Genomic DNA, 1,153,433 nt, shown 5'->3' on the forward strand with positions numbered 1-1,153,433 from the left:
CTACACAGCATTTCTTACAAAAACCAACCTATCCAAAAAAAGGCATTTCATCGTTCTACAAGCTCCTAGTTGAATCACAATTTAATACACACACATCGTCTATAGCTAACTGGGAAAAAGCAATTCGACAACCCATATGTCTGAGCACTTGGGAAAAAACTTTTACCATTACCTACAAATCTTCAAAGTGCAGTTCGCACTGGGAATCGTATCTGAAAGTACTCCATCAAGGGTACTTAACTCCTGTCAAATTAGCCCTATTCTATCCTCAACATTCACAATCCTGCTGGAGACATTGTGGGGAACCAGGTACTCTCACACACTTATTGTGGGCGTGTAGGTCCCTGACTTCCTATTGGAAGTCTTTCAAATAATATCTTCCATTACAAAGATGCCAATAACCCCAAACCAGGCTCTAGCGCTCCTCCATATCGGAATAGACAAAATTCCATTGTCCTCACGCACCATCACTATACATATTCTGTCAGCTGCAAAGCTCAATATCACCAGACTATGGCGATCTACTAACACTCCCTCTTTGTCCCGACTACTGTCCGATCTTAACTTCCTATGTGAAATGGAGAGGAGAACAGCCCTCCATAACTTCTCATACCACAAATATGAGACTCAATGGACCCAATGGTTACACAACCCCAACTGCTCGATAAAATGATTATATAATATTCGACCACACTACATAATTATGACATTCTAGGTGCCTCTACCCCCCCCTCCCCCCCCCCCCCTTTCCCTTCCCAATCTCTTCTTTAATGTTCATACCACAATTCAATAAGGTGCACTAAATTGAGCATACCTCTCATGTAGCTGAACCAAGATTTTGCAAGGTACTTCGGCCGGATGGCGAGGTACCACTACCCCATTTTACCTTACTTATACGAGATTTTGTATTAAGTGTGCACCTCTATATACTAATGTTTTCAATTATTTTGTATGTTTCATATTTTCCAATAAAAAATATTTGAATATAAAAAATAAAAGATGTGATCAAAACAAAAGAGAGATAAAGAGTGCAAAAGGAAGTTCATAAAAAAGGAAACAAATAAGGTATAGGATATGGATAGAAGTGATTTTGTAAGGGATAAAAATATGGATCTGCAAAAAGATGGTTTTCAAACAGCTGTTGTGCTCGATTATGATATTCAACAAAAAAACAAAAGGTATTTTAACAGCTTCCCTACCCCCTTATAGCAGAACTACTGCTACAGAATGGCAGGACTGTACAAAATCATGTGTGTGTGTGTATATATATATATATATATATGTGATTTAGCATTTCCGGGTAGGGAGCGCATGCCATTGGCTGCTACAAATGTCGATCACCACACAGTTAACCCTTTGACCGCCACAGATGTTAACCCCTTCATGACCAGTGTCATTAGTACAGTGTCAGTGCTTATTTTAGCACTGGTCACTGTATTAGTGTCATTGGGATGTCAGTGGCAGTCAATCAGTCCCCCCCCCCCCAGTATCAGAATGTCCGCGCAGTCCTGCTGTCCTGCTATAAGTCACTGATTGCCACCTTTAGTAGTATAAAAAAATCTTTTAAAAAAACAAATAGTTTCCACCCAATGCTAGAGTCACCATTCAAAGATTTGTATAGCACAGTCATATCTGTTTTAAGCATCTCTTCTCCGGGGAATGTTTAATGTTTGTAGTTTTTTTGTTGCTCTTCTCTGGACCCTCTCTAGTTCAAGGACAGCCTTCCTGAGGACCAAAACTGGATGGCATATTCAAGATGTGGCCAAACCAGAGTTTTTAAAGTGGATGAATTATAGTTTTCTCTTGAGTAAATACCATTTTAATGCATGCTAATAGTCTGCTAGCCTTGCTTGCTGTAGTTTGACATTGCATGCTATTGCTGAATCTGTGATCTACTAGAACCCCTAGATCCTTTTCCATCCTTGATTCCTCCTGAGGTTTTCTACTTAGCGAGTCACTAGCATTCATATTTTTAGCCCCCAAGTGCATTTCTTTATATTTTTCAATATTGATCTTCATCTGCCATTTAGTTGCTCACCCCTCCACTTTAACTGGGCTTTCTTGTAAAGTTGCTATATCCTGTTGTGAAGTTAGTGCTCTGCTTAGCTTTGTATCATCAGGACTGAGATTAAACTATATATTCAAATTTATATATCGTTTATGAACAGTTTGCTTAAAAAACATAACAAATAATATATAAATATTTAAATAAATATTAAAGCCGGCAACAGTAGTTGAGATAATGCTGATGCCCTATGAGCGTCTATAGCATTAAAGATTCTTGAAATGATACACGTGAGAACAAACAAATTGTGATAGTCTTATTAGGAAACAGAGCCATAAATTATAAATCCTTTTGTCTTCACCACGTGCTGATAATAATAAGTGAATTGCTCACTCACCAGACCTATTTGACCCCGGTTAAGGCGGTCAAATGTGCTATAGGATAGTATATAAGATCAGCCTCTGGTTATCCTATGATGTTCAGCACACCACAGGAAATGTCATCCATGGAGGTAATGGTATGGTTTGCAACAAGCCAAACAACAGATGGAACTCTATAACCGACTCTCCTTGCTTTTTAGGCAAATGTTGCCAAGCCACTCAAATAAACCAGAGATTAAGCCATTCTAAGTGTAGCATTTATTAGTAATAGTGGGTTAAAATATAAGAATATGCACGCGCATGTAAAGGTGCCTTGTTGGCCAGCACCAGCATGTACAGCTGTCAGCGACCGACTGGCGGTAGCCTCTAGCAGCCCACTGGCCGGAATCCCTCAGGGCGCGGAGTCTAAGCCTCAGTCTGCTGGTTCACCAGAGCCCCTGATGGTGGGGATGGACTTGAAGCAGCCTGAGACCAGGTCGCTTGCCCCGAGGAACACCAGCTGTGGTAGTGGCAGAAGCCAATGGCGTAGAGCAGGTGAGAGCCAGACGTGAAGAGGTATGCGTGGTCAGACAGGCCGGGTCAGTAACAGCGGAGCAGACAGTGCAGAGCGGCAGGAAGAAGAATAACAGGTCACAAGCTGGGTTCAGTAACAGGAGGTCAGGCAATCAGAAACAGGTAGAGAATAGTCAGGACTAGCCAGGGGTCAGAGCAGGAGAAGGCAGCAGTATCAGGAACAGGCTGGGTCAGCAACAAGGTATCAGGAACACAGGAGTAATCAGGAACACAGGAACAGGACAAGACCATAAGGCGATTTGGAGATGCACAGGGCAGGTTTAAATAGGCTGCCCTGTGCTCTCATTTGTGCCGCCGCGATCGCCTAGGATTCAATGCTCGCCGGATCGGACGAGTCGGCGCTCTGCGCATGCGTGCATCGCCGAGGCGCCGGGATCCTTGACAACAGCCTATTAATCCAAAAAGATGGCCAATGTGCATTTCAAGCCTCCCTCTGGCTAGGCCGGAATTGATGCCACCGGAACCCGGAATGACGGAATCACACTTTGATGTACGTTTCGCCAGACGGGTCATCAGGTATTGAGTGTGGTCGAGTTCAGAGGTCCGTGCCTTAGGGCTATAGAGCTCAGAATAGAAGCGGACCATCTCTGTCAGTATTGTAGTGGGGCAGCTAGTCATTGTACCCGTGGGATTGTGCAGAGCTGAGATGGGGGTCATCATTTGATGTTACAATTTTAGCCAGTGACCAGTCAGTTTGCTCCCCCTCCTTGTAATATGCCTGCCTCCTAAAAAATCTCTTATCTCTCTGAGATAAGTAGCTGATTGAGAGCTTTTTACACCTCTTTATGAGAGGGGGATAGACCTGCAAGATATTCCCACTCCATCTCTTGTACCAGCTATGTACCAGAGCCTCATGTCCTCTAGATGCATTTTGCACCGCCTCGATTTCAGAAATAAAAAGTCCCCGATGGTAACATATTAAAAAGAGTCCCAGGTGAGCATAGACTCATGAAAATCAGCATACACGACAAAGTAATCAGCAATTTTGGACTCAATAGAGACCTGGTATAGGAAAAGATGTAGCCAGAATGGGTTTACTTTCCAAGAATCTCTAAAAAGGGTCATTTTAGGTTTGAGCCATGCAACCAAAGGAAAATGGTCATAGACTGACCTAGCGACATACATTATTTAATATATATGCTGAACACAGTTAGGAGACGTTATACATAAATCAATCCTAGAAAGTGCCATGCAATTCTTTGAAAAGCAGGAGAATTGGTGGGACCCAGGGTTCTGACAATGCCAGAGATCCAGCCAACGCACCTCCTGTAAAAATCTAGATAAGGTACTACAAAGGTATTACCTTTATATTGAGGTCCTACCACAGTTAAAGGATGTCTACCAAGGTTAGGATGCACGTATCCATTAAAATCTCCCACAACCATTAGTAGGAGATCTGATTTGTCTAGCATATATCGAAGTAGCAATCTGAGGACCACAGTAGAGAACGGAGGTGGAATATATGCGGTTGCTAAAGTACACACTAGTTTAAATATTCTGCAATACAGGAAGATATATCTGCCATCTCCATCCACCTCCTGTGTCAATACTTCAAAGTCAATCTGTTGGTGTACTAGCACATTAATCTTACAGGAGTAGGAGGTATAGATTGCGTGACAGGCATATCCCAGCAATCTTTAATCCACACAACTCAGCGCTTCTCTAGTAAAGTGTGTCTTCTAGAGACAAATAACCTCAGGATTATATTTATTCAGAACAGAATTAACCATAGTCTGTTCAGATGGTCTCAGAGCCCTCTGACATTCCAGGTAACAACTGGAATATTTGCATGGAAAGCCACTGTATATTGTGTAAGGATGGATAGGAATCCAGTCAGATCAGATAGCGAACAACCAGGGAGCAACACAAGCATGGTATGCTTGATGAGGTGCCATCAAAAGAGTGAAGAACTGCTAGCTGGCATCAGGTAGTATTGATAGGTACAATGAGTAGATACTGGAGTACAAGACGGGGATTTCAAACAGCAGAATGGCACAACGGTGCCTATGTGGTAGAACGTCATGAAACAGCAAAAGGGACAATCTGTTCAACAACAGCAGTCTCTAGCGAGACAAATAGAATGCACTGTCACGCACATAGCGTTACATGGGGTGCCAGGACCTCTGTAGAAATTGTCATCAACCAGGTAAAATGTAGCAACAGGAATTGGAAAGTTACCTTATTACAGTTGGAGCCATTTCAAAGAATTTGTAGAAGAAAGATGTCACCGGCTAATTGAAGACAAGCATCTTTAGATGAGCAGGAGCAGCAGGAAGGCCAGAACTATATGAAGAAACACCATGGTTGAGTATTAGGCATTTGCAGCCCTGGAAGGTTGGGCTCACAGGGATGGCTCATTAGTATCCAGCAAGGAGGAGGAAGCAGAGGCTGTATCAAAAAAGTGAACTTTATCGAAGGCTGTGACTCTCAGACGAGTCAGATACAGCATAGCATAGGTGAGTTAAAGGCATCTTAACTTCAGAGAACTTGGCACGCTGCTTCTGTACCTTTGCAGAGTAATCAGGATAGAAGGATACTTTGGTTCTATTGTAGCAGAGGTCTTGGTGATCTCTATAGTTGAGCTGTCTGACTGGTTGTGCATGGTGCCTAGGTGGCAATTGGCAAGTTGGGGTTCTGTGTGTTCTGTCAATGGCAAAAAGGGGAGTAAAGGTGACCTTACCAAATAGTTGAAATAACCACTGCTCTATGAACTCTGTCAGGTCTTTACCCTCAACTTGTTCTGGTAGTTGTACAGTCCTGACATTATTGTGGTGTAGCTAGTTTTCAAAGTCCTCATCGTGCATATTGTTGTCTTTGGCAAGTTGAGAGGTGGAATGGGACTCTAAGATCAATGGGGGAAACTTTTCTTCCAAGTCACTGATACAGCTTTTGACTGCAGTGGTGCACTCGCTGATCTTTTGAAGGTCTTGCCTTATAGGGAGACTTCCACCTTTCGGCCTCCTAGCTGGTCCTGTACTGTATGCACAGAAATGCAGGCATGTACAGATTTAAGAATTTCACCCACTGTGGTCTGCGAGCTGTCCTCATCTGGGTCATCAACCGCAATCCCAGGGACCTTCTGCTCAGCATCAGTATTGAGGTCTGTGTAAGGCTGATCCTCTTGTGGTAGTGGCAAGGCCTGTGCAGCAGCTAGTGGTCCCCCTGAGTGTCCTCACTGTCTACTCATGCTTTTCAGTGGGGCCATGTGGTGTCCACTGCAGGAGAGGGATCAGAGACTGCCACCTCCTCACAGTTTTTCTGAGTCATAATAGGTGCAGGATGGAGCAGGGACATGCCAGGTGGATCACCAGGCTATCAGCTCAGTTAGGTGTGAGCGGGGAAAAAGGCCGGTGACAGGATCTTTGAGTGGATTGATAGCAGGAGCTCCATGCAGTGCATCTGCTCACATGCTTAGCTTGACAAGGATCTGAAACAAAAGATTTCAAACAAATTCTTCTAGTGTATAGCAATCTTTAGATATGTACAGTACCTTCTCACCATTGGTATATATAAACACACATATACTACAATTGGCATTATAAACAGTGTATATATATATATATATATATATATATATATATATATATATATACTGTAGATAGATTGATATAGACCAGGTGTCGGCAACCCGCGGCTCCAGAGCCGCATGCGGCTCTTTTTCACCTTTGCTGCGGCTCCGGAGCACACTGCCCACCAGGTGACAGGCAATAGGGTTGCCGTAGCTCAGTGGTCGGCAAGCCGCGGCTCGCGAGCCACATGCGGCCTCTTTACACATTTTAATGCGGCTCTTCTGTGTGCCGGGCGCCCGCTCCCCTCCCTCCTCTCGGGCGGCCGCCCCAAAAGTCAGGACTCTGCAGCTAGCCCAGCAATGGGCAAACTACGGCCCGGCGGACCTTTTAATCCGGCCCGCGGAGCGTGGCAAACATTGGCTGTCAGGATGTAGGCGGGGCAGCGTGACGAACTCCTCTCCTCTCACAGTCCGCCCTGAAGACCGGAACGGCGCGGGAACACAGCAAGAGGAACACGCGGAGCAAAGGTAAGTGAATTGACACAATATGGGGAATGAATTACTATAGGGGGGATGAATTACTATAGGGGGGATGAATTACTATATGGGGGATGAATTACTATGGGGGATGAATTACTATAGGGGGGATGAATTACTATAGGGGGGATGAATTACTATAGGGGGGATGAATTACTATGGGGGATGAATTACTATATGGGGGATGAATTACTATATGGGGGATGAATTACTATGGGGGATGAATTACTATGGGGGATGAATTACTATATGGGGGATGAATTACTATATGGGGGATGAATTACTATGGGGGATGAATTACTATGGGGGATGAATTACTATATGGGGGATGTATTTTCAGTTTTAAAAATGTGGCTCTCAAAATAAATTTCAATCATGGTTTTGGCGAGATTTGGCTCAGTTGAAAAAAAAGGTTGCCCACCACTGCATTAAGGTAAGAAACAATATATGCAGTGTCGGATTTGTTTTAAATGTTGCAATGGTTTTGCGGCTCCCAGTCTTTTTTTCCCTTCGGAAACGGGTCCAAGTGGCTCTTTATGTCTTAAAGGTTGCAGACCCCTGATATAGACACTGTATATACAGTGTATTTTAGCTATAGTTCTATCATTCTATCTATCTATCTATCCATCTATCTATCTATCTCAATAAATATATATATATATATATATATATATATATATACTGTATATACAATATGTATTGCCATAATCGTCTGTTTGTTGCTAATATATTGAATTTAAGTTTGTTGACTTCTGTGTTATATATATAAAAACACACAGGTCAGCAAACTTGAAATCATTACAATATGTTAGCAAAAAACAGACAATTATGGCAATACATGTACAATGGCAATAACAGTGACAATAAATTGAACACATTTATGTTTGATTATACAGATACTATTTTTTATAAAGCCTATTCCAAACTATAGGAAAATATTACAGCAACAGTAATAGTCTGTCTTTATCCTGGGTGTGATACCTTGTAAGCACTAGAACTATTAGTTGCAGCATGCTCTGAACAAGAGATGATTGCTCTAATCTTTTCAATGCGTTAAATGGTCTTCATTAAACACAAATGATGCACAATATACCAAGCAAGGGAAGAGAAAATTTTGTATTTCTTCACATACCAACAACTATCATTATCTATCGGTTCCTACGCAAAATAACTAATATCTTACAATGCTAAGATCTTTCTGTGCCCTGTATCCCAGTGTCTAATAGTGTATGGATCTGTCTCTGCCCCCATATAAAGGGGAAAGAGACAGCTGCAATCTGGATTATCATAAATTCTCATATGCTTCCTTGACAGTTGACATATGACAGGCTGTTAAGCCCAAAAGAAGCACATTTTCTTTCTCTCACTTCTATAGAACATGTTGGTATGGTTACTTATGAAACAGGCAGAAAATAGATTATTATTAGCCTCGGTTTACATATATTTGAATTCGGATGAGTTTTGAACTGTAACAATTTGCATGACATTTGATATGAAACCATTTTCTGCGTAGCCCATGCACATACATACGAGGGACCACAATGTGATTTTAAAAAGGGTCCTGTGAAATTTTCACTGCAGTACAGGTACGATTTCCAATCTGATACACGTTAACAATTTGCATCTGAACCTGCAGCACAACTTACTCACCAGCCTTTAAAATCGCACTGCATCCCATTCTGCATAGTGTGAACCAAGGCTTAAGTTAATACACTATGTTCAGTCTAAAGCTGGCCATAGATGGTAACATTTTGAACTAAAATTTCTAAAAAAAATATTTTAAAAATATATTTAAAAGTTTGTTCATTTTATAATCATTAGAGTGTCAGCATTTGTTTTCAACCATAGTGGCAAGAAAATTTCAAGGAGCAGAAAAATGTTACTTGAACGAATTAATTTCTTTTTCAGTGTATGTGGTTTTAGTTTGCTTTCAACATCTGAATTTGGAATTAATGTACTTTACCAAACAAAATGTTTTGAGAATGTTCTGAGAATTTTCATACAAATTTCATAGAAGATTTTTCCTAAGAATGTTAATTTGAAATTCTATCCATCTATGGCCAACTTAACATTGTTTTTGTGAAGCATTTGTAAAAAGAATATTGTATATTTATGTTATTAGGTTGTCTACTTTTTTATTTTGTTAATACATATAATGTTGATGACCATTTAAGCTTGTAAGTATAATTTCAATGGGGCTAATAAAGGATTTTGATGTAAAGTTAGTGGCAGATAATTATTGTCCATAGGTAACAATCTTATTCGTTTTTTTCAGTGTTAAGCAATAGAAACATTAACATTCACATATATTAGAATGAAATGGTATGGGGGTTTGTTGGACCCCTTACCAGTTTACCATTATACCATTCATATAATAGATGGGTGCTAGTTCTAAAAAGTAAAATATTCTGAACATCTTAGGTTAACCTCCCTAGCGGTATGATTATGTCAGTATTTCTGTGCTCAAAGCGGTACATTGTTTTCAATGGAAATATGTTGTTTTTTTTATTGTAGGCCTGTAATTCTTAGGAATAACTCACTGAAATCTGTTTAAACAAGAATCTAGTAGACATCTAGTAGACATCTTCTTTTCATTCTTCTTCTTCTTCTTCTTTTCATTCTTCTTTTCATTCTTCTTCTTCTTCTTTTCATTCTTCTTCTTCTTTTCATTCTTCTTTTCATTCTTCTTCTTCTTCTTTTCATTCTTCTTCTTCTTCTTTTCATTCTTCTTCTTCTTCTTTTCATTCTTCTTCTTCTTTTCATTCTTCTTGTCATTCTTCTTCTTCTTCTTTTCATTCTTCTTCTTCTTCTTTTCATTCTTCTTTTCATTCTTCCTTCTTCTTCTTTTCATTCTTCTTCTTCTTCTTTTCATTCTTCTTTTCATTCTTCTTCTTTTCATTCTTCTTTTCATTCTTCTTCTTCTTCTTTTCATTCTTCTTTTCATTCTTCTTTTCATTCTTCTTCTTCTTCTTTTCATTCTTCTTCTTTTCTTTCTTCTTTTCATTCTTCTTCTTCTTCTTTTCATTCTTCTTCTTCTTCTTCTTTTCTTTCTTCTTTTCATTCTTCTTCTTCTTCTTTTCATTCTTCTTCTTCTTCTTTTCATTCTTCTTTTCATTCTTCTCATTCTTCTTTTCATTCTTCTTTTCATTCTTCTTCTCATTCTTCTTTTCATTCTTCTTCTTCTTCTTTTCATTCTTCTTCTTCTTCTTTTCATTCTTCTTCTTCTTCTTTTCAATCTTCTTTTCATTCTTCTTCTTCTTCTTTTCATTCTTCTTCTTCTTCTTTTCATTCTTCTTTTCATTCTTCTTCTTCTTCTTTTCATTCGTCTTCTTCTTCTTTTCATTCTTCTTTTCATTCTTCTTCTTCTTCTTTTCATTCTTCTTTTCATTCTTCTTCTTCTTCTTTTCATTCTTCTTTTCATTCTTCTTCTTCTTCTTTTCATTCTTCTTCTTCTTCTTTTCATTCTTCTTCTTTTCTTTCTTCTTTTCATTCTTCTTCTTTTTCTTTTCATTCTTCTTCTTCTTCTTTTCATTCTTCTCATTCTTCTTTTCATTCTTCTTTTCATTCTTCTTCTCATTCTTCTTTTCATTCTTCTTCTTCTTCTTTTCATTCTTCTTCTTCTTCTTTTCATTCTTCTTTTCATTCTTCTCATTCTTCTTTTCATTCTTCTTTTCATTCTTCTTCTCATTCTTCTTTTCATTCTTCTTCTTCTTCTTTTCATTCTTCTTCTTCTTTTCATTCTTCTTCTTCTTCTTTTCATTCTTCTTCTTCTTTTCATTCTTCTTCTTCTTCTTTTCATTCTTCTTTTCATTCTTCTTCTTCTTCTTTTCATTCTTCTTCTTCTTCTTTTCATTCTTCTTTTCATTCTTCTTCTTCTTCTTTTCATTCTTCTTCTTCTTTTCATTCTTCTTCTTCTTCTTTTCATTCTTCTTTTCATTCTTCTTCTTCTTCTTCTTTTCATTCTTCTTCTTATTCTTTTCATTCTTCTTCTTCTTTTCATTCTTCTTCTTCTTTTTTTCATTCTTCTTTTCATTCTTCTTCTTCTTCTTTTCATTCTTCTTCTTCTTCTTGTCATTCTTCTTCTTCTTCTTGTCATTCTTCTTTTCATTCTTCTTCTTCTTCTTTTCATTCTTCTTCTTCTTCTTTTCATTCTTCTTTTCATTCTTCTTCTTCTTCTTTTCATTCTTCTTCTTCTTCTTTTCATTCTTCTTCTTCTTCTTTTCATTCTTCTTTTCATTCTTCTTCTTCTTCTTTTCATTCTTCTTTTCATTCTTCTTCTTCTTCTTTTCATTCTTCTTCTTCTTCTTTAATTCTTCTTTTCATTCTTCTTCTTCTTCTTTTCATTCTTCTTTTCATTCTTCTTCTTCTTCTTTTCATTCTTCTTCTTCTTTTCATTCTTCTTTTCATTCTTCTTTTAATTCTTCTTTTCATTCTTCTTTTAATTCTTCTTTTCATTCTTCTTCTCATTCTTCTTTTCATTCTTCTTCTTTTCATTCTTCTTCTTCTTCTTTTCATTCTTCTTCTTCTTCTTTTCATTCTTCTTTTCATTCTTCTTTTTCTTCTTTTCATTCTTCTTCTTCTTCTTTTCATTCTTCTTCTTCTTCTTTTCATTCTTCTTTTCATTCTTCTTCTTCTTCGTCGTGCCCCGTGACTGCCCAAATGAGTGAAGTGTGCGGTGATTCTAAGATCGACGGCACTCATCTGCATGTCATACTGACTGACAGTATTATTTCTCTTCCCCAGCAGACTCCAAGGGCATTTAAATTAAAGGTACAGTGTTCTGCACTAATATAAAGGCTCTCTGAAGCCTAGAAACCCTTTAAATAAGTTAAATTCGCGGCGAATAAATTCGCATCGAATCAAATTTCTCCCGCAAATTCGGCGAATCAGCCGAATCGAATTTTTGAATAATTCGCTCATCTCTAGTCAAAATCATCATTGTTTGTGAAGTGCAAAAATTTCATGATGAGTGAAAAACAGTACTCCGACATGACTGTGCCAAAGAATGGCATGGCAAGCATTTTGTTGGTGGTCCAATATCACTTGAAGAATAATTAAGCCGAGAAACAGCCAAATGTCCTCTTTGGTCACAGGTTCCCACTTTCTGCTTCGTGAAAACCTGCTGTATGGAGCAGCTAATTGTTGAGCTGCGTACCTGTTTGTCTCCACCACGATTATTTCAATAACCTCATCAGTCAGAAACAATTCTAAGTTCGGCAAGGGGTTGTCACCTTCAATGTGGACTTTCATACCAGGTGCACCGGTAAACGGAAAGCTTGGTGGCGCTGGTGTACCGCAATCAATAGTGCACCACTTTCGCAGATCACTGACGTCAATTTCAGATTCAGCGCTGTCTTCACTGTCGGTGTCTGAAGAAAAATTTCCACATGAGTCACTATGGCTCAATTCAAGTAGCTCTTCATTGTCACTGTTTGCTAGCTTATCAAAAATAGCTTTGGCGCTAGCGAGACGCTTTTTGGAAGCCATGAGAGCAAAACCGTTTTTAGTCACAGAAACTGAAAAACTGCACTATGGATATATATTTGAGGTAATGATACAATGTATTCACTAGAGTAACATTTTATTTTTAATTTTAAAATTCCCGCAAGCCCCGCCCCCCGCTGGCACAGCTCAGCTGTCTCACGCTGATCACACAGATCAGCATGAGACAGCCGGAAAGGAGACAGGGGAAGGTTGGAGCGGATGGCTCGAGGCGGCTGCAGGACCCGGGACAAGGATCGCAGGACAAGGTATGTATTTTGCAGCAACCCCGAGTCAGGCTCGGGGTTACTGCTTTTGACAGCTAGATTTAACCCCAAGTCAGACTCAGGAAAACCGCTAGGGGGTTAAAAAAGGAAAGCTTTTTCAAATTCATTCCAGCTTTGCTTAAATAATAGTGAATCTTTACAAATATACATATTTAAATTGCTGCGCTAAAACATCACTAAATACAAATGTGTACATATAAACAAAAGTGAAAACATTAATGTGTAGAAAACACCATCAAATTAGAATCCCAAATCCAGTCCAAATCAGAAAATATAAATACAGTCCCAAAGTCCTGGTGTGTGAGAAATTAGACATCGTGTATCTCCAATAAAGCAGGTGTGCCACCACCATATATTAGTAAGACTCTTACCGGAACACATGGACTCTTAACCAAATAAGAGTCATGAGTGCATGGATAATATGGCTTAGAGATATGCTTCCACCATTGCTATCAAGCAGGGAAAGGTGCTGGATAACCAGTATTTCAGGAAGATCACTTCAGACTTTTACCTTCCTATATGTCTATTCTAAACAGTCCATGGATTCAGCTGTGTGGGCCCTTGAAGTCATACATTTGAGCAGCATCATGTCTACTTGCAGTTGGGCATGTAACTGCTGTTTTTTTTAAAACAGTCCATGTGTTCCTGTAAGAGTCCTACTAATATACAGTGGTGGCGCACCTGCTTTAGCGGAGATACACGGTGTCTAATTTTACTATTTATGTTTTTTTATTTTTTACAAATAAACATTTTTAAACATGGTTCACTTATTACCTGAGATTTGCACAATATTATAGGTTCCTTAACCAGTTACCCTCCACCCTTTACTGCTACAGTGTGGACTCTCTGCACAAAATCACGTATATAAACGTGATCCACGCACCAGCCAACCCTGCAGTGCTGTGATTCGGTACAGCACTGATCACTCAGCAGATTCAGGCCAATGATGTTTGGCCTGGACCTGATGATTGGCTGTACCCAATCAGAGCTCAGCCTGTACCTGTATGCACATTGCACAGGCACAGGAAATGATGCAAACTTCTCTCCCTGGAGCACATTCCGTTCTAGAGAGAGAAGAAAGCAGATCCATGTGAGTCAAAGCACTACACAATTACTGTAAAACCACAGCTAGGTCAAAGTTAACCCCCTGATCGCCCCCAGTTAACCCCTTCAAAGCCCTGTCACCAGTGTCATTAGTCATTAGTACAGTGTACAGATTTTTCTTTTTACTGATCACTGTACTGGTGTCACAGGCGACTTTAGATAGCATTAGTGTCATTTAGCGTCAGTTAGCGTCCCTCCCAGATAGCGCCAGATTGCTCACCACTACACACCACTATCAGTCATCACATTTAACTCTTTTATTGCCAGGAACATGCTCACATACTCAATAAACCTCCATTGATAGTATAGTGTCTGAATAAATCAGATCAGAACTATACCAGTGTTCACAATAGTATAGTGTCCCCAAAACAGCAGTGTTAGCAGGATCAGCTCAAGCACCTGCCAGCACCTGCTTTTAGCTCCTAAACTTAATCTCTCCCTTTCTCCCCCAGCAAATGCAGTGTCAATAGATCACTGTCACTTGATGCATTGCACACAAAACTGCAGGGTTACCAAGATCAGACCTGATCTCTACTAGCACTAGCAGGTAAATTTGTTTGTAATGATTCAAGCAGTCCCTAACAGCCAAGTGCTCTTTTTCCTGTGAGTAGCACTTGGTACCTATAAAGTTAGTGGCCAAAATGTCCAACAAAATGTACTCTAGTGAAGAGGCCTACAGGATTCTGAGTATGTCAGATGAGAGTGAAGTTGAAGCCCCACTGACAGAATCAGGCTCAGAATACGAACCTGTAGAGAGCAGTGGCACCCTGACAGTGGCACCCTATTAGTTCAGACAATGGAGTAGTGGTCCCTACTAAGGTCAGGCATACTCGACCCAGTTCCCAGGTTGCTGAGGTGTTACAATAGCATGATGATTCTCATATGCAGCAGAGTGCCAGTACTAGTACTACTCTACCTTTTTCTAGAACTGGCGAGCACCAGTGGCCTAGTACATCCTGGTCTTTTACAGCACTGTAGTATCACTTGGTGACGCGGTGAGTCCCATAAGTTCAGTATAAGCTGATGCAGTGGCTAGCGCAAGTATTGTCCCGCAGCCACAAGGAATTTGAACAAAGGCCCTTAGAGCCCATAGTGTCCTACCGGATGTGCTTGCAAATCCTGATTGGCAGCTCACAAATTCTACAGCACCCATACTTAACCCATTCACTGCCCAACCCGGAATTCAGGTGGAAACAGCAAATTTAATTACAATCCTTGATTTTGTTGGAGCTGTTTTTTTGTGGAAGATCTGTATGTGTTGATTGTGGATTACAGCAATTTATATGTACAACAATTTATTGCCACCAACCCAAATTCAAACTTTGCCAGACCATTTGCATGGAAACATATTACGGTTTCCAAATTTAAAGTTTTTTGGGGCCTAACCCTCAACATGGGCATTACTAAAAAAATGAGTTGCGTTGTGCCCATGAGTATGCCCATGTTCTCTGCTGCCATCGCCAGGCATAGATATGAGAATATAATGCGATTTATGAATTTCAGTGATAACACACTATGTTGTCCTTAGGGTGACCCAGAATATGATAGACTCCACAAAATTCGGCCCCTTGTAAAACAACTTAGCCAGAAATTTGCAGATGTGTATACTCCCCAGCAAAACATCTGAGTTGATGAGTCCCTCATTAATTTTTCTGTCCGCCTTGCATTCAATCATTTTCTTCCCAGCAAGCGTGTCAGATATGTAAAACACCAGTGAGAGGGTAACAAGCCATACATGTAATTTTTGGATTTACGAGATAGTCAGATGCCCAGACTACATGGGGAGCAGTGGCAAGATAGTTTGGGAATTGGTAGTATACTGTATACCATAGTGTCCACCAACTACAGTATACATTTGAAAATTGATCAATCCTGATGCACTGATGTAATTCAATACTCATGTATTCATGAGTTCATTGATCTTGATACATCAATAATAATGTACTGATGGCATCTCATGTTTTGAGGCCCTTAAAAATGTCAGGACCCCTTAAAAAATCCCCACCCTCCACCCTTTTGGAAAGTAGACTCTTATTTATTAAGAAATGGGGAGTTTTTTGAAGATGGAATTTTTTTGTCACAATTTCTTGGAAAATGAAGACTTTTCTTTTATATTCTGTCACCAGCACAGTACAGCATCATGATATGATTGGTGTGGTGGTGACCAGGGACATTGACTGGTGACAGCATGTTAAAAAAAAACCTAAAAAAAAATCAGTCTTTTTTTCTACATTTTTTATTTTTTTACAATTTTTAAAAATACTTTCATCACAGTAGTTTAATGTTACCATAGTAACATTGTACTACTCTGTGGGAGGTGTTCAGGATTTTTTTTTACATTTTGATTGAAGATCATTGTACCTGCAATGTTTTGAAATGTCAAGAATGGGTTAGGTTCATGACAGCTGTGGATACCATTGATTTGTGATTGGCTACAGCTAATCACATGGTACAGGATGCTGTGATTGGCCCAGGTACCATGTGATAGCTGTGGATTAATAACAGCTCACTAGTAAAGCAAGCAAAGCTTTTATGAATCATATTGAGACAGAACAGCTTTGTTGACATTGTGATCAACAATCCCGAGTACTGGGATTTGCATTACACTGTATCCGGGGGACACAGAGGTCATGGGGGAAGCGCTACACGCCCCCCTGAATCTGTACAGGCACAGGCAAAATGACATATGGATACATCGCTTTGCCTGTACATGCCACCAGCCCACCCGTAGTAAAAGAATTGTGGGCGATCAGCAAGTGGATAATAAACTGTAAGTATATTTCAAAGGATTATCAAAGTGAATTTATATCTATGATATCATTGTGACCTGATAACTGGTCTGCGGGACCTATGTTGGTTTATTAAAGGACAAGGGTTGATTTACTAAAGCTATATAGGTACGTATATATGGACCTAAATTAATCAGACATTGATTAATGGCATCACCATCCACACTACATAATTAAACTTTCAAATTATCAATATAGGACTTTTAAGGTATCAAAAAATGTCTTTATACATGTAGTTAAAAGTAAAAAAAAAAAAAAAAGCTTTTTTACTTAAGCATAGCCTAGTAGAATTGTTGAAAAAAGTTACCTCAGCTGTCTGAAAATGTAAATATGCTATAATAATATAGAATTACCATTGACCATAGTCCTGTGGTACTAGAGGGTTTCAATGGGCCCCTCTGGACAATAGAGTTGAGTTCCCTGCCCCATCAATCATCTTTATACTAGTTATCCAGAAGAATAAATAATGAGATATTGTTTAGTTAATAAAAGACAGCAATTTAGAGATTTGTTTTCTTTTAATTATAAACATTTATTTGTTGTGCAACTTGTATTAAAAAGATAAAGGATCCAGAGTTGAATGATTTTAACAGCTCCAGAAGGTTTTACCTCCTTCATGACCAGGCCAGTTTTTGCTATACTATGCTACTTTATCTGGTAATTGCGCGGTCATGCAATGCTGTATACAAATTAATTTTATAACATTTGTCACACAAATAGAAGTTTCTTTTGGTGATATTTGATCACCACTGGGGTTTTTTATTTTTTATTATATAATTGAAAAAAGGCTGCGAAGTTGCAAAAAAAAAAACAGTATTTTCTATTTTCTGTTATAAAATATATCCAATAAAAAATTTAATTAAAAGCTAATTTCTTCAAAAATGTAAGTGAAAATGTATTCTACTACATGTCTTCGGTACATGTACAGGCTGAGAATGTTTTTTTGAAAGATACTTTCTATTTTCTGTTAAAAAATAAAAAAAATAAACACATTTCTTCATAGATTTAAATAAAAATGTATTCTGCTACGTCTTTGGTAAGAAAAAAAAATCACAATAAGTGTATATTATTTAGTCTGCAGGAAAGTTATATTGTCCACAAACTATGGTATATATAATTGAAAATTGATCAATCCTGATGTAATTCAATACTCATGTATTCATGAGTGATTGCTATTGACACATCAATATTAATGTACTGACAGCATCTCATTTCTTGAGGCCCTTAAAATGTCAGGACAGTAAAAATCCCCCCCAAATGCACACTCCATGGGTGAGCTAAACGCATTTTAGCAAACCTCCTTCTCAAGTCTTAGTATTATGTTGAACTCCATAAACAATGTACAATTGCTGAAGTGTCTTCAGGATTTCAGGTGACAGAGCTAAATAATAAGTAAGATACCATTGCCATCAAATACTGTACATACTCAGAATTATCCATAAACTCCCACAATTTTGGTACAGTACATAACCTTACTATATGAGGAGTCTAGGATTGCAGTAAAGTTACCTATGGTAATAGAACTCCACAAATGCTTTATTTATTTTCTTGAGACTCAGTTGGACTCATTCATTCAAGGAAACCCACATAGCCATTTAGATAACACCAATAGGGGTATCATACATGTTTATCTCTTTCCTTTTTTACTTGTCATAGATCTTTACACATAGTGTCAGACCTGACAGTGACCCAGCTGAACCTACACCACACTCACTCTCTTTAATAGATTTTCATATACAGTATTTTTAGTTAGTACCGTTTGTGGAGGAATTCATATTGGAAATGTATTTATTTCAGGTACTTAAAGTATATAGTGCCATCAATTTATGCAGCGCTTATTAGTCTCTGCCCTCAAGGAGCTTACAATCTAAGGTACCCGACTCAAATGCATACATATACATACTAGGGCCAATTTAGACAGGAGACAATTACCCTAACAGTATATCTTTTGGAGTGTGGGAGGAAATCGGAGTACCCAGAGGAAACACTTGCAGTCACAGGGAGAACATGCAAACTCTGCACAGGTAGTGCAGTGGGTGGGATTAGAACTGATGACACTAGTGCTGCCTAGTGCTGCCAGGTTGAAGTGCTAGCTACTATGCTGCCCCTAATATTATAGGCTCTTTATTTACCTATTGCAGAATTGTGTATCTCTGAGACATTGTATCTGCTCTGCAGATGACCCCGCATGGGTTGCAGGATGATGGTGGTGACCTGTGGGCTATCCTTCATTGTCCTTTAGTCCCATTGTGGCTGTCATCCACCGCTGTATTGATCCTGTCCCTGCTGAGTTCGGTCCCCAGGTGTAGTAGGTGCATCTTTAAACTGTATCTTTGTTAGCTTAATTTAGGTATTGTGATTGTGCATACATTTATCAATTGTCTCTTTTCCAAATACTTGTATTCTTGGCACTTGAACACTTCCTGATGAGGTCAAGACTGGTGAAGCAAATGCACTTGCACTAGAAGCAAGTGCATAAAGGAATTAGAATCTCAGCACACTGTATTTACACATAGAAACATAGAAAAGAAACATCAGAAAAAAGACCAACTGGGCCTGCGCATTTTTTAATACATGTATTGTTCTTGTTTTTGTTTCGGTTTAGTTTTTTTGTTTACAACATGTTGTTTACAACTTTTTTTTTTTGTTGTTTACAGCTTAGCCACTCTCCTACAGTTGATGTCATGTATTAATGTAAAAGAATATGGACTTTTTCCTTGTTTTTATACATTTTAAATATGGATTTTAGTAAATATTTGGATATTTTGACTGTACAAGTCTGGCACCCTTAAAGTCCCATTCCTATGTTTCCAGTAATTGTATTTTTTATATTAATTTACTTATTTGTGTTTGTGGGGATTAGAAAGAAGTGTTTGGGCTGCCCCTTCAAGAAACACTTATTTTATTTTTTTTTTAAATTGATTTTGGTATAGCAATTGGTGAGGTAGCATTTATGCTCTTCATAGAGAAGCGAAAGAACACATCTATAACAGGTATTTTCACATTTCCTCAAGGAAAGTGGCTAAGTTGTAAACTTTAGCATGAGGATATTAAGGGTTGTCCCCACAGTCTCTGGCTTTGCCTCAGACAATGCATCCTACTTGGGATACTGAACCAGAGCACAGCTGAACCAAGGCCCTCTGCTAACCCTCGACCCCACCATTATACGTTTATATCAAGTTGCCATTTTTCATATGATAAGAGGCTGAAGGAAAACCCTCAGAGTGTGGACGGAAAATGACAGGGGAGAGGAGAGGATGTAGAGCATAGAAGACACTTGCTCCATTGTCTCATGCCCCTTCACATCCAAGGGTCTATGATGGTAATTATAGCTCCATCCCATTCAAGAGATGAAAACAATATCCTTTTGTGAGGCAAAGTGAAACTTACCAGTATTAAACAGTTTTCTTGGTAGAACTTGCTCTGAATCGAGGGTAGGCAGAGCTGAGAGAGCAGACTGAGATAAAATTATAGGGAAGTTACAGCTCTCGCCACCCTGTCTCTCAGCCCCCACAGTCCCCAAAAAAGAGATTAGGAAAATGAATGCAGACAATTTGGGGGGGTATATCATTGGTGGTTTTGGCTGTTAGCTTTCAATATTAAAGTGTTTCCAACCAGTGTCTCATGTAGGAAGCAGAATCTGGAGGAAGATCAGGTTGAATCTGAGGTAGTCTACTGTAGTCTTGGCCAGAGATGCAGGTTGAAAATAACTGTTTTGTGTTTTAGGTCTGTGTCTCAGGTAGGTTAATCAAGTTTGGAGGTGGGTGGGAGTTTTAAAACTGAGGTGGGTAAACTTAGGAGTTAGGTGTGGGGAAATGGAACGCTTAGAGGTGGGTCCCTTGATGCAGATCTCTGAGCTACAGGTTGTTGTCCTTGGCATATGTTGTCTGTGGGTGGGTCTCCTGGATCTGGAGTGTTGAGGTTTCAGGGGAGGAAGAGGTATATTCTGTGGTGACAGGTCCACATCCATTCAGTTTCAAATCTCCACTTGGAGGACTTTCAGGAATCAGAACAGACCAGAGAGTTTATGTGGAGAGTGTAGATAGAAAGTTTTGCTGGCTTTCTAGATCAGGAGGTATCCCCATAGCAAACACACTGCTCAGTAAGTCCACCAGGGATCAGTGTGTTTAGCACATTGGTAATGTGCACTTTGAAAGATCTGGCCGAAGGGTGATCTCCACTCCATCATATTTCAACAGTCCTTTGGCTGAAGCCTGGCACATAATTTCTTCTTTGGTTCTAGAGAAGTAGACCCATCATAGGATGTCTTTGGGTTCTCCCTGGTTTGGTCTGACAGGGCCCAACCTATAAAACCTATCCAGTTATAGAGCAATGGATTATGGTCTGTCTGAACATGTATTGAGGATACCTATCTCTGTTGTTATAGGATCAGTGCCAGCGGTCGCCTTGGGGATACCCTGTTACTGTGGCAACTGTAGTTCTCTAAGTCATCTATTGTATGGGAAGTTGAGTCCATTAAAATTGTCTGTGGCTTTCATCCTGTCCCTTCTCTAGGGGCATCACTAACTGCTCCAGTGAGGAGTGGGCTGAAGCGTGTTGAGCAGCAGTGTCTGATTGGATTTCTTTTCAGATGTCAGCCAGCTCCCATTAGAGCAGATTGATTGCATATTGTTATGTACGGAGAGATTGAAGGATGTGGGATATGCTCATGACCGATAGGGCAAGAGATGTTTGTGAGTCCTCTGTCTGGTCCTGAGGGGTGGCCATTTGTTGAATTCCTGTGATGGTGCATGGTCATCCCATGGTATCAGGGTTCTGCACCACAGGTAGTTCTGCTTGGTTTGAACTTGCATGCAGGGTATGCCGCGGATCACTCTGAGATCAGAGTATGAGAAAAAAGACAGTTTAGGTAGCCCTGTTAGATGCAAGGAGTGCATATGTCATAACAGAATCATGCTGGATCCCCAGAAACTGAGCCTGGATCTCCATATGCCTAGGTCTTATTTCAAGGGTTTCCCATTTTTTGGGCATAATGTTTGTGTGTCTTCACAAGTGTTGAGTTCCTAAAACACACTTATAATGCAGAACTCATTCAAGTTGCTTTTTCATGCTGCCATAATTGCTCTATGTTCCCTCAGCTTTTTTTTTCTTTAACTACATATACTGAGACATATTTTGGTACTTTGAAATTTCCATATTGTGGATCTAAAAGTTTAGTTGATATAGTAAAGGAGTAAAGCATTTTTTTAATTTTTAAGGGAGTATTTACTTAGCTTAGTGAATATGGTAAAAGGCACTTTGGAAAGAATACACAATCATGTGCAAGGGAAAAAAAAGGAATTTTGCTTGCATGTGACTGAATGATTGAGGTCAGCATAGTTTCCCCCTATTCGCTAATTTAAGTGAAAACTTCCTTGCTAAGTGAAAATGTTTTTTGCAAAGTGAACATACTCTTTCTTTTTTAGTAGATCAACCCCAACATGTTGTGGAAAAACAACTAAACAGATTTGTAACAAGGCTGTTTTTTTTTTTATTTCTTTTTTCTTTGTTGAATGTGTGTGAATATTCATTATGCTGTATTCAAGTATGCAATTTTGTAAATGAAAAAAAAAAAACTGTAACAGAAGTGAAACAAAATGTTATGACTTTGACATTATAGGACCTCCACAATAACAGCATACAGTACATATGATATTATGATACTTTTGGTACTTTATTATTGTTTGAAATAATGGTAGAAGTTGGGATTATTTAGCAAGGCACTGCAAAGTGCAGAAACCCATGGCAACAAATCAGATTTCTGTTTATTGTCAACAAATTATTTAAAGTGTATGTTAGAATAAATTAAAGAAGAAACATGCAGTAAATCTCTGCAAATACTGTACATACACATTTCCTCATGTTTTAATCTTGCAAATACAGAAAGATACGCATTGCTCTGTCAGAAATACACTCAGCTCCCAAGTCCTGTTGTGGGCCACTAATGCACAGCATTTTTGTTGACAGAGTGGTGTCAGCCTGCACAGTTTGCTTTTGTCAGTCTACTCCAACCTACCCACATGTATATTAAATGTGCTGCCAGGAAGTATGAATGGATCCCAACAGGTGTTCCCACACCCAATAAATAATGAAAAAAAATATATAGAACCTTTATATGAAGTGCTGCACTAACACAAACACCTAACAATGAATCATAAATTCGCATAAATACACAGCCAGATGAGCCCTACAAACATAGCCAGGGCAATATTGAATCAGTGAACCATAAAGTGACCTAATAATTAGGCCAATAATTTATACCTCAAAAAATTAAATGAAAATAAAAAAAATATATAAATGTAGTAAATGCCCAACTGCCCTCTTAGCCTATAAAATGAGGTATAAATTATTGGCCTATTTATTAGGTGTGTATTTATGCTAATTTATAATTTATTCTTAGGTGTTTGTGTTAATGCAGCACTTCCTATCTAAGTTCTAGGTATATTTTTTCACAGGAGAGTAAAGTACTCTCTTTGGGATTAAACAAGAAGAGTGCAAATGACACAGGACAGTTCTATATTTCTGACATGAACAAGAGTGCTTTGCCCTTATCAAACATATATAACAAAATACTTTGAATGGTATATTCTAGAGAACCAAATGTAAGAAAATAAGAGTTAATTTTTGGGGTCTATATGCACGTTAAGAAATTATTATAAAACACAAAACCTTTGCTTAGATATAAACACACTTCAAATTCAGAAAAAGGGGCAATAAAGCAAAAAAGCAGCTAGCACACAAAAGGTGATATTGCAAAAGTAAACAGAATAAATGCAGCGCTAATTGTAATATATATAAATATCAGAAATAAAAATCCATATAAGTCCTCATGTAAATAGAACAGATTGCTGGAAAAGATTCTGATGTCATAAGCCGTCATCATACACCCAAAAGAATAAGCCATTAACTGGACGTTCGGACAGTATAACACCGGTCAATGTGCTCAGTGTGATAAGGAATCCGTATGGCAGGTAGTCTTCAATGGAAACCCTCTCCCAAATATAGGATGGTTCCTCCCCTTTAAAGATCTCCAAACCTTGAAGAAACTCTCATCTGACAAATTTATTAAAAGATCCACGTACATCAAGAATGAAAAAAACCAGCATTGAATATGAATTGTTTCAAACAAAAAAATATGGCCGCTGTCCCTCCAGAACATGGTGATGTCATACGTCGATCACACGTGGATCTTTTAAAAAATTTGCCAAAACTTTAACGAAGTACTGCTCTATGAGTTGCTTTTATTCTTTATTACTTATTTGACTATCGGATGAGTGTTTCTTTAAGCTTTGGAGATCTTTAAAATAGAGAAACCATCCTGTACTTGGGAGAGGATTTCTATTGAAGATTACCTGCCATACTGATTCCTTATCACACTGCGCATATTAACTGGTGTTATACGGTCCGATCTTTCAGTAAGGGGCTCATTCTTTTGGGTGTATGGTGATGGCTTATGACATCAGTATCTTCTCCAGCAATCTGTTTTATTTACTTGAGGACTTATATGGATTTTTATTTCTGACATTTATATATATATTACAATTAGCGCTGCATTTCTTCTGTTTACTTTAAGAAATTATTGCTTGCACTTTGCACCATTTTATGGTATAGTTGTTGGTACTCTTGCTGTATTTCTAGATAGTAGCATCACTAATCATTTTACATAATGAGTGGTAGATTCAAAGTCATAAACTCTTTCTGTTGTTTTTTTCAGTAAAGTCTGTTTGATCAATATTTTGTTCTTTGGTGTGTGAAAAAAGTCATATACAACACAGACACTATTAAGCTTGCCACATTTTGGGAAACTGTTTATTATAAAACATGGTTATAAACAATGAATATATTTGTGGGTTTAGTGTGGAAAATGCAATTATCTAATTCATGATATTCATAATGTGTGGTGTTACAAGTAATAGTTTAATACTAAAAGGGAAAAACTTAGTGACTGACATACCACAGATACTGAATTTGTACTAAATGTACTAAATTATTATTTTTTCGTTACAGTTTTGGATGCTTTATGTTCATACACGGTATATATTGAATTAAAATAAGACAGTGAACAAAATGGGAGAAGTTTAGAACCATGCAAATAAATGATCTGGCATTCCTTATTTGACTACATAAATTTGGTGGCGTGTATGAATGTTAAAACCCTAGCTAGGTCACAAATATTCACATTAGATGATGGTAATGATTCCATTGTGTTCTGTACAGTTATGAATGGAGAAAAAAGAAATGAAATAAGAGGAGTACGAAATTACTATACAGCCCTGAGTAATCATTAGCAAGGGGCTAGAATAAATATATATATATGTATATATATACACACACCCATAATGCTACATAAATGTATATATGTCAAGACACAAACCGAATCCAGGATTCACAGATTCAAAGATATCTCTCCACTTTAATTAAAGAGTAGCCCTGATCAGGACCAGAGTAAGTGTACAAGGGGTTTACTTCCCTTCCCTGAAATACACATCCTCTTCTCAGTTTTAAAAATCACTGATAACTACACCAAATAGTGTGTCATTTGGTGGCCCATATACTTCCATTCTGCTTAGTTTTCCATACCCCTGTAAATAGTTGTCATCCTGCTAGAGATTGCAATGGAAAGCATATACAGAGTGGGTCAAAAAGAAAGTCAACCCTAACAGGACACTGAGGATGCAAGGGTCAAACTCACAGCTCTTACTGCTTTTTGGAGGTCCAGCAGCTTCCATGAATAGTTGATTTACATGGACAGATAGTCAGATCAGAAAGTTTTCCTGCACACAAAAAACAGGAACACCAGCCAATGAACCTATCCACCTTTGGTATGCATTTTTGCTGACTCCTGCACAACTGTTCATAAGTAGCTCACCACTACCAGCCTTTGGCACTTTTTAGGTTACTTTACATGCAAAGATGGCTGCCGGCAAGTGCAATGATTTTGAACAGGCTTGTGACAGGTTCAAAGGTGCACAGATATGCTCACTTAGAAAGTCCTTACTTCCTTTAAAATTAATGGAGCTGAGCCTGAACGTTACAATCAGTTAAGCAGAAAAAAAAAAACTTTTTAAATATCACTTTTAGTGTTGAAAATTATTAACATTATTGACAAAATGTATAAAATACTTCTCATTTTGAAAGGGGAGAAAAACATTTGCTTTGAAACATTTTTATTAAAATGTTTTGTATTAGAAAATCTCTTTCCTTAATAGATGATTAGGTATAGAGGTGATCATCCTCCTCTAATGCTTGTGTACTCATACTGGACCAGCAATCAAGCATCTCATGACTGTTAAGCATAGGGGTTGATTTACTAAATGAAAATATACTGAGCACTGCAAATGCACCCGCTCCAGAGCTTAGTAAATGAGGTAAAGGTTCACTTTGTAAAGTATACCCAATCACATGCAAGGAAAATTAAAAACAATATTTTTGCTTGCACACGATTGGATGATAGAAATCAGTACAGCTTCCCTTCATTTCAAAGCTTCCCCTAAGATCTAGAGCAACTGCACTTGAAGTGGACTTGTAGTGCTCAGACTATTTGCCTTGAGTAAATCAACCCCATTGCCTACCAATGCAATTTAAGCAGAATAAATAGGTCTTTTGAGCAGAAGTTTTCAGCATACATGTCAATTTTTTTTGTGGCCAGTGTCTGTGATAATTCACAATATAGAAGTATAAAGACCTTAAATATGCTTCTGAAAGGTAGGATGTGTATGGGGAAGGGAACCTTACGCTTTGCTACACTTTATTAATTCCAATCTCATGTAGAAATAAGTTAACCAGGTTATTGCTGTGGGGAAGGTTTGACTACTACCCATGCATTTCAGTCATTTAAAATGCTATACAATAGGATAATCATATACAAGTCTGTGTTTAAAGCTGAATTCCAGGCAGATATTAAAAACACACAGAGAAATGATTATAGTTATGTATTTATGAAAAAAAATAATTATTTTGAACAAAGCTAGTATACGTAACTGAATTTGACTTTTTTAATATCAGTTTATTTTAACCTCCTGCATAGTATCATTCTGATCATTCAGGTGTTCTGCATTCACATATGCTAGCAGGGAATCATGTCAGGAAAGGAACATACAGAGCACCTAAGTTACCCGACAGTGCTGTGTTCCCTTGGCAAGTAACTTTCAATTCCAGTAGCCACCAGTGAATATGTTGCTTAGCAGCCAGACGGATGTTGTCATTAGTTATTATTTGTTTGAAGCTGCTGGGAGACCTTTTCACTCCAACTCAACATACTTCTGGCATCTAAGCATTTTGCCCTGGCGTTTTATTTCATTTTGAACCTGCTCTGGCAATGTCACTGACTTGTCCTGTAAATCATAACCTGGTTTCTGTGTACCTGTTCTTCTGCCTTGTAACTACATTTTTTAGGATCTTGTTCATTCCTGCTTATCTCTGTTCCCCTGTTTGCAGATAATATTCTATTGTTCCAGTAGTAATAGTTCCCATGTTTTCCCATTATATACATTTTAGGCACCAATCATGTGTTTTATTTTATTTACAATAAAGTGTATGTTGGATTTTATTTCAGTTGAGTTGATTTTCCAAGGCCTCATTCATTGTGAGGTTTGGGGAGGTGGGGTTGGTTGAGCTGTGGTTTTACCTCTCTCTGACTGCCCACCTGAACACTAACACAAAGCAGCATGCCTTCAGCAGAATATAAATATCATAATAAAATAAAATAATTCTGGCGCATAGCACCAATTATTCCATACAGCATACAATACAATCTATAACATTATGTTTCATGAAAAGTCCAATCTCTGTGTAGGGTAGAGAGCAAGTAAGTGGCAGCCATCCAGAGAGTAGCCAGCTCTGTATACATGACAAGTAGAGGAAGAGAAAAGGAGGCAAAAACCTGAGTGTAGTGTTACTATGAAAGGGCTTATTGGCACAATGTTAAGAACACTCACAAGATAAAAATGTTTAAAGGCTCATCTGTGTATAAGTCCTCAGGCCACTCGTCTTCTTCCTGCAGGGACCATTAGAGGGAACCTGGATATCTCCAATGGAGAAGAGGAAACAGTGGCTGGCACTCTCCAGGAAGTCCACGCTAACTAGCAAGCAGACGTGATGTCACGAATGAGGAGGGAGGGCCGGAAAGTACACAGACACCATCAAGGCTGTCTACGTGCTTGGAGCCTCTAGCTCCTTCTAATGGGCTACTAGTATATTGGACGCAGTCTAAATTTATATTGAGCCTGATAATATAATAATATGGGTGGGACTACAAATCACAGGCACAATAAACAATATAAAATGTATGATAAAAATAAATAGAATGAAGAATAAAACAATAATAGCAATAAATGAAATAAGATCATATCTACCAGTCACGAAATAAAAACACACTATTATAATCGAAAAGAGAAGACCATATTAATTGAAACCATGGGTGTTGTTGGGATATGTACATATGGTATTTACTAAAAAAATGAAGAAAAGCATTAATTTGGAATGGTTGACTAGAGGTGCTCCAGGATCCAAATTCAATGGGGAGGGTCGGGGGCGAAGAGAGGAAAAGGGGACCATAACAATCCTTTGAAATAAAAAATATATAATATAATATATATATATATTAAAAATAAATACATAAATATATATATATATATATGAAATTAATTAACATGACTGTATTCTGTTATATATAGAAGAATCATCTTCCATATATTCATATTCTGTATATCAATTTAATCATCTTATTAAAAACAAGACAATAGAAAGATTAGTGATGACTATGTAAAATAGTGATATGGGTATAGGGGATTATTATAATAATTATGGTTAGCTTGGACTTCCTGGAGAGTGCCAGACACTGTTACCTCTCGTCCATCAGAGATATCCAGTTCCCCTCTGGCGGTCCCTGCGGGAAGAGTGGCCAGAGGACTTATACACAGATGAGCTTTTGCACTTTTTTATCTTGTGAGTGTTCTTAACATTGTGCCAATATACCTTTTCACAGTAATACTACATTCAGGTGGCACCTCCTTTTCTCTTCCTCTACTTTAAATTAAATAGCATGCAGCTTTTGGCAAGCAGTGCTGCTGTTGAACACAACTAATGCAATTTTATGGGGGTGCTCCTGAACCACACCACAACTACACAACATGTACGTAATCGTGGCACAGTAGTACAACACTTATATGGTTAAATCAGGCAGCGAGAAGGCAACATATCACATCCTCCCCATCCATCAAGCACCTATGAAAATGTGGATTGCTTTTCAGAGGAGTGGCAGTGCCTGTGTACTTGTGAATGAATCCTAAATGAAAAAAAGCATGTTCACTTTGCAAAATGAATGTTTACTTTGCAAGGTAACTTTCCCTTAGCTTACTGAATAGGATGTAACTGTGCAGATTTCTATCATCCAATTACTTGCAAGCAAAAAAAGAAAACACTTTTCACCACATTTACTAAGCTAAGTGACAATTAATTTTGTGAAATGAACATGCTTTCTTTTCTTTTCTTTTTTTTCAGGGTTAGTCCACCCTGCTAACTCCAACTATAATGCAACATACAATTTATTGTGAACAAAAAACACTGTAGGTGTCTTCAACATAAATAACTAGCAAACATGAACAACCTATTAAAACAATAGGACAAATTCTACAAATCAAGACACAGAAGTTTTCCATTACTTTAAGGACATTCTTTCAAGGACAGCAAGGTGTACATTTTGGACAGAAAGAACAACTGGTTCTCAAGAGATGTGAAAGAGGCCATCTAAAACTGGAACAACCCTCCCTTAACAGGGGTGGGGGCCTTCATCACTGTGTTGTTGATTTACTAAAACTGCAGAGTGCAAAATTGGGTGCAGCTGTGTATGGTAGCCAATCAGCTTCTAACTTCAAGTTGTTCAATTAAGCTTTGACAAAAAAAACTGGAAGCTGATTGGTTTCTATGTAGATCTGTAGAGCTGCACCAGCTGTTGTACTATCCAGTTTTAGTAAATCTAACTCTGTGTTTTCCACATATACTTTAATGCCATTTTAACATCATTGCCCCAGTGCAGTCATGTTTTTGCGGGATAAATAATTATGCAGACTTCCTGACACCAAAGATAGGATTATGTAACTACAACAAGGTGGTTGCACAACTTTCACATCTCCCATCTTGTTTTTAGTCAATCAACATCTGCCTTGACACATTCAATAATTACTGGATGAAAGTGTCTGTGCTACATGTGTAAACATAAATGTTGGGGTATGTTCCTCACACCCATTAGAGCTGAGGAAGTGCTTTGGATAAACTTCAAAATGTCTTCAATTTTACAGAACAGATCCAGTTGAATGCAATTAACTCCTTTGTTCCAAGAGTACACAAATATGCAGCCTTTCAAAGGGTGGGCTTTGATGCTGAAAGGCTGCATATTTGCATAACCAAATGTAAATAAACCTGTGCAGAGAGCATGTGCCCTGCACACTCTTGGCACAGTTACCAGCGCCTAACGGAAAGCTCCCAATCGCTACTTGTGCTCCAGAGCTTTCAGATCATGTGATCGCTGTGACAGCCAATCACATGGTCACATGATCATAAACCCCGCCTGGACTTCCAGCATCAGAAATCTCTTAAAGGCCCAGAAGGCTCCGTACTAAGGGGTTACCTTCTATTAGCTATGTCATGACCTGGATCAATGAAAACCTTCACAGGCATATGCAACAGAGAAAAGTCAGGTCACCAAGTTGGCTCTGCTATGTGTAAGTCTCAAGACTGAATGTACAAAAATACAAATCCTTTCACAAGTAAAACATATATCATATATACATATATATTCCAGCTGTGTATTTGATTGTTTGCCTGGAGTTCAGCATTAAACCTTCTACAAAATTTTGTATTTAGGTAGAGCTACAATCTTGGCTTTATAAGACCCACTCAAGCTACACTTCTTAAATGGAAAATGATATACTTAACTTCAAAGATAGACCTCAGACTATCCCAGTAGCAAAATTGTGAGTATCATATTATTATCTGAGATCTTTACTTTGAAACAAATTACAGGGGAACATTTATACATATTTACTGTATATAAAACTATGATGTACCTGTGATTAAATTATTGTAAATAATTCTATTAGAAGGGATTTAAAAGTGTGTCTATGTGAACAATCGGTTAAGATATGTGCGTTGGGGCAGCCATATCTATTCATTCATATTGTATGCTGGCTCTGCTTCCTGTCTAGCAGGACTACTTATTGAATGTCCTTTTCCCCTGTTATTTCAGACAAAACAGACTCTGCATAAGACTGCATGAACTTACTGCAATAATCATTACAGTAGAAGTGTGAGATTGAAAAAGATGGCTGCAGCATTGATCTGATGCTGCAGCTGTCCCCCACCACCTCTATGAACTGAACAATCACATGACCATTTATTGCTCAGTTCTTGAGCTTTACTGAGCAGAGAGGGGTGATTATCAGTCTCCGGATCCTTGCTCTTCCCCTCCAGAGCTTACTAAAGCGTCAGGCTGTAGAGTGGCTGGCTCAGGCTCTCAGTGTTGATCTGAGAGCCTGGGCCAGCTTCTGGTCAGGCATCTGGGTTAATCCTAACATTATTTTCAGGATCCCTGCAGAGCCTGGACCAGCTCTGTGATGTTAGCCAACAACAGACTTTACCCGTACTTCTCTTTTACAGTAAATCTGTGGGAATATCTGATGATATGAATTAAAGTCTATAGCCGTCAGCAGATAGAAAGTCTTGCAACAATATGATTCTCTAGTGCCTCCTTCCTTAAGCAGATTTTACATTGCGTATCCATAGACAGGTGATCATTCAGCAGCCAGGAATTGTAGAAGACAAGGACTGCATTTATTCCATTGTTCAGAAAATGAACGTTAGGTAGAATGCACCAGACAATGCTGGAGGGTAATATTGCTACGAACAGTATGGACTGCTTGCTTATGCTGTTAGCAATCAGCTGCTGAGCTTAGTGAGTTTTTAGGTCTGTTTAAAAAAATGTTCTAATCACATTCCTTTATATAAAGATGACCACTAACGGGAGAATACAAAATGTATATGAAGTACAATCATTAAAATATGGCAAAACGAGCATGCACAATTTGAAAGGCACAACAAAATTACTTTCAGGTAAAGTTACACTAACCATTCAAAGTATGTGCTTACTGAAAACACTTTGTAATTCTCATAATATACATGCAGATGCATGTTATACATTTTTGCCCATGCCAAAAAAGAAAAACTATTTTAAAATGAAGATCTATTGATGTATCAGCTCAGTGCTTGGCTAGATGCTCAATATGGGAAAAAAAATCTAACATTTTTCAGTTCAAAAATTAAGTTTGGAATTTAGTATTTTATAAAATGTATCATTTTATTTCCTTGTGTATATAGAGTATGGGAAGGTTGCAGTTTTGTGGTCAATAAAAATCTTCTTTTCCCATCCTGAATGCTCGATCATAGCCAATGACTATATTAAGACTTTATTGACTCAACTGTAATAAATAGGCTAGGCTTCGTGAACCTTTCCTCCAAATTTGTCAAATGGTTTTAATTTAAATCATTTCATTTCTAGTGCTGTGCATGGTAAAGTTACCTTTTAGGATATACATCAGAATTTTTCAGAATGTTTTTGCATAACATGTAATTATGCTTTATATGCAAAATAGCCATTAGAAACCATACCTAAAAGCAGAAGATGAATTTCAGATTGGGATCTGAAAACACAGTGGGCAGTAGTCAAACCCAGAAAGGCTGAATTGTTAAAAAAAAATGAAGGAAAGGAAATGTGTCTATTTTACCAGTGGTAACCAAATAACTGTTTTCATATCCTAATGTATGTCAGAATGACACATGACAACTGGAATAAGGGCTGGCTGTTAAGTACAATAGTCAAACTTCCATTTTCCGTTTCTTCATTTTTTTTGTTTTTTAGGGATTTTTTTAACTAATGACACCTATAGTGTAATATTCAACTTAAAAGAGTTCTCTTTGTCCAATAACAACATGGCACAAGTGTTTTATACAAGGTCAATGAATAACCTTCCAGACATTTGTCAATATGGAATTCCCTTTGTACAATAAACATAAAGACATGCAGATGTAGCAGACTACCATGCACTGATTTAAGTGCTACACATCAACATTTCCGGTGCAGATAATCAAGATAAACATTTGTATCCTTAATGAGAAGAAACATTTTAAGAGATCAGCTGTGATACCATTGTAAATTATTTTACTCAAATAAAATTACAGAATTTTGCTACATCTGTACTGATATTTAAATATACTGTAGATCTATAGCTATGTACTCAACTGATATATCTACAAATGTAGCAGTCGTTCGGTGTACTATACATGTATGTATATACATAAGGTAGCAGTGTGGAATATCTGTAACATTTTAGGCTGCAATACGCTACTTTGGAAATGTAGAAAATAAAAATGGTGTAGCATTGACTGGATAAATCTTTTAACAAATAATAACTAACATGAATTACTAGAGCTTTGGGCTGAAAAAAAAGTAAAACTTATTAAAACTTGTGACCATGCCACAAATCTATTGTCTGTGAATAAAATAGTGATGTCTTACATGAACAGAATGTTATAAATGAAAACTCTTGGATCTAGTTTAGTCTACGCTATCTGCATTTATACACAAATATTGTGAAAATCATTAATTGATTTTTTTGAAATCCTATAAGTAAAAGTAATTTTTGTCAGCCCCTTGTGACTGTGCAAATGCATTCTACATAAAACAGTTTCTTTGTGTTAAACTACATGCATACAGTATTGCTTATTTTGCTAGTAAAAACAATAGCTGACAAGTAACATAAGAGGTGTTTTAGTGTAGCATACTAATGTCCTAATGTGTAAAACACATAAAATAATAGCTGCCAATATTTAATCAGATTGTATTTTCAGTGTTGGCCTATGTCATGGCTTAGTTTGTCCTTATTTTGTAAGGTTATTGACAAAAGAGCTGCATTACCTTACAGGTATATTCTGTTTGCTTTACAGATAATTCAGAGCTCCCACAACAAAGAAACCAAATTCACATGACTTTCAAACCACTTCAGAAGGGCAGCTTGTTTGGGAGTCAAGTGCATTTCGATATTTGTATTTTTTTATGATTGCTCATTAGCCTAGGGCCATCATGCCTTTAGGTAGACTGTTTGAAAATATTTTAAATAAATCCAGTAACAAAAGCAAATTATCCCAGGTAGACTGGGATGAGCGGAAGCCCTAGGAATATTATGTACTGAGAAAGTTAACATTGCTTTTTATAAGCATTGTTCATTATTCTTGGATTCTGTTGGCAGCTATACATTTTTTCCTTTTTTTTCATTTTGAGCAAGACATGGTACATACAGTAAACATTTAAACATCTGATTCAATACTAGGCATTTTTTTAAATACACGTCTATTGCTGCAGGAATTTACAACCCTTGGAGCTGGGCACATACTATTCTTGCTTGAAGCATAAGGCATGACATACTCTGAAACACACATGTCATTGGGTACCCGTCCATCCCTTGAGGAATATGAAGTGGTAGATTTAATAGACGACCTTAAATAATTATCACTTCTTGCTTTCAATGATGTAGATTGTTTATAAATATCAGAGGAGCTCTGTCCATGACTCAGGTTTTGGTTCTCCTGATAGGAATGCAGGAAAGGGTTTTCAGAAGAAATATCTGTGTAAAGGGATCTGCTTCGCTTAGTTTCCTTTAAAGAGTGTGTATAAAGTGGAATCTTATTTCCCAATAGTTTTTCTGAGGGAACAATAAGGAGGTTAGCAAAAGGGCTTTCTTGCAAATAGCGTTCTTTGTCTTTCAAGCTTATACTACGGGATGGTCTTCCAATGTCTATCTCCCTGGGTTTATTTATGTTATCACAAGAATGCTGCCTATTAATTCTTAACTTGTTCTTCTTCTGAAACTGTAGAGCATTGTTCTCAACCCAGTTGTGCTCATAAACATCTTCAGAATGAACAGAATTAGTGGTCTCATGTAGCATTCGGTCTTCATCAATGTCATAAAGGTTTCCTATATGCAGACAGTCATCACATTTGTAAGGGGACCTGGCTGAGTAGTGACCAGTATAACTGGGTACATTAGACAGACAACTTCGACAGTGGGTCAAGTTTTGCCTATGTCTGTCATTGACTTCTGCTATTGATGCATTCTTTTCTTTTAAACTATAATGTTTATTAAATAATTTGTACTGAATATCATTATTTGGAAGACTGTCCTCATTGTGCAAAGGAGTCCTATTAATATGAAGAGAAGATTCTGACTTTTTGTAATTGTCATTGTGATCTTGATACACCTCAGGGTAATCTCCTTCCTCTTGAGCAGGGGCATTGTCACCATACTGAGGCTGCTCCACTAAAAAATTAGGCTCCTTGTCCCCATTGATGGTGTAGATTTTATCACGAGTAGAACCTTGTTTACTTTTTAAATAAGATAACTCAACTTCACTACAGTCTCTAGGATACTTTGATATGGATCTTTTCTTTAGGTTTTCCTTACTCTTGTGAGATTTGCCATTGCTTTCAGTGTCTACCTGGCAGGTTGCTCTGCTTGATGTGTCAGATGCATCAGAAAAATGTCCATCCTCTGGAAGAAAATGCTTGTTTTTGCTGGATGGTTTGGGATCTTCATTTCCATTTTCATTAACTGAACCCTGATTCTGCCTTAAAGTCTCCACTGACTTTTTCCAAAGCTGCCTTGGTCTTGAATTTGCTTTGGGGTCTGCACTAACAGCAACCTCAACTGTGTTGGGGTTGGATTCATTTAATGTTAAGGGGTGTTGACCTTGAAACACATAATTGTTAAGATTGTCCTTATGGCGGTTGCTAGGTAGAATTGAGAGATCATGTGCATTTTCAATATAGATCTCTTTTTGCTGGAAAGGTCTGTTATCTGAATAGATTAGATTTCCCTTATCTAGCACCATGTCCATCAACAGAGACCCTCTTGGAATATAATTAGTTGTTCTTTTGGGAGAATTACATTGGGATGAGTTTAGATTGCTTAAATTAGTCATGTTTTTTGATGATCTCAACAATTTTAACATGTTTGTTTGAGAAGCAGTAAAACTGAAATCTGGAGATTTCCTTTTCTCTTCTATATGCACTCCATGGATACAGCTGTAAATACCCTAGAGAAAAATACAAACAGAATACATTGTTATGTTCTCAAATCTTATCAAGAAGCTCTTCATCATCAGATGTAGCCGTATATACATATTAATATACTTATGAATTTTTACTAATTTAATTTTGATGATTAAAAAATATGTTTAATTTGCCTACAGATTAGTTTAAAAATTTCTGAGGAGCTTGTTTAGTACTTAACTCTAAAAAAAGGTAAAGAAGTGGTGAGGTAAACCTTTGGCCACCTCCTGCTTTAGCCAGTTCCCAACTGCGCTATAGCCAAAAGACAGCTACAGAGTGGTCAGCTAGTTCTGGGAAGGTGTCCTGGGGCACGCACTGTGCACAATCTGCGATCGCTGTGTCCTTCGGACACAGCTGATCACATGTCCAGGTAAATCAGAGCCAATCAGAGCTGCCTTTTATCATGTGATCAGCTGTGTCCAATCACAGCTGATGTGATATAAATAGGAAATGCCGGTTAGCAGCATTTTTCAGGGGGACATCTATACTGATCATCAGGCCACTGATCATCAGTGCCCTGATGATCAGTTTAGCCCCTTCAGTGCAGCCAATAGTGCCCATCAGTGCCCTAAGAGCTGGCTATCAGTGCCAATCTGTGCTGGATATCAGTGCCCATCTATGCTGGCTATCAATACTGTCCATCATTACCTATCAGTGCTGGCTATCAGTACCCAACAGTGCTTCTTATAAGTGCCTCCTCACTGCTGGCTATCAGTGTCCATCAGTGCTGCATATCGGTGCAGCCTTATTAGTGCCTCCTCACCAGTGCAGCCTATCAGTGCCCATCAGTGCAGCCTCATCAGCGCACATCAGTGAAGGAGAAAAATCACTTATTTACAAAACTTTATAACAGAATCTAAGAAAAACTTTTTTTGTTTAGCAAAAAATAAATTAAATGAATAAATATCGCCAAAGGAAAGCTCTATTTGTCTAAAAAAAATGCAAAAAATTTAGTTTGGGCACAGTGTTGCATGACAGCGCATTTGTCATTCAAAGTGCAATAGTGCTGAAAGCTGAAAATTGTCCTGGGCAGGAAGAGGGTAGAAGTGTCTGGTAGGCAAGTGGTTAAAGAATATTGGGTTCTATTTATTAAGGCGACTTTAATAAAAACATGTGTGCAATGATCCAAAGCAATCCACAGCAGTCATATTTAACAGTGGAAAAGGACATGTGAATAATGAAAGTATGAATCTGATTAGTTGCTGTAAGGCAATACAGACATTCTAATAATAAAAGCAGAAGAAAAGGCTGAAATAACCAAGGTTTAAAATGTTGCCTCCCTCCTGCTCATATACATGCTACATACAGTTTATAGGAAATTACTTTGCAATTATCTTTTTTTTAACTCTCCTTTAGAAAAGACTAATGATCGCATAAGCTCTGGCTTCCATGTATCAATGAACTGCTCAACAATGGGGCTGCATTGTATGTGACATCACCCATTTAAAGTGTGTAAAGAGTGGTTATTTGAGTTACTGTTGCCTTTCTATCTTCTCAAACCAGTCAGCCCATTCTCCTTTGACATCAACAATGCATTTTTGTCCACACAACTGACTCTCACTGGATATTTTCTCTTTATCTGACCATTTTCTGTAAACCCTAGAGATGGTTGTGCCTAAAAATCCCAGTAGATCAGCAGTTTTTGAAATATTCAGACCAGCCCATCTGGCACCAACAACCATGCCACATTCAAAGTCACTTAAATCCTCTTTCTTCCCCATTCTTATGCTCAGTTTGAACTTTAGCAAGTTATCTTCACCACGCCAAGATGCCTAAATGCATTGCATTGCTGCCATGTAATTTGGTTAATTAGCAATTTGTGTTACCAAGCAATTGAACATGTGTACCTAATAAAGTGGCCTGTGAGTGTATATGAATCGTGCTTTGAAGGATGCCTTGACATGGCAGTATGCTTTCATATGTATTTGAAAGTACATGCAAAGAGAAAAAAAAACTCTTTTTTTTATGAAAAGGAGTTAAGCAGAGAGTAAGATTAGCAACCTATAGGGTAAGTAATATGCTGCTGATGTTTGGATATTATTATTATATATTCATTAATCATAAAGAGAAAATATTCTTTATCAGACCCAAATCTTCTTGGTACTGGTGTATTTGGTTTAGTCAGTTTAAGATAGAATGCTAACTTAACAGTTTCAATGGAAAATTATACAGTATGCTGGATTTCTCCCTAATGAATTTCTTTGTCTGATTTTTCTTTTTTCTGTGTAAAGAACTACAGTGAATTAGATTGTAAAATGTCCTGTAATTTTATATGTTTAGCTTTTTGTAGCCCCAGAGATATATTACAAATACATGACACAAAATGTGGAACACAATCCATTAAGTGAATGTTCATGCATCAAACCACTGGGTATTGTAAAAAAAACAGGATATAGAATATACGTTGGAAATACAAAACTAGTAAATTATATAAGGCATTTAGAACCACCATACTAGTTTAGACTTGTATTAAATTCATCTGTGATTTCAGGATTCCCTGCAATGCCGCTAGCCAAATAAGGTCATGTGGCCATGGAGACCCTGACTCTTTGTTTACCTTTAGTGGTGAGAACTGGGAGCTGTCATTATTTGTGAGTGAGCGACGGGATCGGGTGTGCTGATGGGTCAGAGGGTTTTTAATTTTAGTCAGCCAGCTGGTGTTGTTCATAATGGTTAACAAGGATCTCTATCACTAGTCAATTTGATTGATGAAGGATTTAGTTAATAGAACTCTTTTTAATTTTCATATAAAGGATTTGTCAAACAGGATTTGTCAATCTTACTCATTTACATAGTGGTGCAGTATTTGGGGGCCCCCAAGTGATGTCCAGATTCCAATAAGCCCCCACGACAGATTCCCACAACCAACTGGAAAGACCATAAAGGGACAAAGTGCTTTGCCAAGGATTTCCTCCCAGATAATGTACCACACCATGTTGAGGGCATGTGCCTTGGTACAGTTTGGGGAGGGGGGTATGGGTTTGTGTGGAGGTTCCCTCTTGAAATCCATATCAGACCATATTCAAGGATCCCCTGCAGCTTTGTTTGCAAGCAGGAGTAAGCAGCCAGGTGCTGTCATTTACCAGAAATAAAATGCATTTTTTTGTATACATTGTACAGATATTTGACTTCACAAACAGGTTAAGGACATACTCCAGGTACATTATTTAAAGGAATTATTCATTTTAATCTTGCCCTTATTAAAACTGCCATTTCAAACCAAATGGAATTTTAAACTTTTTTGCCTTAGTATATGTTCCCCAGGGAAGTGCCCATGACATTTGTTTGACAATCATTTGCCTATTAGCTTTGAAAATGTTCATTACATTATATTACATGTGGCTGTCTCCAAAGGGGATTGGATTCTGCACCTGAACTTCAGTAATGTTCAGCCAACCCCTTCTGAACCAAACTCATGTGTGTTTGGGTTATTCCTTCTCAGCACCTGTTAAACACTATTTATCTGTTACATTTATGGGTTCTAAATGCGTATGTTTCTTGTTTTCCCCCCAGTTTACCATACCTTATTATTTTTATAAACTTGCAAAACTTTCACAGTGTGGCTTAACTGAGCATAGCATGGTAATTTTACATCTCAAGCTGCAAGCAGGTCACAGGGAAATATACAAAAAGGGCTGAGCATCAGCTGTGTATTTTCCCTAAAAGGTATAGCTCATCGCATCCCTGTCTCATCCTCTACAAATGTCACAGGTTAGTACCAAAAAGTGCCCTAATTCCTAAATCAGCTGCAAGTGTTACTTGGAAATATCTTTAATCACTTTAATTACTCCATTCCATCCTCAATTCAGAAGGTTTTTTTGCAGATACCATATCCAACCCTGCCCCCCCTCACCACCAGCACATACACATACACATTTTCCATTACAAGTAGCTCTGTATGTTTCACTCTTTGGGCTTCTCATTCTGACCAAGGAAAACCAGCCAGGGGATTATTTGAAGACAACTATAAACTTCTGTAAATTGGCAATGATTTTGTTTGCATGATTTCAGGCTTTGCTCGTGTTCCCCTAAATAAGTGCATTCAACTATATGCCTGTTCTTAGATGTTAGATAATAGAAATCTGTGTCATGTATTTGTCTCAAGTTACATTCTGTATAGTAATAATTCTGTAGATTTGGTACCCTACTATAAATTATTTTGTTAAATATGTTAATGCTGTATAGAAAGTATTAATAAGCATGCACTTCTACTATTAGGTAAGTTGTACAGTAAAGGGACTAACTACATGTATGTTGTATAATAAAGGGACGGTCAAACTAGACTGAAGAAATATTTCAGTTTTTGGTTGATGCTGAAGAGTTAAACAACCTGAGTTTCTTGTATCTCTGGAAAATTATTTTGGTGAGAACTTTGTTTCTTGAGTCCCTTGGTTTGTATTTCTGTTGTGGCCATTTTGAGAGGTCCCTGATTTTTCATTCAGGGGATGCATATGGGACAGGTAAAGGTGGGTGGGAACACCCAAAACCCCAGAGAAGATAGGGAATGTGTCAGGAACCATGGCAGAGAGTGCTTACAGTTGCAATTCCCAAAACCTATATGAAGACATGGGCTGACTTAGTCCAGTAGGCCTCACCTATATATAAAATATGACTTTTTGAGTAAAACAGCCTTTTAAAGGAGAGTTTCCCGCTTAAATAAAAGAAAATGAAAATGGTTTCCCCATTTTCCTCTCAGAAATTCAAATGGTGACCTTCCCATGTGGAGCTATGGTTTATACCAATTGAACCATTGAAAAAATATTGCAGGAGACATAAAGTACTCCAGGGAAAAAGCAAAAAACTTTGTGTTGAGGTGGGAGCTAAACCATAAATGAAAAATTTAGCAAAAATATTATTATATGTGGCAGCTCAAACTGTAAAGTACAATTGTACAGTAGCTTGATTTTTTTTCTAGAGTCATACGTACCCTACTTATGGAAAACAGTAGTCCTGGTTTTCCTGTACAAACACCAGTAAAGCAGTATCTTAGTTTCCAGTAAAATAGATGCTCCCAGACAAAGGTTATCAGACTCAAACCCATGGCTGCTGCCAGCATGTAGAAAACACCTGCCATGTTATCAATATCTAGCTGACTGCTCATCACTTCATTCTTCTCATTATGACAGATACCAGTGAGCCACAAAGTCTCTAGTTCTTCCATCTCACCTAGAGAATAAAAAATATTTAGTAGAGTTATTACTGCATAGAATAGATCACCACACGGATTTGTCTAGGAGTTAACAAGGCATAATGAGGAAAACCAAAGAATGTGAATGTGTTTTTGCCTTTAACAGACAATGATGTTTGAATGTATTTTATAACAGTGAGAAGAATTTGCACTACACATAATATGACAATAACATTCTCAGCCTCACCCTGCACAGAGATTATCCAGCTCACAGGACACCAATCTAGATGCCAGAAGTCGGAGATTGATCATCCCTGGGATGATCTCTGCAGTTAACCCTTTACCCAAACAACCAGTAGCTGCCACCACAAGGTTTTAATCAGAATGTACACTGTTCACAGTAATGGTTATAGCAATGATGAACTTTAGGATTTAAGAAATGTCTGTTGCACCCTCTGCCATTCCAGACAGGGATGGAACAGAATTTTATGCATGGTATATTTCTTCAAGATGCAAGAATTTCTTGATTTTTAAATAGAGCAATTAGATACCCAGCTTAACAATTTTAAAATATCGTTTAAATGAAAGTAGAAGAAAAATGGTGCAATAAAAAAAATTATAGAAAAGATATTACAAAAAAAAGTGGACAGCAAAATAAATGGTATTAAAAATGAAAAGTACTTAACAAGTTCCAGTGCAGTGCCCAATTCATTCAGAGTAAGTCCATTTCTGACAGAGCTATTAAACCTAAAAAATTGCCATCAGGGATAACTCCAGGCCAGATTTCTAAATCAATCATATTTTCCTATGACTATTTTTTACAGCAAAACAATCAACATAGCATAAAATCATGATTTAATGATGTCTACATTATATATCTATATGATGTCTACATCAGAAATTATATGGATTGGTTGCAAATTATTCAGGAGATGGAATGTGTCTCATCTGCCTTTCTACCTCATATATATGGGAGTGTTTGGTATTGAATGGATTGTAATTCAGTTCTACATTGAGGAGGATGCTTGTAGCACTTCCTTATCATGATTTATGAATTATGTGTAAATGTTGGGTCTGGCATTTACACAAACTGTTTTATGACAGCTATTAATGCCCTGGCTTTTCAGACCTCTGCTAAGTACTATTTATGTTACTGACAGAAATGTTAGTGGTAATTTTACAACACAAGCTTGGATTAACAGATATTCTGCTAATAGGTTTAATTACCTCCAATTAGCCAGTTATGACATGTTAATTAACAGGCTGTAAAGACCAGGTCAAGATGTTTATGCACACCTGTGTCTATAGCTGAGCTGTTGGAATGTATGATGCCTGCTTGTGTAAGGGGCCGCCCCTAGCACTCCACTGAATAGGCGCCCCCAGCGCACGAAATCTAAGTCCCAGGGTGCTTGTTCACCAGGGCCCCTGATGGTGGGGATGGACTTGGAGCCCCCCCGAGACCAGGTCGTGGCTACTGGGTACGTCCGTCAGTGGTAGTGGTATGCGCCAAGGGCTCCCACGGGAAAGAGTCTGATATGAGGAGGTCAGAAGACCCCACTGCGAGGGATGGATGGATGGATGAGCAAGGTCAGGCGGGCCGGGTCGGTAACAGAGAGGACGGTAAGGTACAAGGCAGCGGGCAGAGAATGGTCGGGTCACACGCCAGGTCAGCAACAGCAGGTCAAATCCAATAGGGGGCATCCAGGACGGAGGTCAGGCAAAGCAAGGGTCAGGACAGGAGAAATTAGCAAGGTCAGGTACAATCCGGGTCAATAACTTACAGGGCACAGGTTCGCAGATTCACAAGATGCAGGAAAGACCAGAAGGCACTGAATGACAGCTCAGGGCCATTTAAATATCCCACTCTGCGCTGCCATTGGTGCCCAGCGGGCGGCCGCGGCTTCTACTGCGCATGCGCGAACTCGAACGCTGCGGCCTGCCCGGACCTAGTGCCCGTGTCCCTGCACAGGGCGGCGCACTTCGCCTGCGCCGGGACTATCGCGGCGGGGATCAAGGAGATCCCTGACAGCTTGTCTCAGGTGTGACTTTAGGCTAAGCCTTCAGTCTTAGGAGATGTCACTGACTTGTGAATTTTGGAAAAAACAAGAGTGACACTCTGTTCAGTATAAGGCTAAGTTCACACTAGCTTTGTCAGCAGGCATCAGACAGGCGTTTGGGAAGCGTTTTTAACGCTTCTCAAATGCCTATGAAAATTCTGCACATGGCAGCACACAGTGCTGTTCACACTGAAACGTTAGCATCGCGTCGCTGCAAAACTGATGCCTCATGTCGAGTCAGGAGGAGTTGAAGCCTCCCATTAAAGTCTATGGTGACGCTTCTCAAACGCCTGGCAAGCGTTTGCGGAGCGTTAATATCATTAAACTAAATTATAGGCGTTTGTGTTGTGGATTTAAAGCTTTGCAAATGCCTATCAAACGCCTCAAAAATGCACAAAAATGCCTAACGCTTGTTAAACGCTATAGGGGTGTTTGGCAGGAGTTAGAAATAAAATCAAGTGTTAACGTAGCCGTACTCTTCATCTTTTTATTCTGTTTGGAGTTCATCAGACTTCATTATTGTCACATATAGCAATTCAAGGATAATGATTTAAAAAGGAAATCCATAATAATGATTCCACTCATCTACCTCCATATGTCACTACAGGATACAGTAGTGATTTGAATGTCAGTATGAGGAATTATTGAAACCAAGTTCATACCACCATGTATGTTAATGTTCATTACAGAAGATATTATGTGCACCTTTTTGGGTGCATTTTTTTTTTGCATTAATGTGCATTTATTTAAATGGACTATCTTATTGCAACACATGATAATGCATGCGTGCTAACACAGTGCAACTCTGTGAACTGGCCCTGAGTGCAATAGGGAACCAGAAGAGTAACACTCTCAGATGTATTGGTTTCTGAACAGGTTTCAGAAAAAGATTTCTCTTCAACAGAGCAGTGTTTCATGGTGTGGACAAAAAGAGAGAGATATTTTGCTTTCTTCTTTTGCAAGGGCAGTGTTTTGGTCAATTTAATTTTCCAGAAAGGGTTGCTTTATTATAAGTAGCTTAAATAAATTGTAAATATGTCTGCAACATTTTAAACTGCATATTCAACAGACGTATCAATGCATGGAAATATATTATTTCAATAAAAGATATGTGGCATTCGCTATTAGGCCTCATGCACACAGGGTGTTTTTGCAGCTACTTTTAGGGGTATCAGGTGGGGTGTTTTTTACTGCTTCTAAACAGCCCTCCGTATTGTTCTATGTGTCCATGCACACATAGACTTTTAGAATCTTTTGGTAGCAGTAACATTTACCAGCAGACAAAAAAAAATCCAGGGTCAGTGCATCCAGACAAGCAGCATCTTGGCAGGAAAAATGCTTGACATGTGTAAACGCGTCTAAACGCACCTAAACGTGTGTTAACTCTAGGCGCGTTAAGCACTTGAGCGTTAATTCCTTTTAATAGCCAGAAAAAATTATTATACTGGCCAATGATACAATGATAATGAATTAACGCCCAAGAGCTTGATGCCTGTAAATGCACCCAAATGCTTGTAAAAGCATTAGACACTTTTACAAGTGCCAGGAGTTTTCTCTGCCAAGACACTACTGCTCCTGGACGTACTGGCCCTGGATTTTTTGTGCATGAGACCTTACTAGTAAAATTGGACCACAAGACTGTATATGTTTGTCTCATTTACCTACCTGCTGTATCTGTACTTGACTTGGTATCCATTTTTTTTTTTATTACAAGTATTTATATAGCACCAACAATTTACACAGCAGTTTATATATTGTGCATTAACATCAGGCTCTGAACTCAAAGAGCTTACAATCTAAGATTCCTAGCTCACATGCATAAATATATGCTAGATCCATTAAATGTATTATTAACTATAGGTTTGTGCATTTATGCATGTCATTAACTTTGTGGCAGCTATGTTTAGAAGAGGTTGTTTTCACTGGAATAAGAACCACTAATTCCTATTATTGATTAATTCATTATCTAATTCCTAGACTAGACCAATAATATAAATTTCAGCTATAACCTTCTGTAGTCTGTGCCCTTTATGAACAGCATGCTTGGTCATGATTGGGTTCTAGGATTTTGTGTTTTATTACTTTACATGCAGTCAAATTGCAGGCTATTCCCTTGGTGCTGAATTACACTTTTGTGTCCCAATACATGACAGCGTATTGCCGTGCATTGCATTACAAAAAAGGTGACATTCAATTTTAAACAAGCTGGAATATGTCAGCAGGCCACATAAAATGAATAGGCTACCTTAACACAATGCATGCTAATGCATGACATAATGCATGTAACAGACCACACGAATATAAATGGGTCCTTAAGAAGTGTACTATTTGTCAATTTGTTTCATCTGTCTGTAATCATAATAAAGAGAAATTTTCACATATCATTAATTTTAAAAAATGTTTCTATGCTAGGTAGGAGAATAGGTCATTCATCGCATGCATTTATATCAAATAATCCAAATGTCTCAGGTTTTACCTCAAATATGTGCCAGCTGACATTTAGAAAAAAATCAAATACTTTTGAGAAAAGAAATATCATCTGTTAAAAAAGACAATATGGAATTTACAAGACTCTAGAACAGGTTGGACGTGCTAAAGCGAATGTGTTGAGGTGCACTTTATGCATTGGTTGATGTGTGTTCACATCCATTTTTGTAACGTGTTGTATTGATGTGAATTTATTTACATGTCGCATTGATGTATCAGCTATATTGTTCACAGCAGGAGAGAAAATAAAGTATAATTATTTCCTTAGCATGTGTTGCAGCATGCTGCAGTGAGTTGTAATGTGTTGTAGAGTATTGTGCCTCTCTTAAAAGCAGCATGTTCTATTTTCACCCAGCACATACCAGTGTAATGCATTGGTGTGAACTGAGCCTATTGCAAAGAACTGATTTTGCATTTAGCCTGTCTTTAAAAATGCATCTCAATGCAGTCCATTGCATGTGGTGGGCCAGGTCCCTTGTGGACATTTTATTTTTATGAGAAATGTCCTCTTTTAAGATTAATATTTTTGCAGATTTATTTATCAGTCTGTGTAAATAAATATACTGAAGATAGAATTACAAGAAGAAAAAAGAATTGTACTGGAAGCTACCAGTGACACTTCTGAATCTATTAAAATACACTTTTGAGATATCTGGGACTAGTTCTCACCAGTTCAGTTAATTGTTTTGAAAAATGTTACATTCTTGAATGCACAGGCTATAACTGGCTATTGACATTTTCAATTAATAACACCAGAGATGGTTGATCCAGGGAATATCCTATTGCCTTAGGAGATCAGGAGGGATTTTTTTCCCACAATGGAGCAAATTGGATTAACTGTAGGCATAGGGTTCTGTATATGGCGGTTTTCAATTTATGTATGTTTTTTTTTCAATCGGTTGAACAAGATAAACTTGTGTTCTTTTTTACTTGACTAATTATGTAGTTATAATGGGTCAGTTAGTAGTGTATCTTTTCTGGCATTTTGTTGTTCCTCAATTTTAAAAAAAGCATCTTTGATGGCTTTGTTCACAATGCTATGGCCAGTTAAGTCATTTTACCTCTTGTCTCTTTCACCTCTTGTTAACCACATTAGCATATGTGCAGCAGCAAAGAGATTGGTCCTTAACATCCGCACGCCACACATTTGTGTTCATGGTGGCTGTTTCTGTTTCTTTGTGAGAGTGTGCTTTTCATTGACAGCTCATGGTCTCTAGTTATAATCAGGCACTGGTGGTATGGACATTTAATTATTTCTTGTTGCTTTACTTGTCTCCTTGTATTTCTTCCTTTTATTCCTTCAGTCAATACCTCTTTTGCTTTTATTCCTTCTTTCAACATTTAGCACATTTTAAATGTTCTTTTTAGATTGTGTGATGATCGTTTTCAACTAGTTGGATACCTGTATATAATAAGGGCATGTCGCCACTTTGTATCCAAAAGGAAAATGTTCCTTAACATCAGGTTTCTATCAAAAGGGTTTCAGCATCATACAAAACAGGAAACAAGCACAATCTCCTGTATTTTGGTCCACTTAACCCTTCGTCTGATTCAGCACAGACACCAACTTTCTCTCAGGCATCAGCCTGGTAAAGACACAGACTACTCCATTGCCTCACGGGTGCCTCCGGGTGCACTGAGATTTGAGCTTCATTTAGCTCATACACAAAAAGACCCAAGCACAGGTGCATAATTAGTGGGAGCTGGTAACAGGACAATCAGGACTAGAGCCTTTATCCCACCCAAAACTCTGCAAATATTCAGTACCCCAGAACTCAGAAAAAAAGATAACAGCATACTGAGTTTAAAAGTAGGAAAATTTTGGTGCTCGCGTAGCTGCTGCCTCTGAAGTTGTCAATTTATTTGCAGTGTTGCGAGGTAAAGTATCAAAGTTTATGACATTTCTGGGAAAACGTAGTCTGATGAGTAGAAGCATGGTCGACATGGTTAACTAACCGAAAGAGGCAAGAGGACATTGTGTAGTATTGTGAACCAGAATAAGAAAACAACTGCTGCAAATGTGACTACAGAGTTCAAAAACAGTGCAGAGGAAACTCCATAAACAAAATATTCATGGGCGAGCTGCAATTGCCAAACCACTAGTGACTGACATTAATCAGAAGAGGAGAGAGTGGTGCAACACCTATAAACCATGGACTATCGATCTATGGAAGTCTGTAATATGATCTGATTAATTGAGCTTCACACTGTTCCCAACCACCAGACGTGTTTACGTGTGGTACACCATCCCCAGCTTACGACCAGGACTGTCTTGTGCCACCAGTAAAGCAAAGTAAATAATGGTTTGGGCAGCCATATGTTGGCATTCTGCAGGCCCCATCGTCACCTTGAAAAGTAGAGTAACTGCCAGTGACAAGGTACACATTTTGGCTGACCATGAGCACATGGTGCAGGCATTATTTCCTGAACACAGCACCATTTACCAAGACGATAATGCTCTGATTCACACATCTGGTGTTGTCAAAACGTGGTCTGTCAAGCATGCAGATGACATCTCACATCTTCCCAGGGCGCCACAGTCACCAGGCCTCAATATCTTAAAACCACCATGATACATTTTGGAAAACAAGGTTCAAGCTCTGTTTTCAGCATCTCTGTGAGAATTGGAACAATTTTGCATGAAGAGTGGTATCATGTTCCATTATCTACCATCCAAGACTTATATTTGTAAATTAACAGGAGAATTCAAGCTTTCTTAGATGCCAAAGGTAGTCCAACACCATATTAAGTAACAATTTTATTCATTTATCTGTTGTTTCCATAATTTTGTCTATTCCCTGTAAATATGCAGTGTGTGTGTGTGTAGGGGGGGGGGGGGGCGCCATCAAATCTATTATAAAGTCTGAAAATTGCAAACTCTAATGTAGTGCAATGCAGTTGTAAAATAAAAATGAAAGTACAGTTTGGAAATTACAATAGTTGTTTGAACAATTCTTGAGAAGTCCAGATTCCACCAAACTGGTCTCTACATACTACTCTACCCTTGCTAACATCCCTAGAGTCAGTTACCAAGAGGTCCAATTCAAATAGTTCTTGTCTGCTCTTCAGACCTCTAACCAAGTCTGGTTAGAATTTGAGGATGCATATAAGGGCTCAGTGATTTCTTCTAGGAACAAAGTAATACAACTGAAGCTATTCCATTGCAGTTACTTTACACCTGCTAGATTGCACAAAATGAGTCTGTACCCTTCTGCAATTTGCTTCCAGGTATGCTGCTGATTTTCCACTACTTCTGGATCTCCTAATCTGTCCAAAACATTTGGATAAGTGTTAATGACTTTATCTCCTCAGCTCTGGGACTTCCTAATATTTCCTCTCCTATGTTTTAGTTATTATTGGAAACTTATCAATTTCTAAATGCTAAAGTGCTATTATGTACAGTCTAATTTATGTTAGGAAGATGATCCTTTAATGGAAGGATTTATTCTAGTGAGAATACTTTGATTTTTGAATTTAGTTCTCTGTAGGTTGATAATTTTCATTTCCATCAAATGATGGGGCATCCTTACACTCCTAACACATTACCAAGTCCAAATCAGTATACACATCCAGCATGGTATTTTTCCCCATTGAGATCTGATTTGTTTTCAAAGTGTTCCTTTAAATTTTTTGAGCAGTGTATATTAAAAACAAATACTGATATAAAGCCAGGGAATAAAAAAATAAAAAGGAAGTCAAACAGACAAATTAGAAGTGCAATGAAAGTATTCAGATTATCCATATTGTAGTAATTTTGAAGTAGACTAATAGGTCAGCAGAGATGCAGGTGCCAAAAAAGCAACAATCTAATCAGGCATAATATAGAGAACATGCACATAAAGAGGGAAATTCAAGGTTAAGTTAGTAATATCTGATGATGGACAGTCCATGTTTCCCATTTTATAGAAAACAGATGCATCAGTGCAGGGTCCTTTCCATTAACGTGATGATATCAATCCAATGCAATATTAAGGACTATGGAGGATTTCCAGTGTAGTGCAATAGCCCATAATGTTACTACACAAATAGTGTGAATCAATTTCTCCTATCTATGCAATATTACTGAAATTGGCACACCAAGAAGGCACATTTTCATTATCAAATTCAGGTGAGTGAAGAGACTGCAGCAGAAATTTTGATCCAGACCCGGGAGAGATGTTCACAGTCTCAAAATATCTGCCTAAAAGAACCCCTAAGCAGACAGTCTCAGAAGCACACCTCAGAGACCCCAAGATAAATAGCATGAAGTATAGAGGGTGTATAGTACCATCTTGTGAGTAGTTTAAAAGCAGCTATGCTGTGTTTTTGGTTCATTATGTGCTCAGTAAGATGCTATTGAGAAGAAATGCAGTTTTAGGTCACTAAAAAATGTAATTTTAGGTCACTACCCCTCCTGACTGAAATACTAATTATTTAATCCAGGGCCCCATTAGTTTAAAGGATGCCACTCTGTGCTGATTATAGTTTTGTGAGATGTGTGAAATTTCAGGTCACACTTGTGATATTGGTGCTGACAGCTAGGGATGTGAAGAGAATAAACCTGACTGAACTGTGGGGTTGTGAAGTGGCATAGGGATGAGGTCTCTTGGGAAGGGTGTGGGGGAGGATAGTCATTAACCCCTTAACATTAACCCCTTAATACACCATTTAAATCCTTGACTCAGCCTTATAAAAATGCTGTGATTAGAGATTAGAAATATAAATAGGACATCTGGTCTCTTTAATTATATATTCGGGCTAAAATCATCTCTATACAATTGCATGGCTCCTGCTAATCATTTAGGATATACACATTTCTTAACAGGATGGACGGAAAAGTGAGTGCATCACTTACAGAATTCCAGTAATGACATTAATTGCGGAAGAAAACATATCATTAAAAGAATTAGAGAAATTCCTGAGAGTGCACAGAGACTTCAGTCTTTCATGATAATTGTGAATTTGGGAGATTTCTTTTTTTTTTTTTTAAGAAAAAAAGGTTGAAAGGGTATGGTAAATTTGTACAGTAATAAAAATAAATTACATTAGATTTTAATGACAGCAAGGTGAAGAACTATGATTTCTTTTTTTTTCTTTTTTTTAAATAGAGACATAAGTTGTTCCTGGGGGATTAGGAAGGCTCTGTTCGGGATACCTCCTAGAACATGAAGTCATATTTTCAGTATATAAAAGTAAAAATAATCTGCGCTAGAGTGTTTAAAAGAAAAAGCAGCCACTAAGCAATTGTGATACCAATAGCTAGAAGAAAAAAAACAAAAAGCAGTACTAAATCACATTAATATCAAGTGTACATAATTAGCATCCTATATGTGAATATATTGTAGCAACACATACACCAAGGAATTAAATTAATCCATATAATACATATATCAACAAGTGAAAAATAAAGTCCCAAAGTGAACAAAATTTAAAGCAAAGTCCTTTCACAATCCAAATTCCACTTCTTGTGGAAAAAAAGTGCTCATCCACCACCAAGTGACACCATTAAAGAGCCTCTTACCAGATGATGTGGACCATTAAGTTATAAATGATCTTAAACACTTAGAAAAAATACCATAGCCAACGATTCTCCAGATATATGGTCTGTCCACCATCAGGATCTCTCTTCCAATATTGGGGCTTAACCTTTCACAGATCGTGGCTTGGCCTGCTTCCTCCTGGACATGAGCCCAACTGCTCCCAACTCTCCCTACTTCTAATCAGCTGATCCCTCCTGCAGAAAGCTCTTGTGCCTTCCTTTGACTTATCAATAGGAAGTTGAAGTGTGGGGACACTCTTCATATAATTTTGACTGTGAAAGGAATTTGCTTTAAATGTTGTTCACGTTGGAACTATATTTTGCACTTTTTGATATATGTATTATATGCATTAATTTAATTCCTTGGTGTATATGTTGTTATATTCACATATAAGATGCTAATTAGGTACACCTGACATTAATGTGATTTAGTGCTGCTTTTTGTTTTTATATTTTAAGTATAGTTTGGGAATTAGTTCTACTGTCAATTTGAATCACAATATTCACAATGTTTTGACAGTTATCATTGATAATGGCATAATGATAGTAGTTCCTAAATAGTCTTGTTTAGGATGGGAAACATGAAGTGGGGGGAAAAAACTACTTTTGCTTTGCAGGTTAAAATAATAGTTTTCCTGTAAGCATATTAGATTGCAGTATAAGGATCATTGTTACAAGTTTTATAGTCCTGGGACTGTATGAATGATGTGCACTTAATGTGTCATAGGCATTATGCATCTCTTGATATGGCCATTTTCACTGGGTTTGTTTGACAATCTAATATCTATATTAGATATTAATGTTGAGTGTACATTATTTTTATTGATATTGACTTGAAATTAAAACCCGGGAGAGACTGTGAGGAGGTGGTCTTCTACTATTCTTCCTCACTTGTGAATATAGACTTAAAAAAACTGATGTTAACCATGAAAAAATTAGGCGGTCATCAATTTTGGACCATAAATGTAAGTCAGGCTTTATGCCTGGCTGGTCAGTATATAAGAACATAAAACCGTTATTGATGGTATAACAATACATCTACAATTTAAATATACAACAAAGGAACAGAGGAATGATCTCCTTGCTATCGTATTCTCAGCAGACACCAAGAAGACTTTAAATATTATTTATTGGAACACATGGAGGCGTGGCTTGGCATACAGAGCGTTGAGATGTGCTGAACATCAGCTCCCGGCTTTCACAGACTTTCTACCTGTTTCTGGCTGGCACAACCACCTGATTTTTGCCTTGATGGGGAGACAACAACTACAGGAAGAGAAACAGTCAAACAGCGGCCCTCCTAACAGGGAGATCGATCATTTTTGTACAAGATCCAACTCCCCTCACAAGGACAGGCAAGCTTCCAAGATGGCTCTGGCTTCTTCATTCCCTGTTATCTCAGAGCGACATTCACCAACCCAGGTGAGCTCTCGAGGCCGCACACCATCCACAGGGTCTGACAGGCTCTCTACCTACTCCCGTAGCCTTTCACAAACATCTGCTTGCTCAAGGGAGGGCTGGGATATGGAAGCTTATATTAAAGTTCTGCCAAATAAACTAAACTTTGAACACTATGTGAGATGGATGGAGCAAGAAATAGCTGATCTGAAAAAAGATCTGAGGTTACACATGGAGAAGGTAGGAAAAATGACTGACAACTTTGTACATTATCTACAACCACATGAGGAAATCCTAAATAGCCACACTTATCTGATACAGCAGTTAATGTATCAGCAGGATGATATTGAAAACCGCAACAGGTGCAACAATATACGGATCCATGGGACCCCTGAGTCTATCATTGCTAAGGAGCTAGACCCCACAGTCACAACTATCTTTATTGAGCTACTGCACAAGCCTAAAGACACTCTCAGAAATTGACTGGATACATAGAACCAAAGGTCCTGGAAACTCAGATCCTGCTTTCACTTGTGATGTCTTATGCCGGATCCATTTCTGTAAGATTAAAGTGGACATCAAGTACGCTGCCAACACTCTGGATACTATCCTTTTTAATATAACTCTGGCCATGCTGCTACCTGATCTTTCTTGCCTGACCCTATCTGTGAGTGCTTTGAAACCACTCAGGTCCTCCTAGACTGCCACATGAAATAATACATTGGGATTCTCCTTCCAGCTCAGGGTGAATCATGAGGGTAAGTCTTCTATCTTACCGTACCCTCCCCAATATGCTGAGCACTTTTGAATTGCCTCAGATTGCCTTACCAGATTGGCAATTTGCTCCTACCACTCTGGGATTTCCTTGTGTTCCACAGTGGCAGCACCAATCCAAGAAGAAGAGACTCCGCTCTGCTTTACAAAAGGCCCCTGAAGACTTGCTCATATCTTCATATCTCTCATGGATTCTGTCCCCTGAACCTACATTGTTCTTCAGGATGATTGATTTCTGCCCTTTTCAGCTATAGGGTCTGTTGCACTATTTGACTTGCCGATACCAGATAATTATTGCCTCATTTAGCATACTCATTATTCCATGGAAACTGTCCCCTTCCTTGGTTCTTCAGTGACCTAATTACTAATGCTATAATGTTAAATTGTTAAGCTCATTGTTATTTATGGTTCCTTTTTGTATTTTTTTATTTCTTACCCTCCTTCCTTCTCCCAATGTTCCTACCCTCTTCCCCCGCACCTTTTTCCCCTTTCTCCCCTTCCCCTTCTTTTTTTCTTTCCCTCCCCCGTTTTTTTTTTTGCCTCTCAAAAACTTTTCACCCACCATTAACTACAGTATGAGGCTTGTTTATATATGTTTTCTTTATAGCCTGATTCAGGAGCCACTTCATGTGACTTCCACGACCTCCCCTTAGGCTTTTCAGTGCTAACCGAAATTAGCTGCACTGCAGTTACATAATGTTATTGTGGCCTTTCTACATGCCTATTTTATATTTGTTATACCAATGCAGAGGTCGGGACACCCCCCCCCGGATATTTTTTCTGCCGGGTGAGGGCCTTCCCTCCCTTCCAGAATTCCTGCCACAGGTAATCATCTTACTGATTTTCTATATTCTTAGCTTATTTTCGTTCCCTTTTTCTCTGTTTCCTGCTTTCTTTCTATATTTTTCTGGCATACTTCGGTGGGTTTCCTAGGACCAGGTTTTGCTTCTGACTCCTTTCCCTAGATGGAAGATAATACGTTTCTCTCCTTGTTCTCCCTCTACTGTCCTGGATTCAATAGCCCAGAGAAGAGAAAACAGGTTCTTTATCATTACATTCTACTTCTTCAGGAAATTCATTTCCATTCAGAAAAAATACCTAACATTAAGAATACATTCTTCCCTACAGGGTATCACAGTATTAATCCTCTTGCTCGAACCAAGGGGGTATTTATTGCATTTTACTGCTCCTTTTCACCTGAAGTGCTGGACACCCTAACAGATCCAGCAGAACACTTTATCTTCTTGGAACTAAACATATCTTCTTTTGTTTTTAGAGTTGTTAAGTACCCATGAGTAGAGACGAAGATGCAAAGCAGGTCAATGCCTACTCACCTTCCAGCTGTCTATTATGGACACAGCCATAACTCTGTAAGCCAAAAATGGAGTTCCTGCTACAATCTACAGAGCCACACTCATCTCCAACCATGCTGGCTACAAAGCAGACTCTGAAGTTTTGGGAATACTGCTTGTTTGACCATACATTATGGCCTCTTAATTCAGGAACACTCTGCAGCACTGTTAAAAGAATCTGTGGCTCCATAACTCGCTCTTCCAAATACTGGTAATATAGGAGGAGAATGAAAACAGCAATAATAATCATAATCTGTTGGTACCAAGGGCCATCACATCAATCCAACCAGCAGATAATAACAACTACTTGAAAAATCTCTTTCAAAGAGATTTCCCTTGACAACCCAGAGAAGCATTATTTCATGGACAGAGTTCTCATAGGTCCCTGCTCTCACAATGCCCAGACACAATTCTGCACCATCATTTTAATTAAACAACATAAGTTATTGTTCGAGTCACATTACATTTCTCAAAGTACAACTTTCAGGTATTTTTAACATTTTAAATATAATTACAATTACATTGATGAAGCACAGCAAACTTTGTCCAGCCACCAGATAAATTGTGAAAAAATTGTTATTGTGAACTGGCTTAAACCTACTTGTAGCCTTGGTCTGTTGAACATTCTGGGGAACGCTTCTTCAGAAAGTGTACAATCATGCTGCAAACTTTCTTACTTTTCTTTACTTTTTTATCGTTGCCTCAATTTCTCCTACTTGTATTCTTACATATCTCACCCCCAGCAAATAATATTTAGAAGATACTGTAACTGTCTTTTGGCAAACTTAATGTGTCCTCAACACTATTCTCTGGGTTCTAGAGCTTGAGGCCCCTGCTGAACTATGATCACCATCTTTTCCTTAAACACCAAGGCCTTAAATCCCCTAAAAAAAAAGCTATTTGACTTTATATGTATTCACAAAATGCTAACTAGACATTTTTTTTCTTACTAGAGACTCATTACTTATCTCTTATCCCAACATGCCCTATCATGTTCCCAGCATCTGCAGTTTAAATCAGCAGAAGTTGAGATATTGATCAATAACACATTATTTTTTATATTTAGTCGTATTTGAATCACAATAGGAAATATTTAATACAGAAAGACAACTTTATGGGCAAGGACCTGGTTATTGTTTCCTTACGTTTTCCAAATGAAAATATAACATTATTTCCTAAAAATGATACTCCAACAAATAGATGCACTTAAGTGTCTTAGTGTCCTGCTTGGTGGGGATTTTTATCTCCTCTTAAAGATAGAAATCTTCTGGTTACACCAATGTCTTTTTCTGGAACTAGAGATTTTAAAGAACATTTTGAGACATACTAAAACGCTATCATCTATTGCACTCTTGACAAATTCAACACCCAGTTATATTTTTTTTTCCTACATTAGGTAAAGATTTTACCAAAATTAAATGGTTGTAATTGTAGCACCCTCCAAAGTAGGATGCTAGGTAAATTAAGTTTTTTGCTCCTTTTGTAATCAAGGGAGAAGTGATTATTTGGCCTGGTGTGATTGCTTCCTTCTGCCTCTAGAAGAAGCTTACAGATCTTAGAGCTGAAGATTTAAAATAACCACCCTGAATATTTATAAGATTCCAGCCAATCCCTGGAGAGGAGTGTCCAGAAAGTGGCTGCAATTGTGATAAATAGTCTGAAGCACTGAAGAGCAGAGTTCTTTCATCCCAGAAGGGTTTCAGAGCAAGAGGGGCTGCTACTTTCAAGCAGCCCATGGTTTCTGCAGATGCTTTAGAGGCCTCAGCAGTATCAGGGCTGAGGGCCTGGATGGACCTTGCTTTGAGCTGATTGTAGAACTTGACCACAGAGGAATTAGAGAGATCTAGAGAGGTGCCATCTCACTCACTGGATTGTGTCTGGAGGAAGCAGGTAGGAGGCAGCTATACTAGGTACTTGTGAGTAAAGATCCTAGACTGATCTCTGCAGTTGCGTATCAGTGCAAGGTAACCAGATGGTTCAAGACCCACTATTATCAAAGGAGTCCCTTAAACATTATGTGCCAAACATTTTGCAGTATCCTATGACCTAACCCCCTCTTCTGTTAAAGTTCATTAAGCAAAAAACTACAATAAACTACAAAAAGGCATCCCCTAGACTAGTTCACTGGAGTCAGAATGTCTAGACAGGTGCATAGGTGCCTAGCAGCCTTTGTACTATTAGGGAAAACCCAGCTTTTACCAGCAGCCTCTACTGAGGTAGTGCTACATAATTACCACTTTTCTTTTATTTAAGCTGAAGAAAACTGAAATTGACTTATTCATTTGGTCTGACCTTGTCCCAATGCAATGAAATGTGAAATTTTCCAGCTCTAGTCTTTTCCATCCTTCTGTACACTAACTGTGGAAAACCATGTCTCACTAGTTACAAGTTTCATTTATCTAGGCTCAAATGTTTTGTTATAAACATTATGAGCCATGTTTCAAGAAAACCATTGGACTTTCAATTGCTAAAAATAGACCCTCTTAGATGATTATATCTTCTATCTTTTATAGCTTATATATTATACAGCTAAGATGAATTTGAGACAAAAGAAAACATTTCATATTTTCTAAATCATCATAGTTCAAAAGAAAAGCACTCAAGGACTTATACAGAATGGTATCTACTATTTACCATATACTTAAAGATGTATTAAACCCAAAATTGTAATAGTGGCGCTTACCAAGTAGATGTGGTAGCTTTATTATTATTTTAGGCTTGTTTCCATGTGTTTTCACCTAGTGATCTGGCCAGTAACACACCTCCAGTATTAGAGTGCCCCCACTCTGGATGAGGAAACACATGGGTACCTTTGGGCAGCTACAGCTGAGAGCTACACACAGAAGGTTTTTCACCTTTAATGCAAAGAATGCATAACGGTAAAAAAAGCTTCTGTCTCTAGAACCACTTTAATCTGTGGAGAGGGGAGTATTAGATGCATTACCAGATTTAGATATTCCACAAGATTGAAGCTGAATTCAAGCTCACACTTTATAAGCAGTAACAGGTTTTCCTTTTGGGATAAAGGTTTTCCATGAATAAAAGCTGATCATTATATGCACCTGTATCAGCAGTAAATGGTTTGTCTCAAGTCTGTAACTGCTACAGCTGCAGAATAGCTTTTTCTGTTGAAAAACAACAGACTTACTGGCCAGATACCGGGTGAAAATAAAGCAAAGAAAGCCTAAAAAAGAAAATGAATGCAACCACTGCATTTAAGAATTGGTAGGTTGCAATAAAATAAATGTATTCTTTTGGGTTTAATATTACTTTATGTTCCTGAAACTCAATAATGTGTGATAAAACACTCATATATGGGCAACTATAAAGTGCAGTTTATGCCAAAATATCACAAGAACATTGGCCTGACATCTGGGAGTATGTACAAGGAACATCTACCTGTACTCTCATAAGGGAGAATATTTACAGTATAAAGATATGTTTATATGGACATTACATCATATCCTGTATATCCTGACACCTCCTCTCAGTGTTAGAGAGAGTGTGTCCAGACTAGGAAATCATCTTGTTCTAGCAGTGAACTACAACTACATAGAAGACCATTCATAGATGTTCCTTTTGAATCTGCACATTTGCACTTTCTTAAAAAACCTCTGTACAGGGCTTCCGGTTCCAGCAACGTATAGAGAGGAGGTAGGCACTGACAGCTCCCGCCATGCTCCTCAGTAACAGGATTTAAAAACTGGTGAGTGCCCAGGAATACACCTCCCACCTACCAGCCACATACCAGAGGAAGTTCAGGAACCCCATGGACAGGTTCATGGTATGCGCGCTCCTTCAATCCATTTCCACCTCTCGACAGCCTTCAGGGGAGATGGCGCTCACTGCAGCCAATATGTCAACTGCCACCTCCACAGCTATTGCATGGCTCACACAGACCCAGGGAAAGCTTCAAGAAAAGCTGGAAACCGCTCACAGTGAAATAACTTGCGCATTATAGGCCTGCCAGAATCCTTCACAGCTGATATGCTTGTCAATTTGTGTGCCAAGACTATCCGAGAGCAGATAGGTCTTCGCTGACTCTGTGTGGTGGAATCAACATCTGAAATCTCGCTCCAAAACTCGGTCAGTGATAATTCACTCTCTCAACTATGCTGACAAGCACGACATCTTGCAAAGGTTCTGGAGGGCACGTGACCTCACTGTTGAAGACCACCCACTCTTACATTTCGCTGATTACTGCATTGAGGTTATGCGCCAACACAAGGCTTTTCCTCCATCTTCTCTAATCTTCATCACAATCGCATCAAGTTTACCCTGTCTTCTTCTGCAGTTCCAGATATTCAACCTCTCATGGGAGAATGCATGTCCTTTACTTCTCCTTCTGAGGCAGAGTAATACCGTAATACCTCAGCTGATTTAGCTATGGACCAAGGGGATTCTTCCCCTCTACCTTCTTTTCCTCTCTCAAGAGCATCATCTTCATTGTCACAGGATCACAAAGCCCTCAAAATCCTCCTTACAAGCTGGTCCATTTTGGACCTAAAGATAGAAACTCTGTGAACCATTGACTTTGGTTCTTCTGCGTATTGCTTCTACCCAACAGAGGACTCAAAGAAGTTTCTTTGTACCTGTCTATTTGTGGCCTATCCCTACACAGGGGTTTCCTCACTAATCCATTTCACTGCTATGGGCCTTGCCTCTCCTGGGTAATCCCAGGCTGCTAATGATAATACCCTTTGAGAACCAGTGTCTTATTCCTTACCCTGGCTTTTCTCCTTTTTTGCCATCTAGCTTCTGATACAGGAGCTTTGATCCCACCCACCCTTTTTTTTTCTTTCCTCCTCTTTCTCTTCCCACCCCTTCTGCCTCTCTCCCCCTCCCCCCAACCTCTCCCTCTCCTCCCCTTTCCCTCCCAGGTCCTCCCTCTATGAATTAATACATAGAGGAGCTCTTTCTTAGCAGGAGTGCTATGGAGAATAGCTCCATGTTCAAAAAAATGAAGACCACAATGTTTGTTAGGAGGTTTTCCCTCATGGTTATCCTTGCTCTATTTGTATTGTTAATTGATTGTTATTTTGTTCATAAGTGTTTACCTTCTATGTTATAATTCTAAACTTGATGGAGCAATGCTTGATGTGGTGTTGCCCTTTTTTTTGCGCAACTTCATCATCTCTCACTACAACTGACATGGCTCCATCAGAAGATGGAGATCACCTAAAAATAATGTACTGGAATGTGAAGGGGCTCCGCTCGCCAAATAAACAAATGCAGGTTTTACAACATTTTAAACGTTTGGGGTCTGATGTTGCTCTTCTCCAAGAGACCGATCTAGCTGCAGATGATCTTCCTCATCTTTGCAAGCTGTGGGTTGGGGAAATCCATGGATCTCCGGCCATAGGGTGCAAAGCGGGAGTAGCCAATATGCTTCATAAAAATCTACGCCATACCCTGAGCTCAGTCAAAATTGATTCAGGGAGCCACAAACTGACATTGGGAATGCCCACAGATTTCAACATTTTGGGACAAAGTCCTGACATATATAGCTAAAGTTCATGTGATGAAAGTCCCCAAGAACCCTATGCTATGTAACTTTGGATTGGAAAACCCAGTGGCGTCAGCACCCCCCAACACAAGCCATTATTTCTATCCTTGGACTCACATTTGCCTTTTGGTGGCCTGCAAGACAATCCTCCAAGCGTGGATCCAGCCCTCATCTCCACATATATCAATGGTCAAACAGGCCCTAGTGTCCTTGATTGCTATAGAGAAATTGGATACTATTGTCCAAAACTTTAAATCTACTTGACATTTCATTGGCAGATGGAGACTATTAATGGAATTATCTTTCTCCCTAATGGAATTGTCTCCCCGCAAGCTACCTTTCCTCTACTACTAGTACCGAAAAGCTGAGCTCACCAACTCCCTGGGTAAACTGCAGGTAAACGCAAAGCCAAAGTCCTTTGCCCACTCCTCCATTCAATCCTCAATATCCTGAAGCCTTCCTAATCAATAGCTCTTTTCAAGTAGCTCACGGTCTATTCATGTCAATTAGCTACTTATGGGTGTACCTATTTGTTTCACTACAACATATCTTACACTGTTTTGCTTCCACTTCTAAGGGTCATTTAGTAGAGCTCTACTCAGTCATGCCCATGTTGCTTATTGGTATATACCATTATATTTAATTATTTCTACTACAGATTGTTCACTTGTTTTCTTATACTGTGAAGGTGATTAGGCTCTTCATCTGATGCCTTCGCACAAGTTTTGTTTGAAACCCCCTCTGTACCATACAAGATCACACTCTCAAAACTTGATTAATTGCATAGTAGCTGGATATGAAATATCTCATCACTGGAAACAACCAACTCAAACTGGCCACTGGTAATTTAGGTATAAAATAGATTTTCTCATGGCACAACTAAAATACATTGGCATGTCCATAAACAAAACATGAAAACTGTGCTTTTCCCATTTTCAAGCTCCATTTTCCCATCACTCACAGCTATAACCTATGGATACAAAATGAGCAGAAAGAAAACAAAAAGGGGAAAAAACAAAAAGGAAACCATTACAGATTCACTCAAACTGTAAAAATGACTGAAACTAGGTTAATGGGAAAGTTTATGTGTGTGTACCTTGTATGAACATGAAATACTCTTTACCTGACCCTTGTACAGAACTTATATGGTTTATTACTGAATAATGATGACACAATTAGGACTACCATTTAACAGAAAAGACAAAACAGAGCTTGTTAATGCAGAAAGTTAATTTTCAAGAAGATACTAAATAATTACAAAGAAATTAATAAAATATTTCTATTTCTTAGCAACCATTCATTTTATTTTTATTTGCGTAACCAGGATGAGGAACCTATTGTAACTGAAAAAAAAAATACAAAGCTAAACTAAACAATACATTTACTTTAATGGTGTAATAACTCATAACTTACCATCTCCAACAAACTGCAGAAGAGCTAAATCAATAGGCCGTTTCCACCGAGAACCTTTTTGGAGGGCAATTCCATAACCTGTTGTAGCAAAAATATAACCACTGCCTATTGTTACAAGCTTGCAACCTTCATCCCTTCCCGCCATGTAATTAAGCACTGCTGCATCATAGATGAAGGCATCCAACTTTCTGAAAAAGAAAACAGTAGACCAGACAGAATGTATGAGAATGATGATTACATTACTTGCATTTATACAGAGTAATACAAACGTGGTCTGTAATAATGCTATCAGAATAACGTACATCCCAGGGGCAGACTGACCATTTGGGCACCCGGGCACTGCCCGGATTCAGTAGGGGGCCCCATGAGATGCCCCTGGTACCTTTCATAGACTTTTTTGGCTGTGATTTGAGTGTGGGCAAGGACAAAGGGGCCCCATGATTTCCTATTACCCAGGGGCCCTATGAGTTGTCAGTCCGGTACATCCATATAACTGTAATTGCCATTCAGATCAAAAGGCTGTATTTTCTGAAACATGGTTTAGGGCTGCAAAATGGCTACCTAAACACCCTTTGCAATAGGAAAACCATTGATGCTACATTGTGCTGTAGAGACTGATGATGAAAATTGTTCATATGAGAAATCAATATTTTCCACTGTAATAGATCACAAAAGGTCATACTTTTCTTGTTATCTTCTTTGCATAGTTTTGAATCAGTTCCTCCCAGCATCTCCCAAAAGGTTCACCAGGAAATAGATGTAGAATCTTACTGATCATAAGTGTATTAAAAACAAAAAGGCTTTATCTGGATTCAATTTATTTTATATCAAGCTGGAGAAAAGAGCTCAATACAACCATTTTTTTTATATTGGGGAAATTCACCCATACCACTATATGCAAAATATTTTTAGAGTATCACTGACAGACAATGCAATGGAATTTGGAATGTACAATATTACTGTATGTTTTCAAAGTGTTCATAAATTATGTTTTTATTGGTTTTACCCCAGGTTTACACTAGTGTTGGTGCATAATCATGCATTCTTGGTGCATTTTGCAACACATATTTGCTTGTTTTTACATATTTTTAATGCGTTTCATGCTTCATGTGCTTTTTGTAGAAAGAAACTGACTGTTAAACACAAATCCCTGCCAAAAATGAGCCAAGTACTTTTCATGAGATTTTTATGCACTCCCATTGAAGTCTGTGGGGACAATACACACTATGCTGCACCAAAAGAAGCACTTGCACCTTTACAAAATTCACATTGAACCATGTTGCAATGATGTGCATGGGCACCATAGAGAATAATGTGATTTCCATTGTCTTGAATTGTTACACTGTATCGCTTCTTACTAAGATGTTTTTATTCCTAAGATCCCCAACTCAATCTTGTTGCCATAATGTTGTACTTATCTTATTCACACTATGTTTGTTATACATTTAACCTATCTCTACTACTGCAATAATATTCATAGAACATTCACCCAGAGGTAAAAATAGCCTGAGAAGATTTGATTTTGCTCCATTCTCACAACAGCTGGTTAGTTTGCACAGCGCTAATGTACATAAAGTTTTGCTGGATGAATTACTAAGCAATATTTTTTTGTTAAAACACCTAAATGATAAAAACAGTAACTGTGTATTTTTCTGTTCTAATAACTGTTTTAACCCCTTCCTGCTGACCGTACACAGATATGCAGCTTCACTGAAGTGGGCTTTTATCAGTGGGATGTACTGCATATCTGTGTACCTGTATTTGTACTGGGAGCATGCCACACAGAGCACTCCCAGCACAGAGACTGGGATCTCACCAGGAGCCACAGGTCTTGTTCTAATGATCAGGACCAGGGACTTATGGTTCTTGGTCACCTGGTCACCGTGATAGTCTCTGATTGGCTATCACAGTGATCAGTCGCTCTGCAGCCTGTCCATGTGTTTACTATCTTTTCTGAATAGAAAGATGCATTGTATCTTTCTCTCCTTGCAGGAGATGAAGATATAAAGTATATAAACAATATATAAATACAGACATAGCATTATAATACTTATTTTTGTCATACATGTTGGTTATAATTTTCTTTTTTTTTTCTGTGAGCCCAGGAATGAATTCCAAATCTGATACCACCTGCAGAGAAGCCCCTAACTCAAGGTTGAGGTCAGTGTGGGCACTATACAGGGGGAGGGGGGCAATGATGCAGGGCAACTGAGCCTTAAGGGAATGATTGCAGTACTATAACCGCAGCCCATAGGAGCTTTTATATAACTTTTAGCTAAGATTTATTATTATTAATGTTATTATACAGAATTTATATTTTATATAGCACCAACAGTTTGCACAATGCTTTACAATCTCAAAAAAGACAGTACAGTTACAATACAATAAATTAAAATTCAAGAGGCTTAAGCTGGCCATAGACGGAATTAATTTTCTTTCCTGCAACCACAGGTCGCAGGAAAGAAAGTTGCTTGATTCCCCCAAGAACATGGGGGGGGGGGGGGAGCAGTCCCCGCCAGGAGAACGCAGTGATTACTGCTAATGGCTATAATAGCGGCTGACATTGGAACCATCTATGACCGGCTTTAGGAGGGTCCTGCTCATAAGAGCTTACAATCTAAAGTAGTACAAACAATTATAACTGTGAGGAATAAGCTCAAGGAAGAGTTGAAAGTTCAGTTGTTAGTTGGAGATGTGATAGGCTTCTCTAAAGAAATTAGTTTTCAGGGATCACCTAAAGGTGGCCAAAGTAGGAGATAGCTGGACATATTGACGTAGAGAGTTGCAGAGGATGGGAGAGGCTCTGGAGACGTCCTGGAGATGGGCATGGGAGAAGGAGACAAGAGAGCTTGAGATCCAGAGATCTTGGGAGGAGCAGAGAGGATGGTTTGGGTGATATTTGGAGACAAAATTGGTGATGTAGCTTTGTATGTTGTTTTTTTAGTATTTTGAATTTAATTTACTGATCAATCAAAAGCCAGTGGAGGGACTGGCAGAGAGTGGTGGCAGACACTGAGTGGTAGGTAAGGTACATAAGTCGGGCTGCAGCATTTATGATAGACTGAAGAAAGGATTGCCTATGGAGAGGTAAGCCTATGAGAAGGGACTTGTCATTAGTCATTTACTAACTGACATATCAAGAAAGATAGTGTAATATGTAAGGTTACACTGATGCCCATATTCACTAGATTCCGTGTAAACAAAGTCTTTACAGCTGTTACCAAATGAATGAAATAAAACAAATGCCCTTGCTTTACATATTAAACATTGCATGTCTTAAATGTATACATAGTAGCAGTTACATGACTGTGCATGTATCTTTAAGCATTAAATATATTAGTGAAAGGTAATGTATATTGATCAAAATCTCCTCTGGAGTTCTAGAGAACGTATTAGCTTCAAACTGAGATAAAGGTTTTAGCTGTAAATGATTCTAGCTGAAAAGACTGCAGTGCTGATCTGAGGGCAGAGTGCCAATGTAGTACTGCAGTGTATTACAGTATGCAAGCAGTTCATGTGTGCAGGTCTGTACGAATATCACATTCTATTCCTTACCATTTTAATATACCTATAATTATGTTATCTATATTATCTCTGACTGTGCCATTTTCTTTCATTCTATAACACAGCTTTCTAAATTCCGATTCCTAATTCAAGGGAAGTATATCATGCAGAAATGTATAAAAAGCAAATGATTTTTAGGAATAACCAAATTGCTTCCTATGCATTACAGTTCCACAAGGAGTGTTTTAGCTTCTAAAATTAAGCTTATTCTACTGTTCAAACGAGTTATAGTAATGGACACATACCACCTGTGTCATTTATTGACCTGATGTCTATATGCAGAGTAGAGATGGGTTAAATGAAATTTGTCACAATGAAGACATTAACACATTTTAATTATTTATGCAGAAATGTTTGCAGCATTGTCAACTGCCACACTGTACCTTGCATGACAACCCACCCTCCCATTTTCTTTGGTGCCATTTTACACATGATAAATGAGAGTTTTGCCATCAAACACACCTACCATCAAAAGCATTAGAAGAACACAATGCCATTTTCTTAGTGCCATTCAGATGAATCATGAGTTTTCATGATCTCTATGAATTCAGTGTGAAATGAAACTACTTGTCCTCCATTATCATTATTCTCATATTCATCACAGTGAATTCTATAAACAGCAGTGTTCACTATAGCAGATTTTCTATCTGCTAACATTCACAGATGCTTCTCTTTTCTAACATTAAATGTAAATCCAGCCAAAAATGTTGTTTTCATTTTGGATAGAGCAGGGGTTCCATTACAGATTTTCTTTTCCTTGCTTACTGTCATCAGACAAGAAACTGCCAACCATCTGCAACAGGGACACAAACAGTAATAAAATGCTGACAGGGGTTCTCACATTCCTCTATTCTACTAAAAAAATATTCTTCTCTGTGTAACTGTTGATGATTTACCTTCACTCCAAAGTGAAGCCCTTGTCACCAGGAAAATAAGTGAGGGAAACATCCCTGACAGACCCTTGGATAGCAGTAAAACCTCACAGAGGTTCTAATCCTTCCTTACTCTATCCAAAGTAGAAAAAAAATGTCAGGACATACATTTTAATCCCAAGGGCAGAGTTGGTGAGATTACTTGTGTCAAACAAAGGGTGAGCAGCCATTAGTCAGTTTAGGTTCTGTTAATGACTAGGGATAAGCTTTAGGATCAGGGAAAGCATGGGTTCACAGCCAACCCAACCTGTTCAAAGTTCACTCACTGGCAGGACAAACTAATGTTGCCCTTTGCTGCCTTAGTAACTAAATACTAATAATGCACTTTCTGATCTCTGAACTTTAGTCAGATGGCTTAGAATGGCCAATATTGGGAGCTTTGTAATGTGTTAGCCCCTTCACTATAAAATGCAGGGTTCCCAGCTAGCTATGTGTCAGTGTATGTTGGAGTAGATAGGGATATCTGATGGTGTGGGATTCAGGAAAAATAATTGTGCTAAAAAAGTGCTATACACAGTGCTGTATTCTTCTACTGAATTGCAGTGTGTTGGGCTACATATTGGTGTGTCCACCATGTGCTCAGAGTGCATAGAAACAATGCGGAATTCACTCTGATGAAGTCAAGACTGGCAGCTGGCAACAAATGTAATCTGTGATCGTAGCAAAGGTCAGAAAGGCAACTGACAAGAGAAGTACAGTTGCAAGAAAAAGTATGTGAACCCCTTGGGATTACGTGGAGTTTTGCATGAATTGGGCATAAAATGTGCTCTGAACGTCATCTAAGTCACAACAATAGAAGAACACAGTCTGCTGAACATAATACTACACAAACATTAGATGTTGCCATGGTGTAAGGGACCGCCCGGCGGTACCACTAGCACTCCACTGGTCGGATGTTCCCAGCGCACGGAGTCTAAGCCCCAGGGTACTTGTTCACCAGGGCCCCTGATGGTGGGGATGGACTTGGAGTACCCCAGGACCAGGTCGTGACTACTGAGGACACCCGTCAGTGGTAGGGGTATTCGCCAGGGGCTCCCACGGGAGAGAGCCAGGTATGAGGAGGTCTGGAGACCCCGTAGAGAGGGACGGATGGATGGATGGATGGCTGAGCAGGAGCAGGGTCATACAAGCCGGGTCGGTAACTATGGGGACGGTGCGGTACAGAGCAGCGGGCAGAGAATAGTCGGGTCACACGCCAGGTCAGCAACAGCAGGTCAGATCCAATAGGGGGCATACAGGAGAGAGGTCAGACAAGCAAGGGTCAAAACAGGAGAAAACAGCAAGGTCAGGGCACAATCCGGGTCAGTAACTTACTTCAGACAGGTTCACAGGTTCACAGGATACAAAAGACCAAAAGGCACTGAATGACAGCTCAGGGCCGTTTAAATATCCCGCCCTGCGCTGTCATTGGTGCCAGGCGCGCGCCCGCGGTCACTACTGCGCATGCGCGAACCTGATTGCCGCGGTCGGCCAAGTCCCGGCGCTCGCGTACAGGGAGGTGTACTGCGCCTGCGCCGGGACCAGCGGCGCGACGATCCCCGACATTGCCCCCCCCCTACGGGCAACCTCCGGATGCCCACCCGATCTCTCCACCACGGGTGATCACGAAGAAACTCCCGGACTAGTCTAGGTGCGTGGACATTATGAGCCGGTTCCCAGGAGTTGTCCTCAGGACCATAGCCCTTCCACTTAATTAGGAATTGGGTCTGGCCCCCCCTTCTTCGGCACTTAAGGATCGTTTCCACCTCAAATTCCTCTTGTCCTTCGACCGTTATGGCATCAGGGGGTCTGGATTCTCGTTCTGGGAAGGCATCTGGGATCACTGGCTTCAGCAGAGATACATGGAAAACTGGATGAATTCTGAATGTGGCCGGAAGGATCAGCTCATATGCCACTTCGTTGACCATCCGCTTTACCTGAAAAGGCCCCACAAATTTAGGTCCCAATTTCTTCGAAGGACAAAGCATCTTTAAGTTGGTTGTGGCCAACCACACCTTCTGCCCAGGCCGCAACGCCAAATCCCCTCTTCGTTTCTTGTTAAACTCCTTCTTATTGTCCTCTTGGGCCCGAGCGATGGCTTCCTGGAGTAATTTGTTATTGACGGAGAAGAAGGTCAACGCATCCTGCGTGGCTGGAACTGGGCATTCAGAGACCAAGTCAGGGAGAAAGACAGGGTGAAACCCATAATTCGAAAAGAATGGGGACTGCCCCGTTGCCGAATGGCTTGCGTTGTTATAAGCGAACTCCGCCAGGGGTAAAAGAGACAGCCAATCATCCTGCAGGAAAGACGTGTAGCAACGCAAGTATTGCTCCAGGGTCTGGTTCGTCCTCTCGGTCTGACCGTTGGTCTGAGGGTGGAACGCGGAGGAGAGGGACAACTTGATGTCCAGGGCCTTGCACAGAGCCCTCCAAAACTTAGATGTAAACTGGACCCCTCGATCAGAGACGATGTCCTCGGGTACTCCATGAAGTCTAACGATCTCCCGGATAAATATTCGCGCCGTCTCAGTTGCTGACGGAGTCTTTCTTAGTGGCACGAAGTGAGCCATCTTGGATAGGCGATCAATAACCACCAGAATTGCTGTGTGGTCTTGTGACGGTGGGAGCTCGACTATGAAGTCCATCGCGATCTTCTGCCAAGGCCGTTCGGGAATCGGCAAAGGTCGCAACAGCCCCCAGGCTTTGCTCCTTGACGGTTTGCTCTTCTGGCAGATGGTACAGGATCTCACGTAGCGCTTGCAATCCTTAGCCATGTTTGGCCACCAAAACGAGCGCCGGAGAAGCTCCAGAGTCTTGACTGGGCCAAAGTGACCCGCCAGCGGGTGATCGTGGCAATGCCCCAAAACCAGGGTCCGGACTTCCTCAGGTACCATGATAGAATCCTCCTTCCACAGGAGTCCCCCTTTGTTCTGGAGGGATACCCCAACTGGGGTTGGTGTGGCCGTAGATGCTTCTATTAACTTGGAGCGAAGGTCCGACTGGAGCGCCAAGAAGTTCCCTGAGGACAAGATAGTGTCGGGTACCAGTTCTTCTTCGGAGTCCTCAAACATACGAGATAGCGCGTCAGGCTTCGTATTTTTAGATCCGGGCCTGTAAGTAATATGAAAATTGAATCTGGAAAAGAACAGGGCCCATCTTGCCTGCCGTGGGCGTAGACGCTTGGCAGTCCTCAGATATTCCAGATTCTTGTGGTCTGTGAAAATCAATATAGGGTGTGAGGCACCTTCCAGCAGGTATCTCCATTCTTCTAGCGCTGCTTTGATAGCCAGCAGCTCTCGATCCCCGATATCGTAATTCTTCTCTGCTGGGGTGAGTTTCCTCGAGAAGAATGCTACGGGATGGAGTAACTCTTTGGTGCCTTTCCGCTGAGACAGGATGGATCCTACCGCATTCTCCGATGCATCTACCTCCAAGATGTAGGGCAGGGCCGCGTCCGGGTGGCCCAGGATGGGTGCCGAGGTAAACAGCTTTTTCAGAGCTTCGAAAGCTTTTTGAGCCTCTGGTGTCCATTTGAACCGGGTTCCAAGTTTGGTTAGTTGGGTAATGGGGGAGACCAGACCCGAGAAGTTTTTGATGAACTTCCGATAAAAGTTCGCGAACCCTATAAACCGTTGGACACCTTTTTTGTCCGTGGGTTCAGGCCAATCTAAAATTGCAGAGACCTTCTGGGGGTCCATCGCGACCCCCGCAGTGGAGATAATCAGGCCTAGGAACGTGATGCTAGATTGCTCAAAGCAACATTTCTCCGCCTTAGCATATAACCCATGCTGCCGCAATCGCCCCAAAACTTTCGCCACATGTATCCTATGATCCTCTAGAGAGGGTGAAAAAATTAGTATGTCGTCCAAGTAGACGATAACGAAGACATCCAAAAAATCCCTGAAGATGTCGTTCACAAAGTGTTGGAAGGTGGCTGGTGCATTGCACAGCCCAAATGGCATGACCAAGTATTCAAAGTGGCCAAACCGGGTACGGAAAGCAGTTTTCCACTCGTCCCCCTCTCTTATGCGTACCAGGTTATAGGCCCCCCTTAAATCAAGTTTTGTGAATATGACTGCAGCCTTTAGGCTCTGAAACAGTTCTGGTACCAATGGCAATGGGTAACGATTTTTTATCGTGACCCTGTTCAGCTCCCGGTAGTCAATACAAGGTCTCAGGGTTTTGTCTTTTTTCTCCACGAAGAAGATTCCCGCTCCTGCTGGAGAAGTGGAGGGGCGGATGAATCCCTTCTGGAGGCTGTCCTCGATATATTCCTTCAGGGCCCTCAATTCAAGCTCAGATAGGGGGAAAATACGCCCAAAAGGGATTTCAGAGCCTGGTAACAGGTCGATTGGACAGTCATACGGGCGGTGGGGGGGCAGAGTGTCGGCTCCCCGCTTACTGAACACATCCAGGAACCCATGATAGGCTGCGGGAATAACCTGTTTCAAGTCGGAGTCTCCTTCGGAGCAAAGGAGAACTCGGGGCCCCGCGGGGCCCGAAGTGCGACAACGTTCCCGACAGTATGGGGAAGGGAACGAGATTGACCCGGTCTCCCAGTCAATCTGGGGGTTATGGGCCCGTAACCATGGGAGCCCCAGAATGACTGGGAAAAGAGGTGATGCAATAGCGTCCAGGCGGAGGAACTCCTGGTGCTGGTTGGCAATGATAGTGGCAATGGGGGGAGTTTCCTGATTAACTACCCCCGATTTTATCTGGGAACCATCAGCCAAAAAGATGTTGAAGCCCTTCTGTCTGTGTTGGAGAGGGATACCCTGTTGGTGAGCAAACTCTAGATCCAGGAAACAGCTGCATGCCCCCGAATCAACTATGGCTGTCACCTCCACGATCTTTCCTGGGAGCTGAAAGGAGAGGGGCACTACTAAGTATTGCGAAGGACAGGTATTGCTAACAGACAAGGAAGAAAAACGGGTGCACTTACTCATTTTTTGAGGGCAGGATCGCACCATATGACCAGCTTCACCGCAGTAAAGGCAGAGGTTCTGGGCTCGTCTGCGCTGGCGTTCCTCCGGTGATAATTTAGGCCGTGCCAGACCTAGCTGCATAGGTTCCGGAACATCTCCTGGTGGTGGGTTCTGGATGCTTTGTCGGGTTGGTGGGCTGGGGCCTAGGAATGGACCCCAGGTATTTCCGCGACCCTGGCCGGACCTCTCAAGCCTGCGTTCCCGCAGTCTTCGGTCAATCTTAATTGTCAGGGCAATAAGGTCTTCTAGAGACTCGGGAACCTCCACCCGGGCCAGCTCATCTTTCAAGGGATCGGAGAGTCCCATACGGAACTGGTGCAATAGAGCGAACTCATTCCAGCGTGTGTCCCCCATCCACCGCCTGAAATCAGAGGCGTATTCCTCTGCCGCCCGCCGGCCCTGTCGGAGCGCATATAAGGTCGCTTCGGCAGAGGCTGCCCGCTGTGGGTCATCATACAAGATGGCCATTGCTTCAAAGAAACTATTGACCGATCCCAGGTGAGGATCATTGTTTCCCCTTAGCCGGTGGGCCCAATCCTGGGGTTCACCCTGTAGTAGTGAAATAATGAATCCTACCTTCACGTTTTCGGTCAGGAAGGTACGGGGTTGTAGCTCAAAGAACAAGAGACAGGAGTCGCGGAATGACCGGAAGCGTGTGCGGTCCCCGTGAAAACGCTCCGGTAGGGGTACTCGGGGTTCTACCATAGGGAGCGGGGCGGAAGCCCCTGAGGCTGGCTCCTGAGCTACCAGGGCCGGGGGTGCAGAAACCGGGGCCTGTGGGGCAGGATCAGAAATAGAGCCAGTCTGGATGCGATTCTCCAGCTGCATGCATCTGTCCTGCAGGACCGTTACGGCCTGCGTCAAAGTAGCTAGGTGCCTGCAAATTTCCTCTAACGGGGAGGGCCCTCCTCTAGGCTCAGTCATGGCCTTTTGGTACTGTAAGGGACCGCCCGGCGGTACCACTAGCACTCCACTGGTCGGATGTTCCCAGCGCACGGAGTCTAAGCCCCAGGGTACTTGTTCACCAGGGCCCCTGATGGTGGGGATGGACTTGGAGTACCCCAGGACCAGGTCGTGACTACTGAGGACACCCGTCAGTGGTAGGGGTATTCGCCAGGGGCTCCCACGGGAGAGAGCCAGGTATGAGGAGGTCTGGAGACCCCGTAGAGAGGGACGGATGGATGGATGGATGGATGGCTGAGCAGGAGCAGGGTCATACAAGCCGGGTCGGTAACTATGGGGACGGTGCGGTACAGAGCAGCGGGCAGAGAATAGTCGGGTCACACGCCAGGTCAGCAACAGCAGGTCAGATCCAATAGGGGGCATACAGGAGAGAGGTCAGGCAAGCAAGGGTCAAAACAGGAGAAAACAGCAAGGTCAGGGCACAATCCGGGTCAGCAACTTACTTCAGACAGGTTCACAGGTTCACAGGGTACAAAAGACCAAAAGGCACTGAATGACAGCTCAGGGCCGTTTAAATATCCCGCCCTGCGCTGTCATTGGTGCCAGGCGCGCGCCCGCGGTCACTACTGCGCATGCGCGAACCTGATTGCCGCGGTCGGCCAAGTCCCGGCGCTCGCGTACAGGGAGGTGTACTGCGCCTGCGCCGGGACCAGCGGCGCGACGATCCCCGACACATGGTTTAATTGCACATAACATGTAAACATTCACAGTGCAGGGAGGAAAAAGTATGTGAGGCCCTAGCTTAATGACTTCTCCCAGAGCTAATTGGAGCCAGGAGTGAGCCAACCTTGACTCCAATCAGTGTGATGATAATGGATGTGTTGCTGACAGCTGTCCTGCCCTTAAAAAACACACACCTGTTTTGGGTTTACTGGTTTCAAGAAGCACTGTCTGATGTGAACCATGCCTCGCAGAAAAGAGCTCTCAGAAGACCTACGATCAAGAATTGTTGACTTGCATGAAGCTGGAAAGGGTTACAAAAGTATCTCCAAAAGCCTTGATGTTCATGTGTCCACGGTAAGACAGACTGTCTACAAATGGAGAAAGTTTAGCACTGTTGCTACTCTCCCTAGGTGTGGTCGTTCTGTAAAAATGACTGCAAGAGGACAGCGCAGAATGCTGCATGAGGTAAAGAAGAATCCCAGAGTGTCAGCTAAAGACCTACAGAAATCTCTGGCACATGCTAACATTTTTGTTGACACATCTACAATAAGGAAAACATTAAACAAGAATGGAGTACATGGGAGGACACCACGGAGGAAGCCATTGCTGTCCAAAAAGAATATTGCAGCATGTTTGAAGTTTGCAAAAGAGCACCTGGATGTTCCACAGCACTACTGGCAAAATATACTGTGGACAGATGAAACCAAGATTGAGTTGTTTGGGAAGAACACACAACACTATGTGTGGAAAAGAAAAAGGCACAGCACACCAACATCAAAACCTCATCCCCACTGTAAAACATGGCGGAGGGAGCATCATGGTTTGGGGCTGCTTTGCTGCCTCAGGGCCTGGATGGATTGTTGTCATTGATGGGAAAATGAATTCCAGAGTTTATCAAGACATTTTGCAGGAAAACGTACGACCATCTGTCCGCCAGCTGAAGCTCCACAGAGGATGGGTGATGCAACAGGACAATGACCCAAAGCATACAAGTAATTCAACAAAACAATGGCTGCAACAGCACAGAATACGCCTTCTGGAGTGGCCCAGTCAGAGTCCTGACCTCAACCCGATTGAAATGCTGTGGCATGACCTTAAGAGAGCGATTCACACCAGACATCCCAAGAATATTGCTACACTGAAACAGTTTTGTGAAGAGGAGTGGTCCAAAATTACTCCAGATCATTGTGCAGGTCTGATCTGCAACTACAGGAAACGTTTGGTTGAGGTTATTGCTGCCAAAGGAGGGTCAACCAGTTATTAAGTCCAAAGGTTCAAATACTTTTTCCTCCCTGCACTGTGAATGTTTACATGTTATGTGCAATTAAACCATGGCAACATCTAATGTTTGTGTAGTATTATGTTCAGCAGACTGTGTTCTTCTATTGTTGTGACTTAGATGACGTTCAGAGCACATTTTATGCCCAATTCATGCAAAACTCCACGTAATCCCAAGGGGTTCACATACTTTTTCTTGCAACTGTATATGTTAAATGTAGCAAGGGTCAGCGCAGGAATCAGACAGTGGAGGAATCCTTTTAATGGGAAAACAGGCAAAGACAGAAGAGCACATGGTCAGCAGAAAAACCATATCACAAAAAGGAACTGAGCCACTAGATGATGATGTTTAAATAAGATACCTTTCATGCCAGAAACCAATCCAGATGTTTGGAAGGTGTGTGACCAGCCAAATCTGGGATGTACAGACTAGCATCAAACAGTCTCAGTGTGAAGCTGAAGGACTGCAGGGGCCACCAGCAAACAGATATGTGGGGCATCCTCCTCAGAACTGTTAAGTTTGCTGCGCATAGTGTCTCTGCAGCTGAACCTCAACTGCAAAATGTCTACTGTCTGCTGCAGGGTAAATTTTGTGTTGCACCTCAAAGTTTTTAGCCCTTGGTAAAATTCATGCGCAACCTACAGATGCTAATTCTGTGAGCCTAGACTCTACAGCTCTAAATAGTCAACACTCTATCAAATCCGTGGATATTTCTGTGGGAATGGAAGCACCGGCACTTGGTAAATCCAATAGTGGCTGACACCCCTTATCTTTCTGACTGACACTAATGGTCTGTTGCCATGCTTTGCTACTTACGTACTCATCCGGAAAAATTGGAATAAGACTAAGCAGCTTCAAAAAGTTTCAGGCTTTACCACGTAGAGCCCAATCTGGCATGCCTATACCTAAAGCTAACTAAAATTCCATATAGTCATAAATTAGAGGGATTTGGAATTACACGTTTATGTTACATATTTGTAAATGGCTCACTAAAGACTTTTACTGATTTGCAAAATCAATTCAGTTTGCCTCAACCAATGATGTTCTACTTTGTACAGTTGCAGCATGCAGTTAAGGTTCAAGTAGATGCAACCATGAGGAGTCAGTCCCCTACTCCAGTCTTCAGTATGATGTAAAAGACCACCTCCTGTAAGGGTTTCATTTCAAAATGCTATAATAGGTTAGTTAGTTAACCTTCTTGACAGTTATCCTCTCAAGGTGGAACGACCTTGGGCTACTGACATTGGCTAAATTGAGGAGGACCAGTAGGAGGAGGCAGTACAGGCAGTCCAGGGAATCTCTCAATATTTCTCATAGATTTAAACAATTCTAACAATATTATACACATAGCAAGCTGTTCAAAATGGGCATCCTTGATGATTCCCTTTGCAGTACATGCCAAAGGGATCATGGAGTTGTACTTCATTTACTACGAAGATGCCCCAAGCTATATATCTACTGGGCAGGGGTCATCCAAGCTCTTTACTCTGTATTTCAAGTAACAATTCAGACAGATCTCAAACAGTGTATCTTGGGTATCTTAGATACGTTACTACAAAAATCTACCAGGGAGGCAATTTTAGGGCTCTGTTCCAAGCCTGTAGACTGCTCCCTATGCCACTGGAAATCTGCACTCTACCCATGCACATTGAATAGATAGGGTGTATGGGAGACACACCTTGTCTGGAAAAATATATTTATCAGCATAGATGTTGCTCAGATAAATTAAGTATGGCTTGATATCCTAGATCTTAGTCCTCTAGATTTAATAACTAATAGGATTCTGTAACTGGCCTGACTGTTCAGTTTGAACACTGCCTTTTAAGCTAATGGTATTTGTACTTAACTCCTTGTTTATGCAGATGTCTTGATGATATCAGTACTTTATTATGTAAATGCATCACTCTATAGCTACATTATAGCTTCACTATGGATGGATTCATAAGTTGTCTATGCAATATGTCTACTTTCAACGTTGAATGCTCTGAAATTGTATTTTTAAGTTTTCAATAAACGTTTTTCCTATTTAAAAAAAAAAGTGCTCTGGTACAATAAAAGTGCTACAAATAATAAGCTGCAAGATTTCCAATGTTTACTGTATAATAAATTATGTGTTGCACTTCACAGTTTTCAGTCTATTCTCCTGCTCTGGCACTGTAAAGGTTACTCATATGAAGTTTTTGTGGATGTACCTTATGTTCTGAATCTCAAAGTTTGCAGGCTAGTCCAGTGCTTTGACACTTAAAAATATTTGTGGCTTTTGTTGTGCTGAAATAATACAATCTAATATTTATTTTAAGATACAACCAGCATCTTATATTGAAACCCAACCAAGCTGACTTCCAGCCACTGTACAATATTTGTTGCTATTGTCTTTTTAATTTTAAACTCTACTGTTTATCCCATGATGCAAACTGCCTTGTCTTTCTCATTTACATTGCATCCTTGCCAAGCTGCTTACATACTGTCCAGCCACTGCTCAATGCAGTGTATGGGACTTTTGTCTGATAAATAATACTCTGTTTTTTATTTCAAGATAAACCTGCCTTACATTTCGCTCTTACATTGAAGCCTAAGCAAGGTGTTTACTCACTGTCCAACTACTGTACAATACGTGTCTCTGTACCTTCAAATATTCAGCTAAAGATAAATTCTGTCTCTTCTCTCACTCGTTCCATTGATGATTATATACTGTCCAGACACGGTACAATATTGTATGCAGATTTATATAGGATATTCTGTACATATAAAAAATATATATATATTGTATTTAACCGCTTCCCACGTGGTTATTGTACATAAACGGCCGGATGGGACAAGCATCATTCTGAGTGGGCATACCTGTACATCCTCTCGTATGATGTCATAAGGAGCGTGGTATAATAAAAACAGGATTGAGGCTTAGATATCACATTGGCAGCAGACCGCTGCAGGAGTGTGCTGACACACCAAAGGCACAATGTGACCTACCTACACAGGTGGTCAACATCTTGGGGTGAGTGGGGCTCTGGAGGGGGAGCACTGAGTGGTACACTCAACATGAAGATTTTTCACAGAGAAGATAATTGATCACCATTTCACCCCTTTCACATTGGATGCCGATGGGTAAGTGATTCTCATTGGGACTTTCATATCTGATGTTGTTAGTGGTGGATTGGGACTTTAGTATTTGCATATCTAATGCACTGTGTACATGTTTGTTTATGGTATAACATTTGAATGCTATATATTCACATGGGGTAGGATTGGCACAGGGGTTGCACATTATTTCACTAATTAACATTTTTTCACTTCATTGAACATATTTCACCTAATGGATAAGTCTGAAAAGCCGTTTCCTATATTGCTATTGTTATTCTGAAGAGGAGGGGCTTATTTTATAAATTCCGTAGAAATATAGGAGGGACAGAGACACAAGGTTATTGTGGCAGTGCAGCATTCATTTATGTTCTAATTTACACATTTCTTTGTACTGTGACAGTAGGCAGGTAAAATCACCTGGTTGCGTCCAGGATGGAAGATACATTTGTCCGAGATTTAGGCTCTGTGTGGATTTGTTCCACTAGGGGGAAATGCCGAGCCTTCAGCAGTGAGGTAATGAGCCCAGTTGAAGGTAGTGGGCTCATTAGGGCCTCTATAAAACTTCCCAGCCTGCTTAGGGAGTGTCTCCAACCTGGAACCAGTTCTGTGCCTGAGTAGACTGGGGAGCATCATACCTGTCTGTGCAGCTAACCACAAATTAACAGGGAGATAGGGACTGGGTGTAGCACAGGGCTGCACATAGTTGATAGCAAGGGAAGCTTTGTTTGTATAGTAAGTGGCCAAGTTGGCAAGGATTTATTTTCATGTTTCTTTTTGTTTTGATGTTTTGTTCTTATGTAAATAGTGTAAATAAACTGCACCTTTGTTTTTTCACCAAAACCGCTGTTTTGCTGTGCCTATTTTGTGTTAGAACTCACTCATGGGGTCACACAAACCCGCTGCTGAGCAAACCCCCTTACAATACATACACATTTGTGGTATTGCTAGCAGCAGCCAATACATTTATTTGTCACATTTATCACAGTCCACTGCGCAGGCTCCACTTATATACAATGTAAACATAGCCATGTGTCTTTGTTTCGGCTCCCCTTGTGACAGCTCAGTGGAGAGGGGGAGAACAGGATCACTGCAGCCTGTCAGCGACCTGTGTGTAGCTGCTGATTTTACAGTGCAGCTACACACAGATCACATTCAGTGCATCCATCCCACACCAGTGCATCATTCACCAACTGTCCTTGTCCAAATGCACATCAACATTTGTATACGTGTCCTATCAACATCTATAACAGTGTATCAATGTCTCATCAACATCTGTCACATTGTACTAGTGCACAAAAACATCTTCCACAGTGTACAAGTGCACATCAACATCTACAATAGTGTCTTATTGCAACATCAACATCTGTCGGTATCCCCAGTGGACCATTAACAACTGTCACAGTGTACCAAAGCACAAAAACATCTCTCACTGTACCAGAGTCCTATCAACATCTGTCACGGTGTACCAGTGCAGAAAAACATCTGTCAGTGTACCAGTATCCCATCAGCATCTGTCACAGTTTACCAGTGCACAAAAACATCCTTCACAGTGTACCAGTGCACAAAAACATCTGTTCCATTGCAATAGCAATATCTGTCAGTGTCCCATTGCAGCATCAACATCTGTTGGTGTCCCTAGAGGGCCGTGAATCTCTGTCAGTGTCCCTAGTGAATCATCAACATCTGTCATAGTGTACCCGTGCACAAAAACATCTCTCAGTGCAGCAGTTTCCCATCAACATCTGCCACAGTGTACCAGTGCACAAAAACATCTGGCACAGTGTACCAGTGCACAAAAACAGCTGTCAGTGTCTCAGTGTCCCACCAACATCTGTCACAATGTACCAGTGTCCCTTCAACATCTGCAATAGTGTCCCATTGCAACATCAACATCTGTCAGTGTCCCTATTGGACCTTCAACATCTGTCAGTGTCCTTATCTTGAAACTGACAACTTTTGTGTGAAAAATAAATTTTCACATTTCCCAAAAACTTGTGCAAAAAAATGACATGTTCATAGACTCATTATGCCTCATAGAAAATATGTCGGAGTGTTTGTTTTCCAAAATGTGGTCATTTTGTGGGTGTTTTCATTGTCCTGGTGCTCCAGGGCCTTCTAAAGTGTGATAGGTATTCAGTAATTTCGATGTATTATTTATGCTCCTATGCAGGAAGGAGGTAAAAGTGTCCAGTATTAGGTGGGTAATATATGTATGTGTGTCAATATGTTAGCCCCACATACATATACAGTGGGGAAAATATTTATTTGATCCCCTATAGATTTTGTTTGCCCACTTACAAAAAAAATAAGGGTCTACAATTTTTATCATAGATGTATTTTAAATGATAGACACAGAATATAAAAAAAAACCCATAAAAACACATGATACAAATGTTATAAATTGAGTTGCAGTTCAGTGAATAAAATAAATATTTGATCCTCAAACAAAACATAACTTAGTATCTGGTGTAGAAATCCATGTTGACAAGCACAGAGGCAAGATGTTTCTTGTAGTTGGTTACCAAGTTTGCGCACATCTCAGGAGGGATTTTGGTCCACTATTCTTTACAGATCTTTTCTAAATCCTTAAAGTTTCTTGGCTGTTGCTTAGCAACTCAAAGTTTCAGCTCCCTCCATACATTTTCTGTAATATTAAGTTCTAAAAACTGGCTAGGACACGCCATGGCCTTAATATGCTTCTTCTTGAGCCACTCCTTTATGCCTTGGAAGTATTTTGTGGATCATTGTCATGCTGGAAGACCCATCTTCAGTGTTCTGGCTGAGGGAAGAAAGTTCTCATCCAAGATTTTACAATATATGGCCCCGTCCATTGGCTACTCAGTGCAGCAAAGTTGGCCTATACTTTTAGCAGAGAAAAAGACCCAAAGCATAAAGTTTCTACCTCTAAGCTTGACTGTAGGGATGGCGTTCTATTCTATTCTTTGTTTCTCTATTCTAATCTTTTCTATTCTTTTCTGTTCTATTCTTTGATTTTCTATTCTATTCTAATATTTTCTATTATTTTCTATGTTATTCTAATTGGTTCTATTCTATTCCTTTATTTTCTGTTCTATTTTGCTATGTTTTACTCTGTTATTTTCTATTCTATTCTTTGATTTTCTATTCTAATCTTTTCTATCCTATTCTAATTGATTCTATCCTTTTGTATTCTATTCTTTGATTTTCTATTCTAATCTATTCTAATGGATTCTATTATTTTATATACTATTTTGTTCTATTTTACTCTATTATTTTCTACTGTATTCTGTTCTATTCTTTTATTTTCTATTCTATTCTGTTCTATTTCTTTATTTTCTGTTCTATTTTATTTTGGTTTTCAAATTCAAATTGTTTTTCAAATTTGAATTTGTTTTCGAATGTGTTTTTTCGAATTCGATTCCAATTTCGGCCAAATTTAGTTTTGTTATTTCAGATTCATTTAAATTTGTTACTATTGTAATTCAAAATTTGGATACATCGGAATTTCCAAACAACTCAAAATTTGTCCGGATTTCGATTCATAACTAAATGAGCTGCACATGTCAAATATGTATGTGGGGCTGACATATTGACACACATACATATAGTATCTATATTAAATACAATATACTGTGTGTGTGTGTGTAAACCTGCCTTCCACTATGTGTAGCTCTGATATAGTACACCCTAATGTTGCTTGGAAGATAAACTCTGCCTTGTATCTTTATCTTTTATTGCAGCTTAATAAAGCTGTTTACATAATGTGCAGCAACTGTATTATATTTGTGACTAGTGTCTTGCAAATAATTCACTTTTATGTTTATTCAAGATAAAACTGGTCTCGTATCTCCTTTTCATATTGTTGACCAACCAAGCTGCCTACATACTGTCCACTGTTTCAGCTATAAATGACTGTTGTACTATGTAAGATATACGATACATCATATTTTTAAAATTTTGATAGAAAGATTCCTAGGTGTTAGAGGATCAAGGGCACCACATCTCATTAACAATAGGCACTTGATTGAAGAGTACAATTCAAATTTTATTGAACAAACCTCCTAATGATAACAGTATTTTTGTTAAACATAAAAAACTTGCAATGCACTGTTCCAAATTATTACGCACAGTAAGTTTTAAAACACTTTATAGGTTGTAAAGAACTGAAAATTGTCATTTGTTGTGTTTGCAGCATATTTATTGAAATCAAAAGCTATTTCAATCAAACTTTTAACAACATTTTAACTTTTTAAACATTTTAACAGGTCACGTTACATTTTAACATAGGAGCCCTTATTTGATAGCATCCATTGAACTTGTGAGTTTTTGGACAGTTTCTGCTTGAATTTGTTTGCAAGATGTCAGAATAGCCTCACAGAGCTGCTGTTTGGATGTAAACTGCCTCCCACCCTCAGATCTTTTGCTTGAGGATGTTCCAAAGGTTCTCAATAGGATTGAGGTCAGGGGAGGATGGAGGCCACACCATGACTTTCTCTCCTTTTATCCCCATAGCAGCCATTGATGCAGAGGTATTCTTTGCAGCATGAGATGGTGCATTGTCATGCATGAAGATGATTTTATTACGGAAAGCATAGTTCTTCCTTCTGTACCAGGGAAGAAAGTGGTCAGTCATAAACTCCACATACTTTGCAGAGGTCATCTTTACACCTTCGGGGACCCTAAAGGGGCCGACCAGCTCTGTTCCCATGATTCCGGCCCAAAACATGACTCCACCACCACCTTGCTGACGTCGCAGCCTTGCTGGAACAGGGTGGCTGTCCACCAACCATCCACTACTCTATCCATCTGGACCATCCAGGGTTACACGACACTCGTCAGTGAACAGGACTGTTTGAAAATTAGTCTTCATGTATTTTGCTGCCCAATGCAGCTGTTTCTGCTTGTGAGCATTGGTTGGTGGTGGCTGAATAGAAGGTTTATGCACAGTTGCAAGACTCTGGAGGACTCTACACCTTGATGTCCGTGGGACTCCAGAGGCACCAGCAGCTTCAAATATCTGTTTGCTGCTATGTAATGGTATTTTAGCAGCTGCTATCTTGATCCGATGCATGGATCTGGCAGAAATCTTCCTCAATGTGCCTTTATCTGTTCGAACCCGTCTATGCTCTAAATCAGCCACAAATCTCTTAATAGTGCGATGATCACGCTTAAGTTTTCGTGAAATATCTAATGTTTTCATACCTCATCCAAGGCATTGAACTATTTCACTCTTTTCGGCAGCAGAGAGATCCTTTTTCTTCCCCATATTGCTTGAAAATGGTGCTTTGCTTAATAATGTGGAACACCGTTCTTTAGTAGTTTTTCCTTAAATTAGGCTCACCGGCCAATCTAATTATCACAGGTGTCTGAGATTGTTTTCAGTGATCAAAAGATCCCTGACACACAATGCCATCCATGCGTTAAACTGAAAAACAAAATATTTAATGTTTGTGACACTTAAATAGAATTTGCATAATAATTTGGAACGCAGTATAGGGGGGTGGTTTTGTTTGTCCCACCGACCTTCCCACTTCCCTGGGGTCCCATTCTTTTAGTTCCACCCTTGGGATCATTTTAATTTCTTAATTTCCTCATGGGATCCCCTGGTTCACAGGGGTGTGGCTTGGCCTTTTGACTTTGGTTGCCGAGCTCCACTCTTGCAGCGGGAAATTCCAAGGTGCTGTGGTTGTGCCATCGCATGTGCATGTGATGTCCCTTCTCACTGAGTGGGTGGGTGGGCACATGTGCGGCATACCAGTGGGCGTCCGCATCCCACTGGAGATGTCAGACATCGGAAGGATGGGAGCCCAACACGCAGTGGATGGGCAGCCATGGTCAGCTGCCATTGGGATGATCTGTTAAGGATGGCCTACTTTTACTGATGTACCTGGTAAGAACAATTACACTCCTTTATTTCATGGACTGGGACAAATCACTATTTGTGGGAGCTCATTACCTTAGTCCTTTTTTATGTGTCTGCTTTTTTGCAGTTTCATATAGAAGCAGGATTTGTCCCCCTCTGCTCAGTGGGCAAAGTTCCATATTTTGAAAGGTGGCCTTTTTGTTCATATGATGGGCACAAAATGTAACCCAAGTGTTGTGGGAGTGGCCTCTGAGGAGGTCCTCGGATCTTGGGAATAATATTGAATTTAAAGGCTGATTATATTTAGTGCAACTGGGCACCCATCACATATGAGTGTACATTTTATTTTGATATAGAGATATTAAAGTGTTTTAAAGTTTACTCCGAAATCCAGAGAAGTGTGAATGGTATTTGGAGTCCATCAAGTTGATCTTCAGCATCCACATTAGGATGAAAAGCGCAGTTAGACCAAACATAATACTATGTAAGGCTACACTGCTGGAGGTGAGCAGACATCTGGCGGTGGAGTTTTTGCACCTATCTGGTTTGGAGCACTTGGTGTTTATATAAGGAAAGAAGGAAGCACTGCAATGAAGATAAATGAACTTGTATACACATTTTTTTGTGATTGATTTACATTTTTTTGTGATTGATTTACATTTTTTTGTGATTGATATACATTTTTTTAATTTACATTTTTGTAATTTAATATTGATGCTGTAGTGCTGCACTAATCACTGTATTTGTTGTGGGAGTCCTGACACACATTCAGCTTTAGAGTAGGTAATATAGTGAAATGGCCTATGTTCTTTTTCTAAAGCTGACACTTTTTTAGTATTGCTGTGTAGACACAAAATATGTTTTTTTATTTGACCATTCGCAGGTAATACTACATGGACTTTTCCCTTCCTATGACCACTGATATCCATCTAGGGCAAGACTAATGGTGCAAGAGCCTATTTTTCAATTTCCTAGTGTATGAGCATCTGTGCACCCCTGGTAAGATAACCCTCTATAACGACCCATGTATATTTGTTCTGCATATTGCTTTTTCTGTCATTAACTTTATTACTCTGACTGCTGGTTTATTAATAAATACTATTTCCCATTTATAGTGGCATCCTTTGCAGTATGCATAAGTACCCTGAGGAAGCCAAAATTCTGATGAAACATGTAGAGCTGAATTTCAATGCATAGATTTCTAATCTATGATATTCTGTGATGGTTTTATGTCCAATACTATAAAGTTTTGTTTTAATGTTTTGCATTGTAATTAAATTATTGATATTTTATCATATTCTCTCTTTTTGGAGTTATGTTTCTTAATTTGCTGTTTGATTTTAAGGGCATGTTCTGTATCTGAGAAATTATCAAAATTGGAGATAATGCAATATTTTGCAAATCATTTATTAACTAACACGTAGATCTAAATATTGTCACTCAAATCTTTATTAGCTAACTTTAAAAATATATGCAGCTCCCAATAATTTAATATCTTTGAACTTAAATAGCCTGTGTTGCAGTTTTAAGCTTGTGTAAAAAAAAAAGCACATTCAAAAACATTGCATTGATAATTGTATTAACATTCTCTAATTGCTTGCCAAATTTATTGGACCTGTTTTGACACTAAGCTTTGGACATGATCGTGTAGGCATGGGTGACACATGCAATCCCCAACTAAAATAACTATAGCTTAATAGAACCCAGTGGTAATCATAAAAAAATAATTTGGTTTTGAAATTTTGTTTTTTGACATAGCCAAAACTTGACTAAACAACTCAGAACCCACAGCAAGGATGCAGCCAGTGGAGTGGAGTGAGAGTCAGAACCAATGGACTGTAAAATTGTTTAGATTCAGTCACTTTTATGACTAATAAAAGTAACATAAACAAAACATTTTTTAAAAATTTAAGATGTCAGCCTCTGTTTAGCCCTTTTTCATTTAGGAAAAATAACAATCACATTTCAACAAATGTAAAAAACTGGGCGAATGTTGGAGTTATATGTATACAGCAGTGGATGACAGATGCAATAACCATTTGCCTTTTTCATGATCATATATTATGGCCATATTTATCAAATACAGTTACTTTCACAGTTTCTACTGTAGATCATTACCTACTGGGTATAGTACCACATGCAGGAGTAAACACTACATGTAAAAAAACTAAATATATCCCAGGAGGTGGCCACTGCTAATGACCAATTCCCCTCCACCACAGTGTGGAATAACTCATTTATTAGCCTAGCATCTAGGGGTTAGGACATGAAAATCTTGTGGAAATCAAAATTCCTTTTGGTTTTATTTAAAGAAAGTCACCGTCAGCGTGACAGGCTTGACAATATAGATCCGGGTAACCTCCCCAGTTGCAGCCATGTAGTTCCTTTTTGTGCAAGTTTGGCTGCAAATGCCTAATTCCCTTGTAGACAGTCTGTGGATTTTTTGCTCCATGGGGCATATATGACATCTCAGTTGGACAATTGGTCACCGTGTCCCCCTTACTGGCGAACCAGTGGTTTTCTGCCACTTTCTTGGGCAGACAACCTGGATTGCAAACAATGCTATACTGTGAATATGTAATTGGGGGTTGACCCTTCTTATCTGCCCCTCACCCTTTTCTGTCCCCACCCCATCCCCTTGCTTCTGTATGTTCTCATTGATGGAAACATGTAATTTTAGGGGATACTGGGTGTGGAGGCTTCTAAGTTCCCCCTTATGGGTGACCACTGGAGCTGGGAGGACAGCTGCTTGCATGTGTGAGGTGGTCATGGAACGTACAATCTGCTGGCTTCAGGGTCAGTTTGTATTACTTATTATAGCCTTAATTTGTTTCCAGTGTAAGCAGTGTAAACACCTCCATTTGACTTGGTATCCACTTCTTGCAATCTTCTGTACAGCAGAGCTCAGATTAAGACAGGGAGAAGCAGCAGATTCATTTGTGCTGTGATACACATGTGCTAGCAAGGGACATGGGAAGGGATTTATGTCAACAGCAGTGTGACAAATAGATGAGCTCAGTAGTGTTCTGTCCAGTGAAAGGCTGGGAAGGGACAAGGCTTGTAAATGGTACTTTACTGCAGGAGAGACAAATTAGGTTTTCTGCCCTGCTAGATAATGTTTTGGTGTATGGCAGAGCTGTTTACCTTACAGGACTGTGCTGTGAGGCAGAGCTGTGTAAATCCCAAAATTGGATACAAATTCTTTCACAGGTAACACAACCCCGTATATATGTTTTTAATCTGGGTGGTTATCTTTTTAGCATAGGGTATAGTGTTAAATTAATCAGATTAAACTAATTTTGAAATACTGCATGTGCTATGCATGCATGTCTCATAAATTTGTGTTATCATGTAATTACTTTAAAATGTCCTTTCACGAGAGTATTTTTAACATCTCACAATAAAGAGTGTGCTGTGTTGTAGAACATTTGGATAGGAAACTAATGACTAATTCAAAAAGCCTGCTCAAAACCTATGGAGTATAAAACAATTAACTTTTATGGATATTTAAATTAACTTTTTCCCCTCTGTTCAGCAGAACAAAGGCATGATTTGATATTTTACCATCCACAAAGTAAGAAAGGAAAGGAAATATTGCTTACAATTGCAGAGCTTTCACAAAAACTGCTGATGTGACACCAGGATAATTAAATATACCAACCAATCAGACCAGGTTCATTAAGAATGGGAGCCAAACACATTTACCAATATACCTCTGTATCTGTTAAATTTATGCAAATAAGCTATTGTCTGCAGTATGAATGGTACAACTGAAAGATGACCTTTGCTAGCAATTTAAAACAGTTTGATCTAAAAGTTGCTTATCAAAATTCAATATATTAACAAATATGAGTAATTACGGGATTTTTTGTGAGGCAGATGCTATAGATAAGACTCATTTTAATTTCTTGATATCCTTAACCTTTTTTATACTTTGAAAAAAGTCTAAACACTGATGAAAATAAAGATGATAAAAATGGGGTGGGGTGGTGCATTGCTAATTGGGCATTATGACAAGGTGGGGTATTATAGCAGGGTTACACAATGGTAGTGGCTATTCTTGGCAGCTGCTGGTGCTGATAGCTAGTTGTAACAATGGCAATAGTGGTGTTTCTATTTTGTAGCATCGTTGATGGGCAGCAGAAGGTATCAGCTTATCCAGGCCTCATTTATTTTGGTTCAGGTCAACTTCTTGATTATAGAGACAGTCTTGGTTCTTGATGATGCCATCCATCACAATAATTACTGGGGCACTAGCAAAAGAACATCTGTATCTAAGAGATTTATGTCCACAAATCATAACCCTGAACAAAACAAGATAAACCATAAATATCTTGTCTAATAATCCACAAAACAAGTTGTATATAGCAGCCAGGGCCACACCACATAACCAGCATACAGGACAAGAATGACACCAGTGGAAAATAATATTTATATTGACAAGGAATGGCTATAACGTATGGATGTGGTTAAGCTAGGCTCTGTGTAGATAAATATGTATTTAATGATGACATTGGTGGTCTAGACAGATTAGAATATCAGGACACTTGTTAACATTAAGCAAACCGACACATTGCTATGGAATTTCCATTTTATGGCCACATTTAGCAGATTTCCGTAATATGAAGTCCTATCTTAGGATAACATCAATATGTTATGTGTAATTTTTTATTTCCTGTCCAATGATACATTGTATCAAAAAGGACCTGGACTCTGGAACTTGTGCACATGAAAGCTGAGCAGAGGGCAAACAACTAGTCATAAGTTTTATCTGTGGAGTCCATGCAGCTGAACTTTTCCCATTATTGACTTATCAAGACTTGTTTACAGTGTGTCTCTGTGTTCAGGCATCCATGAGTCTTTTCTTCTTTATGTTAAAGATGCCCTCCTGATAACCCATGATCTGATAATTGGTGCAGTATTGAAGAAGCACCAGGAAGGTTCTGTTATGAATGTACCTTGGATCCATTTTGATGCGTTTGCTAATCTGATCTAAAAGTTGAAAACATTAATGCAAACCCCACTAAAGTCAGTGGAGGACAAATCCAGAAATTAATTTCTGTCCATTTTAGCTAAAAGGAATAGGATTGGCAGAAAAGGGGAATGAAGAGTTGGAGGACATCTAAAAAAATACAATTGCGTAGGAGCAGCTCTTTTAATATTGCTTAAAGTGAAACATTAAAAATGCACCTTTTTTTCAATAAACATGCTTGGAGGATGCCTTAAATCTGTACAATGTACTACAGAAAAAGTGACAATTACAAAGAAAAAATAACATTTAAATTGCTAGCCACTAATTGACAAAGGGATTCTCTTCATCCATACCAGACCCTTCACCTAGATGAAGTGTTGGTAAAGATTACAAGTGGGATTCCATACAAAAAGTGAGAAAATATTTGCAGGGTCCCCCCAAATCCACACCAGACCTTTACCTAAGTATGCAGTCTTGCTGGCCAGGAAAGGGGGAGGAGGGCAGTGAGCTGATGAGCCCCTACCAACTTATACCAGGTCACATGCCCTCAACATGAGGAGAGTACCTTGCAGGGGATGATGAGGACAAGATCCTCTTCCTCGCAACCCTGGCCCAGTAGTTGGGGGGATCTGTGGAGGAAAGTTAACAAATTGTGTAAGCCCACTTTAAAATTAGTGGGTCCCCAGATACCACTGCCCATGTATATGGGTAGGAGGTACAAATCTCTCCTAATTATTCATTCACAAAAAAGTAAAATGTGAATAAACACTTAAAACACACACAGTTGCAAAGTCCATTATTAAAAAAAATTTCCATCATCAATCATGCTGTCCAGTGATGTAGATTGAGGTCAATCATGTTGAACAACACCAGCTATTTACCAAAACAAAGAAAAAGAATGCCAACACGTCCACTTCCAACAATGGTTTACTACAAATGAGAGCTCCTGGCCCTTTAGCTCTCTTACATCTTCAATGCAGATCTTTAGAGGGAACTTAAAATGCACTTGACTCAGTTTTACCACTGCTATTTCATACATTCTTATAAACATCCAGAATCTGGATCTGGATCCAGGTCTGTAATAGTTTAACAGCCATATGGAAGTTGCGCTCAAGTAGTAGCCCTGGCCGCTTGTAAAAACCACCTGGAGAACCAGAAAACAGACACAATCAACACTAAACCCAAAAGAGCTTAGAATCTACCACTGTATGTTTAGTGCTCATTTCCACCATCGTTCTAAAGCACAAACGAGGCAACTTGCTGTGGATGACAAAAGACCAACATAAATAATTTTCTAAGACAGCTTTATTAAAATCAACAAAGTCAATTATCTACAACATCCACATACTGCATATTCATATAATTCACATGATTGTATGCATCACAGGCAATAAAACACTTTACCAATAATGACGGCAATCCTGGGAAAAACTCTCTTGTGTCAGTTGTTGTGCTATACAGGGCTATGCCAGTAACCCCGCTGGATAGGATATGGCAATACAAGTCGGGATAACTGTCCCTGGAAATGGCGCCAAAGAAGTGTCATCAGTAAGTGGCTAGAAAACCCTGAGAGGAAACTGCTACTAGTCAGAATTGTGAGGCCATGACAACAAACATAGGGGTAACCATGACAATGTGTTTCACGCTAAAAAGCGTTGTTGTTTTTTTTTTAAGTCACATGATTACTTTCAATTGATTACATTTATACAGGCCAGTAAAGGGTGGACTGGCTTCTTAAAGGCACATATCAAGTTTCTCCCATCATTAAAAAATAGTACAGATAGTAGGAATGGGACTTTTAAGGTGTAAAGGTTATAAAGGTTATAATTAAACATGTAATAGTTAAAATGTTACAAAATATTATTGCTGTAGGTATTTAAAATCAATAAAAAAGTTGTGTAAAGATAATGATGAGAATTGTGATTATTTCACTTAATCTTTTACATGTTTTGCCATCCTGGCTTCATCAGGAAGTGTTCATGTGTGAAGAACATGAAATATACATCAGCCCTACAGACTCCGCACCCACATTGTGAGAAACTTCGCCAAGATGGAAAAAGGGAAAATCCCCATCATTGCCAAAAAGACCAAAATAACATAGATTATTAAATAATTTGCAGTAAAATTATAATAAATATATAAATAAAAACAATAAAAGGCAATAAACATTTGAAGCATCAATAAATAGAAAAAAAGGAAGGACAGTTATCAAAGAAAAAAGAAAGCAAAAACATTTAATTATAAAAAGTATATAAACAAAAACAGAATTATTTTGGCAACAAGTAAACTTATAACTAACAACTGTTACCGTTTATCTGTGGTGGGCTGTATTCCTCATGAGTCAAAGGTAATATCCCCTAAAGATGACAATAATAATCCCAGGATTAAGGTGTAAAATGCAAACAGGAAAAGATATATATATATATATATATATATATACTGTATATATATATTTATGGCAGTGTAAAACATAAATAATGCAGCAACTGGAGCAAGTGATGAATTGTTTGATATGGAATTATTTCCCCTCTCTATCCACAATACTGGAGTGTCCAAAGCAAATAGACTGGCAAGTGAGGCAGCCTCTATCCCCTGAAGACTCTGGTTACAGAGAGATGTGTTGGGTGCAGCGCCTGCATATAACGTCATCGCGCATGCCAGCCAAAGACTCGGTGGTGTTTTGTATCTCTGTTATGCTGATATGTTTACATATCCTGTAAGTGTTTGTCTATTTTATTAAAAGAAGCAGTTTCATATAATACTGCACTATGGGGTTGCCCTGCTTAGACACCTGAGAAGTCTCTAGCCTAAATTTTGACCAGAGTGAGTGGTGCTGATGGTGCCGCAAGGCAAACCATGATCTCTTTGTAGGATCTGATTATATGGTAAGGAGCTTGTTAATCTTTTCGTGGCATGATCTGGTGGCACCCTGTCATTTGTTACAGTAAGATATATGCTCCCTTCACCTGGAAGTTGGTCACACGTTGGGATTCTTCTTTATTCATTTGGATTTTTATGAATTTGGACTCTTTTCCTTTATTTTTATTTATTTTGTTATGAATATGGATTGAATTATTATTTTTATGAATTTGAGACTTTATATATATTCATATCTTTATTATTAAGGAACTTAATTTATTTCTTGCACTAATGTTTTTGAACTTTATGCACTGATTTGTATTGTTCACACTGAGTTTTCAGGAAATGGATGGTATAAATTTTCATATTTGGATGAATTCTCAGCACTTTCCATTTTAATCTTAAAAATATTCATGTGATATTGATTCCTTAAAGGGACAGTCCATTTGAAAAGTGGGTTAAAATAATTTTGTGCATATTTTGTATCTGAAAGATTTTTCTAGGTGCAGCAGTGTTGATTTATCACTTAACACAAAATTGTTTCTGTTTCTTTATTATTATTATGGATGTGATATGACACAATAGAAATCCTGCTGTCTGCGCTGATCTTTTCCACTGATGCAACCTCTTACACTCGTTGCATAGTTGCAGTGAAGCAGTCTGGTCCACTTATATTGTCATCTTTCTTCTGCATGTAGGAGACTGATGACATCATCAAAACCACTTGACTGATGGCCAAGGACTGCATTTTAATGCTAAAAGGTACAGTTTTCAAAGAATGAAGTTGTTGCTGTATGTAATAATATGTTAGGAACAGGGACGGACTGACAACTCATGGGGCCCCCGGGCAATAGGAAATCATGGGGCCCCTGTGTCCTCAGGCAAACTCAAGCCACACCCATAAAAGCATATGAAAGGAATCAGGGGCATCTTATGGGGCCCCCTACTGACCCCAGGCCCTCGGGCAGTGCCCGAGTGGCTAAATGGTCAGTCCGCCCCTGGTTAGGAATTTATTCATTCAAACTCGTCAAGTTACTGAAAGGTCCACTTTTATAATATAAGTTGTAACACAATATAAAGCACAAAAGTAAGAGTTACTACAGTATACCTGAACCATAAAAAGAATGCTGCTTGTAATATGGTAATTTGTGATCATGAGTCAGGGCCTTCTCAAATGCGGGAAATGCCCAACCCATTGTGATTGGGTGATGCCATATGGCAGGTATGGCACAGGGGCCAGCCATTTGAGAGATTGTTAGAAGAAGGATAAGCATACCCATGTAGTGACAGTGTGTGACTTTGCCCCTATAGGAGGAACCCTAGATTAGTAGACAATCAGAACAGGTGAACATATCCAAAATTCACTCTAGAAATGAACACTACACTTAAATAAAAATCTGGTGCAGCTGTGCATGGTAGCCAATCAGTTTCTAATGCAGGCCATAGACGGGTCGAAAATTGGCCGATTTTTCTTTAAAAAAACAAAAAATCGGTCGTTCAAGCAGCCGACGTTATCAGCAACGGTGAAAAAAATCGTCCGATTTTCATCCCGTCTACAGCCGGCAAAAAGTGTCCCTGCAGAGAGCTCCACTATTTCTTTGACAGTTCCATGACATTTATAGCGGTTGCAACAATGTATCTATTTGTATCCATTTAGGATACAGATGTTTTTATTCGGAAACAAATAGATACATTGTTGCAACCGCTATAAATGTCAAGGAACTGTCAAAGAAATAGCAGAGCTCTCTGCAGGGACACTTTTTGCCAGACTGGAATTCCTCTTCTTCTTCATCCTCTTCTTCTTCCTCCTCTTCTTCTTCCTCTTCTTCATCTTCATCCTCTTCTTCATCTTCTTCATCTTCCTCTTCTTCATCTTACTCTTCTTCATCCTCTTCTTCTTCTTCTTCATCCTCTTCTTCTTCTTCATCCTCCTCTTCTTCATCTTCTTCATCCTCTTCTTCTTCTTCTTCTTCTTCCTCTTCTTCTTCTTTATCCTCTTCTTCTTCCTCTTCTTCTTCCTCTTCTTCATCCTCTTCTTCTTCCTCTTCTTCATCCTCTTCTGCATCCTCTTCTTCTTCTTCCTCTTCTTATTCTTCATCTTCTTCCTCTTCTTCTTCATCCTCTTCTTCATCTTCTTCTTCTTCATCCTCTTCTTCTTCTTCTTCATCCTCTTCTTCTTCATCCTCTTCTTCTTCTTCATCCTCTTCTTCTTCATCCTCTTCTTCTTCTTCCTCTTCTTTTTCATCCTCTTCTTCATCCTCTTCTTCCTCTTCTTCTACTTCTTCTTCTTCCTCTTCTTCTTCTGCCTCTTCTTCCTCTTCTTCTTCTTCCTCTTCTTCTTCTCCATCCTCTTCTTCTCTTCCCCTTCTCCTTCTTCCTCTTCTTCTTCATCCTCTTCCTCATCCTCTTCTTCTTCTTCATCCTCTTCTTCTTTTTTCTTCTTTTTGTCTTCCTCTTGCAGGTCACTGCTCATGTGCAGATTTTTTTATCGGTAAAAGATCGGCCGATTTGCCCATCATTGGCGCAAAAATCGTCCGATCGGCAAAATCGGCCGATTATTTTCCAACTTTACCGATAAAAAAAATCTGCCAAAATACAGAAAAACGGCCGAACATTTAGCCCACTAACAATCCGAAAATCGGCCGATTTTATTTCAGCTTGTTCAATTACGCTTTGACAATGAAACCTGGAAACTGATTTTTTTTCACTGCAGAGCTGCAGCAGATTTTTGCACTCTCCAGTTTTAGTAAATCAACCCTATATTGCTATACATGCAGTAACAAAGTTTGCATACCCTGGCAGAAATCATTACATTTTGGCACTGATATTGAAAATATGACTGATCATGGCAAAAAAACTGTCTTTTATTTAAGGATGGTGATCATATGAAGCCATTTATTATCACACAGTTGTTTGGCTCATTTTAAATCATAATAACAGAAATCATCCAAATGGTCCTGATCAAAAGTTTACATACCCTGGAATGTTTGGGCTTGGTACAGACACACAAGGTGACACACACGGGTTAAAGTAGCAATTAAAGGTTATTTTCCAACATCTGTGGCTTTTTAAATTGCAATTAGTGTCTTTGTATACATATTCATAGGAGTTGATTTACTAAAGGTAAATATACTGTGTACTGCACGTGCACCTGCAAGTGTACTGTAAGTGCAGTTGCTTAAGATCTGAGGGGAAGGTCTGAAATGAGGAGAAGCTCTGCTGATTTCTTTCATGCAGTCATGTGCAAGCAAAAATGCTTTTTTTTTTTTATTATCCTTGCATGTTCCCCTTAGACCTAGAGCAACTGCACTTTCAGTGCACTTCCAAGTCAACCCCAATGAGTTTGTTAGCTTTCATGTGGATGCACTGAGCAGGCTAGATACTGAGCCATGGGCAGCAGAAAAGAACTGTCAAAAGACCTGCGTAACAAGGTAATGGAACTTTTTAAAAATGGAAATGATTTAAAGATATCCAAAACCTTGAATATGCCAGTCAGTACTGTTCAATCACTTCTTAAGATGTGGAAAATTTGGGGATTTGTTAACACCAAGCAAAAATCAAGTAGACCAAGAAAGATTGCAGCCACAGATGCCAGAATAATTGTTCAGGATATAAAGAAAAACCCACAGGTAACCTCAGGAGAAATACAAGCTGCTTTGTACAAAGATGGTGTGCTTTTTTAAGGAGCACAACACAACGATACTTGAACAAAAATGAGCTGCATGGTCAAGTTGCCAGGAAGAAGCCTTTACTGTGCCAATTTCAAGAGTATTGTGTAACTACAGGGTGGTGCTGTGGGTGCACTGATGTACAGTGTACTACATCCTAAGGATTAAAGTTCAAGATCAGAGTTAGGAGAATATGGACTTTTTAGGCACCAATAACCCAAATTTTTTTTCTTAAAAACCTCCACTTTTATTCGATATAAAACAATATAAAATCTTAAAAAAATACCACATATAATATAGCAAAAACATAACTATAGGATATTGCTCCTCATAGGTCAGATTAATCCCGGATTAGTGATGGTAATTACACATAGTGCAACAAAACTGTAACAACGAAAAGTCAGAGAAGGCTGTAACCCAGGCTAGCTTTACTCAGCTCAACATGTTTCGCAACTGTGCGCTTCTTTATGAGCTTTTTTTACAATATTTAAGTAGGTAAAAATATACAGTCAGTACATATTTGGGAATAACAGAGTATCATAAATTGACTATAATCAACTTATTAGACTTACAAAAACATAATATGTGAAAACTATATAAGATGGATGGGAACAAAGGTCAACATGGTCACCAAGTCCTAAGGCTGAAGCAGGGGCACATCTACAGGTGACAACCAAGGGCATAGCTGTTACATTATGCAGTATATATTCTGATATATAAAGTGCAGAATCTTCTGAGCTGCTATGCCAAATCAGTAATACAAAATAATATTTATATTACAAAACTGCACTCCCTTGGCATCAGGGACGCTGCTCTCTCCTGGTTCTCCTCCTACCTATCCCAACGCTCCTTCAGCGTCACCTATAACACTGCCACCTCCCCCTCTCTGTTGGAATCCCCCAAGGTTCTGTCTTTGGACCCCTCCTCTTCTCCATCTACACCTCCTCCCTTGGCAAACTGATACACTCCTACGTCTTCAACTATCACCTCTATGCCGACGACACACAAAGTTACCTCTCCACCCCCCACCTCACCTCCTCATTCTCCGCCCGCATCGCCCACCTCCTGAACGACATATCAGACTGTATGTCGCTCCATTTCCTCAAGTTAAACCTGTCCAAAAGCGAGTTCCTGGTTTTCCCCCCAGCCCGCGCCACCCCTTCATCCTCTCCATCACTACTAGCAACGCCACCATCAATCCCACCCCACACGCAAAAGTCCTGGGTGTCACCCTGGACTCAAACCTTTCCCTCCAACCTCATGTGCAATCACTATCAAGGTCATGCAGGCTCCACCTCCGCAACATCTCCAAGGTACGTACATTCCTCACCCCAGACACTACTAAACAACTCGTACACTCCCTCATCATCTCACGCCTGGACTACTGCAACTTCCTTCTCACTGGCCTACCCAAACAAATGCTATCCCCACTCCAGTCTATCCTGAATTCAGCAGCTAGACTCATCCACCTCACCAACCGCGCCACATCTGCCACCCCCCTTTGCCAATCCCTTCACTGGCTCCCGATTGCCCAGCACATCAAATTCAGATTACAAAGTCTGACCTACAAAGCCACTCACAACGCCTCCCCAAACTACCTAACTGACCTGATACCCAAATACCACCCTACCCGTGCCTCCTACTCTCTAGCTCCCTGGTCTCCTCATCCCACGCCCGACTGCAGGACTTCTCCAGGACTTCCCCCATCCTCTGGAACTCCCTACCCCAATCCATCAGACTGTCACCTACCCTCCTCACCTTCAGGCGCACCCTGAAAACCCATCTCTTCAGGGAAGCCTACCCCACCCTCACCTAACAACCGATCTCCTCTACTTCTCCCACCACTCCATCCCCCACAGCCACTTCCTCCTGTACCACTTCCCCTCCCTCCTAGATTGTGAGCTTGAAATAGAAGGCCCTCGAACCCCTCGTGTATTGTACTGTTACTGTTTTGTCTCATGTTCTGTCCCCCTTGCTATTGTACAGCGCTGAGCAAACCCTTTGGCGCTATATAAATACTGTATAATAATAATAATAATAATATTGTCCAATGAGCATGAGTCTCCACCACTTTCCTAGCTGTCCTCCCCCATCAGATAAATACTGAAAAGAGATGACCAAAACGTGGTTTACCCTTACAAAACTTTTATTGATAAAACAATATCCAGTTTTCCACTCACATGTATGATGTAAAATATTGCATCTTATAAAATAACTCCAAAAAGGCACTGCTACTGATATGGATCTTCAAACCGCTCATCTGCAGCCAGCTGTACCGCACTCTCCTATCCTACGAGCGTTGCAACATCAAAGGGGCTATCTGATGGAGGAGGACAGCTAGGAAAGTGGAGGAGACTCATGCTCATATGAGATCATACATTAGTCCATTTAAGAGACACATGCTATATATGACCTCACTTAGCAGTTTGGTCATGTACACCAGGTATGAGCACATGTGATGGAGGTGTACACACATTGGTTTTCAGTGCATAACCGCACAAGGTGTTTCAAGAAGTTAAGATTTTATTTGAAATTCAAGCATCTTTGAAGATATACAATCATATAGAATATCAATATATGGACACTTATTAAAAGACATTTATGTTGGTTGTTTTGGTTTAAATCAGATGTGAAGCAAGGCACTTGATATATATCCTGATGTTGCTTAAAGCAGACTGCTGCTTAATAGTTATTTTTTAACACTTACTTTATAAATTGTCAGCCCAGGGAAGACCCAAGCATGGATGCGAGCAATTTCACATACATCAAAAATTTCTAATGGAAAGATCTATATTGTGCCCTAAAGATAATAATATTATTAATAATGATAAACAAATTACCCCTGAAGGAGTAGTGCATAACACCACAGCATGTCCAGACTCCATTCACAAGTTTAAGATTGACTTAATTTAAGGGAAATAGAGATATACCTAAATCCAAAAGCAGCAGATTTTATTTTTATGCTTTCCTGCAAAACCTCCAAAGTGTCAAACATAACTGGAAGTGTAAAGGTTGATCATTGTGCCTTAACAGTTTAAGTTTAAGTTTAGGCAAGTCTGTGAATTGGCATCTGAAACAGAATACATGGTCCCAGCTAACAACCATGACTTGCTCCATAGAGCCATCTAACATGCAGAGCAATACAAGTCACAAAGCAAAAAGCAGCTTAACAGTGTTAATGGGACATTAATGTAAACAACATCCTGCTGAAGTCACCCATCATTGCTTCGCTCTATTGGCCCTCGCTCTTTATATGCAGGAAGCGACCAACCTGAAGGCCAGCATGTGATGTTATTACACAGGACTCATGCGCATCACCACAATGGTCTGGCCATCGGCCAGAGCGATGCCTTACACCACCACCAAGAAGAGGGGCACACACATTTCAGAAAAGGTCAATCAATGGCAAGAGTGCCCTCTGGCTGAGCCTCCAGACACTGCAGCTCTACTGAGGGACACCGAGTGGTCCTAAAAGGGGGACAAGCTCCAACGATCCAAGGAGGATAACAGCGGCACCTTCAGCCACACATCCGCCACATGAAAGGAACTCATTCCATGTCAACCTCCATGCCCGCATCCAACTGTACACAATATTTATACAGCAAAGACACTCAGTAACAACAAAGACAGATCTAAAAAAACTCATGAATATCATTTAAACATTAAAAGTTATAAATAGCTCATATAAGAGTATCATAAATGTAGGTACAGAAAAATAGGCCAAAAAGCATATAACTACATATTGACCCAGTTACTAATTAGTAAGAAAAAATGGAAAGGGATATAATGCATATTCCAGTCACCAGGTAAATAAATGTTATTTTATTAAAGGTAAGAAAGTAAAAAATAAAGAATACAAAACTTGATGGTAAACAAAAACTGTGCGCATTTCAAAACTATTGCCTCTCAGCACACAGATTTAATTTAATAAAAAAGGTTTATAAGATTTATGCCTTGTGGCTGGGTTGCATTTAATCACTCGATCCATAGTGTGTCCCGCTGTAAGATTTGTTTATCCCAGTTACCTCCTCAACAATCTTTAGAAATTACCTCTAGAACTATGAACTAAACATAGGAGGTATCAAATCTGTAATAAAGGTCAAGATGTCGGCTATCGGGAGTAATAATTTTTCCATTTGAGGAATAGTAGATGTGGTCATTCAGTCTTTGTTTCAGTTGGCGGATAGTTTTTCTGACATAGAATGCCCCACATTTACATGACATTAAAATTACATTAAATGCACTAGTCATTGTGTGTTAAAATCAGCATAGAAATGAGGGATACAGTTTTCACCATTTGGGGTGAGTAAACTGGGTACCTGGGATAACCCATGGACAATGGGGGTAATGTCTACATCTAAATATCCCCCTTGGTTGTCTATCTTTTGTGTAAGTGGGAATATAATTGCTAGCTCTTATTTTGTCACGTAGGAAAGTAGCCTTAGAAAATAATTTTGGTGCGTCTTTGAAATATTTTGTCAAAATAATATCTTCCAACAGCAAGTTCCAGGTATAATGCATGCAAATCCTGGTTTTGAGATGAATACCTAGCGATTAAATTTGACCGTAGATCGATTCGATGTACATGTATTGGGCTGGAAGAGTAATGAAGTTCTATTTGTTTAAGTGCCCTATTATACGCTTTTTGTATGAGGGATTTACTATAGCCCCATTGTAAAACAAAACCACAAGTGCTATGTTTTGCAGAGGGGTCAACATGGCCTGTAGTCATGAATAACATCCCCCACTGTGAAGCATAATTATATTTATTATTTATGCACATGTACTGTATGTGGCTGGTGCGAGCTGCTTTTTTTAGGTGATTGAGAAATTGCTCGTGAGAAATATTTTTCTCTATCCCCCACTGTGAAGCATTGTGGAGACTCACTGATATTTTGGGGAGGTGTGAGCTCTAAAGGCATGGGGAATCTTGACAAAATTGTAGCTCCAGAACACATATGGATCCTCCCTCTTAAGCACTGACATCAACCTTGGGTGTAGTAATACCTCCAGATCCAGAGACCCTCTCGCCCCAAATGATAGGTAGACAGGGATCCCCCTCCTGGTTCCAGGTACCCCAAAATTGGAAGGTGTAGATCTGCAACCCTCCAACAGGAGAGTCAAGGAAAAAAAAGGGGAACGCCAATAGTGTGGTAGGTTCAGAACTTTATTGTAGCAACACTCATAAAGCCAGGGTCACATATACATACAGTCATGGCCGAAATTGTTGGCACCCTTGATATTTCTCCAGGAAATCATGTATTTCTCACGAAACGTATTGCATTAACACATGTTTTGCTATACACATGTTTATTCCCTTTGTGTGTATTGGGACAAAACAAAAAAAGGGAGGAAAGAAAGCAAATTCGACATAATGTCACACAAACCTCCAAAAATGGGCTGGACAAAAGTATTGGCACCCTTTCACAACTGCGGATAAATAAGAATGTTACAAGCATGTGATGCTCCTGTAAACTCACCTGGGGCAAGTAACAGGTGTGGGCAATATAGAAATCACACCTGAAAGCAGATAAAAAGGAGAGACGTTCACTTAACCTTTGCATTGTGTGTCTGTCTGTGCCACACTAAGCATGGACAACAGAAAGAGGAGACGAGAACTGTCTGAGGACCTGAGAACCAAAATTGTGGCAAAATATCAACAATCTCAAGGTTACAAGTCCATCTCCAGAGAACTAGATTTGCCTTTGTCCACAGTGCGCAACATTATCAAGAAGTTTGCAACCCATGGCACTGTAGCTAATCTCCCTGGTCGTGGACGGATGAGGAAAATTGATGAAAGATTGCAACGCAGAATAGTCCGGATGGTGGATAAGCAGCCCCAAACATGTTCCAAAGACATTCAAGCTGTCCTGCAGGCTCAGGGAGCATCAGTGTCAGCGCGAACTATCCGTCGACATTTAAATGAAATGAAACGCTATGGCAGGAGACCCAGGAGGACCCCACTGCTGACACAGAGACATAAAAAAGCAAGACTACAGTTTGCCAAAATGTACTTGAGTAAGCCAAAAGCCTTCTGGGAAAACGTCTTGTGGACAGATGAGACCAAGATAGAGCTTTTCGGTAAAGCACATCATTCTACTGTTTACCGAAAACGGAATGAGGCCTACAAAGAACAAAACACAGTACCTACGGTAAAATATGGTGGAGGTTCAATGATGTTTTGGGGTTGTTTTGCTGCCTCTGGCACTGGGTGCCTTGACTGTGTGCAAGGCATCATGAAATCTGAGGATTACCAAAGGATTTTGGGTCGCACTGTAGGGCCCAGTGTCAGAAAGCTGGGTTTGCGTCCAAGATCCTGGGTCTTCCAGCAGGACAATGACCCCAAACATACGTCAAAAAGCACTCAGAAATGGATGGCAAAGAAGCGCTGGAGAGTTCTGAAGTGGCCAGCAATGAGCCCAGATCTAAATCCCATTGAACACCTGTGGAGAGATCTTAAAATTGCTGTTGGGAAAAGGTGTCCTTCCAATAAGAGAGACCTGGAGCTGTTTGCAAAGGAAGAGTGGTCCAAAATTCCGGGTGAGAGGTGTCAGAAGCTTATTGATGGTTATAGGAAGCGACTGATTTCAGTTATGTTTTCCAAAGGGTGTGCAACCAAATATTAAGTTAAGGGTGCCAATACTTTTGTCCAGCCCATTTTTGGGGTTTTGTGTGACATTATGTCATATTTGCTTTTCTGCCTCTGTTTTATATTTGTTCCAATACATACAAAGGGAATAAACATGTGTATAGCAAAACATGTGTTAATGCAATACCTTTTTTGTGTGAAATACTTGATTTTCAGGAAAAATATCAAGGGTGCCAACAATTTCGGCCATGACTGTACATACACTATTAGCCAATAAGCGGACATGTAAGTATGAGAAAAAATTGTACTAACCCGGCAGTGGTAAAGATTAGAGACCACTGGACCTCCTCGTGGTCTCAGTGGTCAGGAAGTCACACTTGCTAATGGCTCCTCCTAGGAGGAGACTAAAGACTTGATGTGACTAAAGACTTGATGAACTATTTTAAATTATGTTATTTTAAATCACATCACAGCGCTGCACTATATATATACCATATTTCTGTTATGAGGTCCGATGATTCCTTGAAGTGTTCCAGCTGCTGATTTCTCTGAGCGCTCGCTATATATCAAATTTTTTAATCTTGACAAAATTGATGGATAGACGAATGCAGCATCTATGAATGCAGTTATCAGAAAATACTGGCAGGCAATTTGCATTCTCCTGCACAAAAGCTGCTCATGGGATGCTCTTAGACTTTCCAGCATGACAATGACCCTAAGCACGAGGCCAAGATGACCCTCCAGTGGTTATAGCAGAAAAAGGTAAAGGTTCCAGAGTGGTCATTACAGTCTACCGACCTTAAAGTGCACTGGTTCTGCACATAGCAGCCCCATCCTTCTCTTCTTTCCTGTGGCGGTTCTTGTTCCTCCCCCCTACTGAGTGCCCCCAGAGCAACTTGCTTGCTCTGGGGGCACTCATGTGTGTGTTCACTCCCAAGCTTCTTTTGTGTATTTATAAGACACAAAGCGTGACTCGGCCCCGTCCCCATCCCCGGTTCCCTCCTCAATGTCTGTGATTGACAGCAGAGGGAGCCAATGGCTCCCACTGCTGTGTCTCAGCCAATGAGGAGGGAGCAGGGACAGGACTGAGTCACACTTTGTGTTTCTCATAAAAACACAGTGGTGGCTTGGCAGCCACTGCTCTTGTGCACATTGCTAGATTGGGATAAGGCAAAGGTAAATATTGGGGGGGCTAAGAGGGGAGCTGCACACTGAAGATTTTTACCTTCATGTATAGAATTCATGAAGATAAAAAACATTCAGGATTTGGAACCACTTTAATATCATTGAGCCACTCTGAGATCTCGAACATGTGGCTCATGCAAGATGACCACAGACTTTGAATGACCTGGAAACATTTTTCTAAGATGATGGAGCAGTTATACCACCTGCAAGAATTCAGGGCCTCATAGACAACTATTACAAAAGACTGCATGCTGTAAATGATGCTCTGCATGATGCATTGTATTTCCAATAGTATTGGGACACTCCTCCAAATCATTGGATTCAGGTGTTCCAATCACCTCCATGGCCACAGGTGTATAAAATCAATCACTTAGGCATGCAGACTGCTTCTACAACATTTGTGAAAAAATGGGTCACTCTCAGGAGCTCAGTGAAATCAAGCATGGTTGCCACCTGTGCAATAAATCCATCTGTGAAATTTGCTTGCTACTACATTTTCCGCGGTCAATTGTTAGTGGTATTATAACAAAGTGGAAGCAACTGGGAACAAAAGCATGGAGTGGTATGCCACCTAAAATTCTGCGCACAGTGCACAGAAGTCACCAACTGTCTACAGAGTCAATAACTAAAGACCTCCAAATGTAGTGTGGCATTCAGATTAGCACAACAACAGTGCATAGAGAGCTTCATAGAATGGGTTTCCATTGCCGAGCAGCTGCCTCCAATCCTTATATCACCAAGTACAATGAAAAGCGTTGGATGCAGTTGTGTAAAGCATGCCACCACTGGACTCTAGAGCAGTGGAGACATGTTCTCTGGAGTGATGAATCACACTTCTCTGTCTGGCAATCTGATGGACATGTCTGAGTTTGGCGATTGCTAGAAGAATGGCACTTGCCTGACTGCATTGTGCTAAGTGCAAAGTTTGGTGGAAGGGGGATTATGATGTGGGGTTGTTTTTCAGGGGTTGGGATTGGCCCTTTAGTTCCAGTGAAGGGAACTCTTAAGGCATCAGCATATGAAGACATTTTTGAACAATTTCATACTCCAAACTTTGTGGGAACAGTTTGGGGATGGCCCCTTCCTGTGCCAACATGACTGTGCACCAGTGCACAAAGCAAGGTCCATAAAAATTTGGATGAGCAAATTTGGGGTGGAGGAACTTGACTGGCCTGCACAGAGTCCTGACCTCAAATCGATAGAACACCTTTGCGATGAATTAGAGCGGAAACTGCAAGCCAGGCCTTCTCGCCTAACATCACTGCCTGACCTCACAAATGTGCTTCTGGAAGAATGGTCATTCTTCCCATAGACACACTCCTAAACCTTGTGGAAAGCATTTCCAGAAGAGTTGAAGCTGTTATAGCTGAAACGGTGGACCAACTCAATATCAAACCCTATGGACTAAGACTGGGATGCCATTAAAGTTCATGTGCGTGTAAAGGCAGGCATCCCAATACTTTTGGCAATATAGTGTATTATGACATTACGAAAGGCAAGGTGATTGAGGGATGCTATGTATCAACTCGTATGCTTTCATATGTAGATAACTAAGGTGGAATCCTGTCCAGGTTTTCCTTGCCATCTTGACTGTGTTTCCAAAACAGATTTTTCTTTCCACTTGTGACCACGAGTAGGTGGTACAAATAAAGCTGAACTGGAGCAAGAGGTTGCTCTTGGCCTAGGACACCATACCTGAGAGAGAAAGCTGTTGATGTGAAAGTTTGCTTGAAAGGAAAAGGTTTGCACAATGTTTTGTTTTGATGGTGGCTGGGAGAAGCCCTTCACCTGTGAGATAGGAATCTCTGCTGTTAAGTTAGAGCCTGGATGGCAAGGATTTGTATTCTGTTTTATTTTGTTTCTTTTTCCATGCAACCTTTTAAATAAAACTGGCTACAAGTCAGACTTTTAAGGATGACTTGCAGTCTGGATTACCTGTTTTCCCAGGGAAGATGATCCCCATCTGAACTAACCCCCTCCCCACAGTAATATATATATATATATAGAGATATAGATATAGATATATATATATGCAAAGGCAGCACATAACTTACAATACAGATCATACAGTTCCTGTGCTTAGCAAAACAGATCCGACCCGTGTAAAAGGGACCTTAACCATACACACACAAACAAAGACAGTTGTTACTGCAACATTTGTCCCTAATGGATGATTTACCCTCACCTCTTGTTCTAGTGACAGCTGTAAAGTTTGGAATTTCCCTCACTTTCTGTCATGGTGACCACCAGAAAACAAATCTCCCTAGGGGAGACACATACATCAATGAAAATTTAAAAGAGGGTAACAGTCCTTTCCCACTCCCACAAAAAAAAAGTTTTGTCTTTAAATACACTTTAAAGAGTTTACTTTTTTGGTAATTTAATAGTTCCCACTGAAATCATTCAGGTAGCTATGTTACATAGTTTTAGAAGTAATAAAGTCAGTTTTATTCTTTTAGCTACAGTAACTCAGTTGGGCATACAGCATATCAGTAAATGTGTGATATGTTCAAATCCAGTGTTTTATTAACTTAACTTTGCTTTTTCATTAAATTCAGTAATAGCACATCTAATAAAATGTTCTTTTTGAAAAATTCTTTTCCTGCAGCATGTTCAATCTTGTCAGTATGCAGCAGCATTGGTCTATAAAATATTGACAGATTTGACAAATATTGGTACTTCAGTGCAACAGAGCAGAAAACTCAATATGAGCCAAATGACTTAAATTTACCACTACAGACAGTATTTTGTTGAATTGGCAACAAATGTAATATTTGCAAGGTTTCAACTCAACTTGATCTATCCAACACTGGCAAACCAAGATATCACATATTATAATTATTTTATTTATGATTTAAGTAAAAGCAGAAACTGTGCTGCATTACTGGAACACTCATCTATAATCTAATAACTATATTTATATTGACAAAAGCAATTTCAGGTTGTGTGCATAAGATTCTAGTAGTCATTTAATATATAACTAAAGGCAAATATAACCAAAGGCATTTTTGGATGGAATGGTTTTATAACACCTGTTAGATTTTAATTGCCATCAGTGTCCCCCATTAAATAAAGTCACCCTCTTTTTTTGCCCTGTTTAATGTTATTAATCAGCATGAAAGAAAATCTCAAATTTTGGATTGTCACCAGAACAGGAATGGAGGTAAAATCTTCCAATGAGGACACCTGATCTCATGATCCTGGTGAAAACCAGGGATTCCCTCACTTTACAGGGTTTTCCTCTCACTTACTGTTATGACTATGGGTAAACAATCTCCCCAATGGGACCCAGATAGCAAAAAACTATCAGGGTGTATTACCCTCCTTTACTCTATCCAAAGGAAACTGAAACAATTTCCCTTAGTTCTACTTTAACTATGGTAGGTTTGTACCAATGTGAGAAGGAGTTAATTAAAATGAAAACCTGGCTTAGACTCTACCCTGGTAACAATGTTGAAAAAATTTCAAAATGGCAAAAAATAAACCTATCAGGGTTTATTACCCTCCTTTACTCTGTCCAAAAGTAAAAAAAAATGCCTTCAGTTCTACTTTAGCTCTGTTAGGTATGTTTTAGCATGATGAGTAGGGGTTAATTAAAATAAATGGAAGATAAAAAAATGTTTTCCTAAAATTCCTCAAAAGGTAAACAACCTGTAGGTGTGTGGCTTGGAATGCCTAATAAAAAAAACATTCTTGCTTGAAATTCATTTAAAATCTGTATTTTATATTACAACAGATACAGCCAATGGGGTTGATTTAATAAATGTAAATATACTGTGCACTGCACGTGCAGTTGCTTTAGATTCGAGGGAACCTCTGAAATGAGGCAAAGCTCTGCTGATTTCTTTCATCCATTCCTGTGCAAGCAAAAATGTTGTTTTTTTATTTTCCTTGCATGTCCCCCTCAGATCTAGAGCAACTGCAATTTCAGTGCACTTGCAATGCAATTACAAGTGCACTTGGAGTGCACTTGGAGTGCACGTGCAGTGCACAGCCTATTTGCCTTTAGTAAATGAACCCCAATATGTTTTGGGGGACAAGACTCTCTTGGACAATTAGACAATTATTAGTGAAATGATCAGGCTAAAATGTTCTGGAAAGCTTGGAACTGGAGCTGAATCAAAGTCAGCATGTCATAAAAGTATATTACCAGCTGGCTGGATTTATAGAAGTAGTACATTAGCTAGATTTCTTTTTTTTTTTCAGAAAGCATAGGGTTTACTAAATTTAGGAGTTTTTGCTTAATGCAGGGACATTTCGATAACATTTTTATTTATAGCAAAATACAATGGTGGCATTAGAAATGGCAAAACTGAGGTGGTGTTTTTAAGTTTTTTCAGGGTGGAATAGGCTTTAAATGGTTCCTCTGGTTCACGCACATTATATCATCTGGATCATTTCACCAATAATCCTTGAAAAGAATCTTCCCCCCCCCCCAAAACACATTGGTTGTATCTCTTGTAGCATAAAATACAGATTTCAAATGAATTTCAAGTAAGAAGGATATTTTTACTGGCCATTCCAAACCACACACCTACAGGTTGTTCACCTGTTGAGGAATTAGACCAGAAAGGTAGCAGCCTAATGTCCAGAACTGGATCCATACCTCTACCATAAACTAAACTACAGCAAAGAAAACTAATTTCATCTTCCATTCATTTTAATAAACAAAACCACTAAATATCCTCAAAGTCCCACTATATAATTGCTTATTAGATACCTAGGGGAGTCGCCAAAGTTACATTACACATGAAAACATTACATAAAACCTGACTTAGATTCTACCTTGGTAACAATACAAAATTTCCTCCCATGACCATACTAGACCCCCCCTTTCACGTATCTAATTTACATGGGACAAGGCTGGACATATCAGCACTATGTTTTATATTTCAGTGCTCCATTATTCAGTTTATTGTTTCCATGGACTATTGTTGATGCTAGATGCCCTCTATGGATTATAGACTGTGGTACCTAATGGACATATTTACATCCTAAACTACATGGTACACATCTTTATACTACTAGTGGAATTGTATTAGTGTGAGGGAGGTATGAACATTTAACAGTCACCATAAAGCTGACATATGCATGTGGACAGTGAACTTATATTTGCTGCTATCGGGCGGTACAGATATTCATCCTCCTCTGGACCCTGAGACCCTGAGATTCCCTCTCTAGTGGAAAAACCAGTTTAGTTCATGTATGAACCATTTCCTTTAGAATTTCTGCTTACAATGTTTATGGATTACGATCCATCATCTTCATGGTTTTAGTGGCAGCTTCTTGCAGAATCACATGGGAGCAGTGCTCTACACTTAGAGTTTGATATACACTTTGAGGGTCATTTTCTGATTCAAGTACACTTACCAGCTCTCTGTCCTGTCACCTATGCAGTGGGTAATATATTTGTTTATGAAGAAGAATATTATAACTACAATCACAATCAGTGGAAGAAATAGAGGCCAGTTATGGTTCAGTGTTTTTATTCATCTTTTGTTATTGTTTGTATGTCATGTTTTGACCAAAACAATTTTAATGTTTCCTAATACAAAGTTTGAATTGTACATTGCGTGAGTATTGTTAGGCTGCACTAAGAGGGAAGACATTTTTTTGTTAATTTGATAATTTTCTTTTTTTTATTTGTTTTTTTGCATTGTTACCAGGGTAGAGTCTAAGCCAGGTTTTTATGTAATGGTTTTCAATTTAACTCCTACTTACATCGGTTCAGCATACCTACGAGACGTAAAGTAGAACTAAAGGCAATTTTTTTACTTTTTGGATAGAGTAAGGGAGGGTAATAAACCTTGATAGTATTGTGGGGTGTTTTTGGCATCTGAGTCCCATTGGGGAGATTTCTCATCACTTGCTGCCCCATAGTCAAAACAGGAAGTGAGAGGAAAACCCTACTTGAGACAGGTGGAATTCTGTAATATTAGGGAGATAATTTAACACTTTCTGAGTTCTACATAAATTAAGATCCAGTCACAATATTATAATCACACTGTTTGACAAAGGGGATAATATAGTGGTGTTAAACAAAATTACGTCAGAATGTGTCAGAAAAATCTTCCAAAATAGAGCCTGGTAAACTGAGATACTGGATTTGAAGTTACAAAAATATCAGAAATATGTTTGTAGTTGACTGGTCAGTCCCTTGGAAAGTAGAATACAATAAAGTAGAATACCTTAAAGTCTTACATACAAACATACTGAGCTTCTATACTTCCTCTGAGGTACACAAGTTAGTCAGGTATTCCCCCAGGGGACCTATTCTTTCTGGAAAATAAATTTTGAATATATTGATAAAATCCTAAAACCATTCATAGTTGGATTACCATTGTATTGCAAGGGTACAGATAATTTACTTGCACTTTTGACCCAGACGGGGCCCCACCATTGCTTTTCTCCCTGGAAATAGCATCATTATATTCTTCAATTTCTCTATAATAAGGCCTGCAGTCATTAAGAAAGTGCTAAGTATAAGACTAGTAGGCAGGGGTCTGTGCAAATGTGTAATAAACCTGTTGAAATTTCTCCTGAAATACAACAAATTTATGTTCAATGAGAGGTACTACTACCAGGACCAGGGCACGGCAATGAGTACAAAGTGTGCTTTGGCTTTTAGCAATTTGTATGTCAGGGAATGGAACAAACTGGAGATGATTCATTATTGGTGTGCCTATCATGGACACTAGCTTGCTACAGGTACATTGATTAAGGTATTCATGTATTGTGCGGATTCCATTGACAAGGTAAAAACATTTGTGGAGGACTTGGAGAACAATGAAACAATGAGACTTCAGCACTTCAAAACATACTGTATACACTCTTTTATTTATTGCAATGTCACAGCAGTGAAATAAGTCAACATTTTGGGATCACGTCTGGTCCCTTCCTCATGGTGACATAGTGATTGCATGGCCTAGAAATGTTGATTTATTTACCTAATGTGACATTACACTAAACAGACAAGAGTATACACTATATTGCCAAAAGTATTGCGACACTCCTCCATATCATTGGATTCAGGTGTTCTAATCACCTCCATGACCACAGGTGTATAAAATCAAGCACCTAGGCATGCAAACTGCTTCTACAAACATCTGTGAAAGAATGGCAGAGAAGTCATCAAGGAAGCTTGATACCAGTCCAGGAGGCAAATAGATCACAGCAATTCTTAAAGAAACTGAAGAGAATAGACGAATAGAGTGAACTTCAACTGAGGAGAGGGACAGAGAGGGAGGTTAATGATTGACCTGAAAAGTGCTTTGTGGGGATAGGAGGATTCACATTTCACCTCCTTTCCATCCACTAGGCCTTGGATAGTGAGTCCAGAGGAGACCACCATGGGAGAGGGCAGCAGGAGTGGGAAAGTCAGAATCATGAAGCCAGGTTTCCGTAATTTCAAGCAAGTTAAAGGAGTTTGTGCTAAAAAGGTCATGGACAGAGGTGAGTTTTTTACAGACAGAGCGGGCGTTCCAGAAAGCACAGGAAAAGGGGAGACTGGTTCTAGGAAGAAGAGGGCATAGAGAGCTTCATGGAATGGGTTTCCATGGCTGGGCAGCTGCATTCAAGCCTTACATCACCAAGTACAATGCAAAGCGTCGGATGCAGTGGTGTAAAGCATGCCACCACTGGACTCTAGAGCAGTGGAGAAATGTTCTCTGGAGTGAATAATCATGCTTCTCTATCTGGCAATCTGATAGACATGTCTGGGTTTGGCAGTTGCCAAGAGAACGGTACTTGCCTAACTGCATTGTGCCAAATGTAAAGTTTGGTGGAGGAGGGATTATGGTGTGGGGTTGTTTTTCAGGGGTTGGGCTTGGCGCCTTAGTTCCAGTGAAGGGAACTCTTAATGCATCAGCATACCAATACATTTTGGACACGTTCATGCTCCCAACTTTGTGGGAACAGTTTGGGGATGGTGCCTTACTGTTCCTACATGATTGCTCACCAGTGCACAAAGCAAGGTCCATAAAGACATGGATGAGTGAGCTTGGGGTGGAGGAACTTGACTGTCCTGACCTCAACCCGGTGGAACACCTTTGGAATGAATTAGAGCGGAGACTGCAAGTCAGGCCTTCTCATCCGACATCAGTGCCTGACCACACAAATGCGCTTCTGGAAGAATGGTCAAATGTTCCCATATACACACTCCTAAACCTTGTGGACAGCCTTCCCGGAAGAGCTGAAGCTGTTATAGCAGCAAAGGGTGGGCCAACTCAATATTTAACCCTACGGGTTAAGACTGGGATGCCATTAAAGTTCATGTGCGTGTAAAGGCAGACATCCCAATACTTTTGGCAATGTAGTATATAGTGTGTGTTTGTGGGGTACTGGTGACATTTCATCATTTCACTGTGGTTTTTGCAGCTCCATTCGCTACAGTTACTACAAGCACCCATTTTCTGCTGAGGGAAAACACTGGCAGGAGTGTGTTCCTCATCCTCTGATTTATGCGAGTTGGGGGAACAATGCATTTAGCCTCAGGTTTACTAGTACTTACAGCAGATACAGTGTGACCTTCCTCAGTTTGAATATTGGCATTGGAGAAGGTGGTTCCCTATCTTTGAAATTGTACATAAAACCAATGTCAACTAATCAGTGTATTGCAATCTAAAAGTTTCCATCTGAAATCATTAGATAAAATCATCTAGTCAACAGACCAAAATCTGTGGGTTCTTAGTGCACTATACCTACTGATTTTGAGGATGAAGCTGAAACCCTTAGAAGAGGAGATAAATAAAAATGGCTGGCTGGTGCCTACAGGAGTGTGAGGATTAGTAGGTTTGAGGATTTACTATAGGGTTGAGTCTATTGTTTTGTATATGATAAAACAAGGAAATTGAGAAAGTACAAAAGCAATGCCAAAAAAGTGGTTTCTACTAGCAAAAAATTACATTGTAAAAAGTAAGGCATTCCAGGGCCCAGTCTATTGTATAGAAGGGCCAAGTCTATCAGTCAAGTGACATGTTAGTGCACTGTAGGTTTAAGTGCAGAAAATGTGAATTTTGCAATTACCAGGTAAAGGTAACATATTGAGACTGTCTACAGGCAGGCGTCTCAAGTGCTATGGATCAGTTGATTGTGACACCCAAAGGGTTGTGTACATATAAATGTGCTCCTGTGGAGCCTATTGTATAAGAAGAACAAAAAATTCTTATTTGAACATATCAAATCAGTTGTGTGCCAGGTCCTTCCTCTGCAGCAAACATAAACAAAGGAGAGAGATGTTGGTGAAGCTGGTGCCCTAAATGGACACATGCCCACATTTGGTCAGGGGCAAATGCGGCACCTACCAACAAAGTGAAATAACAGTGACCAAAAAACATAAAAGACTTAATAAACAACCACTGTGTAACCAATTAAATACATCCATAACCAGTTTATAAAGTAAATAATCCAAATGGAGCATATTTTCCACCAAAGAAAGTAAAAAAAAAGAAAAAAGAAAAACAAATGTGGGATAACAAAATCTTGCAAGTGGCAGAATGTGGAAACTGGAACCCAACACCCAGAGGTAAGTGTTTACACCTCTCAGAAGTTTACCATCAAAACCAGAGGTGAACTGCACACAAATTATCCCCAGGCTGAATCCTTGCTCTCTCTCCTTTCTCTGTTTACACTACAGGTGAAACCAAGACAGCTCTTACACAGCAATTATTGGACATCTCTGGATGGATCTTTCACTGCACCAGTTACACCACAAAGCCTAAGCAGCCGTTGCACAGTCCTGGTTGTCTCTTTGGTAATATGCAACTCAATAGCACAGCAGATAAGCGGGACAAATAAATAAAATACAGCTACCAGCTGGAAAACGTACAGAGATGCCACTGTCTGATTTAGACAGCAGTGTGTGACCTCAGCAAGAACAAATTCTGCCCTATGTATTTCATTCTAACAGACATCATCAGGGGTTTGCCCATATTTGGTCAATGGCATTGACTCTATGAGAACAACCAGTATACTGTTTACACTGAATAGCACAAAGGCATTGTTCTTGATTGAGTTTATATGAATACCCATGTTTCCAGTTGGATTATGAATCATTTACTAAATTTTCACAATGATAGTTAACATCAAAGAGAGAATTTCATCTTCCAGGGGATTTGTACTATGTCAGAGCCAGATAGCTTACTAGACAAGGATAATGCTTGCTTTACTGTTGCTTAGAATTTTTCAAGTTTACTTTTTGGATTTATTTTTTTCTGCTGTCAAAAAAAAAATTCAGCAAGAACAAAATACACACATTACATATGAAAAAAAAAGAATAGATATTTTTGTTTTATTCGTTCTATGATTTCAATTGTTTTAAATTGTCATTTCTTAACTCCTTAATGCATACAGACGAAACAAATCTTAATGCCTGGATGCAGTTTTGCAACTTTAACGTGTTAGTAAAACTGTACATAACATTGCAACTACTTAGTGTATCCAGGTAAATTATACCTTGTTTTTTTAGAATAATTTGGGCCTTCATTTTGTGATAAATAGTCATAGCTATCTCCTGTTTTTCTATTATCAAAGGTAAACTGGACAATATAGTATTTTAGTCTTTTATTGTAACTGTACATTTATTGCCATTACCATGACCCGCCACCAAAGAAACATCTAAAATAAATTTTCCTACTACTAATGGTCATGGCATTACCATATATCTGTGTATTTGTCTTTGAACCTCTAGTAGGTCCAATAAACAATTGTTGTTTATACCCTACCAAAAACACACTGACACTAAATCATTTTTTAATCTCACCTTTAACATACTCACCACAAATTTTGATCTCTATGACTAAGCCTCGAAGGCAGTTGGTGGTCTCTCAGGTGAAAGTTAGGATGGTTTACATGAGGACTTTACCTTCCTCTGAAAACTTTAGGTTAATCCAGTAGAACCAGGTATTTCTATATATGTTGTGTTTATTTTGGGTGGAGAGAATAAGATCTTCCATTCAACTTATGTCTTCTACTCTATGTAGCCTCAGAAATATAGACAGGAGGGTAGCATATTTCCACTTCAAAGAAATGTAGGATTTTGCTGCATTTAAGAGTTGCTGGAGGATGGATTTCTCATATGTTTTTGTAGGGATGGGAAAGTGCGGCAACAGAAAAAGTCCAGATCATCTAGAATAACAAAGACAATAAACTTCTGGGATATTTTCCTGACCTTAGTCCAGTTGGGCTGGACAGGACCAAAATATAAAGAGGATTGAACCTTCATCCACACCAGCTAACATCTGAGACTTGAGTGTAGATTTTGTGGAAAGTTTCAGTACCATTGGGACAGAATTTCGCACTTAGTATCCTGTAATCTAGTACTGGAGGATTTCAGGGAAAAGTAGAGTATTTGTGGCTTTGTTGTGGGATAAGGAACAATTTTAGATCTTGTTCCCATTGAGAGATCATTGTTGATCCTGACATAATGACACCACTTGTCACACACAGCAACGAGAACACCAAATCTAGACAGTCTGAGTTTTTAAAAAAATAGGTTCCACCCACATATTTCCTGAATAAGTTGGAACAATAGAAAAAGTCATCAAGTTCCAAAAGGGATTTTATAATGGTAGTATTTTAGATAGCCAAGAATGTTTTTTGTTAGTTTTCATAGAAAGCAGTAATGATTTAAAAGTCACATAAATAGGGACATGCTTTTATTTATTGCAAGTTTCAAGTGAGACAGCAACATATGTGGGATACATTCTGTTTATTAAGGACAGAGCATGTTGGACAGTTTTGATACATATTAGTGAATGGGAAGTCAGGAAGTCATTTTTCAATTTCCTCCAGAGATAATTGTGAGCGTAAAAGACGGTAGCTTGCTGTAAACGAATACTGGGGAAAATCCCATTTAAGAGGATTTTTTTTGGATGCATTTGAGGCTTGCAAAGGCCAAACAACAGATATCTTTCTTAGAATTTTTACAGGAAAATACTTTCTCATAGCTAAAGAAGTGCATTCAATTTTTATTAAGCTGGTATCAGTTTATTAAGTTTAAGTTTAATTGGACTGTAGGGTATAATGAGTATTTGCAAGTTAACATATTATTATATTAAAAAAATCTTACCCCTGCAAGAGGCACAGAACAATGTAAGCATGAGCTGAAAGCACTCTTGTGAGTTACTGTTTCTTATAGTGCACACAAAATGTGCCAGTCCTAATACCATTAACAATACTTTTACAAAAGTGGGCTGGTTTTGTTTGTTAACTCAATTGGCAGAGGTTATATCCCTCCTTTGAACTTGGAGGATTTTAATATTAGAAATGAGTCTGTTTAAGAAGAATGTCAACCATCAAGTTATGTAAACTTGCAGACTTGAGTCACTTTTGCACTAAAACTTTAATCCAAAGGTGGCTATTGTGATTAATTCTGTTAAGACTGTAAATAAATCAGAGATCATTTTTATTAAAGAATACCTTCAGCCTCTGCCACTAATCTCAGTGTGTCATTCTGTTTTTGGAGACATGCAGCTAGTAGGGAAGGTAATAATTAAGACACTTCTGAATAACTAAGGTACTGTAAACCATGATTAGATATAGCAATGCTTTTAATCCAGATTTATAGCTTTTCTTTTATAAAGAACGTGCTGTATTGGATGACAATTGCAAAATCCCTTCTTACTTGCCTATAAATCAGATAATTCAGACTTTAATAATTCATTTAGATTAAAAGGCTGAAAGCAGCAGCTACATTTTTAGAAAATGGGACGAATGTAAATTATTAGGTCACTGAGAATTGCAGTTAACACCAGTTAAACATGTACTTTCAATTATTCAAAAACATGTACACTGGAACACAAAAACATGACATGAAAATGTTACTTAGTGAAAAAAATACTGTCTTTAGAGTGAAATATACATGAATCATATATAGTACATTGGAAGACCTGCACCACATAACATGTAGGGAGATGATTTTTAACAAAGAGAGGCTTTCTGCTCTCCCCAGAACACAACAGTAAAATACACACACTTTACCACATTTTCTTTCATAAAATGCATAACCCTGTGGAGGGGCAGAGACCCATGAACATGAGTGCAGGGGTTTCAAGATGGTGTGGGAGCAGAGCGGTAGTTGAGGAACTTCACCTGCAAGGAAGATAATGCTGAACTCCATGGACTAGTAAGTGTATCTTTTTTCATACAGGTTTAAGAGTTGGAGATAGTAAATTTCATTTTTGGTATATGCGGTAAAGTTTTTTTTTTTTTTCAAGTTTTTATTTTGCTCTTCAGCAAAGTACATGCTACAAAACACTGGTAAACAGTCCGCCTGTCATGGTGCAGCATGACAGTCATAATGTATACAATAGTAAGAGCAATGAAAAAGTCCATGCATAACCAGAACTGCATCATTTTGTCCAACTCTTAGACCATTAGAAAACCAGTTACATTGAAAATATCATTGCAGATTAAGGCATATATTCATACATCACATATTTTCATGACTGCCCAATACCATTGCATCTGCGGTTGTCCGACCCAATGCATGCTTAAGCCAAAAATGTGTTTTTACAGTTTACATTTACTGTACCAAAGTCACAGGATCTCAAAATCACAACAAGCACCTTACATACTATTGCCAAAATTTTTTTGTATAGAGTTACTGTATAAAATGAAACATATGAAATGAAGGAAAAGTAGAATAACTCACCCAGTCTTTAGACTGACAAGGGCATCCTGCACTCCTTTCTGGTTAAACTTCACCATATACTGATGCATTTCAGGATAATTATTTCTAATATTTCTTTCAGTACTTCCATTAGGGACTGTGCCAAACCGAAATGGGGGTGAATATTCGTATGATCTTTGAAACTAAAGGCAAAGTAACAAAAAGGAAAATGCTGTAATAGAAAAATTGTATGAGTGCTCATCAGCTACATGAAAAAAAAAATATGGCCACAACAGTTTGTGCAACAAATATAAATTTCAGTGTGGGCTCTAATTATAAGCAACTAAACATGTAGTTAGTGATATTCTGCTACTGAAGTGCTAATGTATATATTAAAATGCTTCCTATTCATCCCACTCATTTTATAAATTTGATTACCTATTCTCATATGTGCCAGTGAAACCACCTTATAAGGAAAATGATTAATTGCTTATGTCATTTTGCATTAGAAGCACTTAACCCAGGAAAATAATCTGTTAATTGTAAAAGTAAGCAATGGATAGTACTGAAGTCATAATAAATCAGCTGAAGATCTCAGACACTCAGGTGTAAAATGATGTTGGGATGATGTGCTGCCAGCAGGGTGAGGAGAATGGTGCTGAAATAAAATTGTACGTATTTGTATTTCAAGTAATACTAAAGAGGGGGAAATTCTACTCAGGGAGAGTAAAATACAGCTGTGAGGGTTCCTGAGGATAAAAATGCTGCAGTGGGTTGTAGTTGTAGTGGGGTACAATAAAATGCTGCTAGGGTGAGATAAAGTTATGCTGGTGGGATACAGTAAGTCCTGTGACAGAGTGGTAATCTTTCAGGATATAAAAAGGATATTATGTTGCCCCAGGATTCACAACAAAGCAGGTTGAGGGGCTCCAGGGTGCTTGTTTAAGTTGGAGGTAACTATGTTTTCAGTTTCCTCAGTCCTTTGTAAAACTCTATTTGGGATCTGGAGACCAGAGTTTTTGCAGTGATCTTGGTGGGAGGAAATCTCCAATCCTGGGACCGCATTTTGGGAATAGCCAGGAGACTGATTGTGCAGGTGTATGTGGGTCTCTTATAGAGTCAGAACCAGGGTTCTGGGCTCCACCCTCCTGAGGAGTCCATGTGGGTGCAAGGGAGAAGCCACAAGCATGCATGTTGACATGATGTAGTCTGAAAGAGCAGACAGATGGCCAAAGCCTGTGGGCTGGAGATGCAGGAATGCAGTGAAAGAAGGAGTGTTAACTAAGGTACAGTGTTTGTATGTGAATACAGGGAGACTGTTATATGGTCAAGAGGACTGAGACATAAAGCCTGAAAGCTGAATCTTTGTTTTCTATTGATGGCGGATACCCTTGTGTGGGAAACATACATTGCATGGTCTTTTTTTTGTTTCCTTTATTAAAAGTAGTCCAAGAAGCCCTTAAATAATAATTTCTGGTGTGGACTCTACTCACTGGTAAGTGCTACCTTGAGCTAAACAACCCCCAAACATTACAGACCAGATATCAAACATATCTTAAAGGCTGCCTGACCATGTTTATTCGTCAGATTCATTAATTGCATTAACCTCGCTAGCGGTCTGATTATATCAGTATTTCTGTGCTCAAAGTGGTACATTTTTTTGCATGGAAATAAGTAGTTTTTTTTATTGTAGGCCTGTAATTTTTAGGAATAACTCACTGAAATCTGTCCGAACAAGAGTCTAGTAAACATCCCGGGTATGTTAAAATTTGAAACATGAAATCATAAATTATAATTTAATTTAATAAATAATCATAAAAAATTGTAATATAATAAATGTAATTTAATAATATAATCAAACCAAAAACACTGAAATTTGAAATAGAGCACCAAGTTTGCACATCACTGAGCAAAGTCGCAAAATCGTTTGCAGTGTCTGATGACGAATTTCCCCACAAATCATCACTCAATTCTGCAAGTGGTTCTGATTTACTATCCCTGTTCTCTAGCTGGTCTAAAACCGCTTTTGACCTAAAGGGACGCTTTTTGGACGCCATGGATATTTCTCAGTTTCAAGGCAGAAAGAACAGTTAAAATGCAGGCAGGGCACAGGACAAAGCACTAGGGACAAAATGTATGTGAAATGGTTTAATGTTTTACTAAGTGATTTTAGTGTATTTAGTGAATGTCACTTTTTGACATTTTTAAATTTCCCACCAGTTCCGTCCCTGTACGTCCTGAGGTCGCAGGGAACGGAACCCAGAAGACAGATGCCAGCATCGGCCAGAGGACATGGCTGGGGATGCTGCAGGGGGGACATCGAGGGAGCGCAGGACAAGGTAAGTGCAGAAGGGATCATGGAACAACGCTGCAGGGTATTCCCGAGTATCTCGGGATTACCGCTTGTGGTGCTGAAACTTTTCCCCGAGCTACACTCAGGAATACCTCCAGGGAGGTTAAACATGAAGCAAAAGAGCTTCCTTCACAGACGTATATGACAGAACAATCCAGTATGCAACAATAAATTCATCCTCCTGGCTGTTCTAGGCCAGATAAACCCTTCAGATTGTTTCAGCACACCCTCATGCAGTCTCTCTTTCCAACACACAACATCTACTACAGGTAGGGCAAAGGGTGTGGCCATTGCTTAACCCCCTGCATACTGCTAAAAATACCTACTGCCATCATCAGCCTATCTTAAAATAATGGCACAGTCTAGGTTTAAGATAAACCCCATCCATAACCCTGACCTGGACCCAAAGGGGCTATTTGCTATAAAGGCTACCAAACAGTGGGGTCTAAAAATGGCATCTGCATTTTTCTGATGAGAACCCGCCCAATGCTCAATCTTGAAAGAGAACATTTGGAAAACCGTGAACTCTCAGGTTTTCTTCTTTTGCCTGGGCCATCCATTGATTAGTCTAAAAGATAGAATTGCAAATCCTTTAATGCTCACCTTATAGTTAAGAACTATCCCTTTACAGTGTCATAGCCCCTTTCAGCTGATATCAGCTTTTGATTCAAATGATCTACCAGATGTTCTTCTCCACTCACAGAAGGTCAATTGTCATCCAGAAGGTCAATTGTCATTGCACATTATGTTGCTCACCACGGCAGACTTCCCTATGACGGATTATTGATGTGCCTGCTTTTAATCTACCTTCTTGTAAGTTGTTCTTTACTGTGTGAAATTAATGTATTTTAAAGTCACACTTAGAGGCGCCCTTCCTCATTCTTCTCTTTACATGCACCATTCTGGAACAAGCCTCCACTGAGAGGCAGCCACAAGTGTTAAAGGACTTTCTTTATCCTGCTGTATTAAGATAACTGATCAGCTGTGTTACTCAGTATATGTAATATTCACATCCACCAGCTGTATATTTATGGTTCTACATCATTTAAATTTATGATATTGTCATATATATTTTCTTATTTATATATGATGTTTCTTTGCACTTAATCCATGGCTATAGTGCCATCGTCAGATTGTTATTAGGTTGCGCCTATTCCCTTTGTGTATCTTCTCCACTCACCACCTGTGACAAAACAGCTCACAGACCTACTCTGGACTAAGGGTTCTTTATGACATTCCCAACAAAAGGTTGCTTTAGAGTCTGGAAGACTTTTTCTGCATCTGAACCCCAGTTATTCAATATAGCGCTCTTTCCTTTTGTTAAATTTGTGCATTTTGGGTTTTTCAGACCTCGCCAATGGTGTAAAGTAGGTATCCTGCCTCTTATAGACCTATGGGCTTGCTACTGAACTCCTCATATTATCCTCATGTACCCTCTTGAGGGCCGCTGAATTTGTTTGGGTCTCCCTAAGCTCTGCACAGCAAGGCAACACACAGTTTCCACATTTGCACATTCAGAGTCAGTAAACAGTCCTTGAGCTGGATTTTAGTTGTTTTTATTAAGGGGTTAACAACTTGGATGGGATCTAGGGATACATGGGATGCCCAAGGAGCTGTAAACTTCAGGAAAAACTTCTTAGCCACAATACCGTACAAGAAAAAATTGGATCAAAAATAGCAACTTTCCCTGTTAAGTACCACTGAAGTCCCTTTGGTGTGCCTCCTCAGACCCCAGATGACTCCTCCTCTTCATCCAGTAGCACAGAGGGTATCCCTGGGCAAGGGATTTCAAGATCTAGCAGTTGGGTCTTGCATCTGACCACCCTCTCCCTTTATCTGGCCCAGGGGGTATAGGAATACTCACACTGTCCTGTCAACACAGTGTGTTGGTAACTGCTTTCAGGTGTTTCACTGGGCTGACTACTTCACTGCTGCACAAATTGTCCTCCCTAAGAGACTTGGCACAGTGGAGGTCCTCCTTTCCAATATCCTGCCTGTAGGTAGGCTCCCCTCCTTGGTGCCCCTTCCCAGGCTCCACACTCCAGCTTTCTCTCAATACATCTTCTAGCCAACTCCACTGCTGGTCAGGCTCTACCAAATTTAGAGTTTTTCCTCGGTCACCATGCCCAGCTTCCTGCCTGAGGATTGGCAAAGGTCCCTCAAACATGCAGATTTTGGCCTCCTTCCCTGGGAGCGCTCCAGAAGCCCTGACCTGTAGAGTCTCCAAGCCTGTACTGAGGTGAATTCCTGCCTCACTCTCAGGCTGACTCATCCCAGGCCGTTACCCAGCCTCTGTCTAACAAAACAACAAAGCCTAGCTACCTAGAGAGTGCTACACTCATATTAGGTTTGGAACAGCCTATCCTCTGGGAAAATTACTCTTCCAGTTTATACTAAAGAACACTACATTGTCTAGGTAAGACGCTGTGAAGTGTTAATACAGCTTAAGGATCTCATTCATCAATCACTGAAATGTAGCAGGAGCCCTCTGCAGACCAAAGGGCATTTGAACATATTGGACAGGACCTTGTGGGGTGAGGAATGCTGTCTTTTCATTTTCCTTCTTGGCTAGTGCCATCTGCAAATATCACTTACTAAGAACAAGGGTTTTACACATCTTGCTGGGTCCAACCTCTCAGGCATCAAACTTTGGTACCTAATTCAATTTTCAGACCTAATTACAGAACTTTAATGAACTATCAGACTTTAGAACTAGGGCAACTGGGCTACAAAATTCAGTTTTAGTCTTCTCATTTACTCCAAGGCCTGAAATTTCCTGTACCTCCTAGGCTATTGCTTGTCTGTGGGCCTCTGGAGTATGATAGGACTTAAGTCAAACTCGAACCTTTGAGTCTGTGATAATGTCTTGTTCAGTTATATCTATTTTGCTTAGCAACTATGATGAGATATCCTTATTTAAAACTCTCTTATCTCCTGCTGGTGGGCTAAGGACAGGGACACGGACTTGGCTATCTGACTTCCTCTTTATCCAGGGACGTATCTCCCTTCTATCTTTCCAGACGTAATTAAATTTACATTATAGATCTAAGTCTTCTTCTGCTTTTCTGTCTAGTACTCCTTTAGTTTACGTCCCTGATCCACTCAGATATCTCTTAAGGTCCCTGCCATTTAGCCAGGAACTTGTCCACCGTGGGCAATAGAATGAGTATGCGACCTAAGTATAAAGTTTGAACTTTTGCAGACCAAGTTTATTCTGCATGCTGTATTCCTGAGCCTTCTGCAAGTGGTCCTGGACCAGAGGATTAACTGAAGCAGTTTTGTCTTGCATGGTTGAGATATGCTCACGCATGTAGGTAGTAATCTCACTCTTCCAGGTTGAAATACGGATTTTATATGGTTTGCAGTACTGGTTTTAGCGACTGGATGATTAATCCATCTATTTTATTTTGAACATATTTAGTTATGAATATCCACTGGTTGATCTGGCATCAGTGTGACGTTCATTTTACCGCATACTTATTACAGACTATTGCCAGCTATGTAGGATTCTTTTTAATTATTAATTTATCAATGTAGATGAAGTGTTATAAAGAAATTGGAAGGTTAGAGTAATACTTTGATCAACCACCAGATGTCACTATTCATAGGCTTTACAAGTCTATGTATATATACTTTAACTCATTTCTATACTCTTACTTTCCTAAGCTCTCCCCTATTAAAGTGTACTGTGAGCTTTGATTTAAGTAGGAGGTTGCTGATAACTGAGTGGATAGATCGTTTTATGTTTTGCATCTGTATAGGAGGCTTGTTGGTATATGTACACTGAGGCACCAACAAAATTATTGGTTACTGCGCATGTGCGAATGCCCTCTCTAGTTACCAATCGCCTGGAAAATGGCCACGAGCGCTCACTGCGCATGCGCGAAAGTCCGTTCTCGCTGATTTACTGAAATCACTTGGAAAATGGCCGCATACTTGCAAGTGCGCATGCGCGATTCGTAATCGGTGACGCAAGCACGCACAAATGCGCGCCAATTACAATTTCATTCATATACCAGTCATCTATCATGGGCACACTCCCTCTGAGGAAGTGTTATTTACACGAAACGCGTTAGGGAGGTGCCTCTGACCTGTGTACTTATACCACAAGGCTATCCTGACTGACACCCTGGTGGCCAGATCTGATCCGGATGTAAGTTTTATCCCTTATCTGTACATGCTGAAATTTTGCTAATTAAAGAAATACTACACTATCAGAAGCTGTTTTGGGGCTCATCATTTCCATGGGAGCCCGCTTTTGAAGGTTCCTGTTGGTTTGGAGTGATGTGTGACTCCCCCCTCCCCCGCTGATGATTTTCCTGGTGGATGGCTTGGGAATACACCTGGATTGATGACATCTAGTGGCTAACCTGCAGATGACATCTTCCTGGTATCACAAGTCCAGAGCACCAGGAGCGGGTCTTAATTGCTCCACGTGCAGTTTATGCGGTATCTGGTTAGTGCATTATTTGTACATTCACAAGAACACAAGAGTCACGGTTATCCCTGATCATGGATTGTTTGGACAATTGCACATAATCACTTTATCTCACCACGTAATATGGACTGAGTTATCTTTACATATGCTATTGTGCAACTCATGTATTTGATTTTTTTCATCTGATTTTATTAATATTATTAGTAGCGCTGCATACTCTTTTATATATAGGTTTCCTTTGCAGTTTCATGTAACTCTCAAGGGTGCCACCCATACAACATTTCTAAGGGAAAAAAACATTTGAAAGAATGTCAAACTTCTCTAAATGCAAACGATAGATGAGTCAATCTCAATCTCTGCAATTTTGTTGTCCACTTTATTTTTTTTTTAGGGGGACCTCTTGCAATTTTTAGAGGCACCCCATTAAAAAATCAACACCGGACTCAAAGGGTCTGCTATGGCTTTTGGGGGGGGACCCCATGCAATTTTTTTAATTTCTGCTGTAGGATCAGCTACAGCAAAAATGGCGTTTTCAAAAAAATGTATCAGTCACATTTAAATTTGTATAATATTGTGTTTTGTTGTAGCCTTGATGAAGGGGAGTTGCTTTGACCCCTGAAATGCATTGATTTTGTTTTAGAAATTAATTTAGACTCTTTTATCCCTTGGTCTTGTGCTACTTCCATTGCAGACCAGTAAAACGTCATATACTGTAAAAAAAACTGCTCACGGACCCCTCCAAATATACAATACAGCCCCGCTCTGTCATTTTATGTGGCCTACCACTTCATGGCTGAGTTGGCTGAGCTCCTGAGAGCAACCTATTCTTCCACAAATGTTTGTAGAAGCAGTCTGCATGCCTAGGTGCTTGATTTTATACACCTGTGGCCATGGAGGTGATTGGAACACCTGAATCCAATGATTTGGAGGGGTTCCCCAATACTTTTGGCAATATAGTAGCAAACTGAAAACTCATGGGGCCCTCGGGCAATAGGGGATCATGGGGCTCCTGTGTCCCAAACTCAAAAAAGCCTATGAAAAAGGTACCAGGGGTATCTCATGGGGCCCCTTACTGACCCCAGGCCCTCGGGTAGTGCCCGAGTTTCCAAATGGTCAGTCCGCCCCTGATATATATATATATATATATATATATATATATATATATATATATATACACTGTATAATATATATATATATATATATATATATATGTGTGTGTGTGTTTTTCCTTATACTGTACGTTTCTCTTTAACTCCTGGCTAGCACATACAGTTGGTACAATGCTAATAATGGCCATTTAGATTCCCGACATATCACAATACAAAGCTGTAGCTTTTATACATTAAAGAAAATTCATGAACTCCAGGCAAATTATTTGCCTACGGTAAGATGATATTATTAGTGTGCTGCAGGCAGGGGGAAATATTTTCTCACTCCACTTTGCCTCAGTTGTCTACTTTTTAGCAGTGGGAGACTGATCTGTGTCACACATTGATGAATGTAGTCAAGAACTGTGCAGGTACCAAGGTTTACATACTGTATCTGTGCTATCACTGAGCCATCAACTCAAGTTTATGATGTGATGTCTGAACAAAAATGGTATGATTGTTCTGCTCAGAAAATCAGATGAAGGCATTTTCAAAAATACTGTTTTTTAGCATTTATGCATTTAACATGGAAAAAAAAACATTTCTGATGCTTGGTCACTTTGGAATATAGGAAATGACAAATCACCTACGAAATGCTCAGTGTAACAGCAAGTAGATATGTAGTGATATAACAACGTATTTAAAAAACATTTTCAAACAATGAAGGGGTACAGAGAATTAATATACCAATGTTACCCCCCCCCCCACACACACACACTCCCATGGGGCAGGGGCACTTAAAGAATGGTAATGCTGATCTCCAGGCAAACAACTTAAAGTGGTATTAAACATGAGCAGATCTAGGGGAATGGGCTTTGCCCCCCAGATTTCAGTTGTGCCCCCCAAAAATCCAATAGCCCGCCTCCACCTCTGGACTCTGTGGCCAGCAGCTGAACTCATTGTCCTGGGCCAGGGCAGTGGAAAGATGCAGGGACACATTGAGAACTTCAGCAGCTCCCTGCTCCTTATCACAGAACGTTGCAAACTGCCTTGTTTACTGTTGGGTTCACTGTGTATCTTGATATCGAATCTATGCTGAGCGCTCACTATACATAGTCATCTGGGAAGTATATATTGTGGGCTGAGCTGGAAAAATCAATGAGAGCACAGCAAAACTTAAAAGGTATTTTAATGTGGTCACCAGGATTTTCTGTAGAGGCTCACATTGTAATGCAAAATCTTGTCTTGACTGGCTGAAAAGAGATTAGTATTTAAATATTTTTCAAATATTAGGCTGGCCTTTAACATTTACCCACTTGCCTACTGGGCCCTTTCACCCTCTTCCTGCCCAGGCCAATTCTCAGCTTTCAGTGCTGTTGCAGTTTGAAGGACAATTGTGCGGTCATGCAACACTGTACTCAAACCAAATTTTTATCATTTTTTTGAGACAGATAGAGCTTTTGTTTGGTGGTATTTAACCACTACTGGGTTTTTTATTTTTTGCTAAACCAACTAAAAAAGACAAAAATTGAGAGCACCGCCCATCTGCCATTTCCCTATATGGTGGGAGGGAGGCGGTTAATCAGGAATCAATACTACATATTTACTAAGACCAAAGACAGACATTGAATTTTTTTAAATGACCTTTTCAATTGAATCTGGTGTAGCGCAAACCTGAGATTGGTCTAGCTATTTAGTCCCAGGCTCTATTCCAGCCAGGCATGCAGTATTTCCCAATCACTCAAGCCAGAGAACAGATAGTGCATGTCTTTTTTTTTGTGCTTTTTATGTTGTTAGAGAACTGGGATAGGATAAGGGAGCCTATGGATACTCCAATAAACTTCAAAGGGGTAGTAGAGAGCACTAATGCTATACTAATACTGACTAATGATGGACAGCACACTAGACCAGTGTGACATATATCATAGAAGCTGATCCAGGAGGTGGGATTTTGTTTGACAGCAGCTGGTATAGCCGGAAGACCCCAACATCTTAGCTCCAAGTGGTGATAGATCCCCTCTCTGCTCTGGCGGCTCTCCTGCCCATTCAGCCTGTGAGTGGATGCAGTGTGTCTGTCACAGCTTCTCCACAGTTTTTTTTAATGGATGATCCATTCTCCTTTTGTGAGTGCATTATAGGTTTTGTTTTTAATATAAATGCTTTGTTTTAGGCTTTTTTGAGTTTTTTGTTTATTTTTCACAGTTTGAGGGCCCATTCACATTATGAATCACATAGGAACGTTCTGTGCATTCGTGTTCAATTTACATCTGATCTGCGTGCAGTGCGGTGCAGTACAATTTCAGCTCATTAATATCAAATGGGCTGAAATCACACCACACCAATGCACTGCAACTGGACGTCTGTACCATGTGATCTGGTTGGGCCAAATGCACTGTAATTGGGACCTGCATTTAGGGTGTTCTGAACTTTGCATTGACATCCCCTGCAGATCGCAAGGGCAGTGTGTTTGGAATGCAGTGCGGGAAACATGTGGGAACCTGAGTTTCTCACATTGTGCACCAATGTGAATAGGCCCTGAGGGATTTCCCTGCTCCACTATCCTGGGCTGCATAGGAGTGCTTCACAGTGTTAGGGTCTTTCACACTAGAATACGGTACAGGAGAGCTATGTTCCTGAGTGGCTTCTTGCACTGCATTCCAGTTGCACTGCCCATGCGATCTGCTGTGGATCGCAGTGAGCAAAGTTAGCAACACCACAAACACAGGTTGTAAAAATTATTGGGGAGGTGACACCATGTTTTACCGCACCAGGTGACACCAACCGTAGTGATGCCACTGCTCCACACTCCTATAATGCACATACTACCCACTGTCATACACTCCACACTCCTCTCCCTGCACATACTACTCACCGCCATACACTGCTCACTCTTCTCCTGCACATACTACCCACCACCATATACTCCACACTCCTCTCCTGCACATACTACCCACTAGAAATGATAATAATATATGAGCACTGGGTAATGGAAAGATGAAATGTGAAAAGTGATATGACACGAAACGCGTTAGAAAGTTGCCCCTATCACTATTCACCCACCGCATGGCCCTATTCATGTTTAGGCAGCCATATTGGATTTCTGTCATGTAAGTTTATTTCTATTTTTTGTATTTAATCGCTGTTAATACCCTATTATGATCATTAAAGTACTACACTATTGGAGCTTTCTCTCTTTTGGGCTCATTTTGTGGCACTCTTGAGCTCCCTTCCCCTAAGGTTCTTTATTGCATTGGATATGTGCTTTAATGTGGGATCCCCCTGGTGGCCAAGACCGATACTGCTGGATACTGCTATACTTGGTCTGCTTGATGTGGTGATATTGGAGAGTGGCAACCTATCCTGGATGGATAACACCTGGTGGCTAATCCCTACCTGACGACTTCATCCCTATACAGAGTTCCCAAATCCTGAGCAGCGTGGAGTAGGTCTTATTTACTCCAACGCACAATCATTTGTGCTATCTGGTTAGTGCAATGTACATTCATTCTCCATAAGCCACGATAGCCACGGAAGTCACTATCTTCATATTGTACTCATCACCATTGTCACGTTGCACCTTATGGGATTTATTGAGGACATTTTTTTGATGCTAGACTGTAACAATAATATATGTGATATCTCTCAGCACTGCATCATATGTTTTTCTATTGGTTTACATACTACCCACTGTCATACACTCCACACTCCTCTCCCTGCACATACTACCCACTGCATTACACTGTTCACTCCTCTCCTGCACATACTCCCTATCACCATATACTCCGCTCTTCTCTCCTGCACATACTATCCACAGGCGTAAACTCTGCACTCCTCTCCTGCACATACTACCCACTGCCATACACTCTGCACTTCTCTCCTGCACATACTACCCTCTGCCGTACACTCTGCACTGTACATTCCCTATAACATTACCACATTCTGCACTATGAGTCATCTCAGACTCTATTTAATCACACCCCCTTTAAGCCAGGCCCAATTTTTAGCCCAATTTAAACCATGCCCACTTTTTGCTGCTGTGTGCTTTGTACTCCACATTTTAATTTCTTATCAATGCCTAGGGCAAAAAAAAAAAAATAATCAGCGCTAAATAACCAATCTTCACATATCACATGGGTTATATATAAAGTCCATATACATTCCAAAAGTAAAAGTCCATCTTAATACTAGTGATTAAATTAATCCAGTGCACAAAGGCTAAACATGTGATTCTTCCATTCGTATAAATATGCTTCTGTGTATTCAACCACCATGTATAATCATAAAATTATAAATGGTCAGAATAGCTTTTGGGTCATACACCTTCCACCACTCTAATCATAGGATCTGCAGGTCAGCGCACTCCCATTCAAAGCAGTTAATGGTTGAAAAAAATAAACACTTCCATAGTGTAGCAAGTTTTAAAAGTGTCCTTTATTTTTTTTTCCATAATACATTTTTATTTGGTTTTACAAATACAGTTACGACAACAACAAAAACAAAAATAGGACAGTGAAAAGCTACACAATATTACAGTATAAGTGCTGTGGTAAAGTTTAACAAAGAGAAAAAAGGAAATATTGAATAATTCCTAACAGTCCTACTAGTTCCACAAAATAATCATTTTAGAGTATCCAAAAAAGTTAAACATAATAATGTTTTAGGTTACAGTTCTGAACCAGTCGGGTTTCCAAGCTTTGTCAAATTTAGTAATTCTATTGTTTAGGTAAGCTAAAGTTTTCTCATAGATAAAGTGTGTCTGGACTAGCTCAATGACTTCTATTAGAGAAGGGGCTAAGTCTTTTTTCCAGTGTCTAGTAATGGTAAGTCTTGATGCTAGAAGAATATGTGTCACTAAGAGTTGATAATGGATTGGATATGTATCTATATTTATATTCAAAATGGCTAGGGTAGGATCTGGCTGTTTTAATATCCCAGTAATTTCCGATATCATGTGGAAGACTTTATACCAATAGCTTCTAATATTTTTACATGTCCATAATATATGTAATAGAGTACCAATCTGACCGCAGTTTCTCCAACATTGAGGACTATGTTGTTCTGAGAATTTGGCCATTTGGTAAGGAATTAGATACCATCTTGTGGAAATTATGTGCATTAGCTCCCAAAGGTTAACACATCTAGTAGCTGAAAACACATTCCTGAATGCAAATTTCCACTGCTCATTAGAAATTTCAGTCTGCCACGAGCTCGCTAGTAGTATGGCACTTAAATCTGTAGTAGAGGCTAGAGTTTTTTTTAATGTCACCCCATATCATCTTCCACTATAAACCAATGTTTAAGTTGGTCTAATAATAATGCTTTGTGATAGTTCCTAATGTCAACAAATCCCATTCCATTATTTTTTTGTATTTGATTACTATACTGTATAATGTGAGTATCTAGGTCTCATATTTCCCAAGACGTATTTTTTTAAGCATAGATTGTAGTTTTGTTAGATATGAAGATTTAATTGGAATTGATCTAAATAGATATAAAATCTGTGCCAATATGAACATTTTAAATGCGATCTGCTAGACCAATATAGTTCATGTTTAGCCATTTGATTAAGGTGGGTTTGAAATTCTGGAATGCATTTAGAATAATTGAGAGTTCCTAGGTCAGAAGTTTTGTTTGTCAACAATATTCCAAGATAAGCAATGGCTTAATTTTCCCAGATGTAGGGAAATTTGTTTGCATGTATTTTATAATATGAAATATTACTAAATTGTGTGAGAGTTTGTTGAATTGCCGCTAAAGAATTAGAATTAAAATGATGTCATCCGCAAAGAGTGTTGTATTGTGGTGGTTTTTACCTATATAGAAGCCATGTACGGTATATCTGGATTGTTCTTATAGTTTCAGCAAGAGGTTCAATTGATAGGTTAAAAATTAGTGGTGACAATGGGCATCCTTGTCTGGTACCATTCGTAATTAAGAATGGTTTGGATAGCATGTTAAATACATAGACTTGGGAGGAAGGATTTGAGTAAAGGGCTGAAATAGCATTATTAATTGTTCCTGAAAATCCAAATTTATGCAGAACTTGGAACAAGTATGTCCAGTGTATCCTATCAACAGCCTTTTCAGTGTCCAGAGAAAGTAATAAGGAGGGAATTTTATGTGAGTCTGCGTAATGAATTATGTTGATTAGTCTCCGAGTTGTATCAGATGTTTGTCTACCTTTAGTAAAGCCTAACTGATCAGGCTTGATCAAATCTGGGAGTATATTGGCCAGTCTGCACACTATAATTTTAGAGTAGATCTTAATATCAGTATTTAATAAAGAGATGGGCCTGAAATTTTGTGGGTTGTCTGGATCTTTACCTGATTGTGATTTGGGGATTGTTACAATTAATGCTTGTAGCATTTTGGAAGGTAATGAGGTGGAAGAAAATGCGTCACTGTATTAGTTTAGATGAGGTATTTTTGAAAAATTTATAGTATTTGCTGGAAAATCCATCTGGTCCCAGACTTTTGCCATTGGGTAGTTTTTGTTTTGTGCTGTTTATTTCATTTATTGTGATAGGGGAGTTTAAGATACTTAGCTGTGATTTTGAAAGAGTGGGTAAGCACAATCTGTGATAAAAATGCTTGTATGTTTTCTATTGAAGGTTGGAGAGTGGATTTGTCTTGATTAAGTTATAAAGCGAATCGCAGCAACTAGCAAATTAATTTGCTATTTCTTGAGGATTAGGGATTTTAGTTTTATCTTTTGGGTTGATAAGATACAGTATTTTAGTTCTAATGTGCAGGGATTTCATTTTATTCACTAGGTATTTCCCTACTTTGTTTCCATTAAAGTAGTAATAGTAATGTGTTTTAATCTTTGCGTACTTCTATCAAATTGGTACATTAGTAAGGAGCGTAATTTGTTTCTTAGTCTGGTGAGTGTATTCGAGGTGGTTTGATCGATTTGAGCTTTATTTTGCATTTCTTGTTTGTGAACATCCTGTAGTAAGTCATTAAGCTGTTTATTTCTTTGCTTTTTAGCTTTAGCACACATTTGTAAAATTATACCACGTATATATGCTTTGTGAGCTCACCAAAGGGTGCCAGAGTTTGATACAGATTGTGAATTTATATGGAAGAACTCCTCAAGATGTTTTTCAAGTATCAAGTAATTGTTGGGGATTTTTATAATGAACTAAATTGTGAGCCAGAGGTTGTGTGGTTTCAATAATTGGTTATCCAAAATAGTAATTGAAACCAGCGTGTGGTCTGACCAAGTTATATTGCCTATGGTTGATGTGGTAACATTTTGCAGTAGCCACTTATCTACCAATATAAGGTCAATTCTCAAATAAGATTGATGTCTAGCCAAAAAAAAGGTGTAACCTCTTTCACCTGCTTGTTGACACCTCCAAACATCATAGACATCTTCATTTATTAGAAAGGTGTATAGGGTCGGGGTAGGCTTTTTTTGAGATTTTGTTGAGTCTAGGTTTCTGTCAACTATGAGGTTGAAGTCACCACATAGTATAAGGGAACCAGAATTCTTTTTGGAGATTAGTTTGAGACGCTTGGTAAAGTATCTTTTTTGAAGAGTATTAGGTGCATATGAATTTACAATAGTGTAATCTGTATTATCTATAGTACATATAAGAAACAGGTACTGGCCTTCAGGGCCTGAGATATTTTTATAAAGAACAAAGTTTAGTGTATCTCTAATTGCAGTAAGTACTCCTCTTTTTTTCAGAGGCATTGGCAGTATAGACATGTAGAAACTTTTTGTGTGAGCATTAAGAAGGGGCTGAATCTACAAAATGAGTCTCTTTAACACAGAGTATGTCACATTTATCTTTAAATGCCTGTTTCCACATGTTTGTACGTTTGGTGCATGATGATTCAAGCCATTGACATTAATAGAGATCATTTTTATACCCATTGAATAGATATATTTACCAATATTAATCGGGGCTTAACCAAGCTTAAAGCAGTAATACATTTTTATGCACACATCAGTTAACCCATTTAAACTATCAGCAATTACATGATAGTAGAAACAAAAAGGAAAAAAAATAAACAAATACAGATAACTGAACAGATAAGAAATCAGTAAAAAAAATATCTGAATGCAATTAAAATTGCGTAGTACTTTTGGAGCAAAAACAAAACAAGTGATCTTGCTATTGGCAGGCATACTTACAGGTAGTGTGTTCGGTAAGGGTAGAACCCTCAGTGTCTTGCTTGAACATGTGAAATTACATGTAAGCAGGGACCATGAGATAAGACTGCAAATATATGGTCAATGTTTAGTTTGGCATTTGTGAGTGACCAGGTTCCACTCTGGAGACACTCTGGTGGCGTTGAATGTTGTGGGTCGCTTTCTGGGAGAATGTCCTACTCTCTAAGACATTGCAGGCCTTCCTCTAGGCTGTTGATTGTGATGATTGAGTCATTTCTGGTGACGATCAATTTATTGGGGTGACGCAACGTTAAATAATTTTGTGGTTTTATAGAGCTTTTGTTATTGGGAGGAGATTTTTCCTGAGTTTCTGTGAAAGGCTGTAAAGAGGAGAATTGTGCAGGCAAATTTTGGGGTTTTTAAAGTATTAACATCTGTTTATTCATGTTAGAGTTATTATTACTGTTACCCACTGAAAGTATCATATTTAAGGAATATCGGCCGATTGGAATTGGCCATACACAACGAAATTGTCTTAATCAATCCATGTGATGATGATGAATTACTAAGAAGGTAATATTGTATATCATGACATATTCCTCCATTAGTGGCCATGTTATTTGCATTTAAGGTTTAGCTTGATGGTGCAAGATAACAATAGGCCTTTAGCATCTATTCCAGGATCCTTGTATTTAACATATATTTATTCTTCAGGATTTTCATCATTCATTTTTCATCACCACATTTTGATGAACATTTTAAGGAAAAGTTTGATATCTTAATGATGGAAGACAAAGATTAAGAAAATTTAATACTGAAGATATACATATACAGTATCTGGATTCAACATATGGATTTCCTATACCCAATACAGAAGAAATCTTTGTCCAATATTCAGTTTGGCCTTTTTTGCCATAGATGCAGCTAAGTGAAAGCGCAGAATGCTTTTTTGTTTTTTGTTTTTATTTATTGATTTTATTTTTATGATTGACAATGTGTTCACCATGATTCCAATGTCTACCTTTTCATGATCTAATTGATCTCAATAAAATATTTGCATCCACTATTAATAGTGAATTTTGACTCCGCATAGGATTCGTAATATACCGTCTTTTTTGGCAGGTCTGCTCTTGTCAGCTGCTAACATTATCTTATAAGCTCTTTGGTTTAGAATCCACACCTCAATTATGGTGAGTCGGGGAAATGCTTGTTGATGGGTGGACACACCCCTATTCATGGCACTTTTTCTTTTTTGTTTGCTTTTACATGATGTTTTCTTTTACATGAAAAAATGAATTCTCATCTCAAGGTATTTTATCTTGCAGATAGGAGGGTTTCGGAAGGCAATGTATTATATTGATGGTCAGATCTGTGTTTGTAGCACCAGGTAGGAGGGCACGAAAGAGCTCTTGGGTATATGCTCTCAATTGGTCAGGTTGTATTGATTCTGGAATGCCTCTTATTTTATTGTTGTTGCATTGTGATCTATCCTCCAGATCTGTGACTTTATTTATGAGCCATTCAATTTCTTCATCGCTTTCATTGTGGGCATCTACTAGGGTCTTAAAGGAAGTGGCGTATTCTTCCATTTTTGTTTCAACATGGCCAACTCTGTCGCCAAGATCATTAATCTCTGATTTGATTTGTTGCATAGAGTTAATGATATTTGACTGTATGGATGATCTTAATGAAAGGAGCATCTCCTTCATTAATGTATCAAAATAGGCTGACTAGTAGTAGGAAAGTTAGCATTGGATGTGAGAAATTACTTGTAGAAAGTGAAGTATTAGTGTGAGAATCTGTTACAGCATGCTGTGGGTTAATATTTGTCATTCTAGGTTTACATTTTGCTGGTCTCTCAGAGGAAGTAGAGAAAGCAGGAGAGACAGACTGCAGTAAGATAGAGCTGTTTTTCTGCTTAACAGGTGCCGCAGGAGAAACTGCAGAGGCTTGCCTGTATGCTGAGTGAGAGGAGGAGGTTCTGAGCTGCTGCTGCCACCATGTTGGGGATTGCTGTGACCTGGCTGATGGGGAAACTGTTAATTTCAGGAGTTTCCTCTCAGCTTTCCTCTTCTTTTGTCATCTCCCTGAGGGTCTCCAGGCTGTTGCCTCTCCTCTGGTCGCTTTTGGAGTGTCAGGTCCACCACTGCTGTGTGCTGGCACTGTGAGTACAGCAGAGCTGTGTGGTTATGCAGCCATTCAGCTTCTGCCACACTCTATGCCTGGTAGGACTTAAAAGTCCTATCAGGCATAAAGGGCCTGGTAGGGCTTTTAGGGGGAACCCCCACACACTTTTTATTTTTTTTTAATGTGGGTGGGGTCTCTCTTATCCTCCCTACCAGACCTAAAGGGCTAAATGTAATTTTTTTTAAAAAGCCAGAATATTTATTTTTTTTTTTTCACTTTAAGCAATGAGAAATGACTGTCCCTTTAAAATGGTACTTATTGAAATTTTGTTTTTCACTGATTCATGTCCCTCAGGGCAGTACCTGAGTCCCTGTTACCCTTTTATGGCCAAAAACTTGCATATAAACCTTCAAAATGGGCATTTTTGAATTTACAAGTTTTAGTCCCATAGACTTCCATTAAATTCAAAGTTTGTGGTTGAACTTTCCTTAGGTCTGAATGTTCAATTGCGAACTGAACAGGGAGGTGTTTTTGTCCAATCACTAATTTCAATGTAAATGAGAATTTCTCAACTGACCACCTCTGTGAAGGAATGTCTGTCTGCCTTTTTTGCTGCCATTATGTTTTCTTTCATTTTATTATTACTGATGAGTATAATTTTGTTTTATAGAGCACCTCTAGGTGTCAAATACACTATATCACTAAATGCACCACATTCCTTTTTTGTTGTTGTTCTTATGTTGCAACTTACTGTTTATGGTATTGTGAGCTGTAGATATAGTAATTTTATGAGCGGCCCCCTAAGATCTAAAAGTCATTTCAAGGGTTCCTCTCTGCTAAAAGGGTTGAGAAAGAATTGTTAATGCAAGCAATAGCTTACAAAGAATAAAGACTACAATGGCTGTGAGTCTCTGTATTTATTTAACTATGACTCCCTAAACCGCACCGATATTCTTGCTACAACCATACATCATCACCAGGTGAATTAATCATGCTAGTTCTCCTCTCCCAGGTTCTTTAAGATGCATGGGAAAGTGTTGTGCACTACAGTTACAGACCTTCATCAGTTAATTTGACGCTTATATACAGTATGTGACTAAATAAAGGCACATTTAGAGTATTTTAAATGTGCTGGTGACACTGTACATTTGTAAAAAAAAAAGATTTTTGCGATTCCCCTGCTATGAAGAAGTCTTTGGAAGGAGCTTAGATATTTTGTCTAGCTTTAAGCACCACAAGTGTAAAGAAACACAAGACTTCATGCAGTTCACACAGTTCTTAGAAGAAAGTTTCTGTAAAAACACACTCATGTTTCATATCTATTTTGAACTATTAATATTAAATACTTGTTTTACAAATAAACATTTAATACTGAGTGAACCCATGAAACAGTGTTCACAGAGATTTGTAGTTTTTCTTAAGAAAGAGATAAGCAGAAGCTGTTTGTCTTCGGGCTCCCTTTCTCTCCCTGATATTTCTTTCAGAACACTCTGTGCACAGCAGGAGGGAAGTTTAATAAGGGGAAATCACATTTTACTCTTTTAGTTTTATGTAAATTGGAACTTGAACCATAAAGCTTTGTAAAAAAAATAGACATTTTCATCAAAGCAGGTAATACCAAGGCATCAAACATATGAAGAGGATCTCAGCGGCCCAAAACTAGCTGAAATCAAATGACAAAATTTATTTTATATTTACCCAACATAAAAAATTCAATTATTAGTCTTGACAATATTAAGTAGATTAAATTAATTCTATATCACTACACATTCCCTTTTAGGTAATTACAGCATTTAATGAGACAAATTTGGAAGCCCCTTTGCCACAAAGTTCATGAACTTTGAACTTTAAGCAAGACCAAACCAGTCAGATGTGCACATCCCTTGATTAAAACTCAGATACCATGATTTTGTGCAAGATGCTCTTTAACCACTTCCTGTCCGGACACTTTTACCCCCTTCCTGTCCAGGGCAATTTTCAGCTCTCAGCGCTATCACATTTTGAATGACAATTGCGCGGTCATGCAATACTGTACCCATATGAATTTTTTACCATTTTTTTGAGACAGATAAAGCTTTATTTTGGTGGTATTTATTCACCGCTGGGATTTTTATTTTTTTTACTATGTAAATGAAAAAGTCCAAAAATTTTGAAAAAAAGTGTTTTTTTTAATAAAATTTTGCAAATAAATAATATTTCATCCTAAATCTTGGCCAAAATTTATTCCGTTATTTTTTTAATAAAAAAAAAAATCCAAATTAGTTTATAACCAAACATTATAATTTTTAAACATTTTTTTTTACATTTTTATTTTATTTTTTTTAATATTATTTTTTATTTTTATTTTTTATTTTTACATACTGTCACCCTAGCAGTACAGTGTCACCATGGTGACACTGTACTACTTGTGGGGGGTGATGAAGATTTTTTTTTTTTTTTTTACACTGATTGCTTTTACACCCATATAGGATGTAAAAGCAATCATTTCTCTTTCTCTCTGTCTGCATTCTTGCAGTCATTGAGAAATACTGAGTGAGCTGTGATTGGTCACAGCTTGTCACATGGTACAAGGCTGTTGTGAATAGCCTTGTACCATGTGACCTCTGTGATCATTCACAGATTTCACACGTAGTAAGCAATGATGTCACAAGTGACATCTTGCTTACTACTTTGCATGTGATCACTGATTCGCCAATCAGTGATCACATGACCGGGACCTCGTACAGAGGTCCCGTCCGACGATCGGTGTTTCACTGTGTCCGGAGGACACAGCGGACACCGGATTGCGGTGGTGCGCGCTCCTAGGGAGCGCGCACAGCTAGAAAAGGCGGGTGCCGTTTAGGAACGGCAACCCGACCTTGGACTGCCACCGCCCTGCCGTTTATAAACAGCAGGCGGACGGCAAGAGGTTAAAAATACTCATGGAAAATTGTTCCACTCAGTCCAAATGTGCTTTATCTGTGCTTTGTCCGGGAGATATAATCATTAATTGCAGAAAGAGTCTTAAGCATTTCTAAAAGTGGCCGTAGATGAAGTAAAAATGTGGTTTGTTTGGTTAACCAATCATCCACCACATCTTAGTAAAAAAAAAAAGAGATATATTAAGGGACAAGTGGAAGAGCCTAGAATTCTGCAGGGACTCAAAGGATTTTTTTACACATACAGTCATGGCCGAAATTGTTGGCACCCTTGATATTTCTCCAGGAAATCATGTATTTCTCACGAAACGTATTGCATTAACACATGTTTTGCTATACACATGTTTATTCCCTTTGTGTGTATTGGGACAAAACAAAAAAAGGGAGGAAAGAAAGCAAATTCGACATAATGTCACACAAACCTCCAAAAATGGGCTGGACAAAAGTATTGGCACCCTTTCACAACTGCGGATAAATAAGAATGTTACAAGCATGTGATGCTCCTGTAAACTCACCTGGGGCAAGTAACAGGTGTGGGCAATATAGAAATCACACCTGAAAGCAGATAAAAAGGAGAGACGTTCACTTAACCTTTGCATTGTGTGTCTGTCTGTGCCACACTAAGCATGGACAACAGAAAGAGGAGACGAGAACTGTCTGAGGACCTGAGAACCAAAATTGTGGCAAAATATCAACAATCTCAAGGTTACAAGTCCATCTCCAGAGAACTAGATTTGCCTTTGTCCACAGTGCGCAACATTATCAAGAAGTTTGCAACCCATGGCACTGTAGCTAATCTCCCTGGTCGTGGACGGATGAGGAAAATTGATGAAAGATTGCAACGCAGAATAGTCCGGATGGTGGATAAGCAGCCCCAAACATGTTCCAAAGACATTCAAGCTGTCCTGCAGGCTCAGGGAGCATCAGTGTCAGCGCGAACTATCCGTCGACATTTAAATGAAATGAAACGCTATGGCAGGAGACCCAGGAGGACCCCACTGCTGACACAGAGACATAAAAAAGCAAGACTACAGTTTGCCAAAATGTACTTGAGTAAGCCAAAAGCCTTCTGGGAAAACGTCTTGTGGACAGATGAGACCAAGATAGAGCTTTTCGGTAAAGCACATCATTCTACTGTTTACCGAAAACGGAATGAGGCCTACAAAGAACAAAACACAGTACCTACGGTAAAATATGGTGGAGGTTCAATGATGTTTTGGGGTTGTTTTGCTGCCTCTGGCACTGGGTGCCTTGACTGTGTGCAAGGCATCATGAAATCTGAGGATTACCAAAGGATTTTGGGTCGCACTGTAGGGCCCAGTGTCAGAAAGCTGGGTTTGCGTCCAAGATCCTGGGTCTTCCAGCAGGACAATGACCCCAAACATACGTCAAAAAGCACTCAGAAATGGATGGCAAAGAAGCGCTGGAGAGTTCTGAAGTGGCCAGCAATGAGCCCAGATCTAAATCCCATTGAACACCTGTGGAGAGATCTTAAAATTGCTGTTGGGAAAAGGTGTCCTTCCAATAAGAGAGACCTGGAGCTGTTTGCAAAGGAAGAGTGGTCCAAAATTCCGGGTGAGAGGTGTCAGAAGCTTATTGATGGTTATAGGAAGCGACTGATTTCAGTTATGTTTTCCAAAGGGTGTGCAACCAAATATTAAGTTAAGGGTGCCAATACTTTTGTCCAGCCCATTTTTGGGGTTTTGTGTGACATTATGTCATATTTGCTTTTCTGCCTCTGTTTTATATTTGTTCCAATACATACAAAGGGAATAAACATGTGTATAGCAAAACATGTGTTAATGCAATACCTTTTTTGTGTGAAATACTTGATTTTCAGGAAAAATATCAAGGGTGCCAACAATTTCGGCCATGACTGTATTTTTTTTTGTTATATTACTCTGTGTATACTCTGTTGAACTTGTCATCCTACTCTGAGACTGTAATACCTCATAAAACCTTACACTCTCTGGGAAAAAAAAAAGTTGGCTGGAACTTGCTTGAATATTGATGTCCAACTCTCTCTCTCTCTCTCTCTTTTATATATATATATATATATATATATATATATATATATATACATATATATTATGTTACTGGCCAAAACACCAGGTGAAAATACATTTTAAAAAGACATAAATAACGAAAACTATTGTTGTCGTCACATTTTGGTATTGGAAAGCTTCCATATACAACGTTTCTCTTCTTAGGTTTAGATACACTTTAAAAATTTAAGATGTAGCTTTCAGGCTGTGGTGATTGAGCCAAAGATGCCAAGCCTTCAGGATGGTATACACCATTTTCAGGGAAGCATGCAAATACATCACTTTGAAGGATGAAGGCTGAATACCTTGAAATGGATTTCCTATCTAATGTAATACTGTATGTGGTATAATTAAATGGATGTGCAGTCATGCTTAGAAAGAACATTGAATGGAGCATGGCTCATCCCTTTCCTCAAAGAGGTGGTGGATTGAAATGTGTGTTTAAATTAAATACTCTTCCATGTGTTAAAAGGGTGGTGAAAGGTGGAGGTGGGAGGAGGCAGTGTTAGAAAAGAGTATTGGTTCCTAAAAATGTTCATAATGGGGAATGGTAGCATTAGCAGATCGAAAAAAAAGCTATCACTATATGGAGTACATCCAATGTGTTCTTACAGAGCACCTCTTCAAAGTGCTGCATTTTGGGCACCCTCCGAGATTGTGGCAGATCACTATAGGTATTTTTAGATGGTGACAATAAATCTGCCATTTTAATCTTGTATCTGGGATCAATTAGGGTGGGCACCTAATAGTGGTCTTTCTCTTTGATGACCTGAGTCCTGCACTCCTTGCACAGAGATCTGAACATAACATAACAGAACATTTGCCTCAGACTCCTCATCCTTGTATTGCTCTGCTGTTCCCTGCTGCCTCACTGCATTCTGTATACTGGAGGGGGACATGCATTTTGACATCATAGTGCCATTCCCAAAACATTCCATCACACAGGACAGTGTAGTCATTTTCTAGCAAAAAAATACAGACTTTAACATGTGCAAAACATTTTAAAAAATGCTTCTAAGTGCATAAAGGATTGGTGCTTTTAATGTTGCCCTTAAAGTTTCAATATGACTCTCTCCTTACCTTGTTAAATGCCTCCCATGTAATTTCCCAGCTCCCCATGCCCTTTTTGACAAAAGCTTACTTATTTGCTTAGAAAGTAGCCAGAATTTAGTATCAAGATTTGCCCCCATAGACTTAATAGTGGTTTGCTGCTTAGTTCGGGTTTTGTGAGTTTCAAGCAGAATTCAGTGAACCCTTAAAATGGAACCCAGGCACATTCACTCACCCATAACAATAATTTAAAATGCCATTATAAAAATTTTACAGAAGAATGTCAGGGTAGCAGTTACCTGAATCTTAACAGAAATGTATTGATGCATTAACATAATGTTATAGACCTCATCCCAAATGAGATGTTGTGGCATGACCTGACACAAGCTGTTTAACCGCTTCCCGTCCACTCTATAGCATAAGTACTGCTACAGGGTGATACGGGTGCGCAAAATCACATTTATATACAGTTGTGTTTAAAATAATAGCAGTCAGACATCACTAACCTGATCAATCACTGTTTTTGGTAGAAATGATATTTCTACATGGCAAATAATTTACTAGCAGGTGTAGTAGAGTAATAGAAATCCAACAGACCCAACAGTCATGACATGCATGCTGCTGATTCTGTGTAATTGAATCACTAATTGAAAGGGGCATGTTCAAAATAATAGCAGTGTGAAGTTCTATTAGTGAGGTCATTCGTTCTTTGAAAAACAGGTGGAAATTATTGCCCTTATTTAAAGAAGGAAGGCAGCAATTGTTGTACATGCTGGTTACAGTGCATTTCTCTCTGAAATTCTGAGGAAAATGGGTCATTCCAGACATTGTTCAGAAGAACAGCGTACATTGATTAAAAAGTTGATTGGAGAGGGGAAAACATATAAAGAAGTGCAGAAAATGATAGGCTGCTCAGCTAAAATGATCGCAAATGCTTTAAAATGGCAACCAAAACCTGAAAGACGTGGAAGAAAGTGAAAAACTACCATTCGAATGGATAGAAGAATAGCCAAAATGGCAAGGACTCAGCCAACAATCAGCTCCAGGAAGATCAAAGAAGGTGTAAAGTTACCTGTGAGTACTGTTACAATTAGAAGACGCCTATGTGAAGCCAAGATATCTGCAAGAAGCCCCCGCAAAGTCCCACTGTTGAAAAAAAGACGTGCTGTAGAGGTTGTAATTTGCCAAAGAGCACATTGACTGGCCTAAAGAGAAATGGCGCAACATTTTGTGGACTGATGAAAGTAAGATTGTTCTTTTTGGGTCTAGTGACCGGAGACAGTTTGTCAGACGACCCCCAAACACTGAATTCAAGCCACAGTACACTGTGAAGTTAGTGAAGCATGGTTGCGCAAGCATCATGATATGGGGATGTTTCTCATACTATGGTGTTGGGCCTATTTATCGCATACCAGGGATCAAGGATCAGTTTGAATACATCAGAATTCTTGAAGAGGTCATGCTGCCTTATGCTGAAGAGGAAATGTCCTTGAAATGGGTGTTCCAACAAGACAACGACCCCAAACACACCAGTAAATGTGCAACATCTTGGTTCCAGACCAACAAGATTGACGTTATGGAGTGGCCAGCCCAATCCCCGGATCTTAATCCAATAGAAAACTTGTGGGGTGACATCAAAAATGCAGTTTCTGAGGCAAAACCAAGAAATAGAGAAGAACTGTAGAATGTAGTCCAATCATCCTGGGCTGGAATACCTGTTCACAGGTGCCAGAAGTTGGTCGACTCCATGCAACACAGATGTACAGCAGTTCTCAGAAACAGTGCTTATACAACTAAATATTAATTAAGTGAGTCAAAGGAAAGCAAAATCTTCAAACATTTTTCAGTTTATATAGTGAATGTTTGAGTTTGTAAAGAAGAATACAAACACTGCTATTTTTTTGAACAGCCTAATATTCACTTTTCTTCAATTATTTTAGAGGAACAACACAAATTTGATATATTTTTCTTCATGTTTCGATTTGGAATAGAATGTGTAGTGTTCCCAATGCATTTGTGTGTATGGAAATAAAATTTATTTGAAGGAGTTTGAGCTTTATTCACTTTTTTCAACACACTGCTATTATTTTGAACACATCTGTAAGTGATTTTGCTTTTCCGGGTAGGAGGCGCACACGAGCCGCACGGCCTCAGCTGTCAATCATTGGGTCCCGGCCGATGATTACTCGCTGGCGCCTTGTGATTGCCAAGCATATCCAACGGATGGGAGAACTGTTTGTAAAAAAAGGTCATAAATTTAATTTGAGTGCAGCATTGCATGACCGCGCAATTGTAAGTTAAAGTAACGCAGAGCCGTAACGCAAAAAATGGCCTGGCCAGGAAGGGGGGTAAATCCTCTGGAGGGGAATTCTAAAAATGTTTACGAAGTGACACTAACCACTGTCTAAACAGCAGCTACAGGAAACAATTGATAAAGTTATAATTGCTAAAAGACTTTTGGCCAACTTTAACCACTTTAGCTCTTGAACCTGTATACCCTTTATGGACTGCAATTTTTACATTTATACGATGGATCTGATTATCCACTTGCCCTCTGGAAGATTTACCCCCCTTCATAACCAAAACATTTTGTTTTTTATTTGAATTTGATTAAATGAAACTTATGTAATTTTTTTCCCGACAAATAGAGCTTTCTTTTGGTGGTATTTGATCACCTTTGCATTTTTTTATTTTTTACGCAATCAACAAAAAAAGACCAACAATTTAGAAAATGTATTGCTATAAAACATATCCAATAAAAAAAAAATACAATTTCTTCATAAATTTAGGCCAAAATGTATTTTGTTACATGTCTTCTAGCATCTACAAGTGGTGATATATATACTGGAATTTGTATTTATTTTTATTTTTTTTATACTAGTAATGGCGGCGGTCAGCAACTTATAGCAGGACTGCAGCAGGCATTCTGACACTAACTGACACTGGGTGGGAATTGACTAACTGCCGATGACATCTCCAGTGACACTATACAGTGATCAGTGCTAATAAAAAGCACTGACACAGTACTAATGACACTGGGTAGGAAGAGGTTAACATCTGGGGCGATCAAAGGGTTAACTGTGTACTGTTTTTACTGTGTTTTACTAGGGGACTTGCTGTTTCCATCTCTCTGCTTTGCAGAGAGATAGAAAGCAGCACGTCCTTGCTGACAATAGAGAGTTCTGTGTTGTTTACACACAGATCTCTCCCCTTTGATCACCAAATCTCAGCCATTAATTGCTGGCCGGGACCCGGTGATTGACATCTGCAGGAGCCAATGACAGCATGGGTAGGGCTGCGTGAGCACACCCCCTATCTGGAAATGCAAAACCATGTATATATACATGATTTTGCAGAGTGGCCAACCTTTAAATGGTTATTGGGGTTACTTAAGATGACACTCATTTGATAATACTGTTTTGCAAAATAAAAAATAATATTTTAACTGACTCTTTTAAAAAAATGAAAAAAAATGCATGTGACCAGTGTTTGTTTAAAAAGTAGCTTTGCTGTAAATAAATAAATTTAAAAAATACGCTCTGATTTGTTCTATTTAAAATGGCACCAAAATTATGTTCCTGTTACAAGGTATGGAAAGACTATTTGCAAATGAAAAAAACAAGTTTGGTTCAATTTTCATTTTCTATATTTCCTTGTTTTGCAACAAAATAATAAAAATAAAAAATATATATTAATGGTAACATAAAAAAATCAGCAGAAAAATAACTAAAAGTAGAAGAAATAGGTGTTAATTAGGGCTGATTATGGTTAACTAAGGGTTTATAAGAGTTAAATTGGAATACATTTTCATTACAATAGAAAAAAATTTACTTATGAGGTTTCTTTAAGTGATGGTATACACAGATCAAATGTCACACCTTTGACCTACATATGAATGAAATATATCAACTATAAATCCACTATCATCTTGGAATAAGTTGTGAAACTCATTCAATATAGAGCATGCAACAGGTACAAAAAAAGAATGAGAACTGGGATCACAGCAGAAAAATGTATAAAACATTGCTTTTAATATATTCCTTAACATCTATTACAAACAAGTAGCAAAATACTAAAATAGATATATGGCAAATATTAGTGAAAGTCTACAAAATAGTTTCAAAGTTTCAAAATGTAACAGTAGAGATATAAACCTTAGTGCCAGATGCTAAACCTTTCTGTAGGTAGGAAATTACCACAAAACTTGTGTTGCCCACAATCCACTGGAGTGTATAGAGAAATGCTTGAATGCCGCACACTAAACAATTTTATGGAAAGCCCATCCAAGACTATAAATTAGTACCACAGGGACACAGTCTCCAGTCCAAGTCCAAGTTTAAAACATGCTTTAATAATGAATGAACAGCAGTGCAATCAGATAAATGATAATAAGTACTGTGACTCAAAACCGGTTCCCAGCAAACTAACAACCATTATAACTCACGACTCCTGGTGTGAACTGGAAGGTGGCAGATGTCAGTAGCAAAGTATAAAATCTGGATTTGATAAAGAAGCAGACAGCTTTCAGATGCTTCATCCTATGTGAGGATAAGTTTCTAGCTTCTTCCAGCCTTCCTTACAGTCATCGGAAACATCACTAATGTCACTTTTGGTCCGCAGCCATCTTGCATGACATCACTTCTGGTGGTGTCCACACACCTAGCGCAGCCATTATTTTTGTTTCTATTCCTGAGTCTTGTATACAGCAAGGTCCAGAGCTACTTCTGGTCTGTGGCTGTCTTGGATGATATCATTTTCGATGGCGTGCTCACACACAGAACAGCCATCTTATTGGTTATCTTCCTGAGTCCTGTATACAGTAAAGTCTGGAGCAGCTTTTTTCCCAACTGATAGCTCTTCCCAATGCACAACCATGTGAATGGGTATGTGTACTTTGCTACTGACATCTACCACCTTCCACTTCATACCAGGAGTCATGAGTTCTAATGGTTGTTAGATCAATTTTCTGGGAACAGGCTATGAGTCACAGTGCTTATTATCACTCATCTGATTGCACTGCTGTTTTATACATCATTAACAAAACATGTTTTAAACTTGGATTGGACTGGAGATTGTGTCCCTGTGGGGCTGATTTATAGTCTTGGATGGACTTTCCATGTAGGGTTCCACCTCTTCCCTTTAAAACCAAACACATTAACTACACAGGTTCAGAGGCTATTTTAATGCAGATAAGGCACTACGTGAGTTTAATTACCACCTTAATCAGCCACCCACAACCTGTGTAATTAATATGTGTTTGGTTTTAAAGGGATGAGGTGGCAACCCTATTTCCATAAGAACTTCTGGTGCTCTGCATTTAAACAGTAGAGATATGCATACCAAATTCACCTAACTTGGCACCTGTATCAAATGGGTACTGTGGAGAAATGGCGAATTGCAGGCAAAAACATCAAAAAGGTATTCCAGAAAGAAGTGCACAGGATAAATGACAGATTCATGCACATTAGATTATTCAATAGGTATTGTAAATGCATGTGTATGATGTTTGTTGCCAGTTATATCCAGAAACTTGTGGTTTTGTGTGGAAAACAGTTAATAGCAAGGAATTGCAAATATGTAAACAAGATAAATATCAACAAGATATATTTAATGTAGAATTCTTAAATTATTGCAAACAAATGATAATAATGGAGATAAAAGAGTCACAATGACATATAATGCACTGAGATACAGCCTTTTCCCCTGCAAAAATATAGTCATCCAACTATACAGTATATACAATGCATCATTTGGGTTATTTACTATGGGGAAATAGACTGCTAAATTTGAAAATGCAGATGACTCTGCGCAGTAATTACTCCCAGAGTATGATGAATGTGGTGAAGCTTCACTTTGCAAACAATACTCAATAACATGCAACAAAAATATTTAAAACATCAGCATTTTTGCTTGCATGTGATTGGGCAATGGAAGATAGTAGAGCTTCACTTCATTTACTAAGCTCTGGAGCACATTCCCTTGCAGACTGCAACTGCACTTGCAAAGTGAAGAGTCTATTTGCCTTTAGTAAATAAACCCCAATGCTTCCTGCCCAAAGCACATTGAACATATCCCAAAGTCATCACACGCTCTTTGCCAGATAAATGATCAGCAATGATGATCACATGCAGTTATAGTCTGCTGTCTGTGTGACTGGCCATACGTGTATCTCAGAGGTGTATTTTTTGTAATAGACAAAGGCTGAGCTTAAAAACTTCTCAAATAGCAGGTACTAAAATGGTGATGAATGAGAAATGTGCTGAAGTCTGGCTGATAAATTTCACAACTGTATATCAAACAAGCTGTTATATAAATAGCCTGATACAGCCACTGTATGTAGTGCGCAATGCTGAGTCAGCACCCGAAAACAAGTCACAGCTGTGTGCTAAGCATAACTGCTATTGAGTGCACAGACAACTAGGGTTGGGCTTCATGTTCAAGTCGGACATAAGGATATTTTCCTGCCACGCCCCACAGTGCACTGCACCCTGACAGTGCACTGCTCTGTGACAGTGCATTGTGATTGGTCAAAGCAATGCACCTGTCCATAGGTCAGATGCAATTCTTTGGCCAATCACAGCACATGATCACATCACCTTGTGACGTCATCACCGTATTTAAGAATTGTTATCCCGGCACAGCTGTCAGTTGCCGGGAGCCAGCATAGAGAGTGGAGCATTTTTTTTTCTTTTTTTAAGGTATGCGGTGGTGGCGGGCACTGTGATTGACATTGGATCTACTGCAGGGGACTTTTTTTAATTTTTGTTTTTAATAAAGGACTTGTCAAAGACTGCACCTGTCATTTTTACACTACACTTTTTTTTGTGAATGGGTAGCGGTACCATGTACCCCATAATCATTCACATGGGCGGGGCCGGGATATGGGGGACCCTTGTTAAAGGGGGCTTCTAGATTACGATAAGCTTCCATCTGCAGACCCCCACAACCATCAGCCATGATTGTGTGGAAGAGGCCCTTGTCCTCATCAACATGGGGACAAGATGCTTTGGGGGGGAACCCAGCTGACAGAGAATGTCTTCACTACTAAAATGCCAAATGACTTTTTTGACAGGAAACATGGGAGGTCACATGTTTCCTGTCGAAAATAGAGCTCCATTCTGCAGCCAGACCCCTCTCGGATTCTCAGGCTATATAAACAGCACTTTGTTTCGGGTGGCTTTTTTTCTGAGCCACTAAAGGTGGCGTGTATGCTGAAGTGCATCTACTACTGGACTATAAAGACAACGAAGAGGTTCAATCCTTCCAGAGGGTCCATTTGAGAGGTCCAAAGGTCTTACCCTGGTTCCGGTGCCAGTGGAGTATCACGTATCCATTGAGGCCTAGATGACCATCTTCATTATATGCGCATTATTATTTTGGGTCTGGTGAGTACAAGCACACCCCTTTTTTCTTCATATCATGGAAGTTACGAGCACATAATATCATTGACTCAAGTTTCTAGGAGCTTTGGTGCAACTTCATTGAAATATATTGATGATTATATAGACTTTTTATTCATATGGAATTGATTGGTTATATCTATGTCACCATTTTATGATGTCATAATATACTCACCATTGTCTTTATATAAGACACCATAGTCATGCTTAATATTTTAGTACATAAGATTGCACATGGTAGGTCATGATTGCACTTTATTATGAGCGCTGCATTTATTGATATATTATTCTATTGAGGATCTTTTTAGAGGTTGATCTTATGCAAGCTGCTTTCTGATGATCAAAAGAGCGCTCGCTATATTATTATTATTTTTAGACTCCCTCAAGAGTTGGTTCTGGCCAGCTCAGTGGATTGCTTTAAAAGAGGCCTGGAATCTTTCTTGGATACATATAATATAACTGGTTGCTATTTATAGGTAAAGTTGATCCAGGGAATATCCGATTGCCTGTTGGGGGATTAGGAAGGAATTTTTTCTCCTGCAGGAGCAAATTGGATCATGCTTTGCTAGGTTTTTTTCCTTCCTCTTGATGAACTGTGGATGTAGGATTATAACTTTTTTTTTTTTTTTAATGGTTGAACTGGATGGACTTTTGTCTTTTTTCAGCCAGACTAACTATGTAACTATGTATTTTACTGCATACTCAGATGCGGTAAGATACCAGTTAGTGAATTGTCCCTATTTGAAGTTCGGTAGGCTCGAATGTTCAACCGCAAACTGAACAGGGGGGTATTTGGCTCATCACTACAGACAACATTCACAATAATACATTTCAATCAGCAGCCAATAGATTTGCAGCAGGCACAAACCACTATATGAACATGGAACAGTTTCCACACATGAACAAACTGTTTAACACTAGTAATCACAAATTCCAATTCCACTTCAATTTTACAATTATTTAAATTAGAATTTTTAGTGATAAATTACAAGTGATATTTTATTGGTATTTTAGTTATTTTTTTGTTGTTGCTTTGGTCCAAGCACTCATTTATTTTCATACCTGTTGCATGTTGTTGTCATATTATAAGTGTATAGTGGGGCAACCTCTTCAAGCAGGTTTCATACAACCTTGACTTTTCCAGAGTGTAGCATTTATTAGACCTCAGGAACAGATGACAAATTCAATAGAGTATATCCAAAATATTAAAATAACGAAAAGGTCCTATGAATCTCCTAAGAATTCTAGGATCTTCATTTGGTGATCATTTTAGCAAGGATACAGACATGTCACATCAAGTATATACAGTATTTCCAGTCTGTATATGAACCATTCATTTGCATACATCCATATTCTCTATAGCTCAAGTGGAGCCCCTGACATCACCAAAGTGCCACACATATAATATTCAGTGAATGTAATACTACTGGAAGTTGTTAAGAGATAGCAGACATGCTAAAGGTTATGTACAAAGACTGCAATGTGCTGCAAGAGATGATCAGAGAGCAGATATGCTGCAGGAGATGCAAATATGAGATTGCAAATATGCTATGGAAGTTGTTGGAGGCTGGGGACATGCTTCTGGAGATAGACTGGAGACACATTACGTGAGAATGCTAGAGATCTGGAGACAGATTACAGGAAACTGCTGTTTCCAGATGAATCTCTGATTGACCCTGTGATGAATCTCTTCTTGACCGTTTTGCCTTATTTTATAAGATGTACAGGAAGCTGACTGGTTGAATAGCTAAACACTTTTGATGGTATTCTTAAGAACAAATAAGTGCTGGATGGCTAGAAGCCACCTGGTGATTTGCATGTTCTTATCTTTATTTGGAGCCATGTAGTACAAGTAGTACTGGTGCGTCTCTAAGACCCACTTTATCACAAAACACTCCCTTTCCACAATTGGATAGGTTTTTCATCCGGAGTGAATTTTTGGCTCAAGTACACAACAGGATACTCTTCTCCTCAACTAGCTGGGGCAAGACCTCACCAAGCTCAAATCCAAAACATCCATTCGTAACAGGAAATCTTTTTGAAAGTTCAGACTACAAGGGCTGGTTCTTGGCACAGAACCTGCTTCCATTGTTAAAATGCTTCTTCTGCTTCAGGACTCCAGTAGACGCCATGAAGGATTTTCCCTTTGTGTAGTCTGTCAAGGGTTTAGACAAGCTGGACAAAGTTGGGAATATCTCACAGTGCCAAGAAAGGGTGCACTCTCTTTTTTTGTGAGGGGACAGGGCCATTTTTGCATGTCACCCAGCTTGTTCAGCAGAATTTGAAGACATCTCTGCCTACTAATCACCACAAATAGTGGACCTCTTCCAGTTCAGTCATGCTCCCTGAACCCCACCTTCCATAGGGCATCCAGAATTAACTGAACCTTTTTAAAACAATTTTTCCAGTTCAAGTTAAAGATGATATTATAATCTAAGTAAGCCCAAGCAATCCAAATGGCATTCTGGCCTGGAGCAATAACCTTCTCCAGCATGCAAATGCTGTGTTTTTCATTAGCCTATTTTGAGAGTAGGATCTGCCAGTGACTCTTTGTTCAGTTGAGAGTGGAGAGTGGTGATTTACTGGGCTGGACCAAATCTTTAAATTACTTCATCCACCCAGGGCATTGAATATTCATCCTGCTTAGAAACTTCATTTATTTTTTATTTGTTTTGGGGACTAGGACTTTAGGGCTAGATCAGCTCCTGGGGGACTCCTTAATTATCCCAAGGTTTGACATAATTTTAAGCTCTGATGATACAATCTTTCAGTGGGCTTCAGAAATATGGTATAACGTAAGATTCAAGCAAACCTTATGGTCTATGTGAATATCATGCTCAATTATAACAGTTAAGCTTGGTAAGTTTCAGAAAGTTTCTTGATTTTTTTGCAACATTTTCCTACTAATGTTCCTTGACTTTGCACACGGTGTTCCACTATGCTCTGATGGGGCATAGTTTCTTGTTCCCATATATCTTTAACTACATCCAGTAGTTCACAGGGGTGTTGCTGATTAATCAACTCAAATGGTGAGAGCCCTGTGGATGCCTGGGGAATGTCCTGGATGGCAAAAATAAATGAGGCAGTAAGAAATCCTAGCTATCATTTTCAATTATTTTCCTGAGAATCAAATTCACCAGAAGAGCCTCCTAATCTAGTCCTTGCAGTATGTGACAACACTTAGCAATATTCTTCCTTGGTAATTCTGATGGATCTTCAGCCATTGGCCTTGGTGGCTGAACAAAAAGTTCTGGGAGGGGTGTTCAACATCAGAAGTGTTTGGAAGCTTGCTGATTGATGATCTGTTGCACTCAGGTCTTTATCAAGTGTTAATGGTACTTTCCGCTGTTTACCACCTACTGCCAATCCTGTTTGACATGTCTAAAGTTTAATGCTGGAAAACATGTAAATGCACCTCATAAACATTTGCCAAAAGCTCTTTACACTTTCCAGAGGCTACAGATTTTATACAACTACCTAACTGTAAGTTGCATGCGTATGGGCTTGTGAGTTTGAATGCTTTCCCTGAGTGGATAGAAACTTGGCCAGTTAGAAAAGCTACATCCGAGGCTACTGCCAGGAAGTTTCTGTCTAAAATAGATTGTAAATTTATCCACTTGCTGCACCATTCCACTAACTCATAGTTTACAGATGATACATTAAAGTCCATAAGTGCTTAATTTTAAACAATTTACAGTGTTCCTTCAAAGCCATAGACATACAGTAAATGGGGTGCCTTGATCTGTAAGAACCTCAGACAGGAGCCCTGTTCTCCTGATCATGTGAAACAATTCCTGCACAATTTGCTTGAAAAAGATATACAGTCTTCACATATTGGGTGACATAGTCAAGAACCTAGCACAGCAATGGGAAAACTACGGCCCGCGGGCCGTATACGGCCCGGCAGACCTTTTAATCCGGCCCGCGGAGCGTGATACAAAAAAAAAAACAGCCAGGGCAGGCAAACATTTGCATCATTCAGGGCGCTCAAATGCAATGATTGGCCAGTCTCGCTGCCACTCACATCCTGATAGCCAGTGATTGGCTGTCAGGATGTGTGTAGGCGGGGCAGCGTGACGAACGTGAGGGGAGGAACGGCGCGTGAACACGGCGAGAGGAACGCGCGGAGCAAAGGTAAGTAAATTGACACAGGGGGGACTTGGCTTACTACTTGGGGGGGAATAGTACTATGGGGGATGAAATACTATATGAGGGATGAATTAATATGGGGGATGAATTAATATGGGGAATGAATTACTATAGGGGGGATGAATTACTATATGGGGGATGAATTACTATGGGGGATGAATTACTATGGGGGATGAATTACTATATGGGGGATTAATTACTATGCTTACTATGGGGGAATATTACTATACTTACTATGGATGGCATGGTAGTGGCTGGGCCGGCCAGCAGCTAGTCCGGCCCCCGGGTCCAATATATGAACCCATTGCGGCCCTCAAGTCAAAAAGTTTGCCCACCCCTGACCTAGCACATGGAGTGTTCTCCATATAAAACATTTATATGTCAAATAAAGATTGAATATAAGTAGTATAAAGTATAAACTAAAGCAGGGGTCTCCAAACTTTCTAGACAAAGGGTCAGTTTACTGTACTTCAGACTTTAGGGGGGTTGGGCTGTGACCTTTGAGAGTAGAGAAGGTCCCCATGTCAGTGGAGCAAAAACAATGCCCCATCTTTGGTGTCAGTGGGAAGAATTGTGCCACATCGTTGGTGCAGCGAGAGGAATTGTGCCCCATCAGCAGTGTCATTGGGCCCCATTGTTGGTGTCATTGAGAGAAATTGTGTCCCATAATTGGTGTCATATTGAGGAATAGTGTGCCATCATTTGTGTCAGTTGGGTGAATTATGCCTGCCCCATCATTGGTGTCAGTGGGCCCCATTGTTGGTGTCATTGGGAGAAATTGGGCCCCATTGCTGGTATCATTGTTAGGAATGATGCACCATTGTTGGTATCAGTGGATGAAATAGTGCCCCAAGGGCTAGATAAAAGCAAGGGCTGCAATTTGGAGACCGCTGAACTAAGATATAAAGTAAAGAGAAAAGAAATAATAAATAAAATAAAATGAATACTCTATATTATGGTTGTATATTTGCTGTTGGCACAAATAATAATCTTACAAGGACAGATATTTAAAACAGAATATTTTAATTAGATAAGCCATACCTTTTTGTCACTAAGTCCAGTCACCTGGTCTACAAATTCTTCTTGGATCATAAATGCAGCTAGGTTGGCAGTGTAACTTGCCAAAAAAATCACAGCAAAGAAGGCCCAAATTGACACAATAATTTTGCTGGTTGTGCCTTTTGGATTTTGAACAGGTACAGAATTATTGAAGACCAAACCCCAAAGTAGCCAGACAGCTTTTCCAATAGTAAATGAAGGTCCATGTGGTGCTGCAAAAAACAAACAAAACACAATTGTCATTGTAGAACATACTGTGCTTGACAAATGTAATACAGCCAAAAATACTGCGAACATATACAGGCATAGACGTTGTGTAAAGCTGATCTCCAGGTTCCATTTAATTTTAAATAGTACAAAAAGTACAGGGCAGTTGAGCCATTCACAGGGAACTTTGTATTCTATGAATGAATACAAAGCTTCCTCGGATTGGCTGGGGCAGAGAGGCATCGCGATGTCCGACTCCTAGAATGCAAAGCGCCTTGTGAATGGCTTAGCATGGATTCAGCCTGATTCGATTTTGTTCTGGGAGATGGACAGGAATTTCTATTTCTGCTGCTGGGACACCCACTGTATACTGCATGTATCTGAGGCTATATACTGTTTATACAGCACTCCCAGCTGTTGCAACTGTTAGTGAAGTAAATAGTTTGTTTGGACCAACTGAAAACATGCAGACAAATGGACTATCTTTTACTGCTACCTCATATATATATATATATCAGCGACTTATAGCGGGACTGCGGGACTGCTGCGGGCATTCTGACACTGGGGGGAACTGACTTGGTGTCACTGACATCCCCAGTGACACCAATACAGTGATCAGTGCTAAAAAAAAAGAGCTGACACTGTAATAATTGCACTGGGCAGAAAGGAGTTAACATGAGGGGCAATCAAAGTGTTAACTGTGTGCTGGGAGTGTTTTACTAGGGGGCGGTGTCCGTGTTCTTCCCTGTAAGTACACTGCTTTGGATGGCAGTGCTGTACACAGCCATCCAAAGCAGTGTGCCTGAGCTGACAGGGGGGACTGTTAGTAAACAAAACAGTTCTCCCCGTCGGAGATCGTCATAAATCACCGGGCATCGGCGAATAATCACCGGCCGGGATCCGGTGATTGACAGCCACGGCCACAAATAGCGGGTAGGGCGTGCATGCAGTTCGCGCACACCTCCTACACGTAAATGCAAAATCACATATATATGTGATTTTGCGCACCTGTGCCACCATGTAGCAGTATTTGTGCTATAGGGCGGCAGGAAGAGCATGCATTACCGACACAACTTACAGACTGTATAAACAACCAATCCTGTAAACTGACTGAGTTTGGCTGACAAATACTGACTGTTGTGCATAGGCTTTCTTCTGAAAATATAACAGTAACTTATGTTTTACACTTGATCAGCCTTTCACACATAATATTGGAAAGAATAAATACAAATAAAAGAATTGACAGTATTTCCAGATGCTTTTTCACACTTACTACTCACTGTAACTCTGCTGATGGGTCTCTCAAACTCTTGGGTTGCGCTCCTCTCTCAGGCCTGGTTCACACTAGTGCAGGCCATGTGGCCCATGTTTGCATGGGCAGGACAGCCCATTCACTTGAATGGGCTGCTGTGCCTGCATTTCTTTCAGGGAAAAAGGTGCATGCATCTTTTCCAAAGCGCATCCACAGGGAAACCTACGCTGTGGGATGAGATGAATAGGGGTGCCATTCAGAATAAATGGTACCCTCACGTGTCTGATGCAGCTGTGGGTGGCTGAGGGTGCGGGAACCGGCGTGATTCCTGCACCGGCAACCAGCCCACAGCCTGCTTGTAGTGTGAACCAGGCCTCAGTGTTTCACACTCCCTAGGTACCCTCCCTCTGGCAAAAAACCCCAGGCAGGCCAGAGGCTCTTCCTACCCCATCTTCCCATCTTTTGCCTTGCCAGACAAGTGCCTTATAGACTGCATGTCACTCAATTCACTGTTGGGCCTCTTGAACCCTAGTGCTCCATTTTCTGATACTATCCGTGTGTGTGTACATTTTTTTTATTCATCAATTACCAACCTATAAAGTGCTTAAACAGAAGAAAAATTAAATCAAATCAATATTGGAGTTTTTCACCAATTGTCTTTAAACAGTATGAATTCACATAGGTACACTAGCATGCAGTTTTTTTAAGGGACTCTACAGATAGGTTGTTCCAAGTCTTTCAGGACTCCTTGTTAGTTTTTCATTAAATATAGCCTTTTATGATTTTGACTGTTATGTTTGAAGTCATTGCCCTGGGGCAAAATGAATGTGGGAACATTTAGATGCCTCAATAACGGTATTGCATGATGGATAAATATCTTCCTGTGATTTTCATTTTTTTGAAAAGACTATTAATTCTGACCAAATCTGCAACTCTATGTGTAGAACTGCAGCCCCAATCTGCAAGGAAACTCTACCATGCTTCTCTGTTCCCTGCAGATTTCTGCCATTGCACTACTGTCCAGGCCTTTGGCAAACAAAGAACCTTCTGTAACCACATATTTTAAAATTTTGACTCCTCAGTTCAGAGCACCTGTGTCATGACCTGTTTCTCCTGCTGGGTGGAAAACTGCAGTTTTAGTGTCCACCAGCAGGTGTCTCCCGGCAATCAGCTCCACCTGGACACACCTGCTGGGAAGGTACCTAGATTCCACTTCTTCTGTGATTCCTTGTGTCAGTGTTTTGGCTGCTCCTGTCTTGAGATCTGTTTGCCATACTGCTACCAGATTCTGTTGCCAAATAGCTCTTGATTTTGCGCTGTATCCAGTTTCCTGTTACATTGCCCTTCTCAGCCTTGTTTCCCTCCTTCCTATCTGCTTTCCCAGGATTCCCCCTGCCACATGTATTTCCCCCTTGTACATATTTGTATATTTAGTTAGACGTTGGGGTTTTGCATTTTCGTTGTTCAGTTTTGATTTTCATGCGTTTTCATGTTTATATACAGCCACACATAGAAACTGGGACCAGACCATATGCATATATCTTTAAAGTGAGATTTATTTTCATTGCACTATAAACAATGTTTATGTTTATGGTGCAATGAAAATAAATCTCACTTAACCCGCTAGCCTACAGGGCACTCATACCCCCTTCCTGCCCAGGCCAATTTCCAGCTTTCAGCGCTGTCACACTTTGAATGACAATTGCGCGGTCATGCAACACTGTACCTATATGAAATTTTTATCATTTTTTTTAGACAGATAGAGCTTTATGTTGGTGGTATTTAATCACCTCTGGGATTTTTATTTTTTCTTAAACCAAAAACCACTGTAAATTTTGAAAAAAAAATGTTTTTTCTTAGTTTTTGTTATACAATTTTGTAAATAAGTGATTTTTCTCCTTCACTGATGTGCGCTAATGAGACTGCAGTGATGAGCACTGATAGGCTGCACTAATGGACACTGATAGGTGGCACTGATGGGCACTGATGAGGAGGCACTGGTAGGTTGCACTGATGGGCATTGACAGGCATCACTGATGGGCACTGAAAGGCAGCACTGATAGATGACACTGATATATGGCACTGATCGGCGGCACTGGCTGGCACTGATAGGCGGCACTGACTGGCACTGTTAGGCGGCACTGACTGGCACTGATAGGCGGCACTGACTGGCAGCACTGATAGGTGGCACTGATTGTCATTGATAGGTGGCACTGACTGGCACTGATGGGTGACATTGAAAGGCAGCTCAGATGGGCACTGATATGTGCTATTGATGTGCTCTGGTATGCACTGATATGTGGTATTGATGTGGCACTGATGGGCACTAGCATGTGACACTTCTGGGGCCACACTGATCATCAGGGCACACTGATCATCAGGGCACACTGACGATCAGTGTACATGTCCCCTCCGCGGAAAGCCGATTACCGGCTCTCCTCTCCTCTCGAGGTGACAGCTCGAGAGGAGAGAAATGCCGATAACCGGCATTTTGGTGTTTACATGTGATCAGCTGTGATTGGACACAGCTGATCACATGACCGATCCAACATCTTCGGCTCTTTCTGTAGATCGGTGATCCGCTGTGTCCGAGGGACACAGCGCACCGGTGATCGCTGCACTGCACGCTCCCTGAGCCGCGCATACGAGGTGAGAATGGAAGGACGTCATATGACGTCCTATCAGAACGAGAGAACCACCTTGCTCCCGTCATTGTACTATAGGGCGGGCGGAAGGTGGTTAAAGATATATGCATATGGCCTGGTCCCAGTTTCTATGTGTGGCTGTATATATCTGGTCATCTCCTGTGCTGACTCCTGACAACCTGCAGACATTTTTCTGCACAGCAGTTCTTGTGTATGTGCATACTGTATGTAGCCCAGTGCTGGCTAACTTACCTGTGCCATCGCAAGACATTCATAAGAATAACTATAATGAGCTAGTGCTCCCTCTTGTGTTTAACTGTGAGTGAAATATTGTTCAGAGGCACAGAGAGAGAAAGAAGGGCCGAACAAAAGAGCCAAGGATTGTGGGATGTGATTCAGAAGGGTAGATTTGCAGAGGGACCCATACTGTTATGAACTAACAAGTTCCAGCTGGCTGGGAGAGGATATACTGTATAAATCAGACCCCGGAGGAAGTGCTCTCTCTTGGGACCATGGGCTGAAGCTGAGAGGAGAGACCTGGCTGCTTGTGAGAGTTTAGTAGGCCACGTGGTCCAGACAGTGACTGTCCAGAGTTGGTTAGCAGCATCACTGCCACAGACCCAGTGTTGCATGGGGCTAGGCCTGACACTCTTAAGCTGGTTGCAGATGCTGTGGAAGCCCTTCCAGGACATCCTGAATCCCTTGAGCCGCAGTGTTATCAGGATTGGTGAGCAGGCTGCAGCTCACACTGTGGACACTTTTCACTAGGGACACTGCATGCAGACACCTTCACTATACGTCTTATTTTAAATCTGTCACCTTTACTTGGAGCCATTCACCTACATAATCATGGATTGCTGGTCACCATTGCACAGCAATCTCTTTGGGCTCTACTGCACTAGTAAGATATTCAGGACACTCGTTCCTTCAAGACTCCCTTTCATTGCTCTTCGAACCAAGGACTCTGTGCCTCACATTGGTGCATTTATTAAAGGGGAACTCTATTTAAAATTTGTGTATAGCATATATTAAATATCGGCTCAGTTGTTTACTGCAATTTGGTGTCTTTGAAATCGTGACTACTTGTGCAGTATGTCTGAACCCAGGATGTCAGAGGTGTCAGAAGGCTTTCAAGGTCAGGGCAACCTAATGGGACTGTCATTTTACAATGGCCCTCATGAAGGTAGCGCTACACATAGATGACTCCCTTTGACTTGTTTTCATGACAGAATAGATCAAGGCTAGGGATTTTATTAGGGATAAACTCAAGGTAACACATGTTTAGACCAAACTTTGGCTATTCAGGTGTTTAGATGACTGCCTGAACATTTACTCATTTTGTGGGAACTGAACGACATTTAAAATAGCAGTATTATTTCTACTATTATAAATGACAGCCTCTTACTGTTAATGGTTGTTAAGGACACCGGAGAGTGCAGGTGATGGACCCAATCACATAAAGGGTCCAGAATTCCCAACCAAGCAAAGGGGCAAAGATTGTTCAAAAAATGACTTTGGGTTTCCCCTAGTTAGGTCTGGTGTGAATTTTAAAGGGAGCAAAACATTTAGGAAAAAAGTAAGTTCCCCTTACTTACCTGTCCTTATCTGAGCATGAAGCCTAGCTGGTCACAAAAGGGTGGAAAGGAGTGTGCATCCCCCAAACCATGCCAGGCCACATGCCCTACACATAGAGGGCTACCTTGCTAGGATTGGATCCCCCTGGTAAAGACCAATGTCCTCATGTTGATGAGGACAAGGACCTCTCACCTCTGAGGAAGGGTGGTGCTCCCCTGACACACATTTGTTTAGAATATTAGGAGATCAACTGAGCTACAGGATGCCATCCCACTGCTGGAGTGGAATATATGCTGACTTAATTCTGCCAAGTTTGTGATTATGTTTTTCTTTGGTTTCTGTTCACTAAAGGTTATGTTAATGCACCCTCCTGTATCTGAAAATGTATATAGTGAAGTGATTTAAAGACATAGCATACAGTTTGTTTTCTAAAATGGGGGTGGATGGGTTGATGACAAAATACATAATATTTAGCTAGTTACATAATATTTAGCTAGATAATAATATATTAGCTATACTAGTGGGGAAATCCATATACCAGCTCATTGAAAACCTGCAGATCCCATAGATGAAGATGTGAGCTTTCACTTAAACTTCAATATATATTGCCTATGAATATCTTATAATAAACAGACACAAAAACACACCAACATTGAAGAGAATATGGACCAAAAAAGCACTAGACATTAGACTTTAAGAAATTAAGCCACATGCCAACTAAAACATAATTAAATGTTACCTTGAAAGCCAATGGAGGCAAAGAGGCAATCCTGTATATTGATTTATCTGTTTTATGCATTAATTGTTCAGCCTGCTTTTTGGGTACATTATATGTAATAAACTATAGCTTTCTAGTTATAGTGATACTTGGCAAGTGATTGATATTGACTTATATATTGTATATGCTACTGATTTTTGCTTTTGTGATTGGATAATGTCTAGTATTCTTCTGTTTTAAGTAATAAAGTATACTAAAAAATATGATTTGTTTTGTTTTCTACCACAAAAAAGATATTTGTTGCTTTACTGTACTGGTTGAAGAATCTGTATTCTATACAATAAATTCTACTCATCCTATGTTTAAAAATACTTTTAGTATTTCTCTTTTTAGTATACTTTACAGTAAAAAAGAAATGGCCAGTTTGGATTATACTCTTTTCCATAATACCTGTGGTACAAATATTGCATGTTTATATAGTTGCCACCCATTATAGCCTCCACCAATTATAGCCTAACCCGCCAAGCTTCATAATATGGTTACAACATATTTTGTTTTAATGATTCAATTACAATAGCTGGGATGGCCAAGAGAACAGTTTCCTATACAACATGACAAGCTCAATTATACTGGAGATTTTGAACTTCCTAATAGAATGAGATTGCTCTCTTGTTGATAGTTGCCTCATTTTGAACAAGAAAAAACAGTCTGGCATAGGATGACAGGGGCACCATAGGGGAATGTATCATAAGGCCTTTGCACTGTTTGTACTTAGGTTTTAAGCCAGGTTAGATTAAATTCAAATATAAAGGGGAATAAGTCAAATTGAGGTATGCAGAATTATGGTGGCTTAAGGTGTTTCCAAGGTAATGGTCTTTATGTTTTCTTTTTATGTTCTGAGAATTTTTTGTATATTTTGGGAATTCTCATTGTTTAATTTTTTTGACAGTAGGAGAAATAAACATGAAAACATGCTTGTATTTACCCTGCATTCACACTATGTGCAATGGCTGGCATTTTACTGCATTTTAAATGCTGAACAATTGTTTTCTGTGTGTCTCATTCACATGGCAATGCAGCCCGGAGCTGATCCGCAATGAGCTGCGGTAAAGTACAGACTTGCTGCACTGTACGAGATTATATGGCACTGCACAGTGACATGAATAAAGTGTAATTGTACACTTCAAATAACGTTCAGTGAAAAAAGTTATCTATGTGATGTGGTGAATTGCGCAATTGGAACAGACAGCTACCGGAGAGGAAGCCGCTGAGGTTTATCTCTCCAGCAGCTGTCCATTCAGTGTTAATTTGCACTTTTTATTCCAACCCACCTGCCTGCTGACAGGGGATGGTATTTTTCCAATAAGGTATACATGATTGTAGAATACCCTCCAAAAAGGACACTTGGTGTTACCTCTGTAAAATGATATCCACTCACAAATCTTAAGATAGACTACCGCAACCCTTTGACAATCTATATATGATGGGGGAACATTCTCTGGCAGTAGGGGATAAATGTAAATTCACTTTTTGGTATCCATTGGAAATATGTACAAGAACTACAAGTGTAAGTACCTGTCCTATGTATCTCTTCAGGTCCCAAACTGTGCTCTGTTTAGTGGCTTTGAGTGAGCTGATCTCTGAGGGATCTAGCTCATCAGAAAGTAATTTCTAGTTTGCGTTCTTAAGATAGACTACCACAACCCTTTGACAATCTATATAATGGTGGGGGAACTTTCTCTGGCCATAGGGGATAAATATACGTTCACTTTTTTGTATCCATTGGCAATATGTACAAGAACTACAGGTGTAAGTACCTGTCCTATGTATCTCCTCAGGTCCCAAACTGTGCTCTGTTTAGTGACTTTCAGTGAGCTGATCTCAGAGGGATCTGGCTCATCTGAAAGTCATTTCTAGTTTGGGTTCTACATGTCTAGCAACTATGGGATCATCTGTGAGGAGATGCCAGTGGTTTTGTAAGATAGTATGCAATTGAGCATGTGGCTTTGAGTATCATAGAATTACCCTGATATTTTTTTTATTGTCTCACTAAACAGGGGGTTTTGTGATTTCAAAAATGCTTCTTTAAATGCTTTTTTTCAGTACATTTTTTACATTGTCTCTTTGTAGGAAGTGATCACGTATTAGGTTAGCTTGATTCAAAAAGTCTTCCTCTTGGGTACAATTGCATCTCAAATGCTAATATTGGCCACAAGGAATAGTCCTTTTTAAAGGGCCAGGATGGGCACTAGTTCCATGTAATATAGATTTGCAGCTGTCAGCTTTCTATAAAGGTCGGACATCAAGGTGCCCTGATCCCAGGCAGCTAAGTAACCAGGAAAGTGACTCTTTTTAGGTCACACTCCTTCAGGAAATTAAGATTGTAACTGTTTTTGGAGATGTAAAACATAAAACTATCCAATTCCAGTCTGGTACCAGTTCAGAACAGACCTACAGTATACCATCAATGTGCCTGTGCCACTCAAGTATGTTGCACATGTACATTGATGAGGACTGATCCCAAGAGAAGACTTCCTTTCCCATCTCACAGATACACATTGGCATGAGAACGGATACACCACATGCCCATTGCCACCACCTGGAGAAAAGGAAACTCATTAAAGAAAAAAAAATTATAGTAAGAATATACCATAACAGTTGCAAAATAAAGAGATTATATAGTGTATGGGAGCTTTCTCTTGTGTACTATGGCATTGCCATTATAGTGGGGTGTGGAGCTATATAAAGCTTTCACAATCTACAGTGACAAGCCATGTATCTAGTGGTACATGAATGCCCTCTACAGTTCTTAACATGTCACGAGTGTCCTGTATAGAGGAGGGGAGGGAGGATACCTTGATGGTAGGCTCTCTAATAATGTCATAAAATTCTTGCTGATATATTGTGTCAACAATAATGCATCTATCGGCCTATACCAATCATTACTATATATTATCTTGAGGCACATGCATTGATAACCCTGATGACCCATCACTACCATGTTCCCCTCCTTTATCAGATGGTTTGATAATGCTTTGCTGATTGTATTTTAAATCTTTAAAGGATAAGTTCTCCTTTGGAACATGTTCCACTCGTTTTTAGGGTGGAACATGTAACATGTTCCCATAGCTGCAGCTGCAGCCGCAGCCGCGCCCGCTGCCCCCCAACATCGACAGATAGTACAGGGAGAAGTCTCCCCATACTATCTATCAGATTTGAAAACAGTGTGGCTGTGTGGGGCTCTGCCCACATAGCCGCGTTACTCATTCAGAGGTCTGTAAATGAGTGCCTACAAGTCCTGGCAGCCTTGGCCGACTTGTAGTTTTCAATGAACTACCACGGCACTGTGGAGTGCCATGGTAGTTGATTGAAGTTTCCTGTCAGAATATTTTCAGACCGTACATCCCGTACGGGAAGAAGATATTCTGACAGACCTGCATGGTATCAGCGATCTATTGATCATTGATGCAATGCTTTACAGGCTCCTTTGGACAAAATAATAAATGCACTTTTTTTTATCTGCAAAAATGTGCATTTTTAATTTTTGTCCAAAAGGTGAACTTATCCTTCAAGGGCCTTCTTTTGAGCAGACATCAGATTGTTTGGACCTCCTTCTATTTGTTCCTTATTTAATGTGAGCTTCCTCACAAATAGCTAGACATCCTTAATAACCTCAAAAAAAACTAGATTACAATAGGGACATGCCCTGACCCTGCCTGTGAAGTGGCACATGTGTGCAGTGTATGCCCCCCTGTAGCAAAAGTGACATTGAAAAAGAAAAAGGAATGTTTACATTGCTAGGCAAAATGACAGCTGCCAGCAGCTTTGAACTGTTTGTAAACAAAAGAGCCAGGTATTCCATTAACCGCCTGCCCTCCTGAGGATTTACCCCCCTTCCTGACCAGGTCATTTTTTGCGTTATGGCACTGTGTTACTTTAACTGACAATTGGGAGGTCATGCAACTCTGCACCCAAATTAAATTTACATCCATTTTTTCCTACGAATTGAGCTTTCTTTTGGTGGTATTTGATAGCCTGTGTATTTTTTATTTTTTGCGCTATAAAAAAAAAGACCGACAATTTAGAGAAAAAAAAACAATATTTTGGACTTTTTGCTATTAAACATGTCCAGGAAAAAAATACAAAAAACAAATTTCATCATAAATTTATGCCAAAATGTATTCTTCTACATGTCTTTGCTAGTAATGGCGGCAATCAGCGACTTATAGCGGGACTGAGGGACTGTGATGGGCATTCTGACACTGTGGGGAACTGCCTTGGTGTCACTGACATCCCCAGTGAAACCAATACAGTGATCAGTGCTAAAAAAAAAAAGCATTGACACTGTACTAATGGTACTGGGCAGGAAGGGGTTAACATGAGGTGTGATCAAAGGGTTAACTGTGTGCTGGGAGTGTTTTACTGGGGAGCAGTGTGTTGGTGCATCACTGTAAGCACACAGCTCTGGATGGCTATGCTGTGCACAGACATCCAGAGCAGTGTGCTGAGCCGACAGGTAGGAGGAATGTTAGTAAACAAAGCAGTCCTCCTCCCCATCGGTAATCACTGGGCGCTGGCGGGGAATCACTGACCTGAACCCGGTGATTGACAGCCACGGCCGTGAATGGGCCCCTACCTGGAAAAACAAAAGCACATATATATACGTGATTTTGCACACCCCTGCCACCCTGTAGCAGTATATCTGTTATAGGGCGGTCAGGATGTGGTTAATCTATATACCAAAAGCTTCACCTTATATAAGGGTCTGATACATGGCTGGGGATTTTTGGCCATGTAACTGAATGGGGCTGGTAACTGGTTGTTAAGGACTCAGCAGTACCTGCACCCGCTAGCATACTTAACCACTGACAGAGAGAAGCTGTCAAGCAGTAGTAATACCGCCATTATACATAATGTTCGACTCCTGCCATACTGGAAAATATTCGGATATTCCACTGAAGACCTGAACAGCCAGGGCTCAGTCAGAACTTGTGTTAAGACCGAACCTTAAGCACATCTCTAGTTACCAGGTTAAATGTGCCCCTGTGATTGGAGGCCTAATCCCACCCAAACTAACCATTTGGGCCCTTGGGCACTGCCCGAGGGTCCAGGGTCAGTAGAGGACCTCATGAGAGGTTCAGTCCATCCCCTGGGTGTGCCCTCAGCTTAATTCAGAAAGGAGATTTTGGCAAGCCCTGATGGGGCAGTGAGCCATGGCATCCATGCCTGCGGTTCATGCAGCAATCGGAAAGAATTAATGCTGGCCAGGATCAGAGAGTGATGGTGGATGGGGCAGCTGCAGGTGCTTCAGCCACCTCTCCTCCTTGGGGATTCAGCAGAGGCCATGGGTGCTGAACTGCAGAGCAGAGTCGTCGCTGAGCTGGCAATCTGCCCTGTGTGCAGCAGGTCAGTGTGTATTCCCAAACCCAGGTCAGCACTGAAGCTAGTCAGGCTGTGTTCTATCCTGCTCAGTGTCTATGCCAGGTGCTTGTTCCTGTCCTGACCCTATATCTAATAACCCTGATTTCCCTTGAGCCCGCACTGGCCACAAATAGTTTTCCCGTTATAGCCAGTGCAGCCAAGATTTTCCCCTTCCCCAGCCAGTTAACACAGGTACAGCTGTGGGCTGCATGTGCTAGAGCCTGCTGCTTCTCCCTTTGCCAGGACCTTAGCGGCTCTCTATGTTCCCCAGCCGGTCAGACTTGAGCAGCACACAGTCGAGTGAAGTGTTCTAACTGTGTGCTACAAGACTGACAGGGGGAGCCTATACTGTGTTGGGAAAAGTGCCCAGCGCACCTTACAGATCGGTGCCTCCTGCACTGCTGTGAAGCTTCTGTAAACAGGTGAGAGGGAACTGTGGAGAGAAAGGGTGGTGGGGGGGTCGTTTGTGCAGAGAGCGAGCTTGTAGTGAGGTTGGTGGTCTAGTACAGAGGTGCCCTCAGGGAAGGGGGGTTGTGAAAAGGAGAGGGAGCACTGAAGGAGAGGGGGCCACTGAAGGGGGGGATTTTTGAAGAGGTGAGAGCACTGAATGAGGGGGATTTGCGAAGAGGTGAGAGCACTGAAGGGGAGGGGGGATTTGTGAAGAGGTGAAAGCACTGAAGGGGAGGGGGGAAATGAAAGGGGGGTGATTTGTGAAGAGGTGAGAGCACTAAAATGGAGGAGGGGGGTGAATTTATAAAAAGAGGTGAGAGTTGTGTAGGGAGCAGGGCAGGTTGTGTAGGCTGGAGATGGGGGGGAAGAGCTGAGTTGTTCACAGGAGGTACAAAGGTGAGTTGTGGATGAGGGGTGCTAAGGTGAACTGTGGACAGGGGTGCAGAATTGAGCTCTGAATTGTCAAAGAGGTGAACTGTGGACAGGGCAAGAAAGGGTGATCTGTGGACAGGGGTGCAAAGGTAAGCAAAGAGGTGTGCAGAGGTGAGCAATAGATGGTTAGTTTGGGAGGGGAAATGTGAGTACTGCCCCTTGTGCTGATTTTATTCTGTGCCTTGTGTGATAAAAACACCTCAGCATTGCACAGTACACACTTCTGAGCCCAATGTGTTATGCAATACTAAGTGTGGTACTCTGTACCTCTTGTGCAATGCACACATTTTTTTGGCACTACTCTAGATCTCTCCACAAGGAATGCCAAGGTTGGGGGTAAGGAGTTGGCCAGAGAGGGGGAGTTCCTGCACCTGTTGTGAGAAAAAAAGCCCCTGCTACAAGTAATAACCCTAGCTTGCCACCCTCTCTGTCTTCCCCCTCACCTCCTGGCTGCAGAAAGGACCAATTAGAGAGACCAGTGGTAATGACGCACAGTAGTCTGTAGCAACCAATTAGTAAATGGTAATTACGCACACCTATAGTAACCAATCAGTGAGCGGAAATGATGTGCAGTAACCTCTATCAACCAATCAGTGACCCTCGACCAATCAGTGAGTGTGGACCAGTTTTTTATGTTTATGTTATAAAGTTTTTTGAGATAAGTCTATGGATTTGTTTGTTTTTTGGGATGTTGGGGTGGAGAACGAAATTGAATGGCGGAGGGGGGCCCAAGAAACTTTTGCCCAGGGTCCAATCAATATTAAAGGCGGCACTGGGTATGGTCCAAGATTTCACACTTCTACCTGTACACTGAGTGAGTACAGATGTCAGTTTTATATATAGGGAATAGCACTCAGTGTACAGATATCAGTGTTATATTTAGGAAATAACACTAAGTGTACAGCTATCGGTGTTATATAACACTGATATCTGTACACTTAGTGTCATTCCCTATATATAATACTAATATCTGAACACTAAGTGCATTTCCCTATATACATATCACTGACATCTGTACATTGAGTGTCATTCAGTGTTCAGATATCAGTGTTTTATATAGGGAATAGCACGCAGTATACAGACATCAGTGTTATATATAGGGAATAATAGTCAGTATACAGATATCAGTGTTATATAACACTGATATCTGTACATTGACTGCTATTCCCTATATGTAACACTGATATGTGTACACTGACTGCTATTCCCTATATATAACAATGATATCTGTACACTGAGTGTCTTTCCATATACAGTATATATCACTCAGTATTCAGATATCAGTGTTATATAGGGAATAGCACCAGGGCATTTTTTGCTATTCGGCACTGCGCTTTGAGTGGGTGTGGTTTGAGTGTTGGCAGGGACACAGGGGGCCCTATGAACTACTATTGCCCGGGGCCCCATGAGTTGTCAGTCCGCCCCTGCACCCAAAGCTCTACAAAGTCTCCAGGACCAGACATGAATTTAATAATATCTGAGAAAAAATTTTGCTTTCTCCATATCAAACACAAATTCTGGGAGTCCTCACAATATTTGGGTGAGAAGGTTGGATACCTAGGTGACACATATACAGCACCGCTCAGTGTCTGTGTATATATATATATATATATATATATATATATATGTTTATTTATTTATAAACAGCTGTCATATCGTTGCGCATCAAATGGGTGTACAAAATGGGGACCTCTCTCAAAACCTCAAACCAATGCTAATGTACTATTCCACTTCTACGGATTCTCAGGTTTTTTGCAGTGCAGTTTTTTAGCAGACTTTATGTGCAAGCCATCTGCCCCCTAACAATAGATAAAGAGTATATTCAACCATCTCAATACATTTTTTGACAGTTTAAATCTTACCTTTTCCTTGTGCCAAGTTTCTGTTATATCCTACAGGACTAAAGTACTCAAATATAAAAACAGCCATTGCGGACACCAAGAGAAGCATCACAAACATCATCACCCAGACAGAAGCACTAAACGGTTCTGCAGAAAGATAGGAGACAGGGAAGAAAAACAATTTATTAAACTGACAGCTAAAAAATTGTAGATATAAACTAAATTATTCTTTACTTAAAGATATAGAGAAGGCCTAGAGCTAAGACATATGTGCTTTGTTTATGACAAGAGGAGCTTCACAATCATCTGAATTAATTAGAAATAGGAGAAACTGGCTTTTAATTGAGTAAAACTATATAATACCATTGTATTTAGCACCTTTATACATATAGGTGTATTTTTGTCATTCCTGATAAAACCTGAGGAGAGCACATAGAATTGTTCCAATTCATTATAAGTTTTGGAAAGTTTTCTTTCTGAAGTAAAAGATAAATACAAAGAACTTAGTAGTTGTGTCATCCATAGATCTTAATCATTCTGAACTTCTTATGGTAACCCAGTAGGCTATGTACACAGATGTGTTCTGCAGAACCATAGAAATGTGGATGGGCTCCAACTGTTAGAATACAATTTGATTAACTTGTGTTAAGGAGAATGTCAAGTTGCAATTATTAATTCTCTTGAAAATGTACCTTCCCCCTCCCTTCCTTTCACACTATGCCATGATCTATTCCTCTATCACAGCTATGGGTCTAAACTCCTTACAAATGTTATTCTACTTGCTTCCCACATGACAGTTTTCAGGCCTTGTGATTGGAGTCTCAGGCATGAACACTGCATCCTGGGTAAAGGCCACATGCTCCTCTAAGCCTAGAAGCATTGGGTATTTCTGAGAGTTCTGACAGATGAGCAGAGTTACATGGAAGCACACTAAAGGCACATATAAGTGTGTGGGAAGGGGAGGAGGAGTTTTTAACTGCTTGCCACCCACCCACAGTATATTTACTGCAGGTGGGTGGCACAACCTGGCTGGATCATGTACATGTATGTGCTCCAGCTTCTTCTGGGTCCCCTGCTGACCTGCGCTGTCACTGGCTACAGCACAATTTTGTTAGCAGGTCCAGGCTGAGACCTGCTGATCGGCTGTATCCCATCACAGCACAAAGTCCTGTGTTTACAAACTCACAGGGATATGTACACAGATCACCAATCTGGCTGTTTCCTCTCCCTGCAAATCTGGGAGACAAACAGCCAGATCTTTTAGTAAAAGCAGCACATATTATGCACATTACATTTGTTAGGCACACAGTTAACCTTTTGATTTTCCCTTGATGTTAACCTCTTTCCAGCCAGTGTCATTAGTACAGTGACAGTGTACAGTGTTATATCTGATCACTGTACTAGTGTCACTATTAATGTCAGTGTCAGTCAATTAGTGTACCTCCCTGCAAGGGTCTGTTAGCACCAGATTGTCCACCACACTATCACTGTCCCACTATAAGTTGTTGATCACCACCATTTCCAGTATAGCATCTTGGCTGCCTAAATTCCAGTATATATACCATAGTTTGTAGATGCTATAACTTTCACATGAACCAATTAATATACACTTATTGGGATTATTTTTTACCAGAAACAGTAATAGATTACATTTTCGCCTACATTTATGAAGAAATTTGATTTTTCAAATTTTTCTATCAGTAATATTTCATAACAGAAGAAGAAAATATTGTTGTTTTTTTTTTAATTTTCTCTTTTTTTATAGCACTACCTTCTTAGGATTCGCTGGAGTTTTGGGTCCCCCTAAGTTATGCACAGCCAGGCAACATGTATTTTCCACACCTTGCACACTGCAGTCAAAGAACAGTCCTTGGGCTTGGGTTTGTGATTTTATTAAAGGGTTAAGAACTTGAACAGGGTCTAAGGGTATACGGGATGCCCAAGGTACTGCAGAACTTGAGGACAAACTCCTTAGCAACTATGTCCAAAAATGTGGATAGCAGCAGTCCCTTCCCTTGAAGAGCTAAAAGACACTTCCTAGTGTACCTCCTCAGACCCTGGATGAATAATCCTTTTCACTCATCTGCACTGAGGGTATCCCTGGGCAAGGGGGCCCAAGAGCTGTAGATTAAAAACGCCTGACCGCCCCCTCTTCTTATCTGGCCCCAGGGGGGCATTGGAGTACTCCCTCTGTCTTTCCCTGTATTCTTGGTGGGTTGGTGGCTGCTTTCAGGACTTATGCTGGGCTGACTCCTTCCTTGCTTCACAGGCTATCCTCCCAAGGAGACAATGGGACAGAGAAGATCCTGCCTTTTAGAATCCTGCCTGCAGGTGGGCTCACCTCTCTGAGGCCCCCTCTCAGGCTCCTCACTACAGCTTTCCTCTTAGTCCATCTTCCACCCGACACAGCACACCTCCCCCCAGGCTCGGCCACATTTGAGGGTTGCCTTAGTCACTATGCCCAGCCTCTTGTCTGGGAATTGTCCAAGGTCCCTCAAACATGCAGATCTGGACCTCCTTTCCTCCTCAGCCCCTCTTCCAGAAAGTTCTCTAAGTTTCTGGAAGGGTGGCAAGGCTCCAGAAGCCCTGACCTGTTAGATCCTCTCAGCCTATCCTGAAGTGAACTCCTGCCTCACCCACAGGCTGACTCAGCCTCTTGTGTAAAAAAAAAAAAAAAAAAACACATCTAGCTAACCTGGAGGGTGTTACATTTATATAATACTAAAAAAAAACAGTGAAGATCAAATACCACCAAAAGAAAGCTATATTTGTGTGAAAAAGATAGAAACATTTAATTTGGGTACAGTGTGACATGACTGTGCAATTTCCAGTTAAAGTAGTACAGTGCTAAATAGCAAAAAAATGACCTGGTCATGAAGGTGGTAAAAGCTTCCGGAGGTCAAGTGAACATGCCAGATGCTCATTAACCTTTAATTCTTTACCCTTTTTACTGCCACCAATGTAAGTATTATGGCATGGCAGTATCAGGATGTAAACAAACTTGTGGCTTCACTAACAAAAAGATTATTTTCTGTATAAAATTTCTAAATGCACATGTGCAAGAGGGACTTGAGCATTACATAGACAAGTTATGCAGACTGCTTCATGATGTTGAATTGTGATGGCACTTTACAGTTTTTTTTCTCTGTGTGCAAGTTTATCAGGCTGCCCAGACAAACTGAAAATAATTTTTGCACTGCTTAAAGGATAACAGCGCTGAGTCAACTGTTGGCGCTATATAAATACTGTATAATAATAATAAGTTCACCTTTTGGAAAAAAATAATACATGCACATTTTTTTGCAGGTTAAAAACCAGTCCGGACACTTTTACCCTTTTCCTGCCCAGGCCAGTTTTCAGCTTTCAGTGCTATCACACTTTGAAAGACAATTGCGCAGTCATGCAACACTGTACCCATATGAATTTAATAGAATTTTTTTTGAGACAGATAAAGCTTTATTTTGGTAGTATTTATTCACCACTGGGATTTTTATTTTTTTTTGCTATGTAAATGAAAAATCAAACAATTTTGAAAAAAAAAGTGTTTTTCTTATAAAATTTTGCAAATAAATAATATTTCATCATAAATCTTGGCCAAAATTTATTCAGTTATCTTTTTAGTAAAAAAAAAATAACCCAAATTAGTTTACAACCAAAAATTATAATTTTTAAACATTTTTATTTTATTTTTTTATATCATTATTTATGGGGGGGGGTTTTCAACATACTGTCACCTTAGCAGTACAGTGTCACCATGGTGACACTGTACTACTTGTGGGGGTGATGGAGATTTATTTATTTATTTTTACACTGATTGGTTTTACACCCCTAAAGGCTGTAAAAGCAATCATTTCTCCTTCTCTCTAGATGCATTCTTGCAGCCATTGAGAACTACTGTGTGAGCTGTGATTGGTTACAGCTTGTCAAATGGTACAAGGCTGTTGTGAGTAGCCTTTTACCATGTGACCTCTGTGATCATTCACATATTTCACACATAGTAAGCAATGATGTCAGAAGAGACATCTTGCTTACTACTCTGCATGTGATCACTGATTGGCCAATCAGTGATCACATGATTGGGACCTCGCACAGAGGTCCCGTAAGACGATCGGTGTTCCACTGTGTCCGGAGGACACAGCGGGCACCGGATCGCGGTGTTGCAAGCTCCCAGGGAGCACAAGCAGGGGGCATTTATAAACGGCCACCCGACCCTGCACTGCCAACGCCCGGCCGTTTATATACAACGGCCGGACGGGAAGTGGTTAATGGTTTGGTCATATATTTAAGGTGAGAGCACAACTGGTGGGGGTGCACAGGTGTTGAATTGATAACAGACACCAGAGGTGGATTAAGAAGCACTTGATATGTTGCACTACAGTGATCGCAGAGAATCAAGCAGTTAATACAGACATTTTTACATATATGTGTTGGATTAATTTATCATTTGCACTTATGTTTTCAGTTTGCTGTTATTTTGAGTGGAGCACGGCACCTTTATGATATTGGATTTTTATTTTTTTTTGCTATATAACTGAAAAAAGACCAAACATTTTGGTAAAAAAAAAACCCATATCAGTTTATAAAAAAATATTATTTAAAAAACTTTTTTACATTTTAATTTTTTTTATATTATTATTTATGTATTTGTGTACATGCTGTCACCCTAGCAGTACAGGGGGAATCAAGTGATTTTATTTCCTGCAAAGAAAATAGCATCATCTGTGGCCTGCCTTACAAAGCTAGGTTAATTTACCAAAGGATTAGCGCATGTTTGCATTGAAAACTAAACTTTAACTTTAAATTAATACACTCCTGCGCCACAGAATAATCTCCAACCCAGGTATGAAATGCTGCTGTACACCAGTGTAAAACACCAAATAAAAGACAAAAATATATAAACAGCGCAAAACAATACCTATTAAATATAAAGTATTATAGTGTCCAAAGGAATATTATAAATTAATATATCAATAAATGAAATGTGTCCATAATAACTCAAACATAAATAAATAAATGTGTCCATAATAACTCAAACAATATGCTTTATATATTCAAAATCCTTCCTCTGAAACTCCACAGTGCTTGAACAACGAAATATTCTTCTGTGATAAATGCTTCCACCATCCACCAGTGCAAACCGACATAAACCGCACTCACCAGATATTGGTGAATAGTAGGCCTTTTAGGACTTTCAGGGATCCTATACCCCCTCTATAGCCTCCAGACCTCCATTCCACCATGCAGAGCTATGATGATCCTTCCACTCCCTCCTTGGTTAATCACTCCAAACCAGCTCCACCGTTGTGCCAAAGGAAAAATATTGCATATAGTGTAATATTGCTAATGACCATAGAACATGTATAAACAAATACCAGGCCACTCACATAATCCAAGATTCATAAAAGCATGTTTAATAGCCTCCAACAGCTAAGAAGAATCAAACACCATCCATGGACAGCTCCAGAAATCTCACAGCTCCAATATAGCAGAGGATGACAGTATGTAGGACAGACAGATCCCAAGATGGCCGCTTGGAACGCACCGCTCAGCGTGCGTTCCACTCACCGGAAGTTGCGCAAGACGTAGGGACAGCAGACCGGAAGTACGTCAATGCGTTTTGCTCCTCCCACTGTGGAGTTTGGGAGCAAGGATTTTGAATATATAAAGAATATTTTTTGAGTTATTATGGACACATTTATTTATTTATTTTTGAGTTATTATGGACACATTTCATTTATTGATATATTAATTTATAATATTCTTTTTGGACACTATAATATTACTTTATATTTAATAGGTATTGTTTTGCGCTGTTTATATATTTTTCTCTAAACTTTAACTTAGATTAGTGAATGAAGTAAAAATTCACGTTGCAAAGAATGATCAATCACATGCGAGGAAAATGCAAACAAAAATGTTTTGCTTGCACATGATTGGATGATTAAAGTCAGCATAGCTTCACCTCATTCACTGAGTGAAAATTTCTCTGTAAAGTGAACCACTAAAGTAAACAGAAAGTGACAGAATGGCAATTGCCATGATTCCCTGCATCATTCTCATTCCTAAACTCAAATGATTACCGATTCAGTTATTGTCTAGCTGGAGGTCAGCAAAGTAGTATAAATAGCTACATTTCTCAAGATAGATGCTACAAGACATAAAAAATATTCTTTGGAACATTTTGATAATTTATTGGGGATAACATTTTAATTAGACAACATTTATTGCAAAATGGTGGTGTTGGCTTTATATATGACTGCAGTGCAAGATCACAAAACAGGGAGTAACAAAACATCTGAATCCTGCAAGAAAACAGACTGAACATAAACCTCGCTCCACATGAAAATACTGCTTAACACCAATTATACCAATTTCTATTTTAAAATTTTTATTTACTTTGCTAAATATATAGTAAATTTGCATGTACTTTTGCTGATAAATAAAGTGGTATTAAACCCAAAAGGAAACATTTGGTATATTGCAGCTTACCAAATCTTAGATGTGAAGGATGCATTGTTTTTTATTTAAGCTTTTCTTCTTTCTTTTTTTCACCTGGTGATCTGCCCAGTAAGTCAGTTGTTTTTCAACATAACAAGCTGTTCTGCAGATGTAGCAGGGGTGCGTACAATGATGTGCTTTTTTTATGTATGTAAAACTTTTATCACAAAAGAAAAAAAAATGTTGCTGCAACTACTTGTGTAACTGTAGTGAAAGCTGGATTTTGGCTTCAATTTGCTAGCTGCTGTCCAAAGGTGCCACTGTGCTCATTCATCCAGAGTGGTGGCACTATAATTTAGGACATTTGTTACTGGCCGGATCATCTCATAAAAAAAGATGGAAAAATCCTAAAAAAAGAAAACTAGTGCAGCCACATCTAATGGATGGTCAGCAGCAATACGTTACATGTTTGGTTTTGGGTTTAATACTACGTTAACATTTCTGTTCAATGGAGTTGTCAGGCCAATAGTAACATAAAACGTAATATTAATTTTAGACTGAATACCTTTATAAAATACTATATATCTAATAAAATATTATATATCTAATAAAATACAATATATATATATATATATATATATATATATACAGTGGGGATCGAAAGTTTGGGCACCCCAGCTAAAAATTTGTATTAATGTGCATAAAGAAGCCAAGGAAAGATGGAAAAATCTCCAAAAGGCATCAAATTACAGATTAGACATTCTTATAATATGTCAACAAAAGTTAGATTTTATTTCCATCATTTACACTTTCAAAATAACAGAAAACAAAAAAATGGCGTCTGCAAAAGTTTGGGCACCCTGCAGAATTTATAGCATGCACTGCCCCCTTTGCAAAGCTGAGACCTGCCAGTGTCATGGATTTTTCTCAATCATCGTCTGGGAAGACCAGGTTATGTCAATCTCAAAGGTTTTAAATGCCCAGACTCATCTGACCTTGCCCCAACAATCAGCACCATGGGTTCTTCTAAGCAGCTGTCTAGAAAACTGAAACTGAAAATAGTTGACGTTCACAAAGCTGGAGAAGGCTATAAGAAGATAGCAAAGCATTTTTAGATGTCAATATCCTCTGTTCGGAATGTGATTAAGAAATGGCAGTCATCAGGAACAGTGGAAGTTAAAGCAAGATCTGGAAGACCAAGAAAAATATCAGACAGAACAGCTCGCAGGATTGTGAGAAAAACAATTCAAAACCCACGTTTGACTGCACGATCCCTCCAGAAAGATCTGGCAGACACTGGAGTTGTGGTACACTATTCCACTATAAAGAGATACTTGTACAAATATGGTCTTCATGGAAGAGTCATCAGAAGAAAACGTCTTCTACGTCCTCACCACAAAAATCATCGTTTGAACTTTGCAAATGAACATATAGACAAGCCTGATGTAATTTGGAAACACGTTCTGTGGACCAATGAGGTTAAAATTGAACTTTTTGGCCGGAATGAGCAAAGGTACGTTCGGAGAAGAAGGGGCACAGAATTTAATGAAAAGAACCTCTGTCCAACTGTTAAGCATGGGGTTGAATCAATCATGCTTTGGGGTTGTGTTGCAGCCAGTGGCACAGGGAACGTCTCACGAGTAGAAGGAAAAATGGATTCAATAAAATTTCAGCAAATTTTGGATGGTAACTTGATGCCATCTGTGAAAAAGCTGAAGTTAAAGAGAGGATGGCTTCTACAAATGCATAATGATCCTAAACACACCCATGGCCATGGCCTTCACAATTTCCTGACCTCAACATAATTGAAAATCTATGGATAGACCTTAAAAGAGCAGTGCATGACAGACAGCCCAGAAATCTCAAAGAACTGGAAGACTTTTGTAAGGAAGAATGGGCAAAGATACCTCAAACAAGAATTGAAAGACTCTTGGCTGGCTACAAAAAGCGTTTACAAGCTGTGATACTTGCCAAAGGGGGCAGTACAAGATATTAACTCTGCAGGGTGCCCAAACTTTTGCAGACGCCATTTTTTTGTTTTCTGTTATTTTGAAAGTGTAAATGATGGAAATAAAATCTAACTTTTGTTGACATATTATAAGAATGTCTAATCTGTAATTTGATGCCTTTTGGAGATTTTTCCATCTTTTCTTGGCTTCTTTATGCACATTAATACAAATTTTTAGTTGGGGTGCCCAAACTTTCGATCCCCACTGTGTATATATATATATATATATATATATATATATATATATATATATATATTTATTTATTTAATAAACTTAAGAGTTTTGAGAAAGACAACATTTGCAGCATGAGAAAGTTTGACAGTTGGTTAATGACTTAAAGGCCACACATTTAGACAATATGATTCTGGATTATGATGAGCTCCAATTTAAAACATACGCTTGACAAGAACCCAATCTTCCATAATGGCTTCCAAAAGCTAAGGTTTGCTTTCTTTCTTTTTTTTTTATATAAATGTAGGCTAATGAGCACATTTAAAGCGGTTCTAAAGTGGTCCCGGGTCTCTCTCTCATCATTGGCTGAGACACGGCTTGGGGACCACTAGGTCCCACTGATTTCAATCACAGCCAGTAAGCCAATGAGGAGGGGGGGAGGCTGAGCCATGGCTTTATGTGTCTTATGGACGCATAGAGAGGGACCCAGGAGCAAGCACACACCAGTGCCCTTATAACAAGCGGCTTGCTGTTAGGGGCACTAGTCAAGGGGTTGGAGCCAGGAGCACCAGAGGGGGACCCAAAAAGAACAGAATTGGGGCTGCTCTGTACAAAACTATTTCACAGAGCAGGTAAGTATGACTTTTTTTAAATAAACAAACCTTTAATATCACCTTAAAGTGTATAGTTAGACAGGGGTTGGGTTGATCCATAAGCTATGTTAGTTTCAAGTAGTTATGGGATACATTATGATGGAAAGGCAGGCAAAATGCTAAAAGTCTGTATTAGGTATTTAACACCTCAGGACAAAAAGACCTGCACATGCTTAGTTTGAGCTTGCCTAATAAACACCACACAATTTGGTACTTCTCACCTAAAAAAGCAGATGGAGAAACGGTGCCATTGCTACGTGATACCATAACACTAATTCCAGTTTCGACAAATGGAACTGAAAAATCAACAACCTCTGAACGCTCTTCATTGATTGTGAGTGAACCCACTGCCAAAACCGCTCGTTTGTAAACCACCTGGTCCATTAATGACAATGCAGAAAACAGAAAGAAAAAAAATGTCAGTTAATGTCACAAGAACTGGAAAATTGTAGACTTATATTTACGAGTTCTTACTAAAGAGTTCTTTTACCTAACAGAACTTACTTCACCAATCATTCCATTCCAAACGTTATTGATTTTTTTCCCATGCTTCCCATTGGTTACGAGGTAAAGGTCATATGTGAATTTCACAGTATTTGATAGTTTCTTCAAGATATCTATGCAGAATCCCTTACAACATTTTTTCACATATGTCCCTTCAGTCGTTGAATTGCTGCAACAAGCAGAACACATTCATATAATCAAAGAAATATTTTAAAGCATTTATTTACGATAACAGTATATAGAAGGGTGGGACTTTTATATTACCCTAATACAGGGACTATAGGCCATGAAGTCTGATCTATGGATAAACAGTATATGCATCCTGTACACAGGGCCGGTGCAACACTCTTTTGCGCCCAGGGCAACAACAGCTACTTTCACCCCCCCAAAAAAAAAAAAAAAAACTAAGCATATAGTTCTACTTCACTCCTCCTAGCACACATCCTCCTTTCCCCTCAAATTTTCCACCCTAGCACAAATCCTCTCCCCCAAATCCCTCCTCTTTGCATAAATCCTCCCAAGCCCACCTCCTAGCACAACCCCCTCCAAATTACCCTTCTCAGAACAAATCTATCCTCCCCACCCAAAACCCCTATCCTAGAACAAATCCTCCCTTCTAGCACATTCGCTCCTAATCCTGCCTCCAAGCACAATTTATCCCCCACCCAATCCCCCTCCTAACACAAATCCCACCCCCATCCCCCTCTCCTAGCACACATTTCCTCCAAATCCCCTCCTCTGCTAGCACTCCCCCCCAATCTCCCCTCCTAGTACAAATCCTCTCCAATCATCCCTTCTAGTACAACTCCCTCAATCCCCTCTCCTAGCACAAATTCCCCCAATCCCCCCTCGTAGCATAAATCCCCACAATCCTCTCTCCTAACACAAACTCCCCCCCAATCCTCTTTCCTAACACAAATCCCCACAATCCTCTCTCCTAGCAGAAAACCCCCCCCCATCCCCCTCCTAGCACAAATCCCCAATCCATCTCCCAGTATCACTCCTCTTCCTTTAATCCCCCCACCTAGGACAAATTCACCCAAATCCCTCCTATAGCCAAACCCCCTCCAAATTATCCTTTACAGCAAATCATAACCAAAGCCCATCCCAGCACCCCCCTAGATCCGGCCATGGCATAAAGTAGGGAAACCAGAGGCCGTGCCTACACCCCTAGGTAGAAGTGCCTTCTTGCTGGCTCCCTAGCTTGCCTAGTGATAGCACCGGCCCTGCCTGTACATGACTGATATATCTAAAGTTCAAAAGCAGTGGTTTACATTGTGTTAGAAGTGATACTGGAGTGGAAAACGGTGGAAAAATAACATAATTCTATCTCAGTTTCCCATCTCAGGACTTCTTGATTCACATATAATAAACAAAATAGGTGATTTACAAGTGACAATGTCAAGACGGTAGCATGGGGACTGCTTTTGCTGGCCCCCTTAAGAAAATGGCAGTTGCATGACAGCCAGGGAACTAATATTTTAACATTCAGCAATGGCAATCTTTCCAATTCTCACGACAGAGCCTCTTAAAAAAATAATGTGGAGAATTCAGTAAAGCTGCTGTGCCACTTTTGTAGGCAATAATCCCTCTTGCTAATGTATTTTGCCAAAATCACGAAGCATTTGTGACACTTTTGGCTCTAACAGCAACTCCTGCACCAAATTCAGGTAGTTCTAAAATGTGTCACTTTTACTTTGTAGTGCATTGATGCGCAAAATAAAAATAAAATACCAACAGTCTGTAACTTACGAAAGGAGAACTAATTAAGATCAAGTCTCTTTTGACATACAAAGAGAAACTGGTGCAGACAGATTTTGCAAAAGTGTCTCTCATGCATTCTATAGGTTCTAGGCAAGTATATGAATTTGACGTATGCTGCACCACTTTTTTAGAACATAGGAGAGACATTTTCAAAAAATCTCTCTGACCCAGTCTTTGTGAATTCCAGGGATACTGTTTATAAGTTTAAATTTTAAAAAATGCATGTATATATTTACCATATACATATATATTTATTTAAAGGTATATTTATAAAGAGTAAATATACCATTCACCAAATATTCACTACAGGAGCATCTTTCAGTTGCATGTGTTTTAAATTACAGGTTTTGATTCCCTTGCACTTGAATGCTTGGTGAATGTCACATTCACTTTATAAATACACCCTTTGGGTAATTTTGTCATATTTTTGGACCTGAACCTTTAGTAGAAATGCATTTCTTAAAATTTGAAGTCATCACTCCAGCAATATGTTATATTAAAGCTCTGGGGATTTATGAATCAGCATATGTGTCCACACCAATCAGATATGTTCCTTCAAATTATTCTCCAAATATTCCTGCCTACAGTACAGGAGAAGGTAAAATAGATGCAAAGTGAAAGGTTGTTTTTTTTTTTGTTTTGTTTTGTTTTTTTTTTAAATTAAAGATACCACAGGAGAGGTACACATTGCTACATAATGAGGTTTACAATAAATCCAAGCCTATTTTTGATAAAGTGTAGATTTCCTGATTCATTATTTCAAAGAATTATACAATACATAAATACATAGTTATTGTGTCAAAAACACAGTATGCTCATGTTAACTACCAATCCTGGAAGGTCAAAAAAGCATATAAAATAAAATCTGATTACATATATTTCTATATAAAAGAAGGGGTTGAAGGTCACTTTCATTGCAGACCGAGGGGTGTTAAAAATGGTCACTTTATGAGCTACACAAACATGTAGATAAGAAAAATTGGATTGATAATAAGAATGGAAAAGGTAAAGCAAGGGGAAGGAGTTGGAGAAATCTGTCAGGCAGAAAGATCCCCATGTAATATTTTTGAATGTCTTCTGAGTACAGTAACAAAGTCCACATTTCGCTTATTGCCAGAGGGAAATCTCATGGCATCTGTACCCTTTCCCTTCTTGTACCTATTATGATAATTTTATTGAAAGATTTGTGTCCGGTATGTTTTTAGATTAGTTTTCCTCTAGTATGTTTTAACATATACTTACTTTAACCTGATGTATTTACGGCATGGCACAGTATTCCTCACGCATGTTCCTGTCAGGTAATCCATGTTTTCAACAATGACAAATGGTGCCTCTTCTAATGTAACCACACTGAGATGGTTGTCATCAGGCTCACTGTCCAAAGCACCTGAAATCCTGGGCCATACCGGGTATTTTGCTTCCAGGGTTTTGTTTTCCCATTTTCCTACCTGTAACATATATGAAACAATATACGCATCAATAAAATAATGTATATTCATAATCAACTTATATCACTTACATCATTTTCTTCTGCTACCGTATGTTGTCTAGGAATAGAAAAAACGTCTTTAAAGTGCATCTGCAATTTAATAGGGGATGTAATTCTTTGAAACAGTAGAAATTATTGCTCTTGCTTCTTTTAGTTTTAGTGCATTTTTTAAACTGTCATATTTAACCACTTGCCCTCCTGAGGATTTACCCCCTTTCCTGACCAGGCCTTTTGTGCATTATGGCGCTGCGTTACTTTAACTGACAATTGCACTGTCATGCAATGCTGCACCCAAATGAGCTTTACATCATTTTTTCCCACAAATTGAGCTTTCTTTTTGTGGTATTCGATTGCCTTTGCATTTTTAATTTCTTCCGCTATAAGCAAAAAAAGGCCGACAATTTTGAGAAAAAACAATATTTTTTGACTTTTTTCTATTAAACATGTCCAGTAAAAAAATGTAAAAAATCTAATTTCATCATAAATTTAGGCCAAATGTATTCTGCTACATCTTTGTTAAAAAAAAATCCTAATGCGTGTAAATTAATTGGTTTATGTGAAAGTTATAGCATTTACAAATAGCGGTATAGATACTGGGATTTTTTTTTTCTACTAGCAATGGCGGCAATCAGTGACTTTTAGCGGGACTGGGTCGGACATTCTGACACTGGGATGAAACTAACTTGGTATCACTGACATCCCAATACAGTGATCACACCAATACAGTGATCAGTGCAAAAAAAAAAGCACTGACATTGTACTAATGGCACTGGCAGGAAGGGGTTAATGTGAGGGACGATCAAAGGGTTAGCTATGTGCTAGCAGTGTTTGTGGGGGGCGGGGTGGGGTGGGGGTTACTGTAAGCACACTGTTCGGGATGGCTGTACTGTGCAGCTGTACTGTACTGTACTGTGTAGCTGTACTGTCGAGCTGACAGGGAGGAAGACTGTTTGTAAACAAACAGTCTTCCTCCCGATTGGTGATTGTTGGTAATCACCAGGCATGGGCAGGTAATTACCCACTGGGACCCAGTGATTGACATCCAGTAGAGCGCGTGATTTTGCGCACAGGTGCCACCCTGTAGCAGTATATCTGCTATAGGGTGGTCCTTAAGTGGTTAATCCTTTCATTATGGGCCCTGTTTTGCATTTTATGCATCAAGTGCCTAGGTCATTTTATTCTATCACAGCCAACAGCCTCCTAGCAAACAGTGTCACTGACAGTGGATGGAACCTGATAAGGAAGCTGAGACACTAGTTCCCCATCAGGTCCACTGTCTCCTTGGGACTGACACCAGTGGGAAGATTCTATAGTTGAAATCTGGCTGTCTAATGGTTAAGGATTCACCCACTGCTTGTTGTCAATGACAAGGGGTGCAGACTAGATGGGGAAGTAATGTTTGTGAATCCCCACCAGTCTCCACCCACCGAATTTAAAACTCCCCCACGGCTATGCTGTCTGTATCACAGTTGCAGCAGCAGGAAGAATCATGGTTGTGCTGAAGATGGAGTGTCTGTATTTACACCCCAGTGTCAGTGCACCTCCACATGTGGTGCATGCCCCAGATTAAGGCACCTTCTTACAACAGCTACATGAATCTGTCACCTGCACTTACATTTGTCATATGAAGGCACAGCAGAATTCTAAAGTGTCTTCACCATTCTTCTAAATATTTATCATAAATACGCATCACAAATTGAAATCTAAAAAAATTACATAATAAAAACTGGTAATCGTGCATCACAGTGTGATGCAAAATGTATACAGTGTGCGACCTCAGTAATGAATTTTAACATGGTTTATTTTCACAGGCCTCTTTTGGAGTTGCAGTTTATAGAAACAGCAAAAATAAAGATGTCAGCCACAAAATGATTAAGTACGGCTTTGACTAAAGATTGTTTGAGGTTGTTCCAGTCAAACCTGCGTTTTGTGCTGACTTGTGTCACTATTTAGTTGATATGTCTATCGCTGTAATTTTAGTAGACGGACGCAAAGATTCCATCACTGACAATGAAGTGAGAGAGATGCTGACAGTTTCATCATTCAACTACAGTGTCTTTTTATTGCGTTGCTATTCAAAAGCATGTCCCCACATGTAATGAAGGAAATGAAAATATATTTAGGTATCTTACTGAGAGATCTGAAAATATAACAGTTAAGCTTTGATTCACCTGTAGATATAAACTTGCAATAAATTCTATAATCAGTTTTAACCACTTTGGTGCTGATTCACAAAAACTGTAGGAAATACAAGTATTTCTCATTAGAAAGCAATTCATTGTTACTTTCATTTTATGGAACTTAAAGTTTAGCTATGGCCAAAATGTAAAGTCATGTATTAACCACTTGCCTTCCTGAGGATTTACCCCCCCCCCCCCCTTCCTGACCAGGCCTCTTTTTGCTACTCGGTGCTGCACTAATTCAACTGATAATTGTGCGGTCATGCAATGCTGCACCCAAACTAAATTTACGTCCTTTTTTTCACACAAATAGAGATTTCTATCGGTGGTATTTGATCACCTGTGTGCTTTTTATTTTTCACGCTATAAACAAAAAAAGACCAAAAATTTTGAAGAAAAACAATATTTTTTACTTTCAGCTATAAAAAATATATAGTAAACTCAAAGTTAGTTATAAATTTAGGCCAAAATGTATTCTGCTACATGTTTTTGGTAAACAAAAATCCCAATAAATAGAGATTTCTTTTGGTGGTATTTGATCACTTGTGCACTTTTTATTTTTGGCGCTATAAACAAAAACATTTTTGAAGAAAAAAAACTTTTTTGAAAAAAACAATATTTTCTCATTTCGATCATAAAAAATATCCAAAACAACTAAAATTTCATCATAAATTTAGGCCAAAATGTATTCTGCTACATGTCCCAGTAAGTGTATATTTATTGCTTTGTTGAAAGTTATAGCGTCTACAAACTATGGTATAGATAATGGAATTTACACAGCTTTTACTTTCTGACTGCTCATCACATTTCTTGAGGTGCTAAAATACCAGGATAGTACAAACACCCTCAAATGACCCCTTTTTGGAAAGTAGACACCCTAAGCTATCTGCTGAGAGGCATATTGAGTCCATGGAAGATTTATTTTTTTCCCACAGTTTTCTGGAAAATGACAAAAACATTTTTTTTTACACAAAGTTGTAATTTAAATGATTTATTTCTTGCACAATCCATGGGTATTTGTGAAATTACACCCCAAAATACATCCTGCTACTTCTACTGAGTATGGGGATACCACATGTGTAAGACTTTTTGGGAGCCTAGCCACATACAGGAGCCTGAAATCCAATGACCACTTTGAAAGCCTGAAGGTGCATAACTTCCTCATTTCACTTCCTTAATACATATCACAGTTCCGAAAGCCCTGACATGCCAGGATAGCACCACCCCCCCCCCCCAAATGACCCCTTTCTGGAAAGTAGACACCCCAAGGAATTGATGAGTATTTTGCAGATCAAATTTTTTCTCACAAGGTTTTGAAATATAAAAAAAGAATAGAAAAAATATGTTTTTTTTCTTCATTTTCCAAAAACTTGTGGCAACAAATGAGATCTGCAAAATACTTACCATGCTTCTTATCAAATTCCTTGGGGTGTCTACTTTCCAAAAAGGGGTAATTTGGGGGGGTTAGGTGCTGTCCTGGCATTTCAGGGCCTCCAAAACTGTGATAGGTAGTCAAGAAGTGTAATGAGGAAATAAAGCCCTTTAAAAGCATGAAGTTGATTATTGGATTTTGGGGTCCTGTACTTGGCTAGACTGCCAAAACGTCTCTCACATGTGGTACTCCCATACTCGGGAGAAGTAGCAGAATGTATTTTGGGGAGTAATTCCACATATACCCATGGCATGTGTGAGCAATAAATCATTTGATGACAATTTTGTGTAAAAAAAAAATGTTTTGTCATTTTTCAAAAACTTGTGGTAAAAAAATAAATTCTTCTATTGATTTAACATGCCTCTCAGCATATAGCTTTGGGTGTCTACTTTCCAAAAAGGGGTCGTTTTGTGGTGTGGAGGCGTTTTATGACCAGCATTAGAAGTTTATGCCACACATCACTCACTCTTCTAACCACCTGAAGATCAAGCCTTTTCTGACACTTTTTGTTCACATGAAAAAAATCTGTATTTTTTGCTAGGAAATTAATTTAACCCCCCAAAAATTATATATCTTTTTAAAGCAGACACCTTAGTGAATAAAATGATGGGTACTACAATTGTTTATGGCACATAGTACTCGCGCAGCGATTTTTTCAAAAGCAATTTAAGAAAAAAAAAATACACTTTTTTTACTTTTAATGCACAAAATCACAATATATTGGCCAATTATTTGGTAAAATATAAAAGATGATGGTATTCCAAGTAAATAGATACCAAACATGACATGCTTTAAAACTGTGCATGCCCGTGCAATGGCGACAAACTGCATACATTTTTAATATCCATAGGCAATGCTTTAAAAGCTACCATTTTAGATTTACAGAGAAGGTCTAGTGTTAGAATTACTGCCCTTGATCTGACATTCACGGTGATATCTCACATGTATGGCGCAACCGCTGTTTACATGCCAGCACAGGGTCAATGCTATTCAGTGTTATTTTGATTTTTTTTATTATTTTTACACTGTACCTTTCATTTTTTTTTTATCACTTTTAATGCTATCACGGGGAATGCAAATATCCCCTATAACTTCAATGGGCAATTTCATATATTCTTTTTTCAGAAATCTGGGGTCTATCAGACTCTGGATATCTCCTCTTCCCTTACATTTATCTAATCAAACTAAAATCAGTGTGATCAGATGCTTTCCCAATTTACAAATGGCGCTGTTTATCTCCTGCGAAACTGAAGTGATGAAATGCTTGTAGCTTCTGATTTCTTAGGCTATAGAGATGATTGGCACCATTCTAGTCTCCAATCAGCTCTATGGTCAGCTGGCAGAAACACCGGCTGCATTCTCATGTTCCCCCGATGGCGCTGGACTGCCCGAGAAGGCCGTGGAAGGCAGCGGGAGCATAATCTCCTGATGCTTGTAAAAGCAATCCTGCAGCTAATTAGCCACTAGGATTGCTTTTATATGAAAGCCTATCGCTGGCTGACAAAAATTATACCAGGATGATGCCTGCAGCTGTAGGCATCATCCTGGTATAACCATTCAAAGTCCAGTGATGTACCAGTACATAGCTGATCCTTGTTGGGTATATATACTATGTTCTTTTTTTTTTGTATGCAGCCTGTGGACTGAATGAAAAAAACAGAAGAAATCTCTGCCAGAAAAAGTGTGTGTTATGCCCACCATTAGAATATACCGCCCTGCATCCACCCACTTCTAATGCTGGGCACACATTAGGTCACACTTTGCCGCATGCAACAGTTCCAAGATTGTACAAATGTCTAAATAGTGGCACGCTTGAATAAAAATTGTCCACTTATAAGTGGTACCCCATATGGAAAAATGAAGACACCAAGTCCCAAACTATCCTGCTACTGCTCCCTATGTAGTCTGGGCATCCAGGGGGCTCCAGGTGACTATCTTTTCCCTCGTAAATCCGAAACTTATAAGTATATCCTCTCACAGGTCTTCTACATCTTGATCCCATATCTGGCACGCTTGCTGGGGACAAATTGTTTGAATGCAAGGCGGTCAGGGACTCATCAATGCAGATTTTTTGCTGAGGAGTATAGACATCTGCAAATATTTGGTTAAGGTGATTTGCGAGGGGCTGAATTTTGTGGAGCCGGTCAAATTCAGGGTTACCCCAAGGATGACAGGATACACTGTCGTGGAAATGCATAAAACACATTATACTCTCATATCTATGCCTGGCCATGGCAGCAGAGAACACGGGCATATGATGAATCGGGTCTGAGGACCAATACAACCGCAATTCATTTCTTTTAGTAATGCCCATGTTGAGGGTTAGGCCCAAAAAAAATGTAAATTCGGAAATTCCATGCGACTGGTCTGGCAAGGTTTGTGCATGAGCGTGTTCCTGGCAGTCAAGGGGTTAAATGTGATGACTGGTGTACTGACGGGCATTCTGACGTGAAAACCACGGGAGCACAAATCATATATATATATATATATATATATATATTTATGTGATTTCGCGCACCTGTGCCGCCCTGTAGCAGTATTTCTGCTATAGGGCAGTCAGGAAGCGGTTATAGAAGCGGTTTGTGTTACGGCGCTGCGTTACTTTAACTGACAATTGTGCGGTCATACAACACTGCACCCAAATTAAATTTATGTCCTTTTTTCCCATGAATTGAGCTTTCTTTCGGTGGTATTTGATCGCCTGTGCGTTTGTTATTTTTTGCGCTATAAGAAAAAAGGCTGACAATTTTGAGAAAACAAAACAATATTTTGGACTTTTTGCTATAAAACATGTCCAGTAAAAAAAAATGTAAAAATCAAATTTTGTCATGAATTTCAGCCAAAATGTAATCCCAATACGTGTAAATTAATTGGTTTACGTGAAAGTTATAGCGTCTACAAATGGTGGGAAAGATACTGGGATTTTTTTTTTATAATAATAATGGCAGCGATTTATGGCGGGACTGCAGGACTGTGGCGGATATTTTGACACTGGGGGGAATTGACTTGGGGTCACTGACATCCCCAGTGACACCAATACAATGATCAGTGAAAAAAAAACACTAACACTGTACTAATGGCACTGGGGTTAAGAAGGGGTTAACATTTTTATTCAATCAAAGGGTTAACTGTGTGAGGGGAGTGTTTTACTAGTGGGTGCATACTTTACAGGAACACACTGATCCTGAGAGTTAAACTCTGCTCTCAGGATCAATGTGTTGGGAACTGACAGGGAGCAGCGCTGCAGTGTAAACACTGCAGCCGTGCCTCTGTCAGTGATTCCGGTAATCGCCGGGACCCAGCGGGTAATGACCGGCTGGAACCAGTTGATTGACACCCGTGGCCGCGATTGGCGGTGCGGGTAGGGCGGGCTCGCGCCTCGCGTGCGCCCCCTACCTGTTTTGCTAAATTACGTTTTAAAACGTGATTTAGCACAGCGGTGCCGACCTGCCGCAGTATATACACTGTGGCTGGTAGGCAACCAGTTCATTTCCATGTTGAATTTCAATTATTTCAAGAATACTCCTATCAGTCTGAATGATCTTTAAGTTTATAAACTAACTTTTTAAAGAATACCATATTTTTTCTTAAATGCTGTGGCACATATTCAAAAATTGTGAATATGCACTGCTATGTCACCTATTTCACACACTGCTATCTGATCTAAAAGTATACATCATGATGTTTTGAATAGCTTTAGGATGCACAGCATCTCCCCCACTGCTTTCCTCCGTCAGTTTCTAGAACTCTTCTGGCACTTTGCAGATGTTAAAGAACTCCCATAGTGGAGCATTTTACTACTGCTGATGCTTGTGTGAGTGGGATGTGTACTACCCCAATCACATGGGATGAATAGAAGAGGAGGGCCGGTGAGGATGAGAGCAGTACACATCACACCCATACAAGCAGCAACAGTATTAAGATGCTCCACCTTGGGAGTTCTTACTTAACCCCTGCAAGGCACCCTAAGAATGACAAAAACTGTGGGGGGAAGGTACAGGGGGAGATGTTAGTCCAATCAGGGGCGGACTGACCATTTGGAAACTCGGGCACTGTCTGAGGGCCCGGGGTCAGTAGGGGGCCCCATGAGATGCCCCTGGTACCATTTTCATAGGCTTTTTTGAGTTTGGGCAAGGACACAGGGGTCTCATGATTCCCTATTGCCCGGGGACCCCGAGTTGTCAGTCCGCCCCTGAGTCCAATTGTAGATTTATTCCAGTGACAGTGATAGCCTGCCAGACCAGGTAAGATCTGTGACATCAGCTGCTATGCACTGCTCTACCCCCCTGTACTGTGTCCTCTAACCCCTTTGCACTGTGCCCTCATGACTTTCATACTATGCCGTCCTGCTCCTCTTTACTGTGCACTTCTGACCCCCCCTGTACTGTGCCCTTCTGCTCCATTCTACTGTGCATTCCTGCCCTCTGTACTGTGCCCCCTTGGCTCCCTTTGTCCCTTTGTTTTCTTATTGTTTAAATTAAATTTTGAAAGTACTAATAAATATATATTTAATTGTATCAACTATTTATATTTTAATTCTTGAAAGCAGATGTTCAAAACTGGGGCAGGCTAGTAGGGGCCCAGCGCATTGCTTTGCCCAGGAGCCCATGATGCTTTTAAGACAACCATGATGCACAGTCAGTACAGGAAACTCACCACATGTGACCTCATCACTGCTAACAGGCAGCAAGGTACCATGGGATATGTAGCCTTTAGAAATGTAATTTAATCCAAAGGAATGACAGAGGAGAAAGCAAAAGCAATCAAGAAATACAGATTTTTTTTAAAGAGAGGGCCAGCAGATAGTCTGCATTCACAACATAAAATTAGATTTTTTTTTTTTAAGTAAGGTTATATTTGATTGTTAGAAGCAATTCTTGTTCATATTGCTATTACAATGCTGGTGTTTCAAAATGAAAGTATTTTTGGCCATAGATCTCATTTAAGTGGAGAATTTTTAGGATTTAGACCATTTGTATGATAATTGAAGAATCATTGCTAACATAACAGATCAAGCCAGTTTAGACAAATATTTCCCGGAGATATTCTAATTTCCTTGACTATGTGTGCGCCAGTATGCATTATCCATAATCAATAATCTCAGCACAAGCCATAAATCTAAGTATCATGACTGCGACTATACTGAGAGCTTGGCCAGCTACCAAAAACACAGCAATGTACCTTTTAACAATTGCCAGGCAAACATTTTAATGTCTCACTATGCTACCTAAAAAGGAGAGAAGGGAAGGTGACACCACCTGCCATAAAGCTATGTGAGATTTCAGAAATAGAAATTTTTCATTGTAGCATGGTACAGAAAATCTACTCACTGCTCTGGCTCCTATATTTGACAATATAGAGGGGATACCCTCTCCCACCGATGCTTGTTTTCTGTTGTACCATATATTGTGATTTCAGATTTTGCTTTTGTTCCTCCACCAAATAAAGACTATTAGCTGGCATATTGTAACTAATAGGCCAAATTTTATAAATTAAAGGATAAGTCCACCTTTTAATGAAAACTAGCAAATGCACATTTTTTTGCAGGTAAAAAAAATGTGCATTTATTATTTTTTGTTTCTGGAGCCTCTAAAGAATTGCACCAGTAATCAGCAGATCGCTGGTGCCATACAGGTCTCCCTCTGACCTGTCACTGCATCTGCTTGTTCATACATCCCAGAGGATGAGCAGATACTTACTAACAGGAAGACTCAATGAACTACCACGGTGCTCCACAGTACCGTGGTTGTTCACTGACAACTACAAGCTGACAGCTGCAAAGGCTGTTGGAACTTGTAGTGTTCTCATTCATAGAACACTGTGAATGAATAACGTGGCTGGAGCCCCACACGTTTTCCTAAAATTGTGACAGCTAGCAAAGAGGAGATTGTCCCCCGCTAACTGTCACAACGGGGATAGGGGGGGTGCAGTGGCTAGTCCGATTGTAACAAGTTACATGTTACACCCTGAATATGGGTGCAACATGTAACATGTTACAAAAGGTGAACTTATCCTTTAACATTTCAACTGTCACTGGGTGTCAAAAAATTTAGAATTGGGAACATTGAAATAAATGACAGTTAGTCCAGTATATATTTTTGTTACATAGTTTACATTGTTAGTCAAGCTGAACAAAGGACCTTGTAGTTCAACCAATAGAAAAACAAAGCAAACTAATAGAAAACCTCAATATAAACAATCCTATACCAATAGTTACTCAAGTGGAAAGCAAAAGACCTCCAATAAAAGATGATTCCATTTGTTCCATTGAGGGAAAAACATTCCTGCCTGAAGAAGCAATCTACTTTTTCCTGGATCAGCTTCCCCTGGTGTTATATTATTTTTGAAGGTTTTCTGCTAAGAGTTCTCAAGTTTTATTATTAAATACCAAAGAAAAGGATGTCACTTACTGGAATGTATCTCTCAGATATAGCAAAATAATTGGGCTCACGTGTTTACTTTTGTACAATAAATGACATCAGTCTTTTCTATCACCAGCATGTGACAAGTATGTCTTAGTTATTGCACAGTGTTAGAGCAAACAGCTAAAGTGGAGACAGATTAGTAAATTATCACTTATTATTTTTCTGTGCGCAAGGAAAATGTATGTGGTTAAAGTACGCATTTCTAATATTTCCTAGTGTACTAAATGTGTATTTGTATTGTTTAGGGCTTTTGCCCAAGGCTGTATATTAGGTTAACTTTACAAAGTAAAATATTCTTGTTATTGAGGCACTCGAAATCCACAGCTGTGGTGTATTTTTGCCCATTGAAATGCATTACAAAACATACTGTGCACAGCTATATGTGCATAACTGCTGCCACTTGCATTTACACGTGCACATGTATTGGCATTTTTTTTAAATTCTAATACTAAAATTTAAAAAAAAGGCAGCATACACATGCTTTTGTAAATGTGAGTACTGGTGGTTGCGTGCATATGATCATGCACAGAATTTTTTGCAAGGACGGGACAAGGGGTGGGCAGGAGGGCACAGTTGGGGATTTTTAATTGTTGTGCTAGAGGGGGTGATTGGTTGGATTTGTGCTAGGAGAGAGGATTTGTGCTGGGAGAGGGGATTTGGAGAAGATTATGCTCAGAGGGGAAATGTGAGGAGTAGAGGGTTTGTGCTAAGAGGGGAGATTTTGGGAGGGAGCAGATGTGAGCTGGGAAAGGGGATTTGTACTGGAAGAGGGTATTTTTTGTTTAAGAAGATTTTTTTACCTACAAAATAATGTTTTGCTTGGGGGTAAGTGTGAAGATTATTGCTTCAATTTTTTTTTTTTTTTGAGGGGGGGGGGTGATTTTTGCCAGACAAGGTTCAGGGTGTGTAAATCTTAGAAACTGATGGACAGAAATACTACGTTTGGCAGGTAAAGAGCTCTCTTACATGTATTTCAACTTTGTATTTAGCTGTTAACATAAAGCTCATATAAAGTTCAGTGAGGCCACAGGAGATCGATACTCTTGGACATAATTTTTTATTAATCAATTACTTTCTTCCTATACTAGAGTATCTTTGTTGGTGTTTTTTTTTTATTTGGCAGGGTCCCTTTAAGAGACATTGTCAAAATAAAAAAATGGCTGTGAATTGAATGTTGTGTGTCCAAGGTAAAGAGGCTGATAGGGGGAATTGGTGGGGGTTAATCAAAGGGATTAAGGAGGTCTCTGTGAAAAATGGACACGATTTATTTAGACCAGCCGAGTCAGATTCTAATGGCACACTTTGTCAATATACATAGAATTGAAGGAAATCTGTACTGAAATAATTACGAAGGCTGTTATTACTGATCCACTTTCAAAATTGCTGCGTGAGAGTGATATAGTGGAGAAAATAAACATTGAAAGGAATGGGGGGGGAGACAGCAGATAAGGATGCAAAGACTTTAAGTCATATAGCCTCTTGGCATTCTGAGGAGGTAAACCCTGTGCTATTACCTTGCAGAGATGCAAATGCCAATGCTAAAGTGGAAGTAAGCACATGGCAATAAACGGATGCACAAGAGTACTGTGGTCACAGTAATGGTAAAAAATCCACCTTTGGTCAGCAACCTTTGTGGGACTGGAAGTGACTCAAACAATATGCTGCGGTTGCAAGTTAATACTTTAGCACTTTCCGTCTTGTATACAGGTATATGCTAATCACTGGATTGTGCCCTGTGGTTGACCAGTAGGAAAATGGTTGTGTCTGTTTTGCAGCCTGCAGCTTGAACTGAATTGCTACCAGGAACATTATCTTGGTGAAGTTTGCTTTTTCCTCTTACTTCTCATATTCCAGAAATTCCTCTAGACTGACATGAATGGTTCTATTCAGGGCTTTTTTTTCACAGAGAACAGGTGCGGGAACTCCTCCCTCTAACTCACCCCTTCTCTCTGTCCCCTTCGCACCTCTGAGCACCGTCCCTTGGTTTCACCCCTACTCACCTCATTACCACCTGTTTTAGACCCCCCCACAACAATGGACCCCCACAACAAAATACCACCCCAGAGAAATTAGACCCACTGCAGCAAAAACAGATCTCCCAGCAGCCAGCACTAATAGACCCTCCAGCAGCCAGCAACGGAAGACCTCTCTCTCAGCAGTAGATCCCTCTCAGCAACAATTGACCCCCACCAACAATACAGTATATCCCCCACCAGCAAGAATATACCCCATGCAAAAAAAGGATTCCCTCCAGTGACAATAGATCCCCCAGCACCAATAGGTCTTCCAGAACATCCAAACACCCCTTGCCATTACATACATTCAGTGTTGGAGGTGTTGGAACTGCGTCTCCCCCCCCCCCCTCGTTCCCGCTGAAAAAAAGCCTTTGTACTATTTATTTTCCATGCAGTTGCATAATGTTTATGTGCTATACAATTAAGTCTCACTGATCACCTAATTGAAAGGAGAAAGTAATTGGTGCACCAAAACTCTTATTGCATCAATGTGCTCCCATGAGTTCATGCAATTTTTGCTCTTTAGGAGTTGCATTATTGGGTGGGAACTGACGTATGCAGTAAGTTCTCCATCTTGTTTTTATCTGTACAAAATTGTAGGAAAAAAACAGAGTGTCATGTCTTAATTTATTTAGCTCCAACATTTACAACCTAAGCCATTTGGGAAAGAATTTCACTGGTACCAGAACAAGGCAAACCAGATATTGATAATAACTGGTGTGAGTGTAAATTGGGCTGTAATAAAATCTAGATTACAGAGATTGTGGCCACCAGATCCAACCACCAAAAATGTTATCTTAAAAACATATTTCCATGCACACTTGTTGTGCAGGTAACACTTGGCTGACTTTATTGGTTGAACAAGATAGACTTTTTCAAATTTAAAAACTATGTACCTATGTAGTTCAGGTGGGATTAAAATGTAATATGTGATGTATAAAACTGATTATGTCAGACAATTGCAAATCTTATAAGGATGGCATCAGGAGGTGTCCAATGGTGGCATACACATGCACATGTATCAGAAACAATTGTAGCCATTTTCACAGACATCCTAACAGAAGTGTCTGCTTTCAGTAGTAAATAATTGGCTGATCACTGCCATCCAACAGTAAAACAAAATCGCACTGGAGGGTTAATAAATGCTAAGTGCTATACTTTCAGAATGGAAGCACTGTCCTACTTTAGCTGTAACTAGTTCACACATTTCTATTTCAGATATCTGTTATGTAAACTAATTTAGAGACCTGTCAGTTTTCATTCATATGTTAGTATAGTTTGCACTAGTAAAAAAGTGAACATCAGAACACTTTAGATCCCGGTTGATTTCTTCAAGTAACAAGTAGCTGTGATCAGCAATGCCATGCTTAGTATTTCACTTTTTTTTTTTTTGCAGAAGTAGAAATACATTTTCAGTTTGATTTTTCTAAATAAACAGTGCCACCTGCTGAGCCACTATTGAAAAACACCTAGGCAGTAATATGAACAACATGGAATGCTAGGAGATAATGTTCAAATATAAACTACACTCAGTCTGGGTTGACACTGCATGTAATTCACACAGGAATCACACTTCATTCCTGTGCGAATTACATGCAATGTCTGTTTGGTGCGATTTGAGCCATACATTTTGTATGGTTCAAATCACAGCTGCATCAAAAAGGTGCAGTATCCTTTTTCATCCACACTTGAATCACATCACATGCGTGTGCTCACCCATATGATGCGATTTCTGGCAATCGCATCTCGTTATTCGATCTGTTTCGGGATATCATTAATTGACACCCGCACCAGTTCGCATAAATGCAATGTGATCACAATGCAATGCAGGAAATGCACAGGATTCACAGCATTTCCGGCACCACATTAGTGTGAACCCGGGCTGAAGAATATTATTTCAGTTATACAGAAAAAAACTTCAAATGGAGGAAAGTTATCTGGATAATTTATTTATTTATCGAGTTTATATAGCGCCAAAGGGTTTGCTCAGCGCTGTACAATAGAGGGGGGACAATAAATGAAACAGAACAGTAACATCAAACAGCACACGAGGGGTTAGAGGGCCCTACTCTTTCGAGCGTACAATCTAGGAGGGAGGGGGTAGAGGCACAGGAGGAAACGGCTGTGGGGGATGGAGTGGTAGGAGGAGGGAAGGGCAGCGGCTGTTAGGTGAGGGTGGGGTAGGCTTCCCTGAAGAGGTGGGTTTTCAGGGAGCGCCTGAAGGTGAGGAGGGAAGGTGACAGTCTGATGGATTGGGGTAGTGAGTTCCAGAGGATGGGGGAGGACCTGGAGAAGTCTTGCAGTCGTGCGTGGGAGGAGGAGACCAGGGAGCAAGATAGAAGGAGGTCCTGTGAAGAGCGAAGGGTATGGGTAGGGTGGTACCTGGGAATCAGGTCGGTGAGGTAGTTAGGGGCAGTGTTGTGAATGGCCTTATAGGTCAGGGTGAGCAATTTAAATTTAATGCGTTGGGCAATGGGGAGCCAGTGGAGGGAGAGGCAGAGGGGGGTGGCAGAGGTGGAGCGGCTGGTGAGGATAATGACATGTTTTCAGAGAGAACCTCTGCTCTGAGAGGCGTATCTCCCAACTTTTGAACTTGGCAAAGAGGAGCAGAATGTAGCATGTGTTTTGCACCATGGCAAAAGAAGATGTAGCCAGAAAAAGGGGATATGGTAATACGGATGTGGTTTAAAAATATTCAGGCAACAAATTTGATAAGAATATCACCACTGGAACTGGCACTGGATGATTTATCATTTTAAAGACAGACACGCTTTGATGAAGCTATTTCTCATTAAAAAATGATTTATGTATTTATCCAGTTACAACTTTTAGGGTGAATTCACACTGCAACGGAGAGCTGCTGGAGTGATTTGCAGCTCTGGTAGCTCTCCATTGCTGACTGCAGTATGGGGCAGTGTGGTGCATGATTAAGCACATCACACGGCTCCTGTTTTGTTTTCTTTGTATAAACTTTATGTGAAGTGTACATACACTTCATTCATGACAATCTCCTCCCCAGCCCAAATTCCCCATTCAGTACAGTTTTGCTCCCACAGTCCTAGATCCCCCTCTCACAGACCTCCCTTCCCAGCCCCTTCTCACTACAGCCCTTACAGTGCAAACTGCCCCCCAGTCCCTTCTCAGTACAGACCCCTTCCCTCCCCATGAATGCAGACCTCCCACCAGTACAGGCTTCCTCATTTCCCACCAGTACAAACCCCTCTCATATCTCACAAGTACAGACTTCAGTACAGGTCCCCCTCCAATACATAACCCTTTTATCCCCACCACTACAGAATCCCCCTCCAGTACAGACCTCTTCCATCCCCTCCAGCAATACTCCCTCCCCACTAACACACACTTCCCCCCTTAAACTTACTTACCAGATGCAATGGAGAAATTCTGTGACAGCAGAAAGCGCTCCCCTTAGTTGTGCTATTACAGGAGCCAAGAAAAACCTTCCCTTGGCTTTGCATATGAATGAACTGGTGAAGCACATTCATAGGCAAATTACACAGACAGCTTATTCATATGCAAATTACATGAAGGTTCAATCTCCTGCAAATCCTACTGTCATTTGCATATGAATGGATTGTTGCTGCAGTGTGCAGGGAGAGAGCCTTGTAGGATACAACCCATGTACAACAGACAGCATGAGAAGTATAAAAATGTGGACCAGGAATATTAGGATGTATGATATTGTAGGAAGGGGCTCTGGTGGTGACATCAGCATGTAATGGATGCTAGATAACCCTGTTTTGTGCCTCTGACTACCAGTGATCTTTGCTGTTGGTCATCATGTCAAGCTCCCATGCTTGTTTGCTGCTAAGTAACTAACCAGGATCTGCTTCATTTCAAGATGTTATTAAATAGTTTACAGTTTGACTATGTTGATTAGTGCTAGGTAGTAGAACACCTAGGAAAACTGCCCAGACTCTTAAGACATGCTGGTAGCCTAATTAGCTTTTGTCTAAATTGGCCCTAGTAGTGTCTATAAATTGGCTATGCCCATGTGTTATCATATTCTGTGTGCCAATGCCTGCTTGTGCAAATAGGGAGGGTTGAGGAAAGTCCTGCTGACCTACTTCATAAAAAACATCTCACCAGCACATCATGCTCAAGCAAGAGGACAGGTTACCTTATTTTCACCAGCAAAAAGTAATATTTCAAGGTAGGAAAATACATCTCCTTCTGGCAGCAGTGACATTAACCAGATAATCAACACACCCCCCCCCCATATGAAGGTTCATAGACAATAATCAGTGGATAAAACATACGTGCTTTATACAACAAAGTATAACTAAAGGCAAAACTTTTTGTTTCGTTTTGGACAGAGTGGAGATAGACACCTGTCAGTTTTCATTACTGTCTGTGTCCCCATTAGAAAGATTCACCCTCTCTATTTTTCCTGTTTACCATTATCATTGAAAGTGAAAGTAAAAGAAAATCCCCAGTTTTGAGTTGTCCCCTGAAAAAGTAATGTTTATTTATTTATTTTATTTCAGGTACTTATATAGCACTGTCAGTTTACGCAGCACTTTGCATACATATATTTTACATCACAGCAGTAACAGAGGGGAAATCTTCCAACTGGAACACTAGTTCTGGTGACCTGGGGTTCCCAAGGGATTTGCTTAATTTGTAGTAATTTTCTCTAACTTCCTGTTTTGGCTATGGAAAATTAAGGCAAAAAATAAACCAACAGGGGTTAAAACCCTCCCTTACTCTATCCAAAATGGAAAAAATGTTTTGCCTATAGTCCTACTTTAAGTAAGGACACAGCCTCAAAAGGTACCTAGAGCAAAACCACTACCCCAACACTAAGCAGATCACTGTATAAAGCTCAATGTAGAAGCTCTATATTTCTGCCTATGTGGTAACTGTCCTCCCTTCAAATCAGCTCAATTATTATTATTATACAGTATTTATATAGCGCCAACAGTTTGCTCAATGCTTTACAATATAAAGGGAGAGAATACATCAATGATACAGTTCAATACTAGAGTAGGGTCCTGCTCCTTGGATCTTACAATCTAAGAGGGAGGGGTTGGTGGTACAAACAAAAAGTAATAACTGTGGGGGATGAACAGATAGGAGAAATAGAAGATTCAGTTATTAGCTGAAGGCAGGATAAGCTTCCCTGAGGAGAGATGTTTTCAGAGATTGCCTAAAAGTGGGTAGAGTAGGCCATAGTCAGATAGATTGGGGTAGAGAGTTCCAGAGGATGGGGGAAGCTCTGGAGAAGTCCTGGAGATAAGCATGGGAGGAGGAGACAAAGAAGCTAGAGAGCAGGAGGTCATGGGAGGAGCAGAGAGGATTGTTTGGGTGATATTTGGAGACAAGATTGGTGATGTAATTTGGGGCAGAGTCATAAATGGCTTTATATGTTATTGTTAATATTTTGAATTGTATTTGTTGGGCAATGGGAAGCCAGTGGAGGGATTGGCAGAGAGGGGTGGTGGACACGGAATGGTTGGTAAGGTGGATGAGTCTGGCAGCAGCATTCATGATAGACTGAAGAGGGGATAGCCTGCGATGAGGTAGGCCAATGAGAAGGGAGTTACAATAGTCAAGGCGAGAAATAACAAGGGAGTGAATAAGTTGCTTAGTGGTTTCAGTGGTTAAAAACGGGCATATCTTGGAGATGTTGTGGAGGTGAAGTCTACAAGATTTGGACAGTGATTGACAGCGATCAAATACCACCGAAAGAAAGCTCAATTTGTGGGGAAAAAAAGACGTAAATTTAATTTTGGTGCAGCACTGCATGACCACGCAATTGTCAGTTAAAGTAACACAAACTGCTATTGTAACCGCTTCAGAAATACTGCTACAAGGCAGCACGGGTGCGCAAATTCACATATATGTACGTGATTCGCGCTCCCATGGTTTTCATGCCCCTCCCAGATAGCGTCAGATTGCCCGTCAGTACACCAGTCATCTCATTTAACCCCTTGATTGCCAGGAAGACGCTCATACACAATAAACCTCCATTGCTAGTATAGCGTCTGAACAGATCAATATCTTTGATCAGATCAGCACTATACCAGAGTTATACCACAAAAATGCAGCGTTAGCAGGATCAGCCCCAGCACCTGCCAGCACCTGCGTTTAGCACCTACGCTTACAACCCCAGCAAGTGCAGTGTCAGTAGGTCACTGTCACTTGATACATTGCACACAGAACCGCAGTGTTGTCAGAATCAGGCCTGATCTCTGTTAGCACCAGTTACAGGGTCACGGGGACCTGTGAGAGGGCAACAGGCTATACTTATAAGTTTGGGATTTACGAGGGAATAGATAGTCATGTGGAGCCCCCCGGATGCCCAGACTACATGGGGAGTAGTGGCAAGATAGTTTGGGACTTGGTGTCATCCTTTTTCCATATGGGGTACCACTTATACGTGGACAATTTTTATTCAAGTGTGCCACTATTTAGACATTTGTACAATCTTGGAACTGGCACTTGTGGCAAAGTGTGACCTAATGTGTGCCCACCATTAGAAGTGGGTAGATGCAGGGCAGTATATTCTAATGGTGGGTATACCATACACTTTTTCTGGCAGTCCAAAGGCTGCATACAAAAAAATAAATAAATAACATAGCATATATACCCAACAAGGATCAGCGATGTACTGGTACATCCCTGGACTTTGGTTATACCAGGATGATGCCTACAGCTGAAGGCATCATCCTGGTATAATTTTTTTCATGTAAAAGTGATCCTAGTGACTAATTAACTGCAGGATTGCTTTTACAAGCAGCTGGGCCTCATGATCCCCTATTGCCCGAGGGCCCCATGAGTTGTCAGTCCGCCCATGTGTGACATAAAAAATTGTAGCACCCACCATTTTATTCACTAGGGTGTCTGCTTTAAAAAAATATATAATATTTGGGGGTTAAAATTAATTTCCTAGCAAAAAATACAGATTTTTTTCATGTGAACAAAAAGTGTCAGTAAAGGCTTGATCTTCAGGTGGTTAGAAGAGTGAAAGATGTGTGGCATAAACTTCTAATGCTGGGCATAAAATAAAATACCTCCACACCCCAAAACGACCCCTTTTTGGAAAGTAGACACCCTAAGCTATTTACTGAGAGGCATGTTGAATCAATAGAAGAATTTATTTTTTTACCACAAGTTTTTGGAAAATGACAAAACAATTTTTTTTTTTACACAAAATTGTCACTTAAATGATTTATTGCTCACACATGCCATGGGTATATGTGGAATTACTCCCTAAAATACATTCTGCTACTTCTCCCGAGTATGGGGGTACCACATGTGAGAGATGTTTTGGCAATCTAGCTAAGTACAGGACCCCAAAATCCAATAAGCACCTTCAGGCTTTTAAAGGAGTTTATTTCCTCATACACTTCCTGACTACCTATCACAGTTTCGGAGGCCCTCAAATGCCAGGATAGCACCAAACCCCCCCAAATGACCCCTTTTCGGAAAGTAGACCCCCCAATGAAGCATGGTGAGTATTTTTCAGATCTCGTTTGTTGCCACAAGTTTTTGGAAAATGAAGAAAAAAAACAAAAACATATTTTTTATTTTTATATTTCAAAACCTTGTGAGAAAGGGGTCATTAGGGGGGGTTTGATAATATTCTGACATTTCAGGGCCTCCAAAACTGTGATAGGTAATAAAGAAGTGAAATGAGGAAGTTACGCATCTTCAGGCTTTCAAAGTGGTCACTGGATTTCAGGCTTCTGTATGTGGCTAGGCTCCTAAAACGTCTCACACATGTGATAAAAAACGTTTTTGACATTTTCCAGATACTTGTGGAAAAAAAAATCTTCCATGGACACAATATGCCTCTCAGAAGATAGTTTAGGGTGTCTACTTTCCGAAAAGGGGTCATTTGGGGGTGTTTGTACTATCCTGGTATTTTTTTAGCACCTCAAGAAATGTTTATTGCAGTCAGAAAGTAAAAGCTGTGTAAATTCCATTATCTATACCATAGTTTGTAGATGCTATAACTTTCACACAAAGCTATCAATATACACTTATTGAGATTTTTTAACCAAAAACATGTAGCAGAATCCATTTTGGCCTAAATTTATGATGACATTTTAGTTTTTTTATGACCAAAATGAGAAAATATTGTTTTTTTTTAAAATATTTTTTCTTCAAAATTTTTTTGTTTATAGCACCAAAAATAAAAAGTGCACAGGTGACAAAATACCACCAAAAAAAGCTCTATTTGCGTGAAAAAAAGGACTTAAATTTAATTTATGTACCATATTGCATGACTGCACAATTGTCCATTAAACTAGTGCATTGCTGTATAGCAAAAAAATGGCGTAAATTGCAGTATCTATACCATAGTTTGTAGATGCCATAACGTTCACACAAATCAATATACTATATTCAGATTTTTTTTTTTACCAAAAACATGTAGCAAAATACATTTTGGCCTAAATATTTAACTAACTTTGAGTTTACTATATATTTTTTATAGCCGAAAGTAAAAAATATAGTTTTTCTTCAAAATTTTCTGTCTTTTTTTGTTTATAGCGCAAAAAATTTTGTTTGAGTACATGATTGCATGACCGCGCAATTATCAGTTGAATTAGTGCAGCGCCAAGTAGCAAAAAGAGACCTGGTCATTAAAGGGGGTAAATCCTCTGGAGGGCAAGTGGTTAAAAATGCAAAAAGTGTACTGCTCCAGTTAACACAAATCCAAGAAGCTACCAACTGAAGAGGTCATGTGATCACGAAATGTATGCACCATATTGAGTTGAGTGCATCCAAGAGGCCTCCTTGCACAACAGTAACAGTTTTTGATAGACAATAATATTTTAAACAACAGCCAGCATGGATTCACGAAAGACTGAAGTTGGCAACCAAATCTGATTTCTTTTTATGAGGAGGTAAGCAAAAACTTAGTGGCTGTGGACGTAGTATACTTGGATTCTGCCAAAGCGTTTGACAGCTAATGTGTTAGAAAATTCAGTTTGTAAAGTGATAGAAGACTGACTAAAATATTGTATTCAGAGCGTAGTCATTAATGATTCATACTCTAAATGGTCTAAGGCTATTAGTGGTGTACCCCAAGGTTCAGTATTGGTATACTTTTTAATTTACGCTATATTGCCAACAGTATTGGGACGCCTACCTTTACACACACGTGAACTTTAATGTCATCCCAGTCTTAGTCCGTAGGGTTCAATATTGAGTTGGCCTGCCCTTTGCAGCTATAACAGCTTCAACTCTTCTGGGAAGGCTGTCCACAAGGTTTAGGAGTTTGTCTATGGGAAAGTGTGACCATTCTTCCAGAAGTGCATTTGTGAGGTCAAGCACTGATGTGACATGAGAAGGCCTGGTTCGCAGTCTCTGCTCTAATTCAACCCAAAGGTGTTCTAACTAGTTGAGGTCAGTCAAGATCCTCCACCCCAAGCTCATTCATCCATGTCTTTATGGACCTTGCACTGGTGCGGAGTCATGTTGGAACAGGTTGGGGCCATCCCCAAACTGTTCCCACAAAGTTGGAAAAGTGAAATTGTCTAAAATGTCTTGGTATGCTGCTGGAACTAAGGGGCCAAGAACAAACCCTGAAAAACAACCCCCACCATAATCCCCCCTCCACCAAACTTTACAGTTGGCACAATGCAGTCAGGCAAGTACTGTTCTCCTGGCAACTGCCAAACCCAGACACCTACATCAGATTGCCAGATGGAGAAGCATGATTCATCACTCCAGAGAAAACATCTCCACTGCTCTAGAGTCTGGTGACAGCATACTTTACACCACTGCATCTGCCGCTTTGCATTGCACTTGGTGATGTAAGGTTTGGATGCAGTGGCCATGGAAATCCATTCCATGAAGCTCTCTGTGCATTGTTGTTGTGGTTTGAAGGCTTCACAAAATTTGGAGGTCTTTAGCTATTGACTCTACAGACAGTTGGCAACTTCTGCGCACTCTGTGCTTCAGCATGCTCAACCCCACTCTGTCATTTCACTTCATGGCTGAGTTGCTGTTGTTCTCTGTTGCTTCTACTTTGTTATAATACCACAGTTGACTGTGGAATATTTAATAGCAAGGAAATTTCATGGATGGACTAGACTTGATTGCACATGTGGCAGCCTATCACGGTACCACGTTTGAATTCACTGAGCTCCTGAGAGTGACCCATTTCACAAATATTTTTAGAATCAGTCTGCATGCCTAGGTGCTTGATTTTATACAACTGTGGCCATGGAGGTGATTGGAACACCTGAACTAAATGATTTGGAAGGGTGTCCCAATATTTTTGGCAATATAGTGTATTTATAAATGATATAGAGTCTGGGATTAAAAGCATAATTTCAGTGTTTGCAGATAACACCAAGCTATGCAGTGGAATTATGTCACTACGAGATGAATTTACAAGCTGGCCTCAATGTAGTATTTAATTAGGCAACTATGTGGCAAATGAGGCTTGATGTTGATAAATGTAAAGTTATGCACTTGGGGGCTAAAACCATACATGCATCATTGTGAAAGGGAGGGTCACTAGTCAAATTGGAGACCAAGAGATGCTCAGTCACTTTTAGGTCACTAGATATGGAGGTGTAGCATGAGGAAATGTCAGGGTGCAAATGCAAGTTAAGTTCTGAAAGTCTGAAAGGACAGGATTCAACTGTCATAAAAATTCTGTCATTGTTGATGAGACATTTTCCACTCTCCTAAGGGTTGTGCATTGAAGATTCGGGACTGTTATTTTTACCTGTAGTTTTGTGTATACATTCCATTACTCACACTGTTTGCTTACAAATTAACAGACAGCCTTGGTGCAAGGTGACCCTGTGCATAAATACAAGTGATAAACATTTACTTTCTCTGAAAAGACAGTATGCACATTAATTGTGTTGTTTACATTCCTTGAGACAGCAATAAAAGTGATCTTTTTTTTTTTTTAGCGACAGTGTTAATTTAAAAAAATAGATCACTAAATAATAATTACAAATAAAATTAAAGTGGCTCCCTTTCCCTCGTGCTTCCTCACAAATACAAATGCAGCTATCCGTCCCATGAGAACATTAGATCATGGTCAATAATTCTAGCACCAGACCTCCTCTGTAAATCTATAGTGGTAACCTGTAAAAGCTTTTAAAATGTCGCTTATGGATAGTAAAATGTACATTGTTGTCACCATTGCATGCGCGTGCACAATTTTAAACGCTTCCCGACCGCCCTGTAGCAGAAATACTGCTACAGAATGACACGGGTAGGCAAAATCATGTATATATATGTGATTTTGCATTTCCAGGTAGGGGCCTACCTGCACCACCATGCGCAGCCACGGCTGTTAATTACCGAGTCCCGGAAGGTGTTTACTCGCTGGCACCCGGTGATTGCCGAGCATCTCCTTGGGGAGGAGAACTGTTTGTAAACAAAGCAATTCTCCTCCCTGTCAGCTCATGCACACTGTTTTGGATAGCTGTGCACAGCACAGCCATGCAAAGCAGTATGCTTACAGTGAAGCACACAAACACAGCTTATAGCAAAACAGCACACAGTTAACCCTTTGATCACCCCTCATGTTAACCCCTTCCTGTCCAGTGCCATTAGTACAGTGTCAGTGCTTTTTTTAAGCACTGATCACTGTGTTGGTGTCACTGGGGATGTCAGTGACACCAAGTAAGTTCCCCCCAGTGTCAGAATGCCGCCGCAGTCCTGCAGTCTTGCTATAAGTCGCTGATCATCGCCATTACTAGTAAAATTAAAAATAATCCCAGTACATATATCGCCATTTGTAAATGCTATAAGTTTCATGTAAACTAATTAATTTACATGTATTGGGATTTTTTTTAGGAAAGACATGTAGCAGAATACATTTTGGCCTACATTTATGATGAAATTTGATTTTTACATTTTTTTTACTGGACATGTTTAATAGAAAAACACCAAAAATATTGTTCTTTTCTCAAAATTGTCGGTTTGTTTTTTATAGAAATAAAAAATGCACAGACGATCAAATACCACCAAAAGAAAGCTCAATTTGTGTGGAAAAAAAGGATGTAAATTTCATTTGGGTGCAGTATGGCATGACCGCTCAATTGTCAGTTAAAGTAATGCAGTGCCGTAATGCAAAAAATGGCCCCATCAGGAAGGGGGGTAAATCATCAGGAGGGCAAGTGGTTAAAGTGTGACATGTTTGCTATCTATTTACTTGGTCTTCAAGTGGACACTGATGTTTATTTGCTTCTAAATTGCACTGTTTGTGATATCACCTCAGCAATCCCTGCTATGTCCATTTATAGAGAGGGGAGGGCTGGAATACACAGCAGTGCTGTGGAATAATATAACGCTTGTTTGTACACCTTGCTGTACACTAAAGTTTTGTGCAAATCGAAACAAAAACGAGAAGCGCACCAACCTTGCGCATTACCTCAGTAACCAAAGTTTATTAATTGTAAAATAATACTCACAAACAGTGAATAAAATCAGGCATATAGGTCCTCAAAGGGACCTGAAAAGTAGAAAGCCAGCGCGGATCCCATCGTGGGGGTAGATACTCAGTACAGTTGACGCGTTTCGAAGGGCATCCCTTCTTCATCAGAGCTGACTGAACTGAGAGTGCTCACTCCCATATATACCCAAGAACTGGAAATAAACCCTCCCCACTGGGTTGGGCAGTCTCAGGTTGGGAGGAGGGGCCAAGGTGTCATCAAAATACCATAGCCATTTGTAATTCCAACAGAAAGTAATAAATAAACATGAACAAAAAAACACTCAATATAGATACAGTACATCAGCTACAGAATGACAGCAATCATGATGATGATGGTACAAATTGTTATGAGATATTAATTATTAGATGATCAATTAATAAATGGGTTTTTTTTAAATGTTTTAAAAAATGTTTAAAAAAGGGGGGGGGGGCAATTTATCCAAAGTGCTTGTCATCATAATAGATGATATATATTCATGAATTATTAATACATCAATTTGTCAATAGATAAATAAATAAACCTATATATATATATATATATATATATATATACAGTGGGGATCGAAAGTTTGGGCACCCCAGCTACAAATTTGTATTAATGTGCATAAAGAAGCCAAGGAAAGATGGAAAAATCTCCAAAAGGCATCAAATTACAGATTAGACATTCTTATAATATGTCAACAAAAGTTAGATTTTATTTCCATCATTTACACATTCAAAATAACAGAAAACAAAAAAATGGCGGCTGCATAAGTTTGGGCACCCTGCAGAATTTATAGTATGCACTGCCCCCTTTGCAAAGCTGAGACCTGCCAGTGTCATGGATTGTTCTCAATCATCATCTGGGAAGACCAGGTTATGTCAATCTCAAAGGTTTTAAATGCCCAGACTCATCTGACCTTGCCCCAACAATCAGCACCATGGGTTCTTCTAAGCAGTTGTCTAGAAAACTGAAACTGAAAATAGTTGACGCTCACAAAGCTGGAGAAAGCTATAAGAAGATAGCAAAGCGTTTTCAGATATCAATATCCTCTGTACGGAATGTAATTAAGAAATGGCAGTCATCAGGAACAGTGGAAGTTAAAGCAAGATCTGGAAGACCAAGAAAAATATCAGACAGAACAGCTCGCAGGATTGTGAGAAAAACAATTCAAAACCCACGTTTGACTGCACGATCCCTCCAGAAAGATCTGGTAGACACTGGAGTTGTGGTACACTATTCCACTATAAAGAGATACTTGTACAAATATGGTCTTCATGGAAGAGTCATCAGAAGAAAACCTCTTCTACGTCCTCACCACAAAAATCATCATTTGAACTTTGCAAATGAATATATAGACAAGCCTGATGCATTTTGGAAACAAGTTCTGTGGACCGATGAGGTTAAAAGTGAACTTTTTGGCCGGAATGAGCAAAGGTACGTTCGGAGAAGAAGGGGCACAGAATTTAATGAAAAGAACCTCTGTCCAACTGTTAAGCATGGGGTTGGATCAATCATGCTTTGGGGTTGTGTTGCAGCCAGTGGCACAGGGAACATCTCACGAGTAGAAGGAAAAATGGATTCAATAAAATTTCAGCAAATTTTGGATGGTAACTTGATGCCATCTGTGAAAAAGCTGAAGTTAAAGAGAGGATGGCTTCTACAAATGGATAATGAACCTAAACACACCTCGAAATCCACGGGGGATTACATCAAGAGGCGTAAACTGAAGGTTTTGCCATGGCCTTCACAATCTCCTGACCTCAACATAATTGAAAATCTATGGATAGACCTTAAAAGAGCAGTGCGTGACAGACAGCCCAGAAATCTCAAAAAACTGGAAGACTTTTGTAAGGAAGAATGGGCAAAGATACCTCAAACAAGAATTGAAAGACTCTTGGCTGGCTACAAAAAGCATTTACAAGCTGTGATACTTGCCAAAGGGGGCAGTACAAGATATTAACTCTGCAGGGTGCCCAAACTTTTGCAGACGCCATTTTTTTGTTTTCTGTTATTTTGAAAGTGTAAATGATGGAAATAAAATCTAACTTTTGTTGACATATTATAAGAATGTCTAATCTGTAATTTGATGCCTTTTGGAGATTTTTCCATCTTTCCTTGGCTTCTTTATGCACATTAATACAAATTTTTAGCTGGGGTGCCCAAACTTTCGATCCCCACTGTATATATATACACACACATACATATAAATGATTATGTAGAATAATGTACAATAAAACAACGTGTATTACCCGGCCTCTGCATACACTTGGTGGTAAAGTGGTGGTGAATCCATGTCTCAGATTGTCTCAGATTAAGAATTACGTAATATTAAACAATCAGCAGCAGAGGAAGATCTTGTGCCTCCTAATATGGCTGCAGGCTGATAGTATATGTGAGACGCACGCCAGTGTAGCGTGGTGATAACTGCACATGCGTGGTCCAGCATGCGCATGCGCAGTGTGTAGAAGTCAGGTCCGTTGTTTTATTGTACATTATTCTACATAATCATTTATATGTATGTGTGTTTATATATAGGTTTATTTATTTATCTATTGACAAATTGATGTATTAATAATTCATGAATATATATCATCTATTATCATGACAAGCACTTTGGATAAATTGCCCCCCCCCCTTTTTTTTAAACATTTTTTAAAAATTTTTTTTAAAAAAACATTTATTAATTGATCATCTAATAATTAATATCTCATAACAATTTGTACCATCATCATCATGATTGCTGTCATTCTGTAGCTGATGTACTGTATCTATATTGAGTGTTTTTTTGTTCATATTTATTTATTTATTTCTGTTGGCATTACAAATGGCTATGGTATTTTGATGACATCTTGGCCCCTCCTCCCAACCTGAGACTGCCCAACCCAGTGGGGAGGGCTTATTTCCAGTTCTTGGGTATATATGGGAGTGAGCACTCTCAGTTCAGTCAGCTCTGATGAAGAAGGGATGCCCTTCGAAACGCGTCAGCTGTACTGAGTATCTACCCCCACGATGGGATCCACGCTGGCTTTCTACTTTTCAGGTCCCTTTGAGGACCTATATGCCTGATTTTATTCGCTGTTTGTGAGTATTATTTTACAATTAATAAACTTTGGTTACTGAGGTAATGCGCAAGGTTGGTGCGCTTCTCGTTTTTGTTTCGATTTGCAGTAATGGTCGGGCTTTCCCAGCCTTATTTGGAGCTGCACAACTCTACATGCATTGGTGGTCAATCTTTCCAGGTCTGGTTCCATCTATTCGCCACCCGCCTGAGTCCTTGAGCGCAGGAGATTTCGCTTATGAACTAAAGTTTTGTGACCAACCTTTTTTTTTTTAAATAAATGCTTCAACCTAAATAACACTCTATGGGGCCTCTTTCTGTGTTTTTTTTTTCCTGCAACATGGCTGCTCATAATTAATGATGTGCTTGTTAATAGAGAAGCATAAAAAAGAATCACTGCAGTTGAATAATGAAATTAAAAACTTGTATATTCGAGGTAAGAAATGTCAAATAAGTTTTTCAGAAGAAAGATATGGAGCTAAAAACACACTTGGAAAAGTTTATTCTGCCATTGATTGTGCATAAGAAAAATACATTTTTCAGAGATAAAATGGCCTTTCAGAAGAATAGAGTTTACAAGTGGAAAAACGTTAGACAACAGGCCAAATGTAGGGGAAATACAGTAAGAGAAAGTTACACTAATGAGAAAACTGACTCTGATGCCTCTTCTCATGTTTCAATAGCAATCACAAGGAAATTAATTTGAATTTGTAAGACAAGGCCAAAAAGTCGTAAGGGTGAAGGATACGACTCACGATTTAGGTAGTTATAATGTATCACAAGCGCAAGGCACTGATAAAAGTACTAAAGGTCTTGCAAATCAGAGCACATCAAATGCACAATCCAGTAATAAGATACTGTACACACAGTGATTAATACCACTTGGTGTGGTCCACTCAGTTTAAAGTGGAACTTCACTGCATCTGAGCACCTCAAACCAAGAACACCATTTAATTAATTTTTAATATACAAAGGAAACCGGCCCAGCAATCCATGTTTTAATGCTTTATTTTGTTTAGATAATTTTGAAAAACACCTCCCAGATTTTATGACCATGGCCATCTTGATTTATGCACCGTTTACTTCCTAGAATCCATCTGCCCTTAGCTCAGGCATGCAGGCAGGAGGGTGTGCTTAGCTGAGAAAACCTCATGGGATGCATGACATCATTTTTCTAGGCCTGGAAACCAGGGAGTAACTGAATACATTTGAAAAAAGTTGAAAGCTAATAAATATGAAATACTGTTTACTAATGCTAGCAGCATAAGGATTAAAAATAGTCAATGTTGATTGAGAGAGTGAAGTTCTGCTTTAACAAATGAATTAGGTGAAATGCAAAAATCCCAACATTCACCTTTTTTTTCTTTTTAAGGACAACTCAGTCAGACAACACAAAAGTACAGATGAATTTAGATCACTTGGACAAAATACACTGGAGATTCTCAACCTATCTTCAACATATCTTCCTGATAACAATCAAAAGCAGAGGAGCAGTTCGAAAACTGGGGTTAAGTTTCTGGCCAGGGAACGACATTGATAAGTTCAAAGTTAATAAAGTTATACATTTATTTGTCCAGAATTGAGCCATCTGGATCATCCATGAAAAAAACCCAAAAAAAAACAAAGATTGGATAACCAATTTTCATTGGTCAATGTATAAAAACAAATGGGACTTCAAAACTGATTGGTCATGGACTCTGACCTTTTATGTTCTTCCAAAAGCCCATAAAAATTTGAAGTCTGCCCTGGTAGACCTATCATCTCTAGTTGTGGTAGTCTCAAAAAGAATGCCAGTAGACTGGTGGACACACAGGCCCCATGTAACAAGTCTGCAATCACAAATAAAGGATAAAATTCACCTCTTGCGAATGATAGAGGATATACAGGTCCCAGATGGTGCCTGGTTAGCAGCTGTGGATGTAGAAGTGTTGGACCACTGACTTTTACCATTACATGTCATCAGAGTAAAAATTTCATTTTTGGATATAGGGATCTATATTACTAATGGTATATGTCTGCAATAGAGATCCTGATTAAATCAAAACCATTTACCTTCATGGCAATATGTTTTTTATTTGGAGTATTACATATGGTTGGCCAAAGTTGTTTACCCCTCCCCTGCTTCTTTACTAGGTTCCTCCTTGAACTATTGGGCTCAAGATTGCAAGGATGGTGTTTGCCATCACCAGGTATGAACATTTTTTTATTTCAAAGCCAATAATATGCGTTAACATGATTTAAACTGATTGCAGATAGAGGGATTAGATATTGCCAACATCCCTAAATTTACTAACCATTCAATCCGATTTCTATTTGGATGTTACTGGCAAATAACAGGAAAAAAAATCTCATAAAACACATATTTTTTCCATAAAGCATTTAATAGTCTAACCTGGGACTATTTGTTCCAGACGTTGGGCACATATGGCTTTGGTTCCTCTTTTTTGACTCTTCTGCGGGGCTTATATTATAATCCTTCAGCGCAGGTCTCTATTCGTGGGTACAAATCGGCTTCTCTGCCTATTGGGAGAGGTACTAGACAGAGTTGTCCCCTCTCCCCTTTACTTTTTGCATTAGCAATGGAACCTCTTGCTATTGCTGTCCATTGTGACGCTGCTATCTCAGGTATCCACTGCGGCCAATGGAATCATAACTGCGCCCAATCTGCTGCTGATGTCCTTCTTCGTTGCTATCTAGTCTCTACACGTCTTGCTAAAATGTACCCAACCGCGTCACCCTCCTGTTTTCGACAATGTGGACAAGAGGGCACTATGTTCCATATTTGGTGGAAGTGCCCTGTGGTGACTAGATTTTGGATTTGTTTATTTAATTTTCTCTATTCAGGGATGGGAATTAATATCCGTAGATCCCCTGAGGTGGCCCTATTTGAACAACTGCCTACTGATATTTCCAATGATCAGTTAAATTGATTCTTAACATCCTACTGGCAACAAGAATTATGATAGCAAACACTAGAACCAGTCGGCAATATCACTTGACTTATTCAAACATAAACTTAATTGAATCATGATCAATGATAATCTTACCAGTATCCTTAATAATAATACTTATAATTTGAGAGCACTTGGGATCCATGGATTTGATATATTTCTGTCATTTAACAGATCTCTGACTTACCCTCTTTTACTTTATCTTTTACTTTACTCTACTCATTTTCTTATATCTTTTCCCTCCTTTTTATTTCTGCTTACTGGTCCAGCGATATTATTCTTACCATCCTACTTGTTGTACAATATGTCAATATTTGATTTGAAATTGACTGTGTTTAGCAACGCGTTATTCTCAGTACATATCTTCGGTCAAACCATTGTTACCTAAGGATCTAATTTGGATTTTAGCATGTACTTGAGGGATTGTTATTTGTATCCTTGCCTACTTCACCCTGTTCTTTAACTTTAATGATTTGCTGTCTGCATCATTCTTGAATGAATAGATTTATTATTTGGCACTCTACAACCCACAACTGTGAGTTGTTTTCTCTTGTATGCTGTTTTCTAAAACTAATAAAAACATTTTTATTTTTACATCATAAAATAACTGACATAGTTTGAAACCACACTGAGGCTGACATCGTATACATCATAACAACTTTCATTTTTTGTACATTATCTAGGGTATATACAAGTTTTCCCATAAGGGATCATATATAAGATGCGCTGTGCTTGTTTTTTCTGTACATATCCCAGAGTCAGGATAGACCCAATGGGTTTTCAACAATTTGAGGTTAAGAGTATACAATATTGTTGTGCAATCATATAAATACATATCAGCCAATTCTAAAACCAAGGTCTTTTTCTCTACACCAAAGGGGTTAAGATGGCTGCCAAGAATGCAGCATGTGCACACAGAGATTGCATGCACAGCACTGAAGACAGATAAATTCTGTGTATAAATTTTTCTCCAACCTCTTCAGGGTGTAGGTCATCTGAATAATAATGTCAGGTTTTCATTATTTGAGACACATGTTTCTAAGAATAAAGGAAGGCATTTTTGTTGGTCCATAGATCAGATCATTAAAGGCAAGCGTTTTGAAGATCTGTTGTGGGACCAGAGAAAATCACTTGAAAAGCATTCAAGGATGTTATTGAGGATTTTCTTAGCAACTACAGAGCACCAGACTACATTAAGCTGCTTGACAAACATTTTACAGTATACAAGACCATGAAGTGCAATATGCCCTTGAAGGTTAATCCTCTGTATTCACACTTGGACTTCTTTCCACAAATGTAGGTGCAGTCAGTGACTAACACGGTGAAAGGTTTCACCAAGACATTTCCACAATGGAAAAACTGTTTCAGGGCAACTGGAATCTCCATCAATGCTAGCTGACTATTGTTGGACACTGCAGTGAGATGCACTGTACACTGATTACAAATTAAAATCAGCTGTAAAATACTTTTAGCTCTGTTGAACCCATGCAGTATGTCAGAAACAATGTCAGAAACAAACTTTGGTATGAAAATTTGTCCATAGATGACTTTTTTAAAGCCTTTACAGGTCATTAAATTTAACCAATGATGGCCCTAAAACTATTGCTCTCACTCTAGCATGCATGGTGATACCTAACATACTGTATGTGGCACAATCGTCATTTTATTACATAGGCACAAGTATGTTATGCACTAATGAGGCGGCACTGATGGGCACTGATCGGTGGCACTGATAAGGTGGTACTGATGGGCACTGATAGGTTGCACTGATGGGCACTGATATGCACTGATGAGGCGGCACTGATGGGTACTGATAGGCTGCACTGATGGGCACTGATCGGCGGCACTGATAAGGCGGCACTGATATGCACTGATGAGGCGGCATTGATGGGCACTGCTAGGTTGCATTGATGGGCACTGAAGTGGCACTGATATGCACTGATGAGGCGGAATTGATGGGCACTGCTAGGTTTCATTGATGGACACTGAAGTGGCACTGATATGCACTGATGAGGTGGCACTGATGGGTACTGATAGGCTGCACTGATGGGCACTGATGAAGTGGCACTGTTATGCACTGATGAGGCGGCACTGATGGGCACTGACCGGCGTCACTGATAAGGCGGCACTGATATGCACCGATGAGGCTGCACTGATGGGTTCTGATAGGCTGCACTGATGGGCACTGATGAAGTGGCACTGTTATGCACTGATGAGGCGGCACTGATGGGCACTGATCGGTGTCACTGATAAGGCGGCACTGATATGCACTGATGAGGCGGCACTGATGGGCACTGATAGGTTGCACTGATGGGCACTGATGAAGTGGCACTGATATGGACTGATGAGGCGGCACCAGGGGTGGACTGACAACTCATGGGGCCCCCGGGCAATAGGGGATCATGGGGCCCCTGTGTCCTTGTCCAAATTCAAAAAGGCCTATGAAAAAGGTACCAGGGGCATCTCATGGGGCCCCCTACTGACCCCGGGCCCTCGGGCACTGCCCGAGTTTCCAAATGGTCAGTCCGCCCCTGGGCGGCACAAATGGGTACTGATAGGCTGCACTGATGGGCACTGATGAAGTGGCACTGTTATGCACTGATAAGGCAGCACTGATGGGTACGGATGAATTGGCACTGTTATACACTGATGAGGCAACACTGATAATCAGTGTAAATGTACCCTGTCAGAATTGCCAGTTACCGGTTCTCCTTTCCTCACACTGTCACAGCATGTGAGGAAAGGACTGCTGATAACTGGCAAGTCTGTTTACACTGTAATCAGCTGTGATTGTACCCAGCTGATCACCTGGTAAAGGGTCACTGTGATTGGCCCTTTACTGTTATCTGTGATCAACTATGTCCGAAGAACACAGCATTCACAGGATGCATACCCTGGGAGTGCGCAGGGGATGGGGTTCTGGGAGGATGTCAATAGATGCCCTCCCAGAATTAGCCAACTGCACTGTAGGTATATTTCGGCTATGACACAGAAAGTGGTTAAGTATGACATACATCATTAGCTGCTAAAGGGTTAAAGAGATAAAACATGGACAAATTACCATGTATTCAGGTAGATACTGTATACCACAAATGTTTTTTTTTTCTTTTGTATTTTTTTTTGCCCTGACACACAGGGGTTGATTTATTAAAACTGAACAGTGCAAAATCTGGTATAGCTCTGCATAAAAACTAATCACTATCCATTTTTTTTGTCAAAGCTCAATTGAACAAGCTGAAGTTAGAAGCTGATTGGTTACCACACACAGCTGCATGAGAGTTTGCACTCTACAGTTTTAGTATATCAAAACCACTGTTTAGGTTTGTATCCAATCAGTGATCAATGTTAGCTAGTTGAAAGATTATAGATTCACACAAATATATTTATCATTTGAAGCAACTCTGTAGCTAAAATTACATTTTTAAAATATGTGGCCCCTATAAAAAAAAGATGTTTAATGCTAACCTCTTGTCAGGGCAGGAACGCTGGAATGGGCAGGCAGGCCTATGGTACGGTCATGCTGCGACTGACGACAGCCACTACCCACACACCAGAGTCCCTCAGGGAGCGGAGTCTAAGCCCCAGGCTACCCTTCACCAGGGCCCCTGATGGTGGGGATGGACTTGACGCAGCCTGAGACCAGGTCCCGGCCCCCGAGTGACCCCAGCTGCGATAACGACTGCCGCCAATGGCGTACAGCTGGTGGGAGCTAGATGGGAACACGAGTAGAGTAGTCAGACAAGCCGGGTCAATAACAACGGAGCAGACAGTACTAGACGGTAGGCAAAGAATACTCAGGTCACGGGCCGGGTTTAGCAACGGGAGGTCAGTTAAAGGGTTAACGCAGAGAGTAGTCTTGTCCAAGCCGAGTCGGTTACCAGGAGAGCAAAGGAAACAACACAAGAGCTTGCAACAGGGCAACATACAGGACACAAGTGCAGAGCACACTTGCAGACAGCAGATTTAAATGTGCTCAACCACACCCTTCTGAGGAGGAGCCGCAGAAGCCTGAAGGCATAAAGGTTCCCACCATGCTTTGCAGAAAACCAAGATGGATGCCAGCTCATGGAGATGCACAAGCTCTGAAGAAAGGTAGGACCTTGACACCTCTCCTGCTGTCCATGCTTCTAATCCTGTCAGAAAAATCATTCCTTAAAATCACCTGAATCCAGCACTTCTAGGCGTGTCAGATTCCTGGTTTCCCAATGTGTGCCAGTGTTGGATTCAAAGGTTTACTGCCAGGTCTATATATCTAAGGGGATATAAACACTTACTAAATGTCCTATAAGCAAAAATCTGTGTATCTTGGAGAATGTTGGGGGTAGTGTGAGTGAGTGAGTGAGTGAGTGTTTGTCCTGAAGCTTCTTTGAAGCTTGTCCCTGTCCACCTGCACTATAGTTATTATAGGCTGCATGTGATTTTTCACAGGGTATACTTCCTAAAAAGGTGTTTGGACTCTTCTTAGTTATACTTGTTAGTCTTCTGTAATACAGGTCTGATTCTTTTTATTAAAGTCACAAATAATCATAAATCCCCCACCCCTACCTGCTGAGCTGAAGACCCTCCCTGACATGACATAAGCATCAAAGTAGACTTGTACCTCAAGTGCACATTGGACCTTCCCCAGCCATTGGCATATCCTTGACACCAAGTAGTTCATAGATATGATCACTTACAGCATTTTTGTTATAACCTTTCTGTCCCTGCCTGTGTTTGCCTGACAGAGGCGGGGACAGCCTTATAGTGGAACTTCATTGTATCTGAGCTCCTTAAACAGGAAATGTTGTTTAATTCATTTTTTAATACTCAAAACAAATGTACCCATCCATTCATGTCCCCATGATTTTTTTTATCGAGAACATTACCTAGTATTTCTAGCTGCAGAAATACGTCCCTGCTTAGGCATGCAGGCCAAAAGGTGTGCTTATCTGGGAAAGCCCCTCCTCCAGATGAAAGAAAAAATTGTCTTAGAAGGCTCCTGAGATTTGTTACATTATTCTGACCTAGACCAGAAAGGAAGCAACAAAAGAAATGTAAAAAAAAAGAAAGAAATAATAAAATATGCCTTCCTATCAGTTTACTCAGGCTAGCAGCATAAAGGCTAAAAATAGTTAATGTTGATTGAGATAGTAAAATTCTGCTTTAGGAGGGGAATTTTTTTAAAAAATGAAAAAGATAAAAAAAATGGAAAATGAAAATCAGTAAATAATGTTTAAACAGAATACAAAAATGGTGGGTAGGAAAATGGTTAAGTCTGGATCTGTGTTTGGTTTCCAGCACTATCAAAGGTTGAAGCTCCACACCACTAAGAGGCTCAGATGCAACTTTATACCAATAAAGTCAGATAGACAATCCAAAAAGTAGCAACAAGTTTCGGTGGTCCAAGAGCAAGAACCTCAGACAAATGTGAGAACTTGAATAAGAAATCATTCCATACCAACTTCAATATCAGTTTTTGGATATATTTTACTCATTTTTAAATATTTATTCAGATTAGGTCCATAGTTTAATCAGAATGTATTAATTCGTATTATTATTATTGTTTTTTTTACCGATTTGATCATCAGAAATGTTATGGTTTATTGTACATGTTCTCACATTTGTCTGAGGTTCTTGTATATTCATTACCTATTTAATGTTTCCTAACTTCAATTTTCATACTTCCAATACTATTGTGTGTTGAGTATGTGGTTTTAAACATGACCCCAAGGAGGGGATATTGTATTGATATTGTATTGATACGGTGATGTCCTTATGGTGTTTTTTTTTAACCCTGATGAAGTTGGTGTTCTTGGACCTTCAAAACGCATTGGCTACTTTTTGGATTGTGCCCTCTGATTTTTCTTTTTTTTTTTTTTTTTTTTTAGAATAAGGTTGTATATGGACTGTTTAGTGATGTGGTGCTTTAGTTTCCATTTCATTACATACCCTATTACCCTATAAGCCAATGTGGATATTAATTTAAATCAACAACTGATCCTTTTGCCCCGAGTTTAATCACTAAATTGTATAGCCACTTACATTCTCCTCCAACTCTCACCTCCCCTCTTATGCCACTCACTGGGCCTCTGACCTCAACGTCATATTAAACCTAAATCTTCAACTATAAATATACTGGCTTTGGAGGCTAACTGTAAAGTCCTTAATAGGTGGGTCACTAATCCCCATATACCCTAACAACTGTTTCAGGGGATGTACGAACTTAGGCACTCATTTGCAAATCTGGTGGTCTAGCCTAATTATCTCCCAGTTTTGGGAGGAAGTATTCCAGATTCTGTCTAAGCATACACATCATTCTCTCCAGCCAGACCCTACAATATTACCTTTGAATAGAAGCCCTCCAGAGTTAACTAGAGCACAATTTAAACGTCTTCTTTATATCACCACAGTTTCCAAGCAGACAATTGCTAAAATGTGGAAGACATCCAACCTATCTCTTCTTGAAATTAAATGAACGAAAGCTGTGATTCACAGCAAGATAGAGGCTACCATATTAGACCACATTCCCAAACACCTAAAGATTTACCAACCCTGGGCTGACAACCTCGTACCCCCAATTTTTGATCAATTTCTGGAACCATGAGCCATTCTTCTTGTCTCACAGTTCAGGTTTTTTCAGACTATATACATGTGGTTGGCCTGGATGGGAGTAACCCTGACCCCATGTTGTTCCTTTCTTGTTCCCTCTTCCCTCTCTTTGACTTCTTTTATTTTTTTTTCTTAAAATCTTCTTTACCACAATAATATCATCTAACTTACACTCTCTACAGAGTGACTTGGAGCTTACAGGCTAATCTCTCCCAGATAATCCATCCTTCTGAATGTACTATGTATGCTTGTTCCAAGCTCATACTTGTTGAATGTTTTTGCTTATGCTGAGTTTATACCTCCTGGAAAATGTTAGCACTTACAGTATGTTGTGATAATATTGTATATGAATATGCTTCCTGTCTAATATGATACAGTTTTTGTGCACTATCTTACTTTCTTAATAAAATTATTGAACAAGATTTTAAATGAAAACTGCCCATCACAATGAAGAAATAACCACTATATTATACAGTGGAGACGCAAACAGAGATCTTTTGCTAGAAGGGACAACAATGGCAATTCCTTCACTAGACATCACTAACCGTACATTTTCCATCCCATCTATTATTATGAACTAATGTCCTTGGCAGAATATACTCATGACCAAGGGCGAATTTACAAATACCCAGAGGCTAAGCAATAAGAACAAAGGGATTATCGACATTCTACTTTCACCAGGGTTACCTCCTACATCCACACTAACATTCAGTCTTCCAGAACCACAATCATCCAACAATGTGTTAGATTCCCCCACAGATACATGAAAATCTACAAATTCTCTGCCACATTCTTTTAGATCTGTACTCAGGTTCCAAGACAAATAAGCCTACATCCTTCCCTGTTGAGCGCACAACCAAGAAAGATCATGAGTTTTTTTGCCCCACTAGAGTTAAAAAGATTTCAACAAGAAAGAGTAGAAGAGGAGGAGCGAGTAGAAAAAAGAATAGGATTTCAACCCAAAAAACATAATGAATCAGTAAAAATGTTCAACTTGTCACATATACTTAACCATAATGAGGAATCTCTTCTGAAAAGGGCCTACATTTTGTCCCACATTCAACCAAATGTGTTTGATCTCTTTGCAGACCTCCAGAATTTCATGAGAAAACTAACACTACAACTGTAAAAGGAAAAAAAAAATAAAGACTATCCAAGATTCAGCTGAATTCATTCCTTATTCTATTGGATGAACTGGTGTACTCTCTCATTGAAGAATTACTACTGTGCAATGGTCTGGAGTCAGGTTTGGAGGTCATATAGCAGTTAGGCCGCACCCACTGACAAGCGGAACAGGTATACAAGGAGATCACCCTGGCAGATGACATAGGTTCACCTGAGGTGCAGGGTCTCAGCATTAACCGGAATTCACCAGAGCTCCTGATGGTGGAGATGGGTTTTGCTGCATGTTAGTACCAGGTCACTGTCCTTAGGATTGCCATACCAGGAATTGAGCAAGCTGGGGTCCAGTAGCAGATAAGCAGGAAGAGATCAAGCAGAAGCGCAGTCAGTAAACAAGCCATAGTTCAGTAAAGAATGGTTGCAGGTTGGGATTAAGCAGAAGCATAGTCTACGAACAAGCCAGAGGTTGTTAACGAATGGTATCAAAGATACGAACAACAGCAGGAGAGACAAAAGAGAGAAATTGGCTGGGAAGAGCACAATAATCTGGCAAACACGAGGTGCAGAGACATGGCTTAAATCAGGAAGTTCATACAAGGAGCAAAGATTCCAAGGTTCATTGGAAAACAAGGCACAATGCAGGATTGTCCAATGGATCAGACAGGGTGCTGTCCAGCATTTTAAGTAGCACAGGGAGAAGAGTCACTGACAGACACAGCAGAGGTTCCAAATTCAAGTTCAGGCCCTGACAGAACTCCTCTCCTCCCAGTTCATCTTAGGGCCAGGTTTGTGAGGAAACCCCTGGTGGAATTCTCTTTTTAATCTAGGGGCACGAACATTTTCCTCAGGCACCCAAGAATTTTCTTCTGCCTTCATACTGTCAGGAAGTTTTAAGTGAAAGGCAACCAGGTTGATTTAAGCAGAAACCTGGAACAGTCCCACATACTTTTGGCCCACTTTAACAGATGAAACATGAGCCTTCAAACTTTTGGCTGATAACCAAACTTTTTCACCCATATGAAAGGTAGGAGGTGACCTGCGATGCCTGTCAGCAGCCTCTTTATAACATTCCTGAGCCTCCTTTAAAGTATCAATCAATTTCTTCTGAATCTCCTGCAATGTAGCTAATCTGTTGGTAACAGCAGGAATTGGAGTTGAGATAGATATTCCTAACAGTCACCCTAAAGATAACTGACAAAACATCAAAGGTACTGCTCCAAAGTTTGATTGGTCCTCTTGGTCTGACCATTAGACTGAGGATGAAAGGCAGGGGACAGTATACTTGTTAAACCTAAAGCTGAACAAAAGCTTTTCCAAAATGTTGAAGTAAATTGTACTTCTCTGTCAGACACCACATCGGCAGGAATACCATGTAGTTTAAAAACTTCTCAAACCATTAACTCTGCAGTTCATTCAGCAGAGACATATTCCCTCAACTAGTCGACAACTACCAGGACAGTGGTCATCTCTTTTGAGGGGGAAAGATCAATTATGAAGTCCAAAGAAATGGACCTCCATGGTCTTGATGGAACAGGCAGTGGTTGGCGTAACCCCAGAGAAGATTTTTTTTTTTTTTTATTAGAAATATTATTTATTAATGTTTAAGGCATACATAGTACAGAATGCAGTACCAAATATAACACATTACAAAAGAAGAAAAGTGCTAAAAGAAATTTCCAGTGTACCAGTTGTTCAAAGAACAAACAAGTACAACAAGATTGTGGTATTATTATGCAGAAAAGGCACATGTGGAACCCCACACACACAGAGCAGTAGATGTTCCCCTCCAACAGTGGACCAGTGGAAAATACAGCAGATAGATCTTCCTACATGATAATCGAGGCAAACAACACAGCAGGCAGAGCACATCATGAAAGGATAATTACAACAGCCTATGCTTTATCAAATCCAATGGAGCTAAACCCAGAGTGGCCAACCATGCTTCCCAGAATTTCTCAAATTTACCTGGGCACCCACGATGTTGGTAAATTAAACGATCATATCGTAAGATGGTTCCCATATTCTGCCTCCAGTCCTCCATAGTAGAGGGAGTTTCTGATTTCCAACGCACCAGAATAGCCTTGCCTGCCTGGAACAGGGCTTTGGAGAGGGCTTCTAGTATAAATGTATCTTGGGTAACATTATCTAAAATACCTAAAAGACATTGTTTAGGGTCTAGAAGTAGGTTAGTTTAAAACACTAAATTAAGAGTGTTGACCACTACCTGCCAGTATTGATGAAGTTTCAGGCACAGCCATAGCATGTGAATAAGATCCCCATGGTCCCTTTACATCTGCCACAAAGAGGGTCCTGGTATAACCCCATCATACATGTTTTAGCTGGCATATAATGAGCCCTAAGTACAATATACAGTTGTGATATATGGTGAGAAACTGTCAACGAGCTAAGATGAATAGACTGCAGTCTCCCACTGGTCTTCCTCAAAAGCTCCCACATGTCGCTCCCACTGCCCACTAGCCCTATTTGGGTATTTTTCTAAGTAATCTGACAGAAGCATGGTATAGCAGCGATAAATAATCCCTTTAGTAGTTGTAGCTGAGTGCAAATAATTGAAAATGGAGTGGGGGAGGAGTGCCATAAGGCTGATGGGCCTTGAGCGGCAGCTGCATGTTTTAACTGCATGTAATAAAATAACATTGTAGATGATAAATTATACCTGGACTTCAATGTATCAAATGATATGAGTTGACCACTGTCAAATATATGTTTCAAATGAGTTATCGTGTAGGAATTCCACTTAGAGGCATATTGTAGCTTGGCCAGTTTTTGTAATGCCGCATTATTCCATATGGTACTATATGCGATGTGACCTGTAACCTGCTGCAGCTGCTTGACCTTGACCCAAATTTTATGTATTAGTCCATAGGTAGGGAAGGACTTATTTGATTTACAAAAATATTGAGACTCAAGACCTTTTGGTAATGAGCCAGAGGCTGTACAATGTAACTAGAGATGAGCGAATTATTCAAAAATTCGATTCGGCTGATTCGCCGAATTTGCAGGAGAAATTCGATTTGATGCAAATTTATTCGCCGCAAATTTAACTTATTAAAAGGGTTTCTAGGCTTCAGAGAGCCTTTATATTAGTGCAGAACACTGTACCTTTAATTTAAATGCCCTTGGAGTCTGCTGGGGAAGAGAAATAATACTGTCAGTCAGTATGACATGCAGATGAGTGCCCGTCGATCTTAGAATCACCGCACACTTCACTCATTTGGGCAGTCACGGGGCACGACGAAGAAGAAGAAGAAGAAGAATGAAAAGAAGAATGAAAAGAAGAAGAAGAAGAATGAAAAGAAGAAGAAGAAGAATGAGGGTTCAATCTGACAGGAGTGAGTAGACCAGGGGTGGATGAGAATGCTGTATTCTTGCTAATCTGATGGTAACATGACAAAGTAGGGCCTATGAGAATGTGTTCCTTGAGCTCAGATGGGATGTGAGATTTTAGCAGTCAAGGGGAGATGGCGAGTCTCTGAAAAAGCAGCTTCCAATTCAACCCAGGCCTTGCGAGCATGGTTCGTGGACCAATCTACTATTCTTGCATTTGACAAGCTTTGTAATAACGGAAGATGTCAGGTAACCCTATACCTCCACACGTTTTGGGCATGGTTAGTTGGTTAAAACCAATTCTAGGACGTTTATTACTCCATAGAAATGAGGTTCATAATGTTTTGTAGGACTTGAAGAAGGAGTTGGGCAATTTGATTGGAATTGTTTGTAGTAGGTACAAAAGTCTTGGAAGCACATTCATCTTGATGATAGCTGCTCTGTCAAACCAAGAGAAAAACGGTTTATCCCATGTTTGCAGATCTTTGGTAATGTTACGCAGGATGGGTAGAACGTTTTTGGCGTAGAGCTCTGCGAGATGGGTTGGCAATTGGATTCCTAAATAGGTGATAGCATCTGATCGCCACATGAAGGGGAAATTAAATTTCGCTTGTCTAACCGCATCCTGGGTTAGGGAAATATTGAGTGCTTGGGATTTATTGAAGTTTATTTTAAAATTGGCCAGATACTGAAACAGTTTGAAATCTTGTAATAGGTTAGGCAGTGTAACATGTGGATGTGTCAAGAAGAGTAAGATGTCATCAGCGAAGGCTGCTATTTTGTGAGTTTTGCCATTTATAGAAATCCCTTTAATATTGTCATTCCGTTTAATGCACTGCAAGAAGGGTTCCAACGTGAATAGGAGGGGGGATAATGGGCAACCCTGTCTGGTCCCATTGGTTATGGATAGAGATGAGCGAATTATTCAAAAATTCGATTCGGCCGATTCGCCGAATTTGCGGGAGAAATTCGATTCGATGCGAATTTATTCGCCGCAAATTTAACTTATTAAAAAGGGTTTCTAGGCTTCAGAGAGCCTTTATATTAGTGCAGAACACTGTACCTTTAATTTAAATGCCCTTGGAGTCTGCTGGGGAAGAGAAATAATACTGTCAGTCAGTATGACATGCAGATGAGTGCCGTCGATCTTAGAATCACCGCACACTTCACTCATTTGGGCAGTCACGGGGCACGACGAAGAAGAAGAAGAAGAAGAATGAAAAGAAGAATGAAAAGAAGAAGAAGAAGAATGAAAAGAAGAAGAAGAAGAATGAAAAGAAGAATGAAAAGAAGAAGAAGAAGAATGAAAAGAAGAAGAAGAAGAATGAAAAGAAGAATGAGAAGAAGAATGAAAAGAAGAATGAGAAGAATGAAAAGAAGAATGAAAAGAAGAAGAAGAATGAAAAGAAGAATGAGAAGAAGAATGAAAAGAAGAATGAGAAGAATGAAAAGAAGAAGAAGAAGAAGAATGAAAAGAAGAAGAAGAATGAAAAGAAGAATGAAAAGAAGAGGAATGAAAAGAAGAAGAAGAAGAATGAAAAGAAGAAGAAGAAGAATGAAAAGAAGAAGAAGAATGAAAAGAAGAAGAATGAAAAGAAGAAAAAGAAGAAGAATGAAAAGAAGAATGAAAAGAAGAAGAAGAAGAATGAAAAGAAGAAGAAGAAGAATGAAAAGAAGAATGAAAAGAAGAAGAAGAAGAAGAAGAATGAAAAGAAGAATGAAAAGAAGAAGAATGAAAAGAAGAATGAAAAGGAGAATGAGAAGAATGAAAAGAAGAATGAAAAGAAGAAGAAGAAGAATGAAAAGAAGAAGAAGAAGAATGAAAAGAAGAATGAAAAGAAGAGGAAGAAGAATGAAAAGAAGAAGAAGAAGAATGAAAAGAAGAATGAAAAGAAGAAGAAGAATGAAAAGAAGAAGAAGAAGAATGAAAAGAAGAAGAAGAAGAATGAAAAGAAGAATGAAAAGAAGAAGAAGAAGAATGAAAAGAAGAATGAAAAGAAGAAGAAGAAGAATGAAAAGAAGAAGAAGAAGAATGAAAAGAAGAAGAAGAATGAAAAGAAGAATGAAAAGAAGAATGAGAAGAATGAAAAGAAGAAGAAGAAGAATGAAAAGAAGAATGAGAAGAAGAATGAAAAGAAGAATGAAAAGAAGAATGAGAAGAATGAAAAGAAGAATGAAAAGAAGAAGAAGAAGAATGAAAAGAAGAAGAAGAAGAAGAAGAAGAAGAATGAAAAGAAGAATGAAAAGAAGAAGAAGAAGAATGAAAAGAAGAAGAAGAAGAATGAAAAGAAGAATGAAAAGAAGAAGAAGAATGAAAAGAAGAAGAAGAATGAAAAGAAGAATGAAAAGAAGAAGAAGAAGAATGAAAAGAAGAAGAATGAAAAGAAGAATGAAAAGAAGAAGAAGAATGAAAAGAAGAAGAAGAATGAAAAGAAGAAGAATTAAAGTACAGCAAAAAGTGTATCTGCAGAGAGCTCAGCTATTTCTGACAGTTCTCTGACAGTTCCTTCACATTTACAGCGGTTGAAACATTGTATCTATTTATTTCCGAATAAAAACATCTGTATCCTAAATGGAAACAAATAGATACAATGTTTCAACCGCTGTAAATGAACTGTCAGAAATAGCGGAGCTCTCTGCAGTGACACTTTTGCCGGCTGATCGGGAAAAATTCGATTCGAATGAAAAGAAGAAGAAGAAGAATGAAAAGAAGAAGAAGAAAAATGAAAAGAAGAAGAAGAAGAATGAAAAGAAGAATGAGAAGAATGAAAAGAAGAAGAAGAAGAATGAAAAGAAGAATGAGAAGAAGAATGAAAAGAAGAATGAAAAGAAGAATGAGAAGAATGAAAAGAAGAATGAAAAGAAGAAGAAGAAGAATGAAAAGAAGAAGAATGAAAAGAAGAATGAAAAGAAGAAGAAGAAGAATGAAAAGAAGAAAAAGAATGAAAAGAAGAATGAAAAGAAGAAGAATGAAAAGAAGAAGAAGAAGAATGAAAAGAAGAAGAAGAAGAATGAAAAGAAGAAGAAGAATGAAAAGAAGAATGAAAAGAAGAAGAATGAAAAGAAGAAAAAGAATGAAAAGAAGAATGAAAAGAAGAAGAATGAAAAGAAGAAGAAGAAGAATGAAAAGAAGAAGAAGAAGAATGAAAAGAAGAATGAAAAGAAGAAGAAGAAGAATGAAAAGAAGAATGAAAAGAAGAAGAAGAAGAAGAAGAATGAAAAGTAGAAGAAGAATGAAAAGAAGAAGAATAAAAGTACAGCAAAAAGTGTATCTGCAGAGAGCTCCGCTATTTCTGACAGTTCTCTGACAGTTCCTTCACATTTACAGCGGTTGAAACATTGTATCTATTTATTTCCGAATAAAAACATCTGTATCCTAAATGGAAACAAATAGATACAATGTTTCAACCGCTGTAAATGAACTGTCAGAACTGTCAGAAATAGCGGAGCTCTCTGCAGTGACACTTTTGCCGGCTGATCGGGAAAAATTCGATTCGTGCACCCGAAGTTTGCTAAAATTCGGATTCAATGCGAATCGAATTTTTCCTGATATTCGAAACGAATTCCACTTCGCCAGGTTCGATTCGCTCATCTCTAAATGTAACATCAGTTGTAACGTAGAATCATTAGCCGTGGCACTAGTGGTGTCTCCTTCCACCATACCTAGCCAGATAATACAACCAGGGCTTGGGCAAAGCTATCCCACCCTCTATCCTTAGGATGCCGTAACTATTCTATCCGTATCCGTGGTGGGTGGTTTCCCCAAAGTGAGGAGCGAAAACTAGTATTTATAATTGAGAAGGTTTTCAGCGGAAACATTACTGGTGAGTTGTGAAGAAAATACAGCAATTGGGGCATAAATATCATTTTTATAAGGTTTGCTCTACCTGCCAAAGACAACCAGAACTTAGACCATATCTTTACCTTGTCTTTAAAGCGAGTCAACAACGGGGCTAGATTTAATCGACAGTAGTCTAGTAAATTGAAACTAATGAGAATATCCAGGTATTTAAAGGAGGATGTTATTATAACCGGACAGAAAGTAGACATTGCTGGGTCTGTGACCCCATCAAGTGGCAACAGGGCCGACTTAAATCATTTAAATATTAGCCCTGAATATTTTCCAAATTGAGAGATCATATGCATGGCTGTTCGTAAGGATGAGCCTGTATTGCCAAGAAAAAGCAATACGTCGTCTTAATATAACAATATTTTGTCATGGATGTTACCATATCGAAAATCCACCACTTCCTCACTAGCCCGTATTCGCGTTGCCAGAGGTTCAATAGCCAATGCAAACAATAGTAGAGAGAGGGGGCATCCCTTTCGGTACCCCTAGCTAGCTGAAAAGTTAGGGAAGTTGCTCCGCCTTGTCTGATAGCTGCACAGGAAGAATTATATAAAATCTTTATCCAGGTTATAATACGCTCGCTGAATCCATATTTTCCTAGAATTCTCCACAAATAGTCCCATTCTATACTATCAAACATAGTTGCATCAACCGACAACAGTGCTCTGCAATCCATATTAATAAATAATCTACATAAATTGACAGCAATAAATGTCTGTGGTAAAAAACCTGCCTGATCAGGGTTCACTATTGTGGTGAGGATTTTATTTAATCTAAGTGCTAATACTTTGGCTAGGATCTTCACATCCGACTGTAACAAAGAGATAGGTCTATAGGAATTGGGATCAGTGGCCACCTTGTCTTACTTCAGCAGCAGTACCACTGTGGCCCTGGTCATGGAGGCTGGTAGAGTGCATCTGTTATAGGCTGCCTGAAGCACCGCTAATAGTCGTAGCAACATGGAATCAGCATATTTCTTGTAGACCTCCATCAGGAGACCATCCTGTCCCGGGGCTTTATTATTGGGGAACAGACTGATTGCCTTGGCAAGCTCCTCTATTGTAATAGGTGAGTCCAGGAGTATTTTTTGGGCAGAAGAGATTGTAGGTAAAGGGGTATATCGAACATATTCGTCCAGGACCTCAAACATGGAAGAAGATTTTGATGAGTAGAGGTCCATATAATAGTGAACTAGCTCCTCCATAATAGTGGTGGAAGTATTCACCAATCTACCTGTTGAGGAAATCAATGACCCAATTTGTTGTACTCAGCGCTGAGTCCAAATTAATTTGGCTAACAAGCGGCTAGTCTGCTCACCTTCCTCATAAAATGTTTGTTTAACAAATAAATGCCTCCTCTCCACCTGCAAATTGGTCAGGCGAAGAAGTACCTCCTGCACTGATAACCATGCCTGTTTGTTAGACTCAGTTGGGTTATCTATATGCCTACACTCCAATAGTTGTGCCAGCTGGGTAACCTGGGCCTCTTGCATCCTCGTCTTAGTTTTAATGGCAGATATTTCTGACACAAATACTCCCACAAGGAATGCCTTAAATGTATCCCAAGTAAGTAACGGGTCAACTTGAAGATCATTATGATGGAAGAAATCATCGATCTGTTGCACTAGCATGTCATGGAATGGGATCGAATTCAACCAAAAAACACTTAATTTCCATGGAGCTCAAGGGAGAGCCGACCTGGGTTTAATATGTAACTTGACCACTAATGGTGAGTGGTTGGATACACCTCCAGGGCTATAGGTAATCATTTTAATTAGAGAAACTACTAATGAATTTCCAACACATAAATCTATGCAAGAAAGCGTGCTATGGGTTTTGGAGAAGCAGGAGAACTGACAGGAAGTGGGGTAACGCATACGCCAGAAATACACCCAGTCTACCTCAGACAAGAAACAACCAAGGGCAGTCTCTCTAGTCCGGGAACCCACTGTAGCCAGGGGATGCTTATCTAAAGTCTAATCCAGATACCCATTAAAGTCACCCGGCACAAACAATTGCACATTAGGCATGTCAAGCAAAAAATCTACCAATTGTCTCAAGATATTAGTTGAAAAGGGTGGAGGTACAGTATATAAACAAATGCTAAGACACAGTATAGCTTACACAACAGGAATACAAATCTGCCCTCAGGATCAGTTTCACGCACCAGCTCCCGGTAAGGTATGGCTGTATGTATCAATACACACACACCACGTGAATAGGCTGTGTGGGTCGAGTGACACACCCACCCTGCCAAAGAAAACTGCCATAGACAGAGTGTCCCTGGTGAGTCTCCTGTAAGACACAGATAGCAGGCTGATGTTTACATAGTACTGCAGATACCATCATCTTTTTCAGTGGGTAATTGAGACCTCTAATGTTCCATGAGATCACAGGAATGTCTTCCATAAATTGAGTAGAGGTAGCAATGTTAGAATATTGCTAGGAAAGGAGAAGCTCAGTATCAAAGACTCCACTGCCACCTTAAAACAGTCAGAAAGACCACGTTCTATATTGCAGAGCACCACACCGCTGATGAAAAAAAACAAGGTAGTTAGGATGACCAACACTGGAAAAAGGGTTTGAAGATTCATTCTGAACAGTGGCATAACAGTGCCTAACAAAACAAATCCACAAAACATTTGGTGAACTGAATGTTCGCTTACTCACTGGGCCAGATTGCTGACACCCAGGTACGAATAGATTGAAATGCATAGTGTTAACTGCCATTCAAACACTAGTGCGATTATTCAAATCTTACAACAAATGTGAGTATAGCTCCTTATTGCATCAGTCTATAAAAATAACTTCCCAGAGAGGAATGAACAAGGCATATAAGACATCGCAGCTTATCACAGAAGGTATGGCGGCAAGAGTCAATCATCTGGATTGTGTGGACGACGTCGCTGTTGAGCTTCGTGCATGTCCACCCAATCGGAAGCTGCGGCAGCAGAATCAAATAAGTGTTACTGATTATTGGCAATGATTTTCAGGCGAGCAGGGTACAGCATCACATATGTCAATTGCAAGGTTCGGAGGTGACCTTTAACCTCAAGAAATTTAGCTCTCTTACACTGCACCTTCACTGAGAAGTTAGGGTAAAATGAAACTTTAGCCCCATTGAATTGAATGTTGAAACGCTCCCTAGCCAGTCGTAGTATGATCTCTATCCTTGTAATTGAGAAGACGTGGCAAAACAGGTCTGGGCGGTTGTCCAGAAGGCAAGGGGCGAGTAGGGGGTATGATGTGCCCGCTCCCTCAATGTGTCTGGAAGGCTTACAATACGTTCATTATTATGTCGCAGATAGTTTTCAGGATCATCCATTCTGACATTGTTAGTCTTAGCTAATTGTGCCCTAGAGCGGGTATCAGAAAGCAATGGGGGAAGTTTATCCTCCAAGTCACTTATGTGACTCTCCGTAGCTGTGTTCCTTTCTCTTATTTTTTGGATGTCATGTCTGAGAAAGTTCACTTCTTCTCTTAAGCCCCCCCACTTGCTCTTTCACAGAGTGTACCGATGCAGTACAGTGCTGCACAGCCTTAAGGATATCCAATAAAGTTGGCTGCTCTTGCTCAGTGTGATCAGTGTCCCTCTCTGTACACTGCTCAGCCTGCATATCCTCCTCCTCTCCAGAAGGCTGTAGCTGTAGTGGAGTAGCAGGCCACATAGGGGGAGAAAGGGTGGGGGCTGCCTGATTGTCTGAGTCCAGTGACCCTGTGATCTTCTGAGTGTAATAAAGCATGTCCCGGGAGCACTCCCTCCCCACAGGGCAGCTTGTCTTACCAGACTTTCCAGCAGCCTCCTTCATCTTGTCACCTCCTCCTCTATGAACACGTTGTGGCTGTGGAGTAGCGGCGCCATGTTGGAAATCCATCCCGGCCGATTCTTCCCGGCTTTTACAGGTCATCATTATAAGTAAAAGCTCACCCCAAGTATTTAGAGGTGCCTGGGTCAAGATCATTCTGCAGAAGCAGCAGGAGCCACAAAAATCTCTCAGGATTGGTGATAGCATCAGAAGTGGGAGCTCTGTGAAGCACAGCAGCTCACATGCCCTGCTTGGCCACGCCCAGTCACACAACTCTTGACATCTTTCTTTTACCCAAGTCACCAAAAGGAATGTGATAAGAGTTCTTCTGTCTTGGAAACTACAAAATCACCAGCAAGTTTGGAGTCATGAACCAACCTGAGGGCTCCTACCTAAACTGATTCACGTACATAAAGGCAATCGTGCTTGAGTCCAAAAGCCGTTTTTGTACTTGAGGTTAATGCCCTTAGGAGAATGACTGATAAATGGGTCGACACCATACCCTTCCTTGAGAAGATTCAAAATGTCCTAGATCTCATGGCCTCTAGAAAATTCTTTTGAGGCAGGATCATACATTCAGAGTTGCTTTCCTGAAGAGGCCCAGACAACATCCACGATAGGGCATCAGCTTTACCATCCTTGACCCAGGGCAGTAGGAAATAAAAAACTGAACCTGGAGAAGAATAGGGTCCAACGGGCTTGTCTAGATGACAACCTTTTGGCAGAACAAATAAATTCTAAATTTGTATGATCCATGAGAACAGTTACAGGGTGCATAGCGTATTCCAGCAGATGCTTCCACACAGAAAATGCTTCCTTAATTGCCAGCAACGTCTTGTTTCCAATGTCATTATGCTTGTCAGCTGAAGACATTAGTCAAGAGAAATAAGCACAGGGACGCAGCTGCATTTTTTCTCCAATTTGCTGATAAAAGGATAGCTCCCACAGCAGAATCTGAAGCATCAACTTCTATGATGAAAGATAGTTCAGGATCTGGATGTACCAGTATTGGTGCAGAAGTGAAAATAATTTTTAGTTTATTAAAGGCAGTCTGTGGCTTGGGTGACCACAGAAAGGGCACCCTTTTGTTCATCAGTTGCATAATTGAAGCAATTAACTTGGAGAAATTCCTTATGAATCTTCTGTAAAAATGAGCAAATCCAACAAATCATTGTATTTCCTTAACATTCATAGGGACAGGCCAATCCACCACTGCTTTGATCTTATCAGGATCCATGCTCACTCCTTCCAGAGAAATGATGTATCACAACAACTGTATCTGAGTTTGTTCAAACTAGCATTTCACTAGTTTGATGTAAAGTTGATTCTTTCTTAGTCTCTCAAAGACAGTACAGACATGCTTGTGATGTTCCTCCAAATTATCAGAAAAAATGAGAATATCATCCAAATATGCTATTACAAACTGGTCTAACAAATCTCACAAAACATCATTAATGAAATGTTGAAAAGTTGCCAGAGAATTGCAAAGGCCAAAGGGCATGACCAAAGACTCAAAATGTCCATAACTGGTTCTGAAAGCTGTTTTCCATTCATCTCCAGGACAAATTGGGAGAACGTTACATGCCCCCCGTAATTCTAATTTGATAAAGAGCTTGGCCAGGCATAGATATGAGAGTATAATGTGTTTTATGCATTTCCATGACAACACACTCTGTCCTCCTTGGGGTGACCCTGAATTCGACAAAATTTGGCCCCCCACAAATCACCTTAACCAAAAATTTGCAGATGTCTATACTCCCCTACAAAACATCTGTGTTGATGTTTCCCTCATTAATTTTTCTGGCCTCCTTGCATTCAAATAATTTCAACCCAGCAAGTGTGCCAGATATGGGGTCAAGATGTATAACACCTGTGGGAGGGCAACAGGCTATGCATACAAGTTTTGGATTTATGTGGGAAAACATAGTCACGTGGAGCCCCCCGGATGCCCAAACTACATGGGGAGCAGTGACAAGATAGTTTGGGACTTGGAGTCAGCCTTTTTCCATATGGAGTAACAGTTATACGTGGACTATTTTTATTCAAGCATGCCACTATTTAGACATTTGTACAATCTTGGAATTGGCACATGTGGCACAGTGTGACCTAATCACTGGGGATTACCCCAACAGCTTGTAAATACCCACCTTAGAAAGGGGAAAACCCTGCTTGAGAATGAGGATGTCATTCAGCTGCAGCACCAAATTGTTTATTCTGACAGATTCTTACTTTCATAATATACATAAGTAGGTGTGTACAGTGCTGTTGGATGAGATTTTTTCATCCACAGTTAAAAAAATATATATATATGCCGAAGCATGAGGGCCTGGGGCAGCTGCATGCATCATCCTGGTATCGTTTTTTTCAGCCAGCGATCGGATTTCATGTAAAAGCAACCCTAGTGGCTAATTAGCTGTAGGATTGCTTTTACAAGCAGTGGAAGAAGGTGCCCCCCTCCCCCGCTGCCTTCCACAGCCTGGCAGTCCTGTGCCATTGGGGGAACCTGACCATAGAGCTGATTGGAACGGTGCCAATCATCTCTATAGTCTAAGAAATCGGAAGCTACAAGCATTTCATCTCTTCAGTTTCGCAGGATATAAACAGAGGCATTTGTAAATTGGGAAAGCATCTGATCACACCGATCTTGGTGAGATTAGATAATGTAAGGGCAGAGGAGATATCTAGAGTCTGATAGACCCCAGATTTCTCAAAAAAGAATATATGACAATGCCCATTGAAGTTAAAGGGGATATTTGCATTCCCTGTGATAGCATTAAAAGTTATAAAAAAAAATGAAAGGGACAGTGTAAAAATAATTGTAAAAAATCAAATTAACCTAAAGAAAAAAGTATCCTCGCCCCCTCACGCGTGTGCACCTGCGTGCGCAAGCACTAACCCTGTGCCAGTATGTAAACAGCTGTTGCACCACACATGTGAAGTATCGCCACGAACGCCAGATCAAGGGCAGTAATTCTAGCACTAAACCTCCTCTGTAAATCTAAAATGGTAGCTTGTAAAGGCTTTTTAATCATTGCCTTTGTATGTCATGTTTGGTATATATTTACTCGGCATGGCATCATCTTTTATATTTTACCAAATAGTTGGCCAATATATTGTTTTTGTGCATTAAAAGTAAAAAAAAGTGTATTTTTTGCAAACAATTTTCATTTCAAAAATAGCTGCACGAGTACTATGTGACATAAAAAATTGCAGCACCCACCATTTTATTCACTAGGGTGTCTTCTTTAAAAAAATGTATAATGTTTGGGGGTTCAAAGTAGTTTCCTAGCAAAAAATACAGTTTTTTTTCATGTGAATAAAAAGTGTCAGAAAAGGCTTGTCCTTCAGGTGGTTAGAAGAGTTAGTGATGTGTGGCATAAACCTCTAATACTGCCTAATACTGCCTCCACCCCCCAAAACGACCCCTTTTTGGAAAGTAGACACCCCAAACTATTTGCTGAGAGGCATGTTGAATCAATAGAAGAATTTATTTTTTACCACAAGTTTTTGGAAAATGACAAACAAAAAAATCTTTTTTTTACACAAAATTGTCATTTAAATGATTTATTGCTCACACATGCCATGAGTATATGTGGAATTACTCCCCAAAATACATTCTGCTACTTCTTCCTAGTATGTGAGAGACTTTTTGGCAGTCTAGTCAAGTACAGGACCCCAAAATCCAATAAGTACCTTCAGGTTTTTATAGGGCTTTATTTCCTCATACACTTCCTGACTATCTATCACAGTTTTGGAGGCCCTGAAAAGCCAGGATAGCACCAAACTCCCAAAATGACCTCTTTTTGGAAAGTAGACACCTCAAGGAATTTGATAAGAAGCATGTTGATTATTTTTCAGATCTCGTTTGTTGCCACAAGTTTTTGGAAAATGAAGAAAGAAAACAAAAACATATTTTTTCTTTTTTTTTATATTTCAAAACCCTGTGAGAAAACAAAAGATCTGCAAAATTCTCACCATGCCTCTTTTTAAATTCCTTAGCATATCTACTTTCCAGAAATGGGTCATTTGGGATGGTTTGGTGCTATCCTGGCATTTCAGGGTCTCTGTGATAGGTAATGAGGAAGTGAAATGAGGAAGTTACGCATTTTCAGGCTTTCAAAGTGGTCATTGGATTTCAGGCTCATGTGTGGCTAGTCTCCCAAAAAGTCTCACACATGTGGTATCCCCATACTCAGTAGAAGTAGCAGAATGTATTTTGGGGTGTGATTCCACATATACCCATGGCTTGTGTGAGCAATATATAATTTAAGTGACAACGTGGTATAAAAAAAAATGTTTTTGTCATTTATCAAAACTTGTGGAAAAAAAATAAATCTTCCATGGACTCAATATGCCTCTCAGCAGATAGCTTAGGGTGTCTACATTCCGAAAAGGGATCATTTGGGGGTGTTTGTACTGTCATGGTATTTTAGCATCTAAAGAAATGTGATAGGCAGTCAGAAAGTGAAAAGTTGTGTAAATTCCATTATCCATACCACAGTTTGTAGATGCTATAATTTTCACACAAAGCAATCAATATACACTTATTGGGATTTGTTTAATCAAAAACATGTAGCAGAATACATTTTGGCCTAATTTTATGACGAAATTTGAGTTTTTAGGATATTTATTATGACAGAAATTAGAAAATATTGTTTTTTTTCAAAATTTGTGGTCTTTTTTATAAATAAAAAGTGCACAGGTCATCAAATACCTACTGAAAGAAAGCTCTAGTTGTGCAAAAAAAGGACATAAATTTCATTTATGTACAGTATTGCATGACCGTGCAATTGTCAGTTAAACTAGTGCAGCACTGTATAGCAAAAAATGGCTTAATTTGCAGTATCTATACCATAGTTTGTAGATGCTATAACTTTCACACAAATCAATCAATATACACTTAATGGGATTTTTTTTTACCAAAGACATGTAGCAGAATACATTGAGGCCTAAATTTATGACTAACTTTGAGCTTACTATATATTTTTTATAGCCGAAAGTAAAAAATATAGTTTTTCTTCAAACTTTTCGGTATTTTTTTGTTTATAGCACAAAAAATAAAAAGTGCACAGGTGATAAAATACCACCGAAAGAAAGCTCTATTTGTGTAGAACAAAAAGACATAAATTCCATTTATGTACAGCATTGCATGAATGCGCAATTGTCAGTTAAACTAGTGCAGCGCTGTATAGCAAAAAATGGCGTAAATTGCAGTATCTATACCATAGTTTGTAGATGCTATAACTTTCCCACAAAGCAATCAATATACACTTATTGGGATTTTGTTTTTACCAAAAACATGTAGCACAATACATTTTGGCCTAAATTTATGGCTAACTTTGAGTTTACTATATATTTTTTATAGCCAAAAGTAAAAAAATATTGTTTTTTTTCAACATTTTCAGACTTTTTTGTTTATAGCACAGAAAATAAAAAGCACACAGGTGATGAAATAGGTGATAGAAAGCTCTATTTGTGTGAAAAAAGGACATACGTTTCATTTGAGTACAGCATTGCATTGTAGCGCAATTACCAGTTGAATTAGTGCAGCGTGGAATAGCAAAAAAAGGCCTGGTCAGGAAGGGGGGTAAATCCTCAGGAGGGCAAGTGGTTAAAGGAGAATTGTTTACCCACTTAAGGGTAGTTAAGAATGTGATTTTGCCTTAAACAATACATCAGATCTCTGATAAAATTCAATTGAAACTTATGCCTTGAAGCAGTCTGAGGCCAGGAGGCATGATTTGTCACATATTACATCAAAGGTTCTTGCAAAACCAGACAATAAGGAAGCTGTTTCTAAAGAAAGATTATGATTGCTGATGCACAGTAGTATGGAAGTACAGGCCTAGAAGATAGTATACTTTATTGTATGCATGGAAGCTACTTAGTTGCATATTATTTGTTGGATATTAATGCTGGACAATGTATTGTCTCTATGCTTGCTAGAACATGAATGATGAATGGCACTTTGAAGCTGCTGTTCTTTGTAATATTCACAAATATTCTGCTGGATTTTGTCATCTGTTGCAAGTTCCTTGTAGACTGTTATGGAATATGGAATCCAATAAATGTCTCTCTCTGGAAAATGATTGTTGAACTCGTTGCTGCGTAGATACTAACTAATCATCATTCTTTTTATATGACAACAGTTGTCACACTAGAGAGCAGTACATAAGGTAGGGTCATTACCAGAGATTTCTTCCAAAAAGTTGATAGCAATAGCTATCTGGACTATAGAAGTTGTCTCTACAAAACATGGTTCAAAAATGTATCATTCAGTCAATTTGCAAAATTGAGAAGAAATTGTTCCCTCAAAGTGGACTTTGACACACAGGCCCAAGTATTTAAGAATCATTTTCTGGCCAAACACTATCCATAGGACCTAGTGGATGGACCCCTTTTGAAAGCAAAAAGGCTAACCCAGAGTAAAGGTCTGCTTACCACAAAAAAAGAACACAAATTCCACTCACTACACTCCAAATTTCGTGACCTAATACAATGGAGAACATCATTTAGCCAAAGGCTAAACAAATACAGATCAAACAGCAGGCTGCGATTAAGGAAACAATGTGTCAAGGCCTTTCTTGATATATAACAACAGAGAGTTACTATTGGCAATGATTCTGGAACAAATCCCTGTTTCCAAAAAGCACAATAGATTCTAGAGACTTTGTAAATGGGAAACTTTATGAAAGAAGGTTCATGGGAGAAATCCTAGAATCCTAAATATTGGAAAAATATCTGAAGTGCAATCAATTTGCATTCTGGGTAAGTGTCCCTGGGAAAAACTAACCTAAACGAAAGTACTGGTGGGTGCACCATCCAACGCCTTCCAGCTACATTGGTTTTCAGCCTCTCATAGAGTTTGACAGGCTGGCTGAGCCAGGGCTGGACAATACATCTATGTCCTCTGCCCACACTAAATGCCTAAAACTGTTCTTATGAAGCTACAGTTCATATTTTAAATTCACTGGACAGAAACAGTTTTATAAAAGGAAACACAGACACAAACATTTTTGATTTTTGGGTATTTGACACTGGCATTCCAAACAGAAATTAATAAAATATTTCTAGCTGACTCCATGGTTTAGCACCAGAATGATCTCTAATGTTCCAACTAATCTGAACCAAGAAAAGACAAGGGATACATAAATCTCTCATACAGAGAACTCCCCTCACATCAATGTTGCCCAGCACGTTTTATGCTAAGCTGACTGGATTTCTCTCTCCATACACTGTGCTCTACAAATTCATAGTTACTGATCTCTCCACAGTTGACTGTTCATGCTATAGCACACTTATATTTGAAAAATGTGTAAGTTCAGCAATTTTTAAAACAGTAGAACAGCTTGGTGTGTCTACTCCATGCATTACCGTATCTTCAGGATCTTAGCACATCTACCATATTACTTTTACAAAAGGACTGTAAGCTATCTGTGCTAAGACCTCTGGGATGCTTGCACTAACCTGTCTTAGTAAGTTGGTTAGTCTGCCACAGCTACAGGCTTTTTGCTGAAGTCTAAATCAGAATTAGAGTGAAGAGAACCGATTAATACTACTTTTTTCATTGTCTCTGTTGTTCTTGACACCAGTCTCTGTGAACTTATTTTGTCCTTGTTGTTAATAATTTGAGTAATTAGCCCACTAATTCCTTTTCAGTTATAATTCTTTTACTGGTTCATTGCCCGCCTAGAAACAAAAACACATCACTTTGTGCATGTCCCTTAAAGTGTCTCTGGCTCATCACCAGATAAATTAATCTGACTACATAGAGTCATAAAAAGTTTGTTGGTCTGTGTCTTTGAGGTTTTTCCTGAAGTATTGTTACTTAAGTTGTGAAACAACTGAAATACAACTCATCTATGTCTGTCAGTCAGTAAGTGAAGACTTGAAAAAGGGAGTCCTGGTTCTCCATCTCTGTCACATTGTTGCTTGCAGTTACAGAATGATACAATATTGTGAGGGTTTACTATGGTAAGCAAGGGTACAAGAACAGTAGTCAGAATGGAGAATGTCTCTATTCAGAAATATTCAGATGAAGCAGCAAGTCCTTTACTTTTCTTGTCAAAAACAGAATAACACTTTCACTAATGGTGTATGGTATGGTATGCTATGGTACAGTATGGTAAAAGCATAGTATGATAAAATAATGGATGGCCAAAGAAATAAATAAATAGGTATGGTCACTTTAGAACCCTTTGCTGACAGAAAATAATACTCCTTGAAGGAATTTCAGTATAGAGTACTGTAAAACCATAGAAATGCTTTTAAAATTACAATTTCACTAAAACACAAAGACATTGTATGCAGTGGGAAAACAGACCTAGGGTTATACCAAACCCATACACTGCAGTGTAATATCAGAAAAAATGAAATCCTTCATTAAGACCATATGGTGGCCTGGAACCATAAAAATCAATTTTGCCTCAGTTCTCAGCAGGTTTTTCTCTAGATTCCCTTTTCTGGGACCCAGTTTGACTTCCTGCATGATTCAACATTTTTAACATTCAGGTTTACCCTAATGTTTCAGCCAGACATGTCTTGTTATTAGTTGTCTTTTTTTTTTAGGGTGACATTAGTAATATGTTCTAACACTCTTCACCTAAATTGTCATATCGTCTTTCTGACTGAGAGGACATTGACATTGTGCTGCGTAGATTACCCCACTCAAGCTACAATTGTAAAAGATCCAGATGTCAATCTGTTTACCATTTTTGGGGTTACTGAAATGCTTAATAGTTGGTACATATGCACATGCTTTACAGTGTCCACAGTGAAAAGAACCATTTGGTCTCTTTGGAGCCATGATGAGCCATTAGGTACTATTGAACCTAATTCTTTCCCCTCCTATAGGTTATGAAAGGACTCCTTGGGAGAAATGTATTAAGGTCCTTGCCATCATCAGTAGCTCTACTGTAAATGACAAGTGTTCTACTGTCCAGGCTCTCCAATGACATCTGTATTCTAACTCCCATAATAAGAGATTGGATGTCTTCATAAAGCTCCTGTTCTTTCTAACTCCGACACTTAAATTGATTAGATTCAGGGAAACATCTCATGCCAGGCTTGCTAAATGGAAGAGACTGTTAGTTAAGTGTAATATAGAATGAAACTGACAACTTAGATCCATAGGAAGAATGCTGAGAAGGAGAAGGACAGTGCAGTACAATAGCAAAAAATCAAAGTGTCAAGTTCATCAGCTTCTTGTTGTAGCTTTAGTGATTAACATGCCATTCAGCTGACAGTGTCAGGTGCTTGTTTAGGATTAATCAACTTGCTGAAAATTTGCAACAACTTTGGGAAAATCACATCTCTCTTGCTGCTGCCGCTGCTCGCTCTACCTACCCCTTCAACATAGTTATTACCTTTTTTTCTTTTCTTTTTTTTTTTATTTAAAATTTTTTGCTAGGAATGCACAGGGCAATGGTTTGTGAATGAGGTTTCTACCACAATATTGTGGATTGAAAATTGACTTTTTTGTGAAAGTGTCCTGGAGTACACAAGTAAAATCTTGTATTCACAAAACTGTAAGAACAAATACCTGACACAGTGTATGTTGGAAACTGAGTATCTTTTTGAATAAACATGAAGTCACTAGACAGCATAAACTTCTAACACCATAAAGCAAACTGTTGTCCTCGTGTAAGATTTAACTCCAGTTATTTTGCAGGGAATTAACAGACTTTTTGTAGAATATTACCTTTCTTTGTACTAAAAGAATTATCATTGCTTTCACCTTGTCCTTTCCCTGACTTATTTCTGAAAAGGAAGGTTTACTTTCATTATAATCACCCAAGCAAATCTAATGAGAAAATCTTAGTGCTACAATGAGTGTATGCATCCCTTTTGAAGAGGACAAGCCTCATAACCCATTCACTCCACTGTGCTGGGTTAACACATGAAACCCGCATTGGTGCACTGTGGTAATATTCACTGTAAATGCCACCCCAACACACCTTCACAGGGCATCTGCATAGCGTTGCAGTGTATCAGATCTGATTTTTGGTCCATTGAGGTGGGCTAGGTCAAATAAATGAGCTGATTTTAAAAGTACAATGAATCTGACTGGTATAAATGGGCCCTTAGAGGGTATCTTACCAAAAATAAAACTTTTGCAGAGGATGCCTGAATTATTTTAGTATAAGTATGGAACTCCTTCAGGAAGCAACATTGTAAGGAAGCAACATTTAATTTTTTTTTTTTTTTACAGTTTTAGAAGAGTGAAATGGCTATATCAATTACACCATTACAATTGAAAATAGCTTGTATAGTATTTATATAGGTTTTATTACATTAGACTCATATCAGAGCACAGTTTTTTTTCAAATTAATGATAAACTTAGTTCCTAAATTCCTAAATTCACCAATACAAATTAGGAAAATGTTAGGAGCAGAGGTCAGAAAAAAAAAACGAGATATGCGTTCTCAAATCCTCAATGCATGCACTCATTTTAAGGGAGATTACAGCTCTGTAATAACAATAATTCTATCAAAAGGAATAACAGTATTCTCTTGTAACACATATAGTACAAAAACATTTTTTTTACTGTTTTAAATTATTTTAAATAATCTCAGTATTTGCGTAAAAAAGAGTGAAACAAACAGCCACAATGCTAGGAAAAGGAGGATATTCTCACCTTCCCATGGTGTTTAAGGAAGCAAAGGTGTTTTGCTTTGTTTTTATGCAGTACATTAATGAGAATTAGCTATACCTTATTGCTATTACTGATCACAAAACTTTTACTGCGTGCAGAGGGCAATGAAAATGACAGCTGCTACTTTTTTTAAATGCTTTTAAATTGGCATTATGAATGTCACAAGTGCTCCTGGTTGGTTAGTGCAAAGAGCAGCTAACCACAATAATGTTTAAAATGCTCCAAAAGTCTTTGAGGGAACCTATTTAAAGCATTATTAATGATGAATGAATTTTCATGTATAATGTATACAACAAACATTTTGGTGTGAATCTTCGAATGGATCTGCCTAATCTGGTTCAAATACTTCAACATTTTAGGTAATTTTAAGTTCTCAGGAAATTGTTTGTTTTTTTTGTTATACAGTCCTTATTTCCATCTGTGTCCACATGGTTTACCCTTTAGAATGAGAATCCTAGTTGTTGAGGCTATATGGTATTTATTATGCAATAACAAGATGCCTTGCACATTCTTGTATTCCACTTGACCTCTTTTTGGTCCCCATCCAACACCAGTGCCTGAAATGAGACCTGTAGATTGGAAACACTGACACAGATATGTGTCAATCACTCCTATTTTATCAATTGACTTCAATACAACCAGCCTGTCTGGCATTTTATTTTTTAGTCAATCACTACTGGTGACTATAGCTGCTAACAGTGATCACTGTATTCTGAGGTTGGTAAACCTCTCACTGTGAGAAGACAGTGGTACAGCGGGAGGAATCCCCTCATCAACACTGACTGTGTTGATGGGGGAATCGAGCAATGTTCCTTCCTTCAGACCAAAGTTGACAGAAAGAAAATTGCATAATGTATGGCCTGCTTTTTTTTTTTCGTATTAACAATTTTTATTGGTTTTCAAGTAAATCAAGTGTTACAGAAAACAAAGGGAAAATAAAACAAGCAAAACATAGAAGTACATCGATGGCTAAGATTACATTTGGTCAGGACCAGTGGAGTCATATAGTAACAATGCAAAAAAAAAAAAAAATCATGGTCTTACAATTTGGGCTGGCATAGAGGAAGAGAAGGTATCCCACGGGAGCCAAATCATCTCAAATACAGCAAACGAACCACTATGTGAAGCAGTCAAACACTCCATCTGTCTTACATCGGTAATAAGTTTACACAAAGTTTGCAATGAAGGTGGGTTAGAGGATAACCAACACATAGGAATACTTCTCCTGGCCGCTGTTAGCACATGTGCAGCAAGTTTTCTGGCCAGTTTAGATAGACCCGGGAATGGCAAGCCCAGCAAAAAATGCAGTGGGTCAAATGGGAGAGAAACTTGCAACAATGATTGCAACAAGGAGCGGACCTCTTCCCAAAAAGGAGCAATGGAGCTGCAGGTCCAAAAAATATGATAAAGAGAGCCAGAAGCGCTACTACAGCGCCAGCAGGCAGGAGAAGCACTCGGATTATAAACATGAAGAACTTCCGGGGTTTTGTACCACAACATCATAATCTTGTATATGTTTTCCTTAAAAACCACACAAATAGAGGATTTAGATGCATTATCCCATATTTTCTTCCACGTTAATAAGTCAATATCACGTTGTATAAATTGAGACCACCTACGCATATAAAGGTGAGCGTCATTGGACAAAGGGGGGGCCTCCATAAGAATTTTATAGGTGCTAGAGACAATACCCCTTTGATGGGGACCTTCCATACATAGACGTTCGAAGGGGGTAGGTTTCCCCAAGCTCAATGAGGGTGATAGAGTAGAGAAAAAGTGGCGTATTTGAAGGTATACATATAGATGATGAGGGGGTAGAGAGGCTTTCCTCTGGAGATCCGAGAATGAATGTAACTTACGAGTCACCGGGTGTACCAGGTGACGTAGTTGAAAAAGGTTAGATACTACCCAAAGAGACATCCGGGACATGGCCATATTGTCTGGAAGATTAGGGTTATGAAGGATATTTGTCAGTGGGGAGCATTGAGAAGCCAATGTGAATTTAGCCTTACATTTCTGCCAAACAGTCAATGAAAAAAGCATGGGGCCTAGGAGTGAGTGGCGAAAAGAATGAACATCCACCGCCGAGGTCGACCAGAGAAGGGAACACAGATGAACTGGGGACAATTGTAAAGACTCGATCTCAGTCCATGTATTGGGAGGGTAGTGAATGGACCATGACAGAAGAAAGCGAAGGTGGGTTGCAAAATAGTATGTTATTATATCCGGTGCTCCCAAGCCTCCCCTAGAACGTGGGGAAAGCAGAACAGAACGAGCAATCCTGTGCCGCCTGTTGTGCCAAATAAAATGTAAGAAAGATTTCTGAAGGGAGTGAAGCTTGGACATAGGAACGGGTACGGGGAGGGTTGCAAACAGATATAAAAGTTTGGGTAGTACGGTCATTTTTAAGACATTAATACGACCGAGGAAAGAGATAGGCAAGGCATCCCAGTGTTTCAGGGAGCGAGAAATTGCTATAAACAGTGGGGGAAAATTGGCCTCGTATATGGATTGGTAAGAGGAAGTAAGGTTGGTGCCTAAATATTTTAAAGAGTGGGTGCACCACCGGTAGGGAAAGGCTGCCTGAAGGGAGGAAAGAACAACAGGAGAAACATGTATTGGAAGTGCCTCAGTTTTGGACGTGTTGACCTTATAACCTGATAAAGCCCCAAATTGTTTCAAAATTTTGTGCAAAATCGGTAAAGAGGTGTGGGGACTCGTAAGTGTGAGGAGGATGTCATCTGCAAATAATGATAATTTGTACTCATGAGAATGGGATTGTATCCCCCGGATATCCGGATTCGACCTGATGGCAACAGCCAATGGCTCCAGACAGAGAATGAACAGCAGGGGAGAGAGTGGACATCCCTGACGAGTGCCATTTGACATCTGAAAGGGGGGTGAGAGAAAGGAAGCTAATCTGACCTGTGAGAAAGGGGATGAATAAAGGGCCTTCAAAGCTGCAACAAATGAACCCCTGAAACCAAATCGCTCCAAAACCATGAACATGTAAGGCCAGCTTAAACGGTCAAAGGCTTTTTGGGCATCCAAGCTCAATAACACAGTAGGGGTAGAGGAACGGTTGACCAGATCAACCAGATCAATAGATCTCCTGGTGTTATCCGCAGCCTGTCTGGCAGGTACAAAGCCCACCTGATCTCTGTGAATGAGCTTGGAAATAATACCGGATAGTCGATTGGCCAAGATTTTAGTAAAAATCTTATAATCGGAATTAAGTAGGGCAATAGGGCGATAGTTATCTACGATAGAGTGATCCTTATCAGGCTTAGGAATAACCGAGATATATGCACGGGAGAAGTCAGTCTGGGGTATGATTCCCTTAAATAGATCTCGGTAAAGGGATAGGAGATGAGGGGCCAGAGTACCAATAAAAGATTTATAGTAGGAGTAGGGCAGTCCGTCCGGTCCCGGGGCTTTACGAGAAGGGAGGTGTTTAATTGTATCCAATAATTCCTCTAGCGTAATATCCGCATTAAGAGTGTCAATGTCTGAGGGTGATACTCTCGGAAGTAGCAAGGGGTCAAAAAAATTATCAAACGATGGTTGTGTGAGAGAAGGGTGAAGGTCCGGGGTTAAACAGTTATACAATTTCCCATAGAATGAGCCAAAAAGGGTTGCCATGGCCCGAGGATCATAAGTAGGGCATCCATCAGGCTGTAGTAGAAGGTCGGGCATCGTGGAGGGGGACTGGGCTTTGAGACGGTTGACTAACATACGGTGTGGCTTGTTAGAAAATTCATAAAATTTCTGTCTAACCCAAAGGAGAGATTGTGCAGTCTTACTGGAGTCAAGGGCTTTAATTCGGTCACGTAGAAATGTTACCCCCTGAAGCCCTGAAATAGATGGCTTATTCAGTAACTGACGTTCCGCCAACGAGAGCTGTTGTATGAGAGAGGCCCTAGCACTCGCCGAGGACTTTTTTAAACGGGAACCCATGGAGATACAGAGTCCACGGAAAACCGCCTTGTGGGCCTCCCACAGAGATGAGGAAGAAGTTATGGAACCGACATTAAGAGTAAAGTATGAATCGAGTCCCCGTGACAATTCATCCCTAAGATGGTCTGTGGAAAGAAATGTCTCATTAAGGCGCCAGTGACACGGTTTGGGCATAGCAGGGGGAAAAAAAAGATTTAAGGTCAAAGAGGCATGATCAGACCAAGTGATGGGATTGATTTCAGAGGAAACCAGAAGTGGGAGCAAAGAGGCAGAGATGAAAAAATGATCTAGGCGGGAATAACTACGGTGAGGGTTGGAGTAAAATGTAAATTGTTTATGAAGGGGGTGTTTAATCCGCCAAGCGTCAAAGAGACGATGCTCCCTAATCAATTTACGGAAAGATTTTGAAGAGGAGCATTGCCGCTTCGAGGGGGTGGACTCAAAAAGCACTTTCCTGTCTTTATGGGGGGAAACAATCAGATTAAAATCTCCCCCTACAATCACCTGCGAGGTAGTAATAGAGTCTAGATTAGCGAGCGTTTGGGATAGGAATTGCAGTTGACCTGTATTGGGAGCATATAAATTCAACAGAACAAGGGGAGTCTCGCCATGCATACACTCTAAAATAATAAAGCGACCCTGATGGTCAACCTTGGAGGAAACAACCCGAAGGGAGCAGTGTGACCCAATAAGGATTGCCACCCCGGCCTTCCCAGGATTAAAGGATTAAAGGCCGAGTAGGCTTGGGGAAAAAATCTCGAGGCAAAACGAAAAAAGCCAGTTGATTTAAAATGGGTTTCTTGGACAAAAATAATGTCTGCTCCAGAGGATCGGAATTCCCTCAAAGCCATCCACCGTTTTTGAATGGAGTTGAGGCCCTTGACGTTATATGACAGAAACCTCAACGCCATTATGAAACAACGACAACTGACCTACATGTAATAGCATGAAAAATGAATGGAATACCATCGATGTAATATAGTGAAAAACAAAAAACATAAGACAGTTGAATAACACAGTACAGTGCAAAGTAATAGTATAAAAAACAAAAAACAGAGAACTAACACTAATAAGTATCCGCAAGGATATAAACTCGGGGATAACAATGGGACCCAAGTCGTCTAGGCCTATGGCTAGACAAAGTCGGGGGCAACAAGACAACCAGGACATCGGAAAGATCGTCAAGCCCGGCCAGAAAAAAAAAAAAATCAACCATGAAAAACACCCGACAATTTGGCCGGACAGATAAGGTAAACCTGTGGGAAAATTATGTAAAGACAAAAAGAACCAAAAACCCAGGAAGGAAGGTTCATCACCGGATTCAGAAGGGCGCCCCAGAGAATCGTCAAGCAGGTGGATCAGTTGACCGAGGAAGACGCGGACGTTGTGGGGTACGAGAAAGTCTCTTCCGACCTCTGCGAACTGGGGTCCAGATCTTGTTGGGGGTAGCAGATGGACGAGACGGAGTTGGTGGCAGTGGGGATACATCTTCAGACAGAGGTGGAAGTCCCAGGCGTTTTAAGAAGGAGTCCGCCTCATGAAGATCACGGAGCACAACTTGGGTATTGTCCCTAGTTACGATCAGCCGAAAGGGAAACCCCCAGCGGTAAGGGACACGGTGTTGCCAAGGGGGCAGTCGCGGTAAAGAAGGACAAAAGGTGACGGTGCAACTGTGCATCTGCAATAGACTCGGACATACCGCGGATACGGATATTTTGGCGCCGTTCCCTGTTTTCCAGATCCTCTTGCTGGAGCTGCATTTGGGACATGGAATGCTTCAGATAAGCGTTATCCTCTTCCAGCACGTGGACGTATTGAACCAGATCATCAAACTCATTTTCCAGTCTGTCCGTGCGGTCTCCAATCTGGGTAATTTCCCCTCTAAGCTCCAAGGCCAGCTTTCCAATTTCAGCGGATATGGACGCGGTAATGTTGCGCAAAAAATTTTGTAGCTTGTCATCCAACGCTGACAATGTAAGGGAAGGTGACTGGGTGGCCTGTTGAGGTGCCAGGGTGGAAAGAGGATGCTTCTCTGAGGCAGAGTGCTCCGCAGCCCGTGCAGTAGCATGCTGGGGCTCATAGTCCTCCAGCAGGGAGTGTGTCAGGGCAGAGGCTGGAGTGTCTGTGGGTGCAGTACCGTCTGCGACCACCGGGGGGCCGCGATCTCTCCCTGGGCTCTCAGTCATACCTGAGGCTGGGGATTGTGGCCTGGAGAGGAACCTGGAGAGGGCCGCGGGTCACGTGGTTGCGGGGAGGGGGGCCTCCAGCGCCCTATCTTCCCCATCAAGCCTTCGCTCAGGTGCCGGGCCGGGTGCAGAGTACGGGTGACTCACCCGCAGCGGAAGAGGAGCGGAGGCAAGTGTCGGGTGAGTCTTCACTGGCCGGGATGAGCGGAGCTCACTTAAAGTGCGGCCGCCATCGTCCCTGGCCGCGCATGCGCCCCCGTATGGCCTGCTTTAAAAACATCAATTTACATATTTGAGCGGATGTGTAATTCTACATCTAGAGATAGAGGCATTAGCTCTGTAATATACAAGCTACTTAATGAATATATTCTCCCAGCTAAGTCTACTGCAATGTTAAATTGTGAAGCTGAAACTGGTCAAGACTTTTCAGCTGGGGACTGGTTAGAGATAACAGGTGCACATTCTAACATGCACAAGAGCACTAAACTAAACACTTAGATGGTATTATACTCCTGCTATATTACATAAAATGTATCCTCTAGTCCCAGAACCATTCTTCAGGGGCTGTCCTGACAGGGGGACACATCTCCATATATTTTGGAGCTGTAAAGCCCTGAAACCTCTTTGGCAAATAGCTTCTACTACAGTGGCTTGGATTACAGAAGTTCATTTGACCCTCACCTATTCAATATGCTTTCTCTTTGCTGATCTACCGAATGTGTCACCCCCCTGTCAGAATTTGGCACATACATTGTTTAGTGCCATTCATTGGGTCATTATGTTACTTTGGTCCAAGGGTGGGTCATCACTGGAGCAGGGCAGGATGTCTCAACACATCCAGCAGCTTCTCCTGGGGTAGCAGAACACAGGGAATATCTGACACTCAATTCACAGAGTATGCTGGGTTTTCTCTTTTTGAAGCCTGTGTAAACCGACTCAAAAATATCTCCTCTTGGAAGTTTCTGAGCCCTCAAAAAAGCAGCTGTTCCATTTAGAGCTGGCCACCTGCTATATGCATGTGGTAAGTATGAATTTATTTGTATTCAGTATTTTAGTTTTAATATTTACCGTATGACGTTATGTTTAGAGCTAATCATATTTAAAAAAAAAAATAAATAAATAAATATATATATATATATATATATATATATATATATACACTATATCTCAAAAGCCATTAACCAGAAATTGTGTAAGGCGGATTTTAGTCTGATGGCAATTTGTTTTTCAATTTGAATAATAGGTCTGTTTTAACAATCACAAAAGGTATACACTCTATTTTCTGTAGTGCCTGATTCTTGTATTCTGCTGGCTTATGGAAGCATGTCAAATCTTTTTATATTTCATTTTCTTTCTCTCTTTTTTCACTCTTCATTTCCAGGGTAATGTTAGCCTTAGGACACAAAACTGTTTCAAGATCATACACTTGGCTGTATGCAGTTCAATAATGTTTGCCTACTTGGGACTTTTTGTGCCTAGAAAAAAACCATCAAGGTACTCAGATCAGAGAAATATCCCATTGGGACTGAGAGACATGAGCATGTAATTCCAGTTAGTGGATTGTCTCGGCATATCCCTTTAGACATGTAGGAATGGACTTGTCTTCTGCTTCTGCCTATCTTTATGTCTTCTGTGCTAATGAAATGTTTATGACAGTGGAAAGATAGACAAGCAGCTAAAGAGCTGTAGAAAGAATTCAGCTTTGTAGACATTCAAGCCTGGTACTAAGAGATTAATGGACTGTGCTTGATGCACTTTTGTTCCTCAGATACAAATATATGTTATGCCTTCATAAACATTTTTCTGGATTGTGCTGTGAATATTATTTTTTTAGTAAATTATCTTAGTGTAGTTATAATTACAGTTTATAGGTTTACCCACTGTGTAGAGAAAACACTGTCATCCAGTTCAGTGCCAGGGATGCCAATCCTTTATCTTAATACATTTAAGTCATACCTCAAACTATTTGTGGTTTTAAAAAAATTCTGTGAAGAGTGATATAGTGTCTGATGCAAAAAAGTGAAGCAGGAAAATCAGTAAGAATAGTTAAGCACTTGCACATATTAACCAACAAATTCCCAGCTTCATTTTCAAAAGATAAAACCAGTTGAGTGGCTATGGAAAATTGTTTCAACTATTAGTTTCAAAGGGTTTGTCAACATAATTCAAAAGGGTAAACAGTACGTTTGCAGTCAGGTATACAAGAATGAGTTGTCCAAAATTATTTAACCACCTCAATACCAGACAATTTTATCCCCTTCCTGCCCAAACCAATTTTCAGATTTCAGTGTTATCACACAGTCAACAATCATTACTCATTCATGCAACACTGTACCCAAATGAAGTTTTTATAATTTTTTTGAGACAGAGTTTTCTTTTGTTGGTATTTAATCATAGCTGTTTTTTTTTTATTTTTTGCTATATAAGCAAAAAATACCAAAATTTTTAAAGAAAAAACACGTTTTCGTAGCTTTATTCTGAAACATTTCTTTGGTAAAAAAAAATAACCCAAACAGGTGTACAGTATACTATTTAGTCTGTGTGAAAGTTATGGAATCTACAAACTATGGTATATATATTGGAAAAATTATCAATTCTAATGTGCTGACTGCTAGTGCTTACCTCATTTCCTGAGGCCCTAAAATGCCAGGACAGTGCAAATAGCCCACAAATAACCCCTTTTTGGAAAGTAGACTGTCCAAGGAATTTAGTAAGAGGCATGGTGAGTTTTTTGAAGTTGTAATGCAGAATTTAAATATTTTTTTTTTACATTTTGTGTTTCCTTACTCTCACCAGAGCAGTACAACACCATCATTTGAGGTGTGGCGGTGATCGGGGATACTGACTGGCAACAGTATGTAAAAATCCATATTTTTTTAAATATTATTATTTTAGATTTTTACATTTTTTTAAAACATTTTTTACATACTGTGTCAAGAGCAGTGTTACCTTAGTTACACTGTACTACTATGAGGATGTGATTAGGATTTTTTTACATTATTTTTGCCAGTGTGCACTGTTGGTCCCAACTATTGCATGATATAGATGCACTGTGAGTGCCCCCCGTCTGTACCAATGTGATCTATTCTATATCATTCTTTGTGCATTCAACTGTGAAAAGCAAATGTAGACATTATCTTCAAGTTCACTTCATGCTTTTTTGATGGAATAGCTCAGTATAGTATTTGAGATAGCAATTTAAATACAAATTTCAGCTACAGATTTGTATTCATTCTTAGATATAAACTTTCAAAGTATCAATAACATATCCAGCAATCAAAATGCACAGTAGAATAGAAATTAGTTTTTTTTTCAGAAAATTATTGAAATAACTTTCAAATGAACCTCTAACCACTTTCATGCTATGAATCTCATATGTGGTTTCCTTCTTTCTTCAGTATGAGTTTGGAGGGGAGGAAAATAAATTAATATCAGTAGTGCCTTTACACAGATGTTACAATAGTTGTGGTATTGTCTCTACATTTTACAATTTACAATATCCCTTGTCTAGTAGACTTTCTACATACTCCTTCCCCCATATAACATATAGATATACTATATATATCCTAAACTGCATTTCCATGTTAGGATATGCATGACAGAGCAAAGTACAAACATGTCCGTCAACTTAAGTAAGTGAAACTGTAAATCTCATATACTGTACAGCTCTAACTATATGCATACAGCTTTATGGGAAAAGAGATGTATATGATGGCGGGCGAACTACGATAGATAGATAGATAGATAGATAGACAGATAGATAGATAGATAGATAGATAGGGATCTTACCAGAATTCAGTTCATGGAAGGTTCACCAAACTACATATGGTGAGCACATAGCACAGTGGCTAAATGGTTAACACTTCCACCTGGCAGTACTAGGGATGTTGGTTCAAATCCCAACCATGGCACCACCTGCCTGGAGTTTGCATGTTCTCCCTGTGCCTGCGTGAGTTTCCTCTGGGTACTCTGTTTTCCTCCCACACTCCAAAGACATGCTGTTAGGTTAATTGGATCCTGTCTAAACCCAGATACCGCCCCCTCATGTGAATGAAGCCAGTAACCATATATGGGCAGTGATGTCACTGCTATCCCCATCCCTTTTCTCACATGCCCAGGGATCGGTGGTCATATAAGTCAAAGTGTTGGTGACAATGGCAGTTGCTAAGGATCTGTTAGGCGTCAGCATCTGTTGCTTCCTTAAGAACAAATAACAGCAGGAATATGTCATATATACCCCTTCTATATGTAATGCTTGGTTCCAATCCAACATGGAGTTGGACAGATAGAAGTTTGGGTGTTCGTCTGCTAGATCAACTAATATGTAGCCAGTACCTAACATCCTGTAAGACACTTTGTCTTCGTCTTCTCCTGCTACAACATTGTGCTGAGTTACTACACAGAATACACAAAGAGAAACAGGCAAAGCTAACAATACATTGAGGGACATTTTTAAAAACTGGAGCATACAGAATCTAAAGCAGCTGTGCATGGCAACCAGTCAGTTTCTATCTTCAACTTATTCAGTTAAGCTTTGAAAATGAAAGATTAAAGATGATTGGTTGCCATGTACAATTGTTCCAGATTCTGGCTTCTCCAGGTTTGATAAATTTCCCTCAAAATAGGAACATTTTAATGTGCTTCAGTTCTGTAAAGCGTAGATACTGTTTACTGAAGAGGAATTGACAAAATATTTAATATTTTTTGTAACACAGTTGGTAAGGTTAAATAAAGACACCAGTCCATCCAATTCAACCTTAATGTGTGTGTGCGTGTGTCTGCCTGTGTGTTTATGTCACAACCATGTTCCATATCCCTTTATTATGTGTTGGCTAAGAAACACATTTGAACATTTTTTTTAATTTATCTACACTCCCTATACACTCCATGTGACACCACTGACTGTTGAAGGGAGTTCCACATCCTTATTGCTCTAACAGCAAATAACCCCTTATGCATCCTAAAATTGCACAGCCTCTCTTTCAACCTCAATGTGTAAAGTCACTTCTTAAGCATCTCTTCTCCAGGGAAAATAAGTTAAATGTTTGTAGTCATTATTTATAACTGAAGGCCTTCTTACTAGCTTCCGTGCCCTTCTCTGTACTCTCTCCAGGTGAAGTACATCCTTCCTGAGGATGGGTGACCAAAACCGGACCACATATTCAAGATGTGGCCTAACCAAAGCTTTGTAAAGTGGTAGAATTGTAGTTTTACCTCTTGAATAATTACCCCTTTAATGCATGCTAATATTGTAGTTGGCTAGCCATGCTTGCTGCAGCTTGCACCCTGTTGCTGAGTCTGTGATCTACTAGGGCCCCCAGATTTTTTCCTCCAGAGGTTCTGTCCCTAGTGAGAACTTGCATGCATATTTTTAGCTCCCAAGTCCATAACTTTAATTTTTTCTGCTAGCTGCTAGTTGCTATATCCTATTGCAACGTTATTGCCCTGCTTAGCTTTGCTTCATGGTCCTTATCATTACTTCCAATAGGGTACATGCTATTACTGTTAGGCTCACTGGTCTGAAGTTCTCAGGTATATATCTTGGCCCTTTTTAACAATTGGTACCATGTTTGCTTTTTTACCATTCAACTGGTACAATTCCACTTAGTAAGATTCCCTAAAAATGAGAAATAATAGTCTAGCTATAGCATGACTAAGTTTGGGTGTAATCCATCCAGCCTTAGCGATCTATTCACATTAGTTTTTCTAGTCTTTTTTGAATATTGGTTTCAGTCAGCCACAAGAGTACATTCAATATAATGCTATTACAGAACTGTCTTATTTATTATAACCCTTATTTTCATTCATCGAAACTAAGGAGAAGAATGTATTTAATACTGTTGACTTCTCCTTTTCATTTGTGGCCTACTTCCCCTGATCATCTCTAAAAGGGCCAATATGTTCTGATCTAGCCTTCATACTATTAAATCAGTATTAAACCTAAAATCAAACATTTATCGTATTGCCAATTCTTAGATGTGATGGCTGTATTAGTTTCCTTTTTTAGGATTTCTTTCTTCTATTTTTATCTTTCATTCAGCCAGCAAGTCTGCTGTTTTTCAGAGATTCAAGCTTTCCAGCGCAATGTATCAGTTTACATGAGACATTCCATTTAACACTGACAGGGGTGATTAAAATGTTCAGCTTTTATTTATTCATGTAAAACTTTTACCCAAAAGGAAAAAAAATCTTTTCTATAAGTTATTATTAAGTGTCAGCTGGTGTTTAACTTCAATTTGTTATTGTATTCAAATCTGCTAATAGATTTAACCCTCCCATTCCCCTTCAGACTAACAATGCTGTTGTCTGCTGTGCCCTGTGCACATTCCTCAACAGTGGTGTCTCACTAACACAGGAGGTGTGTTAGTGGCCAGATTACTAGCTGAAAACAGAAGGAAAAAAGCCTAAAGAAAGAAAACTGATGCAGCCAACAAATCTAATGATTGGTAAGCTGCAATACAATACATTGGTTTTGGGTTTAATACTGCTTTACTTTATTTAAAAAAAAATAATAATAATTGTGATCTTTATTACTCTCCTCAGCAGTGTGTCACTTATATTCTATTTTAACGCCCTAATTGTGCTTTTGCATTTCTATGTGTACTTTGTAATTTTTTAATGCCTTTTTTGGACTTTTGTTCTTTCTCATTGGAATGATAAATACCATTGTTTAATATGTCCTTAAAGCACTCCCACTTTTTTTCAGTGTTCTTTGTTGCATGAAGTTGATCCTATTTAGTATCATGTAGTATGAAGTTAAAGTTGGCTCTTGTGAAATTTAGTGTTCTTGTTCTGCCCTCATGTCTCTCTTTCCTAAAATGTATGTATCGCGCACCACTATGGGGTTGCTGATAACACTGTTCAACAAATTTTTATTTTTTGACAGTTTTGGAAACAAAAGGATCCATTTCTTAATGAATTTCATATTCTGAGTTCAAATATAACAATGAAATTTGTCAATTGGCTCTAGTTTTTCTGTAAACGGAAAGTTTTCTACTATAGGCATAATGACTACATAATGCACAATAATTATATAGATAGATGTCTTTCCACAAATATAAAGCAAGTGATATTGACTACATAACAAAGCCTAAATGGCATAATATATTGCATAGGATTACCAAGAAAAATTATAGCCATAAGCTAAGTTGAATCATTTTAATACTTAGGATTCTCACTAGTTTTGTCTTCAGTTTGTGTCGGTTTTGCTTCTCTTGGCTTTTGTCTTGTATTCGAGGAAAGGGCTATCTCTTACAACTGCACGTGACTACACGCTTCAGGTTCTTCCTCACTTGACTCAACCACGAAGGATTCTGGTGCTTTAGGAATTGGTAGCCCCTCTCCATGAGGAACTGGACGTATTGCCGATGGAATGTTTGGATAGTGCACAGATAAATTTTTCTTCTTATTTAGCCCTTTTACAATTGGAGGCACCATACAAAAGTAACAATTACTAACATGATCTGTTGGCTCTCTCCAAATCATTGGCACAGCGAAAGGCATAGATGCCTTTTTTCCATTCAACCATTGCTCCAGTGCCGTCCCACAAGAATTGCAGCATATATGTGGTGCCCAGCTCTTGTCCTGGTCTCCTATCTTGCAGCCAAAATACAAGTTGTAGGCTTTCTTAATCATTCCTGTTATCCTCCTTTTTTGTGAGATAAAAGTTATTTCACCGCAGATATAGCAGAAATTATCTGCTTTATTCACACAAGTTCGAGGCATTACTGAGTAGCCTATATAAGCATAAAACGAAATGTAAAGACGCTGTCGAACTACAATCAGCTACAGATACTGCAGCTTTTATGCAGTGAAGTGATGCAATTAAAGGCTAATATTGCATCATCTCAGTATACATGCAATTTTCTATTGGTCACCAGTATCAATTGCGCAATATGCAGCTGAAGTTGCATCATAATTTTGAATGGCTTATGTCATTAGATGGGTGAATATATCATGGAAACTAGAGCCAATCAACATTTTTTAGGGTCATCTTCGTTTTCAGCACCCCAAAATTATGTCAGATTAGCTAATTTTATGCCCAAAACTTTTTACCTGTTGAACAGTGTAATATAACAGGTTCTCCCACAATAGTGCAGAGGCTGCCATCCACAAACACAGTTCCATTACAGGCTCAATCTAGGGGTACCTTTTTAGAATTTATTGCCTAATAACTTGAAACAAGAGAGGGGTCCAGGGGTTTAAAGATACTCCAAACTGATAGTAGCAGTCAATGGGAAGATACTCTTATGGCAGCAGGCGCACACTAAAGTCCCAACATCAGGTCTTACTCACAATGTCCCAGGAGCTGTCCGCCACCCAGCTTCCACTGATAGATCCTCAGTAAAGGAGATAAGAGATTCTTCTTCAGGCCAGGACTTCAAAGCAGCTTCCTCTAGCAAAAATCCTTTTGTAAATCCTCTCTAGGCTCACAGGCCAGCTCCTACTCAGGTCCAAACTGAAATTCTTGTCTCTATCTTACTGTCTCCCAAGGGTTGCAGGCCCAAGAGAATTGGAACACTCCTACCATTCTGACAAGGCCTCCAAAACATTTATCATCTCTCCATCCACTTTTTGGATGCCTCCTTCCAGGGATAGGCTGGGGCATAATACATATTCATAGTGGACAGTTGACTCTCTTAGCCATATATTCTGGAAGCTTCTTCCAGAAGCAGGTGGTAGAAATCAAACACCCAACTTAGGAATCCATATCAGACAAAAATCTAAGATCACCACTTCCACTGGCTACAGTGAAGCCAACAACTAAATTTAACTATAGCTTTCTAATCTATGGAAAATGTAATATAGCATAAACCCAAAACCAATTTATTTGTATCATCCCTTTGAAGCTCCAGCCACAAAGACTCTGTCTTCTTACTAGCAATCTCATTCCTCATATTTACTATCAAATCGCTCTTGACATACACTCCCTACCATTCTTCTCCCTAAACTGTTCCTCCTATATAGGGAGTACCCCTGCACAGTCAAAAGCCAGTCATTCGAACTGTCAAACCAGGTTTCTGATAATCCTACAAAGTCAAAATCCTCTGTGTATCAGACATTCTAGTTCTTCCATTTTATTAACTTGACTAATAGCATTTGTGTTCATAACCTTTAATTTTGAACAAGCACGTATTATTTTATCTTTGCACACTTAGGTCACAGTAAGATTCAGCTTATGACTATTGGTCCTCAATACTTTAGTTCCCCTCCCACCTAGTTCGAGACCCCCTTCCCCTCCAACTTCACCCACATCTGCACACTTTGACCCTTGCAATCTGCACAGTATATCTCTTACTGCTCCCTTCTCCCATCCTTATTTAAAAGTTCCTCCAACCTTCTGACCATAATACCGCCTACAGAGCTGCTCCCTCCTCATTTAGATGCAGTCTGTCTCTGCTGTAGAGATGGTAAATGACCACAAAATCAGACTAGTTCTCCATGAACCCAAAACCTATCATTCTACACCAGTTCCTCAGCCACTATGTCCTTTTTAACATAATACCTAAATCCCTGAAAACATTTTTAAAGGCATTCCATTTTCCTCGAACTTTGTCATTAGTACCAATTTAGACTATGACAGCTGGGTCCTCCCCAGCTCCACCCAGTAATCTGTCCATCCAGTCGACTATGTTCCAAACCTGAGTGCCTGGTAAACAACATTTGGTGATCATGGTCTGTCCCATCTGTCCTTCTAATTATCCCAATTTCCCTAATACCAGTGTCTTTCTATCCCCACTAGTACCCCTGCTTCCATCCTTACTTCAGTAGTTGCTCCTCGGCTGTTAGGCATCCTGCCCAAGCAATGCCGCCCCTGAGCTTGGATGTATAATCTCAGGACTAGCCTTTCTAACTCTACTCCCTCTACCCTGTCTTCTAACTGTAACCTTACTACCTACCTTTGGCACCTTCACCTCTATATCACCAATCTCATCTATACAGGTCCCAGCCAGCACCTGTCGGCTAGGTTCCACAATCCTTTCCAGGTTGTTGATGGTTTGCAGTGCTACCAGTTGATTCTTTAGATCCAGGACCTGGGCTTCTAAACAAACAACTTGCTCACATTTGCTGATAGCAGTGTCCACCTTCAAACGATTGCTCAGGGAGCATATGCATGGAGCAAGATGTGCACCAGGTAGCATCAACACTCCTGGATGGAATGGTCAACAAAGGTCCTAACTATTAAATTTTTTATCATTTATATCTTTCTGACAAGTATCAGTGAGATCTCATAAAATGTTCCTCAAAAGATTGGCTTGTTTTCCTTATAGAAGCATATCATTCTAAAATGACATTTCAGCAAGTATTTGGCAGCTATGGTAATTCATTTTTATATGAAGCAATTTTTTTCTTCAGTCTTCTGGAATTCTGATGTGGAATCTCAGTTGTCTAAGGACAGATGTGTAATATAGTGAAACTAGCTCTGCTCTTTTTGGAGTGTCTCTTGGGCATCTAATATATATATATATATATATATATATATATATATATATATATCAGTTTTCCCAATTTATTGAAGAATAGCAGAATTTTAAAGGGTAGCTGTCATGAATTTTTGGCTGAATATTTGAAATGCATTTTTGTTCAGTTGATCAACTAAATCACATAAGCTCTTCTGTGACAAAAACTTTTTGGCATGTCAACCAAGCAATATGAGTCTCAACCTCCAGCCTGAAGGGCCAAGGCCTGACATATGTCAGAAGAGCTGAATGGAAGCTGTTTGGAGTACACCCTGAACCAACATGCAATTCCTGAAGTGGCCAGGAGATGACTGCCCCTTGTGATGCGAGTCAGTGTTAATTTTGTTGACGAAAATATATTTTTCATAATTTTCGTCAGCAGCATGTTTCCAGTGTCAAAAACTAAATGAAAATGACTCCGAATTTTTGAAATTGACGAAAACTATGAAGAAAATCGATTCCAATTTTCATCAACAAACAAAAACAGAATGAAAATGTGAGAGAGGGACATTTTACTTGTTATATAAATAAATCTGTGTCTGTGTAGTTTGTTCAAGCCTTAGTACCATAAATAATAACATATTATAACATTTTTTTTATTCCAAGAGTATATAATGAGTTTAGAAATTCTAGAAAAAAAGCTTAAATATTACATTACAATTTAACTAAACCCATTAGATTTTAGTTGACTAAAAGGATTTTAGTCAACTAAAATGTACTGGAGATTTTAGTGAACTAAAATATGACTAAAACAATTCAGATGACTAAAATACGACTAAAACATAAATGTATATATATATATTTTAGCCAAAAGACAATGACAAAACTAAATCGCAATTTGACTTCAAAATTAACATTTGTGCGAGTACAATAACTGCACCTCTGTGTGTATGTTTCATCTCTGTCTCTCTGTGTTTGCATGTCATCTATGTCCCCTCTGTGTATTTGTAATCTCTGTCTCCTTTTTTGGATTTGTAATCCCTGTCCCTGTCCCTGTGTTTGTGTGTCATGTCCAGGGGCGGACTGACAACTCATGGGGCCCCCGGGCAATAGGGGATCATGGGGCCCCTGCATCATTGCCCAAACTCAAAAAAGCCTATGAAAAAGGTACCACGGGCATCTCATGGGGCCCCCTACTGACGCAGGGCCCTCGGGCAATGCCCGAGTTTCCAAATGGTCAGTCCGCCCCTGGTCATGTCTATGTCCCTCTTTGTGTACATGTGTCATCTGTGCCCACTCTGTGCATTTGTAATCTTTGTCCACTCTGCAAGATGTGTATCATCTCTGCCCCTCTGTGTGTATGCTTGCCATCTCTGCCCTATCTGTGAGCATGTGTCATCTCTATCCCTCCGTGTGTATGCGTGTCATATCTATCCCCTCCGTGTGCTTGTTATCTTTGTCCACTCTGTGAATATGTGTGTCATTGTTGCTACCTCTGTGTGTAGGCAAAACATCTCTGCCTCTGTATATAATCTCTGTACTCTCTGTGTACTAGCTCTGTCCCCTCTATGTCTATGTGTGTTATCTCTTTTCCCTCTGTGTGTGGATGATTGCTGAGATCTCATTTCCCTCGGTGTTTATATGTGCCATTTCTGCGTCCTTTGTGTGCTTTTTCTTTCCCCTCTGTGTTTACGTGTGTGATTTTTGGTGCATTTGTCACATTTACAATCCTGTAACTGGCTACAGTTGATCCATGACAGAATCGTTATGCCAGGTCAGAAGAGTGTAAACTTTATTTTTAGCCTGTGGGGCATGGAAGCTTTTTGTAATTTTCTGTGCCCTGGTCTCACAAAGATTGTAAAGTGAACAAGAAGTGGAATTTGCCTGTACTTTGAGGAATCAGTGTGTGTGATTTTTTCTTAAGCTCAAACATCAGGGGATCAGGAAGTAATTTTTTTCCCAGCAGGAGCAAATTGGATCATGCTTTGCTGTTTTTTTTGCCTTCCTCTGAATCAACTGAGGGTATAGGATTATAACTTTTTATTTTTACCCCTATGGTCGAACTGGATGGACTTTTGTCTTTTTTCAGTCAGACTAACTTATGTAATAACTATGTAAACATACTGTAGTAGCAGTTTTGGAAAACCAGGAAACTCCGGACACGGACCTTGAAGAAAACAAGTGATTTATTAAAACAGCGCTGTTTGACCCAGCCGGGTTCATGCCTGCAAAGCCGAGTGAGTTGTATCCACTTCTTACAAGCGTATATACCAATGATTACATCACAATGCATATTTTTCCTCTTTCACTTTCTATACATTCAAAAGACTTTCTAAACTCTGAAAACTATAGCCTTGAATTCCAGTTACAGATAAGGGTGCTAGCTACAGACTGGAACACATTACTCCACAGGAAATAAGGGAGGGGGAAGTGAGCTGAAAACCTTGCTTTGCAAGCAGATGCTGTTAGAAATGTTAAAGTTTAAAGGGGAACTCTGCAATATCTGGGTGCTGCCATAATAACTGGAGTACCAAAGCCAGAGTAGTCAAGTACACATAGACTGACCTTGTTTGCCAACTTTTGGAAATTATACTTGGCTTGCTGTCATGATAAACCTCTGGAATTAATAATTACTATCTCACTGACCTGGAACTTGTATGCAGATTAAATTAAAATTAAAATTTTGTTTGACTTTTCGTGCTGTGAGTTATGCTGAAAAAGTATTGAAGCCTGTGGATCAGCACGACAGTGAGAAAACTGTTGATTTTCACAAAGTGGTTGGCAATGGAAGGTTTTTTCTTTTATCATGACAATTGTCAGTGAAAAAAGAATTATTTATGGATGCAAAATTCAGTTATGTACTTATGGTATCAACCTCCTGTAATTTTCTGTACACAAAAACAGACTGGGAGAGGGTAAGTCAGCATTAGGAGCCAGTCAAGTTGTATTCTAGTGCACATGTGCTGACAGTGAACCAGTTGGCAAAAGGAGAGCACAAAAATATAGGGTCACAAGTACTGCAGTATAGTAAGCAGCTGAGAAGCCACTGTATTTTTTCAAACAAGGCAAATCATTCATTAGAAGTTCACAAAAAGTCAACTCATTTTAAGGATCTGTATGTTGTGCTTCGGGGCTAATAGCAACCAAATGATGTACAGTCAATGTTGTGTATAATTAACTGTGATTTGTTTTTAAAAATGAATAGTAAAAAAAAAATTACCATTATCAAAAAGGATTATGTTCATTATTAGTTAAAAAAATAAAATTAGATAATAAGAAATCAGAGATAAAAAATCACACAGTATTCACAATATCAGAATGCAACATTAACATCAATACATTATGAGTGCAAGTAAACAACGCAAACAGGATGCTTATAGCAGCCACAGACTAAAGAAGCTCCTGTTTCAGGATCCTTCATTATTCAGAAGAGGATGCAGGCAATGGAGTGGAAAATGCAGTTCATTGTTTCTAAATGTAAAATAATGCACCTAGGGGAAAAGAATCTCTTGAGAGAGTAACAATATTAGGGTAACAGTGTTAGCCAGTACTACAGAGGAAAAGGATTTGGGGGTATTTATTCCAGGTGATTACAAAATAAGCAAACAGTGTGGCCAGGTAAGGGTATACTGTAGCAGATATACTATAGCAGGTATACTGTAGCAGATATACTGCTACAGGGTGGCACGGGTGCTCAAAATCATGTATATATACATGATTTTGCATTTCCGGGTAGGGGGAGCGCGTCCTTCCCACGTTGCCATTCTGGGCCGTGACTGTCAATCACCGGGTCCCGGCCAGTGATTACCCACCGACGCCTGGTGATTACTGAGCATCTCCAAAGGGGAGCACTGTTTTGTTTACTAACAGTTCTCCTCCTTGTCAGCTAGGGCACATTGCTTTGAATGGCTGTGCACAGCACAACCATCCAAAGCAGTGTGCTTACAATGAAGCCTACTGACATGGCCCCCTAGTAAAACATTCCCTGCACACAGTTAACCCTCTCAACGCCACTCATGTTAAACCCTTCTTGCCCAGTGCCATTAGTACAGTGTCAGTGCTTTTTTTTAGCAGTGATCACTGTATTGGTGTCACTGGGGATGTCAGTGACACCAAGTCAGCTCCCCCCAGTGTCAGAATGTCCACCGCAGTCCCGAAGTCCCGCTATAAGTTGCTGATTGCCACCAGTACTAGTAATAAAAAAAAAAATTCCAGTATCTATACCACCATTTGTAAATGCTATAACTTTCACACAAACCAATTAATTTACACATATTGGAATTGTTTTTAGGAAAGACATGTAGCAGAATACATTTTGACCTAAATTTATGACGAAATTTGATTTTTTACATTTTTTACTGGACATATTTAATAGCAAAAAGTAAAAAATATTGTTTTTTTTCTCAAAATGGTTAGTCTTTTTTTTATTGCATACAAAATAAAAAATGCACAGGCAATCAAATACCACCAAAAGAAAGCTCAATTTGTGGGAAAAAAGGACGTAAATTTTATTTGGGTGTAGCATTGCATGACCGCATAATCGTCAGTTAAAGTAACGCAACACCGTAATGCAAAAAATGGCCTGGTCAAGAAGGGGGGTAAATCCTCAGGAGGGCAAGTGGTTAAAAACAAAAATACAAAACAAACAAAAAAAATGGGCAGACGCGATGGACCACTCAGTCATTTTCTGCCTTCACTTTTCTATGCTTCTATGGTTCTAATGAAGCTAGAAATGGATCTAAACATAGTTAAACAACAGATACACATTATATTAGCTTTTCCTGACTAAGACCTCAAATGCAGTAGTGACCAGCTAAATGCACAAAGGGCAATTGTACAGGAAGTAACATTTACTTTAATAAGTGTTCAAATAAGTGTTAAAGTGTTACTAAACCCACAACAGCAAAATTAGTCTGTATAAGCAGTAACGTATGCTTGTTATACTCACTGGGGAACCTAAGGGGTTAATCCTCCGCATTGTGTAAAAAGGCTGTTTTATCTTGTTTTCTATGATCCTCCCCTTCTTCCACAGTCCCTAATACATCTGCTGATAGAACAGAGCTTTAGGAGTCACTCTGCACATGCTCAGTATGGTATGTATTGCTAGAGGGGTTTTTTTTTCTTTGGGAGGGTGCATGTGATCAGCACAGGTTCAATCAGCGCTGTCCAGACAAAGGGCCAGGGGATATGCAGCCTCATAGGACAGTCAGAGCAGAATAAAAACTCCTCCTACAAGCTTTAACCAGTGTTCAGGTGGACACTAATAGCGGTCACAAGACTGCTATGTACTGCTGATGAGAAAAGGTATTTAGCAGTTTATATTCACTAAAATAATTGGATTTTAATGTTGTGTGTACTGTGGAAGACCGGATATAGTGAAAGCAGGGTTATGGGTTTAGTAACACTTTAATGTTGCTTTTCTGGCAGTAGTTCCCTTTAGAAAATTACACTAACATTACAGTACATTAACATTACCAACAATGGCAACAAATTCAGGTAGTTCTAACTACTGCCACTTTAAAAACCTGTCACTATGGCAGCGATAGGTTCGTAACGAAATAATGACAGTCTGCAGATTAAAAAACTGGTGGCAATAAAGACTAGCTCTGAGCCTGCACACAAAGGTACACCAGTTCTCAGAGTGGAGAATTGTGCTGTTGGGAAGCTGTGGATGGTTTGGACTGAATATTGCCATGACGTAGCATGGCAGTGGGTGGATTGGGCTGAAGCTGGTCTCTCAGTTCTCTGTCATACTTACCCACTGTCAGGAATGGACTCACCACTGGTGGTGGGACTCACCTGCCGTGTGGGCTGCAGTACCAGGGCTGGCCAGTGGGTGCTCTCAGCAGCCAGAAGCTCACTCCTGCAATCAAGTCATCACCTGAGGCTGAGTGCAGTAGGTGTATTTAAGGAGTGGCCAGGCCTGCAGTCAGTGCCTTGGTGTATAGTTTCCCTTGGCCCCTGTATCCTGATCCTGCCTGCTTGAATCCTGACTCTGCACGAACTCTGCCTGTACCGACCTCGGCTATTCCTGACTACTCTTCCGCCTGCTCCTTGTACCTTGCCTGCCCGTTTGCTACCGACCCGGCCTGCCCGTTTGCTACCGACCCGGCCTGCCCGACTACGTTTAGTATTGTTCTTATTGTTATCTGTTGGAGGTTTGGTTTGTTTGCACTGTGTTTATGTTTAGTCTTGCACTGCGTTTATGTATTGTTTAGTCTTTAATAAATTGTATTGTTTATACTATACCTGAAGCCTGCGTTTCCCTGTGTCAGTCCACACACCTCTGGTCTTACCTGGAGTCTGACACCCACCCATCCTTACTACAAAATCTTTGGCTATGTGCCCTTTAAGTATTATAGACCCAGTGGCCAAGGAGGAATGGAGAGAGTGAATTAAGGAAGAAGTGTCCAATAGGGCCCAGAACCAACAGATTAACATACCTGTCCTTGAACTGGGCACTACAACTGACAATTTTGGTGAGACTCCCCATAAAATTCTAAACGCTCTTTATGAATTCCCTCAAGAGTATTTCTTTTGTAGTCCAGGACAGTCAATCAGTGCTATATCTGAATAGGAATATGGGAATCCCACATGTTTTCCAGAACATTTATCAATTTAATTAACATTGTTTTATACTTCTACCACACCAGCAAGGTTATTAAAATTACCCTTTCATATGATGCTCAATTTTAACCATTTACACATATAGTTACACATAACAAGTCTGGTATTGAAAAATCAACATTAGGAATATGCAGAATAAAGCTTGGTTTGGTTTATGGGATGTTCAGTGAAATTGTCCAAAGTCCAGAAGCCCATTCACACCTGAATTAAATCAGTAGATGCTGTACAGCAAGGGGTTGTCAAAGAAAGGACTTAGGAAACTGAACAATGCTCTGGAGGACATAATTAAACAAAAAATGGCAGTTAGTGTGCAGAGGGTATTTTCAGATGGCTTAAAGAGTAACATTACACAAATCTTAAGAGTAAATACACAAATATTTTAAATAATATGCTTGGGGATGCCTTAAAGGTCTGTGGTGTACAGGACACCAGGGTTGGATCCTAAACGTACATTTCCCCACTTTTTCTCTACTATTGAGGACAATATGAAGGTAATGTTGAGTATTTAGGGGGTCCTTACCCATGCAGGATGAGAGGTTCTGGGGTACTCTGTCTGGAGAGGCAAGGAATGATTTTCATTACCATCCGGATTGGTAAGTCCCTATTAGGGACCCAGAATTTTATACTTCAAAAAGTTTTGGGTGGAAAGAATCTTCCCACCTTGATTACACAGACTTTGGTTTTGGAGGGGTTAACCCAGAGGACTCAGAGCCCAGAAAAGGAAGATAAAATAGTCAGCAACTGGGCTGTGAGAGAGAGCTGAAGTGAATAGGATTAACTCAGCTCAGGACTGAGCCATGTTTGCTGAGCTGTGAAAACCTCCTCTTTGGGACCCATAAAGCTGATGGAAAACCCTAGATTGGGACTGGCAAGGTGGCGGTACACTATTACCTTGTTTTTGCCATGTGAATCAGAGATATGGACCATTTTGTGTTTGTTTTGCTGCAAGTAAGCTGTTTTGTTTTCTGGACTGTTTGCAAACACCATTGAAAACTGTCACTTTTACAAGTGGCTGGCAGTGATCCTGAGCTCCCATATGACAGTGGTTTTACAGAACATTACAATTCTTTGGGACAGCATCAACAACTCTGTATTCTGAATTTACATAAATCACATGAGTAATAATATTGTTTACTCATACATTATTCCTTGTATTTCATACAGCAGCAGCAATCCAATATGATTGATTTCCCTTCTGAAATTTATAGTTACATAGTTAGTCAGGTTGAAAAAGACACAAGTCCATCCAGTTCAACCAATAGAATAAAAAAATACAATTAAAAAAGCAGCACTGATGTAAATCAAATACTTATCAATAAAAATGAATCATCAAATGTGATTATAAACACACAAGTAAAGTGCAAATGTGAAAAATATATATATAAAGTGCTTATGCATAAAGTGCATATATATTGTCCATATGTTTATGGATCCTGAAAATTAAAGTGCATAGGAAAACAATTCATCAAAATAAATGTGAACTCAGTCCATCCATATATAAACGTGCTTCTGGAAGCGCTACCCATTTCACAGTGTGTAGGAAATGATCACTCCATAGATGTAATGTGCGTCATAGAAAGTCAGAATCCATCACCAAGTGCACCCTGCTGACAGATGCCTTTTACCAGATAGGGTGAACACATCAAGTTATAAATGGTCAGAATCGCCTTAATACAACTCCATCCAGAGATATCTGCTAACGTGACAAGAAGCATTCCGCAGTTGGATTCCATTAGCAGCGGAAAATAAAAAAATACACTTCCATGGTGAAGTATGTATAAAAAAGGTTTTACACCATTTGTTTAGACATCCAAAAGGATTTCCATACAACGCTTATATCCTCACATTACAAGGTAAGCAAATAAAAAAGGGAAAATAGCAGGCTGATAGCTTGCAATGCAAAAATCGCAGATCAAAATCGGCCTCGTGTGTGATGATGTCACGTGCAAGTCACTTCTTACGCATTTCATCAGAATGTCTTGGGGGACAGGCTCAGCCTATACTTTATGTATATGCACTTTATATATATACATTTTTTCACATTTGCACTTTACTTGTGGGTTTACAATCACTAGAGATGAGCGAATTATTCAAAAATTCGATTCGGCTGATTCGCCGAATTTGAGGAAGAAATTCGATTCGATGCGAATTTATTCGCTACGAATTTAACTTATAAAAAGGGTTTCTAGGCTTCAGAGAGCCTTTATATTAGTGCAGAACACTGTACCTTTAATTTAAATGCCCTTGGAGATGAGGAAGGAGAAGGAGAAGGATGAGAAGAAGGAGAAGGAGAAGGATGAGAAGAAGGAGAAGGAGAAGGATGAGAAGAAGGAGAAGGATGAGAAGAAGGAGAAGGATGAGAAGAAGGAGAAGGAGAAGGATGAGAAGAAGGAGAAGGATGAGAAGAAGGAGAAGGAGAAGGATGAGAAGAAGGAGAAGGAGAGGGATGAGAAGAAGGAGAAGGAGAAGGATGAGAAGAAGGAGAAGGATGAGAAGAAGGAGAAGGATGAGAAGAAGGATGAGAAGAAGGAGAAGGATGAGAAGAAGGATGAGAAGAAGGAGAAGGATGAGAAGAAGAAGAAGGATGAGAAGAAGAAGAAGGATGAGAAGAAGGAGAAGGATGAGCAGAAGAAGAAGGATGAGAAGAAGAAGAAGAAGGATGAGAAGAAGAAGAAGGATGAGAAGAAGGAGAAGGATGAGAAGAAGAAGAAGGATGAGAAGAAGAGAAAGGATGAGAAGAAGGAGAAGGATGAGAAGAAGGAGAAGGATGAGAAGAAGGAGAAGGATGAGAAGAAGGATGAGAAGAAGAAGAAGGATGAGAAGAAGAAGAAGGATGAGAAGAAGGAGAAGGATGAGAAGAAGGAGAAGGATGAGAAGAAGAAGAAGGATGAGAAGAAGAAGAAGAAGGATGAGAAGAAGGAGAAGGATGAGAAGAAGGAGAAGGATGAGAAGAAGGATGAGAAGAAGGAGAAGGATGAGAAGAAGGATGAGAAGAAGGAGAAGGATGAGAAGAAGAAGAAGGATGAGAAGAAGAAGAAGGATGAGAAGAAGGAGAAGGATGAGCAGAAGAAGAAGGATGAGAAGAAGAAGAAGAAGGATGAGAAGAAGAAGAAGGATGAGAAGAAGGAGAAGGATGAGAAGAAGAAGAAGGATGAGAAGAAGAGAAAGGATGAGAAGAAGGAGAAGGATGAGAAGAAGGAGAAGGATGAGAAGAAGGAGAAGGATGAGAAGAAGGAGAAGGATGAGAAGAAGGATGAGAAGAAGAAGAAGGATGAGAAGAAGAAGAAGGATGAGAAGAAGGAGAAGGATGAGAAGAAGGAGAAGGATGAGAAGAAGAAGAAGGATGAGAAGAAGAAGAAGAAGGATGAGAAGAAGGAGAAGGATGAGAAGAAGAAGAAGGATGAGAAGAAGAAGGATGAGAAGAAGGAGAATTCCAAGCCGGCAAAAAGTGTATCTGCAGAGCTCCGCTATTTCTTAGCAGAGCTCTGCAGATACACTTAGCGGAGCTCTGCAGATACACTTTTTGCCGGCTTGGAATTCTTCTTATTTGCAACCTACTTCTTCTTCTTCTTCATCCTCATCCTCATCCTCTTTTTCTTCTTCTGAGGATGAGGATGAGGATGAAGAAGAAGAAGAAGAAGAAGTAGAATGAAAATAAGAAGAATTCCAAGCCGGCAAAAAGTGTATCTGCAGAGCTCCGCTAAGTGTATCTGCAGAGCTCCGCTATTTCTGACAGTTCTCTGACATTCACTCCATACAGCGGTTGAAACATTGTATCTATTTGTTTCCATAAATGGAAACAAATAGATACAATGTTTCAACCGCTGTATCTATCTGCAGAGCTCCGCTAAGTGTATCTGCAGAGCTCCGCTATTTCTGACAGTTCTCTGACATTCACTCCATACAGCGGTTGAAACATTGTATCTATTTGTTTCCATAAATGGAAACAAATAGATACAATGTTTCAACCGCTGTATGGAGTGAATGTCAGAGAACTGTCAGAAATAGCGGAGCTCTGCAGATACACTTAGCGGAGCTCTGCAGATACACTTTTTGCCGGCTTGGAATTCTTCTTATTTTCATCCTACTTCTTCTTCTTCTTCTTCTTCATCCTCATCCTCATCCTCAGAAGAAGAAGAAGAGGATGAGGATGAAGAAGAAGAAGAGGAAGTAGGATGAAAATAAGAAGAATTCCAAGCCGGCAAAAAGTGTATCTGCAGAGCTCCGCTAAGTGTATCTGCAGAGCTCCGCTATTTCTGACAGTTCTCTGACATTCACTCCATACAGCGGTTGAAACATTGTATCTATTTGTTTCCATTTATGGAAACAAATAGATACAATGTTTCAACCGCTGTATGGAGTGAATGTCAGAGAACTGTCAGAAATAGCGGAGCTCTGCAGATACACTTAGCGGAGCTCTGCAGATAGATACAGCGGTTGAAACATTGTATCTATTTGTTTCCATTTATGGAAACAAATAGATACAATGTTTCAACCGCTGTATGGAGTGAATGTCAGAGAACTGTCAGAAATAGCGGAGCTCTGCAGATACACTTAGCGGAGCTCTGCAGATACACTTTTTGCCGGCTTGGAATTCTTCTTATTTTCATCCTACTTCTTCTTCTTCTTCTTCATCCTCATCCTCAGAAGAAGAAGAAGAGGATGAGGATGAGGATGAAGAAGAAGAAGAAGAAGAAGAAGTAGGATGAAAATAAGAAGAATTCCAAGCCGGCAAAAAGTGTATCTGCAGAGCTCCGCTAAGTGTATCTGCAGAGCTCCGCTATTTCTGACAGTTCTCTGACATTCACTCCATACAGCGGTTGAAACATTGTATCTATTTGTTTCCATTTATGGAAAGAAGAATGAAAAGAAGAAGAATGAAAAGAAGAAGAAGAAGAATGAAAAGAAGAAGAAGAAGAATGAAAAGAGAAGAAGAAGAATGAAAAGAAGAAGGAGAAGAATGAAAAGAAGAATGAGAAGAATGAAAAGAAGAAGAAGAAGAATGAAAAGAAGAATGAAAAGAAGAAGAATGAAAAGAAGAAGAAGAAGAATGAAAAGAAGAATGAAAAGAAGAAGAAGAATGAAAAGAAGAAGAAGAAGAATGAAAAGAAGAATGAAAAGAAGAATGAAAAGATTCTTCTTCTTCTTCTTTTCATTCTTCTTTTCATTCTTCTTCTTCTTTTCATTCTTCTTCTTCTTCTTTTCATTCTTCTTTTCATTCTTCTTTTCATTCTTCTCATTCTTCTTCTCATTCTTCTTTTCATTCTTCTTCTCATTCTTCTTTTCATTCTTCTTCTTCTTTTCATTCTTCTTTTCATTCTTCTCATTCTTCTTTTCATTCTTCTTCTCATTCTTCTTTTCATTCTTCTTCTTCTTTTCATTCTTCTTTTCATTCTTCTTCTTCTTCTTTTCATTCTTCTTCTTCTTCTTTTCATTCTTCTTTTCATTCTTCTCATTCTTCTTCTCATTCTTCTTTTCATTCTTCTTCTCATTCTTCTTTTCATTCTTCTTCTTCTTTTCATTCTTCTTTTCATTCTTCTTCTCATTCTTCTTTTCATGAAGAAGAAAAGAAGAATGAGAAGAATGAAAAGAAGAATGAAAAGAAGAAGAAGAATGAAAAGAAGAATGAAAAGAAGAATGAGAAGAATGAAAAGAAGAATGAAAAGAAGAAGTATTCCAGTACAGCAAAAAGTGTATCTGCAGAGAGCTCCGCTATTTCTGACAGTTCTCTGACAGTTCCTTCACATTTACAGCGGTTGAAACATTGTATCTATTTCCGAATAAAAACATCTGTATCCTAAATGGAAACAAATAGATACAATGTTTCAACCGCTGTACATGTGAAGGAACTGTCAGAGAACTGTCAGAGCTCTCTGCAGGGACACTTTTGCCGGCTGATCGGGAAAAATCCGATTCGCGCACCCGAAGTATGCTAATATTCGGATTCGCCACGAATCGAATTTTTCCTGAAATTCGAAACGAATTCCACTTCGCCTGGTTCGATTCGCTCATCTCTAATAATCACATTTGATGATCCAGTATGAGTATTTGGTTTACATCGCCACTGCTTTTTTTGATTTTATTTATGTTAATGGCTGGTATCACAGTTACACAAATGGCTGCTTAGTATTTGATTAGTGGTGACTTAGCATGCATTTATTTTGATTTTAGAATAAAAAACAAACTAATATAACATGTCCACATACTGTACATTTTCCTATACCCACAGTTGATACAGAGGAAACCAAGAAACCCTATAAATCATGATTCAATTTGTTCCAATGGGGGTAAAAAATAATTCCTTCCTGATCCTTCAAGGAGGCAATCAGATATTCCCTGTATCAACTACAGTATGTTTTAAATTATTTTTAATTATGTGCATTTGCAAAGACAAGTAACTTTTTTTAAGTAGCAGCAATAGAAGAGAGCAGCAACAGTAGCAGACAGCATATAGCTAAAATCTATCAGTGGGTATACTTAAAAAAAAATAAAGCTAAAGTCATTAACTTCATACCAACTGGTAAACTGTAGCAAACGTTTAGAATATTTATTGAAGAAACAAAGTAAGTATCATACTCACAATAGACATAAAAACAGAGGCATGTCAAACTGAACAAGATGTATGATCCAAACAACATCTGAGTCCATAAGATGGAACCCTGGATGACCAACTGGCTAATGCGTTTCGAGGCCACAAAATGCATTAGCAAGATGGTCATCCAGGGTTCCATCTTATGTTGTTTGGATCATACATCTTGTTCAGTTTGACATGTCTGTGTTTTTATGTCTATTGTGAGTATGATACTTACTTTGTTTCTTCAATAAATATTTTAAACAATAATGCATTAGGTCGGTGCGCCCTTTTTCTGTTTCTCCATTTGCATCCAGTGTATTTGGACCACCCGGTCTGTTGAGGGACAGAACAGAACATCCCTATTGGGTCTACTGAGTCTTTTCCTAGAGCAGGAGAAAAGTGTTTGTTGTGTTGTTAAACTGTAACAAAACAGGTTTTAGCATATCATAGTATAGCATGTGAGCTTCTTTTCAATACCACAGTGTGTGGATGTGTATAAAAATGTCAACACAGAGTGCACCAAAACAACTCAAAACTACCAACATAAGTTCCAGGGAAGAGGCATATTCAGACATAAAAAATAACAGTTCCATGTGTCAGAAACAACACTCAGGAATAAAATCTCTCCAAATATTATCAATCCACCACCTAAGACTATGCTATTTTCTAACTTAAAGGGTTTTTATCCATGTAAAAAATGCATAATATGTAAACAAAGCAGGAAATTAGAGAAAAAAGTAGAATCATTTACATCATTCAAGACAGGGAAGAAATATGACATCACAACATTTTTAACATGTATCAGTCGGTATGCAGTATACCTTTTAGAGTGCCTGTGTCACAAGCAATACATTGGTCGCACTACGAGAAGACTTCGGGATTGTTTCAGGGAACACCTTAATAATATTAAAAAAGGTTTCAAAGAACACTCACTCTCAAAGCATTTTAGATATCACAACAGGGATCCATCAACTCTGAAGTTCACTGGCATAGACATAGTTCAGAGTCACTGGCGAGGCACAAATAAAAGTAGACTGGTCTCACAAATGGAGACCAGGTGGATTTATGAAATGATAACTTTGACCCCTGCTGGCCACAATGTTGAAGTTGATATCAATTGCTTCATAGATAATAGTTAAATCTTTACTTGATTTCCATGGTTCCTTGATACATATATTGCATCTACAGACCGATCTTACCTTGACCCTTTTATATCAGTTTTTAGCATTTTATTGGTTTATTGTTATCCTGGTCTTTTATTGTCATCCTAGTCTATAATAGTTTTTCGCTATTATTCTTGCATATTGACTTTGGATTATTCCTGTTGGTGGATTTGCTTATTCCATTTATCTATTTTTGGCTTTTAGATTGGTTTATAATTTTATATACATTGTGATTTATTACGTATTTATATCTTGGCCCAGATTCTGGCTTCTACCATGTTCATATATCTTATCTTTTATGATTTTATATGACATTATAGGATTCTATACCTGCATGCACTGAGCAGCTCACAGTTTTAAATTTTACATTTTATAAGTTTACCGTATAAACTGGGCTAGATAGGGGAAGAAGCACTCTGGTGGGAAACCAGATATGTCACCTACTGGATTGTCTAATCTTTTAAAGGGACAGGCACCGGATCCCCTGCTCAGGGATAACTCTGACAGCTGGGTAGAAGAAGAGGAGTCTATCTAGGATCTGAGGTGGTACACTAGGAGATGCTGGCTAGCTCTCCAACAGACTGTGTTGCAGTGGTGGCTTGTAAATAGTTCCCGGAAGTTGTCCTCAGTTCATCGGTTCCATTGCACATCCTGTACACCCCTAACCCTATCCCAGTTCAAATCCCCCTAATAAAATAATAAAAACAAAGCTCACAGACTGATCTCTGACTCCTGGATGCAAGTCTGCATGAAAATGCATGTTGCCTGGCTGTGAAGGGCTATAGAGGGACCCAAAATCTTTGCAACTCCTAAGGGGGTAGTGCTACATGTGGTGAAGATGGTTTGCTGAAGTTAAAACCAAGCATCAGAATAGGGAAGGGGATTTTAGTGACTTTGAACATGGCATGGTTGTTGGTGCTAGATGGGCTGATCTACTGGTATTTTCACGTACAACCATCTCTAGGGTTTACATATAATGGTCAGAAAGAGAAAGAATATCCAGTGAGCTGTAGTTGTGTGGACAAAAATGCCTTGTTGATGTCAGAGGTCATAGGAGAATGGGCAGACTGGTTCGAGAAGATAGAAAGGCAACAGTAACTCAAATATCCACTTGTTACAACCAAGGTATGCAGAATACCATATGTGAACACACAACACATCAAACCTTGAAGCAGATGAGCTACAGCAAGAGAAGGCAACACAGGGTGCCACTCCTGTCAACTAAGAACAGGCAACGGAGGCCATAGTTCACACAGGCTTACCAAAATTGGACAAATGGAGAAATGTTACCTAGTCTGATGAGTCTCGATTATAGCTGTGACATTCAGATGGCAGGGTCAGAAGTTGGCATAAACAACATGAAAGCATGGATCCATCGTGCCTTGTATCAATGGTTCAGGCTGGTGGTGTAATGATGTGGGGGAAATTTTCTTGGCACACTTTGGGACCCTTAGTGCCAACTGACCATCGTTTAAATGCCGCGGCCTACCTGAGTATTGTTGCTTACCATGTCCATCCCTGTATGACTACTGTGTACCCATCTTTTGATGGCTACTTCCAGCAGGATAATGCACCATGTCACACAGCTCAAATCATCTCAAACTGGTTTCTTGTACATGACATTATGTCACTCTACTCCTATAGCCTCCACAGTCAGCAGACCTCAATCCAATACAGCACCTTTGGGATGTGGTGAAATGGGAGATTCACATCATGGATGTGCAGACGATAAATCTGCAGTAATTGCATGATGCTATCATGTCACTGTGGACCAAAATCTCTGAGGAATGTTTCCAACGCCTTGTCAAATCTATTCCATGAAGAATTAAGGCAGTTCTGAAGGCAAAAGGGGGTCCAACCCAGTACTATCAAGGTTTACCTAGTAAAGTGGTCAGTGTCTGTATATATACCATAGTTTGTGGACTCTATAACTTTCCTACAGACTAAATAATATACACTGATATGGGTTATTTACACAAACAAATGTAGTAGAATACATGTTTACTTAAATTTTTACTGTACTTTGGCCTGTTACTGCTGGTGGAATAGCACATTATAAGAAATATTTATGATGCTGGTAATGCTTTAAGCCCCGGTTCACATATATGCTGCTGTGTGGGCCGCGTTTTGCGCGGACATGAGAGCCCATTTATTTGAATGGACTCTTATGCCCAGTGACACGCAGGGAAGAGGTCCCTGCGCTTCTTCCAAAAACTCAGCTCGCATGGGAACCTCGGTTCCCGGTACGGTTGCAATTTCCAGTGTGGGCGGCATGCCATTAGAACTAATGGCACCCGCATTTCTCTGTGCGAGTGGTGCGGCTGCACGGATTTTTGTGCGAATCCGCAGCAGCAGCACCCACACAGATGTGAACCTAGCCTAATTCCTTGAGTGGACAGGTTTTGCATTTTCCAGTTTCTAGCTTTAGAGGGAGCATTTATTCTGTTTGGCTTTTTATAGCATTATTGTTACATTACAACAACAGGTTAATGTGTACATAAAGTATATATGGTACAAGGGACATCATGAGGAATCCACTGCTCCTAATTAAGTTGATTGTATGAGACCTAATAAACCTATCATAACTGTGACCCCCCCCTCCCCCTGCCTATTCTTACTCCCCCCCCACCCGACTCCTCCCTTCCCCTTCCTCATCTGCCCCCTCTCTTCCCCATAACCTTCTACCCCTGCCTTTCTCTTAATGTGCCCGCAGCTTTACTACACTCTGCTATGGCTCTAGGATACGTCCTATCCCAAATACGTTTTTGCTACTTACCTCAGACACCAGTCTCCCAGCACTCTTGAGCCTTTTGGAACATCGGTGTTGCAATGTGCTAAAAGTTATCTTCATGTCCCCCAGGACATCTGTTGACTTGTCCTAGCAAGCTAATCTTCTCATGTCCTAACCCTCCCCTTTCTCTAAACGACTACTATGTTGAAATGTTGTAAAGTTGATATCTTCTTTATGTTTGGTTTGTTAACATACTTATGAATGCCTTCCCTGAGGATTGTCCTCATGTTATTTACTGACTACAATGTGTTATCTGTCCTTGCATGGTTGTCTCCATGCTTCATTTCAGCTATGTAATATATATATATATATATATATATATATATATGTTACAAATATATAATTGCTGCTCTACTGTTTGCACTCTTGTGCAGGCCATAGAAAACCGGCTGAAAATTCGTCCAAAAAAATAATCGGTTGATTTTCGGATCATTAGTGGCTGAATTGGTCGGCCGGTTTTCTTGATTTTGACACATTTTTTTTATTTCCAAAAATACTTTATTAATATAAGAGGAAATAAGGAAGCACATAGAGCATATACAGCTATAAATCATAAATCACATTCAGTACATAGACATGACATGTTGCCTCCCGTGTCGCAGACGGGACATATGGTAAACTGTACTACAAGTTGAAATGGGGTAGAAGGTTACATCAAATATACAATGCAAACCAGAGGACACACAGAGGAAAGTGGATAAATCAATGTTGGTGCATGTTGTTTCGTCTTGAATATCAGCAATTTTTAGTGATGAAGTGACATGGAGATTAGGGTAGAGAAAGCAGTGGATGATATGAGGGTCATGGTTTACATATTTATAACTTGATTGTATGATATAGTTGAAGTTAGTCATATCTGTGTGACGGTAAATGCTCTATTTGGTTGGGAGAGAATGAATGATAAGGATATATGACAGGTGTGAAAAAAAAAAAAGGGGAGATCAGAACGAAGAACAATAAGGAAGAGAAATGTCTGATGAGATGGTGGGTGGAATACAGGGGAAGGGAGGTGGGGGGGGAGTAGGGGGTTAAGTAACTGTAGAGTGTATAGGTAATAAAAATCTAAAATGGATCACATCCCTATGTATTAGCCAAGCCAGAAAAGTAGTAATAAATCATAAAATATGATACGTGCAAGATCGGTCAGTGGGGAAACACGTGGATCAAAACCCCCTTAAGGTATGTCATGATGTAGATCTACAGCCCATCCTTATGTGCAATAAAGGTATCTTGGATGATTAGGGTAATCCCCAAAACAGCATTGTACGAGGACATTCAATCAGGAGATAAAGATTGATCATGTCCTAACAGATGATAGGTAGAGGTGGATTTGAAATGACTCCAGCATGTCCATGTTTTCCTAAATCTCTCGGGATGTTCTTTAGCTACAGAAATCAGTTCCTCAATTTCCTCAGTTTTGTCAATCCTAGCAAACCATTCTCGTATAGTGGGAACATGTGTTGAGCGCCAGTGGACTGGGATACATTGTTTTGCAGCATTTACCATGTGCATGGCGAGTGATTTGCAGTATGTCCGAAATGGAAGTGCAGTGTGGTGAAGCAAAAATTGTGCAGGAGAAAGGTCAAGGGCATACTTGTGCAATTGTAGATTGAACTTTCCCCCAGAAGGGTTGCAACAATGGGCATTCCCACCAAATGTGCAGGAGTGTACCCGTCGTTTGATGGCATCTCCAACACAAATCAGAAATGTTGGAGTCGAAGCGGTGAAGCAGGGATGGAACTCTATACCATCTAGAGTATACTTTAAAGTTATTTTCTTGTGTGGAGACACATATAGACCCTTTGTGTATGTGTTCATATATGTGGTCCCAGTCTTCAGGCAGTAGTTGGAGTTGTAAGTCAGCGCTCCAGGCCTTGCATGCTTTCCTAGTTGAGACTGGTGTGTTCGAGACATGTATAAAGCAGGGATATAACATGTCTCTGGGGAGAGTCTGTTGAGCAAAGTTTTTCAAAGGGGGTAAGATGTCTAGTATATTCTTTTAGATGGGGTGAGCTGTGGATAAAGTGGTGGAGTGTCTATACATCCAGGGTGTTAGGGTCAAGGTAGGCCATTTATTCAGAAGGCAGTCTCTGAATAAAAGCAATCCATCTTGTAAACTCACGCCACCTGTGAGGCCAGATCCCGCAAGAAAGGCATGCGACATAGCTGGGGGGAAGTCTGGGTTCAATCTGACAGGAGTGAGTAGACCAGGGGTGGATGAGAATGCTGTATTCTTGCTAATCTGATGGTAACATGACAAAGTAGGGCCTATGAGAATGTGTTCCTTGAGCTCAGATGGGATGTGAGATTTTAGCAGTCAAGGGGAGATGGCGAGTCTCTGAAAAAGCAGCTTCCAATTCAACCCAGGCCTTGCGAGCATGGTTCGTGGACCAATCTACTACTACTACTACTGCATTTGACAAGCTTTGTAATAACGGAAGATGTCAGGTAACCCTATACCTCCACACGTTTTGGGCATGGTTAGTTGGTTAAAACCAATTCTAGGACGTTTATTACTCCATAGAAATGAGGTTCATAATGTTTTGTAGGACTTGAAGAAGGAGTTGGGCAATTTGATTGGAATTGTTTGTAGTAGGTACAAAAGTCTTGGAAGCACATTCATCTTGATGATAGCTGCTCTGTCAAACCAAGAGAAAAACGGTTTATCCCATGTTTGCAGATCTTTGGTAATGTTACGCAGGATGGGTAGAACGTTTTTGGCGTAGAGCTCTGCGAGATGGGTTGGCAATTGGATTCCTAAATAGGTGATAGCATCTGATCGCCACATGAAGGGGAAATTAAATTTCGCTTGTCTAACCGCATCCTGGGTTAGGGAAATATTGAGTGCTTGGGATTTATTGAAGTTTATTTTAAAATTGGCCAGATACTGAAACAGTTTGAAATCTTGTAATAGGTTAGGCAGTGTAACATGTGGATGTGTCAAGAAGAGTAAGATGTCATCAGCGAAGGCTGCTATTTTGTGAGTTTTGCCATTTATAGAAATCCCTTTAATATTGTCATTCCATTTAATGCACTGCAAGAAGGGTTCCAACGTAATAATGAATAGGAGGGGGGATAATGGGCAACCCTGTCTGGTCCCATTGGTTATGGAAAAGGCTTCTGAAAGGAGGCCATTGACTCTCACTTTAGCAGTCGGTACGGTGTATAGCAACATGATAAAGTTCAAAAGATGGAGCGGGAGCCCAATGCCAACCAGAACTGCTTCCATGTAGTCCCATGCCAATCTGTCGAAGGCCTTTTCCGCGTCTAAGGAAAGGAAGAAGCCGGATTGTTTCTTCTGTGTTAACCAATGGTGTATGTTGATTGCCCTGATCGTATTGTCTCTAGCCTCTCTACCTGGTACGAACCCCACCTGGTCCATTGAGATAATAGAATCTATGATATGCAGTAAGCGATTGGCCAATATCTTGGCAAAAATCTTTAGATCGACGTTCAGTAATGATATCGGGCGATAATTTGCTGGTAATGTCTGGTCTTTATTTTCTTTAGGTATTACCGTGATATGGGCTTCAGAAAGATGGCGCATGGACTGTCCTGGGGTATCTAGCAAGTTGAAAGCTTTTAGGAATGGGTGTGCTAGAACGTCAATGAAAGATTTCTAATATGTGGTTATGAGTCCATCTGGTCCCAGGGTTTTAATTGTGCAATGGCCTGTTGCAATTCTGGCAGCGTCAAAACACCATCTAAATCATTTGCTTGTGACTGGGAAATGGGTTTAGGGAGGTATTGAGCAAGAAAAGACTGGATAATGACCTTACCTGGTCTATCGTACCCTGTTGGTTTTGGAGGTAAGGGTAGGTTATACAGGGATGTATAATATTTTTCGAATTCAGCTGCGATAGCCTCGGAGGTGGTAAGTGAGTGACCTTGTTTAGAATGAAGTTGAGAGATGGTATGAGACGCTATTCTAGCTTGCAAGGCCCGGGCTATAAACCTGCCGCTCTTATTTCCATGTTCGTAAAAAAGTTTTTGAGTTAGAATGTAATTATGCTTTGTTTTCTTTTCCACTATGTCTCGGAGTTGTTTGCAGGCTTGGCCAAGTTCGTACGCAGAATTTACAGTCTTAGAGCGTTTATGTGAGCATTCCAGTGTACGTACTTTTTGGAGTATGGAGGTAAAAGACGCTTGCGCCATACGTTTCCGAGAGGCAGATATGGAAAGCAAGAGTCCACGAATCACACATTTGTGTGCTTCCCATTGAGTGAGGGGAGTTGTTTCAGGTGACGAGTTTTCCCTAAAGTATTAGGTTAGGGATTTGCGTAATTGAGTGATAACGGACGAGTCTGTCAGGAGAAAGGGATCTAATCTCCATGTTTTAGATGCAGGAGGGGCATCTGGAAGTTGTAAAGTCATCATGATTGGGTGGTGGTCAGAAAGAATCATTGGTTCGATGGTGACTGACTTCAATGTGTGTAAGTCCCTTTGCGACAGAAAGAGGTAGTCAATTCTGCAATGACGTTGGTGCGGTGCTGAGAAAAAAGTGTAATCTTTATCAGAGGGATGTAGGGTACGCCAAGTATCATGTATGAGAAGATTGTTCAATTCAATTTTAATCTGTTTAAGTGCTTGGTAGGGTTTCGATGAGAAGCCTGTCGATGTATCTACTAAAGGATTCAGTGCCACATTAAAATCACCTCCAAGAATCAAGAGACCCATTTGGAATGCTGCTAGAGTTTTGGAGATTTTACGAAAAAAACTTACTTGTGCTGTATTGGGGCTATAGATGTTCGCTAAAGTGAGCGGTTTGTTGTGTAGGGTGCCTTTAAGGAAGAGGAATCTACCCTCTGGATCCTCAAGGGAATTATGAGCGGGAGTCTTTTGGAGATCAAAATGGATACCCCTTTTGCTTTTACCTCTGTATTTACTGAATTATATGCTGTTGGATAGTTGGCGTTGGCAAACCTAGAGATATGATCAGCACGAAAATGAGTTTCTTGAATGAGAAGCACATCTGCTCGTAGACTTTTCATGTAAGTCAGGAGTTCTGAACGTTTCTCCGGTATATTTAGGCCTCTTGCGTTAAGAGATGCCACAGTGACTGTACGATGGGTATGTACAGATATGCGTTTAGTGGACATTTTATAAAAATAAATTTTTTTTTTAAAAAAGGTGGTGGGGGGGTTGGTTGGGGGAAAGATGGAGGTAGAGGAAAGAAATAGAGATGAAAGAGAGAAAGAAAAAGAGTTCAAGAAATCAGATCACAGTAGAGGTGAGAAGCATTAGGCATTCACACTCAAAAACAGACAGAAGTGATAACGTGCAATCCCAAAACTTCTCTAGAGAAATAAACTCCGGGGACTGAGTAGTCCAGCTACTCTGTCCTATAAAATTAGTCCTATACGTTGATATGGTGCTTGGTGTATTGTGTATGGGTGTATAGTAAAGATCGGGTTTGTGTCAGACCCAGAGGTGGCCTCCGTGAGTTGCCTCAGGGCAAACCCAATAAAGACGTCAAGGGCCCACCAGGTATCGTGTAAATGAAAAGAGTGTGTAAGATATAGTCCAATAAAAGAAAGCCATGACACAAGGAAATCGGTGGATAATAGTTGTGAAGGAGAGAGGTTCAAGTGGTAGCATGGGGATAAACGTAGGCAATAATACACATAAAAGTGTGTTAGTTGTAATACGGTGAACCGTTGTGCGTGGGATTCAAGATGGTTACTCGTGGGTGTAAAGGGAATCTGGTCCGAGGGCCGTTGCTAATATGTTTAGTCACGTGTAATACTATCTTAGAAGGGCATTCAGGTGCGACTATGTCACAGGATGTGGTGCAGTTATACAGTTACAATACTATAGTATCCCACAGTAAGCAGTAAATAATAGTAGTGATTTGTCCAATCTGTGATTGGTCAGACGTCATGTAGTGCGATCCAAGAAGACAACATGATAAGGTCTCTTATAATATGTCAATGTAGACTAAGAAAAAATTAGTTGTACAAGAAACCATAAAAATAGCAAATATATGACATGAGAACAATCAAAAATGTAGGCCAAGGGTCAACCCTCAGGTTGAACTGTGGCTCTATAGTCCTAATATAAGAGAAATAGTGATCTCAACTCCCATAGTCATCCCATATGAAAGTCAAAATCCAGATACATGTGGGTATGAGAGACCACTGAGGAAGTGTCATGTGGTTGTGGCCGGCCGAGAGCGTGGTCCAACATAATACAAATACACGTAGTTAAAAACTAACACAGCTTTAAAGCGCACTGGTAGTGTGCGTAACGTTTCAGTAAAATCCTCTTCAGTATACATGATGTTGCATCTTGTCTAAAGGCAGTTAAGAGGCTAGTGTTGGAGAACGAGCTGAAACCTAGATTGATAGGGTAATCATACCCAAAATTGAGAAGGATGTGAAGACAGTCAAGCTGTAAGAAAAGGGGGAGGTGAAATGGAATAGATACTGGAGGGAAGTGGGAAGTGCATCACTGCATTACCCACGCTATCTCACTTATGAATGCAGAAATCTGAATGCATGTGTGTGCGCAGGGGGGAACATTATAGTCAAGAAAAAGGTCCTATGAGCTCATAGGTAATTAAAACTTTTATGGATAAACATAATGGGCGAGGTATGTGCTTAGGCAAGGCATAAATCTGTAACAGCAGTATCACAGAATCGTAGCGTCACATATGAACTCACAGATATAAGGCGCATTCCGGAACAGCTCATGGATCATCAAACGTATCTGGCGGGCAACTCAGGAAGGCTTCAGTATACCAAAATTATTATTATTATTACATCGAGTTTATATAGCGCCAAAGGGTTTGCTCAGCGCTGTACAATAGAGGGGGGGGGACAAAACATGAAACAGTACAGCAACAACAAACAGCACACGAGGGGTTAGAGGGCCCTACTCTTTCAAGCTTACAATCTAGGAGGGAGGGGGTAGTGGTACAGGAGGAAGTGGCTGTGGGGGATGGAGTGGTAGGAGGAATGAAGGAGGATGGCTGTTAGGTAAAGGTGGGGTAGGCTTCCCTGAAGAAGTGGGTTTTCAGGGAGCACCTGAAGGTGAGGAGGGAAGGCGACAATCTGATGGATTGGGGTAGTGAGTTCCAGAGGATGGGGGAGGACCTGGAGAAGTCTTTCAGTCGTGCGTGGGAGGAGGAGACCAGGGAGCAAGACAGAAGGAGGTCCTGTGAGGAGCGAAGGGTACGGGTAGGGTGGTACTTGGGAATCAGGTTGGTGAGGTAGTTAGGGGCAGTGTTGTGAATGGCTTTGTAGGTCAGAGTTAGCAGTTTGAATTTGATGCGTTTGGCAACTGGGAGCCAGTGGAGGTATAGGCAGAGGGGGGTGGCAGAGGTGGAGCGGTTGGTGAGGTGGATGAGTCTAGCCGCTGAGTTCAGGATGGTCTGAAGCGGGGAGAGCCTGCGCTGGGGCAGGCCGGTGAGAAGGGAGTTGCAGTAGTCAAGGCGCGAGACAATCAGGGAGTGCACGAGTAGCTTAGTGGTGTCTGGGGTAAGGAAGGAGCGTATCTTGGCGATGTTGCGGAGGTGGAGCCTGCATGTGATTGTACAGTTGTGGCCAAAATTATTCAACCCCCAATGCTGTAAAGGGGTTTAGGGACTATAGTGTACATTTGGAATTGTATTCAGAATCAAATCCTACAAGGACGTTGTAACTACCCAAATGCAACTAAAATGACATCAATTGTTTATGTAATACAGTAGTAAATGGTTCTTATGTGGTTTCTTCATTGCCACAATTATTCAACCCCTTAAAGACTACCACTCTGAAGAACAGAGGTTCATACAGGTGCTTTCCATCAGGTATTGAAAACACCTGTGGATGTCACCGAGCAGCAATCAAGCATAATAAGCACCAATTAGGCAGCTTTAAAATGACTGTGATACTCAGCTCCTTCTAGACATTTACTGGTGTGGTTACAAACATGGTGAAGGCAAGAGAATGGTCCAGGAAGACAAGAGAAGAGGTGATTTCTCTTCACAGGAAGGGCAATGGCTATAAGAAGATTGCAAAGATGTTAAACATACCAAGAGACACCTTAGGAAGCATCATTCGCAAATTCAAGGCAAAGGGCACTGTTGAAACGCTACCTGGTCGTGGCAGAAAGAAGATGCTGACTTCGACTGCTGTGCGCTACCTGAAGCGTAGAGTGGAGAGAAGTCCCCGTGTGACTGCTGAGGAACTGAGAAAAGATTTGTCAGATGTGGGTACAGAAGTTTCAGCCCAGACAATAAGACGCACACTGCGTAATGAAGGCCTCCGTGCCAGAACTCCCAGGCGTACCCCCTTGCTGTCTCCAAAGAATAAGAAGAGTCGACTGCAGTATGCCAAAAGCCATGTGGACAAACCACAAAAGTTGTGGGATAGTGTTCTGTGGACTGATGAAACAAAATTAGAACTGTTTGGGCCCATGGATCAACGCTATGTTTGGAGGAGGAAGAACAAGGCCTATGATGAAAAGAACACCTTGCCTACTGTGAAGCATGGTGGAGGGTCAATCATGCTTTGGGGCTGTTTTGCTTCTGCAGGTACAGGGAAGCTTCAGCGTGTGCAAGGTACCATGAATTCTCTTCAGTACCAGGAGATATTGGATGGAAACGTGATGCAGTCCGTCACACACCTGAGGCTTGGGAGACGTTGGACCTTTCAACAGGACAATGATCCCAAGCATACCTCCAAGTCCACTAGAGCATGGTTGCAGAGGAAAGGCTGGAACATTTTGGAGTGGCCATCGCAGTCACCAGACTTAAATCCGATTGAGAACCTCTGGTGGGACTTAAAGAAAGCAGTTGCAGTGCGCAAGCCTAAGAATGTGACTGAACTGGAGGCCTTTGCCCATGAAGAATGGGCGAAGATACCCGTAGATCGCTGCAAGACACTTGTGTCAAGCTATGCTTCACGTTTAAAAGCTGTTATAACTGTAAAAGGATGCTGTACTAAGTACTAAGATTGAATGTCACTTGGGGGTTGAATAAAACTGATAATGCTGTGAGCACAGAAAAGACATTTGTGGTTATTTCATTATAACTGTTATGTTATATTTGTCTGACCTACAAGTGCCTCTTTAATGTAAATGTAAGCAAGATGACTGAATGATCAAAAGCAATGTCAAACTGGCCAAAACACTCAATTTCAGTGGGGGTTGAATAATTTTGGCCACAACTGTAAGTGATTTGACATGAGGTTGGAAGGAAAGGTTTGAGTCCAAAGTGACGCCAAGGACTTTGGCTTGCTGGGCGGGATTGATGGTGGTGTTGTTGGTAGTGATGGATAGGATGGGGGGGGGAATAAGGTAAACATAAGATCACAATCACATGACATGTCCTATCCGGGGAAACCAAATGCAAAGTAAACTTCAATGACTCAGACATAGGACAAGGGAGAAAAGCAATCTGTAGCACTGGATCTCAAAATCGCAACATGCTCTGGTCTCGACCGAGGCCGCCAGCACGGTGCGATAGGTCATCACTGACTGATCCTACATACTTCAAAGTCGGCAAGAGTATTGACTACAGCCCCGTGGACACCGTTACCATGCAGCCTGCAGAAGGCAAGAGCCAACATAATCTCAGCGTCCACAAACAAAATCGGTGTACACATATAATGAGCAGATATTGTACATGAGAGTGAGGAAAGTCTAGTGTAACACACATACCCTGGCGCCTTGTCTCAAGGTGGTTTGAATTTCCTTCGAAGGTGAAATTGGACCAGGATTTGGAGATGAAGCATTGGAAATAGTAGCTCAGATGGGAGAATAGCCAATAAATGGATAAGCGGTAATGCACTGATGTGGGGAGGGGGGGGGATGGAAAAAGTGTCATTCATGATGTGCCTTATGGTGTGCTGGAGAGGCTGGAGGAATGTCCCCAATATTTAGCCGTGGGCTTGCAGGAGAGGACGAGGTGCGGTGGGATAGTCTGCGTTGCCTTGTTCCTACATGATGTCCAGCAGAATGGGCCTCGATTAGTTCCTCTTCTTCATGGGAAGTGAGATGGGATTCGCCTGACCAATTGGGTATGACCACTTTTGGAATGACAAGGGCCTCACAGAATGGTGCTACATCCTCCGGGAATCTCAGGAGAGCTGATACCCCATGTGTGTTGCTGAGAGGCGTAAGTCCTTTCTGCGTTGCAAGGTAAGATGGGATAGATCTTGAAAAAATTTAACGTCTGCTCCATTGTAGAGCACACGATTGCGATCCCTTGCTCTACGCAGTATTTCTTCTTTAAGACGGAAATCAACTAGGCAACAAATTATGTCTCTCGGGGGTCAGTCTCTCTACCTCTCAGGCGCAGCGCCCTATGGAGGCGTTCAAATTCAATAAGAGACTCTTGCGGTCTTTCTATCAGATCATTAAAAATGGTTAAGAGCATTTGGATGAGTTGTCCAGAATCAATTGTTTCAGGGACACCGCAAACCCTTAAATTATGATGCCGCCCCCTGTTGTCCAGGTCTTCGATGTGATGATCAAGCTCTCTTAGGTGCATAGTGTGCATATCTACCAGCGTGCGAATATCATGAATGGCAAGGTCTTGTGTGATGACTTTATCCTCCACCGCTTCAAACCTTTGGGCTACCGCTGTTCTGGGAAGGGGGTCTCTGGTCCACAGGAACCCCCTCCCACCTCAAACCGCACTCACCCGGCTCCTGTGTGGTGATGAGTTCAGCCGCCGCCGCGGCTCCAGTAGGCCGCACTAGGCTGCAATGGATCGCTGCAGCGGAGGGGGATGATATGCACCCAATTCACCTCCGCTGTGCACCCGCTAGTGCCGCGGTGACCCCGCCTCATGCTTCGGGTCCACAGCCGCCCGGATGAGTTTAGCCACCGTGGCGGCTTTAGCAGGCCGTGCTAGGCCACAATGAATCGCTGCCGCGGAGGGGGGTGATATACACCCGGCTCACCTCCGCTGTGCACCCGCTAGTGCCGTGGCGATTCCTCCTCTTGCTCCGGGTCTGCTGCCGCCTGGATGGCAGCGGATTCTCTATATCTCCGTCGGAGCTCCAGATCATGTCCGGTCTTGTCCGGTTGCCATCTTGGACATGCCCCCACTTGACACATTTTTTTTTAATCGTTCGTGTTGGGGAAAAAAACGGCCGATTTTGCCCATCAGCCGATTTTCACGGCAATGATGGGCAAATCGGACGATCTTTTTCCCGATTAAAAAAATGTGCTTGAGCTGTGACCAAAGAAAAAGAACATCTGTATCTATTTGTATCCATACAAATAGATACAATGTTTGCAACCGCAATACTTATGTCAAATCTATTAGCGGTGTCCCTGCAGAGAGCTCCGCTATGATATTTGACATTTAAAAGTATAAGGGTTGCAACATTGTATCTATTTGTATCCGAATAGAAACATCTGTATCCGAAATGGATACAAATAGATACAATGTTGCAACTTTTTCTTCTTATTATTCACATTCTATTTCTTCTTCTTTTAAATGTCAATTATAGCGGAGCTCTCTACAGGGACACCGCTATTATATTAATTGCCGGCCGTAGACGGGACGAAAATCAGCCAACTTTTTTTACCAATGGTGGTAATGTCGGCTGATTGAACGACCGGTTTTTCGTTTTTCTAAATAAAAAATGGCAGGTTTTCTCCCCGTCTATGGCCCGCATTGTACCATATTTACAATTAGTCCCAATAAACTTTTTGAACAAGTTAATTGTATGAAACTTGTTGGGCAGAGCAGGATTCTTGTGATATCTTTAGGCATGTGAGGCTACACACATCCGGAAAAAGTACGGACATAGGAACCAATTACAAGCTTAATATCTTGATGCTGGGTCACAGCATAGCAGTATGTGAGTGCAATTTAACATTTTAAGCTGTTTTTTTATACAATGAGGTTTATACAATGAATATTTGTAAGCTTTTTCCCCTTCTATGGTGCTTTGGAGTTATATGTGAAAGCCACCTAGGGGTGAAGAATCAGTTCTTGGAGCAGAAATAGGAGGATTTATGTACTGAGGCTGGTTTTGACCATCTCAATAAGCAAGTGGTCAGTATTATCAGGTTAGGATATCACCATGGGGGAATCTCATACTGAAGTGTGACCATCATCTCATCACTTTCCCACCAATGACCACCCATAGCTGGGTCATCATTTGATCTATGTCAGTGCCAGGGATATGGTTAGGATCAAAGTTCATGTTCAAAATCAAATTCAGGATAAAAAAGCAGGGTCAGTGTATTCTAGGCAGAATAAAAACAGCATTTTAAATAAAGTGTCAGTGCCAGTGCCAGTGCCAGTGTAGATACGATATAAATGCAAAATGGGCACTATTGTTTCTGTGCCCTACTATGGGTACAAACAACAAATATACACATATATGGTATCACCGTGATCATAAAAAGTAGGAGAATGATGTAAAAATATTAAATCTGTGCCACGTAGTACTTTACAATCATAATGAACTGAAAATTACACTCACCGGCCTCTTTATTAGGTACACCTGTTCAATTGCTTGGTAACACAAATTGCTAATCAGCCAATCAAATGGCAACAACTCAATGCATTTAGGCATCTAGATATGGTGAAGACATGCACATGTGTGTGGACAAGCTTCACAGCCTATGTGCTCAAGGGCACACCCTTGTTGGAGCCAGATTGCCTATTAGCTGTGACTGAAGATTGATGGTTGGTTTTCAACTACTTACTCTGTCACCTGTGCACCCTATCCTTTTTTATTTGACCTTCAACTGTTCAGCTCGCTTGTCTTTCATGGCTTGTTCCTGTTTACCTGTTGCTGACCTGCTTTGTTTGCCGAACATGGCTTGTATCTGTCTACATTGGCACTATCTACATTGTCTCCATTGGCACTCAGGCTGTGATACAGCGGTGGTTCTCCTCTGCTGGACATGTTGGTATTTTAGATGTTCCCTTGGCAACATAGTCTCTCATTTGGTTCCATTGTTTTCTTGGGTGACCCCAGTGTGAGAATTCTGGGGGTGTTTTCCTGTTCTCCCCACACTCTGTTCATACCCATCCTGGGATGCCTTGAGAAGTTGGTGGTGGACACAGTAATAGGAGAATATTCTGTCTTTTGAAGTTTTGGCAAGTACATTTATTAAAAGGAATTGGATGAATGCTTTTTGGCCCTTCCTTTTCTTCAGCTTACTCCTGAGGAAAGACTAAGTTCTGAAATGCGTTGGTTTTCCCAGTTGAAGTCAATTTGTCTTTCTCTCCTCCCTTGAACAATTCGAAGAGGGAGAGTTTATCTTTACAGCAAGTCAGCATGTTTCTAAGTCACCACCTTTTATATGTTGATTTTAACTGTCTGTACAACATGTTGATCTAATAAAGTTATAACTTTTTGTAATAAAATTAGTTTTTCTATATAGATATGTGTATGCTGCCTGAAAAGTCCCAACACATTTAAGGGGAAAAAAACTTTCTGTCTACATGTTGCTGATGCATATTGTCTCTGGAGCACAGCATGATCCTATCTAAAAGCTGCTAGCCAGGTGTGTTTCCTGACCATGGTTTGTTCTTGTCTACTTGTTGCTGATCCAGTCTTTCTCTTGACTACAGCTTGTTCTTGCCTATCTGTTGCTGATCTAACTTACATTCTAACTACCTGTCCGCTACTTGAACATTGCCCTGCATACCACACCTGTGGCAAGCTCATGTCTACTGGTCTACTGCACCTAGGGAGAATTCTTTGGCCAAGACTTTCTCTCCAAGTCAGGGGCGGACTGACCATTTGAGCACTCGGGCATTGCTTGAGGGCCCAAGGTCAGTAGGGGGCCCCATGAAATGCCCCTGTTACCTTTTTATGGGCTTTTTTGGGTATGCTTTGAGTGTGGGCAAAGACACAGGGGCCCCATGATCCCCTATTGCCTGGGGGCCCCTTGAGTTGTCAGTCCGCCCCTGCTCCAAGTCATCTCTCTGGGCCAGTGTTACCAATATGGGACTGTCTGTACTCATACTACTCTGCACTCTTGTGTTGTCTGCCACCACTCCAGGGGAATTTACACTAAAAGTGCAGGGGAGGCCCCCTTATTACATGGTTTCCAACCAGGTACTGCATGTGTTAAAAATGTGAGTACATCCTTTAAGGACCAGTAAGCTGCAATATACTATATTTTAGTTCTTGGATTTACAGAATGGTCAAGTCATGCAAGAAAATGCACTGTGCTACAGAGTAATCTTATTGAATAATGAGTGCAAGGACAGCAATCCCAGTTCAGGACTGATTTAGCTCTGGTGTGAAATTCTACTAATTAGTAAGAATGCATCAGTAAAGTCAAAAAGAAAACAGTTGGGAAAAAGTTAGTCAAAATACTTATCTTACTCCCAGCTTCTACACACAGCAACTAGATGAGGGTGACATCGCAATCCTTCCAGCAAGATCCTGGGGAGAGCCGAGTCTACCAAATCACACAAGATGATGTACCAGCACAGTGCGGGAACAGATTCTCATGAGATTTGGGGTATTCAGCTTTCAGAAGGGCCTCACCAGAAGGATAGTGATTCCATATCCTGCAATGTGGAAACCATTGTGGAAGTGAGTGTATTGACTAACTTTTTTCTGTTTTGGCATATTTTGGGAAAGGCTTGACTAAGTAAGTGCTTCATAATAAATAGGTTGTTTTGTAATGTAAGGTTCATAATATACAAAGACAAACAACAGTATTGTACAATACCGTTTTGCAGCCAGACAGAAATCACCATTCATTAAGCTGCCCACTCTAGCTTCTCAAAATTAATTCTGCCCGGCTGTCATGTGTAACAGGCATTACGCCACTGTGCTTTGCATTCTGAAATCAAATAATCACATCTGTTCTACAAAGCCATGGTAAGAAAGATGTTCCTGTGTGACACTTCTCTCATTCACAAGATGCTCAGAGTGGTCTAATAACTAGAGGAGGCAGGCAGTTTTGTTATGTACAGCCACATAATGAAGAGTCTGTATAAATAGATTGACGGTGTCAAGAGCAGCCAATAGATCAAGTGGCATAGCTATAGAGAAATGACCTTTAGATTCAGCAATGTGAAGATTATTTGCTACATTGCAGAGGATTTTCTTCAGAGTGAGAAGAACTAATTTTAGCTTGTGATGGCTCAGAATGTTATAATTCATTTCATTTAAAAATAGCTTATAAGAGCAGCTTACTACAATTAGATTACTTTTTCATTTTATTCAATATATATGTTTGTACTTTAGTACAAGAACGTTCTTTCTGGATGACTTTTATAACTTTGTTAGAAAAAGTATATCACTTAACCAATTCTTTTAAAGGTGCAAATAAATGTTTGATTTTATTTCCACTGTAAATTAGAAATATGGAACATTTCTCATCAGGGGCGGACTGACCATTTGGGAACTCGGGCAGTGCCAGTTCAGTAGGGGGCCCTATGAGATGCCCCTGGTACCTTTTTCATAGGCTTTTTTGAGTTTGGGCAAGGACACAGGGGCCCCATGATCCCCTATTACCCGGAGGCCCTATGAGTTGTCAGTCCACCCGTTTCTCATATCAAGTATTAGTACATGTACTGTATATATTTTTTTAAATGAGCAGCTTAACTAATAATACTTTTATTCAGCTGTGTATTAGCATTATATTATGATGAACAGATTTTACTAACTGAAAAAGTAAACATTTCAGTAAAATGCAAGGTGAGCTTTCACTGCCCTCACCTTCACAAATTATCTACTATAGTAGGTGTAAAAGGTACCTATAAAGAAAAATAATAGGGTTTATACTTACCTAACACCCTTCTCTTGACCATAGTGCCATGCTGTCACATTCCTTCAGCTTGGTCCTGGAGAGAATTCCATAATTTTCAAGATCCATCTTGAAATGGACTAGAGTGTCTTGTCCTGAGGTTTCACCTGCTTTGAATTCCCAAGGTATCTTCCTAGAGGGTCAAAGAAGTCATGCCCAGTGACGGAGAAGAAAAAGGCTATGTAAGAAAAATTCAAACTTAGTTGCCTTTTACAGCTAGGGTCCACAGGGTCTGCTTTAGGACTCAACTCATTTCAGAACAGGCTTTTCTCACACCCAAGACTGATTTCTATTGTGTTTTTGACAACCGTATGTAGTTTTTTGTAAGCTACTGCATGATCATCAAATAGTGAAATGAAAACTATTAAATATTGTTTAAGGGTGAATATGTATTTTATAATTTATGCTAAAAAATAGCCCACCCACCATCCCCCATAAAGTTATATGCTAAGCAAACTGTAGAACACAGAAAAAAGTTAGGAATTCAAGCCAGAGGCACATTTGCTACTAACTAAATTTAAAGTGGAACTAAACCGTTTTATCCTTTACAGCAGGGGTATCAAACTGTCAGCCCTCCAGCTGTTACAAAACTACAAGTCCAATCATGCCTCCACCTTTGGGAGTCATGCTTGTAACTGTCAATCTTGTAATGCCTCATGGGACTTGTAGTTTGGCAACAATTGGAGGGCTGCCAGTTTGACACCTGTGCTTTACAGCCAAGGAAGCCTCCATCTTGATCTACAGTTACCATAGTGCTGTACATTTGATCAGGTACAGTATGATACTGGCTACTGTGAGGAGGCAGCAGTCTTGGTAAATGTAGGGTTTACTTCCTCATATCATAGCCTTCAGCAAGGATGACATTGAGCAGCACAGCAGTAAAATCAACAAATCTCATTCCCAATCTTCCAAGACAGGCAGAAGCAGAAATGCGTTAGACCGCACACTCCAGACTATTGCTATACAACTAATATACAACAATTAGATTGTAGGCACCCTCACATACCAGGAAGTACACTGTTATTTTATGAGGGAATTTAAGACAAAAGGTACATTTTCACGTTAGTGTTTAGGCATAATTAACATTGTTCCTTATAACAAAACAAAGCTTTACTTTTTGAGTTTAGATCCACTTTAATACCTTAGTAACCCAGGACCATGGACTGCACCCAGGCAAAGAGCTCTCTTATTAAATGCTAAGACCCCCCTATAATTATGCAGAGTGTAATATCAGTATTCAGGATGAAGTGAGACTAACTTTGCTGCAATCAAAGAGCACTCTATAGGCTGTAGAATTCACCTAAACAGTCATATAGCTGCAGAGAGGCTTTAAAGCTGGCCATATATGGATCAAAATTCAACTACCGGTAGTTCAGCAGGGACCGGTTGAATTTAGATTCTTGTATGGGCACTGATTGACTTCTGTTCAAGCAGCCTATTGGAAAATTTCTGCTCGATCAGCGCTGCAGGCTATAGCCTGTAGTGATGGTGAGTGTATTCTGGTGGCAGGGAAGTTTCCCATGCTGTCAGAATACAGAGACACAGTGGGAAAGAATCCCCCATCCATACATTTGAATCTGGTCAGTTTTTTTTTCATTCAACCCCCTGGTTGAACAAAATAACAAAAAACACTGACTATGGGCTTCCTTAGCTAATGTGCAGTATTTAAAGGTTTCAGGTAAAATGAAGAAATAACTGCAAATAAACCATTATCTGTCTTGCTCAGACCATTATGGCATACCTTATTGTCTGGCAGTTGGAAAGCATAATGCCTTATTTTGGTGCTATGGATAATATTCAGTATCATATGTTATGTCCCCTAGTAAAAAAAAAACAACAAAAAAAACGTTGGAACATTTAAGTAAGTGCAGGCTTCAGATGCAGCAGGCTCAATAAAAAGGTCACATTTAGCCACAACTTTTACATTAGCCTTTGGGCAATGTATAGTCTTCCACTATGTGGGACAAATAGAAGAAGCAGAATGCTAAAAATAAAGTTGTTTTCTATGTGAGAACCATAGCTTTATGCACTGGAATAACACATAACAATGTTGTTTTTCATGTTGTGAACATGCAAATTCAAACTTGGCCCATTGGTCAGTTCTTCAGTAAAGATAGACAATTGAGAATACAATAATGAAAAAAACCTCAGCATAATCACCCTAAAACAATGCAAACTAATGAAAGAAGAAAATCTCTAAAAGTAACATATAACTAATGTTAGTACTGCTGCTCACACTTTTTGTGTTCCCACAAAAAAATTTAAAAAAGGTATAAGTGACACAGTGCTGCACAGTGCCAAACCTTCCCAGTGGCAAACCTTCATGTGCCATGCAATATCACACAAAATCATACAACAAAGTGAATTAGGAAGATATGCATATATCCTATGAGTTTATGTCCAAACATAGAACATGCCTAGAATGTATGCATTTATTTCATCACAATATTATCATTTTTAGAAACCCAACTCTGTTGCTAAAATGTGCATTTTTATTTAGTCCCTTTGTACTGTTGTAAAACATGTACCTTCCAAAAAAAAATAATATTCAATAGGATTGCTCCAAATACCATCTATAGAATAATTATCCTAAGCATGTGCATTATGTCAATAGACTTCACAATTCATTCTGTTATAACAAATAGATGACAAATCAGGTCACAGTCATTCACAGATGTACCCACCACCTGTCTGTCCTTTCTGAAGTGCCGTTTCAAAGCTATTTGTGGAGTTATCAACATAGTAGTGTAAAGGACTATACCCTTTTTTCTAACCCCCATGGATACTATTCTAGATTTGACCTGTTCTTGGTAGATAGAGATCTTTTGAAGAATGCGGTGCATTCTTCTTCTATTGGTGTTATCAGTTTGTCTGACCATGCTCCAGTCGCCTTGAAGATTTAGGCAACTAATTGGAATAAGTTCCCTTTAGACTAAATGCTTCTATCTTAAGTGACCAAATTAGGGAAGAACTAGAGAATGTTTTTCAGTATAATGCAAAGGATGATATGAGTGATTTTATACTATGAAACATATAAAGTGTACATGAGGGAAATTTTGATAAAATAGGCTTCATATAAAAAAGGTCTTGCAAATTGGAAACATAGCACTAGACCTGTAGGGTTATCTTACTGACATTGCTATACTAAAATATATACAGTTGCAAGAAAAAGTATGTGAACCCCTTGGGATTACGTGGAGTTTTGCATGAATTGGGCATAAAATGTGCTCTGAACATCATCTAAGTCACAACAATAGAAGAACACAGTCTGATGAACGTAAAACTACACAAACATTAGATGTTGCCATGGTTTCATTGCACATAACATGTAAACATTCACAGTGCAGGGAGGAGAAAGTATGTGAGGCCCTAGCTTAATGACTTCTCCCAGAGCTAATTGGAGCCAGGAGTGAGCCAACCTTGACTCCAATCAGTGTGATGATATTGGATGTGTTGCTGACAGCTGTCCCGCCCTTAAAAACCACACACCTGTTTTGGGTTTACTGGTTTCAAGAAGCACTGTCTGATGTGAACCATGCCTCGCAGAAAAGAGCTCTCAGAAGACCTATGATCAAGAATTGTTGACTTGCATGAAGCTGGAAAGGGTTACAAAAGTATCTCCAAAAGCCTTGATGTTCATGTGTCCATGGTAAGACAGACTGTCTACAAATGGAGAAAGTTTAGCACTGTTGCTACTCTCCCTAGGCGTGGTCGTCCTGTTAAAATGACTGCAAGAGCACAGCACAGAATGCTGCATGAGGTAAAGAAGAATCCCAGAGTGTCAGCTAAAGACCTACAGAAATCTCGGGCACATGCTAACATTTTTGTTGACACATCTACAATAAGGAAAACATTAAACAAGAATGGAGTACATGGGAGGACACCACGGAGGAAGCCATTGCTGTCCAAAAAGAATATTGAGGCACGTTTGAAGTTTGAAAAAGAGCACCTGAATGTTCCACAGCACTACTGGCAAAATATACTGTGGACAGATGAAACCAAGATTGAGTTGTTTGGGAAGAACACACAACACTATGTGTGGAGAAAAAAAGGCACAGCACACCAACATCAAAACCTCATCCCCACTGTAAAACATGGCGGAGGGAGCATCATGGTTTGGGGCTGCTTTGCTGCCTCAGGGCCTGGACAGATTGTTGTCATTGATGGGAAAATGAATTCCAGAGTTTATCAAGACATTTTGCAGGAAAACATATGACCATCTGTCCGCCATCTGAAGCTCCGCAGAGGATGGGTGATGCAACAGGACAATGACCCAAAGCATACAAGTAATTCAACAAAACAATGGCTGCAACAGCACAGAATACGCCTTCTGGAGTGGCCCAGTCAGAGTCCTGACCTCAACCCGATTAAAATGCTGTGGCATGACCTCAAGAGAGCGATTCACACCAGACATCCCAAGAATATTGCTACACTGAAACAGTTTTGTGAAGAGGAGTGGTCCAAAATTACTCCAGATCGTTGTGCAGGTCTGATCTGCAACTACAGGAAACGTTTGGTTGAGGTTATTGCTGCCAAAGGAGGGTCAACCAGTTATTAAGTCCAAAGGTTCACATACTTTTTCTTCCCTGCACTGTGAATGTTTACATGTTATGTGCAATGAAACCATGGCAACATCTAATGTTTGTGTAGTAGTATGTTCAGCAGAGTGTGTTCTTCTATTGTTGTGACTTAGGTGACGTTCAGAGCACATTTTATGCCCAATTCATGCAAAACTCCACGTAATCTCAAGGGGTTCTCATACTATTTCTTGCAACTGTATGTTGATGTAAATGATCTAGTTTTGGGGCAAGCAGTCTACATCCCAGAGTATCTCCATGGTCTCCTTGGCTTGTAATGAAATGTAACAAAAAATGCACATTCATTTTGATACTTCCAATACTATTGCTTATTTGGTTTTAAATATGACTCTGTCAGGAGTCAGCACAGGAAATGACCAGATAAATGTAGCTACACAAAGAAACTTTTACCAAACAATGTATAATGAAGTAAACTTATTATCAGTAAGCAAAAAGACATGCACACACCAGCAAATAGAAAACATAACCAACAAGTGACCCACAACCAAAAATGCCTAAGTAACTGAAAACTAGCAAACTAACTATATACATACAATATGTACAAATATATGAAATATGGGAAGCATGGCTAACGGGCAATGCAAGAAAAAGGGAGAATCAGGACTGGGTACAGGAACAAGGTGAGCAGCAGTAAGGGAACAGAATGCAGGGATAGTTCAAGAGCAAGATGGATCTGTCAGCAAACAAGGCAATCAAAACACTGATGCAAGGTGTGTTAGTAGAGACAGGCTTAAGTACCCTCCCAGCAGCTGGGACCAGGTGGAGCTGACTGCAGGAACCTGCTGGCCGCTGGAAGACACCTGCTGGTGGACACCAGAACTACAGCTTTTCAGGGAAGCAAGGTGCCACCAGCAGGGGAGCCAGATCCTGACAGACTCCAAAGAAGGGATATTGTATTGATATCAGATTGATATGGAGATGTCCTTTTTTTTCAAGGCTTACTTAAGGGAGAACGCTTGGACCCCAAAACACATTGGATATTTTTTGGATTGTCCCCCAGACATTTATTGGAATAAAGTTGTCTCTGGACCTCACATCAGTGGTGTTGCACCTCAATTTCAATTTATGAATTTATAAAAAGGCAAAGTGATGCATGGTGATAAGCATTAACTTATCACCATGGGGGGGGATTTATTAAAACTGGAGCATGCACAATCTGGTGCAGCTCTGCATAGAAACCAATCAACTTCCAGGTTTGATTCTCCAAGCTTAATTGAGCAAGCTGGAATCAGAAGCTGATTGGTTACCATGCACAGCTGCACCATATTCAGTGCTCCAGTTTTAGGTGTAGTGAAATAAACCATCTTCTCTGCTTCTACTTGTACCTTCTATTATGTTGAAAAGGCATTTGATTTTATTCTTTGGGGATACCTTGTAAAGATCCTGCATATATTTGACTTCTTGTGTTTGATGCATTCAGAGATTATAGTTCTCTATACCAAGTGCTTACCTTTACACTTCAGTACACAGCTGTTCTGAATAGAATTCATTTTGGAACTAATGATGGAGTCTTCAGCTGAGTATGTTGGGACACACCCAAGCATACACGGAGTGGAAAAGGGGGCTTTAAACATAATCTTTATGTAAGTATTGTTATCTTGGCACTCATCAGACCACTAGTCCAGGGGACCTACATTTTTTTTAAAGTTTGACAGTTTTTATATTATAAAGGAGACAATATTAAATCTCCTATACTCTACCTGGACATTTCATATTACACCATATGTCTGCTACAAGCAAGTTTACAGTACCTTTGATTTTTTACTTAAAATCTGTTCTTTTTAATTTAGTATGGCAATGGAGGAAATCCGGAGTTAATAAGAACCTTTAGCATAGGCATGTGAGTAGAGGATGTATGGAGGATAGCAGCATCTTGATTTGCTATAAATCCAGCATTCTGGATCAACTGAAACACTGATAGAACCCAAGGTGTACAATATAATGGTTCAAATGTTGTATCAGGATGTAACTATACTTAGATATATGGAACCTGAAACCAAATTGGCTAATTTGTTATCCTCTATACATACTTCTCTTGAGATGTGGCAATTTTTTCACAGCTGAAGGAACAAACCATCTTTGAAAGCAGCATTTGATCTATCATTCATGACCATCTCTGACTTTCATGACACGAACGTAGAGGGAGATGGAGGGTCTATCTAAGATTGGAGACATGTTCCAATATAATGTTTTAGGTTCCTTTGAAAGTGTACTTTTAAAATATAATCTCTCACCTAGAGACTTTTATAAATTGTATGTTACCCCACAAAATCAGATGAAATATATGAGTTTGTATATACATGTAGTTTTTTAAATGTAGCTCCTACAAGATTTATTTAGTCTATTGCTTTAAATAAACCTGATGATCCCACCAGTTTTCTTGAGTCCCATTTACAAACTGACCAGAATAGGAATGGAAGATCCATAGTCAGTTTGTGCCCTGGTATCATTTTTGAAAGTTATCGAACACTGTGTCAATAAACTGTGTGCCTGCATCTCTTGTGGTCAGCTCTGTGGCCATGCCATATCCCAGATCTTCTTGGTGTAGTGAGTTTATTTACACACACATAGCAGGGATGTTTCCCCATCTGTGGTTACATCACACAGTTGGCAGATAGTGTGCTGGAGGTGGTCAGAATTATCATAGTAAGTGGGCGGCTCGTGTCTTACATTGCACAACAGTGAAGCAGATTTACTAACACAACAGTGGGCTGGCAGACTTACACCACACACACATAGTGGGGAAGTAACTTCCTCTTTTGTGTTCGCTATGTTCTAATACCAGCTTCAGTTTTGACAGTGAGACTCCAGCTGGAAGCCTCTGTCAAGCTACAGCAGGTTCTGGAACACAGCACACATAGATAGGGGAGTTACTGCCCCACTGTGTGTCTGTGCTCACTGTGTCAGTAATCCCGCTGAGCTACCAGCCTAAAAACATACATTGAATATATACTGAATACACATATGCCCCTCATCCAAGTGTAAACATAACATATCCAAAAAACATGTAAATGGCTGCAAGCAATGACAAATGACATTAACGGCAGCGCAAATTGCTATAATATGCTGGTGAAAGAAGTGAACATAATAATAATGATGATGTGTATAGTGTGATAAAAGTGACTCAGTCCCAAAAAATATTATTAGATAAAGTGACTCAATCCCAAAAAATCTGACAGTCCCAAAACACAGGAAAGAACACAATAAATCTTCAGTGCATGCCGTGATGCATCCAGTGCTGCAAAAGTATATGAAAATATCCTCCACCGGCTGGCGCGCGCGCGCTCACCTTCAAAATGCGACCCATGAGGTGTCACAGAGCATAGAGAACCTCAAATGATGATTCCAAAAAATTTGCCATCGATACCAATCAAAGAGCAAAAGGTCATCTCCAATGGTGCTGACAAATACTCATAGGCATGCTCCAGAAATGGCCACAGACCTCCAACATCTCCAGTACCTCACATAGAAGATGCAAGCAAGAAGACTCCCATAGCGTAATATGTCACAAACTTTATTGCAAACAACATCCAAATAGCTACTTACATTTCAAATAGGTCCGAAGACCAAAAAAGGCAAAATTCTTGCAGCAAAAAGCTGCAGGGAAGGTGTATGGGATCAGGAGTACCAAGATGGTGGCTGCCGTCCGTACCGGATATGACATCACCACGCTTTCATCCTACGTGTTAAGTCATGGGTCATGTGACTTCCTCAGGGCTCCTGAGGAAGTCATGTGACCCATGACATAACGCATAGGTCGGAAGCGTGGTGATGTCATATCCGGTACGGACAACAGCTGCCATATTGTTACTCCCAATCCCACAAATTGAGCTTTCTTTCGTTGGTATTTGATCACCTGTGCGTTTTTTATTTTTTGCTCTATAATCAAAAAAAGAAAGACAATTTTGAGAAAAAAAACATATTTTGGACTTTTTTCTATTAAACATGTCCAGAAAAAAAATTTAAAAAATCTAATTTTGTCATAAATTTAGGCCAAAATGTATTCTGCGATATGTCTTTGCTAAAAAAATCCCAATACAAGGAAATGAATTGGTTTACATGAAAGTTATAGCGTTTACAAATGGTGGTATAGATAATGGGATTTTTTTTTCTACTAGTAATGGCGGCGATCAGTAACTTTTAGCAGGACTGCAGCGGACATTCCAACACTGGGGAGGAACTAACTTGGTGTCACTGACATCTCCAGTGACACCAATACAGTGATCAGTGCTAAAAAAAAAGCACTGACACTGTACTAATTGCACTGGGCAGGAAAGGGGTTAATGTGAGGGCGATGAACGGGTTAACTGTGTGCTGTGTGTGTTTTACTAAGGGGCGTGTGTTTTACTAAGTGTTCTTCACTGTAAGCACACTTATCGGGATGACTTACTGTGTACAGCCACCCCGAGCAGTGTGCTCGAGCTGACAGGGAGGAAGATTTGTAAACAAAACAATCTTCCTCCCTGTCGGAGATGCTCGGTAATCACCGGCGCCGGCGGGTAATTACCGTCCGGGACCTGGTGATTGACATCAGCAGCCGCGAATGGCGACTCGGGTAGGGCTGAGGTGCGGAAATGCAAACTCATGTATATATACTGCTACAGGTGCTGCCCTGTAGCAGTATATCTGCTATAGGGCGTTCCTTAAGTGGTTAAATAGATTTGCTAGGGCTTGGTTCAGAATAATTCAATGCAGTAAAGAAGATTATCAAGATCCATACCTTAAAGTAGTTGTAAAGGATGAAGGTTGTAAAAAAACTTCTCTGTGCAGCAGCCCCCCCCCCCCCCATACTCACCTAAGCCCCCTCTCCGTTCAGTGATGTGCACTGGAGTCTTGGCTGTTCCTGGACTCCCTTTTCTCATTGGCTGAGACACCTGCTGTTAATCACAGCCAGTAAGCCAATGAGAAGAAAGAAGGGGTGGGGCCGTGCCATGGCTCCATGTGTGAATGGACACACAGAGCAACGGGTGTCCCCATAGCAAGCTGGTTGCTGTGGGGGCACCTGACAGGAGGGAGGGACTAGGAGAGCCTGCAGTGGACCCAAGAAGAGGAGGATGCAGGTTGTTCTGTGAAAAATCACTGCACACAGCAGGTAACTATAGACATATTTGTTATTTTTAGAAGAAAAAATGTAAGCCTTTGTTATCGCTTTAATGGCTTCTAGGTTACCAGATTATGGAAACAACAAAGCCTCCCTTAGTTTCAAAATTTTTGTATATTTTTAATAAATGCATATATTGAGCTTATGTTTTCAAAAAGAATCAGTCTGTAAAACAATTCCATATTTTATGCGCAATATGGCTTAGTCCTCCTAAATGTACCTTGCTTTAGCTTGCCTATTTTTAGCCGTACCCCTATTTGTTTTTATTGTTGATTTTACTACCTTACCCTTTTCCCATTTAATAAGGGTTACTTCTGGTATCTGGCTATTTTTCTTACTGTAACCATATCTTGGTTTGGGTGTATTCGCTGAGTTAACACTAGTGGAATTTTGTTTGACTTTTTTTGTTGTAAGAACATTGTAACAATGTTCGTTCATTTTTCTAATCATTAGTGAGTTCAAATTGGCATTCTTTTTTGCAGCAGTGATGAAAAAATTTGAAGGATTAGGATGGAAATTTTTTTCTTGAATGTATGAATTTCTAACATTGTATGCCATTTTCATTCAGTAAAGTCCATTCATTCCAATATTGAAGGTTACTAGAAAAGGGAAACGTGAACTACTTTCGAACAACATTCAAATGTTCTGAGAATTTTCATTCAAAATTCTACTAAAGTATATCCACCTTGACATCCTGAGAATAATTGTATAGATCTATGTAATGTTTTTGTATAGACTAAAGAGGTTATTGTAAGCAATGCTGTTTATCATTGGCACATGTTTTTTCTTTATAAAATGTAAAAAAAAAAAAGAGAAAAAAATCTGAAGCTGGAGATGGGCTTTAAGATGTTTACTCTTTTCTCCCAGAATTTCTAGGAAATAAAGCCTGAAAACCATCTCGTCTGATACTGATACAGATTTTAAAATAATGAGATACGAAGGGCGTTCAGGTCAAACCGGGACTTTTAATTTTACAGGTATAAAAAGGGATGCTAGCGTGGCAGTACTACACGCAGTGGTAAGTTACTGATAGGCAGCACACGTGTTGCGGGTCAGTCAAGAGACCATTATTCATGGCAGACAACGGTGTTGGTACGTGCATGGAACAGCATGTCGTGACTCTCGAAAGCAGAGGCATGATAGGACTTGTAGTTCCTTGACAGCTGGAGGGCCTCAGTTTCACACCTGTGGTGTAAACATTTTGAAGATGGCAATACTTCTGTCAGTGTCAATCCCAGCCATGGTTGTCACTAGCCCACAGCAGTCATTCCTGTGAACATTCAGCCCGTGGAACACCTGATCCTGGATAATTGACACATAACATGTCATGAAACTGCACAAGAGACAAATCTTTCTGTGGGAACAGTGATCACAATGACGATGAAGTGAAACAGGCTGCCCTAGGATGGTTCAGTCATACTGGCAAATCTTTGTATGCAAAGCTTTTCCAGGCATTAGTTAAAGGCTGGGATAAGTGAATAAATAAAGTAGGGGAGTATGTAAAAAAATAAATGCAGTTTCCACTCCTTGAAATTTGTTCTTTTAATATATAAACTGAAAAGTCCCAGTTTGACTTGAACACCCCGTGTATATACAGTAAAGTTTAGAGCAGTTTAGATTATTTTCACTGATTGGTGTGTAGGGATACTGACTTAAGCTAGAGTATTCCTAGAGTTAAATGATATAATATTTTAGGTTATACACTCCCCTAACACTCTATTATGTACTCCTGTTCCATTGCTTGGTAACACAAATTGCTAATCTGCCAATCACAAGGCACAAACTCAATGCATTTTGGCATGTAAACATGGCGAAGACTACTTGCTGAAGTTCAATCCAAGCATCAGAATGGGGAAGAAAGGGAATTTAAGTGACTTTGAACATGGCATGGTTGTTGGTGCCAGACAGGCTGGTCTGAGTGTTTAAAAAACTGCTGATCTACTGGTATTTTCACGCACAACCATCTCTAGAGTCTACAGGGAATGGGCCAAAAAAGAAAATATTCAGTGATCGGCAGTTGTGTGGATGAAAATGCCTTGTTAATGTCAGAGGTCAGAGGAAAATGGGCAGACTGGTTGCTGCTAAATTCAGATGGTAGGGTCAGAATTTGTTGTAAACAACATGAAAGCATAGATCCTTTCTTGTATCAACTATTCAGGCTGGTGGTGATGTAATGGTGTGGGGGATATTCTTGGCAGTAGCAAGGTGTATCTAATAAAGTGGCAGGTGAGTGTAAATATTTATTTCACATTGGTGAATCACTGGAAGGTTTATCCTAGTGATGTGAGCTTGGGAAGGAGATAAATATTTGAGAAGACCTCCTAGATAGGTATGTATGAGTGAGAGATCCAGTAATGGCCTCCCAGACCTCTACCAGGGGAGGATAAGAAGAATCCAGAAGCCCTTTAAATCCCAGACTTACTGTATTGCCTGGGGAGAATACTGTTACAGAGCCAGGGCCCAAAGATTTGAAATTGGACTGTGCTAGTGTCTGGGAATACAGGAAGAGGGGAAGATGGCTACTAAGTGGGAACACATTCAGCCCATTGCCACCTTAAAGGTCTGCTATTACAGATTGTCAGAATGACTTTAAGGTGCACTACATTGACAAGCTTGGGTTAAAAGTCTACTGCTAGTCTGTAAGAGGGGCTGAAGATATTTCAAGGTAACTGTCTGTCTGGTCTAACCAGCTCTACTTTAGCTTGTGACAAAGACAAAGATACTATTAGGAGGAGGGAGTTTTGCTGATGTTTTTTGGTATCCTGTATGCCCATCTTTCTCTCCTCTAAATGGGTGGCTGGTGGGTCAGTGAGTGTTTGGGCGCAGCAATAAGTCAGATCACCAGTAAAAAGTCTAGATGGGAGAGCCCAAAGAATTATTGGGGTTATTGCTACAAGTGTAAAAAATAAATGTCACATTGTTAATTATGACTTTTTAGAATATTGTCTTTACAGCATACACATATAATGTCTTGCAGTTTTGCTAGCATACAGTTAATAAAAATTGCAGGAGACACTTATCTTCTCTGTCTTTTGACTTTCATTGACAGTGTGCAAGTCAGCTGTCATCAGTGAAACAAACCTGAGTGCTGCAACCTGAAAGTGTCTTTGAGCTAAATCATACAACCTTGCAGGACAGATGCTCCTTGAACTTTTTGTCTCAAGAAAGCCCATATCATATGGTGGTAGCACAAAAGATTACACACTTATTTATGACAGTGAGAGAATAAAATTTATATAAAATAATTGAGACTGGCTTTGCTATTTTAAATGCTTTTGCCTTAGTTTTTTTTATTATAACTACAAATCATTTTCTAAGTTATCATTTCCATCGGTTATAAAATATATATATACTGATATGGACTTGGCAATGTATTAGGAATGTAAGGATGTCCCATCGTTTGATGGAAATGAAATGTATCAACCTACAGAGGACTGAATTCAAAGACACCCTGAAAATCAAAGTAAAAAAATTAAAGCAGCAGGCTAGTCCATTTTGCTGAAATTTCATTGCAGAAACTCAAAATGGTACTCAGTAATTTGTATGGCCCCCACATGCTTGTATGTATGCTTGACAACGTTGGGGCATGCTCCTAATGAGACGGCGGATGGTGTCCTGGGGTATTTCCTCCCAGATCTGGACCAGGGCATCACAGAGTTTCTGGGCAGTCTGAGGTGCAACTGGGGTGCAGTGTCAGATGGACCAAATCATAATATCCCAGAGGTGTTCTATTGGACTTAGGTCAGGCGAGTGTGGGGGCCATTCAATGGTATCAATTCATTCATCCTCTAGGAACTACCTGCATTCTCTCGCCACATGAGGCCAGGCATTGTCGCACACCAGGAGAAACCCAGGACCCATTGAACCAGCGTAGGGTCTGACAATGGGTCCAAGGAATTCATCCCGATACCTAATGGCAGTAAGGGTGCCATTGTATAACCTATAGAGGTCTGTGTGTCCCTCCATGGATATGCCTCCCCAGACCATCACTGACCCACCACCAAAACAGTTATGCTGAAAAATGGTACAGGCAGCATAACATTCTCCATGGCTTCTCCAGACCCTTTCAGGTCTGTAACATGTGCTCAGGGTGAACCTGCTCTCATCTGTGAACAGCACAGGGCGCCAGTGGAGGACCTGCCAATTCTGGTGTTCAATGGCAAATGCCAATCAAACTCTATGATGCCGGGCAGTGAGCACAGGGCCCACTAGAGGACGTGGGACCCTCAGGTCACCCTCACAAAGTCTGTTTCTGATTGTTTGATCAGAGACACTCACACCAGTGGCCTGCTGGAGGTCATTTTGTAGGGTTCTGGCAGTGCTCATCCTGTTCTTCCTTGCACAAAGGAGCAGATACTGGTTCTGTTGATGGGCTAAGGACCTTCTACGGCCCTGTACAGCTTTCCTAGAGTAACTGCCTGTCTCCTGGAATCTACTCCATGCTCTTGCTGGGAGACACAGAAAACCTTCTGGCAATGGCACATATTGATGTAAAGTGCTGAGCAAACTGTTGGCGCTATATAAATCCTGTATAATAATAATGTGCCATCCTGGAGGAGTTGGACTGCCTGTGCACCCTCTGTAGGGTCCAGGTATTGCCTCATGCTACCAGTAGTGGCACTAACCCTAGCCAAATGCAAAACTAGTGAAAAACAGTCAGAAAATATGAGTAGTGAAAAATGTCAGTGGCCTCCACCTGTAAAACAATTCCTGTTTTTGGGGTTGCCTCATTGTTGCCCATCTAGTGCACCTGTTGTTAATTTCAGTAACACCAAAGCAGCTAAAAATGATTAACAACTAGGCTATTTAACTGGCCAGATCAATATCCCAGGAGTTTAATTGACGTGATGTTATACTCTGATTAAAAAAGTGTTCCTTTAATTTTTTTGAGCAGTGTGTGTGTGTGTGTATATATACAGGTGAAACTCGAAGAATTAGAATATCGTGCAAAAGTTCATTTATTTCAGTAACGCAACTTAAAAGGTGAAACTAATATATGAGATAGACTCATTACATGCAAAGCAAGATAGTTCAAGCCGTGATTTGTCATAATTGTGATGATTATGGCTTACAGCTCATGAAAACCCCAAATCCACAATCTCAGAAAATTAGAATATTACATGCAATCAATAAAACAAGGATTGTACATAGAACAATATCGGACCTCTGAAAAGTATAAGCATGCATATGTACTCAGTACTTGGTTTGGGCCCCTTTTGCAGTAATTACTGCCTCAATGCAGCATGGCATGGAAGCTATCAGCCTGTGGCACTGCTGAGGTGTTATGGAAGACCAGGATGCTTCAATAGCAGCCTTCAGCTCTTCTGCATTGTTCGGTCTCTTGTCTCTCATCTTTCTCTTGACAATGCCCCATAAATTCTCTATGGGGTTCAGGCGAGTTTGCTGGCCAATCAAGCACAGTAATCCCACGGTCATTGAATCAGGTTTTGGTGCTTTTGGCAGTGTGGGCAGGTGCCATGTCCTGCAGGAAAATGAAGTCCGCATCCCCATAAAGCTCGTCTGTGGAAGGAAGCATGAAGTGCTCCAAAATCTTCTGGTAGACGGCTGCGTTGACCCTAGACTTAATGAAGCACAGTAGACTAACACCAGCAGATGACATGGCTCCCCAAATCAACACAGACTGTGGAAACTTCACACTGGACTTCAAGCATCTTGCAGTGTGTGCCTCTCCATTCTTCCTCCATACTCTGGGTCCTTGGTTTCCAAATGAGATGCAACAGTTGCTCTCATCAGAAAAGAGGACTTTGGACCACTGAGCAAAAGACCAGGTTTGTTTTTCTTTAGCCCAGGTAAGACACTTCTGACGTTGTTTGTTGTTCAGGAGTGGCTTGACAAGAGGAATACGACATTTGAAGCCCATGTTTAGGATCCGTCTGTGTGTGGTGGTTCTTGATGCACTGACTCTAGCCTCAGTCCACTCCTTGTGAAAGTCCCCAACACTTTTGAATGGCCTTTTACTGACAATCCTCTCCAGGCTGCGGTCATCACTGCTGCTTGTGCACCTTTTCCCTTCCACATAACTTTCTATTAATGTGCTTTGATACAGCACTTTGGGAACATCCAACTTCTTTTGCAATTACCTTTTGAGGCTTTCCCTCCTTATGGAGGGTGTCAATGATGGTTTTCTGCACAGCTGTCAGGTCAGCAGTCTTTCCCATGATTGTGATTCCTACTGAACCAGACTGAGAGACCATTTAAAGGCTCAGGAATCCTTTGCAGGTGTTATGGCTTAATTAGCTGATTAGAGTGGGACACTTTGAGCCTAGAATATTACACCTTTTCACAATATTCTAATTTTCTGAGATTGTGGATTTGGGGTTTTCCTGAGCTGTAAGCCATAATCATCACAATTGTAACAAATCATGGCTTGAACTATCTTGCTTTGCATGTAATGAGTCTATCTCATATATTAGTTTCACCTTTTAGGTTGCATTACTGAAATAAATGACCTTTTGCACGATATTCTAATTTTTCGAGTTTCACCTGTATATATATATATATATATATATATATATATATATATATATATACAAATATAAATATTAACTTCTTAAAAACCTGTTAAAGCCTGAAAAATGTAAATAGAAATTTAGGAAATGGTGGCTATAGATGCAGTAAATTTTGACTTTACTAAAGCATTGGACAAAGTCCTTCACTCACTGGCAATTTTTAAGTTAAGGGTCTATGTGCTTAAAATATTAAGTTTATAAATGGATAGAAACTGGCTTAAAGAATGCATATAAAGAGTAGTGATTAATAAATCATACTCCAAATGATCTAAGGTTATTTGTGTGCTATTTAGTACACCATGTTTCAGTTTTGGGACCATTACTCTTTTAAAATAGAGTTTGGGATTAAAAGTACCATTCCTGTGTTTGCAAGTAGATACATAGTTAATCAGGCTGAAAAAAACACATCCATCAAGTTCAAACAATAGAAATAAATAAATAAACTGGAAACCTCTATATACAGAAACCTTAAACAGAAAATACAGAAAAAAACGTATAAAGCATGGTCCAATTAGATCTAACAGGGAAAAAAAATCCTTCCCTCCCCTGGTGCAGCAGTCTCTTGTGTCATTACTAACAAATGTTAATAGCCAGTTACTGTATATTCTGTGCATCCAGCTCTGTTTACACAATCAGTTGAGATGGCTAAAAATAATTCCTAAGGGAGTTTATTTCACATTTTACACCTCATACATAGTAAAAGCTTTTCCATATGCATAGGTTTTTAGGGTGGAATATGTAATATGTTCACAATGCTGCAGCCGCTGCCTGCTTCCCCTCCCCCCCCCCCCCCCCCGTAACAGAAGTTTGGGAAGAAGTTTCATGTACTAGCTGTCAGCCTTAGTGGGTGTTGGATTGTAGTTCTCAATGAACTACCATGGCGCTGTGGAAAGCCATGGTAGTTCATTGAATCTTCCTGTCAGTTTATCTGCTTACCCATACATTCCATATGGGCAAGCAGATATTCTGACAGGTCTGCAGGAGACCATGGCACCAGCAATCTGTCTTGCAGGCTCCTGCAGCCAAAAATAATAAATACTCATTTTTGTACCTGCAAAAAAATGTGCATTTATTATTTTTGAGCAAAAGGTGAACTTATCCTTTAAGTGAATAAATGTGCACCAAATTCACTATGTGAACCATTTATCTATTTATACAGGGTGATCACTGGGATAGGTTTTGGGTTTGGGTAAACCAAGAGTGCAACCTGAACTTTAGTTGTTCAAAGTTCATAAAAATGGTTCCTAATGGTATTGTTTGCCAGTATAGAAAAGATCATCAATAATGCACATTCTGGCCTTTAAAATGGGCCAAGGTGGCTCAGAAGGGCAAGCAATGGGGCTTCTCTTTGATATCAGCCCCCCCCCCCCCACTATACATGTCAGGGTTTCCAAGAGAGAGCCTTTGTTTAATGTGTGTTAGAACGGATATGACATAGCTAGGGAAAGCTCATGGATGACAGGGTAAGTTAGGTATTAATGCAGGGGTTTAATGTTCATTGCTGAAATAACATCTCTCTTTACATGCAATCACAGATACACAAACAGTAAGTTGTACAGCTGTCTAGCAGTTTAGGGGGAGATTTCAGAGTGTTAACAGGGAAAGTTACAAGCTGTTGGTCATTGCTGAGAAGTCCATGTCTGTTTTGACTATTTTATTAGGAAATGTGTTATGCGCACACACAGTACATACCAGAGTTTTTTTTCTTTGCAGGCAATATACCTAGATATACCTGCTGTAACCCCTTTATTTCATTTTTTAGGGGTGCTTTTTTTCAATTGAATAATTTTACAGTTAGTTTAAAAATAAAAGGACAGGGGTTGTGATTTAGTTAAAGTGTTTAAAGATGGAGCAAGTATTCAATAGAATATTTTGGGTACTCTTTTGCAGTAAAATAAATGCACTTTAAGTACTGAAGGGAATGTGTTGGGTGAAGTATGGATGGCAGAGCAGAATTACTCCCAAAAGGAGTAAACAAGGTCGGGCGGCATTCTTGAAGTGATCTAACTGCTGTGAAACTATCTGGCTGGTATTCCTTGGAGGGATATCCAGTCAAACCATGTTACTGTCAAGGAAAAGACAAGAAAAAACCTATAGGTTTAAAAAGCTATTCAGGTACTCACTACAATACTTTGATGGGCTGTTTACAGTAAAATAAATATGCTATAGCACTATTTTTTTTAACTATAAAAATCTGGCTGTTGTGGTTCCTGTTGACAAATCGGCCTAGGAAAAGCATTTAAAGACCATTTACTGTATCCTGCTGATTTCTAGTTTTTAAAATGTATGTTGTGGATCAGAAGAGGGCTCAGTGAAATTAATTTAATACAACACAGGCAGGCACAGAAATATTTTAAGGAGCTTTTTCTGTGCATGAATGACTTTCTAAAGTTGATTTTCACATCTGACAATGTATGTTGTAGGTCTAGCAAATAATTTAACAATCTTTTGGGGGATTTACTCTAATGTTGATTTCTAGATTTTTAAATGGCCCAGGGACCCTGTTCTAATTGGGGGCCTAGTATAAACAATTTAATACTGTGCATGTAGTTACAACCATATTTTGTGGTGTTTCTCTTTGAATAAATGACACTCTAATGTTGATATTTAGATTTGACAATGTATGTTGTTGGGCCAGTTCAAATTGGAGCCTAGTACAAATAATTTAACAATCATTTTGCGGATATTTTCTGTGAAATTATGACACTGAATTGTTACTTTCTTGTTTTTAAAATGGCTGTTGGGGGTCTTGTCGAATTGTGGCTTAGAACAAATAGTTCTATACTGTGCATGCAGGCAAAACATTTTGTGCATTTTTGCAAATAAATGAAACTCTAATGTTGATTTTTAGATTTTAAAATGATTATTGAGTGTTCTGTTGAAAGTGAGGCTTAATGCAAGTGATTCAAAACTTTGTACTGTGCACGAGGTGGAAAATATGCCAATGTAGTCAGGTTCTGGCTATATCAATATGCCTTTCAAGGGCATTTACAGATGAGACTATGATTAATCTTTTTTTCAGTACTGGGACTGCTACATCACTTCTTGTTAGCAGAGTGGATCCACTACTTCTGACAGCAGAGACTCTTGGGACCTTTAGTCCAATAGCCAATACATACTGTATTTATGAGAGCTGATTGAACTACAACTACCAGAGAGATGGAGAACAAGAGGGATGTTGGAAGAGCAGATATATTCTACAGCAAGGGACTGACTCTCTCTCTCTTGGTGTGTGATTCAGAGCTAAACACAGGGGGACTGCCATTCTCCTACAGAGACAGATTGAGGGCCTACTGCTGTGGGACTTTGTACATCAGTTCAGCACAGCAGTGATTGCATTAATCTTCTCTGCACCAGGACTGTCACTGTCTAGTCCTAACACAGACATTACTGTTTGCTGACAGGCCATCAGGTTGCAACTCTGCACATCCCAGAAAACAACCAAGAGCTTGTGCAAGAACTCTTGTGCCTAGGAGGCCATGTTATCCATGAGATTGGTGAGCAGGCAGATGTCCAACCTCTTTTGGTCATCAATTTAGAGACACTGCATGCAGATACCTTTACACCTCCATATCAGGATATACAGTACCACAGTCTATCTGTTTAACTTCATTGAATTACCAGTGTTCACTAATGCTTATGGGCCCCACCATTGCTGGCAGAAGACAACAGATATCACCATATGTGGAACTTTAAACATCACAGGATTCAAGTTGCAATCTCTAGTTAAAAGGACCTCTTCTCTTATAAAGCCATTATTATTCAAATTAGGGTACTTATATCTATTTATGCTGCAGTATACATTTACATAATTCTCTACATCCCCCATTGCGGCACCAGTAGCCAAAGGGATCTGATAAGTCAACAAGCCTTTTCTCTCTTCTCTTACTGCTGGTGTTGCAATTTGATAGTTGGACATTACTACCTATGACTGTATAATTTCCTAAACTTTGCTAACTGATTATTTCTATTTTACCATTGTTCTGTATATCCCAAACCCCTTATCCCTGTGGTCTACTCTTAAATAAGTCTGATATAGAGGTGTTACAAAAGCAAAGAAAAAAAGAAAAAAAAAGTGTTTTCGTTGAAGCAACAAGACAATGCACAAAAAATGCATAAACAAAGCAAACACCTAAAAAAAAAAAACACCAATACATTGCAATCCATAAATTATATGATATTCCAGCAAAGTAGGTCCTGTTATTAACTATAGGGACCCGGTATGTAAGTGGGCTAGAGGAAGGAACACTGAAGCAGATACTGAAAAAAATTGCATTAAATACTGTGCATGTAGACAATAATGTTTTGGGTTTTTTTAGAAAATAATTCTGACTTCTTGATGGTAATTCTAATTCTGACTTCTTGATGGTAAAATGTATGGTGGATGTCCCGTCCATATTGGGACCTAGTACAATTGATAGTGCATGCTTCGGCACTACAAAACTTTGTGGGCTTTTTGCATTGAAATAAATTAAATGTTAATATTGATATTTTGTATAAAAAGGTGGCTTGTGTTTGTCCTTTTTAAAGAGTAAAAATGCATAAATAGTATGCATGGGCTCAGTACAATATTTGAGTGTTTTGGGGGTTTTTTTCAGTGAACTAAACACACTGTAATGTTGTTGTTGTTTTTTTTAAGCTGGCTGGTGTGGGTGCTGTTCAAAATACTGCCTAGTGAAAATGTTTATACTGAAACTGAGCACATTGTTACAACATTTTTGGTTCCTTTTTCATCAAAATAAATACGCTCTGTTGTATGGGGTTTTTTTTAATTCAACTTGGGCTAGTTTCTCTCCTATTAAAAATGTGGTTTTGTAAATAGGTTTAAACATTGAGCATGAAGTCAGTACAATATTTTTTTTTATGTTAACTAATATACTATAATTTTGATTTCCTGCTTAAAAACTCCCTGGTCCCACTTTCTCAGAGCATGGCCAACTTAAGCTTTCTATAAAGTCAATACAAGTAAGGGTACAATGTACTGTACCTGTACATGTATGTTTGTCTGTTTTCTGGGAAACAATGCACTTGAATTTGGTTTTTGTTTAAAAGCTGCCCGGTCTGTTTCTCCTAACCTGCAGCCTACTTAAGCTGCTTGCATAGTACTGTATACATCAAATCTACACAATTTATGTGCCTTTTTTTTTTTAATACTACACTGTAAATTGGATTTTCTTATTAAAATGTACTAGTTGGCTCCCACTGAAACTGCAGTCTAGTAAAAGTGCCTACAGTTACAGTCGATTCAATATTTCTGGTTTTATTTCTGTGAAATAAAACTCTACATTTAATTTCTTGATTATAGACCTGCCTATTGTCTCCATGTGAAACCGTGGCTTACAAAAGCAACTTGCATAGAATGTATGTACAGAATTATGTTTCTGACTTTTTTTTCTGTGACATAATAACCTCTCATTTTGACTTCTTGATTAAAACTGCCTGGTGTCTCTCTCTCTTAAACTGTGGGCTATTAAAATTGCTTACAAAATGGGCAGGACTTGAAACGTATGCTGCTGAACTAGTTCACAGCTCATGGGAGGTGGGGGGAGTGCTTTGGCCTTTTCACCTTGAGTACTCACAGACCTTGTCCCAACACTGAGTGCAGGCCTTTTTCTGTTGACTTTTCTGCTCCCACACAGTTCTTTGGTGTATATTCATGTGTTTCCTCATGTGTGTGGTACTCAAATGGCTGGTACTTTTACCACAGCTGATACAGTACAGATACTGTAGAGGCTGCAGATCTCAACAAACTTGAGGGCTTAGACTTTATCTTTTTGAAGAGTGGAATTTCATATAGCTTTGAGATCTGTTGTGGCTGCTACTTGCATTGGTCAGTTCATGCCTGTTACCACAGGTTAAAAAATCAGGTGTCACAGCCAAAACTACCTTAAAAGTATATATTTTCTATATATAATAATGAATGATATTGAGGGCTGCTGCTATGTTATTGCCCAGCAATAATATAAAATCAATTTAAAAATGTATTATACATGAAAGTATATAATTTTTTTTTAAGTCTGTGGAGGTGCGAAAAAAGAAAAATCTGCAGGTGAACAAAAAACACACAAGCGCAAAACACCAACACAAAACAGTGCACTTAGGGGTATGCTTTTGTCCACCCCCTGAAGGGGAAGGACCTCTACCCTGATCCCCTGGGGTGTAAGGCTCCTGACATGAACAAAGAGTTTCCAACATGGTCCACCTAGGGTTTCCAACATGGTCCACCTGGCGGACCCCTTTCCTTGTGGCTAGCCAAAGCTGACCACCAAGTAATAGGTCAGGGAGCTCTCCTGAAGAGAGACCCCCCCAGGAACAGGGGAGCAAGGAACCTTAGGGCCACGCATCCTCCCCCTAGACTTTAGTGTAGGCCCGAGGACCCACACCCTCCATCCAAGTGAGGAAAAAAACACACACATAAGTGACAGGTGACAAAACAGTGGAGGAAAAAATAAATAAATAAATGGCCGTGCAATAGTGCACTGGCTAAGCCCTGAGGCCTGTAGCAAAAAATTGCCCTGGCCAAAAGGCTTAGCCCTAAAAGGTGCAGTGCAGATAAAGTGTTTAGAACAGTGACCATGTGCACTTTCCACACATGGGATCTCACCCCCATGTGTTACTAGAGCACCCCTGGGGTGACTACTCCCAGGGGGCACTGCACTGTGGGCTCTCTGCCTCCCTAGCCCCTGGCCAGACAAGGTAGACTCATTTGAATCTGGAGAAACTGGACCCATCCAGTTTTTCCAGGGGAATTACTCCATGCCTCAATTGCCTGTGAGCACCCTGGTTTCTCTTCCAGTTTGTTCTAACCTTTAGAACCCGCATCAAACTAGTAGGGGTACTATACAGCCAGCCATCCTCACCAAAAGGCAAAAATGACGGCCTCCCTTACTGAACACTGATAATAACAGATACTATACTTGATCTTAGCCAAAAGGCCGAGAAATATGTGATGCCAGCATGCAGCATCATTGATGCTGTCTGTAAAAATTGTACTATTTCATAGCACAACAGACAGTGTAAAGGCATCTGCCATGCATGTAATTGAGTGAATAGATGTTTTCCCAATGTCACCCTTAAAGAAAAAAAAGAGGACTTTCTCTCTTTTGAATGGTTCTTTTTAATTTTTTACATTTATGTATTTATTTATTTATTTTGCATTGTATTATGTCCCCAAGGGCAGTTCCTAGCTCCCTGAGCCATTTTTTTGCCTATTAGCCTTAAAAATATACAGAATTAATATTCAAGATATTTTGCACATTGAATTTAATAGGGTTTGGATTAAAGTTAGCAGTTTCAATTAACAGCTCGGAAATCAAACCCAGTTATATTCATTAATCATTAGTAAACATATTCTCCGGTAAAACTTTATTAAGCATGTATACGTTAGGAATTCAATCTTTCTTCTGTAATATATCTTGATTAAGATTTTATTATGGGAAATGACTTTGCATTAGATATACATACATTGGTATATGTAATATTTGATTTAGATGAAAGAAAGTTATAGGAGATAGAAGAAGTTATATGGGAATGTGTAAAGCCTCGTACACATGATTAGAATATTGGACGAATAATCGTCCATTTTTTGCATGCTAGTCTCAAATTGAAAGTGAAGAGGTTACTAAAGTTACAAAAATTCTTGTATGACAAAAAGAAAATTTGGAAGTGATGTAATGTATTTGAATTTATTTTTGGACAAAAACTGTACCGATTAAACAAAAATCGTACAAGCTGGTATCGTATGAGAAAAACTTTCATGCTTGTGCCTTCAAATAATTTCAGAGTAAAGCTGTGTACTAACATTGATTATCGTAAGATTATCGTACAATCACTTTGAAATCTGAATGTTTCTTACGATTTCTGATTGTGTGTACTAGGCTTAAATCACACAGACATGAAATCCCCCTCTTCCAACTCTGTCAGAACATTTCAAGGTAATTAGACACTAGGAATGGAGCTAGAGAAGGACTAATGGGCTCAAATTAAATTTAAAACCCAGCCTCTGAAAGAGATTGGAGGGCTGCTTGAGGCTGCTACTTTTGGATAAAAGGCAAAAACAAAAACTTTTGAGCAGACTCACGAAGATCTCAAAGACTCACATATACACAGACTCACAAGTCATGAAGAATTACACATATATGATTACACATATGAATGCACCATTTTTATCTCAAGAACATAATTATACTTTTTTTTTTTACAATATTCTATATTTTGTATTATAATATTTTTCTTGTAATCTTATGCTATGTTATTATTAAATCCATTTTGATTTTTGGACAATTATGAAAGGACTTTTCAGTTTAAACTTTCTTTTGTCATCAATAGAAGATATTTCTGTAAGTTTACAGAGTATAAAAATAACCTCATTCTAACAGTCTCTAAGTTACAGGGTCACCTAGATGGGCTTGATTTACTAAAGGCAAGTAGGCTGTACAAATACAAGGGAAGTTGCATTTTGCAAGGGAGTTTTCTGCAGACCTTATGATTTTGAGAGTGAATGCGATGAGCTTTCACTTTGCAAAGAATATCCAATCACATACAAGGAAAATAAAAAAACAACATTTTACTGGCATATGAGTGAATGATGGAAGTAAGCAGAGCTTCACCTCATTCACTAAACTCTGGTGCAACTTCCCTTGCAACATGAACAGCCTATTTGCCTTTAGTAAAACAATCCCAATGTCTGATTGGACAGCTATATGGCAAACAAAGTTTTAAAAGTTAAGTTCCCCTTTTAGGAAAAAACAATAAATGCACATATCCATCATACTGCCCCAAACTAAATCACAGACCTAATATCCAAGTACCACCCTACACGCACTCTCCGCTCCTCTCAAGATCTCCTTCTCTCTAGTTCCCTAGTCTCCTCCTTCCATGACCGCCTCCAGGACTTCTCCAGGGCATCACCCATACTCTGGAACTCCCTACCCCAATCCATCAGACTATCACCTACTCTCCTCTCCTTTAGGCACACCCTGAAAACCCACCTCTTCAGGGAAGCCTACCCCACCCCCTGCTAATTCCCTACTTCCTCCACTCTTCCTACCACTCCATCCCCCACAGCTATTTCCTCCTGTATCCCCTCCCACCTAGATTGTAAGCTCCAAGGAGCAGGGCCCTCGTACCCCTCGTGTATCGCATTGTATTGTTATTGTACTGTCGCATGTTCTGTCTCCCATTGTAATGTACAGCGCTGAGCTTTGTTGGCGCTTTATAAATACTGTATAATAATAATAAATAATAACAATATTTTTGCTGAAAAAATGTGCATTTAATTTTTTTTCGCACAGGAGTCTGCAAAGCATTGCACCCTTGATAAAAGGATCACAGGTGCAATGTCAGGCCCCTACAGCTTTCAGCCCATAGCTCCATACGGGCTGTCAGTTTGAAAGCTGAAGGGCTTGTGAATGAACTTTAAGCACACTTATCAGTGCCCTCACAGCTCATCGGGAACTACAAGCTGTCTGCCACGGTGAAAGATGAGGCTTGTAGTTCTCTCATTTACAGATTCCTAAAAATGGGTGTAAAGTTTAACATGCTCCAAAAGGTGAACTTACCATTTTAAAAAAGTAATGTATCACTCTAGATGGAGTAAAATAGATTGAATCAAGTGAAGAACATAGATTAAATAACCACATTCAATACTAGTCTGCAACCTCTGAAGCAAGCAAAACATTTATTTTTATTAAAAGAGACATATAACAGAAGCAGACACATGGGGGTTTATTTACTAAAGCTGGAGAGTGCAAAATCAGACTCCCTTCTGCATAGAAACCAATCAGCTTCCAGGTTTCATTGCCAAAACTTCATTGAACAAGCTGAGGTTAGAAGCTGATTGGTTTCTATGCAGAAGGGAGTCTGATTTTGGACTCTCCAGCTTTAGTAAATAAACCCCATGAGGTTTTCCTGTGGTAGAAAAACCCCACGATCTTCCTATACAATCCCCTAAGCTCCCATATTGTATATATATTTCAGAAAGTGCAAGGAAATGCAACTAAATTAATAATGGGCATTGGCATCTCAGTTATAAAGAAACATAAGTTTCACAGAATGCATTAAGTCTTGAAAAGTGGTGAAAAAGGGGGAATACGATCACATTGTATCAATACCTAACAGAGCCACACAGTAAACTCAGGTGAAGACTGTTTATCTTGAGGTCCTTGAGAATGACAAGGGGTTTCTGTTTGCACTTGAATAAAGGAGATTTAATGCCTGCTCATGGCAAAGGTTCCTTACAGTAAGAGTTTAAGTAGTAGCTGGTTCTGGTCAATTCTGTACATTTCTTTAAAAATATATGGATGTGTTTCTAAATAAAAAAAGCATAATGACTGTTCATATTTATAAGAAATAACAGTGTAAAATATTATTCCAAAGACATTCTTATTACCTTTCTCTGGATCAACAGAGAATTTAGAAAATCTTGCAGTAGCATTGTTTACCGGGAAAAAACAGGAGTCTCATACAGCACCTCATCCTCTAGAATACCACTGAATTCATGGCAACCCAGTGTCATATGATTGCTCCAAAAATTAAAAAAGGAATAGAAAACCCCATTAATAGAAAATGTTAATTAAGGTTTAACCTTTATTCCATGTTGCACATTGCACACAATGTCAGCTATATGTGAAAAATCCTTAGAATGGCCTTTAACTAGGTCCAGCTTCCAATATTGGAGCTCACAGTTTATATTATTCGACATTTATTCTACTTGTTTGTTTCAGAACAACATCCTCTTGGAACCTCATACTAAAAATAAACTTACAACTGTAGGTCAGAGGATATTACACTTTTAGACATAAATATCTAAACATTTAGACTTACGTGCTTAATTAAACATACCTTTTCCCACTCTCTGTCTATGTTCAGCAGCGTAACAGCCAATTTTGGATTTGCCTGATAACCATCTTCTGTAAAGGACAAATCTTTACCATCCCAAGTCACATTTAACATAAATCTGCAAACAGAAAGAAAAAGATAATGTAATAATAAGGCCATTAAGTGCTTAATAAGAAGATTAGTTTAGTCATAAAAGCAGATAAAATGAATGCTTTTAGCACCAGTCCAGCATTAGAAAAAGGATAACAAGAAATCAATTGTATCACATAAGATGCAGATGCTTGAAATAAAATTGTTTTACCCACCCAGATTTTCCCATCTGAAATTACACACACAGATATCACACTTAAAATTATTATTATTATACAGGATTTATATAGCGCCAATAGTTTGTGCAGAGCTTTACAAAATGAAGGTAGACATTACAGGTAAAATACACTTTGGTACAAGAGGAAACAGAGGGCCCTGCTCGTTAGAGCTTACAATCTAGGAGAAAATCTATTTGTTGTTTTCGTGATCACTAACCCTTCTAACCCACGGGTATCGAACTGGCTGCCCTCCAGCTGTTGCCAAACTACAAGTCCCATGAGGCATTGCAAGATTGACAGTTACGAGCATGACTCCAAAAGGCAGAGGTATGATGGAACTTGTAGTTTTGCAACAGCTGGAGGGACGCCAGTTTTCACACACCTGTTTTAACCCTTTTGCTTCCAGGCCCTGTTTTCCCATTTTCACCTAAGGTGGCCAGTCAATTTTCCCTTCTTTTTATAGCTTTCAAACTTCACAGAAAAAAGTCCCAAGCCATAAATTTTCAGAAAGCACAGAATCAGTGGAATCAAACTAAAAAAGGTCCTACTCATTTTGTAAGTTCCATGATAGTTGAGCAAACATTTATCAAATGATATTTTAATAAAAATACACTAAAATCATTTTTAGGGTACACAAGCAAACGTAAAAATTCCTATTAAATCTAAGAGATTAACCACTTGCCTACCAGAACTTTTTTAATTTTTGCATACATATTAAAATCTACATTTTTTGCTAGAAATTACTGTAAAGACTACAGAATGTATATATTTTCCAAAAGCAGACACCCTAGAGAGTACTTTTTTTATGTTGTACAATATAACAGATACCAAACATGTCAAGTTTTAAAATTGCACACTCCCATGGAATTTAAAAAATCTATTGTACCCAAAATTCTCCATAGGCAACAATTTAAATGCCTTTACAGGTCATCAGTTTAGAGTTAACTATGAAATATGGCCCAAGATTTATTGCTCTTACGTTGACTTATTAAGGATACCCCACATATGTGGTGAAATTGATGTTTCAGACATTCACACAGAATTTATGTTTAATAAATAGACCCCACAGTGTTGAATTAACCTCTTCACGCCGGCCTAGACGCCGAGCGGCCGCACATTTGCATGCAATTAACAAAAAACATATGTGCTAAAAGCGCGCACGCTGCCCTCTCCCAGCACACATGTCCGCTACTCACGGAAAGGTCCCGGTCTGCTCTTTCGATCGGGACCTTTCCAGATCATGTGACCGCCGTGACAATGCGGTCACATGATCCCAAAACCCCGCCCCGCCTGTCCCGCCTCCCAGCTTCTGAAACTCTTAAAGGGCCAGGCGGCGCCGTGGGAAGGGGTTAATGTATTTTAAACAAAGAAAAAAAAACAAGTACTGCAATGCTTTGTAAGAATGCCCTGCAGGACATGTGCAAATCACGCACCAGCCCATCCTCAGTTAAACACACCAAAACCTATGCCTACTGATGTGCATGGGCTCTTAAGCATGCTAGTCTCATATCATAAATGAAGAGGTTACTAAAGTTATGAAAATTCTTGTAACACAGAAAAGAACAGAAGTGAACATGCGTGGTCTTGGTGATTTTTTTTTAATGAATACTGTACTGATTAAATTAAAGTTGTACATTCTGGTGTTGTACGAGAAAAATATTCATCTTTGTCCCTATGGATAATTTTGCATGAACTGCTGGCTCTTGAAAGCTATGTACTAGTGATCAGATTACCGTATGAGCACATTGAAAGCAATTTTTTTAGTTTGATTTTCTGATCATATGTACTAGGCATAAGTGTTTTGGTACACCAACCGATGTGGTGTGCATTGCCACAATGTGTGTAGTGTACATGTACATTAAGCTTGTGTAATTTGTGTGTGTATATATAGTATGGGGTATTTTATTTCTGTTTTATTTTACTTTTTTTTTTACTTTTATCACTGTTACCAGGGAGCTTTACTGAAATATCAGGAATCTAAACATACCCCTGATGCTTCATGTTTAAAGTGTTACTAAACCCACAACAATAAAATCAGTCTGTATATGCAGTAAAGCATGCTTTTAACAACAATCAAATAATTAAATAATTACCACGCTTTAATACTAACAAAAAGTGCAAGGTGCTTATAAGAATAAATAAATATTCAGACCCCAAAAACATGGCAGCACCCAGTATACATTCAACAAAATGGTGCCGGAATTTTACTATATAAGGCAATTAGCTACGGTGACAGTTACACATCATCCCCCGGACGAAGCTACAAAATCCCTGTAGCGCAACGCGTTGGGGAGAGGCAGTGACGTCACCGCGCATTTCATTCACTATACGGCGAGTACTGAAGGTGTGTGGACACACACCCTCCGCTTTGTTTTAAACTGCAAGCTACGGATATTGACATATTCAAAGCGCATATGAATTGTATTACATGTGAGTGAATTATGGAAGCACATTAAAGCTGTTTTTATCTCTGGGATAAGGCACCATATTCTTTATTTCTCTTTTGCATGAGATATACAAGGAATACAAAGGCAGAGGATTAAGGAGTGGATCAAAGGAGGGAGTACCCTCACAGCCCTGCAGCAACACAGGCTCACAGCACTATTGTAAAGATCCTATCTTTATACTGAAGGAGAGTACATCTACTTTGGCTGGATATCCATTTGTACAGTTACATTGGGGACAGTATCGTTGCATTTTCACATTATATATTATTTATATTAATTATATATATTATTTATATTTTTTATTAATCTCATCATGAATTTCTCTGTGGTTTATATATGGAACATTTGCACATTTATATGAGGATTGCACATTCAGTGATTTGTTATTAGGTTATCACTATATTAATTTATTTTATTTAATTTCATTATTTATTCATATCAGACATTATATATTATATATTTATTTATTCTTATAAGCACCTTGCACTTTTTGTTAGTATTAGAGCGTGGTAATTATTTAATTATTTGATTGTTATTAAACGCACATTTTATGAGAGTGGTCAAATTAACCAGCGATCTAATACACATTTGTTAGTATACCTCAGTGGCTCACAAGTTAATTAGTATTTTCAGTAAAGCATGCTTGTCACTGTGAAACCTAAGGGGTTAATCCTCTGCATTGTTTAAAAGGCTGTTTGATTCTGACTTCTCTGATCCTCACCTTCTTCCAGTGTCCCCCTCTTATCTCTTGATAGGACATATCATGTGGAGTCACTCTGCGCATGCTCAGTTTGGTGTTTATTGCTAGAGAAGGTGTTTTTTTTCTTGGGAGAGTACATATGATCAGCACTGCCCAGACAGAGGTCAGTGGTTCTGCATCCTCCTAGAGCAGAATAAAAACTCCTACAAGCTTTAACATGTGCTGTGCTGGACAGTCATAGAGGTACACAAGACTTCTCTAACTGCTGATGACAAAAGGTATTTAGAAGTTTATATTTGCTAAAATAATAGCACTTACATGGTCTGTGTACTACTTTAGACCAGATATGGTGAATGCAGGGACCTGGGTTTTGTAACACTTTAAGTTAGAGTTTTAAGAACGAGTAAGAGTTTTAGGACACAGGGGACATCTACTATTGAACATGGAAGTTCTTTTTATCTGAACAGAAGAGAAAGTAAGCATGTATTTAATGTTTACTACTCCTACAAAGAGAATTGCTGGATCCAAAAAAAAACCAAACATACATACTAACCTAGATTGTGGCAGCATTGATCCAAGCTACAGCTGTCCCCCCTGTCTCTACACCAATAACTGAGTGGTAAAAGGAAGATGACCACTCAGTTCTCAGGTCCTCTCTGTCATTACTGTCAGTGCTCTCTGCTCTGCCCCTCCAGCTCTCACTCCAGCACCGGACTGCGGAGAAGGTGGGAGTGGCTGGTTCAGGCTTTCAGTGGCTCGCTGAGAGGTTGAGCCAGCTGCATGTCAGGCAACATTATTGTCAGGATCCCTGCAGAGCCTTGGCCAGCTCTGTGACATCAGCCAACAGCGGACTTTAGCTGAATCTGGGTCACAGGAGTGCAGAACTAAGTGCACTCCTGAGACCCAGAGGAAAAGTATGGCCAAATGAGCTTTGTCCATACTTCTGCTTTAAGTTATACATAAACACCAGAGTGCTCAGTAAGGGATCTGTAGATATAATAGACATACTCCATACTGTGTGCCTGTAATACAATGCCCCGAACAATCCACTGTCTCTGCTGGTACAGGAGGGAATGCCAGTGGGGATCAAAAGAGATACAGCTACACAGAGACTGTAGGAGGAGATCAGTCACACACAGGGTGCACTGCAGTCAGCAGCAGGACAGCCAGAATTTTAATGAACAACTGCAATCAGTGGCTTGTCAGCCACTGACCACATCTTTTCATTAATGAGAGAAGTATAGGGGACCCTTCTGTTATAAGTTCATGGTCACTGAAGAGACTTTGAGCTTATAGCAGAAGAGAATGCAACTGACATAAGGCTTATTGAGCTGGCCAGCTGCAAGCAGTTCTGTTTCGCCATAATTCTTGTGTTTGTGGCAGTGAAAGGCTTCACTCACACAGGCATATTTTCTGCATGGAACACAGATTGTTGCTGGCAGAGCTAGCAGAAGATTTTGCATAAAGTATGTGTCTAATATACTCACGTTTAGGCATGTACAACTCTTCTAATGACTTTACACTGTTGTCATATATATTATGGAGGATGAAGATGATGCTATATATTATAGCATGGATGAGGATGAGTGATAAATATCATTATTTTTGTTGAGGCAAGAGTTTGCTAGCTGATTTTATTATTATTGTACAGGATTTATATAGCATCAACAGTTTGCTCAGCGCTATACAAAATGAAGGTAGACATTACAGTTACAATACAATTTGATACAAGAGGAAACAAAGGGCCCTGCTCATTAGTTTACAATCTAGGAGATATAGAATATCAAACTCCTCTATCCCAGAAATGTATTTTCCATCAGCAACAACTTCAATGGTTCTTTTCCAGAGAGATGCATTTAATGAGCTCAGAAACAATCCATAAGAGGTACAGACAAGGCAGATGACAGGGTACTCAGAATATTCATGTAACTACCAGACACCTTATTATATAATTACAATATCCTACATATAGCTGTACAGCGCATCTGTGTGTTTGGGCCCATGAATCCTATAGTTCTACCTTTACGTTTGTACAAATATATACACTGTATAAACTAAATGTGGTGTTTTTGACACCTGTAAGAATAAGTGTAAAAGCAAACCTAAGGGTTAAAGCAAACCTGTGACAAAATGCAATTTAACAGACTAATAGAGCATAAAAGCAGACACCCTAAGGTCCCTGCAAATGCTTTTAGCTGTGTCTAAATGTTTTTTCTGTAGGGCCCTGAAGTCTGAGTGTTAAAAGATTTTAAAAACTGATCTACATAGGCCAACAGTTCCTGTTGAAAAATTTTGCTCTGAAGATATACTCTCTAAAAAATAATGTTTTGGCCCAACAAAAAAAAATTAAAGTTGAAGCAACAAACTACATTGCATTGAGGTAATTAGCTTTTCTGATAGAAATGAATGCATTTTTATTTACCGCCAACTTAATTACTGGCATTATAAACACATGTTTTTAAGTTGAGTACTTAAACATATTAAGTTAATTCAAATAGTTTTTCCAGTTTTTATAAGAAACCTTCAAGTCACGTGTACTTAATTGCTACAATTATGAGCAAGTTTTTTAAAGTTAAAAAGCAGTTAAAAATCAAGTTGATCCAAATTGATTTTCTGTATTAGTTTTTAGCTTTGTTTTTTTTATACTAGCTTTCAAAAATGAATTAATCAGTTTAGGCTTACACTAGAATGTGTTGCAGAAACCCCGCAATCTGTGTGCATTTTGTGCACCGCATTCAAATCGCACTACCCTTGCAGTCTGCAGTGGATGTCAGTGTTGCAAACACAGTGCATTTGCCGGCACCAGATTGCATGGTACAAAACAAAACATGCAATCTGGTTACACTGTGGTTCAAAAATTGGTGCATGCATGTCTTTGGTGCAATGTAGTGTGATTTGAGCTCATTCAAAATGAATGGGCTCAAATTGCATTACACTGAACCACATGTGAATTGCACAGGAATGTGTTGCAGTTCCTTTGTGATTCACATGCACTTCATTGTGTGAACCAAGGCCCAACAATCCAATTGTTAAACAATTGCCATTTTTTGCACACCAAAATCAAATCCTTTGTTGTACTGATGAATGAGTAAGCACTTTGCATTAAGATTTTTTTAATATTGTCTGTCTGGTGCAGAAACTGTTTCTCTACAAGACCTTTGCTATATTGTGCAACAAATTGTGGCAATATAGTGAAGCTATTGGAGGATATTGAAAGTTGATATTTTGTGAGCTTTCTTACAATTTGCTATATTCTTTCCGCATTACCCTGCGACAACCATTTTGTGAACTGAAATAAAAGTGAAAAATGTCATCTGAGTATGACTGTGCTATGGAACACATACGTTCTTCAGAGAATACTGTACTTGAGACCCATTACTTTAGCACTGGCTTTCAGTCCATCAAGTTAAAGGAACAGTTTTTGAAACAACTGAGACTTGATTTGTGTTAAGTGAATGGGGGTGGAGACTTGCAATGCAGCTCTCAATGTAGAGCAAAATTAAGTTACCAAGTCAAATTTATTAAGGTACCTTAACTTAAATTTCATTGTACAACAATGAATGCAGAAATGTAACTGTACATGACACACAATATTAAGTTGATGTAATTTCCAACATTATCATTTCAACACAACTCATGAAAGTAGGTTTTTAAATGAAAAAGTTTATTTAAACCAATAAATTAGGATTTTTATCTTGGAAATACACATTTAATTAAGTGGTGGTAACAGGTCGCTTGAGTTATTTTTTAGAGTGTATGTTGGCAGGAAAAGTATGTCAGAAAATGTATAAGATTGGTTAATGAACAAAATATAATACTTCAAAAATGACTGCACTCCAACCTTCAAATCAGACAAGAAATAAACTTAGGTGCTGATTTACTAAAACTGGAGAGTACAAAATTTAGCACAGCTCAGTATAGAAACCAATCAGCTTCCAGTTTTTTTTTTTTGTCAAAGCTTCTTTGAATAAGTTGAGGTTAGCAGCAGGCTACCATGCAGAGCTGCACTTGATTTTGCACTCTCCAGTTTTACTAAATCAATACCATATTGCTGCTAATGCATATGGTAAGATATGCATTGGCCTTTTTTCTCAAATAGGGCCAAATTAGAATTAGGAGCTTGTTCAAGTCATTTTTATTCGCCATCTATTGCTCCCATTTACATCTAAACTCCTCGAGCGCCTCGTCTACACCCGCCTATGCTCTCACCTCAACGATAACCACCTCCTCGATCCCCTACAGTCTGGCTTCCGTCCCCTACACTCTACCGAAACCGCCTTACTCAAACTCTCCAATGACCTTCTAACCGCCAAAGCTAATGGCCACTATTCAGTGCTCCTACTCCTTGACCTCTCTGCGGCCTTCGACACAGTTGACCACCCCTCCTCCTCAAAAAACTACACTCCCTCAGCCTCAGAGATTCTGCTCTCTCCTGGCTCTCATCCTACCTGTCACAACGCTCCTTCAGCGTTACCTATAATGCTACCACCTCCCCCTCACTCCCCCTCTCCGTTGGGGTCCCTCAAGGCTCCGTCCTCGGGCCCCTTCTCTTCTCCATCTACATCTCCTCCCTTGGCCAACTCATACACTCTCATGGCTTCAACTACCACCTCTATGCCGACGACACACAAATCTATCTTTCAACCCCCCACCTCACCCCCTCGGTCTCCACCCGAATGACACACCTACTGAGCGACATATCAGATTGGATGTCGCTCCACTTCCTTAAACTGAACCTCACCAAAACCGAGTTTCTTGTCTTCCCCCCAGCCCACATGAGGCCTTCAAGTTATTGGAGCTGATTTACTAAATGCTGTGCATTTTGCAACTGCTGTTGCACTCATAGCCCCCAGATCTTAGTGAACGTGGTGAAACTCTGCTGATTTCCATAATCCAATCATGTGCAAGCAAAAAATATATTTTTTTAAATTTTCCTTGCACCTGATTGGGTATTCTTTCAAAAATGAAGCTTCACCATGTTCACCAAGCTCTGGGGGAAATGAGTGCAACTCATTCAACCCCATTATCTCCTCTGTTACTGTAGCTTTAAATTTACTTAAATCAGTTTGAATTTACTTTAACATTCTAGATCAGAAGAAAAAATTGTCAACTTACTTATTTCAATGAATAAGAGAACATAGTTCAACTTTGAAAATGTTATATATGTTGCTGCTATTTTTTTAATTTAAATATACTTTGCAGGAACAAGGACAAAATAGTAAAAACAAAAAATTATTGTACAGTATAAAAATATTTTATAGTATGCAGCAAACAGAGTTTACCAAATAGTAAAAAAGGATTTGCAATCTTCTTGCCTAAACCTCCATCTCTATAAAGATTTATGTATATGCCTTTAAGCAGTAACAGCTCAGTCATTCATATGGCATTCTTGAAGTGGGAGCTGTAATTGAAATTGGTATGTAGAGGGATATTGCTCTTAAGAAAGGCTCAAAGAGCACAGCTTCCTTGATCTCAAGGAACGAAGTAAGAAGGTTGACTTAGTGCCAGGCTAGTCAGAATACAAAGATACCTGAACAGTGAACACTATAATTCTTCATTTTTTTCTTATTTGGAAAAATAAGAAGCTGACATTTGAAACTTAAAACCTGAAACAAAAATATTTAAATGACAGTTAACAGAGGTTTCTCTAGTCTAATTAAGACCACTTTGAATGTATGCATTGCATTTGCTTTTGCAAGTCTTAAAGGAAAAACCAAGTTTGTATAAAAATCACTAGGAAACCTTTGCATAACCCCACCCAGGTCCCGTGGGACTGTCCAGATGTTTGAACACAATCCCACAGATCTGCACTCAGTTCCAGTTTTATGCAGACCCTTTGCAGCAGAATTATCTAATGTCCAACAATGTTTGTATAGTTTGGGCAGCAGGAGGAGGTAGAGGGAGCAAGCTGTTTTATGAAAAACAGCTTCAGGTCAGTGTCCACTCCAAAAATGTTTTGTTATTTTTTTTTCATTTCCACTGCGTATTAATGTTAACTCCACTGAACATTAATGTTAGCCCAACTAAGCACCTACAGTATCTCACAGAAGTGAGTACACCCCAGGGGCGGACTGACCATTTGGAGACTCGGGCACTGCCCGAGGGCCCGGGGTCAGTAGGGGGCCCCATGAAATGCCCCTGGTACCTTTTTCATAGGCTTTTTTGAGTTTGGGCAAGGACACAGAGGCCCCATGATCCCCTATTGCCCGGGGGCCCCATGAGTTGTCAGTCCGCTCCTGGTACACCCCTGACATTTTTGTAAATATTTTATCTTTTCATGTGACAACACTGAATAAATGACACTTTGCTACAATGAAAAGTAGTGAGTTTACACCGCATTCCAAATTATTATGCAAATTCTATTTAAGTGTCACAGAGATGAAATATTTTGTTTTTCAGTTTAACTCATGGATGGCATTGTGTGTCAGGGCTCTTTTGATCACTGAAAACAATCTCGGACACCTGTGATAATTAGATTGGCCGGTGAGCCCAATTTAAGGAAAAACTACTAAAGCAATATGGGGAAGAAAAAGGATCTCTCTGCTGCCGAAAAGAGTGAAATAGTTCAATGCCTTGGACGAGGTATGAAAACATTAGATATTTCACGAAAACGTAAGCGTGATCATCGCACTATTAAGAGATTTGTGGCTGATTCAGAGCACAGATGGGTTCGTGCAGATAAAGGCACATTGAGGAAGATTTCTGCCAGATCCATGCATCGGATCAAGAGAGCAGCTGCTAAAATACCATTACATAGCAGCAAACAGATATTTTAAGCTGCTGGTGCCTCTGGATTCCCACGGACATCAAGGTGTAGAGTCCTCCAGAGTCTTGCAACTGTGTATAAACCTTCTATTCGGCCACCACTAACCAATGCTCACAAGCAGAAATGGCAGCATTGGGCAGAAAAATACATGAAGACTAATTTTCAAGCAGTCCTGTTCACTGATGACTGCCTTGCAAACCTGGATGGTCCAGATGGATAGAGTAGTGGATGGTTGGTGGACAGCCACCCTGTTCCAACAAGGCTGCGACGTCAGCAAGGTGGTGGTGGAGTCATGTTTTGGGCCGGAATCATGGTAACAGAGCAGGTGTAAAGATGACCTCTGCAAAGTATGTGGAGTTTATGACTGACCACTTTCTTCCCTGGTACAGAAGGAAGAACTATGCTTTCCGTAATAAAATCATCCTCATGCATGACAATGCACCATCTCATGCTGCAAAGAATACCTCTGCATCAATGGCTGTTATGGGGATAAAAGGAGAGAAAGTCATGGTGTGGCCTCCATCCTCCCCTGACCTCAATCCTATTGAGAACCTTTGGAGCATCCTCAAGCAAAAGATCTATGAGGGTGGGAGGAAGTTTACATCCAAACAGCAGCTCTAGGAGGCTATTCTGACATCTTGCAAACAAATTCAAGCAGAAATTCACAAGTTCAATGGATGCAAGACTTGTGAAGCTGCTGTCAAATAAGGGGTCCTATGTTAAAATGTAACATGACCTGTTAAAATGTTTAAAAAGTTAAAATGTTGTTAAAAGTTTGATTGAAATAGCTTTTGATTTCAGTAAATATACTGCAAACACAACACATGACAATTTTCAGTTCTTTACAACCTATAAAGTGTTTTGAAACTTACTGTGCATAATAATTTGTAACAGTGCATTGTAAGTTTTTTATGTTTAACAAAAATACTGTTATCATTAGGAGGTTTGCTCAATAAAATTTGAATTGTACTCTTAATAGTTGATAACATGAGAATTATGCTGACTGTTATTTACATCAATTATTTAGGTAAATGAGAAAAATATAATTTGCATAATAATAAGAGAAATGTATACGAGCGCACCTATAAATGTAAAGTAGCAGCTGAGCACCAGGTAACCATAAACCCCAAAAAACAATATATATCAGAAGATGCAGCGCTATAGAAGAGAAACACTATAATTGAATGGATGTATGGATACAAATAGGTATACATATGAATAAATAAATAAATAGATAAATAAATAGTTCATAAGATAATATCAAGGTGACTTCAAGTGCTCTCCTCTATTTCATATCCACCTGATGATCAGGTACTGTGCGAAATAGTGCTGAAGAAATGCACACTCACCAGAACGCACAGATAAATGGGCGTTTGTAAATATAAATTTCCCTTGGAGTCATCAGCTGGTCAGGATAGGGTCTGCAATATGAAAGCCTCCCTCCAGAACTCCTGGATATTCCTGTGTAATCCCTTGGAAGGTAGCCTGTGGACTGCTCCTTAGTGCTTACATACGTTCCTTTACCCAGCAGAGAGATGGATGGCTGTAAATTTATACTCCCCAAGGGAGTCAGGACAGAGACATATCCATAGTGTAGTAGGTAAATCAAATGGTTTATTCAGGTAAAATGATCATCGATAATACACAGCAGTGTATAGAAGAAATGTGTGGACTGACCGTCCAATGTTAAAGATGGCCGCCGGAGCTCCACGATGCTCCGGCGGCGTGACGTCACGGCGTTCCTGGCTCCTCCTACGCGTTTCGTGCACACGCACGTCGTCTGGGGGGATTTGCCTGAATTTACCTGAATAAACCATTTGATTTACCTACTACACTATGGATATGTCTCTGTCCTGAATCCCTTGGGGAGTATCAATTTACAGCCATCCATCTCTCTGCTGGGTAAAGGAACGTATGTAAGCACTAAGGAGCAGTCCACAGGCTACCTTCCAAGGGATTACACAGGAATATCCAGGAGTTCTGGAGGGAGGCTTTCATATTGCAGACCCTATCCTGACCAGCTGATGACTCCAAGGGAAATTTATATTTACAAACGCCCATTTATCTGTGCGTTCTGGTGAGTGTGCATTTCTTCAGCACTATTTCGCACAGTACCTGATCATCAGGTGGATATGAAATAGAGGAGAGCACTTGAAGTCACCTTGATATTATCTTATGAACTATTTATTTATCTATTTATTTATTTATTCATATGTATACCTATTTGTATCCATACATCCATTCAATTATAGTGTTTCTCTTCTATAGCGCTGCATCTTCTGATATATATATAATTTGCATAATAATTTGGAACACGGTGTACAGCTTACAGTATATAACAGAGTAAATTTGCTGTCCCCTCAAAATAACTCAACACACAGCCATTAATGTCTAAATCGCTGGCAACAAAAGTGAGTACACCCCTAGGTGAAAATGTTCAAATTGGGCCCAGAGTGTCAATATTTTGTGTGGCCACCATTATTTTTCAGCACTGCCTTAACCCTTTTGGGCATGGAGTTCACCAGAGCTTCACAGGCTGCCACTAGAGTCCTCTTCTACTCCTCCATGATGACATCACGGAGATGGTTGATTTTAGAGACCTTGCACTCCTCCACCTTCCGTTTGAGGATGCCACACAGATGCTTAATAGGGTTTAGGTCTGGAGACATGCTTGGCCAGTCCATCACCTTTACCCTCAGCTTCTTTAGCAAGGCAGTGGTCGTCTTGGAGGTGTGTTTGGGGTCATTATCATGTTGGAATACTGCCCTGCAGCCCAGTCTCCAAAGGGAGGAGCTCATGCTCTGCTTCAGTATGTCACAGTACATGTTGGCATTCATGGTTCTCTCAATGAACTGTAGCTCTCCAGTGCTGGTAGCACTCATGCAGCCCCAGACAATGACACTCCTACCACCATGCGTGACTGTAGGCAAGACCCACTTGTCTTTGTACTCCTCACCTGGTTGCCGCCACATGCCTGACACCATCTGAACTAAATAAATGTATCTTGGTCTCATCAGACCACAGGACATGGTTCCAGTAATCCATGTCCTTAGTCTTACTGTCTTCAGCAAACTGTTTGCAGGCTTTCTTATGCATCATTTTTAGAAGAGGCTTCCTTCTGGGACGACCGCCATGCAGACCAATTTGATGCAGTGTGCTGAGCACTGACAGGCTGACATCCCACCCCTTCAACCTCTGCAGCAATACTGGCAGCACTCGTATGTCTATTTCCCAAAGAGAACCTCTGGATATAACGCTGAGCATGTGCACTCAACTTCTTTGATCGACCATGGTGAGGCCTGTCCTGAGTGGAACCTGTCCTGTTAAACTGCTGTATGGTCTTGACACCGTGCTACTGAGCTGTTTCAGGGCCTTGCCAATCTTCTTATAGCCTAGGCTATCTTTTTTTCATATCCTCAGAGAGTTCTTTGCCATGAGGTGCCATGTTGAACTTCCAGTGACCAGTATGAGAGAGTGAGAGTAATAACACCAAATTTAACACTCCTGCTGCCCATTCACACCTGAGAACTTGTAACACTAATGAGTCACAACACCTGGGAGGGAAACTGGCTAATTGGGCCCAATTTGGACATTTTCACTTAGGGGTGTACTCACTTTTGTTGCCAGTGGTATACACTTTAATAGCTGTTTGTTGAGTTATTTTGAGGGGACTGTTATACAAGCTGTACACTCACTTCTTTACATTGTAGCAAAATGTAATTTCTTCAGTGTTGTCACATGAAAAGATAGAATAAAATATTTACAAAAATGTGAGGGGTGTACTCACTTCTGTGAGATACTGTATGTTAACCTATATTGAGCATCAAGGTTACTTTCCACTGAGCACCAGTGTTACCCCCAGTGAGCACAAAAGCTACCCCTCATTGAGCATTTGTTTCTCCCCAGTAAACATCAATGTTTACTCATCTCCCACTGATACCAATGCTGTTTTTCTTTATTCCCTTATGCACATTAATGCTATTGTTCACTGATAACTAGTGATGATTACTGTCATCAGTGTATTCTACATTACACTGATCAGCAATGGCAGGACATTTTGCCTCCTACAGATTCTGATTCTAGACATTGTTTCCTGTCATTGACTACTGACACCTGATAATTTCTACCTTCCCACTGATCAAGGGCATGTTTTCCTCTCCATTGACCCTGGCACATTTTTTTTCTTTCCACTGATCTCTGCAGCTAAGGTATTCTAATGTCTTCTGCTACTGACCAGCAATAACGGGCCCTATGACACTGACACCCAAATGCTTGGCACTTTGTTTTGCATTGTATAGTTTTGACTGCTAAACTTGATATGTACTCCTGTACTCTATAGGCTATATTGTATGCTACATAGTCCTGACCAAAGTGTTTATTTTCGCAGCGGGTTATTTATTGCAGTGTAGTTTGGAACAATTCTAATGCATTCCTTTATGTAGGCTCAGACATAAAGTTAGCTCTCCGTGTATATTCTGTTGTATTTTTTTTTCTTATTATTATTTAATTGGTATTATTTTGTTAATTTTTAACCACGTGCTCTCCAGAGGATCTACCCTCCTTCCTGACCAGGCCATTTTTTGCGATACAGCGTTGCAATACTTTAACTGACATTTGCATGGTCATGTAACACAAAAGTACATAAATGAAATTTAGATCATTTTTTCCCACAAATAGAGCTTTCTTTTGGTGGTATGTGATCACCTCTGCGTTTTTTATTGAGCTATAAACAAAACAAAAAAAACAACAATTTTGAAAACAAAAAACACATTTTTTTTACTTTTTGCTGTAAAACATATCCAATAAAAATATTTAAAAGATCAAACTTCTTCATAAATTTAGGCCAAAATGTATTTTACGTATATATACATGATTTTGCACAGCCCTTCCGCCCTGTAGCAGTACTTCTTAGGGCGGCGGGAAAGTGGTTAATGATCCTTTAGGTGTATATGTGAGACTCTTACCCATAATTAAGAAATATTTTGGGGGAACAAGGACTGAGGACTGTGCACAGTGTATACGTTGAGGTTGATTTACTAAAGTCAAATAGGCTAATCACTGTAGAAGGGAAGTTGCACCTTGCAAGGGTATTATCCCCAGAGCTTAGTGAATTTGGTGAAATGTCAGTTTGCCAAGCATACCCAATCACATGCAAGGAAAATAAAAAAAAATTACTTTTTGTTTGCGCATGATTGGTCGAAGTCATTAGAACCTTACCTCATTCATAAGCTCTGGGGAAAATTCCCTTGTAAAATGAAAAATCGTTTTTGTCTTTTTTTAGGCATTCCCTTTTAGTAAGCAAAAGATACTACTTATTCATATCCCTTTAAGACACACAAATTTTAAGGGCAATTTGCATGTTTCACACATTTTCTTCATACTGAGGTGTCCCTATTTCTCATGATGATATCTAGACATATGGCTTTGATTGACTCTTCTGGATTGCCAGTTGTAGCAGTGCACTCAATGAATTTAGCAAATCAGAGAGAAGCAACATGTTCTCCAAGGTAGACTTAATTTTCTTCTACACATTAAATGAGATCATTATTTATTATACACTATGGGGTTGATTTACTAAAACCTATTTATTATTGAGTATTTTGTTTCATCCATAGTGCACTCTTAACTGCATGGCTAATATGTAATAAAACTAAGTATTGCTAGCCATACGCTAGTCGAAAAATTGTTCAAATGCATTTTCGAAAAATGAACACATGGTCATGAGAGAAAGTGATATTGCCATCATGTAATGACCGATTTTTGAACAATTGTTCAATGAACATAAATGAATCAGTTTTTCAAATATGCGCAGTACAAACAGTTTGATTTTTACCAGGCAAGAAACACATTAACCTTTCAATTCATTATTCATTCATTATTCAAATGAATGAACTGTCAAAATGACAGATTTTAGAACAATTTTTTTGTCTAGTGTATGGGCACAAATTGAAGATTTGTTTAAAAGTAAACAGATTTCTGCTATGGGCCGTTTCATTCAGCAATAATTTTGTCATTACTTATGATATCAAAGTAATACATATATTTAGGACAATATTTATATTTTAGGACAAACAAGTCTTTCTTTTGGTGATTTTGGCTTTATTTATGCATTCCATAGACAATTATAGTAAAACCTAAAAATGCCCTTTTTTCTACTTTTTGTAGAAGTTAGTTCTACAGTGTCACTGTAGAAAAAAGTATGAATTTAATTATTTCATTTGTCCCACTAAAAATTTGATTTTTGGTACAAATATTTCAGTTATTTACAAATGAGAAAAGGCATTTTTGCAATTTTGTTCTTTTTTTATGCAACGCTGAAAAAATTAACAAATAAAACAAAAATAAAAAACATTTAAATATCAATGATCAGAAAAACAGAAATAAAAAAACAACAGGGAAATGATAGTTAAGGGGAGAATGGGGTTAATTAGGGCTGATTAGAGTGAACTAAGATTTAAGAAGTAGTTATATAGTACCTGATTTTATTTAAGAAAAATGTTTTTTTACTTGAGTTGCTTTAACTGAGCTCATCCATTTGAACTGCACCTGAATTAATGTTTTTCAGCATTTGCGTATTTTTAGGGGTTTTTTGTTTAGTAAAATTATACTGTCACAAAAGCCTAACGCTCAAAAATGCTCATAAATGCAGAATTTTCAGCTTTCAGCAGCATTTTTATAGCTAAAAAAAACTTTGCTCGAAACCCACTAGTTCTGGGGTTTTTTTCCAGCCAGAAAATACCCCTGCTATAAATGCTGACTAATGCCTATGAGTGCATGAACACATAGGATAGCATGCTGGGGTGTTTACTGGCTATAGAAAAAAATGCCAGAAGCCAAAAACAGCAGCTGTAAAAATGTCCAGTGTGCATGAGGCCTAAGGCGGCTGTTGACCAGGCTATCATTTTGAGTAGCTGGAACTGCCAACAAGAACAAAGGGGGGTGGCAGATAGCCAGAAGGACAAGACATACTATACACCTCCTGTGTATGTCCATGACATTTTTGGACGTCTGTAGAACGTCCACAACTGATTATTATACATATAATCCATAGACATGTCCACAAGTGCACTTAGAATTTTTGTTTAACAAATCAAATATTCTAGAAGCTTCAAAGGATTCAGTTACATGCAAAATAAGCTAAATCTTATTGTATCAAGTTAAAAAATAATCTAACAGTAACATTTTCTCAACTAGTCTTGAGTGAATCAGCTAATTTCTCAATAATTTGGTAAATGCTAACTCTGCAGTTAAAATTTATTTAGGTCGATTGGGAAGATGGGGCAATTTTTTTGGCCATTTGGAGGGTTAACAGGCAAACTATTGTCAAACAAATGGAAAAGGAAGCCAGACGCAGTGGGAGGAGGAGTCTTCACCATGATATGAAGGTGACACAGAAATTAGGAAAGTCCCTAAAATTACAGGATTGGGGGATACCTTAGAGTTATACACAGTGTTATGGAGCCAGCACAGTTTTCAGGAACAGCCTCGACTGCAGTATATTTTGAATGCATATATTTGGCTGTTAAATTAATATTTTTTTCTTCCACATTAAGCTTTGAATACAGACAGCACAGACAGCAGCATAATCTCAAGCTGCAATTATTTGATTCATTTTATGAAAAATATCAGGTAGTTTTTGCACCACACCTAGTAATAAAGTGGTACAAGACCTACTTTGACCAGAGGTTGTGGCCCAAAAATACTTACATATTTTTAATGTATAATAGGCTTCTTTTTTTGTGGTATGTGAATGGAGAACTTTTATTTATTTATTTATTATTTATTTCAGGTACTTATATAGCGCTGTCAATTTACGCAGCGCTTTACATATATATTGTGCATTCACATCAGGGCGTACAATCTAAGGTCCCTAACTTACATTCATACATACACATACTAGGGCCAATTTAGAGAGGGGCCAATTAACCTACCAGCATGTCTTTGGAGTGTGGGAGGAAACTGGAGTATCCGGAGGAAACCCATGCAAGCACAGGAAAAACATACAAACTCCAGGCAGGTGGTGCCATGGTTGGGATTCGAACCAAAGACCCTAGTACTGCCAGGTGGAAGTGCTTTCCATTTAGCCACTGTGCTGCCCCTTTTATGTGTATTTAAAAAGGACAATAGCACTTATTACAGAGGAGAAAGACATAGGACAATGTCTTCCTAAAAATAAATAATGGCTACATCTTTCAAGTATTTTGATAGCAGTGCATAAGCCAAGAGACACTAGCTGCAAGAGATATTTGTCTTCCCTTTCCAGCAAAGGCCAAGCACATCTGCATTTCCTTGACAAGCTGTGGAAGGGAGAGATTGGCTCACAAAGCCTGCATGTCAGGACCAGGATATGAACCCACTACCACTGCTGCATCTGGCTTTTTGTTTCTTAATCCTACCTAAGAAAGTGAGCCAGTACTCGATAAAAGTATGATATCAGATGGAGAAGACATCAATAAGTGATCATCCACCCACTATAAGGAAACGACCATGAGATAGTGACCACCTTGGTTTGCACAGAAATGCCTTACCAAATGTACTGTATAAGACCACCTACAGTATGGTCATATAATGCTTGGGAATATGCAGAAGCTCAATCTCCATGGGTGTTTGCATGTGTTACATCATCTTTTTCTAACACTTTGGAGGAGATTCAGGGCTGGCTGCACAAAGCAAGTGAGTATAACATATTTGTAATTTTCCAAACAAAAAAAATAGTCTTCACAAACACTTTAAATACTGTAGGTCTCATCATTGTAGATTACTGTCTTCAAAAAGCTGTAGAGGACCAACAAAATATGTCTGACAGACGTTGGATAGTTCATTTAGCTGTTACTTTTATTCCAGGTGTAAAAATACCATCTGGAGAAGAATATCAACCTCTGCATCATTGCTGAGTAAATGGAAATAATTTGTATCTGTCTGTAACTTTACAAATCTCCATGAATTACTGACAAATCATAATATACTGTATAATTTTAAGAATATGATGTTCAGGTGATATACTCATGCCTAAATGTAAGAATATTTGTGGGTTAATTATGGGATTGCTAGGAGCTAATTTCCAGACATCCAATAAATACTCAGAATACTTTTGGAGAGCAATTGGCCACAACCTTTATTTATTGGTTTAATTAAAATTAATAAAAATTATATCTCATTATTAGAATCATAAATATCGTATAACCAAGTATAAATACAATTACACAACTCAGCTTTTGTAGCTCAAATTGTATTAAACCAGCCATAAATCCAATTATAACTTGTCCCCCTTTGCCTTAAAGGTGACCCACCACATAAATAAGGCTTGAAACCTAAGCTGCTGCAATCCAATTAGGTAAAGGGATTTGGGGTGCCTTGAAACCCCTTTCCCCTTTGCTTTTACATTCTTAAAATAGCACATAAAAAGTAATTATAACTAGAAAAGCTAAAATTTCTGGGGAAATTGTGTGAAGTGTTCTTGCCTCCACCAGTATTCTACAACTGGAGTGGCCAGAGTAACTGGGTGGAGTGGCTTCAGTAGCTATTGTGTGGTTGGAGTGGCTGGAGTAACTGTGAAAAGGTTGGACTGGGCAGAGTAACTGTGTGGAGTGTTTGGAGTGAGTAAAGATAGTAAACATTACACTAATCAATTGATTGATCAAATTTAAAAAGTGAACATGGCAAGCTTGATAGAGTGAGAAATGCATTTCAACTTTTATTTTTCAGCTCACGCTCTAGCTTTTGTCACTCTGCTGCCTGCTCACACACCTGGGTTCCTATGGCAACTCATTCTACAGCAAGGGCAGAGAAGAGCGGTTAAAAACAAACTGCTCCAACTTGCTCACTTCACTGGTGGTTGCCATCTTCAAACGGTTGTAGTTTAAAAATTATAAATCCTACACCAAAGAGCTTTATATTGTGAGAATCACGAGACCCAGACCTACATTTTGATGCATATGTCTCTGAAATATTAAAAATGAAGGCACAGTCGCAGTTTAGAAATTGCCCTTCGCATTTGAGGTGGCTAGAGTGGAGTTTCAATGAATGTCAATGGGTGGTGTGAGTTGCAAACAAATGGTCATATTGTAAAAACTATCAGAACTATGGCTTAGCCGTGGACATATTTAGTGGCAGCAGGGATAGCTGAACGTTTTGATATAAGATTTGTGTAGGTGGGCTTGAAAATGAGGGAGTGATGGCAGTTTAGAAATCATGTCCTGATTTTTCAGCTCACACTCTAGCTTTTGTCAGCTCCCACTCTAGTTTTGAACATTCCGCCATTCATTCCTATGGGACCAATTTCACCACAAAAACGCCGATATTTCGTGAACAATTAGGGGAAACGTTCCACAAAGTAATAGCACCCCAATCGGGAACAATCCACACGTTTCGGTATATTACTGTCTATGTAGTGTAAAAACTGTGGAAGGAGTTAGGGTGGTAAATTTGGCTATAATAATAAGAATGTATATATGAGATAACAGTAAGTTGTCTTTCCATGCAAGAACACTTATCAACTAGAAAAGCTACAATTTCTGTGGAAATTGTGTGAAGTGTTCTTGCCTCCACCAGTAGTCTACAACTGGAGTGGGCAGAGTAACTGGGTGGAGTGGCTTCAGTAGCTATTGTGTGGTTGGAGTGGCTGGAGTAACTGTGAAAAGGTTGGACTGGGCAGAGTAAGTTTATGGAGTGGGCAGAGTAATTGTGTGGAGTGTTTGGAGTGAGTAAAGATAGTAAACATTACACTAATCAATTGATTGATCAGATTTAAAAAGTGCACATGGCAAGCTTTATAGAGTGAGAAATGCATTTCAACTTTTATTTTTCAGCTCACACTCTAGCTTTTGTCACTCTGCTGCCTGCTCACACACCTTGGTTCCTATGGCAACTCATTCTACAGCAAGGGCAGAGAAGAGCAGTTAAAAACAAACTGCTCCAACTTGCTCACTTCACTGGCGGTTGCCATCTTCAAACGGTTGTAGTTTAAAAATTATAAATCCTACACGGAAGAGCTTTATATTGTGAGAATCACAAGACCCAGACCTACATGTTGATGCATAGTATTTCTCTGAAATATTAAAAATGAAGGCACAGTTGTAGTTTAGATATTGCCCTTCACATTTGAGGTGGCTAGAGTGGAATTTCAATGAATGTCAATAGGTGGCATGAGTTGCAAACAAATGGTCATATTGTGAAAACTATCAGGACTATGGCTTAGCCGTGGTGCATATTTAGTGGCAGCAGGGATAGCTGAACTTTTTGATATAAGCAGGGGTGGACTGACCATTTGGAAACTCTGGCACTGCCCGAGGGCCCGGGGTCAGTAGGGGGCCCCATGAGATGCCCCTGGTACCTTTTTCATAGGCTTTTTTGAGTTTGGGCAAGGACACAGGGGCCCCATTATCCCCTATTGCCCGCGGGCCCCATGAGTTGTCAGTCCGCCCCTGGATATAAGATTTGTGTAGGTGGGCTTGAAAATGAGGGAGTGATGGCAGTTTAGAAATCATGTCTTGATTTTTCAGCTCACACTCTAGCTTTTGTCAGCTCCCACTCTAGTTTTGAACATTCCGCCATTCATTCCTATGGGACCAATTTCACCACAAAAACGCCGATATTTCGTGAAACATTCGGCGAAACGTTCCACAAAGTAATAGCACACCAATCGGGAACAATCTGCACGTTTCAGTATATTACTGTCTATGTAGTGTAAGAACTGTGGGAGGAGTTAGGGTGGTAAATTTGGCTTTAATAATAAGAATATATATGTGAGATAACAGTAAGTGGTCTTGCCATGCAAGAACACTTAACTAGTGAGAGCATACTTCATAGTGCAAGCAGAATCTAAAAAAAGTAATAGAGTAACATATTGGAAGTGTAGTGAATGCTAAGTACTGCAAATTCTTGGCATCAAACAATGGTTTATATGTCTGTTAAAAGAATGATTTTCACAACGAGAAGACATTTTTTAGGGCTCACATCTATAAGTGATTAAAGAGTACTTGGGTATGGATAGCCTTTTGGTTTAATATCAAGCATGTATTTGCACTTTTTTAATAAAAACTTGTGCTGAATTAAAGTCACCCTTATTGAAAAACAGAATTGCTCAATTCAAGTAAACATAAAATTATGAATGGATTCAGAAACATGTCTGCAGAGAAACAATCAGTACTGTATTGACACCATTTTTTAACATGTCCACAGACATGCAATCACTGTACATTACTGACACAAGAAACATGAAGAAACACAAGCACCACCATATAAACAGACAAAAAATCAGTACTGTTCTGACACAATTAGAAACATGTCCACAGAGAAACAATGAGTGCCACATTGACACAACCAAAAACAGCATGGACACAGTGGGGTTTATTTACTAAAGGCGGTTCACTCAGAATCTTGTGCACTTCTGCATGGAAACCAGCTTACATATTTTATTGCTAAAACCTAATTAAACAAGCTGAGGTTAGAAGCTGATTGGCTACCATGCACAGGTGCACGAGATTCTGAATGAACCAGATTTAGTAAATCTACCCCAATGAGTATCTTATGCCGGCCATAGACGGATCAAAAATCGGCCGATTTTTAAACCGAAAAAAAAATCGGCTGATAGTGGGTTAATTGGTCGGCCGTTTTTCTGGGTTTTTGCACATTTTTTTATCGGTCATGTTGGAAAATTTGCGGTCAATTTTGATGATCGGCCAATTTTCTCGGCAATGATGGGCAAATCGGCTGATCGTTTTAGCGATAAAAAGTCTGCGCATGAGCCGTGACCTGGAAAAAGAAGACCCGGCCATAGACCGGTCGAAAATCGGCCGATTTTTTTAATGTTGGTGGTAACGCCGGCCGATCGAACGACCGATTTTTAATTTTTTGTAAAAAATCGTCTGATGTTCGACCCGTCTATGGCCTGCTTAAATGACACAATTTGAAATGTGTCTGCAGAGACACAATGGGTGACATTTATCAGTTCTGTCACTTATCTAGACAATGCTTGAAAGGAACAGTGAGGCAGATTTGGGACATATTTATTGTACTTAAGCCGGCCATAGATGATTCGAATCTTGGCCAGTTTAACAGGGACTGGGTGAGATTCGAACCATTTATGGATAGGCTGATTGAGCTCAGTGAGATTGTTGTATGACTTGTACAACCATCCTGTTCAAGTATTGATCAATTATTGTGCAGTTATTGCCAGTGGCTATAGCCGTTATCAATAATCATTGTGTTTTCCCGGCGGGGACACACTCCGCAACCCCCCCCCCCGCAAGAAATACACAGTAGCACCGAGAGAGGGATTCCTCCATCAACACTAACTGTGTTGATGTGGGGATAGAGGGATTTTCTTTCCTGCAACCTGTGATTGCAGGAAAGAAAATTGCATTGTTTCTGGCCTGCCTTAGACAGTTTCATTCATATATTCCCCCTTAGCAGCCTAAAATAGCACTACCACAAGTAAAAAATCTGCCCCTGCTTTGTATGCCTGGTTTAGGTGAGAATCTGTCTTCTGATGATAAAATCTCTCTCATCTCCAGAGGTAAAACTGTTGCAGTTTGCTGCCCAGGATTGCAAGTGTAGGGTTGCAAATACACACAAAAACTGTCACATACTGTAGACTTTGTTAACTGGAAGGCTATTTTTCTTGATAAATGTCCCTAAATGAGTACAGTATTGACACAACCAGAAACATGTCAGAATAGTTACAATCAGCACTGTACTGACCAGGGGCGGACTGACAACTGATGGGGCCCCCGGGCAATAGGGGATCATGGGGCCCCCTACTGGTACCAGGGGCATCTCATGGGGCCCCCTACTGACCCCGGGCCCTCGGGCAGTGCCCAAGTTTCCAAATGGTCAGTCCGCCCTTGGTACTGACACAACAAGAAACTTGTCCATAGAGGCTCTACAGAGCTACTGTACATGTCACAACATAATTGTGGTCTAATGCAGGGGGGCTCAATCTGTGGCCCGCGGGCCACATGTGGCTCTCAGAGCCCTCTGATGAGGCCCTCAACTTCATATCAGGGAAGTTCACTTCTATTATGTGCTGCTTTTTTGGTGCGCTTTCAAAAAGTGCACCACACCTGCAAGATATATTAGAAGTCTATGGCAAAGCGCAGCTAACCTGGAAGAAAGCCATAGGTGCAGGACAGGAGCCCTATAGGGGGCTCAGGACAGCAACAGCTCGTTTACATTTGCATTTTTGGGGGCGGTATAAAGTTATAGTTTATACGTTAAAAGGTATATAGTTGATATGTGTACGTCCCTAACCATTAATGTATCGTCAGGGGTGCAATGGTGACCCTGCTCCAAGCTCCAGGAGGTCTGTGCAGCCTCCCTGTCGCATTCTGTTTTAAACTTGGACTAGAGGGGAGATAGGGACGCATATAAAGGAAGTGATCCTCTCCATTTTCCTCCTGCAACCACTGAAAGTTGGCTTCTTCTCCTCTCCTGCCAGCATTTCAGAGGCTGCAGGAAAAATAATATTTACTATGCTATTCAAAATAAAAAAAAATGAAATTCTGAACCATATCATTCAATTGTGGCCTGAAACCAGCTGGCAAATCATTTAAGTGGTCAGTGCTTTTAAAAGGTTGAGCACCCCTAATCTAATGTTTCTCTACTGTGCAGTGAGCTACAAATGTGTGCTCTTCATGTACTGATAGCATTTGTGGCTGCTTTAATCACACTAAAGGACAACAATACTTTAGACTAAAATAACTTTAGGTATTTCTTTCCCATGCTAACTATATTCCTGTAAGAGACATAAAAAGGGTAGGTGACCAGAACCATGAACCCCAGACTATGCTAGGCCTTTTGGTACTGTGCATGCATGACCTTTTCTTAATAGAACTTAATGGAGGAGCCTTTTACATACAAGTCTGTAAAAGGATTGCTTATCTATTATGGCGTATGTACCAAAGACCACATATATGCAGTACAGAGGGAGATAATTGTGTCAGCGCTACTTCACAGTGCTATTGTATCACCTACAGAGCTGTACAGTGCTATATTTATACAGTGCAGTACATTGCCAGTGCTACATTACAATGAATTGTAATGTGGTGAGCTACATGGGGTGCTATTTTTAGGGGTGTTTTATCGGTTTTCTTGCTTTAATTTTTATATTCCTTTTTTATGAAAATGGGTTTAAATTTGTTGGTATATTTTATTTTTATATTATTTTTGAGGTTTTTTTTAAGGGTGTGTGTGTGTGGTGGGGGTATCAGTAGCATAAACTAGTTGACAAATAAACATCATCACATCACTTCAGTTCAATTTACTGTACAAAATCCCCACAAGTGCATCACACTATCACATTCTCAGTCCCCTATTGCCATAGCTGCTAATACAGTTATGCAGTCCCTTACTGCCTGGGAGACCTAAATGGAGAAGTTATTGACATGCATCTTGTAGGGGGTGAGCAGATTGTACATCTTCAGGTCAAATCAGTGGTTGGGCAGCACATTTAATAGCTGGCTGAAAAAAGAGGGTGGGCATTGAAACGCATAGCCACACCCTCAATGACACATCCTGTTTTGTAACTTCCTGTCCTCCCCTGTGATCCATTTATATATACCTGCTCCTCCTCCTTTCAGCTGCAGATGCACGAATGACTGTAATACATGAGATCATCCACACACGGTGAGTTTCTAACTATTGCATGCTGTGTGAACACCTCCACCTTGCTGCACTTAGATTGGCGCCCCCCCCCCCCATCTCTCTTAGCTGCTGTAGGTGCCATCCAGACCATATCCAGTGCATCCATTGTGACCGTTTCTTTGGTGTCCTCCCAAACTGGGTATCTTTTTAAGAACCATGATAAGCACAATTCATTTTACTTCATGACAGTTGCTAATTGTTTCCTTTAATCATGTTCATACTACCACTACACTTAGTCTGCGCACTTTGCTCTTTTGTCTGTCTGTCTGTAAAACCACACATAGCAAATGAGCGGACACTACTGCCAGGGTGCTTTTAAGAACAAACATGAGCATGTGCTGAAAAGAAGACAGCAGAATAAAAATAAACATTTGCTGAGCAAAATACCTGGCATAGTTGCCAATACTTTACATGGCTGTGCTTGTTTGCACAGAAATGCGTGCATGCCCACGAACGTATGCGTCAGCACGAATATTTGCACTGCCACACGTTCACGCACACCTGCTTGCTGCTAGAACTGCTCTCAAAAGCCCCATATAAGGACAGTGGCTGCACTCAAACTTTGCTGGATGGTCTTCATCTACTAGTACTCCTTGCTCCTGTTTTTCCTGTGTTCGTTGGATTATCTGTTACCAAACTGACTTGCTTATGGACTTCCCTGCTGCCTGATCCCTGATTTTGACCCTGGCTTGCTATAAGGCCCTGCTTCTCTTGTTCTACCATGCATGACTCTGACTTGCTCTTGACTACTCCTATGCTTGCTGCACTGGACTCCTGTGAATTACCTCGACTCTGTTCTTGACCACGCTCCTGCCTACTCTCTGGCTTGCCTTCCTATGTATGACTTTGGCTGCCATCCTGACTTTGCTTCTTCAGTCCGTTTCTGCCAGCCTGATCCTGCTTCTTCCTCGGGTGCCACCTTGCCAGTGGTCGCTGTCCTTGTTTTGGTATCTCGCCAGGGGTCCTGCCATCAACTCGAGCAAACTAGCTGAAAGATATCTGGCTGACTATACTGCAAGTAGCTTCCAGAAGATCTACCTAAATGGTATCCATGCTTCTTTGTGCCTAGCACTCTCTTTTCTCAACTTTAGGGGTGCTTGGCACTTAGCCACAAGGGAAGCCCTCTCGTCACATTGGCCTCTGACCAGGTATGAGGCAACTACATCAGTGAGGAGGATGTTGTCCAGGGACAGCTTGCAGAGAAATGAGGAGATCAGCAATTTTTAAAGACACCTTACTCACTGGAATGGTACCAACTAATTGACATAGAGCAAATGTAGTACCAATTTACAAGAAAATGTTTGAGATGTATACCAGTAAACCACAGACCAATCAACCTAACATCAATAGTATGTAAGGTATTTGAGGAAATGATAAGATACTCTATTCAGACATTTAACTGCAGCAAAGATATAAGTGACAACTAGAATGTATTCATGAAAGACCATTCTTGTCAGACCAACCTGATATTGTTCTATGTGGAAGTAATTGAGAAATTGGATGGTGAAAGTCCAGTGGACATAGTTTATCTAGATTTTTATGAAGCATTTGATTGTACTTCTTAAACGTTTAATATATAAGTTAAGATCTGTTGAAGTTGATGAAATTGTATGCACATGCATAGGAAACTAGTTACATTAAAGGTTCCAGAGAGTAATGAAATTACTCATTCTCTGAATGGTTTAAAGTTGTGAGTGTGTGCCTCAAAGTTCTGTCTGGCCAATGCTGTTCAATTTATTTATTAATGATATAGATATTGGAATCAAGAATTAAATTTCAGTGTTTGCTGTTGATACCAAATTATATAATGAAATACATTTGGCACAGTATATAGCATAATGACAGGAAGATCTTGATAAAATAGGGGGTTTGGCAGCTACATGGCAGACAAGGTTCAATATTAAGAAATATAAAGTTATGCACTTGGGTGCCAAGAATACAATGCACAATACACATTAGGAGGGGCTCTTCTGGAAGAATCGGTGATGGAAAAGGATCTGGGGTTTACAATGGCATGCAGAGCCAAGCCACAGCTAACAAAGCTAGCAAAATACTCTCATGCATTAAAAAGGGCATCATGAGATAATTCAATAATTCTGCCCATTTACCAAACACTGCCTCGTCTTCAATATAAAGTTCACTTTTGGTTACCAATTGTTAGGAAAGACATTGTTAAATTAGAAAGAGTTAATAGAAGAGCAACAAAATGAATAAGAGGGATGGAGGACCTCAGCTATGAGGATCAATTACTTAGATTACAGTTATTCTTTCTGGGGAAAAGGCACTAAAGTGGGAATATAATTACAATGTACAAATATAGTATATTAACCGCAAGACGGTTCTCTCGTCCTGGGAGGACGTCATATGATGTCCTCCCACTTTAACCGTGCATATGCGGCTCCGGGGGCATGCAGCGTGGCGATCGGTTGTGCTCTGAGTCCCTCACACACAGCGGGTCACCGATCAAAAGAAAGAGCCAAAGATGTCGGCTCTGTCATGTGATCAGCTGCGTCCAATCACAGCTGATCGCATGTAAATAAGAAAATGCCGGTTATCTGCATTTCTCTCCTCACGAGCTGTCACGCAGACAGCTTGTGAGGAGAGGAGAGCTGGTAATCAGCATTCCTCAGAGGGGACATGTACACTGATCATCAGGGCACTGATGATCAGAGTGCCCTGATGATCAGTGTAGCCCCATCAGTGCCACCTGTCAGTGTCCATCAATGCCAGCTGTCAGTGCTTATCAATGCCACCTGCCAGTGCCCATCAGTGCCACATCAATGACACATATCAGTGCCCATCTGAGCTGCCTTTCAGTGCCACCTATCAATGCCAGTCTGTGCCACCTATCAGTGCTGCCAATCAGTGCCACCCATCAGTGCCAGTCAGTGCTGCCTATCAGTGCCAGCCAGTTCTGCCTATCAGTGCCACCTAACAGTGCCAGTCAGTGCCACCTAACAGTGCCAGTGAGTGCCGCCTATCAGTGCCAGTCAGTGCCGCCTATGAGTGCCACCTATCAGTGCCATATATGAGTCTTGCAAAGCCCATCAGTGATGCCTGTCAATGCCCATCAGTGCCACCTACCAGTGCCTCCTCATCAGTGCCCATAAGTGCCTCCTATTAGTGCCCATCAGTGCAGCCTATCAGTGCCCATCACTGCAGCCTCATTAGCGCACATCAGTGAAGGAGAAAAATCACTTATTTACAAAATTTTATAACAGAAACTAACAGAAAGAGGTGATTAAATACCATCAAAAGAAAGCTCTATCTGTCTCAAAACAAATTATAAAAATTTCATATGGGTACAGTGTTGCATGACCGCGCAATTGTCATTCAAAGTGTGACAGCACTGAAAGCTGAAAATTGGCCTGGGCAGGAAGGGGGTATAAGTGCCCTGTAGGCAAGTGGTTAAAGATGACTCAAGCAACTGTAGTAAACTGTTTATGGTCTGTCTAACTGTACAAGGTCCCTGAGGGGGACATGAGACCATAATTTGAGGATAGAAGAAAAAAGGTTTCAACTTATATTGTAGAGAGGGATTGTTACAGTTAAAGCAGAAAATGTAGAACTCCATCCCCCAGAAAGTGGTACTAGCTCAGAGTGTCAACAGCTTAAAATAATGTCTTCCTTAGGCAGAAGATCAGATGGTCATTTTTAGAGGATAATTACATACAGATAATTTGATTTGGAAGGGCATGTGTCTTTTTTTGTAAACTATGTAACTATGAAATGCGGTCTAGCAAATGAGGTCTAAAATAAACTGTGTAAATATTGCATATGACATGTGCAGCATAAGCATATTAATTCTACTGTAATCTTCAAAAAAGTAACATCAAACTTAATTGTGTTGCTCCAGGACTAAACCAGGATAAACTGTATACAGCACACACAAGCAGATATTTATGTAGTGCTGAAAATGTATGCATGCAATCAAACACATACTAGGGCCAATTTTGACAACAACCAAATAACCTACCAGCATGGAGGAAACCCACACAAACACATGGACAACATGCAAACTCCATGCAGGCTGGATTGTGGTTGGGATTGAAGCTCATGACCTTAGTGCTGTAAGAAAGGAGTTCCAACCACTGACACTACTGTGCTGGCAGCCCTAAGGCTGTTGGTTTAAATCTCAGCTATGACACTTCATGCATGGAGTTTGCATTTTCTCCCTGTGCGTGCATGGGTTTCCTGGGGGTACTCTGTTTTCCTCCCAAACTCCAAAGACATGCTGGTAGGTTAATTGGCTCCAGTCTAAATTGGCAATAGTATGTGTATATAGGAATTGCAGTCAAGGAACTGAGATTGTAACCTTCTTTCGATGGCAGGGACTGATGTAAATGTAACATATACTGTATATTCAAGTTACTAGATCTCAGACTCGAGTTGATGGCACTTAATAAAAATATAGATAGAAAGATAGATAGATAGATAGATAGATAGTACTGTGCAAATTGTTGGTGCTATATAAATACCTAAAATAAATAAATAAAATAAACAAAATGAGGCTTCGACAATAAAACCCATCAGATGGTATAAAAATACTTATGCAGTGTGTACAAAATTCTTTCATTTATAATGGTGTGAAAAATATTCTTCTATCTGTTTGGCTAAACAGCTGCATGCTTTGTGTTAACCTTAAAATGCGGCCTACTTCCACAGATGAAATTCTGTCTATGAAATGTGTAAAATATTTCATTCTTTTTTGTGTCATATATACACTAAAATGGATTTGTAGGATAAAAACCTACATGACCTTGTCCCTCTGTCCCTCTGTCCCTGTCTGTGGGTCAACAAGAGGATCTGCAAGTAGACTGAGTCTAGTAAAACTGGTCAGGTTTTGGCTTTCTTTTTCCCTGGTTCTCACTGTTTACTCAGCTACCTGAACATTTACTCTATGCTTGTCAAGTGAGCTGTGATGTGTGCACAATGGAGATGAACAGCTCAGAACGTGGTGTGTATGTCAGTCTGGTAACTGCTATGATGAATATCTTTGAGAGTGTTTACATGGTATGGGGGGACTGGATTGATTTCTATTGAGAGACAGCTTTTGCTTTGAAGCATTGGGACAAACTAAGTTTCCACAAGTTTACACTTCCCCGGTTACAGGACTTGTTTTGGAACCTTAATGCTCCATCTGCAGTTGTATTTGGTGCATGTGTGCTACTTTGTTCTTATTAGGATCTGTAGGATTGATATCTGCCTGCCACTTTGTCCTCATAGCTATGTGAAATAGTGCTGTAACTTTGAGCCAGTTCTCATCATACAAAATTTGTGATTTTACTCCACTTTTTCGTGTATATTTTTCATATATATATGACATTTGTTGGACTGCGTTCATTATATATGTGAGCTTAGAAACAATTTCAGAAGCTTGTATATATAAAATTGTTTCCAATATTGTCATTGTGCAAATGTATGTCAATTTGCAACAGTGGGTTCACAAGGAATTTTTAACTGTTATTTGTACCATGGTCTTTGATATTTTATGTGCAATAAAGAATTTTTGTGTATGATTAGCTCAGTGCTGCTTGTGATTAGTAGGTCTAACAGAGCATTATTTCTAGTTGGGGCTTCCACCATTTTACTCATGAAATTGTCCTATATTTCATTCAAGAAATGACAAGCCTTAGTTGACTGAACAGTTCCATCTGCCCAGTCACTATCGGAATAGTTGAAGTCCCTTGTGATTATAAGATTGCCCTGCCTCCCTGCCCTCTCTAACTGTGAAAGGAGATGAGTTTCCTCCTTAACATTAGGGGGGCTATAGCATATACCAACAAACAATTTACTGTTTTTTGAATCCTTTGACGCTCTAGCGACAAAGACTCCACTACCTCACTAGCCCCATCAGAAATGTTGTCCACCATATTCACTATCAAATCACTCTTCACATAGAGGCACACCCATCCCCATCATTCTACCCTATTCCTTCAATACAGAGGGTACCCTGCATAGTCCCAAGCCAGTCATGTGAGATGTCAAACCAGGTTTCTGACATTCCTACAAAATCAAAACCCTCCTCATATAGCAGAATTTTTAGTCAACCGTTTTATTAAAGCAGAACTATATTTGCATTGCCTTCAGCAATGCCATGTCCCAGACCTCCCCACTGACTTTGAGCTGTCAGCTTCCTGGTCTTAATCATTGGACTCTTTTATTGGCAAGGTGGGGATGACATGACTCCTGTGCATGTGCTAGAGTTCCATCAGCTTCAGCATTGCCGAATTTATGCAGTGAGCTGCGTGTGTGCAGCTCACTGTACAAGGGAGGGCAGGCCGGTAGGTTTCTTTAATGCAGAAGAGAAAAAGCATGTCTCTTCAGCATTAAAAATCCTGCCTGTTCACCTATTTTCCTATTTTACATAAAGTTTCACTTTAACCACTTGCCAACTGCACTATAGGCAAAAGATGACTACAGCACAGTCATCCAATTCTGGGAGGGCATCAGCAGATTTCCTTCCAGAACCCCTCACCCCACGAGCCTCTTGCTGCGTGCATCAGGCGCGCTCTGTCCTTCGCACACAGCTGATCCCAGATCTGGGTAAAGGGACAATCACAGCAGCCCTTTACCATGTGATCAGCTCATCACATGCAAATAGAATGCTGGTTATCTGCATTCCTTTTCTCCCAAGCTATGTCAGTCTGTCAGTGCAGCCTATCATTCCCCATCAGTGCACCCTATCAGTGCCCATCAGTGCTGCCTATCAGTGCCACTTATTAGTGTAGCCTATCAGTGCCCATCAATACTGCCTATTAGTGCCCATCAGTGCTGCCTATCAGTGCTGCCTATCAGCGCCTACTCATCTGTGCCACCTATCAGTGCCCGTCAGTGCCCATCAATGCTGCCCCAGTGTTGCCTATCAGTGCCCATCAGTGCCTCCTCATAAGTGCCTCATCATCAGTGCCCATAAGTGCCACCTCATCAGCGCCCATCAGTGCAGCTTATTAGTACCCAACAGTGCAGCCTCATCCATGCACATCAGTGAAGAAGAAAAATTACTTATTTGAAAAATTTTATAAGAGAAACTAAGAAAAACATTTTGGTCTTTTTTCACTTGTTTAGCAAAAAATAATAAATCCAGTATGATTAAATACCACCAAAAGAAGCTCTATTATATACATTATTGCATGACTGCGCAGTGCTGAAAGCAGAAAATTGGCCTGGTCAGGAAGGGGGTAAAAGTTCCCAGTAGGCAGGTGGTTAACCAGACTTCTAGCATTTGTGTTCATGCCTTTTAATTTTGTACATGCATATAATCATTTATCCATGTATACTTTTAGATTTTAAATCATGCATTGTCTCTCCCTCTGACATCTGTCCTGACATCTGCCTTATCAGGCTGCATGCGCGGGAGTTCCGTCAGCTTTGGCATTGCTGAATTTGTACAGTGAGCTGTGTGTATGGATGGAAAAAGCATGTCTCTTCAGCATTAAAAATCCTGCCTGTTTGCCTGTTTTCATATTTTACACAAAGTTTTTACTTTAACCAGACTTCTAGCATTTTTGTACATGCCTTTTTATTTTGTACATACATATAATAATTTATCCATGCACACTTTTAAATTCAGCAAGCTTACTACTTTAGTTTCTCTATCATCTGATTTGAGGCTCTCTCTTCACCTGATTATGCCCACATATGTACACTCTGACCCTTGTTCAATGCACAGTATGCCTTTCACTGATCCCTCCCGAAACAAAGTGTTATACTTTGTATACCAGGTTCTTCATCCCAGCATGGGAATATTGAAAATTTTTTTGAAATATCTCTGAATAACAAACTTTGAAATTATATAGTTTTTAGGAATTGGCATGAGACCTTGAGAAAACCTTTACTAGGCCTACTACAAGGACTTATATGATGTGCTCTGTAATCTTTCTTCTTTGCGTCTCTGGAATAATCAACTGTAATTTTAATTTAAGAATAATAATTTCATCATTACTCCCTCTTCAAACCTGGCTGACTACAAAGCTTTACATAATGTGCGTCATTTTTATTTTAGGTTTTTAAATAATGCTTTGTCTCTCCTTGTTACATCTGCCCTATCAGGCTGCCTACATACTCTACAGCATTTGTGCTATATGCCTGATTATTGTCTCTGAAATATAATTCTATAATCTTTATTTCTTCATAACAATTGTCTTGCCTCTGTAATGTGGGTTTGTGTTTTTTGAGCTGTTTTTGTGAGCTCTGGTTTGACATTTTATTATACTTTGTCAACAAGTCAGTGGGGTAGTGCACCAAAAGAAGATCACATGCAATGCTACATGTTTTTCTGCTGTTTGGCAATTGTTTTGAAATTGAGGGATTTAGCTTTGTTTTATTGTGAAGTGTAAACCTTTTATTTATATCTCTTCTGTCTACTACTTAAGCCACTCAAATCTGGCCTCTTACTGCTAGATAAAAACAGTATGTTTCAACAAAAACTACCTAAAAAAAATATTTTTTATCAAGTTACAACTAATCAGACAGCTGTGCAGCTGTTTTATTATTAATGTTCTATTAAAAAAATATTACACATAAAAATAATGTAATATAGTTTATGTTCAAATAATTTTTATTAAACATTTTGCGGTTTTACATAGCATAGATTAGCGGTTCAATCAACATGACAAGTTAACAAGCAAGATAAATACCCCACCATCAGGCCGGGGTATGGTTTTCAATATTGCATTCAAAGCAAACATAATAACACTTTAAGAGCCGCAAACATTAGTGCGTTAGGTTATAAGAGGAAATAGGATATGAGGAAGGGGGGGGAGGGGGGGAATTGGAACCAACCTATCGCTTGGGTGTTACAGGATACAGTTACAATAGTGTAAGTAATCAGCATATTACAGAACATTTCGGGTTTCGTAGCCATCTATCCCATTGAAATAGAAACTTATGGTAGGTGGAGGTATTTAGAGATGATCTCCTCTCCATGTCACATTGGAAGTTTAGGTCTGATATGAGTGAGGTGAGAGAAGGAGGATTAGTGGAGTTCCACAATCTAGTGATATTAGTTTTTGCCGCAGCTAGTATGTGAACAATGATCGTGCGGGTCTCTTTAGGGAACTGTTCAATGTCAATATGTAGAATAGCAAGGGCGTGATTAGGAACCATTGGAGCATCAGTTAATGTTGAAATGAAATGAAAAACATTGTTCCAATATGATCTAATGGATTTGCATGACCAGAGTATATGGAGAATTGATCCTACAGTTGTGGCCAAAATTATTCAACCCCCACTGAAATTGAGTGTTTTGGCCAGTTTGACATTGCTTTTGATCATTCAGTCATCTTGCTTACATTTACATTAAAGAGGCACTTGTAGGTCAGACAAATATAACATAACAGTTATAATGAAATAACCACAAATGTCTTTTCTGTGCTCACAGCATTATCAGTTTTATTCAACCCCCAAGTGACATTCAATCTTAGTACTTAGTACAGCATCCTTTTACAGTTATAACAGCTTTTAAACGTGAAGCATAGCTTGACACAAGTGTCTTGCAGCGATCTACGGGTATCTTCGCCCATTCTTCATGGGCAAAGGCCTCCAGTTCAGTCACATTCTTAGGCTTGCGCACTGCAACTGCTTTCTTTAAGTCCCACCAGAGGTTCTCAATCGGATTTAAGTCTGGTGACTGCGATGGCCACTCCAAAATGTTCCAGCCTTTCCTCTGCAACCATGCTCTAGTGGACTTGGAGGTATGCTTGGGATCATTGTCCTGTTGAAAGGTCCAACGTCTCCCAAGCCTCAGGTGTGTGACGGACTGCATCACGTTTCCATCCAATATCTCCTGGTACTGAAGAGAATTCATGGTACCTTGCACACGCTGAAGCTTCCCTGTACCTGCAGAAGCAAAACAGCCCCAAAGCATGATTGACCCTCCACCATGCTTCACAGTAGGCAAGGTGTTCTTTTCATCATAGGCCTTGTTCTTCCTCCTCCAAACATAGCGTTGATCCATGGGCCCAAACAGTTCTAATTTTGTTTCATCAGTCCACAGAACACTATCCCACAACTTTTGTGGTTTGTCCACATGGCTTTTGGCATACTGCAGTCGACTCTTCTTATTCTTTGGAGACAGCAAGGGGGTACGCCTGGGAGTTCTGGCACGGAGGCCTTCATTACGCAGTGTGCGTCTTATTGTCTGGGCTGAAACTTCTGTACCCACATCTGACAAATCTTTTCTCAGTTCCTCAGCAGTCACACGGGGACTTCTCTCCACTCTACGCTTCAGGTAGCGCACAGCAGTCGAAGTCAGCATCTTCTTTCTGCCACGACCAGGTAGCGTTTCAACAGTGCCCTTTGCCTTGAATTTGCGAATGATGCTTCCTAAGGTGTCTCTTGGTATGTTTAACATCTTTGCAATCTTCTTATAGCCATTGCCCTTCCTGTGAAGAGAAATCACCTCTTCTCTTGTCTTCCTGGACCATTCTCTTGCCTTCACCATGTTTGTAACCACACCAGTAAATGTCTAGAAGGAGCTGAGTATCACAGTCATTTTAAAGCTGCCTAATTGGTGCTTATTATGCTTGATTGCTGCTCGGTGACATCCACAGGTGTTTTCAATACCTGATGGAAAGCACCTGTATGAACCTCTGTTCTTCAGAGTGGTAGTCTTTAAGGGGTTGAATAATTGTGGCAATGAAGAAACCACATAAGAACCATTTACTACTGTATTACATAAACAATTGATGTCATTTTAGTTGCATTTGGGTAGTTACAACGTCCTTGTAGGATTTGATTCTGAATACAATTCCAAATGTACACTATAGTCCCTAAACCCCTTTACAGCATTGGGGGTTGAATAATTTTGGCCACAACTGTATGTCTCCGCATTGTCTCCAACAAAGAGGAGAATGTAGAGGGTAGTACATGGAGAGTTTAACTGGAGTCAGGTACCATTGGTGTAGTATTTTTAAAAAAGATTCCCAGTGGGAGCTACATCGAGAGGCTTTATAGGTAATATTAAAGGTTTTCTCCCATGAATGGAGTGGGATTCGTTGATCTAAGAGTTTCTCCCAATTGCTAAGGGAAGTCGTTTGTGGAGAGAATTGCGAGTTAATACTGAGTGTGTAAAAAGTAGAGATCCCTTTTCGCGGATATTTTGGTTTGTTTAGCAAATTATATGCTGTAGTAGGGATGTTAATGAGAGTTTGAGTCGATGTGTTTTGCAAAGCATGTGCAATTCTTAAATACGTAAAATGTTCTGAGTCAGGGAGATGAAAATTACTTTGCAAAGTGGAGAAGGAATCAATGGTATTTCTTGTATACAGCTGTTGTAAGTGTGTAATGCCATGTCGGTGCCATTGTGTTAGAGTCAAGAAAGGTATTATAAGGTGTAGGGTGGTAATTGGGGTGGGTAGCGATATCTTGTCTATCGAGGGGTAATTAATGAGATCATACCACGCCTGTATAGTAGCTTGAATGCAGGGGTGACGAAATATATTATTGGTTAGCTGCGTACGTGGAGTAAATAGGATATCTCTAGGTGAGTTCAAATGCAGTGGAATCGTTTCCATAGTAGACCAAATCTTTTCTTGGGTTGGGTGCCACCAGAAATAAACCTGGTCTAGGAGGGTTGCAATGTAATACGATTTGAGGTGTGGAAGACCTGCACCACCTCTGGATACTGGGCGTATTAGGAGATTGGTTGTATATCTCGGTCGTTTTGAGTTCCACATGAATTTGGCAAAAATTGTTTGTAACTTAATAAAGAAGTTGTTTGGGATTGGAACAGGAAGTGTGCGGAATATATATAAAATTTTGGGAAGTATACACATTTTCAGGGTCGCTATTCTCCCGAGTTTGGATAGTGTAGACGTGCGTAAATTGTTCCAGCGGGATAGAATCTAGGAGAAGTTTATGATTAGCCCCATAGAGTTTCTCTAACGAGGAGGTGAGGTTAATTCCTAGGTAGGGTATGCTGTGTTGTTCCCATATAAAGGGAAATTGTTTACTTAATGATTGCTGGATTTTAGTAGGTACATGGAGATTTAAAATCAAGGATTTGGTTTCATTAAGTTTATAGTATGAGACTTGCGAGTATGACTGAAGATGGATCCGTATTGCGTGAAGAGATTTTTGTGGGTTTGTGATCATTAATATGATATCGTCTGCAAAAAGGCTGATTTTATGTTCTCTGTCTAGATGGGTGATCCCTGTGAAGGAAGGGTCAGCTCTGAGACGTGCCGCTAAAGGTTCAATGAGTAATGTAAATATTATGGGGGACAAGGGGCATCCTTGTCTCGTACCATTAGATATGTTAAAGGGTGTGGAGAGTGTGCCGTCGGTCAATACTATGGCCGATGGGTGGGAATAGAGCGAGAGGATTGCGGAGAGCATCCAACCGTCAATTCCAAATTTTTGTAGTGTTGACTTCATAAATTGCCAGTGTATACGATCGAATGCTTTTTCTGCATCCAAGGAAAGGAATATAGAGAGTTGTTTGGTGGAGTCAAGTTTGTGGAGGAGAGATAATAGTCTTCTGGTGGCATCGGGTGTCTGGCGGCCGGGGGTGAATCCTACTTGGTCCGGGTGAATTAGTAAGGGGAGAAAAGGTAATAGTCTTTGAGCTATTATTTTGGCGTACAATTTGATGTCTGTGTTTAGCAATGAAATCGGTCTATAGTTATGGGTCAATTGGGGGTCTTTGCCTGGCTTTGGGATTGTAGTTATTATGGACATTAGCATTTCTTTCGGAAAGGTGCCCGCTTCAGCTACATGGTTATAGAGTGTGGAGAGATAGGGAGTTAAATGCGGGGCGAATGTTTTATAAAATTCATTAGTGAAGCCATCCATACCTGGGGATTTGTTGAGAGGCAACGAACGAATGGTTTTTTCTATTTCCATTGGGATTATAGGGGAAGATACGGATTCAAGTTGTGAGGATGTAAGGTGAGGAAGATGTATATTGTTGAGGAATTTTTGTATTAGAGTGGGTGTTGGTTGAGATGTATTTGGGTCATCTACAAGATTGTATAGTGTCTTGTAGTAATCAGCAAAGGCCTCCGCTATATTTTGTGGGTTCGTAAAACACTCGTGTGTTGTAGGGTGTCGGATAGAGGTAATTTTAGCTTTAAGGCATTTATGTTTAATCGTTTTAATTAGGAGTGAGTTTGCCTTATTAGCCAGGGAATAAAATCGTGTTTTTGTTTTCTGTAAGTTTATATTATATTTGTGTAGTAGGAGTATACGGAGTTTGTTTCTATCAGCGGAGAGAGATGTAGATAAGGAGGGGGTAGGGTTTTTCTTATTTGCGTCTTCCTTAAGTTTTATGGATGTTAGTAATTGGTCAATTTGTTTAGCTCGGGTCTTATTTATGCGTGAGTTAAGTTGAATGAGTATACCTCTCATATATGCTTTGTAAGTAGGCCATAGTGTGGAAATGGATATATCAGGAGTATCATTACATTCAAAAAATACCTTATGTGCATCTAATAAGTATTTCTGGTTTTCAGGCTGTTTCAAGATCATAGAGTTCAGTCTCCATATTCGGGGGATTGAAGAATGGTGAGTGTCGTCTAGAGTTATGGTGACTGGAGCATGGTCCGACCAGGTTATATTACCGATAGTGGATGACGTTGCATGTTGAAGAGTCCATTTGTCCGTAATGAGAAAGTCTATTCTGGAATATGATAGGTGAGCTGGGGAAAAATATGTGTAGTCTCTTTCCGATCCGTGTTGGCAACGCCAGATATCATATAGGTAATGAGTGTGTAGAAAGTTGTTGAAACTCAAATTGGGGGTTCGTTTAGTAGAAGATGAGTCCAGAAGTGTATCTCCAATGATATTGAAGTCCCCTCCAATAATAAGCCTACCCTGTGATATAGGAGAGACTGTAGAGTAGAGTTTTTTGTAGAATTTCATCTGTTGGTGGTTAGGGCCGTATACATTCACCAGAGTGTATGGGATATTGTTGATTTTGCCGATTAGAATATGAAAGCGGCCTTGGGGGTCCGCCAACTCAGAAATAAACTGAAATCGTATAGAATCCTTAATGGCTGTGATGACACCATTTTTTTTCTTCTGGTTATTAGCCATGTAGATGTGGGAGAAGCCGTGCATATTTAGCTTTGGGAGTTTAGAAGACATTAAGTGTGTTTCCTGTAGGAACAAGACATCAGCATGGAGTTTGCGGGTTTCTTTGTACAGCATAGATCTTTTAAAGGGAGAGTTCAAGCCTCGTACATTCAGAGATGTGAGGTTAATCATTTGTAGTGTTGGTGGACTGTTTGGTAAAGTATGTTAGTTGTTTTCAAAATATTGATATAGTGACTACTGAAAAAAGGTTGCAGAGGATATGTTCCATCATGTGTTTGATATGAGGAGGAACAGACGAGCTGGTGGTTCCGGGGATTGGATAGGTAGGAAGGGGTAAAAAAATCTTGCAAATAACGCAAGAAACATGAGTAGCAATAATCGCTACTGTCAAACAAGGGGGTGCAGGTTGGCGTTGACCATAGCAAAGGTCATGCCAGACTTTCAAACGAGTCATTAGTGAACTTATTAAGGCCGTAAGTCAGTGTTTCAGATAATAGTGTTCATTCGGCTGAGGGGTCACAATAGGACCTGATAAAGGTACCCAGAGATTTGGTTATTCTGCTTCCATTTGTTGGTGGTTGTAGTGGGCAGAGCGTGGCGGATCCACTGGTATTATGTTCCAAGATTGCAGTAAGTCAATGCCGGATTCCAGTGATTTAATGGTGAAAATTCTACTGTGGTGTTTAATCACTAGCTTAGTAGGGAATCCCCACTGATAGCTGATGCCGTGGTTACGGAGCGCCTTGGTAACAGACACTAATTTTTTACGGTTGAGTAGTGTATCCTTTGACAGATCAGCATACAATTTGATGTTCGTGTGGGATGGCATGATAGAAATGAATGCGGGCTAGAACATCTCTCGGAATAGAGGCTGAGAGGAAAGATGGTTTGGGTATCCGGTGTGCCCGATCTATGGCCATCTCTTGCTCCGAGATGGATGGGAGCAGGTGCTTCATAAATTGTTGAATATACGGGAGCAGAGCATCAGTAGTAATGGTTTCTGGTATGCCTCTGAGTTTGACATTATTCCGTCTTGAGCGATCTTCAAGATCTGCTATTTTTAACTTAATTTGCTCAAGATCTTTCGAGTGATCTGTGTGTGCGTCAATCATATCATTATGAGCTGTTATCATATCTTCCATTTTTGTTTCAATATGGCGTATTCTTGAGTCTTGTCGTTGCATTGTATGCGAAATTTGGGTTAAGGAAGCCGTGATATCATTATGTAGTGTCTGACGCAAGGAAAGTAGCATATTTTTCATACTAATCTCCGTGATCGGTTGATCAGATACAGGGAATGATTCTATCAGTGAGGGTGTACTATTTTCCTGTAATGTAGGTAATACACTTGGTAGAATTACAATGTTAGGATCCATATCCAGCCTTGGCTTAGATTTCACAGAGCTGCAGGCAGTAGGGTATAGTGGAGGTGATAGAGGTGGAGATGACTCACCCGGGTCCCCGGGGTATAGAGGAGCTCTCAGGCGTGGATCTGTGTGCAGGGCTGCATTATCTCCCCTCGTGCTGCTGCACCTGTCTGACAAGCCGGCGCCATCTTGGATTTCAGAGGAGACGGCCGGGAAGAAACTCGTCAGTTTCCCTGGTGATCCAGGGGTTTTGCGGCGGCGAGGCATGGCTGTGAAGGGTCGCACACCCTTCATGAGTGATCCGGTGATGCTCGGTATCCTCAGCTTTGGTGAGCGCCGCTATTTCACTGACGGCGGGACGGAGCGGGTCTCAGACCGTGACCATCCGCTTCGCCGGCCGCGCATGCGCCCATGTAATATAGTTTAAACCTATAAATAGCTTAAATGCATATCTGAAGCATGTCATTTGAAGTTTTGGCATTGTCCCATGTCATCCTCAAAGTCACATAAGATGTAAGGCCTTCTCCCCACTAACGGCATTTATTAAAATACTGTATTTCTTTGCGTTGATATTTGCCCTGCCCCCTGCAAGTGCCCAAGTCCCTATGCCCTTTGCTTGTCAGTCCCTGAAAATGGACAGAACTAATTTTCAAAATTTGCATCCTATTGAATTCAATGTGGTTCACATCAATCACCACTAATCAGCATTGAGCACCAATGTATGGTGGGAGAAAGACCATTGAACACAAATGTAAAAAAGGGTACTAAGCATCATTACTGTATATAATGGGACCCTACCAGTGAAACAATGTAGTAGGGGGCATTGACCACTAAGCACCAATGTACAAGGCAGCATTGACCACTGAACGGCAATTTAAGGAAGCATTGACCATTGGACATCAATGCATAAGGGGGCACTGACCACTGAACACCAATGTCATGGGAACCTTTGGTTAAGGATACACTCATCCCTGACCACCAATGTAGGAGAACTCTTTCTCCTGACTGCTACATGCTGGGTTCTGCTTTATACAGTTCTAATTATTGTATTCTATTTGCTAGCTTATACATTATACAGTCCTGTCCACTGCATATATATATATATATATATATATATATATATATATATATATATATATGTTTTATATATATTATTTATATGTTATTTTAAACATTACATATGCTGGACCAATGCAGTCTTACCATTGTGGGGGGCAAAGCTACAGTATGTAGTGTACAAAATAATTTTTAATTTTTTAAAATTTTTGCCTACTGGGCACTTTCACCCCCTTCCTGCCCAGGCCAATTTTCAGCCTTCAACGCTGTTGCATTTTGTTTCATGCAACACTGTACCCAAATGAAATTTTTATCATTTTTTTCAGACAAACAGAGCTTTCTTTTGGGGGGGGGGGGTATTTAATCTCAACTGGGTTTTAATTGTTTGCTAAACAATTTAAAAAAGAATTTAAAACAATTTTGGGGAACAAATTCTTAGTTTTTGTTATACAATTTTGCAAATAAGTATTTGTTTCTTCACTGATGTGTGGTGACGGGGCTGCACTGATGGGCACTGATGAGGCTGCACTTATGGGCACTGATGAGGTTGCACTTATGGGCACTGATAGGCTGCCCCAATGGACACCAGTGAGGCTGCACTGATAAGGCTGCACTGATGGGCACTGATAGACTGCACTGATGAGGCTGCACTGATGGGCACAGATAGGCAGCACTGATAAGCACTGATGAGGCTGCACTGATTGGCACTGATGAGGGTGCACTGATAGGGCTGCACTGATGGGCACTGAAGAGGCTGCACTGATAAAGTGGTACTGATGGGCACTGAAAAGCTGCACTGTTGAGCACTGATGAAGAGGCACTGATGAGGCTGCACTGATAAGGCAGCACTAATGGGCATGGATAGGTGGCACTGATATACTGCACTGGTGAGCACTAAAATACTACACTGATGGGCACTAATATGCTGCACTGATGGACACTGATAGCACTGATGGGGCTACACTGATCATCAGGGCACTGATGATCAGTGCCTTGATTATCAGTGTAAATGTTCTCTGTCACAGTAAATTGGCTTTCCTTTCCTCACGCTGTGACAGCGCTGAGCAAGGAAAATTCTGATAACCGGCATTTGTTTACATGCAATTTGCTGTGATTGGACACAACTGATCTCATGGTAAAGATCCAATGACAGCATCCGGGGGACACAGCTCACCACCGATTACCACGCTGCGCCTCCGGGAGCTTGCATACGCGGCATGAATGGGAGGATGTCATGTGACTGATCACCAACAAAAAGGGACACTTTCTATATGCTGCACTTTGCAAGTTGTGCTGTGCTGTGCATTACTTACTCCTGGCCACTGCACTGTGCTATTTTGCACATTACATTGTTTTAACCACTTCATTCTATAGTATATGGTATATATTCTCAGCCCTGAACACTATCTGGTATGTTGTACATTACAAATTCATGGCCAAATACATTATTGTCTCAACAGGTATTAGTTGCTAAGTAGTGCTGAACTGCTCAACTGCTTGAATGATGTTCTTCTTTAAGATAGGCTCAAAGTACTAATTCTATGCCTTAAATCCATTGTAGAAAGCTATATGTAATGGAAAAGTTTAATCTGTTGAACATGATCCTTTGTCCTGAGGTTTATGTGTGTCTGTGAGATTTGTGGCACAGGTGATAAAGATGTGATGTGTGTGTACAAAGACTCTGATATATGCAAGCAGTATTTACAGCAAGTAAGCTCAGGTTCTATTTATTCAATCCCCTTTAGGCCACTTCCAATGTTAGATGTGATCTAGTCACTGTTTTCTGGGTGCAGAGTTTTGCAGCATTTTAATCTTTAATGTAGCTTAGGGTACCCAAATTCTTTACAATTCTAGAAATACCCCTGCTGGAATTGCTCTGTGGCAAAATAAAAATCAACATCACTGATATAGAAAATATGCAGTAAATTCTGCTTATAAACCCAATATGACCAAGTAATTTAAATTTGTCATGTTTATGTCATTCACTGTAAAATCATACTTTTAAATGGTTAGATCCAACCTTAAACTGTTGTCTTATCCTCTAACAATATATAAATAGCTCTATGACAAGGGCACAATTGAAGTACCCGAAAGAACAGAGCATAAAATATGTAATGTGGCTAAAACCTTCCTAGAAGCAATATAATACTCACAGAAGCATCTGTTATCCCTTAACGAAAAGAGAAATGCCTCAAAGCAGGAAGCCTTATTTTTCTCGCAGGGCACAACCATCAGCTTACATCAAATTTTAAAAAAAACTTTAATAACATTTGTTTAGTTTTGCATTGCTCCAGCTGTTTGCTAAAATTACTTATGGACATAAAAAAGCTGAAATGTAGATGACTTCAGGCAGCAATATTTTTTAATCTTTGCATGGGTCGTATCAGATGAGCCATATTTTCCATGTTTTCCCGTATAATGTATACGAAAAGCAAGAATGCAGATAATGAATAACAATATTTCATTTTACATGTTACAGTCCCAAAGCTGTAAGAAAGCATAAGTGAACCCTTAGGAATGATTTCAATTTCTGCTTGAAAGACTCCTAAAATGTAGTCTGCTCTCCATTTAAGTTATGATTATAAAGTTACCCATATTTAACAGGCACAGTATTCAAAACAATCAAAAAGAGTGAAGTTTTAATGTGCCAATAAGAACACACAAACTTTAACTTTAAATCCATTTTTATTATACAAAACCAATACAAAGGTATGCAGGTTTAAAACAGTGGTAAATGAACATTGAACAATTTTACACTTGCAGACTCCAGGTGCCATTAGAGAGTTTTATTCTAATTTGTCGGCAGATTCAGAATGCTATTTTGCTTTTAATCATGTTTTCAACATGTATTATTCGTTGCTTCATCTGGAAATCACAATGTTTAACTTCAAATAATTTTTATTGAAATTTTTAACAGACATGTTAATATATAACGTAGAACAATGCAGTTCACATTAGAATGCGACATAAAGTAGGAGTATATGTAAACTGGGAGTATGTTTCCCCACCAGTTGGCTGGGGACGATGTGAGCATGTTTTCATGTAGTTTAAGAACATGTTTATACTAATGTGAACCATAATTGGTTTCAAAGTATGTTAGGGAATGGGGGCGGGGGGGAAGAGAGAAGGGGGGGAGGGAGGGGGGAGGTGCACCAGTCAAAACATTAATTATGAAATAGTAATGATATTTGATAGATATCATTTAATGGAGCAGTTAGGGTCTTGGAGCCATCGAGACCATTGAAATTGGAATTTATGATATGTGAAGTTTTGAAATGCCGTTCTCTTTTCCATTTCACATTGGAAATTTAGATCAGAAATAAGGGTCGAAGTGGAAGGGGTTTTATTGGATTTCCATAATCTGGTAATATTAGTTTTTGCCGCTGCTAGTGTATGGATTACGATAGTTCGTGAGTTTGGAGGAAATTTGTCTATTCCTATATTGAGAAGGGTTAGGGCTGGATTTGGGGGTGTGTGGGTTCCGGAGATTGAAGAAATAAGTTGAAAAACTTTATTCGAATATGATTTAAGAGATTTACAATTCCATAATATATGAATGATTGTGCCTAATTCTCCACAGTTTAACTGGTGTTAGGTACCATTGCTGTAAGATTTTTAAGTATGAGTCCCAATGGGAACTACATTTAGAGGCTTTGTAGGTAATGTTAAAAGTTTTCGCCCAGATGTGTGGAGAAATTGGTTGGAGAAAGTTGTTTTCCCAGTTAGTAAGAGAGGTGGTGTGTATGGAAAACTGAGCATTGGTTAGTAGCTTATAGAATATTGAGATTCCTTTTTTAGGATATTGTGTTTTATGGAAGAAGAGGTGGGCCGTTGCGGGGATTGTTAGTTTTGGAGATAGGACTATTGTGCGTAGGTAGTTAGTTATTCTCAAATAATTGAAATTTTCATTATCAGGTAGATGGAATTTTTTTTGGAGAGTAGTGAAGGAGTATAGTCTGTGGTTTGTATAAAAGTCTCGTATATGAGATATTCCTCTGATTTCCCACTGTGACAGGTTTAAGAAGGGGATGAGGAGGTGTAGAGTGGAAATAGGCGTGTAGATACTTTTCGTTTCAGAATCGGGGGTGATTATATGATAGGAATTCAAACCGGGCCTGTAGGGTGGCTTTTATACATGGGTGCTTTAGTAGAAGGTGGGCTTGGGAGTTCTGCGGTAGGAATAATAATTTATCGAGTGTATGTTTTAGAGGTGGGAGGTTTTCCATGGTGGTCCACGTCTTATCTTCAGTAGGGTGCCACCAAAAGAATAGTTGGTCTAGGAGCGTGGCATTATAATAAGATTTTAAATGTGGGAGTCCTGCCCCTCCTTTAGAAGGAGGTCGTAGTAATAAATTAGTCGAGTATCTAGGTTTTTTGGAGTCCCATGTAAATTTGTTGAGAATCGCCTGAAGTTTGGAGAAAAAGGAACTGGGAACTGGGATCGGGAGAGTTCGGAAAATGTAGAGTATTTTAGGTAATATGCATATTTTTAATGTAGCAATTCTACCCAGTGTTGAAAGGGTAGATGTACGTAATTGCTTGAGTCCTCGCGGAATAGAGTCGAGTAATGGTTTGTGATTAGCATTATATAGTTGGTTTGTTGTATTAGTAAGTTTAATTCCCAAGTAGGGGATGCTGTATTGTTCCCATGAGAAAGGGAGAAATCACAATGTTTAATAGAACCACTGCACAAAATAGAACATAATTAAGATTTATGCTATACATAATTTCTCAACATCCAAAATACTACAAATATTTTATGTGTGGAAATAGTGAGAAAGAAGCATGCCCTGTCCACATATATTCATTAGAGCCTCCAAGGATCCAAGGAACCCCATGGGAAAGATACCCATGTTAGGCACCCCAATCCAGCCAAGAGGGAGGAGTAGAAAGTGGACACAGGTGTCCCTCGACTCTACCAAAATGGCTTCTGGGGTGAGCCATGCGTGGCAACTAGAATGCTCCAAGGTACCCATGGGTGGCTCCCTTGTCAAAAGCCAAGCTCGACCATCTCTCTCAGAAGTGGGCTGTAAGAAGGGGGGAGATATCCATCTACATGTCACCATCGTAGCTCCACCTAGGGGAGAAAGAGGAAGTGCATAGCCATAGAGGAAGTGTAGAAGCCTAAACCTAACACAATCTGTTGCTAAAACCAGTTATTTGCTTTCTCCATTGGTGATGAGTCTCCAAGGCATCAGGTTTTAGCAACAGAGTGTGTAAGGTTACACTTCCTTTATGGTAATATGGATGTTGAGAAATTATGTATGGCATAAATCTTAATTAGGTCATTTTTTTGTGCAGTGTTTCTATTAAACTTTTTGTTTTCCTGATGAAGCAATGAGCAAAGCATGTCGAAACCACAAATAAAAGCAAAACTCGCTAATAGCACTCTGAATCTGCCTACAAATTAGAGCAAAGCTCTCTAATGGCACCTGGAGTCTATGTGTAAACAAATGTATCATTGTTCATTTAACACTGTTTTAAACCTGCATACTTTTGTATTGCTTGTGTATAATAAAAATGAATTTTATTTTTAAAGTTTAAATGCTCTTTTCAGCACCTTTCAGAAATTTTGACTAATTATTGGGATGTTGTCCCTCTTTTGGCTTTTCCTTCATCCATTAAATTGTTGAATAACAGGCAAGTAATTTACATGTTTTTTTCTTTCAATTGATTTAGAAAGTCATTGAATGAAAAATATATAGAACTGTAAAGCCTTATTAGTAACTACATGAATCTATGCAATCAGGAAAAATTTGAACACCACACAGAGCATCAAATCCTACGCAAAATTCATAATATCATATTTAATAAAATTCAAACATTCCAAGCAATTTAACCACTTGACCACACAAAGGTTTTACCCCCTTCATAACCAGGACATTACTTGCTATTCAGCACTGTGCTACTGTAATTGGCAATTTCTCAGTAATGCAACACTGTGCCCAAATAAAATTTATATAATTTTTTTCCGCACTTTCTTTTGGTGGTATTTAATCAACACTGGGTTTTTATTTATTGCTTTATAAATGAGAAAATACCAAAATGTTTTTCCTAGATTCTGTTATAACATTTTTGAAACCAACTATTTTTCTTCATAAATTTAGGCCAACATTTCTTTGGTAAAAATAACTCAAATCAGTGTATATTATTTAGTTTGTGTGAAAATTATAGATTTTAAAAACTATAGTATATATATTTGAAAATTAATCAATTCTGATGTACCCCCCCCCCCCCCCCAATTACCTCTTTTTGGAAAGTAGGCAGTCCAAGGTATTTAGTAAGTAAGAGTAATGGCAAGTTTTTTGAAGTTGTCAATTTTTGTCACACTGTTTTGGGAAAATTAAGAAATTACTTAAAACTGGTGTGGTGACGATCAGGAATACTGACTGGTGATAGCAATTGTTTGAACATGAATGGCTTGCACTCATTACTCATTGTTTACTATTGTGATGTTGTGATTGACCCAGAGCTATCACTTGGTACAGGGTGCTGTGATTGGCCCAGGTACCATGTGATAGCTGTGAACCAATCACAGCATCACAATAGTTATTAAGCTGTCATTAATGAAAGCCATTCATGACAGTTTTGTTTACATCTAGTTATGTGATTGCTATGATTGTTCACAGTGATCACATGATACCCCAACCACTCACAGAGGTTTGGTACCAGGTGCTGTTATCCAGTGGTCACAGGATCATGCCGCTGCTTGTCTCAGGGGGGTGCACCAGTGCGCATGAGCACTGTGATGTATGGGTACGTCACGGTGTCTGGGGAAGTACTTTTACTGCTAGCGGTTGGCAAGTGGTTAATCAAGCATATACAAAAACAAATCCATCCCCAACCCATTAAAAATAGAACAAGGATTTTCCCCCTACACATGCCCCTGACTTCCCTTAGTACAGACTAACGTTTCTGCATAACATGCTATATATCACATATCTAAATAGTGTTTCTTCCAAAAGTATTGTAGACTCCTAAACCTTATATTAACACAAATGAAAAAGATAGCAGCAACTCAGAGCCAGAACAGTTCCCAAAGTACTATGCAAACAGTCTGCAGTCAAATATGGGCATAAGCGAGCTGGTTATCTATCTTTAACAGAATTTAGTGTCCAACATAGATATTGATGTGAGAAAAGTTTGTCTAGTATACATGCATAGTCATAAAGCAGACAAGATATGGCAGATAGTAAAAAGCAGCAAAGCCATGCATAGCTGCTAAGCTAGGCAATGAAGGCAGCCTCTAGCATAGACCTGTATGGGGTGATGTAAATGTCAGATAGGTCCCAGCTTATTTCTTTTCTACAGCAATAATACTCACAGCCCTGCATTGTAGGTCTATGGACATGCACAGAACATGATTACTTGTCTTGTGTGAATGCACACATATGTAGAAACCTATACTGTAGTTCCCAGTGTCAAGACATGTTGAAAGCTGCACAAACATGTCTGTCCTTTCATACAGGAGAAATATGCTATACACCAGACAGTTCATTAGTTGCTCATTTGGTCAAGGAACATGGGATTGGTAGTAAATACAGCAATTTCAGTTTTAAATGACTCTTGATGGTTAAGATTCAACTTTCTTGAATCTGTTCTTGTACAAAACCATACTAATACCAACATTGACCTTAACCCTACCATTAACCCTAACCAGTACTGACATGGTGATCATATCTTTGTTGATAAATAAAACCATATTTGTTTTACCCAAACCCATTTCACAGTGATGTAGTATGACAAGGCGTTTTTGATCAAGAAAGCAATGTCACATAACAATGAAGTCTACCTAGGATTTATGTAAAAACAGTCAAATCACACAACACTAGGGTCTCACAGTTAAGAGCACTGCATGTTTTCAACCTTAACAAGGATTTTTTAAAAGATAATTTTATGTAGCAGTTCCACATGACAAAACTAGGAGTTAATTTTCATAAAATGTTAGTAAAAGGTATTTATGGCTAACTCAATTTTTTTGCAATATAGCCCAATTATTTATAAAGACAGCATTGGATAGTATGCCTCAGGGGCGGACTGACCATTTGAGCACTCGGGCACTGCCCAAGGGCCCAGGGTCAGTGGGGGGGCCCCATAAAATGCCCCTGGTACCTATTTATAGGTTTTTTTGTGTGTGTGTGCTTTGAGTGTGGGCAAGGACACAGGGGCCCCATGATCCCCTATTGCCCGGGGGCCCCATGAGTTGTCAGTCCACCCCTGGTATGCCTGTGTTTTATAAAGGATAACTACAACCAACCTGCATCACATTTTACAGTTTTGATGATTAAAAACTACATCACAAGAAGGAGGACCTTCCTCTGAATGATTTTTTCAGTGGCTAGACAGAACACATTGGTGTTCACATCAACACATCAATCTGTTCGAGGTGTTTTATTCACCTTTAGTTGTTTAATGTTTCTGGATTATATCAATTTCAAGCTTGAGCGCTTTTATTTTACTTTGTATACACAGAGCCGAAGAAGGTATTTAATAAACACAGCAATGATTATAATTTCAAAATTACAAAGAAAGGGAAGAAGGACATACCTGACATCGATGTTCAAGATAAGGCAAAAATATCAGGTATGATTAAAATCAGCAAAAGATTCTCTGCACTCACCTTGAACATGCATGGTTTTACAATTGTTAGCAGTGTAGTTAGACATATAGACAAATATATATTCCCATATGAGCAAAGGATAATTTAGAGTTTAACCACTTGTGGACCACCTGCCTGCAATGTACTGCGGATGGGCAGCCTGTACAGGCACAGCGATGTTCATGTATGTTGCTGGCCTAGTTTAGGTAAAGGGCACATGCACACTGCCGCCCGCCCATTTCCGCTGTGATTGTACACAGGGGGAGCTCCTCCATGATTCATGCTGTGTCCAATCACAGCCTAGAATCCTGTGTTGACAATCAATACAGGGCTCTGCACAGAGGAAACGTTCTCTTTGTTTCTAAATTTATGGAGAAATTTGATTTTTTAAATTGTTTATACTGGATATGTTTTATAGCAGAAAGTAAAAAAACATTGTTTTATTTTTCCAAATTTGCAGTCTTTTTTTTGTTTATATAAAAAAAATAAAAACCCAGTGGTGATCAAATACCACCAAAAGAAAACTCTATTTGTGTGAAAAATATGATATAAATGTCATTTGGATACAATGTTGCATGACTGTGCAATTGCCAGTTATAATAGTGCAGTACTACTTTTTATGGCATTCCAAAAGTGCACACGTCTATAATGACACATGATGATGTATAATGATGCATTTTCTGTTGAGCTATACTGTAATACATATCTTTGATGGCTTCCACAAACTGCAAAAAAAATTGTGGAGGTGTTAGATATACTGTATTTACATAGTTATAAAATTAGTCATGTTGAAAAAGACACAAATCCATCCAGTTCGACCAAAAGAAATTAAATAAATTAATAAATAAACAGAATAAATAAAAACAAAACCTTTGTGTACATAATCCTATCCAAAGGAAGGCAAAAACTCTATATAAAGAATGGTCCAATTTGCTTTAGAAGACAATCAACAATTCTGTGGATCAACAACCCCTGGTGCTATCATTTATAAATGTTAATATCCAGTGATATTTTATGTATTTAGGAATGTATCCAGCCCTTTTTTAAAACAATTTACTGAGCTGGCCAAAACTAGTTCTTGAAGGAGCCTATTCCACATTTTCACTGTTCTTACTGTGAAGAAGCCTTTCTATATGCGGTAAATCTCTTTTCCTCTAGATGTAAAAAATGTCCCCTTGTCCTTTGTAACAATACAAAAGTGAAAAACTCTATACCAAGTTCACTATATGGGCCACTCATATATTTATACAGTACATGGTGATCATATTTGTCCTTAGTTGCCTCTTCTCAAGAAAGAATAAATTCAATTTAGCTAATATTTCTGTATAGCTGAGTGCTTAACTTTACATTTATCAACATTAAACCTCATCTGCCCAACTGAACAGTCCATTAGGTTCTGCTTGTAATTGGTAACATCGTGTAAGGACATTATTCTACTACATAGCTTGATGGCATCCACAAACACTGGAATGGTACTTTTAAACCCAGACCAAACATCATTTATAACTATGTTAAAAAGTAAGGGTCCCAATACTGAACCTTGAGGTATACCACTAATACTCTTAGACCATTAAGAGCATTCACCATCTCTGAATACATTCTTTTAGCCAGTTTTCTTTCCATTTACAAACTGAATTGTCTAAGCCTGTAGAATTAAACTTACACATTAGCTGTGTGTGGTGAACCATGTCAAACTCTTTAGTAAAATCTAAGCATACTATATCCTAAACCACTCATTTGTATACGTTTTTTGTTACTTCCTAATAAAAATGAATCAGATTTGACAACTTTAGTCTTTTCTGAGTCTATTGCTTACAATATTGTCTAGCAAAAACGTATCTATGTGGTCTTTTATTAAACTCTCAAGTATCTTTCTGACTATAGAAGCTAAACTAACCGGTCTGTGGTTCCTTGGTAAAGACTTTGATCCCTTTTTAAATATAGGGACCACATTGGCCTTGCACCAATTCAGTGGTACTATATCAGTCATTAGTGATTCTCAAAAAATGAGAAACAATGTCTTTCAAATAACAGAGCTCAAATGTTTGAGGACACTTGGGTGTAAGTCATCTGGTACAGGTTATTTATTCACCTTTATTTTGTTTAAATGTTTCTAGATGCAGGTAGACCTCATTTCTTTTTGCCACCCCACAAGGCATTTTTAGCAAGGAGCATCCTCCTTTCCTGAATGATCCACTGCAAGTGACAAACCAATGAGCTTCTCTTCTGCCAATGTTGTCGTATTCTATGACTCATCCTAGCTGTTGTCCCTTCCTGAGATATTGTAAATATTATTTTGTAAGTCTTGTTCCTGTAATTGTTTCCTTGGACTGCATTACTGAAGTGTTTACAGTTTTTTGTAATACTTTGAAAATCTTAATAAAATCTTTGTTAAATAAATGCTTCTAGACCATAAACCTTTTGAGCCACTGAGTTCCCCCATTTTTCTTTGTATACACAGAGCTGCAGAAGGTATTTAATAAATACAGCAATGATTATAATCTCAAAACTACATAGAGTTTTGACAGGAGTTCTCTCATATTCCTTGATGTTAACATCCAACTGATACTGAAACTGTATGCAAAGATATAGTCTTTTCATCCAGATAGACTTTAAAGTGCAAGCTGAAAAACTGAGAACACTGCTTTTAAACACAGGATGCAAAGACTGACACCTTAAGCTACTGTATCAAAAGGCAAAGGATAAATAATTCCTCTGCAGAATGCATGAATCTCACTCCCACGGCCCATGATGACTATATTAAACGAAATGGTATTAGTTCTCGAAGCATGTCAATGAACTTAGGAAATTTTGAACAAACATTGGCACAGGTTGATTTAAGATTCTGTTTTGGAAAACGTAGCATTTAACTGTTCAGGTATCATACTCAAAATGGCTAGGTCCTTTTGTGATACCTTGGTAACTAGTCATTACTATAGGTCCAAGGACAGTTGTTGCAAATACAGAGGAAATTATGCATGTAATTCTTGTACCATGGGCCAATATGTAATTCACAGTAAAAACTTTTTTTACTGACATGCTATCTTATATGGGCCAAACATTTTATGAAGTGCAGTACAGTAGGGAACATATATGTATGGTTATTTGAATGTAATTGCTATTATGTAGGCAAAACTAAATGCATGCTGAAGACATTAATGTTGGATCATATTTTAGATATTCTGTTTTGGTAAAAATAAGCATCTATAGTCCACCATGTCTCTAAGATCCAATGGTAATGATACAAAAATTAAATTTTGAACTCTTGACCATGGACAATGTAATAGCAAGGATGAAAACTGGAACAATAAATTGCTCCAACTTGAAAAGCATTGGCTATTGGAAAGAAGATGGCTTCCTGGCAATCTTGCTATTCCCTGGGCATATCAGCAAGCACTTGAGACTTTTGGAGAGCCCTTTTCTACTTACTAGATTTAAGACCATGCTCCAGAAGGAACTCACAGCAGCAGCCAACAAACTAGCCTCCCATCTTAAAAGGGAAATCAGGGAGGAGGGAAGTAGAGGTCTTCCTGAATCCATTCTAGATCTTATTCCAAGAATTTGACAGCATACAACATACCCTATGGATAAACACGGCCTGCCATGAGACATTATCATAAAATGTATTTATTACCAAACAAACTAAGCCATGATACTGACAGCCCACGATAAACAAAACCTTTGATTTCAAGTACATTGATATCGGTTTTCAATGGACTTTGCCCTGAACACAGAGCCATAGGCAAAAGAAGCCCTACGCTTCAGCCGGTTGCTTGATGATAGAAATGACTTATCACTCAGAGCTATCCTCTTGATATAGAGCTAAACCACCATTTGAAAATGGACTTCCACATCTGGAAATTGAAGCATGAATTACCCAGACATGAATAATAAGGATCTACCTGCCTTATTTGTTTGGAGCAGTAATAAGGCCAGTGAGCTGACAAACTCACAATCTATCAACTCCTGTGTCACTGCACTGGATATTTCTCACACATACCTTCATGGCGAATTTGGGAATGCCCCAAAACATTAATGTCTATCCAGGGATCCTACTACAATGGGCCTCCTCATACTGGCTATTATGACTACTGATTATCTCACACTTGAGGTGGGTAATGGCCTTAGCCAGTTACCTTTTCATTTTATCCTATGACTGTTCTTTTTAACAGGTGAGCAGTAACCTGTGCATGCCTGGTGTCATGAGTAAGTTGTAGCTTGTCTCTCTTGGACTTCTTCCATAGGCGTTTATCTAATATTGAGCTTTATCCTCTAGTCTATCTGATAGGCATGGTGTCTGGGGGATAGCTTATAGTTTTTCTAGGTTTACTAGCAACTTTTACATTTTAATGTTTTATGCATCTTGAGTTTGTTAATGTTATTATTCACATTATCCTACCTGAAGGCTCTTTTTGGGCTCAGGGGCATCTAGGGTTGGTGTGTCCCTGGAACCTCCTACACAACCTGAAGGCAATGGGCAGTTAGACCAAAGCTATTATTGTATACTGGAAATAATATACCTGAGATTTTCACAATGTTTAGGCTAATGTGTGATCATATGGTGCTTCCTTAAGCTTTCATTTCAAGAAGACCTCCCCACCTCAGAATGGTTCCCTTACTTTTGCTAACACTTAACAGCATTGACCTAGGTACTACCTGAACTCACTTGTATGTTACCCGCAGGGGCGGACTGAAAACTCATGGGGCCCCCGGGCAATAGGGGATAATGGGGCCCCTGTGTCCTTGCCCAAACTCAAAAAAGTCTATGAAAAATGTACCAGGGGTAACTCATGGGGCCCCCTACTGACCCTGGGCCCTTGGGCTGCGCCCGAGTTTCCAAATGGTCAGTCCGCCCCTGGTTACCTGCCCAGCCCACTCTCCCCTTCCCCTCTGCTCTTGTTTAATTTGTTCTCTAGTCCTTCTCCTTTCCTTATTCTGCTTTACACCTTTTTCCTATTTTCCATGTCACCCCCCCTTATCCCCACCCCTCCCTGCCTTACTGCTTACATCTTTCTATTTGTTTTTATTCTCTAGAGCAGCCATATGCCTGGCTAGTAGAGTCCCCCCACCTCTATGTCCTCATCAGTTTCGACACCTAGTGTGATTTTTGTACAAAGTTTAGTCCCCTCTGGCCTATCCCTTCCCTCATTCCCATTCTCCACAAATTCAGGTCCTTGTTTATCAGTAGTTGCAAGAGGAAGTAATGGTCCCCACACATTTTTCAGCAGCACTCCTCTCTGACACCACCAAGATCACCACACCTCTAGTGGTATGTTCATACAATATCCAGGGCTTCAACTCCCCTGTGCAGAGCACCAACGTTTTCAATTACCTTAAATCCCGACAAGTGGACATTGTCTGTTTTGCAGGAGACCAGATTTTTCACTATGTCTTCAATATGCCACCTGTCCTCACATTTCCCCTCTTTTAATACTGCCTCCTTCCAGGAAAAAACGTAAAGGGGTGCTGATGGATTTTCATCATAACCTTTCCTTTTCCTGTGTTCTAGAAAGTTCTGACCCAACTACTGTATGAGATACTTACTCTTTTAGAGTAAATTGTTTGACCAATAAGTAACATTTTGTCACATACCATGCTCCCAATAGTTTTCAGCACAATTTATTTCTTTAAAGGTATCTCCCACCATGGAGAGGGCACATTATTCCTAATGGGGCTCAAATATCATTCAAAACCCCTAAACTCCACCCTAGATCAACAATACATGCCAGAGGCTGTTTCATCTCATGATGCTCCACCAGAAGATCAGATGTGTGCCCTTTTGGTACACATCTGATGGCTTAGTGCAAATTTGGTGACAGCTGCACCCTAGTTCCAGAGGTTTTACCTTCTATTCTAGCCCCCACTACTGCTTTTGTAGAATTGATCATGTTTTTATGTTCCTACAGCACCTACCTCTGGTTGATAGGATCACTATTCTGACCACTCCCTGCTCCAGTCATTACCCAATCCTACTCTTCTCAAGAATATCTCATCAAGCCCACTTTACATTTAGCTGACTTTGGAATTAGTCTATCCTTATATCTCATGAAACCTCACTCTAACTCCAGGCTCACATCCAAACCTTTTTCTTGGAAAACATGAGCAACGTCTCTTCCCACAACTCTAAGGTAACTATTTTAGAGCATTTGATTTGGGTGGCCTCTCATAAAAAAGCCATACATGACTGCAGAATTTGCAAATTTTCTTCTCTTTTGACCCTGCTCTTTAGTGCCCTCAAAAGGGGGTGCTTTCCCCTCCCTAATATCTTTACTGGCACATATAACCATGATTCCCAAAAGTTCCATCAAGGCCTTTTAACCTCAACATTTTAGACTTATTGTGCTTTGTCTTGCAATGCTGGGGTTTCAGAGACTCACTCCTTTTGTGGATTTCGTCTCTTTACTGCTGTCTCTATGCCCTGATTAGATATGTTGTATACCACTCCCGTTGTGTAAAATATACACCTAGATGAAAAAAAATATTTACAAAGTGAGTAATTTTGTGTACACAAGAATATAATTTTATCACTATGTGTATGTGTAATATGAATATGGGAATTATATTATAAGCACTTACTATACAAGAAAAAGCATGTAACAGAGTTTTTTTTTGGCAGAGTGTATCAGTAAATGACCCTAAAGAGTATGTGGGATATACAGGATACAGCAATGTATGGTATCAAAATAACTCTATTAGAAAAAAACTGGTTGAAAATGAATCAAAGATGGGTACTTCCCTTCAATTCTTTGGCAGACATGCTTAAAATGCTTGGCTGCTGTGAAAGTCTTGAGGATGTAATCAATAATCCATACTGCCAAACTTGAAGAGGATTTGTCATGGAACTCCAAGAAATATCTAGGAACACTGTGTTTGTTGATACGGTCTTCAGCAAATCTCTGGTGTTCTCCGAATCTTCTTCTTAGAGTCCTAATCGTCCTGCCAACATAGAACAAACCGCCACGTTCCTCCATCACGTCCGGTCATGACATCACTTTCGCTTGAAACCGCAATCAGGAAGCCCTGGGAGCCTCCGAGAGGCCGCAGATATGTGTACCTCTGGAGGGAAGAGGTTAAAGTATACTATAATGGTAACTAAATACATCTGAAATTTCTTGTGGGTTGAGGATCTTTGGCTTAGCTATGGGTTGTTTTGATATATTTTGAACAAATTTTCTTTGCTACTTTTTTATTTCTTAGTGATAAGTTCTCAGTTTTTAGCCAGATTCCTGACATGTAAGTACATACAGTACGTAGTAATATTAAGAATTTTATAGCACATATTTATATGTCATGATAAGAGATGTATTGTAGCCTATGAGTCCTAGATAAAGTGTGTTTTATTTATCAAGCTTTTAATTTTAACTTTAGGTTAGATATATACAGTTCATATGTCTTGTTTTACCATTATTATGCAATGCATACTGTGGTGTGATATTTAATACTGTTTGAATTTGCGGCCGCTGGGTGCAGTAGTTCACTAACTGCTCTAACCATCGCCCATAAATGCCACAGTCAACATGGTGCCTACATGGCCTGAAGAAGGAGCACATGTTTTGCAAATGTGTCACCATGTTCCTTCATCTTGTCTGGTCGTGACATCACTTCCACCCTAGACAGTGATCTACAGCAATCAGGAAGCCCTGGGAGCCTCTATCCTTTTATACTTATTAAAAGTATTTTTAACTGCTACACCTCCTGTGCCTTTGTTCTAGAGTTACTTCTTGCAGACGTGAGCTTACTCTTCATATGGACATTTATTGGACACATTTTTGCCATAACAGTGAACTGTTGACCCCACCTCTGGTCCCCCTTTTGCAACAATGCATTTCCTTTTGATTCTGCTTGCCTTGTTTTCTGTATCTTGAAATGTTATTATGATCTACTAGGACCCCAAGATCACTTTCCACTCTCAGTTCCCCCAGAGTTTCTTACCCTCTCGTGTAATTTGCATATGAATTTTTAGTGCATTACTTTACATTTTCCTACATTGAACCTCATCTGCTATATGGCTGGCCACTCCTCAACTTAAGCTAGGTCTTCTTGCAAATTTTATATATGCTCTTCTAACATTATTGTCCTGTTTAGTTTTCATCAGCAAATACTAAGATTGAACTATTTAACCCATATATCATTTATGAACAAGTTACACAGAATTTGTCTCAGGGCAAAGCCCTGTGGCATCCCACTCACAACTCCAGACCATTCAAAAAAATATGCCATTTATCACTACACTGTGGGCACGCTCCTGTAACCAGTTTTCTATCCAGGTACACACCATGTCATCAATGCCAAAATACCTTCATTTGTAAATTAATTGCTTTTGGGGTACTGCATCAAATGCCTTAGTGAAATCTAGATACACCACATTCACAGGCCTTCCTCCATACTCAAATAACAGTTCACCTCTTCATAGAATGTTAAAAGGTTGCTTGCGCAAGAATGAATCTTCATAAAGTCATGTTTGTTGCTGCTAATGATACTATTTTCATCAGTAAATTCTTCCACCTATTTTTTTCTAATAGAGTTATTTTGATACAATACATTGCTGTATACTGTATATCCCACATACTCTTTATGACCATTTACTGCTACACTTTAGGATCATTAGTAAAGTCTTCCATATTGTCCTTATTATTCCTTCCAATGGTTTACTTTACATACTATTGCTTTACGGCTCTCTGAAAACCAGATCTTCTCTTTTATCTGAGCTCATATACATTCAAGGGTAGCTTACTTTATCTCTTTTTACTCACAGACTCTAGGGGAGGTCAAGGGTCCCCAACATAAAATATTATCAAGCAGTACAAATGTAACTACTCTCTCTGCTACATGCAAATTTAAATTCTCTCCTGGGGTGTTCTTGGAACTCTTGAACTCTGACACCTCTCTTATTGCGGCCTAGTTATGGCTCTTTTCCTGGTTTTGGTATTGGTATATTTGTCTGTACTATGTAAGTTGACAGAGATACAGGTGAGGTAGATTAGCTTAAGACCAATGTTGAGTAAGAATTGTTAAATATTAGTAATAGTATTCATGAGAAGTAGCCATCAATTCCTGGGGTTTTGTGGTTGAGAAGGGAGTTTATGGTTTTACACATTTTCAAGGTAATGAGTGGGAGTGCGAGTTCTGTTGATTTCCAGTTAGTGTAGGATCATCTAATAATACCGGTTGCACTTGGTTAGTATTGTGGTCATTTTTGAAGCCTTAACCCCTTCCTGCTGCCGCCTCCAAGCCCTTTAAGAGGTTCTAAATGCCGGGGAAAGCAGGGGCATTCCAATCATGTGACTACAGTGATTGGCAGTCACAGCAGTCACATGATCGAAAAGTTCCTGATCTGAAGTATGCATCCAGTCCCTGCCGGTAACTGTGCTCGGAGCAGGCAGGGTGAGCACTCTCAGCACAGAAAAGTTTTATATAGGGCAGCATATATGTGGCCTCTGGAGGGAAGAGGTTAAAGTATACTTGTCAGGAATGGACTAGCCAGCAATGGTGGGACTCACCTGCCTTTTGATCTGCAGTACCAGGGCTGGCCAGCGGATGCTCCCAGCAATCAGAGACTCAACTTTGCAGCCAGCTAACACCTGGAACTGATTATGCTGGGGTATTTAAGGGATGGCCAGACTTGCAGACTCTGCCTTGGTGTTGTGTTTCTCTTGGGCCCTGTATCCTGTTCCTGCTCTCTGTTCCTGTCTGATTCTCTGCTACCTGTTCTGATCCCTGGCTTGTCTGACCATCCCTCTGCCTGACCCTCTGTACTACGCTGCCTGCTACCTGTTCTGATCCCTGGCTTGTGACCCTGACCATCCCTCTGCCTGACCCTCTGTACTACGCTGCTAGCTACCTGCTGAACCTGGCCTGTGACCCCGACCAATCTCCGCTTGCTCCCCCTGTACCTACCTGCCATATTGATATTGACCCGGCCTGCCTGACGACGCTTGCTTGTATGTACTGTTATCTGTGGGTGGGTGGTTGGTTTGGTTTGTTTGCACTGTATTATGTTTAGTATTGCACTGCATTTATGTTTGTATTGTTAGTGTTAATAAATTATATTGTTTATCACATATCTGAAGTCTGCGTTACCCTGCGTCAGTCACACACCTCTGGTCACACCTGGGAGCCCTGACAATACTATAATGGTAACTAAATACATCTGAAATTTCTTGTGGGTTGAGGATCTTTGGCTTAGCTATGGGTTGTTTTGATATAGTTTGAACAAATTTTCTTTGCTGCTTTTTTATTGTGTAGTGATAAGTTCTCAGTCCTTCATTATATTTTTTAAGCTGTAAATGAATAGGAGTTAAAGGTTTTGTCTGTAACCAAATAATTCTTTGAGTTATCTCTTTTAAGGATTTTTTTTTTGCAATGATGATTATTGGATGTCCCCATTCCTGTGTCATTGATAACAATATTAAATAATAAGAAAAGCCAACAGAGATTGAGAACGCCTTAATAGAGCTCATGACAGGTGTGTAGTCCTAGGAACTATACTACAAAATCTCATTTCTGGACCATATGAGGTTTTTATGAAATCTCAGTGAATAGATGCAAATAATCCTTAGTTAAAATTTGATCACTAGGAGTTTAGAATATGATAATTTTAATGTAAAGCTGACAGGGAGGTTTCTTGATAAGTTGATGTTGGTAGACAGGTGGAAGTCCAACATATCTCATGGGAGCAAACTTTCCTTTTATTCTCCAGATATCATCTTTAATGTTCCTTTATTTTTTATTTTCTTGTTTTTTTATTCAGTAATAACATAAGGGGCAGTAGTACAAGGACAAGTACCTAGTCTGCCCACGCAGGTGCTATGACTGGCACCGTAAAGTGAAACAAATATACATAGGAGGAATAAAAGAGGAGAATCCTCCACAAAAATTACATTAAGAAAAAAACATAACATGAAAACCTGTCAGAGAATACGCCATGGGTATCAAAGGTAGCCTGGGTATTAAACTTAGCAAAGCATGTTGAAACAATCTTGGGTGTGGATAAATCTAGGGAGGGCATTTCCCCCCACAAAAAGAAACAAGGAAAGAATAGAAAAAAGACAGAAGCAAGAGAAAAAGTGTGTGGGGGATAAGGGATAAGGGATATGGGATCGTCAGAGACACCAGTCAAAGCCAGCCCAAGCTTGTCAAAGGAAGATCAAGGAAGGCATATGTTAACCACACTTTTCCAAATTTTCAAAACTTTGGCATGGGAATCAATAAGGATACTTGGAATGTGTTCAATAAGCAGCAGAACCGCCAAACGATTTTTCACTCCCTGGGAAGGGACTTTAGGTTTCTTCCATGCCTGGGCAATTGTCCTCTTTGCTGCTATGAATAAGTTGGATGCCAATTTTCATTAACAAGCGAATAGGCCCAGGATAGGGCAATGTAACAAGGTGAATTTTGCCTCTTTCTGGAAGGTCAGATAGAACAAAGATTACAGTAGGCCAAACACACGAGACCAGAAGCTTACCAGCCGTGGACATGTCCACCACATATGTAAACATCCCCACTTTGGCACACCTGCAAAAACAGCGGTCAGTAGAGGTTGAGTTAGCGTAAACTATGCGAGCAGGGACCCAATACCACCACAACACTTTCAACGCTGCCTCCAGGGTAGCAGTGTTAAATGAACAGTTAGTGATAGAAGACCAGGCTTTGCTTGATTTCAAATCCCAGGTCCTGTTCCCAGTGGGTAACATAAGTGAGAGAGAGAGACAACATAAGAGAGCTAGAAGGCAGCCCACATCAGGGGGGACCAGGTGGCCAGAAAGTGTCAAACTTGTGTGAGACCATGAGGGGTCCACCAGGTGAAGGCCAGAAAGAATTCCAGAAGGCAGCCCACATCAGGGGGGACCAGGTGGCCAGAAAGTGTCAAACTTGTGTGAGACCATGAGGGGTCCACCAGGTGAAGGCCCGAGGCTGGCCAAGGCCAGGGGGAAACAAGGAGTTGTTAGTAATAGGTAGTAAAGGAAGGAAGGGAGACATAAGGGAGCTCGAATAATGCATCCTAAAGATGCAGGCTATGTTGCATAAGTGGGATTAAAGCCACTGGTCACGTACTCTATGGGAGCCATAAAAGAGTCTAGATAGAGAGAAGGGCACATTGGGGAGCTCCAGCAGCACCCATAGGGGCTCATTGGAAGAGGCATGGAGTCAGTTCAGTGGAGAGATTTGGGCAGTCAAATAGTATTTAAAAACATGAGGGACACCCAATCCCCCTTGTAATCTATGTATAAAAAGGGCAGCCTTGGGGACTGTGGGGCTTTTATTGGCCCAGATAAAGCATAGAATTCTACTCTGGATCAGACAGAGGAAATGTGGGGGCAACTGTACAGGTAGAGTGCGAAAGTAGTATAGGAGCCTAATTAGAAATGTCATCTTCACTGGATTGATGCAACCTTTCCAGGACAGATATGGGCACTACCATGACTGCATAAGAGAAGTCAATGAATGAAGAAAAGGGTAATAGTTAGCAGAAAACAGGGAGTAATAGGTAGGTGTCAGCTGAATGCCCAGATAATTGATGAATGAAGATGCCCAGAGAAATGGAAAATGGGGTTATAGGCGGGCAACCAGAGCCTGATCCAGGGTGAAATTCAATGCCATGGACTTGTCTAGGTTGACCCGAAGGCCCAATATAGATAAGAAGCAAGTCAGGAGAAGAGTCCTGAGAAGGGTTGATCAGCGTTAGAAGGGCACTGTCCACAGAAAGGCTCACTTCAAAATCATGGCCTGCATAAGAAAGTCCAGTAACATTTTGATCCACGCAAAGTGCAATTACTAAAGGCTCTAGTGCTAAAAGACATAGTCCTGGGGACAGGGGGCAACCCTGCCTGGTGTCTTTATGGATCAGTAGGGGGCTGAAAAATACCCGGCGTATTTAACCAATGCTGTAGGTGTAGAGTATAAGGCTTTTGATCCAGGTTAGCAAGGCATCTCCAAAACTCCAATGTTAAAGTACAAATTGTAATTATTCCCAGGATAAAGAATCAAACACCTTGTAGATATCCAAGGAGAGGAGAAAGCCAGGAATTTTCCAGTGGTGCAAGAGGTGAATAAGATGTACAACTTTGCGAATATTATCACCCACCTGGCTACCTGGCACAAAGCCCACTTGGTCTCTATATATCAAGTGGCACAAGTACTTGTTAATGCAAAAACTCAGGATCTTCTCCAGAATTTTTTAAGTCATCGTTCAAGAGGGAAATCATCCAGAAGGCTTAGTGTTCAGTGTTTAGAGAATCATTGAAATATGAGCTCTGAGGGCGTCAGAAGAGGGCATTGACCCAGTTTTCAGAGCATTAAAATAATTGGCTAGGTGAGGTGCCAGAAGGGCAGAGATTGTCTTATAATACAAGCTTGAAAACCCATCGGGCCCATAGGGCCCCAGAGCTTTGGAAGGCTTCAGAGATTTCATGGCCCAGAGGACTTCCAAAATACTGGCATCAAGTGCATCCCAAGCTCCATCTGGGAGTGCAGGAAGGTTTAGCTCCTGAAAGCACTGTTTGGCCTGATCAAGAGGGAAGGATTCTGGTTTAGCATAGAGCGTGGATAAAAACTCAGAAGCATTAGAGAGAATTTGTAGAGGGTTAGAAGTGAGAGTTCCTGTACGCATCCAAAGCTGAACAGGCTTATACGGTTTTCCCACTGAATTCAGTTTCTTGGCAAGCATAGAGCTGGGTTTATCTGCACATGAGTAATATTTATGTTTGGTCCACTGCAAAGTCTTTTCAACTTGGTAGGTGCAAAGGAGATACAGCTCACCAAGATGTCACGAGCCTTCCTTTGTGCTGTGGTAGGCTGTGCCTTTCAAAGTTTATCCAGATATCATCTTTAAAGCATTCACTTGTTTAGATAAGCAATAAGGTTAACCAGCTTTTGACACATATGTACAGGTTTAGTTTTCCCCTGAGGTTATGAACAAATAGTTCAATAAAACTGCATTGAAAGGTTAGTTTTTGGTAAAAAAACATTTTTGAAAGCATCCAATCATCAAAGGATTAGTCAGATTTGCTTAGATTGATTGTATAAATCCCCACTAATCAGTTGCAGTCCATGTAAGTCTAAGTCTATAACAATCTAGACAAAGGTTCTCAACTAGGGTTCCTCCAGAGGTTGCTAGGGGTTTGAGCCAAATCCGCCTCTCAGATTCCCACTGACACCATTGATATTTTTTGCTATCTATAAGGGGGTAATTCTTCTCAATAACCACAAGTGTAAGGAACATTCTTCCCACTGACCTTCACAAGAATGTATCATGAGCTGTAGATGCAGTAATTTTTAGAAGGGGTTCCCCGAGACCAAAAAGTCATTTCAAGGGTTCCTCTGTGTTGAAAAGGTTGAAAAAAGCTGATCTAGACATTTAAGGGGAAAGGGTAAGTTGATGTCTTTTGACCACCAAAACACCAGAATAGGGTCCCCATGCACAGTTTCACAAATTATTGAATTACTTACAGTACATATTTATGTTTGTCCCATGTCTTGTCTATCTGTTTGTGTATTTAATAATACTTAAAAGCATGCTTAACAATTTCTCTGTATTAGAATAGCTTGCTGGTTTTCTATATGTTGTTCCTTTCACTATATACCTATAAATAGCTCCTTAAGGTATATTAATTTCAGGTAACATGGTGTCCTTGAATGAAATATGAGCAAATCCATAAAACCATAGGATGGCTTAAAGTAAATCTGTGACCAGGACATTCAAGCATTTACATATTCTTAACAAATAAGCTAAATGAGCTAAATGAGCTTTAAACCCTCACTAACCATCATAGCTGCAGGAACCATATAGCAATAGATTCTGAAAGTGCACTACAGAAGCACTGAAGTCAAATTCTTAGCTGTTTTAGCTCACTCTGCTCCTTCCTACAGCACATCAAGTCTTCTAATGCAAATGAAGAGCAAGTACTCTAAGCTGCTGAGAAGCCCACTAGAACTGACAATAGGGCCTCTGTTGTACTCTCCAGATACATTTGTTTCTCAAAGTGGACTTTGCATCTTCCAGTTGAAATAAAGCTCCTTTGATAAACGTTCTTATGCATCATGAAAAAAGAACAAACTTATGAAAAATTGAATCTAACAGTCTAAAATTGTCTTCTTTGCAGCAGTTTCTCTCCCAGTATGTCTCTCACTCCCCACTATCATCTTCTTTTTTGCTGTCTTTTAGATGCAGGTACCTCAGCCGGTACCCTGATGACATGATGCAAAGTCTTTAGCATGTGCAGACAGAGATCTAGCATTATGTTGGAATTAGGCTTTAAATGCAGCTTGAATGCAGAAGAGACTGCAGCTTTTTGGGCTGCTATTTACACAATGTTAGCAGCTTTGTATTGATTTTCACATTTTCACTGATAGTACAAAGAACTTTAATATAAAGATTTAATAGTCTGGTTCCAAAGTCAGGGATAATTATCTTTCTGTTACATATTGATCAGGCTGCAAGGAACAAACATTTTAACAATGAGAACATATTGTTACAGTACCTCGGTACTTATTTTGGGCAAACAAAATGCAAAGGAGAAGGATATTCTGCAAAGATAGCATATACAGGTACAGAATAAAGGACTTTTAGTTTGTTACCTTTTTTTTACATATAAACAATATAGTGTAACTAAGCAGTATACTGGAATCCATAATACACAGTCAAACAATGGCTTAGATTAAGCAGCAACAGTACATATACATACTGTATTTCATATGGGGCAGAATTCTCCACAATTAACTATCAATAAAACACACACACACAAAAGCAATATATATGTACAAAAATACCTAGTTACCTTTGCTTTCAGACAATTTTTAAAAGAAAACGGTAATGATTTGGGGTTTATTTTATTTATTTTTTATTGGAAAAGGAAATGAAATCAGAGAAAAGTCCTTGCTCAGATGGATTAACCCTCCAATACATAGGACTTTTTTTCTCTTTTTTTTTCTCCACTTCACCACCTGCCTGAGGCTGATATAACTGTCTCTTGGTCAAATGGGTTTTGTCCTGGGCAGGGAGGTACAGGATAATACTATTAAGGTCCTTAACCTCCACCACTGGCTGACCTTTCAAGCCCAGCAAGTCTTTTTCTTGTTGCTTGACAAGGGTGGCCTGGGACTCTTTGGCAGCAATCTTGCACACCATAGACCTTATACCACGAATGTGTAGGAGCATACAAGCTTTGAATTTGACTCTGACAGCATGGGTTTGTGTCAATGGTCATCTGTTAGACGCCTTCAAGCTGAGCAACGAAACCAGGCAGGGGTGCCCCCCCTTCTCTTTGTTCTTTCCCTCAAGCCTTTCTTAAATAGAATATGAGCCAATTCTACCATCCATGGAATATCCATTCGTGGTAGGATGTATAAATAGGCAGCCTTTTGTATATGATCTGCTAATGTTTTTGAAAGACCTGCATATTATGTTATCCAACGTTCTTCAAGATTTCAATAAATTCCACTGAGTTTTGACCCTAAAAATGAACTATTCTAAATTACGAGCACAAAATATTTCACTCACAAGGGATGTGGTTATGCAGTGTAAGGCAAATTTCCCTTTCTCATGGTGCTCAGAAGCTTTGAAATACTTGGTTATACAAATACCAGTTCACCTGTTGGAACTTTTCAGGAGCAATCATTCCAAGATCCTGGAGGCCACTCACCATTATTTACACACTGGGGCCAATCTAAATGTATCATGGTTCGGTAGAGTGGCACTTAAAATGACAATTCTCCCTAGATTACTTTATGTCATGTGAACAGCCCCCATTCATCTCCCACCGGCCTTCTTTTCCACTTTTAGGAGGGAGTGCATTACCCTCTTGTGGTACGGCAAACCCCCCCAGAATTAAACACTCTTGTCTCACCCTGACAAAGCATAAGGAAGTCATTGGCCTGCCAGACTGACATAGATATTACAGATCATGCTTGTTCTTCAAGCTGTTGGATTGGAATATCCACAAATCAGTGAAGGGGGTGGAGTTCCCTAGAACAATCCCTAACTGCCTTACCCCTATACTCCCTACCATTGCAGGTTCCTGCAAATGCTAAATCTTCACCATTGATAGATTTACAGCATTCTTTCATCCTTTCGCACCTGCCCCTGGCAGGCCATCTGTGGGATCTTTGACACCTTTGTGTCTTAACCATCTTTTACTCTGAGTGTATTTGCCACCTTCTTGAAGCCAACCTGGCAGCACAAGGATGTTTTTCACCACAGACTTCTTCCGATGAGGAAAGCTGCTAACCACGGAGGAGCTCAACACGTTCACTGCACCACACACCATTCCTGTGTTGACATATCTCCAAAATAAACACTTTATGAATACATAGGGCCCCCTTTCATTGTGGACCAGACCTTTTTTACGACAAGAGAAACACACTTTAATAGAAAACTCCTGCAACGCCATGTTATCTCTACTCTATATGTATCATTACTACTGTAGATGATCCATCTGCTTTCTCTGTTGCCTAATGTTGGGCCTGGAAGAGGGAACTGGACCAGACTCTCACAGAAAATTACTGGGAAAACATTTACATTCATATTCTTAAAGGCTCCCTGGAAGTCACTAGAAAACGGATATAGAGGTTTTGCCAGGTGGTAACGCACACTTCCCTGACTACACAAATTGTATCCTGTAGTTGCCAATACATTGTGGCAAAGAGCTAGGGACAATGCTATACATCTGGTGGGCATGCCCCAAACTCCAGCCCTTCTGGAGACAAATCCCTAGTCATGTTTAAGATCAATGTAGCCAAACACTGCATCCTCTGCCACTGGGGCTTTAGACAAACCCCTAAGGTGAGGGAATAGGTCCAAAGGAGAAACAAAATGGAAGAGATGGAGGCATTAAATTAATATCTCACAGGACATGTTGACCAGGACAGGTTGACCAAACTCACAACCACATGGTCCTGTTGGTCTCATTTTAAAATATCCACTATCTATAAGTCATACCAGTGAACATCACAAAAAGTTAAAATATACTTGATCCTTCTAGGTCACAAGTTTATTTGTTATATATCTCATTAAATAGGGGAGGGAGCATACCACATAGGCAATCATTTAAAAAAACAAAAAAGGAAAAATGGATTTAGCTCGATACTTCTACCCAAATCACTTTTTTAACCATGGACAGATATCATTAACATACAAAATACTTCATTTATTAATTAAAATGACAAAGAAGCAAACTCAGAACAAAACAAACACCACTAAAAACCCTTAAACAATCATTATCAGGGACCTATAGGATTCATATATCAGATTTTAAATTAAAAAAAGTTTATCATAACTTCCTACTGAGAGCTCTCAGGAAAACAGGGACAGTGACAGATAGACATAGATAAAAGTTAGAAAGGTCGCCACAAAGAATATATATTTTCCAGCATGCTGGATAGTTGTATCAAAGTCCACTATAAACAGTATCTGGTTATCAAAGATATCTCCGTAGACTTTCGTTCACAGATTTTCCTCTACAGGTACACTCCAGTTGAATAACAGGTCTGATTAAATCTGTCCTGTTTAGGGGCTGTAATCAAGCAAGCAAGTAGATCCAAAAACAACACAATGTGGTCCAGAGGAGGTGACAATGCTGGTAGTAACAGACTCATACAGGCATGCGGTGCCCAAGGTTTACTCCATGTGATTGTTGGCCTCCCTCACACTAGCAATTCATGTAATTCAAAAGGTAAAAGGTATCCATCCTGTTTAGCCCAACTGTGAAACAGGAGCATATAAAATAGCAAACGTGGATTTCTAATACTTGTAACCATATCCAACCAAAGTGAAGATAATGTCCCATAATGTCATGAGAGTAATACTGTACATATCAGTCTTGTAAGAAATCCATAATAGGTCCCGTGATGACTTGCACAGCTTGACCGGTTTTGCCAGACCCACTTAGCTGCATCAGAGGCCAAATTGTGTTGTTTTTGGATGTACTTGCTTGATTACAGACACCATATTCAGTTATTATGTATGGAATCTAGGATGCAAATACAAATGAATGGCCCCTAAACATGACAGATTTAATCAGACCTGTTATTCAACTGAAGTGAACCTGTGTGTGTTTTTTTGTATTTTTAATTAATAAATGAAGTATTTTGTATGTTAATCATATATGTCGATGTTTTTCTTACTTCTATACAATGATACCAGTGAACATGCAAATACCATTCTTGGGGGCAGATCTTATTGTGTCAGCCTTTATATGACATAAAAGGCCTGGCTACAGAAATGGGGGATTTCAGATGGAAGCAGAGGGGTTAGGGGGAGCGTAACATGGTGGGATTCACTTCCCTTCCTCTCTCCCCACCAACATTCCCATTTTTCTTCTTGATCCCCCATCCTGTATCTATTTTTCACAAACCCATCCATCTCTTCCTCCCGTTTCCTTTTCCCCTTTTATTTTTTTGCAACATATGTCTTACTACTATGTATACTATGACATGTTACACTATCCACAAATCTTTCAGTAAAAAACTTATGTAATTAAAAAAAAAAATTAAAAAAGGGAATCTGAATGCACCATAGGTTATCTAAAGGCAGGACAGTTTGATATATAGCTTCATTTTTTAAACAATGGTAAGTCAGTGATGTTATGTACTGTATATATATATATATATATATATATATATATATATATATATATATATATATATATACACACACACACACTCACCGGCCACTTTATTAAGTACACCTTGCTAGTACCGGGTTGGACCCCCTTTTACCTTCAGAACTGCCTTAATTCTTCATGACATAGATTCAACAAGGCGTTGGAAACATTCCTCAGAGATTTTGGTCCATATTGACACGAGTTACTGTTGCCTTTCTATCATCTCGAACTAGACTGCCCATTCTCCTCTAACCTCTGTCATCAACAAGTCATTTTTGTCCACACAAGTGCTGCTCACTGGATATCTTTTCTTTTTTGGACCATTCTCTGTAAATCCTAAAGATGGTTGTGCGTGAAAATCCCAGTAGATCAGCAGTTTTTGAAATACTCAGACCAGCCTGTCTGGCACCGACAACCATGCCACATTCAAAGTATCCTAAATGCCCTGTCTTACCAATCCTTATGCTTAGTTGGAACTTCAGAAAGTCGTCTTCACCATGTCTAGCTGCCTAAATGGGTTGAGTTACTGCCATGCAATTGACTAATTAGCAACTTGTGTTACCAAGCAATTGAACAGGTGTACCTAATAAAGAGGCCGGTGAAAAAAAAAAAAAAAAATATATATATATATATATATATATTAGCCTAACTATTAGAAACAAGACAAATATGTACAAAACCACTATACATTCCCTTTAAATGAAAAAGTAATGTTCCTCAGAATGTAGGGTATGTAGCTGGAATTGGCAATATTTTATTTCTGCATGTTTCAAAACACAAACCATTTGTTTAAAAAAGCAACTATTTAACAGTAACCCTATTGACACAGTATTTTCATCCACACTGGTAACTAGTTTTGTTTGTAATTTATCATTTTCAGCAGTGGCTCTATTTTAACTCACAGTTAAAAAAAAAGCATGTGCCCATGACCCTGAATAATAAAAGTTGATTCTCTATGCAGAACTTTGCACCATATGGCACAAAAAAGGCTGCCAAAACACAAGAACATAGTAGTACAAAGCTGGATTTAAAGGTCTACTGAAATAACAAGCCTCAGAAAATATACAATGATGAAACAAATTCTCCCACATAGGTTGTACCTCTTTAGTTGCAGCCCCCTCTCTTACACAGCTCTACAAAGTACACACTCAGAGCAGGGAACTGAGTGCAATCAGAGACATGAATGGAGGAAATGGGCACATTCCCTTCTACACACCTATTGGTTCAGTGGGGCAGTCCATCACATGCTGTGTGCTGACGGTGGCAGTGGGTGGTCACCATGGATTGCCTGGGTCAGAGAAAAACTGCCAGAAGTGACACATGCAGATTGCATAGGAAAGAGAGAAAGAGAGAGCAGCCAGGATCTTCACTTGGTACTATTGAAAAAGACAAGTACTCTTTATATGAGGTTATGATTTACCGTGTCAACTTTTTTCTGCTAAACTGTACATGTACTGTATATTTCTTTTAAGGGGCTGTAATATTGAGTGGACAATACTATTCCAGAATAGGGAAGATGATTTTAAGTCATGCCACCCCCTAAATGTGGTTTTAATTTTTTTTCTCTTATGGTATTTTTTCCCTTATGGTATTTGGTCAAAAGTATCAAATGTCAAAAGACATTTAAACAGATATATTTTAATATTCAGACACAAAGTACTTACTATTCAGTTACAGCATGTTATTTTTTAAAGTGTTGCAGGCACCCACACACAGCTTTGCTTACTCAGAAAAGACTTAAATGTCATAATGTAGCCTGTAGAAAATGGTTATAAAAGAAAGTAATACTTGTTTAGAACTCTTATTTTTCCAGTGCTTTGGTTTAAAAATGTTGGACCCTCACTAAAGCATTTGTTCTCAGTTATAATGTATTATTAATTTTTCACATAATATTTTACAATTACAGACTGCATAGAAATTTTAATGATTTCAGTTTGGTTCCTACAGTATATCTAGAAATCTGTACAGTTTCTTGAAGTATCCATTCTGGCCTCTGGGAAAAACATTTTGCTCCTTTGCTTGTTACTATGCATTTTCAGAGCCATTAAATAAAGTCAGGTGGAAATGGGCATTTGTAGGAATCAGGCTGTTCAAGATACTTTAATAAGTTCACATAAGAATGTATTTTAAGCCCTGGTTCACACTGATGTGGTGCGGAATTCGTAGCATTTCTGTGTGAATTCTGCACTGCATCAGAATCGCACCCCGTTCATGTGAACCTCTGTGGGTGTGTATGTAAAGTTAAAAATACTTTAACCACCTTCTGCCTGCCCTATAGTACAATGACGGGCGCAAGGTGGTTCTCTCGTTCTGATAGGACATCATATGACGTCCTTCCATTCTCACCGCGCATGCGCAGCTCAGGGAGCGTGCAGCGTGGCGATCGCCGGTGCGCTGTGTCCCTCGGACACAGCGGATCATGGAAAGAGCCGAAGATGTCGGCTTGGTCATGTGATCAGCTGTGTCCAATCACAGCTGATCACATGTAAACACGGAAATGCCGGTTATCAGCATTTCTCTCCTCTCAAGCTGTCACGCTGACAGCTCGTGAGGAGAGGAGAGCCGGTAATCAGCTTTCCGCAGAGGGGACATGTACACTGATCATCAGGGCACTGATGATCAGTGTGCCCTGATGATCAGTGTGGCCCCAGAAGTGCCACCTGTCAGTGTCCATCAGTGCCAGCAGTCAGTGCTCAGTGCCACATGCTGTGCCCATCAGTGCCACATCAATGCCACATATCAGTGCATACCAGTGCACATCAATGCCACATATCAGTGCCCATCTGAGCTGCCTTTCAATGTCACCCATCAGTGCCAGTCAGTGCCACCTATCAATGCCAATCTGTGCCACCTATCAGTGCCAGTCAGTGTCACCTATCAGTGCGCATCAGTGCCAGTGAGTGCTGCCTAGCAGTGCCAGTCAGTGCCGCCTATAAGTGCCAGTCAGTGCTGCCTATCAGTGCTGCCTATCAGTGTCATGTATCAGTGCTGTCTTTCAGTGCCTATCAGTGATGCCTGTCAATGCCCATCAGTGCACTCTACCAGTGCCTCCTCATCAGTGCCCATCAGTACCACCTATCAGTGTCCATCAGTGCAGCCTATCAGTGTCCATCACTGCAGCCTCATTAGCGCACATCAATGAAGGACAAAAATCACTTATTTACAAAATTGTATAACAAAAACTAAGAAAAAACATTTTTTTTAAAATTTTCAGTGGTTTTGGTTTGTTTAAGAAAAAATAAAAATCCCAGAGGTGATTAAATACCACCAAAAGAAAGCTCTATCTGTCTCAAAAAAATGATAAAAATTTCATATGGGTACAGTGTTGCATGACCGCGCAATTGTCATTCAAAGTGCAACAGCGCTGAAAGCTGGAAATTGGCCTGGGCATGAAGGGGGTATAAGTGCCCTGTAGGCTAGTGGTTAAAAGCGGTTCACAAAATGCGGTGCAATGTGCAGAATCAGATGGCAAAGGTGTGAATACCCATGCGATCCTATTCTAGAGCAGACCTAAAAAAGGGTCCTGCACCTTTTTGGTGTGGGTGCAGTGTGATTAGAGCCATACAAATGTATGGCTGCAATCGCACCACACACAAATCGCATGTGATTTGCACAGGAATGAGGTGAGGTTCCTGTGCTAATCACATGCGATATACCGCACCGCATATACAGTTGTGACCAAAATTATTCAACCCCCAATGCTGTAAAGGGGTTTAGGGACTATAGTGTACATTTGGAATTGTATTCAGAATCAAATCCTACAAGGACGTTGTAACTACCCAAATGCAACTAAAATGACATCAATTGTTTATGTAATACAGTAGTAAATGGTTCTTATGTGGTTTCTTCATTGCCACAATTATTCAACCCCTTAAAGACTACCACTCTGAAGAACAGAGGTTCATACAGGTGCTTTCCATCAGGTATTGAAAACACCTGTGGATGTCACCGAGCAGCAATCAAGCATAATAAGCACCAATTAGGCAGCTTTAAAATGACTGTGATACTCAGCTCCTTCTAGACATTTACTGGTGTGGTTACAAACATGGTGAAGGCAAGAGAATGGTCCAGGAAGACAAGAGAAGAGGTGATTTCTCTTCACAGGAAGGGCAATGGCTATAAGAAGATTGCAAAGATGTTAAACATACCAAGAGACACCTTAGGAAGCATCATTCGCAAATTCAAGGCAAAGGGCACTGTTGAAACGCTACCTGGTCGTGGCAGAAAGAAGATGCTGACTTCGACTGCTGTGCGCTACCTGAAGCGTAGAGTGGAGAGAAGTCCCCGTGTGACTGCTGAGGAACTGAGAAAAGATTTGTCAGATGTGGGTACAGAAGTTTCAGCCCAGACAATAAGACGCACACTGCGTAATGAAGGCCTCCGTGCCAGAACTCCCAGGCGTACCCCCTTGCTGTCTCCAAAGAATAAGAAGAGTCGACTGCAGTATGCCAAAAGCCATGTGGACAAACCACAAAAGTTGTGGGATAGTGTTCTGTGGACTGATGAAACAAAATTAGAACTGTTTGGGCCCATGGATCAACGCTATGTTTGGAGGAGGAAGAACAAGGCCTATGATGAAAAGAACACCTTGCCTACTGTGAAGCATGGTGGAGGGTCAATCATGCTTTGGGGCTGTTTTGCTTCTGCAGGTACAGGGAAGCTTCAGCGTGTGCAAGGTACCATGAATTCTCTTCAGTACCAGGAGATATTGGATGGAAACGTGATGCAGTCCGTCACACACCTGAGGCTTGGGAGACGTTGGACCTTTCAACAGGACAATGATCCCAAGCATACCTCCAAGTCCACTAGAGCATGGTTGCAGAGGAAAGGCTGGAACATTTTGGAGTGGCCATCGCAGTCACCAGACTTAAATCCGATTGAGAACCTCTGGTGGGACTTAAAGAAAGCAGTTGCAGTGCGCAAGCCTAAGAATGTGACTGAACTGGAGGCCTTTGCCCATGAAGAATGGGCGAAGATACCCGTAGATCGCTGCAAGACACTTGTGTCAAGCTATGCTTCACGTTTAAAAGCTGTTATAACTGTAAAAGGATGCTGTACTAAGTACTAAGATTGAATGTCACTTGGGGGTTGAATAAAACTGATAATGCTGTGAGCACAGAAAAGACATTTGTGGTTATTTCATTATAACTGTTATGTTATATTTGTCTGACCTACAAGTGCCTCTTTAATGTAAATGTAAGCAAGATGACTGAATGATCAAAAGCAATGTCAAACTGGCCAAAACACTCAATTTCAGTGGGGGTTGAATAATTTTGGTCACAACTGTATGTGAACCCAGAGTCAGGGTTTCACTCAAAAGACACAGAATCAAGAGACACAGATCCAACATACAATTCACAGGCCATTTGTGAGGAAATGAAGCTATTTGTGAGCTATAAAATATATTATTTTTTACAGTTATATTCACAGATGTCTGAGTACACATATAGCACAGTGAACGTGGCTAATTTTTGCAATTTTCACCTTTAAATCAGGATAGACTTGCTGTCCAGTTAAATATTTCTTCTCAGTGCAGACATAAGATTATTATAAAGCAGATTGTGACAACTCCACCAAGGAAACTGCAGTTGTCACAAATGTTCTCATTTTCTTTCACAAATATTTTTTGTCACCATCCTAACAATGAGCCTGGAATACAACCATTTACAATTTGAATAGAAAATAATGAAAAGCCATCTAGCAAGGCAGAAAGAAAACATAAATGTGCAACTGTCAAAAAATAAATCAACACCGCCTGTCCACAGTATCAAACCTATGCTCAAATTGCAGAAGAGGACTTCTAAACACAAACATGGAGTCTAATTATTTTCTGTACCTCTAAAAATAGTTACAGGCATATTCAATAAAGCAATAACTCAAGCAATTACAATTTCCATTTTAGTCATCTCATTTTAACAAATTACATTTTTTTTTGTTTCTGTGGATTACTACACTAGTAATTCAGCTTTAGGAATGAGACAAACTGCCCTGGGTTCAATTTGAGCATGGATCAGTGATTTTCAAAAAGTTCAGCTTCAAATTCCAAACTTAAAATCCCACTGAAATCAATGCGAGCTAAATCTGTCAAATTAAAAATGACCATTTCTGGGCCAATAGGCGATGGTTTGTAAAAAAAATACAAAAAACATGAGATTCGGTTGGGCACTGCAATGAAGAACATGTACCAATGCGAAAAAAAATCCATTTGAACAGGGCCAGTGTTTTTTAAAGCATCCTCTTCCGCTCTGTGAGGACGCCAAGTGACGAAGTGCATAGGACGGGGCTTCTGGAGGTGATGTCAATGCGTTCAGCGAGCTGCCGACGTCTGTGTACAGCAGGCTGTTTGATTTTTGCTGTGCATGCTATTCATGCTGGTGTCGGCTCGTACACTAGTAAATGTGAGTGGAATATATGATGTGTTTTTATGAATACATTTTTGATACAGTGTTACACTATGAGTCTTTCCTCTCTTACTTCCTGAGTTCATTCCGAGACTGAGAAGATTATAGTGCCTTTTTAATTATCCCACATATTCTGGTTATCCATCTGCAGATCATTGCTCCCAGAGCAGAAGCATTTGTGCTGGTTTATAATCTGACCAGCATATTGCTCTGGTGAGTTTACCCAATGTATCTGGTGGTGGATTTGTACACGGTGATTTGTGTGTTTTTTTCACATGAAGTTTGAATATTGAAGACAAAAGCACTTGTACATGCAGTATATTTTATTTTTTTTATTTTTATGGTGTTTGGACATTTTATATATTTTTTTTCTCTCACATTCTTGGCTTATTGAATACGTTGTAAAAGGACACTTTTTACTGGAGATAATTTATTATAGATATGTAATATTGATTTATGAACACTTTGGTTTTAAGGATTTATCTAGATTTGTGTCAGCACTTTGAGATTATACTAAGGAGGAGCATTGCCTTTTTTGCATTATATGTACACCTTGTTAAGGGTTGGATTAGCTGCTATTTCATATATATACATATATATATATATATATATATACATTTACATATAGGTTTGTTTATTGATTTTCAGTAACGCTGTCCATATTCTAATCAATTACATTTACAAAGGTAAATGTTTTTAAATTGCCAGCTTCTATTAAAAATATAGGACCCAAAATATTTGAGGGACCTTTGGAGGGGTCTATGTGCAGTTTTTTTTTTTTAAACATCCAAGGAAAGAAATATAGCAAAGTGTGGGCCTTTTTAGTGTACAACTATTGAAACAAGGTAATTTAAAAATGTTTCTGTATTTTAAACATTGGTTGAAAAAAAACACCATTTACACACATATGCTATTCCTTAAGAGTGAGCTATGTGTAAACAAAGTTGATACATATACAATACCACAAAAGGTCCTATATTTTAACAATTTCCAAGCAATTATGCATCCCTAAACATTCAGTGTTTTACCTCTATATTTTCTAAATATTAACTTCATAGTCTTCTGACCACATTGGAAATGACTGAGGTAGTGAGACATAAGATCTGTCACGGGTGTGGCCATTCAAACCATGGATCTGCCACGGGTGTGGCTGGCAAAAAAAAATATACATATATATATATTACATATATATATATATATATATATATATATATACACATGTACACACTCACACACAGTAGAAGGGGGGGGGGGTAAATAAATCCACATTTATGTGTAATCAGTGGAAAGTAAAAAAAAAAAACAGGAAAAAAAGATGTATTAACCCACCTTATCAGATGTTACCTTTTAAAGTGAATAAATATTTACCTGACCAGGCCTTGTACCAACACACCTACAGTCTAATTTTACCATGACAGGAACTAAAATTAAAATATAAATTTAAAGGAAGTGTCCAAAGGGTGACCTAAAAAAAGTGCATCAGAAGCAATTTCATATTAAAACACTGCATTTAAATAGATAACATGAAGTCCCCCAAATATATGTAGAGGTTACTCCCTCCTGTCTTTCTTTACCCGGCCACAGATGCACGTCTTCAACCAAGCATGAGGGATATATTCAGCTTTTCTGTCTTATATACCCTCAGCCTTCGTGTCCTAGATTGGCTCGCTGCGTACTTCTCCTCTCGTTACATGAGCATGAGTATCATGCATGTCTACTAATTTACTTTCCACAGGTTTACTTTTCACAAATTACTTTCTGTCGCATTTCCTCATCCTGAAACAATAGGTCTTTGGAGATGCCAATTTTTAGCATGCCTTAGGTAAGGCATAACATTTAGTAATTCTAGGTGCTCAATCTTGAGGTACTCTCCAACTTTTTTAATATGGTTTCTAGGCTCAGTTGTGGCAAGTGAACAATGGTGCAAATAACTACAGACAGGAATCTGAGTTTTATCAACTGCTTGATAGATCTCTGACCCTAGGAATCATACCCAAACACATTTAGGAGTATCTCAAGATTAGGAATTGCTATGCTTTATGCCTTACCAAGACACACAAAACTGTGACATCCCTCCTGAAAGACCTATATCAGGTTGTGGAAGCCCAACAGAAAATGCAAGTAAATCAGTATACACACATTTATAATCATATGGAATGTGTCTTTCCTCTTACATAAAGGATACTGCTCACCATTTTCAAACTATAGAATACTTACATGTTCTATAGGAGGCCTGGTCAGTTGTCATTGATGTAGAATCCTTATATAACAGCAAACTGCATATTAAAATATTGAAGGTAGTTAAAAGCTTTTTACAACAAATGCACAATCCTAGGCAATATGTAATGATTTTGTGCTTGACGTTTTGGACTTACTACTCAAGCACAATGTCTTTATTTTGATGGTTACCATTATCTCTAGGCATAGGGTGTAGTGATGGGAACTTCTTCTTCTACACTAACTTGTATCTGGTGGGATGAGAAAAAAGGAGTTTCTCAGATGATGCCTTATCAATGTACCTGTGCTGTGTAATTCTGTGGCACAGGTACATTGATTATGTATTTCCCATCTGGGAAAGTTCTAAATTGTTGCTAACTGAATTTATTTTGTAACCCAACTTAACCGCTTCCCAACCGCTCTATAGCAGAACTAGTGCTACAGGGTGACAGGACTGCACAAAATCACATATATACATATGTGATTTTGTATTTGTGGGTAGGGGGCATGCATGACACCCTACCCGCACCGCTATTGGTGGCTAGAGATGTCAATCACCTGGTCAGAGATTCCCTGCCGGCACCCGGCGATCACCGAAGAACACTAACATGAGAGAGGTCTGTAAGTAAACAATACAGATCTCTCCCCTGTCAACACCAGCATACTGCTTTGTATTGCTCTGAATAAGCAGCATGCTTACACAGTAAAACACACACAGCACACATAGTAAAACAGCACACAGTTAACCCTTTGATCACCCCAGATGTTAACCCCTTCCTGCCTAGTGTCATTAGTACAGTATCAGTGCTTTTTATTGGCACTGATCACTGTATTAGTGTCATTGGGATGTCAGTGACAGTCAGTTTCCCCCAAGTGTCAGAATCCCTCCCGCAAACCCGCAGTCCCGCTGTAAGTCACTGATCACTGTAGTATTAAAAAAACATATCTAGTATTAAAAAAACATATCATAAAATTCCAGTATATATTTGTAGACGCTATAACCTTCATGTAAACCAATTAATTCACACATATTGGGATTTTTTTTTTTTGGCAAAGACATGTAGCAGAATACATTTTGGCCTAAATTTATGATGAAATTTAATTTTTTACATTTCTTTACTGGATATGTTTTATAGCAAAAGGTCAAAAATGTTTTTTTTTCCAAATTTTCAGTCTTCTGATTATAGGGCAAAAAATAAAAACCGCAGAGGTGATCAAATACTACCAAAAGAAAGCTCCATTTGTGGGGAAAAAAGTACATAAATTTAATTTGGGTGTAACGTTGCATGACTGTTCAATTGTCAGTTAAAGTAATGCAGCGCCGCATCACAAAAAATGGCCCGGTCAGGAAGGGGGTAAATCCTCTGGAGGGCAAGTGGTTAAACAGTTTCAATCTCAAATTATCTACAACATGAGGACAGAACTTTGGCAAGTACTCTATATCTTAAAAGCACCACAGGAAATACTAACCTGGTACCATGGTCATATTTGGTCAACGTCATTGCCGAAATATGACCAGTGACTTTATTTGTGCAGTGATGTCACTGCTATCCCTGTCCCTTTCCTTACGTTGTCAGGGATTCCTGGTTGTCCAAATAATGTGCCAGCAGTGATTGCTTACCACATTGGCAGTGTACACATATTTAAAGCCTATCTACAGGTTTCCAGTGACTTTATATAGTTTGTTTGGACCAATCTATTTAAAGCCCCAGAAAACCTGGAGATATTTATGCTTTAGAAATACCATTTATACAGTATATGATGCTTGGCTTCAGCTGAACAGTGGGTAAAATTGACCTAGGTTCACAATGAACCGTTGGCTCTTCCCTATTCAGCAGAGCTCTTTGCACTGCTTTGTTATATGCACTATATAAAATAATTGGTTTCCACAGGTGAGAGAATCTGGGATTTCAGGTGAAAAGATCTAACTGCCTAAGTCTCTAAAAGATTTCAAAAACTAGCACATGATTTAATTAACTGCCATCTACTAAAAGAATAAGAAACATCAATCTTGGGATAACCAACCCTTTAAGGGATAAGTTCAACTTTGTAAAAAAAAAATTAATAAATGCATATCTTTTTGCAGTTAAAAAAGGGCATTGGGGGGGCGTGGCTTGGTGCTCAAAGAAAATGGCTGCCTAGAGAAGGAGTTCCACAAGACCCGCAGCTTCATAAGCACACCCACTGTCAATATTCCCATCTGTCAGGAGCAAAACAGCAAGGAACACTGCTGGGAATAGGTCCCACCGCTTGACTGCTACACCTGTCACTCGGAGCATACAGAAAATCTTTAACCCGACTCCACAAGTGAGTCGTGGGACACCAGCCAAGATGGTGTCGAGCCGACACAAGGAGGAGTACAGTGAGGACTCACACTCAGCTTCAGAAGACATATTGAGAGACATAGAAGCCCTGAATCTCCCCCTGGCATTAGCTGACATGATGGTCATTGCGGCCGACATTAAGGGAGCATTTTCATCCGCCATTACAGAGCTGAGATCTGATCTTTTAGCTCTCTCAGATGGTGGAACAGACCGACATTAAGAGGGACAAAGCCATTAGGAGATTAGAATCTGCTACAGATGCCCATGCTTTACATCTGATCACTATTAACAGACAGTTAGAAGATCTGGACAATTGGGGCAGATGGAAGAATATTAGAGTGTGGGGGGATCCCCGAATCAGTGGAAGCTGATAAAATCCAATCTGCTCCACACTCTGTGCTTAATAATTTGCTTGACCACCCCTCAGATACTCCTATTGACTTTGTCCGGGCCCACAGAGCGTTAAAGTCTAAACCCTCTGATATAAATCCTCCTAGAAATATAACATGCTGTCTGCAAAGTTTCAGTTTAAAAGAGGATATATTAGCTAAAGCCAGAGAGCAGGAGTTAATTACATTCAATGAGTATACCATTGTATTATTCCAGGATTTATCACCTATTACGTTGAAGAACAGACGTGCACTACGCCCTCTACTGGACTTACTAAGAGAACAAGGGATAGCATACAAATGGAGATTCCCTTTTGCATTACAAGCTTCTTACAATGGGAAAGTCTACTTGCTTAAGATGCCGGAGGATCTACACGCATTCTGTGAGAGTCTTCATCTACCATCCATGGACTTACCAGAATGGTATGCTGAATTCTGCCTCCCTGCCGCACCACATTCCCCTCTATCTTCACCTGTGAAGCCACCTCACAAAAAGGGGAAATACAATAGGCAACAGGGGGGGTGGACTACTCTGCTCACTGTTTCCAAAGGCCTATGGCAAGGATAATTAACTTGACTGCCCCATAATGTTTATCCACATTACTTACTGACCCCTGGGGGTTATCCGGATGATATTTCATTGGATAGCATATTTTATAATATTGTCTCACTCACCTTTTCGCCTCTTTAGTTTCTGGCGGATGTTTATCTGTTGTTCTTGAGTTTTCAAAGGCTTTGAGTTTGAGATCACTAGATCTCTTATCCTAATTGTTATACTGAAGTGATAATTGGTTTTGTGTATGGGTATATGGGCATGTTATGTCAGATGGCTTTTTGAAGGGTCAGAGGGGCCTGCCCAAATATGGAGAGACGGGCCTAGCAAACCGCTGATGTCTTGCGGTACCTGCTGCTACATTATTGGGCAATGCTGTACCCAGAACCTCCTGGATTTCTAGTACTTCTTGTCTCTTTTTATGAGTACAGACTTGCCATCGGACATAAGATGCTTCCTTAGCTCATATTGTACTAGATTTGAATTTTAAATGCAGGTGGTATTACATGGTATACTGTGACTGGATATCTGAATCACATTTATCATATGCTGCGGGTTCTTCCAGTGCTCCTGTGCAGTATTTAACAGTTTATTTCTCTTGTTGCTCCAAACTCTTCGTGGTTCTAGTAAGGATCAGACGAACACCTCCCATGACTCCCCAACAGTGGTACACAAATTCTATTTATCACCTGTTCATTAAAGTGACCACATTGTACTTCACCTCAATCCACAGATATTGGAGGTATTATTATTGTATTTCTAGAGTATATTATCCCTGGGTGACTCCAAGGGGCACATTCCTCTTCTTTCTCCTCTTTCCCTATCTTCCTCTACCCTTCTCACTCCCTTTTCTCCTTTTTTTCATCCTTTTTTCTTCTGTTCGTTACATTTTGATTATTCTGTGAGGCTAATACTTTTGCGATACTTCACTGTAACATAGCATACTCAGCTCTAGGGTCTCAGCCCACTTTAATTTCACATAATGTTAAAGGTTTAAACATTCCAGAGAATGTACGCAAATTTTGAGAGAATTACAAAAAGCTCAACCTTTTTTGTCTTTTTGCAGGAAACACACTTTAGGACAAATCATGTACCAATCCTTACTTTCCTAAGGCATATCACTCTATCAACTCACTGGCCAAGACAAAGGGGGTCTCCATTTTAATCAGCAGGCTGGTGGGATTCAAGGTCACCCACCAATTAGTAGACCCTGAGGGTTGCTATTTGTTTATTAGAGGCACTTTTAGAGGGTTTCCGCTTACACTGGCGAACGCATATTTCCAGCAACACTAACCACATGGCTTTCTTTAAAAAGCTTGTTGAAGAGCTCAAGGGATTCGCTTCTGGTTGTATTCTGCTGGGGGGGAGACTTTAATATCCCCTTGAACCCTTTACAAGATACTTCCACTAGTAAATCTAGTGTGAGATATCCAATACTGAAATGCCTAAAACTGCTGTTGCTATCTCTAGCCCTTCTTTACTCTTGGCGCTTACCTAACCGAAATGGCAGAGATTATACCTTTTTTCACCACCCCATAATAAATATTCTAGGATAGATTTTATCTTTGTCTCCCAAAGGGATCTACCCCTACTACAGGAGGCTCATATTGGAATTCACATTATCTCAGACCATGCTCCCATTTCCATCGTGCTTCGAGTACCTTAGACACAGACAAAACATAGTTTCTGGCGCCTAAATCCCACTTTACTTACAGACCCAATCTCCTTACAAAAGATTACTGAAGAGCTACAGACATACTTCTCCCTAAATACATCAGAAGACTTGTCACCACTTACTGTATGGGAAGCTCAAAAATGTGTGTAGAGGGGAACTGATCAGTCTGGGGGCCCAACGTAAAAAAATCTCGGAGAATAAAATTCATGAACTTTCTGCTAAAATTGCTTGGCTTGAGATGGCCAACCTTAGCCAAACAAGTATTTGTAGAACTAATGGACACCCAGGAAGAACTTAGACAATTTTTAGACTTGAAGGCTAAACGTATGTTTTTTTATAAAACAAAAGTATATTATGAACATGAAGATAAAGCAGGGAAACTATTAGCTAAAGCTTTAAAGGAATCCACTATGGCTCCCAATATTCTGGTGATTAAAACACAGACAGGTAGTCTGACCCATCTTACGGATCAGATTGCAGTAGAATTCCAGGCCTATTATAGTAAGCTATATAACTTGCCATCTACACATGTGTATCTACACACACTCCAGGGAGATAGGGCACGGATTGTTGAGGATTACATCGCTCGCATTGGGATGCCCAGACTGCAGGAGGAGGAGACTGAATTACTGGAAGAACCATTCACTGATGCTGAGCTTGACTTAGCCATTAAAAGTCTAAAACCGGGCAAAAGTCCTGCCCCGGATGGATTCACTTCTCTCTACCACAAAACTTTTCTCCCACTCATTCACTCTCCTCTTCTTCAAGCGTTGAATTCTTTGAAGGAGCCGCAACTCTCCCTTAACCATTTCCTGGCAGCACATATCTTGGTAATTCCCAAGCCTGAGAAAGATCCCACTGATTGCGCTAATTATCGACCGATTTCATTGCTAAATGTAGACCTGAAAATTATGACAAAAATGCTAGATAACCGGTTGCAGCCTTATTTGATTTCACTCATTGGCCCGGAACAGTCCGGGTTCATGAAAGGGAGGCCAGAGATAATGTTATCAAAGCGCTAAATCTGATTCATGGTGCTCATGTGGATGTGGATGTGGATGAAAGGCCTTCTCCTGTCTACAGATGTGGAGAAGGCCTTATATAGAGTGGCACGGGACTATTTGTTTGCTACGTGCAGGCATATTGGCTTGAAGCCCAACATGATGGCGTGTATAGCCTCTCTGTTCCAGGATCCATCAGCATGCATTAAAATCAATGGGACCTTGCCTAGTACTGTGATCAAAAATGGCACAAGACAGGGTTGCCCATTGTCACCCTTACTTTTTTATCATCTCCCTAGAACCCTTCATACATGCTTTCCAGCAAACACAAGAAATCACAGGATATCAGATAGGAATAGGGAATATACAATAGCTGCCCACGCTGACGACCTATTATTCTTTCTAACACAACCGCATACCTCTATCCCTAACTTGTTACACGCATTTGACCAGTATGGATATGTTTCCAATCTAAAAATCAACTACTGTATAAAAAGTCAGAAGCTTTAAACATAACCATGCCCGTAGGTTCCCTTATGCTGGCACAGCAAAATAACCCCTTCAAATGGGTAAGCTCGGTGTTAAAATATTTGGTAGTATGGCTGACTCCCAAGGTGAATGATATTTACCAAGCCAATTTTCTGCCTGTTCTGAAAAAAATTTAAAGGGATCTTTCCTTATGGAGCAGTAAAAGTTTCTCCTGGTTCGGCCATGCGGCTATAATCAAGATGACAGTTCTACCTAAAATTCTTTACCAGTTTCAGATATTACCGATAGGGATGCCTGCGAGTTTTTTTAAGCAATTGACATCGTCAGTACGGAAATTTCTCTGGGCCGAGCATACGCCTAGAATTAGTCTCCAACACCTGATGGCTCCCACAAATAGAGGAGGAATGGGAGTTCCCAATTTTAGATACTATTACTGCGCTGCACAGTTGACAAGGATTGTGGACTGGCATTGTCATAGCTCTAAGTTTGGATTCATTTGGAGGAAACGTTTTCTAAAATCCTGCTATGCTATTTGCCTTGGATCCCATGACCTGCCTGTCTGGCAGATCTTGGGGCCCATCCCCTGATTGGGGCAGCTTTGGCGGCGTTTCATTGGGCACTGCAAAGAACGTCGATTTCGAAATCGCCGGGCCCACTTACGCCTTTAGCTAACAACTCAGATTTTCCCCCAGGACTTGATTCCAGAGCGATAGCTACTATCCTTTATGGGTCGCCATTATTAGCAACACATTGTGTACGTGCAGGATGGCTGGTCCCATATGACAGTCTGGTGGGTGGCCTTGAACTGACTGGCCTGTCCTTTTGGACATACAGACAGATTTGCCATTATCTATCTACACAACCCAGAAACGATTTTTCTTTGACACTCCTACGCCGTTTGATTCACTATGTTTAAAGGGGGAGCCTGTTAAACGAGTGACTTCTCAGATATATGCGTGGCTGCAGCTCTCTGGTCTGGTGGATTCTGATAGGTTCCGAGCGCTGTGGGAATCGTGCTTACACACCCAGTTCTCAGATACACAATGGGAAACAGCATGTATCTTGGCACACAAATGTTCAGTTAGCACACGTTTACAAGACACCTCTTATAAAATTCAAACTCAGTGGTATGCTACAGCCACAAAAGTGAATTCATGGTTCCCGCAGTGCTCTGATCTATGTTGGCATTGCCAGATGGAGAAGCGAAACATGTTGCATACTTGATGGACTTACCCCCAGATTGCTAATTTTTGGAAAGATGTGACTGCCCTGATACATCGTGTTACTGAAACAAAATTGATTTTGACTCCAGAATGTTGTTGATTGCATATCTCAAATTATTCAATTACCAAATACAAACATACTTTAACCAAACACTTATTTAATGCAGCTAAGTCTTTGATCCCCAGGCACTGGAAATCAACTACTGTACCCATAATTAGAAAATGGATTTGCATGGTTAATCATATTGTAACAGGGTTAGCTCGGCAGCGGGTGTGTGTGACCCCCTGGGTGAGTTTACAACACAAAACAGGCACAGCAAAACAGCAGTGTAGGTGAAAAAACAAAGGTGTGGTTTATTTACACTATTTACAAGAAAAAAACATCAAAACAAAAAGAAACATGAAAATAAATCCTTGCCAACTTGGCCACTTACTATACAAAAAAGCTTCCCTTGCTATCAACTAGGCGCAGCCTTGTGCTACACCCAGTCCCTATCTCCCTGTTAATTTGAGGCTAGCCAAACAGGCGTTTTTCTCACCGCACAGATAAGTATGGTGCTCCCCAGTCTACTTAGGCACAGAACTGGTTCCAGGATGGATCAATTCCCTAAGCAGGCTGGGAAGTATTATAGAGGCCCTAATGAGCCCCCTACCTTCAACTGGGCTCATTACCTCACTGCTGAAGGGCTCAGCACTTCCCCCTAGTGGAACAAATCCACATAGAGCCTAAATCTCGGACAAATGTATCTGCCATCCTGGACGCAACCAGGTGATTTTACCTGCCTACTGTCACAATATTCTTAACCTTGAAGAAACCTTGGCGATTGCGCACAAGAGTTTGGAGCAATTCCATACGATTTGGACTGCTTGGTTCCTTTTCCAGTTGTCTGGTGTCTATGACAGGCTGATCACTGGCTGATTAGGAAGTATTGCAGGGCGACCTGCTCTCCCTCTGTGTATACTGTTTCAGATATTTTGATGCTATTTGTATCTTTGTACTTTGATTACTACTTGATCATTTCTATCTTTACCAATTCTATTGGCACCTGTGTATGCTGATACTGTCCAAGAATCATTGCAGACTGATATTATGAACACAATTTCACTAAACGGTAAAATGCAATTCTACTATTATTGTTAAATTCACACGGAACATTATGTTATGATGCAGGCCCTGTTCCTGCTGGGATTTGTATGACTCACAGAATTGCTCATTGTCTGTTTTCCTACTGTTCTCAGAAAAAAAAAGAAGAAAACTGTTCTGTTTATAGTGTAACATTTGCCTTAAAATGCAATAAAGTTTATTGTTTACTTTATTGTTTTTACTAGCAGCCTGCAAAGCAATGTGAGGCTCCTGCAGACTGTCAGTGTATCCTTCTGCGCATACCTTGTACAGGTAGAATGCTCATTAGTACTATGGTAGTTCATAGAGGACTACAAGCTGAAAGCTGCAAAGGCTTTCGGTATTTGGAGTTCTCCCACTCACAGAACTTTGTGAATGAATGACACGGCCGGATGGGCGGAGCCATGTTTTTAAAAATTGTAGGGAGAGGATCCCCTTCTCTCTGTCACAACAGGGGAGCGGGGTGGGGGCTGCTGCAACAGTAACATGTTACATGTTACACCCTAAATAGGGGTGTAACATGTTACAAAAGATGAACTTATCCTTTAAAGAGTAGAAATACCCATCAAAAACATATATGTACATAAACATAAGGTAATCTCTTGTTACATAAATTAATCTGTAAAAATAATCAAAATAAACAAAAAAAAAATTGGTATAGTTGGCTATAAAACATATTTAAATACTGTTAAAATAATGTTAAAGTGGTACAGGCTCGATAGACTGTCATTATTAAATTTGCCCAAAGTTCTACCCATAATGCTTTCTACTCTTAATATAAATATTGTACCATGCCATAATACTTTGTTATTTCTCACTCTCCTGTCTGTCCAACAAAACCCTAAAACTATCTTTTGTGATAACTGGACATAAGGTTAAAAATGCAGTTGCAATGCAATAACGGGATGTTTTGTGCATCCATCTGTCTTTAAAACATCACTTGATAGAGACAGAGATTATACTAGGTTGGTGCTGTAAATACGTTATTTGTATACTTTTAGCAAAGGTAAAGGTAAGAGACGTGCTGTAATGTTTTTGTTACTTTGGTAACTAACACTGTTAAATGCTTATCTTAGACATATTTTAGATATGGGTATGCCACATTATAATGTTTATAAGGTTATTATAAATGTCCTTGTTTTAATAATATATTATATCTCCTAGATTGTAAGCTCCAAGGAGCAGGGCTCTCCTAACCCTCTTGTATTGAACTGTATTGTTGTTGTATTGTCTCCCGTTATATTGCACAGCGCTGAGCAAACTGTTGGCGCTATATAAATCCTGTATAATAATAATAATAATATGTAAGGTTAAATTCCAAAGCTGTTTTTCTCTCCTTAGCCATTTTCTCGATATTGCCTTACTTAGATGATATCTTTTAAAGTGTAATTCAAAAAAAGTATATTCCAAGCTTTATTTAGTCTGCTCTCTAAGTTGTTTTACTGCTACTGATGCTATAATAATTAAAAAATAATAAAAATGTAATCAACTGTTATGATAAAATCAATGTAAATCAATTCACAGAGATCATTGCACAGATTATTGCTCCTTAAAATAACACCAGCTTCAGGCGGATGTTAACTGGAATATCAAGGACAGTCAGGAAACAGAGCTCTTTGAGGTGGTAATCAAATAGTACTTTATTAGATAAAATAACTATTGAAAAAAACAAAAAGCATGTAACAGTTAAATGTACACTTCATATGGAAAAAAAACTGTTTGTGAATTGAACATTTTTAGGAAAAATCACCAAGAAAGGTAAAATAACTTATCAATCCTAGTAAATTTAGCCTCTAATGTATATTATAAACCATTTTATTGCTAAACCAAGCAATAAAATGGCTAGTTGGCCACAAATGACAATTTATTTTGTAAACCATACCCAGTTGCCAGAGTTAGGTTAAATAGACTGATTTTATAAATTTAGATATAAAAACCTAATTGTCTCAGTTAAAGGAAATATAGAAAGACATGATTGAAAGTGATAGTAAGGAACTTACATTTTATAAGTCACATGTCTTTGAAAGAGGATAAATACATTTTAGTACATGTCTGGTATTTTTTTTTAATTTAGTTTCTTGCTATTTGGCATTTGGCACACAATTTAGTTATTTGTTTCCAGCCCAACCAAATCAGAGACATCTGTAAAATGTTTTAGACAGTGTATAGACTTTCCTTAAGCTACTTTTGTACTGTATATAAAATATTATCTTATACTATATATTGTACGCTTTGGCTTGTACCATCTGATAAAGCAAAGGATTACTGTTTCTCATGAGATGTGGCTTAAGCAAACAGAGCTTGGATTAGAGAAGCATAAATGCATAGATTGGTTATACTGTAGTATTGAAAATACAGCCTGAACTGTTAGAAGCATTGAATCAAATTATAATAGATTATTTTGTTTATGCCATTTAGGTTAAAATTAGGTCTACTGTTTGATCCTCACAGACAGTAAAAGAAAAATCACATAGGTCTATATGGGCAAGTTCTCTTTGATTATGGAAACCTTTTAATTTCTCCAACCTTTATAAATATATCCTATTTTCCATCGAATGATTTATGCTACATTCACACTAGCTTCGTACATTTAGGTTAAACTAGAAATTATGTTTAAAGTATAAACAACTAAATATATCCCAGATATACTGTAGTTCTCCTGTGTTTAGCTGTTTTTGCCTTTACGCATGTTTACTTGTGTTGCGTGCATTTACACATGTGTAGAAACTTTCAGAGTATTTAACACTTTCCCTGCCAGAGCCATTTTTTCAGTTTTAAATGATAATTTTAGGCCTGAAGATTGCACAACACCCCAAAACATTATACATTTTTTGAATAGTGGTAGTTCCAATTTTTTATGTCACACAATATTACCGCAAGGGTCTAGGAAACGCTAAATTTCAGTAAAAAACACACAAAAGTTAATTTTAGGGCAAAAAAAACAATAAATGAACCACATTTTTGGTAAAATATAAAAGACAAGGTTGTGCCGAGTAAAAAGTTACCAAACATGCCAAATCTTAAATTTGTGTGCTCCTATGAAATCAAACTTCAGTACTCTATATGTTCCATAGGCAATGCTTCAAAAGCCCCTATAGGTCAACAGTTTACCATTATGGTCTTGTGCTAGAATTATTGCTCTCACTCCGGCATGCATGGCAATATGTGACATGTGTATCACAATCAATGTTTTCACACTTAGGTGCCCTGACGTGTGTGTTTATGTTCATATGTGTGTATATGTGGGGGTGGGGGGGCCTCAACATTTTTTGGGGGGGGGATGTTATGTGGTTGGTGTAACATATTTTTTTCATCACATAGGTGACACAAAGTCCCCTATGTGATGTTTTTTAAGTGACAGGTTGGCTTTAATGAGACTTGCAGGGTCTAAAATACCCTGCATGTCTCCTCTGGGTTCCACTGAATGTATTGCAATGCAGATAAATAAATTGCTTCTCAGCTGCGCTAGTGACAGTGGTGACCTGGAAGTACCACGAGGAAGTCACGAGCAGACGGTGACGTAACGCGTAGGTTCGCGAGTCCGCAGTTTCCGGTGCATGGTGACGCACTTCCGGCGTGCAACGCCATCTTGCTACACCTAGGAAGTCACACACACATGCAGTGTACCCACACATCGGTGAGGAGGGAGGACTGCTAGGAATGTGAGTGTTATTCCTCAATCTTTTAATAAAGGAGTCGTATTGAAGTACTACACTTAGAGGGTCTTTTTTTCTTGGCTCACTGGATTGGTGAGCCATTGTCCTTCAGAGATACCTTGGCTGATCAGGGGAAATAGGAGCCCCATAAGGAGATCCACTGAAGGAAGGAAGCTGCTGGCCCATATGAGTTAAGGATCCAGGGTGATCCTGCAAGCCTGTTGGCCCCTAGGGGTCACTGGAAGGAGGTGAGGAGGCAATCTAGCCGCCAATAGGAGAAGATATTTTGGCACAGTATCATTTTGTGAGTGTTGGCAGCTTAAGGCTAGGTTTACTTCCGTTTATAGCGCAGGAGGACCTTTGATTATTTGGTGACCTGGAAGTGACGTCTCACACATTGCCTTCTGGGTCACAGGAAGAGGGGGAGGAGAGAAGAAGCTCTTCTGCTCACCTCGCTCCCCTCCACCCACTGGCACTTGCCATGGTGCTCACTGGGCCCGCAGATGGGCAAACATGGTGGGAGTGCACGCATGGGTGGGGGCACTGGTAGTGGGGGCTGTGGAAACAATCGGGTAGCAGCACAGCCGCTGGAATGCTTCCACCTGACAGGAAGGAGTCTTCCTGTCAGTTTTATACACACTCCTGGTGGCTGCAGCAAACTACAAAAAGCAGTTTAACTGGTATGGGCTCAGACTCGCTAGCACTGGTTCACGCCCAGAATTTTAATAGATTTATGTAAAAAAAGAAATAGATGCATTGTATTTTGTATTTCTGTACTTCATTTTATGTTTGTTTTTTTTTTCTGTTGGTTGAACTGATTGGAGTTGTGTATTTTTTTCAAACTGACTAGGATTTGTGAACGGGGGAAAATCGCAAATCATGTTACAGGCAGTATAATCAGTTAATGATCTTTCCTCAGGGGAGGAGAGGGGAGGAGGGGGTGTGTTCTCATCAGATAATATTTAGTGCGGCTGAGCCCAGAGACCCAAAGCTGTAAATCCCCAATCGTTCAGCAGCAGGAAGAGGACAGGGTAGCCCTGCAATGAAGATTTTATTACTACAAGAATTAAGACACTGCAGAGTATATAGTAGTGTAAAAGTAGCCAGGACAGTTTTAATCAGGGTTAATAGGCTTAACAGCTATATTCCTAACTTTTATCAATAGGTAGAGGAGATGTGATGAATGTTAATGATATAATGTGAGGTGGTTTACGTAGGTGCACATTGTTCATACACTCTTTCTTTTCAAATGATGAAAAAATGAGGGAAAAGTTGCCAATTATTTTTTAAAAATTGCTAAAATGTTCACAGCTGAAGTTGTTGCAGACAGATATTGGTCCTTAAAAGGATTTTTTGCTATACATATTAGGGCATGATATTCCCAAATGACAGCATAGGTGCTGGTCAAGGGTATCTTATCACCACTTTTTGGCTTGCTGAACAGGACCTGTCAGGGCTGCCCACTCTCACCTTTATTATGTTTGTGGTCCCTGGAACCTCTCCTGGTGACAATCCACTCGAATACAGAAATTCAGGAAATAAGAAAGAGAGATACTAAGGTAACACTAAGGAAGCCTCCTTCATGGTAGATATTTTATTTTATGTTCGAAACCCAAGGTGAACTTCTCAAGCCATACTAAAGGAGGTAAAAGATATGGCCAGAACAATATGAATAAATTAGAAATTTTAAATATAACAGTACCTCCCTCAGGATACAGAACTCCTAGAACACAACTAACATTTAAATAAACAAAAAATTAGGGGCTAAAATGTTTGGGGATTAAATTTACCCCCTCTTGTGGGTTTATTTATTACTGTAACTATATCCCTTTCCCTAATAAAAAATCAACCAGGAATTGAATAACTATCCAATTAACACTTTAACCTGGTTAGGGAGAGTACACACAATAAAGATGGTGACCCTCCCAAAAGTTTTAAAAGTTTTCAAATACTTCAAGAGATAAGGGCCTTAATTTGGACATGGGATTCCTCAATCATTATCTGACATTTTTATGACTATTAGCTGTAGCTTTTTTTTTGGATGCGTTTTTGTTAGATGTTTTTGCGCATCGACTTTATGTTGCATTTATGCTATTTTTTTAGTCACATGTTATTTATATCTTCATTGTGTTATTGTATTTTACGTTGCACAGTAATACATTAATTTGGTTTCACTGTGCGTTTGTATCACCATTTTCTGTTTTATACTAGTTGCACTCTACATATGTTTGCCACATTTATTTATAGTATTTAAATGGTCACTTATTAGTCGTTTTATGTCACATGGCCTTTTGATGCATATCGTGTTATGATCCTTTAGTCGCATGGTCACATTTTTGGCCTCACTTTGCGTTGTTATTGTCATTCTTCTGTGATAAGTGGTTTGTTCACTTTTAATATTTAAGCACTTCATTTTGTATTTTTCACATTTTGCTCCTTTTTCTCATTAGTTGTATTCACATTATTTCATTTATGTTATGACAGACTCTAATGTCCCACTATTACTGTGATTTACCGTATTTTTCGCTCCATAAGACGCACCTAGGTTTTAGAGGCAGAAAACAGGAAAAAAAATATTCTAAACCAATGGACTGCAGCCATAGTACAGGAGATGACCAGAGACTGCGGACATAGTACAGGAGATGACCAGAGACTGCGGACACAGTACAAGAGATGACCAGAGACTGCAGACAGCACAGGAGATGACCATAGACTGCGCACATAGTACAGGAGATGACCAGAGACTGCGGACAGTACAGGAGATGACCAGAGACTGCGGACAGTACAGGAGATGAATGCTGACCTTTGGGGAGGGGGGGAGCAGGTACCTGAATTTGACAGGTACCCGCTCTTACTTCCGCAGAGTTGTTCTTTGGTTAGTGTCCACTCTGCAGTGGGACCTTACCTGTTCCTCTATCCAGTGCCGCGCTGTCTTCCCGGCTTCTGTAGTGTGGGCGCTCGGCTTGACAACCGGGTGCCCAGTGCGCATGAGCGAGAAGCGCTGCGCTTTGTGATTGGTCCGGCGGCTTCTGGGACCTGTCATGTGTCCCAGGTGCCGCCTAACCATTCACAAAGTGCACCACTTCTCGCGCATGCGCACTGGTGCACTTTCTGAATGGTAAGGCGGCACCTGGGACACATGACAGGTCCCAGAAGCCGCCGGACCAATCACAAAGCGCAGCGCTTCTCGCTCATGCGCACTGGGCACCCGGCTGTCAAGCCGAGCGCCCACACTACAGAAGCCGGGAAGACAGAGCGGCACTGGATAGAGGAACAGGTAAGGTCCCACTGCAGAGCTGAGCGGCCGGCCCTGTATTCTGACACGGCGGCGGTGGAAATACCGGACCGGCCTCTCCATATTCGCTCCATAAGACGCACTGACATTTTCCCCCCTTTTTTGGGGGGAAAAAAGTGTGTCTTATGGAGCGAAAAATACGGTAGTTAATATTCTATTTTTTCCTGATCATTTCCATGCATTTTTCCCACGGTCACGGTTTATTGTCTGTTACACCCTTTGGTCCTCATTATTGTGATTAGTGCAACATCAATTTTCTGTTTGTAATTCTTTTGATAAGGTTTACAGAGTTTGGAAGAGAAGGTGGAATTCAAGCAGTCCCCAATATTTTACATACATAAATGATAGTAGCAAAGTGAGAATATTAAGGAGCAAGTCTTCTGATCAGGGGCAGACTGACCCTTCAGATACTAGGGCACTGCCCGAGGGCCTGGGGTAAGTAGGGGGCCCCATGAGATGTCCCTGTTACCTTTCATAGGCTTTTTTGGGTGTGGTTTGAGTGTAGCCGAGGGCACAGGGGCCCCATGATCCCATATTGCCCGGGGGCCCCATGAGTTGTCAGTCCACCCCTGCTTCTGATATAGAATGCTCAGGGAAAGATGTAAATTATATTAAAAGAGCAGAGGGGATAGACTCATAGCTAAAGAGAAATAGATAGGAAAGAGGTTAAAAGTAGGCAGGATGGTATAGATGTTTTAGGTAAGGAAAGATGAAGCAGAATAGACACAGACATAAAAGGACATAGACAACCTGTCATCCTACTTTAACAATTCTTCCTGTAATAGTCGCTATTGAAGTATGGGTAATATTGATTAGAGGAAGATACCCCAATATTGTGATTTCATAGAGACAAATAAAACATGGGTTTCACTAACGAGTGGGAGGAGGATGCGGGAGAGTAGTTTTTTTCCCTGCCCTCTTCCCCTACCCTAACTTCTTCTTCCATTCACTCATTGCTTCCCCTCCCTCATCCTCCCCTCCTCTTCCCCTTTTCCCTTCTTTTTTGTGTGTTTTTTGTTTGCCACTATTTTGGAGATTTGTTCCAATCAAAAAAAATCAATAAGAGAATGTGGCATAAGCAAGTGTATAACATGTGGGAGGGAGGGGGTTTGGGGATTTTGGGAGGAGATGGAAAACCAACATCAAAGTAAAGTGGATGCTGAGGTTGTGTTTCTTGTCAGGAAGAGAACGGAAAAGCAAGGTGGGGGGGGGAGGGGGAGAAAAGGGGAGAGTATCTGGGTCATTGAGAGGAGACAGAGACAGGGAAAAAGCCTTATTTTCTTTTATGGTGCAATACATTAGAAGCAAAGGACCATTTGGATTTATTTCCCCCCTTTATGTTTGTCTTACCTCATGTGTCATGTCTAGTGTGGGAATAAAGAGACGCAATGATGCTTGAGTAAGGAGATAAATTGGATTTTGTAGTTATTTCACACTAGTGCAAATAACTCTAAATAAAATGATTACAATATACACTGATATACTGATATAAACTGATATAAGATATCACATTTAAAACTTAATAAATTGCTGCACTCTCCCTTTAAATCAAAAAACAATGTGGAAAACATTAATATGCAATCTCAATTGTATACAAACAAAATTACATATGATAGCACATTCCAATATCTCAGTCCAAATGTGTTGAGTGTGATTTATGTGAGCCAAAAACAGTACTCCAAAGATTTTTAAATGAAATCTCCTCTTGTAAATTACACTCAAGGTCGTGGTTAAGTTGAATTCACAAGAGGAGGTTTATTTTTTAAAATCCAGTAGAGAAGCTGCAAGACCTCAACAGTGTTAAAAAGTAAAAACTGCGTCCTCCGCCATCCCCCAAATTCCCCAAGATACACAGCATTTTGATACTTGCAGGATATTTGGTAGGGGTTTACATTATGAGACCAACCAGTGCCTACAAGCCCTACGCTTTAATACACTTCAACAGAAGTATTCCTCTTGCTCCCATTGTAAACATGACTATTAGGAACTGAATTTTTCATAGTGAGGGAGCTAGATTATCTAAACCCTCTTATAGGCCCTTCTAAGTCATCTGACCTAAATTCAAAGGCTAACAAGTGCATTATGGTTGCTTGATTGCTATGGTGGCAAAATCATACATTAGTTTACTGGTTCTGAGAGCTGTACAGGGGGTCAAAAACCTAACCCTATTTTGGGATCTGTCATTTGTGATGGAAGTGGATGGGTGTAAATCCAATGTCAATCGCAACATCTATCAATAATATCCGTATCAATCATGATGGCCTGTCGACATGACAGCCTGCCACACCTGACAATGTTCACCTATTACCACTCCCATCACAAATGACAGATTCCCAGTGCCAATGAAATGTAAATACAAAGGTAAGGATTCTGGATGACATTATTGACCAAATATTGTAATAACCATATTTGGTAAATGACATCATCGGTGATCATGTGATCGATATGCGATCACATGATAACAATGCTAGCAAAGCTGTTATGAATCATTCTGATTCATAACAGCTCTGCTTTTGTTCCTGGTGAGCTGTAATTGGCCTACAGCTCTCACATGGCACATGGACCAATCACAGCACCCTGTACCATTGACCAGCTGGAGCCAATCACAGATCACTGTATTTTGAACTGTCATGAACTTAACCTATTCCTGACAGTTCAAAGCAAGCATTGTATTGCAGAACTATAACTTGTATTGCTCATGCAATGCAAAGTGTAAAGGGGAAAAAATGCATGATCACCCCCCCCCCCCACCAGAGTAGTACAATATTACTATGGTAAAGTACTCTGATGAAAGCATTTAAAATAAATAGTTAAAAAAGAAAATTAATGTTAAAAAAAATAAAAAGTTAAGAACATTTTTGAAAAAACATTTTTTAAGTTTTTTGTTTAAATTTACCTACTTGCCAACTGCCTGCCCTCCCGCAATGGGCGAGCGATGGCTCTGGGCAACAGGACATACTCTTACATCGCTTTCTATTTCTGGGTGTGTGTGTGTGCATGTGTGCATCCCCCCCCCCTCGCTACCCCCTATGCCGGTCCAGGGAGAGAAGAGAGAACACCACACTGTGTAAAAGCAATACATTTTGCACACACACATTAGATTAGCACATTCAACCCTTTGATCGCCCCTATTATATAACCCTTTGATCACCTCGTCACCCAGCCAGTGCCATTAGTACAGTCTCAGTTTATAGAATTTTTTCACTGGCCACTGTATTACTGCCACTGGTGACATCAGATAGCGTCAGGGTCTGTAAGCGCCGTACCCAGCCAGGGTCAGCTAGCGTTAGATTGCCTGCACACTCATGCTATAGGTTGCTGATCACCCCCATTACTAGTATAATGTTTTTACGGATCAATACACTGATTAGGAACAGAACTATAATAGTGGTTTCTTAGTATAGTGTCCACAAAAAGGCAGTATTAGCGGGATCAGCCCTGTTCACTTCTAGCACTAGTGTTTATTCCCATGTTTTTCATGGAAGATCTGTATTAATTGATTGTGGGCAAAAACAATTTATATACACAACAATACATGGCCACCCAAATTCAGCTCTTGCCAGACAATTCACATGGAAACCTATCACAATTTTTGAATGTAAAACTTTTTTGGGCCTTGCCCTCATTACAGGGCATTACAAAAAACAAAGAATTGCGGTCATATTGGTCCACAGACCCGATTCATCATATGCCAATTTTTTCTGCTGTTACAATTATGCCCAACATGGAACAGCAATGTACTGGTACGTCACTGGACATTAAGTGGTTATACCGGGATGATGCCTACAGCTATAGGCATCATCCTGGTATCTTTTTTTTCAGTTGGCACTCAGCTTTCATGTAAAAGCAAGTGGCTAATTAGGCATTGGATCACTTTTACAAGCAGCGGGAAGGGACATCCCCCCCTCCCGCCACCTTCAACTGCTTTCTCTCCCAGCCCACCGGAGAATCTGAGAATGCAGCCAGCTGACCATAGAGCGGATCAGAGACCAGAATGACTCCAATCATCTCTATAATCTAAGAAACTGAAATCTATGAGCATTGCATCAGTCGCTGAATATAAACACCAGCATCTTAAAATTGGGAAAGCATCTTAACACACCGATCTTGGTGTGATCAGATGCTTTAACCGCTTCTCCTCCACCCTATAGCAGAAATACTGCTACAGGGCGGCAGGGGTGAGCAAAATCATATATATATATATATATATATATATATATGTGTGTGTGTGTGTGTGTGTGTGTGTGTGTGTGTGTGTGTGTGTGTGATTTTGCTGTTCTGGGTAGGGTGCGCACACGAACCGCGCCACCATTCGCAACCTTGGCTGTCAATCACCAGTAATCACCAAGCATCTCTGACAGGAGAAAGACCTGTATGTAAACAATACAGATCTCTCACCTGTCAGCTCCTGCACACTGCTTTGTATGGCTCCGCATGGATATTAAAGATTTATGTAGTTTGTCATTGTTGCACAGAGGTCATGTTTGATATCTATTTACTTGGCAAAACATCCTCTTTTATATTTTAGCAAACAATTGGACAATATATTGTGTTTTTGTGCATTAAAATTCAAAAAAGTGTATTTTGAGTTTGAAAAATCACTGCGCAAATACTGTGTGACACAAACAATTGCAACACCCACCATTTTATTCTATAGAGCCGCTGCTTTACAAAAATATAATGTTTGGGGGTTCAAAGTAATTTTCCAGCATAAAAACAGTTTTTTATGTAAAGAAAAAGTATCATAAAAGGCTTGGTCTTCAAGTGGTTAGAAGAGTGGGTGATGTGTGGCATTAGCTGTTAATATTGAGCATGAAATCTCAGTATAGTAGAAGCACCCCCCATATGACCTATTTTTGGAAAGTAGATACTCCAAGGTATTTGCTAAGGGGCATGGTGAGTATTTTGCGCATCTCATCTGTTCCCGTGTGTTTTTGGAATATAAATAAAGAAAAACGAAAATGTATTTTTTCTTTTTCAAAACCCTGCAACAAAAATGATATCTGCAAAGTACACACCATGCCTCTTATCAAATTCCTTGGAGTGTCTATTTTCCAAAAAGGGATCATTTGGGGGGGGGGGTTGTATTATCCTGGCATTTTAGGGCCTCTGAAACTGTGATAGGTTGTAAAGAAGTGACATAAATGCCCTTTGAAAGCCTGAAGGTGGTCACTGGATTTTGGGGGCCTGTATGTAGCTAGGCTGCCAAAAGGTCTCTCACATGCGGTATCCCCATACTCGGGAGAAATAGCAGAATGTGTTTTGGTGTTATTCCACATATACCCATGGCGTGTTTGAGAAATATATAATTTAAGTGACAACTTTGTGTAAAAAATATAGTTTTGTCATTTTCCAAAAATTTGGGGCAAAAAATAAAATCTTCCATGGACTCAACATGCCTCTCTGCAAATTCCTTGAGGTGTCTACTTTCCTAAAAGGGGAAATTTGAGGGGTTTTGTTACTGCCTTGATATTTTAACACCTCAAGAAATGTGATAGGCAGTCAGAAAGTGAAAGCTGTGTAAATTCTAATATATATCATAGTTGTAGACGCTATAACTTTCACATAAACCAATAAATATATAAAAAAAATTTTACCAAAGACATGTAGCAGAATACATTTTGGCCTAAATTTATAATGAAATTTGAGCTCATTGGATATTTTTTGTAACAGAAAGTAGAAACATTTTTTCTAAATTGTTGGTCTCTTTTCATTTAAATCACAAAAAAATAAAAATTACAGTGGTGATCCAATCCCACCAAAGGACAGCTTTATTTGTGTGGAAAAAAGGACATACATTTTGTTTGGGTACAGTGTTGCATGACTGCACAATTACCAGTTGAAATAGTGCAGTGCCAAATAGCAAAAAAAAAGGCCTGGTCAGGAAGGGGGATACATCTTCAAGAGGGCAAGTAGTTAAAGGAGCACATAGTAATACAGCCCAACTTTCACATGCAGGTGCAAAACATTTAAAGCATTTAAAGATGTTGTTCATTAAACCGCATGAAAAGATCCACTCCCTCTTGAACATTTTTTGCACTGGTGCATGTCCCCATGGCAGTGTCCAGCAGCCCATGTACTTTATTGACAAAAATTTGCAAATTGTCCTTTAAAAAAGGTTAGGGAAAATAGATAAATTCAGAACCTATAAACTTCTAGACCCTGGTGCTATGTTTGGGTTTAGCAGGTTTTTTCCTGGGTTTGTCAAATCTCCTAATTTTGCTCATGTTTAGAACTAATAATTAAACACACACACAATGCTGGGAACGTCCTCAATGGACATGTAACAGTTAGGGATTCAACTCTAAACTAATGGGCATCCCGATGACAAGTATGGTCAATGACATTACCCAGGAGACAACACCCCTTTGCATATATCAACTGTTATTTCCTGGACTGTAATTGGATGGGAGCGACACAACAAGTCTAAATATTTATCAACTGGTGCAATTTTTCTTCGTTTGGGGGCTGTCAGGTATCATGATTGGTCTACACCACTGCATGACATGATTGATGGTGAATGTACACTACCGGAAATTTGTTTTAATTCAAGGCCTGTGTTTGCGTTTTTTTTCTGTTTTCTTTTCTTTTGTGAATGAATAGGGATACTGTGTAGGGGAGGGACAGTATCTGGAAGCAGCCCCCTTATTGTTAAATAACTTACAGACCTTCACAACCATGGGACCAGGGTTGTGGGGAAGAGGCCCTTGTCCTCATCAACATGGGAATAATGTGCTTTGCCAGGGGGATACCCCCTGGCAAGGTATCCCCCCCAGTTTTAGGACATGTGGTCCTGTATGATTCAGAAAGGGGAGCTGCACACTTGTGCACTTTCCTGGCCTGCCAGGCTGCATGCTCAGATAAGATTTTTTGGGAGAGACTTCACACTTTTTTCTTGATTTTTACATGGTTTCTCCCTTAAAATTAATACCAAACCTGAAGAGCCTGGTATGAATTTGGGAGATTCCCCATGCCATTTTTGGTGTGAAGCTCCCATATTAACATCTATACCAGACCTTCATCTAGGATAAGGGTCTAGTATAGTTGGTGGGAATCTCTGACTACTTTGTTTACAAGCAGAACGAAGGTCGGGAGCTGTCAGCAATTTAAACACACTTGAGACAAGTGACTAACACTGACTCCAGGGATTTTGCTGTCCAACATCCTTGTTTCTTACATCTTCTTCAAACCTTTCCAATATGAACTCCACCAACATTTTTGTGCCATGCCAAAAGCCTATTTGACTTGACTTTGTTGGTTCACAAACCACATAGAATATTAGCTGCTCTGCTTGGACTAGAAAAACACAGGGAAGGAATTAACTTTCCTGACCCTATATGTTACCACCAAGCAGTCCACCTACTTTGAGTAATCGATTGGTGCAAACATGCCCTATTAAAAAATTAGGTAACCCTAGTCACCACTTTCCCTACCCCCCCCCCCCCCCTGTTTGTGCTTCCCATTCTGGCTAATATCAAAAACTACCTTTTAATAGAGACCTATGTCTGAAGACTCTCCCTGCCACAAATTCCCTCTCATCCAACCTACAGGCATCTATGGTTCCAGTGTGACTAGAGGTTCAAACCCTTCCTACACCAAAACATATTTAGACTACAACATTTCATATCTAACAATGCTTTAAAGTCAATAGCTGAGATTTAATCAATGGTAAACTTACTCTTTCATGTTGGCAAGTAATGCAAACCAGAAATTTCCTTGAAACCAACAAAGACTGCCCTGCCACAGCTCTTTCCATTCAAAAAGATTTGTCAAAGCTCCTCTGGATTATCATTTGCATCTTGCATTATTGCTATCTTATGCTACCCTAGTATCCCCACCTGAGAAGTTTTGTCCTCCATGCCTACATAAATTTGAATAGGATCAGGAATTTACAGATGAGTAAAGGGATTGTATTCTTCACTGTGCGCAAACATCCTCCATCTTGAATAGAATCCAGGAATCTGGGTATAAAATAGGTGGTACAGAGTCTCTGTGAGGCTCCAAAAATATTCCCCATGGTTTCTCCACTATTTTGGAGATGCGGTAGTGATTAAGGCACCATTCCTCACATTTTCTGGTCTTGCCCAAAATTGCAGCCATTTTGGAGAGATGATATAATAATTTGATCTAACTAGGACTAGGCTGGAAGACAATCCTACCGCAATACTCCTACAGCTTAGCCCTCTCTCTAAGAAACAATACAAATGCTCATTTAACCATTCATTTAACCACTTGACTACAGAGCACTTATACCCCCTTCCTACCCAGGCCAATTTCCAGCTTTCAGCGCTGTCACACTTTGAATGACAATTGCGCAGTCATGCAACACTGTACCCATATGAAATTTTTATCATTTTTTTGTGACAGATAGAGCTTTATTTTGGTGGTATTTAATCACCTCTGGTTTTTTTTTTCTTAAACAAACGAAAAACCACTGAAAATTTTGAAAAAAAAAGTTTTTTCTTAGTTTTTGTTATAAAATCACTGATGTGCGCTAATGAGGCTGCAGTGATGGGCACTGCTAGCCTGCACAGATGGACACTGATAGGTGGCACTGATGGGCACTGATGAGGAGCACTGATGGGCATTGACAGGCATAACTGAGGGGCATTGAAAGGCATCACTGATGGGCACTGAAAGGCAGCACTCATATATGGCACTGATAGGCAGCACTGACTGGCACTAATAGGTGGCACTGACTGGTACTTTTAGGTGGCACTGATAGGCGACACTGATGCGCACTGACTGGCACTGATAGGTGGCACTGACTGGCACTTTTAGGTGGCACTGATAGGCGGCACTGATGTGCACTGATAGGCGGCACTGACTGCCACTGATTGGCAGAACTGATAGGTGGCACTGACTGGCATTGATAGGTGGCACTGACTGGCACTGATGGGTGACATTGAAAGGCAGCTCAGATGGGCACTGATATGTGGCATTGATATGCACTGGTAGGCACTGATATGTGGCACTGCTGGGGCTACACAGATCATCAGGGCACACTGATCATCAGTGCCCTGATGATCAGTGCACATATCCCCTCTGAGAGATGCCGATTACCGGCTCTCCTTTCCTCTCGAGCTGTCACCGATAACCGGCATTTCCCTATTTACATGTGATCAGCTGTGATTGGACACAGCTGCTCACATGACCGAGCCGACATCTTCAGCTCTTCAGGGACACAGCGCACCACCAATCGCCGCACATGCGCGCTTAGAATAGGACAACGTCATATGATATCCTCCCAGAACGAGAGAACCGCCTTGCACCTGTCATTGTACTATATGGCTGGTGGGAGGTGGTTAATAAATGCAGCAGGGACCTATATTCTGGTCAAAAGGAAGAACAGTAATCCTTCTACGGTACATCAGTGATTAAAGTTAATTGATTAGATCACAATTATCTCACTCTCTCCCTTAGAGAGCATTAACAACAATTTAACCTGGAAATGATTGTAAAGGAAATTGTAAATTCTGTATAAAATTGTATTGTTTTTCGTATCCTTTGCCTATGTATTGTACACTGCAATCATTGTGAACACAGCACTAATAATGTTTCAGTTACATGTTTTAATTTTTGTCAAATCCTGATTAGAAATTAGTCTGCCTATGTAACAACGCCCCTTGTTACAAAAAAAGTACAATTGGAATAGTAATGTGATACATACATAATCATGTGTATAAAAAAACTGTGAATAAAAAAATCAAGTGTGCCGAATAAACAGAACAGTTATTTGGAAAGATGCTGAGTGTATCTTTCTGTGTTTGTTGCCTACTTCAGTAGTTATTAATTTGGAACCACTAATCAATATGAGGATAGGAGTTGCTTATCGTTAAAATTTTCAGAACAGATGGCGAGCTTTGCCTAGGAGGGGATTTCCAGGTGACCCTGAGAATCTGAAACAAGGAGTCTGGGATGATCTGGGAATTTCTAATAATCAGCAGGCTGAGGTAAGCCCTTTGCTTACATTTTAGATATCAAACTTCTTTGATCAGTAAGGCATTTTCAGGACAAAGGGTACCTATTTTACTCCCCTTGATCAAACTGTATTGATTGGTGGTTATATGTTATGTTGTCACTGTCTACTGTTTATCGGAGTAAGAAAAGGAAGAATAGTGCTGGTTAACAGGCTATATGAAGCACACATCTGCTGTAATAGTAGATCTAGAGGCAAGAGGGTATAGGCACATGTAGAGAAGAGGGAAAACTGGCCACTCATTATGGGCATTAAATTAAAGTAAGGGAATGAAAGGTGAGAGGGTACCCTAAAAAATGCCCAACACAAGAGGAACGCTAGAGAAAATATGGCATGAAGGTGTGGTTCCGCTTATACTGAGCCCCTAGATAAATGGTTAAAGTGGACAGAGATCCACAATCATGCAGATTAAACAGCTAGAGGACCAGCTATCTATTTGAGCAGGATGGATGAAGGGTGACAGACAATGTAACATTAGACAAAAAATGAAATTTTGATGTTAAGTTGTGGAATGAATTTAGGGTCAGGCACCACAAATAGTAAACTCTAAAATATGGGAAAAAGCCAGAACAGAGAAATTATATCAAATTGTTTAGGAATAACATCATTTTTGTCCCTGGCCCAAACAGAATACTTTATATGTGGTCAGAGAAGAAAGATGGGATGAGCATTATGGCTGCCCATCTGATCATAACAGCTGGAGTAAGTACGGGATTTCAGTACATGGGATGAAGGGATATCAGAGAACAAAACAAGGAAAGCAGAATTTAGGGAAGCAAAACTAACTTAAGCAGAGAAATGTTGATGATAGTTAAAAGAAAGTGAGAGAATGATATACATGTCTTGTGTAAAAATGTAAGCAATTTTAGAGATAATCATGTACTGTATGTGCGTGAATGGGTGTGCTTGGCCTTTTTAGTCCTACATTTTTTGTGTGTCCTGTAGCTCTGTGTAGAAATTCTCCCCTTGCTTTCTCTTTCCCATGAGAAGAATGTGCTGGGATGAGATGTGTGATAAACTGGCATAGACACCCATGATATGACTACTGGTAAAAAAAATAATAACATTATAAGCCGGCTTAATTAATCTGATGAACAATGTGATCACAATTATTTTTAATTTGTTTTCCAAACATAGTAAAATGAAGGTTTAATTTAAAAGTACGCATAGTATAAAATAACACAAATTAAATATCCTTTGATAGTGGAAACAGCGCATTAAAAAAAGTTAAATGATGTAAAGCGTCCTTCTTTAAGGAGCACGTGTAATTGAAATTTGGGTGTAATTTTGAGATTATCACTCGAGTATTAACTTCTGATATGATGTTACCAATTTTATTAATGATATAGATATATTTTAAGTGGCTTAGACAACCTTTGGTTGGAAATGGAATATAGGTTATTGGTAAATTGAAAATTTGTAATATGGGATTACTTTAGATTAGCATGGGGTGTATACTAAAGCTGCCTTAATACTTAACAGAGCCTAGATGGATTTGATACTTGAGAACTTTTTCTATAAAAGTGAAATCTAAAGGTCTGATAATAACTTGATGACCCATCTCACCAAGCCCACACACCCTGTTAGGATAGATGTCACCTGCAGCCAGCTGTTTTAATGTTTTTGATCTGGTTGATGATTTTTCAATTTTTTCATACTGTATACAGATTGTTGGTAATACTGCTCTGAGCCCAGTTCAGGACACCCTCCCTGATGACATAGATATTTGATTTTTTTGTAGATTGGATCCTGGTTTTATACCGACGATGGCAAGACCCATACTGAATATGCAGTTATTACCCAGAAGGATGCTCTGTATTTAGAGTCATGGTCCTTCTTGCCCAGCTCAAGAAGCAGAGCTCCATGCTTTAGCAAAGCCTGTGAACTATCAAAAGAGTATACCTTTATTAATTAATTAGAGAATTAGAGAACGTTTGGGGTGGTGCATGATTTTGGTTCCATTTGAAGGGCTAGAAGTTTTTTACTGCAATAGGCAAACCAATCAAGCACTGACATACCAACAGGGGTCACAGAAGTTGCAGTTGCAATCTGGCCCCTGCTCCAGAGTCCCTAGGGACTGCCTGTCAACTCCTATTCTTTAAAGCAGAAGCACATTCTTCCCATGTATCACAATGTGCTGTTTTCCATCCTTCCAACCCCCCTCCTTTCCTTCCACCCCCTCCCTTCCATCCTTTCATCCTTCTACCCCCCCTTCCTTCCACCCCTGCCTTCCTTCCTTCCACCCACCTGTTCCTTCCTTTCACCTACCCTTCCTTCCTTCCACCCACCCCTCCCTTACATCCACCTCTTCTTTACTTCTTTCCTTCCTTCCACCCCTTCCTTCCACCCACCCCTAATTTCCTTCCACTCACCCCTCCTTTCCTTCCTTCCTTCCTTCCTCTCACCCCTTTCTTCCTTCCATTCACCCCTTCCTTCCTTCCACCCACCCCTTCCTTCCTTCCACCCCTCCCTTCCTTCATTCCTTCAAGTGGGAGAAGTTGTGGGGGGGTGGAAAAAATGCAAGCTGAAGCCCCCGAAAAAAAAATTATCTACAGCCCTGCACCAGACAGCAGCATTAACTTTCACATTAGGGATACTACAGTCTTGCCCACAAAGCGCTCTGGGAATGGTTAGGACACTGACTGCCTATATTATGTGAGCATGCATAATGGGAATGTCCTTCAGTGTGCAGTAAGCCAAACTTTTATTTATTTTTTTTGTATACAGACAAAAGAGAAAGATGAGCACCTAAAGAAACCAGCGCTGGTTCCCACCATGCCTGCATGGAAACATGCTGTGCATCCCTGTGCAATTCACGCTGCATGCGAAACACTCGCAATCTGCAGAGGGTGTCAGTAAGAAGTTAATGACAACCCAACCACAGGTCGCAAGCGCAGTGTGTTTGCCCACACCAGATTGCATGGTACTTTTGTATCAGTGCATTTTAAAGGGTAGTGCATGCAATACTTGTGGTGCAGTGCAATTTTTGTCCATTCAAAATGAATGGGCTGAGATCACACTGCGCAGAACTGCATGTGAATTGTACAGGAACTGCAGAGTGTCAGTGTGCATATCACATGCAGTCTCTGGTATGAACTAACACTGAACTAATGTAGGGAGTTTAAATGAAGATGAAAAAAGTGGGAAAGAGAAATTGAGAGAGAGAAGGGGAGAGGGAGAGAAATGGAGAGGAGAGAAAAAGAGAGAGATGGGGGAGAGAAAGACGGAAAGAGAGAATGAGACATAAGTAAAGTTTTAGAATTTAGGAGATAGAGACAGCAAGAGAGCAGTAGAGAAAGAAATAAAGAGAGAGAGAGGAAATATAATGGAAAGGAGAAGATAGAGAGTTTAATGATTTCACTGGGGAGATGGAAATAAAAGGCTGTAATGTGTTTTTACATTCTACACTGGGGTCTGCTTACAAGTATTCTAAATATACATCTAAATGTTGATAGTGTCTCAAAAATCTTCTGACTTACCCTCTCAATATGTAAATAAAGATCTGAAATAACTTCAAGTATGTTGGCAGGCGGTGGAACCAGCAGTTGGTAGTGGGGGCCCCAGGTCAACTTTTGCCCATAAGCTTCAAATTATGCCTCTGCAATCAAGCATGCTAAGTTAATTGATTGGCTGTCTTCAGCCTTCCAACGTCTTGCTAAGGTAGCCATACTATCATTGAAAAGCACACTTTGGAAACAGACCAGGTGGCAAAGAATGCTGCATTACAGCCCCGGAGAGGGGCAGACTGACCATTTGGAAACTCAGGCACAGCCCAAGGGTCCGGGGTCAGTAGGGGGCCCCATGAGATGCCCCTGGTACCTTTTTCATAGGCTTTTTTGAGTTTGGGCAAGGACACAGGGTCCCCATGATCCCCTATTGCCCAGGGGCCCCATGAGTTGTCAGTCCGCCCCTGGCCCCGGACACTTGTTGGGTCTGTGCAACTCACAGATTCCACCCTAGTTGTGGCCCAGTAGATTTGTGATTAAAACTTAAACTTTGAGGACCCCAAAACAAGAAGAACAAGTGGTCCACAGTGGGGGCAACTTCTTATGAATCAGGACTTTGGAAAAGGTGATCTTTTATGTTTGCCAGTCACTCTTTTCCCTTCAGCTTGACACATGGACCATGCCATCAGACAAAAGCAGTTATGGCTGCTTTAGTAAATAAGCATGGGATAGTGCCATTGTTCACCACAGTTGTTTTGAATATACCGTTTTACCTGTTACCAAAAACCAAACATCGCTTCCAGAGATTACAAAAGGATATATCCATATGCCCAAGTCAGGATCTTACGAGTGTGCACAGGTCTGTATGGACAAGTTTTCTGAATGGCCAGAAGTTTGGCTAGTGGCAAATGCTACTGCAAAGGCCACAGTAAAAAGTATTATCAGAAGCAGTTTGTATTTACAGAGTCCCAGAAGCTACAGAGAGTAACAGAGGAACTAATTTTATAGAAGAGTTCTTACAAGAAGTTTTGAGGGTTTTTTGTACATCCCCAACCATCCAAAATGTAGTGGAAAAAGTAGAGTAACTAAAGTGATATCAGAAATTAGAAACTAGAAAACTATGGCGTGAATGTCTTCATATTTTTTAAGCCAGTTTACAAAACTTGACGGAAAAGTCACCTGGATCCACACCAGACACTGCCAAAATGACCGGATTTCTGTGTTTAATTTGGCTTCCTCTTGGATTCACAATCTGGGGTACTATTTATTCAAATGTTTTCATAAATATATTAGTAAGGGATATATGTATATTTAATGTGATTTGAAAAGTAGTTCAGCCATGTTGAAGTCATATTGTCTTTTATATGTCTTCCACTTTATGTAGTATTGTCTGTGTTTAACTATGCTGACGAGTCAGCATGTCCAAAATAAACTACAAGGCCATTCTGGCCACAGGATCTGAGTGTACAGCCAATAATGCAGGCCATAGATGGGTCGAAAATCATCCGATATAAAAAAAAAGAAAAATCAGTTGTTCGATCGGCCGAAGTTACCACCAACGGTAAAAAAATTGTCCGATTTTCATCCCGTCTATGGCTGGCATTAACCCCATAACTTCTGTCCCTTGCAGAGACAGGGGAGCACACCATACAATGTGACAGCAATACATAAGTATAAGAAGAAGAAGAATTTCAGTCCGCTATTATATTTTATATGAAAAAGTCTTGTGGTTGCAACAAATGTATCCATTTGTATCCAAATAAAAACATCTGTATCCAAATAAAAACATTGTAATACATTATTTGGATTACAATGTTTTTATTTGGATACAGATGTTTTTATTTGGATACAAATGGATACATTTGTTGCAACCGCAAGACTTTTTCATATAAAATATAATAGCGGACTGGAATTCTTCTTCTTTTTCATCTTCTTCTTCTTTTTCTTCTTCTTGCAGGTCACAGCTCATGCGCAGATTTTTTTATTGGTAAAACGATCGGCCGATTTGCCCATCATTGCCGGGAAAATTGGCCGATCGTCAAAATTGGCCGCAAATTTTCCAACATGCCCAATAAAAAATGTGCAAAAACCCCAAAAAATGGCCGACCAATTAACCCGCTAACGGTGCGAAAATCGGCCGATTTTTTTTTCGGCCGACAAATCGGCCGATTTTCAACCCGTCTATAGCCGGCATTACTCTGTACACATTATTTATCAATCATTTGTTTTTTTATGTATGTTTTTGTCACAATCTAAGTTCATTTTGTAATGATATACCTGATCACAGCTATTAGATTCTCCCCAGTGGAGTTTGCCTCCTAGGCCAGGAATAGTTCCACCTAAATGTAAGGAAGTTCAGGGTTAAAGGTCATAGAAGGTGTGGTCTGTGATCAAAATGTAATATATTGATCAAAAGAGGGGAGATTATAAAGGAAATTGTAAATTCTGAATAAAAGTGTATTCTATTTTGTATGCTTTGCCTATGTATTGTACTCTGCACACATTGTGCACATGGCACTAATAATATTTTGATTAGATGTTTAAATTTGTTGAATCCTGATTAGAAATTAGCCTGTCTATGTAGCACCCCTTGATACCATACAAGTTCAATTGTAATATTAATGTAATACCTACATAATCATGTGTAAAAAAAAACTTCAAATGCGTCGAATAAAAAGAACAGTTATTTGGATAAAATTGCAATAAAATTTCCAGAGCACAATTCAGGTTTTCCCCAGAATACAAGGAGGCTATATAAATGTATACCAGCAATAAGAGGGCTAACATTACATCCTGATTTTCTTGTTCTAGCATCTGCTGATCTCCACCTGTTCCTTTTTTAGCTTTACTCCCTCTGTACCCCTTTCTCCCTTTTCCAGTCTAATTCCTCCCAAACTCTCTTTCACACTTCTCATATAAACAGAGCCACACAGTGAGAGATATTTCCCATTTCCCCACCAGCACAGTGAAAGAGAAGTGCAGAAGATTTTTTCCCATATCCACCAGGAGAGAGCACCATATCCAGTAAGTGAAAGAGAAGTGCAGAAGATGCTTCCCCAAATCCAGCAGGAGACAGCACCTTATTCAGTAAGGGACAGCAACAAGAGACATTCCCCATATCCAGCAAGAGACATCCGCACATCCAGCAAGAGACAGCCCCATATCCAGCAAGAGACATCCCCATATTCAGCAAGAGGCAGCCCACCTAATCATCAAGAGACATCCCCCATATCCAGCAAGTGACAGCTCCCATATTCAGCAAGAGACATCCCCATATCCTGCAAGAGATGCAAGAGATAGCCCCATATCCAGCAAGAGACAACCCCATATCCAAGCAGCAACAATAGACAGTTTTATCCAACAACATTGACAATTAAATTACCAGAAGCAATTAACTGAGCAGTTAGGACAGGCTAGGACACAACACAACAAAGCTACTTCCTCACTGGTGCTAAAAGAGAGGAGGATCCAATCTGCTACAGGGAGATGTGGAGTGCAGCTGATATCATGCCACTCATTCACAGCTGCAGCAGGCACTACAGGAGCTCTGTCAGAATATGCAGCCCCCCTGCTTAGTCCATGACCGGCACCCACCACAAGCCTTCTGTAAAAGAATTCTGCTCCCTCACTGTGTCTTTTGGCAGAAGTCCTGGAATGTCATACCGGCAAGTTCTTTCTAGAAAAAAAAACCCTGTGCACATGCACATTTAGGTGCCCTGTGCAGGTTAAGGTTCCTAAATATAAAATGCTAAATCAAAATTCCCCTACAGTCACTGAAATCTGCAAACCCAAAATGAATTTGCTGTACTTCAAACTAACCACAAAATAAAACAAAAGACATAAAATCCCCCAGTAATAACAAAAAAAATAACAAATGGGGTTGATTGTACAAAGAGTTAGTAATGAAAATTAAAGGACAACTCTACCTTTAAGACCATGTTACATTTTACACCCATATTTAGAGTGTAACATATAAAACGTTGCCAATCAAATCACCCCACAGTAGCTGTCAGGTTTGAAATAGGCATGACTGTGCAGATGGACTTCAAGCTTTCAATGGAACATAAGTGCAATAATTCTCACCCTTGTAGCTCACTGATTCTTCGTCCAGCTCCCTAACTGAAAGTTCAAACCACAGTACAAACATAGAGCTGGAGGAAAAGTCTGCAGTAGCCTAACCTTTGCACGTTTTTTTCTGCAAGTATATTTGCACTTATTGTTTTTTTGCAAAAGGTGAACTTAGACTGTATGAAACAGCTTCCTAAATGACCCTCATTGGCCGATTTTACAAGTACAAAAAATCTCAGAAGAATTTGGGCATCAATTTGCCAGATCTTGAACTTCAAACATGCAGAATTCACCACAAACCCACAGTAGCATTGAATGAAAGTTTTGACATTTTTACACATTCCTGATTACATGGCCTGAAAATATTACATTGTCATGAGTCAATTTATTCATGTTTTTGTATTTAAGTGCATACAGAGTGATCCTTGTAAAGGAATTATCTGCATATCACTCTTTTAGTGTTACCCTACAAAACATAATCTGCATTCCCAAACTTCCTGACAAATCTGGAATAATCTGCAGTACAAAGCATAGTGATTGCCATAAATCAAAACCAGAAAGAGGAATGAGAAGATAACAAATGCAGAGTGTTATAACACTTCTAATGTGGCAACTGCAATTCCTGAAGAGTGATGGGCACTCCTACTAATCCCAAGGGAGAGTAAAAAGGAAGCTATAAACATCATAGATCAGTGCTCTGCTAAGAGTAAATAAACCCAATCACATACCATAAAAACTGAAAAATGTAGATTTCATGTTAAAAAGCTGTTGATTTTTCATTTGTATAGCAACATAATTTAGCCAAAATTGTAATTGCCTTTAAACATTTTAATGCCAACAGATATTTATGTAAGATGTTATAACACCTTTATGCCTAATTCGCATATACATTACATTTAATGAAGAAAAGCATCTGTATGTTCTTCAACTTAATATCTTTCATGGTCATTACATTTATTTTTTATTAAAAATGTAAAGTGTAAGAAGTGATTTACAGATATTCTATGTATATGTGCTTTTGTAATATAGTGAGCAATATAATATTTTAACATGCAGTTAATATGCTTAACATAAATGTTAAAGCCTTACTCGTGAAGGGTGTGAGCTGGCATTTCAATCCGTTCATTTTGAATATAGCAATTAGTCTTGGCTTCAGGAATTGATGAATAGGTTTCCAACATTGCTGATGCAGCTGTGGTAATAATTCCAAGGCCATCCCTTACTCTTGCTTCCAGGCTATAGTCCCAGTCATCATAAGATACAGAAACTAATCCAGAAGGAAATTCAAATGGGATGATTTCTTTGTTCCCTACGACTGTGTTGGGTACAATCCAAATGTAGCCATATCCCATAAGGCCAAGAGAGCGAGCTTCTTCAAAAATTTTAAGTGATTCTTCCTTTGAACAATAAAGGAGTATAACAGAAGAATGGATTTTCTTCAGCAGAGTTAGTGTTTGTGCATCAGTATATGATGCATCCAAAGTAATTACATTCTGCACTTCCCAATCCACAAAACTATTGTCCACTGTGTTTTTTATAAAACTTAAAAAGTCTCGATAACCTGGAAAAGTGCTTGTTATAATAGAAAATACATGCCAGTCATATTCCTCCATAACGCTAAGCATGACGGTAGCTTGCTGAGTGATGGAAGCTCCAAACTGGAAGAATGTAGATGTTGCATCCTGTAAAATTTGACAGAAAAATGTATATATTAGCAGACAGTAGATACAAATAAACAGTGCTGTTGTAATAGATTTGCTTGATCCCATGAAATGAAGAAAAGAAAATGGCTGAACTGTTAATGACAAAGCATTTTAATTGCATAATATTGTAAAATGATTTGTAATTGAGTAATATTGTGAATAGGTAGTGAAGAAGTTCAGTTCATTTTGTAGTTTAGCTGAGGGCAAAGCTAGAATTTACATGCAGTAGTATGCAGTTTGTCCCTAGCGTTAGCACAACAGCTTTTATTTTTCTGAATCTCTTTAGTGACATTAACTGTTGATCCTGCTAGAAAATTCACTATTTTTCACTTTGATTTTAACGGGGGACAAGGCTGTTCTTTCTACATTGAAATCACTCAACAGCATTGTCACCTTGTGGAGAGGGTAATCTTTAAAGTGGAAGTAAAGCCAAAACCTAACTTTAAACCTACTGTCAGCCACTACCTCTGTGTACAAGGGAAACTCTTACCAGAGTTCGTGGACTCTTTAACCACAGAAAGAGTCTGAAAAGGCATGTAAATCTTAATGGTCCTTGCTAGCGGAAATAGACATCCTACAGGTCACCATCGTATCCTCATGGGCACCCCACCAGCTTAAAACCGTATAGGCAGTTTATTAAAACGTGTACAGACTACTTACAAAGTAAAAGTTAATAAGCGCCTATACAAACAACCAGTCCCAGGAGTCAAACAGACCACTTCCTGGTTTCAGAAAGCGTGATGACGTCAAGAGCATATCTGACATTGTCAGGGGCATGGAAGTCAACGCTCCACCATCATGCTATATATATACAGTATATATTGAATACAACAGTGGGAAGCGGGAAGAGGAAGTAAGGAAAATTGCGATCCAAACCTAGACCTGTAAAGAAAAAAAATCTGTTCTGTAGACACCCCCCCCCTCCCTCCGGTTAAGTCTCCAGTGGTTCCCTCTGTGTTCTGAAGACAGCCGACAACAGCTGGGAAATGCCTGGGAAGTGGCCTCACCCACAGAGTCATTATGGGGTTTCTGTTGTCAGCTGCCTCTTCTGCACACTCCCACACATTGAAGCCACCACTGACAGCTCAGCGTGGAACTGGACTGAAGAGGCTGCGAAACCGGTAAGTATAGTGATTTTTTCTTTACAGGGCTAGATAGATTAGGCTTAGAATGTGGCTGAGAGTAGGTTTAGACTTAGCTAGGATTTGCCTTTACTTCCACTTTAAATAATCAAAAACCAAACTGCATTTTCTCTGCTGTTACGTTTGATCAGCTAGTGAGTGACCAGAGAAGTGTCTTCACTAATAACTATGTACACATAGAAACCTTTAATGGGGATTCCCCTGGGAAATGTATGAACATACATTTGATTAACAATAGAGAGTGCAGAGTAATATAGGATTTACGATTGGATGTTTAACCTTTAGCATAAATACTGTACTAATATATTAGTATACTTCCTAATAAATCAGTATAGCAATTCTCTCTTATAAAAGGGAGTAGTATGTTAATTTCAGTGTGTAAACATGTCAATAATAGAACCAGGACTCCCACCTTTTGCTTACAATGTAAAATTAAAAACATTTATAAGTAATATTTGCATTTACCTGATAACAAAAGTATTTTTTTCTAAATATTATTTAGTCATGAATATAAACAAACCAAAACAACAAAAGAAAACATCTGAAAAGAAAAATATGCATTACCTAAGGAGAAGTAAACTTCCTTAAAGTGTTACTAAACCCAGGACCCTGCATCCACTATATCTGGGCTCCCATAGTACACAGAACATGGAAATGCAATTATTTTAGTAAATATAACCTGCTAAATATCTTTTCCCATCAGAAGTTAGAGCAGTCTTGTGGCCTCTATCAGTGTTCAGTCAAGCACTAGCTAAAGTTTGTAGGAGAAGTTTTCTTTCTGCTCTAGGAGGATGCAAAACCCCTGACCTCTGTCTGACCAGTGCTGATTGGCCCTGTGCTGATCACATGCACTCTCCCAAGAAAAAAAATCTCTCTAGCAATATACACTAAACTGAGCATGTGCAAAATGCCTATGGTTCAGTCTCTCTTATCAGGAGAAAAGAGATGGTCACTTGAAAAAGGGGTGGAACAGAGAAGAAAGGATCAAACAACCTTTTTTCACAATGCAGAGGATTAACCCCTTAGGTTCCACAGTGAGTATAACAAGCATGTTTTACTGCATATACAGGCTGATTTAACTGTTGTGGGTTTAGTAACACTTTAACAAAAAGAGAACAGGCCCCCATTTGCAAGGCAACTATCTTGAAAAAGGTCTGATTGTCACAGATATGCAGCTTTGCTGTTGATCTGTCTCCTCTATTCCCAAAGATCAGCAGGAGCGCTGATATATGTAGTTCCAATGCTTTAACTTCCAAGCAGGGGCGGACTGACCATTTAGGCACTCGGGCACTGCCCGAGGGCCTAGGGTTGGTAGGAAGCCCCATGAGATGCCCCTGGTACCTTTCATAGACTTTTTTGGGTGTGGTTTGAGTGTGGGTGAGGACACAGGGGCCCCATGATTTCCTATTGCCCGGGGGCCCCATGAGTTGTCAGTCCACCCATGCTTTCAAGGTTCTGCTGGTACCCATTATCCCACAAGACTTGTGTTCAGAATTGATTATCCATCTGATGTTGATTTATTTAGCTACATACCCAGGCCAACCAGGCTATCTCCCTTTCTGTTTAGGCATGGTCTGAGCAACAGCTAGTGTTCTAAGCACTAGGTCTGCCAATGATTTTGTATTTTCAAGAATATTTTTATTGGGAAACACATTATGAGAGACTCCTAGTGATCTGGCAGCTGGATTCCCTTTGTTCCTAGTGTTTGTTTTCAAGTGTCTCCCATTGCTTTTCACTATGATCTACATACTCCCAGTGTTTTTCAGCCTGTCCCCAATGACTCTCAGTATGTCCTTTCAACATTCCAACTTGCTTGTGTCTCTGTTTCACTTGCGTATCTTTACCAGCTTTCAGTCATCCAGGCTTTCTGTGATCCATCATGAATTCCTGTCTGCTATTTGTTTGCATCGTCTGTGTCTGCAGTTTGCTTCAGTGTCTCTCTGTGATTTTCTAGTCTGTCTACTTGTTTGTTTTTTATTTGAAGTTTTCTTTATTTTAAGTGTCTGCCTGTTCTCAGTGCCTGTGTGACCCCATGAACACCTGCCAGCTTGGGCAGCCCATATGTAAGAAAAATATTTTTTAAAATATTCTTCCCAAATATATTGCCATATATTTGTGATTCTACATTTTTGGCCATATTCAATATATTTAAAAAAAAAATATGTGTATGTATATATATATATATTGCATGTTGAAATGCGTTTTTATTACAAAATATATGAAAAATATTTTTAAAAATACATTTCAAATATACTGTATGTCTTTAAAAATACAAATCAAAATTTTTGGAATGCATTTACAAATATATGTAAAAATATATGTTAAAATGACTTTTTTATATGTTCAAATTTTTACATATAAAAAAGTAATTTTAACATATATTATTACATACATTTGTAAATGCATTCCAAAAATTTAGATTTGTATTTTTAAAGACTTACAGTATATTTGAAATGTATTTTTAAAAATATTTTTCTTATACTTTGTAATAAAAACGCATTTCAACATGCAGTATATATATTTATTTATTTTAATTGAAATATATTTTCAAATATATTGAATATGGCAAACATTTCATTTCAGTAGCATTTCAAATATATTTTTAAAAATATTTCAAATATATTTTTCTTCCATGAGGGTGTGCTCCTTACTGTTCTATGAGCCCTGTGCCACAGCATTGCAATGGATTCTTATCTGCTTATCAGCCCTTAATTCCCAGTATCTGCTTGGTTGAGTTTGAGAACTGCAACTTGGGAATTGCCTGCAGGGCAACCCATCCTCACCTTTAGAAGCTCTGGAGAAGACAAGGCAGTACTTTAGACCCTGCACCTTGGCCCTTCTAAGGGCATTTACCTTTACTGTACCTGCAGGAGTGCTGTGTTCTCCCCAGGCAGTACCAATAGGTATTCTTGCTCTTCAGTGTTCCTCATACATATTGTTACTTCTGTCTTCCTGTATACTCAGCATCCCATGCCTGTGAGTCCTGTATTCCATGATATATCCAACATGCAGGCCTCACAGGTGGTTCATTGTTCTAACCACACATGGAATTCCACATACGTGGCACTGCTATCTCTTTTAAAAATTCTAGTTCTCTGGCTGCCAATGACCTCAGTACATCCTAAATCACTGACAGTACCACAGCCCAAACCTAGCATTTGTAAAGCAAGAAATCAGCAATAGTAGCCTTCTTTGTATTCTATGTGTACAGCATTCATTACATAAAAGAAAACTGACAAGCAAGCAAAACAGTGGAAGGTGTCACATCTACATGAACTACAGAAGTGTTGGAGAGGTAATAAGCCTCACCAGCTTGTTGTAATTAGTGCATTTTAGTCTTTCTTACAGACTGTAAAATATAGCAATCTGACAAAGATGTTTGATGATGGATCTTTTTTTTTTTAGCTTTAGTATACAGAAATTCAGAACAACTAAGTCTCAGACATTTTTTTTTAATTGTATTTTTATCTTTATTTAAAATGTTACTAAACCCAGGCCCCTGCATTCACTATATCTGGACTCACACAGAACATAGAAATGCAATTATTTTAGTAAATATAAACTGCTAAATTCCTTTTCTCTTTGGCAGTATATAGCAGACTTGTGACTTCTATCAGTGACTGGTAGAGCACTGATTAATCTTGTAGGAGTTTTCATCCTCCTCTTACTGTCCTATAAGGCTGAATGACTCCTGACCCTCTGTCTGGACAGTGCTGATTGGCCCTGTGCTGATCACCCCCCCCCCCTCCAAAAAAAAAAACACTTTCTAGCAATACACACCAAATTGAGCATATGCAGTGTCTCCTAGGGCTCTGTACTATCAGCAGATGTATTGGGAACTGTGGAAGCAGGAGAGGATCACAGAAGACAGGATCAAAAAGTCTTTTTACACAATATAGATAATTAACCCCTTAGGTTGCACAGTCAGTATGACAGGCATGCTTTACTGCGTAAACAGACTGATTTTACTGTTGTGAGTTTAGTAACACTTAATTTCTTACATACAATAAGTATATATTATTATAACGTGTAACAGCTTAAACCACATTTCTCCCCAAATACCTTTCCTCCCTTCCCCTCCCAAACAAAAAAAGCAAAAAACAAAACCATAGTCCTTCTACTCATAGCACACAAATCTAGTATCCAACACCTCTTCAAAATAACTTCCTATTCATTTCTCTTTCTTTTTATACCCCCCTCAACTCCATATACAGTATATTTTTTTTCTTATTTTTATTTTTTACTTAAACCATCCCTCCAATGTCTTTAGGATTTTTCCATCATATCTTCATTTTTTCCATAGTACAAATATATTCCACCCACCTTAGCCAGTCTCCCATTGATGGGGTCTCCTGCAAGCCTTGAAACTTTGCAAGAGTTTAATCTATAATTGCAATTATAATATATGTCACAATGTATTTAATGTAACCATCTGAGGTCCTAGACATGCACCAAAAACAGAATTAAAGTACACAGTGTGCGTGTAACATGTCCATTTCTTTTGCCCAGCTGCCATGCCCCCTCCCCCCCCCCCCATTACTTGCTGGCATTTCTTGTCTTTTATTCATCTGCAGGTCAAAGTCATTGCCTTTTATCTGTAGATGTCAGTTAAAGCAACCTAATAAGTAAAAAAGAATAGTTTTTAAATTGTTTTAAATATTTCTATTTTATTAGCCATTAATGTTTAAACTTTTTCATTGTTTTGTTTGTTCTTTTTTTTAGTGTCACATTCAAAATATGCAAATTTAAAAAAAACAAACCTTTATTTTATTTGTAAATAACTGTGGTGCTTTTTTGTAGAATAAAATGTATACATTCTATCTAAAGTAACACTACTTTTTAAAACTAACACTGATCAAAAAAAGTGTTTTTTGGGTTTTTTTTGTTTCATTCATTTTTTTGCATAAAATATGATTTTTTTTTGCAAAACAATATCATAAAATAAAGCCTTGTTTGTCCTTAAAAAAATATAAGTAATACATTGCTATCTTTAGTAATGACAAAGATATTGCCAGATAAACAAGTCCTTGGTAGAAGTGCAAAAATAGCTCTGGTCCATAGAGGGTGTACAGGTGTGAGAACTGAAATAGTTAAATTTTATTTAGCAAGCTTCTGTTCAGCTATTAATTAGGTGCTAAAATTTATGATAATATAAATATAGCCTTTGGTAATCAAATGATAGACCTTTCTATGTTGATGATAAGTATGTGACAGTGATTTATAGGGCTATTCACAGCCAACGGCAAACCATTCAAGCATTACAGTCAAAGTCTGATAAAATTTTACCCATGTAGCAAATTTTCCAGTCAGGAATTTGATTAGCCATGTTGTAAAATGCAATAATTGAGGTAAATGATTTAGATGACTTCTAAGTGTGATTTAGAACTTGTGTGAAAATTGTCCAGCTACACTGATTATGCCTAATCCTATTCACTATATAACAGGTAAAAATTCTGAGTATGACTGTGCCTATGTGGTTATTTAATTGAGATTTAATTTAAAAAGTATGATCTATTCGAGCGGGGGACATTTTAAGTTATTGAAACTACATACCTGCCATAAAAGTCATAGAAATGCCGTATTCTGTAATATGTGTTTTTTTCTTTATTTATTAATTAAATTTACTTGTGCAGAATTGTATGTTTAACTTACAATACAAATAAAAACCTTGTGATGGGGAAATAAATATATATATATATATATATATATATATATATATATACAGTTGCAAGAAAAAGTATGTGAACCCCTTGGGATTACGTGGAGTTTTGCATGAATTGGGCATAAAATGTGCTCTGAACGTCATCTAAGTCACAGCAATAGAAGAACACAGTCTGCTTAACATAATACTACACAAACATTAGATGTTGCCATGGTTTAATTGCACATAACATGTAAACATTCACAGTGCAGATAGGAAAAAGTATGTGAGGCCCTAGCTTAATGACTTCTCCCAGAGCTAATTAGAGCCAGGAGTGAGCCAACCTTGACTCCAATCAGTGTGATGATATTGGATGTGTTGCTGATAGCTGTCCTGCCCTTAAAAAACACACACCTGTTTTGGGTTTACTGGTTTCAAGAAGCACTGTCTGATCTGAACCATGTCTCGCAGAAAAGAGCTCTCAGAAGACCTACGGTCAAGAATTGTTGACTTGCATGAAGCTGGAAAGGGTTACAAAAGTATCTCCAAAAGCCTTGATGTTCATGTGTCCACGGTAAGACAGACTGTCTACAAATGGAGAAAGTTTAGCACTGTTGCTACTCTCCCTAGGCGTAGTCGTCCTGTAAAAATGACTGCAAGAGCACAGCGCAGAATGCTGCATGAGGTAACGAAGAATCCCAGAGTATCAGCTAAAGACCTACAGAAATCTCTGGCACATGCTAACATTTTTGTTGACACATCTACAATAAGGAAAACATTAAACAAGAATGGAGTACATGGGAGGACACTACGGAGGAAGCCATTGCTGTCCAAAAAGAATATTGCAGCACGTTTGAAGTTTGCAAAAGAGCACCTGGATGTTCCACAGCACTACTGGCAAAATATACTGTGGACAGATGAAACCAAGATTGAGTTGTTTGGGAAGAACACACAACACTATGTGTGGAGAAAAAAAGGCACAGCACACCAACATCAAAACCTCACCCCCACTGTAAAACATGGCGGAGGGAGCATCATGGTTTGGGGCTGCTTTGGTGCCTCAGGGCCTGGACGGATTGTTGTCATTGATGGGAAAATGAATTCCAGAGTTTATCAAGACATTTTGCAGGAAAACGTACGACCATCTGTCCGCCAACTGAAGCTCCGCAGAGGATGGGTGATGCAACAGGACAATGACCCAAAGCATACAAGTAATTCAACAAAACAATGGCTGCAACAGCACAGAATACGCCTTCTGGAGTGGCCCAGTCAGAGATCTGACCTCAACCCGATTGAAATACTGTGGCATGACCTTAAGAGAGCAATTCACACCAGACATCCCAAGAATATTGCTACACTGAAACAGTTTTGTGAAGAAGAGTGGTCCAAAATTACTCCAGATCGTTGTGCAGGTCTGATCTGCAACTACAGGAAACGTTTGGTTGAAGTTATTGCTGCCAAAGGAGGGTCAACCAGTTATTAAGTCCAAAGGTTCACATACTTTTTCCTCCCTGCACTGTGAATGTTTACATGTTATGTGCAATTAAACCATGGCAACATCTAATGTTTGTGTAGTATTATGTTCAGCAGACTGTGTTCTTCTATTTTTGTGACTTAGATGACGTTCAGAGCACATTTTATGCCCAATTCATGCAAAACTCCACGTAATCCCAAGGGGTTCACATACTTTTTCTTGCAACTGTATATATATGAGCCTAAATCTAGTAAATTCATTTGTACAGCAATTGTTACAAAATTCCAGTAATGTCCAACATTTCTGTATCAGGAGTATTCTCATCAGTTCTATGTTTCTAGTTATATTTGGATGTGGCACAGTGGAGGCCTTAAGTTATAGATGTTTTACAAAGTATATATTGCTTTATAATGCCTTGTTATTTGTAAATCTTCATCACAGCAAGACAGAATATTATTAAAGAAGAATTTGGGCAAATTTTTTTTCTCCCATGCACTAGGGCGGTGCCCACATTGCAGGCGTTAACTGCTTGTTTTTGTTTAGAGGATTTCAGAGTGGAGAAATACTTACATAATTGGATGATCCTCTGTGTGCAAAACTGGTCCCTGCCACTCCTGCCTCCCTCCCTACGCACACTAGCGGTCTTATGAACTGTTCCTGATGTCATCATGCCCATAGACTGGCTCTGGATGTAGGCATGGCAGGAACAATCCAACACTGGACGCAGGGGAGCGCCGTTTTCCAGAGAGTTGAAGGATCGTACAGTACAGGAAGTACAGTCTTTTGTTTCGCCGCTAAACAAAAGAGCCAGCGTGGAGAGCAGAGCGGGTTTTTTTTTCTAATGCGGTATTTTAGTATCTGTGCGGTATTTTACTGCATACTCAGATACCGCTTAGTGAACTCCCTGTTCAAAGTTCATAATTGAACTTTCGTTAGGTTCGAATGTTCGATCATGAACCAAACAGTGCTGAGGTGTTCGGCCAATCACTATTCAATACATGAATATCACCACTGAAAACTCTGGGAACCCTCACTCTTTTTTTTGTCTGTTTCATAAAATTGTTACCAGGGGGACATCTGGCAAATCCAATCCAACAGTTGGGAAAGTTACTGCTTCTTTATTTTCAAATGGTTGCTCTCTACAATGGTAGACCTAGAAAGCATGTTATCTTAGCTAATGCTAATAGATAAACTAGACACTAAATGCAACCTGAGTCACATCAAAAGTTTGTTTTTTAAGTTTTGGTTAAGTTATCCTTTTAAATAACTCACAACTACACATTTAAACAATATCATGGGTATCTTTCAACACACAAAATGGAAAAACAAAAGGGTACCATGGGTAGGTTGGATGTGCTTTAATCAGCAATAATACCATCCAAAAGTTGTGTCCATGCAACACTTCAGATAAAAACTAGTTGGTCCATGCCCTAGATAAATCTCAAGATGCAGATCTAATGTATACTGTCACATTCTGTTTCAAGTTGGATTATTTTAAATATATGACTTGTGTTTTCATATTTTCTGTTTTATCTACTGTATAAAAAAATGTTTTTCATTTCTACTTTCATTGCTTTGGGCTTACACAATGCTCTATAACAAAACTGAAATGTCAATGACTTGTAACACATACACAGTATGTCATTCAATGCATGTATGTTCTGTACAACTGCCTAATAAAATAAAAACTTACAAAAAAGAAGCTTTACATTTTGAATATCTTACTGTTTTTTTTTTCTATAAGCTCAGCAGAAAATCCAGTGTTTATCAGAAACACCAGCCAATGACCACAGTGTAGCAAACTGTAGTAGCTCACAGCAGGGCTTTAAAAAGAGTTTTGTGAACTGAGTCAGGCTTGAGAAGGTCTCTAAGGAAATTGTAACACATACATATTGTCCAATCCTTGTGTCCATTCAAGACATTGCTTTTATAATAGGATGGCAGCACTTGCTATAGGATACAATGCCGTTGAGACATGCAGCATTCACATGTGCAAAAAGCCAAAGGAACAATTTTTTTTACACCACAGTTTCTTATCACACAGTGATGTGTATGTCTAACATTGAGATTCAGTAACACAGAAAAATTTTTTTTTTCTTTTTTCATTTTGCATGTCTGTACAGAGATGAACAATATATCTGTTATAATGTTCATATCCCTATAAAATATGCTACACTGCAATTGGCTTAAGAAACAGACATCAGTAATGCTCACATTTGTAGAACTGCCGAACTCCAACTAAAACTCTTTTTTTAGTTTTGGATAGAACGAAGAATGTTTATAATCTCTATACCGTCTAAATGACTGTGTTGCCACTTGGAGATCTCCTATCCTGTTTCACATCTTGTCACAGAAACGGAAAGCAAAGGGAAATCTCTCTGTTCCATTTTATTAAAGAAAAACAAAAAAAAAACAATTTTTTATTTATAGAGTTGAACTTTACCTCCTGTCCCAAGGACCCTGATTTACCTAATTTCTTGTCTTGGTGTCATGGATATCAAAAGTGAGGATAAATTCCCAATGGAGTCACAGACAGCAATAAAAACATGAGATTCTAAGTTTTACTGACTGCATCCAAAACAAAAAAAAAGAGTTTTAAAATACATGGGGAAAATGAAAGCAATAGTGTTTATTGAAAAGTTCATACATAATGGAAATTATTATCACTATAAAACTGCAAAGAAAATGTTTCTATAAGAACATTGATAGAAAAGCTAATACCCCAATATAATTAAGTATTGGACATTCTCCAAAGCAATTACCTGCAAAATTAAATGGTATAATTGAATATTTCAATTACAGCTTAGCCAGGTAATAGAGCATTAACCCACAATGAGTTTCAAATAATTTAGAGAATGAAAATCAATCAGTATAACAATATGTTTTAGATAACCTTTGTTGTAAACCAGCAAATATTTTTCCAGAAAACTACTCAGCATCCTTTTTAATAAAATTATGATAGTTGTATATAACTTCATAGACACAGTATAACTGCAAATTATGTAATAGTTAGTTTCTCTAGTTTATTCTAAAATTGTGTGGACGGGGTGTCTAAAATAAATTTGTTTACTGTTTTAGTGATCAGTTTGAGTATTTGACATTTGTATGTAATGGTAAATGCACAAAATACAAAAGCATTTCTTTCAGACAAAAGGACTAGGTAGTTAACATGATTTCTGAGGTTCCAAACAATGCATCATGAGGTTCTTAAAAATGCATTAACCTGCTAATTATGCAGATTACTGAAACAAGAAACCTAACTCTAGCACAAGATAGCGGAAATACATGGTCACCTTAGTGGATGTTCGTAGGACAATCTAGGTACTGAAATTTCCCTGTTGTTTATAGACGCAGGTTTGAATGTGAAGACTCTTTTTTTTTTTTTCAACAATTTAGGCAAAGGTGACTTGCACCTTGATTCCATCACTTCCATGAGATTGGCAAGACCAAATTTATGGAAGATTAGTTGCTTAAGTTTTTCCACTTGCAGAGAGGGAGACCTTTCAGATTTAGAGAATGTTGGTAGATTTAAGTCAAAGAAAGCAGACTGGTTGCAAGATCATTATTCTGAATTATTTTTCATGACAGACAGGTTTATCACAAAGTCCAAAAACTATGGAATGTGGTAATTCACCCTGGAGGAAATAAACTCAGAAAGATATACAAATTATACTTGTGAGCTGGTAGTGGATAATTTTACACAACTAAATTAGTAGCAGCTAAAAAATAACACATTTATCTCTTAGGTAATTAGACAGAAAAAAACATTAAAAATAGGTATAACACTTTCCTTAAATTATATTTTCTTTTTACAATGGGAAATGAGAACAAAAGCTGTCAGCACCTTTAGCCTGGGTTCACACTTCTGCGGTGTAGAACATTGCATGCTTTTTGGATGGCTCAAAACATACTGCATCCACATCAAAAAGGTGCAAGACCCTTTTATTTGTCCACACTAGAATTGAATTGCACAGCATCAGTATGAAACCAGGCTTAATGGCATTCAATTTTAAATGAGGGTTAAAAAAAAAATCCTAATAAAAAAAAAAGTGTATCAATATCACAGCTTTGGAATATCAAATTCCCATATATTATATATAGGCATATTCCTCCTTTCTGTTATGCAGCATAGTTATCTTTACCATTTTAAAAACGTATGTTTCAGAGAAGTAAGTAATGTAAATGCCACACTACAAAGTTAAAAAATGATATATTTTTGCTGGCTAGTATGTATAGATGCTTCCATATGCTAATTGTTCGCTTCATGAAGAACAAATACAAACATGAGTTGTAAAGCCCAGAATTACAGGGTTACATATCAAAATGTGACTTCAAATTTGTCAATGCTGCTTCATTGTTAAAAACAGAAAGTAAATTGTTAGCCAGTAACAAGGAAGAAGCAGCTATGTAACAGTAAATCACACTTCTGGTTTTGCCAGATGGCATTCCCAGTAATGTAATGCTCCACTGCCCAATGCCTTTAAGAGTTTGGTGCCAGATTGTAAAGCTGAGACCATGCAGTTCTCACATATAATGCTGGAAAATACTAAAAGTAAAATAAGAACACTTTATTTCTGGTGGATGATATTTAGCGTTGCTTGGGGGTTTTTTATTCAGCACAAGCCATATTATAAGAAACCCGAAAAAGAAAATGGAACTGTTTGACTGGGGTCCATCCGCATATCAAAATTGAGCTCTGCAGTCACTTTTAAAGAAGTTGTTTTCTTATTCCGGGTCACAATCCTGCTCAATGTCCTTTTGTCTCTTCGTTCAGTTGACCATGTCAACCATGCTTATACTTATAAGAAAACGGTTTCCCGGAAACTGGATATGCCATCAAAACTATTATACAGAAAAAATCCTCCTGCGCTAAGAAGGGAAAGTTCACCTACTGGAAGCTGCCAGCATTTAACCTGCTACCCAAACAGTGTATAAAATAATAATAATCAAAATAGTGCAGCGCTCAAAGCAATAATGTATATAACAACAAATGTGCTCACATGCTTTAGTGTCACAACAAATACTATTCAAAATATAATGAAATATCTTATGTATCCAAGTGCCACTCAATAATGACTCTAACTTATTAGTGCCCCCATATTCAAAAAATATTTTATATAATACCTTATTGGTAACTACTATATAATACATACATCTACCAGTGCTCCAAGTGCAATGCCGTGACCACACTTATTATACTACTCAAATCATTTAAACAAACTAAAAAGGTAATGTAAAGTCCACGCAATGTGTAAATCAAAGTGCAAAAAATCAAAGTTCAAAAAAATGCAAAAAATCTATAAAGTGTCCACTTTCAGTGCACCAGCACCTCTTCACCTCTTAAGGCTAGATTGCCTCCTCACCTCCTTAATGCGACCCCTAAGGGCCAAACAGCTTTCAGGATCTCTCTGGATCCTTATCCCCTGGCAGTGAACACCTCTCCTCCTTGTTGTAGATCCCTTTATGGGGTTTCCATTACCCCCGATCAAAAACCTCTGGAGAACAATCGCTCACCAACCAAGTGAGCCCGGAGGATGCCGACCCTCCTCCAATCCAGAACAGCCCGATCTCCAGCACCGGAGCCGCACAAGCGTCACACGCTTCCTTCCCCGAGAGCACATCCGGTGCAAAATCTGGTGCAGCTCCATATATAAGTCATCCATCTTACAGTTTATTTTATCAAAGCTTAATTGAACAAGCTGAAGTTTGAAGCTGAATGTCTACCATGCACAGCTGCTCTGCAACATGCACTCTACAGTTTTAGAAAATCAACCCCAATGAGTGTTTCCTTGATGCAATGTTTCATGTGGATGTAAAATATAAATAATGATTGTACCTTTTTTTTTCTAGGGCTTACATACAACTGCTCAGATTGTTCTCCATTATGTATTACTAGTTATTTTCCATCAAGCCCTATACCATACAAACATACAACCATGAGTAAACAAAATCAGAGATTAGCAATAGTATTATTACACAGGTGACAATAAAACAACCACTACATTGTGTCTCAGCCATGTAGTCCTTAGTGTTGAACTTGGGCTTCACCTATGTTGCAACAATTAACTGCCTTTTTATGCCTAGGGTATTGGGTACAGCAATTTTACTTACTTGATCCTCTGCTCTCACAGCTTCTGCTTCTCTGCACTCTGGTGGTCTAAAGTCCATGCCATCAAAAGCAATACAGAGACTAAACCCCTGCCCTGGGCACAAGGAACAATTCACTGCTGGAGCGGACAGGTACATTGTTTGCATGAGTAGCAGAGGATCAAGTAAGCAAAAATAATGTTCCCATCCCCCAGCAGACTTTTTAGTTTTCCAAAGTTCAGCTTTAAAGGATAAGTTTACCTTTGGGTATATGTTCCATGTTCCACTCGTTTTTATGGTGGAATATTGAACATGTTCCCCATGCTGCAGCTGCTGCCCTATTCCCTCCCCAAGCCCCTCCCCCCCGTGACAGCAGTATGGTGAGAAGTTCCCCTTACTAGCCGACAGTTTTTTAAATCAGTGTGGCCATGCGTGGCTCCTATTATTTTTTGTCAAAAGGTGAATTTATCCTTTAAGGACATTATAAGCCTTCCTACCTGCATGTCATGTTTTTTACCTGCGTAAGATGAAATGCAACGCAGTGCAATGACTGGATGAAGTCTTACTCATAAGGCTTCAGCTGAAACACATTAGCGTGTTACTGCTGTATCCTACCATGTAGCCAATAAAGAATTGATGCAATGGATGTTACCGAGTAGCAGGCTTCATTGTAGGATTATTACTACAGTAGCTGTGTGGTTCAGGCAAATATGCTGTTTGCAGTGCAGTGAGGGAGGTTATGCTATCTCCAAGTGCCTTTTGTTCCAGCTTACAGTACAGATTCGCATGTCCAGACAAAGATCTGTGTCACTGATTGGGAAGCCAGTTGGAGGCTGACCTGAATTTTAAGTAGAATGTGATAGTCCGTAACAATGCTGGTGAAGTCAGGCCTGTTGGCCGCATGTTAAAGATAGTGGTGGCAAAATAAATAGAAGAGAAGAGAAAAAATGCAGTGCTTGTGAAATAACCAGCAAAGCTCAGTTGAGCCATCTCCCATAGCATTTGGGGGAATGTGTGTCAACAGAAAGGAAGAGCTGCAGGGTAGAGGTGTCTCAGTGTTCCCATGAGCAGATATGTGAGTTTCTGAGTTTCCAGGAAGAAAAATCTCATGGGAAAAAATTCTCCATTACCATGCCCAGAGTGTGGTCAATTGGGACATGGTGTCATGACTTTTGACCCACTTTCTGGAATGCTGCTGGAGATAATGTTGTCTGGCAAGGGACTTTGCCCACAGTTCCAGCTGCCTGTTTAAAAGTGTTGGCCATCACCCCTGGCAATAGTGAGGAAGTTCCTGCAGAGTCAGAATCAAAGGTGCTAAAGAGTCAGAGATGCCTACTTTAATTTCACCCTGTGACCACATGGAGGATATGGCAAGTAGAAGTGCAACAGAAGAGAGACAACATATTCAAGCGAAGATGAAAACACCTGTTACACAGAGGGGTTAGACTGTTGCCAGTAAATCATGGGAAAGATTGACTATATGACTGCTCATACTGAAGTGGGAGTGACCCCAACTGAGAGACCAGAATTTCACTTCCATCTTACAATTACAGCCCTGCTGTCCTGACTGTACAAAAACACCCTGCTCACTCCTGCACAATCAGTGTGCCATTTGTCTCTAATCCTGGGATCAGGTTTTGTTTCTCAACTCTGTTCATGCAGTGCCTGTTGGGTAGGTGAAGCCTGATGGGGAGCTCTGAAAGACTAGTTCCCTGTCACGGGCATCTCCCATGTGGTTGATAGTGTACGATAATGGATGTATTACATAGTCACTAAAGGCTATGGTATCTGCCCACTGCCCTTCACTGTCAAGCAAGGAGAACCTGATTGAAAACAAGTTTCTCAGAGACATAAATCATCCAACAGACACATAAAAATTTGTTGAATGTACCAATATTTCATGCATGGAAGCCCAACATAATTTCTTAAGACAGTCTTTATGAATTCCAGGGTATGTGTTTCTCTTATTCAAGTGTGTTTTTTTTCACAAAGATTTTTTGAATGCCAGCTAAAATGTCAGTATTGTTATCACTGTCTTCCATTTGTTGGCAGATTTCCCCACTCTTTGGTTATGCTGTCAGTTGTGTAAGATAACTGTCCTTTAAAATAGATCAAATCTATATTGTTTACTGGAAGCAAATAATTCCTAAATTAACGTCTGGATAGTTAAAATCATTAATAATAATTTTCAGTTTTACATTACAATAAAGGATAGGCAAATCTGCCCAGGATCGATTTGCCATGGATTATGTGAATCCCGATTACAATTTGGCAAACCTGAACTTTGCAACAAACCCCACTGGAGTCTATGAGAGGCAAATCCTGCAAATAAATGTTGGCCACTGACTTATGGACAAACTACTGTCGAAAAAGGTATGTGAAGCAGGGCCCTGTCATGAAGGAAATGAATGAATGCAAGAAAATTGATTTGAAAAATACCATACAGTGCAGGGAGAGTCTTTTGATTCAGCTTTAACAGTGACATTGAAAATTAAATAGGTAAATGAATTAAATGCTTGGGAGATACCCTAAAGTTGTGTTTATGGTTTTACAGAATAGTATGATTTTTACTGACAGTCTCAACAACAGTGTACAACAGTGGATGTGGAGCTGATTTTTTTCTTTTATAACTAACTTGGTTTACATATAGCAGCAGCACCCCAATGTAATTTATTTCAGTTTGTAAAAAAAGCTTTTTTGAGCTGATTTTTCACCAAGGGGTTATAGGTCCACTTTGACTAACAGATAAAATTGGGCAGGAATTTGCTGAGGATGTCCCTGTTTTTATTGATGCAAAACTGTAATGCTACTTGCCAATTTTCTTATCAAACTATAACTAATAGTTAAAAGACTAGAAACTAGAGATAAACGGACCTTGGTTTGGTTCGTAGGAGGATCTGTGAACCCAGCCTTGAATCCATGAACCCTGAACATAGCGTCCAAACCCCATTGAAGTTTATAGGAGTTGAAACTTTTAATTGTTTTCTAGCTTTTTCAAGGTAAATTTGCAAGCTTTGGAAAAAAAGGGATTAGCATTTGGACTATGCTATTTCTCTACTTTAGTGCAAATGTGTACTTTTTTTTTAGATCCTGATTACTGGTGGTTCTTAACCACTTCTATACAGGGCACTTTTATCCCCTTCCTGCCCAGGCCATTTTTCAGGTTTCATCGCTCTCACACATTGAATGACAATTGCGCGGTCATACAACACTATACCCAAACTAAAATTTTATAATTTTCTTCACACAACTAGAGCTTTCTTTTGGTGGTATTTAATCAGCACTGGGGTTTTTATTTGTTGCTAAATTAACAAAAAAAGACTGAAAATTTTGGAAAATAAACACGTTTTTCTTAGTTTCTGTTATAAAAGTTTGCAAATACATAATTGTTCTTCATAAATTTAGGCCAAGATGTATTCTACTACATATCTTTGATGAAAATAACTCAAATTAGGATGTATTGTTTAGTTTGTGGGAACGTTATAGAATTCACAAACTATGGGATATATCTGAAAATTGATCAATCCTGAAATACTGATGGCCAATCTAATTTCTTGTGGTCCAAGAATGTCAGAACAGTACAGATATCCCCCAAATGACCTCTTTTTTTTTTGCAAAGTAGACAATCCGATGTATTTCATAAGAGGCATGGCGAGTTTTTTGAAGTTGTAATTTTTTTGTCATAATTTTTTGGAAAATGAAAAAATTAAAAAAACTATTTTCACAATTTTTTTTTACATACTGTCACCAGTGTAGTACAGTGTCATCATATAACTGGCATGGCAGTGATCTGGGACACTGACTGGTGACAGTACAAAAAAAATATATATAATTTTTTTTTATTTTATTTTTATTAGTTTTACATTTTTATTATATTTTTTTCTCTTTTTTAAGATTTTTTTTCATACTTCACTATGACCAAAGTAGTACAATGTTACCATAGTAACATTGTACTACTTTGGGGAAGTGATCAGTATTTTTTTTTTTTTTTACACAATTTGCTTATAGTAAAGAATTACTTTGCTATAAGCAAGCATTTACCTGAATGACATCGATTCATTCAGGGGGTTTTTTTTGTGCTGTGATTTGGCCACGGCTAATCACATGACACAGCTGGACTGTGATTGGCCTAGCTTGTGCATGTGATTGCTGTGACCATTCACAGCTAGACACACTAGTATACAATGGATGGCATGAAAGGAAGCCATCCATTGTATATAACTGCCATGTGACCTGCTGTGATTAGTCACAGCAGGTCACATGGTACTGGAAACGGGGTCGGTACTCAGATCTATCATCGGCCGTGTCCGAGCTACATGGCTGGTGACAGATCGCGCTGCAGAGTGGCCCTGTGGGCAGGCGCACTGTGCATGCCTGAAAGGATGCCATATGGCGTCCACCCGGAGGAATGAGCTGCTCGCCCGCCTGCTTTTGTGCTATTGGCCGGGCAGGAACTGGTTAAGGCTTAAAGAGAAACTTAAAAAAAATGTATAATTCATTCAAATAACATGTTCAGGGGAGTTCTTTATCCTGCATGTGAAGTGATGCACCTGTACAATGTACTCCTGCAAAGCAAAAAAGAAACAATTGCCACTTAATGATAGATTAAGGCCATCCTGTGTCTCTTTGGAAAAAATGACATAGGTTTGCCCTTTATATCTATACCAGACTTTTATCTATCACATACAGGTCTGGTATAGATTTGGGAGGGTGGGGGAATGGAGCCACACTGTTAATTTTTTATTAAAGGGACAGTTCAATTTTTAAAGGGTATTGTCCTTTTAAAACAAAATTTCTTAAATAGGTGTTTAATTTGGATTCAGAGGGGAGACCCTGGCAAAAAAAGAAAAACAAATGGCATGGGGTCCCCTACAAAATCCATACCAAATGTTTATTCAAGCATGCAGCCTGGCTGTCCAGAAAGTAAGGGTGCACTGAGCACAAGCACCCCCTGCCAAACCTTACCAGGCCACATGCCTACAAAATTAGTAGGGAAACTTGCAGGGTAAGATTTAAAGCTCCCCCACATGGCACATTGTCCCCATGTTTGTGGGGAAAAGGATCTCATCCAAACATCTGGTGGATGTGAGAGTCTATGGAGTGGGACATATCAGAATGTGGAAGCCTCCTTTAAACTAAGGGGGGGGGCAGAGATACAACCCTCCCCTCTATGTGAATTATTAAAACAGTAAATAAAAACATGCCCACCCTAGAAAAAGTCCTTTATAAAAAAAATGTCACACAATATAAATCCAATTTCAATCATGTCTTCCAATGATGTAGATACATGGTCAGTCAAGATGAATTTTGCACCTCTTCTGCTGCTACTCCCATAGAAAATTGCATATCCCTCACCTGTCCAAAACAACATTTGCCAGTGATGTCACCCAATAATGCCAAGGATCCTGGGAGACATTAGAGTGGTCATGTCAGCAGGTCATCAGGGGTGTCATTTATTGTGATTGAAATTGGATCTGCATACATCACTGGATCACATCACTGGATGATGTGATTCCCTTTGGATTTACATTGTGGGACATTGTTCTTGTTTTATTTAATAAGGTACTCTCTCCCCATGTTGATGAGGACAAGGGTCTTACCCCAACATTCCTGACCCAGTGGATTCAAGGGTCTGCGCGCGGGGGGGGGGGGGGTAATTTATGTGGAAGCCTTTTTTGAAAAAATAAATCATATCTATCAAGTCCAGTGATGTATATCCATTGTCACCATCATAATGTTTGATGCCCTGATGACATGCTGACACAAGTACAAGGACTCACTTTATGATGATCCTCTCACATCCCTTCTCTCTTTGCAAGTAACAGCTCCTCAGTTAGCTGCCAAATAGATACAAACAAATGGCTGGGGATGCTGGCCTACATCCTTGACCAAATATAGTCATGACCAGGGGCGGACTGACAACTCATGGGGCCCCCAGGCAATAGGGGACCATGGGGTCCCTGTGTGCTTGCCCAAACTCAAAAAAGCCTATGAAAAAGGTACCAGGGGCATCTCATGGGGCCCCCTACTGACCCCGGGCCCTCGGGCAGTGCCCGAGTTTCCAAATGGTCAGTCCACCCCTGGTCATGACCATATTTGGTCAATTACTTCACCTGAAATTTCAATACAATTTTAAACAAGCCTTTGGACACCCAGAATCTAACATTTAGTGGTGGTAGTAACACTGCTATTAAAAACAGAAAGAAACAGAAAAGACACAAAGACCTTGTGCATTACAGACACACTTGGTTATAGCTGTGGAAGATAAAAAGTACACTCTGGTGGTCCAGAAGAGTTTCAGTTGTAACCAGCAGCTAGAAGACTCTGGTACCTCTATCTCTGAGTGGTAATGGTTTGCAGCCAAACAATTCTGACTACCATCCCATAAAGAGGTGCAGGTATTTCACCCTTACTGGGTTTTGGTTAAAAAAAATAGGAACACAGAGGAGAGGCACAATCTAGTGCATTAAAACTGATAACACTTTATTGAAAGAAGAGTTAAAGACACTTACAGTAAGCCATTTGCAGCACTGCATATAGGATGGTCCAGAAAATGGAATAAGCTCCCACCTGTGGCCATTGTTCATGGACTGTGTCTGGATAAATACTAGTGCAAGCACCTGCCAAAATATGTACAGCAGTGGTATCCTTGCTCAAAAGCAACAACCTCTCAGATGTAGCAATACATTTTGAGGTCGCAATCCTCTTTGTCAAGCCTGCATTAACGTAAATAGTCTCCTGAACTCCTGAACAGGAGTGGTTAGTGTAGTGGTTAGTAGAAGGTTGTAACAGACTAAGGTGTCCGTTTATGACACACAGAATAGCTGCGATTCAGAGGATCACAGCTATTCTCTGGTCATTCACAGTTTATGACACCCAGGAGAACATGTTTAGCCCTTCTCTGGAGATCTGTGTTCTCCCTCCAGGTTCTCCAGCCCAGAGCTGGAGAATCGGAGGGACTGAAAACTAAGCAAAGATAATTTACCTCTGTTTAGTAAACTGATCTTTTACTGTAATCTCTGTAAGATTATAGTAAAATTAGCCGTCTTCCAGCATTTGTAGACCTTTCTCCTTTCGTTTGGAGAACTGATCTACATATGCTTCATAAACTGCATTCACAGGAGAACTGTGTTCTCCGAGAATTCCGGAGAACTGAGCAGCGATCTATTACTGCTGGTTCATAAAAGCCTTTTCGCATCCATAGCAAATAGGAGGAATGAGCACTGATACCAATATACAAATAATGATATGAAAAAAACATAATTTGAAAAGTGAAAGCATCTGTATACAAATAATATAGTAATAATAGCTATGTAAAAAAAAACCTAACATTAAAACCTCACACTAAGTTAATGAAAAATTGAAAATTGGATGTAGAACATTTTGCATTATTAATGGAATAGAAAAAAATATATATGGCATATGTCCAATTAAAAAAATATTTTCACTGAATCCTCCAAAAAAGTATCCTACAGCTACCACTAGGTGGAGTAGATAAGTCACTATTGTGGAGAATAAATACTGTGTAACTAAAGCTAAAATAAATTGTTACATTGTATAAAAACATAGCCTCCTAGAAACACTGTACCATAAAAAGACATTTGGAACTGGAATAAATAAAACATTTTTAAGATAGGGGTATGGGAAAAAAGAAAATCTAGTCCTAAATATTATATATATATATATATATATATATATATATATATATATATATATAAAAGCTGGGAAAGTTACACAATTATGTATAAATACAATTTCTCTTTCCAGCCAGTGGGTGCTATATCTTTTAACTTATGAATTTATTATGTTTCCAGAGTTACAAATTACAAGGAATGTTTGGCCTGTGGGAGACTGAAGACATATAGCTTCAATTGCAAAACTTTTAAGACCTTCTATACGTTTATAATGTTTATATGCAAAATGTGGGGAACATTGTGATCGAGGGAACCTTTTTCAATATATCTGCAGTTTACTTTTTTTGAAAATGTCTTGTGGTGCAGCCTACACATAGAAGGATTCAAAGATAGGTAAGTACATACAGTATATCACATAATGATTTCAACAGGTAAGGAATTGTTTGTTCAGATTAGGGCTAGTTTACTTAAGCATTAGCCCTCTGAGAAGTGTTCCATTATGTTGTATCCTCGAAAAGCCCACACCACCAAGCTGCACCCATGTGCAATGCAGTCCTATTCACTTAAATGGGGTACGTTTAATGGGTGGTATTGCTCGCCAACTGCGACAGGGGGGTTTTGCCATATATCTATGATTCTTTGCTTTCATGTGTACACTCCTCTCTGTTGCCTTTGCAGCTTAAGGGGGAATGGTTAGGGGGGAGATAAAAAAATGTATCTCAACCATGTGTTTTTACCATCCCCCAACTGCAAACATAAATGAGCCCTTAGCATGCCCAGTCTTGATCGTGTTGGATGAGCTGACACCTGAGACATTTTGATTTCTTATACTGGTAAATTAATTTCCTATTGTCAAATAAAAAATTACAGAAAGGTCTCTGACCTCTGTTTGTACAGAGTTAACTTACTAGGTATAAATACATTCTTAAAGAGTAAGTGCACTTTCATGGGATGATTAGTGTACATTAGGCAGTAGCTGCTGGCAGACTGTTCAAGAGCTGCCTTAATTGCAGCCCATTCCTGCATCTTAAAAAAAAAAAACACTGTGCACCCAAAACACAGCAAACCCTCACCCCAGGTGCACAGTTACCCACTATCATATCTTCATATCTCCATATACCCAAACAGTGTTTAATCTTTTCTTAGCTAAATAAATATATATATATATATATATATAGTATTCATTTTATCCACAGTGAGTGTTTTGTATCCCGTTGTTGTTTGTACAGGATGTTTAGAATTAAGCTTTTCACAAATTCACCTGCTACACTAAAGGCCGTCCCAGAATGAAACATGCAGCAGGGTGGATTAGTACCTTGAGCGCATATTGGGACACCTCAAACCAGTGGTACATCCTTGACACTCAGTGGTCCATTATATGATCTCTTATGAGTGTTTTAGTTACAGAAGTGCCATCTTTGCTTCTCTTTACTTGACCAGGGAAAGGATGGCTTTACAAAGAAAAAGTTAAATAAAAATAAAAAAAAATAAACATATAAAAAAGTAAATATGTAAATAATGTTTAGCCGCATAAAAAATAGTGATGGTTGATGGTAAATTGGCTGTGTCTGGACTAACATTTAGTCATCCATCAAAGGTCAGGGTTCTGCTTTTCTATTTTGTCTCAGAGAAAATAGGATTCTTAGTTCCTGATTAAGACCTATGTAAAGGGATTCTCCCATGTATCTCCCCCGTTAGCTCACCTGGGACTCAAGGTATCTGACTTGGGTTCTCTCTGCACTCAGAGACCACCTTTTTAAACCCATTAGGGAAATTCTTCTATCTACTTGCTCCTACAAGGTGTTTTTTTTTATATACATATACATATACAGTATGCGTCAAACTGTTGAAAAATTCAACAGTTCAACTATAGTATTAGGTGGGATTATGTAGGGGTCCCATCCAGGTGTGAGCCTATGCTATGATGTTTTATGGAGAAATGGGTCATGTTACATGAACCAAGTTAACATGGGTAATCAGATCCACCATACCATTATAAACAAGCTCAATTTAATGAACAGTCCAGAAGAATGACATGTTAGCTGCCCCACACATTGCATCGCCAGCTTTACTTACATCATACTAGAATGCAGGTTAGTTGTCTTAGTGTGTTTGGGTGCCATTTATAAAGGGAAAGGGTTTGCACATCAGCAAAGTATGGCACATTCATTTATCAATGTTGTGATAATGTGAGTTGTAACACAAGAGTTACTGCAAGGAAGTCCTCTGAATGTGCCCTCATGACCATTTCAGGTTCAAGTTTGGTCTTAACAAGGAAGCTGTCATTTCCATCCACTGCCACCAAATACACTGCAGTCAGAGTATTCCCCACACCACAGCTGCATGTATACAAGGGAGCTGGAATGCTCATTATATCATTCACGTGGTTGTAAACGCTGACGGTTTTTACCTTCATGCATTTGATTAGAGATGAGCGAATCGAACTTGGCAAAGTGGAATTCGTTTCGAATATTAGGAAAAATTCGATTCGCACCGAATCCGAAAATTAGCAAACTTCGGATGCACGAATCAAATTTTTCCCGATCGGCCGATTTTCATCCCTTCTACAGCCGGCAAAAAGTGTCCCTGCAGAGAGCTCCGCTATTTCTGACAGTTCTCTGACAGTTCCTTCACATTTACAGCGGTTGAAACATTGTATCTATTTGTTTCCATTTAGGATACAGATGTTTTTATTCGGAAACAAATAGATACAATGTTTCAACCGCTGTAAATGTGAAGAAACTGTCAGAGAACTGTCAGAAATAGCGGAGCTCTCTGCAGATACACTTTTTGCTGTACTGGAATTCTTCTTATTTTCATCCTACTTCTTCTTCTTCTTCTTCTTCTTCATCCTCATCCTCATCCTCTTCTTCTTCTTCTTCTTCTTCATCCTCATCCTCTTCTTCTTCTTCTTCTTCTTCATCCTCTTCTTCTTCTTCTTCATCCTCATCCTCTTCTTCATCCTCATTCTCTTCTTCTTCATCCTCATCTTCTTCTTCTTCTTCTTCATCCTCATCTTCTTATTCTTCTTCTTCTTCATCCTCTTCTTCTTCTTCTTCTTCTTCTTCTTCTTCTTCTTCTTCATCCTCATCTTCTTCTTCTTCTTCATCCTCATCTTCTTCTTCTTCATCCTCATCTTCTTCTTCTTCTTCTTCTTCATCCTCATCTTCTTCTTCTTCTTCTTCATCCTCATCTTCTTCTTCTTCTTCTTCTTCATCCTCATCTTCTTCTTCTTCTTCATCCTCATCCTCTTCTTCATCATCCTCATCCTCTTCTTCTTCTTCCTCATCCTCATCTTCTTCTTCATCTTCTTCTTCTTCTTCATCTTCTTCTTCTTCTTCTTCATCTTCTTCTTCATCATCTTCTTCTTCATCATCTTCTTCATCATCATCTTCTTCATCATCTTCTTCTTTTTCTTCTTCATCCTCATCTTCTTCTTCTTCTTCATCATCCTCATCCTCTTCATCCTCATCTTCTTCTTCATCCTCATCTTCTTCTTCTTCTTCTTCTTCTTCATCTTCATCCTTATCTTCTTCTTCTTCTTCTTCTTCATCCTCATCCTCTTCTTCTTCTTCCTCATCCTCATCTTCTTCTTCCTCATCCTCTTCTTCTTCTTCTTCTTCTTCTTCATCATCTTCTTCTTCTTCTTCATCTTCTTCTTCTTCTTCATCTTCTTCTTCATCATCTTCTTCTTCATCTTCTTCTTCTTCATCATCTTCTTCTTCTTCTTCTTCATCATCTTCTTCTTCATCATCTTCTTCTTCATCATCTTCTTCATCATCATCTTCTTCATCATCTTCTTCTTCATCTTCTTCTTCTTCTTCATCCTCATCTTCTTCTTCTTCATCATCTTCTTCTTCATCGTCTTCTTCTTCATCTTCTTCTTCATCTTCTTCTTCTTCTTCTTCATCTTCTTCTTCTTCTTCATCTTCTTCTTCTTCTTCTTCATCTTCTTCTTCATCTTCTTCGTCGTGCCCCGTGACTGCCCAAATGAGTGAAGTGTGCGGTGATTCTAAGATCGACGGCACTCATCTGCATGTCATACTGACTGACAGTATTATTTCTCTTCCCCAGCAGACTCCAAGGGCATTTAAATTAAAGTTACAGTGTTCTGCACTAATATAAAGGCTCTCTGAAGCCTAGAAACCCTTTTAATAAGTTAAATTCGCAGCGAATAAATTCGCATCGAATCAAATTTATTCTGCAAATTCGGCAAATCAGCCGAATCGAATTTTTGAATAATTCACTCATCTCTACATTTGATGCATGAAGGTAAAAAGCCTTCTGTGTGCTGATCCCCCTCCCCAACCCCAATACTTACCTGAGCCTGATCTCGATCCAGCAGCTCCCTCAGGTCTCTCCCTTCTCATTGGCTTAGACACAGCCAGTGAGGGGGGAAGAAGAAGGTCTGAGCAAGCACACATGAATGCCCCCATAGCAAGCACCTGTTCTTGATTGTATTACAATACCGATACAACAGAATGATGAATATTTTCTTTGGTACGACAAGTCATGTATATATTCTTAATTGTGTAATTAAAGTGAACCTTCACTTGTAAAATGGACTTCATCTCATCTGCTCTGCCTCACCCTCTTACACAATAGCAGATCGTCTTTTCAGTCAGGCTACCTTTATTTTGGTTAGGCACTGCTACTTCTTTATTCCTCGCCTAGGTGAGGACTGTGTAGCAATCAGCCCTTGCCTAGGTGAGGACTGTGTAGCAATCAGCCTTCTCTGCCCCTTGGGATGTTCTTGTCACACATCTCAGAAGGCACTACTTCAATTGGAAATTACAAATCATCAGACCTGGTGGACTTGCATTATTTCAAGCTTGTGCTGACATACTGCAGGTCTGCCATGTCCAAAATACATGTGTATGACATGCTACAGATTTCTGCCAGGTCCCAAATACCTGGCAGAGACCTGCAGCATGTTGGTGCATGCACAAATAGAATATCACGATGGTGGCATACAAGAAGAGGGGTAAGACTCAATATCCATATACTTGGTTACTAATATTTAGAGGTAATAACACCAGTAGATTGTTGATCCAGGGAACAGCCATTTGCCTTGAGAGGATCAGAAAGGGAGAAGGAAGGAGCAAAAAAAGTTGCACCACCCACCTATGGGACCGTGGTAGACGATAGGAATTTCTGGGAGTTAAAGCTGGTGACAGTTTATTTGCATATTTACATTTAATTGGCCTAAGTTGTTGTAACATGTCAAATTTTAAATGGTTGGCACCTGCAGGTACCTATATAAAGAATTTAAAGTGCGTAGTAGTCACGGTTGGTGGTGGATCAGTGAGGAAGAACAAGTAACCCACCCTCCTGCCTATCATTATGGTCATTTTTTATGTGGTTTTGTCCCTTTCTTCTATAAGGGGGCAGTTCTTTATACAGTATATATGTGTTGTATTAGCTCGAGCTGTCATGGCTGAGTTAAAGTTATATTATATTAATGGTATATTTATGAGTTGAAATGTGTGTTCTTATATGAAGAAATGTGAAAGGATTAAATGTAATATAACTGAATCCATTTTGTATACACTAATACAAGATGCTAGTTTAATATACATATATGAGATATGTGCACACTAACAAAACTGTCTATGTCAGCTTCATGTAGAAATGAGTGTTTTTGCAAACCCTTACAAAAAAGCAGATAAGGTTTACTCTCACTTCTGAAAAGTTTTAACCACAATTTGGGTGTTAGGTCAGATTACAGTCATGGTCTGGGCGTTGGGTCAGATTACAGCCATGGCCTGGGCGATAGAGCAGATATGGTATGATAGATAAAGCAGAAGAGTGAAAATGCAAACCTCATACAAATAATTGTTGAGTTAAGGTAAAACAATGTACATGTATTTGATTGGAAGGTCTGAGGGTGTGTTTGCCTAAAGACTACAGTATAATAACCCTGATGTTATGCCAATAAAACTGAAGTGTTTGCAATCGCAACTGAGGTGATTTGAGTGCATTCACTTTCCGAGATCTCGTAGCTGTGTCCAGGTGTGACCGTTGGTATCTTGAGGGGGCCCCCAAGGAAAAGGAAAAAGACCACCTACCTACTTTCAAAATGGATATGTATTTGAATGGTTTGGTTAAATTAAATACCAATAGTAAAGGGCCGCGGCCATTTCAGTCCATTTGAAATAAAAGTGTCTGTTCCTTTTTTATTAATGGTTTTGTTTATCCTAAGCAGAGGATCTTCTTACGGTTCCATACATTTTTTTCCCTTCTGGAGCAAATTTGACCATGCGTTGTATGCTTTTTGTCTACATCTAGAACAAATGTGGGTATAGGATTTTGTATATGGTGGTTTTCTTTTTATTTATTTTTTATATTGGTCAAACTAGATAGACTATTTTTCCTCAGCCTAACTATGTAAATATGTAAATATTCTGATCTCTCCTAGAAATTACACTGATAGCTGTAGGATTGTAGGATGTCATTGATATATCCAGTAATTTGTGAATTCATAAATCAGTATTCTATTCTGCTGAGCAATATTCTACGCACAAGTAACAGTCATTTAGATGTTTGGAGATTTCTAACTGAATGTAATGACACGTTTTATCTAATTTCAGCACAGGAGGATGTCTTTGCTCTCTTCTTTCAACTCATATTGTTACACAATATTTGACAGCTACAGCTGTGTGCCAAATCAGTTTTTTTTAAGCAAATTAGCATTTTACCAAAAAAGAAAAAAAGTTCTCACAAGACTGTCTGTTGTTCAAAGACATCAAAAGAAAGCTACAAAAACACTTGCTAAACAAATTTGATAAATATATGGAAATCATTCACCAATTTTGAGTGTACTTTTATAATTATTAAGCCCTTATTCTGAATTTATATTTATATACTGTAGGATAAACAAAATGCAAGGACATTCTAATTGGTTGTAGCCCTGCTTTACTCTCATCAAACAAGGAGATATTTTACAGTAACTTTTAGCGAACATAACATTAAAATGAGCCAAGGGAAACAAAAAACACTAACTCTATAAAAAAGAAAGACAGTGCAACTTGCCTCCAAGTACAGAACTGGTAAATATCATAAATCATAGGAGCTTCAGATATCTAAAAAAATAAATAAATAAAACCATGGAAAAATATACACATATTACAGAAATTAAAGAAAATTTAAACATTGTATTAAAAAAGAAACTGTATTTGGCTGACAATCCAAGAAGAGAACCCACTTATAATTTCATTTAAAATCATATAAAAAGCAAAAAAGTCATTAGGCCATTGGCCCGGATTTAGAAAATAACTACTTAATAAAGTGGTAAAGGTAGCAGAAATTAATCATAAATAGATAGGAGAGACAAATGCCCAACAAGGAATAACATCCAAAGCGGACAATAGGTCTTAAGAAATTTCATCACTGGCCTCCATATCTATCCTTGGACACAATATATAGTATATACTAAAGCATATATGCAAATCATATGCCAGATGTGTATCAATGTATGAATCTAATGTGTCAATTAAAAAAATATGGAGTAACCTTACTAAATAGGATTAAATTATTCGCTAGTTAATTATGTAGTAAAGGAGACTGTATAGATTACAGCTCTTATCTGTAAAGGTCTTGGCTGCTGCACAATATATTCATCCTGTGAATTATGATTAGTCCTCCTTTGGAAAATACTGTGATTATTTGGTCACCATATAATTATTTGCTAAGGTGATTTTTTCTTGATTAATATCTGAAATGACCAATACTGAATTATTTATTTTATTTATTGTTATATAATTTATGGTATTTTCATGTATGTTCCATAGGTGTTTATCTTTTTTGTGAACATTCTGATCTGAATATTAAGCAGACACAGTCTCCTTCATTTTTGATCAGCTAGTTATTTTATTCTTATTTAGCTAAGTTACCCAATATTTTCTATTTGACACATTTGATTAAATTGATACACATCTGACATATAATTTGCAAGTATGCTTTGGTATATTTTACATATTATGTCCAGGGATAGATATAGCAGCCTGTTAGGTAACACCTTAGGACCAATATAGTCTTATTTGCATGTTAAAATGTAGCTATACTCAGAAATGTAAGTGCTGCTAGACCACTTTATGTTGGCCACTTTTGCAGGTATAGCTATGTAAAATATTAAAAATAAGTACCCATACTGTTTAAAATCCAATAATACACTATCTCATCCTGCTCTCTACTTGCTCAGTTGTTCTCTATTTTTTGGCACTGCTGAAAATTCAGATTCTGACTGTCTAATGATTTACTGCTGCTCAGGAGCTCTTGGCTTCAGCAAAATGGCAGCTTCTGGCAAGAAGAACCATCAGCAATTCTGGAGGCAATTTACAGCACACACTCATTTTGTAGCATAATGTGGAATGTATGCTCCATGCTAAAGAACATTATTCTATTATCAAATGTTTATTTAATTTTTATTAAATTAAGATTTCCACTTTTTTTCTTGTTGGATATTTTTTCTTAACAGAAAATGTATTGCTGGGTATTTTTATTTTGAATAAGGCTGTCTTTGCTAGCTATCTATTTATTATTATTTTCTTGTGCCTGTACCACTTTATTAGGAAGTTAATAAACCCAGGATCATTGGCCTTATAACTTCTGTTTTTGCTTTTTAACTGGTTTTAACTTATAGAGGGGTTTCTAAGCACTTTTCTTGGGTTGTCAGCCAAATAAAGCTTTTTTTCTTTTTGAACACATTGTTTTCATTTCCTTTATTTTCTTTAATATGTATTGTTATATTTTTTCACGTTTTTTCACTGAGACACATGAAGCTCCTACAATTTGTGATATTTATCATTACAAAAAATGGGAGGACTGTACATCTACATACATGATATTTATTATCCAGACTGCATAACATAAAAAAAAAACGAATGTGGCACCTATATATTAATACAACTAAATATAAAACCACCACCAATGTGCGATACAAATAACACCAAATAGTCACATATACTGTAAAACACAATACCCGCAAGACCATGTTTATGCAAATTACATAGGAACACTAGTCCTTTGCAATAATTTGAAACTGCTAGCCTAGCTAGACATTGAATGCATTTGGCTATTTGTTATATAAGAACAACACACATACTATTCAGACTATTAGGGTGCAGTGACATGTAACAGCATGTGATGCTATGTACAGTAGTTCAGCAAGGAGTAACATTTCATTTTGGATTTTGTTTTCTCAGATTGCATGTTTAGTTATTTATGAGCTTGTAGAAATATACAGTATATGGACCTCAGATTTTTTTACTGCTAATTATGGCTGTGCAAAGGTGTCAAAAAAGTTTTTTTTATCTTTGCAAATTTTGCATTTCATTACCTTCTTGGTGAGACCATGCATGGATCCAAGTATGCATTCCTGTTTGTATATTGTTTACAGTTGCATTCAAGACAATTTAGTATCTTTGACAAGTTTGGATTCCTGAGTCTGCCTGAGAACCTAAATGAAATCTATTTGACTGTGGCTTACAATTTGACTGTGGCTTACAATTGTGAATGAATTGCAGGTTATTTGTGATTGCAAAACAGGTACAGAAGCACTCCTGAATCTTTCAGTGGGGATTAATCAAAGCAACAGCAGTTTATTTTCAGTGTTTGATGGAGCTCTGTCTGGTATTCTCAAGAATGAGTTCTGTTGAAATGCTGACAATCAAATCCTGTTGCTTTGATTTATCTCTCTACCCATGATTGCCACTATACCTGTTTTGAATCTGTATGGATATATATTTGTGGGTGAGTACCTAGGCATTTACCTCCCACACAGAGTGCTGTGGCTACCTTTGGGACAGTCTCTGTAAGTGAATATACTTACTTAACCTTTACAATATTCAGTTGATGGATTTTTATGGCTATGCACAATAATGTTTATACTAGCTGGAGAAACATGTTGTCCAATAGGCTGTGCTGCTTCAGAATAAATTTTATTAGTACTTGCTTAAAAGTGCATATATGAAAAAGTTCTAATGACTTATTTATATTTGGCAAATAGCCACATTTATTGATCCTGGGCACTCGCATACTGTATATGAAACCATGTACCTTATCCTAACACATACTGTATGTCTGGTCAGGACATGTTTGAATTTTGAAAGACTGGTGCTAATATTTTTTTTACATATAAATATATTTTATAGGGTATTTTGCTATGTGGGTTTACAGAATAATATAATATGATACCCATTCTGGGTTATTTTTAATAAGTTGTAATAAAAGTATTGCCTTTTACATTATACAGAATACAGTGGCATAACTATTGTTGTTTTTGAGCAGATTTCCTGTACAAATGTTAAAGATTGGTTGGGGTTCAGACTTCCCCACTTTTCAACATCTCATACAGGAGATCCAACAAATACCAGACAACAAAATACATTGAAAGGTAACAAACCAGTACAGTTATCTTCTGTCCTTGCTGGAGGTTGATAGTAAAGTTCTAGAGTGTGTGCTGAACAATATGTGCACTGTCAAAAAAGAAACAATGTGGGGAATATCATACAAGATAGAAGGGCTTTAAAGTCACATGAATTACTATATGGAATGTTACTTTTGATATAAATGTTGAAACTGGCTCAAGCTCTGTAACAGATCAAAGTACAGTGACTAATAAGTCCTCATTCACACTGCTGTTTTTTCTTTTGGTATTTTTTCTACAGCCAGTAAACTCCCCAGAATGTTATCCTATGTGTCCATGCAAACATATCCTTTAATCAGCGTTTTTTGGCAAAAATAGGATGATACTGAGATAATTAATAATATCCTTTCCAAAGGATGATGCCACATTGTAAAAAAAAACTTGGAAAGTTGGAAAAAGTGAGTTATTGCTTATAGTGATCATTCAAAAATAAAAATGGTTGGAAAATAACTCACTTTAGTCCCTCTTTTTCTGATAAATTTTCTCCCACATAATTGGTAGTTTTGCTCTGATCCAGTCTAGTCATTACAACTTGTCTCTTGTCAAAGTCAATTAAAAAGCCCCTACATTTGCCCATTTTTTCTGCTTTCAACATATCAACTTTAGAGACAACATGTTCACTTGCTGAGTAATATATCCCACCCACTTTCAGATGCCATTGTAAAGAGATAATCAATGGTATTCATTTTACTTGCCAGTGGTCATAATGGTATGGCTGACACACAAATATATATATATAAATATATATATATATATATATATATATATATATTATACATGTCACCACCATGGTTTCAATATTATCTGTTGCCCTTCATTGATCCTGGACATCATTATTTATTTATTACAGGTATTTATATAGCACCGTGAGTTTACAGAGCGCTTTACATATATATTGTATATTCACATCAGTCCCTAGCCCTCAAGGAGCCTATAATCTAAGGTCCCTAATTCACATTCATGCATACACATACTAGGGACAATTTAGGCAAAAGCAAATTAACCTACCAGCATGTATTTGGAGCGTGGGAGGAAACCAAAGTACCTAGAAGAAACAACGCAGACACAGGGAGAACATGCAAACTCCAGGCTATTTGCCTGCTTGTTATGTTAACCCGCTGGCTTTGATGTTTTCTAAGTCACAAACCCAGAACCAATTATGCAGATCAGAATGTCACAGAAAAGACAGCAGCTCCTCTCTGCATATGGTTTCATGCCACTGCCTCTAAGTATTTACTGTATAGCAAACTCCAGCCAATAATAAATGGATACAAATGAATATCTCATTAAAAGATAAAATAATAAGCAGTAGATAAATTACTATCACGGTACTTTTTCCTACCACTAGGTGTCCTTAGTCTTACGGCTGTCATCATTCAGCAACCTTCCACTGAGCCTAGATCTTACTGGAGCCACTACTGTCTGTGCCTAGAGAGTGAAAAAAAAAGAAGCAGCACAGTGATGAGTTCATTGCTTTGTCACTCTGTATTCTGTTCTTATCAATATGTTTCTTGTCAGGACATGATTGGCTCCTTGTGCTGCTGCTTTCTCATGCACTCTCTTGTAATCTCCCACTCTACAGTGAATGCAAGAGGCTGATACCAAGTTAAATTCAGGTTCTGCCATGGATGACATTTACTAATACATTTAATCATATATGATGGATTACATTGCTGCATTAATGTGTTTCTTTTATAACTTCCTAGAGTTAAGCTTTGAGTGAGCAAATAATCCAGCTTGACATTCAGGCAACTAACATTTTCAGAAGTAGCTGTCAGTAATGGAAGTCTCCATGTTTCTCTCATAAGGCCTTGTTCACATGAGCGTATCTAAGCATACAACCATGTGAGGGGATATCTTTGCCCAAATGCACGGGTGTCCTGTGCATCTGCATTCAGGCAGTTCGATTGATGCCTATTGGGACACAGTGGATACATGAACACAGCCTCTAGTAACAATCTGACAGCTGTGTTGGTGAGGGTGCACGTCCACGAACACCCACTGTCTGTGTTTGGGGACATTATTATTATACAGGATTTATATAGCACCAACAGTTTGCTAAGCGCTTTACAATATAACAGGAGACAATACAGCAACAGTACAGTTCAATACAAGAGGGTTAGGAGGGCCCTGCTTATTGGAGCTTACAATCTAAGAGGGAGGGGCTAGTGGTACAAAAAGTAATAACTGTGGGGGATGGACTGGTAGGAGGAATAGAGGATTCCATTATTAGCTGAAGGCAGGATAGGCTTCCCTGAAGGTTTTCAGAGATCACCTAAAAGTGAGCAGAGTAGGCGATAGTCTTATAAATTGGGGTAGTAAGTTCCAGAGGATGGGGGAAGCTCTGGAGAAGTCCTGGAAATGAGCATGGGAGAAGGAGCCAAGGGAGCTAGAGAGTAGGAGGTCATGCGAGGAGCGGAGAGTACGGTTTGGGTGATATTTGGAGACAAGATTGGTGATGTAATTTGGGGCAGAGTTATAAATGGCTTTATATGTTATTGTTAATGTTTTAAATTTTATTCATTGGGCAATGGGAAGCCAATGGAGGGATTGGCAGAGAGGGATGGCAGATATGGAACGGTTAGTAAGGTGGATGAGTCTGGCAGCAGCATTCATGATAGACTGAAGTGGGGATAGCCTGCGATGAGGTAGGTCAATGAGGAGGGAGTTACAATAGTTAAGGCGAGAGATAACCAGGGAGTGAATAAGTTGCTTAGTAGTTTCTGAGGTTAAGAATGGGCGTATCTACGTGGACCTGCATGTTTGTCAAATTGGGACCAGCAGCTGTGTCCATGTATCCTCTGTGTTCCAATAGATATAATTTGGATCGCTTGCATGTGGGTGCACAGAACACCAGTGCATCCCATTTAGGCAAAGATGGCCCCTCACACGGATGTACGCAGAAACACGCCCGTGCTAACAAGGGTTAGCAGGTTTGCTTTAATTATGAATAAGCTTTCCGAATCCATAACATTATATTATACAATTTTTTTCAAATGATACAAGAAGTAAGTCAAGATATTATTAATGCAAAACATGCAGGGAAAAAAAAATCATGGCTGAATCACTTAGATAAAATTATGAAAACAATCATACAGCTGTGTTTAACTAGCACTTAATTGCTCTCCACATTTTCATAAGTAATTCCTAATTTAATGGTGATGTTATTATGTAAAATACACACAATTCAGCTAGTTACTAATGAGCAGAAAAATAGTTTTCAGCAGTTCAAGACATAAATTAGAAGCTTAGGCAACAGAAATGTGGTCAAACATTGATAAACATAGACAAATAGAAGCACCTTCAGTCTCTACACAGCTGTGTTTTGTAGACTTTGCTTAATCTTGTCTGTCTCTCTCTCTTTCTCTCTCTCTCTCATGATTATTCTACTGCTTGTGAATATACAACATTTCTAAACTGTAGTCTCCAGCGGCCTCTCCTGTGCAAGTATTTACATGACTGAGACAGTCTGGGTTACAAGAGGTCACCCATTTTCATCAATATCTGCATCTATCTTGCTTTCTGCCTCCTGCAAAATGCTTGTGGCCAGTTCCATCTAAATGTCAGGTATATCAAGGCTGGGCTGGGTGGTCTGTGGTGACATTCAAATACATTTTATTTAACATAGGAATGTATTGCTGAGAAAATAGGTATACGGTACATTCTACACTGTAGATATGCGTAGTTATTTTTTTTGTTTATATTTTTATTTTATGTCCAGGATACAGCTTAACCACTTGCCTCCTGCTCACAGTAGCTTTACTGTGGGTGGGCGGCTCAGGCAGGCTGAGCGACGTACTGGCAACATATGCGCACTAGTGCGCCCCCCTGGAGCATGCAGCCGCACAATCTAGTGATTGCTTTGTCTTGTAGACACAGTGGATCACGACACTTGGTACCCGGCCACTATGAAAGGCCGGGGTATCACGGGATCGCTATGGCCAACCATAGCGATCACATGATATTTATGTAAGCAAACTGTCATGAATAGGTTTCCATTGATTACTGTTGTGATGCTGTGATTGGTTACTTGTACAATGTTATTAGTGGTAGCCAGCCATAGTATGTCAACAGTAACTAAGCTGTCATGAATGGGTTTCCTTTCATGACAGCTAAAACTATTGATTATAATAGTGAACTTCACTGTTATAAGCAAGAACAGTGTAAAAAAAAAATCCCTGATCACACCCCCCCCCTTTCCCCATCGTAGTACACTGAACTACTCTGATGAAAGTATGTAAAAAAAAAAAAAAGATTTTTTTTCTGTTTACATGCTGTCACCAATCAGTATCCCTGATCACTGCCACACCAGTCATATGGTGACGCTGTACTCAGGGGCGGATTGACCATTTGGAAACTCGGGCACTGCCTGAGGGCCCAGGGTCAGTAGGGTGTCCCATGAGATGCCCCTGGTACCTTTTCCGTAGGCTTTTTTGAGGTTGGGCAAGGACACAGGGGCCCCATGATCCCCTATTGCCCGGGGGCCCCATGAGTTGTCAGTCCACCCCTGGCTGTACTGCACTGGTAACAGTATGTAAATAGAAGTGTGAAAAAATTACAACTTCAAAAAACATGCCATGCCACTTACTAAATACTTTGGTCTGTCAACTTTCCAAAAAGGGTCATTTGGGCGTAATTTGTACTGTTCTGGCACTTTAGGGCCTCAAGAAATGAGATAGGCCATCAGTAAAACAGAGCTGATCAATTTTTAAATATTCTGTATATATAACATAGTTTGTAGACTCTATAGCTTTCACAAAAACTAAATAATATACACAAATTTAGGTTATTTTTGCCAAAGAAATGTAGTAGCATGGATTTTGGTCTAAATTTATGAAGAAAGATTATTTCAACATTTTGTAACAGAAAATTGTGGGGTTTTTTTCAAAATGTTCCATATTATTTCATTTGTCCTTTTTTATTTTAATTTTTATTTATATAGCAAAAATATTAAAAACCCAGTGGGGATTAAATACAACCCAAAGGAAAGCTCTATTTGTGTGAAAAAAATTATATAAATTTAATTTAGGGTTTTCATTTGTTTTAAAATTTTCATTTCTTTGCTATGAGAACATTCACTACACCCACTCACCTAACATTTCAAAGTTAAAATTGTGCATGCCTGTAAATGGCAACAAACTTTGGTACCCAAAATTGTCCATAGGCATGAAGTTCAAAAGCATTTGAAGAATATCACTATAGAGTTGCCCATGAATGATGGCCCTAGAATTATTGCTTATACTCTGACATTGGCAGAGATATGCAACACGTTTTTGTATACCTGCCGTATGCATTTATCTTCTAATGTGTATTTACTTGGTTGGGGGTACTTTTTTCTGATTTATCATTTTTTCATATGGTACTTTATTTTTTTTTAACTATTGTATACAGTTAACTTTATTGCTTTCACATAGGGGTCCAATAGCCTCCTATGTGACAGCATTTTACTAATGCACAGATCTTGCTCCATTAGCTTATTCGCTGGCCACAGCAGCCATGGAAAATTACAGCTGAACCTGAGGTAGCGAAACACATCTCTTCCATGTTCATTCACCAGAGGAGAGATTAGTGAACAGAAGTTCACTGGCCTTCCTTTGTTCTTCCCACCAACAACTGCCATGCAAGTCCCAATTCCACTGGTGAGACAGCAGAGCCTGGGATACATACCAAGGCAGTCAGGTGGTGAGGTACATTTGGCGGACTGTGGAAGTGATTCAGCAGATTTACAACCACCAGAATCAATTCCACCCAAAAACCCATTGCCTGCTAAACAAATGAAAATACAGTCCCAGCGGGGGGACGTGTCCAAAATGGCGCCGGGAGCAGACGCTTCTTTCTGAAGCTCCGGCACCCTAATCCTCCATCCGTTACCATCCGGGATACGGAGGCTGCCCACAGCGGATCCCCGGCTGCCCAGACACCATCTGACATCTGAGGAGGGGTGTCGAGTCGCTCTGCCCCTTCTCTGAGCATCTGGGGCGCGGGGCGGATTGAGGCCTACCGCGGCGTGTGAAGCCGCAGTGTTTCCTAGATCGCGGCTGGACTGCCGCCATATCGCCTTGCCCGCCAACCCCTGGAGTCCCCTGAAGTCAGGTCAGCTATTGGGGCAGGTTGGGTGGGCTCCTAGGGTCCTCCTGGTGGCCTGGTGGACTGTGCTGTGTCCCTGCAAGATCCCAGCAGGATACTGGAGGTCTGACCTGCTACAGGAACGGTGCTGGCTGGGAGAAGGCATCCTCCTGCATAGTCCCCTTCCCCAGTGGATAAATCAGGGGTGTCTGGGATATCTTCTGGCAACCTCTACACAGTCTGCATACCTGGCCTATATATCATAACCATCTATATTTCACTGACTGTAACATTATGTTGAACCTTCTGTGAATACCTCCCTGGTGGGGGACACGTACACGAACCAAGGGGGAAAATGCCAGAGTGACCTCCTTGGGCCACATTCTTCTCGGCCATTGGGCTTCTACACCCTAACATTACACTTTAATATTCTGGGGGTGACTTGGAAATCTGTAGACCGCTTTCGGAAATGCACCGCACTCCCCGCACTAAACTTAAACACCGGGCCAAACAGCAATCCCCTTTACAAGGCCACATTGCCAAGTTGATACCTAGCCCGCCTGAGCCTGATGATAACACCCAACTTCCAGGGGACCCTGAGTCTGATGGCGATAGTCAGCGGCAATTTCCGTCGGGGATTGTTGATCCTTTTGAACATCATCCCGAAGCCTTACTACACAAATTCCGTGCTATAGTGCGAGAGGAGATTACTGTTGCTTCGCGTAAATTATCTTCTGATCTGGCGAGAGGCCTAAAAGAGCTGGGTCTCCGCGCCCACCAATTGGAACAACGCATGGATCTGGCAACTACAGTCCTGGAGGGACACGAACAAGAAGTGGAGGATCTACATGCTGAGCTGGATACTTTGAAAGATAAGCTGGAGGATGCTGAGAATAGAGCTCGCAGGGATAATCTCCGCATCCGTGGAATCCCGGAGGCAATCACCGATTTGCAGGGCACTGCAACTGCCCTTTTCCAGGAGCTGGCCCCTGAGATTCCTCTGGAGCGTCTGGAGTTTTATCGTATCCATAGAGCTCTAGCACCTAAGTCCACGGAGGGTCCTCCCAGAGACATTATTATTAAATTTCACTTCTATCGCACTACTGCAGGCAGCTCGGAATCGTTCGGCTTTGGAGTTTCAAGGTCATTCTGTCCATCTGTTCGCGGATCTGTCCCCAGTCACGATTGCCAAACGTCGCACCTTGAGACCTTATCTTCGGATTCTTCAGTCAGCTGATATCAAGTACAGATGGGGCTTCCCTTTCAAGCTTTCATTTTCCTTTCAAGGTCGTCAATTTCAAGCTTCTACGCCAGCGGATCTCCGGCGTCACTTTCGGGAGCTCAACTTGGAGTTGCCACAATCCCAGAGTGAGGAGACTTTACTACCTACGCGTCATCAAAATTCTCAGTCTTTGCGTAAATCTCTTCCTAGTCAAAGCGGTTCACAGGCTCTTCGATCCTTACAGGCCCAGCGCTTTCAGGAAATCTCTGCGACCTGATGTTTATGTAGCTTAGTCCCATGTGTTTTTTTTTTTTTTCTCGCCGCCACTCTCTGGACTTGAATTTAGATTTGTTCAGGGATTTTATATTTCCGTGTGCCATATCTCTTCCGGACAAGAGTGGATGTTACTTTTCTCTGCATTGATTGGTTGAGATCTTTATTGTCTTGCGAGTTTTGGATTGCCTATTCACAGGTGTATTAGCCTTAGTTGTTTGTATAATGTTTATATATTCTATATCAATGCCGAGTTGTTCCGGTGGAGGGTCGCGTCCCCCTCCGAGCTGGCTAGCGGTCTGGTCTTCTGTCCCGCCCGCTACCTAGCCTTTATGTGGGTGTTTTACCCACAGGTGATTACTATATTGTTTGAATCAATCTCTATGATTTACAGATATCTTGCTTGTATATTAGAGGTCTTCTTGTCCTCTCTTTTCTTCTTAGTCTCTTTCTCTTTGTCCTTTGTCATGTATGTCTTGTGTTTTTGCAAATTTTTGTTTCCAGGGCTCCCGGGGATCATGGTGGATTTTATCTTCCTTGCTTTTAGATATCCATGTCGTTGAACTGGTTATCACTGAATGTCCAGGGGATGAACTCTCCACAGAAACGGGTAAAGATATTTAAGTTTCTTCGGGCTCGCAAAGTTGACATTGCTTGTTTGCAAGAAACCCACTTCTCCACTACTTCTGCCCCAAAATATTTTGATGCACGTTACCCTCAGATATTTCAAGCTACTGGTCCCACTAAACAGAGAGGTGTATTGGTTGCCTTCCATAGTAAAACTCCATTTGTCTGTGTGAAGCGTATTGCTGATCCCAATGGCAGATACCTTCTGCTCCAGGGTTCGATCCATGGAATAGATGTTACCATAATGTCTTATTATGCTCCTAATGTCAACCCTGGACCTTTTCTGTCACATCTATGTTCTCTCCTGGCCACACATCAAAGGGGTACGCTTCTGATGGCGGGGGATTCAAATTTAGTTTTAAACCCTGCACTTGATAAATATCCGACAGAACGCTCTGACCCTTCCACTTCAGCGAAGTCCTTTGTACGGACGTTAACTACCTATGATCTGGTAGATTTATGGCGTGAATTTCATCCTCAGGGGAAAGACTACACTTATTATTCACACCCTCACCATTCTCATTCTAGAATTGATCATGCCTTTGTTTCACGTAAACATCTCCCTCTGGTTCGTTCTATCTCTATCCTAACAGTCCCATGGTCAGACCATGAGCCTATTTTGGTAGTCTGTCAATCTCTCCTATGCAGGCCGACCTTCTCTTCATGGATAATGAATGATTCCTTGCTTTCACTGAAGGAGATTCAGACGGAGCTACATCGTAAGTCTCAGGAATATTTTCAATTAAACTCAGGTTCTGTCTCTTCTTCGGTAACATTGTGGGAAGCGTACAAGGCAGTTCTTAGGGGGCATATTATCCATATAGCTTCAAGGCGAAAGAAGGAAAGACAGCTTAAGCAATGTCAGTTAGAATCGAAGTTAACTTCCGCGTCAGCCCAGTTTAAACAGTCACCTTCACCGTCAAATCGTAGACTGTTGGATCAGGCTCGCTTAGAATTGGATCTGTGTTTAACAGATGAGGCTGAGCGCTCCTTGCGTTGGACTCGCCAGAAGTGGTATAGCAAAGCTAACAAACCAGACTCTATGTTGGCCCGTAGATTGGCCCCAAACCGATATCTTTACGTACTCGTCACAATACCCTTACGAGCAACCCAGTAACGATTTTAGAGGAGTTCCGGTACAGACTAGCTAAACTTTACTCTGGTCCCACCCGGGCTGACCCTCAGTCTATTTCTGACTTCTTATCTAGTTTGTCATTACCTACTTTAACGTCGGCCCATAAGGATCTGATGGATCGAAATATCCAAGTATCTGAGGTTTTGCAATGTATAGCAGAACTGAAAACAGGCAAACGCCCAGGTCCTGATGGATACACGGCACTATATTATAAGAAATTGGCTGATGTGCTCGCTCCCCACCTTGCCGCTATGTTTAATGCGGTGAAGGGAGGCTCGAATTTTTCCCCGGACTCTTTAACTGCTAATGTGGTTATGATCCCTAAACCGGATCGAGATCATTCTTCCTGGGCTAATTATAGGTCTATATCTCTTATCAACATCGATATGAAGATTCTTACTAAGATTTTGGCTACTCGATTGAATTCCTTCCTTTCTCGTCTGATTAAAAAGGATCAGGTGGGATTTGTTCCCCATAGGCAGGCTGGAGATGCTATCAGACGTATTTTACAATTGCAACATTTGGCCCATACTCGTAAAATCGATATGATGCTCTTATCCGTATATCGTGTCCTCACTGCTTCCCTCACCCCTCTATGGCACCCACCACCTCCTCCTATTACTCCGCTCTCCCACTGACCCCAACACCTCCACTAGGAGTTTCTCACGCTCCTGCACATCCCGCTCCCATGCCACCTTTCTCACCCTTCTCCTCCTCCTAGCCGCGGGGGACATCTCCCCAAATCCTGGCCCTCCACCTCCCTCACCCGCTCAACACCCTCCCACTTCCACGTCCTACTGCAACCCCCGCAACTTAGTATCTGTCTCCCTGCTCCCTAAAATCTCCCCCCCGTTTTCATGTGCACTCCTGAACGCCCGTTCGGTGTGCAACAAGCTTACCGCCATCCACGACCTCTTTGTTTCCCGCTCCCTCAACCTCCTGGCGATCACGGAAACCTGGATCCAGCCCACTGACTCTACCTCCCCTGCTGCACTCTCCTATGGAGGTCTCACCTGGACCCACTCACCCAGGCCTAAAGGTCGTAAAGGTGGTGGGGTTGGTCTGCTCCTGTCACCGCAGAGCACCTTCCGAGTCCTCCCAAACCCCCCCTCCCTATCCTTCTCCTCCTTCGAGGCCCACTGCGTCCGACTATTCTCCCCAACCCCCCTGAAGATTGCTGTGATATACCGGCCTCCTGGATCCATACCCCGCTTCCTGGAAGACTTCTCCTCCTGGCTACCCTTCTTTCTCTCCTCTGAGCTACCCACCATAATTCTTGGGGATTTTAACATCCCTGTCAACCTCGACAACCCGGACACAGCCCGTCTCCTCCACCTAACCTCCTCCTTTGCACTTGCACAGTGCATACAATCCACCACCCACTCCGACGGAAATATCCTGGATCTTGTCTTCTCCAACCGCTGCGCTCCCCACAACCTCACTAACACCCCCTTCCCTCTCTCTGACCACAACCTGATCACCTTCTCTATCTCCTCATCCTCCAATGCCTACCCCTCCAAATGTCACACTACTACCAGCCGTAACCTCCGCAACCTTAACCCTGCCTCCCTCCACTCTGCAGCTGATCAACTCCACGATCGCATCCTCCCCCTGTCCTGCCCCGACTTGGCTTTGACCGCCTACAACAATGCGCTCTCAACAGCCCTTGACTCACTAGCGCCTTTAACCACACGCAACATCAGACCCCGACCGCTCCAGCCCTGGCAGACTGATCACACCAAAACCCTCAAACGACAAAGTCGTGCCCTAGAGCGACTATGGCGCAAAACCAAATCCAAACAAGCCTTCACCCGCTACAAATCTGCCTTCCGCACCTACACCTCCTCCCTCCATGCTGCCTACTTCTTGACCCTCATCAAGGCCCTCTCCTCCAATCCTCGCCGACTCTTCTCTGCCTTCAACTCTCTACTCTCTCCACCCCCACCTCCACCCAGCACCTCACTCACTGCCCTTGAGATTGCCAATCACTTCAAAAACAAAATTGACACAATTCGCAAGGACATTGCCGCAACTCACACGCCCTCTCAACCTGTCCCCTCTCACACAGCTACCCCCTTATCCCCCCTCCCCCTCGACATAACCCGCAGGGACTTCGGCGCTGCTCAAACTCTCTCCAACCCCCTTCACCCTCACTCAGCTACCCCCTCATCACCCCTCTCCCACGGCCCCACCACTGCTCTGACCTCCTCTTCCACCCCACCCTACATTCCTCATACTGAAGCTCCCCCAACACTCCACACCTTTGACCTTACTACCATCGAGGAAATCTCCAATACCCTCTCTGATGCCCGCCTCACCACCTGCCCCCTCGACCCTATCCCCTCACAACTCCTACGACCTTCCTCCTCCTCCATCCTACGCTCCCTCACCCACATCTTCAATCTCTCCCTCTCCTCAGGCACTTTCCCCTCCCCTCTGAAACATGCACACATCACCCCCATACTTAAAAAGCCCTCCCTGGACCCCAATGACCCGAACAACCTCAGACCCATCTCCCTGCTCCCATTTACATCTAAACTCCTCGAGCGCCTAGTCTACACCCGCCTATGCTCTCACCTCAACGACAACAACCTCCTCGATCCCCTACAGTCCGGCTTCCGTCCCCTACACTCCACCGAAACTGCCTTACTCAAACTCTCCAACGACCTGCTAACCGCCAAAGCTAATGGACACTATTCAGTGCTCCTACTCCTTGACCTCTCTGCGGCCTTCGACACAGTCGACCACCCCCTCCTCCTCAAAAAACTACACTCCCTCGGCCTCAGAGACTCTGCTCTCTCCTGGATCTCATCCTACCTGTCACAACGCTCTTTCAGCGTTACCTATAATGCTACCACCTCCCCCTCACTCCCCCTCTCTGTTGGGGTCCCTCAAGGCTCTGTCCTCGGGCCCCTTCTCTTCTCCATCTATACCTCCTCCCTTGGCCAACTCATACACTCTCACGGCTTCAACTACCACCTCTATGCCGACGACACACAAATCTATCTCTCAACCCCCCACCTCACCCCCTTGGTCTCAGCCCGAATCACACACCTACTGAGCGACATATCAGACTGGATGTCGCTCCACTTCCTTAAATTGAACCTCTCCAAAACCGAGTTTCTTGTCTTCCCCCCAGCCCGGACACCACCCCCCATTGATTTCTCCGTCACATCCAACAACGCTACCATCAAACCCGCCCTGCAGGCCAGAGTACTGGGTGTCATTCTGGACTCCAACCTATCCTTCCAGCCCCAAGTCCAATCTTTAACAAACTCGTGCAGACTCCACCTCCGCAACATCGCCAAAATCCGCACGTTCCTAACCCCAGAAACCACTAAACAGCTCATCCACTCCCTCATCATATCACGACTCGACTACTGCAACTCCCTCCTCACTGGCCTGCCTCGCCGCTGGCTATCCCCTCTTCAGTCCATCCTGAACACGGCTGCCAGACTCATTCACCTTTCCAACCGCTCTGTCTCCGCCACCCCCCTCTGCCAATCCCTCCACTGGCTTCCGATTGCGCAACGGATCAAATTCAAAATCCTAACGCTGACGTACAAAGCTGTCCACCATACTGCCCCGAACTACATCACTGACCTAATATCCAAGTACCGCCCAGCACGCACACTCCGCTCCTCACAAGACCTCCTTCTCTCTAGTTCCCTGGTCTCCTCCTCCCATGCCCGCCTCCAGGACTTCTCCAGGGTGTCACCCATCCTCTGGAACTCCCTGCCCCAACCCATCAGATTATCACCTACTCTCCTCTCCTTTAGGCGCACCCTGAAAACCCATCTCTTCAGGGAAGCCTACCCCACCCCCTGCTAACTTGCCTCCCTCCTCCACTCTTCCTACCACTCCATCCCCCACAGCTATCTCCTCCTGTGCCACCACCCCCTCCCTCCTAGATTGTAAGCTCGAAAGAGCAGGGCCCTTGATCCCCTCATGTTTTGCATTGTATTGGTATTGTTCTGTCACATGTTCTGTCTCCCTTTGTAATGTACAGCGCTGAGCGAACTATTGGCGCTTTATAAATACTGTATAATAATAATAATAATAATAATCCTTAGACATCAACAAGGCTTTTGACACTTTATCCTGGCCGTATCTCCTGTCGGTCCTCCATCGTTTTGGTTTCGGCCCTTCCTTCTTACGATAGATCTCTTCGCTATATACATCTCCTCAAGCGAAGCTTAGATACTACGGATTTGAGTCTTCTACGTTCTCGGTTGCTAGTGGTACTAGACAGGGCTGCCCGCTTTCCCCTTTACTTTTTATTTTAGCCCTGGAACCGTTGGCAGAAGCAATCCGTATACATCCTGATATTAAGGGAATTGATGTGGCAGGCTCCCAACATAAATTATCGTTGTTTGCGGATGACATATTATTGTCAATCTCGAATCCGGGGGTTACTTTGCCTAATTTGCTAGCAGTTCTCGATTCCTTTGCCACCCTCTCAGGTTTACATGTCAACCCAGCTAAATCAAGAGCTATGTCAGTTACCCTCCCACCACCACTTTTGACTACTTTGAAGCAAACGTTCCTCTTCCTATGGCTTTCGGCCTTACCATATCTAGGAATTAAGCATACCCCGACATATGATGGACTGTATCAGGCTAACTTTCCCACTGTTTTTCATGAGTTGACTGAGCTCTTGTCCTCTTGGTCTCATTTCCCGTTATCATGGTTCGGCAGAATTAATGCAATCCGTATGACCTATCTTCCTAAACTACTATACCTATTTCGTGTTCTGCCAGTTTCAGTACCTTCGCATATATTGCGTATACATCAGCGAAAACTTTTGTCCTTTATTTGGGGCTCCTCTCGACCTAGAATTAGTAAACATATTTTATTTGCGCGGCGGAATGCGGGCGGGTTATCTGTTCCAAATCTCCAGTCCTACTATTTGGCGGCTAACATTGCTCCTTTAGCTCGTATTCATGCTTCTCACCGTTTCCCCCTGTGGGCTGTAGTAGATATGATGGACTCTCACCTGATACCGCTCCCCTCCTTGCCCTGGCTCCCTAATTCTCAGCGTCCATCTAACCTTAGCCCAACGCTGACACTTTCGCTTCGTCTTTGGGATTCTGTAAAATACTCCGCTGGCCTTATCTCTCCTCATCTGCCTCTGATACGTCTATTGCATAACCCATTATTCCCTCCGGGTAAGGATAACCCTAGACAGTTTGTCTGGTGGCAGACACATGGTTTTTATGATGTCCATTCACTCCTATCCCCCACCAGAATAATTTCCTTTGACACTTTGCGTTCTTCTTATAACATTCCCCTCCGAGAACATTTTGGTTATCTTCAACTTCGTCACTTTATTCATACTCTAATACGTACGCATCCAGAACCATACCGTTTATCCCCTTTTGAAAGCCAGTGTAGACATAGACCTCATGCTCCAGGTTTGATCTCCCTGATTTATTCTTCCATTATGTCTTATAGAACCCCTCTGGTTCGTTCCTACCATCAGCGTTGGCAGTCGGAATTAGGGGGAACCCTGGATCAACAAGACTGGCATCATGACCCAAACATTATCTAAGTGTTCCAGGAATGTCATTATTCTTGAGAATGCCTACAAAATTCTATACCGATGGTACTATACGCCTGCCCGTCTAGCTAGTTTTATCCCTAACTATTCCCCGGTTTGTTTTCGGGGATGTCAACAATTGGGTACCATGGCACACATCTGGTGGACTTGCCCTAAGGTAAGCAGGTTGTGGATTAGGGTATATGCCCTCCTCCGCACTATTCTTCATACAGACATTAAGCGTAATCCATATGAAGCTCTTCTATTTAAACCACCTGAGGGCCTTCTCCGTTCTGAACGGCAGCTGGCATCACATTTATTTATGGCAACTAAGTTGACGATTGCGAGGGCTTGGAAGACTCCTGTCCTTAGCTTTGAGGCTGTCAAAAATCGGATGAACTTCATAATGGTCAATGAAAAACTGACAGCCATATTGTTGGATACCCATACAAAATTTCTGCAGATATGGCATCCCTGGCTGGATATAGCTCAGCCCTCGAGATTCGACCAGTCCCTTTTATCGATATGAGGATGGATTCTGCTGTGATCCCCCCGGAGCCCCTCCCTCTCCCCCCTTTTTTTTTTTTTTCCGTGTGTGTCTGTGTGTGTGTTTTCCGTGTCTCTCTACTATTTGTATTTTTCTACTCTTCTGTTTACTCTGTCCTTAAACATAATTACGGATTGTACCTGCTGTTCTCTGCGCTGCATCCGTAAGGCTATTTATGCAATCTAGATTTCTTTTTAAATTCTAGGTCATGAATATGTACTGTTTTTTGATGCGGCCTTTTCTCGGGCCTCTCCTGTTTATTATAATGTTGATGTAGCAATACTTCCCTTTGGAGTTTACATTATCATTGACCCACAAAGGTCTGTTACCCGTTCCCTCCCAACCTCCCTCCCCATCCCTTCCCTCAGGGCACCTATGTAAACTTTTCAGATTTTGCCTTTATTGATGCATGCCTTGCACCAGCTTCCCTTCATTTATTGTAATATGTAAATGTTGGTCATTGAATTTTTGCTTCGATTGTCTGTTCATCTTTGCTTATTATTCAATAAAGCTTTTTGTAAAAGAAAATGCAGTCCCAGCTGCTATAGTAAGCAGTAGTGTGCTTAAAATTCCAGACTACCAGCTGCTCTTGCTATATTAAGCTGGGCACATACTATACCATTTGATATCTCTGTACAATCTTCTGGAGCACACCTACATTCAAATTGCATAAAATCAGGCAGGCTGGTCTTTTGCAGCTATTGTAATCATCCTGTTCCTGGCCCCCAACCTGTTATATGGATGTTTATTTCCCTGCTTTCTGTCCTGAAAATTGCCGGTTTTAATTTTTAATACATATCTCAAGTCATAGTTTTTTTTTCCTATTGACTATGGAGGTTCAAGCATTTTACTACTGTGTTGTATATAAAACCAATCATGTAGCTAGTATGTATTCAGGCTGGATAAATATCACTGTTTGCAGTTGAAACGCATTGTTTCTAAATTTAACTTCCTTCTTTGACTTTCTTCAGGGTAGGCACAGGATATCTTGACATGAGCAGGGGTGAATCAATCAGCAACTCAGTCATTTTGACATATCCATCTGTTATGATAGGCATATCTGGTCTCAGCTTCCCTGCCCTATATAAGGGTTATGTTAGGACTCAGGCAGAGAGAACAATACTTAGAATAATTCCTACATCTGCTGTACAGGGTCAGACAGGTTACGTTATTATTCAGCTGATCACTTACACTACATGTCTGGCAGAGATTCGTCTGATGTGACTAGATTAATCATATTTTGCCAAGCCTCAAGCCTTCTGATTAGTCAGTATATGTTCGTTTATATGTATGTAGAATATGTATGCCATGGTTTGGAAAAAAAAATCACCCTGCAGCAAAATAATGAAAAAGGCAGAGCAGTCCTTGATAAATTGAAGTTTTTTATTTCTGGTTCCACATTCTGAACATCTCATCCATTTCAATCCACCTTCTATCTGAACTTTTGGCCTCTCTCATAATTCTCATAGAAGGCCTTATTACTCTACCTTTCTGCAGAGCTTTGCAGAAGGTAAAGCAACAATAGAAGTTAGCCAAGAGCTTATAGGACTGCAGAAAGCAAACATGACATGGGAATTAAAAAGCTTACAGATTGCTTTATATGGCAGAATACAGTGTTAGCAGCTCACATGAAAGCATGTGTGAGGCAGAGATGCACAATAAACCTAGTTCAGAATAAAAATAAATCTGCTACAGTTGTATGCCTAAAATCTACTATTATATTTTACATCATATAAATATTGTAACAGTCAGTATAAAGTTTAAATATTTATTGCAGCAGAACTGTTTCATCAAAACTTTTGAAAAGAAAATGAACACGAAGAAGTAGTTACCAATTGCAATATGCCTTCCATTTTATAGAAAAACAACAATTTTGCTTGGTTGCTACAACCAACAACTTCATAATTGTGCCTATTTTTACCGTAAAGTGTTACTAAACCTAGGACCCTGCATTCACTATATCTGGTCTCCCACAGTACACACAACATCGACATGCAATTGTTTTAGTAAATATAAACTGCTAAATACTTTTTCTCATCAGCAGTTAGAGCAGTCTTCTATGACTTCTATCAGTGTTCAGCAGAGCACTGGTTACAGCTTGTAGGAGGAGTTTTCTTTCTGCTCTAGGAGGATACAGGACCACTGACCTCTGTCTGGACAATGTTGATTGGCCCTGTGCTGATCACATGCACTCTCCCTAGAAAAAGAAAATATCTCTAGCAATATCCACCAATTTGAACTTGTGCAGAGTGTCTCCACACCATATGTCTTATCAAGAGATAAGAGGGTGATACTGGAATAAGGGGAGAATCAGAGAAGTCAAGATAAAACAGCCTTTTTACACAATGCAGAGGATTAATCCCTTAGGTTCCACGGTGGGTATAGTGCATATAAAGACTGATTTTACTGTTGTGGGTTTAGTAACACTTTAAATAAGGTATATGTGTATATTACTTAAAGTATAACCAAAGGCAAAAATGTTTTTATTAGTTAGAATGGAGTAGAATGAAAACAACTGTCAGGCTTTTATTGACATCCAGTGAAGAAACAGCAAACCCAAATACTCCTGTGCTTAGGGATGGACTCAGTATAGATAAAGGACCACATCATGAATGTCCTGGAATGTGCATACCTTGCTGCCCGCAATAGACCAGGGAAGTCCAAATATACTGAATGGAGAAAAGAACAAACAGAGAGCGCACCAGCCTAGTGCATTAAAACCTTAAAAAATGTATTTAATAAATGATAAAAGTAGGTACTGTACTCACAAAATGACAATACAGTCAAACGCACATCTGTCAGCAATGGGTACTGTGGACTTCCAACAGGCTAGCCTGTTGGAAGTCCACTGACCCCATTGTTGACAGATACGTAGTGCAGATTGGACAGAGTTGTTCTTTCATGATGTGCCTTTGACTGTAAATACATTTTTTAAGGTAATGCACTAGGCCGGTGCACCCTTTGTTTGTTTTTTTCTCCATTCATTTTATTGCCATTCATGAACTATTAGTCATATTTACCATAAGCACTGAGAGTGAAAGTAAAAGAAAATCCCATATTTTGGGCTTTCACCATTATTTAGCTAATCAGGCTGAGGAGAACAAGAACTGGGGGGAAATCTGTAGACAGCCAGGAATTCCCTCACTTTGGATGGATTTCCTCTCACTTCCTGTTTTGGCTATGGGACAGGAAGTGAACCTAGAGCTCTTCAAAATCACACGGGTGACAAAACAATAAAATGACAGAAATAATTACCTCCAGTTTGCATATAATGAAATTAGAGGTAATTAAGGCAAACTCTATGGCATACAGAGACAAACAGAGTACTTGTCTCTGTATGCTGTGTAGCAGACCAGTATGTTTGCCACCATTATCTCCTCCCCTCCCTGTTACTGGTTGTTAGGGATGCTGTTGACTTCTGTACTGACAGTCTACTATCAACCAGTGATGATGTTGGGGAATTTGAGGCAATCATTCCCTATCAGGTCCACTCTATCCTTGTGATTGACAGCAGGCAGTGAATGTATTGTATAACTAAGGGCAAGCTATCTATTTTTTAAGTGTCTGCCCACGGTCTGAGTCAATCAGAAGTGGAGCAGACCTGATGATGAATTATGGTCTGTGAATTCTCATCAGGTTTCACTAACCCAGTTTTAAAACTCTTATGTGACAGCTGCAATGGCAGGAGGCAGCACAGCTCCAGTGAGTATCCGTAAGAACGCTCCCATCTCCATACACGGTTCATGCCCCAGATTCATGTACCAGGTACATCATTCTTTCTCCCATGCTTACATTTGTCACAACTTGATTACTTACTTGTGTTAGTGAAGTTTAAACTAAGGTGTAGAAAGGGTTAATTAAAATGTGTTATTGAGCTAGTTCTCTCAATCACAGAGTGATGGATGTCCAAATACTGTATCCGCTTACCCGACTTCTTGCTCCCAATTGCTGATTTTTCAGTTTGTTATTTGTCAAGCATACATAGGTTTACTAAACATTTTCTCCTATTTGTAGAGTGTCCAGTTGTAGCACTTTTAAGTGTTATGCCATTTTCACTGATCCCAGCCATGGAGCAGTGATAACTCTAGCAACCAAGGAAACAGTCAATGTGTTTTAAAGGTAACTGGTATCAGAAGTGCAGGAATAGTTGATATATTTGGTGGACTTCAATACATTATTTGACTTTCAATGCCTCTGTGGCAATGTTCCATAGTTACATAGTTGGTAAGGCTAAAAAAAATCACAAGTCCATCTAGTTCAACCAATAGGAAAAAAAAGAAACCTCCATATACACAAACCTATACTCAAATTGGACCCAGAGGAAGTAAAAAAAAACAAGAAATCATGGTCCTACTTTATCCGATGGGGGGAAAAAAATACTTCTCCAAAGGCAACTCAATATTTCCCTGGATCAACAATCTTTGATGTTATTACCTATAAGGTCTCATGCACACTGAGTATTAAAACACAGCTTTTAGAGGCATCTGGGATTTTTTTTTCTGCCTCTAAATGCCCTTCCATGTTAGCCTATGTGCCCATGCATGCATAAAGCATTTAGATGCCTTTAGAGGCAGGGGTGTTTGGAGGCAGAAAGTGACGCGTAAAGGCAGGAAGGATGTGTAAACGTGTCTAAATGAGTCTAGATGCATTGACAAATATCAAGATTTTTAATGAAAAAAGCTGCTGTCCAGGAGAAATGACCTGTAGGAGAGTTGAGCAAATGCAATCTGTGCATTGAGCCTAATATTCAGTTATATTTTGTGCATTTACTAATGCATCCAACGTTTATTTAAAACAATCTACTGAGCTTGCCAGAACTAATTCTTGAGAGAGTCAAAAGCAAATTTTTACAGCTCTTACTGTAAAGAAGACTTTCCACGTATGGAGGTTGACTCTCTTTTCCTTCAGCCACACAGCATGCCCCTTGTCCCCTGTAATGACCTGAAAGTGAATATGTCAACACCAACTCCCTGTATATATTTTTATAAATGGTGATCACATTCCTCCTAATCTCCTCAAGTTAAATAATTCCAGTTCAACTAATCTTTCCATGTAGCTGAGCTCTTCCATGCCTTGTATCGATTTTGTTGCCCTTCTCTGCACTGTCTGGAGTTCTCCAGGGGGGAAGAGCTGAGGGAATAGGTGTTCAAAACTGAACTTCATAATCCAGATGACATCTCACTAGTGATTTGTACAGGAGCAAAATGACATCCCTCTCTCTGGAGTCTATACCTCTTTTAATACAAGGACATACTGTATTTTGCTAGCATTAGAAACTGCAGCTTGGCATTGCATGATATTATTAAGTCTATGATCTACCAGAATACCCAGATTCTTCTCAACCATTGACTTCCCCAGCTGCTCTCCTCCCAAAATGTACAGTGCATGCATGTTTTTTTCCCCCAAGTGCATAACTTTACATTTATCAACATTAAATCTAGTTTTCCACATAGTTGCCCAATTAAACAGTTGCAGACATCCTGCATGGAGATTATTCCACTACATAGCTTGGTGTCATCTGCAAACACTGAAGTTTAACTTTTAATCCCAAACTCTATATTATTTATAAAAATGGTAAATGTAAGGATCCCAACACTGAACCTTGGAGTATACCAGGGCCAGACTGACAACTCATGGGGCCCCCAGGCAATAGGGGACCATGGGGCCCCTGAGTCCTTGCCCACACTCAAAGCACACTCAAAAATTCTATAAAAAAGTAACAGGGGCATTTCATGGGGCCCCCTACTGACCCTGGGCCCTCAGGCAGTGCCCGAGTGCTCGAATGGTCAGTCCGCCCCTGGGGTATACCACTATTAACCTTAGATCATTCAGAGTATAAATTATTAATCACTACTCTCTGAATATGGTCCTTTAGCCAGTTTTCTTGTTCAATTTTTTTTTAATAATGAAAAAAAAAATGTAATATGTACAAACAGAGGTAAGTACAAAGATGTACACGTAGTATGTCAGTTGGTCCTATAGTAAGCAGAAATAGGCAGGACAAAATGTATAGTAGATGTAAGTAATTTTAGCACATGCAATAAGAGAGTTTCAGCTCATGTATTCATATAACCTCATTAATTGTTTTTTGGGTAGTGTTGAGCAGAATTAACAGGTAATGTCTAGGTGCATGTGCCTCAGAGGAGCTTAAAGCAAGGGTTAAAAGAAGACTGACAAATGTTCCAGGATCAAAACAATAAAAAGGCAAATAAAGATGGGATAGCTAAGGGCCTGTGAGTCAACAAATATCTGACCATATGTAAACAGCAGTGACATGCTGCAAGACAGTAGGTCTGAAGAAAGATAGTGAATTAGAAGAGGAAAAGGTGAGAGGAAAATGGGAGAGGGGAGAAAATAGAGAATGAAGAGGAAAGGAGGGAAAAGGTGGAAAGTGTAACGGAGAGGACATGAAAATGGAAAGTAAGGGATGAGGGTGGGAGCTCCCTGGGGCTTTAGCCATTTTTCTGTCCATTTACCAACTGATTTTTTTAAGCTGTAGAATTTAATTTACACATTAGCTGTGTTGACCTGTGTCAACCACTTTTGCAAAATCCAAGTATACTATATCCACAACCTTTGTTTCCATTTTTACTTACTTCACCATAAAAATAAATCAGATTTGTTTGACAGCTTTGATTTTTTTTTTGAGAATCCAGAATGCTGTATATTGCTTAAAATATTGTTTTCTAGCAAAAACTCTTCTTTGTGGTCTTTTAATAAACTCAGTGTTAAACTAACTGGTCTGTAGTTCCTTGATAAAAACTTTGATCTTTAAATATATGCAACACATTGACCTTGCACCAATCCATTAGTCCAGTGATACCATGCCTATTAAAGAGTCTTTAAAAATTAGAAATAATTAAATGAAATAACAGAGCTCAACTCTTTGAGGACATGTAAGTGTATTCCATGTGGTGCAAGTGCTCTGATCACATTTATTTTGTGTATATGTTTCTGGACCATATATCAAAATGGCTACATCAAAACTATCCATATTATGGGCTTGAGCTCCCCCATTTTCCTTTGTATAGACAGAGCTGAAGAAGAGATGTAATACTCTTGCCTTCTCTTTGTCTCCAGTCACCAACTCTAAATGATCTTGTAAATGGCCTACATGCTTAAACCTGACCTTTTTGCTATTAATATATTTTGAAGACTTTTGAGGGGCTTGTCCTGTTCTCATTTGCAACTATTTGTTTTGATTTCCCTTGATTTTCCATTTTTACACATTCTTTGTCATGATGTTAGTATTCCTTCTTTTTTTTAATGCTATTTTCTTACTGCTTTTAGCTATTCTAACTTTGGATGTGAGGTACATAGCTTTTAATTTTAGCCTTTAATATATTTTGTAGTATGTTTGCATACAGTCAATCTGAAGCATTCCAATTTCTGTTTAGTGTTCTTCGATGACAATATTCCCTCCCAGCCTAAATCTTGGACAGCAGTCCTCATCGTAAGATTCTCTTTACAAACATACATCCATATTTTGTTAAAGATTCAAACTGCATAAAATAACCCATTTACAAATGTATATTTATAAAATAACTGCTAAATTTTACCATTTAGGTAAATGAATTTAGGAACCCATTACTTTAAATATGCAGCAAAATGCTTTCATGTGACTGAAAGAATTTGCATTTTCATAGCTAATTTATAGCAACCAGAATTATCTCGATATGACATGAAGGATTAGCCTTCACCATAGGATTGAGTGCTAGTGAGATATGCAAATTCAATTGTTCTTTTCTAATTCATTTTGGCCAAGTGCGACTACAGAACAACTACTGTATGGGCAAAAATGATGTGTATGGTGCACAGGGCCAACCAATCACATTTCACATTCATCAGTTTACAGCAGTGCTGGGGTCTATGTGTTATTGCATATATGTATTTCTTAAGGGTTTATCTATTCATTAAGCTGGATTTATACTTTGAGCTGTGAAAATGTATGCTGAGTTGTACACTTTTAAAGTGTGGCTTATATTTGCTGTTTTTCTTTCATATGCTGATTAATTTTGAAAGAAAATGAAAAACATGCTGCATTTCCCTGCATGCATGTTGAATGTTCCTGCCTGAAAGATAAAGAATTATTTATTGAAATGCTGTGTTAAAGTGTAATAAAACACTCTACATATGCATTTTAATTCCTTACTGTTAATTTTCCTAAACTGAATAAAAACACAGCAAAACGTATGCAGGTTCCTTTTTTGACAATACACTGCACTGCAGTGCAGAAACAAAAAATGGGCCTGATTGGTTTGCATAAGAACTGTATATTTGTGATTTTCTTTCAATAATCCACTGTGTTATACTGCTTGGAAAGACAGTCTCAATTATATTTTAGATACTGGTAGAGAAAAATGTCAAATCCCTTCCCTGATATTTTATACCTCTTAGGCACTCTATTAGCAAGGTTTTCCTTCCATCACGCTGTACTCTATTCCCATACACCATCCACCCTGAAGCATTAGCGCTGTTTCTATAAGAAGAGTGTTTCTGGGCATTCTTAATACTCAGCCCTAATATATAAGAAAAATTAAGAAAAAAATCCCCTTTGCAGTAGCCGTAGAGCTCAAAAGCAGAGAAGCTACCACCAGAGTTTGTGGGACCTTTAGCCTTTTCACTGCCAGAGCCATTTTTGCATTTTTTGGACACATATTTAAAAATAATTTTAGGCTTGAAGATTGCATAAACCCTCAAAATATTATATATTTTCTGAAAGCAGACATGCTAGAGAATAAAATGTTTTCATGCATAGGCGCTCCTACATTTACATTTGTATGTGCATATATGTGGGTGTGGGGGATCTCAAACATTTCTGGGGGGATTTTATGTGCTTGGGTGTTACTTAAAATTTTTAGAATTTAAAAAAAATTCCCATGTGATGATTTTCTGATGGCAGGTTCTCTTTAATGAGAAATTCAGGGTCTAAAATACCCTGTATGTCTCCTTTGTGCTTCACTTAATCTAATGCAGTCCAGATCTCACTGTGTTAGATTCTTTTCCAGCCATTCTGGCTGGGAACACTGATCTGAAGACCCGGACGTGACATTTTACATGCCACTTCCAGGTCAGCAACGAAAAGGGGAGATAGGCGGAGATGTGTCTGCTCTGCTTCCTCGCCTCTACTTGGTGGCACCCGCTATGTTGGTCCTGAGCCCACAGATGGGCAAGCAGAGCCCTGGATACATAGCGAGGGTGTGAGCATGGAGCAGTCGTATGTGGAAGCATTAAGGAGAGTGTCGGGTGTATACAACGTGTAGAACTGCCAGGGAAAGGGTTAAACTGTTTTTTTTTGGGGGGGGGGTTCTCTCCAACATCTATCAAAAATTAGCAATGTCTGGTGGTATATATAATAATAATAATAATAATAATAATAAAAAATAAATCTTACTTTTCAGCTATGTTACATGTTTCTAGTGGAGAAAGTATATCCAGCTCAAACTTACAGTTACTTCCATAAAGATTACAGCAAGTTAGTGACCTCAAATGACCAGCAATGCTATAAATTCTAAATCACGTAGTAATTTCAGGAACAACAGGGCACTTTGTCTTTTATATTAGCTCTACAACACTTTAAAATGGTGCTGTAACCAGATGACTTTTTGGGTTCTGCAATGAATTCTCCAGTTTAGTTTATTGCAATAAGTAATGGAATGATATAGCTCTTGTAGTCAAGAGTACTGGCAAACATTCAGTTCCTGTTAAGGGTTCATACTAAAACCTTGCACTCAGCTTTTATATCAAAGGATCATCAATGTTTTTAGTAAAAAAAAATAAGTTCTAAAGAGAAATGTGCACTGTTCATTAGTTTCCTTTTCAGCCATTTAAAACAAATCTGGTAAGTTAAAAATGACTGCTAAGAATCTGGACAATTTTCAGTATATTTGTGTCTACTTTCTGTTTAATGAAGAGGAGTATCATACACCCTATCACTGATAGATGTGTCTAGGTTGGTCTTTGTATTCTTTATCTATAATCAACCATGTAAGATTTATTTTATACTTAAAGAATTGTCATCATCAGAACAACCCCTGTCATACTCAACTGAATACTCTACTGAGACAGAACATCCTCACAAATGATGAGCTGACATGCTTGAACATTGTATAGCTATATAAAACTTACTATAGATTTAAAGTATTATTAGAGAAGGTGCCTATGACATATACGACTGAATTGTTTCTTTAACTGAGATGGCCTGAATGAGTTTCCAATTTATCTTCTGCAGGAGTGCATGTCTATTAGGCCCTAGATATATTGTAATAAAGTGAATGCTTCCTTAACTTGTAAGAGCTGTATGGAAAATAGGCTGAGCAATACACTATAGAATTATCTACACCCTCCCATGGACTCCAGATCTCTGGAATATATTATCAAGCTGGTTCTGGTTCTGCCGTATAACTTGACCCTAGTTGAAAATGTCTCACAAGATAGTCTCCAAAGAGTAACCATACAAAATTTCCTGGCCATCTCAGCTGGAACTTCAATGATACAGGTTCTCCTCAACTACCGTGAACCTACACTTACCACAGAAAGTGAGCTGAACATCCTACCTGGCATCCCTGTTTATGGATTCTAACAATAAACAGGCAGCTAAGGCAAAATATGAGACATTCATGATAGATTAATATTTCTTATTCTTAGGTAGAATATTGTCACTTTGCACATGCAGCAAAGGCCATCCCTGACCCCCATTTGCTTTTCTTACTTGAGCTACCTGAAAGTTTTTTACTCCTCCACAGCCGTCGAGAATATATGACAATTCCAGGTATGTAGGAACATGTGACCTACTCAGCTATTATGGTGTCCGGGCCTGGAAGCCAATCATTAGGCCTGATCAATGCCATATGATCAAAGGAGTGACATCATTTTCAGCACTGATTATGGAAGAGCAAGCAGCTTCAAGGGAGCACAGGTATGTTTAGCACATGATGGTCAGGGATGTCTTTTTCTTCTTCTCAGAGACACCCTGCATCGTGTCTCTGAAAACAATGGATGTAACAAAGAGTGGATAATACCTTTAATATTATATTTATATTATATTAATATTAATATTATATTTATATTATATTAATATTAATATTATATTATATTTCAACTTATCTATGCCGGACGAGGGTGTGTGTCCCTATGCACCATCTGGCCAATTGATGAATCTACAATAGAACCTTTATTCAGATATATATAAAATGTCTGCTAAGCTGTAATTAATGCCTATTGGAGTGAAATGTACTGCACACAACAGTATAACTGGATACCATTACAATTATTTACCTTACATCCAAATGGTTGATAACGCCAGACCAGATCAAATACCATACCATTTAGATGAAGTTACGGCATAAAGAAGACACAGTAATGATCATAAGCCTATCAGATGGAATATATAATCTCTATTAATTACAGTTTAGCATACATTTTATACATATCTGAATAAAGGTTATATTTTAACCTTTCAAAAGATGATGATTTACAATTAGGGCTTAGTTCAATAGTTATATTTTAACTTACCAATTCCTAAATGTGGTGGCTGCATTAGTATTCCTATTTAAGACTTTCTTTCTTTCATTTTCACTTGGTGATCCAGCCAATAAGTCTGTTGTTTTTGAACAGAACAAGCCCAAATGTAGCAGTTAAGATAAACTATTTACCACTGACAGGGGTGTTCAAAAATATCAGCTTTTATTTATGTGTGTAAAACCTTTATTCCAAAAGAAAAAAAAATGTTGCTGTAACTGCTTATATAACTGCATTGTGAGCTGAAGTTTGGCTTTAAATTGTTAGTGTATCTAAATCTGCTAGTCCATCTAACACTCATCTCCCCCAGACTGACAATGCTGCTATCCAAAAGTGCCCCCTGTGCTCCTTCATCCAGAGTGTATGCACTCTAATACAAGAGGTGGTATTGGCCGATAACCAGGTGAAAAAAGAGGGATAAATGCTTAAAAAAAACAAGAAAACAAATGCAGCCACCATATCCAATGACTGGTAAGCTGCAGTATATTACATTTTGGTTTTGGGTTTTTGGTACCACTTTAATTAAGGGATAAAAACTGTCAGAGTTTATATTGATGTTTTATATGCTGACTTCAGGAGATTTCCTTTCATTGGCTGTCAGGACACACATTTCAGCAAACATGTTTTCAGTAAAATGGGGAAGGGTAGAACCTCTGCTGTTCTTGTCTGAGTCTTCCTCTCTCACTGAAAACAACTTAATTTTCTGTCACAGGGACAGAACTTAAGGAGAAATCCCACAAGAGTCATGGATGGAAGAAAAAAACTTCCAAAGTATGAAAAACCTAAAAGAAAAAAAAAGTTTTGTGTGGATTTGGGATTTAACTACGTCAACGCTCCAAAAGCAAAACACTCCTGAAATACATGGCTCTGCATGATGAATTAGAGTCTACAGCATCAAATATGCCAGTTTTGCACTTTTTTTTATTATGCTACAGTTTGAAATTTCTGGGAACTGTCCACAGCATAATAAATGAAGGGGAAAATGAACATCAAATTACAGCTGTCGCTGGCAAACTCAAGCGAACTGGAGTTTCTTGAGCTCAGCCAACTTTGATAAATCTGCCCCGATGCTCTTGATGCGATCTGAAACACTGATGCAGCTAATATGGGTTTAAACATTATTTCTCTTAGGGAAATGGTAACATAAAAATAAACTCCAAATTAATGCAGCTGCATTTGACTTGTTACCAGCCTCTTATAGTCCCTTTCCAGCAGTGCTCAGAGAGGGGGAAGCAGCACAATTAACAGCCAATTATGTGCACTGCATTGCAAATAGCATGCTAATAGGAGAAGAAAGCAGAGTGACAGAGAGGTGAGCTCATCAATCTGCTACTTCACCTTGGGTTGGAGCAGGGGTGGACTGACCATTTAGGAACGAGGGTCCGGGGTCAGAAGGGAGCCCCATGAGATGGCCCTGGTACCTTTTCATAGGCTTTTTTGGGTGTGGTTTGAGTGTGGGCAAGGACGCAGGGGCCCCATGGTCCCCTATTGCCCGGGGGACCCATGAGTTGTCAGTCCGCCCCTGGGTTGGAGTGAGGTGGAGACCTGTAGGTGAAAGTTAAGCTGTAGCAGACAAAAAACAGGCCTCCTGCAAAACCGAATGGTGCTTTGTGGAGAACTGTATAAATATCAATTCACAATAGAAATACAAATACTGTGGTAGGTTAAACAATTTCCTTGTGTTTTAACTCTGTCAGTTGTTTGCCTATAGTTTATCTTTAGAGTTTACAAGATAGGAAACCTACATTCACATCAATCAGGAGATTTAGGGCCAGTTCACATTACATGTTTTTTTTCTGCATCCAAAATACACAGAAAGTAGGTTATATGGTTGTCAGTGTCATAGTTCACATCAGTGCTTGTGGTTCCAGTACGTTCCGGATGCAGAAGAAAATTTGGAACATGCTGCATTTTTCCTGCACAGAACTGTACTGGAACGTGGTAAAATGCATCAAAAATGCACCGGAATGCACTGGAATGCACCAAAATCGCACTGGAATGCTCATGTCCCTATTTCAATTGAAGAAAAAGAGAGGGGAAAAAATAAACTGGAACCCATCAAAAACGCACCGGAATGTGTCACAAATGCATCAAAAATGTACCGGAATGCACTGAAAATGCATAAAAAACATGCATGGAGAAATGCATCCAGAACGCATCCAGACTGCGTTTCTATAGTGTGAACCGAACCTTAACCAAAAATTTTCCTTTAACTTGTTCCTCTTATGCGGTCTGAAAGAGGGGAGATCTGGAGGCTTAATATAAATTTTTGGACTGCTGCATATTTTAACCCCCTCAATACAGTCGTACGTATATATACAGCGTCATATTGAGGTGATTATGCCAGAATCATGATTGCAGCCACAACCATGATCCTGGCATCAAGCTTTTCAGCTGCTGCTTCACTATCTGCTAAAAGTGATCTGAGTGGCTATACAGCCACTTGATCACTTTTACAGGTAGCAGAAGGCCACTTTTGGTGGAACGGGAGAGCCCCAAACCAATCCGAGAAGCAGCATCAGCTTTTCCCTTTCCCTGCAAGCAATGAGAGAAACCGACATTGTTCATCTCACTATGTGACATCAGAAACCAGAAGCAATGAGGATTTAGGCAGTTTCTGTTTTGGTTTGTTTATTTACAAGCCGTTACCAGGTAGCTTGTAAAACAGCCGATCAAACTAATCTCATTGATTGGTTGCTTTGGAGGCCAAAGGAGAGATGTGGGGTCTCAAATTCCACAGATTTCTCCATAAAGACAACCTGTCATGGACCTGGCTATTACAAGGAATGTTGTCCATACCTTGTGAGAGTAACAAAGTTTATAAAAAAAAAAATTAAAGGTACAGTGTAAAAAAAAATATTTAAATAAAAAATGAATAGTCAAAACAATGTACCCTGTCCCCTCATGCTTAAGCACACATCAGTCCTACAAACAACCGCGAATGTCATAGTGAGAGTACTAATTCCAGCACCAGACCACCTGTGTAACTCCAAACTGGTAACATGTAAAGGATTTTAAAGCGTCGCCTATGGATAATTTAATGTACTGTTTGTTGCCATTAATCGGGCATGTGCAATTTCAAACAGTGACATGTTTGGTATCTATTTACTCAGCATAATATAATTTTTTACATTTTACCAAAAAATTGGGAATTATATTGTGCTTGTGTGCACCAAAATCAATTAAGGTTTTTTCCCTGAAAATTTGCTAAACCACTGTGCATATATTGTGGGGCATAAACTTATGCAACATGTACCATTTTATTCTCCAGAGCCTCCACTGAAAAATATATAATGTTTGGAGGTTCTAAGTCATTAAAAAAAAAAAAATGCTGATTTCACATGCATGCGAGAAATATCAGAATTGGTCTGGGGGTCAAGTGGTTAATTCATGCACTGTTTAAATAAATAGCCCTTTAAAGGTATAAACATGTAAATGTCCTGGCTTTTTGGTTATGTTTAGTTATATATTAGGACTAGAGTCAGTACATTCCAACACTTAGCCCTGGTTCACATGTCTTAAGTGTGAATTATACACCCTAGTAGAATCGCACCCTGTTTATGCAAACCCCTGCAGGTGTGTATGTTAACAACGCCCTGAAAGCAGTCCGCAAAACGTGGTGCGATGTGCAGAATTGGATCGCAAAGGTGGGAATACCTATGTGATCCGATTCTAACGCGGACCCAAAAAAGGGCCCTGCACATTTTTGGTGTGAGTGCGATGCAAATAGATCCATACAAAATGTATAGCTCCAAACGCAACGCACACAAATCGCATGTAATTTGTACAAGAATGCAGTGCGGTTTCTGTGCGAATCACATGCGATATACTGCACCGCATATATGTGACTCCAGGCTGATATGCAGTGCTTGGGGTAAAATCTATTTGTTTCCTTTTTATAAATACGTATGTTTTAATATGAAAAGATAAACAAAAACATTTACAGTGTAATACTTTATCATTTCTGACTCTAGCCATGTGACCAGTGCTGATTTATTGGCCATGTGGTGTTTGTGGATGTAAAAGATCTTGAGATGCTGATGTCAAGAGAATATTGACATAAAGCCTCTGACTGGCTGAATGTCCCCCAAGGCACTATGACATTATGACCAATGTTTCAGTATTGTCATTTAAATATCCATACCTAGAAAAATATGTTTTCTTCTTGATGGCATGTAAGCAAAATGTTACAGTAAAGGTGTGTTAATAATATACTATAAGTCTGCTTTAAGGACATATCCACGGCTGTAATGATGTCTACTTTATGTGGCATTTTCAGGTCAGAAGAAACTCATTTGCATTTCCTTCAGAAAAATGGTGTTTTCACAGTTGTATGCAAGCTGCTAGCTGTATAAAAGATAAAATGAGATGTACACTCAAACATTGCACTCAGAAGGCAGATCTGTGGGGTTATTAAAACAGCGGATGTTTTGTATCTAAAAACAACATAGACCCGGTACATACTGTAGGCGTACTGTGTTTTCACATTCAATTTTGAAGATGATACTTGTACTAGACTGATACGTTGCAAATCTGAAAACAAATAAAATGATCAATTTATATCCTGCAGCTACATGGCTCTAACATAATATTTGTGGGCTTGGTAAGCGTGTTACATAGTTAGTCTGATTGAAAAAAGACACTAGTCCATCCAGTTCAACCCACAGAGAAAAAAAAACATGCAAAACTCACAAATAGAAAACCTCTATATTCACTTCCCTCATGAAGATTTACCCCCCTTCATGACAGGCGATATAGCGCTGTGCTACTTTAACTGACGATTGCATGGTCACACAATGCTGTACATAAATTAAATTTGAAATTTTTTTCCACAAATAGAGCTTTCTTGTGGTGGTATTTGATTACCACTGCGTTTTTATTTTTTGCGCTATAATAATAAAAAAAAAATGTTGAAAATAAACAATATTTTTTACTTTTTGCTATAAAACATATCCAATAAACAAATGTAAAAAATAAAATTTCTTCATAATGTGTTCTGCTACATGTCTTTAGTAAAAAAAATCCCAATAAGTCTATATTAATTTTTTTCTGTAAAATTTATAGTCTACAAATGGCGGAATATATACTGTTTTTTTTATTATTGTTATAGTAATAGCAGCAATCAGCAACATAGCGGGACTGCGGCGGGCATTCTGACACTAACTGACACTGGGCAGGAGTTGAGTAACTGCCACTGACATCTCCAGTGACACTAATACAGTGGTCAGTGGTAATAAAAAGCACTGACACTGTACTAATGACACTGGGCAGTAAGGAGTTAACATCTGGGGTGACCAAAGGATTAACTGTGTACTATTTTGTGCTTACTGTGTGGTGTATCCCTGTGCTTTCTAGTGAGATAGAAAGCAGCATGTCCCTGCTGACAGGAGAGAGATCTGTGTTGTTTACACTCAGATGTCACCCCTGTCAGCATCTACGCCAATCAGTGAGTCCTGACCATTAATCGCTGGGAGCAAATGGCAATGCGGGTAGGGCGACGCAAGTGCACCACCTGCCCAGTGATGCAAAATCACGTATATTTGCCGCCCTGTAGCAGTACATCTACTATGGGGCAGTCTTACAGTGGATATACACAGACCCATACCCACAGTTAATCCAGAGAAAGGCAAAAAAAAACAATAAAGAAAAACAATTTGCTCTAGTGGAGAAAAAAGATTCCTTCTTGACCCGCCAAGAGGCAATTGGATATTCCCTGGAACAACTGTACTTTTACATTTTAGTATCCAGTTATAATTACATTTCATTTCAAAATTATTTTTCACAAACATCTCATTACCAAAAATAGGCAGCCAATTTCACAAACGTTTGTAACAATTATTCCCTAGTTTTGTCAAGTGTAAAATAAAACAAAAAAGTTCCCCTTTAAATCTAGGCATGGCTTGTGCATCTAAGCTTTATCTATTAAATTTAATTTTCCAGTTTACATTTTTTTTTCCAGCGCCTTCTCACTGCTTTGATTATAGATGTTTTCCAGTCTTAGTGGCTCCATTAGTGTGTTACATCATTTAAATGCAACATTATCTTAAAATAAGTCTCATTAATTTCACTTGCACTTTTGTTCTTTGAATGTGGCTTGTTGCTTGTTTGCATATACATTAGCTTTGCAATTTTAATCACAACAATCATTTTTTTCCCAAGAAGAGAAAACACTACTGTCTGAGGAATAATTTCACATATCAGAATATTATTTCCTAGAATTAATTTTGGATAGGGTGCTGCATGCAGTCATGTGACAAATGGGTACTAAAAAATATTTGTGGTTAGATAAAAGTGGAACAGTAATCACAAAACACCATGGGGTTGATTTAATAAAGGCAAATAGGCTGTGCACTGCAAGTGCAGTTGCATTAGATCCGAGGGGAAGCTCTGAAATGAGGCGAAGCTCTGCTGATTTCTTTCATCCAATCATGTGCAAGCAAAAAGTGTTTTTTTTTTTCCATTTTCCTTGCATGTTCCCCACAGATCTAGAGCAACTGCACTTTCAGTGCACTTGGAGTGCACTTGTGGTGCACAGCCTATTTGCCTGTAGTAAATCAACCCCATTGTCTAGAAAAAGGATTCACCACCCAGATCAATACATTTCCATAAAGGGTGTAGCCATGTGTTTGTGATTAGCTGCAGCCAGTTGGACTGTACAAAGATAGACTGAGATGCTCCTTAGCTGTCCACTTGTAATCAGACATAGAGAGTGTATCAGCTAATAGATACAGATAGGCAACTCTTGATGCTAGCAATCTACATACAGGGCTGCTCATCTGTCCCTAACTGCATGTAATCACTCCTTGCCACACTACTGACAGTGTCAGCCAGTCGTTGACTTAACCAGGGTTCCATGAAACCCTAGGGTTCCTCCAGGGAATGCTAGAGGTTCCTTGAAAAATGAGCAATTTCTGCCTCTTAGATAAGTTCCTACTGACACCATTGATACTTGTAGCTATCTGTAAGGTTTGTAATACTTCCCAAAGGGTTCCTCTTTGTTGAAAAGATTGAGAAAGCTACCCTAAATTATCACTGGTACAGCTAAAGCCACATAATTAGTGGAATATAGATCATCTGGGTATAATTAAGTGTTTTCAACTTAGGCTCCATTCACATATGGATGATTTGGAACAGTGGGCACAATCACTGCAATTCTGTTTGTGATTCCAAATCAAGGCATGTGATTTGGAATCACAGGCAGTGATTTAGCACTTTTGCAACAAAACGCAACTGTAAAATCACTTCTGGCTCATGGCCAAAATGTGGTCCCTTAGCTTCATTGGAATGAGATTTGTACATAGGCCATCCCATTCTAGTGAATGGGCTGCCCTATATGTGACACACGTTTTTGCATGTAAATTGCACTATTTGAATTGCTAGTTGGAACCCATGTTCCTGCTAAAGTGGTATGTGAACAGGGCCTGATTGTGTTAGAACTGTGGAATGTTCACCTTCTGGTGAGTTAGTATAATGGTATGACCTACATTATGAAGACAAAAGAACACTCCCAACAACTCTGCAACAAAAGGTGATTGAATAGTCAGGGAAAAGATACAACTAAATTTTCAAGGCTTATCAAGATATGGAAAGAGCTTAGGACAAGTGTAAATCTGTGAAGAGACCATCCATTTGAAAGTGGGAGGTCCTGTGAGATTAGTAAAGAAGGACACAAGAATACCTATGCCACCTTAAAAGCATTACAGGCTGAGATTGGAGGCACAGAGAGACTGATTTACTGAAGGAGTTGAGAATCTAAATGTTAAAAATTAAATTAAATTAAAATAATTTAATTAAAAAAAGTGTGAATATTCAGTTCAATTATCCACTTATATAAAAAGCAAAGTCCTGCTCACTCTGAATACCTAGTCTTATGGATGTTCTTTTCACATTCTTGAATAATTAACCACTCCTGAAATGACCTTTGTAGTGGAAGGGTCAGTTATAACATTTCCTATTCTGACAGGTCCTGTTTGCATTTTTGCACATGCTGTCACATTTCTGCTGACATTAGATAGCAGAGAGAATGAGCTAAAGGCACAGAACAATTGAATTATCTCTGTAACTGTGATTACTGTGATGGCTAATAAATGTAAACAGTGTAGTACTGTTTACATTTTAGAGCCCTCCCCTTCTCACAATGGAGGAGTGATTGAGGGAGGAGTTAATGAATGAATCTATTCATGTTGGTCTCCTTCACCTCATATGTGCAGAAAAACAGATGGAAACTGACACAGATTTCACTTGCAGAGACTTCCGTTTACATCAGTTTTCATGCATGCTTCAATGAGTTTCACATTGTAGATTCCTGCGCAGATAAAATCTGCACGTGATACCAGTGTTGTGGTGTCATCAGGGCACATAAAGAACTATTGATTTTATTTTGCCCTTGCAGAACTCGTGCAGAAAACTGCCACCCAAAATATTCCTGGCTGCAGTAGAGGAAGGCTGTGATTGCTAGTGGGGGAATTTTTAAAAGGACACTGATCACCAATGTTGTGGGAATGTTTTGGGGGACTTAAAGTGGCAGAAACCATTAATGAAGGGGGAAGGGGTGGGGGTTGTAACATGCTACTGATCATTAATGCTTGTGGGATTTTTTTTGGGGGGTTAAGTGCTAATGACAACCAGTAATTGAGGGATTGGTTGGGGGATGTTAAAGTGGAGGATGTTAAAGTGTTTTTCATATATCTGTGACTTCTAGCCATTCTACACAGTGCAATTTTGATGCAAAGCAATTTCATCCTCCAAGGAACTTTCTTCTCCCAATAACAGAAGCATTGTATGTGGCTTCAGTGGTCAACTTTTTAAGACTAATGCCTAAATGTTTTAATCACCTTAGTGCCAGCATGTTCCTTCATTTCTTAAAAATGGTGGCAAAAAATTAGATAACCTTTGAAAGTCAACTGTCAGAGTTATTTTGGGAGTGTTTGTACTGTCTTGTAATTTTATTTGACATGTTTTAACACAGAAAGTAAGGTAAATAGTTATCTTTTTTAAATATATGATCTTTTTGTCTTTATATAGTAAAAATAAAAAAGAAACAGTAATTATGGTTATTACTTTCCACCAAAAGAAAGCACTATCTATCTCAAAAATATGATAAAAAATTCAGTAATTGAGAGTTATTGTCAGTCAAATATTCACACAATTTTTTGAGTGATGATAGTCAACTTCTTTAGTACATAAGACCTTATGTATGCAACAACTGTTGTCTGGGTGGAGTTTTAAAAGAAAGTTTTTTTAACTGAAACTCACATGACGATTCACTTACAATTTGTCAAAGGCATGGGGAGATTCTAATGTTAGCTAGAAGAAGGATCTATAGTCTGCTCAGACCAGAGGTGAGCTTTTGGCCATCAGACGAAACATAATTTTTGTATACGCCATACATTGTACTTTACTTTACATGAACCATTCTCACAGTGAAGCATGGTGGTGGCAGCATTATGCTGTGGAGATATTTTTCTGCAACAGGCCAATGGAAAGCTTTTGAAACTAGAGGGTTAAATTAATGATTTGAATACCCAATAATGTACAAGGGAAATTTAAACAACTAGATTTTTGCTAGAACATGATTGGGTATTCAAGGTGAACGCTGTTTGACTGTATTCATTACATTTATGTGAACATTGGATGGGTTGACTCTGTACTTAGGTTATAATGGTAAGTTTCCAGACTGTAAACATTGCTTGGCCCTAGGAAGTGCCAAGCATTGTCTGAATCCATGATCAGTTGTCATTAACTAGATTCTACCCAGATTATGTACTGTAGATGTGCTTGCTTTGATCTCCTGGCTTTAGCAGCAACATGCCATTAGATATTATTATTATTATTATTATACAGGATTTACATAGCGCCAACAGTTTACTCAGCGCTTTACAATATAAGATATTAGGCTGAACACCTATACAAAAGCATCAGAACATAGTGATTATTGTTTACAGCGTGCTTCAATGCTGGATGCATGGTGCAAATTAGACACATTTTTCCACAACTGCCATATTACTCTCTTCAGGGAATATCTGCTATCATTACTATTTTCAGCAGCAAAAGCATGTACTAACTTAAATCGTCATTTGACAGTTTCATTGCTCATGAATCTTCCTAATTGACAATTTTAGGCATATTTAAACCCTTATTGAATGACTTTAGGTTTGCACAGTGTATGAAAAAAAATGCAGTTTTTTTCATTTTGGAAAATAATGTTTTCTCCATTTTTCATCTTTTCCTGCATTTCACTACTACTAATCTCATGCAACCTCTTTGCAGCCATGTTCTGTCTACTTTCACATGTTCCAGTGGTGGCTGCATTGGATTGCTCAGGGCTGGCTTCTTTATGAAGACAATGGTGGAGCATGCCTGCACATTAGTCAGTAGCATGGCTGCTTATAATATCTGCTAAAAGTGCATTTGACAGGGTGATAATGCTAAAAAGTTAGGTTAAGCATGGAAATATTATTAGTACCAGTGACAGAGATGCAGGGAATTTAATTATAGTAATCCTGTCCTTCTAACAGCAGACACTTACTACAAATGAGCAATCCTGACAAAAGGTAGGCATCAAGGGGTATTTGTGATGATATACAAGCAACAAAAAGCAGCCATGTCAATATTTGGGCAACAAATTGGCAATGAAAATATAAGAACAGATGGACAACTGTAAAAACATGAGATCAATAAATGGGCAATTGCAAAAACACACAATAATAGTACTGACACCATGGTGATTCCTGCCCAGTCAATGCCCCCTCTGCTCTCATAGACTGGCAGTGTCCTCATTGGTAGACAGAGACTCGGCACTTCCTGTTCTTTCCATTCCATCCTGATTGTTCAGTGGCACTGGGATACTTTATTTGTACATCACAAGCCAAGAGCTCTGAGATTGAGATAAAATTCACTATCTGGCTCCTATACCCTCTCCTTGCTCGTCCCTGTAAGTTTTGTTATCTTTGGATTTCCTGTCACTTGGATACAAAATAACGCTCTCTGACTGCCAACTGGCCTGACTTGCTTAAATAACAGGTTGCTACCATAGACACCAAGACCCCCTCTTGAGCCTACTGACTACATCAGATTTGGGAGTGGGGGGCAACTATCTAATACTTATTGAAAGTTGGAAACTCCAAATTTCACTTAAATAGGTAGATATTTAAACTTCACCCAGCAAAGAGTGAACTAGAAAAGTAGTCCACTGGACCATACTTTGCAGATCATCCCAGTTAACTACAAATCTGGGTTTAGACCAAACTACCCACACATCACTATTTGTGGATACCTATAGACATGTGTGTATGTAGTACAAATATCTATGTTTCAGTCTACGGGGAGAAATTGTTTTTCAAACAGTTCAACACTATGGAAAAATCTGATGATCCTCGACTGTCTATTGCTTTAACTTACCATCTTCTGACTCACAGATAAATACTATTTATTTTATTTATTACAGGTACTTATATAGTGCCATCAATTTACGCAGCGCTTTACATATATATATTGTACATTCACATCAGTCCCTAACCCTCAAGGGGTGTACAATCTAAGGTCCCTAACTTACATTCATACATACACATATTAGAGCCAATTTTTACAGGATCCAATTAACCTACCAGCATGTCTTTGGAGTGTGGGAGGAAACCGGAGTACCTGGAGGAAACCCACGCAGGCACAGGGAGAACATGCAAACTCCAGGCAGGTGGTGCCATGGCTGGGATTTGAACCAACGACCCTAGTGCTGCCAGGCAGAAGTGCTAACCATTAGCCACTGTGCTGCCCAAAACCATTAATAATAGGCAACTAATATGTAGTTTGTGAGTCCAAGATGGGCTTCCTCCATCAGTAGATTTAAAGGTAGGTGTGACAAGTTTTTGGGTGCATTCACACCTGTGAATTCACCCCGCCTGCGATTAGATGTAAGAACCCCAGCAGAGATTTCCAATTTGCTGCAGGAGGCAGCCCCATTGAAAGCAATGGGATGCTGCTGACTTTTGCAGTTAATCACAACCACTCCTATTTATTCGTTCAAACAGCAATCACATGCGAGTGATAGGTCCTGGACACAGGCAGTCTATGTTTAGGGCTGATCACTCGCATCTGATTACTGCATAAGGGATTACATGATTAACTGTGGTAGCTGGCAGTCTCCAATTGCTTTTAATGGGGCTGCCTCCTGCAGCTAATTGTGGGAACCCCAGCTGGGTTTCTCACATCTAATCATGGGCAGGATGCACTCGCAAGTGTGAATGCACTCTTCAACACTGATGAGAATGGTTACTATAGACCAGCGGTTCTCAACCTGGGGGTCGCGACCCCTTTGGGGGTCGAACGACCATTTCCCAGGGGTCGCCTAAGACCATCGGAAAACACATATTTCCGATGGTCTTAGGAACCGAGAAACCGCTGCTGTCTCCGGCGATGTGTGGGCGGGATGATACGCTGCCCCTGTCACCGCCTCCTCGCCGCTGATTGGCCACCGGAACTGTAGCTCAGGAGAGGCACACAGGCGGCCAATCACCGGCGAGAAGGTGGAGCTTGGAGAGGAGGAGCTGAGCGGCAGCGCGCGGAGATCGAAGAAGATCGAGGGAGCTGCAGGAGCGAGTGAAGAGAGCGGCCAGAGAAGGAAGACAGCTGACAGGTAAGTGCAAATTTTGCTGCTGCAGCCAGGTATGCAGGCTGTAGATGGGAGAGGGAGAGAGCGAGCCCAGGCTGGAGAAGGGGTCAGCAAGGTAAGTATCATTGGTGTCAGTGGAAGGGATAGTGCCCCATCATTTGTGTCACTAATACCAACGATGGGGCACTATTCCTCCCCCCACTGACACCAAGGATGGGGCACTATTCCTCCCCCCACTGACACCAACGATGGGGCACTATTCCTCCCCCCACTGACACCAACTATGGGGCACTATTCCTCCCCCCACTGACACCAACGATGGGGCACTATTCCTCCCCCCACTGACACCAACGATGGGGCACTATTCCTCCCCCCACTGACACCAACGATGGGGCACTATTCCTCCCCCCACTGACACCAACGATGGGGCACTATTCCTCCCCCCACTGACACCAACGATGGGGCACTATTCCTCCCCCCACTGACACCAACGATGGGGCACTATTCCTCCCACTAACGCCAACGATGGGGCACTATTCCTCCCACTGACACCAATGATGGGGCACTATTCCTCCCACTGATACCAATGATGGGGCACTATTCCTCCTACTGATACCAATGATGGGGCACTATTCCTCCCACTGACACCAATGATGGGGCACTATTCCTCCCACTGATACCAATGATGGGGCACTATTCCTCCCACTGACACCAATGATGGGGCACTATTCCTCCCACTGATACCAATGATGGGGCACTATTCCTCCCACTGACACCAATGATGGGGCACTATTCCTCCCACTCATACCAATGATGGGGCACTATTCCTCCCACTCATACCAATGATGGGGCACTATTCCTCCCACTCATACCAATGATGGGGCACTATTCCTTCCACTGACACCAATGATGGGGCACTATTCCTCCCACTCATACCAATGATGGGGCACTATTCCTTCCACTGACACCAATGATGGGGCACTATTCCTCCCACTGATACTAATGATGGGGCACTATTCCTCCCACTGACACCAATGATGGGGCACTATTCCTCCCACTGACACCAATGATGGGGCACTATTCCTCCCACTGACACCAATGATGGGGCACTATTCCTCCCACTCATACCAATGATGGGGCACTATTCCTCCCACTGATACCAATGATGGGGCACTATTCCTCCCACTCATACCAATGATGGGGCACTATTCCTCCCACTCATACCAATGATGGGGCACTATTCCTTCCACTGACACCAATGATGGGGCACTATTCCTCCCACTGATACTAATGATGGGGCACTATTCCTCCCACTGACACCAATGATGGGGCACTATTCCTCCCACTGACACCAATGATGGGGTACTATTCCTCCCACTCATACCAATGATGGGGCACTATTCCTCCCACTGATACCAATGATGGGGCACTATTCCCCCCACTGATACCAATGATGGGGCACTATTCCCCCCACTGACACCAATGATGGGACACTATTCCTCCCACTGACACCAATGATGGGACACTATTCCTCCCACTGACACCAATGATGGGACACTATTCCTCCCACTGACACCAATGATGGGACACTATTCCTCCCACTGACGCCAATGATGGGGCACTATTCCTCCCAATGACGCCAATGATGAGGCACTATTCCTCCCACTGACGCCAATGATTGGGCACTATTCCTCCCACTGACGCCAATGATGGAGCACTATTCCTCCCACTGACACCAATGATGGGGCACTATTCCTCCCACTGACACCAATGATGGGGCACTATTCCTCCCACTGACACCAATGATGGGGCACTATTCCTCCCACTGACACCAATGATGGGGCACTATTCCTCCCACTGACACCAATGATGGGACACTATTCCTCCCACTGACACCAATGATGGGGCACTATTCCTCCCATTGATACCAACGATGGGACACTATTCATCCCACTGACATCAGTGATGGGGCGCTAGTCCTCCCACTGCAAAATTACAGTTATGAAGTAGCAACGAAAATAATTTTATGGTTGGGGGTCACCACAACATGAGGAACTGTATTAAGGGGTCGCGGCATTAGAAAGGTTGAGAACCACTGCTATAGACAAAGTAATTACCTAAAACCTTCTTTCTCTGAGCTAGTTGTGTGTTATAACACTTTGTTAGGTATTGTAGTTAAAACACTAGCAGTATATTTTAAAAGCAACATTTATTTTGTAGACTAGAAATATATTTGTTTTACATATCTTTTGCAACATGCATTTAAAAATTACAACATGAATTTAAGGTTTTTTGTTTTTTTAATATCCATCAGTCTCTGAAATACTGTTTTTGACAGAATCCCATAGAACAGGAATAAAAAGAAGAATTATATTGATACATTTTACACTCATTGTCAGCACAAATTCAGCTTCTAACCTCAGCTTGTTCAATTAAGCTTGGGCAATAAAACCTGGAAGCCGATTGGTTTCTATGCAGACGTGAGCCTGATTTTGCACTCTCCAGCTTTAGTAAATAAAACCCACTGTAACAACAGATTTAAGTGTGACATGTTGCACATTTCATTCCAGTCAGCAGCGAATTAAAAGCAAGTTTGAGATAAATAATTCTGAATATGTATGAACATAATTTCGAGGAAACCTAGTCCAAGAATGTCTTATATGGCAAGATACTTCTACTGCTTATGGTGACTGCCGCTGTATTACAGCACTATTGGACAACACAGTTGATTACTGTCTGTGACACGTTTTGAATTTGCACTATGAAAACTTGAAAGAAACCTTCCAGCAACCCCCAATGCTGGCTTTCAGGCTACCACCCAACTTCACACATTAATTAGTCTGCAGAAAACTTCATTCTTACTATAGAAATGAAAACAAGCCAACAGAACCTTACAATAAACACTGCAAACTGTACAGTTACATATATCCATTACAAAGTATCTCACACACACAAAAGGAACTTTCCGTATTATCGGATTATAACATTGCACCTCCAATAATGTGGTGTACCTGACTGAATGAAACAAGTGCAACCACGGATGTTACAGTACATTGGTGAAACAGGACAGAAATAACAAAAAATATTTAATCTACATAAGCACTTATTGAATGAGGAAATCAGTCTTCTAAATAACTATCACTTTGTTTTATGACCATTCTCACCCCTGTATCTCTCCCCTCCCTCAGGCCCCTTCCTTACTCCTTAGGCCTCATGGGATTGCAGGCTGCACAACTTCCCTCCCCAAACAAACACACAATATAACAATTAAATATCATAAATAAATACACTTAACAATAGTAAAATGGCCATGGCACTTTCATTGTTTGTTTTTTTTATTTTATATAACAGAATATATTTTATTAAACATAATAAATTCCTGTAAATAATGAATAAATTCACACATACCACTCAGGAATAAGAGCTCAAGTGAAATAATAAAAACCTATGTGATTCAACAAACTCACCGCTTGCTCAAAGGATAATAAACCACATCCTCCAGTGGTCTGTCTCTGTATCCTGCTGGGATAAAATGTGGTCAAAAGACTGAAAAACTTCACACTGCATGGTACAGAGAGAGACTGCTTTTAAAATACTGATGTTCTGGTATAGAACACCTGAGGTTTTGCATCGCCATAACCCCTTACTTTCACAGCAGTGCTGGCATTGCGGTAACAGCTTGGGTTCTCTTTATCATATTTTCTGGGAATGTACCCTAATACAACCTTTTGGTCTATTGTTATGTCATTCCTTCATTGGTTATTTACTGTGCCCTTTCTGATGGAACCTATTCATTACCTGTTGGGTCTTCCATTTCTAGGACCTGGTAAATCTGCTAAACGATTTGTCTCCTACAGTATATCCTTTTAGCTGCTAAGAGGGCCATCCCACGATGCTGGTTATCCACCAAACCCAATCTATGACCCTATGTTTAAATATTATAGATGTCATATGGAGAATGTAATATATAACAGCCATTGTCAGTGACACCCTTTCACAGTTTATCAAGGTTTGGGAAGTCTGGGATCAGTCTGAGTATGACCTTCCTCCTTCCTCATGACTCCCCTTCCCTAAACATTTTTGTTCTCATATATTGGCCCTATTTCTCTAGTTGCCCTCCCCTGTTTCATGTCTCGTGATGTGTTTTGGGTTTTTATGCACGCTACCATTTATATAAACAGCTCATGGAAGTAGGCCAAAAAAATTGTGCCCCCATTCCTTTTGTTACTTTGTATTTTTGTATAGCATCTGAGCTGCTTGATAAATATTGTTAAACTGCTTTTTTGACAGCTGCAGCTTCTCAGACCTTCTCTGTGCAAACATTAATCCAGCTTTGTTTAATCAGTGCCAAATTGCTATGTACTGATAAGGGGGAACAGGGCAGAAGGATTGGTCATGCTACACACATCCTGTGTACAATGATGTCCTTTTTTGGGCATATGTAGCACACTCAAAGTCAGAAGCTATTTAAAGTGGTTGAGAACTCTTACATATACCCAGTGACTGGCCTCAGGTGAGACACAGAGATTAATCAAATCCTCCTACATAAGTTGTACATGTTTATCTACAGCTATCTGTTTCCTACACCTATTGAAAGACTTTACACAGCCTTTCTCAGCTATGATATCCAGGGTGCGGGGAGCTGAAGTTACACTGTGAGGAGAGCTCTAAAAGCTGATTGGAGGGAAGGGACACACCCTCTTTCACACAGCACCCACGGACAGATCTGAGGCTGTCAATCACAGGTTCATATTTCATTCATGTCAGAGATTTAAACCACTTTGATTATAAGGGGGGGCCTTCATGTACCTAGGTCTAAATGTAAGGATGAAACTTATTTACATATTGTAAAAAAAAACAAAAAAATGTGCCTGTGTGGCCTTTTGTGTCCGTACAAACTAAGTTGAATCTTAATACATCACAATACAAACATTTATCTCATTCACTCTGATCTGTGCATGAAAGCAAGTAAAGTTAGCAATTTGCTTTACTTTCTTCATATTCCTGTACTCCAGCTGTGTCGATCTATCTCTATAGAGACCTGTTTGTAAAAGTGTTTAATTTAGTCATCTAGCTTCAAAAGAAAATTGCTTTGGGCTTTAACCAGTTTCCAAATATGTGTATTTGTTGCTTCTGGTGTAAAGCACACATAAGTGCATACAGCCCTACATGCTGCATGCTACCAGACATTATGATATACACCACCATATGTGACCCATATATCTGTGCCTAATGCATATGCTATTTTTTAACACTGAGACGCTTAAACAGCTGATTTTTTTTTTTTTAATATATATACAAGACATGAGATGCTTCCTTAGATTAATTTGTAGGTGACTACAGTTACCCTGTCTGTTGAACATATTTTCTTCAAATAATATGCATAGTTTAGCTAATACGTCTCTAGGTCGCATCAGATAATCTATGAATTGAGTCATAACAGTACATATAACCCTGTAAATGGTTTATGTGATATATTGTAATGAGCTAATATAATGTATAAATGCTAAGTAATGATTTGCAAAAACTGAGTAAAACACTTTTGCAAAAGCGAAACTATTTTCTATAACTATTAAAAAGTTTTCATTCTTCAAATTTGGCAGTAAACAGAGATTATGCTTTGACATTTTTTTTAATTTGTAATAATTTTTTACATGGCAAGGATATATAGCTATCTGTTAATTGCGTCTTCATGGAACAAACTAACAATGAAAACACAATCTGCCAGTGTATGACAAGTAAAGCAGATTCTGTATAAGCTCGCAATGTATCTAGTAATTGCAAAAAAAAGGTAAAAGACATGAAACCGTTTGTAAAGCTACATATATATTTGACTATTTTAGAAGGCAAGTAGATGGATTAAAATGAATACATTTTGTTTTGCATTTTAAATATAAATGCATATTATGGATGTGTAAATCACTCAGATCCTATTGGAATAAGGTCTTCCATTTGATCTCAACACTTACGGAAACTTCAGTAGCTCCAAACCCTACCCTAGCCCTTCTTCACATTGGAATAGATGATTTCCCAAAAGACTCTCGTACCGTCATTATCCATACTCTGGCGGCAGCCAAGATTAATATTACCAAATTATGGAACACCACTAAAACCCCCTCTCTCAACTCATTGTTAACAGACCTTAACTTCCAATGTGATATGGAAAGAAGATCAGCCCTGAATAACTCCACATATTACTCATTCAAATTTCAATGGACTCGTTGGTTAAAAATCCAAACTGCTCTGGAAAATCCTGATAAGCCAGCTCTATGACATCTAGACCTCTATCCTTAGAATGGTGCACCCCCCCCTTCCCTTTCCTCCCCCCCATTACTCCTCACATTCCCATACTTTACCTCCTCAATGTAGCCTACCCACCTCAACACGGTTCATACCTAACATACCATACCTCTCATGTCTATGCATCACACTTGTATATAATCCCCAGCCAAGTGGTGGGGATTTACAACAAACTAATCTATATTGTTATACCTGCTATGAACCGTATTGCTTTACTCTGCTTTGTCAAAAATTCTTTTAATAAAAATTAATAAATATAAATGCAGTTTGACTCCCAAAATGCAATTTTATTTAATTAACCTATATTGTAAATGTTTCACAACTACATTAATTGCACTAAGGGAGCAATGTATCTACAATGTTGTTTAATAGAATTTACAGTATTACCAAGATATATAGTATTTGCATGTAGTAATGGCAGTAACAGGCTCACTTGCATTAATAAATATTTCTGTTATTGCATGTTCTAAAGAAAAATTATTCTTTGAAGCTTCAAATACATTGATATGCACACATTAACAGAACAGGAGCAGGAATTACCTACCAAAAATACTTTAGGCTACCTTCAAACCTGTCTGGTGGGTTACTGTATGCATGTTAATGTAAGGTATGTTGCAGGTTAATGTGCATGGCGTTAAGGAAGCCCAGTGAGTTTCAAGGAAAAATGAAGCAAGATCTTTTTTTTCAATGTAGTACAACACATGACACATAAGGTTACCATCTGTGATTTGTGGTGCACTGAAAAGAATATGTTGTGAGATGTATTTGCGTGCCATGCAAAGGCAGCTCATTTATTTCTGAATTATTTTGCATAACATATAGTGCATTATGATAACCTATTTTATTTTGAATCAGCTATCAACTCAACACAACACATGCAAAATTGGAGAGGCACCTTTTCCTCAATGCAGCACACCACAGGACACAGAGGATTTATATCCCTGCTTTGTAGTGTGCTTAAGCGCTCAGGCATTGGGGAGCATTTGAAAAGTTATTCAGTCACCGTTCATATTGCTGAGATTTAAAATCACATAATTTGTGCGCAATTTCAGGTGTGATCTCTAAAGCCTTTATTGCCACCTGTGAACATTTTCAATGATTTCTTGCAGTTTGCAGTGTGATTTCCATTATATTCTATGTATGTGAAATTGCAACAAAACTGCAGAAAAAGTAATTCAAAAACGATTTCAGAAATTGCGCTGCAGCAAATGACACATGTTAAGACACTGACATTCACATTCATTAGATGCAATTTCAGGTGTGATTCCAATTCGCACAGCTATGACTGGGCACTTAGGGTGCTAAATGAATGGCACAGCAATGCAACAAAGTACCGATTATGCGTTACCATGGTTTCCAGTAACACCTAATAGAAGTTGCATTTGCAATTACCACAATGCTTAGTTGTAAAGCTGATCTGTAAAGTGTCTTTAACATCTGGGGTGGTCAAATGGGTAACTGTGTACTCACTGCACTTGCTGGAATTCACAGGGGAGAGATCTGTATTGTTTACATACAGATCTCTCCCATCAGTGTTCCTTGGCGATTACTGGGTGCCTACGGGGAATTTCTGGTCCTTATGTACACAAAACTAATACATTTCATAACATAGATAATTCTAAAACCTATGAATTTAAGAACTTTATAAATTGCTCTAGCAGTAGAGTAATTTATATGCTAGAATGCCCATGCAAGAAATTCTATATAAAGAAATACAAAAAGATCTTTAAAAATACGTATTAGTGAACATATACGGGAAATTAAAAATTAATATAGAAATAAAAATTATAAAGAAAGGGAAAATCCTTTAGCTCAACATTTTAAGGAAGTACATCAAGGCAAAACTGATGGCTTAAAAGTGAAGGGTATTTTCCTCCTGAATATTTCCTCTCGAGGGGATCCTCTTGATAAAATCCTTTTACAAAAAGAGACATTTTGGATTTATACGTTGGGGACCTTAATACCACAAGGTTTAAATACAGAATTAGATTTTAAAATAGTCCTTAAATAAATTCCTGTTTGATTATTTGACTGATTTTAGGGTCATATTATCTTTTGCAAATGATAAAAAAAGTTTTTGAAAATGAGAAAAAGTAAATAATATATGATTCTATTATTGTCATGTGCTGTAAACTAATAGCTAATAACACTATCTGAATTTTAATTTGATATATAGCCAGTCTTTAATAATAAATGCCTACCATGTAAGGTTTAGAATGTCATAGATTAACAATGTAGTGATGACATTTCAACACAAGAAGGCACCAAAATGAAGAAAGTATGCAAATTCTGCACTATAAAAGGAATGTGAAAAGCTGTCCCCTCCCAGTTCTGATGAAGTCCGTGATGATTGGTGGACAAAACGCGTCAACGTAGTGACATCATCACGTTCTGCGTCCTTCCATGCTGCGATGTCCATGAGGGGAAAGAGTCATGCCACACACCGCTATCTTGGACAAACACGAGGCAAGACGGAAAACCGCCAGTACTTAGGATGACTCCTGGGAGTTCATTTAATTCTAAGTGGCGCAATACCACTTCCACCAATGGCAAGTAATCAGGGGCGGACTGACCATTTGGAAACTCGGGCACTGCCCGGGCTCAGTAGGGGGCCCCATGAGATGCCCCTGGTACCTTTTTCATAGGCTTTTTTGAGTTTAGGCAAGGACACAGGGGCCCCATGATCCCCTATTGCCCGGGGGCCCCATGAGTTGTCAGTCCACCCCTGCAAGTAAACCTTGAATATAGATTAGTCATAGCTTGCTATTTAGTTACACGGGACCTATTTGTTCTGAACCTCACTAAGGAACTCCAGCACTCTTATAGAGAATTTGTTGGCCTTTTATAGGTGAATACTGATTTTTTTAAGTTGTGATAAGCATTATCATATGGAAAATGGGACAATTTGTCCTAAGAATCTCTAGAAGGAACTGCCTTGCTCTTACATAGAAGAGGAATTTTTGGAGCCATTAGAAGGCTATTTACATACATGTCTAGTGCAACATTGCACAATCAAGATATACAGTAAATGAAATAAGTATTTGATCCCCTGCTGATTTTGAATGTTTGTCCACTCACAAAGAAATGATCAGTCTAAAAATCGAATGGTAGGTGTATTGTAACACAGAGACAGAATAGCAACAAAAAATTCAAAAGAAATGCATGTCTAACAAATTATGCAATGATTTGCATGTTCATGAGGGAAATAAGTATTTGATCCCCTTCACAAAACATGACTTAGTACTGGGTGGCAAATCCCTTGTTGGCAATCACAGAGGTCAGACGTTTCCTGTAGTTGGCCCCCAGGTTTGCACACATCTCAGGAGGGATTTTGGCCCACTCCTCTTGGCAGATCCTCTCCAAGTCATTAAGGTTTGGTGGCTGACGTTTGACAACCTGAACTTTCAGCTCCCTCCACAGATTTTCAATTGGATTAAGGACTGGAGACTGGCTAGGCCACTCCAGGACCTTAATGTGCTTCTTCTTGAGCAACTCCTTTGTTGCCTTGGCTGTGTGTTTTGGGTCCTTGTCATGCTGGAACACCCATCCACGACCCATTTTCAGTGCCCTGGCTGAGGGAAGAAGGTTCTCACCCATGATTTGACGGTATATTGCCCCGTCCATCATCCCCTTGATGTGGTGCAGTTGTCCCCTTAGCAGAAAAACACCCCCAAAGCAGAATGTTTCCACCTCCATGTTTGACAGTAGGGATGGTGTTCTTGGGGTCATAGGCAGCATTCCTCTTCCTCCAACCACGGCGAGTTGAGTTGATGCCAAAAAGCTTGATTTTGGTCTCATCTGACCACAACGCTTTCAACCAGTCCTCCTCTGCAGTCCTCCTCTGCATCATTCAGACATTCAGTGGCAAACTTCAGTCGGGCCTGGACATGTGCTTTCTTGAGCAGAGGGACCTTGCAGAGGCACTGAAGGATTTCAATCCTTGTCGGCATAGTGTGTCACCAATTGTTTTCTTGGTGACTGTGATCCCAGCTTCCTGGAGATCATTGACAAGATCCTCACGTGTAGTTCTGGGATGATTCCTCACTGTTCTCATGATCATTGACACTCCATGAGGTGAGATCTTACATGGTGCACCAGACCTAGGGAGACTGACAGCTGTTTTGTGTTTCTTCCATTTGCGAATGATTGCACCAACTGTTGTCACCTTCTCACCAAGCTGCTTGGCGATAGTTTGGTAGCCCAGTCTAGCCTTGTGTAGGTCTACAATCTTGTCCCTGACATCCATGTACAGCTTTTTGGTCTTTGCCATGGTGGAGCGTTTGGAATCTGATTGCTTGATTGCTCCTGTGGACAGGTGTCTTTTATACAGGTAACAAAATGAGATTAGCAGTACTCCCTTTAACCTCCTTGGCGGTATGATTCTTTCCGATTTTTGGTGCTGAAAGCGGTACCATTTTTTTGCATGGAAATATGTAGTTTTTTTATTGTAGGCCTGTAATTTTTAGGAATAACTCACTGAAATCTGTCCGAACAAGAGTCTAGTAAACATCCCGGGTATGATAAAATTTGAAACATGTAATCATAAATTATAATTTAATAAATAATCATAAAAAATAATAACATAATAATAAGACATTTAATTCAATAATATAATCAAACCAAAAACAATGAAATGTGAAATATAGCGCCAAGTTAGCACATTGCTGAGCAAAGTCGCAAAATCGTTTTCAGTGTCTGATGACGAATTTCCCCACAAATCAGTATCACTCAATTCTGCAAGTGGTTCTGATTTACTATCGATGTTCTCCTAGCTGATCTAAACCGCTTTTGACCTAAAGGGACACTTTTTGGACACCGTGGACATTTCTCAGTTTCCAGGCAGAAAGAACAGACAAAATGCAGGCAGGGCGCAGGACAAAGCATTAGGGACAAGATGTATGTGAAATTGGTTGAGACAGCAATGTTTTACTATGTAAAATGTAAAAAAAAAAAAAGACATTTTTTTAAATTTTTAAATTTCCCGCCGCCAGCGGCGCCCGTACGTCCCGACGTCGCAGGGACAGGACACAGAAGCCGGATGCTGGCATCGGCCGGAGGAGATGGCCGGGGACGCTGCAGGGGACACATTGTGGGAGCGCAGGGTAAGTTAAGTGAAGAACAAATGCCGGAGCAGTGCCGCATGGTATTCCCGAGTGTAGCTCGGGGTTACCGTTTGTGGTACTGAAATGTTACCCCGAGCTACACTCGGGAATACCGCCAAGGAGGTTAAGAGACTGCTTCTAATCTCAGCTTGTTACCTGTATGAAAGACCCCTGGTAGCCAGAAATCCTGCTGAATGATAGGGGATCAAATACTTATTTTCCTTATGAACGTGCAAATCAGTGCATAATTTGTTAGACATGCATTTCCTTTGAATTTTGTGTTGCTGTTCTGTCTCTCAGTGTTACAATACACCTACCATTCGATTTTTAGGCTGATCATTTTTATGTGAGTGTCCAAACATTCAAAATCAGCAGGGGATCAATACTTATTTTCTTCACTGTACTTATCACAGTTGATACAATTTTTTGGCATCTAGGAAGATATACACCTCTTATCTTTAATCAGGATCCACAAAGATTCATAATTCACCAATGGAAACAAACATGATCAGGGTAATTATTTTCCTCTTTTGGAATTGCCCATGATTATGATTGATTTATTTGATGTATTAACATCTGTTTATTTATTTTAGAGTCATTATTATTGTTATCCACTGAAAGTATCCTTTTTAAGGAATATCGGTCGATTGGAATTGGCCATACACAATGCAATTGTCTTAACCACTCTATGTGATGATGTTGAATTACTAAGAAGGTAATATCGCATACCATAACATAATCCTCCATTAGTGGCCATGATATTTGCATTCAGGGTTTAGCTTGATGATGCAAGATAACAATAGGCTTTTGAAATCTATTCCAGGATCCTTGTACTTATCATATATTTATTCTTCAGGATTTTCATCATTCATTTTTCATCACTATATTTTGATGAACATTTGAAGGAAAAGTTTGATATCTTAATGATAGAAGACAAAGATTAAGAAAGCTTAATACTGAAGATATACATATATCTGGATTCAACATATGGACTTCCTATAGCAATTACAAAAGAAGTCTTTGCCCAATATTCAGTTTGGCCTTTTCTGCCATACTTGCAGCTAAGTGAAAAAGCAGAACACTTTTTTGTTTTTTTATTTTAATTTTTTATTTTATTTTCATGATTGACAATGTGTTCACCATGATTCCAATGTCTACCTTTTCATGATCTAATTGATCTCAATAAAATATTTACATCCACTATAATAGTGAATATTTACTCTGCATAGGAATCGTAATATACCGTTTTTTTGGCAAGTCTGCTCTTGTCAGCTGCTAACTTTATCCTATAATCTCTGGTCGGGACCAACAGCTGTTGTCGCCTACCCAGAAATACAAAATCACGTATGTATGCATGAGTTTGTGCAGCCCTGCCGCCCTGTAGCAGTGGTTCTGTTATAGGGCAGTCGGGAAGCAATTTTTGTTTTAATAGAGTAGTGTTAGGACCTCTGTCAGGAATTTATTGTCCCCTCTTGGTACAATTAGCCTCTATTTTTCTGCTGGAATCCTAACATTCACCAAAACAAGAACACCAGGGAAATTGTCCAATAGGGAAAACTAGTTTCAATGACAACCATTTATGAGGGGATTTGCCTTACCTTGAAGAGATTTCCTCTCATTATTATTATTATTATACAGTATTTATATAGCGCCCTGTACATTTTAGTGGGGGACAGTACATGAGACAATACAGTAACAAAACAATACACGAGGGGTTCGAGGGCCCTGCTCTTTCGAGCTTACAATCTGTCCTGTTGTGCCCATGGAACAGAAAGTGAAAGTAATTCTTCCCAATGGGACAAAAAAAGCAGATAAGGGCTTTAATTATTACTTACTCTATCTGAAACAAAATAAAAAATGTGTAGCCTTTTGATAAATGTATCCCTTTTACTGTAACTGATGCATGCCATAGATGTTCATCAGCCAGGAATGTGAGTAAACATCACAAGCCGTCGTCAGATTTCAGATGGAAGCAATCCATGGACCCTTGGAACTTGCCATCCCTGACTCCCCTGCCATTTTTTCTGGACTATCTCACCTGTGGGCCTGGGCCCCACATGGTGGATGTCACCAGGTAGAAGGAATGGAAACTAGAAAACATCAGTTAGCTGATCTCGCCTTGCTAGTGAGAACCTAGAAGCAACAAGAATTTCTTCACTTCCCATTTCTGCTGTCCATTGTGGCTCGGAAAGGAGCTGACAGGATACGATCTGCACACAAATACCTTCAGTGGAGTTATTTTCTAAAACTGCATGGTGCAAAATCTGGTGCAGCCCTGCATAGAAAGCAACCAGCTTACAAGTTTTATTGTCAAAGTTAATTGAACAAGCTGAAGGTAGAAGCTGATTGGCTACCATGCACAGCTCCACCAGATTCTAAGTGCACCAGTTTTAATAAATCTCCCCCATTGTATTAATGGATTTAGAGTTTGCTATTAATTTATTAGTTTTCAACATAGCATATTTTTAATCACAGTGATTTATGTAATTCATTTACTTGTATTAATTTAATTGTTTTTATATATTCTTGCTGGTATATAGCACTTTGTATATTTTGAGTAAGGTTTCTGAGATATGGCGCAGGACTTTTTCAGCCGGACATCACATGTGTATATTGTTTGTTGTTTGCACTCATAGTCAGGCCCAGAATAAAAAATGCACATTTCACTTTTTTATCTTCTTTTATTTTTATCTAAAGCACACTGACCTTGATATTATATTTAAAAAAAGCTTTTTTTTCTACTTAAATACACAGGCCTTTGACCCAATGTTTGACCCTGATCTTTGACTTTGAGCATCATCTTTGAATCTAACCTTGAACCTAACTCAAACTCTGATTTATCTACTTCATATTTATTTATTTATATATTTATTTTTACAATTTTCTTCTCTAGCAAGGAGAAAACGATATGTTATATATTTTTCTCAATTAAAGAGGAGAAGCAATTCAGTGATCATGTAATCAAGAGCCAGTCCTCTCAGCTCCCTATCGTTAGCACAAGACCTGGAGCTGTCGGTGACAGCTCGGTCTCTCTGCTGGGAGTGCGCTGTGTAGCATGCTTTCAGCACAAACACAGGTACACACATATACGATCCCGTGGAAGAAGACCCAATTTAGTGACCACATATACACCTCATACGCTCAGAGGGAAGGTGTTATACTAACTCTGATCAAAATTAAAATAAATCTTTTTTTTACATATTTTGTCTTTAGATTACTTTACAAACTTATAAAGATCAGACTGCAAATGTACCTCATCCCTCATCTATCATATCAAGAACCATAAAAATCAAATGGGACTTTACCGGAACAGAAAGTGGACAACATCATATTGTTGTATAAAACATGTTTATTGAAATGTATCTTCCAAAATTTTACCATAAAAACAGTATTTTGGCTAATCAGCCTAATATATCACAGCATCGTATATTATGACATCAAAGTACTCCAGAGGTCAACACGATTCGCTTGTTCGCTTCCTCAGGACCCCAAAGGAGTTGAAGACAAAAAAGTCCAGTATCCAATAATTTTTGCAAGTTAATATTGCCAAAAGAAAGCTCAGTTTGTCCTTAAAAAAGCAATGTATGTGTGCTTATTTTATTATCCAGTGGAAATGTTAAAATTTTTCTGGTCCATAAAACAGGGTATATGCTTTTTTTTTTCTTTAGTTCAACCAGCAGGTTGAATGAATAAAAAACTCACAGATCCATGCATCTATACAAATGATGTTTGATGCAGGGATGTGCTATTGTATGTGGACTGACAGTGGATTCCGCCCCCCCCCCCACTTTGTAAAAATACAGAAAACAGCACTGCATACTACCTTAAGGGGTATAAAGGTAAGCTGAAGTGGTTAAAAAGATCCGTCTCTCTTGCCCTCAACCAGCAATCAGATTAAAACATTCAGAAAGTTTGTCTAGTGTCAAGCATGAATATGAGTAGTGACTCCAGGTGATATAAAGAAATGAAAAAAATTCAGCTGTAAGCTTTAACAATTATGTTTGTAATGACTAAACCAAGTTTTGCCATACTAACAAGCTGAACTTGATGTGTGGTTATAGGTTATCTATCAGCGTGTATATCATATTTCTAAATCTTAGTAGCTGCTTCATTTTTTTATCATTTGCTGGTTTACTCCAAGTGCAGGTGACATTGCAGCTACGAAATTAAACTGCATTGTGCTTAAAATACCATCTTACCTACAACAAGCCATCTGACTTCTCCCTAAGCCTCAGAGAGTGAAATCAATCACATTGCCTTGTGATGAGCTAATTCTGCACGTTCAGCATTGAACTTTAACTGCTTAGCAAAGCACAACTTGCCAGTATCAGTCACTGCTGTTGGGATTAGAACCCTATGGCGCATACATTTCAAACAATCTATGCATGAAGGACTTGGTGCTTTCTGTAAATGCTTTAGTCATTTTTTCACTGCAATTTGTCTTGGCTCTTATAGAAGGCTTCTAATCCTATATTGCCTGTGCTTCTGGCATAAGAACCTTCTGTAAAAAATTAAAACTATATTGTCAATGTGAAAATGTGACCATGAAGATATTAGATCAGAGTCTAGCTCTTGAAACTGAAGAGTTTAAAAAAAACCTTGAAGAAAAATTTGAAGAAAATAGTAGGTGGTCCAAATTGTGGCCTCCCTTTTGATTTTTCTTTTGTTTTACTGTAAACAGCACAATAAAAGGACAAACATTTAAAATCAAAGGGGATAAAGAGGTAATTATAAGCACAGCAAACCATTTAACTACAATAAAGCTTGTAAAATATGCTGCAGGCCTAGCAATTATTTAGGATGGCTTAGTAAAGAGATTGTTATAAAAAAAAAAGTTGGCGAGACAATGGACCCGATTATTATCATATAAACAAAAATTGCTTTGCCCAGTCACACAGATGGTAATAATTAGCAATCACATAAATATTGTTGATGGACTTCTTCTGAATACAGCAGACCCTCTAGCCTTGAAGTATATGTAAACCATAACAATTAACTTTTTGCTACTGTTTGGTCTGTTAAATATACCAGAGTGTATCTGTTGAATTAATTCAGTACTGTTCTGTGTATCTTAAGCAATGTAATTAGCCCTCCTAGGTATTGGTACTGCAGAAAGATTGGTGTCTCTACTCTGGGGATGGGAGACTAGATGGGTTTGAAAAATGTATCAGAAGGCAACCGCGCATGGAAAAAAAGTTTAATAAAAGATATAAATTTCAAAAAAGAAGGCAACTGGGCAGAGCTGACATCACTCAATCCACAACAGGCCCTAGGATCTAAGTGCATTTCCAACAGATTGATGGATCTTTTTTGTGATCTGACAGATTTTAAAGGGTTATGTCATGAGAAATATGGATTATACAGAGATGTACTACATGCTTCTTTTTTATTTTGCTTTGACATACACCATGGGGGAGATCTGTAAAAAATATATTTTCCTGAAATCCTGCAATCTGGAAAATACAGTATAAAATACTGTACTATGGCTACTAGATGGAGTTGACAATCATAGGAAAATCACATATTAGATACATTAAGGCAATTATTTGTGGCAACTGTGCAAACGCTGAGGAATTTGCACATCTACTGTTTAAATAAATAGACCCCTCAGAGTTCATTTAATAAGGCAGATACAAACAATCCAAATGTACATACAACATATTTCTATAGTTATGTTCCATATTTAATTATTTACAACGTTTTGTTTTTTTATTGTAAAGTTGCCGCATATGTAAATAAGTTTTAATGAAAATTAACATTTGATTAGATTTATTTGTGATAAATGTCTATGGTTTTCAAGTCTGCTCTAAGACCCCGTTCATACCTGAACGATTTTCTGCTTGAAGCTTGACGCTCCGAGATGTTCAAGAAGCAAAATCCCATTCATTTCAATGGCCCCTGTTTACATCTGAGTGTTTTATTGTCTGCAGCAAAATACCTGTTGCTCAAAAAATTTTATGAGCTTCATTTAGGCAGATTGGGGGCAGATTGGAGTGTCTTTGGCCTCATAGACCTCAGTGGGAACATCTGAAAACTGCACAACCTGAGCGTTTTGCGAGCGTTATTGCTGTTGCTCTATTTCTGCCCAAACAGCAGCTCTCCACTGCTAATCTCCTTGCTCTAGTGCTTTCTATTGGCAAAAATAAAAACACTTAAAGCTTCAATACTCATGTAAAATGTTTGTAATACACTTATAGAATGCTTGTGTATGCTTGCAAAACTCTCAAACAAAAACACCTAAAAATCACACTGTTCAAGTGTGAATGCAGCAAAAAACTAGTAAAGTAAATCTTAGCACAGATTTGTGAAAGTAGTTGGTTCTGCAGGCACAATCTAATTGCCTTCAAGCATAAAAATGAATGAATGAGCTCCACAAGCCTGCATGTTCAGAGAAGCATACAGGTTCTATAGAGATGGGAAGAGGATGAACCCACAGGATGCCTCTTCTACTGTAGGTTTATTTTGGGGGAAACAATAGAGCTCAGACAAGGTTTAAAAACCTAATTTATCTTATAACCCACAGAATGGCCCTCGGGCTGTCTGAAGGTTCCACAAAGAATAAATAATAACTTAACCGTTTCAATACCGTGCAATTTTACACCTTCCTGCCCAGGCCATTTTTCACGTTTCAGCGCTCTCACATTTGAATGACAATTGCGCGGTCATACAACACTGTACCCAAACTAAAATTTTATCATTTTCTTCACACAACTAGAGCTTTCTTTTGGTGGTATTTAATCACTGCTGGAGTTTTTATTTTTTGCTAAATTAACAAAAAATGACCAAAAATTTTGAAAAAAAACATGTTTTTCTTTGTTTCTGTTATAAAAGTTTACAAATAAATAATTGTTCTTCATAAATTTAGGCCGAGATGTATTCTGCTACATGTCTTTGGTGAAAAAAACCCAAATTAGGATGTATTATTTAGTCTGTAGGAAAGTTATAGCGTTTACAAACTATGGTATAGATCTGAAAATTGATCAATCCTGAAGTACTGACTGCCAATCTAATTTCTTGAGGTCCAAGAATGTCAGAACAATACAGATATCCCCAAATGACCCCTTTTTGCAGAGTAGACAGTCCGACGTACTTTAAAAGAGGAATGGCGAGTTTTTTGAAGTTGTATTTTTTTTGTCATAATTTTTCGGAAAATTAAAAAATTAAAAAAATTATTTTCACTATTTTTTTTTTACATACTGTCACCAGTGCAGTACAGCGTCATCATATAACTGGCATGGCGGTGAACAGGGACACTGACTGGTGACAGTATGAAAAAAAAATATATATATATTTTTTTTTTTTTTTTTTTATTATTTTTAATTTTTTATTACATTTTTTTTATTTTTTTTAAAGATTTTTTTTCATATTTTACTATGACCAAAGTAGTACAATGTTACCATAGTAACATTGTACTACTTTGGGGAAGTGATCAGTATTTTTTTTTTTTTTACACAATTTGCTTATAGCAAAGAATTACTTTGCTATAAGCAAGCATTTACCTGAATGAAATCGATTCATTCAGGTTTTTTTTTTTTGTGCTTAGCTGTGATTTGCTCACAGCTAATCACATGACATGTGCATGTGAACTGCTGTGATCATTCACAGCTAGGCACTAGTATACAATGGATGGCATGAATGAAGCCATCCATTGTATACAACTGTCATGTGACCTGCTGTGATTGGTCACAGCAGGTCACATGGTACCAGCAACGGGGGCCGGTACTCAGATCTGTCATCGGCCGTGTCCGAGGTACACGGCGGGTGACAGATCGCGCCGCTGCGAGGCTCTGTATTACCGCAAACTGCGCATGTGCGGGTGCACGCCAAATGGCGTGCACCTGGAATGCCGATGCGCTTTTGAAGCCGCCAAACGGCCATTGGCAGGGCGGCTAATGGTTAAAGTGGAACTTCACCCTCTCAATCAACATAGATTATTTTTAATCTTTATGCTGCTAGCATTAGTAAATAGATAGGAAAGTATATTATATTTACTTATTTTAAACTTTTTTTTCTACATTTTTTCAGTTACTTTCTGGTTTCCATGCTTAAACAAGTGACGTCATACATCCCAGGAGTCTTCAGGAGGGGTGGGAGGGTTCTATGCTCAGCCAATGACTGAGCTAAGGTTAGATGGATTCTAGGAAGTAAATTCTACACAAATCATCTGCCCTTACTCACTGCCAGAAATGCTAGGGGGTGTTTACAAAATGATTTCTCTGTAAAATATAGCATTGAGACAGGACGGATGGGGGAGTTTTCTTTGAATATTAAAAATGAATTAAATAGCATATTTGTTTTGTGGTGCTCAGAGGCAGTGCAGTTCCAGTTTAATGTGGCATAAAAATGTCATATTGGAATAATGATCATTTCACACTTATGGGTAGAAAGTGCAACTTTCTTGAAGAATAATGAGCGTGGTTATGTTTTATATATAAACCTGAAGTCATAACTTTATTTTGTGCCATTTATTGTTGTTGGACTTCTTAGTAAGGAAGTTATGGTTTTGGATTGATATTTGGTGCATTTACTAAGCATTACCACCCTGCATTTACCTGCTTGCTAATTACGCACTCAAATATCATTTAGGAAATATGGAAGGTGTGGTACAATTGCTAATAAACTGTATTGGCACATTTTTTCAGCTTTCCCTAACTTCATAGGTATTTGGTACCTGTTTTAGAATGGACCACCTTCTGCTGAGAAGAAGTCTCCAGCATCTCTATCTGGTCAGCCTAATAACTAGTCCTTATAACCCCCTTATATAAGAGGAATTACAAAATGCAATGGCATAGCAGGTTAAATCTATAATAAATAAATACATATAGTAGTTTAAAAAAAGAAGATGAACAGTGACAGCACATGTCAAAATTCAATGTAAAAAAAGAACTAAAGAAAAAAGAGTGAATATGTCTCTTTTAGGATTATACTTGTCACTTGTACCATATTTAACAAGACAATATATCAGGATAAATGTATAGGTCAAAATTACAACATTTAATTTATCAAACATACTCAGGGGGCCTCATTAATAAGAGAAACATGTTCAGGGTCATCTAGCATGAGTTTCACGCTTGCCCTCATTAGTGTAATAGATAACACATTAGATCATATTTTTACATTGTATTTTAAAATCATTTACTCTTTTAATGTATCTAAAGGACATATTTGAAAATAACTATATAGTCTTATATACTGCAGAGTTTTAAGTGATAAGAAGCTGTTGCAGATTTAACTGGATGTCTTTTAATTCCGTCTCATAATCCCTTTATTCTGTTATATATAAATTTTACATTATGATAAACTGACATTGTCAGCAGGAACAAAGACATCATTATCCTGTAAGGGCCTTCACTCTGGATTCATCGGTATACATTTATTACACTTCCCAGTGTGCATGGAGTGGAAAAAAAATGCATGGACTGAAGAAAAAATATTATTTTGCATAGGGTCTGTTTACACTAATGCAGTGCATGCATGCTGCATTATGGTAATATCGGCTGTATTTTGCAATCTTACAGATTTAGTCGCCCATTAGAAGAATGGGGCTGCAAGTAGCTGAGAAATGGCAGTTATGTAAGTAACTACAGTATACAGTGGTCGTTCGTTTTCCATCAGATGTCACACCATACTCACAGAAATGACCTACAGAATCCACACCAACGTCAGACCCACTGCAAAGAACACTGCCTATTGCTCCATCTACAAAACTCAACCCAGTATGTGCCTAAAAGGGGTTGCTAGTCTTATATGCTGCCACACAGAAGCATTTTAGTGGCCTGTAAAACAGATTTTACACCCCCTCCCCCAATGAAACTGTTCTATTTACCATGGAAACACAGTGCAATATCGGCTTTCATTTTCTGTGCATGTCAGTACATCCCGAGTCAGCCCCTGTCTCTTCCCATCTAACTTCCCTTCACCAATCACCCTTCACCAATCACAGAGTTCTGTGGATAGATAGAAGTCCTAATATGCTGTCATCCTTTCACCTGTAAAGAGTACCTCTTTTTACATTTGCATTTTGCCTCTTTGGCAGATCAAAATTGTGGGGAAATGTTCAATTTGTGCAGATTTTTATTTTTAATGTAAGTGCACTCTTTTTTTTTTTTTTGTTAAACGTGTAAGTTTATTACCTTGCTCAGTTTGTATGAAACATACCATTTAAGTTTCTATAGCAGACAGAAGAGAAGATCTAAGCTGTCTCAAATTTTCCATATTTAATATAATGTATCTATTTATTAAAATGGCATCAATTAACCCAATATAACATTCAAAGTTATTTGAAGAGTTACAAATGCAGTTATGAAATGCAGGACAATTAACACAAAATACAGTAGCAAAATACAAAAAAGAAAATGTTTTGTATTACATTGTTACATTTTCTTGTTTTACTTCTCTGACGGCATTAAAAAATATAGTTCAACACTCTAAAAATACACTTGCAGTTAGAATTCTAAACACTATAAATACTGCAGTCTGCACAGATAAAAAATATACAGCAGCAAGCAACTGTATTCAGACAGATCTCAAGGCCATTTATCACATTTTATCTCAGAAAAACATCCATGTAATACATTTACTGGCAGTTGAAGTTCTCATATCCTCTCTAATAACATCCATGAATTCATTCAGGCCAGTTACACAGCTGACAAAAGCTCTGTAATAATACATACCACTGTAGAGGCTCCGTTAGGCACTTCTTTTGGGAATTAGTAGGGGTAATTGGATATACTCCAACCTGGAATATATTGCATGGGGATTTTTGTGATGATCCTACTGTGATCAAGAGCTCTGCAAGATGCATTTTAATTGTCATTTAAGTATTTTAAAAAAAAGCTATTTCAAATATTTCTAAAAATAACAACATGGCCAGGCAAAATAGTGTTTCCTAACTATTTTCTAGGTTAGCGTTACCATGGTAATTCTATATTTTTTGTTATGTGCTTCCGAAATGAAACACATTTAGACAGTTAATAACTTTGATGTAAGAATATTGTAAGTGTATTTAACATTGCAGTCTCTACTGCATCAGTTTTTTAGAAGCTGATAGTCAAATTTGTGTGTGTGTGTATTTATGTGTTTTTTCAATTCTCTGGGTTTTTTTGTGCTGCAAAGATGCACAGTTGATGTAAGCAGCTTGTATGTGTCTTCCATGCTATCCCTCTTTCCCCCCAATTTCTTTTCAAAACTATAACAGCAATATAAAGATTTATGTCACCTTACTGGCACAAGGTTATTGAAGGATAAAAATATACAGCATGCCCTGTCATGGCTTCAATGAAATTTTTCACTTAGTTAAATACAAGGCGGCCTTTCACGCAGAAAAGACTGATTTCTAGAAAAGTTACATTCCTATGGCAGGGATATTCTAAAGGTGACAGACAGCCCTATTTTGCATTCCCTATAAGACATATGCTGTTATATTGTTCAACTGCAGGTATAGGATTCTGTTTATGGAGGTTTATTTACTAAATCTATTTTTATTTCTATTGGTTGAACTGGATGTAATTTTTTCAACCTAACTGTCATAGAATTTCTATATTAGAGTACATGGATAAAGCAAAACACATTTTCACTATGTAATTCTATATAACAACACTTAACCCTATAGTATCCCAGGAAAGTAATCTACCTCCACCCTTGAAGGCCCACTAGACAAAATATATATGACTCTCCTTTAAACAAATAAAATAAATGAAATAAAATAACACCAACACAAAACATCAACCCATGCAGAATTGTCCAAAATGCCACAGTGTCCAAAAACAGTTCAAAATATAAAAATCAAAAATCAAAAATTATAACAAAAATAATCCCCACAGGTGTAAAGTAAAAAGTAAGAAACTGAAAAACCGGTTCTTCTTCTTTCATCACCAAAAAAACTTCTTAATACCCGCAAATCCTGATGTTCATACACCTCAAAAAAGAAAAAAAAAACTCGACATAGTGTCATACCTTAAATAATATTAAAACACACGTGCCACTCACTGTGCAGCATGCAAAATATTTAAATAAATGTGTATACTCTAAACGAGTATCAATACACATACAAAAAGGTGAATGTCAATATAAGTGAAAAACACATTCACATAGAATATCAAAATGCAATGTGTGAAAACCACTCCACAAATATCACTGCCAGTGTATATCACCACACCCTATATATATAACAGTGATAGCCAAAAGCCCAAATCACCACTCTCCAACTCTTATATAGATGGGTAATTACCCTATAGAAGAAACAGCAGGGCAAAATACCACTCTGGGTTACTTTCTCCTCACATCGATTTTCTCCAAGACTAGGGCCACTTCCTCCACCTTCCTCCAGAAAACCAGTCACAGTATATAAAAGATATCCTCCTTTATTGGTAACTCACATAAAAATTCGGATGGCAACAGCTCTTCCTCACAAGAGGTACACACATGGACAGGTTCAGGGAAACATTAACCGCATGTTCCCACTTCCAAGATGGCCACGATCGCACTTCCGGTCAACGTCGATACGTCTGACGTCACGTGTCCCTCTTTTCACTATATTTACGCTACACAGTATGTACTATATGCAGTTATTAAACTGTGGTGATAGGGAAGGTATTGTTAGAGGGGCCTAAGGGGTACTGAACATAAGTAGAATTCAAGCACAGACCTGATTTTGCAGACATTGTTCACATTATAAGTGTTGATTAGGAGTTTTTGGCAAATCCTGCATGTTCAAGGTTTGCAGTCCCAGGAAATAAATGTGGGAGTACAACAGGCCAAGTTCTTGGTGACCATAATGCACCGAATGACCATTGAACTTAAGTCAACTGGATTAGAAGGGCCAATAATGGAGGCTTTCTTATGCACCAGCCCCCCATACTATTGACAGTAGCAGGAGCCAATGGGTCTTGCTATTGCCTCTGAGCCAGTGGGAGAGAGATTGAGAGCAGCAATGCTGCTCTTGGCTTCAGCGCTGGACCAACATCAGGGGGAAACTGCACACAGAAGGTTTTTTTTACCTTAAAGTTCACTTTCAGAAACATGTTACATGTTCCACCTATTTTTCATGGCGGGGGCACATGCGTGGGGTGTGTGAAAGCCACTGGAGGCACTGAACTGCTTTAATCTGACAGCGAGAAGTTGACTTGTCAGATTTACCCAATATCTCTGTAACTGAAGCCACCAGGAGTGTGTAAAGGCCCCCCACTGTCAGGTCTGTACCTCATACAGACCTGAAAGCAGAAGGGTTAATGTGACCTCATCTTCTACCTATCCCAATACAGCCCTGGAATAAAGGAGGAGTAAGCGGATTATTTAATAACATGATTACAATAGTAACCAGCCAGCCCACAGTGTCATGTCACATCTGGCTTTGAGATCCAGGGTGATTCTTCCTACTTACAAGTTTGGCTGAACTGGCTTCCCATCTGACAAGCACACCACTGCTGCTAAATGTGTTTTATCCAGGATGACTGACTCCAGCTCATGGGTGCAGATAAACTCTTTTTATTTTATCCTTGTGAGTTTGCATTTGGCTGTTTAATTAAATGCTTACTAATACTGCACTTAGTTGTTGCCCCCTTGTGTTCTTTTCTGTTTTCAAAAAATTGTTCCTGTCTCAGGTGGAGCTGCCTACTGAAGCAATGATCTATAGTATGAAACTTTATAGACTCTAGATGCCATACTAGTGGACTTATGTATCCTTGGATATTAATATAGACTGTAAACTGGCATTTGGATCCCCAATTGGGGTTACATGTGGATAGTGTCCTTACGACTATTTTTGTGCCATAATTTCACCATATTTGCTATACAGGATCTTGTGTGACAACATCACTAGCCTGCTAGCTGCCCTTTGCCAGAGAAAATTGAGACATATACCATGCCTGCAACATGCAAAGATATTTTAGTTCTGTTCTAAGTGACAGTGAGATGTATTGTCACGCTATTGCACAGGAATAGGGGTACTGGCGTGAATTATCACTTATCTTGTAGTGTTATTGGAAATATGGGAACTACTACTTATCCTGCCCAATTTGTGTCAATGTATTTGTGTAGAAGCCTTATGACGCATTCACCCTGCCCACTGACCTCTATGATTAAGCCCCAGTAAGCGGGGTGAAACACTTCAGAGGCTGTGGTCATTGGAGCTGAACTGAGTAAGGTTGCTACACACATACATTGACATAGATTGGGCTGGTCAAGCAGCAATTTCCATCTATGCCTGACACATGTCCTCAACCTAGTGGTGCAGTGGTTCATCATTAAGTATCCTATCTTAAAAGAGGTCAGGTCAGAAGGATTTGTAGACACTTTAGGAACTTATATTTGGCCAGTGTTTGCATAGCAGAAATGCAGCACCAGCAAAAGTTGTTTGCCAATCTCCTCATCTGTGATATCCCCACATGCTGGAACTCAACGTTAGCCATGCTGCAGAGGTTGCACCAGCAGCAGCAGTATGTCAGCAAAGAGTACCTGTATGATTGTGGAACAAGAACAGGCTCTGGATAGGTGTTTTTTTTTACAATGCATCAGTTGCCCAATATTCAGGACATGTGTAGTAATTTGGCACATTTTAAAGAGGCAACCAAAATGCTTAGCCAGGATGAGCAGGGACTGGTGATACAATCCTTCTCATGTTCTTCCTGGAGCACACACTCCATGACCTGATTGCCTTAGAAATGGAGGAACAGCACCAAGAGAAAGATGAGGATTTGCTGCTGCCTCAGAGCCAGTGGGATCCTTTGCATAATAACTCCATGAAATTTATAAAGATTCAATTCCCATCTAGAGCAATAGAGAGGGACTTGGCTGAAAGAGTTGCTCAAAATAGTGGAATAACACAGAGAGCCTTTTTCCTAGTGTAACATAAATATAGGATTCGGATAGCTGTGATGTGATCTGTAGAAATATGTAATTGTAGATCTTGTCTCATGTTATTACAGATATTTTTATTATTATTATACAGGATTTATATAGCTCCAACAGTTAGTGCAGCGCTTTACAATATAATAAGATAAGTGTTCAGTATTCAGTCAGAGACATATGTTCACCAATTAGCATCTGACAGGACAGAGTAGATTCTAGGCTGGAGGTGACACCTAGATGTCAATAAAACATTGTCACCTATGTAGCCAATCTTTGCCACCTTCTTGAAGTCTAAAAGAGGTGCTCTGGCCATTTCAGCCTTGGGAAGCAGCAGGAGACCAGGAGTGGCTCCTATGTGTCTGCCAGCGATGATTTATGTACACAGATCAAAGGAAAATATTTAATCTCTCATGAAAGCTAAAATATTAGTTGCAGAGAGATGAAAATACTTCCTTCTGATTGGACTCACTGTAGGCTACATCTACATGTAAAACTGTATTTGTAGCCCCTGTGGAATCCCAGAGAAACAAAGAAAATAGTTATATGGCGCCTGATTGCAACAGCTGAACAGCGATTGATTCTGTCGCAAATGGACTGATGCGCTGGTATCGGAAATTCTATCCCCGACTTGGTGATTAAAACCGTTCCTGATCCAATCGACTTTGGGCACTTCAGAACTCAGAACATCCTGTGGGCTGGTACAGGAACACACCCCAGGGTTGATTGGCCAAGGGATAATGTCTAACCAAGTCCATATTTCAATAAATTGAGGACCCTGAGATATGGACGGTGTGATCCGTATGGAGCGGGTTCTAAATCGCAGACTTTCTCTGACTTGCTCCAGTCGCAGGATAACTCTTGGTAAAAGATTTATTTCTGTTTTTATTCCCTTTTATTTTATAGTCAATAGCCAATTGTGGGTATTTTTGTATTTTCTGCAACTGTTTTTTTCTTTGTACATATTTTATGCGTTGCCCACTTTCAGGATATTAAATCATAAAATTAATAAGTGACTTTTGGGTACTTAAGCTTGGGCTCATATCTCCAGAGAGATTGTTGCATTTTAGTGTCTTTATATGCTTGGTCAATTTCATTGCCAATCTGTATGCAATTGCACTGCGTGTTGGCAGATTGCATGCAGATTGTAAAGTAACAGATCTGCCAGAGATCTGTGTGTGTGTGGTGGCCCAGCAGACCAGTCTGTGGACAAACTGCTGGGTGGTGGCAAGCTACCGTTTGTTGTGTGTCTGGTGTGGTGGGGTGTGGACAGTGGAAGAGTGATGAACACCGGGTTTCTAGCTTGTAGGATAGCTGGAGGAATCCTAGAAGGGTGTGCCAAATGCTAGACTGCTCCTCAACCCTTACAGTGCACCAGATTGTATATGAGATTCGTATCTGCCTGTGTGTGTGGTCAGCCAGCTGGATTGGAGTGGAGTCTCCCTCTAGTGGTGGCCAGAGGTAGTGCGGGCTGTGAAAGTGTATTACGGCCGGTCTTATATATTCAAAGTAAGTCCTCCTCATTCCCTCCCCCAAGTCACAGCCGGACATGCAAGCCTCGGTTAGCTAGTCGCTGTGGGCGTGTGTGTGTGGTTTGGATCCGTGACACATAGGATTAGGTTTACATGCTGATTCAAACACTGTCAAGGAAAAATTTGAATCACAGTTTCTGAGTAGGGAGTATATGAAGTGTCATTACTGGAGGAAGCAGAAAAGTTCTCCATTAGGAATCGCACCATAGTCTTCAGTTGTTGAACAGTGCAAATCCCTTGTTTAAAAGAGCATAAACCATGACAAATCCATGTGAGCTCCACCAGCATTGGTTACATGGATCATCTAGACCAGTTGGAACAATGTATAGTTAAGAAGGTGCGTGAGAAGAAGATGAGAGTAAAGCAGCTCTGCAGAGGTTGTAACAGAATCCCAAAAGAGTCAACAATGGGTAGAGAGGCCTAGGGTACAACAGGGCAGAATCAAGATAAGAGAGGGAGAGGGACTGAATAACCATCCAGCATGTTCAACATAGTCTATACACTTTAATGTCTATTGCAAAACCTGCCTTGCCTCCCCCCCATGTTGTGGCCTAACCACAATTCCAGCAACTGAACAGTGTTTGTTACCATTGTCTCTCAAATAATACACACTACTGTTTATTTAAAGATAGAACATGTCTCATGTCTCCCTTTTTATTTTGCAGGCTTACTAAGCTGCTTGCATACTGTCCAGCCTCTGAATATCTGAGGCTATTTTCTCTCAAGTAATACGTAATACACTCTGATGTTAATTTCAAGATAAAACCTCTTCTCCTTATATTGCAATCTTAGCAAGCTGTGCACATACTGTCCAAGGCAAGTAAAACTTGCCTTGCCCCTTTCTATTTGCTGTCCATTTAAGTGCTCACATACATTCTTGACACTAGCCAATTTCTAGCAAACACATACCTCATGTCAATATCTGAAATATTTTGGGGATAATTGGGTTTTTGGAGATGAGGGGGTGTTCAGGGGATGTTGAGTTATGGTTTCAAAGTGTTTTTGTGCACTCTGTTTTGACATTTTATTAACATTTTAAGACAATGCAGTATGGTGCTGCAAAAAACACACAAACTATATTGTTAAAGTATTGTACCACTGGCCAATTTGTAAGATGTATTAGGTTAGCCAAAATAGGTTATGCCAGAACATGGGGTTGCTGACTCTGCACTACATGCACATCAAAACCAGAATTGTATGCTCCCTTCTTGCCCAGGACATTTTTTTCAGTGTAATGGTAGTTTGTGTGGCAATTACTTGATCATGCAATACTGTACCTAGATAACTTTTATATTATTTTTTGATACAGAGCTTTTTTGGTGGCCTAACCACTATGATATTCCGTTACTATCTGATATAAAGCATGTCAAATAAATTATACCCTTCATTAGGCCAAAAATGTAGTCTGCTACATTTCTTGGTAACAAAAAAATAGGTATATATTATTTAGCTTGTGTGAAAGTTACAGTGTCTACAAACTATAGTATATATTTTTGAAATATATGAACCTTGATGTTCTGACCGCCTGGTGCATTTCTTGAGGCCCTAAAATACTAGGAAAGTTCAAACACCCACAAAATGACCCAGTTTTGGAAAGTAGACACCCCATTATGTTTGTTAACAAGATAGGAGGTTGGGATAATATCTTAAACTCCTCATTTGTTCCACTTTGTCACTGCCTAGCTGTATAGAGGATCCCAAAATCAAATGAGCACCTCCAGACTTATAAGGAACATAAAGTATGCATCTGATTTCCTAACTGCCTATTATCAGAGAATGTGAAGTCTCAGGACAGTGGAAAATGTCATGAAACAACCCCATTTTGGCCTGCTGAGTCTTTTAATTATCTCATTTTTTGCCACAATTATTTGGAAAATGATACAAAAATGAACATTTTTGACCTTTTATTAAGATATTTCTCACACAGCATGGGCATTCTTATAACTATATCACAAAACACATTCTGCTACTTCCTTCTGACTCTTGGGATACCACATTTATAAACCCTTTTCACCGCCTAGCCACATAGAGTGACTCAAAATCCAAAAATCACCTTTAAGGGGCATAAATTATGCATTTTATTTCCTTACTACCTATCATACATGTGGAGGTTCTTAAGTACCAGGACAGTAGAAACACATGAAAATGACCATATTACTGGAAGTGACTGTGAACAACAACATTGGAAATACTAGCACTGTCTGTGATAAGCAAATTAGAAACACTGGTGCTAGCTGTAATCAGCAAATTAGAAACATTGGCTCTGACTGTAATCTGGTGTAATCTGTAATCCAGTGCTGGCTGTAGTCTGGCACTGGCTGCAATCTGCTTCTGGCTGTAATCAGTGAAGGGGGACACTGTGAGGGGCACACATATAGCAATGTATTGGCACTATGATCATGTAAGGGAACTGAGATTTGTGTAATGTAACACTGGCTGCTCCCTGCCCTTCATTCCACAACAACTTTGTGTGTTTCACAGGAAGGGGGAAGCTGGTTTCTCATCACAGACAGTTACATTTGTGATTGCTGTGACTGGTCAAAGCAATCATAAGGAATAGAGCCACTCTCATTGGCTCTGTACTTTCTGTCCAACTGCAGTTTTCAAATGTTTACAGTTGTAATCACTGTAATTGGCCAGCTATCAGTACAGAGCAACTTTACCTAGCTCTGTACCTTTTTTGTGATCCGCATTGACCAATGACAATGTGACCACAGTTACTGTACTTGTGTTAGGGGGTGCTTATGCTAAGGAGTGTGCATGAGCATAGCAAGAAAACAACTTTAAAAACTGGCCACCTGGTCCTAAAGAGGTGAAAGGCATCCCCCAAACATGTCATTTAAAATACTACTCTTTTTCCATGCCACCCTCAAAGTTACACTATAAGGACCCTCTTCCCACTGTACAGTATTTGAGAAAAACATTTTTGCTTTGTTAAATGTCTCCCATGACAGTGCTCAGCTCCTCATTTTCTTTTGTTGACAGTAGCTTACCTAATAACTTTGAAAATCACCAGCATTTAGTATCAAGACCACCGCCACCCCTATACACTTCAATTTAGTTCTCAGCTAAATGCAGGTTTCTAAGATTTCAAGCAGAACTTGACAAACCTTTTGTGAATAAAACATGAGTAGAATGACTACAAAATAGTTACTCTAGGATATAAAGTGTTAAATAAATTTACCACAATGCTTCTGGTTCATGTACTTTTGATTTCTGGTCCCTGCACATTTAATTTCTGGTCCCTGCTATTTTATTTTATGACTGCAATTACTCCCTGAATTGTTGGCCTGCATAGGATTCCATTTCAGTGACTAATATTAATAAAATTGAAGGGACAAGAAGTAGACAGTGCACAGATTTGATTCATATAGCTTCAAATTGGCACATGTTTTTTCCTTTGTAGATATATCTTGTGGAACTTCCCATTAATTTAGAAGCTTGCTATATAAATCCAAGAGACCCAAAGGCCAATCACTAGTTTTTACCTCGGAAAACACTGAGGAAATGTTGGATATACCACTCAACAGTGCTGACTTTTTATGTGATTCTAACAGATTTAAAAATCTCAGTTTCAGAATTTTACACAATTTAAGTATAGCTAAACATTGATCTGGGATAGCTGTTGTAAATTAAACTGCTGATTGCAGCATGTGCTCAGTCCTTTGTCCTTTTATTTCAATCATTGTTTATAGCAGTTTTATTTTTTAAAAAAATGCTTTTTTAGTTAAGAAAGTTTTTTATGTGCGGTGTATGATCCTGAAAAATGCCAGGATTGAACCTAAAATTCTGCCTAAACATCTACTTTAACCTTCTTTAGTGCCTTAACGTGAAGTCTGCTGAATACAGGAAGGGTACATAGGTTATGGAATAGGAAGGCAGAAATATTTGAGGTGGAACCTAGCTGTACACTGCAACCATCCCCACTGCTACACAGCTCTTGTGAGTTCATGCAATTACTATGTTTCTCACTGTACAGGTTACCCTAGTGCCCACTGCTTAAGATGGCACCAAAGGATCTGAGCAGAAATCAAGGAGCCTTTTTTGCATTACTGCACTGCTGACCAGTCCTGATGTAGCACTGACATTTTCTGATACATGAAGGTAAACATAAAGATATTAATCACTTGCCCTCCTGAGGATTTACCCCCCTTAATGACCAGGCCTCTTTTTGCTACTCGGCGCTGCACTAATTCAACTGATAATTGCGCAGTCATGCAATGCTGCACCCAAACAAAATGTACGTCCTTTTTTAAACACAAATAGAGCTTTCTTTTGGTGGTATTTGATCACCTGTGCGCTTTTTATTTTTCACGCTATAAACAAAAAAATACCAAAAATTTTGAAGAAAAATGATATTTTTTAATTTCAGCTATAAAAAATATATAGTAAACTCAAAGTTAGTTATAAATTTAGGCCAAAATGTATTGTGCTGCATGTTTTTGGTAAATAAAATCCCAATAAGTGTATATTGATTGCTTTATGTGAAAGTTATAGCGTCTACAAACTATGGTATCAATACTGCAATTTACGCCATTTTTGTGCTATACAGTGCTGCGCTAGTTTAATGGACAATTGTGCAGTCATGCAATACGGTACATAAATGAAATTTATGTCCTTTTTTTCACACAAATTGAGCTTTCTTTTGGTGGTATTTGATCACCTGTGCGTTTTTTATTTTTTGCGCTATAAAAAAAAAGGCCTGACAATTTTGAGAAAAAAAACAATATTTTAGACTTTTTGCTATAAAACATGTCCAGTAAAAAAAATTTAAAAATCAAATTTCGTCATAAATTTTGGCCAAAATGCATTCTGCGACATGTCAAAAAAAAACCCAATATGTGTAAATTAATTGGTTTACGGGAAAGTTATAGCGTTTAAAAATGGCGGGAAAGATACTGGGATTTTTAATTTTTTTTATACTAATAATGGCGGCGATCAGCGACTTATGGCGGCGATCAGTGACTTATGGCGGCGATCAGCTACTTATGGCAGGACTGCGGCGGACATTCTAACACTGGGGGGAACTGACTTGGGTTCACTGACATCCACAGTGACACCAATACAGTGATCAGTGCAAAAAAAAACCCACTGACACTGTACTAATGGCACTGGGGAGGAAGGGGTTAACTTTTTTATTTACTGAAAGGGTTAACTGTGTGAGGGGAGCGGTTTACTAGGGGGCGGGGGTGTGTACTGCACGGGGGACATGCTGATCAGGAGAGATAAACTCTTCTCTCCGGCTCAGCATGTCAGGAGCTGACAGGGAACTGACAGAAAGCAGAGCTACTGCAGCCCTGCTCTCTGTCAGCGATTGCCGCTAATCAGCGGGGCACATCCGCTAACGACCGGCTGTGACCCAGCAACTGACATCTGCGGCCGTGATTGGCGGGGCAGGTAGGGCGGTGGCGCGCCTCACGTGCGCCCCCTACTTGTTTTGCAAACATACGTTTTAAAACGTGGTTTTGCCCAGCTGTCCTGCCCTGCAAACGTATTTCTACAGTGGCTGGGTGGCATGTGGTTAAGGAACTGCGTAAGTACCAAGAAACTTCTAACATTGCTTAGCTAGAGTCCAGTTCCTCTGCTCTGCACTCTCAACTCTTTTGTTCACCATACTCTGATTTCTGTTTTACATTGCCCTGCAAACTTTTATACCTAGCAAACTCTGCTCTGCACAACACTCTTGGTAAAGTGGGGCTCTCCACAGTGTACAGGATTCCCATTTGTACTGCATGTTTATCATCTACAGTCAATGAGTTGTGCAGCTCTAGATCACAATCAGTAACAGGTTAAGGCTTGCTCAAAGTAAACTATACATTTTTCCATCTCATTGTTGCTGCACTGTCCTATGCTGCTTAGAACTTTTCAACTACCTCATTGATTTGGAGTCATGTTACCAGCCAACACTGAAAAAAGAAATAGGAGCCTGCCTAGTCACAGAAAAGGGACCCTTTTTTCTGTAACTAGATGTTATAAAAATAGAATTTGTCAGCATGTAAATTGGGAAGGGGGGTTAACAAGGAACAAAGTGTCTCTCACAACAAAATCCAAAGTGTCTTTTACAACAGCCTGGACTCTCATTTCAGAGATCCCATGAATACATTGTCAATATTAACCTCATATGAAAGTATAATTGCTGTATAGTGGAAGATAGAAATGTATTATACAGAAGAATAATCAGGTACATATGACAGAACTTAAAGTGATACTAAAACTAAAAACGTTTTTTACTTTAATGCATTGCTTGCATTTAAGTACAAAAAAAAAATGTAAGTTCCCTGTGCTCCCCATTTCTTGTATGAAGGGGAAGAGAGGGGAGAAGAGATCAGAGCTGTGCATGATTAATCAGCAGGTGGGCTCGGGCGACGCCTAACGCCTCCAGACCAGAGCAAGAACAAGCCATATCCTCACTTGTGAGCCATGGGCAATGCTAGATATTGTAGAACATTTGAATAAAGAGGAGCAACCTAAGGAACACTATATATCCAAAGAAGCATCATCCAAGGTCACCATTTACTTCTTGTACCAGAATGCGAGCATAGTGGCAGCTGAAGAAAGTGGAAAAATAGCTCAAATAGCTCTGGACAGGGGATGCTGCTGGACAGACTGGTACATATAAGGATCGGAGGACTTGGGAGTGGATGTGGACAGGATCCTGTTGCCAATCAGAGGGGTTTTAAGTCTCAGAGCGAGCTGACCCTGTAAGGTCGATTTAAAGAGGTGAGGGGGCACTTCAGCCACTAAAGGATTTGCACGGAGTGGACACCAAGCAGCACTTGCATGAATATTGTGTTTTGAGCACTTTCATGGACATTTGATTTGCTGTATTTGTTATTGTGCAATTTTATATGTATCACGGCAGAGTGATTATTTGATTTTTTTGGATTTTTTGAGTGTTGGTAGGACACTGATCACCTTTACACACCTTTACACATTTAATATTCCCATAGGGAATGTACGTGTTGCACTTTATAATAGTTTAACCCCTTTGTGCACTGTGTTTTTTTTTGTATTTTTGCATTATTTATTTATTTACTTATTCACATTTATTTTAGCGCTGCACTATTTATTCAGCGCTGTGCATGGCTGCATCTCTTCTCCCCTCGCTTCCTCTTCACACAGAGACATGAACAGCAGCAGGAGCTATTGGCTCTTGCTGCTGTCAATAAAGTGCGGTGAAGAGGAAGTAGAGGGGCAGGGCTAAGTTCAGCTGTGTGTGTTTATAGAGCGCGACTCGTTAAACATGCAGGTCGGGAGCGAACAAACAGCATGTGTCTCCATAACGGCTTGCTATGGGGACACACAATGAAGTGGGGGAGCCAAGACCTGAGAAGAGGAGGATTGGGGCTACTCGGTGCATACCACTGCACAGAGCAGGTAAGTATAACAAGTTTATTATTTTCATTTTTTTTTAAATCTGCCTTTAGTAATACTGTAAAATATATTTACAAAGTTTTAATAAAAGTCATTGTTGTAACTGTTTTCTTTTTAACATTAAGTCTTTCAATTCTCATTGAAGCAAGCGTCTTGGGAATTTAAATAGTTAAAGCTTGGTCCTTGTACCCTATTCTGAGGACAATTCACAATGAGGATGAAACACTGCATAAATATTACATTCATCTTTAAATATTAAATGCATCATTAATGAGTTCATGAATTTGATTTAGATAGAAATATATCTTAGTCATATTTTTAAACTCATTAATGTGTTGCTGGCATCTCTCAAACCTCAAGGAAATAGCAATTCTCATGTGCATAAAATTGAGATGCTCACAATGTTTGATTAATGAGTGAGTTTTTAACCACCAAAACAGAAGTGCCTGATTTGGCTGTGCTAAAACTTAATAATTTAGAATCTCTGTTATGTAATTAGAGTCTTTTGTATGTCACCTAATTACTTGCCATATGTGCAATAGATTAAATGTTCTGCACTAAATACATATTAGTACATTGATTTAGATTTTATTTTATAACTCACCTCATTGAAAGTGTAAAAAATTATTTAAGGCCAATTCCTTGGACATGCATGCAAATCTTGTTGTTTATGAAGTGTTATTTTACGTTGTCGTATATTTCTGCTGCAGAGTTTAGGTAATTTAGTTAATTGCAATTATTAGCACTTGAACTGCACAAAGCTACATAACAATTAAAAATACTATATTTCTTTGAACAAAAAATGTCATAATCCATTTATATTTCCATAATTAACAATGAGTTGCTACCTCAGGTCTGCCAACTGAGAACTGTAGAGTGATCCATAAAAGGGCCAATCTGCAAAGTCAGATCACTTTATTCCATCAAAAGCTAGCTCAGTCCCGTCATACTATACAAGTAAATGTTGATCACATATAAATAAGCAACAAGATGTCTAACATTTAATATTTTTAGTTTGTCTGGTATGAATCAATTTTCATTGCAAAGGACTAACAAATGTATAGTAGTTTATAATCCAGCTGCAAGCACTCTAGCTAAGTTCTTGATGTCTACCAAATCTATCCTTTTTGCACACATGTTCGCTTTTTGCAAAACAATTACCATGTTGATTAAAAGTTATTAAATTTTAGGCCAATAAATCTTGAACAAACATTTCCAAACATCAGTTATTAGCAGCACAATATTCCACAAATATTCACTTATCCTGTTTATTAGCACTTGAACTCGTTCACTTTATTTTCTGAATAGCTGAATGCAAGCCATTTGGTATTAATAGCAACTTTGGGTTGAAGGTTAAATGAAATATTCTTCAGAGACCTTGCTAGACATGATTTTATTTTTTTGTTTGTAAATAGAATGTTCCCCTTCTGCATTCACAGCTTTATTGTATATATTTTTAGTTCTAATTAATCCTACAAAAAACGTTTTTTTTCTGCACTGTATGCAGGGCCAAATGTATAATTTTTCTCACTTAGGATAATTATCTTGGCTGCCTCCAACTGCCTTGGATGCCATTCCCTCCACCACCATCACACACACACACACACACACACCAAATAAGCTTTTCCACATAGTCATTGTCAACTGTATTGAAAAATAATGGCACAAAAAATGCAGAAAATACCTCATCAACAAAATATAATGAATAAAAAACATGTCAGCAACGCAAGACCTGTGGTCAGATAAGTATCCACTAACTTCTGGGAGCTCATTACCATTCTTACACTGACCTGCAATGTAATTGCAACCTTTCTTTTGACCTCTATATTTGCTCTGTATAATGTGCATGCTGGCGTGCAGTGGACTAATTGTTATAACTCATCACACTGTTTATTTTTTTCTTTTTTTGCAGACATATTGATCTTTTATGCAACATGCACCAACTTTCTTGTATGATGTGAACAGGGCACAAAAAGAATAATAGTTTTTTTTTATGTGCTTTTGAATTTCAATGCAGATCAATGCATCTCAATGAATTTGGTGTGAGTGATCCCTTTGTGTAACAGGGACATTTAGGTTGACTACCAATGTAAAGGGGCTTTTATTATGAGGGAATGTTACACTCTATATGCCATGCCATACATTACACATTCTAAACCACTGCACTCTGAATGCTGTGCTGTATATTATATAATCTAGGCTGCATCATTCTGCACATCATGCTGTACATTACATAGTCTGGACTACAGCACCTTGTGCTACATGTTGCAAACTGTAGACTGCTGCACACTGTACACTTTTTTGCATGTTATATGCAGTGGACCACTGTGCTCTGTAGGGTTTGCTTTAAGTTACATTGTCTGGATCATTGCATTCTCGATACTGCACAATGATCTATAGTATGTATTCAAAACTAGTGTACTTTGTATAATGTTTTGTTTAAAAACTTACTTTATAGAAATATTATTCTTAAAAAAAAACTATTCAATGTAGCATTTCAATTAAAGAGTTAAATACAAATACATTTCAGGGAGAGAAGCACTCACATGGCTTGAAATGTGCAATCAAGAACTTAAATATATCAAGGTTTCAGCAAGCTCCACCTCATCTTTATCTTAAAGTTCTTCATTGCTCATTTCAAGACCTGCAAGTGACTGCTTATAAATTGTGAGCTGGAGTTTGATTTCCATTTATTAGTGTGTCTAAATCTGCTAATACATCTAACAGTTCCCTCCTTCCAGACTGACAATGCTGCTGTCCAAATGTGGCCCTGTGCTCCTTCATCCAGAGTTGGGGGAACTCTAATGCAGGAAATGTGTTACTGGTCAGATAGCCAGGTGAAAAAAGAGGGAAAAAAGTCTAAAAAGAAAACCAATGCAGTAACCACATCTAATGATTGGAAAGCTGCAATATATTACATTTTTGGTTTTGGGTTTAATACCACTTTAAGAATTGGTAAGATGCAACATATAAAATGTTTGCTTTTGGGTATACATTTTAAACACTTTAACACATTTGGGCTTTGGAAAACAGAATGGTTGGCTGCACAAACAGCAATGTAGTGGATGAAATCCTTTATTGGAATCCTTTAAATGAAATAAAGACATAACAACTCCAAGACAAGACAGAGGAGCAGTAGACGCGTTTCACACGAACACGTGCTAAGTCATCAACACATTTGGGCTTACCTAAAGAATGGATAAATCTGACCAATCCAGACATACAGCATTCACATTAGGCAGGAAAAAATGAAAGTATTTCCGTTATGATATACCAAACAATCAGGCTGTAAATATGGCGTAAAACCAGTGATTATTGTTATTATTATTTTTCAAGATAGCTTTGTTTATGCAGCATCTAGATCACAGCATATGAGTTATAGTATATGTATATAGGAACATATTTTCTTCCACAATTTAATGACTATAGATATGCACACATCAGCAAGTAGTAAATCAACAAGTATTCATTTGTGAACTGGCAAGTTAAGATTTTCAATTTTGTATTTTAACAGTAGAATTTGCATAGTTACATAGGTTTGATGCTGCTGTTATTACCCATACCTGTTATTTGTTTTAATGTATTTAATTGGACCTTGCATTACTAAAAGGTGGATTTATATAAAACAGCTAAGGTAAACAAATTGAAGTTGAAGCTGTTTTCAGCTGCTGTCTGATAATGTATAATTGTATTTTAATTTAAACAGAACAAAGTAAAGGTGATGAATAGTAGAGTTTGAAATGCATTTGTCAAATTCAATTGTTAATTGCACTATTCTTATTACCTTTTCATTAAAATGACCTTTTAATAGCAATATAGCAGAGGGGAGCAGCTGACTTCAGTGATATTGTTAATGGTCTTGTGATGAGGATACATTTGCTGTATTTAGAAAATCATTACATTATCACAGATTCATTTGCTTCTGCACAAAAAAATCTCTTTTGGTCCATTTAACATGCGATTCAGCTGATATCTGTTTGCAAACTTAGAGAAGACAGTTACTTATGTTTAAAGGGTTAATTCACCTTTACCAAAAAGTTACCGAACGGGTGCCTGCAGATAAAAACAAACTGTGCAGCTTTGACCAAAGTTGAATCATTTCCTTGCTATAGGTGTAGGCTATTTACGTACCTTCCCTATGCCTAGCTGAAAACCATCCCCCTCTCGTGCCTTGCTACTACGTCATTGCTAAGATACTCCCAACCATTGCCACTCACCCTCACCATCACATTTGCAAGAATTTTGGCTGATTTACACGCCCTAGCCTGTGTTCTCTCTCCCTGTCACAATAGCTCTGAGATCAGTGATTCTGCAAAGGAGAAGAAAGTAACCTGTGCATGTGCAGGGGGTTTGAAAGCTCACCCTGGGTGTGAGCAACAACAGCTGAGAGTGCCCAGCAAAAAGCAATGACTAAGTCCTGACAGCGAAAAATGCATTGGCTGTTTTACAGGATAACCATTGTTGGATGCCATTCCAAGTGCCAACTTCTCCTCTTGTGTTTCGTGTCCAACAAAAAGCAGGATGGGGGATGACATCTCTGGGAGGTTTTTGGCCAGGCCTTGGGAGGTACATAAATGGCCTACGCCTATATTGCAGGCAATATCCAATTTAGTCAAAGCCACACAGTTTGTTTTTATCTACAGGCACCCATTACCTGCATAGGCAGTTTTTTGGTAAAGGTGAATTAAAATGGTCCTAAAATCATAACATCTTTACCTTATTTCATTCCCTGTATTAAGATAAAACTGTCCAAGTAGCAATATTGCCCCCCCAAGTCCTTACTTGATTTAGCACTGTGCCCATCTGTAGTTGTTCTCTACTCTCTCCCTGCATTCACAGGACACAGAGGCAGCAGTGGGAGCCATTGGTTCCTGCTACTGTCAATCAAATCCTGTGAGCAGAGGGGGGGACAGGGCCAAGACATGCTATGGATGTACACAGCTTGAGAGAGCACTGGCAGGGGTCCCCAGTAGAGGAGGTTCAGGGTCTCTCTGTGCAATGCCATTGCACAGATTAGGTAAGTATAACAAGTTTGTTAAGTTAGGTAAAAAAACAAAAAAACAATCCTATAGAACCACTTTAAAATTAAATTTCTTTCTTCTATTTTACATAAAACAAAAGCTATCAATGACATTCCCCTTCCTCTGGATACTATAGTTAATTGAAAAAAAAGTAAAATCTAAAATCAAAAGAGTTTGTCCTTTTCAATCTATTTATAGATTGTGCTCTCAGTTAGCATGATGTACAAATGGACTGACAACAATAAGAATATAAGTATGTGAGAGATTATTAGTCTTGTTATTATTATTATTACAGTAGTTTATTTCATCTTAAAGATAAGTCCAGATCTGTTTGATTAATCCACTCATTTGATGCACATCAGTTTTTGAATACATTTGTCCTTGGTGCCAGACACTAGTACCCTCAAGGTAAAGAAAAAAGAAAGCCCTACACTAAGGACTGGTTCACACCTATGCATTTTTTAGTGCATTTTGCAGAAACTCACTACAGTCTATTTAACATGGTTTCCTATAGGACACGTCCACATCAATGCATTTTTGGAAAGGGTCATGGACTTTTTTTCTCACTCAGATTTCAACACGCATAGGTGTGAACCAGGCCTTAAGCATCCAAAAAACAGATAACCTTCCATCCCCAACACTTACTCTTTAATGCTCTTCCTGTCAAATCAATTTTTATTCTAGTTTATACACACGTTAAAATGCATATTTTTTTACATGGAATTGTACGTAAAACCTCCAAAACAATACATATTTTATTTAAGCATTAGGTAAATAAATAACAGAAAAGTCAGGCCTGAAAACTGTGTGCACCTGCAATAAACTACAATACTCAAAGTCATGCATAAGATACCCAAAATTGTAGGTAGACAACACTTGAGATAAATCTAAATAATGGTGCAGTATGTATTCCTCTTATGGCACTGTGCATTGGGATAATAAAATTAATAAGGTATTGCGCTCACAACACTTCCATCTGTGCATATACACAAAGAAATGTGTATTATTGAACACTAATGACCATATTTGTATATCTTATGGAATCATTTAAATGAACAATATGCAATGAACAATATACATGAAACCGTGAAAAAATAATCTAATAAATGAAATAAAAAATATATGAATCTGTGTAGTAATAATATCCCACAGTAACAGTGACTTTGTGCTGCAGAATCTTCAATATTATCAAATAAAACAATATATATGATTCTGTATAATAATAATGTCCCACACAAACAGTGAATTTGTGCTGATGAATCTTCAATATATATAAAAAAAAAAAAAAAAAAAAAAAAAGTGACTGCTTGTGCCTCCTCCCTTAAGTGAAGATATGCGCTCACCTCATGAATAACCTGCAATTAGGCTATTAACGCTTGCGGTTCACCTCCTTTGGAACCTACTAGTTTTAGAAACTCCTGTGTGAAAGATATCCATAGACTGCGACATGTGATGTAAAAAAAGATCTCCTCTCATGGGGTATCACTCCAGTATCTTCCTGACTCCTTGCGATTCTCCATAAGTAAGAAAAAATCTTGACATGGTGCTTTATCGTTTAAAAGTTTTAATTGTGCTGACAGGTAGCACTCACATAAATTCGTATAGTGGCAGTACAAATATATTGCAAACCGCCGCTGGCTGCTGGAGCTGTGTTCTCGTGGTCCGATTGTCGGACTGGCTTCCTCCGAGTGACGTGCACTGTCCCACCCCTACGCGTTACGCCACTGGTCACGTGGCTTCATCAGGGGGATTTGATCTCAAGGTAAAGAAAAAAGAAAGCCCTACACTAAGGACTGGTTCACACCTATGCATTTTTTAGTGCATTTTGCAGAAACTCACTACAGTCTATTTAACATGGTTTCCTATAGGACACGTCCACATCAATGCATTTTTGGAAAGGGTCATGGACTTTTTTTCTCACTCAGATTTCAACACGCATAGGTGTGAACCAGGCCTTAAGCATCCAAAAAACAGATAACCTTCCATCCCCAACACTTACTCTTTAATGCTCTTCCTGTCAAATCAATTTTTATTCTAGTTTATACACACGTTAAAATGCATATTTTTTTACATGGAATTGTACGTAAAACCTCCAAAACAATACATATTTTATTTAAGCATTAGGTAAATAAATAACAGAAAAGTCAGGCCTGAAAACTGTGTGCACCTGCAATAAACTACAATACTCAAAGTCATGCATAAGATACCCAAAATTGTAGGTAGACAACACTTGAGATAAATCTAAATAATGGTGCAGTATGTATTCCTCTTATGGCACTGTGCATTGGGATACCTAATATGTGTTGTACAAATATTGTTTACAAACAAATGTATACCATTTGCACATGTTTAGTACATATGTGCATGCAAGAAGGGGCAACCCATTTTTTCTTATTTTCTATGATGAATATTTTTTGGTAATTTTAACTGCTACTACAAGTTTCCTTTGAGATAGCATTGGCCAGGTGACAGGTTTTCTTTAGAGAGACATCAGGAGCTTTTGAGACCCCTGATGCCCTGAACTCTGACCTGGTATATTGGGAACATAGAATTCCTGATCACCATCATAGTGGCTTTATTTTGACATTCTGAATTCCCAGGAAAAGTAAGTAAGCTAGAGATAGGGAGATTGGGGGGGGGGTAGATAGGGAAAGTTGACAATGTCCTTGTAAGGAAGATAGATATTGCTACCCCAGTGCAGTGATATCCAGTAAAATATACTGCAATTCAGTGTTATACAAAGTTCTGTATTGTGCACTACATTACAGTCATGATCAGTGTAGTGGGCCACATATTACCCTCTCCAACCTCCCCCCATGTTCACTTTGCTGTGAACTGTGATGTGGTGGGCTACATATTATTGGGTCCCCCATGTGTTCTTGGTGAATAAACCCAACTGTCCTTTCTAGGACTACCTTTTCACTTGGAGTTTAGCTGCTGGGATCCCCCTTCCAGTTTTATGTGTGTGTGTTTTACTGTTGTTTTATCGTTCAGATTTTTATATTTCTTTTTATAATTTTATATATTTATATTACATTTGATTACTTTCAGCTAGGTATAAATAATGCAAAACACAAGAAATAGGGTTAGGGTTTTGTCGGTTGGGGATGGGGTTTAGTGTTTGAGATTTTATTGTTTGCAGGGGTTATACTTCATTCTAATGTAATTTTGGAAGAGCCTTTTTATTTTGGGGTCAGCAGCGTGAAATTATGACTAACACAGGCAACGCTGCCCTTTGTTTGCATCACATTATTGCATACTTGTTTAGTACAGTTTAGTGCACCAAAAGACAGAAGAATAACAGCAGTGACATAGGGTTTCATCCAGGGGCAGCTTTCAGAGGACTAGAAGATGTAGCCATTCTATTTGACCAGATCTAGAAGAAGCAAAAATGAGCCGCTGGATAAAACCATCAGTTAATCAGCTGACTTTTCAAAATGTCCGGAGGAACGATATGCTTCAGGTGGGTATGGCTTTGCTGACAACCTCACACTAGGCGGGCCGAGGACTTGGCTGGGATTATAATATGATGCTATCTGAGCTGTGTTGAGACCTACTCTGTGTGCTGCTTTGATTTCCCTGTTACACATGTGAGAGCAATCTTTTAATTTATGCTATTTAATAAAATAGTCTGTACTATGAGAGATAGTGGGGATTATAAATTAAAGCTGGAGAGTGCAAAATCTGGTACATCTCTGCATATTAACCAATCAGCTTCCAGGTTTTATTAGCAAAGCTTAATTAAACAAGATGAAATTCTGAGTGCACCAGTTTTAGTAAATCTCTCCCATAATGTGTCATTTTATGAGTTTTTAAGCCACGGGAAATTAAGTACTCTGGGAGGAGAAGGAATACTGATGTAATCTTAAAGCGATACTACTGTTGAGGTCCACCATTGGAGGTGAGGGCATTATTTGTTCGCACTAAGGAGTGAGATATGAAGGAGATAACATGACATTTATCAAGGGATCTTTGTCCATGGTTTCACTGAATGAAGATAGCTGTCTATTCACAAAATATTTGGGACTTTGTAGACTCGTATATTTGTTTTCATTTAGGTGATTGTCTTTGTCACTACAAGTAATGACTAACTGGGATCACTGATTTTCTATATTATAAATCTGGATTCACAATTTTTTCATGTTAGAATTCACTTTCTACTTATTGCAGTGTGTGCCCATTAGTGTAATATTGCAAGCACTGCACTATGTTTTGATTTATAATCAACAAGATTATGATGAGGCACAGTAACTTCAGCAGCAAAAGCTAGGTGTCCAAAAGCAGAAAGCACAGATTTGGAAATTTTCATGCACAAAGTCCAAAGAGAGTGTGAAAGTTGAGGGTCCAAAGTTTTTTTAATATTGATATTTGCTCACAAGCAGTCAATAGAACACAACCAATGTTTTGGGGGACCAGAAGATCTCCCATTTCTAAAGAGATTGAGTTTGATTAGGAAATTGGGCACAATCACCAGGGTTTATCTGTTTTCTTTATAAAAAATAAGATGTGACAAAAATCAGTGGGTCAATAGGTCAGCATAGACCTATTCTACCAGATGAATCTGCCCCGTGGATGCAGGCCACTTTGAATGCCAGAGCGGCTTCACATAGCTCAGAAGGAGGGATAAGCCTGAATGTTGAATCTGAGCCCTACTGAAATCAATAGAAGCTGAATGTTAAACACAGTGATAGCCATTTGTAGGCTAATAGGTAAAGGATTGTCATACATATGGTTTAGGGGTTAGACACTGCTCTGGTAACATGAACCGTAGCAAAGCATAGCATAGCATAGCACTACCACTCCCTTTTATTGACATAGCCTAGGATTCCTGGCCAAAAAATTAATGGGGTTAGGTGACATTACTGGGTGCTATGGATGCAGCATGTGCCAGCACCACTGCTTCCTTAGCAACCATTGACAGAGAAAACAGTCATATATAGTAGCTGGAGAAAAATGCTACTATACATGACGTTTGGCTCCTGTTAAATTAGGTTAAAGTCCTATATTTGGATAAATGCCCAAACAACCTGTGTTCATACAGAACTGAAGGCTCATTCCTAATCAGCAGTCTGGGTATTTTTAACACATCTGCTGCTGACAGCACAGTTGTGGTTTATAGCCTCTGCATGCTGATATCAGTTTTGATAAATCTACCAGTCATTTGGGTACAACATGCATGCGGAGATGCATGAATCTGCACCACAAAGCTCAATGGGTACAGTACCTTAATGAGAGCAATTGGCAGCAAAGGCCCACACTTCTCCAGGTGGACAGACCTGGCTGCTGGAAGCCATATAATTGCAAACTACTTGGGGCTCAGCGTGGATACAGCTATTCTGAAAGATAAGGTTCCAGGCTGGACAACTGGCCATAGCTTGCTATGCACTAGGGTTTTCAGCTTGCCCTGCAGCCAGTGTGGTGTCAGAGAGGGTATTCGGTACAGAATATGGTTTTTGACAGGGAAGAAAATCTATAGAATAATATATATAGGCAAGCGCTGGAAATAAATATGAAGCAGCTTGCACAACGGAAAAGGTAACAACTCCTATAATAAAGTGGTATTACATGGCGAAGTCACACTTGCTGACGTCATACCACCGCTGCCGAGGAACGGAGCGGTGGCCATCTTGGTGTTTCCTTTATACCTGATTTAAATGTTCGATTCCACGTGGATGTTTTATCTTACTAAAATAAAATACTCACTATATACCAATTTCTGGACTCCTGTGGTGAGCTATTTTCCCTAGAGAAGGGCCCTATCCTTCTTTCTGGAGCGGAGCAGTTCGCATTAGAAGCAATGGCTACCTCTGGATCTACAGATGTGATATACATGCATGCTATTAACCAGTAGATTTCTGGTGAGTTTACATCTGACAGAGGTGGTGGACCCCTTCACTTGTTTTTTACCTACGGTTTAGCCTGCACTTAAGAGTGCTGCACCTACGGACACTAGTATATTTTAATATATTTGATGGACTTCACGAGTTTATTTCTATTCTCTCACTCATTTGATGATTATCTGATAATTATATTTGTGGCTAATTTGCCTTACTATTATATGGATATTAATAACTCACTTGAATTATCAGTCCGTTTGGTCTTTTAAGAGCTCTTATATGGTGTACTTGACTGTTCCACTCATTTTCATCTTTATTCCATATATAAATTTCAATACTGGAAGTTTTATATACGTTGCACTTGGATGTTCCTCTTTATATGTATTTGTTTTATTTATTGATTAATTACTTGCTCAGCGCTGCACTTTATATCAAGAGAAAAAAATCTGCCTGACACTGTTTACCAGCTCACTTTCATACAAAACACCTGTAGTTACATTTTTTTGTAATCTGAGCCAAAAAAATCCTCCTTGCACTATTACTAGCTTCATTTAACTAAGTCCTTCCAATCATTGATAAAGATCACCGAGCCCTGATGTCTGGGAGTGTTGGTGGCCCCCCCCCCCGAGGAGCGATGACTGTTTTATGTGATCATATGATGAACATGAATGGTTAAATCAACTTGGATTCCTTTACCATTTAATCCGGTGCTAATGTTGCATGTTTTATGTTTTGAGCTATTACCACCTCCTGGCCTGCCGCTTCCATTATTACTGGCTCCTGCCACCTCTGCTGGCCTGCCATATCTTTTTCACCTCCTGCCACCTCTGATGGCCTGCCATATCTTTATCACCTCCTACCACCTCTGATGGCCTGCCATATCTTTATCACCTCCTGCCACCTCTGATGGCCTGCCATATCTTTATCACCTCCTGCCACCTCTGATGGCCTGCCATATCTTTATCACCTCCTGCCACCTCTGATGGCCTGCCATATCTTTGTCACCTCCTGCCACCTCTGATGGCCTGCCATATCTTTATCACCTCCTGCCACCTCTGATGGCCTGCCATATCTTTGTCACCTCCTGCCACCTCTGATGGCCTGCCATATCTTTATCATCTCCTGCCACCTCTGCTGGCCTGCCATATCTTTATCACTTCCTGCCACCTCTGATAGCCTGCCATATCTTTATCATCTCCTGCCACCTCTGCTGGCCTGCCATATCTTTGTCACCTCCTGCCACCTCTGATGGCCTGCCATATCTTTATCACCTCCTGCCACGTCTGCTGGCCTGCCATATCTTTATCACTTCCTGCCACCTCTGATGGCCTGCCATATCTTTATCACCTCCTGCCACCTCTGATGGCCTGCCATATCTTTGTCACCTCCTGCCACCTCTGATGGCCTGCCATATCTTTGTCACCTCCTGCCACCTCTGATGGCCTGCCATATCTTTATCATCTCCTGCCACCTCTGCTTGCCTGCCATATCTTTATCACCTCCTGCCACCTCTGATGGCCTGCCATATCTTTATCATCTCCTGCCACCTCTGATGACCTGCCATATCTTTATCACCTCCTGCCACCTCTGATGGCCTGCCATATCTTTGTCACCTCCTGCCACCTCTGATGGCCTGCCATATCTTTATCACCTCCTACCACCTCTGATGGCCTGCCATATCTTTATCACTTCCTGCCACCTCTGATGGCCTGCCATATCTTTATCACTTCCTGCCACCTCTGATGGCCTGCCATATCTTTATCACTTCCTGCCATCTCTGCTGGCCTGCTACTATAACCAGTTCCTGACACCTCTCCCAACCTGCTGACTCTGTTGACCTGTCACTAATACCAGCTCCTGAAATCTCTGATGGCCTGCCACCAATACTAACTTCTAATGTTTTTTGCAGGGTAAATCCTGCGCTGCACCAAAACATTTGTGATCTATTTAAGTGATCAGACACTGTAAAGGTGCCACATATAATCTTTCTACAGATTGGCCTCAGCAGCAAAATTTCTAATGTTTTCTGCATGCTAAATCATGCTCAGTGTCTCCTAGATTATAACCTACTCTAGCGATCCAACAATCAAAAATATTAGTGGCTATTGTCTCTCTGAAATAATACACCAAAACGTTTTGTTTTTTTAAAACTGTTTCTTAGCTAATTGAGCTGCTTCCTGGCTCTCCAGAAAATGTACAGTATTTTGAAATATTTTTTTCAGTAATACCACTGTCAAGTGTCTGTAATAGTGAGCCCTTGTGGATCGCCAACACAGGTTCCCCAGGGCACTGAGTCGAAGTCCCAGTCTGTTTCTTTGCCAGGGCCCCTGATGGCAAGAATAGGCTTGCAGCAAGGTGGAAGTAGGTCATGGCCCCCAGGTATGCCCATCTGAGGATGCGGAGACCACTTGCATGTGCAGAGTGCACACAGCAAAACACAGAAGCAAACAAGCTGAGGTTAGGGTGGGTGGCAGACAAGCACAGATGGTAGGCAAAGTCATATACACCGGAAGTTAGTAACTGAATACATGTAATATTAAGAAAACAGGAGCTCAGGAAACTGGGAAGTTGGTCAGGCAATGCCACCCACAAACCCACAGACTAGCAGGCCATGCCCGTAGGTGAACACAGAAGCCAAACAACACATGTGAAAGGAATCCAGTTCTAGGGGATGCACTGTAGCAAGGAGGTAATAATTATACAGGTAGGAAAGCTTCAGGCTAAATTATGACAAACACACTCTAATTTTTATTATACAATGATACCCACCTCATCCCAATTTGTTAAATTTTCTTTTATGTCAGACGGGTCCTATCAAGTCATGGCCCAAAGTTACAACTGCTGAAGCTTCAACAAATGGCGTGATATGAAACATAGACTTAAACACATGTAAGGGTATATAAAACCATCATCTGATATTAATAGAACAAGCTTTTTCCCTTTTAATTTGCAGCCTAATTAAGCTGCTTGCATACTGTGCATCATCTGTGCAATATTCCTTGCTATGGTCTCTGAAATATACCATCATTTATTTCTGTTATAAAACCTTCTCCATGTCTCCGTCTTACATTTCAAGCCTAATCAAGCTGCTTACATACTCTGCGGTATATGTACAATTGCAGCTTTTATCTCTGAAATAATGAATTCAAATTTTTATTTTGTGTCAAGACCTGCCTCGTCTATCTCTCCTACATTGTAGCCTAATGAAGAAGCTTACATACTCTCCAGAGAATGTACTATATTTGTTGGTAGTACAGTCTAATACTCTGTAATTTTTATTTAATAAAAACCCCCCAGTCTCTACTTTTTAAATGATGGCCTACTGAAGCTGCTTATGTAATGTATATCAAACATGCAGAATACTTCTAGCTCTTTCTTTATTACATTAGGGTGCCAATGCTGTGTTTAGGCCAGGCAATGTTGTAAAAATAAAAAAAAAAACAATTACACATGCAAAGTACGTGATGCCAGAATACAGTGTTGCTGATGCTGTCTGCGAGAATCGTACTGTTGTGTATCACTACATACAGCCTAAAGCATATCTAAACTCAAGAAAAAACTTCCTTTATTTTAACCTGGTAATCCTGCCATTAACTCTCCCAGGGTGACAACTGTACTGAGCAGCATTGTCACCATAAGATGTGGTTTGTGTTAGAATTACATGACAAAGTGTAAGGACCATATAACACCTTTCTGTCTTCTCTAAGGTGTTTTGTAGTCCACAATAACAGGGAAGAATACTAACCGATAAAAGTCTTGGGCAGAGGGTAAGGAAGGTATCAGCTCACGTGCTTTTTTGCACTTGTTGAAAAGATAAAAGAATGCTTTAAATTATATATTTAACAGACCAAAAGAAGCAAATAAGACACATTTATTATTAAGCTTATATACACTTTAAACGTATCTCCTAAGCATGTAATTGAAAGAAATGGGGGTTTTTCTAGGTTGCCCTCAAAGTTTCATAAAAACTTCCTGCTAAACTGCATTAAAAAATTGTAGTGGTACATGTTCCATTGGCCAGTGTCCAGCTCTTTATGCACTTTTTTGACATTCCTATACCTATTAACTTTGAAAATGGACAGAACTTATTTTCAAAATTCACCCCCCCCCCCCCCCCCCTCCAGATATTAGTGGAGTCCAGGTTGCAATTTTCAGGATCAACAAACGCCCTGCAAGCTGAAGCCTAACAGATTCACTCATTCCTAGTAATAGCCAGTCTGAAAAGTTGCACAGCAGCAGGTGAGAAATACTATAACCAATTGATAGTGATAATGCTTAACATTACACAAAATATATCTTTGTGTCATTTTCTTATATGAGATTTGATTGGGTGATAAACAGAACACTTTTGCAATTATGACAGGTGAGAATCTTATAGATGCATCCTGTAAGGACAGCAGATAAAGAGTTGAACCTATAACTGTTAGGACACTGAGGATATAGCAGAACAGCAATAGTTCAGTGGGGCTGTAGTTAAGAATGAGGAAAAGTTGTGTTTTTAACTTAAGGACTATGGAAGAGTGCTGAGTGAGGAATGGTGTTTTCAATACTGCTTAGAGCATGTTTCCTATGAAAATACTATATTAGGGCATAGAGATCATAATATGAAATCCCATTGTTTACTATCTAGAAAGCTCTTACTGAAACACTAATATTTGCAAGAAATTTAGAACAATTTAATACAAAATAAGTTTTGAAGATCTGAGAATTCTTTTAATTATTTTTGCTATGGTGCTTAAAGCATAAGAAAACTGAATGGTATGAGTCAGAATTTGAATCAGATCTAGGTGGTTTTACCAACTGCAAATCCAGTAGGTTTCTCTAATAACTGGTCATAGATTGAATTGAATAGAGAACAGTTGCTCTATAATTACTTTACTGCAGATCACCTTGATTTGCACACTTGAACATCCACACTACAAAACACTTATTAAACTGATTATTTTATTTCAAATAGACCATGGGCATGATTGCATATTAGTATAAATATGCAAATCATATATTTGTTTGTGCTGGTGTATGGAAAATTGCACATCATGGCAACTTGGGTGGTAGGGGATTGGATAAAAAAAAAGTTAATATTTTTATAAACTGAAATGTATTAAAATTAATTTAATGTAACTCAAACAGCAAAGTCAATTTGTAAGTCATATTTTCCAATTACCATAACTTAATCTACTCATTAGTAAAATTGCTTTGTGATTGTCAATTAACTGTCAGTGTTGACTAAATACATGGCAAAACAACGATGCAATTAAATGAGCTACTAATTACATTAATTAAAATAACTATAAACCATAAAATAATTTGGAAGCAGCATGAAGAAATCAAAGATCCTTTGTGTGAACTCTACTCATAACAAGTCTTATATAGTGTTATTAACACATGTGACTATACATCTTCTGTAATGCTGCTGATGTGTATCCTGTAGTCTCTTCATAGCCTTCCTACATGCCCTGACTACAGTCATAACAGGTTAAATGTGTATTTTTTGTCTGACAACAATTAATTTTTTTACAGCCTGTCCCAAAGTCCTAATGCACTTCACTGCTAACCAGCATAATTATTGATGAATGCTAATTTTTTAAAGGCCTTTTTTGTAATAACAGTGTAATACCACTTGGCAATATGTATTGGGAAGGCATGTGACAGGGTGATTTGTGGGCAGGATATTGTTGGAGACAGTTGTCAACCAGTAACACAAAGTGCACAAACAAAAACCATTATATAAGTAGGATAGGATCTACTTCAACAAATTACACTTGAGTTTAAATTGTAGGATAGGGGAGTATTTTCTTATGTGCCCTGCCAGTGTGCACATATCTGCACTTCCAAAAATCATTTTAAAGAGCATTTACTGTCTGCAACCGCTGACTAGTCCTATAATTTCAACACCTTAGATACATTATTTCTATTAAATAGAGTTTTTCCCTTTTTCTGGATTACAACAATAATCTTGGGGTGATTGGAGTGTATTAGGCAGTTGGTAATAACTGTCCACTTAAGAGACTTTTTTTTTTTTTGCATCATTTAAAAAAAAATAAGTGCAAGAACAGTATGTACCTATTTTTCGCCGTATAAGACACACCTGACCATAAGACGCAGCTAGGTTTTAGAGGCAGAAAACAGGAAAAAAAAAATTCTGAACTAATGGACTGCAGACACAGTACAGGAGATGACCAGAGACTGCGGACAGCACAGGGATGACCAGAGACTGCGGACAGCACAGGGATGACCAGAGACTGCGGACAGCACAGGGATGACCAGAGACTGCGGACAGCACAAGGATGACCAGAGACTGCGGACAGCACAGGGATGACCAGAGACTGTGGACAGTACAGATGACTGCTGACCTTTGGGGAGGTGGGGAGCGGGTACCTGAATTTGACAGGTACCCGCTCTTACTTCCGCAGAGTTTTTGTTTGATCTTACCTGTTCCTCGATCCAGCCGCGCGCTGTCATCCCGGCTTCTGTAATGGCGCTCGGCATGACAGCCGGGTGCCCAGTGCGCATGAGCGAGAAGCACTTGCGCTTTGTGATTGGTCCGGCAGCTTCTGGGATCTGTCATGTGTCCCAGGTACCGCCTTACCATTCACAAAAAACACCGCTTCTTGCGCATGCGCACTTGGCACCCGGCTGTCATGCCCAGTGCCCACACTACAGAAGCCGGGAAGACAGCACGCCGCTGGATAGAGGAACAGGTAAGGTCCCGCTGCAGAGCTGAGCAGCCAGCCCGGTATTCTGACACGGCCGCGGTGGAAATACCGGACCGGCCACTCCATATTCGCTCCATAAGACGCACTGACATTTCCCCCCCCAGTTTTGGGGAAGAAAAAGTGCGTCTTATACGGCGAAAAATACGGTACATTACATCACTGTACCTCCATCTGCATTGATAAAATAAAAGTTATGAGTATATCAGTTAGGCCAATTATCCCTGTTAAATCTGTACTGCTGATGGTTAATTTTACACTGTTGTATCCTCTCTTCATTATTTTTTTAATATGGAAAAGTATTATGCCATTACTAATAGGGAAATGCCCTGGGTTCGGTTCTAGCAGAGTTTGGATATTGCAATTGATGTGGATCTACATCACTGGAGAATTGAATAAAAGACCACATAGATGAGTTCTTGCTGGAAAAAAAGGTGATTTTGGAGCACTTCATGCTTCCTTCCGCAGACGAGCTTTATGGAGATGCTGACTTCATTTTCCAGCAGGACTTGGCACCTGCCTACACTGCCAAAAACACCAAAACCTGGTTCAATGACCATGGGATTACTGTGCTTGATTGGCCAGCAAACTCGCCTGACCTGAACCCCATAGAGAATCTATGGGGCATTGCCAAGAGAAAGATGAGAGACATGAGACCGAACAATGCAGAAGAGCTGAAGGCCGCTATTAAAGCATTCTGGTCTTCCATAACACCCCAGCAGTGTCACAGGCTGATAGCTTCCATGCCACGCCACATTGAGGCAGTAATTGTTGCAAAAGGGGCCCAAACCAAGTACTGAGTACATATGCATGCTTATACTTTTCAGAGGTCCGATATTGTTCTATGTACAATCCTTGTTTTATTAATTGCATGTAATATTCTAATTTTCTGAGATTGTGGATTTGGGGTTTTTATGAGCTGTAAGCCATAATCAACACAATTATGACAAATCACGGTTTGAACTATCTTGCTTTGCATGTAATGAGTCTATCTCATATATTAGTTTCATCTGTTAAGTTGCATTACTGAAATAAATGAACTTTTGCACGATATTCTAATTTTTCGAGTTTCACCTGTATGTGAAATGCTGCATAAATTGATGGCACTACATAAGTACCTGAAATAAATAAAAATATATAAATAGGCATTCACTCGAGGGTGGTGGTATCTGGGTGCCCCCTTATTGTTACAGGTGGCTTCCAGATTCAAGTAAGCTCCATAAACCCCCACAACCACTAAGCCATGGTTGTGGGAAGGAGGCTATTGTAGATCCAAAAGGCCTTCTATAAACTAAGTGGTATTTTTCAACATAACTGACTTAACAGAACAAGATGAAATATTACAAAATTATTCATAACCTATTCAAAAAACAATTAGTTATACAGTTGCTGCCTGAACACACATAGGCCTTACACAATGATCTGCAATATCTTTCTTTTTACACAACAAAAGGACAATCCTTCCACAAGTATTGGATTGTTTAAACAAAGTCAGCTGGTACATTCTCTTCAAACTCTTCATCTTTGTCAGGCAAGGAAGTAATGTCTTTGGCAATCAATCTGCTTGGCCTCCATGCAATTGCCACAACAACGTAAACTGGATAGAAGATCTTTTGCTTTGGCATCCACATCAATCCTTTTTAGATTAAGAATTCCATTTGATTTGAGTGGAATTTATTTGTTACTGATGCAGAGCTATAGCAAGATCATTCTTACTTATACACATCTGTGACATCAGAAAAAAGGCTGTCTTGTCTTTAGTGTTGCAGGAAAGGCACAATAAAACTAATAGTGCCATGGCGGTGCAACAACTTTGTCACTTTCTACATAAAATAGTTTACAAATTACATTTGTAAATACCTTTTTTGTGCTTTAATTTTGGTTCAATGACTGTTCTGTATCTCTTTTTTGTAAGCTGTGGGTAGAGACTTTCAAAGGCTTTTAAGTAAAGAGACAGAGAGGAGCTGATGAAATGCAATGCATAAGGGAAGCACTGACAATGCTTGGGTGGTTGGAGTCCTTCACTGAAGAATCATTGCAATGAATGAAGAAAGTTCTGACAACATAAACTGTAGTAGCTCTTTTAGGGCTTCTCTACCCTTGGCACAGTGTAAGGCCAATAAACCAGAATTGACTTCAATGATGGCAATGTATTTCAATGACAGCCAGAAAGTGTTTCTGACCTTTAGCAGAAATATAACACACAACTGGAAACTGACAGGAGCAAGAGGTAATTACAAAGGAATATGAGTGAAAACATTGCAATCATATTAGTGTTTATGAGATGTAATACACTATGCATAGACTCATTTTTGTTTTAGACCGGAGAAACACTTTAATTCAGCAGATATGATCCCTTGTCAGCATATCAGTTGCTATCCCTGAACTCTGTGTTTCCTTAAACAGGGCAAGGATGACCTTATGAGAAAAAAAATAAAAAATTATTAACATGTTATTCAGGGTGTAACATGTAATGTTATGAACGGACCGGCCCCCGCTCCTCCCCACTCCCCGTTGTGACAACTAGCAGGGGATCTTCTCCTCCCCATTAGCTGTCACAATTTTTAAAAAAAGTGGCCGTGTGGGGCTCCACCCATCCGGCTGCGTCATTCATTCACGGTGTTCAGTGAATGAATGAACTACAAGACCTGACAGCCTTAGCGCCGGTCAGCTTGTAGTTTTCAATGAACTACCATGGTTCTGTGGAACATTGTGTAGTTTATTGATTTTTACTGTCAGTATATCTGCTTGCTCATACATCCTGTGTGCATTGTAAAAAGGTGAACTTATCTTTTAAACAATGATAATCTGTAAATACTGTAAAATAACATTAAAACATAAAAATGGTAGTGTCAGGTGGAAAAATAGCTGGATCTGGACCAGCGTTTGACTTTCAGCACCATCAAAACTCAGATTTATGCCCTTTCTATCTCTGTGAAAGACTGTAGCTTCTCACTCTTTAGTAACCGTGACACAGACCAGCAACAAAGCAAGTGTGTCACTTATGGTTCTGCTAGCATGTTGTCTTTCCTTTCTTGTTTTAGCATGCTTTGTTCCAGGACTGGGAGATATAGGCATGGACTGAACCAACCTACTGGTTGATATAGCACCTATAGGATGTGTCCCAGCCCAGCTTTGCTAAGACAATATCTGTTGCCTGTTGGCTTCAGTCCATGTCAATTCCTGCATTCCTTTTTTCTTTGTATCAAATTCGGCTTGTATCTGACTGTGCATGTAAAACACTTTCCTGACTTTTTGTTTGTGATAGTTTTTGATATTGCCTGTTGACTGTGTACCACACTCTGGCTCTCTTCCTGGTCAGCTGGCATCTACACAGATGTGTCTAGGCTTCAACCTGATACACCCACCAAAAAAACTTCATAACCTCTTTTAAGGTACTCTGGTGAAGATTGTGTGTGTTTTGACTCTGCACTAGCATATCTTCCAAGTTTTGAAGTTGAGAATGAAGGACACTTCAGGGGGACAGCGACCTGTGGTGTAGGTAGCATGCAGTGGCAAAATGTTGGTGCATTTAATGTTGGGATGCATTATACCCCTTGTTGAACACAATCCATTCAAGTGAATGATGCTGCTCTGCAAGCGCCCTGTGACTGCATGCAATGCACACAGTTGTGGCATGATAGTGCAGGGGTGAAGAGGTGAAAACAGGCAGTGACAAGACAATACAACACCTCCTTATTGCTTGCCAAATGTTCTCTGAAGAACAATCCAAATGTTGATCACTCTTTGGAGACCAAGTTTTTAATTTTCATTTAGATTTTTTTTATATATTTGTGACAGCCCTATTTTTTTTCTGAGACAGGAAAAGGGACTGAGGACAGAGATTCCTCAGTCCCTTTCTCTTCAGCACAAGGGGATCAGAGCTGTGGGGGAGGCATACAGGGAAGGCATTAGAGCAGAGGGGGTAAGGAGTGCTGAGTACAGACAGTGTAGATTGCCCTGCGCTACCCAGAAGAGGAATGCACAAAGGCCTGCAAAAGTTGTCAATGTTCAACATGGCTGTGGTCATCTGTGCAGGAATGCATGCATATGTACAGAAAAAGCTTCTGGGCACATTTCTGCGTGTTGGCACATGCCTGTGCTTGCTGGTGCATGATGCACATGCTCTCGGTAGTTACTGGTGCTAAATGGCCTTTATAAGGATGGAAGATATGCTCAGAGATTGCTGGTTGATCTATAGCTTCCCACATTCCTTGATCCTGTGTATTCTGTATCCTTGGTTCTCTTGCTACCAAACCACCTTGCCTCTGGACCTCTCTGATGCTTCTCTCCTGGCTCTGACCTTGGTTTTTTCCCACAGACTCTGCCTTTTCTTGCTTCCTGTTCATGACCACGGCTAGTTTCTGACTATGCTTCTGCTTTAGCTCCTGCTTTATTCCCGTGACTGACCTTGGCTCAAGTTCTTGACTATGTCTTCTGTCCAGTCCTGCCCACTGGACCTGTTTTCTCATCTGGAGTGACGACCAGCTATGTCTTGAGAAGGCTGACTCATTCAGCAACAGCTTGCAACCCATGCTTCTTTGGGTCAGTGCCTCCTGCCACCACCTCCAAGGGAGCTATGCAATTAGCCACAAGGGGAGCCCTCTCATCACTTTGACCTCTGACTAGGTACGTGATAACCTGCAGCACAGCTGCTGGGAGAGAGAGAAGGAGAAGCTGTCTTCACTGTAGGGGGATCAGAGCTGGATCGGAGCAGGGGGATTAGTGGATTTAGCCTGGATCTGCAGGACACTGGGATTTCAATAAAATCTCAGGATGATCTCACATTTTGGGAAGGTTGGGAGGTATGTGCACTAGTTATGAGCTGACAGTTCAGTCAAAACCTAGGTTCAAATCAGACTTTGGTGGTTTGGATGTTCAGATGAACGTACAAACTTTTGGGGGGCAGTATTTCTACATCTATATTCTATAAATGACAACTTCATGCTGTCCCTGGTTTCTAAGGTAGTCATGGGTGCTTGCACCCACCATGTCCCTAGGAACTTCACTGGGAAAACCCTTCCCTTAAGCAAGGGAGCTGGGATAATAGTGATATCACTGTCCATATATGGCTACTGGCAATATTTGGGCAATTACATTGACCAAATATAGCAATGTCCATATTTGGGCAATGATGTCACCACTATTTCTGCCCATTCCGTTATATAGCTGATTACAGGGAGATGTCAATTGACTATGAGTACAATCAGGGTTAGTCATGTGCTCCCCACCTGAAAACCCCCACAACTACCAGCCAGGGTTCACAGTTGTGGATAAGAGACCTTTGTCCTCATCAACTTGGGGACAAGTTGCTTTGCCAGGTTGTGGTCTCCCCTGGCAAGTCACCCCTGCATGTTGAGAGCACAATGCTAGGTATGGTTCAGGAGAGGGAGGCACTCATTGTATTTCCCCCCACATCCATGGCCAGCAGGGCTGCATGCTTGGCTTAAGGGTCTGGTATGGATTTTTAGGAGGACCTCCCTCATTTTTTAAAATCATGTACTAGGCTGTTCTACTGCAAAAGTGACATTTATTTGCCTAAAAAACACAACACATAGACCCATCCAAGGGTCTGCCATTGCAGAACCTTGCAGGGATCTGTGTTTTTTTAAAGAGGCTAGCAAATGACATTTCATTGCTGGCTTAAAAAAAATTGTAAACATTTTTTTCCCTTGTAAATGTCAGTTCTATGGTGTCACTTTCTGTATATGACAGAGATGCATCCCTTCACAGGCAGAATTAGCAACAAGTGTCAAAGCCAAAGCCATGTTGCGGAAGGATGACCAGATGATGATCATAGGTTGTTCCCCTGAAGCTATGATTATGGTGTGGGGGATCCCATAGCCATCAGGAAATGCAACAAAGAATTTGTACTGCATCCTCAGATTGGGTCATTTTGGACTCCCTCTCAGATGATGGCAGTGTATCCCATAGAAAATTTCCCTTGTATCAGGAAGGGGTAAAAGCCTATAAAAAAATCCTTCTTCTCATTGTCAGCACTCCAACTCTCCTCTTCCTAACTGCCAGCACCCCAAAACATTTCCTCCCTGCATTCCTCTATTGCCTCCTGCTCTGGGGAACGTTATGCCTACTGGTTCCTTTCCTTCTCTCAACTCTCTCAATTGTTCCAACTGCCAGGTTGGATGTTGTTTAGATACTTTCCGTTACAGCTTGCTGCCAGGATAGGCAGGCATGATGCTTTCAGAGGTTCCACCTCCTTTTTCAAGTTTCCTGAGGGTAGAGAAGACTGGCTATTTAAGCCAGCGGATGAGCAGGCAAAGAAAGGCATAACAGCAAATGTAGTGTGATTTGCTGGAAACTGGATAGCAGCTCTCACATAGCTGCCAAACTTGTGGGGCTACAATAACTATGCTGAAATTTCATGCCAATGCTGCTTTGCCTTGTTGGACTGTTTTTTCTGTTGCTGTCTTCATTTTTCTTTTGATTTTTTGCATTTTACCATGTCAAATTGCTTTTCTGTCATACCATGTACTGCTTCAACTCCTACAATAAAGCAATCCTGTTTGATAGAAAAAAATATTAAGACACTGTAGTACAGTACGGCAAAAAAGCTTAGAAACTATACTAAGAAACTGGCCACTGCCCAAATTGTACTAAATTTAGGGCTGTATCTTTATTTTATTAGGATTATATTTTCCTATAGCTTTTAGATTTGTTGTGGCTGTTACTTCTGCCATTCAATTAAGATCTATTATTGCTGGATAAAAATCTCAGGTATCACAACCAAAACTATATAAAAAGACTTTTTTTCAAGTTGCAATGAATAAGACTCAGAAAGAGACTGGACACACACACAGGACAAAAAATCAATTATAGATGCAAAATATGTGATTGCAGTATATGATGTCACTGCTACAGTCCGTGAGACATGTACTATTCCATAATACCACATACAGCTTAAAAGCATTTCTGAAGCATGTAATTGAAAGTACTGGTGTTATTTTTGTTTTTGCTCAACAAGAAAAGAAAAAGAAGAAAAAAAAGAAAAAAGAAAAGAAAAAACGTAATATATGGTATTTGTTAACTTTTTTTTCTTTTTATATTCATGCATGTCCCAAATGGCTGTGTCCAGCTCCCAGTGCCCTTTGTTTGACAATCCCTTGCCTACTTTAAAATGGCCAAAATTATTTTTTAAAATTTATCCCTATAATGTTAATGGGGTTTAGATATAAGTTCACAATTTTCTGGCTTAACAATTAGTCCTTCATGAACTGAACCCAGACATATTTGCTCATCCTTAGAAGGCACCAAGCCACAACAGTTTTGTATTGCAGTCACTCATCTATAATGCTCAACTTCATGATTTTGACAGAATCCACATAAAAGCCCTAATTAACATCATAAGTGACTACAGCAAAAACCTGCTAATCCATCATAATTAAATAAATATCCCTTAAACTTTGCTAACTAATAGCCTGGTTACATTTACATGGATAGCCAACAGAGCAGATACTCCCTGTAAACTTCAGTTATCCATTCACGCCTCCCACATGCCAAAAAGCTTACGAAGTAACATCGGGCTAATTAACATTAAATCAGCTCTAATTGGATCTGATTCAACAGACTTGGCTCTTAGGAAAAACTTGTCTCAAGATTTAGTGAAGTGGAAATCTGGTGCTGACATAAGGGATTGAGAAACTGTGCAGTACCCATTGTACAGAGGAAGGGGAGTTGTAAAGTAATTGGCCTCTGGAGAATTCCTCAAAATCCTCATTTGATTATATATTTTTCTTTTGCATATAGTCACTAACCATGCTTGGATGGAACAAGTCATGTAACTCAGCACAATGCATTTTTTAAAATTAATGTCTCACCTGCTGCCAGTGACACTGTGTTTAAATCGACCCTCAGTGGAGAGTGACAAGGGAATAAAAAATCATGCTGAGTAAGAATCCTAATGTGCCTTGTGCAGGTAAAGCTTTTGTAGGCCAATTCTTCACTTCGTATCTGTGACTAAACTATTGCTCTTTATGTGTGGTAATGTAGGTCACCTCTCATAAATAAATAAATATAGTATGCATGGAATTAGCAGCTATCAAGATATATATATATATATATATATATATATATATATATATACAGTATATATTATACTGTATATCATGGTAGTTTATTAATGCTTTTGACTTTTTATGTTCTATGCACACACTAAATAGAGGAGTTCATGTTTTCCATAGGAATAAAGTTACCAGCACTTTCTTCAGAGTGCAGTTGGGTAAGCTGAGGTCAAGAGCAGGCAGAGGACAATGAATTCAGTCTAGCTAGGGTCCGGTATGGGAGTGATATAGTGCAGGATAGCAGGAACTTGGAACATGGATATTTGAATCATTAGAATAAAAAAGTAAGGTACTGGAAACAGGAATACGATAGAGGATACAGAGAAACAAATAGAGCCTGTGCAATAATACTATCACAAGCCAAGAATTGTATATGTCACTTTTGCAGTCAAATTTGAGAAAACCCAACTATATGTTTGTTGTGTGTTCTCATGCACGCAGCATACATAAGCATGCTTTGTTTTTTTTGTTTGTTTTAACTATTGCCTACCTTTTAGATGTTCCTAAGGAGAAGGTGTCATTGCTGACTGTGAGAGTTTCTGGAAAGTCTGAAATGTCTTTGTCCCCACTCTATCGCTCACTAACAAACAATGCAGGTGGGTAGTTTCTACATTTGTAAACCTTTGTTAGGACAGACATTGTTCAAATCTGGTTTACAGCTAATAACAAAGAACTGCAAACACAGTACAGACAGGGTTAATTATGTTAAAGGATATGTTCACCCTTGAAATATGTTACATGTTCCACCCGTATTTAGGGTAGGACATGTAAAATGTTCCAGCTCCTGCCTCATCTCTCCCCTAAAATTCCTCCCTGTGACAGCAGGTTGGGGATATTCTCCTTGCACCTGCTGTCACAACAGTGTGACTGTGTGGGGTTCATGTGAATGAATGAACTACATCTATCGTTGGCCGATGGCTTTTAGTTCTTCATGAACTCCAAAGACGCTGGTGAGCTCTGCAAGATCCAGACATTAATCCCAAGATCCACTGATTGCGGATGCAATGCCTTACAGGCTGCAGTGTAAAAAAATAATAAATGCTAATTTTATACCTGCAAAGAATTATTATTTTTTTAAAGTGAACTTAGCCTTTAAACATTATTCCACGACACCCTACTAAACATTGCAAAGCAGGGAGAGCATGTAAGGATTTGTAAGCAAGCAACATGCACTTAATGGATAAGTTCAGCTTTTAACAAAAAATAATAAATGCACATTGTTTTCCAGGTAATCATCAGATTGCTGGTGCCATGCATGACTCCAGCAGACCTGTCAGTATAGCTGTGTGCTCGTACCTCATACGGGCAGGCAGATACACTCTTACGGGAAGAATCAATAAACTACCACGATGCTCAACAGCGACGTGGTAATTCATTGAGAACTTCAAGCCAGCAGCCACAAAGGCTGTTGGAACTTGCAGTTTTCCCATTCACAGAATACTGTGAATGAGTGGCGAGACCGGCGGGCAGAGCCCTGCATAGCCATAATTTAAACAAGCTGTCACAATGGGAGATTGGTGGGGGAGCGGGGGCCGGTCCTTTCATAACATATTACATGTTACACCCTGAATATGGGTGTAACATGTTACGAAAGGGGAACTTATCCTTTAAAAAGGTAACCAGCAATTTTTACATATTTTTTAGGTTATGCTAGCAGGAATATATTGGCTGAAAATACTATATATTACATAGGGCACCCTAAGTGCCAAAGCCAATCAAGGAGGAAGATCCAGAGTGGTTCGAGCCAACAGTTGCCCAGAAAGAGGAGGCTGTGTAAGGAAGTGCCAATGCCAGCCAATGAGGGTAATAGGAGGTAGACCTGCTGCCTGGCAACTGACACGAGCCAAGGAGAGTGAGTGGTGAGCTGTAGAGGGAGAGAACATGGCGGTGCAGAGATGGACAATGTAGAAGCATGAGACACATGCCTAATAGTCTGTAGACAACTCTATCAGTTGTTTTGCTTGAAGCTCTCCATCTGACATCACAAAGGTTAGTTAGGCTGCAACTGAAGTATTTTATTTTTTACAAATTAAAGGTTAAAAATAGGTATGTGAGAGCAGGGCCATCCTTAAGGCGGGGCAAAAGGGACAGCTGCTCCGGGCCCTGTCATTGTTGTGGGGCCCAACATCCTAACAATCATTCCATCACATAGTGCAGCTGCAGGGAAAGGGAAGTAGTAAGCTGTGGTGTCCATGCCTGACAGCAGAGCTGGTCAAGTGTAGAGACACACTGACAAGCAGTGGCAGGGGCCAAAGAAGTGAGAGAGGATCGCAGAGAGGAGGCAATGACATTCCTACGGTGGCATGGATGAGCAGAAAGCTGGTGGTGCGAGAGTTACAATATGAAGGAGCACATGTGCTGGGCTGAGCTGAAGTTTTCCACTGTTTCAGCCATTCTCTACCTCTCTGCATGCTATTAACATTACCAGCACTGCCTGTACGTAACACTGGTTGGCATGGATGAGTGGACAGCTTGTATGTTTTGTGATTAACAATCTGAATGAGCTAATTTGCCCTACTGAGTTGAACTTTCACTGCTTTAGCTGCTAAACTATCACTTAGCTCTGCCTGTCTGCTTTCTGTGATCATCGACAATACTGTTTTGAATGTAATCCTGGTTGGCTTCATCAGCCCCATTTTGTCTGCTACATGTTAAATTGTGCTGCAATGCAAGACAACACTTCTACTTTGGCAAGGGAACTGTTGTCTGAGTTTGTACTGTATTCTATGCAGTAATCTCTAGCAACCAATGGGTGAGCAAAAAGGATGTACAGTAACCTCTAGCAACCAATCACTGAGCGGTAAAGATGTGCAGCAACCGATAGCAACCAATCAGTGAGCAGTAAGGATGTGCAGTAACCTCTAGCAACCAATCAGTGAGTGGTAATTATGTGCAGTAACCTATAGCAACCAGTGAGTGGTAAGGATGTGCATAACCTCTAGAAACTAATGGGTGCGTGTTAATGATATGCAGTAACCCCTAACAACCAATTAGTGAGTGGTAATGATGTACAGCAGCCTCCTAGCAACCAGTGAGTGATAAGGATGTGCAGTACCTTTAGCAACTAATCGTTAAGCAGTAAGGATGTGCAGTAACCTCTAGTAACCAATCAGTGAGCAGTAAGGTTGTACAGTAACTTTTGACAACCAATCAGTGAGTGGTAATGATGTGCAGTAACCTCTAGCAACCAGTGAGTGGTGAGGATGTGCATAACCTCTAGAAACTATTGGGTGAGTGTTAATGATATGCAGTAACCCCTAGCAACCAATCAGTGAGCAGTAATGATGTACAGCAACCTTCTAGAAACCAGTGAGTGGTAAGGATGTACAGTAACCTTTAGCAACCAATAGGTGAGCAGTAATGATGTGCAGTAACATCTAGTAACCAATCAGTGAGTGGTGAGGATGTGCATAATCTCTAGCAACCAATGGGTGAGCATTAATGATGGGCAGTAACCGCTAGCAACCAGTAAGCGGTAATGATGTACAGCAACCTCTAGCAACCCATTGGTGAGTGGTAATGATGTGCAGTAACCTCTAGCAACCAGTCAGCGAGCAGAAATGTTGTCCTGTAACCTCTAGCAACTAATCAATGAGCCATAATGTGTGCTGTAACCTCTAGCAACAAGTCAGTGAGTGGTAATGATATGCTGTAACCTCTGGCAATCAATTGCATTTGCTTCCTGATCTGCTGCAGTAAACTGATTTTGAGTATAGTTGCTATTTATTGCATGCCACTGAGCAGATGGTGAGCGAAATTGCATGGTGGGGGGCACAGGGGGGATGGTGTTGGGCAAGGGAGGGGACCAAGAAAATGTTTACCCAGGGTCCAACCAACATTAAACAAGGCCCTGTGTGAGAGCAATACAAAAAGTCTATTGTGTAATGTTTTCTGTCTTTCCTGTAAAACAAAGCTTTTGTAGAACTAGTTAACATGCCGCTGAAGTATTATACAAGGCTGTGCACTTTTGATATTTATCTTTATTTACCTCAGAGATTAAAGTTATATATATCAAATATAGGGAACACTATGGACAAAGGATAGCACCAGTTAATGCTTCTGTAGCACACCATTGGGAACCTGGAGAAGTGGTAGACAACAGTAAGTATACTTGATCCTGCTTTCTTTAGTATCCAGTAATGTGAAATAAAACACCAGAAGAAGAAAAAATATGTGCATATATATCAGACAAGGTATGCCCTGTGACCTAGGTCATCTACCTGATAGGCCTCTAGGCTTATTGCCAGAATTCTTTCCAAGGATTTCAAGAGAAATTGGGATTTTGTTGAAAACATTTTGATACTAATTGAATAATCCTATGTTGAACTACTATCTAGGAAAAGGTATTATCCTTTCTATAATAATGACAGCACACAGCACATTATATAAAATGCTTTCAAAACATCTTAGCAAATTTTCCATGGAATTCATTAGATATCAATCCTTACTATTTGTCAAGCTCTCATTTTGATTATATTTATATTGAGTATAAAAAAATAATGTATCATCAGCCCCAGAGCCAAAGCACAAAGTAAAAGTTATCTTTTTAATTCTGAAGACCTTTTTCCTTTTTGATGTTACATCACAAAGCACGTAGGAAGTAATTTGCTTGCATAACATTAGGATAAGGTCAAGCTGGGTTTGCACAGACAGGAATTAGCATTTTCACAGGTCTGTGAACCCACATTTTGAAAGGCCTTGTGCGCACTAATGTGAGTGTTCAATGGTTATGCAAGTACAAATGTTATCTAGAGCAAACTCTGAGATTAATAGGGAGATGGTATTTTATGTTATTTAATAGTAATGTGAAGAATTTGTGCAACAGACTTTAACCACTTGTCCTCCTGAGGATTTACTCCCCTTCCTGACCAGGCCATTTTTCCCGTTACGGCTCTGCGTTGTTTTAACTGACAATTGTGCGGTCATGCAATTCTGCACCCAAATGAAATTGACATCCTTTTTTTCCCACAAATTGAGCTTTGTTTTGGTGGTATATGATCACCTGTGCGTTTTAATTTTTTGCGCTATAAAAAAAAGACTGCCGATTTTGAGAAAAAAAACAATATTTTTTACTTTTTGTTATTAAACATGTCCAGTAAAAAATTTTAAATATCTAATTTTGTGATAAATTTATGCCAAAATGTATTCTGTGACATGTCTTTGCTAAACAAAATCCCAATACATGGAAATTAATTGGTTTACGTGAAAGTTATAGCATTTACAAATGGCGGTATACTGTATATACTGGGATTTTTTTTCATTAGTATTGGTGGTGATCAGCGACCTTATAGTGGGACTGTGGGACTGCAGCGTACATTCTGACACTGGGGGGAACTGACTTGGTGTTACTGACATCCCCAGTGACACCAATACAGTGATCAGTGCTAAAAAAAAAGTACTGACACTGGGCAGGAAGAGGTTAACATGAGAGGTGATCAAAGGGTTAACTGTGCGCTGGGTGTGTGTTACTAGGGGGTGGTGTCTGTGTGCTTCACTGTAAGCATACTGCTTTGGATGGCTGTGCCGTGCACAGCCTTCCAAAGTAGTGTGCCCAAGCTGACAGGGAGGAGAACTGTTGGTAAACAAAACAGTTCTCCTCCCCGTTGGAGATCCGTGGAAATCACCAAGCACCGACGAGTAATCACCGCCTGAGACCTGGTGATTGACAGCCACGGCCGCAAATGGAGGCGCGGGTAGGGCGTGCACGCGGCTCATGCACACCTGCTACCCGGATATGCAAAATCACGTATATATATGTCATTTTGCACACCCGTGCCACCCTGTAGCAGTATTTCTGCTATAGAGCAGTCGGGAAGTGGTTAACAGCTGTTAGCATAAAAGGGTGTATCTAATTGAAATTAGTGAAAAAAGAAAAGTGCTGTGCTATTATGACCATACAAAAAAATAATTTAAAAAGTGCACAAAATAAGTACCGTATTTTCCGGCGTATAAGGCGACTGGGTGTATAAGACGACCCCCTAATTTTCGAGTTAAAACATAAGTTTTGGGCTATACTCGCCGTATAAGACTACGCCCCTTCCAAGCCAACACCATTTAAAAACATCAGATTTTTTAATTGAAATGGTTATGACTTACCGGTACTTAAAATCCTTCAAAATCCTCAAGTTCATCCTCTGACATCATAAATTCATGAATGACATCTTGTGATACATTTGTAAGACAGTGATCATATGGATCAAATTCCAAATCAGATGGTTACTGCTGGATGTGCGGTAATACGGTAGCTTCGGCTACATACACTATACAGTATATATACAGCCCGCTGGATGTGCAGTAATGTACATACAGTATACCGCGCTGAGCCAAGCCGGCTCAAAACAAATGTCCCTATGACAGATTAATCTGTCAGCCCGCTGGATGTGCGGTATATACAGTATACTGAGCCAAGCGGTTTCAAAACGTACCGGTACGTCCCTACTGTAATCAGCCCGCTGGATGCGTGTATGTATGGTAGCTGCGGCTACATACAGTATACACTGGACCAATCACGGCGAGCGATGTATTCTACTAATGAATACAAAACCTGCTCGCATTGGCTGAGGTTGTGACATCATCAGCCCACCTCTCTGACTCAGCCAATCCGAGCAGGCTTTGTATTCATTAGTAGAATACATCACTCGCCATGATTGGCCCAATGTATACTGTATGTAGCCGCAGCTACCGTACATACACGCATCCAGCGGGCTGATTACAGTAGGGACGTACCGGTACGTTTTGAAACCACTTGGCTCAGCGCAGTACACTGTATATACCGCACATCCAGCAGGCTGACAGATTAATTTGCCATAAGGACATTTGTTTTGAGCCATCTTGGCTCAGCTCGGTATACTGTATGTACAGTATTACCACACATCCAGCCAGCTTGACCCAAACAAACTCAAGGTTCCCATTTTATATCGCGCGTATAAGACGACCCCCAATTTTTGGGGTATATTTTTAAGTATAAAAAGTAGTCTTATACGCCAGAAAATACTGTATATCAAAATAAAACAAAATGTGGTGATAATGTGAGTCCTGTGATAATAATTCACTGAAAGTGTCTAAGTAATATCACAGTAATTAAATTGTGATGATGCCACAATAAATGATGAACACAGTGACAAGGGGTGTACAAAGATTTGTAGGCATCAATGAAAGTATGCAGTGTATGGTTCTTTTTCTCTCAAATCACTAAGCTGTTCTCTATGTGTTTTGTCAGAATGACATCATCAGGGGATTAGGTGTTCATCATTTATTGTGAGTCATTGTTATTTAAATAGTGTAATATTATCACTCAGCACAGACAATTTAGCCCTTTTATGGAATTATTATCACAGGACTTCTAATATCACCAAATTTTTGTACATATGTTTATTATTTGCTTATTGCCAAAGCTTAATTGAACAAGCTGATTGGCTACCATGTAAAGCTGCACCAGATTCTGAGTGTTTATGTTTTAGTAAAGCCACCCCTTTGAGTTTTCATTAAAAATTAATTTGAAATAAGACATCTAAATTTAAAAGAAATCATCAAGTATAGAGAGGTACCTGCACATAACTTCTGCAGTTTCCTAAACCTTTCTATCATGGTCAAATTCCACTCATGCTGGAGTTTTCTGCTAAGCAACACCCCATCACATTTCTATTGACCCATTACTATGCTAATGCTATCAAAATTTGCTAGGCATTTTGCTCAGACAGTGTGGGTTCAATAAGCTGCTGCAGAAATGTGAAGGCACCTCTAGGTGCCTGCATTCTATAGCTACAGTAGTTTTTATTTCATTTACAGTCCTGACGTGTGTGTGCGATAGTGCTGGACCAATAGTCAAAATGTAGTTCAGGTAGACCTACCATAAAGTAATTTTTTTCAAAGAAGCAGATCCATGATTAAAATATAATATGAACAGATCCTGTCTGTTCTGCTCTTCTGTGATAGCAACAAACAGAGTGCTTGACAGATCTTAAATCCTTGGATGTGTATGGAGGAGCACCTGGTACAGCAGTTTTTGAACCATTTAATGGTTAAGAGCATTAAATCCCTGCAAGGTTAAATTATCTCAAATGCTGCTGCTTGCTTAGTATTGTTGGATTAATTTTTAATGGAGATTCTTTAGGTTTATATGTATTTATGACACTTCTACATGTGGTACATTAGTTGACCCCTTTTGACTGAGTGTATATATGCGGCCTCACAGAAGTCAGTCTTCAGGGCAACATATATGTGTGCAAGTGTTCACAATGCGCTTCCAGGACAGAGACCCCTCTGTCACTGACAGCTCTGCATCTCGTACTTACAATCAGAAGCCAGGAATCCTGGTTCCTGATCACATGATGTCTGTGGTAGCCTGTGATTGGCTATCACAGTGATCAGTCACTGTACAGCCTGCCCTTGTGGTTTTTCTTCTCCTTTTAAATGCTTCATAATGGCATGCAATGCCAAGCTGTGGTTTCTAAAGTGAGCAAAATCTCTCTTGTATTAAAAGAGGTATAGACTCCAGAGAGAGAGAGATATCGTTTTACCCCTGTTCAAATCATTAGTAAGACCTCATCTGGAATATGCAGTCCAATTTTGGGCACCAATTCACAAAAATAACATTGGGGAACTGGAGAAAGTACAGAGTAACGCAACCAAACTGATAGGAGGCATGGAGGAGATCAGCTATGAGGAAAGATTAGAGGAACTGAATTTATTCTCTCTTGAGAAGAGGAGATTAAGGGGGGATATGATCAACATGTATAAATACATCATCAAATAGTGAACGTGATGTGGAGTTATTCACCCTGAGGTCATCACAGAGGACAAGGGGGCACTCTTTACGTCTGAAGGAAAAGATAATCTCCAGACACAGAAAGGTTTCTTCACAGTGAAAGCTGTGAAAATGTGGAATAGACTCCCTCAAGAGTTGGTTCTGGCCAGCTCAGTGGATTGCTTTAAAAAAGGCCTGGATTCTTTCTTAGATACACAGAATATAACTGGATACTAACATTTATAGGTAACGTTGATCCAGGGAATATCCGATTGCCTCTCAGGGGATCATGAAAGAACTTTTTTCCCTGCAGGAGCAAATTGAATCATGCTTTGTTGGGTTTTTTTGCCTTCCTCTGAATCAACTGTGGGTATAGGATTATCTTTTTTTTTTTTTTTTTAATGGTTGAACTGGATGGACTTTTGTCTTTTTTCAGCCAGACTAACTATGTAATTATGTAACTAAGTGGAGAAAAAGGATACAGTGAATCATTTCTACTTACTAGAGGAGATAATTGTGTATTATAATTGTATTGTATTATAATTGTGTAAATATTGTGTAAGAAAAGCAAAAATAAAATCAAGATACAAAAGCTAGATCAGGGTTTGATCTAGGACAGTGCCAGGGTTGGGTTTAGGGTCAAAGCTCATGCTCAGAGTCAGGGTCAAAGATTGGGGTCAAAGGTCATGGCTAGTGTGTTTTGTGTAGGGTATGAAAGAAGCAAAATGCACACTATTGTTCTGGGCCCTGCTAAAGGTACAAACAACAAATAATATACACATAAATGGTAACACTGCGATCATCAGACATAGGAACATTTGTTATGGGTTGTTTTTTGATGGTAGATCATGGCAATACCAAGAAATATGCTGCTTAATTTTATAAAATATATTTTTTTTACTATTTTGGGCCAATTTCCATCAGGAGATATCCATTACCATTTACCACCATATGAAATCATGATTTGCACTGAAAAAAGTGCTATTATTCGCCTGGATACACTAAGTACCTGTGATGATATGTGCGGTTTTACTAACACATGTTAAAGTTACAAAACTGTGTTCAGGCAAGATGTATTTTACCTTCCATCATGAAGTGGTTAAGGAAGATTTTGTGGGTATAAGGACTGCAGAATATGTGTGCAGTGTGTACTGAGAGTAGGCATAGACTATAGTTAATCATGTTACTTTAGGCCACACCCAATATCCAGCCCAAGTTGGCCACACCCATTTTCTGCCATTGCGCTGTGTGCTGCATGTTTGCTGTCTTCACGGTTGTTCATCTTTCTCAATTTCTCATGTTGAGAGGTATGCCTAAGAAATAAGCTGTGCAGAAATTATCTTTTCTGCACAAATTACTAACATTTATTTGTATAGATTAGTTTATCTGTCATACAGGCATAGCATAGCAAAGCAAGGGGTTAGACACATGCATTTTTGACCATTAACATCCAGGCCTGTGCATACCTACTGTATGTTGTGTCCAAAAAACTGGCTCCATTTATCTGAAGAGATTAATGGGGCCTGTCATTCCTGCAGGAATACCTCTTTTATAGTAGCTGAAGCTCAGAGCAATGAGCTGTGACTGCAAGATGCAGCTCATTGCTCCTCCAAATGAGCCTTAAAGCACATCTTTTTTAATAAATATGAGAAGAATTATAACTATTTCTATATTCAGGGATCAGAACCTTGATTCAGAAAATGTGACACTTGTATTAAAAATAATCTGAAAAATGTAAGTACATATCTATATCCCTAACTTTCTCAAAATGTCAGCCATTTTATTGCCCCCTTTGGGCTCATTCACAGCATGTGGCATTGAAAATGCATTCAGCGTGGTATGCAATTTAGCATGCATTGCCATTTTCTTTTTGATACCATGAATTTGACTATCATTATTTATCTTGAAGGGGCACTGTAGATCATCCCACCAAAAATTGCAAGATACACTGCAAGGCACTGCTTTGGTGATGATTGGTCCTATTTACATTAAAGGGACTCTGTTGCTAAACCAGCCAAAAGAGCAATAAAAAAAATTGTTACAGGTACGTGCGCCTTTTTATAGCCACTACAAGCCTCCCTTTATGGTTGACTATATAGCCATCCTAATATGCAATGATCTAACACAGCCTTTTTCAACCAGGGTGCCTTGAGGTTTCTTCAGGAGTGCCTTGGCAAAATGTCTAAAAATTGCCCAAAACATGTATACAAGCCAACGGGTGGAACAAGCCTTTTAGTTACACAAAGTCACAGGTTTTCATTGTGCACCATTATGACCTTCTAGCTGCCTGCATCCTAGCAACCAATGACATCATCAGTTGATAAGGAGGATGTCAGTTGCCAGCACAGCATCCTAGTTTGACCCTCCCCTGCCTATTTCCATCAGTGCTGGGGTCACATTAGCTCAGTGATGGAGAAAAACTGAAGGAGAAGAGAAACACTGGAATACAAGTCAGTACCAGTGTGCAAAAGTGTATTTGCTTTGGAAGAATAAATCATCTCTAATGTTGCGTGCCCTACATGTGTGGATTTTGCTGCTATTAGAATAGTTTTTCACATTTTAGAATGAGGTACCCTTTTAAAATTATGGACAGTCTTGAGGCACCCTATTTTAGAATGGAGTGCCTCAGGACTGTCCATAATTTTAAAGGGTGCCTCAAGACTGTCCATAATTTTAAAGGGTGCCTTGACTGAAAAAAGGTTGAGAAACACTGATCTAACACTCTGGGTAGTGTCAGAGCTTGTCATACCTCCCACCTCCAAACCTACTGGGTTATTATGATGGGCTGGAGACAGGAATGGCCAAATATTAGGCTTTAATTGTTTACTTTTGGAGGCTGCTGAACATATGTGGAGACATCCCTTTTTTCATGGAAGATTCGCAATATAGCCTTTCATACAATGAAGTGGATTTACTAAAAGCTAATAAACTGTGCACTTTGCAAGTACAGTAGAACTATTTTTTTCTCAGTTTAGTGAATGTGGTCACTTTTTTTTTCTCAGAGTTTAGAAAATATGGTCACTTTGTAAAAAATACCCAATCAGGTGCAAGGAAAACAAAAAAAATGTTTGCTTGCACATGAGTGGATGATGGAAATTAGCAGTGCTTCACCACATTCGCTAAGCTCTGGGGGAAACAAATGTAACTGCACTTGCAAAATAAACAGTCAATTTGCCTTTAGTGAATCAACCCCACTGACTTTAGCTTGTGTAACAGTCAATTGTATAACATGCTTTTTGAAAGCTGTAAGAAGCTGTGTTGAAACATTTATGGTAACGTTTAGCTCCTGTTTTTAGGCTGTTAAACTCCGTTCATAATGAGAGTGCTGATTGTCGCTTTGCCCATGTTGCTGGCAGGCTTACAGTAAGCTTAGGCACCATGTAAAACTTGTTGTAAGTCAGCAGGGAGGGAGGATGGACACCACTCAAACCGCTCCGGAGTCCTGTGAAGACACTGTGGTTCCAATGGCCTCAGCCGTCACTGCAGCCATGCCGCCTGATGTGTTTCACCCAACCCATAGGGGCTTGGTCACAGAGTTCTATGACAAAGACCCCTATGGGCAGGGCAAACATGTCAAAGGGTGTGGACGAGTGATTAAGCAGGAGATCGTGTGAAACGCATTAACAGGTCCTGTATTCATGTCCTGGTGTTTTTTGTGTCCTATGGATCAATAGATATACACTATATTCATCTATCCTCCGGTGTGCGGCTGACCCTTCTTCCTATTGCATCGTGTGTGGTGGCGAGCCAGAGCCTGCACCTGTTGTGGATTGATCTGGATTGTTTGCCTGAGCAGTATACCTTTGTTCTTTTGTTCTTTGGATGTGGACGAGTGATGACTGAGGCCATTGGCACCTCAGTGTCTTCACAGAACTCCTTGGGATGGGTTTGGGCGGTGTCTATCCTCCTTCCCTGCACACTGCCTAGCTCCTGGTACTACTTTGGAACTTTGGATGCTGCTCCCCTCTTCCTTGCCGGCAGATTGATTGTGTCCTGTCCAGCCTTGAGCAGTGCCAAATACTTGCTACATTGTTGTAAGTCTGTGGAAGCTTCCAGAACACACTGCTAAGCCATTCAGAGGTAGCTTTGTATTTTCTGAATGAATGAATAATTACAAGGCTTCCTCAGATTGGCTGAGGTAGAGGTGCGGGCAGATGATGTAATGCTCTCCACCTCAGCCAATCAGAGAAAGCCTTGTATTCATTTATAAAATACAAAGCTTCCTCTGAATAGCTAAGCAGTGCTCAATCTGACTCAGTTTTATTCTGGGAGTAGGTGGAAAGTCTTTGTCCCACTACTGGAGCACAGCGCCGTATACTATATAATAGATCTGAAGCTACATATAGTTTATACAGCACTTCCAGCAATTGCATCTGTTAGTGAAAGAAGTAGGTAGTTTGGACCAGCTTGAGCTAAACAAACTATTTCACTCAAACCTGGAGTTAAGTTTTAAAGAGTAACTTCACTTTTGTGGGAAAAAATGCAAAGAAAATTATAGCACATGCAATTGCTACTCAAGCTACATTGTAACTGGATTATTAAAAATGAACCTTTCCTTTTCAATCTGCAGTGCTGTAATTTTCTGTAAAATGTAATGCATAATGGTAGCCTGGAGGTGTTCTAAACACAGTTGGTGTACAGAACTTCCCCAGAAATGTCATGTTCTACTTATTGGCTCAGTAATTTTGCACTAACTCAGATACAAGTCTGATTTTAGACATCCTCTGCAACAAAAATCTAACTTGTGGTTACTCCACAGGGTTAAATCCCTTCTAAAGGAACGTTGACTCTGATGCTTTCCTTATTAGAACACAGCAAGTGCATAGGCTGATTAATAATGAATAAGTGGCTTCTATTCAGATTCATTTTGTACAATGACATCATTAACCATACAGTTTTTTTAGAGCATAAAATAGGTGGGAGTCTGCAATGAAGTTTGTTAAATCCTTGCAATGTACATTGATTGTTTTTTTTTCACAACAAAATTAAAGTTACTTGCAAAAATGAGAAGGGTATGGAGAGGTGAGGTGGGCGAGTCATGGCCTTGATTCATTCAGATTTGAAACAATAGATTTTATGAGCATGGGTCTAATTCCTGAAAAATATTTCCTGAAAAATATATGAAAAAGTGTGCCACCTGCTGTCTACAAATGAAAATGCCATATATCTATGGTATATTGTATGTCATATTTTTATATTTGCCTCAGAAAGCACCTTCCCAGTAACCCATATGGAAGAAAAATATGTTTGAAATACATTTTATAAATATTTCTCCCAAATATATTGCCACATATTTGAAATGCTACTATATATATATATATATATATATATATATATATATATATATATACACACACACACACACATACACTGCATGTTGAAATTTGTTTTTATTACAAAATATATATATATAAAATTAGTTTTAAAAATACATTTCAAATATACTGTATGCCTTTAAAAATACAAATCTACATTTTTGGAATGCATTTACAAATATTTACAGATATATGTAAAAATATATTTACATATATTTGTAAATAAACATATATTTTTTAAAAAATATATTTTTATATATTTTCTTCAGATTTTTTTAACATATAAAAAAGTCATTTTAACATATATTTTTACATATATTTGTAACTGCATTCCTAAAATGTAGATTTGTATTTTTAAAGACATACAGTATATTTGAAATGAATTTTGCATATATTTTGTAATAAAAATGCATTTCAACATGCAGTGTATATATATTGAATATGGCCAAAATTGTAGCATTTCAAATATATGGCAATATATTTGGGAAGAATATTTTTAAGATATATTTCAAATATATTTTTCTTCCATGTGGGGAACTGCATTCATGCTATTTCTAGAAGGATGCAGACAAATCAGATTAGGGCAAAACAAAAAAACAATCTGACACTCACACAGCAGTGTGCTTGCTAAAGAACATCAATTGCTCGTTTCTTGTCTGAAATAGCTCTTTATGTTTTGAGGTTTTCTGTATTACTGAAAACAAAATAAATCATGCCATGGGCAACACCTATGATGTTAATTTATATTTCCCATTGTTTTTATAATCCAGCCTCATTATACGTATATTTAGTGTTTAAAATGTTATATGCCATGCTATAAGAAAAGAATCAAGTCTAGTAGGCTATAATGTAAGATTCCACCAACAAAGAAACCAGACAATAAAGCCATGTCTCCCCATTTAAGATTTGGTTGCTAAGAAATACAGACTTTAAACTGACAATCTGTAAACAAACACTAATGTTTACACACATATAGCAATTATGGTATAGTTTTTATTCTCAGTTCTCCCTAGAGATCATGAAGACTGCAGCTGTTGGGTATTCTTGTAGCATGAATGCAAAGAAATTGATTTATTTTGTGTGTCCTCACATTTTATTACCACTAAATTAATAATACTCATTTAAATAAACAGTTTGTAAAGCATGCATCATTAGGCCAGTAGGTTTTTAGTTTACTAATTGGGTAAACACCAATTATCTCTTCATATGTCAATGTTTTATTTCTTTGTGAAATCACGCAGTTGTATCAGCTGGTGTATCATTTTATTACAGTCTTTCTCACCCAGGGTCCTAGGGAACCTTAGGGTTTCTCCCAGAGCTTGCCAGGGGTTCCTTGAGCAATGAGCAGTGACCATTAACACATTTATGCTATCTGATCTATCCCATCAGGAAGCTGTCAAAGCCACCATCCAATCATAAGTGACGGAGGCTTTTCCTGCCCTCTTGCTGCACATATACATGTCCCATGTGAAAGTGTGGCTGTGGGACTCGGAATGCCTTCACTGCCTATGATTGGCTGTCAGCCTCAACAGCTTCCTGGTGGGTTGGATTCATATGCAAACACACCTTGGCTTGTCCCTAGTAAGGAGCATTCTTTCTACTGACCATCACAATTAAGCTCAGGAATAATTTATTCCCTTCATGTCCAGGCCATTTTTTGCTATTCGGCACTGCTCAACTTAGGCCTGGTTCACACCTATGCATTTTTCTGTGTTTTTTGCAGAAACTCACTACAGTCCATTTAACCTCCCTGGCGGTATGATTATTTCAGATTTTTGGTGCTGAAAGCGGTACCATTATTTTGCATAGAAATTTGGCGTTTTATATTGTAGGCCTGTAATTCTTAGGAATAACTCACTGAAATCTGTCCGAACAAGAGTCTAGTAAACATCCCAGGTAGGATAAAACTTGAAACACGAAATCATAAATTATAATTTAATAAATAATCATAATAAATTTAATTCAATAATATAATCAAACCAAAAACACTGAAATTTGAAATAGAGTGCCAAGTTTGCACAACACTGAACAAAGTCGCAAAATCGTTTTCAGTGTCTGATGACGAATTTCCCCACAAATCATTATCATTCAATTCTGCAAGTGGTTCTGATTTACTATCGCTGTTCTCTAGCTGGTCTAAAACCGCTTTTGACCTAAAGGGACGCTTTTTGGACGCCATGGACATTTCTCAGTTTCCAGGCAGAAAGAACAGTAAAAATGCAGGCAGGGCACAGGACAAAGCACTCGGGACAAAATGTATGTGAAATGGTTTGATACAGTAATGGAGTACTATGTGATTTTAGTGTATTTAGTGAATGTCACTTTTTGTCATTTTCAAATTTCCCGCCGTTCTGTCCCCGTACGTCCCGACGTCGCAGGGACGGAACCCAGATGACAGATGCCGGATTACATTGCCGGGGACACTGCAAGAGAGACATCGTGGGAGCGCAGGACAAGGTAAGTGACCAAGGGATCGCAGAGCAACGCCGCATGGTAACCCTGAGTGTAGCTCCGGGTTACTGCTTGTGGTACTGAAACTTTACCCCGAGCTACACTCGGGAATACCGCCAGGGGTTAACATGGTTTCCTATGGGACACGTTCACATCTATGCATTTTCAGCCGCTGCATCTTTTAATAGGGTCAGGGACACTTTTTCTTGCAGCAGGTTACAACATGCATACATATGAACCAGGCCTTAAACTGACAATTGCGCAGTCAAGCAACACTGTATCCACATGAAATTTATATCCATTTTTTTCACACAAATAGAACTTTCTTTTGCTGGTATTTGATCACTACTAGACTTTTTATTTTTTATTATATAAACAAATAAAAACTGAACATGTAAAAAAACCACAATATTTTTTACTTTCTGCTACTATTCTGACACATGCCTTTGGTAAATCAGTATTTCTGGAGCTTTTTCACATATTTACAAATGATATAGAGTTTGAGATTAAAAGTATAATTGTTTTTATACAGTGGCTAAATGGTTAGCACTTCCGCCTGGCAGTACTAAGGTCATTGGTTCAAATCCCAACCATGGCACCACCTGCCTGGAGTTTGAATGTTCTCCCTTTGCCTGCGTGGGTTTCCTCTGGGTACTCTGGTCTCTTCCCACACTCCAAAGACATGTTGGTAGGTTAATTGGCTCCTGTCTAAATTGTCCCTATTATGTGTATGTATGAATATAAGCTAGGGACCTTAGATTGTATGCCCCTTGAGGGTTAGGGACTGATGTGAATGTACAATATATATGTAAAGCGCTGTGTAAATTGATGGTGCTATAAAAGTACTTAAAATAAATAAATGTTTGCAGATGACATCCAACTATACAGTGAAATAACAAAATGTCTCCAATTTATCAGACTATCTCAATGCACTATTTTATTGTAAAACGATGTAGAAAATTAGGTTTAATGTTGATAATTGTAAAGTTATGTACTTGGGGGTTAAAAACATTCTTGCATCCTAAATCCTAGGAGAGGAACAGTTGGGGGAGCCAATGGTTTAGGATCTGGGTGTTCTGGTAGATCATAGACTTATTAATAGCATTGGGGTTGATTTACTGAAGGCAAAGCTGTTCACGTTGGAAAGGAAGATGTACTTTACAAGGGAATTTGCCCCAGAGTTTAGTTTATGGGGTGAAGCTCTTCCAACTTCCATCATCCAAACATTTCCTTGTATGTGATTGGGTAACGTTTCAAAGTGAAACTTCACTAAATTTGTTAAGTGAACCACCTAATTGCCTTCAACCCTATGGTCTGCACAATCTTGGACTGTCAAAGGGTGCAGTAATTTCAAATCCTTGGATTATGAGAATAATACTTACATTTTGGAACATTATTAGGCATAAGAAATATTATATATTACTTTAATAGATTGCTACAAATCAGCTGTAAACTCATTTTTCTGCAGAAACACGTAACATAGAAAGGCACACAAGAAATTATTGAGTACAGATTTCCGCAATAACAAAAGAGCAGTGTTTTAACAAAACTTTGACATGAAGTACCTTTATATTTTGATTTCACCTAATTTATATCAAAATCAGAATGGCTTATTTTTCTGAAGCTGTCCACTGCAAACCATTTTTTCTGGCTCCTGGCTAGCCGATAGTATCTTAGATAATTAGAGCTGACATAGTGCATTGCCTTTCAGCAGATTATGCAGGTTTTTGCAGAAGCTGCATTGAAAAGGATATGGTTGAAATTTGTTTCATAACTTCATTGGCCTTGCCCTGACTATATTGCAGGTTAGGGGAATGTTAACATCAATTATGCATAAAGACTGCCTTGGGTCTATAACATAGGTTATATACAGTATAAACAAGCTATATAAGGTGATTCATTTACGTTAGCACAACATAAAACATTTTTTCAGCCATTTTGTTGATAAAAAAAGTGAAGATATTGCTACATACTGGAATAAAATTGCAAACAGAACAGAGATTTCTAAATTCTTCCCAGTGACTTAAAGTAATCACTGCTTATTCATAGAGCTAATTTCAATAGAGATGTTTGTTTTACATTTCCCTTCCTAATCTCCATTCCAATTGTTTAAAATGTTGCCCTTGTAACACTCTCAGGAGTAGAGTGTTACAAGGGCACACTGTAACAGGGAGACTGTTTACTTGATCACATAGATATTCTATCAGCTTAAAAAATAATGTGAAGTGTGTTCACTTTGAATACCCAATCATGTGGAAGGAAATTAAAAAAGAGATGTTTTCAAGCACGTGCTCAGTTGAATAAAGTGAATACGGTTTCACACTATTTATTGGGCTTGAACAATATAATTTTTTCAAAGTGAATATTCACATTGCTAAGTATAATGTCTTTATTTCTTTAGCAAAACAATTGCATTGTATTGTTATTTGAGCAACCTTGTGTGCCTCTGGAAAACATTGAAGCCTAAGCCAAGTTGTATGTTCTAGTGTACACCTTATCAAATCATGTAGGTAGAAAGATATGTTCTGCATGTTTTACCTATTTTGTGACATACAGTGGTTCTAAGCCCAGGTAGCGAGCTTCAGAGGGGACTGATGTGTTCTGTTTGAGAGCAGTAGTCTCTCTGCAGTGGTCCAACATGTGCCCTGCTTACAATAACACTGTATTCAGCATTTTTTTCTATTTAGTTTTTTCTTGAGTCCCAAAGTTGTTTCCCCTCTATACCCTCATGGAATCCTACACCATTTTTTGGAGATTGCTCTGTGTTGCACCTTATAACTTTTAGCATTTGTAGTCTGATGTAATGTATTATTCACCTCTTATTCAGGACATATAGGGCTCCCATTTGGTAGCAGACTTGTATACATGTATGTAGCACCTTTCTAGGCTGCTAGGGGGAGCTATACTCCAATTGATAGACATGGGCTGAGTAGCAGTCCAAGTGTGATAGTCAGAGGGGTCAAATTGTGGTTAGGAGCTGAGAAGCTTTGCAGATAAGTCCTCTGAGACTTCCCCTGCACTAGAACTTTGGAGAAAGATCTCGAAGCAGTGGGCAGAGGAAATGAGTGGCTGATCTGCACTTTTGAGGGATCTTTGCCAATCCCCAACAGGAGGTTTGGCATGGGGCAAAGACAGCCCTTAAAAATGAGAGATCCTGCACAGCAGCAGGAGAGTTCGGGTGGAAGATGAGGAAGTAAGGCTGGAAAACAGGAGTCTGGGAGGGGGCCCAGATGGAGAAGGGGTCACCTACAGGCAGTTGAGCTTGAAAGGAGGAAAACTCAGGACTTCACTGACCCCCAGAGTGAGGACCACCTGTGCAGCAGGGAAGGAGTGGCCCACCTAGAAGGCCTGGTAACAGCCACCAACCCACCAGCAGTACAGGAGAAGGACTGAGTGAGTAAACCTGCACCCCCTGGGCCAGAAAGGGGAAAGAGGTGGGAAACTGGCTTAGCTTTTTACCCGGGACTGTTCACACTGCAGTGGCAGGCACTGGATCCCCTGACCAGGGAATCACCCAGTACAGCTGGATGAGGAGTGGATTCATCTGGGGTCTGAGGTGGTACTATAGAAGATGCTGGCTAGATCTCCAGAAGAAATTTTTGCTGTAAAGACTTATATAGTTGCTAAGTAGTTTTTCCTCTGTTGCTGTTATCCTTGGGCATTCCGTACACCCCTTACCCCATCCAAGTTCAATTCCCCTAATAAAACTTCAAAACATAGCTCAAGGACTGGTTACTGTCTCCTGGATGTAAGTCTGTGTGAAGGAAATGTGTGTTCCTTGGCTGTGCAGGACTGTAGGGGGACATAAACTGAGCGACTCCTAAGGGGGTAGTGCTACATGTAAATTTATTTTCAAGGTTTTAATAAAAAAGAAATAGGGAACATTAAATGGTAAATCTCACAGTGAGTATGTGTGTTCTAATTTAGCAGAGGTTTTTTTTCCCATCACAATGCTAGATAGTGGCACACAAAAATAAACATTCATATATTTTCATACATTGTTAGCTTACCCTAGGTTCACATATGTACGGCTCTGCAAACTGCAGTTTGCACCGGCACGGCAACCCATTCATTTGACTGGGCTGCCAAGCCTCCTGAAATGTGGGGAAAAGGTCCCTAAACCATTTTTGGAATCACAGCCTACACGAGAACTACAATTACAGTGAAGTTCCCAGTGCAGGTGAGATTTCCAGTGTGGGCAGTGTGCCATTAGAACTAATGGTACCTGCCCACATCTCCTGTGTTTTACTATGTGTGTGGTTGCGGCTGCAGGAACACGTGTCCAGGGCCGCTGATATGGGGGTACTCCGGGCCCTCCTGTAGGGGATCTAGCCCCATCAGCTGCAGAGGGGGGGCCCGGACAGCTGACAAGCCCATCTGCAGCTGCTAAATTCCATTATTAGCCTCCTGTCATTCTAGCACAACGCGGCTCAGTGTTCTGAATGTTAGAGGCGCTCCTGCTCTGCTCCACAGGTTTGACACTTTCGAGTTTCCTTCTGTTTACATTTGATTGCAACTTTGTTTCTCTCCTCTCCCCCAGACTGATCCATTCCTGTTCGCTGCTACAAACCTCTCTTTCCTTATACAACTTGACCCCCCCCCCCCCCGTCATCACCTGTTCCCTCTGCAAATCTATATATCACTGCTCAACTCTTTTTGTTTAACTATTTATTTACTGATCAAGTTAATGTGTCTCATTTCCTATCACCTACAGCTCAGATCTCACATTATTATAAGATTCCTAATTGTATCTCACTACTAGTCTGATTGAATTCACAATTCCTGGTCAGTCCAGTTCCCTTACCTATAATAACCTTCAGGGCCAGTTCACACTACATGTGTTTCAGTTGCTTTTTTCTGCATCCAAAATGCACAGAAAGTAGGTGATATGGTTGTCAATATCATAGTTCACATCAGCATTTGCAGTTCCAGTGCATTCCAGTTGCAGAAAAAAAAGTAGAAAAGGCTGCATTTTTTCTGCACAGAACTGTACTGTAACATGGTAAAACGCATCACAAACACACCAGAATGCACCAAAATGCACCAAAAATGCACTGGAATATACATATCCCTAATTGAATTGAAGAGAGAGGGGGAAAAATGAGCTGGAATGCATAAAAAATGCACTGGAACGCATCAAAAGCACACCAGAACACACTAAAAATGTGTCAAAACAACACATGCAAAAATGCATCCAGAACACATTTAGACTGCAATTCTATAGTGTGAACTGGCCCTTAGGACTTGTTCACACCATTTGTCCTGCACAGCAAAGAAACGCAAGGTCCTTTGTAGATGTGCGCAGGTACCATGAATACTTAATTGCACCTCCACACATATCTAGTAAACACAGATGCACTACTGTGTGGTTAGGTGCAACACACTTTTAAAATAATATGTCTGCAGTATTTTTGCATGTTCCCACACGTTAGGCAGCCCATTGAAATTAATGGGATGAGGAAAAAAAATTGTCAAAAATGCCACATTCACACAGGTCCTCTGGCCTGTACAGTATGAATGAGTGGGTTGTTCATGTGGCTGGAGGCACCTGTTCCACTATGAGGACACAGCAGCTGTATGAACACAGGTTTTAATCTGACAGGTGTGCAGGCGTGGGGAAGTGGCCCTGAATGCTCACTGTCTGTGTTCAGGGCTGTACACCTGCACCCATATGCCTGTCAAATTAGGACCTGCAGCATTTCCATAGAGTAACATAGGTTGCCTGCAAACAGCTCCAAGTGGCTCCAGCCACAAAAACAAACCACTGATTCACACTCTACAGGCCACAGCACCCATGTGAATGAGCCCCAAGACCTCACTTACACACACAGCTTTATTTATTAACTCAGTACAGTTTTATCATTTAGATTTCACAGGAGTTTGGTTGTGACTATGTCCATTAATAATGTTTTTAGTGAATTTTTACCATAAATATAATTTTGATATTTTCTCTGGTGGTGGTGGTGGGGGGGGGGGGGGGGGCTGTCAGGTAGGCTGTACCGGGCCCCATGATATCTAACAGCAGCCCTGTAGGTGTCAATCACCTGCACAGGTGGGAGCCTAGACTACAAGAGTTTTGTTGAGAGAAAAACATCTTAGTATCTTAGTGCAGGCTTCTGGGAAAATCAGTTGGCAAACAACAAACAGGAGATGATGTTTTTGGAGGCATTTTTATAGAAAAATAGCAGCACTGCAGGTTGAAAAGGAAAGGTAATTTTTAATCACATTACATTACAACATAGCTTGTGCATCAATTGTATATGCTATATTATTTTTTATTTGCTATATTTATTCCATGAAAGTGGAGCTACTCTTTAACATTAGGATACAATTAATTTGTGTTTGCATGGGCATGATCCCATGCACTTCTGCAGCAAAAAATCCTTTTTAATAATGATCTATTGCTTGCTGTTGAAGGTACTCTGTCCTGATAAACACCACAAGCCTGTGCCTCAGTTCAGCACCTTGGCTTAATATTGGGCTGTTGCTGCCACTAACTGGTGGCAAGCCCAGCTTTAAATACGTTGGAACCCACCAGAGCCACTGAGACCTGGGTATGTTAAAAGGGTGCAGAGACAAAAAGCAGCTAAACCAGCTCTGTTTTAAATGGCACCTCAAGTAGTCAAGTAGGATATTACTAGAGATGAGCGAAGAAATGAAAAATTCGATTCGACTGATTCGGCGAATTCGTGGACAATATTCGATTCGAGTCGAATAAATTCGCTGTGAATTTAACTTAAAAAAGGGTGTTTCTAGGCTTCAGAGAGACTTAATATTAGTGCAGAACACTGTACCTTTAATTTAAATGCCCTTGGAGTCTGCTGGGGAAGAGAAATAATACTGTCAGTCAGTATGACATGCAGATGAGTGCCGTCGATCTTAGAATCACCGCACACTTCACTCATTTGGGCAGTCACGGGGCCAAAACCAGAGTGTGGAGCCACAGTGTGGCGGTGGAGGCAGCAGCAATGGGAGGCCATACAGCACCCTATGACAAAAATGGAAACCACCAGCAGTGTGAGGAGACCTGAAAGTGGCACATGGCAGAGTGTGGCGATAGAGACAGCAGCAATGGGAGGCCGTACAGGGACCCATGACACACTCTGGACCTGGCAGCAGCATGAGGAGGCGGTACAGGGGCCCATGACAGATTACGGGCCTGGCAGCAGCATGAGGAGTCGGTACAGGGGCCCATGGCAGATTACGGGCCTGGCAGCAGCAATGGGAGGCCGTACAGGGACCCATGACACACTCTGGACCTGGCAGCAGCATGGGGAGGCGGTACAGGGGCCCATGACAGATTACGGGCCTGGCAGCAGCATGAGGAGTCGGTACGGGGGCCCATGACACACTCTGGACCTGGCAGCAGCATGAGGAGGCGGTACAGGGGCGCATGACAGATTACGAGCCTGGCAGCAGCAACTTGGACAGGAGGACGTTCAGCTTCTGCACCGTCGGGTGCGTGCTCGCAAACTGTTGTCTCTTGGAAACGGATTCCAAGAAAGACTGCTGACGGAATCCGTGAAGAGGAGTAGCAGGAGAAGGAGCATCTGAACGAGCGGAATATGCCAACAAGCGACAACAGTGGCCCATGACAGATTACGGGCCTGGCAGCAGCATGAGGAGTCGGTACGGGGGCCCATGGCAGATTACGGGCCTGGCAGCAGCTATGGGAGGCCCGTAATCTGCCAGCACCCTATGACAAAAAATGGAACCCACCAGCAGTGTGAGGAGACCTGAAAGTGGCACATGGCAGAGTGTGGCGATGGAGACAGCAGCAATGGGAGGCCGTACAGGGACCCATGAGAGACTCTGGACCTGGCAGCAGCATGAGGAGGCGGTATAGGGGCCCATGGCAGATTAGGGGCCTGGCAGCAGCTATGGGAGGCCCGTAATCTGCCAGCACCCTATGACAAAAAATGGAACACACCAGCAGTGTGAGGAGACCTGAAAGTGGCACATGGCAGAGTGTGGCGATGGAGGCAGCAGCAATGGGAGGCCGTACAGGGACCCATGAGAGACTCTGGACTTGGCAGCAGCATGAGGAGGCGGTATAGGGGCCCATGGCAGATTAGGGGCCTGGCAGCAGCTATGGGAGGCCCGTAATCTGCCAGCACCCTATGACAAAAAATGGAACACACCAGCAGTGTGAGGAGACCTGAAAGTGGCACATGTTTGGGGCATGATTCATGGCGGATTTAGTCAGTTGTGTCAGGAACTGGTGGTTTGAAATCCAGACTAATCCACGCCTGATTCATTTTCACAAACGTGAGTCTCTCCACACTTTGGGTGGACAGTCGTGTCCTCCGCGGAGTTGCAATACCTCCTGCCGCACTAAACACGCGCTCCGATGCCACGCTACTGGCCGGGCATGACAGCCTTTCAAGGGCAAATTCAGCTAGTTGGGGCCAAAGGTCAAGTTTCGTTGCCCAGTAGTCAAGGGGATTGTCTACCTCGGTTGGCAGGGTGCTGTCCAAGTAGGCCTAAGCCTGTTGTTTGAGGTCCTGCTCCAGGTCCACCTGATGCTGCTGCTGCTGCTGCGGCTGGTTAGTAGTTTCCTCACTGCGCTGGTGAAGAAAGCTACTCATCATCGACTGCAGACTGAGGCAGCCGCTGCTGGTGGAGCTGCCACTGCTCCTACCACCCCACCCCTCCCCTGCTGCCATGGCAGCGGAACACGAGCGCACAGGGCCCACAGTGTCTGAGGATGGACGTTGGCGCAGACAGGCAGAGACCAGCTGACTACATAGGTGTTTTTTATAGTACGTTATTTTGGCCTCCCTCTCAGCAGGTGTGAAAAAGGCCACCATTTTTGAACGGTAGCGAGGGTCCAACAAGGTGGACAGCCAAAAGTCATCCCTCTGTCTGATGGTTATTATTCGGCTGTCGCTACGCAAGCAACCGAGCATGCTATGGGCCATTTGTGCCAAGGAATGCGAGGGACTCCCTGCCTCCATCTCCACAGCATACTGCCACGGTGCGTCTAGGTCCTCTGTCTCCTCTTCCTCCTCCTCTACCAGATGCTCCTGCTCCTCCACTCCTGTCCGCTGAGTGGAAAAACCACCCATTTCACTCAATAATTCCTGAGCACCAATGTCCTCCTCTACCTCCTCCTCTTCTTCCAGTCCTGCCCCCACAGGGGCCATGTGGCGTTGAGATCTGTGCGCCACGTCTACCGCACCCTGACCAGCCATTGTTAACAGCATTTGTTCCAGGACGTGCAACAGAGGAATGACGTCGTTCATCCCATAGTCCTGCCGACTCACGAATAGCGTGGCCTCCTCAAAGGGCCTGAGCAAGCGCAGGTGTCACGCATGAGCTGCCAATGGCTGACATCTAAGTTACACAGGGAGTACCTTTATCTGCTTTTAACATCAGGAAATCTGTGATGGCCTTTTGCTGTTCGTAAAGGCGGTCTAACATATGTAGGGTTGAATTCCACCTTGTTGCAACGTCACAGCATGAGGAGTCGGTATAGGGGCCCATGGCAGATTAGGGGCCTGGCAGCAGTTATGGGAGGCCCATAATCTGCCAGCACCCTATGACAAAAAATGGAACACACCAGCAGTGTGAGGAGACCTGAAAGTGGCACATGGCAGAGTGTGGCGATGGAGACAGCAGCAATGGGAGGCCGTACAGGGACCCATGAGAGACTCTGGACCTGGCAGCAGCATGAGGAGGCGGTATATAGGGGCCTACGGCAGATTAGGGGCCTGGCAGCAGCTATAGGAGGCCCGTAATCTGCCAGCACCCTATGTCAAAAAATTCAACACACCAGCAGTGTGTGAGGAGACCTGAAAGTGGCACATGGCAGAGTGTGGCGATGGAGACAGCAGCAATGGGAGGCCGTACAGGGACCCATGACAGACTCTGGACTTGGCAGCAGCATGAGGAGGCGGTATATAGGGGCTTATGGCAGATTAGGGGCCTGGCAGCAGCTATAGGAGGCCCGTAATCTGCCAGCACCCTATGTCAAAAAATTCAACACACCAGCAGTGTGAGGAGACCTGAAAGTGGCACATGGCAGAGTGTGGCGATGGAGACAGCAGCAATGGGAGGCCGTACAGGGACCCATGACAGACTCTGAACTTGGCAGCAGCATGAGGAGGCGGTATATAGGGGCCCATGGCAGATTAGGGGCCTGGCAGCAGCTATAGGAGGCCCGTAATCTGCCAGCACCCTATGTCAAAAAATTCAACACACCAGCAGTGTGAGGAGACCTGAAAGTGGCACATGGCAGAGTGTGGCGATGGAGACAGCAGCAATGGGAGGCCGTACAGGGACCCATGACAGACTCTGGACTTGGCAGCAGCATGAGGAGGCGGTATATAGGGGCCCATGGCAGATTAGGGGCCTGGCAGCAGCTATGGGAGGCCCGTAATCTGCCAGCACCCTATGTCAAAAAATTCTACACACCAGCAGTGTGTGAGGAGACCTGAAAGTGGCACATGGCAGAGTGTGGCGATGGAGACAGCAGCAATGGGAGGCCGTACAGGGACCCATGACAGACTCTGGACTTGGCAGCAGCATGAGGAGGCGGTATATAGGGGCCCATGGCAGATTAGGGGCCTGGCAGCAGCTATGGGAGGCCCGTAATCTGCCAGCACCCTATGTCAAAAAATTCAACACACCAGCAGTGTGTGAGGAGACCTGAAAGTGGCACATGGCAGAGTGTGGCGATGGAGAAAGCAGCAATGGGAGGCCGTACAGGGACCCATGAGAGACTCTGGACCTGGCAGCAGCATGAGGAGGCGGTATATAGGGGCCTATGGCAGATTAGGGGCCTGGCAGCAGCTATGTGAGGCCCGTAATCTGCCTGCACCCTATGTCAAAAAATTAAACACACCAGCAGTGTGAAGAGACCTGAAAGTGGCACATGGCAGAGTGTGGCGATGGAGACAGCAGCAATGGGAGGCCGTACAGGGACCATGACAGACTCTGGACTTGGCAGCAGCATGAGGAGGCGGTATATAGGGGCCCATGGCAGATTAGGGGCCTGGCAGCAGCTATGTGAGGCCCGTAATCTGCCTGCACCCTATGTCAAAAAATTTAACACACCAGCAGTGTGAAGAGACCTGAAAGTGGCACATGGCAGCAGAGTGTGGCGATGGAGACAGCAGCAATGGGAGGCCGTACAGGGACCCATGAGAGACTCTAGACTTGGCAGCAGCATGAGGAGGCGGTATATAGGGGCCCATGGCAGATTAGGGGCCTGGCAGCAGCTATGTGAGGCCCGTAATCTGCCTGCACCCTATGTCAAAAAATTAAACACACCAGCAGTGTGAAGAGACCTGAAAGTGGCACATGGCAGCAGAGTGTGGCGATGGAGACAGCAGCAATGGGAGGCCGTACAGGGACCCATGAGAGACTCTAGACTTGGCAGCAGCATGAGGAGGCGGTATATAGGGGCCCATGGCAGATTAGGGGCCTGGCAGCAGCTATGTGAGGCCCGTAATCTGCCTGCACCCTATGTCAAAAAATTAAACACACCAGCAGTGTGAAGAGACCTGAAAGTGGCACATGGCAGCAGAGTGTGGCGATGGAGACAGCAGCAATGGGAGGCCGTACAGGGACCATGACAGACTCTGGACTTGGCAGCAGCATGAGGAGGCGGTATATAGGGGCCCATGGCAGATTAGGGGCCTGGCAGCAGCTATGTGAGGCCCGTAATCTGCCTGCACCCTATGTCAAAAAATTTAACACACCAGCAGTGTGAAGAGACCTGAAAGTGGCACATGGCAGCAGAGTGTGGCGATGGAGACAGCAGCAATGGGAGGCCGTACAGGGACCCATGAGAGACTCTAGACTTGGCAGCAGCATGAGGAGGCGGTATATAGGGGCCCATGGCAGATTAGGGGCCTGGCAGCAGCTATGTGAGGCCCGTAATCTGCCTGCACCCTATGTCAAAAAATTAAACACACCAGCAGTGTGAAGAGACCTGAAAGTGGCACATGGCAGCAGAGTGTGGCGATGGAGACAGCAGCAATGGGAGGCCGTACAGGGACCCATGAGAGACTCTAGACTTGGCAGCAGCATGAGGAGGCGGTATATAGGGGCCCATGGCAGATTAGGGGCCTGGCAGCAGCTATGTGAGGCCCGTAATCTGCCTGCACCCTATGTCAAAAAATTAAACACACCAGCAGTGTGAAGAGACCTGAAAGTGGCACATGGCAGCAGAGTGTGGCGATGGAGACAGCAGCAATGGGAGGCCGTACAGGGACCATGACAGACTCTGGACTTGGCAGCAGCATGAGGAGGCGGTATATAGGGGCCCATGGCAGATTAGGGGCCTGGCAGCAGCTATGTGAGGCCCGTAATCTGCCTGCACCCTATGTCAAAAAATTTAACACACCAGCAGTGTGAAGAGACCTGAAAGTGGCACATGGCAGCAGAGTGTGGCGATGGAGACAGCAGCAATGGGAGGCCGTACAGGGACCATGACAGACTCTGGACTTGGCAGCAGCATGAGGAGGCGGTATATAGGGGCCCATGGCAGATTAGGGGCCTGGCAGCAGCTATGTGAGGCCCGTAATCTGCCTGCACCCTATGTCAAAAAATTTAACACACCAGCAGTGTGAAGAGACCTGAAAGTGGCACATGGCAGCAGAGTGTGGCGATGGAGACAGCAGCAATGGGAGGCCGTACAGGGACCCATGAGAGACTCTAGACTTGGCAGCAGCATGAGGAGGCGGTATATAGGGGCCCATGGCAGATTAGGGGCCTGGCAGCAGCTATGTGAGGCCCGTAATCTGCCTGCACCCTATGTCAAAAAATTAAACACACCAGCAGTGTGAAGAGACCTGAAAGTGGCACATGGCAGCAGAGTGTGGCGATGGAGACAGCAGCAATGGGAGGCCGTACAGGGACCCATGAGAGACTCTAGACTTGGCAGCAGCATGAGGAGGCGGTATATAGGGGCCCATGGCAGATTAGGGGCCTGGCAGCAGCTATGTGAGGCCCGTAATCTGCCTGCACCCTATGTCAAAAAATTAAACACACCAGCAGTGTGAAGAGACCTGAAAGTGGCACATGGCAGCAGAGTGTGGCGATGGAGACAGCAGCAATGGGAGGCCGTACAGGGACCATGACAGACTCTGGACTTGGCAGCAGCATGAGGAGGCGGTATATAGGGGCCCATGGCAGATTAGGGGCCTGGCAGCAGCTATGTGAGGCCCGTAATCTGCCTGCACCCTATGTCAAAAAATTTAACACACCAGCAGTGTGAAGAGACCTGAAAGTGGCACATGGCAGCAGAGTGTGGCGATGGAGACAGCAGCAATGGGAGGCCGTACAGGGACCATGACAGACTCTGGACTTGGCAGCAGCATGAGGAGGCGGTATATAGGGGCCCATGGCAGATTAGGGGCCTGGCAGCAGCTATGTGAGGCCCGTAATCTGCCTGCACCCTATGTCAAAAAATTTAACACACCAGCAGTGTGAAGAGACCTGAAAGTGGCACATGGCAGCAGAGTGTGGCGATGGAGACAGCAGCAATGGGAGGCCGTACAGGGACCATGACAGACTCTGGACTTGGCAGCAGCATGAGGAGGCGGTATATAGGGGCCCATGGCAGATTAGGGGCCTGGCAGCAGCTATGGGAGGCCCGTAATCTGCCAGCACCCTATGTCAAAAAATTTAACACACCAGCAGTGTGAAGAGACCTGAAAGTGGCACATGGCATGAGAGACTCTGGACCTGGCAGCAGCAGGAGGAGGCGGTATAGGGGCCCATGGCTGATTAGGGGCCTGGCAGCAGCTATGTGAGGCCCGTTATCTTGCAGCACCCTATGTCAAAAAATTTAACACACCAGCAGTGTGAAGAGACCTGAAAGTGGCACATGGCAGCAGAGTGTGGCGATGGAGACAGCAGCAATGGGAGGCCGTACAGGGACCCATGAGAGACTCTGGACCTGGCAGCAGCAGGAGGAGGTGGTATATAGGGGCCCATGGCAGATTAGGGGCCTGGCAGCAGCTATGTGAGGCCCGTAATCTGCCTGCACCCTATGTCAAAAAATTTAACACACCAGCAGTGTGAAGAGACCTGAAAGTGGCACATGGCAGCAGAGTGTGGCGATGGAGACAGCAGCAATGGGAGGCCGTACAGGGACCATGACAGACTCTGGACTTGGCAGCAGCATGAGGAGGCGGTATATAGGGGCCCATGGCAGATTAGGGGCCTGGCAGCAGCTATGGGAGGCCCGTAATCTGCCAGCACCCTATGTCAAAAAATTTAACACACCAGCAGTGTGAAGAGACCTGAAAGTGGCACATGGCATGAGAGACTCTGGACCTGGCAGCAGCAGGAGGAGGCGGTATAGGGGCCCATGGCTGATTAGGGGCCTGGCAGCAGCTATGTGAGGCCCGTTATCTTGCAGCACCCTATGTCAAAAAATTTAACACACCAGCAGTGTGAAGAGACCTGAAAGTGGCACATGGCAGCAGAGTGTGGCGATGGAGACAGCAGCAATGGGAGGCCGTACAGGGACCCATGAGAGACTCTGGACCTGGCAGCAGCAGGAGGAGGTGGTATATAGGGGCCCATGGCAGATTAGGGGCCTGGCAGCAGCTATGTGAGGCCCGTAATCTGCCTGCACCCTATGTCAAAAAATTTAACACACCAGCAGTGTGAAGAGACCTGAAAGTGGCACATGGCAGCAGAGTGTGGCGATGGAGACAGCAGCAATGGGAGGCCGTACAGGGACCATGACAGACTCTGGACTTGGCAGCAGCATGAGGAGGCGGTATATAGGGGCCCATGGCAGATTAGGGGCCTGGCAGCAGCTATGGGAGGCCCGTAATCTGCCAGCACCCTATGTCAAAAAATTTAACACACCAGCAGTGTGAAGAGACCTGAAAGTGGCACATGGCATGAGAGACTCTGGACCTGGCAGCAGCAGGAGGAGGCGGTATAGGGGCCCATGGCTGATTAGGGGCCTGGCAGCAGCTATGTGAGGCCCGTTATCTTGCAGCACCCTATGTCAAAAAATTTAACACACCAGCAGTGTGAAGAGACCTGAAAGTGGCACATGGCAGCAGAGTGTGGCGATGGAGACAGCAGCAATGGGAGGCCGTACAGGGACCCATGAGAGACTCTGGACCTGGCAGCAGCAGGAGGAGGTGGTATATAGGGGCCCATGGCAGATTAGGGGCCTGGCAGCAGCTATGTGAGGCCCGTAATCTGCCTGCACCCTATGTCAAAAAATTTAACACACCAGCAGTGTGAAGAGACCTGAAAGTGGCACATGGCAGCAGAGTGTGGCGATGGAGACAGCAGCAATGGGAGGCCGTACAGGGACCATGACAGACTCTGGACTTGGCAGCAGCATGAGGAGGCGGTATATAGGGGCCCATGGCAGATTAGGGGCCTGGCAGCAGCTATGGGAGGCCCGTAATCTGCCAGCACCCTATGTCAAAAAATTTAACACACCAGCAGTGTGAAGAGACCTGAAAGTGGCACATGGCATGAGAGACTCTGGACCTGGCAGCAGCAGGAGGAGGCGGTATAGGGGCCCATGGCTGATTAGGGGCCTGGCAGCAGCTATGTGAGGCCCGTTATCTTGCAGCACCCTATGTCAAAAAATTTAACACACCAGCAGTGTGAAGAGACCTGAAAGTGGCACATGGCAGCAGAGTGTGGCGATGGAGACAGCAGCAATGGGAGGCCGTACAGGGACCCATGAGAGACTCTGGACCTGGCAGCAGCAGGAGGAGGTGGTATATAGGGGCCCATGGCAGATTAGGGGCCTGGCAGCAGCTATGTGAGGCCCGTAATCTGCCTGCACCCTATGTCAAAAAATTTAACACACCAGCAGTGTGAAGAGACCTGAAAGTGGCACATGGCAGCAGAGTGTGGCGATGGAGACAGCAGCAATGGGAGGCCGTACAGGGACCCATGAGAGACTCTGGACCTGGCAGCAGCAGGAGGAGGTGGTATATAGGGGCCTATGGCAGATTAGGGGCCTGGCAGCAGCTATAGGAGGCCCGTAATCTGCCAGCACCCTATGTCAAAAAATTCAACACACCAGCAGTGTGAGGAGACCTGAAAGTGGCACATGTTTGAGGCATGATTCATGGCGGATTTAGTCAGTTGTGTCAGGAACTGGTGGTTTGAAATCCAGACTAATCCACGCCTGATTCATTTTCACAAACGTGAGTCTCTCCACACTTTGGGTGGACAGTCGTGTCCTCCGCGGAGTTACAATACCTCCTGCCGCACTAAACACGCGCTCCGATGCCACGCTACTGGCCGGGCATGACAGCCTTTCAAGGGCAAATTCAGCTAGTTGGGGCCAAAGGTCAAGTTTCGTTGCCCAGTAGTCAAGGGGATTGTCTACCTCGGTTGGCAGGGTGCTGTCCAAGTAGGCCCAAGCCTGTTGTTTGAGCTCCTGCTCCAGGTCCACCTGATGCTGCTGCTGCTGCTGCGGCTGGTTAGTAGTTTCCTCACTGCGCTGGTGAAGAAAGCTACTCATCATCGACTGCAGACTGAGGCAGCCGCTGCTGGTGGAGCTGCCACTGCTCCTACCACCCCACCCCTCCCCTGCTGCCATGCCAGCGGAACGCGAGCGCACAGGGCCCACAGTGTCTGAGGATGGACGATGGCGCACAAAGGCAGAGACCAACTGACTACATAGGTGGTTTTTATAGTACGTAATTTTGGCCTCCCTCTCAGCAGGTGTGAAAAAGGCCACCATTTTGGACCGGTAGCGAGGGTCCAACAAGGTGGACAGCCAAAAGTCATCCCTCTGTCTGATGGTTATTATTCGGCTGTCGCTACGCAAGCAACCGAGCATGCTATGGGCCATTTGTGCCAAGGAATGCGAGGGACTCCCTGCCTCCATCTCCACAGCATACTGCCACGGTGCGTCTGGGTCCTCTGTCTCCTCCTCCTCCTCCTCTACCAGATGCTCCTGCTCCTCCACTCCTGTCCGCTGAGTGGAAAAACCACCCATTTCACTCAATAATTCCTGAGCACAAATGTCCTCCTCTACCTCCTCCTCTTCTTCCTGTCCTGCCCCCACAGGGGTCATGTGGCGTTGAGATCTGTGCGCCACGTCTACCGCACCCTGACCAGCCATTGTTAACAGCATTTGTTCCAGGACGTGCAACAGAGGAATGACGTCGTTCATCCCATAGTCCTGCCGACTCACGAATAGCGTGGCCTCCTCAAAGGGCCTGAGCAAGCGGCAGGTGTCACGCATGAGCTGCCAATGGCTGACATCTAAGTTACACAGGGGAGTACCTTTATCCGCTTGTAACATCAGGAAATCGGTGATGGCCTTTCGCTGCTCGTAAAGGCGGTCTAACATGTGTAGGGTTGAATTCCACCTTGTTGCAACGTCGCAGATCAGGCGATGCTGTGGAATTCCGTTCTGCCGCTGCAGCTCAATGAGGGTGTTCTTTGCGGTGTAGGAATGGCTGAAATGCATGCACAGTTTACGTGACATTTTAAGGATGTCTTGCAGTGGGATGGTGGATTTTAGGAACCGCTTGACAACCAGATTGAACACGTGAGCCATGCATGGCGCATGGCACAACCTTCCTTGACGCAGAGCAGACACCATGTTCTTTCCGTTGTCAGTCAACATGGTTCCGATTTTTAGTTTGCGCGGAGACAGCCATCTGTCGATTTCTCTGTTCATTACACTCAGCAGTTCCTCCCCTGTGTGACTACGTTCGCCAAGGCATACCAGGTGCAGCACAGCGTGACACCGTTGCGCCCTGCACATGTGATATGCCGGTCGGGTAATGGGACTTGGCACGGGGGTGGCGGCTGAGGACACGGCGGAAAAAGAGGTGGTAGAGGCGGACATGCTTGCTGGACCAAGGACGTGCAAACGTGGAGGCAAAAGCGTCGTGACCTGTCCAAGTTGCTGGTGCGGCTGTGCCGGCACCACGTTCACCCAGTGGGCCGTAAATGACATGTACTGTCCCTGACCGTAGTTACAGCTCCACACGTCGGCGCTGCCGTGCACTTTGGCAGAGACCGACATGCTCAAAGACTGGCCCACCATCTCTTCTACATGTGAATGCAGGGCTGGCACTGCCTTTTGGGCAAAGAAATGACGGCTTGGCACTCTCCACCGCGGCGCGGCACAAGCCATCATTTCTCGGAAAGGTGCTGAGTCCACCAGTTGGAAAGGGAGGGACTGCAGCACCAGCAACTTGGACAGGAGGACGTTCAGCTTTTGCACCGTCGGGTGCGTGCTCGCAAACTGTTGTCTCTTGGATACGGATTCCAAGAAAGACTGTTGACGGAATCCGAGAAGAGGAGTAGCAGGAGAAGGAGCATCTGAACGAGCGGAAGATGCCAATGAGCGACAACTCCCCTCAGCAGAGGTGTTGGAGCCTTGACTGGCTGATAGAGGGCGATTGACGACGTCGGGTGACGGAGCAAGTAACGGAGCGGGTGATGGAGCGGGGGCTGGGGCAGGCAGAACCGCCGTATGTTTATCACGGTTTTCCCAGGCCACCGAATGGTGACGCTGCATATGCTGACGCAACGCTGTAGTCCCAACATGGGCCCCCTGGCCACGCTTGCATTTCTGGCCACATAGTCGACATACGGCTACGTTTACTTCCTCGGGCGGCTTGAGGAAAAATTGCCACACCACCGAGTAGGAAACTTTGCCCCCGCTACTCTTCACTGGCTGACTGCTACTTCCTCCGTGCGCACCGGCACCACTACTGGCCGTGGTGGTAGGCTGCAGTGGAGCTGGTGCTCTACTCCGTGGACGTTTGGCTCCACTGACACTGATGCGACCCTGCTGCTGTCTCCTGGGCAACCCACCGACTGTTTTGCTCGCTGCCAAGCTGCCACCCTCTTCTCCTGATGATGCGGAAGAAATTGCCTGATGACGACGAGGCTGCCAAGTGCGATCAACCTCCTCATCATCAAGTAGGGTCTCCGCCTCACTACTAGCCCCCTCGGCTGCGTCTGGGTCAGGAGACAGACCTGTCTCTAGACCGGCTACCGAGCCACTCTCCTCGCCAGTACTTGTTCGCTTGGCTGCTGAAAAGGCCGATGTCTCCCCCCGTTCCTGACCGCCCTCTGTTAGCTCTTCCTCACTGTACAGTGGGGCTGAGCCCACAGCATGCGATACTTCGCTTGGTGAGGGAACAGCAAAGGACAGGGGCAGGTAGAGGACACGTGATTTCAGTGGGCTTGGTCCCGGGCCATGCCAACTAACGGTTGTGTCTGACGTACCCACCGACCGTTGGCTGTAGGTGTCAGAGGTGACCTGGGAAGAGGAAGACGACCGAGCCAACCAATCAATGACGGCAGGGTTGTCGGTGGAGACACGACCGCTGGATGACACCGGGAGCACTGGCCTCTGGCTGCGAATACTGCTGCCTCGACCCCTTCCTCTGCTGCCACGTCTGCTCGCTCCTAAAACATTGCCTCCTCTGCCACTCCTCTGCATGTTGTCTGACATACTATTTAATTCAACGATTAGGTGTCCCTGAGTAACAATTCTCTGGCACTCAGTAACAATTCTGTCTGTCCCTGAGTATGAATTCTGTGGCCCTGAGTAACAATTCTGTGTCTGTGCGAGTAACAATTCTGTGTCTGTGCGAGTAACAATTCTGTGTCTGTGCAAGTAACAATTTTGTGTCTGTGCGAGTAACAATTCTCTGGCACTCAGTAACAATTCTGTCTGTCCCTGAGTAACAATTCTCTGGCACTCAGTAACAATTCTGTCTGTCCCTGAGTAACAATTCTCTGGCACTCAGTAACAATTCTGTCTGTCCCTGAGTAACAATTCTCTGGCACTCAGTAACAATTCTGTCTGTCCCTGAGTAACAATTCTCTGGCACTCAGTAACAATTCTGTCTGTCCCTGAGTAACAATTCTCTGGCACTCAGTAACAATTCTGTCTGTCCCTGAGTAACAATTCTCTGGCACTCAGTAACAATTCTGTCTGTCCCTGAGTATGAATTCTGTGGCCCTGAGTAACAATTCTGTGTCTGCGCGAGTAACAATTCTGTGTCTGTGCAAGTAACAATTTTGTGTCTGTGCGAGTAACAATTCTCTGGCACTCAGTAACAATTCTGTCTGTCCCTGAGTATGAATTCTGTGGCCCTGAGTAACAATTCTGTCTCTGTGCGAGTAACAATTCTGTGTCTGTGCAAGTAACAATTTTGTGTCTGTGAGAGTAACAATTCTCTGGCACTCAGTAACAATTCTGTCTGTCCCTGAGTAACAATTCTCTGGCACTCAGTAACAATTCTGTCTGTCCCTGAGTATGAATTCTGTGGCCCTGAGTAACAATTGTGTGTCTGTGCAAGTAACAATTCTGTGTCTGTGCAAGTAACAATTTTGTGTCTGTGAGAGTAACAATTCTCTGGCACTCAGTAACAATTCTGTCTGTCCCTGAGTAACAATTCTCTGGCACTCAGTAACAATTCTGTCTGTCCCTGAGTAACAATTCTGTCTGTCCCTGAGTATGAATTCTGTGGCCCTGAGTAAGAATTCTCTGGCACTCAGTAACAATTCTGTCTGTCCCTGAGTATGAATTCTGTGGCCCTGAGTAACAATTGTGTGTCTGTGCAAGTAACAATTCTGTGTCTGTGCAAGTAACAATTTTGTGTCTGTGAGAGTAACAATTCTCTGGCACTCAGTAACAATTCTGTCTGTCCCTGAGTAACAATTCTCTGGCACTCAGTAACAATTCTGTCTGTCCCTGAGTATGAATTCTGTGGCCCTGAGTAACAATTCTGTCTCTGTGCGAGTAACAATTCTGTGTCTGTGCAAGTAACAATTTTGTGTCTGTGAGAGTAACAATTCTCTGGCACTCAGTAACAATTCTGTCTGTCCCTGAGTAAGAATTCTCTGGCACTCAGTAACAATTCTGTCTGTCCCTGAGTAACAATTCTCTGGCACTCAGTAACAATTCTGTCTGTCCCTGAGTAACAATTCTGTCTGTCCCTGAGTATGAATTCTGTGGCCCTGAGTAAGAATTCTCTGGCACTCAGTAACAATTCTGTCTGTCCCTGAGTATGAATTCTGTGGCCCTGAGTAACAATTGTGTGTCTGTGCGAGTAACAATTCTGTGTCTGTGCAAGTAACAATTTTGTGTCTGTGAGAGTAACAATTCTCTGGCACTCAGTAACAATTCTGTCTGTCCCTGAGTAACAATTCTCTGGCACTCAGTAACAATTCTGTCTGTCCCTGAGTATGAATTCTGTGGCCCTGAGTAACAATTCTGTCTCTGTGCGAGTAACAATTCTGTGTCTGTGCAAGTAACAATTTTGTGTCTGTGAGAGTAACAATTCTCTGGCACTCAGTAACAATTCTGTCTGTCCCTGAGTAAGAATTCTCTGGCACTCAGTAACAATTCTGTCTGTCCCTGAGTAACAATTCTCTGGCACTCAGTAACAATTCTGTCTGTCCCTGAGTAACAATTCTGTCTGTCCCTGAGTATGAATTCTGTGGCCCTGAGTAAGAATTCTCTGGCACTCAGTAACAATTCTGTCTGTCCCTGAGTATGAATTCTGTGGCCCTGAGTAACAATTGTGTGTCTGTGCAAGTAACAATTCTGTGTCTGTGCAAGTAACAATTTTGTGTCTGTGAGAGTAACAATTCTCTGGCACTCAGTAACAATTCTGTCTGTCCCTGAGTAACAATTCTCTGGCACTCAGTAACAATTCTGTCTGTCCCTGAGTATGAATTCTGTGGCCCTGAGTAACAATTCTGTCTCTGTGCGAGTAACAATTCTGTGTCTGTGCAAGTAACAATTTTGTGTCTGTGAGAGTAACAATTCTCTGGCACTCAGTAACAATTCTGTCTGTCCCTGAGTAAGAATTCTCTGGCACTCAGTAACAATTCTGTCTGTCCCTGAGTAACAATTCTCTGGCACTCAGTAACAATTCTGTCTGTCCCTGAGTATGAATTCTGTGGCCCTGAGTAACAATTCTGTGTCTGTGCGAGTAACAATTCTGTGTCTGTGCAAGTAACAATTTTGTGTCTGTGCGAGTAACAATTCTCTGGCACTCAGTAACAATTCTGTCTGTCCCTGAGTAACAATTCTCTGGCACTCAGTAACAATTCTGTCTGTCCCTGAGTATGAATTCTGTGGCCCTGAGTAACAATTCTGTGTCTGTGCGAGTAACAATTCTGTGTCTGTGCAAGTAACAATTTTGTGTCTGTGCGAGTAACAATTCTCTGGCACTCAGTAACAATTCTGTCTGTCCCTGAGTAACAATTCTCTGGCACTCAGTAACAATTCTGTCTGTCCCTGAGTAACAATTCTCTGGCACTCAGTAACAATTCTGTCTGTCCCTGAGTAACAATTCTCTGGCACTCAGTAACAATTCTGTCTGTCCCTGAGTAACAATTCTCTGGCGCTCAGTAACAATTCTGTCTGTCCCTGAGTATGAATTCTGTGGCCCTGAGTAACAATTCTGTGTCTGTGCGAGTAACAATTCTGTGTCTGTGCAAGTAACAATTTTGTGTCTGTGCGAGTAACAATTCTCTGGCACTCAGTAACAATTCTGTCTGTCCCTGAGTAACAATTCTCTGGCACTCAGTAACAATTCTGTCTGTCCCTGAGTAACAATTCTCTGGCACTCAGTAACAATTCTGTCTGTCCCTGAGTATGAATTCTGTGGCCCTGAGTAACAATTCTGTGTCTGCGCGAGTAACAATTCTGTGTCTGTGCAAGTAACAATTTTGTGTCTGTGCGAGTAACAATTCTCTGGCACTCAGTAACAATTCTGTCTGTCCCTGAGTAACAATTCTCTGGCACTCAGTAACAATTCTGTCTGTCCCTGAGTAACAATTCTCTGGCACTCAGTAACAATTCTGTCTGTCCCTGAGTAACAATTCTCTGGCACTCAGTAACAATTCTGTCTGTCCCTGAGTAACAATTCTCTGGCACTCAGTAACAATTCTGTCTGTCCCTGAGTAACAATTCTCTGGCACTCAGTAACAATTCTGTCTGTCCCTGAGTAACAATTCTCTGGCACTCAGTAACAATTCTGTCTGTCCCTGAGTAACAATTCTGTCTGTCCCTGAGAATGAATTCTGTGGCCCTGAGTAAGAATTCTCTGGCACTCAGTAACAATTCTGTCTGTCCCTGAGTAACAATTCTCTGGCACTCAGTAACAATTCTGTCTGTCCCTGAGTAAAAATTCTGTGGCCCTAATAACGTTTCTGTGGCCCTAAGTAACAATTCTCTGGCACTGAGTAACAATTCTGTCTGTCCCTGAGTATGAATTCTGTGGCCCTAACTAGCGTTTCTTTGTCCCTAAATAACGATTCTGTGGCCCTCATTAACAAGTCTGTGTCCCTGAGTAATGGTTCTCTGTCCCTAAGTAACTTCTCTCTGTCCCCAATTCTCGTTTCTGTGGCCCTAACTCTGTCCCTGTCCCTAGTACAGAGCGGTCTGCCTCTGTTCAATGACTGCAGGCAAATGAAGATTTCCAAAATGGCCGCTATATATACCTCGACCATTACACAGTGCTGGCTGGCTGGCTGCTGATTGGCTGATGCGATCACATGTCGTTGAGGAATGCATTATGGGGCAGCGCGCCTTGTCTGCGCGCCTTCCCCGACATCCCCGCTCCGTCGCCGCACATGTCAGCCGCCATTTTCTGAAAAATTTCGATTCGCGCGTCCGAATTAGGCTGTTTTTCGGATTCGGCACGAATCGAAATTTTTCCGATATTCGACTCGAATTCCACTTCGGATACTTCGATTCGCTCATCTCTAGATATTACCATGCATTTGTGTTTACATCTGAACGTAACTGGATATGATCTCCATACCCAGAGCAAAAACATAAAAATGCTTATATAATATACATACTACATAAATACAATATGATCATCATATTTTGTTTACCCTCAATAAACGAACGCAAATAAAATGGGAAAAATGCCACTGCTACCCTTGTGTAGTTTAGCAGGAATTGTTTTTGTTTATGTCACTTTTACTAGGGTACATGCTACAATTGTGCAGATTTCACATGCAGATTTAAGGCATTTTAGTTTGAAGAAATTGGAATTTTGATGTTGCTTTTTTATTTATTTATTTTAAAATGTGATGTTGCTTTTTAAATCTTTTTTAAAAATCCACTCCCTTCTGAATAGCATTAAAGTAAAACAAAAACATTGTATGCATTGGTACATGTCCCCCATTGCAGTGCCTAGCTACTCATGCCCTTTTTTTATCCAAAATTTGTAAACTGACCTTGAAAGAGGTTAGAAAAAGTATGATATTTGGTTTCTATAAACTTCAATGAGCTTCAGGTGCTATGTTTGGTGTTTGCAAATATTTTGTTTTTCTTGTTCAGCGAACATCCAGAGAACTGAAGTTTGCTCACTAATGTTCATTGGTTCAATGGTACGTTGCCTGAATTTTCTCGGCTGAAAGGCTTTTCGCGAGGAGAGGACACAAATCACAGCTGTCTCAGCCTTATTTTGACAGAACCCTAAAATCCTTTCAACAACTGCGTTTGAAGTTTAACTTAGACAGCATTGGTTCTATCAATATTTACACTTACGTCATGCATTTTGTGCACAGGGCTTGATTCCACCCACCTCTTTTGCTCCAATGCCTTTGTTTAATACATTTGCCCAGGAAACTACTAAGGGGCTTAGTTCAACAGGATACACACAACTGTTGTCAACATTTCTCCTTAAAGTGGAACTGCACTGCATCTGAGGACCACAAACCAAAAATGATATTTGTTTAATTGCTAATATTCGAAAACAAACTTACCCATCCATCCATGTCTCCATGGTTTATTTTGCTGAGAATTATTTTTGAAAAAAGCCCCTTGGTATTTCTGGCAGTGGCCATCTTGAGTAAGGGCAGATGATTCATGTAGCATTTACTTCCTGGAACTCATCTGCCCTTAGCGCAGGCATTGGCTGAGCTGAGAACCCTCCCTCCCCTCCTGGGATGTATGACATAATTTGCCTAGGCATGGAAACGCGTAAGTAGCTGAAGAAATGTAAAACTAAAAGTTTAATTCAAGTAAATATGATATCATTTTCTGTCTATTTACTAATTCTAGCAGCATACGAATTAACAATAGCCAATGTTGATTGAGAGAGTGAAGTTCCACTTTAAGTTTCCCCTTCCATGTAAGAACAGATGGGAGGAGGATCTGGTCCCCCTCTCGGCACTAGGAAGTGTTGCGGAATAGTCATTATTTTTCTCTCTCCATCCCACAGAATGACACAGCTTTTTATTTTGCACAGAGTGTATCATGCACCAGATTTTGTGTAAAGATAGGCTGTAGGGAGCACCCACATTGTGTTAGATACAACCACCTGTAGAGTAACCTCATTCACTTACTGGGGAGATGCCCAATAATTAGGCTTTACTGGCATGGAGTTATTTCAACTTTAAATGATTTATATGGAGTTTACCTAGACCATGGCTCATTTTATGTATCCTAGGACATGTTGTTTCCTATACCTTGGACTCTATGTTAATTGATTCAGTTTTAAATATCTTTTCATTGCATTAAAATTGATTGCTTTATGGGTATCTTTTATTCCACCATCAGTAGATGAGTGATAACCTGAAATGAACAAATATATTATTTTGAGAAACATATTGTATGTATATTTTTTTTGCAATGTTTTACACAGGTTTGCTGCAATACGGTCTAGTTGGATTGATGTGATGTGCCCTTCTATTACTCTGTGTTGAAAATGTAATGCTTATTGCAGGGGCGGACTGACAACTCATGGGGCCCCCGGGCAATAAGGGATCATGGGGCCCCTGTGTCCTTGCCCAAACTTAAAAAAGCCTATGAAAAAGTTACCAGGGGCATCTCATGGGGCCCCCTACTGACCCCGGGCCCTCAGGCAGTGCCCGAGTTTCCAAATGGTCAGTCCGCCCCTGGCTTATTGTTACTTGTGGGATATTATGTTTGCTAAGTATCATAGAGGTGTAAAGGTGATATATTCATTCAACAATGACAATTTGTGTGTTTAACGCTGTAATTTGGCTTTTACTGGTTTTCTTTTTTTTTTTCTATTTTTAGTTACATAATTCTCTCTGACAGTTTTATGACAATAAAATCTGATTGAAAAAAAAAAGCAAAAAAAATAAAACACCAATGATAAAACTGCCTTTTTTTGTTTTAATATTTACTTGTTTTCAGTGATTAAAGTTTACAGGGAATAGAGCGTAGTGCAACATGTCATTCAGCAAAACATGTACAAAACAAGAAACTGAAAGGCAAACAGGTTTTGTATAGGTAATATTTGTTACCACAGAGGTCAATGTTGTATTGAGCACAATGTAACAAATCAGTGTCTGAAATGGGGGAGGGGGAGTAGTCTGAAGAGGGAACAAGGTAAAGGTGGGAATAACTGCAACATTTCTGGTAACATTGAAAGCAGGCCCTCACAAAACTGAAGTTTTACTAAAAACAGATAAACAGAGAAACAGCTTGGATCATGTTTTCATCTTTGTTTAGCCTTTGAATCAGCTCGAGCCAGGTCAGACTTGAGCTCAACAAATCAATTTGTTCATCTTCACAGTGGTACCTGTCACTTTCCTTCTGTATTCTATAATCTCTGCCTAAGGGACAGATTGGCTAAGAACATAGAGACACTGGGGCTGAATTACAAAAGCTAGTGGAAATTAGCGAATGTGCTAACAGTCATTTCCTTGACTCCATTCTCTAATGTGTGCTAGAAAAATGATAATTGAATTTAATAGGTTGTTATGTACTTTTTGCTTCTATTTTCATAACCCAGACACATCGTAATAACATTCTGCTTCTTATTAAAGGGAATGTGAACTGGTTTGGTACATATTTTTTACTTTTCTTATTTTTTTCTTTTTTCCTTTATTTAATATGAAAAGGAGCTGAAATGTAATTTTGAAATTATATTTTCAGGTAAATATAATCTTGTATATTAATATTTTGTATTAAAAATCTATGGGCTGCCTAAGTGCACTTTAATCATACACTATATATCCAACTTCCTTCACTCTTGTTTTTAGTATCTTAATTATATGGAAAGTATCTTAATTATATAAAAAAAAGCTAAAAATACCATTTCAAAATTATATTTTCAGGTAAATATAATCTTGTGTATTAATATTTTGTATTAAAAATCTTTCGGCTGCCTAAGTGGACTTTAATCATACACTATATATCCACTTTTATTTTTAGTATCTTGATTATATTACAGACATCAGATGCAAATTAATGAAAAGTCCTACTGCTTGGCTTTGCCAGAGCAGGAAATTGTTTACATCCTCAAGTGCTCAGGCATTCTCTCAAACTGTTTTGCATAATGACCTTTTCAGACACAAGTACCAAGATACAGGTGGAACTGAGCAATTCTAATTCTAGTTGAAACTGCAATATCATATGTACCTATTTACTCTACTGGAGTTTAGAGTCCAGACACTTGAAAATCTATAGCTCCTTACTACAATGTTTTTATATTTTTTAAAACAATTTTAATTCTGTTTACTATATTCAAATGCACAATCTGTTATGGTTCATAAACCAGTCAGAAAATATGTCCTATGCAAAATAAGTAGTAGTGCAGAGTTTTGAGCTAATATTTTTTGCATGAGTTGTAAATCCTCAAATTTTTAATATTCCATGCTCCATGTTCCATTATCTGCATTTAAATTAAAAATGCATTATTAAGAGACCCATATTACAGCTTCAATATCAATAGAATGATAGTGATTAAATAAGCAAAGAGGTAGAAGAAATAAATGCAGTATAATTCATACAATGATTAAATATTAATTTCTTGGTAAAGCTTATAATCACTAATACTTAAAATGTGAATATTCAAGAACAATTTTAAAAAAATGTAGTAGATATGTTGATATTTTAGTTTACAAACTATTGTGTAAATCAGTCGATGATAATTTCATATCTAATAATGGCAAAAGATTATTATTTTTTAAAATATTTATTTATGAAGAGAGCAGAGCAGTGCAACAGTGGATAACATGAAGTACAACTGACATCAGAACAAGTAAACAGAGCTATGTTCCATTGAGAAATCCATAAAGAAAATTTATATTAATGCCTTGCACACTCCCAAGAATGGTATATCAATGGTGTTGAGAAAATAATGATGTGATCTGCAATGGTATGTGCACTGCGTACCCTGCCTTTTTTTTATTCATAAATCAGATAACAGTATGAGCAGATGAGAGGAATGAGAAATTAAGATTATGATAATAGATACAAAGTTGGCATAAAAGCCAATAAAAAGGAAGGAGCTGGTGAGTAAAAAGGGATGGAGAGAGGGGTGGACTAAAAAGGGGGAGGGTGACTATAGACAATCGAGCAAGAAAAAAGAGAAAGGGGTGAATAAATTAAAAAGGGTGTCCCAAAAGACACTACTACATCTGTGGAGGGCTCAGAACATCTTTTCTAGTAAGGTTGCATCAGTTTTCTCCTATGCTAATGAAAGGGGGGATTTATATTCCTGAGGTCTACCCCAATGTTAAAGTGAGACTTTCATAGCACATAGTTCTTGGAGTCTTGAGAACCACATAGCCAAGGTGGAGGGAAAGGGTTGCTTCCATGGCAGTGAAATACAGGTTCTTACTGTGGTAATAATGTGTATTAATAGAAACTGTTTGTAGATATGTTTTAGGAGTGGTCTAGGATGCAGTAATTATGCTGCAGTAGGTATGCAGTCAATATTTATTGATTTTTTAAGTTAGGGATTGAACCACATCCCAAAATCCTAAAGTACTGAGCAGTTCCAAAAAATATGGAGCATTTTACCTACAAGCTGTTGTCATCACAAATGTAAACTGGAAGTTTTCAGGAGGGTTGAGGAGACTCTATACCATCAAAAATAATTTTAAATCTAGATTCCTGTATTGTATTGGCAATTGAACATTTATGGAATCTAGGTGAGAAACTTGTAGTCCCCAAGGTTGAGTGAATAAATGGAGGTTTAGGTGCCCTCGCTAATAGGAACGTTTAGGGTTGCTCACAAGGCAGCATGCCACAGGATCAAGGGAACTCAGAGAAGCCAGAATAGGCCTTGCAGGAGTTGGTTTAGCTGGCCCTGCTCTAAGTGGACCCACAGTTTTTTAGAAGAGTGTTTATACCAGTCATATGTACCACCTTGTGGTATAGGAAGTGATCAGGAAAGCCAATATCTCTTTAAATCTTTTGTTGTGCTAGGTTACAGGCATTTACTCTATGTTATCTATTGGCCCAGAGGAAGTATTGGAATTTTTTCTGCAAAGCAGTTTAAGTAGAGACAAAAAATTTTTTCTCAGCACATTTACCAGCTAGCTTGAAAAAATAACTAAACTGACATTGTATAACAATTTGTGTTAAAAACAGAGGTTTTAGTGACACAAAATTTGCAAATATATGTAGAAGCGGCATTATCTCATCATGGGCCCCCTTGTAAAATGTGGTCCTAACACTAATATTTGAGAGTCTCCTTATTGGACTTTATATAGCAAAGGAGTAATTATGGGCAGGCATGCTTGAAGACAGCCCATTTCTCTTTAAAGGCACAGGGGAAAACTAAAATGTAAGTATTTTTCTGAGCTGGAAATGGATTTCCAGGAGGAAACCTACGAGGGATCTCATTCTCCACAGTTTCCCCAGTATCTGAAATAATTTTTGAGGAATGTTAAGACCCTGAACAGGACCCTGGTCAGGATGTGATATTAATAAGGGTGCCAGGCCCTTGGCCCTGAGGATGGCCTTGGGAGGGGTGAAAAGTAAGGGAGGGGAGAAAAGTGAGGATGGAACCCCAGGAAAACATTTAGTCTATGCTGTAATAGTATTAGGAAATGTGGACAGAGGAGTGATAGTAGGCAGAGACAAATTAGTAGGTGTAGAAAAGAACAACTTTAGGTATTGGGTCTAGGGGCAGACAGATGAAATTTGAAAAAAGAGGAAAAATAAAGTGGGAGGGGTTGAGGAATATAAGGTAGCTAAACTAGCTGTAAACGCAGCCTTATATGTACATTTTTGGACTGATATTAAATGGGGCCAGAAAGGGGATACAGACCAATGCCATCAAATTCTACAGGACCATTTTCCCATGCTTTTCTCATGTTTTTTCCATTGATATGCTAGACATGTACCCTGAGGTGCACATCACAGGATCTATTGAATTTAGGAGATGTCAGAAAGGGCTTGCCTATAGCACAAATACATTTTCTTGGCGCATGCGCAGACTAGCAACTCACGCTGCCAGGTGCATGCATGTCACCAAGGCTGGTGCCAAATGGCCTATTTAAATGGAGCTACTGCACTGGCTAATTGCTGTTTGGTCTACAGCTTTCATGTGTTTCTATCCTGATTCCTGTATCTGACCACTGATCTTGACCTGGCTTGCTCCTGACTCTGCTTGCCTGCTACCTACCCTGACCTCAGCTTGTTCTCCAGATTCTGCCTCTGTCTGACCTGCCTCCACAGTTGCTGATACTGACCTGTGGCCCAACTTTTTGCTTGTCTGCCATTTATGCCTGATCTGCCTGTCTGTTGCCAACCTGGCTTGTCTGACTGACCCTGCATCCTGCTCATCCAGCCTACTTCAGCTCCTCAGTCTAGCACGCACTCATCTGGCTTGTCTGCCTGTTACCAGCCTGCCCTGCTGTGACATCTGTCTGCTGCCAGCCTGTCTGCTACCAGCCTGCCCTGCTATGATATCTACCTGCCACCAGCTGTTATGTTCCAGGCATCCTTCCAGCAAAGTGTCGGCTACTACCCATGCAAATCACCAGACTGATCACAAGCACTCATACCTTGCCACGCTCCTGTGGTTACTGTTCCACTATCAGTGGCCCCTGATCCAGAGCTGTTCAAGAGGCCTTCCTCTGCACATTAGGCTCAATAACCAGGTACGTGACAGTAGAGTGATTGCAGGACTTTATGTATCCAATCCAAGATAATCTCATTTGCACAGGGTGACCCAAAGTAATATTATAGATGCTGATTACTGTGGTCTTTAAGTTTGCATTTCTCTTGGTCTCCAGGATATCCCTTAGCTTGACATTACTTTGTCTATTGCAATTCTTCAAGTCATCATGCCTTAAGTGAATCATTATGGTATTTTGGTCATTTAAACCTGAGAGACCTTAAGCTGGGCAATATGTGATTTAAGGGCCAATGTACCCTTTTCCATAGTAGAGGTAGCATCAGCTATCCCAGGTCTCAAATCCTCTGTTTATAAATGAACTGTCAATTTCTGGCTTACGGATTCTGGCGATGCTTTGCCTCTGTCTGTCCAGGCTGAATACTGGGAACCCCATACTGAGCTGAAAGACCTTAACCCAGGACAGTGTCTTTGGCTCAAAAAAGATCTGGATTGCTGGCTCGTGGGATCCACTGTGGATAATCCTGCTCTTACACACCTGGAGAAGTAGTAGTGTATAATGGTAGTGTATAATGCATGTGCAGCTCTATCACTGAGCCAGGCACTGAGCTCTTGCAATGCATGTCTTCACACCACCATGTCCAGACTGTGCCTGCCAAAAGATATTTCATATATTAGAGGTGTAGGTAGATTTTTGGATTTTGCCAGTAAAGTGGCATAACTTAATACTGCAGTCAGAATTTTAACCTGCCTTGCCGTATTTTACATGTGATCTCTAAATATCAATCTAAAGCACTTGTACTAATTACCATAGTATTTGTCTGTATCTGCTGTTGAATTAGACTACATAGGCTGTTGTGCTTAAAGATGCCCAGATGCCCACACTGCGTACAAAACATTTGTGCTATGGCTATACTTAGAGTATCTTGTTGACTTTAAAATGATTTATAACAGTACCATTTCAGCCCCACAGTGCATAAAATAAAGTCAGATGTGTAATTAGCTATTGTAGTGTTTCTTGGGTTTTCCCTAATTTGAAATATAGAATTTGGACGCAACCACATTTAAATACAAGAGTGAATATTATTATTTTCCACAGATATTGTCATAAAATACTGCTTGTCAATGAAAACCTTCAAAGTTTAAAATAGTTTTTGTAAACATAAAACATAAGAAAACATTAAGAACAAAATAAATAAATATTATTGTGTGTTGTTGTCATGGGACATAAGGGTGACATGTTTCAATTGCTGTAAAGAAATATTACAAATTAAACTTACAAAACATGTCAAAGTTTACTGAGTGCCTTAGCTAATTACTGGAAAATGTGGGAGGCTTGAAGCAAGTCCCCAACTTTTAACAGAAAGCTGTAGGACAGCTGTCAGAAGTAAATGTCAGTGAGAGAGAAAATTAACCTCAGGCACACAGTCCAAAGTATGCACAAGAGTGCAAGAAATGTATTTTTTATTCTTCATAAATGCTAAGACACATAATATTATTCTTCCTATTATTTTTCTTGATGAAAAGGAAATAAGGGCTAACTTTATATATAGCTGATATTTCAGATTTAGTTGGACCTCACTGTATTGGCTTTTTCAGCAGTAAGGTATGCTCTTCAAAAAGTCCTGAGATCTGCCCAGGTGCTTCTGATACTGTAAATATAAACAAGAGTTTCTCTGCTTTCCTGCTACCTAACAAAACTTCTGAGTATGCGGTAAGCTACCAAACAGCTACTAAACCTCATGAGTTATATTATTAAGTCATGTGGTATTTTAGTAGTGAAAACATTCTTTAACGTTATAGCTGTCAGCGGGGTTCCCCACTGAGAGCTGAATGTAAATAAGAATTGCAGCATTGCCCGACAATTAAAACATTTTTTTTCAAAAACACATGGGGTCCCCCCCCCCCATCCATACCAAGCCCTTTGGATCTGGCATGGATTTTGAGGGGAAAATTGCATGGGAATCTCCCCCCCAAAATCCATACCAGGCCCTTATCCAAGCATGCAGCCTGGCAGGTCAGGAAAGGGGGGGATGAGTGAGTGCCCCCCCACCTCCCGAACCATTCCAGGCCACATTCCCTCAATATGGGGGTGCTTTGGAGCAGGGGGCCTCTTCCCCACAACCATGGCTGGTGGTTGTCGGGGTCAGCTGGTGGGGGCTTATCAGAATCTGGAAGCCCCAGATCCCCCCCCCATGTGAATGAGTATGGGTACATGGTACCGCTACTCATTCACAAAAAAAAAAAGTGTAGTGTAAAAAATGACAGTAGACAGTCTTTGACAAGTCCTCTATTAAAAAAAAAAATTTAAAAAGTCCCCCAAAGTAGATCCAACATCAATCACAGTGCCCGCTGCCAATGCCGCCCCGAAAAAAAAAAACACTCCACTCTTGATGCTGGCTCCCATTGTCTGACAGCTGTGCTGAGATGACAGTTCTTAAATAGGGTGATGATGTCACAAGAGGTGCTGTGTGACATCATCATGCACTGTCAGAGCGCAGTGCATTGTGGGGCGCTGTAGGCGGCATTTGTAGTTTCTTCACAGGAAGTATAAGTTCTTAGACTTTCTTTGAACACAAACAAAAATTGCTGACAAAGGAATTTGAAGATTTATTCTACTATAGTCTGTGTGTACAGGGCAATAGATGACACCATGAGACTATATGATCATCATATTTAAGTGAAAAGCACAAGTTGCATGTAGGAAGGTTTAGAATTCCCTTAACCACAGTAGTTCCATCACCATTTTAAAATGGCACTGGACCACACTGGGAGCACATGCTTTTAAAAACACTTCTGGCTGCTATACTTACCAGGAGTGTGTTTACATCTGTAAAACCAAATGTGGGCTTTCATGTGCAAGTGATACGACCAATCACTTACACAACCTATGCAATGTGCTGCCCCCTTCACGCAACCCCCCTGCCATGTATACTCTACTGTCCCATCTGCAAAAATGGTGCAGTCATGGCGGGTGTCAATGGGATACATTTTGGCAGAACTCAACAGATGAAATAGTTGGACCAAGCTATAAGGTAGCAATCACCAATGGACACCCTTTTGAGGTGGAAGATACAGTTACAGAGTAGGGACATGTTGATGGTTCGGTGGCCATCTTTGTAAATGCCAGTGCTGTGTTTTTACTTCCACGTAGATTTGTATGTCTTATTATTCCAATAAATACTACACTATATACCACTGTTTCCGAGCTCTGTATTGTGAGCACCTTTTCTAGGATCCCATATCGCAAGATCACAGGATTATTCCATAGCGGAGGGGCCACACATTCCCTAGAGAGATTGTTTGTTACCAAGGCTTTATTCATTGCTATCATTGGTGAGTGCATAGTGGTGGAGTATTATTACGAATGTCACTTCACTTCATGCTCGCTGGTTTACAAGAACACATTTACATATTTCACAGGATATTTCACTTGGGACTGTTTATTTGAATATTTATCACTGATTTTTTTGTGTTTATTTTCTTTCATTGTATGATTATTCCCATTCATTTAATTTTGAACATCACATGGACATTTATGATTTATAGTATCTAGCACTGCACTTTCTTGCACATTTATTTATTTGTGGATGAAGGGGTTCATCATTTTTCCTGCCAGCTGCTTTTTACTATTTTCTTAGTGCTCACTTGTATTTACATTTTTTCACTATACTTTTTCACTTGTTTAAGTATCTCACATACTTTGGACAACTGCAACAGGATCTGACATGAGATTTTTAGTAACTGTTCCTTATAGCCACCTTTGCGTTACCACAATACATGGTCCTATACCATGAACATGTTAGTGCATTGCAGTGTTGTTAGTTTTGAATGGCACAGCAATCTGTTGCCATGCCGTGTGTTACCCAGAAAGGGTTGGAGGGGGTATCTTCTACACTACACTGTGCTGGCAGTCCACTCAGAATGAATGTACCTCAAGTGTGAAGACAGTTTTAAAGTAAATACTCTTAGGAATGTATGTTAAAAATTTATTTGCTTGCAATTTTAATTCATATATGAACATGGTAGCTGTTAAAATTCCTTCTTAGATATGCATGATGTGCTAACTGTTTAGCATACAATGTTGTATAGTAACACAATTTCATGTTTCTTTAATTCCTTTTAAAGCTACTACATGTTTATACATTTTGGTAAATTTAGATTGCATATAAGAATTCCATAGATATTATCACATGCTGTCATCAGAATACTAGATGTCTTATTAAAAGTATTAAATATGAAAATACCACTGCAGAGCAAAAAATACAGGTAACGTAATTTGCCAAAAGGCACCATCACCGTTCTTCAAGTCATTTTAAAGTTTGTATTTATAAAATTTTAAATGGATTTAACTAGGTTTAACATTCATGTCTCCATAAAATCTGGTAATGCAGTCCCAGAAGTTTACTGAAAATCAAGAATTTATTTTTGTTTTTATTTACATAGCAAGAGAGTGCGCTTTATGCATGTAATGAAAAATCATTTCCTGTGTTTCTCCCAGGCATTCCTTTTAGCATTCACTACACAGCAGCTATGCAGAGTTTGAAGAAGTCACACATTAAGTCCCCACAGGCTTCCTTCTAGCAGCTTTTTAAATGTGTTGAACTGACAAGTCCCTGAGAAACAACAGCTAAGATCAGTCACAGATTGTAGCCAATAAGTTTACCTTCATTTTAGGGTGTGGACATGTTTTCTTCATGTGTTGAACTGACAAGTTCCAGAGAAGCAACAGCTATGATCAGTCACAGAGTTTAGCCAATAGCTTTACCTTCATTTTAGAGTTTGGATATGTTTTTTATAAATTTTTAAAGGGTACAGCACAGGAAAATCATTAGAAAAATGACACAACACAACATGTTTATTTTTCTATACAGAATTTAGGAGCCAGAGAGTATATATTGCCATATTCAATTGTCTATGCTGTCTTCTATATTATAAGTTGTAAAATTGGCAATAACAATTTTACAGCTTAAAAGAACCAAGGCATCTGAGTCAATATCTCTCCATCTGTCATTTCTGGGATTTCTTTGATTTGTAAAAAAAAATTAACTTAATGTAACAAGGGAGAAATGAAGTAGAATGAAACGTTCGATGTGCAGTGGTTGATGGAATATGCCATGGTATAAGGTGGTCTACCTGGAAGCATCCAGGAATAAGTGGAGAGAAAGAACTGAGGTTAAGAAAGCACATATAGGGAAGGAAAGAAAGCAATAAGGATAAAGAAATGGATTGAGAGAGTTAAAGGCAGGTAGAAAAGGGTTTTGAAGATAAAAGGTTGGGTAAGGCAGCAAGAGAGAAAAATAATGGGGTACAGACTGGTGGTGTGGCTTTAATGTCTTTGATTCTTGTGACCTATTGTGATATGGAATGGATTCCTGCCTATCCCACAGCACTGGGATGCAGGCTGCAGTGCATTCACAAGCTAGATTAAAAGAGAGCATTTGTGCATTTAAAATGGAATTGCATTGCACTGGAGCAGAAAAACAACTGGGTTGTGATGTATTTGAAAGTCTGTACATTTTTTATTTGATCTTTCAGAAAACTGAAAGTTTGGGGCACTCCCAGAGAGTATTGTTTCCCTTCTACACAATGCCAACAGATCTTGGTGAGGGATGGGAAGAAAAAATGCAAGATACTGAAACCCTGTACCAGCATGTCAAAAGTTTGTACCCTGCTTCTTGAAAACTGTTAATGATCTGGGATTTGTGTTAAGAGTATAGTATTTTATATATTCATTCCCATGCAGACCCGGAATTTTAGATGCAGTGACATCACCAATGGGTCTCTGTGCTTCTCTGTACAATGTAGATTTATCAAGGTTGGTGTAAGGGGCCAACAGGGTGATGTACATAGTGTCTAGAAAATATTCATGCACTCTAGGTAATGCCAACATGTGATGCTGAGATTCCATAATTGAAAGAACTGAAGTATGAAGGGTTGACCAGTAGGACTGGTGAGAAAAGGGCTATAAACTGGTGGAAGTTCTCCAACCAGGAAATGAGGGGGTTCTATCTAACTTGTTGCAACTTTGAATGCACACTCCGAGAAGCTTGTAGTGAAGTGTAGTGCAGTGAAATCAGAGTAAGCAATTTCAGTACAAGAGAGAAGTCTGTACAACTGTGCAAGATTGAAGGGAAAGATGGTGTGTTTGGCTTTTAAATATTATACAACTCAGAAAAAAATGCTCCTTGAAACTTACAAAAGAACATGTGAAAAGCTTCATTCTCCTCCTAAAAAATGCTAATGTTCTCTGGATGGCCTTTCTTCAAAAAATATTATTTTTAAAGGCATTGCATGCTTTCAAATGTTTATGTTGTTTTACCTAGTTATTAGTGTAGTTATATTCCCTGTGTTATTTGTTTGCCCTACCTTGTACTGATGGAATCACATGCTGTGGCTGCAGTGTGTAGTGTCATGGCTGGTTGCTATCCAAGTTTTGCTGCAGGCAGCCTGTCCCTATTCACCAAAGGGACAGACAACTTCTTGTTTTTGGTCACAGAGCATTCAATCTATGTTTCACCATTTCCTCTGTTTTGCATCACAATTGTGGGAACAAATGATTTGAAACACTTTATGGTAAGCTCTCTGTTATTGCTCTGCATGTTTGCGTATAGGCAGGTGCTAGTCTACCACTAGTTTGCTCTGTATCGGAATAGTGTCTGGTTACAGAAGGTAGTGTCATCAAGTGATAGGCCTCTTTTAGTTAGATCCTTCCTGTAGTGATAGTGTAGTGATATCATTGTGTGGACATTCCTTTCTTGGGGATTGTGGGGTTAGCTCAAATGGGGATTACCTTTCCTGGGAAAAAGGCAATCTTATAGTTTTATTTAATAGTTTGCACAGAAAACAAACAAACCCAAACAGAAAATAAATCCTTGTCATCCAGGCATTAGCTAAAGAGTACATGTTCCTAACTCACAGGTGAAGGGCTTCTTCCAATCAGTCTGAAAAAAAAAATGTTTTTTCAAACCTTTTCCTTCCTCTTAAAGAGCAATATCCACATGTAGCTCTCTTAGGTATTAGCTTCCCTGTGTACCAGGCCAAAGCAACGTCTTTCTCCAGTCCTTTCTTATTTATACCACCTGCTGCTGGTCACAAGTGAAAAGCAAAATCTGGTTCAGAACTCACACCAAGCAAAAAACCCAGATTTCACCTTAGTTTCCCACATAAGAAAGCATGCAAGGTGATATATATAGCGTCCATCAATCACCTTGCCTTTCATCATGTCACAGGATATAAAGAAAGGTCAATGGCCAAGAAGGTCATGTGGAGACCTCTGGCATGGAGTTGGGCACAGTATGGTGGAGGGTACAGCCTAGAGAGAAGGGTCACTGTTCTAGCAAGGGAGGGTGGAGCAGAGACTTGTGCTTTTGGTGCCAACATCCAGCTCATTTCAAAGCACCTATTACACTTGTCTGTTTCTGATCTAATCACTGTTTAGCTCTCACCTGCATGCAGAGCACTAGACTGAGAGACTCATGGATTGTGGGAAATGTCAGTTCCCTCACTATAGACAGAGGTCAAAGCATTAACATGTGCAGTACCATGTAGCATGCCTCATGTCTGAACACAAAGGAAAACTTCTGGCACAGTTATGTGAAGATATACTCTGCTGTATTCAGGTCCACAAATAACATCATGAAACTACAGGATCAATGCACATTTTATGCAGGTGAAAACACAAGGTGCAGGTATAAAAGTTTATGATGCAACAAACTGACACTTTTTAATTAAATTTGTTAAATTTAGGCAGTGTGTGACTTTATATTTGAATACAGAAGGAAAAAGAGGTGTTTCAGACCACAAGTGTAACCAGTTAGTGTGTTACTTGTGTGAGCAAGCAAACACTGCAGCTGGGCAAAAATCAGAAAATTCACACAACCAAATCTGTGTTCTGTCTAATCAATTGCAGTCATAACCCAGAGCATACCCCCTAGGGTCAGGCTTTCTCTGCGGACTATATTACCAGCGACATACAGACTTCCGTGTAAGATTTTAGTTGGATATGTGGCTGTATGGGCTTTTATTTTTTACAGCAGGTGTTATGCACAAGAAGGACAGTATGGTGCCTATAGTGAGTGTATATTGAAATAGTGCCCTTCCATCACATGAAAGGGTTTTCATATTACCTGATTACAGAAAACAGGGAATGTACTCGAATAGTGCACATCATCAATCCCTGGTTGAAAAATTGAAATAGTGAACAGGAAGGCTATTCTATCTGTTTGAATATCATGGTTTAGCGTACAATTTTGTCCAGATTGCAGCTTTAAAAGCCCACATATTTTCCTTCACAAAAATCTATAATGTACCTTGATAATTCTTTTATTTTTGTGCAGTTGTATGATAAATAGCCGCATAAATGTCTCTCATGGGAAGCCACTGGTGCATGTCACCTGCTAGTTGTTATGAAGTAATAGAACACTAATGCACTGCTCCAATAAATTATGGTTAGTAATTAAACTGAAGTCATACATTATGAAAAATTGCAGTGTCAGTAGCAATGTGAAAAATCTACCGCTTGACAGGTTTAAGAAAATATTAAAATATTCTTGTCTGAGAAAAAAGCAATAAGCAATATCACTGTTTCTTCCTTGTCTTCCATGTAATGTGCATTATGAGTTTGGATACAACCCGTTAAAAGGCTGATAAAATGACTTTCTAATAGCCACGTAATTCCTGAAAACCTCTAAAATCTATTATCCCATATATTAGTTATGAATAGAGAGCACTCTTTCAAAGCCTGTACCAAAATAGCAGTGCAAACACAGACAAGAAAAGATGAAACTGTAATTAATTATTCAGAACAAGTTCAGAACAGAGAGAGGATGAAAGAACATCTCGTGAAACCATCCAACAAATTCTAATGCTAACCACTTGGTCAAACAAGATATCATCATATTTTCACTTCATGGTCTTTTAACTATTTCCTCATCAGGAAATTGTTCTTTATTTATCTGCTAATTTTTAAAGCATATGTGAGATAAGTGCACTGTATCGGTCTGCCTAAATGTCTATCTAGAGTTGTCTCAAGGCAAGGGGCTACTCTATGGCAGAGGGACAATGTTTGCTTACCAAGAGACTAAACCCCTTTCCCACCCACCCCTGCATTTATTTTCTTTTCAGGCCCTTCCCGTAACTAATGGAAACATAATCCATTTATCTATAAACAGTGTATCACTAAAAAAAAAGTGAATACCCAACTAATACCACATAAAATTGTGAATGAGCAAAATGTGTCTCAATAAAAATCAGCAATTCATCAGTGTAGATATTTCATGCTCGTAAATAAGTAAATATAACGAGTAAATATTTCATAATTAACCACTTGCCATCCTGAGGATTTACCCCCCTTAATGGCCAGGCCTCTTTTTATTATTCTGCACTATTTTTTCACACAAATAGAGCTTTCTTTTGGTGGTATTTGATCACCTGTGCGCTTTTTATTTTTCACACTATAAACAAAAAAATACCAACAATTTTGAAGAAAAACAATATTTTTTACTTTCTGCTATAAAAAATATATAGTACATTCAAAGTTAGTCATAAATGTAGGCCAAAATGTATTTTGCTACATGTTTTTGGTAAAAAAAAAACCCAATAAGTGTATATTGATTGCTTTGTGTGAAAGTTATAGCGTCTACAAACTATGGTATAGATACTGCAATTTATGCGATTTTTTTGCTATACAGCGCTGCACTAGTTTAACTGACAACTGCGCCGTCATGCAATATGGTACATAAATGAAATTTACATCCTTTTTTTCAAAAAATAGAGCTTTCTTTTGGTGATATTTGATCACCTGTGCGCTTTTTATTTTTGGCGCTATAAACAAAAAATTTTTGAAAGAACAAATGTGGAAAAAAACAATATTTTCTCATTTCTGTCATAAAAAGTTTTGTCATAAATTTAGGGCAAAATGTATTCTGCTACATGATTTTGGTTAAAAAAAATCCCAATAAGTGTATATTGTTTGCTTCGTGTGAAAGTTATAGCATCTACAAACTACGATATAGATAATGGAATTTACATAGCTTTTACTTTGTGACTGCCCATCATATTTCGTGAGGTGTTAAAATACCAGGACAGTACAAACACCCTCAAATGACCCATTTTTGGAAAGTAGACACCCTAGGCTATCTGCTGAGAGGCATATTGAGTTCATGGAAGATTTATTTTTTTCCACAAGCATTTGGAAAATGACAAAAACATGTTTTTTTTTTCACAAAATTGTCATTTAAATTGTATATTTCTCACACAAGCCATGGGCATATGTGGAATTACACCACAAAATACATTCTACTACTTCTACTGAGTATGGGAATACCACATGTTTGAGATTTTTTGGGAGCCTAGCCACATACAGAAGCCTGAAATCCAATGACCACTTTGAAAGCATGAAGGTGCATAACTTCCTTCATTTCACTTCCTCACTACCTATCACAGTTTCAGAGGCCCTGAAATGCCAGGATAGCACCAAACCCCCCAAATGACCCCTTTTTGTAAAGTAGACACCCCAAGGAATTTAAAAAGAGGCATGGTGAGTATTTTTCAGATCTCATTTTTTCTCACAAGAAGTTTTTTCTTTCTTCATTTTCCAAAAACTTGTGGCAACAAACAAGATCTGCAAAGTACTCATCATGCTTTTTATCAAGCCTCCGAAATTGTGATAGGTAGTCACTGGGTAGGAATGAGTTAACATGAAGGGCAATCAAAGGGTTAACTGTGTGATGGGATTGTGTTTGACCCCCATTTTACTGAGTAGTCAAAAACAGCTCAATGATGTCAAATATCGTAAGTCACAGCTCCCTCCACATCATCACATATGACACCTTAAATCTCGGCATGCTTCATAGAGGACACCCACTCTCAATATATCAGACATCCAATTGTGACATATGGGAAGCAAGAAAGAAGGTGCCAGGTATGAAACAGCGCTGTACAAACAAACTCCTGATCAATCCCCACATCAAAGATGGCCAAGAGGATGCATGCATCTGTGGTGACATATGCCCTGGCTCTGCCCAATGCGTTTCATCAGATGTGATGTCATCAGGGGTCAATCAGCCGCTCCCCCCCCACTGCCCACCCTTCCTCTGACAGATAGTACAGGGAGAAGTCTCCCCATACTATCTGTCAAATTTGAAAACACAGCAGCCATGCGGGGCTCTGCCCACACGGCCGCAACATTCATTTACGGACTTCTGTGAATGAATGAAAGGCAAGTCCCGACAGCCTTTGCGGCCATCGGCTTGTAGTTTTCAATGAACTACCACTGTGGAACCTCATGGTAGTTTATTGAAACTTCCTGTCAGTACACTATATCTGTTTGCTCGTACATCCCGTAGAGCAAGCAGATATTCTGACAGGTCTGCAGGAGACCTGCAGGGCATCAGCGATCTACTGATTGCTGGTACAATGCTTTCCAGGCTCCTGTAGACAAAAATAATAAATGCAAATTGTTTTACCTGTAAAAAAATGTGCATTTATTATTTTTGTCTTAAAGGTGAACTTATCCTTTAAACTGTTGTTGCTGGTTTGGCCATATGCAAACATTGAAAATACACAGTTTAAAGCTTTCACATCATATCTCAGACCTGAGTCTCCATGCTGACCAGGTGGGACTTGGGCCTGATACAGATAGGCTGCTTGTACCTCCCTATTGTTAGCCCTTCATGTAACTAACAATTTGTACCTCTTGGTGCTTGTACCTCCCTATTGTAGCCCTTTATGTAACAAACTTACAATATAGTTTTTAAACTATTATTATTATTATTATTATTAATTAAATTAAAATATCAACACAGAGTCAGCACGGACATTTTAACTGCTCTTTTTATGGTACTTATATGTTAACACTGCTATAAAGCAGCAGCATGGTTTAAACGCAACTGTTTCAATGCTTTTAAAGAAATATGAATTTGGCAAAGGTTTACAGCATATTTTTACAGCATATCATCAAAATACTGAACCAAGCTAAGCAACATGAATTCTAATGAATGAGGGAAACAAGAAGCAGAAGAAAAAAGAAACTTGTTATTGGCAGTGCATTTGACAAGGCTGTCCTCCTATTACAAAATGTTCTCTGCGGTGTTACACAGAGAATACTTTGTAGAACATAAAGGGAAACACAGAATTCAGTGTCAAGATTTTTCTTTTTGAAACATTACACTATTGTGTGGAGAAACTCATCTGTGGGTGCTTCAGAGCTGGAGGTTGTATAAAATCTAACCCCATAGCCTGGTGCTTTTCCAGAGTGTTGCTTTGTGCCACATCCACTATGATCCCCTTTGGCTCAGCAACAACAAGCTGCTTTACAACCTCACCAGGGACACTGTCAGTTTGGTAAATCACATCTTTATTCTCAGCAAGTTGCATCACTACACTTCCAACAGCTCTTCACTTAACCCATGCATATTCTCTTCAATCTTTGATGGAAGACTATTACCCACCAGGGTGGCTTCACAGTTATTCCAAGAAACCTCTAACTCCAGTATCTAGGGCCTCTTGGTTTCTAGGGAAGTCTCTGTTTTATCTGACACTGTTACTAAGAGAAACAACATACTTTCTTTAATAAGCAGCCCTATCACATTTACATCAGCATTTCCTTAAATGACTCACGTATATAAAAGGAGGCTTTTACATTATCAAGCATCACATTTTCACATTCACTTTTAACCCTTTTCTCCCCTCTATACAGCAAAAGCACAGAGAGGGAAGTTTCTCTCTAAATGAATGGAGGGTCCTACTACTGGGGTCACTCCCATTTACATCAGATAGATTCACTGCCAATCTCTATAATGACCAACTTATCACTCCCAGTAATTTTCCATGAATAAAGTCTTACCATTTTCTTTTGAGAATTTGGGTTGTGATGGCTCTTTCGACTCCCCTATTCCTTTTGAACCTACCATTTTCCCCATCTGGTCAAAGGGAGATAACAACAGGCACAAAATGTGCCTTGTCACTCCCTGCCAGCCTAACACAGGCTTTCTCATGGTTTCTAGGGATGACTGCAAAACCTTTATCAAGACAAGGTTGGTGGGCAACCACAGGTCTCTGGCCAGGTTACCTTGTGCTGCGTCCTGGTACAGGGACACTTGATGAAAGCATGCCAGTACTCACTGCACTGCAAACAATGCATTTGCTTTCATGCCTTGTCAAGGCTGTGGCACTTCCCTGTTTGCTGAGACACACTTACAGCTTTCTGGGACCATTCAGCCACGACTTTTCTAGAAATGTTGTCTTTTGGCAATATATGCTTGCAGCTTTTCCCAGTCGCGCTATTCTCCCTTAGACCAAACTTGCCATAGTTGCTATGGTCTCGCCCCATCAACTGGTAGATTACCTGAAACTTCATCAACAGAAGAGGCTCTAATAATTCAGGGCAGTGTTTTTTTGGCCACATTTCCCACAAAGGCAATTCATATCCTCAGAAGGCAACACCTTTTGCTAAAAATCAGCTGGACTAATTTATTCCACAATACTAAAGGCAACACACTGATCTCATGCTTCTGGACAGATATTGGCTTTTTCACAGGGCTAAGTGTAATGGTTGTGCACACTGGGCCCATGAAAAGCTGTATGTGTGGCAACCATTTTGTTCAGATCTCAGTTTATCCAAGCCATTATGTCAGAAGAAGGATATATCCACAGTGGCCTCCCCCTCCCTCCTTCAGTTCATACAATACACAAACTGTTAGCTGATGCCAGAACCTCCTTATCAGATCCTTGAGCGGACAGATGCAGACCCTCTCATGCCTATTAGCCAAATCAACACTTTAGAAATCCTAATACAAATGTCTGACTTGCCTGCTTGAGTAGGTACTGTAGAGTTTTAACAGATACTTGGCCTGGTCCCAGGCACATCAGTAATTAAACAGCCATAAATACTGTCGCTTAGCTGAATTAGGAATACACATTGCTTTCTCTCTCCCTTGGTAGAATTCATAATCCCAGTGTATTTCATAACATCTGAAATAACCACAGTACAGAATAAGAAGAAATGTACCTCCCTCAGGTAATTTGTAGTGTTTTGAGCCCACATTATTACCCTAGCATTATCGGGCACAGAACTGGCCCAATTCCTCTTTTAGGCAAACTGGACATCCGAGACCTTTCATCTCTATATTCATTCTGAAGGTAATTCAATGCTGGACAATAATATGCATGTTAGCAGACTGTAAACTGTAGGTATTAAAAGATATTAATATTTTTATAAAACTGTATCTGGGATACAGTCATAAACATAGTGACATCCCAGCAGCCACACCTTAGACCAGATGATTGGTCAAGTCATTCCTGTCGTCACCCCCTTACTGACAAGAACAGGGGGCTGTCCTTGCAGTGGTCAGCTCTCATGTACCATTAAACGAAGGAACACCTGTCAATTCATATGAGAGCAAATGTACCATCTTTCTTGATTGATTGGACTCAGAACCAGAACATTGCTAAGTATTCTCACCCCCAACTCCTTTTTATTTCTCTGTTACATTGTTGTCTCTTTGTTTCTTTGCAGTACCTTTTTCTGTAGATATTTTATTTGCACCATTTTGACCTTTTCATTATTAAACCCTATTTTGAAAATTGTTAACACTGTCTCTAATGCGCTAATTCAAGCTCAAAGAATCCCTTTCTCTCGAAGAGCACTACTGTAGTGTAAATCTCTGAACATACCTGCCTGTGGCGACAGTGTGTAATACAGATGTTTATTCTAAAATAATGAGTTGCTATTGCTAACATTGGGAATGTGTCCTACTTCTCAGTGAAAAAGTAGGTGGTTGCAGTTTAAAGGGTTAATTGCTTAGTTAAAGTGTTACTAAACCCAGGACCATGCATCCACTATATCTGGTCTTCCACAGTACACAGAACATGGAAGTGCAGTTATTTTAGTAAATATAAACTGCTAAATACCTTTTCTCATCAGCAGTTAGAACAGTCTTGTGGCTTATATCTGTGTCCAGCCCAGCATTGGCTAAAGCTTGTAGGAGGAGTTTCTTTCTGCTCTAGGAGGATACAAATTCCCTGACCTCTGTCTGGACAGTGCTGATTGGCCCTGTGCTGATCGCAAGCATTTTCCCAAGAAACAAAAAACCTCTGTAGCAAAATACACCAAACTCAGCTTGTGCATGCCTACAGTTCTGTAGATAAATGTTGGTCACTTGAAAAAGGAGAGGAACAGAAAAGAAAGGATCAAACAGCCTTTTTACACAATGCAGAGGATTAACCCCTTAGGTTCCACAGTGAGTATAACAAGCATGCTTTACTGCATATACAGACTGATTTTACTGTTGTGGGTTTAGTAATACTTTAAATAAACCCAGTGCAAACGTTTTCAGCCTGTTTGGCACTTAGATTGGGGTCCCGAAAGCTGGAAAATCTATGTGCAGTGTGGAGCTGACAGTGTCATTGTTGTAAATCAGTGACAGCACTATGTGAGGTTGTCAGTGAAAAGGTCAGTGGTCTGACAGCACGTTTATCACACAAAGCACTGGCTTGCCACTCTTTGTAACTGTGATCACTGGTGCCAAATATTATTGACACTATTTGGCCATGGCAGTCCACTGCAAACTCCCAAACTGGCAGATTCTGCTTGATTACATGTTGAGCACTCAAGTAAAATCCCCTCCTTCTAGAGAACTCTGTCCCCTTTTTTAGAAATGTCCTTTTTTAAGGACCCCATGTTAAAGACACACTGTTTACAAAGTCCACAGAGCTTTGCACAGGTTCAGAAAAAATACTGCAATCTGAATATAAGGGTTGCTCCCCCTTTAATACTTGCGGATACAGAATACTTGCCAAACATGATGTGTGGTTTCAGTCAAATGTTCCTTACCACAGTTCTTCACACAAGAACTTACTTCTTCAGCGGGGATCATACTCCAATCTGGGTTTGCTCTTTGCATATCTCTACCAAATGTAACAATTTACCATTAAGGGAAGAGCTTCAATGACTCCACTCACCAGCTTCCAATTTAAAAGCTTTTCTCTCAAGATTTCCCATGCAGGGGTTCCACATTACACATATTACGTAGTTACATAGTTAGTCTGGCTGAAAAAAGACAAAAGTCCATCCAGTTCAACCATTAAAAAAAAAAGTTATAATCCTAAATATTCCTTCCTGATCCCCCGAGAGACAATCGGATATTCTCTGGATCAACTTTACCTATAAATTTTAGTATCCAGTTATATTCTGTGTATATAAGAAAGAATCCAGGCCTTTTTTAAAGCAATCTACTGAGCTGGCCAGAACCAACTCTTGAGGGAGTCTAACCCACATGTTCACAGCTCTCACTGTAAAGAAACCTTTCCATGTTTGGATGTTACATTTCTTTTCCTCCAGACGTAAAGGGTGCCCCCTTCAAAATGAAAGAGCAGCCTCCTGGAAATTTTAGTCTGATCATACCCACAGTCTGTATCCACACAGACTGTAACACCTCAGCCTCCTGGCTGTTTGGACTAGTCCCTCATTCTGCTTCAGCACACACTTTCAAAACTCTCAGGTAATGGCAAGGTCAGGTGCTGTCATCTGTAGCAAAAATCCCCTAGTGAGGGAGAAACCCTGCCTGGTCATACTCATTCCCATTTGTGGCCTCCATTGACTCTTACAGCTGATCTGGCATTCTTTCACTTGTAAACCAGGCATCAACTGTGTTGCTACTAAATAGAAAAAAAGCCACATTCCATAAATAACCACATGTTTGTATTAATCAAGTCCCTGGTACATAGGCCATCCTCAGGAGCTCCTGCTGTGATGCACTTCCTTCAATAAGAGCTTAGCCATAGACTCTACAAATAAAAATTGGATGAAGTTGGTCTTTAAAAGGTGGAGTGGAATTTTATTTCCTCTACCCAATTAGTGTCAAAAGCAAATCCCTTTGCGTCATTGCGAAAGGTTGGCCAGGATTCTACAGTCCTCATCTGTATAACTGTCTTTCTGTTTTATCTTCCTGAATCTGGGCAATACTCAAGTTTTATACTAAAGTTATAACAGGTTCGGAAACAAAAGGCAGTTACTGCCACCCTGTACTGGAAGCAGGAAAGTTTCTAGCATGTTGTGCTCCCTGAGCTTACTGAGAACATTGCACCCTCACCCCCTTATCCTTTGTAACATTACCATTAGTACATTTCTTTAATATGATTCTTTAAAAAAATGAACATAATTGAGCACAACACACCAGATTTATTGGCACCAGTGCCAGGCAGAGCAATATAATCCATAGAAATAAAGGTTCACAATAATAGCAATGAAGCAGCGAAAGCTGTAAAGAAACAAAAGATTTTGTAGAAATGTCATGCTGAACTAAACGTCCAACTTTATAAATGATTAGATCCCCTAATCATTCTCCTATAAAAACAAAATTATCAGTTAAATTCTGGTGTAATTGTTAAATAATTTTCTCTGCAGGGCTCCACAACAGAAACGTTTTAAACTATATTGTGCAAAAAAGAGAATGACACAAAGGCTCAATGATTTAAAATGGGGTTGCCATCTTTAAATCACCTGGCATGCCAATGAACATGTGATGTATGTAGTTTAGAAAGCATAAATTTGGTCTAAGGTTATTTAAATATGGGCACACAAAGACGTAAATCGACTTGTGAGAAAATGGAAAAGAAAAAGCACAAAGCAGAAATATTTTGCATAATGCAGCATATTGCATATGCCCAGTTGTCATGGCCAATAATTTAGAGTAAAAAAATGTAGAAAATGAGACCCCTGAGGAGGTGAGGGAAGGTCAAAGAGGGGGACAGCAGCTGTTGCTTGTAAACAATATTGCTTCATGTCTCGGCAGCAGTCTGAAATAAATGAAAAGAAAAGCATGTTTTGTCTGCAGTCTGTAGCTCCTGTCACCCCTCACGTTCTGTTGTAGTCTGCTTACTTTGTATCATAAATACTTTCCCAACTAGCGTTGTCATGAAAATGGTCTATATTAACAGAGGTGCCAAAAAGTTCTTACTTTGTTGCTCTCTGCTGATATAGATGATCTTGAGGGACTGCCTTTAGGATATCGGTTGACTGGCCACCTCACTAGGAATATTCCTTCTCAATTGTGCTACAACATGTCTCTGGCTGCAACAGTTCATTCAGTGCACATTGTATCACTAGTTATAACTGTGAATGCTTGGTCACTGTCTAGAGCAGGACACGGCTGATTTACTGGTGACACAGCTGACAGTACAACAGATTAGTGAGCCACAAAGTCTAAGGTTTCTGGAAAGCAAGAAGAGAACTTGAAGACAGTTAACAGCTCTAGATAATAGGAATTTACCAGAATAGCAATCAAATTGGCACGTTACACAGGAAAAGTGGTTTTGGTGTAGAAAATCAAGACACTGCACAAGCAATCCCCACAGAATTAGAAGGCTTTATATGTGTATGCCTCTTAAGTAGGATTCCAGACAAATATTAATTTCATCCAGTGCTTAAATAAGTAATCAGACTGAATAATCAGACAGAGTTAAATTGTAACTTGCCGTTTGCTAAACAGGTGCAAAATTAGTAGCAATAATGCAAAATATATTCAGAATGCCAAAACATTCATTCACTGCAGAATAATGAAAAACAGGTTATGAAAGCTGCACAAACATGTTCTCTTCACAGAAATCACTCAATCAGGCTAACATGGTTTGGTGTGCACCAGTTTTAGTAAATTACCTCCGATGTGTTCAAGGAGGTTTATCTCACACTTGAATAGATTGCACCGTTTGGGTTTCAGCCTTTGCCCATCTGGTGCAGCTGGACCAAAACGCCATCCAAGTGTACAAGATGGTCCTTAAATGTGTCAGAAGACACCACTAAATAATCTAGATCAGGGGTCTTAAAACATTTAAGTATGATTCACTTTTTACATTATGTTCCCCATCAGAGTGCCCCTGACATCATGGTCTCCATCAACATCCCCATCAGAGTATCCCATCCAAACATCAGGGTCTGCAACAAAGTTCCTCTTACATCAGAGTCTCCCTTTACATCAGGGTCCCCAACAGAATCCTCCTTACATCAGGATCCTTATCAAAGTCCAGGAATAATATTAACCAGGCACTTCCATATCATCTAAATATGGCAGGCTTTATTGGCTTCATAAACAGCTTGTACAAACAGCTTCTTTGTACTGTATTGACTATGTAGCCAATAGAAAATTGTAAAATGACTTCCTGCACTAAGAATGAGGCCCTATCCCTATAGCTGCTGACACTTAACCTCCTACCAATGTGAGTCCAATACAATAAATAGCGCAGCGCTCAACCTTAAATCTAAAATAAATATATATAAATAAATACAAAATAAATATATATCATATAAAAGTGCAACCGTGCAAATACAGTATTAATTCAATAAAGTGTAACACGTGTATTCCCCCCGGGAATAATCAAAGTGACCAAGTGATCAAATATATTCAATAAAGTGCAATACGTGCATTCCCTACGGGAATGATCAAAGTGACCAAGTGATCAGAGCAAACAATATATCACAATACACTCTAATACAAATCTCCACATATTGTGAACATGTCCATATATATATAGTGTCCAATACACAATCTTCATGCAGGTGATATCAAGTGTACACTGTGTGTATCCAAAAATAGCTGCAATGGCCCCTCACCTCCTTACATAGACCCTACAGGGTCAGCCCGCTTTGGGAAAAGACACTACTCAGGTGTATCACAGAATCCTCCCCAGCGATGTATACTCTATCAACAGCTTCCTCTCCGGTTCATGTATAAACAGAAGACTCTCATAGTGTAAAACCGCAATTTATTATATACACTGTATACAGAGATATCCACTCACATGATTATTCATCTTTCATATGGCTCCTATACCCCATGCTATGCCTGCCTTGCATGGGTATTAGATATAGGGGTTTCAAATATGGCTGCCACGCCGGAAATGACATCACCGCGCTCCCAGAATCCTCCTCACGTACCGACGCGTTGCGTCACGCTAATCACGTGACCTTCTCAGGGAATAGAGCCTATCATAGTTAGATGATATGGAAGTGTCAGCATCATATTATTCCTGGTTGCTGAATGCTACATAAGTGTGGAGTCACTGAAGACAAGTCACCGTTTTCCTAGGTCCTGAATGGGCCTTTTTTGAGCAATGCTACTTTGCTAATTACGATAAAGTGCTGTGCAACCAAACCATAAGACTAAACATGTGCATGTGTAAAAATGCAAAAAATATATATGTGTATCTGCAAAAAAATGAAATAAATATTAACAATTAAGTATCAGTGATGTATTAATTAAATACAATTGTGAACCACTCCACAGATGTGATGTGAGATTTATCGGTATGCAGTGACAAAATATGTTTGATAGCATAGCACACAATTTTATTTTAGTGCAGTTACACAATGCATTGTTTTCAAAGCTCATAAAATGTCAACACAGAGTGCACAAAATACTTCAATACCACAACCCCGCATTCCAGAGATGAGGAAGTTGTTATGAAGAAGAAATAGGAGAGACAATAGTCAGACTGGAGAACATGTAGGCAGGTTGACTGGACAGCAATTTAAGAGGGAGAGGCAAAGCAGATTTTAAAAAAGCAAAACAAAAAAATTAGTCAATTATGTCGGAGGCAAGAGGTAGAAATATTGCAGAAACACTGCACATAATATCAGACTTTTTAGTAGGCCACATCAGAAGTGTAAGAGATGAGCCACATTTTATCGAAAAATAAAGCTTGCAGTGGATTATGTCAAAGATAAGATCCAGTAATCTAGAAATCTGTTATTATTCATGCTCTGCTCCCACCAAGAGTAGTGAAGAACAGGCATGTGTCTCCTCATGCATGTGGAACCATAAATGACTGGCAGATTTACCATATTTGTCATGCTGCAGGCTTAGACTTCTGAGCCCTGCCCAGTGGCCCTGAGGATTCCAGTAACCTGAACCCGTGGAGCAGTGCCATCAGGTGGAATAGAATGAACTGAAGCACCAGCTGGTACACTTTCTGGTACAGAATGTATTACAATGTCTTTTGGTTTAGTAGTTATCCAGTGCAGTTAAAGGAAATGCGCTAGACATCAGCAACTTACTCTATTAATGCTGGAATCTTTTACTGTGAGTATATATTATTTTTATTTAACAATATTTTGTTTACATACTGTACTTCACAAGGCCAGTACACTCTATCTTCATAATTAGTACATATATCAAGATTTTCCTATCTCTACCTAAGCTGCCAGCCAAGATGTATGTTTTGGCAGAATTAGTTAAAGTGATGTTAGCTTGAAAATCTCTGATGCAATAAAGCTGAAGAACCTGAGTTTTTAAATTCTGAATATGGTGGATAGAAAAATGCTAACCCTCTCTTCTTTATATAGGAGAAAGTACTATCATTAATGCAGTATGCGGATCATGTTCTGGCCCCAATAACTACCATATTCTGTGGTTGGATTACTATTGTTTTCTTGGTGCCTTTAATGACGGAGGAAGGTGAAATAAGGTCATTTTGGGAATGTTATGCAGAAGACAGTAGTGTTGCTAGCTTTGCTCCTTTGGGGACCAAGCTTATCCCATCAAGCAGACACATCAGTGGGGTGCAGCAACAATCCAGCTGCGGAATCAGAATTAAACATTCAAGCTGAATGCTTGCTCTTTTTAGCTGAGTGACTAGTATTCCAAAGAAAATGAGAAGATGAATGATTGCTTGGCACTCCTATTGTTTTTATTCATGCTTGCTACAAATGCCAAATGAGAGCATTTTTCTAGCTATATGAAAAGAAAGTAAGCCTTGGTTCACAATGATGCAACCTCTGATGCATTCCAGAACGCATGGAATCGCAGGACAAGTGAAATAACATATGTTTTTATGGAGGCAGTTCACATATGCAAAGGGTCCTGTACGAGTTTAGTGCAGCGCTGTGCGATTTGTAGCTACATAGACTTGAATTGAAGTTGCTTATCTGAACTAAGATAACAGAATACCAGCACATTTCTTCAAGACTTTGCTTTGTTCCTTATCTCCCATCCCTGGTCCATGGGAGAGGGACAGAGAGGGAGAGACTGACTGAAAAGACTGCCAAATTGCTGCTAAAACACATCAGAATTGCACCTGAATCACTGAACAACTACCCCTTGAAATCGCGCTGAAACCAACAAGAAAATCACATCTCATCTATGTGAACCTAGCCTTAAAGTGATACTAAACCCAAGACCCTGAATTCACTATATCTGCTATCCCACAGTACACAGAACATGGAAATGCAAATATTTTAGTAAATATAAACTGCTAAATACCTTTTCTCATCAGCAGTTAGAGCAGTCTTGTGGCTTCTGTCAGTGTCCAGCCCAGCACCAGCTAAAGCTTGTAGGAGGCGTTTTCTTTCTGTTCTAGGAGGATGGAAATCTCCTGACCTCCATCTGTACAGTGCTGATTGGCTCTGTGCTGATCACATGCACTCTCCCAAGGAAAAAAAAAACCTCTCTAGCAATACACACTAGACTGAGCATGTGCACAAGGGCACGGTTCAGTCTTTCTCATCAGCGTGGGCATTTGAACATGAGGAGGATCAGAGAAGAAAGGATCAAACAGCCTTTTTACACAATGCAGAGGATTAACTCCTTAGGTTCCACAGTGAGTATAACAAGCATGCTTTACTGCATATACAGACTGATTTTACTGTTGTGGGTTTAGTAACACGTTAAGCTGCTACATTTTCAGGCTAGGTTCTGCACCCATCTTGCAAGCTTTTAGGGCCAGTTCACACTACAAAAATGCACTTCTGATGCATTCCGGATACGTTTTTGCTTACAGTTCACACCACATGCAGTTCCGGTGCAGTTTTGGTGCAGTTTGCTATGTTCCAGTATGGTTCTGTGGAGAAAAAATGAAGAATGCGCCAAAAATGTTTCTGCACCGGAAACTAACTGGAACTGACTGCACTAGTGTGAACCAGGGTAATTGGAATACATGGAAAACACTGTGCATGCATTAATGATGCAGAAAAAAAGTGCAGTGAACTGCATCTAGTGTGAACTAGCCCTCAGGGCCAGTTCACATGGCATGCATTTCAGTTGCGTTATTTTCTGCACCCAAAATGCACAGAAAGTAGGTTATATATGGCTGTCAATGTCATAGTTCACATCTGTACTAGCAGTTCCAGTGCGTTCCGGACTCAGAAAAAAAGTAGAACATGCTGCATTTTTTCTGCACAAAACTGTACTGGACCGTGGTAAAAGGCATCAAAAACACATCAGAATGCACCAAAATGCACCAACAACGCACATGTCCCTATTTAAATTGAAGAGAAAGAGGGGGGAAAAATGATCTGGAATGCATAAAAACACACCGGAATGCGACAAAAATGCAACACAAAAGCAACAAAACATGTCAAAAACACGTAAAAAATGTGCACGCACAAATGCATCTGGAACGCATGTGGACTGCGTCTCTATAATGTGAACCAGCCCTTAGAGTTTTTTAAATTTTTTCTTCCTCTCTGGTTTACCGACCACAGAGTTACTGTTGGTTCACACTGAATCTGACTTTGAAATCATGTGACTTCACTTGAAGTTGCACGATTTCAAAACCGCATGTCAGGCATGTCAGACACTTCAAGTCATGACAGACACTGCAGGTGCGACTTGGCTGACATCTGTGGGACTTCATGCACAGATGCCTATACAAGTCGCAGCTGAAATTGTAAAAAATAGTGAGGTAACCTTTTTTTTTAAATCAGTGCAGCTCCGCAAAGTCGGAGACGCACTGTTTTGAATCGTTCCATTGCGGATAATAGAGTGTGACTTGTCGTGCAATTTGAAGCTGTCAATTCGCATAAGAAGTCGCACCAATCTGAAGCAGGGCTAAAAAGTTCACACTGATGAGAATATATCTCAAATTAAACGTGACAACTGAAGTTATGCCAGACTCAGCATTTTATTTAAATGGGGCATAATATACCGTATTTTTCACTCCATAAGACGCACTTTTTTCCCCCCAAAAAAATGTCAGTGCGTCTTATGAAGTGAATATAAAGCAGCCGGTCAGGTATTTCCACATCCACCATGTCAGAATACCAGGCTGGCCGCTCAGCTGTTCTCTGATGCAGGACCTTACCTGTTCCTCGGTCCAGCGCTGCACAGTCTTCCCGCACCGGCATCTGTGATGGCCGGGTGCCCACTGCGCATGCGCGAGAAGCGCTGCTCTTTGTGAATGGTCCGGCGTTTTGTGGGACACATGACAGGTCCCAGAAGACGCCGGGCCATTCACAAAGTGCAGAGCTTCTCGCGCATGCGCAGTGGGCACCCAGCTGTCACAGCCGGGTGCCCACAGTAAAGGGAGGACAACTCCACGGAAGTGGGAGCTGGTACCTGTCAAATTAAGGTACCCGCTCCCCCTCCCTCCCTAAAGGTCCGCAGTCTCTGGTCATCTCCTGTACTGTCTGCAGTCTCTGGTCATCTCCTGTACTGTCTGCAGTCTCTGGTCATCTCCTGTACTGTCTGCAGTCTCTGGTCATCTCCTGTACTGTCTGCAGTCTCTGGTCATCCCCTATACTGTCTGCAGTCTCTGGTCATCTCCTGTACTGTCTGCAGTCTCTTGGTCATCCCCTATACTGTCTGCAGTCTCTGGTCATCCCCTATACTGTCTGCAGTCTCTGGTCATCCCCTATACTATCTGCAGTCTCTGGTCATTCCCTGTACTGTCCACAGTCTCTGGTCATCTCCTGTACTATGTCCGCAGTCTCTGGTCATCTCCTGTACTATGTCTGCAGTCTCTGGTCATCTCCTGTACTGTGTACACAGTCTCCGGTCATCTCTTGTACTGTGTCCGCAGTCTCTGGTCATCCACTGTACTGTGTCCGCAGTCTCTGGTCATCTCCTGTACTGTGTCCGCAGTCTCTGGTCATCTCCTGTACTATGTCCGCAGTCTCTGGGCATCTCCTGTACTGTGTCTGCAGTCTCTGGTTATCCCCTGTACTGTGTCCGCAGTCTCTGGTCATCTCCTGTACTATGTCCGCAGTCTCTGGTCATCTCCTGTACTGTCTGCAGTCTCTGGTCATCCCCTATACTGTCTGCAGTCTCTGGTCATCTCCTATACTGTCTGCAGTCTCTTGGTCATCCCCTGTACTGTCTGCAGTCTCTGGTCATCCCCTATACTGTCTGCAGTCTCTGGTCATCTCCTATACTGTCTGCAGTCTCTTGGTCATCCCCTGTACTGTCTGCAGTCTCTGGTCATCTCCTGTACTGTCTGCAGTCTCTGGTCATCTCCTGTACTGTGTCCACAGTCTCTGGTCATCTCCTGTACTGTGTCCGCAGTCTCTGGTCATCTCCTGTACTATGTTCGCAGTCTCTGGTCATCCCCTGTACCGTGTCCGCAGTCTCCGGTCAGTTCCTGTACTATGTCTGCAGTCTCTGGTCATCTCCTGTACTATGTCCGCAGTCTCTGGTCATCCCCTGTACTATGTGTGCAGTCCATTGGTTCAGAATATTTTTTTTCTTGTTTTTCTCCTCTAAAACCTAGGTGCGTCTTATGGTCAGGTGCGTCTTATGGAGTGAAAAATATGGTAATTCATTTTGAAGAGGACTAGTCCCATTTGGGCTTTTTCGAGAATCTGAACATCAAGCTTTAAATGATCATAATTCGCAGGCTTACCAATGAGACATTTGCTGGATATTATGCTGTTCCTAAGCTTTACCTAGATTATCTGAGGATTGCTCACGGAGCTAAGAGTCAGAGTTGAGTGGTAAACACATGGTGTCTTTAGTGCCGAAGTAACCATAACAGTATGGAGCACAGAGCCCTGCACTTGTTTACATTTCCCTTAACTCTGCTATGTGATGCTGTTATCACACTCAGGAGACAGCATGTGTTATCAGCATTTGGTCAGGCATTTGGCAGAGCAGCAACTGTCAGAATACAGGTGACCTCTCATCTCAAACTCCCAGGGCCTAGAGACATCCTCAGACAGAGTAAGTTGGTAAATAACGTAGAAATAAATCTTTAGCAATCCTGAACGCTTACAATACTTTAAGATTTAATGTTCACATTTTCTAACTATTTTTAGTTTTTTAAATGGTTTTAGAAACTGTTCATTCAAATGCAAATGGTTTTGTGACAAAAGTTTAATAGATAAGTTTTTTAATTGTTTTTAACCAATGGGCTTGGTGAAGAATAAACTTGAATTCACCATTCATTTTTTAAATATGTATATAATTAAAGTGTTACTAAACCCATAACAGTAAAATCAGTCTGTATATGCAGTAAAGCATGCTTGTTATACTCACTATGGAACCTAAAGACTTAATCCTCTGCATTGTGTAAAAAGGCTGTTTGATCCTTTCTTCTTTGATCCTCCTCTTGTTCAAATGCCCACATTGATATGACAGACTGAACTGTGCCCTTGTGCACATGATCAGTTTAGTGTTTTTTTTCTTGGGAAAGTGCATGCGATCAGCACAGGGCCAATCAGCACTCTCCAGACAGAGATCAGGGGATTTCCATCCTCCTAGATCAGAATGAAAACTCCTCCTACAAGCTGTAACCAGTGCTCTGCTGAACACTGATAGAAGTCACAAGACGGCTCTAACTGCTAAAGAGAAAAGAAATTTAGCAGTCTATATTTACTAACATAATTGCATTTCCATGTTCTGTGCACTGTGGGAGACCAGATATAGTGAACCCAGGCTCCTGGGTTTATTAACACTTTAAGTATCACATATTTATTATTAATAGGGTTTCTTTCTATCTACAATTTTGATTGTTGTTTTACAACATTTCCTAAATTACAGTAGGTATGGGTGAAATTGACTGATTTTGGTTCACTATGATTTTGCTAATTGCATTGTAGTCCATGGGCAGTGGCTAAATTTAGTGATTTAACCAGTTCCCAAGTGGACATCATATGACATTCTGGGAGGAAAGTGGATTATTATTATTATAGATGATTTATATAGCGCCAACAGTTTGCTCAGCACTTACAATATAAAGGGAGACAATACAGCAATGATACAGTTCAATACAAGAGGGTTAGGAGGGCCCTGCTCCTTGGAGCTTACAATCTAAGAGAGAGGGGCTGGTGGTACAATAGGTAATAACTGTGGTGGATGAACTGATAGGAGGAATAGAAGATTCCATTATTAGCTGAAGGCAGGATAGGCTTCCCTGAAGAGATAGATTTTCAGAGATTGCCTAAAAGTGGGTAGAGTAGGTGATAGTTGGATAGATTGGGGTATAGAGTTCCAGAGGATGGGGGAGGCTCTGGAAAAGTCCTGGAGACAAGCAAGGGAGCTAGAGAGATGCCTGGACCAGCAGACACCATCCTGGTATCAAAATATACAACTGACAATTGGATTTTTACCAGAAGTGATTAGAGTGGCTGAACAGCCACTCAATCACTTCTGTGGGTAGTGGAAGGGGGTTCCCTCATCCACCACCTTTCCTGGGCTACCCCATCCGATCAAGAGGCCAGGGACTGCAGCGACTGGGGGCAATGGCTGCTCTACACAGAAAGAGAGAAACTCACATTGTTCCTCCCTCTCTGTGAACCCAGAAACCGGAACCAGAAAATTAAAAAGACAGTGTAAAAAAAAAAGTTTTAAATAAAATAAATAATAATAATTAAATATAAAGCGCCCCATCCCCCCGTGCTTATGTGCAAATGCAAACTCATACATAAGTCCTGCATGCATATGTAAATGGTGATTGCACCACATGTATGAAGTATTGTTGCAAATGACAGAGCAAGAGCAATCATTCTAGCACTAGACCTTCTGTGTAACTCTAAACTGATAATCTGTAAAGGTGTTTAACATATAATAGTAAAATACACCAACAATTGGAAAAGAAAGTTTAACCAATTGTGATTCATCTTCATAACACTCCTTTAATAAATTAACTCCAGGGACTCAGAGTAAGTAGATCATGGGGTTTTCACTCATGTTCTGATTTCACCTGCTGAATAATTGTTTCAGGTCAGTGAATTAGAAAGCAATAAGGTCAGAAAGTCAGTATGATGGCCAGGTAACTAGAATTCTGAATGGCTGCCCACTTGATTCTTTTAAGCAAAAAAAAAAACCAAAGAATGAAAATGGCATTGTTCTTGTATCCCATATGAACCACTATGTGTGAATTTGCAGGTCAAAGTTTTTTCTGGGGGTATTAGTTTTCTAACTTCTAACTACTGTTTTACTTCATGTAGCAAAGACTTCAAGATTTAGACACATCTTAATTAGCTCTTCTGCACTAAAAATGTTCATGGATTCAATCCCTATTAGAGCTGTACTAGGAAATACATAAATGAATCTATGCTTTTTGAAAGAGGGTTATATTAGCAAGCAAATCCTTTGATCATCAAATACAAATTGTTGCAAAACCACAGTTTAACTTTAAGGATTTCAGAACCATATGATGTTCATTAGACTATGATATTGCAGTTATTTTTGTCACTCATAATTATGTGTAAATCTAATTAACATCTGTTTCATAATGATGCCATGAAATTTAAATGTAAAAAAAAAACAGCAAAGAGATTTATTATGTATTTTCCTTTTTTTTATATTTGTAGCATAAAAATCAAATATTGTTTAAAAGTGTTCCCACACATTGGAAAGACCTGAGCTATCCACTACAATAACCAGGTAAATGTGAATCACTCCTGGCATTATAAGCAATTAATCCACAAACTGTACAACACTGCTGGCTCTCCATCTGTCCTGGTATATAAAGGATGCACAGAATTGACTAATAATGCATCAATGCATAATGAGGTGAACTACATAATGAGGTGAGCAGGGAGAAACAGCATAGCATTTCATTCCCTCTGTATGTAGGTTACACAGGGTGCCAGGTGCAAACCCAGTGATGCAATGCAGTCTCCTGATGGCTTCCATTTGTTATTAATGCATCAACCTATTTATGAATTGGTAGTAACATTTCACAAAATGCTTTAAATGTCTAGGTCATTTTACTACAACAAAGAGGCTACAACTAGGGGTCCTGATCATTAGGCTTTGTATGCTATTCCCTACCTCCTTGCTAGGGAACTGAACCCCATTACAAATTAATTCCCTGACATTTACTCTGAATACAGCTCATACTTCTCTTCACACATTATTACTTTATGATTTTTTTTACCTTATCTAAACCTTAAATCCTATTGGAAAACCTTAAAGGGACATTTTGTTTGACGAATACAAAAATAAAATGTGCAAAATGTGTATATTCATGTGACTTATAATGTTAGATTATGTGAAAAAATTCAGAAAACAGTCATAAAAAGATACACAACCTGTAAGACAATATTGTTCACAAATCCAAATTGAAGGCTCACCTAAGATTGAATGTATTCATACATTTCGTATTAGCTTGTATGAAACAGTGTTTGGATACATTACAATATTTTTAATTAGCTTCAATTCTGACCTTTGGGAATATGCTTCAGGTTTTTGTGAACCAAGTCACTTGTGGTTTGAGAAAATAGTGCAGTAATGCGGCCATTCGCGTTTATAGCAACCAATTACCAATAATGAACTTTCTCACCTCTGAACTGTGGTCAGGTGGCTTAAAAGGGCCAATCATTGGTGGTTACTTATGTTCCAGCCCCCGGGTCCACTACTAGAATATCACTGTTACATGCCTTTGTCCGGTTTTAGTTCATCCTAATGAAATTTCCTTCTGTTGCCTGTATGTGGTTTATCTGTTCGAAACTATCTCTCACTTATTGCTTCTTTCGTAGACTGATTTTCTTTATGTCATTCCAGCAAATGGGTGCTGCATGCCTCTCATTCCACCATATCTCGGTGGTTCAGGTAGACCATTATTCAAGCTTATGGTTATACCCAGGGTGGACTGACCATTCCAGCACTCGGGCACTGCCCGTGGGCCCGGGGTCAGTAGGGGGCCCCATGAGATGCTCCTGGTACCTTTCGTTGGCTTTTTCATAGGCTTTTTTGGTTGTGGGCAAGGGCACAGGGGCCCCATGATCCCCTATTGCCCCATGAGTTGTCAGTCAGCCCCTGGTTATACCCTTTCCTTTCAAGGTATACTCTGCAAAACCTGTGAGTGCTTCTTGGTCTTTTTTGCCCCTAGAAACCTTTTTCCCTAATTGCAAGGCTTCCACCTGGTCTTATGTTCCCTAGGTTCCACCACGCGTATGTGTTGGTCTCATCTAATGTCAGCTTTAGCCATTAGGTCCTTCAGGTAACTTTTTCAGTTGCATGCAGTCTCCAATTTTCAGTTGCTTCTTGGGCCTATTAGCATTGTTTGCTATTTTGTCCACCCTCTGTTGGAATGCTTTTTGCACTTCCCAACAGGCTAATAATTGCTGTGTCTTCAAACTGGCAATATAGAAAATAATGACTTTATACTCATCGTAAAATTATTTTCTGGGAATATTATGAGGGATACAGGTCTTACCCCATGTGTTTATGTCCATGCTCTCAGAACTACTTTGCTAAAATACTGTGGCATGCTGAGGTATTTTATGCTGGTAACCATTTTTTTTGTTGCCGGTGTCTATTATAGGGTAGGTGGTGGTATTACCTGACAGTTTTAAAATTCCTATGTCCCTTTAAGGCTAAGTTCACCATTTTAGGTAGAATTTCACTTTTCATAAGAGATAGAAGACTCTTCTATTATCCTTTCTGCCCCAGTCATCCCAATGTTCCTATTTCTCACTTACCTCATCCATGGAAGCTTTGACTTGTCATTTTCCTGTTTGTATTTTTTCAAATGCTTTTTGCTTCCTGTAGATCATCTCCTGTCATGTAGTGCATCACAGAATAGGTATGTATTACCAGTCTCGACCACACCTCCTTCGTTACTATACCACCTTTTGTTTTATTTACACTCACCGTTTATAAAATCTGATTGTACAATCTCCATTAGATCTAACATCAGTTATGTATGAAGTCCTGTCTGATTTGATACAAGTTGAATAAATTGTTCAGACAGTCCTCCTATTCTACAGTTTTGGTAAATCTATGTATGGAGACTGTACAATGAGATTGCATAGCGTATGCTGTGTACTTTATATAAGTACATAGGAGGACAGAGTGGACAGAGACACTCATGTTCCCATAGACATTTTTTTGTGAGCTGTTTGGAGCGTTTCAGCTTGTCATGCATAGGGCAGAAATGCATAGATGTGAATGGAGTATCAGAATACCAATTGGATAGCACACAACCCCTATACCCTAATAAAGTGACAAAACAAGTCAACCTATACACTCCTTCACCCTAAAGGAGGACTAACCAAATAATACAGCAGACTTGAATGAATATAATAGTATCTAAAAAGTCCAAAAATAGTCCAAACATTAGTCTATCAACATGTGAAAAGGTGACAACAATGCTCAGAGCAGATCCAAATAGCTTAGATTCCAAAGGGGTCGGTGATGGATTCCAGATACTCCTCATAGACCTCAAATATCCCCAAGGACTTCTATTTACCACCATTGGAGGTGGCTCTGAGACTCTCCTTTTTCTATGTGGACGCCAATTGTATTTCTCCCATTATGGATGCCGATTTCAGCCTTTTTCTATGTAAGTTGATACAATAAAATTGTGGTTTTACTTGATCTTAATACTGACTCCTGGTCTGTCTATGAGGTCTGTGGAAAAGTATCCAGAGAAGCTTATGGAATTTTGATGAAGCTCCATCCCACATATGGATTCAAAGCTGGTTATGTTTACCTTAGGGTAATTATGCATTTTTACCTTACCGTGTGCAGTGGGCACAAAATATTAATTTGCTTCTGTGTTTGGGTTGCTGTTAACAATTATTGACACCAAGAGAGCGACTAGCACATTTTAGGTGTATGAAGGTGGCCACTGGCTGTGTATTTAGTTCAAATAGATAATGATATATAGACTGATAATGATTTTATGTAGGCGCAATCTCCCAGAGGGAAGGTCAGGCGAAGAGTGTGTGTTTATGAGGTCAGTTCGTGAACTACTTCCTTCTTCTGGTTTTCATGTCCTAAATACCAAATTCAGGACAGAGCAGGAAGTAATGGATACGTTTTTAAGAACAGGGGCTAAGGTCTTGCCTAAAAGAAAGAGAAAAAATTTCATTTTTGCAAAAGAATCACAATAATGGTATATTGGTACATAGTAGAGCTGGAGTTTAGAAAAAAAGGTGAACTTAGCCTTTAAAGAATTCTAGGAAATTGATTTTACAGTGAGTACGATAATCCTATTTTTGACATTGGTACATATTCCCCTTGGCAATTACCATCTATCTATGTCTTTAAAGGACAAGTTCACCTTTTAGAAAAAATAATAATTTTTGCAGGTAAAAAAATGTGCATTTATTTGTCTACTGGAGCCTGGAAAGCATTGCACCAGCGATCAGTAGATCACTGATGTCATGTAGATCTCCTGCAGACCTCTCAGAATATCTGCTTGCTGTACGGGATGTACTAGCAAGCTGATATTCTGACAAGAAGCTTCAATAAACTACAACAGTGCTCCACAGCGCTGTGCTAGTTAATCGAAAACTACAAGCCGACAGCCGCTAAGGCTGTCGGGACTTGCAATTAATTAATTATTGGAAGTCTGTAAATGAATGAAGTGGCTGTGTGGGCAGAGTCCCAAACACCCGCGCTGCTTTCAAATTTGACAGAGACTTCTCTCCATACTATCTGTCAGGATGGGGGGGGGGGGCGGCTATGGGAACATGTAAAAATATTGGGTGGAACATGTAACATGTTCCCAAAGGTGAACTTATCCTTTAAAGGATAATTTCACCTTTAGAAACATGCTACACCCGTATTTTAGGTGTAATATCTATCTTGTTACCAGCGGCGGACTGACAACTCATGGGGCTCCCAGGCAATAGGGGATCATGTGGCCCCTGTGTCCAAACTCAAAAAAGCCTATGAAAAAGGTACCAGGGGCATCTCATGGGGCCCCCTACTGATCCCAGGCCCTCGGCAGTACCCGACTTTCCAAATGGTCAGTCTGCCCCTGCTTGTTACTAAATCACCTGCCTCCACCCGACCCAATTATCCATTTTGATAGCGGGCGGGGATCCTCTCACCCCACCCACTGTCACAATTGCAAGACAGAGTTCTGTGATTAACCGCTTAAAGACAACCCACAGTACATTTACTGCTGCAGGGCTGCCCCTGTGTGCAGGATCATATATACAGTGGGGATCGAAAGTTTGGGCACCCCAGCTAATAATTTGTATTAATGTGCATAAAGAAGCCAAGGAAAGATGGAACAATCTTCAAAAGGCATCAAATTACAGATTAGACATTCTTATAATATGTCAACAAAAGTTAGATTTTATTTCCATCATTTACACTTTCAAAATAACAGAAAACAAAAAAATGGCGCCTGCAAAAGTTTGGGCACCCTGCAGAATTTATAGCATGCACTGCCCCCTTTGCCAAGCTGAGACCTGCCAGTGTCATGGATTGTTCTCAATCATCATCTCTGGGAAGACCAGGTTATGTCAATCTCAAAGGTTTTAAATGCCCAGACTCATCTGACCTTGCCCCAACAATCAGCACCATGGGTTCTTCTAAGCAGTTGTCTAGAAAACTGAAACTGAAAATAGTTGACGCTCACAAAGCTGGAGAAGGCTATAAGAAGATAGCAAAGCGTTTTCAGATGTCAATATCCTCTGTTTGGAATGTAATTAAGAAATGGCAGTCATCAGGAACAGTGGAAGTTAAAGCAAGATCTGGAAGACCAAGAAAAATATCAGACAGAACAGCTCGCAGGATTGTGAGAAAAACAATTCAAAACCCACGTTTGACTGCACGATCCCTCCAGAAAGATCTGGCAGACACTGGAGTTGTGGTACACTATTCCACTATAAAGAGATACTTGTACAAATATGGTCTTCATGGAAGAGTCATCAGAAGAAAACCTCTTCGACGTCCTCACCACAAAAATCATCGTTTGAACTTTGCAAATGAACATATAGACAAGCCTGATGCATTTTGGAAACAAGTTCTGTGGACCGATGAGGTTAAAATTGAACTTTTTGGCTGGAATGAGCAAAGGTACGTTTGGAGAAGGGGCACAGAATTTAATGAAAAGAACCTCTGTCCAACTGTTAAGCATGGGGTTGGATCAATCATGCTTTGGGGTTGTGCTGCAGCCAGTGGCACAGGGAACATCTCACGAGTAGAAGGAAAAATGGATTCAATAAAATTTCAGCAAATTTTGGATGGTAACTTGATGCCAACTGTGAAAAAGCTGAAGTTAAAGAGAGGATGGCTTCTACAAATGGATAATGATCCTAAACACACCTCGAAATCCACGGGGGATCACATCAAGAGGCGTAAACTGAAGGTTTTGCCATGGCCTTCACAATCTCCTGACCTCAACATAATTGAAAATCTATGGATAGACCTTAAAAGAGCAGTGCGTGACAGACAGCCCAGAAATCTCAAAGAACTGGAAGACTTTTGTAAGGAAGAATGGGCAAAGATACCTCAAACAAGAAATGAAAGACTCTTGGCTGGCTACAAAAAGCGTTTACAAGCTGTGATACTTGCCAAAGGGGGCAGTACAAGATATTAACTCTGCAGGGTGCCCAAACTTTTGCAGACGCCATTTTTTTGTTTTCTGTTATTTTGAAAGTGTAAATGATGGAAATAAAATCTAACTTTTGTTGACATATTATAAGAATGTCTAATCTGTAATTTGATGCCTTTTGGAGATTTTTCCATCTTTCCTTGGCTTCTTTATGCACATTAATACAAAGTTTTAGCTGGGGTGCCCAAACTTTCGATCCCCACTGTATATATATATATATCTATATATATATATATATATATATATATATATATGTGATTCTGCATTTCTGGTCACGGCCCCGGGTGTCAATCACCGGGTCCCGGCCGGTGATTATCTGTGGCGCCCGGTGATTACCGCCGATCACCGACAGAAAGGAGGGCTGCCTTGTTTACAAAGCAGCCCTCCTCCCTGTTAGTTTGGGCACACTGCTTGGGATAGCTGAGCACAGCCATCTGGATCAGTGTGCTTTACAGTGAAGCACACATCCCCGCCGGCTAGTAAAACATTCCCATCACACAGTTAACCCTGTGATCGCCCCCAAATGTTAACCCCTTCCTGCCCAGTGCCATTAGTACAGTGCCAGTGCTTTTTTTTAGCACTGATCACTGTATTGGTGTCACTGGGGATGTCAGTGACACCAAGTCAGTTCCCCCCAGTGTCAGAATGTCCGCCACAGTCCCGCTGATCGCCGCCATTATTAGTATAAAAACAAAATTCCAGTATCTATACCGCCATTTGTAAACGCTATAACTTTCAAGTAAACCAATTCATTTACAAGTATTGGGATTTTAGCAAAGACATGTCGCAGAATACATTTTGGCCTAAATTTATGATGAAATTTGATTTAAAAATTTTTTTACTTGACATGTTTAATAGCAAAGAGTCCAAAATATTGTTTTTTTCGCAGTCTTTTTTTCTTATAGCACAAAAAATAAAAAACACACAGGCGATCAAATACCACTGAAAGTAAGCTCAATTCGTGGGAAAAAAAGGACATAAATTTCATTTGGGTGCAGTGTTGCATGACTGCACAATCGTCAGTTAAAGTAACGCAGCGCCGTAACGCAAACAGCTTCTTTAACTGCTTCCTGACCGCCCTATAGCAGAGATGCTGCAGGGCGGCACGGGTGCTGAAAATCACACACATATATATATATATATATATATATATATATATATACCGTGCTCCAAATTATTATACAAATGATATTTTTCTCATTTACCTAAATAATTGATGTAAATAACAGTCAGCATAATTCTCATGTTATCAACTATTAAGAGTACAATTCACATTTTATTGAACAAACCTAATGATAACAGTATTTTTGTTAAACATAAAAAACTTACAATGCACTGTTCCAAATTATTACGCACAGTAAGTTTCAAAACACTTTATAGGTTGTAAAGAATTGAAAATTGTCATTTGTTGTGTTTGCAGCATATTTACTGAAATCAAAAGCTATTTCAATCAAACTTTTAACAACATTTTAACTTTTTAAACATTTTAACAGGTCACGTTACATTTTAACATAGGACCCCTTATTTGATAGCAGCTTCACAAGTCTTGCATCCATTGAACTTGTGAGTTTTTGGACAGTTCCTGCTTGAATTTGTTTGCGAGATGTCAGAATAGCCTCCCAGAGCTGCTGTTTGGATGTAAACTGCCTCCCACCATCATAGATCTTTTGCTTGAGGATGCTCCAAAGGTTCTCAATAGGATTGAGGTCAGGGGAGGATGGAGGCCACACCATGACTTTCTCTCCTTTTATCCCCATAACAGCCATTGATGCAAAGGTATTCTTTGCAGCATGAGATGGTGCATTGTCATGCATGAAGATGATTTTATTACGGAAAGCATAGTTCTTCCTTCTGTGCCAGGGAAGAAAGTGGTCAGTCATAAACTCCACATACTTTGCAGAGGTTATCTTTACACCTTAGGGGCTCCTAAAGGGGCTGACCAGCTCTGTTCCGATGATTCTGGCCCAAAACATGACTCCACCACCGCCTTGCTGACGTCGCAGCCTTGTTGTAACAGGGTGGCCGTCCACCAACCATCCACTACTCTATCCATCTGGACCATCCAGGGTTGCATGGCACTCATCAGTGAACAGGACTGCTTGAAAATTAGTCTTCATGTATTTTTCTGCCCAATGCAGCCATTTCTGCTTGTGAGCATTGGTTATTGGTGGCCGAATAGAAGGTTTATGCACAGTTGCAAGACTCTGGAGGACTCTACACCTTGATGTCCGCGGGACTCCAGAGGCACCAGCAGCTTCAAATATATGTTTGCTGCTATTTAACCTCCTTGGCGGTATTCCCGAGTGTAGCTCGGGGTAACATTTCAGTACCAAAAGCGGTAACCCCGAGCTACACTCGGGAATACCATGCGGCGCTGCTCCGGCATGTGTTCTTCACTTACCTTACCCTGCGCTCCCACGATGTGTCCCCTGCAGCGTCCCCGGCCATCTCCTCTGGCCGATGCCGGCATCCGGCTTCTGTGTCCTGTCCCTGTGACGTCGGGACGTACGGGCGCCGCCGCCGGCGGCGGCGGGAAATTTAAAAATTTTAAAAAATGTCATTTTTTTTTTTTTTCATTTTACACAGTAAAACATTGCTGTTTCAACCTAATACACATACATATTGTCCCGAGTGCTTTGTCCTACGCCCTGCCTGCATTTTGTCTGTTCTTTCTGCCTGGAAACTGAGAAATGTCCATGGCGTCCAAAAAGTGTCCCTTTAGGTCAAAAGCGGTTTAGATCAGCTAGAGAACAGCGATAGTAAATTAGAACCACTTACAGAATTGAGTGATAATGATTCGTGGGGGAAATTCGTCATCAGAAACTGAAAACGATTTTGCGACTGAGCTCAGCAATGTGCGAACTTGGCGCTCTATTTCACATTTCAGTGTTTTTGGTTTGATTATATTATTGAATTAAATTTTTTATTATTTTTATATTATTTTTATGATTATTTATTAAATTATAATTTATGATTTTGTGTTTCAAATTTTATCATACCCGGGATGTTTACTAGACTCTTGTTCGGACAGATTTCAGTGAGTTTTTCCTAAAAATTACAGCCTACAATAAAAAAAATACATATTTCCATGCAAAAAAATGGTACCGCTTTCAGCACCAAAAATCTGAAATAATCATACCGCCAGGGAGGTTAATGGTATTTTAGCAGCTGCTCTCTTGATCCAATGCATGGTTCTGGCAGAAATCTTCCTCAATGTGCCTTTATCTGCACGAACCCATCTGTGCTCTGAATCAGCCACAAATCTCTTAATAGTGCGATGATCACGGTTAAGTTTTCATGAAATATCTAATGTTTTCATACCTCGTCCAAGGCATTGAACTATTTCACTCTTTTCGGCAGCACAGAGATCCTTTTTCTTCCCCATATTGCTTGAAAATGGTGCTCTGCTTAATAATGTGGAACACCGTCCTTTAGTAGTTTTTCCTTAAATTGGGCTCACCGGCCAATCTAATTATCACAGGTGTCTGAGATTGTATTCAGTGATCAAAAGAGCCCTGAGACACAATGCCATCCATGAGTTAAACTGAAAAACAAAATATTTAATCTTTGTGACACTTAAATAGAATTTGCATAATAATTTGGAATACGGTGTATATATGATTCTCATTCCAGTGGTTTTCACGCACCTCCCAGATAGTGTCAGATTGCCCGTCAGTACACCAGTAATCAAATTTAACCCCTTGATTGCCAGGAACATGCTCATACACAATAAACCTCTATTGCTAGTATAGTGTCTGAACAGATCAATATCTTTGATCAGATCAGCACTCTACCAGCGTTCACATTAGTATAGCGTTCCCAAAAACGCAGCATTAACGGGATCAGCCCCGTCCCCTGCCAGCACCTGTGTTTAGCCCCTACGCTTATCCCCCTTCTCCCCCAGCAAGTGCAGTGTCAGTAGGTCACTGTCACTTGATACATTCCACACAAAACTGCAGTGTTCGCAGAATCAGGCCTGATCTCTGCTAGCACTAGCCAGTAAATTTTGATGACTCTCATATGCAGCAGAGTGCCAGTACTAGTGCAACTCTACCTTTTGGTAAATTGGCGAGCACCAGCGGCCTATTACATCCTGGTCTTTCATATACCAGCACTGTAGTATCACTTGGTGACATGAAGAGTCCCATGAGTGCAGTACAAGCTGGTGCGGTGGTGAGCACAAATATTGTCCCGCAACCACCAAGAATTCGCACACAGGCCCGTAGAGCCCCTAGTATCCTTCCGAATGTGTTTGCAAATCCTGATTGGCAGCCCACAAATTCTGCAGCACCCGTACTTCGCCCATTCACTGCCCAACCCGGAATTCAGGTGGAAACAGCAAATTTAACTACTTCCCTTGATTTTTTTGGAGCGCTTTTTCACAGAGGATCTGTATGCCTTGATTGTGGATCAAAGCAATTTATATGCACAACAATTTATCGCCGCCAACCCAAATTGAAACCTTGCCAGACCATTCAAATGGAAACCCACTACAGTTTCCAAATTTAAATTTTTGGGGGACCTAACCATCAACATGGGCATTACTAAAAAAAATGAATTGCAGTCGTATTGGTCCACAGACCCGATTCGACATATGCCTGTGTTCTCTGCTGCCATGGCCAGGAATAGATATGAGAGTATAATGTGTTTTATGCATTTCAGTAACAACACACTCTCTCATCCTCGGGGTGACCTTGAATTTGACCGGCTCCACAAAGTTCTGCCCCTCGTAAAACACCTTAACCAAAAATATGCAGATGTCTATACTCCCCAGCAAAAAATATGTGTTGATGAGTCCCTCAGTAATTTTTCTAGCCGCCTTGCATTCAAAAAATTTCTCCTCAGCAAGCGTGCCAGATATGGGGTCAAGATGTAGAAGACCTGTGAGAGGGCAACAGGCTATACATATAAGTTTCGGATTTACGAGGGAAAATATAGTCACGTGGAGCCCCTTGATACCCAGACTACATGGGGAGCAGTGACAAGATAGTTTGGCACTTGGTGTCGCCCTTTTTCCAATTTTTATTCAAGCGTGCCACTATGTAGCACCGTGTGACCTAATGTGTGCCCACCATTAGAAGTGGGTGGATTCAGGGCGATATATTCTAATGGTAGGCATACCACACACTTTTTCTGGCAGAGATTTCTTCTCTGTTTTTATTCAGCCCACAGGCTACATACAAAAAAAAAATTACATAGCATATATACCCAACAAGAACCAGCAACATACTGGTACATCACTGGACTTTGAATGGTTATACCAGGATGATGCCTACAGCTGCAGGCATCATCCTGGTATTGTTTTTTTCAGCCAGTGATCGGCTTTCATGTAAAAGCAATCCTAGTGACTAGTTAGCTGCAGGATTGCTTTTACAAGCAGACAATTCCCCCCTCCCCCGCTGCCTTCCACGGCCTTCTTAGGCAGTCCTGTGCCATCAGGGGAACCTGAGAATGAAGCCGGTGTTTCTGCTAGCTGATCATAGAACTGATTGGAGACCGGTATGGTGCCAATTATCTGTATAGTCTAAGAAATCGGAAGCTACAAGCATTTCATCACTTCAGTTTCGCAAGATATAAACAGCGCCATTTGTAAATTGGGAAAGCATCTGATCACACCGATCTTGGTGAGACTAAATAATGTAAGGGCAGAGGAGATATCTAGAGTCTGATAGACCCCAGATTTCTCCAAAAAGAATATATGACAATGCCCATTGAAGTTATAGGGGATATTTGCATTCCCTGTGATAGCATTAACGGTTATAAAAAAAAAATTAAAGGAACAGTGTAAAAATAATTAAAAAAATTAAAATAACAAAAAAAAAACGCAGCCCTGCGTGGATGAGCGTTAACCCTGTGCCAGTATGTAAGCAGCAGTTGCACCATGCACGTGAGGTATCGCCGCAAATGTCAGATAAAGGGAAGTAATTCCAGCACTAGACCTCCTCTGTAAATCTAAAATGGTAGCTTGTAAAGGCTTTTAAAGTGTTGCCTATGGATATTAAAAATGTATGCAGTTTGTCGCCATTGCATGGGGCATGCGCAGTTTTAAAGCATGTCATGTTTGGTATATATTTACTCTGCATACCATCATCTTTTATATTTTACCAAATAATTGGCCAATATATTGTGTTTTTGTTCATTAAAAGTAAAAAAAGTGTATTTTTAAAAAAACTTTGCATTTGAAAAATCGCTGCGCGAGTACTATGTAACATAAAATATTGCAGCACCCACCATTTTATTTACTAGGGTGTCTGATTTAAACCAATATATAATGTTTGGGGGTTCAAAGTAATTTCCTAGCAAAAAATACAGATTTTTTTCATGTGAACAAAAAGTGTCAGAAAAGGCTTGGTCTTCAGGTGGTTATAAGAGTGAATGATGTGTGGCATAAACTTCTAATGCTGGGTATAAAATGTCCCCACCCCCCAAAATGACCCCTTTTTGGAAAGTAGACACCCCAAACTATTTGCTGAGAGGCAAGATGAGTCAATAGAAGAATTTATTTTTTTACCACAAGTTTTTGGAAAATGACATGAAAATGACAAATAAACAAAATTGTCACTTTGATGATTGATTGATTTATTGCTCACACATGCCATGGGTATATGTGGAAATACTCCCCAAAATCCAAGGAATTTGATAAGAAGCATGGTGAGTATTGTGCAGATCTTGTTTGTTGCCACAAGCTGTTGAAAAATGAAGAAAGAAATCAAAAAAAATTTTTCTTTAACTGTCAATTGCGCAGTCATGCAACGCTGCACCAAATTAAATGTAAGTCCTTTTTTTCCCATGAATAGATTTTTCATTTGGTGGTATTTGATCGCCTGTGCATTTTACATTTTTTGCGCTATAAAAAAAAAAGACTTTTTGCTATTAAATTTTTTTTTTAAAAAAGCAAATTCCATCATAAATTTAGGCCAAAATGTATTCTGCTACATGTCTTTGCTAAAAAAAATCCCAATACGTGTAAATTAATTGGTTTACGTGAACGTTATAGTGTTTACGAATGGCAGAATATATGCTGGGATTTTTTTTTTTTACAAGTAATGGCAGCAATCAGCGACTTATAGCGGGACTGCGGGACTGCGGCGGGCATTCTAACACTAGGGTAAACTGACTTGGTGTCACTGACATCCCCAGTGACACCAATACAGTGATCCAAGCTAATAAAAAACACTGGCACTGTACTAATGGCACTAGACAGGAAGGGATTAACATGTGATGTGATCAAAGGGTTAACTGTTACTGCAAGCTTTATGTTTTCAGCTGTAACCACACTGCTTTGTATGGTTCTGCTATGCAGAGCCATATAAAGCAGTGTGCAGGAGCCGACAGGGGAGAGAACTATATTGTTTATATACAGTTCTCTCTCCCTGTCGATATGCTCAGTTCAGTGATCACCGGGTGCCAGCGAGTAATCATTGGCCGGGACCCGGTGATTGACAGCCGAGGTCGCGAACAGCAGCGCAGGTAGGGTGCAGATTTTGCGCACCCCTACTGCCCTGTAGCAGTATATCTGTTACTAAAGTGTTACTAAACCCAAGACCGGCATTCACTATATCTGGTCTCCTACAGTACACACAACATGGAAGTGCAATTATTTTAGTAAATATAAACTGTTAAATACCTTTTCTCATCAGCAGTTAGAGCAGTCTTGTGACTTCAGCAGAGAACTGGTTAAAGTTTGTAGGAAGAGTTTTCTTTCTGCTCTAGAAGAATGCAAAACCCCTTACCTCTGTCTCTACAGTGCTGATATACACTGCTAAATACCTTTTCTCATCAGCAGTTAGAGCAGTCTTGTGACTTTAATTAGTGTCCAGCAGAGTACATGTTAAAGCTTGTAGGAGGAGTTTTCATTATGCTCTAGGAGGATGTAGGACCCCTGACCCTTTTTCTGGACAGTGCTGATTGGCCCTGTGCTGATCACATGCACTCTCCCAATAAAAAAAAAACTCTCTAGCAATACACACTAAACTGAGCATGTTCAGAATGGCTATGGGTTCAGTCTGTCTTATCAGGAGATAAGAGGTGTGCAGTTGAACAAAAGGAGGAGCAGAGAAGACAAGATCAAATAGCCTTTTTACACAATGCAGAGGATTAACCCCTTAGTTTCCACAGTGAGTATAACAAGCATGCTTTACTGCATATGCAGACTGATTTTACTGCTGTGGGCTTAGTAACACTTTAAAATGAGAAACATTAAACACCACCACACATATTTAAAACTTCCTAAATCTGATACTGTACAAACTTACCCTTATGTCAGAACACTGTCCATGACAGAGAGCATCTGTGTTCCCCCCATAGAGCACTATACCTGGATCTAAATGTAATATGCACTATTAGCTACACAATAGGTTTAAAAGAAATATGCACTCATAGTCAATCATATATCAGCATACTTACTGTATATCAGTGAGTGCATAAAATGGTGCTGGTAAAATGTGGGTCTGTACTTAGCCTGTAAGAGAAGACTGACCATATTTTGTGCCTCTAATATGCCACAAAGCTTGAGGCAAGGAATGAATGTAAGGCTCATAATACTTATCAGCAGTTTGTAAGGTCCCTTCTGTAGAAAGCCATCTCTGATGTTTGTCTTAATGAAGATAGCATAGCAAAGTCAAAGTACCAATATCATGATGGTCAGATATAAGAGATTTAAAAAAAAATTTGTTTCCAACTTTGCTTTTTTAAGGTGGCCATCTACCTTTCTTTGGCCATTCTGATCAAGAAGCAGGTCACAATTTCTCAGGGCACTGTTCCCAGAAATAGACTTATGGTTAGTCACTCATTTTGGCAGTGATGCCACCCTTTACAGTTACTTTTACTTGCTGTTGTGCAACCTTTAAAAGGGTAAACTATGTAAGTTAGGCAAGGAACCTCTCAAACAAGTGAATTCTGCAAATCCTAATGGATCATACAGGTGGTTTGTTGTAGAAAGGACATATCTATGTGGAAATAAAATGTTTCTCTCTACCTTCACATTTTCAAGTTCTAGAGAAGACCAAGCCTGCATTCCACAGGAATTCTGCTCCTAAATCTAAATTTCTTATATCATTAGAGTGGTCTTGGAAAAAGAGATGACTTTCAATACTTCTCTACTGTTGAAAGAAATCATGTGAGATCTGAGCGTTGAATGGGCAAACATGTTCTTGGCCCTTTTAAAGATTTTGCAGGCTCATTTGAAGGCAGTCAACCACATGGAAGTCTTTTTCTATGAATTGTCTAACATAAGACTCTTTCTCACATGCTTGAGCAAAACATTTTAGCCAATAAATACTATAGCAAAGGAAGAAACAAGAGAAGCACTGTTAATATACTTTAGTTGTTTCTTTTTAACTCCCCAAGGGTTTTGATATTTGGGAAACCCTAACTCTGACATGACTGTAGAAGACAGGTGTATCCTTTCTCTAGTGTACCATACTTGTGTACTTGGAGTTAAAATATTGTTTAGTTGTTTGTTCTTTAATAATGCAAAGGCAAGGCAAAATGTGTTGGTAAGAAGCCTTTGACTGCAGAAGCATTTTCACAACTTTGAGTATGTACTGGTGCCAGGGCAATTATATCACTTTTACTTCAGAGCTTCAAATTTGTATGTGGCCAGTCTCAACACGTGGGTGGCTCTGTGAGGCTTCTCATACAATTATTTTGCCTCTAGGAAAGGATTAAGAAAGCAAAGATCATTCAATTACCAAAGCAGTATATACATATTTCCCAATTGAGTCACTTGAATTAGTGCTGTAGTTTTATTGAAATTTTTGTAATATCATTAGTTATTGTGCTGAAGAAGATTTTGCAAGGAATAATTCAACTCATCATTCAATGTAATCCATGACACTTTGAAATATATTACATCTAAAATAACATAAAACTTTATTAACAATAAATGAGAAAATGTCATCCTTTATTTTAGATTTTGAGTAAAATTGACAAATGTTCCTCAGTAATCTGCAGTCAATCACTATAAATCATTAGCACTGCGCTTAGCATTTTAAGCTAGGAGTACTGATTTTCCTTTTGCTCTCAGACACTTTAATATTTGCTAGGAATCACGCTGTTTTAGTTTGGGTATTAAACCCAAAAACAAAAATTTTATATTTCCCACTAAAAAAGAGGCTTCAAAACCACTCGTTCATCCACAGTCCAGTAGAACAAATTAGAAGATTAAACCACAAATAAAAACTACTGCTAATGGACTGCAATGGACATCATACAAACAGGGCTTTTCTTCTCAGAAAATAAATGGAGGAACTCAACCACAACCCTCTCCCCCCACACTCCCACCCTCCATAGTGGGTATGGTTAAATGGTCTTAAAGGGGAAATAAATACCAGCAGTGAATTATGTACAGAGTGTAGAGTTTGGTGGGGTTATACACAGTACAGCATTTGGGGGTGCGTTAAATGCAGAGTTTGGGAGTGCACTGCATACATAGTGCAGAGTTCAGAGGTGCACTTCATACAGAGTGGAGAGTTCTGCCTTCTTCCACAGCTGCTTACCACTGCATCCACATCTCACATTCACCCCTCTACGGCTCTACTACCTCCACATACACTGTAGGTGTCTCCATCCCCTCTCACTTGCAGGGAAATCATCCAGTGAGGGTGTCAGCATCCGTACGGGCACCTCCATCTCTCTTGTCCCCATCCTGTGCTAAGTGGAAGCCACTAAGGAAATCAGATCAGTGGGAGCAGTTAGGAGACAAGTTGTCACTTGTAAACAGAGAAGCTGGACTTCTGTGTTTATAAGTGAAATTGGTGAGCAGGGAGCAAAGGGACTGAGCCAAAGGTGGTGGAAGTTCAAGCTAGAAAAAAGTCCTGTATATAAATCATTTGAAATAAAAATAAAAAAAAACACTTTCAGCAAATAGTTTTCAAAACAAAAATCAATTTATTTCATGCCCCCCAAATACAGCAATCTCTAATCCCACAGGATACCACTTTTAAAGAAACGCATCAAGTGGGGTCTGAGTGTGACATCATCACATATCGGTGAGCTGGCTGACACCACGGCTAGACATTTCTACAAAATGCTTGATTTTACCTACCCTAAATGTAAGTGCAATACTTTTTTGGATAAAACCATGTTTGATCGTACATCTCCCTGTTTGTGCTTTATACATGCAATTGCGATGAGCAACATTTGATACTAAGGCTGATACTTGGTTTGTCTTTACAATCTATTAGTGAGGTCATTCACCATCTGAGGGTCTGAAAGTGAGAGTGCCAGCCTGGAGTTTGGATCTAAGTGCTTTTGATCTCTGTAATTTGAGATCACTTACATTTCGTAAGAGGCCCCTCTTTTTCTCTAAGCAGCACTTTTTATGAGGAACTTTACAAGCACAGAGCACTTTGTCACTTTTTGGACTATTTGTGTAAATTAACATTTTTGATTTGAATCTTTTTATTGGTGGGATTTATAGCACATACTCTATTTATTGTGCTAGATTATTTATTTTTTTGCTTATTTGCACTCATTTATTGATTTGTTAATAATTTGTTAAAAATAGGTAAGTATACTGACTTTTTTATAGAGGTTAGGCAGGATAGATACAAGGAGGGGGAGGAAATATTTTTAAGAATAGTTAGAATTATACTTTCTTTCCACTGTAAGTAACATTTTATGTGGCATGCAAAGGTGGCCACATCTATTTTTAAGTAACAGACATATGCTTCATCTTTTTTGTATAGTACAGAAATATGATTTGAGTGTTTATTGGAAAGTACAGAGAAATGTTTAGCTACCATTATGAAGTAAAAAGGTTATAGAAAATCATATAGTCACTATAAGAAATCTTCTGAAATTATATCTGTTGCAAGAAGTACTGTTCTCAGCAGGTGTGAAAAAGCTATAGGGAAGGATTAAGGGATCAGTCTAATTTGGCTATTGTATGCGGCCAATTAACTGTTGAGACAAGAATAATGAATAAGCTGGCTATCACAGACTAATTTTAGCAGGTTCCAGTATTCTGGGGTTCCTTTTTTAAACAGAGGTCTTTGATGTTATTGTCTTCTGAAGGTTAACAGAGTTGGGTGATTAATTCTCCTCCTTGTGTAATCAGTCTCTGAGAGACGCCTGTTGAAAATGTAACCTTGTGGAGGGAAAAAAGTGTTAATAATTTTCAAATGCATTATTAAATAGTAATATGTTTTGTTATTATTTTACTATTTTATTTTGGATGCATGCTAATGGCATAATGTGTTAATAATTTAGTGTATGTTCATCTGTGCTCTTGATGCAAGATAAGTGTGGTTTGCAGCCTCCTATGTTATGTTAACAGGCTGCTAGGAAGATGTGCTTACAAAGTTGAAAGTATGTGTATTAAAATCCACAACTATCAAGCACTAGGCTTATAATAGACACTGGATTTCAACAATGGAAATAACTTATTTTGTTTAGGAAGGAGTCAGTGTTTAGGGGAGTGCAACTAAACATCATTTAAATATAAAGGTGAATGTAGACGTACACTCATCGACCACTTTATTAGGTACACCTCTTCAATTGTTTGATAACACAAATTGCTAATCAGCCAATCACAAGGCACCAACTCAATTCATTTAAGCATTTAGACGTGGTGAAGACAGCCTGCTGAAGTTAAAACTGAGCATCAGAATGTGTAAGATAGGGGATTTAAGTGACTTTGAATGTGGAATGGGTGTTGGTGCCAGACAGACTGGTCTGAGTATTTCAAAAACTGCTGATCTACTGGGATTTTCATGCACAACCATCTCTAGAGTCTGTAGGGAATTGTCCAAAAAGAGAAAATATCCAGTGAGTGGAAGTTGTGTGAATGAAAATGCCTTGTTGATGTCAGAGGTTAGAGGAGAATTGGCAGACTGGTTGCTACAACATTCAGATGGTAGTGTCAGAATTTGGCGTAAACAACATGAAAGCATGGATCCATCCTACCTTGTATCAGGCTGGTGGTGGTATAATGGTGTGGGGGATATTTTCTTGGCACTAACAAGTTGTACCCAATGAAGTGGCTGGTGAGCATATAAGGTGTGTTGTATCATTATAACTGTTGGTTAAGTTGTACAAAATTCATATAATCTGTGATCATTTTTTAAAAGTGTAATTACACATTTGGTACAGTAAAATCTATATGTTATAATATATATAAACACATATATATTGTAGCATGCCCTCAGCCAACCTAACAATCTTATACTCACATGTCCTCAATCCAGTAAGATATTGCCAACAAGGTCACATAGTCTCCTGTCAAAATCTTTTAGGCTAGATCTCCACATGTGCTGTGTGCTCTCCATTCAACCCTTTAAAGCAAACTCTGTGCTCTGGCAGAGTACAAACTGTACATAAGATTGACTGGAAAGTGCTTAGCTCAGCTCAGAAGATTTTAACAAGCAGCTGTGCAACCTCATCAGCATTTTTTTTTCCGCTGGATTGGGGAAAGGTGAGTCTAAGACTGGCAATGGGGTCATGTGGCTATGCAATGCAGAACTGAAACTAACTCCATCTGCAGGTGCACTTTGGAAAGTCTTCTTCAAGATGGCAAAGTCTCCTCCCTCCTTTTCTGGCTTTGCTAATTACCAACAAACTAATTTGCAGGTTTTGTCTGTTGGTGTACTGTAGTGTCATTCATTGCAATGCATGGTAATACATTACTGTGCATTGTAATGTACTGAGCTATTGAAGCTTGGTGCATGTCAGATTTTTGGTCCACTATAGTGCAAGAGCAGTAAGTTTAAAGCGGATGTTAATGAAGCAGCCGCCACCGCCACCGCCACCTTTACTCCTGGTTCACATATCCGCGTTCCTGTGATCCGCATTTTGCACGGGCACGAGAGCCCATTCATTTGAATGGACTCCCATGCCCCGGGACATGCAGGGAAGAAGTCCCTGCACTTCTTCTGAAAACGCAGCCTGCATGGGAACCTTGGTTCCCAGTAGGGTTGCGATTTCCAGTGCGTGTGGCATGCCATTAGAATTAATGGCACCCGCCTGCGGGTCCGCATTCCTCTGTGCGGGTGGTGCACAGATTTTTGTGTGGATCCGCAGCGGCACCACCCGCACAGATGTGAACCAAGCCTTACTCCTTTTAATGAACAAATTTATGCTTAGCTTAATAGTTATTACTTTACTCTTATCTGAAATGAGCAGGCTTCAGTTAACCCATCAATGTGAGTCAAGTATTCTGTGACAGTTAACAAATGTAACATACTTGTTTTATCAGTGTGGTAGCTGTAAAAATAAAAACAGACCAAAATATAAAATCTATCTGATTAAGGTTAAGTGTGCTCAACATGCAGCAATATCTTTGTTTTCAACTCTGATGCAAGGACAAATCAAATGAAGCAATGGTGCTAACAGGTTTAAGCAAACCTCTATAGGCAGCACATTGCTGTAGCTTGGATATATGCCTGGTTTCTGAGCTTTATGGGAGTTAATAGAAAGGTTATTTTGATTTGTTTCCATCACCGAAGCTAGGAGCTCATCTGCACTACAGCTGTGAAACCTATTAGTGTTGTCAGTTCTGTTCACACTGTGGTGAACAGAGCAGTGAGCGACTTAACACTGACACCCTGAATTACAGCAATGCCCATTACAGCCTAAATGGGTAATTGTTTCACACTTCTTGCCATCCTTTCCAGGAAATATACCTTTCTGCGTATTAAAAAATTATGGCGTTTGCTGCTGTCTATTGTCATGCCTGTAAATCAGTTTGATTTCTTGCAGTATGCAATACCTGAGTTTAACTGGAGGTTGCAATGCAGTAAAAATTTTAAGGTACTTGTTAGGAATAAATTAGTTATGTGGAAAGAGGGCCTACTCAACTTTCCTGCACAAAGACATAAAAATGTAGTCTTGAAAATGCATTTTAACTGCTTTCCCACTGCCCCTATAGCAAATATACTGCTACAGGGCGGCAGGGGTGTGCAAAATCACGTATATATATATGTGATTTTTCATCTCCGGGTAGGGGGCATGTGAGAGCTATTTGCAGCCTCGGCTGCCAATCATCGGGTCCTGGCCGGCAGCCAATGATCACCGAGGTTTATCGACGGGGGGAGAGAACTGTATGTAAACTCCCCTGTCAGCTCCTGCACACTGCTTTGTATGGCTGTCAGTGACACCGAGTCAGTTCCCCTCAGTTTCAGAATGCCAGCCACAGTCCCGGCTGATCACTGCCATTAGTAGTAAGAAAAAAAATCCCAGTATATATACCGCCATTTGTAAACATTATAACTTTCATGTAAGCCAATCAATTTACACGTATTGGGATTTTTTTTAGCAAAGAAATTTAGCAGAACACATTTTGGCATAAATTTATGACAATATTTGATTTTTTTAATTTTTTTACTAGACATGTTTAATAGCAAAAAGTCAAAAAAATTTTCTCAAAATTGTCATTTTTTTCTTTATAGCACAAAAAACAAAAACTTACAGGTGATCAAATACCACCAAAAGAAAGCTCTTTTCGTTGGAATAAAGGACGTAAATTTCATTTGGGTGCACCGTTGCATGACTTCGCAATTGTCAGTTAAAATAACGAAGCACTGTAATGCGAAAAATGGCCTGCTCAGGAAGGGAGGTAAATCCTCTGGAGGGCAAGTGGTTAACATGAACCATTCCCACTTAAAGAGGTTTTCATTTCATAGAAAAAGTGGTCCCAGGTTTTCAATAGAGATGATCTTTGGCTTTCCCCAAACTCACCTCAATCCAAATTTCAAAGCTGAGCTCTATTTTATTCTGACCAGCTGTGGGCCAGGTCATTCACCACCCTGCAGCACACCTACACAATGGGGTGGGATGCTGGTGATGTCAGTGCCCTTATTTAGTGAATAGCAGGGGGACCCCTCACAGGTTCACCAAAATACATACCAGACCCTTTAGAGCTGCAACCCTGATTTCTGAAGTTTCAGGATGCAACCAAACCTTTTTAAGATCTGAACTGTCAATGCCACATTGTCAGTCAGAACTTGTGCCATCTGTCCCTCAACATGAGGTCATCCAGATATCCCATAATGGGGATGCCCTAGCAACAAAACAAGGCAAACACCTTCACAGGTGTGGAAGACAAGACCAATAGCAGGTCACTGATGTGCTAAAATAATGGGGACATGCAACTAAGCATTCTTAGTGTCCACAGAGGCCCTGCACTCTCCCTGATGGAGAGAGGCTGTTGCAGACCTGGTGGATTCAATGCAAAGTTTTTGGGCCTGAATGAAGACATTTAAAAATCCAACATAGGGGGAATGCCCCTTTGGGTTTGACACTGAAAAGGTTGGAGTAAATACCACTGAAACCTATACACTTCAGGAACTGGTGCAAACCCTTCACTCAGAGAAGACCTGTAAGGACTGATTTGAGATTTGTTATTTGTACACTAACAAAGGAAGGTTGGAAGGCATCAGGAAGGAATCAGTGAGGGGGTAAGAGCAGAACTCTAGCTTATAGCCACGAAACCACCTCTCATACCCAAGAATGTGAGGTGTTGTCTGACTAGGTATCCCAAAAAGGCTAGCGTACTTCCCCAACTTAGGAAAGTGGAGGCATCCATATCATACCAAAATGTTGAACTGGACACCTGGCTTGGATAAAGCTTTTGAGGTTAAGGCCTGGGAGCAATAAAATGAATTGGTTTTGGCCTTTTAAGAGGGGTGGATAAGTACTCTTACTAGCACTGGTATCTTTTGTAGGCAACTGCAAAGAGACGCTTTCCCCCAAAGGGCATGTGTAGCAATCGCTTTTAGCATGCCTTCTCCTCAGCCCAGCAGTTCATCCAGAGAGTTCTCCATATTTTTACTGATAGAAGACTCATACAGAAAAAGAGATAGAAGACATCCATTAACCCATCTACACAGTACAGGCAGTCCCCGGGTTACGTACAAGATAGGGACTGTAGGTTTGTTCATAAGTCGAATTTGTTCATAAGTTGAATCAGGCACTTTTATAAGCACTAACTACTAACCAAACGACAGGATATTAGATTACGTTTTTGTAATAAGGTTACAGAAAGCAGTAAAACCTCAAGAGGCTCTAAACTGGTGTTTTGCATAAGAACTGCAGCTTGGACACATGTTTGCCTTAACATATTTAACTTTTATGTTTTACATTTTACATGCTCCATTATTCTACTCTTATCTTTTAAAATTGTTGAAATTGTTGACGGAGCATAACCATATGCTTTGCAAATGGATGATGATTTTTCACCACTCTCTGATCTCTTTATTATTTCTACTTTATCTTCCAAGGAGATTGTTTTTCTTTTCTTTGCTGTGCCAGCACTTGCATCAGCTTTTTGCTTTGGAGGCATTATTGCAGGGTAAAAATACACTGTACTGTAATGTACTGTATGAGAGAACTCTGCTCTCCTTTACACAGCACACGCTGCCCCCTCCCCCCTGCACAGACGGAGGATCACTTCAGTGAGCAGCCTGACAGCCTCTCCTTTCCTCTCCCCGGAGGTGCAGACAGACAGTCTTAAATCACTTTGGAGATAGTGGGCAGACACTGCTAGCCCCACAAGTAACGAGCAATGGATGTCTCTGTCTCTTATGTCTCTCTGATGTCTCTTATCAGCTAGTCTCTTATCAGCTTGCTGCACAAGAATGCTGACAGCTTGACTTCCGGTCCCGAGGGAAGTGTACGTAAGTATGAGTATTACGTAAGCCGAATGTACTTAACTCGGGGACTGCCTGTAGTAGTATTAGTAGTACAGTCAGTTCGGAGAGAGACCAGATCCCCAAGGCCTTAGTCTAGTCAAGTAAGGTTTGACAGACTAGCATCACAGCCATACTGGGTTGCAAAGCAGGACCTGTCTGCTAAATATTTGGAAGGTGTAAAAACTTCATTAGAAGGTTTCCTATCTCCAAAAAGGATGTTTGGGACTGGCGAGTTTGAAAGGTGTTGGTAGCACTGCTAAAAACTACAAGTTGATCTATTAGTTTTAAGGGATAAGTTCACCTTTGGATCATGGTACATGTTCATATTCCACCGTTTTAAGCGCGGAACGTGTTTTAGCATCTGCAGCCTCTCCCCCTGATCCCCTTTCCCTGTGACAGTGGGCAGGGGATCTTTTCCTCATACCTGCTGTCACAATTTGAAAACAGCACAGCCATGCAGGGCTTCACAAACATAGCTGCACCATTTATTCACAGTTTCCTGTGAATGAATAGACTACAAGTACCGTCATCCATTGCGGCTGATGTCTTGAAGTTCTCAATTGACTGCAAGGGCTCTGGTGAGCACTCTCATAATCCATTAATCTTCCTGCTCTCAAATAACTGCCTGCCTGTACACAGTATGAGCAAACAGCTATCCCGAGAGTCTGCAGGAGGCTGAGATTGCACCCGCAATCTCCTTAGCAAATAAATAATACATGTACATTATTTTACCTGCAAAAAAATGTGAATTTATTTTTTTTGCCAAAAGGTGAGCTTATCCCTTAAAGTGGGCACAACATTTAAATCAGAGTCAAGTCTTTTTATAGAAGAACTGCAGGCAGCATCAGAACCTATAGTGAATTATGAGATGGCAGGACCTGTTAGTCTGGGTTCTGACATGTTACACTGCAAAGCAGAGACTATATAATTCAGGGTACAGCCTAGGCCATGAATACTCACAAACTGGCTGCTAGTAGCAAGATAGGTTCAGGCACCCAGAAACGAGCGACAAAGTCACTGTAGTCACTGGCAATAACTAACTGAGGTAGAACTTGTGATTATAAACAGTGGCAGGAAGATGTTACCTCACACTGAATGGTGGGAATAGAGTGCAGTGTGTTTGTGCGTGTGTGTGATAATTCACAGCACTCAGTTCCTCAGTGTCTTAATCTTTCCCCTGGAAATCAACAGAATATAGGGATAATAATGGTGCCCAATGGTTTTATTAAATGAAGTAGCACCCTATTAGTGATAGGCAACATTAGCAATTCAAAAGTCTTTAAAATAACATGCCTGCCTGTAAATGGTGGACCTGTATCCTGTATAAAACATACTACAGCAAAACTGCCATTTTACAAAATGCCATTTAAACTGTCAGTAAATCTTAAAAAAATAAAAATGTGGTCCCCCCCAAAATCCACACAAGATCCTGGTCTGAGCATGCAACCTGACTGATCAGGAAATGGGGATATAAGCATGTGTCACCTTCCTGAACCTCAACATGGGGTGGTACCTTGCCAGGGGGGAAAATTATGGGCTTATTACTACTATTTTGGGCTTCCAGATTCTGATAAGACCTATCCCTTGGCCTGGCCCTGCCTGCTTTCCTCCTTGTCCTAACTCCTCACTTTACACCCTCTACAAGATTCACCATCTGCATATGCTGTGACATATTCAGCCTCAAAAAATAAAAATAAAAGTCTGAGAAAGTATTTAAGAGAAAGAAGAAGGGGCCGCACACTGTTCATGTTAATCAAGTGCAGACCTAAATGGTGTGCAGCCCCCTTCTTAATACACAGAGATTGTCCATTGAGTGAGACATGCTTTACTGGGGCTTCTGCACCTGGCAGCAGTGATTTGAGCCTGCACGTGAACTGCACAGGGCTTTTGAGCAGTGCTTTTTTTCTCATATGTTTCTAAAGGAAACCTAATGCCGCATTATGTGGGAAAGAAGGTAAGCGTGCAGCTAAGTTAAAGTAAGACCAGTCATAAGCTGAGAAAGATGAAGGAAAGGCACAATTCTGGAGCTATTGGTGCCATAGGGCACACCAGTCATTTGCCAAGTGGGCTGGGGCTACATGCCCTTACAAGAGAGCTCCAGAGGGTGAGGGTGAGTCTGGGCCTGCTGGAGGCCATCGAGCATTTCATCGAGGTGCAGGCAGCCGCTGGTGGTTATGGGGGTCGGAGCCGACAGGGTGCTTGTTAACCTCATTGGCCTGTGTATGTTCCGGGACAGTGCCAGGGCCACCCACAGGTGCTCGCATGGATGAAGGGGCGGTGGACACGGGCATGCACAAGGTGGGGGAGAAGAACCAGAGCCCAGGGGGGAGAGATCAGCTGGAGAGGGAGCCTTCCTGGACAGGGAGGAGACCAACAACCAGAAGGAGATGGGCTATTCGTAGAGATGCTGCCAGGGAAGCACAGTGAGGATCAACTGAAGTGTCAGAGCAACATGCCCGTTCCTGAGGCCACGTAGTGGCTGCTCCTTTTAAATGTTGTAGGTATTTTCTGATGTGATCACTATACTGTATGTCCCTCCTAAAATCTGACACATCAGCTATTGGCACTTTGACACCCAGTGACCTTCTGTTTTTGTTTACTAAAAACCTTCCCTAACTGTATAGAAGCTAGTTTGATTAATAGCAGAGATGGCTTAACTTTTTTTCTAAAGCTTCTTTTTTTTGCATTTAGTGACCATGTATGACGCTGGCCATACACTCAGAAATTTCAAGCATGTTTTGATTGCAAATAGTAACAATGCCAACTTACCACTAACCTTTTTGTTCAACTGGCAAACTTTGATAGAATTTACGGACTAAGGCCCCTTTCACATGGGCAGAGTCCGCCAATGGATCTGTCTGCTCAGCGGGGGATCTCTCCACTGATCCCTGCTGGGCAGGCAGATGACAGGTCCATGTCCACTCTGCTGATGTGGAGACATGGACACAGTTTACTTTCCTCTATAGACGGTTGAATGGAAATTGACAGCCTGTCCATTTCCATCTGACTGTCATCCAATCCGATCCGCCAGATGGAAGGATTGGATGTCAGCAGATAGGATCAAATTGGATGTCGGCAGTTGTCAACATACATATGTCCCTTGACATCCTCCGCTCCATAGAGGGCAATGGGTGGTCCGATCAGGTCCGCCTGAAAGACTGACAGGGGGACCCGATCAGTCCATCTGTGTGAAAGGAACCTACACTTGAATATATTGATATAAATTAGATTTGATAGGAAATGTATTAATTTCCTAATGCATTTAAAGGATAAGTTCACCTTTGGGAGCATGTTACAGCTTATACCCATATTTAGAGAGTAACATACTCCAGCAGTCTCCTAACTCCCCCCCCCCCTTTCCCATTCTACTTTGTGAGAGTGGGTGGTGGTTCTTCTCCTTGCACACACTGTCACAATTTAAAAATATTGCAGTTGTGCAGGGTTCAGCCCACTCAGCAATACCATTCCTTGACAGCAATCTGTGAGTGGATGGACTACAATGGACTACAAGTCCTGTCTGCCACTGCAGCATGTGGCTTGAAGTCCTCAATGAACTGCGAGGGTGCCAGTGAGCACTTTCATAGTTCATTGATCTTTCTGCTCTTCAGAAACTGTCTGCCCATACCTCTCATATACTGAATTATTTACATAATTCCAAACGATTGATGTATTACAGTGACTGAAGCAGGCTAAATATAACTAAACGACACTGAGAAACTGGTAGTTGTCATTATTTGTAATTTGGTTAATAAAAAATGTGCTGCTCAGTGTAAAATGTCCAGGCCTAATTTTTGTTCCAGTACGGGATTGGGTGCCACCCTGGTGAAAGTGACAGAAAGTCACCTCTCTTGCTTATTACTTAATGGCTTCAGATGATGACTTCTCAGAACCACCAGTCCTCCCCAAGCACCCTAGAGCTTATACAACAGAACATGGCAAAAAACTGCTATGCTGTCTAGCAGATGGCATGCCTGGTGAACAGAAGCTACACTGGGATAGTGGTACTTCAGGGACAGGCAGATTGAGAGGTAGCTGCCCCCACACCAGTGTATGCCAGTCTAGGCAGTGTATGACAATGGCACCCACCTGCTGACCACTCTTCATCTTTGAAAGGTAACACACACACACCTTACCTGGCACATGTCCTGATCATGGTGGTTTATTGTTTTCTGATTAGGTACCTTGTTGTCATAGATCACAGTTATCTTGGGGTACCAAGGGTGTATGGGGATGAGGGAGGCTGGATAATACGCAAAGTATTGCCATTCATCACTTAGAAATTGATCAGCATATTGGCTAATTATCATCGGAACCCAAAGTTCTCCTGATTCAGACAATGATACAGGCCATAAACAACAACAATGACAACAACCACACAATATTGTCTACACAGCCACAACCCACAAATTACAGGCTTGTGGGAAACCTTGTTACTGACACCTATAGCCAGTGCACTCTGTGATAAAGAAGACTGGGCCACATTTGCAGACCAAACACCCTATTGCCACTAGCAATTTCAGATTATCTAAAGCAGGCAATATCACTTCTAGGGTGAGTATGAACACACACTCAAAGTCTCTGGACACACAGCCAGATACAAATCGTGCATGCAGTCGGATGGCTGTGGGCCAGCCATGTGATTTCCCCTAGATTCCTAAGTTACCCTTCAAGCCGCAATACTATGCAGTCACCTTTCCCAGGTTGGCAACGAGATCTGTCCCTCCCTATGATAACTTCCAGACACTGGTACTAATCTGTATGCAGTCAGATTGGCTGTTTCATTTGCAATCAGCCAACTGTTGCAATTACCGGGAACGCAAAGCACAGCTACACCATGGAATCATACACAGATTAACACAGATAACCATATGGGCACTAATAATACAATACAGCTACACACACAACAATCTCACCACAGTCTTTTCAGATTTTTCACACACACACTTACACATATCAATCATTACCCTCAGTTATGACCAAATTTGATTTCAAATCTCTGAAAAAATAACCAAGTGTTCACACTTCAATTATGAATGCCAACATCCCTGAATCTTTAAATATACCTTATTACTGTATGTTTAGATGATTGGAGCATGTTAGGTACAATTTTCTTCATTCACAACTCGTTTTGAACAGACTTCCTCAGGGGAAGAGTAAGAGACCCAAGTGATCATGGTAAACAAATGGCCAATATTACTACTGTGCTAAAAGCCACCTGGCACACTCCCCAGGTAAACTTCAAGGAGTGCTTCTATCAGTAGGACCCATGGAGCCACTTCTTCTATTTGGGTATTGCATGAACAGTACAAGAATTCCTTGAAAATGATGACCAGCCCAGACTTAAGGGTCCGATCACAAAGAGCCCAGTGAGTAGTTGGGACACTCAACAGGGAAGTTTAGGAAAGACAATGGTGAGATTTTGTAGCCCTCTTACTTGGTTCTTCACAGCCATCTTAATGACATATACATTTGCTTAAAATATAACTAAAGGAAAAACCTTTATTTTACCTTAGAATAACATAGAGAGGGATTAGAACACCATTTTCGCCATGAGTGAACGTGAAAGAAAACCCCAAAATTTTGGTTGCTACCAGAACAGGAATAGAAGGGAAATCTTCTAATGGAGACATTAGTTTTAAAGACTCTGGTAACAGCCAAGAATTTCCACACTTTGGAGGGCTTTCCTATCACTTTCTGTTTTTTTTTATAGGACAGGAAATGTAGGGAAATCTCCCCATTGGGCCACAGATAGTGATAAAAAGGATTAAAACCCTCCCTTACTCTTATGGCAGCCATAGATGGATTGAATCTCAGTCCATTCAATAGGGACCAGCCGAGATTCGATCAGTCAATGGGTAGGCTGGTTGTACTGAAGTTGATACATCAATTGACTTCAGTACAACCAGCCTGTCAGATTTTTTCCAGGCAATTACTGCTGGTAGCTATAGCCGCTAGCAATGATCATTGTGTTTTGGCTGCAGGGAAGGTTTCATAACATAACAGTGCTGCAGGAGGGATTCCTCCATCAACACAGTAAATGTTGATGGGGGAACCAAGCAATTTTATTTCCTTTCACCTACAGTGGAAGGAAAGAAAATTGCATAACCCATGAGCTGCTTAACAAAAATGAAAAAAAAAAAGGAATGTAGGACTATGGTCCTACTTTAAAATACTCTAGATGGCAGCATAGGTCAGCTGTCCAGATTAGTTTAATAATAATAATTCAGTTGACTTCAGTGAATACTGAAAACAATACTGATACAGTAAACTGAATAAAAGCAAAAGGTTAAAATGTGTGCTTTCCCAGCAAATGAATAACTGTTCTGTTTGGAATGGACCATGCACTGATATTTATCTTACTGGTCCCATTGTTTAAAGGGAAACATGGAAATTTGGGGAACACTAGCTAAACTAACAACAGAATGTGAACGCTGTGTGTTTGAAAATCACAGATGAAAATTATTTCCTAATTCCTGATTTACTAAAGGATTTGAGAATGTTCACACAATAAATTGTGCCAATATTCACTCTATTTGTCTAGTCATGTTCAGATTAAATAAGTAAACAGAGATTTTCTTTTCACATTATTAGATCAATGAAGTGAATCTTCACATTATATATTGTGTGAACATTCTCAAAACTTTCAAGTCTGCCTCTATGTGTCTTACAGAGGAAATAAGAAGAAGTAAAAAGAATTGGTGACACATTCTAATGTACACTGGCATTTAGCAAATGCACTGTGATAAATGATTACAAGCAATTTTGGTGCTTATTGAGAAGTAAGATGAATTTGTGTCAAGTGTAGTTAACAGAGACAATTAGAAAATAAAGTGTTACTAGCCCGGGATCACTTCATACTTTGTAAATCATGCTATAAGTACTCTATCTGTGTAAAAAGCTCAATATCTGTTTGCTAGCTGTACCTAATACATGTCAATATGAAAGTAAACAAAACTGTAATTATACTGAGTGTTAAAGAATGGCCTAACTATTACATCTGCTTACTGAACTATTGTACAATTTAGGCACAATAAGCAATCCATATCTGTAGCGCTGCAGGCATATCCATTCATCTTCATCCCAATGCAGCACTGATTTCCAATAAATGCCTCACACTGCCTGCTGAAGCCTGACTTTTCTATATGCTGTTACTGCTCCAGTGACTTATTTTATCATAAAGACTTCTGTTAATTGCTTGATGTTTGTAATAGCCCTACTGTTTGAGTGGACTCTGTTATCCATAATTTCCTCACTATTAAAACCTAGAATCATTTTCATTTTACATAATCTTTCACAGAAATATGCGGTTTCAATCATATGTTGTATCAAACAATTCAGCAGATCACATCTATTTATAGTCCAGATGATTTATGACATACAAAGCGTGTGACCCTATAGCAAGCGTAGGTTTATATAAAGGAAAATATTGAGTCTCTAAAAAAATGAATACCACTGGAACATGTACTGGAGCGTACCTATGGGCAGAGATGAATGAACGTGGGCCAGATTCACTAAACTGTAAAGTGAGTCAAAGCAAACCTTTATTAATTTAAACCATGTAATCATGCCTGGGGAATTCGAAAAAAAAGGAGGTTTTTCTTTGCAAGATGTTTAAACACTGGATCACATTAGCAAATCTTACATTTTTATTTAACCTGGTCCAGGATGATTAAACCTTACTGCACATCACAATTTATTAATTAAGCCCGTTGTGCTTGAGTAATGTGATTTACTATCTGTGTGGCTATCAGCAAATATCACTATTGCCCAGTAAGATAATTATCTGAGCAATCACCTTTACATACTGTATATGTGTAATGCTTGATTACAAAAGTTGAATCCTCGAAGTTGCATTACTTTCAAAATTAATAGGTATAACTGAAATGTTTGCCTTTTAGACCCTGTTGACATACAGTATAGTGTGGTGACCAGAGTTTTACCACTCCGGAGGAACACAGGTCACCACTAGGACACACAGAAAACAATTGTTTTCTAGGTGTCCTATTTACACTGAATTGCACCCAAGAGGTGCGGTACAGTGAGCTGTGATAGAATGCAGACATGCTTCATTTTATTGTAGCACACGTGATGGGATTGCATGTCACTGTACAGCAGCTCAGTGCATTATGCTGCTGTACAGTTACATGTATCTTATGTTGCTTTTGTGCACTTCAAATACTGTTCATACTAAAAAAGGGAGCTGTGTGATGGGCTGAAATGTGCATCACATCTCCCCCACCACTGGATCACTGCCGCAGAAATGGACAGCTGTCGCCCATTTAACCACTGCAGTTTAGTGTCCGGCAGCTGTCTAGGGCAGTGCAAGCGGGCCCTAAGGGGGATATATTTGTTTTGTACATAATGTACTTATTTATGTATTATGTTAAAGAGGACTATAGAAATAAAATTTTTCCTTATTTATTTATTTTTGTTGGTCAGGCAGGTAAGTATAAAAATATTTTGAAAGTATGCACAACCAGATATGGTCAGTAGTTACAAAGATACAACCCACCCTTCACTGAAAATAGTGCAATATATAACACTGCATCTTGCAGCCACTGTATGTATTTAATAAACCTTTTTAGCATATAGTATCATTAGTATCCCTTTGCTACAGCAAAATAAAAATCCTACATATGAAAACACATTCTGATGAGTTTGTGTCAATCATTAATTTGTGATCACAAACATATTTAACAACAACCACATTTTCACTTCCAGTATCCCACCAATCTGTCTATACAGGTTTCATTTTTTACATTTTGTTTCTCCTCACTACTGTTCTTTTAGCACCAAGACACTTTGTATTAATGCTCTTTAATGAGATTTTGATTAGTGAATTGCTGTTAAAATAGCATATAAATTGGAACCAAGAATGCTCACTTGAATATTCATTTCAAGGAAATACTTGTAAACTTATATTTCTGTAATCATTCCCTTAGAATTATCATGTAACACAGAATGTATAAAATTGTATGTATTTATTGGTTTAATGGATTTTCAGTATAATTGTGACAGAATAATTATCACTTCAGGAGTAATACAGACTTGGTCTGGAAAATTTGATATATACTTATGGGACACAGTAAGAAAATAATGGCTTAAAGCCCAGTAGTAGTCTGATTAAAAAAAAAAAGCTAGAATAATAGGCAGTGTAGGCAAACATAGGTTTTTACATAACTTATGCTAATTATTTATTTTATTTTCCTCCAATGCCAGCCTCAGAAGCCACTTTCCCCAGAGCAAACTAAAAATGAAGATCTTTGCCCCAGTCTATCATCAGCAGTCCGGCACACCCCTTGCAAAGTCACTATCTCTCTCCAAACATGTTCATTGATGAATGGACAGCACTAAGGACTACTGGAGATAGACTGCTGCTCTGACACAAAGGGCCTTGTTTATTTATTAAAGGTACTTATATAGGACCATCAATGTATGCAGTGCTTTACATATTTATTGTACATTCACATCACTCCGTAACCCTCAAGGAGCATACAAAGGTCCCTAACTCACATTCACACTTGAGTCAATTTAGACAGGAGCCAATTCACCAGCATGTCAGGCAAAGGGAGAACATACAAACTCCAGGCAGTTAGTGCCATGGTTGGGACTCAAACCAATGACCCTAGCGCTATCAGGCGGAAGTGCTAACCACTTAACCACTCTGCTGCCCACAATTTTTTATAGTGGGCTCTGGGGAAATAGAGGTTTGTGGCTGCAACTGGAGCACAATAAAAAAAATAATTTTGAATTGTAAATATAAACTTTTTCTGCCATTCCCTGATGAATTAGCTTATTTTTTCTCAGACTACAATTGCTTTAAAGTAATCCTTTTCTAAGAAAGATGTGGGGTCTTGCATTGCTGATTGTTGCCACAGTAAAACTGGAAGTGCCCGAGCAAGAACCTGTTAACCAGGTATTATTTCAATTAAATCTGTGGATACTTTTAAAATCACATTCTAGTTATTGGATTTACATACATTTTAAAGACTACAGATAAAACTTTCAGTGAACAGGTACATCTGCAGTTGGTTTAAAATACACCTATGCATTGCCTTGATAGAAGATTTTGAAAACAATAGTTTATAAATTCAGGGATGCAGGTAGAAGAAGAAAACATATAGCTTTCTGTATTTACTACAGCATTCTACTTTATATATTAGGCTTTATAATGTCAATATAATTGCTTTTAATCATTCTGCCCATTCTTGGCAAGCACAAAGGATAGATAAGTAAGTCAATTTAACAATGTTTGCTTTTCAGGTATGCCATAAATATAATCTATCATTGTTTATTTTTTACTTGTATGCCAAGTTACTTTTCTAATAAAATGAAAATGGATCCAGCACTGACCGGTGTTCGATATTGGGGGCCTTTATTGCTGGGAGAATCCCTGGAGACATAAATGTACTATAAGCAGACTATTCAGAACACAGTGACGGAAAAGTCGAATTCTTCTTCTTTATAATACTGCTGGGAAACTTGCCAGCACTAATCAATGTTAGAGATGAAGGCAGGCAAAGAACAGTTCTGTGTGCTTCCATGTGTTAATTAGTGGAAGTGAAATGGTAGATAGCTGGAAAAGCTGATCATCATTTCTCATGCAGAGCATTGATTTGTTACAAGGACAGAGTATAACTGTTTGTCTCAACAACTAAATTTTCTGTTGAATACATGAAACAATTAGAATGCATATGATTGAACTTTCAAATAATACAAATGAAACACTACATATATCATATTGTGTCAATCTTTCTCATACTATCTCCTGACATGGTCTGTGCTGCACCATAAACTGTCTATAGCACCTCATTACAGGCTTCTCAGGATGTCTGGAAATGTGGATTCTGGTTAGATTGCAAAAGGAGGCACAGATTCTGTTATTTGAAGGCAACTTCTTTGCTGGAGTCTTCACAACAGAACAGAGAAAAAAGTATACATGTTACAAACATGGGCAAATCGAAACGAACACATGATGAAAAAATGCAAAAACAGAAGTAATCTCCAGTGATAGCCATATATCAGAACAATTAATAAACCCAGAGATAACATAGGTAAAATGATATACAAATGTCCGTATTACTGTACAGGTCTACCTTTCTGCTCCCAATTCTCATCCAAGGCATCCCTGTTAGTCGGTGATATCACTATTGAAGACAGATGTATGATGTCAAAATCAACTTTTAGTGGAAAATGTGAGATTTAAATGACAGCTCAGGGTCAATATCTTGTAAACCATAGACTATCTTGACACAAAATTTACACGAGGGGTAATCTCTGTTTATGCATTTTTCCATGGTCCATGCTTGATCAAATGCTTGTGTTTACTTCAAGGTAAATCAATTAGCTATGCTCACCTGCTAAAATGGTACCTTAGAACAGACATATTAAAGTATTACTAAACCCACGACCCTGCATTCACTATATCCAGTCTTCCACAGTACACAGAACATGGAAATGCAATTATTTTAGTAAATATAAACTGCTAAATGCTTTTTTTCATCAGCTATATAAAGCAGTCTTGTGACTTCTATCAGTGTCTGGCCGAGCACTGGTTAATCTTGTAGGATGAGTTTTCATTCATCTCTGACTGTCCTATGAGGCTGCATGACCCCTGACCCTCTGTCTGGACAGTGCTGATTGGCCCTGTGCCAATAACATGCACCCCCCCCCCCAAAAAAAAAAACAACTCTCTAGCAATACACACCAAACACAACATGTGCAGACTTGCCACTGTTGTGGTGTACTATGGCAGATGGACTGTTGACAGTAAAAGAAGGAAAGGACAAGAGAAGACAGGATCAAAAAGCCTTTTTACACAATGTGGAGGATTGGCCTTGTAGGTCCCACAGTGAGTATAACAAGAAAGCTTTGCTGCATATACAGACTGATTTTACTGTTGTGAGTTTAGTAACACTTTAAGGAGATTATTTGGATTATTTGCGGAGTGCCTGCTACCCCTAAAACCTAGGGTGCTCTGCTATACAAGTAGCAAACAGATTTTTCAGGGTCACATTTTGGTTGCGCCCCCCCATCCCCCAATAGCTGTCTATTGGCAAGGAAAAGTAGTTGGAAGCTTCCTTGGCCCCTTGGAAGATGCAGCGGCAGGAGGAGATGGCTAATAGAGTGACTGTGCAACTGTAGCATAATGTCAATTTACTCACCATGCTCAGATGCAGATGCAAGGCCCTCTAAAACCTTTTCCCCCAACTTCCAGGTTTGCTTTGAAATTCTGCACCTTCCTTTTTAGTTTACATTGAGTTTGGAGGTTCATACTGCTATTCAGACACAGAAAATGTTGTGAATGAATGCAGCTGGAGCAAAGGACTTTCATTCACAAAAACACAAGCTGACAACAGCCCAAGCCAGGTAGTGCACTAGGCTTTCTGAGAGAAGTGTAGTAGCTGGTGTGTGCTGTTGTCAGCTTGTGCTCAGTGTGAATAAAAACCCTTTTTTTCAGTTGCAATTATTGACCACACAAGCTGACAGTTTCCATGCTCTACATTCTCCTGAATAGAAGTCTGCTCAGGCTCAGTGTGTATTAAACACGAGATATGTGGAGACAGGGTGATGCTGGATGTAGGGCGGGCAGGGCTCAGTGTTGGCTGTAAATCCCCCCATGGACCACCCATAATTGCAGGCATCTGGGTGGAGCTACAGCCTGCAATGACAAAAAATTTTTCAAAATTGTAGTTTACGTCCATTGTTCTAATTTTAATGAGGGCACGTTCTATGTATGCAGGGAGCATTTGGGTGATTTATCAATCCTTTTTTCTTCTGGTGATGGTTCTCATTTAAAATGACCCTTGTTATTCATATTGCTAGCCCATTTCTCCATACCAGTGCAGAGAGGCTGTTATAAGCTCTTTATTTGCACCCCTCTCCTATCACAGCTCTGTAGAAATCCTGTAATAACATCTGTGAAACTCTGAGTAAAAATTGTCTTTATTTATTTCAGGTACTTCTATAGCACCATCAATTTACACAGCACTTTACACATATATATTGTACATTCACATCAGTCCCTAACCTTCAAGGAGTGTACAATCTAAGGTCCCTAACTCACATTCATTCATACACACACTAGGGACAATTTAGACAGGAACCAATTAATCTACCAGCATGTCTTTGGAGTGTGGGAGGAAACCAGAGTACCTGGAGGAAATCCACACAGGCACAGGGAGAATATGCAAACTCCAGGCAGGTGGTGCCGTGGCTGGGATTTGAACCAATGACCCTAAGTTCTGCCAGGCGGAAGTGCTAATCATTTAGCCATTGTGCTGTGTCTTTACCTTCAGAAGTATATCTGGTACAATGACAGCAGCACCTTTTCTTTCCAGATTAGCTGGAATTATTCATTTTTCTACTGGCTGACAATTTACTGTGCTATGCTATGCTAAGCCAGTGATGATATCATTTTCCAGGCAGATTTGCTATGCAGGCATATTCTGCAGCTATCCATACTTAATTTCTGAAAGTAAAGTCAATGGTAGCACACATTTATATAGTTACTAATATAAGGATTATAAGAACATGAAAGACGATGCAAAAAGGAGTTTACAACAGCCTGTATACAGAGGTACTGTTAGATGGAATAACTGAAAGAGCAGCATAGGTCATTTCAATTCTTTGACTACTTATATACTGTACTTCATGGCTGTACCATTTCATGTGGCCAGTATGTATTTGTGTGCCATGGTAATCTCAAGTAAAACAATCTCCAGGTAATAGCATGTTAAATAGGATGTCTTGTCTTCTGTCTGTAGAAATAATCAAGGTTCTCAATCACCATTCAAAAATAGGACCCTTCAAAACCTGCCTATGGTGAGACTGGCCTCTCCACTTCTCTTTCCCAATTGCTGGCTTTAGGAATGGGGAGCAATAAATGTAGCAGCGGGTGCCAGGTCACATGGACATGGGTCCCTGCTTACAGTGAGGACATTGGCCTATTTAGATCTCCGGTGTTGTCATAAAGTATAAACTATTTGCAGCCTCAGCTGTCAATCGCTGGGACCCGGCTGGTGATTACTCACTGACACCCGGTGATCGAGGAGCATTAGCGACAGAGAGAGAGAGAACTGTATGTAAACAATACAGTTCTCTCCCCTGTCAGCTCCTGCACACTGTTTTGCATGGCTCTGTATAGCACTGCCATAAAAAGCAATGTGCTTACAGTGAAGCACAAACACAGCACACAGTAAGACAGCACACAGTTAACCATTTGATTGCCCCACATGTTAACCCCTTCCTGCCCAGTGTCATTAATACAGTTTCAGTGCTTTTTATTAGCACTGATCACTGTATTTGTGTCACTGGGGATGTCAGTGACACCAAGTCAATTCCCCCCCCCAGTGTGAGAATGCCCGCCACAGTCCTGCAATCCCGCTATAAGTCGCTGATCACCGCCATTACTAGTAAAAATAATAATATAAAAAATAATAATAAAAGAAAGCACATTTTGTGTGGAAAAAAGGATGTAAATTTCTTTGGGTACAGCGTTGCATGACCGCGCAATTGTCAGTTAAAGTAACGCAGCGCCGTAATGCAAAAAAATGGGCTGGTGAGTAAGGGGGGTAAATCCACTGGAGGGCAAGTGGTTGATTTACAAGTGCTAATAAAAAAAATTGTGAATTGTACACAAACAACCCCCTCCCCCTTCTTCCAACACACACACACTTTTAATGCAAATATACAGTATACATAAGATCTCTATTGCAGTACAAATATTAACTACCCCATACACATTGGAGATTTATGAATAATTATGCAGGCAATACTACTAAGCAGTGAGGCTTTTACTGTAAATCACGTTTACGATTCTGTGTTGCTATGATATTTATTGTTTCACAAAAATGTACACATTGGTTATAACTTTTCCTTTTATATTTTGTAGGAATTTTATATTGTGAGCGCAAAAAAATACTTTTATATATTTTTAATAAAATGACCATTATATGTAAGACACACGGAATCAACAATACCATTTTTTTAGGGTCATTGATCTATATGGATTCAATGGATTTTTCATAAACTTGTCTATACTGCTTATGCAAAAATATTAAAATTAGCTCCACCATCTGAGTTGCTAAAAGGGAGGCAAGGATAATGACCACTGAAGACAAGGTTGCAACTGGGCAAATGATCGCTCAAAAGTTACAAAAGTTAGACCCACAATAACAGACAAACAAAGGGTTGTATTCTGGATATTAAGGATAATAGTGGGCACCTTATGTTCTTCTTAGAATGGCTAATGATTTAGCTAGTGCAGTGCTTTAATAGCTGGCTGGATGGGTATAATTGCCTACTATTAGGAGAAATGTTATGGCTTCTTTAGGAGAATTGTTATTCGAGGTATGAAAACAAATGTCATATATTGTAACTTCCAACTCCTTAGAGGTGGTGGCTGAACTAATTTTCTATTTTCTTTTTTTCTTTTTGATTTGCTTTGCTTTCTTTACACCTAATGAACACCCTTCCTATCCTAGGTGAAAACGCTTACTCATTGTACTGTATCTATGGAGGTTCAGCATTTTTACCCTAGTACAGGAAGTGTGTTAGCACTACAAAATATCTCACCCCTTTTCCTCTTTTCTATAAAATATTTTTGCACTTACTGAATGCAAATAACAAAACTCTTTCAATGATATCTTTAACAGACAAAAAAAGAAGACTTAAGAGTTATTTGTTAAGGTTTACACATTTGGGGAAAATATTCTAGCTACTTTCTCTTTCTTTGTGCCCGAGAGTGACCTAATTGCTAAATTATACTTGGGATGATTGCAGTTTATATTATATAAAAAAATATACAATAAAATATTCTCTATCTCCATTCAGTCATATCTGACCCTTGGTGATTGCATGGATCGTCACTTGTAAGCGACTTTTTCCATGAATTCTCTTAGCAATTATTTTACAGGGTAGGTTGCCAGGTCTTTCCCCAACCCGTACCATGCAGGAGATCCCGCATGGCCTGGGATGAAACTAGGACAATTTAGAAAGGAGCCAATTAACCTACCAGTATGTCTTTGGAGTGTGGGAGGAAACTGGAGTACCTGAAGGAAACCCACACAAGCACAGGGAGAACATGCAAACTCCATGTAGGAGGTGCTATGGTTGGGAATTGAACCCATGACCCATGTATTGCACAGCAGACGTGCTAACCACTAAGCCACTGTGCCGCCACAATAAAATATAATATATAATAAAATATACTTAGTTTTCAGTTATAAACTGAGTTAACCAGTTTTAAGGGAGAGTTGAAAGAAGATATTATTCAGCTTCCAGGCAGCAGCACAGTCCATGCCCTTTGAAGACTACAAGGCCCATGTTCATGGAGGTCTAACTACTTAAATGTAGACTTATTTTGTCTTCATTGTACTAGTATAATGCTCATAATAGGGGAGATTTACTAAAACTGGTGCACACAGAATCTGGTGCAGCTCTCAAAGCTGTCAAAACTTGTCAAATCATAATTGAATGAAAAAAATTAGCTGAAGTTAGAAGTTGACTGGTTACTATTCACAGCTGCTTAAGATTCTGTGTGCACTGACTTTAGTAAATCCCTCTCACCCTCACCCTCACCTCCCCCCCAATATGTTAACAAAATACTGAACAGCTTCAAAAAAGAACTATCACCAGAAGAAAAGAAAGCTTCTTAAACCCCCATAGGATTGTGTGTACATAGCACTTGTCCCTCTGTTTATCCATTCAGGGGTTGCTGAGCTGTTGGATTGGGTAGATAGCCCCGCTATCCAACAGCACTGATCAAAGGAGACAGATTTCTGACCAACAGTTTAAAAGTAGAAGGGGCTAGACAGGCAGTGCACAAAAAGTTCACACAGCTCCATCCTCCTAAACTGCCAGAGGAAATATTACTATGATGCAGTGCTGTCTCCTCATATTTCCAGTATAGACCTGCCACCCACAATCGGCTATTCAGGGCACAAAGGGAGTGGAAACTGTCAGCTCATGTTGTAAAATACTTCAGATGAAGAAGAGCTCTTTCAGGCACAAGTATACAAGTTGACATCAGCACACACTAGCATGTCTGAGACAGCCTAGTGCAGAAGTCGGTGTGTGCTATTGTCAGCTTGTATTTTTCTGAATGAAAGCACCTCTATCACTGCTGTAATCATTCTCCACACAAGCTGACAGTTTCCACTCTAATAAAAAAAATGTGGCACTCAAAGAATACCAAAAAGTGCTTGGGGGTAATAATCTCCCAATGTATAGGAGAATCAGTCCATAGTCTTTATGAAGATTAAAGTACATTCCAATAAGAAACAAGTCAGCTTGTCAGATAGAAGCTCATCTGTAGTAGAACAAGGAAGAAGAAAAAACAGCAGCGCTTTCTAAGCGTAGTAGTTGTAAAACACATTTTGATAAAAGATTATATAGCAACTCACAAAAGAAGTACTTGAACAGGGCACATCACTAGTAAGCATCTCTTGCTGGGTGGTCCGGACTGCTGTTAGCAGTATCTGTCTAAAGATACTCGGTCACGCTAATGGGCAGCTGAACCAAGGGCATTAGACTATGGTGATATTCAAGGAAATGTTTTGGAACATTTTGGAACTGTGTTTCAAGCTCAGTGTTTCAAAACATTTCCTTGAATATCATCATAAGACCTATCCAAAGATTGAGAAGACAGAAAAAATAACCCCAAAACAGAGGTGATAAGTATAAAGGCCTGAATCCAGACCTAATTAGGTGCAATATGAACTGTGACAAAGACAACGTGAGTAATAATCAGCAAGTGAACCTAAATAATTCATAAAAATGCATAAAAAGTGCAATATACAGTAGATAGTGATGAAATACAACGTGAACAATAGTCACCAAGTGAACATAAATAACGTATTCAACATAATAGGACTAACATGTCCTAAAAAAAGTGCATAAAAACACAGTGCAAAGAAAACTGTGTCAAAATCAAATGGCAAAAAATATGTGCAAAACTAATCATACAAAATGCATGAAACTATAAATGCATGAAACTATAAATGCATCCTAAATGATACATAAAAATGTAAAGACCTGAAACCAGACCAAACTAAGTGCAATGTGGATTGTGATGAAAACAACGTGCACAATAATCAACAAGTGAACGTAAATGATGTATTCAACATAATAGGACTAACACGTCCTAAATAAAAGGGCACAAAAAGCACCAAGCAAAGAAAACTGTGACAATCAAAAAGCAAAGAAATATATGTGCAAAACTAATCATTCAAGGTGCATGAAACTAAAAATGCACCTTATAATCAGGATTGATGCCAGTGAAAAATGCACAGTGGAAATAAACAGGCGTCAATAAGCACAAAAAATAATTAAAGCAACGTGACATATAACAAATATTGAGTGATCATCAAAATAAACATAAGTGATCATCAAATCGGCATAAAGTCCATGTAATTAGACCACCAATTCCAAACGAACAAAGCAACTGGGTCAAATGAACGATAAATCCATCACCGGCTAAAATGCCTCCCCACCTCCACGCCAAGACCCCAAGGGGCCACACAGCTTTTAGGCCTCACACTCCAGGGCCCTTAATAGATATCCAAGATGATAGAATCACACCGATCTCAGAAATATGGCCTTCCTCACCTTGTAACTGTAATGATTTCAGTAGTGTTGAAACTGGTAATCCTTTTCACAGGAACATCAGCCAGATCATATCAGTTGAAATCGGGCCTCAAACACATGAATTGATATTGGTTTATACTTTCAGGGTTTACCAAAATGGCGGCAACCATCACCACGCTCCACTAACAGACTCACTCTTTCGTGACTTCATAAGGGTATCTGAAGTCTCTGCAGTAGGGAAGTCTATTGGATTTACACCATGGACATAATGGCCCCGGGGAGATTGAATGAGGATCTTGAAATCAATTCTATTCTGTAGACCTTGGGTCTATCCCAATACTATGTTATATAGTTCCGCTTATCTTTATCCTCTCAAAATTTATAAATATTTTATATTCTGTATATTCACTCCAAATATACAAATATATCTATGATTCATGCAATATCTTTTCGAGCATACTTCATACACTATCTGATCTAGAGCTGTCTTTCTCCTTCCCTTTCCATCCAATATACTATGAATTTTATCTGGAGATCTGTATTATATATATATATATATATATATATATATATATATATATGTGTGTGTGGGTGTATTCCTGTTATCATTTATTTAATATATATAATTGTCCATATAAATATATCTTATTACTATTATTACCCCCTAGGACCCTTATGGTCTTTGTCAATATCAATACTAACAGCCTCTTTAGAAGTTTCATTTTGATCTCTTAGTGCCTCTTTATTTCTTATTTTTTATTTTAATATTGGTGATTTCATTTGTTATATTTATTTATTTTGTATTTACCCCATATTGCCTCTGTTTTTATAAAAACCTTTTCATTTTATTGTAGATCTTGGTCCATATTAGCCTCATGATTTGTCATATTCTAGATTTATGTCTAGCAATAGTGTTGCTCACAGTTCCCCACACTATTTCGCTGAGCCTTATAGTCCGCTTGTTCCCTAGGCAGTCTTGTGTATATATATATACATATATATATATATATATATATATATATATCCCATAGCTGATATGACCGCATCATGGCTTGAGAAAGGAGCATGCATGCTCCAAACGCAGGCCTCCTCCCAGCCTCTCCTGCACCTCTGGATCCGGTGACGTTACCGCTTCAAGCGGCAGAAGTCTAATGCCCTCAGTCTACCTGCCCACTCAGCATGATCGTGCACCTTTGGACAGATACCACTAACAGAGGTCCAGACCACCCAGTGAGAGATGGCTTACTAGTGATGTGCCTTGTTCAAGTACTTCTTTTGGTGAATTGCTATATGATCTTTTATTAAAACATGTTTTACAACTACTTTGCTTATAAAGTGCTGCTGTTTTTACTTCTACCCAGTTTCCACTCTATCTGTACCCTCAAAAGCAGGCAGCAGATTCAGACTATTTGTGAAGTACACAAGAGAGATGGGGAGACAACACAGCAGAATATAGAGGGAGAGTAGCTAAGTGCTTACTGTAACTCCCCCCATGGAAACTCTCATATGTTTAGATTTGGGGAGGTTGAGCTACAGCTAGAAATAACAGAACATATATAGCATCCAGGGGCGGACTGACAAGTCATGGGGCCCCCGGGCAATAGGGGATCATGGGGCCCCTGTGTCCTTGCCCAAACTAAAAAAAGCCTATGAAAAAGGTACCAGGGGCATCTCATGGGGCCCCCTACTGACCCCGGGCCCTTGGGCGGAGCCCGAGTTTTCAAATGGTCAGTCCGCCCCTGATAGCATCTACTGCTGAGATTTTACTGCTAGGGACAAGTGCTATATGCACAGGAGCCGCTGGGGATCTACTGTGTGTTTTTTTTTCTTCTAGTTATATTTCTTTTTTTTCCACAAGTTTTTTCTATATTAGTATTCACCACCTCAGAACCTATGCATCCAAACTATTCTCATAACTCAGCCAATGTGTCCTTTCCTTTCTCTTGTAACTACCTTTATAACTCTTCACTGCTACCACCATCAACATTTTGCCCCTCCATGCAGTACAAAGCATCATGCTCCTTTTGAATCTCTTGTATTTCAGGCCCACATGAACATGATTCTTGCACATATTTATCTGTTTTCAGTGATCATGGTCAATGCATTGTTAATGCATTTGGTACACATGCATATGATACTTTTTGAATATCTACAAAATACTGCATTTGTACCAAATTTTGCTCCAAAAAAGGGCACTAAAGTACGGTATGTATTTGGAAACATTTTATATGAAAGTTAAAATAATTGAATGTGATTGACTCGCTGAGCACAGAAATCTGCATGCACAAAGTAAAGCAGCAAGGCTAAAAAATCTGTATGCCAGAACTAAATTGTCTCAGTATGTAAGGATATTTATCATTGGAGTCTCCTTTCCAAGCACCAGCATATGAAATCTTGCTTGCTGACTGGTATCCAAACTTGCACACAATGATGAATACACGCGTAGTACAATACCCTTTCTCATATAGTTCACTGGAGCATTTTACAAGTTGAAGTTTTTTATACAATTGATAGCAGTAGGCACTTGGGTATATTTGGGTATATTCACTGGCATATTTTGCTAGTTAATAAAATGCCCACAGTTCTGCTTTAGAATGTGCAAAATGGTTAGGATAAATTAAACTATATAAAATACCATACTAGACTTGGTTCCATAATCCAGTCAAGATTTTCCAAGTGGTTTTAAAATAAAATGAAAAATGTCACCAGTACATTTGCACAGCATAACTGCTTTCCTTTGTTCAATGTTTTCTAAAAAAACTCCATTAAATATAAATTATTTGCCCTTTACAAGAGAGATTTAGCATGTTACTAAAGGCAAAATATAAAATCTCTAAACTTTTCAGGAGCTCAGTGCAATCAAATGGACAATCTGGATAGATTGTTCCCAAATTCCCTGAACTTTCAGTTGTAAAAGTTGACATTTTACAAGAACTAGAATTATAGTCAAAGCACTCTTATGTGCCTTTTTTGGTAGCACTAGGTAGCAACAACTGTTATTATTGTACTGAATAAAAAAAATATGATAGGCCTGTTATGTGAATATATACAGTCAGGTCCATAAATATTGGGACATCGACACAATTCTAAGATTTTTGGCTCTATACACCACCACAATGGATTTGAAATGAAACTAACAAGATGTGCTTTAACTGCAGTCTGTCAGCTTTAATTTGAGGGTATTTACATCCAAATCAGGTGAACGGTGTAGGAATTACAACAGTTTGCATACGTGCCTCCCACTTGTTAAGGGACCAAAAGTAATTGGACAATTGGCTTCTCAGCTGTTCCATGGCCAGGTGTGTGTTATTCCCTCATTATCCCAATTACATTGAGCAGATAAAAGGTCCAGAGTTCATTTCAAGTGTGCTATTTGCATTTGGAATCTGTGCTATCAACTCTCAAGATGAGATCCAAAGAGCTGTCACTATCAGTGAAGCAAGCCATCATTAGGCTGAAAAAAACAAAACAAACCCATCAGAGAGATAGCAAAAACATTAGGCATGGCCAAAACAACTGTTTGGAACATTCTTAAAAAGAAGGAACGCAACGGTGAGCTCAGCAACACCAAAAGACCCGGAAGACCACGGAAAACAACTGTGGTGGATGACCGAAGAATTCTTTCCCTGGTGAAGAAAACACCCTTCACAACAGTTGGCCAGATCAAGAACACTCTCCAGGAGGTAGGTGTATGTGTATCAAAGTCAACAATCAAAAGAAGACTTCACCAGAGTGAATACAGAGGGTTCACCACAACATGTAAACCATTGATGAGCCTCAAAAACAGGAAGGCCAGATTAGAGTTTGCCTAACAACATCTAAAAAAGCCTTCACAGTTCTGGAACAACATCCTATGGACAGATGAGACCAAGATCAACTTGTACCAGAGTGATGGGAAGAGAAGAGTATGGAGAAGGAAAGGAACTGCTCATGATCCTAAGCATACCACCTCATCAGTGAAGCATGGTAGTGGTAGTGTCATGGCGTGGGCATGTATGGCTGCCAATGGAACTGGTTTTCTTGTATTTATTGATGATGTGACTGCTGACAAAAGCAGCAGGATGAATTCTGAAGTGTTTTGGGCAATATTATCTGCTCATATTCAGCCAAATGCTTCAGAACTCATTGGACGCCGCTTCACAGTGCAGATGGACAATGACCCAAAGCATACTGCAAAAGCAACCAAAGATGTTAGAATTGTGTCGACGTCCCAATATATATGGACCTGACTGTACCTGTATTAAGAACAAAATAAGAATTTTTGTACACTATGGTTATTAAAAATCCTAAACAGAGTTTTGCAAACATAATTTTGGACATGGTTATGAATATTTTGTGATTTCACACTAATTTCAAACATTTTCTAAAACCCAGTAGAAGAAGTCTCTGTATGAGCAATTTGACATAATAAACTTTACAAGACAAATCACCCTTCAGAAAGAACTGTTCATGAAATTGTACACTTGTACTTTGTTTTTATATAATATAGTTTTATGGCTTTAATCCAAATAGAAACATTTGCATGTTTCACAAATATTGAAGTGAAATGGTTCCATTGCATAGGATTGATTCCTGCTTTGCAAGGTTTGTCATAGCAATACTATTTTTTTGCATGTAATGTATGGGAAAGCGAGTCATTTCACACAGAACTTACCGTTAAGCAAATACTTTGATTAATTGGTAATTCATTGTATAATATGTGCTGACAAAACTGCCACCATCATTAGGCAGGTTTATTTATTTATTTTTACATTTGTTACTACCTTTTTATGCCTTTGTGTTTACAAATTTGAAATAAATTCTGAGTTGGGTTGTTAAGACCAACTCTGGGCACAATAAGTTTGGGCTTTAAATCTATGTAGATTTAAAAATACCAATCAGTGCATTTACTGTATATATATATATATATATATATAGAGAGAGAGAGAGATAGAGAGAGAAAGAGAGATTATTTATACAGTATATATACATTATATGTATATAATGTATATATACTGTGTGTGCGTGTATGTATATATATATATTGTATACAGTATATATATATTATATGTATATATAATATATAGTACACTGTCTTTATACAGTATATATACATTATACACACACACATATATATATATATATATATATATACACACACACACACACACACACACACACTCTATTACCAAAAGTATTGGGACACCTGCCCCTGTTCACGTACATTGCTTTTAATGGCATCCCAGTCTTAGTCTGTAAGGTTCAATTATAGTTGACTAATCCTTTGCAGCTATAACAGCTTCAATTCTTCAGGGAAGGTTGTCCACAAGGTTTAGGAGTATGTTATTGAGAATGTTTGACCATTCTTCCTGAAGCATTTGTGAGGTCAGGCACTAATGTTGGATGAGAAGGCCTGGCTCACAGTCTCTGCTCTAATTCATCGCAAAGGTGTTCGATCTCGTTGAGGTCAGGACTCTGTGCAGGCCAGTCAAGTTCCTCCACCTCAAACTCACTCATCCTTGTCTTTGTGCCCTTGCTTTGTGCACTGCTGTGCAGTCATGTTAGAACAGGAAGATGCCATCCCCAAACTGTTCCCACAAAGTTGGGAGCATGAAATTGTCCAAAATGTCTTGGTATGCTGATGTCTTAAGAGTTCCTTTCATTGGAACTAGGGGGCCAAGCCCAACCCCTGAAAAACAACCCCACACCATAATCACCCCTCCACCCAACTTTACACTTAGCACAATGCAATCAGGCAAGTACCATTCTCCTAGCAACCACCAAACCCAAACACATCCATCGGATTGCCAGACAGAGAAGCATGATTTGTCACTCCAGAGAACACGTGGTGCTCTGGAGTCCAGTGGCAGCGTGCTTTACACCACTGCATCCAAAGCTGTGCATTGAAATTGGTGATGTAAGGCTTGGATGCAGCTGTTCAGCTATGGAAACCCATTTCATAAAGCTCTCTACGCACTGTTGTTGTGCTAATCTGAAGGCCACATGAACTTTGGAGGTCTTTAGCTATTGACTCTGAAAACAGCTGGGTCTTCTGTGCACTGTGCGTTTCAGCATGAGCTGACCCTGCTCTGTCATTTTACATGGCCTAGCACTTTGTGGCTGAGTTGCTGTTTTTCCCAGTTGCTTCCACTTTGTTATAATACAACTAACAGTTGACTGTGGGATATTTAGTAGCAAGGAAATTTCACGGATGGACTTATTACACAGGTGGCAACCTGTCACAGTACCACGTTTGAATTCACTGAGCTCCTGAGAGCGACCAATTTTTCCACAAATGTTTGTAGAAGCAGTCTGCATGCCTGTGTGCTTGATTTTAGACACCTGTGGCCAATGATTTGGAAGGGTGTCCCTATACTTTTGGCAATATATATATATTTATGCACGAGTATATGTATAAGTAAACAAATATTTTCCTTTCATCTGACTGGATAAATGAAGTGATTTTTTTCCCTTCATTCTGTTAATATTTTAAATTCTTTAGTATAAGAGTTTCTTCATCTTTTCTTTTCAAAAGGCTCATTTTTCTGTTGTCCTCATTAGGCACATAACCAAAATCCCTGTAAATGCTATCCAAAGGTAGCAATATTTTAGGCACATGTAAAACATGTAAAAAGTTACAAAATTTCCCACCAGTTAATGCTATAATACACGTACAGAAAATTGAATAGATTGGTGCAGAAAAGGTTTATAAATAGTAAATTAGTAAAAAGATGCATGGGAATTAATATACGGAATATACTAGATTTCGATACGTTTGGGCTAATCCATGCATAGATGTTATTAGCCCTACACCTTCAATAACAATAACACATTGCAGAAAATGGTGTTCTCCCTTTCTAGTTACTTTAATTTCTGCCTGATTGCCTCATAAATGTGTTTGGTTGTTAGCTAAATCAGAATAAATGAGAAACACACCTGACTCAACTAAAAAACAAAAAAATTACAGTATTTCATGCTTTGACTAAACACATTTTATAACATTTACAGCCCATACTGGGAAAATTATGTGCACTTATACAGCGTAGAACCTCTTTATGAGCAATACCCTCCACCACAAATATGTTATCACTATTGATCAGGTTGTAAAGAGGAATGTTATGGTCCATTCACACTGCTCAGGTCTCTTGTGTTAATATATGTTATGGGCTGTCTATTGCACCTAAATGGACCTAAAATCATACCCATTGCATTTTTTCTAGCACACCAATCCCCAACACTACATTCTGTAATGCATTACTGTGTAGTTTCTTATACTATGACTAGTATGATGTTTTGCTCTTTAAGTATGGATACTTTTTAAATATAATGAAAACGCCACACCTAAGAAACTAAATTAAAAAAATCATAAAATTAAGCTGCCACCCCAAAGTGATAGGAACTACCATGTAAATATAGAAAACCTCTGTAGGGGGTGTTATCTACTTCAAGCAAAGTGGTTAAATTATAACAATATCAAAGTGCATAGAAACATATGATTAACGTCCATAAGAATTTATGATTAGTCCATTAAAATGTACAATATATAAACACTATCAATGTGCATATAAACATAAATAAAAGTGTCCATAGATCATCCTAGTGGATCCATATAAGACTGTGATTCCATACTGTAGTTAGCTGCACTTCTCCTTCATTGTGACATAACCATAACTCACCCAGTGGTATGGCATTACTAAATAACTCACCAGACGTACATGACCTCTTTAATTAAAAAGAAGGTCAGCTGCGCTTGTCAGTATCTCTATTTAGATGGAGAGATGCTTGTCTTGTGATGAATGCTCCAAGCTCCTCATAGGCTTCCACAACACACACACCGGACCCAAAGATAGAAATAGCATATAGTGTGATACTTTTTTAAAAAAATAAATAAAACATAGATAGAATGCTTGCATAGTAAAGTGCGTACACATCAGCACTAGATGTAGCAGTGTGTGACTGTACAACTAGCACCGCCATGTCCTGGTGTGTTCCAGCACCAGGAAGTGCCGTAACCGGAGGTCAGCAACTGGAAGTCCCACCTCTAACATGTTTTCGTCACTCTGACATCATCAGGAAGCAGTCACTGACAAGCGCAGCTGACCTTCTTTTTAATTAAAGAGGTCATGTACGTCTGGAGAGTTATTTAGTAATACCATACTGCTGGGTGATTTATGGTTATGTCGTGGTGAAGGAGAAGTGCACCTAACTACAGTGTGGAACCACAGTCTTATATGGATCTACTAGGATGATCTACGGACACTTTTATTTACGTGTTTATGCACATTGATAGTGTTTATATATTGTACATTTTAATGGTCTAATTATGATTACTTATGGACATTATTTGTATGTTTCTATGCACTTTGAGATTGTTTAATTTAACCACTTTGTTTGAGGTAGATAGCGCTCCCTACAGAGGTTTTATGTGGATACTTTTTAGCCTTGTTCAGAATTGCATGCTGGTTTTTGTCTTGATTTTTTAAAGGATTATAACTCCTATTAAGAGTAGCAACTGTACTGTGTTTCATCCATTTGTACTCAGTTTGTCTTCTAGTGGGTTAATTAACACACAATACTTTAGAAATGTATCTTAGTCTTTTCTAGATCTACAGTATGTAGCCCTGCAATGTTTTTAAGGTGATCTAGGATATATTTTGATCAGAACATGAAACACCAGAACAGGTTTTCCTTGAGAAGAGCACAGTTTATCAGAAAGCAACATTTGTTTGCTTCATTTGTAGAACAGCCAGGGCACCATCCACCACATCTCTAATATCACCCACCCCATTTGAAGATGTCATTATCATAGACTTTGATTGTTTTAATCATTTATTTACTAAATATGTGATAATGTATGTGTTTGTGTTTGTGAAATACAACTCTCTTTTTCTATAAATTATTTATGAAACTATGGTCACACTTATGGAGCCATTTTTGCAGCTGTTAAAACATACTTCTTGGAAACCTAGTAACCACAAACAAATTAATTGTATATTTATATTAGCTACAGTGGGGATCAAAAGTTTGGGCACCCCAGCTAAAAATTTGTATTAATGTGCATAAAGAAGCCAAGGAAAGATGGAAAAATCTCCAAAAGGCATCAAATTACAGATTAGACATTCTTATAATATGTCAACAAAAGTTAGATTTTATTTCCATCATTTACACTTTCAAAATAACAGAAAACAAAAACATGGCGTCTGCAAAAGTTTGGGCACCCTGCAGAATTTATAGCATGCACTGCCCTCTTTGCAAAGCTGAGACCTGCCAGTGTCATGGATTGTTCTCAATCATCGTCTGGGAAGACCAGGTGATGTCAATCTCAAAGGTTTTAAATACCCAGACTCATCTGACCTTGCCCCAACAATCAGCACCATGGGTTCTTCTAAGCAGTTGTCTAGAAAACTGAAACTGAAAATAGTTGACGCTCACAAAGCTAGAGAAGGCTATAAGAAGATAGCAAAGCATTTTCAGATGTCAATATCCTCTGTTTGGAATGTAATTAAGAAATGGCAGTCATCAGGAACAGTGGAAGTTAAAGCAAGATCTGGAAGACCAAGAAAAATATCAGACAGAACAGCTCACAGGATTGTGAGAAAAACAATTCAAAACCCACGTTTGACTGCACGATCCCTCCAGAAAGATCTGGCAGACACTGGAGTTGTGGTACACTATTCCACTATAAAGAGATACTTGTACAAATATGGTCTTCATGGAAGAGTCATCAGAAGAAAACCTCTTCTACGTCCTCACCACAAAAATCATTGTTTGAACTTTGCAAATGAACATATAGACAAGCCTGATGCATTTTGGAAACAAGTTCTGTGGACCGATGAGGTTAACATTGAACTTATTGGCCGGAATGAGCAAAGGTACGTTTGGAGAAGAAGGGGCACAGAATTTAATGAAAAGAACCTCTGTCCAACTGTTAAGCATGGGGTTGGATCAATCATGCTTTGGGGTTGTGTTGCAGCCAGTGGCACAGGGAACATCTCACGAGTAGAAGGAAAAATTGATTCAATAAAATTTCCGCAAATTTTGGATGGTAACTTGATGCCATCTGTGAAAAAGCTGAAGTTAAAGAGAGGATGGCTTCTAAAAATGGATAATGATCCTAAACACACCTCGAAATCCACGGGGGATTACATCAAGAGGCGTAAACTGAAGGTTTTGCCATGGCCTTCACAATCGCCTGACCTCAACATAATTGAAAATCTATGGATAGACCTTAAAAGAGCAGTGCGTGACAGACAGCCCAGAAATCTCAAAGAACTGGAAGACTTTTGTAAGGAAGAATGGGCAAAGATACCTCAAACAAGAATTGAAAGACTCTTGGCTGGCTACAAAAAGCGTTTACAAGCTGTGATACTTGCCAAAGGGGGCAGTACAAGATATTAACTCTGCAGGGTGCCCAAACTTTTGCAGACGCCATTTTTTTGTTTTCTGTTATTTTGAAAGTGCAAATGATGGAAATAAAATCTAACTTTTGTTGACATATTATAAGAATGTCTAATCTGTAATGTGATGCCTTTTGGAGATTTTTCCATCTTTCCTTGGCTTCTTTATGCACATTAATACAAATTTTTAGCTGGGGTGCCCAAACTTTCGATCCCCACTGTATATCTGTATAACTTCTACACTCAAATTCTTTGAGTATTAAGCCAACAATCTACACTACACAAATAGCCTCTGTTGCTCTACCTAAGAAACACAAACCAGAAACATGGCTAGTGCTGCTTTACACAATGGGATTACCAGTCAATAACACAGTTAAAGGGCTTTCACTATTACATTTTGGAAAAAATAGTAAATAAATTCTTGCTTGGCAAAGATTGCAGCATTAAATTATATAACACAATTTGTTAAAAAGGAATATGTTCATGGTATTCAGGCTTTTGAGAGTTCAGATGCTGTTCAGGTCAGTGACTCTGCGAAATGAAACCAGCATTAGGATGACAATCCAAGAACCCTTAAAACCTCAACAATGGTAGCAACCATATTTCTGTTCTAACTGAGTTAATTATAGGGAGGTCTTTAGATTTCTGCATTGGGGTTGATTTACTAAAATTTAAGAGTGCATAATCTGGTGGCAGTCAATCAGCTTCTAACTTCAGCTTGTTCAATAAAGCTTTGACAAAAAAACACCTGGAAGCTGATTTGTTTCTATGCAGAGCTGCACCAGATTTTGCACTCTCCAGTTTTAGTAAACCAATCCCATAGTGTTTTCTATTATTTTTTCATTGTTTGTTTATTTTTTAATTTCCTAATGTTTATTTTTTTAAATTGCTTAAAGCATTTCACATATATCATTTTCAACCAGGAAACTATAGTAAAAATGTGGGTCTGTAGGCAGTATGTTTTTTCCCTTTAAACAATAAAAGACATACAACTTTTATTTTGGGTAATAACTTGGCCATTTTATTACTGGTATATATATATATATTTTAAACATTTTTTTCTGAAAGTAGCACTATACAACCAAAGCTTAGTCAGTATGACTCAAGCTGTATATATTAAAAACAACAACTTATTAACCGTACCTATATATTGATCAAATCTGACTTCAGTTTAACCTCCCTAGCGGTATGATTATATCAATATTTCTGTGCTCAAAGCAGTTTTTTTTTTGCATGGAAATATGTAGTTTTCTTATTGTAGGCCTGTAATTTTTAGGAATAACTCACTGAAATCTGTCCGAACAAGAGTCTAGTAAACATCCCGGGTAGGATAAAATTTGAAACATGAAATCATAAATTATAATATAATAAATAATCATAAAAAAATAATAATATAATAATAATAAATTTAATTCAATAATATAATCAAACCAAAAACACTGAAATTTGAAATAGAGCACCAAGTTCGCACATCACTGAGCTTAGTCGCAAAATCGTTTTCAGTGTCTGATGACGAATTTCCCCACGAATCATTATCACTCAATTCTGCAAGTGGTTCTATTTTACTATCGCTGTTTTCTAGCTGGTCTAAGACTGCTTTTGACATAAAGGGACGCTTTTTGGACACCATGGACTTTTCTCAGTTTCAAGGCAGAAAGAACAGTAAAAATGCAGGCAGGGCACAGGACAAAGCACTCGGGACAAAATGTATGTGAAATGCTTTGAAACAGTAATGTTTTACTATGCGATTTTAGTGTATTTAGTGAATGTCACTTTTTAACTTTTTTAAACTTCCCGCCGGCTCCGGCCCCCGTACGTCCCAGCGCTCGCAGGGACCAGAACCCGGAAGACAGATGCGGGCATCGGCTGGAGGACATGGCTGGGGATGCTGCAGGGGGGACATCGCGGGAGAGAAGGACAAGGTAAGTGAAACAGGGAATCCCAGAGCTCGAGGTTACCGCTTTTGGTACTGAAAGTTAACCCTGAGCTACACTCGGGAATACCGCCAGGGGGGTTAATAGACATGCTGACTCATCCTCCTTTAAATAAAGGTGCCCTCACCAATAATAATTGGTCGTAACAAAAAAGGGGTGGGTGGGAGGGGAGCACCACAGAGAAGCCTCCCAGGTGTCTGCTCCCCTATGAACGGAACCCCCCTTTTTATAGCCCGCTCATCTCTTCTAGTCCTCCTCTGATTGGCTAGTTTGCCTTCCAGGTGTTCCCCTTGCTCCCCCAGGTGCTTTGGGGGGCTTAAAACTCCCCATTTTCTAGAAACTTCCCCATTTTATTAAAAGCTTGTAGTGGGCTTGAATCTTTTAATGGTTTTCTTCAACCTCATACCACAAAGGGGGGACTAAAAACCTGCTGACCTTCTGGACATTACTCCACTGTATATATACAGTGAGGAGACTTGAAAATTTCTCCTACCACAGTTCCATAAGAAAAGGAGGACCCTATATTGAAATCCCCCTTTTTGTTTTCCTATTCTAAAAAAAGACTTTCAGAGCAAAAGATATCGGCTAAAGTAAAAATAAAGGCAAAAATTTTATTACTTTTGGATAGAGCGGGAGAGGGTTATAACCCCTGTAAGATTTGTTGTCTCATTGGGGAGATTTCCCTTCACTTCCTGTCCCATTGTCAAAACAGGTCAAGTCCAAAGTGAGGGAATGCCTGGTTGTCACCGGGGTCACCAGAACTAGTGTCCCCATTTTCCCTCTATCAATGTTCTGGGGACAATGCAAAACTTTTTTCTTTTTTCACTTTAACTTTCAGTGATAATGGTAATCAGGACAAAGAGAGGGCACAGACAGCAATAAAAACTAAAAAAACAAAAACAAATTGGAATTTAATTACACTTTACTCAGCTGAATGATGCAAAACAAGTACACTTTCCCCTATACCATCCTAGCAGAAAAAAGACGTCTTAGTTCTAGTTGACATTCATAACAGTTCTGAATATGAAATTTTATAATACAACAATAAAGAAATTACATTTTAAATTATATAAATTAAATTTATATAAATAAGTGCACTTATAAAAAAACTTCAATACTATCTTGTACTCTTTATAAAATTACAGCCATGTTCTCTATAACTAATGATTTATATTGATCTTGTTAGCATGTATGTATGACTACAAAATGTGAATTATACTGTATCTATATTACATTGTATGACCCAAATACATGTGTGTATGCGTATGTATATATATTCACCCTCGCAAATGTACTGCCCTCAATCATGTAAAGGTAAAATAATGGGTCCCTATGGTATAAGACACACAGAAGGCCATAGTAACAATTATTAGAACACAATTGTGGTAATGCACAGGTTCCTAGCTACTTTACAGAGAGCCAATGTTCTACATTTTACAATCAATTACTAGGATTTGACTTTTTTATTGATAACTTCCTTATTTTTTTTCCCAACCTTTACTGTACTGATAATGAATGGGCTTATGAATGTAATTCTTTTCGTTCATTAGGAATGTAGTTCTGTTTAGGCAAAATTGTCTTTTCTGATAGTAAACTAGGTCAGATTGTGTCTCTATTGCTTCTACTGACATTCCACTTTATATCACTGCATTCCTTGTTACAGTATATGCATTACGCAGTTGCCTACAAATCTTCCTAATTAGAACAATAAAATCATAAACTGTAGCTGTAATGCCGCATTATTTTTGTGTTATTGTACATATGCTTCTTTAGCAGTTAGAGGTATACATAGTAGTAATTCAAGCCAAGCTGTGTAAGAAAAAAAAGTGTCTGCATTGCAGCATGTTATGACATTTAGACTTGTACTGCATCAGCCCATTTAAAAGAGGTTTGGTAGTATAGCTGGTATAACTGCTTACATTTACAAGTTTCATTGAGGCATATTGAATGCTTCCATTTTGAAATATCATATAATAATATAAGAGATCATGGGATTTCTTCCTAAATGTTTTTTTCTAGCACCCTGTCAGAGTAAACAGCGGAAACTGACAGTGTGTGACGTTTTCCATTGAGATCAATGTAGAAATGGGAGCTTGCAGTCCTATTCTATATCATTCTTTGTGCATTCAACTGTGAAAAGCAAATGTAGACACCATCTTCAAGTTCACTTCATGTTTTTCTGATGGAATAGCTCAGTATAGTATTTGAGATAGCAATTTAAATACAAATTTCATCTACAGATTTGTATTCATTCTTAGATATAAACTTTCAAAGTACCAATAACATATCCAGCAATCAAAATGCAGAGTAGAGTAGAAATTTGCTTTTTTCAGAAAATTATTGAAATAACTTGCACTGCATGCATACAGTTTGCAAAGTCCATTCAAATGAACCCCTAACCACTTTCATGCTATGAATCTCATATGCGGTTTCCTTCTCTCTTCAGTATGAGTGTGGAGGGGAGGAAAATAAATCAGTATCAGAAGTGTCTTTACACAGATGTTATAATAGTTGTGGTATAGTCTCTACATTTTACAATTTACAATATCCCTTGTCTAATAGACATTCTAGGTACTCCTTCCCCCATATAACATATAGCTATACTATATATATCCTAAACTGCATTTCCAGGTTAGGATATGCATGACAGAGCAAAGTACAAACATGTCCATCAACCTAAGTAAGTGAAATTGTAAACCTCATATACTGTACAGCTCAAACTATATGCATACAGCTTTATGGGAAAAGAAATGTATATGATTGTGGGCAAACTACAATAGATAGATAGATAGATAGATAGATAGATAGATAGATAGATAGATAGATAGATAGATAGGGATCTTACCAGAATTCAGTTCATGGAAGGTTCGCTGAATTACAGTCAGGACCATAAATATTGGGACATCGACACAAATCTAACATTTTTGGCTCTATACACCACCACAATGGATTTGAAATGAAACTAACAAGATGTGCTTTAACTGCAGACTGACAGATTTAATTTGAGGGTATTTACACCAAAATCAGGTGAACGGTCTAGGAATTACAACAGTTTGCATATGTGCCTCCCACTTGTTAAGGGACCAAAAGTAATGGGACAATTGGCTTCTCAGCTGTTCTATGGCCAGGTGTGTGTTATTCCCTCATTATCCCAATTACAATGAGCAGATAAAAGGTCCAGAGTTCATTTCAAGTGTGCTATTTACATTTGGAATCTGTTGCTGTCAACTCTCAAGATGAGATCCAAAGAGCTGTCACTATCAGTGAAGCAAGCCATCATTAGGCTGAAAAAACAAAACAAACCCATCAGAGAGATAGCAAAAATGTTAGGCGTGGCCAAAACAACTGTTTGGAACATTCTTAAAATGAAGGAACGCACCGGTGAGCTCAGCAACACCAAAAGACCCGGAAGACCACGGAAAACTACTGTGGTGGATGACCGAAGAATTCTTTCCCTGGTGAAGAAAACACCCTTCACAACAGTTGGCCAGATCAAGAACACTCTCCAGGAGGTAGGTGTACGTGTGTCAAAGTCAACAAGCAAGAGAAGACTTCACCAGAGTGAATACAGAGGGTTCACCACAAGATGTAAACCATTGGTGAGCCTCAACAACAGGAAGGCCAGATTAGAGTTTGCCAAACAACATCTAAAAAAGCCTTCACAGTTCTGGAACAACATCCTATGGACAGATGAGAACAAGATCAACTTGTACCAGAGTGATGGGAGGAGAACAGTATGGAGAAGGAAAGGAACTGCTCATGATCCTAAGCATACCACCTCATCAGTGAAGCATGGTGGTGGTAGTGTCATGGCGTGGGCATGTATGGCTGCCAATGGAACTGCTTCTCTTGTATTTATTGATGATGTGACTGCTGACAAAAGCAGCCGGATGAATTCTGAAATGTTTCAGGCAATATTATCTGCTCATATTCAGCCAAATGCTTCACAACTCATTGGACGCCGCTTCACAGTGCAGATGGACAATGACCCAAAGCATACTGCAAAAGCAACCAAAGAGTTTTTTAAGGAAAAGAAGTGGAATGTTATGCAATGGCCAAGTCAATATATATGTAAAGTGCTACGTAAACTGACGGCGATATATAAGTACCTGAAATAAATACATTCTGAACATTCCTTGAAACCCTGTGGAGCTGAATCTTTAAAGTAGATGTTTAGTCAAAAATCATTTTTTATCATATGGCTGCAGTCACATCACATTTCCCACAGGTAGCTGGATCCTGTAAAAATCTTCATGTGGAGATGCCCCAGTTTCTTCCTGGTGCTGAACTTCCAGCACTGAGGGAGTTAATAGCTTTGGGTCTTCTGTGAGATGCAGTAAAAAAGACCCACCCCCTGCTCCCCTATCTTTCATTGAGAAAAGTCCATGCATAGTGTACTCTGTAATGCAATCTCTGAATGGGAGAAAGTAGGATGAACCCATTTACTGGCCACCTAGGCTGCATGGTCTGTATGGATTTTGGGGTGACCCCACACTTTTTTAAAGCAGAAAATTTAAGAAAGAAATTGCAATTAAATCAATTAAAATTACAATTAACCACTTGACCATTTGAGCTCCTGAGGATTTACCCCCCTTAATGACCAGGCCTTTTTTTTGCTGTTTGGCGCTGCACTAATTCAAATGATAATTGCGTGGTCATGCAATGCTATACCCAAATTTTTTTTCACACAAATAGAGCTTTCTTTTGATGGTATTTTATCATCTGTGCGTTTTTTATTTTTTGCGCTATAAACAAAAAAAACACAAACATTTTGAAAAAAAACTATATTTTCTACTTTCAGCTATAAAAAATATATCGTAAACTCAAAGTTAGTCATAAATTTAAGCCAAAATGTATTCTGCTACATGTTTTTGGTAAAAAAAATCCCAATAAGTGTATATTGATTGCTTTGTGTGAAAGTTATAGCGTCTACAAACTATGGTATAGATCAGGGGTGGGCAAACTTTTTGACTTGAGGGCCGCAATGGGTTCATATATTGGACCCTGGGGCCGGACCAAGAGTAGATGAATGATGTGTATGTGTCATCCATAGTAAGTATAGTAATATTCCCCCATAGTAAGCATAGTAATTAATCCCCCATATAGTAATTCATCCCCCATATAGTAATTCATCCCCCATATAGTAATTCATCCCCCATAGTAATTCATCCCCCATATAGTAATTCATTCCCCATATAGTAATTCATCCCCCCTATAGTAATTGATCCCCCATATAGTAATTCATTCCCCATAGTAATTCATCCCCCATAGTAATTCATCCCCCATAGTAATTAATGCCCCATATAGTAATTCATCCCCCATATAGTAATTCATCCCCCATAGTAATTCATCCCCCCTATAGTAATTCATCCCCCATATAGTAATTCATCCCCCATAGTAATTCATCCCCCATAGTAATTCATCCCCCATAGTAATTAATCCCCCATATAGTAATTCATCCCCCATATAGTAATTCATCCCCCCTATAGTAATTCATTCCCCATAGTAATTCATCCCCCATATAGTAATTCATCCCCCATAGTAATTCATTCCCCATAGTAATTCATCCCCCATATAGTAATTCATCCCCCATATAGTAATTCATCCCCCATATATTAATTCATCCCCCATATTAATTCATCCCCCATATTAAGTCCCCAAGTCCCCCCTGTGTCAATTCACTTACCTTTGCTCCGCGCGTTCCTCTCGCCGTGTTCCCGCGCCGCTCCGGTGTAGCACGAAAATCTGTCTCCTATGAGGATCTGTCCCCCTCGACGTATCTGCGCATGTGCCAGTTTCAGGCATTAGTAGCCGATCGGCGATCTCCGGCACATGCGCAGATACGTCGAGGGGGACAGATCCTCATAGGAGACAGATTTTCAGGCTACACCGGTCTTCAGGGCGGACTGTGAGAGGAGCCTAGCGGGGGCCGGATTAAAAGGTCCGCCGGGCCGTATACGGCCCGCGGGCCGTAGTTTGCCCATTGCTGGTATAGATACTGTAATTTATGCCTTTTTTTGCTATACAGCGCTGCACTAATTCAAATGATAATTGCGCGGTCATGCAATGCTGTACCCAAACAAAATTTACGTCCTTTTTTTCACACAAATAGAGCTTTCTTTTGGTGGTATTTGATCACCTGTGCACTTTTTTTTTGCGCTATAAACAAAAAAAACACAAAAATTTTGAAAAAAAACTATATTTTCTACTTTCAGCAAAAAAAAATATATCGTAAACTCAAAGTTAGTCATAAATTTAAGCCAAAATGTATTCTGCTACATGTTTTTGGTAAAAAAAATCCCGTGCATTAGCGGGCAAACTGGCGCTATATGGGAGGGGCGCTAACACTATTGGAAGTCACCAGTGACACTAATACAGTGATCAGTAAAAATCTGTTCACTGTAATCAATGACACTGGTGACAGAGCAGTGAAGGGGTTAACTGGGGGGGCGATCAAGGGGTTAAATGGGATTACTGGTGTACTGGCGGGCAAACTGGTGCTATGTGGGAGGGGCGCTAACACTAGTGGAAGTCGCCAGCGACACTGATACAGTGATCAGTAAAAATCAGTTCACTGATCAATGACACTGGTGACAGGGCAGTGAAGGGGTTAACTCGGGGGGGGGCAATCAAGGGGTTAAAAGGGATTACTGGTGTACTGGTGGGCAATCTGGCGCTATCTGGGAGGGGCGCTAACACTATCGGAAGTCACCAGCGACACTGATACAGTGATCAGTAAAAATCTGTTCACTGATCAGTGACCCTGGTGACAGGGCAGTGAAGGGGTTAACTGGGGGGGGATTAAGGCGTTAAACGGGAATACTGGTGCACTGGCGGGCAAACTGGCGCTATCTGGGAGGGGCGCTAACACTATCGGAAGTCGCCAGCGACACTGATACAGTGATCAGTAAAAATCGATTTACTGATCAGTGACACTGGTGACAGGGCAGTGAAGGGGTTAACTGGAGGGGAGCGATCAGGGGGTTAAATGTGTCCTAGGTGTGTTCTAACTGTAAATGTGTAGTGTTTTACTCACGTTTACTGTGTCTTCTTCTCTGTCTGGAACGGAATGTGTCCAGGCAGAGAAGAATGACATCATATCCTGTCCTGTGTAAATGTTAACACAGGACAGGATAGGACAGGGACCGATCATCTGATTTCAGCCAGACATCACTGGCTGAAATCTAATGATTGATCCCTCCGGGATCGAATGGTGTCACCCGCGGGTCGGCGGGAGCGCGCGCGCGCCCCCTGGCGGCGAAAACGTCGGGAGCGCGGAACCCCTTTTAAAACGTAGTTTTGCGCCCCAGTGCCGCTCTGCACACGTATATATACAGTGGCAGGGTGGCAAGCGGTTAAAGATGATGCAGCTCCCAGCTGAATGTAAAAAAGACGAGTGGATGGTGTCTGTTTTCATTGACTGAACATGGTCAAGACCACATCTGGCCAATTACATCTCCCAGGATGTCTACAGGCTTATTTACAATCTGGCAGGTAGCAGGACAATGGTTTGTAAGATGTCGTTGGCTGCCAAATTTAATTCCTGATCCGTGAATGCTGAACATTCAAAGTTTAGGTCAAATGCCGAATTGGGACGAACTCAAAATTTAATCGTAATAGATGTGTCTGGGTTTCTTCTTTCCAGTTTAGATCACATTATCTCAGATCTTCTGTTATGTACTGTATTCTTCCATAATGAATGTAAAAACCTTTCCCTTAAACAGCTCACACAACAATCAGCCTGACTCAGTTAAACCAATTTGCTCATAACGCTGATAAAATGTTTGTTTGGAATGTACCTTTCCTTCTAATGGTTTTCCAAGTTACATATCAAATGAAAATACAAATAAAATACAGATACCCATACAGATTACTAAAATACATACAGGGGCGGACTGACCATTTGGAAACTCGGGCACTCCCCGAGGGCCCGGGGTCAGTAGAGGGCCCCATGAGATGCCCCTGGTACCTTTCTCATAGGCTTTTTGAGTTTGGGCAAGGACACAGGGGCCCCATGATCCCCTATTGCCCGGGGGCCCCATGAGATGTCAGTCTACCCCTGGATACATATATACAAAAAATACAAGGTTTACACAGGAAAGCAAAAAAAGTTAGTTTAAAACTTTAAACTAAACACATAGTATGACATCATCAAATATGCGGATATCATAAGTATTTTTTAGTAGATCTTGGTTCATGCTACACAGAGAACCACTCCGCAGCTTGTGTTTTATCCTGATCTTTTAGCTAGAGGGGGCAATTATATCTACATCAGACAATGTCAGCATCCTACATATTCACACTACTCCACCAGTGTCAAGATTTCTCACAACCAAAACACTTAAAAGAATTTTAAATAAGTCAATGTTTCTAATCTTTAGTAAGATCAAAATGGTTGTTAAAGCTTAAATATGCATGCTAGTATCAAATGTACAGTTTGTTATCCACTACATTTGAAAGTTTTCTTATATTTTACACATATTTTTTTGAAGCTAGATGAATACAGAATTTCTGTCTTTGTGGACTGTTAAATCTATGTTCTTTTGATAGTGACATTAACAGATGAGAGTAAAATTAAAGATATACTCTGCTAAGACATTAAAGGTTGGATTTAAACTCAATCTACCTGTTTAGTGGCTCTAATTTTCATCCTAGTATTCATCTTTGATAACTCACTACCCCTATGGTTGCTACTGACACCTTTTGCTGTATGTTAAACATACTGTATAAAGTATGCGCACCAAATAACATAACCAACCTCTGCTTATGCAAATTGAATGATGTGACTTGGCCCTTTCCAGCTGGTTAAGGGATCTGTACAAGTTACAGAGTGAAATAATCCACAGTATCTCCTTCAGTTAAAAATAGGCATTTTGTTTATTCATATTTTATTCACATTTTTGGACATCTTTCTTTTTCAAACCTATCATAATTTATTTATTGACATTTACATAAGTTCTTTATTGACATGTACTTGGAAATTTTCTTAAGAAGGTATAGACTTTAAGAAAAACACAGGAAAATTAAGCTTTACGTAATTAAATGATCATACGGTGGACATGTTTTCATACTAGAGTCTTACAGTTTCTTCAAATGTTGTAAATATCTACATATGAAGTATTGTTTGTTTGATGTTATCAGTCTGTAATTTACCTAACAAAGGAGAAATACTGTATCTCTAAATTTTGTAAGCCACTAATCTAGAATAAAAAAAAAAAGGGGAGCTCTTATGATTGCTTGAGAACTGGATAGTATATTCTTTTGAGCGAGTGTACAGCATGACATTCCACCATTAGAGTTCTCATGCACTTGCTTGGTGTATCACCATAAACTGGCATGTTGGTGTTTGATAATTCTCAATAATGGTCTTTTGTAAGCTAAAAGGAATGTGTAGTTTTTTTTAATAATTTCTTTTCCATGGCCAAGGCTAAGAAACATTTTAAAATATGTTTTCATGTTTTAGTCACGTAAATACAAAATAATGCATTAATGTTTTGCATTCTCTTTTCTAGCCAGAAGGCGGAGCTTGAAACTCTTTTTGTATCCTTTACATTTCTTTTGTTTACAGGCTCCATGGCTCAAGTGTCAGTTACATGCATAAGTAAATTGCTCATCAGTATTGACTCATTCTTTATTGGAAGGCTCACCCACAAGGCAGACATCTATTGCTTTACATTCTCCTATATAAATATAATTGAGAGTAGGTAACTTTAACAAATAACGTGCGCATCACAAATCAGAAATCTTATCCAAATGCATTCATCAGAATAGGCCAAACTGGAATCTAGAGTTTTAATTTTGATCTGACATTTCAGTGGGGTAGAGCCTTCAAAATAGTGGGCTACACCCCAATGAAACTTTGGATCAAAATAAATGATGAGACTACCGGTTCTATTCTAATATATATATATATATATATATATATATATATATATACATATATATATATATATACAGTAGGGTGCTTTTATATATATATATATATATATATATATATATATATATATATACAGTAGAGCGCTCATAGGTCTTTTGCAGGAGAATCTGGAATCATATAGCTTTCATTGCCAACATTTGGGTGAATAGCCTTGAAAAAGGGGAGCCATTACTGAAATGTTGATAATAAAAGCTAAAGACTCCAGATTCTCCTGCAAAAGTCCTGTTGAGTGTCCTATTTATGTAGCACCCTCATAGTTTAGCTAGGGGGGGCTAGATCCTAATGGAGAGGAACTGATTAGCAGAGATAGTCAATGAGGTCAAATTTGGGTCAGGGCTGAGAGACTCTGCTGGTCAGCCCTTCTAGAATTTCCCCCTGCTCTGAGGCTTTTGGAGGAGGGCCATGGAGGCAGTGGGTGGATCTGAGGTGTGGTTGGTTGCACATTTCGGGGACCTTAACACATCCCTAACAGAAGGCTTGGCAAGGGGCTGGACTACCTTAAAAGTGTTGGAGCCTGCTCAGTGGCAGGAGAGTGGTAGTGGGAGAAGAGTGGGAAGCAGGAAGATGTGAGACTGGAGGAAGGCTGCCAGGAGGCCTAGTGAAATGGGGCCTGCCTGCGAGCCTGGAGCTGGAAAGAAGGAAAACTTTGGACTCACTGGCCTTCTGAGAGAGAACCACCTGTATGGCAGGAAAGGAGCAGCCCAGCTGATAGGCCTGGTAGCAGCAGCCATTTCACAAGCAGCACAGGAGAGGATCTGAGTGAGTACATCTTCACCCCCTGGGTGGATAGAGGAAGGAGCACTCTAGTAGGAAACCAGATTAGCTCTTTGCTAGTGATTGTTATAAACTTAAAGGAACAGGAGCCAGATCCCCTGCTCAGGAAGAAAGTCTCTTGATTGCTGGGTGAAGAGAAGTTCATCTAGGGTCTCAGGTGGTACAACTGGAGCTGCTGGCTAGCACTCCAACAGAGATTGTGCCAGAGAAGAGAAGCTGTGAATAGTTCTGGAAGTTGTCTTCATATTTCAGTTTCCTTTGGCATGCTATATACCCTTATACCCTACCCAAGTTTAATCTCCTCAATAAAACAAAAAAAAATGCTTAAGGCCTGCTTTTTGATGAAAGCTGTGTGGAAAATGCTAACTGACTGACTTTGCAGGACTATAGGCTGACCCAAATTCATCAGCAATCCCTAAGGGGGTAGTGCAACAATTAATTAGACTTGATGTACAGTATTTTTCTCATATCTCTTATCAACTTGTTAAATAGACAAAAAAGGTGTAGCCATCAATATTTTGGTCAATTTGCTATCCATCTGTGAAAGGCAAGGGGCAGACCAGAATTATGGAAGGGAGGAACGAAGAATGTGGAATCTTTACTAAGTTGGCAGGTAATGATTTGTTACTTTATAGTCAGTCTTGTAAAATATTCATGTGAGGTCAAAAGACTCAGGTAGTGCTCTACAAAGACCATATGTGTGACAGATATGTTTGGAGGCTTAGGCTTTGCCATATGAACAAAGCAACTAAAGGACTTGAAGTTAGAAAAAAACAGAGATACTTGTGAGGAGGTTAACACAGGCAGCGGACCAGCACTCAGTGTACCATAAAAGTAGAGCATAGCGAGTAGGGTGACAGGGCCGCCAGGTGTCACCATCCGGCAGACTGTAGTAATTTCCAGGGTACTAAATAAAGAAGAAATAAAAAGGAGTGATATACTCTGTGGGCAGAGGAGCTGTGCCAAATGCTAAAAGAATACAACACTCTTGGGTCCTCACTGGTGCTTTCCCAGCACAGTTTGTATAATTTTTTCAGTTGAATAGTGTATACTTATTGTTCACCCACATCAGGACTGTATAGCTAGAACTAAACTTCAGAAAAAAGGTATAATCTCTTATAGTTTTAGCTATTAGGTGCACTCTCCACTCTGAGCTTTGGCGTGCGTTGTGTAGCTATGATGTCTGACCTTTTTAGTGTGATAATAAGACTGCACAGTGTGTGTGCTAACTAAACCCCTGTTTTCAATGCATACTGTTAGACAGGTTAATTGGGTTTGTTTGCAGGCTAGCTGGCAAGTTAGAGCTCAGAACTTTTCTTTTTTGTTGTTTGACATGCGTCGCCCTTCCATGTGCTCCTTGCTGTGCAGGCCAGTTATAGACTGGGGCAGTGGCCATATTTTGTACTGTTGAATTGTTGATCGAGGGGGCACACTAGACACCTTAGCTGCCATTGTGCTACATGTTGGGTGTCCAGTGTGCTCCTGTACCTTTAAAGAGGGGTGGGCTCCCTCAGGTCCAGCTGCCCTTGGTCTATCCATTAAATACATGTGCATCTACTATGGGGGCTCTTAAAATTGGAGAGTTAGGAACTACAGAATACTGGGGTGCCATGACGAGGCTCTGTAGTATACGCATGTACTTGCAAATGTGTGCTAACTAAACCCCTGTTTCTTAATGTGTAATGTTAGACAGATTAATTCGGTTTGTTTGCAGGCTGGCTGGCAAGTTAGAGCTCAGAACTTTTCTTTTTTGTTGTTTGACATGCGCTCCTTCCATGTGCTCCTTGCTGTGAAGGCCAGTTATAGACTGGGGCAGTGGCCATTTTTTGTGCCATTTTTTGTATAATCTCTTATAGTTTTAGCTATTAGGTACACTCTCCACTCTGAGCTTTGGCATGCGTTGCGTGGCTATGATGTCTGATCTTGTTAGTTTGATAATAAGACTGCACAGTCAACTAACAAAAAAGGGAAGTGTTACAAGACAGTGAAATGCCTAAGGGCAGGTAATATAAATCTATGTTTCCATTTTATTCTTCTCATTTCCTTTGAATCTCGGTCTTCATTGGGACCATTGCAGTTTCAGTCTTTGCACTATTCCATCCAGAAGCCTTTAGCTATGCTGTCAATCACATGTTACATCACAGCTCTGTTCTTTTTGGATTTTTGTCTCTAACGATGTACTGAGGATTCACATATTTCAATATAGTCTTTCTAAAAATAGCCATGTGTTGACATACTGTATATTCCATTGCACTTATTTCAGATCATACGTGTAAAATAAATTAATTTGTGTTTCTCACTAACTGCCATCAATTGGGATTGCCAAGTTAAATGCTGCAATATTTTTTCACTATGGAATAGAATCCCAATTAGCTCAACTGATTGCAATCCTTCAAAGAAGTAATTGATTAAAATGCAGTATATTATTCATGAAGAGGGTTTTCAGTAAGAATCATTTACAGCATAACAGCCTGTTCGCTTTAGTTGCCAAAATCTATGCACAAAATCAGAATCTTTTGAAAGAAATAAATCCTTGCCCTTGAAAAAGCTAATTGTACCCAATAGATAAAAGCGCTGACAATTTGTTTATGTCAGCCCACTTGTCTATTTGTGTATCGCCACTGAAATCTTCAACCCTTTGAATGTATAGAAGAGTGTAATGGAGCGTATTATCGTATACAGGTGTTTGATAGCTAGAAAAGTGGTTTTTATAGTAGACTTTTTAAGTATGTCTTAAAAGACTGTTAAAAAGTAGGATGTTGCTTTAGAAATTGAATCTTAAAGAATGCAACAAAGGGATCTACCTTTGTTGATTTATACAGCAGCAGTTTTTTTCTGCTTGACACCCTCGCAAGTCATCTCTATCTTCTATCTTTATTAAATCATATTTGCTTTAAAGCTGAATTTTTCCTACAAAAAACAAATGTTCTCTATAGCTTTGTGAGCTAACCTACTTGTAATGAAGGGTGTCCCACATTGTGCCGGCAGCTGAAGAAATCTCCACTGAAGGGATGCCCCATTCTCTTCCAGTCTCTGAACTTCCCTTACTTCCTGTCTGGTAAAAGGTTGTCCCCGGAACAGTAAGTACAAAGAAATCTCTCTAATGGAGCCCCAGATAGCAGTAAAACCCAACAGGGGTTTTAATCCTTTCCCACTATTTTCAAAACAAAAGTAAGTGTCAAGCATTTGTGGTAGTGAACCCTTGTAGATCACAAACTCAGGGTTCCCCAGGGTGCAGAGTCTAACCCTCAGCCATCTTCTTCACTTGCGGCAATCTGGAACCAGGTCGCGGCCCCAAGGTGCGCCCAACTGAGGATGTGGAGACTGCTCGCGTGAGCAGAGTACTATAGCAGGAGACAGCAGAAAATCCGGTAGACAAGCCAAGGTCAGGATGGGTGGAAACAAGCACGGTGGATAAGGCCAGGATTTGTACATGGGTAGTCAGACACAGGAGTAGCAACAAAAGGAGGCTCAAAGAACTGAGAAGTTGCTCAGGAAAAGTGGGATAGACTGAGCATGTCTTATATAGACAAGCAAACTAGGAGGCAGGCCAAGAAGTGATGGAAGGGAAAGAAATAAAAACCAGAGAATAGCAGGCAATGCCCATAGGTGAGCACAGACAAACCACAAATGGGAAAGGAATCAGGGTAGGAAAAGCACTGCAGCAAGGAGCTAAGAATACACAAACAAGAAACTGCAGGCTAACTTGTGACAGTAAGGCTACAGATACACTTTAATAAATTAAGGTCCTTGAAATCCATTGAAATGTTAATACAATAATGTTCTCAAATGTGGAGTGGATAGGTATCTTACAGTATGCATGAAGTATTATTAAAAGGATTCAGTCTTTCAAGGCCAAAACCTTTATACTGGCAGTTTGAAATATCACATAACTTTCTATATGTGAGAAATAACGAGAATCCTACAGTGGTGATTGAAGAGTCTGATTTTATTGCTAGTATAGTGCTACTTTTTAGATGGTGGTCAGTGATTTTTAGTTATTCGTATAAGTAAATTACTCATCTGGGAAGCTACAAATCTGGCACTGCTGACTCCTGGGTTTGAGTCCTTGCTTTGATAAGTGATGTCAGAGTAGGAACTATGGGCAGGAGATCAATTTTCATGAAGGTGCCTGAGATGCACCCTGTAAGTGGCAGCACCTTCTGTCCTGCTCTAGGCACCCCAGTGGATGAGAGCATAAACTTAGCACATACCTCTTACTGCTTGAAGCTCTTAATCTAGCACTGCCTAGGGATTCCTCAATATGCAAACAGTGGCCTAATCAAAGACCCTGCGTTCATAAGAAAGTGCACAATACCTGCACCCACATAACAATATCTAGGAAAGTTGACAGATTGCTTAGGCCCTGGGCATTGGGTCTGAAATTAAACTTCATTAGCAGGAAGTGGGAAACAGATGACTGCTGGACATGGAGCTTCAGCAGCCAAAAGGTATGTGTTGGCAGTATATATATCATCTGCTATCTGTTGCTGATGTTAGTTTTACAAATGTGTCTAATCCACAGACACTGGAAATGCTTGAGCAGTCAACTAATCTATACCCGCTCCTGCTGTGTTTGACAGCTGGTTATAGCAAATCAAAAGCCTGCAATATATGCTTCATTCAGTGAAGTGCATCTTGCTCCTGCTGTGGAGAGAAGAAGCAAGAGTAGATTGACAGATTACTTTGCTGCCCAACACTTAACAATGTAAGGTATTGGGGTATTGGGCAGCATTTGAATGAAGTGATAATGGAAAGAATATACACATCTTGTCTTGCTCAATACGTGATACATGTTGGAAACCATGTCTAAAAGAAACAGAATTCTAAAATACTGTATAAACTAATGATTGCAGTTTGTCTCTTAAGTTTTTTTTCTATATTTCCATTATTTACTAGGAACTGGCAAAAGTGTGCTCATTACTTGAACAGAGTTGAATTCAGTAGTGCTAGTGACAATGCTGTGATGATTAGTAGTATGGCGTATACAATATAACATCTATTATTCCATGCAGCGTTCAAAGTAGATCACTATGAGCAACATGCTGGACAGTGTACAGCAGCGGTCACTAAATGGCAGACCACGGTCCGCAATCGGCCCCAGCAGCGCTGCCGCCTGGACCACCAGCTCGCCAGCCCGCAATGACAGATCCACCGCTGAGCAGTGTGGTCGTCATGGCAACATGACATCACGTGTGCACCCCGCCTCTTTCAGTTCACTGGGCATAATTCACTAAGCGGTATCTTGCCACATCTGAGTACAACCGCACAACATTTAAAAAATGTTTGAATCCACTAAAAAAAGCTACTAAAATACCGCATGAGTTATTTTATCCAGTCAGTATTTTAGTAGTGAAAAGCAGCCATTAATGTTTCAGCTGCCAGCGGGGTTCCCCACTGACAGCTGAATGTAAAAGAAAGAATTGCCGGCAATTAAAAAAAATGATTTAAACAACGTGGGGTCCCCCTCTTCATCTATACCATGCCCTTCGGGTCTGGTATGGACTTTGAAAAGCCCCATGGCACAATTTAAAAAAAATGGCATGGGGTCCCCCCCAAAATCCATACTAGACCCTTAGCCAAGCATGCAGCCCGGCAGGTCAGGAAAGGTGGGGACGAGCGAGCGCACCCTCCTGAACCATACCAGGCCGCATGCCCTCAACATGAGGGGGTGCTTTGAGTCAGGGGGCTACCCCCCAAGGCACCTTGTCCCCATGTTGATGGTGACAAGGGCCTCTTCCTCACAACCCTGGGCCGTGGTTGTGGGGGTCTGTGGGTGGGGGGCTTACCGGAAGCCCCCTTTAGCAAGGGGGCCCCCAGATTCCAGCCCCCCCATGTTAATGAGTATGGGGTACATGGTACCACTACCCATTCACAAAAAAAAACCTAGTAGTGTGAAAAATTACAGGAGACAGTCATTGACAAGCCCTTTATTAAAAGAAGGAAAATAAAAGAATGTCCCCTGAAGTAGATCCAATGTCAATCACGACCTGGCCTTACTTTTTAAAATTGTCTAGCTGTCAATTTTGTACTGCTGTGTCCTCCGCCGTCACCCAATTCTTGTTATAAAACACTTGCCTGTACTTGTTGTCTCAATTACATTTCCTCAAATTCTCCCCCATTAAAAATGTCCAGCTGCTGAACAATTTAACATTGCTATATTATCTGTGGTCTCCTAATCAGAGCTTGATAGAAATTGAGCATTGGCAAGACTGTTTTGCATCAGCGAGAACAATGACAGCCACAACAGACTACTTGCAATTTTCTATCTGCTAGTGAAACTGGGCTTTAATGCTCTTTGATGAAAAAGCATGTGCCGCTGCTAAAGCTACCAGAAAAAAAAAAGAAAAACTTTTTTTTGTGCAAACTTAAAGTGTTACTAAACCCGCAACAGTAAAATCAGTCTGTATATGCAGTAAAGCATGCTTGTTATACTCACTGCAGAAGCTAAGGGCTTAATCCTCCACAGTGTGTACAAAGGCTGTATGATCCTGTCTTCTCTGAACTTCCCCTTCGTCTGCTGTCCCCACTTCATCTGCTGATAGTACAGAGTCCTAGGAGTCACTCTGCACATGCTTACTTTAGAATGTACTGCTAGAATTTTTTTTTTCCTTTGGGACGGAGGATGTGATCAGCACAGGGCCAATGAGTGCTGTCCAGACAGAGGGTTATGCAGCCTCATAGGACAGTCAGAGCAGAATGAAAACTCCTCCTAAAAGTTTTAACCAGTGCTCAGCTGGACACTGATAGACATCACAAGACTGCTAAATGCTGCTGATGAGAAAAGGTATTTAGCAGTTTATATTTACTAAAATAATGTACTTTCCATGTTGTGTGTACTGTGGGAGAGCAGATATGGGGAATGCAGGTTCCTGGGTTTAGTAATACTTTAAATAAATCAGATTAGGGTGCTGCTCTATGTAAGCCAAGCCAATCATAGAGGAAAAAAAAATCTATTTTACTGCCAAATATGTGCTGCCAGTGTATGCTGTTACTTAGACTGTCCGTGAAAAGCACACTGTTCTATAACTCAATGTACAGCTTTAAGACATCCTCTAAGCATGTTATTTAAAGGATTTGAGTATTTTCAATGTTGCCACTGAAGACACAGTGGCACAGTGTCCCCAATGGCAGTGCCCAGCTTCTCATATCTTGTTGGCAGTTATTTTCCTATTAGCCTTTAAAATTTACCAAGTATGATTTTCCCCCTGCCCCCTTGACTGTCACAATGGTCTTATGATCAGGAGCTGGTCCCACCAGCTATTGATCATTAGCAGGGACCAAGAGCTGTCTTTCACAGCTCAGTTTCTGTGCTGGGAGTGCACAGTCAGTGCACCCCAAGCACAGTAACATCAGCTCCCATATGGGCATTAAAGCCCACCCTTTTGCTGCAACACATATGTGTTAGGTGATGGTAAAGAGGTTAAACACTGTCTGGTGAAAAAGTATGGGTGAGGCTATCTTGTAAACTACTTTCCTAGACTTTGTCTTTCATTTAAGTATGGAATAGTTTACAAAAAAAGGAAATTATGTCAAAAAGGAAATTAAAAAATGCAAGATGGTTAGAAGCCACAATCTTGAATATTATTCCTAAATTTAGGATGATTTGGGACCCATGGGTAGAACATTTTCTGCCTTCTAACTTTGATGAATCTCTTATCACCACATAACCAGCACTTCCATTTGTGTTGGTACCCTCCCCTTTTACCCTTAATGCTCCCCTCTTTTTCCTTTTCCTCTTCACTTGCGGAGTCGCACGCCTCTCCCCTGTCTTCTCCCCCTCACACATTCCCCGCCTAACATTGTTCACCAGTTCTTACCTGTTACCGTTCTGAGGTTTACTGATAATACTGTATTCCCAAGAAAATTCAGTGTATGAGTAATGTATACTGTATACTTTAATTGTTCTATCTATGTTACCCCCCCCCCCTCCCCCGTGAACGAAATAAAAAAATTTGAACAAGAAAAAATACAAGATGGCCATGTTTAGTATATATTTTGATTGAATGGTAAAGAAAAAAAAGGGGAGAACATTACCAAACAGTAACCAGAATAGGTTTAACCTAAAAACAATAAGGTGAAGGGGACAAAAGGGAGAAAATGGTTGTAGATGGAAGAAAGAGAGTCAGCCCAAGAAGAAAAATAATTAGTTGTCATCAGTTTAATGGTATAGTAAATAAAATAAACTCATATGCACTCATACATATACAGCAGTCAGGGAGGCTTCCCTCAGCAGAGGAACTTTTCACATCCTGCGTACCCTGCTGATCCATCCATCCAGGCTCCAGACTCTTGCCTTTCAGTGACATGCCCTGACTGCTGTGCATATATGTTTTTATTGTCTAGATCAGGGGTCTTCACACTTTTCAAACCAAGGGCCAGTTTACTTTCCATCAGACTTTAGGGAGGCAGAATTGTGACCAGTGGGGGTAGAAAATGTCCCAGGCCTAGCATCAATGAGACTAAAAACTGTGTCAGGGCTGGTTTACACCAGAACATAGTGTGGGAAAGATACATTTTGTGTGTTTCCTGCGCTGTGCTCAAAATGCAATGGCTGTGCCATCTGCTGTGGGTGCCAATGTATTGGTAATGGTACCCCAAATGCAGACTGAAATAACAGTGTTTTTTTTCCAATAATTAAGAATGATGTGTATGAATAAACATAAATTCTAATATTCTCTTACTCTGAATACACTCAAATAAACCATGTGCATAGAAAAATAAAAATAAAAATGGTGAACAGACAAATATAAAATGAAAAATAAATAAATAAAATATAAAAAATAAAAGTAAAAATAAAATTAATGTCCCAAAAAAGTGACTTTGTGCTGAAAAATCTTCAATGATTATGAAATCGGTGACTGCTTGTGAATCCTCCCTCAAGTGAAGATGTGCGCTCACCTCATATGAAGCCTGCAATTAGGCTATATAAGCTTGCGGTTCACCTCCTTTGGAACCTGCTTGTTTGGAACTCCTGTTTTAAGATATCCATGGTATACGACATATGCTATGGAATGAATCTCCTCTCCAGAGTGTGCTATTCCTCTATATTTTCATCTCCATACGGTTCTCCACATACAAAAAAGATCTCAACATGGTGCTTTATCGTTTTTAAAAGGATTAACTTTATTTGCTTTAGGATATGGCACTCACATGTGTACGGATAGTGGTAGTACAAATCCGATCCCAAACTGCCGCTGACTGCCGGAGCTGTGTACTCGTGGTCCGGCAAACGGACTGACTCCCTCCGAGTGACGCTAACAGTCCCACCCCTACGCGTTACGCCACTGGTCACGTGGCTTCATCAGGGGGATTTGATTGGTCTGTCACTCGCATATTGCCGGCTTATAAAGCACGGCTCCGCCATTTTAATGACTATCTAATGGGAGCAGCCATTTTTCTGGAGATAAATAGGACGCTAACATCCATTGCTACATATGATAACAGTAACATTTTAATCATCCCGGAGGGATACACAGCATCACAACCCCGCAGTCAGTGCGGATATATCTAATCTATCCCATAACATGAGTACATCCCTATGTGAATTTATGCAAACATTAACAAAATACAAAACATATAAAATTACATCAATAGATGCGATAATTTAATCCATGATACAAGACAATTAATTATTAAAATTAATAAATAAAAAAAATTATAAAAATATTAAATTAAAAATAAAAAATAAAAAATAATATAAAGAAAAAGTATTATATTCTAAAAATTAAAAAATGGAATATATTCACTACCCTATATATTATTATATAAATGTGTAGATGTGGTTTTAATGACCTATAATAACACTGGGATAAGCACCAATTGGAGACTGGTTTAATAAGGTGTGTGAAGAATAACATAGTGGAAGCTAATCAGAGCAGGGTAGCATCCTAATCCTACTTCGATATATCTCCACCACACCCTATCAAACTTCTATATATTAATGTAGGACTGAATAATTAATGGTGAGTCTAACCTATATTTCCCAATCTAAATATCACTGATAAAAGCCGGCAATATGCGAGTGACAGACCAATCAAATCCCCCTGATGAAGCCACGTGACCAGTGGCGTAACGCGTAGGGGTGGGACTGTTAGCGTCACTCGGAGGGAGTCAGTCCGTTTGCCGGACCACGAGTACACAGCTCCGGCAGTCAGCGGCAGTTTGGGATCGGATTTGTACTACCACTATCCGTACACATGTGAGTGCCATATCCTAAAGCAAATAAAGTTAATCCTTTTAAAAACGATAAAGCACCATGTTGAGATCTTTTTTGTATGTGGAGAACCGTATGGAGATGAAAATATAGAGGAATAGCACACTCTGGAGAGGAGATTCATTCCATAGCATATGTCGTATACCATGGATATCTTAAAACAGGAGTTCCAAACAAGCAGGTTCCAAAGGAGGTGAACCGCAAGCTTATATAGCCTAATTGCAGGCTTCATATGAGGTGAGCGCACATCTTCACTTGAGGGAGGATTCACAAGCAGTCACCGATTTCATAATCCATGAAGATTTTTCAGCACAGAGTCACTTTTTTGGGACATTAATTTTATTTTTACTTTTATTTTTTATATTTTATTTATTTATTTTTCATTTTATATTTGTCTGTTCACCATTTTTAATTTTATTTTTCTATGCACATGGTTTATTTGAGTGTATTCAGAGTATAAGAATATTAGAATTTATGTTTATTCATACACATCATTCTTAATTATTGGAAAAAAAGCTTTTTGATTAAGTGATTTAAATAATAATATATTGATTGAAGGTTTGGGAGCGCAACATTATATATACTTTTATTTAGCGTTTTACCACATTGGTAGTTGTGTGCTAGAGGTTCGCGATCCAACACTGGAGAGTGTAAAATAAGGAGTTTTTTGTCTGCTTTCTGGCTCGCAAGATTTTTCAAATATTTGAAATAACAGTGTGTTTGTTTTTTTTATTGTAGCAGAAGTGCATGCATTACGTTTTCCAAGTTTCGGTGTGATTTGTGGCCCATGCAAATTAATAGGCTGTAAAATCACACTACACAGGAATGAGTAGAAATTGGCATGCATTCCTGTGCAATTCAGGTGTAAACCACAATTCAGGTTTGGTGGTCAGTAGTGCCTGTGGTCAGAAGGAGGAGGAATAGTGCCACATTATTGGTATTAGTGAAAGAAATAATGTTCCATCTTTGGTATTACTGGGAGGAATAGTGCCTCATCATTGGTATTACTGGGAGGAATAGTGCCTCATCATTGGTATTACTTGGAGGAACTGTGCCTCATCATTGGTATTACTGGGAGGAATAGTGCCTCATCATTGGTATTATTGGGAGGAATAGTTCCTCCTTCATTGGAATTAGTGGGAGGAATAGTGCCTCATTATTGGTATTACTGGGAGGAATAGTGCCCTATCATTGGTATTAGTGGGAAGAATAGTGTCCCATCATTGGTATTACTGGAAGGAATAATTCCCCATCATTGGTGTTACTGGGGCAAAAAGCACCCCATCATTGGTATTAGCTGGAGCAATAGTGTCCCATCATTGGTATCAGTGGGAAGAGTAGCACCCCATCATTGGTATTAGTGGGAAGAATAGTGTTCCATCATTGGTATTAGTGGGGGAATAGTGCCCCATCATTGGTATTGGTGGGAGGAATAGTGCCTCATCATTGGTATCACTGGGAGGAATAGTGCACCCTCATTGGAATTAGTAGGAGGAATAGTATCCCATCATTGGTATTACCGGGAGGAACAATGCCCCATCATTGGTATTACTGGGAGGAACAATGCTCCATCATTGGTATTACTGGGAGAAATAGTGCCCCATCATTAGTATTAGTGGAAGGAATAGTGCCCCATCATTAGTGTCTGTGGCAGGAATTATGCCCCACTGTTGATATCAGTGGAAGGAATAGTGCCTCATATCAGTAAGAGGAATAATTCTCTGACATCAATGTCCCAGATAAAAGGTCAGATAAAAGCTAGCAAAGGGTCGCATCCAGCCGTCGGGCCGCAGTTTGGAGGCCACTGTGCTAGATCATTAAACAAACTTACTACAACATATGGCTACTTGGCACCATTATTATTCTATTTTAACTCTGCAGATGCAGGTCCTCCAAGCCTGTACCTGATTAGGCAGCCTAGCTTTAGCCATTTTTAGTGTTTTTTTCTCTAGCACTCAGATAAATCTCTGTGGATTATCATTTATGCTTGTTATTGTCATAGCAGTACATTTTTATACTCATTTCCTTTTACGTTGATTTATTATGGTTTTGGTTACATTGTTTATTGTTAAGATGTTTATGATCTGCTACACTACCTACCCATACAACACATCATTAGCTACATTTTCATTGAGCTATTTCCCTTAACCACTTGCCCTTCAGAGGATTTACTCCCCTTTCTGACCAGGCCATTTTTTGTGATACAGCACTGTTACTTTAACTGACAATTGCATGGTCATGCAATACTGTACATAAATTAAATTTATGTCATTTTTTTCCCAACAAATATAGCTTTCTTTTAGTAGCATTTGATCACCTCTGTACTTTTTATTTTATGTGCTATAAACAAAAAAGGACTGAAAATTTCGAAAAAAAAACTCATTATTTTTGACTTTTGCTATAAAACATATCCAGTACAAAAAAAAATGTAAAAATAAAATTTCTTCATAAATTTAGACCACAACTTATTTTTCTACTTGTCTTTGCTAAAAAAAAATCCCAATATGTGGAAACTAATTGGTTTACATGAAAGTTATAGCATCTACAAATGTCAGTATATATACTGGTAATACAAAGCACATGTATATACATGATTTTGTGCAACCCTGCCGCCCTGTAGCAATATTTCTGCTATAGGGAGGTCAGGAAGCGGTTAATATTGGATACTCTTGGGTTGTGATAGTGTGCCATGGCCATTCTTTTTTTGTTTTTGTATAGTATAGCCCAAGAAGAAAGTATTTCTTAAAGTTGAACTGCAGCCTCAAAAACCCTTCATTTAACCCTTTCACTGCCTGAGATGTTTTTGCATTTTTTTTAAAACAAGCACATTTTATATAATTCATTTTAGGCCGTACAAACACAACAGATCACCTAGTTTTTCGTAAAATACAAAAGATGATGTTCCCAAGTAATTAGATACACAATCCAACAAGTCAATTTTATTGCATGTGCCCATGAAATGGGGACAAACTTCAGTACTCTAAATTTTCCATAGGTGACAATTTAAAAGCCCCTATAGCTCATCAGTTTAGATTTAACCACAAATAATGGCCTTAGAATGATTGCTTTCATGATGGCATGCATGTGGCAATATGCAACTTGTGTAGCACAAACAATGTTTTTGTGTGTAGGCACCCCTGATACTTGTGTTTAAGCTCATGTGTGCGTGTATATGGGGGTAGGGGGCCTCAAATGTTTGGGGGGAGATATAAATGTGTGGATGTAACTTTCATTTTTAATACCTAGAACTTCCTATTGCTCTCAGCCTCTTCCAAATCTCTAAATTAATTTTTTTGCAGCTGTGATCCAAATTCCTGTTAGAGGGTAGCTAAGTTAATTTTCATGGTCCCACCATAAGTAGAAATGTAGTCACCGTCTTTTGCTTGCTCTCAAGATGAACTATAAAGTATGAGACTTGTAACATCCATTGAACAGTGCACGTGACAAGCACTGCTCACATAGGCAGAGACCTGCTGATCAGCAGGTCTCTGCCATAAATCAGTGGCCCTTACTCAGAAATGCTGAATCATGTATATATACATGATCCAGCACAGCAGGACCGCACTATATCAGTAAAGCAACAGTGTGCGGTCAGCAAGCAGTTAAGTTATATATTCCAACATTGGCATTCAATAACTCTCATCCTTTAGGATGCACTTTAGGCCCTGGTTCACACTGCTGTGATATGCAATTTACAAATCACACCTGAAGCCGCATCTAATGTATTTCTATGGCACTGTCTTAATAGGTGCAATTTTAAGTAGCATTATTTGAAAAATAGTTCCTGCATTCATTTTTCACCACTTCAGTGTGATTTCACTCTCATGGACTAAAAGGTAAATGGCAGTGAAATCGCACCTCTGTCTATATCAGCGCTACTTTGAAGTCACACTTTAAATAGGACCAAATCGCACCACTTTGAAATCACTTTTGGTTTCAAACGGGGCTAATACAAATCTTTTATTGGGAACTCTAGCATTGGGAGGAAACTATTTAACCCAAGGTCTCTAAAGAAGACCGCATCAACACAATGAAGTTGGACAACAAGCAATTTAATGTTAAACTGCTTAAAGGGTTATTTACTGTTAGAGTGGTAAGAATGTGAAACTCCTTTCCACAGTTGGTGGGGTGTGTTTCTTATGAGTGCAATGTACAAGGATATGGAATTTGGTAGTGACATAAACTCACATACACAAAACATTCAGGCTGAACTCAATGAACTGGTGTCTTTATTCAACCCTATTAATTATGTAACTATGTAAAAAGTATACACAAATAGTGCATTTTGTTATAATTTGTTCCTGTTCTGTTTAACTGAATAATCAGTGTACTTTTAAGTGGATGTCTACCAGCATTTAGGGCCCACATCATTAATACCATATTTTATAGACACCAATTATATTTATTTCCTGCATTCATATAGTGCTTAATATTACCCAGATGTTTACAGAGTACATCTACAGGAATCTTTTTAACTGAAAGTATGCTGTACTTTCATTTTACAAAAATCATCTTCTGTAATATTGTGTGTAATGATCATCTGCATCCAGTAGAAAATGATAGGCTGTGAGTCAGGCTCTTAACTTTAATAATAACATGCTTTATATAGAAAAATGTGGGTTCTGCCAGTCATAATCAGATGGCATATGGAAGCGTGATCCTGATATGCACAATCTATCACTGTGTCTAGTAAAGAAGGACATGCTTGAACTATTTAAAGCATCAAACGCACATAAAGTCTGACTCAGTACTTCAAAAATTAAAACTACAAATAAAGCACACATGGTATAGCTGTTTGTAACCCCAGCCATAGTAATGGATCTAAACACCAAAAGTTTTGTTTTAACTGCCCGAGCAAACTTTGGCTTACATAATGATAGTGTAATATTTTAATTCAGCAACACTGCCTTTACACCCTATTACTCACCCACTCTGACCAATCATTACTAAAAGTAGATTGTGGAAATGTTGCAAGAGATATCTGTTGTTCGAAGTGTGATATCATGTTATTATCTTGGTATAATGTTACCAGCTGAATCCAGAATGATCAAAGTAATAACTACCAGGATGATGTAGTGTCAAATTCAGTGATTTCATTATATCAAAACCGGAGATATCGCTGTAACAACCTGGTGCCACGTTACAGGACAGGGGAACTGGGAAGCTCACCTTTGGGTTGCCTTTATCTCTTCCATTTCTGTGTGATATAAGAAATGTTTTTTTGCATCTCTGGAAACTTGAAAGTGATAGGACAGAAGAACAACAGTTTGTACTGATGTTCTTTCTTACTTGTGGTTTGATCAGCATCACTCACAGTACATTGTGTTCACTGCCTGCTGCCACCTTCTCATTAACGGCAAAACCCATTCCTGTAATCTTTTAAAACAAACAGAAGGACAGTACACCAAGGAGCAGGAACCTCAACTGGAAATATACTCCTGGGTGACCCCACGTAAGGGCACCATCTGTGACTGCAATGTTTACACATGCTATATCAGTATAGGTACATTCTTAAAGAACCACAAGTAATTAACAACAGGCTGTTTACATGTTGTCAGTCCAGAGTGAAAAATGCATGCTGAAACAGTTCTCAGTGGTGTAATTGGTTTCTATATTTTGTACTTCTTTTTAAGGAACATTTTTTGCCCTTACATAGATCTGATGTCAAAAGGGCTTAGGAAAAAATCTGAATGCTTTTCAGTATTAAATTATTATAATTGTGCACACCTAATTATTTTCCCAATCATTATTTTCCTTACTTTGTTCAAGCGTAGCACTGCAGTTTGCTTTTCAGGGGCCAGGTGTCACCTGAAGAAAGACAGTTGCTGACTTGCCAATTACCTGACCTCACACACTTTGGAGATCGCATGACAATGCCAAGTACCAGAGGCTTGAACTTCCTAACATTTTCAACTACAGTTATTTAATAACTCTGATTAATATTTAAAACAATATACACTATATTGCCAAAACTACACCCCTCAAAATCATTGGATTCAGGTTTTCCAATCACCTCCATTGCCACAGGTATATAGCCATGCAGACTGCTTCTGCAATCATTTGTGAAAGAATGGGTCGCTCTCAGGAGCTCAGTGAATTCAAGCATGGTACCGTGATAGGTTGCCACCTGTGTAATAATTGAATCCGTGAAATTTCCTTGCTACTAAATATTCCACGGTCAACTGTTAGAAACAACAGCAATTAAGCCACGAAGTGGCAGAGCAGGGTCATCATGTGCTGAAGCGCAAAGTGTGCAGGAATCCCCAACTGTCTGCAGAGTCAATAGCTAAAGACCTCCAAACTTCGTGTGTCCTTCAGTTTAGCACAACAATGTGTAGAGAGCTTCATAGAATGGGTTTCCAGGCTGAGCTCCTGCATTCAAGCCTTACATCTCTAAGTGCAATGCAAAGCATCATATGCAGTGGTGTAAAGCACACAGCCACTGGACTTTGGAGCAATGGAGATGTGTTCTCTGGAGTGATGAATCACGCTTCTCTGTCTGGCAATCTGATGGATGTGTCTGGGTTTGGCCAGGCCAGGAGATGCACACAACTCCTCTAGCCTTAGTCCTCGGGCCTTCACCTGCCTCCCACTCTAATGCACACTGTTCCTCTCTAGCTCCATGAGAAGGCTTAGAATCCTTCTGACACCTAGACAAAAGACCCTCTTGTCTCTCTTGGTTGGAGCCCTGAGGCATTCCCAAACCTCCATTATAAGGCTTATGTGCAACTGATTACACACCCTGCTGGTCCTCCACAAATTCAGGACACTTGGTTGGAGATTCCACCCCGCCCATGACACTATGTACTCTCCAAACTACAAAGCCCCATCCAGGAATATTGAAACCTGGAGAAAGTTTTCTCCACTCAAAATAAATGCTCCTTGGTCCTGCACTCAGCAAACGTTCAAACCCTGTGTCCTTTTCTTGACCAATTCCACAGTGCCTTGTACTGTCACACAATATATATATACAGTGGGGATCGAAAGTTTGGGCACCCCAGCTAAAAATTTGTATTAATGTGCATAAAGAAGCCAAGGAAAGATGGAAAAATCTCCAAAAGGCATCAAATTACAGATTAGACATTCTTATAATATGTCAACAAAAGTTAGATTTTATTTCCATCATTTACACTTTCAAAATAACAGAAAACAAAAAAATGGCGTCTGCAAAAGTTTGGGCACCCTGCAGAATTTATAGCATGCACTGCCCCCTTTGCCAAGCTGAGACCTGCCAGTGTCATGGATTGTTCTCAATCATCGTCTGGAAAGACCAGGTGATGTCAATCTCAAAGGTTTTAAATGCCCAGACTCATCTGACCTTGCCCCCACAATCAGCACCATGGGTTCTTCAAAGCATTTGTCTAGAAAACTGAAACTGAGAATAGTTGACGCTCACAAAGCTGGAGAAGGCTATAAGAAGATAGCAAAGCGTTTTCAGATGTCAATATCCTCTGTTCGGAATGTAATTAAGAAATGGCAGTCATCAGGAACAGTGGAAGTTAAAGCAACATCTGGAAGACCAAGAAAAATATCAGGCAGAACAGCTCGCAGGATTGTGAGAAAAACAATTCAAAACCCACGTTTGACTGCACGATCCCTCCAGAAAGATCTGGCAGACACTGGAGTTGTGGTACACTATTCCACTATAAAGAGATACTTGTACAAATATGGTCTTCATGGAAGAGTCATCAGAAGAAAACCTCTTCTACGTCCTCACCACAAAAATCATCATTTGAACTTTGCAAATGAATATATAGACAAGCCTGATGCATTTTGGAAACAAGTTCTGTGGACCGATGAGGTTAAAATTGAACTTTTTGGCCGGAATGAGCAAAGGTACGTTTGGAGAAGCAGGGGCACAGAATTTAATGAAAAGAACCTCTGTCCAACTGTTAAGCATGGGGTTTGATCAATCATGGTTGGGGTTGTGTTGCAGCCAGTGGCACAGGGAACATCTCACGAGTAGAAGGAAAAATGGATTCAATAAAATTTCAGCAAATTTTGGATGGTAACTTGATGCCATTTGTGAAAAAGCTGAAGTTAAAGAGAGGATGGCTTCTACAAAAGGATAATGATCCTAAACACACCTCAAAATCCACGGGGGATTACATCAAGAGGCGTAAACTGAAAGTTTTGCCATGGCCTTCACAATCTCCTGACCTCAACATAATTGAAAATCTATGGATAGACCTTAAAAGAGCAGTGCATGACAGACAGCCCAGAAATCTCAAAGAACTGGAAGACTTTTGTAAGGAAGAATGGGCAAAGATACCTCAAACAAGAATTGAAAGACTCTTGGCTGGCTACAAAAAGTGTTTACAAGCTGTGATACTCGCCAAAGGGGGCAGTACAAGATATTAACTCTGCAGGGTGCCCAAACTTTTGCAGACGCCATTTTTTTGTTTTCTGTTATTTTGAAAGTGTAAATGATGGAAATAAAATCTAACTTTTGTTGACATATTATAAAAATGTCTAATCTGTAATTTTCTGCCTTTTGGAGATTTTTCCATCTTTCCTTGGCTTCTTTATGCACATTAATACAAATTTTTAGCTGGGGTGCCCAAAATTTCGATCCCCACTGTATATACTCTCAAAAAAATTAAAGGAACACTTTGAAAACACATGAGATCTCAATGGGGAAAATATCATGCTGGATATCTATACTGATATGGATTCGGTAATGTGTTAGGAAGGTAAGAATGCCCCATCGTTTGATGGAAATGAAAATTATCAACCTACAGAGGACTGAATTCAAAGACACCCCGAAGATCAAAGTGAAAAAATGATGCAGCAGGCTAGTCCATTTTGCTGAAATTTAATTGCAGCAACTCAGAATGGTACTCAGTACTTTGTATGGCCCCCATGTGCTTGTATGCATGCCTGACAATGTTGGGGCATGCTTCTAATGAGACGACGGATGGTATACTGGGGTATTTCCTCACAGATCTGGACCAGGGCATCACTGAACTCCTGGAGAGTCTGAGGTGCAACCTGGCAGCGTGGGATGGACTGAAACATGATATCCCAGAGGTGTTCCATTGGATTTAGGTCAGGCAAGCATGGGGGCCATTCAACGGTATCAATTCCTTCATCCTTCAGGAACTGCCTGCATACTCTCGCCACATAAGGCCGGGCATTGTCATGCACCAGGAGGAACCCAGGACCCACTGCAACAGCGTAGATTCTGTCAATGCATCCAAAGATTTAATCCCGATACCTAATGGCAGTCAGGATGCCATTGTCTAGCCTGTAGAGGTCTGTACATCCCTCCATGGATATGCCTCTCCAGACCATCACTGACCCAGCACCAAAACAGTCATGCTGAATGATGTTATAGGCAGCATAATATTCTCCACAGCGTCTCCAGATCCTTTCATGTCTGTCACATGTGCTCAGGGTGAACCTGCTCTCATCTCATGAGCACAGGGTCCACTAGAGAACATCGAGCCCTCAGGCCACCCTCATGAAGTCTGTTTCTGATTGTTTGGTTAGAGACATTCACACCAGTGGCCTATTGGAGTTCATTTTGTAGGGGTCTGGCAATGCTCATACTGTTCCTCCTTGCACAAAGGAGCAGATACCGGTCCTGCTGATGGGTTAAGAACCTTCTACGGCCCTGTCCATCTCTCCTAGAGTAACTGCCAGTCTCCTGGAATCTCCTCCATGCTCTTGAGATTGTGCTGGGAGACACAGCAAACCTTTTGGCAATGGCACATATTGATGTGGCATGCTGGAGGAGTTGGACTGCCTGTGCAGGGTCCAGCTATCTCCTCATGTAGTGACACTGACCCTATCCAAATGCAAAACTAGTGAAAAACAGTCAGAATAAATGAATAGGGAGAAAAATGTCAGTGGCCTCCACCTGTAAAACCATTCCTGTTTTGGGGATCATCTCCTTGTTGCCCATCAGCAGCTGAAACTGAACAACAACCCCCTCTGCTACTTACTGCATTTACCCATGTATTCCATTCTTCAAAAAATAAAATCTGCACTTTAATTCACATAACAATATTTTTTTAATAATATGAATATTACTTCATGTTAGAACAGTTTTTCTAACATGGTGCTATACAATCTTTATTCATGAACATATAGCAGAGTAATATAACAATAGTTAAAAATGAGTCACACTGTAGCTTGAGGGTTGGAGATCTCTAATCATTTCACAGAGGAATGCAAACAGATCCTTCTTAAATATATTAAAATCTCCCCCCACCTTTTTAACTATACTTTCCAAAAATAAGGGTTGCTTTAATTTTGCATTTGATTCTGAATTTGTTAAATGGTCTTTTGAATGCCTTCTGAGTGGTTTGGTCTAACCTAATATCCTATATTAGCTCTGGGGCAGGAAAGTCATTTATATACAGTAACACTAACTCTATAGCAAGCATTTCATTCATATCACATTAGCTCTTGGATAAGCACTTTATTGCATTTAAAAGTGGACAAGTGTTTAACAGCCCTGAAATGAGTGTGGGTTTGAGGTGTCAAACATTGGCCACATCCAGATATTACCCAAGTTACAAGCTACAACTAGTTATGTTATAACTTTGCATGCTCTCCTGTGCTTGCTTGTCTTTCCTCTGGGTTCTCTGGTTTCCTCCACACTCCAGAAGACATGCTAAGGCAGTGGTTCTCAACCTGTGGGTCGCGACCCCTTTGGGGGTCGAACGACCCTTTCACAGGGGTCCCTTAAGACCACCAGAAAACACATATTTCCAATGTGTAAAGAGCAGCTACTGTGAAAAAAGCAGCTGCTGTGTTGAAAGCAGCTACTCTGTTAAAAGCAGCTACTGTGTTGAAAGCAGCAGTATTGGAGGTAAAACGACACTCATGAATTATAATTACTGGGTAAATAATTTTATGGTTGGGGGTCACCACAACATGAGGAACTGTATTAAAGGGTCACGGCATTAGGAAGGTTGAGAACCACTGTGCTAAGGGTTCATGTACACGGGGCGTTTGGAAAACTCTTCTGAACGATGGAAACTGACTGCTGGAAAACGTAGGTTAAAAAACATCAGTTTAGCCACGTTTGCATGCCGCGTTTATGCGTGTTTATGTGCGTTTATGAGCGTTTGCGTTTTGAAGCGTTTTTAAAAGATAACCTCAGGAGACCTTCCCAAATGCCAGAATGCACTGAAAAACAGTAAAAAATTAACTATTTCAGACATTTTGAGAGTAATAGAGCCGAAGTAGAGAGAGCAGTATGTGTTGAGATTACCTGTCTTTTCTGGTTTCACTATGGATCCCATCATGAGCATAATGCAGCACGTTCTAGCATTTTTTCCTTCACACAAAACCTGGAACTGACTGCGCTGGTGTACTACGTCCATTTGAATACATGGAAAACACTTTGCATGCATTTCTGATTATGAAAAAAGGCTCTGGACAGCATCTGGATATGGAACAGTTAAAAAACGTTTCTGAACGCAAACGCTTATAAATGCGGCTAACCGCATTTACAAGCATTTACACATGTTTACAAGCATTTAGTGTTTGAAATGCCAGTAAAATCTACTCCTGAATGCAAGTTTGGTGCATTAAAAAAAAACAATTACTGTAAACTCAACTGCCTGTAAACGACTGCAAACGACTATGTGTACATGGATACATAGAAAAACATTAGGGAGAGTTCAGGGGTTGCTGAAAAAAACGTTGAACAGCTCCTGAACGTCAGTTTAGGAGCTGCTGTGTACATGAGCCCTAATATTTTGGCTCCTGTTTAAATTATCCCTACTTTGTGTATGTATGCATTTGAGGTGGGAATCTTAGAATGTAAGCTCCTTGAAAACAGGCACTGATGTGAATGGATAATATGTGTACAGTGCTGTGTAAAATTGTCAGTGCTATATAGATACCTATATTAATAAACCTTAAAGTATGTCCAAACCCAGTCACTAGATGTGGTGGCTGTGTATCTCTTTATTTATCACAATTCCTCTGCACCTCTGGAACAAAATACAAATAGGAGCCACTTTAAGTGCATGACAAAATGGGGTTGATTTATGAAAACTGGAGAGTGCAAAATCTATTGCAGCTGTGCATGGTAGCCAATCAGCCTCTGACTTCAGCTTGCTCAATTACGCTTTGACAATAAAACCTGGAAGCTTAATTATAGTATAAACTGTACACAGTCCAGTCTTTGCACAAAGTACCCCTTAATTACTGTGCTATGAAAGAGTCTCACAGGCACACATAAACCTTAAAGTTAATTTCAATAAAATAAAATGAACATAAACAAGGAGCGAACACTTTGTCTGAGGCTACCTTGAAAAAGAACTTTGTTAAAATAGTTACAAACTACATAGCAAAGAGCAGCTGTTGAGAAAATTAACACTTTAGTCAGAACCTTGTAACACAAAATATAGCATATAGAATTTGGATCTAAGTATTGTTCTAAATATTATATAAAAATTAGCAGTCAGGAGTATGCATTGTTCACTTTTCTGCACGGAGATAGGAGTGTGTTATGTGCAGGGGTCCCAACCCCTGTATTCTGTACATAACACATTTTTGACCCTTGCACTCAATAACCTATACACTCCTCATCCCTGCACACTGTAGGTTACATACTCCTGAATTTTGAAAGGTAGATCTACAGCTCTACACCCAGCCTGCCTATACATGGATCGTAATTTGTCCAGTCCCTGCCAGTCCATGTATGATGGGCTGAAGGCCCTCTGAGGCTGACTGACACATTGGCACACTTTCCTGTATTAGCTGTTTGCTTTTGTAGCGATATATTTTGGAACTCAGGATTGTGTGCAGGGTTACCATTGTGTGACACATGGAACCTTTCCTATGCACCAGTGTTTACCAGGTAAGCATCCAACAAATAAGATTGATCAGGTATGTATTTTATTTATGCTCCAAACTACCTTGACAAGGAGAGGTCACATTCACTCATAATATACTCCTGAAGGACCTGGAGCCCGGAGGTCAATCGCCATGTGTAGCTGAACTGTAATAAATAACTACATGATACTAGTATGTTACTGGTACTTTTCTGCATTTTATCAACATTATTGAAATCATAACACAACCAGAATGCTTCGGAGTCTTAATTATGTGCTGGTAAATTCATAGTACTACAGACATATTGATCCATTACATAGATGCCAAGATGTATGTCTTTAAATATTATATTGTGATCTTATTACTATTGTGAGATGCAAATGGTTCTCCCTATAACGTGCAATGATTTACAATAATGCTTACAATTTAAATCTCAATAAAATGTATTTGATTAAAAAAAAATCTTTCACATTACTCAATTACCCTTACAGCTCGCTTTGTCCTTGCTCCTGCTGGCAGAAAAATATGAAGGTATTGGTACTAAGGTGGAGAATTATGATGGTCTGTGTCCTGTCTAAGGTCACACTCTTCATGTTATACAGAGAAGGCAACCTAAGAACTGCAGCAGAAATAGGGGTGTCAGCATACTCAGCACCCAAGGCACCAGGAAAAACAGGCAGACAGCGTTGTCTTCTCCTCCCAACTTTTTTTTACTGACAAAATGTAGAAAATTTGCTGGAGGGGCACATTTTTTTTACTGTCAGCCTCAAATATGACAGAAATGACTATTGCAAATGAAAGCAATCAATATTTAAACATAATTGACATTATATACAATACCCACAACAAGAAAAATAATTTCCCTTATATTTAAGGCCTCATTCATACAGGCACTGTGGCCCATACTGCACAAATGAGCCGTTTTATGTGTCTGGAGCTGTGTGCATGTTACTCTGTGGGGACACAGCAGCTGCATAGACACAGCAGCTCAACCTAATTTGACAGGCATACAAAGGTGGGTGCACTTAAAAAGTCAAACAGTGAGTGTACCAAGTGAGAATGATTAAACGGTTAATTGGGTACTTTGATATCATTAAACTCAATTTATTTTTTCATTGGGATCTATTCATACAAAAAAAAATCACATAACCATTTGTCAATTTAATCTGCATGTACATTTGTTTAGGGAAACTGGACAAAAACAAATACTCTTTAGTATATTTTCTGTTCTAAGCAAATGTTGCTTTATTATGGGCAGTAGTAAAATTCTGCATTACGGCCATTAGATGGAGCTAGGGATTATAGGAAATACATACATTTTTGTAACAAGAAATATACTGCAAAAGATCTAGATAAAATTAAAGAGAATTAGCAAATAAATGTAACCATTGTAGCACTGACTGCTACAATGATTATCATCCCCAGTGACTCATCAGGTGTGCGATATGCATACTTACATTTTGCCAAGCTGGACCAATGTAAATATGCAATATACATACAGCAGGTCATGCTTGGAGTTCAGCTTTAATTTTACCAATCAACCCAAGTAAATGGTAAATTAATCATTAATCAGCAATATTTTGTATATTCACATATATTCAATGTCTACTAAGTCCTTGACTATATACATTGAGGGTGGATGTACAGATGATGTCAGACGCCGCAAGGAACCCAGAAGTATTGGGGTATGCTGTGTACGAGTGTTAGGACATAGAAATATTGTTCAAGTGCTTTTAATGTGAGTGAAATGTTAAAGTATTTAAATAAAATCATTTTTCTGCAATTTTAAGCTATGGAAATTGTTTGTGTTTAACATTTGATATTTGATGATGAGTCAAGCTGGAGGAAGAAGAGGAGAGGAGAGAGGTGCCAGGCAGTGATACAGTTTTCCAATTTAGCAATTTATGACCTGCTTAGAAATAAGGGGTCATATAAATCTGGTGTGCACTTTGGGTTTTCAGGCACTGTTTCCATTGAGGTTGCAGAGGAAATAAAGGGAAGTGAAATTATATACTGTAACACACTTTCGGAGTTTTCTTCTTTTGTATGAAGAGGAATCACATTGTTTGCGGGTGTATTGATTTGCTATATGTTTGGTGAAGTTTTGAACATTTCTGGTATAACACATCATTTTTTGATTTGTGGGGTTTGATCACTATTTATCACTGTCAATTATGTTTTTTATGAATTTATTGTTATCTACACATACATGTGTACCTGTTTTTTTTTGGATATGCTTGGTTGGGAAATATATATTGTATCACTTATAATAACTGATTTTATTTATTATATGTTCTTAGCGCTTTAGGGTTTGTAGCACTGGCAGATTTAGTTGAATATTTCATACTGTATGTGCCTGACTAAAAAGACTTTTACTAAAAAATAAACAGAGAAATAAAAACACTATAGCCATGTTTAAAGAGGTAGTAAACTCTGCTTTGTTACTTTTACCTACAGGTAAGCTTATTATAAAGCTCACCTGTAGGTAAAATTAAATCTCCTAAACGTGCACAGTTTAGGATTTATTTGCATGTTTTGCATCCGGTGATGGCATCAACACATGTGTACTGTGCTCTGAATTTAGGGCACATTGAGTGTGCCAACATTCAGAGTGCTATGTTGCAACCGTGACTCCTGTGCACATAAGTGGAAGTGACGTCATCGCATGTCATCCATTCAAATGGCCACAGCCCGTAAACCCAGAAGGAAGAATGGGTGAAGATGAAAGCCATGACAGCAGTGACAGCACAACATTGGAGGGATCCATATTACAGTTAAGTCTTTCATAATGTGATAGTATGTGATGCATACTATTTTATTATACCTTTAACTTGCAGGGGCACCAGATTTTTTTTTATATTACAGGACTTAACTATCACTTTAAAGCCCAACTCCAGGAAACTGGAAGATTCTTGCTTGCAGTGGGGATGTGGGGCATATTATCCCCCATGCTCCAGTGATCTAAAGTCTTGACATCATCAAGCTGATGTAACATCCAAAGCCCTGTATTGGAGGTGAGGACATCAAGAGACAGTCCACCAATGGAGCATGGGGGAGTGCTGTTTGCTGGGGAGCAGTGGATCAGGTAAGGTAAAGTGCTTATTTTCCCCATAAATTAAATGAGCAACCCCATTGCAAGGAATATTTTGCAGATTTCCCAGAGTTGGGTTTGAGGAGGAAAGGAATGACTGATTTATTTCTTCATAGGTGTGAGAGTCTAATAGTGTCTGCACATGCATTGCTGGTACAACTTTCCTGTTCTTGGAGCTTTGAGTACCAAAATCACAGCCAAACCTGGTGACTCTCCTCTCAGCTTGACAATTTTTTCTGCTTTCCCATAGATAAGGCCAATAATACAACCAACAGACCTGCAGCAATAAAATTAAGTCCCCTAATAATCGTTGTGGGTGAAGAGAATTGACATCTTATATTTCCCTGTGGAAATATAAGAAGCTAGTAGGTGATTCAAGTCACTGTAATCCAGCTAAAATGACCATTTTAGAACAGACTTGTCCTCCCAGTATTTGAATTATGGCTATTTTTTAATGGCCTGTTGTCTTCATGAGACGTTATATAGTACTCATAAATATATATGACACATTTATCTAATGGGTTTCCTGGAGCCTTTCTTTGCTGTTGTCCTAATAAAATGAATGAGCTTGCGTTTCTGAAAAATACTTCTGGGAGCAGCTTGAAAAGTTTTCAGAAAATGAATGCAGTAAAGCACAAGAATTACAGATGTTCTAATGACAGGGGATTCATGTTTAGAGCAAAGATGCCACGTTTCAACCTATTAGAATAACAACTCCCAAAGAAGCCAAACTCATGAATATGCTAATAGGACACAGAGCCTTTATCCTTTGTTGGTTACAAATAATGAAAAGGCAAACTTCTTATCCACATTTCTCTAAATAAATCCTAAAGTGAACTGTTTCACCTTTAAAATAAATACCTTTGTACTTTATGCTTGTGTTCTAAGATATCAACCTATTGCTGTGCTTTTGGAAATCATATAATTGCAGCCAAAACAATAAATAATGCATCTGAAGGTTGGATAGCAAGGAAATGCATATTACTTCGCCACAGGTTCACAGCTGTAGTGATCAAAGAGGCAAAAAAGACTTTTGTGAAATACACTTTTAATATCCATTTTTAAAGTACTGCTGATGGTATTGCAATTACAGACAGTACAGAAAGAAAATATGTTGAGGGTCACTTAAATACTGAACAATGTACATAAAGTGATATGTACTTTTTAAAGCCTAAAATCTAAAAATAGTTTATTTTATTCTCATAAAAAAGTAGTCTGGCCTAATGTTACTTTATGAAGCTGATGTAACGTAATCCTGTAACTCAGTACAGATTTAGTGAAATAATGGTCAAGCTACTGTATGTACCAGGCAACTTAAGGTTCCTCTATTTTTTTTTTCTGTCTGTAGGCCATTTTTCCCTGATTCGGAAGTGTAAGAATGTTTTGTATTTATAGCTGTATTATTACAATACTGAATTTTTATTGTCTTTCTGTCAATTTCTCCAGCTATTTCACATATGCTAATCTCAGCATGGATCCTGAGGAAGCTGAATGCGAAACACGTCGACTCTGTATGCTGATATAACATTGTAATGGTTTTTTGCATGAAGAAAGAAACATGCTGTAACTGGATGCAATACCGATGGATTTTAATACATGGATGGCAGTTTATCTGATTTTATAATAACAAATGTATTCTGATTTTATACACTGTTTATTGGCACATCTTAGAGTCTCATTTTTGTTTTGGGGATTTCCCCCATTCTGCAATGGATGTGGACTTCCCATAATTGCTTTCACATACAATATTTTGGGATAGTGCCTCTTTGGGATGTATCTTTCATAAGCTCATCTCACATTTTGAGGTTAATGTGTGTAAAACCTAAAGTTCCTCTTCTGGCCAAAAAATTACCACAACGTCTGAAAAGTTGTTTTTTTTGGCAGATTTTGGGTGGCAAAGAACATTGGCAAAAAACAGATGCCTAAAATTTTTAATAATCCTGTTCTAGAGGTTCACTTAAAGTGAATTTAATATATGATTTTACATTTTGACTTTACATATGCTTTAAACTAGGCTTGTGGCCAGTAGGAGCATCTTTAGCTCTGAGGAAGAGGGTTTAGCTCCCGAAATGCGTCAGCTCATTCGCATCATTAGACACAGATGTACTGTGACTGTGTTTGTGGACCACATATACTGCTTTTAATCACGCTGGTTTGTGAGTATATATCTTCTTTTTTCCAATAAACAGGTGTTTTACCACGATAATGCACGATGAGAGTGCGCCCTTGTCTGTTCTTTTTCACATGTAATCTAAACTGGTAAATGGCAAATTCTGATTGGCTGCTTTTTTACTGTGCTTTAAACTTTATTACTGCCATGTCAAACCACACCAATTAACACTCTTCTTTTTTTCCAGATAACAGAGGTCAAAACTCAATGTCTCTTAAACATCAAAAAATTATATATACTCGTGAGCTACTATGATGAATAGTGACTGTGATAATCAATTAATAGCATAAATAAACACACATGTGGTTCGCTGGCACTCACACCAACTCATTAAATAGTGTTTTGTGACTCTAAATAATTAAACCAATAGTGCCGCGCTCCAATGCAAAACTATATAACAAAAAACTTAGTACACCTTGTGATAATGTCTCCAAATCTTGAGTTATATATATATATAGACAAATATATAACATATAGTAATCAAATTATAACAGTGCTGTTACCCCCTGTGAAATCTAAATAACTATTATCAGTGAACCAAAGTCAATATTTTATAAACACAGGGTCCTCTTTCAATTCAAAAAATTCCACTCCAAAATCCAGGTGCAGAGTGATCTTATTATGCGCTCACCTTATGTTTTGCCTAATAATATAGGCAAAATTCGCTTTTTGTCCTCAGAGGACAAGTGTAACCATAATTCTCCTGCATACGATTTCTCCAAATATTATATGGATAGCTGTAGTTAAATATTATTCCACCTGGGGTCTCTCCAGTCAATTGGTCTCTCTGTAAAGGAACGGATGGTTGGATATCTCTCTTTTCCCCTCCAGGGGTCTCCTCCCTCCTTTAGTAACCTCTCTCCAGTAAGTCACAGATGGATACCATAAGAGAAAAAAGAAACCATGGTGCCTTATCCTTTGACATTTCACGTAGGGCAACAAGAATGAGGGCTGTGCACACCAGCCTGGATGGCTGCCACCAAATCTCTTCAAGGGCCACTTATCAGAGCACCAGCAGGTAAAAGTCAGACTATGGAGACTTCCAGGCTGCATCCAGGACTCCTCACTGCAAGAATGGCAGTTTTGCTGTCTGCAGTGAGGAGTTCTGGATGCAGCCTGGAAGTCTCCATAGTCTGACTTTTACCTGCTGGTGCTCTGATGATTGGCCCTTGAAGAGATTTGGTGGCAGCCATCCAGGCTGGTGTGCACAGCCCTCATTCTTGTTGCCCTAAGTGAAATGTCAAAGGATAAGGCACCATGGTTTGTTTTTTCTCTTATGGTATCCATCTGAGACATACTGGAGAGAGGTTACTAAAGGAGGGAGGAGACCCCTGGGTGGAAAAGGGAGATCTCCTAGATTGTAAGCTTGAAAGAGCAGGGCCCTCAATCCCCTCATGTTTTGCTTTGTATTGGTATTGTTCTGTCACATGTTCTGTCCCCCTTTGTAATGTACAGCGCTGAGCGAACTATTGGCGCTTTATAAATACTGTATAATAATAATAATATCCATCCATCCATCCATCCATTCCTTTACATAGAGACCAATTGATTGGAGAGACCCCAGGTGGAATAATATCTAACTACAGCTATCCATATAATATTTGGAGAATCCTATGCAGGAGAATTATGGTTACACTTGTCCTCTGAGGACAAAAAGCAAGTTTTGCCTATATTATTAGGCAAAACATAAGCTGAGCGCATAATAAGATCACACTGCACCTGGATTTTGGAGTGGAATTTTTTGAATTGAAAGAGGACCCTGTGTTTATAAATATATTGACTTTGGTTCGCTGATAATAGTTATTTAGATTTCACAGGGGGTAACAGCACTATTATAATTTGATTACTATATGTTATATATTTGTCTAGATATATATAACTCAAGATTTGGAGACATTATCACAAGGTGTACTAAGTTTTTTGTTATATAGTTTTGCATTGGAATGCGGCACTATTGGTTTAATTATTGAGAGTCTCTTAAACATCCCTACTTTCAGAAAAATGTTTTTTCTTTGAAATTTAAAGGCACACTTCCTTGTTTAAATGTATACAAACAACATGTCTTTGGGCTACATTTTAATTGGATTTAAATTATATATTATTGTCACCATATGGCAGATATATCATTTCATCATAATAAATAAGAGGAAAACTTATAAGGAGAAGTTTGACATTTACAGGTTCAAGCAGAGTAGACAAATTAAGGTTAAATAAACAGATACCATCTTTAGTATTATAACATTCTACCCTTCAATACCTTTTCTTACCACTGTAATAAACAAGATCTTCAGTCTATAAACTTTTGCATAGTGGATGCAGGCATGCATACCGTTTATGTTGCTCCTGATCAGTGATCTGCATGGAAGTCAAAAGCACTCCTGTCAGGCAGACTCACTGATAAGTGTAAGCAAAACGAATGAGGTCAGTAGTGTCAAAGCTGGGAGACACTTCAGGCAACATTCATTTCACCATGACAGAGGGTGATGAAAATAAACACTTTGCTGAATGCCTGTGCATATTTATGCAGCTATATTCAGCAATTTAATAAACGTTTTAAGTCCTGGTGCTTGGGGAGTGCTTTGTGGGTGTGAGGAATTTATTTTACTACAAATAACGCTGCTTTGGTTATGTATTTTGTTTTTAAATATATATGTCTCAAGTCACAAAACATTTTACTACAATGGAATACGTGCTGTTTCAATCAAATATTATTTGTTTTATTATTATTACTATTTAATGGCATAAATGACATGACCACACAGATACGCTGAAATTACTGCAATTATTCTTTCATCAATAATATTGTGATTTTTTTTTTGTTTTTTGTTAGCATCAATTGCCAATTTATATTATGCATGTTTTAGCCACTTTAGTCCCAGTCTCTATGCTCCTTTTTCATAATATATGTATTCTTACCCCGGAAATATCTTCAACAAAGTTTTCTGGTTAAAAGCATATTACGTAAATGTGTGAAATGGAAGTTTCTATTTTCCTTTAAATGATGCTGCATTATGACACATGCAGGAAAAAATAACATGTTTGAGGAAATTGCTAGCATAACATTAAGATAATATCAAGTCGAGTTCGCATGGACACAAATTAGCACAGCAGTGACCTTTTCACAGGTTTGTAATCACTAAAATGACAAATGACATTGTAGGTAAAAGCTGTAAATGTCATTCAGAGCATCAATATTAATAATAATAATAATTATATATATATATATATATATATATATATATATATACATACAGCATATATTTTTATATATATATATATATATATATATATATATATATATATATATATATATATACTGTATATCTTTTTCACCTTTTTTGACAATGTTTTTCTCAATGGGGGCTGGATCTGTCATCAGTTCTGCAAGATCCCAATCTCACGGTTTAAAGATTAGGATCATCTTTTCAGATAGTATATCACTTTTCATAAAAAACAGAAGCCTTTTCTAATGTCTTTTCTGTCCAAGCCATCCCAATGTGCTTATCTCTCACTTTCCTAGTCCATTCTGAGCTTATCACTTCCTGTAGCATCATATGATAATGCAGGAAACTTCATATCCCGTCATACACTGCCTTAATGAATCGAAAAATAGGGAGTGTTTTACTTCTGTGGGCCACACATCCCTCATTACTATACCACCTTTTTTTAATTTCTACACACTTTCCAACTTAACCACTTGAAGACCAAGCATTTTCTGGCACTTTTTGTTTATAAGTAAAAATCTGTATTTTTTTGCTAGTCAATTACTTAGCACTCCCAAACATTATATATATATTTTTAGCAGAGACCCTAGAGAATAAAATGGCACCAAACTGTGGTACCTAAAAATCTCCATAGGTGTTGTTTTAAAAGCCTTTGCAGGTTACCAGTTTAGAGTTGCAGAGGAGGTCTAGCGCTAGACTTGCTCTTGCCCTAATGTCCACGACGATACCTCACATGTGTGGTGCACACACTGTTATTATATGTGGACGTGACCTATGTATGCATTGGGGGTGCTTTTTTAAAATTTATTTGATTACTTTTTTATTTTTACACTTTCCTTTTAGTTTTTTTATGACTTTTATTGCTATCACAACAAATGTAAACATCCATTGCAATGACAATAAATCATGACAGGTCTTCTTTTTGGAGAGATGTGAGATTTATAAAACCCCACATTTCTCCTCTACAATGGAAGCATTAAATCAGAAAAAAACATTGATCTAATGCTTTCCCTCCCAAAAATGGCCTTGTTTACTGTTGGCCAGAAACGGAAGTAAGGTCATGACCATCGCTCAGCTCCTCCTAGGTCATAGAGATTAGCTGAGGCCATCTTTCCTCAACTAATCTCTATGCCAAGCCACCACGATTGCCACCATGATCAGACAGGTAAGCCTGGGAACCACCGGAAAGTGGGTACCCTCCCATTGCTTCTAAAAGTGATCCAGCAGCTAGTCAGCCACTCATATGACTTTTATTAGAAACAGCAGCAGCTGAGTAAAATTTTAATACTGGGGTTATGGCATCCAGCTGCAGCAGTCTGGTGGCCATACACTGTACATTCTGATTGTACGATCTCCTCTAGATCTACCATCAACTATGTAGTGCAAGGGCCTGCCTGATTTAATACAAATTGAATAGATTGTTCAGGTTGGTTCTCCTATAGCATAGTTTTGGTAAATCTTAAGAAAATTGCACAGCGATTGCATAGTGTATGGCCAGCTTTATACAAGTACAACCATCAGTGGAAGAAATTGGCTGTGAACATGCATCTAACTACAGAGGTGGACATGAGCAATTTCCTGGGGGGGGGGGGGAGTTTAATGGGTTCAGCTGCTGAAGTATGTCCTTTTAATGGTTTTCCTGTCTGAAATACCAGGACGAATGTCAAGAAATAATGTTTTCTACAGGAGACACTGAAGGATGAGGTTATTCTTGCTCTAGAATTTAGAGAAACATAGGAAAAATGGGATTTAGCTACATGTACTGTGAAGTAATTCATCCTCAAAGATCACAACATAGACTCTGAAATATTGGTTTTAGGTCCCATTCACACCTGAATAGTTTGTAGCTTGAAGCTCCAAAATGTCAATATCCAAATTACCATGGTTTTCATTTGTGTCTGTTCACACCTGAGTACAGTGGCTTGAAGACTCTAGCTCAAAAAAGTACATTAACTTTCTCTGAGCAACAAGCTTCAAGCATTTTTGGGCCCTCAAAACTTCAATGACAGCACCTGAAAACATGAGCAAAAATGCACATCATGTGTTTTTCCCTTCGTAACTAGCTTTCAATTGACATGGAAAAACACTTATAAAAGCCCTAAAAAAACCTGCAAAATGATCAAAGGCGCTCAACTCAAGTGTGAATTCAGCCTTATGCAGGCCATACATTATACGAAAAAAAATTCAAAACCGATTTTGGAAAACAAAAATCGTTCGGCAGTGTTCATAATACTACCATCATTTAGTAACCAAATTTCAAATGAGAAATCATTCAATGGGCATAAATGAATCAATTTATTGTTCGGTTTGTTCATATAAATATAAAGTGACACAATAAGTTTGACCTTTCCACCCAGGCTCTCCCTCCTGTATATGGCTGCAGATCAACAGCCAATACAGCCTACCGTCTACTACTGGTTCTTTCTATATTTTTTATATTTTATTTTGTTTCATCCTCAGAGAACAATCTCTGAAATCTCTCTTAAAGAATGCTCACAAAACCCTTATGGAAATGATATCCCCTCTGTATGTGTTCTTATCGTCCATTCAGCAATCTACAAGTTAGAGCAATGCTTATTCGGCATTGTAAGCAGAGTGACTGGGAAAACCTACTGATTAGCTATTGATTAGCATCTCTGACTCAACAGCAAACATATCTCCAATGTAAACATTAAAGAGAAAAGCTGCAAAATATGGTATTACTGGTATAATTAGCCTAGACAAATGTTGAAAATACAGAATGATCCTGTCTACAGCTTGTCAGCCGACTATTTACATTGTTGGTGGCTGTGTCCTTCAGTTCTGGATAATGTGTTTTTAGCTTCCATTTACCCTAATACATGAATGTATACCATCAAATCAATGGATAGCCTTCCATTTCTGGGAGGTGTCAGGTCAGGTTGAATTTATTAACAAGGCAATAATCCTCATCTGTGCAGCTGCCAGATGTGTGATAGCCAAGATATGGAAGGAATCCATTATTACTGAACTTCAATTATTAGATGAAATACACTGGGATTATGATATGAAGCACATTTCCTATGCACTAAAATTCAGATCACAAACAATTCAGAAGACCTGGATTGCTTGGATGAGTTAACATCAACAATATTTAAAAAATGTGACTGGATACACACTGTGGGTCTTTTCAATCAACCCTATAAACCGTCTGCAGTTGTTAATCATTTTTAATCCTAACCTCTCAGATACAAACAAACCCAAACCTAAACAAATCAATTTTATTCAAATCCTTAGGAATACTTAGGCGATGACATGTTACCATATGAACTTTCTTACTCTGGTTTCCACGTGAATCAGAAAATTGGCACATGCTTCAACAAACAGTTATAATAGTAAATGCATTTGTATTAATGTTAAGCACAGGTACAGAGAAACGTATTTTACTTCTTGTTAATGCAAGATATTGTGAGATCTTATTGTCTAACTCTATCTCAAGATGGAGCATTTTGAGTTTTGAGTTATATTTAATAAAAAAATTTACATTGAATAAATAATAATTTTAAAAATCAGAATCAGAAGTCAATATATTGTCTAATCTATGGAAGCTCTACAAGTTTCAATTCTTAACGCTTCTGAAATTCTTTTTTTTTTTTTTTTTATTGCAAGCAGACAGAAAGATGAAAGTATTTTGTCTGGATTATCTTGTCAAAATTCTCTAGTCTGATCTTTCCCTGTTGCGCCTGTTATGAGATGAGAAGGTTTTATGGCTTTGTGCACTTAAACACTCTTTTTTATATAACTGGTAATGATATATTTAAGTAACTATACATAACTGCTGTTTTATAAATCTGTGATTTCCTTCTGAGAAAAATGAAAAATAATGATAAACTATACTACAGCAAGTTATTCCTAAATTGAACAGATGTAGCAGTTCATGGATAGCATCAGTGTAGCTCTTTATTGCTTTTTCATACCTTGCTTGTTGAACTGCATTTTTGTACAGGTCACCAAGGCTTTGATGGTGGAAACAGAGCACCTAGAAAACAATTGTTTCCTAGGTACCCTGTTCACACCATCTACAGTATGTGCAGAAAAATAAAGCTTGATTGATATATTGTGAACAAGCCCTAAAATAAATTCCCACATGAGCACTAATGATGGGCTGCTTACGTTCAACTCGAACATGGGCCATTGGTGTGTTCAATGAACACATGAATGGTACGGGCGTTTGGCAGGCTATCAGTGCACAGTGATTGACCAAAGCATTGCACCTGGCCAATCACATAGCATGATGATGTCACAAAAGGGTGGGGGTGATCCCGCCACCTTGTGACATCCTCACCCTTTTTAGGAACTGTCATCGCGGCACAGCTGTCAGGTGTCGGGAGCCAGCATCGAGGGCAAAGCAGTTGTTTTGTTTTTTTTTGGGTCGGCGGTGGCAGCAGACATCATGATTGACATTGACCAACTTCGGGGGGCATTTTTTAAATTTTTATTTTTATTACTCATGCATATAGGGGGAGCGGGATCTGGGGGCTTTGGAGGGGAGCCCCTCTGCCCCAAAGCACCCCCCTATGTTGAGGGCATATGACCTGGAATGGTTAAGGAGGGGGGTGCTCACTCGTCTCCCCCCCCTTTCCTGACCTGCTGGGCTGCATGCTCGTATAATGGTCCAGTATGGATTTTTGGGGAGGAACCCACACCATTTTTTAAAAAATGTGACATGGGGGATCCCCTCAAAATCCATACCAGACCCGATGGGAGGGGTGACCCTAAGCCGTCGGGCAATGCCAACAATTTTTTCAACATTCAGTTTTCAGCAGGGAACCCCACTGACAGTTGAACCATGATTGAATGTTTCACTACTAAAATACCGCATGACTTAATAATAAAACTCATGTGGTATTTTAGTAACTGAGTGGTATCTTACTGCATACTCAGATGCGGTAAGATACCACTCAGTAAACCTGTTCGAAGTTCATGGTAAAAAGTTTGGTAGGTTCGAATGTTCAACCTCGAACCGAACAGGGGGGTGTTCAGCCCATCACTAATGAGCACCCGAGCTACTGGAAAAACATTTCCAACCTATCTTTGTAAGCACCATAATCACAGCTAATCTTGGTGGTAAGAACTATACAGACTGGTTCCCAATCCACTCTCTGTAGCTCTCTGTCTTTCTCTCTGTAGCTCTCTGTAGACTCTCTGTCTTCTTACAGCTTACTGGAGTACTGATACTAGAGTTGGAATAAAATATTTTAACATGCTAGAAGAAGGTTCATTTAAAGACAGAAATCCCCATGGATTAAATGGGCCTTTTGATCTTTTATATTGACATAAAGCATGTTGTGAAAATAATGTATGCTCCACAATTTTGGAAAGCTTTCGCTAACATAAAATGTAAAATTGCCTGTTTTCAGATGCTGGAAATTTCAAATTTAGGTAATAATTAAAAATTAAGGTAGTACTAAAGACTTTAAGTACTGTAAAAAGGATTATACATGTATTTGGTTAACAGTTTTGAAGCAGTTAAAGGAATGAAACATCTTGACCATGGATTTAGGTAATAACTGCATTCTTAGGACTGGAAAATGCATTAACTTGTTAATGTCCAGCTATAGCTTAAAAATTTCCTAGATGGAGGATTAGAACCAATGTTAGAGTTTTCTTTCTGTTTTTTTATTGCTTTGTCCATGTAAGGGACATTTGACACCCCCAGAATAGCATTGTTTCAGGAAAATCACATTTTAATTACAGATAACAATTAAAGTGGTTGTAAAGGCAGAAGGTTTTTGCCTTTACAACCAACGGTTGTAACCAAGGGTCAGCTCCCCCCTAGCCCTCCTAAATACTTATTTGAGTCCTATCTTGATCCAGCGCTGTGCCAGAGAGCAGCAAAGAAGTTGCTCTCTCTCTTTCCTTACTAGACATGGAGACAGGAGCCATTGGTTCCTGTTGCTGTCAATCAAATCATGTGAGAAGGGGGCGGTGTACAGGGCCGTGTCATGCTGTGTGTGTCATAGACACTCGGAAGGGAGGAGGAGCTAGAAGAGGAGGTTCAGGGCTGCTTTGCGCAGAACCATTGCAGAACCATTGCACAGAACAGGTAAGCAGTATTATTATTAATATACAGTATTTATATAGCGCTAAAAGGTTTGCTCAGCGCTGTACATTATAGTGGGGGACAAAACATGAGACAGTAACAAAACAGAACACGAGGGGGTAGAGGGCCCTGCTCTTTCGAGCTTACAATCTAGGAGATATAAGCATAATATGTTTATTATTTAGTCTGGTGATTGAAAACACTCTACATTTGTTAGATGCTTTTGAGATCCCATTAACAATTAACTGACAATTGTGGGGTCACACAACACTGTACCCAAATGAAATGTATTTTTTTTTTCACAAATAGAGATTTCTTTTGATGGTTTTTGATCACCACTGGGTTTTTTATTTTTATTTTATAAACAAATAAAGACCAAAAATACAACATTTTTTACTTTCTGCTATAAAATATATCCAATACAAAATAAAAAAAAAATTGACTTCTTCACAAATTTAGGCCAAAATGTATTCTGCTACATATCTTTGGTAAACAAAATCCAAATAAGTGTATATTGATTTGTTTGTGTGAAAGCTTTAGTGTCTACAAACTATGGTATATATATATATATATATATATATATATATATATATATATACAGTCATGGCCGAAATTGTTGGCACCCTTGATATTTTTCCTGAAAATCAAGTATTTCACACAAAAAAGGTATTGCATTAACACATGTTTTGCTATACACATGTTTATTCCCTTTGTATGTATTGGAACAAATATAAAACAGAGGCAGAAAAGCAAATATGACATAATGTCACACAAAACCCCAAAAATGGGCTGGACAAAAGTATTGGCACCCTTAACTTAATATTTGGTTGCACACCCTTTGGAAAACATAACTGAAATCAGTCGCTTCCTATAACCATCAATAAGCTTCTGACACCTCTCACCCGGAATTTTGGACCACTCTTCCTTTGCAAACAGCTCCAGGTCTCTCTTATTGGAAGGACACCTTTTCCCAACAGCAATTTTAAGATCTCTCCACAGGTGTTCAATGGGATTTAGATCTGGGCTCATTGCTGGCCACTTCAGAACTCTCCAGCGCTTCTTTGCCATCCATTTCTGAGTGCTTTTTGACGTATGTTTGGGGTCATTGTCCTGCTGGAAGACCCAGGATCTTGGACGCAAACCCAGCTTTCTGACACTGGGCCCTACAGTGCGACCCAAAATCCTTTGGTAATCCTCAGATTTCATGATGCCTTGCACACAGTCAAGGCACCCAGTGCCAGAGGCAGCAAAACAACCCCAAAACATCATTGAACCTCCACCATATTTTACCGTAGGTACTGTGTTTTGTTCTTTGTAGGCCTCATTCCGTTTTCGGTAAACAGTAGAATGATGTGCTTTACCGAAAAGCTCTATCTTGGTCTCATCTGTCCACAAGACGTTTTCCCAGAAGGCTTTTGGCTTACTCAAGTACATTTTGGCAAACTGTAGTCTTGCTTTTTTATGTCTCTGTGTCAGCAGTGGGGTCCTCCTGGGTCTCCTGCCATAGCGTTTCATTTCATTTAAATGTCGACGGATAGTTCGCGCTGACACTGATGCTCCCTGAGCCTGCAGGACAGCTTGAATGTCTTTGGAACATGTTTGGGGCTGCTTATCCACCATCCGGACTATTCTGCGTTGCAATCTTTCATCAATTTTCCTCATCCGTCCACGACCAGGGAGATTAGCTACAGTGCCATGGGTTGCAAACTTCTTGATAATGTTGCGCACTGTGGACAAAGGCAAATCTAGTTCTCTGGAGATGGACTTGTAACCTTGAGATTGTTGATATTTTGCCACAATTTTGGTTCTCAGGTCCTCAGACAGTTCTCGTCTCCTCTTTCTGTTGTCCATGCTTAGTGTGGCACAGACAGACACACAATGCAAAGGTTAAGTGAACGTCTCTCCTTTTTATCTGCTTTCAGGTGTGATTTCTATATTGCCCACACCTGTTACTTGCCCCAGGTGAGTTTACAGGAGCATCACATGCTTGTAACATTCTTATTTATCCGCAGTTGTGAAAGGGTGCCAATACTTTTGTCCAGCCCATTTTTGGAGGTTTGTGTGACATTATGTCGAATTTGCTTTCTTTCCTCCCTTTTTTTGTTTTGTCCCAATACACACAAAGGGAATAAACATGTGTATAGCAAAACATGTGTTAATGCAATACGTTTCGTGAGAAATACATGATTTCCTGGAGAAATATCAAGGGTGCCAACAATTTCGGCCATGACTGTATATATATATATGCTGGATTTTTTTTTTGCTAATACTAGTAATGGCAGTGGTCAGCGATTTATAGTGGGACTGTGATAGTGCAGTGGGCAAACTGACACTAACTGAGGCTTGGTGGGAACTGACTAACTAACACTGGCATCCCCAGGGACACTAATACAGTGATCAATGCTAATACAATACACTTTTATTGTACTAATGACACTGGCTAGGAAGGGGTTAACATATAAGGGCAATAAAAGGGTTAACTGTGTGCCTAACAAGTGTAATGTGTGTAAAGTGTGCTGATTTTACTAATCAATGTGACTGTTTTATCTCCCTGCTTGGCAGAGAGAAAACAAAAGTCACATCACTGCTGTCTGTAGAAAGCGCTGTGTTGTTTACCAACACAGGACTCTCTTCTGTCATTTGCTCAGCTGATCAGCAGGTTCTAACCTTAAATGGCCGGGACCCACTGATTGACTTGTGCTGTAATGAATGACATCACAGCCATGATCTGGTGCAGTATATCTGCGGTAGGTGATCACCAAGCAGATAATGTTTATTTTGTCACTTCACATGGTTTACTGGTGTTGGATGAGTGATATTTATGTTAATAGCCCTTATTTACATTTAGTCAGCCTGGTTTCTGATTTCTTAAGGTACAGCTCATTTATCTGGTCACCCTTGCTGGATACATGCATTTGGTATCCCTAAGGGCTAGTTCACACCACATGCAGTCCAGTGCATTTTTTTTCTGCATCAAAAACACACTGATAGTAGGTTACATGGTTTCCAATGGCAATTCCAATTCCAGAACAAAAGGTAGAACATGCTGCATTTTTTTGCATCCGTACTGCATTTCTATGGTGTGAACCAGCCCTTACAGTAAACTGGGAATTAAATAGTAAGAGGGTTAAGTAGTAGGGTATAATTCAGATGCTTGATTAAGTTTTAGGGCTCGCAGAAGGTAATGGCTAAGTGTGTGCGGGAGATGAGGTTTAGATGGAGTAATTTGTACATATTTACCCTGGGTTCACAGTTCTGCGTTGTGGAACATTGCATTCGCACAGGAACCACACCGCATTCCTGTGCAAATCACGTGCAAATTTTGTACGGTGTAATTTGAGTCCTACACTTTGTAGGGCTCAAATCACATCTTTTTTTTGTCCGCACTAGAATCGGATCACACGGGTATTCACACCCATGCAATCTGATTCTGCACATCGCACCGTGTTTTGCAAACCGATTTTGGGGTGTTGTTAACTGAACATATACACCCAAAGTTAAATAGGGTGCGGTTATGATGCCGTGCGGAATTCGAACAGAAACCGGTGCGAATTCCGCACTGCATCAGTATGAACCCAGGCTGAATGTCAAGACCTATTCCACGAGCCAAAACGAGACATCATGCTGTGATCTCAAGGTCAACTTCCTGTGACTATTTAAAAGTCTCATTCACTTCTATTAGACTAGTAACTTGGGGAATGTTACAGAAAATGAAGCGCGGGGACTCCAAAAAAGAGATGTGGTCATATGTCAGCCCCTCTATAAAGAAAGTATCAGCTTTGGGTTGACTGACACTTCACCAATACTACTTACAGTCTAACGTGTGATCACTGCAGAGCAGTTATAGCAGTTTTTATTTCCTTTACTGTTGTGATTGTTATAGAACATGTGTTTACCCTAACAGAAATCTTAACAATGTTAATCCACAAATGCTTTTAGTAGATAATTACCTGGCTCTTGCAGCACAATGGTAAATACATTTTCTCCCCTGGGACCTGCTAATTGAAAAGCATTACATTCTTTTTACTTGAGCACTTGATATCGGTGTGAAGGACTAACCCTGTGGAGAACGTGAATTAACTGATTGTTCACTGTATGATTAATATGATGCTGCTTTATACCTAGCATGTAATCTGAAAACTGCAGTAGCAATTTAAATACTCTTAAATCCCCGGCAGACTGGGTGCGGCTTGGCATGCGATTTGCATGCCATACGACTTGAAAATTGCATGACAAGTTGCATCCTATTGTCCACAATTACAATTATTGTCCACGGTCATATCAGTGCAGTTCCGACTTGTTCAGAGCCGCACTGATTTCTAAAGTAGTACATGCATTTCTTTTGGTGCGATTTGCATAGACATCTGTGTCAGATCTCTTGCAAATCGCACCTTAAATTGTCATGTCATCCGACTTTGAAATCGGTGCGACTTCACTATAAGTCGCATGATTTCAAAGTCAGGATCAGTGTGACCGGGGTGTAAAGCTGATCTCTGGCTGGATTATTTCATATTAATGCACTTTACACAATCTGAGGGGCAGGGGGATGTAAGCCACATGCCGATCCCATACGCCCTCTAACCACTGGAGCAGGGTACAAGCAGTTACATATTTCTATTGTTTCTTTGGCAGTGCAGTTATTGTACATGATAATGATCACCTCCAAATGTATTAAAAAGTCTTTTGTTTATCAGATATTATAAATACTTTAAAGAAACAAATTATACCTTTAATTTGTAGAATGCTCTGAAAAATGTGATAACCATACGCCCACGGTTTTGGATACATCACTCTGTATCTGTATACATGCAGCATTTCAGCTGACATATTGTAACAAAACCTGTGTCACATCAGAATTGCACAGCTGCAGCTCCAAATTCAGTCTCTTATGAGAGCATATAAAATAGACAACAGCACATTTAGCTTTCATGTTGTATCCAAGCTAACTGCCTATACTTGCAAATCCAAATAGCATCTCCCAGCAACGCATTTCCACCTGTCAGGGTTTTATTCACTGCTTGCATTGCCAAAAATGGAAGGTTTATTTCTTGGTCACTAAACACCTGTCCCTGGCTAAGATGCACTCTCATTAGTGAATCATTGTAGATTTAAAAACAATTGGTATTGTGTTCACAAGAATAAAAAGAATGATAGTTTTGTACATCACAAAAATCCAATGATCTCATAAAATACAGGCTTTCGTCCCAGTCAATTCAGACCATTGGAATGTTTAGTTTCTTTCCAAAAACTAGAAATGTTTTTGCTGTTACTCTGATTTCCTTCTCTTTTCAGTACCATTTTCTCTATGAACTGAAAGCTAGAGCAGAACAAATCTTTTACATGCACCCTGAATAATTATTTAGATAGATTGCAAGAATTACAAAGTTTGATTTTGTTGCTCCTTCCATATTTCCTCCCATACTCTTTTCCAGTGGACGGGAGGAGATATTTTTTCCATATACACATCCTGCATATTGAAATTTAACTGCTTGCCGATCTGCCACAGTACGTATACTGTGGTGGGGTGGAAGCTACAGGCACTATGACATACTGGTACGTTGCTGTCTGTTTCTGGGTTGAGAGTGCATGCACCGCCACATACCTACTCCCCTGTTATTTGACACAGCAGGAGTTCAGCAACAGATCCCAGACAGATTCATGGTTGGGACCTGCTGATCGGCCATGGCGAATCACAGCCTAGAGCTGTGTTGATAAATAATACAGGGCTCTATACAGAAAGAATGATTACTTATTTTGTTTGCCCTAACTGCAGCTATTATTCAATATTTCATAATAATACCCTGGATGTGAATAGTGGTGAGAAAACTGGCCTGAACCTGGTTTGCGTGAAGATCCGCAAGCCCAAATTGAAATCTGCATATGCTAAACATAGCCACTGTATCCTATGGAAGACCCATTTGCAAGCTCTTCCAAGTGGGGCATGGGTGTGTTTGGGCACTGTCATGAGGGGAGATGTACCAAGCAAAAAAAAAAAATGTCATTTAGTGGCAAGACGGTCATATAATAAGGCTTAAAGGGCAACATACACAGTTCTTTTTAATAGCATAATTGTGGGATGCCTTAAACCTTCACATGAAGTGGCACACCTATAGGATGTACTCCAGCAAAAGCGGTATGACTATATTCAGCAGCCAGCCAGAGAACTATTAGTTGCAGAGTTTCAAGAGTTTATTCCCAGTGGCATTGGTGATCAGAAAAATGTGAGTAAATATCTCCCTAAAGGGGACATATACTGATGGTGGTTCTTCTACCCCCTCATTAATCTAAATCTTTAGAAAACAAAAGGGGCCTTTTGTTGTGTTTTCAGTCCTGATAGAAACATCCACCAAAGTCTGAAAGCTGCTGGTCTATATGTCACATTACTATTAAAAAAATGGCACCAAGAAATGCAGGGTGTAAAAAAACCAAAATATAACCAAAATATAACCAAAAAAAAGTTATTCCCAAAATGCCCATTTGTCAATTTTGTCAAATGAAAATATTGGATTATAATATGGGAATATTGTCATTCTATCACCCGCCAGCCATAAAATGCTCTTAAGCAGACCCACAGTTATTTTATTTAAAGGGATTGTAAAGGAAGGCTTTTTTTCAATAACAAAAATGTTATACTTACCTGCTCTGTGCAATGGTTTTGCACAGAGCAGCCCTTATCCTCCTCTTATTGGGTGCTTCTGGCCCCTCCCTCCTACCAAGTGCCCCCACAGCATGCAGCAGTATTGGGGGGGATGCTGCACACAGAAGGTTTTTTTTTTTTATCTTCATGCATAGAATGCATGAAGGTAAAATCCTTGAGCCTTCACTACCACTTTAAATGCTAGTTGAATATTGATTTCAAGTAACGCTAGTAACAAAATGACATCTGCTCTAAAGTTTTATGCCTCCAGTTGTATTTAAATTGTGTATGTATTTTTGGAGCAATTCTCTCCTATTCCTTCTGTACTGAAATGTATTGTAATTGTACTGCCTCCCTCTATTGTAAAGCTCTGCACAAACTGTTGGCGCTATATAAATCCTGAATAATAATAATATAGTGAATATGTGGGAAAAGTGGTTTTTAACTGGCACCATACAAAATTTGTTATACCATTGCCTACCTCCTTAATGTTGATCTATATCCTTTTTTTGCAGGGTTTCAGAGGACTTTTTTTTCCAAACACAGCAGTTATACACCACTCCTATATAAAATTATCTGCAATGGCAGCACTGAATATTGCAACAAGACACGGGCAGCACAGTGGCTAAATTTTTAGTACTTCCACCTGGCAGTACTAGGGTCACTGGTTTGATTCCCAATCACATCACCAACTGCCTGGAGTTTGCATGTTCTTCCTGTGCCTGCGTGGGTTTCCTCCAGGTACTCTGATTTCCTCCCACCCTCCAAAGACATGCTGGTAGGTTAATTGGATCCTGTCTAAATTGGCCCTAGTATGCGTATGTATAAGTGTAAGTTAGGAACCTTAGATTGTATGCCCCTTGAGGGTTAGGGACTGATGTGAATGTACAATATATATGTAACGCTCTGCGCAAATTGATGGCGCTTTTTAAGTACCTGAAATAAATAAAATAAACAAGACACAGGATGGTCTTAGGCATAAATTTCAAGGAAAACAGGTGTTTCCAGATGTGCCGTCCAAGCTTTTCTGCAGCATCACAAATAAACAGGTAACAGCAAGAACCAAAAATGCAGCCAAGCAAACAGCACAACAATCTCAGTTGTACACAGGTTTGTATTTGCAAGGGGAGAAACAGGAACTAATGAATGAATGAGTTCCATTGATGGCAGCAGCAGTAAGGATTGCTTTTTTAACTTCTTGTCACCCATGTAATGCATATGTGTGGCAGTAAAATGGGTGGGATTTAACATCCACATGTCACACATCCACACATGGGTGGTACAACTGTCTGTGCTGTGAGCATGCTCACTATGTGCTCCCAGCACAGAGAGCGAGATGTCATTGAACGCTCTCAGTCTGTACTAATAATTGTGATCTGGCAGAACTGGCTGTAGATCATCTGACCACTGTGAAAGCCAAAAACAGCAGTCACATGATCAGTTGATCCTTCTCGCTCCCCCCTTCCTTTCCTGGGAATAAACACAATTTAAAATAGGACACCAAGGCTGAGTGAGATTGGGTTAATCCTTTCACTACTCCTTCTCTTTTAAATGTCTAAGCTCCAGCTTGGCTCTCTATGTGACTTGTATATAAACCTTTCCTCTCCCTTATCCTGTGCATCTGTACATGAATGTTTTTATCTCCATCCTCCCTCAGTATGTGACCAGTACATTAACGTTAGTTAACTTAACCCAGTGACAATCACTCTCAGGCTGATGGCACCTAGATTATGGTCCCACAAGCTGGAAAATCTTCGTGCAGGGTGCAGCTCAGAGTGGAATTGTTACGTGACAGCATGGTGTGAGATTGGCCAGTCCTTTTTCATGAGTTAGTGAGAAGGGCAGGGATCAGGCATCACTTTCATCACAATTGTCAGCTAAAGTATCAAAGCACTGAAAACTGAAAAATGGCCTGGTAATGAAGATGTATTACAGGTTGGTACTCAAGTAATTAAACAGGTTCTGGACCAAAGAATACAGTATTTTAATTCATAGAGTACACCTTTAAATCTGATCACTGTCACTTTAAATAGTTTGGGCCAAGATGACCCAAACTATTTCCTACACTACCATGTGTCCCCTGGGCACGTTGCATAAGCTGTATGTAGCCTCAGCTATATACAGTATACAGCCTTGTGTTCCAGCTGTGAGACAAGACCTTCACATCTTACATCTTGAACAAGATAGAGTCGGACTCAGTGATGCTCAGCCATTTATAAGCAGCTTAGCATTGTATCAATGAATACAAAGCTTCCTCTGATCGACTGAGTCAGAAATGCAAGGGATGGTGTCATGATCTCCAACTCGGCCAATCAGAGGAAGCACTGTCCAAACAAGCTATCTAGAGTGACAGTAAATCTGGACATCAGCTTTAAAACTGCAAAGATATTCCTCTATATGACAGCAGTACCTGGAAATATATAAGAAGATATGGTCTAATGATACAATAATTCTTTTTCATTGGGTGGTGCAGCTCAGCTTAGTAAGGATCACTGGACCAGCTTTTGTCAAGGAACATGCTGGAAAACCAGCATCTGATCAGCATGAGCCCTGACAAGTGTATTCTGGTTGGGCGGGGGGGGACACAAAGCAACACAAATGCAAAGTGGGAGAGATTGCTGGGCTAACATTGCTTAGTTAATACAAGGATCTCTCAGAAAACTGAATGTAAGTACAAGGCTTAAGGATACTGGATGAGGGGCCAATGATGTCACTGCTGCCTACAGAAAGTGGCCTGAAGCTGGAGTTTAAAATAAGTATTTTTTTTTGTTTTTTCTTCCTTTTTTTCTCACATTTTCCTAGCATTTTTTTTATTACAGAATGGATGGCTAGCTAATAGGCAGCATTTCATGCAAACTCCACTTTAATGCTGAATTAAATTACTGTAAAAACCATTTATTGGGACGTGAATACAGTGCTACTTTGCCATAACAGATTCTGCATTCATATGTTGATAATGCGAATCCCTGGGACCAGTCACTCAAAACAAAAAGCCAGAAGTATTTTCAGAAAACTGTGATGTCAAGCCATTTCATTTTATTTCTGTAAAAGTACTCTGTGTACTTGAGCACTCTTAATCAACTCAAAAGTAAAGAATCACTGTAGGTACCATGGATTACATTATCACTGTTCTGTAACTCCAGCCTCTTAAATCCTTACAAAATTGGATTTAAAATTGCTTGAATGCTCTTCACTTGACCGATGCATTAAGTACTGTAATTAATTCATGCTGAAGCTTCATTGCTCTTAAATGACTTTTTGCAGCACTTAAGAGTCTGATCATAGCAACATTAAAGAGGGAGCTTTCCACTAAGATAATTTTTATCACTGAATCTGTGGCATTTAGCAAGATTCATAATTATTAGAATATCTGGTTGACAGAAAGTGGATGCTTGTTATAATTTTAGCTTTAGGTATATAATCAGGAGAGTGGCTGAACCCAAGGCAGCTGGCATACAATGTATCTATTATAAATTGGACAGTTTCCCTGAGCTAGATTGTCCACTGACTGTAAATAAAATTGGCAGTGTCAGTTCTATCGAGCACTTTTCAAAACATTATTTAAAACAGCATACACAACAATATACACCTCTTCCCAAGGGACCCTAATTCATGCTGCATCTGTTTACTTACACAGCAATTATTTTGGAGACAATTGCAAAGGTAATATTTACTTTTACATACATTTTGGCTGTCAGAGTTTAATTTTAATCAAACAATGTTTTGCATAAGTTCCTTAAGTGAAATATGCTGGAAATATCTTTATTTTTGGTTATTTTATATGACAGTTATTGTCATAATAATGCCAGTAGTAATTAGGTAGCACAGAGAAAATAGAATTTAGCAAATAAGTACAATTTATGTAATACATTGCTTATATCTTGCCTATGGATATGCCAGGAACCAAATGACTAAGGATGAGTGAATATGTCTGGGTTGGGTTTGCAGTACATTCGTTGAACCCATCGTAAACTCTGAAATCATAACTTAAATTTTGACTCCAGTGAAGTCCAGAGGAGAGCACTGAATCTTGAAATCATTCCCTAAGGCTATTAGGAAAGAAATACCAGATTGAGGAGAAAGGGTCCACCTTTGGGGGCAACAAGGAAAAAACAAATACACTTTCAGTTAAATTCTAGTCAATGTCTACAAGCTGTATGTGGTGCTATGAAACAGCACAATGCTCACAGATAGCAACAGCGACACCATATTCTGTCATCACATCCTTTGCAAGTGTTATTTTTATGTATTTACGGTATTTATTTTACTTTTACATTATTAGATGACTTAAATAAGCATCAGCACTCCAATATAACTCATTTCAACGTCAAGAAGTGCTTTTTTTTAGGTCGTTTTGTTTGTGACAGCTGATTTTTTTTTTAACCAGCGTAGGAGTTGATAAAGAAAAAAAACACAGCTAGAGCTCTCAATAGGGATGAACTGAACTGCCCTGAGTCTGGCCCAAACCTTAAAGTGGTTCTAAAGCTTGAGGTTTTTTTACCTTTATACATTCTATGCATGAAGGTAAAAAACCTTCAGTATGCAGCTTCCCCCTCGTCATCCCCATATATTCACCTGAGCCTGATACTGATCAAGCGATGAGCAGAAGCTCTCCTGGATCTCTGCCCCCTCATTGGCTGAGACACTGCAGCGGAACAAACGAGCATGCACAAATGTCCCAAAGCAAACATGGTGGAGTGCCCTGAGGCGCCGGCAGGGGACCCAGGGAAAGAAGTATCAGGGCTGCTCTGTGCAAAAAATGTAGGTATGGCAAGTTTGTTATTTAAAAAAAAAAATTAACCTTTAAAATCACTTTTTAATCCCTAGCCCTCAATTCCCTACAAACTGGCCAGTGACAAAAGAGTTTCATAGTATAGTTTTCGAGCTTCTTTTTTTTTTTTTTTTGCAGTATCATGGTGCATTGTCCTAAAGGTTTATTAAAACTTTATTAACAGAGTACACAAAAACACTTCAAAGCATAAACCTACATTTCCTTAACCCCTTCCCATTCTTGAATTCCAAATTATTCCCAAAATATTCCAAATATAGACCTTTTATTATTTGGTAGAAAATGGCAAGAATTAGGAGTGAGCACTTGATATGTTGCTAACAAAAAGAGCTGTGCATTGTGAGCTTTTTTTTAGCGTATTGATGCTGTTGATGGCACCATTTGATCTGAAGTCTCTGCTTGCAGTATATTAGCCATGGTAAAAGCAACAGCCATAAGGGTACTAAATGCACATGGAAACATATGACTCTGCACCACAGAGCTTGATAAGAGCAGCACCTCAATGAGACACGTATGCAGCAATAGGCAAATCCTTCTCATTCCTGAAGAGTACAAGCATCCACTTTCTTTTAGAGTTCTGCTAATGCACCATTATCCTCCTCCTCTTCCTACAAGGTGTATAGCAGCCCTTTTCTTTTAAATTCCTGCTAATGCATTTTTTTCTCCCTCTCCTCCTCAAGGGCGAAAAACTGCCAAATTTGGAGGACTGCTGATGTGACCTTTTTCTCCTCCTCCTCTTCTGCCAATCTAACTACAAGAGGAGGAGGTTTAGGGTGCTGGCAGTGAGGAGGAGAGATACAGTGCCTACATTAAGGAGGAGCAGTATAGTAAAAAAAAAAAAAAAAGTCTGTCCACCAGTCCGCCAAGGGGAAGGGATGGAAGCCTAAAAAGGAAAGGGTGGGAATTTCAGAGTGAGGGGGAATGGCAGCCAACAGCAAAACATAGGTGTAAAATCCTATGGCCATAGGCTCCCTGCCCTGCCCCAAATCTTCCTTTAATTGCCTAATAGAGGCAGCCTGGATTTTCCATTCCTAGACTGCTGTGCAAGTTGTGCTTGTGTTCTAAATTTATTTTAACCATTAAATTATTTATATTGTTAGATTTTTTTTAATTAATACTGTTTTTTTTTACTTGTAAGGCCACCCCTACTCTGGTACAGTGAACTCAAATTTGTTAAAGTAAATCAACCACTGATATTTCAAATGAGCTAGTGGTACTAATATAAAGTTCTTTGTTTGGGAACTTCACATGCACATTACCCAGAAATATTACATGGTTGTTAGAAAAAACACCAGCAACATTTAGGAAGTACGATCTGTGAAAATACACATGCAGCTGCTTAGCAGCGAAATGAATGTGGACTCATGGAAAAAATGGACAAATGGACAAAAAATGGAAAATATGTCATTTAAAAACACACATGTGGTCTAGAGTGACTGTAAACAGTGCATCTAGAGAGGCTGTAAAGGAGATGCAGGACGCAAATCAAGTCAGCACCATTAAGATGTAATCCTCCCCTCTCACACCTCCCAATTCCAAAGATACACCGCATTTTGCTCACTAAAGGACATTAACTGAAGGGTTAACATCTACTTTAACATACTAGTGCTTGCCTACACTAATCTGCCCCTATGCACTATCAGCAACATTCCCTAAGCTTTCCTTATCCAAGCTAAGCACATTTTTTGTGAAGCAATTACTGTTTAAAAGAATTTTTGGTGCTATGGTGTGATAAAATTTCATTGTGCATGGAGTAATCAAGCAGGTTTGGAAATTCAATACCATCTACTATTCATCTCTGCATTAGAATAGAGTTTACTCACCAATAATCATTGATATAGCAGTGAGGGGGCAAGCCGTTGATATGCAAGGCACATAAATTACCACTGATAGCAATAAATTACATTCTACTATGTATGTCTACCTTTAATACCACTCATCTTCCTGAGGAACTCCTTGAAGGAAAACTGTCCAGAAAGAAATACACAGCCGTCAATAGATGACCTCCCTCTGAAAATATAAGCACTTAGCTCTCACTGGCTTTATTATTAATGATGAGTGAATTCCCTCTTTATTTGTTTTCATAAATATAGATTAGAAATGTATTAGTCTTAAGCCGGCCATAGATGGTTTGAATCTCAGCTGGTTCAGCAGGGACCAGCTGTGATTTGAACCCTCTATAGACAGGCTCATTGTACCCAAGTCGATCCATCAATCAACTTAGGTAAAACCAGCATGTTGGATGTTTACATGCAATTATTGCCAGTGGCTATAGCCACTAGCAATAATCACTGTGTTCTCCAGGCAGGGACAACTTCCCGTGACCTCGCCATTTACAGTACGATTGGGTAACACTTGTACATTTCTTGGTCAATCCAGGACCCTAGCCTGTTCAGAGGAAAATTCATCGGACAAAATAGATTTTCTTCTTCTTAGATCACCTCTATTATTCATTGCATGTTTTGTTTTACTGGCATTGTACTTGACTAGCCTAGTGAAACAATGTGTACAGTAAATACATTTATAATCAAAAGCTGTAATTTTAGGCCCCTTTAACACAGGCGTTCCATCTGTTGGTTTTTCATCCATCCGTTGACAGATGAAAAACATACAGCAATGCACTCCTATGGACAAACAGATGATCATCCATTTTTTACAATGAAACAAGTCTCTATTTTTGTTCCGTTGAAAAAAATGGAAGTAGACCTAAATAGATGTAAACGGACAAACAGTGTTTTGTAGTTGAGTTTTGTATATATGTCCTCTGACTACTGACTCTGTATAATGCCTACCTTCAGAATGGTCTGGTCCCAAGCAACAGGAGAAGGAGCTGTCATTATGCATATACACTCACTGGCCACTTTATTAGGTACACCTGTTCAATTGTTCGGTAGCACATAATTGTTAATCAGCCAATCACATGGCAGCAACTTAATGCATTTAGGCATCTAGACAGGGTGAAGACGACTTGCTGAATTTCAAACCGAACATCAGAATGGGGAATAAAAGGGGATTTAAGAGACTTTAAATGTGGCATGGTTGTTGCTGCCAGACGGGCTGGTCTGAGTATTTCACAAACTGCTGATCTACTGGGATTTTCACATACAACCATCTTTGGGGTTTACAGAGAATGTTCCAAAAAGAGAAAATATCCAGTGAGTGGCAATTGTGGGGACAAAAATGCCTTGTTGATGTCAGAGGTCAAAGGAGAATGGGCAGTCTGGTTCAAGATGATAGAAGGCAATGTAACTCATGTCAATATGGACCAAAATCTCTGATGTTTTCAACACCTTGTTGAATCTATGCCATGAAGAATGAAAGCAATCCTGAAGGCAAAGGGGGGTGCACCTACTGCATGTAATAGTGATTCTGATCCTGACCAATCTACATGATCTACATAAAGAACAGAGCCTGTTCATTTAAAAAAGTAAACAGCCTCTGAGTTTTGTATATAAAGTGATGCTGTGTTCAAAGTGAAAACAGCTCTATTTGTTTTACTAAGATCATTGAACGTTCACTTTGCAAAGTGAACAGTGAGCCTGACAGTCAATCAAGTAACATTTTCAAGGAAACAGGTTAGCAATGGCAATCTACATATTTCTGGCATTGCAGATTTTCTTTGCACACTCATTATTCCCATCTGTTTTTCTGTTTTCTCTATCCAAAGTGATTAACCAATGCAGCATCATTTCCAACTTGAGCAGGGAACATACATCAATTTGCTTTTGCATCCTGTTTGTAAAAAAATCCTCATGCATGAAATCAAGAAAATATAAAACATGTTACTTTGTAATATTTAAAAAGCATTTAACATTGACCTGTCACCCCCATTTAAATATTACAGATTGATACAATAAAGCAACATACCACAAGCATCAAAAATACTACACTAGGCACTGACCAGATTTCCTAGCACATATGAACATCAACATAGCCAAAAGTATAATTTTGTAGAATAATAATAAGACACAGCTGCTAAGATGCTCAGTTATAATGTGTATTATAAACTAAAATAGTTATTAATGTGTATGTCTGTCTGAAAAAAAAATTAATAAATAGAGAGAATATTTTGTAACAGTATTATCGAGGGCTTGAAGTACACTTTATTGGCTGTACCTTAGATTTATAGCATGTTAATACACTGCAAGCTCTGTCAACCTGCTTTAGCTGTTGCAGATGATTGACAGAACTACAGAGGAATACAAAACCATTATAACATTAATAATACTATTTTCTGCTCTGATAAGCCTGGTGGCCTTCCAGGCTGCTGCAACAGACGTACTTGGGGCTGCATTTGCAAAGCATTCTTTCTTTTTTTTTTGTGGAATGATGAATACAGACTCGCTTCAGACTTTTCTTTCTGAATGTGCTGACCATTCAGCCTCATTTCATTTGCCATATTAATCAGAGTTGATAGACGTGGGAGGAAACGCTGTGTTGCTTTGCCAACAACAAAGCTTGGGGATTCAAGCAGTTTTGTCAGCGAATAGAAAGCACATGCTTATGCTAGTGGACCCTTTTCAATTCTACTAAGACACCTGAAAATCATAAAAACAGTCTTTACTTCCCAATAATACGTATGCATAAGCCTTTTTTTGGTATCAGCAAAAAACAGAATAACTATATATTTGCAATGATAAACCTTAGTTTTTTTTTTTTTTTTAAATGTAAATTTGTATGTCTCTATGTATTTATAATATTAACTCTGCTACAGTGCACAATCATTAAAGCATATTTTCATTTTTGCAGTCAAATTTGAGAAAACCTCACTATACATTTGTTATATGTTCTCATTCACACAGCATGTATAAATAATTAAAAAAAAATATTTCCTAACCTTTACAGTGGATATAAAAAGTCTACACACCCCTGTTAAAATGTCAGGTTTCTTTGATGTAAAAAAATTAGACAAAGATAAATCATTTCAGAACTTTTTCCACCTTTAATGTGACCTATAAACTGTACAACTCAATTGAAAATCAAACTGAAATCTTTTAGGGGGGAAGTAAACATACAAAACTAAAATAATGTGGTTGCATAAGTGTGCACACTCTCTTATAACTGGGGATGTAGCTGTGTTCAGAATTAAGCAATCACATTCAAAATCATGTTAAATAGGAGTCAATACACACCTGCCATCATTTCAAGTGCCTCTGATTAGCCCCAAATAAAGTTCAGATGTTCTAGTAGGTCTTTCCTGACATTTTCTTAGTCCCATTCTACAGAAAAAGCCATGGTCCGCAAAGAGCTTCCAAAGCATTAGAGGGATTTCATTTTTAAAAGTTATCAGTCAGGAGAAGGGTACAAAGAATTTCCAAGACATTCAATATACTATGGAACACAGTGAAGACAGTCATCATCAAGTGGAGAAAATATTGTGTAACAATGACATTACCAAGAACTGGACGTCCCTCCAAAATTGATGAAAATATGAGAAGAAAACTGGTCTGGGAGGCTGCCAAGAGGCCTACAGCAACATTAAAGGAGCTGCAGGAATATCTGGCAAGTACTGGCTGTGTGGTACATGTGACAACAATCTTCTATATTCTTCATATGTCTGGGCTATGGGGTAGAGTGGCAAGACGGAAGCCTTTTCTTACGAAGAAAAACATCCAAGGTCAGCTAAAGTTGCAAAAACACATCTCAAGTCTCCCAAAAACATGTGGGAAAATGTGTTATGGTCTGATGAAACCAAGGTTGAACTTTTTGGCCATAATTCCAAAAAATAGGTTTTGACGCAAAAACAACACTGCACATCACCAAAAGAACACAATACCCACAGTGAAGCATGGTGGTGGCAGCACCATGCTTTGGGGCTGTTTTTCTTCAGCTGGAACTGGGGCCTTAGTCAATGTAGAGGGGATTATGAACAGTTCCAAATACCAGTCAATATTGGCACAAAACCTTCAGGCTTCTGCTAGAAAGCTGAACATGAAGAGGAACTTCATCTTTCAGCATGACAATGACCCAAAACATACATCCAAATCAACAAATAAATGGCTTCATTAGAAGAAAATTAAAGTTTTGGAATGGCCCAGCCAGAGCCCAGACCTGAATCCAATCAAAAATCTGTACAGTGATCTGAAGAGGGCTGTGCATAGGAGATGCCCTCGCAATCTGACAGAATTGGAGTATTTTTACAAGGAAGAGTGGGCAAATATTGCCAAGTTAAGATGTGCCATTCTGATAGACTCATACCAAAAAAGACTGAGTGCTGAAATAAAATCAAAAGGTGCTTCAACAAAGTATTAGTTTAAGGGTGTGCACACTTATGCAACCATATTATTTTAGTTTTATATTTTTACTTCCCTCCACCTAAAATATTTCAGTTTGTTGTTCAACTGAGTTGCACAGTTTATAGGTTACAGTAGCCTCCCTGGCGGTATTCCAGAGTGTAGCTCGGGGTAAAGTTTCAGTACCACAAGCGGTAACCCCGAGCTACACTTGGGCTTACCATGTGGCGCTGCTCCGTGATCCCTCAGTCACTTACCTTGTGCTGCGCTCCCACGATGTCCCTCCTGCAGTGTCCCCGGCAATGTAATCCGGTGGATGACGGCATCTGTCATCTGGGTTCCGTCCTCTGCGAGCGTCGGGACGTACAGGGGACGGAACGGCGCGAAATTTGAAAATGACAAAAAGTGACATTCACAAAAATCACTAAAATCACATAGTAAAACATTACTGTACCAAACCATTTCACATACATTTTGTCCCGAGTGCTTTGTCCTGTGCCCTGCCTGCATTTTTACTGTTCTTTCTGCCTGGAAACTGAGAAACGTCCATGGCGTCCAAAAAGCATCCCTTTAGGTCAAAGGTGGTTTTAGACCAGCTAGAGAACAGCGATAGTAAATTAGAACTACTTGCAGAATTGAGTGATAATGATTCGTGTGGAAGTTCGTCATCAGACGCTGAAAACGATTTTGCGACTTTGCTCAGTGATGTGCAAACTTGGCGCTATATTTCAAATTTCAGTGCTTTTGGTTTGATTATATTATTGAATTAAATTTATTATTATTATATTATTATTTTTTATGATTATTTATTAAATTATAATTTATGATTTTGTGTTTCAAGTTTTATCCTACCCGGAATGTTTACTAGACTCTTGTTCGGACAGATTTCAGTGAGTTATTCCTAAGAATTACAGGCCTACCATATAAAACGCCAAATTTCCATGCAAAATAATGGTACCGCTTTCAGCACCAAAAATCTGAAATAATCATACCGCTAGGGAGGTTAACGGTGGAAAAAGTTTTACATCACAGAAACCTGACATTTTAATAGGGGTGTGTAGACTTTATATCCACTGTAGATGTCTCCCAGGAGAAGGTTAAAGCCTCGTAAACACTATGAGACTATAGGACGAATGATCACTCTTTTGTTTTTGCATGCTAGACTCCATATTGAAAATGAAGAGGTTGCTCAACTTACAAAAATTCTCGTACAACAGAATAGAATTCTGGAATTTATGTAATGTATTTGTATTGTATATTAAAATGAAAATGGTACTGATTAAAGGATTTCTCATACGATCTGGTATTGTGCAAGAAAAATTTTCGTGTTTGTCCCTTCGGATAATTTCGGATGAACTGTCATGAATGGCTGTGGAAAGCTGTGTACTAAAGATCAGTTTATCGTACAATCGCTTTGAAAGTGGCATTTTTCTTACAATTTTTTTACCGTGTGTACAAGGCTTTAGAGGCTGAGGTTTGCAAGGCTTTTTGCAAGAATACAAGGTATTTTGTTTGTTGTGAGGCTACAAAATTGTTTGAACAATATCAAGAGTGAGTCTGTCCTAATTAACATACAGTTAAAAAAGTCTAGCCTCTGAACCCTTAACCCTTTGTTAAGAAAGCCATTGATCAAATCTAGTTAAAAATGATAATGAAAATCACAGTACAGACAGCGTTGATTATTGCAAACACAGCTGCCCAGCTTCCTCATAAACAAAGAGAACTAGTAGGATTTTTTCCTTGCTGGAGATAACATAAAAGAGCATCTAAAAAGTTAACAACAATACAAATGTTGCACTGTTTTAGTAAATAGATGTGTCTTGGTTATACTGTATGTATCCCAATACAAAGGATCATAATATTATAAAAAAAAATCCCCCCTGGAGAGCTGCATATTGGTCGAAATGCATTGGGGATGAAGCTTGTGCTGACATCTTTGCACTTCCTGGAGCTGGCAGTGGTGGTGGTTGTGCTTATATGTGCTTATCATTGTACTTATGTGAGTAGATGCACAATACTCATTACAATAAATCTGCGAGTTGTACTATGGAATGCTTGCTTATCTCTTACATGGCTTAATGTACATGGTGGAGTGAAGGTGTAAGCAGTGAATTCCTGCTGATGTACCCTGGAGTTCCTGAGTGCCATTGAACAACCTGTTGTTGTGATATCCCTTATGGTTCCAATGCTGTGGATGGATGATTACTGATAACATGCTATTATAAGACCGCCTATAATTTGGGGTCTTATCGCTTGGTAAGAGGCTGCAATTGTTGGTGGTGTTGAATTCACAAGGCTGCTTGCTGTCATTCACAAGTGGTAGCATAAGGCAAGATTTACAATGGTGGTGGAACCTTCATACACATAATTACTTGCTTTATTTGGACATTTTCATATACAGTAAGCAGTGGACTTCCATCAGGATTTATGTTTATTGATTTATTAATTGATATTTTTTGTCACTTTGGCATAGTAGTGTCATTCTCTAAATTTAGATTTTTTTAAAATTGTAGTTGGATTTATGATGTTGGTACACATATCACATTTATTTTTGATAACATTATGATCCTTTGTATCAGCATACATATAACCAACACACAGATAATTTAGTAACACAGCGCAATTGTGTTTTGATTAATTTTAGTTCAACACTGGTATTATATGTTGTTTGTGAGTGCAGCTGTGGGAGTTTTGATTTCTGTTTAATGCTGAGTACCAAGCACAGTTTTTCTGCCATTTATATAAAAAAAGTAAGAAAGAGGAGAGCACAGGAGGATTCTAATAGATCTACATTCTTTTTTGGAACATCTTACATATGAGCATTATCCCATCAATCCTGGAAGGATTAAATGTTTATTTGCCTAAATATATTTAGGCAAATATTAAGGTGAGCGCATATTGAGACCACACGGCATTTGGAGAGAGGGAATAAGGAATTCACCTGCACATTGCACATATTTATAAAAGACTTTATTTATGCACTTTATTGATTGTATTTGCACAGCCATTAATGAATTTGCACAATTATTGATTGATTGATCACATATGATATGTATCAGCACAAATTATGGTTTTGATTTATTTTATATTTAATTTTAATTTATTTATAAATCACAATAATTACTTTGGTCAAAACTTTATATATCAATTAAGGTATTAATTTATGTATTTATAAGCGTGAGATAATTCCTGATTAAGGATTTTAAAATAGGAGCGCGGCACTATAAATATATATAATTGGATAATAGGAACACAATTAAGCGGGTTTGTGTAAGTGCCAGCGAACCAAGCACATTATACTAGTAGATAATTCTTAATAGTTCACTGAATACCTCATTCATAATAGCTCACAAGTATCTATTTTTTATAATATTTTTTATAAAATATAAGTAGGTGTTTTCCCTATTTGGATACAAAAGTGGAAATATACTTTAAGGGCCTCTTCACACTTACCTGCATTGTTAAGGCATGCACATTAATGTGGAGCAGTCAGCCTAAAATTTGAATACAAATGCGGTGCCTAAATCAGTGAAGAACATAAAAAATTTGTAAATGGTTCCAGCATTAAGGCATCAATAGTGACAGCTGCCCCTAAATAGTAAAATACACTTGTGAAATAAAATCATGAATAGGTAGGTGCTATATCAATAAAACATGACAAATGATAACAGAATAATCTCACAACAACACAAAGTGGCTTAAAGGGCCAAACAAAATATATTAAACATATAGTGGAAGTCCCATGAAATATAATCCTGTAGACAATAAGTGAATTCCTCACTCACCAGAAATTATTGACTCTGGTTAAGGTGATCAAAAAGTGCTTATGATCATGCAATAAGCTGACAGCCAACAGCAAGCTCTCTTGAACCGGACCTCCTGGTTTCCTAATATGGAATATGGATCCAAGAATAGCGACCTCCAGATAGGTAGGCTGTTAATGCATCAGCATGGGAAGGAAAAAAATACTCCTGCATCTTTCTTTTTTTCCAGCGCAGTGTGCAGTTCATGGTACAGCGTTTCCATGCATTGCATTGCACTGGGGGTGGGGGTTGGAGTTGAGTTTTTGGACATACATCAATGTGAGAAGTGTAGTTCTCTACGATTTCTACAGACACTGAATGCATGCATGCCCAATCTAGCCACTAAATTATTATTTTTTTCTTCTAACAAAAGATTGTTGTACAAATATGCTTTCATTATCAGAACATTTGTGTGTTTTGCCAGTGGAGGAGGAAAGGTATAGTGCCTGAGCCATTGCATAGTCTGAAAGTAAGCAGTAGTAATTGGCCACAAAAATCCATTATGGCCGAGCGATTTATCTGCATGGGTGCTGAAAAAATTAAAGGTTGCGAAGTTCAGACATAAGATTGTTACATCATCCAAAAGTAACTAGCTGGATCAGGTGAACATTCTAAAAGCAACTGGCAACACCCATTTAATTCCAGACTACTTTTTGTACATAAAACACTTTGTAACTTATATTTTATTACAAAAACCTTATTAATATATATATCACTGGCAACCATATTTATGTTAACATCCTAAACTGTGTCTATAAATTGTGGCTATGCTGATCATATAAAAATGTATCTAAGCCTGGTGTCTGACTCATTTCTAAATAATTTACAGTTCCAATGTTTTATACTTCATTGTCTCCAATCTGCATTTCACACAGACAGCCTGCAAAATATTGTTAAGTATTCCTGAAGTAATCAATGTTATAGCTTTTCCTTCAGAATTACACCCGACCTTTCCAGAAGGCTGCCTTGTGCTAGTGTCTCTTCTATTCATCAAACAGTATGCAGTTAGATACAGTTCATTGAACTTCCATGTCATTTCCAATATTCCCTGCTGTGTAAAGGTTGACCTGCTGCAAAATGTGTAATTTTTCCTGCTTTTGACTTCAGCATCATGGCTGTTAAGTTCACTCATGCTATGTTGATGAAAGAGAAATGGATGCATTTTGGTAGTATAAACGACATTTTCATAATGTTGTACGGAAGTTTGCAGCATTTCAGTCTGCAGCTTTAGGCATTTTAGAATAAATTGTGTTTCCTCTTACACTCCAATATTAAAAATGTGAATTTAACAGCCATGTTGACCTTTTCAACTAAATGTTCCTAATAATTAGCATTTAATAACAGTCAGTCCAGCTGCCCTTTTCTTCTTAAAGATAAAACCAGATCTAAACAAACATTGCATTGACTGGGAATATGTATAACTAATGTTAATGAATAATTAAATAATGTTTAATAAACTATATCCAAAATAATGGGGGGAATTCTCTAAGGGTGTTGTAGACACGTTAGAATTGTGATAGTCACCGCAGTGATTGTGTCAGTGCTTGCAGATGATTCATGTACCTGTCACAGACAGGTGCATGACCTGTTGATGTCCGGCATATTGGATATTCCTTCCCTAGAGTACTCCCTCCATTGTCAGCCACTGTGCTCATTTCACTGACAGATGTATGGCTGAGGAGTTTTGTAGTAGGGGTGTGTGGAGCCTAATGGGGAACTGAGAGACTAGTTCTTCATGAGATCCGTCTGGCTCTGGATTGACAGTGCACAACAGTGGAGGGATCCATATCAGTTATTTAGTTTATTGGGAGATGTCAAATTTGTATATTACCATGCACTCTCAATGAGATTCTCCCAGTTCCCCATCAAGCTCAGCCCACCAATAACACAAGAAATTTCCCAAATATAGGCATTGCCATATTTGGGTAATGACATCACCACTATTTCCAATGTCTTGGATTACATTTAGTTTTCAGTCAAGGAGTCTCCCAGTCAACAGCTTAATGGGAATGGAGATACAGAACAGTGCAAGAAGCTGTCACATTCATAACAGCTTACCAGCACAGATATGCCCCACTCTGAGCACTGAGGCACCTCATATGCTAGCTCATAACTGGTCTTAATTACTACTACTTTCCTAAGTAGTTTCCATACTGGAGGTAATTATTTCAAAATATGTTGTGGCCATAGCAACAGGTTCTTAACCTCTTCACACAAACCTGGCACATATATGTGGCCTCTCGGTGGGTGGGCTTTAATGTCTAGCAGCTTCATATATGTGCACTCCTAGCACAGCAACAAACTTGTAATGGAAAGCTCCTGATGCATACTTGCAATTAGGAGCTTTCCAATTATGTGATCGCTGTGACAGCCAATGTTGGCAATTCCCACCTCTGCCTCCCAGTATTTCGATCCAGTTGAAGGACTGGGAGACGGCGGCAGGGCAGGCAGGGGTTAAACTGGCAGTGATTAGGACTACCTGAATTTGTCCTCCATGTAGGTAATGTTACCAGAACAGGTACAATTGCTTGCCTGAATTGGTTGTTCTAATGAAAACTACCACCCCTAATGGGTCTTTAGGGCTTTACTAAATTGCCTTGAATGTGTTTTCTGTGCCAACCTGCTATAAAAGCACTAGGCATCAGTCACAGACATAATATGGTTGATTCATTAAAGAAATTGTTCACTTAACAAAGTGTATCTTGACAGCCAAGACAGCCAATCACAACGGTCACAAAATGTATCTGCACAACCAATCACAGCCAATCACAGAGCGGACCTTTAATTTACTATATAAGGTGAAGTTGTGTTGACTTTGAATACTCAATCATGTGCAAGAAAAATTGTACTGGAATTACAATACTGTATGTGGAGAGATTAGATACCAATAATGTTTATCAGAAGCGTTCCTTCAAAGTTTAACTAAAGGTATATTTTTTAGTTTTGGATAGAGTACAGAGGAAATAAAGCACCTGTAAGGTTTTTATTACTGTCTGTGCCCCCATTAGAGAGATTACATTTTTCATCTTTACCATTATTATTGAAAGTGAAAGAAAATCACAAATTTTGGTTTGTCCCCAGAACAGTAGGAGAGAGAAAATCGTCCACTGAGAACACTGATTCTAATGACCCTGGTGACACCCTGGGATTCCCTTACTTTGGAGGGACTTCCTCTTACTTCCTGTTTTAGCTATAGGCCAGGAAGAGAAGGGCAATTTCCCCAATGAGACACAGGTGGCAAAAAGATCCTGACAGGGGTTATAACCCTCTCTTACTTTATCTAAAATAAATGAACAGGAGAAGGGGGAAATCCTGTTTCAAGACCCCCTTCCCCCATAGGGCTGTATCAGTGCGAGGAGTTTCAAAGCTCCCCCACACCTGCACATGTATCTGAGGAGAGTGACATGTGAGATGTGGATCATGTGACACCTGGGCATGTACCTGAGGAGAATGGCATGTGAGGTCAAGGCCATGTGACCTTTCCCTATTATTATTTTTTTTTATTATTGTTATTATTATTATTATTATACAGTGTTTATATAGCGCCAACAGTTTGCTCAGCGCTGTACATTATAATGGGAGACAGTACATGAGACAGCACAGTAACAATACAATACCTGAGGGGTTTGAGGGCCCTGCTCCTTGGAGCTTACAATCTAGGAGGGAGGGGAGAGTGGTACAGGGGGAAATAGCTGTGGGGGATGGAGTGGTGGAAAGAGTGGAGGAGATGGGCAATTAGGTGAGGGCGGGGTAGGCTTCTCTGAAGAGATGGGTTTTCAGGGTGTGCCTAAAGGTGAGGAGGGTAGGTGACAGTCTGATGGATTGGGGTAGTGAGTTCCAGAGGATGGGGGAAGCCCTGGAGAAGTCCTGGAGACCGGCATGGGAGGAGGAGACCAGGGAACTAGAGAGTAGGAGGTCTTGTGAGGAGCAGAGAGTGCGTTTTGGGCGGTAGATGGATATCAGGTCGGTGATGTAGTTTGGGGCAGTGTTATGAACAGCTTTGTACGTAAATATTAATAATTTGAATTTTATGCGTTGGGCAATCAGAAGCCAGTGGAGGGATTGGCAGAGGGGGGTGGCAGATATGGAGCGGATAGTAAGGTAGATGAGTCTGGCCGCAGAATTCAGGATAGACTGAAGCGGGGATAGCCTGTGTTGAGGTATAGGTCAGGAAAGGTCAGGTGGCCTTTTCAGAAAAGTTTTGAAGGGGCACTATTTAAAGCCAGGAAGACGCCCTCAAATTTGCTTAGATTCCAGGGTACACCACTGGTGAGCTTCCCACCCACCTGCTCATCTCATATTACATGGTGGGTTACCTTGCTTTGACAAAGGGGGCCAGTTGATCTTAGGATTCCTGTTATTTATGTGAATGACTTGAGCCATAGTGACTGGGTCTGTTTGTTGGTATTGGGTAAATTATTTGTTTATATGTGGTCTTTTTTAAATTACTAATACATTTAATATAGTAAATACTTAATAAACTAATAATAAAGGGCCATGGCCAACTTTTATTCTAATTTATGTTCTAGTGTATTTGTGTGTTGGATTTTACATTCGATTATTGCTAGCGGCTAGCAGTAGTCACTGTGTTCATACAATAGTTCCATGGGAGGGGATCAACATTGACTATGTTGATGGGGGTATAAAGCGTTTTCTTTCCTGTAACCTATGGTTGCAGGAAAGAAAATCACATCATGTATGGCCTACCTTATGTAGATGCTTGTGAGGATGACACAGGGGCTGTGTTTCACATGTTTTACCTGCAATTCAAATAGATATCAATAGGACCTGTTGTGTTCAAAGAAATGCAAAACAAACCAGGTGAAATGCAGTTTGACAACAATCATCCATACTACACAATTATAATGCATGAAAATCTGCAGACTTCTTAGTGAACTACAATTCAAAGGGATGTCAAATGCAGGAAAATAAAGCTTGTCTACACAAGCCCTTATTAAGCTGTAAAGCAAAATGAAGAGGATAACCAGCCATGTGCAATTTAAAAAACAGAGCATGCCATCCACTTCGGTAAATCTAGGCTAAGGCTTTCTATGCCAGGAGCCATAAAGAGATTTCTATTTAGCACATTCCCGTAGTATAACATCAGAGAATGCTTATGAAAAAAAAAGCAAGAATTTCCAAAGACACTTTAAATTATCATTCCATATAACTTCTACTTAACAATTGTGAGCCACCTTATAGAGAATTTATTTTCTCCAAGGATGCTGTGATGCAGGCTCCATGTATACTGGGTGTTTTGATAACGCTAGTAACATTATCTGTGTAAAGTCACATTAAAAATGCAAGTTTTGCAGCTTTTTTTAGCATTTTTGCATTAGCGTTTAGCGGCGTTTCCCACGCTTAGCTGCGGTTTCCCGTGTTTTTCCGCGTTTTCATTGTTTTACCAAAAAAATTATTTTTTGGGTAAAAAAAAAGGTCCAAAAATGCTGGTTTGCAGCGTTTTACCACATTTTGCTTTGTTTTTCAGTATTAGAGTGTTTTTACAGCTAAAAAACTCCTCTAGAAACCCATTAGTCCTGGGGGTTTTTTCCAGTCAAAAAATGTCCCCGCCAAAAAATGTTGATTACAGTCTGTGTGTGCATGGATACATAGGATAACATGATTACTAGCTGTAGAAAAAAAACATCAAAAGCCAAGAACAGCAGCTGTAAAAATGTCCCGTGTGCATGAGGAATTAATTGGTATAACCCTGCACATTTAGAGCTCAGCTAGGCTCATGAAAGATAACATGCAACTTAAAGATAACACATTAACTTTTCTAGTATACCTTGGGATACCAAGTAAGACCCAAGCCAGTGTAAAGTTAGACTGATTTCTTTAGCTTGTCTTCATCTACATTATAGTTGAATGCAGGAGTTTCACTAAACTAAGCTATAAAGATTGTTATTTTCTGCATGAAAAGCTTAAAATTGCAATCTCACCACTAAAAACAACATTTGCTGCCACAAATAAAGCATGCAGTAGTGTTTAGAGAATTGAGCCTAAGGAGTTACAACAAGGAAACATCAGCTTCTTATAACTACACTGCTCAAAAAAATTAAAGGAACACTTTGAAAACACATCCGATCTCAATGGGAAAAATATCATGCTGGATATCTACAGTATACTGATATGGACTAAGTAATGTGTTAGGAACATAAGGATGCCACATTGTTTGATGGAAATGAAAATGATCAACCTAAACAGGACTGAATTCAAAGACACCCTGAAAATATGAGTGAAAAAATTATGCAGCAGGCTAGTCAATTTTGCTGAAATTTCATTGCAGCAGCTCAAAATGGTACTTAGTAGTTTGTATGGCCCCCACGTGCATGTATGCATACTTGACAATGTTGGGGCATGCTCCTAATGAGATGACGGATGGTGTCCTGGAGTATTTCCTCACAGATCTGGACCAGGGCATCACTGAGCTTCTGGACAGACTGAGGTGCAACCTGGAGGTGTCGGATGGAACGAAACATGATATCCCAGAGGTGTTCTATTGGATTTACTGTAGGTCAGGTGAGCTTGGGAGCCATTCAATGGTATCAATTCCTTCATCCTCCAGGAACTGCCTGCATACTCTTGCCACATAAAGCCTGGCATTGCCGTGCACCAGGAGGAACCCAGGACCCACTGCACCAGCGTAGGGTCTGACAATGGGTCCAAGAATTTCATCTCGATACCTAGTGGCAGTCAGGGTGCCACTGTCTAGCCTGTAGAGGTCTGTGCATCCCTCCATGGATATGCCTCCCCAGACCATCACTGACCCACCACCAAAACGGTCATGCTGAACGATATTACAAACAGCACAACGTTCTCCACGGCTTCTCCAGACCCTTTCACATCTGTTACATGTGCTCAGGGTGAACCTGCTCTCATCTGTGAAAAGCACAGGGCACCAGCGAAGGACCTGCTCTGGTGTTAAATGGCAAATGCCTATCGAGGTGTATGGTGCCAGGCAGTGAGCACAGAGCCCACTAGAGGATGTGGGGACCTTAGGCCACCCTCATGAAGTCTGAATCTGATTGATTGGTCAGAGACATTCACACCAGTGGCCTGCTGAAGGTCATTTTGTAGGGCTCTGGCAGTGCTCATCCTGTTACTCCTTGCACAAAGGTGCAGATATCGGGCCTGCTGATGGGTTAAGGACCTTCTAAGGCCCTGTCCAGTTCCCCTAGAGTAACTGCCTGTCTCCTGGATTCTCCTCCATCCTCTTGAGACTGTGCTGGGAGACACAGCAAACCTTCTGGCAATGGCACATATTGGTGTGCCATCCTGGAGGAGTTGGACTGCCTGTGAAACCTCTGTAGGGTCCAGGTATCGTCTCATGCTACCAGTAGTGACACTGACCCTAGCCAAATACAAAACTAGTGAAAAACAGTAAGAAAAGATGAGTAGGGAAAAAATGTAAGTGGCCTCCACCTGTAAAACCATTCCTGTTTTCGGGGTCGTCTCACTGTTGCCCATCTAGTGCACCTGTTATTAATTTCATTAACAAAGCAGTTGAAACTGATTAAAAAAACCCTCTGCTACTTAACTGACCATATCAATATCCCAGGAGTTTAATTAGCTTGATGCTATACTCTGATTAAAAATGTTCCTTTAATTTGTGTGAGCAGTGCATTTGATTCAGCATAGCAGATTTGCTCAAGAGAATTTGTGTTCACCTTAAACAACCAATTCTAGGGCAAAATAACTGATAAAACCCCCATGAATTTGCTTTGTAAATAACTGGATGATTACATTGATTACAGCTTCCGTGAGCTAACTGGAAATGTACTCCTCTAATAAATAAACCCCAGTATCCTTAGGGCCATTATGTAAAAGTGTACTGATGTAATTAGTGGAGATCACAAACTGTTAAGCCAGTCATAGATGGATCGAGTTCCGGCTGGTTCAGCAGGAACCAGCCAAGATTCAAACTATCTGTGGGCAGGCTAACTGTACCCAAATTGGTTGTTGTATGACTTAGATACAACCAGCCTGTCTGATGCCTCATGCGATTATTGCCAGCGGGTATAGCCGCTAGCAATAATCACTGTGTTCTCAGGGCAGGGACAGTCCCCTCCCCACACTGGGAGAACACAATAGCTCCACGGGAGGGATTCCCCTATCAACATTGACTATGTCAATGAAGGAATTGAGCGATTTTCTTTAGACACAGATAGTCCTCCATGTAAATCCATAGAAGGAAAGAAGGCTTTCAAGTTCAGAGCTTATTTATACTTATACAGGTAATGTCAAGTCTCTTACTATATGCATCCACTGCAGCATAGTAATTATTTATGGCTCCTGGCACTGAAGGTATGTAAAACAGATGCATTTCTTTTTCTCAATCCTTGTCTGCAACTGCAGTGCAGACTCAGAGAAGCTGAGAGCAATGTTTACTCTAGTATACACCTATGTATTACAGGTTAACCTTTAATGTGCAGAAAATGCAACTTTAATAAAACGAAATGTGATGATATCTCTAAAAGGACAGCAAATGGGGATAAGATAAAGATTATTTTTGCAAATTTGCCTAATTTGTTTGGAAGCTACTATGTTTTAAATGTGTGGTTAGCCTTTAAAAAGAAAGCATCTTCAGTCAGCTGTTAATTGTGGAAATCATTTTTTCAGTTTAGCAAATAAATATGTTAAATATGAGTAATGCAGTGCATAGCAGTCAATATACACATGGTGCGCTGTGTCGGAGTAAAAGGTGCCTATCCATTTTTGGCTGCATTGTTATGTGTTGGCAGCCCATTCCAAAAAAATGACCTGATTCAATGCAACACAAGAAGTGAAACACATTAACAAAGCATAGCAATGCAGCACTAAGGTATGAACTGACCTTAAATGTATGTTTTCTTAGAATTCACATAGGTGCACAAATGTGTATTAATATAAACCTGCCCAACAAATACCCACATGGAAGAAAATATATTTGAAATATATTTAAAAAATATTTTTCCCAAATATATTGACATATATTTGAAATACTACAAATTTGGCCATATTCAATATATTTGAAAATATATTTCAATATATATATATATACTGTATGTTGAAATGCATTTTTATTACAAAATATATGAAAAATATTTTTAAAAATACATTTTCAAACATACTGTATGTCTTTAAAAATACAGATCTACATTTTTGGAATGCATTTACAAGTATATGTTAAAATGACTTTTTTATACGTTAAAAAAAAATCTGAAGAATATATTAAAAAAATATATTTTTTAAAAATATTTTTCATATATTTTATAATATATAAAAAATGTGTTTCAACATGCATATATATACTCTTGGGAAGAATATTTTTCATAGGTTAGAAGGGTGTGCCAAGCAGGGTAGATTTTTTTTATACATCAGTATAAGCTGAACTTGAATCTGGATCTGGTATTTTTTTTTTAAGTATAGTACTTGATAAATGTTTGGGTGTCTGTTTCTAGATGACATCTTCGCTTTGTATCCCATACTCATTCACATGGGGAGGAGGCAGTATCTGGGAGCCTTCTTTTAATTAAAACAGGTTTCTAGATTACAATAAGCATCTTGCCCGCAAATCCCCAAAACCATTGGCCAGAGTTGTTCCCAATCAAAATGAGGATAAGGTACTTTGCACTTGAGCACTTGGGGGATTCAAGTAGGACATTGTAAAAAATGTAAAAAATGTACAAAATGTTGACATTTCTTCTTTAAGTTCATTGAAGGTCATTCCAATGAATTACAGTACATTGCTCTTTAGGTTCTAATAAATTAAATATAACCCATTTATATTTTTTCTAAATGGGCTGTATGTGCATAAGCTCAATATTCTGAATCTATGCAGAGTCTTTAGAGTTCACCGTGATGCTGACATATAAACAAATGCATTGGTAAAGCAACAGAGAGCAAAAGGTGGCAGAGGTTTGGTGACATGACAAATCACTGTCACCTAGTGTCAAGGTCATACAAGGTATTGTCTGCATGACAAAGCCATGTCTTAAAATGATGGGAAATACCTGGCCTTATCTATAAAATAAAGCAGGTGCACAGAGCATTCAAGTTTTTAAATTGCAATGCACAGGGAATTATGGAACAGCACAAAATTGAATCACCATGAATTCAATCAGAATTTTAAAATTTAGACTGAATTTGAATTTCCGACATTCAGATCAAATTCAAACCCTATCAAAATCTCAATACTAGTAACAATAACAAATAAAGTACAACGTGTATACTTTTTCAATATCTTAAATTTGTATAAAAGCTTTCTAACCACAACAGTAAAACTGATGACAAAATATTAGCTGTGCTTTAGGTAACTATTGCAATCATAACACAGGTTCTCAAAATCAAAAAATAAATGTAAACCCATAATGTCAAATGCAGAATTTAAGAAACTCAAATCTGTCTGAGAACACAATTTCACCTGACCTGCCTTACAAAGTTTATTTCAAAATTTGGTGTACTTAATCTGACATCTCTTTTCATACTCTTACTTGTCATTAACTAATTTTTACCACAGTCTAGGTAAAAAAGAAAAAAACAGTGATAAACGTTTTGAATAATAGATGACTGAGCATAATTTCAGATACTGCATACCAAGTAGATTGAAGATGTTGCTTGTTAATGTCAACCATTATTATCTAGATTCCCAAGTTAAGGCTGGGGCTCTGATGCAAACACTAAGGAAATGTAAGAAGACTTTTCCCCAGCCCCCCACCATGACAATAGAAAAAAAAGAAAGAAAGAAAAAAAAACATTTACAGCTATAAATAATCAGCCAATCACATGGTAGCAACTCAATGCATATAGGCATCTAGGTGTGGTGAAGGCGACTTGCTGAAGTTCAAACCAAGCATCAGAATGGGGAATAAAGGGGATTTGAGTGACTTTGAACGTGGCATGGTTGTTGGTATCAGGCGGGCTGGTCTGAGTATTTAAAAAACTGCTGATCTACTGGGATCATGCACAACCAACTCTAGGGTTTACAGAGAATGGTCCAGACAAAAAAAAAACTATGAGGGGCAGTTGTGTGGACAAAAATGCCTTGTTGATGTCAGAGGTCAGAGGAGAATGGATAGACTGGTTCAAGATGATAGCAATGTAACAGAATACCATTTCTGAATGCACGAAGCGTCGAACCTTGAAGCACATGGGCTACAGCAGCAGAAGACCACACTGGGTAGCAAGGTGTACCTAATAAAGTGGCTGGTGAATGTACATATATTTATACAGTATATATATTTATGTCAGTGCACAAGCACTCCGATCTTTAGTGCTTTATGGCTACTTACTTGTTTAAATGAGGGACATGATGCCCAGTCAGAGCTATAGACTTCCCAACTCCTATTTTGTATAGTAAAGTCTCTGCAGTGGGAGATTAGAGTAAGCAAAATCACTAATTACTAAGAATTAGATTACACATTTAATATGGTAAGGCACAGGCCAGGTAAGAATAAGGTAATGAGAAAGGATGGTAAATGTTCTATGGAAAAACAACACCTAATTAGCATGATGAGTTAGAGACTTTTTTTTTCAACAAAACCTAAAACAGTCATTTGCACATCTGAATTACTGTACTCAACTTTTTTCAATTATAGGACTACAAAAATTGTTTTCCTTAATGGAATGTTAAGCACAACTATACTCTTAACACAATGTCACATACTAGTTCAGAGGTTTGTTATAAAGTGCATTTTGAATGTTTACATTCGTACATTATATTGCACTCTGATGAGCTGCATACTTGCCTGTATGTCAAGAGCAAGCTGACAGCAAATATGAGAGATGACATTGCTTATGGGGCTAGTGATGAGGTTGAGTGTTTGTGGTTGGCGCTTCAAAAGGACAAAACAAACAGTAAATTAATAGCGAGTGTATGCTATAGGCTCCTTAACATTAAGCATGAAGAAGAGACTCCTCGATCACAGTTAAAGATGGAAGGGAGGCAGGATAGTGTTATAATCATGGGGGACTTCAAATATCCCAATAATGGTTGGACAAACAGAGCTGCAGATGCAACTATAGCTCATCATTTCTTAACAGTAATGCAGGACAATTTCATGTGTCAAATGATGGAAGCCCCAACTAGAAATAATGCTTTGGTGGACCTACTAATTACAAACAACACAGAGCTGACTGCAGATGTTGAAGTAAGGGATAACTTTAGGAAACAGTACAGAGTAATTACGTTTGCCAAAAATTATAGGAAAATGAGAAATGAGGGTAGGACAAAAACACTATATTTCAAAAGAGCCAACTTTACTAAACTGTGCTCCATTATTACATATTACTGAATGGGGACATATTCTGGCAACAAAGAGCACTGAATAAAAGTGGGAATGGTTTATAGACATATTAAATAACATAATTCATCAGTGCATTCCACTGGGCAACAAATATAAAAGAATAAAAGTTAAACCTGGGTGGCTAAATACTAAGTGGCTAAATACTAGGGTAACAGGGAATTTTAACAAGAAATAACTGTCCTTTAAAAAATATAAGGCTTAAGGGTCACCACTGGCATTCCAGAACTTAAAAGAATGCAATACGAAATGTGAGAGTGAAATCTGGGCAGCTAAAATAGATCATGAGAGACACATTGTGAAGGAGAGTAAAAAAAAATCTCCAGTTTTGTGGACTATGGTTATAGTAAAAAGGCGAGGCAGAGAAAATACTGGCCCATAAAAGATGCTCAGGGAAGTTGATCACAAGTGACAGGGAGAAGAGACTGTATTAAATACATTCTCTTCAGTTTATACAAACAAAAAGGACTAGAGAAACATAATGCATGTAAATCATCAGAACCAGATGGCTTACAACATAGAGCTCTCAAAGAACTTAGCTATGTTATAGCCAGACCATTATTTCTAATTTGTAAATACAGCTTACTGACTAGAATGGTGCCAGCTGACTGGCAAAAAGAAAATGTGGTAATAATAGCCAGAAAAAGGCTGAGATATACACCTGAGATAAGATATCATACACAATGTAACGTGTTGGGCTGAATGTAATGATCCCGGAGTGAATTGGTTGGATGTGATCTGGAAGAACTATAGAACTGCATGGTGATTTTGCTCTGAACTTCTCTTGGACAGTTCTGTTCCTCTGCCTTATATCAGTAATTCATAAACACAGTTTTTCCTTTTATTTAAATGTAAGTGCACTTTTATTAATTTTTAATAAAATTGTTTTGAAGCGGTGAACTATGGTCCTGTTTCTGCTTCTTTGAGCCTTATTACTGGTGTCTCCCTGGATGGTTTACCTGTCTGGATAATCACTAAAGCTGTTCCTTGTGAGCCTAATGGAGTCCTGCTGGTAGTACATGTTGGCTTAAGCAGGCATTGTCATTGTCATTTCTGTGTCCATTACTAATCTTTTTGGATCCTGGTATAATAAAATGTGCATTTTAACCTTTGCAATGAGGATCAAATCTTAAAGTGAGTGTTTACCCTGAAGAGGATAGTGGCAGCAATTCATCTGGAGTGCATTTTTACACAGAATTTTGGATATTTTGGTCTTTTCACATGTAGCACAGACTTTTAATTCTACACCATATGAATATTATAATTAGAGATGAGCGAATCGAATCAGGCGAAGTGGAATTCGTTTCGAATTTCAGGAAAAATTCGATTTGCATCGAATCCGAATTTTTGCCAACTTCGGATGGTCGAATCGAATTTTTCCTGATCGGCCGTTTTCATCCCTTCTACAGCCGGCAAAAATGTCCCTGCAGAGAGCTCCGCTATTTCTGACAGCTGTCTGACAGTTCTTTCACATTTACAGCGGTTGAAACATTGTATGTATTTGTTTCCATTTAGGATACAGATGTTTTTATTAGGAAACAAATAGATACAATGTTTCAATCGCTGTAAATGTGAAAGAACTGTCAGAGAACTGTCAGAAATAGAGGAACTCTGCAGAAACACTTTTTGCTTTACTGGAATTATTCTTCTTTTCATTCTTCTTCTTCTTATTTTCATTCTTCTTTTCATTCTTTTCATTCTTCTTTTCATTCTTCTTCTTATTTTCATTCTTCTTTTCATTCTTTTCATTCTTCTTTTCATTCTTCTTCTTATTTTCATTCTTCTTTTCATTGTTCTTGTCATTCTTTTCATTCTTCTTTTCATTCTTTTCATTCTTCTTTTCATTCTTTTCATTCTTCTTTTCATTCTTCTTCTTATTTTCATTCTTCTTTTCATTGTTCTTGTCATTCTTTTCATTCTTCTTTTCATTCTTTTCATTCTTCTTTTCATTCTTTTCATTCTTCTTTTCATTCTTCTTCTTCTTTTCATTCTTCTTTTCATTCTTTTCATTCTTCTTTTCATTCTTCTTCTTATTTTCATTCTTCTTTTCATTCTTTTCATTCTTCTTTTCATTCTTTTCATTCTTCTTTTCATTCTTCTTCTTATTTTCATTCTTCTTTTCATTCTTCTTTTCATTCTTCTTCTTATTTTCATTCTTCTTTTCATTCTTTTCATTCTTCTTTTCATTCTTTTCATTCTTCTTTTCATTCTTCTTCTTATTTTCATTCTTCTTTTCATTCTTTTCATTCTTCTTTTCATTCTTCTTCTTATTTTCATTCTTCTTTTTCTTATTTTCATTCTTCTTTTCATTCTTCTTCTTCTTTTCATTCTTCTTTTCATTCTTTTCATTCTTCTTTTCATTCTTCTTCTTATTTTCATTCTTCTTTTCATTCTTTTCATTCTTCTTTTCATTCTTCTTCTTATTTTCATTCTTCTTTTCATTCTTTTCATTCTTCTTTTCATTCTTTTCATTCTTCTTCTTCTTCTTTTCATTCTTTTCATTCTTCTTCTTCTTCTTCTCATTCTTTTCATTCTTTTCATTCTTCTTCTTCTTCTTCTTCTTCTTTTCATTCTTTTCATTCTTCTTCTTCTTTTCATTCTTTTCATTCTTCTTCTTCTTCTTCTTCTCCTTCTTCTTCTTTGGCCCCGTGACTGCCCAAATGAGTGAAGTGTGCGGTGATTCTAAGATCGACGGCACTCATCTGCATGTCATACTGACTGACAGTATTATTTCTCTTCCCCAGCAGACTCCAAGGACATTTAAATTAAAGGTACAGTGTTCTGCACTAATATAAAGGCTCTCTGAAGCCTAGAAACCCTTTTTATAAGTAAAATTTGCAGCGAATAAATTCGAATCGAATCAAATTTTTTCGGAAAATTCGGCGAATCAGGCGAATCGAATTTTTGAAAAATTCGCTCATCTCTAAATATAATGCACTGTTTATTTGATTTTTTATTTTTGCTTTATGGAGTTTGTAAATATATTTCTGTGTTTGTTTTAGTACCTGCATATTTATGTTCTGTAATTGCAATACTTATACTTTTGTTTTATTATCTGGTGTTTTTATGTATCAAATTGAAAATTCACTTTTTAAATTTGAGCGTAGCACTTATTCATACACAATCCTTGGGAAGGATGGCCTTGAACTGGAGTAAGTCCGGAGAAGTGTTGCAAATCTAAGGGAGATAGATGATTAAGAGCAACAACGACAACGATTAGATTACATTTCCCTTGAGAAAGAGTGTTCAAGAGAGGATCTAATTGTGATATCTAAATCTTAAATGGTGATTTTAGCATTGGGAGGAAGCTAGTTAACTTAAGATCCCTAAAGAAGTTAAGCGCCACATAATGAAGTTGGACAAGTGGCAGTCCAATCTGGGAACTGTGTAAGGGTTTTTCTTACTGAGTAGTAAGGAGATGGAACTCCCTTCCACAGCTGGTGATGTCAGTGGGAGAGTAGATAAATTAAAAAAATACTTTTAGACATGTTTCTTACCAAACCCAATGTGCAGGGATAGGAACAGTAAATAAACATACAGTACATCTACACGCTTACTCAGGTTGAACTGAATGGACAGGTGTCTTTATTCAACCTTACCAACTACTGTATATATTTATGTAAAACCTTATGTAAACCTGTCTGTGAACTACCTGCAGTCTTTTGGGGTTGATTTGTCACAGGCAAACAAGCTGTTCATTTTGCAAGGAAAATTGCACTTTGCGGGTAACATTTCTCCAGAGCTTAGTGAATGAGATAAATGTCTTTCCATTATCCAATCATGTGACAACAAAAATCCAGTTTTTCATTTGACTTGCATATTTGATTGAGTATTCTTTGCAAAGTGAAACTTCACCACATCTTCTAAGCTTTGGGGCATATTCCCTTGCAAAGTGCAACTTCACTTGTAAAGTAGCATCGCCTTTGCCCTTAGTAAATCAATGCCAATGACTTATTGGACGAATGCCATTCATTAGTAAAAATCTATAAAAGGGCTGCGCTCATGACCAAGGAAGAATTCGGGGGGACAGGACTGCTAGCCATATGTTCTAGGAAGTAAACATAAAAAAAATAAAAGAAATAAAGGTACATCCCACAACTAAAAGTGATTATGTACACACTCATAGAATGAAAACCCTATGTTTTAAATTGCTTAAAACATTATACATATAAATAAATTTGTGAAGATGTATATACAATTATATTTTTTAAGAGCATTAATAATACATGCAAGCAAAATTTCTTAAAGAATGACAGTGCATAAGTGTGCATTAAGTATAACGCATGTGACAAATGCAAAATAAAATCCCCCAATCAATTATATAAAAGAAGTCCAAACGTGAAAATCAAGTCCCAACAGAAAAGTCCTTTGAAGTTCTTGGTCCAATGTGAGTTAATACCAGAAAGATACTCTAGTCACGTGTTAACTCATCCACTGTGCCCCTAAAGAAAGATTCTTCCTAGAGCCTCGTCACACTCAATTATAGAGCAGTCATGGTAAGCATATGTGAATAAACCATCCAGGTTCAGCTCTCCTCCATCTCCTCAGATGCCAGGCATCCCTCTGTCAGTTGTTAACAGCGTGCATGGAAGATAAGTAAACATGCCACAATAGTGTAACTCCACAAAACACACTTTATTCCAATATGTTAAGAACGCTCACATAACTCACATATAAAATTATGCATGAAGTGCCACTCATTGCTAAATTTAACGTCTATGAACACTAGGCAATATAATGCTGATGAATCTGTCTTTCCTATAATTGCTTCAGCAAATGAGCTCATGTCTATACAGGATAAATATGAATGCACTTATCATATGAAGTTAACACCTGTCTTGTCTCAAAGCAATTGCCACTAAGTGAACCTTAGTCTCAGTTTTTAAAAATCCAGTGCAGCTGCATTTCAAGGAGCTCCTAAATACATTTCTTTGTGGGTCAAATGATTTTGTGCTTTGCAATTATCTCTTTGTGACATACATTAAAGTGTCTAAGGTGTATAGGACTGGCAATAACGTGTTTACATAATCACATGGCTTAGGAGTTGCTGATACTAGACTTTTAAAGCGTAATTTCAGTCAGTGACCTGCTATTATCTAGTAAACTCTACAATTCCAGTGTAATCCATTTCACTCAGAATGCTTAAAGGATAAGTTCACCTTTTGTAACATGTTACAATGGGACCAGGCCCCGTTCCTTCCCACTCCCCACTGTGACAGCTAGTAGGGGATCTTCTCCTCCCCACTAGCTGTCGCAATTTTAAAATAACATATTTTATGTATTCTGTGAATGGGAAAACTATAAGTCCTAGCAGCCTCTGCGGCTGTTGACTTGTAATTTTCTATGAACTATCATGGCGCTCCACAGCACCATAGTAGTTCATTGGCTCTTCCTGCCAGTAAATATCTGCTTGCCCGTATGTTCATTGTATGTGTGTCAGGGGTCACAGAGTAATGCAGATCCATAATCAATAATACATCATTAACATTTTTTATACAAGCAATGTACGCACCTATGTTAATTGGTATCAGCCTCTTACCATCCTCGTACAGCAGAGCTCAGAGAAAGGGAGTAGGAGGTGTAAGAGGCCGACCATGCCTGTTGCACTGGAAGAGGTATGCTTGTAGGAAGGGAAAGCAGATTGAGAGAGTCATGAGCTCATTGGTGTTCTCCTTGTATAGGGTGGGAGTGGGGAGGAGATCTGTAGTGAAAGTGATACTGTGGTATGATTAAGGCTTTGGTCGAAACACGTTAGCATGTTGCTGCTTTATCCTGATATGTAGCCAATAAAGAATTGTTCCAATGGAAGCTACTGAGTAGCTGTCTTCATCGTATCAGTGAAAGTGATACTGCAGCAGAGAAAGATTAGGTCCATTCTCATGCTAGATAGGACTGTGTGGTAAATCTCAGTACTGGGTGGACAGAAATCCTTAGCAGATAAAACAACTTAAAGAAGAGTTCCAGGCATGGTATTGTAGAGGTCTGCTGCCCTCTACTGTCTGTGTTTGTAAATAGCTTTTGCTTGTAATTACCATAGAGTTCATTGGTTGCAGGCAGGTACTTACTGTCCCTGCTAGTTGGGTTAGAAGCCCCAGTTGGAGGACTGTGATGTTATATAAAGGGGAATTTCCAAGTAGACACAGAACTGAAGCGTATGACCTTAGACACAGATGTATGTACCATTATTAATCTTTTCTTATATAAAGCTTGTATTTTTCCATCCTGATGTGTATCTATATACTTATGGTTTTAGTAGTTTCAGTAGTTCCTGTGCTCCCAATTACTTTTATTTGATTACCGGTTATTTTCTCAAGAATTAAATCCCCTCTGTTCCAAGAGGTCCTGCCCCGGGTGGAGGCACTGCCAACCTTATTATCAAACCAACCTTTCCACTTAGCAAAGGTTCTGGTTCTCTTATTTACCTACAGGTTTAGTGCAATTATCTGCTTGGGGAGGCAATTTCTTAAAACCACTCTTAAAGGAAGGCAACAGTATTGTCCAACTTGGACCAACGTAACCATGAATATACCATACTTGGTTAATGCCCAAGGAAGCTGAAAGTCACTGAAGTAGACACTGCTACTCCAGAGATCTCCATTACTCCAGTGATCTCCATTTGCTTCAGGGTCCCATACTGAGAGGCCAGCTTGATGCATTGTGAATACAGGAGGTCAACCTCTCAGCAAAGATGCCTTTCAGAGAATGCTTTGTATCTCCTCAAAAAACATCTCAGATTAGACAAGGTGGAGAGGTGGGGCAGTGACATCAAGCTCTCCACCTCGTCCAATAAGAGAACACTTTGCAACTCACTTCCATGCATTGCATTACAAAAAGGATCAGGTGCAGTTTTGGCCATGTTATAGCTTGTCTTCCCTTTTAAAAATGCACTGACATTTAAAAACACACTGTACAGAAATTATTCCAAACTTAAAATTGATGCCACTAATACATTTCTATTTTAATGGATCTTTTTTTATATCATATCTTTTTGTGTAACTATCTTATTTATTTCCATATATCACTTGTGGCTACAACAGCACAATACTACATTTATTATTAACCACTTCCAGACCGGACACTTTTACCCCCTTCCTGACCAGGGCAATTTTCAGCTTTTAGCGCTATCACACTTTGAATGACAATTGCGCGGTCATGCAACACTGTACCCAAATGAATTTTTTACCATTTTTTTTAGATAGATAAAGCTTTATTTTGGTGGTATTTATTCACCACTGGAATTTGTATTTTTTTTGCTATGTAAATGAAATGTCCAAAAAATTTTTAAAAAAGTGTTTTTTTTTATAAAATTTTGCAAATAAATAATATTTCATCATAAATCTTAGCCAACATTTATTCCGTTATCTTTTTAGTAAAAAAAAAAATCCAAATTAGTTTATAAGCAAAAATTATAATTTTTAAACTTTTTTTTTTACATTTTTTTTTTATTTTTTTATATTATTATTTTTTATTTTTTATTTTTTTTACATACTGTCACCCTAGCAGTACAGTGTCACCATGGTGACACTGTACTACTTGTGAGGGGTGATAAAGATTTTTTTTTTTTTTTTTTACACTGATTGCTTTTACACCCATATAGGATGTAAAAGCAATCATTTCTCTTTCTCTCTGTGTGCATTCCTGCACTCATTGAGAAATACAGAGTGAGCTGTGATTGGTCAGAGCTTGTCACATGGTACAAGGCTGTTGTGAATAGCCTTGTACCATGTGACCTCTGTGATCATTCACAGATTTCACACATAGTAAGCAATGATGTCAGAAGTGACATCTTGCTTACTACTTTGCATGTGATCACTGATTGGCCAATCAGTGATCACATGATCGGGACCTCGTACAGAGGTCCCGTTCGACGATCGGTGTTTCACTGTGTCCGGAGGACACAGCGGGCACCGGATCGCGGTGCTGCGCGCTCCCAGGGAGCGCGCACAAGCAGGGTGCGGGGAGGCCGTTTATAGACGGCCACCCGACCCTGCAGTGCCACCGTCCGGCCGTTTATATACAACGGCCGGTCGGGAAGTGGTTAATTTAGAACAACATTTTTATGAGAAAAATGTATCTTTACATCAGGCTTAGAAATTATTTCTAAGAGGCTATTAGGAAAACTAATGACAGTATTAAGAAATATATGAATCTGCTCTGTCAGCATTTAGATTAGTTTTGCTTCATCAAGGTCATGACATGAAAGGCATATAATTCATCATGTGTATGGTATGTAAATCTAGTTTCTAAAACATTTCTCAATTCATCACAATTCTTTTTCTAAATAATATCATCCATTTATAGGAAAACTCTTTACATGTATTACTCCCACTGAAGCCATTTTGTAATTTAATGTTGTCAAAATTATCTTTTCAATTCAACCTAAAGCCAGCCACAATTTATAAAATCTGCAAAAAAAAAAATCATATTTCTTTGCAATTATGGCAACAGAAGTCAGTTTGTAATAGGCTAATTTTATCCAGCTGTCTGAATAGGCATAATAGCAAGGACTTCTACTAGACATTTCTTAATAATGTATTATATAGTTATAGGTATAGGTACTGTTATTCAATGTTTTCAAAAATAATAAAACAAGTAAAATAAACATTTAAAGTAGCAGTACAACAAATGCAATTTTTCAATATCTTTATTATTTTGTGAAAAAAGTAAAACAATATAAAAGCACCATTTGCATTAAGGACAAAAGTACAAATACAAATAACACTTTCTAAAGGAACAGGAGAAGGTTTCCTAAATATGAAAATATGCAAAAACTGCTAATTTCACTGCAACATCGGATTTCCTAAAAACACTCCACTCTGCCCAATGTGTTTAAATTATAAAGGCATACCAGGGAATGATCTTTTTCTTATAATAATACTAGGGGTATATTATGATCAAGTGCAAGTGCACTGGCATGGCTGATTTTAATATCTTCAAAACAAAAGCAGATAGGAATATGCATAAAACGCTGTTTAATGTATGTATATACAGTGATCTGGAGGGGATTGTTTTATTTTCAAACAAATGGTGTTGGTTCAAGCGGAATCACATACTGAATGTTCTTTAAGGTAAACTCCAGGGTCAAGAACTTTGATATAAACATATATTTCTCAAAATCCACAATGAATATAAATCCATTCACTGTGTAATAGATGCCTTCAACCACTTTCCCTCCTGAGGATTTACTCCCCTTCCTGGCCAGGCCATCTTTTGCGTTACAGAGCTGCGTTACTTTAATTGACAATTGCGCGCTCATGCAATGCTGCACCCAAATTAAATTGACATCCTTTTTTCCCACAAATTGAGCTTTGTTTTGGTGGTATTTGATTGCCTGTGTTTTTTATTTTTTGTACTATAAAAAAACAGTTTTGAGAAAGAAACAATATTTTGGACTTTTTGCTACTAAACATGTCCAGTAAAAAAGTTTAAAAAATCACATTTCATCATAAATTTAGGCCAAAATGTATTCTGTAACATGTCTTTGCTAAAAATTGCAGCAATCAGTGACTTTTAGCGGTACTGCGGCAGACATTCTGACACTGGGGGGGAACTAACTTGGTGTCACTGACATCTCCAGTGACACAATACAGTGATCAGTGCTAAAAAAGCATTGACACTGTACTAATGGCACTGGGTAGGAAGGGGTTAATGTGAGGGGAGATCAAAGGGTTAACCGTGTGCTGGGAGTGTTTTACTAGGGGGTGATGTGCTAGTGTTTCACTGTAAGCACACTGCTCTGGATGGCTGTGCTGTGTACAGCCATCCAGAGCAGTGTGCCCGAGCCGACAGAGAGGAGGATTGTTAGTAATCAAAGCAGCCTTCCTCCCCATTGGAGATCTTCAGTAATCACCAGTCGCTGGCGGGGAATCACTGGGACCCAATGATTGACAGCCGTGGCCGCGAATGGCGGCCACGGGTAGGGAGCGCAAGCGCGCCCCCTACCCAGCAACACAAAATCACACACATATATATATATATATATACATATATATATATATATATATATATATATATATATATACGCAACTTTGCGCACCCCTCCCACCCTGTAGCAATATATCTGCTATAGGGTGGTCAGGATGTGGTTAAAAACCTAGTTATTATTTTGTAAATGTAGTGATGACATCATCACTGTGCTATACATAGTGCGTAGAAAACTGAACAGTGGGAGGGACAAATGGGCAGTTCACTTTACAAGGGATTTTTTCCCCAGAACTTAGTAAATTAGGGGACGCTCTGCTGATTTTTCATCCTATTTTGCACAGGCAGTGCTGTTTTTTTCCCCTTGCATGTGATCGGTTATTCTTAAAGTGAAAGATCACTGTATTCAGTATGCTCTGGGGCACGTTTCCTTGCAAAGTGCAGCTTACCATGAAATGTGAACATCCTAGTAAATAAACTCCAATATTTGCTTAACCTATAGTTTAGTTTTAAATATCTTAAAGCAACCATGAAGTAGAATCTGACTGAATCATTCCACTTCTAACCTGCACACAGAATATCATTTTACCAAGACTATACCTAATAAACAGATCCTTAGCTCTCCGCATTGGTGTTGCCATCTTTTTCACATCAGAGATCAGGTGAGATAATTTTTCTCAACTATCTTTATGAGGAAGGAGCTTCCAGTTCTGACATTGCCTTAAAGTGATATTCAACCACCAAAACAAACATTGAATAAATCACAGCTTATAAATTCTTTGATGTGATGGCTGCATTCATTTTTTTTGGCTTTCTTAATGTATTTTCATCTGGTGATCCAGCAAGTAGATCTGTGTTTTTCAAAAGAACAACCTCTCCAGCAGAATATATCAGTTACAGAGATGAGAAAAACCATTTACCAATGGCAGAGGTGTTTACAATAATTATCTTTTATCTATTTATGTAAAACCTTTATCCCCAAAGAAAGAAAAACTGCTTCAACTGCTTATAAAGGATTAGCTGGAGTTTAGCTTCAATGTGTTTAGTGTATCTAAATCTGCTAGTCCATCTAACACTCCCCTACCCCCAGATTGACAATGCTGCCATCCAAAGATGCCTCTGTGCTCCTTCATTCAGAGTGGGGCAGTCTAATACAGGATGTGTGTTACTAGCCAGGTCATCAAGTGAAAACAGAGGGAAAAAAGTCTAAAAAAAGAAAATGATTGGTTGGTAAGCTACAATACATTTAATTTTTGGTTTTGGGTTTAATACTGCTGTAAAGTGGTTCTAAAGTCTGAGGTTGTTTTACCTTCATGCATTTTATGCATGAAGGTAAAAAAACCTGTGTGAGCTCGATCTGGATCCAGAAATGTGCACAAGAGCAACAGCTCTCCCAGGTCTCTTCCTCCTCACTGGCTGAGACACAGCAGCAGGAGCCAATCACAGCCAGTGAGGAGGGAGCTGGGGCGGGGCCTGAGATGCACTCTGTTTGTCTTATAGACACACAGAGGCAGCTCAGGAGCTAGGACCTACAAGTATCCCCACAGCAAGCAGCTTGCTTTGGGGGCACTCAGCATGGGGTAGGAGCCAGGAGAGCAGGAAGGGGATCTGAGAAGAGGAAGATTGGGGCTGCTCTGTGCAAAATCATTGCACAGAGCAAATAATTATGACATGTTTCTTATTTTAAAAAGTTAATCTTTATCACGTTATCACTTTAAGTGTGTAGTGTTTTCATTACCTGCCTGATAAAACCCTCTGCAGGGGCAGATTGATCATGTGGGCACTCAGGCACTGCCTGAGGGCCTGGGGTCTGTAGGGGGCCCCATGAGATTCCCCTGGTACCTTTCATAGGCTTTTTTGGTGTGGTTTGAGTGTGGGCTAGGACACAGGGGCCCCATGATTCCCTATTGCCCGGGGGCCCCATGAGTTGTCAGTCCGCTGGCACTGTGCATATAAAAAAACTTCCTACTCCTTTGGGGCAAGCTTGCATTACACAGCCCCTGACTCCCCAACAATGACCTTTTGAAAACCTGCAGTTTAGAGTTTTGAAAGTCATGTAGAAAAGTATTAGTATAAAAAGTTTCAGTATCAGTATAAAAAGCTGCTATTATTCCCAACCATCATCCATTCAGATGTATACATGCTATAGAAAATGACAATTGAAGTCTAAAAATATCTAAAGGGAATTAACAACAATTTTTACTACAGACCCATTGATAATTGGGGATGAATAAGTAGTGATGTCAATGAAAACATCAGCCATTAACTTTATCCTTTCAATAAGATTTATCTGGTTGAAAGTGTAGGAGTTCAAAAAAATATGAAACTGTCAAGAAATATGTTACATGCTTCTTGTGTTCAATTAATGTCAAAATGATTTTCCATTATACTATTTAAACATATTGCTACCTTTCATTTTAAACATGAAAATTAGCAAACAAGAAATGAACTTTACATTTAACTAATAGTAACATACATTTCATGGGAAGGTAGAAGTGCAACATTCTCGATTTCATATTGAAAGCTTCCATTACAGTACATAAATTACCATGAAATGGTCTTTTAAGCTGAGAAATAACTATGTACAGTTCTTAAGCTGATTAAAGGTGTTTTGTTATAAAAACTTGTTCTTAAGCAATCACCAAAAATAAATTTGATATGCAGTCGCAGGCTGCATTTTTATAAAGACTCCAACTATTGGCATAATTTATCTGCTATACTTCTGAAGTATAATATAATGAAACTTCATGCACATATTTCATGGAGTAAAATCTGTCTTGTACAGAGCAAAATCATTAAATTACCAGATGGCAATAATGAGGTCTGGTTGTTAACTATAAGCTTTTCAAATACTTTGACAAGACACTGACTCTTTGAGGCTGTAACAGAATGAAGAACAAACTTTGTTAGAGGTATATGCCATATTTTTCATGTACCAGTTTTCATTATAAATTGGAACAAAAAAATAAAACCAAGATTTTATTTTTCTTTAACGCTCAGCTCTATATTAGGTTATCATGAGAAATAGTAAGTGTTAAAAAGGAGAGAAACATATTAATAATAATTACAAAAATGATCTACACTCATAACCTAAAAAAAACCCTTAGGCTGGTCATAGAGAGGTACAACCAAGAATGATGGGAAGGAAAACATTTTCTACTTTAAAGCTACATGCACACAAACATTTTGAAGCTTAAAATATCATGAAATCCCAGCACGTTTGCACATCACCGGTCACAGAGGTGAATGGCTCTACACAACCCTAACCACTTGAGCTCTGGAAGATTTTACCCCTTCATGATCAGGACATTTTTTGCTATTCAGCACTACATTATTTTAACTGGCAATTGCAGTATTGTCATGCAATACTGTACACAAATAAAAATTTGAACATTTTTTTCACACAAACATAGCTTTCTTTTGGTGGTATTTTATCACCACTGGGTTTTTTATTTTTTGCAAAATAAACGAAAAAAGACCAAAAATTAAAAAAAAAAGAAAACATTTCAACCTTTTGTCATAAAACATATCCAAGAAAATAAAATTTCAGCCTGAATTTAGACCAAAATGTATTCTGCTACATGTCTTTGGTAAAAAAAAATTCCAATAAGTGTATATTAATGGTTTGTATGAAAGATATAGTGTCCACAATCTATGGTATATATATTTGAAAAATGATCAATTCTGTACTGTACAATTATGTACTTACCTAATATCTTGAGGCACTAAAATGCCAGGACAGTACAAATTCCCCCAAATGACCCCTTTTTGCAAAGTAGACAGTCTGAGGTATTTAGTAGTAGGCATGGCATTTTATGTCACAATTCTTTGGAAAGTGAAAATTAAATATTGTTTTACACAATTTTATTTAACATACTGTCACCAGTGCAATATGGCATCATCATTTGACTGATGTGGTGATGATCAGGGATACTGACTGGTGACAGTAGGTATACTTATCCTTGTTCCTTGCTGACAATAGCCATTATTAGACTGGGGTAGGCTGGCAAGTTGAACTGGATAGTCCTATTTTTTACTTTGTGACGCCTTCCATGTTCACTGTTTAAAAGCCAGTTATAGACCTGGGTAGGTGACCAGTTTTTTCTTTGTATGTTTATTTTGGAGGTTCAGTGGGTGCATTGGACACCCTGGCTGCCATTGTGCTACATGCTGGGTGTCAGGTGCGCTCCCATAACCTTAATGAGGGGTGGGCTCCCTCAGGTTCACCTGCCCTTGTTTCTATCCATTTAAATGCATGTGCCTCCATTGTGAGGACTCAAGATTTATAGAGTTAGGACCACAGATACTCAGGGTGCCGTGATGTGGCTCTGTGGCTTACATATGTGTTTGCAAATGTGTGCTAACTAAACCCCTGTTTTTAAACGCATGTTCTTAGACAGGTCAGTTTGGTTTTTGATAGTTGGGTAACTGGCTGGCAGCTTGAACTGGCTTTCTTATCCCCCTCTTTTGATAAGTTATATACAGTTGCAAGAAAAAGTATGTGAACCCCTTGAGATTACGTGGAGTTTTGCATGAATTGGGCATAAAATGTGCTCTGAACGTCATCTAAGTCACAACAATAGAAGAACACAGTCTGCTGAACATAATACTACACAAACATTAGATGTTGCCATGGTTTAATTACACATAACATGTAAACATTCACAGTGCAGTGAGGAAAAAGTATGTGAGGCCCTAGTTTAATAACTTCTCCCAGAGCTAATTGGAGCCAGGAGTGAGCCAACCTTGACTCCAATCAGTGTGATGATATTGGATGTGTTGCTGACAGCTGTCCTGCCCTTAAAAAACACACACCTGTTTTGGGTTTACTGGTTTCAAGAAGCACTGTCTGATGTGAACAATGCCTCGCAGAAAAGAGCTCTCAGAAAACCTACGATCAAGAATTGTTGACTTGCATGAAGCTGGAAAGGGTTACAAAAGTATCTCCAAAAGCCTTGATGTTCATGTGTCCACGGTAAGACAGACTGTCTACAAATGGAGAAAGTTTAGCACTGTTGCTACTCACCCTAGGTGTGGTCGTCCTGTAAAAATGACTGCAAGAGCACAGCGCAGAATGCTGCATGAGGTAAAGAAGAATCCCAGAGTGTCAGCTAAAGACCTACAGAAATCTCTGACACATGCTAACATTTTTGTTGACACATCTACAGTAAGGAAAACATTAAACAAGAATGGAGTACATGGGAGGACACCACGGAGGAAGCCATTGCTGTCCAAAAAGAATATTGCAGCACATTTGAAGTTTGCAAAAGAGCACCTGGATGTTCCACAGCACTACTGGCAAAATATACTGTGGAGAGATGAAACCAAGATTGAGTTGTTTGGGAAGAACACACAACACTATGTGTGGAGAAAAAAAGGCACAGCACACCAACATCAAAACCTCATCCCCACTGTAAAACATGGCGGAGGGAGCATCATGGTTTGGGGCTGCTTTGCTGCCTCAGGGCCTGGACGGATTGCTGTCATTGATGGGAAAATGAATTCCAGAGTTTATCAAGACATTTTGCAGGAAAACGTACGACCATCTGTCCGCCAACTGAAGCTCCGCAGAGGATGGGTGATGCAACAGGACAATGACCCAAAGCATACAAGTAATTCAACAAAACAATGGCTGCAACAGCACAGAATACGCCTTCTGGAGTGGCCCAGTCAGAGTCCTGACCTCAACCCGATTGAAATGCTGTGGCATGACCTTAAGAGAGCGATTCACTGCAGACATCCCAAGAATATTGCTACACTGAAACAGTTTTGTGAAGAGGAGTGGTCCAAAATTACTTCAGATCATTGTGCAGGTCTGATCTGCAACTACAGGAAACGTTTGGTTGAGGTTATTGCTGCCAAAGGAGGGTCAACCAGTTATTAAGTCCAAAGGTTCACATACTTTTTCCTTCCTGCACTGTGAATGTTTACATGTTATGTGCAATTAAACCATGGCAACATCTAATGTTTGTGTAGTATTATGTTCAGCAGACTGTGTTCTTCTATTGTTGTGACTTAGATGACGTTCAGAGCACATTTTATGCCCAATTCATGCAAAACTCCACGTAATCCCAAGGGGTTCACTTACTTTTTCTTGCAACTGTACATGTTCCTTGCTGACAATAGCCATTATTAGACTGGGGTAGGCTGGCAAGTTGAACTGGATAGTCCTTTTTTTTACTTTGTGACGTCTTCCATGTTCACTGTTTAAAAAGCCAGTTATAGACCTGGGTAGGTGACCAGTTTTTTCTTTGTAAAATTATGTACTTACCTAATATCTTGAGGCACTAAAATGCCAGGACATTACAAATTCCCCCAAATGACCCCTTTTTGCAAAGTAGACAGTCTGAGGTATTTAGTAGTAGGCATGGCATTTTATGTCACAATTCTTTGGAAAATGAAAATTGAATAATTTTTTTACACAATTTTATTTAACATACTGTCACCGGTGCAATACGGCGTCATCATTTGACTGATGTGGTGATGATCAGGGATACTGACTGGTAAAAGTATGTTAAATAAAGAAAAAATAAAGTAAATAGTTTTTTATTCAGTTTTTTATGTTTTTTTAAATTTTTTAAAAATGTTTTTCATTTTTTACAATTTTTTTACATACTTTCTTCAGAGTTGTTCTGTGTTACCATAGTAACACTGTACCACTACCCTGAAGTCACTTGACCAGTGGTGCAATGCATCAGTTGGAGCCAGTGACGTCACTTCTGGTTGATGTGGAAACCGGAAGTGCAGTGTGAGTCACTGTTTTTCTATTGGAAATCACTGCTTTTATTAGCTTTACATTGCAAGTGCATATTATTGAGGAGTAAATATGTGGGTTGCACTATGAATTATCTTTGCTTTCTTTGAGCTTTGTTCACATTGGAGACGGATGTGCCTGGTCTGTTAAAGAGACCCTATGGGAGAGGTAGCCGCTAATGACTGGAGGTGGAACCGCAATATTCTTCCAACAAAGTGTGAGTGACCTAGTGTATGTAGGTCAATCATTAAGGTGAGCGTGTATTACACAAGAAGGTGTATTGGGATTGTGGAACCAAAGCACTTAAAGTAGAAGCACCATATGGATGAATTTGTATCATGGAATGAGAACACTTGACGTATATGGACATTCATTTTGGACTCTCATGTAATATTATCAATAGATCTTTTTCACACTCGCACAGTTTATCAAGGGATGAGATAATATGATATTTAGTTAAACACTGTATAAGTTGTTATTGTCCAAGTGTACTTACTTATGCTTAAGATTATTATTTCATATATATAAAGGGACAGCACACCACTTGTTAATGCTATACAAAAAGGATCATTGTAATTGTAACAACAAAGCTTTCAACTGTCATGAATGGGTTACATTTGTGACAGCTGTGGTCACTAGTGATCTGTGATTGGCTACAGCTAATCACATGGTACAAGGTGCTGTGATTGGCCCAGGTACCATGTGACATCTTTGGGTCAATGGGCATATGAAATACAGCTGTTATGAATGAATGAATGAATTAATTAATTAATAACAGCTTTGTTGACAACTGTGATCACATGATCGCATAGTCTCTAACCTGGAGCGGACACTGTGATCATGTGATCGCATAGCCTCTAACCTGGAGTGGGCACCTGGAGCAGGCCGAATGATGGAAAAAAAACGTTGGTGGTTGGCAAGTGATTGATCAAGTAAACACCAATGCTTTCATGCTTTTGTACCCCCTCAGGGAGTGTGAAAGGCTTGATCCTCCCTCAGACATCACACTGGTTTGTCAAATCACAAGTAGGATCATCCCACTTATGACCAACCTTACCCAGAAAGCTTAAGGGTATTACTGGTCTAAAGCTCATTAATAAATGTTCCTAAGGATAGAGTTCATGTGGATTTAGTCTGATATTATTCTGTTTCTCTCTATAGCCACACATTTCTGTGTCTCACAGTTCCATAAACGTATCTTTTTTATATATATATATATATATATATATATATATACAGTTGTAAGAAAAAGTATGTGAACCCCTTGGGATTATGTGGAGTTTTGCATGATTTGGGCATAAAATGTGCTCTGAACATCATCTAAGTCACAACAATAGAAGAACACAGTCTGCTGAACATAATACTACACAAACATTAGATGTTGCCATGGTTTAATTGCACATAACATGTAAACATTCACAGTGCAGCGAGGAAAAAGTATGTGAACCTTTGGACTTAATAACTAGTTGACCCTCCTTTGGCAGCAATAACCTCAACCAAACGTTTCCTGTAGTTGCAGATCAGACCTGCACAACGATCTGGAGTCATTTTGGACCACTCCTCTTCACAAAACTGTTTCAGTGTAGCAATATTCTTGGGATGTCTGGTGTGAATCGCTCTCTTAAGGTCATGCCACAGCATTTCAATCGGGTTGAGGTCAGGACTCTGACTGGGCCACTCCAGAAGGCGTATTCTGTGCTGTTGCAGCCATTGTTTTGTTGAATTACTTGTATGCTTTGGGCCATTGTCCTGTTGCATCACCCATCCTCTGCGGAGCTTCAATTGGCGGACAGATGGTCGTACGTTTTCCTGCAAAATGTCTTGATAAACTCTGAAATTCATTTTCCCATCAATGACAACAATCCGTCCAGGCCCTGAGGCAGCAAAGCAGCCCCAAACCATGATGCTCCCTCCGCCATGTTTTACAGTGGGGATGAGGTTTTGATGTTGGTGTGCTGTGCCTTTTTTTCTCCACACATAGTGTTGTGTGTTCTTCCCAAACAACTCAATCTTGGTTACATCTGTCCACAGTATATTTTGCCAGTAGTGCTGTGGAACATCCAGGTGCTCTTTTGCAAACTTCAAACGTGCTGCAATATTCTTTTTGGACAGCAATGGCTTCCTCCGTGGTGTCCTCCCATGTACTCCATTCTTGTTTAAGGTTTTCCTTATTATAGATGTGTTAAAAAAAATGTTAGCATGTGCCAGAGATTTCTGTAGGTCTTTAGCTGACACTCTGGGATTCTTCTTTACCTCATGCAGCATTCTGCGCTGTGCTCTTGCAGTCATTTTTACAGGACGACAACGTCTAGGGAGAGTAGCAACAGTGCTAAACTTTCTCCATTTGTAGACAGTCTGTCTTACCGTGGACACATGAACATCAAGGCTTTTGCAGATACTTTTGTAACCCTTTCCAGCTTCATGTAAGTCAACAATTCTTGATCGTAGGTCTTCTGAGAGCTCTTTTCTGCGAGGCATGGTTCACATCAGACAGTGCTTCTTGAAACCAGTAAACCCAAAACAGGTGTGTGTTTTTTAAGGGCAGGACAGCTGTCAGCAACACATCCAATATCATCACACTGATTGGAGTCAAGGTTGGCTCACTCCTGGCTCCAATTAGCTCTGGGAGAAGTTATTAAGCTAGGGCCTCACATACTTTTTCCTCCCTGCACTGTGAATGTTTACATGTTATGTGCAATTAAACCATGGCAACATCTAATGTTTGTGTAGTATTATGTGCAGCAGACTGTGTTCTTCTATTGTTGTGACTTAGATGACGTTCAGAGCACATTTTATGCCCAATTCATGCAAAACTCCACGTAATCCCAAGGGGTTCACATACTTTTTCTTGCAACTGTATATATATATATATATATGTATTACTTATGCAATTAAGTACTTCTTTCCTAGTTTTCTACTTCAGAAGACAAATGTATAAGTGATATCAATTGACACAGCCGAGAGGAAGCCTGCTACTAAAGGTTTAGGTCAAGAGATAATCAAGGTGAACTATTAACTGATTTTAAGACACTGAAGAAGTGTGGCAAGTGGTCTGAATACATGCTGGAGGAAAGTGACTATTGACATTTGGCTGCTGAGACACCTTGAAGCTATATAATAAAGATTATGCTTTAGATCATCTTTATTTATACTTTAAATACCTGTTTGTTTCTATTAGCAATGACTTGCTACAAATCCTCCACAAAGTCACTAAATGTTGCAGCTCCTGTCCTGTGCCCCCCACTGGATGCATCACCTATAGCCCAGTGCCCAGTTTTGGAGACAGCACCTAATGTCCTGTGTCCATGTTTATGGTGTTTAACAACTGTATTTTAAACTCCAACTCTGCCTACACCACCTGATGCCATCTACTATAAATCCTAGCAAGTAAGACATTATCTTTCTTCCTGAACACAACCTTCCTACTCTTAATGTCACTTCCATTGGTCATCACAGCAAACAATCAAAATCATCTGCTTGATTGCTCCACTCTACTACTGCTGTCCCTGGAGAAACACTTCCCAGACATTTTCCTGCTCTCTGCAGTCTTCCAGCAATGTCACCGGATACAGAGGCCAAGAGAAAGACAGTGAAAACTGTCTTTTAAAGCCATGCTTTCGAAGCACTTTTTTCACTGCAAACTTATGTGACTTTACCCCTCAACTTTGCCACTTATCAATAAGCAACATATATTTAAATGGCATACGTGATTACATTGCAGAGTATTGCAGTATGTGGGAATGTGTAATACATGTGTGTGTGTTTAATATTTATTAAGTGGACACCTACATAATAGTCTTAACCTTAAATTCTGAAATACAATGCCAATGGCTCTTTATGTGCTTTAGAAAGAGGATTACTGAAAAATTACAAATTTCATTTAAATTGAAAATATTCTTTCTCGAGCCATTTTAGAGATATATTATGCATTTTCTTAAATCATCATGACCCTTATCCCTTATACAAATAATGTGTACTTATGGGATTTGCATGGGGACAATGAAAGAATGATCAAGTGTTGATACAGTTGATATGACTGAGATGCAGAAAAAGCTATTCATTCAACTGTTAGTTGGCTAGGGTGGAAAAAAACTGCTGCAGTTTGGGAGCTACGCATCTTCCTTCTTGTGATTATTGTTGATACAGCTGCTGGTGCTACCTTTCCTAATGCCCTCAACATTTTGCTGTGCATGAAGTTAGCAATATTGTGGTGCTTTTTCAGTGTCACTTCCACTGCCATTCAGGTACAGTCTGGCCCTGGAACTGGGGATAGCTGCTGAATGAATTCCCACATCTGTGGGTGTGGCATGAAACTGTATATAGACAGATAACTAAACAGTACAGAGAACACTTTCCCCCAGAACTGACACAGTAATGACAAGCAAATAGGATGGACTATTACGACTAAACCTTGACTGTACCTTAGACTTACTCTGATAGAATGTCAATATGTAGCGAATTGCTTCTTTTTGACTGTAATACACTGGTTAAGCTTATATTGATGAGCATGTATTGGTTTATTGTTCACATAATATCAAAATTATTGGATCTATCTTGTGACTTTGAATTCTCAATAAAAAAACTTTATTGTGAAAAAATAAAATGGACTATAGTACACAGATAGCATGACTGATGCAAGAACCATTTTGCATTTTGTATTAAACTATCCATAGTTTGGAGACTGGGCTAAAAAATGGGACAATGGGATAACAATAATTTAAAGTATATTTATTTATATTGTCATTAATAGCGATCAATATAACATTATAACATTAATCACAGCAGCACTCCACATAGTCTTCCACCAATTGCACCAAATCCCTAACAGCCAGTGTGTGGTTTTTCCCTTATTTTGAGCTTTTAGAGTTTTAAGTTCTTCTTTCCCCACAGTGGTACGTTAAAACTCTAAAAGCTCAAAATAAGGGAACAAACACATGGACCATGGACTTTTAAAAGTGTAGAACACTGCTGTGATTAATGTAATATTGATTGCTATTCATGACAATTGTTGTTTTTGAACATAAAGTAGCTATCTCTCAAGCTTATTTGTATTCACCATTCTTACACAAACGCTGGGTAATGTGCATTGGTTGCATGTGTTTTTAGCACATTTTCGTGTTGTAGTTGTTTTTTTAGCAACAATGGAGGTAATGAATTTTTTAAATACTCGACAAATTAACTTAGTAGATACAGTGTTTTCCTCTGAGCAAGCGAGTCAGCCTCAAGAGAAATATAGTGATGTCTTTACAGCTTTGGGTAATGCTTTGGAAAAGCAGGTGAAAGCCTGGTGGGACATATGCACCCTGGAGCATTATCTAAAAGAAAAGATAATATTTTCACAGATTAACATGGGAAGTAGCCCCACAAGATGGTCTCAGGGTTGAGGAAACTGAATCCGAGTGGCACAACTTTTTTAATAAAGTGGGATTAGAGCTTCAGCAACTGATATTAAAGAGGAAAATGAAGTCATTGTCATGTTTGGGTAATACAATTAAAAAGTTACAAGTTAAGATAGAGCCCATTAAAGATACCGATCAATGTGCTGAATTCAATGCCCAGATTAAACAGAGGTTGGAGATGGTAGATTAGGATGCACAAAGGAAGAAAAACAATTTAATAGGGATTTAGGAGACTTTAGAAATAAAACAGTATATCTTTGGCAAAGCACAGTGGAGAAAGGGAATGGTGAATTATAGATTCCTCCTGATAATTCTGAAACATAAGCTGAAGAGAAGACTATTAGAGGAGAGAATGTATCTAATTATGTTAGTCAGAATCAACAGAGAGAGCAGAGTAATACCCCCCTATTGCATTGAGGTCTCAAATATATAATAATCAGAATAACAGAACCCCAAGAATTAAAACTCAACAAAGGAAAAGAGGAAGTTTTTTACCAGCAGGTCTTAGATCTGAGTTTGCACATAGGAATAATGGTTTTGGCATACCCACAAGTAATCAATATGAACCTCTATCTGGTTATAGGGAGAATTCATACCCTTATTCACCAAGGCCTTTTTTAGGCAATCAGAGAGGGATGAGGGCCAAGGGTTGAGGTGGCTTTCCACAGAGAGGGAAAGCAGGGGTACATCATTTCAGACCCCCCATGCCGGAGTATCCCACAAGGGGGTGCAGGGCAGGGAGGAGGATCCAGCAGCAGAAAAAGAAGGAGAGAAACAGAATGAGTGGGATTTATAACTTAAGTGGGGTAGAGCTCCCTCATAAAGAAATAAATATTGTAAACACTGGTTTCAAATGTGCTATGAAATGTCAAATTAGTAAATTTGACGTTTATGTAGATACACACAAATATATGCGTAAGTTGAATTTGAAAAAAATATTTCTTGGGGGATGGGATAAGACTAGTGCTGATCAGAACTTCAATTAATAGTGGTCTGAAGAGTAAATCTTTTTTGAACCTGGCCAGGGGCGGACTGACAACTCATGGGGCCCCCGGGCAATAGGGGATCATGGGGCCCCGTGTCCTTGCCCAAACTCAAAAAAACCTATGAAAAAGGTATCAGGGGCATCTCATGGGGCCCCCTACTGACCCCGGGCCCTCCCGAGTTTCCAAATGGTCAGTCCGCCCTGAACCCGGCTATTCCAGGTAACCAATATATTGATGTGTTTAAAAATAATCCCAAGAAAAAATGTGACTTCCAGATATATAGAAGAGGGGATAGAATCTCTAAAGAAAAGGAAAGAGATTGTGATCCACCTGATGGATAAAGAGGGAGGGGTGATGGTTTTTGATAAATTATTTTATCTTACACAATTAAGCATGATGCTAGCTGATCAGGATACATATGTGAGATTAAATAGAGATCCCACCCAGCGATATAAGGATAAATTGAAAGGAGTAGTGGAATTTGGGTATAGACCTAGGGTATTAACTAAGAAGAGCAAAGATATTTAATACCCAGTAGTTATCGTATTCCAACGATATATACATTACCCAAAATTCATAAAAACTCACAAAATCCCCCTGCCTGGCTAATTGTGAATAGTATAGGATTGGTGACTACTAGATTGGGGCAATATTTAGATACCCTTTTGCAAACCAGTGTGGCGCAAACTAAGGCATATTTAAAGGACACAAAGAACATAAAGTTATTAGATCAGGTGAACTTAAAAGATAAATCAGAAATATATCTTGTAACAGTGGATGTGTTATCTCTTACCATCATCCAACAAGATGATGCATCATTGGCTCTAAATTGGGCATTAAGTAAGAGGGATGACATCCCTCATGCACAGAAAGTGTTTTTAAATAGAGCTTTAGATTTTTGTTTTTCCCGCAACTATTTCTGGTACAATGGTAAGTTTTTCTCCCAAAGGAGGGGAGTTGCAATGGGCGTGAGCTTTGCACCCCGTCTAGCGAACCTCTTTATGGGAGAATGGGAGGATAGACATATGTTCAGCAGAAATAAGGGGGAGGTCATCTTTTACTGAAGGGTTATTGATGACCTGTTCCTTATGTGAGCAGGATCAGAGAAAGCCCTAAAAGAATGTTTGCTGGAGCTGAATAACAATAATAATATCAAATTAGAGTTCCAGTGGAGTAGTGAACAGATCAACTTCATAGATGTAATATCTTTAGAAAGAGGGATAAACGCTTAACCAAAGTGTATTTTAACCCCTTGACGCCCTGCTCGCTCCCAGCACATATGTCTGCTACTCCCAGAAAGGTCCCGATCTCCCCTTTCGGGACCTTTTCCGATCATTTGACTGCCGTGATGGTGAATCATAGTGGTCACATGACCCTAAAACCCCGCCCACCTCCCAGCTTCTGAAACTCTTAAAGGGTCGGGAGGCGCAGGCACTAGGAGGTTAGGTCGACTGACCAAAATCGTTATCTGTCTTTGTTGAGTGGTCATCATCCGTTATGGTTAATATTCCTAAAGGACAAATAATGAGGGTCAGAAGGAATTGCAGTTTGTAATCTAATTTTGTGAACCAATCTCCAGTGAGAAAAGAGAGATTTGTCCAGAAAGGTTACAATAGTGTCCAAATACAGACCACAATCCAGGGGATAATGGAGGGTCCCAGAAGGGAATGCTTAAGAAAAAAAAAACAACAAACAGTACTAATAAAAGCCAAGAGGGGGGCTTCATTTCTGATTTTCAAGTGCAATACAGGGAGGTTGAGAATATTTTCAGGAGACACTGGAACATCCTGCATATGGACAGGATGTTAGGTATGGTGCTTCCAGAAAATCCACCTTTCGTTTACTGGAGAGCCCCTAATTTTGGGGATAAAGTGGATAAAAAGATTCTAGACTCTCTAAGAAACAGATGACATTTTAGCATGAGAAAGGTTTCTTTGCCTGTTGAAAGTGTAATGCTTGTAAACAGGTAAATGAATGATTAAGGGGTATAACTAGCTTTACATCTTCAGCAAACAATAAGGAAATTTAAATCTCCAAATTTATTACATGTATCACCACTCATGTGGTATATGCTTTGGAATGTCCTTGTGGACTAATGTATATAGGTCGCACAAAAAGACCGCTTAAAAAAGAATAGTGAACCACATATATAATATTGGAATAGAATGCAAGCACCATAGCGTTTCACTACATTTTGGACAGTGCCATAAAAGGGATCCTGCTGGTTTAAAATTTTGTGGGGGTAGATAGAATCTTGTCTCAGTGGAGGGGCGGTAATATGGTGAGGGATTTATCTAAAATAGAAACAAAATGGACTTAGATGGCAGATGATTTAACTCCTAGGGGCCCGAACATTGAAATTGACATCAACTGTTTTATTAGCGACTATTTAATAGATATCAGTACTCAGCTCATAATGTTAGGGGTTTATTTTAAAGTTTATGCATTGAATTTTATGTGTATGAAGGTTTATTATGTATTTTACCCAAATTTTAAATAATGTTTGGGATGTAAAGAGTTTGATTATAGACAGATCGAGGGATAAAGTGTGGTTTGATGCATGATTATCCTATGGAGGTCTGTTAACCGAGATCCGTTAAAATTGTTTATCACATTGGATATGAGTGGATGCAATATGAAGTGTGAACATGAGATGTCTCTGTCTGGACACCACTGTGGTTAATAGAATGGACATTGGCAGACAACGGAGTATAAAGTGTTAAATACCAAAGGAGGTCAATTATAAATAAGGGAACACTGTGCCGTTTAGCCATTCAGCATGCACTACTGTGATGGCGGAGGTCTGACATCTAATGAATTGAGATTGTGATAAGCAATCATTCTTTTTATGTTTGTGAGTGAGTTTTTTTAGTTTTTAATGGGAATGAACAAGCAATAAATTTGTTAAATGGCATTACGCTATGTGTGTTGCTTTATTCCCTTATTTTGAGCTTTTGGAGTTTTAAAGTACTGCTGTGGGAAAGGAAGATGTTGGATGGATCCACCTAAATGGATGATTGAATAAAAGTGCAGTGTGCCTATCAGTAATATGACAGGCATTTGCTTATGGTGAGTGTTGTATCCTGAGGGGACGTGGTTCACTGAGCATGAAGGGTGATTGATCTCCTACTCTGATTAAAGGTGGAGGAGTGAAGCTGTAAGTTATTTGACCCAGAGGAAAACATCTCATTGACTGTTTGGTATTTGGTGCACTTTTCAACACTGATTGGTGGAAGACCATGAACTTTGAAAAGTGTGGAGCGCTGCTGTGATTAATGTTCTATTGATCGCTATTCATGACAACTGTTGTTTTTGAGCATAAAGTAGCTAGCTCTCAAGCTTATTTGTATTCACCATTCTTACATAAGCGCTGGGTAATGTGCATTGGTTGCATGCATTTTTAGCACATTTTTGTTATATATTTATTTATATATTTAAGACAATTCTGCAGATTGTGACATTTTTAATGGACTAGCATATTAATTATTTAGCATTTATTGTATTCATTATTTAAACCTCTTTTTTAGTTGAATTATTTATTCCAGCTTAGAGGAAACAAGTTCTTTCTGAGAATTTTGTCACCTTTTTCAACATAATCTACAACAGACACTCCTATTGTAGTCTGCTGTGCACCTAAGTGTTGCTAAAAGTGAGCCTTTTAATTAGTCAATAAATAAATGTAGGCAATTTTAGGTCACTCCTACTCAATTCTGGTGTTAAAATTAAGAATATCAATAGGTTGAATAACCCACCAGCTTTCTACACACCTCTGTCTCTTGTGGTGAGATTGTCTTGTGACTTTTGTATGAATGTATATACATACAGTGTATATATATATATATATATATATATATATATACAGTCATGGCCGAAATTGTTGGCACCCTTGATATTTCTCCAGGAAATCATGTATTTCTCACGAAACGTATTGCATTAACACATGTTTTGCTATACACATGTTTATTCCCTTTGTGTGTATTGGGACAAAACAAAAAAAGGGAGGAAAGAAAGCAAATTCGACATAATGTCACACAAACCTCCAAAAATGGGCTGGACAAAAGTATTGGCACCCTTTCACAACTGCGGATAAATAAGAATGTTACAAGCATGTGATGCTCCTGTAAACTCACCTGGGGCAAGTAACAGGTGTGGGCAATATAGAAATCACACCTGAAAGCAGATAAAAAGGAGAGACGTTCACTTAACCTTTGCATTGTGTGTCTGTCTGTGCCACACTAAGCATGGACAACAGAAAGAGGAGACGAGAACTGTCTGAGGACCTGAGAACCAAAATTGTGGCAAAATATCAACAATCTCAAGGTTACAAGTCCATCTCCAGAGAACTAGATTTGCCTTTGTCCACAGTGCGCAACATTATCAAGAAGTTTGCAACCCATGGCACTGTAGCTAATCTCCCTGGTCGTGGACGGATGAGGAAAATTGATGAAAGATTGCAACGCAGAATAGTCCGGATGGTGGATAAGCAGCCCCAAACATGTTCCAAAGACATTCAAGCTGTCCTGCAGGCTCAGGGAGCATCAGTGTCAGCGCGAACTATCCGTCGACATTTAAATGAAATGAAACGCTATGGCAGGAGACCCAGGAGGACCCCACTGCTGACACAGAGACATAAAAAAGCAAGACTACAGTTTGCCAAAATGTACTTGAGTAAGCCAAAAGCCTTCTGGGAAAACGTCTTGTGGACAGATGAGACCAAGATAGAGCTTTTCGGTAAAGCACATCATTCTACTGTTTACCGAAAACGGAATGAGGCCTACAAAGAACAAAACACAGTACCTACGGTAAAATATGGTGGAGGTTCAATGATGTTTTGGGGTTGTTTTGCTGCCTCTGGCACTGGGTGCCTTGACTGTGTGCAAGGCATCATGAAATCTGAGGATTACCAAAGGATTTTGGGTCGCACTGTAGGGCCCAGTGTCAGAAAGCTGGGTTTGCGTCCAAGATCCTGGGTCTTCCAGCAGGACAATGACCCCAAACATACGTCAAAAAGCACTCAGAAATGGATGGCAAAGAAGCGCTGGAGAGTTCTGAAGTGGCCAGCAATGAGCCCAGATCTAAATCCCATTGAACACCTGTGGAGAGATCTTAAAATTGCTGTTGGGAAAAGGTGTCCTTCCAATAAGAGAGACCTGGAGCTGTTTGCAAAGGAAGAGTGGTCCAAAATTCCGGGTGAGAGGTGTCAGAAGCTTATTGATGGTTATAGGAAGCGACTGATTTCAGTTATGTTTTCCAAAGGGTGTGCAACCAAATATTAAGTTAAGGGTGCCAATACTTTTGTCCAGCCCATTTTTGGGGTTTTGTGTGACATTATGTCATATTTGCTTTTCTGCCTCTGTTTTATATTTGTTCCAATACATACAAAGGGAATAAACATGTGTATAGCAAAACATGTGTTAATGCAATACCTTTTTTGTGTGAAATACTTGATTTTCAGGAAAAATATCAAGGGTGCCAACAATTTCGGCCATGACTGTATATATATATATCACACAGTAATAAAGATATAATATTAAGCTAATACTCTTTGTTCAATACTGATCTTCTCACCACTGGAAAAATGCAACACAAACATGCTGATGCAAGTATTCTGAAGGGTACCAAATTTGTCATAATTAACAAGGCTGACGTTCAGGTTCACTGCTACCATAAATTACTTAACACCCACACATATTACATATTTTTTTAGCAGAGACCCTAGAGAATAAAATGGTGGGTTTTGCAATTTTTTTTATATCACATGGTAATTGTGCAGCAGTTTTTCGAATGCAAATTTTGTGAAAAAAATATTTTTCAAAGAATTTTAATGACGTATACATCACAGCGTGAGGAAAGTACTGCTGATAACCAGCAATTGTCAGAAAACAGATCGCCACTGATCATCAGGACACTGATGATCAGTGCCCAGCAGTGCCGCCCACCTGTACCCAGCAGTGCCGCCCACACGTGTCAAGCAGTGCCTTCCACCTGTGCACATCAGTGCCACCCATCTGTGCCCAGCAGTGCCTAGCATTGCCACCCACCTGTGCCCAGCAGTGCCTAGCAATGCCACCCACCTGTGCCCAGCAGTGCCCTCAATCAGTGCCACCCATCAATGCTGCCCAGCAGTGCCACCCATCAGTGCCCAGCAGTGCCACCAGTCAGTGCCCAGCTGTGCCGCCAGTCAGTGCCGTCAGTCAGTGCCACCCATCAGTGCCGCCTATCAGTGCCCATCAGTGCCACCTATCAGTTCCCATCATTGCAGCATATCAGTGCTGCCTATCAGTGCTGCCTATCAGTGCCCATCAGTGCTGGTTATCCTTGCCACCTCATCAGTGCCGCCTATCAGTGCCCATCAGTGCAGCCTCATCAATGCAAATCAGTGAAGGAGAAAAATTACCTGTTTGCAAAATGTTATAATAGAAACAAAGAAAAACATTTTTTTCAAATGTTTTGCTCTTTTTTTGTTTATAGCACAAATTAAATACCACCAAAAGAAAGCTCTATTTGTGTGAAAAAAATTATAAAAATGTCATATGGGTACAGTGTTGCATGACCGAGCAATTGTCATTCAAAGTGCGACAGCGTTGAAAGCTGGGCAGGAAGGGGATATAAGTTCCGATTAGGCAAGTGGTTAAAGCTGTAGTTGAGAAAACTGGGGTAAAATATTCTAAAACTCTGGAACCTTTTTGTAGATTTTTATTTGTTCCTCTTCTGAATGTTTGTAGTATAAATTCAAGTTTGTAGGTACTGCAATGCTCACTTCTCACTTCACAGTTAAAATTATTTACAATATTTCACTTTAAATTTCTCAGCAGACAGTTCACTGATAAGCCTCATCATTGCTTGTCATTCCCAGTAATAATATAACATCCACCAGATACAGTTATTTTTCATTTACTGCTCTGTCTGCTTAAACCTATTACCCGTGTCGGTCACATAACAGAATGCTGTTGCTGCTCTTTGAGAAATTTCTAGAGGTACATTTGTTTCACATGTTTCTTTACTCTTACATTGCATTAAATCATTAATAGTCTTGAATTGGCTTAGAAGATCACTGAACTCTACTACTTGCATTAAAGGATCCATATCGATACAAAACAGTATAAGACAATTTATTATAAGTAGGCAGGAGGTTTATTATTAAAAAAAAGAACAAAGTGGTATGCTTTTACCCTGACTTATAAAAATAGTTCAAAAAACAAAGAGTTCAAATGCCACTGAACAAGATACAGTTGGTATCTGGTAAGCATTTAGTGAGCAAAACAAACCCTGAAAGTTCCCCAGAGCTTGATAAATGTTAACGGAAACTAAATGTATGCTAATGCCTGCTATGTTTTTTTTGGGTCTCAATTATACTGAGAATATTCAATTTCTTAGTATCTTGATATTAACTCCTTGATGATAACATCTTGCACCTGAAAATGATTACCAGAAAGTGGTTAAACTCAGGCTACTGAACAATGAAAACGTAGCACTGTAGTTTAGCACTAAAGCTACAGCCATCACATAAAGGAACACTGAACTCCAAGCAGACACCTATATACATAGTTGGATCCAGGGGTGGACTGACAACTCATGGGGCCCCCGGACAATAGGGGATTATGGCACCCCTGTGTCCTTGCGCACACTCAAGCCACTCCCAAAAAAGCCTATGAAAGTTTCCAGAGGCATCTCATGGGGCCCCCTACTGACCCCGGGCCCTTGGGCAGTGCCCGAGTGTCCAAATGGTCAGTCTGCCCCTGGTTGGATCATGTTTACAAATGCCATTTATCTGCCAATACTGTAAATTTGTTTAGCCAGTCTAATGCTCCAGGCACCACTGTCAGACGACACAGCAAGGTTAGTGACTCTCCCCTTTCCCCACCTCAGTTAAGAAACATAGCTTAGTTAACAAACTTCAATTGGACAATGGAAGACAAGCAGCACACCCATAAGGTCACAATTCTGCTCTCTCGACTCCTGTAAGCATTAGACATATGCCATTCATTTCGTTTGGAATCAAAATTCGGATGAATTTTCGTAATTTAGAGATTTGGATGTGTTCAAATCTCCGAATCACAATAGTAACGTATTTCAATGAATCAGAAATAAATGACTGTATACTGAAAACAAAAATACATTTGTATTCATTCCTTTCATTCGGATGACACGATGCAATAATTTATCAATGTTTGAAGCATCCAAAATAATGTATCATAACAAATGATCCAAATTGAGTCAGATCCTTTAGTTTTATTCAGATGAGAGCCATGCGGTAGTCTTTGACTCATGGATAATCATCCGTTTTTTTTTGCATTAACATTTTTCATTATTCTAAAAATGCACTCCATATGAAATGGAAACATATTGCAATAAATACGGTAAGGTATAAAAGTGAAATAAGATGATTCCTGCTTATTGTGTTTGGGTTGGATGGAGGTGGATCCATGAGAATCTCTGAATCCTAACATAACAAATGTATCAGCCATTAATTTCATTCCATTTGTTGTTTTTGGATGCATGTGATTCCGGTCAATATAGTCCAATCAGCTCATTCTATTTCTCTTTGTGGGCAGGACTAGCAGGGATGACTCAGAGTGCATAAGTAATCTCTCAAAATAATGAATTAACATGTTATTACCAGTGCTGCCAAAGCACAGAAATAGGAGGTGATTGCTAAATATATTAAGAAAGGAGATAAAACCTTTTTAGGCAAATCAGCAATAAAAGGAAAAAATACAATAGGATCACTAAAATGAAACCTGGGCACAGCCCTTATGTTGATGGAGACCTGGATCAAACCATTTGCACAATTACTTCTATTCAGTCTTCTCACAAATAAATTGTACTAGCAATAATTGGAGAATCATATTGGTTCTAGTAATGTTGGTTAATTTTTAGGATTTCTAGAAACAGGGGTAGCAGGGGAACTGGCTTGATTAAAGTTTAATAAAGCATTAGACCCTGATGGTATTCATCCCAGAGTATTAAGATAACTTTGGGGTATAGTTGTTGGACCATTAACGGATCTTTTTAACCAATCTCTTCTAGCAATGGAAATTCCCAATGACTGGCAGATAGCTAATATTGTACCTGTCCACAAGAAGGGCAGAAAGGTAGAATCTGGCAGGACAGCAAACTAGAAGCTGGCTAGTGAGTTTAACATTGATTGTAGTCAAGCTAATGGAATCACTCCTAAGAAGGATCACTGGTCACGTAAAAACACAACTTGCTGGACCCAAAGCAGCATGGCCTTACTGAGGACAGTTCATGTCAGACTAATCTGATTTAAATTTTTGATTATATTACCAATGTTTTGGACCAGGGTGTGCTGTGGACACAGCATATCTTGATTTCGGCAAGACATTTGATACATCTTCACAAATGAACTAATACAAAAGGTGTACAAGCTAGGACTTAACCCTTGGGTGTTTCAGTGGATATGCAGTTGGCTAAAGGATAGATACCAGAGTGAGGTTGTAAATAGGGTTCGGAACAGAGATCAGTCACTAGTGGTTTACCACAAGGCTCTGTACTAGGTCCTGTTCTATTTATGATATATGTAAGTGATATAACTAAAGGTGTGTATGTCTTTTTGCTGAAGATACAACGGTGTGTAATAGAGATGATATCCCTGGAGATGTCTGTAACATGGAACATGATTTGGCATAGTTGGAAGATTGGAAACTGCAGTTCAATGTTTCTAAATGTAAAATAATGTACCTAGGGAAAAAGAAGCAGTAGGAAGAAGGTCAGAATTTCCTTCTATGGATCTTTAGTGAGACATCATTTAGAATACTGTGTCCAGTTCTGGAAACCTCACTTACAAAAAGATATTGAATAAGATAGAACCAGAGACGGGTAACAAAAATGGTGAAATATGTTTTATCTGAGGGATAAAACATATCAAGAGAGATTTCAGGAACTTAATATGTACAGTCTGGAGTAAAGAAGGGAAAGGGGGGATATGACTGAGACCTTTAAATACATCAAGGGGGTAAGGTTCAAGAGGGCAGTATTTTCAATATGAAACCAAGATAAGAATATGGGAACATGAATATGGGAAGTATTATTTTACTGAAAGGGTAGTTGATGCTTGGTATAGACTTCCAGAAAGGTAGTGAGTCAGTCAACAGTAAATGGTTTCAAACATGCTTGGGACAAATATAGATCTATACTCAGACCAAAAAATTGATAGAAAAAAGCAAAAAAAAAAGGGCAGACTCAGTGGACCATTTGGTCTTTTTTCTGCCATCACTTTTCTAAGTTCATGTTTTCACATGTTTTTAGGTTTCTGAAATAACTTCAGAAAATACAAATCGATTCAGAACAGCTAATATACAAAATGGATCTGAATACACAAAACCAATTCTGAAAACGAATCATTCTAACATAACGAATATGAAGAAACAAAATGATTTTCTCAATTAATTAACCACTTCAAGTCCAGACACTTTCACCCCCTTCCTGTCCAGGCGAATTTTCAGCTTTCAGTGCTATCACACTTTGAATGACAATTGTGCGGTCATGCAACACTGTACAAATATGAATTTTTTATCATTTTTTTTAGACAGATAAAACTTTATTTTGGTGGTATTTATTCACCACTGGGATTTTTATTTTTTTCTATATAAATGAAAAAGTCCAAACATTTTGAAAAAATAGTGTTTTTCTTATAAACGTTTGCAAATAAATAATCTTTCTTCAGAAATCTTGGCCAAAATGTATTCAGCTATCTTTTTAGTAATAAAAAAAATAACCCAAATTAGTTTATAACCAAAAATTATAATTTTTTAAATTTTTATGGTTTTTTTAGATTATCATTTATGTTTTTTTTAACATACTGTCACCCTAGCAGTACAGTGATGAATATTTTTTTTTTTTTTTTTACACTGGTTGCTTTTACACCCATAAAGGCTGTAAAAGCAATAATTTCTCCTTCTCTCTGGCTGCATTCTTGCAGCCATTGAGAAATACTGTGAGAGCTGTGATTGGTCACAGCTTGTCACATGATACGAGGCTGTTGTGAATAGTCTTGTACCATGTGACCTCTGTGATCATTCACAGATTTCACTAGTAGTAAGCAATGATGTCAGCTTACTACTATTCATGTGACCACTGATTGGCCAATCAGTGATCACATGATCAGGACCTCACACAGAGGTCCCGTACAGTGATCGGTGTTCCCAGGGAGCGCACACAGGCAGGGAAGTGGGAGGACGTTTATAAATGGCCACCTGCTCCTGCACTGCTCCCGTCTGGCCGTTTATATACATGGGCCAGATGGTAAGTGGTTAATCCAAAAGGAAACAAAACTAATTTTTTGGATGTGCACATTTCTGGTAAGCGTGATCAAACTATTGAGTGACAGACTTGCATAGCAATAGCACCTTTCCTTTTGCTACTTTACAAAGGATTACAAGAATATAATATCATAGAACAGATTTATATATTTATGCTAGTCCTATTTAAAATGCATTACATATTTTAATTAATACATAACTTGATTGAATTGTGCTTTTTTTAATCTGTCTTGAGTTCAGCTTTAAATGCTGTATTCAGCACTCCCAATTTACAGCAAAAGATCACTTAAAAAGATTTGAGAAAACTTCTAGACTCATTCCAATGCTTTGTAAATGCTTTCTGAGCCTAATACTTTTTGAACTCCCTTCATAGGATAAGATTAACAAAATCCCTGTGTGCACAGAGTAAACCTGTTTATTTATGTCTTTAATTTCTTTTCTAAATTGCAACATAGATATTGTTTCATGTTACCTAATTAATGGTTAAATCATAGATGGATTAACACATTTACCTATAGAAAGGTTAAAACAAACCAAATTAAAATAAAAAAAAGAAATAAATAATTTCCAAATAGTTTTAATTTTAACTGTAAATTGTATGATTTACTATTATAAACAGTAAAGTATGCACAGCAATAAAATACGCACAGATCATTGCTGTGTCTTCCGCAAAGCCAAACGGTCATATGATTTAAAACAGTATTAAACCCAAAAGCAAACATTTCTTATATTGCAGCTTACACGTTCTTAGATGTGATTGCTGTGTGAGTTTCCATTTTAACCATTAGCCGCCCGGCCAATGGCCGTTTGGCGGCTTCAGATGTGCCTCTTCATTCCGGGAGCACTCCATTTGGCGTGCTCCCGCACATGCGCCGTTTGCGGTAATGCAGAGCGGCGCAGCAGCGGGATCTGTCACGGGCCGTGCACCTCGGACACGGCCGATGACAGATCCGAGTACCGGCTCCCGTTGCTGGTACCATGTGACCTGCTGTGACCAATCACAGCAGGTCACATGACAGTTGTATACAATGGATGGCTTCATTCATGATGCCATCCATTGTATACTAGTGCCTAGCTGTGAATGGTCACAGCTAATCACATGCACATGTCATGTGATTAGCTGTGACCAAATCACAGCTAAGCATAAAAAAAAAAAGAAAAAAAAAAAGCTGAATGAATCGATTTCATTCAGGTAAATGCTTGCTTATAGCAAAGTAATTCTTTGCTATAAGCAAATTGTGTAAAAAAAAAAAAATACTGATCACTTCCCCAAAGTAGTACAGTGTTACTATGGTAACATTGTACTACTTTGGTCATAGTAAAATATGAAAAAAAAAATCTTAAAAAAAAAAAAAAAAAAAATGTAATAAAAAATTAAATATAATAAAAAAATAAAAAAAAATTTAAAAAAATTATATATATATATATTTTTTTCATACTGTCACCAGTCAGTGTCCCTGTTAACCGCCATGCCAGTTATATGATGATGCTGTACTGCACTGGTGACAGTATGTAAAAAAAAAAATAGTGAAAATAATTTTTTTAATTTTTTCATTTTCCGAAAAATTATGACATAAAAATACAACTTCAAAAAACTCGCCATGCCTCTTATGAAGTACGTCGGACTGTCTACTCTGCAAAAAGGGGTCATTTGGGGGATATCTGTACTATTCTGACATTCTTGGACCTCAAGAAATTAGATTGGCTGTCAGTACTTCAGGATTGATCAATATTCAGATCTATACCATAGTTTGTGAACTCTATAACTTTCCTACAAACTAAAAAATACATCCTAATTTGGGTTATTTTCACCAAAGACATGTAGCAGAATACATCTCGGCCTAAATTTATGAAGAACAATTATTTATTTGTAAACTTTTATAACAGAAACAAAGAGAAATGTGTTTTTTTTTCAAAATTTTTGGTCTTTTTTTGTTAATTTAGCAAAAAATAAAAATCCCAGCGGTGATTAAATACCACCAAAAGAAAGCTCTAGTTGTGTGAAGAAAATGATAAAATTTTACTTTGGGTACAGTGTTGTATGACCGCATAATTGTCATTCAAAGTGTGAGAGCGCTGAAACCTGAAAAATGGCCTGGGCAGGAAGGTGTAAAATTGCATGGTATTGAAACGGTTAATCTTTCTTCTATTTTCATCCAATTATTCAGCCAGTAAGTCTGCAGTTTTTCAGAAGCTTAAGCTCTCCAGCAAAATGTATCAGTTTACATGGATGAGACAATCTCTTTACCACTGGCAGGGATGATTATGATTATCAGCTTTTACATATGCATGTAAAACCTTTATCTCGAAAAGAAAAAAACAGTTACTGTAACTGATTACAATGTATGAGTTGGAGTTTGGTTTCAATTTATCACATTCAAAACCGCTAATACATTTAACACTAACCCCCCCCACAGACTGACAATTCTGCTGTCTCCTATGCCTCCTGTGCCCATTCCTCCAGAGTGGTATCTCACTAATACAGGAGGTGTGTTAATGGCCAGATCACCAGGTGAAAACAGAGGGAAGAAAGCCAAAGAAAAGACAACAGATGCAACCACCACATCTATTGATTGGTAAGCTACAATATAATAAATGTTTTACTTTATTTTTAATACTGCTTTAACAGTATGAACCATAAACAATTATTAGTTTATAAGTACTCCCTGTTGTTGTTGCAGAAATAATAAATTGTTTGTTAGGCTGTGTATACAATAAAGATTTTTTTTTTCTCAGTGGGAGCTTCAGCAGCCTATTCTGACCAGCAACAAAATAAACTTTTGATCTGCTACTCCACCTTCTCTGTATGCTTCCATCACTTCATTCAACAAGGAAAACCTAGAAAATAAAGGCTGACTGTTTTCTAACTCTATATGCTTTTCTACAAACAGATTGATATAGGATGAAGAATTTCAGGTCAGAAGCTGATCTTATGTTAAGGTTGAACAAAGGCTTGACTTAGTGTAGTTGAAGGAGTCCTTCAGAATGTGCGTCTGAGTAAATCAAAATCTCTAGAAGTCAGCAGGATCTGTGGTAAAGCAGAACAAAACCCATCAATTTAACTGTTTCCCAATGCAGTTACATTGAAGGCATGCTATGAATGATAACTGTCACAATAGTGTCATAACTGATTCGTGTCTAGCATCATGACAACTGCAGATCAATCTTATGCAAAGATGGCAGCTTCCATGGCTGTAAAGGGTAGGAGGATTTAATGCCACTTTAACCGCTTGACAACTGCGCACTATAGCTTTACAGTTACAGTGCGGGCCAGCTCCACAGAATTGTGTGTATACTGTATGTATATATATATGTGTGTGTGTGATTCTAGTTTTCCTGGTAGGGGGTGTGCATGCCGACCTACCCGCAATGTCACTGGCTCCTTTACATGCTGATCAGTGGGTACCAGCCAATGATTCAGAGCCGGGACCCGCCAATCATTGGAACAAGTGATAGGAGAGGAATCTGAGTTGGTAAACAACACAGATCTCTCTGCTGACAGTGGGGAGGTGCCAGTTTTTGTCTCCCTGCAAAGAGGAGACAAAAACAGTCACATAATTTAGCAGCACCTACTACATGCATTACTCATAGCTAGGCACAAAGTTAACCCTGTGATTGCCCCCAGGGGCGGACAGAGGTCCAGACCACCCAGTGAGAGATGGCTTACTAGTGATGTGCCTTGTTCAAGTACTTCTTTTGGTGAATTGCTATATGATCTTTTATTAAAACATGTTTTACAACTACTTTGCTTAGAAAGTGCTGCTGTTTTTACTTCTACCCAGTTTCCACTCTATCTGTACCCTCAAAAGCAGGCAGCAGATTCAGACTATTTGTGCAGTACACAAGAGAGATGGGGAGACAACACAGCAGAATATAGAGGGAGAGTAGCTAAGTGCTTACTGTAACTCCCCCCATGGAAACTCTCATATGTTTAGATTTAGGGAGGTTGAGCTACAGCTAGAAATAACAGAACATATATAGCATCCAGGTGCGGACTGACAAGTCATGGGGCCCCCGGGCAATAGGGGATCATGGGGCCCCTGTGTCCTTACCCAAACTCAAAAAAGCCTATTAAAAAGGTACCAGGGCATCTCATGGGGCCCCCTACTGACCCCAGGCCCTCGGGCAGTGCCCGAGTTTCCAAATGGTCAGTCCGCCCCTGAATTTGCCCCAGATGTTAAGCCCTACATTTTATTAACAGTATATTATTATGTCACTGGTGATGCCAGTGTCACATAACCAGTGTCAGAATGCCCACCGTACTATCACAGTCCTACAATAAGCTGCTGATTGCCACCATTACTAGTACAAAAAAAAATTCCAGTATATAAACCATCATTTGTAGGTGCTATAATTTTCACACAAACCAATTAATGTACACTTACTGTTTTTTTTTGTGTTTTTTACCAAAGACATGTAGCAGAATACATAATACATTTTGGCCTAAACTTGTGAAGACTTTTTTTTATATAACAAAAAGTAAAAAAAAATTGTTTTTTTTCCTAAAATGTTGGGTTTTTTTTAGTTTCTAGCACAAAAAATAAAAAACCCAGTGGGGATCAAATACCAGCAAGAGAAAGCTCTATTTGTGTGAAAAAATTATATAAATTTAATTTGTGTACAGTATTGCATGACCTCCCAATTGTCAGTTAAAGTAGTGCAGTGTTGATTAGCAAAAAATTACCTGGTCATGAAGGGGGTAAATCTTTTAGAGGGTAAATGGTTAAAGGGAATGTGTCAACAACAAAATAGCTCTTTACATTAGTCATTTAAATTATATATAAACCCTCACCCTCATGGGCGGACTGACAATTCATGGGGCCCCCGGGCAATAGGGGATCATGGGGCCCCTGTGTCCTTGCCCAAACTCAAAAAAGCCTATGAAAATGGTACCAGGGCATCTAATGGCCTCCCTACTGACCCCGGGCCCTCGGGCAGTGCCCAAGTTTCCAAATGGTCAGTCCGCCCCTGCTCACCCTGTATAACAACCCATTCAGTTTAAAATAGAAATGAAAGGAAAGACATTTGTGAACAGGGGCGGACTGACAACTCATGGGGCCCCCGGGCAACAGGGGATCATGGGGCCCCTGTGTCCTTGCCCAAACTCAAAAAAGCCTATGAAAAAGGTACCAGGGGCATCTCATGGGGCCTCCTACTGATCCCGGGCCCTCGGGCAGTGCCCGAGTTTCCAAATGGTCAGTCCACCCCTGTTTGTGAATACATATAAAAAAACTATTATAAATAATTTTTCCCCCTTTTTTTATAACTGATCATATGCCTTCTATTCTCAGTTGCATAAGGATCTTACAGAGATGGGGAGGAGAAACAGCAGTACACTGATCTTTTCAGTGAATTGCTGTGCATAGGTAGGCATGTCAGTAGAAGTTTGATCATTGAAGGAGAGCAGCACAGCCAGAGAACTGATCACACTGTGCTCAAATGCCTAGTGTGATCAGTTTTTAATAGGAAAGCAGAGGTACTGGTAGGAACAGCAGGAATTTCACACAAAGGAAGCAATACAATAAGAACAAAATACTTTTTCATACAAGTACATGGTACAACAGGCATATACCAAGAATATGAAATGTCGGGTTTGCATATTCTTTAACTAATAACATCTGAAGCCCTTAAATCTATTGCCATTAGAGGCACACATTATTACATTTGTAATCTGCACAAGAGAAAAGCAATAATTATTTTGCTGGTGAGCATGTTAGGGGAACTGAAAAACATACTCTTGAAAGCTAGAGTCTATCAGTGTCCAGATTAATGTTAAAATCATATACAAATAATACTCCTCACACAAGCATGTTTAATAATTATCTGCATTGCCTAGGCAAAGCATAGTGTTGAGGACTTGGACGCAATGCGGGAGATTACATTAAAGCTTGCTTCTCAACACTGTGATCTTATTTTGTGACAGATGCATTTTAATCATGATTATATTAATTTTTAGCGGTTAAACTAATTTTATTTATCCCCGGGTAGACATTTAAAGTAAAATACGTCAGTTTTTCTACACCGTAACTCTTAAATGTGTTCAAAAGCCATACAGCAGCATACAGAGTCTTTATTAATTTTCATTTTAAAAAAAGAACAAAACAGATTTGCAGGACACACTCATGCTCAGTCTTTATTTAGATGTGGCTACCAGTACAATTATTCACACCAAGCCTCCATACCTTCAGCTACCTAAACTAAAGCTGGCCACTGGTAGACTTTCGAATGAATGATTGTACTAACATTAATTCTCAGTAGATTTGATGACTTGATGAATGTCATTCAAAAGTACTTCAAAATTTTCCTTGCTTTTAACATTTGATTTTGGAACAAATGGACTCTCTCAAACAAAAACTACATACATATTCATGATCATTCATTGAACAAAAATGTTCCAACCTGCTCCTTTGAAAACAAATGTCCATTTTACCCCCAGCAACGATTAAAAAATTGAACATTCTTAACCACTTCAACACCAGGCACTTTTCTCCCTTCCTGCCCAGGCTAATTTTCAGCTTTCAGTTCTGTCTCATTTTGAATGACAATTGTATAATTTTGTTCACACAACTTTTAGTGGTATTTAATCACCACTGAGTTTTTTATTTTTTGCTGAATAAACAAAAGAACTAAAACTTAAAAAAAAACATTTTTCATCATTTCTGTTATAAAATTTTGCAAATAAGTAAACGTTCTTCATAAATTTCGGTCAAATGTATTCTGCTACATTTCTTTGGTGAATATGTCCCAAATTAGTGTGAAAGTTCTAGAGTCTATATATATGGGCAGCACAGTGGCTAAATGGTTAGCACTTCCGCCTGGCAGTACTAGGGTCGTTGGTTTGAATCCCAGACACGGCACCTCCTGCCTGCAGTTTGCATGTTCTCCCTGTGCCTGCGTGGGTTTTCCCTGGGTACTGCAGTTTCCTCCCACACTCCAAAGACATGCTGGTAGGTTGATTGGCTCCTGTCTAAATTGTCCCTAGTATGTGTATGTATGAATGTGAGTTAGGGACCTTAGATTGTACACCCCTTGAGGGTTAGGGACTGATGTGAATGTGCAATATATATGTATAAAGCGCTGCGTAAATTGACGGCACTATATAAGTACCTGAAATAAATATATATGGGATATATATCTGACAATCGATCAATCCTGATGTACTGATGGCCAATCTAACTTTTTGAGGCCCGAAAACGCCAGTATAATACAAATCCCCCCCCCCCCATTACCCTTTTTTGGAAAATAGACAGTGTGAGATATTTAGTAAGAGGCATGGCAAGTTTTTTGGAGGTTGTAATTTCTTGTTACAATTTTTGGAGAATAGAGAAACTAAAAAAAAAAAAATCACAATTTTTTTTTTCACGTATTGTCACCAGTCCAGTACAGAATTATTATATAACTGGTGTGGCGGTGATCAGAGACACTGACTGATGACAGTATGTAAAAAAAAATTAAAATAATAATTTAATTTATATTTTTTCTCAAATTTTTCTATTTTTTTTATTTTTTATTACATTATTTTTCCTTTGTTTTACTATTTTTTTTTCAACACACTGTAACCAAAGCAATACAATGTTACCATAATAACACTGAACTACTCTAGACAAGTGATCACATTATGACTGCTAATAGTAATGTATTTCATTGATATTAGCAACCATTGTTACTGAATGAAGCTGATTCATTCAGTCTTTTGTTGTGATTAGCTGTTATTGGGCAAAGCTCATCACATGATACAGATGGGCTGTGATTGGCCCTGTCTGTACCATGTGACTGCTTTGACCAATCACAGCTAAAAACACAATGGATGGCATGACAGGAAACCAGGACACCATGACAGGACATCATATGACACCCAGTCACAACGAGGAGTGTCCCACCCAGCCTATAGCTGATCAGGCAATTATTGTCTCTTTACTGAAATCTGTCTAGGCATACCTCATGATACAGATGGGCTGTGATTGGCCCTGTCTGTACCATGTGACTGATTTGACCAATCACAGCTAACAACACAATATGTATAAAATGAATGGCATGACAGGAAACCATTAATTGTATACAATTGACATGTGATCTGCTGTGATTGGTCACATGACACTGGCAATGGGTTGGTGTAGTGATATGTCATCGGCTGTGTCCCGTGAACGCAGCTGGTGACAGTTTGTGCTGCTGCGCGGTCCCTCGGCCGAGTGATCGGCTCCTTTTGACAGGACGTCATATGACACCGAGTCACAACGAGTTGTGTCCCACCCAGCCTATAGCAGATCAGGCAATTTTTGTCTCTTTACTGAAATCTGTCTAGGCATACCTCATGACTAAAACAAACAGCTTCTTGTATTGGGCGCTTTATAGGGTGTCTATATTTGGCAGTGTTTTCTGTATTATTCTGTGTTATTTTAGGTAGGGTCTCTCACTAACTAACGTTTTACTCACTGTGTTATATTTATTAACCTATATTGAAGCAAAATATAAAGTTTATGTCTTTGATGCCAATTTTTTATACTATGAGTAACTGGCATCTTATTTAAATTTTGGACTGCTCAGAATCTGTTGGCTAGTGACTTGGCTAATCACTTTAGAATATATGGTTGTGCACAAAGCTGCTTGAGTTAAAAATATAAATTTTAAAGACTGCATTGCTTCATCATTCCTAAAGTGTTACTAAACCCACAACAGTAAAATCAGTCTGTATATGCCGTAAAGCTTGTTATACTCACTGTGGAACCTAAGGGGTTAATCCTCTGCATTGTGTAAAAAGGCTGTTTGATCCTTTATTCTCTGTTCCTCCCCTTTTTCAAGCGACCACCTCTTATCTCCGGACTGAACCATAGGCATTTTGCACATGCTCAGTTTGGTGTGTATTGCTAGAGAGGTTTTTTTTTTTTTCTTGTGAGAGTGCATGTGATCAGCACAGGGCCAATCAGCACTGTCCTGACAGAGGGTTTAGTAACACTTTTAAACTAAAAATGTCAAATTCAATTCTATTACTGTATGGCCAACTTATGTATCAAAAGATTAATATTTGTTGAAAATAATGGGCCTGGTAAGCAGTTTTTGTGAGTTAGGCACACCCAGTAAAATAAGTAATAACATCAATGATTAAATCATGTGCAGATGAAATAAGGAAGTAGGAACTTTTTTTTTTTTACATTTTTTTACATGAAATGTAATTATTCATACCACCAATTGTGCAAATATTCTAAACAATTTTAGTAAATTAGTCTCAGCATCTTGCAGGCACACAATCTGTTCTTTTATAATTAAACACTGTATACAACCTCCACGAACCTCCCCGTGAGAGGGATGCGACTTTAGATGAAGCTGGCTGAGGCTGCTTTCACCTCCTTTCCTGGGTGTATGGTATTTGGAACCTTTCTCTATGCATATCTACTTTTATAAAATGTTACAATTTTACAATTCCTGTGAATTGTATAATGCCTGGAGGTCAGGAAGGAACACAATGAGCTGTTACCAGTCCTTTCTATTGCTTACAACTTGGAGATAGTCAGACACTTACTGGTGTTGTACAATGAGAATATACAGTATACAGTGGTGAAAATAATTATTTGATCCCCTGAAGATTTTGTAAGTTTGCCCACTTACAAAGAAATTAAAGGTCTATAATATATATCATAGGTGTATTCTACATGATAGAAACAGAATATCAGCCAAAAATCCTGAAAAAACACATGATACAAATGTTAGAAATTGAGTTGCAGTTCAGTAAATAAAATAAGTATTTGATCCTACCAACCAACAATAATTCTGGCTCCCACAGACTGGCTATGTGCTCATGTGGTACACAGATTAGTCCTGTCAATTTAAGAAGGTGCTCCTAATAACTCATTATGTGTATAAAATACACCTGTCCACAGAATCTCTTTCTTCAATTCAAACCTCAGCATCATTATGGGCAAGATCAAGGAGCTGTCAAAGGACATCAGGGACAAGATTGCAAACCTGCACAAGGCTGGACTGTGCTTCTAGACCATCAAGAAGCTTGATAAAAAGGAGACAACTGTTGAAGTGATTATTTGCAAATGGAAGAGATACAAAATAACAAAATAAACATTATTCAGTCTGGGGCTCCATGCAAGATTTCGCCTCATGGGGTAAGGATGGCCATGAGAAAAGTGAGGGATCAGCCCAGAACTACATGAGAGGAGCCTATGAATGATCTCAAAGCAGGTGGGACAACAGTCACCAAACAAACCATTGGTAACACAGTACTCCGCCATGGATTGAAGTTCTGCAGCGCCTGCAAGGTCCCCCTCCTCAAGAAGGCACATGTACAGGCCCATCTGAAGTTTGCTAATGAACATCTAAATGATTCAGAGAAGGACTGGGAGAAAATGCTGTGGTCAGATGAGACCAAAACTGAGCTCTTTGGCATTAACTCGACTTGCCGTGTTTGGAGGAAGAAAAATGCTAACTATGACCCTAAGAACACCATCCCTACAGTCAAACATGGAGGTGGAAACATTATGATTTGGGGCTGTTTCTTTGCTAAAAGTACAGGCTGACTTTGTCGCATTAAGAGGCCAATGGACAGGCCATGTATTGTAAAATCTTGGATGAAAACCTTCTTTCCTCAGCCAGAACACTGAAGATGGGTCATGGATGGGTCTTCCAGCATGCCAATGACCCAAAACATATTGCCAAGGCAACAAAGGAGTGGCTCAAGAAGAAGCGCATTAAGGTCATGGAGTGGCCTAAATTTTCCTGTAGAAAATTTATGGAAGGAGCTGAAACTTCGAGTTGCCAAGTGACAGCCAAAAAAACCTTTCGAGAAGATCTATAAAGAAGAGTGGACCAAAATCCCTCCAGAGATGTGTGCAAATCTGGTAACCAACTACAAGAAGCATCTTACTTTTGTGCTTGACAACAAGGGTTTCTCCACCAAGTACTAAGTCATGTTTTGCTTGGTGATCAAATAATTATTTTACTCACTGCAGCTTAATTTACATTATATTGCCAAACGTATTGGAACACACCTCTAAATTATTGGATTCAGGTGTTCCAATCACCTCTATAGACCCGTCATTGCTTTTTAAGTGGGAAAATTTACAAAATCTGCAGGGGATCAAATAATTATTTTCCCCACTGTATATACTAGGATAACAAAGTGTCTAGACTGTCCCAGCGAGCTCCCTTTTTGGACACTGTCTTGTCTCCAAGCCATTTTTCCAGTGAGAATTGTAAAGTAAGGAGTTGGTTATATTCTGAAGGGAATTTTAGAAGTGGTGACATTGGGTGCCCTTGTTGCCCATATATTGTTGTGGCTGACACTTGTAGGTCCATTAACCACTTTCCCTCTGCCCTATAGCAGTTTTACTGCTACATGGCAGCATTCCTGTGCAAAATCATGTAAATAAACGTCATTCTGCACTTCCACCACAAGGGGGCACACATTCCTCCAGGGGAAATCTTCAGCTGTGAACCGTCACAGCACAAAATGATATACAAGCCTCGGTGAACAGTTTCTCGCTGGCACCTGCAGATCGTCGGTCAGGAAGGAAGAACAGGGCTATGGCTATGTTTGCATAGCCATAGCCCTGTTGTGACGAGGAAAGTCATGAATTGTGTCTCTCTGCAGAGCTGAGAACATGATCCATCACATCCCCTAGTAAAAGCACCACCAAGCACATAGCTAGGCACACACTTAACCCTTTGATCACCCTGGATGTTAAACCCTTCCCAGCCAGTGTCATTGTTACAGTGTCAGTGCATATTTTTAGCACTGATCACTGTATTAGTGTCAAATGATCAAATACTACCAATAGAAACCTCTATTTGTGGGGAAAAAAGGACACAAATGTTGTTTGGGTACAGCACTGCATGACCGTGCAATTGTCAGTTAAAGTAACGCAGCGCCATATAGCAAAAAGGGCCCGGTCAGGAAAGGGGGTAAATCTTCTGGAGGGCAAGTAGTTAACAGTGGGAGAAACGTTAAGGGTCATTGTTTCCTAAATTGCAACACCAAATATGTTATTTATGTCATCACTTGTTGTATTTACTCTGTGCAATATGTAGGCAGGACCACAAGGCTGTGAGATTGCCTCCATGACTATGATACTGAAAACAATTATTTGACTAATAATGCTAAGCTTTTTAACGAATGTCATGGAAGTGATTCCTCAGCTATTCATATCCAGGTAATTGAGAGACTAAGATGCCTAAAGAAAGGTGGTGAGTTATTCAGACTCTTATGCAAAAAAGAGGTATTCTTGATTTTCCAGCTGCAAACTAGAAGATCCATTTTGAGTGGGACAACATTTGAATATGAGATCAGAATGTAAGAAGAAACACTCTAGCCTGAGTTGTTTCCAGGAATAGACTCAAATACTCTATATGATGAGAAAGCTCCAGCAATTATTTCTGAAGATTCAAGTCTATCTGAACAGTTTACAAATTCTGGACAGTCAAAGCCTGCACTGAATGTTCCCTCAACAGTAGGTCTTCCAAATATCTCATGCTGGGGATGCCACAAAAGCACACCAGGGCTAGTATTAGGGATGAGGGAGGAGAGGTTGAGGGGTAACAAACTGGTAGTGAAGGTGCCCCACTGTAAAAGTAGGAAATTTAGATGTACTAGAAAGATGGGGGCATGCAGGTATGTGTCCTTATTGTCTACAGAAGTGAGAATTCATTCTATCTGGTGACAGGGGCCATGACAGATGTTGTGGATTCCATGCAGAATTTTTGGATTCACTGGTGTGAATGGTGCAAATTTTTTATGGAAGAAGTAAAACCCCTGAAACCATTCCACCACTGGAAATAGGGCAATGAGACCTTGATCCACAAGACCTGACACTGCTTGATGGAGATTTGCTTATTTATGGTGTGACACAGGCATTTTTGAGGTCAGAAGCAGGGGAGAGATACAAACTAATGCCACAGCTGACCAGATGTACCAAAGGCAGTGAAGAGGCCTGTAATAGGGATTCCGCCAGTGCTACACCATCTAAAAAATACACAGTGGCCAGACAGAAATTCTGGAAGGGAATCAAACAGGGTGATGAAGCAAAGTACTGTTAACATCTCCATTAGGGCAAGCAGAGCTGCATGGGAACAATTACGTACAAAATTCAACAGCTTTAAACCATAGGAGATTTAAAAATTGAATTCTATGATTACTATCTGATCATAGTCTGTTACTCATCCTGCATCAACATAGAGTACAATTTGACAATGAATTGTTACTTAGCCTGCATTAGCATACAGTACAATCTGACAGTGCTCTGTTACTCAGTCAGCATTTGCATAGAGTACGATTTGACTGTGATCAGTTAATCATCTTGCATTAGCATAGAGTATAATCTGTCTGTGCTCAGCCTGCAATAGCATTTAACATGTACATTTGTAGAAAAAGTTCTTAAAGTGTTGAGCTCTTAAAGTGGAACTATATTCACCTGTTCTCCAGTGCTGTGATCCCCCAGAGCTTCCTGTTGGCCACTGACATCTTCAGCCTGGTGACTTCCAGGTATCCTTTCCCTGCCATTTCCATTGGCTGGGCTGAAATGATGTCAGCTCCATTCATGCATGGGAGTTCAGTCATCTTGCCATTGCCAAAATTCTTACAACGAGCTGTGCGTGTGCAGTTCAGTGTACAGCGTTAGACAGACAGGTAAGTAATTTCAATGCAGAGGAGACATAGCATGTCTCTTCTGCATTAAAAATCTTGACTGTTCACAATTTTTCCACTTGAAGTACATGTCAGTTGTTATTAATAATGCTCCTTATTGACACAGAACACTTTCCAGGAGCTTTTATAGATAGAGACCTATAGGAAGTTTTTTTCATTTCCTGCTTAAGCCCCGAAGAAGAGGGATTGTTTGCTTCCTGAAATGCTTTGACTGTCTTTTATGTTCCTGTTGTCATTTACAGACTGAACTCAATGGACAGGTGTCTTTTTCACCCTTAAAAACTATGTAACTAAACTATGTAACTAATTATGTAGGAATATTATATCTGCTAGTGCTTATTACATATGTACTGTCTTTTGAAATTGCCAATGTTCTCCTTTAATGCATGGCTTGATTATCATGGTGCCATAAAACATCAAAATAAAAGGTACTAAGAGTACACAGGCACTGCCAATTTTTGCTAGAGCAATCACTGTCAATGATCTCCCCTTGATTAATTGCTAGCAATTAACGATTGACCACTACACAAGGAGAACAATGGAGTGTAGCAACTTGCATGTAGCAGGTAGTTGTGATTAATCAGTTATGACAGCAAAGTGTACCAAATTTGTGCAATCAATTGCTACTATGTGCAACTGCATGTGTAGCCATTGCTATCGATTAATCATGGGGAGTTCCAGGTCATTTAATTATGTGGATCTAGATTGAGATATAATGGATTTTTTAATGTTGGAACTGGTACATTCATGTACAGCTACCACTTTGCTCCTGCAACAGTTTTTTTTCACTTTAAAGGAAACATCTGCTGTGGGAAATATGTAGTCTGTAATTGCTATTATTTCTAAAAAATGCAAGTAACCTGTCTCTGGCTTCAATCCTCCCTGAGTAACAAACCTAGAGCATGTATTGAGAAAGTTAAAAGTTACAACAACTGATCTGTTAATCTGTTCTAGGTCAGTACCTAAGAAAACCATCAAGTCAAAATAACATCCAGACATCTGCCATTTTTAGATGGTGAAGTTGAGCAATGGCAGCTCACATATATCCCTTAATACAAATACCCTTTAAGTAATTTGCTGCTATCATGGTATTTGTATATAATTTAATAAGGTATGCATTGTGGACTCAAAATTTCATTCATATTACTTTTTAACCTGCCATCATTATTGTAGTCACAGTTTAAAGGTGATTTCCTGCTTATGCCATGCCAATTTAAAGCATACATAAATGCTGAAACTACTCTGTAACACATAATATTTAGAATATGTCAAGCTACAGAAAACTGTCAGAAACTATGGACATGCCACAGGAGATGGTCAAAGACTTCAGAAATATTGCAGGAGGGCTTTGAAACTAGAAAAAAATACAGGAGGCTAGAGATCACTGCAAACACAGTTCTATTTCAGATTTCAGCCCATTTAATGTTACTGGTTCCAAAATTTGCTTTGTCCTCTCCAAGATCGATTTACAGCGGTTCAGAGGAAAAAAATACATAAAGAAAAATGGAATGGACAGCTTATAAATTAAAGCAAATAAGAAAAACATTATGAATAACAGAAACCAGACTAATGAACATTTTTCTTTGATGGCTCTGGGTATCCACCTAAGCAGGAAAAACAGATTTATGACTCCTAGGTCCCAGGACCGCACAAAAAGTTCCTTCAGGTAGCCATCAGGGACATATTAGATTAATTACACAACATGAACAACCCTCTAGAGCAGTGTTTATCAACCTTTTCAGTCCAGGCACCAGTTAAAATTATGGACAGTCCCAAGACACCCTTTAAAATTATGGACAGTCTTGAGGCACCCCTAGACTGTCCATAATTTTAAAAGGGCACCCCATTCTAAAATGTGAAAAACTATTCTAATAGTTTTATATAACGCAGCAACATCCACACATGTAGAACACCCAACATTAGAGGTGATTTATTCTTCCAAAGCAAATACACTTTTGCACACTGGTACTGAGTACTGTTCCAGTTTTTCTCTTCTCCCTCAGTTTTTCTCCATCACTGAGCTAATGTGACTCCAGCACTGAGGGAGAGGGGCAGGGGAGGGTCAAACTAGGATGCTGTGCGAGCAACCAACATACTCCTTATCAACTTATGATGTCATTGGTTGTCAGGATGCTGGTGGCTAGAACACTGTAATGTTGCCTTTGAGTAACTAAAAGGCAGACTTGTTCCACCTGCACCCCTGAAGAAACCCCAAGGCACCCCAGGGTGCCTGTGCACCCTGGTTGAAAAAGGCTGAACTAGAGACCAGAACATAATACTGGTTTAGCCCAATGGAAACAAAATCTTGGTTTATTAAATCTTATAAAAAAATAACACAGAAATAATTACCAGCATTTAAAAGCATTGACATTGAAATTGTACATTTCTCCATTCAAATATTTAGGAATTTTACCATTTGTATGAGTTTTATCATTTTGAGAATTGTGTCTGTTCTATTTAAATAAGAAAGCAAACTGACCCAGTGGCAGCAGTTTTTCATAAAACATAAATCGCAATTTTATGGCACAGAAGAGTGAACTATATTTTTTTGACAAGACACAGACTTTGCATATTTTTTAAAGCTGTGGCCCTAGAGAATAAAATGGTGGGTGTTGCAATTTTTTATGTCACGCTGTATTTTTCAAACACATTTTTTTTAATACCCTTTTTTAAATTTAAATGCACACAAACACAATAAAATACCCAATTGTTTGAAAAAATGTAAAAGAAGATGTCACACTGAGTAAATGAATACCAAACATTTCACTCTTTAAAACTTTATAACAGTAAAAGTCTCTTTCTCCAGTTTGAATAAATCAACTCCAGTGACCTTAAAGTGCTTTAGTGCACTGCTTCTACTTGCAGTTTAGAAGTTGGTTGAAAATCTGATATTATTGCCCTCTGAAGCTTTTTAGTAGACCTACTACACTTCAGAAGGTTGAATTTGTCTGGAATTCCTAGGAAGATCCTAAAGCCTGTCTGACACAAATGGAAATCTTTGCTAATTTGACTAAAGAAATTCTGCCACTGCCCTATGTATAGAAAGATTGGGGCCTGTTGTAAGCTTGTGTCGATGGATAAATGGAACTTGCTACACAATTGCATCCATTTGATACACTTTGGAGATCTTTAGCAGATGCAGTACATTACCAAGACATGAACATGACATTCACAGGTGCATTAACAGGATCTACAACTGACTACTTTCTGGCATGCAGTATGCATTGTTCTAAGCTGTATAAACCTGATTTTGTTTTTGCTTTGTGTGTTTTCTTCTATGGGGAAATAAGAAATTCTGGTGCCTGTTGACAAAAGCCCATTGACATAAACTATTGTGCAAATCTATCACTGTTTTTTTTCAGATCACACAAGATTTCCCAGCCACTGTATGGAGCATGGGGGACATCAGGCTAAGTAGGGGGAACAGCAGTGTCAGGATGGCATGCAGAGCCTCTGTCTGTCACCTCTTGGTGAAGAAAAGCAGCACTGTTTGTATAACATCAACAAACTAAAATTAGAAAACAAAGGCAGTCACAGCTATTCCATTGTGAGTAGATTTACATGACACCTTAAGCAGGCCATAGAGATACAAAAATCACTTGATTCATTAACAGTCAGTGTTGATGGCGGATTGGCTCCTGTGGAGGTATTGTGTTCTGCCAGTGTGGAGCCTTCCCTGCCCTCAGAACACAATGATTACTGCATTTAATTAATCGCATACAAAAATCCGATAGGCTGGTTGTACTGAAGTCCATCGATGGATGGACTTCAGTACAACCAGACTGCTCATAGTTGGATCGAATCTCAGCCAGTTCCTGCTGAACCAAGCAAGATTCGATGGCTGGCTTTGACCTCAATGTGCATGAAATTGTGATAGTGTCTCTTTAATCTGCTCCCTGCAGACCCATACAATAAACAGTACAAAAACAAATATGGATTTCACACTCCAATAAGCTGTAAACTCCAATCATACTTATGTGTACTGATATCAAATAAGTGAAATTATGAATTATGACTTGGACTGAATTTGTCCACATTCCACATTGCTCTCTTATTACTATAGCCTTTACAAGTTTATACAATGTACTAAATGGTATCCCCATGTACTTTTCTAAAAAAAAAAATAGAGTACTTTTTGGGAAGAAAAAGATGGTGATTAACTTCCAAATATTAAAACAATAAGAATAATGTTTAGAAAACCCCAAAGCTATGCATATGCAGCTAACACACACACACACTCATACAAAGCTAGTGTTTTCAGAAGACTTATAGTTAACTTGTATAGAAATGATGTTTTAAAGCTGTGGAGGATATGTTTCTGCTGATGCAGTATATTTTTTTGCACATACTCTGCTCTGCATTTAGCTCCTACAATAAATTCCTGGAAGGATTTGCACTTTGAATCACTGTTTGGCATAGAATATAGTTAATGCAGTTTTCAGGTGCAAACTAGGTCAACCACAATATGTATGCATAGGCCATATATTCCTACTATAAATGATATGCAATATGAAGGAAGCAATAAGGGACACGCTGTCATTTGTCAGGCTGACAGGGTATGATAGACAGTGTGGTGAAACTTTTTTTCTCTTTTTTTTACTGTTTATAGTGATATAAAAAGAAATGTATTTTTATTTCAAACATAAAACTCACAACATTTCCCACTGTGCCTAGTTGTTACCCTCGTGGGTGGATGGTTAACTCAGCTGGTGGATTCGTAGTATGATGCATCTATTTAATATACTCAGTGTGGGTTATTGTCTGAATCACGTAACACATCATTCTTATAGTGTTATAATAAAAGACAAAAAGATGAAAGTTAAGGATTTTAAAAAAACATTAAATGAGTTAGAGGAAAACATTGGAAGACAACCTATTGCAATAGAATTGATTTACGAAAGGAAAATAGTCTGTTTACTCAATATCCACTCACCTGCGCTTACTATTAGTGCTTACAAAAAAAAAAGAAAACATCTGCTGCCTCAAGATACTAAGGGGTTGATTTTCTAAAGGCAAATAGACTGTGCATTTTGCAAAGTGCAGTTGCACTCTGCAAGTGTAGTTGCACCAGAACATAGTAAATGAGCTCTGCTTACTTCCATCATCCAATTACCGTATATACTCGAGTATAAGCCGAGTTTTTCAGCACATTTTTTGTGCTGAAAAACGGCCCCCTCGGCTTATACTCGAGTCAACGTCTGCAGGTGACATGCCGTCCCTGTCATCTGGACACACCCCCGGGATCAATCCTCGCCGGTGATTGGCCGCCGGAACTGTAGCTCAGGAGAGGCACATAGGCGCCCAATCACCGGCGAGGAGGTGGAGCTTGGAGAGGAGGAGCACCGCGAAGATCGAGCGAGTGAAGAGGAGGAGGAGGAGTGGCACTATTCCTCCCCCCCTCGGCTTATACTCGAGTCAATAGTTTTTCCCAGTTTTTTGTGGTAAAATTAGGTACCTCGGCTTATATTCCGGTCAGCTTATACTCGAGTATATACGGTATGTACAAGCAAAAATGCTGTTTTTTATTTTCCTTGCATGTGATTGGGTATTCTTTGCAATTTACTAAGCTCTGGAGCAACTGCACTTTGCAAAATGCACAGTCTATTTGGGGCAGTCTCAATGAAAGGCCACAGAGCTGTAACAAATATAAAAAAACCAATAATAGCAAAACATACTATTAGGAAAAAATTTTTATCTGTGCAAAAAAAACCATATTGAGTCCCAAATGTAATGTCCCACATATATTAAAGTCCAAATGGTGATAGATATCAAAGACAAACAAATGTGGCCAAATTCACAAGTATGGTCACTATTCCAGACTGGAATCGGCGGTGTGATGTCAGCACTTAAGCTCAGCCCAATGAGTTTAGTGTGAAGGCCTTGGGTGGACCTTACGTGCTGAAGTTTGTTTATCTTTACCCAGCTGGATATGCTATATTTTTTATATATTTTCTGCTTACAATAAATACTATATTATGATCAGTCTCTCTGACTCCATTAGCAGTTTCCCATTCACAATAATTGTTGGTCGCTGTTGCCCCTGGTGGAGAGGAGTGTGAAAACCTAAGGGTGCTTGAAGGAGACGGAAGCTGGAGTGTGGGAAAAGAGACCATGTGACCTCATTAAATGCTGTATGTTGCTGATATTTTCAGCTCACTGTCTAGTGAGTGCATATTGGTGGAGGTGTGATGACACTTAGGTTAAGGATGTGACATCTGCTCTGCACTACTGATTTATTCGGTGGAAGAAAGAGGCAGACACACTTTAATGAACAATTGGATTTTTATTTATTTACGTATTCATTCATACACAAAGATGCACAAATGAACTGGTGGAGCTTTTTAAACGTATTTTTATTTGCACATACATGTTGATGCACATATGAGCGTATTGTATTTATGTAGCTGCAATTTTTGTTAGTATCCATTTGTGTCACCTAATTCTGAGTTTGAAATTGGTGCTGCACATATTACAGTATATAGTTTATAGTGAGACAGTAGAAGTAAGTAAAATTACAATAAATTTCAGTACAGAAGGAAAATGAGGGCCCTGCTCATGGAGCTTACAATCTAAAGGAAGGGGGAGGTGGTACAAAAGGTGATAGCTGCAGGGGATGATCTGGTGGAGGTGATTCAAGTACAGTTCTTAGGTGGAGGTGGGGTAGGCTTCCCTGAATAAGTGAGTTTTCAAAAATTGCTTAAAGGCAGACAGGGTGGGGGCTGACCGGACATACTGTGGTAGGGAGTTCCAGAGGATGGCAGAGGCTCTGGAGAACTCCTGGAGGCATTGCACTGAGAAGGGCGCCACTGCTGACAGTAGTGACAGTGGCATCACTACGTCTGTCAGCTCAGCACTGAGAGAAAGGAGGAGAGAGCCGGGAGGAGGTGCAGTTGCAAGCAGTGCATAATTACCAAGAGTCTCGCTTGTTATTTGCTCATCCCTGGATGTTTTCAACCTGGGCTTCATCCCAAGAACAGATTGAGCCTCCCTTGCTTAATGCACAGGCTGGTGCAGCTGCCAGCTTCTTTTCCCTTCCTCTCTCTTCTCCTCCATGCTTGCAGTGAGAGCTCTGCATGGAGGACACAACTGCTGGGGAGATTGGCAGGTTCTTTTTCCCTGCCAGGGAGAGATAGGCACAAGCTGCCCGCATGGAAGGAAGAAGAGGAGGACAAGAAGGTGCTTTTTAAGTGCAATATTTCCATTTTTTTTATTAGAAAGAATGGTTAAGAGTACTTACAGGATGGTGAACATATAGAGGCTCATCAAAAGTATTCCTGTGCAAAGTTGTCACTGTGTTCCCTTCCCGCTGTGCCGACCAGCAGTTGCAGGCAGAGAAGAAATGCAGTGTCAAGAGGGCCACCATTCATCTCGAACCAACGTGGAACGCACGCTGTTCGCATGGAATGCACAGACCGGCAGTCATGTCAGTAGAGGGTAATGACATGTTTCGGAGCATCAAGAGGTCTTGATGAAGGAACGAATTGTGCATGCTCCAAAACATGTCTCCACCCCCACTGACATCACTGCCAGGGTGCGCTTCCATGCGGACGGCATGCATTCCACATTGGTTCGGATGAGTGGTGGCCATCTTGGCACTGCGCTTTCAGGTCCACCTGCAGATGCTGGTCGGCACAGAGAGAAGGGAACACAGTGACAGAAGCACTGCACAGGAATACTTTTATATGTTCGCCATCCTGTGTATGTTTTTAACTGTTCTTTCTAATAAACATACCGGAAATATTGCACTTAGAAGCACCTTCCTGTCCTCCTCTTCTTCACACAGAGTTTTGCTTCTACTCTCTGAAGTGCGGCCTCAGTGTTGGTTCCAGTCTATGATTCACAGTGCCTCCTATTCCCAGCTTGCAGATGGTCTTTAGATGCAGATACGCTCTATGCATACCTTTTGTTTTTTCTGCATGAAAGGAAGAGCTGAGGAGGCTCCTGTCCAGATCACAATATAGTGCAAAAGAACCCAGTGGTCACATGTCTACAGGTCTGATTTTAAAATACAATTGAAAGGCTACAGTTTGATTTCTTGTCAACGTATAGGTGGTTGTAAATAGTAGCAGTGCAGTGATGAAGGTTGCAGATATCCATAATTCTCATTGTCACTGGGACATTAGGTTGCTGTTAAAGATGTCATACTGTTATTATATTGTGTACGAAGATGTGGAAAGTTTGCTAAAGTGACCATATGCATTGTGAATGTATATTTATTTGTTGGTAATATGAACACGTGGATATGTATTTGAGTTTTTATTCTAGTTAATAATAGCTATAAAAATAAATCCAAAGAAATATCCACATGTTCACAACAAATAAATATAAAAGCACATACATAGTTTATATGGTCACTTTATCAGCTTTTCATATCTTCATATACATTATGATGATATCTCCAATAGCAACCTAATGACAATAATAACAGATACATGAAGTAGCATGTCCTGAATCCCTGGTGGTTGCCCTAGGTCCCTGGTGCTGTGATCACTGACACCACAGCAGCATCTCACCCCACAGTTTGCCACCTGTCTCAATAGTTAGACAGTATATTTCAAATCCAAGGAAAGCTATCCCATAGTTGCCAAGTGTCCCAGATATGCCAGGACAGTCCAATGTTCTAGACAGCTGTCCCACAGCAGCTTTGTCTTGATCCATGTCCTGAAATCCAAGCCATGGGGATGGCTGCAGTACTGTACATCTCTGGGCAATTTAAAGAATAATTCCAAGCATGGCTATATTATACAAAGCTAAATTTTTCCAGCTCAGACCAAAGTTACTATGTATATACTATAACCAACTGATGCTCCTGAGGGTGAAGAGAAGGAGACTGGGGAATCTGTCCTCATTCCCTTTCTCTATCTCAAAAGTGATAATGCCCCCCAATGAGGCTCCTTAAAATTGCAAAAAATATAAAATAATATTGTAAAACATAGTGAAATTCTAAAAAAATAATAAAATAATATAAATGTTAAACGCTGACACCATCCACTGCCCTAATGACACCAACCTCTGCCTTACTGGCACTGTCCTCTTCGAGAAGGGGGTCATCAACTGATTATTTTGCCCCGGGTGAAATAATGTCTAGCTTAACCATTGTATATACCTTTACATATTTTGTATGACAAAGGGCACATATTTAGCCTTCTAGGTGTGCATAAAATAGTACATTGTAATCTGTATTTGTTTTTACAGTATACTTAGATGTACAGTTGATGTCGGTACGTACAGTATTTTTATTGCATACACTATAAGGACAATTCACACAGAAAGATGGAACATGAATCAGTCAGCAAATTGTCATTGTGATTTTTAAGTTTTTCTATTTACATCTGTGAGCCTTATATCTGTATGCCTGGAAATAATTCTTCAAACAGATGCACATTTTAGACCTGCTCAGAGGCTTTTACATTGTAAGCTGATGCAGCAATACTTTTGACATTTTTGGTAAGAGTTACAAAAGAAGCTTGTTAAGGGTAGCAACAATGGAACAGACTAAAACGGATACTGTTCTAAGGGACTTTATCAGCTATATAAGATGGATATTACAATCATATCTATTTTAATGTTTTTTTCTTTATTAAAAGAACATCTAAAAAAGATGTTACTATTTGCTCATACTTTTACACCTTTAAAGTGTTACTAAACTCAGGACCCTGCATTCACTATATATGGTCTCCAACTGTACACAGAACATGGAAGTGCAAATATTTTAGTAAATATAAACTGCTAAATACCTTTTCTCATCAGCTGTTAGAGCAGTCTTGTGACTTCTATCAGTGTCTAGCCGAGCACTGTTAAAAGCTTGTAGGAGGAGTTTTCATTTTGCTTTAGGAGGATCCAGAACTCCTGACCTCTGTCTGGGCAGTGTTGATTGGCCCTGTGCTGATCAAATGCACTCTCCCAAGAAAAAAAAAAACCTCTCTAGCAATACACACCAAACTGAGCATGTGCAAAGTGGCTTCACACCATATGTCTTATAAAAGGAGATAAGAGGGGGCACTGGAAGAAGGGGGGATCAGAGAAGTCAGGATCAAATAGTGTATTTACACAATGCAAAGGATTAACCCCTTAGGCTCCCCGTGAGTATAACAAGCATGCTTTACTGCATATACGGACTAATTTACTGTTGTGGGTTTAGCAACACTTTAGGAATGATGAAGCAATGCAGCCTTTAAAAATTATATTTTTAACTCAAGCAGCTTTGTGCACAACCATATATTCTAAAATGATTAGCCAAGTCACTAGCCAATAGATTCTGAGTAGTCCAAAATTTAAATAAGATGTCAATTACTCAAAGTATAATAACATTGGCATCAAAGACATAAACTTTAAGTATAATTTGCTGCAATTTAGGTTAATAAATATAACACAGTGAGTAAAATGCTAGTTAGTGAGAGACCCTACCTAAAATAACACAGAAAAATACCGAAAACACTGCCAAATATAGACACCCTATAAAGTGCACAATACAAGAAGAGGATTTGTTTTAGTCATGAGGTATGCCTAGATAGATTTCAGTAAAGAGACAATAATTGCCTGATGTGTATTGAGAAAATAACATTTTGGCAGGCACTACCGTCATTGTGCAAGAGAGCACTACTTAAATAAAAAATAGTCAGATAAAATTGGGAAAGTTGTCTAGTTTCTGTTTTATACCAGCTATAGAGTCATGGAATGGAGTTGTTTGTAGAGCTGAGGAAGATAATGCCTTATGAGCTTCTCATATGCTGTGATTGTGTTTGGTCTGGTGGTGGTTCTACCCCCATTATTTATATCTGGGGACTTTATAGAAAGAGTGTTGGAACATTTCTTTTTCTCCCCCTTTTCCTTCTAAGGTGATGCAGTTGGAGTATTTGGTGTCTTTTTTCCCCTACTTTTCCCCCTTTTCTCCAGTTTCCTGGCAGTGGCTGTCACCCATATACCTTATGGATGATCTATCAGTATCCTTTTGAACACGCCTCTCCTGAGGGAGCATGTCTGCATAATGCGTCTCTACAATTTGTTTTTCCATCTGTCTTTGGGGGCTGTCTTTGTGGCCCTTCCCAGAGAAGTTGAATGCAATCAGTGTGTTTGCATATTTAAATACTGTGAATGGGGCAATGTAAAATGGACTTTGTTCTTGTCTATGTATGATATGCAGTGGATTTAATTCTTCTTCTTTGTAATGTTTTTAAATATAATCAGCCAGTTCAGATTGGGTGATTGGACATTAATAACATTTTTAATTTTTTTATTGATGCATGTTTGTATTCTTTTTCGTGAAGGGTAGTGCACCAATAAAGTCTCTAGTATCTTTCTGACTACCTTTAAAGACAAACATTCTTTTTGTAATTGTATTTTGGGATGTGGTGGTAGATTACCTTTGGGTGGATCCATGGCACTAGTTGATGCCTGATGAACTACTGGGATTCAAAGGATCTTTGACAAAAGTTTGAAAGAGTAACATTGGAGGTTTGAAGATCTCATGATTAAGCTGGACACCATAAATGTGGTCTGATCTTTGTTATAAATCATGTGTATTCTTAAATATTTAACATGTTTAAAATGTTCTCCTTCCTACTAACAATGGACCGCATTTCCAATTTGATTTGGATCTGAACAAGAGGATGTATACATTGTTAAGGGTTGCATACACTGTACATGCATGAATGCAAATATATTGAATTTGATTCCTGAATTTAGCAAATTGAACACTTATGCTCAGTCTGTACAGATGCAGACCCAGATTATACTAGTCTTTGAACACTGAAAACATACACAAAAGCAGCTAGACTGTTCACTAACTAACAATATGTACATAGAGCAAGTAGTAGCATATGAAATTGTTGTGTGTGTACACTTGCAAAAACTACTGAATGAATATGTAATACCTCTATAACACTTTTTTGTAACATAATTTAATTTTCGGCATGCTACCAGCTGTTGTACATCTGGATATACACTCCATAGTAAATCACATTTTAGTAAATTAACCTCATGTACACCTATAATGCATACGTATCTATGTACTCCCTGCCCCTCTCCAAAAAAATTTGTCTTATAGCTTCATAATTTTTCTGTCCCATTTGCTTCCATCTTCAACTCCATAATGCTGGACTGGTCAGTTTAGATTTTAATTATTTTTTAGTAATTTACTGTTAATCTAGGAAACTGTTAACGTTTGAATTTAGGTTTGGGTATCATAGCACATGGAAGTGAGGAAAATAATAGAGGAAGACAACTGAGGACAAATGACAAAGGAAGAGGAGGATAAAAGATGAGTATGAAAAATAAAGGTTTAGAAGAAAGCATGGCAAAGCTAAAGGAGGACATGTGATAGAGGTTTGGAGGATGACTGATTATCAAGTACCCTAAAATGTTCAACATATAAAGGGAACATTGGATTTGTGGTAAATCTAGTACATTTTGCATCCTAGAGCAATATACCTAGGAGGAATAAAGTTTAATCATCTTTAAATAGTGCTAAAAACTGAAGCTCCTTGTTCCACAAAAGAGAAAAATTAGGTCAAGTCAGCTGGTATCAACACAGATTTTGAGGCAAAAGATTAGAGGTTTGTCTGTTATTTTCACATTTCTTTTGGCTCTGTAGTCATGCATTTCCTTCATTGCTATCTGCAGTATACATGGCTTTTGAATTATTAAATATATTTATTTATTAAGTATATTTACTTATTGTGCTTATTTATCCTATACATTGGTGGATAAATATTACTGAAAATTAGATGGAGATGCTTTTCCAACACTTTTGCATAACAACTAGCGATTTAATTGTAATAACTTCACAAATATCATCATTGTCATCAACAACATCATCACTTACATTTGCTGGTGTGTTATGCATTATTTCTTTGTAATATATCTGTACTGAATACTCATGGACAAACAGAAACTGTACCCTGAATAACCAGATATTGTATGTCTTTGGGAGAATATTATATGGGTTTTTCTCTACAATGAAAAACATGGTTGTAGTTTTATAGACATTTGATTAAACTGGCTCTTATCTGTAATTATATAATAAAATGTTAGAATGGTATCTACTTTTGGAAGGGGTTCAATGTTCTCTGCAAATACTAACCTAAATAAATATTTTAACAACTGGCCAGTTAAACACAAATGTTAATTTTGCCCACTTCAGCTTTCTATATACTAGCTAAGTTATGTAGCAAATCAATAAACTAGGAAAAAACTAAACTGTGCCTATAAAATAAATTTTGGTAATTTAGATTCAAAATGTGCAGTTTATAATTCAGCAGGGCTACAATCACATGCTGTGTCAATGCATAATACCATTAATAAGCAGAGATAATAAGCTCTGCTAACAGCTAGAAATGGAAATCTTAGGAAATTTAGTTGCACATTAGTCCAGAAATATATATCTGTACAAACTGTTAAATTGGATGGTTTATGCATTGGATCTGTGATAACAATGGATTTGATTTTTTTTTATAAAAGTTGAAAACTGATTAGGCATAAAATAATAGTATTGCCTTCAGCAGAATCATTTTATATTTATTGGTAACAGAAATCTTGAAAAAAAAGTTTAAGCACTTGTAAAAATGTATGTACTCCATGCATGTATATTTTATAACTGTATTCAAATTACATTCTTTTAATTTATTTATTTACAAAATAAAAAGAGCACAAAAGTGTTCCTAAGGAAAACTACTTTACTTAATATACAATATAGAAACAAAATGATGATGCAATAAAACACACAAAATACAGATCACCCAAATATGCTCACTGATGAGGAAAATACTTGTTATGCCATAGACATTCTCAACCTGATTTACTAAATTGAAGTTTAAGCTGCTAGTGATGGTGAGCTGTGTTCAATCATCTTCACTGGAAAAATGAAGCAACCCTCTTGGTCAGTACAACTCTAGAATACAGCTTATAGCAGATAATAACATGTTTTTTTTTTTCTTTTAGCTTATTTTAATGACAAAATAAATAACAAATTTACTCAATTTAAGATCCCAGACAGGTTTGCTTGTACACTTTATGTAGAAAATCAATAGTAACCCTGTTGTAGCTCCAGAGATCAACAGTCAACGAGCAAGCCTATGCCATTAGTAAAACAGGGTGATTGTGTTAGAACCAACACAGTATGAGCTTGAGCTACTGAAGGGATCATTTTCACTTGTGTTGAAAGGACCTGTGTTCACTAAAGTACTCTAAAGCACTTATTTTAATAATGATTGTGCAATTACCCCTAACTCTTATGTGTATGAAATCACCATCACTCCATACCAGATGATTTTTTTATCAGAAAACCAGTGGGGTGGTTGAAATTACTGCTGCAAGAAAAATAAAGTGTAGGTCAATAGTGAATATTATCCATTTCCTGTGCAGTGGCTCTGGAAATGAGGGAGGGGGATATGTGTTTAAAAAGCTTTAGGCAGTTCATGCAATGTTTAGGAGGAATTCAAATCTCACTTTTAATATTTTATGCAGATTTTTTTTTTCTAAAACAGCTGGTCCCATGAATATGTAAATGTTGTTTGTTTCCTTATTATAGCTCTAACTGTGCTAGGAGTAGTTTTATAAAGTTATTGCTCATAATAAACAAAACAGTTGTTAATACAGTTAAAGCATACCTGTACGAAAAAAAAAAATGAACACGCCACAGTGTCATGGTACACCCCAGTGCCTTAAAGCAGAACTACACTTTATCGGAGCAACACAAACCAAAAGTGCTATTTAATGAATTTTTAATATTCAAAGCAAACCCTCCCACCATCTATCCATGTCTCCATGCTTTATTTTGCTGATAAATCACTTAGAGAAACATCCCCTAGCATTTCTGGCCTTGCCCATCTTGAGTAAGGACAGATGATTCATGTAGCATTTACTTTCTGGAATCCATCTGCCCTTGACTCAAGCATGCAGGCATTAGGGTGTGCTTAGCTGAAAAAACCCTTCCTCCCCTTTTGAAGACTCTGGGGATGTATGCCATTATTTGCCTAGGCCTGGAAACCAGAAAGTAACTAAAGAAATGTAAAAAAACATTTAAAACAAGTAAATATGATATACTTTCCTATCTAATTACTAATGCTAGCAGTATAAGGATTCAAAATAGTCAATGTTGATTGTTCCACTTTAACCGCTTTAGCTCTGCCCTATAGCAGAAATACTGCTACAGGGCAGCAGCTGTGCGCAAAATCACGTATATATATATATATATATATATATGTGATTTCGCATTTCCGGGTAGGGGGCGCGTGACACGCACGCGTCCCCTACCTGCACTGCCATTCATGGCCGCAACTGTCAATCACCGGGTACCGGCCGGTGATGACTCGCTGGCACCCTGTGATTGCAGGAGATCTCCAACGGGGGGAGAACTGCTAGTAAACAAAACAGTTCTCCTGCCTGTCAGCTCCTGCACACTGCTTTTCATGGCTGTGCACAGCACAGCCATGCAAAGCAGTGTGCTTACAGTAAAGCACAAACACAGAACATCAAGTAAAATGATACACAGCATACAGTTAACTGTTTGATTGCCCCGCATGTTAACCCCTTCCTGCCCAGTGCCATTTGTACAGTGTCAGTGCTTTTTATTAGCACTGATCACTGTATTGGTGTCACTGGCGATGTCAGTGACAACAAGTGAGTTCCCCCCAGTGTCAAAATGCCTGCCACAGTCCCACAGTCCCACTATAAGTTGCTGATTGCTGTCATTACAAGTAAAAAAAAAAAAGAGCCCAGTATATATACTGGCATTTGTAAACGCTATAACTTTCATGTAAACTAATTAATTTACAGGTATTGAGATTTTTCTTTAACTAAATTTATGATGAAATTTGATTTGTAAAATTTTTTACTGGACATGTTTAATAGCAAAAAGTCAAAAACATTGTTTTTTTCTTAAAATTGTTGGTCTTTTTTTTTCATAGCGCAAAAAATAAAAAATGCACAGGTGATCAAATACCACCAAAAGAAAGCTCTATTCATGGGAAAAAAGGACGTAAATTTTATTTGGGTGCAGCACTGCATGACCGCGCAATTGTCAGTTAAAGTAACACAAAAAATGGCCTAGTCAGGAAGGAGGATAAATCCACTGGAGGGTAAGTAGTCAATAACCTTTACTGCTCCTGCCTGCTACTCCAATTCCTGCTGCAGCCTTTTCTTTCAGGTATGATGCACATTGGCATTTCCCTGTCCTCCAACAATACGCAGCTTTGTTCCTGAATGACCGATCACCACACCGTCAAATGAGGGATGAGGGATGTGTCTAACACTCTACAAAATTGGAGGACTGCAATGGAGCTGGATAATCTTAATCAATAAAACAATGAGAATTCATTAAAAAAAAGTATTGAGTAAAATGTATGCTGAATTGCACATGGAAGAAAGCATTTTGTCTTATTCAATCTGCTGTGCATTGGGTTTTTGGTACAAAAAAAAGCAACCAAGGAGAGATATAGTACTCCAACAGCTGTGCTTTCAGTTTCAGAATAAATATTTCAGAACAAATATTTCAGAACAAATATCAGATTCAGTAGTCACCAGAAACATTAGACCCACATTTCTAAAGTTCAATTAAATGTTACAGCCTCTTGATCATCAGTTGTCCAGGTACTCGCCTGTAGCAATAACATTTGTCCTGTGCTCTTCATTCTCCTCTTAGCTATTTGGTCACTTTTGAGCTGCACAAAAGCACAGCTAAATAAAATTATAGCTTCGTAACACCTGGGATCCCCCTCCTTCCCTCTGTATATCATGCAGGAACCTAAAGTAGAACTAAAGCCAGGAATACTCACTTATGCTTCAGCAGTACAATGCCCACAAGGTCTCTTGTTGGCTTCTTCTCCCCAGCTTCTTCTGGGTGCCACTGTTTGTCCTTTCTGATTGCCCGGTGCAGGGTAAAGTCACTCTGGCACACGTGCATGTGTACAGACATCCCAACACATAGGCAGTATGCCAGAATGTAAACTGAACTGCGCAGCTCAGTGTACATTCTACTGAGGGTTGCGAATAAGCAGGTAAGTGTATTTTATTGCAGAGGAGACATATATGTCTTCTTCAATGAAGAGCCTGCCTGTTAGCATTTTTTTTTAATTTTTAGCATTTATTTCTGCTTTAATACACAGGAGTTTAAAGCAAATATAAAGCCAGGATAGTGTACCACCAATTTATTTAAAACAATATAAAAACAATTACTAACACTAGCTCTAGCATGCCTGACAGGTTTCAGCTTTTTACTTCATCAGGTTGTAGGCAGGTGCAATCTGTACTCCCGACTGCAGCAGGCACTGAGCTAAGCTGCAATATAGCAGAGGGACATTGTATGATTTTCTTCGGTCACCTAGGAGTGGTGGTTCAATTGCGTGCCAGGCCATGCATGACGTTTGCTGCCATCTTAGGCAGGACAGAGTTTATTTAAGGCTCTGACCCTCTGAATTGGTGAACATTGTGCAAGTGGGGAGTGTAGGGACAGGTTCTCCGCCTCTTAGGGACAGCACATAGTGGCAGGGAAAGGTTCTGGAGGAGTAGGAAAAGCGCAAGGACTATGCTATCTCCACTAGGAAGTCTCCTAATTGGGTTGGACCGGCCAGGCTGCGTCCCCTGTCAGCATCATTGAGCTACTGAATTTCTGCTGTGTATCCCTAAATGGTTCCGGTAGCTGTGTGCACCTGCCAGGCCTGGCTGTACTTTGTTGGAATGTTTATAACATACAGTCCATATTACTTGGCCTCTGTGTGATCTCTTCTCCCAGCACACCACCCTGTATCCTGCTCACACTATGAATCTGATGAAGTCAATGGACGAAACATGTTGGGATAATATTTTTTTTTACTTTGTAGTGATTTGATTTTAGGTTTCGTTTCCAGCTGTAAACTGTGTTTACACTGATGGTCAGGAGGAAGTAAAAGCAGGAGGTAGAGCCTTGTTTTTCCATCCCCCCCCAACTGCCTACCTAAATAAAGAAATGCAGCTGCCCAGAGCTGTACACATGCTGAGGCCACAACACTTTGCTTGTTGTCTGAAGCAAAAATTAAACAGCATGTCACTTCCCACTGTCTAATGTTACCCTTTAAGGGAATTGGCTGTGCTGCAATCAAACTACATGCAATATGCACATTTGCAGTGTGGTGGGTCAGCATTTTGAGGGTTAAAACAGGTGGTAATGAGATGATACACTATACTGCCAAACATATTGGGACACCTGCTTTTACATGCACATGAACTTTAATGGCATCCCAGTCTTAGTCCATAGGGTTCAATGTTGAATTGGCCCACCCTTTACAGCTATAAAAGCTTTAAATCTTCTTGTAAGGCTGTCCACAAGGTTTAGGAACGTGCTTATGGGAATGTTTGACCATTCTATCAGGAGCGCATTTGTGAGGTCAGACACTGATGTTGGATGAGAAGGCCTGGCTCGCAGTCTCTGCTCTAATTTATCCCAAAGATGGGTTGAGGTCAGGACTCTGTGCAGGCCAGTCTACTTCCTCCACCCCAGACTCGCTCATCTATGTCTTTATGGACCTTCCTTTGTGCACTGGTGTGCAGTCATGTTGGAACAGGAAGGGGCCATCCCCAAACTGTTCCCACCAATTCTGGAACATGCAATTGTCCAAAATGTCTTGGTATGCTGACACTTAAGAGTGCCCTTCCCTGGAACCAAGGCCATGCCCATTCCCTGAAATACAACCCCTCATCATAATCCCCCTCTACCAAACTTTACACTTGGCACAATGCAGTCAGGCAAGTGCCGTTCTCCTGGCAGCCGCCAAACCCAGACATGTCCATCGGATTGCCAGACAGAGAAGCATGATTAGTCACTCCAGAGAACATGTCTCCACTGCTCTAGAGTCCAGTGGTGGGGTATTTTACACCACTGCCTCCGACGCTTTGCATTGCATTAGGTGATGTAAGGCTTGGATACAGCTGCTCTGCCATGGAAACACATTCCATGAAGCTCTCTGTGCACTGTTGTTGTGCTAATCTGAAGGCCACATGAAGTTTGGAGGTCTTTAGCTATTGACTCTGCAGACAGTTGGCGACGTCTGTGCACTGTGCACTTCAGCATGCGCTGACCCCACTTTATCATTTTACGTAGCCTACCACTTTGTATTTGCTGTTGTTCCCAGTTGCTTCCACTTTGCTTTATAATACCACTAACAGTTGACAGGAGAATATTTAGTAGCAAGGAAATTTCACGGATGGACTTATTGCACAGGTGGCAACCTATCATGGTACCACGCTTGAATTCACTGAGCTCCTGAGAGCAACCCATTCCTTCACAAATGTTTGTAGAAGCAATCTGCAAGCCTAGATGCTTGATTTTATATACTTGTGGCCATGGAGGTGATTAGAACACCTGAATCCAATGATTTAGAGGGTTATCCCAATACTTTTGGCAATATAGTGTATGTTAACTGGCCTCTAAAATGTAATCTACCATGGACGTAGCAAAAATAACGGCACTCGTGAACAAGCCCCAATACTCTGTAAATTCTCCCTTTGCTTTATTTTTCTTTTTTAGTAATTTAGCTGGCTTTTGGCTGAATCAGCCCCGGTCTGAATTTATATTATAGTAGCAATGTGTGCCCATTCTGAGCAAAGAAGGGGTCATGCTGATAAAAACATTTCAGCATTATGTTATTCATGTATGACTGACAGAGAATATAGTGGTGCACTATAGAGAATGTGTTTTACAGCAGTTTATCCTTCATTAAAACTCCTTGTGTAATAGCATCACAGTACCTGGCCCCATCCTGTGACACTGTTACACACATGTGTGGAGTCTACGTGAACAGGACTTGAATTACGCAGATTCTCAGTGGTGTGGTGCTTGAAACAGATATATATTGCAGACTGTCTTTCCTGAATTCTGGGCAGAGCACGTGCTTTGTGAGTTCGTTTTTAACTTATTGTTTTAATAAAGCTACATTGTTGTGCTATGAGACTTGTCTCTGTGCTTTATTTAATGGATGTATGAGGGAATATTAACAGAACCAGGAAGTCATCTATCTTCCCTGTTTTTCAAGTATCATTACACAGTGCTGTCTGACCATCTTGCAATGAGAGGTCAAACAAATCTGGAGAGTGATCTTGAGCCGCTAGGGATGCACTTATAAAAATGTGAAGCACCAGCACTTTAATAGAGGATTTTTTGCACATTTCTGCATCAAATCAAATTGAAACATATTGTTTACAGTTGTGCTCAACAGTTTGCATACCCTTGGAGAATTGGTAATATGCAGTACCATTTTTAAAGAAAACATGAGTGAGCAGGCAAAACACATTTCTTTTATTTCTTATGGGATTTATATTCAACTGTAAGTCATAAAGAATGTCACAATCATAAAATAAAACATGGCAACAAGTAAACACATGAAATGATCCCTGTTCAAAAGTCTGCATGCCCTTAGTTCATAAACCTATGTATGACCCCCTTTTAGCATTAATGACAACGTGCAGTCTTTTGTAATAGTTGTCTATGAGGCCCAGAATTCTTACAGGTTATATAGCTTCCCATTCATCTTGGCAAAATACCTCCAGGTCAAGCAAAGTCTCTGTCCGCCCTGCAGGAACTATATGTTTGAGAGTGGCTTGATGATATTAAGGTCAGGAGACTGTGATGGCCACTCCAGAACCTTCACCTTTTTCTGCTGTAACCACTGGAGGGTCAACTTGGCCTTGTGCTTAGCATCAATTTTCATGCAGAAGAATGCAAACTGTCTGCCAGTACTTTCTGATACCATGCTGCATTCATCTTGCCATCAATTTTCACATGATTCCCTGTGCTTTTAGAGCTCATACACCCCCAAAACATCAGTGAGCCACCACCATACTTTATAGTGGGGATGGTATTCTTGTTACTATAAGTCTTGATGACTCCTCTCCAAACATAGTGCTTAAGGTTGTGGCCATAAAGCTCTGTTTTTGGCTCTTCACTCCAGATTACAGTGTACCAGAAGCTGTGAGGTGTGTCAAGGTATTGTTGGGCATACTGTAACTGGACTTTTTTTGTGGCATTACCATGGTAAAGGCTTATTTCTGGCAACTCAGCTATTCAACTCATTTATGTTCAAGTATCTTCATATTGTGCTCCTTGAAACAGCCCCACCATCTTTTTCCAGAGCAGCCTGTATTTTTCCTGAGTTACTTGTGGGTTTTTCTTTGTATCCCAAACAATTCTTCTGGCATTTGTGGCTACAATGGCTTCATATGATCAATATCTCTAAATATAAAATAGGTTTTTGGCATGATCAGTCATATTTTCACTATCAATGCCAAATGCCAAAGGTGAAAGATATATTACCACCGCTGAACAGTATGGTCCACCAGTGAGGGAGATATCATCCCTACATCGCTGTTTGGGATTCCACTTAAAGGGCCCCTGCAGTGATTGTCCTGAAAGCCTTTTTGCCCCTTGGGGTCTGGGTGCGGAGGTGAGGAGGCAATTTAGCCAGTGTGGGATTCAACAATCATTTACTTATCCACGTTTTTTTTTTTATGCGTTTTTGTTGGACGTTTTTGCACATGGACTTTATGTCGTATTTACGATGTTTTTTTGTCACGTTATTTATCTCTTCATTGTGTTATTGTATTTTACGGTGCACAGTAATACATTCATTTGGTTTCACTGTGCGTTTATATCACCATATTCTGTTTTATACTAGTTGCACTCTATATATGATTTCCACATTTATTGATGGTATCTATATGGTCACTTATTAGTCGTTTTATGTCACATGGATTTTTTATGCACATTGTGGTATGACTCTTTAGTCACATAGTCACAATTGTTGGCCTCACTGTGCGTTGTTATTGTCATTCTTCTGTGATAAGTGGTTTGTCCACTTTTAACCATTAGCCGCCCGGCCAATGGCCGTTTGGCGGCTTCAGAAGTGTCTCTGCACTCCGGGAGCACGCCATTTGGTGTGCTCCCGCACATGCGCAGTTTGCGCTAATGCAGAGCGGCGCAGCAGTGCGATCTGTCACCGGCCGTGCACCTCGGACACGGCCGATGACAGATCCGAGTACCGGCTCCCGTTGCTGGTACCATGTGACCTGCTGTGACCAATCACAGCAGGTCACATGACAGTTGTATACAATGGATGGCTTCATTCATGCCATCCATTGTATACTAGTGCCTAGCTGTGAATGGTCACAGCTAATCACATGCACATGTCATGTGATTAGCTGTGACCAAATCACAGCTAAGCACAAAAAGAAAAAAAAAAAAAAAAGCTGAATGAATCGATTTCATTCAGGTAAATGCTTGCTTATTAAGTAATTCTTTGCTATAAGCAAATTGTGTAAAAAAAAAAAAAAAAATACTGATCACTTCCCCAAAGTAGTACAATGTTACTATGGTAACATTGTACTACTTTGGTCATAGTAAAATATGAAAAAAAATCTTAAAAACAAAAAAAAAGTAATAAAAAATTAAATATAATAAAAAAATTAAAAAAAATTAAAAAAAATATATATTTTTTTTTCATACTGTCACCAGTCAGTGTCCCTGTTCACCGCCATGCCAGTTATATGATGATGCTGTACTGCACTGGTGACAGTATGTAAAAAAAAAATAGTGAAAATAATTTTTTTAATTTTTTCCTTTTCCGAAAAATTATGACAAAAAATACAACTTCAAAAAACTCGCCATGCCTCTTATGAAGTACGCCGGACTGTCTACTCTGCAAAAAGGGGTCATTTGGGGATATCTGTACTATTCTGACATTCTTGGACCTCAAGAAATTAGATTGGCTGTCAGTACTTCAGGATTGATCAATATTCAGATCTATACCATAGTTTGTGAACTCTATAACATTCCTACAAACTAAAAAATCCATCCTAATTTGGGTTATTTTCACCAAAGACATGTAGCAGAATACATCTCGGCCTAAATTTATGAAGAACAATTATTTATTTGTAAACTTTTAGAACAGAAACAAAGAAAAATGTGTTTTTTTTTCAAAATTTTTGGTCTTTTTTTGTTAATTTAGCAAAAAATAAAAACCCCAGCAGTGATTAAATACCACCAAAAGAAAGCTCTAGTTGTGTGAAGAAAATGATAAAATTTTAGTTTGGGTACAGTGTTGTATGACCGCGCAATTGTCATTCAAAGTGTGAGAGCGCTGAAACCTGAAAAATGGCCTGGGCAGGAAGGTGTAAAATTGCACGGTATTGAAACGGTTAATATTAAGCACTTAATTTAGTGTTTTTCACATTTTGCTCCACTTTCTCATTAGTTGTATTCACGCTATTTAATTTATGTTATGATGGACTCATATGTCCCACTATTACTGTGTTTTAGTTAATATTTTATTTCTCCCTGATCATTTCCGTGCGTTTTGCCCACAGTCATGATTTATTGTCTGTTACACCTTTTGGTCCACATTTTGGATCTTTTTTATTTCACCTTTCCCTTCACTCCCATATTCCTTACATTTACTGATTATGTTATGGTGTATTATCTATTGTCTTCTCATCTCATTATTTGTTTTGGAATGTCTGTGGCATTATTGTGATTAGTGCAACATCAATTTTCTGTTTGTTGTTTTTCTTTGTATCCCAAACAATTCTTCTGGCAGTTGTGGCTGCAATCTTCATCTTCATGGTCTACCTGACCTTAGCTCATCGAATTTTCCACTTCTTAATAAGTGGTTGAACAGTACTGACTATCATATCCAAGGCTTTGGATATATATTTGAATCCTTTTTGCATCTTTATAAGGTTCCATTACTTTGTTATGCAGGTCTTTTGACAGTTCTTGTATTGGCTCAGTATCTAGCCTGTTCAGTGCATCCATGGGAAAGCTAACAAACTCATAGACTAATTTAATACAGACACTAATTGCAATTTAAAAAGTCACAGATGTGTGGGGAATTACCTTTAATTGCCATTTTAACCCGTGTGTGTCACCGTGTGTGTTTGTACCAAGGCCAAACATTCCAGGGTATATAAACTTTTGATCAGGGTCATTTTGGTGATTTCTGTTATCCTTATGATATAAAAAGAAGCCAAACAACTGATAATATACGTAAATGGTTTCATATGATCAATATCCTTTAAGAAATGTTTTTTGGTATGATGAGTCATATTGTCAATAGCAATGCCAAAATTTCACGATTTCTGCTAGGGTATGCAAACGTATGAGCACAACTGTATGGAATTATGATTTTTTTTTAAACACCAGCACTTTATATCACTGAGACAAGCTATACAACATATTTTGCACTATTTTGTTTAATTGTCCCTAAAATAACTTATGATTTTACCACTATAATATATGGATTTATATTAAGTGTGTACAAATTTGAGTGTCTGCATGTACCCAAAGTTTGTTAAACTATTTTCAAAATTGGGTTGTTGCACAGAATTACAACTATATTATAACTACACTGTAACTAGATAAAATCTGTACTTCCATTTTTGCACAAAATAAATGCATACAAAGATATGTGTGCTATATGCAGACCAGCTGTTCCCATTTCATTGTAATGGGTTCATTAGTTTAAAAAGAGATACTAAAAAAAAAAGAAAAACAAAACTTGCAGAAGAGCCTACATTACAATATTCATTTCTGATTATTTTACATTTCCTTAGGTGGCAGTTTTATAAGGATTTCCTGCAAAAGTAGGTCTTATGGAAAAGAAAAAGAAAAGTTTGATATGTGATGAAAACCATTTTTGTGAAATTCACTAATATGTATGGAAAACCCCTATTTAAATACCCACACTGCTTTATTTAATTTTGTCATAGACAAAACAAATGTATATCTTCTATACATCATTTTATTCTCTATACAAACCTATGGAAAAACCTGTCTGGCTTATTCTGAAATATGGATCACCCCTAACATCAAAGCAATTCAAAGTTAGCACTGTAAGGTCTCAGGTTCATGGTATACGTATACATCTTTAAGAATATTCTAGAAGAAGAACTTTACAATAATGAAATGAGAATTAATATAATTTTGATATATAACATCAAACTAAGTCATTTCAAATACAGCCCATTCTGTATGTATAGCAAAACTTGTTAAATTATGTTATACTATTTACTAAGTATGTAAATCACAATATGTAAATTTTATGCTGTTATTGAGGTCTTTTTGCATTTTGACTGAATAAAGTTTTAGAATAGACTGATTTTTGTTCAACTGTACATTTAGAGGTGGGGGACTAATATTCTTCCAGGAATTTGCAATCAATGATTTTGTTATTATTAATATTGAGTCAATAATATTGGTTTCGTGAAAGTTATATTTCTTTCCTATGTACGGTAAAAGATCTGTTAGCAGAATATTTTAGAGTAGGTTAAATGCTCTCTGTAAAACAATATGCTGCCAGGTAGGTTATCCTGCATTGACTTTCTGTCATTGACTTTCTGACAGTAAACTTTATTATAATCATAAACAGTCTGGTTTCAGTTTCCTAAGTATAGCTACACTGATCTTGTCACCCCTGCTACTGCTGGATGCCTGCATTCAGTATCTCTTACTCTTTCTCTCACCAGACTTTCAGTGAATGATGTCACCACTGCCCAATCAACCACTAGAGGGGGAAATTACAAATCTGCGTATGCAATATCATCACAAAGTGACAATTAACTATGAGTTTTCATGTGTCTACACAATCCTGACCATTCTTTTAAAATGCAGATTGCACTAAATGGAAAATATAGTGCACTTTCAGTAAGCAAATATTTTGAGGTACAGTTCTTCTACAAAGTTTGCATACCCTTGAAGAATTAGTAATATACAATGTAGTATGTATCATTTTTAAAGAAAACATGAGTGAACAGGCAAAACACATTTCTTTTATTTTTTTATTGGATTCATATTCAACTATAGGTCATAACAGAATGGCATAATCATAAAACAAAAATTGGCAACAAGTAAACAAATGATATGACCCCTGTTCAAAAGTCTGCATACCCTTAGTTCTTAATACTGTGTATTGCCCCCCTTTAGCAATAATGACAGCTTGCAGTCTTTTGTAATAGTTGTCTATAAGGCCCATAATTCTTGCAGGTAGTATAGCTGCCCATTCATCTTGGCAAAATGTCTCTAGGTCAGGCAGAGTCTTCGGTCGTCTTGCATGAACGGCACATTTGAGATCTCCCCAGAGTGACTCAGTGATATTAAGGTCAGGAGACTGTGATGGCCACTCTAGAAATTTCACCTTTCTGGCCTTGTGCTTAGGGTCACTATCGGGCTAGAAAGCCCAAGAACGTCCCATGCGTAGCTTTAATGTGGAAGAATGCAAATTGTCTGCCAATATTTTCTGATAACATGCTGCATTTATCTTGCCATCAATTTTCACATGATTCCCCATGCCTTTAACCTCCCTGGCGGTATTCCCGAGTGTAGCTCGGGGTAAAGTTTCAGTACCAAAAGCGGTAACCCCGAGCTACACTCAGGCTTTCCATGCAGCGCTGCTGTGGGATCTGTTCTTCACTTATCTTGTCCTGTGCTCCCGCGATGTCCCTCCTGCAGTGTCCCCGGCAATGTCCTCCGGCGGATGCCGGCATCTGTCATCTGGGTTCCGTCCCCTGCGAGTGCTGGGACGTACGGGGACGGAATGGCGCTAAATTTGAAAATTGACAAAAAGTGACATTCACTAAATACACTAAAATCACATAGTAAAACATTATTGTATCAAACCATTTCACATACATTTTGTCCCGAGTGCTTTGTCCTGTGCCCTGTCTGCATTTTGACTGTTCTTTCTGCCTGGAAACTGAGAAACGTCCATGGCGTCCAAAAAGCGTCCCTTTAGGTCAAAATCGGTTTTAGACCAGCTAGAGAACAGCGATAGTAAATCAGAACCACTTGCAGAATTGAGTGATAATGATTTGTGGGGAAATTCTCATCAGACACTGAAAACGATTTTGCGACTTTGCACATTGAATTGCGAACTTGGCGCTATATTTCAAATTTCAGTGTTTTTGGTTTGATTATATTATTGAATTACATTTATTATTATTTTATTATTTTTTTTATGATTATTTATTAAATTATAATGTATGATTTTGTGTTTCAAATTGTAACATACCCGGGATGTTTACTAGACTCTTGTTCGGACAGATTTCAGTGAGTAATTCCTAAAAATTACAGGCCTACAATAAAAAAAATACATATTTCCATGCAAAAAAAATGTACCGCTTTGAGCACAGAAGTATGGACATAATCAGACCGCTAGGGAGGTTAAAGCTCACACACCCCCAAAACATCAGTGAGCCACAACCATGCTTCATAGTGGGGATTGTATTCTTGTTGCTATAAGCCTTGTTGACCCCTCTCCAAACATAGTGCTTATGGTTGTAACCATAAATCTCTATTTTGGTCTCGTCGCTCCAGATTAGTGTGCCAGAAGTTGTGAGGCGTGTCGAGGTGTTGTTGGGCATATTGTAACTGGGCTTTTTTGTGGCATTGGCACAGTTAAGGCTTCTTTCTGGCAACTCAACTATGCAGCTCATTTGTGTTCAAGTATCTTCGTATTGTGCTCCTTGAAACCACACCATCTTTTTCCAGAGCAGCCTGTATTTCTCCTGAGGTTACCTGTGGGTTTTTCTTTATATCCCAAACAATTCTTCTGGCATTTGTGGCTACAATGGCTTCATATGATCAATATCCTTAAATATAAAAACTGTTTTTTGGCATGATCAGTTATATTTTCACTACTATTCCAAACCTTTGAGCACAACTGTACATATTACTGTAGTATTTACCATAATTTTTGAAGATGAATTTCATATATTTATCTTCTTTATCTATGTTCTACTACTGTGTTATGTATAGAAATATATACATGTATGTTAGCCACTAGAGAAAACTATTAACAGCTCAGTGAAATTATTTCATTGAAATTAGACTTTGAGAGATGATTCATTTGTGAGGAAGAAAGCTATAAAATATTGTTGCCCAACTCCCAGCTTCTTCACTAATTACTCAAAATCATAGGGAAAGCTGAGTATCTGAAGTTTAACTAGGTGACCTTCTGGCACAGTGCTGGAGGATCTTTTTGTAAAATGTATGATCCTTATCACTATTAGTATGTGGGAAAGATTGTGATGTCACCCTAAGCCTAGGCACCAGTGGCAGAATGTTTGAGAAAGGTAAATACATGTAACATTTTTGCCCCACAGGTGTGCTCATGTACATCCATCATGTGGCAATTTGTAAAAAAGGAGGGAGTGCTGATGAAATTGGTGCACCTTGCTTTCTAGTTTAAAGGTCACTTTAAACAAACCTGCTTTTAATTGTTTATTGAATAATAAACAAAGAGTGCACACCTCTGACCATAAAAATCACAATGAAAACAAACAGTAAAATGATGCAAATAATATCAACATTAGTAAATAAAACCACCAATATAGTGGAAAAATAAAACACTATTCAGTATAAATCGAACAATGCTATATTAGTAATGAAAGTCCACTTCCAAAGGAATATTCAGTGCTCCACTAGGGGGCCAATACAAAAAATCTTGTGTGAAATGACGTCCACTCCTAAAAGAACATTTCAGAGCTCCACTAAGGGGGCAATGTAAATTCTTGTGTGAAAATGAAATGCCACAGTTCCATGTGTTTTAGTCCCAACCAACTCGGGCATAGATATATGAATTCTCTTACTAGATAACCAAGATCTCCAGACTATAAGAGATCACTAGAGCAGGATACACCAAATACGAATCACACCAGTGTATGGTAATAACCTCCACACCCACTAGGTCATCTGCTGGCTTTCCAAAAAGCTCAGTTCACCAAAACACCAATTTTCTTTTATACAAATATACTCACAAGCATCCCCAGGTAACAAAAGCTCAAAAACACCATGCTGCAGTACAACAGCAGGTGTAATGATGTCATAGGCTGCTATCCCCTTCCTACATGTTTCATCTATGCAAGGGACATTCTCAGGGGTCATAAAGAAGGGCCACTGATGTCTGGGCATCATTTATATAACTTTACAAATGAAGGATTCCAGCTGGAATTAATGAGAGTCACAAAATGGTCTAAAACAGAAAGTGATGCGGTGGCCATCCTGCCACATCACTTCCGACTAGTGGTGACACAACATTAAGTCATCAGGTGGCCATTTTGCTAACATCTAATAGGTCTCTTGCCAGTACCCTGTTCAATTAAAAGAAACACTATACCAGCAGCCTTTTAAAAAAAAGCCTGTCTGGCAGATCTCTACAGGAAGTGTGTGCTGTAAATAAGTAAATGCCAATACTCTGCCAAACTCAGTCACAACACAGTATCCAAAAACCAGGACCAGCCTTTGCTCTATCTCTGCCAATATGGCTAAACACTATTCTAAGACCATTTTAAGTGGTTCAACCATACCCTGCAGTAGGGCTGGGCCACTGAAAAGTAATCTTAGAAGAGTTTGTTGATTTTCTTGAACTGTATGTCGTGTACTTGGTTTTATGTGTGTATGGTGAGCACCCATTAGAAGCTCTTTACGCTCCACTAAGGTGTGAACAGTGGTGCAGCATCACATGATGTATGACACATCTTGTGATCTAAAACGTTGCTGTGCAACCCTCAGTTATAGCTCATCCATTCCTAATCATTCAAAACTCAGGACCAACAAGTGCTCAGTCATCAGGGACAGGAAAGTTTTTGAGACTTTTTGCTCAAAATTACCTCCACCATTTCTGAATTTACAATTACTGTGTGACATACATGCCTTTCTCAAGAAGACAGTCACTTTCTATTCCAATTTACATTGGTGCTTCTACCCACAGTGACTTGTAGGAGAAATGCTCCCAGTCCATCTCCACAACATTTTGGCCTGCTTATCTTAAAAAATGTGTACTTCTTCCCACAAGAATGTTATTTCTGTACCACCGGAATGTTATTTATGTACACATTTATTTTTTTCAACCCCCTTATTTCAATTATCTCTATTATGCACATTTCAGATTTAAGCCTGTAAAGCATTCATGAAATGTATTAAAGGTTGTTTAAAAGGGCTGTAAAATATGTAATAGTCTTCCACAAGAACTGGTTCAAATAAATGCTGTATAGAAGACTGTAAAACATATAAATTTAATTAACTATGGTCTTTGATGTTTTTGTTTTTATGTAAGTTTCAGGTTAAATTTGAGTGTGTGTCTTTTTTCAGCCCAACTATGTAAGCATAAATGCTGCCTGAGCTCATATTTTTTACCATGTGGCAAATGGCAGCAGAATACAACAGGAAAAACACATTCATAAAGAAATACATTAAAGCTATTTAAGTTTTGCATAATATGATGCTTTGTCTTGATATGTCAGTTACTCGCCATCTGTCACCTGGAGATGGCAGGGCTTTTTTTGGCAAGACAAAAAAATGAATGTAAATGATGGGTTGCTCTTAGATCTTTTTTCACACTTCACTATAAAGGATAACAAAAACCTAATTGACTGCTATGGTCTACGCACTTTATTTTGTTTTTTTTTTATAAATCTTCCCCACTATCCGTGATGTCAGCACTTTCCTAGGAGGTAAGGGTACACATTGTTCAGAAGTGAAAATGCTTTACGCTGACTTAGTGGACACAGTCCGAAGTGTTTATAATTTTAATTTACTGGTGTGCATGCTTTTATTAAAGAGCCTTGGAAGATACAGAAGACAAAGGGCCACTATGACATGAGGCAAGTATCAGTTTCATAAAATCATTAACACCATATATGATAAGTTCTGTGAGTATATTATACTGTATATTTCCAGGAATAATTCAGTAGAGGGTAGATGATACAGGATTTCTGTGTCCTACACCGAATTCTCAGAAATATATACAAAATTTGTTCAGATAGGTGACAGCTATTGCTATGTCTTTTGAAACTCTGCAAGGCATGGAACAGATCTTCCACACAAATGTAGAAATCCTGTAAAAGACCCGCTGACTATCTTTTGAATGAAGTTTAATTTTTAATATTCAATACTTCCCAAAATCTAAAGTATCAATACTAGATTGGTAATAGAATAAAATAATGCACTACAAATTAATTTAATAGTTTAAATATTATATGCTATTTTGAATGGGAAAGTATCAGAACCTTTGCCTGTTACAAACGATAACATTGCAGATAACTTAAAACAAAAGTGAATCATTTTGAAAAATGTTGGGAAAACTACAAAAATAAAAGCATTGGGATATGCATGGTTCATGAAAGAGTCAGGACTTGCCTAAAGCAAAACTACTGCTGTACTTGTCAGTTATCACGTATAACTGGAGATGAGTGAACTTCTAAAAGTCACTCTTCCAATTCACCACATTCAAATTTGGGATCCATTTTGCAGTGGCTAAAAAATAAATCACTTTTTTTTATGGGCTACCCAATGTTTTATGGGGGAGAAGGGGCTGGAATAGGTGCTGTCTATTGAATTCCTACACACATCAACCCTTACATGAATATATGTTTACAAAGATATGTAAAATATGATACATTATATTATACTGGAAAATAAACACTTTTTTAAGTACTGTAACAAAGAGGCAGCAATATTCAGTGCAATTAGCACAAAGTATACAAATTATGTGTATATATTATATATTGAAACCTGTGACAGTCTGGTCCTGATTTCAGTGGCTAGGTAGCAGTGATTGTTAATGGTGATGAAAGTAGTGATCGGTGTAATTTATAGTATACGGGAGAGGCTCCAATAATTTGCTTATTTTAGCCTGCTTCATTTTTACAATATTCTACATTAATATTGTGTGCTTGGGGGCCCAACAGCAGCCCAACAGAATATTCCTTTATAGAAAACACAGGGGAATGGGCAATCAATCACTTGGGAGGAAAAACGAGGCCACCGCTGTTGTTTATAAAACTTGCACTGATACTTTTGCTAGTGCTGGTGAAGGCATTAGAGGTGGTGTTAGGAAAATTCATTAGGGAGCGTACTATTCGAGGGATATGTGATTATATAATAGTGAGATTATGATGGAATACAATGACGCTCAATGGCTGTGATCCAGTTCCCAGATGTGGATGACCAGGAGTTGGTTATTAATTACTCAAACGCGCATTAAATTGCGCTTTCCGGGTAGTGCAATCTTTACTCATCACCCTATAAGGCACATGGTCACAGAAGTCACCAGTTTTCATCACTCTGCCTTGAGAGTTATCATCATTATCACTGTGCACTTCATAACGCAGATTCTGGACATTTGCACCTATCAGTATTGATGACGCCATTGAGCGTCATTGTATTCCATCATAATCTCACTATTATATAATCACATATCCGTCTATGTAGAGGATCAAGTTTTTATGGGTTTGTTGTTTGAATTTCATGATTTCTTGCTCCATTTTTCTTCAGTTTTTATTAGCGCTGCATGTTTTATATATATACTTACTACGGAGGCTTCTGAGGTTTACCTTTCATGCTAGCTGCTCTTTGGTTCTTATCCAGCGCTCGTTTCTTCTGTCAATTACTATTCAACGGATGCATTATGGAAGAGTACCAACCTTCCTATATTTGTAAGACTCAACTTCAAAAGAGAGATGATGGAGATGATGACAGATGGAGAACTTTGGGCAAGTAACAGAATATGTTCATAATAGAGATTTAAAGTGTAATTACATGGAATTTTTGTGCCATCACACTTACAGTATATTATACCATTTTTTGCCAGCTGCCTCCACCTTACCCACCAGTCTTACACTCAGCTGTCCCTGATCCTGTGAGATTTTGGCTCATATGATATTGCATCGCAAACTGGCAACAGTTTTGAGCCAGGCCTGCACATGGACTCAGCACCTATTCATTGCTATAGATAATTTGCACTCAGGCCCAGCTCAGAAAGTTTTGACAAGGTTTTGACAAGTGTGACACAATTGCCAATATCTTCTGAAACGGAGACAGGATAGTGTAAAACTGTAAGGACATGGGGGTTTCAGAGCTGGAGCTTCCACAAGTTGTCTAAGCAGATATCAGAGGAAAACACACTTGCACTAAATCTTGCAGAGAAGCAAGGGCTTGTTCACACAAGCCCATTGCACATTGTGTATAATATGTGCAACTCATGTGCATATTGAAGGCTGGTGTGATTCATTATTTTTAACGTTGTTGAAATATCACGTGGGGCTGTGCATTGTGACATGCTGTAATTTTACACTACCCAAATCACCACACATGTATGGTGTAAACAGTGCAATTGTTTTCAATGTGCCATTGCATTGAGCCTGCTTTGATTAATGCTGACCTATGCAACTCAATACACCTGGTATGAAGGAACTCTTACTATAGATCAACATATTTATGATTCTTTTGGGAATACAGCAAAGGAAATATATAGAGAGCACCAATATATAGAGGAAAAAGGAAATATATAGAGGCATGACTTCAAAAAAGGAACAAGTAAACAATACCATTTCCACTCTAAACAAAAAATTTATTTCACAGAGAGAAAAAAGACCTTTCAAAGGGTAATCTCTCCTTTTAAACATGAAGAAAGCCAGGTTCTGGAATATATGCAGATACTCATTTATTTTCCCTGAACAATTTTGTTCAGGCAGCCTGAGTAAAAGCATGTATTTGACCATGAGAGAGCTTACCTAGCAGATTTGTAGGTGAATAATCATGTAATTTTGCTTCATGCATATCTAGTCTTACATTTGTCCAAAAAGGATTGGGCTTTATGAGCAAGTGCAGCAGCAAGAAAAAAATTACCTTCTTCTACCCTACTTCTCTAATGTCACCTTACTACCTTGAGATGAATACTGTCCTTCAGTATGCTATCGTAATGGTACAATGGTTGTTGCATGACCATCTCCTTGTTCTCTGTTTACCCTCTCCTTTTACAACCCTAGTTTTGCTATATTTGTCACCACATCAAAAGTTAATTGTTCCACAGTTGTTTCATTTTACTCAAATTGTTCTTTCCTCTCCTTAACCTATTAGAAAATTTTGCAACCTTGTACAGTTTCTCTCCCCTCTAAGCTATACCTTGGTTAAATTGAGTGAACACTGTAATGTCAATTTTGGTTAAGAATGAAAGACTGTGACTTAAGAGTAGTGGAGTCTGACAATTGAAAGTATGAGAAAAACTCCTATATAAAAAAAAATGAGAATAAGCGGTACCCTGGCAACAAGTTAATGTGTTCATCGGTATCCTAGTATTATATCTGCAGGAATGAATGAGCCATCCAGCTGACAATGTCAGCATCATGATTGGGATTTACTGACCTGCTAGTCAAAAATGATTTTTCTGCATTACAAACACTGTCCCTGATTTACTAAACCAAAAACAAAAGAGCAGGAATAAACTGTTTGGGTACTCAAAATAAACTGACATGATAAAAAGTGTCATTTCTAAACCTTATATTTATGCTATTGTAGGTATTTACCATTGTATGTATAGGTGTTTACCGTTCCAAGCACCAGCCTATGAAATCTTTTATGCCAGCTAGTGCTTGAATTCCTGCTTGTGTGCAAAAAAATTGGGCATGTGCAGGACAATACTGCTACTCTATTGTAATTTTCTATGGTATGTGTTGGATTTTAAAAACTATGAAGAAACTCAATTGTTATTTTTGGCACATCACAGCTTAGCTGGTTTATGTATTGGTGCTGGAAGGTACATTCCATAGCAAATCACCCATGTTAGTAACATATACTTTATATATAGTGTTTATGTACATTGTTCATAGCAAATTTCAAGAGCATATGATTTGCATGTTTGTGCACAACAAATCTACAGTCGTGCACACATAACTATTAGTAAATCAGAAGCACAGTATATGAGTATGCAAACAATATAGTGTTCTTTTGACACATTATCAAAATGCTCAATGCGTATTAGAAATAAACTTTCTAAGGCTAGTTGTAAACGTTCCTCCTGTTAGTTTGAGGTCATGCCACATGTTCTTGATCTCTTTATACTGATAATACTGTACTCCTGATAATCATTTACACCCTTCATCACTATCAAAAAGAATACATTTAAATCAATACACTTTGAAATGCTTTTATATATATATTTATATATGGTGTTCTGTGTTTACTAGAGATGAGCGAATTATTCAAAAATTTGATTCGGCTGATTCGCCGAATTTGCGGGAGAAATTCGATTCGATGTGAATTTATTCGCCGCGAATTTAACTTATTAAAAGGGTTTCTAGGCTTCAGAGAGCCTTTATATTAGTGCAGAACACTGTACCTTTAATTTAAATGCCCTTGGAGTCTGCTGGGGAAGAGAAATAATACTGTCAATCAGTATGACATGCAGATGAGTGCCGTCGATCTTAGAATCACCGCACACTTCACTCATTTGGGCAGTCACGGGGCACGACGAAGAAGAAGAAGAAGAAGAATGAAAAGAAGAATGAAAAGAAGAAGAAGAAGAATGAAAAGAAGAAGAAGAAGATAGAAAAGAAGAATGAAAAGAAGAAGAAGAAGAATGAAAAGAAGAAGAAGAAGAATGAAAAGAAGAATGAGAAGAAGAATGAAAAGAAGAATGAAAAGAAGAATGAGAAGAAGAAGAAGAAGAATGAAAAGAAGAAGAAGAAGAATGAAAAGAAGAATGAGAAGAAGAATGAAAAGAAGAATGAAAAGAAGAATGAGAAGAATGAAAAGAAGAAGAAGAAGAATGAAAAGAAGAAGAATGCAAAGAAGAATGAAAAGAAGAAGAAGAAGAATGAAAAGAAGAAGAATGAAAAGAAGAAGAAGAAGAATGAAAAGAAGAAGAAGAATGAAAAGAAGAATGAAAAGAAGAAGAAGAAGAATGAAAAGAAGAAGAATGAAAAGAAGAATGAAAAGAAGAAGAAGAAGAAGAAGAATGAAAAGAAGAAGAAGAATGAAAAGAAGAAGAAGAAGAATGAAAAGAAGAATGAAAAGAAGAAGAAGAAGAATGAAAAGAAGAAGAAGAAGAATGAAAAGAAGAAGAAGAATAATGAAAAGAATAATGAAAAGAAGAAGAAGAAGAATGAAAAGAAGAAGAAGAATGAAAAGAAGAATGAAAAGAAGAAGAAGAAGAATGAAAAGAAGAAGAAGAATGAAAAGAAGAAGAAGAATGAAAAGAAGAAGAATTAAAGTACAGCAAAATGTGTATCTGCAGAGAGCTCCGCTATTTCTGACAGTTCTCTGACAGTTCCTTCACATTTACAGCGGTTGAAACATTGTATCTATTTATTTCCGAATAAAAACATCTGTATCCTAAATGGAAGCAAATAGATACAATGTTTCAACCGCTGTAAATGAACTGTCAGAACTGTCAGAAATAGCGGAGCTCTCTGCAGTGACACTTTTGCCGGCTGATCGGGAAAAATTCGATTCGTGCACCCGAAGTTTGCTAAAATTTGGATTCGATGCGAATCGAATTTTTCCTGATATTCGAAACGAATTCCACTTCGCCAGGTTCGATTCGCTCATCTCTAGTGTTTACCTTAATTGACTTGCTGCAGCAAAGGACTGTTAGGCACAATAGAAGCTTGCAACACATACAAAATCATGGTAGTGCCAGAACATAAAAGTGTCACAAATATGAATATAAAATAAAGAATCTCAACATTATCTTCCTCAACAAATGAAGTTTAAATTGAATATTTACTGGGAAAAATGTGTGGCTCCTATAAGGTAAAGTAGATATAACAGTAATTTAAAAAGACATCAACCAAATAACAAACTTTTACCAGAAGACAAAAGAAGTGTTCTGAAGTATTAAATAATAGAAAAACTCCAAGCAAATATGTCATGTATATTTATATCAACTTTGAAGTTTATCTTTAAATTGTGTTATATGTAACATGGAGGCACATACATGAACCAGTGTTCTTTTTTTCATAGATACATCATAGAACTGTAGCAGAGTGTCCATTTACTCACCGTTCTCAGATGTAAACACAAACCCCTTTAGCTCCTTTTCTTACAACTGCCTGGGTTCCTGGACACATACAGGGAAGATACATTTGTCTGTTTCCCGTCATAAGTATCTCAGAGTGAGGCAGAGATATCTTGGCAAGGGATCTGTAACCAGGTAAGCGGCCCTCCACTGACAAAACAGGGGTGCAAGCAGCTGTGCCAGAGCCTAATAACATGTAGCTTCTCTGGAAGACCCAGCTGTTATGACCCAGTTTCGGTAGGGGGGCACTTTGCCCTTGGGCTGTGATTCTCTCTGGCTGTTCACCTGTAATACCAGAGTTACCCTGGTCTTCACTGTGCTGGACATTGCCTATAAACATGGTAGCTGTATTCTGTTCTGTTTTATTGAAGTAGTGATTCTTGGCTAGACTCTCTGATGTTAGGGTCTTATAGAGACTATGTTATGCACAATGAAGATTCCATGTTTATGCAGCTTGCATTATTCTTTCCTCATGCATTTTTTTCTTGTTCTTGTGAATCTGTTTTGCATTATTGCTTCTAATTTTGCACCTATTTAGTAAACTGGATATTGATCATTCAATCATTTACTCATTCTGTTAGATGTCCTGCTTCTGCAGCCACAACTTTTTATATAATTTTTACAATGAAATGTTGTCTGAGACGCAGACAAATATATTTTAGATTTAGCCAGTTTTATAGTTTGTTGTGAGGGACAGCATTAAGACAGAAGTGAAATAAGAAAATTATAGAGATTCTCCCTGGTTCATCCAAAAGTCCTATAAAAATAATTTAGTCTATTCCACTATGTGTATCTCTTCTCAGTAAAACATATATTATTTTGCAGTGTGTTAATCAGATACAGAAATGTAATCTCTGACGCACGTCCATCTACTTTTACAAAATAAAAAGTAAATAAAGAGCAACTACTATATTACTTTTGTTGGTGAGAAATTTGCTCTGGGATTGCCCCTTATATATTTTGTTCCCGTGTCCACCACAGGAAAGATTGATTGCCAAGACCTAGTTTGCATCCCCTTATCATGTCTCTGTTTTTATTGGGTAAGCTTCCCAGCGTTCCTCTCGCTATTTTGTATCTGTATCATGACACATTAGGACATGTTGTGATGCACATATGTATATTTTGTTTGTTTATACATACTTTTGTCTCTTTTTTAGATGCATGATTTGCCCCCTTCTGCCTCCTGAGGAAGCAGTTATTGCCATGAGATTTTCCTGTTTGAACGTATTTATTTACTTTCTCAAAAGATAATGTTGTGAATATGCACTCATCCTTGCAGTTCAGTAGCCATATGTGTTGGAAAAAAACAAACCTAGTCTATAGGCTACTAAGAGTATTGATTTCAATATCAGAACAAATAAAAGTGGAATAAAACAACTTTTGCTAATTAAATAATAAGATTCCCAGTATTTGTTTTCTTGTGCGGGCTTAAAAGACCATAATGGAGGATGTTAACCAAGGAAATGTGTGTTGTCCACTCCCACCTTAGAGTTTTCCAACCTAACCTTTCAAACGCCTATCAAAGGGAGGTCCCTCTCAGAAAGGGCTTATATCTGATATTTACAAAATCCTCAACACTAGCCCAATCTCCAACTCAGTTAAACATGCTTACGTGCTCAAATGAGCGAAGATCCTGGGTGAGGAACTGCCCCTAGAGACCTGGCAAATTGGTCTCAGGCATCGAAAAGTTCCATCTGTACTCTGTACAAAGAGAACGCTTATAAAAATTATTATTTTTGGTACTTCACCCCAGATCTCGTTCATACAATTCACCCAACCATGAGCAACTGTTGCTGATATTGCCAGCGAGCTTGTGGCACCCTGTATCATATATTTTGGTCTTTCTTCAAAATAGTGCTGTATTGGAAGGAGATTCATGCTCTCTTGTAAACAGTGCTAGAATTAGAATTCCTGCTCTCCCCTAAATTATTTCTATTGGGACTAACATCTACTAAACTTTCTAAACATCGAAAAAACTCTTAAGGCACATTCTCACGGCAGTGAGACACATACCTGGAAGAAAAGAGAACCTCCATCCCGAGTTGCTCTATACAAGAGCATTAAAGATGTAGAATTAAAGGAATTGTTTACTTAATGACACTGTAGAAAAGCATAATACTGTTTGGAAAATGTGGCACCTTTGTGACATGGCTCTTTTCTATACCCTCTAATTCATGGAAAAATATGCTAGGTTCTGGTTGAGCATCTTTTGGGCAATATATACCTATCTCTTTCTTTATCTCTTCTCTTTCTTTTATTAAATTTTTCCCATTATTTTTGTTTAAATATGTACACCCTTATGTCTTGCTGTAGGAATATGTGACAAAATAAATGTATCCAACTTCTAGAGTTGGCTTCGCCGTATTCCATATTTTATCTTATGTTTTGTAAGAATTATCATACTGCCTCAGTCCTGTGTATGGGCTCAATATCTCTTTCTGATACCAATTCAAAGTCACTTATTGATAGAGGTACAACTCTGAATGCTGTAGTGTGGGGTCTTGTGAGCTACTATGGTGTATGCTAAGTGTTAATAAATATTTAAATATTATCAATACTATGTGGTAAAATCAATACAATAGTGAAAATAAAATTGTAATAAAAGTTGTGTAAAAGAACTGTATTTAAAATTAGTGGTTCGCTTATACTCTACACATACTCATATCATTGTGTCATAGAGAATAAAATAAAATCAGAAATGATGTTGCGCTCCACTACCAATTGAAAAAAACTCTGAATGCTGTAATATTTATTATTTTTATTTTATTTATTACAGGTACTTATATAGCGCCATCAATTTATGCAGGGCTTTACATATATATTGTACATTCACATCAGTCCCTAACCCTCAAGGGGCGTACAGTCTAAGGTCCCTAACGTACATTCATACATACACATACTAGGGCCAATTTAGACAGGATCCAATTCACCTACAAGCATGTCTTTGGAGTGTGGGAGGAAACCGGAGTACCTGGAGGAAACCCACGCAGGCACAGGGAGAACATACAAACTCCAGGCAGGTGGTGCCATGGTTGGGATTTGAACCAATGACGCTAGTGCTGCCAGGCAGGAGTGCTAAGCATTTAGCCACTGTGCTGTAATATATCACTGTATTCATGATGCATCTATATTTTTGTACGAGACCTTTTTCATTGGTGTATTCTGTTTTGTGTATCTCTTAATGGTTGTTTTTTTTATTTCCCGTAAAATGTGATATTCTAATAAAATTGGGAATTCTAAAAAAAAGTGTGTGTGTGGTCGATGTTCTGATATATGTTCCACTGAATATTTAGCAGGGTTTGCGGCCAAGAAATTTCATGGCTCAATGAAGCACACCCCTTAGTTTATGTGCCCCCATTCTGACATAGCTCTATGGCCTTAGGATACACAACAGCATATCTAAGCCTTGTGTATCTTTATTTAGCCAATTTCTAGGGATGAATGAGAGTTGGCTGCTCTACTTAGAATTATATGGTCTATTCGGAACATTTGGTGATGAGATCCCTGTAGGCGGAGAACCCTGGCATCAACCATTGAGATCAAACACTTTTTTGTTTTTCACAAATGCTGCATTACATTTTATTCCCTCTTCTTATATATAAATAATGAAGAATATAGGTAAAAGAAAAAAAAAACTTTTGGAGCAAATTGCTAATGTGATATACAGGAGCATATTCATGCTCTGTTGAATTGTAAAATGTTAATTTGTTATGATAGGTCCACTTCAACCACAGCTGGGTTAGGATTAATTAGCAAAGTAACTGAGTAACTAAAGCCAAAATGAAAGGAAGAAATATAAGTTTGCTTACATAAATCAGTGAATAATAACATTCCGAAACATGAAACAAGCAGCTGATTAAAAGAAAAAACTTCAATTACTTTGCATAATTTCTCAAAGAATAAGGTTTTACGTTCTATCTTATTCTTCTCATACCACGTTTCCTGTCTGACTTAATTTGTATATTCTCTGCTGGTGTAATGTTTCTTGTTATTTTTTCAAGTCAAGCAGAAATTAGAGAGAAAAATACACAGGCCATACTGGAATGAAAGCCAGGTTCTTCTTGTGTGGTGACTGGCAAATAATTCCTTTAGTTTAGCTGCTGAAAATTAGGGATAGTCTTCAAGCTACTAGTATTGTATATTTGTTTCTACAGAGGGAATAGGCACCCTAATACTACCAGTAAAAGAAAATACCAGATTGGCTGCTTTCCTCCTGGTGAGAAATGCAGCATGACAGAAGTACATATGCTACTACTGTTGTTTTTGGAAACTACTTGTTGCCTGGCTGATCATACCAATCCTTTGACTGACTTTACACATTAGTGAAGTCTAAACTCCTGATCTTCAAGCTTATTCAAGGTCATTTGTAACCTGTGATGAAACCATTAGCATCACAGACAGGCAGATAGCAATTTCAGAAAGATGATGATTTATTGTTTGTAGTCTATGATATCAACCATAAAACTGGAGAGTAGGTGCAGATTCTACAATCATTTAATTTTTTTGTTTGCTTACTGACTGGGTGGCTGTGTACCATATGTGTGGCAAAACTCAAATACCTGTGACTGTCAGGCACTGCATGGAAACTTTGTCAGATTCTAAAATTACGCATGCACTATGCACTTTAAGTCAACCTTCACAGTCTATCATTAGGTTTGCCAATGTAGACCATCTATGCTGTAATTACATTTTTTTCAAAGCTGTAGTGCCAGAAAGATCATAAAATCAATCTATGGTCTACTGTAAATAAATAACAAAACAATCTTGCTGAGAGAAGTACACACTTGCGATTGTCTTCATCATTCAATGCATTTTTGATCAAACATTGAAAGAAAGCTAAATCAACACCTAAAAAAGAAAATTCACCTGCCAATCCTAAAGGATCTTAAATCTAATATATGTTCCAACAATAATAAAATAAAAAAAATATGATATTAAAGGTATATTAAAGGTTCGGTTTAAAAAAAAAAAAAAAAAAAACATGTCATAGTTTCCTGCTCTGTGGTTTTGCACAGAGCAGCCCAGATCCTGTTCTTCTTAGGTCCCCTGCTGGCGATCCTGGCTTCTCCCCCTTGACCAGTGCCCCCAATAGCAAGCCGCTTGCTATGGGGAAACTGGTGCTTACTTTCTCCCAAGCCCTGCTCTATGAGCCCCACTCCTTACTCTCTCCTCATTGGCTCACTGGCTTTGACAGCCAATGGCTTCCACTGCTTTCTCAGCAAATGAGGAGAGGGAGTTCTTGGACAGCATAGGTTTCCGTGCACATCGCTGGATCAGTAGGAGGCTCAAGTGAGTATCGGGGGGGGGGGGGCCTGTGGAGGGAGCAACACACAGAAATTTTTTTGACTTCATTCATACAATGCATAAAGGTAAAAAAACTTCAGCCTCTAAAACTACTGTAAGTTTTTTTGCATTCAGGCCTGCAAAGCATTCCAATTATGATCAGTAATCACAGGGACAATGTGCAGGCTTCTGCGCTGTTTGCTCCCAGCATCAGGTCTATATGGATATATGGACCTTCTGTTATTAAAGTGGTTTTTTACCTTAATGCATTCTCTACAATAGGGTAAAAAATCTTCCATGACATAGGATTTTCCCCAGCTCTCTCTTATACTTACCTGAGCCCAATTTTGATCCAGCATGTGTCCAAGAGCATGGGCTCCTTCCACTCTCTCCTTCCTCACAGAGCAGATCGATAGCAGTGCGAGTGATTGGCGATATGGCATCCCTTGGTTTCACAGTTTCTTCCTTCAAGCTTTGACACCAACCTCCTTTGTTTATAAGCTGGAGATTATCTGCAGTCTTCCCTACAACCTTCTCCCTTTCCTACTTTCTGTCCCCCTCTATCCTACCTGACTCTGTCCCCCTGCCCATTCATTGTCAAACCCAACCTGTTGGAGTCAAATAACATTACAATCCATTTTAAATCACCTTCATGTTATTTTGACTTGCTTAGTGTTTAGCATGCTCCCATAACAAAAAAAAAAGTATACAAGAGCAAACAGGCAAACACTGCAGCAATATGGGGTGAAGTTGTGTGCTAGTTTAAGCAGAGAATTCAGGTAAATCATTCAGTCTTGCATTTACTCATAGTGGGGCAAACCACTTGACCTATGGTGATGAAAAGGCCATATAATGGGATCCTAAGCACTTTGGTTTCTTTCATTATGAGAAGCTCTGGACACGCTTATGAAAGAACTGCTGTGTGCTTGATTTTTTTTTATGCCAATTAATATATTGAGCATAGGTTCACTTTAAAGAAACCTTTATGCAATTTAAGAGAAAAAAAAGTACAACATAATTGGTTTAACCAAGACCCCTACATAAGAAAACAACTGCAGGAGGTAAATAGTTTATGCTAATACTTAATGAACTTCTGGAAATAGCATAGATAGCTCTGGGGAGGAACAGAGGAGACTAAGCTGTTTCCTTGAAAAAGCTTCTCAGTACTGAGCTGCAAATGTATATCCAACAACGGTTATAATCTGTATACTATCCATGTGCTGCAAACAGCATGAAACATTCATTAACAAAATAGTTCTGCTCTAGAATTTAGAAGAGTTATTTCAGCTGTTTGACTTGTAATTTTTTTATGTGATGGAGCTGAAAATACTGAACTACACACAGTAATCTAAAACAAAGTATGTTGAACTGTCATTACACTTAATGTGTTTTTTTTTCTGTCAGCATCCCTTGTCTGTTTCCACAGCGATTTACAAAAAAAAACTCCTGGCAGTTTCATTGGTGACATTTCACTGTAGCAATGGGGTTGATTTACTAAAACTGGAGTGTGCAAACTCTGCGTAGAAACCAATCAGCTTAAGCCTGGGTTCACACTTGTGCGGTGCGGCATATCCCATGTGATTCGCACAGGCAAATCCAGTGCGGTGCGATTTGAGCCACGCATTTTGTATGGCTCAAATCACACCGCGTCCACACCGAAAAGGTGCAGGACCCTTTTTTTGGTCTGCACATAGAATCAGATCGCATGGGTATTCACACCTATGCGATCCGATTCTACACATCGCACCGTGTTTGCAAACCGATTTCAGGGTGTTGTTAACTTAACATACACACCTGCAGCGGTTCACATGAACGGGGTGCAATTGTGATGTGGTGCATGGCACTTATACCTAAGGAGGAGCCCTTGTGGGGAGGGGCTCTGACATCATGACGCTTAAAGGCAAAGCAAGTATACTGCAGCTTTGAAAAACATATTGTGGAACCAAATATCAACATCTTAAAGCGATTTTAACTTGTAATATATGTGAGGGCAACATTTCATTTAATAAATATTTTAAAAAGAAGATAAGGCACTATATTTTTTATTATTACATTACTACATTTCATGGCACTTATACCTATGGAGGAATATTCCTAAGGAAATGAGTAGACCCCCCTAGTGGGAAGAGGGATAACTCCATCCATCCATCCAGGAAAATTAGTAAGGAAGCAAGGAGACCCCCTACTGAGAAGAGGGATAACTCTGTCCATCCATCCCCAGGAAAGAGTGATAATCTCATCCATTTACCACCAAGTCCATTTAAAGGGACACAAACTTTATATGATCTAACTTTACGGTTTGGTCATATACACCAGGTGAGAGCACAACCAGTGAGTTTTTTATGATTGGTGGACTGCACACTAATTACTTTGTATCACACTATTAGAAGAAATGTCAAGGTCACTAATAAATTAAGGACATGTACTCAGCATCAGCCTGATTGCATTGTCACTTTTTAATTTGATGCTGGAATATTATTTATTTTCATTCACAAATTTGATATAATTTGTATTGCATTTGTTAGTGGAGCATGACACTATTTTTTACTGTATCACTTCTTCTGCAACTACTTCTGACAAAACCTACAGCAAGTTATAGTTTGGAAATAACATAAAAATAAATAACTCATTAAAAGATAAAATAACAAAACCTCTATTTGCTCCAATATTCACCTTCAATCCAGACATTTCCCCCATAGTATTTTTTCTGCAATTAGATGTCCTCAGTCTGATGATCAGCATCATTTAACCAGCTTCCGCTATGCCCTAGTCATCCTGGATCCGGGGGCGGACTGACCATTTGGAAACTCAGGCACTGCCCGAGGGCCCGGGGTCAGTAGGGGGCCCCATGAGATGCCCCTGGTACCTTTTTCATAGGCTTTTTTGAGTTTGGGCAAGGACACAGGGGCCCCATGATCCCCAATTGCCCGGGGGCCCCAAGAGTTGTCAGTCCACCCCTGCCTGGACCCAACCAAGCCTGTTACAGGAGAGTAAACAGAGACACAGTACAGTGATGAGCTCATCTCTCTGTCACTGTACTTTCTTCTACTACAGTGTTTCTCAACCTTTTTTCAGTCAAGGCACCTTTTAAAATTATGGACAGTCCCGAGGCACCCTTTAAAATTATGGACAGTCCCGAGGCACCCTTTAAAATTATGGACAGTCTTGAGGCACCCCATTGTAAAATGTGAAAAACTATTCTAATAGTTTTATATAACGCAGCAACATCCACACGTGTAGGACACTCAACATTAGCAGTGATTTATTCTTCCAAAGCACACTTTTGCACACTGGTACTGACTAGTATTCCAGTGTTTCTCTTCTCACTCAGTTTTTCTCCATCACTGAGCTAATGTGACCCCAGCACTGATGGAGAGGGGCAGGAGAGGGTCAAACTAGGATGCTGTGGAGGCAGCTGACATCCTCCTTATCAACTGATGATGTCATTGGTTGTCAGGACGCCAGTGGCTACAAGGTTGTAAAGGTGCACAATAAAAGCCTGTGGCTTTGTGTACCTAAAAGACAGGCTTGTATACAAGTTTTAGGCAATTTTTAGACATTTTGCCAAGGCACCCCTGAAGAAACCTTAAGGCACCCTGGTTGAGAAAGGCTGTTCTGCTATCAGCATGCTTGTTGTCAGCACATAAAATAATTGGCTCCTTCTCTTACACTGAATGCATTTAAAATAATATATTTTAAACAATGTATAAATAATTACATAGTTGCGTTATTTGTGTCTTATAGATGCCTGGAGTTCACTCTTCGTGAAAAAAGCAATCATGATGTGCAAATTGTTGTAGCCCCTGATAACCAATTTGGTTTCATCTAATTACATGCAGATAAAAGATCATTTATGACTGACTGCTGTGGGTTACAGTACTTTGTTTATTATTGGTGCATTTTGTATGTCCTTATTGAATTAACCGAACTGATGTACAACAGCTTGATTAATAGAGTCAATCTGTGGAAAATGCTGCTATTACTGCAAAGCATTGTTTTGGCATCTTCAAATAGCAAAGATATATCATAAATTGTTGCACATGAAATGAAAGGCAATGGAACTAAACATAAACTGACAAAAAAAATGACATAGAGGGCTCTGCCTTGAAATGCCCTGTAATTACTGAAGATGATGTTGTACAACAGATCATCTACTCCATTAATATGATTAAATGATTAAAATATTAAAGCTTGTTGAAGGAAGCTTTTTTAAAGGTCAGTTATCTAAAATAATAAATTGTCTTAACTAAGCTTGTATAACATTTCATACTAAAATAGCTTATACCCTACTCTATGCTTTTGTGCAAATCTTGAGGCTTATCCAGCAAATTAGTGAGTTTTTCAGTTGTTTTCAAAAGCAACTTGTGTAATGCCACCTGTGGCAAATTTTTAATTCATCATTGAACAGTAGGCAGTGGAAAATTAGCTAAACAGATGTCCTGCCACTCCAAATAAATTTAACAAGGCAGTTAGTTATTGAAAGGAGAAGGTCATCCAGTGCCAAGGGCAAAAATGCCAACTGCACCCTCCCACCATATGTGCACCCAATTGTCTTGTGTAGCTGGGATCCCACTCCCAGCTGCCACCATGCTTGTCTCAGAGCTACTGCACAGCTCCAGGTCCACCAGTCAAGTTTCACATGAACCCAGAAGTATGCAATAACATTGTAGGACCTTCCTGCTGTATTCCTCTGTGTCTGTTGGTCTCTTTGCACTGACTGTGTTTAATGCCGGTCTGACCAGAGACAAAACTAAGGGAAGTGCACCAGGGGCATTGCTAGGATTATAAAAGACCAGGGATCTTCAGGGAATGGCAAATAGAAGTGAAATATGTGCTAACAGTGGAAGGACTTAAAAAGGTATAATTAAATAGGACCTGAGCCCACATGCTCTATACACAGCACACATATGGCATAGTCCTTGTTCCCACAAAATTTCTACTTTATCATTTATAGTGTGCAACCTTAAGGAGAGTCTCTCGCAAGCTGTTTGCAAGTAAGGAGACTTGCGAGGTGAATCCTACCTAGACTAGTAGCCTCACTTGGATATAAGAACATATAGGGGAGCAAGGGGGCCACCCTCAAAGAGTCTTTAAAGGAGAACCAACCACTAGCCTTATTTTAATAGTGATTGGATGATTGTTATTTTTACCTAATTTTATGTAAATTTTGATCTCAATAAAGCTGTATGGTTTGGTTACACTGAGGTTGGTTGTCCTTTAAAATCTCTTTAAGGGTAGCCTCCTCGGTCCCCTATATGTTCTTGTATCCAATTATGACCATGGTTTTTTAGTACCCCACTATAAAATGTATGGTGATTCGGTGACCTGTGACCAGTAACTGTATGTTGAAATCTCCCCTAAGGGGGATACATAATCTTATATAGCAAGCATTTTATCTCTTTAGCAGTCTCGCTTCCCTGAAAAATGGCAACCTGACAACGGTTGAAAACAGAAGCAGCTTGTATGCAGTGGGACAGCTATGGGAGAGCTGGAAGATAATAGAATCCAGCATTACCAGAAGTCCCAGTTTTCTATTGATTTTTCAGGTCTTAAAAATAAAGAAAAGAGCAAAAAAAATAGCAGATGTGGATCTTGTTTTATTAAAAGCATTTAAATAAAATATTTATTCTGGGGATATTGTCTGTTAAGCTACTCTGCCACAAATGAGAGCCTCACTGAACCATTTCATTACATATTCTATTCTACACATAGAAAAGAGCCAGAGAACTAACACTTTCCCTGAGCCTACCTTAAAGAAAAACATTTTAACCTAAACATTAAACTAGTCAGGGACTCCTTAGTAACCAGTAACTCTTGAGACAATGAGCATTTTGGTCAGGAGTATATTACTACTATTGGCATATAGAGTTCAGAGATTAAGAGTATGTAATGTACAGAATGTCATACGTAACACACAGTATAGCATACAGAGTGTAGTACTGTAAGTATGTAACACACAGCAAGGTATGTGTACAATACGTACACACAGACTGTAATACTGTACACAGTATGTTGCACACACCTGACTGCTACTTGGTTAAGGAGATGGTAACTTTCAGTTTGACCAATGATACTATGTTGGCATGATACTCAGCATGTAAAAGTTATTATAAATAAGAAATAAAGCTATTTTTTTAAATGTGTGTATTTTTTAATGCAACACTAAATGGAATTGAAAGAAAAACACTTATGTACTGTCAAAAATAAAAGTTTAATCTGCTAAAAGGGGTTACTTCAGAATTTAATGTAACAATATCATTAAAATGTATCTAATGTAACATCCATTAAAGTTGAATTTCAGGAATTAGGCTGGACTTAACTCATTACATGCCTGCGGTTTTTAAAAAGTAGCTGAATTCCTGCAGTTCACCTTTCATCATGCTCTATATTCACAAAATAGCCACTTGCAGCAGCACAGAGTTTACACTCACTGGGGTGGATATAGGGGGATATGCGAAGAGCACTATGCTCAAGGTACTTAGCCTGGGTTCAGCACTGTTTGATTCATGCGCATAAACATGCATTAGTCCAGGTGTTAATGGGTGTTGAACTAAGGAAGCCTATTCATTTGAATGGGCTGCCTAACACACCAAAATGCTCCAAAAAGGTAGAAGTGCTATCTTTTGTAATGCAGTGCACCTAAATAGAAAGCACTGAGATATCATATGTTTTGGTGCACTGTAACCTACGTGCTTTGAGTGCCCTAGATTGTAAGCTCTAATGAACAGGGTCCTCTGTTTCCTCTTGTACCAAATTGTATTGTAACTGTAATGTCTACCTTCATTTTGTAAAGTGCTGCACAAACTGTTGGCGCTATATAAATCCTGTATAATAATAATAATGATAATAAAAATAAATGGCACCACAGCACACCGTAATGTTGCTGCAGAGCAATTCAGCCTAAGATGACATTTTTAGGTGGCACAATAGGAACCTATTAAACCTGAACCTAAGCAGATATTAGAAAATGATTTACCAACTTATATTATCTTCCTGTGTTCCAAGAGACCCATATACGGAGCACAACTTTCAGCTGTACAGTCAGAGCTTTGTTACAGACCCTTGAAATACATGCCTCTCTATTGCTTACAGAGTCAAAGTATGTTGCATTTTGGATTGCAAGATGTGGTACAGCTACTCTTCTGAGTTGGAAGATTTCAAGGTTTCTATCTTTCTCCTAGAAAACATGCACATTGCATAATTGCAAATCTGTAGGTTGTAACAAGGGTGATGTCAACATTCTGTAACTTCCTGGGTCTTAGTCACAGATACCACGGCCTCTCGTCTCTCTAGCAGACCTCTTAGATCTTTTCAGTGGCTAGCTGCATTTTTATGTGGACAATGTCCTGTTATTGTCATTTATTTAACTGCTGTGTGTTGAGACATTTAAAATATTTTAGAATCAGAACACTAGATGCAATGTTCAGAAAACCAGTTGGTATGAGTCATAATGTCTGCACACCAAAGGGTGCACAGAGACTTTACAAATGCTACAGAAAATAACTGGATACTCCCTAAGAATCATCCTAGGCTTAAAATAGCTGCTGCCATACCTGTCCATTTTATAGTGGAGAAATCCAACCAGTATGTGCTTGGGTTCTTGGCATTAGTAATTCCTATGTTCCTCTGTTATCATTCTACAGAGTATATCCATTTCTCTCCTACACCAAAGATGAATGATGAGAAATCAAAGCTGGGTACTCTCATTTTAGGAATGTCCATCTGCACCCAAATCCAGGTAAAAGCTACACATTTTTTTTCTGCATAATTATGTTTGATAAATCCCACTATTAGGATTTTGTGTTAGCTGTTTAGTCGTGTTAAATTTTGGAACTAACACAGATTTATTTTATACATTTATAGTAACTTTAAGATACAATTTATCTGCTTCAAGTTCCCTTCTCCTTTTTTGATATTTATTATTTGTCATACTGTCACTTTTGTCAATATAGATATTTTTGAATTTATAACATAACAGAGTTTAGACACCAATGGTATTTTTGATGGGACCGAAGGTCCTAAGGATGATCTTAACCACTTGTCTACTGGTCATTTTCACCCCCTTCCTGGCCAGGCCAATTTTTAGCTTTTAGTGCTGTCGCTCTTTGAATGACTATTACGTGGTCATGCAACAATGTACCCATATGAAATTTTTATCCTTTGTTTTGAGACATAGAGTTTTATTTTGGTGATATTTACTTACCACTGGGTTTTTTTATTTTTTGCTAAACATTTTGCAAACAAGTAATTTTTCAACTTTACTGTTGTGCATTGATGAGGCTGCACTGATGGGCACTGATATGCAGCACTGATGGGCACTGATAGGCTGCACTGATGGGTACTGATGAGGCGGCACTGATGAGGCTGCACTGGTAGGCAGCACTAATGGGCACTGATAGGCTGCACTGATGGGCACTGACGAGGAGTCACTGATGAGACTGCACTAATATGCGGCACTGTTGGGCACTAATAAGTGGCACTGATAGGAGGCACTGATAGGTCACTGATAGACGGCACTGACAGGCACTGACTGGCAATCATAGACACTGACTGGTGGCACTGATGGACACTGACTGGCGGCGCTGATAGAAAATTACTGGTGGCACCGATGGACACTGATTGGCAGCACTGATGGTCACGTCTGGGACTGCACTGATGGACACTTCTGGGACTGTACTGATGAACATTGTTGGGGTTGCACTGATGTCCCCTTGGGGCTGCACTGATCTCCTCTGATGTGTGAATACACTTGTCGACTACTGGCTCTCTTCTCTCTCCATGCTGTGACAGCGTGAGGAAAGTGTAGCCGATAACTGTCAACTGTATTTACATTGATCTGGTAAAAGGGCGCTGTGATTGGCCTTCTACCATGTCATGTGATCAGCTGTGTCCAAAGAACACAGTGATCACAGAGCTCACCGGGTGAATGCCCCCGGGGGTTCGCAGGAGGCATGGTTCTGGGAGATGTCATATGACACCCTCCCAAAACTAGACAACCATGATGTAGCCGTCATTCAACTACAGCCTGGTGATCAAGTGGTTAATGCATATTTTTTGTGACTTAAGAACTAAATGATTGCGGAAATCCACACTAAATGAGATATAGCCTTTTGTGAGCAATATATGGGAGAGAATATGGTTCCTAGTCTATGCTCGGAAGTGTCTCCACAAAAGGAGGAGAGAGAATTACAGGAGTGGTTTGAATATTTCAACAAAGCGGGGGTTTTTTATTCTTTTTGATAACTAAGAAAAAGCAAACTTGGAAAAGTTGGATGAGGAGATTAATTTTAGTGAAACTCTTCCTGCTTAAAGAGAATGCTGACTACACTGCTAAATCTAAAGCTCTTAAGAATACCCTCCTGAAGGAGGAAGCTGATCAAAAAGCAAAAAAGAAGAGAAAATACAACAGGGATGTGGGAGATTATAAGAGCAATGTGGTTTTCAAATGGCAAACTCTAGAAGAAGCAAATGAAAGTGAACAAGTCCCTATCCCCTTCATGCAAGACGGGTTGGTTATTTTGGTAAGGAATATTTAACACTAGTTCCAAGGAAGGATAACCATAAAAATAAATAACAATGGGCCCCTGGGAGAGGAAATGGGTATGATACCTGGTACAATAGTGCTGATGCAGGTAAGAACCTAATGGGTGCACCCCTCCATTACTCTCAATCATCCAATGTTTATACATCCTCCCAATACTCTCAAGCACAAGCTAGAAGGAGGAGAAAATTTAGGTTCAAACAACACAATAGACCTCCATATACACTTTTCTGTTAATGGGGGAGAGAGGATTCCAGACATAGACAAGGGGAGTATCCCTTATAGAATAGATACATTTCACCTTCGGAGAGAGGGAGACATTTCTCTTCTGCTGGGAGAGAGAGGCGCTTCTCCAGAAGAGACCATTCTGAGGGGAACTTAGGTATGAAATACACTGCTCAAAAAAATGTAACCACATGCCTACTGGGCACCTTTACCCCCTTGCTACCCAGGCCAATTTTCAGCTTTCAGCGCTGTTGCACAATTGTGTGGTCATGCTCCACTGTATCTCCTGTACTCCAAATGAAATTTGTATCTTTGTTTAATTGCACTGGGTGTTTTATTTTTTGCACTATAAACACAAAAAAAACGTTTTTCTTTGTTTCTATTATAAAATTTTGCAAACAGGTAAATTGTCTCCTTCACTGATTTGCATTGCTGAGGCTGCACTGATAGGCAGCACTGATGAGGCATCACTGATAGGCTGCATTGATGAGTCAGCACTGGTGGGATTTGATGAAGAGGCACTGATGATGCTACACTAATATGTAGCACTGATGGGCACTGATAGGCACTGATAGGCGGCACTGATGAGCACTGACTGGTGGCACTGACTGACAGCACTGACTAGTGGCACTGACTGGTGGTACTGATGGGCAGAACTGGTGGGAAGCACTGATAGGCACTGATGGGTGGCACTGATGGACACTGATGGGTGGCACTGCTGGGCACTGCTTTTGGTGTTGCACTGATAATCAGTTCCCTGATTATCATTGCAGATGTCCTCTGTGACACTTGAAAGTTATTAGCAGTAATTCCCTCACGCTGTGACAGCGTAAGGAACATGCTGCCGATAACTGGCAACTGCATTTACTTTGTGATTAGCTGTGTCATTGGACACAGCTGATCACGTGATAAAAGGCCACTGTGTTTGGCCTTTTAGCTTGTCATGTGATCAGCTAGGAAAAAACGATCACAGACAACACCAAGTGTGTGCTGCTGGGGGCGCGCAGAGGGAACGTTCTGGGAGGACGTCATATGATGACCTCCCAGAACTGGAAAACTGCGCTGAGCTGTCATTTGGCTATAGCTAAGTTGTCAAGTGGTTAAAGGAACACTTTGAAAACACATCAGATCTGTTAGAAACATAAGGATACCCCATTGTTTGACTGAATTCAAAGACACCCCGCAAATAAAAGTGAGAAAATGATGCAGCAGGCTAGTCCATTTTGCTAAAATTTCATTTCAGTAACTCAAAATGGTACTCAGTAGTTTGTATGACCCCCACGTGCTTGTATGAATGTCTGACAATGTTGGGGCATGCTCCTAATGAGACAACAGATGATACAACAATGATACAGGCAGCATAACATTCTCCATGGCTTCTCGAGATCCTTTCATATCTGTCACATGTGCTCAGGGTGAACCTTTTCTCATCTGTGAAAAGCACAGGGTGCCAGTGGCGGACCTGTCAATTCTTGTCTTCAATGGCAAATGCCAATCGAGCTCTATGGTGCCGGACAGTGAGTACAAGGCCCACTAGAGTACAACGGGCCCTCAAGCCACCCTCATGAAGTCTGTTTCTGATTGTTTGGTCAGAGACATGCACATTAGTGGCATGATGGAGGTCATTTTGTAGGGCTCTGGCAGTGCTCATCCTGTTCCTCCTTGCACAAAGGAGCAGATACTGGTCCTGCCGATGGGTTAAGGACCCTGTCCAGCTCTGCCTGTCTTCTGGAATCTCCTCCATGCTCTTGAGACTGTGCTGGGAGACACAGCAAACCTTCTCCCAATGGTACATATTGATGTGCCTTCCTGGAGGAGTTGGACTGCCTATACAACCTCTGTAGGGTCCAGGTATCGCCTCATGCTACCAGTAGTGACACTGACCCTAGCCAAATGCAAAACTAGTGAAAACAGTCAGAAAAGAACAGTAGGGGAAAAATGTCAGTGGCCTCCACCTGTAAAACCGTTCCTGTTTTGGGGGTTGTCTCATTGTTGTCCATCTAGTGCACCTGCAGTTAATTCCATTAACACCAAAGCAGCTGAAACTGATTAACAAACCCCTCTGATACTTAACTAAGGAGATCAATATCCCAGGAATTTAATTGACTTGATGCTATACTCTGATTAAAAAGTGTTCCTTTAATTTTATTGACCAGTGTATAGTGTCCTCACCTCCGATAGATATAACCCTCTTAATGACAGAGCTTTTGGGGGTAATGTGAATGTAATCAGAGAGCATCCCCTAGTGGCTTCCCGTCCTAAGCAAGGTAGACCCCAAGAACAGGTTCATTACAGGAACTTAAAGCTATGCATTGGTCAAGAGAATTATTCCTTAAAGGAATGCTGCATCAATATCCAAGTTGTGTGTGACATCATAGCTAACAGATCTGGGTCCCTGGCTGCCATGACAACTGTGCCCTCAGCAATCCTCTCTATAAGGAAAATTTTAAAGCAAAAAGATGCCAGATGAATGGCTGATGAGCAAGTTCTTTTTTGGGGTATTATTACCTATTTTTCAATGTTTTAGCATCCCTATTTTTTATTATTACACATTTTTGGTGCTAAAATACAGAATGTTGATTATACCCTTGGCTGCTAACTCCTCGACAAAATAAAAAGACAGCAACTGAAATCTGTTAATACTTCACATGAGAAGACCTGCACATATTTAGACAGACATTTGGAAAAAATTAGAATTTGGATACAGCCGAATATTATAACATTCATATTCAGATGTCCTGCAGTGAACAGCTGGAGTCTTGCAGTACTAAGAAAAGTAGATGGAAAAGAAGTTAGACATCACTGTAGCATGTGCCATCCTACATAATGCTGCTATTAAAAAACAATGAGGACTTCACATTATATAATACTAGCAAATGTGCCTTTTCATGATTGAAGTAATTTTTGAAATTGGTGCATTGTTAATCGTGGCCTGTAATAGTGGGCAGCCAACTATGACAGATTTGCAGAGGACTGTGACATAATTAACACTGGAGATGAGTCAGATTTTACTCCAAAACAGATGCACAATTAAGAAGTAGTCAGGGAAGGTTTATTCTGTCCCAGTGCTACTTTAGAGCAGCTGAGGGAAAATGTATTAATCAAACTGCAATATTATAATAAATCTCTTTCCTTGATAATATTTAACATTTTTGCAATGCAACAAAATTGCCAAATATCCCAACGTATTTACATGTCTTATTACTTCACAAATCCCAAAAATGAAGAGAAAGCATTTATTTTAATATAGTAAGTGGCTGATTTACAGCACAGATAGAACATAATATTACAGAAATGTATTCCCAATACCATATAGGCTTGTTGGACCTCCATCAGTGCAGTGCATGGAAAACAATTGGGAATAATGAGTTTGTACACTTGGGGTGGGATCTCACTAAGAAAATACCAATATGTGATCTGAAGGTGGGATCTCAGTGAGGAATCACCAATGTGTGTCGACACACATTTTTGTTTATTATGCAATTTGTATGTTTGATTGCATCTATTACATGCAATGTATTTGGGGGGGGGGGGTGACATTTCATGGGCAAAACCAATCTGTGTGTGGGGGTGGGGGATGTGATCTTACTGGGCAAATGTAAATCTGTGTGCTGAGGGTTGGTTTTCATAAAAAAAAAAAAAAAAATCTGTGTATGGGGGGGGGGGGGGGGGTGAGATCTCAGTAAGAAGAGACCAATGTGTATGCTGGGTGGTAGGATCTTGCTGGGAAAAGACAAGTCATTGTGGTGGGGATGGGATCTCACTGGGAACTAAAAATGTGTGTGCTGAGCACAGTACAATATGCAGTTCATGTGGTGGATTGTTGGTATTGCATGCCATGTACATGCTGGGAGTGGCATCTCACTGGGAAAAGATCAATGTGTTTGCTGGAGGTGTGCTGTCACATCTGGAACATGCTCTGTTCAGCTAACTTCAAGACTGGAGGCAGGATCCAGAGACACATGGAAAGACAAAAGTAGAATTTACACATCATATAATTAAAGTTTAAGTTTAGACAAATTTTATAAAAATCAGCACAAGGGACTTGATTTACTATTAAACCAATGTGTGCCATGTGCTGCTGGCCCCTTGATTCCTTGCAAACTTCATCCTCTGACCTCCGCCACCCCTGCCACCATAATCTTTAAGTGCTGTGGGAGTTAATAGAATAGAAGGAGCTGTGACAAGCACTCATCATGAGTACCCAACTATGCCCACCCTTTCTGCCCAGCTATATCAATCACAGAAGCTGTGACTACAGCTTCTATGAATGAAACCTAATCATGAATGGAGTATGGGTGGATGACTGAAAGGTCCGCTTCCGCCATTTATAGACCACATTTCTTTCTTAGAAGCTGTAGCAGAAAGGGCAGGCATAGTTGGAACTTTTGATGAGTGCCTATCAAAGCTTCCTCCATTCTATAAACCCCCTGTGCTCTTGAAGATTATGACACAGGGGTGGGGGGGGGCAGAGGAGGAGGATTGCAAGGAATCTAGGAGCCAGCAGTTCAAGGAACACATTGGATTATTATCAGAATAATTAGTTGTGATGTCTTTTCTGCTTTTTTTTTTGTCTAAACTTAGGCTTTACGGATAATAATATATAAAAACAGTCACAGTAATTAATCACAATTAACAAAGAACTGGAAAACAGGCACTTTGGGAACACAGTAAAAAAAGCAGGAGACACCGGCCTGGATTACCATACATTTTATCAAATAGGTTTTTTTTGTTATCACAGCTGGAGAGATATGTATTTGCATTTCTTTCACTAACTAGAAGCTGTGTACTTGTTAAAATTTATACAATTCAGTTCATTAACTGAGCAAAAGTCTTAGCAGAGTCAGACTTCCCAATGCTCTTTGGTTCTCAGACTTACACAGGACAACAGTACTGGGGATCACCATCTTACTAAGTTCCAGCTTACAAAAAGTAACAAAACAATAGCCAAGAGAAAAAATTGTACAGCTCATCCTTGCCGGATAAGTATTCCACCCCCAGCTAGTGCACAAAAAGCACAACCTTTTTTCATTGGCAGTGATACAACATGGTAGAATGCACAGTAGAGTTGCTGCACAGACACATGCGTCCAAGCAGGGGCGTATTTGCTGCGAGGCAAACAAGGCGTTTGCCTAGGGCAGCACATTTTAGGGGGGCGGCAACGCCGCCCCCCCTTTCCCACAGAAGGGACACTTAGTACAGGGTTGGGCTGCTGTACCTTACCTGGGTCCGTGACTCCGTGTCCCAGTCCCACGTCGATCCGGTCCACGAGGCGCTGCTGGAGGAGGGGTAGAGAGGTTGTCAGGTCAGCAGGTCCAGTGTCTTCATTTCTCTGGATCGCGATGTGTGGGAGCACATGTGCCCCTGTCATCTGGCCACACCCCCACTCACTCAACAGCCTATTGCAGCTTGTCCCTCCCTCTGCCTCCTCGCCGGTGATTGGCCTCGGTAAATGTAGCTCAGGAAAGGCACACAGGCGGCCAATCACTGGTGAGGAGGCGGAGCTTTGAGAGGAGGAGCCAAGCGGCAGCATAAAGATCAAAGAAGATCGAGTGAGGGAGAAGGAAGACAGCTGACAGGTAAGTGTCTGTGCCGTGCAAATGATGCTGCTGCAGACAGGTATGCAGGCTGTCAGTGGGAGGAATAGTGCCCCATCGTTGGTGTCAGTGTGAGGAATAGTGCCCCATCATTAGTACCAGTGTGGAGGTAGTAGTACCCCATCATTGGTGTCAGTGGGAGGAATAGTATCCCATCATTGTGTCAGGGGGAGGAATAGTGCCCCATCATTGGGGTCAGTGGGAGGAATAGTGCCCCACTATTGGTGTCAGTGGGAGGAATAGTGCCCCATCATTGTCAGTGGGAGGAAAAGTGCCCCATCATTGGTGTCAGTGGGAGAAATAGTGCCCCATCAATGTGTCAGTGGGAGGAATAGTGCCCCATCATTGTGTCAGTGGGAGGAATAGTGTCCCATCATTGGTGTCAGTGGGAGGAATAGTGCCCAATCATTGTGTCAGTGGGAGGAATAGTGCCCCCTCATTGTGTCAGTGGGAGGAATAGTGTCCCATCATTGGTGTCAGTGGGAGGAATAGTGCCCCATCATTGGTGTCAGTGGGAGGAATAGTGCCCCATCATTAGTGTCAGTGAGTGGAATAGTGCCCCATCATTGGTATCAGTAGGAGGAACAGTGCCCCATCATTGTGTCAGTGGGAGGAATAGTGCCCCATCATTGTGTCAGTGGGAGGAATAGTGTCCCATCATTGGTGTCAGTGGGAGGAATAGTGCCCCATCATTGGTGTCAGTGGGAGGAATAGTGCCCCATCATTAGTGTCAGTGAGTGGAATAGTGCCCCATCATTGGTATCAGTAGGAGGAACAGTGCCCCATCATTGTGTCAGTGGGAGGAATAGTGCCCCATCATTGTGTCAGTGGGAGGAATAGTGTCCCATCATTGGTGTCAGTGGGAGGAATAGTGCCCCATCATTAGTGTCAGTGAGAGGAATAGTGCCCCATCATTGGTGTCAGTGAGAGGAATAGTGCCCCACCATTGGTGTCAGTGGGAGGAATAGTGCCCCATCGTTGTTGTCAGTGGGCAGAGGTCTAATAGGAAAAGGTGGAACCTGAATAGGAAGGGGTGGAGTTTACAGATGAAGGGGTGGATCTTAAACAGGAAGGGGTGGGACAAATTTAGAGCGGGGGTGCCCGATTTTAGTCTTGCCTAGGGCAGCACGAAACCAAAATACACCACTGGGTCCAAGGACACTAATACACAGAAGAGCACAGAAAACAAAAGGGATGCAGGACAAACTACATACAAACTAAGCAAACAATAACAGAATTTAAAGAAAACATCTTGCAGGTGACCTACATGTACAAAACAGGAAGGAGCAGGTTAGGGACACATGATATAGTAGACCAGAGTGTGTGGGTGTCAGGACTTCAAGGTACAAGCATTCAATGTAGCAGGATCATAAGGTCAGAGAGCTGGAGTAAATAAACCAATGAGCAGATTGAAAACAATGCTGAGGCATCTGACTAAGCTACCCTACAGTTCGGTGCAGATGGGCACAAATGAAAGGAGTAGGACTCACGGGGAGTCCAAACCACTCTGCTCCAAGCTCTCCATCCTGGCTCCACTAATTGACAGGAGCAAGCAGTGAGTGGTGCATGACCCATACACAATTATAGCACCAAACAAAAAAGTAGAGCCGCTTGCCTTCTAAACTAGACACCTCTATTGCTCAGGTTTCTTATGCCACCCCTGTAAAATAGTTAATAGCTTAACTGCATGGGGACACCCCATCCCTATGTAACAGCACTGGGGAATGGCAGTTGGTACACATATGCAAGTCATGAGTTTTGCTTTTTTTTTGGGGGGGGGCTTTTTTGCTGCATGCTTTTTTGGGGGTCAGTGATCAGGCTTGATGTCTGCATAACCAACAAAGGCCATGGTCTAAGGCAGCAGGCATACAAAGGATAATATACAGCTAGTGACACATCATGTTGCTGTCAGTAGCACATTCTCATGTGTAATAAAAGGTTTTGGACTCCCAGATTGCCATCTGTACTGGACCTCATTGTTAAAATATTTAAAATAAGAAATACTCCTGCACTACCTTCAGTGTGACTATGTAGTAAATGATGTATAGCGAGCCGCTGCTAGCATCAAAAATTGTGTTCCCACAACATAATCATAAATAAACCAGTAGACTTAATGCTGCATTGCTAATGTGAAGCATAAATAACAAATAATAAAAAAAATTATACATTTAATCATCAAATGTGTATAATAACGTGCATAAATTAGGGTATATATATGTTATAAAACACAATGTCCATATAAGCAAGTCCGTGCAGTTTGAATTAGAGCAGTACATGTGGATATGGTTTTACTAACTTCATAATTCCATAGAATTTCTCACATGCTCACAAAAGCAAATGCAAGTTGTGCCACCTCAGTGCTCACAGAACTCTCATCTTAAGAAAAATTTGAATGCGCTTATACTGATATATAAATTAGGATTCCTCCACTGTCCTGGTCCTCCACCACTTTAAAACCCACTGGGGGTCCTCCTTCCTCTCTCCTAGTTACTGGACCCGGTTATAAGACCAGTACCTTCAAGGGTCACTTGGGATCATGCAGAGGAAACAGAGGGATCTCCAATAGTGCAGTATGTTCCAGTACACACATTTAATTAAAACACCATTAAAATTACACTGGAGCAAACAAGCACAGACTGCACTTCTGAATATGGCACTTCCGGTTCACATCTGCCTCTGGCCACGCCCTACGCATTGCGTCACGTCCACGTGACCTCTTCACGGGTCATTGTTGCTGCTGCTGCACAGTCTGTGCATTTTTTCGGTCGAACAAGGTAGTGATGAATGTCAGTTGTAGTTAGTTAGAAACAAGGCATGTACATTTTGGGACACCAAAATAGAATGCTATATATTGAACATTCTCATTAAAGGGAATGTTTAGTGGCCATGATATGAATATTATGTAGACTTCTATCCAGTCAATATATAAATATATATATATATATATTTATATATATATATATATATATATATATATATATATATATATATATATATCCTTCATCTTGTGTTAGTTTCCTGTTACCATCTCTTATGTTAACGGGTCGGTTTTGACCCGTGTCTTAAATCAGCTGTAAAATACACTAAAAACAATTATCTATCATCCAATTTGTTTCTCATCTCTTGGTTACCTTGTTAGGCTTCCTTATCCATGAAAATATTGGTTTTAATATTTTTGGTGTGGGCCACTGGGCCTTTTTTTTGTCAGTATACCCCACGATTTCAATTAAAAAGCAATGTAAAATGAACCTCAAGAGAATCATATAAATAAATAAAAGGTTCACCTGACTATTACTGAGGGGATTTAGAACACATCTCTGAAATAAATTTGTTTTGTTTAATTTTTCATTTTAATATTATTAACTATAGTAACATCTATGGTGTTACGGGTCAATTTCGACCCATATATATAATTCAAAAAGGCAAAAAAGTCTATTTTTTTCAGCAATAGAACTTTAGTACAAACACAAAATGAAAAACAGAACAAATATATATATATATATATATATATATATATATATATATATATATACAGTGGGGAATCGAAAGTTTGGGCACCCCAGCTAAACATTTGTATTAATGTGCATAAAGAAGCCAAGGAAAGATGGAAAAATCTCCAAAAGGCAGAAAATTACAGATTAGACATTCTTATAATATGTCAACAAAAGTTAGATTTTATTTCCATCATTTACACTTTCAAAATAACAGAAAACAAAAAAATGGCGTCTGCAAAAGTTTGGGCACCCTGCAGAGTTAATATCTTGTACTGCCCCCTTTGGCAAGTATCACAGCTTGTAAACGCTTTTTGTAGCCAGCCAAGAGTCTTTCAATTCTTGTTTGAGGTATCTTTGCCCATTCTTCCTTACAAAAGTCTTCCAGTTCTTTGAGATTTCTGGGCTGTCTGTCACGCACTGCTCTTTTAAGGTCTATCCATAGATTTTCAATTATGTTGAGGTCAGGAGATTGTAAAGGCCATGGCAAAACCTTCAGTTTACGCCTCTTGATGTAATCCCCCGTGGATTTTGAGGTGTGTTTAGGATCATTATCCATTTGTAGAAGCCATCCTCTCTTTAACTTCAGCTTTTTCACAGATGGCATCAAGTTACCATCCAAAATTTGCTGAAATTTTATTGAATCCATTTTTCCTTCTACTCGTGAGATGTTCCCTGTGCCACTGGCTGCAACACAACCCCACAGCATGATTGATCCAACCCCATACTTAACAGTTGGACAGAGGTTCTTTTCATTAAATTCTGTGCCCCTTCTTCTCCAAACGTACCTTTGCTCATTCCGGCCAAAAAGTTCAAGTTTAACCTCATCGGTCCACAGAACTTGTTTCCAAAATGCATCAGGCTTGTCTATATGTTCATTTGCAAAGTTCAAACGATGATTTTTGTAGTGAGGACGTAGAAGAGGTTTTCTTATGATGACTCTTCCATGAAGACCATATTTGTACAAGTATCTCTTTATAGTGGAATAGTGGACCACAACTCCAGTGTCTGCCAGATCTTTCTGGAGGGATCGTGCAGTCAAACGTGGGTTTTGAATTGTTTTTCTCACAATCCTGCGAGCTGTTCTGTCTGATATTTTTCTTGGTCTTCCAGATCTTGCTTTAACTTCCACTGTTCCTGATGACTGCCATTTCTTAATTACATTCCGAACAGAAGATATTGACATCTGAAAACGCTTTCCTATCTTCTTATAGCCTTCTCCAGCTTTGTGAGCGTCAACTATTTTCAGTTTCAGTTTTCTAGACAACTGCTTAGAAGAACCCATGGTGCTGATTGTTGGGGCAAGGTCAGATGAGTCTGGGCATTTAAAACCTTTGAGATTGACATCACCTGGTCTTCCCAGACAATGATTGAGAACAATCCATGACACTGGCAGGTCTCAGCTTGGCAAAGGGGGCAGTGCATGCTATAAATTCTGCAGGGTGCCCAAACTTTTGCAGACGCCATTTTTTTGTTTTCTGTTATTTTGAAAGTGTAAATGATGGAAATAAAATCTAACTTTTGTTGACATATTATAAGAATGTCTAATCCGTAATTTGATGCCTTTTGGAGATTTTTCCATCTTTCCTTGGCTTCTTTATGCACATTAATACAAATTTTTAGCTGGGGTGCCCAAAATTTCTATCCCCACTGTATACAGTATATAACATAAATATAACAAAATATAGATTTGCAAGGTCAAACAAACAACACCCAATCAAGCAAATCAAACCAATAGAAATCAATTACTTGTTCCAACACTGATAAAAAACAAAATCAGAGTAAAAGTCTGTGCGCAGGAACATGTATGTGTGTGTGTGTGTGTTTAGATGCATGTGTGGCAAAAAGTGACACTTTTAGTGTGTTCTTTGCAGAGATATTTGTTGCAGTTGAAGCACAGTACATTTGTCTTTCTGTCCTTACTGCTTGGGCAGACCTGATACCTCTTTCTTTTAGAATCAGGTGGCCTGAGTGGGGTTGTGGTTGTGGCTGTTGTGGATGATGTTGAGGCAGGGCTGGCTGAGAAGGATGCAGGCGTGGACAAAGTGCTAGGTGACCTCTGCAGCTGTCTGACCAAGACTGCAACATCTGGGTCTCGGGGCACACGTTCCCTTCGCTCAATGTGTGGCTTGACAAGGGAATTTCCCAGCTCCTCAAGAAACATTCTCCGCTTGTTTTTTTTGGTTGAGTTCCATCCTTGGTGGATGTGGGTCCACAACACAAATGCATTATATGCAGACACATCAAGCATGTTGTAAAACACAACCATTGGCCATCTCCTGGTCATTCGCTGGCAAGTGTAGGTGGCAGTCAGGTTGTCCACTCCTCCTTTGTTTTTGTTATAGTCGAGGATAATTGTGGGCTTTTTGTCACTTCCTGATAACACAGCTGCATCTTTGTGAAGAGTAGATATAAGTATCACATTCCGGGTTTTTTTTTGACAATATGAGATAACAATATGTGGTGGTGTCTGTAAAAGCAAACTTTGTGGACAGTGCAGCCCTGTCCTTCACCTGCAAGATTTCAGCAGGCAGCTCAGGTTTATTTTTCTTCACTGTGCCCACCATGGTAAGTTTCCTCCTGAGAAGTTCTTGTCCAAGGTCATAGCTGGTAAAAAAATTGTCACAAGTGATATTGTGACCCTGCAGTCCAGAAGTCATATCGAGGACCACACGTTTTCCTTGGTTTTTCTCTGGGATGCCACTTGCAGCTTTGCCTGTGTAAATCTGTAGATTCCAGGCAAAGCTGGTTTTTGAATCACAGGCTGCCCAGACTTTTATGCCGTACTTCCCTGGCTTACTGGGTATGTATTGCCGGAAGGGGCATTTTCCTCGGAAAGGGACAAGACGTTCATCCACTGTCACCTCTGGCCCAGGGTTGAACATCAGTGGAAGGAGCTGCACCCATCTCTCCCAGATATCCCTGATGGGGGCAAGCTTGTCAGATCTTGCTCTGGTATCTCTGTTGTCAAATCTGAGGACTCTTGATATCATTTGAAAGGTCTGAAGTTACATTGTTGCCCGGAAAATATTTCTGCCTGTCGATGCATCCCACAGACTATCAGTAGCCTCATTGCAGGATCTGTACACTCCAGCAAGAAGAAGAACACCAATATAGGCATCCAGGTATTCCTCATCAATGTCTTTCCATATGCTGCCATGGACTTTTTTTCCATCAAGGTTTGTCATAGCAATGCGGCTTACTTAGATCAGAAATACTGTCTGTTCAAACAGGGACTACCTCTGTTCCGTCATGATCTTCAGCTTTCAGACATCACTTTGGCTTGGCAACCTGTATGTGTAGGTCAGATAGACCTGGATATGCATTACCCAAAAGTCAGGCTTCAAGCTACTCTTGCAGCAAATACAGTAGTAGCAATGACTGACAAAAGAATACTCTCCTTTGTGGTCAACACCCACCTGTATTCAATCAATTTCACACCTATTCAGGGACCGTTTTCTTTTAATATATCGGTATAAAAAGCTAAAGCTTTTAAGGGCTCCTACATGGCAGGTATATGTAATAAATGATGCCATTTCACCACAAATGAGGGTGGTGTTCTTGGGACCTAATTTTATCTTATTGGTACACCCTTTTCTTTTACCATGCTGAAACAAGTACAAGCCGGGCCCTCATATTCCTACTGTACTGAAATATATTGCAATTGTACTGTCTCCCTTATATTGTAAAGTGCTGCGCAAACTGTTGGCGCTATATACATTCTGTATAATAATATAATAATAATAACTGCCTGCCTCTTTACACAGTGGCATACCATCATCTGTCATCTATATATATGTATTACAATGTAGCTTCCTTTTAATTTTCACATAATAAAAAAAACTAAACATTGCTATTTTGAAAGAGAAAATGCTAGTTTACATCACCTTAATGCGATTTTGATCATTTACAAGAGCCTGCGTAGAAGTAAAACTTTGTGTTACTATACACATGGATGTAATGTATTAGGATAAGCTTAATCAGGGCAGTTGCTAGGTCCCTTAAAGACCCTGAGGATTTCTGAACACTTAAATCACAATGTAGAGAATACTATGTTGAAAAGTGAGTGAAGCAGTGTGTTTTTCATTTATATACTCTGCTCTCTTTCCTCACTTCAGTCTCTGTCCCTTTTTATGTTGCTTTCCTGACAGCTATTAATGCTTTGCCCTTTGGCTTTTAGTGGTTCCAAGCAGGACAACCTTGGCCATCAGAAGGACAAACAAAGGTACCCTGCAATGTCACCTCTTCCATCTGCCATTTTAATGTCTATCCCTAGGTAAGCTATATATAGATCAGCTGACACTTATAAATATATTTACTGGAAATGCAAAAAATAAATAAATACGTCTTGCACTTATAAAATAATTTTTCTCATGTTCATTGTGCAACGCATCATTTTAGACTTATAACCTGTGGGTATATTGCTGCCTATGTGAAGATTCAATGCTAATTGTCCTTTTAGCGACCATATCCCTGAATCTGATGTACAGTTCAGTTGATAAAAAGCAATACAAAAACAATTTAGAGGAAGGAACATACTTCTATGTGAGCAATCAACCTACCAGAATAAGTGAGGCCTCTGTCTCTCTGCACCTGGACCTCTGCATCTACACTATTAAATTCAACTGAGATGCAGGATGGAAGATTTGGCCCTGAGAAAGCAAGTCTGACCAATCCAGTAGTTTTCATGGTGTGGAGAAGAACACACAGATCAGGGTGTAGTGATCCCACAGAGCAACAACAGTATCTAGTGAGCCTGCCAATGGACATAATCCCAACTTGGTGTCAGGAAGTCAGCATGCATGTGTTAATTTCTCAATTCACATAGTTAAATGTGTAAATTGTTGTAAAATCATCAGAATAAAGATGTTAAAATGGCATTATATGTAAAAGAGTGTTGAAGGCGCCCACCCCTGTTCAGGGATGGTTGTTCCAATCTGACATACTGTACATGCACTCTTTCATGCCTCTTGTAAACCAATTGCTTTCTTTGCCCAAAATTTGCACATCACTGTTCTGCAAAGAATGTCCCTTTTCCTTAAGCTGTAGGAAGACTGCTGAGTCTTGACCTGTAGAATTTCCTCTCCTATGTTGGGCCATTCATTTGTTGAGAAGATGTTTTAAATTCCTCAATACAGTTCACTACATTTACCAAGTTAATTTGTTTGTGTTTGGGTGTTGAATCTTTAGGATATACAAGCTTCTCTCTCAAGATGTTGATGGCCTTGAATTGCACAGGAACGCACTGCTTGTTGAACATTTTTCTGAGTTTTTTTTACTCTCCAGCTATGGCAACACTATGTATATTACTCAGCGTGTTCTGCTTCTCCCCTTTGTTTGATTGTCCTGTGTTTTTACTTGACCTTGTAGATGTTTTAAGAAAAGTCCAGTCTGGGTAGCCACAAACTTTCAAAGCACTTCTGACATCTCTTTGTCCTTTGTTGATTTACTAAACCTGGAGAGTGATAAATCTGGTGCAGCTGTGCATGGTAGCCAATCAGCGTCTAACTTTAGCATGTTTAATTAAGCTTTGACAATAAAACCTGGAAGCTGATTGGTTTCTATGGAGAGCTGAACCAAATTTTGCAATCTCCAATTTTAGGGTGTGTTTGATGTTGCCATCTAATTCCTTTTCACCTATATACTAAGCACAGAGGCTATTGAAACTGTAAAGTAACATCTAAAATGAGATAAGACTCATCAGTAGAACAGAACTGAAGCCAGCTTAGGTATGTTCCTTGCTGGACCTGTGTCTCAACATATATTTCAAGTGTATGGATAACTTCTACAGACAGAAACTTGGTTTGGATATAGTATCACCTGTATCTGTAATTGTAGCTTACCCATACATGGAAGGGGTGGAGAAGACCGCTTGAGCTCTTTCAGGGAAAACACCAAATAATTGGTTCAAGTATGTGGATGACACAATGGTCAAGATTGAAACATCAGAAGCGCAAGCTTTCAGTAAACACAGGGGACATATACTTCAGGTTTACATGTGAGGAGACACTGAAAAACAAATTATTTATTGGACTGCATGTTACCTATGAAGGATGGGGAGGGGTAATTTGGACATTGATGTCTATCATTAGGACTTTGAAATATTGGGTGAGGATGATAACAACAAACATAGACTTTATAGAAAAAGAACACAAACATGTCAGGAGCTCTATTTTTGCTACCCAGACTGGGCTTTCACTAAAACATTCAAAGAGTCCAACAAAAACCAGGACCATTGAACAGAGAGGAGAATCAGAAAACAGAGAGAACATAGTCATCCAGTATTTAGCTGGAGTGCCTGACAAACTCTTGAAAATCTTTAACAAACATCACAACCATGTGTTTTGTAAGCCCAGAAATACATTGAAACAGAAGCATGTTTATCACCCAAAAACAATCCAAGTAACTTGGTATGTGGTATACTGTAGTGAGGACAGGGGCGGACTGACCATTTGGAAACTCGGGCACTGCCCGAGGTCCCGGGGTCAGTAGGGGGCCCCATGAGATGCCCCTGGTACCTTTTTCATAGGCTTTTCATAGGCCCCATGATTCCCTATTGCCCGGGGGCCCCATGAGTTGTCAGTCCGCCCCTGAGTGAGGAATACAAAGGCATGTACATTGGGGAAACAAAAGAACCTCTCAACAAAAGAATGACTCACATAGGAGAGCAAATTCTACAGGTCAAGACTCAACAGTCTTCCAGTGCCTTAAAGGGTAACTCCTTTTTCATAGGGAAAAAAAAGCAAATAAAAATAATTAATATAATTATTATAATTGCTGCACAAGTACACAGTTGGTATACAAAACAACCCTGGAATTATAATTTCCTGCTTAGGTAAAGGACTCTGCTCTAAGATACAAGTCAGACTTTAGACATCCTCTGCAACAGAAATGTCATTTTTAGTGAGATGCTCCCTAAGAGTTATTCACTTCCTAAGGGATGCTTACACTGCAACTTTTCTCATCAGATTCATGAAAGTGCACCCACTGATTAAAATGAATTGGTAACTGCCATTCAGAATCAATATCTAAAAAAACCAAAGTGGAACAAACAGCTTTTTTTCAGAGCAGATGTTTGTTAAAATCCTGGCAATGCACACTGATCACCCAAAGGGGATTGGTTTTTATTCTCAAAAAGTGTTGCTTTTTACTCTCTAAGGACTTTCTTTGGAGAATGGTGAGATGCACATTTTGGACAAGGATGGAGACAGGTTTGAAGGAGGCATGAAAGAGGCCATCTACAGGTCAGAACAGAGATGGCGGCCTTCAACATTTTATGTCTTCCACATATAAAGCCATCCTTGGCCATACCATTCTTGAATTCTTAGATAATCAACAGCTACACATTCCATTGTAGATGGATTAAGGTGGCTGTGCTACCTGTGTGGATATGAATTCTGGGGTATCTTCCTGACACTCATTGGAAGCAAAGAAGTGATTTGAAGAAGCTACAAAACATCTTCAACTTTACAGAACAAATTCAGATAAATGTGACTAGCTGCTACTAGTTGTGCTAAAATGTTTGCATACTCTAGCATAAATCATGACATTTTGGCATTGATATTAAAAATATGACAGATCATGCTAAAACACTGTCTTTTATTTAAGGATGGTGATCATATGAATCCATTTTTTATCACTTAGTTGTTCGGCTTCTTAAATCATAATGATAACAGAAGTTACCCAAATGGCACTGATCAAAAGTTTACATACCCTGGAATGCTTGGCCTCAGTACAGACACACAAGGTGACATACACAGGTTAAATTGGCAATTAAAGTTTAAGTTCCTACATCTGTGACTTTTTAAATTGCAATTAGTGGCTGTGTACAAATAGTCAATGAGTTTGTTAGCTCTCACATGGATGCACTGAGCCAGCTAGATACTGAGCCACGGGACCAGAAAAGAATTGTCAAAATACATGCATAACAAGGTAATGGAACTTTATAAAGATGGAAAAAGATATAAAAAGATATCCAAAGCCTTGAATATGCCAGGCAATACTGTTCAATCACTTATTAAGAAGTGGAAAATTCAGGAATCGCTTGACACCAAGCCAAGGTTAGGTAGACCATGAAAGATTGCAGCCACAACTACCAGAATATTTGTTCAGGATGCAAAGAAAAACCCACACACATGTAACCTCAGGAGAAATATAGACTGCTCTGAAAAAAGATAGTGTGGTTGTTTCAAGGAGCACAACAGGATGATACTTGAACATAAATGCGCTGCATGGTTGAGTCGCCAGAAAGAAGCCCTTAATGCACCAATGCCAAAGAAAAAAAGCCCAGTTACAATATGCCTGACAACATCTTGACACAGTTTCTGGCACGCTGTAATCTGGAGTGATGAGACCAAACTACAAGTTTATGGTCACAACCATAAGCACTATGTTTGGAGTGACAAGAATACCATTCCCACTGTGAATCATGGTGGTGGCTCACTGATGCTTTGGAGGTGTGTGAGTTCTAATGGCATGGGGAATCTTGTGAAAATTAATGGCAAGCTGAATGTAGCATGTTATCGGAAAATACTGGCATACAATTTGAATACTTATGCATGTCAGCTGCGCATGGGATGCTCTTTCCAACATGACTGGAAGTGGAGTGGTCAGCACAGTCCCCTGAACTTAATATCATTGAGCCCCTCTGGAGAGATCTCAAACGTGTAGTTCATGCAAGATGACCAAAGACTTTGCATGACCTGGAGGCATTTTGCCAAGACAAATGAGCAGCTATACCGCCTGCAAAAATTTGAATATTAAGAACTTAATGTATGCAGACTTTTGAACAGGGGTCATTTCATTTTTTTTTTAGTTTGTGTGTTTTGTTTTTTGATTGTGCCTTTCTGTTATGACCTAGGGTTGAATATGAATCCCATAAGAAATAAAAGAAATGTGTTTTGCTGCTCACTCATATTTTCTTTAAAAATGACACTGTATATTACCAATTCTCTAAGGGTATGCAAACTTTTGAGCACAACTGTATACCATGACCTGAATAAAAAAGAATATTTGCCACATACTGTACGAAAAAAACAATACATTTAAATCAATTTAAACATAGCAAAATGTACAAAACTGCACATTCCCTTTAAATGCATAAAATATTCCACTTTACTGAACTCAATCTATTGTTAATGATTATGCAAGAAACAAAAACGAAAATCACACTTCTAATTATGTTTTTGTATTGCTTTGTGTTTTAACAAAATGAGCATTTTTATCATTTTCTGGCAACTTAGCTCATAGCATGCAACTTGGTAATGCTGCATGTAATTGGTAGACACAGCAATGAATGTCAGGTTAGATCTTGTATAGTTCACTGAAGATGTCTTTATACTACTACAATATGTAATTAAACAGATTTAATTGAATTATGGGATTATGATATGCACCATCTTTATCAGGAAAAAGGGAAATTTGTAACAGGGCTTTACCATATGGATTATTGTCTTTTCCAGCAGTATAAATCAAATGCAATGTTAAACAAAACTAAGATAGCACTACATGAAACTATATTGTTCACTTGGTGAAATCACTTTAGGTACCAATTTATGGAAACACACATTTTTCCATGTTAGAGCTCAATTTAAGTTTGTTCTGTTGCTGGAGAATGCTGTCTTAGTGATTCATATTGTAGCCAGATAGAACAAGGCAGGCAGACGTTGAAGATCATTCATCAATGTATCCTTGGCTCTAATAAAGTACTGCAGAATAAAATGGCTTTGGAAGCTTTTGGTCACACAGATCAGTTTGTACTTGTGCATGTTTTATAATATCAGAACAAAGAAAACCTGAGGAGCTGAGGAAATGTATACTTACAATAGCCTGCGTTATTTTTTTTTAAACCTGTTACCAAGCAAATGATAATAGTAAACTATTCTTTGACATTCTGTTCTTTATGTATGTTACTTTCTTTAATGTACCTTAACTCCTTTACCACTTCAATACTGGGCACTTTCATCCCCTTCGTGCCCAGGCCAATTTTCAGCTTTCAGCACTCTCACATTCTGATTGACAATTACTCAGGCATGCAATACTGTATCCAGGGGCGGACTGACCATTTGGAAACTTGGGCACTGCCCGAGGGCCCGGGGTCAGTAGGGGGCCCCATGAAATGCCCCTGATACCTTTTTCATAGTCTTTTTTGAGTTTGGGCAAGGACACAGGGGCCCCATGATCTCCTATTGCCTGGGGGCCCCATGAGTTGTCAGTCCACCCCTGACTGTACCCATATGAAAATGTTATCATTTTTTGAGACAGAGAGAGCTTTCTTTTGGTGGCATTTATTTCACCACTGGGGTTTTTATTTTTGCTAAATAAATGAAAAAAGACCACTGTTATAAAATGTTGCAAATAATTTTCACTGATGTGCATTGATGAGGCAGCATTGATGGGCACTGATCAGGCTGCACTGATGGGCACTGATAAGCACTGAGGCTGCACTGATGGGCGCTGATTGGCACTGATGAGGCTGCACTAATGGGCACTGATAAGCTGCACTGATGGGGCTGCACTGCTAATCATGGCACTGATTATCAGTGTAAATGCTGTACTCACTGTACTCCCAGAGATCAGCTCTCCTTTCATCGCACAATGTTTCTTGTGTGAGGAAAGGAGAGCTGATAAGAGCTGATAACCAGCAAACAGCTGTGACAGCTGTGATTGGACACTGGAAATTTTAAAGTCAGGTCCGCAGTATACAGAGAACCTTTGACACAGAACTGTGGTTTACTCATATATTTGCAAACAAAACCCTCTGTTCTTAAGGCAAACTGTTAGACAGGTCCAAAGTGGTTGTTTTGCAGGCTGGCTGGTAAGTTTGCTGGGAAATGCTTTGCTTGTGATGAAAATTGCCCTTCCATGTGCACCTTACTGCTAAGGCTGGTTATAGGTTGGGATGGTTGCAATTTGTTTATACAGTTTGCTGAATTGGATGCAGGGATGCACTGGATGCATTTGCTGTCCTTTTGCTATAGCTGGGTGTCATGTGTGTCCCTATATCTTTAAGGAGGGATGGGAGCCTCCAGGCACACCTGCCCTTTACCTATCCATTTATACTTCCATTGTGGAGGCTCTGGAAATTTTAGCGTTAGATCCGCAGTATACAGAGGACCCTGGATGCGGGACTGCAGCTTATGCATGTACACTGCTCAAAAAAATAAAAGGAACACTTTTTAATCAGAGTATAGCATCAAGTCAATTAAACTCCTGAGATATTGATCTCATCAGTTAAGTAGCAGAGGGGGTTGTTAATCAGTTTTGGCTGCTTTGTTGTTAATGAAATTAACAACAGGTGCACTAGATGAGCAACAATGAGACAACCCCCAAAACAGGAATGGTTTACAGGTGGAGGCCACTGACATTTTTTTCCCTTCTCATCTTTTCTGACCGTTTTTCACTAGTTTTTCATTTTGACTAGGGTCAGTGTCACTACTGGTAGCATGAGGCGATACCTGAACCCTACAGAGGTTGCACAGGCACTCCGACACCTCTAGGATGGCACATTAATGCGTGCCATTGCCAGAAGGTTTGCTGTGTTTCCCAGCACAGTCTCAAGAGCATGGAGGAGATTCCAGGAGACAGGCAGTTACTCTAGGAGAGCTGGACAGGGCCACAGAAGGTCCTTAACCTATCAGCAGGACCGGTATCTGCTCCTTTGTGCAAGGAGGAATGGGATGAGCCCTGCCAGAGCTCTCCAAAATGACCTCCAGCAGGCCACTGGTGTGAATGTCTCTGACCAAACAATCAGAAACAGACTTCATGAGGTTGGCCTGAGGGCCTGACGTCATCTAATGGGCCCTGTGCTCACTGCCCGGAACCATAGAGCTCGATTGGCCTTTGCCATTGAAAACCAGAATTGGCAGGTCCGCCACTGGCGCCTTGTGCTTTTCACAGATGAGAGCAGGATCACTGTGAACACATGTGACTGACGTGAAAGGGTCTGGAGAAGCCCTGGAGAACGTTATGCTGCTTGTAACATCGTTCAGCATGACCGTTTTGGTGGTGGGTCAGTGATGGTCTGGGGAGGCATATCTATGGAGGGATGCACAGACCTCTACAGGCTAGACAATGGCACCCTGACTGCCATTAGGTATCGGGATGAAATCCTTGGACCCACTGTCAGACCCTACGCTGGTGCAGTGGGTCCTGGGTTCCTCCAGGTGCATGACAATGCCTGGCCTCATATAGCGAGAGTATGTAGGCAGTTCCTGGAGGATGAAGGAATTAATACCATTGAATGGCCCCCATGCTCACCTTACCTAAATCCAATAGAACACCTTTGGGATATCATGTTTTGGTCCATCTGAGGTCTCCAGGTTGCACCTCAGACTGTCCAGAAGCTGAGAGGAAATACAAGCATGTGAGGGTCATACAAACTACTGAGTACCATTTTGAGCTGCTGCAATCAAATTTCAGCAAAATGGACTAGCCTGCTGCATAATTTTTTCACTTTGATTTTCATGGTGTCTTTGAATTAAGTCCTCTGAGGGTTGATAATTTTCATTTCCATCAAACGATGGGGCATTCTTATGTTCCTAACACATTACCCAGTCCATATCAGTATAGATATCCAGCATGATATTTTTCCCCATTGAGATCTGATGTGTTTTCAAAGTGTTCCTTTAATTCTTTGAAGGAGTGTATTTGCAAATGTGTAAAAACAAAAATCTCTGTTAAATAGGGCCAAATTGGCTGTTTTGCAGGCTTGCTGGTAACTGTGCTGGGAAATCCTTTGTTTGTGATGTGCATTTCCCTTGCATGTGCGCCTTGCTGCTAAGGCTGGTTACAGGTTGGGATGGTTACCATTTTTTGTACAGCTGATCATATGGTAAAGGGCCTCTGTTACTGGCCCTTTACCCCGATCTGCGATCAGCTGTGTCTAAAGTACACAGCTTGTCACAGAGCATGCCCGATGCATGCCCCAGGAAAACGAGCGGGAGGCATGGATGTCCTTCCAGAACTGGAGAGCCACACTGTGGCCATGTGTTATAAATAATGGCTAACTGCAACATGAATAAAGCCAATAGCTGGAATGTGAAAATGCTTCTGATTTTGTATTGGGTAAACAGCTGCAAGAGATGCCCAGCATCTGCCCTCAAGCAACAATTTAAAGCATAAGTGATGTTTTAGTAAAGTACTAACATTTATTGGATGACATTATTAGCAAGGGATGCCCTTATTCAGCATGCCCCATTTTCCCTAAAATACAAATTTTTGGCCTGTTGGGTGCTACACAGTCTCAAAAATCTCCCTCAGGCTGGCTTTTCTACTTAGGTGCATGTGTGCGTCAATCAATATTCATTACTATGGAAAGGCTATCCTTTGTCCCAGCTTGGTTGACAGACTTATGTTAGTTTTAAAAGGAAATAATTTAGTACTGTTTTTTTATTATTTGCGCTGACATACAATTTTCAGGACAAGCTTTTGGGGTATATCCCCTTCTTCAAGGTCCCAGCAGTCCAAGGAAAGTATGGTACATAAGACTCTAAGGGGTTTCTGAGGGAGCATGTCCAGCCCAAACAAGTATAACTTTACTAAAAGTGCAGTTATATTTGAAGTAAGGATGTGACACTACTAAGATCTTTGACATTTTATTATGTTAAAATGTGTTTGGATATTTTATAACATGCATGTGCCATATTTTATTAGCCATATTTTACTATGGCTATGCTGTGCTATCTGGCTATATGCAAATATATGCATGGAAATGCATGTCCTTTAATAATAATATATTAACCAGTTAATAATTATACATCTACAGATGTTCTCTGAAACATTTCAATGCTCTGAAGTCATCAAAGCACATGGAATAGATAAAATATCATTATTCAGTCTACTGGATAGCTATTAGGTTTCAGACAAACCATGCAGTAATATTAATTTCCTCATTATGCATATTAGTCCATTCATTTCTGCACTGCCATTGTCTCATTTCATCCATGGCATTGTAAGGGATATGAAAAAAATATAATTGTCCAGCACTGTCAGCTGAGTTAAATTCAGCAGACTTTTGTAGTCAAGTAGCTTTTGCAATGCAAAGCAATAGTGGCATTGATTAAAGCATATCTCCTTGGATTATTTCATAAATTCATGAAAAGATTTATCGTTGTTTCTACATAATAAATTTCTTTAAAACTTCTTTATCTGTAGTGTGCATTTAGATCTTTTGCCCTTTAAAATAAGACTTATACCTCTCCTAGAAACACAAGCACATTAATTTTAGCTGTGCAGTGAACTTATGTTTTTGTAGCAAAAGCAAAGCTGTTTTTTTGTTATCCTGAAAAACAGAATGTTAGTGCTGATAAAAATTAGAATGTACAATATTTAAGAACAAGGACAATCATATTATTATGATTTTTTTTTTATTACTATGACCACCAGTGTAGTGAATACTTTGGAGCAGGGGCGGACTGACAACTCATGGGGCCCCCGGGCAATAGGTACCAGAGGCATCTCATGGGGCCCCCTATTGACCCTGGGCCCTCGGGCAGTGCCCGAGTTTCCAAATGGTCAGTCCGCCCCTGCTTTGGAGTAAGGTAAAAGTCTGAATCCACAACTAATCTCACTATGGAAGAGTCTGACTTTACAGGCAATACACAAACAATTAATTCGGCAATGATTATATATTACATAGATTATTCTGTTATACAACACACAAGCTTTCATAATATGTATTGCATCCAACAGGAAATGAAAAAGCATTACTTACTATCACAGGAAACAGTAGAAAGACATGCCATATTGTATGTATACAAGCACTCCATAGACATTTGTGGATTACTAGAGATGGTTGTGTCCATAGCTAATGGCAGCAAGAATACAACCACTAGATATGGATGGAGTATCTTACACCCTTTTGAAGAAAATTATTGCTTCTAAATGTATCTGCTTGCCAGTGTACAATCCTTTTTTTTTGCTTTAAAAGCATTTTCTCTTTTCTCATTGCAGAATTATTACTGTTTTAAAAAAATTCTTAGGTCACCTTGTATATACTTTAAGTTTAACATCCAGATACAGTTTTCCAGTAATTGATAACAATTTAATTTAGTACAATAAAGAACATGTAACAAGGGTGCCCAAGCAGCTGTACTAATGGGACTAAATAAAGAACTGTCTTTCTGTATTGAATATTACAACCAGTCAGACTAATTAACATTCCTGTCCAGTATGAGTGAATGAAATAAAAAAAAATCTGTTAACTCTTATCTGTTTTTATAAAGGAAAATAATTTGGGTATCTATACGTGTAAAATAACAGCTGATTAATCCAGGCAAATAAGATCAGACCATCACATCATACAAATCATCAATTCATTTTACATATATAAAGCATCAATTACATTGTTCAGTGACAATGTGCCACCTGATGATGTTTCCCTGCTGTCACACTTCAATCACTAAATAACAGATCCCTGGCTGCTGCGGGTGACATCCAGGGGCGTATCTACCGTAAGGCAAACAAGGCATTTTCCTAGGGTGGCATTTTTCAGGAGGGCGGCGCCACCCTCGGAAGAAGGGACACACAGGTGTGAGTGGTCTTCAGAGCAGGGCAGCTTAGCAAGCTGCATCTCCCCTGAAGATGGCCGGCTCCACTGCAGTCCTCTCACAGACTGTCATTCTTTGCCTTTGATACGTCTCTCTTTTCTCTCTCTCCCTTCTTTCTGTGATCTGCTTGTTGTGGCAGCTTCGCTTCTCACTGCATAATACATCCCCCATCCCCTCCTCATCCATGCAAGTAATAAATCTGGAGTGATGGCAGGGAATAAAGCTGTGCGGAGCTCCACTGACACACAAACTGTGCCGGGTAGGCATGGTTGGCTCACTATGTCTACTGCTCTCCAGCTCTAGTAAGGAATTGAATGGGAGTGTGAGCACTGGTGTCATGCAGAAGTTATATGTGAGTGTGAGCAGTGGGGGAAGTACAAGGTGTATGTGACTGTCGACCCTGGGGGACTTTACAAGTTATATGTGAGTATGAGCAGTGGGGGAAGTACAAGGTGTATGTGACTGTCGACCCTGGGGGACTTTACAAGTTATATGTGAGTATGAGCAGTGGGGGAAGTACAAGGTGTATGTGACTGTCGACCCTGGGGGACTTTACAAGTTATATGTGAGTATGAGCAGTGGGGGAAGTACAAGATGTATATAACTGTCAACCCTGGAGGGCTTTCCAAGTTATATGTGAGTATGAGCAGTGGGGGAAGTACAAGGTGTATGTGACTGTTAGCACTGGGGGGTTTTACAAGTTATATGTGAGTATGAGCAGTGGGGGAAGTACAAGGTGTATGTGACTGTCGACCCTGGGGGACTTTACAAGTTATATGGGAGTATGAGCAGTGGGGGAAGTACAAGGTGTATGTATCTGTCAACCCTGGGGGGCTTTACAAGTTATATGTGAGTATGAGCAGTGGAGGAAGTACAAGATGTATGTAACTGTCAACCCTGGAGGGCTTTCCAAGTTATATGTGAGTATGAGCAGTGGGGGAAGTACAAGGTGTATGTGACTGTTAGCACTGGGGGGTTTTACAAGTTATATGTGAGTATGAGCAGTGGGGGAAGTACAAGGTGTATGTGACTGTTAGCACTGGGGGGTTTTACAAGTTATATGTGAGTGTGAGTCATACTCACATATAACTTGTAAAGCTCCCCCAGTGTCAACAGTCACATACACCTTGTACTTCCCCCACTGATCATACTTACATATAACTTGCTAAACCCCCCAGGATCAACAAGTCACATACACATACCACGCTTATGCAAGGCATCCACCGATCATCATGTGTACTCCTTAGGAAGCGGGGCCTGACCACAGGGGCTCCTTTAAGTTGGCGGCTGCCTCCGGTACTCTGAGCATGGAATCCAGAAAATGGAGGAACAACATGTGGCTATCTTTTGATCAAGCAGGTGGTGAGTGATACCTTGCTCACACTGTACTGGACACATGGCCGATAGGCCCTTTTTGCTAGAAGTTTGTTACAGTGGCAGTCTCACTGACTTTCTTCTTGTTACTCTTTTACTACAGGATGGAGGCATTATGTTACATCTCACAGTCGGTGCACAGCACCGTATGTGTATAGTCCATCAAAGATCTATTCATCACCTTCACCTGATTCAGTCATTATCAGTGACATTTTGATTCATATTTGGCGGATCGCTATATTTATATGTCGGCAGGTTTCTGCCTCTCATATACCAGACGGCGGCTGCCTCATGGATACTCTATTATTCAGGACAATATATCTATCAATATAGCATTCTGCTTATTACAATCTGCCTTGGGATGTTGATTTATATTTCTTCAAGGATTACCACGTCATACTTATGGCTTATTGTAGGCCTACTATCTACCTTGGCTCTCAATGAGGACTGTGTCTTCTAGAAATGATATTTGATTTAAGGTTTACAAGTACCAGATGTATATCCATGTCCTTATGATCATCTTTTGATATTATTCTGCAAGTATGATGTATATCATAGTTGGTCTATTCCAGCTTCTTAACATTGTCTAATTGGCTCCTATTTCCATCAATCTTGGAGTTTCACATGTCTGTATGATTGATGTACAGCCGGTTGCACATGTTTTCATCTTATATATATTTCCCCACTGTGGTGGTGTACCCTGATGTGCCTTTGCTATTGATGCAAAGACCTGTGAGTTGTTGCCCCTATAGCTTAGCACCATTTGTGGCCTGCCATGATGTCTCTCTTTTTTATTTTTTATTTTAAGGTTGTCTTGCATATTGTCCATTATTGAGGTGATGGCTATTTGCAGTCTTGAATCAACTGTCTTCTATGTGCAACTTTGCCAATAAAGCATATCTTTGATTATTATTTGAGTATCACATTTTTGTCCTTCATGTAACTGCTTTTCTTTGTGAATCTCTTTTTATGGTTTTTGCTGCAGGTTTTTTGGTTACTGGGCAAACGATGTACTTCAGGCGTTACCCACTACTTTTCAGGCCTCTGTTTTTCTATGGTTCTATAGTTCAACAGTCACATACACCCTGACTTCCGCCACTACTCATACTCACATATAATTTGTAAAGCCTCCAGTGTTGACAGTCACATACACCTTGTACTTCCCCCACTGCTCATACTCACATATAATTTGTAAAGCCTCCAGTGTCGACAGTCACATACACCTTGTACTTCCCCCACTGCTCATACTCACATATAATTTGTAAAGCCTCCAGTGTTGACATTCACAAACACCTTGTACTTCCTCCACTGCGCATACTCACATATAATTTGTAAAGCCTCCAGTGTCGACAGTCACATATACCTTGTACTTCCCCCACTGCTCATACTCACATATAATTTGTAAAGCCTCCAGTGTCGACAGTCACATACACCTTGTACTTCCCCCACTGCTCATACTCACATATAATTTGTAAAGCCTCCAGTGTCGACAGTCACATACACCTTGTACTTCCCACACTGCTCATACTCACATATAATTTGTAAAGCCTCCAGTGTCGACAGTCACATACACCTTGTACTTCCCACACTGCTCATACTCACATATAATTTGTAAAGCCTCCAGTGTCGACAGTCACATACACCTTGTACTTCCCTCACTGCTCATACTCACATATAATTTGTAAAGCCTCCAGTGTCGACAGTCACATACACCTTGTACTTCCCTCACTGCTCATACTCACATATAATTTATAAAGCCTCCCAGTGTCGACAGTCACATACACCTTGTACTTCCCACACTGCTCATACTCACATATAATTTGTAAAGCCTCCAGTGTCGACAGTCACATACACCTTGTACTTCCCACACTGCTCATACTCACATATAATTTGTAAAGCCTCCAGTGTCGACAGTCACATACACCTTGTACTTCCCTCACTGCTCATACTCACATATAATTTATAAAGCCTCCCAGTGTCGACAGTCACATACACCTTGCTCTTCCCCCACTGCTCATACTCACATATAACTTGTAAAACCCCCCAGTGTCAATACTCACATACACCTTGTACACCCCCCACTGCTCATACTCACATATAACTTGTAAAGCCTCCCAGTGTTGACAATTGCATACACCTTGTACTTCCCCCACTGCTCATACTCACATATAACTTGCAAAGCCCTCCACTGTTGACAGTCCCATACACCTTGTACTTCCCTCACTGCTCATATTCACATATAACTTGTAAAGCCCCCCAGTGTTGACAGTCGCATACACCTTGTACTTCCCCCACTGCTCATACTCACATATAACTGGTAAAACCCCCCAGTGTCAATACTCACATACAGCTTGTACACCCCCCACTGCTCACACAGTGTGAGCACTGGGGGAGTATATAAGGTGTATGTGAGTGTTGACACTGGGGGGCTTTACAAGTTATATGTGAGTGTGAGCACTGGGAGTGTACAAGGTGCATGGGAGTGCAGGCACTGAGGGGGAGGGGGTTAACAAGATGTATGTTAGTATAGGCACTGAGAAGGCAGGATGTACAAGGTCTATGTGAGTGGGCACTGGAAGGGAAAGCAGGGATGTACAAGGTATATAAAAGTGGGGGGATGATGCAAAATGTCTGTGAATGGGCATTGGGGGATATACAAAGTGAGTGTAGGCACTGGGAGAGGGGGGGTGTACAAGGTACATATGAGTGTGAGCATTTTAGGGCCAGGGATTTAAAAGGTGCATTTGACTATGGGGACACTGGGGAAGTCAATGTACAAGGTGCATGTGAGTGTGGTCACGGGGGAGAGGGCAAAATATACAAGGTGTATGTGAATGTGGGCATGGTTGTACAAGTTAAATGTGAGTATGGGCACTAGGGGCATGTACAAGGTGTACACGAGTGCAGGCTCTGGGTTTGTGGGGGGCAGAGGAAGTGCTTTGGCTCTTGTTACAAGTTGCGCAACAAATTTAGATGGGGGAGGGGGGGCCTGGTATTAGTCTTGCCTAGGGCAGCACAAAACCAAAATGCACCACTGGTGACATCACTGACATATTCGGGAATTATGTTGGGTGACAAGGAAATATCATCGAGCAGTAGGTTGCTGTGATTGACCCTGGATTAACAGTTTATTAATTTAATTAAATAACTTTGTCATAGTGGGGTTGATTTACTAAAATTTGAGAGTGAAAAATGTGGTGCAGCTGTGCATGGTAGCAAATCAGCTTCTAACTTCAGTTTGTTCCATTAAGCTTTGACAATGAAACCTGGAAGCTGATTGGTTTCTATGCAGAGCTGCACCAGATTTTGCACTCTCCAGCTTTAGTAAATCAACTCCCTAGTGTGGTTTTATTTACTTTAGACTTTAGACCAAAGGTGGGGATGTTTGGGCTCTTGTCCCTCAACATGAGGACAAGGTACATTGCAAGGGGGGAGGCTTCACCACCCCTGCCTTGCAAGGTACTCTCCCAATTGTGAAAGAAATTTGGCCTGGTATGGTACAGGATGTAGGGCCACATGCTTGCTACCCTCCCTTTCCTGGCCACCCAGGCTTCATGCCTGGATAATATTCTGGTATAACTTTTAATGGATGTCCATTTTGTTATTTTGCTTTGTGTTTTTTTAAGAGATAGTACAAATTAAAAAACAGATTTTTTTCATTGGTTTGTTAGTTTGACCTAAACTCAAAGCTCATCCCTAGTGTGCGGGCTTATGTTATTAGTGTTCTACAGAACAGTTAAGCAATTGAGAGTTTATAATCTCATTTCGGTGGGTAATCTTGAAATTTTGACCCTTGCAGTCAGGAAATGTGTGGTATTCATTTGCAGTCTCAAGAGCATTGAGTGACCTAGGGTTTCTCTAAATTAAACTTTGAATAATAAAAATAGAAATGTTTTTATAAAACATGCAGAAATTACAGGACACTCACAAAAAAAGAAAAAAAAACTTCATTGAATATGCAATAGACTAAGTTTATATTTTTGGAAAATGGTTAAAAGTCTGCCAATATACTGTATACTTGTAGTTCCATGAATTTGCTATTGAGGTGATTAGCTAAATTTTTTGGAATAATGGATATTTTATAGACATGTGCTGAATGTCGATTCATTATTTAAATAATTTTGTTTAATTAAATATTTAATTCATTTTGTTTCATTTATTTGTTTTCTAATTAAAATTCAACTGAACAGAAGTATCGAATCAGCATTGCCATTCAAATTTAATCTATTTGAATTTCAGAAGACGGTAATGTTCTTTCTGTTCTATTGCCTATTCTATTCTATTCTTTTCAATTCTTTTCTATGCTATTCGATTTCAAATTTATTCTATTTGAAATTTGAAATTCTGAAGATGGCTATAATCTTTCTATTTCTTTCTAATCTGTTCTACTGTTTTTCTATTCTATTCTTTTATTTTCTAGTCTTTTCTTTTCTAGTCTATTCTAACTTAATCTATTCTATTCTATTCAAATTTATTCTATTTGAAATTTAACTTTCAGAAGACGGATATATTCTTTCTGTTTTTTTTTCTATTCTATTGTTTAATCTATTCTATTCTTTTCTATTTTAATCTATTTTAGTAAAATTTAAATTTATTCTATTCAAAAGTTGAATTTCAGAACATGGTTATATTCTGTTTTATTTTTTTTATTCCATTTTATTAATTTATTTTATTTTCTATTCTATTCTGTTCGAATTTGAATTTATTCCATTAAAAATTTGAATTTCAGAACGCAGCTATATTCTTTCTATTTTATTCAATTCTATTGTTTTTTCTATTCTATTCTGTTCTCTGTTACTCTATTCTATTCTATTTTATTATTTTATCTTCTGTTCCGTTTTACTCTATTCTATTATTTTCTATTATATTCCCTTATGTTTGATTCTAATCTATCCTTTTATTTTCTATTCTATTCACTTCTGTTCTGTTTTCTCTATTCTATTCTTTTCTATTCTATTCTATTATTTTATATTAGTTTCTATTCTTTTCTTTTATATTCTTTTCTAGTATATTCCTTTATTTTGTATTCTATTTTATTCTATTCTTGTTTTTTAATTCGGTTTTGAATTCGTTTTGATCCAAATTTAATTTGAATTTTGGCCAAATTTAATTTTGTTATTTTGGATTTGTTTAAATGCATTACTGTTGTGAGTTTAAATTTTAGATACATTCAAATTTTTGAATAACAAACGATTTGTCTGAATTTTGATTCAGAACGAAATGAACTGCACATGTCTAATATTTTATAGATTAGGTTTTACTTGAGGGAATAGATTGCAATGTTAATCACATAAATTACGAGATCTGATTTTACATTCCATAGCTGATTCCTAAAATGATTACAATATTCTTGCTCACTGATAAAATGTGGCATAACAGGTGGATAGGATGGATTAAATCTTGAAGTGTTTCTAATATGATCTAGAGATATGGGCAATGAGACACCCTCTTTGCTTTTCCGTACAACAAATTAGCTTAGAATGTTACAAAATAATAATCCATTATCCAGTCTATATATAAACATTCCTACACTGATAACTTTTGATCTAGAGCATTAGATCGCAACTGAGTTCACTCAGGTATTGTCTTGGATGTTCTCATTAATCTGGTTAAAAAAACTGCTCTTATAAAATACAATGAAAGTAGAGCTGACTATAACATCTTAGACTAAATAATGTCTACGCACATAGTACTGTGTATTGCTTGCATTATACTAGGAGCAGCTTCTATTGGCTGGTGTTCCTGTCATAGTAAAGATTCCCTGTAACTGTATTGGGGTCTTATAGACAATGTTCACACCTTTACAGCTTTGTACTATACATGCTATCCTATTTTTAGTCATATGAAAAAAATAGGATGATATTCTAAAAGGGTTTATTTCTTTCCTTATAGAATGCACAAATCAAGTTTTTTTCACACATACATCTGATCTGACAGGGAGGATAGTGTGAAAAGAAACAAAGACAATGAACTTTTCAAGAGGCTCTTCACCATGACCACTTTGTCTGCCTTTATGTTTTCGTATTTTTAACACTCATGTGTCAATGCCTTGGCAGCACAGAAAGGGGACAGCAGAGGACACTTATCCTACTGTTTTTTTGTCTTTTCCTAGCTGTCCACTTGAGGATCAATACCAATAAACACGGAGAGTCACTAAAAGTGGAAGGGGCAAGAGCTGTCAACATCTGAAAGAATGACCTGCTGTAGGAGCAGAACAGAGACAAAACTGCTTTTCTGGCACGAACGGGTAAAGCTTGTATTTAGCTCAACCTAGTTTGTTTTGGAGAGGTTAGCTTCATCTGAAACAAAAGCAACACTCCTAGAACAAACCAACAGTAGGCATTCTAGGAATCAAAAGGACTGCTGGCCTTTATGTGAGTACCATTTCAACAAACCTGGAGGATGTTTTCTAAAACTACCCTTTTCCATCCTGACCCTAACTAAATATAACATGTTTGTAGATATGTTCTAGTTTTAAAAAATAAAGTAATAAGATTGCCTTGTATAAAATATATCTGTAATCAACAGAAGGATGGATTTTTTTTTTTTTTTTATAATTCAAATATTTATTAATTTTCCATTTTAATTACATTTCATCATCACAATATAAATATATATATATATATAAAATATATTCTATAATATTATATTAACCAACATTTCTACTTTATATACTCTATGCAACCTTTTCCCCCCTTCTCCACCCCCCACCCTATGTCCCCTCTGCCTATTCTATCTTTTCTCTACGTCTTCTTATATCAGCAAGTGGAATTTTTCTGTTGTTATCTTTATTCTTTCCTACACCTCATATATAATCTAGCTTTTTCCCAGTTCTCCCATTTCCCATGATAAACCTCCATCTTATCTTCTTGGGTATGGCACAGCCTTTCCATCTTTTTAATCTGCTCAACTCTTTCAATCCAGTCCTCTTCCTTTGGTACCTCTATTTGCCTCCAGAACTTGGGTATCAGGGCTTTTGCAGCATTTATATAGTTCCATATCCCTGATTTTTTATATTTATTTACCGTTATATCCGTGATGTGCAAAATACATACTTCTGGATCTAGATTTATATCTATTTCTGTCAATTTTCTTATTAAGTGGATTATTGTTGTCCAGAATATCTGGATTTTTGGGCATCCCCACCATATATGGTATATTGTGCCTATTTCTCCACATCCCCTCCAACACAGCAGTGTACTCTCTCCACACATCTTATTTTCTACTACTGGTGAAATGTGCCATCTTGTCAAACACTTATAGTTCATTTCTACTTCTCTCATAGAGACATTTTCGTGAGTTAATCTATACATTCTCCTCTGCTTTTCCTCATCTATCACAACTCCCATATCCATTTCCCATTTTGTTAAATATGTTGGTTTCGTGTTTGTGTCTAGTTCAGTGAGTATTTTATAAATTCTAGCAATCCCGTGTTTCCCATCACCTTGTGTTCCCAATGTCTTTTCAAACAAGTTCCAATTGTCTCTTGTCCTTAAAGGTCTTGGCAAACTTCCGACAAAACACCTCAATTGGAAATACCGCCATTCGTCTAATTTGGTGAAAATCTCTCCCTCTTTTTTTTTCAATTCGCCAAATGCTCCTATTTCATCTCCCACCAAGATATCTCCTAATTGCACCTTATCTTTTTTAAACCACTTCCCTCCTATTTCTTCTCTACCAGGGGGGAAAAACTCTGTATTTTTTAGTGGAATCAGTGTAGAATTAAAAGTCCATTTCATACTTCTGTGTAAGTTATCCCAAATCTTTAAAACATTCAAAGTGTATGTATTTACATTGTCATTTAAACCCCTATACTATGTTGGTACCCATATCATTCTTCCCAAGTCTATTCCGCTGAGTTCATTCTCTATTCTCACCCAGCTTTTTTTATTATTAAATATCCAATCTATGGTTCTTGCCAGTATTACCGCTTTGTAATATCTTTTAAAGTCTGGGAGCCCTAAACCCCCTCTTTCTTTCCTCCTACTTAGCAATTCGTATGACAGTCTTGGTTTTTTATTCCTCCATATGTATCTTGTTATCAATTTCTTAATTATTTTAAAGAAAATCTCTGGGAGTTTAATTGGGATCATTTGATATCTATATATGATTTTTGGTACTATTACCATTTTTACCAGATTAATACGGCCCATCCATGTCGGGGTTCCTCCCTCCAATCTTTTTAATTCATCTCTAATCTCATTTATCAGTGTAATATAGTTTAATTTATATAGGTGTTTATGTGAGGCTGTGAGTTTTACTCCTAGATATTTTATATCTCTATCTTTCCATTTAAAGGGAAATTCTTTTTGTATCCTTTCTTTTTCGTTTTTTAAGATGTTTATATTTAGAATCTCCGTTTTTGTTGGATTTATCTTTAAATTTGATAGTTCTCCGTACTCCTTTAGTGACTTCATTAAGTTTGGAAGTGTTATCCTGGGGTTTCCTACATAGAACAACAAGTCGTCTGCGAAGGCAGCAACTTTATGTTCCGTATCTCCTATTTGGATTCCCTTTACGTCTCTATTCAGTCTTATTGTTGATAGTAGAGGTTCTAGAGATATAACATACAGCAATGGGGATAATGGGCATCCCTGTCTTGTTCCGTTTGACATCTCAATGGGTTCTGACCTCTCCCCGTTTACCCCAATGACCACCGAGGGGTATCTGTACAGCTTTCCTATCCATTCTCTCATCCTAGGCCCGATTCCCAACGCTTCCAGAGTGTCCATCATGAATCTCCAATTTACCCTATCAAACGCTTTTTCAGCATCTATAGACAGTAGTACCACCGGTTCTTTTCCCTTTTTACTCTTTTGGATTAGCATCAATGATCGTACCCCATTATCTTTTCCTTCCCTCCCTGGAACAAAGCCCACCTGATCCTCATGTATCCATCCAGGCATTAGCTCTTTCAATCTGTTTGCTAGGACCTTTGCGTACAACTTAGTGTCTGTGTTCAGTAGTGAGATAGGTCTATAGCTAGAGCACTGAGAGGGATCTTTTCCCTCTTTCTGAATGAGCACGAGTTGGGCTTGTAATGATTCTCTTCTTACTTCCATCTCTCCACCTAGTGCATTCATGTAGTTTTTGAGTTTTGGTACTAAGATTTCACTGAATTTTTTATAGTATCTCACTGTATAACCATCTGGGCCTGGGCTTTTCCCCGACACTGTCCCCTTTAATGCTAGTTTTATTTCTTCCTGTGAGATATCTGCGTCTAGGGAGTTTAGTTGGTCCTCACTTAATTTTAATAACCTAGCCATTTCCAAATATTTCTTTCTTTTCTGATTTTTCTCACTGTCTGTAGTTTCTGAACTTTCCGAGGGGCTTATATTGTACAGTTTCCTGTAATATTCTATGAAGGCTTTGGTGATATCTTTATTTGAGTGTTTCATGTTTCCTTTAGCATCTTTTATTTTTTCTATATAATTTCTATTTTTCTTTTTCCTCAGGGCTCTCATCAGATACTTTCCAGGTCTTTCTCCCCATCTATATCTCTCACTTAAAACTCTATTATATACTTTTCTCCTCTCCTCTTCTATCATTTCTTTCAGTTCTTCCTTCTGTTTTTTTAACTTCAGCTCTATTTCTTTTGTTATTCTATTCTTATGTATTTGTTCTAATTTATCTATTTCTTCTAAGAGCTCATTCATTTTCTCCCTTCTTTCTTTTTTCTTTCTAGCCCCAATCGCCATTAATATTCCTCTTATATAAGCTTTGTGAGCCTCCCACACTGTGGCTGTTGACACCTCCCCTGTCTCATTCTCCTTAAAAAAGCGTTCGATCTCCTCCCCTATTTTCTGAGCTATTTCCCTTTCCACTAAAAGTGTCTCATTCAATTTCCATCCCAGCCCTCCGCTTTTCCTTCTCCCCCATTCCATTTTCATAGTAACTGGAGCGTGATCTGATAAAGTTATTGTCTCTATATCTACCTGGGTCAGATGGTCGATTAATTGATGTTCTATTAATATATAATCTAATCTTGAATATCTCTTGTGCATATTTGAGAAAAAAGTATAATCTCTATCTTGCGTGTGTGTAATTCTCCAGGCATCTACCAGTTGACTTATGTGTAATTCTTTTTTCAATAATTTCAGGGCCTTACTTCCTTCTGTCTTTATATGGGAGGTGGCATCCCTTTGTGGGTCCATACAGAAGTTAAAATCCCCTGCCAGGATCAAACGTCCTTTTTTAAAGTCCATCAACTTCCTCAACACCTTTTTCAGATACTCCTCCGGTTTTTTATTAGGGCAGTAGATGTTGGCTAGTGTACACTCGATCTCCTGTAACTTGCCCCTTAAGAACAAAAATCTCCCATCTGGGTCTGTTTTTCTATCTTCCAACTCGAACCTAACGTTCTTTGCCAGGCCTATTGCTACCCCTTTTGCTCTTTTAACCGGGGAATCTGCATAGTACCATGTTGGGTATTTTTTAGACCTCAGTCTAACATTTGAGCTTATCTCAAGATGTGTCTCCTGTAAAAATATCACTGAGGCTTCTCTATGATGTAATTCTTTAAATAATCTATATCTTTTCCCGGGACAGTTCAACCCATTTATGTTATATGTTATAAACTGAATCTCTTCCATCTTCCTTAAATTTCCTCTTTTCTCCTCCATCTATATTTTTTATTTCTCTCTCCTTCTCCCTTCTCACTTGTTTTTATATCATCTTTTATTTTGCAGAGGAAACAACCTCCCTCTCCCATTTCCCACCCTGCCAACCTTCCAACCCCCTCCCTCCCCCCTCCCCTCCCCCCTCTTTTTAGGCCTAACATTTGCCTACTAATCATTTATGGATTAAAAAATCCACCTTTGATTTGATCCTTGAGCTAAAACTCCGTCCATGGACGACTTTCCCCTTGACTAACCTCCCCATAACCTCCCAAGCCCCACCTGGATATTATCGCTGGCAGAAAAATAGAGAGAGAAAAAAAAATGAAAAAAAAGAAGAAAAAATCCATAACGAAGGCAATAGGGTGGGGGTAGGTGGCGAGAGGAGAAGAAAGGGGTAAAAAAAAAAAAAAAAAAAAAAAAAAAAAAAAAAAAAACACCTCTCTCTTCCTCCCTCCCTCTCCCCCCCTCCACCTCCTCCCCCCCACAAATTGCCAGTCCTCTTTTCTCTTCGCTCTACTTTCTCATCGTTCTTCTTCCCAGCCAGGGATTTCCATTCTTTGAATTTTTAAACTGTCACAAAAATTTTTCGTATCTTCTGGGAACCTAAGGTATGCTGTAGTCCCGTTTTTCCATCCTATTAGGCATTCGGGAGTCCCCCATCTATATTGCACCTTTTGTTCTTTCAACCTTTTCAATAGGGGTCTCAAAGTTCTCCTTCTCCACAAAGTCTCTGGAGCCAGATCCGCATATATCTGTATGTCTCCTCCTTCATACTTAATTACTGATTTTCCCTTAGTCTTCTTCCAGATTTTTTCTTTGTCCCGAAGATCATAAAATTTGACAATTATATCTCTCGGCCTTTCTTTCCCCAGGTTTCTCAGGATTTTCCCTTTTCTAAAGATTCCTTCTATTTTAGACCTTTCCATTTCAGAGCTGTCTGTTATAATGTTAAATATTTTGCAAACCACCTCTTGCAAGCTTTCTCCCTTTAGGTTTTCTGAAACTCCACGTATCAAGATGTTTCTTTTCCTGTCTTTATTTTCTTGTATCTCAGCCTTATATAACAGTTTTTCTTGGACTTTCCCTATATTAATTAGTTCTTTTTCAAGTTCAGAGATAGCCTGGGTCTGACCTTTAACTTTCTCCTCCGTTTCCTCAATTCTCTCCAAGAGATGTCCCAGATCACTGCGAATGTTTACCATTTCTTGTTTTATTGTTTTCTCCAGTTCTTTAAACATTTCTGCCATTTCCTTTTTATTAGGTATTTGTAGGTCTTTTTCCGCCTCTGTATTGCCTGATATTTGCTGGTTACTAGTATCTGGGCCTATTGATACTCTAGGGCTTCTTTCCATACTAAGGTCTGCTTCTCCTTTTTCAGATCTGCTCTGAGGTCTTTCTGGGGTTACGTTTCCTTGGGATGTGTATTTTTTAATTGTGCCAGTCTGGGACCCTTTAAGCCCACTTCCTTTTACATTTTTGTTTTTCATTTTTCTCTGTGGCACTTATCCTTCTTATAGTCCTTTATAAGTTTATGGGTAGGGCGGGATATTATTTCTTAAAACTTTCAAGTCTCTGCTCTGTCCCCCTGCTGGTTTTTCTCCTTCTCTTCTCCTCCTCCTCCTCCTTCCCCCCTCTCCCCCTACTTCTCCCCGAGCCTCTCCTCTTCTCTCTGCGTGTCTCTTCCACCTTTTATACAGTCTCTAGGGGTCCCCCGTTCTTATATACACTTTTTAGAGGTCAGCATGATAGATCTTCAAAAGTGCAATTCATAGGTGTCACTCACCCCCCTCCTATGTCTTCTTCCAGTGAGTGCCTTTTCGGTCGATTCCTCTGAGGGTCTGTTCATGGGGGGGAACTCCCCAGGGTCTCTTCAGGCTCCTTGTCCGGGTTTCAATAGTTCTCCTTTCACATACTTTTAGGCTCCAGGGTTACTAGGGGGGTAGGGGGAGAGTGGGAGAGTGTGTCGGCCCCCGGCAAACAGGTCAGCGCTGCTCTCTCTCCACAAAAACGCCGGCCGGCCGGCTTCCCGATCTCCCAGAGGTGCTTTGCGGCCGGTCACGTGATCGCGCCGGCCCCTCTCGTCTCCCAGCGTCCAGGGACTCTCTCTTCATCAATCGCCAGCCACTCCTCTCTTTTCCCTCACCCGCATCAGTCTCTCCTCCGCCGGGAGCCGTCAGACCGGGTAAGTCCCCCACCGCAAGGCTCTAACATGTTCCAGGGGATAAGCTGGGAGGCCTGGGGAGGTCAGACACCGGAGCTCCGTCCACGAGCTCCTACATTGCCGCCATGTTCAGGCTCCGCCCTTGTGACCGAGGATGGATTTTTTTCTGAAAAATTAACTGTTCTTTGTGTTTTTCTGATAATTGGTGAACCAGATTATTTTTCTAATAAATCATATACCTGTTACTAGCACCAGCTGCATATCTCCAAAATATTATCTGTCTTTGCTTGTTTAAAAATGACACCTATTTTTTTCTATGTTCATAAAAGTCTTAAGAACCTGGACAACTTCCTCAGTAGCCCATTGGACCTGATTTGTTAAGTTGTGATAGCATTTAAGAAATGCTGAAATGGCTGCATAAGCTATTACATCACATAATATCACTTGAACCCAGCTTAAAGCTTCTGGGGACAACCCAGAAAGTAGCAAATATATGCCACAGCAAAAAAACAGATTAAATTGTGCTGGTGGGAGGAAGAATTCCCCAGCAATTGATTTTCAATGGCATTCACTTTGAAATACACTTCAAAGTATGACACATGATATTAAAATATTACATATAATGTAAAATATTTACTTCATTCATAAATGACATAAAAACCACAATAAAAATGACAATAAAATAAAAAAAAAACCTCCTGTAAAACACAAAGCTTTAAATTATAATCAGTGTTAAAAAATAACTGTGCTCTGGCTATAGGTACTGCCACAGACTGTTAAATTTAGACTAGATGTTTCTAGTGTCCTGCCAGGAGAAGCAGTAACATGTATTGTCTGTAGGTCTGAGAACAAAGCAACTGAATCTGAAAACTAATTTTCATTTCGGAGATAGTTGCTCCTTTCAAAACCCTAAACTTTCTGGTCACTCGCCATTTTCTACAGATGAAATAAAATTAGACACCAAAGATTCAATTGACAATTTATATTTAAGGTGCGAATTATGTACTTACATGCTTCATGATGGCAGTAGGACTAATTCTTGTTTGATTTTGTCAGTTAATTGTTAAATATCTATTCTAGTATCATTATAGTTATTAATTCAGAACACCAGTGGACAGACCTCTCTTCTATTAAGATGGAAAATGGGGAATCTAAGTACTTCTATCATGTGACATTCTGGGGAAGTGGTAGACGTGAAGCTGAAGGTCCCTAGTTGTTTCAGTGGCACATGGATATTTCACTTTTCTTGTATGTCCTATATGCACACTGTAGACAAAAGAAAAATATACAGAATTGTATAAGTATGGCTGAGTCTGCCTCATACCATGGTTGGATTCAAGTTTTAATTAACTGTATGATGTATACATTGACTGGAAGTTTTCCATCTCAAGGTCTCTTTTCATGAAAATGTTTATGTTTACTCGTATGCATTTTTGCTTCCCTTATAGCCAATGTTAAAGTCAGAACCTGAGACAATATTTGAGTTCTTTTTTGTTTATTTTTCAATATTTCATGGAAACTAATGCAAAATAGATTCATATTCAAAGCATGTTTCCTTTAAAAATGCACACTTCCTAACTGAAACTGCTCTACTTGCTCTAAAAATTCCAAAATAATTGACCTTCAATAAACATTCAGCTTAAGAAATTACAACAAATGCTTGTAAACTTACAATTTTGAAAAATTATGTTTATAAAAATGATTGTACAATCTCAAAAGTCAAGAAAATAACTTGTTTTAAGATATCAGCATTATTTCTAAATTACTTTTGTTTGCAGCATTTGAATTACAGAGCAGAGGAAAGATCATATGAGCTGCTACACAGCGGTGACACTTAATAACAGGCTTCACACTAAGTTCATTTAAAACAGCATGAAGACAAAATGAGGTTGCGGATAATGTTTCCAGGCAGCAGATATCATCAGCTCTATGTGTATAAAATAAAGTCTCACATCCTGGAACAGGGAGAAATAAATCGCCCTTCTCTCTGCTGTATCATGTAGGACATCTTTCAATACAACCACTGCACCAAATTGCTGCTTGTGAAATGCCTTCAGATCCTTGGATGAACATATTAAGAAACTCCATTAAAAATGTTGACATAAACTGCAGTGAGGAAACACAGCACAGCATGGGTTGAAATGAAAGTTATTCAAGAAAAGAGAATTAATAAATTGTCATTCCAAAAATTATGAATTGTATTTGAAAGCCCCACTCTGATCTAAAATAGTTTTCCAACTTTCAAAGATGAAGTTCTGTCGCTGACCAAGAAATAAGATGAAAGGGGTCTCTTCCGAATAGACTTCTCACTCAATATCAAATGGGTAGCTTATCAAATTCACCATATAAACAGAACTAGATGCAGCTTTTCTACACTGATATAATGGTTCTCCATTTAGTGCTATCATAAGTACATGGATTGATGTAGGCAATTATTTAATATTAGTGTAAACTCCAGTGCATAAAACTTTAATATCAAAGGAAAACTTTTGATGAAGAAAGCCTTTTGCTAAAATGGATGTATATGTACAGTTGCAAGAAAAAGTATGTGAACCCCTTGGGATTACGTGGAGTTTTGCATGAATTGGGCATAAAATGTGCTCTGAACGTCATCTAAGTCACAACAATAGAAGAACACAGTCTGCTGAACATAATACTACACAAACATTAGATGTTGCCATGGTTTAATTGCACATAACATGTAAACATTCACAGTGCAGGGAGGAAAAAGTATGTGAACCTTTGGACTTAATAACTGTTTGACCCTCCTTTGGCAGCAATAACCTCAACCAAACGTTTCCTGTAGTTGCAGATCAGACCTGCACAACAATCTGGAGTCATTTTGAACCACTCCTCTTCACAAAACTGTTTCAGTTTAGCAATATTCTTGGGATGTCCGGTGTGAATCGCTCACTTAAGGTCATGCCACAGCATTTCAATCGGGTTGAGGTCAGGACTCTGACTGGGCCACTCCAGAAGGCGTATTCTGTGCTGTTGCAGCCATTGTTTTGTTGAATTACTTGTATGCTTTGGGTTATTGTCCTGTTGCATCACCCATCCTCTGCAGCGCTTCAGTTGGCGGACAGATGGTCGTACGTTTTCCTGCAAAATGTCTTGATAAACTCTGGAATTCATTTTCCCATCAATGACAACAATCCGTCCAGGCCCTGAGGCAGCAAAGCAGCCCCAAACCATGATGCTCCCTCCGCCATGTTTTACAGTGGGGATGAGGTTTTGATGTTGGTGTGCTGTGCCTTTTTTTCTCCACACATAGTGTTGTGTGTTCTTCCCAAACAACTCAATCTTGGTTACATCTGTCCACAGTATATTTTGCCAGTAGTGCTGTGGAACATCCAGGTGCTCTTTTGCAAACTTCAATCGTGCTGCAATATTCTTTTTGGACAGCAATGGCTTCCTCCGTGGTGTCCTCCCATGTACTCCATTCTTGTTGAATGTTTTCCTTATTGTAGATGTGTCAACAAAAATGTTAGCATGTGCCAGAGATTTCTGTAGGTCTTCAGCTGACACTCTGGGATTCTTCTTTACCTCATGCAGCATTCTGCACTGTGCTCTTGCTGTCATTTTTACAGGACGAACACGCCTAGGGAGAGTAGCAACAGTGCTAAACTTTCTCCATTTGTAGACAATCTGTCTTACCGTGGACACATGAACATCAAGGCTTTTGGAGATACTTTTGTAACCCTTTCCAGCTTCATGCAAGTCAACAATTCTTGATCGTAGGTCTTCTGAGAGCTCTTTTCTGCGAGGCATGGTTCACATCAGACAGTGCTTCTTGAAACCAGTAAACCCAAAACAGGTCTTGTTTTTTAAGGGCAGGACAGCTGTCAGCAACACATCCAATATCATCACACTGATTGGAGTCAAGGTTGGCTCACTCCTGGCTCCAATTAGCTCTGGGAGAAGTCATTAAGCTAGGGCCTCACATACTTTTTCCTCCCTGCACTGTGAATGTTTACATGTTATGTGCAATTAAACCATGGCAACATCTAATGTTTGGGTAGTATTATGTTCAGCAGACTGTGTTCTTCTATTGTTGTGACTTAGATGACGTTCAGAGCACATTTTATGCCCAATTCATGCAAAACTCCACGTAATCCCAAGGGGTTCATATACTTTTTCTTGCAACTGTATGTATATGATACACAAGCAATATGTAATTTCATGTTATTAAACATTTTCTTTCCATTTCAGTCTACACAATGTAATTTAAAATTGTCAAGAAACTCAGCTGTTACGGCAATATGGCAACCTGAACCAGTCCAACCCACTTTTTCTAGTAATTTAATGATTCTGGAACACGCCTACTTGTGATGCCAGGGCACCCACTACAGGTTCCTTACTGTTTTTCATATAGAGAAAACTAGATGCATAAAACATGACAAGACTGAGAAGATTCTCACAGTCACCAATTACATTCAAAGCTGCTTTGAAGGTGATACAGGATGGGAGGGAATTACACAGCAATTCCAGAAAACACTCTCTTCCTGCCCTTCTATTGACCCTGAAACTGCAGTGTGCGCTTGTGAATGTATAGCATCACATATAACTTACAGTAAGTAAATCTGTATGCATTTTGGTGAATGGATGTTAGCTCACCAGTACGTCTACCAACTTTTCTGACCCAGTGGGGGGCAGGCGAATTCTGCATTAAAAGCATAGTTCACTTTCACCAAAAACAACCTATGCAGGTAAGAGGTGTCTGTAGATAAAAACAAACTGTGCAACTTTGACCAAAGTTAAATAATTCCCTATCTAAAGATATAGGACATTTTCACACCCCTGAAGCCTGACTGAAAAACTCCAGGAGATGCCTTGTTGCTAGGATGTTGCTAAGACCCAACACTCAATTGTTACTGTTCACCTTCACCATCATAAGAGTGAACACTTTCTTTGGTTCAAGTCTCTCCCTCTCTCTCTCTCTCTCTCTCTCTCTCTCTCGATGCAGTAGCTATGTTTCAGAGCTCACTCCTGTAATAGTGAGGATGGACAGTGACAGCTGGGAGTGATTATCTCCAGCTGCTGGGAGTATTACAGAAAATTAGGATCTAGTGCACTGGTATCGAGTACAAATATCCTAGCAACAAGGCAAGATGGGATGATGCCATATCTGGGAGTTTTTCAGTCAGGCTTCAGAAGTTATGTAAATGGCACAAACCTATAGCAAGGACATTATTCAACTTTAGTCAAAGCTGCATTGTTTGTTTTTATGTACAGATACTCTGTACCTGCATAGGCAGTTTTCTGGTAAAGGTGAACTATGCCTTGAACTAAAACACAAAAATGCCTTGGTTGGAAGATCAATTTTTCAGGTACCTTACCTAGAGATCCCCACTAGCAAAATGGCATGTAGGTTGGTTTAAGTATGGTGGGGTGGCCTGCGAGTTTGTTGCCCTTCAGGTGTGAGGATAGTAATCTGTATTCCTGGTTTACCAAGCTAAAATGTGGTGTGTAAGCAGGCTGCGTGTCATTAAAACATATATGTGTTAAAGGATAAATTCACCTTTTGTAACATGTTACACCCATATTTAGGGTGTAACATGTAACATGTTACTGTAACACCAGCCCCTGCACCCCCCCTCCCCCTGATCCCCCGTTGTGACAGCTAGTGGGGGATCTTCTTTGCCCGCTGTCACAATTTAAATAAAACATAGATGTGCGGGGCTCTGCCTGCCAGGCAGCATCATTCATTCCCAGAGTTTTGTGAATGGGAAACTACAAGTCTCGATATCCTTTTGCAGCTGTTGGCTTGTAGTTCTCAATCAACTACGACGGGGCTGTTAAGTGCTGTGATAGTTTATTGATTCTTCCTGTTAGTGTGAAACTGCCTGCCTGCACAATGAATGGGCTGACAGCTCACACAAAAAAATATTAAATGCACATTTTTTATGTGCAAAAAAATGTATGTTTATTTTTTTCCTGGAAAAAGTAAATGTATCTTTTCAAAACTGTTAAAAGATATGAAAAAAACAAGAATTGCTGTCTTGGGTCCTTTAAGTTAAAAAAAATGGCAGATATTTGCTGGCCATGAGTCAGCCTATTCTAGGATGAATTTTGAACTTGGCAGATCCATTCACTTCTCTCTAGTCAAGTAGGAAGCTAAACAAGAAAATAAAAACTATTAATCTGTCAGTTCAGATTAGAATAAACAACTTCTCAAGTGCTTTTAATGGTTTAGAGCCAGAGTAAAGTGAGAGATACAATTGACAGATACAAAATGTGGCTTTCATTTTTTTTCTGATTAATTTGTGTGATTGCCAGACAAAGCAGTGTACAGTTGTACCATGGCTGATATTCTAAAATAAACTGAATGTTTATCTGTACAAAGAATGTAAGCCATAATAGAGTTACCGGAGGTTGCCAGGAAAAAATGACTTAATGGAAGTACAGATAATAGATTAAGAAAGCAGTTTGTGACATGTAAACCCAAACAGTGAAAAAAGAGCGATCTCCATAATGTAATGTGACAACATTGGAGAGCATTGTCGTATTGTATTTTCCAGCTTTCTGAATATGTGAGACTCACATATAAAGGGAAAATATCCTCAACCTTTTGTATGATTCACTTTATGTTGAAATGCAGCTTTAGGTAGAGCATAGGTTTATTTTATACAGATGTGCAATTTTAATGTCACAATTTGCATTATTGTAAGTCAGCAGGAACATTCTATGCATAGCAAAAATGTCATGTATATAAATGTAGTCATTTTTATAATTTAACCCAATATAAAGTAAAATGAATTTTAAGGAACTGGACCAGATGAAAGGTTATCACAGACAACCTTGGTTCTTTTAGAGGTTGTAATAAAGATTTACTTCCTCCCATGTTACCATTACATCTCATTTCTAAAAATCACTTGATTCCCCAAGGCCTGGTGCACACTAGTGTTTTCAGATGCGACTTGAGGTGACTTGAAAGAAATCACATTGTTTTCAATGGTGTTCGTTCACATCAATGCAACTCAGTATAAAGCGATTTTGGAAAACGTTCCTGCACTATTCTGGCATGATTCCAGTGAGATTTTGGCCCAATTGAATACACAAACATTGTCAAAGTTGCATCCAAGTAGCACTACAAAACTGAACTGAAAGTCAGATCAAAATCACATTGCAGCAGTGTGAACATAGCCTAAATGTCAGTAATAACAAGAGATGGGTCCTGTTACATCAAATGACAGCAAACCAGTTGGTAGAATAATAACTCAATATCAAATTTGTTAATGTTTGATTAAATAAATATTGGAAATGATAAAAAATGGGTATGCAATGATAAATCATGATTACAAGCAGTAATTATAGAAAATGTATCTGGAACAAAATGAATAAAAATAAATTTTGTTTTCAATGTTTATAAAATTGTTATGACCTCCACCTATCCCACTTATATAACTGAGGGTTGCTGCCCCTGATACCCTTAACCCCAGGGCTGTCTTTGCGGAAGGGCTAAAGGGGCAGCTGCCCTGGGCTCAGTTGTTGTGGGGCCCAAAGCAGCTGTCCTATACTTGCCAATTGTACTGGTTTACATTCCCTTGTCCCTGGAAGTCTTTGTCCTGTGTATCTCAGTGTGAAGTGCTGTCCATGTATAGATGACTCATGTGTGCAGACTGTGTCAGCATTCACATGTAAATAACAGCGGTATTCATATGTAAATAGCGGCAGCAATGTGGCATTCATATGTAAATAGCAGCTGCATTCATCTGTATACTATGCCTCCCCAGGTTCCAGCTACCAACACCTCTGCTGGTGGTCAGTGTAAGTTCCCCCTTACATTGATGGCCAGTGTAGAAATGTATTGGTTGCTGGGATAAAATCACCCATTACAGTGGATGTCAGTGTAAATTCTTCATTACCTTGGTGGTCAGTGCAAATTCCCCATTACATTAGTCATCAGTTTTAATACCTGCTAACATTGATGGTAGGTGTAGAAATGTCACCTTCCATCCCCATCCAGCACTGCCACTGATCCCACCCACCCCAAGCACTGCCATTGATCCCACCCACCCCAAGCACTGCCATTGATCCCGTCTTCCCAAGCACTGTAACTGATCCCATCCCCCCATCAGCACTGTCACTCTTCTGATCCCCCTAGCACTGACACTGTTAACTCCCCCCCAGCACTGCCCATGATCCCAGGAGTCCTAGAAGTTCTCTGTCTATTAGTGGGACCCATTCTCAGTCCATGGTATGCAGGCAGTGAGGAGATGATGTGCTGTAACCTTCAGAAACCAATCAGTGAGATGTAATTAAGTGCTGTAACCTGTAGAAACCAATCAGTGAGTGGTAATGATGTGCAGTAAAATCTAGCATCCTCTAACAACCAATGGGTGAGCGATATTGATGTGCAGTAACCTCTAACAACCAATCAGTGAGTGCTAATAATGTGCAGTAACCTCTAGCAACCAATCAGTGCGTGGTAAGGATGTGGAGAAACCTCTAGCAACCAATCAGTGAGCAGTAAGGATGTGCAGCAACTTCTAACAACCAATCCGCAAGCAGAAATCATGCGCTGTAACCACTAGCAACTAATCAGTGAGCTGTAATGTTTGCTGTAACCTCTATCAACCAGTCAGTGAGCAGTAATGATATGCTGTAACCTCCGGCAATCAATTGCAATTGTTGCCTGATCTGCTAGAGTAAACTGATTTTGAGTTTAGCTGCTATTTATTGTATGTCTCAGAGCAGGTGGAGAGCAAAATTTCATGGGAAGGGCCCAAGAAAATGTTTGATTATATGATTATCAGCATTAGACAGATGTTAAAACCACTGCCCCCTAAAAGAAGCTCTACCTGTAAAAAAGCAGCCCAGTGTGGAAGGGCTCCAGGTTCTTCTGCATGTTTGGTGGGAGCAGTCAGCCAGTCAATGATCCAGTGAACTCAAAAAAGGTTCCTTTTAGGGCAAAAAAAGGTTGGGAAGATGCCCTTGTCCCTCAACATTTGAGGCATGGGTACATTTTAAATGGGAAAAGTCCCCCTCCAATGTTGAAAGAAATGTGGCCTGGCCTAGTACAGGAAGGGGGTAGGGAAGCACTAGCTTCCTTTTTTTGGCCACCCAGGCTGGATGCCTGGATAAGGGACCAGTTGGAATATTAAAAAAACTTGCCATTTTCTCCTTTTTTTCTAATAAATACATACTTTCACTTTCATATTTAAATATTATCTGATTCTGGGAAAGAATGATATATTTATTTGTACACTAATAAAATACATCTGTAGAGGGGTCCCAGGACATGTATTATAGACAAAGAATACCTGCAGGTGTCAGCCACAGGACACTTTAAATAGAAAAGCTAGGCCCAAATTTATTATAGACAAACAGCACAGGGATTTTACTACAAGAACTAAATTATTGCAGAGGATTCAGCAATGTAAAATTGGCCAGCAGCAGAGAATACATGGAAACGGGGTGCAGTGAATATGGATGATAGTGTGAGATGATTTTGGTACCCACCGATTTTGCTCTTACTTTTGTGTATTTTTTAAATATTCTTTTAATGGATGCATTAGTCTGCTGCAAAAAAAAAACATGCAGCTACCAGAGCAGATTGGGAACAAAAATGATGTTGCGCTTTAAGCACTTCAAAGTTAAAAAGCCTGCTATTTTCAAGAAAAGCCTTGAATCAAAAAAAAAAAAAAGTTTGCTATGAGCAAAGGTGACCTCTGATTTTAAATAAAGTAAAGACAAATGAGCTAACAATTACAACAGCAACACCTAAAGGGCAGCAGAGGCGTTGCTTAGATGATAAAATGCAGCACTAATCGTCTAGTGGAAAAACACAATTTTAAAAATATTCCACCAAAATACATATCATACATATGCAAAACAGTATACAAGAGTCCATTAGTGCATGCCTTAAGGAGAATCCAATGGGCACACCTGGGAATCACACAAATGGTGTGCTTAGAGAAGTTGTGGTGCCAGTAAAAAAAGAGATCCTCCACCATCAAACTACACACACAGCCTCTTACCACATCATATTGACCAAGCGTTCAAAAAGTGCATGTTTCATATAGTAATGGACAGAGATCCCAGATATTTCTTCACTAGCCCTTATCCACTGTGACTCACTTCCAAAAATGAATCTATCATTTAGCCATAAAGATGTTCTAATTCTCCCAAATACATAGATAGGAAGGGAAAATAACCACCTCATGTTGTAGTAAATTTAAGTAACATAAATTTATTTAAAAAATATTTCACTTGCATAGATACAAATGAATTCAGCATAAAAAATGACAATAAGAAGTTTCCAAACAACAAGATGGCCACGATCTGTTGTGCAATGACGTCACATGCCATAGCTCCACCCAATGTGTTACATCATATAAAGACATCATCAGGGGTGTGGCCTGCCACAATCATCACACATTTTATATCCAGCAGGTTTAAGAGTGACTCAACACTCAACCACCTGGGCTCCAAGCACCAGAAATAGAACACACTGCTGGACCAGAAGTGATGTCAGCACCACGGAGTGAAAGTGATGTAATATATCAACTGAAGCCTAAAACAGAGCTTATAAAGCAGATTAAAACTGCCAAATAATCTAAATTTCAATAAATAAAATCATACAGTCCAATAGGACGTCATTCCTAAAATCTCTTAGATGGAAAAGAAGTAAAATTCTGAAAGTAGTGGTGAGTGGGCCTTAAAGAAGTTCACCTAATGGGTTGAGATTGTTGTGGGGTACCATGACCATGTGTCCCTGAACCACTACTCCCCACCAATGGCCCCAATTGGCAAATGGCCTCAGCATAGTTTCAGTATTTTAATAAAGTGGATTTAGGCTTACTGAACTTTTTAATCAGTAGTAAGAAACATAAGATTTTAAAATAGATTAGGTGTTTACTGTTTTAAGAGATAAGATGAACCCATTTAAGGAACTGGAAGAATATAAGAAAAAATCAGACAACCTTAAGAAACATTTAGAGAAAGAGGAATCAGATCACATTTTTAAAAAGAGGAAGAAATATGCTAGGGACATAGAAGATTATAAGACCGATAGGGTTTTCCATTGGCAATGCAGAGAATTAAAGGTAATACTGAGGGAGGTCATTGGCCAATGCTATGTTATGTTATGCTATGGATAGTCTTTCCTGACCCCTCAACCTTTTACAAAATGGTATGATTGGCATAGGTTATCATTACACAGTAAGACTCCATTTGTTTACAGCCTATCAGAAAAGTAGACAGTGCTAAAAAGAAGGTATATGAAAGTTCAGAAGCCAACACGAAACCAGTCAGATTCTGCGATCTGTGCAATGCTTTTGCTTTATTTATTTACATATAGTAATGCATTCCTGAATTCCAGACAGTTCTTACATATTTAGATGCATCTATAGACTTACAGTATGTTATGACTTTTTCTTGCAAAGTCCAAACAGGCTTTCATGTGTTTTGCACTGAGGGGAGGCTTCCATCTCGGTGGAGAGCTGCATTGATATTTGACCTTCTGGAACTTTGTCCCATCTCCACACAGGATCTCTGGAGCTCAGTCACAGTGACCATCAGGTTCTTGGTCACCTCTCCTATAAAGGCCCTTCTCCCCAAAGTGCTTAGTTTGGCCAGGTGACCAGCTCTCGGAAAAGTCCTGGTTATGCAAAACTTCTTCCATTTGAGAATTATGGAGGCCACTGTGCTCCATAATGAGCCTTCAGTGCAGCCAAAATGTTATGTAGCCTTCCCCAGATCTGTACCTTGCAATAATCCTGTATCCTAGTCCTGCTTGGTCATCAATCTGCTATAGGGTGGGAAGGTGTTATTTACTCCAATCAAGTTATAGGAACACCTCAGCAATTATCAAGAGGAATGGGAGGCATCTGAGCTAAATTTCAAATTTTGCTGCAAAGGGTCTGAATACTTATGCCAAGTAGATATTTAAGTTTTCTCATTTTCACACATTTGCAAACATTTCTAAAATTCTGTTTTACTTTGTCATTATGGGGTACTGAGTATAGATTAATGAGGAAAAAATGAATTAAACAACTGTAGTATCAGGCTGCAACATAACAAAATTGAAAAAAGTGGAGATCTGAATGCTTTATGAATACACTGTATGGTAGGCATACAGTAGAAGTAAATTGGCTAAGTTCATTAAGTAATTCAAATATGTAAATATTCAGAACAAATATGCATAGTGAAAGCATGGCATTTATTACTAGTAAACCTCATTTAAGGATTTTACAGATACATGTAAAGTAAAGCGTATTATACATCTTGTGTAAATGTCGAAAAGGCAAATTATTATGCTTGGTAGGTGAAAGTGTGCTACATCATTTCACCTATTCTGTTTTTTAATAAATCAACATTTCTTAGGTTCCATTATGACATCACCTGATTATTAGATTTCAGCATAGGAGAGGATGATAAATATAGAGTAATTATCTTAATGGTGCCTACAGACACGATGATCTTTACTTGACCCAACCAGTTACTGTCAGAATAAGCAGATATCACATGTCTGTCCCCAACCTTCCAAGACATTTCCTCACTGACCTTTCTCCTCTTAAAAAAGCGATCTGCTGGGTCAGTCATCATTGTCTCCTCCAAGGGTCATGTAGCAGTGCTGGTTTCCCTCCTCCAAAGGCATAAACTTTCACATATTTTTGCATTTGAATCACATCTACACATCCAATTGCAGCCTTATGTCTGTTTTTGTGATTATATATTAAAGTAAAAAGACATGCAACCTCATCTTTACTAATTATTTTAACAGCCAGATTCCTAAAGTGGTTGCAAACCCTTACATATACCCAGTGAAGTGACTGGCCTCAGGTGATACACAAAGATGAAACAAAGCCTACTACTTAAGTTGTACCTGTTTATCTGCAGCCGTCTGTCCCCTACATTCATTCAAAGTACAGAATTTACACAGGATCACTCAGCTCTGAAAAACAGGGGGTGGGAGCTGCAGTTACAAACTGTACAAGAGCTCTGAGAGCTGATTGGAGGGAAGGAACACACCCCCTTCACAAATTAAACATGAACATTGTTGAGGCTGTCAATTTGCAGGAGGTCCCTCCCCTGTCACTATTTTACTCTTGGTGTCAGGAAAACACACCAGAAGTGACTCATGCAGATAGCAGAGGAATGAGCCACCAGACAGAAATTACATTTTGTGCTCTAGATTGAGAGACACTATAGATGCATATGCTTTGTTCATATTTCATGTCTGAGGTTTACAACCACTTTAAAGCAGTATTAAACCCCAAACCAAAAATATAATATATTGCAGCTTACGGATTATGAGAGATGGTGGCAGCACTACCTTTCTTTCTTAGTTTTTTCCCCTCTGTTTTCCCCTGGTGATCTGGCCAGAAACAAACCTATTGTATTATTGTTCCCCCACTCTTGAGCCAAGGGGACACTAACAAACTAAAGCCAAACTTTAGCTCACACTTTAGTTACAGCAAACAGGTTTTTTTTACTTTTTTGATAAAGGTTTCGCACAAATAAATAAAAGCTGATCCTTGTAAGCATGAAAGAGAGCTTGTTTAAAAAAAAAAAAAAAACAGGCTTATTGGCTGGTTCACCAGATAAAAATAGAAGAAAGAAAGCCTAAAAAAGAAACTAGTACAGCCATCACATCTAAGAATTGGTAAGCTGCAATATAATAACTGTTTTCTTTTGTGTTTAATACTGCTTTAAAGCATTATTCTCACTGGAGGAGTTGCCGTGCACTTTGCTATATGTTCAAGCATAGACAAAATGAATGAGCCATATCACTATAAAGCTTATGTCAAAGAAAGGAGTAAAAGAAAACCCAAACCCTTGTTTTAATAGAAATTGAGGTTTAAAATCATAAATATACACCCAAATCCATATCAAAGAATTCTCTGTGATTTTGTGATAGAATGTCTACGTCATGTCTGTCTATGTACACTGTTCTCCTGGGTCACCTGCTGTCATTTTGGTACTGCAAAGGAGGAGGGAGCAGCAATGAAGCACTGGTAAGGTGAATAAAAGGGAGTCAGGCCCTTTGCAGAAACTGTTACTTTGTCCTACGTGGGCAAGATAGCTCTCTCTTTAAATGCCTTCTTTTCATTGGGGAGTCTTTATTCTACACATTAATTTTACTGACAATTTGAGTGGCTTGAAAGACCAAGACTATTAACTTACACTATGCAAAGACAGAGAAGAACACGATTTCTGTCCCTTTGGGCATGGTATTGATTACATCAAGGTATCATATGTCTCATGTCAGAAAGGTATACTCTATTATTGTGTTTTGGCTCATGTAGCAACAGTTTCTATATGCATGTATTGGTTTCAAACATGTTTTATTAATATATTATATAAATAATAATTATGCTAACAGTTTTAGATGCAATATTGTTTTGCAGCTGTAGCAATTTCTGAAGCCATATCCTGTAAATGTGCTACTGGTCTCCATCCAGACAGCAAAAAAGATCTGTCTGTCAATAACGCATAAAATTAAGGTTTTCTGTAAAGTCTGATAAATAAAAGTGAACTAAACTATTTTTACTGGATTTAAGTATTAGTCATAATGCTTTTAGCACATGCAAACCTGAAGTACAATTACAAAAGGTTATTTTGTGGCAGTCTTCCAAAAAACAGGGAGTTCTCTACAAGTCAAATAGCTCCCTACTGAATGATTTCAACTTGCTCAGTTACAATGATTACATGTTAGTATATACTGTTACCTCTAAGGTGTTACATATAAGGATTCATTACCAAAAAGTAATATCACTAGAATGTTCTTATAAGGATGTTTCATTATCCCCCCCCATGTCTCATCAAATATAAAGGGAAGCAAACCCTACTTATACTATCTGTGTTCTTTGTTTTCATATTTGTTGTCTGCTCCTAAACTCCTTTAATTTGTTACCTTATTCCTTGTTGCTCTCATTTATCAGCCTATGGTGTATTTGATCATTGAATGAGTTCTGAACTACTCTCATACACATTATGCTATAGGTTTCCGAGGTAGTTAAAAGTCTATTAAAAAAATGTAATATTTTGGCAGCTTGAAAGTGGATCAGATAACAGATGTAACAAATATTCATGCAGTAGTTAAGGTATGTTGAGATATAAAATTTTTCAAGATAACATATTGAGTCTTTGTAAAGAAGTAACAAATAATGAATCCCACCTGACTGCAATGCATCCCTAACCTAATTCCCTAAGGTTTGCATAAACTAATCACAGACGCCATCATTGCCCACTGATGAATAATTCATTAAATAAAGTACTGCCCCATGCAAAAATAACATTTATATTCATATTAATGAGCAATAAAACATATGGTGTGTTCAGTTCCATGTTTACAAAAAGTAGTGGCACATTTGGCAGAAATTCTAAGATGAATAGTTCTGCAAAATGTCTAATTCTATACTGTATATAAAGGTGGGCTGGGACTTGTCAAAATGTCAGTGCTATTATACGATCCTTGTTCTTCTCTGGAAGACCTTTGAGTGCCTATCATACCTGTTACTTATCTTGGATGAAGTTCTGATACTGCCTTCCTAAGGTACAGTATACCTGAGTTCAAAAGGTAAAGATTTGTTTTTTAAATGTTAATTGTACCTAAATAGTACCCTGAAATGCACATTTTATTTTGAATTCTTCATGAAAAGTAGTAGTGCACTTACTGGTATGTGAGTGTACCTTCAGCTAGTAATGAAATTCAGGTGAACCCAGTCTGTTTCAGATTCATGGAGTTGTCAAACCGAAAAGGATCTTGGAACTTTGGCCATCTGGCTTAGAACAACTTATAATGGGGGTTTTGTCATGTGCCTGTCCCCTCACTTTATAAGGGGGCTGAGCAAATATTGTGTCAAAGCATTGATGGCTGTTGCAGGGAAAGCATAGGAAAAGTGCATAGAAAGATGATAGGGTCAGTTAGAAAACTGTACTTTAATTTAATTGTGGACTTTTTGGAGAATCAACCCCTTTGCTGTTTTATATTCCTAATTTTGTACCTATTATTGGGGGCTTCTTTTTGTGGGTTTTTTTGTGATTGATTTGAGACCAATGGTCACCTTTGCTAATTCATTCATATCAACCTTTTTCTTTTCTTTTGTTCCCTGCAATGTTTTCCTTTAAAAATAGGTTTTTGTTGCAGGGGGAATTATTTTAAGGTTTTTGTTTACTTGGGGGGCATATTGGTTTTTATTTTAAGTTGATCGGGCTTTCTATGAGGATAAATTCTATTTTTCGTGAGGCAAAGCTATGGAGTGCTTTTTGGGTTTTTATCTCATATGGGGTTTTATTTTATTTTATGTTGATAGGACCTTTTTTTAAATTTTTTTGCCACACAAAGCATAGCATTTAGTGTTTAATGTGGCTATAATTCCTCAACCCTTCCTCCAATTTGGATGTACATACCCTCAAATTAAACCTGAGAGTGTGCACTTTCAGCCCATATCTGTTATATAACTATAGCTTGAATATGTTTTGGTAAATACCTGAAAAAACTAAAATTGTGCCTGTGTCCAATTATATATGGACCTAACTATATATATGTATATATATATATATATATATATATATTCTAAAAGATAAGGCAGAACTCATGGGGTTTGAAAGGTGACACACAGAGATTACTCTTTTTTTCAATGTTTTGACGAGCCAAAAGTTTGTCTTCCTTCCCTTGTGCCTTATCAAATCTTTACATTCATCACTGTGTACCTTGTACCTTTCAAGCCCCATGAGTGCCACCTTATTTTTTGGATTATACGTACTTCATGCTTTGCAACTGGGCCCATTTTCTCTCAGGATCATGTGCAGTTGCTACTTTAAACACATATATATATATATATACTGTATATATATATATATATATATATATATATATACTGTATATATATATATATATATACTGTATGTTTTTCACAGTGGTACCGAACCCCAGTACAGCTTCACAAATTTGGTCTGGAAACATCCAACCTGTGTTGGAGATGAGCTAGGGAACCTGGAATGCTACACCATATTTGGTGGACATGGCCCGCTGCTCCAATCTTTCTGGTCTAAAGTCCACAACATAATCTCCCAAGTCTCCACATATACCTTAGACTATAGTACCCCAGCACAATTTCTTTTACATCTTTTACCTTAGTACCCCGGCACAATTTATTTTACATCACTCTTTGTTGCCTGCGAAGACCTATTTCAAATCACTGGTGATGCACATGGCAAATGCAGCCAAACTCTGCATTCCAGTGCACTTGGGCACAAACCACACACCATCTGTGTCAGAATGTCTCACGAGCCTACATAACATTACAGAGATGAAGGAATTAATTTTCATAGTGGGTGACTCCCCTTCTAAATTTTCATATACCTGGGCCTGTTGTAACCACTTTCAAATCACCAAACAATACAAACAATTGATGGGACTAGTACCCTAACCACCAGCCACGAGTGACAGGTATGTGCGCTTCATGGCTTCCTCCTGTGCGGTTTCTTTGGACTTGTAGTGATACCCTACCAACCTAAAGTTGTCTGGAAGGGAGGGTACATGCCAAAGAGGCTCAAAACAGCATCACGTATGCTCCTCCCGCCACCTTGCCCCTTTCCTATCCTTCCCTTCCCTTCCCTTGTGGGAGGTCCATTGGGCGGTGAGAGGCATTTTCAGCCCAGTCAGAGGCAGAAGGCTCTTTTCACCTCCTACCCCTTTCTCTCAGCCCCCTCCCCTCCTTTCTTCTTCCCCTCCCTTTCCCTTCTCAACCCCCCTCCCCAAACCACCATTTTTTTTTCTTTCCTTCTTATTCCATTTACATTTTTTTTACCTATTTTTACATACATCCTTGACAAGCCTTATTCCTGGGCAATGGCACTATTTCTAGGGTACAGTAGTATTCCTCTCAACACCCCCCTAAGTAACCGTATAACTTATTTTCTTCCAGAAATGAGGCCCCAGTCATCCCCTTGTCTTATAGCCTTGCAAATGATTAGTCCCTAGATTTTTGTCTTATATGATATTGCTACTGGAAGCTAAGGCCTACTATTAGAATTGTAGTAAACTCTGTATACATTGATGTTTTAGTTGAATTGATGATCCGCTGCCTTTATGCTGATGTTGTATGCTGTCTTTATCATCAAACTAATCTTGTTGGAACAATATATTTGTGTGCGTATGTGTGTGCTTGTATATATACATGACAAAGAATTCTCAGAGCACTAGGGTGTCTAAAAAGGTTGCCCGCCTTGTATTTCTGTTTGTCTAACTTAAACCATTGACTAAGCTGCACACTAAAGGATGATTCATTAATAGGTGCAATCCATATTTGTGTGAAAACGGCTGCTTTAGTTCTGGGGCCTGTAAACAAGATTATTTGTGTTTATTTCAACAGGTTGTAAACTGAGATATGTATGTGAAAGTGAGCCTAAAGCTCCATCTTGTGGCTCAAAAAGAAAATTCATATTAAAAGGTAATGTTCATCTGACTAAAAACTAAAAAAAAATCTATTTTTTTAAACCTTGCTCATAATGGTAAGAAATTACGTACAAAACAACTGCACATTTTCAGTTGATATATTTCATACAAATAGCTGATTTATCATAAATAATGTTTCTTGGCAGAACAGTTTTAATGTTCTTCATTTTATTTTATTGTATTTATTTTTGCTAAGTCAGCATATTTTATATTTTGAAATGTTTCATAGATTATCTTGGCTGCTGTTATGTGTGTGTTGCTCACATTTAATTAGATTTATACACATATTAATTGCAAACACACAGCTATTTATTGTTTATATGGCTTGGCTCCCAAAAGACTTCTTAGTGTTCACAGTAACATGCCATAAATTGCAGTTAGTCCAAAACGTTGACATATGCTGTATTGAAGATCAATAGAATCAATATGTTTAACTGATGTGCTATTACTTTTATGCAATGTGCTAATATTTAAACAAGAGTTAAGCAACAAGACATGAAGTAAAATCATTAGGTCTTGTGAAACAGGAATTTCTTTTCACCTAGCAGGTTCTATAGTAATGCTAGTCAAAGACAGGATGAGGCAATGAGAAAAGCTGATAGTCAAAATAACTTTTTCACGAAAAAATCCCTTCAGAAACTGTTTTGGCCAAATGTACATGTTTATACACAAAATAGACTATTCTAGTTCCAACCTTATAATAAACTATGGCATGTGTCTTGTTAACCCATCTCACAGTACCTGTCCATAGAGGCTATTGTAAGCACTTTATTCATCCATGTTTCAGATAAACTGTAAAGCTACATGGTTTCTATGTAGTCTTGCAGGTGGATTGCATCTACCTTGCTATTACATGAAGCTGAACTATTACCTGTGGTCCAGTTGTCTGATGGTCTGTTCTCACCTGACTCTTGCACTAGTCTGGCAGCCTTAGGTGCCACCTGATGCTACCTGCTTTCTGATATAGGACCAGTCTCCACTTACTCTGGCAAGCAGTGACTCTATTTAAAGTGGTTGTAAACCTCAGACATATGAACAAATCATATCCCTCTATAGTATGTACTATGGCTCTATGCAGAGCACTATGTGTCATTTCCGTCTGCTGCTTATTCCTCTACTATCAGCATGAGTCCCTTCTGACAAGTTTTCCTGACACCAGGAGAAAAAAGGTGACAGGGGAGGGACCTCCAGCAGATTGACAGCCTCACCTCTATTCCCATGCGCTGTGTAGAGTGGGTGTGTCCCTGCCCTTTAATCAGCTCTCCTCATCAATGTTACTTCAGCTCCTGACCCCCTGCTTTCAGAGCTGAGAGATCCTGTGAAAATTCTGCACTTTGAATGGATGTAGGGGACAGATGGCTTTAAATAACTTATGTAGGATGACTTGTTTCATCTCTGTGTATCACCTGAGGTCAGTCACTTCAGTGGCTATATGTAAGGGTTTACAACTACTTTAAGCAATGCTCAGATTGGCCATCTTTGCTGGAGCAACGTTTGTTCATGTATCACCAAGCCCTTTATTCTGTGATTCCCTGTCCCTGCGCTGCACTGTTCAGTCAGCTCACCTGTCCCTAGAAACCCTTCATGCTGAGCTTTGTCCTGTTCTTGGAAGTTCCAATGTGCACTCTCTTACTTTATCCTGTTCACTGCACAGTCTCCAGTCCCCTGGGACCCATGTACGGTGCACTGTACACAGACCCTCATAGCCTAGGTGCTATACTGATCCACCATTCATCTTTCCAGTTGCTGGAACTTCAACAGAGCCTCCTGCTCACCTTGCCTTGGCTGGTAGTAACATGGGTAGTGACCTAGGTGCCAGAAGCAGCCAACCCACCTCCACCATCAGGACCTCTGTAGAAACCACTCATTCCTCAGACTCCCCTCATTTGTGTTGGAAAGAAGAGGCAACAGACATCGTAAATTATTGCAAAGGCTGGAATGGTGGATTGCGGACCAGGTCGCCCCTGGGCCCAAACCTCAGGTGGGACCTTGATCTACATTTTGGTTAAAAATGTGATCTATCTTTATAATTAGTGGTTTACCATTGCTCCCCTCCTCTAGTTTTATACACTGTATGTGTATAATATGTTCCCTCAGTTTTAGTGATTTTATTATTTCTTCGTGTGAATGATTATATTTTTGTGAGTTTATTTTGTCATTAAAGCAGCCAACAACCCACCCACCTCCCTGCGTTTTCAGGTGGATCTATTTTGTTTAATCACAGGAGGTGTGTGGATTAGTTGATCTGCTATATATTTGTGTTGTCAGTGTTGATGTAACCAGGCTATGAAAAGGGTATTTTTCTGGACTGAAACACATTAACGTGGGTCATGCTATGGAACATTTTACTCCTTGTTTTCAATAAAGAAGATTCTTTTCTATCTTCACCTTGTTGCTGACGTTTGTTCATGAGCCACTCCTTTGTGAGCCCAGCCACAGTCAGGGTGGGTTATCTCCAGCTGTGGTTGGCAGGTCCATGATAGCTCTCTACCAATAACTGCAGAGCAGCTGTACACTATGTAAAAATCTAATTTATGTACTTTTATGTTCCCTTGCTCATCCATCCTTTTCACTGTAGATTGAATTTTTTTTTCTTGGCTCACTTCAGCCAATAAAAAAAAAAGGATAATAGTTAAAGCCAATTGGGAAAGGACGTATGATGTAATTACATTCATACAGACTGTGTAAGAACTGTCTTTTCCTTCAAAAAGTGGATTGTCAGTCCAAGTTTTCACAGCTGCTGTCTAGGGATTGCTAAAGAGCTGTGGGAGAAAAAGGGAACAGTAAAGATCTTGCAACAGCCTCTAGGGACAGGTTCTTTTACATAGGATAGAAAGAGGAAGGACATGATACATGACCCTATCAGGTTTGTATAGTCTCTTCAGGGCACTTTTGTATATCAAGCATGCATTGTTTTGATTTTTTTTTTTTTTTTTTCAGATTCCATTGACTGTCGGCTTTGATTGATTTTTCAGAGCTTATCTGTTTATCTACATTTGCCTATAGTTCCCTGTGTTGTGTTTTTCAAGCAGAGGCTTGTGTTGCAGCCTGGCCTGTTATTATAGTGACAGTATGTCACAGGAACTGTCACACATCTGTAATATTCTATATGCAACCAGCTGGCATGCATCCCATTGTTTTGAAGTCTCATCCAGCAGCTTTGACTGGACTTGCCATCCTCTGCATTTTGATGTGTTCTCTAGTGAGTGGTAGGATGATTTTATGTCTATCAAATATTGTTGGTAACTGTGCCACCTTCCACTTGCACCTTATAAGGGGGAAGAGGGGTAATAGGGTGTGGGATTAAGGGTATACTTAAGGAGATTATATGTTTACACATTTTTTCCCCTGAAGGAGGTGAGCTGCATCTCACCGAAACACCACTTTTTACAATAAAATAGCAATTTCTTTCATTCACCTTTTAGTAAAAAAATAATAAATGCACATTTTTTGCAGGTAAAAAATGTGCATTTAATATGTTTGTCTGCATGAGCCTGTAAAGCATTGCACCAGTGATCAGTAGATCACTGGTGCCATGCAGGTCTCCTGCAAATCTGTCAGTAGATCTGCTTGCCCATACTGGATGTTCGAGCAAACAGATATATTGACAGGAGGAATGAATGAACTCTCACAGCACTCCACAGCGCCATGGTAGTTCATTGAGGACTACAAGTCTTAGTGGCTGTCGGGACTTGTAATCTCTCATTCACAGAGGTCTGTGAATGAGTGACGCAGCCAGGCTGGTGGAACTTCGTATGACTGTGTGTTTTCTAAATTTGACAGCTAGTGGGGGAGCGGTGAGCACGGGGGGGAGCAGGGACCAGACTGTTACATGGGTGTAACATGTTATGAAAAGTAAACTTATCCTTTAAACAATTTGAAGCTACTTAACAACTGTCAACTGTTGAGACAATAAATATTACAGCACAGCAAGGAAGCATATACTATATACAATATAGTCTATAGGGGGCATTATCAATAGTATGTAACATACAACATAGCAAACAGAGTGCTGTGATCAGTAAAATGCAATCTATAACTATGCATGTAGTGGTCAAGAAAATATAAAGTGCAGTGAAGCTTATGGAAAACAACAGTCAGAATTAGGTATGGCACAACATAGTGTATAGAATATAGAGGTAGTGGTCCATGGGAGGGAAGTCCCAGGCCCAGCATATCTGCTCAGTTAGATGAATAATTCAGTGGTTTTAGTGGGAAGAATACCACAGCACTGGAGTTCAATGGGATTACGTTTCCCCCCAGCATTGGTGTTCAGTGAGATGAATAATCCTTCCAGCAATGATATTCAGTGAAATAAAGAATTCCTCCAATGTTGCAGTTTAGTGGGATGAAAATCCCTTCATCTTTGGTGTCCAGTGGTTAGTTGCTCCTTTTTGTTGGTGTCAATAAGAGCTAAGTCCTATACCTCTTAAGTTTTCTGTGGTTACTTACCTGAAAGATATAGGCTTTGTGCCCAGTAGAGGTGTTCACTTCCCTGGAGGTAGGCAGTTTATAATGTAACAACTGTGTTTGGCAACAACAATTATTTGACAAACAAAGCTGCCTAAATTATGCGCCTTCCTCATTCACACAAAGTTTGGTCAAACAACAAATAAACCTTTGATCGTGTTCACATTTTAGAGATTCTGTTTGCTTTATGTATGGAAACCTAATAACAGAGGCCACATCACCAATAGTCTAGGCATTTGCTCATGTGATCTCTGCTGAGGATATATCAAGACAGACATTTAGATTGGCTGATCTTCCCATTCAGCAGATATATTATTACCAAATGCCAAGGCTTGTGGTAATGTAGCCAACACTTGCAGCAGACTTTTCTCTTGAAATATACATGTTTAATTGATCCACACCAGCAACACCAAACACAATTCTTAGTTAAAATTTAGGCTTCATGTACATGGGAAGAAAAAAATCCTCTTTAAGAATAATTTTTCTCTTTTTATGCTTTTGAACCCAATTCTACATTAGCCATTATATCCATGCACATTGTGTTATTTAGATTTGTATTTAGGAACAGCATTTAGGGGCTCTCTGGCTCACATCTCCAATCTCTCCCTCTCTACTGGCAGCTTCCGCTCCCCTCTATAGCATGCACAGATCACCCTCCATACTTAAAAAGCCCTCACTGGACCTCACCAACCTGAACAACATAAGACAACTTAACAACAACTTAAGACTCATCTCCTTGTTCCCATTTACCTCTAAACTTCTAGAACACATTATTTACAACCATCTGGGCTCCTACCTCACTGACAACAACCTTCTAGGCCCTTACAGTCTGGATTTTGCTTGCAGCACTCCACTAACTCACTAATGATTTACTAACTGCTAAAACCAATGGCTACAACTCCATATTCTTACCACAAAACCTTTCTGTGGCCTTTAATACCACCCTCTGCTTCCCAATTAGCTCCTCTCTTTTGACCTTTCCACTTCCTCTTTCTGTTTGGTGCCCCCAAGTCTTTGCTCTTGGTTCCATTCTCTTCTCTATATACACCTTCTCTCTTGGTCACTTGATAACCTCCCATGGCTTCCAATCTTTATGCTGATAACATCTAAATCTATCTTTCTACCCCTCACCTCGCTCCTTCAGTTTCCTCTCGCATCACTAATTTACTAACTGACATAGCAGCATGGATGTAGCACCACTTACTCAAACTAAATATTTCTAAAACTGAGTTAGTAATTTCCCCCCCCCAACCTGTGCCCTCCTCTATGACATTTCCATCAAGATCAATAATAAAACTATCAATCCCTCCCCTCATACAAGGGTATTATATATAATTACAGCCTCTGACCTGTCCTTTCACTGTCAAAAACTTGTAGACTTCACTTCTGTAACATCTCTAAAATGTACCCCTTTTAACCACTGAAACTATCAAGCTACTAATTCACTCTTGTTACCTTTTGTACCACTTAAAAATTAAAATCTGAATTCAGAGAGAAGTGTACTGGCATATTTTACACATATACATGCATAAACACACGCATACAGTCAGGTCCATAAATATTGGGACATCGACACAATTCTAACATTTTTGGCTCTATACACCACCACAATGGATTTGAAATGAAACAAACAAGATGTGCTTTAACTGCAGACTGTCAGCTTTAATTTGAGGGTATTGACATCCAATTCAGGGGAACGGTGTAGGAATTACAACAGTTTACATATGTGCCTCCCACTTGTTAAGAGACCAAAAGTAATGGGACAGAATAATAATCATAAATCAAACTTTCACTTTTTAATACTTGGTTGCAAATCTTTTGCAGTCAATTACAGCCTGAAGTCTGGAACGCATAGACATCACCAGACGCTGGGTTTCATCCCTGGTGATGCTCTACCAGGCCTCTACTGCAACTGTCTTCAGTTCCTGCTTGTTCTTGGGGCATTTTCCCTTCAGTTTTGTCTTCAGCAAGTGAAATGCATGCTCAATCGGATTCAGGTCAGGTGATTGATTTGGCCATTGCATAACATTCCACTTCTTTCCCTTAAAAAACTCTTTGGTTGCTTTTGCAGTATGCTTTGGGTCATTGTCCATCTGCACTGTGAAGCGGCGTCCAATGAGTTCTGAAGCATTTGGCTGAATATGAGCAGATAATATTGCCCGAAACACTTCAGAATTCATCCTGCTGCTTTTGTCAGCAGTCACATCATCAATAAATACAAGAGAACCAGTTCCATTGGCAGCCATACATGCCCACGCCATGACACTACCACCACCATGCTTCACTGATGAGGTGGTATGCTTAGGATCATGAGCAGTTCCTTTCCTTCTCCATACTCTTCTCTTCCCATCACTCTGGTACAAGTTGATCTTGGTCTCATCTGTCCATAGGATGTTGTTCCAGAACTGTGAAGGCTTTTTTAGATGTCGTTTGGCAAACTCTAATCTGGCCTTCCCGTTTTTGAGGCTCACCACTGGTTTACATCTTGTGGTGAACCCTCTGTATTCACTCTGGTGAAGTCTTCTCTTGATTGTTGACTTTGACACACATACACCTACCTCCTGGAGAGTGTTCTTGATCTGGCCAACTGTTGTGAAGGGTGTTTTCTTCACCAGGGAAAGAATTCTTCGGTCATCCACCACAGTTGTTTTCTGTGGTCTTCCGGGTCTTTTGGTGTTGCTGAGCTCACCAGTGCGTTCCTTCTTTTTAAGAATGTTCCAAACTGTTGTTTTGGCCACGCCAAATGTTTTTGCTATCTCTCTGATGGTTTATTTTGTTTTTTCAGCCTAATGATGGCTTGCTTCACTGATAGTGACAGCTCTTTGGATCTCATCTTGAGAGTTGACAGCAACAGATTCCAAATGCAAATAGCACACTTGAAATTAACTCTGGACCTTTTATCTGCTCATTGTAATTGGGATAATGAGGGAATAACACATACCTGGCCATGGAACAGCTGAGAAGCCAATTGTCCCATTACTTTTGGTCCCTTACCAAGTGGGACGCACATATGCAAACTGTTGTAATTTCTACACCGTTCACCTGATTTGGATGTAAATACCCTCAAATTAAAGCTGACAGTCTGCAGTTAAAGCACATCTTGTTTGTTTCATTTCAGATCCATTGTGGTGGTGTATAGAGCCAAAAATGTTAGAATTGTGTCGATGTCCCAATATTTATGGACCTGACTGTATATGCATAATCTCATTTCTTGTGGATAGAACAAATTAAATTTTTATCCAATAAATAAAAATTACACCGTATAAAATTATATATGCCTATAAACAGCATGCATACAAAAGAGCTTATAAATGTAAGGAAATACACACCAGGCCGAGCATTTTTTACACTGGATTTCTTATGCTTGTGTGCATGTAAACCTAACTAGTGCGGAGGCTGTGTAGCAATCCCAGTCTAATTCTCCTCCCACTACATGGTAAATCCGTATTTGTAAAGTGCAGCATGTGATTGGGACAAGAAAAGTGAATAGGTAATCACCTCACTACTACCTGAATATGTATATGTAAAATGGATAATTGTAAGACTTGCAGCTGTGTACTGTTGTGTGTTCCCACACCTAAAACAAAGTAAATAAACAAAAATCCAGTATTTGGCAATAGTGGTGGACGCCCCCCCAGTATGTTATAGGCACCATATACATGTTAACTAAAAGACAAATAGCAACCTGAAGTAAGAAAAGAAATCTAATAAATGACCCTGTCATCCTAAATAGGTGAATATAATGCAATAATGGTGGAAACCTCTTAAATAAAACTCTTCCAATCAGTTGATTTGCAAATATAGAAAAAATATGCAGTGCAGTAATGGTAGAAACCCTTATGGTAAACAATTATTAATGCAGAGAATAATGCTAAAATATAAATGCAACCAGAATAATAATTCAGTATTGGTGGGAACTTATTCCCAGTCAAGAATCTCCCAATGTGCTTCATTAAGTAAATAATGTTCATCAATAATCCAAGGTGCAACATAAGTAAAATGTCAAATAATACCTGAATACTCAGTGTGCACCGACTCCAAAAAACACCACGTGATCCGCCACTATTCAATATACTGTATGCTTTCGCCTTACACCTAGACCTTAGACCTATTTACAGGTTCCAATACACCGTACCCTTGCTGGGGTCTTATCCTGTGATGGAATATTCTCCAAATCCTCCAAAAGCCTCCTCCATGCTTAGTTTTTCAGTTATGGGATCATCCCTCTTTGGTATTCAAATTTAGGCCAAAAAGGTATTAGAAAGGCCATCATTGCGCATTGCCATTAAAAAGCTTCACATTTTATTTTAAAGGATTAAGAACATTCACCTTTAGTAGTGCACTAACATCCATGCACATAGATATACAACTTGTCAGGGTTATATTGCATTGCCCCTTCTAAGGAATTAGCATTGCAGTATGCCACGCTAAGAAACATTGCTTTCTGTATAGCGTGATGACATCATAGACTCCACCCCTGTTGCCAGCTATTGGTCAGAAACTGACAGAATGCAACACATATTTCATTCTGCAAGGAATATTTGAAATGAAACTGCCATTTAACTGCTCCACAGTCAAATAAGTCACGGTTGGTGTGGCATCTTTTTCAAAGCATGAAGATCAAGAATAGTAAATTGTGTGAGGGAGCAGGTGAAAATCAGAAGACCTTATTACATTTAGTGCCTACTGTATATATTATGTTGAGCTGAAAATCCACCTGTTAGCGCGTCATGTTATGGCATCCTGTGAGACTACAAAGGTCTTTCATACCTAATGCCAGCTATGACATAATGATGCTTTTACCTTATTTCCAACATATACAGTTATATTAATGCCAAAGCATAGTACAAGAGACTGCTTTGTTAACAAAAAAGACTTTGATCAGAGACAGTGCTATGGGAAGGATAGTGAGACAATGCCATTAAAGACAATGCTAGGTTATATAGATTTTCAATAAGCAAGAGAAGCTGTCATATGAAAAGATTGCCATAGACAGAGACTGTTCTACAAGAGAGAAGTTGAACATTAAGAGACTATCTTGTTACAGAACTGACATATTACAGATCATGACCTAAAGGAATACATGGAATTGGGACTGTGCAGTTAGTTTGTACCAGGTAATAACAGGCATTTACTTAGGCAGCTCTGAAAGCCAGTGGTCATCCCACAATACCATGCATGTTTAGAGATCACAGGACCATGAAGGAGGACACTTGCCAGACAGCCATGTCCAGTACTAACCATGCCACCACACAGCGAAGCTAGGATTTAGGTAGGATTTTGCCACTGGGATCCAAAACAGCAAAGACAATTCTACAATAAAATAACACCTACACCACTCCACCCAAAACAGGATAGAATGTTCTGAATGACATTTCAGTTACATCTCTTGTTGAAGAGATTATGTCATCAGATAACACATTTCAGGCTGCTCATGTACATAAAGGGGTTGACTTACTAAAGTCAAATAGATTGTGCTCTCTGCAAGTGCAGTTTCTCCAAAGCAAAGTAACAAGGTGAAACATTGCTTTACAAAGAACACCCAATCACATGCAAGGGTAATGTTTTAATGTTTTAAAAATGCATGCTTGCTTGCCTATGATTAAATGATGGAAGTCAGAGGAGCTTTTTTACATTTACTAAGCTCAGCAGCAACTGCTCTTGCAGAGTGCACAGTTTTACCTTTAGTAAATCAACCCCAGAATGTTTAAAACTAGCACTTACTGGTGTGACCTTGCTATAGTAATTCTTTGTCTTTTGTCAGTAACAGTCCTGTAGTTTTCTTCACCCTGACACTTTAAGGAATTTAAGAGGCTCTACATAGTAGGTCATGTACTGACCATGATGTCACAAAGGTCCTGCCTTTGAAGCTTCCAATGCTTGAGGCTTACAATGTCTGTGGAAATGTTAATGCATATTATCAGTGGTGTGATAGTTCAAGAAAAGGTGGATGTGAGGCTCTTGACTTGAATCTTTTATCTGACAGTTAGAGGACATTGGTTAAGCTTGGTGACTGAACTTCAAAAGCTCTATCACAAAGTGCCCCCCCCCCCCCCACCAAAAAAAACTAACAAAATGGGCAGTAACCTCCACTGAGAAATAGAAGGGAAACAGACAAAAAGATCACCAGTCAGTTGTCTTAGATTCCCATTGTCATTTATTATTGATAAAACAGAGGCCAAAGGAAGATATAGGGTCTCTTTTCCTGATATCGCAGTTTTTATAAATAAAAATAAATGATGAGGGACTCTTTAGCTGGCCATAGATTACTCTTTTTTATCAATCTGTGGGTTGAGTGAAGAAAAAATTAACAAATTCCTTCATCCCCACAAGTGAAGTGGATAGAGGAATCCTCTCCACTTAGACATTGGAGTTGATTTACTAAAACTGGAGAGTGCAAAATCTGGTGCAGCTGTGCATGGTAGCCAATCAGCTTCTAACTTGTTCAATTAATCTTTGACAATAAAACCTGGAAGCTGATTGGTTTCTATGCAGAGGTGCACCAGATTTTGCACTCTCCACTTTTAGTAAATCAACCCCATTGTATTCTAACAGCTGGGACTCTCTGCTCTCAGACTACACTGAAGAGCGGCTGCAGATAAAATTTTCAACTTTCCCATATGACAGATCGATTTACATGGATCAAAATTCGGACAGTCCCTGCCACGGCCAACTTTAAGACAACTGGCTGGTGCTTCTTTTGAATCTATTTCTCTTGCACATTATCAGTAACAGTATGTTCAGATGCTCTGCACAGGCCTGTTCCCTGCTGTCATTCACAGAGTCCCGAAGGCTTAACAGGCAGCAGGCAGACGCCACAGTGGGCCAGGATGGAGGAGGGAGCAATGAGGTCTGTCTAGACATGTCAGTGGTTGAAGAAAATGACACCATTGTTAAAAAAAGGTATAATACATTATTATGCAAAGGCAGCTTTTGAACATTCTAATTGTAAACATTGTATTTATCTGAGTAGCCGAAAAAATTGTTTCTTTATGAAAGTGTGTCTTTAAAGACCAACTCAATGTTAACTTTAAATTAGCTAATTACATTCCAGGTGCACTAAAGCAAAAGGTGATCAATGTATTGCAGCTTGTTTTCTTTAATTAGTAGCCACAACCTGAGTAGAAAAGCCTGCCCCCTGTCAGCATGATGCAGAGAAGAACCATTACTCTCTGCATGGTGGCAGTTGTATCTCTGCAGGGGTCTAGCATTCCCTGTTTGGTCAGACCCAAAGAAATACAATCAGTAAATCTCATGCTCCCTTCTGACTCGAATGCTCAAGCTTGTACTTAGCAAGGGGTGTACACACCTCTACAGAAAGACTACTGCTTCTAGACAAACAACAATAGTCCTTCTTTGCAGCATGCTGGTAGGGAACAGACTTTTCTAACCAGCTGTGGCTGCTTTATAAATAAATTGAACTGTAAGACTCAATTTTTGTTTTAATTCACCCGAAATATATATAACTTATTTAAACTGAAAGTTCAAATGGGCTTTAGTAATTTGTTTGTACCTGCAGTTATAATACTTGTGACTTATTATAGGTTAAAATATGACATAAACGCTTTGTGCTATTGACATATAATAACACATGGTACACACATAGTACAGTTAAAACTTGACTTTAATTTCTCTTTCAAAAATATCTTTCCAATCAAGTTCCACATACAAAGAAATGCATTCTATTGGACTGAACCTACATTTGCATTTAAATGAAATTAACTATTCAAAAGCATAACTGAATTTCCATCAAGCATGTTGCTTTCACACTCATTTCCATGATAAATACATCTGAATGATGTTTACCGGCCTAACAGTGAGTGGTATAAATCTTAAATACCATTTTAATACTTAATAGCTTGCTGTTCTCTAGGGCCTTCCTCCTAAAAAATTACCATGGAATTAAAGCACATATCTTACTTTCCTTTGAATTTTGAGCCCAGTCTGCATAAAATGAGCATAACATATCTGTCAAACTTTAGAAGTTCTTACGGTTACACATTTGAGACAAATAAAAGGATAGGCCACAGTTGCAGAGATCAATGGAACTGCACACATGGAGCTATCATTATGATCACACAAATTCAGAATTACTTTTTAGACATAACTATTGCTTTGGAATATTATATGAGATTCTCACTTTGCTTCTTGTCCTCACAGTTGCCTTCTGCCATCATGGACAGTGCGGTCAAGATGTAGAGAAGAAGATTCTACACAGTTATGAAGAGGAAAGGCTACTAAGTTTGCTTAGCTCAAGGATTGTGATGGAATTCAAAAAATGCTTTGTAAAAAGGAGTTGTAATCTTTCAGCATTAACCCTTTTGCTGCCAGGTCCATGTGGCGCGCAGACCTACAGCACCGCTTCCAGCTGGACAGGTCCGTACGCCATATGGACCTGCATTCCTCCTTTTGCTATAAGCTGGTGGTCACTTCAGTGAGCCAAGAGCTTATAGCAGAAATGTTCAGCAGACACTTGTAAACAGCGGATGACAATCTGCCGATAAGAGCTATTCACCTAAAATGTGGCACCCCCCTTCCCCTGCTGCTGCTGCCGCAAATTCACTGGGTTTCCCCCACACACACACACACACTCACGGCCACCTACAATTCTCACTGGCTACTCTCTTTTCCCCCTTCCCCACTTCACAAAGCCCTGCAGCACCGATTCTCTCTACCCTCCGCCTTCCCCCACACCCCCCTGCACTGATCTTACCCACCGATCCTCCCTTGCAGCTTCCGACCAGCCTCTTTCCTCTGCCCTTCTGCCGGATTCCTATACTGCAGGGGAGTGGCAGAGAAAAAAAAATGTATGCCCCTGACACCGTTCTGACCCCCCCCCCCCGTAATGACCCCCCCATCGATCCTCTGGCAACCCTCTCTGCAGTGCTGTCAGCCGGTTTTCCCTTCCTCATGATGGTTGCAGCTGCTGCTTGGGAGGGAGATGCTGCCAAGATAGAGAGCAGGGGGGAAGGGGGGCATGTGTTTACTCACCCCCTTCCTTTCCTTCATGAACACAGACAGACAGATCTATACAGACCGTTTTGGTGTTCATTGATCACAAAAAACAAAAAAAAATACTAAAGCCTTTTTCAAACATAGCATACTACAGCGTACACTCCTGCTAGACCGTGTTTACCCGCATGGGGATGCCTAGGCGTTCCATGTATCCACATGCAGGCTGTTCCATTGATGTCAATTGGGATGCAGCGGCTGCACGGACACAGGCAGTGCTTGCAATTTGACATCCATGTGAGTCCAGGTGCATGTCTCTGAGCTCAACTGTTGGGGCCGTGCACCTACACCCACAAGGATGTCAGGTTGGGAACAGCAGCAGTGTCCCTGCAGCCGCTGCATCCCAATTGACAAGAATGGGACTGCCTGCATGGGGATGCATGGAACACCTGGGCATCCCTGTGCAGGTAAACATGGCCCTCCATGGGCATACAGTGTAGTACGCTCCTTGTGAAAGAGGCCTTAGCAGAAATTTTGTAAATAAAGACCTTTAGCAGGAATTTTGTAAATGATGTTGTGTTTATGTCCGCTAATAATGATTTTATTGTATTTTTAGTGAAAATAGCAATTTGATAAACATTTGCGCAACTATTGCAGGACCTAAAAATTTGTAGCACATTTGCTTTCTTCTGGTTTGGGGGGTATTTTACAATTTCTGAAAGCTGTAAGGGAAAAATGGTAACCTCAGATTTTTAGAGTAAATTGTGTTTACTTACAGATTTGCAAACCTTCAGTGTTCATCAGTTCATAAAAAGGTACAATTTAATATTTACTAAAATTTGTTATTTAACAACTGAATATAGTTTCAGCTTTTATATTTAGTAGGAATTTAGCAGGATTTTTGTACCTTTTTCTGTGTTTATGTCCACTAATAATGATTTTAGTGTATTTTTAGTGTAAATAACAATTTGATAAACATTTGTTCAACTGTTGCGGGGCCTTAAAGATCAGTAGCACATTTTTGTCATTCTACAGGTCATATGCTTTCAGAAAATATATGGTTTGGAGGATCTTTTACAAACTCTGAAAGCTGTAAGTGAAAAATGATAACCTCAGATTTTTAGAGCAAATTGTGTTTATGTACAGTTTTGCGCACGTTCAATTTTCACCATTTCACAAAAAGGTAAAATTTTAAATGTACAAATATTTGTTATTTATTATCTCAATGCAGTTTAGCTTTTATATTTAGTAGAAATTTAACAGGAATTTTGTAAGTTTTACTGTGTTTGTGTCCGCAGATACGGATTTTTGTGTATTTTTAGCAAAGAAATAGTTTGATAAAAATTTGCACAAATATCACAGAGCCTAAAAAAATCAGCAGCACCTTCTTTTTATTTTAATAGTACTATGCTTTCAGAAAATGTATGGTTTGGGGGGGGGGGGGTCTTTCCAAAACTCTGAAAGCTGTAAGGGATATATAAAAAAAATTGAAAAATTGAAAAATGGTCTGAGTTTAAAAGTGGAGCACAGGGCCTGGCAACAAAAGGGTTTATATACAGTTGCAGTCAATGGTCAATATGATTTTCCATCTCCAATGCAAATATTAGCAGCTACTGCCAAGGCTGCACAAGTACTTCTATTTTTTGCCATAGAATAGTAGTAGTCACAACTACAGTCAGGCCCAAATGCAAGAGGGCTGTCATGCTCCTCTCCCCAGTTTCTACAACCAGCTCTTTCCTCTACTGCCCTATCCTATCAGTGTCATAGCAAGAAAAATAGGAACTGGGGCATGGAGCCACTCATTGAAAACCAGTATACAGAAGGTGTCCCTAAAAAATAAGATATATATTCCCCCAATTTTTACTGTTTTGGGAACAGTTTTACCACAGTGTCAGAATAATTCTCAAAGGTTCATTCAAGCTAATGTGCTTTTTATTGTTTATCATTTGTGTTAAATACATTTTCTTAGGCTTTTTGTGTACTAGTTATTGTTTATATAGCTATATTGATGCCTTAACATCCAACTATCTTACATTTTAATATGCAATTTGATTATACCAATATCTATAACTATGCCAATTATCATCAAAACTATGTAGGGAAAGTCTGAGTTTCCTTACTGCATGGTTCCCATGAAGAGGTCCAGCAAACACTGCCAATTTTCTCACAGTCCTCCAACCATGGTGCCTGAGTGCTTGATATGTCAGGTTGGTATCTCATAGAAAAGCAGACCCCACAATTTAAAAAAATAAATAAATCTGCTAAATTGTAACACAACAAGTCCAGTGCTTTACCTGGGCACTACAAGATCTTCAATGGGTTATACTGGGTCATATATGAAATGATAAAGTGTTATAAAGAGGTAATTGTGTTTTTTCATGAATTAGATACCAACAAGAGCAAAAAACATTTTGAAGTCTTAATTCTTGAAGCATTTCTTTTTGCGATGAGTTAAGAAACATTATCACATGCATTAATTCTTGAAATGACACTTACACACACACTATGTATTAACACCCTTAAATGCAACCAGGCCAAAATGGCTTGCAGAGTTTTGAAGCACGTGCTGTCATTTCTTCCGACGTTTTCCTTATAACTCACTGTGAAATTAAGCTTTATTTTATAACGGCCATTACTATATTGTTACTTATTGCAGATCATTTGCGTTTGTGTTTATTTTATCATTGAAATTTAAAAAAAAGGAAATCTATGCAACAATAATTTGTGTTAATGGTCATAGTACTAGTATGTGTTAGAAAAATATAATGTAGAATAATAGATATAAAAATAATGAGCAATAATAAACAACAACTAAGATTCAACCTGTTACCAAAAACTGCACAAAGACAAGTGTATTTTTAAAACACAAGTAAAATACCTTTTCACAAATGAGCTCTATAATAATACAAGCACTAAGGTAACACATAGAATGCGCTCTAGTGTTAAATTGCCCACACTGTTTTTGACAGATGAGTAATGGGCATTGTATATGCACATAATGTACAAAGACTTTCATGTGGAGCAGTTCATCATTTCGAACTGTCTGAACTCTCCAATGTAATATGAAAAGTGTGCCAGTGTTTTCACCCAGATATACACTGCAAAATTTGCTTTTCCTTTGAAAGTGGTAGCTTCAGAATTGACCAGATGAATTGACATTTTCACAACAAGTTTATGTGATAGGCAGATTGTTAAACTTTACCTCTATATATACCATCCAGAGACATTATTAGAGTCTAGTTCTTGAGATAATTTTCAGATTATAACCCAACATCCAGTTTTTAATGATTGTACTATTTAAATTGGTTGAAGCTAGAGAGCTGCTGTGCTGAAAGATTGTCAGTCCAACATATCAGTTTTGATTTCAAATCAGTCAGTCTAGGAGAAAAATCTCCATATTCAAGCAATAGCTGATGTTACATTACATTAGGTGGTTGACTTATTAAAAATTAAAATGTACCCAAACCTCGGTGAATTTGCTTTTGCTTAAATATTCACAAATGTCCAAAGGAGGTTAACCTTTTAAAATCTAGCACACATGACTAGATCAGATGTACACACTTGGTTAATTGGGCTAAGAAAAAATATCCCTAATCACTGAATAAATCTTTGTCATGTCATCTAGCCGATATTGACAGAATCAGGTGACAATGGATCTGTCTGTTTGATATAGGTGACTGTTGCAGAAAGGGCTCTGTAAGAAAAGTTCTGAAAAATCTATAGCTTGTGTGGGATTTCTTTTCTGTTAATACAAAACAAAAATGCATTTTTGAGCCTGTTGGGTATGAGAAAGTTTATTCTGATGTCTAAAACTGGCTTATGTGAATGAGTAAAAACAGTGAATACAAGAAAACAACTGTAAAGATGTACTCAAAAAAACTTGCATAATGCAGGGACATTTATTTAAGAAAGTTTCTTAAGTTATCTAAGGTAATCAAACTAAGGCTATCCATTTAAAGTAGAATTTCATGCAAAACCGGATTAGTCTTAAAAATACCCCCTCCCTCCCAACACATACTGACTAACCTGTGTAAAAAAGATGTATATACTTACCTATTTTCAGCCCGGTCCAGTCATGTGATCCAGTTTCTGTGTGTCAGCTTGTAGAGGCTGCAGGAGAGAGAACGGACAGCCGAAAATGGCTGGGATATGGGAGTCTACAGGTAATGTCACCACTCCTGAAATCTCGAGTCATTATCGAGCATTCTCTCCTCTCTCCTGGAGATGCCGCTGGCTGCCATAAGGGATCAAATGACCAAACTGGAGTAGGCTTCAAATAGGTAAATACAGTATATACCTCTTTTTTTTACAGGTTAGTCAGCATAGGTGTTAGGAGAGGGAAGAGGACATTATTAAGACTAGATAGGTTTAAGCTGGAATTTTACTTCAAAGTGTGTAAAGGTCTACCAGCTTATTAATAAGAACCATAATGCTAGTGAAGGAATCTTCTCTTTGCATGAGTATATAACAGTAAATCTAAAAGGAATGTTAACATTTTTCCCTGTGATACAATGTCATAGTTTGGGTTTAATAAAATGTCTAAAGCACAATAACCCATTGCAACCAAATATATTTCACTCTTCATTAGTTTCCAGTTTAAATGCTCATTGGTTGTTATTTGTTGTGTACTCTGAGCATTGCCCTTTGCTTTATAAGATTTATAATCTGCTTAAATTGACATATTCCTTAATCTACCTACATTTCTAGCACTAAAGGCTTGTCCTTTACCATGGTTAGTCAAACAAGTAAACCCCAGCCTGAATGCATTGCGAAGGCCTTTAAATGGCCTAAATGGCATTCTGGTATTTATAGTGCATGAACAAGTGACGTGTTGTAGTTAGCACTTTTGTGTTTATAATCATCATTGTATTATGCATAATATGTATAATAATTTACTAACTGTAACAATAGAGATTAAGTGAAAAAAGAAATACAGAATTAACCTGATTTACTAAGGTTAAATGTTTGCTGTCCAGGCTGTGAATCTCATAAAATTGTAAATACCTTATTCTGGCTTATAAAGTGCAAACAGAATGCATGTATTGGGAGTGAGTACCTAATTACACTACAATCAAGCACAAACCTCCAAAGTCATACCAGTTTGCTCCATTAAGTTGGTTACACACATTACAAACTGATCATACAATATCTTTTAGATTTACAAACAACTATGTAGTGTGAGCACCTATTTCAAAATACATTATATGTACACCGATCAGCCATAACTTTATGACAACTTACAGGTTAAGTTATTAACAATGCTTATGTAGTTATGATGGCATCTGAAAATTGGTAGGATGTATTAGGCAGTAAGTAAACATATTGTCCTTGAAGCTGAGGTGTTGAAAGCAAACAAAAAATGGACATTTCAGATTGTTGTGTATGAGGTTGCATAGCTGGTAAGGATGGTGCCCATGCTGACCTGTGTCCACAGCCAAAAGTGCCTACAATGGGCATGTGAGCATCAAAACTGGAACACGGAGCAATGGAAGAAGGTGGCCTGGTCTGATGGATCTTGTTTTCTTTTACATCATGTGGATGGCTGGGTGCATGTGCATCACTTATATGGGGAAGAGATGGCACCAGGATGCAGTATGCATCCTGTCTAAAGAATGCTTTAGGCAATGTCCTGCTAGGAAACCTTGGGTCCTTCCATTCATGTGGATTTTACTTGACATGTACCACCTACCTAAAAATTGTTGTTGACTAAGTATGAATAAATGGGGAAGGGGAGAGAGGCACCCAAGGAACTAATATAGTGTAGTATGTCAATTTATTAAAAAGTCGGCAGCTTGGTCCCATAGTGTTTGTGTATATGTCTAGTTATACAACCTTACCTCCAGGGTTATGTTTATTCTTACATGTCACAGTATGAAGAATTTGTTGCATTGTATCATGTGTGTTTAATTTTAAGCTGTTACAAGGTTCAGTCAATGAGTAGAGCAGGTTACTCAAACACTAGCAATGATTTGTTTTACTGAATTCATTAACAGCACCTGATCTGTGAACGAGTGCTACAGGCAAGTTTCTTCTTTTGTTGTTGACAAAGTACCCTCCTTCATGAAAACGATATTCCTTGATGACAGAGGCCTCTTTCAGCAGGATAATGCATCCTGCCACATTGCAAAAATGGTTCAAGAATGGATTGAGGAATACAACTATAAGTTGGAAGTTTTGACTTGGTCTCCAGATTCTCCAGATCTCAATCCAATCGAGCATCTGTGGGATGTGCTAGAAAAACAAGTCCAATCCGTGGATGCCCCATCTCACAACCTACAGGTTTTAAAGAATCTGCTGCTGATGGCTTGGTGTCAGATACTAAAGATTACATTCAGGGGTCTAGTGGAGTCCATGCCTCGATAGGTCAGGGCTGTTTTGGCAGCAAAAGGGGGCCCTCCTCAATGTTAGGTGAGTGTTCATAAAGTTATGGCTGATTGTTGTATATCCTTCCAACTACATAATTGTTGGTAAAACTAAAGGAGAGCAATCCAATAAGAAAATGAGTGGACAGTTTAAATGTAAATCCCTCACCCAAAAGAAGCGATTGAGCAAGGATTATGAGTTAAATAAAGTTAAATTTGCAATATTTTAAAACTATTTTAACGTTGTATAAGTTTTTCTAATTACTGCCTAGTATTTAAGGTTAGCAATGTGTACATATATTAAGCAAAAAAAAGTAAAGAAATAAAAAGAAAACAACTTTGCTAATTGGCTTTGTGTTAGAATTTGACTTATGCCTTTTATAAACTAATTTATATGTGTAATCATTATTCTTGCATTACTTTATAATGCTCAGAATCTGATACATGTGTGATTGTACAATACTAACAGCCAGAACCTTTCTCATGGTACTTAAAAAAAAAAATAGCCTCTAAGCAATAATGTTTTAATATGCTGCAAAATCTAAGCAGCATATTTTTTTTTAATTATAGCATAAAACCATAAAAAGAATTAATAAGGCACTCAATATTCATTATGGGACACTAAGCCCACATGCATAAATGCATATATAAGCCCAGTGGAGCTCAAAGGCAGCAACCTTTAGCTCAGTCTACACAACAGTGCACATCCAGCCTTGTTCTGCACAGAACATGTGTACACTGAAGACGTGCTGGTGGGATTTCTTTAATAAATTCTTGTAAACTGTTAATTTCATGTGTGAACCGTAATGAATAGGTGTGGACATGCACATTTTCAGTTTTAAAAGGCTTGATCTGTTGAAATCAACAGAACAAGCACCAGACAGTCAAAACAAAAAAAATGTAATGTAATTCATTGTACTTTAATGTGCCAGGCTATACTATTTTTATAGTTAATTAATAATACCAGCGCTCCTAAAGTGCAAAGTGGAGCAATGGTATTGTTAATTAACTATTTTAGAAAGTACCATTAAAGGGCATTAGTATAACAGCAGCTATCCGAGAAATGTTTATAGAATTTATTTCTCTACTATCATTTTATGCTATTCTTATATCTCATTATATAAACAATACATGTATTAATAAATATAATAAAGAGTGTCTTCGATAAATAGTTAATTTTGTTTTTTGCATTCTTCAGAGGCTTTTAGCAAATCCCTATTTATTATAAGTGGATATTCTTTCAATGCTTTTAGTATATTCCTATTTTTGTATGTATTTACTGTTAAAGACTTAAGTTTAAAAATATTTTAACTGTTCTTCCTTTATTTATATGTATTAGCCATAGTAAGTCATTCTATCTGGAAAGAGTGAGTGCTGCTCATCCTCACTAACAGCATGACGTCATCTTTATTAAACCAGCAGTAGAGGGGTTGATTGACTATAACTCAGTGTTTCTCAACTCCAGTCCTCATGGACCCCCAACAGGTCATGTTTTCAGGATTTCCCTCAGATGAAACAGCTGTGGTAATTACTAAGGCAGTGAAACTGATCAAATCACCTGTGCAAAATAATGGAAATCCTGAAAACATGACCTGTTGGGGGTCCATGAGGACTGGAGTTGAGAAACACTGCTATAACTGAAGAGTGCAAAATCTGGTGACACCCTGCATAGAAACCAATCAGCTTCCAGTTTTTTTTATCAAAGCTTAACTGAACAAACTGAAGTTAGAAGCTGATTGGCCCATGCACAATTTCACTAGATTTTGCACTCTTCAGTTATAGTCAATCAATCCCATTGTGTCTAAAATAGTAATTCAATTGTAGTATCTGTTAAGTTTTAATCAAATCAAGGGTCCTGTCCAAATAAAAATATGAGAGCTCTGCCTGAGCTGGTACCAGCAAATAAATATAAAAAACATATATCCTACAGGGAGCACAGATATATATAATAAGGTCCAGACTTCTTTGTTTGAGTGCCTATTTAGACTAAACACAAACTGACTTTGTTTCAAAGTGACCAAAGAATGTCACTCATTATTCAAAATACAGTCATTAGTATGTAACTGTATCCAAATCACCTACACCATAGTGTAATAAAACCCCTTAAAAATGGTAGCAAGCTCAATACATTGAAAATTCACCAGATTCTATAATGCCTCACTCACATAGGTGGTTTGGCTGGTGAGTCTCAAATTCTGGCCTTTTGGGGCACCCAGGAGGCACAGGTGCAGTGTCTAGCCCTGCTGCCAGCAACCTGTCAAAACAAAGGGCAAGCTGAAATATGTGGGGACTGAATGCTGTATTTGCTCTTAAGGCCGTATGCATTCAGGAACATATGCTACAAACACAGAAACTTTGCATTTTTCCTGGACACATACAGCTCTAACCGCAAGGAACACTCTGTACAGAATTCAGTAGCATCCAGCCGCAACATATTTCAGTGCTAATAAATTGTGTTCCTCTGTTTGTACATCTTCCCCCAAATCCATTTAGATAATTTACTCACAACAGAAATCAAGCTTATCGGCCTAGAACTACTTTTTTCTTTTTTTTTATTTAGCTTTTTACCCTACTTAAATAATTGGACATCTGCTGCACATCATTCTTGAGATACTGTTTCGGCTGAAAGAGAATTTAAGAAAATAAGGTATAGTTGTTTATTAATTTGTGAGCTTAAGGTAGATGTAAAACCTAATTAAATGTCATTTTGCTTAAGCACTGTGTATTATTGCCAATTATCACTAAAGTATCCATTTTTCAAATAAAAAACTTGTTTTCATCTTTTATATCCTTTATTATAATAATTTTTTTTATATATCAATAATAATACTAATAATAATATTTATGTTATTCGTTTGATCTCTTACAGCCTTTTTGCCGCCAGTTCCTGACTATATGCATGATTTTCAGCCATTGCTGAAGGGTATTTTTCAGGGTGAATTTACTGATGGTAGTAACAGTAGGCCATGCCTGTGTGTTGAAATGGTTGCTTGTAGTTTCCATTGGAGCCCTATGTGACAGGGTGATAATGCAGGAGTCACTTAGGACACAGGATCTGAGTGATGCCATCCTAACAGGAAGTTCTTGAATAAGGACCTTAATGGCTGGACACCAGGTATAATTTAAATGATAGCTGCTGATAGCTGACTTATGAAATTACACTAACACGTAAAACCATATATGAGCATATGTTTTATTGATATTTTATTAAATTGATTTTTTTTTTTATTGGACTTAGATGCTTTATTTGTTCATCATATGCATTTGGCAGATATAAGTTGTGATCAGTAAGGTATCTAATTTTAAATAATAAATGATCATCAGTAAACAATGCTGAAGGACATGTTTCCATCCCTCTATACTGCCCATATGTCACAGCAAATTATTATTAATATACAGGATTTAACAACAGTTTGTGCAGTGCTTTACAAAATGAAGATAGACATTACAGTTACAATACAATTTGGTACAAGAGGAAACAGAGGGCCCTGTTCATTAGAGCTTACAATCTAGGAAATACAGCCTTCTTCTCACATGGCCAGTGAGCCTTTCACACTGAACAGCCAAAATACAACACAGAGGCTGAGAAAATCAAGCTTATATACTCCTCTTTCGGTTTCATAAGCTAGTCGCACTTGATTAACATTGTTTCTGGTAACCAGGAGATAAGCATGTCACTGTAAAGAGTTATTTATGGTATTATCTGAAGTTCAATACTTTTCCAAAAGCATAACAACTTTTCACTCATTTGGCTGCTTGCACTAAACCCTAAGCATCCATATAGCATCACCCCCAAACACACACGGTTTTAGGGGGTTGCGTTAAACCAACACGTTTCATTTCAACATAAGACTTCCTCAGGGTGAGGCTATAAATCCTTTACACCAATTTTAATATGTTTATGCTGCTTCTCCAGGTGGACCCGCTACAAAGCCCCTACATCTTTTGTGTATTCAGATGCAAGCACCACTCATCTAGCCATGTGGGACAAATTCAATAGGATCCAAAGGGGTGCACACTTGAAAACTGCATCCACTTTATTAATAGGCTTTAAAATGCCATATACAGCAGTGATAGACACCATGGGAGCAAGGAAGCACAACAAGTTTTGTGCTGCTAGCGCTAATATGCACTTACAGCGCAAAATGCGTTGACTGTGCTTCCTTTCTCCCATGGTGTCTACTGTTGCTCTATGTGGTGTTTTAAAGATTATCAATAAAGTGGATGCAATTTTCAAGTGTGCAACCCTTTGGATCCTATTGAATTTGGTTCACCAACTTAAATTTCCTAATGATGAATAACATCCCTGCCAATTTGTAGGAGACAGCTCCCAATATAGGGGGGAAATTCCCTACCAATGTAACACAAATAAGCAGCATTATCAAATGCATCACAGTGGCTCAGAACTTAGTACCTCTGCCTCCATGGTTACATTTCCTGGTAGGACACTATCTGCATAGAGTTTGCATTTTCTCTCTGTGCTTGCATGGGTTTTCAACAATTTCCTCCCACACCGCAAAGACATGCTGGTGGTTTAATGAGCTTCTTTCTAAATTGCTCTAGTATGTGTGAGTGTGTAGGATAAGGACCATAGATTGTGAGCTCTTTGAAGGCAGAGACTGATGTGAATGAATAGTATGTAAAGTGCTTGCTATATAAATACCTGTAATAATAGTAACACCCCATGGAGCGGCATGTGTAAAAAGAAAGAATGGCCCAAAGTCATTAAACCAGAAAAAAAGTCAAAATTATGTCTGCTCCATGTTTATAAGACCAATCCACTTACTAATATGATTGTAAATGTTTTTACTATTAGGCCAAAAACAAGGAATATGGAAAACGATTTTACCTTGGTAGCTACCTGACTTGCTGATAGAATGTTATTGAACTACAGCTACTATGGTAAATAACTCTTTACAATGATACTCTATTCCTGGCTGCCCAAGATGATGTTTTGTCCTAGGTGACTGGCCAGTAACATGAAGAAGGAGCCTGATTGTCTCAGCCACTATGTGGTATATTGAAAGTTCAGTGTTCAGGCTGACTGTCTGATGTGAGAAGCAAGCTGAATTTATCACATACATGTAACTGCAGTATGGAGGGATGGACCTATGCCTTTTGTATGCATTACAAATAATAATCCTCGGTTACCTGGAACTGGATACTTAACCGATATCTGGGATTTCACCAAATGCATAAAAATAAAGTATTAAACCACATGTCTGCTGATTCATTTGATCCATCCACCATAACATCATACTGTATTTCCAGAACAGAAGATTCTGGATTCAGGGATTAAAAATAGAATATATATATATATATATACTGTGTATATATATATATATATATATATATATATATAGTTTGCAAACCTCTTACAAATTATTATATTTTGGAGGATTTGATTAGTTTGAATCTAGAAATCACTGCTACAATTTAAAATTTAAACATAGCATGATACTTTATATTCAGGTTATTAGATGTGATCCATTATCTATTAGACCTTCCGATATATTTATGGTTGTATTTCACTATGGTGGAGGTGACTTGGATGTAGTTACACACCAACTATTTTGGGTTAGTTATGAGACCTTCCTTTTTATCTCCATTTTTAGGAAATAAGGTTTTAGGCTCCATGCACACTTGCTTAAACAAATGCCAGTGCTCTTGCCAGATAAAAAAACACAATTGAGAGCATTTTTTGTACTAGTGCTTAGGAGCATTTAGGAGAGTTTGGGGAGGGTTTAGTGTTTTTTTTCTGCCAGAAAAACGCTCTTAAAAACACAAAACAGGAGGGGCTTTTTTCTGCCTCTATACACTGAGCTTAAAAAACGCCTCTAGACTACCTGATGTGTATGGATACCTAGGATAGCATTATTTCCTTCTACAGCCAAAACGCTAAATTCCTCTAAGAGCAGCTTTTTTAAGCCAGTGTGCATGGAGCCTTAGGCTGGCCATACAATATACAATCTTGTATGATTTTTCTTTACATTTACTAAAACCATATAAACAGTTTCAATGTGTATGCAATCAAGCAAGCCCTTGCATTACATAGGTACTGTATAGGTAACTCTAAGGGAAATTTAATAAGAAAATTGCGTAATGTATGGCCAGCCTAAAGCCAGACAGAGCAAATCTCCTAACCATGGGTTGTAGGAAAGAAATTCAATTTCACCATCAACACAGACAGATTTGATAGGGGAATCTCTCCCACAGAACCACTGTGTTCTCCTGATGGGGTTGGGTGGGAGGCTGTCCCTGTCATCTATAACAGTTGCTAGCAATAATCGCATGTAAAACAGATCAGGCTGTTTGTACCCAAGTTGATTGATTGATCAAATTGGGTACATTCAGCCTGCCCATATAGGAACTTCTCTCTTTGTTGCTAGTAAATAGTAAATATATAGGTGAATATCAGATGTTGGACAACCAACACACACATGCTTGCTCCCAGGGATTGACTGGGGCTGATTTACTAAAACTGGAGAGTGTAAATTCTGGTGCGACTGTACATGGTAGCAAAACAACTTCTGATTTCAGACTGTTCAGTTAAGCTTTGACAAAAACTGGAAGCTGATTGGTTTCTACGCAGAACTGCACCAAACTTTGCACAATTCAGTTTTAGTAAATTAACCCCGGGGGGTAAACAACTGAAACTGGAGAGTTCAAAATCTGGTACAGCTCTGCATGGTAGCCAATCAGCTTCTAACTTCAGCTTGTTCAATGAAGCTTTGACAATAAGTCCCAGGTCACACTGGATGCGATTTGACATGCAATTTGCATGCCATGCAACATGAACATCACATGCCAAGTTGCACCCTATTGTCTGCAATTACAGTGGTCATATCGGTGCGGTTCCAACTTGATTGGAGCTGCACCGATTTCTAAAGTGGTACATGCACTACTTTTGGTGCGATTTGCATAGACATCTGTGTCAGATATCTTGCAAATCACACCTAAAATTGGCATGTCATCCGACTGAAATCGTGCGACTTCACTGTAAGATGCACAATTTCAAAGTTGGGTTTGGTGTGACCAGGATGTAAAACCCTGAAGCTGATTGGTTTCTATGCACAGCTGCACCAGATTTTTCACTCTCCAGTTTTAGTAAATCAAACCCGATTACGTAGAGGAGAAAGGCCGATGATGACCACCCTGGAGCATACGCCTCCAAAAAAAAATCACCAATGGCAGCTACCATATTCTTCCCCTGACAGGTTCCCTTTAAGACAATGGCTAAAGCAGAATTATCCCTGTGCATAGTTTTATTCCAAGTTAAATTCATTAGACTATTGCTTTCAGATATCCATCAGCTATCCTATCCAGAGTGAGCCTGTAGATGCTGCATTGCTAATTAAAGTATGTGAGCAATGGTAGATTCTCATGCGGTAGTTAAGCAGAGCTCAGCACTTTATGCAGTGATTAATTGACCATGACGTTCAAACAGTAAACGAGGAGGGTGGGGGGAGACAAAAGAGGACCTCCCAGACTAAGCATTCACCGATCCCTTACCTTTTCTGCCATGACCATGGAGGAGCCACCATGAATCCCCAGAATTGGGACGAAGGTCTGAGATGAAACAAAATCCAAAATCAGAGCCACAGCCTCTTGGTCAGTGTCATCTCCAAAGACCACCCCGTGGATCTTGGTGCCTGACATCAGGTCACACACGTGGGTGATGATACTTTTGGGGTCTGTCTGATTTACAATCAGGGTCACCACATTGACATCAAAGTTCGAGAACATATCCCTGGTCCAGAGAGCTCGGACGTCCCTCTCTGTGATATAACGAGTTTTCCCCAAAATCACAGCAATGTTCAGGACTGGAAAAGTTTTGTCTGCTGCTCCATGAGCCCCATCCACCATCTGTAAGAGAGCCTGGAGCAGCAACACAGCACAGCCAAATGGATCCATCTTCTCCAGCTTCACTCCCTGCAAGGGATTTGAGGAGAGAAAAAGTTTCAGGTCAGCCTGCCATCACCTCCTCTCTCCCCCCATCGATGGCACTAGAAGGGTCGAACACTCCATCTGCTGCAGTGGCAAGAAGCGAAGAGCTAAAACCAATTAGCGGCCCCCTTTTGTGTGAATATCGGGCTGTGTCATGTTTCCCCCACAGCGCAGCTCCCCAGTGACAGCCCTGCTGAGGATACATGGGGCTGGGGAAGGAGCTGCCACCATGTCATCGTCCCCATTCCAATACAGAACACTTCTGGGAGCCATGCAGCATCTCTGCAGAATTACCGCCCCCCCCTGCAGATTTGACAGAGGAAGACTAACATCAGCAAATATTGTGACAGGCATCTCTTACAGACATCTTAAAAATAGCCATAAGCCTGATAATAATGAGATCCATTGGAGTGGCTTGTGTGTTTACTGGGGGGAGATGGGAGCTGTCTTTGTACATCATGCTGCGGATGGCATTGTGCTATTTAACTGACTCATTAGGTTGCCTGTGACATTCCTGCACACTAGGAATCCTCTATGTCGCCATGGCATCGGTGGATGTGTCTGACACACACTGACACACACTGACACACACTGCACATTACGTCTACAGGGGATACCCGGCCAGCACAGTCCCTCTAATGCCATTTCTATCAGGCAGGTGGCTGTCACCGCCGCGATCATCCGCGGCCACCATCACCCCCACAGACAGGCACCCCGATGACAATCAGCGATCACCGATGACGCTTGTGTCTGCAGGGCACTGCTATTCCTATCACATCAAGCTGCTGGGTCGTGTTCGGCGTTTGCAAATGATGATTGTAGTGGGGATGGATGTGAGGACGGAGTTTAGCGGGGATTGCAGGGAAGCTCCTCTTATTACGTACATTATAGGGAACTTAACTCCCCATTCATCCGAAAAGTACACGAGCGCCCCCGCCCGGCCTGCGAACCCCACTGCCGCTTACTACAAGCACACGGCGGACATACCGGAGCCTTCAGAATAGGTGCTTGCTGTTTGGCATGCTGCAAAGTTTGGCATCGCGTAGCTCTCAGCACAGCTTCTTAGGATGCTCCTCCACTCTCCCCTCCGACGACATGCTCCCTGCTGCACTCTGATTGCCACAAAGCTGCCGACAAAACCGTCCACCCCAGATGGTGCCTATAGGGAAATGGGAACAACAGGACACATGAGGAAGACATCGGTCTATGGGGCTGAGTCACTAAAACTGGAGGGTGCAAAATCTGCTGCAGCCCTGCATGGTAGCCAATCAACATCTAATTTCTACTTGTTCTATAATGCTTTGGCAATACAACCTGGAAGCTGATTGGTTTCTATGCACAGCTGCACCAGATTTTGCACTCTCCAGTTTTAGTAAATCAACCCCAATGAACACAGACAGATTTAAGAACATTCACATATTGGCTCCAGAGAGCTCAGGAATTAGGGGTTCAGTTCCTAAAACTAGAGAGTGCAAAATCTGCTGCAGCCCTGCATGGTAGCCAATCAGCTTCTAGCTTCAGCTTGTTCAATGAAGCTGTGACAATAAAACCTGGAAGCTGATTGGTTTCTGTGCACAGCTGCACCAGATTTTGCACTCTCCAGTTTTAGAAAATCAACCCAATGAACACAGACAGATTTAAGAACATTCACCTATTGGCTCCAGAGAACTCAGGAATTATGGGTTCAGTTACTAAAACTAGAGAGTGCAAAATCTGCTGTAGCCCTGCATGGAAGCCAATCAGCTTCTAACTTCAGCTTGTTCAATAAAGCTCTGACAAACCTGGAAGCTGATTGGTTTCTGTGCAGAGCTGCACCAGATTTTGCATACTCCAGTTTTAGCAAATCAACCCCAATGAGCACAGATATATTTTGGAACATTCACCTATTGGCTCCAGAGAACTCAGGAATAAGGGGTTAATATACTAAAACTGGAGAGTGCAAAATCTAGTGCAGCTCTGCATAGAAACCAATCAGCTTCCAGGTCGTATTGTCAAAGCTGCACTGAACAAGCTGAAGTTAGAAGCTGATTGGCTACCATGCACAGCTGCACCAGATTTTGCACTCTCCAGTTTTACTTAATCAACCTCTTAGTGTCTTGTTTTACAACAGAAGGATAGTCAATAAAGTGATATTAAACCCCCTGTTATTAAGCACTGATTTAATCTTTTACTGACTATGCTGCTTCTTTGTCTTTTATTCCTCACCTATGTTACTCTTTAAGCTGGTGCCATGACCACTGCCCCAAGTTTCCTGTGTCAGGGTGGCTCTTTTTTCTTGCAGCACCCTATGGAGCTACCCTTGAATGCAGGGACTAGAGTTGTATCTCTCTACCTTGTGTGCACCCATAGAAACAAACAACCCTAAAGATTAGGATTGCAAAGCACCTCTCTACTTATTCTTCCCCCCTTCCCTTCTCAAGGCTAGCAGACTGATTAGAGACTGCGCTGTTCACACTTTCCCATGAAGGTACTTGTTTTTTATTTTTTCCCCCTTTCCATTATCTAAGCTAACAGACTGACTGGAGACTGCACTGTCCAGCTAACCTTTTCCTACAAAAACACTTCTCTATCTCTTTCCTTCTTTCCCTCTTCCATTCTCTAAGCCAACAGACTGATTGGATACTGCACTGTCCACTAAACTTTTTCCCATGAAGGCACTTCTCTGCTTTTTCCTTCTCCCCTCCCCCCTTCCCAAGCTTACCGACTGATTAGAGACTACACTGTCCACTGTTAACTGTTTCCCATGAAGGCACTTCTCACTTTCTTCTTTTCCCCTTCCATTCTCTAAGCCAACAGACTGGAGACTACACCAGGGGCGGACTGACAACTCATGGGGCCCCCGGGAAATGGGGGATCATGGGGCCCCTGTGTCCTTGCCCAAACTCAAAAAAGCCTATGAAAAAGCTCCAGGGCCCCCTACTGACCCCGGGCCATCGGGCAGTACCCGAGTTTCCAAATGGTCAGTCTGCCCCTGGACTACACTGTCCACTTAACTTTTTCCCATGAAGGCACTTCTTTGCCTTTTCCTCCCCATCCCCCTCTTCCCAAGCTAACAGACTGTTTAGAGACTGCACTGTCCACTGTTAACTCTTTCCCATGAAGGCACTTCTCAGCTTTTTCACTCTTTCCCCCCATCCCTCCTCTAACGAACAAACTGATTAGAGACTACACTGTCCCTTTAACTCTTTCCCATGAAGGCACGTCACTGCTTTTTTCCTGCTTCCTTTCTCCAAGCTAGCATACTAATTGGAGACTGCACTGTTCACCTAACTATTTCACATGAAGTTCAGATATTCAGGGAAGTAGCACTGAGAGAGCAGGAGCCAGCAGCATTAAAAAATGTAAACTTCAAGTGCTGGGGTAAGAATTTTATTAGTTTACTGGGGAATGTTTATTTTATTGTGCTCAAAGCTGAAAAACGCTGGGGGGTTAATACTACGTTAAAGCTCTATATGATTTTGTGCAATCTAAAAGGTGTAGCTCTGTATATGATATCAGAAGCTTGCAACTTTAGGCATTGCAATGTCTACAAGTAATTGCAGTGGTCATGTGACTTCTGGAACTGTCATTTTTCCTTTTAGCATCACCAATTTCTAAACACTAATTTAAGATGTAATAAAGACGTGCTACATATAAATAGTGCAGTCCATGGCTAAGGATGACGAGCCGCCTAATCTTTTGCTGCTTAGGGCATTCTATAAAGAATTCCTTTTTGCAGAGGTTCCCAAGTTAGATCATAATGCAGTCTACAGGGTGTCTATCACTTGACAAGACTGGCACATTTCATACAGCAGATAAACTCCTCGTTAAATATCTGTCTGTAGTGAGTCTGACAGCTACGCTGAAATACTACAACAACCAATAGAGAGCTGTTCTGATTATGTGAAAGTTTGAAGAAATCTACGAAAATACAATGAGGAGAATTTACTAACAGAAGACAAGGTGCATAACAACCAATCAGTTTCCAGCTTTCATTTTCAAAGCTTACCTGACAAAGCTGAGGTTGGAAGCTGATTGGTTACTTTGCGCAGCAGCTCCAGATCCTGTTTTAGTAAATCCCCCTCTTTTGAACACTGCAGGTTTCCTTTGCAATTGTATAGCAACCATTAGATCTTCTTCCCAGTTTCAGCAACTTACACTTGTCACCTAACAGTGCTTCCAAGCATTTGATCTGCAAGCAGTTCACAAGACAAGAAGAAGGCAAAAATGACCCCAATACTCACTGCATTCTTCTTTCAGATAATGTATCCTGGGGCTTGTATCCCACAAAGTCATCTCAGTCAATGCTCTGCAGCAGTAGTCTATGTCTACCTCCAATGGAGCTGGATACCTGTTCACATCGCAGAAAAATGCAGCATCAATCAGCTTCACTAAAGTTTAAAGCCAGGAATCCATTGTCAGCCATTCCAATCCGGATCCAGGCTGTGCTCCCTTTGTAGATGTGTTTGTGTGTGGTTTTTTTTTTTTTTTGCTGCAGCAGAGCACACATCCAGTCTCTGTATTCCTCCTAGCTTTTGGGGAAGTGAAGGTTGCAGTCAGCTACACATCCTTAAGGTAAGAGAGAGAATTACAGTCAGCTCTGACTGCACACAACACAGACACTGGAGCTGCAGTCAAGTTGTGGAGTAGAAAACAGGCAGACAATCCTCTCTGTATTCTGCGGAAGTTCTCCCAGGCTGCTATGCAAACTGAGAAACAGCAGGTGTGTTTGCAAGCACAGACAAATTGGTATTTTTGTATTGGATTTGTAGCTGACAAAACAATCTGCACACCATGAGATTCCCTGCTGCGTTTACTATCATTTTACTATTAGTTACATTAGATTTTACATTGATATGATGCTTTTACACTTTGAGGAAGCAAAGACTGGGATTAATCAGTATTATTGCAGTGGAAGATTCTAGGCAATTGGCATGCTGCTCTCCATGGTCCTGAAATTGACATGCTGCTCTCCAAGGTCCTGAAATTGGCATGCTGCTCTCCGTGGTCCTGAAATAGACCTGATACAATGGCAGGGCAGCATCCCTTCAACAGTCATGCTAAAATCTTTGGACTGATCTGATTTCTGTGGCTTAGAATGTCTCAGTGATGGCATCAGACCTGCTACATGGAACTTAACGTCAGTGCTCTAAACTGCATGAAGAGTAGAACGCTGCAGTGCTTTTCTCTAGAGCTCTGAACATCACTCACATTATGATGAGAAGAAAACACTTTGCAGTTTAGGCTGAGTGATGGGGAATATCATGATCTCATTATCATAGGGAATGTGCTGACCTGTTAAGCTTTGGGCTTTGAAATGTGTCGACAAACACACAATATATGATGGGTGTATATTCTTTTAATGAAGGGTACATGGCATTATTGGGAAATGAGTCACCATGATGTTCAAATTAGTAGAGACAAAAGAAAATAGAACATACATTTCTATTTAAGCAATGTCATATCTACTGCTACTGTAGAGAAGTATATATGGCATTTTTAGCAGCTGTTTTCCATCTTCAAAGGTAATCTCAGTGCTGCAGCAGAATCTATTTATTTACACTTACAGCTTGGGTAAGTAAGCCCCATTCACTATCTAGTATAGGGACCTCACATTGTATCATGTCTGCAGCTTTTGACCACATAGATGAGCCACCTAAGGTAAAAAAAAAAAAAAAAAAGTAAAAAATAAATCTATGATATATGTCAGTATCTCAGTGCTGCAGCAGAATAAATCTATATATTTATACAGTCGGTAAGTAATCCTCATTCACTATCTAGTATAGGGACCTCACATTATATCATGTTTGCAGCTTTTGGTCACATAGCGGAGCCACCTAAGGTAAAAAAAAAAGTAAAAAAATCTATGATATATCTCATTGCTGCAGCAGAATAAATCTATGTATTAATACAGTTGGTATGTAAGCCCCATTCACTATCTAGTATAGGGACCTCACATTATATCATGTCTGCAGCGTTTGACCACATAGATGAGCCACCTAAGGTAAAAAAAAAAAGTAAAAAATAAATCTATGATATATGTCAGTATCTCAGTGCTGCAGCAGAATAAATCTATATATTTATACAGTCGGTAAGTAATCCTCATTCACTATCTAGTATAGGGACCTCACATTATATCATGTTTGCAGCTTTTGGTCACATAGCGGAGCCACCTAAGGTAAAAAAAAAAGTAAAAAAATCTATGATATATCTCAGTGCTGCAGCAGAATAAATCTATGTATTAATACAGTCGGTACGTAAGCCCCATTCACTATATAGTATAAGGACCTCACATTATATCATGTCTGCAGCTTTTGACCACATAACTGAGCCACCTAAGGTAAAAAAAAAAGTAAAAATAAATCTATGATATATCTCAGTATCTAAGTAACTCAGTACTGCAGCAGAATAAATCTATATATTAATACAGTCGGTAAGTAATCCTCTTTCACTATCTAGTATAGGGACCTCATATTATATCATGTCTGCAGCTTTTGATCACATAGTTTAGCCACCTAAGGTAAAAAAAAAAAAAAATAATAATTCCATGATATATCTCAGCGCTGCAGCAAAATAAATCTATGTACTAATACAGCTTGGGTAAGTAAGCCCCATTCACTACCTAGTCTAGGGACCTCATAATATATCATGTCTGCAGCTTCTGGTCACATGGTTTAGCCACCTAAGGATAAAAAAAAAATACATAAATAAATACACAAATAAATAACTCAAACTATGATATATCTCTGCTGTAGAAGAATTAATCTATTCGTACATACAGCTTGGGTAACTAAGCCCCATTTACCATCTAGTATGGGGACCTTATATTATATAATGTCTGTCTGCAGCTTTTGATCACATAGTTGGCCACCTACGGTATAAAAAAGAGCTATGATATATCTCAGTGCTGCAGCAGAATAGATCTATTTATTAATACAGTCTGGGTAAGTAAATATGATATAATGTCTGCTGATTTTGGTATCATAGTTGGTCACCTAAGGTACAAAAAAATCTATAATATATCTCAGTGCTGCAGCAGAATATTTTTTTTTCCCAGTAGAGCTTTGGTAAGTAATCCCCATTCACTATATAGTATATGGACCTCATATTATATCATGTCTGTAGCTTATGTTCACAGAGTTGAGCCACCTAAGGTAAAAAAAATAAAAAATAAATCAATGATATATCACATGTTGCAGCAGGATACATCTATGTACTAATACAGCTTGGGTAACTAAGCCCCATTCACTATCTAGCATAGAGACTTCATATTATAACAAGCAGCTTTTGATCAGATAGTTGAGTCACCTAGGATAAAAAATAAATAAATAAAGCTATATCTCAGTGCTGCAGCAGAATACATTTATTTACTAATACAATGTGGATAAGTAAATATGACATCATGTCTTCAGATTTTGATCACATAGGTGGTCACCTATGGTAAAAATAAATAAATAAATCTATAATATATCTCAGTTCTGCAGAAGAATAAATCTTTTAGCTTTTGATCACATAGTTGGCCACCTAAGGTTAACAGAAATCTATGATATACTTCAGTGCTGCAGCAGAATAAATGTATTGACTAATAAAATGTGCTTCAGTAAGCCCCATTCGCTATCTAGTATAGGTACCTCATATTATATGATGTCTGCAGCTTTTGATCACATAGCTGGCCACTTAAGGTAAAAAAATAATAAATAAAAATAAATCTATGTTATACCACAGTGCTGCAGCAGAAAATATATATTTATTAATACAGCTTGGGAAAAAAAGCCCATTTATTAAAAATATAGGGATCTCATATTATATCATGTCTACAGCTTTTGGTCACATAGTTCGCCACCTACAGTTAAAAAAAAATCTGTGATATATCTTAGTCTTGCAGCAGAATAAAGCTATTTGTTTACACATACAGCTTGTGTAAGTTAGCCCCATTCACTATCAAGCATAGGGACCTCAATTTAAATCATGTCTGCATCTTTTGATCACATAGTTGACCACCTAGGTTAAAAAAATGTATCATAAATCTCAGTGCTGAAGCATAATAATCTATTTATTTAGACATACAGCTTGTGTAAGTACACACTATTCAGCATCTAGTATCAAGGCCTCAGATTATATCAAGTCTGCAGCTTTTGACCACATAATTGGTCTATCTATCTATCTATCTATCTATCTATCTGCCCCTCTCTCTCTCTCTCTCTCTCTCTCTCTCTCTCTCTCTCTCTCTCTCTTTCTCTCTATTCCTAAGTTACAACATGAACACTGAAAATGAACTCTCTGTAATAAAACCCCAGATGCTTTGCATCCTGCAGTATATGAACTGCCACAGGCAGTGTATTTTGTTTCCTCTATCCAGAATATGTCTGTCACTGATAAGCTTGTCCGACAACCACACTGGTAATTTTTCTGCCATCGTAATAAACTGAGAAGTGTTGTGATAAGGTGTATGTTGGTCTGCTTGGTCTGTAATCCAGTCAGTAGGTTCTGACTTGACCTTAATTCTCTTTTGATGTCAGTTATGAAGGAATGCAATAGACTGTGAAGCTAATACCTGACAAAAGATTGTGTTGGTTAACGCACACCAGCAAAAGAAACACCACACAACATTTTAGTTATGTATACCCAAAAGTATTTCTACATCTGGTTTTGGGCTCACAAACGGTATGTAAATTCTAATATATACTGTATATATATATTATTTTTTAAGAACATTGATAAGCAAAATGTGCAGTAATAAAGTTTTGGGAAAAAAGGCGAAATAAATAATGTTAATCACATATTGTCAGACTGGTCGCTATGGGTTACTGCACTTTGCATATTATCATTTGTAAAATTAGAAAATATTCCTATTTTCCTATTTAATTAGATACGCAGGAAGCATTGACTTTGACTACTGTTATTTTAGATTTAAAAATTATGTGCAAACAGCAAAACATTAAAAAAAAAATCTATCTACAAACTTAAAAATCATTGGCCAGCTTTCTTGTTTTATTGAATTACCCAGGCCATATTTATATCTCCCCAATCTTAATAACCTAACAGGGAACACTAATTATTTGTCATCCTGTAGTGGAAACATTTTGGACTTTTGTATTTTCTGTCTGTTTTCACATCAGATCTTCTAATGTAAGCATGAGCTCTGAATCAAATTTTGCCTATTTCTTTGAACAGATGTCCAGTATCATAATGTCATATTTGTACTTTTCCTCAAGAAATATTCTCCAGACTGATTTGCTGCATCGAAGACAAATCATTAGTCTTGACAGAAAATCTTTAAAACCAATCATTTTTCTAACGTGCTATTTGGGCTTAAATAAAATCATGATTGATACTAAGTGTAATTTTGAACAAAAGATTTGCAGCCAATGACTTGGAACATATGCAGGCTGTACAATTATCTGCCATGAATACATAATTGGATGCTTTTTTATTTTAATATTTCAAATGTAATAGTTATTTGGCTACAGATGGCTCCTCTACTGAAAACTGGCGAGGATTTGCCTTTGACAAAATACTACGGGGCAGTTTACCAAGTGATGCATGATACGATCGCCTTGAGCTTATATCAATTCCATTGCAAGACCTGAATTTATTTCAAAGCAGAATATAGTAAATAAATCAATCTGAAGTCCTGGGTTCACAGGTGTTTCATGCATTTTTAGAGTCCTCGTCTAAAAAGGAAATAGCAGGGAGATAGACTTCATAATTTCTAAGAGGACAAAAACATAGTTTATGGTCAGTTGCACAATCATCTGGCACTAAAGCATTTTTACTTTCTATGTTGTGTATCACTGGCAGAGACTCTTCCCTTATGGTCATGCTTGCTGTAAACAAGTAATCTTAAATGTATATGGCAGGTAAAAGGACAATGTGAGTGTTTCATATGTTTCATATTTCAAAATGAAATGATTGTTACTGGGTCAACATAGAATCTTGAAAGAAAAAAGTGTTCTTTCAATATAAAATAATTGGATCTCTTTTATAATTATATATGGTGCTCATAGAAATATTTGCAAGTTACATATTTTATAGTTAATAAGGTAAAAAAAAAGATGAATAATCATCAAGCCCAACCTTTTTTGTAGCATTGGCCCAGAAAAAGGTTGAGCAAACACCCCTGTACAATTGTTGGAATACAGGAGGGAGCAAAATTCCTTCTAGAGCCTCCTAAAGGCAGTTAAATAAATTCCTTGGATCACTATATTGTTTTCTATGTTATACTTTAGTAATCAGTAATCATAAGTTTACATATTGTTAGTTTCAAGAAAATAAACTGTTCTTTATGTATTCTCTCCAAAGCTTAATAAGAATCTGTCACTTTGCCCATTCAAAGTGGACAGCTTATATTGATGCAGCTCCCACCCACTGATACTCATCTTTACCAAACTCTCCTGCCCTTCTTTTCATCTGCAGGAGTGCTGAGAAATGGGGGAGTATGTGATTCCTTCCCAGGATGCAATGCTTTGGCCAGTACAGCCAATTGTGAATACCAAACATTTTGGGGCAAGGAAGGTTTGAAGGTCGTTAACTATATATTAGATCTGACACTAACAAGCAAAGAGATAAAACAAGGTATAGGCTCAAGTGAATGGTCCTGCGGGGAAGGTAAGTATCAGTGGGTGGGTGGTGCCTACCCAGTGAAACAACCAATTGTAGTCTTTATGGAAAGCTGGTGTGATGGTGAAAACAGAGGAACCCAATTGAGAGCCATCAACAATACTCCAAAAGAAAGCATGGAAGAGCTTAAACAAGGACCTTCATGGCAATATTGTTTGCCATTATTTGTATAAAAGCTGCATACTTAAAAATAGTGATAATAATTATTGAAATTATACCCTGAAGATATCCTCTCCGTTCTGATTGCCTAAGAGTTCAAAGTGGAAGTTTGGCACTTCCTCTCTATGCCTGCAGACTTCTGGGACACATCACAGGTCCCAGAAGGCTGTGGGCCCATTCAAAACGCACAGAACAGCTTGAGCCTGTGCATTGGGAAGCCAGCTGTGAAGCTATAAGGAATCACAGCCAGCTTCCACAGTAAACATGCTGGCACTGGGCACCTAAAGACAGACCGAGAACTGGCCCAGGTGAGGACAGCACTGGATTCCTGCACAGGTAAGTGTCATTTTATCAAAAGTTAGCAAATACAGTTTTTGTAGCTGTTAATTTTTAATTTTTTTCTTTCTGGGGTGAAGTTACTCTTAAACTTGTTAAGTAAAACTGTGCTTCTCAAGTTTTCTTTTAGAAAATGCTGTCAGGTAGACTATCAGATTTCTTTATGTTAGAGGTAACATAATGTACTTGTACTGTAAGTTTGTATTGCACCTAAAAAATATTACTAGCAAATGTGTGTTCATTCCATAATGGGAAAGGTTGGGTAAAATATTCTCACCTGAAGTGTTTCTAGGGACGAAATTCTTCAATACTTGGAGATAAGGGGCATCGGACAATAAAAGCTAATTTGATCTCCAATGTTGGAAATACAACTCTTGAATGTCATTAAAGCCCACTCTATAATGGCAGATACTATTTTACAGCAGCCTGTTCGTGTGGTACAATGTGGATGTTATTTTAAGGAGCACAGTATACTGTAAAACACCTTTACACATGTACATGCTATATTTTAAAAGTGGGATTGTAAAAAATACACTTAAAAAGGGTGAAGAAGATATTTACCATTTTTCTCCCCTAGATTGACTGCCTTGGAACCTCCCTTTCCTCTCACCCCTAGGAAATTATTTGAATGCTGCCCCCTGACCGCATATATATATGCACACACCATATGAGCTGTTTCAATATAAACATGAAGAAATAATCACAGTAGATTACACTTTAGTTAAATTTATAAAAAATTATTTTTCTTGTATTAACAGAATTGCTCAAATAGCAGTATAGCAGTACAAATACATGCATGTCAATGTATTGTTAAAAAATGCAAGTTAATAGAATGGATTCAACACCTTAGAATTAGATCATTTAACAAATTTATTAATTCTGAAAACAACATGTCCAAACATGTCTGCAGAGACCCAATCAGTACCATGCTGACACAAGCAGAAATGTTCTCAGAGCTATATTCAGTACTGTATTATAAGATAACCAGAAACATTTCCACAGAGACCCAACTAGTACCATTTTGATGCAGAAACATGTCTGCAGACACAGTACAGTACTGTGCTGACACAGCCAAAACATGTACACAGAGACACAATCAGTACCTTTCTGACACACAAAAACATGTTCCCAGAGCCAATCAGTATGGCAGCACAGTGGATTTGTGGTTAGAACACCGGCTGAGCAGCACTATGATCCTTGGTTCAAATTCCAACCAATACACTACTTGAATGGAGTTTCCACATTCTTCCTGTGCTTTCTTGGGTATCCAATTTGAACCCATGCTCCACAAACATGTTGGTAGGCTAATTGGCTCCTTTCTAAATTGGCCCCAGTATATATGTATGTGGGATAGGAACCTTTGATTGTAAGCTCCTAGAGGGTAGGTACTGATGTGACTGTACAATACATAAAGCACTGCACTGTCCACACTATAGAAATACATGTAATGCATAAAATAAATATGTCTCTACACAATCAGCACCTTACTGATAAAGTATAAGCATAAATGTGTACAGTAGCACACATGCCTAGAAACATGTCCACAGAGACACAGTCAGTACTGTACTAACAGAACAAGAAAAATGAGTATGGACACAGTCCATACTTTCCCAATACAACTTTAAACATGTCCACAGACACACAATCAGTACTGACACAAGTATAAATATGCACAGAGACATAATCAGTACAGTAATGACACAGCCAGAAAAAATGTCTGCAGATATACCATCAGGACCAAACTGAAACATGAGCATAGGACCTCAGCAATGGCACCAAAGTCTACCATAATTTCTCTTACTCTCCAAAGGGATGACACCAGTGAAACCTTCCTCTATCTACATTTACCTCAATCCCAACCCTGATAAGATAGCACCCAGCAAATCACCATTTAGGCAGCTTTCACAATGTAGTACAGGATCAGTTTTAATTTCTAACCGAAAATCCAGGGTACACAGAAGGTGATGACCTGCCTACCAGCAGTGCAAGCTAGAGGATGGGACACATGGGGGCACTGTTCCAGTGCAAATTTCTAAAGAAGAATAGGTCACAGCGAGAGTAGAGAATGGTACTTTTAAGGGAATTAGCCTATTTGAGGTTAGCAGTAACTGCCAGGATTCTGCAATGTGATGGCAGGTAGCACCGCCAATGACAGCCATGGGACCCTTTTCTCTGGGATAAGGAGGGGGCACATATACAGAAAACAGATGTATGTACTGTATAAGAGAGTTTAAAAATATTAATTCAGTTAGAACTAAAGGCAAAACTTTTTTTTTTAATATAGTAAGGGAGAGTTATAATCCCCATCAGGAACAACAGGAAGTTCAGGTCCTACACTTTTGTTAGAAATCATAAATAGACCATTGGCAGCAGTCTATGAGATAGGAAATTGCCATCAGGAGGAAACATTGGACCAGGCATCATTAGTACTTTTAGGAGAACAGGCCACCAATTAATTTTTTTTCACATATTTTCAACTGGCACAGAGGGATGCCACTGGCCACAGCACCTATGTAGATGACCAGGATACCCAATGATGTAAATAATAGTGGAATTTTTAGATAAATTACAGAACATGCAGTGGCAGCTTCATTTGGGGAATTACCAGGCCAAATACCAGTGCCATTTCAGGAAAAGTTTCTAGGTATTTTCCAGTATGCACAACAATGCCAGCACTTCCAGCCAAAAAAAAAAACAACAGATATACCACAGACAGAATCACAGCACCACTTATACATGGCCCACCACACTCCACTGTGACAAAATTTTATATAGAAATCACAGGTAGCAGACAGGAATTAAGTAGGCAACATCACTTTAATCACTGACCCCACATGTTACGATCATTAACCCCACTTGTAAAATCATATCAATCAACTAATCTTCTGTCTTCAATTTGTTGGTTACAATGTTCATTACAGAATGTACCCTGCTAAATGTTTAGATTACAAGCCTGAAAAATATTTGCATTAAATATTTGTTTTGTAAAAAGGCTAAAAGAGGAGCTGTCATTGAAGGACACATACTGTCAGGGACCCCAGTGGCTGCCGCCATCGCACGCGGGTCTGCACATGCACGGTGTGCCCGGCCGCACTAGCATGCGAGCATTGGGACCAGGGCACCCGCGATTGCAACGGCGCTCATGCATGTGTGTCTGACCATTCTCCTGCTTTACCCTTTACGTTCTGACCTCCTGTTAACAAACCCAGCGTGTGACCTGTTTATCCCTCTGCCTGCTGATTTTGTACTACGCCGCCACCACTGTTACTGACCCGGCCTGCCCGACGCTGCTACTGTTACCTCCTCACATCAGACTCTCCCCTGCTATACACCTCCAATGGTGCTTCTACCACAGCTGGGTGAACCCAGGGGCCGCGACCTGGTCTCGGCCTGCTCCAAGTCCATCCCCACCATCAGGGGCCCTGGTGAACAAGCAGGTCGGAGCTTAGATTCTGCGCCTTGGGGGAACCCGGTCTGTGGAGTGCTAGAGGCTACCGTGGTTGGATCCCTGACACATACATTCCATATGGGTGAGTGACCGTGGAAGAGGAGGGATGACCAAATAAAGGCAAAGAGACCTGGCTCTGGGATCAGCAGTGAAGAGGGGAGAAGAAAGTGGGGGGCACAAAACAATCAGTGTTCCCCGGCACATTTATCTTGAAAACATCAGTTTGTCCACACTGTCTCTAGACTGCCGGGTCTATTTTTCAGTAATGGCAAGACCTGCAGCACTGAAAATAAATTCAACAACCCATAACTTTCACGCCATACTAAGAAATCTCTGCTCAGTTTTCCAACTGCTGACCCATTTACCTATAGAAAGCCCTGTGGGTGTTATGGAAGTTCTGCACTCTTGCTCATGCTAGTCTCCAAATATTGCCCCATCTAAGAGGATGAAGAGTCAGTAGTTACCCCTTTAATTACACTTCCTTCTCACTACTCTTGCCTTCCTTCCCATCTGCCAATTTGCTCAACTGCTGTTCTCCAATCATGACCATAATTCTAACACCAAATAGCAAAGTTAAGATCAGGATGACAATCTTGACACCTGAATTATTAAAGTAACACTAAAATCCCACAGTAAAAAAAACTAGGGGATGGAATTCATGGCAAAATTAGATATGCTCTTTTTCTACAAAAACATTTTCCCCAATGCCCATAGAAGTTTATTGCACATCCCTAGAATCTGGTTCTATTCAGTGGCCACTCAATGGCCAAAGAAGAGCAACACAGGACCTGAAAAGAGCACCAGCAAGGTAGAAATAGCATAGAGTGGAGCAGCAACTGGAGCCTGGACCTGCCTTAGCTGGAAGAGGGCTACTAAGAGGCAAGTGTGCCAAAATGTGTACTTGCACATTATGACAAGAATCTCCTCCACCCCATAGGAATTCGGTCCTACTTTAAAACAAAATCAACAAAGGCAGCACCTATTCACACAAGCTTTCTTTATCACAAATACCTGTTCATGAATACCACTTATGTTTGGGTTTATACACTGGATTATTGGGCACATCTTTTAATGTCTCATTATTTCCATGCAGCACATTAAAGCCTTCTTAGAAAAGAAGGTATTCACATCTCTCATTCTATCACATATCCTAAAAATAAGAGGATTTTACCTTAATAAAGGACAGAGGGCAGAGCAATGGAAATCATGGAATCTGGATGATACTTTATGTAACATCAATCAGATGCACATCCAAAGAACCATTGGTGTATAGTGCAAGCATAGCCTTATATTATAGAGCCATTTATTCCAAACTGCGAACAGTTGTTTAAGGCTTTTTGGCCATCATCATTGCAGTTTATGGAAAACATGGCCTTTATGGAGTAGGGCTTGGAATCCAAGGAAGACAGTATAACCATACAGATTATGGTGGGATGGGACTAAATCAGTCTAAAAGCCCTTTAAAAATCAGCACATACAGTCAGGTCCATAAATATTGGGACATCGACACAATTCTAACATTTTTGGCTCTATACACCACCACAATGGATTGGAAATGAAACAAACAAGATGTGCTTTAAATGCATACTGTCAGCTTTAATTTGAGGGTATTTACATCCAAATCAAGTGAACGGTGTAGGAATTACAACAGTTTGCATATGTGCCTCCCACTTGTTAAGGGACCAAAAGTAATTGGACAGAATAATAATCATAAATCAAACTTTCACTTTTTAATACTAGATTGCAAATCCTTTGCAGTCAATTACAGCCTGAAGTCTGGAACGCATAGACATCACCAGACGCTGGGTTTCATCCCTGGTGATGCTCTGCCAGGCCTCTACTGCAACTATCTTCAGTTCCTGCTTATTCTTGGGGCATTTTCCCTTCAGTTTTGTCTTCAGCAAGTGAAATGCATGCTCAATCTGATTCAGGTCAGGTGATTGACTTGGCCATTGCATAACATTCCACTTCTTTCCCTTAAAAAAACTCTTTGGTTGCTTTTGCAGTATGCTTTGGGTCATTGTCCATCTGCACTAAAATAGCACTTTATTTCTTGTGTATTAGAAATGCTTTGCTATGACAGAGGATATGGCTTTTCTTTATATAGAAACTATTCTAACAAACAGTACACTATTCTAGCAGTATGTCAATGATATAGATTGTGACCAATATACTAAAATTTATTACGTGTAATCACTGAGTTTCTTGTTTATCCACTTGAATTCCTGCACATGTACACCCCTAAGGAAGAAATGCTGGCTATGAGCCTATTGATTCAGCAATTACTTTGTCATTACTTATACAAAAATAATAAAAAGATTGTGTCTTTCAGGAAAGACAATATTTCTTTTAGCAATATTGTCTTCCAAAAATGATTATATTTTCTTTGCGCTCTAATGACAAAAAAAACAACAAAATTAAAGAATGTTTTACCTAGTTTGACCAGTGTTAGTTTTAAAATAACTAGAAAAATATTGTGGACTGAACATATCAAGTACAACATACAAATTACCGTTTTTTTACTGGCTCAGCATGGGAGACAACACATGGGTATAAAATATAATACATTTTATTGTACACATTAAAAAATAGGTTAAAACAGAAGAATAAAAAGAATGCCCCCAATTCATAAATCAATTGACTGGGCCAAAATACAGTAGGTACCCTGCTCTAAATGCAGGAAGTGCTCCATATAAGGATTAACAGTTACCTGTCCAGTAAAATGATGAACATAAATACAAAGGTTGCAAATTTCAGGTTATAAAGGCCAAAGGTCAATGTGTTTCACCAAAACTATGGCTTCTTCAAGACGTATGACGAGAGGGCTTCACTACATATAAAAGATAATATATTGTTAACAATCACAAACAGAAGGTCCTACTGCCCCTGTGTCCACCCCAAAGGCTATTGTGAACGCCCCGTGAAATATGATTTAAAAACATATGATTTTATTTCTATACATATAGAAGACTCTGTTGAACAAACCAATAGCTCTGATTAGTGGCTGACTGGATGGATTTAGGGGGGAACCCACACCATTTTATTTTTAATTATGGCACGGGGTTCCCTTTAAAATCCATGTCAGACCCAGGTTGCTTTTTTTTTCTTTTAACTGGCACTTCTTTCGTTTACATTTGCTGCCAGCGGGGAATCCCTCTGACAGTAGGTGAGTCATGGTTGTTAAGGACGTGGCAGCCACCCCCCCTTGAAAACTGGCTCTTCGTCTGAATCCAAATAAATCAGAAAATTTTGGTACAAGTTTTTTGGGATTTATTTAGATTTGTTACTATGTGCATTCATAAATTCGGATACATCCAAATAAATTTTCATCTGAAAACCCAATCTGAATGAACTAAATTGCAATGTCTAGTCATTTCTCTATGTGGTGTGTATAGAAAATATCTACAAGATCCTAATGTACTGGTATCAAACTCCTGAGGTGCTACGTGCACATTACAGTATATTGTATATTTTGGCAATGTTCACTGCTGCAACCCTCTTGGGCCTACATTATGATGATGCTGAGACAAATTCTTGAAGTTTCACTGCCTTAAGACGCTATTCATTGTCTCCTAGGTTAATTTTTTTCTAGAATTTCCAAACACTCTAAAAAAACAAGTTGCACATATTCTAACTTTGAACAGAAGACTCATTCCTTTACATCAAAGAATGATTAAAACCCCATTTCAGACTCAGCTTCTTGACACCTTTACAGCTATAAGAATGATGGAACCTCTCATGGCTAAAGTAAGGAAGTTATTTAATAAACTCTGGGCTCCATGGGACCAATCCCAATATGGTTCACCATCTCTACCTGTACCTTATATATGACATTTCTATGATATGTTATTGATTACAGATTGAATATTCTATGTAATTCTGGTGTGTACTTCTTTTTCACTTCAGAAATACATCTTGTACATTTTCATTAGGCCTCTGTGTAAATCCCTGACTCGTTTTCTCAAAGTTATTCAGTCTTACTGTTCTCCATTATATCTGTATATTGAGATGCCATATGATTTAGGATGTGCCTCACAATATTCTATGTACCTTGATTATGAGTTAGTATACTAAAGTCTCTTATCTTGCTTAAGGATTGGTGTTTAGAAATGGGTGAGAAGCATTGTTGGAAACTGATCACCTATTTGCTATGTATAGTAATTTGTGTATTTTGATTGAATGTATTACGCACGACTTTCTCTTCCATCTCTTGTATATAGGGCAACATGTGCCTTATGCTACTGTGCTAATCTGTGCTCATCTTGTTTAAAAATCTAATAAAAATTACAGTTATTAAAAAAAGTTAAATAAAGTTTTTGTACAAATTTATATACAAATGATTTTATGTACATTTCTTTATGCAGTGCTACTAAAAAAATAAACATATAATTAACAAAAATGTTTAAATTTTAGTGGCTAAAACATAAAATATAAGCAAAAAAATATAAAGCTAAGAGAAGAAAGGGAGAAGCTAATTAAGAACGAGCATATTTTACTAAAGATTAAAATGAGGTTAAAAAGGTTTAATCTGTTTTTAAATATAAAATAATAAGCTTCCTAGTGCAACATCCATATTACATAGAAAAAAAAGTCGGACAAAGATTGTATGGCCAAACTGGCAGATTTTTAGGCACACTGAGACCTATCTATCATGTTAAAAAATTTAAAATTTTATTTACATAAAACTACAAGACAGACAAATAGAACAACCTCTCCAGTGCTTCAAAGGGATGAATGCCATGAAGTGGACCAGGGAATCAAATGTGCTGTTGAATTAGGAAAATATGGTGCAGCCCTCCTCTGACTGGGGGATCAACCAAAAACTGGAAAGAAAAGCACACAGGGGACAGAAACACCTAGCACATTATCCAAGGTTTATTGAAAAATGATATCGCAAAAAACATACTCACGAATAGAGATGCGTATAACAGCCTGTAAAACTGCTAAGATGACCCAACATCATGGCAGATTGCCTGACTGGTGGTGAAGTCGGCTTGCTGAAGCGTTTCAGGGTCCCCTTCCTTAGAGCTAAAGCTGACAAAGGTTTTTACAATAGTAAATATGTGTGTCATAGGAACCACCTATCAAATAGCCCCTCCCCTCTGCCTCAAAGGGAGAGGAGGTCAATAAAAATAAACAGACTCATTGTGCATACTTATTGAATAATGTATATAAAAAAATTTATAATATATGTAAAAAATTCACCTGCGTCTGGCCCTCTAGATATCCACTAGCTCAAAACACTTGCAAGCAGTGAGATGTGCATATTTTAGATGACTGTGTAAATAGATTAGTATACCAATGAAAAAAAAAATATATATATACATATATATATATATATATATATACATATATATATATATATATATATATATATATAAATAAAACTGTGAAACCACACTTGAAAGTGACAACATACCTTGAAGGGAGAGAAAGCTTCCCTCCACCTCCCACTGTACAATCGCACATCTGCACATATGGTCGCAAGTGCAACAGGGGACAAACAAAACCATATGTAGTTGTTTCTATGGCCAAATATGGTCGCTGTAGCGCACACCGTTATGGACATGCTCCCCTTAGACCAGACGTATCCTAGCGGAATTACATCATCATGACATCATATCTGGTTTAACCAGAAGATGGCCACTGGAGCACATCCACTGCATGGAAGGCGCTAGAAGAGGGACACTGAATGGCAGACTGCTGGCAGGAAACTGGTGGTTCAAAGATTTTGATGCAAAACACAAAAAAGAAAAACAGGACCAGACAGGATGACATCAATTGCCATATAAATATATGCTGATGCACAAATGAATAAATGTATATATATATAAATAAAAATTAAATGAATAAATAATAATAAATAAGTTGTGATTAGTAATAATGATGAATGATATTTCATAAACATTAATGTATGGAGTGTGGTCTGATGACACACAAGACATAGGGAAGTGTATGCCATTGTTGCAGGGTCTATCAGCCCTGAATGCAACAGGCAACCTGAATATACAATATGGTATCAAAGTGTAAATGCATAATAATGAACTTTTTACAGCTTGTTACAGAAATTGCAATAAATAATAAATATATAAAAAACGTATACAGTATGTATGCATACAAAATAATACCAACAGAGCTCCAAAAAAGGGGAGGGAACATTAATATCTAACCCTTCATTAAGCCCTCTCGGTACCAATGTGTCCAGATGGAGAATCCAAAAAGTCTCCCTTTGGCACAATTTGCGAAGACGTCTACCAGGGTCAATATCACTAGGAATACTTTCTAACCCAAAGACTCTAAGACCTGCAGGATTCTTGTCATGCTTCTCTTAGAAATGATTGGCAATGGAATGACCTTCACTTCCATGTTTTATATTTCTGTTATGCTCTCCAAATCTAAAATGTAGTGTACAAGAAGTGCAGCCCACATAAAGGAGGCTGCAGGGACAGATGAGACAATACACAACATATTGGGAACCACAGTTAATAAACTGTTTGATCTTGTAAGAAATACCATCATTTCCCATCACCTCTTTTTTTTCTTTTTGTGCCACATATAATGGCAAATTACACAATTCCCCACTCCACATCTGTAACTGCCCTTTTTTGATCAAAGCGCGTACTCCAAGAGGGGACCAAACTTGTGTGTACAGACCTTATTGGGAGCTATAAAGTTCCTCAAGTCTTTGGGTTTTCTAAAAATGTCCTCTGTGTCCTCTGAGATGATGTTGATGAGGTGGGGGGTCCTGATGTAAAATACCGCAATACCTTTTGAGTATCTTTTTGATATGAAACGCTTTGGGATTAATGGTGCAGAAGGCTGTATGTTTAGTCAGTTGCTCCCTTCTGTCAGGTCGTTTGTTACTGGCTCCCAGATGGGTACTTGTGAGGTACCTTTCCCTGTTAATGTACACGGGAGTTTTTATTATACTATGCTGTTTTCTGGGCCCACGGACATCTTTGTCCACCTTCTGGCCATATATATGCATAATTGCTAGAGAAAGCCATCTTATCTCTCAATAAATTTTACTCTTTTTGTTGTATTAAATTGGTGTTAAACTGTTCAAGATATTCCTGTAAATACATACACTGTTTATCTGCCTAGTCATCCCTTTATTACTTAGCCATACAAGTAAGTTTATTATCACTATACATAAAATATGGCTTTAATCCCCTTTAGTATATATCTAATATATAATGTGTTATCTTTAGGCATAACCCACCTTTTCTCTGTTATATCTTTGCTGTGAACTTCCATTTGCTTCCACGTCCTCAATCTAACTCATTCCATCTACATGTGGGAATAATTTATGATCATTGTGAGTATTAGTTCATATATTAGGTATTGAGTGTTTGGTAATGAGTAAATGCAAACTTATAAATATTTATACATCTTGCTGGTGGTGTTATGTGCTCCATTTATAGGATTTTAGATATATGCTGATTGGTTCCCTTGCACCCCGCCTGAATGATCTACATTTGAGTCCACTATGTCCACCCTCCAGACTGGTTATCACTGGCTGACGCTTTTCAATGGAAGCCCAATAATAATTTTTTGAATATTATATGTACATGTTATGTCATTTTGTTTGTGCACATATTTTTTTTTTGTATTCTATATACAGTAGTACTGCTTCCCTTTACAAAGAAGTCATGGTCTTGAAGAAGCCATACACACAGGTGAAACACGTTGACCGTTCCTTACTGTAGAGATATACTCTTTCATAACAAGGAGTATTCCATAAGGTTATATGTACTACATATGATGTAAAGGGTAATGCCAGGAACTCTTCCCCTCTTTGATAGGGTGTCCTGGATTTCATGTTTTATCTTGTCTGTTATGTAGTTTTATGTAAATAAAAAATGTAATTTTTAACATGATAGTTTGGTCTCTCACTGTGCCTAAAAAACCTACCAGTTTGGCTGTACAATCTTTGTCCGGCACATTTTTCTATTTAAATATATGAATATAATTTTCACTTTCAAGGTTACTTTTCTTAATATTGGGGTTGGTCTACTAAGATAGAGCAAGTTTACTTTGCAAAGTGCTTTTTTACTTGGTAAAGTGATTGTTTACTGGACTGAGTGAACAAAATGAAGCTTAGAGAAGATTCACTTTGGAAAGAATACCGAATAGGTGTGGAAAGTACTCATGCCACTGAAAGCTAGGCAACTAGCATTTTCAAAAAGAAGTGTCAGCAATGACAGCCTATTTATCTTTTTTTTCTGCAGGCTCTCTTTAAGTTAAATGTACCACATAGTAATTGTATTTCTAATTAAGGCACACTACATAAATGTCCTCCTGACATAGCCCTAAGAAGATTGATTAATAGATTAATTGATTGATTGATTGATTGATTGACTGATGGACTGCTATACAATCGAAATTATATGTCGTTATTGGTTTCTACTGAATTTGGATTTCTCACATTGTATCCCAGAAATATTACAGCTTGATAAAACTAGTATATTGGTTTAACATTCAACATTTAAAAAGTAAAATTAATTTTGATTCCAAGCCAGCAATCTCTGATCCTACATATAATTATAACATTCACATTTTATATTTACATAATATAATCTAGCTATATAATTAGTATAGTTACATAGTTGAAAAAGGCACATATTGTTCAACCAAAAGACAAAAATAAATTCATTAAAACTTTTCGTCTTCAGAAACTTAAATCCACTGTTTATCCAAAGGAAAGCAAAAATCTTTTATAAACCATGATCCAATTTACTCTAACAGGGCATGAATTCCTTGTGGATCCCCAAAGGCAATCGGATACTCCCTGGATAAACAATCCACAGTGTTGTTTCTTGTACATGTCAAATAAAACAGGGAAGTCCATTTAGCTTGAAAGTTAGAGAGATTTTGTAGGAATTTGATACCATTACATAGCTAGTGTATCAACTACAAATACATAAATGGTATTTTTAATCCCAAATGGTATATGGTTAAAGCAGGTAAAAAAACACCAGTCCCAAAGCTAATCTTTGAAGTTAGTTCTGCAACAAGGTCTACTGGTACACAAATGAAGATGCCAAAAGTATTCCATCTCACCCCCACATACCCCCCCTAAGTGTCTGGACTGGTGCAGGTTAGAGAAATGATAGCTTCAGTCCACTGACCCTAGGGTTAACACATTTTTAGTCCAGGCTAGACCACTGAATGGGATGAGGGAAATGTGTGTTGTGACATGATTAAACTAGTGTGATTTAGTCATAATCAGCAGGCTTAAACAAAGCCAAGATTTCTTTACATTATCATAACCACATTTCTCCTATCCAAGAATTAAAGTAGTTTATAACTCAACAAAAGTACAGATTTTATTCCGCAATGTGTTCCTTTTTCAAATGCATTATAATTATATTTCTGGTACAGAGTATTTTTTTAACATGACACTACAAAAATGAACACAAATTTTAACCACTTGAAGACTAACATGTAAGCCCCCTTCCTCTCCAGGCTATTTTTCAATTTTCACCACTGTTATATTTTGATTGACAATTACTCAGCCTTGCAACACTGTACTTAAAGGAATATAATTTTTCAGACAGATATACAGAAGGAGCTTACTTTTAATTTAATCACCTCCAAATGACCACTATTTGGAGAGTAAACAGCCCAAGCTATTTAGTAAGAGGCATGGCGAGTTATTTGAAGTTGTAATTTTTTTTGCCACATTTTTTTTGAAAATGAAGAAAGTACTGTAAATGCAATTTGTTGTTTTTTCACAAAGTTGTCATTTTAAATAGTTATTTTTCACAGATCGCATAGGCATGCTTATAATTTCAACCCAAAACACATTCTGCTACCCCTCTTGATTATGGGGATACCACAGATGTGAGACCTTTTCCCTGTCTGGACTCATAGAGGGGCCAAAAATCTAAGGATCACCTTTGGAATTTCAAGGGGCATAAATTATTAATCTAATTTTCTGACTACCTATCACATTTCTTGAGTCCCTAAAGGACCAGAACAGGAGACACATTTACAAAATAGCTACTTTTTCAAAGCAAACTGTTTATTAAGAGACATGGTGAGTTTTTGAAGATCATATTTTTTGCCACAAGTTTTTGGAAAATGCAGGAAAAAATTTAAATCTATTTTTTTACACAGAAATGTCAATAAATAAGATATTTCTAACACACATCAAGAGCATAGATATGTAGAAATACATCCCCAAAACACATTTTGCTACTCTTCCTGAGTATCGGGATACCGCATGTATGTAAGACTTTTTCCACAGCCTAGCTGCATAGAGGGGCTCAAAATCCAAGGAGCATATTTAGGCTTTCTAGAGGCATAAATTATGCATCTGATTCCCTTACTACCTATCACATTTCTTGAGTTCCTGAAGAGCCAGGAAAGGGGAAACACCCACAAAATAACTAAAATTTGGAAAGGAAAAACCCCAAGATATTTTCTTATTTGAAGCATGGTGAGTCTTGGAAACTCCATTTTTTTGCCACAAATGTCTGTATAAGGAAAGCAAATGAAAATGTATTTTTAATTACACAAAGTTGTCAATTAATAAGATATTTCTAACACACAGCATGGGCATACTTGCCCCAAACACATTTGGGTAATATATATGGGGATAATACATATGTGAGACTTTTTCACAGTCGTATTATAAGAAAATCGGTGCTTAACACTGTGCAACCTAAATTAACCACTAGCCTACAGGGCACTTCTACCCCCTTCCTGCCCAGGCCAATTTCCAGCTTTCAGCGCTGTCACACTTTGAATGACAATTGCACGGTCATGCAACGCTGTACCCATTTTTATCATTTTTTGTGACATATAGAGATTTATTTTGGTGGTATTTAATCACCTTTGGGTTTTTTATTTTTTCTTAAACAAACCAAAAACCACAGAAAATTTTGAAAAAAAAAATTTTTCTTAGTTTTTGTTATAAAAGTTTGTAAATAAGTGATTTTTCTCCTTCACTGATGTGCGCTAATGAGGCTGCAGTGATGGGCACTGATAGGCTGCACTGATGGACACTAATAGGTGGCACTGATGGGCACTGATGAGGAGGCACTGGTAAGTGGCACTGATGGGCATTGACAGGCATCACTGATGGGCACTGAAAGGCAGCACTGATATATGGCACTGATGGGCAGCACTGATAGGTGGCACTGATAGACGGCACTAACTGGCACTGTTAGGTGGCACTGACTGGCACTGTTAGGTGGCACTGATAGGCAGCACTGACAGACACAGGTAGGAGGCACTGATGCACACTGATAGGCAGCACTGACTGGCACTTATAGGTGGCAATGACTGGCACTGATAGGTGGCACTGATCGGCAGCACTGATAGGTGGCACTGACTGGCATTGATAGGTGGCACTGACTGGCACTGGCAGGTAGCATGGATGAGCACTGAGAGCTGGCACTGATGGACACTGACAGGTGACACTGCTAGGGCTACACTGATCATCAGGGCACACTGATCATCAGTGCCCTGATGATTTAGTGCACATGTCCCCTCTGAGGAGTGCCAATTACCAGCTCTCCTCTCCTCATGAGCTGTCAGCGTGACAGCTCATGAGGAGAGAAATAACGATAACCGGCATTTCCCTGTTTACATGCGATCAGCTGTGATTAGACACAGCTGATCACATGACCGAGCCGACATCTTCGGCTCTTTCTGTGGATCGGTGATCCGCTGTGTCTGAGGGACAGAGCGCACCGCCGATCACCGCGCTGCTCACTCCCGGAACTGTGCATGCGCGGTGAGAATGGGAGGACGTCATATGATGTCCTCCCAGAATGAGAGAACCGCCTTGCGTCCGTCATTGGACTATATGGCGGGCGGGAGGTGGTTAAAATACCAGAGAAAACTGAAAACATGTTTTTATGCTATTGACATAAAATAAAATATTCAGAATGTACATACTGTACATATAATCAGTCCATGGTCTAAAAATCTAGCAATTATGTATACCCCAAATGGCAAAAGGTCCTAACATGATAATTCTTTTCTTAGTCTTCCACCAAAACATGCAAGATGTGCCACCACATGAGATAAAGAATGCAAACTCACCAGATTTTATTTACCCCTGAATACAGGAAGGTTGATGTGTGCTTTGTGGGTTTCAGCAATGCAGGTAAATCCATAGCTCAAAGATGACTGGTCTTCTCAGGACCTGATATCGTTATGCAGTTCCTAGGCTCCACATTTACTTCGCACTCATACTCACAAGGAATTATTTACAAAACATATTTTTCCCTGTGACGTCAGGACGTACAGGCGCCACTGCCGGCGGCGGGAAATTTGAAAATTTTAAAAAATTTAATTTTTTCCAAACAAATTTTACATAGCAAAACATTGCTGTTTCAACCCATTTCACATACATTTTGTCCCTAGTGCTTTGTCCTGTGCCCTGCCTGCATTTTGTCTGTTCTTTCTGCCTGGAAACTGAGAAAAGTCCATGGCGTCCAAAAAGTGTCCCTTTAGGTCAAAAGCGGGTTTAGACCAGCTAGAGAACAGCGATAGTAAATCAGAACCACTTGCAGAATTGAGTGATAATGATTTGTGGGGAAATTCGTCATCAGACACTGAAAACAATTTTGCGACTTTGCTCAGCAATGTGCGAACTTGGCGCTCTATTTCAAATTTCAGTGTTTTTGGTTTGATTATATTATTGAATTAAATGTATTATTATTATATTATTATTATTTTTTATGATTATTTATTAAATTATAATTTATGATTTCGTGTTTCAAAGTTTATCATACCCGGGATGTTTAATAGACTCTTGTTCGGACAGATTTCAGTGAGTTATTCCTAAAAATTACAGCCTACAATAAAAAAACTACATATTTCCATGCAAAATAATGGTACCGCTTTCAGCACCAAAAATCTGAAATAATCAGACCGCTAGGGAGGTTAATATATTTGTAACACCCAGCATAGGCATAATTAGAATGACACCCCAAAACACATTCTTACTTCTCCTTCTGAGTATGGCGATACCACATGTGTAAAGCTTTTTCACAGCTTAACAATATAGAAGGGTTCTAAATCCAAGGAGAACATTCAGGCTTACTAGGGGCATCAATTAACACATTTAATTTCCTTTCACATTTTTGGATATCCTGGAGCACCAGGAAAGTAGAAACAATCCAAAAAAGATCATTTTGGAAAGAAAACACTATAAGGTGTTTTCTAGAAGGCATAGTGGCTTTTGAAAATTAAATGTTTTTGACACAAGTTTTTGGAAAATGCAGAAAGAAAATTAAAAGGTATATTTTACACAAAAATATCAATATAATAAGATATTTCCTATACACCAAGGGTGAAAGGAGAGACAATTGCTTTATCCCTCCATCAACGCTGACTGTGTTGACGGGGGAATCCTTCTCCTAGTACTATTGTGTCCTGCCAATAGGGAGCCTTCCTTGATTGCATGAAAATAATCTGGCAGGTTGGTTGTACTAAAGTCAATTGATGGATCAACTTCAGTACGATTAGCCTGACAATAGATGAATCGAATCTCAGCTGGTCTCTGCCTAACCAGTCAAGATTTAATCCATCTATGGCCAGCTTTAGAATTACATCCCAAAACACATTCTGCTACTCCCTTGAGATACCACATGTATGAGATCTTTTCAGTGTTTGGTCTGATTATGCACCTGACATTGCATCTTGTGTATCACAAATATCAACCAACATTGTATCAAAAACAGTATACTGTAATGCTCACCTCTCATTGGGTGGTCATGAATTTTAGTTTAGTGTAGCTTCACCTATACCAGTTCCTGTTCCTAAAAGCCAAACAGGCCTAACCTACTGGTATATGGCTGCCCCCATAGCACAATGCTATGTTTAATGGCCAGATATTACAGAAGTCTGGACAAAGGGTGAACAAAAAAGTACTTGTGGTTCCAGTAGTGCACCTGTTCGCAAAGGATGGTAGGGACTGGTGTCTTGCAGGAATGTAGTAAGTGAGACGTGCAGATGAGTCACTACATGTGGCAGGCAGAGGCATGGTCAGCAAACAGGAAAGTTGATTGGTCCAGGCAGCAGGCAGATACACGGTCAATAAATATGTCAGGGTCAGCACAGGCAGCAGGCAGAGATATGCTCAGCTAACAGTCCAGGTAGCAGGCAAAAAAAGTTCAATTAACATGCCAGGGCCAGTTCAGGTGTCAGGCAGGGATGTTGCCAGTATGCAGGTAAAGTATCAGTCCAGGGGTCAGACAGGCTAGGGTCAGGTCAGGAGGCAGTCAGAGATGTGGTCAGTATGAAGATACAAGATTCTGGCTTCATTGACACTGGTGTGGTTAGCAATCAGGAACACTGTTGCTGACTGCACTGGCCTGACAGCCCTGGGACTGGCTAGTGATCAGGAACACTGTTACTGGCTTACACTGGGCTGTTGATGGGATGCTGTTCTAAAATAGGCTCCTGCCCTTAGGAGTGAGTCTGAGTTGTATGTAGATGGACAGATGGCAAATGGTTAAATAAAATACAGACAGAAAGAAAACTGATAAAAGAATGGAATAAATGTGCCAATAAAATAATTAGGTTTAATTTGAGGTTAATAAGGGACTAAAATTTAGCTTTAAAACATTTTTTTTTCTACACATTTTACAGTTAACATTAACATGATTACTCATAACATTAAAGTGTTTCTAAACCCACAACATTAAAATCTGTATATGCAGTAAAGCATGCTTGTTATACTCACTGTGGAACCTAATGAGTTAATCCTCTGCATTGTGTAAAAAGGCCTTTGATCCTGTCTCTCTTCTTGTTCAAATGTCCACGTCTAATCTCCTGATAAGACAGACTGAACCCGTAGCCATTCAGCACATGCTCAGTTTAGTGTGTATTGCTGGAGAGGTTTTTTTTTTTCTTGGGAGAGTGCATGTGATCAGCACAGGGCCAATCAGCACTGTCCAGACAGAGGTCAGGGTTTTGCATCCTCCTAGAGCAGAAAGAAAACTCCTCCTACAAGCTGTAACCAGTGCTCTGCTGAACACTGATGGAAGTCACAAGACTGATCTAACTGCTGATGAGCAAAGGTATTTAGCAGTTTACTAAAATAATTGCACTTCTATGTTCTTTGTACTGTGGGAGACCAGATATAGTGAATTCAGGGTCCGGGTTTAGTAATATATGGATTAAAGCTAAAACAGTAGATTTTATTCATAAATGAAAGAAGAGCTGTCACACTGACATCCCACCCTTAAAGCTCTGCTGTCATTTTGACAGCTGGTCTGTTGTGCTTTGTTTCTCAGGAGTAATTTTTAGCACTCCTAATACCATGTGGGCAGCTGTCAAATTGTTCCACTAATTTTAAACCCAAAATGTTTCCACAGCACTAAACATGCAGTGTAGGGACAACTGATGAGCTAGCCTACTACCATAAAATGAATGGAGTTTATTAGTGGATGCCCTCAGCCCTCATGTCTTGCCATACATAGGTTATGTGCTACCTGGGTATTAATCTCACATCTTTATTCACCTTTTTTGTCTCCAATGGTCAACACCTCTCCTATTATGGAACTTTATTATTTACATTTATTATTGTGCACTTTTAAATATATAGATAGATTTTGGAGAGATAGGTAGCGATTAAATCTTATACACATCTAGACACCTTCCTTTGTAGATTATTTTGATAAGGGTGGTTAACATTTTAATTTGTTAGTTCAGTTATATATATTTTTATATCAACCATTACCTTTATCTAGAATCTAGATCCTCCCCAGAGAGAGACTTTGATTGAGAATTTTCTGAAGCGTATATGTTGAGGTGATTTTCACATGCTATTGTAGCAAATATTACGGTATATGTGCATATGCATATTGTCCATACCTGATTTTTGTCATTCTGACGTCTAGTATGCCTTCTGTGGGTGTTTTAAATGTTTTTAGGAGTCCAGATTTATATTTGTTGATATGTTGTTTTTCTGATGTCCAATAAAATCATGTTAATAAAATGAACATTTCTGATACAGCTGTGCAGCTTATTGTTTTGAAGATATGTGTGGTTGCTGAAGCTCCACCAATTATGATGGGAGAGCTGTCCAAGTGTAGTCTGCAGGACTGAGCTTTTAGTTTGGTGGCCTTGTTCTGAACAATTCAGGAGACAGTGGGGGAGATGTGAAGAAAGAGAACCTCCATCTGAATCCTCCTAAGCACAGAGGCTCTCCTTTGCCTGGTTGTGTTTGGGGTACACCACTAATAGTTTTAACCCTTTTACATGTCCATAGCACTGCTTCCAGCTGGCCAGATTTGTATGCTGTACGGACCCGACATTTCTCATTCTGCTATAAGCTCATGGTCACTTCAGTGACTACGAGTTTATGGCAGAAATGTTCAGCAGACTCTGCTGTACACACCAATAGCTCTGATCAGTGAATGACAATGCACTGATCAGAGCTATTCACCTAAAATGTGCCCCCCCCCCCCGCCACCATCGCTGCTCCACTGACATTGCTGACTCTGCTTCCCCAGCAGTACTGTCAGAAGAACTGCAGCCCCTATTTCACTCCTCTATCATCCTTCCACTGCTCTGATTACACAGTACAGTTCACTTGACAACACAACCCTCCACCCCCGCACTGATCCTGCCCGCCCTCTCACAATACTAAACATCTGACTTCCCTGGCTTCCTTGCAGCTGCCTTCCCTCCTCTGCTCACTCTCAGGATGGAGATTGTGGGGGAGGGGGGCTGGTAAATATGTGTTTACCAGTCCTCTTCCTTTCCTTAATGAACATAGTGAGCAATGGGTACAGATCGCTTCTATATTCATTCATAACTGGAGCATAGTAAACAGTGTTTACTATGCCTCAGTTTATGATTGAATAGGAGTCTCTATGTAGAGACTTCTATTCATTCATATGCAGAGCAGCAGAAGCTGCAGAGAAAGGACATAGGACTATTTCTCAAAAAAGAGACATCAGGGGTCTGTTTAGACCCCAGGTATCTCTCCAAAGTGACCCCCCCACCACCACCACCAAAAAAAGTCTAAAATATTAGCAATACAATTGTAAAAACAATAATAATAATAAAAAATAAAATAACAAAAACATATTAAGGCCTTGTTTGTGCAGGGCATACTACAACGTACGTCCCTACGGGACTGTGTTTACCCATACGATGTTCCCTGTGCAGGCAGTTTCATTGATGTTAAGTAGGATGTCGCAACTGCACCAACACAGCTGTTGCTCCCAATTTTACATCCAAGTGGGTCTGGGTGCATGTCCCTGAGCTCAAACTGTCTGCATTTGAGGTCCTGCACTCAAACCCACACAGATGTCAGATTGGGAGCAGCAGCTGTGCCCATGCAGCCGCTGAATCCCAATTGACACAAATGGAACTGCCTGCAAGGGGATGCATGGAGCACTTTGGCACCCTTGTGCAGGTGAAAACAGCCCTCTATGGACATAAACTTTAGTATGCCCCATGTAAGAAGTGAGCAGGAATTGTGAAAGTTATGTTGTGTTTGTGTCCGTTGATAATGATTTGATATTTTTAGTAAAAATAGCGATTTGATAAACATTTACACAACTATTGAGAGGCCTAAAAAATCAGTTGCAGGTTTTTTTTCCTATAGGTCATGTGACTTCAGAAAATGTATGGTTTGGGGGTCTTTTATAAACTCCGAAAGCTGTAAGTGAAAAATGATAACCTCAGATTTTTAGAGTAAATAATTTTTATTTACTGTTTTGCACATCTTCAATTTTCACCATTTCATAAAAAGTCGCATTTTAAACTTTACAAATATTTGTTACTTAATAACTCTATACAGTTTTAGCTTTTATATTTAGTAGGAATTTCGAAGGAGTTTTGTACGGTTTGCTGTGTTTGTGTCCACGAATAAGGATTTTTGTGTATTTTTTGCAAAATGATTGTTGTGATAAGCATTTGCGCAAATATCACAGGTCCTAAAAAAAAAAAAAACAGTAGCTCCTTATTTTTATTATACTGGGCCTAAGCTTTCATAAAATGTATGGTTATAGGGGGTCTTTTGCAAACTCTGAAAGCTGTAAGGGAAAAATAAAAAATGCAATGGAAAAATCGCAAAAATGGTCTGGTCAACTGAGTTTAAAAGTGGAGCGCAGGGCATGGCAGCATAAGGGTTAAACTAGATTATTCAATTTGCAACTCATTATAGTTATGACTATCTGAATGTAGTTCTTCAACCTGTTTTCTATCCATTTACATACTGAATATCCTAAGCCTGTAGAACTTATCTTACATGCACAGCTAACTGAGCCGAACAGTGTAAAATGCTTTAGCAGAGGCCAACCCTTTGTCTATGTTTCTGTTTACTGTGTACTTTATTGAAGCTTATCAAGCCTACAATACTAAATGTGGTAGCTGCATTGGTTTTATTTTTAGGAACAAAAAATGTAGTGCAGCACTGAGTGAGATTACCCAAAACAAGTGCATAAATTTCCACCAAGACAAATGAATGTGCTCAAGACAGTCCAAAAGAGTAAACACATGATCTTCTCCACTTTTAACTCTCTACTTTCTCCACCTCCACCCAGTACCTCGCTCACTGCTTACAAGATTGCAAATCATTTCAAAAATAAGATTGATGCAATTTGTAGGGGCATCTCCACTGCACAGACATACATCCCACTTAGCAAACCTTATACTAAACCTAACTCAACACTTTCCTCTTTTGACCTTGCTACTACTGAAGAGGTCACTAAGGTTTTCTCAGAAGCTCGCCTCACTACCTGCTCCCTGGATCCTGTCCCCTCACAACTACTACAGTCACCCTCTTCTTCCATCCTATGCTCCCTCACTCACATCTTCAATCTCTCCCTCTCTAACGGTGCCTTCCCCTCCCCTCTAAAGCATGCACACATCACTCCCATACGTAAAAAGCCCCCCCTGGACCCCACCAACCTGAACTACTTAAGACCCATCTTCCTGCTCCCGTTTACCTCGAAACTCTTAGAACGCTTAGTCTACAATCACCTGAGCTCCTACCTCACTGACAACAACCTTCTTGACCCTTTACAGTCTGGCTTTCGCTCACTACACTCCACTGAAACTGCCTTACTAAAACTCACTAATAATTTACTAACTGCTAAAACCAATGACCACTATTCCAGACTGTTACTACTTGACCTCTCCGTGGCTTTTGATACTGTTGACCATCCCCTCCTCAAAAAAAAACTCCACTCTCTTGGCCTCCGAGACTCTGCTCTCTCCTGGTTCTCCTCCTACCTATCACAGTGCTCCTTCAGTGTTAACTATAACTCTGGCTCCTCCTCTCCACTCCCTCTTTCTGTAGGGGTCTCTCAAGGTTCTGTCCTTGGACCCCTACTCTTTTCCATCTACACCTCCTCCCTTGGTCACTTGATAAACTCCCATGGCTTTAAGTACCATCACTATGCTGATGACACACAAATCTATCTTTCTACTCCTCACCTCACCCCTTTAGTCTCCTCTCGCATTACTAACCTACTAAGCGACATATCAGCATGGATGTCACTCCACTTCCTCAAACTCAATCTTTCAAAAACTGAGTTTCTAGTATTCCCTCCAGCCCGTGCCCCCTCCGCTGACAAGATTAATAACACAACCATCAGTTCCTCCCCTCATGCCAGGTTGCTAGGTGTAATCCTAGACTCCCATCTGTCCTTTCTGCCCCAAATCCAATTGCTCTCCAAATCTTGTAGACTTCACCTCCACAACATCTCCAAGATACGCCCATTCTTAATCTCGGAAACCACTAAGAAACGTATTCACTCCCTTGTTATCTCTCGCCTTGACTATTGTAACTACCTCCCCATTGACCTACCTCATCACAGGCTATCCCCTCTTCAGTCTATCATGAATATTGCTGCCAGACTCATCCACCTTACTAACCGTTCTGTATCTGCCACCCCTCTCTGCCAATCCCTCCACTGGCTTCCTATTGCCCAACAGATAAAATTCAAAACATTAATAATAACATATAAAGCCATTTATAACTCTGCCCCAAATTACATCACCAATCTTGTCTCCAAATAGCACCCAAACCATACTCTCCGCTCCTCACACAACCTCCTGCTCTCTAGCTCCCTTGTCTCCTCCTCCCATGCTCATATCCAGGACTTCTTCAGAGCTTCCCCCATCCTCTGGAACTCTCTACCCCAATCTATCAGACTATCGCCTATGCTGCTCACTTTTAGGCGATCTCTGAAAGCCTATCTCTTCAGGGAAGCCTATCCTGCCCTCAGCTAATAATATAATCTTCTACTTTCCCCCACAGTTACTAACCTTTGTACCACTAGCCCCTCCCTCCTAGATTGTAAGCTCCAAGGAGCAGGGCCCTCCTATCCCTCTTGTATTGAACTGTATTGTTGCTGTATTGTCTCCCTTTATATTGTAAAGCGCTGAGCACACTATTGGCGATATATAAATCCTGTATAATAATATAATAATGATATAAAGTCCAATAGTTCTTTACAGTTCCTTGCAGTGATAAGGAAAAAATGCTTGTGGATCCCAATGACACTTCAATTAATCACACCACATGCCCACAAAAAAAATTTACTCACCCTTTCATAAACCTCCACAGTATAAGAGGTCAAAATGCACTTGATGTGCAACCGCTTCTTCTGTTTTTCAGGGACTCCCTACTAGGGTTAGCAGATAGTTTGTCTTCTGAAACTTAAAAAATACTCTCTTCCTCCTCTCTTTCTCCCCAGATACAAAGGATAAACACTAGTGTGCTTCATCCTCAGATTTTAATAAAACATGTAACCATAATATACATAAAAACAGTAGCATACGATTTTAAGAACAATCACACCAGTGTCAACCACCGCCTGGCGGTACCTCTAGCAATCCACAGGGCAGGATTCCCCAGAGCGCGGAGCCTAAGTCCCAGTCTGCTTGTTCACCAGGGCCCCTGATGGTGGGGATGGACTTGGCGCAGACAGTGACCAGGTTGCGGCCCCTGAGTACACCCGCCTGTGGTAGAGGGATTCGCCAGAGGTATACACTGGTAGAGAGCCTGACGTGAAGAGGCGGATAGGCCTGAGCAGTGGTAACTGGATCCGTGCAGGACGGATGGATGGATGGATGGCAGGGTAGTAAGCATGGTCAGACAGGCCGGGTCGGTAACATTGGGGACAGCATGGTACAAAGCAGCAGGCAAAGAGTAGTCAGGTCACTCGCTGGGTTCGGTAACAGGAGTTCAGATCAATAGGGATATCCAGGAGAGTAGTCAAACGAGCCAGGGATCAGAGCAGGAGATAGTCAGCAAAGGTCAGGATCAAGCAGGGTCGGCAACAAATCAATCAACAGGTATGCAGGAGCAGGAACAGGGTAATAAGACCATACGGCAACTAGTGTCTGTGTAGTGCAGGTTTAAATAGTGCGCCCTACGCTGTCATTGGTGCCAGGCGTGCGTTCGTGATCCTCCCCATCAGCTCTTACATCAGCAGTGGCTTCTGGGTAAAGTGATGACATCATGTGCATTATCAGAAAACCTGGACAAATGCAATCAAGCTTAGCACAAGGTCCACAAAAGCCCACCACCACCTAAAAGGGCAGAAGAAAATAAATCACTGCTCAGTGGAGAGGAAGATACAGACAGTGAGTCAATGTCTCCAAATCTTCACAATACAAAAAACTGGCTTTGGAAGTCCATTCTAATTTGAAAGCTCACCTTTTCCAAATAATATCAGAAGCAATACAATAGAATATGGCCTCACTACAGGCAGCATTGCAAGAACATAAGATGCAGATTATTTCTTTAGCGCGTTGGGTTAGAAATTTGTTATGGGCCAGCTTAACTTGAGAGCAAAAGTGAGGATTGTTTAGTGAAGTTGATATACAAGGTAGATGATCTTGAAATTGACCTGCCAGAATGCTATCATGTGACATAATTTTGCATAAATTTATAAATGCATACATTTTGTATCTCCATTCTCCCATAAATGCAGGGTCTCAAGTTCAGTCTGCATCTATACTACTGAAACCATGCACTCTGCTTCCCTTTTGGCCATGGCCAATATTCAGAACTATAAACACCACACCCAGTTTTTGCCATGGTGTGCTCAGTGGCACTTTCTTTTTCTTGCTTGGGAGGGCCCAACTTATGATCCTGCACACAGGACCACTGCTTGCATTAAATGCCCCTGAGAGCAACCCTCATCAATAGAACATTGGCTCTAATAAAATAAAGTTTTCCAGTATGTGCTTGTTGTTTATATCTTAAATAAAACTATGTTATGGTAACTGTTATCATGTTAACATGTGTTAAAAGTTGAGGTTAGCGGGCCCAGTAGAGCATACTTTAGTTTAGAAGTGTGACTTCTTTAAACTGCCCAATTAAATTGTCTTGTATTGAGTTTTTAAATTACTATTCCAGCAATGTCATTTCACTAGTCAATTTAAAAAAGTTAATATCTCTCATTTATACTTCTGTCACAGCCTGAGCGTCCTTTTTGTTTGTGTAAGGAGCTGCTTCCTCATTAACACTGGTATCCTCCAGCATACTCCAATAATTAACTTAGCAATGGGCAAATGTATATGTAACTCCACATATAGTACCTTAGTTATCAACACACCCTCTAGTTAAAAGATCATATTTCTCTATATGTGTATGGTCTATCTATGAATTACTATCTATGAAAAATGAAGGTGTTACCCACAACAATCAATTAAAATGATTAATCAAACTTAGGTAACTGATCTGATTACAATAAATGCAATGTGCCTGCAACGCGGTAGTGTACCTTGCACATAATCATTGTTCTTTGCACCACTACTAAAGTATGGCAAATGAACCAGTATGGGTTTTTTTTTCTTTCATCTTTTAACATGCATTAGGAAAATGACACCATTAGCAATACTTATTTGTTAAGGCTGATGCAAATAGTAATCCTTGTTGATGATAAGGCTTATATGAATGTTTTAGAAATTAGACATCACCTTTGCTTAGTTCATTTATTTTTTAAATACATTTTATGAAATACCATGGTCCAAAAAAATCATATTCCTTTAGAATAGTTTGTTTTGCTCCTACTTGAAAATCACACATTTAGAACACATTAAAATAGGTATTAACAGTGCACATTAACTGATGCATTTAATAACATAAAGCAATCTTTAGTGGCATGACGCAACCAAGCAGTCTTATGCTTTTTGTAATTTAATAGAGTATGATTGTTGTATACTAGTTTCTCTGGGTTACCACACATCAGTGCTTTTTCTACTGTATATATTTGTAATATGACCGAGTGATATTATCACTTGAAGATAAATGTCTATGGGCTCTGACATTAAGAAAATATTAGAGGTTTCTCACCTGCATGAGAAGCTCCAGAGACTTTTTTTTTTTAGAAAAGGGTATATAACATTCTTTTTGCCCTAAAAAGACAACATGTACAATCTCACCTTCACCAAACCATGTTCATATTCCCCTTTGGAATACCTGACATGGCCAGATTCCTCCCACTTTCCTTTACGATGTACAACTGAAATGACTAAACATGAATATTTACTGTGAAATCTCCTTTAACACTGCAATTGGGTATCTGACTTTTTCATTTGTATTGTTTAATATGTAATCAGTGCATGTCATCATTCATATCGGTAACACAGTTTTACCATCAATAATGAAAAGATTGTATTCTATAGCTGGCGGTAAAATTTTACTATTGGATTCTCATGGGATAACACTGTGTCACTTACACTGTCCTTGAGATGTAAAGCCAAATTGAAGGTTGCTGTAATGTACTTGTAAGTAACCATAACATACTGCAATTGTATCTGTAATTATTACTAACAGGGTTATTTGATTAACATGCTAATGTATCCAAAAAACACCTTAATATTTCTTTATTATATGCTTTTCTTTTGTAGTATTTAATACAATTTCAAAAAGCTGGCAGCACTTTACAAATCCAGCAACATGGCTGTTTTCATTTACTATTATGTGCAGGTAGATAAACAGATGCAGCTAGTCAGTTTGACTAGATTAAAAAAAAACTGTTGTTTTCTGTTTTTCAAGAAGGACCATTTTTAGTTCTTTGTAATGTGCAGCAGGCTTGCAAGATCTCCTAACCTGTGTTTTCTGTTCCCTTCCAGCTACTAATCTAACCAGGTTTTACTATGATTCACTATCAGCACTGAAGGAGTGATTGAAATGTTTGGAAGACACTGGATCTAGAGTGTCCTCTATTGGTCCCAAGGGCCTTCATAAATCACTGTTCTTCACACCACAATCACAGTATGGCCTGAGGGTTGCCTGCTTCCACTTACTATCATCCACATGTCAGTCACAGAATCACAATGAATTTGTTAAACTATTAGGATGTACACCTTTCTTCAAGGTCCAAGTAATACTAAAGCAGTACTGATTAGACCTTCAAGAAAGGGGTTCTTCCAAAATGCTTGTCTTGAAAATTTAGATGTCACTACAAATGAAAAAAGTATCACAAACAGTACTCAACTGTTTCTGTTGCAAGTGAACTAATATGGCTATAATCACCTAAACTATCACTAGTTCTTGTCACTTCTCTTGCTCTCAAGGCAAAAAAACTATCAAAGTAATTTTTTTTAATCGACGATATTCAAGCTTCCACTGATTCTTTACATATCTTCCCTTTGGTAAAAGGATTGTGCTATAATTGACATACCCTAGGACAGCAGGCATTACACAGGACCAGTTTTAAAGTATGTTAATGACCTCAGGTTAGCATTAAAGCAGAACTTCACCTAAAAAAAAGGAGTTCCGCTCATCAAACCCCCCCCCCCTTTCCGCATCATTGCAATTTTTTTCTGGGAGCCAGTATCTTTTTCTGACAAGTGTGGCTCCACCCGCAATCTCTTGGAGCACATCATATTTCCTAGGAGAATTCAGGACCAGTCCTAAAGTGCAATGCGTCTCACGCATGCATGGTAGGGAGCTGGATGAGAAATGCCAGGAGGTTACAGCCAGTTTCCCACAAGCAAGATGGTGGCGCCAGAGACCTGAAGATTGGAGAACTGGCCCCGGTGATAACAGTCCTGGATCTTTGGACTGTGTATCAGGTATATTTGGTACAATACTGATGGATATACTGTATTTGTGAAGTATTTTAATTTGAGGTGTGTGTTTGTTATTTAATTTGTTATGTATTCAAGTTAGTGTTCTTGTTGGAAAGATTTCCTATCACTTTTTGTCCTGAATGAAAGCTAAGAGCTATCATCTCAGAAAGCTAAGAGCTATCATCTCAGAAGAGACACAGACAGCAATAAAAATCTATCAAAGGCACTAAAGCTGGATAAACACTAGTGGAGTTTCAAACACAAATTTGCACAAAAATTATTAGGAAAATTCATATGAAAATTCTTAGTACATTCAAATGTTGTTCAAAAATAGTTCAATATTTTGTTTGCTTTTAACATTATCATCTTTCAAATTTTCTCGTCATTGAGGTTAAAAAACAAACATTGATTTTACTCCACTAATAATTAGAAAAATGAAGGAACATTCTTAAAACAAATACATGTTAAACAAAATTCTACTAGTGTATACCCAGCTTAACTCTTCCTTACTTTTTCCACAGAAATCTTTGGCTGATGAAGCCCATACTGTATGTGGGCAAAATGCATAGAGGCAGGATTCCTGTACACAGACGTCACTTCCGGTTACGTCACATGTGTTGCGCAATGATGCTCCTGTTACAGCTTTTATAGCCCCTGGTCTAAGCCAAACAGAAAACATCACCATTTAACCACTTCAAGTCCGGACACTTTTACCTTCTTCCTGTCCAGGCCAATTTTCAGCTTTCAGTGATATCACACTTTGAATGACAATTGCGCGGTCATGCAACACTGTACCCATATGAATTTTTTGGCATTTGTTTGAGACAGATAAAACGTTATTTTGGTAGTATTTATTCACCACTGGCATTTTTATTTTTATTGCTATATAAATTAAAAGTCCCAAAAAATTTTTTAAAAAAGTGTTTTTCTTTTTGCAAATAAATTATCTTTCTTCATAAATCTTGGCCAAAATGTATTCAGTTATCTTTTTAGTAAAAAAAAAAAAAAAAAAAATAACCCAAATTAGTTTAGAACCAAATATTATAATTTTTCAAATTTATTTTCACATTTGTATTTAATTTTTTTAATATTATTTATGTTTATGTTTTGTTGTTTTAACATACTGTCACCTTAGCAGTACAGTATCACCATAGTTACACTGTACTAATTCTGTGGGGTGATGAAGATTTTTTTTTTCTTTTTTACACTGATTGCTTTTACAGCCATAAAGGCGGTAAAAGCAATCATTTCTCCTTCTCTCTGGCTGCATTCTTGCAGCCATTGAGAAATACTGTGAGAGCTGTGATTGGTCACAGCTTGTCACATGGTACAAGGCTGTTGTGAATAGCCTTGTACCATGTGACCTCTGTGATCATTCACAGATTTCACTAGTAGTAAGCAATAATGTCAGGAAGTGTACTATTCATGTGATCACTGATTGGCCAATCAGCTACACTCGGGCTTACCATGCGGCGTTGCTCAAGGATTCCTTGCAGTGCTTACCTTGTCCTTCGCTCCCGTGATGTGTCCCCTGCAGCGTCCCATCTCCTCCGGCTGATGCCGGCATCCGGCTTCCGTGTTCCGGTCCCCGTGACATTGGGACATATGGGCGCCGGAACTGGCGGCAAATTTGAAAGTTTTAAAAAATTTCATTTTTTTGAAAATGAATATAACATAGTAAAACATTGCTTTTTCAAAGCATTTCACATACATTTTGTCCCTACTGCTTTGTCCTGTGCCCTGCCTGCATTTTGAGTGTTCTTTCTGCCTGGAAACTGGGAAAAGTCCATGGCGTCCAAAAATCGTCAAAAATAGGTCAAAATTGGTTTTAGACCAGCTAGAGAACAGCGATAGTAAATCAGAACCACTTGCAGAATTGAGTGATAATGATTCGTGGGGAAATTCGTCATCAGGCACTGAAAACGATTCTGCGACTTTGCTCAGCGATGTGCGAACTTGGCGCTCTATTTCAAATTTCAGTGTTTTTGGTTTGATTATATTATTGAATTACATTTATTATTATTATATTATTATTTTTTATGATTATTTATTAAATTATAATTTATGATTTCGTGTTTCAAGTTTTATCATATCTGAAATGTTTAATAGACTCTTGTTCGGACAGATTTCAGTGAATTATTCCTAAAAATGACAGGCCTACAATAAAAAAAACTACATATTTCCATGCAAAATAATGGTACCGCTTTCAGCACCAAAAATCTGAAATATTCATACCGCCAGGGAGGTTAAGATACTCATTAGTTGGGCAACTTTAGTTTAGCCAAAAAGTTAATTTGTCACCCCAATGTTTTTGAAGCAGCCGTATTAAGGCTCCATTCACACCAATGCATTTTTAGTGGTTTTTGCAGAAACGCACTACAGTCCATTTAACATGGTTTGCTATAGAACATCTTCCCATCAATGCTTTTTTGAGCTGCTGTGTTTTTGGATAGGGTCAGGGACTTTTTTAAAAGCAAAAAGCAGCATTTTTGCTACTATAGAGATCTATAGAGAAGCTGCTGAAATACATGGTAGTGCATTTTGCCACGTTTTTGCCACGTTTTGTGTTTTGCATTTTTATTCTGCCTATCAACAAAAAAAATCCACTTTAACAAAAAAAAAACAGAGCTGAAAGAGCGAAAAGCACTGTAAAACGGACAAAAAGCAAACTGCATAGGTATGAAGGGACCTAAAACAAAATAGTTTACACTGAAGTACTACAGTATACTTTTTTGCTACATACTAACTAATGACAGCCAAACATAGATAGGTAAAACACAACATTACAATTAGCTGTCCTAGAAACATTATTATTATTATTATTATACAGTATTTATAAAGCGCCAATAGTTCGCTCAGCGCTGTACATTACAAAGGGGGACAGAACATGTGACAGAACAGTAACAAAACAATGCAAAACATGAGGGGATCGAGGGATTATTATTATTATTATTATACAGTATTTAGAAAGCGCCAATAGTTCGCTCAGCGCTGTACATTACAAAGGGGGACAGAACATGTGACAGAACAGTAACAAAACAATACAAAACATGGGGAGATCGAGGGCCCTGCTCTTTTGAGCTTACAATCTAGGAGGGAGGTGATGGTGGCACAGGAGGAGAAAGCTGTGGGGGGGTGGAGTGGTAAGAAGAGTGGAGGTCGTCGGCAAGTTAGCAGGGGGTGGGGTAGGCTTCCCTGAAGAGATGGGTTTTCAGGGTGCGCCTAAAGGAGAGGAGAGTAGGTGATAATCTGATGGGTTGGGGCAGGGAGTTCCAGAGGATGGGTGACACCCTGGAGAAGTCCTGGAGGCGGGCATGGGAGGAGGAGACCAGGGAACTAGAGAGAAGGAGGTCTTGTGAGGAGCGGAGTGTGCGTGTCGGGTGGTACTTGGCTATTCGGTCGGTGATGTAGTTCGGGGCAGTATGGTGGACGGCCTTGTACGTCAGTGTTAGGATTTTGAATTTGATCCGTTGCGCAATCGGAAGCCAGTGGAGGGATTGGCAGAGGGGGGTGGCGGAAATGGAGCGGTTGGAAAGGTGAATGAGTCTGGCAGCCGTATTCAGGATCGACTGAATCGGGGATAGCCAGCGGCGAGGCAGGCCAGTAAGGAGGGAGTTGCAGTAATCGAGTCGTGATATGATGAGGGAGTGGATGAGCTGTTTAGTGGTTTCTTAGGAATGTGCGGATTTTGGCGATATTGCGGAGGTGGAGTCTGCATGAGTTTGTTAAAGATTGGACTTGGGGCTGGAAGGATAGGTTGGAGTCCAGAATGACACCAAGTACTCTGGCCTGCGGGGCGGGTTTGATGGTGGTGTTGTTGGACGTGATGGAGATGGTCCCGGCTGGGGGAAGACAAGAAACTCGGTTTTGGAGAGGTTCAATTTAAGGAAGTGGACCGACATCCAGTCTGATATGTCGCTTAGTAGGTGTGTGATTCGGGCGGAGACTGAGGGGGTGAGGTGGGGGGTTGAGAGATAGATTTAAATATGTATATATATATATACACACAGTATATACAGTAACACAAGGTTTGTCCCAGTGTTACGATGAAAAAGTTACCATTTTGACCATTTATTTGCCTATGGTTTCAAAGAAAAACTGAAAGAAAATCAACAAAGAAATCAAAACTATGTAAAAAAATTGAAAAAAAAAAAGACAAAAACAAACAAATTTAATAAATTGGGTATTCATTTTTATTATTTTTTAAATTTACATTTATGATGTAACACTTCTCCCGAAATAAATGCTTGGTTCTTTGTTCTGCACCTCGACACCAAGAACAAACTAAGCCCCTCTGACACATTTGGTTGAGTGAAAATTATTGCACACACTTATAGGAACACAAGTGTGGATACCTTTTTAACATTACTGTAAATTTGTAACAGGAAACAGACACAAGACTGTTTAGTAGAAAAATGTATTGGTAAGGGTTAGAGTGAATGTTGGTTTGAGCATAAATGAGCATACAGAAAGTGGATTCAAACACATACTGTTAGACAGTATAATCACTATGCCAAAGTATGTTAGAATACATTTCTGTACCACTAAACTGGAATTAGCTCTTGAATCAGCAAAGACAGCAACAAACAGTGCATATAAGCATTAACTGCAATTTGAATAATATTACTATAGCTAGTCTAGAGTGCACTCTAGGAGAATGGCTATGATATGGTGCAAAGTCCCTTGAGAGGTACCTTTTAACATAGGTAATAAGTAAAGGCTCTGTGTAACAGCTGTAAAGGGGCTATCTTTAGTCCTAGCTCTTTAGCCAGCTATCACTGGGGCCCAGTTGTACCTTTGGTGCACATGAGAATAGTCCCAGTCAAACCTGCAGGCAGAATAAGGGTACTAGATGGCTGTACGGACAGTTCCTAAAGGGCTCAGTCTCTCTGTCAGCAGATAGTATATCCATAAAGCAGCAGCTCACCACTTCCAAAGATATAACAGCTTACCATCCAGTTACACACAGCATCCAGGTAACTATGGCTGTCAGCACCCCTATACTCAGCACTCAAAATCCACTGATATGCAAGGCCATATGCAGCAGGGATGGTGCACACTAGACAGCAATGTGCACTCTCCAGTCTCCCTCACAGCAAGATGAACTTGTGCTCCGTACAGCTTGAGGAAATGCAGCTCTTTTCCCTCCTTACAGATTACAGTAGAGTCTCTCCTCTGGACTACAGTTCCCACAGTGCATTGCTGCCTGACTAAGTCTATTGAACTCAGCTCAGCAGCTCCCTCCTCTTGCTCATTTGGCTGTTAACCAGTTCAGCACCACATGGCAGCAGCTACAGAGAGCAGCTTCAGTGAGTGTTTCTCTCCATTCTTGGCCAAGCACCTGGCTACAATGATCATGAATGCTGTGATGAAAAAGAAATACTAAAATAATTAAGAGCCAACATGTATCAAAAGGTTTGGGGGACCTTTTACTTGCATGTGTTTTTTTTTTTTTGCTGTTTTTCAGATTTATTTTTAGATAATAGAGAAAAAAGTCTAAATAGCAGCTTGAAAAAAAAATGAAAACACATTACAATTTTCTCATCTTTTGGTGTGTTGTTAAGAAACCTTGTCTCTCTATTTTTCATGGTGATGTTTTTTACACCTTTTTCACACCTCTTGCCTAAAACACTTATCAAATCTACACTCACTTGCTGTGTTGGGTTTTGTAAGCGTGCTTGTCACAGTTTTAGTGTGTTTCCTTTTCTCCCTCTGGGCTGTTGTATGCTAACAGCACACTCAGTTCACATGTGAATATTTTTCACATCTTTAATATTGAGCCTGCATGTGCTCAAGTGCATTCCATGCTTCCAGTATTGCCCATATTCTGAAACTATTTCAGCCTGTCCCATGCACTTCCCATGCAGTATGCAAGAAGATACAGACTCAAAATACTAAAAAACAGATTGCCGAATCAGAAGAAAATCAAGTTGCCCTTTAGCAGGAAATGAAGGGTTTTTTTTTCTAAATGTTTCTACAACTGGATGAGACATCAGACAAAACTAGATAAATGAAAGATGAACGCTGAAAAGAAACATGAAAACATAAATCACCCCCTTCAAAACTAACAATTTAATCATTGTAGAATATAGAACATCTACTGACTGTATTTATCTCTACCTCCCTTGCCTAATTGTCCATGAATATAAAATACAATAAAAAAATAAAATAAACAGATATTATCACTTACAGGTGGTGTGACCCATTGATTACTTTTTCACTAGGCAGAGAGCTGCATCTGTAAGCAAAAATATACACATATGATTAAAGTATTTGCATACGTTACTGACAATGAAGGTCACAGGGTGCAGTGTATTGATTCACGTACAAGAACACTGCAGCAGTTCTTGAAAACTAGTCCAACCTAAAACTTTCATGTAATCCAAAGAGATCTAGACACTATGGTGCACAATCAGGAAAAGACTATGTTGTATCTCTTCTGAAGGGTTTGCTTATCCAGCAATAGATGCAACAAAGCAGACATCTATTTGGTCATTCTCTGTATGGCATTAAGTGTGCCACTATAAAATATCATATAATATAAATAATGAAGGAATTCTCTTAAGGAAACATTCCGTAAACCCAGTTTGCCATGACCTAAGCACTGAGAAGGATTCTCACCCAATTGCTTTAATGATCTGGGTCACTGACTAGGAATGAGTAGGCAGACAAAGACTTTTGATTTTTCTCCAAAGTTCCAAATCTGCAGACATATACTGGGTTAGCGAATAGAAGTACTGATATCAAAGTAATCAAAACAGCCATGCATCAGTTTCAGAAGTTCAGCAATAACAGCCTATACATTTCTTTCATGTTAGGTTCACTTTGCTTTACTCTGCCTTCTTGTAATGCTTCATATGAGCTCAATTTTGATTTAGAACAAATATTTCTTCTACATGTACTTTTACAAGTATGATTATTATATGTAACATCCTATTTGAAAATATCAGGAAGTTACCATAGTACTTTATGCAGAATTAATTCATATGTTGAATATAATCAGTGGCCAGAAAAATTCATAGCCATGTGGGGAAAGTGCAAAAAAATATGCATAGGAGGCACATGTATGTGAATTATGCAGGTTTGCTAATTAAAGCTACTGAAACAGTACTCATGAGAGTAATGACACACTACAATATAATAAAAGATAATTACTTAATGTGATAGTAATGGCTTCAGCAGATGTAGCAACTTGAGCATCAATCCAGTCCAACTAGAGACCGATCGCCATAGGGCCAGGCTATATCACAGCATTAGACTCCCATGTTGATGTTCATGTGACTCGGCTTGTGTACACTGAGCAAGGCTGTTAGCAAAGGGCAATGCTTGTCCTGTATAGTTTAAAAAAAAGCTGTAACCTAATTCCTTTAAACAGCAGTGTTTTTGACTGTCATGAGCTAACAGGAAATGTATGTTATGAGCTAATATGCAAAGGTTATTAGAAGTACCCTAGAAAATTTAGAATAAAATTCCAGAATCAGAACATTGCAAGGATTATCAATATGCATCTAGTTTAAATATTGAGTTACTTCAAACCACTGCACTAAACCTTAGAGGCTACATTTGGTAAGGTAAAAAAAAGACCCATCAGTTTCACCCCCCAAAACACTTACTAGCTGTCATTTTCATGGCCACTGGGTCCAGGTTTCATCAGTGCTGCTCCCTGAACCACCTGAAAGCTCAGCAGATGCTGAAAACAGCAATAGGTCCCTGCTACCATCAGTCAAATTGTTGGAAGGAGGGTGCAAGGGCATGGCTTGCAGTGCTGGGTGTGCCTATGGATACACACAACTTTGCTAAGGAAGATTAGCAGTCACAGGTGTCTCCTTAGCATACTGCTAGCTAAATAGACACTCACAAATGAGGGAGCCAGAGACAGCAGCTTTGGGACCTCTGGCAACAGGAGGATAGGGACATATCAGAAGGAGAGAACCAAACATAATAGGCATGCATGGACCCCCTCTAAAGAAAAAAAAATCAAGATTTAAAGTGATACTAAAGATTAATTTTTTTATTAAAATAACAAACATTTCATACTTACCTTCTCTGTGTAATGGTTTTGCACAGAGCAGCGCCAATCCTCCTTTTCTCTGGCTACCCACCTGCGCTACTTGATCCTTTTCTTCATCCAATGCCCCCATAGGAAGCAACTTCCTATAGGGGCACTAGTGCGGGCTCACTCCTAAGCCCACCTTCCTTCTTCCATAGACACAGACAGCGGGCCTCTGCGCTCTCATCACAGATTTTAATCGACAGCAGCGTAGCCAATGGCTCCCAATGCTATCACTCTGTCCTGTGAGGAGGGACAGAGCCAGGAGAGCAGCTGCTCTCATGCACAGTGCTGAATCCTGAAGGAGCTCAGGTAAATATAAGGGTGGGGAAGCTAGGGGGAAGATCTAAGTCACAGATTTTTGTACCTTAATGCATAGACCTTTAGGCTTTAGAACCACTTTAATATCACTTTAGGTATTCTGTATTACTTGAAGTGCAAGCTATATGGTTCTGTGAGCTACAAGTGCGCTGATATGGATACACTTGCTTTACCCACACTATAGCATGAAATTGAAACCTTGCCCTGATTCAAACTAAATTCCTAAATACCTTACTATATCTATTCATGCTACTTGCACCCTTTTTAAGTATATATTTTGCTTAAAAAACATTCAAACATAAAAATATATTTTTATTGATATTCTGCAACTTCTGCAAATTCAGAGCACAGTGAGCAGTACATAGTGGAGGACAGTCAGTGAGCAGTATGTAGTGGTGGGAAAGTCAGCGAGCAGTATGTAGTGGGAGAAGTCAGTGAGCTGTATGTAGTATTAGGGAGACAGTGTACAGTACGTAGACGCAGGGCAGACAGTGAGAATTATGTAGTGGGAGCAGTAGTAGGGGCAGTTAGTGAGCAGCATGTAGTGGGGGAAGTCATTGAGCAGTATGAAGTGGGGGCACTTAGTGAGCATTATGTAGTAGGGGCACTCAGTGAGCAGTATATAGTGGGGGCAGTCCGTGAGCATCATATAGTGGAGACAGTCAGTGTGCAGTATGTAGTGGGAGGGCTGGGAGCAGTTCCCAAGTCTTTTGTGTTCAGTGTAGCAGCCATTGTAGGGGCTTGAAGTAGCACAGATGGAACATGAATCCCTGCAGGAAACAATGCTGGTTCTAGGAGACTCCTTGCTGACATCTCTTCTCCTACTCCTCCTTCCCATTTCCAGATGCTAAATCAGCCAGAGCAGCCACCTGTATATGATGGCGAGTTCATCCACACCCCCACTCACCACCTCAGTCAGTCTAGGGAAAACTGCACAGCTGCCAGAGTTTCCTCCAGCTGCCAGTCTCAGGATGCTTTGTGCTGGCCACTAGAGGTACACTGCAGCCAGAGGAGAAAGCCAACGGTAGCCCTTGCCAGGCCCACCTGGTGACAGAGATGGTTGCAGAGTTGAAGGTGCTAGCAATATTTTTGAGGGTGCAATAGAAGTGGATAAATATGCCCCTCATGAGTACTTTAAGAATTGTATAAAATATGCAATGTACAGATGCAAAGAGGATTCCGCACACAAAATCTTACAGTCTACTTAGGCATAGAGAGAGGATGCAGAGCAATTAAAAAAACATGGTACAGAATGCAGAAGAACATACAAACTATTAGGGTATAATGGAAGGATACAGCATGTAAAAGAGCTTGCACTCTATTAAGACTACCAACATTGTGCCCTTTCCAGAAAGGGAAGGTAGGGTATTAAACAAATGGGATGACAGCAGAAAGTATGTTCAGGAGAAGAGTGCAAAGGGTATTCCAGTGGGCAATATGTTCAGAAGAAGAGAAAAGGTATGACTACAGTGTGTATGTCATACCCTTCTAGTGTGGAGGGTATGATGGGGGAAATATGCTCAGGTGAGGAGTGGGAGGGTATGACAACCAACCAACAGTTTATTTTTGGATTTACAATTAGTGGTACTGATCTTTCGATTAGCAACAAAATCATTAACCTAATGGCCATAATCATACAGGTAAATGGCAGGGGTGGGAAAGTGGGCCTCAAAATGCATTTAAGAACTATACAAGACACCAACGATGGGTCCTGGATTGGTGGTATGTTTCACAGGTTATGCCAGATACATGGGCTTTTTTACTTGTGTTGCTGAAATTAAGCCACTTATGTTTGCTGCTGGAAGCTTGGTTTTCGCTTGCCTTAAGGAAAATAAAGACTTTTTATGTTTATGAGAAAAGGGCTTTTGCATTTAATCACTATGTGTCAGGGATCGCGGTGTCCTGTCGGCCGGCGCATGCGCGCTGGCAACGGCTCATGCCGGGACACAAGCACCAGGTCCCGGCGAGCCGCAGATGACAGGACGCCGCGGGCGCACCTTGGGCGGCCAATGACAGCCCGGGGGCACGTCCCGGGGCGGCCAATGACAGTGCAGGGCGCAATATTTAAAGATGCCCTGCACTGTCACTGATCGCCGCAAGGTCTATCTGAGTTCCTGAGTCCTGTACCTGTGTTACTGACCCTGATTGACCCTGACTACGCTGCCTTCTCCTGTATTCGACCCGGATTGTCCTGACTACTCTGCCTTCTCCCATCCTGACCCCCGGCTTGTTTGACCTATCTACGGACTGACTTATCCTGCTGACCCTGCGTGTGACCTGACAATTCTCCGACTGCCGATTCTGTACCTCGCCTACCCCGCGGGACCACTACTCGTGATCCATCCTGCTAGGTCCTGCCGGCCTTCTCACATCTGGCTCTCCCGGTACCAATACATCCCCGGGGGTTCCCTCTGCCACTGGTGGGCCTGCTCAGAGGTTGTGACCTGGTCCTGGTCTGTTTCAAGTCCATCCCCACCATCAGGGGCCCTGGTGAAAGCACAGACCTGGACTTAGACTCCACGCTTCCGGTAGGTCTGTCAAGTGGGCAGCCAGAGGCACCACCTGGCGGATCCTAACACTATGGCTACACCCTTGAAATTTACAGCACCCATTCACAAAACTGACTAATGACATAGCAGCATAAAAGCTAAACTTTTCCTACAGGGAGGTTTCAAAATCAGGTCCAGAAAATGGCCAGCTAAAGCTGAAGCAAGTTTTTCTGGGATAGTTGAGGTGATGGGGACTGTCAGCAGATCCATATAACTGCTAACACTCTGCCCACTACCTCCACTGAGCTGGTCCACCAACTGTAAGGTGGTTGGAAAGAAACAGGAGCTGTCAGTGAAATTGGGGACAATGGAGACTGACACCCAAATTTAAGAGGATTATTACCAAGAACCAAGGACTGTGTCGTAAAGTCAAGGAACAATGGAGGTGATGCTGGGGACATGAGAGATGGGGCAGGCCTTTGTTTTCCAGGAAGGTTTATATTGAAAATGATAGGATGGAGATGGAATAGAATCAGTGGAAATGAGACTGATATTTGGATTAATTCACTAAATAAATAGGAGGGATTATCTGATTTGAACTGGAGACTGGGTCCCGAGAGGTTAACACACATGCAGTAGGTAAAGAAGAGTAATTACACATGTGCTAATGACTGACTTCTGAAGGTTAACGTTTGTGTTAGTTACTGGCAGCCAAGGGATTAATGTACACAGTTCATTGCAGGAGGGCTTTGTACAGCAAGCCCATAATATGAAACATAACATCTGCTCATTCAAGCTACTAACTAAACTTACGTCAGTTCCAAAATAAATATCACATCTACCTTTTTAGTGTTCTATCAGTATTCAGCTTTTCAGCCAAAAGCAGGCTCTTACAGGGCGGAGAGAAACCCTGAACCTCAGTCAGTTTACATACATAAAGGACTAATTAATGAGGTTGGGCTAGCAGTTAACATATCGACTTAGGACTGGAGACATTATCCCACCTAAAACTCTACAAAGCACCCAGGCTCCAAGACCCAGAACAGAGCTTATTAAAATCTAAGCAGACAAAAACATTTTTAGCCCATTATCATGTGTATGTGAGAAACCTAGGTGACAACTACACCATCCCCAGCCTCACAAATGATACCCACAATGGCTCTATTATATGCATTATGTAACCTAAAATTAATGTTTGCAGCAATGTCTGACATTAATGTAACTTTGCTGTGCAACATATGATGGTTGTTCATTTTCTTTTAGAGTTTGTTTACACCTGCTTAAAAATGTGGCATTAGACATTCTTTTTTAAAGCACTCTGAATGTCAATCAAAGCACATGTCACTAAATAAAATGGTAAGCTTACAGTTCTGTTTACACATTGTGTTTGCTTTGCTTTGCTTCAAAAATTATACCCCATGTCACTTTCTTGGTGCTTCAAAGCGTCTCCAAAAACTCTTGTCTATGACAAAGCTTGCTACCAGCACTTGTAGATTTGAGAGCCTTTTATTCAGCTTTAGCTTTGCTTTGTTTTGGAGGTATCGCATTATGACAAATCCCAGGATGCACTGGGAAACCAACAACTGAACCAGAAATACACAATCAGCAGTCACGTCCAGTTCATTCGTATATATTCTGGAAGTGTCTGGTGCAGACATCACATCTGGTGTGCAGTGAGGAGCAGCAGGAAGGTGAGCAGGGTCCAGACCCCAGCAGAGCAACTAGCAGACAGCATACATGGTGTGCAACATGGGAATGCTATAGTGGATGGTAAGCAGGGACTGAAAAGAGAGGACTGAGTGATAGAGGATCAGCAGAGCTGGGGGACTAGAGCAGGAGAAACACGGTGTGCAGTGTGGGAGCATTATAGCAGAAGGTGAGCAGGAACCAGAGAGGATCAGCAAACTAGAGGATCAGCAGACCTGGGGGGTTACTACTGAACAAGAGATCACCAGAGCTGGAGGTTACTACTGAGCAGGGGATCAGCAGAGCTGGGGGTTATTACTGAGCAGGGGATCAGCAAAGCTGAGGATACTACTGAATGGGGCATCAGCAGATCTGGGAGTACTACTGAGCAAGGAGATCTGCTGAATGAGGGTATTAATAAGCTGGGGATCTGCTGAACAAGCGTACCAATGAGCTTGGTATCTACTGAACAGGGGTACTAATAGGCTGGGGATCTGCTGAGTGGGGTTACTACTGAACTTGGGTTCTACTGGGCCCTTTTAAAACAAATAGAAAATCAACACACACAAACACACACAGGGCATTTGCCAAGCTACAAAAAAGCATTATTGAAGCATCATCAAAGCATCACTGAAGCATCAAAAACACATCAAAAATGTTGAAGTGGTAGGCACTTTAATGTGTGTTAAAGTTGAAGCATGTGTACCCTTTAGGGAATTACTGGGCCAAAAGTCAGCTATGACTTGAAAAACATCATCCCCCACTTTAACTTCTTTATTCTGCTCTGCTAGTTACCAGAAGGTTTAATTTTTTTAACTTTTCAAAGTTACGTGTTCTTTGATGTCTTTTATTTATTACTTACGTATATTTTAAATAAAATGCATTTTCCAACTGTCATATTATTTCAGAATTAGTTTGTATGTATGACAAGAATTTCTAGCAGTTCCTGTTTCTGGTAACACACCTTCACAAAAATACCTATTGATTCTTGCCTGGCAGCAGATAAAATTTAGGCAGGTCTTGAAGATCTGATCTTAGTATTACCACTACACATTTATGGCAAAGATCACAAAACATAATGCAAAATTGACGTTACGTAATATAATAATGAATGTTAGGTAGCTGTTAAAATAACAATATATGTTATGTAAAAACAAATTCTACAGTAGCAAAGTAAGCAGACAGCTGCTAGAGTATCTATAGAAAATGTTATTCTCTTTAGGGAAGTGTGTCATATTAAGAACATAATATCATTCTTGACATTCATGCAATATAGCAGCATGGTCTGATTTTGGTCTGCTGAAATTTATAGCATTATCCCAGCAAAAGACATTGAATTTATTATGATGTGCAGCTATAACTATCTGGGCTTCTGGGATTTGCATCACTGTATATACCTGATAAATCATGCCTTGATGACACAGCAAGGTCATTTTCTAGACTATTAGGAAGTAGGATGGAATGAAAGTTGACACTTTGGTACCTTGTGACCTTTCAGTGCTATGGTTCACTGATAAGGCCATCTGCAACTCATCATAAGTTAAAAGTAGAATGAATTTGATCTTAAAGCTTTTCCCATGAAATAGAATAGGAATAAAACAGCAGCTTCCCAAACTTGGAGTGTCTAAATGGCATTTGAAGTAATGTTCATTTCCTATTAAATTGGGTAATTTGAGCATTCAGAGATTCTATGACTAGTAAAATTAAAATAATTATATAATCTTACAAGCAAACCTAAAGTAGGGAAAACTTGCTGAGCATTGGTAAATATTTTATGTCTCTCTAGGTGGCTTTGGTACATTTACACAGCTTCTGGGGTCAAGATGTTGGCAACGCTCCTCACCCACCTCTTAAAGAGACACTGTCACTTTACCATGACCAACTGATACTAGCCTCTCCAATATTCTTGTGCCCCTGCTCCCTGTTCCTTAGCTGGCACAAAATATCCAGTGTTTTTTGGTATGGGGATGCTTGTGATCTCATCCCATATGATGGTGATTGGGTCTAGCGGCCAATACCTAGGCCCAAGCACTGTCACATGAAGGTTGGAGGTGATGCCAATGATCCCTCGGGGCTCCAACACCAGAAATGTTGATGATGGCTTTTAAAGGAGGAAGGATCGGGGGGGTCACTGATACTTATTAGCCTTGTCATGGAGAAAAAATTCTTTATAAGTGTCAAGTGGTTGTATTTGGAGGTTAGACTGGGCTATAGACTCTCTCCCCCACTGGAGGTGATAGCACTTTTTGCCTGAGTGAGTAGTGACAAAGCAAAACCACTTCCATGGGAAAAGTGGAGTGGAGTCACATCCTCCCCTATACTAGGCTGTAATGACTATGTCACTTCACTTCGCTGGGTAATTAGAGAAATGGGTAGTGAAAGGAAAGTTAAGTTTAATCAATCAGAAAGACAAGAATTGAACTTGCAAGGCACCTTAGAAGAAGGACTGATGAAACATGGAGTTTGGATGAAGAAAAAATGGGGAATTATTATTTAAACCATTTACTGATTTATAACAAATCTTAAACCATTATATTTTGTGGCACATTTGGACATTTTTTAATTCATATTTTATTGAGATATTTTCAAATATTAACACTGGAACACTTATTTAGAGTAGGTGTGCAATAGCTATAAACAAGAGAAAACACAGGATATCACCTAAAAGTGGTATTAAACCCCAAACTAAAAAATGTATTACATTTTTCTCTGCCAATCATTAGATGTGGTGGCTGCATCAGTTTTCTTTTTTTAGTCTTTTTTCCTTTTTCACCTGGTGATCTGTCCAGTAACACACCTCCAGTATTAGTGAGACACCACTTTAGAGGAATGAATACAGGACACAGAAGACAGGTAATTGTCAGTCTGGGGTGGGTGGGAGTATTAAATGTATTTGCAGATTCGAATACAATAACAAATTGAAGCCAAACTAGAGCTCACATGTTATAATCAATTACATCAAACAATTTTTTCCTTTTGGAATAAAGGTTTTACATGAATATATAAAAGCTGATAATTTTAATCAACCCTGACAGTTGTTAATAGATGGTCTCATCCTTGTAAACTGATACAGTACATTCTGATGGAAAGTTTGAATTTCTGAAAATAGCAGAGTTGCTGGCTGAATCACCAGATGAAAATAGAAGAAAGAGAGCCTAAAAAAATGAAACTAATACACCTATCACATCTAAGAATTGGTAAGCAGCAATATAATAAATGTTTGCTTTTGGGTTTAATACTGCTTTAATAATATGTCACTTTTATTTACAGTATTAAACAGGATTAATGGACAACAATTTTAAGTGGTAAGAGTTAATCATGTTTTTTTTTTATTTAAACATTTATTAGTTTTCAACATATTAGGAAATTTAAAATCCACAATACAAATTCTTTGCATTCATATATATCAAAAAAAGATATAAAAACCAAATTATTTACTCATTTCCCATATTTTCTTTTTTTTTTCCTTCCCATCCCTCCCCTAAGCATATCTAAGATCACCCCCCCCCACCCCTCCCTTTGTCTTCCTCTCATAAACACTAGAAAAAGAGGCCTTAAAGATGTTCTTATTACAGATGGGTAGGAATAAAGAGAGACCTTTTTCTTTTTTTTTTCATCTATTCACTTTTGATCTAAACGCTTCCCATTTTTTCCATTTCGCATAATATGTCACCAACCTATCTTCTTGAATATAAAAAAATTTCTTTAATCTAACAATATGGTCCACTCTATCTATCCAGTCTTCCTCTTTTGGAGCTTCCACTTGACGCCAAAACTTTGGGATCAAACCCTTGGCTGCATTTAAGAAGTACCCTACACCTGATTCTTTGTATTTATTTACTGATAATTCTGTATGATGTAAAAGGCAGGTTCCCGGGTCCAAACTAATATCAGTTTTCGTAATCTTTCTAATTTGATGCACCACTCTTCTTCAGAATATTTGTATCTTTGGACATTTCCACCATAAGTGATAGATCGTGCCTATCCCTCCACACTCTCGCCAACACAAAGGTGATTTCTCCCCACTCATTTTATGCTCTATACTCGGTGTAATATATCCTCTTGTCAAACATTTGTAATTCATTTCCACCTCCCGTGCACTTATATTCTCGTGAACCAATCTAAATATTTTCCTCTGTGTACCCTCATCTATCTCCACCCCCAAATCTCTTTCCCATTTTTCAATATACTTTAATTTTTTTCCACCTATATCTAACTCAGTAAGAATTTTATATATTTTTGCCGTACCATGCTTTCCATCACCCCATGATTCCAACAGCCTCTCAAACAAATTCCAGTCTGCTCTTGTCAGGAATGGACTCAGCACTGGTGGTGGGACTCACCTGCCGTGTGGGCTGCAGTACCAGGGCTGACCAGCGGGTGCTCTCAGCAGCCAGAAGCTCACTCCTGTAGTCAGCCAACACCTGGGGCTGACTACAGGAGGTGTATTTAAGGAATGACCAGGCCTGTGATCAGGGCCTTGATGTATGTTTCCCATGAGCCCCTGTACCTAGTATCCTGTGTTCCTGCCTCGTTGCTGACCCTGCTTTGATCCTGACCTCTGCTGACCGTCTCCTGTTGAACCCCTGGCTTGCCTGACCATCCTTCTGCCTGATCCTCGGTACCACGCTGCCCGCTACCTGCTGAACCTGGCTTGTGACCCCGACCATCCTCTGCTTGCTCCTTCTGTACCACGCTGCCCGCACGATACCGACCTGACCTGTCTGACTACGCTTACTTCACCCGACGATCCATACATCCATCCAGCGCGTATCACCTTTAGTAAGTCTGCCTGCCTCTTCCCATCAGACTCTGTTCCTGCACTCCCCTGCCAGTACTCTCTACCACAGCCGGACGCACTCAGGGGTCGCGACCTGGTTCCGGTCTGCACCAAGTCCATCCCCACCATCAGGGGCCCTGGTGAATAGCAGGCTGGGACTTAGACACTGCGCCCTGAGGAAATCCGTGCTGTGGGCTGCTAGAGACACTGCCAGGCGGCACCTGACAGTGCCTGACCATTCCACCTCTCCAGCCTGACTACGCCTGTGTTCCTGAAGCCTGCTACTTCCCTGTGTCAGTCCACACATTTCTGGTCATACCCGGATCCCTAACAGCTCTAGTTCTCAAAGGCTTAGGTAATTTCTCCACAAAACATTTTAATTGATTATATCTCCAACTATCTATCTTAGTGATAATCTTTCCTCTTCCTTTTCCAAGTCTTTAAGTGCTCTCAATTCTATACCTTTCATTATATCTCTCAGCTGAACTCACTCATTCTTAATCCATTTCCCTGAATTTTCCTCCCTTCCTGGCGGGAAATACCTTGAATTTCTCAGTGGCATAAAAAATGAGTTAAATTCCCACTTTAACTGTTTGTGCATTCTATCCCACACTCTTAATACATTCAAAGTGTACACACTCGTGCTCTCTTTTAACCCTCTATACTCTGATGGCACCCATATACTCCTACTTAAATTATTACCACTAAGTGAGTTTTCTATTGTGACCCAATTTTTCCCTTTTACATTATGTGTCCAATCAAATATTCTGGCCAAAATTACTGCTTTATAATATCTCTTAAAATCTGGAACTCCCAATCCCCTTTTCTCTTTATTTCTATTTATCACTTCATAAGATACTCTAGGTTTTTTATTTCTCCAAATATATCTTATCATCATCTTTTTAATCATCTTAAAATATATCTCTGGAATCTTAATGGGAACCATTTGGAATTTATAAAGGATTTTGGGAACCACTATCATTTTTATCAGATTTATGCGTCCCAACCAGGACTGCTTTTCACCTCCTAATCTCTTTAATTCCTCTCTAATTTCATTTAGCATTACTATATAGTTTGATTTATACAGGTTTTTATATGCCGAGGTGAGTTTTACTCCCAAGTATTTTAATTCTCTCTCTTTACACTCTTTCCATACAAAGGGGAATTGCCCTTGTATCCCTCTTTTTTCCTTATTTGGAAGATTTATATTTAATATCTCCGTTTTAGCCGGGTTAATTTTTAGATTTGACATCTCTCCATATTCCTTCAATGCCCTCATTAAGTTAGGGAGCGTTATCCTAGGATTGCCGACATAAAACAATAAATCGTCCGCAAAAGCGGCTACCTTATGCTCTATATTTTCTACACATATTCCTTTTATGTCTAAGTTTCTCCTTATTGTTGCCAACAGTGATTCCAAGGACAATACCAACAACAATGGGGACAACGGGCAGCCCTGTCTTGTTTGTCATCTCAAATGACTCCAACATCTCCCCATTTACCATAACAACTGCAGAGGGCCTCCTATACAGTTTTCCTATCCATGCTCTCATTCTAGCTCCCACTCCCAGGACCTCCAATGTATCCATCATATATCCCCAGTTAACTCTATCAAATGCCTTCTCTGCATCTACCGAAAGAACCACCACTGGAGTCCTTCCCTTTCTACTTTTCTGAATGAGCAGCAATGATCTCAACCCATTGTCTCTGCCCTCTCTTCCTTGAACAAATCCCACCTGATCTTCATGTATCCATTTGGGCATTAAATTTTTCAGTCTATTTGCTAGGATCTTTGTATATAACTTTGTGTCTGTATTCAATAATGATATTGGTCTATAACTTGAGCACTGGATGGGATCTTTTCCTTCCTTGTAAATGAGGACCACCTGAGCCTGCAATGATTCTCGTCTCATGTCCATCTCTCCCCCCAAAGTGTTAAAATAGGCCTTTAATTTAGGTATTAACAAATCACTATATTTTTTATAATATCTAACAGTATACCCATCTGGTCCTGGACTTTTACCTGTCATAGAGTTCTTTAATGCTATCTTTATTTCTTCATTTGTAATTTCAGATTCTAAAGAGTTCAAGAGATCTTCATTTAATTTCGGTAGACCTGCGTTTTTTAAATATATTCTTCTTTTTTCCACCTTTACTATTCCATCTTTAGATGTTAACTCTTGGGGGGCAATGTTATAAAGTTTACTATAATAATCCCTAAACATCTTCTCGATATCTCTCGTTGAATGAACTAGTTCTCCCTTGGGGTTTTTTATTTTATCTATATAATTCCTGTTTTTCTTTTTCCTCAAAGCTCTCATTAAATATTTTCCTGTTCTTTCCCCCCATCTATATCTTTCACATGCTACTTTATTAAAGACTCTCTTCTTCTCTTCTTCCATCATAATCTCTAGTTCTTCTCTCTTTTTCTTTACTTTCTGCATTATTTCTTTTGTTATATTCTTTTTATGTATCTGTTCAATCTCCACCAATTCCTTTAAGAGCCCACTGATTTTCTCTTTCCTTTCTCTTTTCTTTCTTGCCCTAATTGAAATAAGGATTCCCTTATATATACCTTGTGGGCCTCCCACAACGTAGCCTCCAACACATCTCCCGTTTCATTTTCCTCAAAATATCTCCTGATCTCCTCTCCAATCTTCCGCTCAGTCTCTTGATCCATTAGGAGAGCCTCATTCAACCTCCATACCGGCCCTCCTGGAGGCCTCCTTCCCCATCCTATTCTCATTACAACCGGGGCATGATCTGAGAGTGACATTACCTCTATTGTTATTTTAACCAATGACTCTATTAATCGATGATCTATCAGTATATAATCCAACCTAGAATACATCTCATGAACCTTTGAAAAGAAGGAATAGTCTCTATCTTTCATGTGCATAATTCTCCAACTGTCCACCAACTGATAGTCTCTTATCACTTTCCTCAGTACTCTTAGGGACTTACTCCCCTCTCTTTGTGTTAAAGAAGTTGTATCCATTTGTGGGTCCAAACATAAATTAAAATCCCCAGCTACTATCAAAAACCCCTTCCTAAAATCCATCAATCTCTTTAAAACTCTTTTCAAAAATAGCTCCGGCTTCTTATTTGGACAATAGATATTAGCAACTGTACACTCAATATCTTGTATTTTACCTCTCAAAAATAAAAACCTCCCTTCCGGGTCTGTCTCTCTATCTTCCAACTCAAACCTTATATTCTTTGCAAATCCTATAGCTACACCCTTTGCTCTCTTAACTGGGGAATCTGCATAATACCATAATGGATAATATCTAGAATTCAGCTTTACATCTGATTTCAATTCAAGATGCGTTTCCTGCAGGAAAACCACTGAGGCGGCTCTATGTTGTAATTGCTTATATAACTTAAACCTTTTCCCTGGGCAGCTCAACCCGTTCACATTATAAGTTATAAACCGTAAATCTTCCATTTTCTTTATATCTCTTCCCTCCTCTCCGCCCTCTCCTCTCTCCCTCTTCCTCTGCCTCCATTTCTCCCCTCTTCCTCTAGACTATCCCCCCTAATACCCTCCCCTCTACCCTCCCTCACCCCTCCACCCTCCAGTCTACCCCCCTTTTCCCTCCCAACCCCCCCCCTTCTTTTAATATTACTTTTTCCCTCACCTCTCCCTGTTTTAGGCTTGTAGTTTGCCTATAAATCTTTTGAGGGTCAAAACCCACCATAGATTTACTACCTTGGGGTTGAACTCCACCCATGAATGGCCTCCCCCACCTCCCACCACCCCAGATGCCCAATATCTATTTCATAAACTCAACATGGTTCCACCAGGAGCTACTTCATGAGAGCGAGCAGAGAGAGAGAGAGAAGAAGAGAAAAAAAAAACAAAAACACATCCTCTCCATCCTCTATCTCCCTCTCCTAATTAACTGCCAATCTTCCTTTACTCTGGCCCCATTGTCTCCTTCCTCCTCCTCCCAACCAGAAATCTTTATAATTTGTAAATCAAGTCTGTCACAGAAGTCTCTTAAATCCTCTGGGAATCTCAAATAAGCTGTAACTCCATTCTTCCATCCAATTAGACACTCCGGAATACCCCACCTATAGTGCACGTTTTGTTTTTTCATCTGCTGTAACAGGGGTTTCAGAGATCTTCTTCTCCATAGTGTCTCTGATGTTAAATCTGCAAATATCTGTATATCCATTTCTCCGTATTTAATAATTGATCTTCCCTTAATCTTTCTCCATATCTCTTCTTTATCTCCCATCTTCTGGAATTGGACAATTATATCTCTAGATTTCTTTTCTCCATTTCCTTGTTGGATCCTTCCAATTCTAAAAACCCCTTCCAAATTAACCAGTTCTGTTTCTGGTCTGTCCATTATAGAATTTAGGATTTTACAGACAAAGTCTCTTATTTCCTCTCCCTTTGCAAGCTCCGGAACACCTCTTACCCTAAGATTCTTCCTCCTCTCCCTGTTTTCCTGTACCTCCATCCTATAAAGCAGTCTTTTTTGCTCTTTCCTAATATCTTTTGTCCTTTTTTCTAAACCGGAGATAAATTGGGCATGGTTTTTGATTCTTTCCTCTGTCTCCTCCATCCGCAATACCATCTGCCCCAAATCACTCCGTATAGTTGTCAGTTCTTGTTTTATTGTTTTTTTCTAAATTCTTAAACATATCTGCCATCTCTTTCTTATTTGGTGCTTGTAATTCACTTTCCAATTCTCTCCTCTCCAAATTTTCTGATACTTGTTGGCTATTATATTTTGTTCCCAGGGAGAGTCTAGGGCTAACTTCCAAACTCATTTCCAGCTCACTTTTATCACCGATACCTTGAGATCTTTCTGGAGTCACATTTCCTTGGGACATATACTTTTTTATCGTACCAACTTGGGACCCCTTTAGCCCACTACTTTTGATGTTTTTATTCTTCATCTCTTCTGTGTGTCTTATTTGCTTAAATACAGGAACCACAGTGAATTAACAAATGCAAGCCAGGGACCCAGATTTTAATTCACACTTATTTTCCATTTTTCCACTATATTCTCCTTCTTCTAGGGCTGCTAGTTCCTCCTTATCTCATTCAATCCTCCCCAGGGAGTCCCCCTTCATATATCTTCTTTTTCCTTTAAAACATGCAGTCACTGTTTGATCAATATTGGCTAGCCCAAGCTTCCTACCCTCTGCTTGCTTTTCTTCTGTTGAGACAGCTACAGGCCACCAGCAGTAAACTTCAGCCTTTCCTTTGCTCTCTTCAGGGGGATTCCTCTGGGTCTTTTCTTTTTCAGATCCCACTCCCCTGTGTATAAACTTGGTTCACAAGGGGAGCAGGTTGTACATATAAAATTTCACTCGTGTGCTGAGGGGGGAAGCGAACCGGTGTCTTTTCTTTCACTTCGGGCGCCGGACGGCTTTTCCCCTTCCCAGTACTCCTCCGCGGCTGCCCACGTGGCCACTCCGTGTCCCCTCGCTCTCCCAGCAGCCCCGTACGTCAGTCCGGACTTCCTTCTACGAGCTTCCAGCGAGCCCCGCTGTCATGGCCCGCCTTCTCCCCGCCACTCCCGGGGTCGCCGAACCCGCTCTAGACCCCGCCACTCTCAAGTAGGTCCCCGGTTCACACCTCTGCAGGCATCTGAGGCAGTGTAGATGTCTCGGAGAGGACCCGATCCGTGCTCTCCTACACCGCCATGACTAGGCTCTGCCCCCAGAGATCAGCTGTGAGAGTTAATCATGTTTAAAGTGATTTAAGATGTCTTTTTATAGAGGTTACACCCTAATCTTGAAGAAGTGTCACATGGCACAATGAAACACATTGATGGTGTCATTTTGAACAAAGGCAAAGATATTACTAGAAGAAGTCTGGTGTACATAGGGACACAGAGTAGGAAGCAAACTAGTAATGCACAGAGCAACTCAGGTCACTGGAAGTAGGCTGGAGTATACAGGGATACAAGGCAAGAAAGAGATTTGGAGAGAACAGGTGCTGTAAATAAAGGGCAGGCTGCATCACATAGGGAATCACACAGGTGTGGGGAGGATGAAAGCTGGCTGTGGTACACAACAGATACAGAGGCACAAGTACACTAGAATGCTCAGAGTACTAGGAACACTAGCGGTATGGAGATCACAATGGAAGGCTCTGGAAGAAACTTGCAGAGTCACTGGGAACAAAGGGGGTCCAGCTACAGGAACGTTTAAAAGCCAGTTATAGATTAGGGTAGTTGCCATTCATTTGTACTGTTGATATACTGGTGAGGGAATGCATGGGACAGCCATTGTGCTAAATGCTGAGTGTCCAGTGTAGCCCTGTTCAGTTAGGAACTGCAGAATATTGGAGTGCCATGAAGAGACTACATAGTTACATAGTTAATCTGGTTGAAAAAAAACAAAAGTCCTTTCAGTTCAACCATTAAAAAATAAACCCATACCCACAGATGATCCAGAGGAAGGCAAAAAACCCAGCAAATCATAAGTTGCTCCTGTAGGGAAAAAAATTCCTTCCTGATCCCCCAAGAGGCAATTGGATATTCCCTGGATCGACTTTACCTATAAATGTTAGTATCCAGTTATATTCTGTGTATCTAAGAAAGAATCCAGGCCTTTTTTTAAAGCAATCCACTGAGCTGGCCAGAACCAACTCTTGAGGGAGTCTATTCCGCATTTTCACAGCTCTCACTGTGAAGAAACCTTTCTGTATTTGGAGATTAAATTTATTTTCCTCCAGAAGTAAAGAGTGCCCCCTTGTCCTCTGTGATGACTTCAGAGTGAATAGCTCTACACCCGAGTTCATTATATAAAACACTGATGTATTTATACATGTTGATCATATTCCCCCTTAATCTCCTTCTCAAAAGAGAATAAATTCAGTTCCTGTAATCTTTCCTCATAGCTGAACTCCTCCATGCTTCTTCAGTTTGGTTGCCCTTCTCTGTAATTTCTCCAGTTCCCCAATGTTCTTTTTGTGAATTGCAGCTCAAAACTGAACTGTATATTCCAGATGAGGTATTACCAATGATTTGTACCGGGGTAAAATGATATATCTCTCTCTGGAGTCTATACCTCTTTTAATACAAGAGATGATTTTGCTCGCTTTAAAAACCACAGCTTAACATTGCATGCCATTATTAAGCTTAAGGCTCTGCAGCATACACATACATTTGCAAATGTGTGCAAAATTAACCCCTGTTTCTAACATGAGCTGTTAGACAGGACAATTCAGTTGGTTGCAGGCTGTTTGGTAAGATGAGCTGGTAATTTTTCTCTATTGTTGTTTGACATGCATCACCCTTCCATATGCTCCTTGCTGCAAAGGCCAGTTATAGATTAGGGCAGTTGCCATTTGTTTGTGCACTCAATGACAGGTGTATTTAACCTCCTTCTAAGGTGCATCAATGTGCTTTAAGCTGCTTTTGCATTCCTATTAATATTTATGGGAGAAAAATAATTTTGACGCAAATGAAAGCCGATCAACACAGACCTTTATGCAAATGCAGGAAGCTAAATAAATGTAATATTTTTGTATGATTGTGAAGATTTCCTTTTGAAATAGGCTCTTTCACCCAGCTGTTTTTAAGATGTATTAGCGGTGCCCAGACAGTTGTGTGCAGTATATTTTTGCACATAGACATGCGTTACAAAAAAATACTGTATTTTTTATAGCATAAAATATGCTTCAGTTGTGGATCCCAGGAACCACAAAAACAGTCATATTTTACTCTGTATGCCCATGTACCTTAAATACAGCCATGTACAAGAGCCCTAATGTTTAATTCTTATTTAGTTTACTTATTTTTTTCTGAACCTTATACTTCAGCTGAAGTGCCCAAGGATAAGAGGTGTAATTGTTGTTGCTAATAACTGCCTGAGGTCAGACTCTACACACTCTGTGTGTGAGGTCAGGTAGTTAACAGCACCAACAACTATCAGATTTCAGATGGACCTTTCACCCTCTGAATGCCCCAGAAATGACAGCTACCATAGCTAATGGATTCCTTTTAAAACATCTTTGGTTCTAGCTATCTGGTAGCTAGATGGTACACAAGGATCAATGACAGTAATTTGTTTTATAAGACATTTTTCATAATATCCTCCCACTCAAGTACTTTGAGATGAAATAGGAAATTCTGCAGATAAAAACCTGCATATAGTGTCTTGTTTTGTGATATATAATCTAAATCTATTATGAAATGATACTATCAGACCAATGAGATAAAGTACATATCATACAAATGTAACTAATTACTACTTGTGTAAAGCATATAGGCAATCAAGACTATTGAAAATACTAAACAAGTACCTGGAGTTTGCTATTATTTGCATGAAAGTGTAGCAGTTCTAATGAGCCATGCAGCAGCAGCATCTGTAGACTTGTCAGAGCAGGAACGTGTCCTTTTTCTATATGTCAAGCATTATTTTTCATATGTGATTGCTGAAAATAACAATGTATAATACTGGCAGCTATCCTGCATTCTATGGGTGACACAAATGTCAGCACCATGGACAGAGAAGAAAACCCTTCCTTGTATTCAGGGATAAGGTTCAAATTCGCTCCTACTATAGATACATTTCAAATCTGGCATGTCCAAAATTTTCCTGGGCTAATTTTATTTTTTCATCCTACTGCAGTGCATGGCCATTGAGCTATGGCCAACAGATTTTGAGGAGCCAAAGAGGGGCCTTTGGATATTGTCACATTCTAGGATCAGGTTTAGAGGCTAATGGCTGTAGCAGTAGAGAGTTTCATGAGTAGTGAGCAGGAAATATACCAGCAGATCCTCCTAGTGGATGACGCACGGAAAGGCATGGGATCTACGTACTAGCTGGTATTCACCAGATCTCTTGATGGTGAAGACGGGGTTTTGCTGCATGCTAGCACTAGGTCGTGGCCCTCAGGATCACCCCACCAGGAGATAAGCAAGCTGAGGTCCAGTAGCAGATGTAGCAGGTAGGGATCAAGCAGAAACACAGTCAGTAAACAAGCCAAAGGTCAGTAACAAGTAGTAGCTGGATGGGATCAGACAGATGCATAGTCATTGAACAAGCCAAGGACCAATAATGAGTGGTAGTAAAGGTAGGGACAGCAACAGGTATGCAAGGAGCAAGATATCAGCTTTAGAGAGCACAATTATGTGACAAACAGAAAGTGCAGAGACATGGCTTACATCAGGAAGTTCATAGGAGCAAAGGGTTCAAGGTTCACTAGAAACAAGACACAAAGGGGTTTATTTACTAAAGCTGGAGAGTGCAAGATCAGGCTCACTTCTGCATAGAAACCAATCATCTTCTAACCTCAGCTTGTTCAATTAAGCTTTGCAAATAAAACCTGGAAGCTGATTGGTTTCTATGCAGAAGTGAGACTGATTTTGCACTCTCCAGCTTTAGTAAATAAACCCCAAAGTGAGGTTGTCCAAAGAATAAGGCATGTAGCTGTCCAGCATCTGTGGTGGCACAGTGAGAAAAGCCACAGCCAGCCACTGCAGAGTTCATGGGTTCAGACCTGGATCCTGACAGATATGCACATGCTATAACACTCATATTTACTACAACCCCTTATCCACTTAATAAGTTAGGCAGCACTGGAATTCTTGGTTCAAACCCAGCAGAAAACATTATCTTCATAGAGTTTGTTTGTTTTCCCTATGCTTTGATTTTTGTTTTTTTGTGGGTATTCCAGTTTCCCACCAAACAGGGAGCCAGTCCAATGTAGCAGGGAAGCATTCCATCACTGCAGCCTAAGTCAAAGAAGTGGCTGGAGCCTGCTGTGATGTAGTCAATTGCAATATTCTGAACCAGCCTAAGGCTGAGAAAGGGGTGTGTATTGCCCCTGAAACGCATTGCATGTGACGTCCCTCGCTGGACACAGAACAGCCAGTCTTTTTTTTCTTTGCTGCTCAGATTCAGAAAATTGCAGCCACCCACAGCACAGCAGGCTTCATCCACTTCCTTGCCTTACTCTACAGTGACCAGCTGCTTCCATAATGCACTCTGCTACTGTAATGGACCACCTGACAGCACCTCTATCAGTCCCCTGATAGAGCCTCCCCAGAGTGCGGAGTCTAAGTACCGGAGCACTTGTTCACCAGGGCCCCTGATGGTGGGGATGGACTTGGAGCGCTCCGGGACCAGGTCGCAGCTACTGGGTATCTCTACCAGAGGTAGAGGAGTCTGCCAGAGGCTCCTGTTGGTTAAGAGTCTGATGTGAGGGAGCCCGGGGATCCCTGAGGGATGGATGGATGAGCAAGATCAAACAGGCCGTGTCGGTAACTAGCGGGTCGGTGCGGTACAAGATGATAGGCAAAGGATAGTCGGGTCACATGCAGGGTCAATACCAGAAGATCAGATCTATAAGGGAGCATCCAGGAGCAGAGTCAGGCAAGCCAAGGGGTCAGGACAGGAGAAGGCAACAAGGTCAGACAATCCAAATCAGAGTACTCACAACACAGGCAATAGGATACGCAAAGACCATTCGGCAACAAGTGTCTGTTCAGGGCTGGTTTAAGTAGCCCGCCCTGCACCTGACAGGGGCAGCCTAGGTCCTAGTGCCTGCCCAGTAGGGTCATAGACGACGGGTGCGCCTGGGTCCTAGTGCCCTGCTGCCTGCATGTCTTGACAGACACCTACGCATGTGTAGACCCATGCGTCGCGATGGTCCCTGACAGCTACACTGGAATGTTTCCATCCAGCTGGCTGAGAAGGATGTTTATTCACTCTATTTATTCTTTTCTACACAGTGAGTGCATGCATGCTTATTTTAATTTGTTTTCAATAAATCTTACGCTTTTTTTGTTTATGTGTACTACTGGATTTTCCCAGAATCCTGCCTTAGTGAGGTACTGCAGCCATGATTAAGTGTTTAAGTTTATTCTACCTGGAAGTTTTGAGGACATTTTGGTTTTAGCCCTTCAAGGGCATACAGTAATCCAGTTTTACACTCATTTTTGCTCCATTCTTATTTCTATCTAGGATCACCAGTAGACATATGTTAAAGGTGTTGTCTGTTCAGCCTTCTTATCTGTGAGTTATGGCTGGTACTATAGGATTTATTTTTGTGTGTATTTATTTTACAGCTTATGGAAAGCAAAATATTATATTCTTCTTCACACTAACAGCTTTAGCTATACTTGGACAAAAAAATGATCTAAACAGTAGCTGCACTGAAAAATAACACTATATTCTCTGTTAAACTTATATCTTCATTTTTCTCTACACCAGCAGCTACTGCCATAAGATACAAAGATTGGTTCAAGGATACATTTAAATATACTTTTTAATAAAAAATAAATATGAAATGGTAGAAATGCAAAGGTATTATTGGTGTTTACAATTCCTCTTTGATAAGAAGATTTGCCCTTGGTGGGTCTAGATAAAGTGTGAACGGAAAATGTTTATTACAGAACAAGAGTATAAAAACAGTTTTCGGTATATATTGAAAATTTGTTCTCACATGTACCTTTTTGATTTTGTTGTATAGTTTATTTGTATTTGCAGATATTGTGCATCTCATAAAAATAATATGTATGCACTATGTTAAAGGAAATTACCAGTTAAAGTATTACACAGGACCAAACTTGCAGAGAAAAGAGCCCTAATGCAGGGATTATCTAAATAAGTGGCAGCTCTTTTGGTACTGCCTGAATGAAATAATGTTTCATTTTTCTGCCACTCCGTTCATTTTGAAATGGGGAGGGGGGTGAATTTAGAGGTACAAATGCAAGGCAAATTGGTTCATGATTGACCATGATCCTTCCTATCTCTACACTTTAAAACACGCGCCTTTTTAGAGAAGTTGGCCAGAAGAACAAGAACTTACTTTACTTTTATCGTCCATAAAATATGACCTAACTTTAAGTAAGATAACTTAAAATGTAACTAAAACCAAGTACTTAAAACAAATGTGTTGCTGCATATGTTCCTGCAAGGTCCAAATGTTTAATACTTTTTTTTAACATGTCCAGTTTTCAGTTAAATAATACCATACCATTCTTGTTCTAAGGTGAAAACACTTAAAGCTGAACTCCATGTTTAATTTACCTTTAAATAGAGATAAATATAAAATGGCAGTACTTAGTTAAGGGCCTACATCCCTGGATTATTTGATTACAATATACAGAACCCCCCCCAGTAGGATGGGACTTTAATGGCACCAATGATTTAAAAGTTCATATGCTTCTTTATTAAGTACTATCATAAAACCATCAAATATAAACAAAGTAATGAAGAAAGAGCTGTTTCTAATTGTGTCACCATCACATGAATAATTAAATAATTTTTACAACAATTGACTCTTTTATTATATCATCCTCAATCATTTGCAGAGTTCTTGTAGCAAATCCAACACGTTTCACAGTAGATGGATCAAAGCAACACAAAACACAACCTGCAGTCACAGCATAAAAACAGTGTAAGTGGTCCTCATGTCCAAAATATGCTTCTCAGGATCAACACACCCAGAGCCCCCCTGGCTAAACACTGGGGCTGCCCGCCAAGATAGTTTGTAGTCCTACGAGCCCATTGTGAGTGTTGAATAGCACAGATATCCATTTGAAAAGAAATCTTCTACTCTTTGGGACTGAGGACTCCCTTGTTTCCTCCTTCTGGCTGAATCTGATATATAACCTGGTACATTTCACTTAATTATATACCATTTGGAGGATTCACAATGGGAGATTCCTAAGCTGGCTTTTCAAACAGACATTCAACACTCCCAATGGGCTCATAAGACTATGAACTATCTTGGTGGGCAGCCCCAGTATTTAGCCAGGGGACACTGGATGTGTTGATCCTGAGAAGCATATTTTGGACATGAGAACCACTTACACTGTTTTTGTGCTGTGACTGCAGATTGTGTTGCTTTGATCCATCTACTGTATATTTTGCCATTTTTCTGCAGAGTTCCTTTTCCTGAGGAAGGAGTTCATTGACTCTGAAACACCCTTTTTAACATATAATGCAAAACTATACAAAACTGATTATTTACTATAGTATAATATAATCTTTATATTAAGTTATCATCTTTGATTGCACAATAGGTTTAAAACAACTTTAAAAGCACTATGTGCCCCAAAATTTCTGTTTAGTATTCAACATCTACTGTACAAGACTGCATCTCTACAGGCAAAGCTCTGAAGGATGAGTGCTCATTTTGTATAATATACTGATTAATATACAGGTGTATCCAAGTGTACATCTTAGAGGTTACAATGTGACATTATTGCAAATAACTGAAATGTTATAGCTGCAGGATACTATATTTTGAGGAATTCATTTGAAATGTCTCCAGCTGTCTTGTGTGAGTCTGGATTTCTTATGTGTAAATATGCAATAAGCAAAAAAAGGAAGGTAAGCCGGTTTTTTACTTATGTGTCACTGCATATGTTCACATGTAGTTTTTTATGTTACAAAGAATTATCACCTAGTTACCCATCAAAATAACTAACTCATATCAAATTGATGAACTAAGAAAATACATTCTGCCATATTATCCATTTGCCTTTTCTGAAGCCCATTTTGAAATTTTCTCTTATTTGAAATATCAAATTGATCATGAAAAAGGATTAAAAAGAAGAAACCACATGTTGCCTGTACCACAGTAAATAAAAAGTCACAGTGGCAATGCCAACTTATACCAGTGATGCTGACCCCCTGGAGAGAGTTTAATTTTGGAAAAGATAGCTACCTTGGCGACCAGGATTTGGCTCTCCATCCTCCCACAGAATGTGGATTAATTTCTTGGGATCATTAGGGTTTCAGTTACTGCAGGTATCTGGCATCCATCAAGCTATATGCTATTCTGTGCCAATTTGTGGGTCACCCGTTCCTATAGTTTTGAGGAATATAGCCATGGACACGGACGTGGGCTTCTGTGTGTGCTTTGGTCAGCAAGTTCTCTGCAATATCCGGTCCCATTGTGCGTGCCTCTCTCTCTCTGGGTCAATCCTTGATCTGAGCAACTGTCAGTATGGTGCTTTCCCCTCCTTAGAAACCCTGAAGAAGTCAACTTGGTGAAAAGCCTTATCACCTTCCTAAATTCATGTTATACTTAACAGTGATCTTTTGGTCATGGTTGGTCAGTGTTACAAGAGGGAAGATGTGAAATGAGGTTCACTGTACTGAAGTATTCATGTTCTTACCTGTTTTTATGGGAGAGTGTGTATGTTCTATTTCACTATGTGTAATAAAACGTAATATTTTTTATACATACAGTGTGTCAAAGTTTTCTATCCTGAGGGTATACGAGCACCTTAAAAGTCCTTTACGCATTTGCTCTTTTTTTTCTACATATAGCTTGGATTAAAGTATTTGTGATTGTGAACATACAGTGTTATAGACACTTTCTAATACAGTTATAACTATTCATGCACCATAATTGATTTTGCTTACTTTCAGAAATGATATTTCTGACCTTTTTTGCAAGGTTCAAAAGTTTTGTCATGTGACCATGTATCTGTTCTTCTTGATTAGGGTGGGGTTACAGAACACTGTGCAAACACACTGTCTGTTCAGCCTGAGGCAAGATGCAAGCTCTGCTTGAGTAGAGGGCAGGGGCGGACTGACCATTTGGAAACTCGGGCACTGCCCGAGGGCCCGGGGTCAGTAGGGGGCCCCATGAGAAGCCCCTGTGTCAAGGTCCTACCTTTTCCCAGAGGTTATGTTACTCCATGTGCTAGCATCCATCTTGGATTTCTGCTGAGCATGATGGGAATCTTTTATGCCTTCAGGTCTCTGAGGTCCATCCCCCAGAGGGGTGTGGCTGAGTACATATAAGCCTGGGATCTGCACATGCTCTTTGCACTTGTGTCTTGTGTCTTTGTCTTGCTACAGCTCTGTGTATACGCTCGTGACTCTTCTGGTATTCTGACTCGGCTTGTGACTAAGACCATTCTCTGCGTTTCCCTTTGATCTGACCTTCCGTTGCTGAACCCGGCCCGTGACCTGTGATTCTCTGTCTACTGTTCTGTACTGTTTTGTCCCGTTGTTATTGACCCGGCTTGTCTGACTACGCTATTGTCATTCTCACCAACTACACGCGATTGGCGGCGGCCATTTCCGCAGCTGGGGTGTCTCGGGGGCCGCGACCTGGTCCCTGGTTGCGTCAAGTCCATCCCCACCATCAGGGGCCCTGGTGAAGGGCAGCCTGGGACTTAGACTCCGCGCCCTGAGGGACTTCAGTCTGTTGGTGGTGGTTGTCGTCAGCCAGTGCGTTACCCTGCCACTAGGCCTACCTGTCCGTTCCACAGCCCTGCCCTGACATTACACAAGTGCCATGAATCCTGACGGTGCAGGTACGCCTTCACTTCCTATGTTGGTTGCCAGACTGGATCAACAGGATCTCCTGTTGGATCAGTTCGCTCAGGCGTTGCAAACTCTGCTGGCACGCACCGCGCACCTTACTCCTGGTGTTATTAGGCCGGTTGTCACTCCGGTGGTCGCTCCCGCTGCTGTTCCGCTTGCTGTGCCTACCGCCGCGGCTGATGCGGCACCCGCGGTGTCCAGAGGTATGACCGGTTCAGCCCCTCTTCCACAGCGCTTTGGGGGTGAGCCGAGTCAGTGTCGTGGGTTCCTTAACCAGGTGGGGATTTACTTTGAATTAATCCCCTACGCTTTTCCGACTGAGAGGTCAAAGGTGGGTTTCCTCATCTCACTACTCTCAGACAAGGCCTTGGCCTGGGCGAATCCCTTATGGGAGAGGAATGACCCCGTGATTCACGAGTTTTCCGGTTTTGTCGATGCCTTCCGTAGGGTATTCGATGTACCGGCTCGCTCCGCCTCGGCTGCCAAGCTGCTCATGTCTATGCATCAGGGTTCACGGACCGTGGCCGAGTACGCCATAGAGTTTCGTACCCTGGCAGCAGAGGTGGGTTGGAACAATGAGGCTCTGGTGGCTGCGTTTTCTCAGGGTCTTTCTGATGCATTGAAGGATGAGATCGCAGCCAAGGAATTGCCTGTGGAGCTGGAAGCACTAATTTCCTTCCTGATCCTGATTGATACCAGGCTCAGGGAGAGGCCTTCACTCAAGGAACGCCTGCGGAGGCCTTCCAATCGACTGGCACCTGCGTTTTCTATCCCACCCATTCCTCCCTCTCCTCCCACGCCTCCTGGGGATAGATTGTCTGGTGGTGAGCCCATGCAGCTGGGGTTTGCTCGCCTTTCCGAGGGAGAGCGAGCCGCTCGGCGTCGGGAGGGTCGCTGCCTGTACTGTGGTCTTGGTGGGCACTTTCGGCAGTCCTGTCCGGTCCGTCCGGGAAACGCTCGCACCTGAGATCCTGTCGGGGACAGATCTTGGGTGGAGTCTCCTCGTCCCCGGCGTTCCGCAGAGATAAGCCACTGATCACCGTTGTCCTCTCTTGGGCAGAGGGCTCGGTGACGGCCCAGGCGTTGGTAGATTCTGGGGCTGGCGGGTTGTTTATGGACAGCTCGTTTGCTGCCCAGCACTCCATTCCCCTGCAGGCTCGAGTTACCCCATTGGTTCTCGAGGCGATAGATGGCAGGCCCCTGCAACCACCGCAGGTTACCCACGAGACTATGCCAGTTGAAGTAGCTATTGGGGCTGTTCACAGGGAGTTGGCCTGTTTCCAGGTGATTTCTTCTCCGCACTATTCGGTGGTTTTGGGGTATCCCTGGCTCCAGATGCACAATCCAACCTTCAATTGGCAAACTGCCGAGATTCTCTCGTGGTCTTCACAGTGTGGGGCCGGGTGCATCCGTGGGCCGGTTAAGGTGTTGTGTGCCTCCTCAGACTCTGCGTTGCCCACTGATTATGGGGAGTACCAGGACGTGTTTGATAAGGTACGCGCTGGTGCCTTACCTGCTCATCGTCCTTACGACTGCGCCATATCCTTGCAACCCGGTGCCACTCCTCCGCGTGGCAGGGTGTATCCTCTCTCGGTTGCGGAGAATAAGGCCATGGAGGAGTACGTTGCGGATGCGCTTTCCCGGGGGCACATTCGTAAGTCTACTTCCCCAGCAGGAGCGGGCTTTTTCTTTGTAAAGAAGAAGGGTGGTGAATTGAGGCCTTGCATCGATTATAGGGGTCTCAATCGAATCACCACTAAGAATGCCTACCCGATTCCCTTGATTACTGAGTTGTTCGACCGCCTTAAGGGGGCAACAGTCTTTACCAAGCTTGACCTTAGGGCGGCGTACAACCTCGTACGGATCAAACAGGGGGATGAGTGGAAGACCGCGTTTAACACCAGAACCGGTCACTACGAATACCTGGTGATGCCCTTCGGGTTGTGTAACGCGCCCGCAGTTTTTCAGGAATTCATAAATGATGTCCTTCGTGACTTGTTGCAGCAGTGCGTGGTAGTTTACTTGGATGACATCCTGGTTTACTCTGCCTCCATGGAGTCCCATATCCAGGATGTCAAGCAGGTGCTGCAACGATTACGTGAGAACGAACTTTTTTGTAAACTTGAGAAGTGCGAATTCCATCGATCCCAAGTTGCCTTTTTAGGCTACATCATTTCTGCGGAGGGATTCTCCATGGACCCTCAGAAGGTTTCGGCAGTTCTGCAGTGGCCTCGTCCCAATGGCCTTCGGCCCATTCAGCGCTTTTTGGGTTTTGCCAACTACTATCGGAAATTCATCAGAAATTTCTCCACGCTGGCAAAACCTCTCTCAGACCTAACCAAGAAGGGCAGCAATCCTCACGAGTGGCCATCCGAGGCCATCGTAGCTTTTGAGGCTCTGAAATCCGCCTTCGCTTCGGCTCCGATACTGTCTCATCCCAATCCTGGATTGCCCTTCGTTCTTGAGGTTGATGCATCCGAGACAGGAGTAGGCGCTCTCCTGTCTCAACGTCGGTCGCCCGATGGACCCCTACTTCCCTGTGGGTTCTACTCCAGGAAGCTTTCCTCTGCAGAGTGCAACTACCAGATTGGAGATAGGGAGTTGTTGGCAATCATTCTGGCTCTCAAGGAATGGAGGCACCTGCTCGAGGGCTCCGCAGTTCCGGTCCTCATTCTTACCGATCATAAGAACCTGACTTATCTTTCGGAGGCCAAAAGATTGACACCCCGTCAAGCCAGATGGGCCTTGTTCTTGTCACGGTTCAACTATGTGGTCTCCTATTTGCCTGGTTCCAAGAATGTCAGGGTTGATGCATTATCGCGGCAATACTCTGAGTTGTCCAGGGAGGACTCTGAGCCAACCTCGGTCATACCTCCGGATCATATCCTGGCTGCCATTCGTACCAGTCTGACTTCTCCCCTTGGGGAGCAGATTTTGGCGGCTCAAACTGACGCTCCTCCCGAGAGACCGGAGGGTAGATGTTTTGTACCCGAGGGGTTGCGCACCCGTCTGCTGCGTACCTACCATAACTCCAAAACTGCCGGGCATCCGGGGAGGAACCAGTTGTCTTGGGTCGTCTCTCGGTTGTTCTGGTGGCCAACTCTCCGTGCCGACATCGCCTCTTATGTAGCGGCATGTTCGATCTGTGCCCAGAATAAATCTCCACGGCATCTTCCAATGGGTCTTCTGCAACCCATTCCCAATGGGGAGCGTCCTTGGTCACACCTGGGCATGGACTTTATTGTAGACCTCCCTGTGTCTCGGGGCCATACGGTCATCCTCATGGTCGTCGATCGTTTTTCCAAAATGTGCCATTGTATTCCACTCAGGAAATTACCAACAGCGCAAGAACTGGCCACGGTCTTTTCCAGGGAGATTTTTCGCCTGCATGGGTTGCCCAAGGTGATTGTCTCGGACCGCGGGAGTCAGTTCGTGTCCAGATTCTGGCGCGCCTTCTGCTCCCAGTTGGGCATTAGTCTCTCCTTTTCTTCAGCCTACCACCCGCAGTCCAATGGGGCTGCGGAGCGTTCCAATCAGGCCTTAGAACAATTCCTTCGGTGTTATATCTCGGACCATCAGGACGATTGGGCCGATCTCCTGCCTTGGGCTGAGTTTGCCAGGAACTCAGCGGTCAACTCCTCCTCCGGGATGTCCCCCTTCATGGCCAACTATGGGTACCAACCCGCGGTATTACCTGAGAGGTTCTCACCACAGGACATTCCGGCTGTGGAGGACCATCTTGCTGCCCTGCGTTCTTCATGGGGGCAGATCCAGAGGGCTTTGAGGGACTCGGCTCAGCGTCAGAAGTTCCAGGCTGATCGCAGACGGTTGCCCGCTCCTTCATACCAGGTCGGCGATCGGGTGTGGTTGTCTACTCGTAACCTCAATCTTCGGGTGCCCACACCCAAACTAGCTCCCCGTTTTGTCGGTCCTTTTCGCATTCTCCGCAAGGTGAATCCGGTGGCCTATGCCCTTGCCCTTCCACCTGGGATGCGGATCTCCAATATCTTTCATGTATCACTGTTGAAACCTCTGATCTGCAATCGCTTCACTACCTCTCTGCCTCGGCCCCGTCCCATTCGGGTTGACGGTCATGAGGAGTATGAGGTGAGCCGGATCCTGGACTCTCGATTGGTGCGCGGCCGATTACAGTTCCTGGTTCATTGGCGCGGTTATGGTCCCGAGGAGCGTTCCTGGGTTCCTTCCGCGGATGTCCATGCTCCTGCCATCCTCCGCGCGTTTCATACCCGCTTTCCTCGGAAACCTTTTGTTGAGCCGCGGAGGGGGAGGGGCCCTTGAGGAGGAGGTACTGTCAAGGTCCTACCTTTTCCCAGAGGTTATGTTACTCCATGTGCTAGCATCCATCTTGGATTTCTGCTGAGCATGATGGGAATCTTTTATGCCTTCAGGTCTCTGAGGTCCATCCCCCAGAGGGGTGTGGCTGAGTACATATAAGCCTGGGATCTGCACATGCTCTTTGCACTTGTGTCTTGTGTCTTTGTCTTGCTACAGCTCTGTGTATACGCTCGTGACTCTTCTGGTATTCTGACTCGGCTTGTGACTAAGACCATTCTCTGCGTTTCCCTTTGATCTGACCTTCCGTTGCTGAACCCGGCCCGTGACCTGTGATTCTCTGTCTACTGTTCTGTACTGTTTTGTCCCGTTGTTATTGACCCGGCTTGTCTGACTACGCTATTGTCATTCTCACCAACTACACGCCATTGGCGGCGGCCATTACCGCAGCTGGGGTGTCTCGGGGGCCGCGACCTGGTCCCTGGTTGCGTCAAGTCCATCCCCACCATCAGGGGCCCTGGTGAAGGGCAGCCTGGGACTTAGACTCCGCGCCCTGAGGGACTTCAGTCTGTTGGTGGTGGTTGTCGTCAGCCAGTGCGTTACCCTGCCACTAGGCCTACCTGTCCGTTCCACAGCCCTGCCCTGACACCCTGGTACCCTTTTCATTGGCTTTTTTGCTTGGGCAAGGACACAGGGGCCCCATGAGTTGTCAGTCCGCCCCTGGTAGAGGGTGTGTTCAAGAGGGATGTTGTAATTGAGAGGGTGTGTGTGATAGAGACAGCAGTAAACTCAGGAACACAGGAACAGGAGGGGCTGGCGATAATCCAGCAATCACTGAGCAGAGCTGAAGTCCTAATAAAGGCCACTGAGTGTCAGCAATTAGTGCACCCTGCGTGTGCCGGTGCATTTTCATGCACAGGAATGCATGATTACATGTCACCTGCCTATGCGCATGCGCACTTATTTGTGCGAATTGGCGTAGCCATATTGCGCATTGGCACATTTGTCCAAGCTTCCTCGTCTTTTCCTCTGACAAGAGCTGGGAGCTGGATCAGTGGAGCAGGAACCACACTGGAACACACTGGAACACACATGAAGAGATGAGAATGAAAAACTGGAACAAAGCTCTCCAAGCATTAGGATGATCCCATGTGAAAGCAGGTGGAGAGCATAGACTCTCCCAATATGCAGATTTTAAGAGTCAACCATTGTTTACCAGAGACCCCCACATGTGATTTTGCTGTATACGGATTCCAGTCACAACCCCAGGTTCATACTCCTCAATACCACAGTCTATGAGACAGTAACTTTCCAGGATGTAGGTTTGGAGCTGGTAGGTGCACTGCAGGTAACAGTCCAGAGGACAGAGCTGGTTGTAGACACGTTTGACAGGATACAGGTCAGTGGCCAGAGGGTAAAGCTCAGAGCAAGCAGAGTACTTTGCTTGGGCAGTGAGCTGAGAGCTGCACTGAGTTTAAATAGACTGCTGCTGGTCTGTGGGCCTAAAAGCAAGAGATCAGCAGCAACTTTGCTGTTCGTCTGTGACACTTTCCCTATATAATTCAATAGAAATGACCTGGCCTGAGTTGCCCAAAAGTGGCAATACCTTTTTTTAATTTAGGCAAAATGTTTTTTCTGTATTTTTGGTATTGATGCGGTGGTTGGTGTTTAAATTTTTTACAATTACAATTTGCTGATCATGCAAGAGGTAGTGAAGTAACTGACAACTACTTCTCCAAGGCACAGAGCAGCCAGTGTCTGCAAGTGTTGCTAATGCATCCTTTTCCACTCTCCTCCTCTTATTTTGCTAATCTCCCTTAGCCTTGAAAACTGACTATGATGACAGAGTTACAGGCCACTGCTATCCCCAGAGCAAGTCTACAAAGCTCTGTAGGGCTTTTTTAACATATCTGCTGCTGAGTCAGAATAAATGTCCCCTAATCACCCCCATGCCCAGCATTTTAATGCCAGCTTGGCCAAACTGCTGGCTGTGCAGCTGTTTCCATTCTAGCTCGTGGAGTCACCTCTTACTTGAGTTTATGGTCTGAGCTACACCACAATGACATGTAACTAGCCACCATTATTTTGTTCAGAAGCCCATGCCTCAGCAGCCATAATTTTGTGCAGAAGGCCATCAATGCATTTCACCAGCATTTGGGATTCCATGGGGAATCAGGAAGAAGGAGACAGAGGAGGAATATGAGGTGGACAGCTGGGGTGCTGGCAGTGGGGAGGAGCAGGAACTCGGGCAGGCTTCATATAAATACGTATTTACTTTATTCATAACTGCCTGCCCTTCTTCAACAGTATTAAGGGCAGGAAGCAGCAAGAAGTTAAAGGTGATACCTAGCAAACTTCCCATCTCACTCTTGGAACAAGATGAGCAAGAAGAAGATGAAATAGGGCTAAGTGCTGCTCAGCCATTCACAGGTAGCTCTGTATTCTATGAACTTCCTTTGATTGGCTGAGCCAGAGGTTGTGATGCCATCTGCTCATCTCTTTCAAGCCTATGGTCTATTGTTTAGAACATAGGCACAAAAGATGACTTGTCTAATCCACCTAGCAATGCTGGAGCAAGAAGCAGGGAACGCTGGATTTTGTGGATGTTTGTGGTTTTTTGGTCTCTGTGGTTGTTTGGAATGTGGATTCCAAACAACTACCATTGTACGTGCAACAATAGAAAAACATGAATAAAAAAAAAAGACAATACAAACTTAAAATAAAAACGTTTGGACGCATAATAGGTCACACATGGGTTTCATACCACAGCAAGACGTTGCGTGTGAGATTAATTATGACATTGAAGGTATTCCCCATGTGTGAGTCTTGGAACTCTATGAACTTGATTGTGCTAAAGAGGCTCAAGTGCACTGAGATCAACCAAAAAAATCCTGGCTTAAAGAGCATGCTCAATTGTATAGCCGCGTTTTATATGAGTAGGCATGGCAGTCCATATAGGGAAGTTCATCCAACAAATTGTATGTCACAAGTGGGAACTAATGCTCCATTCGCCACACAAGTAGACGCCAGATGAATTGCCAGACGAAGCTACGCTACCGTTTAGAGAAATGCGTTGACGTCACACGCAACGTCACATGACGCAACTCTTTTCACAAGGGAACCCTGTGTTGATGGTGTCCTAGAGTACCGGCAGAAGCAAGGGGATACATGTGACTGACAACAAGTCATAAGGAGCAGCAGCTATTTCTCCATACGGACCGGAATGACACAGCATAAGATGTGAATAAAGTATATGCCGCCCTTATTGGGAAGCAGTGAAAATCTAACAAGGACTATCCAATAATTAGAGATGAGCGAATCGAAGTAGGCGAAGTGGAATTCGTTTCGAATATTAGGAAAATTTCAATTCGCGTCGAATCCGAAAATAAGCAGACTTCGGATGCGCGACATGTGGCGGCGACATGTGCGGCGACGGAGCGGGGATGTCTGGGAAGGCGCGCAGACAAGGCGCGCTGACCCATAATGCATTCATTCATGACATGTGATCGCATTAGCCAATCAGCAGCCAGCCAGCCAGCCAGCACAGTGTAATGGCCGAGCTATAAATGGCGGCCATTTTAGAATTCTCCATTTGCCTCCAGTCATTCAACAGAGGCAGACCTGGCTGTATGCAGGGAGAGAGTTAGGGACAGAGAAACGTTAGTTAGGGCCACAGAATCGTTACTTAGGGCCATAGAAATGTTACATACGGCCACAGAAACGTTTACTTAGGGCCACAGAATCGTTAGTTAGGGCCACAGAAACGTTACTTAGGGACACAGAATTGTTACTCAGGGACAGACAGAATTGTTACTGAGGGATACAGAATTGTTACTGAGGGCCACAGAATAGTTACTTAGGGCCACAGAAACGTTACTTAGGGCCACAGAATTGTTACTTAGGGACAGACACAGAATTGTTACTGAGGGACACAGATTTGTTACTGAGGGCCACAGAATCGTTACTTAGGGCCACAGAATTGTTACTTAGGGACAGACACAGAATTGTTACTGAGGGACACAGATTTGTTACTGAGGGCCACAGAATCGTTACTTAGGGCCACAGAAACATTACTTAGGGCCACAGAATTGTTACTTAGGGACAGACACAGAATTGTTACTGAGGGCCACAGAATCGTTACTTAGGGCCACAGAATTGTTACTTAGGGACAGACACAGAATTGTTAGTGAGGGACACAGATTTGTTACTGAGGGCCACAGAATCGTTACTTAGGGCCACAGAAACGTTACTTAGGGCCACGGAATTGTTACTTAGGGACAGACACAGAATTGTTATTGAGGGACACAGAATTGTTACTGAGGGCCACAGAACCGTTACTTAGGGCCACAGAAACGTTACTTAGGGCCACAGAATTGTTACTTAGGGACAGACACAGAATTGTTACTGAGGGACACAGATTTGTTACTGAGGGCCACAGAATCGTTACTTAGGGACAGACACAGAATTGTTATTGAGGGACACAGAATTGTTACTGAGGGCCACAGAAACGTTACTGAGGGCCACAGAAACGTTACTGAGGGCCACAGAATTGTTACTTAGGGACAGACACAGAATTGTTATTGAGGGACACAGAATTGTTACTAAGGGCCACAGAAACGTTACTTAGGGACACAGAAACGTTACTTAGGGCCACAGAATCGTTACTTAGGGCCACAGAAACGTTACTTAGGGCCACAGAAACGTTACTTAGGGACACAGAATTGTTACTCAGGGACAGACAGAATTGTTACTGAGGAATACAGAATTGTTACTGAGGGCCACAGAATCGTTACTTAGGGCCACAGAAACGTTACTTAGGGCCACAGAATTGTTACTTAGGGACAGACACAGAATTGTTACTGAGGGACACAGATTTGTTACTGAGGGCCACAGAATCGTTACTTAGGGCCACAGAAATGTTACTTAGGGCCACAGAATTGTTACTTAGGGACAGACACAGAATTGTTATTGAGGGACACAGAATTGTTACTGAGGGCCACAGAAACGTTACTTAGGGCCACAGAATTGTTACTTAGGGACAGACACAGAATTGTTATTGAGGGACACAGAATTGTTATTGAGGGACACAGAATTGTTACTGAGGGCCACAGAACCGTTACTTAGGGCCACAGAACCGTTACTTAGGGCCACAGAAATGTTACTTAGGGACAGACACAGAATTGTTACTGAGGGACACAGATTTGTTACTGAGGGCCACAGAAACGTTACTTAGGGCCACAGAAACGTTACTTAGGGCCACAGAATCGTTACTTAGGGCCACAGAAACGTTACTTAGGGCCACAGAATTGTTACTTAGGGACAGACACAGAATTGTTATTGAGGGACACAGAATTGTTACTGAGGGCCACAGAACCGTTACTTAGGGCCACAGAAACGTTACTTAGGGACAGACACAGAATTGTTACTGAGGGACACAGATTTGTTACTGAGGGCCACAGAAACGTTACTTAGGGCCACAGAAACGTTACTTAGGGCCACAGAATCGTTACTTAGGGCCACAGAAACGTTACTTAGGGCCACAGAATTGTTACTTAGGGACAGACACAGAATTGTTATTGAGGGACACAGAATTGTTACTGAGGGCCACAGAACCATTACTTAGGGCCACAGAACCGTTACTTAGGGCCACAGAAACGTTACTTAGGGACAGACACAGAATTGTTACTGAGGGACACAGATTTGTTACTGAGGGCCACAGAAACGTTACTTAGGGCCACAGAAACAATACTTAGGGCCACAGAATCGTTACTTAGGGCCACAGAAACGTTACTTAGGGCCACAGAATTGTTACTTAGGGACAGACACAGAATTGTTACTGAGGGCCACAGAATTGTTACTGAGGGCCACAGAACCGTTACTTAGGGCCACAGAAACGTTACTTAGGGCTACAGAAACATTACTTAGGGCTACAGAAACGTTACTTAGGGACACAGAAACGTTACTTAGGGCCACAGAAACTTTACTTAGGGCCACAGAATTGTTACTTAGGGACAGACACAGAATTGTTACTGAGGGATACAGAATTGTTACTGAGGGACACAGAACCGTTACTTAGGGCCACAGAAACGTTACTTAGGGCCACAGAAACGTTACTTAGGGCCACAGAATTGTTACTCAGGGACAGACACAGAATTCTTACACAGGGACAGACACAGAATTGTTACTCAGGGACACAGAATTGTTACTTAGGGACACAGAATTGTTACTGAGGGACACAGAATTGTTACTCAGGGACACAGAATTGTTACTGAGGGACACAGAATTGTTACTGAGGGACACAGAATTGTTACTCAGGGACAGACACAGAATTGTTACTCAGGGACAGACACAGAATTGTTACTGAGGGACACAGAATTGTTACTGAGGGCCACAGAACTGTTACTTAGGGCCACAGAAACGTTACTCAGGGACACAGAATTGTTACTCAGGGACAGACACAGAATTGTTACTGAGGGACACAGAATTGTTACTGAGGGACACAGAATTGTTACTGAGGGACACAGAACTGTTACTTAGGGCCACAGAAACGTTACTCAGGGACACAGAATTGTTAATCAGGGACAGACACAGAATTCTTACTCAGGGACAGACACAGAATTGTTACTCAGGGACACAGAATTGTTACTGAGGGACACAGAATTGTTACTGAGGGCCACAGAATCGTTACTTAGGGCCACAGAAACGTTACTTAGGGCCACAGAAACGTTACTTAGGGCAACAGAAACGTTACTTAGGGACACAGAATTGTTACTCAGGGACAGACACAGAATTCTTACTCAGGGACACAGAATTGTTACTCAGGGACACAGAATTGTTACTGAGGGACACAGAATTGTTACTGAGGGACACAGAATTGTTACTCAGGGACAGACACAGAATTGTTACTCAGGGACAGACACAGAATTGTTACTGAGGGACACAGAATTGTTACTGAGGGCCACAGAACTGTTACTTAGGGCCACAGAAACGTTACTCAGGGACACAGAATTGTTACTCAGGGACAGACACAGAATTGTTACTCAGGGACACAGAATCGTTGAATTAAAGAGTATGTCAGACAACATGCAGAGGAGTGGCAGAGGAGGCAATGTTTTAGGAGCGAGCAGACGTGGCAGCAGAGGAAGGGGTCGAGGCAGCAATATTCGCAGCCAGAGGCCAGTGCTCCCGGTGTCATCCAGTACAGTGAGGAAGAGCTAACAGAGGGCGGTCAGGAACGGGGGGAGACATCCGCCTCTTCAGCAGCCAGGCGAAGAAGTAGTGGCGAGGAGAGGGCTCGGTAGCCGGTCTAGAGACAGGTCTGTCTCCTGACCCACACGCAGCCGAGGGGGCTAGTAGTGAGGCGGAGACCCTAATTGATGATGATGAGGCTGATCGCATTTGGCAGCCTCGTCGTCATCAGGCTATTGCTTCCGCATCATCAGGAGAAGAGGGTGGCAGCTTGGCAGCGAGCAAAACAGTCGGTGGGTTGTCTCCATCGCCACACTCTGCCATGTGCCACTTTCAGGTCTCCTCACACACTGCTGGTGTGTTCCATTTTTTGTCATAGGGTGCTGGCAGATTACGGGCCTCCCATAGCTGCTGCCAGGCCCCTAATCTGCCATGGGCCCCTGTACCGCCTCCTCATGCTGCTGCCAGGTCCACAGTGTCTCATGCCATGTGCCACTTTCAGGTCTCCTCACACTGCTGGTGTGTTCCATTTTTTGTCATAGGGTGCTGGCAGATTACGGGCCTCCCATAGCTGCTGCCAGGCCCCTAATCTGCCATGGGCCCCTATACCGCCTCCTCATGCTGCTGCCAAGTCCAGAGTCTCTCATGGGTCCCTGTACGGCCTCCCATTGCTGCTGTCTCCATCGCCACACTCTGCCATGTGCCACTTTCAGGTCTCCTCACACTGCTGGTGGGTTCCATTTTTTGTCATAGGGTGCTGGCAGATTACGGGCCTCCCATAGCTGCTGCCAGGCCCCTAATCTGCCATGGGCCCCTATACCGCCTCCTCATGCTGCTGCCAGGTCCAGAGTCTCTCATGGGTCCCTGTACGGCCTCCCATTGCTGCTGTCTCCATCGCCACACTCTGCCATGTGCCACTTTCAGGTCTCCTCACACTGCTGGTGTGTTCCATTTTTTGTCATAGGGTGCTGGCAGATTACGGGCCTCCCATAGCTGCTGCCAGGCCCCTAATCTGCCATGGGCCCCCGTACCGACTCCTCATGCTGCTGCCAGGCCCGTAATCTGTCATGGGCCCCTGTTGTCGCTTGTTGGCATATTCCGCTCATTCAGATGCTCCTTCTCCTGCTACTCCTCTTCACGGATTCCGTCAGCAGTCTTTCTTGGAATCCGTTTCCAAGAGACAACAGTTTGCGAGCACGCACCCGACGGTGCAGAAGCTGAACGTCCTCCTGTCCAAGTTGCTGCTGCCAGGCTCGTAATCTGTCATGCGCCCCTGTACCGCCTCCTCATGCTGCTGCCAGGTCCAGAGTGTGTCATGGGTCCCTGTACGGCCTCCCATTGCTGCTGTCTCCATCGCCACACTCTGCCATGTGCCACTTTCAGGTCTCCTCACACTGCTGGTGGTTTCCATTTTTGTCATAGGGTGCTGTATGGCCTCCCATTGCTGCTGCCTCCACCGCCACACTGTGGCTCCACACTCTGGTTTTGGCCCCGTGACTGCCCAAATGAGTGAAGTGTGCGGTGATTCTAAGATCGACGGCACTCATCTGCATGTCATACTGACTGTCAGTATTATTTCTCTTCCCCAGCAGACTCCAAGGGCATTTAAATTAAAGGTACAGTGTTCTGCACTAATATAAAGGCTCTCTGAAGCCTAGAAACACCCTTTTATAAGTTAAATTCGCAGCAAATATATTCGACTCGAATCGAAATTTTTCCACGAATTCGCCGAATCAGTCGAATCGAATTTTTGAATACTTCGCTCATCTCTACCAATAATCCATGCACACTAGGTCCAGGGTGGATCGGAAGACATATGGAGTAAAAGGTCCTATAGTGTCACGTATTGCAGGTCACATGTACCTAGCTGATGCTGTTCACATATACTTCATGCTTGTGATTTGTATTGCTGGGCATATGTCTCTGGTGACGCTGCTCAGTACTTAATACTTAAGTCCATCATTGTATAGGACACCTATAGTCTCCTCTTTCTGCAATGCCCTATATAAGGACTACTTGTGTAGCGAATGGAGCATTAGTTCCCACTTGTGACAATTTGTTGGACAAACTTCCCTATATGGACTGCCATACCTACTCATATAGGACCCGGCTATAAAATTGAGCATGCTCTTTAGGCCATGATTGTTTTGGTCTATCTCAGTACACTTGAGCCTCTTTAGCACAATCAAATTCATATAATTCCAAGACACACATGAGGAATACCTTCAATATCATAATTAATCTCACAAGCAGCATCCGGATGTTTTTATTTCACGTTTGTCTTGTCTTTTTTGTTTATGCATGTTTTTCTATTGTTGCACACACAATGACAGTTGTTTGGAATCCACATTGGTGGTTGTTTTAACAAAAATGTAGCAATAAAATTATAATTTTATGATATTTAGAATTTGGTATTATATATTTTTTGTGGTGCCCTAGCCCAGTGAATTTTGTCATCAATGGTAACCACTTTGCCTATTCTTTGGGCAGTTTGTGTCTGTACAATAATTTTTTGGTTACGGTGATAACACTTAACTTGAGCGGAGGCGTGTTGGTACATACATATTTATTTGTATCAACCTCAAACATTGTTTCTTTGAGTGTTCAGTCACACGTGTATACAGTGGGACATTGGTTTGGACATATGCACTTTCTACAACTTCTTTCTCATTGGCAGAATTTGGCACACCTCAGCACTGGTGGACAGTTTGTGAACTTTAACAGGTCACATGACAGGGCTCTCCTCCTAACATTTTTTTGGAGGGGTGGATATATTTCATAAAGTTGGGACACGCTTGGCAAACGTTATTCCTAATTTTGGTGGGCATAGTGGGAGGAGAGTTTTCTCCTAGCTTCAGAAATTCAAGCTCAGACATTGCAGTTGTTAATTCATTTGTAATGTACAACATTTATTCATTCAAATTACAGTTTTAAATACAGGCCTAATTTCTGACATGCCACAAATTGTCAAAATAAACAACTTTTATTGGCTGGTCAGAGAAACTTTTGGGGGGGATTTACTAAAACTGGAATGTGCAAAATCTGATGCAGCTCTGCATAGAAACCAATCAACTTCCAGGTTTTGTTGTCAAGGCCTCATTAAACAAGCTGAAGTTAGAAGCTAATTGGCTACCATGCACAGTTGCACCAGATTCTGAATGTTCCAGTTTTAGTAAATCTCCCCCTTTGTGTTTTGAAAGACCACCCCAATACTTTCTATGAAGAGGGACACAGTTTTAGTAGATAGATAATTACTAGAAACTGTATGTTGAAATAGCTTCCTGTTAGCTAAACTCATTAACCACTTGCCGCCCAGCCACTGTAGATATACGGTGGCAGGGCGGCACTCACAGGCAAAACCACGTTTTAAAACGTGGTTCTGCAAAACAGGTAGGGGGCGCACGCGGGGCGCGTGCACGCCCTACCTGTCCCGTGGGTGTCATCAGCGGGTCCCAGCCGCTGGGTCACGGCCAGTGATTACCGGCTTTTTGGCCGCGATGAGCTGTGATCACTGACAGATAGCAGGGCTGCATTGTTTACACACAGCCCTGTTATCTGTCAGTTGCTCAGCTCGTGACAAGCTGCAGAGGGTTTCTCTCCCTCGATCAGCTCCCCCCTCCCTCCCCCCCCTCCAGCACACACCCCCTCCCCCTAGTAAAACACTCCCCTCACACAGTGAACACCAAAAATGTTAACCCCTTCCTCCCCATTGCCATTAGTACAGTTTCAGTGTTTTTTTTTTTCACTGATCACTGTATTGGTGTCACTGGGGATGTCAGTGACCCCAAGTCAGTTCCCCCCCAGTGTCAAAATGTCCGCCACAGTCCCGCAGTCCCGCCATAAGTCGCTGGTCGCCGTCATATGTCGCTGATCGCCGCAATATGTCGCTGATCGCGACCATTATTAGTATAAATAAAATAAAAAATCCCAGTATCTTTCCCGCCATTTGTAAACGCTATAACTTTCACGTAAACCAATTAATTTGCACGTATTGGGATTTTTTTTAGCAGAGACATGTCACAGAATGCATTTTGGATGAAATTTGTGACAAAATTTGATTTTTTAATTTATTTACTGGACATGTTTTATAGCAAAAAGTCCAAAATATTGTTTTTTGTCTCAAAATTGTCAGCCTTTTTTTTTATAGAGGAAAAAATTAAAAACGCACAGGCGATCAAATACCACCGAAAGAAAGCTCAATTTGTGGAAAAAAAAGGATGTAAATTTAATTTGGGTGCAGTGTTGCATGACCACGCAATTGTCAGTTAAAGTAACGCAGCGCCGTAACACAAACCTCTTCTGTAACTGCTTCCTTACAACCCTACAGCAGAAATACTGCTACAGGGCGGCATGGGTATGCAAAATCACATATATATACGTAATTTGCGCTCCCGTGGTTTTCACACCCCTCCCAGATAGCGTCAGATTGCCCGTCAGTACACCAGTCATCACATTTAACCCCTTGACTGCCAGGAGCACGCCCATGTACAATAAACCTCCATTGCTAGTATAGTGTCTGAACGGGTCAATATCTTTGATCAGGTCAGCACTATACCAGCGTTCACATTAGTATAGCGTCCCCAAAAATGCAGCGTTAGCGGGATCAGCCCCGGCACCTGCCAACACCTGCGTTAAGCCCCTACGCTTACCCCCCCCTTCTCCCCCAGCAACTGCAGTGTCAGTAGATCACTGTCACTTGATACATTGCACACAAAACCGCAGTGTTGGCAGAATCAGGCCTGATCTCTGTTAGCACTTGTCGGTAAATTTTGATGACTCTCATATGCAGCAGAGTGCCAGTACTAGTGCCGCTCTACCTTTTGGTGAACTGGCGAGTACATCCTGGTCTTTCACATACCTCCTTGATATTTGGAGCTGTTTTTCACGGAATATCTGTATGCGTTGATTGTGGATCAAAGCAGTCTATATGCACAACAATTTATCGCCGCCAACCCAAATTCAAACCTTGCCAGACCATTCGCATGGAAACTCATTACGGTTTTCAAATTTAAATTTTTTTTGGGCCTAACCCTCAACATGGGCATTACTAAAAGAAATGAATTGCGGTTGTATTGGTCCGCAGACCCGATCATCATATGCCGTGTTCTCTACTGCCATGGCCAGGCATAGATATGAAAGTATAATGTGTTTTATACATTTCAGAGACAATACACTCTGTCATCCTCGGGGTAACCCTGAATTTGACCGGCTCCACAAAATTCAGCCCCTCGAAAATCACCTTAACCTAAAATTTGCAGATGTCCATACTCCCCAGCAAAACTTCTGCGTTGATGAGTCCCTTATTAATTTTTCTGGCTGCCTTGCATTCAAACAATTTCTCCCCTGCAAGCGTGCCAGATATGGGGTCAAGATGTAGAAGACCTGTGAGAGGACAACAGGCTATACTTATAAGTTTCGGATTTACGAGGGAAAAGATAGTCACGTGGAGCCCGCCCGCCGTGGAGCAGTGGCAAGATAGTTTGGGACTTGGTGTCATCATTTCTCCATATGGGGTACCACTTATACGTGGACAATTTTTATTCAAGCGTACCACTATTTAGACATTTATTCAATCTTGGAACTGGCACTTGTGGCAAAGTGTGACCTAATGTGTGCCCACCATTAGAAGTGGGTGGATGCAGTCCACAGGCTGCATACAAAAAAAAAAAGAACATAGCATATATACCCAACAAGGACCAGCGACGTACTGGTACATCACTGAATTTGAATGGTTATACCAGGATGATGCCTAAAGCTGCAGGCATCATCCTGGTATCGTTTTTTTCAGCCGGTGATCGGCTTTCATGTAAAAGCAATCCTAGTGGCTAATTAGCTGCAAGATTGCTTTTACAAGCAGTGGAAGATTATGTCCCCCTCCCCCGCTGCCTTCCACGGCCTTCTCGGGCAGTTTTGTGCCATCGGGGGAACCTGAGAATGCAGCCGGTGTTTCTGCCAGCTGACCATAGAGCTGATTGGACACCAGAATGATACCAATCATCTCTATAGTCTAAGAATTCGGAAGCTACAAGCATTTCATCACTTCAGTTTCGCAGGATATAAACAGTGCCATTTGTAAATTGGGAAAGCATCTGATCACACCGATTTTGGTTTGATTAGATAATGTAAAAGCAGAGGAGATGTCTAGAGTCTGATAGACCCCAGATTTCTCAAAAAAAGAATATATGACAATGCCCATTGAAGTTATAGGGGTTATTTACATTCCCTGTTATAGCATTAAAAGTGATTAAAAAAAAATGAAAGGTACAATGTAAAAATAATTTAAAAAAAAATCAAACTAACTACAGAAAAAAAAAAAATTGCCCCTCCCATGTGCGCACAGCTGTGTGCACAAGCCTTGACCCTGTGCCGTTATGTAAACAGCGGTTGAACCATGCATGTGAGGTAATGCCGTGAACGTCAGATCGAGGGCAGTAATTCTAACACTAGACCTCCTCTGTAAATCTAAAATGGTGGCTTTTAAAGGCTATTAAAGTGCTGCCTATGGATATTAAAAATGTTTGCAGTTTGTCGCCATTGAACGTGGCATGCGCAGTTTTAAAGCATGTCATGTTTGGTATCTATTTACTCGGCATACCATTATCTTTTATATTTTAACAAACAATTGGCCAATATATTGTGTTTTTGTGCATTAAAAGTAAAAAAAGTGTATTTTTTTAAAAAAAATTGCATTTGAAAAATCGCTGCGCGAGTACTATGTGCCATAAAAAATTGTAGTACCCACCATTTTATTCACTAGGGTGCCTGCTTTAAAAAAATATATAATGTTTGGGGGTTTAAATTAATTTCCTAGCAAAAAATACTGATTGTTTTCATGTGAACAAAAAGGCTTGGTCTTCAGGTGGTTAGAAGAGTGAATGAAGTGTGGCATAAACTTCTAATGTTGGGCATAAAACGCCCCCACCCCCCAAAATGACCCCTTTTTGGAAAGTAGTCACCCCAAACTATTTGCTGAGAGGAATGTTGAATCAATAGAAGAATTTATTTTTTTACCACAAGTTTTTGGAAAATGACAAAAATCATTTTTTTTTTTTTACACAAAATTGTCACTTAAATTATTTACTGCTCACACATGCCATGGTTATATGTGGAATTACTCCCCAAAATACATTTTGCTACTTCTTCTGAGTATGGGGGTACCACATGTGAGAGACGTTTTGGCAGTCTAGCCAAGTACAGGACCCCAAAGTCCAATAAGCACCTTCAGGCTTTTAAAGGGCTTTATTTCCTCATTACACTTCCAGACTACCTATCACAGTTTCGGAGGCCCTGAAATGCCAGAATAGCACCTAACCCCCCCAAATTACCCCTTTTTGGAAAGTAGACACCCCAAGGAATTTGATAAGAGGCACGGTAAGTATTTTTCAGATCTCATTTGCTGCCACAAGTTTTTGGAAAATGAGGAAAAAAAACAAAAACATTTTTTCTGTTCTTTTTTTATATTTCAAAACCTTGTGAGAAAAAATGAGATCTGCAAAATACTCACCATGCCTCTTTTTAAATTCCTTGGGGTGTCTACTTTCCAGAAAGGGGTCATATGGGGGGGTTTGGGGCTATCCTGGCATGTCAGGGCCTTCGAAACTGTGATAGGTAGTGAGGAAGTGTAATGAGGAAGTTACGCACCTTCAGGCTTTCAAAGTGGTCATTGGATTTCAGGCTCCTGTATGTGGCTAGGCTCCCAAAAAGTCTCACACATGTGGTATCCCCATACTCAGTAGAAGTAGCAGAATGTATTTTGGGGTGTAATTCCACATATACCCATGGCTTGTGCGAGAAAGAAATCATTTAAATGACAACTTTGTGTAAAAAAAAAAAGAAAAAAAAGTTTTTGTCAATTTCCAGAAACTTGTGGAAAAAAATAAATCTTCCATGGACTCAATATGCCTCTCAGCAGATAGCTTAGGGTGTCTAATTTCCGAAAAGGGGTCATTTGAGGGTGTTTGTACTATTCTGGTATTTTAGCACCTCAAGAAATGTGATGGGCAGTCAGAAAGTAAAAGCTGTGTAAATTTCATTATCTATACCATAGTTTGTAGACGCTATAACTTTCACAAAAAGCAATCAATATACACTTATTGGGATTTTTTAACCAAAAACATGTAGCAGAATACATTTTGGCCTAATTTTATGATGAAATTTTAGTTTTTTTAGATATTTTTTATGATTAAAATGAGAAAATATTGTTTTTTTCAAAAAAATGTTTTTTCTTCAAAACGTTTTTTGGTTATAGCGTCAAAAATAAAAATTGCACAGGTGATCAAATACCACCAAAAGAATGCTCTATTTGTGTTAAAAAAAATGACATAAATTTCATTTATGTACAATATTGCATGACCGCGCAATTGTCCGTTAAACTAGCGCAGCGCTGTATAGCAAAAAAATGGCGTAAATTGCAGTATCTATACCATAGTTTGTAGACGCTATAACTTTCACACAAAGCAATCAATATACACTTATTGGGATTTTTTTTTACCAAAAACATGTAGCAGAATACATTTTGGCCTAAATTTATAACTAACTTTGAGTTTACTATATATTTTTTATAGCTGAAAGTAAAAAATATTGTTTTTCTTCAAAATATTTGGTCTTTTTTTGTTTACAGCGTAAAAAATAAAAAGCGCACAGGTGATCAAATACCACCGAAAGGAAGCTCTATTTGTGTGAAAAAAAGGACGTAAATTTCATTTAGGTGCAGCATTGCATGACCGCACAATTATCAGTTGAATTAGTGCAGCGCCAAATAGCAAAAAGAGGCCTGGTCATTAAGGGGGGTAAATCCTCTGGAGCTCAAGTGGTTAAAAAGGTTTTTAACAAGGCCAATCAGCTGTATTGGCAGTGCTTATTCCTCAAAACAATGAATTTGTGAAAGCTATGAGAAAAGTAAGTTTACTTGTAGGGAAAAAATAAAGCAAAAGTGAACAAGTTCTACTACTTTAGGAAACTGCATGCAATTATGTAGTTGTCTACAAGTGACAGCAGCACATAATAAGGATCACCATAGGCTGCTTAGTATGATATCCATTAGATTTCACATAGCTAAAACACCAGAAAAAAAGTATACTTATTATTTTTAGTCATAGTTCTTCTGAGCACAATGAGCATGGAACATCACAGCCAAATGGTTAAATTCTAGAGCATTATCCTTCTGTTCAAGCTTGGTGAGTGACATTGTAGGATTGGCCTCATCACATAATGCAGTAGTACTTTTCTCTTTTGCAGAGAGTGAAAACTAAGCACTCTGGCAAGACTAATTTAAATACTCACTGGTGATAGAATTCAGGAAAAACACACCCTGAGGTTCCTCTTAAAATTCTATACAGAGCCTTTACCTAGGGATGCAGCCTGGGTGCCCAGGAAATAAATAAAAGTAAACCTGCCCTCACCCGCAGTCCTCCCAGCACCCTCCTTTACCATAACAAACTAGAATATATGCCCTTCAACAAAAGCCTCCCCATTTTTAAAGTGCCCTTGACCCAATGTTGAGGGACAAGGGCTTCTTCCCTATCCCTGATGCCCCAAAAAGAAGGTAGGGGTACAAAGGAGAGGAATTTTAGTAAAATCTTGAAGCCCCCTTTATAAGGGGCAACTAGATATCTGCCCCTCCTAGGGGAATGAGAACACAGGTACATACAGGAAGTACCCCTTACTCATTACCAGACAGAATCTTTTCTTTATTAAAATAAAAAGCACACACACCTACTGGCTTTAAAATAAAACTTAATGTGCCAGAAGGATATTCAGCATCGATGACAATGGACAGCAAGGTAATCCATGTCAATCACAATGACCATTACCCACCCGTCTGTACACACTTCAGTCCTGCCACTAAATTAAAAATTGCGGCAATATATCCAGAAATCCCAGGTAAAGCTGAATGCAATGTTTATTGTGGATTACCTGAATGAACACAGTGATTGATGTAGATTTAGTAAACATTACTAAACATTATCTTTAAAGTTGGTAAGAATATGTTTGCATTTTATTTTATTAAAGGACATTTTCATGCCAGTCCGCGATTCCCTGCAATGTAAGAAAAGGTGCCAGGGAATGTTAACAAAAAATAGTGTGGGGTTCCCCCAAATTCCATACCAGGCCCTTATTATTAAAGGAGCTTCCAAAATCCAATAAGCCTCCTGCCCAAAGACCCCTATATCTATTGCACCAGGGTTGTGGGGAAGAGGCCCTTGTTCTAATCAACACAACTCAAAGTGGGCCCCCCATAAAGGTGCCCCTCAGACTGAGGGCATAGGTTCTGGTATGGTTCAAGAGGGGGCGCACACTCTATCCCCAACTGTCTTGGCCAACCAAGCTGCATGCTCGAATAAGGGTTTGGATTTTTGGGAGGATCTCACACTGTTTTTTTTTAGGTCCCACTTAAAATCCAACCTGTGTGGGTGTCCCCCATTTACATCTTTAGAAGATCCTCATCTAGGATAAGGGGCCTTGTATAGTGGAATCTCCAGCTGCTTTGTTTACAAACAGAAGACAGCAGCTGGGAGCTGTCATTTTGCCTATAATTTAAACACACTTTTTCACATTTTTGTAAATGTTGCTGTAGTAGGTTGGATACATCACATAGATGTGCCACTTCACTGGTAGATTAGGGAATATCCCAGGCAACTTATCTAATAAAGTTCTGTATTTTTAATATTTCCTTTTAAGTATTGCTAACATCGCTGGTCTTTGCCAAACAGAATTTGTTTAAACTTTACTGTACTTCAGACTTGGGGGGGAGGGGGGTGGACAGAACTTCGAGTAACCAATGTCTCAGACTTGGTGGTCAGCTGCAGTAAAAAAAGCTACATAGCGCCTGTGGTCAGTAAGAGAAGAAATTATGGCCCATTGTTGGTGCCAGTAAGAGCTATTATACCCCACTGTTGGTTCCAGTGGAAGGAGCTACGCCCCACTGTTGGTGGCAATAGGAGGAACTATATCCCGATGTTGGTACCAGTGGGACACTATACTACAAAACACTCCCACAAATGTGGGCCATTGATTGCAAACAAGATTTGGTAATTTGCACACACAAAAAAGTATTTTTCCTAAAGAAATTCATTCAAGACCATGTTGCAAAAATAAATACACCTCAATGAAAGTCTTAGGAGCAAAGCTAAATTTTAGACAAAAAAATCCTAATTAACAAGAATTCAACTACAGGTGACTCTAATTGTTCATAAAACTGGTGTCCAACAGACAGTTGATAAGGGCGTTACTTAACAAAGAAGGTTTTCTTCCCATTTCCTGTTGTCAGCACCGCATGGAAGAGAAATGTCACAATGCCTGAGAAAGAAATTAATTTGTTTACACAAGAAAGGTGAAGGCTACAAGAAGATCAGCAAAGCTTTACTTATCAGTCAGAATACTGCAGCAAAAATGATACAAAAAATTAACAAAGATGGAAATGCAACCATCTCATAGAGACGTCCAGACCGTCCACGGAAGTTATCACCTTGACAGGAGTGTCTTCTGATGACAAGGGTTGAAGAAAATCACCATACAAGTTCGCTTCAGTTAGCTTAAGAAGTATAAAGGCAAACTGGGATGATAGTTTCCCGGGACACAATATGATATACACTGCAGAGGAATGGCATGCATGGGTGTTGTCCACGAAGGAAGCCTCTCTTAAAGCCCATGCACAAAAAAGCCCACCTAGAATTTACCAGGGCCCATGCTGAAAAAAAAGATTACTGGGACTCTGTACTCTGGAGTGATGAGACCAAGATAAATGTTTTGGAACTGATGGTTCAAAACTGAATAGTGTCGCAAAGATGTACAAGGAAAAATGCATGGTGCATACAATGAAACATGGTGATGGCAGTGTCCTTCTGTGGGGATGCATGAGTGCTGCTGGTGTTGGGGAGCTGCATTTCACTGATGGCATCATGAATTCACAGATGTACTGCTCTATATTGAATGAGAAGATGCTACCAACACTCCATGCCCTTGGTCGTTGTGCACTTTTCCAACAGGACAATGATCCAAAACACACATCTAAGGCCTCTATTGCATTTCTGAGGAAGAATAGGGTGAAAGTGATTCAGTGGCCAAGTACTGTATGTCTCCTGATCTGAACCCAATCAAACACCTATTGAGAATTCTGAAGAGACAAGTTGAGCATCACTCTCCATCCAGCATCCAGGCTCTAAAAGAGGTTGTTCTTGAAGCATGGAAAAAGATAGGTGTTGCAATATGTCGCCAACTTGTTCATTCCATCCCATATGGAAGAAAAATATATTTGAAATATATTTTAAAAATATTATTCCCAAATATATTAACATATATTTGCAATGGTACAATTTTTGCCATATTAAATAATTTAAAAATATATTTCAATATATTTCAAATATATATATACTGCATGTTGAAATGCGTTTTTATAACAAAATATATGAAAAATATTTTAAAAATACATTTCAAATATACTGTATGTCTTTAAAAATACAAATCTACATTTTTGGAATGCATTTACAAATATATGTAGAAATACATGTTAAAATTACTTTTTTATATGTTAAAAAAAATCGGAGGAATATATTTTTAAAAAATATATTAAAAAATATATATATTTTTAAATATCTTCTTCAGATTTTTTTTAACATATAAAAAAGTAATTTTAACATATATTTTTCATATATTTTGTAATAAAAATGCATTTCAACATGCAGTATATATATATTTATTGAAATATATATTGAATATGGCCAGAATTGTAGCATTGCAAATATATGTGAATATATTTAGGAATAATACTTTTACATATTTTTCTTCCATGTGAGATGCCTAGAAGACTTGGTGCTGTCCTTACAAATCATGGAGGTCATACAAAATACTAGATGTAGTAATTTTTGTTGTGGGGTGTATTCATTTTTGCATCAACTAATTTGAGTAAAACTGAAGATTTTGTAATCTAAGTTATATTATTAACCTTGCTTTCATGTAATGAGCTAAGCAAATGTTCTGTAAAACTCAGTTGTGTCAAAATTTTGGAAATTGTTCTTGTGTTCATTGAGATATTGATTAAAATCTTACTTTTCAAAAGTGATGTACTCATATATGCTGAGCACTGTACATACAGTTGTGCTCAAAGGTTTGCATACCCTGGCAGAGATCATGAATATTTGGCATTGATATTGAAAATATAACTGATCATGCCATATATATATATATATATATATATATATATATATACACATACAGTTGCAAGAAAAAGTATGTGAACCCCTTGGGATTACGTGGAGTTTTGCATGAATTGGAAATAAAATGTGCTCTGAACGTCATCTAAGTCACAACAATAGAAGAACACAGTCTGCTGAACATAATACTACACAAACATTAGATGTTGCCATGGTTTAATTGCACATAACATGTAAACATTCACAGTGCAGGGAGGAAAAAGTATTTGAACCTTTGGACTTAATAACTGATTGACCCTCCTTTGGCAGCAATAACCTCAACCAAACGTTTCCTGTAGTTGCAGATCAGACCTGCACAATGATCTGGAGTAATTTTGGACCACTCCTCTTCACAAAACTGTTTCAGTGTAGCAATATTCTTGGGATGTCTGGTGTGAATCGCTCTCTTAAGGTCATGCCACAGCATTTCAATCGGGTTGAGGTCAGGACTCTGACTGGGCCACTCCAGAAGGCGTATTCTGTGCTGTTGCAGCCATTGTTTTGTTGAATTACTTGTATGCTTTGGGTCATTGTCCTGTTGCATCACCCATCCTCTGTGGAGCTTCAGCTGGCGGACAGATGGTCGTACGTTTTCCTGCAAAATGTCTTGATAAACTCTGGAATTCATTTTCCCATCAATGACAACAATCCATCCAGGCCCTGAGGCAGCAAAGCAGCCCCAAACCATGATGCTCCCTCCGCCATGTTTTACAGTGGGGATGAGGTTTTGATGTTGGTGTGCTGTGCCTTTTTTTTTCCACACATAGTGTTGTGTGTTCTTCCCAAACAACTCAATCTTGGTTTCATCTGTCCACAGTATATTTTGCCAGTAGTGCTGTGGAACATCCAGGTGCTCTTTTGCAAACTTCAAACATGCTGCAATATTCTTTTTGGACAGCAATGGCTTCCTCCGTGGTGTCCTCCCATGTACTCCATTCTTGTTTAATGTTTTCCTTATTGTAGATGTGTCAACAAAAATGTTAGCATGTGCCAGAGATTTCTGTAGGTCTTTAGCTGACACTCTGGGATTCTTCTTTACCTCATGCAGCATTCTGCGCTGTCCTCTTGCAGTCATTTTTACAGAACGACCACACCTAGGGAGAGTAGCAACAGTGCTAAACTTTCTCCATTTGTAGACAGTCTGTCTTACCGTGGACACATGAACATCAAGGCTTTTGGAGATACTTTTGTAACCCTTTCCAGCTTCATGCAAGTCAACAATTCTTGATCGTAGGTCTTCTGAGAGCTCTTTTCTGCGAGGCATGGTTCACATCAGACAGTGCTTCTTGAAACCAGTAAACCCAAAACAGGTGTGTGTTTTTTAAGGGCAGGACAGCTGTCAGCAACACATCCATTATCATCACACTGATTGGAGTCAAGGTTGGCTCACTCCTGGCTCCAATTAGCTCTGGGAGAAGTCATTAAGCTAGGGCCTCACATACTTTTTCCTCCCTGCACTGTGAATGTTTACATGTTATGTGCAATTAAACCATGGCAACATCTAATGTTTGTGTAGTATTATGTTCAGCAGACTGTGTTCTTCTATTGTTGTGACTTAGATGACGTTCAGAGCACATTTTATGCCCAATTCATGCAAAACTCCACGTAATCCCAAGGGGTTCACATACTTTTTCTTGCAACTGTATATACACATATATAAATATATATACACATATACATATACACACACACACACACTACATGTTGAAATGCCTTATTTATATAATACAAAATATTTTTTAAATATACTCTTCAGATTTTTTTAACATATATGTTTACATATATTTGGAAATGCATTCTAAAAATGTAGATTTGTATTTTTACAGACATACAGTATATTTAAAAATGTATTTTTAAAAATATTTTTCATATACTCTGTAATAAAAACGCATTTCAACATATAGTATGTGTGTATATATACAGTGGGGATCGAAAGTTTGGGCACCCCAGCTAAACATTTGTATTAATGTGCATAAAGAAGCCAAGGAAAGATGGAAAAATCTCCAAAAGGCATCAAATTACAGATTAGACATTCTTATAATATGTCAACAAAAGTTAGATTTTATTTCCATCATTTACACTTTCAAAATAACAGAAAACAAAAAAGCGCCGTCTCTGCAAAACAGGTAGGGGGCGCGCGTGAGGCTCGTGCCCGCCCTACCCATCCTGCAAATCGCGACAGCGGGAGTCCATCACCGGATCCCAGCAGGTCATTAGCAGCTGGGTGTCGGCGATTACTGGTAATCACTGACAGATAGCACAGCTGCAGTGTTTACATTGCAGCTCTGCTATCTGTCAGTTCCGAGCACGCTAAACCTGAGAGAAGACTTTATCTCTCGGGATCAGCGTGTTCCTGTGAAGTACACACCCCCACCCCCTAATAAAACACTCCCCTCACACAGTTAACCCTTTCATTTAATAAAAAAAGTTAACCCCTTCCTCCCCAGTGCCATTAGTACAGTGTCAGTGTTTTTTTTTTGCACTGATCGATGTATTGGTGTGACTGGGGATGTCAGTGACCCCAAGTCAGTTCCCCCCCAGTGTCAAAATATCCGCCTCAGTCCCGCAGTCCCGCCATAAGTCGCTGATCACTGTCATAAATCGCTGATCACCGCCATAAGTCGCTGATTGCCTCCATTATTAGTATAATTTAAAAAAAATCCCAGTATCTTTCCTGCCATTTGTAGATGCTATAACTTTCACATAAACTAATTAATTTACACATATAGGGATTTTTTTTTTAGCAAAGACATGTCGCAGAATACATTTTGGCAGAAATTTATGACTAAATTTGATTTTTAAATTTATTTTACTGGACATGTTTTATAGCAAAAAGTCCAAAATATTGTTTTTTTTCTCAAAATTGTCAGCCTTTTTTTTATAGCACAAAAAATAAAAAATGCACAGGCGATCAAATACCACCAAAAGAAAGCTCAATTTGTGGGAAAAAAGGATGTAAATTTCATTTATGTACCGTATTGCATGACCGCGCAATTGTCCGTTAAACTAGCACAGTGCTGTATAGCAAAAAAATAAATCCTCAGGAGGACAAGTGGTTAACCCAACGGTGCAAAAATTGGCCGAAAAATCGGCCGATTTTCCACCCGTCTTTGGCCGGCATTACAGGGGATTGAAAAGATCAAAAGACCTCGCGGGGGAGGGGGTACGTGTTTAGATTACTTTGTAGGTCTGAGGTCTTTTGGATCTTACACTTACAGTCCCTTATATCGAAGGGTCTTAAATTTGGGACCTCACGCATTTTTATAATTGATGTGAGTTTTGCTACCCATTTTTTTCCTTTCATCTATATTTACCTTTACCCCTCCTTCTACTTTGTATTTGGGACATATACTATGTGTCCAATGCACATTACATGCACTGTGATTAGTCCCGGTCGCCTGAGTGCATGTCCGCTGCTTTATTTTAGTACAACTGTGATAGTGTTGTTGTTGTGCACTTGACTTGTAATAAGTTTGTTTGTTTTACACACATATTCATAACTTTTTATCCATTTTTACTGTTTGTTGTTTATATTGGAATGTAGGTTTCACACATATATTAAAAAAATTATCTCTATCTTGTGGGAAAAGGGGAAAAGTGAGCTTTTCTACAGTTTTTATATGAATTGGGTTCTGTTATGGGACATCCCAGCTGGGTTTTTGGGCTCACTTATCTCATGGAGCAATCCAGTTCTGAGCCGATTAGTGGCATTTGCTAGTGGGATATATAAAGGTGCTTGGTAACTGGTGTGATAAGGTTATGAAAATGCAATAACACGCAAAACAGCACCCTTCTGGCAGGTGTGTGAGGTGTTGTAGCATTGACTAACTAGGAGCAGCAGTATGTCCTGTTGAAGTAATACAGAGTGCAGAGGTCAGCATCTCAGTAATAAGTAATGCAGAGATCAGAGGTCTGTAGGTCAGTAAAAAGTCATGCAGAGTGCAGAAGTCAGTAGGTCAATAATAAGCAATGTAGTATTTAGAGGTCTGTAATAAGTAACATAGAGTGCGGAGGTCAGTAGTAAGTAATGCAGAGTTTAGAGGTCTGTAGGTCAGTAAAAAGTAATGCAGAGTGCAGAAGTCAGTAGTTCAATAATAAGCAATGTAGTATTCAGAGGTCAGTAATATGTAACACAGAGTGCAGAGCTCAGTAATAAGTAATGCAGAGTTCAGAGGTCTGTAGGTCAGTAAAATGTCATGCAGAGTGCAGAAGTCAGTAGGTCAATAATAAGCAATGTAATAGTCAGAGGTCAGTAATAAGTAACGCAGAGTGCAGAGGTCAGTAATAAGTAACGCAGAGTGGAGAGGTCAGTAGTAAGTAATGCAGAGTTTAGAGGTCAATAAAAAGTAATACGAAGTGAAGAGGTCAGTAATAAGTAATGCAGAGTGCAGAAGTCAGTAATCAGTAATGCATAGTAGAGAGGTCAGAAATCAGTAATCTATAGTACAGAGGTCAGTAAGACGTAATACAGAGTTCAGAGGTCAGTAGCTTAGTAATAAGGTCAGTAAAAAGTAATGCAGAGTGCAGAAGTCAGTAGTTCAATAATAAGCAATGTAGTATTCAGAGGTCAGTAATATGTAACAGAGTGCAGAGCTCAGTAATAAGTAATGCAGAGTTCAGAGGTCTGTAGGTCAGTAAACTGTCATGCAGAGTGCAGAAGTCAGTAGGTCAATAATAAGCAATGTAATAGTCAGAGGTCAGTAATAAGTAACGCAGAGTGCAGAGGTCAGTAATAAGTAACGCAGAGTGCAGAGGTCAGTAATAAGTAACGCAGAATTCAGAGATCAGTAATAAGTAACACAGAGTGCAGAGGTCAGTAATAAGTAACGCAGAGTGGAGAGGTCAGTAATAAGTAACGCAGAGTGGAGAGGTCAGTAGTAAGTAATGCAGAGTTTAGAGGTCAATAAAAAGTAATACGAAGTGAAGAGGTCAGTAATAAGTAATGCAGAGTTCAGAGGTCAATATTAAGTAATGCAGAGTGCAGAAGTCAGTAATCAGTAATGCATAGTAGAGAGGTCAGAAATCAGTAATCTATAGTACAGAGGTCAGTAAGAAGTAATGCAGAGTTCAGAGGTCAGTAGCTTAGTAATAAGTAATGCAAAGTTCAGAGGTCAGTAGCTTAGTAATAAGTAATGCAAAGTTCAGAGGTCAGTAGGTCATTAATAAGTAATGCAGATTGCAGAAGTCAGTAATCAGTAATGCATAGTAGAGAGGCCAGTAATCAGTAATCTATAGTACAGAGGTCAGTAAGAAGTAATGCAGAGTTCAGAGGTCAGTAGCTTAGTAATAGGTAATGCAAAGTTCAGAGGGCAGTAGGTCATTAATAAGTAATGCAGATTGCAGAGGTCAGTAATAAATAACGCAGAGGGCATAGGTTAGTAGGTCAGTAATAAGTCATGTAGAGTGCAGAGGTCAGTAATAATTATTGCTGAGACCAGTAGGAAGTAATGCAGAGCATTGAGGTCAGGAATAAATAATGCATTGCTACCCTCCATGATCCTCTTTTTGCATCCATCCCAAGCACCTGCATGTGACACAGGAGTGAAGAGAACCATGGGAGCAGCGCCAGAACAAGTAGTAGTAGTAATGTTTTGCAGCCACTTCCCTGCACATATAAGAAGGGGAAGCAAGTTTAAGGAGGTTTGTCATGGCAGGGCTACAATCTGCTAACCCCTGTGCTATCAGCAGAGATGAAGCTGTTACAAATGTAATGGCAAACTATATTCATTTCTCAGGACAGTTCTAGAAAATATACAATATGTGCACCCCATGCAAGTGTGGTAGAGTGTCAGTCGTTTATAGTAATGGACAGGTGCACGTTTATCAAAAAATTGAGCTACCACAGCATGGGCACTGCCATGTGCATGGCCACCTCAATGCATTGGGGTGCATTAGCAAAACTGATTGGCACTGCAACGTACCACATGACCTTCACCCCTATGCACTGCACTACTGCAATTCATAGGTGTGAAGGCAACTCCAAGGAATTTAGTGAAAGTCTCTTGTTTACAGTTTTGATTTACTTTAATTTTTGCTGTTTCACAGAAATGCATAATTGATAATCTTGGAAATAACTGATGTGGTGACAGGGATAGTTGCTTATTTACTACCTTAGTAAGTGCAGTTACACTTTAACACCCATAAAAAGTAGGTTTAGTTTCTGTTTCTATTGTCATTGGTGAATCAAAAAAGAAGATATTATAAATAGATTTTGACACTAGAAATATTTGTGTAGGGATAAAATATCCCAATGGCATCAACATGCAAGCATACATATGATAGTAGCCTCGCCTGTTCACCCCGGCCCGGCCACAGGACCAGTATATGACTGTAAAGTGATGATGCCCACACAACAGTCCATTCCTTTTTTTGTCTTCACATCCAGTGTGAAGAGGAAAACCTAGTGCTGATTCACATATGTGTGGTGCGGCTTGACAGCTTCGGTTTCAGTATGAATTGAAAAGCAGTAGTTCAGCAGTTCAGGTCCAGTTTAGGTCAGGATTTGAAGAGAGAAAACTGGCCTGAAATCGTTAACAAACTCAGGACATGTGCGATTCAGGAGCGGTTTCTATAGAAGTCAATGAGCCTGTAATCCGCACCTGAACTAGACAGCACTGCTCGGAAATCAGACAGGACTCTTTTTCAATCTACACTGCATCCGCACTGCTTTTGCCCCAGATGGATGTGAACAGGCACCATAGGAAGCAATGTTATTTCACATGTAATATGGATTGGATGCTGTTCAAACCACATCCAATCCGCATATACAGTTGCAAGAAAAAGTATGTGAACCCCTTGGGATTACGTGGAGTTTTGCATGAATTGGGCATAAAATATGCTCTGAACGTCATCTAAGTCACAACAATAGAAGAACACAGTCTGCTGAACATAATACTACACAAATATTAGATGTTGCCATGGTTTAATTGCACATAACATGTAAACATTCACAGTGCAGGGAGGAAAAAGTATGTGAGGCCCTAGCTTAATGACTTCTCCCAGAGCTAATTGGAGCCACGAGTGAGCCAACCTTGACTCCAATCAGTGTGATGATATTGGATGAGTTGCTGACAGCTGTCCTGCCCTTAAAAAACACACACCTGTTTTGGGTTTACTGGTTTCAAGAAGCACTGTCTGATGTGAACCATGAATCAAGAATTGTTGACTTGCATGAAGCTGGAAAGGGTTACAAAAGTATCTCCAAAAGCCTTGATGTTCATGTGTCCATGGTAAGACAGACTGTCTACAAATGGAGAAAGTTTAGCACTGTTGCTACTCTCCCTAGGCATGGTCGTCCTGTAAAAATGACTGCAAGAGGACAGCGCAGAATGCTGCATGAGGTAAAGAAGAATCCCAGAGTGTCAGCTAAAGACCTACAGAAATCTCTGGCACATGCTAACATTTTTGCTGACACATCTACAATAAGGAAAACATTAAACAAGAATGGAGTACATGGGAGGACACCACGGAGGAAGCCATTGCTGTCCAAAAAGAATATTGCAGCACGTTTGAAGTTTGCAAAAGAGCACCTGGATGTTCCACAGCACTACTGGCAAAATATACTGTGGACAGATGAAACCAAGATTAAATTGTTTGGGAAGAAAACACAACACTATGTGTGGAGAAAAAAAGGCACAGCACACCAACATCAAAACCTCATCCCCACTGTAAAACATGGCGGAGGGAGCATCATGGTTTGGGGCTGCTTTGCTGCCTCAGGGCCTGGACGGATTGTAGTCATTGATGGGAAAATGTATTCCAGAGTTTATCAAGACATTTTGCAGGAAAACGTATGACCATCTGTCCGCCAACTGAAGCTCCGCAGAGGATGGGTGATGCAACAGGACAATGACCCAAAGCATACAAGTAATTCAACAAAACAATGGCTGCAACAGCACAGAATACGCCTTCTGGAGTGGCCCAGTCAGAGTCCTGACCTCAACCCGATTGAAATGCTGTGGCATGACCTTAAGAGAGTGATTCACACCAGACATCCCAAGAATATTGCTACACTGAAACAGTTTTGTGAAGAGGAGTGGTCCAAAATTACTCCAGATCATTGTGCAGGTCTGATCTGCAACTACAGGAAACGTTTGGTTGAGGTTATTGCTGCCAAAGGAGGGTCAACCAGTTCTTATGTCCAAAGGTTCACATACTTTTTCCTCCCTGCACTGTGAATGTTTACATGTTATGTGCAATTAAACCATGGCAACATCTAATGTTTGTGTAGTATTATGTTCAGCAGACTGTGTTCTTCTATTGTTGTGACTTAGATGACGTTCAGAGCACATTTTATGCCCAATTTATGCAAAACTCCACGTAATCCCAAGGGGTTCACATACTTTTTCTTGCAACTGTATGTGAACCAGCACTTACCTGGCACCTTTGTTGGCTGTTTGCACAAGTTCAGCCTCTTCTGCAGCAAAGTCTCTGTGTGCCTCCCAAGAAGTGTATGGATCCATGGATCTGTGGCACCGCATTTCCAAGACATGCATGTTTTCTTGTTGTTTGAAGTTTGCCTTTTAATGTGCTCAGAAGTTGTGTTACATCTATTCTCTGATTGGCCGCAGCCACACGTCACTTCACTGCACATTTCAGCAGCCATTTTGGAAGTAAAAATGAAATTGTCTACATTCAAGTGAATAATTCATAATTCTGAGCATGAGAAGTGGATAGCTCTCACATGGTGGCTATTTTGAATTTGGGCAAGCACTGCAGGGGACATCTTGACTTTCAGCAAACAGAGCCAGTGTGCCATCTTGAAAAAACAGGCAAAGAGAACACATTGCCAGGAGATGGGGGCAGACAGTAATGGAGAAAATGGTTTTCAAAAGTTGATTGTTTTACAGATGTGGAGTCCACAGGCAAGATTGCTTGAGACCACGCTCATAGTTGCAAACTCTATATTAAGGGACATTTACTGTTACCGTGGGTATATACACCCTTATTCATGCCTCTATGGTGCATTATTATTCTTAAATGGTGTCACTATTGTTGCTGCCCTGTATGAGCTCTCTAATATCAGGGTCATCTAAGTATCAGGGTCATCAGGCCATGTGGTATCTTACTACTAAAAGAGAGCATTCAGGCACCAACAGGGCTATCTCTTTGATAGATAGTCCAGCATGTCCTACTGACAGAAATGTACTGTGAAAGAAACACCAAAAATCTTGTCCAAGGTATGGAAGATCCTCTTACAGGCTGAAAACCCTCACCATTACATTCAGTTCAGTTCTCATTCAAGGAAAACAACTTACCAAAGCAATCCTGCTTCCTATTTGTGGCCTCAAAGAATTGCATTGAGCTCTGACTGAAGCTGTCTTTACCATACAAAGGGTGTTCAAGCTTGTCTTAAAGAGGTAGCCAGAAGCTCTACTCCCCACTGTTCATGGCCACAAAGAATCGCTGTGAGTCCTGGGTGCAACTGGTTATATAAGATAAAGAATGTCTCAGAACTGCCTCTAAGAAGTAGCCAATGTCATGGACTCCAAGAGCAGGAGAATAGTTTCTGTCCTTTGCCACATAGTGGAAGAATCTCTGGCAGAATTTTCTTTGTGGCTAAACCCCTCAGACAATGAGGTCTCATGGCTCAACATTGTCAGATCTGTCTCCAATTCAGGAGGGCTTCTGTTCTAGGTCAGGAGCCCTATTAAAGGAGAAGTACAGCCAAAGCTCTTTTGGCTGTACAGTAGTTCTTCTGTAGATCACAGGAGTGCAGTTTGTTCTGCACTCCTGTGACTCGTTTTCAGCTGACAGTGGACTGAAGCCCACTGTCGGCTAATGTCACTCAGTTGGTTCAGGCTTGGGAAAGATCCCAACTTTAAAGTTGGGATCCACCCCAGAGTCTGGGTTGGCACCTGGTTCGGCCTCTCAGAGGTTCGCTGAGAGCCTGAGCCACCCGCTCCCTCCCTCTCCACAACCCAGTGCTCCAGTGAGCAAGAGGGGGGCTGAGCAGGGAACAGTGACTGAAAGTGAGAACTCAGCGATGAATGGTCATGTGGTCCCTGAGTACTCACACTTAGAGCAAGCGGGGGGACAGATGCAGCATTGGACCAATGCAGCACCCACCTAGGTAAGTATGATTTGAAAAAAAAAATCCCATACCTCTCTTTTAAAGACAAGCTTTTCAGTATTACTTTGTTAAACCTTACCATATTAGCTTACCATAGCCGAGTTCTTGCAAATAATTCAAGGGGCATTACAACACTTTTGCTACCAACTACACAGCACCTCCCACAGTAGCAAGTAGGTAAGATTCCAATGGCAAGGAAGAGCAGAAAAGATAAGCTGATATGATATACTCAGCGAGCTGCTTCACCCCTGCTAGGCCATTGCTTTATGTCAGTTAAAGGATAAGTTCACCTTTGGGAACATGTTACATGTTCTTCCCATTTTTAGGGTGGAACCTGTAACATGTTCACAATCCTGTAGCCACCGCCCACTGCCCCCTTCCCTATGACAGAAGTACTGGGAAAAGTTCCCTATACTAGCTGTTACTTTTCAAAAACAGCGCAGCTGTCCGGGGCTCCACAAACACGGCCACATCATTCATTCACAGTCCTTGGTGAATAAATGGATTACAGGTTCCGACAGCCTTAGCAGTTCTTGACTTGTAGTTCTCAATGAACTACCACGGCGCTGTGAGTGATGTGGCAGTTCATTGATCCTTCCTGTCAGAAGTATCGACTTGCTTGTACGGAATGTACGAGCAAGCAGATACATTGACAGTCTGCAGAAAACCTGCATGGCATCAGCTACCAGGTTCCTAACACAAAAAAAAAATACACATTTTTTTACCTGCAAATAAATGCGCCTTTAATATTTTTTGTGTAAAGGCTTAGGCTTACCATGAGTGAAGAAGAACCAGAAGAGCCAGTGGGCTCTAAGTAAGAAACTTATTACAGCATTTCCTCAGACGCTGGAAATACTCTTCAGAACTGCCCGTGACAACATCATCAGAGATGCTGCAAGGGTGAGAACACCCATCATTCCCAGTGGAAGAGTATTATTATAAATAGGGATGCACTGTTTTTTTATTAGAAAGTATGAGTACAGATACTTGTGATTTGTGTTACGGGACGCAAATTGCACCGCAAAGATTAACATGCAATTTGAACAGGAATGCAATTCATCTAAGAAACTAATATTATTATTATTCCTATCTGGGGGTTCTAGGATATTTTTTACAACCTTATCTCTAATAGTGGGGGCTTTTCTGTGGATGAATCTAGGCTTTTCAGGAATAATGTTTTTTAAGTGTTCTTCCAATGTCTATTAATTATATTCTGAACTGCTCTGTATTGTTCATTATAGTGTAATACTACTGATAGTTCCTCATATTTAATGTTCTCCTTTTGTTTGTTGGACAACATATCTTTTCTGTCCATTAGTCCCACCTTTTTCCGCTCTTCTTCTATTACCTCTTTACTATTTCCTTTGTTAATAAATCTTTTAGACAGTATTAAGCTTTGCTCTACATAATCATTATCTCTTGTACAATTCCTTTTAAGTCTCATAAACTGACCTCTTGGTATATTGTTTAGCCATGATTTGTGATGACAACTATTTATCGGAATATAAGCGTTCCTATCTGTTGTTTTAAAATCATTTTTTTTATTTAACTGGGATCTTTCTTTAATAATTTGAATGTCCAGAAAATTAATTGATTCTTCATGTACAACCCAACTTAAGCCTATATTTTTGTCATTCTTATTCAAATGTTCATAAAACTCGATGAGTCTGGCCTTATCGCCATTCCATATGATCAATAGGTCATCAATATATCTGTTATATACCAATATTTGTTTTCTAATGTTACTAAAGGAAGGAGGAGACCCCTGGAGGGGAAAAAGGAGATATCCATCCATACCTTAATACAGGGATCAACTGATTGGAGAGACCCCAGGTGGAATATTACCATAACTACAGCTATCCACAAAGTACTTGGAGGAATATCGCATGCAGGAGAATTATTTACATCTGTCCTTTAAGGACAAAAAGCTGTTTTTGCCTAATCAATTAGGCGAAATATAAGGTGAGAGCATAAATAGATCAAACTGCATCCAGATACTTGAGTGGGAATTTCTGAACTGAAAGAGGACCCTGGTTCTACATTTATATATTGTCTTTGGTAATGCGGTTTATTGAGAATTAGATATTTTTTGGATTTCACATTGAGCATGAACACTGCTATTATTATTTGATGATTATAGGTTTAGTCACATATTATATATATTATGTATATTCTTGAGTTATTATATTTATGTTATTTATACAGCTGATATAAGGTGTATTTTGTGCACATGTTTAATACGGGAGAGTGGCACTATTAGTTATAGTCTTTGGCCACAAACACTATTTAATGAGTTGGTGTGAGTGCCAGTGAACCTTATGTGAGTTTATTTAATTGTACCTAATTAATTGATTAACACAGTCACAATTCACCATAGTAGTTTACAAGTCTATATATGTTTTTTTTTTGTAGCAGAATACATTTTGGCCTAAATTTATGAAGAAATAACATTTTGCAAATAAATAATCTAACAGAAACAAAGAAAAACATTTTTTTTTCAAATGTTTCTGTCTTTTTTTTTTACAAATTATGTATTATTATTGTATTTATTTAGAAAAAAATAAAAAGCCCAGTGGTGATTACATTCTACCAAAAAATATGCTAAAAACTTCGTATGGGTACAGTGTTGCATGACTGAACAATTGTCATTCAAAGTGAGACAGCACTGAAAGCTGAAAATTGGCCTGAGCAGGAAGGTGTGAAAGTGCCTGGTACTGAAGTCGTTAAACATCTTTACTAAGCTGCTTTGTCAACAGGAAACACAGGAACCAACTTTTAAATTAAAAAAAGAAACCGAAATCAGCATTATAGCATAATAATTTCTCTCTAAATACCCCCCCCCCAAAAAAAAAAAATATTGTAGTGAGTATGTGCATAGTTTTTCAAAAACAACAAAATCACTTTGTTAGCAGGACCCACATCAGCCAGCTTTTAATTTAAAAAAAAATCAACAGTTTATTTTATTGAAAAAAGCACCAAAAATATTGTAGTGAGTACATGCACAGTTTTATTATGAACTAGAGGCTCATTCACATGGATACTGAGGCCCACAGCATGCGAGAACCATGGAGCTGTGTGCAGGCAGCCAGTTAGGCAATTGAGAAACAATGGTTGTAAAGAATCACCTGCACATTGGTGTTTGACAGGCATGCAGGAATAGGTGAGTGGCCAAAACGCACATGGCTCTTACACAATGTAGTCCATGGCACCAGTAAGAATGAGCCCTAAACCTAATTTTCATTTTTTTAACCTAATTTAAAGAAAAAATATGCAAACTTGATAAGAAATAAAAGCACACCAAAAAGTAAACTAGAGAGACAGCAGCTACACAGCAATTAAAGTTGCTGAGACACATACAAAAAAGTTATTTGTTTGGAAAAAAAAACTCTGGTGTCTCTAAAATCTGCTATAGGAGTGTACAAAACACAATGGGGTCTATTCATTTTTTAAAAATGCAGTGTGAATGTCTCAGCACTCACAGAAAAGTATCAGATAATACATGTAATGCATGTAAAGAGTGTGAAAGGTCAGTTTCTGAATGTTGCATTTCATTAGGTATATATAACATTCCCTAACAATAAATCCTAAGAGAAAAAAGGCTAAGAACATTCGAGCAGAAGAGAAAATATTATGAGAAAGACCTCTTCGCTGTAAACTAGAAGTGCATTTATAAATAAAAAACTGAACTATTTATCCCGTGAAACTGTATGTACCTTCACATATGGAAGAAGAATATATTTGAAATATATTTTAAAAATTCTTCCCAAATATATTGACATATATTTGAAATGCTACAATTTTATTTTGGCCATATTCAATATATATATATATATATATATATATATATATATATACTGTATGTTGAAATGCATTTTTATTACAAAATATATGAAAAATATTTTTAAAAATACATTTCAAATATACTGTATGTCTTGAAAAATACAAATCTACATTTTTGGAATGCATTTAAAATATATGTAAAAATATATGTTAAAATGACTTTTTTATATGTTAATAAAAATCTGCAGAATATATTTAAAAATATATATTTAAAAAAAGTTTTTTTAAATATATTCTTCAGATTTTTTTAACATATAAAAAAGTAATTTTAACATATATTTTTACATATATTTGTAAATGCATTCCAAAAATTTAGATTTGTATTTTTCAAGACATACAATATATTTGAAATGTATTTTTAAAAATATTTTTCATATATTTTGTAATTAAAACGCATTTCAACATACAGCGTGTATATATATATATATATATATTGAAAAATATTTTGAAATATATTGAATATGGCCAAAATTGTAGCATTTCAAATATATGTCAATATATTTGGGAAGAATTTTTAAAAAATATATTTCAAATATATTTTTCTTCCATGTGGGTTTGTTTTGCACAAATCAGAGCAAAACTATTTTTTCCTAGGCTTTAATCTCTCCAGTTCAATTGTTTTTTCATTTAGAGTATAAGAACAAAGTGCATCTGGAAAATACTGCATTATGAACCTTAGATGGAGCTGATGATCATAGTAAACAAGTATATAAGTGTAATGAGTCAACTACTGCAGGCAGTATATAGTTCTACAAAATTCATACAATGTTGCAGAGACACAATTCCCTTTTTTAGGCCCCATTCATATCTGGGCAATCAAAATCACTGGCAGAATCGAGAGACTCTGCCCATGATTCTGGAACACGGTCAAATCACGGAAAAACATGCAACGTGCATTTGGGTGCCCTTATTGCTAATGGCACCCAAAACGTGCATAAGAAATAAAGAGTTTTGTCATGCACAAAATGCTCAAAACTACACTTTCCAAAAATGCGCCATATCCGGCTCCAAAAAAAGGTACAGGAGCACGTTTTTGGAGCAGAGAGCAGCTCATTTGAATGAATGGTGCTGCTCCAAAATCAAGGCTGAAAAACATGCATTTAAAAATGCACTAAAACTGCAGTGCTCTGCCACCACCAGATGTGAATGGGGACTTAACAAGTTTACGGGACTGAAACCCTTCAAAGATCACCTAAGGTAAACAACAGCATTCTGTTTCTGCAACATCCATTCTGTGAACAGTTCTCTCTGCAGTAACTGATTCATTACACTTTCAGCGGTGAGAACATGAATCTACAAACATTTCAGATGTCTTCCTCATATTATTTCTTTTTTCAGATGATTTTGTTTTTAAAAAACAAAACTCTAGTGTGTCAGGGCACATAAAAAGCAGACCTCGGTGTACGACTAATACCATTATACTATTTCTAATGATATACACTGCTCAAAAAAATGAAAGGAACACTGTGAAAACACATCAGATCTCAATGGGGAAAAATATCATGCTGGATATCTATACTGACATGGATTGGGTAATGTGTTATGAACATAAGGATGCCCCATCGTTTGATGGAAATGAAAATTATCACTCTACACAGGAATGAATTCAAAGACACCCCGAAAATCAAATCAGCAGGCGAGTACATTTTGCTAAAAATTCATTGCAGCAATTCAAAATGGTACTCAGTAGTTCATATGCCCCCACGTGCTTATATGCATTCCTGGTAATGTTGGGGCATGCTCCTAATGAGACGAGGGATGCTGTCCTGGGGGATTTCCTCCCAGATCTGGACTAGGACATCACTAAGCTCCTGTACAGTCTGAGGTGCAACCTAGCGGTGTCATGCTATCCTAGAGGTGTTCTATTGGTTTTAGGTCAGGTGAGCGTGGGGGCCATTCAATGGTATCAATTCCTTCATCCTCCAGAAACTGCCTGCATACTCTCGCCACATGGAACCAGGCATTGTCATGCACCAGGAGGAACCCAGGACCCACTGCACCAGCGTAGGGTCTGATAATGGGTCCAAGGATTTCATCCCTATACCTACTGGCAGTCAGGGTACCACTGTCTACCCTGTAGAGGTCTGTGAATTCCTCCATGGATATGCCTCCCCAGACCATCACTGACCCACCACCAAAACGGTCATGCTGAACAATGATACAGGAAGAATAACATTCTCCACGGCTTCTCCAGACCCTTTCACATCTGTCACATGTGCTCAGGGTGAACCTGCTCTCACCTGTGAAAAGCACAGGGCACCAGTGCTAGACCTGCCAATTCTGGTGTTCAAAGGAGAATGCCAAGCAAGCTCTATGGTACCGGGCAGTGAGCATAGGGCCCACTAGAGGATGTCGGGCCCTCAGGCCACCCTCATGAAGTCTGTTTCTGATTGTTGGTCAGAGACATTCACACCAGTGGCCTGCTGGAGATCATTTTGTAGGGCTCAACAATGCTCATTCTGTTCCTCCTTGCATTTAGGTGCAGATATCAGTCCTACTGATGGGTTAAGGATCTTCTACAACCCTGTCCTGCTCTCCTAGAGTAACTGCCTGTCTCCTGGAATCTCCTCCATGCTGTGGGAGACATAGCAAACCTTCTGGCAATGGCACGTATTGATGTGCCATCCTGGAGGAGCTGGACTGCCTGCGCAACCTCTGTAGGATCCAGGTCATGCTACCAGTAGTGACACTGATCCTAGCAAAATGCAAAACTAGTGAAAAACAATCAGAAAAAGTGAGTAGGGAAACAAATGTCAGTGGCCTCCACCTGTAAAACCATTCCTGTTTTGGAGGCTGTCTCATTGTCACCCATCTAGTGCACCTGTTGTTAATTTCATTAACACCAAAGCAGCAGAAACTGATTAACAACCCCCTCTGCTACTTAACTGACCAGATCAATATCCAAGGAGTTTAATTGACTTGATACTATTCTCTGATTAAAAAGTGTTCCTTTAATTTTTTTGAGCTGTGTATAAATATGCACATTTTCACTTTCCCTAGAAACACTCTGAAAATCTCTACCAAATCTGCTATAACACTATACAACACACTATGGGTGTGCCTATGACTGCATGAAAAAATAAAAATAATTTTTTTTCAGCGAACAGCACTAGTATCTAACTGTCCCTGTTAATACTCTCAAATCTCTAGATCTGCTAGACCACTGTACCACTCACTTGTATCTGTGACTGCATGTAGAAATATAGAAATGCATTTTACAGCACCTAACGTTTCCTGGCTTCTGTGAACCTCCCTAATTACTCCATACAATGAATTTAGCAAACCTGAAGCAGCTAGAATCTAGAGACGCTTTGCATGGGAACCAAATAGCTTCTAGCTTCAGCTTGTTCAGTTAAGCTATGGAAATGAAAGATAGACATTGCCATCAGCTTCTCCAGATTATCGTTGTTTCAATTTTGAGAACTTCCTCTGCATGTCTTTTCCAACACACATTCATCAAATATAGCTGGGAACCCTGACTTTTATATGGAGGGGGCTGGCACACAAGAAAAGATTGGCCCTTCCAAGCCACCTGACCTCAAATCAGAGGCCAGGAAGTGAATGGTTGGTAATTAATGTTATGGCAGTCAACAATCACATTGGTTCCCCATTTTCTTGAACTGTGAACGGCTTGATTTTATCTGAAACCAAAATTCATCCCTGCACGTAATTTTCCACTGATCTTTTCTACAGTCTTACACCTGGTGCAGTAGCTTGGATTTGGGGGACTAAGAATCCCTCCTGGGAATGTTAGCTAAAGAAAAAAAAAACATTGACCTAACATGATTTGCAGTATTCTACCTACTCCTTTCCCTTTGTTCAAGTTCAACTGTAATTTCAGAAAAGGGGTTTAAAGGACTGGACTAGCTTTGTTTTACAAGTAAAACTACCTGGGGACATTGTGTGTGTTTCTTAATGGGGGTCCCTCATAATTTCACAAAGTCTAACTGGATAAACTCTTGGTTTAGAGATCTGTAAAATGATAGTTCCATACTTCCAAATTAGCAAAGGTTTAGCTTTGAGTTACCATACAGTTGCACTATACAGTATATTAGTAGTCATGATTGTCTGAATAGTCTACCAGGTGGGCTAATATTGAAACTTTTTTCCTCTTGACAGAAGTCTAATTTGAAGAGGAACTTTACCCATAACAACTTGATAAAAAAAATAATGTTCTTTAGGAAGGAACATACAGTACATTTCACATTAATAAATATGCTACCAAAATTAGTGTGTGCTGTAAATTGCCTCCAGCATTGTTCATGTTTCTTCCTACTGGAGACTGCCATTTTGCTGAAGCATAGAGCCCCTAAGCAGCAGTAAAACTTTAGACTGTTAGCAATTTGGCCTCCACATTTTCTGCATAGTGACAAAAAATACAGAACAGCTGAGCATGTGTAGAGCAGGGTGAGACAGTGTATTACTGGTTTTCAAACAGTATAGGCACTTACGTTTAATGTTTTACATAGCTATACCTGCAAAAGGGGCCAGCCTGAACTGATCTAGCAGGACTTAAAGTGATTGTAGAGCTTTGAGTCTTTTTTTTTATTAACATAACAAACATGTTATACTTACCTGTTCTGTGCAATGGTTTTGCACATAGCAGCCCAGATCCTCCTCTCCTCAGGTCTCCGTCGGCACTCTGAGCTCCACCCCAAAACCCAACCCCCCCTACTTGCTCTGGGGACGCTCATGCATGCTCATTCCTGAGCCCCACTCTGTGTGTCCACAAGACACACAGAATGGGGCTCGGCCCCACCCCTCATTACTGGCTCTGATTGACAGCAGCAGGAGCCAATGAGAAGTGAGAGAGTCAAGACAGCCTTGGCTCTAGTACACATCACTGGATCGAGATTGGGCTCTGATAAGTATTTACAGGAGGCCAAGGGGGAAGCTGCATGCAGAAGTTTTTCTACTTTACTGTATAGAATGCAGTAAGGTGCAAAACCTTTTGCTTTTACAATCACTTTAATTCTCTGACTAAAGTTCCACTTTCCCCCCACAAAGACTTCTAAAACATGTCAGTCCAGTCTGCTTCCCTTTATTTTTCTTCATCCACACTCTTTTTTTGTTCCTTTACAAAGTTTCCTGGTAATTACATTTCATTATAGCATTGTCTTCCTATTAGCTTGAAAAGAGCAAAGAAGTTTTTTCTTTAATCAGAGGTGTCGAACTTCATTGCTGCCACTTCACATTTAGCAGCAAATCACTTGAGACAAAGTTGGAGCTTCCAGTCAGATAAGGCCAAAATTCCAAAATTACATTTTGGAGATGTCACTTATCACCCTCTGTACTGACCAACCTTCTACATAGTCTTAAAGTGATATCAAACCTAAAAACATTTTTTACCGTAATACTGTACGTTGCTTGCATTAAGGTAAAAAATGTTTCTAGTTTCCCTGTGCTCCCCCTTCCCTGTGTGAAGGAGAAGAGATTAGCGTTGGGCACGGTTGCATCTCTTCTCCCTTCCTCTTCACACAGGGACTAGAACAGCAGCAGTAACCATTGGCTCTTGCTGCTGTCAATCAATTGCAGTAAGGAGGAAGTGGGGGGGGCTCCATAGACACACAGGTCGGGAGCAAGCGCATAGCATGTGTCCCCAAAGCAAATGGCTTTCTGTTGGCACACACAAAGAAAAGGAGGTGTCAGGATCGCTGGTGGGGACTCGAGAAGAGCAGGATAGGGGCCTCTCTGTGCAATACCCACTGTACAGAACAGGTGAGTATAACATGTTTGTTATTTTAATGTTAAAAAATTCTGCCTTTAGTAACACTTTAAAGGATAAGTTCACCTTTAAAGGAAAAAAATTATAAATGCACATATTTTTGCAGACAAAAAAATGTGCATTTATTATTTTTTCCAGCAGGAGACTGCATTGCACCTACAATCAGTAGATCAGGGTTGACATGTGGACTCCTGCAGACATGTGCTTTGGCATACCTCTGTACATGCTTTCTGTTGGTGAGCCAGAGAACATGTCAATAGACTATGAGTGCCCTTGCAGCCCATTGAAATTACAAGTTCGTCTGCAGCTGTGGCAGACAGTACTTGTAGTTTGTTCATTCACAGGAAAGTGTGGATGAATAATGCAGCTGTGTGGGCAGAGTTCCACACAGAGTGCTCTTTTCAAAAAGAGTGCTGGTGGGTATGGGTAGAAGAACCCCCCCCTCGCCACCTGCTGTCACTGGGAAGAGAGAACAGGAAAAGAGGCAGATGAAGCTGCAACCTATTACATGTTCCAGCCTAATTATGGGTGGGACATGTAACATGTTCAGAAGGTAAACTAAGTCACACCATATGTGCATACAAACTGATGGAAAAACCGCACATAGAGGGCACATAGAGAACAATTATTTTTTTGTGCCCTTGCAGAACGCTCTTCACCAATGTGTGAACAAGGCCTTAATGAAGCAACATAACTGAAGAAATGCAATGCCCTGCAAAGAGAGACTCAAAACTCTTTAAATTATTAAAAAGATGTATGCTTTCTGATTCCCATGTTTTCTCATGTTCATGGATGAGATTCAGGGAGGAATTCATGAAGGGCTAGTTTATAGTAGCGTTGCTCTCTTAAAAGTGACATGGCAGTTGGCAGATCTATAGCTGTTATTCAGTCCAATAGTAGCTTTGGAATTCACCCACTGCCATGCACTGTCAATCAAAAGTATGGCAGCCCTGATGGGGAATTAGTCTCTCAGCTACCCATCAGGCTCAGCCCACCAGTGATTCAAGTCATTTCCCAAATATAGGCATTGCCATTTTTGAATATTGACACCACCACCATCCTTGGTCCATTGGTTTATATTTAGCTGAATGGGAATGGAGAGACAGAGCTGTGGGGGAAGCTGTCACATTTATGACAGCTTCCCAGCTCAGCAATGTCTCAGTAATTCTTTAAGAATTTGTATCTGCTGTAGCAACAGGTTTCTAATGTGACAATAGTTATAGCTACTTGCCACCAAACATGGCAAAAATATTGCCTGAATTAGGTGCAGGTAGTTCTAAAGAAAACTACCATCAGAAATGTGCCGGTACTGCTTTATTGAATTCCCTGGCAGTGCTTTAAAGTGTCATTAAACCTAAAACTGGAATTTCTATGTCAGTTATAATCAAAAAATTTGAATCTTTTTCACAGAATCTTTTAACCAGAGTTCTCAACCATACTGATTTTCTCACCCAATGCAAGCCTAAGGCCCCTTTCACACTGATGCACATTAAAGTGCAGCTGTAAAGAGCACCAAAACGGCAATAAAAAAATTCCATTTAGATCCTATGGAACTCTTCACACCACTGCAATGCAGGTGTGGTGCTTTTGAAAGGTCCTGCATGCTGTACCTTTGGTGATCTGTTTTAAAAACACACATCCCATTGAATCCTATGAGAAACAGACTTGTGACCCAAAAAAAGCACCAAAAACACACTGCAGATGCATTTTTTATGTGTTTTTGTGTTTTTTTTTATTCACATGTCCAAGTTTCATAGATGCATGCTGGAAATCAGGATTCCAGAAAACACATCAAAAATGTATTGAAAAACGTTATATGCATGTTTGTAAAACACATACCACGTTTTAAGCGCACCGGTGTAAAAAGGCACAGGCGATAAAAGTTGCCAGCATCTACCCAAAACTAAAATAGCTAGAAACATGCTATAATAGAAATTTGTAGGCAATATGTAGGTTGCCTTGCTGACCTCTTCTTCTGAAAATGCTTTTTTCCTGACTACATCAACACCAGCACAAGGACAGTGGGAGTATGATGAGTGTTATTGACAATGTCCTTGAAAATTGATCTGCTTTACTATGTTAGCCAATATTGAACTTATGCTACTGCCACGTAATCCAGTGCCACATAAAATGGTCATCTGCATGCCTGAGCCATGAGTACACTGTAGTGATGGTAATATATTAGTACATTATTACATTACAGAATGCCCAGGAACAAGAAATGCCTAATAATGCACTTTATTGAATCAGAGAAAATGGATTACAAATAAAAGAACGCCCACAGTCAATGGAGATTTGAGAGAGCATCAATGCCTCGAAAGATGTCATCTTGGGGACCCTACGATCACTGGCATTGAGGACCCAGGAACAATGGCCACCTGAAGACTTCCTGTCCATCGGTGACACACTTCTAGTTTGACGCTGCTGTTCAGGTTTTTCTGCTAGCTTGTTTGCAGCCACTTATTTCCATCACATCCAATCTTACTCAGGATTGCAGACCTTGCTATACCCGCTGGTCGGGTTATTCACACGAGCGTCTTCCATTTACAGTACCACTGTGATAGCGATGCAGCCTTTCACTGCACACCGTGAAAACCATAGTAAGCACATTAACATTTGCATTAACATTGTCTTTACAGCGTGCAGCTCTTATTTATAGACTGTGGACTTTATTTTTAATCCATTTGTTCTGATTCCATAAAGAGCATTTTTGGACATTTCTTGTAACTGGACATTCTGTCACATTAATATATTAATAATATATAATATATTACCATCACTACTTATGGCTCAGGCATGCAGATGAGCACTTTATGTGGCATTGGATCACATGGCAATGGTGTAAGTTCAACACTGGCTAATGCAATCAAACAAAAACATATTTCCATCAACACTCATCATACCCCCACTGTCCTTCTGCTGGTTTTAATGTGTTGTTACTTTGGTTTCTCCTCTCTTCATGTAGGAATTCCTGTCAGTAGAACTACTGGGACTAAGTTAAACATTGGTTTCACAGGTTTAGCACCTTCGTTCATTTGCTGTGTTTCAACTTTCCTGGCTATCATGATGATCTTTTGACTATAGATTAAGATTAAAAGTGATATTTGTTTGTTTAAAGATCACACAATGCTCAAACATATACTGTATGTGTGTATATATATATATATATATATATATATATATATATATATATATATACACACTGTATATATATATATATATATATATATATATATACACATATACATATACACCGCATACACACAGACACACTCACTCTAATAAATGAGTGAACAATATCAGTAGATCAGTGGCCATTGTCAGTAAAAAAGAAGTTGTCAGTGGATTCTTTCATTAAACAGGGTAGTGGACTTTGTCAGTAGAGCAGAGATTGGTGTAAGTAGGGCAATGGATGGTGTCAATCGTTTTTTATTTTTATTATATGTTTTTTGCTTTGTTTTTTGACAATTTAATTTTTGTAATTATTTTTATACAATTTTCTTAGGAGCCCACTTTGAGGGCTTTGGTGAAAAATCATGGGTCTAAACAGACTCCTGGTATCTGGCTTTTGAGACAGAGAAAGGGAATGAGGACAGAGATTCCCCAGTCCCATTCTCTGCAGCCTCAGCTGCACTATACAGTGAATAGATTGGAAGTGCTCTGTGCTGTGCCGCCTCCCGTTCATTCACAAACTAAAGCATAGTAAACATAGTTTATCATGCTTCAGTTATGAATGGACACATATCGGTACCAATCACTCACTGTGTTCATTTAGAAGAGAAAGAGGCTGGTAAATTACATATCACTACACATGGGGGGGCCCAGACAGCAGGGGGAATCTGCACTGCACAGGGGTTTAGGGTGTGCCCACACCTCGTGCACATACCTATGCTCTGAAAGAAGTATTTACCTATGAGCTGTTCTGTCTGCACTGTTTTTCAACTATATGGACAATGAGCATTTACAACTTTTGCTGCCAGATCTGGTTTTGGGGGAGTGGGGGTTGCACATGTTAAATGTACATTTTAGGCCTGAAGATTAGTTAAAACATTCAAATTGTATTTTCCAAAAGCAGAGACAATGTAGAATAAAATTGTGATAGTTGCAATTTAGTAAAACATGTCAGAATTTTTTAGAGCAAATTTTTTGGTATTATATAAAATATGAAGTTGTGCTGAGGAAATAGAGTAGATACCCAACATGTCAATCTTTACAATTGTGCATATCCATGAAACAAACTTCTGTAAACAAAAATAGCCATAGGCTCCTCCCCTTGACAAGTGCCCCTAATAGAAAGCCGTTTGAGCACTCCCAAGCCCCACTCTATGCGTCTATAATTGTGTCTGTGATTGACAGCAGTCGGAGCCAATGGCTCCCGCTACTGTGATTTAGCCAATGAGGAGAGAGAGACCAGGGAAAGTCCTGGCTCCTGTGCACAGCACTGGATTGAGATGGGACTCTGGTGAGTGTTAGGGGGGGGCTTTGGTGGGAGCAGCACACAGAAGACTTTTTATCTTCATGTATAGCATGCATTGCGTTTAAAAACCTTCAGCCTCTAAAACCACTTTAATTATGAAAAATGACTCTGAAATTATTGTCAGTCTGGAGTGCACAGCAATATATAACATGTGTAACAAATTCAGCATTTTCACATGTAGGTACCCCCAAAATGTGTGTTTTACGTACGTATGTGTGGGTATGTGGGACTAAAATTTTGGAGTGGGGGTGGGGTTATTTGTTTTTTTGTTCCTCAATTTTTTCCACATTTTCACTTTGTTGCTGTCACACTTGGGATCAATAGCCCCTTATGTGATAGAATATACATAATAACAGATTCACCTTAATGAGATACAAGGGGACTTTTAGACCCCTGAAGTCTCCCCTGCACTCTAATGAAGAGCAGATCTTACTCCAACGGCTTCTCATTAGGGTCCTCACTAGCTTGGGGAGATCAGAGAAGAGGAGTTTTGCTGGTCTTCCTCCCTTCTACCTGGTAATACCCATCATGTGGGTCCTCAGCCCATAGGTGGGAATAGCAGATCCCAGGAAACTTCCATCTTGATTCTGACAGTTGGCTTATAATGTTTCCATTCATTCTGCCGAGATATTACATAAATCGATCGTATTGAGTAGTTTAATGTTAATTAATTTAACGTTATGCAATTGAACCATGCATGCTGTAAATCATACAAGTAGAACAAACACTCAGGGAGTGAGAGGGACAGCTAGCATATTGTGTAACTCAGCTGAACAGGTGAAAAATATTCCGTAATATTGGTGACACATATGCAATCACCTGCGCATATCCACAAGAAGTGTGCAGCAGAGCAATTCCCTGAAACCTCCTGTACAGTGAACTGAAAGGTACCATCCACAGCCCAGCACTAGGCTCCACCCCATAACCCCGCCCACAACCCTGCTACTATTTCCATTCCAGAGAGGAAGAGTGATGACAGTTGAGGTGTGTTGCCACCCCCCTCGGCTTCAAAACATTCAGAACTGTGTATCTAGTCAAATGGCTCAATGCATATGAAAATTTAGCAAAACATTAATTTAGATTCTAGAGACGAATACTTTTCTAGATGTTTGTGTGCGTTGAACCATTTGGTTTAATTGATACTTTTCCTAAGACCTCGCTTGCCACCACCACATGGTCAGACAAGACTTTTATCACTGCCACCATACTTGACAAGCAGAACCTTAGGCTGTAGCCAACACTGCACTGCCACCCATTTTAGAACTCACTGAAAATGTACCTCTGCACACTACTACTGCACTTGCCAACACCACAGCAACTCACTTTCCTACCCTTGCCAACACTGCAACAATATGCCGTTTTACACTCAATGAAATGGCAACAACACACTTTTGCACTTGCTGACACCACAACAATGTGCGCCTCTGCACTTGCTGACACAGCACTTTATCAAGCACACTTTTTCACATGCCAATACTACACTAACATGCACTTCTGCACTAACCAATACCACAACAACAAAACATTTTTTACTTAGCAACACCTCAACAATGTTTGCTTCTGAAGTCGCCAACACCACACCACCACACCTCCACACATTTCTGCAATCGCCCCATCAACCTACATGCATTTTTTTATTTCCAATACAGCATAAATATGCTTTTTCTCCAGTCACTAACACCAAAACTATATGTGCACATTTGCATTTCACAAAAAAAAGATTTCCCAGCACACTTACCAGCCAGCCTGCAAAACAATCAAATTGGTGTGTTAATGGCAAATGTGCAAAAAAAGTGGCAACCACTCCAACCTATAACTAGTTTTTGCAGTAAGGTCAACATGGAAGGGCAACACATGTCACAAACAAACAAAAGATTTCCCAGCACACTTACCAGCTAGGCTGCAAAACAACCAAATTGACCCTGTCTAACAATTCACTTTAAAAACAGAGGGTTTAGTTTGCACACATTTACAAATACAGTATATGCGTAAGACACAGTGCCGTGTCAAGGTCCTTCTGTATACTGCGGTTCTAACTCTATAATTTTCAGAGACCGCCAAGTAGGAGCACATTTAGCAGTGGACAGATTCAGTGCAGGTGTGCCTGGAGGGAGCCCACCCCTTCTTAAAGGCACAGGGATGCATGAGACTCCCAGCAAAAGCACAATAGCAGCTGAAGGCATCCAGTGCATCCCCAAGCCCATTTCAGTCAACTGTACAAAAAAGTGTCCACCTATAACTAGCTTTAGCAGTTAGGTTCACATGGAAGACAGGGTCAATTAGGTTTTTTTGCAGGCTAGCTGGTAATTGTGCTAGGAAATCTTTGTAATGTCTGTTGCCCTTCCATGTGCACATTACTGCAAAGGCTAATTATAAGTTGGGGTAGTTGCCACTTTTTGTACAGTTGGATGAATTGGGTGCAGGGATGCACTGAATGCCTTCAGCTGCCATTGTGCTTTTTCTGGGCATCACGTGCCTCCCTGTGCCTTTAAGAAGAGATGGGCTCCCTCCAGGCATACCTGCTATATGTGTTCCTTCTTGGGGAACTCTGAAGTTTATTAATTTAGAACCGCAGTATACAGAGGAGCCTTGACATGGGCACTGCAGCTTACGCATGTATATTAGCAAATGCGTGCAAACAAAACCATCTGTTTTTAACATGAATTGTTAGATAGGATCAATTTGGGTAATTTGCAGCCTAGCTGGTAAGTGTGCTGGAAAATCTGTTGTTTGTGACCTTCCATGTGCACCTTACTACAAAGACGAGAAAGAAAAACAGAGGGTGTGGTGTCATCATCCTTATTGGAGCATATATGGAAAGCCCTCTTTTTTCTGGGATTTTAAAGGCACAGGCAAGACCGGCAAGGCAAGTGGGGAAGCTTTCCTTTCCATTTCCTTTTTTCTGCTTGTCTGGGAGGATCTGAGAAACATTGGCCACAACTACTGTATGTCTTTTCCGGTTTTAGTCAATTGGCGGTCCTTTCATTTTCTTTGCTCCAATGTTGGGCTATGAAAGTGATATCCATATACTTGTGATTGTAACTTCCAATGGAAATATTTGGCAATATGATTATAATTATATATCCATTACAGGTATCATGTCCTTTTTAAGTACTTCTGAAGAAGAGATCTCTCCCACCCATGCATTTATTGCAACAGATGTGTAATGTATTACTGCCATATCTTGTTTGTCTATGTTCATTTTAATACTTTGTATGGTTTCAAAATGTTTGTACAAATTGAATGGCTCTATTGGTCTTGCCCGTGCCTTTAAAATCCCACAAAAAAAGAGGGTTTTCCATTACTGAAAAGACTAGTTATAGGTTGGGGTGATTGCCACTTTTTTGCACATTTCCATATGCCAATACCATACAGTGTCTATTGCTGCATTCACTAACATGCATGGATACCCACCTTTGCACTTGCCAAAACCACAACAGTACGCACTTTCACTCACTCTCACACTCAATAACACAACAATACATGCTTTTGCATTTGGCAACACGAGAGCAATGTATAGTTCTGCATTTGGCATCACTGCATCCCCATACATTTCTACATTGGCCGACACTGTAGCTATGTGCACTCACTAACATGGCAACAATGCTCATTTTGGTCCTCACTGACACTGCAGCAATGCACATTTTTGCAATTGTAAACATTCTAACTATGCACACTCCTGCAGTCATGACACTTCTACAAACCGCACCTCTGTATTAATTCCCTTCAAGGAATCTAGGGGAGCAGAACTGGTTGAGTAAATGGTGGAAGAGGCTCTGGGTGGTCTGGTAGATCACTGACTTTTTTACAGGAAGCAATTCCAATCTGTTACTTTTACATCACGCAAGATACCGGCTTGTATTAGAAGAGCTATACTGTAGACTCAAGAGAAACAATTGAGTGCCATCCGTGATACTTTTTTTTATTTGCACATCCAAATTTTCAGGACAAGCTTTCGGGGTATACCACTTTCTCCAACAGTATGCAATTGTTTTTGTAGCAAGTGCACTAATATAGCTACAGTCAAGTGAGAGAGAGACATTATCTTGTCCCCACATACAAAACATTTGTAAGATTTCATCTGAAATATGCAGTTCAGTTTTTGGCATCCATTCACAAAAAGGATATTATGGAAATAGGGAGAGTGCAGAGAAAGGTAACTACTGTAAATTAATAATAGGGGTGATCCAGGTGTTAAGGAAAGAATACCTGACCTGAACTTTTGCGAGAAAAGGTAATTTAGGAGAGATATGATCACCTTTTATAAACACTTAAGTGGTCCATATAGTAAACTAGATTATTCCAAGTGACAAGGGGGCACTCATTGCACCTGGAGGAAAAGAGGTTAACCCTCTGAATATGGAAAGTCCTCTTTACAGAGAGGCTGACCTATACAATCTGATTGTATATTCTCCTTCAGGTATACCATCCATTATGTAGAAATTGATTTCATACAATTTAAATAAATTGTTTTGGTTTGCCTTATATTACATAGTTGTTGTGAATCAGATTGTATGGTCACTCAGCCTAAGATCTATGAAAATGTGGAATAGACCACAACAGGAGCTAATTCTAGGCAACCCGTAGATTACTTATTAAAAGGCTGAATTTGTTTCTAAATACACAAAATATAACCAGTTATTAATATTTCTAAGTTATAACACTGTTGGTTGTTGATCCTAGATTAACCGATTGCCTGAGGGGATCAGGAAAAAATGTTGTCCCTTGTGGAACATATTGGATAATGCTTTATAAGCATTTTTTACCTTCCTCTGGATCAGTTGTGGGTTAAGTGTTTTGAGGACACAAATTTTGAATTTATTTTATTGAACTAAATAAACTAGTGTATTAAACCTAACTAAATAAATGTGTTTTTTTTACCTGACTAAAGCTAAGTTCACACTTGTAACCTGGACCATGTATAGAGAGGAAATTCTGATTTTTCACCAACTTTTATTTTCTGCATACTTTTTCTATGTCATTAAGAGTGCTGAATCCAAAAACAACCAGGCAGCAAGCATTTTTAAAAGGAGACCAGCAATGGCAGCCCCCATTTCTTTCATGACATTACTTTAATGAGCATAAACTGTATATTTAACCAGCTTGTATTAATATTTCTTCCATAACACTAATTTAGGAAAATTTTCCTAAGAATTTAAAGTTACACTCTGGCAATTCAGTACCTGCATTGTTTTGTGGAAGATGCTGCTATATTTTGTTGCTCACAATGTATCTCAAGTATGCCTGTATTTTATCCTTTCCCACTTGCTCAGCATACCGCTATTTAAATTACTTTAAATTGAGATTTCAGACATCCAATATATTTATCTTTACTGAAATGAGACAAGAAAAATGCAGCAGCATGTTCTGTATTCAGTCTTCATGCTTTGTTCATTCTCTCATCGTACCAAAAATAAAAAGATGCCGTTATCTGAAATTATGATTTTATTTTGCTCTTTACAATTGAGCTGCACAAAATCCCCAATTTCCATACAGCTATTAAACATAATGCAAGCTTGTAGCACTGGTACAGTGTAGACAACTCGAGCAGTACATTTTGAATTATAGCTCTTTTTAGAATTCAGGCACTGATACAAATATAGCAAAAGTTACTTCATTCCATGGTTTGCTTTGGATAGCAAAATTAAGCTAGTCCAAGGCAGGTGTATTCAAATACTGTCCATGAAGACTTTATATTTAGTAGGTTTTTCTACCACAGATAATGCTTTTAACAACTAAAGTGCTTGTAATTTTGTAACATGCATTAAATGCAAATCAAAGAACCAAATTAAAGATATAGTTCAGTAGAACCACCCCAAATGCATATCTTTACATTTTTCAATATTGAATCCCATCTGCCATGTAGCTGTCCACCCTTCAAGTTTAACAAAGTCTTCCTATATTATATGTTCTATTTTTTAAATGATTGTCCTACATAGCTACCTGACTGATACCAACAATGAGATTAAGCTACTTATTCCTACCTCTATATCATGTAGAAACATAATGAACTGGCTCCAGGACCACACCCTGGAACACTCTGCTTAGACCTTAGACCATTCAGAAATTCCACTTATCACTACCCTCTGGAAATGTTCCTGTAGCAAGTTTTCTCGCCATACACATACAAGTTCTCAAATGCCAATGGACCTTAAAGTGGAACTTCACTCTCTTAATCAATATTGACTATCCATTATATCTATCAGTTTACTAATTCTTCCAGCATTAGTAAATAGATAGGAAAGTATATCATATTTACTTGTTTCAAACTTTTTCTACATTTCTTCAGTTACTTCCTGGTTTCCAGACCTAGGCAAATGATGTCATATATCATAAAAACACTAAACATAAATCATAAAAAGTCCATAGAGTGTGAATGACTGACACCCAATGCGTGAAATGATAAGAAAATCAAGGATCCTCTTCCCCAATATCGTGCAAATTAAATCACCACGTGCGGAGCACCAATAAATATAAAGGCTTACCAGAAGCCCTGTGACCCTCGTAAGAGAAGTCAAAAGCTTTGAAAGACTGAAATTACAGCCGCCAACCGATCATCTACAGATGATAACAGGCAATCAAAATAACGCATTGCCAGGCTTCATTCACCAACATTCCGCCAAAAGCAGGAGAGCGCATGCGCAGATACATGACGTGATGGCCTCCAGCTTCAATCGACGCGTTTCGTCATAAATGACGTTATCAAGGGTACAGACAGTGGAGACACCACCTTAAATGGGGGAAGTAAACTAATAGTGCCCATAAAGTAAACCCACTAATAGTTACTATGCTATCTTGTGGTCAAAAATAATATTACCAGAAATGATAAATAGACATCATGTTACCATGATATCCAATTAAAACATATATATATTATATAGATAGAAAAATAAAACCTATTCTGATGTTTCCTTATTACAGAGAAAGAATTGACAATAAAATACAAAACTGTATCACTTTTGACCAAAAATGGCATGTTAACTATATCCTAGATTGTAAACTCGAAAGAGCAGGGCCCTCGATCCCCTCATGTTTTGCATTGTATTGGTATTGTTCTGTCACATGTTCTGTTCCCCTCTGTAATGTACAGCGCTGAGCGAACTATTGGCACTTTATAAATACTGTATAATAATAATAATAATAATAATTCGTGGGTTTACTTTATGGGCACTATTAGTTTAGTCCCCCCATTTAAGATGGTGTCTCCATTATCTGTCATTTCCTGTTTTTCCCATGGCTTCCGATGGCCTCCGTACCCTTGATAACGTCATTTGTGAAGAAACACGTCGGGTGGAACCAGAGGCTGTCACGTATCTGCTCATGCGCACTCCTGCTTTTGGCAAAACGTTGGTGAATGAAGCCTGGCGGAGCTTTATCTTGATTGCCTGTTATGCAAGATCATCATGTGGGTTTTTATATTTTCCTTTTATTAAACATTTTATTGGATTTACACTATTGGAGCGTTCTCTTTTCTCCTTTATGTGAGTGTCATGTCACTACTACCCGTTCATGGGTGAAGAGTTGACTTTTAAGTCTCATATCTGTGGATGATCAGTTGGCGGCTATAGTTTCAGTCTTTCAAAGCTTTTGTTGACTTCTCTTATAAGGGTCACAGGACTTCTAGTAAGCCTTTATATTTATTGGTGTTCCGCACATGGTGATTTCTTTTACATGATATTGGAAAAGAGGATCATCGATTTTCTTATTTCACACATTGGGTGACAGTAATTCACACTCTATGGACTTTTTATGATTTATGGTTAGTGTTTTTTTTATAACATATACATTCACTGCACAGTTTTGTTATCTAATTGAGCAATATAGTGTATCCTATATTTTGATGCCGGCAGCTACGTTTTTCACTTATTTTTATTATGTCATGCACGATTTTTCATTGGTACTGTGGCTTTATTTATTATATATATTTTAAATGATGTCATATGTCCCAGGAGTCTTCCGGGGAGGAGGTGGGGTTTTCTCAGCTAAGCACATCCTCCTTGGTTTTAAATCACACCTTCCTGCCTGCATACCTGAACTAAGGGCAGATGAATTCCAGGAAGTAAATGCTACATAAGTTTTCTGCCCTTATTCAAGATGGTCATGACCAGAAATGCTAGGGGTGTTTTCAAAGTGATTTCTCAGCAAATAAAAATATGGAGACATGGATGGATGAGTTTACTTAGAATATGAAAAAATAATTAAATAGTTTGTTTGTGGTGTGATGTAATGTAGTCCCACTGTAAAGGATAAGTTCACCTATGTTCATCTTTTTTTCTAAATTCCAGCTCCCCTATGTACCAATATAGCATTTTTGTACTTCTTTTGCAGAAATTCAAAAGCTTTTCATTTTTTTCTACCCACCTTTATGTCAGTGTCCAGATGGCTGTACAAAAAAAATATTTTCCATTACGTCTGCCTTAGGTGCAGGAATATTAAATAAAATGCAATCAATCAGTGAAATGCAAACAATTGCAGTCTTACTGATGTAAGGCTGACAGGTCTTTAGGTATCTGGTCTATATCTTAAACTTTTTTTGAATATTGGTACCACATTTGCTTTTTGCCACACGGTTGGTACCATTTCAGTCATTAAGGGCTTAATAATTAGGAACAATGATGGCCTAGCTATATTTTGACTGATTTCCTTCAGGTCTCCTGTGTGTAGGCCATCTAGTCCTAAAAATGTTCTGGCATTAAGCTTTTCTAGTTTTTTTTTAGTTTTTTTTTTAATTCTTCAGCCACAGAGGTAAATAGTGTATCCCGGTGATAGCTGAGTGGTATTTGATCTCCGATGTCTTTGTACAATGACTTCTTTAACCACTTGCCGACCGCAGATAGCTGAATGAAGGCTTAAGTGTGGCCGACCAGTTCTGGGAAGGTGTCATATGATGTCCTCCTAGAACGCGCCCTCCTGAGCGCCTCCGGCGATCTCCATGATCGCTGTGTACTATGGACACAGCTGATCACGTTATGTGGTAAAAGGCCAATCACAGCGGCCTTTTACCACGTGATCAGCCATGTCCAATGACACAGCAGATCACTGGTAAATGCAGTTGTTGGTTATCGGCTGCACTTTCCTCATGCTGTCACAGTACTGCCAATAACCGGCAATTGTCAGAGGAGGGATCGGCGCAGATCATCAGGGCACCGATGATCAGTACCCTGATGATCATTGCCCAGCAGTGCCACCAACCATGCCGCCCATATGTGCCCAGCAGTGCCGCATACTTGTGCCCATCAGTGCCAACCACCTGTGAACATCAGTGCCCAGCAGTGCCACCCATCAGTGCCTAGCAGTGCCACTCATCAGTGCCACCCATCAATGTTGCCCAGCAGTGCCACCCATCAGTGCCCACAGTGCCACCAAGCAGTGCCACCCATCAGTTCCCAGCAGTGCCACCAGTCAGTGCCGTCAGTCAGCGCCACCCATCAGTGCCACCTATCTGTGCCCATCATTGTTGCATATCAGTGCCAGCTCATCAGTGCCGCCTATCAGTGCCCATCAGTGCCACCTATCAGTGCCCATCATTGTTGCATATCAGTGCCAGCTCATCAGTGCCACCTATCAGTACCACCTCATCAGTGCAACCTATCAGTGCCCATCAGTGCCACCAAGCAGTGCCACCAGTCAGTGCCCAGTAGTGCCGTCAGTCAGTGCCGTCAGTCAGCAGCACCCATCAGTGCCACCTATCAGTGCCGCCTATCAGTGTCCATCATTGTTGCATATCAGTGCCAGCTCATCAGTGCCGCCTGTCAGTTCCCATCAGTGTTGCCTATCAGGGCCCATCATTGTTGCATATCAGTGCCAGCTCATCAGTGCCACCTATCAGTACCACCTCATCAGTGCCGCCTAACAGTGCCCATCAGTGCCGCCTATCAGTGCCCATCAGTGCTGCCTATCAGTGCAGTCTCATCAATGCACATCAGTGAAGGAGAAAAATTACCTGTTTGCAAAATTTTATAATAGAAACAAAGAAAAAAATTTTTTTTAAAATGTTTGCCCTTTTTTTGTTTATAGTGCAAAAAATAAAACACCCAGTGGCGAGTACATACCACCAAAAGAAAGCTCTATTTGTGTGAATTTTTTTTTTAAATTTCATATAAGTGCAGTGTTGCATGACCGCGCAATTTTTACTCAAATTGCAACAGCGCTGAAAGCTGAAAATTGGTCTGGGCAGGAAGGGGGTATAAGTGCCTGGTAGGCAAGTGGTTAAAATGGCTGTGATCATGTGACATCCGACGCCATGGCACATCAGCTGGTGATGTCGGGCGTCATGATGTCATGTATTTACATCGATGACCACATCGTGCATGCGCCGTAGGGCGGGAACGCCGATATTTTGGCAGTTTAGTATGCTATTTAAGGCATATACAATGGAGACTGCATCTCTTTGGCTGCATCTTTGGGTTGGATCGGCAGCACTAATTCTGCTGTGTTTCCAGAACATTTTTGGAGCATCATTTCTGCTATATAGGGATCTTTTCCCTTTTTGCCACATGGATTTTGACTGTTGGGAGCTGCCTGATCAACTACAAAAGCACTATGTTTGACCTGGTATGCATCCAATTAGCAATTAATGGATTTATTTATTATGTCTTCCCTCTCTCTTTTTTTGTTGAGGAGAGAAGAACAAATTGCAGTAAACATTGTAATAGTGAATTTGAGGTTCCACTAGGGATATAGTAGACATTTTGTCTTATTTGTATTGTAGTTCCCTCTTTATAGGGTCTTTATATATAATTAGTGTAGGGAGTAGGGGTGTAGTTTGTAATTCCCTGAAGAAGTGGGCTGCGTCCCACGAAACTCATTGGAGAATACAAGTCAAGCATCTACTTGTAATAACTATGCCAGTTATGGAGATTAATAGTAAAGCATTCTCTTCCACCAATTATGCTAATTATGATAATCAGGCTATCAGAAGCCTCATTTTGTACTAGTGTATATCTATTGTGCTTGCTACCAACCTTACAAGCTTTTTAAGAATAATGCACTATGCGCTCAATTTTTTAATTACCACAACAGTGGTTTGAATTTTATTAATAAAGTTGTATTTACTATATAGTTTGTAATCGCATTTTTGTGGTATGGTGCCTTTAAAATTACATTAGTTTTTTTCAGTTAGGGATGGTATCTTCCTTTTCTTTCTTAGAGGTAAATGGAGGTTTACTCATTCCCTCCTTTGCAACACATCTTAGATTGTAGTCAAGAAATGTGAATGTGCTAGTGGCGCAAAGGAACAGAAACACACTGTATGTCGGGGGGAGGGGGGTGATTCAACCTTCCTGGAAGGTATCATCAAAAGGAAAGGTGAACAACTGTCTAAAACCCATAGCAGGAAATACTCTCCTCCGCATCACCACAATCCCTTACTGGAAGAATACCAGGAAGGTCAGTTTAAACATATTTAGTGAAATTGTACTGAGAATGAAAATTTTGTGCGTGAGGCACAATGTCCTCTATGGAAAGTTTGGAGGAAGAGGTTATTTACATGTATGTTGTGTTATTAGGTGTATTAGAGCTAGGTTGTGTAAAGTGTAGGCATGAATTGCTGAAACCTAAGAGGTTATGGAAGTTAAAAAAAATAATGATGGGAATCATTGGGAAAAATTGTCCTAGACATTTATTGACATGTACTTCAGTTACTGCATGTGCAAAAATTGTGAACATTGTTGGTCCATACTTTTGCCTCACAGCCAAAAGGACAACAAATTTGAAAAACCTGTTAGGTCACTCATAGTATGTTCCCACACAACAAACAGAATGGTTTCTGAGTAGATTACAAAGAGTGGAAACATGGAGATGTAAATGCTGCAACATTTGTAAGTTTGTTGAAAAAAAACCTACTGTCTTTCATAACTCTTATCAAACTAAGTGGTTAAAAAAATAAAGATGTTTAATAATTGTCAAACCACAAGTGTAATCTATGTAATCACATTCCCATGCTAACAATTCTATGCAGGAAAGATGAAGCAATCTTTGAGCACATACCTGACGTTCAGACAAATGCGGATATGAGCACCTTGGCAAATAGCTTTACACAAAGACATAAAAGTTCCCCAGAAGAGGGTTAATTGGAAAATCGGTTTATGCCCTCAGGTTATCTTGGAGAAGGGTGAATTTAATAATATACTCCTACAGAAGGAGCTGTTTTGGACATATCACTTGGATACCTTTGCCCCAAAAGGGACCCAATACTGAGTTCAAAATAAAGTAATTTCTCTATTGAGATGTTTTTCTTTAGAATGAATGAACGAGAGAACCACCTTGTGCCCATCATTGTACTATATGGCGGGCGGAAGGTGGTTAAAAATGTACAAAATAGCAATTAGAGGAACTATACAATGTATCAATGTGCAAATGTTTTTCTCTGAGTTCAGGAATGTAAATAAATTGTAACATTTCATCAGAATATCGCTTTATGAATGAAAGCACACTAGAATGTTTTCATAGTTTCAGGCTCCTTGCACACTAGGAGCTGAAAAAATGCTCTAAAAAAAGCTGCATAAAAACACTCAATAGTGTGTTTTCCAGTGTTTTTCCCTTTTGTGTGCCAGCATTTATCTGGCTGTTAAGGAGTGGGTTGGCAGGCCACCAACCATGTCCTTAACAACCAATGACTTATCAGCTGTCAGTGGGATTCCCTGCTGACAGCTGAATGTAAAGAAAATAATTGATGGCAATTAAAATTTGAGAAAAAAACAGCATGGGGGAGGCCCTTCTGGTCTGGATTTTAAGGGGAACCCCACGCCCCATGATAAAGGTCTGGTATGGATTCTGGGAGGGACCCCCAGGTCATTTTTTTTTTACTTTTTACATGGGGTTCCCCTCAAATTCCATACCAGACCTAAGGGGCTGGTATGGATTTGGGGGGGGGACCCTGCACCAATTTTCCTTTTAAACATTGGTGAGGGGTTCCCCTTAAAATCTGGATTAGAACTGGTCTGGTATGGATTTGGGGGGATTGCAAATGAAGTGTATTTGTGGGCACCAAATTGCAAGGTACCACAGTACCATGCAATTTGTTGTAATGCACTTTTTAAAAGTAGTTCATGCACTATTTTCTGGAGTGAATTTCAGTCAATTTAAAAGTATGGGATAGAAAAAGGGGAATGTGATGGAATCGTACTTAGGAGATAGGCAATTAAGGTAGGGTTTTGTTAAAAATTGTTAGGTGCACTAGTTCAAAATTTGTGCTAGGGCTCATTTGTTTTCAAGTATTTGAAAAACATGCTGTTGTTTACATTTTTCTTTTTCTGAAAGTCTGAAATGGTTTATGAGAATCTGCATCCTACCGATTTGGCTATGCATACTGTATGTTTTAAAATCATTATTACTTAAAGAAAGAAGACACTATATAAGTAACATGCAGCATGTGTATGGTAAGTCTTTTTTAGACATTCTAATTTTTTTAAGCAATTACAATATTTTTCAGTAATACGGCACAGAAATAATTTAGAAAATGTGAGCGGCCTTTTATTCTATAATAAATGACATTTATAGACGAACACATATTGGGGTCAAAGTTATATAGAAAGGTGAGCATTATATCTAATACTACTTAGATGTTTGGCTCATATCATAATCTTGTGTTTTACTGTGCAGTAAAGCTAACACATTTTTTTATCCATCACTGTCCCTAGGAAACCAAAAACAAGCAATTTCTCACATGAGTGCTTGGCTCATCACCTCTTTCCATGCACTGCTACTTCTCAATGTGGTTTAATCACAGACAAATAATATTGGCAGTTTCACTAGGATATTACCCCATTATCCTTTTTCATATGAATACATTATGTAAATGCGCTACACACATAATAAGTAGCTATTATTACGTGTACAAGTCCCACACAATGTACTAGGATCAGGATAATTAAGTGTGTCTCACACCAGCCTTTTGAGTTAATTGAAACCATGCACCCAACATTAAACTATAGCAATACAAAAGAAAAAAAAGATACTGTATATGAGAAATGTATTTGATATAATGATTTCTTCCTAAAAATGACAAAACATTGTTGATCTTATTGCAACTAAATAAAAATTATAGTGCCAAAAATATTGGGACACTCCTCCAAATCATTAGATTCAGGCATTCCAATCACCTCCATGGCCACAGGTGTATAAAATCAAGCACCTAGGCATGCAGACTGCTTCTACAAACATTTGTGAAAGAATGGGTCACTCTCAGGAGCTCAGTGAATTTAAGCGTAGTACTGTGCAATAAGTCCATCCATGAAATTTCCTTGCTACTAAATATTCCACGGTCAACTGTTACCCTAGGTCCACATGCAGCCACACCACCCACACAGAGAAATGCGGACCCATGAGCGGGTGCCATTAGTTCTAATGGCATGCCGCCCGCACTGGAAAACGCAACCGTTCTGGGAACAGAGGTTCCCGTGCAGGCTGCGTTTTCAAAAGAAGTGCAGGAACTCTTCCCTACGTGTCATGGGCATGGAATGAATGGGCTCTCGTGCCCGTGCAAAACGCGGCCTGCACCGCTGCATATATGTTAGTGGTATTATAACAAAGTTGAAGTAACTGGGAACAACAGCAACTCAGCCATGAAGTGGTAGGCCACATAAAATGGCAGAGCAGGGTTAGCGTATGCTCAAGTGCACAGTACACGGAAGTCGCCAACTGTCTGCAGAGTCTATAGCTAAAGACCTCCAAACTTCATGCAGTCTTCAGATTAGCACAACAGTGTGTAGAGAGCTTCATGGAATGGGTTTCCATGGCCGAGAAGCTGCATCCAAGCCTTACAACACCAAATGCAATACAAAGCGTCAGATGCAGTGGTGTAAAGCATGCCATCACTGGTACAGTGGAGACATGTTCTCTGGAGTGACAAATCACGCTTCTCTGTCTAGCAATCCAATGGACGTATATGGGTTTGGCGGTTGCCAGGAGAACAATACTTGCCTGACTACATTGTGCAAGTGTAAAGGTTGGTGGAGGGGGGATTATGGTATGAGGTTATTTTTCAGGGGTTGGACTTGGCCCCTTAGTTCCAGCGAAGGGAACTCTTAAGGCGTCAGCAAACTAAGACATTTTGGAATAGTTGAAGCTGTTATAGCTGCAAAGGGTAGGCCAACTCGATATTGAACCCTATGGACTAAGACTGGGATGCCATTAAAGTTCATGTGTGTGCTTATGTCTTCAGAGTATCTTCTGAACTGTAAAATGTGTGGGGTGAAGAAGACAGAGATGAAATTATGTCCACAAGCTGACTCCCATAAGTAAAGTGTTTGTGTTCAGCATGTGCACCATAACATTGTAAATGCAATGTATATGCCACTGATTGTTTTTATCTACATTGTATCAATAAAATGGTTTTATGCATTTCCTTTCCTATGTACAGTATACAATGGCTATGGGGGCACAAGTGCAGCAGAGGTGACCTTGGAGAAATGGAAAATTATACATTAAGTCCATTTGACCCACTTAAAAACCCAACTCCATGAAAAAATAACATTGAAATAGTGCATTGTACATCAGGTACCTTACTGTTCTGTCTTGATTCCAAACACATCTTCCTAAGCCATCCTGCAGTGTAATGGATCAAATTCACAGTTTCTTCTATGAAAGCAAAGCTAATATCCTGCCCTGGAGACCAGGCATTTTTCCTTGCTTATTATCTTCTTAGGCACTAGTCTTCTCACCACTCCAGGTGTACTCCTGCTTGTGCAGCCTATGAGAGAGGACCCAGCAGCTGGAAGCATTGCCTTTACCAACAGCAGGTGTGCACATCAATCAGACAGTGATGTGGACACTGAGAGAAGGACTCCAGGAAGTAAATGGAAGAAAAGAGAAGGATCATCTTCTGACTTTCAGTTAACCATTTGTCCTCTGGAAGGTTTTACCCCCTTCATGAGCAAGGCATTTTTTCTATTCAGCACTGTGCTACTTTAACTGGCAATTGTTCGGTCATGCAACACTGTACCCAAATGAAATTTATATAATTATTTTCACATAAATAGAGCTTTCTTTTGGTGGCATTTTATCACCACTGGGTTTTTATTTTTTATTATATTAAAAAAAAACAACATTTTGAAAAAGAAATTCTACTTTCTGTTATAAAATAAATTTAATAAAAATATAAAAAAATTAATTTCTGCATACATTTAGGCCAAAATGTATCATTTTACATGTCTTTCGTAAAATCTCATCAAGTGTATATTACTTGGTTTGTATGAAAGTTATAGCGTCTACAAACTATGGTGTATATATACTGGAATTTATGCAGCTATGATGCTATACTAGTAATGGGGTTGATCAGCAGGACTGTGATAGTGTGAAAGGCGATCTGGCTCTAACAGACCCTGGCTGGGATGGACACTAACTGACACTGATGTCACTAGTGACACTAATACAGTGATCAGATATAATACTGTAAACTGTACTAATGACACTTGCCAGGGAAGGAATTAACATCTAGGGGCAATCAAGGGGTTAACTGTGTGTCTAAAAAGTGTAATGTGTGCTGCTTTTACTCACAGATCTGACTGCTTTTTTGGAAAAAGAAACAGCTTGATCACACATCTGTTGACACAGAGTTCTGTATGTTTGTAAACACACAGCTTATCTGCTGGTTTCAGAAAAAAAATCATTGTCTGAAAATTGATGACAAACTTGTGCTGTGTCTAACCACAGCACAGGAGAGTAGAGGGCACGCGCATGCGTGCCCAAAACCCAGAAGCCAGGCAGCAACGTAAGGAACATCATGTAGCCTGTCTGTAACCCATCCACAGTACATGTACCATGGGCGGGTGGCAAGCCATTAAGTAAAAAAGACTTTTGAATATGTTTTTTATTTTTTTAATCCAGTGGTTAGTTAGAGGGGTGCTGCATAGAGAGGTGGGAGGGTACTGCTAATATCCTGGAGTTGGGCTTTCAAATAAAAGGTACATTTTTGGTTAAGTTATCATCTAATTGAAGATGGAAGCACATGTAGGAGAGTGTTGAAAGACCACCTTAAGGACTTTATGTATTACACTTAAAATACCTTTGAAGAACTTTACTGATAACACTGTGAAGACATTCTTAGCTCTTGGACCAACTTTTCATTTAGTTTGGTTTGTTTTATTTGTGCAGTGAATGGAGGCACAGAGTACTTACAGCTTGTCTGAACCCAAAAAACAAAAAAACAATATAGTGCAACTTACCATTTCTTTAATGTGGTGGATGAGTTGGTTTTCTTTTTCTTTTAGGCTTTTTTGTTTTCATTTTTAACTGGAGATCTTTCCAGTGAATTTGTTATTTTTTAACTTTCTTAATCAGACCAAGCTGGTTAGCAGAAGTGGAAATTAGGGGGTTGAAAAAAAAGAACTAATGCAAACACCACGAGTAAGAACTGGTAATCTGCAATATTTACAAAGGTCCACCTTTGGGTTTAGATACGATATAAGGCTTGGTTCACACCTATGCATTTTTAGTTCTTCTTGCATTTTGCAGAAACTCACTACAGTCCATTTAGCATGGTTTCCTATGGGACATGTTCACTCCTATGTTTTTTTCTGTATTTTTGGATAGGGTCAGGAACTTTTTACTCCCACAGCAGATTGCAACACGCATACTGTAGGTGTGAAATAGAGCCTAAGGGCTCATTCACATTTGTGATTCCCTCTGAAGAGTGATCTGTGGTGGATTTTTTTTTAATGATCATCTGAACGGCAGTGAGGAGCCATTTTTTTAACCAGTTACCATCCACCCTATAGCAGTTTACTGCTACAGAGCGTACTCCTTGCACAAAATCACATATATATACGCAATCCGCGCTCCCATTGTGATCGCATGTGGGGGCGCGTGCGCACCCGCCAACCCAGCGGTTCTGTGATTTGGTACGGCACCGATCAGTCAGCAGATTCAGGACAAATTCTGCAGAGTGATCACTGCCCTATCACAGATCATCCTGTGCCTGTGTTTACATTACACAGGCACAGGAAAATATGCAATCTTCTCTCCCTGGAGCATATTCTGTTCTAGAAAGAGAAGAAATCAGATCCACATGAGTCAAAAGCACTACACCTTACAGAAAAAGCACTGATAGGTCATATTTAACCCCTGATCACCCCTTTACTGCCCTGTCACCGGTGTCATTAGTACAGTGTACAGATGTTTTTACTGATCGCTGTATTATTGTCACCAGCGACTTCAGATAGCATTAGTGTCAGTTAGCGTCCCTCCTAGATAGCGTCAGATTGCCCGCTACTACATCAGTCACCACATTTAACCCTCTGATTGCCAGGAACATGCTCACATACACGATAAACCTCCATTGCTAGTATAGTGTATAATATAATTGATCAGATCAGCACTATGGCAGTGTTCACAATAGCATAGTGTCCCCAAAAATGCAGTGTTAGCAGGATCAGCCCCAGCACCTTCCAGCACCTGTATTTAGCCCCTACGCTTAACCCCCCCTTCTCCCCCAGAAAGTGCAGTGTCAGTACATTACTGTCACCTGAAACATTGCACAAAAAAACTGCAGGGTTAGCAAGATTAGGCCTGATCTCTTTTTTCGCTTACAGGTACATTTTTTTGTAGTGGTTCAAGCAGCCAGCCAGGTGCTTTTTTTCCTGTGAGTCGCACATATAAATTTAGTGGCCAAAATGTCTAAAGGAAGGTACTCTAGTGAAGAGGCCTACAGGATTCTGAGTATGTCAGGTGAGAGTGAAGGGGAAGCCTCACTGCCAGAATAAGGCTCAGAATATGAACCTGTAGACAGCAGCAGAACCCTGACAGATAGCTCAGATGATGGAGTAGAGGTCCCTGGTAAGGTCAGGTGTACCCGACCCCGTTCGCAGGTTGAGGTGCTACAATTGCATGATGATTCTCAGTACTTGGCCACTCTAACACCAGTGGCCTAGTACATCCTGATCTGTTACATACCAGCACTGCAGTTTTACTTGGTGACAAGGTGAGTCCCATAAGTGCAGTACAAGCTGGTGCATTGACTAGCACAAGTAGAGTCCCGCAGCCACCCAAAAATTCATACACAGGCTCATAGAGCTCATAGTGTCCTTCCGGATGTGCTTGCAAATCCTGATTGGCAGCCCACAAATTCTACAGCACCCTTACTTCCCCCATTCACTGCTCAACCCAAAATTCATGTGGAAACAGCAAATTTAACTAGAAAAATGTATAGAGAACTCCTGCGCTTAGATGAATATAAAGCATACAGTAAAAGCTGCTAACACCCACTACTGTACCAAAGAAATTACATGAACAAATGAATATAAATGGTGTAGCGCTAATACTCATAGAGCTAATAGACTACAGCTAGTAAATAGAGACAACAGTAATCAAATAAATATGCATATATCAAATGAAATGCTTCTTATGACCATGGGGAATATGTCATAACCTTATAGGTGACACTTAGAATAAAATAAAAGGAGCAGGTGAATCACACAGTGCACATAAATCCACATCAATGAATAACAAAGTAGAGATAACAGTCACTAGTGCAAGTGTAGCACACTCAGTATGTGGTAAATCAGTCCACTTTGCACACAAGTGAAAAAACTCTTCATAGACGTGAAGGTGCCATAAGTGCCATGAATCCCAAAGTGGTCTGAGTGCCCCCTCACCTCCTTGCAGTGACCACAAGGGCCAGCAAACCTTGTAGTAACCACCAAACGATCTCCCAGGGACCACCTTCCCAGTTGGACCGTAATGGATGATATCTGTGTCAAGGTCCTACCTTTTCCCAGAGGTTATGTTACTCCATGTGCTGGCATCCATCTTGGATTTCTGCTGAGCATGGTGGGAGGCTTTTATGCCTTCAGGTCTCTGAGGTCCATCCCCCAGAGGGGTGTGGCTGAGTACATATAAGCCTGTGATCCGCACATGCTCTTTGCACTTGTGTCTTGTGTCTTTCTCTTGCTACAGCTCTGTGTATACGCTCGTGACTCTTCTGGTATCTGACTCGGCTTGTGACTAAGACCATTCTCTGTGTTTTCCTTCAATCTGACCTTCCGTTGCTGAACCCGGCCCGTGACCTGTGATTCTCTGTCTACTGTTCTGTACTGTTTTGTCCCGTTGTTGTCGACCCGGCTTGCCTGACTACGCTATTGTCATTCTCACCAGCTACACCCTGACAATCTGCAAGCATGTGAGTGGGCATTTTTAATTAATTATCATCAAATAAAGTGACAATATTACACTATGGAGCGTATCTATTTGTGCCTCTGAGTGGAGCCTAAGGAACGTGAGGTATTGCCAGGACGGTGGAGTGCAGGAGAAGGTCTGGTTGTAGCCCTGGCTTAACATCCATTACGGTCCAACTGGGAAGGTGGTCCCTGGGAGATCGTTTGGTGGTTACTACAAGGTTTGCTGGCCCTTGTGGTCACTGCAAGGAGGTGAGGGGGCACTCAGACCACTTTGAGATTCATGGCACTTATGGCACCTTCACGTCTATGAAGAGTTTTTTCACTTGTGTGCAAAGTGGACTGATTTATCACATTTTACCACATACTGAGTGTGCTACACTTGCACTAGTGACTGTTATCTCTAATTTGTTATTCATTGATGTGGATTTATGTGCACTGTGTGATTCACCTGCTCCTTTTATTTTATTCTAAGTGTCACCTATAAGGTTATGACATATTCCCCATGGTCATAAGGAGCATTTCATTTGATATATGCATATTTATTTGATTACTGTTGTCTCTATTTACTAGCTGTAGTCTATTAGCTCTATGAGTATTAGCGCTACACCATTTATATTCATTTGTTCAGCAAATTTAACTACTCCCTTTGATTTTTTGGAGTTGTTTTTCATGGAAGATCTGTATGAATTGATTGTGGATCAAAGCAATTTATATGCACAGCAATTTTTTTCTGCCAACCCAAGTTCAAACCTTGCTAGACCATTTGCATGGAAACCTATCACAGTTTCTGAATTTAAAGTTTTTGGGTCTAACTCTCAACATGGGCATTACTCCAAAAAATTTATTGCGATTGTATTGGTCCACAGACCTGATCATATGCCTGTGTTCTTTGCTGCTATGGCCAGGCATTGATATATGAATATAATGCAATTTATGCATTTCAGCAACAATACAGTCCTCCTCGGGATGACCCTGAATATGATAAGCGTCACAAAATTAGGCCCCTCATAAATTACCTTTTGCAGATTTGTCCCTCATTAGTTTTACTGGCTGCCTTGCATTCAAACAATTTCTCTGCAGCAAGTGTGCCAGATATGGGATCAAATATATAAGATCTGTGAGAGGGCAACAGGCTATACATGTAATTTTTGGATTTACGAGGGAAAGGATAGTCACGTGGAGCCCCCACGGATGCCCAGACTACATGGGGAACAGTGGCAAGATAGTTTGGGACTTGGTGTCACCCTTTTTCCATATGGTGTACCACTTACACGTGGAAAATTTTTATACAAGTGTGCCATTATTTAGACATTTAAACAATCTTGGAATTGGCACATGTGGAACTGTGCTTCCCCCAATGGCTTGTAAATACCCATCTTAGAAAGGGGGAAAAAGCTTACTTGAAAATGATGAATTGCTCGCATTGAAGTGGAAGGATAAATGGGATGTTTTGGTCCTGTCTTCCATTCACACAGATATGCCCATCCAAATTTCCATGGCAGCTGGTGTTGTTGAGAAGCCTCTCTGTGTCCATGACTATAACCCTAACATAGGAGGGGTGGACTTCAACGACCAGATAATGACGCTATCACTAAGAGTGTCTGTTTATTTATTTCAAATAGCTCTGTACAATTTTGTGCTTTACAAAGCAACTGGATGAAGTGGATCCTTCCTAAGATTACAGGAAGAGATCATCACAGCCCTTTTGTATCCAGTAGGTGCTGTGGCCCAAACCCCCAACCCAGATGCAGTGAGCCAGCTGCATGAGAGGCATTTTCCAGATCCCATTCCGTGTACCCCAACCCAAACGCACCCCAAAAAAGATGTGTCTGTAGCAGACACGGAATTAGGCATCACACCCACTTTTTTTGGCCCTCATGTCCTGGCCAACCTTGTCTCTGCCTCAAGGACTACTTCCATCGCTACCACACACTAGTGGACTATTAGTATAGTATACAGCACAGTCTAGGGCACATATATACACAGGGTCTCGAAAGATGTTAGGTAGTCAGGAAACTGGCTATCACATTTTGAGAGACACTGTCATCTGGATGTTAGTTTTAAAAAAAAGTTAAAAAAAATAAAATATAAAAAGTAAAAGAAAAAAACCCAAAATAAAAATAGTTCTCATTTTATTGCGTTCCTTTTTATTGTTAATGTTTTATTGAGTTACTGTTTTATTGTTAACCATTGCTTTTTTCTTTGCAGGAATGCCATTCAGCTGCAGCACCGATCTGTTTATTCTGACAACAACAGGGTCTTGCCCTCAGAATATACGTTAGTGTGTGCAGCACTGTTGGATGAGATATTTCATCCACAGTTAAAAAAGAGTATATATGCCCAAGCATGGGGGCCTGGGGAGGCCAGTGGGTGGATCACCCCTATGCTTCGGCAAATATATTTTATAGTATTGTTTGGCACAGATTTCAATTTTGTATTGAATTTGTATGTGGCTAGGCTCCCAAAAAGGCTCACACATGTGGTATCCCCATATTCGGTAGAAGTAGCAGAATGTATTTTGGGGTGTAATTCCTCATATACCCATGGCATACATAAGCAATATATCATTTAAGTGACAACTGTGTATAAAAAATAAAGTTTTTTTTGTAATTTCCCAAAAACTTGTAAGAAATAAAGTATTCTATTGATTTAACACACCTCTCAGCAAATAGTCTGGGTGTCTATTATTATTATTATTATTATTATTAATATACAGAATTTATATAGTGCCAACAGTTTGCTCAGTGCTTTACAATATAAAGGGAGACAATACAGCAATGATACAGTTCAATACAAGAGGGAAAGGAGGGCCCTGCTCCTTGGAGCTTACAATCTAGGAGGGAGGGGCTAGTGGTACAAAAGGTAGTAACTGTGGGGGATGGACTGGTTGGAAGAGTAGAAGATTCCATTATTAACTGAGGGCAGGATAGGCTTCCCTGAAGACATAGGTTTTCAGAGATTGCCTAAAAGTGAGCAGAGTAGGCGATAGTCTGATAAATAGTGGTAAAGAGTTCCAGTGGATGGGGGAAGCTCTGGAAAAGTCCTGGAGATGAGCCTGGGAGGAGGAGACAAGGGAGCTAGAGAGCAGGAGGTCTTGAGAGGAGCGGAGAGCACGGTTTTGGTGATATTTAGAGACAAGATTGTTGATGTAATTTGGGGCAGAGTTATAAATGGCTTTATACGTTATTGTTAATGTTTTGAATTTTATCCGTTGGGCAATGGTAAGCCAGTAGAGGGATTGGCAGAGAGGGGTGGCAGATACAGATACAGGGTGTCTACTTTCCAAAAAGGGGTCATTTGCAGGGGGATTGTGTTATCCTTGTATTTCAGAGCCTCTGAAACTGTGAGCATCTGTGAGTAACTATGTGGCATCCCCATACTCAGGAGCATGGCATGTGTGAGTAATATACCATTTAAATGACAACTTTGTGTAAAAACACATTTTCCAAAAACTTGTGGCAAAAAAAAATAAATCTTCCATGAATTCAAAATGCCTCTCAGCATATAGCTTAGGGTGTCTACTTTCCAAAAAGGGGTAATTTGGGGGTATTTGTACTGTCTTGGCATTTTAACACATCAATAAATGTGATAGGCAGTCAGAAAGTAAAAGCTGTGTAAATTCCAGTATCCATACCATAGTATTGAAGATGCTATAACTTTAACACAAACCAATTAATATACAGTTATTGGGATTTTTTTTACCAAAAACATGTAGCAAAATACATTTTGGCCTAAACTTATGATGAAACTTGAGTTTAGTGGATATTTTTTTATGACAGAAATCAGAAAATATTGGGGTTTTCTTTCCAAATTTTTGGTCTTTTTTTTATAGCATAAAAATAAACCCAGAGGTGATCAAATACCACCAAAAGAAAGCTCTATTTGTGTGAAAAAAAATAACATAAATGTACAGCATTGCATGACTGCGCAATTGTCAGTTAAACTAGCACAGCGACACAGCAAAAAATGGCAGAAATTCCAATATCTATGCCATAGTTTGTAGATGCTATAACTTTCACACAAACCAATTAATATACACTTATTGGGATTTTTTTTTACCAAAGACATGTAGCAAAATACAGTTTGACCTAATTTTATGAAAAAAATTTTAGTTTTTGGATATTTTTCATAACAGAAATGAGAAAATATTGGGATTTTTTTCAAAATTTTTGGTATTTTTTTGCAAAAATTAAAAAACCCAGAGGTCATCAAATACCACCAAAAGAAAGCTCTACTTGTGTGAAAAAATTACATAAATTTCATTTATGTACAGCATTGCATGACCTCACAGATAAGGTTTTTGACTTTAGATGTTGTGCCCAAGGACCCACGAGGTGGAAATTGGGACAAAATAATACTCCAAAAAGAAACATTGTGGATTGAACACCTCAATGCCACATACCCCCCTGGTATTAATGAAATTTTGTTGTATAAGCCATTTCTGTAAAATTAGGTATCAGATAGATATGCAGTAGTATAATAGGATCTTTTTTTTTTATTTAGTTTTTATTCGGTTTTAAAAGGCATACAACAAACATAAGGTTGCATCACAGATCAACAGAAAAAGAGAGGAAACAGATTAATCAATGAAATGCAGATACATACAATGTCAATGCATAACAGTGGATTAGCTAGCAACATCAGACATCTGAGTAGACATATCGGAAATGTAAAGATCCCATGGTTCCCACACTGCTTCAAAAAGGGGGACAAGATTGCCCATGGGTGTGGCTCAGTATGTCCTGACACGGGTGAGAGCACTCCCGGTATTGTGGCTGCTGTGGAAGGGTGTCGGGAGGCCCATGCAGTCAGAGGATCGGTGGAGCTCACCCTTCACACGTCCGCCATCTTGGGATGCTGCGCATGCACCTTGGATCTATTTTTGATAGGTTTATAAACAGAAAATGTTAACTTAATCACCCTGTATTGTTTGGCACCTTTTGTGAGTGTTGGGTATGTAAATTATATTGTAATGTACAGTATATACGTGTTGAACAAACCTGATTCAGATATGCAATGAAATGTATTCACACCCTAAAAATATCTATTCACATGCCTGGCTTTGCTTTTGTAATTGTAATTGTAATTTGTTTAAGTGATTATCTATCGGGGGGGGGAACTAATGTGCCCTGGGTGAGTCTCATGTCCAGACATGTGGCCGTGGGGGCCGCGGTGCATGGCCGATGAGTGTACATGTGTGTTCTTATAGCGCACTTGGTTCCCCCTCTGCCATGCATTGCGGCCTTCCAGTAGGGTCGGGGGAGGATCATCCTTTCCTTACCCTCGACTGCGCACTCTTCAGCTGTGGGATCCGGCTTTCAGCTGGTCCTTCCGCGCATGCGTGGTCTTACCAGTTCAGGTGTTGAATCCAGGGGATTGCTTATTCCAGCGCGCATGCACGGTCTTCTCGGCCGGACCCTGTGACGTCCCATGCCGCCAACAAGTTGAGTGTGTGCGTCCAGATCGGGGATATTTAGAGTCAGGCAGTGTGATGGTGTTCTTGTGGCCACAATTGTGATTTGACCATCATAGGGGGACCCAGTGTGCCGTTAGGATTTCAGGTAATGGACAAGACTATATTAGTTCAGACCAATATCTCTCTTCTTTTCTTCTTTTTTTGGGGAGCAAATCCTATTTGTTTATAGGGGCTGACCATATTACAAGGGAAGGAGATTGATTATCTGTTTTTGCTCTTTACAGTGTTACCGGCGCAGGGAGGCAAAGGGTGGATAGGCCTGTAGGCTTTACCAGCATCCATTGTGTGTGGTTGAGATTAGATGGTCTGCACCACCAACCTCGCAGCCACATTTGTGGTTTGATCACCACAGGAGGATATAGTGTACCGTTATAATTCCAGGTAATGGATAAGGCCTTAATGGCTTCTTTTATTCCTCTATTTGGGGACCAATGTCCTATTGTTTATAGGGGCCCACCACATTACAAGTTAAGGCAATTGATCATCTGTTGTTGCTTCTTACAGTGCTACCCAGGAGGCAAAGAGGGTATGGGCCTGCAGGCCTTAGTAGCGTACATTGTGCTTGGCTGGGCTTGGATGGTCTGCACCAACTGACCTAGTTGGACTACATTATTGATGAACAGATATTTAGAGTGTCCACACAAAGTGGGGTCTGTGCTGTTGATAACCAGAATTATATATTTTTCAAGGTACTTGCATTTACTTAATTATTTAACTATTTGAATAGCCACTTCCATGAAGGACATGGTCTTTATATGAGTATAGGTTGAAGGTCAATTAATATATATTTTTTTAACTATATGACCTAGTAAATACACATACATATTCTGTTCCATTTCCCTTTTTTCAGGATGTTTTGATTCAGGTCCCACTTGTTTAAAAATACTGGGAATACATAATAGACTAAAGCCCATAGATTATTAGCATAATAGATATTTAGCCAAATGATATTTTGTTGGTCTATACCATTAGTCTATAAACCTGTTTCCAACAGACTTTCATGTTTTTTACATGATGTCACCCCTGTTTCCCTGATGTGCCTCCATGCCTGGACACCCACCCTGACGCAATCTGTTTCTCCAATGACTATCTACCAAACATACAGCGAGGAACAGAAGTATTTGAACACCCTGCGATTTTGCAAGTTCTCCCACTTAGAAATCATGGAGGGCTCTGAAATTCACATTGTAGGTGCATTCCCACTCTGAGAGACAGAATTTAAAAACAAAAATTCAGGAAATCACATTGTATGATTTTTAAAGAATTTATTTGACACTTGATATCATAATACAAATAAAAAAAAATTATTCAATTTCATGCCTTGGAATATGTCCTTATGAGCCTTCATGGAGGTGATTGGGATTGATCCTGTAAAATTAAACTAAGTGGATTCATAGGTTGCATGCCACTATAGCGCTGGGCTTGAATGATGCTAAAAGCTTTAAGTCTTTTTTTGTGGTTGTCAACATCTGGCCTTCTACATATTGGGAATTTGCTCAAATTCCCTGAAAAATTGATGAAGCTATATGAACATTGTTTAGTATAATAAAAAAATTGTTGTATTGTATTTTTTTTTCTTTTGTTAACAGGAAGGTGTTTGTGGCATTACACTGCTCTTGCTTCCTAGTTTTACCTGCCAGCACCCACCATTGAGCGCCTGGACTTTGTGATAGGAGCCTGTTTTGCCATCTTAGGTGGGAAATGTCACTGTAACCTAACCTCCACCATTTGTATGGTTAGATGTGTTTGTTTATGGAATCTCCCCACCTACTAGACTATGTATGCTGCAGAGTCTTGGTGGGTGCTTTCCAGAGCTAGATAAGGTGTGACATCATGAGGTCATTAGGTTGTGATGCATAATTGAGTCATGATGTCATCCCACTGTGGTTTGTAGTGGGAGGAGTTCCAGAAGCAGGAGAGGCCCAGGCCATTATTGGGGGCTATTAATAGAGCAATTTAAGATATTCCAATCATGTTATCTTGTGGCTGCTTGGAGGTAATGTTAGATCAGATTTGACAGCTTTACACGTGGACAGTAAAATAAGACTATATATTGTAGCTGTTTGAGATATGTGATATATCTGCTTTCATCTTTTTTTCAACTTTTAAATGCAAAATTGCACAGCCATTTAGCAAGGGAGCACATTTGCGCTCTTTATAACACATATTCCTCTATTTATGTCTACTATGCCAATGCTTAGGTTCTTGTTTGGCTCTGGTATAGTGGTGGGTGACTGGTGGGACATTTCTGGGTGTTTATGGCGTGATTACTCTATACCTCCTTTGCATATATGCGCCATGACTATTATCCCACTAAACTAGTTTATAAATAGTAAAGAAAACATAAATTCCAGTAGTGCAATTTCACGCATCTTCATTGAAAGTATCCTCCACCTTCCCCTAGTGGGTGAATGTCCTCATCGTAAAGGTCAGTTGAGCATGTTGGCAGGCACCAGGACTCAGAGAACATCTTCAATCCGTTCCAGTTTATATGTGCATTGAATCAGAGGAAGCACAAGACCCAGCTTCACAGCCACATTACTTGGTAAAATTGACCAGAAAGATTATACATCTCTCAAGCTCAGAAGGAAGAGAAGCAAACCACAGTGCTCAATACTAAAAAAGCATTTTATTAAAACAATAAAAATGCACTCATATGTAAGATAATACCAAACAGGAACTTCTGAATGGCCTCCGCCAGTATGAAATTCAATGCTGCCCAGGAGGAGTATTAAAAAATACCACTATGCTAAGATAAGAATCCCACTAGTTCCCATGCACTCAGCTCAATATACAAAATAAACCAGATTAAAGACGTTTTCTGGGTCAGGTGCCCGCCAATATGCTAAATTGACTTTTGAGGTGACGGTCAACTTATGGAGGTAAGCGTTCACCCTCTAGCAAAAGGTGGAGGATTGTGTCTTTTCACTTGGAGCACACTTTCATTGAAGAAGCGTGACTTTGCATTATGCTTTTCTTCACCTGGGACTATTTATACTTTTGGACTTTTTTTGAATATTTCTTTCAACAATTTATTTGTGTTCAACCTATGAACTGCTTTAGATAATGAGTGGTTTTAAATTGTTGTCACTTCTATACACACATATTTGCACATTTTTGATTGAGATTTGTATTGCAATGCTTTATATGACATGATTTATTTATATCTTTATGTAGTTTTCAACACAGCACATTTATACACATTTTTACACTTTCAGATGGTTCACTGTGCATACAGCTATTGTTATAAATATGGACAAATTAATTTTTAGGGAAAGACTCGTAAAGAAAGGAGGTACAACATGCGATCCTGGTAGTATGACTAAAATAAACAAACTTTATTGAAAACCATGATTAAGATTGATAACATGAAAAATAACTCATATGACAAAAATATAGATCTCTATCCATCACCATTAAAAACTTGACAATGTTGTCAATCCAAAACCAAGGTGTCTGGACACTAAATAACATAAAGGGGATGTCTACCGCCAGAAAGTTCTGTATTTAGAAAAAACGTACACCTCTGCTCAAAAATAGAGCTTATGGAGTTCAATAATAAACATGGTTAAATATGAGGGATGTATCATAACACAGTGCTGGAGGTGGCAGCTCTCATTGCCTATTCAAGTGCTTGTATAATCTCATTATGCCAGTCAATTACAAGCAAACATATGTCTTATGTCTATATTAAGAATATATTGGGGATATGGGCATGAAATGGGATTCAGGGAACGTGAGGTTGTGGTTTTGAAGCATTTGTGTGCAATCTGTCTGCTGTTGCAACCAAAGCAACCTGAAAAAAGGAAATATTTAAAGTTTTAAAATACCAGATTCCTCTTGCACAAATAGGAAGTGAAACAGGGCTAGAACTGTATAGGGAAAACTTTCATTTTGTGAAAATGAAATAGAAACAAAGGAAAAATGTCAATCCCAAGTGAACCAACCAAAATTATGATTTTAATTATGAAGCAGTCAGCTAAACATTAGTAATGTTGATGGATGCTGACATCACTTTTACAATATCCACACACGGAGACTTCTTGATAGCTATTTGTTGTTTACAAGTTAATGCCCAATTGAGGGTTTTTTTGTTCCAACAGATATATAAAGCAGTCCAGGTGAAAATAATAATGTATTACTAGCTTGAAGCTTTAACAAACCCTTCAAAATAAAAGGATATCCCGAGAGGGCAATTTTGAAGACTCAGGAGGATAACATCTGCTGATGACAGATAAGAAGTAGCAGCTGACAATTTGGATGACAATTTCTTTGCCTGAGGGTACTAAAGGAGAAATTGACCCACATCAAAAGTAATGTTAAATCCTTCTCAAGGGCAGAACAAGAAAAATACTCAGGGAAGCAGTTTACACAACATGAGCAGAGCATGTGTAATAAAACAGCAATATTTGATTTATTTTCTCAAATAATTTAAACGTTACAGTGTTCACAAAGCAGAAAATGTAAGATCAATTGGATAAAGCATTAGTGTTGTTAGTCAAACAGCAAAAAAATATGCAGAGAAATTATAATTATAAAATGTTAATTATAAAATCCAGGCAAAACAGATATTTCAGTCATATCTATGTAAACTGAATAGCTATTTACCGTACCTTTTTTTTCTCTTTTTTTTTTTTTGATGCACCAGTTGTAGGACAAACGTTCCATATTATTTTGTGTATGTAAGATGAAATAAGGCCTTTCTCAGACAACACCCTACTTCTAAAAGGAAAAGGACAATAAACTAGCCATTACAGGAAAAATAATCACATCTTACAGTAATTAGACTCTTACTATCAGTGTGCAAGCACTACTACAGAACCCAACTAAGAAACAGCAAATGCAGGTAACGAGTTTTATGGTAGTTAAAATAATATTAGCATATTAATTTTACATGTTCATGTATCCTGTTGGTATTATTCCTCACTAGTATTGAGGGAAAGTAGCTTACTATTGCTAGAGTCTAAAATTTAAATAATAACCCATGCATCATAATTTGTTAACAAAACTAATCAATTCCATGCATTGCACAAACCTAAACTAAGGTAACCCAACCTGTACTGTATTTGTCATCATTATTAATTAGAGAGATTATTGCTTTTTTTAACCACTTGCCCTCCAGGGAATTTGCCCCCTTCCTGACCAGGCCATTTTTTGTGATACAGCGCTGTTTTACTTTAACTGACAATTGTGCGGTCATGCAACGCTGTACATAAATTATTTTTTTTCCCTCAAATAGAGCTATTTGAACACCTCTGCGTTTTGTGTTTTTGCGCTATGAGCAAAAAAAGATTGCCAATTTTGAAAAAAAACTATATTTTTGACTTTTTGCTATAAAACATATCCAATAAAACAATTTGAAAAATCATATTTCATCATAAATTTAGGACAAAATGTATTTTGCTACATGTCTTTGCTAAAAAAAATTATAGCGTCTACAAATGGCGGTATATATACTGCAGTTTTTAATTTTTTTATACTAGTAATGGCGGCAATCAGCGACATATAGTGGGACTGCAGCGGGCATTCTAACACTGGATGGGAAATGACTAACTGCCACTGACATTCCCAGTGACACTAATACAGTGATCAGTGCTAATTAAAAGCACTGACACTGTACTAATGACACTGGGCAGGAAGGGGTTAACTTTTGGGCAATCAAAGGGTTAACTGCGTGCTGTGTGTGTGTTTTACTGTGTATGCTGTTTTACTAGGGAGGCATGCTGTTTTGTATCTCTGTGCTGTGCAGAGAGATACAAAACAGCATGTTCATGCTGACAAGGGAGAGATCTGTGTTGTTTACACACAGGTATTTCCCCTGTCAGCTTTACACAGCAATGACTGAGTGCCGGCCAGGACCCGGTGATTAACATCCCTAGCCACCAATAGCCGTGCGGGCAGGGAGGCGCACGTGCCCCCCCTACCCAGTAATTCAGATCACGTATATATACACAATTTATATATACCCTACTATAGGGTAGCATACAAGTGGTTAAGAGCAATAGTAGTATTAGAAAACTTTTACATACACACACAGAAGAAGAGAATAATGAGTTAATGTTGTGTAGGAATGTTATCAGAACTGAGCATATCTGAAACTGGGAATGAGCTAGGGTGGGTGTTTTCTTATTGGTCAGCCCACTTTTCAAACGTTAAGGGTTCTAGCAGCCTTTTTCAGTGTGTCTGGAGACATGGGCGAGATTTACTAAAACTAGTGCAAACAGAATCTGGTGCAGATGTGCATAGTATCCAATCAGCTTCCACATTTTATTGTCAAAGCCTAACTGAACAAGCTGAAGTTAAAAGCTGATTGGCTGTTAGGCACAGCTGCACCAGATTCTGTGTGCACCAATTTTAGTAAATTGACCCCATAGAATAGTAAGGAATAGATCACAGTCTGCTTACAGTGAGAGCTAGTTGCTGCTGCTGCTGCTGCTGATTACCAAAAACATCTATAACTTAGGCCTCATGCACAGTGGATATTTTGTTTCTCTCCTAGATGCATTTTTTCTTGGCAGTGGTGTATTGGCAGAAAAAAATGATTGACGCTTGTAAATGGGTGTAACGCATTTTAGGCATGTTGAGTGCTTGGGTGTTAATATGATCCAGGGGTCCGAATATTAATTTATTCTGGCCATTAAAATGAGAAAATGCTCGAGTGCTAAATCTATCTAGCGTTTAGGCATGTTTGGACGTGTTTACGTATGTTTAGGTACGTCAAGTGTTTTTTCTACCAAAACGTTTCTGCTCCTGAATGCACTGGCAGTGAGGGTTTTTTCTGTCTCTAAACTCCTCTAAATGCCTATGTGTGCAAAGCTGGACGGTGTCTCTTGTGTTCCAAATTCAGCATAGTGAGAGTGAATAAATACTGTGCATTGAGTCACTACAATATTTTCCTGTTTTTTTCACTGAAATAAATACATTCTATTGTTGATTTTTTTTGGATTTTTGGCTGGTGTCTGTCCTGTTCAAATAAGGCCTAGTAAAAATGCCAACATTTTGTGCGTGGAGTCACATCAGCAAAAACTGTCTTTTTAAAGTAGAATAATACACTCTAATGTTTTGACTAAAAGTTGGTGTCTCTTCTGTTCCAAATGCAGCCCAGTAAAAGTGAATAAATACCATGCCTAAAGTTGCTACAATAGATTGCTGGCTTTTGCCACTGAAATAAATAAACTGTAATGTCAATTTTTCATTAAAAACTGCCTAGTGTCTCTCTTGTTCAATATGTGAACTAGTAAGTGCTTAATACTGTGCATGTAATCAGTACAACATTTTAGTGGCTTTTTAGTGAAATAAAAATGCTAATGCTATAATTAAAGGCTGGCATCTTTCCTGTTCCAAATGCAGCCTAGTAAGAATGTAAGGTCCAGAAACAGGCACCCCAGTCAAAGTAAATTGTGAAAGAGTGTAGATTCACCTTTAGCAGCCCCTTTCCCTTCAAACAGAACTTGAGGCAAAACTTTTTTCATTCTGGATAGTGTAAGGGAGTATTATAACTTTTTTTTTCATCTGGGGAGTCCTTGGTTTCACCCTGGTCACCAGAATTCGTGTTCCCATTGGAAGATCTCTTCTCTATTAATGTTCTGGAGACTACCCAGAATTTGGGATTTTCTTTTACTTTCACTTCAATGAGAACAAGGCACATCACAAGGGGTGATTATCCTTAATGGGGATACAGACAACAATAAAACTTGACAAGTGTTCTAATCCCTTGCCACTGTATCCAAAAATAAAAAATAAACGTTTTACCTTTGGTCATTCTTTAAGGCAAGCAGGCCCAACAGAACTAAGTTGCCCCCAGGGTTTCATAACAAAACTATATACTCTGTCTATAGAATGTTGCTAATAGGCCCAAGGTAAAAGAAAATAGACGTACTGTGTAGTGATGGGAAAAAGAAGATGGGAGGAACTAGAAGAAGGTATAATCTATGAATGTAGGAAAGGTCAGCCCAGGCATCAGATAATAGACGTATTTAATGATGAAGAAAAGGTCAGATCATGGAACAGACAGCAGGGGTATCCAAACATTTTGCAGAGGTCAGCAACAGGTACAAAAAATCAGGTCACGGGCTCCAGGTCAGCAAGAATAGCATAGTATTACAAGCACAGATGCAGCTGATGAACTTTAAATAAAGTGTCTCCTGCACCTGGGACCAATCCCTTGGCTGGGGGGAGGGGCATGCAGCCAGTCTTGTTACCCTTCCACTGTGGCAAGTATAGAGCAGCAGTATGTAACAGCTTTGAGAAGCTTGGAGGCTGTGTCTCATTGCCCAGCAACTAGGATGCTAGTCAAGCAGAGGAGGAGCAACGCTGCATCTCATTGCATAACATCAGGATGCAGGATGCAGGCCACTGCTGGGAGGAAAGACAAGTTACTGCAGGTGACCAGGAACAGACAGGGAGGGCAGCTAGCAGACATGTATGTGTGCAGGCTGCCTAACATTACCCCCCCCCCCACACACACACACACACACACACTTGGGGAATGGCCTATGGACCCTTAAAAGCTATTTTCTCAGCATAAGACTGGTCAAATTTTCTTATCAAACATTTATCATGAACAGAATAGGCTGGGACCTAGAAGCATTCAAGGCTATAGTTTTTGTAATTTAATAGACACTGAAGAGAATTTCTGACCTTTCTGGAATCTACAGTCCTTTGTACTTTGTGATCTTCTTGTCGATCCACAAGTAAAGGAGATCTGGTAGGTATCGTAGTCTGAGGGTGCACTTGTTTCAGCAAGGACAGGCCACTGAATGGAAGGACCATGGTGAATCTCAGCTAAGATTTTCTTGGAAGATACTGTGGATGTCAAAGAAGAAGAAATCACTCCTAGTGCCTTGGGGAGTGTGTGTGTGGAGGGGGATATTTTGTGGCTCCATGGGAGTATTGACTAATGGCTACATAACTGTCTACCTTAACATTTTTGGGAGTGGGTCTGTAAGTGATATTGAAATTGAAGTGACTGAAAAACAGAGTCAAAAATGCTGACCTGGTGTTCAAATATGCTTAAGATTCTTTTGTTCAGTATACACAAGAGAGGCATGCTGGGCACTTTCAAGGCAACTGTGCCACTTTTTTTAGAGCTCAGAAGCTGGTTGTGGATGGCGAACATTGAGAGAGTACTGCTCCAGCTCCAGCTTCTGAGGCATCAACTTTCAAAGAACTTTGGTAGGATTGAATCCAGGTGAGTTGAAATAAAAGCTTTCTTTAAAGTCTTAAAGACTGACAGAGCTTCTGGGGGTTAATTTGAAGTGCACTCGCCTTTATGTGTCAAGGCCATGATAGGTGTTCTGATTATAGAAATATTTCTATTGAAGTTTCTGCAGACATTGGCAAAGCGAATAAAGCACTGAATTGCTTTCAGATCTTGAAGTAGAGCCCAACAGAAGATCACATGGACTTTCTCTAGATCCATGGAAATTCGAAGATCCAATTCCGGAGACATGAGTTTGATGCATTTGGAGAATTTAGTATATAGAGAATGTTTGAAGAGCATAAATAGACCAATGTGAATATCTTTGACAAATTCTGAGAAAGAAGGATAAGACAAATATTAGGATGTCATTCAGGAAAATTATTACAAATTTGACCAAAGATTGCTGAAAGATATCATGGCCAAACACTTGGAACACAGTGGGAGCATTTCTAAGGCCAAATGGTATTTACTAATACATGTAATGCTCCTCATGGTTGCTAAAGGATCAACTAGAACTAAGAAAAATACACTTATGGACTTTATAGGCAACACATAAACCACATATCAATTTTTAAAAAAAGCTCTTTATTATACATCATATACAAATATGTTAAAAATAGTTACATAACAGTATATTTGCCCTAAATGATGGATGGAGGAATTTCCCCACTAAATATATTGTAGAAGTTATACTTAAAGTGATAATTCAGCATAGTGTTTTGGCGGGGAGTTCCACCATCCTTGTGAAGCTGCTCTACATGTTTCTCGGTCACTCGCTTCTTCAGGAGCATATGAAGGTACAGTAATATTCCTTTGTCTAAACATAAACAAATAATCTATAAAAATATGTATTTAACTTGCTCAAATATTGCCAAAAGCTATCATTGCCATTGGAGCATTTCTAGGCCCAAATGGGTATTACCTTATACTCGTAATGGTCCTCATGATTGCTAAATCAGTCTTACGCTTAGTCACCCAGAGAATGCAAGTTAGGCTATAGGCCCCTATCAGGTCCAGTTTGGAGAAGATCTGAGCACCTTGGATGTGGCAAAACAGTTCCATGATCAATGGTAAAGTTTGTAAATATATAAATAACGTGTAAAACAAATGTAAATAGCAGTTACAAACACAACACATGAAATGTGTGAAAGAAAAGAGAATGAACTAAGGAGGGGTGAAAGTGAGGCACTGACTCAAATGTATACCTTGCCAAAAAGGAATCACTGGTTGAGTATGGGACTCACCAAATAAAGGGATCACACAGACTGTGAAATCCACATATAAGTGAATCAAAGAAAAACTTCAAGTTGCATTAGCCTGCTAGTGAAAACACTTGATGTTTTATCTATGTTGAGTCCAGGCATTCTTGAAGTGACATTACTTGCAAGCCCCTGATGAGTTTGTGAGCCCCTGAAGCACATTGGCTGCCTTTGGATTTTCTGTGATTTGTGACAAAAATAAAGGAATTTTTTAACTCTTGAGAATTTTTGGCACTCTTTTTGACTCACACTGTTTGTGGCCATTTGGCTGTCATAGGAAAGCCTGTGGTCATATGTCTTTTCCCCGTCTGTAGACTTCATCCACTTTTCTTCATGCTCCCTGGCCTTACCCCTGCCCTGCAGAAGGGTGGTCAGCCTTTTCCTCTGTTTGACTCCTCCTCCTCATGCCAGGATCACATTCCTCCTTCCTCCTCCTTGCCAGCATCTAAACCACCACCCCCCTATGATAGATTCAGCAGAAGAAGAGGAGGAAAAGGGCGCAATAACAGTCCTAAAAAAAAATGGCTAGTATGTGCATTTGAGAAGAAGAGAGAAGAACAGCCTACATTGGGAGTCCATATAAATTATCTGACATGTGCAGCTGTGGGGGAGCAGGAAAAGGACACAATGACACTCCAAAAACATGGCTGCAATGTGCCCTAGAGATGGCTGCATTAGGAGTCTATAGAAATGCTGATATGCTCTCCTGGGGATGGGGGGGAGGGGAGAGAGAGAGAAGAAAGGAAGGGGTGCATTATCGGCTGATTTGCATCTTTGATGGGGAGGAGGTAAAAGCTGCACTAGGAGTCCATAAAAATGGTGGATATGTGCCTTATTTGCAGAGAAGAAAAAGGATGCATTAGCAAGCACAAAGAAATGGCTGCTATGTGCCCTTATGGAGGAAGGGGAAATGGACATTTTAGTAGGCCCAACAACCATGGGTGCCATGCACCCTTGAAGAGAAGAAGGAAAATGGTACAATGGTAAGCCCAAGAAAAATAACCAATATGCACCCTTGAGGAGAAGGAGAACCTGAAAAAAAGGTACATTAGAAGCTCTCTAAAAGAAAGTGGCTGTTATACGCCCTTGAGGAAGAGGACTGCATATCTTTTTATGATGCATATATTTACTCATGCATGTGGTACTGAAACCGCTGTTGTTTTTGCCATGGTTTAGCAGAACTTGAAGACCACAACGCTGTTGGCAGCAGATACTTTAAAAAGGGCACACATTGCAAAGCTCTTTCTATATGCTGCCTATTGAAGTACTTCCGTACTGTCTTGACACTGGGCAATTTCTAACAAACAGGTAACTGAAGTTTATACACTGCTAAAAAAATAAAAAGAACACTTTGTAATCATAGTATAGCAATCAAGTCAATTAAACTCCTGAGATATTGATCTGGTAAGTTAAGTAGCAGAGGGGGTTGTAAATCAGTTTCTGCTGCTTTGGTGTTAATGAAATTAACAACAGGTGAACTAGATGGTCAACAATGAGATGACCCCCAAAACAGGAATGGTATTACAGGCGGAGGCCACTGACATTTTTTCCTTACTCATCTTGATGACAGTTTTTCACTAGTTTTGCATTTGGCTAGGGTCAGTGTCACTACTGGTAGCATGAGGCAATACCTGGACCCTATAGAGGTTGCACAGGCAGTCCAACTCCTTCAGGATGGCACATCAATACATGCCATTTCCAGAAGGTTTGCTGTGTCTCCCAGCACAGTCTCAAGAGCATGGAGGAGATTCCAGGAAACAGGCAGTTACTCTAGGAGAGCTGGACAGGGCTGTAGAAGGTCCTTAACCCATCAGCATGACCAATATCTGCTCCTTTGTGCAAGGAGGAACAGGATGAGCACTGCTAGAGCCCTAGAAAATGACTGGTGTGAATATCTCTGACCAAACAATCAGAAACAGACTTCATGAGGGTGGCCTGAGGGCCCTACATCCTCTAGTGGGCCCTGTGCTCACTGCCCAGTACCATATAGCTCAATTGTCATTTGCCATTGAACACCAGAATTGCCAGGCCTGCCACTGGTAACCTGTTCTTTTCACACATGAGAGCAGGTTCACTCTGATCCCATGTGACAGACATGAAAGGGTCTGGAGAAGCTGTGGAGAACATTATGCTGCCTGTAACATGGTTCAGCATAACTGTTTTTGGTGGTGGGTCAGTGATGGTCTGGGGAGGCATATCCATAGAGGGAAGCACAGACCTCTACAGACTAGACAATGGCACCCTGACTGCCATTAGGTATCGAGATGAAATCCTTGGACCCATTGTCAGACCCTATGCTAGTGCAGTGGGTCCTGGGTTCCTCCTGATGCACGACAATGCCCAGCCTCATGTGGTGAAAGTATGCAGACAGTTCCTGGAGGATGAAGGAATTGGTACCAATAAATGGCCCCCACTCTCACCTGACCTAAATAAATAGAACACCTCTAGGATATCATGTTTCGGTCCACCGACGCTGCCAAGTTGCACCTCAGATTGTCCAGGAGCTCCATCCATTGTCTCATTAGTAGCATGCCCCAACATTGTCAAGCATGCACACAAGCACGTGGGGGCCATACAAACTTCTGAGTACCATTTTGAGTTGCCACAATGACATTTCAGCAAAATGGACTAGCCTTCTGCATCGTTCACTTTGATTTTTGGGATTTCTTTGAATTCATACCTCTGTAGGTTGATAATTTTCACTTCCATCAAACGATGGGGCATCCTTAACACATTACCCAGTCCATATCAGTATAGATACCTAGCATAATATGTTCCTTATTGAGAGCTGATGTGTTTTCAAAATGTTCCTTTAATTTTTTTGAGCAGAATATTCTGAGAATAATTGTGGATGAGGGTGGGGGGGGGATGTGAGTTTGCGTTTTTAAAGGTTTTACCATGTTTAGACCATTCAGTCTGCTGTGGCTGCCACTTCCACTGTTCAATTTAGGCCTAATACTGCTGGATAAACTAAAAAATCAGGCGTCACAGCCAAAACTACCTAAAGATGTTTTTTTGTTCCAAATCAAGATGAATCAGTTTTGGGTGCTGTATTTATGCCAAGCAATAATGTAAATTTAACATGCACATATGTAGCACCCTGCCTAGGCTGGATTTATTTAGGTTTTGGCTATTCTGTACACTGAGTAACAATTAATGTTCTACATCTGGTCAGGTTAATTAATTTTCTACATCTGGTGGTTGATTTTTCCTGCCTGACTCTGGAAGCAGTATCCATAAATAAGGTAGGAGGGTCAGCCACTGGGTTATGAATATTCATCTGACCTCAGACAATTCCTGGAAGGTAGGACCAGAAGGTGTTACCGGGGACAAGGTAAGTGTTTGGGTGAATTTGTTGATAACTCTCTCTCCTGAGGCCTCTGTCCTGGGAGGCAGTCTATGTTACTGAAGAGTTGTTGCTTACAGGCTTCAGCATGCACTTCACTGAGTGCCTGGAGGACCTGGACTGAAATAAATTTACTGGAGGACACTACCTTAGGAAGCTGGGCTGGAGAGAGACCCCCTTCACTGAAAAGTGTTGCAGGGAAGCTGTTTTGGGAGCTGTCTCTGGACATTGTGAGTAGGACCTTTTTCCAAGAGCTTCAGATGTGCATGTGCTTTGAGGGTTAGCTGCCAGAGGGACTGTGATTGCTCTTACAGAGTCTCAGATTAGATTGGTCTCTCTTTTTAGAGAGTAATACTTAAGGCTGTTACTGAATGACTTTGGCTGAGATTCTGACCTCTAATGCCTGTGTGTGTTTTGGAGTAACCAGCGTCCTCATCCCTCTCCCCACCTTTGTTAAAGTACTACAATAAATCTACAAAGAGACTCCCCTAAGGGTAAGGGGTCTCTGGATTATTTCCAGGGGCCCTTCTGAGAGTTATTGCGACACATGCAATTTATGTGATACTAGAATATGGTATTCACTGTCCATAATAATCTTATTGTTCGACAACTCTTATACAGTTAACAGATTAACGACATCTCTTAAATATGTAATCAAAAGGATTGGTGTTTTTTCCATGTCACCCTTAAGGTTGCATTTAAAATGACTTCCAACATCAAATAGTGTAGCACTGTTGATAAGTAAAATATTCTTATACCATCTAAACTAAAATGTTGTTTAACCACTTGCCTACAGGGCACTTTCACCCCCTTCCTGCCCAGGCCAATTTCCAGCTTTCAGCACTGTCACACTTTGAATGACAATTGCGCGGTCATGCAACACTGTACCCATATGAAATTTTTATCACTTTTTTTGAGACAGATAGAGCTTTCTTTTGGTGGTATTTAATCATCTCTGGGATTTTTATTTTTTCTTAAACAAACCAAAAACCACTGAAAATGTTGAAAAATGAAAATGTTGAAAAAAAGTTTTTTTTTAGTTTTTGTTATACAATTTTGTAAATAAGTGATTTTTCTCCTTCACTGACGTGCGCTAATGAGGCTGCAGTGATGGGCACTGATAGGCTGCACTGATGGACACTGATAGGTGGCACTGATGGGCACTGATGAGGAGGCACTGGTAGGTTGCACTGATGGGCATTGACAGGCATCACTGATGGGCACTGAAAGGCAGCATTGATACATGACACTGATATATGGCACTGATAGGCAGCATTGACAGGCAGCACTGACTGACACCGATAGGCGGCACTGACTGGCACTGTTAGGCAGCACTGACTGGCACTGCTAGGCGGCACTGACTGGCACTGATAGGCGGCACTGACTGGCACTGATAGGTGGCACTGATTGGCAGCACTGATAGGTGGCACTGATTGGCATTGATAGGTGACACTGACTGGCACTAATGGGTGACATTGAAAGGCAGCTCAGATGGGCACTGATATGTGGCATTGATGTGCAATGGTATGCACTGATATGTGGCACTGATGTGGCACTGGAACATGGCACTGATGAGCACTGACTGCTGGCACTGATGGACACTGACAAGTGGCACTTTTGGGGCCACACTGATCATCAGGGCGCACTGATCATCAGTGCCCTGATGATTCATGTACATGTCCCCTCCGCGGAAAGCCGATTACCGGCTCTCCTCTCCTCTCGAGCTGTCAGCATGACAGCTCGAGAGGAGAGAAATGCCGATAACCGGCATTTCCGTGATTGGACACAGCTGATCACATGACTGAGCCAACATCTTCGGCTCTTTCCGTGATCCGCTGTGTCATGCGCGCTCCCTGAGCCGCGCATGAGCGGTGAGAATGGAAGGACGTCATATGACGTCCTATCAGAACGAGAGAACCACGTTGCGCCCGTCATTGTACTATATGGTGGGCGGAAGGTGGTTAAATAAACCAACGTGAACTTGATATGCCACAATAACATATAAATAAATGCACACCATTATAATTATATATACAGTATATTGTGGATTAAACAAGGCTAAAGTGCTTGGAGAAATTCTTTTTGATTCTTATGAACCCCTGAGGTTGGGAAAGACGCTATTTGACCTATATTCATTTATAGGTCTAAGCATTAAGCTGAGGTCACATCTTGAGCACCAGAGGTGTATCACCAGTGTTTTAATTTGGTTGCACAACCAGGACTTTGGTCACACATCTCACGTTGAAAGTTTTGAATATTGATATAAATGCACTGATTTTGCTTCTTATGAACTTTTAAAATTGTGTGATATAATTATAACAGTGTAGATTTATTTATATGTTATTTTGACATATCAAGTTCATGTTGGTTTAATATGAGCAATATTTCAGTTTGGATGTAAACTCGTGATGTAAGAATTATTTACTTATCAGCAGCACCACACTATTTGATATTGGAAGTCTATATACAAGTGTGGGAATACGGTACATGTGGAAGCAGCAGTTGTACATTGGTGTGGAATATAATATTCAATAGCAGCACATTAGGATTTATACCCTTTGTTTAACAATGGGTTTGTAAATGGCCAGAACTGATTTTAAAGATTTCCTTCCCTCACAGACTTCAATGAGTTTTGGATTTAAGTTTGAGATTTTTGTACTGTACAATGGATTCAATGAATTAACTGCTAAGCACCCAACCACATTCGAGAAAAACTTATTTGATACAAACCTATGCTGTTCTGTCTACCTTACCCAGTAATTTTACTAAAGATAACTGAAATCAGCCTTTTACCATTTTATCATCAGTTGAACATGGCTGAAAACATAAAGCGTTGAGCTACCTAAATAATGAACACAATTATGTGAGCACTCTCAAGTTAAAGTACTATAAGGAGCTTTACTTACTATTAGCTATTACTGTGGATGCCCAAACCTGGTTTTCAAAATACTTGGAGGTACCGGAAACAGACATGTCCCAAATATTAATAATCACCCTATGAGCAGCTGCATGGTTCGCTACAGACAAAATGCAGCAGGAAATTAGTTCATTCATAAATAAGTAAACCCCTGCCACACAGTATGATTAGGAAGCAAAGTAAATGGTATTCATATTTTATTTTTGTTCTTGTTTTCTCTTTATATTTTTGGCAGCATAATACCATTAACATAAAAAAAATCAAATACAGCTATTTCTTTTATGTATTATTTGGTAATATCCATCAGCAAAACTTTAATGCGCACTTACTAAATCCGTGTCACAATTTAATCTACTAATATTGTACAAAACATTATAAATTGTACTGTATGTATATACATACACACACACACACAAATAAAGTTTCACAAGAAATATATCCAAATAAAGTCTCTTTGTTATATCTGTTAGTCTGTTTGTGTATCTTCACTGTATCTTTAATGTTTAAACATTGCAAGAATTTAATTGAGATAGGTAATTGCCCCAGAAAACACAATACAATTAAATGGAGTTCCACCACGTTTTATGGACTAGGAGAAACTGCACTAATATTGACGACTATTGTACACAGGCGTTGGTGTTGAACAATTGACTTTTAGGAAAAGGGTTGTGATTTAGCTAGTCTTAACAGAGATCTGGATTCAGTTAAGGAGGTTGATAGGAAGGATCTCCTTTTGGAAGCACCGATAAAAAAATAAGGAATTTGATCAGTTTGTATGCCCATTTATCACTTCCTATTCAGTCCAACATTACTCCATTAGGAAAATTTTAAAGAAACATTGGCATATCTTGTGCAACGGTGGAATTTTGGGGCGGATATTACCTCCAAACTACAGATCATTTTTAGAGGAGTTCCATTGTTGCACAATAAGATTGCCCCCAATGTATGTGACCCCCCCCCCAGCCGTACAACTTTTTTTCAGAACCTAAAAGGGTTCTTTTAGATGTAAAAAGTGTGCTATATGTCAAATTAACAATTGCTCACGAAGGGGCATTTCATCTTTTATGTTCACTGCTACATCCAGGGAACACTTCATTTCATCTTTTGTTACCTGCTCCTCTTCTAATGTAGTATATCTTTTACAGTGCCCGTGTGGCCTTCAATATATTGGAAGGACCACCTGTACCCTTCAAATCAGATTGGGGCAACATGTGGGGAATATCAAGAGAGGTTTTAAGGGACATTGTGTCTCTCGACATTATGCTAAATTACACAATAAAGATCCTGCTGGTGCATTATTTTTAGGGATAGATAAACTCATTCCACCTTGGTGAGGGAGTGCTACCAGTAGGGAAATCTCCTGGCTAGAAATGAAGTGGATACAGAACGTCGAATGTTACAAACCTTATGGCATGAATGTGGATGGGGATATCAATGCGTTCATTAACAACGCTTGACATATCCACCCACTATTCTAGTATGTTTTCTTGGGTTTAGTTCTCTACATAATGGTGGATGGAGAGGGTTATATTGTGTCATACACACTAATATGCCACAAAGAGCTAAGAACATTTTTATTTTAACATAATTTTAATATTATTTTAAATTTACTTTTCATTTTATTTTTTTTTTGTTAACAAATGGTTTTAATTTCGCAAAAGTAGACTGTAAAACAACAGTACAGTTTCAAGTGAAACTTACAGCAAAAACAAGGCACTTTTGAAAAGTACAATACAGAAAAGTATATTAATATAAGAAAGAGAGGAAATAGAAAAGAGTAGATTGCAAGTACATGAAAAACGTAGACGATTAAGTAGGGTGAATGATACATCTGTCAACAGTATATGCCAGTCAACCTTCACTTGGGATGTTGGTAATCATGCAATAAATGTCTATAATCCTTCCATGATTCCCATTTTTTATCAAATAAGTGCATCTTATCCAGTAATGTATAACTAATATTCTCCATGAGCATTACAGCATCAACTCTGTGCAAAACGGAGGTTAAGGGTACAGTATTGGACTTACAATGTGAGGCAATAGCCCACAAAGTGGCAATACAAATAGTATGTATCAAGCTCATAATGGCATCAGAGACCCCCGGGATATGAGCCCCCAATAAACAGGTCTGTATAGACAATCGTACTTGGATACCCGCCAATGAGGTAGCCGCCTCAGATAACTTGCGCCAGATCAAAGATATGGTCAGGCAATCCCAAAATATATGAACCAAAGTACCTGTGAGGCCACAGCCCCGGAAACATAAAGGGAATGTTTGTGGGAACAATACAAGTAGTTTTGATGGGGTATAATACCATCTGGTCAAAACCTTAAGGGCAGTCTCATGAACAGAAAGAGATCTAGAACACTTACATATGTTATCCACCATAGAATCCCAGTCCTCATCTGAAAAAATGATCCTCTTGATCAAAAATTGGTGATAAATAGAGATGAGCGAATTATTCAAAAATTCGATTCGGCTGATTCGCCGAATTCGCGGAATAAATTTGATTCGAGGCGAATATATTCGCTGCGAATTTAACTTATAAAAAGGGTGTTTCTAGGCTTCAGAGAGCCTTTATATTAGTGCAGAACACTGTACCTTTAATTTAAATGCCCTTGGAGTCTGCTGGGGAAGAGAACTAATACTGTCAGTCAGTATGACATGCAGATGAGTGCCGTCGATCTTAGAATCACCGCACACTTCACTCATTTGGGCAGTCACGGGGCCAAAACCAGAGTGTGGAGCCACAGTGTGGCGGTGGAGGCAGCAGCAATGGGAGGCCATACAGCACCCTATGACAAAATGGAACCCACCAGCAGTGTGAGGAGACCTGAAAGTGGCACATGGCAGAGTGTGGCGATGGAGACAGCAGCAATGGGGGCCGTACAGGGACCCATGACACACTCTGGACCTGGCAGCAGCATGAGGAGGCGGTACAGGGGCCCATGACAGATTACGGGCCTGGCAGCAGCAGTGGGCGGGCGGTGGATGCAGCAGTATTCGGAAGCCAAACACAGGCCTCGGTTAAAAAGCGGAAGCCGTCAGCAGCGTGAGCAGACGACAGAAGCACATGGCGCAGGGTGGCGATGGAGGCAGCAGTATTCGGAAGCCAGACACAGGCCTAGGTTAAAAAGCGGAAGCCGTCAGCAGCGTGAGCAGACGACAGAGACACATGGCGCAGGGTGGCGGTGGATGCAGCAGTATTCGGAAGCCAAACACAGGCCTCGGTTAAAAAGCGGAAGCCGTCAGCAGCGTGAGCAGACGACAGAGGCACATGGCGCAGGGTGGTGGTGGAGGCAGCAGTATTCGGAAGCCATACACAGGCCTAGGTTAAAAAGCGGAAGCCGTCAGCAGCGTGAGCAGACGACAGAGACACATGGCGCAGGGTGGCGGTGGAGGCAGCAGTATTCGGAAGCCATACACAGGCCTAGGTTAAAAAGCGGAAGCCGTCAGCAGCGTGAGCAGACGACAGAGACACATGGCGCAGGGTGGCGGTGGAGGCAGCAGTATTCGGAAGCCATACACAGGCCTAGGTTAAAAAGCGGAAGCCGTCAGCAGCGTGAGCAGACGACAGAGACACATGGCGCAGGGTGGCGGTGGATGCAGCAGTATTCGGAAGCCAAACACAGGCCTCGGTTAAAAAGCGGAAGCCGTCAGCAGCGTGAGCAGACGACAGAGGCACATGGCGCAGGGTGGCGGTGGAGGCAGCAGTATTCGGAAGCCATACACAGGCCTAGGTTAAAAAGCGGAAGCCGTCAGCAGCGTGAGCAGACGACAGAGACACATGGCGCAGGGTGGCGGTGGAGGCAGCAGTATTCAGAAGCCATACACAGGCCTAGGTTAAAAAGCGGAAGCCGTCAGCAGCGTGAGCAGACGACAGAGACACATGGCGCAGGGTGGCGGTGGAGGCAGCAGTATTCAGAAGCCATACACAGGCCTAGGTTAAAAAGCGGAAGCCGTCAGCAGCGTGAGCAGACGACAGAGACACATGGCGCAGGGTGGCGGTGGAGGCAGCAGTACTCGGAAGCTATACACAGGCCTAGGTTAAAAAGCGGAAGCTGTCAGCAGCGTGAGCAGACGACAGAGACACATGGCGCAGGGTGGCGGTGGAGGCAGCAGTATTCGGAAGCCATACACAGGCCTAGGTTAAAAAGCAGAAGCCGGGGGGCGCTCGTGAGCAGCAACCAAGATGGCTGCTATCTAACTTTGCTCCTCGGCCGCCGGACACATCGGCCGATTTCTGCTCCTCAGGGGGGGTCCCCCTGCTTCTTCTCTGGCCCCTTGTCACCCTGGTGCCCTGATGGGCAAAAAAACGCTGACCGCCCGTGCCTCCAGCTCCCGGCGGGCGGCGCCGGAGTTTGCGGCCTACCCGCCGGAGGTCGCGGCTGAAGCCGCGGCCTCGATTTTGGGCCGGCCGCCGACCACTTCCAGGACCCCGGCCGCGGATTCGCGGCTCCCGCCGGAGACCTTAAATGGAGCCCCAGCCGCAATTTTGGGTCCCATGCCATCACCATCTGCAGGTGGGTCGGACCATGGCAGTGTGGAGGACCCGTCCCAGCAGTCTCCCATGCCGTTAGAGCCATCCCAGCAGTCTCCCATGCCATCTCTGCGGGATGCTGAGCTCCTGCGCCGCTTCCAGTTTATGTTGCAATCAGAATTGTCCTCCGCTACCTCCAAGCTGGCCGACCGTCTCTCACGGGAAATTCGAGAGTTGGGCAGCCGGACGAACGACCTCGAAGATAAAATGGATGCTGCGGCTACGGTCCTTGAAAATCACGAGCAGGATTTATGCGACCTCAAGAAAGAATTGGCGGACGCGCTGCTAAGGCTTGAGGATTTTGAAAATCGTTCCCGCCGTGGCAATTTGCGGTTAAGGGGTATCCCGGAAACGGTTACGGATCTTACCTCCACTGCTACTGCTCTGTTCCAGGAACTGACGCCCGCCATTCCCATTGACCGGCTTGAATTTGATCGCATACATCGTGCATTGGGCCCCAGACGACCGGATGGGCCCCCGAGGGACATCATCATCAAGTGCACTTATTACCGCACTAAGGAAACTATCCTCTTGGCGGCCAGAAATAAACCTGATCTCAGCTTCCAGGGGCATCGCTATCAGCTCTTCGCGGACCTCTCCCAGACCACTCTTCAAAAGCGCCGCCAGTTCAAGCCCTTCACTTCGGTTCTGGTGAAACATAGTATTAAATACGCCTGGGGCTTTCCGTTCCGCCTCACCTTCACCTACCAGGGCCGCAGTCACTCTGTGGCTACATCGGAGGAGGCTCACTCTCTCCTGGAATCCTTACACCTTCTTTCGCCGGAGGCTGCGGATCGGAGCCCAGTTCATTCATCCGGATCCCCGGCGAGGCCGCTTCCTCCAAGCCGCATCTGGGAGCGGTCGTCCAATAGGAAGAGGGCCCTTTCTCAGACCCCTTCGCGATCAAGTCCTTCCTGCTCTTCCCCGGGCTGAAGATGCGTCCTGGATTTTCCATGTATCATCTCACCGATGAATTCTCTGACGGGACCGTGAGTTTGGACCTTGGGGCTCCCCCAGTTTGTTTGCATTCCGGGTTGGTTCTGCTCCTCGGGCTTCGGGGTGGGAGGTTGACCTGGTGGGCCCGGTTGGGTGGAAGGGGGTTGGCCCCTATGGTTCTCAGGGTTTCTATGGGGAGGTTATCGCGGAGGTCCCTGCTCCTGGGACTTTTAGTTCTATTAAGTTTTCTTACACTATATTATGTTCATTGCCTTTTTGCCCCCTGAGGGCTTCTGTTTGATGTTTCCATTTGCAGCCATGTGTCCGGTGGTAGAGTTACCCCTAACTGTATCCTTCATGTGTAGGATGCACGTCACCATTGGTGTGACACGATTGCACTGTTATGTATACTTTTTGTGTCTTTTTCCTTTTTTCTTTCTTTGTTCTTTTCTCTTTCTCTGTTTTTTTTCGTTTTTGTTTTCTGCAGGGTTCCGGGACGCCATGGTCCGATCGCCATTGGGAGTGGAGATTGCTGGCTGCTTTGGGCTTTTTTCTGCTGAGCGTGTTGCGTTGATACCGCCATGGCCTCGCCCCTTTTGAAAATACATTCACAAAATGTTCAAGGCTTTAATTCTCCTCAGAAACGGACTAAAGTTTTTCATCACCTCAAATCGCAACAAATTGATGTGGTATGTCTACAGGAGACCAGGTTTTCTCAGTCCTCCGCTCCGCGTTATCTTTCACCTCACTATCCCATCTTTTACACGGCCTCGGCTCCTGAGAAGCGTCGGGGTGTTCTGATAGCTTTTAAACGCAATCTCCCCTTTGTCTGTTCTAGGCATATAGCGGACCCCACGGGCAGGTATTTGCTTCTGCAGGGCACCCTCTGGGACCAGGAGGTTACCTTTGTCTCTTACTACGCGCCTAACCGTTTCCAGCATAAATTCTTTTCGCATCTTTGCACCATTGTTTCTCGACACTCTAAGGGTCTTCTTCTTGTTATGGGGGATTCGAATGTTACCTTGGATTCCACTTTGGATAGGCGCTACCCACGGGGAGTGACCCCCTCTCATGACTTGGTGCTGGAGGAACGTATGCGCTCTCTTTTGCGGACGGCGGGGCTAGCGGACGTCTGGAGGGAACTTCATCCAACTGAACGTGACTTTACGTTCTATTCCAATCCTCATGACAGTTTTTGTAGAATTGATCATATATTCATGCAGGTCCGGCAGCTCCCCTCGGTCCGGCGGATAACTATTCCCTCCTCACCCTGGTCAGACCATGATCCTTTGGTACTCCTCCTTGCCCTTTCCGGGTCAGAACGACGCCCTTTTCATTGGCGCATCAATGACTCTTTGCTGACCACTCAGGCTACCTGCCAACAAATAGAATTCTTTTTACGGACATACTTTGCGGAAAACTCGGGATCGGTTTCTTCAGCAGTGCCCCTATGGGAAGCGCATAAGGCCACGGTGCGGGGTCATGTTATACAGCTGGCTGCGGTCCGTAAGCGGGAGCGGGAACGCCGACTCCTGGAGCTTCATTCTCTCCTGGCCTCTGCGGATGCGCGTTGGAAGTCATCTCCATCCGTGGCCCATAAACGCGCTCGGGACGCTCTGGCGACAGAATTGGACCTCCTTGCCTCTTCGGAGGCGGAACGGGCCCTGCGTTGGACCAGACATAAATTCTATTCATGCGCTAATAAGCCCGGTCCCATGCTAGCCAGGAAACTCAATTCTGTGGGGAAACCCCATAAACCAATTCGACTTCGACTTTCCACAGGTGGCTGTACTTCTAATCCCCAGCAGATTGTTTCCCGATTCTCGGACTTCCTTTCGTGCCTCTATGCTGCCCCAGATCCCTTCCCTGTGGCCCAGGCAGAGGCATTCTTTCAAGACCTCCATCTTCCCGGATTAACCGAGGCAGCACAGGCGGCCCTCAACGCTGGTGTCACCGTACCGGAAGTGCTCCAAGCGATCAAATCTTTACGGTCCACCGCGGCCCCAGGTCCCGACGGCTTCTCCGGTCTCTATTATAAAAAATTCTCAGCCCTATTGGCGCCCTTTTTAGCGGCCTATTTCAATGAGTTACGACAGGGCTCCTTACCCTCTTTGGACGCACTTAGGGCACATATCTCTATGATTCCTAAGACGACTGACGATGTCCAGGAACCGCAAGCCTTCCGGCCCATTTCTCTTCTTAATGAAGATCTGAAGATATTGGGCAAGATCCTTAGTTTTCGCATCAATAAATATTTGTGTAGCCTGGTCCACAGGGACCAAGTAGGGTTCGTCCCTGGGAGGCAGGCGGGGGATAACGTCCGTAAGGTGGTCCATCTTATTCATTTTCTGCAACAACGGAAAATCCCAGGATTCCTACTGTCCTTGGACATATATAAAGCTTTTGATTCTCTATCCTGGGAATATCTGCGGTTTGTGCTGTCTCGTTGGGGTTTCGGGGATTCTATTCTCTCTTGGATTCAGGCCTTGTATTCCTTTCCTTCGGCCTCCGTTAAATACGCTGGATATTTCTCGGATCCCTTTCCTGTTGGGCGAGGGACGAGACAGGGTTGCCCGCTGTCCCCGGCGCTCTTTGTCCTGGCGCTTGAGCCACTGGCTTCAGCGCTCCGGACCGATTGCAATATATCGGGGGTTCCATACGCGGGACAGGAGTTTAAGCTGAGCCTCTTTGCGGACGATGCCCTCTTGACCCTTACTAATCCTCTGACGACGCTTCCTAACTTGCAACGGGTTCTTGAGCGCTTCTCCTTGATTTCGGGTCTACGTATCAACTTGGATAAAACCGTCGCTCTCAATATTACTCTGCCTCCAGATGTGGTTTCGCGCTTACAATCCCACTTCCCTTACCGGTGGGCTTCCTCTTCTCTTGAATACTTGGGCATTCGCTTGACCCCCACCTATGACTCCCTTTTTGCTGCAAATTATTATCCTTTGCTTAGCTCTTTATCTTCTCTTATGCATTCTTGGCAATTTCCGCACCTGTCTTGGATAGGACGGGTTCATTCAGTGAAAATGACCATCTTGCCGAAATTGTTATACTATTTTCGCACTCTCCCGGTGCGGGTTCCCCCTCATTTTCTTCGGTTGCTTCAGGCGAAGTTTATGCGTTTTATCTGGGCCAATAAACACCCCAGAGTCTCTAGAAATACGCTCTTTGCTCATAGACTCCAGGGTGGTCTTGGGGTACCCAATGTAACTAAGTATTATCAGGCGAGCCAGATTGCCCCGCTGGCTATGTTGCACGCTTCCTCCGATGTTCCTCTCTGGGTCCTGCTGGAACTACCTAATTGTGCCCCTATCGCACTGTCGACACTCCTATGGCTTCCCCCTGCCCTGCGCCCTATGGCACTGAGTCCGATGTTGCTCCATGGCCTACAAGTCTGGGACTCGGTACGTTATTCCAGTGGCCTGATGTCACCCTTTTTGCCTTTGCTTCCAATCGTTAACAACCCTCTTTTCCCGCCGGGTCTAGATCACCCGAGGGCATTTTCTTGGTGGGTGGCTCATGGTTTCTCACAGGTGCAGCACTTTTTGACTTTTCGGTCCTTTCCCACCTGGAATGTCCTTCGAGAGTCTCGGGATGTTCCCCCAGCGGAATTTTTTCGGTACCTTCAATTGCGGCACTGGTTGCTTTCGCTGAGGGCCACTTCTGCTTTCCCATATCAGAAATCTGCCTTTGAACGGCTTTGCCAGCAGCGCCCGGGCGCCCCAGGCCTTATCTCCCTTCTTTACGCAGCTTTGAACAGACACTCGTCTCACACTTCTCTTTCATATGTTGTTCAGTGGGAACGCGACCTGGGAGTGACTGTGGATCCGGAGGACTGGAGTAAGGCCTGGTCCCTCATAGCTAAATGTTCATTTAATACGACCACGCTGGAAGCAGCCTACAAGGTATTGTTCCGTTGGTACTGGGTTCCAGCTCGTCTGGCCCAGGCTAACCCAGCCTGTAGTGATCGATGTTTTCGGGGCTGTGGCCATCGTGGCGATGTACTGCATATCTGGTGGTCATGCCCCAGGTTGGTTCGTTTTTGGTCTCGTGTGTTTGGCCTCCTCTTCACTTTGTTCCATCTCTCCATACGCCGGGACGCTCGGTATGCTTTGCTTCATTGCCCCATACCGGGCCTCTTGGCTCGTCAGCAGCGGTTGGCTTCCTATTTGTTTTTATCGGCCACTAGGACAATTGCTCAGGCCTGGAAGAGTCCGTTTGTACTTTTCCAGGGGGTGCGTGATCGTATGACTACTATGATGCTCAACGAACAGATGTCGAGTATATGCAACGACTCTCAACATAAATTTTTGAAAATATGGGAACCGTGGTTGCAATACGCCTTTCCCACGCTCCCCCCGGCCAGTGTGGGGAGGTAATGGAGTTTGATATTGGCGCTTGTGGACCCCTGCTCTTTGGTGTTTTTTTTTTTTCTCTTTCTCTCCTTTCTTCTCTGCTCTTCTTCTCTCCTTTTCTGTTTGTTTTGATGTGACAGTGGACAGCTGTCTTTAGTTGCGATAGTCAGAGTCTCACTGATATTATTGTAACCTATGTGCCATTGATAGCCCCTGCGTGGGCATACGTTTTGCTTTACTGGAATTAGAGTGTTGTCTACTCTATTTTGCCTTTTTTATCAGTGCAATTGATAGCCCCTGCGTGGGCGTGTTTTGTTGCCTCTGTTTTATACTGTTTAAAATTAATAAAAACCATTGAAATATAAAAAAAGCAGAAGCCGTCAGCAGCATGAGCAGACAACAGAGACACATGGCGCAGGGTGGCGGTGGATGCAGCAGTATTCGGAAGCCAAACACAGGCCTCGGTTAAAAAGCGGAAGCCGTCAGCAGCGTGAGCAGACGACAGAGGCACATGGCGCAGGGTGGCGGTGGAGGCAGCAGTATTCGGAAGCCATACACAGGCCTAGGTTAAAAAGCGGAAGCCGTCAGCAGCGTGAGCAGATGACAAAGACACATGGTGCAGGGTGGCGGTGGATGCAGCAGTATTCGGAAGCCAAACACAGGCCTCGGTTAAAAAGCGGAAGCCGTCAGCAGCGTGAGCAGACGACAAGCACATGGCGCAGGGTGGCGGTGGAGGCAGCAGCAATGGGAGGCCATACAGCACCCTATGACAAAATGGAACCCACCAGCAGTGTGAGGAGACCTGAAAGTGGCACATGGCAGAGTGTGGCGATGGAGACAGCAGCAATGGGAGGCCGTACAGGGACCCATGACACACTCTGGACCTGGCAGCAGCATGAGGAGGCGGTACAGGGGCCCATGACAGATTACGGGCCTGGCAGCAGCATGAGGAGTCGGTACGGGGGCCCATGGCAGATTACGGGCCTGGCAGCAGCATGAGGAGGCGGTACAGGGGCCCATGGCAGAGTGGCGGAGCGTAAGCAGCTAAAATTGAAGGCCATACAGAGGCCTATGTTAAAAAGTCCCCCCAGCAGCAGCGTGGGGAGACGACTAATAGTCGTCTCCCCACGCTGCTGCTGGGGGGACTTTTTAACATAGGCCTCTGTATGGCCTTCAATTTAAGCTGCTTACGCTTCGCCACTCTGCCATGGGCCCCTGTACCGCCTCCTCTTGCTGCTGCCAGGTCCAGAGTGTGTCATGGGTCCCTGTACGGCCTCCCATTGCTGCTGACTTCATCGCCAGACTCTGCCATGTGCCACTTTCAGGTCTCCTTACACTGTTGGTGGGTTCCATTTTGTGATAGGGTGCTGTATGGCCTTCCATTGCTGCTGCCTCCACCGCCACCCTGCGCCATGTGCCTCTGTCGTCTGCTCATGCTGCTGACGGCTTCCGCTTTTTAACCGAGGCCTGTGTTTGGCTTCCGAATACTGCTGCATCCACCGCCACCCTGCGCCATGTGTCTCTGTCGTCTGCTCACGCTGCTGACGGCTTCCGCTTTTTAACCTAGGCCTGTGTATGGCTTCAGAATAATGCTGCCTACACCGCCACCCTGCGCCATGTGCCTCTGTCGTCTGCTCACGCTGCTGCCAGGTCCATACTGATTCATGGCCCCCTGTACCGGCTCCTCATGAACGTGGTTCAGCGGGTTTGCATCACTTAACGGCAAATCGTTGACAAACGCTGGGACATTCAGTGTTGTGCGCATTAAGCCAGACACCAAAGGGCAGCACAGACCTGTTATTACTCGCTCAAGCATGGCTGAACAAAACCAGTCTCTACCACAAATTGGACCCAGACCTGCCCAGGGTCTCGTAAGTAGATTGCACGGAGGAGTAGAGTTCGTTATTGGAATTAACTGTGAGGGACTTTTAAACCTAGGCCTGTGTATGGCCTTCAATTGAAGCTGCTTCTGCTCCGCCACTCTGCCATTGGACTCTTGATAGTCGTCGACTATCAAGAGTCCAATGGCAGAGTGGCGGAGCAGAAGCAGCTTCAATTGAAGGCCATACACAGGCCTAGGTTTAAAAGTCCCTCACAGTTAATTCCAATAACGAACTCTACTCCTCCGTGCAATCTACTTACGAGACCCTGGGCAGGTCTGGGTCCAATTTGTGGTAGAGACTGGTTTTGTTCAGCCATGCTTGAGCGAGTAATAACAGGTCTGTGCTGCCCTTTGGTGTCTGGCTTAATGCGCACAACACTGAACGTCCCAGCGTTTGTCAACGATTTGCCGTTAAGTGATGCAAACCCGCTGAACCACGTTCATGAGGAGCCGGTACAGGGGGCCATGAATCAGTATGGACCTGGCAGCAGCGTGAGCAGACGACAGAGGCACATGGCGCAGGGTGGCGGTGTAGGCAGCATTATTCTGAAGCCATACACAGGCCTAGGTTAAAAAGCGGAAGCTGTCAGCAGCGTGAGCAGACGACAGAGACACATGGCGCAGGGTGGCGGTGGATGCAGCAGTATTCGGAAGCCAAACACAGGCCTCGGTTAAAAAGCGGAAGCCGTCAGCAGCGTGAGCAGACGACAGAGGCACATGGCGCAGGGTGGCGGTGGAGGCAGCAGCAATGGAAGGCCATACAGCACCCTATCACAAAATGGAACCCACCAACAGTGTAAGGAGACCTGAAGGTGGCACATGGCAGAGTCTGGCGATGAAGTCAGCAGCAATGGGAGGCCGTACAGGGACCCATGACACACTCTGGACCTGGCAGCAGCAAGAGGAGGCGGTACAGGGGCCCATGGCAGAGTGGCGAAGCGTAAGCAGCTTAAATTGAAGGCCATACAGAGGCCTATGTTAAAAATAATAACATGTTTGGGGCATGATTCATGGCGGATTTAGTCAGTTGTGTCAGGAACTGGTGGTTTGAAATCCAGACTAATCCACGCCTGATTCATTTTCACAAACGTGAGTCTCTCCACACTTTGGGTGGACAGTCGTGTCCTCCGCGGAGTTACAATACCTCCTGCCGCACTAAACACGCGCTCCGATGCCACACTACTGGCCGGGCATGACAGCCTTTCAAAGGCAAATTCAGCTAGTTGGGGCCAAAGGTCAAGTTTCGTTGCCCAGTAGTCAAGGGGATTGTCTACCTCGGTTGGCAGGGTGCTGTCCAAGTAGGCCCAAGCCTGTTGTTTGAGGTCCTGCTCCAGGTCCACCTGATGCTGCTGCTGCTGCTGCGGCTGGTTAGTAGTTTCCTCACTGCGCTGGTTGAAGAAAGCTACTCATCATCGACTGCAGACTGAGGCAGCCGCTGCTGGTGGAGCTGCCACTGCTCCTACCACCCCACCCCTCCCCTGTTGCCATGGCAGCGGAACGCGAGCGCACAGGGCCCACAGTGTCTGAGGATGGACGTTGGCGCAGAAAGGCAGAGACCAACTGACTACATAGGTGGTTTTTATAGTACTTTATTTTGGCCTCCCTCTCAGCAGGTGTGAAAAAGGCCACCATTTTTGAACGGTAGCGAGGGTCCAACAAGGTGGACAGCCAAAAGTCATCCCTCTGTCTGATGGTTATTATTCGGCTGTCGCTACGCAAGCAAACGAGCATGCTATGGGCCATTTGTGCCAAGGAATGCGAGGGACTCCCTGCCTCCATCTCCACAGCATACTGCCACGGTGCGTCTGGGTCCTCTGTCTCCTCCTCCTCCTCTACCAGATGCTCCTGCTCCTCCACTCCTGTCCGCTGAGTGGAAAAACCACCCATTTCACTCAATAATTCCTGAGCACCAATGTCCTCCTCTACCTCCTCCTCTTCTTCCTGTCCTGCCCCCACAGGGGTCATGTGTCGTTGAGATCTGTGCACCACGTCTACCGCACCCTGACCAGCCATTGTTAACAGCATTTGTTCCAGGACGTGCAACAGAGGAATGACGTCGTTCATCCCATAGTCCTGCCGACTCACGAATAGCGTGGCCTCCTCAAAGGGCCTGAGCAAGCGGCAGGTGTCACGCATGAGTTGCCAATGGCTGACATCTAAGTTACACAGGGGAGTACCTTTATCCGCTTGTAACATCAGGAAATCGGTGATGGCCTTTCGCTGTTCGTAAAGGCGGTCTAACATATGTAGGGTTGAATTCCACCTTGTTGCAACGTCGCAGATCAGGCGATGCTGTGCAATTCCGTTCTGCCGCTGCAGCTCAAGGAGGGTGTGCTTTGCGGTGTAGGAATGGCTGAAATGCATGCAAAGTTTACGTGACATTTTAAGGATGTCTTGCAGTGGGATGGTGGATTTTAGGAACCGCTTGACAACCAGATTGAACACGTGAGCCATGCATGGCGCATGGCACAACCTTCCTTGACGCAGAGCAGACACCATGTTCTTTCCGTTGTCGGTCAACATGGTTCCGATTTTCAGTTTGCGCGGAGACAGCCATCTGTCGATTTCTCTGTTCATTACACTCAGAAGTTCCTCCCCTGTGTGACTACTTTCGCCAAGGCATACCAGGTGCAGCACAGCGTGACACCGTTGCGCCCTGCACATGTGATATGCCGGTCGGGTAATGGGACTTGGCACGGGGGTGGCGGCTGAGGACACGGCGGAAGAAGAGGTGGTAGAGGCGGACATCTTTGCTGGACCAAGGACGTGCAAACGTGGAGGCAAAAGTGGCGTGACCTGTCCAAGTTGCTGGTGCGGCTGTGCCGGCACCACGTTCACCCAGTGGGCCGTAAATGACATGTACTGTCCCTGACCGTAGTTACAGCTCCACACGTCGGCGCTGCCGTTCACTTTGGCAGAGACCGACATGCTCAAAGACTGGCCCACCATCTCTTCTACATGTGAATGCAGGGCTGGCACTGCCTTTTTGGCGAAGAAATGACGGCTTGGCACTCTCCACCGCGGCTCGGCACAAGCCATCATTTCTCGGAAAGGTGCTGAGTCCACCACTTGGAAAGGGAGGGACTGCAGCACCAGCAACTTGGACAGGAGGACGTTCAGCTTCTGCACCGTCGGGTGCGTGCTCGCAAACTGTTGTCTCTTGGAAACGGATTCCAAGAAAGACTGCTGACGGAATCCGTGAAGAGGAGTAGCAGGAGAAGGAGCATCTGAACGAGCGGAAGATGCCAACGAGCGACAACTCCCCTCAGCAGAGGTGTTGGAGCCTTGACTGGCTGATAGAGGGCGATTGACATCGGGTGACGGAGCAAGTAACGGAGCGGGTGATGGAGCGGGGGCTGGGGCAGGCAGAACCGCTGTATCTTTATCACGGTTTTCCCAGGCCACCGAATGGCGACGCTGCATATGCTGACGCAACGCTGTAGTCCCAACATGGGCCCCCTGGCCACGCTTGACTTTCTGGCCACATAGTCGACATACGGCTACGTTTACTTCCTCGGGCGGCTTGACGAAAAATTTGCCACACCGCCGAGTAGGAAACTTTGCCCCCGCTACTCCTCACTGGCTGACTGCTACTTCCTCCGTGCACACCGGCACCACTACTGGCCGTGGTGGTAGGCTGCAGTGGAGCTGGTGCTCTATTCCGTGGCCGTTTGCCTCCACTGACACTGCTGCGACCCTGCTGCCTCCTGGGCAACCCACCGACTGTTTTGCTCGCTGGCAAGCTGGCACCCTCTTCTCCTGATGATGCGGAAGCAATAGCCTGATGACGACGAGGCTGCCAAGTGCGATCAGCCTCATCATCATCAATTAGGGTCTCTGCGTCACTACTAGCCCCCTCGGCTGCGTGTGGGTCAGGAGACAGACCTGTCTCTAGACCGGCTACCGAGCCACTCTCCTCGCCAGTACTTCTTCGCCTGGCTGCTGAAGAGGCGGATGTCTCCCCCCGTTACTGACCGCACTCTGTTAGCTCTTCCTCACTGTACAGTGGGGCTGAGCCCACAGCATGCGATACTTTGCTTGGTGAGGGAACACCAAAGGACAGGGGCAGGTAGAGGACACGTGATTTCAGTGGGCTTGCTCCCGGGCCATGCCAACTAACGGTTGTGTCTGACGTACCCACCGACCGTTGGCTGTAGGTGTCAGAGGTGACCTGGGAAGAGGAAGACGACTGAGTCAACCAATCGATGACGGCAGGGTTGTCGGTGGAGACACGACCGCTGGATGACACCGGGAGCACTGGCCTCTGGCTGCGACTAGTGCTGCCTCGACCCCTTCCTCTGCTGCCACGTCTGCTCGCTCCTAAAACATTGCCTCCTCTGCCACTCCTCTGCGTGTTGTCTGACATACTCTTTAATTCAATAGTGGTTGTGAAGCAGAAAGTAACGATTCTGTGTCCCTGAGTAACAATTCAGTGTCCCCGAGTATCGATTCTGTGTCCCTGAGTAACAATTCTGTGTCCCCGAGTAACGATTCTGTGTCCCTGAGTAACGATTCTGTGTCCCTGAGTAACAATTCTGTGTCCCTGAGTAACGATTCTGTGTCCCTGAGTAACGATTCTGTGTCCCTGAGTAATGATTCTGTGTCCCTGAGTAACGATTCTGTGTCCCTCAGTAACGATTCTGTGTCCCTGAGTAACAATTCTGTGTCCCTGAGTAACGATTCTGTGTCCCTCAGTAACAATTCTATGTCCCTGAGTAACAATTCTGTGTCCCTAAGTAACGATTCTGTGTCCCTCAGTAACGATTCTGTGTCCCTGAGTAACAATTCTGTGTCCCTGAGTAACAATTCTGTGTCCCTGAGTAACGATTCTGTGTCCCTGAGTAACAATTCTGTGTCCCTGAGTAACGATTCTGTGTCCCTGAGTAACAATTCTGTGTCCCTGAGTAACAATTCTGTGTCTGTCCCTGAGTAACAATTCTGTGTCCCTGAGTAACGATTCTGTGTCCCTGAGTAACGATTCTGTGTCCCTGAGTAACGATTCTGTGTCCCTGAGTAACGATTCTGTGTCTGTCCCTGAGTAACGATTCTGTGTCCCTGAGTAACAATTCTGTGTCCCTGAGTAACGATTCTGTGTCCCTGAGTAACGATTCTGTGTCCCTGAGTAATGATTCTGTGTCCCTGAGTAACGATTCTGTGTCCCTCAGTAACGATTCTGTGTCCCTGAGTAACAATTCTGTGTCCCTGAGTAACGATTCTGTGTCCCTCAGTAACAATTCTATGTCCCTGAGTAACAATTCTGTGTCCCTAAGTAACGATTCTGTGTCCCTCAGTAACGATTCTGTGTCCCTGAGTAACAATTCTGTGTCCCTGAGTAACAATTCTGTGTCCCTGGGTAACGATTCTGTGTCCCTGAGTAACAATTCTGTGTCCCTGAGTAACGATTCTGTGTCCCTGAGTAACAATTCTGTGTCCCTGAGTAACAATTCTGTGTCTGTCCCTGAGTAACAATTCTGTGTCCCTGAGTAACGATTCTGTGTCCCTGAGTAACGATTCTGTGTCCCTCAGTAACGATTCTGTGTCCCTCAGTAACGATTCTGTGTCCCTGAGTAACGATTCTGTGTCCCTCAGTAACGATTCTGTGTCCCTGAGTAACGATTCTGTGTCCCTGAGTAACAATTCTGTGTCCCTGAGTAACAATTCTGTGTCCCTGAGTAACGATTCTGTGTCCCTCAGTAACGATTCTGTGTCCCTGAGTAACAATTCTGTGTCCCCGAGTAACGATTCTGTGTCCCCGAGTAACAATTCTGTGTCCCTGAGTAACGATTCTGTGTCCCTCAGTAACGATTCTGTGTCCCTGAGTAACGATTCTGTGTCCCTCAGTAACGATTCTGTGTCCCTGAGTAACAATTCTGTGTCCCTGAGTAACGATTCTGTGTCCCTGAGTAACGATTCTGTGTCCCTGAGTAACAATTCTGTGTCCCTGAGTAACGATTCTGTGTCTGTCCCTGAGTAACGATTCTGTGTCCCTGAGTAACAATTCTGTGTCCCTCAGTAACGATTCTGTGTCCCTGAGTAACAATTCTGTGTCCCTGAGTAACGATTCTGTGTCCCTGAGTAACGATTCTGTGTCCCTGAGTAACAATTCTGTGTCCCTGAGTAACAATTCTGTGTCTGTCCCTGAGTAACAATTCTGTGTCCCTGAGTAATGATTCTGTGTCCCTCAGTAACGATTCTGTGTCCCTCAGTAACGATTCTGTGTCCCTGAGTAACGATTCTGTGTCCCTGAGTAACGATTCTGTGTCCCTGAGTAACGATTCTGTGTCCCTCAGTAACGATTCTGTGTCCCTGAGTAACGATTCTGTGTCCCTGAGTAACGATTCTGTGTCCCTGAGTAACAATTCTGTGTCCCTGAGTAACGATTCTGTGTCCCTCAGTAACGATTCTGTGTCCCTGAGTAACGATTCTGTGTCCCTGAGTAACAATTCTGTGTCCCTGAGTAACGATTCTGTGTCCCTGAGTAACAATTCTGTGTCCCTGAGTAACGATTCTGTGTCCCTCAGTAACGATTCTGTGTCCCTGAGTAACAATTCTGTGTCCCCGAGTAACGATTCTGTGTCCCCGAGTAACAATTCTGTGTCCCTGAGTAACGATTCTGTGTCCCTCAGTAACGATTCTGTGTCCCTGAGTAACGATTCTGTGTCCCTCAGTAACGATTCTGTGTCCCTGAGTAACAATTCTGTGTCCCTGAGTAACGATTCTGTGTCCCTGAGTAACGATTCTGTGTCCCTGAGTAACAATTCTGTGTCCCTGAGTAACGATTCTGTGTCTGTCCCTGAGTAACGATTCTGTGTCCCTGAGTAACAATTCTGTGTCCCTCAGTAACGATTCTGTGTCCCTGAGTAACAATTCTGTGTCCCTGAGTAACAATTCTGTGTCCCTGAGTAACGATTCTGTGTCCCTGAGTAACGATTCTGTGTCCCTGAGTAACAATTCTGTGTCCCTGAGTAACAATTCTGTGTCTGTCCCTGAGTAACAATTCTGTGTCCCTGAGTAATGATTCTGTGTCCCTCAGTAACGATTCTGTGTCCCTCAGTAACGATTCTGTGTCCCTGAGTAACGATTCTGTGTCCCTGAGTAACGATTCTGTGTCCCTCAGTAACGATTCTGTGTCCCTGAGTAACGATTCTGTGTCCCTGAGTAACGATTCTGTGTCCCTGAGTAACGATTCTGTGTCCCTCAGTAACGATTCTGTGTCCCTGAGTAACGATTCTGTGTCCCTGAGTAACAATTCTGTGTCCCTGAGTAACGATTCTGTGTCCCTGAGTAACAATTCTGTGTCCCTGAGTAACGATTCTGTGTCCCTGAGTAACGATTCTGTGTCCCTGAGTAATGATTCTGTGTCCCTGAGTAACGATTCTGTGTCCCTCAGTAACGATTCTGTGTCCCTGAGTAACAATTCTGTGTCCCTGAGTAACGATTCTGTGTCCCTCAGTAACAATTCTATGTCCCTGAGTAACAATTCTGTGTCCCTAAGTAACGATTCTGTGTCCCTCAGTAACGATTCTGTGTCCCTGAGTAACAATTCTGTGTCCCTGAGTAACGATTCTGTGTCCCTGAGTAACAATTCTGTGTCCCTGAGTAACGATTCTGTGTCCCTGAGTAACAATTCTGTGTCCCTGAGTAACAATTCTGTGTCTGTCCCTGAGTAACGATTCTGTGTCCCTGAGTAACGATTCTGTGTCCCTGAGTAACGATTCTGTGTCCCTGAGTAACGATTCTGTGTCTGTCCCTGAGTAACGATTCTGTGTCCCTGAGTAACAATTCTGTGTCCCTGAGTAACGATTCTGTGTCCCTGAGTAACGATTCTGTGTCCCTGAGTAATGATTCTGTGTCCCTGAGTAACGATTCTGTGTCCCTCAGTAACGATTCTGTGTCCCTGAGTAACAATTCTGTGTCCCTGAGTAACGATTCTGTGTCCCTCAGTAACAATTCTATGTCCCTGAGTAACAATTCTGTGTCCCTAAGTAACGATTCTGTGTCCCTCAGTAACGATTCTGTGTCCCTGAGTAACAATTCTGTGTCCCTGAGTAACAATTCTGTGTCCCTGAGTAACGATTCTGTGTCCCTGAGTAACGATTCTGTGTCCCTGAGTAACGATTCTGTGTCCCTGAGTAACAATTCTGTGTCCCTGAGTAACAATTCTGTGTCCCTGAGTAACGATTCTGTGTCCCTGAGTAACGATTCTGTGTCCCTCAGTAACGATTCTGTGTCCCTCAGTAACGATTCTGTGTCCCTGAGTAACGATTCTGTGTCCCTGAGTAACGATTCTGTGTCCCTCAGTAACGATTCTGTGTCCCTGAGTAACGATTCTGTGTCCCTGAGTAACAATTCTGTGTCCCTGAGTAACGATTCTGTGTCCCTGAGTAACGATTCTGTGTCCCTCAGTAACGATTCTGTGTCCCTGAGTAACGATTCTGTGTCCCTGAGTAACGATTCTGTGTCCCCGAGTAACAATTCTGTGTCCCTGAGTAACGATTCTGTGTCCCTCAGTAACGATTCTGTGTCCCTGAGTAACGATTCTGTGTCCCTCAGTAACGATTCTGTGTCCCTGAGTAACAATTCTGTGTCCCTGAGTAACGATTCTGTGTCCCTGAGTAACGATTCTGTGTCCCTGAGTAACGATTCTGTGTCCCTGAGTAACAATTCTGTGTCCCTGAGTAACGATTCTGTGTCTGTCCCTGAGTAACGATTCTGTGTCCCTGAGTAACAATTCTGTGTCCCTCAGTAACGATTCTGTGTCCCTGAGTAACGATTCTGTGTCCCTGAGTAACGATTCTGTGTCCCTCAGTAACGATTCTGTGTCCCTGAGTAACGATTCTGTGTCCCTGAGTAACGATTCTGTGTCCCTGAGTAACGATTCTGTGTCCCTGAGTAACGATTCTGTGTCCCTCAGTAACGATTCTGTGTCCCTGAGTAACGATTCTGTGTCCCTGAGTAACGATTCTGTGTCCCTGAGTAACGATTCTGTGTCCCTGAGTAACGATTCTGTGTCCCTCAGTAACGATTCTGTGTCCCTGAGTAACGATTCTGTGTCCCTGAGTAACGATTCTGTGTCCCTGAGTAACAATTCTGTGTCCCTGAGTAACGATTCTGTGTCCCTGAGTAACAATTCTGTGTCCCTGAGTAACAATTCTGTGTCTGTCCCTGAGTAACGATTCTGTGTCCCTGAGTAACAATTCTGTGTCCCTGAGTAACGATTCTGTGTCCCTCAGTAATGATTCTGTGTCCCTGAGTAACTATTCTGTGTCCCTGAGTAACAATTCTGTGTCCCTGAGTAACGATTCTGTGTCCCTGAGTAACAATTCTGTGTCCCTGAGTAACGATTCTGTGTCCCTCAGTAACGATTCTGTGTCCCTGAGTAACGATTCTGTGTCCCTGAGTAACAATTCTGTGTCCCTGAGTAACGATTCTGTGTCCCTGAGTAACAATTCTGTGTCCCTGAGTAACAATTCTGTGTCTGTCCCTGAGTAACGATTCTGTGTCCCTGAGTAACAATTCTGTGTCCCTGAGTAACGATTCTGTGTCCCTCAGTAACGATTCTGTGTCCCTGAGTAACAATTCTGTGTCCCTGAGTAACAAATCTGTGTCCCTGAGTAACGATTCTGTGTCCCTGAGTAACAATTCTGTGTCCCTGAGTAACGATTCTGTGTCCCTGAGTAACGATTCTGTGTCCCTGAGTAACAATTCTGTGTCCCTGAGTAACAATTCTGTGTCTCTCCCTGAGTAACAATTCTGTGTCCCTGAGTAACAAATCTGTGTCCCTGAGTAACGATTCTGTGTCCCTGAGTAACAATTCTGTGTCCCTGAGTAACAAATCTGTGTCCCTGAGTAACGATTCTGTGTCCCTGAGTAACAATTCTGTGTCCCTGAGTAACAATTCTGTGTCTGTCCCTGAGTAACGATTCTGTGTCCCTGAGTAACAATTCTGTGTCCCTGAGTAACGATTCTGTGTCCCTGAGTAACGATTCTGTGTCCCTGAGTAACGATTCTGTGGCCCTAAAGTCTCTGTGGCCCTAACTCTGTCCCTAATACAGACAGGTCTGTCTCTCTTGAATGACCGGAGGCTAATGGAGAATTCTAAGATGGCCGCGATTTATAGCTCCACCATTACACAGTGCTGGCTGGCTGGCTGCTGACTGGCTAATGCGATCACATGTCATGAATGAATGCATTATGGGTCAGCGCGCCTTGTCTGTGCGCCTTCCCAGAGATCCCCGCTCCGTCGCCACACATGTCGCCGCCATTTTTGGGAAAATTCGATTCGTGCATCCGAAGTTTGCTAATTTTCGGATTCGGCGCGAATCGAATTTTTCCTAATCTTCGAAACGAATTCCACTTCGCCGTGTTCGATTCGCTCATCTCTAGTGATAAAGATCAGAAATAAGACCCCTACCCCTAGGAGAGTCACGGCTGATACGTTAAAAAAATGAAATCGGAGAAGAGGGTATAAGGCCAAAATGTGAATTAAAAAAATGTCTAATTTGTCGGTAACGATGGTACTCACGAAGAGGAACATCAAAAAACACGCGCAGCATATAAAAAGTAATATAAGATCCTCCTCTTTGAAAGTCAGATAATCTAATAAAAGATTGATCATACCACCAAGGAAATGTTTGAGGGGAAGAAAAAGCTGCAATAAAAATAGGATCACCAAAAAATGAAACACCTGGAGGAACAGAAGAGACCAGATTTAATTTAAATTTGTATTTGGACCAAAGTGTCAGTGAATGGGTCACTATGGAGTTATGAAAAGTAAGCGATCGAGGGGAGATTTTGGACCACAAAATACCCGGTAAATAAAACGGGCGTATAGACTGAGATTCAAACTTGATCCACGGGATCTGAGAGTTAACAGTTGCCCATTCTGATAGTTGCGCAAAACGAGCTGAGAGATAATATAGCCAAAAATTGGGAATCCCGAGACCTCTCGTCCGTTGTGAGCAGTACAAAACCGATGAGGTAAAACGTGGACGTTTATTACCCCAGATAAAGTTATTAATAGTCCGCTGAAAGTGATCCAAAAATGTTTTCGAGACCGAAACTGGAAGTGCTCTAAAAAGATAAAGTAGTTTAGGCAAAATATTCATTTTAACTGCCGTGACTCTACCCAGAAAGGAAATAGGGTAACCATGCCAAATCTTCAATAGAGTAGAGAGACGTGATACACATGGTGAAAAATTAGCAGCAAACATATCCGAGTATCTAGGAGTGAGATTAATACCCAAATAGGAAATCCAATCCGTGACCCAACAAAAAGGAAACGAACTACGGAGAGATGCACTTAGGGAATCAGGAACATTAACAGGCATAATCACTGATTTGGTAAAATTAACAGTAAGACCTGACGCTATAGCAAAATCGTTCAATACGGCACATAAATTAGCAATGAAGTTAACAGATTGGGAAAGAAAAGCATAACATCATCAGCATACATACATATTTTGAAATGTGAAACTAATAATGGGTAGCCAGAAATATCTGAATGTGATCTGATTGCTATTGCCAAAGGTTCCAACACCAGCGCAAATAAAAGGGGTGAAAGAGGACAGCCCTGACGGGTACTTCTACCCAATGTAAAAAAATCAGAATTACAGCCAGGAAGCCTTATTCTTGTTTTAGGAGAGTCACATAGGGCGTGTATACCGGCCAAAAATTAGTCACTGAAGCCCATTTTCTGTAGCAAGGAAAACAAATAAGGCCAAAGAACACTGTCAAAGGCCTTGTTTATGTCCAGACTCATCAACAGAATCTCTTTAGAATGTAAATTAGCATCTTGAATAACATTTAGTGTGAGGTGAATGTTATCAGTAATAAATCTGTTTGGAATAAAACCTGATTGTTCCGGAGAGACCAAAGAGGAGATAATAGGGGCCAACCTGTCTGTCAAAATGTGGCTAAATATTTTCAAATCGTTATTCATTACTGAGATTGGTCTATAGTTTTGTGGTAAATGGTGGTCTTTCTGTGGTTTGGGTATTAAAGACATATTAGCCAATAGCATCTCCTCTGGGAACTTACCACCTCGCAAAACATCATAAAATAAAGTTATCAAATAGGGAGCCAACGTAGAGGTAAAATGTTTATAATAACTAGTGGTGAATCCATCAGGACCCGGTGCAGTAGAACTTTTTAGCGCGCTAATCGCACAAGTTATTTACTCTAAAGTACAGAAGGCATTAAGAGAGGCTATCTGAGAAGGTGTGAGAGCAGGGAGGGGTATAGTATCCAACCATGAGTCGGATGATGAAACAGAATTCGACTGTGGAAGAGCTAATAGGTTAGAATAAAAATTTTCAAAAATACCCAAAACTTCTTGGGGTAGAGATGAAATAGCACCCGAGTTAGTGAGCAGCTTATAAATATGCGGGGGGCGTAGAGAGTGATTAAATTAACTTGCAAAGCAGAATATTCAATTCTAAATGCTTTAGAGATAATAACTGTTTATTAAGAAGAGATGGATTAGCAATATGACTTCTATAACGTGCTTCTAATTCTCGGGTAAGTTGTAGAATTTGCTGCCATCGTTTTCTATTTCTGGATGAAGCCATAGAGATAAGGCGGCCACGTAGGACCGCCTTATGAGCTACCCATAGTGTGGCTGGAGATATATCAGGAGTAGAGTTAGACTGCAAATATTCCTGAATGGAAGTAACCAACTCTTGGCGAGAGTTAATATCAGTAAGCATAGAGTCATTAAGTCTCCAAGAGTAGGGGGTAGGTGTCAATCCTATAAACGTCATAGATAAGGCTATAATATTGTGATCCGACCAGGGGCTCAAGTGAATGCAAGCTTTCCTAGAATTAGCTAATAAAATAGGGGTACAATAGATATAGTCTAATCTAGCATAAGAGTCATGTGGATGAGAAGAAAATGAATAATCCCTGGCTCCCGCATTATGCGCCCTCCAGGTGTCCACCAATTGGAGGGCATCTAGTTTTTTAGTAATGGATTTTGGGAAAGCTTGGGAAGATTGCGAGGAGGAGCTTCGGTCCAAAAGAGGGTTTGCTACAAGGTTAAAATCACCACCCACCAATAGATGGGGGGACAAAAACCTATCCAGAACACCAAAGAATTTAGAAAAAAAAGAGGCTTGTGCTGAATTTGGTGCATAGAGATTAGCAATTGTAAGTTCACGACCCGAAAGGGTGCCTTTAAGAATGATAAACCTACTGTCCGGATCACGATACACATGTTGAACCTCAAAGGGGAATGAATTATGTAGAAAAATGGCTACTCCTCTACATTTAGAGGAATATAAGGTATAGCACCCCTGCTTATAGGATTTATGAAAATATGTCGGATGTTTAGCGGCTGCAAAATGTGTTTCCTGTAGTAAAATAATTTTGGCCCCTAGTCGCTTATATTGAAGAAAGGCTGTTTTGTGCTTATTTGGTGAATTGAAACCCTGGACATTATGCGAAATACATTGAATTACCATAGTATACAAAAATTATAGCTATCAGCATAAAAATACACATTGAAAAGATATCTTCTAGAATTATTTGGATAGACCTAAGAATCTGTAAATCCACATCAGGCATAGTTAAAAGTGATATCTAGGGGATATCCAGACCCCAATATGGGTGCCACAGACCGGTACAAAACCAATATCATGTACTAAAGTTTTGAAAGGAGAATAGATAAAAAGCAATAGAGGTGAAGCTTTAACCACTTGCCGCCCTGCCACTGTAGAAATACAGCGGCAGGGCGGCACTGGCAGGCAAAACCACGTTTTATAACGCGTGTTTTGTAAATAGATAGGGGGCGCGCACGAGGCGCGCCGCCGCCCTATCTGTCCCGCTGATCACCGTCGCGGATGTCAGTCGCCGGGTCACAGCCGGTCTTTACAGTAGCAGTAGCAGTAGCTGTGCTGTCTGTCACTTCCCTAACAGCTCGAGAACAAGCTGATCGAGAAAGAAGAGTTTCTCTCTCTTGATCAGCCTTGTCCCGTCCAGCACACACCCCCGCCCCCTAGTAAAACACTCCCCCTCACTCAGATAACCCTTCCCTGCAAAATAAAGTTAACCCCTTCCTCCCCAGTGCCATTAGTGCAGTGTCAGTGTTTTTTTTTTTACACTGATCACTGTATTAGTGTTTTGGGGGATGTCAGTGACCCCAAGTCAGTACCCCCCAATGTCAGAATGTCCGCCGCAGTCCCGCAGTCCCGCCATAAGTCGCTGGTCGCTGCCATAAGTCACTGATCGCCGCCATAATTCGCTGATCGCCGCCATTATTAGTATTAAAAAAACCTAAAAATCCCAGTATCTTTCCCGCCATTTGTAAACGCTATAACTTTCATGTAAACCAATTAATTTACACGTATCGGGGTTTTTTTTAGCAAAGACATGTCGCAGCATGCATTTTGGCAGAAATTTATGACTAAATTTGAATTTTGCATTTTTTTTTTACTGGACATGTTTTATAGCAAAAGTCCAAAATATTGTTTTTTTTTCCTCAAAATTGTCAGCCTTTTTTTTTATAGCGCAAAAAATAAAAACCAGTCAGGCAATCAAATACCACCAAAAGAAAGCTCAATTTGTGGGGAAAAAAAGGATGTAAATTTCATTTATGTACCGTATTGCATGACCGCGCAATTGTCCGTTAAACTAGCGCAGCGCTGTATAGCAGAAAAATGGCGTAAATTGCAGTATTTATACCATAGTTTGTAGAGGCTATAACTTCCACACAAAGCAATCAATATACACTTATTGGGATTTTTTTTACCAAAAACATGGAGCAGAATACATTTTGGCCTAAATTTATAACCAACTGTGAGTTTACTATATATTTTTTATAGCTGAAAGTAAAAAATATTGTTTTTCTTCAAAATTTTTGGCCTTTTTTTGTTTATAGCGTGAAAAATAAAAAGCGCACAGCTGATCAAATTACACCGAAAGAAAGCTCTATTTGTGTGAAAAAAAGGACGTAAATTTAATTTGGGTGCAGCATTGCATGACCGAGCAATTATCAGTTGAATAAGTCCAGCGCCTAGTATCAAAAAGAGGCCTGGTCATTAAGGGGGTAAATCCTCTGGAGGTCAAGTGGTTAATATAAATGGAACACAAATGATGCAGAGCTACTACCATAAAAATTCTTCACACATAAATGAATAAGTGAAACAGTGCAAAATTGGTGACACAAATAACATAAACCCACAATATTAAATAGTGCCAAAAAAACTCACAAATAATCACGTGTGACAGGTGTCAATACGAGGTCCTAAAAGGACCAAATAACATAAATGGTGCCCCAAGTAATCCAATGGGAAAATAGTGCTCCAAAACAGACAAGTAAGTCACAACAGGACTCAATGTGCTAAAAAACCTCCCACCAGAACTAAAAATCAGTTCCCACCATATGACACAAAACACATGTGCATCCCAATAAACGCATAAACTAAGAACTGATCATGCAAACAAACATGAATAAATATATAAAGTCCCATGAGGTGAAAAACACCTGAGAATATACAAAAAAACATACATAAAGTCCACAGCAATTCTTGAAGAAAAAAAAAAATGTGCTGATAAATGTGCAGAAATATCCAAAAATGGCTGAATTGCCCACTCACCTCCCTCTTGCGACCCACACAGGGTCAAAAAGCCTGGACCCTTAATAGTAGGTAATCCTCCACAGCTCTCCACACTGACCTCCCCTCATGTACAGATTCAAGCACAGGCTCACAGGGCAGCAGATCTGCTCTTCAGGCACATAAGGTGGCTGCAGCCACTTGATCCCACAGGAAGTATAAGTGAATGCTTGCATAGTGTAAAAGTATCACATATCGAATATGCTCACATTTAAAATCATCTTGTACATCACATGTAAATCAAACCTCAGATCAGATGTACTTGCATGGGTGTCCAATGTAAATAAAGAAGGCGTCCGACCGGAAGTGTTTCACAGCCAACGCGTATCGTCACGCTTAACACGTGACTACGTGATTAAGAGGATAGGTAAGAAACATGGATCAGGTGGGGAATTTGCCATACCTGAAAAAACAGAAAATTCAAACATCAAAGGGCCAAATGGGCCCAAACCCTGTCTCCTTAAAACATGGAAAACTGAGCCGCCACCCCACAATCGGGCAGTGACACCTCTGGCCATGTCAGGCGGCAGGGTGGGGTAACGTGTTCAAGAGTTTTGAAACCATGAACTAATGGGCGGTATTAAGAAGGTCCAATAAACTTTAGCACATCCAGATATCTATGAGAAAGCAAACATAATTATCAGAAATATAGAAACATCTCAGCAGTGACCACAAAATTCACATCCTAAGGATGTGTGAGATACAAATGAGCAAAATCCATGTATCCCGGTTTCTGTCTCAGTCATAATAAACTGAGGATCAGGTGGACTAAAAGCCTTCCCTGAAAAAATAGAAAAATATATTATCAAAGGGCCAAACGGGCCCAAACCCTGCCACCCGAAAACACAGGAAGCGGAGATGCCACCCTTCACCAAGGCGGCGACATCTCCAACCAGGCTAGATGGCAGGGTAGGGTCACCTGTCAGAAATTTCTATAAATATATGGGAGGCAAAAAGAGGGTCCGAATACCCATGCCGAATTTTCGCACGTCCAAGTAGCTAAATATTAGATCAGAAATAATGATAAACGAACATGTAACAATTTAACAATTTGCAGCATCCTACAAAGGACTATCAAAACAATGGGTAACATGCAATTGGGAAAGGTCTTTTCAATCCGGTTCTTGTCGGATTCTCCTTCTATCTCTTCGTGGAGATGGAGTATGCCAAATGGGTGAGACTCGAGGGGTGGAGGGTAGACGTTGAGGTGATGGGGCATCCGCCAGGCCCAATTTGGCCAAGATTTCTCTACCTTCAGGAAGGGATGTGGCTATGTATGTGCTCCCATTATGTAGAACTATAAACTTAAAAGGAAAGCCCCATTTATAGCGGATACAAGCTGAGAAAAGGGAAGTTGTAATTTCCTTCATTTTTCTGTTTTTCCAACGTAGCTGGAGAAACATCTGGAAAGATTTGTAAAACCGAACCTTCGAAGGTGATCATTGGGGTATTGCGAGCAGATCTAAGTATGTCTTCTTTGGTCAGGAAATCCTTTATACATAGAATAATGTCCCTAGGCTGTTAATCATTAGGAGGTTTGGGGCGCAGGGCTCTATGGATGCGGTCACAAGCAAAGGACCCAGGGTTGCGATCCGGAAGGAGTGACTTGAATAGCTTGGTTATGGTTTGTGAAAGGTCAGACACAGACTCCGGGATTCCCCTGACTCCCCTGATTGCGATTATCAAGGTCCTCAACCTGCGCCCGCAATTGTGAAAAGGCCGTTTGTAAATGATCGTGATCTCTGGAAAGTTCACCATAAGCCAGGCTGTTCATCATGTTTGGTTTCTGAGGGGTCGGTCCTGGAGCCCAATGTGGATATTTCCTGAGAGAGAACATTAGTGCTCTTATGAAGTTCTGATTGGAATTTAGCAGCCAGTTTAGTGTACGTAGTTTCCAAGCAAGATTCTAAGTCCCCCTTTGTGAGTTGCTGTGTATATTCACTGACCAGAGCTAATGGGTGAGCTGTGGTATCCTGCGTGGGATCGGACGGGGATGCTTGTTCTGTATTGTCTGGAGACATGCTGCAAATCTCGTGTGTTTTAAGTAGGTATGTCGTAAGGGACTTTTGAGCTTGTCCCCTTTTTTTTTTGGTGGACGGCATACAGGGAGTCTCCTGGGGGGTGATCAACTGAAAATTGGATAGCCAAGGGAGATAATAACCCCAGGAGACCTATCACGCCTGAAACAGGTTTAGGGTTATAGTTACATAGAGGCTATCAGGCTTATCCGCAAAAACTTTATATTGTAAAAATAATTAGCAAACCGTGGAGATGTAGAGTGGACATAGGCTATGGTAGACACCATTGATAAAGCCCAAGAACCAGATGCTGGCTCCAACTCCCACCTTAGGGTCTGAGAGGTATGAGGGGCCCGTGTGGAACAGAAGTCCCCTTATGATGATCTCAGGGTCCTCCAGGACAGACACAGGGAGCCCTGGCACTTCACTGGGAGCAGTATATAGGCCTCAGTAGGCCTCCAAGCCCAACGGGGGCCGTGGCCATAGAGGGAGGTGGTTTCTGGGATGGTGAACAGGAGCCCCAGTCCCTGGATCACTGGAGGGGGACCCTATGGCCAGTAACTGCCTGCCCCCTTGCCTCCTGTACTCAC

At 39.9% G+C, this 1,153,433-nt stretch overlaps 1 protein-coding gene and 1 pseudogene across 2 annotated transcripts; both read right to left on the minus strand.

Moving 5' to 3' along the window:
• Positions 1-31,643: 31,643 nt before the first annotated feature.
• Positions 31,644-964,866, minus strand: GRIN2A (glutamate ionotropic receptor NMDA type subunit 2A). Of its 2 annotated transcripts, none has more exons than XM_089678228.1 (14): positions 964,464-964,866; positions 961,228-961,399; positions 959,806-960,225; positions 429,736-430,328; positions 316,291-316,405; positions 179,701-179,906; positions 176,695-176,863; positions 176,412-176,565; positions 166,941-167,066; positions 152,361-152,590; positions 115,669-115,829; positions 61,457-61,644; positions 40,751-40,989; positions 31,644-35,807 (listed from the first exon to the last, which is right to left on the minus strand). In XM_089678228.1, exons 3-14 carry the CDS (start codon positions 960,205-960,207, stop codon positions 34,023-34,025), a joined length of 4,368 nt encoding a protein of 1,455 aa, XP_089534354.1. In that variant the 5' UTR covers positions 960,208-960,225; positions 961,228-961,399; positions 964,464-964,866; the 3' UTR covers positions 31,644-34,022. The 2 variants fall into 2 exon arrangements, with proteins under 2 accessions (XP_089534354.1, XP_089534355.1); XM_089678229.1 differs by lacking the exon at positions 964,464-964,866 and adding an exon at positions 964,229-964,448.
• On the minus strand, positions 312,229-312,396 carry LOC149461474 (U2 spliceosomal RNA; annotated as a pseudogene).
• Positions 964,867-1,153,433: the final 188,567 nt, after the last annotated feature.

The sequence above is a fragment of the Staurois parvus genome, unplaced genomic scaffold (genome assembly GCF_062004578.1).
Source record: "Staurois parvus isolate SC_StPar_1 unplaced genomic scaffold, SC_StPar_1.0 ptg000200l, whole genome shotgun sequence".
Taxonomy (NCBI): Eukaryota; Metazoa; Chordata; class Amphibia; order Anura; family Ranidae; genus Staurois; species Staurois parvus.

What these genes read in the sequence shown, in the direction of transcription:
- GRIN2A (XM_089678228.1), bottom strand. Translation starts at nt 960,207, where the DNA reads ATGGATCCATTTGGCTGTGCTGTGTTGCTGCTCCAGGCTCTCTTACAG. An exon ending in CCAGCTCACACCCTTCACGA is followed by an intron (nt 316,406 to 429,735) that starts GTAAGGCTTTAA and finishes TTCTGTTTGCAG; the next exon opens with ATTTATGTTAAATGTGACTT. An exon ending in TCTGCAGTTTGTTGGAGATG is followed by an intron (nt 40,990 to 61,456) that starts GTAAGTTATGAG and finishes TTTATTCTCTAG; the next exon opens with GTGAGATGGAAGAACTAGAG.